At 42.9% G+C, this 1153433-nt stretch overlaps 3 protein-coding genes and 1 non-coding gene across 7 annotated transcripts; all 4 read left to right on the forward strand.

Moving 5' to 3' along the window:
• The first annotated feature begins 710 nt into the window (after positions 1–710).
• Positions 711–132630, forward strand: IARS1 (isoleucyl-tRNA synthetase 1). 2 transcript variants are annotated; one of them, XM_084839856.1, is made up of 35 exons: positions 711–1252; positions 6760–6832; positions 9103–9228; positions 9560–9716; positions 11988–12107; positions 12830–12912; positions 18904–19021; positions 24180–24327; positions 27133–27220; positions 29152–29212; positions 29952–30047; positions 31390–31512; positions 32456–32547; positions 37466–37564; positions 52274–52400; positions 54964–55037; positions 61668–61862; positions 66656–66742; positions 67209–67292; positions 71791–71938; positions 76422–76542; positions 77497–77588; positions 77783–77860; positions 79131–79252; positions 86255–86357; positions 86549–86632; positions 88763–88937; positions 91482–91594; positions 92138–92233; positions 94146–94322; positions 104009–104120; positions 105755–105880; positions 108819–108959; positions 109848–110000; positions 132022–132630. In XM_084839856.1, the coding sequence occupies exons 3-35, from the start codon at positions 9107–9109 to the stop codon at positions 132102–132104; spliced, it is 3798 nt and encodes a 1265-aa protein (XP_084695982.1). In that variant the 5' UTR covers positions 711–1252; positions 6760–6832; positions 9103–9106; the 3' UTR covers positions 132105–132630. The 2 variants fall into 2 exon arrangements, with proteins under 2 accessions (XP_084695982.1, XP_084695983.1); XM_084839857.1 differs by lacking the exon at positions 132022–132630 and adding an exon at positions 129391–129569 and having other exon boundaries at positions 961–1252.
• On the forward strand, positions 8255–8387 carry LOC146354812 (small nucleolar RNA SNORA84). Its single transcript, XR_014788742.1, has one exon. It is a non-coding gene; the product is annotated as a small nucleolar RNA SNORA84 (small nucleolar RNA).
• Positions 132631–209690: 77060 nt separating the features above from the next.
• Positions 209691–815737, forward strand: ATP2B2 (ATPase plasma membrane Ca2+ transporting 2). Of its 2 annotated transcripts, XM_084832462.1 has the most exons (26): positions 209714–209843; positions 422100–422152; positions 547479–547578; positions 570346–570422; positions 609126–609593; positions 679466–679663; positions 688710–688967; positions 689866–689991; positions 702802–702927; positions 707705–707797; positions 714517–714558; positions 718844–719008; positions 720213–720427; positions 724686–724928; positions 757439–757680; positions 759730–759964; positions 767291–767470; positions 769537–769624; positions 772428–772534; positions 773112–773303; positions 779860–780073; positions 786432–786643; positions 788702–788809; positions 790209–790391; positions 791959–792007; positions 815223–815737. In XM_084832462.1, exons 5-26 carry the CDS (start codon positions 609395–609397, stop codon positions 815246–815248), a joined length of 3501 nt encoding a protein of 1166 aa, XP_084688588.1. In that variant the 5' UTR covers positions 209714–209843; positions 422100–422152; positions 547479–547578; positions 570346–570422; positions 609126–609394; the 3' UTR covers positions 815249–815737. The 2 variants fall into 2 exon arrangements, with proteins under 2 accessions (XP_084688589.1, XP_084688588.1); XM_084832463.1 differs by lacking the exons at positions 547479–547578; positions 791959–792007 and adding an exon at positions 705367–705399 and having other exon boundaries at positions 209691–209843; positions 707702–707797; positions 815223–815637.
• Positions 815738–884398: 68661 nt separating this feature from the next.
• On the forward strand, positions 884399–1060131 carry SLC6A11 (solute carrier family 6 member 11). 2 transcript variants are annotated; one of them, XM_084839859.1, is made up of 16 exons: positions 884399–884778; positions 885165–885397; positions 892143–892277; positions 894028–894168; positions 895832–895922; positions 929244–929376; positions 961181–961315; positions 1032491–1032594; positions 1037287–1037411; positions 1038445–1038557; positions 1039954–1040091; positions 1050200–1050302; positions 1051276–1051376; positions 1052450–1052620; positions 1058319–1058421; positions 1060074–1060131. In XM_084839859.1, exons 2-16 carry the CDS (start codon positions 885178–885180, stop codon positions 1060085–1060087), a joined length of 1827 nt encoding a protein of 608 aa, XP_084695985.1. In that variant the 5' UTR covers positions 884399–884778; positions 885165–885177; the 3' UTR covers positions 1060088–1060131. The 2 variants fall into 2 exon arrangements, with proteins under 2 accessions (XP_084695985.1, XP_084695984.1); XM_084839858.1 differs by lacking the exon at positions 1060074–1060131 and having other exon boundaries at positions 884684–884778; positions 1058319–1058468.
• Positions 1060132–1153433: the final 93302 nt, after the last annotated feature.

The raw sequence follows: 1153433 nt of genomic DNA on the forward strand, positions 1-1153433 counted from the left end.
GAGTTAGCAAATCCATCAGAGTGAGCAGGAACAACTCAAGGATGCCATTTCAGAGAGAAAAGGATTTTCAGAGAGGTTTGCAGGCCTGCTCTTGGGAGGTTTTTATGTAGAAGACTGAACTGCAGAACATCAGCGTGTCATACAAGCATTTGTTGTGGTTACCTTTTTATACCCAATAACACTTACAGCGTAGCAAGCTATTCTTTTCTGTAGTTCTGGGGTTGGTGGTCACATTTCAATAGTGGCTTAGTTTTCTGTCCTGTTTTCAGTGGGGAAGAGGAGGAACTCAGTAGCATTAGAACAGAGACCAATCCCCCTTCTTTAGGAGATAGGAGCTGCAGGCCATCCCAGAAGAAGAGGTGCGGTAGCCACCTTCAAAGAAAGGATTTGTGCCTTTGGAAGGGCTGACTAGTAGTACACAGGCCCATGGAATTGTTTGTAACAATTGCTTTGAATCGACAGGTGCGCCACCACCATAATAAACAAGTGGCAATGGCGTACACGTAATGGATGGCATATGGAAAGAAAGAGGAATCCAGGTAACCTTGGTTTGCCACTTGTCATCATGCAAGATGCATGGTTTGAACATAAATAATAGAATCGATCTGCCACCTGGGGGCGTGACGCTCGATTCTCCTAGGATGCTCTCATGATGAACTCCTGCGCTTAAAATGTACCAAGACGCCACTGACAGGGCGGGTCGTTAAATCGCCCTGCAGAATGCCGCAGTCGGAGCTGTTGCTTCCCTCCCCGCCCGTCGATAGCTGCTTTGAATTTTCAGCCACCCAGCAGACAACGCCCGTCCCCAACACATCCCCGGCTGCAATCGCCTGCCTCAGCTATGAATGCGCCTCGTCGTAATCGCTCAGCCCTTTAAAGCCTCCCCCAGCCCAAAGGCAGCGCTTCGCCGAACGCGGGCGCGGCTGAGCTCTGCTCGCTCGCAAGGCCTCCCCTCCCCTCACAGAGCAGAATGGAGATGCCCAGCCGGGGGGGGGGGGCGCGCGCGCCTCCATTTCCTTCCCCGCCCTTGAAGCCTCGGCCAAGATTTATGGTTGCTGGGAGACCCTCCTGCCCAAGTAGAGGCCTCCTTATTTGCGGCCCGAGTATGGAGGGATCTGAGTGGCTGCGGGGAGTAGGCGTGGATTCCTCTCTCTCGTTTCTCCGCCTTAAACTTCCTGTCATGCTGTCTCTTGCTCTCAGGTTGCATCATTTTTAGCCGGTCGGCTGCTGCGATCGCTGGGCCTACAAGCAGGTGAGTGGGCTGGCGTGTAGGGGAAGGGCAGGTGTTCCGCGACCACTGCCCCCCCTTTTCCGCCTCTGCCTCCTCGGTTAGTGCTGGGACTTTTGGCTCCACGGCCCTTATCCCTCTCGGGCGCAACTCCTCTGCTGAGGGCGGCGTGTGAATTTCTAGAAAGCTTCAGTATCTTCTCAAGGGTTTGAGGATGGGCTTAAGTTTCCCTCAGTATTGGTAACCAGTATAATAGCCAGTAGCAGGCTCCTGCTTTTAAGGGTAATTGTTCCCTTCGAGCTGAAGGAGATGCTGACACCCCCCCCCCCCGAATTTTAAAGGTGGTGTGTAAATGCTAGTGTACGTTAAAAGGTTTCATAAGTTTGGTGTAGGTTGCTTTTACATTATGGTAGCTAACGAGAGTAATATATTACAAATAGTTTGATGTACTCAGGGACAAGCAATTTGTGGCCCTCCAGACATTTTGGCCTGCAGCTCCCATCATTTATTTTGTTATTGCATTTATATCCTGCCTTTTTTCCTCTTGCAAGGAACCCAAGGCGGCTTACATTATCCTCCTCCTCTCCATTTTATCCTCACAACAACCACCGTGTGAGGTAGGTTGGGCTGAGAGTGTGTGACTGGCCCAGAGGCACCCAGTGAGCTTCCATGGCCGAGTGGGGACTAGAACCCGGATCTCCCAGCTCCCAGTCCAACTGGTTATACTGGTTATAGCCAGTATAACGACTGGCTATATTGGCTAAGGGTGATGGGAGTTGTAGGCCAAAACAGCTGGAGGACCACAAGTTGCCCACCCCTGGCTTACAGCCTTTTATAGAGAAGCCGCTTCAATAGGGAATAAGAAGGGAGAGCATTTTTTGTCCTTCATGCTGCTTTTATCTCCACAGGCAGCCTCCTTGACCCTGATTGACAGAGCTTACCTAAAATTTACAAAGTTCTCCTTCACAAGTTTCTCCTTTCGATGCAACAACAGCAGCACCACTGCTAGGAATGTAGAACACTGGCACATCCTGATTCTCTGAGCTCCAAGTGCAGAGTGGCAGAATGCACAGTTCTCTCTGCGCTGGCTACGATGGGGAGGGGGGCATGGTTTTCTGGCTTCGAGCCCTGCCTTTGAGCTTGGAGCCAGGAAACCAAAAAACCCAATATCCCCCCAGATGCTGTCTAGGGAACATAGGTTTGCTCCCTCCAGCACAATATATTAGATAGGGGGACAATAGAATTCAGGCTTGCAAGGCCTACTAGATCCTCTAGGTTTCTTTTCTTTCTTTTCTTCTTTTTTTTACTATAATCCTGTGAAATATCAACCAAAGCTTTGGTACAAAAGACATACACTTAAAATTAAAGAATTCTAAGTCCCACACAGAAATTCACTCCTGGCTACCCCAAGCTTACTTCATTTCAGCAGTATAATTTAGGGTAGGAGGGAGTTACATTGTTCCTGCTATTGTTAAACAGCTGGAAGTCAGAAATCCTTGTTGATCTACCAGAATCACTCAGAGGTCTGCCAGTAGATCCAGATTTGCCTTCTGCCCGCCCATCCCTGGATTGAATATGTTTTAGTGTCAGTCATCCTTCCTTCTGCCAACATGTATGTGCATGTCAAAGTATTGGAAGAGGGGTATGGTTTGTCTGTTGTACTTCACATGGTGCCTCTATCCATCAGAATTCTCTGCAAGTCATGGAGAACTCTGAGGGGAAGGGATCTTTTTGTCTGGTTTCCAGAGGAGCAGAGTGGCTTCTATGGGTGACTGGAATTTGTGGAGCCATGTTAGTGCAGATGGAGTTTATTTATTCATTTATTCATTACATTTCTATACTGGCCAATAGCCAAAGCTCTCTGGGGAGCTCACATCAATTAAATCCATAAAATAAAACATGATAAAACATAATATACAAATTTAAAAGTACAGTATAAAAAATAAAACCCAAAATAAAACCTAACAGCAGTGCAAAGATTTAAAATACAGTAACAGATTTAAAAATGTGCCTGGGTACTTTATATTAGATTGTTAAGCACTCCATTCATCTCCATCTGTTCCTGCATCAGTATGAAGGTGGATAGTGTTACATCAGCAATAATGGTCTTCCTCAGATTTACCAAAGAGCCACACCTATGTGGCATAGCAAAATGTGACTGTCTTTCCAGTCATATAGCTGGGGTACTGCATGGTGCCATTGCTTTGGCTTTTGCTGCATCCCCACATGTGCGCTTCTCTACCTCTGCAACCTAGACCTATCATATTAGCAAAGCCTTCAAAACTCCTATTTCAGCTGTTTCATATATTTGTTGCTTATATTATTTTTATGTACTTATTTGTACAATTATCTTTGAGTGTCCTTTCTGCTCAAAAAGTGTCACCAAGGTGATTTACAACTTAAAACAATTTTAAAATTATATATTCTGTTGGCAGTGCAATGGTCACTTATACCAATGTAATCTTAGTGGTAATTGAAGTACTTCCACAACATTTCATTTGTCTTTAAAGATCTCTCATTAAAGACAAATAAGATTTTGTAGAAGTTCTTCAATTACTATGAAGATATCCAGCAAATTATTTGGTCTAGATTAGAGAACTGTACTTACCTCAGTTGATAGCAAACCATAGCTTGCATTAGAGCTGTTTTATATGCCACATTTTAGTAGAAAATATAACATGTAGTGCTTTGACACCCATTGGATGGATAAATTCTTCAATACGTTAGGTGTTCCCAGCTATGTGTGCCTGGAATACTTGTGGCTTCTGTGGATATCCTGTGATAATAGTCCTGAAGCAGAGTGTAGTGTATCACCCATGTATGAAACCTTCCACTGTTTGTGCAGGTGGTTTGAAAGAACTTAGGGTACAATCAATAGGATTGTGCTCTTGGTGATCTGAAACCCCCAAACTCAGAGGCCTGGTTCCTGGGCTGTTTGATGTTACGTCTGAATCCAGAACTCTAGGTTGTTGAGGGATAAACACCCCAGAGTTTGAACCCATGGTTTGTGCTTGGGTTAAAACTCTGGTTTGCAACGTGCAAACCCTCAGCATCCCAGAGTTACAGGTTTGCACGTTGCATTGAACAACCCAGGAATAAGGCATTCAAAGCAGATGTGGTGAGCAGATGGGAGGCAGAATGCTTGCTCCTGCAGGGACCTGCCAGTTCATGGGTTGTTTAACCCATTAATTAGTGCTACATGCAAACCAGGTCAATCTTTAGGGGCTAGCTGTTTTTGATGCCCATTGCTTGGGCTGTTGTGAAGTTCAGCTCTGGTAGTCCATACGTATGACGCCTGAGTGTCTTGTAAAACAGTGAAATTCCCCTCGTTTAAAATAACCAAGTCACTTCCTTAAAAGACATTTGAAGGGAGTAATTGCTCTATCAATTCGCTGCTCTATAGTTAGATTTTGCAAAAGGTGTTAGAGGTGCAGGAAGTGAAAGTGTTTAGAGGCCTTTTACTACTTTCGGGTGTATCTCCTTGTATTTTGCTCAATCATGGCCAAGCTTCATGGGAGTTCTGTGTTTGAATTCCCAGTGGAACTCCCTGCCCCCAGTAAACAAGCACGGGTGTCACCCCCCCTGATTTGGATTGCTGTGCAAGGGGAGGGACATTGTTATGTTCCCCCCTGTGCCTAATAGCAGTTTCTGGGATGCGTGCTTTTAAGTTGGGGGAATAGGTGCTGGGGAACCTCCATCCCATGCAGCATGATCTTAGTCCCAATTGCCCCTCCTCCTGCAGCTGTTTTTTGAAGAAGACAATGTTGAGTGTTCTAACTGTGGAACTGTAATGTATAGTTTGAACTTCAGTAATATCATAGAATCTATGTATTTTTTCACCTTCTGTGCTGAAATGAGTAAACGTGCTCCCTGGCATGAAAAGAGAAAAATAAATAAAACTATTCTGTGTGTGTGCACATCCCTGTATGCGCATGTAGGCATGGATGTGGTTCCACTGGCTACAGACTCTCACATTTTGAGGATGGTGATTTTGCTGAAACAAGTTTGATTTTCAGGTTGGAGACGTTCATATTAATTCTCCAATGAAGTCCTTATGCTACCTTTTGTTAAGATCCTGGGGCTTGGATGGTCCTTTTTTTTTTTTTTTAAGTCAGCATGTTCTTAAGCTTTATGCAGTTTGGAGCTAGTTATTGCTTCTCTGCATCCATCCTTTGTCTGCTGCCCTTTCCACTCTTGTTTATTTGCTAGATGCCTTGTAATGAAATGTGTAGACTGGTTTCCCTCTAGGTAGTTGTATTAAAGGTTTCCTCTCTTCATGGGCTTCCCTCAGGCATTTCTTGTTGCCAACCCTGGTTCTTACTTTCTTGTTTTGGACTACAATTCTAATGATCCTTGACCATTGACCATGCTGACTGGGGCTTACAGGAGTTGTAGTCCATTTATTTACTTATTATATTTATAGTTAAACATTATTATCATTTTGTGCCTCCCTCACCATCCTTTTTCTAGACCGGCTTCAAGTAGGTATTTATATTTATCTGAACTCATAGTGTAGAGCTGATAGTTAGGAACACAGAAAGCTGTGTATTATTGAGTCAGACCACTGGTTCATCTAGGCCAGTGTTGTCAACACTGACTGACAGTTAGTAAAGAATTGTTAAGGAAAAAAACGCTGACTTGCAGCTGCTTTCCAGAGTTTTAGGCAGGGTTTTTGAAGCCTGACCTTGAGATGCCAGGGCTTGAAGCTGGGACCCTCTGCATGCAAAACAGGTGCTCTACCACTGTGTGTGAGAGTTATCCTGTTTATTTATCACCTAGAGCAGGGGGTGGGCAGTTTGTGCCCCGCCAGGTGTTTCATTCTCCAGCTACCATCAGCCTAGCCAGCATAGCTAATGCTGAGGGATGATGGGAGTTTTAGGCCAGAACATTTGGAGGGCCACAAGTTGCCCATCCCTGATCTACAGTTTGTGGGATAAAATACCTTTGAATTGGGTTACAAGTTGAAGTGTTACTGATGTAATATGTATTGCTTTAATAGAATAGTTAAGGTTCAATCCTAGGGCCGCTAGACAGTGGCTGGATTATTTGTAGGATTATTTGGTAGGATTATTAGTGGTAGGATTATTTGGTTTTCAGGAACTGACCTCAGAGCCCGCATTCCGAGGTTGGTTCCCAGAAAACTGCCTCCCTGCCCCCTCCCCGGCTGCCTTGTAAGCAGCGTGGATTGTCTCGGGCTCTGTGCTCATAACGGCAGCCCGGAGTGAGAGGAAAGGGGGCATTCCGGGGGGCAGGGAGGGATGGGGACCTCAAAAGGGCTGGTACAATGCTTTGTCTGGCCAGCCCCCCACCCCGCTCTGAAGCACTGTGGCTAGACAGCCGAAATCAGCCATATACCTGCAAATGCAGCATGGCTGGAGCGCAGAGGCAAAGATCCCCTCTGCATTCCACCCGCACTGCATTGGATAGGCAGTCGCCTCTGAGTTCGGAGGCGGCTGCCTATCCCCATAGGATTGCTCCCTCCATGTAGAAACTGTTTAAACACTCATTAATAACGTCTGTTTCTTTTGTAGGTTGGAAGACCACTGTTCTGTTAACCTTAACGCTACATTAATTCCCACTGGATGTTCTTTTCTTTTAAAAGAAGTGAGTAACGTAACATTCATTAATAATAATAAATACCCTAATTTTATGCAGGAATAAATTACTGCAAAGTTCAAATACAAACACATGAAAAAAGAATGAAAGGAATCTGAGCTTATGGAACCCTTTCACTGATAAGCAACTTGACTATTAAGAGTAAAAGAGAAGCAATTTAGAGCTGTCATCCTTTAGTGCTAAAAGATTACTTGAAGATTAAAAATTCCTTTTGCATCAAACAAAACACATAGCCTACACCACTTCTTCTGTTCCTGTCTTATATCTAGGAAGTACCTTCACAAGAATTGTCAAATTAATTCTGTGTTGCCAGATTAATTATCTAGCCATCTATTAGTGATGGGAAAGGGGATTAAAGTAATATTAAACTCTGTCTTGGCTGTAGTTGTCATCTTTTTCCTGACCTCTGTCCTGCCCCTTCAATAGTACAGATTTTTAACAAATCAGGAAAATGAAAATCTTTCCTCTGCACATGTACCAGAGAGTCATTGTTTGTTTTGTTGATTGAAGAATAGTATATATACTGAATATATATATACTGAAAACTTTCAAAATAGATTACAATTAAAAACATAAATAACATCAAGAATATAGCAGGATCAGCATTTTTTTAAACAAAACTCCAGCAATAAAACAGATCTAAAATGATCAGCATGGAAAAGTCCAGGCATATCAATCGACATCAAAGCCTGGCACTGAAAAGACATCAGAGTCTGCTCCAAACAAGCTTCCATGGGGAGAACATTGCACAACTGGGGCACCACAACAGAGGAGCTCTTCTCCTGGCCAGTACCCACACCAGTTCCAAACTTCTGAACTTAGGGAACACCGATGATGGTTTTAGAGCTTGGGCAGGTTCATGTAGGACTTGGTGGAACTTTGCAAACACGCACAGGAGTGCACTATGAAGCTCTGTTAGGGCGCAATCCCATGGTTGCTAGTCAGCGGCTAGTCAGCCATAGGATTGGTCAGTTCCCGGGAACTGACCTCAGAGCCTGCGCTCCAAGGTCAGTTCCCAGAGAACTGACCACCCCCTCCTGCACCACCTTGTAGGCAGCGTGCATTGGGTCTACTGTCATAAGAGCAGTGCGGAGCGGGGAAAATGGGGCGTTCCTGGGGGTGGGCCGGGGCGGGGAGGTGCACAGTACCGGTATGACACTTCCTATGTGTCATCCGGCTGCCCCTCCCTGCGCTCCATGGTCAGCTGTCTAGCCATGAAAGCAGGGTGGCAGGAGTGCCGAGGAGATGTGTTCCTCACCACTCCTCCCACCCTGTAGTGGATAGGTGGTTGCCCCTGGGGTCGAAGGCGACCATCGATCTGCATAGGATTGCTCCCTCCAATACACAACTGATTTTCATTTTCATTTTTGTAGTGGTTTAAGGAAGGCTCTGCTGTAAACTTAAATATGTGCCCCGTGGTTACTGGACATTGTTGTCTCAGTACAGTGCTCCAGTTAGTAGAAATGGGCCAAAAACAATACTCTGACTTATGCATGGAGTCTGATACTTCAGCAGCCTCCATAGCCCGGTCATTGTTACACTTTACTGTTGTTTGTATGCACAGTTCTTTCTGGTGTCAAGAATGTTCAGTGTTGATTGGAGTACATAGTTGCCTATGTGCATATTTAGTTTTTTTTTTTAAGGGAAGGAAAAGTACTAATCAGATTCAGATAAACAGGATAGGGAACAAATCAAGCCAAATAATTGCAACAGAGTAAAGACATAGGTGTAGTCGCATTTCAAACCTGACCTTTATTTTCCAGTATCTACAGCATGTACATACTAGCAAAGGGGTGACCTCTATCTCATACTATTCTCTCAAGCTCTTAAAGTTCTTTTGCTTATCACATTTTAGTCGGAACGCTATCAACTGCTAGCTCTATGTTATCTTACCCTTCCCATGTAATGGGATTGCAATCCTAAACACACTAAGGAATAAGTGAACGCAGTGAACATTTAGTAAGTGATTGTTGAATTCAGTGGGACTTATTTCTGAGTAAATATGTATAGAATTTCAGTGTAAGTAGCTCTGAGGGTACTACATGGCACTGGTAGAGGCAAATATTTTGAAGTCACCTGAATTCTTACAGTTCAAAAGGTACATGCTGGGATGTAGCAATCTGAGACCTCGACTGGTGGCTGCGATATTCAGGCCGCTGTATTAAGTGACACATATTGCAAAAGGCATTGCTATGTAATATATGCTCTTTGGGGGAAACAGTTGGTCTTAACTCTTTGTGTATTGCCCTGTCACATAGGAAAATGGTGGTTCAACAAGTTCCAGAGAACATAAACTTTCCACAAGAGGAAGAGAAAATATTGCAGATTTGGAATATGCTTAATTGTTTTCAAGAATGCCTAAAACAGTCAAAAAATAAACCTAGGTAAGATTATATGTTTTTGGTTTTGTTCTCCAGCATACCAGTAAACAGGCAACAACTGATATCTTTACTCACAATTCCCTTCTTTCAACATTTCAGGTGTTTGCTTCTCAGGTTAACATAATAATGAAAATATGAATAGTTTTTTAAAAAAACAGCACTGAGAAGATGCTTGGTAGACCTACATGCATTCTGAAAGCTACTATAAATATATGGCAATTCACTATTAGCTTCACTTACGGAATTACAACATTAAGAAAATATTAAATCCTTTTTCGGTTTGAGAAAGTTTTGTTTCAAAATGTTTACCATTTTTAATTTTTCTGTTATACAGGTTTACATTCTATGATGGACCTCCATTTGCCACAGGACTTCCACATTATGGACACATACTTGCGGGAACAATTAAAGACATAGTAACTAGATTTGCTCACCAGAGTGGATTTCATGTGGATAGAAGGTTTGGTTGGGATTGTCATGGTTTACCAGTGGTATGTTGAATGTTTTCTCTCGTATCTTTTCTGCACATAGTTCTTGATTGTCTGTTAATTCTTACATTTCTGCTACACTAATGGAGCTCTCCATATGAATCTTCTTTCCATCACAAAAAGGCTGAAATTTAACCTGCTTTGATAACAGCTCAGTCATGGAGTTGGAATGCATGATTTGTATAATGATTTTATTGGCTTGAAACATTAAACTCTTAATCCCTTTTAGGCCTCTTTGAATTGGCTCATGAGTCAATTCAAACTCTTCAGTTATTTGCTTCTTGATAAATGATAACTTCTTAAATATGGCTTGTTCCACTAGTTCATGAATCCGGACTCCTGACTGTGTTCCTGGAATTCTAAAAGAGATCATGTATATACAATGTTGTTAAACTTTAAAGTAGTAATTTTAAAGAGGCAGGCTAGTGTTTAGTAAATCCGTATACTGTTAAATGACTTATAAGTACCTAATGGGTGGGTTTGCAGGACACACTAAGCCAGCCTGTGAATAAGCTATGCAGTATGGGTTGTTTCTGGAACAACCCACAGTTTGCCTGACAGATGATTGGGCTCACCGTGGCTTATTCTCCCTCTTCTTCCCCCTCGGTCCTCCAGCTGGTATCTCAGTGTCCTTTGTGGAAGAACCTGGCTTGTCTTCTACTCCCCACTCCAATCGTGATCCCTTTTCATTCCCCACTGGTTTTTTCTTTTTTGGAGCCTCAAAAATGCTCAACTGGGGTTATGGTTTTTTGCCCCCCCCCCGAAAATTGCGCAAATCTGTTCATCTTGTAAATTTTTTTGTCGGTCTTTGGCAAATGCACTCTTACAGCTGTCCAATAAAGTCTTGCTTTGTCAATTTCCTTGCCTGTTTCAGTGGTCAAAGGGAGCAGTGAAGTGGAGTAGGTAATATGTGCAAATCTACTGGCTTGTAAGTGAATGGAGTGGAACTCTGCCCACCTGTAGTAACGGAACTGTTAATGCAGGTGCGCAGAGTTCCCCTCCATTTACTTACCCACCAGTGGATTGGCACACATTTCGCCTGCATTTACTTAGCCATTAAATAAGCATATATTTCCCAGTCCCTGCCAAATATGCTAATTTCCATGACATTAAAAAACCCCGCATTCATTGTATCCCATTCACAGTTCTTAAAAAAAAAAAAAAGCCCTTCTCAGGTTTTTTTTTTTTTAAGAACTGTCAGGGGACAGCAGTAACCACAGTAGTAAGTGCTGTGAAAAGGAGCCACAAAGAATGGGGGGGAGGGAGTCAAGATCTCCCCTTTTCTGAGTGGCTGGAAACTTGGGGAAGTGTTGAAAAGGTGGGGGAAACTGGAAAGTGTCAGTCCAGCACTTAAAAAGTGACAGGATTACACTGCCATGGGGGCGATACTTTTGCTGCTTTCTCCCTCTTTTTGCTGCTTCCCCATTAACAGCTCGGCACTTGGTCTCTGGCAAGTGTGTGCAAATCACCTTATATGCAGTCTTGCTTTGTCAGTCACTATGTCTGTTACTTACTCTACCTTACCCCTCCCTTTGATAGCTGAAACAGACAAGGCAAGACCCCACATATTGGACAGCCATAAGAGTGCACTTGCGAAAGAATAATAATAGCAGATTTGCGCAATTTTCTGGGACCAATTTTTTAAAAAAATGTTGGTGAAGCAGTGATGGTCGCTCCAAAGTGCTGCTTGGGCATTTGTGGAGGGGCTGATGGCAGCAAGGGCAAAATTGCAAAGAATGGCACGGGTTTTGCCACTCTTGCCGAGTGGCTCTGTAGTCAATCCCCACAACCCACAATGAAATTGCTCTGCCAGGTTCGGATGACATGGCAACCCATTGTGGGTCAAACAACCCCTAGAACAAGCCATGAGTTGTCAGGGTGGCTTGTTGCCCCAAAATAAGCTACCTGTGGGAAATGATCTGGGTTCACGCAACGCTCCATCGTGGCTACTTACCCACAATGTGTTGTTCTGTCGTGCAAACCCAGCCAGTATGTAAAACATAAGTAACATGTCAGGACATTGTTGAGATTTTGTTTTAATGGTAACTTGTAATTCAATATAATGGGGGTGGTCTTTTGGGTTGTGAAATTTTGAGTGGGAATAATTTCACACTGAGGTATAGCTTATTCTTTGGCACAGAAGCTATGGACCAAGTGCCCTGGGTTGCTCTAGTCTTCCCTTTTTGAATTATGGGGTTCGAAAAACGGTTACCCAGCTGTAGTGTTACTATGATTAGTTATCAATGAGCACCCTTATGCATTTGGTTTCTTCAGGAATATGAAATTGACAAAGCACTAGGCATCAAAGGACCAGAAGATGTTGCAAAAATGGGAATTGCAGAATATAACAAAAATTGTAGAGGAATTGTGATGAGATACTCACAGGAATGGAAAGTAAGTAAAATATACTATTTTTTGAGCCTCAGCCTCCAGAGCAGTTGTGTTTAGTCACCACACCCTGAAATTGGTATGCAGGTTTCTTCTTATCCACTTCATGTACATATGCTTATTGGCCAGGATTGAAAAACCTACTTTAGGCATGTGGGGTCACGAAGAGTCTGACACGACTTAATGACTGAACAACAACAACAACAGCAACAACAAAAGACTTGGATGTGCCCAGTGGGATATTTGATATTGAACAGGAGACCCTCCCTCCCCCATGGTATATCACAAATTGCTTTTGAAGTCCCTTGGTTTCAAATGTGTCTTGAAACAAACCCAGAGATCCATTGGGTTCTCAGAACTAGTTGTGTAATTCGTTGAATCCCATCTGATAAATACTAGCTAGCTGCTAGTACTACCTGGAGCTTTTTGAGCTCTCCTCACAACCTTGAAAGTTGATGCCGATTATGCTGATTTTTGTCCCAATGAAGTCCGGGGGAAATTGTATGAAGGCAAAGGATAAACAGCATGAGGTGCCGCGTAATGTGATTCTGCAAGCCACATGCAGCTTGTGCACTTTTTGTTTTGTTGTCCCTAGTTATATCAGAACAGATGTGAATCCTGAAGGCATTGACTTCATGCTAGAGCAGAACTCCCTTTTCCCTCTGACTTCAAAGAAAAGTAATTGTGTTACTAAGCTGTTATTTGGGTTGCATTTAATTTCTTTGCAGGCCAGTGTTACGAGGCTTGGACGGTGGATTGACTTTGACAATGACTATAAAACTCTATATCCAGAGTTCATGGAGTCTGTGTGGTAAGTATCTGTTTTTAGACATTTCTAGTAAGCTTCATTACTATAAAGCAGGGATGGGGAACGTGTGGTTCTCTTGATGTTGTGACTTCAGCATCTGTGACTATTGGCCATAGGGTTCGAGCTCATGGGAGTTTTAGTCCAACAACATCTGGAGAGTCACAGGCTCCCCACCCCTCCTATGAAGGAAATAAATGGTAAAGAAGACCTCCTCACCCCCCACCCCAATGCAGTTCTCTGTAGTGGTATCCAATCTGCCCTTTCAGAAAGGATTGCTTAGGCTATGCAGCCAGGTTGCCAATACTGATGCCTGTTTTACCCACAGTGGCATGGAAGTGAGCAAACATAGTATAGCCAGTGTGGTGTAGTGGCTAGAGCATTGGACTGGGAGTCGGGAGATCCAGGTTCTAGTCCCAGCTCGGCCATGGAAGCTCACTGGGTGACTTTGGGCCAGTCACAGACTTTCAGCCCAACCTACCTCACAGGATTGTTGTTGTGGGGATAAAATGGAGAGGAGGAGGAGGATTATATACGCCGCCTTGGGTTCCTTACAGAGGAAGAAAGGCGGGATATAAATGTAATAAGTCAAGTCAAGTTTTGAGATGTGTTAGGTCATATGCAAGTTATTAATTCACATTTAGTTTCTGTCTTGAAGATAGACCTCTTCTAAGCTTAGCTAATACTTTGCCTGTACTTGCAAAAGTCGGATTCATTCTATTATAAATGCATTTGTAAGCTGTTGTAAAAAGATAAAAATATTTGGGTGGGTGGGGGGAAACCCTAAGCTCTTTCCCTGCACTTGGAGAAAATTCCACAGGAGGGAATAGTTGACATGGTCTTAGCAGCTTCACTCATCTGGTGCAGCCTGTGTGTCTTTCGTTAGATTTATGTCTACTCATTCATGGTGTTTGAGACTGCTTCCCCGCGCCTTCTCTAGTAACAATTTATTATTCTTTGGCAAACAAGCATAAAATGAAGTAACTCACAAATGTGTGGTGTGTCCATTCTAAACCTTAGGGTAGTATCCAATGGGGAGCAACCGTTAATGCTACTGATGTTGCACTAGTGCAGTGTAATTTACATTAGAGGTTGCGCTCTGTTGGATATTGTCCTTAGACTGCAGAAACCTTAGTCTCTGTAAAAAGAGTTTCTGGTGGTCCCTCTAATCTCTTAGCAAAGATTGCACACTGTTCTGTGTTCCTGCAACTTGGCTCATCGCTTAATGTGCAGCTTTAAAAAAAATAAAAATAGCATGAGCTGGTGGGGCTTGATAATTATCAGGATTGCAGCAGGTGTGGAGGGGAGAAATTTAACCGTTTCATCTCATGCTGAAGTCCTAAGGAATCTCTCTCCCCTGAAGCTGCTGTTTTGACTTGGGATGCCATCCCCTCCTGGATTCAGAGGAGGGATTTTTCCACTGGACCAGAGCAGGGGAGGAAACATTTACAAGCCCATCTACCACTGCTGCAATTCTGATAATGATGTGCTCCCCTCCAGCAGGTTTTTTTTTAAAAAACAGCACATTATATGTAAATATTAATTTAATGTCATACTTAGTTTGATCCTGAGTCATTCTTTTTGTTTGTTTTGTGTTTGCTTTCATTGTTGGCGTGCATGAAACATTCTGGTGTGTGCTTAGGAACATCAGGGCTAAAGGAAGAATTATTCCAAAAAAATCTGTGGGAATGGGTAGATGTGGAGTACAGAGTTCTAGGGTTGAGGTAGGAATGGAAAAACAGCAATTGTGTTTGTATGTGCCAGGACTCACTGAGAGATTTGAAGAAAAATTGGTACACTGGGGCTTGGTAGTCACCAGGGATGTCATTAGGAATGGCCCCACCTGGGCATGGGCCCCAGATCTTTTTCGAGCTGTCCTAATTGCCATTTTTTTACATTTTCCCATTGACTTGCATTGGAAAACAAACAGCCAAAGCTTTTTTAGTTTGTATGATAAATACATGAAATTTAGAGAACTGGTAGCCCCCGTGGAGCTTATTGAACCTGCCCAGTTTCAGGCAGTTAGTTCCAGTGGCTTTTGTGCTAGTCACTGGTAAAATTTGCTACTTTCAAGAAAATCTGTCAAAGCAATGAGCTATATTTTTTTATGCTTCCACATATGTGCATGGAGTTGGGGGACCTGGCAGCCCTTATGGAGGTGACTGAGCCTGACAAAGTTCAGATAGTTAGGTCTAGTGGCTTTTGTGCTAGCCATGCATAAATTTTCCTTTTCTCAAAGACTAAAACAAAAATTAAAAAACTGTCAAGCTATACAGGGGATTAGAGTTCCTAATCAGAAGGTGTTTAAGGTAACCATTAGGAGGTCACTATCCCTAATCTCTGGTGTAGGTTTTTTTGAGGTGCAAAAAACCCTCTCTCCCCCTGCTTTTCTCCTCTTTCATGCCCACTGTTGGGAGATTGCTTGCAATGAAATTTTGAAGAGGGAAAAGAAAGGGAAGGAAGAGCTCCATGTGAAATACTGGTATTTCACACCGCATCCGGTTTTACTGCCCCAAATTGGAACCTTTGGTTTCTGCAGAAGTTTAGTAGCTTCAGTACAGCAAAGGATCGAATCAGCCTCTACAAACTTCTTTCTCCCCCTCCACTTTAATTTCTCCTAAATCGCTGTAGGACTCAAATTATTCCAAAAGGAGGGTTAGGACTATTTGGCGTCATGATCAAATAACTGCTGAGGCTTTTAAATAGGTTCTACAGTTTTAAAAAAGCTAGAAAAAGCCCTCCACCACCTCACCTCACTGAGTTAATTTAAGTACATGTAATCCTTACAAACCCTCCACAGGCTCCCAAATTCCTCTGAAGTACCACCTCTCTGAAAGGAGCCACTTGGCTCTTTTTTCTCTAGCCCCCGCCCCAACGCATTTCCAATCACCATTCTTCTTTTCTTCTTCCTCCCCCTATCCTGTTCTTTCTTTCTCTTTTTTATTCCACCCAGAGCATATCTTGGGGAATTCTTAAAGAGAATTCTCTTTGGCGGGCAAGAGAAGTTCTGAACTGTATTTGACTTTATACAAACAGACAAGAGGGTTGGTTTTTCTCCTCCTCCTCCCTCATGTCTTTGAGAAGAGTGGGTTCACATAGTTGTCAGTTGCCATTATCCAGCAATAAGAAGGGCTGTAGCTCAGTGGCAGAGCACATGCTTAGCATGCAGAAGGTCCCAGGTTCAATACCCAGCATCTCCAGGTAGGGCTGGGAAAGAATCTGGCCTGAAAGCCTGGAAAGCCACTGCTGCCATTCAGTGTCAATGATACTGGGCTAGATGGACCCAGGGTCTGACTCAGTATAAGGCAGCTTCCTATGTTACTATGAACAGAAAGCCTTAATAAAAATAGGAGTTTTTAATTTGTTTTTTAAGTGGAGGGGAGATAAATACTGCTCAGTCCTATGTATGCCTATTCAGAAGCCCCATTATGTTTAATGAGGCTTCGCCTCAAGAGAAATGTGCATGTGATTCCAGCACATGTTACTTTTGTAGGGAGATACGCACCTTGATGTTCTGTATGTTTACTCAGAAATAAGGCCTGAGTTGTGAACACGGTACTGCAGACTTAATACAGTGCCTACCCAATTCCGTCTAATGAATTGACTACCTTTTCAGCTCAGTCCTATACATGTTTTGTCATTTGTGTGGGGTTTTTTTTTTTTTTGCATGAACTTTAGTTTCTGTGGTGAGGGAAAGGCACTTAGTACATGCTCAGAGCTTCTCTATAACTTAACCCTAGTTTTGAAAACAGACTCATTGGCTGAATCCTGATGAAGTCTTGGCACAAATGAAGTTATGGGGAGGAAGATACAATGAGAGCTTGTGCATATCAAGGAGGAGGTAGAGAGGAGTTGCACGAAACAAGACATCTGTTTTTCTGAAGAGTTGCTGGAGGGTGATAGGATGAGGAGGGATGGTTGCATATAGGGGAATAGAATTGGTAGGGGGAGAATATAAATGCGCAGTGGTGAAAGAAAAGCATTCTGCATATGCTCAGAGGTACTCTATTTAAGAACATAAGAAGAGCCATGCTGCATCAGACCAAGGTCTATCTATTCCAGCATTCTGTTCACACAGTGGCCAACCAAATGCCCACAGGAAACCCACAAGCAGGACATGAGTGCAATAGCACCTTCCCACCCATGTTCCCCTGCTGCTAATATTGGGGAAATGTAAATAAATTCTAGTCATTCTAAATTTGCATGCATGTATATCCTTCATGCAGGTTTCTTGCCTCTAATGACCTGTGCATTTTCATACAAACTTACCCTAAAACTATTGGGGAAGGGTGAAGGGAAGGGAAAGCAAATCACTCCCTCCTCCAAATTGGAGAACTCCCCTTCCACATGAACTGCTGCACGTATTTTTCTGAAACTTTGCTGGTTTCTTACTTAGGGACAACTGTAGGCTGTCTGTAATTTTCAGAACAATGGTCCACACAGAAAATAGGGAGATAAGTATGCCCTCTTTTGGAGACCTCAAAATGTCAAGGCCACCCTTGCACAAAAATCCCTGTGGCTATCATTCTGAAATTTGGCAGACATGATCTCCTCTAATGGGGCAATGATCTCCTCTGATGGGGCAATGAATCCTGAAATTTTTATCTAATTCTTCCAAGGAATAAAAATGTTACTGACAGTTAAAAGAAAATCAAAATATAAATCCTGCACCTATTTTTCTGACATTGGGCAGGTGTAATCCCCTTCTGGGGGGCTATTATGCCTGCAATTATCATCCAGTTCTGACCAACAGAAAAAAAGTTAGAGGGTTTTTTTCTAATTTCCCATGGTAGTCAACAGGAAGCATAAAGTCTCATTTTTCCAAACCTTGACTCAGGTTTGATGCTGAGCTGAAATGGTCTGACTATAAATGGCCAGAGCAGAAGCGGGATGTTTTCCAAAACACTGAATCGGTGTGTGAGTTGAAGTGGGGTGGGGGGTCAGTGCATACTACTTATGTATGTATGTTATCTATAGGAAATTAGTGAACAAACACACAACTGTCAGTGGGTCAGGTTATACTAATATGATATTGTAACAATATGGAAACGCACACAAAAACGTAGTGAGTGTTGGTAATCTATTTAAGGTTGTTGTATTCATATGTATAATTATAATGTTCTAACAATTGTACATATACTGGTAGATAACAGAAGCATCTCTATCACAGGTATATACAAATTATTATTATACAAATTATAATTATCACAGTTTCTACAACTGTGGCCCTTTTTTGTACTTGTATGTAATCTATACACACACGCAAGCACACCACATGCCCCCCCCGTGTGTGTGTATATACACACACACACACATATACATATATATATATATATATATATATATGGTGTGCTCAGACTTGGATATATTATATGGCATGCAAATTTGTGTTACTGGCCTGTGCCCCAGATCGTTTAAGAACCTAGCAACGCCCCTGGTAGTCACAAAGAATGATAAGCCAGTACAGCTGTATGAGGGCAGAACAAGCTACAGAGCTAGCCAGGATAAATAGCATATAGTATCCGGGCTTGAGAATGACAGTGGCATTTTATTATTTCTCTTAGGGTGACAAAATACCCTGCGAACAGGCCTGACATGTTTAAGGGACTTTCCGTTGTAAGATGAAGTATTTATGGGAAGACTTCATCCATATGTTCATAGATCTGTATTGTATGCTATTTAGAGCTTCTTAAGATGGCTAACCTGCGTTTTCATTACCTTTTTAACTGTGTTCTAACGTAAACTTTGCTCTATGTTCTGTAGTTTGGAACTGGAAGATGCAACTTGCAGGGTAAAATACTAAAGTAAAAGTTGTAGATTTTTAAGAAAACATTTACAATGAACTCATCAGGGAAAAAACCAGTTCTGGGCAAAGTTTTTAGTTTGTATTCTACATCTGGTTATTTGACTTGTCTCGCTATTACAACTTTCAGTTTTTAATAAACAGTTCTTTTCTGTTTGAATGCTTAATTGTAATTTTGGCTTGCTTGTTTGTAGGTGGGTTTTCAAACAGCTGTATGACAAAGGACTGGTATACCGAGGAGTCAAAGTCATGCCTTTTTCAACTGCATGTAACACACCCCTTTCTAACTTTGAGTCTCACCAGAATTATAAGGTATGTATCCTTGTGTATTAAAGAAACTTGTGTAGTTGCTGTACTGCACATGGCTTTCGAAATGTTAAGTAACTTTGAGGCTGGAGTGTGGGCTCATCAATATTCAGTGTATCTGTAAGAACTTTTTAAATGTTCAGCACTAAACATTGGTTGACATTGGTTGATGGTTGACAGTACATACCATCTAGTATATATACTTTGTATCCGGCCACAGAGAGCTGATGCAGATTCGTGATCAGGGCTACCTATGGGCAAGCCAATTGAAGCAACATTGAAGGAGAATGTTTCACTAACTCCATCTTATATGATGTGCTAGATCCTAGTCTGTGTCTTCCATTTTTGCTTTTCTAACTGAAAAGCTAGTCAAAGAGCCAACGTAATTTTTTTTAATGTGCTAGCCCAGTCCAGAACTGAATAAATATTTCAGATACCTAGGCTCTTGTGCCAAATTCTTGGGGGTATGGGCAGCCAGGGATCTAGCATTTTGTTTAGCCTACAATAATGTGCTGTACATGGGGCATGCCTTAATGGCAGCTTCTGTCCAATTGGGTATTGGGCACTTGGATAATCTTGTATCAGCACTGCAGGATTTTAAGTAGGCTTCTAATAGTTTGCTGGGCACAACTGTTTTGTCCCATATTGTGGGATTGTTCTCCATTGCTGTGACCTGAGGATGTAGACAAGCTCTCCTCCAGGTGTCCCTGCTACCTGAGGTGAGGAGGTAGCAACCAGAAAGAGGGTGTGTTTGGTGGCGGCACTCTTTATGGAGTCTCATTTGGCTCCTGAGGTGTCATTTCCAGGCACAAGGCAACGATCCTTTTATTCTTCCAGGCCTCTTAATTTTTTTTTCAGGCTTTGAGTGCTGGTCTTCTAATCAGCTGCTTTTAATTATGTTTTCTGTTCATTTTCACTGTATGTTGCATTGTTAGATCTTTATTATGAACCACCCTTGGAACCATTTGTTAAAAGGTGGTAAGGAAAATATAAAAAAATATACAGAAATAAGGTTGAGGTACTGCTTTCCCCCTCATAAATCCCTAAACTGTTTGGGCCCGATATACCTTAGAGATCATGATTTCTATTGAGTGCCATCCGAGTCTTAAATATTGACTGAGAGCTTCCTTGACAATACTATGCCCATGAACAAATCCATACCATCTAGACCTGCAGACTTCCAAGCCTGAGCAACTTGCAAATACCTTAAGAAAACAACAACCGAGGTCAGCATTTAGTGGATAAAGGATACTGGTACTGAGAATAGATGGTATGGGCTTCCTGCATGATCATAGTATTGTCATTTCTCTGCTTTAATGTGTTTAGTCTGCCCTATCATTTGAACTTGGGACTTCTTACAGTAGTATGGTATCCACACTTTTATGTGTGGTTGGTTGGAATTTTGAATTGGTTGAGATTTAGACTAGTAGGATTTGTAAAATAGTGGATTATTTTAAAGCTGTTTCTAGGGTTTCTTACGACTATAAAAAGTTCCAAGCTCAAAGAATAGGGTGGGCTAAACAAATTAAACTGGAGAAATGACATACGTTTCTCTTCCGTATATTAAGCAACACATTATGTCGGCTTGAGAGTATATGTAGGAAAGAAGGTCTTTCTGTTGCACTGTATTGAACAGATTGCGTTCTGCAGTTGCCAGTTTTCCTGTGAAGTGCTCTGGACTGTTTCAGCTGTCTGCCATGTATACTGTCACAGAAGGTTGAAAATAGGCTACAGCTAACCTTTTCAGAGAACAAAAAATAACATCAGGAGTGCTTGGTTTTTTTGTTTTGTTTTTTGTTTTGAAAGAAGCTTACATTCTCTTATGTGAACTCATGAAATACCAAAACATGGTATTGTCCTTAAGCTTCCCAGGCTCCTTTTAAAATGCTTGTTAGTCTGAATACTATGTGTACAAATGGCCCTTCTAACACAAAGCTTGTATTCCTGAAAGTTGGCTTCTTTTAGAATGCAGTGCGAAGGGAAAAATAGCTCATCAGCTTTCTGCTACTGTAATGTAGTTCATTCTGTAAAATGCCAATAAATGTTCAGTGAGATTTCTCAACTATATTTAGTACTCCTTGAAACCGTGAATGTGGCTGGCACTATACAGCATTTCTCAGATTGAATAGAATCAGGAGTTATGTAATAAACTGGAAAGCATGTTGGTGACTTAGCTGCTGACTGAGCTTCATGCTCACCATCAGAACTCCCTCTGGAGTAATCCTTAGCTCTAACATAACTGCAAAAGCTAATGGAATTACCAGTGTTTACACATGGTACAGAGAAGCAACCAGGAATAGTGTTTAGGGTGGCCAGATGGAAAAGTGGACAGGGCTCCTGTACCTTGAATAGTTTTTGTGTAGAACAGGAGTGGGCAGAAAGCAGAACTCTGTATGTTTTGGAATTCAAATCCCAGCATTCCTGACCATTGGCTATGCTGGCAGGGGCTTCTGGGAACTGAAGTTCAAAACATTGGAGATCTACCTTTGGCCCAGCCATGGTGCAGAAGAGGGAATTTCAGCAGGTGTAGCTTATCATGTAGGTGATATCTCCTGAAAATGCCTCTTCTACAAAAGAACTGTTAAAGGTGCAGGAGCCCTGTCCTCTTTTGCACCTGGCCATCCTAACTGTTGGCAGCACAAAAATTAATATATGATAAGGTGTTCCAGTGCTATACCCATGAGGCTGGTTAGTTCTGTTGGCTATCCAAACTGTTTAACTTTCTGGTGTAGCAATCCAATTTTGAATCTAAACTCTGGTTACAATTTCTCATTGTTCACTTGCTCTACCCCACCCCACTGAAATATACCATGAAAACCTAAGTAGGTGTGGGGAGTACATGTATGTGTCTGTGGGTGCATTCACACAATCACGAGGGGAGGGTGGGTAGGGGACCTACACTGCGGGGAGTGGGAAGGGGACATGATGTGTGTGCCCCACACACGACTGCGAAACCATGCTCAGCAGCATGGTTCCCCTACCCATCCCCGCAACATGGGTCCCTCATCCTCTCGCCACCATGGCGGGAACAGGTTGCGGTGGCTGCTCTGTCCACTGCATGGTGATCTTGACTATAGAGATCACCCGCACTGCTTAGAGCATTGCTGGAAGTTCTGGATGCTTTAGGTGGCTGTCTCTATGAATGGCCGCATTTCTTGATGGAGCGCTCAGATTAATCCGTGGAATGCCTGCCACATGACACGGTAAGCCACTCTTAGGCCCCCTACCCCCACTGCAGAGGGTGGGTACCTGGGGTAGCTAATTTACCAATTGTGGGTGGGCATTTCACCCCCCACACACACATTCTAAGCCATCATGGGTCACTCCAGAACGCGACCCATGATGGGTTAGCGTTAGGTGTGAAGCCAGCCTGTGTGTCTGTGTGTTCCTTCATCACCCTTCAGCTTCCCAGCAGAAAAGCAGTTTTAATTTTGCAGCCTGATGCTGGGAATGTTGACTCTGAAGTCAGCCACATTGATTTCAGTGGGGCTTACTCCCAAGTAAGTATGAGTAGGATTGTAGCCTTAGTAGCAAATGGTGTTATGGAGGCATAGTAGTAATGTCTTTTGATGGACTTGGTGTGTACGGATGCAGAGAGAATAATCTGGTTCAGAGACAACATTCCAGGTTTATGAAGCCTGGAATGAGTATCAGGACCATGCAATCCATCTTCACCCCTTTTCCCCCTTGTGTACAGGTTTTGGCACAGAGATCCTGGTTTGTTTAACACTGGTTGGTAAACCAGAGTTCCTTATTTCAGATGTAATGAGGAACTTGGGTTTAACTAAACCAGGACTTCCATGCCAAAGCCAGAACATGAGGTGAACTGATGCTTGAACTGACACTTGATCTTGGCTTTATAAATGATAGGAAGCTATGTTGTCTTAACTGGCCCTATAGCATAAGTTGGATGCTGATGTCATAGAAATAAATGAGCCACTGTACATATAAAGATGACGTCCTAGTGTGGCATTTATTGATGCATAACTTATGTGGGGCAAGGAGAAAAGCAAATACATTATACACAGTTGGCTGAAGGAGAGCAATGTTGCTTCTATGCAAGGGCTAAATTACTCCTAACATGACTAATATGTTCTCTTTGCAATGAGAATGGCATTTGCATAGTTGTAGGCGTGTATTTTAAATCACTCAATCAGCTGGACCGCTGGAAGAAGAATTCAGTTAATAGCCGAGTCTGTGGCAAAGAAAAGAAGACTTGGTTAAATTCTTTTCCTGATCTGTACTGTGGGTGACCTGGTCTACACTAACTGCAAGCAACTCTTCAGGGTTTCAGACAGGGGTCTTTTCCAGCCCTACCTGGAGATACCAGGGATCTTGCAACAGGAAGGATGATTTATATAGCATTTCATGTGAGAAATACAATATAAATCTTCAGGTTAAAAAACTACAGTGCTATTAGACTCGTATCAACCCTGAATTTGAAACTGATTTGCAGGAGCTCTGTTCAGATAAATGGGAATTGGTATTTATTTTGGAGCTATGCTTTGGATCAGCTTTTAAAATCAGAAGTGAATTTCTGTGTTCTATACAATGGCTGTTTGCACATAGCCATATTGGCTGTACCATAGCATGACTAAGGTTGCAATCCTATATACACTTCCCTAGGAGTAAGTCCCATTAAACTCAGTGGGGCGTACTTCTAAGTAGATATACATAGGATTGCACTGTAACCTAGGTAAACAACGTTTTGCTCCCAACCTGGGTGTTTAAATAGGAAATCCCTGAATAATAAAGTTTTCCATTTTACTACCTTGCTTATTATTTCTTTATTCAGATTTCCAAGGAATTTGGAAGTCTGAATAATAGTAGTCTGCATAGGGAATAGTGTTTAGGAAGATATTATTTATGTCAGCCTTCCCCAGCCTTGTGCTCTCCAGATGGCTTGGACTGTACCTCCCAGCATTCCTGACTATTGGCCATGTTGAGTGGGGCTAATGGGAGTTTAAGTCCAAAACATCTGGAGGGCGCCAGGTCAGGGAAGGCCTATTTATGTTTCCATGTTGTTTGATACATGAGTCATGCATTGTCATAAGTGATGAGACTATTGATGGCCATAACAGTGTCTTTGCTTTCATTATTTGCTCTCTGATGCATACAATAAGTTAATTTTCTCTGCTTGGCTTCAATTTTTTTTTAATTTAAGGATGTTCAAGACCCTTCAGTCATTGTTAACTTCCCATTAGAAGAAGATGAAAGCATATCTCTGGTTGCTTGGACAACAACCCCTTGGACTTTGCCTAGTAACCTGGCCCTCTGTGTTAATCCAGACTTGCAGTATGTGAAGGTGAAAGGCAAGTGCAAGACATGACATGCATGCATTTTCTGGTGGGTGCAAATGCTATGTTTACTTGGAAGTATGTCCCATTCTGTTCAGTGCTTGGCCCCAGGTAAGAGTGCACAGCATTGCAGCCTCAGCACTGCAGCCTCAGCCTTGCAGATCGCAACATTTTAAACCAACCAATGCAATATTTTTACTGTTGTGTTCACCTGCATATACGGCTGTGTTCCAAGACAACATGAATGATTATTTGCCTGGCAAGAGGAGGAGTTGTTTGTCTCAGCCAAAAAGGGAAAGTGGCTAACTGCAACACTGATCTAACTTGGCACGTTTGTTCTGTCATCTTTATTAAAAGAAAAGAAAAGGGACTCTAAAGGCATCTTCATGTTGTTGTCATAATAAATCTACAGAAGGCAGCATAATGGAGAAAGCACAGTGGTTACATAAAGTGCTTTTCTTCAAACTCCTGTAGCTCTTGTTTAATTTATTATGATTTGCTTAATTGGTTTGCCCTCTGATTTACCTACCTATGATGATTCAAGCTGCCTTCTAATGCTAAAAGGATAATGGGAAAATGTCCTTATAAGGGAATATCTATCTCTTAGTGCACTGTCTGCTAAACTCTGTGCTGTAGGCTAAGCCCATCTTCTTGCTAAAGACATATTTTCTCTTCTGAAGCCCAGTCCTGGCTAACTGTAGGGGGCAACAAGGGTTATATAACTTGTTGTTGAGCACAGTTCCTTTCTGTCCCCCTGAAATGCCCATGAGCAATATGCACAATCAAAAGTCAGTGCCTACCCATTAGGCCAGGGGTGGGCAACGTGTGGCCTGAAGTTTAGCTGAGCCAAGTCCTGTAATCTATTCTCAGTGGCCAAGCTATATCCTGGAAAACATGAATTACAAGAATGTTAGGTGCTCTTGAGCCAGTGCAGAGTGCATTTCCCAAACTAGTCCATTACTATCGTCTCTGTAGTATAGAGCATGGGTGCCAAGCCTTTTTCAGCACAAGGCCTGACATTGGTTTCAGACAAGGTCTTGGGGCTTCTCTTCCCCTGGGTAAAATCCTGTTCTTTCAGATTTACAGCAGAAAGCACTCTGTGCTGGATCAAATCAACTTTTCGCAGTTCAGTAAGCCATAGCAACCATGACTGCTTAGATATAAGCTGAAGCAACCACAGAAAAGTAGGGTGCATGTCTGCTCAGAAGTAAGCCACATTGCAAGGCACAAACATTAGGTTTAAGCAGCAGGAAAGTGCAGAAAGGAAAGCCTAGCATCTTCCCTCTTACTGGTTGAAGCAGCTCAGTAGCGTGCGTGCCAACTTAGAAGTAAGCAGAAGCATCAGGTGGAGCAGCAAAGTGGAGCATTTTTGAAGTACACTGTCACTGCCCCCCACTTACAAGTCAAAACAGCAAATTAGAGGTTTCTTCCCGACTTTATTTAATTACTAGCAAAAGTCATGCTTACCAGGAAAAGGAGATCCCGCCCCCTCCAACATCTTCCTCTCAGTTACTATCACATAAGGAAGCAAAGCAGTGCTTTGTAAAAGTTCTTTCTTATATACTTTACATTTATAAAGAAAAATCTCTTCAAAGCCTTTTAACGAGCAGGGACAGGAGAGAAGACTGATCCTGGAATGCTGCAGAGGGCTAGATTAGACCTGTGGGTTCAACACCCTCGCTATTGAGAGTCTGCCCCCCATGTCAGTAGTTGGAGCAAGTGCTCCTGAATCGCAGGGGGATGGTTCCAGACACACTTGAGTATGTTAACTTCTTCTACAGAAAAGAAGCACTGCCAATAGCAAACAAATGTGTGTTTAATTATTTTAATCATTTGAATCTTGTTTTGTAAACTGCTCTGAGCATTCTGCGTTATTATGTCATAAAATCTAATGGACCAATTAACCTACCTGGAAGCTCTGTTGTTGAAGGAAGCACCAGCAACGGCTTGGCTCTGAGCAGGGCTGCCATCAAGTGTAGGCAGGGCCAGGCTCCTGTTGAGGGTCCATAGTCTAGCAGGGGCCCACTGACAAGAGCCCCCTCGAGTTGTTCCTTCTCTTCACCACTGCAGTATGCTTGCTCACCTGTCTCTTGTTCTGGCCTGTACAGTGGTTATGATGAGAAGGAGAAGCAGTAGATGTCACTGCCCACTTGCTCACTGGCTCTTTGCCTGCAAAGGAAGAAGGGGTAGCGATAATGAGAGAGTGGATGAGAAGCAATAGCATCTGTTGATAATGGTGGTGGGAAGGTAGACCCACTGAAGGAGTGGGGCCATTGAGAGTGTCTTGCCAACGGGGCTCAAAAACCTGAAGCTGGCACTGGCTCTGGGCAGGGAGAATTGGACTATTGGTTGGGTAGAAATCTGAAGAGAACCACCAGCAAAAGCAGTTTGTCTGCTTTCACTTTCCATTCACTTGTCATTTGTGTGTCTATGGTGTGGCGACTTTTAGTGACAGCCATAACTATGGTTGGTCAAGTGAGAAGTCGTGACTGGTTTGTAAACTTGCTTCTAACCATAGCTCCTGATTCTGGTTTGCTGGCCTAGTGCTAATAACAACTTTGTCAATTTGGACTTCACACTTAATCACGGTTCAGCTTCCTTTATCCAGGTTTGGTGCGATGTCTGTATAGAGCCAAAACATCTGTGCCAATATGGATTTTAGAATGGATTTCTTTATTGTAAAAGAACCCAGCTCTGTATTTGCACTATACTGTTAAACCAGGAGCTATTTTAGTTAAAAGAATTGAGTCTAGTATCTTTTGTTCATATCTATTTCTGTAAGATTGCAACAAAATATTAACTTATGTGGATTTTTTCCAGATAAAAATACAGGAAAAATTTTCATTTTGATGGAAGCTAGGCTGGCATCCCTCTACAAATCTGAAAGTGAATATGCAGTAGTTGACAGGCAAGTATAGATATATTAGTTCTCGCATTCTAGATTCAATACGTTCATAAATAAATGCTCTACAAAAGGTATGAGAACTGAAGAATTGTTGGTTTTTTGTAATCTGCTGGTTTAACATATGAAAGTTCTTGTATGTAGTGCAATCTCTCAAGGGGTTTGGTATCTGCTGCTGAAAAAATGCATTGGATTTGAATTGGATTTTATGCAGCTGCTACTGATAATGTTGAACGTGTTGAAATTGCTTTTGAAGCAGAGGAGCAAAGTAGGGATTTGCAATTCTGAATCTGTCTTGGATAATAGCATTTTGGATCTGCCTTATAGTCTTATGGGCATCATTGTTCCTATCGCTAGGCACTAAGGTGCCTTCCATAAAACCATTGAAGTCCCTGGCAAAGCTCCTACTGGTTTTAAAGAATCAGGACTAGGCTGCTTTGTGTTTGCCCCAACTTTGTTAAGGCTATCAAATATATAACAAACTGCAGAGCAAATGACCTGAGATGATAGAATGTTGCTAAGAGTCACAACTGTTTCACAAACATTGAAGAATATCATCCTAATAGCATGGTGTTGCCATTCACTTGCCTTTCTTGCTGCCATTTTCTTCAACATCTACAAAGCAAAGCTGATTTCATGTTATGGAAAGAGGTAACAAACTGAGTTACAGCAAGTTACAGTCAAGTAACAAGCAAATAATAGGTGTATAATGTAGAAGTTACATTTTTACTATGGCTCTGCTGTTTTATTCTTTAAAGCAGGAATCCTCAACATGGTGCCTGAACCGCAAATGGGTCCCTGATGTAGTGCCCTTGGGCACCTGAAAATATTTTTTAAAATGTATACTCCCCCCACAATACATACATAGATTTGTATGAAACGCATACAACTTTCTAGCAATTATACATGGGCTGCAACAAAGGGGGCCAAATATCCAAATAAGTATCCATTTGAAGGTGATGTCTGTATACCACCCTTTCAAATATTGAACGTGTTGTAAGGTTCTCACTCCATTGCATTGTAGGAGGTGTTTATCCTTCCAGTGTTGTAATAGCTGTCAAAATGGTGCAGAGAGAATCCATTTACACTGACATTGGTTAATTTCCACGAAGCAGGTAAATAATTTAAACTAGCACGTACATCAGTGAACATTAAAGACTGTTCCAGTACAAAATTTTTCTGTATAATAACCTCCCTGCAAAAAGGAGCAACTACTAGACGTTGCCAAAACATGCGTTTAAAAGACATTAGCTGTATTCCACTGTAGCAAGTAGCTGAATTAGACAATCCCTTATTAAAGAGTGTTGTGGTGTCCAATAGACACTAAGCAAAAGTTTTTGCTGAATAAGAGACAGACTAAGATCCATAGATGCTAAAGGTAGACACTAATCAGATCCACTGATTAGGCATTTTGTGGTGGTGCCCAGAGCAGTATCTCAAAGGTTGGGGTCCCCTGCTTTAAAATGTTGCTTTGTTTCAGTAAAAACCATAACTTCTACATTGCACATCTATTGTTTGCTTGTTACCTCACTTCATTTATCTCTACAAAACTAGTGTTAAATATAATCTACTCTAGTTATTTACTAGAAGTACTTATCTCTTTAGCTCTAATTGAAATATTCGTAAAAGTGCAAGCAGATAAATGTTAGCTATGATCTCTTTTAAACTGTAAAAATGTAAATAAGCAACAATGTAGATTTAGTGCATTCACAGACTTCTAAGAGCTTTTGTAGACTGTTGATTTACTGGTGATGATCCTGTTTGCTGCATTAGTATAGAGTTTTATGCAGTCTTATTTTTATGTATATTTTAATGCTTGTTTTTATTATGGCTTTTATGTTGTGTGCTGTTTGGGTGTTCTGGCAGAAAAACAGTTTATAAATATTGGAAATATATAAACTTGTTAACTACTGCTAAGTTGAGAAATTGTTTTTCAGGTTTCCTGGTATTACACTTAAAGGGAAGAAATATAAACCACTTTTCAACTATTTTATCAAAGTAAGCAATATTTATACTTCTGTGAGATGTTCTAACTCCATAATTTTTGATTAGTCTTCATTTAGAACAGTCTGCACATTATAAAATTCAGAAATACAAAGGTATTTGCAATTTGGGAATAAGAGGGGTGTATGAAGGAAAAGTAAACAGATATTTTTGACCCACAAATGTATTTGCGTTTGTGTGTGTTGCTTCCTTTTGTGGAAAATACAGTGCTCTCACTGTAATAGTTTTAGGACTTTGTCCAAGATATTATTATGTTCTGATGGAGTATGTCTTTGTCACCCCAGTCTTAATCACATTTCTCAAGAATCCTCCCATGCATTGTTTGAGGTGGAATATCTGGAAAACTGGTGATACCTAACTTACAAATATATGTGTATCTCATTGGTACATTGGTACTGATCATTTGCACATCAGTTCTGTGTGCGGTGGCATGTGTGCATGCAGAGATCCACAGTCCACTGTAGTTAGACAGTAGCTTTCTCAGTTCTGGAATGTGTAAATGAGACTGAACTGTCAAATCATTCTTCAGTATTATAGCACCAGCTTACCTTTAACTGCTAATCCCTGACTATGTCACAGTTCATCTGACTCATGTTGATAGCAGTGGTTTTAATCAAATTTTTTTTGTATGATGGTTTTAACACTTACAATTCTTGAACACTGTTTCTGGCTTTAAATATTTTCCATGTCACTGTTTTGTACATTTTGAAAAACCATATATCCTTTATTCCAGTGCAAAGAAAATGGTGCTTTTACTGTAGTGACTGACAACTATGTGAAAGAAGAAGAAGGTACAGGGGTTGTACATCAAGCTCCATACTTTGGTGCTGTAAGTTTAAAGCTGTTCATATTCTTTTATGTAGAACATTTTTTGATCTCATCTTGATTCTTTTGATTGAGATTCAGAATTATTTTTGATGTAATAATTCATCAGGAGCACATTACACAAATATCCTTATGACAAAGAATACTTATATGTTCCCACTCAGTTCTAATACTTATAATACTGAATCAACACCAGTGTTTATATTGGGATTCTTTTGTCCAGTACATATTTTCCCAAAATAAGATAATTTACTACTTAAGTCTCTTTAAACTTATGTGTCAAACTACTTTGGTAACGGCCAGTGGGGCTACTTGCTTAATTAGGCTCTTATGAGTTGATGAAGACATAGGAAGAAAGTGGTTATTTTGTGAAGAACCATCAGACTATCAAGTCCATGAGACAATGCTAAAACTTGAAGGAAGGAGGGAGCATGCAAGCCAGAGGCTCGTTCCGGCTCATTCACATAATGCCGGATCACCATTTTGTGTTTACATCTGAACTGAGCAAGTGACACAAAAACACAAGTTGTCTTATGGTACTTTGGACCAGCTGAGAACTTGGAGTGTGTGGGTCGGTGGTGGTTGTGGTTGTGATTGTTTCCACAAATGGCAAAATATTTGGGATAACTTGATGTTCCATGTTTCAGTACATAGGACATTGCCGTATGCCAAATCAGACCATCTAGCTCAGTATTGTCTGCAGCGACTAGCAGTGGGTCTCAGACGGGGCTTTTTCCAACCTTCTGTGGAGATCCTGGAGTTTGAACCTCGATCCTTCTGCATATAAAGCATGTGCTCTACCACTGGGTTATTGCCCTGCCCCTAAAACAGAAGGAGGCCCCAGCCATAGATCCACTTACCATTAACCACAAATCCACCCAGAATATAGGAAGCAGCAAATTAGATGACAAAATCTTGGAGGTCTTAGGATTGGTTCATGCATCATGTAAATCTGTTGATTGCTAAGTATTTGATTCTCAACTGAATGCAGACTGGTTGGAAAGCATTTGTCTCCTGTGATAATGGTTAGGGATTGGAATCCATAAAAAAAAAATCATGTGAGTCACCAGTTAATATTGCAGTCATGAGGTGATGAATATGCGTGTATAAACTAGGTCTCTGTAAGAAGATGTTTGAGAATTATTTTTTATAAAAAAGTGAACTTTTGTTTTACTTGTTTTGAAGAAACAAGTAAAACCTTTCAGAGCATGAAGGAATAATTTACTAGTGCTGAAGCTTCAAAACCAGAGCACTTGAGGATTTAGTACAATTTTGAACTCCGGCATGCTGCCTTGGAAATCAGAAGATCAGCATTTAAATGATTTCATATTGTTTTTCTCTTGTAGGATGACTATAGAGTCTGCATGGATTTCAATATTATTCAGAAAGATTCAGCACCAGTTTGTCCTGTTGATGCCTCAGGCTGTTTCACAGCAGAAGTGGCAGACTTTGCTGGACAATATGTGAAGGTTGGTTGTCTTGAGGAAGCTAGAGAAACTCTGTTTGAAAATAGTATTCAGAAATTGAAGAAATGTGCATGCTTTGTCACACACCCATTTTTTGCCCTCAGTATTCCTTGTGAAAATTGTGGAAACTTCACAGAAAAAAACATGGATTTCAGCTGGAAATATATAGCATCTTGATACAGTTTTATTTCCATTGGAGAGGGATGCAATTCTGATTGCTATCTTGAAATCACATATGATGAACCAGAAGACCATACATAAATACATTTATTCTGTGGCAAAAATATTTTTTTTCCGAAGCATTGGCTTGGATCACTCGGGCAAGAGGAAGACATGCCTTCTCAAGCAAGGGTAGAGGCTATGTCCTAATTTTCATTGGTTTTTCTGCTTCTTGCTGCAACCCCCAGTGCCATATCCCATGCTGTGGCAGTGTGCGAGAACCCACAGGTGTCGCTTTTCTGAGGGGATGGAGGGTGTGCAGCAGAAAGGGGGAGGTAAGAAAGTCCAGTTCTATGAGTGGAAGTGCATTCGCTAAAGATCCAAGCTGTAGTTTTCAGTTCAAATGGCTAAGCTCTGAGGCCTCTCCTTCTGAGAGCAACTTGCAGATCTCTGTGCCACCTGAGAGTAGCTTTAGAAAGTATCTTTGACATTGCTTGAGGGAGTGGGTTGCGGCAAGATAAATGTCAGCTTGTGTTACTTCAGGGATCTAGATTACAGGTCTAAACTGGCATTTTTTGGCAGGTTTTATTTATATAGTATTTGTTTTTCAGTAATAATGAGTACTTGCTAAAACATCTCCATGGTAAATTCAAGGTGCTTCATGAATTGTAAGGCTCCACCATAGCTGGCTATAAGCTAAGAAGTTGCGTTCTTTATCTGAAGATACCTACCAACAGGAATTCTGCTGGCTTAACACTGTCTTAAAAATATGCTTTGCTTTGCTTAGGATGCTGATAAGAACATTATGAAGGCCCTAAAAGACCAAGGAAGACTGATCCACACTGGTTCTTTCAAGCACAGCTATCCTTTTTGCTGGAGGTATGGAGAAGAGTTAATAACATTCACATTTAAAGAGAGCATCCTGATTGGTAACTTATTCTTGAAAAAGATACCTTGCTTTATTCTCATGCAGAAAATTAAAAGCAAGTTGCATTCAAAACCCTATTCATACCTGAAAGTAAAATTCACCTCTGTCAACCTGGGTGAATAGTATTTCTCACAGCTGTCAGCAAACAAAGAACTCTATGCCAAATTGAGCAGAGTGAATTTCAGGAACAGAACCAGCCTCTTGCCAATTTTTCCCTGGTTCACCTATTCCATTGCTGCCTCCTTCACTGTGGTGCCATTATCACTAAACCACAGCATTGAGATGTGGGGCACCATAGCTTGGGGGCAGCGCAGGGAGCCCCCAAACAACAACAGTGAAGTGGCAGCACTCTGGCAGCAGCTGTGCAAGGAAGCAAAGTGCTGCGTTGGCTGCTGAGGCTGCAGCAGTACACTGTTTTCCCCAGACCAAGAATGGCAGCAACCTCAGCCAATCAGATGCAACCTTTGGGATTATGTGGCAATTGAGGACACTAGAGCAGCAAGGGGTAGGCCAACTCACCTTGCTGATCCAGTGCTCTTATTGGTTTAGTACCCCAAAAGTTTGCATCTGATTGGCTGAGCTCCCTGCATCTTTTGCTCTGGGGGAATATCATTTAAATTAAAATGGATGTGGCTGCAGCTGGAGTTGGTTGATGCCACACTCTGCTTAGCAGTACTTGATGGCAAGCAGCTTCTTTACCAGGCAAGAAGCAAAAGAAGGAGACTGCTACTACTGCTGCTTCCCAGAGGTTAAAACCAAATCTGGGCCATGCGAGGGAGGGAAAGAAAGAGAAAAGCACAGCCACAGCCACCACTGCCCAAAGGTTAAGAAAAACCGTAGGACAGCACTAAGGAGTGAGTGAGAAGAGGGTGGCCAGAGTAGCGGGGCTGGTGATAGCAAGGTTTGTTGCCCAGGTGGTTACTGTGGCCTCCTCAAACCTGGCAGTGCCTCTCATCCCGGGCCTTTTCTGAGGGTCCCACTCAGTGGGCAGGAGGGAGGCAAAGTCTTCACGCACTCTGTGTTAGGTACAGCTCAAATTGACCAGCCACTATTCTTTCCCTAGTAACTTTCAGTATGTAGCATAAATTACTCTTATTTTGTCAGTGCAGTAGCTAATTAACTGTTGTGAACATTTAATAGGCCATTTTGGATTAAGGATTGCCATAGCATCACTTTGAGGAAGGGACTGTAGCTCAGTGATAGACCACATGCTTTGCCTGTAGAAGGTTCCAGGATCAGTTTCCAGCATTCCCAGTTAAAACCACCAGGTGGGAGGTGATATGAAAGTTCTCTGCCTGAGAACCTTGAGATCAGGGGACTGGAAACGAAGCCCTATGCGGAGAGACTGAAAGAACTGGGCATGTTTAGCCTTGAGAAGAGAAGACAGAGGGGAGATATGATAGCGTTCTTCAAGTACTTGAAAGACTGTCACAGAGAGGAAGGCCAGAAACTCGCTCTTCTCGATCATCCCAGAGTGCAGGACATGGAATAATGGGCTCAAGTTACAGGAAGCCAGATTCCGGCTGAACATCAGGAAAAACCTCCTGACTGTTAGAGCAATACAACAGTGCAACCAATTACCTAGGGAGGTGGTGGGTTCTCCCACATTCGCAGCATTCAAGATGAAGCTGGACAGCCACTTGTCAGGGATGCTCTGACTTGGATTCCTGTGTTGAGCAGGGGGTTGGATTTGATGGTCTTATAGGCCCCTTCCAACCCTACTATTCTATGATTCTATGATCCACTGCCAGTCAGGGCAGATGATACTGGGCAAAACGGATAAATAGTCTCACCAGGTATAAGTCAACTTCCTATGGTTCCTGTGCTTTACAAACATAAAGTGATAGCTTTTCTTCTCTTATCTATATGTTTGGTGCCAAGTCAACATGTAGCAAAATTGGTTTGCTGTTCATGCTTGATAACTTTTTTTAACTGTTAGTATTTCTAATGTTAGCATGGAGTTCAGAAAAATAAATTATCTTGTGCAGAACAATAGAGCAATCAATACAAAAATGTAAGCTATATTATATAGTTCAAACCAGTTAGATCTTGCATATCAATTTATTTTACCCATTGACATTTTGAAAAAGGTATGAAAACTCTTCTTGTATAGTTAAGTGTCTTCTTAAATAAGTTTGAATTTGTACTTAAGTATAATCTTTCCCTATCTCTGACACCTTTGAAAAGAATCCATCAATCTTATTAAATCCCCTTTCCCCAGAAGTTCTATAATTGCCTAGGTCTGGGAGACATTCTTCCAAGCCGAAGACTGGCTGTGAACACATGCACTACTTTAAAGTTTTAAAGTGTTAGATTTGTAGAAAGTGAAATAATTGTTGACACCAAATGTCTTTGACAGAATTGTTACTCAGTTTGCATATCACACTGGATTTCCTGGGTTGTTTAACTCAGGAATTGCCGGGGACAAGTGAAGTAACAAGCACGCTGCCTCCTGTGCGCTCATTGTTTCTGCTGTCAATTAACAATCCAGGAACGTTCCTGGGTGGTTTTGTGATGTCTGAATTCCAAAACTCTGGGTTGTTTATGGGTTAAGCAGGCCAGAGTTAACCCAGCAACAAACCATGGGGCATTCCTGGGGTAATTGAAGGCAGAAATGACGATTGTGTGGGAAGCAGCATGCTCATTGCTTCACTTGTCCCCACGCGTTGCAGCACGATGTGTGAACCTAGTCAGTATTACACTTATCTCTGTTGTTCAGAATGAATTCCGTTTTTCAGTATGCTGAACTGTACCTAGTGACATCTTGTTAATATCAGCATGTTTTGGGAGAAGCTGATGGCCAGTATGCTGAGGCCTGCAGCACAAGTATTGCTGGCTCCCCGCAAACTATGGTTTGTACATTAGAAGCCAGCTTCTGGAATGCATGCTCTCTCATCCTTGCTTCTTTCCTACCCAGCACAAATTCTTTCATTGTCAGCCTTAACCACAGTTTACTTTTAACTCTACTTGGACACACTAACCAGGCTCCCACTTAATCAGACTATGCAAATCTACTTCACATCCTGGTTTCAAATCCTGGTTAACATGCTAACCTGGTTGGCTCCATGCAAATGCTAGTGTTATGCTTGTACCAGGCATGGGTTAAATCATGAAACCATTAGAATTTCTTAACCCATGGCTTTAGTACCTTGTTCTCTTTAGGTTTCCAATTTTCTCACATTGCTAGCCGCTTTGAAAATCATTAGTTTTAGATTACACTGAATTAGATGTTGGGATGTCGTAGCATTCTCATAATTTGCTTTTGTTGTAGATGTTGGGTCGTATTTCAAAGGCAAACTGTAATTATTTTTATTTGGTCTATTTACTGTATTCTATAAAATGTGTTTTTATTTCTTAATGGAAAATGTGCATCATAGCTCTTCAGCAGCTTTAGTCTGCAAAGCTTAGTAAATTTACACTGCATCTTAATATATTGCACTTGAGAGTCCTTGAACAGACACAGCCCATCTTGCCTTTAATATAAGAGGTTGATGGTGAATACTCAAGTTTCTTCACGTATTACCAAATCTTTTAATTTAGTGGTTGTTATGGGATAAAGTAAACATTCAAGTAGACATTTTTAAGAAGCACACATTCTGCTCATATAAGGTGTCTTCTATGACTCTCCTTGTTCGGTGCATAATTTAGTAAGTTTGTTTTTCTAGTTAAGTGCTGTTTGAATAAAAAAGGCTTCCCACTTAAGGATTAAATAGGAATCCTCACATACTCTGATATCATCTCCCCCCCCCCCCCCCGACGCACCCCATACATGTGAATGAGGATGTGCAGGAACAATAATACCTGAACAGGACTCTTGTCCATCAAACCAGGATTGCAAGCCAGCTTCTAACTGTGATGGTGTAACCCTGGCTTGGGGAGCAAGTTCATACCTTTATTTGCTTATTCAGATGGAATGGGAAACTACAGTTTGCACTAATGAGGACGTTGCTAATTAGTAACCAATTGAATCAAGTTACAAGGGCAGGAGGGAGCATGCAAATAGATGGCTCATTCCAGGCTCATTGTGTATAGTGCCAAACCATGGTTTGCTGTTGTCTCTGGGCTGAGCCATTAAGCCTGAAGTGAGTCCTTGTTCGTATTCCTTCACCACATGTCTCATTCCATCATCTGCAAATTTATCTGCTTCTGTCCCAAATTGTGTGGGTGGCACCAGTCAGTCAACTAAAGGTACAGGGATATCAAAGCTTTCATCGGAACCTGTAAAGAGTCAGCTTCTGAGCGTCTCTTCATTCCATGTCCACCCTTTTCATGCTGTAATGTGGACTCTGTCTGTCCCACGGAAGGTGATGTGAATGAAACTGGAGCAGGCAACATGGGAAAAATGAGATAGAGATGTGAGGAACACTCCTTTTTGTTTATGTAGTAAGAATTAGATTAGGTAAGCCGTAGCTAAATAGAACTGTCTGCAAGGTATAAGGTAACACACATGGATGATGCTTCAGGGGATATTTGGCATGCTTTGGCACAGTGGCAACTAATATGAAATTTTATATGATTTACCACTAGCTTTAACACCTGAAATGGAAAAACAACTTAGATGCTGATATTTTGTCTTGAAAGCATTGGAATGTATTATTGAATATTCATGAAACTAATGAAAAGTCGGGTATTTTTGCATTATAAATAGTAACTGGTTTATAGATTTGGGTAAAAAATTATCTGATATGCTGCAGTTCTGTATGAGTTACCAATACATTTTAGACTCTGGAGGCAAGGGGTACAGTCAGCTCCATTTTAAATCAATGGTCACTGATTTTTAGAGGAGTGCAGTTGCAAAGTTGGTTCTTCAAGCATTGCATCAGGAAAGCTAAAGAACATGCCTGATTCTCTTTATACAATTTCTTTCAGGTCAGATACTCCTCTAATATACAAAGCTGTGCCAAGCTGGTTTGTTCGTGTGGAGCACATGGTGGAGAAACTGCTGGAAAATAATGCCCAATGCTATTGGTAATTTACTTTATTTTCCTTACTTTCATAACTGCAAGTCAGTAGTTTTTAACTATTTCCCCACTCCTGCTTTAATAACGCACTCTACAAATATTTAGCTGCAGCTTTACTCTGACATCCAAAGGGTACTTTTTGCCCCAGTAGAAATTATGCTCCTCAGTTGATTCAATAGACTCACAGCCTGTGCTTGCCTTGAAATTTGATATGGGGTGTTGTCTTATATTAAAGATTGGAAAGGTGAGCTATTCTGCTTAAGAAATCCAGATGGTTTTCAGAAGAGTGAGGGGGAAATCATTTGGTTTTTGTCAGAGTACCTTGAAAGGTAGCAACTCTTCTTAAATATAGGCATTTTAGTGGGAGAATTGATAGATTTCCACTGTACCTACACTCTGTACAAAGATTCTACAAATTAGTATGTTCTAGTTTTCTAAGGCTACAGACTTGTTATACCTGCTTTTTAAATCTTCCACCATTGTATAGTGCTGAAAAGCTAAAAGAATAATTGTCTAAGTAAACATGGAAGGCACAGTTTCCTCTGAATTTCTTTCAGGACTAATGTCAGAAATTGCTGTTGCATCACATTCCTCCCACTTTGGGTTTAATATTAATTGCTTTTTGTAGCAGGGAACTGCTGATGTTCATAGTTCTTCTACTTGTACAACCTCCATTTCTCCAGCGTTTTGTTCTAGAGGACTAGCTCTCAAAGTGTGTTTGTCTGAACACGGGCTGGCTTGAAGAATGCATAGCGGGCAGGGGCATGCACAGAAGCCCCGTCTCCAGTATCCCTGGGCACATGGGCTCCTCTATAGACCTTTGTGCATTTAGTGTGAAAGTCTGAACAGGTGCATTTGGCACTTAGGGTTTGCAGTTGCACTGAGGCTTCTGAGCACGTTTAGCTAAACATACTTTTAAGGGTAAGAAAATCCTTTAAAGGGTTGTAGAGGAGTTCACATGGCCAGAGATGTTGGGGGGCAGGCCTTGCATGCATAGTCTGCCCCCTACAGACTTTTAGCCAGCCTGTGTTCAGGCAAATGCCTCAACAGGGTTAGTGTGTTGTAGATAGCCCTAAAGAGGTATAGATATTTGCCAGTAGTGTTGCACCACTTTCTAATTTTGGTCTTGAGTGGATGGTGAGTCAAAATTCCAACTCTTGTGTTGAAAGCTGGAGATCGGTTTCTCCAAGGCGTTTTGCACTGGCACCTTATGCATGGTGTGGGGCTACTCTCCATTCTATTTGCCTGTCAGCCAAGTGTGTGTGCGTACCGTTGGGTGAGCTTGGTCTTTGTCTTATATTTGAAGTCTGTACAGCTGACTTCTTGACTTGGAGAAGCCCAGTAAGACAATCTCTGGCAACCCTTGCATGCTGGAATAATCTTTTCCATCTCTTCTACAATTCATGATACAATGGAAACAAAAGCATGTGCCATTTATCAAGGGTGACAGAAAGAAATGTATACAATAGAGCCTTTTAACAGATATCCTCGCTATCCACCACTTACATAAAGTGGTAAACATCTCAGAGTGTCAAAGCTCTCTCGCTTTAAGATTTGGGATGTTGATAAATGCAGCAGTATTTCAAGGGCAAATTGCTTCTGTTAGTGTTTTGTGGAATTGGGGAAGGGGAAAAATCTGCAAACTTTTCTATAATACTGTTAGCGTGAATAGTTCTTTGTAGTGAGAGAATTGGTGCACATATTAAACTAAATTTAAGCATATTCTTTATGTAAATTTTCATAATTGCTTCCTATGTGAGTTGCTGGCTTGTGATAAAGAAATGAACATTTCACATTTTAGAAAGAGTCCATATTAAGTGAAGTCTTAAGGAAAAAAATAATTGTAGAATTGAAGTATTTGTCTTCTATGCTAATTGCCATGCATATACTGTCTCAGAAATACATACATTAAAAATATGCAAATGGCAATTCGATTATTCTGTCAGAGCAAATGATGTCTCTACAGAAAAGGTGGTAATCTGTTTGATTACTTTGATTACTAACTGTTACTTTTTATTATGGAATGGTAGTTGCAGATAAACATTTATAGCTTAACTTTTCATTTATTTTGGCTTTTTGAATTCTGCTTATTCCTTTTCATTCTAGCTTGAAATAGTACTTCAGCCAGGGTGGCACAGTGCTGACAATTATGCTAGAAATAGGTCAGCTAGAGGCCTATGGAGGCTTTTGTTGTGTGTAATTGCATATTATGAGGAAAATACGGGTACCAACCCTGTGACTTACTAGTAAGGCAATGCAATGACAATTCCAAGAGAATCTATAGGCATGGAGTGTTTAATCCTTCTGCCTGCTAATTCTTCCCTACAAATGGTCCTTTCAGGCATTTTCAGTCTCTCATCTGGGCTTCAGAACTAGCCCAACTGAGGGGAAAAATGTCATAGGGCTGAATTTGCAGGGGGAAATTGGGGGAGAGAGGGCACATGCTTGCTAGGGTAACATGTAATTCTGTCCTAAATTTGTTGAATAAACAAAATGTAATCATTGAACATTTTTGCACTTATTCTATTCTGAAAGCATTATACTCAAATGTGAAAAATTTGAGGCTGCCCTTGGAGTCTTGGTATAGACTCTGAAATTTGAGGGATTGTAAAAGCATTTTTACAGTTTTTTATTTCCTTGTTTAATATAATTTTTTGCTGTCACACTTTCAGATGTGTTAGAATCTTCGCTTTCAAAAAAAATGAAATACGGCATCTGGGAATACTAACAATGGGCCTGTTTGCCATATGCATTCATTGGGACCATATCCTACTGTTGCCCCCATGAACAGTGCTATATGTCACCACCTGTGGGTTTTTTAGGGGTTAAACAATCCAGAATCAACCCATGGTTTGTTGTTTGGTTAACTCTGGGTTGTTTGACTCTTAACCAACCCAGAGAGTCTAGGTGCAGACATCATGCTAAGAACCTTAGGGGCTTCTGGGAGTTGAAGTCTGGAGATTTACCTTCTGCCCACCCCAGATGTAGACACATAACCATCATGTAATGTTCATAATGACTAGTGAATATTAGTGGTAATATAATTTTTGACTCTCCCAATAACTTTGGGAGGTTAACTTTGCCAGTGTCCAAAATCAACTGGGAATGCTACAATATACGGATGTTCTATTGCTGAAAATCAGGACATTATCCAAGTGGGCCATTGTGCAAGTAGGGGCCACTGCTGATTCTGTTCTGCAAGCGGGGGCCACTGCTTCTGCAACAGGCATTTAGTGCTTCCTCTGGGAATTGCAAATGAGCAGAAGCTCTTATTTCTAGAATGAGGCAGGTCAGCAGAGCTCGTATAAGGGAGCTCTGCTGAGCTGTCCCAATCCAGAAACTAGTGTTTCCGCTCGTTTTGGGGTTTCCTCAAGGAAGCACTAAAGCCCTGTTGCACAAGCAGTGGCTCCCACTTGTGGAATGGAATTGGTGGTGGGCTCACCCGCAGAATGGTCCATTTGGATACTGCCCACTGTTTTTTAAACTTCAAAACCTTGTATTCTGTTTCCCCCCAATACTACTGTGAAAACAAAATAATGCTAAACAATAATATAACTAAAGCTGGATTTACAGTGATGCCAATTTCTTACTTAAAATCTATATATGGTAGCAAAGCTATATTGTAACTGCATAACAAGAAGTTCAGTACTTGGTCCATTTGGGTCATTGTATTATATAGAAATGTGGAGCTGAACTGGAATGGCCTTTTATTTGAAGGGTTTCACAAAGTCCATGTGTGTCAGAAAAGGAAACCATTTTTCCAGAAACTTCCCCCAAAACTCTTGGGTTTGGCATCATTTTTAGCTGGGCAGAGATTTTGTCCATAGTGAAGATGTCTCAGATTTTTGTATACCTGTCTCAGAGAGAGAGAAGTTTCTTGTTTTTCTAATGTAGGGCAATTTTGGAATTTAGTTGCTTTTATTAGTAAGGCTGACAAATCTCATCTAATTAGTGGGATATCTTTAGATTTCAAATGTTTTTTGAGTCTAGGCATATAGAATATCCTGGTTTTGTTCAAGTATCAGAGCTCAGTATCATCAATTGTTTTGTTTAATTGCCAGATTTTAAAATTAAAAAAATCTGGCAATAAAAAAAGCTAACTTCAAAAGGTTTTTACTATGCATGCTCGTTTTATGTGTGTATCAGTGCTTTGGCATAGTGTCATGAATACTTGCTGGAAGTACTCAAAATATCTACAAATTTGTCTACATCAGCACCATGTTAAGGTCCAGGGGTACTGTTTAATTTTGGGGGCAAGGAACTTGAGAAATCTGCAGTGTTCTAAATATAGGGATGCTTAAGGAGAAAATGCCTTCTAGGCTGTAGCAATCTTTGGAATTTGGTATGATGTACACATTGCCTTTAGAATCATTGTTGACTGCTCAGACTAGATGCCTCTTAGGAATACTGTTTCCTCCTTATAGACATTGCTTCTGGTGAACTAGATTAAACCTGGTTTGACAAATTTGATAACCTAATTGAATTTATAATTAGTTTTTAATGAGAGAATTTAATACTAATGTATTTTTGAACTGGCATATATTAAGACCCAGCAAAAATTTATTGTAACTTTGAAGAATCAGCAGGACCATTTGTCAGAGAAAGGATGAAGAAGTGGAAGTGCTAGTGGTACTAGCACTAGTGGTACCACTAGTGCTAGTGGTAAGCAAATGTAAAATGAGAGAGGGAAAGGAGTACTCCACAAGATGGCAAGAATTCCAACATGATTTTTCTATACTCTTGTCTTATACCCCCGTTAGGATCTTTAACCCGGAAACTTCATTTTAGTGAGGAGCTGTGAGACTTCTTTCTTCATTTTAGTTTCCCCCCAGGGAGAATTTGAGATGACGAGACATAGGATTAACTCTACATATTCACCTGGTTCATGCAGTCTCTTCCCCACACTCCAATTTGAGGAGGAGAGACTGCACAGATATGTTACGTGTATATATTTGGGGGCACAAGATCTTGGGTGTGAAACAGTCTCAAGTGTTGTTGATATTTGCTGAAATCCAGTGAGGGTATCCCCCATCAGAAGTTCAGAAGGATAATATTGCATGTGTGTCCGTGAGAGGAGTGGGGAGAGGGGGACTCTGTATGCCACTCTTGCAGAATGTGTGCATGGTCAACCGAAAACTGGAGATGTCCATTCTAATCAACAGTCTGGATGGAGGGGAAAGAATGCAGCTAGTCTGTCAAACTTCTCCTCTTCCAAACAAGTGACTAGAGTTGTCAGAGGGTAACAGTCCTGATCCATTTTTGAAAGGATGAAGAGTATAAAAGAACTTACTATCTGCAGACCTCTCTGATCAGGGTCTTTATTCCTCCTTATTCCCAGGAGCAAGTATGCTCGGATGCATACAGTTTGTCTGGAGTTAGCTGTGTGACTGGGTAGGGTGACTGGCTGGCTGAGTGAGCACTATTGAATTTAAGAGTAAAGCTTTGTAAACTTCTATAATCTGGATTGGATTATTCTTCCAGTAACCTCCCTGTAAGCAAGTCCATAACAAGGTTACAAAGCTAGATGGCAGTATCTACTGGAGTAAACCATAGGTGTCTTTTTTTAAATGTCCCCATTGGGATATGAAAGCAGAGAAGCACATTCATTGTCCATATGTGTCCCTATAGGGCAGTGTAACTCAGGAGGCTTGTATAGTGAATATAAATACTTTTTCTTCGCTCTCCATAGTGCACTTTTTTTATTCAATTACTGTTAAGTGTGCAGTAATGGCAATTTTTAGTATGAGAAAGAGTTACTCATCCAAAAAATAACAAGAGCACGTTTGTATAACTACTGTGTATCAAGATGTAAGCAAATGTAAAATGAGAGAGGGAAAGGTGTACTGCACAAGATGGCAAGAATTCCAACATGATTTTTCTATACTCTTGTCTTATACCTCTGTTAGGATCTTTAACCTGGAAACTTCATTTTAGTGAGGAGCTGTGGAATAGCCAGGCTGTAGCTGGTCATAGGCTGTCCTTGAATGGAATAGACTCCCTCTGCAGAATGACTGGCGTAAACTAAAATTTGGACGCCCAGGTTCATGGGATAGGTATTGGTTGTAGCAAAAACCATTATGCAAATCCTGCAGTTGGCTGGGTGGGGAAGCTCATGTGCCAACGACTTTTGCTGTGTCCATGGTCAAGACCTTAGCTCTTTCTGGCTGCAGAATCCTCTTTGGCTGATTTTTGAGGAAAATAAACGTGTGTTCCACAAAGGCTAGAGAAGGATGACTTGAAACTTGAGTTGGCTTACTGCTTTATAGCTGTCTTGCATGGTTATAAAAATCTAAAACAGCATTCCAATTTTGTTCTAAAATGTGGGGTGTCTTATTTTCTGTGGTACCTTGCCATAGTCAAGGGGTGAAAAAGGGGTGAAAAAGTATTGCAAGAATAAAAAATCCAGTTAGTATAACTTCAGTGCTGACCACTTTATCTGCACCTAATACACTTGTTGATGCTTTTTGCTATTCAAGCAGACAAAAATTAAATTAGGCATGTAGTATAGTATTGAAAGTAACCAGTAGAATCTCCCCCCACCCCATTTAGCATAAAATAACTAGAGTGGGGTGGTGGTTATCCAGCTCTGTTAGACTACTTATGCTGTTTGATGTACCGCTAGCATAAGCAACCTGTAGCAGTACACGAGTAGCACAATGAGTTTTCCAGGGAAACTTGTTATACCAGCTTGTTTGTATTAGGAATAAGCCAATAATGTAAGCAGACAGACAGTGTTGGATACTGACCAGGATATTTGAGTATAAAGTCTAACTGTAATATTTCATGCAGTGGGCTAATTTCTACAATTTTTTTTAGTGTGGCTATAGAGTTGAGAACTTTTGGGCATAGATTTTGATGGGATACTATTTGTGTGGTGAAATCACAAGCTACCTATAATGCGTTGTATCCAACATCATGCCAGCAATTGAAGTTCATGCAGGGTGACTTCCTGCCTCCTCTTTCCCTCAGAATTCCCCCCAAAACCTCTTGACCGTTGGGGGTCCCTTATCTGGGATAGGGTATGGCACAGGGGACAAGGGCAGGCAGGTGGATTCCTGAAAATCCAGTGGAGGCACCTTCCATGAGGTGGAGCTCTGCCTGTGGAAGGTGCTTCTTTCTCATTTTCAGAGATCTTCCTTCTCCCCTCATGCTCCCATGTAACAGCCCACCCTTTTCAGGAGGGTGCCCTCAGGAAAGGCTTTTCTGGGGGCTTCTGGGAGATGGAGAGGTGGGGAAGTTTTGCTCCGTGATCTCCTTTCCACCAGTGTGACGTTGGATACAAATCCTTGGCTTGCACCTAGAAATCCCTTGTTGACCCTAAGTCTTCCTGAAGAATAATATATTGCTTAAAAGAACCTTCACTATGCCATATAATGTTTAGCCCGGGTGAAAGTGAGCATTCACATTTGAAGCGTTAGATATGTAATTATATTAGGAAAATGCTGTGCCATTTTTGATGGAGTGTAGAGAAAATTTGTTGGATCTCTGTTAACTCAAAGGTGAGACTGACCCAGTTGTTAAACATCAGTCTTCTTAAATATTAGCACCATCTTTTTTTCTATACAATATTTGCTTGATTTCTATGCTGCCGCAGGAAAGGTGGGGGGTGTTAACAGAAAGGCTTACTCTTTCTGTAGTTGGCCTTTACGCTGCATTGCAAAGCTGTTGGGGACCCTGCAGGCTAGAATTGCTTCAGTGACACACTGCTCACACAGTAAGAGCGAGTAGGACAGGCAAATGAAGAGAGCACAAGATAAGCTCATGCCTAGTCTGCCCCACTCAGTTCCTAGATGTACTGGAGTGTGATTAAGTAGGGATTAAATCTTTGGTGTATGCATATAGGAAACCTATATCTTTCAGTGGGGATCCCAGGCAAGTCTCTACCAGATTCCATTCTTTATATAAAAAATGGGAAAAAGCACACCCTGATGTGCGTATTTTAAATGGAATGATACAAGGCAGCTTTTCTCCCAGGAGGGAGCTATCCCTCTGTTTGTGAGACACTAGCAGAGTGGGTGAGTTGGCAAGCAGTTCTGCCAGTCTCTTTGGCAATACATCTACAAACATTCTAAGGCTTGAGGTTTCCCAGAGTCATGATCCCACTGGGATTGCCAAAAAAAAGTTGGAGGTTGTGAGTTTGTATTGTAGACCCAGGTTGTCTTCAGATTTGAGATGGAACTGGTATTCAGGGAGCAGAGCAGCAATGTGCTGTGGGTATGTGAGAGAGCTGGGTGGTTGTCAAAGCACGTCCAGGGAGTGAGAGATGTAGGATCTGGATAAATTTACTCACTGAGGTTTCTTGGGGGTGTGTGTGTGTGTGTGTGTGTGTGTGTGTGTGTGTGTATTAGACAGACAAGATCATCTAGTAGGTTTAGAAGAGGTGTGATTTCATGAAGTGTGAGAGACTGAAGTAGGGATTGTACACTGCCATATAAAGGCCTGACATACAAGCAGTGATGGTGCAATAACACTGGGGATGTTAGACTGAGGTGTCACCTTTTTGCATGTTACTGTCTCTGGAGTGGGGCTTTCAATCAGTTGAACACGCTGAACAAATTATAGCATGTCCCCCACAGTGCCTGACAGTGGGATTTCTCGTGTTTGTTATATCAGCTCTGCAAATCAGCGAGTTAGAATTTTGTATTGGGTGGCAGTATCATCCACAAACTTCCAAAAACTTACATTTTGCATTGCGGTTGCCCAAGAGCTTTTTCCTTTCTAGGGTTAGACTCCTACATAAGCCAGACTATGCAGGCCCCATAGATTTTGTTTCCTAGTACTCTTGCACTATAGATGGATCTCTTGATAACAATTCCCAGATTAGTTTATGAATTCAGTGAAAAATATAGCAGCATGTACACAAGAGAATTTATCATTGTTTGCATTGTTGCATTTCTGGATCTCTAGTTAGCTACTTAAACTGTGAACAAATGCTTTTTATCCACTTTATGCTACAGGTGCTGTCTACCAGAATCTTGAAGTAGAAAGCTATTGTATCAAACAGCAAGATTAGAAAGTTCATTTTTCACATTAGCGAATTGCTCAAATACTCTTTTATCTCAGTTCAGTTTTCCACTTGTAGTTAGATTGGGTTTTTTAGGGTCAGCATGAAGAGTGTAATTGTAATAACTTCAGGCTCTAAAACTTTTAAAGGCAATTACATTCTTTCAAAGCAAGAAAACTAATGCTATCAGAAAGCAAAACTGCTGGGCTTTTCTACATTATTTCAGCGGCTTTTACGCTGGGAGTTTGACATACCATTATATATACTTTCTGCCAGCTAAAAATAACTAAAAGCTGTGTAGAAAAGTCAAGAAAGAACTGCAGTGTGCTGTGAAGTCCTAATGTATGAAGTGAAATCTACAGTGTATTTTTGTTTTGACTGACTTTATTCAAGAAATCTCTGTTGGTATTTAATATTACTTTGGGGTAAATCTGTGATGAATCTTTGAAAAAGTGTAGGTCATTGGGGAGGTAAAAATAAACTTTCAGAAAGACACTGGCAACCTTATTTATTTATTTACAATATTTATATAACGCTTCACATCAGAAGATTTTGGAGCAGTGAACAACACAGTGAAAGAATAAAATAGCAGGTTAAAAGAGTTAAAACATTTTTTTAAAAAAACAAACCCCAATAAACCACGGCTGGTCTTGCAAGGAAGGCCTCTTGAAATAACGTGTTCAGGAGGCGCTGGAAGGAACACAATGTTGGCGCCTGCCTGACCTCTAAAGGCAGGGAATTCCCCAGGAAGGGGGCCACCACACTGAAGGCTCTTTTCCTGGTGGGCTCCGACTGGGCCATGGGTCCATGTGGAACCACCACGAACATGCCCTCTGATGACCTCAGTGACCAGGCAGGTTGGTAAAGAAGGAGGTGCTCTCTCAGGTATCCTGGTCCCAAGTTGTTTAGGGCTTTGTACACTAGTACTAATAACTTAAACCTGGCCCGGTAGCGAATAGGCAGCCAGTACAGTTCCCTTATCAGAGGAGTTACATGCTGAAAAGGGGGAGCTCCTGACAACAACCAAGCTACTGCATTCTGCACTAGCTCCAGCTTCCGGACCAGTCCTAAGGGCAGCCCCACATAGAGCGCATTGCAGTAATCCAGTCTTGATTAATTGATTAATGCCTGTACCACCATGGTCAAGCTATCCCTATCCAGGAGAGGCTGTAGCTTGCGAACCATCCGAAACTGGTAAAAGGCACTCCGAACCGCCGCAACCACTTGGGCGTCCAGTGACAATGATGGATGTAGGAGTACCCCCAGACTATGGACCTGGTCTTTCAGAGGGAGTGCAACCCCATCCAGAACAGGCAATGAGCCTATCTCCCGGACCCGGGAACCACTCACCCACAGGGCTTCCATCTTACCAGGATTCAGCTTCAGTTTATTGGCCCTCATGCAGCCCATTACTGAGTCTAGGCACTGATTCAGGACTTGCACAGCCACTCCTGATTCAGATATCACAGGGAGATAGAGCTGTGTGTCATCAGCATACTGATGGCATTTAGCTCCAAATCCCCTAATGACTGCTCCCAGCGGCTTCATATAGATGTTAAACAACATTGGGGACAAGATGGTACCCTGCGGCACCCCATAGGGCAATTGCCAAGGGGCTGAAGAATAGTCACCCAGTGTTACTCTCTGAAATCAGCTCTGTAGTTAGGACTGGAACCACTGTAACACAGTGCCTCCAATACCCATCCCACGGAGTTGATCCAGGAGGATACCATGGTCAGTGGTATCAAAAGCCGATGGGAGATTGAGCAGAATTAACAGGGTTGCACTCCCGCTGTCCCTCTCTCGATAAAAGTCATCCATCATGGTGACCAAGGCTGATTCAGGCCCGTAACCAGGACGAAACCCAGGATGCTGGGCAGCAGGGTGGGTGGTACACCAGCAGCATCCCCAATCTGTCTCTGTGGCCCAACACCAGGTGCAGCCCCTCAAGGCCTGCTCCAAGGCAGAGTGGTCTCCTGGTGAGAGAGATGGAGGATCTATGAACCACAGCCTGCCCCCCCATGTTGGTGCTGCACTGAGTTCCCAGGTGGACAGAGCTGAGTTAGGTTGACTCCACCCAGCTCACCCACCCAAGTCTCAGTAATACACGCCAGGTCAGCCCTCTCATCCACGATTAAATTGTGAATGAGTGCAGTCTTATTGTGGACCGATCTGGTGTTAAATAGCAGCACCGCAAGATAGGAGGGCTCAGTGGAAGAGCTGCCAGGTACATGAGAACTAGAGGAGGGGGGTTGAAGGGGAACAGTGTATGAACATCTGTGACGTATTCTACTATGATGTCCCAGCTCCCTCCTCCTGCTGTATCTCTTTCTGCTCCAAGTCACTGGAACAGTGGTGCTGCCTCCGTGGGTCCCTGTATCAGAGTTTCCTAGGCACATGCTTATCACTGTAAAAATACCCACACACTCTCAACAGCCACCCACCATTCAACACATACACTCTACTCATCCAACAATCACTCCCAACCAAACTAACACAATCACAGTTTGTAATTTGTGGTTGTAACCTGCTGCTGGTCACAGGACATCAGGTTTGTTAATCAACCAAAATAAAGCAGAGAACAAGTAAAGTGTTTATTTCTTAGCCATGTCACCTACTTCCATTGGTTCATGCTCATTCTGTCTCACCTGGAAGGTGTCAAAGCAGTTCTTCCACCCCACCCCACCCCACCTTTCACCCAGGGGAAGCTCCACTTCCAACTACCACAGGCTTCCACCCTGGGCAGAGAAGCAGTTCTAGCATATGAAGCCTCTATCCCCTGTCTCTCACCCAGGGTGGGCAACAATAACATATGAAAAACTGCTGTTGTCAGAGGATCCCTACTCTCACTCAGGGATACCTCACTCATATAAGACAGGCAATCAATAGATGACCAGGATGTAAGCAGACCAAAAAGGAAGGAAGATAGAAGGCACCTTTGCCCCTCGGGGCAAACCAAAGGGGCAACACCAAAGGGGTGCAGGTTACAAGCAGCCAGCCAGCTGTAAATGATGGAACAATCCTCTCCCCTCAGTACTCTTCTCTCATCAGTCCAGTAGTGCCCAGTGCCCAACCAGCCTTGTAGCCCAGCACTAGCCCCATCACCTGAGGCGACACAGAACTGCGTGCAGGCGAGTGAGTGGGCTGCAGGAGGAGGGATGGAGCACTCCATTGCTCCTCTGCACCCAGCATAGAAATCAAGTAGGCTGTCAGAGGAAGGGCAGCCCTGTCCTCTGCACCCAGCAGCTGCTTCATTTGTATACTGAAGGAGGGATGGAATTCTCTAGCCCCCAGCTGACTAGCAACCTTTGGGGACTTACTTACAAGTCTGACTTTAACAACCCATCTTTTCAAAACAATGAAGTTTGCATCAGGTAAAGAACTTGTGTCACCCAGAATGAGAGCTATTGTCCAAATAGAGAAATTACCTTGAGATGGGCTTTGGAGTTGGAGGCCCTGCTTGCAGACCCAAGAGTAGGTAAAATTAGTGTGGAAATTGGTGGAATTTCCAAAATTGGTGGAAATGCAGGACAGGACCTTTTCAGTGGTGGTGCCCCATTTCTGGAACTCCCTCCCTAGAGAGAAAAAAATTCTACCCTTTTTATTATCTTTTAGTTGGGTTTTGAATACATTTTTATTTCAGTCCACTGATAGCTTAGAGGTGGTTTAATTATTGCTTTCTCTTAAAACTTTGTAACTTTTAAATTTACTGTTGGGCTGATGTTTTGCTGTTATGCTACTGTTTTCGTTCATTAGAGTTGTGGATAATTTTAATTAATGGTTTTAATGTGATTATTTGATTGTACAATTGTTTTATGGTGATAGGTGTTGTTGTTTTTTTTACTGTAATCCACTTTGACAGGATCCTGTCCTGAAAAGCAGTATGGAAATATTTTAAATAAATAAAATAGGTAAGCAGTAAAATTACAACATTTGTAACCCCCCCCACACACACATTAAACGTACTTGTCTGAGTGGGTATGTGATGCTCACCAGCAGAATTCACTTCTGTATGTTTAGGAAGGCTGTTTTGAGGCATATCTTCAGGACCTGTCTCTCTGCTGGAATCCCATGGATTGTGAGTGGGGAGTGGTAAATAACAGAGAGAAGAATGAAAGAGGTGCAAATGGGCCTACTTCTTCCACAATAATAGTAGTTGTTCCTGACATTGTTATACTGCTTTTTCTAAGTTGTCAAAGTTCCTCACAAAATTTGTTGGGAAAACCTTGTAATAGTCCCTGCATTGTAGGCTAGTAATAGAGTTTTTGTAGTGGCTAACAATGAGCTACTTTTCTCATACCCCTTGCCTCCTCTGTGAACTCACTCAATGTCTTCAGACCTATCTCTTGGTTTCCATGCTTTATAGGTTACCATAGGCCTTTGTGCCATGAGGTGGGGTATAAATACAAAAATTAAAATAAGAGCTACAACAAGATAATGTATGTAAAATACTTGAACTTCTAAAAACCCTATATTTATCCTTATATTAAAAATGTGTGGATGAGGGAGAGAGTAAATTGCTTAAGGCTTCCCACTAGTCCAGTGGGGAGGCAACACTAAACCAGGGAAGGGGGAACCTGTGGCTTCCAGATGTTGGACTAGAATGCCCATTATCCCTGAACAGTGGCCATGCTGCACTAAACCATAGTTTAGAATTACAAGAAGAAGCCTTATGCTTGCGTATTCACTTTCCTGTGGTGTGGCCGTAAGTCTGGAAGCATCCGCTTCCATTTTAGATTAACCATAAAGGTGTTCTCTGAACACTAAACCATGGTTATTCCTAACTAGTGAATATAAGCCAACTTTGTAAACCACAGTTTGTAGTTAGCTGATTTTTCACTAAGCATAAGATTATCAGTTTAAAGTGCCTGGACAAACGAATAGGCTTTGACCTGGTGCCAAACAGAATACAATTTCAGTGGCAATTGTACCTGGATGGGAAGGATGTTTCACAATCGGGGTGCCACAACAGAAAAGTGCCTCCCCTGATGATCCGTCAGAAATTTGAGTCTCAAGCCAGGTCACCAGCATCCTGAATTGGAAGCACATAGGCAGCCAGTGCAGTTGTAAGATGATTCCACCTGACTGTACTGGTTATAATCCTGGCTGCTGCATTCTGCAGGAGCTGAAACGTCTTCAGTGGCAGCCCCATTTACAGCACAATCACATTAAAATATATGGGTTAAAATGCAATAAAGTCAGATTAAGGTGATCAACGTTAAGGTACAGTGCAATCAGGGTACCATCATATAAAGTGTAGTTAGCTCAAAGCTTCCAATAAACTATGAAGTGCTTAGAGATCCTGCTAAAGCAGGCTAAAACAATGACTGTGCTAGGGACTGGACTTAATTATCACACATCAAAAAACAATGGGAACATCCCCATTTTTGCTCTTCTTTCTTTCACTTAGTTAAACATCCTTTCTTCAAAAACTCTTCTGGCTTTAGGAACCCATCCAAGTCTTAATTTACTAGTGTATCCCATCGAGTCGAATTGGCATAAGATTGGCCAGGGATTAAGGTTGATACAGATGTATGCCTTTAATAGTGGTTAAGGCTGCCAAAGGAGATTTGCATGAGGGTAGAAGAGTGTTTGATCTTGCTGACCAAAGAGACGCAAACTGACTACGTTCAGTCTTACATAGAGAATCTATATCTGCATAACGGTTTCTCTTGATTTTGTTGATAGTAAGATTGTTATTTTAATAATTAGGGTTCCTGACTTCGTGAGAGAGAAGCGGTTTGGAAACTGGTTGAGAGATGCACGTGATTGGGCTATTTCACGAAATCGATACTGGGGGACACCCATCCCATTGTGGGTCAGTGACGATTTTGAAGAGGTGCGTTGGAACCAAGTTTGAATGAGTGAAGATTACTTTGCTATGATTGATTTTCTTAGTCTGATCGTGCTGAGAATGTAAAACTGCAGTTAAGATTATCTAGTCAAGTGATGTGATTCTTGATAGCCGAGGCTTCTATTGCTAGCTTTGGCAGACGGAAGGCCATTCATTGAAGACTTCATGCATCAGTGACTGGGTTCGCACGACATGACAACCCATCATGGGTGACATGCTACAGTGGGTTGTGTTGTGCAAACCGGACCGATTCCTGCAGGGTGACAAGCCACCCCAACAAGCCATGGTTTGTTCTTGGGGTTGTTTGACCCACAATGGGTTGGTGTGTCATCCAAACCTGGCATGGCGAGCCCATTGTGGATTGTGGGCATTGATGAACGAGCCGCTCAGCAAGAGCAGCAGAAACTCTTGCCAAGTGATCTTGCCCATGAGCAAGTGACAGTCGCTTCAACAGTGTGCAAATTACACTTTGGAAGGGCTGTCACTCGCTCACTAGCCCCAGGGTATGTGGCAGCAGAACCTCTCATGTCTGCTGCCAAGTTCTCCTTGCTGTGGGAACTGGACTCTGGTCACAATTCCCGGCTTTTTTTTTTTTTTCACATTCAGGCATTTGCACAAAAATTGGGTGGGTTTTTAAAAAACTTTTGTGGCTCCAGCAATATGTGCAAATGTCCTCTTTTTTGGCCTTTTTCAAAGACTCTTTCACAGAGATCTATACATCACCCCCTTTTCACTCCCATTCACGCTAAATTGCAGCAACCTTTGACAGCTACTTTGACAGCTATCAAATATAGCTGCAGTTACTGTGAAAGGGAGTGAAAAAAGGGGTGGTTTGTAGACCTCTATAAAAAAACTACGCTGGGGACTCGGTCAAGTGGGGGTTCGAAGGAGGGCACCCCCAAAGGTCAGGGCAATACTTTAAATCCTGGGTAACACCCTGCTAAGGGGTAATCCACACCCCTTTTCCACCTGTCAACTGTCAAAGGCTGTAAAAGCAGCCTATGTACAGTTTTCTCTTATCAGTTACCTTGTATGCTTGACAGCTGAAACATACAAGGTACCAGACAAGGTGAGCCTGTATATTGTAGACAGTTGGAGTTGCACACTTGCGCAACTCAGAAAATATGACTTTTTTTTTTTTTAAGAGGACATTTGCACAATTGCTGGGGCTGAAAAAATATTTTGGCCCCATTTTTGTGCAAATGCTCGATCACAGGTTTGTTTGTTTTTTAAAGCCGGGAACCATGACCCGGGTCGCAGTTCCCCATGAAGAGGGAAAACTTGGTGGAAGACAAGATGGGTTCTGCTGTCAAGTCCCCTGGGATACCTGCTAGGGCCAGCAGGAGGACCAAGGGGGAAGGAGGGGGAGAACAACCTATGGTGAGCCCGATCATCTGCCAGGCTCACCGTGGGTTATTCAGACGACAACCCATACTGTGTAGCTTATTTCACAGGGTGGGTTGTCATATCATATGAACTCAACCAATAGTTGTAGTTCCACTTTTGAAAAGCTTTTGTCTCAGTGTTTACAGTTAAAACACACTTATTTAAAATTTGCTACTTAAAAGTAATTGACTCCTTAATGACATGCTTCTCCTATATATTGGAGAGTGCTCAACCTGTTCGGGATGGGGTTGCACTCACCTTGAACGAGCAGGTTCGTAGCTTGAGGGTTCTCCTGGATCCATCTCTGTCACTTGAGGCTCTACCAGCTTCAGCTGGTGGCCTAGCTACCCCCTATCTGGACAGGGATAACCTTGCTTCAGTAATCTATGCTCTGGTAATCTCCAAATTAGATTACTGCAATGCACTCCATGTGGTGCTGCCCTTGAAGACTGTTCAGAAGCTGCAGCTTGTGCGAAATGCTGCAGCCAGATTAATAACTGGGACCAGAAGGTCTGAGCACATAAGACCAATTCTGGCCCGCTTGCATTGGCTGCCTGTATGTTTCTGAGACTGATTCAAGATTCTGGTTTTAAGATATAAAGCTTTATAGGGCTTGGGGCCACAATACCTGATTGAACACCTTTCCTGCCATTAACCTACCCAGACACTACAGTCAGCATCTGGTGCCTTCTTCCAAGTGCCTCCTCCAAGAGAGGCTGATAAAGTGGCAAGAAGGGAGAGGGCCTTCTCAGTGGTGGCCCCCTGACTGAGCTCCCTACTGAGGCCTGCCTGGCACCAACACTTTCACCTTTTCGGCGCCAGGTTAAGACTGCCTTCTACTCCCAGGCATTTAATGGCGTATGATGGAGCACCTATGTCAGTTGTCTTGAACAGGTCTTCTATTGAAACTGTTTACTGAATTTGTTTTTAGCTATTTAAATGGTTTTACATTTTGTATATTAATTTTTTTAGACTATGCTTTATTATAATGTTGTATCATTTAATGTTGCATAATGTTTATAATGCTGTTTATTTTTTGTGAATTGTTGCGAACCACCCAGAGAGCCTCAGCTATTGGGTGGTATAGAAATGAAATAAATAATAATACTTAATTTTATAGAAACCTTTGATATTTGATTTTTTATATGTTGAACTTTAACAGGTGGTCTGTATTGGATCTGTAGCAGAATTAGAAGAGCTGTCAGGAGTGAAAATCACTGATCTCCATAGAGAAAGGTTAGTGATCGTGGCAAAAGCAAGCCAAGATCTGATATGACTTATTAATATCTGTACTCACTTGTCATTGCTGAATCCATTTTTAAAAATGCATAATTCATTTTAGAGCCTAGAAAATGAGCTGGCAGACAGCTTTGTGGAGATTGCCCAGCTGCCATACAACACCCTAACAGCCAGCCTGCAATGCTCCAACCTAAATCTGTCACCAGCTCTCAAGTCTCTCTAATTCTTCAGTGAGAGGAATTTCAAGAGTTGCAGGTTAATTTTCAGCCTGGGAGGGGTTAGCTAACTCCTGAGTCTCCACTGGGCGATTTCAGGCTGTTTCCCCCCTTATCCCCCCCTTGGTCAGAGCATGTAGCATGAGAGTATGGTCTGGGACACATAGGAAAGATTGTTGAGTTGTCAGAAGTATACACTAAAACTTTCAAGTTCCAAATTAAGAAGACATTAAGGATGGGGATAAAGATGAGGGGGAAATCAGATTGGTAGCATACAAGTTAAAATAAAACAGTTCAGTGGCCCTTTAGATATTTTGGCCTACAACTCCCATCAGCCTTAGCCAGCATGGCAAATGGTGAAGTATGCTGGAGGTTGTAGGTCAAAAATTCTAGCAGGTCACAACATACCCAACCCTGCTCTAAAGAAACCTAAGCTAGCCAGTATAAAAGAGGAATGTCAGATTGACTTGTGAGGTCCTACCTGCCTCTTGGAAATTAACAAATGGTCTGCATAAATGGATTCTCTGCGCTCTTTTGACAGCTAAGGGCACAATCCTATGGCTGCTAGTCAGCGGCTAGATGGCCATAGGATTGGTCAGTTTCTGGGAACCAACCTCGGAGCCTGTGCTCCGAGGGTGATTCCCGGAAAGGCACCCCCCTGTTCCCTTCCCCACTGCCTTGTAGGCGGCATGGCATGGATCATCCCCGGCCTCCGTGCTTGGAAGAGAAGCATGGAATGGGGCAAAAGGGGGTGTTCGCGGGAGCTCGGAGGGGCGGGGAGTGTGTAAGTGCTAGTACGATGCTTCCTAATTGTCGTCTGGCTTCCCCACCCTGCGCTCCAACATCCCACAGCTAGACAGCTGAAATTGGCTATCTAGCCGCGAATGCAGGGAGATGATCCCCTTTGCTCTCCTCCCACCCTGTATTGGATAGGCGGTCGCCTCCGACTTTGGAGGTGGCTCTCCACATAGGATTGCTCCCTCCGAGCAATGTTTAATGTTTAGCAATGTTTAATGCCAAAACATTAATCATAGAATCACAGAATCATAGAATAGTAGGGTTGGAAGGGGCCTACAAGGCCATTGAGTCCAACCCCCTGCTCAATGCAGGAATCCAAGTCAGAGCATCCCTGACAAATGGCTGTCCAGCCTCGTCTTGAAGGCCTCCAGTGTGGGAGAGCCCACCACCTCCCCAGGTCATTGGTTCCATTGTCGTATTGCTGTTACAGTCAGGAAGCTTTTCCTGATGTTCAGCCAGAATCTGGCTTCCTGTAACTTCAGCCCATTATTCCGTGTCCTGCACTTTGGGACGATCAAGAAGAGATCCTGGCCTTCTTCTCTGTGACAACCTTTCAAGTACTTGAAGAGTGCTATCATATCTCCCCTCAGTCTTCTCTTAAGGCTAAACATGCCCAGTTCTTTCAGTCTCTCCTCGTAGGGCTTTGTTTCCAGTACCCTGATCATCTTTGTTGCCCTCCTCTGAACCCTCTCCAGGTTGTCTGCATCCTTCTTCACGTGTGGTGCCCAGAACTGTACACAGTACTCCAGATGAGGCCTAACCAGTGCTGAGTAGAGGGGAACTAGTACTTCCCGGGATTTGGAAGCTATGCTTCTATGAATGCAGCCCAAAAGAGCATTTGCCTTTTTTGCAGCCACATCACATTGTTGGCTCATCTTCAGCTTGTGATCGACAACAGTTCCAAGATCCTTCTCGCTTGTAGTGTGGTTGAGCCACGTATCCCCCATCTTGTAACTATGCATTTGGTTTCTTTTTCCTAGGTGCAGAACTTGGCATTTATCCCTATTCAATGTCATTCTGTTGTTTTCTGCCCAGCGCTCCAGCCTATCCAGATCACTTTGAATTTTGTTTCTGTCTTCCAAAGTATTAGCTATCCCGCCCAATTTTGTGTCATCTGCAAATGTGATCAGCATTCCCTGTCCCTCCTCCTCCAAGTCATTAATAAAACTGTTGAAGAGCACTGGGCCCAGGACTGAGCCCTGCGGTACCCCACTCGTTACCTCTCCCCAGTTTGAGAAGGTCCCATTGATAAGCACTCTTTGAGTCCGATTCTGTAGCCAACTGTGGATCCACCGGATCGTTGTTTCATCTAGCCCACTCTGAGCTAGTTTGCTCATCAGGAGATCATGGGGCACTTTGTCGAAAGCTTTGCTGAAGTCGAGGTATATGATGTCTACAGCATTCCCACGGTCTACAAGGGAGGTGACTTAATCAAAAAATGAGATCAGGTTTGTCTGGCAGGACTTGTTTTTGACAAATCCATGTTGTCTTCGAGTAATCACGGCATTGTTGTCAAGGTGCTCCCAGATGGATTCCTTTATCATCTGCTCCAGAATTTTCCCAGGGATTGATGTCAGACTGACAGGTCTGTAGTTCCCAGGTTCCTCCTTTTTACCCTTTTTGAAGATAGGGACAACGTTAGCCCTCCTCCAGTCATCTGGTACTTCCCCCGTCCTCCATGATTTCTCAAAGAGAATAGACAGCGGCTCTGAGAGTTCTTCTGCCAGTTCCTTTATTACTCTAGGATGCAGTTCATCTGGCCCTGGAGATTTGAACTCATTCAAAGTAATTAGGTGTTCCTTGACTATATGCCTATCGATCTCAAGCTGCAATCCTGCCCCTTCAGCCTGTACTTCGCCTTTGCCAGGGGGGTCATAGACCCTCCTTTGGGAGAAGACTGAGCCAAAGTAGGAATTGAGCACCTCTGCCTTTTCTTTGTCATCTGTTATCGTTTTGCCATCCTTATTTAATAGCTGAACCACCATTTCTTTCCTCTGCCTTTTACTATGCACGTAGCTGAAGAAAGCCTTTTTGTTGTTTTTAACATCCCTTGCTAACTTCAGCTCATTCTCAGCTTTAGCCTTCCTGACGCCATCCCTGCAATTCTGTGCTATCTGCCTGTACTGTTCCTTTGTTACTTGGCCTTCTTTCCACTTCCTATATGTGTCCTTTTTTGTTTTCAGGTCATCCCTAAGCTTTTTGTGAAGCTACATTGGCTTCTTCTGTTGTCTTCCACCTTTTCTTCTTGTTGGAATTGTTTGTGATTGTGCCTTGAGAAATTCCTTTTTTAAAAGCTCCCACCCATCTTGGACTCCTTTTCTCGCTAGCATCGCTTGCCATGGGACCTTACTGATCATTGTTCTGAGTTTATTAAAATCAGCTTTCCTAAAATCCAGGGTACGCGTTTGACTACACTCAGCTTTTGCTTCCCTTAGAACCAAGAACTCAAGTACAACATGGTCGCTTTCCCCCAGAGTTCCTGTAACTGCTTCTTTATCCATTAAGTCATCTCTGTTGGTTAGGATCAAGTCAAGGATAGCCGATCCTCTAGTTCCTTCCTCTACTTTCTGTAGGAGGAAGTTATCCGCCACACAAGTCAGGAATTTCCTGGAGGGCCCATGTTTTGCAGAATTTGTCTCCCAAGAAATATCAGGGAAATTGAAGTCCCCCATTACTACTGCATCATGCTTCCTTAAAACATTGGCTATTTGCTTTTCAAAAGTTTCATCCTCGTCTTCTCCTTGATTGGGTGGCCGGTAGTAGACTCCGACCACCAGGTTCCTTTTATTCTTTGCTCCATTTATTTCAACCAAGATGCTCTTGATGGGGCTACCAAGCTTCTCCTCCTGTATTTCTGTGCAGAGATATGTATTTTTCACATACAGTGCAACCCCACCTCCCTTTCTGTTCCTCCTGTTCTTTTTGAACAAGTTATATCCTTCAATTGCTGTATTCCAGTCATGAGAGTCATCCCACCAAGTCTCAGTTATACCTATCAGGTCATAATTTTCCTCTTGTATTAAGAGTTCAAGTTCATTCTGTTTGTTTCCCATACTCTGGGCATTAGTATATAGACATCGAAGACCATGTGCTTCATAGTCTGGCTTTCTTCCTACATGTGTCTGAAGACTATTATTGAGCGCTATCAGAGCTGTTCTCTCCGTTGCAGTGCATGAGCTTACGTCCATTGTTCCCCCCAACATTACATTTCCCTTCCCTGTAGGATTCAGTTTAAAGCCCTCCTGATGAAGTTCTTCATTGGAAGGATAGGTGGCATATAGACACCACCTTCAAATGGATACTTATTTGGATATCTGGTCTTCTTTTGTTGAGGCCCATGTACAGTTCCTAGAAAGTTGTATTTTTATATATATGCATTTCATATGTATTAATTGCTATGGATATATACAAATTCATGTATGTATATTAAACAACCCTCAAAAAATAAAAAGGGAAAAAAGAAGTACTTGTGAGGAGCAAGAATCACCCATGATACACAGCAGAGAACAAATTTTCATAGGGAATATTACCCCCCCCTTTTTTTTCGACCCAGTTGGATCAGGGGAAGGGGATTGATGGGGGAGGTGGATCTTCCAATCAGGTATGGACTTGTGGGCTTGGGTACACCTCTAGGGGTAGAGTTTTGACATTTGGGACATGGCATATCTAACATCTATACAGAGAGATATGGGCCATTAACACCTTTCAACAACAAAGAAATGTAGAAGTAAAAGGTGAGAATTGGGAAAGATTTCTACTCTATTCCTGGTAGACAGAACTGTCCAGAAGGATTTTCAGCCTATGTGCATGGAGGATACTTGAGACATGGCAGGTAGATTACTATGTAATGGGGTAGCAAGGGCATTGTGCCAGGTACCTTGGATTTTTAAAGAGAGACAGGTATTTTGTACTCAAGCCTTTCTCTACAAATGTACCTTTTGTTCTAGTATATTTAATGAAAAGGCATCCATTCCTTTATTCTCTGCTATGGGGAAGGAATGCTATTCCCTACAGGGGTACATACCAATTAACTGAACTATCCAGAATTGTCTTTCCTGCTAACTATCTACTGAATGTGTTCTCCTTTCCCATGAATCATACTAGGAATTAAGTCTGTAGGGTAAAAAAAGCCTTGTTAGTTCAGAGGGGCATGGTCAGTCCCACCTCATATGCTGGTCATTGCTGCACTATGTTGCATTGGTCTATGTTGCATATTGACCTGTGGTGAGGTCCTATAGAAATCATACTTCCTGTCCTTAAGCTTCGAGGTTGATGGAGTCCAAGAAGGCTGCCTTACTTCCTGCCACAAAGATCTTGAATTTGAAATCTTTAGCTGCAGTCAAACATAATAATAAATGAGATTATGGTTTATCATTACAGCTGTGGGAGAGTAATGGGGAGTACATGAACCCTAGGCTCATTCCCATAATGTGAAAACATAGTGTATCTGAAGAAGGCCTTTAACTACTAGAAGCTAATAATGATATTAGCCAACTTTTTAAATAATGCATGGAGAAGTCACCAACCACTTGCTCCATTTATCTGTTCTGTTGTCACTCTTCTTTCCACCTGGCCCCAGTACATATGTAAAGATAATAAGCATTGCTTGGCTGGCCAACAATTGAAGGTTAGAAGAGGAAGGAATAACTTGAGCTGTACAATTCTTAGTGTTGAGTGTATGTATGGCTTTATCGCCGAAGAACTAGCAATAAGGATAACCCAAGTGATCCAAATATAGCTTGGCACTTGGATTCTCACTCAGCAGTGTGCCTCTGGATAAGTTGCAAATTACAAAACTTATAAAAACTTTCCAGCCTTAAATTATCTATTTCCATATTTACATCAAACAATATGTGTTAGAATAGTGTTGGGACAGAAATAAGTCCATTATTCTTTATACAGACTTGCGTTATAATTTTTATTGATCCAGCACCCAAGATTTTCTGAGCACTGTACAGAGATGGTCCCTGTCCATGGGCTCACAATCTAATAGACACGATACAATAAGAAAAAGGAATGGCGAAAGACAAAATGAGAATAAGCGAATTCAAGACCCAATTTTTGAAATTACATAATCTCATCGGTATCTTCTGACCTGGATAAGTGGGCATCCATGCCTGTGTGTGTGTGCATAACTCTGTATAGTAACAGCTTGTTGGCAGAGCCACATAATAGTTTCAGCTGACTGATAGATTCATACTGTGGCCTGACTTGGATTGTCTACAATTACTTACAAGATCAGTTCTCATGTGCTTTAGAAGGCAGTGGTTCTTTGGGAAGCATAGGTTATTTCTAGTGTTAGCTAGCTATCCATCTGTTGATCATCATCATCTTCTTGAAAACTGCCCTAGAAAGGTATGTGGTCAATTAGGTTACCTTTCAGCAATCATTCAATTGTAAGTATAAAACTTGAAAATTGTGCTAAATCGGTGAAACCCTTTACATTCTGAGTTGTCTAATGGAATGCTGTTCTGGCAAATCTATGAAAGTATGTTGAATATGCTATTTAGAAGTGCCAACTATGTCTGTAATTGGGTCACTTAAAACAAATTTCCTACTTGTGGAATGAAAATTCATCATCTAAACTGTTGCTGGAATATATTTTTCTCCTTAGCGTTGATCATATAACCATCCCTTCATGCTGTGGCAAAGGTATATTACATCGTGTTTCGGAAGTGTTTGACTGCTGGTTTGAGAGTGGAAGCATGCCTTATGCCCAAGTCCATTATCCATTTGAGAACAAGAGAGAATTTGAAGATGCTTTTCCTGCTGACTTCATTGCTGAAGGCATTGACCAAACCAGAGGATGGTAATGTTTTTATCATTTAGCTATACAAGATTTTACAGACGTAGAGCATTAAACAATCTGATCTTAAAATAGTAGCTTAACTATCATTTGGCTAATATTTTTATAATCTAGATTGAACATTTAACTAATCAAGCTTCACAGACAGACATATTGTTAAAAAGGTGTTTTGGCTATTTAAGTTTTTAATTAAAATGGTGCTAGTTTCATATAGTTGGCCTAGCTGATCTAATAGGTAAGCTATAGGTAAGCACCTACAAAAGATCCATAGCAAAAGGCAATAGTTTAGAGTCAGAAATCAAAAGTTCCTATCTGGCAGATGATGCAACATGGAATCTAGCAAGCAAAGAACATAACTAAGAACACTTAACAAAATACTTGGCTACATATTTATAGAAAACTTGGCTGGGAAATTAACTCAAAGGAATAATCTTTAGGAATAGTTTCCTGGTTTAGAATATAGGGCAGGGCAAGCCTGGGGTTATCCTGTGCTTTGCATAGTGTCTTGGGTGAAACAAAGATCAACAAATGCTACCTACAGTGCTACCTTGCCCTTTAGAAAAGAAGGGAGGTTGGCCCATTCAGATACAGCCCAACAGAGACTTACATGTATCAGACTGAGGATGCAATCCTATGCATATTTAGACAGAAAAAGTCCTACAACTTTCAGCCTTCCCAATGCTGGCTGGGGCATGCTGGGAGTTGTATGACTTTTTTCTGTCTAAACATGCATAGGATTGTGCCCTTAATCTCTCAGAATAGCTTGCATATGGTTCCCAGACAATTTCCCATCAGGACAGCTTACAGAACCAGACGGGCTTAGTTTCAGCAGCAGCAGTTCATTATGTCCCTTCAGACCCTTGTCTCCCAGTCTGTCTGGTAAAAACCCAAGGGAAAAGCTGTATCTTTCAGATTGTTGATGCCTTTCGCTGAGGCTGGTGTGCTAGCTGACTCTTATTTGGGTCTGGGCCTTCCTTTTTCCAAAGGTTGTATTAGTTTAATTAGTCTGTTCTTAAAACATAGAGCCTTGTGTGGCGCAGAGTGGTAGGCGGCAGTATTGCAACCGAAACTCTCCCCACAACCTGAGTTCAATCCCAGCAGAAGCCGGGTCTCAGGTAGCTGGCTCAGGTTGATTCAGCCTTCCATCCTTCCGAGGTCAGTAAAATGAGTACCCAGCTTGCTGGGGGAAAGGTAGTCACGACTGGGGAAGGCAATGGCAAACCACCCTGCTATAGTCTGCCATGAAAACGCCAGCGTAAGCGGCGTCCCTCTAGGGGTCAGTAATGACCCAGTACTTGCACTGGAGGAAACTTTCCTTTCTTTCTTAAAACATGGAAAAGGGGAATTAAAATTATAATAAAGACTGCAAATAAAGATTGCTCTTTCTTTGACTTGACTGAGTATACATATAAAGAGAAGCCATTTCCATGAAAGATGAAGAGGGGTGTGCATGTTTGTATGCCTGCATGCCTGTACATCTCTTACCTAAAGTGACTATAGCACCATTTTAAGCAAGATTTACAAATGTGATGTAAGCAGTAGTAAGGTGCATACTATGAAAGGAGAAGCTGTGTATCACTCATGTCTCTCTGTTGGGCACAGTAGAATATAATTTTGAAAATGTAGCTCTGTAATAAGTACAGTTGTATACTAACATAGTTTGTTACAATAGCAGAGCTGTTAAGCCTAAAAGCATGCACTTTGTGTTAAATGTATGACACTTGACATACTTGTACACTGACCAATACTAAGAATTTTTATTCCTTCATGGAATTCCATGAAGCAATGTACTTCTTTGAGGAGTCTGACAAATGAGCCAAGACAATAATTCCTATCCTGTGTGATGGAATACTGCTGAATGTGATTTTTAGCAATGTCTGTAAGCCAAGAGGTGGAAAAAAGTTGGTAGACTTTCAGCAAACAGATGATTTTGTGTGTAATAAATGTTTATATAAATCTTACCCAGTGCTGGCCCTGCTATGCAGCCAGGTGAAGTGACCTGCTTAAGATAGCACCAGCAGGAGAGGGAGTACAGTGTCCTCTACTGAGCTGACACAGCATTGCTTCCAGCCCAGTGCTTTGTTTGGGCACCAGACACTGCTAAGCAGACTATCACCATGCTAATAATAGCCAACATATATATAAATGAATAAAGGACTGGGAGTGTGCACCCCAGACTAAGCCTAGGTACATCCCAAATCATGTACTCCAAACTCTGTGAGATACCACAACCTTGTGTCTGGCCTAATGCTTTTTAGGGTCACAAGACACTGTCAAGCATGGCACCCCTATTCCTATAATACGTATGTGATTGCAGTTGTGTACCCCCACCCCCCAAATAAGTTTTGAGCCACCCCAAATCATGCTCTCAAAGCTCCAGGGAAACGCCCTCTGCTAGTTGGCATACAGCTAATTACTGTCAAACATACTGGTACCATGCCAACAATCACCCGGTCTGTATAAATTAATAAGGAACTGGGGCTGTGCACCCCAAACTCAGCGTTTGTCCATCCCAAATAATTATTTCCAAACACTTTTATACCACTTCATATGCTAAAAATCCCGAAACAGTTCACAACGTATTCCAGAACAATAAATCATTAACTTATCTAAATGCTGCTGTTATTTTTTTTAATGTACCCAGACCACAGGGAAAGTGTCCTCTATGAGATGCCACAATGTCACATATGAGACAAGACTCCATTGAGGTGCAAATCATTTTCAAGCATGATGCCTTAGTGCAAATAATACAAAGTGTATGCAGAAAAGAGAGGTGTCCACCCAACCATAAGCACTGGACTACCCGAAATCATGGGCCACCAGGGAAGTGTCCTCTGAGTAGCATACCATTCCATCTGGCCCAATTTTTTGTTTGAGAGCAGGACACTGTCAAGTATATAGGCCCACACCCACTGGATGTAATATGACCTTGTTCTTTGTTGGGAAAGGCAAAAAGTTAGTTTGGGACGCATCAAACATATTTCCAGAAGTCACCGCTGCATTTCTAACACTGGCAGAAGCTTGTAGTATGGTACAACCAGTGGATTGTGAAAATTCAAATGAGGCAAAGCAGCATCTGTTATCATGATGGTCATGATTTCTGGAAAATATCCCACTAACACAGATGTCTGTCACACACTGCACACAGTACAGCCGGTCTGTTTCAAAGCAATCAAAAGTTACCAAGTCCTGCAGATTGGGGTTGGGAGAGAAAAGGTAGATATCAGTGGCAGCCAAAGTAAGCATCTTTTGACCAGGCCCAGGAGAAGTGTGATAAATTGATGCACAATTACTTTTAAGAGGGAATGCAGAAGCCTCTGCAGATGCGCTTAAGTGGACTACTCATTGCCGCCATGAACTGAAGCCATAAACAGAATGAATATCTAGGTTTCCCATTGATGTTTATCCATAAAATAGGTACAGGAGAGGGGTCATATTTGTGTCCCATACAGTAATCAATTTTCACACATTACCATGATGTTTGCAAGTTTATTTGGGGTTCTTAATGTTTGGCCTTAAGACTAGCTGAGGTTTAAAATGATTTTTCAGATATGGTATACTATTTATTTATTTATTTATTGCATTTATACCCCGCCTTTCTTCCTCTCGCAAGGAACCCAAGGCGGCTTGCATTATCCTCCTCCTCTCCATTTCATCCTCACAACAACAACCCTGTGAGGTGGGTTGGGCTGAGAGTCTGTGGCTGGCCCAAAGTCACCCAGTGAGCTTCCATGGCCGAGTGAGGACTAGAACCCGGATCTCCCAGCTCCTAGTCCAACACTCTCGCCACTACACCACACTGGCTCTCTCAATATACTGCATTGTTGTTTAACGTCACTTTCTAGTAAAACACTTGGATGTATTTTTATTTTAAGATATGTTAATGGTTTTCATATTACATTGTGAACATGCATGCTCCTTGTTTTTTGTGTTTTGTCTGTATGTTCAATTGAAATTTTTCATTTAATTCTATTGAAATCCTACAGTCACCTCTAGGGAACATTTTCTTGATTTAGAGAATACTTGTTTATAAGCAATTTTTTTTTTATTACATTTATATCCCTCCTTTCCACCAAAGGTGGAACTGAAGGTGGCTAACAGGAATAAAACATAGATTAAAAACAGAATCTCAGTGAAAACATAACATAAAGACAACTCAATTAAAAACACAGTTAAAAACACAACAATGAAAGTAATGGTACCCAGTTTAAAACCCCTTCAGCAACAAACCAGCCTGCATGCCCAAAACACCTTTGCCTGCTGGTGGAAGGACAACAGAGAGGAAGCCAACCTAGCCTCCCTTGGCAGGGAGTTCCAGAGCCCAGGAACGGCCACCGAGCAGGGTCTCCCCAAATACCGTAAAACCCAGGCAGGTTCATATGAGAGAATGCAGTCTTTTGTAAACGTTAGAACTTGCTTATTTGAAAACAGGTAGATGTGAGGGAAGAAGGCATACCAAGGAATGTTTAGGCATGAGCACTGCATGTTCATGTCAAGTCTGATGCTTTTAACTCAAAGTGCAGGATTTGGTCAAAAAGCCTGGCTTAACCGTTCCACTGCTAGACTGGAAGCGAGTAATTGGAAGATAACAGAAAGCAAGGTTTGCCACAAGATCATAATAAGAATATGATTTTGGACAATGAGCACCCTGATTCTACATAATGGCCTCAGGCTTCTAAATGGCCTGGAAAGAATCAATTCAGTTTAATTAACATTTCAAAGGCACAGAAGGGTTGAAAGTATGCTATTTTAGCCTCAACCAGCCTAGAATCAGCTGCTATCAATTTGTTTTTCAGGTTTTACACTTTGCTAGTGTTGTCCTCAGCTCTTTTTGGGAAGCCTCCTTTCAAGAATGTAATTGTAAATGGCCTAGTTCTTGCCAGGCAAGTATATTATTATTATTTTGCTCTTTGCTGAGTTTCTGCTTCAGATGTTGTACTAAGCTGCAAGTGTTGAGTGTTTCTATGTAATCATTTCTTTGAATATCTAACCATAGTTGAAACGCCATTACTTTACGCTGAAGGGCCCAATCGCCTTCAGAAAGGATTCAAGTTTAAATATCTATTGGAGTGGGTAGAATAAAGTAAAAACACCCATCATCGTCATCATCACAACAATATGTAATCATGAATCAGAACTGTTAAATGGGTCACAAAATCTATGGTTATTTTTCCATCTGTCGTTTGCAATGCATTCACTGTTGTAAAAGTAGATGTAATACACTTTCCAAGGGGCTAATTTCTGTCATAAAAATGGTGGACTGATTTCTTTCCCAAGAGTAGGTGAATTATCTGTGAAAACTCCACAAATGCATACCTTGTCACAGTCTCCATGTTTAACCTCTTCTAGTGATGGGCAAAAGATGAGCAAGCGAAAGAAGAATTACCCAGACCCAGCAAACATTGTAAACTCTTATGGGGCTGATGCACTGAGGTAGGAACCTGTTCGTCTTTTCTTCCTTTCCTGTTAATGTTTGCAAGTCTTCTGCTTATTGGCTTGTGCTTCCTCCTTTCAGAACTGTAAGTAAAAAAAAAAAAGACTTAAAGAAAAGAAGCTAAGTATACCCAGAACAGTTAGACACCTCTGAGACACAAATAACTTTGGTGTGCAAAAAGTAACCTTCACTTGCCCAACTTTCAATGTTTTATTATGGATAATGCAAAGCTCAGTTGGTCTGGGCAAACCTTGAAACATCCTCTAAATTCTTGTGCCAGAAAGTCCTTTGGGAGTTTTAGGCAGAGAACATTTGAAAGGATGTTGGTCTGGATAAGTGATAACCACTGTCTTTTGAAAAGTTTAGTGAGCCCAGTTGAATTAAGGACTGCCTACCCTTGTTGTGAGTGAAGTAGAAGAAGTAATCAGTTACTACCAATTATTATATCATTCAGCCCTATACGAACCAAAGACACTGCTGATTATGTTCTAGTAGTGTTGCATAACTTAAAAACTTTTGTGGGGTGAATCGCTTGAAACGTTAGCTGTATTTTTTCATTTTAAAGAATACTGTCTTTTAAATATGTATCTTGCAGGAGATAATATTTCATGTCATAGACTAGAGTAATGTTATTCTCTTTCCCTAAAGGAAAATCCCAAACTCTCAAGAGCATTCAGTATTATTCTCATTTTTTCAGTAGGATAAATCTGTGTTTGCCTGCTTGAAATGTGTACACTAATGTCTTATTTATATACACTCCCACACACAATACAGAACAGTGCTTACTAGGTTCATTTAAGGAGAGAAGTCCAGGTCAGTTGTTTGAATTTTGAAGGGCTTGATGTCAAGCACTTGCTGTGTTGTTTATAGAATAAGCTACTTCTGTCTGTCTTGTGGAGTTTTCTTCTCTGTACTGAGCTAATTTGGCTTCTGTGGAAAAGGTTTTTTTTCCCCATATGCAAATTTTGGTTGAGTGCTACAAAAATATTCTCCTCTGCATATTGATAAATGCAGTACTTTTGAACAGCAGCACACCTAAGGTGCTTAAGGAAAGTGGAGAATTTTAGCTGGGAGTAGGGGCAGCACATATTGAGTAAGCATATTAGTGGCCTTTTGGATCACTAGTTGTATAACTGCTTTGTCTCCAACCACTATCCTTGGCAGCATCCAATGCTAGCAGTTGGTCCCATGGCCGCTGTAGAACTAGTGGAGGCACAGTGGAAGTATTGGGTACTGCCACTTGGCTAAAATTTTGTCTCTGTTGCTGGTCTTGCATTACCACTTTACATGAAAACTTAAATCTTGGATCCAAAAAACACTGCCTCTAAATACATTCTATTGAATTTTATTCACACCTCTCCAGCCCTGCTTGTTGCCAAGCAGTGTTCAAGACACTTTTACAGAACACCAGATGCAAAGAAGTGTTCTGGGATCAAAGTACATCAAGAGTTAATGAGTTTAATGAATCGCTGCTTTGAGCTTTCACTGTGAATTTGTCCTCGTACTTTTAGGGCCTCTTGTACTTCTCCATAAGCCTCATCACTGGTGGTCACTGTACCCATCCTTCCTTCTGTAGCATTTAAAAAGCAAAACTGCAGTAGGGAACTGATTAGCCCTTGGGGTTCCTTGTCGTATTAACAGCACACTTTGCTGACACTGGGCATACTGATATGATCTCATTATTTTTGTAATATTTGAAGTGGCCTTTGACTGTTACAGATATTTTCAGTGTTGGGTACTGGGATGGCGTGCACATGTCCTCTGGAAGGGGTACAAACCCACCCTCTTCCATAGCCTCCATAATTACAAGAGTCCACCAGTAAGTGCAGGCAGCTTTTATTTGTAAGTCTTTGCGTTCAGTTACAGCACTGAGGGCCACACCAGCATATACACTTCCCACTCAGGGAAGGGAATTACGCCTTCCTCCCCTGCTCCCTGGCTTTAAATTACAAAAATGTCCACCTCTTCCCTTTCGAAGTACTGGCTTTTCAGGTGGCCACCCTTCCCAGTTTTTCTTCACTAGTGGTTGTCCATTCCTAGGGAAGTAGTTCTCCAGACCAACCTGTGGGTGTGGCTGTTCAGGTGCTTCAGAGAAGGATGCTAAGCCCTGGCTTGGATATGCCTGAGATCTTCTGGTGAATGCCAAGTGGTAATTTCCAGGTATCCTAGCAACAGAAGCCCTGGGTGGTGGTTGCAGGTGAGGCCCTCCTCCAGCATTTGCCTTGGCAGAAAGTGTCGGACTGCTCTCTTGCAAGCACCTCTCACCTGCCTGTCTTCCCTCCTTTTGCTCTTCCCATCACCCTCCTCTTCCTGCTCCTTCCCAGAGCTTTATAGAGGCATCTTGATGAGGCCCAGCTATTGCTGCCAAGGCTTCACTCCCCCACAGCTGTACTGCTACCCGCATCAGCTCGAGCCATCCCCAGGCAGTGCTCCCTTTTAACTTTTATAGCCAGACGTAAGCTGCCTCTCTGCTTGGGTGTTTTCAGCAGAAAGGAGTTACCAGGAAGGGTAACGTGGTCCGGTGAGTCCTGGTGGGCTGTTACAGCATTAAGCGCAGCTTCTTGTGCTCTCTCTTTATTTCATTGGAACAAACATTATCCACATGTCTTGGGGAATATGACTTTAATTCATATTTTGTTTTTGTTGATAATGTTGGACAGTAGTGTGACTTCTGTACTGTTTCTCTAAAATGGGTACAGAGCCAACAGTGCCATGCCTTTTCCAAAACTACACTGACTATAAATTCCATTTCCGGATTGTATTTGGTTTTAACCATATTCTTTACTTTTATGTTGCAACCCTATGTATACTTTGCGGGGTATATATACTCTTTACCTTGGCCTGCAATCCTACATACACTTTCCTGGGAGTAAGCCTAATGCATGGTACAATGCATTGTTGTTGTTGTTCAGTCGTTCAGTCGTGTCCGACTCTTCGTGACCCCATGGACCATAGCACGCCAGGCCTTCCTGTCCTGCGCTCTCTCCCGGAGCATGCTCAAGTTCATATTCATTGCATCCGTGATGCTATCTAGCCATCTCATCCTCTGCCGTCCCCTTCTCCTTTTGCCTTCAGTCTTTCCCAGCATCAGGGTCTTTTCCAGGGAGTTTTCTCTTCGCATTAGGTGGCCAAAATATTGGAGCTTCAGCTTCATTATCTGTCCTTCCAATGAGCAGTCAGGGTTGATTTCCTTTAGGATGGACTGATTTGACCTCCTTGCAGTCCAGGGGACTCGTAAGAGTCTTCTCCAGCACCACAGTTCGAAAGCATCAATTCTTCGGCGCTCAGCCTTCCTTATAGTCCAGCTCTCACAGCCATACATTACTACTGGGAAAACCATAGCTTTGATTAGATGGACCTTTGTCGGCAAGGTGATGTCTCTGCTTCTTACTATGCTGTCTAGGTTTGCCATAGCTTTCCTCCCAAGGAGCAAGCGTCTTTTAATTTCATGGCTACAGTCACCATCTGTGGTGATCTTGGAGCCCAAGAAAGTAAAATCTGTCACTGCTTCCATTTCTTCCCCTTCTATATGCCAGGAAGTGATGGGGCCAGATGCCATGATCTTCGTTTTTTTAATGTTGAGTTTCAAACCAGCTTTTGCACTCTCCTCTTTCACCCTCAACAAGAGGCTCTTGAGATCCTCTTCGCTTTCTGCCATTAGGGTGGTATCGTCTGCATATCGGAGGTTGTTGATAATTCTCCCGGCAATCTTAATTCCGACCTCTGATTCATCCAACCCGGCATTTCTCATGATGTACTCTGCATATAAGTTAAATAAGCAGGGTGACAATATGCAGCCTTGTCGGACTCCTTTCCCAATTTTGAACCAATCGGTTGTTCCATCTCTGGTTCTTACTGTTGCTTCTTGTCCCTCGTACAGGTTTCTCAGGAGACAGGTAAGGTGGTCTGGTACTCCCATGGTACAATGCATACTGTGTTCATTAACACAGTAGAGCTCTCTTCCATGTAAATGTGCATAGGACTGAGTTGTTAAAATACTAAGGCTTTTCTTCATTATGCATAATATTTAGCAATAGTTTGCAGTTTGTCCAAAAGCTATCTTGCCAAAGGTGAAATAATTACTTTTTACATGGATGATGGTTGAAATTAACTTGAGAATGTAGTCTGTTAGAAAGGTATGCTTTCCAAAGCAGCATTCAGCAGCCCAATGTAGGAGGAGGATAGGAAATGGTATATCTCCAGTTACATAGAACTGATGCTAAAAATGTATATGCCATTTTATGTGGTTCTGAGTTTTGGGATGGGGGTGGGGGGAAGGACTTGCAACTATGTTAATGCTATGAATAAAAATTGCCATTAGCAACCTATGCAAATTTTCCTTGCCCTGAACAAAATATTAGACCTTCAATATAATTTTGGGTCCATGGTGGAAATTGTCAACGTTTTAAGTTATGCATATTAAAGGGACCTTCTGAATGTTCTTAAAATGCAGAACAAGTTCTCATTATACTATTCTATTTGCATATGCCGCTGCAGGCTGTACCTTATCAATTCTCCTGTGGTAAGAGCAGAAAACCTGAGGTTTAAAGAAGAAGGTGTAAGAGATGTACTGAAGGATGTCTTCCTTCCATGGTACAATGCATATCGCTTCCTCATTCAGAATGTTGTTATTCTTCAACTTAAGGTACAAATGCTGTTGTACTTGTCATTATTGTATTTTATTAATATAGTCACAAAGTCACAAAGCATGCCATCCACTTAAGTATTTATGTTTTTCATGATTTATATCCTGAGCTTCTGACCAAATGGGCTGTCAAGATGGCTCATATAAAATGTGTCAGTGCAATTTTGCAATCAAACAGAGCTGTAGATTATCTTCCTCACATTTTATTTATTGGAACCAGAAATGTAGCGATTAGAGTTTTGGCCTAGGTGTAGAGAGACCCTCATTCAAATTTCCTTGGTTGTGAAGCTCACGGAATGACCTTGGGCCAGTTGCTATTCTGTTTTATTTTAAGATTTTAAAATAAGCTGCTTTGATCGTCTCAACAAAAAAGCAGTATATAAGCAGTAAATTAAGCAGAACTATCTCTCAACCTATTTTACATGGTTGTTGGGAGCATGCCACCTTGAGTTCCTCGGAGGAAGAGTGAGATTAAAATGGAAAGAAGAAATAAAATGAAAAAGCACCTAAATTGCTGTTGGAAAAATAAAACCCAAAGAAGATGCTTACCTGTCTGTTCAGTCTAAGAGTTTTTAAAAGAACTAGGGTTGGTAGAGAAATAGGTGATCTATGACTTCCCAAAAAAGGCCAAGATGCATTCCATACTTTTGGGAGGGCATGACATACAGTGTAAAAGGCATTAGGTAGGCATGACATTCCAGTCAGAGCTCACTGGCATCAGCAGGAATTATTGATAACACAATATACAAAGGAGCCTGCTAAAAATAAAACTGAGGAACTGAAGTAACAGTTCTTTCCCCACATCCCTCCATTTCAACAGACTAGAAATGCCCTTTCCCATTACCTCACCTGGAAAGGGTAATGTCTGATGCATGCAGTGTCTTTACAGGGAGGGCAGAGGTGGGGGAAGGAAGAGTGGAAGGAGAGAAGCATGGTGAAAAATTTCCAGTAGGAAAACACAACTTTAAAACTCCATCTGATACGACGGCTGCGCCCCTTCCTTCCCGACCATCTGCTCCCATCGGTAGTACATGCCCTGGTCTCCTCTTGTTTAGACTACTGTAATGCGCTCTACGTGGGGTTACCCTTGAAGACGGTTCGGAAGCTGCAGCTGGTACAGAACGCGGCGGCTCGCCTGATTAAAGGCAGCCGCCGGCGAGATCACATCACTCCAGTGCTGAAGGACTGGTTACCAGTTGTTTTCCGGGCCAAATTCAAGGTGTTGGTTTTGACCTTTAAAACCCTATATGGTTCCGGCCCAGCCTATCTTAAGGAGCGCCTCCAGCAACACCAGACAGGCCGCTTAACAAGATCAGCCTCGGATGGCTTTCTCTCTGTCCCATCAGCCAGGACAGCTAGACTGGTGGGGACGAGGGAGAGGGCCTTTTCTGTGGTGGCCCCCACTCTGTGGAACTCCTTCCCTAGGGAACTCCATCATGCCCCCTCTTTAATGAGCTTCCGTCGTGCATTAAAAACGTGGTTGTTCAGGCAGGCATTTGGGGTGGGTTAGGGTATTTTAGAAAATTTTTTTACTGTAGAATTTTATTGTTTTAAACTGTTTTATTGTACGCTGTACATCGCCCAGAGTGGCTGGGTGACCAGCCAGATGGGCGATTAATAAATTTAATAAATAAAATAAATAAAAACGTGCATAATTTTATCTCTTTTACAAGTAATCTCCCCCAGACCTTCAGTGCATCCAGTTCAGGCACAACATTCCCAGTTCAGCAAACAGTGGTTTGTTGTTGCAGGAATGAGCTTGAGTGCTCCATTCTGGTTTGTAGAGAGTTCTTGTACCACTGTTTCCTAGTTTGGTCATCGCACTAACGCGGGTTTAACAAACCAAGGAGCTGAGTCAAGGAGAAAGTGGGAAGAAACTCAAAGTCAAGTAGTGTTTGATTTTGTATAATTTTACTAAAAGCAAAAAAGCTTTAGCTTGATAGTGTTATGGCATTCTTAAGGGGTAAGTGATCTTAGATCAAGGATATCAGCTTATTTGTTTGGCCACTGGATAGAAGACTCTGACTTGACAATGATGAAAATTTTAAAACTCTTTTCTTCAGTTAGTACTTAAATCTTAATTTGTTCTCTCAACAACTGTTGCTAAATGGTTGCCTTTCAAATAATTTATTGAAGACAGGACATGGCAGATGAGTTCTTCGGTAGGGGAAGGCTACTTCTCAACAGATGCATTATACTAGAATGCATTATACTTCCAATGAGAAATTGATAACTTGAAGAACTCATGATACATGAGCTTTTAAAAATCGCTTTGGAGACTTTGTGATAAAGGCAGCAGACGTCAATAAATAGTAATGAAAATTAGTTTACATTTTTAGCTGTCACCTCTGCAAGGAGAGCTTTGAAGCCTCATAATTAATCAGCTATTTCTGAGGGTCCCCAGGCAGTGTTCGTAATACAGTTGCCCTAATATTTTACATTCTATCATTTTTTAAAAATAACTGAACTAAGTTTTGGTGCCAACATATTGGTCCCATTAAATCTTGCGTGCTGAGTAGAATTATGCCTGGAAGATATTTGGTATAAATGAGATATTTTGGCAATTGTGCTAATAAAAGATCTTTTCCCCCTGAATAAGTTGTAGAAATGAGGGTCACCATTATTTAAATGCGTCTGTATGTGGTGTTGTATAGCATTTGGTAGATACTGCTTGGCAGAGAGGCTCTGACCACTTTGACATTTCATGCAAAAAGCAAGCGGTAAATTCAGGCAGTCTGGCAAATGTCTCTACGTTACATTTAGCCTTTTAAACTTGCTTTAAGATTACAATCAGATAAACTATTTACATAATGTTATGTACCATAGGCCTGAAAGGAAGTACTTTGTATCTGTCTAATGGGAGCATAGTCCAAATGAGATGTCCTTAAATGAGAACATTGAAAGCAGCTATTTCTGACTAAAGTGCTTTTCAAACTATTCAAACTTATGAAAGCAACTGAAGCTATCATAATAGGATACTATCTCTCTCGCAGAGGTAGCTGGTGGGGGGAAGGGCAGGGCAGGGCAGGGCAGCTAATGGTAGGTGGAGCCAAGGCAGGAATCCGTTGCACAGAAAGGGGCAAACTGGGGCAGTTAAAGATCATGATTGCAAAGCAAAGGGTGTGTGTGTGTGTTTGTTCCTGGCTGACAAAACCACACAGAATCACTCATTTGAACCCATATCTCTCTGTTCCACAGCAGGGACCCATTGCACAGAAGGGGCAAACTGTGGCATGAAAGTGAACTTAAAGATAATGAGTGGAAAGCAGTGTTTTTGGGAGGGAGAGGTATTGACTCACAAAACAGTACCAGAAAAGCACTCCTTTGAGCCCACATTTCTCAGCTCCCCAGCAGGGTATTGCACAGAAAGGGGAAACTGAGACAAGCAAGTAAAGTGTAAGTGGACAGGAGTGCAAAGCAGACCCAAACAGCAGCACTAAAGGCTTGCTGGTCACTCAGTCTCTGTCATCTGCTGCTGCTTGCTGGTCTCAAGGGAATGAAAGAATAGCCATTCCTCAGTACGCATCTGAAAAAGCAACTCCCTGATTGGTTGTGGGCATTTGCCATGAACATCCATTTCTAAATCAATTTCATCAGTCTCCTGATTGGCTCAGGAAACTGAGCATGGCCATATGTGGTAACCAGGCAGAGTGCTCCTCCTGGACTCCCTGCCTGGTATGGCAGTGGCTGCTGTGCCTGTATGGCTGCACCTAGTAGCTGGAGTGGAGGAGGAGGGGAAAGGAGGGTGCACATCTAAGCAGCACTCTTCTTCTTTGTGCATATGCGGTCTGGGTCCTGGGAGGGGGAGGGAGACACTGGAGAACCGCGCATGTGCAACTCTGCTCCTTTGCAGAGCAGTTCTGGAGACTTGTTGGTGACACGCATGGTATGGTATCTTTTTTTAAGAACAGTACCTCCAGCAGTATTTTTAACTTGCCGTTATGCACAGCATGGATTTTGTTACACTACTTCTAGCAGTCTAAACAAGAAACTACATCCCACTTTCTTGTTGGGCATATAGGAGAGGTTGGGGACAGGTGGAACTCCCCACCCCCCTTCAAGTGACAGCCTGCCTCTGCTCTCTTGCCAAGTAATTTGAACAGATAGAACCATGCTGAGAGCTGCTACTCTCTCAGTATAACATGACAGTATAACTCTTAAGGTGAGCAGCATTCAGTTATGATCATTTTTTCGCAGAAACAGGATAACTGCAAGTATCTCTTGTGTTTGCATCCATGAGAACATATATTTATGAATGAATGATTGCAACTGGCTCCTTGAAAGGCCCATGAACTGCAAGAATCAGGCTTTCATTAACATTGCTGCACAATGAGATACGGATACTTCTGCAGTATGCCAACTGCATTTAATTGGATGAATTATATGTTTAGATTTCTTGGCTAAAGTTATAATGGTTCTGGTGGGGAGTCTTCCTCTTGCAGCAAAATTATAATGCTACATCTTTTTCTATCCATGTTCATAGGAAGATGGAAAAGAATTCCTTTACAATGAGAACACAACTAAAGAAAATAAAAACCTCATGGATAAATGGATTCTTTCCTTCACGCAGTCACTGATTCAGTTCTTCAGAGTTGAAATGGCAGGTGCGTGCCCTTTCTTAAGTTTCAGAATTCATATTATGTTCATTTTGGTATTACAGAATCCTACAATATAAGCATACTGTCTGACATATCCATGTCTTTGTCTACCTATTTTACCTCCTGCATACCACCTTGTTACATATCCATGTGTATGCTTACTTATTTTTTCCCCACATACCACCGTTTGATTAGGTAGACCAAATGGTCTTCACATTTCACAGCCTTGTTCATGGGAGGCAGTGGTGTAGTGGTTAATTCTGCAGTGTAGGTGCTTATTGGGACTGTTCCCATAGCCACACCCTCAAGGAGAGTCCAAATATTCAGGCAGCTGTGTTAATCCATATCAACAAACGGGTTCTAACAGTTTTCATCTCCACTAGGAGCAGGTATTTTGTAAAGCTAATGGGTCTTAATTGGCCATTCAAGATTATACTACCATAAAATAGTTTTCATTACAATAGGAAACAATATATTGCTGTTTGGAAACTTCATTTGTATATAGATGTTTATTTGAAGATGTTTGCTCAGTCCGCAGTTTGCTTGAACTGATCCAGTGCAGACGTAATGCTGAGCTCCTGCAAAACATGGTTTGCAAATTATTAGCCAGCCTCAAGAACACCCACTCACATCTCCTCCTCCTGCCCCACTCCGGTGCAAATTTCCTTTCTATCTTCCCTTGCCACCCTTAACCAAAGTCTAGTTTTGCATGTGTGCCACTGCCAACCACTATTGGTGCTAATCAGTATTCTCTCAGTGCAAATTTGAAACTAGGTTTTGAAGTGGGTTCGAAAACCTGGTTAAGGTGGAAGAAATAAGATTCACCACCAAATCGAATCCTACTCAGTAATGATGCTTACTTACATTTTTAATGCTTCAAGACTCTCAGTAAGAAAAATACACTGAAGTCAAAAGGTTAAGGGAATATTATAGTGTGCTTTTTTTCTTCTTCACTTTCAGCCTACAGACTATACACAGTAGTTCCTCGTCTAGTTAAGTTTGTAGACATTCTTACCAACTGGTATGTCAGAATGAATCGCAGGAGGTTAAAGGTAGGTTACTTCTGCTTCTAGTATATAAGTATGGGAGCTGGAAATAATTTCCTCGAGTTAATCCATATTTCTTTTAAAACTCAGTACCATCTCATTTTGTTTTTTTGTTCAAGTGTAAAATACCTTTGAACTACAAATGAAAAAAGTGGTGGATGGTCTAATCTCTCTTATGTTTATGAATACTACTTGAGTAGGGTGAAAATGGAACAGATGACTGCATTATGGCCTTAGAAACCTTATTCAGCATTCTCTACTCCATGTGCAGACTTATGGTAAGAATGTACTACAGCCCCTTACATTCATTCGTGTATGCGCTTAGGTACAAAAGTTTTACTATTTGAAATAGTCCCATGAAATGAATGGTGCTCAGCTTGACATACAGGGAGGATGCAGCCAAGGCACTGTATGGTTTGATTTTGCTGGAGCACAGAATGTGGCAACAGGGACAGAATCCAGGTTTTTGAGAATCTCTCTTTAATTTTTTTTTAAGCACAGCCCCTGACTATAGCATTAGTAAAGTTCTGCCTTTACAAGCAGGCTGGCATTCACACAGAGAAGGTTCCCTCTCTGGTAGTTGGGAATCTGAAATTGACAAATGCACCTGCATTATTGTCTAATGCATCCCCAGTGGTTAAAAAAAAGTATGTGTGTATCTTGTTCCCACTAGTCTCCTGTTGCTGACTATGTCCAGACTGACTTAGCTGTATGTCCAGCTGTCATGTTGCCTGTTATGGGAAAGCAGTGTTTTCTTGGAGCTCCTTGAAGATCTGGGAAGGAAACAAACAAAAGTAAAGTTAGTTGGTTGAAGGATAAGATTCAAATCTTTTCAGGGTGCTGGCAAATACTCCTCCTTTCCTGTGCATAGCTCTGATTAGACCAGAGTATAGTATAAGGACTTTCCATGTAAGTGCTCCCTTCCAAATGCAGTGGGAGGCATATCTGTGAAAGGCATCCATCGGCAGGGTCTACAGCACAACTTGGGAGGGCCTCTGTTTCCTGGTTTAAAGGAATAGGACCTTGGGCAGTGCCTGCTAAGATTCTAGACTTGACTGAATGAATGTCCTTTCATTCCTGGTCTTTCCAGGGATTTAGGTAGCTTAGAGACATTGGTTAACCCTTGCTTCTCTGGACTCTGAGGTGGGCCTCCCTCTGTGTTGAGCCTCTCTCTGTGTTGAATGCTTGTCTGTAAAGAGATCAGGTAAAAGACCTTTTCTTGCCTCTTGCAAATATATAGACATCAGGTGGTATTAAAGCTTGTAATTTGGTTATTTTAATTCCTCAGAGGAAGTTGTTCAACTGGAAACAATTTCCTGATTGAATTCTAGCAGTAGACTTCCATCACACATTTTAAATGTCAAATACCAATATTATGTTTTGGCAGAGACGTGTGAAGGAACGCTTCACTTCTAGTCAATGTTTTTCCAGTAATAGGAAATATATGGGCTTTAACAGCCATCTTAGTAGAATTTGTAGAATTTGTAGTTGATTGAAAATATAGAACATGCATCAGAATGATGAAGTAATGTAGATTTGTCATTTCAGGCACCTTATACTCCATTTATCACTGAACTGATGTACCAGAATTTGAAGACTCTTATTGATCCAGCCTGTGTTCAGGAGAAGAACACTGATAGCATTCACTACCTCATGCTTCCTCAAGTTAGGTGAGGAACTTTCTTAGTTGCAGTAGGTGGCCAAGGTCTGGTGTGCTGTTTAATTCAGAGCCTTTTTTGCACTTTACAATATCTTTGTGGTTCTTTATATATTTGTCATTGTGGAAACTTAGAGGCGTTTTAAGTCAGCTGAATTAGTTGATTGTTATTGGACCTAGCTTAAACAAGGGTTGTAGCAATGCTGCAGGAGATGCTGGGGACCTGGCAGAACGTTGGATAGGACTGGTTTTAGCTTCTAACTTTTGTCCTCTTTATAAGGATAAGTGGTAGAGAATATGTTGTGTCTGCAGCATGGGAGTGGGGTAGGACAGAAGAACAATAATTACAGTGAGAAGGGAATTGGATTAAAACTGGCCACAACTTTTTATTGGCTGCAGCTTTACACAAAGCCTTGTGTGGCAAACGGCAAGATCCCTGATAGCCTGACTGAGACAGTCATCCAGACTGCACAGTGGAGAAAAATGTGAAGGGCTGGGTGGCAGCCCCCCATGGCATGGACTGATATCATGGGCCAAGAACATTGCTTTGGGGAAGGCAAAACCCTGGTTCACTAGAAAAGTAATGAATGTGGGTAAAATTCTATCCAGCTCTGTCAACCAGCAGCTGACATGTCCATAGCAAGGTAATGACCAATGCATAAGAGGAGTGAGCGGGAGGAAGGTGAAATTAGCACTGCTTGACACCTGGGTTGATCATTTTTTCCCTCTCTCATATACTAGAACCCCAGGGTCATCCCATGAAACTGATTGGTGGGAGATTCAGGACAGATAAAAGGAAGTACTTCTTCACATAGCACATAGCACTATGGAATTTGCCACCACAAGATGTGGTGATGGCCAACAATTTGGAGAGCTTTAAAAGAGGATTGGACAAATTCCTGGCAGAGAAGGTTATTAATGGCTACTAGTCTTGATGGCTTTATCCTACCTCCAGTCTCAGAGGCAGCATGCCTGTGTACCCCAGTTGCTGGGGAACATGGGTAGGAGGGTGCTGCTTGTGGGTTTCCACATGTTCTGCTTGTGTGTTTCTCGTTGACAGCTGGTTGGTCACTATGCAAACAGAATGCTGGACTAGATGGACCCTTGGTCTGATCCAGCATGGTTCTTCTTATATTTTTATTCCTTATATGACCCAGGAGCAGACTTTGGACAGTATCCAGTGGGTCTGCTTTGCTGGTTTTGTTGCACTTGGGGGACTTACTGCTTGTGCAGTGGGGCTTTGGTGCTTCCAAAAATAACCCAGGAAACAAGCAGAAATGCTTGTTTTCTGAACAGGTCAGGTCAGCAGAGCTCCCTTCTGCACGCCCTGCTCACCTGCCCCATTTTGGAAACCAGCGTTTCCACTTGTTTGCGATCGTTTTTAGATGCGCCAAAGCTCCATTGTGCAAGTGGTAGGTCTCACGAGTGCATGGGCACAATAGAATACTACCCTGCAAGTTCCCCCTCTGGTCTCTGTTGAAGTCATCCAGCACAGATAATTGTCCCCAGTGGTAGAGCATGAGCTGCAGCATGACCAAGTGGCAGGCCATCCTGGATTGCCACCATGCCAGGAGGGCATCCCCCCTCCTCTCTTGCCGTATTCCCAGCAACAACCACCGATGGGGTTAAACTGATGGTATTACCACAAAGACGGACAGGCTGTTTTCCTCCGTTATTGGGGGGTGGGCCCATGTGTATCTCTTGCTCTTCTTGCCCAGACAGTTTTTTGCTCTTGACAAAGCTGCAGTACCCGTTCTATTATGCTTTAAATACAAGGTCAAATATTAGTTTTGTGTTAGATGCTTTTCCAAATCCAGTTGTAAAACTGCTGTAGCATCTGCTGCTGTATGATTGTGTTTTTGCATTCTGTATGATTTCTTGCAATACCCAAACCTGTTATTGAATTGTAGGCTGAAAAGAATGGTCAGTCTATTATGCTGCTGGTTTACTATAGCAGCATAATAGACTGACCATTCTTTTCAGCCTACAATTCAATAATAGGTTTGGGTATTGCAAGAAATCATACAGAATGCAAAAACACAATCATACAGCTTTTCGGAAAGGAGTGTATGACAACATTTTACAAGGGGGCAGTAGGGAAATAATAGGAAAGCAACAGCTGTGAAAAGGGTCCTGGTAATTAATTCTCTTAAAGGTGATGATGTTCTTCTTTTGGTCCTGAGGAGGAAAAGGAGGAAAATTTGTTCCTCTAATGGCTGCTTAATATTCTGACCATCTTGTAGTTTCTCTGTCTGGGTGAACGTTTGGAGCCCAAGCCTTTTTCCCATGAATGTGGTTGGCAAAAAGGACTTGCATTGCGTTGAATTTTTGTGTTTATCGCTTTTTTCTGGGCCTTATCATTTGAGTGCTTTATGCTTCGAGTCATTAATCAAGACTGCTAAAGGCATTTTTTTCAGATAATTCAAATAATTTATTTAAAAGAAGCTGTTAAATCTCTTCTGTCCTGCTGTGTAATTTTTGCAGTGTAGAAATTTGGTTTTGTCTGTAACGGAGAATGTACACTGTCATTACGGATAACCTTGAACTGGTATTGTGTAAGGCACGTTAGAAAGATCTTCAGTTATTTATAGGATTGTAACTTAATGTCTTGAGTCCCAGGTGCAATCTTGTTCTCTCCAATTAATGATACCAAAGAAGATTGTGATTTGTAGAAGTACATTACTTTTTTAAAAAAAATACTGTTAACTTCACTTTTTTGTTGACTTTATTTGTTTTTTTTAATAGCTAATCAGTAATGAAGCAGGGCTTTCCCCTCCAAAGAGCTTTGTAGCAATCACATGATGTAGTAGTAATGGGAGACTTCAATTTCCCTGATATTTCTTGGGAGACAAATTCTGCAAAACATGGCCCCTCCAGGAAATTCCTGACTTGTGTGTGTGGCAGATAACTTCCTCCTACAGAAAGAAGAGGAAGGAACTAGAGGTTCGGCTATCCTTGACTTGATCCTAACCAACAGAGATGACTTAGTGGATAAAGTAGCAGTTACAGGAACTCTGGGGGAAAGCGACCATGTTGTACTTGAGTTCTTGGTTCTAAGGGAAGCAAAAGCTGAGTGTAGTCAAACGCGTACCCTGGATTTTAGGAAAGCTGATTTTAATAAACTCAGAACAATGATCAGTAAAATCCCTTGGCAAGCGACTCTAATGAGAAAAGGAGTCCAAGATGGGCGGGAGCTTTTAAAAAAGGAAATTCTTAAGGCACAATTACAAACAATTCCATCAAGAAGAAAAGGTGGAAGACAACGGAAGAAGCCAACGTGCTTAGAGATGATCTGAAGGTTAGAGATGATCTGAAAACAAAAAAGGACATATATAGGAAGTGGAAGGAAGGCCAAGCAACAAAGGAAGAGTACAGGCAGGTAGCACAGAATTGTAGGGATGGCGTCAGGAAAGCTAAAGCTGAGAACGAGCTGAGGTTAGCAAGGGATGCTAAAAGCAACAAAAAGGCTTTCTTCAGCTATGTGCATAGTAAAAGACAGAGGAAAGAAATGGTGGTTCAGCTATTAAATAAGGATGGCAAAACGATAACAGATGACAAAGAAAAGGAAGAAATGCTCAATTCCTACTTTGGCTCAGTCTTCTCTCAAAAAAGGGTCTGTGACACCCCCCCCCCCGGCAAAAGCAAAGTACAGGCTGAAGGGGCAGGATTGCAGCTTGAGATTGATAGGCATATGGTCAAGGAACACCTAATTACTTCGAATGAGTTCAAATCTCCAGGGCCAGATGAACTGCGCCCTAGAGTAATAAAGGAACTGGCAGAAGAACTCTCAGAACCACTGTCAATTCTCTTTGAGAAATCATGGAGGATGGGGGAAGTGCCAGATGACTGGAGGAGGGCTGATGTTGTCCCTATCTTCAAAAAGGGTAAAAAGGAGGAACCTGGGAACTACAGACCAGTCAGTCTGACATCAATCCCTGGGAAAATTCTGGAGCAGATGATAAAGCAATCCATCTGTAAGCACCTTGAAAACAATGCAGTGATTACTTGAAGCCAACATGTATTTGTCAAGACCAAATCCCGCCAATCGAATCTGATCTCATTTTTTGATCATGTCACCTCCCTTGTGGACTGTGGGAATGCTGTAGACATCATATACCTCGACTTCAGCAAAGCTTTCGACAAAGTGCCCCATGATCTCCTGATGAGCAAACTAGCTCAAAGTGGGCTAGATGAAACAACGATCAGGTGGATCCACAGCTGCCTACAGAATTAGACTCAAAGAGTGCTTATCAATGGGATCTTCTCAAACTGGGGAGAGGTAACGAGTGGGGTACCGCAGGGCTCAGTCCTGGGCCCAGTGCTGTTCAACATTGTTATTAATGATTTGGAGGAGGAGGTGCAGGGAATGCTGATCACATTTGCAGATGACACAAAATTGGGTGGGATAGCTAATACTTTGGAAGACAGAAACAGAATTCAGAGTGATCCTGATAGATTGGAGCGCTGGGCAGAAAACAAGAGAATGAAATTTAATAGGGATACATGCCAAGTTCTGCATCTAGGAAAAAGAAACCAAATGCACAGTTACAAGATGGAGGATATGTGGTTCAACAACACTACAAGCGAGAAGGATCTTTGGATTGTTGTAGATCACAAGCTGAATATGAACCAACAATGTGATGTAGCTGCAAAAAAGGCAAATGCTATCTTGGGCTGCATTAATAGAAGTATAGCTTCCAAATCCCGGGAAGTACTAGTTCTCCTCTACTCAGCACTGGTTCGGCCTCATCTTGAGTACTGTGTCCAGTTCTGGGAACCACATTTTAAGAAGGATGCAGACAAACTGGAGAGGGTTCAGAGGAGGGCAACAAAGGTGATCAGGGGACTGGAAACGAGGCCCTATGAGGAGAGACTGAAAGAACTGGGCATGTTTAATCTTGAGAAGAGAGAACTGAAGGGAGACATGATAGTGCTCTTCAAGTCCTTGAAAGGTTGTCACAGAGAGGAAGGCCAGGATCTCTTCTTGATCATCCCAGAGTGCAGGACACGGAATAATGGGCTCAAGTTACAGGAAGCCAGATTCCGGCTGAACATCAGGAAAAGCTTCCTGACTGTAAGAGCAATACGACAATGGAACCAATTCCCTAGGGAGGTGGTGGGCTCTTCCACACTGGAGGCGTTCAAGACAAGACTGGACAGCCATCTGTCAGGGATGCTGTGACTTAGATTCCTGCATTGAGCAGGGGGTTGGACTTGATGGCCTTGTAGACCGCTTCCAACCCTACTATTCTATACAGGAATTGGTATCCCATTTCTCCCCATCCCCATGCTGTATAATGCTTGCCAAGAAAGAAGTGAGACTCTACATCTCATGGTCAGCAGGTTGAACACTTATATCTTACTTAATTTTCCTTTTGGGCAGTTTGGATTTTATGTGTTTAGTTTGTTATTTATCTTGTCTCCATTGTTTGAAAGGAAAGCATATCCAGTTCCTTGATTTCTCTTACGTGTTTTTTTTTTTTTTTAATCAAACTTCCTATTCAGTATTGGCTTGATGTGTGTACTCAGGAAATGATTGACCTCATATTTAATTTATTTCTATCCCATCTTATTGCACGTAGTTTTCAGGTTTTAATATCAAATCATTAATGGTGCAATCCTATTGTCCTTGAGAGGACATCCATGGGCCATAGGAAGTTGTGAACCTCTCTCTCTTTCTGCAGTTTGAGGAAGAGGTCCATTGCCAGAGGCCTCCTCATTGTGGTGGAAACCTCTGCCCTCAGTGCTCTGATGGTGATAGGAACTGAAAAAGGGTGTGTTGAGGGCAGATTGAGGGAGGACTTGATCCAGAATCCTTCTGTTCCCCTGACACACGCACCCCCAACCAGCTGAAAAACTCTCCCTCTCCCTTTACAGTTGGTGGGAGGGAAATTAGAGAATTCCTGCCCATGGCAGGAAAGAAAGGAATAAGCTGCTCCCCTTCACTCTCTGCCCTTGCCAGTGCCAGCTGATAGGGCACTTGGGAATTGGTGGTTTCCTCAGTGTATTCCCCCCCCCCCACTTCCTCCCCACAGCCTGTCAAGGTGTCAATAACTTCTTCCTTCTCTTATCCACAGCCCAAATTCCCTTTCTTCCTATTTCTTCCTACTTCTTCTTTCTTGTTCTTAGTCCTGCAAGTTGTCTTGCCGGATGAAATGCAGTTTAGCATAATTTGATTGTATTGTGAGTTTTTAACCGTATGTTAAGCTGTAAGTGCCAAATGAATATTTACTGTTATGAAATTGTTGTTTATGTTTGAGATAACTGAGTAACTATTACCAAGCACACTTTTATGCAGCGTTTCCTCTAAAAAGCTCATATTGGAATACCTCAGATCACTTTTATTTATTCATTCATCTTTATTTTATTTAAACACTTCTTTTCGCTATCAGTAAAACAACGTCCAAGGCAGCTAACAACAAAAGTTTTTAAAATATACAGTAAAAAAACAACTAAGAAAGCAGTGAGAGGAGGCTAACAAGAATGTTGGCAACCAACTAGCAATAAAATAATAAAAATAGCATTGAAATGTTACATATTTAATGCCTGGGAAGATAAAATAGTCTTCTCTTGGTACCTAAAATCTAATAAAACAGGTTTATCCTAATAACCTTATGGGATAGGTTAGGCTGCAAGTGAATGACTTGGTCTGAGCTACCTGGTAAGCTTTATGGCTGAGCAGGAAGATTAGAACTGAGATCTCTATAGTCCAAGTCTTACTGCTCTATCCACTGTGCCACACCAGCCCTCACGTTTAAAACACTTAGGATGCATGGCTGGCTGGGACATGCTGGGAATTGTAGAACACTTTTCTGTCTAAACATGCATAGGATTGGGCCATTAATCTTTAAGATGATCAAAAGTGCTGTTTTTGGAACTTCTGTCCTTCAAGAAGGTTCAAGGAAGGTTTTTTTTCTCTCTTTTCAGTCACCTTTTAAAGGTAGGATGTCATTTTTGAAGGCCTTTCCTCAATATATGCAAACAGTTGCAGTATTTGTTTTCCTTCTGAATCTAGAGAGGATCTCATTGACAAAAACATAGAAAGTGCTGTTTCCCGGATGCAATCTGTTATTGAGCTTGGGCGGGTAATCAGAGATAGGAAAACCATTCCAGTAAAGGTAAGATGTTGTTTAATTTCTTTTACATCAATATCCCATAAGCACTTATTGGCTTTGTCAGAGAAAAGTATAAGTAAATCAATAAGTTCCAGAAAATGGATTACAAGGAAATATTTAAATAGTCAATATTACAATTTGTGGTAGACCTTGGTTTTTGTGTTCCAGACTGATGATGTTCAGTTTAATTTCAGTATCCGCTGAAAGAGGTGGTGGTTATCCATCAGGATCCTCAGGCCTTGGAAGATATCAGGTCCTTGGAAAGGTATATACTTGAGGTAAGATGGAACCGCAGTAGGCATTGCTGATAACAAAACCTTTTATGTATTTGTGTTCAGGCTGATGTTCTGTTGGCAGTAAGGAAGCACAGGAGCGCATACTGATAGCATGCACACTAGAACGGCCCATATGGACGTTGCACTGTTGCACTTCTTTAGCCACTCCCGAGTGCCTTTTTGTATTGGGTAAAGTGCTACTTACAGAGCCAGTTTTGGTTGAAAAGTGGGGTATAAACATAAATAAATACATGTAAAAAATAGGCCAGAGTCATAACTAGTCTTAAAAAAAAAAAAAAAGGTTTTCTCTCACTTGGCATGACAGAAACTGCAGTTTTTAAAAGATCAAATATAGCCTGTCACTAGCAGGTTCATTTTGTAAGTGTCAACAGCATGTTCTGCTTCTGCTTCATAATCTCAGAAATCGAATAATCCTGGCTAAACTACTACTGGGATGAGCGAGATCTACCTGTAAGTAAGGACTGATTAGCCATTAGTTATACTGAGGAAAAAGGTGTCTAAATTGGGTACTCTCATGGACCACTGCTGTTGCCTACATATGAAAGATCTCAGCAAACAAGAAAAATCAAGCTTAACAGTCAGGATAAATTGTGATGTTCGTATATTATGTACCTTTGACCATATCTTTTTTCAGAGTTATGTGTGTACGACTGCTAATAATGTCAAAATCATGAACATGTTTTGACTTTCAGTATTTTAGTACAGTTTTTGACTATGCAGCAATCTAAAGGGGTCATTTCTACCCACATTTGTTGCATTTTCCATAGCTCCACTTGCAGTCCCCTCAAACCTGTTCATTTAACTCCCTTGAGTTGTAAAGTTCAGGATTCTGGTGCAACAGAAGTGTAAAGGAAAGCTGCCGTTCGTATGGATGTTGTGACTTTCCCTGAGTTTCCCTTTGAAGTGAGGAAGCCTAAATAACAACTCTTTGATGGGTGGTGTGGTGTGTCTGTGGGCCTGCCTATGAAGGGTGGATCAGATATGTGTGCCCCTTTGGAATGTGGCGGAATGCAAGACTGAACACTTATTTGTTGTCTAAAACCTTGTCAGTTGTTTATTGACATTCCTTGTGATTCTAAGGCCAATTATGCTTTCACAGTTGATTAAAGTGTAAATGAAAGAAAGGGAATAATGTGTAGACTATCCTGTCTAAGAAATAAATGAGATGGGAAGAAACATGTAAAATGTTTTGATTGGTCTATACTAGTAAATAGCTTTCAGCTAAGCATTGCTTTAGAGTGCTGATTGTGAACAAATCCTCTGTTTCGGAAACTGAGCCAATTGAGACCTTTATCTATTTTAGAGACTAGAGTGTGGCCTGCCAGACAGAGTGACCCCTTGTGTGGTTTCATGTATCAGATTCTTATACCTCAGTGGCTCATAAAAGATACGTATCTCCTTATAATATTGTATGCACATTTGTTTGGCCAGACAAAAGGTCTCCCAGGATTCCTAAGAGCAATGACATCATAGCAGGAGTATGCTAGAACAACTGTCAGATGCAAAATAGGAAAGGTAGTGCATTTAATGGACCAGCTCCTGTTGTAATGGTTTACACAATTGTGAGTAATATCCAGCTTTTCATTGGGCTCATTATAGAGGAGTATCGATGGTTAATAATGGCTCTTTACATGACAATTGTTGCCTAAAAGTGACTGGGGACTGTTCAAGTAGAAAGAAGGCAAAGGGGATATGCTAAAGACAAGGGCTGAATGGAATGGAAATGATTCCAGAGGTTGTATGACTTCTGGAGTGAGGGAACTTTGGGTTGAGCAAGACTGGGAACTTTGAAGATGGAAACTCAGGGAATAGGAAAGGATATTTAGATAATACTTGGATATTGAGTATTTTGGGGATTTATGTAATTTCAGACTGACTCTTCAGGATAGCAAAGTATTTTTACATGGCACAATACTATAAATAATTAATCATACTATTGTTAGAACTTCAGCACGTGCAAATCAGTGTAATATATAACTGTTTTGTTTGTCCTGTTCTATCTAATACTTTGCCATTCAGCATGTACAAAAACTTATTTGTTGCTGTCAGTGATGATTCTTTCTCTAACTGTTTTTTTTAAATTTATTTCTTCTGTTTTTTTTAAACGTGCAGGAACTTAATGTCCGTCAGGTGACATTATCAACTGATAAAGATAAGTATGGAATCCGTCTGAGAGCAGAGCCTGATCACATGGTGCTTGGGAAGCGTCTGAAAGGTGCCTTTAAATCTGTTATGGCTGCTGTCAAGGAGCTGACAAGTGAGCAGTTGGAAGAATTCCAGAAGATAGGTTAGTAACCACACAGTATGTGTATTTTGTCAGAAAGGTGTATTGGGGTTGACCTTGGAAGCTGACACAAATGTGTTTAAGCTTTTCATACTTTAGTTCTGGGTGCCCTTTAGATGATACACACATTTTCAGAATTTGGAATACTTCATTCCAAATATTGTTTCAGAAACTAGAAGAGTTGCAGAGAGGATTTATGAACTATAGCAGTGCTGGGCTAGCTCCTCCTGTTTTACCTTTGAATGGGTTCTGCTAAAATCCAGTGTTTTGAGTTTGCCATGTTCTGAGCTAAGCCTCTGTATCATCATTGGAAAGTGTGATGGGGCCAAGGTCTTCTCTTGTCACCCCTCATTTCTGTACTTTTACTTAGTGGCAGCAGTGGCAATTATGAATTGGGTTCCAAACTTAGGCCCAGTTTGTAATGAACCCTCTCCATCCCCACTGCCACTATCACTATCACCCCCCTCCCTTTCCCACTGGAACTTTCTTGATGGTGAAAACAGGAAGACTCTTAATGGGATCTTGGACTGAAGAGGCTGCTGCAAACATTCAAAGCAGTATCTAGGGTATTAGAAAACATGAGAATCACAGCTCCTTTTGTTGGATCCCATCCTCTGTGCATACAATGAATGTGCATACAGCAGGCTCTGCCTCCTGCCGTGCATGCATTCATGTGTATGCACATTCAAATGCTCATCTGCAACAAGACTATGTGCCTATTGCACTTTGCATGATTGCAGAAGCCTCAAGGCCCTAACAGAGCCACCACTACAAGTTTTTCTGCTGGTGTTGCCACCAGGGAAATCTTAGTAGAAAAGAGAAGAGAGTGGCTTTCTGCAAACTGGGCCCAGTCTTAGAAGGCTGATTTATTATGGCCAGGGCCGGCGTCAAGGGTAGGCAAGGTTGTGTACCTCCTGAGGGCCCACATCCCAGCAGGGCCCACTGACAAGAGCCCACTGGACTTGTTCCTCCTTTTCATCATTGTGACCTGCTTGTTCACCTGCCTCTCACTTTGGCCTTGACAGTGGTCATGGTGAGAAGAAGAAGCAATAGATACCACTGCCTACTTGCTGACTAGCTCTCTGCTGTCAAGCAAGTAAGTGGTAGCAGTGATAGGGATGAGAAGCAATAGCAGCTTGTGACAATGGCAGTGAGAAGGTCACTGAGGGAAGGGGCCCATTGAGGGGGCTCAAAAACCTGGAGCTGTCACTGATTATGGCCTTGATTCATTATGGCCTTGAGTTTTCTTTCCCAACCTTGCATTATGCGACTCAGCACCATCACTAAAACACTGCACAGAGGCACACTAGGTCACTATAGGTCTTGAGGAATGTGGTACAAGAAACTAAGTGGAGTGGAAGAATCCTGACCCATGACCTAACCAAATTCCTTCTAGGTTTTGAACCTGATGTCGGAACTACTTGCAAACTCACAGGTTGTTCTATGGAACTGTATTAACTAGAAATCTGTGCTTTAATTGTCACTGGATAGTTACTTGAAGCTCCTGGTCTTAAATGGTAGTCTTAAATGGGTTGTTTCTCCAGTTTAAATACTTCTTCTTGGGTGCTACATTGGTATCTATGATTTGTAGCAGCCTTCCAAATCTTGGCGCCTTCCAGATGTGTTGGGACTACAACTCCCACCATCCCCAGTCAACATGCAGTTTGGGCCTGCTGTTTGGGGATGATAGGAATTGCAGTACAATACATACAGAGGGCTGATCTGTAGGGAAAGGCTGATCTGTAGCTTGTGGGAACACACTGATAGGTATTTACAAGCATTCTCTTGACTCACCAGGCCAGTTTGCATGATCAGACAAGCCACCATGGCTTAAATAAGCAACAGTGGCTTATTTGGTCATGCAAACTGGGTCACTATCTAAGAAATAATTGCTCTCTGGTTATCCAAACAATGGGGCTTCTTCCACACTTTTCTAAAGGAGGTATTGAGCAGACTTGCATAGGAGTAAGTTTGAAGTCTGGAGGTTTTAAGATTCTTCATGAAAATAGATGAAGTGAACATGCTAAACATTTTAGAAGCATCATAAGTTAGAGAGGTTTGATAACAAAACAAAATTCCTGAAGTACAAATGCAAAGTGTTACACACAAAATGAAAACACCCAAATACAGGAGTCTAAAAGGGTGCTTACTTAAGCAGACATTGCTGAAAAGGATTTGGGAGTTACATTTTATGTGCTGTAACTGTAAGCCTTACAGAATCTCAAACACCTCTAGTACGGACCTAATATTCAAGTTTTGGACATGTAATATAATCGATTTTCTGGAATTCTTAATCAACAAAGTACTCTAAGTGAAGTTTGTCTAATGCTGAATAAAACAACTACATGAATGATAAAAGGTGAAAAATGTAATGAGGGGGGAAGCTGGAGAACACATGAAGATTAGAGAGACATGCAATATATATGTTACCATTCGAATGAAAGAGAGAGAGCAGCAATATATCTGAATGTTGAGTAATTACAGATTGTTCAGAGCCTGGAACACCTTGCTTTAATATTAAATAGATGTCTTGTTTAAATGAATCAGGCACCATTGTTGTAGAAGGGCATGAACTTCATGAAGAAGATCTCCGTCTGATGTACACCTTTGACCAGGTTACAGGAGGATCTGCTCAGTTTGAAGCACATTCTGATTCTCAGGTACTGAATGTAGTAATCAGTGGTGGTGGGGAGTCCACACATTCTTAGCACCAGTTCCTGTGGATCTCTTAATCTTCAGCATAGAACCCATTTTGGAGTATTTGTCTGAGACAGCAAAAGGCAGTGACCTAAACAGTTGCTTTGTACCTGTAAGCTGGGTATTGCACTGTCAAGTAGTCATGCCTAGATAAAACCTGAAGACCTGCAGTGTGTTTTGCTCCTCCCCATCTGCATTGTCTGCTTACATAAAATGAAAAGGAGCAGATGAAGCATGCAGCTTCCCATATCTGCTCCATTGTGGGAGGAGTGGATTCAACCCCCTTGTAATGATGTCAAATGGACTGAAATAAATGTTTTTAGACATTGTCATGTGCTTGTCTGTCATTATATTGTAAAAGTTCATAAGAACAATGAAGGATAAATTATCAATAATCAATTACTTACAAAATTGTTTTCCCTTGTTGTAATTCACAATCACTTTTCTATGAATGATGTGTTTGATTTACTACTTTGTTTTATGGCATATGCTTATTTTATTGCCAGGTTTTGGTTCTCCTGGATGTTACTCCTGATCAGTCTATGGTTGATGAAGGTGTTGCACGTGAAGTAATAAATCGCATCCAAAAACTTAGGAAGAAGGTTAGTAAATCTGGGAAATACAGCAAGTTCCACCCTCCAACCCGCCACCCACTGCCTGTGTGGTCATCTTGTTGTCAGTGTCATCATAATTGTATTGGTTTATAAAATGTAACCTCAATCTCACTACTTAAAAAACAGGCAGTTAACACTGCTCACACATCTGCACAAGGGAAGTCAGTTAGCAAGAAATCTGATAGAACATAAATCACACAGCCTTGAAGATTATAATATAAGGGTAACCCCAATGAGTCCTTCGCAGGGTAGCCAAACACAACTGTGAGTGGCTTAGGCCAACTCCTCAAATTTCCATGGATGGATTGGTCACAAACATCCCAAACCGAAGTCTAGTATCCAGTTGCACTGTAAACAATTCTGCATCTGAAAGTTATGTCTGTGTTCCAAAGCGCACCCAAGAGCTTGGACATTCTCAGTGGGATTTTGGACTTTACCCCTTTGAACATTGCACTCCTGTTCCCAAACATCCTTTGAAAATTGAGTTCCCGTTGAACTCAATGGGGCTTTTGAGGAGACATATATAAGATTGTGCTGTTAATAATTTTACAGCACCTGTCATCTGAGGCACTTTATACATGATGACGATGTAGATTGATATGTAATATCCAAAGTATATGATTGATCGGTAGCCCTCTACCGGCTGTTGAGATTCTTGAGGCCAATTCATGCTTTACTCTTAAAATTTTGGTATTTAAAAAAACCTGAGTTTGAATTTCAAAATACAAGTAAGGTGCCATCAATCATGAATACCATAGTTGGGTTTCTCTGCAGTAAGCACTGAAGCGGAGGCCCAATCCTTTTCAAGACACCACCTCAGTGTTTGTTGCCCACTTAAATGTACATATGCTCTTCACAATTGATGGTAGTATGCATATATTTTGCACAACTGATGGTACTATTTATACCTGAGTGAAAAAGGAAAATGTGAATCAATTGCTAGATGTTAAGGCTTAGAAGGAACTGTTAAAAAGAAGGTGATGAATTCTGTGGTCCAATCCTTTAGTCTTGCTTCACAGGTTAGTGTTGCTTATTGCCAGTCCGTTGGCCATCAAATTAACTGGTAAGAGCAACCATGAACTGGATGTAAGAAGAGCATTATGTTGGGAACACGTTCTTAAACCACAGGAGCCTACAAGTTTGACTTAGAAGGCTTTTTTCTTTTCCTATTCTATCATAATGGATTTTTGTTTTGTTTTTTCCCTTGTTAACTATGTAGCTCTTGCCAAATCAGCTACAGTATTGCAAGAAACAAAATCTTTAGGCAGATCATAATAACAACATGACTTTGAAAAGACAGGAGAGATCAATACTTTTAACATAATAGGATAATATTGAAGCAAAAGTCTGTGTTTTGGGGTATGTAGGAGTGCATGGAATGTAGATAGAGAGCAGATGGCTATAAAAGGAGAATAGAAAAGAGGATAAAATTAAGCATGACGTAGGTAATTGTGTGTGAAGGTGACTTTTCTCATTGCATTAAGATAACAATATCTATAAATAATCTTCAGTACTCAATCAAAAATAACTACAGATTCATCCAGAACAGAAATGCATTAAATTAGTTAATATTGTTAATCAATAATATTTGTTAACCATTTTAGCTTCATGCAGTTTTTTTCTATAAAGGCCAATTGCACCCTGTAAAACACATTTTTTGTTTTATTGGGTAGTGCATTTTTCACCTTGCTTTCTAGAACATCATTGCACATCTACAAATAATAATGCTTGTGATAAGATGCACAGTTAAATCCTTTTCTGCTTCCATGATTTTTATTTTATAATCATGCTGGGCTATTTTTTTTTAACGTGTTTTGTTCTGATAATAACCAAAATGATTATGGTAATTTTGGTTGCAAAAGATGGCCGATACTCACTGGTGTTGCTGATTTTATTACAGCGCAACCTTGTTCCTACCGATGAGATTACAGTATATTACCGTGCACATCCAGAAGGTGGTTACCTCGAAACAGTTATTAAGGAGCACACAGACTTCATTTTTGCAACAATAAAGGCTGTCTTGAAGCCATACCCAGTGCCTACCTCAAAAGAAGTGCTTATTCAAGAAAAAACCCAGGTAAGAACAAACATGAATCATTTGGAGAATATTCACCTAGCCCATTATCTGAATAATGCATTGCTTACATTAAATGTTTATTGGACCGGGCTCGCTATATCCATTTCAGGTGTTCATATTTTATAACAAGCTTTAAGTTCAAGAAGTCAGTGAATCATCCAAGGGTTCTTTTAAAATTAGTTCACATGGTTTTATATACCCAGCACTAGACACACTCTTTTTAGTTACGGTTTAAATTATTGTCTGTATTTCAACTAGTCATCGCGAAGAGATTTCAGATTAAAACTGGTGAAAGCAGATCACTTTTTTGACTGTGTTGATATCATATGCTCATCATGTGAAAAAGCTCCACTCTTATGGAAGCTTGTGGTGCTCAGGAGGCTACTTCAATGCAGATTTTAGTTGTAGCTGTGATTTGCACGGGCCCATGTGCCATATTGGTACATCTACCCAAACGTCTTTGGAATAGTTTCATTTCAGCAGCTGTTGCTGCCATTGCTTATGTGAAAAGTGTTTCTCGACTCCCTGAGTCTAAACAGCAGTCTGGAGTTCTGTTGTTGGAGCAGTTTAAAGGAAAATTACCACAATATTGCCTGTGATTTATTTTCCCCAATGTGCAAAATGGCAAAACCTATGCAAAATAACAGCCAACAATAATCATTGTGAAGGAGGAATGGAGTTGCCTTGGTTCCCAGCAGTGTAGGCAGGGACAAAAGGTTGCTTGGGCTGAACAACAACCCAGCAAAGTAGGCTGCCACCACCCCTTACATCCACTTCAGCCTGAGCCAGGGGATTCACAGACTTTACATAACACTCCTAGGGCTTCTTCAGCAAAGGAGATTGTTCATGGTCCGTGAAGTCACGAAGAGTCGGAAGCGACTGACCAAATAAACAACAACCTAGGGCATATGAAACAAGAGCCTAAACCGGCACTCTTCTTTCAAAGCCGAGGCCTGAAACATTAAACAGTAGCAATAACCAAGCAGAAGATTCTGGACTTAGTACTAAGGCTACTTGGAGGGAAGCACACACAATTTTTGAAGCAGGTGATAAGTTTATTTACAAAGGGAAAGGGGGAAAAGGGAATAAAAGGCATACAAGAACCAGAATAACATTTGGAAACAATACTATAGTCAAAAAAATAAAGTTACCTACACCTGTTTCTACATACCTAAGCACGGGTCTTCCAATAGGACAGGGTCCAAACTGTAATACTGAGAATCACAATCCAAAAGTACGACGGAGACAAAATGAAACCAAATGAAGACTAAGACAAAGAGCAGCACACACACACACCGGTTTATACTCACTAGCCTTTGACAGATGAGAGGTGAGCCTCTTTAGTCAATCACTTGGCCAGTTTCTAGCTGGCTGAATAGTTTCCTCAGGCTTTCAGGGATTGGGGGAATGGGAATTTCTCACAGAAGCCCAGCTGAAATCAGTCAAATTGGCAAGAGTTTTTCTCTAGCCTTGAAAGTCCTTGAAGCGAGAACAGGATGAGATAACATACACGGGTGGTTTAGCAAGTGTGCGCAGGCCCATCTTCATGAAATGGAGTCTTTACAGGCAGGTAGAACACAAACAGAAAATGGATTTCTTGACAATAGTAATGAAGAGGTGGGCACCAACCCCAATTCAATGCTTCAGAAAAAAGGCCCAAATCGGCTTGCCTTTAGTAACAAGAACTGAAGCCTTGTGCCTCCCGTTGACTATCATGGAAAATCAAACAAATGGCTATAACATTTTTTCTTTGTCAGAATTGGATGAAAGTTGTAGATTTCGGGCAGTATCCAATTGTGTCATTCCGTTAGCACAAATGACGTTGTGCTAGCGGAAACTAGGGTCTCAACTATGTGCAAGAGAAGAAGCTAGCTAAAGTTACATTTGTGAAGCATGGTTGCACAAGCGGTTCTGCATTATGCTTGTGCTACCCGTTGCACTACCCATTGTCCACTCTGCTTGTGCAACCAGTTGCGGAACTGCTTGCACCACTTGTGCAACCAGTTGTGCAAGCAGAATGGACAATAGAAAGATTGCACAATAGAAAGATTGAGCAGAACTCCACTAGCGCTATTGAGTTTGTAGAATGTCACAATTGGAAACTGCCCATAGCAGCCACTTAGGAGGGGGTTATGCCTGTCAAATGTCAGAAAAATAAGTGGAGGGGCTTTTGTGCTATGTGCCTTTATATTTTGATTTTATTTTAAAGGGAATTGCCAATAGCTTTTTTTATTTCTTGGCAGAATTGGATAAAATTTTCAGGGGTAATGATCCCTTCTGAGGGGATCGGGCCTGCCAAGTTTCAGTTGAATAGGCACAGGAGATTTTGTGCAAGAGCAGCCATAACATTTTGATGGTACCAAAAGAGGATGAGCGTATACCCTTATGTTCCTTGTGGACCATTGTTCTGGAAATGGCCTAGAGGCCTGCCTATATAAGAAACCTGCAAAGATTCAGAAGGATAGGTACAGGGGCTAGGGAGTTATGATTACTGAAAAAACATTTAAGGCTTTTTTCATAGTGAACCCTTGTAGCGTTGGAAGAATGGCCATCTCATGGTCCCATCCTTGCCCTCCCCTAAGCACAAACAAAGCCTCATTCTGGCCCAGATTGGTTCTGGTGGCTTTGGAGCGAAGGCCACTTCACCTTGGGAAGCACCAGAAACAGTCCAAAGGGGCTCCATTCTGCTTGGGCTTGGGCTGAACCCCATCAATGTATGTGAGAAGTTAAGGTTTTTTGTCTCAATGTACGTTACTTTACACTTGCTTACATTGAACCTGAGTGTCTTTTTGTTGTTGTTCAAATCAGTCAATAAACTGCATTTCCCATTTTGTTGTCTGTTCTCCAGTTTGGAGAGATCCTTTTGGAATTCTTCACAGTCGCTTTTTCATTTTTATCTCATTTGCAAGCTTGGCAACCTCATTGCTCACCTGCAGTTTGAGATCATTTATGAACAAATTAAGAAGCACTGGTCCCAATACAGATCCTTGGAGGAATCTACTGTTTACACCCCTCCATCATGAGAACTGTCCATTTATGTTTATTTCCAGTTCTTTAACCAGTAAATGATTCATAAGATGACATCTTCTCCTTCCTCATGGCTGCTAATTTTACTCAAGAGCCTTTGGTAAGAGACTTGTCAAAAGCCTTTTGGAAGTCCAAGTACAGAGTGTCTACTGGAACATCCTTATCCACATGCTTGCTGACACTCTCAAAGAACTCTAAAAGATTAATGAGACAGGACTTAATCTTTGCAGAAGCCCTGCTGATACTTATTTAGCAAAACCTGATTGCTAAAATGTGTGTGCTTGATAATTGTGTTTTAATAATACTTTCCACAAATTTATCTAGAATAAACATTAAGCTGTCTGGCTTATAATTTCTCACACACACGCACACACACACACGGATCCCTTTCTAAAAAATTGGTGTTACATTAGCCACTTCCAAGTCTTCTGGTCAGGGGTTGATCTTACGGACATGTTACCTATTTTCATTAAAAGGCCAGATGTGTCACATTTCAGTTCTTTAAGAACTCTTGGATGGATACCATCTGGATCCGGTAATTTGTTCATTGTCAGTTTGTCAGTAAGACCTATAACTTGACCTCATGTCACCACTATTTGCCTCAATTCCTCTGATTCCCTTCTTGAAAATAGGAATTCTGGTATGCGTATCTTCTGCAATGAAGTCAGACACAAAGAATTCATGAAGCTTCTCTGGAATCTCCTTATCCTCCGTTTGCACATCTTTAATTCCCTTGTCCTCCAGTGATCCATCCACTTCCCTAGCTAGATTCTTGCTTCTGATGTATTTAAAGAACTTTTATTGTTGATCCTAAATGGTTTTTAGCCATACCTTTCTTAAATTCTTTTTTGTATGCCTTATTGTCTGGAAGTATGTGTGTGGGTTTGTTTGTTTTTTATGCTCTTCATTTGGCCAAGACTTCTATTTTTTGAAAGGAAGCCTTCCTGCCTCTCACGCCTCATTGACTGCTTGTTATGCATGTTGGCATCTTCTTGAACTTGGTGGTAGTACCTTTCCTAATCTTTGGTATACATTCTAGCAGAGCTTATGTTATTGTAGATGTGGATTCCTTGCAAGCTTGCCTTATCTTTATATTCCTAGCTAACTTCCCCTAACTTCTACTGCAGCCAGTTAGGAGGGCCTTGTTTAATAATAAGGATGAATCAGCTACTGATGCATATCCCTTCTACCCTGCAGATGTTGCTTTTGAGCTGGGCAGTTGATGTGAACAGAAGCCATATTTACATTATCTCCTTACACCCCTTTTTTGAGAGGGAAGAATTTCATAGATCAGGCATCTATATGATTGGGCATAGGGCATAGAACACTGAGTTCTTAAGTAATATTAACTGCGTGGAGAAGATGTTCCAGTTCCTCTCCCAAATTAAGGCTGTTGCTGACACATGTAGATGTGAACTAAGACTATGATCTGATCACATGCCAAATATAGCATTCTTTTATCTGAGTGGCACAGTATAGAAGAGTGAAAATACCATACATTTTGTGCCTTGACCTTGAGTGTAGTAGACACATCCTATAGGATAATGCATGCCTTGAGATTTTCTGGAAGAAAAGATGTAGTCAATGAAATTGTCTGTTTCTTTTAAGGTACACAAGATAACAGAAAAATAAGTGTGACTGTCAATTGATATGACCTTGATGTATTGAAAGTCAAGCAAAGCCCCTAGCTGTCAAGGGCTCCTTGGAGGCCTCTCTCAGTCTAATCCAGTAGCCAAGTCCAGACACAGACAAAGGGATTCCTTTCAAAGCTTTATTCTTCTTTTACAACTTAACAACTCTACAGGTAGCAACTAGATCTGAGCAGCAGAGTACCTATGCCCTAAGTTGGAACAGTTGGTCCCCGTTTGAAAGGGAATTACTGGCAGACCCCTGAACTTAAGGACTAGGGAGAGTCCCTCCCCTTTTCCCTTGGATCCTCTGGGCGCAGCCGTTGTTTGCGCGCCAACCTGGCATTACGCCCCCTTTCCGCGCCCTCCATCTGGCGCCGCTCTCTGCGTCTGCATCGCGCATCCACCAAGTCTGCTATCTGTGCCTGGTCACTCCCTGTACTGCTAACTAAACTAGGAATGCTGGTGGGAGGAATCTCCGTCAGCTGTTGGTCCTAGGAAAGAAGAGTGCGCTCCTCTCCCAGGAGCGACTGCTCTTCCTCAGAATCAGAACTACTCTGGGATTCTATGGGCTCAGTGTCCACCCTGACATCAGCAGATCCTTGCTCTATTGTCAGGAGCGCCCTAGTGGCCTCTTTCAGTACGCTCCAATAGCCAACTCAAGACACAGATGAAAGGATTCTTTTCAAGGCTTTAATCCTTTTACAACTTAATGACTCTTTCAGATGCTATCACCAGCGACTAAGCAATGAACAGCAGAGTAGCCTATGCTCCGGATAGGCAGTTGGTCCCCATTTGAAGGAGAATCACTTGAAGACCCTGAACTTATGGTCTAGGGAGAGATCCTCCCTCTTTCCCTTGGGTCCACGGGACGCGGCCATTGCTTGCGCGCCAAACGGGCGCTACGCTTCCTTTCCACGCCCTCCATCGCTCGTCGCTCCCTGCGTCGAGCGTCTAGCAAGCCCCCCTCCCACACTCTCTCACTGCCTGGGTCACTATCTATCTCAGGAATGCCGGCAGGAGGAATCTCTGCCAGCTGCTGTGCCTGTGAGGGATGAGCTGACTCCTCTCCCACGGATTGCTGATCCTCCTCAGAATCAGAACTGCTCTGGGGTTCTATTGGCTCAGTTTCCACCCTGACATCATCCCCGCTCCCATGAGGCCCCCCTTCGTGCTCCTCCCCTGGGACCCCGGGTTTGTGGGGGTACAGCTGGTGGAAGCGCCTCAGCAGCAACGGAGCATGCACATTTTCCGCAGGTTCCCAGGTTCGCTCATCTGGCCCGTACCCCTTCCAGTCCGCTAGATATTGCAGGCGGCCGCGAGAAAGGTGGGAGTCCAGAATCTCTGCGACCTCAAACTCCTCTTTCCCCTCCACCAGCACTGGCGGCGGGGGGGAACCGACCGAGCGATGAAGGTCACCAGAAACCAGGGGGGACAGCAAGGACCGCTGAAAAACAGGATGGATCTTCATGGAGGGGGGGAGAGCCAGGCAAAAAGCAACAGGGTTAATCTGGGCCGTAATCTGGAAAGGCCCCATGCGGCGAGGCGTGAGCTTCCTTGCGGGTGAGTGAGAGGGGAGGTATTGGGTGGACAACCAAACCCAGTCCCCCAGTTGCAGAGACGGACTCGGCTGGCGCCGCCGGTGGTCTGCAGAGGCCTTGTAGGCTGTCCTGGCTTGCTCGAGGGAGTCCCGTACGAGGTGGTGTACTGCTTGCAACTCCTCTAAAATGGGCCTCTGGCACCAAAGACGGAGCTAAGGTGGACGGGAAAGCCTTGGGGTGGTAACCAAAATTGGCAAAAAATGGAGTTATAAGCAAATTCTGCTTATCAGGCATTGTTATAAGCAAATTCTGTGAGAGGCAGCAAGGAAAACCAGTCATTTTGCTGGTAATTGACATAACAGCGCAAATATTGCTCCAGAGTTGCATTGGTGCGCTCGGTCTGACCGTCCGTCTGTGGATGGTGGGCAGAGGAAAGACAGAGCGTCACATGGAGAAGCCCAAGTAGCTCCCTCCAGAAATGGGCAGTGAATTGGGCCCCCCTATCTGAAATGAGACCCTCGGGCCATCCGTGGAGCCAGAAAACATGCGCCAAAAACAGCTCCGCCGTCTCCCTGGCTGTGGGCAACCCAGAGCAGGGAATGAAATGGGCCATCTTAGAAAACAAATCCACCACCACCAGAATGGTGGTCTTACCGTGTGAGCGAGGCAAGTCAGTGATGAAGTCAAGGGAGAGCAGTTTCCAAGGTCCTGAGGGGGTAGGCAGGGGGTGAAGCAAGCCTGTGGGCTTGCCTGAGGGGGCCATCGCCCGCTGGCAGGTTGGGCAGGAGGCGACATAGGTCTTGACGTCCCGACACACACGAGGCCACCAAAAATCCCGCGTCACTCCGTGCAGGGTCTTGACGAAGCCAAAATGCCCAGCGGTGGGGGAGTCTGGCACTGATGGAGGACCTTCTCGCGGAGGGGTCTAGAAGGCACATAGACCTGGCCGGAATGGTAAAGCAGGCCACCTCGCGAAGAGAAGGGGGTAGAGTGGTGGGGGCAGAGGCTAGCCCCAATTCCCCCACTTTTGTGTGAACAAAAGCATCCTGAGCCTGTGCAGAGTGAAGGAACTCCTCCCAAGAGTGAGGCACCGCAGCTGCCGCCAGGCTCTGGGGGGGAAAGAATCAGAGAGGGGGGGATTTCCCTCACCCCCTGGCTGGAGGTCCGGCTTACGAGAAAGAGCATCTGCTTGTAGGTTGTCGGAGGCCTTCACATGGCAAATTTTAAGGTGGAACCAGGGGAAAAAAAGCGACCACCTAATCTGCCTCTGGTTTAAGGCAAAGAATGTCTGAAGATGTTCCAGGTTGCGATGGTCGGTTCTAACTTCAACTGGGTGCTGTGCCCGCTCCAGCAGATGACACCAGGTCCCCAAAGTGGACTTGATGGCCAACAGTTCCTTCTCCCAGATGGTATAATTCCTCTCAGACATGTTCAGCTTCCTGCAGTGGTAGGTGCAGGGTTGCCACCCGCTGCCCACCCGATCTGGCTGAAAAAGCACCGCCCCCACCGCAAAGTCAGAGGCATCAGTTTGCACCACAAAAGGCTTCCTCAGGTCGGGATGTAACAGGATTGGCTCAGGACTAAAAGGCTTCTAAAGTTCCTCGAAAGCCTGTTGGGCAGATGCCGTCCAATGACGGAGTAGCTTATGCTCTGGGTAGGCAGTTGGTCCCCGTTTGAAGGAAAATCACTTGAAGACCCTGAACTAGGGAGAGATCCTCCCTCTTTCCCTTGGGTCCACGGGACGCGTCCGTTGCTTGCGCGTCAAACGGGCGCTATGCCTCCTTTCCGCGCCCTCCATCGCTCATCGCTCCCTGCATCTGCGTCGAGCGTCTAGCAAGCCCCCCTCCCGCACTCTCTCTCTGCCTGGGTCACTATCTATCTCAGGAATGCCGGCAGGAGGAATCTCTGCCAGCTGCTGTGCCCGTGAGGGATGAGCTGGCTCCTTTCCCACGGATTGCTGATCCTCCTCAGAATCAGAACTGGTCTGGGGTTCTATCGACTCAGTTTCCACCCTGACAGCAAAGAATTCTGAAATGTTTACTAAAAATAGTAGAATAAGTTTGTTTAACCATTTGTGAATACAGTTTTAAATGAGGCAAATTTGAAAGATATTGGTGACATTCCTGTGTATTATGATGAATACAGAATTCCATGTAATTCAGTGGGGGTAGTAGATTAATGCTAGATATTGAGCACAAATGTTTGGGATTTTAGAACAGCCCCAAAAGTAAATTCTACATTAATTTAATTGTCTAGGTACAGATGGCTGATCTAAATGCGATAGATGAGTCTTGGATATTGCAGGTTTTCTTTTGATCAAGGTAGTCAAAAGTCCATCTGTTGCTTAACTTTGAACTAAGACAATATCCCAGTATAAAAACCTTGAATGATGGGTACCTTTTCGAAAATAAAGCAATATGTTAAGGTTAAAAGTGTGAGATGATACCAAAACCTTGCTTTGATTTGTATCAGTATTTGCTATAAAGCATCAAAGGTACACAGAAGACTTCTGGACACAAACATCCCAGCTGTCTGCCAGATTTGAGGCTATTCCCTCCTCCTGCAGTGGTCCGTTGTGCACCGCCACATATTGTTCAGGTGACCCACCTGACCTATGAGAGAGGATTTGGGGGGCAGGCTTAGGAGGCTGAAGGAGGAGGGAACTGTCCTTCCTCTCACTTATGTCAGGAGCCAAGCCATGGTCATATTTCTATCAAATGGTTCAAACTCAAATCCATTACCTCTGGCTTTTGCATTTTGAAGTAGATGCTAATCTTCAGCAAATTCTTCACAATAAAGTTATTTCTTGTAAATGTCTTTAAAAGTCTGTGTTTCTGTAGATTTAATTATAATTTCCTCAGTCCCATGTGCAACAACAGCAAAAATGTGTCCTAAAGTTTGTATGACGGCCATAAGGTAGGTGTGTGTGTGTGTGTGTGTGTGTGTGTATGTGTATATGCCACCTTAATATTCAGAAGTTTTAATTCAGCTTTGGTTTCTTGGTGTTTAATGGCTAGGAACAATTGCCCCCTAGTGGCGAGGGCTGCCCTCTAGTGGCCAGATTACAATGTATCATATTATCTGCATGTGCAAGCTATGACTCCTTTCTGCCTTCCTGTTATGGGGAGACTGTTTTTCTGCTCTTCACTTTTTTGCAGCCTTGAAAGTTAGCATACAGTGTACCCAGAGTTGTCTGTGCTAATATATTCTACAGGAGCCTTCCCCAACCTGATGCCCTCCAGATATTTTGGACTACAACTCCCAGTATCCCTGACCATTGTTCATACTGGGTGGGGTTGATAGGAATTGTAGTTCAAAATGTCTGGAGGGCACCAGGTTGGGCAAGGCTGCCCTGCACAGTTATTTACTATGAAATGGTGTTAATTTGCAACTATTTTCACTAATTCCTGGCAGTGCATTCAGGTTGTAATGGTTTTGAGAAGAAAAGGGTTTGTGTGCCTTTAAAAACATGTAACTGTTGTTTGTTTAGCTGAAGGGATCAGAACTGGAAATTACACTAGTCAAAGGCGCTTTACATCATCGCATTGAGCCAGCATGTGCTTATGTCAATCTGAACATCTGTGTAAATGGCAAAGAGCAAGGTAGGAATACATCAAACTGCTTTTTTTAGTTGTCTTCTTTTTAACTGCTTCTGTATTCCTTGGAAAAGCTACGACGTGATATATTAGGGACTACTTCAGTGTGGTAGCTGTAACTTTTTGTACAGCTTGTAAAATTCCTGACTCTCATTGATACAGCCATAAGCTGAACAGGGCTATGGAAAATATTATATTTGTACCATCCCTGGGCCTGTTGGACTTATCAGATTTGTATAAGCCATGTCAGATGCTAATGAAAGCCAGCCCCACTGAGGTTGCAATACTATATCCACTTGCCTGGGAGTAAGCCTCATTGAACTTAATGTGGCTTACTTCTGACTAGGCATAATGACCTGGTTTGCACATAATGACAACCCATGGTTTAAACAACCCATGGGTTGTCGTGCATGAGCAAAAGAGAGAGCACACTGCCTCTCACACACCTGCCACTTTTACTTAACAACTATGATTGGTTCATTCGTAGGCTGAGGAGCGTGATGTGTGAAACCAGACCAGGGGCTAAATAACCCAGCAGTTAACCCATGGTTTGTTGTTGGGTTAACTGCTGGGTTGTTTGGCCCCTAAACAACCCGTCAGTACAGGTTTGCACGTCACGCTGAGCAACCTATGAACAAGCCGATTGTAGATTGTTGATTAAAAATGGAAGTGGCTGGCACGCTGCAGGCAGTGCATACTGACTCTCTCTGGCTTATCCCCAACAGCCCATGGTTTGTTTAACCCAAGGGTTGCCATTACTTGAGAACTGCCCCATATAGGATTTAATTGTTACTTGCTGTTATTTTCCTGTATGGCTAGCGAATAGGTGGTTAAAATCTGGAGAGGGGTGGGGGAGAGGCATACTAAGTGCATACTTTATAAATAATTACTACAGCACACAACAAATCTTGAAACAATGGAACTACCACTTAGCACACCACAGATCTTTGCAATTCACTAGTCCAGGGAATTTGCTAATGGCCAACATTTATAACTGGGTCCAACCAGTACTGGGCCCCAATGAATAATAAAGGTGCTAAGGCCCAGATCGTTATTCCATCCATCCATCCATCCATCCATCCATCCATCCAAAGCATTTAGATTGTTATGGTCAGGACTCAGAGAGCTGCTTGGGTTCACACAAAGTGTTTGAATATCCTTGTGGGACCTTTTTCTTTGAACACTTGACCTCCATGCCATGTTACAAGCTGCTTTTAGAAGTCTCGTCAGTTTCTAAAATGGCTTACTATGTAGTATTGGGTGGTGGGGGTGCTGTTCAAGCAAAACTAAGTCTCATGTCCCTCTGGTCCTGTGAAATTAGTTTTACAAATCTTTGGTTTCTATCCTATTGTTAAAGAATAATATTTCAGAAGAACTTCAGCTTAAGGCATCTTTACTTTTTAGGTCACTATGGTTGGTTACTACTTGTCAGTTTTAAAGAAGGAATTGTTATTTTTTATTTTTTGACTGTTGTGTAATTGAGATGAAGACAGTTCCTGGATAAGAAGAGAGAACTGAGTCATTCATGTAGGTTGTTTTGTATATGTGTTCACAGTATATAGTCAGTGTAGTGATCTTGATAAGCTATTAATAAAATAAAATTGGTTTCTTAGAATTACTGCTGTGTGTTTCTCTCCCAGATGGTATGGTGTTGCTGGAAAATCCCAAGGGAGATAATAAATTAGACTTCACCAAACTTGTTAATACCATTTCATGCATTTTTGGTCTTGACAATTCAAAGCTAGCGATTTTCAATGGAAAAACAGGTGGGTAGTGGTTGAGAGTGACGCACACACCTCTGATGATGTGTGCATGCATGCATGCATGTGTGTTTTGGAAAACAATTATTACTGTGTTTTTTCAGAATATGTGACATTTTCTTTAAAAAATAAAACTTCCTTGGGCCTGGTTTTTACTAATCCTGTGACAAGAAATTTATATTCTGCTGAAATTGGTTATGAATAATTTCTAAATTATGTTTTTAAAAATCCTGTTGCATGCTGCTTCTATGGTAAATTTGATGAATTTCAAATTGAATGTTCAGGAGACTACCCCTGTGCTTCTTATTTGGCTGCTTAGGCCCAAAGAACAAGAACTTTTCTTCCTCTCTCAAAATACTAGAACTCGGGGTCATCCTATGAATCTGATTGGTGGGAGATTCAGGACAGATAAAAGGAAGTAGTTCTTCGCACAGTGCATAGTTAAACTATGGAATTCATTACCACAGGATGTAGTGATGGCCACCAATTTGGATGGCTGTAAAAGGGGGTTAGACAAATTCCTGGAGGAAAAGGCTATCAATGGCTACTAGTCTTAATGGCTATGAGCTACCTCCAGTACCAGAGGCAGTGAGCCTATGTACACCAGCTCCTGGGGAACATGGGTGGAAGGGTGCTGTTCCGCTTATGCCCTGCTTGTGGGTTCCTGGTCGACAGCCGGTTGGCCACTGTGCGAACAGAATGCTGGACTAGATGGACCCTTGGTCTGATCCAGCATGGCTCTTCTTATGTTCTTAAGATTTAATAGCACATCAAACCCTGCTAGAATCAGAATATATGCTGTTTGCAAGATAAAGTAAACATAAGGCTGTTCTTCATTGCCATGTTGACGTGCTTTGTCTTATGGAGGTTTGAAGATCTAGCATGTATCTTCTGGACAATTTTGTTGAAATACACTTTAGATTTCAACTTTTTGCTGTCTTAAACAGTGCAAACAGGTGGACCATACTTTAGAACTATAAAACTTAGGAGCCACAAATGAGAGAACATGGCTAATGTAACAAAAACCTAATTAAAATTCTGAAAAGTAAAAAATTAAACTATTTTTATTCTAGGTTGCATAGTGCTTGTTAACTTTTTTTAGGAACTAGTGATACTGGAACAGTACTGGGCAACGTTTGGGCCTCATATAGTCCTTAGGGATGTTTATGAGCCCCCAGTTACTGGCATCCTCGCTTTAATCCTTTTTAAAAGGATTTTTTTGATTTTTAGAGAAATTTGAATGTGTAATGGGAAACGTTTCCACTGTGGTTTCTTTATGCAAAACAAGCTGCCTTTTAAAGGGTTCCATGTACATTTAAAAAACCTTGTTCATCATTATAGTATTCATAGCATGAGTTCTGCAACATTTTGAGGCTGTTCTATAATGTTGATGTTCTTTACGCTGAAACAGTTTAATTAGGGCTGAGCCAAAGTGGGGAGGAAAGATTTACAACAATTTCCTTCCCTGCAAAACGTGCTTCTTTTCTTGGTGAGCGGTGTGTGGCAGGGGTGGGGAGGTGTTTGAGTGACTGATGAAAGCATTCCTTGTACATTCGGGCAGCCCATGTCCCTTCACACCTGGTATTCAGGCAGTGGTGGCAAATACACTTCATCGTGAGCCTCTTCAAACTCAACTGGCTGCAGCTATGGTACCATTTTCCCCCTTCAAATTGGCCTTCTTTCCAGGAACAATGACACTGGCTGCATGACGATCATATTAGTCTGTAATGACAGACAAAGCTAATGCAGAGTGAAAGCACTGCCTCGCTGTCTTTTGTTAACATATCAATGATCTGGTCTTGCAAGCATCTGTTGAATGTTTGGGATTAACTGACGTTAACATATAGAACTAAACTGTAGTTTGCACTGAATGCTGGCAGCCTTAGTTTAAGCCCTACATTTTGAATGTACATGCGTAGCAAACATGGCAGCTAATAGAATTATTTAACTTTTTTCTGCTTTAGGTTAGTATCCTAAGCTTGTAAGAGAAACCTCCCCCATTTCCTCTCTCTCTCTCTCTCCCCCCCCCCCCCCCGTGTGCGTGCGTGAGTGTCTAAAGTATTTTTTCTCTATGTTAAGGAATCCAGTTTCTGGTTTGCTTTGTCTTGAGCTGTTTGCTTTCTATAGTGTTAAAATACATAGTGCCATTATTGTTTGAGTAAGAAAATTGACTCACATGAGCCAATATGCTCATCAAGCTATATGAGCACAAAGCAATACAGCTGAATCTGCTGTATTATCTCTTAGTGATGAGGGTCAGTTGAAGGTTTATCTTCAGGCCACTCAGCACTTTGAGCTGAAAATTCAGCCGTATCACTTTACTGAATGGACTTTACTGGACTTACTGAAGTCCATTGAGTTAATGTTCTGAATTACTTATCTGCTTTATATGGTTTTGCTTGATTGCAACATAGACAGAATATTTGCATATTTTAAAATGTCTTAAAAATAAAATAAAAGCTTAACAGAAGAAACTAGATGCCTGTGGGAAGACCACAAGCAGGACATGAGGGCAATCACCTTCTCCTACTGTTCTTCCCCGCCAACTGGCATTCAAAGGCATGGTGTCTCTTTTCCTGGAGGCTGGCTGCATACAACCACCATGACTAGTAGCCATTGATAGCCTTATTTCCCAGGAATTTGTTGAACCCCTTTGACAGTCTAAAAGGACCAGAGCCAGGTGGCAATTAGAGTCAAGCAGGCCAATGGATGGTTTCTAATCTTACTCACCTTATACCATGTAAACTGAACAAGCAATTTTCACAGCAAATGAATATTGTGGGTTAAAAATCCTTACCACAAATGTTTCCATAAATGTTGAATATAAGAATCTGAGAACTGTATCCTAAAAAGGAAAGCATATTTCATGTAAGCAGCAGGTCAATATTGTTTGGCAACTGGGACAGTGTTGCATGATGGTTTGCCTGCTTTTTCTGCTTTTCAGAACTGAAAAACCAAACTGACTTGCTGAGTCTCAGTGGAAAGATGCTTCATGTAACTGCGGGGTCAGTGCCAGCCTTGAACAGCCTAGATGGCTTCTTTTGTCAGTATATCAATTTACAACTAGTGAATGCAAAACCACAAGGTACTTCCTGTAAGATGCTAATCATATGGCACTAGATCAAATTATTTATTGAAATAATAATTCATTATTATTCATGGACCTTGTCTGAAATGCTCAATGCACGTCTGTCCTGGGCATTGTTTCCTGGCTCCAGTTGCTGTGGTTACACATGATCCACCATCACATCACTAAGCAGGGGCAGGCATGCTCTTCCCCTCCCCTCCACCCACCCTTAACAGTGGTGTCATGAAGGGCTTAGCATGCAGCTCGTTTCCCTTGTGTGCGTCTTTCTTATGCAAGGAGGAGCTAAATGTCAGAGGGAAAGTAGAAAAGGGCTGAAGTGACATTGGGTGGGGCAGGGAGGAAAGACAAGTAAATAAGAGCATGAACAGAGAAGCAAAAAGTAGGTGTTACCTGAATTTGAGGACATGGTTGATGAGATCAGTAGCTGCTCACAAGCGTTCTGGGGTTTTCAGCAGCTGTGCATGCGATGACAATCTCATGGCATATGACCATAAACAACTCCTGTCAACCAGGTTTAGTTACAAATTAGAACTCATTTATTCAAATTCTGTAGGTGTTCTAAATTGTTCTATGTAAAGTTATCTGAATCTGATCATCAAATAGTTTTAATAGAAACCCGTCTGTATATTAGGCAGCCTCTGCCCAATAACCTCTGTTAGGTTGTGGAATAATGAATGGCAGTCCAATCCTATACATGTCTACTGAAAAGCAAGTCCTATTGAGTTCAGTGGGACTTACTTCCAAGTCAGTGGGAATAGAATTGTAGCCTGAGGCAGGCATGGCATTTTCAAGCGGGTGTAGAAGAAATCTATCCCTGTAGGATACAAGGTAAACACTGTTTTTTTCTTTTCTCTGCCAAGAATCATAACAACTTATTTTCTCCAGAGTGCTTGAATGGTGTGGTGGGAACTCTTCTAATGGAGAATCCAGTTGGTCAGAATGGACTAACATATCAAGGGCTCCTGCATGAAACAGGAAAAGTGTTTGGACTCAGAAGCAGGCGACTAAAATTGTTCCTGGATGAAGCATTAACAGAGGGTAAGCAATGGAGAGTTGTCCTCAGGCAAAGCAGGTTAACTGTATTTCATGTTGGGTTAAATCTTTTACTGTTCTAAGCTTCTCTTCAGTGTTTATTTTTAATCATTAGTTACTTTTGATAAACTTAGGACTATTGCTTAGGGTCAAACTACATCTTAACTGTAACACGTAGCATGCAACTACGTCAGCTCTTTTTACCTACTCAAAAGCAAGCCGAGGGGACCTGATATGGATCAAGACCTTGGCATGTGGGGCAAGGGAACTTTAACCCTTTGCCCCCTCCTATGGTCCCAATCCATATCACTCCCCCCTCCCCAACACACATACTTGCAGTTTGCATAAGAAAAAAGCCTCCATTTGTTAAGATTTTAACATGTATAGTACTTTAAGGGGGAGGGGAAAGGGCCCAAGGAATTATAAACCTAGGAAACTGGCACAGCAGGGTGAAGGCTGGGCTAGAACCCTGTCTTCTGACATAATAGCTTCCAGTGTGGGAGGAATTACTTTGTGTGGAGGAACATTCAGTCATTTGAGCCTGCAGTCTGAAGTGGTACAGATGGCACATTGGGTAGGATCCAGCGCTGCTCTTGCCTAGGCAGCCCTGGCATACCAGTGGTGGTGTGGAGGTGGGTGGCCCCTACTGTGGTGGCCACAAGTGCCAAAACAAGCAGAAATGCTCATTTCCAGAAGGGGCAGGTCATGCCCCTCCTGGAAACGAACATTTCATGTTGTGGAAGCACTACATCGCAGCCACAAGCGGTAGGGGCTGTGCTTGTGCTGTCACTGCTGGCAGCGACACGCTTGGGCTGCCCATGCAAGGGCAGCATTGAATTCTACCCATAGGTTTTACTAACATTTGCTTATTAACCCAGTGAGAACTAGGCTAATCTGTTAAAGGAAAATGCATTGTGCGGCACATCCACTCTCCCCAGTACTCTGATGCTTTTGGTAAACTACTTTTATCCCAGGATATTTTTGTTTGGGTATGTTGTAATTAATAGAAAGGCAAGAACTGAAAATGCAACAGGTATTGGGTCATGAAAGGGTTTTCTCCGTCTCCAGTGCTATCATGGAGTCACTTCTCAATTGGGTACTGTATGCTGGTATAGTTATACACATAACATGGTATAGGTATATACCATGTTATACACATACACATGGTATAGGTATACACATAAAACATTTGAAATTGAAGCATTTGCTGTCATTAAGCTTTTGAAATAGACATGAAGAACAAAGTACAACAACATGTGTAATTGGAAGATGAAGCAGTCCTTGAAATCTTGATGACGTGAGAAAATGTATTGCCTAGTAGGAGTTGAGTATTGCATTTTATTGTTAGGGTGAAGCTTATTTTCAGCTTCTGTCAAAGCTACAGGGCAAAAAAAAGTTATTACAGTAAGTGTTCCATCTAGATTGTCTGACAATTATCATAGTGAAATAACTGGCTTGGTAAAATAATTGGCAAAGAGTAAGATGTATAGTAATCGGATATTGGCTGCTTGAAATATATCTCATTTAAGAAAATATCTTCTCTTTTTGTCTTATATTACTTTAGTAAGTTAAGGCTAAACACATCACTTAGCTTAGGTTGATCGGTCATGAACGTTTTTTAAATGTGTGCTGCAGCTTCAGTAAGAAACTCTTAAAAAATTTTAAAAGCCTTATTTTGGTGTTGTCTTAATTGCCAGAACTCCAGGAGACACAGAACTATTGATTTAGCATACTGATGTGTATGATCTGGCTTAAGTTACGGATATTAAAATCTAGTGTTAAATTGGGTTATTTGAGAACACTGACAACGTTAAACTTAACTTGTGACTTATTTCACTTGAATCACTTATTTAAATAGTTTCATGAAATAACATTTTGTAGTAAGACATAGTGTACTCAGAAACTTACTGGTAAGTACTATTTAGGATTTTTTGTTTGTTTTCAAGTAGTAGTTATGGATAAAAGGGGATGGCAGAGCATTTTATCAGTGGTTCACACAGATGGTCACTAGTAGCAACCATAGGCTTGACTTTGGCAACTACTGCCTGCTGATCCCTTAGCTGTCAAGCACAAAGTGAGAGATGCCTTCCCCCCCTCCTCCTGAGTCTTCACAGAGAACTTGGAGGGGGAGCATCTCACTTTCTGCCAGACTTGAAAGATCATCTCAGACCTCCCCTGCGTCCTCTGGCATGCCCAGAGTGCGTAAGGTAGGGGTGAGCTGTGGTCTTTAGCTTCATGCTGAGCTCTACATAAAATCCAATGAAGCATGAATCTTGTAGCTTCTGACATACAGTGCTTGATGTGCAGAAAGAAAGGAGGACTCTTCACACAATAGGACATACACAGTGAATGTAAGTGATTGGGGAAGGATTGTACCTATTGATCCTGCCCCTGTCCTACATGCATTCAGATAGACCTTGTGAATAGACCATACATGTGTGATCTGGGATGGTACTTTTTGAACACGTCAGGGCTATTGTAGTGCATAGGTTAAGGGTGGGATAGCTAGTAGGTGCAATCCTGACCCACTTTATCATGCCTTCACTGTAGAAACCATGACTGTGAACAGAGCTTTTCATTTGCTCCAGGCATTGGGGAAGGTCACTTCAGCAACCACAATCCCTATTGCTTGTGTCTTTCTCCAAAGGCATTGTGAAGCGAGCCTGATCCTGTCCACACCTAGATTCTTTGCATATGCTAGAAATCTTGGGGCAGTTCAGTCTTAACTGTAGCTAGTCTTGCATCCATTTTGGTAACTTTTTCACGGCATCAGCATTTTTTAAAGAAGAGGTTGAGGTTTGACAGATCTACAATCGCAGTGTTATAGTTATTGAAAATGGCATATCCCCTGAAACAGGTCATATAGTGGGGGGAGGCAATGACCAGTGCATAGAATTCAGATTCTTATTACAATGACTTGGTTCCACAGATACTTCTCTTTTTTTTATAAAACCACTGATTTGTCATAAATTGTACAAAGCAGCTGAGATGCAATGATACCTTATCATTCTTGACATAAGATTGCTTGTGGATTGATAAACATCTGCATAGCAAACGTGTGGGAAAAGGGGGAGGACTATGGACTTATACAGATGTAGAGGAGGGTGTGGAATTGTGGGGGATTTTCTCTCCAGCACTGCTACCACCAAGGGGGAAACTGCTCCACTTAGGTGGTGGCACCTCTGGGGTTTCTTATTTTTAGCAAATGCTTATGTTTCAAAGCCTAAGGGACTCTCTGCCACTTCCCCACTGCCACCAATTCTCTTGCTGCCACTTCCCCACTGCCACCAATTCTCTTGCTGCCACTTCCCCACTGCCATCAATTCTCTTAGAATACTGTAAAACCTCCTAGTAGCTTGGTGTAAGAGGCTTAGGCATGAGATGGGCACCAACACTAGAGAAAAGATGAACTGTTAAACATTTTTTATTAAAGGGGTATTTTGTACTTAAGGGAATATTAATATTTAGTTTGGAGTTTTAAAAAGACTGTTTACTGACAATTCTTAAGGACTTAAGATACACTGTTGCTACAAGCCTCTTAATGACTTCTTTTAGCTAAGGCCAAACTCCCTAAACTTTCACCCCAGCTAAATACACTCACAACCAGGTCCACCTCTTGGGCACAGTCTTCCTCTGATTCCCAAAGCTTCTCCTGTTGTATTTCTGGCTGCTTGGACCATTTATCTGGGTTTTAATGCCTGCTTGTGTAATCTTCTGCTGGCAAGATCTTAGGGCAGCCTCCTGGCATGCTATAGCTGCTTGCTCCCTACACCTAATCTTCATCGGACACATTTGGTTATCCCACAGAGAAGGAATATTTTAATATTCAGGCCTTAGCTATTCCCTTTCTCTTTTCTTTCTCCTAGTCCTTCTGTTATACTATCCACCAACCAGTAAGACCTTCTCCCTTAATGATTACGAATAGGACTCCCTGAATCTTTAATTGTCAACTCTTTAATTGTCAACTGTCATTTCCCAGCTGTTCTTTTCCACCTAGATAGAGCCCCCAGCTAATCAGAATCAAATTTACCTGATCCAGACCCCTTCTATAAATATTCAAAGTGATCATCCATCCCTCTCTCTTCCTTCAGGACATCACCAGGCAGCTATTACTAAACAAGCTGTTAATACAACAACAACACTAGGCCTTAGGTCTACACAGATGCATTATAGCCTCTCAGAGGCCACACACAGTCTTTACAGAACCACAGCAGTTACATACATGGCATTTCTTCACAGCAATCTTAAAAATAAATCCACTTGATAGCTTAATTCTGATATTAATCGTGTGGTAGTCTAGTTGTGATACGTTCCATGGGGTTTTCTTGGCAAGAATACTCGAGTGGGTTGCCATTTCCTTCTCCAGTGGACCACATTTTGTCAGAACTCTCCACCATGACCTGTCCATCTTGGGTGGCCCTGCAAGGCATAGCTTATGGCTTCACTGAGTTACACAAGCCCCTTCGCCACAACAAGGCAGTGATCCATGAAGGGGAAAAGAAGAAAATCCGATGCTATAAAGAACAATATTGTTTAGGAACCTGGAATGTCAGATCAATGAATCAAGGTAAGCTGGAGGTGGTCAAACATGAGATGGCAAGATTGAACATCGACATCTTGGGAATCAGCGAACTCAAATGGACAAGCATGGGTGAATTTAATTCAGGTGATCATTATATCTACTACTGTGGGCAAGAATCCCTTAGAAGAAATGGAGTAGCACTCATAGTCAACAAAAGGGTGGGAAAAGCAGTACTGGGGTACAATCTTAAAAACGATAGAATGATCTCAGTACGAATCCAAGGCAAACCATTCAACATCACAGTAATTCAAGTCTATGCCCCAACCACTGAGGCCAAAGAAGCTGAGGTTGATCGGTTCTGTGAAGACCTACAACACCTTCTAGAACTAACACCAAAAAAAAGATGTCCTTTTCATCATAGGGGATTGGAATGCTAAAGTAGGAAGTCAAGAAATCACCGGGATAACAGGCAAGCTTGGCCTTGGTGTACAAAATGAAGCAGGACAAAAGCTCATAGAGTTTTGTCAAGAGAACACGCTGATCATAGCAAACACTCTTTTCCAACAGCACAAGAGGCAACTCTACACATGGACATCACCAGATGGTCAATATCGAAATCAGATTGATTATGTCCTTTGCAGCCAAAGATGGAGAAGCTCTATACAGTCAGTAAAAACAAGACCTGGAGCTGACTGCAGCTCAGATCATGAGCTTCTTTTCGCAAAATTTCAGCTTAAATTGAAGAACATAGGGAAAACCACTAAACCATTCAGGTATGACCTAAATCTTATCCCTTATAAATATACAGTGGAGGTGCGGAATAGATTTACGGGATTAGACCTGATAGAGTGCCTGAGGAACTATGGACGGAGGTCCGAATTGTGGTGCTAGAGAAGACTCTTATGAGTCCCCTGGATTGCAAGGAGGTCAAATCAGTCAATCCTAAAGGAAATCAACCCTGACTGCTCATTGGAAGGACAGATACTGAAACTGAAGCTCAAATATTTTGGCCACCTAATGCGAAAACTTCCTGGAAAAGACCCTGATGCTGGGAAAGATGGAAGGCAAAAGGAGAAGGGGACGGCAGAGGATGAGATGGCTGGATAGCATCACTGATGCAATGAATATGAACTTGAGCACACTCCGGGAGAGATCGGAGGACAGGAAGGCTTGGCATGCTATGGTCCATGGGGTCACAAAGAGTTGGACATAATTTCAGTTCTTATCGACTGAACAACGACAGTCTAGTGTGAATCTCCTATTGCAGATTGAATCTTCTCATCCTCTGAATGTGACACATTAGAGGCAAACTTAACAGATGATAAAGTTAATGTAAGGCAAAACTGTGCTTGGTAGGACATAACTCACTCTCATCCTTGGCATGAAGCAACCAAATTAATGGAGAGAGGAGAGGGGTGTTTGCAAAAAGCAAAAAACAACCCTAACAACCCTGTGTACATGCAGAAATAAAAAAGGCAGTGACTTCACTGGGCTCCAGCACCTGAAAGAGGAGGAGAAAACCAAACCTATATACCAGCCCTTAGCAAAGACATGAGCAAAAATTGGAATGCGATGAGAAGCATGTTGTTGTTGACGTTAATATCCTGCCTTTTTCCCAATACTGGGGCTCAAGGCAGCTTTACAGCATTAAAACTTGTACAATTAAAACCTATAAATAGAAGTATAAATAGAAGTATACAAAAGTTAAAAAATATAATTAAATCATCAATAATATTAAAATTGTATAAAACATCAAAACGTTAAAAGACAACAAGAAATGAAGTATCCATCCATCATATTCTTACAGGTCCAGACTAATTATCCCCAAAGGCCTGCTGGAACAAAAAAGTTTTTACATGCCTTGAAAGCCTATCAAGGAGGGTGCCACTCTCGCCTCCTTGGGAAGGGCGTTCCAGAGCCTTGGGGCAGCCACCGAGAAGGCACTGTCCCGTTCCCACCAGGCGTGCCTGTGATGGTGGCGGGATGGCGAGAAGGGCCTCCCCTGAAGATCTCAGGGCATGAGTAGGCTCACAGGGGAGAATATGGTCTTTCAGATAACCTGGACCCAAGCCATATAGGGCTTTATAGGACATGACCAGCACTTTGAATTGTGCCCGGAAACAGACTGGGAGCCAGTGAAGCTGTTTCAGCTTTCACTGTGCAAATGCACTCCTGGCCACCGCTGAAACCTGTGCATCCAGGCTCAGAGCTGAATCCAGAATTACACCCAAGCTGCAAACCTGTGTCTTCAGGGGTGTGTAACCCCATCCAGCACAAGCTGAATCCCTATTCCCTGATCCACCTTTCAACTGACCAGGAGCACCTCTGTCTCGTTTGGATTATTTATTTATTTATTTCATTTCTATACCGCCCAATAGCTGAAGCTCTCTGGGCGGTTCACAAAAATTAAATCCAAGCAACACACAATAAAACAATTTAAAATATACAGAACATTAAAACCACAATATAACAATACAACCACAATAAAACCTACCAGCAGTGCAGGAGTTTAAAATACAGATTTAAAACAGCAAAGATAAAAATTTAGAAAGCTAAAATGCTAAAATGCCTGGGAAAATAAAAAGGTCTTCACCTGGTGCCGAAAGGAATACAATGTAGGCGCCAGGCGAACCTCACTAGGGAGCTCATTCCAGAGCCGGGGTGCCACAGCAGAAAAAGCCCTCCTCCTAGTAGCCACCCGCCTCACTTCCTTTGGCAGGGGCTCACGGAGAAGGGCCGCTGATGATGATCTTAAGGTCCGGGCAGGCACATATGGGAGGAGGCGATCCTTCAGGTAACCTGGCCCCAAGCCGTTAATGGCTTTGAATGTTAACACCAGCACTTTGAATCGGGCCCGGAAATGGACTGGCAGCCAGTGCAGCTGGAAAAGTACTGGCGTAATATGAGCTCGCAGGCCAGTCCCTGTTAACAATCTTGCTGCCCTATTTTGGACCAGCTGAAGTTTCCGGACCGTTTTCAAAGGCAGCCCCACGTATAACGCATTGCAGTAATCCAGACGAGAAGTTATCAGAGCATGGATAACTGTAGCAAGGCTATCTCTGTCCAGATAAGGGCGTAGTTGGTATACCAGCCTAAGCTGATAAAAAGTGCTCCGTGCCACTGAGTTCACCTGTGCCTCAAGTGACAGTTCTGGATCCAAGAGCACCCCCAAACTACGAACCTGATCCTTTAGGGGGAGTGCAACCCCCTCCAGAACAGGTTGAATATCACCTAGCCGGGCAGACGAACCACCCACTAACAGTACCTCCGTCTTGTCTGGATTGAGTTTCAGTTTATTAGCCCTCATCCAGTCCATTACCGTGCCCAGGCACTGATTCAGAACAGTCACTGCCTCACCTGGTTTTGATGTAAAAGAGAGGTAGAGCTGGGTGTCATCTGCATATTGATGGCACCTCAGCCCACACCTCCGAATAACCTCCCCCAGCGGTTTCATGTAGATGTTAAACAGCATGGGGGATAAAATAGAGCCCTGTGGAACCCCATGGCACAATTGCCATGGCACAGAGCAGTAATCCCCCAGCACCACCTTCTGGAATCGGCCATCCAAGTAGGAGCGGAACCACTGTAATGCAGTGCCTCCTACTCCCAACCCAGACAACCTATCCAGAAGGATACCATGGTCGATGGTATCGAAAGCCGCTGAGAGGTCCAGGAGAATCAACAGGGTCGTACTCCCCCTGTCCCTCCCCCGGCAGAGGTCATCCCACAGGGCGACCAAGGCAGTTTCCGTTCCAAAACCAGGCCTGAAGCCCGATTGAAATGGATCTAGATAATCTGTTTCATTCAAGAGTGCCTGGAGCTGTCCTACAACCACCCGCTCATGCACCTTGCCCAGGAAGGGGATGTTGGCCACTGGCCTATAATTGTTAACATCCTCTGGGTCCAGGTTAGGCTTTTTCAGGAGTAGTCTAATTACTGCCTCTTTTAAAGCAGCAGGCACCACTCCCTCTCTCAAGGAGGAATTTACAACCTACTGGACCCAGCCGGACAACCCCTCGTTTGATTTAATAAGCCATGAAGGGCAAGGGTCAAGCACACAAGTGGTCGATCGGACTTGGCCAAGCACCTTGTCCGCATCCTCAGGCCTCAGTAACTGAATCTCATCCAATAAAACTGGACCAGACGGTGCTCTGAATGCCTCTACCAGTGGAACTGCATTAATGGTGGTGTCCAATTCATGACGAATCTGAGCGACTTTATCCTCAAAGTGCCGTGCAAACTCGTCACAGCATGCTACCGAGGGTTCCACCGTCTCTCTCCCTGGCCCAGAATGTAACAGGCCGCGAACCACTTGGAAAAGCTCCGCTGGACGACACTGAGAAGATGCAATGCTGGTGGAAAAGAACTGTCTCTTTGCCACCCTCACTGCCACAGAGTAGGCTTGATAGTGGGCTCTTACCTGTGTTCGTTCAGACTCAGCACGAGTTTTCCTCCAGCTGCGTTCTAGCCGTCTCCCCTCTTGCTTCATTGCCCTCAGCTCAGGTGTATACCAAGGAGCTGGCCGGGCTCTGCTCAGAGGGAGAGGGCGCTTGGGTGCGATCATGTCAATCGCCCGAGTCATCTCTGCATTCCACAGAGCGACCTGGGCTTCGACAGGAGCACCAGCCATACCAGCAGGAAAATCCCCCAGAGCCCTCTGGAATCCATCGGAATCCATTAATCTCCGGGGGCGGACCATTTTAATAGGTCCCCCACCCTTGCGGAGGGGAAAGGCCGCCAGGAGTCTAAACCTCAGCAGGAAGTGATCTGACCATGACAAAGGGACAGATGTTAATTCCTCCACTTTCAGATCACCATCCTCCTGCCCAGTCGAGAAAACCAGATCAAGCGTGTGTCCTTTTGTATGCGTTGGGCCGATGACATGTTGGGACAGCCCCATGGTTGTCATGGCGGCCATGAAGTCCTGAGCCGCCCCGGATACAGCGGCCTCGGCATGGAAGTTGAGATCCCCCAGGACCATCATCCTAGGGGTCCTCAACACCAAGTCCGAGACCACCTCCGTCAGCTCAGGCAGGGAGTCTGATGGGCAGCGGGGTGGGCGGTACACCAACAGAATCCCCAATCTGTCCCGGGTACCCAACACAAGGTACAAACACTCAAGATCTGCGCTCGAATGAGCAGGAAGCCTGGAGAGGGAGATTGAATTCCTATAGACCACGGCAACCCCCCCTCCCCGACCCTCAAGTCGGTGTTGGTGCTGCACGAGTACCCAGGAGGGCACAGCTGGGAGAGAGTGACCCCTCCCAGTTCCCCCACCCAGGTCTCAGTAATACATGCCAGGTCAGCCCCCTTATCCACAATCAAATCATGGATGAGGGAGATTTTATTTTGGACCGACCTGGCATTCAGCAGCAGCACCACCAGACCCGAGGGCAGACTGGTAAGGCTGCCAGGAACCATCAGGTTAGGGGAAGAACCAGAAGAGGGGGCAGCTGTAAGGTGTCTAGCCCCTCTTCTCCTCAGCTGGCCTGTTAATCCCCCAGCACCATACCTCCCCCTGTCCGTGACCACAGTTATGGTGGCACCTCTCTGACTCCCTGAGTTGCCCAATAGTCCTCCCAGGCACATATTAAGATGTTAAGATATAAATAGCACAACAGTTTAAAAGAATATAAAAGATAAAAGAGAACAGCAGCTAAGAAGGAGCAGATAAAGTCCACGTTTGCCCCTTTCCCCTTGTCTTTAAAGCTGCTGCCCTCTGCTGCCGCTATTTGCTGCTGGTATTGTGGCTGCTGGTGTCCCTGGAGAAGCAGGTGGGTAGGTCTTCAGGTCCTACGCGACTCCAAATGTGACGCTAAGTGCACACTTAGCGTCGCACTTGGCGCGACGCCGAGGCGCTGCCTCTGGCAGCCCCGCCTTAAGTACCTGTGGGCGGGGGCAGAAGCAGGCTCAAGGATCACCCGGTGCAGCTGCTGGCTGGTCCTCCTTTCCCAGGCTCCTTCCCGAGCAGCCTCTGGCAGCCTAATCTACTAAAATCTACTAAATTGTAGATTTAGTATAGGGACTCTCATCTTTTTTAAGTGTAGGCAATTCCTGAGGGGTCTTCTTTCTAAATCTTGTTTTTTCAAGAACACCTGATGCACTTGCAGGAGCCCAGGACTCTTCTCCAGCCAGGAGTTCTTCCTGAATGCCTCTCTCCTGCTTGGCTTGCAGGCATACGGGGATGTTCTTCTTCCAGCCCGTCATGGCTCCTTCAGGGCTGCGGCGGCTGCGGCTGCAGCAGTAGTAACAGCAACGGGGCGCACATTGCAGTCCAAGGCAGCGGCACCTCCTATTCCCTCAGCTGCCCGCCTGGGGAAACGCGGTGGCGGCTCCTCAGGGCAGCCGCGGCTTGGCCGCACTCCAGGTCTCGTGTAAACACTAACGAGCCAAAGGAGTAGCGGGCGAGCTCTCAACTTCTTTCCACGGATTAAGCTTCAATTTGCCCTCATCCAGTCCATTACTGCCGACAGACACTGGTTCAGCACCCCAACAGCTTCCTTGGAATTAGATGGAAAGGAAAAGTAGAGTTGGGTGTCATCAGCATACTGGTGACACTGAACCCCAAAATTCCAGATAACCTCTCCCAATGGTTTCATGTAAATGTTAAATAGCATGGGGACAAAACAGTTGGATCTATATGTAGTTCCATGTGGAAACAAATGATACTGCCAAGAGGAGCTACAAAGAAATCACGTCAGACTTTGAAGGAAGGAAACTCAAGAATTTTGGGGCCCAGATAGTTTTCTCATCCATCCTTCCAGTAGTTAGAAGAGGGATAGAAAGGGAAAGAAAAATAGTCCGGATGAATGACTGGCTATGAAGATGGTACCAACAAGAGAGTTTTGGATTCTGGGACCACAGGCTATACTTCCTGGAAGATGGAGTGTTGGCAAGGGATGGGTTGCACCTCATAAAGGCTGGGAAGAATGTGTTTGGCCACAGCCTAAAGAACTTTATCAGGAGGGCTTTAAACTGAATCCTTTGGGGAAGGGAGATGTAAAGTTGGGGGTAACAATGGATGAAGGCTCATGCACTACGACAGAGAGAACAGCTCTAATAGCGCCCAATAATAGTCTTCAGAAACATGTAGGAAGAAAGCCAGACTATAAAGCACATGGCCTTCGATGTCTATACACTAATGCCCAGAGTATGGGAAACAAACAGAACGAACTTGAACTCTTAATACAGGAGGGAAATTATGACTTGATACGTGTAACTGAGACTTGGTGGGATGACTCCTGTGACTGGAATACAGCAATTGAAGGATATAACTTGTTCAAAAAGAAAAGGAGGAACAGAAAGGGAGGTGAAGTTGCACTATATGACAAAAATACCTATCTCTGCACAGAAATACAGGAGGCTGAGCTTGGTAGCCCCATCAAGAGCATCTGGGTTTAAATAAACGAAGTAAAGAATAAAAGGAATCTGGCGGTCGGAGTCTACTACCAGCCACCCAATCAAGGAGAAGACAAGGATGAAACTTTTGAAAAGCAAATTGCCAATGTTTGAAGGAAGCTAGTTATGGGGGACTTCAATTTCCCCGATATTTGTTGGGAGACTAATTCTGCAAAACATGGGTCCTCCCGGAAATTCCTGACTTGCAGGTAACTTCCTCCTACAGAATGTAGAGGAAGGAAGTAGAGGATCAGCTATCCTTGACTTGATCCTAACCAACAGAGATGACTTAGTGGATAAAATAGCAGTCACAGGAAGGCCGGGGGAAAGTGACCATGTTATACTTGAGCTCTTGGTTCTAAAGGAAGCAAAAGCCGAGTGTAGCCAAATGTGTACCCTGGATTTTAGGAAAGCCAAATGTAATAAACTCAGAACAATGATAAATAAGGTCCCATGGCAAGAGACTCTAATGAGAAAAGGAGTCCAAGATGGGTGGGAGCTTTTAAAAAAGGAAATTCTCAAGGCACAATTACAAACAATTCCATCAAGAAGAAAAGGTGGAAGATGACAGAAGAAGCCAATGTGGCTTCACAAAAAGCTTAGAGATGACCTGAAAACATAAAGGGACACATATAGGAAGTGGAAGGAAGGCCAAGCTACAAAGAAAGCGTACAGGCAGGGAGCACAGAATTTCAGGGATGGCGTCAGAAAGGCTAAAGCTGAGAATGAGCTGAGGTTAGCAAGGGATGCTAAAAGCAAAAAAAGGCTTTCTTCAGATACGTGCATAGTAAAAGACAGGGAAGAAATGGTGGTTCAACTATTAAATAAGGATGGCAAAATGATAACAGATGACAAAGGAAAGGCAGAAGTGCTCAATTCCTACTTTGGCTCAGTCTTCTCCCGAAACAGGGTCTATGACCCCCCTGGCAAAGGCGAAGTACAGGCTGAAGGGGCAGGATTGCAGCTTGAGATCGATATGCATATGGTCAAGGAACACCTAATTACTTTGAATGAGTTCATATCTCCAGGGCCAGATGGCCTGCATCGTAGAGTGATAAAGGAACTGGCAGAAGAACTCTCAGAACCACTGTCTATTCTCTTTGAGAAATCATGGAGGACGGGGGAAGTGCCAGATGACTGGAGGAGGGCTAATGTTGTCCCTATCTTCAAAAAGGGCAAACAGGAGGAACCTGGGAACTACAGACCAGTCAGTCTGACATCAATCTCTGGGAAAATTCTGGAGCAGATGATAAAGCAATCAGTCTGTAAGCACCTTGAAAACAATGCAGTGATTGCTCGAAGCCAACAGGGATTTGTCAAGAACAAATCCTGCCTTGATCAGGTAATCTCCCTTGTGGACTGTGGAATGCTGTGGACATAATATACCTCGACTTCAGCAAAGCTTTCGACAAAGTGACCCATGATACCCTGGTTAGCAAATTAGTTCAAAGTGGGCTAGATGAAACAACTATCAGGTGGATCCACAGTTGGCTACAGGATCGGACTCAAAGAGTGCTTATCAATGGAATCCTCTCAAACTGGGGAGAGGTAACGAGCGGGGTACTGCAGGGCTCAGTCCTGGGCCCAGTGCTCTTCAACATTTTTATTAAGGACTTGGAGGAGGAGGTATTTATTTATTTATTCATGTCAGAAGCATCACAATTGAAAAACATACTGTAACACATAACATTTAAAATATAAAATGTAGAAGTTAAAATATATAAAAATTAGACAAATATTGCCCAGAAAGTAGCAACATTAATTGCGTTCTGTTGCGCTGTCATAAGGTCCTCGTCTGTGCATTGGTCAGGGCACAAAGGGCAAGTATACATATGTGTTGTTGTCGGAAAGTCTCTGCAGTCGCATAGGGCAGAGATCACCGGATAACCACATTTATTCAAAGTGTCTCTAGATCTTGTTGTGCCCGTGCGCAGTCTAGTCAATGATTTCCAAACTTCCCAGCTTTCATCAGAACCGGGTGCCAGCTCCTCTGCTGGTTCCCTCCAGTGCTGATTCTTTGTAGCTTTCCATAAGTCCATTCTACTTTTGAATTCATCAAAGTTTTCCGTCGATCTGAGGAAGCTTTTCCTGGATTTTAATCTCTGAGGAGCTGGTTGTAGGCCGTAAAGAGGGTGTTGTTTGGATACTGAAGATTTAAGCCTCTCTTTGTATGCTGCTGCTTCTCTACGAACAGCAGGCGGGGCAATGCCAGCTATATGGTAGATCTTATCTAGAGAAGTAGGTTTTAGACATCTGGTAATGATTCTACTTGTCCCATTGAAAGCAACGTCAACTTGCCCAGCATGTGCTGATGTATACCAAACTGGGCAGGCATATTCGCCGGCCAAGTGGCAGAGGGCTGATGCTGTTGTCTTAAGAACCCTGGGTTTAGCACCCCAAGTAGTGCTCGTTAATTGCCTAATGATGTTATTTCTTCCGCTGACCTTCAGTTCAGTGTTGATGCAATGCTGTTTATATGTTAAGGCCCTATCCAAAGTAACCCCTACATATTTAGGGTTAGTGCAATGCTCCAATAACACTCCTTTCCATGTAATTTGCAGCTTCCTAGCAGCCTGCTTATTGCGTAGATGGAAGGCACATGCCTGAGTTTTTGCTGGATTTGGCCTTAGCTGGTTTTCGCAGTAATATCGATCCAGCTCTTCTAGAGCTTCGGTTAATCGTTGTTCTACCTCCTCAAATGTTTTTCCTTGTGTGGCCGTTGCCCGATCGTCAGCAAATATATAATTATTAGTGCCTGCAGGAAGCAGTTGATCATTAGTATAGATAATGAAGAGGGTTGGAGCTAATACACTTCCCTGTGGTAGACCATTCCTCTGATTCGTCCACCTACTTCGTCTTCCCTGGAATTCCACGAAAAACCTACGGTTCTGAAGCAGATTCCTAATAATGTTTGTAAGTTTAAAGTCTTTATCATATACTTTCTGTTTCAGTCTCCTAAGGTTGATGGTATCATATGCAGCCGTTAGATCTATAAATACAGTTCCTGTTATGCTACCCTTTTGGAATCCATCTTTGATGTGCGTTAGATTGAAGATTTGTGCGGTACAGCTTCTTTCGGTGCGAAATCCAGCCTGCTGCGGTATAAGCAGGGGTTCTACAGCTACAGTTAGGCGATTTGGTATCAGTCTTTCAAAAAATTTATAAGTATGGCACAAAAGGGAGATTGGCCAGTAGCTCTTAGGGTTATTAGCCTCTTTACCTGGTTTTAGAACTGCTATAACCTTAGCCTTTCGCCAAACACCAGGAATCTTGCATTGTTCCAAACAGGCATTAAACCTTTCTAATATCGGCTGCCTTGCTTTCGGCCCGAAATGTTTGGGTGGGATAGCTAATACCCTGGAAGACAGAAACAAAAAATAAAGTGATCTTGATAGGCTGGAACGCTGGGCAGAAAACAACAGAATGAAATTTAATAGGGATACATGCCAAGTTCTGCACCTAGGAAAAAGAAACCAAATGCACGGTTACAAGATGAGGGACACTTGGCTGAACAATACTACAAGCGAGAAGGATCTTGGAATTGTTGTCAATCACAAGCTGAAAATGAGCCAACAATGTGATGTGGCGGCAAAAAAGGCAAATACTCTTTTGGGCTGCATTAATAGAAGTATAACTTCCAAATCACGTGAAGTACTAGTTCCCCTCTACTCAGCACTGAATAGGTCTCATCTGGAGTATTGTGTCCAGTTCTGGGTGCCACAGTTTAAGAAGGATGCAGACTAACTGGAGAGGGTTCAGAGGAGAGCAACGAAAATGGTCAGGGGACTGGAAACAAAGCCCTATAAAGAGAGACTGAAAGAACTGGGCATGTTTAGCCCTGAGAAGAGAAGACTGAGGGGAGATTTGATAGCGCTGTTCAAGTCCTTGAAAGGTTGTCACAGAGAGGAAGGCCAGGATCGCTTCTCAGTCATCCCAAAGTGCGGGACACGGAATAATGGGCTCAAGTTACAGGAAGCCAGATTCCAGCTGAACATCAGGAAAAGCTTCCTGACTGTTAGAGCATACAACAGTGGTACCAATTACCTAGGGAGGTGGTGGGCTCTCCCACACTGGAGGCATTCAAGATGAAGCTGGAGAGCCACTTGTTAGGGATACTTTGACTTGGGTTCCTGCACTGAGCAGGGGTTTGGACTCGATGGACTTATAAGCCCCTTCCAACCCTACTATTCTATGATTCTAGTACATTGAATCTAAATGCTCTTCACAGCAGATATATTTTTGTGCTGCTATAATGATAACAGAGGAAACAGAATGATGTCATTTAGCTGTTACAGATGGTGTGTCTACCCAGGGTGACAGAACTCATTAAAGCACAGTGAAATAAATGTCAGGAGGTCCAGCTTTGCTTTATGAAGCAATTGCACATGTATTGCAATGCAATACCTGGCTATGATGTCTTTTCTATAGTTTTTGTTTCTGCAGGCTTATCTTACATACTGCCTTATTGCTAACCACAATCTTTGGGTTTACTCATTTAAAGACAGACTTCATATTTACCTGCAGTAGCTTTAAATGAAATCAGTGGCAGCTAGCCTCTTGTTTGAGTAAACATTTAAGTATCTGTATAACACAAACTATAAAAGATTAGAATGCCAAGTAAATTAGTTGGGAAAGAAATGGATACAACTGACATGGCATATTGTATAGCTTTTTAACATGACTTGTTTTGTGATTATTAGAATTCCTAGTCTGGACTGCAAGACTGAGCTGAACTTTAGTTATAAATCTGTGACCTAGCGCCTTTAGAAAAGGTTTAATTTTATCTGACACTTCTAACTTTTCAGGAAAGTTGGCAGCCCAGTGCAGAATTAAGGCTGCAATCCTAAACACACCTACCCAGTAGCGAAAATAATTGAACACAGTGGGGCTTCTGAATAAACATGCATAGGATTATTCTCCCCACACCCACCAGCTATTTTGATAGTGAGATCTGAATAGTGGACACTTGTGCCAGAGAAGAGTGTTGAGATTCCAGATAGCTTTCTGGAAATCACTTCTATCTGTGAGATAAAGTGGGTTATAAAAATACAGGTTATTGTCTTTGCACACTGCAGTGGCATTCTTGCACTTGGCTTTGTATCAGTAGCTCACATAGCATGACTAAATGTTAAGAGGGGCCTTTCACTTTTATTTCTCCCCCTTTGTGTTTATGTGTATAGATTAAGGAATGTTTTAACAGGGTCAGCTGCAAATTAGTGCAGGGGAGGTAAGACATTTGTATAAGCTCTTAAGAGCTGTCTATTGAAAACATCTCCCAATGGGTTTGACTGTTATTCAGTTCCCACAAGTGAGCATCTTGGAAAACTGCATATCTGAGTGTATGGATCTTTTTTTGTATGCTTCTTGGGATTGTGGTTGTTGACTAAAAGTTGTACTTAATCACCGCTTAGTTCAGTACACTTATGAATGTTTTGTAGAACAACTTCATAATTAACTTTTGTATTAAAGCCACTAAAGGAGCAATCCTATAACCCATAGACAGTGCCTGAGGGCCCATAGGATATTTTGGATTTCCCAGTACGATGCCAGAGACAGTGCTCCAACCTTGGAGGGGGGAATTGGAGCTCCTACCCCTCGCAGCCAGCACAGAAAGAACTGCGCCAACTGCTCTCTGAGGTCGGGAACTCGGACGCGGAGAAGGCAGAAGGGTTTTTTTCGGTGGGCGGGGAGGGGAGGAGACTGGAAAGGCCAGGATACTGAGGCCTGAGGCCTCTCTTGCCTCCTTTCCTCACCTTCTGAAGCACCACAGCCAGAGGTGCAAAAAACCCTGTCTAGCGAAAAATGCAGGGGTGGGGGTCAGAGAGGCAAAGATTGCCTCTGCCACTCCTCTCACCCTGCATAGGATGACCATAAGCCTCCGAATTCAGGGGCTTGCAGTCATTGAGGGTGCAACTCATAGGATTGAACCCTGAATGTAATAAAAGAAATAGCAGGCAAAAGACAGTGGGTAAATAATATCTCACAGCTAGAAAGGCAAAAGAAGATGAGGAGTGGGGGAATTAATGGCTAATGGGATAGGAACAGAGGAAGTTGCCTTATACTGAGCCAGACCATTGGGCCACCTAGTTCAGTGTTGTTGACACTGACTGGCAGTGGCCCTCCAGGGTTTTAGGCAGGATTCTTTCATAGCCCTGTCTGGAGATGCTGGGGATTTAACCTGGGATCTTCTGCATGCAAAACACCTATAGACAGACATTTGGGCTTCCACTTTTGAGATACTGTTCCTCTGACAGTTGTTAAAATTCTGCTAAGCCAAAGCTCATTTGTGTGTGTGTATGTACACATATGCACATCCAGAACTACAAGACTAGGTTCAGAGTCTTTGCTTTTAATAGGGCTATTTTAATAGAGTCTGTTTGTAATAGGGCTGTGCTAGATGATGAATGCACATTATCAGTGAAATTCAGCTGTGTGTGTGTGTGTGTGTGTGTGGCGATGGTGGTGGTGAGGGATTTCATATACCCTGATCACTATATCGACTGCTTGTTTGCCTCTGGTTCACCTATATTTGTTTTTTAATCATCTACTCTGTCAGTTTTCTCTCCTTGTTTTCAGTTTCCTGGTAACGTGATCCCATCCAGTCTGGGGATCACATTGTAAATATGATGATGTCACAATCCCAGAGTGAGGGCAGAAAGCATTGCCTTTACTCTGAATCTGCTTCATTGTTCTCAGTGACACAGTCACACAGACAATCCTATGTAATGATACAGTTATTTCTAAGAATGTAAGATTACCAATTTTTGAGAAAGAAATGGTGCTGAAAGAGCAGCAGGTTGGAGTGCTCATGCTACCGAAATGCTATGTACTAGGAAGAAGAGCTGTGTGTGTATATGTGTTAGAATTCAGCCATACTGCAAGCACTTCCTTTCCTTTACAGACGTACCACATTGAAAAATCAACTAAAGAGGGAGTACTTTTCACAGGGTGTGAAAATACTAGTGAAACCTGTTCCTCCATTCTGAACAGAATGGATGGTACAGGGACAATCAAATAATGACTTTAACTATCCTGTACAGGAAGCCTTAAATGCATTTCTGGGAAGTACTTGCCATTGATTGCATCTAATTTTCATATGATGCATTTTTAATCCATTGTAAACCTAAGTGTTTTAGATGCCTTGAGCCCAAGAAGTGGGATACAAATTCTTTAAACACCATGGGCTTAGAACCAACAGTGCCCTTTTCTATGCCCCTCTTCTTACTGCAACTGTCCATGCCATCCCATGCTGTTCTGAGGAATCCACCAAACCTCAGGAGTAGCAACTGTCCATGCCATCCCATGCTGTTCTGAGGAATCCACCAAACCTCAGGAGTAGCTTTTCGTAAGGCTGCGGCAGGAAGGGGGAGATGGGCCAACTCTGCTCCAGTGAGTGAACATCAGCTTACAGTTGTCAGAATCCAAGCTTGTATTATTTCAGTCAGTGTGCTTGGTCCCTTTCTTCTTTTTTCACAGCTGTCCAAGCTTAGAAGGCATCAGCCTTGCAAAAGTAGCTGAAAGCTTGCTGCAACCTGAAGGATGGATTAAATGAGTTCTTAATGTTCGATACCAATTATGATTCACCAAAATGTCTTTGAACATTAAATGCTGCTGAGATCTCTCGACTGAGGATATTCTGTAGCCAGCCTGATTAAGTAACAGAAGTGTTTGCTCTCTTATATCCACGTACTAGTATTAAATTGATGTATATTACAAAGGGACAAGATCAGAAAAACAACTAGTGCATTAGGATTAATTTTTCATTCCTATATGTGATTAGAAGATTGTAAAGAATAGGACAGGAACCTTAGAGATAGCGCAGTTCATATGTTGTTACCCAAAGAGCATGGTTGCTTCCCATGCTGGGTTAGTAACATTTGAAGGGAAGTAATTGTGTGCATGACATAGCTGGCATGAAAAGTAACCACATCAGACAGCCCACCTATTCCGCATGATCACTTTCCTTCAGATGTTACCCGTATGGAAAGCAGTCTCAATGTTCAAGCTCATATGCCATTCAGATAACATATTTATCAGGCCTTTCATTCATCCAGCATTGCTCCCTGTCTCTGGATTCACCAGAACAGCCAGCTTGTAGATTACTGTTGGTTCTTTCAGAACAGCTTAATAATAATATGTTGCAGCAGAAAGGACTTCACTGTGACCCAGACATGTCTCTTTGACACCAGAACACCTGGCTTGAATGTGATGGTGGCAAATATTGGGTTAATTAACCCATGATTTGTGAGGAAGGACGGAGCATGCAAGCCACTTCTGGTTTGTATAAACAGCCTATGCATGCCCCATTCGTAGCTTTTAGTGTGATATCCAAACCCAGACACTCTGGGTTGTTTAGTGGTTAAACAATCCAGAGATAATCCACAATTATTGTTGGATTAACTCTAGGTTGTTTAACCCCTAAACAACCCAGAGTGTCTGGGCTTGGCCATCATGCTGACAATCTACGAATGGGGGTTGGTTGGTTGCTTATACAAACTGGACATGGCTTGCATGCCCATGCATCCCCACAAATTGTGGGTTAACCCACAATTTGCTTCTGTGACATGTGAACTGCTCCTCTATATTTGTGTGCGTGTGTGTGTGTGTGTATACATATACATACACATACACACACACACACACGCACGCACACACATTTCTAGTCAACCCTAGTGCTTATACACTACTTATGGCAGCGTACAACAATTTAAAGTCAAACAATTTAAAGTCAAACAATACAACAATTTAAATTTAAATTAAAAATTTACATGATTTTTTATCATGTAAAAAATACAATAAAAATATACCAGAGGCAGAGACCACAGTTAAACACAACCTTTAAATAGATGATCAGGTATTTAGCGAGCCTGGCAGAATAGAATGTCTTCACAAATTGTCTAAAGACATCCAGAGAGGGGCCTGCCTGCACTTCACAAGGCAAGTTGTTCCATAGTATTGGTGCAGCCACTGAAGAGACTGCCTCTTGCCATATCCCCCACCTTAGGTGGGACACGGAGAAGGCCTCTCTTTCTGATTGTCGAAAGCGGGCAGGTTCATGAAGAAGCGATGGCTCAGGTATCCTTGACCCAAGTTATGTGGGGCTTTAAAGCTGCCAACACTGAATTGTGCCCAGAAACAGATTGGCAACTACTACAGCCATTGAAGTGTAGGTGTAACATCGCCCCATGGGCATACACATGTCCACTAGCATCCTTGTTACTACATTGTAGACCATCTGAGGCATCCAAAGATAGACTATTCAAAGGTAGCTCCATGAAGAGTGCATTGCAGTAATCTAAATTTGATGTAATTAAGGCACGCTTTACCATAGCAGATTTGACTTCTTCTGGAGTGGATGTAGCTGGTGCACCAGCCAAAGCTGGGCAAAAGCACTCTGGCTACTGCTGCCACCTTGATCACCCAGATGCAAAGCCAAATGCAGGAGCACCCCAAGCTACAAATCCAATTTTTCAAGAGGAGTACAATCCCAATTAAAACAAGGTTGAATCCCTATTCCACAGTCCATCTCCTTCGTGATCAAGATCACATCTGTCTTGTCTGGATGAAGCTTCAGTTTGGTAGCCTCCCCCCCCCCCCATCACCTCCAGGCTCTGATTCAGAACCCCAGCATCTTCCTTGGCATTAGATGAAAAAGAAATACAGTTGCTTGCCATCCATGTATTGGTGACAACGCTCTCGAAATCCTCAGAGTTCTCCCAGCAGTTCCATGTGGATTGATAAATAACATGGGGACAGATCCCTGAAAGACATTATGGGCCAATGATCAAGGTGTTGAGCAGGAGCCCCCCAACATCACCTTCTGGAACCAGCCCCCAAGGAAGGGGGTTAGAAAGGTGGGGAACGTAAACATGAGCTTGCTTAGGTGTGCATAGAAGTCCTTAAATTGATTTACACATCACAAACAAATCATAAAGCTCTTTGTTAGGGATTGCAAATCTAAATCTTTTACTGTGATATGCTCTGAATTTTCTTTAAGAGTTATTGCTCAAGCTTCTTTAGTTGAGAAAATGACTGGTACTTTATTTGAAAATGAGAATATCTGTTGTCTGTTACTTTTGCTAGTAATGTTCCTTTTCCCCCCGCCAGAGATTACAGAGGAAACCTCCATGAAGACTTTAAATACGAAGACTGTGTACATTCATGCTACACAAACAACAGCTGAATATTGAGTTAATCCATTTTCTTGGATGCTGCAGTCTAGACTTTCTTTCCATAGAGAAATCTTATTTGACGTTGGATGCTTTCACCAAGAATTCCCAAATTCTGTAGGGTGTTTTGAACGACAGCAGTACTACACGGAATGTGTTTCCATCAGTGCATGTGTAATATGCTGCTTTAGGGTTAAATACGGAGAATTTTCATTATGTTATAAGATGTTGTTGTAAAAGCTATGCAGAGTAAATATCCAGTCTCAAGTACGCAGAAGGATCTATGCAGTTAGTTGCTTGAAAGAAATTGAGATGAGTACCTCAATATTGCAGTTCTCTGCTTGTTCTTTATGGAGAGACCATCTTTAGTTTTTCTAATATTGCTGTTCCTGCGTTATTCATACTATGTTATGTTGGCTTTAAACCTAATCAAACAAGAGTAACCTGATGTTGTTCAGCGATGCTGATAGGCTATTCATGAAGTATGTATTGACAAAAACGGTCTCTAGTGTCCATAATTTTGAACAATAAATTGCTTTATGTAGAACGCTGTGTGTGTGTTGATTTAGTGGTAACTTAAAAAAAAACACACTTTAAATTGCATATCTAAAAGAGGGATAATTGTTGGAGGGCTATGGAAACCAAGAACGTGGCTAAGTAGGTTTCTTAGAATTTAGTGGCCTGGTTCACACATAATGCTAACCTCTGGTTTGTTTGTTTGTTGTGCTACCCAGGGTTTGTCTGGCAGACAACTGAAAAAACGGTGGGTTGTTTCACAATTCCTGGCTTGTTTGCTTCCCTCCTCTGCCTGCTCCCTCCCTGTATCCCAAATGCTTTTGCAGCACTGTAGTACTGGCATGTAGATTGGCTGGGGGGTTTCTTTGTTTACCACTTTTGCCTGCCGTCTCTGTAGCCTGGCAAAACAACCCACGAACAACCCGTGATTCTGGTTCACACATAACGACAACACATGGTTTAGGCAGCCCAGAGTTCACAATCCAACAATAAATGATGGTTTCTCTTTCTGGGTTGTTTGTGATTAACAAACCATGGTTTGTTAGCATGGCCAGGTTTACACAGTATGACAACCCAGAATTCAGCAATCCAAACCATGGGTGGTTAGCATTATGTGCAAACCAGGCCAGTGTGTATTCATTGCCTTTATTTTGCTGCGTTTTTCAAATACTTACAATTTGTGAACGTTACTTTTCACAAATTACAGACATAGTTCTGATTTAGTCTCCACAGTTAATCATAATTCTGAATGTATCTGACCATTGGTGCTTTTTGACCCTAACATTTCATGGTTGATTCAAGCTCCCAGAGGGCATCTGGCATCTTCAATGATGGAAGTTGCAAGTATATCCTTTAGGAACAGTGTGATGCTGTTGAAAGAGACTATTGTATCATCCTGCTTGAAAAAATATCATCATTGGATCCTGCTTGACCCAGTTAACTATTGGCTAGTCTCCTGTTTGCCATTTTTAAGCAGCGTGATGGAATATGTAGTGGTATCTCAGCTCTGCTATTCCTAGGGAAAACGAATTGTCTGGACATTTATCTGATCCAAGTCTGGGACTGAACCTATCATGATAGATGACCTATGCCAGGAGATGGAGTATGTGACCCAGGTAATTCTCCTGGATCTCTTAGCAGCATTTGATGTCATCACCCATAGAACCCTTCTGTACTACTTCTTGGGGCTGGGGCTGAAAGATGCTTCAGTAGCTCAAGTCCTGAACCAGAGGTTCAGAAGGTGGTGCTATGGAATACTGTTCTACCTGGGGCATATAGACCCTTGGGGGTCTGTGTGGTCTCACATGCTGTTTAACATCTACATGAAACTGCTTAGTGATTTGGGTTGAAGTGTCATCAGTTTGTTCATGACCCTCAGCTCTATCTCTAGTTTTCATCTTCTCCAAGGAGACAGGAGGTTCTGAATCAGTGCCTGAAGTCCGTGATGAATTAAACATGGGTAAACTAGCTGAAACGTAATCCAGACAAGATGGAAGGGGTTCTGCTGATCTGGGTCTAGGTGTTCAGACTGTATTGGGCTGTAGTCATTCTCACCCGAAGAATCGGGTATGTAGCTTGGGAGTTCCTCTGAATCCAGTGCTGCTGCTGTTCCTGTCCAGGTGGCAGCAGTGGCAGCCATGAGCTTATGCCGGTGCAGTAACTGCATCCCTTTCTAAAGAAATAAGATTTTGCCACAGTCTTTCAGGCTGGTTCAGAACACAGCAGCCAGACTACTGTCTAGTATGAGGCATTCTGATCCTATTACCCTAGTGTATTAGCTGCATTTGTTGCCATTTTTTCCATCTAATTCAGAGTTCTGGTCTTAACCTTAAAGGCCCTAAACAATCTGAGACTAGGATATTTTAAGGGCCTTCTCATTATGTATGAACGTGCTCATACTTAATTCAACAGCTGAGGGCTTGTTGGTTGTCATTCCACTGTCTAAAGTACAGCAGATGGGGACATGAGATAGGGACTTTTCTACTATGGCACCTAGGTTATGGAGTTCCCCTTGCCAAAGAGACCCACATGCATAGCAAGCAGTCAAAATAAGTTTCTTTAAGAAAACTCTTGAACTAACAGTATTTTGACTGATGTTTTTGGCTCTCGCTTGCTGTTTTATCCTGTTTTATTATCAGAGGCTTTTAAAATAACTGATTTAAATTTTTGTCATTGAGGCCTCCCTTGAGGATTGTTGAGGGAAAGGCGAGATATAAATATTTCAATAAAATGACCACAGAATTGTAATGTATATGAAACCTCATATACAAGCAAGAATATATATATATGAAAGATCATACATAGATACATACATACATATATTCTTGCTTACTGATGTTCAGCAGAGCATATGGAGACCTGTTTGGGATGAATATGTCTATAGTTTGCTTATTTGTTGCACTTAGCATGCTCAATGAGTTTATTCAATCACAAACTTAATGAAACAACAGCAATCTTGTTTAGGTGGAATGTTTTAACCACCTAACAATTGAATAGTGATTCATTTTGTGTGGAAACCTTTTTGTGTGTTCAGAGTTACATTATTTATTTCATTCAGAACATTTTTATACTGCTTTTTATTTTTAAAAACCCCAAAGCAGTTCACAAAGTAAAATCATAATAAAATAAACAGCAAAACAGTAGTAAAAGAATAAAATATTGCTGTAAAATAATCAAGGGTAGCTGGCAGTGCTAGCGGTAAAGATAATGCCAGGGCAAACAGTTGTTAGCAAAAAGGCGCTACTGTAGGAGCTTGCCTGATCTCGATGGGAGTTGATTCTACATGGTGGGTGCCACAGTAGAGAAGGCCCTCCTGCCCACCATAACCAAGTGAGTATCAGTGGGCTATGGTACAGTAAGCAAGGTTTCCTGCTCAGAATGTAGAGTCCGGGGCGGTCTTTCAGATAACTCTGTCCTGAGCTGTCTAGGGCTTTACAAACCAGTTAGAACAGTTTGAGCATGGCTCAGTAGCTAATTGGCAGCCACTGCTGAGCATTCAGTACATGAATCATATGTGCACAGTAGGAAGCTCCGCTGAGCAATCCAGCCCCTACATTCTGCACTAGCTGCAGCTTCTGAACCAATCTCAAGGGCAGCCCCTCATAAAGTGCCTTAAACTAGTTCAATGCATGGATCACTGTAGCCAGGATATCCCTGTCCAAGAATGATCTTAGCTATCATACGAGCAGAACCTGGTAGAAGGTCGTCTGCCACCAAGGCCGCTTAAGTTTCCAGTGACAGATATATGCAAAACCACCCTCAGACTATATGTCTGTTACTGTAGGGGGAGGGCAGCTCTATCCAGAACAGGTGAATTGCCCAACGCCTAGACCCAGGAACCATCCACCCACAGAAGCAACATCTTACCAGGATTGAATTTCAGTCATACTCTGTTTATAAATACCAAACTGCTGTTCTATAGCTGACTTCATATTATTCCTCTTCAGAATGTAGATTAAGGCAATGAAAGAGTGCAATGGATATTTCTTAATAATGAGATATGGAACCTGTTTTAATTATAACTTTTAAGAAGCGATCATTAAACTTTGCATTCTTAATAGCTGCATTAGCTGTTCAAATGCTGTTAAGATGAGCAGAACTGTCGTATGTTCAGCACGGCTTCAAAGTAATGCTGGATTGGAATGCCAGCGTTACCAGCAGGAAAAGATAACCTGTAACAAAATCTTTTCCTGACTCAAAGTACATATGATGCTGCTACTTGCCAAAAAAGGCTCTGCCCTGCAGAATGGAATACCTTCAATGGACCAAATCCCACCACCACTCAGTTTACAAACGGTATAAAATACATCCAGAATTGGCTTCCTAGATTTTTACCCTAGATAAGCAGCTGGTACGCTCTGCAAATAAAAAATAAAACATACGTTTTCTGTTATTATCTTTACCCACAACCTTTTTCTCTTAAGGCTTGACTGAGAAGCACAATACTATTTTCCTAATGTTATAAGAAACATTACTCTGAAATTAAACTAAGTGCCTTCTGAATTAGATGTGTCAGAGCAGGCTTTGTTGAAGAAATGTTATAATGCAGCACCGAAATTTTTGCAAATCAGATTCAAAGTGCCTCCTCTGTTTGTCTTGATTATCACCGTTACACTATAAATAGCATTTATGTTAAATCAGGGCTACCTGAAGGGGAACACTTGACCTTCCTGAGTGACCAGTGAAGCAAGGAGTATTTACTTTTTTATTTTTTAAATGTATGAATTACACTTTCATCCCAAAATGGATTTCAGGGTGGTGTACATAAAACGACCTAAAAGCAATACAATAAAAATGATCTAAAATCTAAACATCAAACAATAAAATCAAGAAGCATAAAAATAAAAGCTAAAAGATACTAATTTGAATTTTTAAATGTAAAATTTTGAAAAAAAAATTTAAAATGTGGAAATAAAAAGTTCTTAATCTAGTGCTGAAAAGAGTAGTGGTGTTGGTACCCGGCGTACCTCTCATGGGAGGGCATTCCAAAGTCAGGGTGCAACGATAGAGAAGGCCCTCTTGTTTGTAGATATTAAATGTACTTCTCTTATAGAACAGGGGTGCACAACTTTTCCAAATATATTCACACACATACCACTCCCATTCTCATGGAAAGCAGAAAGGGAAAGGAAAGCCATAGCAGATCCTGTCGTTGTGTACACAGTTTATGCTGTGGTGGACTACAGTTGCAGTTTTCTTTTTTCCTTTTTTAAAGTTCATTTTATTTAAAATATTTAAAGTTTGTATTTCTGCTCAAAAGGGCTCCCAAGGCGATATACAACTTTAAAACAAAATAATTGAATAAAGGCCATAGCAAGCCATCTTTAAAACATCAGGGAGCAGAATAAAACCTTAACACTCCTCAAAGGCTGGCTTAAATGAAACTGCCTTTAAGGCCTGCCTAAAGCTAGGTAAAGATGGGACCAATCTGACTTCCCACACCACCTTTGCTTTTCAACCTTTTCTCCTTCCTGCTGCTTTGGGCCAGCTCACCTTGGGCCGGTCCGTCTGCCTTTAGCTGCCTGGTCCTGTCAGCTGATAATGATGTAATTATGAAGTAGATACAGAGTCTAGCAATAAACAACTGGGATCTGTAATCTTCGGTTGTCTTCAAAATCAATGACCAACGAAGACTTATACATTAGTTGGTCTAAGCCCCACATTAAAAGATAATACAAGTAAGAGATACTGCAAATTTGTGATTACAGGATAAGAACTGGAGAAGTTCTGAAAATCCCAAAGAGGTTAAATCTGTAGGAAGTAGGGGAACGACATTAGATTTCTTGGAATATCAGGAATACAAGTTGATATCAATTTGAAGTTGATATTTCACAATATCTTACGCATACTAATAGAGTCTCTTAAGATTTTCCATAGTGGAACTGAACTGAACTGAACTGTACCTGCTTGCAGAAGCTCTTTGCCCAAAGATGTAAAGGGCCAACCTCATAGTTTCTAAACAGAAACAAAATTATTGAACTTCAAGAGCTGGGCTGGTGTAGGAGAAGCAAAGGCAAGGTCATTGCCACTGCTTTTGCAGACACCTGGTAGATTAGGACTTCGCTATAATAAAAATTTGAGTTTCATTTCCAGACATTCAAGAGGTCAGATAGTTACAAATATCACTGAGGAAATAGTTTCTGAAATGGAGTAAATGTCTTGAAAGCTGCTTTAGGTCCTCGAAAAATTATTTGCGGCACCTGGCACTTTCTAAGTAAGAATCATGGCTATCTCTGATACTCACACCCCCCCACCCCCAAAATGGTCTTCCTTGCTAAACAATCTGTCCGCTATCCCAAATGGAATGGAGCCTCTTTTATGGACTCCTTGCTCTGAATTTTCCTGTCTCCAGAGATGGCTGACAGGGATAGGGGCTTCTCTGTGATGGCATCCTAGCCTTATTCAGGCTTTAATTAACAGACAAGGAGGGAGAGTGTATGCCAGCTCCACCCTCTCTGTCACTGTTCTAATTGCTTTCCAAATGTTGAGGGCAACTGTGTGCAGCAGGGAGCCCTGGAGGTTCCTTGGAAAGCCAGGGCTCTAAGTCATGCAGGAGGCTCCGTGGATACAATTGGCTCTATGCTGCACACAGTCGCCCTCAACCCGTGGAGGAGGATGACTGGGCAGAGCTAGCATGGTCATCTTTGCTCTCCCTTCTCATGTGTTAATTAAAACCACACATGGAAAGCCTGAATAGGGCTCCTGGCTGTGGAACGCCCTCCCTGCAACAAAATTTACTGGGCACCAATGGTGGTATTACTGTTTTCCCCCAGGCCTTTAGTGGCGTTTATTAGTTATGTTGATCTTCCTTATGTTGTAGGGGGCTTTATGATTAGTGTGATGCTTGTAAGTTACCTTGGAGATCTTATGGCTGCAAGGTTAGGATAAAAGGTTATAAAAAACAATGGATGCTGACTGACCTCTTCTGCACCGGGTCCCAGACTGATGGCTGGTGATCTGTGATGGCTTGTGGGGAGTCTTTGTTGCAGATTGTGTGTGTGACATTGGTGTGCAGGGTCATTTTACAAAGCATGGCTGAATTTTGTGGGGAAAGATGAACAGAATGTCAGAGGGAGTCTCCCCCCCCCATTCTTAAATGCGTCACTCTTTTTTTTTTAAACTGGTGTTAACGTTTCATTTCATTTATTACATTTCTGTGCTGCTCAGTAGCCAAAGGCTGGCAGGTATGCAGTTGCTGCTAACTCCACCCCCTCTGAGCAGCTGTTTACTTCTTAAAAAGCCATTGTCTCCTATGGCATGGAGGGTGCCCTCTGAGTCTGACAAGCCTGGAAGCTCCGGGGGAGCAGATGATGTGTTACTGGATGAAGCCTCCTCCCCCGCTGAGTTCTCTGATTAAATGGTTACAATAAGATACCAGGAATGGATAAAACAACTGACATTTTAAAAAGAACTGTGTATTCGGCCTTGCTGCAATCTTTTAAATGTGGCTCAGGTCTGCCCCACCCCTTCTTCAAGGCAGTCCTTTTGGGATTCATATTATATCTGTGCAGGCCGCAAATGTTGGCAGCCTTCAGATGGAGCTGGAAGGTGCTTCTCGTCTCAGTCAGTGTGCTAATTGAGAGCACTGCTGGGCTGAGAGGCTCCTGTTTCAAGTGGCGGCGCAGCACAAGGGATGTCTTTCTAGGGAGCGCAAGGCTGCCTTTCTGGTCAAGAGCCATCTTCTGCTAACGATCTGAGGTGTGCCTTAAGAGAGGCTCCCTGAGTTAAACGAGCTTTCTTGCTCCTCCGTTTTCAGGTGCAAGCTACAAAAGGGAATCTTTTAAGAAGCCATTCTGCTTGGTTGGGTACTCCAGCACTGAAAGGTACGACAACAAAAGAGCTAGCTTCCCTCCTTTGTTCGGTTGTGCTTTTTAGCTGCCAATGTATCCAAAGAAATGCAAGGCAGATAAGCCTTTTATTCTTGAGCACTGTGCAAATGCAGGGTGCAAGGCTGGGTTTTTAATCAGTATTGTTGCCTCATGATTTGTTAATATTACAAGTGGGCTTATTGCAAACCTACACAATCCCATTTTGCTAGAACCGATAAGCTAATCCTATATGGAATATGCTAATAATAGTGAACTTTATTTAGTCAAAACAGCGTCATCCATGCACAAGAGGGAGGTGTCACCAGGCTTGGGGAAACTCCAAGGCAGAGGCGCAGCTAGGGGGGGCCTATGTATGCAAGGGGGGGGGAGAGAGAACCCCAAACACCTCATGAACACTGCCCATGCTCAGTGGCCACAGGACATAGTGTTTAGGGGTTGGAGGTGGTGGAATTAAGCTTCTTGGAAGAGAGCATGAGTGGATGGCTGTGGAATTCTCAACAGAAACATGCTCCACCACAGCATTTTTATGCAGGCCCAACTTGTTTGTTAAGAATGGTTAACACAAATAAAAGCAGCCATGCAATTGATGGCATCTTCTAGGCATCTTCTCTTGCTCACTCAACGAAGTGCAGGAGGGGAAAATACAGCTTGGAGTTGTTCGTAACTCCCAAAGTATCTGATGGTAGACAAGGGATTTGGCCTCTGTTACAGGAGCTATTTTCTTTTATGTCATGGAGACCTTATCCATTATATCACTGGTCCTAGACAGCTGCGCACAACTTCTGCTGTGCTGTTCCACCTCTCTGAGAAAACGGAAGGGAGAGGGGGTAGTTTCACCTTGCAGTTACCATACTGTAGTTATGCACTCTTGCCAAGCAGCATCCATGCCTTTTCCAGTGCATGAAATACTGTGAAAGTCTTTATGCTCTCCCCTACCTTCTTTGTAGCTTGCTGCCATATCTCTGACAGGTCAGTGGCTTATATTCCACCTTTGTATGCAGCATAAGGAGAGCTGTGCTGGGTCAGACCAAAGCCCGGAATTATGTTCCTACAGTGGCCAGCCAGGTGTCTATGGGCAGCCCACAAGCATAACAGCACCCTCCTGCTTGTGTTCCTCAGCAACTGTTCTACAGAGGCATGCTGCGTCTGATCCTGAAGGCAACAGATGGCCGTCCTGTCTAGTAGCCACTGACATCCTTCTCCTCCATGGCTTTGTCTATACCCCCTGTAAAGCCTTTCATGTTAGTGGCCATCGCTACAACGTGTGGTAGTGAATTCCATAATTTAACTATGTGCTGTACGGATGTTATCCCAACACCATACTCCATTGTTTCCACAATGTTCCTTTGACACCAGGATGCAGCCTCAAGCTACACAACACAGTAAAGGCATACACAAGTCACAAATGTGGGTAAGATAATTCAGCCTGCATTAGGATGTGATGACTATAGCAGCCTGGGCAAGTGATCCGTCTTCTGCTGCTGAAGGAAGTCATGAGGAACATCAGCAATCAAAGTATAGATCTCTTCAAAAAATCATAAACCTGAGCAGTACTATGGAAGGCACAGTTTTATTTTGTGTTGCAAAAAATTGGTTTGGGTATATTGTTGATGAACTGATCAGAAGGCCTTCCATACCCCTCCTCACCACTCCCAGCTGATTCCACGCCTTCTACAAAAGTAAAGAAACAAGAAGTGGAATGGATCAAAAGCACTGCCACCTCTGGTGAGCCTAGAAGGCCCTGGTTTCCATTCCTGCTGTTCCTATCATCCTTGTCACTATGGAAGGTTTTCCAAAAGGCCAGCAGTTTGTCCTCATCTACAGCTTTTCCAATTAGCTGAGCATCACCATCTCCTAAGCTATACTGCTAGGAGGGGATGCAAGATTAGCTTCCTATTGTGCTTCTGCTTAAATAAGGCATGTAGCATCAAATGGTAAACCTTTGGGAGGTAAACAGTCTAAACTCAGTACCTTGCATCCTAGAGTTCTTGGTAGATGACCATCAAAAAGGAGTTCAGCAGTAATGTTCTGAACTCTGCCTGCTGACCAGGAAGACAAGGCCAGCCCATCCATGATGCGAACGAAGGCTGGCAATGGACTGAGGCTGCCGCTGCTGCCTCCCTCCTCTCAGGAATTCTGTTGTGCCCATCCTTTCATGTAGTAGAGTGAAGCATCTGTTGGGAGTGGGGCGGGGGGAGAATTGGGGCCTTCTGAGCTTCTGCCCTCCCATCCCATCCAGCCCTGCAGCTCCTGCAAGGGGGGGGGGGGCAGGCAGGCTGGCTGGCTGGCTGGCTGCTGGAATCTGAAAGGGGAAGAAAAAAGAATTGCAATGCCCTGAAGCCCTGCCTGGGTAAAGAAGATCCAGGAGCACCTTTCTGTATCCAGCATCAGGTTTGCTACAGCACAGAAGTGCTAAAACAATTCCTATCTGTCCCTGCTTATTTTAGGGTGTCCCCCCCCCCTTTTCAAACAAATATGATGCAGTAATCAGCAAGCAGTTCTTTTGGTAAACATGGTGAGTCACCTTAAAAACAGAGTTGCAGCACAATCCTAAGTATGTCTACTCAGAAGTAAATCCCACTGAGATCAATAGGACTTACTCTGAGGTAAATGTGCATAGGACTGCAGCCTGAAAAAGAAGGGAAGTGAAGAAAAGGCAGGAAAGGGGATACAGATGAAGGCATTGCAGAAACAGGATAGCAGGAGACTGTGGGATGTTTAACCATATTTAAAGACTAAAATTAGTGCCCCAAAACATATACAGAGTGCCTCTCCTTCAGTCATGCATAATTGCATTTCAGTCCCAATCAAATAATCACAACACTGAACCAGCCAGGTTTTCCATGGGAAAACTCTGTACATGGTGACAGATACTTATTTTAAAATTTTAATTAAAATACATATTATCCTTTCCTATAACAAGGTGGTGCTTACTCCTAAATAAATGTGTTCAGCATCAGGGCAACAGAAAGGAATCCTGTTTCAGTCCTGTAGTCATGCTAGTGTGACATGATGAGTTAAGGGCACAATCCTATGTATGTTTAGACAGAAAAAACTCCTACAACTCCTAGAATCCCTAGCCAGCATGACTGGCTGGGGCATGCTGAGAGTTGGATGACTTTTTTCTTTCTAAACATGCATACGATTGCACCTTAAGTGAATTCAAAATGTGAAACTCTGCACGTGTGTGGAATCTTAAAAAAAATAATGTTATTGCTCTAGCATCAGGAATGTAGCAGCTGTTCAGTGTGGAAGGTATACCTGCCATTTGAAGTGAAGTGATGCACTTTAAGATATATAGGGGGCTATAAGACTATCACATCCAGCGTCCAAAACTGCTTAACAACACCATAGTAAGTTGGTGCCTGATTATGCAGAGAGAGTCAGTTGGCCCAGCTAGTTACTACGCTTTGCACACTGCAGTGAGGGAGGGCAGGTGCACTGGCTGCTGACATGTTCAATGGAGTACCAGAGGCCTTCCTTACCTGTTGCTTCTTTCAAGCTGTCCCAGGCCCCTTATCTGGGACAGGGGGACCCAAGTGGTATTGCAGCAAAAAGGGATGTGAGCAGCAATGTTTGGTCTAGGGGCAAAGTAATAAGTGAGTGTGTAGTGTGGATTGGCTTGACTTGCTTGAGTGTGTTTGGATCCCCTTGGCTCTGAAAGCATCTTTTGGGACTGCATCTGCTGACTGCATGATCCACAAGGCCAGGCTGTGGTGGGTGCATAGTCCTCCTTGAGGGCAGGGGTTTGCAGTTGCTTGAGCAAGGTGACCAAATGTGAAGAAGCAGAGGAAGCTCTTCAAAAGCCAAGTCATGTGGCATATTGAAAGCTCACAAAATTATTATCGCATAATATGCTTTTGTCAACTGGCTCAAGTGCCAAAATAACTTGACTGGGTTTTTGTATTATGGACTGTGTCTTGGGATGGGGGGGGGAACATAATTTGCAGTTCCAGCAGCAAAATGTCCTGGGCTGGCCTGCAGGAAGGGGCATGGCCGCAGCTGTAAAGACAGCATCATTCCCAGTTCCACTAGGAATAAGCATGTGTAAAGAAGGAAAATGTGTGTCACCGTTCCAAATTTCACTTTCTCACATACGCTCTTCCTCAGAGGAAGACTCCAAAGGGACAAATCAAGGTTTCATCTTCCCAAATGTAAATTCTAGTTTGAACTGTCATTTCTACAAAATCATATCCTCACAGTTATTAAGGCATTAGAAGTGACACCAATAGGCATTTTCACTTCCTTTTCTATTTTTGGGTTTTCTTTCCCTCCAGGAAAGAATGTAATTATGTAATTTCTCAGTGGCTCTCCTGATATGTGGAAAGCCTTCTCCCCCCGCCCCCACTAATTTTTGTTTTTGCAAGTGCCCTCAATGTGTTCATCTAGTTTAGGACTGCAAGACATTGCTTGTGCTGCTGTGAGATTCCTTAGGATTTATGTACTTCAATTAACTTCCTCTCAAGAGTTACTTGTTGTGTAAATAAATCAGCTCCTTTGCTTTGATTTCTGCTGCCACTTTCCATTTCTGACAAGATTCTCTCTCCCTCCTAGCCCAGTGAGGCTGTTGAAGAAAACACTCAAGCACCAGGCATGTCCTTGTTGTTGTAAGCATTTTTAGCTTTCATTCCTGGCAGCGATCCCGTGACCTTTTTCTGTTCACTTTTTAACCGATGCAATAATACAGCATCCCATCCTTCTCATCTTGTTGAAACATAAACTGTATCCGGCAGTCTGGCAGAGCTGCTGAACAAGCCCTTTGCTTCTGGTGAAGAGCAGCAGGCCCCGAGAGAGGGCAGGGAGGAATGAAATAAGCGCTGCCGTCGTACCTCTATGAATTATGCAGCAAGAGGGAAGAAAGAGAGGCAAGGCCCTGGGTGATGAGGTGTGGGGGAAGGAGGGAGGGCATGGGCTTTGGGGAAGAGAAGAGGAATTGGAGCCTGGGAGCAGTGCACAGTCTCTGCCCTACCTCATGAAGGCCCCCAGATATCTAAGGCTCCCCCTCACCTTGGGCTAAGTGGCCCAATATTTGCGGCCCTCAAGAATTTGGATCATTTCCTACACAATTGTTGGCCTTGTGTGGCGCTGAAGGGAACTGTTAAGCCAACAGCTTAAGTCTCTTGCTGTATATATTCCAGTAATTTCTGAACAGCAGAGTGATCATGGGGTATTTGAACTCCACACTCACTCTTTCGGAAGGTCTGGTTGGCAGTCGTCACCTGCTCCATACCCTTAGAGGCATAACTGCTCTGCGCTGTCTCTTGACTTTCTAAGAGATGCTTCCCTGACAGTTTTTCACAGCTAGATGGTGAGCGAGGTGGTTTAAGGTGTTTATAATAGGGGTGTGCTTTGTTTTTGGATGGATCCTGAATCCTGAGCTGAATCAGGCTGATTCAGACAGATTTGGGATTTGTCCATGCCCTGAAGTGAATCTGGGCCCTCCCAAAGCTTTGGGAGGGATTTGGAGGGATCAGAGATGCAGACTGCACATCTCAAAAAAATCCCCAGCCAAGCTCTCCATTCGAAGAATGTGCAGAGGGATGGGGTGGGGGTGGGGGTGTAGCTTTACCAGCACCGTCTTCAGGTATTCTTCATCCTCAGGGTCCTGGATGAGGTGTGCAGCCTCCAAGCGTAAATAGAGGAGGTCTTCCTGTTCAGATCATTGCCCTCCACATGTACAAGGTGATGGAACGCGTGAGGAGAGGGGCGGGAGCTCTCTTCTCACGCGTTCATTCCACACAGGACGAAGAGGGCTCAGGTCTTTCCCTCACTTTTACTTGTAATCCCAGTGCTTTGGGGAGGGATGTAGAAAGAACTTATCAGAGGCTGTTCCTGTGTGTTCACTGCATTTTAGGACTGTATGTCTGTGGCGGCAGCAGTGCTGAGAACTTCCAGGAATGGCTTGAGAGCTGGCAGTAATGGGGAGAAGCCTGTCCCTGCTGCTGCCTGTTCAGTGGGTGGCCGCTGCTGGCCCCAACTCCCCACCCAGTCCCCACAACCCGAATCAAGCTCCCCTAGAACTTTCTCGCTGGCTGCAGGTGCAGAGAGGGGCAGGGCATCCCCTTCCTGCCAATTTATATGTATAGGTACAAATTTAAATATGATTATTAAAATTAAGTAGAAATACAGTCCATTGCATCATCGTGTGGACAACTGTGACCAGGTCACCTATGTGCCTGCCTGTTCAGTCTGTGGCCAGGGCTTGAATCCAGCATCTTAATTCGGGTAGCAGAATGGGACCTGAATGCAACCTCCCTCACCCCCGTAGTCCTCCGCATGCCCTCCAAATCTGCTCTAGAGAGTTGAGGGATTTGGCAGCATATCACGAGTCTTTCACTCAGGTCCTGGATGGTCTCTGACTGATGGTTTAAATTGTTTTAAATAGATGTTGTTGTGGGCGCCATCTGTGTTAGGTCCCTATATTAATGGTTTTTATACTTTATATAATGTATTTTAATGGTTTTTAAAGTTTGTGAACTGCCCAGAGAGCTTTGGCTAGTATGGGGCAGTATAGAAATATAATAAATGAAATGAAATGAAGGATCCTCTGGAGGAGATTTGAAGAATGCACGGGGGGAGGAGAGGGTGTGTATGTCCCATTCCAGAAGCTGGTGGAACAGCGATACTGGATCCAATACCTCATTGATGGACAACAGTTCTTAAGGTTATTTATCTTCAAACTGGAATTGGACAGGGTAGCCCTTCAAATAGAGGACTGTTCTCTGCAAAAGAGGACACATGGCCACCCTGCTCTAGGGAGTGTAGCTGTGGGGAGAGCTGGTCTTGCTAACTCTGCTGCCTCCTCTCTTACTGCATAATGTAAAGCTCTGAAACAAAGAGCAAGAAGGACACTCCCTTTCGACCAGAAATAATATAGGGGATAAGGGTGCTCTGAGGAATTTACAAGCAAGTACAGTTTTGGGATTACTTCCGAAAGCAGAGTTAAGGATTTTGTTTTTACATTGTACATAACAGAATCTTGCAGTAACATATCAGGACACACAAATGATAAAACCCGAATACCCATGGTTCTCTAAAATCTGTAACAAACTAAGCCAAATTCAGTGAAGATGTTTTTCACCGGTGGCCTAATTACATCAAACCAAACCTGTTCAAAAAAACAATTTGAAGTCAGCACTACTAAAATATTTTTTTTTAACAAACAACATATTGAATAAGACAACATATACTCACTCACAGGCTTTGTCACTGATATGACTTTAAATACAGGAGAACTGAACAATTCTCTTCAGTCCATCTGAAAAAGCTGACAATTTATAAAGATTACTGGTATAGATTATACACTTAAGGCTGACTGGGGCATGTTGGGACTTGTAGGATTTTTTTTTATGTCTAAACATGTATAGGATTGCACCTTTAATATCTCAATTTCAAGACTACAAAATTGTCTCAAAATTTACCATTTAATTATTCTTCACTGCGATCCTCAGGAATCTCCCCAAAGTAGTTACCATGCCTTGCATTTTCCATAAGGTCTCATTTCTCCCTCATTCTGATATGTAGAACCTGAAGTCACTGGTAAGTACCTGTTACCCTGTTGCTGGGTTCATATTATGGCCTTGTTTCCATCCTTGTTATCATAAACTGCAACAGCTGGGTCTCGGGGCTGTACCTACTCTACTCTACTCTACTCTACTCTACTCTACTCTACTCTACTCTACTACTTGATATGATATGGGAGTGTCCATGTAATATAGCTACACAAGAAAGAATCTTGTGCTTAGTGCACACCCAGCATGTTAAGTGCCGAGTTCTCTTTCCCACTACTTTAAGTTCGATGATACTTTAGTAACTTTGAACCTATTCCATACACAACAGACATAACATATGTACAGGTTAGCTGTAAATGCTGAGCAGAAAAAACCCAACACATTAATCATCTCTGAGCCCTATTAAGTCATTATTTAAATGGGTTGATACATTATATTAACATAATGGCTTTTGAAGTGTGGTATCCTTGCCTTGTTGTGGCGAAGGGGCTTACATAACACAGTGAAGCCATAAGCTATGCCGTGCAGGGCCACCCAAGACGGACAGGTCATGGCGGAGAGTTCTGACAAAATGTGGTCCACTGGAGAAGGAAATGGCAACCCACTCCAGTATTCTTGCCAAGAAAACCCCATGGAACGTATCACAAGGCTGCTGGAAGATGAGCCCCTCAGGTTGGAAGGTGTCCAATATACTACTGGGGAAGAGCAGAGGGAATTTCCAGGTAGCGCCAGAAAGAGTGAAGCGGCTGGGCCAAAGCCGAAAGGACACTCAGCTGTGGATATGTCTGGTGTTGAAAAGAAAGTCGGATGCTGTAAAGAACAATATTGCTTAGGAACCAGGAATGTAAGATCAATGAATCAAGGTAAGCTGAAGGTGGTCAAACGTGAGATGGCAAGATTGAACATCGACATCTTGGGAATCAGCGAACTAAAATGGACAAGCATGGGCGAATTTAATTCAGGTGACCATTATATCTATTACTGTGGGCAAGAATCCCTCAGAAGAAATGGAGTAGCACTCATAGTCAACAAAAGGGTGGGAAAAGCAGTACTGGGGTACAATCTCAAAAATGATAGAATGATCTCAGTACGAATCCAAGGCAAACCATTCAACATCACAGTAATTCAAGTCTGTGCCCCAGCCACTGAGGCCGAAGAAGCTGAGGTTGATAGGTTCTATGAAAACCTACAACACCTTCTAGAACTAACACCAAAAAAAGATGTCCTTTTCATCATAAGGGATTGGAATACTAAAGTACGAAATCAAGAAATCACTGGGATAACGGGCAAGCATGGCCTTGGTGTACAAAATGAAGCAGGACAAAGGCTAATCGAGTTTTGCCAAGAGAACACGCTGATCATAGCAAACACTCTTTTCCAACAGCACAAGAGGCAACTCTACACATGGACATCACCAGATGATCAATATCGAAATCAGATTGATTATGTACTTTGCAGCCAAAGATGGAGAAGCTCCATACAGTCAGTAAAAACAAGACCTGGAGCGACTGTGGCTCAGATCATAAGCTGCTTCTTGCAAAATTTCAGCTTAAATTGAAGAACGTAGGGAAAACCACTAAACCATTCAGGTATGACCTAAATCATATCCCTTATGAATATACAGTGGAGGTGAGAAATAGATTTAAGGGATTAGACCTGATAGACAGCGTGCCTGAGGAACTATGGACGGAGGTCCGTAACATTGTTCTGGAGGCAGCAACGAAATCCATCCCAAAGAAAAAGAAATGCAAGAAAACCAAGTGGCTGTCTGATGAGCCTTTACAAGTAGCTGAGGAAAGAAGGGAACCGAAAAGGAAGGGAGAAAGGAGAAGATATATCCAACTGAATGCAGATTTCCAGAGAATAGCAAGGAGAGACAAGAAGGCCTTCTTAAATGAACAATGCAAAGAAATTGAGGAAAACAACAGAATGGGAAAGACTAGAGATTTTTCAAGAAAATCGGGGATCTCAAGGGAACGTTTTGTACAAAGATGGGCATGGTAAAGGACAAAGAAGGCAGGGACCTAACAGAAGCAGATGAGATTAAGAAGAGGTGGCAAGAATACACAGAAGAACTATACAGGAAAGTTCTCAATGTCCCTGATAGCCATGAGAGTGCGATCACTGAACTTGAGCCAGACATCCTAGAGAGTGAAGTCAAGTGGGCCTTAGGAAGCATTACTAACAACAAAGCTAGCAGAGATGACAGTATTCCAGCTGAGCTATGTAAGATCCTAAAAGATGATGCTGTTAAAGTGCTGCACTCAATATGCCAACAAATTTGGAATACTCAACAGTGGCCACAAGACTGGAAAGGTCAGTTTACATTTCAATTCCAAAGAAGGGCAATGCCAAAGGGTGTTCAAACTACCGCACAATTGCGCTCATTTCACATGCCAGCAAGGTTATGCTCCAAATCCTGCAGGCTAGGTTTCAGCAGTATGTGAACCGAGAACTACCGGAAGTACAAGCTGGTTTTGGAAGAGGCAGAGAAACTAGAGATCAAATCGCCAACATTTGCTGGATCATGGAGAAACCAAGAGAATTCCAGAAAAACATCTATTTCCCCCCGCCGCCCCCATCCATATCAAACATTCTTCAAGTCAGTGAGGACCAGATGATCATGACAATATGCATCTGCAAATGCATGCATATCAGCACTAGTTACGGTTGCAGATATTATTTGCTGGATTGGAATGTGTATTTTTATATGCAATTGTAGTTTGGTAGAATGTAATCTACATTGATTCATTGACTACGCTAAAGCCTTTGATTGTGTGGATCGCAATAAACTGTGGCAAATTCTGAAAGAGATGGGAGTACCAGACCACCTAACCTGTTTCCTGAGAAACCTGTACGAGGGCCAAGAAGCAATAGTAAGAACCGGACATGGAACAACCGATTGGTTCAAAATTGGGAAAGGAGTACGACAAGGCTGTATATTGTTGCCCTGCTTATTTAACTTATATGCAGAGTACATCATGAGAAACGCCGGGTTGGATGAATCACAGGTCGGAATTAAGATTGCCGGGAGAATTATCAACAACCTCCGATATGCAGACGATACCACCCTAATAGCAGAAAGCAAAGAAGATCTAAAGAGCCTCTTGTTGAGGGTGAAAGAGGAGAGTGCAGAAGCTGGCTTGAAACTCAACATTAAAAAAACGAAGATCATGGCATCTGGCCCCATCACTTCCTGGCATATGGAAGGGGAAGAAATGGAAGCAGTGACAGATTTTACTTTCTTGGGCTCCAAGATCACCGCAGACGGTGACTGTAGCCATGAAATTAAAAGACGCTAGCTCCTTGGGACAAAAGCTATGGCAAACCTAGACAGCATAGTAAGAAGCAGAGACATCACCTTGCCGACAAAGGTTCATATAATCAAAGCTATGGTTTTCCCAGTAGCAACGTATGGCTGTGAGAGCTGGACTATAAGGAAGGCTGAGCGCCGAAGAATTGATGCTTTCGAACTGTGGTGCTGGAGAAGACTCTTACGAGTCCCCTGGACTGCAAGGAGGTCAAATCAGTCCATCCTAAAGGAAATCAACCCTGACTGCTCATTGGAAGGACAGATAATGAAACTGAAGCTCAAATATTTTGGCCACCTAATGTGAAGAGAAAACTCACTGGAAAAGACCCTGATGCTAGGAAGGATTGAAGGCAAGAGGAGAAGGGGACGGCAGAGGATGAGATGGCTAGATAGCATCACGGATGCAATGAATATGAACTTGAGCACACTCCAGGAGAGAGTGGAGGACAGGAAGGTCTGGCGTGCTATGGTCCATGGGGTCACGAAGAGTCGGACACAACTTAACGGCTGAACAACTAATGCTGTAGTGTAAAAATGGACTAACTTTTAACTAAGGATGGGGGAGAATTTCTCCCCAAAACTTCGGGGGGCCAAGTGCCAACGCATTCGGTCCTCCGAAGGTTGTTCGGGGAGAAATTCTCCACCCCCCCGCCCCCGCCCCCACCCCCCGGGATGGGACTTACCTTTCACGAATGTCCCTTCCGGTGGTGGGTCCCAGCGGCGGTTTGGCAGGTCTTCGTCAGGGGCGGGGGCGGCAGCCGGTCTTTTGACCGGCTGCTGCCGCCGCCATTACAGGAAAAGTAAACAAAAACAAAAACGCGTACGGCTAATGGCGGCCCCCATAGGGAGCTGCCATTCGCGTTCCTTATTTGGTCCCTGTAGTCTACGTAAAGATTTACGTAGACTACGGCGAAAATAAGGACAACGCAAATAGCGTTGCCCTTATTTTCGCCGTAGTCTACGTAAATCTTTACGTAGACTACAGGGACCAAATAAGGAACGCGAATGGCGGCTCCCTATGGGGGCCGCCATTTGCGTACGCGCTTTTTTTTTTTTCAAAGTCACCCATGATAGGCTACGTGACGATTAACGTAGCCTATCACGGCTCGCTTTGCAGATCTATCCGTGATAGGCTACGTTAATCGTAACGTAGCCTATCACAGGGGCGTTTTTTTTCTTCTTTTTTCTTTTGAAGTTCGCGGCTGGGGAGACTGGGCGCTTCTCCCCGGCCTGAATTTCGGCCGGGCGAGTCAGGAAGCCTCCCCCCCTGGCCTGAGGGAGACGGGGCGCTTCTCCCCGGCCTGAATTTCGGCCGGGCGAGGCGGGAAGCCTCCCCCCCGGCCTGAACTTCGGGGGGAGCAGCGAAGCGCCTCCCCCCCACCGCGAAGCAAGCTGCGAGACCAGGTAAGTGACTTTCGTGCATCCCTACTTTTAACAAGCATCCCTGAAGACTTTACTTACAAAATCATCACTTTTTGCAAATGTAAAAAAACACACACCTATGTTATTTCATTCATTCATTCATTTATTCATTTATTCATTCATTTATTTATTTATTTAAATTTATTAATCATCCATCTGGCTGGTCACCCAGCCACTCTGGGCGATGTACAAGCATATAATAAAAAAGTTAAAAACAATATAATTCTACAATAAAAACATTTTCTAAAATACCCTAACCCACCCCAAATGCCTGCCTGAACAACCACATTTGTAATGCACGGCAGAAGCTCATTAAAAAGAGGGCATGGCGGAGTTCCCTAGGGAGGGAGTTCCACAGAGTGGGGGCCACCACAGAAAAGGCCCTCTCCCTTATCCTCACCAGTCTAGCTGTCCTGACTGATGGGACAGAGAGAAGGCCACCCGAGGCTGATCTTGTTAAGCGGCCTGTCTGGTGCTGCTGGAGGCGCTCCTTAAGATAGGCTGGGCCGGAACCATATAGGGTTTTAAAGGTCAAAACCAACACCTTGAATTTGGCCCGGAAAACAACTGGTAACCAGTGCAACTCCTTCAGCACTGAAGTGATGTGATCTCGCCGGCAGCTTCCTTTAATCAGGCAAGCCACTGCATTCTGTACCAGCTGCTGCTTCTGAACTGTCTTCAAGGGTAACCCCACGTAGAGCGCATTACAGTAGTCTAAATGAGAGGGGACCAGGGCATGTACTACTGATGGGATCAGATGATCGGGAAGGAAGGGGTGCAGCTGCCATGTCAGATGGAGTTGATACAGCGCTGTCCGGCTCACAGCTGACACCTGAGCCTCCATGGACAGCTGGGAGTCCAAAATGACCCCCAGGTTGCGGACCTGGTCTTTCAAGGGTAGCCGTACCCCATTCAACACCAGGTCAGCATCCCCTAGCCTCCTCTTGTCTCCCACCAAAAGTACCTCGGTCTTGTCAGGGTTCAGCTTCAGCTTATTCCTCCCCATCCAGCCACTCACCGTCTCCAGACATTTGGACAGGGATTCTACAGCCAACCTTGGTGAAGATTTGAACGAGAGGTAGAGCTGCGTGTCATCCGCATATTGATGACACCGCACCCCAAACCTCCTGATGATAGCCCCCAGCGGCTTCACATAGATGTTAAATAGCATCGGGGAGAGGATGGTCCCCTGTGGCACCCCACAAGTGAGTGGCCACGGGTCCGAAACCTCCTCTCTCAGTGCTACCCTCTGGTTCCTGCCGGAGAGGAAGGACCGGAACCACCGCAATACGATGTCTCCAATGCCCAACCCCTCCAGGCGGTCCAGGAGGATACCGTGGTCAACGGTATCAAAAGCCGCTGAGACGTAGAAGAGAACAAGGAAGGAGCATTCACCCCTATCCAGAGCCCTCCTCATATCATCCACCAAGGTGACCAAGGCCGTTTCTGTCCCATGCCCAAGCCTGAAGCCTGACTGAAATGGGTCTAGATAATCTGTTTCTTCCAAGTGTGCCTTCAACTGCACCGCCACCACCCGCTCAATCACCTTGCCCCAAAATGGCAGATTCGCGACTGGGCAAAAGTTGTTCAGAACTTGGGGATCCAAGGAGGGCTTCTTTAAGAGTGGTCTTATCACTGCCTCCTTGAGGGCTGATGGCATCACTCCCTCCTCAAGGGAGGCATTCACCACCATCCTGATCCCCTCACCCAGTCTCTCTCTGCAGCCCATAATGAGCCAAGATGGGCAAGGATCAAGTAAGCAGGTGGTCGGCCTTACAGATGAAAGCACCTTGTCCACTTCATCAGAAGGAAGAAGCTGGAACGGATCCCACAAAACCGGTTTGCCACAGGCTGCCTCTTGCTCACTAACTGTATCCACAGCGCACGGAGTAACACTCCTAATCCCATCGATTTTATCTGCACGGTGCCTTGCCAAGGCCTTACAGGAGGCCTTAGAATGCTCCAGTGGTTCCAGAGCCACTGGACCGACCAGTTAAAAATAAAATGAATAAATAAGGAAACAACTGGAATATAGCTGTCTATCTTTGTTGCTAATTTTATTCTTCAGCTGTGCTGTGACTGGAGAGGATGTGCCTCCAGTTATCTTAGTCTTTCTCCTCCATTAAAAATGTTTGCATAACCAATATAATTACAGTGTTTATGTAAGAGGTAAAAAAAGGTCTCATTTTAGTACACTATGATTGCAATTAATCTCTATCTTTCTCTGCCCAGGATCCTAATTAGAGGTCATGAGTGTCTGCAGAAGATAAGAACTGAAATTCCTTATAGGTGCAATTGATAATAAAAAAAAATCTTAATGCACATTTTTATTAAGCTTCTGTTTGGTACAGAGACCAGGGAATTCTGTGAAAATTGCCCTAGTTTTTCACTTTGTTCCCAGTTTTCTCATTGATTTTTAAAGGGCTATAATATTTTTTTTTCACAATAATTACTGGGAAACCCTGTGTTCACAACTTACTACATTTGAACAGATGTGACCACCAAAAATCTGTTCACAAATTATATCCATGGAGTATTGATGTCTATACATTCATATTTTATTTATCTAAAATTTAATTTTAGGCCGCTCTTAAAGGTAAAACTCTCTCAAGGCAGTGTATAGGATAAAAAACGCACACAAAAGTATAGAAGTAGGCAATAAATATACAATAAAATACTATAAAAACAGATTATGCCAATAAAAACGGATTATACCAATAAATCCTGCAGCCCACAGACTATGGGAAGGTCAGTGAAAACTGGTCCTGAAGACCTGCAAAGAAGGAGCCTGACAAAGCCCTGATGTATATTTTGTCTATACATTCATAGGCAAATACTTTTCTATAATTAGCAAAAAATGCAACGTGCATATAGAAAACAATGGGAACTCTTTTCAGACAAGGAGAATTTGGTTATAGCTTACATTAAACAATTAATGGTAAAGCTAAATACTTGGTCACTAATTTGCATCACCCCTTCATGGATCACTGCCTTGTTGTGACGAAGGGGCTTGCATAACTCAGTGAAGCCATAAGCTATGCCATGCAGGGCCACCCAAGACAGACAGGTCATGGTGGAGAGTTCTAACAAAATATGGTCCACTGGAGAAGGAAATGGCAACCCACTCCAGTATTCTTGCCAAGAAAACCCCATGGAACGTATCACAAGACTAAAAGATATGACGCCAGAAGATGAGCCCCTCAAGTCGGAAGGTGTCCAATATACTACTGGGAAGAGTAGAGGGAATTTCCAAGTAGCGCCAGAAAGAGTGAAGCGGCTGGGCCAAAGGCGAAAGGACGCTCAGCTGTGGATGTGTCTGGTGGTGAAAAGAAAATCCGACGCTGTAAAGAACAATATTGTTTAGGAACCTGGAACGTAAGATCAATGAATCAAGGTAAGTTGGAGGTGGTCAAACATGAGATGGCAAGATTGAACATCGACATCTTGGGAATCAGTGAACTAAAATGGACAAGCATGGGCGAATTTAATTCAGGTGACCATTATATCTACTACTGTGGGCAAGAATCCCTTACAAGAAATGGAGTAGCACTCATAGTCAACAAAAGGGTGGGAAAAATAAATAAATAAATAAATAAAAGCAGTACTGCGGTACAATCTCAAAAATGATAGAATGATCTCAGTATGAATCCAAGGCAAATCATTCAACATCACAGTAATTCAAGTCTATGCCCCAACCACTGATGCCGAAGAAGCTGAGGTTGATCGGTTCTATGAAGATCTACAACACCTTCTAGAACTAACACCAAAAAAAATGTCCTTTTAATCATAGGGGATTGGAATGTTAAAGTAGGAAGTCAAGAAATAAGTGGGATAACAGGCAAGCATGGCCTTGGTGTACAAAATGAAGCAGGACAAAGGCTAATCGAGTTTTGCCAAGAGAACATGCTGATCATAGCAAACACTCTTTTCCAACAGCACAAGAGGCGACTCTACACATGGACATCACCAGATAGTCAATATCGAAATCAGATTGATTATGTCCTTTGCAGCCAAAGATGGAGAAGCTCTATACAGTCAGTAAAAACACCCGGAGCTGACTGTGGCTCAGATCATGAGCTTCTTGTTGCAAAATTTCGGCTTAAATTGAAGAACGTAGGGAAAACCACTAAACCATTCAGGTATGACCTCAATCATATCCCTTATGAATATACAGTGGAGGTGAGAAATAGATTTAAGGGATTAGACCTGATAGACAGAGTGCCTGAGGAACCATGGACGGAGGTCTGTAACATTGTTCAGGAGGCAGCAACTCAATCCATCCCAAAGAAAAAGAAATGCAAGAAAGCCAAGTGGCTGTCTGATGAGGCTTTACAAGTAGCTGAAGAAAGAAGGGAAGCGAAAAGCAAGGGAGAAAGGGGAAGATATACCCAACTGAATGCAGATTTCCAGAGAATAGCAAGGAGAGAAAAGGAGGCCTTCTTAAACTAACAATGCAAAGAAATCAAGGAAAACAATAGAATGGGAAAGGCTGGAGATCTCTTCAAGAAAATCAGAGATATCAAGGGAACATTTTGTGCAAAGACGGGCATGATAAAGGACAAAGAAGGCAGGGACCTAACAGAAGCAGATGAGATTAAGAAGAGGTGGAAAGAATACACAGAAGAACTATACAGGAAAGATCTGAATGTCCCTGATAGCCATGATAGCGCGGTCACTGAACTTCAGCCGGACATCCTAGAGAGTGAAGTCAAGTGGGCCTTAGGAAGCATTACTAACAACAAAGCTAGAGGAGATGACAGTATTCCAGCTGAGCTATGTAAGATCCTAAAAGGTGATGCTGTTAAAGTGCTGCACTCAATATGCCAACCAATTTGGAACACTCAACAATGGCCACAAAACTGGAAAAGGTCAGTTTACATTCCAATTCCAAAGAAGGGCAATGCCAAAGAGAGTTCAAACTACCGCACAATTGCGCTCATTTCACATGCCAGCATGGTTATGCTCAAAATCCTACAAGCTAGGCTTCAGCAGTATGTGAACCGAGAACTACCGGAAGTACAAGCTGGGTTTCGAAGAGGCAGAGGAACTAGAGATCAAATCGCCAACATTCGCTGGATCATGGAGAAAGCAAGAGAATTCCAGAAAAACGTCTATTTCTGCTTCATTGACTACGCTAAAGCCTTTAATTATGTGGATCACAACAAACTGTGGCAAGTTCTGAAAGAGATGGGAGTTCCACCTTACCTGTCTCCTGAGAAACCTGTACAAGCGTCAAGAAGCAACAGTAAGAACCGGACATGGAACAACCGATTGGTTCAAAATTGGGAACTTCAAAATTGGAGTACGACAAGGCCTGTATTGTCACCCTGCTTATTTAACTTATATGCAGAGTACATCATGAGAAACGCTGGGTTGGATGAATCACAGGTCGGAATTAAGATTGGTGGGAGAATGATCAACAACCTCAGATACGCAGACAATACCACTCTAATAGCAGAAAGCGAAGAAGATCTAAAGAGCCTCTTGTTGAGGGTGAAAGTGGAGAGTGCAGAAGCTGGTTTGAAACTCAACATTAAAAAAACGAAGATCATGGCATCTGGCCCCATCACTTCCTGGCATATAGAAGGGGAAGAAATGGAAGCAGTGACAGATTTTATTTTCTTGGGCTCCAAGATCACCGCAGATGGTGACTGTAGCCATGAAATTAAAAGACGCTTGCTCCTTGGGAGGAAAGCTATGGCCAACCTAGACAGCATAGTAAGAAGCAGAGACATCACCTTGCCAACAAAGGTTTGTATAATCAAAGCTATGGTTTTCCCAGTAGCAACGTATGGCTGTGAGAGCTGGACTATAAGGAAGGCTGAGCGCCGAAGAATCGATGCTTTCGAACTGTGGTGCTGGAGAAGACTCTTGCGAGTCCCCTGGACTGCAAGGAGGTCAAATCAGTCAATCCTAAAGGAAATCAACCCTGACTGCTCATTGGAAGGACAGATACTGAAGCTGAAGCTCAAATATCTTGGCCTAATGCAAAGAGAAAAGTCACTGGAAAAGACCCTGATGCTGGGAAAGATTGAAGGCAAAAGGAGAATGGGACGGCAGAGGATGAGATGGCTAGATAGCATCACCGATGCAATGAACATGGACTTGAGCACATTCCAGGAGAGAGCAGAGGACAGGAAGGCCTGGCGTGCTATGGTCCATGGGTCATGAAGAGTCGGACACGACTGAACGACTGAACAACAAAATTTGCATCATCATTTTCCTTAGTGAGATCTTAACAGGATGATGGAAGAATGCTGAATCCATGGAGAATCTGTCTTCTGATTGACTCATCATCACACAGCCAGGTCACTACTTATCATTGTACTGCAAACTTCTTGGAATGTGGGTCTCTGGTGCGTACTCATATACATTAAAAACAAACAATTCAATAAATAAACAGGATTAGCAGCAGGGTTTCATCCCGTGGTGTGAGCCCACCGTCTCCCCACCTTTGCTATGTCTCTGACATAGTACTACCAGTTCTTCTGCTGATTCAACTGCTTGTATTGCCTCCTTTCCTCCCTTCCTCCAGGAGACTATGGGTAGGATCCAATAGCATTGTAGTGCTAGCACTGACGTTATGTTAGCACTGATGCTACTTCAACATCATTAGCACTGGTGCTGTGACACCATTGGAGCCTACCCTATAGTTCTTGTTTTTCAATGTGCCTCTTGTATGTTTAAGCAATCAAGTTTATTTACTTATTTTAGGGGGAAAATATACAGAACTAAGTTTTAAAGCACTGGAAAAGCTGCTCTGGGAAGAGGGGATTACACAGCCAACTTCTACTGCAAACTAGTAAAACCTCATTTTCTCCAACCTCCGCCCTGCACACTATTAGGGACATGTGACAAGAACATGGTGAATGTACTTCCAGAGCACAGAGACCCCACTTTTTAATATACAACTGTACACACTGGAACAAGCAGAAATCTGGGTACATAGCAGGCGCAATCAATTGCAGTTATCACTGCTTTATTTCCTTTGTTTTTCTGCAGTGATTGTAATGCTCATTTGCACTTCCTTTTATGACTGATCTGTTCATGGATGTTGTTGGGTTGGCTTAGTACATTTTGTTGAGTCAGCTACAACAAATCCTGCAAAAATCAGTGGAGGCTGCTCTCCTGTGCACACTTACATGGGTGAAAGCTCCCTTGAACTCAGTGGGATGTGGTTCTGATTATACATGCTTAAGATTGCATTGTGATGCAGACGTTTTCAGATTTTTGGAACAATAAGAATTCAAGGAACTCTACGTATCTGAAAAGCTTTTTGTTGTGGGATCCTGAAAATGCTGAAAAGTAAGCCTAGAAATTCCCTATGATGATGTACTTGGAGGGACTTCCTTTGTTGTAGTGAAATGTATAGTTTTTGTTCAGATCGGGATGGTAAACAGCTACAACAGTTTCTATTTTCTGATTGACACAGGTGACAGATGCTCTGTCTGCTCTACTCTAAAATTCCAGTTGAGGAATGGATAGCGTAAGGGAACTTGGGATGCTGCTTCCATTTTCTTCTCTGCAGTGTGATGTGATTTCACAAAACTAGGTAATGTTACAGTGTTGGTCTTTCTCCTCCTCTTGGGTTGCTGTTAATGACCAGCACTGCAGAAGGTAACTATCACAGGAAGAAATCTTTCCATTGTTCAGTGCTAGTTTTTATTTCACTAATTGCATAATGCTCAGGATCAATTTCCATTTTCCATAGCAGGCAGTTGCATCTCTTCAGAAGCTCACCTTAATAAAGCTCCTTCCATATGATGATCTGATTTTTTTTTCATTTTCCAAATACAAAGGATGCTGTTCTTGATGTAACACTTCCCCATGATAGTCCCCATAAAGACCAGCAGAAATATAGACCCCACAAAGAAACTGGTTTGGGCAAGCCCACCCTTAATCTGGTATTTCCCTTCTGTAAGGGGACTAAATAATTTAGTCCCCTCCTGACTGATATCCATATACATCCCAGCCTTGACAGTGGCTCTAATCACACTTGTGTTGTATTTGAAAATCTTCAAAATCAAAACTTCAGAACTTGGATTTAGGATAGCCAAACATGATGAGGCTGAAAACCTCGTTAGAATACCCATGTATATGACTCCTGACTTAAACTTCCCCATTGCACAAAATCCATTCCACCTTTCAATTCTAACTCTTGTTCATAGCATTCCAATTGCTATAACTTTTAAGAAATTGTTACCTAGGACTAGGTAACAGGTAGCCGGCTCAGGTCGACTCAGCCTTCCATCCTTGCGAGGTCGGTAAAATGAGTACCCAGCTTGCTGGGGGAAAGGTAGTCACAACTGGAGAAGGCAATGGCAAACCACCCCGCTATAGTCTGCCATGAAAGCGCCAGCGTAAGCGGCGTCACTCTAGGGGTCAGTAAGGACCCGGTGCTTGCACAGGAGGAACCTTTCCTTTTTTCCTGTCTAGGGCTATTCTTGATTTCATGCAAACATATTAGGGTGGATCCAATGTTAGTCCAACTTAAGTGCCATTCATTACAATAAGTCTACTCTAAGTAGGACTAACATTGGATGTAACCCAGAATTTGATACTGGGTACAGAATTCAACATCATAGTAACCTCAGCTTTAATTTTAGAACATTTTTAGCCCTTATGATTAAAGTATGTGGGCAATACTTGGCAAAATCTCAGAAGCCAATAGGGAGGAGCTGGTACCCTTATCTGTTCCATGATTAGCAAAAGCAGCATAACCGAGCCACATTCAAGGTTTTGTTGTTGACATTCAAAGCCCTAAATAACTCTGGGTCAGGATAGCTAACAAACCGTCTTCTGCTATACACACCAAATTGACCACTGCGATCTTCTGAGGAGGCCTTGCTGTTCGTCCTATGACCAACAGCATGTTGTCAAGTAATGGCACATAAGTGGGTCTTCTTGGTAGTAGCACTGGAATGTTCTCCCACATGTGATCTGAAAGGCAGAAACTGTGGTGAATTTAGGATGCCTCTTGAAGACATACCTGTTTTCTCAGGTTTTCCCTGATGTGTAATTGCACTACTTTGTTTTACTGTTTCTGAAATGTTTTTAATGTCTTTATTATTTTATATTGTTTTATACTTATGGAATGTCATTATGATGCTTACTGTTTTATTAGTCCTTTCCTAACAATCCCTAACACTGAATTTTCCGCTTTCAGTACTGCAACATACTGAGTTGAGCCGTTCGCTTTCCTAGGAAACCACAGCTTGTTCAGTCTCCACCAGTATATATGTGAAGTCAAGAGGCCTTTTTGTTGCTGTTCTAATGTGAATCACTTAAATTGCAACAAAGGTTATATATAATGGTTAGAAAGTGACTTGGTGCTATTTTACTTGATTACTGATTGGTAACAGTCCCATTTGGGGGGGATGTTTCTGAGTGTTTGTTACATAAATGATGGAGTGTCTGGGATAACAAGCTAATTACATTAGGGCTCAGTTCTGAGGCCAAGGAATAACTTGTATTACCCTTCACATCGATATTTTCGAACATTAAATTGCTAATTCACAGCTTAAATACCTAACCCTGTTTCCAGTTCAGCCAAATAGTACACCTGTTCCATTAATCAGAACTTTAAAATGATTTGTAGTTACCAGTTTTCTTTCCTCCCGCCACAATTTATTCTTTACAGCAGATGTGCCTGGGACCCCTATGAGGGCAAAACTTTTTTTTTAGCCTTGCAGGGTTAACACAATCAGTCTTGTACAATTAACGATAGCCACCTAGTCTTTCTTACAGGTTAGTTGTGTGTGCACATTTTATTTTTGTTTAAAACGTTTGCCAAAAAGCAAACTGAGAAAAGAATAGAAAAGTAACACCCTGGGAGAAGGAACAAACTTTAGTGTTCCAAAAAAATCTGTAACCTAAGGCTGGCATTGCAGTTCAGGGAAAGTTCATCTTTCCACAGCTAGCAGTGCCTTTTGAGATTTTTTAATTAGGATTGAAATAATTGCCTTGTTTAGAATATAAGGGAGACTGCCTAATGAAGGGTTCTACAATAAATATTGTGTGCACCCCTCTTCTGCAAGTGATGAGAAGTTCCAGGGTCCAGAGCTTACACAGGCTTTGTTCCCTTTGGAAGGAGGTCACTGGAGGCTTTTGATGTCTTGTGATATTAGTGTTTATTTACAAAAACACAGATTGAACATAGGTGGAGGCACAGCACAGCTTAAACTTACCAACAGATTGTCAGAATCCATTGCTTCCACATCACATCTCTAGGGACATAGCCAGAAGCTTCCTAAAATGCTGTTAGCTTACAGCAGGAGCACAGAACCTCTTTCATCATGAGGGCTGAATTCCATTTCGGAAAAGGTCTCAGGGGCCAATTTCCAGTGGTGGGTGGCAAAAGGGATGGGGCCTAAGGCTGAGGCACAAATAACAAAAATGCCAGCATGTTGTAGCTTAGGGAGCAATCCTGTGCAGGTTAAGACAGAAAAAAGTCCTACAGCTGGCTGGCTGGAGAATGCTGGGAACTGTAGGACTTTTTTTTTCTGTCTAAACCTGCATAGGATTGCACCCTAAGAGGACTTGCTGCCAATAACACAGCTTTAGGAGAGGCTTTCAACCTTTTAGAATGGGGAAAAAATTAGGGATGTCAGAGAATTTCGCCACGAATCTCGGGGAGCCCAAATGCCAGCACATTCGGCCCCCTGAAATTGGTGGCGAAATGGTCTGCCCCCCGCCCCCCCCGGGACGGGACTTACGTTGGGCGAATCCTCCTGGCGGCGGCGGCTCCGGCGGCGGTGGCGGCAGCAGCCGGTCTTCCAACCGGCTGCCGCCGCCGCCATTTCCAGTAAACAAACAAACAAACAAACAAACAAAACGTGATAGGCTACGTAAAGATTTACGTAGCCTATCACGGCTAGATTTTTAAAAAATACCATGATAGGCTACGTAAATGTTTACGTAGCCTATCATGGCTGAGTAAAAAAAACCAACCCCCCCCGCGTGTATGCAAATGGCGGTGCCCATGGGTGCCGCCATTTGCGTTCCTTATTTTGGCACATCTAGTCTATGTAAACATTTACGTAGACTACGGCGAAAATAAGGGGAACGCAAATAGCATAGCATCTACACTATTTGCGTTCCCCTTATTTTCGCCATAGTCTCCGTAAATGTTTACGTAGACTAGACGTGCGAAAATAGGGAACGCAAATGGCGGTGCCCATGGGCGCCGCCATTTGTGTACGCGCGTTTGTTTGTTTTTAACTCGGCTGTGATAGGCTACGTAAACATTTACGTAGCCTATCACGGCTGACTGCAGGGACACAAACGGCGGCGGCTACGGCTGCCGCCATTTGAGGCCCAGCCGGCCAGGATTCGGGGGTGGAGGGACAGAGCGCCTTCCCCCCGGCCAGAATTTTGGGGGGAGGGACGGAGCGCCTCCCCCCCACCGCGAATCAAATTTCGTTCAAGGTAAGTGACTTTCGTATATCCCTAGAAAAAATGCCCAAAGGCTGAGAAACTGCCAGATGATCAGTGGTCAGGGGAAAGGGGGCGTGGTGATCTGGGGAACCCCAGAGGGACTGAGTGCGACCCCAGGAGGAATGGGTTTATGCCCCTGGCCTGGGTTTCCACACCCTGGCTTACAGACTCCGTTGTCTGTGTCTGACAAAACTTCATTGTCTGTGTCTGTGTCCCTTCCTCCAAAACATCAGTCTCTTGTCACATGCAGACACCTGAATTACAACGTCCCCAGCCAGGAGCGAGTGGCAGGTGAGAGGAAGAACCCTCTCAGGTATTCCCTAGCCATTCAAAACACTGGCTATTGAGAGTACCCAGCAGCCAGTCTCCTTCAGAAAAGGGAGATCTTTGGCAACTTTGCCAGGACTACTAATGCAGTCTCCAGCAATACTGCTGGATCCATTAACCCTCTTCTGTACAAACATCCAATCATCTGACACTATTGATAAAAACAAACACTACAAAAACTGTTTCTTCTCTGAAAATGCAGTTGCAAGGGTCACTTGGGCAATCCTTCTGTTCTCAGAGTTATTTTCAGAACCCCAGGCATGTGCATCTGTTACGGTGAATTGTACATTTGGTTCCAAATGTAGTATATCATGGGCTTCTTCTGTCAGAGATGAGGAAATGCCCACTGTAATGATGCTGAGGCATAGGGTAAGTTGAATTAGATATCAGAGAGGGAGAGTCCACAGGTTTTTGTGTGTGATGCGATCATTGTTCTTCAGTCACAGTGTTTTCTGCATGCTTTACACAATGTTGTTGTCCTGCAGCTGCTGCCCCGTGTCTTCCCCCCAGTTTCCCCGTGTTATTTCTGAACGGGGAAAATGCAGTATATTCTTCAGTTGTGCAATGACACTGCAATTGCCCACCTGTGTACTTCAGCCGTTGCTCTTAGATCTGCTTTGTGTGGGTATGATGTCAGCAATGATGAAGCAGTGGGAATGCCCCCCCTCCTCCCCAAGCATTTTCTGAGGTGGGGGGGCACAGCACTTTACCATGGGAATGTAGCCAGTGCTATGCTCCACTCTGCAGTTGCTGCTTCCAGGTGAATCGGCTGTGGAGGTGGAAGGTGGGCAAGCGGGAGCAAGTGAGCAAATTGGCAGCATGTGAGGGACAGGACCAAATGGAGCTAAGCCCTGCTCACCTCCCCATCTCAGGGATGCCTAAGAAGATGGGCAGCAGTGGAGAGGGTGGGGTTGCCGTGGCTCCTACATGATACAGGCAAATGTGAGCAAGTGCAACCCCTTTCCCTCTCTCAGTGTATAGTCAAATGAGAAAAGTGCTACTACTTGCTTTTCCAAGGACAATACTGACTTGCGCACATGGGGTGGAGGCAGACTTCTGAAGTTGTGAAAGTACTGTGGATTGTATGCAGAAGTTGCCGAGGTAGGTATTGGAGGCAGTGGAAGTGAAAAGGGGAGGCAAGGCAGTTGAAATGGAAAAGGTCATGCTGAGAGCGGGGGAGAGGCTTCCCCAGAGGGGGTGGACCGAGAGCAGCATACAACGCTGCTAACATCCGATAGCATCCCACCAGGCTCCACTCACCAGTGTAAATGGCAGGTCACGTTATGGAGTAAAAGAAAGACCGGCTGGGTAAAGGATCAATTTAAATCTTGCAAAGAATCTAGAAGAAGAAAGTGTGGTAAGGGTGTGGGATAAAAAGCCTAGTGTGGTGAAGCCTGGAGAGAGGGGAGAGGGTTTTTTTGTAACCCCTGTTCTTTGTATGGACAGAGAAGGCGGCATCAACACATCTGTTATCAGCTATATCAACAGGTCAAAAACAAGGGCATTAAGGAGACAGCGAGAGAGCGAGATGGATCCTAGGAAGTGGGGGAAACAGTAAAGACACTGGGGTCTATTGACTTAGTTACTATCAGGGAAGAAGAGAGAAATGACAATCCTGTAAAGGTGGTCTGCTCCAGAATTGCCTGTGGAAATGGACTTGTCACTTGTATATGCTAGCGCTCTTAGCGCTAGACTATGGTTTAGTGTTACATGAGAAAAGGGCTTTTGTTATCATTGACTTTGCAGTCAAGTTCTGTAATTCCAGTTAGAAGACTTAGCTGAACACCCAGGCCACATCCCTTTCTTCAAGGAACTGCAAAATATAAGTTGGAGCCCTTTTAGGCCATTTAGTGTTTTTTAGTGCCATTCTTCCTAGGGCTCCTTCACACAAAGTATTTATCCTGCAATTGAGATTGCACCTTCACGGAAGTTTGAGGGTTCTTTACATGACGCCGTCATCCTGCCATGACCCTCCAGGGCGCCTCCTGCACTAAATGACCTTTGTTCCATTTTTAAATAGACCGAAGATAATGAGCTATCAAATTGTGAAAAGAGTTCAAGTGGCAAGAAGAGGAGCGAGATCAATGAAAGATAATGGAAGACTCGGATACGGGGGGAAGGGGAGGGGGGAAAGGAAGCTTGTGTAAAGGGAGTCAGTTGCGATCCTGCATTTAAAATGGAAGCAGACAGCCCCGTTTTAAATGCAGGATTTTAGGGTGGTGTAGAGATGCCCCTATTTATGCTCGTGACATTTCTGGTTGTTTCTTTTCATTTCCTCTTTCATCCCCCCGCCGCCCCCATCCATATCAAACATTCTTCAAGTCAGTGAGGACCAGATGATCATGACAATATGCATCTGCAAATGCATGCATATCAGCACTAGTTACGGTTGCAGATATTATTTCCTGGATTGGAATGTGTATTTTTATATGCAATTGTAGTTTGGTAGAATGTAATCTACATTGATTCATTGACTACGCTAAAGCCTTTGATTGTGTGGATCACAACAAACTGTGGCAAATTCTGAAAGAGATGGGGGTACCAGACCACCTTGCCTGTCTCCTGAGAAACCTGTACGAAGGTCAAGAAGCAACAGTACGAACCGGACATGGAACAACCGATTGGTTCAAAATTGGGAAAGGAGTACGACAAGGCTGCATATTGTTGCCCTGCTTATTTAACTTATATGTACAGTACATCATGAGAAACGCCGGGTTGGATGAATCACAGGTCGGAATTAAGATTGCCAGGAGAATTATCAACAACCTTAGATACGCAGATGATACCACCCTAATGGCAGAAAGCAAAGAGGATCTAAAGAGCCTCTTGCTGAGGGTGAAAGAGGAGAGTGCAAAAGCTGGTTTGAAACTCAGTATTAAAAAAACGAAGATCATGGCATCTGGCCCCATCACTTCCTGGCATAAGGAAGGGGAAGAAATGGAAGCAGTGACAGATTTTATTTTATTGGGCTCCAAGATCACTGCAGACGGTGACTGTAGCCATGAAATTAAAAGACGCTTGCTCCTTGGGAGGAAAGCTATGGTGAACCTAGACAGCATAGTAAGAAGCAGAGACATCACCTTGCCGAAAAAGGTCCGTCTAATCAAAGCTATGGTTTTCCCAGTAGTAACGTATGGCTGTGAGAGCTGGACTATAAGGAAGGCCGAGCACTGAAGAATTGATGCTTTTGAACTGTGGCGCTGGAGAAGATTCTTACGAGTCCCCTGGACTGCAAGGAGGTCAAATCAGTCCATCCTAAAGGAAATCAACCCTGACTGCTCATTGGAAGGACAGATACTGAAGCTGAAATATTTTGGCCACCTAATGTGAAGAGAAAACTCTCTGGAAAAGACCCTGATGCTGGGAAGGACTGAAGGCAAAAGGAGAAGGGGACGGCAGAGAATGAGATGGCTAGATAGCATCACTGATGCAATGAATATGGACTTGAGCACACTCCGGGAGAGAGCGGAGGACAGGAAGGCCTGGCGTGCTATGGTCCATGGGGTCATGAAGAGTCAGACACGACTTAACGACTGAACAACAACAACAATAAATCTACACTGATGCTTTGGGATAGGGTGGAGGTTCAACTGAAATAAAGCAAATGGGAATGGGGTGGGGATGGATGGGTGTAAACAAAATCACATCAGAACAGCAGACAGAGATAAAATCCTAAGTTTTGCAAGTTACACTAGTTTGGTTTTAATGTGTGGCATTTCTGAGGGTAATATTGAGAAGAAGTCAAATAAAAGCAAGGATAGTGGCTTGTATGGACTTTTTTCTGAAAGCTGAGATTCTTGCTTATAAGTGGCTTCTACTGTGTAGATTACCTGCCTCTTCTCATTTGTATGTTCCTATTGAGATGTACCACTGCAGCATCCTTTATCTTATCAGGTGTATTGACACAGCTATTAATAAGTCCTGAGGGTTTTTAAAGTATCTGATTTTACCTTCCATAAGAGACGTTACAAGCTCATTGCTCATTGTACTCATTTTCTTGCTGTGGCTGGTTCAGGCTTGGTCCTGAGGCAGTCTATGGCACAAATCTGTCTCAAAATTCAAATGTCAAGCAGAGGTCAGAGCAGGCAAACAGTTCAGTACAAGCACAATCCAGGAAACAGGATTTTTTTATCAGGAATCCAGGGGCCTGCAGCATGAGCAATCAACCCAAAGAATGTCAGGAGATCTAGGGTGCAAGATACTGGGAGGTGAAGTAAGGGCATTGTTCCAGCAGCCCTCTCTGCCTAGGACTGAGGCTTATAAGCAGGAGCTTCCAGAGTCCCACCCAGGGCTCAGCTGCAGCACATCAGAGGCTTCTGGAAGAGGTCTTCCTCATGATGAGGGCCCTACTCTCAGGGACTAGTGGATCTCAGAGGTGGCACTTCCCTCCTCTTGCGGGGATGGTCCCAGGGCCATCTCTCCCAAGGGTCCATGCTTCTCCTAGTCATCTGGTATGGGCTGCTCTTTGATACGGTTTGTCTCTGGGAGCTCTAGCTTCTCCTCTGAAGAGGATTCCACCAGCAGGGTCAAAGCACTTACTATCAACTTACTCAACACAATGCATTTAGTTGAAATATTCTTAAGGAGCTTAGACAGTCACCCTGATGCACCAAGAGAGATTTACACATGTAAGGAGCTTTCTGTACTGGTTACTGATGCAGATATACATGGAAGTTCTCCTCTGAGACCTACCCTGGGCCAGCCCTACCGTTAGGCAGAGAGAGGCAGCTGCCTCAGGCAGCAGATGCTGAGGGGTGGTGAGGTTTGGGAGGACAGAACTGTGTGTGCCCCTTGGCCTACCCTGTGCATCCTAAGCTAGTCTGCTGCCCTCAGGTGTACTGGAGGATGCTGTCCCATTGCCAATAAGAGTTGAAGTAAGATTCAGGTCTCAGTCTGGTTGGCTTCTGTATGTGGAGTGGGGTGTGGTGGATGCAGGTTCCATCTGGCCTTTGCATCAGGCAGCAAAGTGCTTTAGACCAGCCGTGGTCGTTCTGAACTTGCTTTTGCTATGGAATGGGATGTCCCATTTGGAACAATCAAATGCATGGCTGGTTGCCTGTGACTACAGCTGGATTGGGGCCTTCAGGAGTTCTGATCACAAGCTTTTTAAACAAGATTTTTCTACACTTAAGCAAGACACATCACCTGATAGCCATGATCAGCTCCACATATATACAAATAATCAGAGATGTTAAAATGTATTTGTCTTAATATCTTTGCCAGAGCATTTGATAGGGAAAATGGATGCTGTGCTGATATATCTCAATAGCAAAATGTGAATGAGAAGTGACAGGTAATCTTTAATCTCACTGTTACCTTGTTATATGAAATATAAAGCATTTATGGCACAACTCATCCCCCAGGATTGGCCCTGCAGCACCAGGAATTAGTATCTCAATGATGCAGAAAGATAATTTAAAGTGTTGGCCCACACGAGCGTGTGCGCCAGTTTTGCTCTGCTTCAGACAGCAAAATGTCTTGGAGTGGCACTGCAACCTCTAGCCCTCAAATAATGCCTAGGTCCTATGGATGGTGCCCTTGCTGCTCAGAAGACCCCGAACTCGGAGGCTTCCGAGAGTTCTATGCCCTGCTGGGATGAACCCGGCAGGGCGGGAGGAGTGGCAGAGGCGATCTTTGCATTCCCATGTTCTGATCTTTTGAGTTTTTCACTAGATGGACTTTTTAGCCTGTTTAGTGAAGGTGCTTCGGAGGGGCAGGGAAAGAGGCTGGAGGACGCCCAGGATAAATTGTATCTTGGCTTCTCCAGTCTCCTCCCCTCCCTGTTCACTGAAACTCCCCTTTCCTCCCTCTCCAAGACTGATTTTCCAGCCTTGGAGAGGCAGCAGGCATGGTTCTCTGCACTGGCTGTGAGGGGTCAGGGGTTGGATTTCCAACTCCCCTTCTGCGGTTGGAGTGCTGGAGATAACAGAGGAAGGGGAGAGAAATGGAGTCAGGGCAAACAGAGGAAGCATATGTGGTTATTTCAGTTACATATAAGGAGAGAGTGTCCCAGGGACCATAGGGTGTCTCTGTTCTCAGAAGGGGTTTTCTGAACCACCATATGGTCCTTGGGACACTCTCTCCTTATGTGTAACTGAAATAACCACATATTCTTCCTCTGTTTGCCCTGACTCCATTTCTCTCCCCTTCCTCTGTTATCTCAGTGGTGTCTGTTTGCTAGATTGCAAGCCCGCTGTAGCCAGGACTGCTCTTCTCATTCTTTGTAAAGCACCATTTACACAGATATAATAAACAACAACAAAATCTATTTGTCTGTACTGATCTGTGATATAATAGATTCAAGAAGGCTTAACTTAACAGTGTTGTGTTCTGGAATGCTCACAACAAGACTCCTTCTCCAAAATACAATACATTCAGCTATGAACAGAAGAAGTTGGCTGTAAGGCTTCCTTGCCCCTACCTTAATTGGAAGTACTATATTTACAAATTGCTTCAAAAATTATGGAGACATTTGGGCATGTGAGATAGAATTGAAGCAACTTGTATTCATTAGTTGTTGTGTTTTTTTTAAAACCCTGGCAAAATGGTTTTACATTATTTAGCTTCTAGACAGCATAGTAAGAAGCAGAGACATCACCTTGCCGACAAAGGTTCGTATAATCAAAGCTTTGGTTTTCCCGGTAGCAAGGTATGGCTGTGAGAGCTGGACTACAAGGAAGGCTGAGCGCTGAAGAATTGATGCTTTCGAACTGTGGTGCTGGAGAAGACTCTTATGAGTCCCCTGGACTGCAAGGAGGTCAAATCAGTCCATCCTAAAGGAAATCAACCCTGACTGCTCATTGGAACAGATACTGAAGCTGAAGCTCAAATATTTTGGCCACCTAATGTGAAGAGAAAACTCTCTGGAAAAGACCCTGATGCTAGGAAGGATTGAAGGCAAAAGGAGAAGGGGACGGCAGAGGATGAGATGGCTAGATAGCATCACCGATGCAATGAATATGGACTTGAGCACACTCTGGGAGAGAGCGCAGGACAGGAAGGCCTGGCGTGCTATGGTCCATGGGGTCACGAAGAGTCGGACACGACTGAATGACTGAACAACAACAACAACAACAACAACAAATCAGCATGTTAGTTCCCTGTCTCCTGATACTCCTGCTCATCTCTAGTAATGGCTGCATGCCATTAAATCCATGCTACATTGGCATAATTCTGTGTGTGATCTACAGATGAGGTACAAGGAAGAGATTTCTCAGACAACTTACTTTCCCTCTTCCGGCACTGTACTCTCCCAGCAACAGGCTTCAGATCTTAGTGCAATGTGATAAACGTCTCAGGTGACAGATTTATTTGTCTCATGTAAGGAAGTCTGAATATGGCAGCCACAGGAAACTGGATTGCAAGGCTCTTCCACACTTTTTACTTCTTTCCCTTCAGCAGCAGTTCCTGAATCCTTATGGTCAAAAGCTTGTCTCTCCCCAACCCCCACTAAAGAATTCCATACACCGTAATGTTCCAGGTTACATAAATCCTCCCAAGTATAAGGTATAGAGAATTAACAGCACAATCCTGTACATGTCTACTCTGAAGTAAGTCCCACTGGGAGTTTAGTGGGATTTACTCCTGGGCAGTTTGTATACTGTAGGATTGAAGCCTAAATACGTTTGGAAAAGAGGGATACAGAGACAAGGTTCACACAATCAGCGGGGGAAACTACACAGTATGGGTTGTTGCCCCTGGGGGTCTCGGTCACGTTACTGGCATTTCTCTACTTACCCGTGCCATGTTTCAGGTTGCCGTATTGTCTGAACCTGGTGTGAAGTGCAGTGGGGGTAGCTTCTCCCCCACCTCACAACCCCTACAGCAAGCCATGGATTGTAGGGTGGGTAAGAAGCCCCATCCCGCTGCATCAGGTTCGGATGACACAGGAACCCATGATGCGGTTTGGGTAATTCAGGAAATGCCGTTTGTGTGACCGGCATGCATGGCAAGGGGACACAACTCGTATGGCGTAGGTTCCCCTACTGATCGTTCAAACCCAGCCTGTTAGTCAGCAATTCATTTAAATAAAGTTACATACGATGTGAACTGCATATGTGCTTGCCATGGTGGTGCTTTGGATACTTGGAGCCTGGGGGCCTGCCGCTGTATGTTTTTGTGTGGAATCATGAGCAGCAGTTTGAGTTACTCACATGTATGTGCACAGATTCATGTAGGTTGTAGTGACTCAGACCATTAGCTCAACTAGCTACGAATTGTCATCTAAGGATGACTTGAGCAGAAGTGTCTCCCAGCTCTGCTCCCTGACATTCTTTTAATTGCAAGATACCCAGGGACTGAACCTGGCATCTTCCCCCTGCAATGTATGTGCTCTACTGGTTTGTCCCTGAAGGATACTGTTGTAATTTTCCCCTGTAGTTTGTTTGCAAAGGTCTTTATCAATTGCACCTTCGGTATCAGGTCAGTGCTGCAAACAGGCAACACCAGCTAGAAACCTCTTCCAAAGACACAGGGTGCTTTCATGCAAGACTTTTTTTGCACCATCACTCTGCCTCATTCATGGAATTTTATGGGGGGTTCAGATGCCATCGTTTTCTACTTCTAACCCTCCCATGTTTCTGTTAATGAAAAAAGGAAGGAATTGCGGCACAATCCCTTCTGACTGGTGGTGCTAGGAGCTGTCTGTCTGGAAGCGCCCACTTTGTTTGCAACTTTGTTGTGAATTTTCCCCAATTGCATCTTCTCCTTTTCCTGCTTCCACAGCCCTTAAAGGCCTGGCTTATCATCACTGTAGCCTGGGGCTCTGTGCTGTTTCCACTGAGCTCTAATTGAATTATTTTCTTGATGGCTGGGTGGAGACTGAGTGAAGGCTGGGTTGAGTCTGATTACCTCATCAGTGTTCCCACCTCCTTGGCCGTGTTTCCAGTACAATGGAAGGAGAAGCTAATGGAGGAGTACTGGATTTTCTAAAAAGGAATCAGCTTTGCTGTGAAGAGAGGCTCCCCCCACCTTTCTCCTTTCCCCTGAAAGTCCAGATGCACCTGCATTTCAGGAGTAAGCCTCACTGAGCATAATGGGAGTTACTTCCAAGTGGACACACATATGCTTGTGCTGGGAAAGGGGGGGGGGACACAAAGAGGGAAACCAGCCCCCATTTTAACCCAGAAGACCTCACTGACCACAATGGGAGTTACTTCTGACGAGACAGTAATAGGTTCGTTGTGGGAAAGAGAGCAGTCAACACAAAGACAGAAACCAGCCCCCATTGTAACCTGCAGTATATCTATAACAAAGCTGTGAAGCACTTTCTTCCTAAGGCAATTATTTGGAGCCTCGAGATCTCGCTTGCTCACTTAATCGCGCTTAAGGAATTGGGCTTTAAAGTGTGCCATTTCAATTGAGGTGGAATCTCTGTAAATTCTGATGTGGGCATTCAAAGGCAAGCGTCATTCAGCACAATGGGAGTTACTTCTGAGGAGACACTAATGGGTTTATTGTGGGAAAGAGACCAAAATCAGCCCCCATTGAATGCATAGGTTCTCTCTATGGAAGGACGTACGTCCTAAGGCAATGGACTGGAGCCTCGAGATTGCACTTAATTGCATTTAAGGAATTGAGGGCTTTGATATGTGCCATGTCAGTTGAGGGGCTTCTCTGTTATTTCTATGGTCATTGTAGGGAAGGGGGAGAATTCCACCACGGACCCCAATGAGGCCGAATTCCAAGAATCCAGCCCCATTGGGGCCCGTGGCAGAACAGAGCACTCATCTCTGCCTCCCCCCGGAATCCATGCGGGTTGGCTCCCTTATAGTGTTGATCCTGCGGAGCCGGCCGCTGGCTCCACTTTGCTGGTGATACAGCCGGCTGCATTCCCGTGCCGTATCGCTGGGGTAGGGTAAGTGAGTCTCTGAACGCAAATGGCATAGTGGGAGCCATTTGCGGCTGTAAAGCTGGTAGATTAGCCTAAATGCAGCCATTTACGGTTGCATTTAGGCTAATCTACCAGCTTTACGGCCGCAAATGGCATCCAGTATGCCATTTGTGCCCCTGTTTTTCCCCACGATAGGCTACGCAAATATTTGCGAAGCCTATCGTGTCAAAAAACAGGGATGCAAATGGTGTAGTGGATGCCATTTGCGGCCGTAAAGCTGGTAGATTAGCTTAAATGCAGCTGTAAATGGCTGCATTTAGGCTAATCTACCAGCTTTACAGCCGCAAATGGCGCCCACTACGCCATTTGCGTCCAGAGCGGCACGGCAATGGCGACCGGCTGTATCGCCAGCGAAGCAGAGCCGGTGGCTGGCTCTGCAGGATTGCTGCAGAGCGGAGCTGGCCCAGATGGATTCCAGGGGGAAGGGATGGATCGCCTCCCCCCCGCAGACCCCCCCACTGGACCCAGACGTAAGGGATTCGTACATCCCTAGGTCATTGAGAGGGCAAGCCTCATTCAGCACAATGGGAGAAAACATGCCTTCTTGACTGGGGTCATGGGCTGTGTTATAGTGCTTATTTTCAATGATGTTTTAAAAGCTGGTCCCTCGGCCTCCTGCTCCAAAACAGTGCTGAAACTTCTGGAAAACAGGGCGGGAAAGGATTGGGTCACTGAGGTCAGAGCGACACATCCACAAAGGCCGGGCTACACACCCCATGGGCAGGATTATGATACTGAACCCAGTGAGGTTGTGGAAACAGATCAGTAATGCAGCTGAAGTAAGCTGGAAAAGTCGGACTATAGAACACTTCACAGAAGAAGCGTTTTTTTTCCGTGTTAAAATGTGGGGCTGGTACTGAATGGCCACAATGTCACGGAAACACAGAGACCTCACCACACAGCCAGGCTGGAGTAAATCGCTGGTGGAAACACAGCCAGAATGGTGAATTTTGGTGCTTGACACTCTAGATAGCATTCTAGCATATCCTTTTCTGCTACCTTCTAGCTCCTTTCTCTTCCTGTCCTTGCCAGATGATCCCGGCACTGATATTATTGGTGGCATCAGCAATGGTGGCACCAGACTATCCTTAGCTGCTGCTGTTATTGAGAAAGCATGACAATAGAAGAAACAGCAGATTTATGGACATGTTGGAGAGTGTGGATGCTGTAATAGATTTACAGTATTCCTAAAACTTATTAAGTGTATTAAGAATTCCCTTTATGAACTGTATAAAGATTTATTTACACAGGCAGCACAATGATGATAGACAAAACCCCATTAGACAGCCAGCGTGGTGTAGTGGTTAGAGTGTTGGACTGGGACTCGGGAGATCTGGGTTCTAGTCCCCACTTGGCCATGGAAGCTCTCTGGGGAGGGGGCAATAGGGGAAGGTCTACTTCCCCCATAAGGGGCAGTCCGGGGGGGCAGCGATGCTGTCATGCCACCCCTCAGGCTGGGTATGTTTTCGCCCATTAAAGTGTCAGCTAGCTGGTACAGTCAGTGCCCGTCATAGGTTTCCCCTTTGCAGATATTTCAATAAATGTGGTCCAATTTCAATCCAAGCACTTGTGTCTGTCTCTTTATTACCCCGTCTGTGCTCACAATGAGATGAAGCCTACAAATGATGCTAAAAACAACAAAAACATGGGAGCCAGTGTGGTGTAGTGGTGAGAGTGTTGGACTGGGAGCCAGGAGATCCAGGTTCTAGTCCCCACTTGGCCATGGAAGCTCTCTGGGTGACTTTGGGCCAGTTACTAACTCTCGGCATAATCTACCTCACAGGATTGTTGTGAGGATAAAATGTAGAGGAGAAGGACCATGTAAACTGCCTTTGGTTCCTTGCAAGAGGAAAAAGGCAAGATAGAAATGTAAGAAATGTATGTACATATGTATCTATATATGTGCGAAGGTTCCATTTATGACCTGGATCCTCTGAGCAACCCCTTAAGGATCTCTTGCCTCCTTAACAGTCCCGTCTTCCTTCTTTTGGACTTGCCCTTCCCAGTAATGTGGGGTTTAGGCTGTAGACATGGGGTGACTGACACTCTAGACACAGGGTTTAACCACAACAGTTTACTAGTAGATTTAAGCAAACAAATTGCAACTGAAGGTATTTGCACCATAGAGCTGAGTGATACAAAAGGCATTAAATGAAAATAAAAGTTGCAAAACACAAGGTCCTTTACTCTAGCTGCACTTAGACTTTTCTAGGCCGCTTCTTTCTGCTCTCTCTTCAGACTCTGCTCTCACGTCAGGCTCTGGCTGTCTCTCTGCTCTTACTGGCTCTCTTGCTCTCTTTATATACACCTTCCTCCCTCAAAACTGAAAGAACTGTTTCAACTCTGAAGAAATGAAACTTAACTGGGGAACTGAAACAGAAACTTCATTGGAGAAATGAAACTACTCTTCTCAGGGTTACCCCCTCTCAACAGAAAACTTCAGGCCTGACCTTTTTTTCTTTTGCCTCTGTTGGCCTCAAAACTTCACAGTATGTATGTATGTATGTAGATGAATGCTGTTTGGTTCCTCCAGGCGCAAAATGCAAGCACAGCCATTTCACATCACTTCAGTCCATACATTCTTTCAATTCATAATTCAGTTTTCCAAATTTAAAATCGAATGAAGCTAAATGCACCCAGGCACTCTGCAGCCACTGCTCCTGCCTGACCACACTGAGGACTGAATAAAGTCCTTCTTGGAGTGAGGGGCTGGAGAAGCAGAAGGCCTCTCTAAACCATTTGGTATCCTTACTTGGGAGGTGAAGAGAGACAAACTGGAGCATGCCAGAACTTGAAAATGAGGGACCCAAGACATGAAGTATTGATGCCTTATACAGAATTATGGGACTTTTCACAGGACAGCTAGGGGAAGGATAGCAAGGGATTATAGTTACACTGAAATTGCAGAAAACTGTAAAGGGTTTTTTTTTTTTTAATTATCCTCTTTTATTGATCTACTTTTCTAGCCTGTCCTTTCTCCAAGAAATTCAGGGCACCATACATTGGATTATCCCATTTAATTTCCCCAATGCACAGAGAGGTATGTTAGACTTTAAGATGGCATTTGACCCAAGATCACCCAGTATGCTTCATGAGGGATGAATTGGGATGTGAAAAATCCAGGTCTTCCAACTGGGCTTTTCTACACGAGGTGTTCATTGTGCACTCAGGATTCCTTATTAATGGTTGTTTACGGATTCTTTAGACAATGTTGTGATCCTCCAGTTTCGCTTCTGTTTGTAAAGTTCTTTTTTATATGAGGATGTTAATCCGCCTTTGGTTCCTTGCAAGAGGAAAAAGTTTCGGTTTTGTCTCAGAATTGAGAACTGATCACTTCTTGAAGAGTGTTTCCTTTCCTGTTTTTCTGCTACATAACCTCTAGGTGGCACTGTGGTATAGTGGAATGCCACAAATACACAAGAGGAAATCCTGCATTCTTTCGCTTTCACAATTAAATACTGCATTTTCCCTGCTCTAAAAACAACTTGTCGAAAGTGCTGGTTAGACACAGAAGCAAAACTGGAGGGTCATAACATCATTTAAAGAAACCATTGTAAGGATTTTCTTGGGCCTTGCAACTTTTGCTTAGTATAGAATAGTATATTCTATTGTATGTTAATATACTTAGTATATTAAGTATATACTTTTAATTTTACTTAATTTTAAGTATATACTTAAAATTAACATACAGTAAGTATACTGTATGTTAATATACTTAGTATAGTATATTATGAGGAAAGCTTTTGGGGTGCAGGTATAATTGGGTCACATTTAAGAAGTAAGCAGGAGGACAAAGACGTGCAGATTGTATTAGAAGCTGTTTAGATGCAATGTGTATAAATAAGAGCTGTTGTGTTTTATATGTATTTAGGTGACTGCTCAGGGGTTACGGAAGGACAAAGAACAGAAGATGTTGCAGTTACAATTCCCCTTGTCTAGAAATAAAGAGAAGCAAAAAGAGCTGTTTACCACATAAAAGAAGAACTAGGGCCCATTTTGGAGTAAACAACATATGTCAGAAATAGAAGGCAACTCTTTGGGAAAAGGATGGACTTTCTGGAAGTGATGTGACAAATAGATTTAAGAATGATAGAATATGTAGTAGAAAGGAGGCCACCAATATAAAGAAGCATTTAAATCCAAACACAGTGAGACTTGGTGTCCTCCTTCCAATTGCAGAGCCTCAGCAGGGTCCTGTATTGTGAGAAGGTTCTCTTTGCTGGCAAGGAAAGATCCCCTTTGCTCGTAAAGTACGTGTGTGAGTGGTGGCTGCAGGATCTGAATGTTGTATCTTTGTTTTCCTGAGTGAAGGATTTGTGTGTTTGTTAAATGTTCTTTATCTATTTTTAATAAATGCATTTAGCTTATGTCATTGTTTTCATCCTTATTTGTAGAATTTAAGTGAATTTGAGTGAATGTAAACATTCTGGCTCGAGTCCTCAAAGGAAATCCACCTACAACATTCAGGCCAAACTGGGCCTATTTAAAGAAGGCATGCCCATGTATCAAATACCAGGGACCCTGAAATTTTAGCCTATAGTTTTTCCCTTACACCATGAACAACCATGAGTAGGGAATAATGAGTGCACGATAAATCCCTCGTGTAGAAAAGCCCTAAGAGCACTTTCCTGGGTCTTATATTTGCATAGCCTATTGTGTTAATAAAAAGCACAGAAGTTACTTCCCTCCCTTCAACCAGCGATACGGCATGGCAGCCATGTTGCTGGCACTTCGGAGCTGGCCGGAGGCTCTGCGGAATCGCTGTGAAGTGGAGCTGGCCGAAGAGGATTCTGGGGGGGGGAGGATCACCTCCCCCCCTGCGGGCACCCCCGGAGAACGGCAGGTAAGCGTTCCGCCCATACAGCAATTAACAGCCTCATATAGAAAAGCTCTCTTATCTATTACTCCACATTCGCTGGGTTCACACAACATGCTAACCTGAGTGTGGGTTAGCATGTTGTCCGAAACCAGGTCATTTCCCACAGCGTATTAACACAGCATGTTAACCATGCAGCATGGCTTGTTAACAATTCAACAAGAAACCATGGGTTCTCAAGGTGGCTTGTTCGACAAAAATAAGCTACACTGCATGGTTAACAAGCCACCCTGTGGAAAATGTCCTGGGTTTGGACAACACACTAGCCCATGGTTCAACAAACAACCCATGGTTCAACAATAACCCACACTCAACCACTGAGTGTGGGTTAGTGTATTGTGTGAACCCATTGTCTCTTGTGCATTCCACACATATTCCAACCATGGTAAGGAAAGAGCACCAATATTTTTTTCCATTGTGCATATACATTGTGAGGGAATATGTCAGGGGGGTTACAACTGCTGACATAGTAGTAAGGTTAACTTCATGTAGGTTAACTTCATGTAGTGATACATCATGGTGTATCACACATAATAATTGGCAATGGAGTCATGGATTCACTCCCTTACAAGTGTTAATAGTAGAATGATGGTCTTGTGCTGCTACCTTTGGTCAAAGGAAGGATTGCCTGTCCTCTTATACCAAAGTGTTACATGCTGGAATAATTGTATCATGTTCGCCTCCCTTGGTGGACAATCAGGTATTTCAATTCTTTCCTTACAGGTCAGGTTTCTCATTAAGTGATTTCTTCAAACACTTTGAAAAGCTTTATGGTGCTGGGTTTAAATAGTACTTCTTATTCAGACCATACTTATTCTAGGCTATTTCTGAAAGGTTAACAAGAATATCAAGTGTTTTTACACAATATGCTGTTGTATTTAACTTCTGTTTTGTCTCCAGTCTGTGAATGGAGAATTCACCTTCCCACTGTTTCTTTTTGTAGAGATGTAATCAGTGAAAAGTTTAAAGAGAGAATGAGGTAGCATTCTGACATACATGCCCACAGTGGAGAAATCAGTAAGCATAGCTATTCCAGCAGTCAGCCAGAGTATAATTTGATTTTTATTTTTATTTGTTTAAATCACATTCCACTGCAGTTATAATTAAAAGGAATATTAACCTGAACAAAATACTTCATTGCCCTTATAACTGCAGAACTTTGTAATAAGTATGGAGTACCTTTAATCGTAAGCTGTATGTTAATCCATGCTGGTGTAGCTCATTAAAATAATGTGGATATTCTGTCTTTGAAAAGATTTAATAGAACAGTTGATATTAGAGTTGCTTTGTTCTCTTGCAGAATGAAGCTGGGTTACCTTATCTGTACAATGCTGTCCTGTGCAATAAATCAACCTTTTCCCCCAATATGGTAATGGGCAAGAGTGCTGCCCCCTTCATGGATCACTGCCTTGTTGTGGCGAAGGGGCTTGCGTAACTCAGAGAAGCCATAAGCTATGCTGTGCAGGGCCACCCAAGATGGACAGGTCATGGCGGAGAGTTCTGACAAAATGTGGTCCACTGGAGAAAGAAATGGCAACCCACTCCAGTATTCTTGCCAAGAAAACCCCATGGAACGTATCACAAGGCTAAAAGATGTGACGCCAGAAGATGAGCCCCTCAGGTCGGAAGGTGACCAATATACTGCTGGGAGAGCAGAGGGTATTTCCAAGTAGCGCCAGAAGAGTGAAGCGGCTGGGCCAAAGCCGAAAGGACACTCAGCTGTGGATGTGTCTGGTGGTCAAAAGAAAATCCGATGCTGTAAAGAACAATATTGTTTAAAAAGGTAAAGGTAAAGGTGTCCCCAACCAGTCGTGTCCGACTCTAGGGTGCGGTGCTTATCCCCGTTTCTAAGCCGAAGAGCCAGCGCTGTCCGAAGACACTTCTGTGGTCATGTGGCCGGCATGACTGAACACCGAGGTGCACGGAACGCTGTTACCTTTCCCGCCGAAGCGGTACCTATTTATCTACTTTCAATTTCTTGCTTTCGAACTGCTAGGTTGGCAGGAGCTGGGACTGAAGATGGGAGCTCACTCTGTCACGCATCACTCGGGTCTCGAACTGCTGACCTGCCGACCTTCCAGTCTGCAGTTCAGCGTCTTAACCACTAAGCCACCGTGGCCCTTAATATTGTTTAGGAACCTGGAATGTAAGAGCAATGAATCAAGGTAAGCTGGAGGTGGTCAAACATGAGATGGCAAGATTGAACATCGACATCTTGGGAATCAGCGAACTCAAATGGACAGGCATGGGCGAATTTAATTCAGGTGACCATCATATCTACTACTGTGGGCAAGAATCCCTTAGAAGAAATGGAGTAGCACTCATAGTCAACAAAAGGGTGGGAAAAGCAGTACTGGGGTACAATCTCAAAAACGACAGAATGATCTCAGTACAAATCCAAGGCAAACCATTCAACATCACAGTAATTCAAGTCTATGCCCCAACCACTGAGGCCGAAGAAGCTGAGGTTGATCGGTTCTATGAAGACCTACAACCCCTTCTAGAACTAACACCAAAAAAAGATGTCCTTTTCATCATAGGGGATTGGAATGCTAAAGCAGGAAGTCAAGAAATCACCAGGATAACAGGCAAGCATGGCCTTGGTGTACAAAATGAAGCAGGACAAAGGCTAATAGAATTTTGCCAAGAGAACACGCTGATCATAGCAAACACTCTTTTCCAACAGCACAAGAGGCGACTCTACACATGGACATCACCAGATGATCAATATCGAAATCAGATTGATTATGTCCTTTGCAGCCAAAGATGGAGAACTCTATACAGTCAGTAAAAACAAGACCTGGAGCTGACTGTGGCTCAGATCATGAGCTTCTTATCGCAAAATTTCGGCTTAAATTGAAGAATGTAGGGAAAACCACAAAACCATTCAGGTATGACCTAAATCATATCCCTTATGAATATGCAGTGAAGGTGAGGAATAGATTTAAGGGATTAGACCTGATAGACAGAGTGCCTGAGGAAATATGGACGGAGGTCCGTAACATTGTTCCGGAGGCAGCAACTAAATCCATCCCAAAGAAAAAGAAATGCAAGAAAGCAAAGTGGCTGTCTGATGAGGCTTTACAAGTAGCTGAGGAAAGAAAGGAAGCGAAAAGCAAAGGAGAAAGGGGAAGATATATCCAACTGATTGATATATATATATATATATATATATATATATATATATATATATATATATATATAAAGGTAAAGGTGTTCCCAACCAGTCGTGTCCGACTCTAGGGTGCGATGCTCATCCCCGTTTCTAAGCCGAAGAGCCAGCGGTGTCCGAAGACACTTCCGTGGTCATGGGGCCGGCATGACTGAACACCGAGGTGCACGGAACACTGTTACCTTTCCCGCCGAAGCGGTACCTATTTATCTACTTGCAATTTCTTGCTTTCGAACTGCTAGGTTGGCAGGAGCTGGGACTGAAGACGGGACCTCACTCCGTCACGTGGCACTCGGGTCTCGAACTGCTGCCCTGCTGATCTTCTGGTCTGCAGTTCAGCGTCTTAACCACTAAGCCACTGCTTCATATATATATATAAATATAGATATATAACTGAAATCAAGGAAAGCAATAGAATGGGAAAGACTAGAGATCTTTTCAAGAAAATCGGAGATATCAAGGGAACGTTTTGTGCAAAGACGGGCATGATAAAGGACAAAGAAGGCAGGGACCTAAAAGAAGCAGATGAGATTAAGAAGAGGTGGAAAGAATACACAGAAGAACGATACAGGAGAGATCTTAATGTCCCTGATAGCAATGATAGTGCAGTCACTGAACTTGAGCCGGACATCCTAGAGAGTGAAGGCAAGTGGGCCTTCGGAAACATTACTAACAACAAAGCTAGCAGAGATGACAGTCTTCCAGCTGAGCTATTTAAAATCCTAAAAGATGATGCTGTTAAAGTGCTGCATTCAATATGCCAACAAATTTGGAACACTCAGCAGTGGCCACAAGACTGGAAAAGGTCAGTTTACATTCCAATTCCAAAGAAGGGCAACGCCAAAGAGTGTTCAAACTACCGTACAATTGCGCTCATTTCACATGCCAGCAAGGTGACGCTCAAAATCCTACAAGCTAGGCTTCAGCAGTATGTGAACCGAGAACTACCGGAAGTAGAAGCTGGGTTTGGAAGAGGCAGAGGAACTAAAGATCAAATCGCCAACATTCACTGGATCATGGAGAAAGCAAGAGAATTCCAGAAAAACGTCTATTTCTGCTTCGTTGACTACGCTAAAGCCTTTGATTGTGTGGATCACAACAAACTGTGGCAAATTCTGAAAGTGATGGGAGTACCAGACCACCTTACCTGTCTCCTGAGAAACCTGTACGAGGGTCAAGAAGCAACAGTAAGAACCAGACATGGAACAACCGATTGGTTCAAAATTGGGAAAGGAGTACGACAAGGCTGCATATTGTCGCCCTGCTTATTTAACTTATATGCAAAGTACATCATGAGAAACGCTGGGTTGGATGAATCACAGGTCAGAATTAAGATTGCTGGGAGAATGATCAACAACCTCAGATACGCAGACGATACCACCCTAATGGCGGAAAGTGAAGAAGATCTAAAGAGCTTCTTGTTGAGGGTGAAAGTGGAGAGTGGAAAAGCTGGTTTGAAACTCAACATTAAAAAAACTAAGATCATGGCATCTGGCCCCATCACTTCCTGGCATATAGAAGGGGAAGAAATGGAAGCAGTGACAGATTTTATTTTCTTGGGCTCCAAGTTCACCGCAGATGGTGACTGTAGCCATGAAATTAAAAGACGCCTGCTCCTTGGGAGGAAAGCTATGGCACACCTAGACAGCATAGTAAGAAGCAGAGACATCACTTTGCTGACAAAGGTTTGTATAATCAAAGCTATGGTTTTCCCAATAGTAATGTATGGCTGTGAGAGCTGGACTATAAGGAAGGCTGAGTGCCAAAGAATTGATGTTTTCAAACTGTGGTGCTGGAGAAGACTCTTACAAGTCCCCTGGACTGCAAGGAGGTCAAATCAGTCCATCCTAAAGGAAATCAAACCTGAGTGCTCATTGGAAGGACAGATACTGAAGCTGAAGCTCAAATATTTTGGCCACCAAATGCGAAGAGAAAAGTCACTGGAAAAGACCCTGATGCTGGGAAGGATTGAAGGCAAAAGGAGAAGGGGACACAGAGGATGAGATGGCTAGATAGCATCACCGATGCAATGAATATGAACTTGAGCACACTCCGGGAGAGAGCAAAGGACAGGAAGGCCTGGCGTGCTATGGTCCATGGGGTCATGAAGAGTCGGGTACGACTTAACAACTGAACAACAACAACAACAAGAGTGCTGCACAGCTGGAGTTCTGTTCGTTTCCTCTCTTGTCTTACGTAATGGAATGTACAGTCAACCCTGGATCTTCTGTTTGTTTCTATCTCATAATGATCCCAATTTTCTCTCTTTACCTACCTAACCCACAGCAGAATTGCCACACACTTGTCCCATACTCCTGTTTTTGGTGCAAGGGGATTTTGTCTTTTAAAAAGCTCATATAGAAATGCTGAAAATTGATTTCTTTTTAGGAAAGGAAAGGTTCCTCCTGTGCAAGCACCGAGTCATTGCTGACTCCTAGAGGGACGCCACTTTTGCTGGTGTTTTCATGGCAGACAATAGCAGGGTGGTTTGCCATTGCCTTCCCCAGTCGTGACTACCTTTCCCCCAGCAAGCTGGGTATTCATTTTACCGACTTCGGAAGGCTGGAAGGCTGAGTCGACCTGAGCCGGCTACCCAGGACCCAGCTTCCGCTGGGATTGAACTCAGGTCGTGGGGAGAGTTTCGGTTGCAATACTGCCACCTACAAAATTGGGCTCTGAAGCTTAGAAAATCTGTACCAAAACATAGGACAGATGGTGCTTCAGCACTGCAAACATTTCATAGGAGGACCAGACTGAAGTCCTTTGCTTTACTGATTATCCTCTGTAGAACCATATCATGATGCTGCTAGTTGTTACATTGTGGGTGAGAGGAAAGCCTACAGATGGGTTCTAATCAATCAGAGTTTGGACCTGTAACAAAAAGACACAGTCACTCTATTCTTGTGAGGTACAACAGGATGGAAGATGACCTTTCCCTCTTAAATCAACTAGCTGTTGTCACCAGCTCTGTGATCTCCCTGGCTTTTGAAGCTACAGGTTTGTCAAGGCTACAGGACTACTTGAGCTGAGAATAGAAAACTGACATTTTTCAAGCCCACCAGTCACTATTAGCCAGACTCAATCCTGTTATTCCCATTCACCTTTACTTAAAAATCTATGCCATGGGTCCAAGCCAGTTAGATGTGTGTGAGAGACAGATCCTAGGATTGCAAAGCAGTTAGTCCTCTCCAGTGTTTTGTTTTAAGCACTTATTTTTCATTAAGGAGTCAGGACAGAGAAGTAGAAGGCTGCATTAACCCCCGCCCCCAACAATATTGTCTACCTAGCCTTTACAGTTGAGATAGATCCTAATAGAAAGCGACACATCCTTCGACATGCCAGTGGAACAGATTCCATACTAGAAGGGAATAAGCCAAACATATCAGGCAAAATGATGATGAAGACAAAGCTCAAAATCACCACATTTTTATGTTCTAGCATGGGGTGGGGAGGATCCAATCAGATAGAATTTGGACCCTTCTGCATATGTGCAGCTCTTGCACATATGCAGGAGGGCAGTAATTAATACTTCCTTTAGTTCAGGGAAGTAACTTGACGAGATGAAAACCCGAGACCATATTTCTTTACTGCTTCCCCTCCCCACTGGTCCCTGTGGGATCAGGCAAAACACAGCCTTCGTGGTTGTTCAACTTGGAGATCATGGCAAAGATAGTCTTTGGGTAGAAATGGGGAATTCAGGAGAGAACCAAAATAATATGAGCCAAGTCTGAAACTCCTAGCAGTAGTCTCAATCTACTTTTTAAATTATTTGTTTAAACGGGTTTATGTCCTTCAATTGCATATACATTTTAATGTACCCATCCTAAACTGCTGTTCTAGTGTAGCGTCATGGTAATGTTGACATCTCTGTACCATGAGCAATAGCCAGAAGGGCAGCCATGTTAAGTCTGTTGCAGCAAAAACAAGAAAGAATATTATAGCACCTTAAAGACAAACGAATGTATTATGGCACAAGCTTTCATAGACTGGAGTCCACTTCATCAGATGCACAGAGTGTCATCCTGAATTGGCACATATATTATATACATGGTTTTAGGGAGAAGGAAAAAGTGTTAGCAAAGAGATCAGAGGGGAATGAAAGGCAAGAAATACAGACCACAACAATTAGGTTAAAGCTTAGAGGTAACAAAATAATTGCAGTGACCATTCACAAATTAGTATTGATAATCCTCCTGTCATTGGTAAATGAATGCAAGTGTTCATCACATCTGATGAAGTGGGTTCTGGTCCCATAATAAATGTATTCATCTTTAAGGTGCCACAAGAGTCTTTGTTGTTTTTCAGGAATAGCATGTCTACTGTTTGTGGTAATGTACTGGAACAAAAGTCCGTAGCATCTTCTGGTATTGCTGGTGAAGCACATTTCTGCTCCAATTGCGCTGCTTGAAATTATTCCTTTTTGTATTTGAAAATAAAACTAAAATTAATGAATGGAAATACATTTGCAGGTGATCCCATCACCATGCAATTGCTCTGATGTAGAAGGAAAATAGATTCCTTCAGTCCAAAAGGGAGCCTGTCCTTAAAGATCGTCATTTTGTATGGGACTAATTCCTCTCCCCTACCCTTGAAAATGCTGGAAGAATATAGCACTCACTGCTTCAGCCCTTCGCTCCTATAATCTCACTGACTACTCAGAGCCATCCATTCTGTCCTCTGCCTCTGAATGATTCCTCAGTCATGAAGGATCAAGAAGGGCAAGAGGACAAATCCAGTAATTTCTAAGTGGTGTCAATATCCATATCAGATTATCGTTTTTAATCTACTACCAAGTTAATCCCTCTTTAAACCTTTGCAGACCATTTGTGTCCTTTCTCTCCACCCCTCCCCCAGCAATAGCTGCTAGCAGTGGTGTGGAAAGAGTGGTCTGCATGAGGATGTTTGAGGATATTTCAGGGAGGGAGCGGAAAACCTCCTCCCCAATGATCCTGATACAGATTATTTTTTCCTCACTGGTAACAGCAGTAGGGAAAAGAGCAATCTGTATGAAGATCTCTGGGGGAGGAGTAGAGAGTACAGGCAGTGGGCAAATTGTAGAATTCAGCAGAAAAGGCCTTTGGGGGGGCACTTGTGGGGTGTGAGCCGTGAGTTGCAGACCCCTGCTTGGAAGGACACCTTTCAAAAGTCCCTGATTGCCACCGACATCCTTGATTTGAACCTAGTTTTTAAAGCTGACACTTTGTCCCTCAGTACCCTTCCAGTGTTCCCATTTTTTCTGTCTTCCTCCTCCTCCTCCTTCTCCTCCTTCTGCCTGTTGCTACTAGGAAAAAATCTATGCAAAAATTCTTCAAATGCTTTCCTACCATTTATAGGGAATGTCTAATAATTGGCACTGCACTACAGTGGTTCCGCTCCTACTTGGATGGCCGATTCCAGAAGGTGGTGCTGGGGGATTATTGCTCTGTGCCATGGCAATTGTGCCATGGGGTTCCACAGGGCTCTATTTTATCCCCCATGCTGTTTAACATCTACATGAAACCGCTGGGGGAGGTTATCCGGAGGTGTGGGCTGAGGTGCCGTCAATATGCGGATGACACCCAGCTCTACCTCTCTTTCTCATCAAAACCAGGTGAGGCAGTGGCTGTTCTGAATCAGTGCCTGGGCACGGTAATGGACTGGATGAGGGCCAATAAACTGAAACTCAATCCAGACAAGATGGAGGTACTGTTAGTGGGTGGTTCGTCTGCCCGGCTAGGTGATATTCAACCTGTTCTGGAGGGGGTTGCACTCCCCCTAAAGGATCAGGTTCGTAGTTTGGGGGTGCTCTTGGATCCAGAACTGTCAGGCACAGGTGAACTCAGTGGCACAGAGCACTTTTTATCAGCTTAGGCTGGTATACCAGCTATGCCCTTATCTGGACAGAGATAGCCTAGCTACAGCTATCCATGCTCTGATAACTTCTCGTCTGGATTACTGCAATGCATTATACCTGGGGCTGCCTTTGAAAATGGTCCGGAAACTTCAGCTGGTCCAAAACAGGGCAGCAAGATTGTTAACAGGGACTGGCCTGCGAGCTCATATTATGCCAGTAGTTTTCCAGCTGCACTGGCTGCCAGTCCATTTCCGGACCCGATTCAAAGTGCTGGTGTTAACATTCAAAGCCCTTAACGGCTTGGGGCCAGTTACCTGAAGGATCGCCTCCTCCCATATGTGCCTGCCCAGACCTTAAGATCATCGTCAGTGGCCCTTCTCTGTGAGCCCCTGCCAAAGGAAGTGAGGCTTGTGGCTTCTAGGAGGAGGGCTTTTTCTGCTGTGGCACCCCGGCTCTGGAATGAGCTCCCTAGTGAGGTTCGCCTAGCACCTACATTGTATTCCTTTCAGCACCAGGTGAAGACCTTTTTATTTTCCCAGGCATTTTAGCATTTTAGCTTTCTAAATTTTTAACTTTGCTGTTTTAAATCTGTATTTTAAACTCCTGCACTGCTGCTAGGTTTTATTGTGGTTGTATTGTTATGTTGTGGTTTTAATGTTCTATATATTTTAAATTGTTTTATTGTGTGCTGTTTGGTTTTAATTTTTGTGAACTGCCCAGAGAGCTTCGGCTATTGGGCGGTATAGAAATAAATAAATAAATAAATAAATAAATAAATACATTAAAATAAAATAATTTATTGCTTACAGAACATTCCTGTTCCTTAGGATAGACATTTCTAGACCAATAAAGCCCCATGAAGTGGACACAACTGCTTATGAACCTGTGTTGACCTTCCCTTGCTCACATACCTACAGCTGTCTATAAATTGCTTTCATTCATCTTCATAGAACGCATGATGGGAGGCATGGGATCAAACCCAATGGCCACATCCCTAAGTACATTAGGGATTAGGCCACATTAGGCCACATCCCTAATGCAACTTGTGGCCGTGCCCCCAACAATCTCATGGGCAGTGTCACCGTTCATCTTCAGACTGTTTTCCAGAATAAAACTGGTGCTTTGAACCTCTCTGGTATCCACAGCAGCAGGTAAAGCAACATCTAATTCACCACAAAGCCAATTGGGATGTTAGTAATACTAATACAAAATCTTTCTTTCTTTCTTTCTTTCTTTCTTTCTTTCTCTCTCTCTCTCTCTCTCTCTCTCTCTTTCTTTCTTTCTTTCTCTCTTTCTATGCTGTTAATGAGTTGCAAGAATGTAATTTTTATAGGAAAACACTTCTGGTCAGAGTCTGACAAAGAGAGTGCTAATATTGTATTACAGAGCTATTCATTTGAAATATAACTTCATGCTTCAGCATGATTTAGCATCTTATAGAGAAGCCTAATAGCATTCTCTTTGGGTCCCTTGACACCTACAATTCTGTCAAAGTTGTTCCTTTACTTGTTCCTTTACTTTGCAGTCTTGAATGAAATAAAGTGTATTCTGTACCCTGCTGTTGCCTAATCTTTTTGGACTGGAGGGCTTCATTCTTGAGATGTGTATTGAAAACCTTCACATAATGGGATTAAGTGTACAATGGCAAGTTGTATCCTGCTAAAATAAAACAACCATCTCTGGCAACACTTTTTATTCTAAAAACAATGGGTTGGATCCAGAAATAGAGAAGTGGAGCTCTGTTCATGCAACTGGGGTTTCCTGTTTCCTCCCACTACAGCCTCCTGTGCCCCCTGGACAACTCTTGAGGGTCCAAGGACCATCTGGAATGGTGTTTGATTGGGGGGAGGGCTGCAGCCCCCCATGAGGACCTCAGAGAAATTCAGGATGGGAGGAAATCAGAGGAATTCAGCAAGGCTCCTGTGTGCAAGCGGAAGTGTCTCGCTGCTCACTTATTTTTATTTATTTTATTTACTGCACTTTTAAACCATCCTATACCCAAAGTTCTCTGGTGTACAATACATTAGAAACATACAGTACAAATATTAAAACAAAAAATAAAAATAAAAACAGCCCAAATAAAACAACGATAAAACCATCAGCAAAGAATAAAGCCAGTAAAGCATCATACAACCAGCAGCAGAACAGAAAACTGAAAGCATTTCTTAAAATGCCTGGGAGAATACAAAGGTCTTCACCTGGTGCTGAAAAGGTCATAACATAGGCACCAGGCGAGTGTCGCTAGGGAAAGCATTCCACAAACAGGATACCACCAATGAAATGGCTCTCTCTTATAGCCACCCACCTCACCTCATTTGGCAGGGGCACCTGGAGGAGGGCCTCAGGTGAGGATTGTAATGTCTGGGCAGATAAATATGGGAGGCGACTTTCCTTCATCATGAAAGACTTTTCTAGATCCAAGCCAATATAGCTGCAAAAATAAAATACTTTTCCATACCAATTTGTAGTACTGTTATCTTTATACAAACATCACAGAACAAAATATTCTCCTTTCATTAATCCAAAGTTTTGGATTCCTGGGATATAGGTTGGCTGCTTCTCAGCCAAAAAGACTCCCATGGCAGCTTACATATAATCCCTTAAACATCAGAGTTCCTGCCCACAGGCTTACAATCTAAAAAGACATGACACTCAAGGAATAAGGAATGGGGACGGAAGAGGAGGGAAATTAATTCTTTCAGCAGGGCTGATGGCATGGCCCTGCTTCCCCATCTCATCTCCCTCAGCTCAGCCTTCTGGAATGGCTGCAGATGGTGACAGCTGAGAGTTTAGTTGGAGTAGCTCAGTTAGTGTTTTCCTGGGACATCCTGCTCCCCGTTTTGCCCAGTTCAAGGATAGGACCAGGGTTTCTGGGCAATTGATGATGCTTCTAGGATTCTCCCAAACTTGACAGTGGTAATGTAGGCTACATCAGGGAATCCCATTGTCGTCTTGCTCCCACCCTTGGGATATTGTTGCTGCCATATACTGGCAGAGTGAAGTACACATGTTGCATGGGCCTTCCCCTCCCCATTGGGTATATGCATTTCCATTCTTCTTCTTGCAGCATACCAGAGTTTTTTGGAACATAGATTGGGAATCATGTCTGTAGATGCTGCTTCTATATCACATTTACTGAGATAAATAAATATTTTGTCATTAATTATTATTTGCTATAAATATCTGCCAGCCCTGATTACAGCTGCTTTCTTAATTAGTGCCGTCTAGAGAGAAAATTGTAGAAAGTAAGCAAATGACTGGCAGTACTTCAGACTGTGCTGATTTATGCAGTTTCCATTCTGACCACCTTTTGAGTGCCTTCCAATAGTCCATTAAGTCCTATGGCCTCAGCTGTCACATATGGGTATCCCCTGATGTTTCCACTAGAGCTTGACTGCTTGTAGTATAATCAATCTGGCTAATAAATAGTTTGAAGTAGACGACAGCATGGCTATGTTGATTTAGAAAACATGTCACGTTACACGTATGCTAACCACACATTAGATTAGGTTATCTCTAGTAAAGTTAATATTTGGCATCTCCCCTACTGTCCCCATTCATCAATTGATTTCCATATGTTCTAAAAATTATGTTCTGGCATTTGTCATAAGGATTTTTGAGCTGGTTATTTCATACAAGTTACATTAGTTTTTTCTTTAAGTAAGAGCAATATATTTATGCTACTTAAGGCACAATACTATGCATGTTTAGACAGAGATAAGCCCTACAACTCCCAGCATCCCCCAACCAACCATGCTGTCTGGGGGATGCTGCGAGTTGTAGGACTTATTTCTGTCTAAACATGCATAGGATTGTCCCCTTAGTAATTTTAACAGTCATCATGGAAGTATTTTGTACATGCATACTTCGTTGCTTGAAAATCCACTGCTGTTTACACAAAAAAACAAAGGTTTTGCTCATAAACTTTCTTGTACACATTCATAAATTGTGTTTTTCCTCTCCCCTAGAGTTGTGAACCAGTTCTTCAAAGCGTAAAAACCTCACAGTCTCCATTTCTTTCTATGTACATACCACTGGTTAGAGAAAAAGCAAACCTGAGTATGAATCAGTGTTCAATACAGTTCTTTAAAAATAAATAAAAATAACTGCCTTTCTCCTGGGTTCAGGGCTATTCTGAGCCAGTATTCTGTGTTGCAAATCACCAGTTTTTTATAGAAGGATTGTTATGGCCTTTTCCACCTGGTATGGCATTTCTATGTAACTTTCCTTTTTTCTTGCAGTTCCTGAATCAGTGTTTTTTGGTGCAAGATCATCAACTTTTATGTCAGGTTTAACAAATTGTCTCAGCATGAGGCCGCTTGCCAAGGAGGTGCCAGATTTATTTTAGAGAGAACTATCAATCAGTAATTTTTAGTCCCTCTTATCTCTCTATCTGGGGATCATTGCTTCAGCAAGGTCATCAGCTAGATTACTGTTCAGATTCTGTGATGTCTTGGTTACACCAGATGGTCGGTGAAGTCTACCTTACAGGTGTAAGTTGAACTGATGCTGTTTCAAGGACATGTAGGAGTACACAGGGTGTACTTAGATACACTTGCTGCAGTGATAGTTGGCTCCAGCTGTATCTCCTTTGCTTTGCCTTGATGCTGAATCAGAGGTGATGCAGAATAGGAAGGGAGTGTTATGAAACATTTGTCATTCAGGATCCCAGTATAAGTAAAGAATCTAACAGCCAGACAACACGTTTTTCTTTGTTAGTGAAGGTCATTTTTTTTCCAGAGCTTTCTGCTCATTTTCCTTTTTCAAAACACACACGCTCATACACACTCCAACACGCCTACTAGCTGTGAACCATTGATGTAAAAAACAAACTTTCAGCTGACTGATTAATATTTTTAGGTCAAATTATGAATATATATATCTATATCAGATATTACACAGAAGCTACTAATTGTGTAATATTTGGTAGATGATTAGGAAGTGGGATCAAAATTTGGCCTGTACATAGACAAGCGATCTTCATGATAAAAACAGGGTGGAAAATATAATGCCAATTTGTTTGTAATCTTTGGTTCAGATTAATCTAAATACAATATACCTGATTCACTCTTCTCTGGGGTGTCAAGTGTTTAGTCTTGGCCACTTGTGAGTTATCCAGGATCTTATTTATATTAATTCTAGTGAGTGCTTTCTGAAACAATGGGCATTAATAGGCTTCTGTTGTAGGAGGCATATAATAAAACCACAAGGAAAGAGACCCCAAATTTTACAGAATGCAGTGCTAGGGGAAGGCAAGGATACACATTGGCCTTTTCTCCCTGCTGTCTGTATTTTTCTTGGTGCTGTCACTGAGCTACCCACCTGTTCCTTAGACAGATTAAGAAATGGGGGAGGCTGTGCTGGGCAAGTGAGGTCCCTCACATTCTGGCTTCTGGTAGCCTTGTCCCACCTCCTCCCCTTTTGCCTTTAAGGATTTCACCCAGTTACTAAATGATTTCAGACTATTTATTTGTAGTCAAAGGGACTAAAACATTGCTATTTTTATACAAAGCTTTGTTCAGGATATCAGACTTGCTACAATAAAATTTAAAACATGCAAGAAAAAAACTAATTACCATGGGGTAGACAATCCAAAATATGTGAACACCAGGGCCCAATCCCTCTCCTTCAGTGCAATCTTATCCATGTCTACTCAAAAGTAAGTCCCACTGTGCTCAGGGGTGCAGAACTGAGGGCCCAAGGGCTGGATATGGCCCACCTGGGGCCACCAACCATTTGGTGGTTTCCTGGCTTTTGAGGAGTCCCCCCCCCCATTCTTAAAGGTTTAAATGCCTCTCCCAAGGCTTAGTTACTGCTAATAAGAGCTTTAAGCATATTTTAGCTTAAAGAGGCTTGGCCTCTTTAGCCCCACTTCCTTTGCCTTCAGGCCCTACCCACCCCTGAGAGCTTCTCCAAAGTGGTTCAACTTCTCTGCTGTAATTCCACACATTCTTTCCTGGGAAAAAGTCCCATCAAACTCACTCCCATCAAGTCAGTCCCATTAAGCCATACATGATCACCTGGAGTAAATCCCAGCAACTATACATATGTAGGTGTGCACAGTACTGAATGGCTGGTCCTAACCTTGTGCTGCGCCTCTGCACAAGGTGAAGAACCATCTGAAGCTTCCTTTCTTCATCTCCAAGTTCAGAGATGGAGAGAGAGGGCTGGTGGGATCCCTTGCACTGGCCTTTGGATGGCCCCAGAAGCCCAGTACAACTGTGGGGAAGATCCTTGCCTCTGCAAAAGTGATGCTGGTGCTTATTTTGGCTCTGAGCAGTTGGGGGGCTCAGAGTGCTTCATTAGCCAAGCCAAGGATGATCTCTACCCTGTTTCCAACTCTAGGCTGGAGAGGAAGGAAGGCGAGGTACATAGGAAGCTGCCTTATACCAAGTCAGATAAGTGGTTCATCTAGCTAGCCTGGCATTGTCAACACAGACTGGTAGCAACTCTCCAGGGATTCAGGCAAGATTCTTTCCTAGCCCTACCTGGAGATGCTGGGAACTGAACTTGGGACCTTCTGCATGCAAAGCAGACGATCCCTCTCATCATGCTCATCCGAGGGAAATGCAGTACTCACTGTACTGAAGGTAGTGAGCTGGATTGTGGGCTGCTGCTACTGGGTGCGTTATATGCACAGAAGGCATATAATCCTTCATGTTCATTGGTTGGGATCTACAGATCTCCTATGTTGTAAACCAATTGTTCACTGGAGACTCATAATATTTTTGAATGACATTGGTATCTATTATGCTTGTGTCTGCTATTCTGGAAACACCCTGAGATCAAGGTTTTTTTGGATTTTGTTTTGGCTTAGCAGGGGCACCATTTTAATCATTAGAACAGATTGGTGTGCTTGGAAACCAGATGATGGGGATGGGGAGAAAGTCTAGGGCTTTATCAAGCAGTTATCAATATCTCATAGAGATTTCAGTAGAGTTGGTAGTTAACCACTAAGGAGAGGATGGTTGGAGAGAATATCTTCTAATGTTTTATTTTATAAAACCCCAATGTTGTTTAACATCTATATGAAGCCTCTGGGAGCGGTCATTAGGGGATTTGGAGCTAAATGCCATCAGTATGCTGATGAAACGCAGCTCTATCTCCCTGTGACATCTGAATCAGGAGAGGCTGTGCAAGTCCTGAATCAGTGCCTAGACTCAGTGATGGGCTGGATGAGGACCAATAAACAGAAGCTGAATCCTGGCAAGATGGAAGCCCTGTGGGTGAGTGGTTCCCGGGTCCGGGAGATAGGCTCATTGCCTGTTCTGGATGGGGTTGCACTCCCTCTGAAAGATCAGGTCTGTAGTCTGGGGGTACTCCTAGATCCATCATTGTCACTGGAGGCCCAAGTGGTTGCAGCAGCTCGGAGTGCCTTTTACCAGCTTCGGCTGGTTCGCCAGCTATGGCCTCTCCTGGACAGGGATAGCTTGACGACGGTGGTACAGGCATTAGTAACCTCAAGACTGGATTACTGCAATGCGCTCTATGTGGGGCTGCCCTTAAGGCTGGTCCGGAAGCTGGAGCTAGTGCAGAATGCAGCAGCTCGGCTGTTGTTGGGAGCTGCCCCGTTTCAGCGTGTAACTCCTTTGCTGAGGGAACCGCACTGGCTGCCTATTTGCTACCAGGCCAGGTTTAAGGTATTAGTACTAGTGTACAAAGCTCTAAACAACTTGGGACCAGGATACCTGAGAGCACACCTCCTTCCCTACCAATCTGCCCAGTCACTGAGGTCATCAGAGGGCATGTTCCTGATGGTTCCACATGGACCTATGGCCCGGTTGGAGTCCACCAGGAGAAGGGCCTTCAGTGTGGTGGCCCCCTTCCTGTGGAATTCCCTGCCTTTAGAGGTCAGGCAGGTGCCAACATTGTGTACTTTCCGGTGCCTCCTGAAGACGTTGTTCTTTCAAGAGGCCTTCCTTGCATGACCAGCTGTGGTTTGTTGAATTCCACTTCATTGGGATATGTCTTTTTAAAAATGTTTTAACTTTTTAACTCTTTTAACCATTGTTTTATTCTTATCATGTTGTTCACCACTCCGAAATCTTCTGATGAGGAGTGGTATATAAATATTGTAAATAAATAAATAAATAAATAAATAAATATTTTAACCAGATTCTCTTGCATGTTTGCATGGCCTATCCTGTTATATGATTTACTACTCTAAAAAGGCTTTATTTTTTTAAAATGATGGTAATATGACAAGATGTAAGTTTCATGCCTTCTCTTCAAAGCAGATTTTTTGGTGTCTGTGGGTCTGGCTGTGGATATTGATAATAGATCTGGGAAAGCTATTGCTTTCCAAATCTATAGAAGTGTGGTTGTCTACAATTTCCATTTATACACACACACACACACACTTATTCCAACTAAAGTTTTTCTGTATTTCTAAAAATCCAACTTTAATCTCCTGGACTTGCATGAGTGTCCAAGCCTGTACCACATGTTAATCTGCTAGGAACACTATTTATCACTTATCAGCATCTGCCAGCACCATGTTCTCAGGCCACATGGATGCCATAAAAATAAACAGAACTTGAGACTTTCCTGCCTGTGCCTGGGTTCAGTTTTGTTAATTTGACCACAAAACCTTTTCCAAGGAAGTGAATAACCAATCAATGTAGGCAATTTGGGGGCATAGATTAACCTTGTTACCCTGTACTCAATTCTGATTTAAATAAGTTTTTATTAACATCATAATTAATTTCTTTGGTAATTTTGTATCCTGCCTTTCCACCAAATGGTAGTCGTTTTATTACAGAAGCAGAAAACATAATATCAATATAATATAAAGTAGTAAAATAAAGGTATTACTTTGGCTGATGCAGTATTCACTACATGATTAACAGTGCAATCCTATACATGCTTACACAAAAGTAAACCTCATTTAGTTCAATGGGACTTAACTCCCAGATAAGTGAGTAGAGGATTGCAGCCTAAATGGAATTGAAAGCACATCTCACAAACTATCAAGCTCCAAAAAAACAACAACTCTGGACGATTTCAAAGAGTCTGAGATAGCACCAACTGCTCTCTAGCTCTTCTAGTTTGGAAAGGGCTGCCTCTCCTATGAAACCACCAGATGCAATCTAGGAGAGGGAGGGAGGGAGGGAGGGAGATATTAGTCCTGCATCTTTTTCAATCCACAGTCCCACAGTCAAAACAAGATCCTACTGCCACCCCGATGGGCCCATTAGAGTTCTGCCTGTCATGAGTGAAATCATGGAACTTGGTAATCATGGTGGGTAATCATGCTTTCAACGGTTGACAAAACTTATTAACATTCCACATTGAATCCCAGCAGTGACAGGGAAGATTATTGTTGTTCAGTCGTTCAGTCGTGTCCGACTCTTCGTGACCCCATGGACCATAGCACACCAGGCCTTCCTGTCCTGCGCTCTCTCCCGGAGTGTGCTCAAGTCCATATTCATTGCATTGGTGATGCTATCTAGCCATCTCATCCTCTGCTGTCCCCTTCTCCTTTTGCCTTCAATCTTTCCCAGCATCAGGGTCTTTTCTAGGGAGTTTTCTCTTCACATTAGGTGGCCAATACACCTTCTGTACACCACCACATTGAAGATGAAAGGAAACACACCCAGATGGGAGAGAAGTCAGGACTTTCAGCTGTAATTCAAGGGGTGTGACAAAAGTGGGGCACTAACCATTCAGGAAGGACAGCCAGTGGCATGCACACATCCCCATTGTTGGTGGCTCATAAGGAATGGAACAAACCAACATTATTTTAAACTTAAGGATCGCCTTTAATACCTGGATGAAAATCCTTTGCAGTCAATGACTGCCTGAAGTCTGGAACCCATTGTTGTTGTTTAGTCGTTCAGTCGTGTCCGACTCTTCGTGACCCCATGGACCATAACACGCCAGGCCTTCCTGTCCTGCGCTCTCTCCCGGAGCGTGCTCAAGTTCATATTCATCGCATTGGTGATGCTATCTAGCCATCTCATCCTCTGCCGTCCCCTTCTCCTTTTGCCTTCAGTCTTTCCCAGCATCAGGGTCTTTTCCAAAGAGTTTTCTCTTCACATTAGGTGGCCAAAATATTTGAGCTTCAGCTTCAGTATCTGTCCTTCCAATGAGCACTCAGGGTTGATTTCCTTTAGGATTGACTGATTTGACCTCCTTGCAGTCCAGGGGACTCATAAGAGTCTTCTCCAGCACCACAGTTCGAAAGCATCGATTCTTCGGTGCTCAGCCTTCCTTATAGTCCAGCTCTCACAGCCATATGTTGCTACTGGGAAAACCATAGCTTTGATTATACGAACCTTTGTCGGCAAGGTGATGTATCTGCTTCTTACTATGCTGTCTAGGTTTGCCATAGCTTTCCTCCCAAGGAACAAGTGTCTTTTAATTTCATGGCTACAGTCACCGTCTGCGGTGATCTTGGAGCCCAAGAAAATAAAATCTGTCACAGCTTCCATTTCTTCCCCTTCTATATGCCAGGAAGTGATGGGGCCAGATGCCATGATCTTCGTTTTTTTAATGTTGAGTTTCAAACCAGCTTTTGCACTCTCACCTCAACAAGAGGCTCTTGAGATCCTCTTCGCTTTCTGCCATTAGGGTGGTATCGTCTGCGTATCTGAGGTTGTTGATCATTCTCCCGGCAATCTTTATTCCGACCTGTCATTCATCCAACCCGGCATTTCTCATGATGTACTCTAAATATAAATTAAATAAGCAGGGCGACAATATACAGCCTTGTTATACTCCTTTCCCAATTTTGAACCAATTGGTTGTTCCATGTCTGGTTCTTACTGTTGCTTCTTGACCCTCGTACAGGTTTCTCAGGAGACAGGTAAGGTGGGCCTCCCATCTCTTTCAGAATTTGCCAGAGTTTGTTGTAATCCACACAAGCAAAGGCTTTAGCGTAGTCAATGAAGCAGAAATAGACGTTTTTCTGGAATTCTCGTGCTTTCTCCATGATCCAGCGAATGTTGGCGATTTGATCTCTAGTTCCTCTGCCTCTTCCAAACCCAGCTTCTACTTCCGGTAGTTCTCGGTTCACATACTGCTGAAGCCTAGCTTGTAGGATTTTGAGCGTCACCTTGCTGGCATGTGAAATGAGCGCAATTGTACGGTAGTTTGAACACTCTTTGGCATTGCCCTTCTTTGGAATTGAAATGTAAACTGACCTTTTCCAGTCTTGTGGCCATTGTTGAGTGTTCCAAATTTGTTGGCATATTGAGTGCAGCACTTTAACAGCATCATCTTTTAGGATCTTAAATAGCTCAGCTGGAATACTGTCATCTCTGCTAGCTTTGTCATTATTAATGCTTCCTAAGGCCCACTTGACTTCACTCTCTAGGATGTCAAGCTCAAGTTTAGTGACCCCACTATCATGGCTATCAGGGACATTCAGATCTTTCCTGTATAGTTCTTCTGTGTATTCTTTCCACCTATTCTTGATCTCATCTGCTTCTGTTAGGTCCCTGCCTTCTTTGTCCTTTATCATGCCCATCTTTGCACAAAACGTTCCCTTAATGTCTCTGATTTTCTTGAAGAGACCTCTAGTCTTTCCCATTCTATTGTTTCCTTCAATTTCTTTGCATTGTTCATTTAAGTAGGCCTTCTTGTCTCTCCTTGCTATTCTCTGGAACTCTGCATTCAGTTGGGTATATCTTCCCCTTTCTCCCTTGCTTTTCGCTTCCCTTCTTTCCTCAGCTACTTGTAAAGCCTCATCAGACAGCCACTTTGCTTTCTTGCATTTCTTTTTCTTTGGGATGGATTTCGTTGCTGCCTCCTGAACAATGTTATGGACCTCCGTCCATAGTTCCTCAGGCACTCTGTCTATCAGGTCTAATGCCTTAAATCTATTCCTCACCTCCACTGTATATTCATAAGGGATATGATTTAGGTCATACCTGAATGGTTTAGTGGTTTTCCCTGCATTCTTCAATTTAACTGAAATTTTGGCCAAAGAAGTGGGATGTTCTTCAATGGCCAAGTCAGTCACCTGATCTCAACCCAATAGAGCATGCTTTTCACTTACTAAGGACAAGATTGAAGGCAGAAAGACCCGCAAACAAGCAGCAGCGGAAGGCAGCTGCAGTAAAGGCCTGGCAAAGCATCTCGAGGGAGGAAACTCAGCATTTGGTCATATCCATGGGTTCCAGACTTCAGGCAGTCATTGACTGCAAAGGATTTTCATCCAGGTTAGGGATGTTGGAGAATTCTGCCACTGACTTCAGTGAGTCCGGAGTCCGTGGCAGAACGGCCTCCCCCCCCTCGAAATCCCCCCCGGGACGGACCTACCTGGCAGCAGATGTGTTGGCAGCGGCGGCTCCGGCTCGTCTTCTGGCTGCTGCTGGGCTTCTGCAGCTGCAAATGGCAGCCATCGTAGAGGCCGCCATTTGTGTGCCTGCATTAGGCCGTGACAGGCTACGTAAATACTTACGTAGCCTATCATGGCAAAGAGGAGGGGTGCAAATGGCAGCGGCTGGAAGTCCGGCTGAGGCTGGCCCCGTCCGGCGGCTCTGCAGCCTTGCCATGGAGCGGAGCCAGCTGGGGAGGATTCTGGGGGGAGGGACAGATTGCCTCCCCCCCCCCGCTGAAGCCCTGGGCCAGAACCAGGTAAGGGATTCGTACATCCCTAATTCAGAAATTAAAGGCGACCCTTAAGTTTGAAATGATCTTGGTTTGTTCCATTACTTATGAGCCACCAACAATGGGTGTGTGTGTATGCCACTGGCTGTACTTCCTGAATGGTTAGTGCCCCACTTTTGTCAAACCCCTTGAATTACAGCTGAAAGTCCTGACTTCGCTCCCATCTGAGTGTGTTTCCTTTCAACTTCAATATGGTGACGTACAGAGGCCAACTGCCGAAACAGTTATCCTTGTTCCAATATTTCTGGCACTGACTGTATATAGGTATATATAGATAACATTTTATTGTGATTTTTTTACAAAACAAAACAAACTGAAAACATTACAAAACCTAAAAAAAATGTGAAGCAAAAAAATACCAACAACCTATTCAAGATCCTCAGTTTCTAACATTACAACATTTAAGGAAAAAAAGGGAAGAAAAAAAGAAAAAAAGGATACACATAAACTTCACTAAAAGCAGACCAAATATCCGCATATAAGTCCATTTGCAAGTTACACCTATATATCACTCTTTCAAATGTTGCTAGTGCTGTTAAATCTTCAGTCCATTGCATTATAGGCAGTGAGCATTTATCTTTCCAATATCATAGCATCAGTCTTTTAGCAACCAAAAGGGCGCAAAAAATCCATTAGTGTTGACCATGTGTTACGTTCCAAGAAGCAGGTAAGTAATTTAAGAGAATATTTACATCAGTCAATATTAAAGAGCTTTCCAATACAAAATTTATCCATGCAATGACTTCCTCCCAAAAGGAGGTGGCCATTGGGCATTTCCAAAACATATGAATAAAAGAAGCATTGGCTGCATTACACTTCCAACAATTAGCCGAATTTGACAAGCTCTTACTAAAAAGACATTGTGGTGTCCAATAGACCTGAAACAAAAGCTTTTGCTGAATAAAGTGTAACCAAAGATCCATTGAAATGTCTGATACAGATGCCAAGATGGCAGTCTATTGATTAAACAAAATAGGATGTTCCAATTCCCTGTTCCATTCCTGCTGTAAACCACTTGTATCATATATATTCATTGATAATAAATGTTAATAAACATGAATTTTAGGTCAATATATCTGATCAGCTTCAATTAGGGGTGTACGAAACCCACTTACCATTCTGGTTGGGGGCATCTGTGGTGTGAGGGAGGTGATCCGTCCCTCCTCCCGGAATCCTGCCCGGCTGGTTCTGCTCCACGGCAAGTCCACGGAGCCACCAGCCGGGCCCATCCACAGCCGGACTTCCGTCCGCTGCCGGGCTGCGGCTGCAAATGCCATCCAGCATAGGGGACGCCTTTTGCATCCCTGCTCTTGTCGGTGATAGGCTACCTAAATATTTACATAGCCTATCATGGCAAAGAGCAGGGATGCAAATTGTATCTGCTACGCCATTTGCATCCCTGCTCTTTGTCGCGATAGGCTACGTAAATATTTATGTAGCCTATCACCGACAAGAGCAGGGATGCAAATGGCATCCCTACGCTGGACACCGTTTGTGGCCACAGTCCGGGGCAGCAGATGGATGGCAGCAGTGGATGGACCCGGACTGGCCGGCAGCAGGTAAGGGCCATCGGGGGAGGATTTCAGGTCAGGGGAGTAGTCTGTTCCGACACGGATTCTGGGGGGCAGGATTCTAAAGGATCCGGCCTCACTGGAGTCTGTGGCAGATTTCTCCGCCATCCCTAGCTTCAATAAGTATTTCCAATAGTGAAGGAGACTTAGAGGCAGTAAAAGCAGCAGGACCAAATCTAGATACCAGCAAATGTTTCAATTCTGCTGAAGATGGCAGATCAAATTGGTCTCGCAAAATTGAAAATACCAAAAACTCATCATCAACCCCCACTCATTGATCTAAAGTAAAGATCATCTTATCTGTCCAGGTCCACCATAAAAACATTTTCTTGCCAATTCTTAAATCTGGATTTCCCCATAAAGTCAATTTGGCATGGGAAAATGGATCAAACTGTAATTGACATGACATTATATGCCAGACTTCCCTAACTGCCAAAATTGTGGGAGGAGCTCTGTCTCCCTTAATATGCCAAGAACCTAATGCCATCCATTTAAAGAGAGGCTCCAGACAAGAAGATTCTAATACTGACCATGGAGGAAAATCTAATCTGAGTGGGAAAGACCAAAATTTAGTAGAGGTCAGCAAATAAGCCCGATGGTACATACCTAGATCTGGAAAACTGAACCCTCCTTCATTAATTGGTAGTTGCATCCTTTTCAAAGATATTCTTGGTGGAGAGGAACCCCAAAAGAATTTACGAAACAAAGCATTGAGTTTTTGGAAATATTTGCCAGGTATAAGTATAGAGATCCCCCGTATAACATAAATAATTCAAGATATGGTATTTATCTTAAGTGTATTCACCTTATCCCATAAACTCAACTTTAAAGATGCCCATCTATCTATATCTTGTGAAATATCATTAATCAGCTTGTTTAAATTTAAACTAATCTTTTGAGATAGATCTCTAGGAATAATTATTCCCAAATAAGTAATAAACTCTGGGCACCATCGTAACTGCCAATTGGCTAATACACTAGAGTATATCCTATGTTCAATCAGCATTATTTCTGACTTTGGCCAATTAATTGAATAGCTGGACAATTCACCAAAGGTATTAATCAATTTCATCAAAGCTGGAACCGACAACTGGAGTCTCGAGATAAACAAAAGATCAGCATAAAGACTAATTTTAAATTCTAATCCAAAATGGATGAATCCATGAATACTATTATTTTGTCTAATACCACATACCAGGGGTTCCAAACATAAATTAAATATCAATGGGGAAGTGGGCAACCTTGTCTAGTGCCCCACCCTAGTAGAAAAAAAGCTGAAAATAAACCATTGGTCAATACCCTCGCTCTAGGACCTAAGTATAAAATTTTAACCCATTTCAGAAATTCTATACGAAATTAGTCAATGTAGTAAAAATAAATTTCCAATGAATTTTGTCGAAGGCCTTTTTTGCATCCAAGGAAATAATGGCCGCCTGATCAGTTCTTTCAGAGTTTAAAGCAGGTCTACAACTAATCTAAGATTATCAGTTCCCAGTCTACTTTTAATAAAACCCACCTGGTCTGGTCTAATCAATACAGCCAGGACCTGTTATAATCTATCAGCCAAAATGGCTGTTAATATTTTGATATCTACATTAATTAATGATATTGGTCGATAGTTTGCACAATAGGTATGGTCTTTGCCTGGCTTAGGAATCATAGTATTATAATCACCATTTAATGATAAACAAAGGGAGCCTACTTCAAAAATATGGTTATAGAGGTGATACAACTTTGGGGCTAAAAAGCTAAGAAATGTTTTATACCATTTAATTGGGAATCCATCTGGTCCAGGTGATTTCCCAGTATTCATTTTCATTATTGCATTCATGATTTCCTCTAAACACAGAGGAACTAAAAGGAGCTGTTGTTGTGAAGAATCTGAACATGGAAGATGAATCTGAGAAAAAAAAGCATCCACACTGATATCTTATTACTGGTACTATACAGATCAACATAAAACTTTAAAAATTGTGAATTTATGTCTGTAGGAGAAGTATATACTTTACCACCCTCATCTTTAATAGGTGAAATAACATCTTGATGTTGGTGCTGTTTAAGGTGACGTGCAAGGATCTTACGAGGACATTCACCATTTTCCCAATATTTCTGTCGTAGACATGTCAGAGCAAATTCTGCCTGTTGTGAAAGGATATTATTCAACTCACACTTAGTATTCTGTAGCTCTTGATAAAGCCGTGGTGTAGGGGAAGTAGCAAACTGAGGTATGAGAAATTTCAGCTTCTTATTTAAATGCATCTGTTGAGTTTTTTAAAGCTTTTTTTGATAAGCATAAGAGATAATTTGGCCCCTTATAAAAGCTCTACTTGCCTCCCATTCAATGGCACACAAACCTGCTGTGCCCTCAGTATTGAAACACTCTTTTAGTTCAGCTAACATCTGGGTTTTAAACTTCTCATCTTCTTAAGAAGAAGAAACTTAAGAAGTGAAACCTTAAAACGCCAAAGACCGGGGCCCCTAGGAGTATCAGAAAATCGTAGTTCCAAACATACTGGAGTATGATCTGACACTACCAATGCATCAATCTTGCAATCTTTGATTTGACATGCTAAAGTTGTAGAAATCAAAAAATAGTCTAACCTAAAGCAATTAAGATGAACTGGTGAAATAAAAGTATTCTCTCTATCAGCAGGATGTAAAATTCTCCAAGCATCAATTAAACCATATTCCATCATATATGCCTGAAGTGCCAGTCTCACCTCAGATTGAGTCTTGGGAGAAGGTGTATTCCTATCTAACAAAGGATCTAAGACCTAGGGATGGCGGAGAATTCCACCACGGATTTCAGTGAGGCCGAATGCCACTCGGCCTCCTCCCCCCCGCGGAATCCCCCCAGGATGGCACTTACCTGGGGCGGATGTGGCGGATTCAGAGGTGGCGGCGGGTCCAGTGGTGGTGGTGGTGGCAGCGGTTCCGGCAGTGGTGGCGGCAGCGGCAGAGGCGGCTGGTCTCTTGGCTGGCTGCTGCCAGGCTGCTGCCGCCGCTATTGCCATCCTTGCAGCCGTGATAGGCTACGTAAGAATATACATAGCCTATCACGGCTAACCCCGCCCCAAAACCCAGCGTACACAAATGGCGGCGGCTACGACGGCCGCCATTTGCGTTCCCTATTTTTTGCCGATTTATCTTATGTAAATATTTACGTAAGATAAAACGGTGAAAAAAAAGGGGAACGCAAATAGCGTAGTGAGCGCTATTTGCGTTCCTTTATTTTTCGCCGTTCTAGCCTGCGTAAATATTTACGTAAGATAAATCAGCGAAAAATAGGGAACGCAAATAGCGCCCACTACACTATTTGCGTTCCCCTTTTTTTCATCGTTTTATCTTACGTAAATATTTACATAAGATAAATCAGCAAAAAATAGGGAACGAAAATGGTGGCCGCTGTAGCTGCCGCCATTTGTGTATGCTGGGTTTTTTGGGGGGGTGGTTTAGCCGTGATAGGCTATGTAAATTCTTACGTAGCCTATCACGGCTGCCTGGCTGGATGCAAATGGCGGCCGCTACGGCGGCCGCCATTTGGTCCGCAGCAGCTCGTCCACGGCCAGAAATCCAGCTGCGGACAGCCCAGAGCCAGCTGTCGAGGATCCTGGGGGGGAGGACCGGATCGCCTCCCCCCTGTCGAGGATTCCGGGGGGAGGGATGGAGCACCTCCCCCCCACCGCGAAAGATTCCGCGAAAAGGTGAGTTTTGTACATCCCTACTAAGACCTCATTAAAGTCCCCACCCACAATCAGATAATATCAACCAATTTAGCAAAACAATCATGAAACATAGCTGGAGAATCAATATTTGGCCCATATACATTGATCATAACAATTAATTTGTCCATATACCTTCCTACCAAGATCAAAAAACGCCTCTGAATATCAAAAATCACCTGTTGAACTGAGATGAAAAGTCACTTACGAATTAAAATCGCAACCCCTCTACACCATGTTGAAGTGTCTGTGACATAGGCCTCCCCAACCCAAAACATCTGCCGATCTGCAGCCATCAAATGAGTTTCTTGTAAGAAGGCCATGTCAACATTAAGCTCTTTTAAGTTGGTAAGAACTCTTTTCTGTTTCTTTACATTTCGCAACCCCTTGACATTCCATGAAGTCACGTTAAACATTGAAAAAACAAAAGCAAATTGTTTGCCCCTCTACCCAAATACATCCTTCTAGATTTACAAACAATGACTAAATTTATATACCATACTTGGTATAACAAATACATCCTTAATTTACATTTAGGGCTAACCATTTCAGACTTCATCAAAATAATTCTTGTTATGTAGAAACTGAGAAAAAATTTAAAATTATTCCAAAATATGAACAAAAATAAAAAATAAAATAAACCATAATAAAAATAAAACTCAAATAATCCCATTTGTGTCCACCTAACATAAAAAGTGCCCCCAAAACCACCCCTAACAAACCAAAACAAAAAACCTGAACAAATATATATATATCTTAAAAATATATTATAAAAACAATTTACGTACAAACATATAAACAAACAGCACATCCAGAGCCATACATATATCTAAAACAATTTTAAAATATCAACAATAAGAAAAATCCAAGACCTGTTTAAAACCTCTTCATATTTTGCCAAATGCCTGAGAGAAGAGGAAGGTCTTAACTTGGCACTGAAAAGATAACAATGTTGTTGCCAGGCAGGCCCCATCAGGGAGATCATTCCAAAATTGGGGGGCCATCACCGAGAAGGCCCTCTCTCTTGTTGCTGCCTTCCGAGCCTCCCTCAGAGGACACACCTGAAGGAGGGCATTAGATGATTATTGTAGTGTATGGGTTGGTTCATGCTGGGAGAGACACTCCATCAGGTATTGTGGTCCCAAGTTGTGTAAGGCTTTATAGGTCAAAACCAGCACTTTGAACTGGGCTCAGAAACATACAGGCAGCCAGTGCAAGTGGGCCAAAATCGGTGTTATATGTTCGGATCTTCTTGCCCCTGTTATCAATCTGGCCACCACATTTTGCATGAGATGCAGCTTCTGAACCATTTTCAAAGGCAACCCCATGTATGGAGCATTGCAGTAATCTAACTTGGAGGTTACCAGAGCATAGAGAACTGAAGCCAGGTTATCCCCATCCAAACAGGGGCTTAGCAGTACCACCAACTGAAGTTGATAGAAAGCACTCCATGCCATTGAGGCCACCTCAAGTGACAAAGATGGCTCCTGGAGAACCCCAAGCTACGAACCTGTTCCTTCAGGGGGAGTACAACTCCATCCAGAACAGGTTGAGCACCCTCCATCCGGTCAAGAGAACCACTTGCTAACAGCATCTTGGTCTCATCTGGATTGAGTTTCAGTTTATTAGTCCTTATCCAGTCCATTGTCGCAGCCATGCATTGATCTAGCACACCAACAGCCTCATCTGATGAAGATGAAAAGGAGAAATAGAGTTGTGTGTCATCAGCATACTCATGACAGCTTACTCCAAAACTTGGATGAAGCACTCAGCAGTTTCATGTAGATGTTGAATAGCATGTGGGACAAAACCTGCCTAGCTTGATTTATCAGGGTCTGATGGCACTTTTCTGTGACTAGCAGTGAATATATTGTTGCCCACTTTCACCATTTTTGATTAACTTTGGAAAAAGTTGTTCTCCCTTTTCACTGCCAGTGTAGTTTGTGTGTGTGTGTGTGTGTGTGTGTGTGACTAAATTGGCCTCAAAGATTTTTAATTTCATTTACTACATTCATATCCCACCTTTCCTCCTGAGCTCAAGGTGTCATACATGCTACCTCCCCACACACATTTTATCCTCACAACAGCCCTGTGAGGTAGGTTAGGCAGAGAGAGTGGTCCAAGGTCACCCACTATACACTGTAGCTGAGTGGGAATTTGAATCTGTGTCTTTCCAGTTCTGGATCTGACACTGTTAACTACACTATACAAGGCTCTGAATTGCCTGGCTTCCACATAGACAGTTCTAGAGAAAGTAACTAATTTGGACAGATGTTATGGCACTTGGAAGTTGTTGATGCATCCCTTGGTGATTTACAATATGGGGTGAATGGGAGCCATAAAGCTTCCACTTGCTTTCCCATTTTATCTGATTTGTGTAGGTGGATAGATGCCCATGGTTCTGTATCGGGCCAAGTATACAAGCTGGTGCTAAATAAACTTTAAGAATAATGTTACAACTGTTTATGGTTTGTTCTACTTCTTCCAAATAGTTGTAAAGTTTCTTTTCAACATACGCTGTTAGGTCTTGCTTCTTCTGCTACTATTCCAGCATTCCTCCTGACCCCTGGCAAAGAGAAGCTAGCATCTGCTGTGCTTAATTCAGGGTTCACCCAAGACATTTTGCTGCCTGAGGCAAGAACAATTGACTCCCGCTCCCTATCCATGTAGGTAAACTGACTGGGCTGGCAGTTCAACAGTGCTGACAGGACAGCATACTGCACTGCACCTGAAGGCAGTTAGCCTGGCTCACGAGGTAGAAGGCAGGTTGTGTGGCACACACAGCTCTGCTATCCAGCACCTTGCCACCACTCTCCTTTTCTCAGCACCTACTGCCTGTGGTGGCCGCCTCACTCTGCATAATGGTAGGACCTGACCAGACCTAACTTAATTTGTAAACTGGGAGCTGCCTTACAGTAGTGTCCTATGACTTCCCCTTCTATGAGTCACAGATATATAGGGGCTGGTTAGTGGTGCAGCTAGAGCTGGGCCTCAGGGCTGAAGCACAGGGTCCTGCAGCCTGGAGGGGCCCAAATGACCACCTAGAGAGTAGCAGGTGATGCGGCCAGTGGCAATCAGTTCTGGCATCAGCACCTGGGCCGGCATTATGGGCATGTCAGGGCCCACGGGCTGCCACTGCTTGCCCAGCCTCCTTTCTTTCTTCTTTTAAAAAGCACGCACACACCATTTTATAGTCAGGGGTAGCTGGCCGGGCATGTATGAGATTACAGATGCTGATTTTATTATTTTTACTTTAAAGATATACTATCCTTTTTTTTTTAACAACAAAATGATGCCAAGTAAATATTTTCAGCATCAGGGCAGCAGAAGCAACCTTCGTTTTATTCCTGCAGTCGTGATGGCGCTATGATTTAAGTGAATTAAACATGCTAAAGTGTGTGTGCTCAGGGTATTTCTTTTCTTTCATCAGAGCTGGCAAACAGGGTTTTGTTTTTTGTGCTCTAACAAGTCAGGAGTGTAGAAGCAGTTGTAAAGCATGGAATGGCGCGCGGAGGACAGAGGTGGCCATGTGCTTCACAATTTTACACAAGGCCATCTAAAGGGGTGGCGGCGGTGGCGAGTGGTGGCGTAAGACCGTGAAGTCAACCCTCTGAAATGACTTAGCCGCACCCCGGGGGCTGGTGACTTTAATATGTGGGCATGGCACTCAGCATATGCTCAGGGGCATTCTCCGTATTGACTGCTTCAAGAATTGCGGCGTTGAAATTGGACACCGACGGCAGATTCTGGGACCAAGCCCTAGTGAGCCCGGGCTGCTGGAAGGGCGCCTGAGTTGGCTCCCCTCTTTCCCACTTACTCTGCTACTCTCTTTCCTTGCGCTGCTGGCTGGGGCTGGCAACTCTCTGACGAGAGAATCTGCTTGCAGCAGGATTCCCTCTCCCCTCTTCCCGCCCCCCCGCCTCCCCCAGTTTTTCCACAGCCCAAGGTTGGCAGGGGAATGCCGGAGCGCAGGAAGAGGAGAGCAGCAGCAGGGGGAGAGCTTGGAGCAGCTGCGAAAGGCGTCGCGCGCGCGCGTGCTGGTGGAATCCCCGGGCGCCGCCGCCGCCGCCTGTGAGGAAAAAGAGCGGCTCCTGTTCTCCTCTGAGGTGACTTGCCAAGAGCTGCAGCATCCGCGCGCCCTCCTGCCTCAGCCAGTCAGCGACAGCAGGGGCGGCCGCGGCGGCGGCGTTACTCCTGCGGCGCGCTTTCCTCAGTCGCCGGCGCAGGTAAGGGGAAGGGAACTTGCCGTTCTGCCCCCGAGCCCCCGCACCCCTCTCCCGCGCCGGGAAGGGGGGCATGTCTTTCGAGGCAAGGGGCGCGTGTGTATGCGTGTCTGTGTGAGTTCTTCAATGGGACCCCTTTCTCCGAAGCCCCCAGCTCTTGTTGTAGGTGGTTCTGGCGAGCGGTTTTGTCGCAGGGCTCCCCTGGAAGGTGCTGCTGTTTCTGCTTTTGCTGGGGGTGTGTGTGAGTGTGTGTGTGTGAGAGAGAGAGAGGGAGATAAGGTGACCTTGAGCTGCTCCATGGGACTGAGAGGTGTGGGGCTGGGAGTCGCTTTGCCTGTGCAGCAGCAGCAGCGTGACTCTCTCGGGGTGGCGCGTCGAAGTCAAGGGCTCGGGACGTTGCCAGGCGAGACTGAAGAGGAGGCAAAGGGGGGGGGGGCTGGGAGGAAGCGATGGAGCAGCTAGCGCGCACGTCCCAAGCCCTGCTGGGGACCGACGGAGGCTCTCGTCCGAAGCACGCGGACCTGTCGGGTGCTCCCAAATCAGTGGGACTTAGGGTTTAGGGTCGGGGTGTAAGGGTAGTATCCCGGGGCAGTCCTACGTAGAGCAGACTCATTGAAATGAATAGGACTTAGGGTACTTATGACTAACTTTAGTTCTATTCATTTCAGTGGGTCTACTCGAAGTAGGACTGCCATAGGTTACTACTCCACGCCTCGAAACGGGATGATTTAGCTGAAGGAGATGTGGTTAAATCCACGCCACAAAAATGCCCGTCTTTCTGTGCTGATGTCTTAAAAAGCATCCAAGTGCTTGAGAACATACTGCACTAGGAGAAGGGGCATCGCATGGCATGGGGTGAGTGACAGGAATATTCTGCCTTTTTTCGTCAAACTCAGGAAGGCAAGGCTAAAAAAATAAATAAAAAAAAATCCCCTTGTGAAAATTCCTGAGATAGATACACCAGCATAGCTGTAGCTAATTCAAGGCTGCCCTTAATTTTATAAGCACAAACTGTTGATAATGGCAGGGTTTTATGAAAGAGGGTTTCCATTTGGTAACATCTCTCCCCGCAGCTCTGTAGCCTGCTTTTGACTGGTGTAACTTTAAGGTAATTTGTGAGTCTGGCAAATAAAGGCATTTCAGAAGATTAACCCTTAGTAGCTGATTAAGTAGCATCCAAGTAAAATAATTTAGAAATGCTTTTTAAAAATAGTTAAAGAGTTTTTGCAGGCTGCCATTCTTCAGTTGAAGTAAGACAATCAACTGCACAATAAATGCAAGCTCACAAGATCAAGAACTAATCAAAACTTTGTCACAGAAACAAACAGGACATTTTGTTCCTTATTTCACAGCAGAATTCTATGCAATATATAAAGAATGTAAAAGTGGCTATGGATGCATCAGAGCAGTGTCTGTACATTGTAGAATTGTTCACTCACAAAGTAAGCAAAGCTGGGGCAACCTGCCGGTATAGACTAGTGGTTAGCACATTGGACTTGGACCAGGCTGATATGGGTTCAAATCTCCATTCAGGCATATAACTCATCAGGTGACCTTGACCAATTACTCTTTCTCACTGTAACCTATCTCACAGGTTTGTAGTGAATATATAACAGGAAACCCTCATATAGGCTGCTTTAAATTACATAGGGGATGTGTGGGAATTGATGTGTAACCAATTTTTAAGGAATATTTTTGCCTCACATTAACAAATAAACCAAACTGCAACAGAAATCCACAGATTTTCTCTCAACTTTTTCATTGTTACACCTCATTCTCTTCTACCTCAGTCCAAAACTGAAGCTACTGTTTAGTCTATGAAGGAACAACCATTAGGGAGCAATCCTATCTAGATAGGCGGCTGCCTCCAAACTCAGAGGCGACCGCCTATCCAAAGCAGGGCAGGAGAAGCATGGCGGCGATCATTCCCTCCACGCTTCTCCTGCCCTTCTTTTCCAGCTAGACAGCCGATTGTGGCCGTCTGGCTACGGGAGCACAGAGCAGGGAAGGAGGCTGCTGTGCAACACATAGGATGTGTCGTACAGGCAGTTACACCCTCCCTGCCCCAGAATGCCCCCAGCCACGCCCCTTTCTGGCTGCTCTGCGCTCCTCTTGCGAGAGCAGAGGACAGGGCCGTTCCGTGCTGTCTCCAAGGCAGCATGGAAGTGAAGGGAGGTTGGTTCTCTGGGAACTGACCTCAGAGCATGGGCTCTGAGGTCGGTTCCTGGAAAACAACATATCCTATGGCCATCTAGCCACTGTCTAGCAGCCATAGGATTCCTCTCTCAATATATATAAAATTATACAATAGAAGAAATATTGCTCTTGGCAGATATTCCTCTGAAGGCTTGGATGCTATAGAAACGTTGTAATAAAAGTGTATTTCTTGTACTGGTACTTGTTTCTGACACTGAATAATCTGTTAAAGCACTACTTGTGTAGGATGTTTTATTTGAGAAACAAGCAAATTAAATGCAGGTAAGTAAAGTCTTTTTTTTTTTGTACTGTATCAATACTGTGCCAATACTGTGAAGGCACTGACATTCACAGTCTACCCAAAATGAAGTCCCATTGAGTTAAATGAGACTTACTCCCAGGTAAGTGTGTATAGGATTGAAGCCTAAAAGTCCGTTTGTATAAGAATAATACAAGCATCTGCATACATTTGAGTTTTCATGTGATTTATAAAAACAAAACCACTGATGGCATTAATGTATCCGTGGTTTTGTTTTTAATTTCAATAAAATATCCCTTTAAAAACTATGGTTACTCACTACCTTGGCTTCATTTTTTCAAGCAGTGTTCATTTAAGAATAATTTATGTAAATGTGCACTTCTACATGAAACCTAGCCTAACTTCTCTAGGATGCCTAAGAAGTGTAGAAGCATTATCAGTTTCCCTTTCTCCTCTAGCTACTACTCCTTTTGAAGCCAGGGTGGCTGGGCCACTCCCAGTCCAAGTGATGTTCTGGGCTAAGATAGTCCACATTGTTCAGACTTCAGAGAGAAGGTGATGGCTAGAGACAGTTGTTTCTGTTTTGCAGAGTTGAAACAAACGGTGAATATAGACAATCAACTTACCATTTGGAGAAGTTTGCCCATTTCTTAAATGCATTCTAAAGTATAGCAATAAACACAACCATGGCTGTTTTTGAAATATTCTTTGTTTGCTATTGCTTCACTCCTGGTTACTGACTAGTTCTGTTGCTATGACATGAAGAAGTTAGTTCTACTTTGGTTTTGTTTTGTTTTGTTTATGGAAGTATGTGGTTTTGTCTGTTCCCATCTTCTTAAAAGTTAACTAACACTGATAATAGTATTGTTTGATTTGGTTTCCAGATAATATACAATGGTTTTTTAAAAATATTTTTCTTTATTCAAGTAGGTTTTGCTTTTTGTTTTCTTTAGTGGTGCTGCCACTATGCACATGTACTTACAACCCCAACAAAATGGGGGGGGGGTAATTGGATCCTCTCCAACATTCACTTTACATATTAAAATCAAGATTAATCATAGGTATACACATCCCACTTTATGCACCCTTATTATACAATACATGAAATTATCATTATTATTATTATAATATTACATTTCCATACCGCCCAATAGTTGGAGCTCTCTGGGTGATTTACAAAGATTAAAAACATTAAAAATGCAATATACATTTACATAAAACCATTTACATAAAGAAACACATGAACAGACAATACACACAAAGGAAACTAATGTGACTTCGAGATATACTGTAATATGATATTTTTTTCGATAAAGGAAAAAACAAATCCCCAAACAAAACATAAACAAAAGGCAACAAAAGCAAATATCTCACAAAGTGGCAAGTATTTAAATCTTTGAAGGATAAACAATACTTGGTACTGTGAATTCTGAATACCATGGAGAAACAGAAGGAAGAGAATCCATTTCTTCAAAGATGATTCTATTCATGAAATTCTGTAGCCTGGGAAAATATCTTCTCCATTCAACATCACCAGCCATGAATAATTATTACAGATAACCTCCCAACCTTTACCAAGAATTGGTTTGTGTGGCACAAAAAAACCCCACACCCCTAGATTAAAACCAGTGGCCAAGTAATCCCATGGTAGAAAACCTTACCACCTGAAAATCTGGTCATCTGAATTTCCCCCAATATTTGCAAATTTCAAAATTGGGTGAATTTTCAAAATTTGAAGTTTTGGTTTTGGAAGATGACATAAAACTTCAGTTGAATTTCAGAATCAATATTTGATATCAAAGTTCAAAATATGCCAGATGATTATTTTAAATGAGTGATCTAATTGATATACAGTTTACGAAATTCTATTGCAAGTCATCTATCAGATACAGTCAAATATTGATTACTACTGCATGTCATCTCTCAGAATTGTAAAATGTTGACTGCAGCATAGATTGCTGACAAATGTTGACAGTGACTGCAGGTCAGCTGTCAAATATTGTCAAAACTGACTACTGTAAGAATTCTTTTTTTTCAAATGTTGATTGCTTGTGCATGCTAGTTACAAAATATTGAGTTAGATTGCAGAAATTTTTAGACAACAAATGACAAGGTGGAATAATAAATATCTATATTCACCACCAAAATTTGTCAGAGAACTATGAAGATAATGTTTTTTTTAAAAAAAATCCTCTGCATTTTTTGCATGGGTTTGTATTTGTAGGAACTAGATCAGGTTGGGTCCATATTTAACATGAACTCCTTCAAATGGGTTTGCTTACATGAATATTGATTTATAAGTGTTTAATGGAACAGAATGGGGCCACGGTGGCTTAGTGGTTAAGATGCTGTACTGCAGACTGGAAGGTCGGCAGGTCAGCGGTTCGAGACCCGAGTGCTGTGTGACGGAGTGAGCTCCCGTCTTCAGTTCCAGCTTCTGCCAACCTAGCAGTTCGAACGCAAGAAATTGCAAGTAGATAAATAGGTACCGCTTCGGCGGGAAAGGTAACAGCGTTCCGTGCACTTCGGTGTTCAGTCATGCCGGCCGCATGACCACGGAAGCGTCTTTGGACAGCGCTGGCTCTTCGACTTAGAAACGGGGATGAGCACCGCACCCTAGAGTCGGACACGACTGGTTGGGGACACCTTTACCTTTAATGGAACAGAAGCTTAGCTAATGATTTATGACCAAGATGCATTTTGTGTATTGTGTTTTAATGACCATAAACACTGTTCAGCTGGACTTTTAGATTTACTTCCATTTAATTCACATTTCTTGGACATGATGATGATGCCATTAATTTAAAATAGTTTTGGGGTTTTCTTTTTATTCAGTGCTGATATTCAGAATGTTTTCATTTTTTTATCTGAAGAGTCAAATGCTATTTCTCATTCATACTTTAATCATATTTATTCTTACACTGTAAATATGATTTTATTTTGCATCTCATTCTCAACATGAATCATATGCCTTTTAATTCTAGACCAACTTATCATCCTAGCAGACTTTGATGGGGAAAAAAAAGGAAAACACTTTGCACATTAAAGGTGTTATGAATAATAAGTGATAATACACTTATCACTTTAGGCCCAGTCCTATGGTGCTGACAAATACATGTTCAGATTTTGATATTGCATTGGCAACCTGTGGAGTTGCATTGATATCCATGTTGAACAACCACAGCATTATCAGTTAGTGCTACTACCACTGTCAATTAGCAGATGTGTGACAAAGCTGCATAATGGCATATATGTCATTATATCCATGGCATATATTTGGAAGCAAAAGGAATGGGTAGGGGGGCAGACTAGAGGTGGCTCATTTACATTGCATTCTAAAGGCACTTTAGCTTCCATGGTGCAGGCTTCACTGGTGCAACTTCTGTGTCTGATGTAGGGATGTACGAAAGTCACTTACCTTTTCGCAGCTTGGCTTTGCGGTGGGGCGAAGGCGCTTCGCTTTTCCCCCTGAAGTTCAGGCGAGGGGGGGTAGGCGTCCCGCCTCACCCGGCCGAAATTCAGGCCGGGAGGGGGGAGGCGCCCCGCCCTGCCTCGCCCGGCCGAAATTCAGGCCAGGGAGAAGCGCCCCGTCTCAGGCCAGGGAGAAGCGGCCGCGAAACAAAAAGTAAAAAAAAAAAAAAGACCCCGTGATAGGCTACGTGACGATTTACATAGCCTATCACGGCTAGATTTCCAAAGTCAGCCATGATAGGCTACGTAAATCGTCATGTAGCCTATCACGGGTGACTTTAGAAAAAACAAACAAACACGAATGCAAATGGCGGCACCCATGTAGCGCCGCCATTTGCGTTCCTTATTTTGGCACGTCTAGTCTACGTAAAGATTTACGTAGACTACCGCGAAAATAAGGGCAACGCAAATAGCGTGCCCTTATTTTCACCGTAGTCTACGTAAATCTTTACGTAGACTAGACATGCCAAAATAAGGAATGCAAATGGCGGCGCCCCATGGGCGCCGCCATTTGCGTACGCGTTTTTTTTTTCAAAGTCACCCGTGATAGGCTACGTGACAATTTACGTAGCCTATCACGGCTGACTTTGGAAATCTAGCTGTGATAGGCTACGTAAATCGTTACGTAGCCTATCACGGGTGTGTTTTTTTTTACTTTAGGGGTTTTTTTTTGCAATGGCGGCGGCGGCAGCCGGTTGGGAGACCGGCCGCCGCCCCCACCCGCAACGAACCGCCACCGGGACCCGCCGCCGAGAGGGACATTCACCGAAGGTAAGTCCTGTCCCGGGGGGGGCGGGGGGCCGGCGGAGAATTTCCCAACCAACTTTGGGGGACCGAATGCGTCGGCGCTCGGCCTCCCGAAGATTCGGGGAGAAATTCTCCGCCATCCCTAGTCTGATGTACAGGGTGGTAGGGTGTTTCAGTAGGATTTCAGATAATGAGAAATGTAGCCAACATTGCCATATGTCATGCCACTGTAGCTAGGTTGGGGTACACCACATTACCCAAGTCTTCTGATAACCACATCAGTGGGATTGGGATGCTCATCTCTGAAATATTTCAAGTATTTTATTTAATAATTTCTGTTGTAGCCTTACCCACGTTCAAGAGATTTGGGGTAACTAGTCCTAGCAGGTGAGAACCCAAAGGGGAAGAACATTAGGCTGAGCTCACTCAGCAAGTTACTGGGAGGCAGAGGACAAGTGCAGTCCTGCAAACACATCTGATAAGCAGGGAGATATTCTATGAGTGGTCAGGAAGCAGGAATCGATACAGGGTTAGAAATAGAAACTGCAGAACCAAGGGTAGCTTCCAGTTAGCAGACTAATTGCCCATACAAGTTACAGAGCCAGACGGAATGCTTATGTCCCTGCCCCAGATGTCTGTCCCTGGCTACTTCTCTCTGAGGAGACAGAATCTTAAAAGGATAGCACCCTCATCTGAAGTTTTGCAATTTGTCATCATTTAGTGGTTTCCTTACAGGTTTATTTGTACCATTGACAAGATAAACCAGGAGGACAGTGTGGCAATTCATGCTCAAGGCGTTCAAGCAGCCTGCATGTGAGATTTCTGCTGATGGGTCCTGATTTGGGTTTGGCTAAGGGGGGAATATCTTCAATATTGGAGTTAGTACCTAGTTCATCGAAAAGAAATGCATCACAACATAAGAGCCCTGCTGAAGGAGACCAAGGGTCCATCTAGTCCAGCATTCTGCTCACACGTGGCCAACCAGCTGCCTGTGGGAAACCCACAAGCAGGACATGAGTACAATAGCACCGTCCTGCCTATGTTCTCCAGCAACTAGTGTATGTAGGTTTAGTGCCTCTGATACTGGAGGTAGCATATAGCCATCAGGACTAGTAGCCATTGATAGTCTCCTTCTCCTAACCCCCTTTTAAAGCCATCCAAATTGGTGGTCATCACTAAGTCTTGTGGTAGTGAATTCCATAAGTTGACTATGCACTGTGTGAAGCACATAGTCATCATTGCTTCATTAGAATAACAGTGACAGTATACTGTCACTACACTTCCTAAATAGCTGCACTGGTTTTCAAGAATTTCAAACTATTACCTCATCAAATAGAACACTACATTTAGGATGCAATCCTATGCAAGTTTAGATGGAAAAAAGGCCTACAACTCTGCTGATCTTGTAGGCCTTTTTTCTGTCTAAACTTCCATAGGATTGCACCCTTAATCAACTATATTTAACATTAGATGGTACTCCTCAGCTCCACCCACCCGGCTCCCAGTTCCTGCCCCCACGCTTACAATCTTGCAGCCTTTCTACATGAGGCTTTCATTGTGTACACATGATTGCTCACTCATGGTAGTTTGTGGGTCATTTACATGACACTGTCATCCTCCATGGCCTCTCCCGTGCTTTGCAACCATTATTGCGGGGGTTTTTAGATCGAGGAAACTGCAGTATTTTTCTGAATGGTGTTATATTTATAGCAGGTATCATGCAAATCCGCTTCCCACAGTGCCATCTATTGGCTGTATAATGAAACATATAGAAAGGCAGAGAAGGAAACTGCCCAGAAAACAGCACATGTAAAGGAGCCAATCTTAATCCCACAAAGAACCTGGATGCAAGAGCCCCAGTAAAGGTGCAAGTATAGTGGAATATGCATTATACTGTGTGAAATTGATAAGAATTTATTGTATTGTGTAGATGTCATTAGTTCTGTCTGTGTTGTGAGATAACTGTGATTAATGGAATGTATTCTTTGAAATGGATTAAGATTGCCACAAGTGGATTGGTTAAGAAGCTGAAAGCTGCTTAGCTTAGCATGGATACCTTCATCTAGGTGTTACTGCTGTCAATGGCAAGCCTGACTACATTGAGAGAAATAAGAATAGTGGTATGACCAGGTCCGAAACTAAGGATGAGATCATCAACATCATGGGGGTTATAAAAGACAAGGGATGTATCTGTTTGGGAGAGAGATCCCAGGAGAATGAGAAACCCACTAAAGGTTCTTAGGCTGGCTTTGCCCAGTATGCCTTCCGTTCAGGTAAATATGAAATGTTGAATTTGACTGTTAGATTGAGAGGAAGTTAGGTTTTACTTTGTTGACAATATGCTTGCTACTATGTTCATTATGGGTCCACGGTGGCTTAGTGGGAGAGGGCCTTCTCTGTGGTGGCCCCCACTCTGTGGAACTCCCTCCCTAGGGAACTCCGTCATGCCCCCTCTTTAATGAGCTTCCGTCGTGCATTAAAAACGTTGTTGTTCAGGCAGGCATTTGGGGTGGGTTAGGGTATTTTTTTAAAAAAAATTTATGGTAAAATTTTATTGTTTTAAATTGTTTATGGTGGGTTGTACATCGCCCAGAGTGGCTGGGTGACCAGTCAGATGGGCGATTAATAAATTTAATAAATAAATAAATAAATTAGTGCTTAAGACGCTGAACTGCAGACCAGAAGGTCGGCAGGACAGCAGTTCGAGTGCCGCATGACGGAGTGAGCTCCCGTCTTCAGTCCCAGCTCTTGCCAACCTAGCAGTTCGAAAGCAAGAAATTGCAAGTAGATAAATAGGTACCACTTCAGCGGGAAAGGTAACAGCGTTCCATGCACCTCGGTGTTCAGTCATGCCAGCCACATGACCACGGAAGTATCTTCGGACAGCGCTGGCTCTTCCGCTTAGGAATGGAGATGAGCACCACCCCCTACAGTCGGACACGATGGGCTGGGGACCCCTTTACCTTATTTTCATTATACTTTTAGAGATTATAACTTTTGTGTATTTAGGGATGTTTGCCTTATCATAACAAAAGCATGTTATTCTCTTAGACTGTTTGAGCAATAAATATATATTCTTTAGTACCAAATTTGTGTTGTCTGGCTTGACAGAAGTTTCAGGGAGCAGTACCGATACATCAATTCTTGAAGCCCAAAACGCTCAGTAAGGATGTTCCTTAATGCTGCTGTATTCTCTCTTGATCCGGTGAATCTCAAGATACAACTGTTCAAATCTGGGAAACAAGCTGTCGGATGGAGCGAGAATGAGTTACTCATCTCAAGTGTCTCATATAGAAATGACCTAAAAGACACAGTGCAAAAGGAAAAGGGATTGAGAGGGAGGGAAACAGAGAACTCAGGCAACTGCTCTTAGTTACAAAATTCTTATAGCAACCTCATGGAGAGGATGCAGACCAAGTGACCCTGCTTTCCCTCTCTCCCTTGCCTCAGCCTGATGGAGCTTGCTTTTCCACACAGCTGGTGGAGTGGCCCTACTTCCCTTCACTCTCTCTGCGCCTTTGGATCCTGTTTGATGGGACAAGGGGAGTGGAGGAACAGAATTTAGCCTCCTGCTCCCTTTTCTGAATATGAGATCAGCAGAATTGTTAAATGTTTTGAAAGATTATGCAGCCACAGCTGCTGGATTGGAGGGAGAATCTGTGCAGCTCACCTGGTTGTACATGTGGCTTTCCATCCACGTAACTATAAGTCCACATGAGCAACAGTCTTTTTGCTTTCTTTTTTTTGAAATAACAATTAGGGCTGTATGTAAAAAAAGTGAGGGTTTAAAGTTTTCCTCCATTTATAGCCTTCTCAAAAGGTGTTTCAAAATCAATCAGACAACACAGGTAACAGCAAAGGTTTCAGAGGGCATCTAGTTAGTAGATTTATCAAGTAGCCTTGTTTCCCAGAGTAGACATAATAACCTGCTGATTTTTGCTTACATCTGTAATGTTCACCTCATATATCTTGCTTTCCCCAGCTGAAAAAGATCGTGAGGAATTTCCAGAGAAGGACCTTTCCTTACTTCTTCTTTCTTGGCTCTTTTGAAAATTTAATCAGTATCATTAAAACGTGATCTCATTCAATGTTCTTTTATCATTCTTATTAATACTCATAGTAGCTGATCCAACATTTTCATATCTATATTCTGGAAATGTTCTGACTTTTTCCCACAGGGTTTGTTTTGCTGTGTAATTTGTGTGCATTTTCCATTCTTGGGGAACAATACAGTAATACAATACAAGGCGGAATAGTTTTTATCTGGTTACTTTTGTTTATGCTGTTGTAAAATCAGTAGTATTGTTAGTAGAAAATGTGAGCAGGAAAAATGTTCAAGTTAGGCTTTCAGGTTGTCATGATTTCCAAAAAATGACTCTACGTAAATGATTTTTTTAAAGCAGCATTTTGGATAGAAATTACTAAATAGATAATGCTGAATGAACAACAGCAAAATACCCTTTGGAAAATTAGACCTTTTTGCATTCAAAGCAGGGCCTTTTTAGTAATGATGCTACAGTTATGGTGCTCTCTTTCTGTAGGGAAGCCATCAAGCCACCTTCTTGTTCAACTCCAGATAGCTTGTTAAAACATTTCTACATGCTCAGACTTCTTGTTCAGCTACTTTTTGTAAATTGCTTTGGATGCCTATAGAAAGCTGGTACAGAAATACAACAGATAATATATAAAACAGTATTGGGTGTGAAGATTAATTATGCTCTCGATGGCTTTGCTCTACTTTGCCTTCATTTCATTTTTTTAAAAAATTCTGTCTTGTTTTAAATTTGTTTGGTCTTGTATGTCACTGAGAGCACTTAATAGAAAGACAACTCACTCATTTTGAAATTAAACAAATCAATAAACAACATGGCCAAATTATATTCCAGAATATGCTATCAATTGTCACAAAACATGGTAGGCACAGTACAAAGCAATGTGCAATCTGTATCTTGTACCATAAAGCATCTGTAGAGACTCTTGGACATTGTCCCAATATGTCTTCCTTAGATAAAGCAATAGCTCTTTGCCATTTATTTTGATTATAAGCACTACAAATAATAATAAAAAACTAGCAAGAAAAGGCTTTGTTTCAGGATGGAATCCTATGCAAATATATGGAGAGAAGAGTAGGGTATCAGAGAGATGCCTCAAGATGGTTGACGGATCAGGCTAGGACAAATGGAGGGAATGGAAGACTGGACTTGGTGTATACCTGAAGGGGAAAGGCAGCAACTCAGTAGCAGACCACTTGTTTTACATGCTGAAAGATCCCATTTTGAATCCCTGGCATCTCCAGGCAGGGCTTGGAAAGATTCCTCTCTGAAACCTTGGAATGCTATTGTCAGACAGGATAGATAATGCTAAGCTAGATGGACCAATGGTTATGACTTGGTATGAGACAGCTTCCTGTGTTTCCCTGAGGAAACCTTTCCCAAAGTTAAGGAACCTCTGGTTTAACTGATTATTAAGTATCATCTCCTCTATTCAATAAAAAGCCATTTAAACTTGGCAAACTGGAAAATCTTTTATTGACTCAGCTAAGGCAGAAATATGGGTTATTAGGTAATGGATTCTGACTATGTGGATACTGATCTTATTTCTGAATTATAATTCAGAAACATTACATCATGTCAGTCCAATTTTCAGAATGATTGTGTCCATTCTATTTCACCATTAATGCTGTGTGTAAGAGAGGCCAGGTACTGACTTATAGTATAGCTACATATCAAAGCTGCACAACTCAAAGATCACAGAAATGCTAGAATAATGGCACCAGCTTTATTGGATATGTTACAAGCAATGCTTACAGGGCCACAGCTCTCTGACCTGGTGCTGAATAATAAATATGATGAGATCTTTGCTAAAACTTTCCCAGTTAGGCCAGAGGGGTTGTCATAAAATTTCCTTTGTCATATTTATTGAAGACAATGCATTTAAATAATCATAGCACAGAGAATTGTGAGATAAATTCTCACATTTCTCTCCATAAAACCATATTGCAGCACCAAGTCACACTGTTGCATGACGAAGAAACAGAACCCATATGTGCCTATGAAGATGAAGGAATAGAACTATGCAGATAAGGATGAATTCTCAATGGCTGAGGTCATAAGCTACATGAAGCAGGTAAACCTCCCTCTTCTGTTATACAAGTAAAAGGCTGTCATTCATTCCTTTGAGGCAAGGAATACACACAATAAGGGGCATGTGGTGGTGAGGACAAATCCCCATGAGTTCTAGCAATATATAACCCTCTGCTATGGAGTCTGTATGCCTTTTGGCGCACACGCTCATATACGTCTCCTTCTTTCCCTCAGACCCAAGCTACCAGTGTGATGCAGCAGCATAAAAATTCTGTGCACTGTATTTTAATAGACCAGTGACTAGGATAGCGAGATGTTTGGAAGGAATGGTTGAAAGAGCTGGATACATTTAGCTTAGAGGAGAAGAAGTGTGATGGTGGACATGACAGTGGTCTTCAAGTGTCTAAAAGTCTGTCACACAGAAGATGGAGCCAAGTAATTCTCTCTTGTTCCAGAGAGCAGGACTAAAACCAGTGGGTAGAAATTGCAGGGAAGCAGATTTTGGCTTAACTTCAGGGTAAACTTCCTAACAATGAGAGCTATTTGGCAGTGGAACCGACTACCTCAGGAGGTGGTGGGTTCTCTGCTGCAGATATATAAGCAGAGTCTGGGCAGCCATCTGTCAGGGATGTTGTAGCTGCATTCTTCATTGCAGAGCAAGCACTGAACAGAATATTGGTCTAGATCAGGGATGAGGAAACTCCAGCCCAGCCAAGGCCCTGCCCCAAATCCCTCCCCCTCCTGAAGGGTAGTGGGGAGAACACTCTCTGCTTTTATCTCCAATCAGGAAGCAGAGATAACAGTGGGGATTCCCTTAGTGTGCCACATCCTCTCCGTCCTGCATGATCTCCAATGCTGCCTTGATAGGGGCGGCTTGCTGCACATGGGTTTACCCTGGTTGAGGAAAGCCTGTGCACAGCAAAGTCAAGTCCTGGACTGAAGAGCCAGCTGACATCATCTGGCCTGTGGAGGACCCTCTTAGCTTGACACTCCTGGATTAAATGATCTCCAAGGTCCCACAACCCTCTGGAGCAGATTTGGTGTGTGGGGGGGGCGGGCGGAGGGGGCTGAAAGGTGAAGGAGAGGACAGGGAAATCCCATTCCAGCAGTGGTGTCCTTTCCGCTGGCAAACCGATGATCTTGGTTCCAACCCATAGATCATAGAATCATAGATCATAGGGTTGGAAGGGGCCTACAAGACCATCAAGTCCAACCCCCTGCTCCATGCTGGAAACCTGATTCCCAGGCAGTCTCCCATCCAAGTACTAACCAGGGCTGACCCTGCTTAGCTTCCGAGATCAGATGAGATCAGGCACATCCAGCCCTTTGCTCATATATGCTTCTAAGACAGTCAAACAGAACAGTCAAACAGAATTTGACTGTTAGATTGAGAGGAAGTTAGGTTTTACTTTGTTGACAATATGCTTGCTACTATTTTCATTATGGGTCCACGGTGGCTTAGTGGGAGAGGGCCTTCTCTGTGGTGGCCCCCACTCTGTGGAACTCCCTCCCTAGGGAACTCCCTCCCTAGGGAACCTGTAGGGAATGTGCAGTTCACATTTACTCTCCCTTGACCTGCCCCATCAAAGGCTAGTCTGACTCAGTAAAGGGCACAGCTTCAGAATACTGGTTGCTTGGATTATTCTCCTCCCTTCCTTTCCTCCCACCCCAGGAAATATTGGTGGCAGTTTGGTGCCTTTATCCCTGGCTCTACTGGGTATGTAAGGCCCCAGTTCTTCTGGGAACTCTACCGGTAGATTTTACTTGAAAATCTTCTCCCCTGCACTAATATTGTAGCTTGCAAGCAGGAGAAACTTCTGGTCTGATCTCAGCCTCAGTCCCAGAAGTGATCATGTAACACAAAGAAGCCCATCTGGTCATATAAAGCTGCAGTTTCTGTCCTAAACCCCTCATCCTGAGCCACTCATTGCTCAGGAGTAGACTGAGCTACTTCTCCATCACCCGAATTGCTCCTTTGCCTGCTTAGCTGGCCTGGCTACCTGCTTAGGCACTTGTGGAATTATTCAGTGGCTGACAGGCCTCCAGACCTGACATTCTTGGGGTAAATTCACTCCAGAAGTTCAACGTGACTAAGATACAGAAGTTTTAAGTCGCCTTAGATCAACTTTCCTCAAAGTGGTGTCCTCCTGTTTTTGGACTACAACACCCATCAGCCCCTGCCAACATGATGAATGGTCAGGGATGATGGGAGTTATGGAGGGCATCAGGTTTGAGAAGGCTGCTTTAGACGAACAAACTACTCATCGTTGTGTTTCATTTATGTTGATTTTTTGAACTTGAAAAAGTCTCCTAAATCAGCGTACAGCTAGAATAAAACAATATATAAACATGCAAATTTTAAAAAACAGAAAATGGCCAGAGATAACACTAATACAGCTACGTAAAATTCTGCATAGATAAAAACAAAGCCACAAGATAAAAACAAAGCCAATTCTAAAAGTCAGCAGGGAACTTTTAAGAAAGCCATATTTTAACCTGGCAGTGGAAAGCCAGCAGAGATTATGCCAAGCATATATCATTTGGCAAAGTGTTCCATAATATAGTTACTGCTATAGAAGAAGTGTAGCCCATGTCCTTACAGTTCTCACACCAGTAAAAGACATGTAGCAGTAAGTTTTTACTAGCAGGAATAATAGCTTCAGGAGAGGAGTGATTTTCATTGGGGAAAATAGCATGGGGGAAAGGGTTACATTCCCACTCCCTTAGCACCTTGATCCACATTGGCCCACCAGTGGTTGTTTCCCCCACCCCCAAAGGATCACAGATCTCCATTTAATTTGTCTGTGTTGACTCTTAGTTGAACTTTGCATAATGATCGTTTTGATGAGTCATTCTGCATAATGTTGGGGAAATCCTTATAGATTTATAAGGTCCATTTTCAGATCCATTTATAGTTCTCCTACGGTCTATCTGGGATTCAGTTTCCTGACTGAGTCAGGCATTCAAATGTTCTGCACAGGATGCTAGCACAAGCATTATCAAAGTAGCTTATATTCTTAGCGTGCATAACTGTGTTATCATGATGGATATAAAGAACATAACTGTCTGAGTTGCTGCATTGGCCATAACTGTTGTTCATCCACTTTTGGTGGTATGTGGGTCTCCTTTGACTGGTTAGTGGTGTAATAATTTTTCCTTCCAAGTCATTTGATACCGAGCACTGTGCTTGTGCCACAATCATTTTTTGTTCCACGGTACTGCTCACATAATGCATGCTTTTAGACTCTGCTAAGAATATCACCTATATTTGTCAGAGCTTGGCTGCAATTTCTGCACGTGTCTGTGGCTCATTGTAGAGTTAACATGGGGGTTCTGAGCACTCTCATCCTAGCTTCTTTGCCTTTTTACTATATAGCCTTTCTAATCTATCCCTTAGTAATTTCTCTTTCAGAACTTCACTTTCACACACACCTGCTATTTTTATTGTTATGTGTGTACACACACACACACACACACACACACAAAATAAATGAAAATTAAATCAGGAAAAGATTTTATCACCGCCTAAAATGCATATTAGGCACATTAGAACCCAAATGTCAGCAGGTCTGTATTTTTAGGCAAATACTAACCTTTGGTGGTACAGACTGACAGTGCAAACCTATGCATGTCTATTCAGATGTAAGCCTCATTGAGTTCACTGGGACTTTCCCCCAGTGAATAGGATTGCCGCCTAAATCTTGTTTTAGAAACGCAGCATAGTTTATTCATGTGTTACAGTGTTGACAGCATTCCTTAATTATGAAGCCAATAGAGTTGGCTTGATGAGGTGGATGACAGAAATTGACCCCATCAGTTAGTAAGCAAGTCCTGACTAAGGCCATTTCAGAGTCACCTTTTGGCAATATTAAAAGATTAATTTTGACAGGTGTCTGCACAGCACAAGCTGCTGCAACACAGCTTGTTATGTTTAGTTCCTTTAAAAATCCCACTGTTCTTTGTATTTTAAAAATCTAGAAGATGTATACATTATTTTGAAAATGTTGCAACAACTTTTAGTAGCTTTGAATTTTATATCAGGAAACAAAAATATGTATACAAAGTAAACATTAAATAACATTGATTAAAATTGACATTTTGTTTATATTATCATCTCAAAATTGATATAGATATTTGGTCAAAACATGTTCTATAGTTATGGCTATAAAATGATACAATTTTACTCTACTGAGATTAAAACATGTCTATGATAATGGTCAATAAATGGTTCCCTCTGTTCAAATAGGGCCTGATCTAGCCATAGTTAAGCACTTTTAATTCCAATAGCTGGGAGCCCATGAGCTACTTTATTTATTTTGATTTATTTAACATATCTATACCACTGCTCTATTAACTAATTTACATTAAAACATTAATTTTAAAAACAAAGACATTAAAAACAAAGTACAATCCATTAAAAGCAAAATATCCAATGTAATAAAAAATCAACAAATGTATCAACAGCATCAGGATCCTCGGTACCTATCAGGGCCTTCATTTCCAAAGGTTTGGCATAAGAAAAATGTTATTACTTGTCTTTGAAAGGAGGCAAGTATCAGGGCCAAATGAACATCTTGGCATTCCACAATATGGATGCAACACCTTAGACCGCTAATCTTGGTTCCACAAAAGGTGGTCCCTTGAGGTGGTCTCACCTGCACAGCCTTGCCCAACCTGGTGCCCTCCATATGACCTCTACAATTCCCAGCATTCCTTACCATTGGCCAGGCAGGTACGGGCTGATAGGAGCTGAAGTCCAAAACATCTGGAGGGAACCAAGTTGAGGAAAGCTGCTCTAAGCAGATCTTGGGTCACAGGGTGGGGGTGGGAAGGATCTGTCAGAAGAAAATATTTCCTTAGGCATGCCTAAGGACCGGGATATTTCCAGTGAGGTTTTCTTTCTTCCTTTTGAACATTAGACTGCTATGCTTTACCATAAACTGCTTTGGAATGTCCCCTAGTTTTGAAAGTTGTTTGTACTGCTGTTTGACAAACCCAAATCCAAAGCTCCTGTGAGTGCATAGAACTAGTAGTATCATTCTTTGGTTTCTACTAGTAGTATCATTCTTTTGTTCCTAACCATTTTAATGAGAGAAGTTCTTCTGATGAAAATTCCATGCATCTTGCATTGCAGTGTCTACAGAGGTTTTGTTTTTAAAATGCCAGCCCAAAATTACTCTAGAATGAAAGACAAATTTATATATCTTTTTTTTTATTCCAGTGGAGGCAGAAATGGACACAAATCTATCAATCCAATAGGAGATTTCACACAAAGTATGTCACATGCTAGAAGCCTCTGAGATAAAATGGGAGATTTAGAGTGCCTGGTTTAAAGGAGAATCTAGATATATGGAATATATGCATTATGGAAACCTGGTAAGATGGAGAGAATGAGTGGGATACTGTCCTCTCTGGTTATAAACTCTATTAGGAAGGGCAGGGAAGGGTGTACTGGAGGAGGTGTTGCTCCGTATGTCAAAGAGGACATAGTGCTGAACAGACTAGAAAACCTAAATGGCCACAGCATGAAGAACTTCATCAGGAGGGCTTTAAACTGAATCCTACGGGGAAGGGAGATGTAATGTTGGGGGTAACAATGGACATAGGCGCATGCACTGCAATGGAGAGAACAGCTCTGATAGCGCCCAATAATAGTCTTCAGACACATGTAGGAAGAAAGCCAGACTATGAAGCACATGGTCTTCGATGTCTATATACTAATGCCCAGAGTATGGGAAACAAACAGAACGAACTTGAACTCTTAATACAGGAGGGAAATTATGACTTGATAGGTATAACTGAGACTTGGTGGGATGACTCTCATGACTGGAATACAGCAGTTGAAGGATATAACTTGTTCAAAAAGAACAGGAGGAACAGAAAGGGAGGCGGGGTTGCACTGTATGTGAAAAATACATATCTCTGCACAGAAATACAGGAGGAGGAGCTTGGTAGCCCCATCGAGAGCATCTGGGTTGAAATAAATGGAGCAAAGAATAAAAGGAACCTGGTGGTCGGAGTCTACTACCGGCCACCCAATCAAGGAGAAGACAAGGATGAAACTTTTGAAAAGCAAATAGCCAATGTTTTAAGGAAGCATGATGTAGTAGTAATGGGGGACTTCAATTTCCCCGATATTTGTTGGGAGACAAATTCTGCAAAACATGGCCCCTCCAGGAAATTCCTGACTTGTGTGGCGGATAACTTCCTCCTACAGAAAGTAGAGGAAGGAACTAGAGGATCGGCTATCCTTGACTTGATCCTAACCAACAGAGATGACTTAGTGGATAAAGTAGCAGTTACAGGAACTCTGGGGGAAAGCGACCATGTTGTACTTGAGTTCTTGGTTCTAAGGGAAGCAAAAGCCGAGTGTACTCAAACGCGTACCCTGGATTTTAGGAAAGCTGATTTTAATAAACTCAGAACAATGATCAGTAAGGTCCCATGGCAAGCAATGCTAGCGAGAAAAGGAGTCCAAGATGGGTGGGAACTTTTAAAAAAGGAAATTCTCAAGGCACAATCACAAACAATTCCAACAAGAAGAAAAGGTGGAAGACAACAGAAGAAGCCAATGTGGCTTCACAAAAAGCTTAGGGATGACCTGAAAACAAAAAAGGACACATATAGGAAGTGGAAAGAAGGCCAAGTAACAAAGGAAGAGTACAGGCAGGTAGCACAGAATTGCAGGGATGGCGTCAGGAAGGCTAAAGCGGAGAACGAGGTGAGGTTAGCGAGGGATGCTAAAAACAACAAAAAGGCTTTCTTCAGCTACGTGCATAGTAAAAGGCAGAGGAAAGAAATGGTTGTTCAGCTATTAAATAAGGATGGCAAAATGATAACAGAGGACAAAGAAAAGGCAGAGGTGCTCAATTCCTACTTTGGCTCAGTCTTCTCCCAAAAGAGGGTCTATGACCCCCCTGGCAAAGGCGAAGTACAGGCTGAAGGGGCAGGATTGCAGCTTGAGATCGACAGGCATATGGTCAAGGAACACCTCATTACTTTGAATGAGTTCAAATCTCCAGGGCCAGATGAACTGCATCCTAGAGTAATAAAGGAACTGGCAGAAGAACTCTCAGAACCGCTGTCTATTCTCTTTGAGAAATCATGGAGGACCGGGGAAGTACCAGATGACTGGAGGAGGGCTAACGTTGTCCCTATCTTCAAAAAGGGTAAAAAGGAGGAACCTGGGAACTACAGACCAGTCAGTCTGACATCAATCCCTGGGAAAATTCTGGAGCAGATCATAAAGCAATCCATCTGGAAGCACCTTGACAACAATGCCGTGATTACTCGAAGCCAACACGGATTTGTCAAAAACAAGTCCTGCCAGACAAATCTGATCTCATTTTTTGATCAAGTCACCTCCCTTGTAGACCGTGGGAATGCTGTAGACATCATATACCTCGACTTCAGCAAAGCTTTCGACAAAGTGCCCCATGATATCCTGATGAGCAAACTAGCTCGAAGTGGGCTAGATGAAACAACGATCATGTGGATCCACAGTTGGCTACAGAATCGGACTCAAAGAGTGCTTATCAATGGGACCTTCTCAAGCTGGGGAGAGGTAACGAGTGGGGTACCGCAGGGCTCAGTCCTGGGCCCAGTGCTCTTCAATATTTTTATTAATGACTTGGAGGAGGAGGTGCAGGGAATGCTGATCAAATTTGCAGATGACACAAAATTGGGAGGGATAGCTAATACTTTGGAAGACAGAAACAAAATTCAAAGTGATCTGGATAGACTGGAGTGCTGGGCAGAAAACAACAGAATGGCATTTAATAGGGACAAATGCCAAGTTCTGCACCTAGGAAAAAGAAACCAAATGCACAGTTACAAGATGGGGGATACGTGGCTCAACCACACTACGAGCGAGAAGGATCTTGGAATTGTCGTCGATCACAAGCTGAATATGAGCCAACAATGTGATGTGGCTGCAAAAAAGGCAAATGCTATTTTGGGCTGCATTCATAGAAGCATCGCTTCCAAATCCCGGGAAGTACTAGTTCCCCTCTACTCAGCACTGGTTCGGCCTCATCTGGAGTACTGTGTTCCAGTTCTGGGCACCACACTTTAAGAAGGATGCAGACAAGCTGGAGAGGGTTCAAAGGAGGGCAACAAAGATGATCAGGGGACTGGAAACAAAGCCCTATGAAGAGAGACTGAAAGAACTGGGCATGTTTAGCCTTGAGAAGAGAAGACTGAGGGGAGATATGATAGCGCTCTTCAAGTACTTGAAAGGTTGTCACAGAGAAGAAGGCCAGGATCTCTTCTTGATCATCCCAGAGTGCAGGACACGGAATAATGGGCTCAAGTTACAGGAAGCCAGATTCCGACTGAACATCAGGAAAAACTTCCTGAGTGTCAGAGCAATACGGCAATGGAACCAATTACCTGGGGAGGTGGTGGGCTCTCCCACACTGGAGGCCTTCAAGACGAGGCTGGACAGCCATTTGTCAGGGATGCTCTGACTTGGATTCCTGCATTGAGCAGGGGGTTGGACTCGATGGCCTTGTAGGCCCCTTCCAACCCTACTATTCTATGATTCTATGATTAAAGGGGCAGACTCCTCCACAGAAGCACTGTGGGTGACAATACCAGGTTCCAAAAACAATTTAGTGCTAGTAACATTCTATCATTCCCCCAGTTCAGAATGCTCAGTGTGATTTTGAGATGGAAAATGAAATTGGGGAGGCATCCAAATGAGAAGGTGTTGTAATAATAGGTGATTTCAATTACCCCCACATTGACTGGACAAATGCATATTCCAGTCATGACAAAGAGGTTACATTTCTCAATGCCCTATACAACTGTGCCTTAGAATAGTTGGTCATGGAACCAACCAGAGAGGAAGCAACCCTGGATTTAATCCTAAATGGGGTCACCCAGGACCTAGTATGTGACTATTGTCAGACCAATTGGAAACAGTTACCACAGTGCTATCAGATTTAATATATTTAAGAGGAAAATTGCCAAGGAAGTGCAACACAATCACCTTGGAAACGTCTCTAAACTGAGGGAACTGGTAATAAGGAAACGTCTCTAAACTGAGGGAACTGGTAATAAGGAAATGTCTCTAAACTGAGGGAACTGGTAATAAGGAAACTTCTCTAAACTGAGGGAATTAGTAATAAGGAAACTTCTCTAAACTGAAGGAACTGGTAATAAGGAAACTTCTCTAAACTGAGGGAACTGGTAATAAGGAAGTTGAAAGAGGGTGTCAAGAAGGTTAAATCTGTTCAAGATGCTTGGAGGTTACTCAAAACCACCACAACAAGCTCCGCTATACCACAGGTTAGAAAAGGTAGCACCAAGTCCAAGAGGTCACCAGCATGGTTAAGGAGCAGTGTCAAGGAAGTTATCAGAGAGAAGGCTTCCTTCAGAAAATAGAAGTCTTGTCCAAATAAGGAGAACAGCAGGTGTATCAGTGGGCATTGAATTCTTAGATTAGAAGTGCCAAGATAGTGATAAATCAGACTCAAAGGTTTACTTACAAGGAGTACTTTATTGGGTAACTTACAGCACACAGGCCTACCCAATGGTTGGACAGCTTCTCTGAACCACAAGCCATTAGGTCAAATGGGTTTTATGCAATACATGTTAGCCATGAGGCAGCACAACACTAGCAAGCGCCCCTAGCATTCTGTATCATGTTTGGTTCTCAAGCACAGCCACCTGTAAACAGACTTTGCTTCCCAGGCACATCAGAGATAAAGACTCTCCTCATTAGCAAGGAATGCACCAAGAAGGCTGTTATTAGCCTTTTGACTCATCTGCACATGCTCAGAGGCTTACTAGCATGGGAACTGCACCAATAATGAACTTAAGCAAGCATTATGGATCTCTAGGCCCCTCTAACACTATAAATGACTTGGCTACACTCCTGGGGCCAATACAGCAGGGAGCACAAACCTGCACCAAGGTGATTCAAGCCGACAATAAGAGATGCAAAAAAGCATTTTGAGTCCACTTTATTTGGACTTCCAAAAGGCTTTTGACAAAGTCCCTCACCAAAGACTCTTGAGCAAATTTAGTGATGGAATAAGAGGAGTGGTCCTGTTATGGATCAGTATCTGATTAAAGAACAGAAAGTGGAGAGTAGGAATAAATGGTAAATTCTCCCATTGGAGGGATGTAACCGGTGGGCCCCACAGGGATCTCTGTATTGCGACCAATGCTTTTCAACTTTTTCATAAATGATCTGGAAATAGGAGTGAGCAGTGATGTAATTATTTAGAGTGGCTAAAACAAAGAGGGACTGCGAAGAGCTCCAGAAAGATCTCTCCAAGCTGGGAGAATGGGCATCAAAATGGCAAATGTGGTTCAAAGTAAGCAAGTGTAAAGTGATGCACATTGGGAAAGAAAATCCCAACTTCAAGTATATACTGATGGGATCTGAGCTAGAGGTCACTGTCTAAGAAAGAGATCTCGAGGTTGTGGTGGACAACTCAATGAAAGTGTCAACCCAGTGTGCACCTGCTGTGAAAAAAAGGCAAATTCCATATTAGGTATAATTAGGAAAGGAATTGAAAACAAACCCTGCCAATATCATACTGTCCTTATACAAATCTATGGTGCAACCACACTTAGAATACAGCATACAGGTCTGGTCACTGCACCTAAAAAAGGATATTGTAGAGCTGGAAAAAGTACAAACAAGGGCAGCTAAGGGAGCAATCCTATGGCCGCTAGTCAGTGGCTAGACGGCCATAAGATAGGTCAGTTCCCTGAGAATGGTGAAAATGGGGCGTTCCTGGGGGGTGTTCTGGGGCAGGGAAGGCAGGCAGCCATTTCCCCCACTCCACCTTCCTGTAGCTAGACAGCTGAAATCTAGCTGTCTAGCCGCAAATGCAGAGTGGCTGAAGCATGGAAGGGACAATCCCCTCCGCACTTCTCCTACCCTGCATTGGATAGGCAGTTGCCTCCAATTTCAGAGGCTGATGCCTAACCCCATAGGATCGCACCCTAAAATGATCAAGGGGCTGGAGCAACTCCCCTATGAGGAAAGGTTACAACAGCTGGGACTGTTTAGCTTAGAAAGGAGGTGAGTAAGGGGAGATATGATAGAGGTGTACAAAATTATGCATGCTGTGGAGAAAGTGGATAGGGAGACATTTTTCTCCATCTTTCATAATACTAGAACCTGGGGTCATCCCATGAAGCTGATTGGTGGGAGATTCAGGACAGATAAAAGGAAGTACTTCCTCACACAGCACATAGTTAAACTATAGAATTCACTACTTTAAGATGTAGTAATAGTCACCAATTTGGATGGCTTTAAAAGGGGATTAGACAAAAAGGTTATCAATGGCTACTAGTCTTGATGGCTATCTGCTACCTCCAGTATCAGAGACAGGATGCCTATGTACACCAGTTGCTGGGAAACACAACTGGGAGGGTGCTATTGCACTCATGTCCTGTTTGTGGGTTTCTCACAGGTTGGCCACTCTGTGAACAGAATACTAGACTAGGTGGGCTTTGGTTTGATCCAGCGTGGCTCTTCTGATGTTCTTATGTAAGGGTTGGGAGCACTGGTTAAAATGGGGGAAAAGTGTGAGAGGGAGGTGAGGGTTAACAATATTTTTAAATGTTTAACTTACCTTATGAATTTTCCCTCAACACAAAGAAAATGGTCTGGTCTCCATGAAAATATGATACTTGTAGAGACATTGGGCAGACATTGGTTGAGTCTAAAGGTACTTTTCTCCCCTTCATGGATCACTGCCTTGTTGTGGCGAAGGGGCTTGCGTAACTCAGTGAAGCCATAAGCTATGCCGTGCAGGGCCACCCAAGATGGACAGGTCATGGCAGAGAGTTCTGACAAAATGTGGTCCACTGGAGAAGGAAATGGCAACCCACTCCAGTATTCTTGCCAAGAAAACCCCATGGAACGTATCACAAGGCTAAAAGATGTGACGCCGGAAGATGAGCCCCTCAGGTCGGAAGGTGTCCAATATACTACTGGGGAAGAGCAGAGGGAATTTCCAAGTAGCGCCAGAAAGAGTGAAGGGCTGGGCCAAAGCCAAAAGGACACTCAGCTGTGGATGTGTCTGGTGGTGAAAAGAAAATCCGATGCTGTAAAGAACAATATTGTTTAGGAACCTGGAATGTAAGAGCAATGAATCAAGGTAAGCTGGAGGTGGCCAAACATGAGATGGCAAGACTGAACATCGACATCGTGGGAATCAGCGAACTAAAATGGACAAGCATGGGCAAATTTAATTCAGGTGACCATCATATCTACTACTGTGGGCAAGAATCCCTTACAAGAAATGGAGTAGCACTCCTAGTCAAGAAAAGGGTGGGAAAAGCAGTACTGGGGTACAATCTCAAAAATGACAGAATGATCTCAGTACGAATCCAAGGCAAACCATTCAACATCACAGAAATTCAAGTCTATGCCCCAACCACTGAGGCCGAAAAAGCTGAGGTTGATCAGTTCTATGAAGACCTACAACACCTTCTAGAATTAACACCCCCCCAAAAAAATGTCCTCTTCATCACAGGGGATTGGAATGCTAAAGAAGGAAGTCAAGAAATCACCGGGATAACAGGCAAGCATGGCCTTGGTGTACAAAATGAAGCAGGACAAAGGCTAATAGAGTTTTGCCAAGAGAACACGCTGATCATAGCAAACACTCTTTTCCAACAGCACAAGAGGCAACTCTACACATGGACATCACCAGATGATCAATATCGAAATCAGATTGATTATGTACTTTGCAGCCAAAGATGGAGAAGCTCCATACAGTCAGTAAAAACAAGACCTGGAGCTGACTGTGGCTCAGATCATGAGCTGCTTCTTGCAAAATTTCGGCTTAAATTGAAGAACATAGGGAAAACCACTAAACCATTCAGGTATGACCTCAATCATATCCCTGATGAATATACAGTGGAGGTGAGGAATAGATTTAAGGGATTAGACCTGATAGACAGAGTGCCTGAGGAACTATGGACGGAGGTCCGTAACATTGTTCAGGAGGCAGCAACTCAATCCATCCCAAAGAAAAAGAAATGCCAGAAAGCCAAGTGGCTGTCTGATGAGGCTTTACAAGTAGCTGACGAAAGAAGGGAAGTGAAAAGGAAGTGAAAGGGGAAGATATATCCAACTGAATGCAGAGTTCCAGAGAATAGCAAGGAGAGACAAGAAGGCCTTCTTAAATGAACAATGCAAAGAAATCGAGGAAAACAATAGAATGGGAAAGACTAGAGGTCTCTTCAAGAAAATCGGAGATCTCAAGGGAACATTTTGTGCAAAGACGGGCATGATAAAGGACAAAGAAGGCAGGGACCTAACAGAAGCAGATGAGATTAAGAAGAGGTGGAAAGAATACACAGAAAAACTATACAGGAAAGATCTTAATGTCCCTGATAGCCATGATAGTGCAGTCACTGAACTTGAGCCGGACATCCTAGAGAGTGAAATCAAGTGGGCCTTAGGAAGCATTACTAACAACAAAGCTAGTGGAGATGACAGTATTCCAGCTGAGCTATTTAAGATCCTAAAAGATGATGCTGTTAAAGTGCTGCACTCAATATGCCAACACATTTGGAACACTCAACAGTGGCCACAAGACTGGAAAAGGTCAGTTTACATTCCAATTCCAAAGAAGGGCAATGCCAAAGAGTGTTCAAACTACTGTACAATTGTGCTGATTTCACATGCCAGCAAGGTTATGCTCAAAATCCTACAAGCTAGGCTTCAGCAGGATATGAACCGAGAATTACCGGAAGTACAAGCTGGGTTTTGAAGAGGTAGAGGAACTAGAGATGAAATTGCCAACATTCTCTGGATCATGGAGAAAGCAAGAGAATTCCAGAAAAAGTCTATTTCTGCTTCATTGACTACGCTAAAGCCTTTGATTGTGTGGATCACAACAAACTGTGGCAAATTCTTAAAGAGATGGGAGTACCAGACCAGCTTACCTGTCTCCTGAGAAACCTGTACGAGGGACAAGAAGCAACAGTAAGAACCGGACATGGAACAACCGATTGGTTCCAAATTGGGAAAGGAGTACGACAAGGCTGTATATTGTCTCACTGCTTATTTAATTTATATGCAGAGTACATCATGAGAAATGCCGAGTTGGATGAATCTAGGGATTGCAGAGAATTCTGCCACGGATCTCGGTGAGGCTGAATGCCAGTGCATTTGGCCCCCCGAAATCTGTGGCGGAACGGCCTGCCACCCCCCACCCCCATGCGGATCCCCCCCGGGACAAGACTTACCTGGGGTGGATCTTCCGGGCGGCGGCGGCTGCAGCGGCGGCTGCGGCGGCTGGTCTTCCGACTGGCTGCCACCGCCGCCATTTGCAGTCTTGTCACATTTTTTTTTTTACAAGACGTTATAGGCTACGTAAAGACTTACTTTTTTTTTTAGCCTACGTAAATAATTTTTTTTTTTTTTAGCCTACGTAAATATTTACGTAGGCTAAAACGGCGAATCAAAAAGGGACGCAAATAGCACCCGCTACGCTATTTGCGTTTCTCTTTATTTTCGCAGTCATAGTCTATGTAAATATTTACGTAGATTCAGATGGCGAAAAATAAGGAACGCAAATGGTGGTGGCCGTAGCCACCGCCATTTGCGTACGCGGGTTTTTGTTTTTTTAAACCCACCCAGCCATGATAGGCTACGTAAAGATTTATGTAGCCTATCACATCGTGTTTGTTTTTTTTAACCTAGCCATGATAGGCTACGTAAACCTTTATGTAGCCTATCACATCTTTTTTTTTTTTACAAGAGTAGAAATGGCGGCGGTGGCAGCCGGTTGGAAGACCAGCTGCCGCCGCCGCTGAAGCCGCCGCTGGAGCTGCTGCCACCCGGAAGATCCGCCCCAGGTAAGTCTTGTTCCGGAGAGGATCCGCGGGGGGGGCAGGGGGGGGCAGGCCGTTCTGCCACGGAGTTCGGGAGGCCGAATGCAGTGGCATTCGGCCTCACCGAGATCCGTGGCGGAATTCTCTGCCATCCCTACTTACAGCATACACAGAGCCCTGCTCTGATGGGATGATGTGGTATATTTATTTTGGTTTCATCAATGGATAGTGTTGGATGTTTACCTGCAGCAGGGACAGAGTGAGCGATTCATGCATCATCTATTTCCACTTCTGGGTCTCATTTCATATTTATTTATTTCTATCTTTTGCTTGCTTGCTTGCTTATTTATTTATTTATTTCCAAAATGTGTGCCCTGCACTTTCAATGCCAACATTCATTCCCAGGGCAGCTCACAAGTAAAAATAAAAATACAAAATTCAATGATCGCAATACAACCATCAATCTAAAAAATGCAATACAGCAGCAACCCAGAAATACAACTCCAACACAATCAATATAAAAGTACAACAATGGCTTTAAAGGATTAAAAAGCCTGGGAAAATAAAGATGTCTGGTACAGAAATGACAGCAGAGTGAGCACCAGGTAAGCCTCCAGAGAGAGGGAGGTGATAGTGAGATGTGTCCAGTCCCCACAAAAATAAGCACACAACTTGCTGTGTGTGGAAATATGCACCCCTCCACAATTTGGCGTAATACTGGCAGGAATGACAAAAGAAGTGGGCGTTCTTTTGTCACTTCAGGTGAACATTCAAAGTCATCCATTGTAATGAATGTGAGTTATAGAAATGTAGCAGAATACAGATAAATATCAATGCAGTTTTCTTAAAATTCAGTTCTTCAGTTTGTGGGGCAATATTTCTTACTTCTGCCAAGTAATAGGTTTCAATTCTTTAATGTAATAATTCCGCATAATTCTATGAATATTGCTAAAAATTTGTTAGTGACATTTAACAGAAATATGTGGCCTCTGTAATCTTGTTCTGAACAGCTTAAGCCGCATTGCAATCTGGAAAACGTCACAGTTCTGGGACAGAATATTGGTGAAATGGCACACTTTCATATAGATGACATGAATAGAGTAGATAATCCTTCAATTTGAGATATTAATTTAGAAAAAAATGTTTGAAACTGGCTTTTGGTGTGCAGTAGCGATGGTTGAGAAATCCCTAACTTTTAGGCAACTGGGAGATAGCTTTGCCTTTAGGAAGAAATGACTGATTGACTATACTTAAATTCCATAAAAATGAGGGGGTGGGTTTGGGGGGGTGGGGAACCACTAAGTGTAATTCCATGTTTATTTAGAATTAAATCTCACTAAGTTCAATGGAATTTACTCTCTAGTAAGCACGTTAGGACTGCAGCCTAATAGCTTGTTTTTGCATTCTTTAATAGCAGATTTCTTTATCAGATCCCCAGCACAATTCTCTCTGGAATATAATTGAACTGATCTGGTAAAGTTGTTTGGTTTAATTATAGCCCACGGCAATTCACATGAAGTCAGTGAGTGAATAGTTATTTCAGGAGGGGAAATCATTTCTGTATATCTTGGGCACAGAGAAAAATAAGGTATTTCTTTTCTTCTGTGCTCAAAGGAGGGAAGGCAGGCAGGCAGAGAAATAACCAACTATACCACTGTACATAGAATTAGAGTTGGAAAGAGGTCACTAGCCCAACCCCCTGCTCAATGCAGGATTTGCAATGCAGGATGCAACTATGCCTCTGATTAAATACCTCCAGTGAAAAAGATCCCACCATTTCCTGAGGCAACCTCTTCCACTGTTGAACAATTATTACCTGTTGTTAACCCCCAAACTGTTTCCCTTCCCTTCCCTTCCCTTCCCTTCCCTTCCCTTCCCTTCCCTTCCCTTCCCTTCCCTTCCCTTCCCTTCCCATCCCATCCCATCCCATCCCATCCCATCCCATCCCATTTCCATTCATTCATTCATTCATTCATTCATTCATTCTATTGTAGTCCTGCTCTCTGGAGCTACATAGAATAAATCTGCTCCATCTTCTGCATGACAGCCTTCGGCTATTTGAAGACCAGTATCATCTCTTCCTATAATTTTCTCTTCTCGAGGCTAAACATATCCATTCCTCCTAGGATTTGGTTTCCAGACCCTTCACCATCCTGATTGCCCTCCTCTGGACATGTTCCAGTTTGTCAATGTCTTTTAAAATGTGGTGCCTGTACCTGGATAGAGTACTCCAGGTGCAGCCTGTCCAGCACAGAACAAAACAGAATTTTGTCCCCAATGTTATTTAATATCTGTATGAAGCTGTTGGGAGTAGTCATTAGGAGATTTGGGGCAAGGTATCACCAGTATGCAGATGACAGTTGGCTCTATTTCTCTGTGACATCTAAACCAGGAGAGCCATGCATGTTCTGAACCAGTGTTTGGATGCAATTATGGCTTGAATGAGGGCTAATAAACTGAATCTGAATCTTGATAAGACAGAGACCCTATGGGTGAGCAGTTTCCAGGTCTGGGAATTGGGCTGTTTGCCTGTTCTGGATGGGGTTCCAGTCCCTCTGACGACCAGGTATGTAGTTTGGGGGGCTCCTGGATCCACCTCTGTCACTGGAGGCCCAGGTGACCTCAGTGGCCTGGAGTGCCCATTACCAGCTTCGGTTGGTGTGTCAGTTGCACCATTCCTGGATAGGGACAGCATAGCCATGGTGATCCATGCACTGGTAATCTCACGATTAGACTATTGTAATGCACTCTATGTGGGACTACCCTTGTTCAGAAGCTGCAGCTAGTGCAGCAGCAAGGGTGGCCACTGGGACACCCAGCTGTGTTCACATAACATCTGTGTCAAAAGAACTGCACTGGCTGCCTACTAACTACTGAGCCATGTCCAAGGTTAAGTTATTGTCATACAAAGCCCTAAACAACTTGGGACCAGGATGTCTAGCAGACTGCCTTCCTCATGTCCCATGTCCAAGAAGTGCTTTACCAGAGGCATGTGGAGTCTCCTGGAGCAGATGCAACTTTTAACGTTCACAAATTCAGGTTCTAATGACTCTAATGGTAAATTCAGGTTACATGGGCATCGAACAGCATATATTACTCCCTTGGTGTTACAATTCACAAATTCCTTGATGTAATGAATCTGCTTTGAGGCAGGGTTTTCAAATACCTTTAAAGTGATACAGTTTTCACATACACTACAGTATCCACAAGGATAATTACCAATGTTTCTTGGACCACTCTTGTATAAGTTGAATTGTAACAGTCCTGGGTGTGCCCTTGAGGTGATTTCATATGGTTTCAGATCAGGAGCCATGTGCTCTAGGACCTTGCAAGTGATTTAACTAAGAGAAGACCACTATGATTATCTTCTGAGGTGATAACATAGCTGCACAGGGCTTTGGCCTTGACTGGTACTTAACAGACAAAACATCAAAGAACAGGATTATGGCACTCAAACCTGCAATGTATAGACTTTTCATACGCAGAATTTTATCTAGAATTTGATTCATGCTTTGGGTTGGCATATGCAAGTCATTGGTTATGGTAAGAATGTTTCCATTCAGATTGCCTCTAGATTATTTGGTCTTTGGCCAAGTTATTTATGGACAATAAATATGCCATGCCTTTACATTCTTTCTATACCTCAGAGATAGGAAAAAATGGTGTTTCTCCCTTCTCCTCCTGTTGTATCCAGTAACTGACTGAAGTAGACGAAACAGAAAAGCTATACAAGAGTGATTTTCTGGTAAACACATCTTTATCAGTTTAAATTTGTGTGTTTAATTTAATGAAAGTGGCAAAGGGTGCCTGTAACATGCTATCTTTGTCTTTGTTTTTTCCTTGCAGGTCCGATTTTGAAAATTAACTTAACAAAACTGAGTATTTGGGGGTTATAGTTATGCTAACACGTGTCTTCACACTGATGAAGACCTTTGGGGTTGAAACACGTCTGGGACAGGTTGATGTGTGTTAGTATAACCTACTATATGATGATTACAAATCAGGAATGTTAATATACTTTTGGACTGTCGATTTTTTGTTTTGGTACAATTTTATATGGTTTGTTATATAATTAATTTTTATATACTTTTTACATTTTGTATTACAGATTTTTTAATTTTATCTAATTTTATAAAAATCAATTTAATGTTAGCTCCACTAACAGAATGTTGCCATGTAATATCTCAATGGCAGGTCTTCTTGTGGCAGTGCCCACCCTCCTCCATGCAATTCAGGAAGCAGGAAATATAGCATGTTTTTATTAATTTATTAATTTATTGCATTTCTATCCCACCTTTTTTCCTCTTGCAAGGAACCCAAGGCAGCTTTCATTATCCTCCTCCTCTGCATTTTATCCTCACAACAACAACCCTGTGAGGTAGGTTGGGCTGAGAGTCTGTGACTGGCCCAAAGTCACCCAGTGAGCTTCCATGGCTGAGTGGGGACTAGAACCCAGATCTCCTGGCTCCCAGTCCAACACTCTTGCCACTACACCACAGTGGCTCCCATGTTTTTGTTGTTTTTAGCATCATTTGTAGGCTTCATCTCATTGTGAGCAGAGATGGGGTAATAAAGAGACAGACAGAAGTGCTTGGATTGAAATTGGGCCACATTTATTGAAATATCTGCAAAGGGGAAACCTATGATGGGCACTGACTGTACCAGCGGCTAGCTGACACTTTAATGGGCGAAAACATACCCAGCCTGAGGGGTGGCATGACTGCATCTCCGCCCCTCCAGACTGCCCCTTATGGGGGAGGTAGACCATCCCTTGTCACTCCCTCCTGGGCCACAAAGCTCCTGGGTGGATGAGGTGAGTCAGTCTCCCAGGCAACCCTTATCCCCTTGCCGAGCCACAAACCTGTTCGGGAGGCCTCAGGCATCACCTGCCACCATAAGGTGCCTCTGAATGCTCACTATCCCTAAGCGCATTCTCCTTTGCCCGTCCTAGCCAACACCAGGAGTGACAAGCCTATTGCTTGTCAAACTCCCCCCACCTGCGCTGAAGAACTTCCCGCAGGCCCCTTTGCAGATCAGACAGAAATATGTCATTTCCTGCATCAGACAGGTGCACACCATCCTGTCTGTAAAGCTCCCTTCTTGTCCAGGTGATTTCCTGGTGAGTGATGATCCCATTACCATGCTCATATAGCCCCAATGCTATTTCTCTGTTGACTTTCTGCCGAGCCATATCAATAGCTCCCTTATTCTGAGCATTCCAATTAATTCTTGGAAGCAAGCAGGACCACATAATAGTTATCTCTGGCCTACCCAACTGTGCTGGATAACCTGAAAATTGGCCAAGGCCTGCGCAATAAGGTCCTTGCCTTTAACACACCCAAGTCGTTCCCCCCTAGATGCAGCACCCAAACTTGCAGGGAGAGATGAACCAAACCTTGATGGAATAGCATGGGAAGGAGGTGCTCCCACTACATGCCACGTCTACCAAGCCACTGAACACTGGCATGACGGGACAGTCTGAGCTTGACATGGAAGCCCTCCGACAGGCCCAAAACACCATGCTGTGCCCACATATGAGCACACGCACTGGTTTGCATCCATTCCATCGATCTAAGGAAATAAGAAGAACAATAAGAACAAGAAAACGAGGTGTCGTATCACAAACTGACAGACAAACTCCGCACATACGTCCAAAAGGCCCTGGAGCACCATCTAACCACTGCCTTCACCTGATCGTGTGAAAAACCCATAGAAGCAGCTGTCGAAGCAGCTCCAATCCGGAAAGAATGTGTCCCCAATCAGAACTTACCCAGGCCGAGAGCACTCAGTGCTGATTTGGTAATGGCCACGAATTGAAATTTCGTCAATGGGGAACCATCAGAATGACAAAATAATGGGCTGTCCACTGACCCCCGTAGTTCCAGAAAAACTGCTAATGCCCTGATGGGGCATAACTCGTCCATTTGAGCAGGGCAGATGGACACTGTCACACCCTTGCCCAGCTGGTCAGTCTTGGATCTCCTGATCCGAAGATGTACGATATCTGGACAGGCCTGGATGTCAGAATATCTCAGGGCCCTTCCTGATGTGTCACTTTTGGATGCCCACACTAGTTCAGAAATCCTGAGGGCCCCAAAGAAAACCATTAAGGCAGCTGCGTGGAACAGTGCTGTCTCATAGTGGGAGGCACAAATGGATGGCCACAGTCTATGAAGACCCAAAAGGGTATCTGGAGAAAGGGGGTGGCTAGAGTCCACCGATGCAGGTGACATCCTAGCCTAGCCCTGAACGGTGCACCGTTCAGCTAACGGTGCACCTAAAATCAGCCGTGGTATAACTCACACCCTTAACTTTAGACCAAAAGGCCAGCACAGCCAGTTTTCCACTTATGGTCCTGGCCGAAAGCCCCCTGTTCCTAGAATACACGCAGAACCATAAGAGATGATCCACTGGGATGGGCCATAAGTGCTGCAAATGCAGTCCACTCCGGAAGGCATGGAACTCCCTACCTGCTTTGTCGTAAGTGGCTCTACTGCTGGGAGCTATGGAGCTCTGCTTCAGTCCACCAATCTCCCATAGTGCAGTGGGCATGGGGTCTGGCAGTGGACGAGCCCACGGGGCCAACTCCCAGAACGTGTTGGTCTGGTTACACAACAAAGCATCGGTGATTTGATTGTCCAAGCCAGGTACACGCTGGGCATGGAACCAGATATTATGTTGCAGGCAATGAAGCGTAAATGCTCTTACCAACGACATAATCCTATGGTTTCTGGAGGACAGAGTATTAATGACATGGACAGTGGCAAGATTGTCACACCAGAAGTGAACCACTGAGTTGGCCATTTGGTCAGCCCAAAGCTGTACAGCCACAAAAATGGGGAAGAACTCCAAGAAGGTAAGGTCCTTGCAAATTCTGGCCGCCATCCAACTCTCAGGCCACCACCCCAAACACCAACGGTTCAGCCAGATGACACAGAAACCCAGCGCCCCAGCAGCATCGGAATGAATCTGTAGGTTGGCTTTGAGGAGCAACTCACACTTCCAAAAAGAGACATCGTTAAATTCCTGTAAAAACTGAAACCAGACCCCTATATCCAAATGCATAGCAGAAGTGACCCTGGTTTGGTGATGGGGCTGCTGTAATCCCTGCATTACCCAGCATTGCCGCCGCAAGAAGGTCTGGCCAGGAGCAACTACTTTGCAAGCAAAATTTAGATGCCCTCCTACCTCTTGCAATGCCCTCAAGGAAACCTTACGGGAATGCATGATTGCCAGGAGTTTCGTGCACAGGACAGTAAGTTTGTCCTTTGGAAGATGGCAACATTGATTAAGGGTATCCAGCTCGATCCCCAAGAATGTTAAAACTACAGATGGACCCTCTGTTTTCTCGTGTGCCAATGGGATGCCCAGCTCGTCTGACAGGGAACAGAAGGTCTGCATCAAGTCGGTGCATTGGGTGGAATCTTTGGGCCCAGCAAACAAAAAGTCATCCAAATAATGGACCACACTCTGCCCACCCATCCCATCTCTCACTGCCCATTCCAGAAAGGTGCTAAACCTCTCAAACATGGCGCAAGAGATGGAATACCCCATAGGGAGGGCCCTGTCCAGGTAGAACCTACCTTGGAAACAGAACCCCAAAAGGTTGAAATTCAAGGTGTTGATAGGGAAAATGTGAAAGGTGGATTTTATATCGTGTTTTTCCATCAGAGCCCCATGTCCAAAAGCCTGGACCATGGAAACAGCCGCATCGAAAGAGGTGTAGCACACTGAGCACAGATGATTGGGGATTTCATCATTAGGGATGGCGGAGAATTTCTCCCCGAAACTTCGGGGGGCTGAGCGCCAATGTGTTATGCCCCCCGAACATGTTTTGGGGAGAAATCCTCCGCACCCCCCCACCCCCCGCACCCCCCGGGACGGGACTTACCTTCCCTGAATGTCCCTCCCGGCGGTGGGTCCGGCTGGCGGTTCGTCTGGTGTTCGAGCGGGGCGGGAGCGGCAGCTGGTCTTTCGACCGGCTGCCGCCCCCGCCATTGCAATCAAAGAAAAAAAAACAAACAAACGTCCCCTGATAGGCTACGTGACGATTCACGTAGCCTATCATGGCTAGATTTGCAAAGTCAGCCGTGATAGGCTACGTGAATCGTCATGTAGCCTATCACGGGTGACTTAAAAAAAAAAAAAAAAAAGTGTGTACGGATAATGGCGGCCTCCATAGGGAGCCGCCATTCCCGTTTCTTATTTGGTCGCTGTAGTCTACGTAAATGTTTACGTAGACTACGGCGAAAATAAGGGCAACGCTATTTGCATTGCCCTTATTTTCGCCGTAGTCTACGTAAACATTTACGTAGACTACAGCAACTAAATAAGGAACGCGAATGGCGGCTCCCTATGGGGGCCGCCATTCGCGTACGCGCTTTTTTTTTTTAAGTCACCCGTGATAGGCTACGTGACGATTCACGTAGCCTATCACGGCTGACTTTCCAGATCTAGCCATGATAGGCTACGTGAATCATCACGTAGCCTATCAGGGGACGTTTTTTTTTTTTTTTTTTAACTTTCGTGTTCGTGGCCGGGCGAGGAGGGAAGCCTCCTCCCTGGCCTGAATTTCGGCCGGGCGAGGCGGGAAGCCTCCCCCCCGGCCTGAATTTCGGCCGGGCGAGGCGGGAAGCCTACCCCCCCCGGCCTGAACTTTGCGAGAAAAGGTAAGTGACTTTCGTCCACCCCTATTCATCATTAACTGACCCACCTTTGGGGAAGGAGAGGTTATGAATTAACCTGAACTCCCCAGATTATTTCTTTGGTACAATCTCCAGGGGGGAAACCCGTACACTGGGAATCGGGGGTGGTGGTGGTGGAAAATGGGCCAATAACCGTACCCGTGAACACCTCTTTATCAATTTTGTCCTTTAGCAACCATTGCATGACAAGGACAGAATTCCGATTTCTAGAAAATTGTGCCTTACGTTGACCCTGGAAAGGAATCCTAAAACTGTGCATGAAACCACGCTCAAGGTTGATGGCATCCTCCTTATGTGGATATTGCCTCAACAGCTGTTGAAGTGGCAGAATCTTAACTGGGCTGGGTCCCTTTGGGAGGAGGCTGTTGTCCACCATCGGATTTCCTACCACCCTGTCCATCCCGCATGGGGCCCCGCCAGCCTCTGGCCCTAAGGCAAGAGGTGCAGGGGTGCTGTCCGCCACAGACAGAACATTCATGGCAGAACCTGCATGGATTTCGAGAGCAGGAACCCTTGGAACTATACTCCCAGCTAAGCCAGCAGTGTTGAACCACCTGCCCTGCAATTGGCCGGAAGGCTGATGCGGGTATCTGTTTGGCCAAGATGTGACCACTGTCAGATCCGTCACCAAAACCATGTCTAGATGGGGTCATGAACTGAAGCCAGAGGTTCTACCCCTTAAGTTCCCATCGCATGGATGGGTCAATGGCAGCCCTCCAGTGAAAGGCCTTGTCATAGGCCAACCAAGCCGCGCCCTTATATTTGGTGTATGCCCTATAAATAATATCAATGTATTTGGTAAGGATCCATCCCCGTTCTGGAAATTTTTGTTGCACTATACCCGTATAGATCAGAAAGCTGGACACCCAATTTGCCCAGGTGTGCGCAACCTTTTTCTGCCTGCCTCGCTCCTGCTCTTTATCCCCAGATTTTTCCTTGTCTTTGTATTCCGGTTTGTGGAATAACAAGGAGAAAACATCAATAAATTCCCCACGGAGAATCTTCTCCTTGTGGCAGATGTCAGGTGAAATCCTATTGGTGAAGAGTTCACCTATTGTTCACCAGATCCAATCTGAGGCGTGGTGGGAGATGCCCGCACACCCATGGCCGTAGGGGCAGATATAGTAGGAGGTGACACGGCGGCTGGTGCTGGGACCGCCACCGCATTGGGTGTGGGATGCATAGGAGCCTCATGAAGAGGTCCTGGACCTCCAGCATTTGTGTTAAGCTGTTCCCCGGAAGGAGGGGGAAAAGGTCATCCATGAGCAGTAAGCCAAGGTACTTGGCCCAACCCCATGGCCCCAGTGGTCCCCAACCTGTCCATGTGAGACGAGGTGCAGCAGTTGTCTCACATGAGTAACAAGGCAGCTGAACCTGGGTTCCCAGATGTCATGGTGGATGATGTTTCCCCTACTGCCAGTGCCTGAGATGCTGCTGATGTTGGTTCTTCCTCTGGCCAAAGAGCTGCTCCGGAGTGAGCCAAAGCAAGGCTGAAAGATGCCTCAATGGCATCCAGATGTGCTGAAAGGGAGAGCAACAATGTACGCTGTGCCTGTTGCCTTGTTCGTTTGGGCTGCGAGCCACCGGACTTACCTGGTCCGGCAAGGGTGGGAGATACAATCCCTTTGTCCTCTTCCACAGCCTCTAGGTATGCCAGGATTGTGGCCAAATCAGGACCTGCCTCTTCCTCAGAGGAAGAATCAAGTCTACCCTGCATCCTCTTTACAGGGCCCCAGGGGCCCCTACCCTTTCCTTTCTTGCCTCCTTGTCCCTTTTTTTGAGGCATGATGCCAATTAATTGAGAAAAGCGAAACGGGAAGGATCCCAGACACTGCCTGGGTGAGGCCAAAAACTCAAAATACCCACCCGACAATGCTAAGAATAATCAAAATTAGCTTACACCCACTGTATAATAGCAATGTGGTAGAAAGAAGTTGCAGGCCCGGCAAGCCCAAGGATGTTGGGCGATATCCCCAACTTCAGCAAGGGGTCCCTGCTTTAAAAGAATGCCAGGGGGAAAGGAGGTGATATCCCAAGCCCCCAGGCCATCAGTCCACCCCCCTGACACAACAGCACCACCTGGGACTCAAACACCCCACCACTGGACCTGTAAGCAGGCTTCTCCTCCTGCGGTATACCTAGGGAATACAGGGCCCTAAAGGGCCAGATACCCCCCCCCCCGGAGGGACTGCCACCTGGGATTGCTCCATTCCCCTAGGGCCCTTTCAGCCCAACCTTGGGCCAAATGTGTGGGTTGAGGATGCGTGTGGCCATGTCTGCAGCAAGTCCTTCAAGGGAAATGGGGCTGCCAATAAAACAGTCGGCCCCACAGCTCCCGGTGGTGCATGCAAGAGCAACAGCCCCAACATGGGAGATGCAGCTCAGCCACCGCGCCGGCTCAATTTGCTGCAGCCGTGATGATAACTCAGGCCGTTCCGCGGCCTAGAAAAAACGAGGCGCCAAGAAGGCCCTGCTGCGGCCAATTGTGCAGCTGCCTCCGCCCAGGAACAGCTGCCCAGCTGCTGCGCCGGCTCAATCCGCTGCCGCAGCAGCGACAATAACGCAGGCTGTTCCTCGGCCCAGAAAAAATGAGGTGCCACGAAGGCCCTGCCGCTGCTGATCATGCCGCCGCTGCCGATAAGGCCGTCACTGCCTCGCCAGCCATGCGAGTGAGAGGCTGTTGGGAGGGGCGTGGAGCGTAAAAAACGCCTCTCTGGCCCCTCCTTTCCCCAGTGGCGCCACAGGGTTCCGCCAATGGCGGCCCTCCATATCTACTCACCCCACCTGCCTGCAACAGCCCCCTCTCCCCACGGCCAGGCAATCCAGACATGGGTGTAGGGCACTTCTGGACTTTAGCCTTCCTGACATCAGGTTTGGGATACTCCATTGTATTCATCCTTGGTTATATGTCCCTTGTTTATCTCCTATTCATGTTATTTCAAAGTTTCAGTTTATCAAAGAGCTCTCTGTGCAACCATACTTCAGGGGTCTCCCATTTTTCCTTCTCATTGGAACAGTTTGTAATTGTGCCTTCAGTCAAATCTCCCATCTTCTTGAAGTCTTTTCTCCTTTATAACTTCTAACCGCAGGATCATACCTAACATATATCTGAGCTCTTTGAATTCAGTTTCCTGAAGTCCAGGTTACATGTTTGACTATGCTCAGTTTTTACATCCCTTGCTATCACAAATCCCAAGGTGACATGGTCACTTTCCTTGAAGGTTCCTGCCACTTTCACTTCATCAATCAGCTTTTCCTTGTTGGTCAGGATTACATTTAGGATAGTAGATCCCCTTCTTCCACCTTCTGAGAGATGTGGTCAGCAAGGCAAGAATTTATTGGACTTGCCATTCTTAGCAGAATTAGACTTCCAATAGATATCAGGATAGCTGAAATCCCCCATTATTACTACGGCTTGCCAATGTGAAAGTTTTGTAATCTATTTCAGGCAAACACCATCTAAGAGTGAGATATGTACATAAAGGGTATGCAGACTGTACAGGAACACAATTTTATGAACAACCCCAGTCAGGTTGAGGAAAATGTGAATTTTCCTCAGTCTCAGTCTCAAAAATTGTCCTCAGTCTCAGTTGGTTTTGTTTGCTTTCTATGATGTCAACTATAACCAAATCTCATTGACTGCATAGTCTTGTGACATCATCTCATTCATTGTGTGAACCCTGATTGGCTGAGATCATCTTAGAAAGGAGCAAGCAGGGGGAAATGGTCCATCAGAAGTAGAGAAGTGAGACAATAACTGTCGAAAATAACAATATGGGTGAACATTCAGTGGAAGCCCAGTAAAATGATTTTTTTTTTCAAATCTTGGGAATTTTAAATCATATGCATGCATACTAACCACATGGTGGCCAAGTAGCCTCAGTAAGAGAACTAGTATGACCCCTACAGTTATTTCAGTTATATACCTATCTTTTGCCATATTGCACATAACCTAAGATCACGAATCACAATTGAAGACATTCATAAAGCCTCATCTTTGTGTTTTCACAAAAGCACAATGACATGTAATAGATCTGTAAGAACCCACACAGATGAAATAGGATTAAGAGGTGATATAATAGCTATCTTCAGATATTTGAAAGGCTGTCACATAGATAATAGAATAAATTTGTTTTCTGTTGCTCCAGGGGATAGGACCAGAACTAATATGGGTTCAAATGGCAAGAAAAAGGATTTCAACTTTCTGAAGGCATGAGCGGTTCAACAATAGAACACACTGCCTCAAAAGGTGGTGGACTTTTCTTCATTAGAGGGTTGTGAGCTGGAACAATGTTACCATGTTCAGAAAGCCAGGGTTGGAGAATAGATCGACAACATATCGGACCTGGAACAGAATGTTCCAGTCAGCTAGCCAGTCAGATAGCCATGCTCTTCCATGATACTCCATTCCACATACCCTGATACTCAACATCCTATGGTTTCTGAGCAAGCTGAGTCTTCATTTGACTGTTTAGGGGGAGATTTTCCCCCCTTGGGATCTTAGGAATTTTTGTATTTCCGCAAACCTTGAGGTTCCTGCATGGATACCGATACATCTGTCTTGTTTTTCAATGGCCCTATTCTGGCTAGAATCCTGTCACTATTCAAAGGAGTGATATTCCTGTGTAAAAAAGTCCATAGTTTCATAAGAAAATTTTCGGTACAATTGAGAACCACTGAAACAGGAGTTTTCAGGGCAGTCCTATGCATATTTACTCAAAAGTAAGTCCCACTTTATTCAGTGGGTGTACTCACAGGTAAGGGTGCATATGATTGCAGCCATAGTTATGGACTGAAATTGTAATCTTGATCTGTTGATGACTAAGCCTAGTTTGCAGCACACAGTGTTACACAGCTTATTGTGCATTAGTATCAGCACATTATTAAACAGTTGTTTAAAGTAAAGTGGTGTTAGAAACCCTTGCAGCTCCACTAGGCTTGTTGAGCACAATTCCAGGCTTTAATGTGGGCTACCCTACATTAACTACATAATCATAAAATGGCAAGATGTGATTGATCATTACTCCTCAATGCATGTTTCTTTGGTGTAAATGCAATAAGCAAAACATATATCTGCCTCACACATTATGGGGTGAAAACAGGTACATGCTAAAGGTTGGATCCAGAATCTGCCTTCTGTGAAAGGAAGACCTCTACTTGGGGGAAGTCCCTCCACCCAATTTTTGGGGATCCCCTCCCCCCAACCTGCAGCTCAGCCCATTTAGCAGGGTCTTCTGACTCAGTCTCTGTGAAGCATTTTGAGGGGGCTTGAGGGGCTGCCGTGGGAAGGAAAAGGTGGGAAGTTCACTTCCACTAGTGTAGTTGCTCACACTTAAATCTGGATCCAAAAGGTTTATTTTTAATAAGCTTAAATAATTTTTCCTTCAATGTCCAGCCACCCAGCAGCTGGTAGAAGAAAAGTGAATGACAGTAAAGCCCCTCTGTTGTTCTGTTGAGACAAAATATATCTAATATTTAGTTGGTTGGCCACTTTACGTTTCTCTTTAGAATAAGGAAGATGGGATACTTTTCCTAATACACAAGTATCCTTAGAGAAAACTCCGGGATAGCCTTTAAAAAATACTAGCCATTGAGGGCTTCTTCCACAGCTTCCTCTAAATAGGTCTTTGTGCCAAGGACTTGGATGGAAAATAATGCAAAAATTGCTTGACAAAACTTTTTCCCTGTAAAAAGAAAAAAAAGACCAAATAAATAGAATCCTACAAAATCAGCTCAGTCTTATTACAAACTCATAAAATAGGGTCCAGCGCAATCCAGTGCATACTTACTCAGAAGGAGATCACACAGAGTTCAATGGGATTTATTCCCTAGTAAGTGTGCTTAGTCATACATAGTTATTAGGGAGTAAGCACCATTGAACACAATGGATTTAGTTCTAGGTTTGCATGCATGGGATTGCACTGTAACTGTGACTACTTTTTGTGTAATGAACCAGTTGTGTGAATTGGTCCTTTGAGCTGTTGTTGTAGGCACAGATTTGTCTCCCATGTGAGCAAAATCTGCGTTGTTGATTGTATAATGTGTTTTTGTGGTGAATCACAGTGCGACATTCATACGAGCAGTTTATCAGGAAATAAATTATAACAAAACCTCTGAGTCTAGTTACCATTGTGCAAATTATATTTCAGGGTTCTAAGCTCGAATACAGCTGCATATATTTTTCACATCAGAATTGAAATGAAATGTTGAAATACAAAGAAGGATACAGGCTGAAAAGGACACACACATAAGCAATTAACTTCTGGGTCACAAGTACAACATGTATGAAAATGTGGGCTAACTCACTAAAGCCATCATTTTAGCATTCATGCTTAAAATTATATACAGTAAAATATTTCTTGGTTTTCTTACCCAATGTAGTGCTGCATCCATTACCTTCATGGAGTGAACAAGGTTAGAGTCATTCATACCACATATTCAGGAGAGAGAGATCCATACCAAGGACTTCTCTGTTGGAAAGTGACAACCTAGCACATAATTAGAGCTTTGTATTAATAAAAACAGATGTGATCTGTGTGCAGAAGCCTATTCTAGCAGTAATGGTTAAAGAAGGCAAATGTATACTGCAGAGTGATAGACTGCCAAACATAACTAGAGCTGGGATGTGCAGAAGTTAGATCAGGATCTACAAGTAGATCTTAGAATGATTTGCAGTAGATCAGCAAAGGATTTCATTGCAACAACAAAAGAGCTCCCCTCACTCTTTTAAAATCAGGTTGTTAGAATCCCTGATCTAACTCAGATGTAGATTTGGACTTTGTGTATATTCAGGTCATCCCACTGTAGGGCTGATGAGGTGTAGGTGATTGGCTCTGCCCCCAGGTCAATTTATTGTCTCTGACACCGCCCCCACCCCCCCGTTACCATTTTGTACTTGGCTCCCATTGGTGGACCTCAGGGTTCTAGTAAAAAGCAAAGCAGATCCCAGAAGCCTGAAGTTTGCCCATATCTGAACTAGAGTATGGATAGCTCTACAACATAAGAATGTTTCTCCTCATAGAAAAATTAACAGGAACCCCTGATGTTGCTTTGTTGTTGTTCAGTCGTTCAGTCGTGTCTGACTCTTCGTGACCCCATGGACCATAGCACGCCAGGCCTTCCTGTCCTCTGCTCTCTCCCGGAGTGTGCTCAAGTTCATATTCATTGCATCGACATTGCTTTACATTCTCCAAAAATGTGTTTTTCACCAGACACCAAGAATTGTCTAATTTAAAAGCTTTAGACTATCAAATCATGCCTGATTTTTAAAGATATGGATCTTAGTATGAAAAAAAGTATTCACTTAAATCTTTTTTTCTCCACACTACTCTTCATACTGAATGAAAGAATTTCAAAGCTACTCCTTGCCAGTGATTTTTTTTTTTTTTAAAGGAGGGGGAGAACCTTAGTTTGGATTTGAAGCAAACAAAAATGTTTTGGTGAAATAGGATTAGTTCTTAAATCTCAAGAAAGCTTGTGGAGTCATGCAAAATAGAAAAGAGAGGTTTAGCCTCATAGAAACAGAATCACATGAGTGAACTATTCAGACTTTCATTCATGTGACGCTTAGTTGTTGTTGGCAACAAATCTTTATGAAAAAAGTGCAGGTTTTTTTTTTTTTTAAATAGCTATGAGGTTCAGTTTGTTTGGAGTTTTGTGGTGTATAAAATGTAATCTTTGTGAGGCAGGTAAGGGAATCTTAAAATGGAAACATGTTAATTTGATCCAGTCCTTTCCTTCCTTTCGTTTTTAGAATGCATGGTTAATTTCATTAAAATGTAAAAAAGAAATTTTTTTTTGCTAGGGATAACTTAGGGCTACTGATAAAAGTGGTTGAATGTATATAATAATCACAAAACATGTGATTATTAGTTTCTCATTAAATCTTCCTACTTGGTTATCGAAGTCCTATAAGAGCAAACGAGTGGGTCAGCTCTGTTTGAGTTCATATGGGAACATGAACACTTCTACCAGCCACTGGATAACTCCAGGTTTTCTAGCTGGATCTTGTTTTGCAAATACTTTTCTAGCTGGATTTATTTTTATAGCTGGATGTTGTTTGGCAAGTGCTTCAAGTTGTCTGTCACACTAACCAATTGGTCAGAGGCAGCCCTATACTATGTGTGGGGAGGGCAGCACCCCCCCACTACTCCCAGTCCTTAAGAGACTCCCCAGCCCCCTCCCCAGCAAGTTATTTGATTAAAAAAGCAGCTTCATGGATGGCCCTCTTCTCCCATCCTGTGTTGTAAACTTACTGGCTGAGTAGTGAGTGCATGCTCAGAACATTTGCCTAGTAGTACTACTCCATTAACATTGTAATGTGGTAGAAATCAGCAGAGGGAACAGGCTGGGCATTCATGAGGGCTGCTGTGCCTGCCTCCCAAATATGGGCATGATTGGGTCTCCTGCACTTGCACAGGACCTAGCATTTATTTTGGGAATTGGGCATCTATGAGGTTGCCCATTGCCAATAGTCATGTTGTTGTTGTTGTTGTTGTTAATAATAATAATAATTCTTCTGGCATCTGGGCAGATAGGTCCCTTACTCTTTTCCCAGGCATTCGACAGTATATGATAAGTGTTTAATCGATCCTGGAATGTCTTATGGTTATGGTTGTTTGCTTTTGAGACTGTTTGTTTGAAGTTGTTTTAGATAATGTTTCTTTTGTGTATATTGTCTGTTCATGTGTTTTTTTATGTAAATGGTTTTTAATCTCTGTATATTGTATTTTTAATGTTTTTAATCTTTGTAAATCTCCCAGAGCGCTCTGGCTATTGGGCGGTATAGAAATGTAAATAAATAATAATAATAATAATAATAATAATAATAATAAAAGTCATGATCAATCCAGTTTCTAGCTGCCCATTACCAGGGGGTGCAGCGACTGCACTGCTCTAGGTATTATCTCTTCCCCCTCCAGTTCTTTGCATCATTAGTTCATGCCTGGTGCCCCAGACTGCAGTTACCAGGAAACAAAACTGAAGTGTGGTGGAACAGAGTAGGGGGGATTCGGTCTGCCTTCCTCTCTTAAGCATAGGCACATTTCTGGATAGTTTGGCTCTACTCTTCCCTTCTACTCCATGTTCTGGCCTGAGGCAGAGCCTCCATCTCCCTTTTCCTTGTGAGTGTATTAGGCAAGGATGCCCAGGATGGGCAAGGAGAGCAAAACAGCAAGCACTGGACGCCTCTGCCTCTCCTCCTTTCATGCCCCTTTCCCTCTCATGCTACTTATTGATTTTCTCTATCCATTTTTGCCTCACAAGAGTATCCCACACTGGAATATTCCTTCTACCACCATTGTCTCCTAGTATATCTTTGGGATTTTCACATCACACCTGCCCTCAGGTCATCAACAGGCTGTCCCTCTTTCTCTTATGCTTTGCACTCATGAACTTGAAATTGCTTGCCTTAGTATCTCTGGGCAATGGGAGAGTGTAAGTCATGCAAAAATTACAGTCCCTTTACAAAAATATTGTATCAACCACAACAAGAGCAGAAGCAAATGCTACAGGTGCAAGATAAGATCTCCTCACAGGACTGCCAAGAAGAAGGCTTCTACAACAGTGCTTTGATAAGAACTAGTCAGGGTCCAAATGGTACTATTGTTCAATACAAGTTAGATACTGAAGCACAGGTAAACATGATATCTGGTGTAATAGTTCCAGAACAGATACCTCCTTAAGACAAAGAAGATGCAAAAAGGTTGTGATACACAACCACTGATATGCAACTTCAGAATACTCTTAGAGATCCATGTGGGCTGTATGTTTCCCACCGCTGGTCTATAAGGAAGAAACATGAGAGACTTATAGAACAAGGTTAATATCACAGATAATGTGAAATGTTTAGATTTCAATTGTCTGAGAAATTCACCCAGCCTTAACCTTATTTGGTGAAATTCAGCCAGTTACTGGCCAGTTTTGCATATAATTATATACTATAATTTAGTCAGTCTTCCCCAACTTGGATCCTTCCATATGTTTTGACCTACAACTCCCATCATCCCCAACCATTGGCTGTGTTGGCTGGGGGTAATTACAGTATTAGACCAAAACACCTTGAGGGACCCAGGCTGGGAAGGCTGGTTTACTGTTAGATGGGCTCCCCTTTCCTTTCTGCTCCCCTGGTGTGGCTGCAAGGAGGAGATCTTTTGCTTCCATTTTCAACTCATCATGATTACTCATTATATTTCAACCTAGATAAACTGTGCTTGGAGTTAACTGTGATTTACGTAAATAAGTTGCAGTTCAACTGTAGTTTCAGAAATGAGGAAAAATTTGCAAAAGCTGGACATGCAAGGGGAGAAGGGAAGAAGAGAGGTGTGAATTTTTGTGAACCACCCAGAGAGCTTCAGCTATTGGGCAGTATAATGAAACAAACAAACAAATAAATAAATAAGGGAGCACAAGAGCATATGCTTCATTTCCAGTCTGCTAAGCCATGCTTTATCAGACTGAGATCATTACATGTGAAGTGGGCCAAGGAACTTATTTGGAGCAAACTAATTACTAGTATTTACTTTTTTTTTCTAATAGCTTCACAAGAAATGCTGTCAGGGAGGAAATCTCTTGGGAAGTCTATCACTCCTGGTAGTTTTTTTCCTGAGAGTTTTAGGTTATAAAATAGAGGCATTATTGCCCATTCTTTTTATAAACCACCATGCAAATCATATGATAGAAGGGCAGTATAAAAATACTTATACTAAATAAGTAAATGAACTTCTGTTGTTCAAAGGTTTTGTCCTCCTAATGTCAGTCATGTAGAACCTCTTTAGGGTTATTTGGTACTGAAGGAAAGGTTGTTCACATATGTACAGAGAAATTCTCTTCTAATTGAAGGCAGGTTGTGGTGCTCAGCTCTGGTTCAAATCGACTGTTCCATTATCTGCTAGCTATCATCTTTTGCTTTTGATGTTATGAATATTTGTATTGTATTCAATCCTTGTAAAGAACCTGGGAATCAATTTTGAAGAAGGGCAGTTAAAAAATGTTAAAAAACCAAATAAAATTAAGCTGTGGTTGGGATTAAGAAATGGGTAATAAGGAATGGATCACAGCAAAATTCACCAAAAATCCCTGTTGGAGATAGCGTGGCAACGCTATTTCTTGAAAAAACACAGTTTCTGGAAATGAAGTGGGACATTTCCCTTTGTTTGGCTCTCTGCATTCAAGGTGTCTGTCATGGTTCCTAATTATGGTAGCCATAATTAGAAGGAACTCCACCCCTTCTCCACACAACTGAGCTAAGGCCTGGAAGATGAACTGGGACTATTCTCTGAATACGTCTCTCCCTCTCCCTCCCTCCCTCCTTCTTCTCTTTCTTCTTCTTGATCTGTGTTCTGGTAGTGTTGCTGTGTTTCTCACCTAGTTTATCTTTAATTTTCAAGCTGTTTATGTAGCAGATTCAATATGTTTTCAGCCAAGGATTTCAGTTAAGATGATTAGTTGCTCCAGTACAATGCTGGTGGACATGATTAACACATGGGAATTTCTATATGAAATAAGGCTTACACACATTTATTTTGGGCAGAGGATGTTAAACTACAAATTATATTCCACAGTGCAGACTTTCTTTCCTCTTAGGGCTGGGGGTTGCATTTGGGTATGGAATCAGACCACACACAGTTCTCCTTGGTTGGTATATGAAAAGTGCCTTATATGATAGGATGGATGTTTCACCATTTAACATATAACTTTTGAGAAACTTTAGATTAACTGTGTCCTTTATATTAAAGCACAATTTAAATTAACACCAAAACCAAAATTTGAAATATGTTCTGTCAAATGCTTCCAGTGTTTTATTTATAAATATGCAGTAATTCAAAATGGAATGGATTTTGAAAAGCACCACTAGTGAAACCCAGTATGACTCTACAGTCTTTCAAAATACACCATCTTAAAATTTGTTGAACTGTGTGTATTTGTCCATCTCCAGAATAGTTTGCCAAAGCTGCTACTTATCAGCTGATTTTATAGTCAATTAATATTGGATCTCTCATATGCACCAATGGGCAGGAAATGTTGGTTTATTTTATTTATTTATTACATTTATATCCCGCCTTTTTTCCTCCAAGTAACCCAAAGCAGCATATAGAATCCTCCTCCTCTCTATTTTATCCTCACAACAACCCTGTGAAGTAGGTTGGGCTGAGAGTCTATGACTGGCCCAAAGTCACACAGTGAGCTTCCATGGCCAAGTGCAGACTAGAACCTGGATCTCCCAGCTCCTAGTCCAACACTTGAACCACTACACCAAACTGTAGCATATTAGAAGATGCTACATAAAATATATTATTTCATTTCATTTTCCTTTATTACATTTCTATACCGCCCAATAGCTGAAGCTCTCTGGGTGGTTTAACATAAGAACATAAGAAGAGCCATGCTGGATGAGACCAAGGGTCCATCTAGTCCAGCATTCTGTTCACACAGTGGCCAACCAACTGTCAACTGGGAACCCACAAGCAGGGCATGAGCACAACAGCACCTTCCTACCCATTTCCCCCAGCAACTGGTGTATATAGTCTCACCGCTGTGGTCCTGGAGGTAGCACACAGCCTTCAGGACTAGTAGCCGTCGATAGCCTACTCCTCTATGAATTTGTCCAAACGCCTTTGTCCAACCCCCTTTTAATCTTTGTTTATAAAGATGAAAACCTTAAAAATACATTATAAAAACCATTTACATACAAACATATAAACAGACAGCACACAGAGACACACATTAAACAATTTTAAACAATCAACAAGAAGACAAATCCAGGACCTGATTAAAACATCATCATTTTCATTTCATATTATCCTTTTTGGGTTTAAAGTAAACCTGGAATTTTGTTAGCAATGTCTGCCTATTTCTAAAAAAAGTTCACTGAATAATTATGATGTAAAGTGTTACTGTAGATTTTTAAATTTCACTCAGATAGCCTCTTACATAAAAATAGTCTGAAGGAAATGAAACATAGGTTGAAAGCAAGCAGGATTTACCTATGTATAAGAACTGCCTTGCTGCACCAGCCAGTTGTCTTAGCCAACCCAGTATCCTGCCTCCAACAGCAGCGTGTGGTGTCATGTTTCCTGAACTAAGAATTGCAGAGGATATTCAGCAAGTACTAATACTGAATTGTCACCCACTCACTGAACCTTCTGATTGTCCAGATTCACTCTGCCCTTCATGTCAGGATAGCATACATAAAAATCACTTCCATGTATTTAAACTGTTTAGGAACTATTTCATCTATTAGCAGTAGATTGTTTGAGTCTAATAAATCATTGAATAAATTAATTGCTCCATTAAGGAATGAGGCTGCAAACCAAGGAATTAGTGCATGTAATGCCAGTGCTGGCCGCAGTCTGTCATGCTGGTGTAGTTATAAAATATATGTGGCTATTGGTTAGTCATTATACAGCCACCAAACAGGCAGGTTTTGGCTCGTATCACAAGAATTAGCAATCAATTATATATTTACAGATTTTAGAGTGCCAAAAAACTTGAATATGCTCAAGCTTGGGTCAACCACACTGCTGTTGTTGCTTTTAACTCAAGAAGATTGGAGGACAGTATCTGATGGTCATACTGCTTCCATTCTGCTAAGCCACTGATATCTCTTAACAGACCCACCTCTATCTCAGACACGCCTAGCCAGATTAATCACAGGGCTGAGGGGGCTGTAGCCCCAGCCCAACATCTCACCTGTGGCCCCAAGTGTCTTTAGCGGGGGGTGGAATCACCCACCTTCCAGCCATTTTTCAGCAGGAAGGCATTTTCCATCCCTATTAAAGCCAATGGAGTAATTCATCCATTCGCTTTAATAGGGATAGAAAAAGCCTCTTTGACAAACATCAGCTGGACCGTGGGTGAAAGTCAACCCCCACCAAGGACATTGTTGCCCCAAGAGAAGTAAAGCAGCCCATTTGAGAAGCCAGCTTCATCGAGCTTGTCTCTTCTGACACTGTCATCCACCAGCCAGTCTATCATGCTGCAGCAAGGGAAGAGAAAGAAAACAGGGTCACTGTCAGCCCTGCTGAGAAGCCAGCTTCATCAGGCTTTGCTTGTCACCCAGTTCCAGTTGTCATCTGGCAGTCATTCCATCAGGTTGTAGCGGGGGGGGGGGGGGAGAGAGAATGGAAGCAGGGCCACTCCATCAACTCCACTGAGAGCCCAGCATTTTTGGCTCCTCCTTTTGAACAGTTCCATTCCAGCTGGTTTTGATAAAAAGACTGACAACATCTTGCTAAATTACAGCATTCAATCTGCATTTCAGCTGGCAATATTATAAGATCCGTAAATCATTAAGAATTGTGCCTGATTTTTTCTTCTTTTCCTTTCCCCTCCCTATCTCTTTTCCCTTTTGTGCCCTATCTTTTTTATATTGTAAGCCTGGGGGTAAGGGACTGTCTTGTTTTTACTTATTTGTAGGAAAGGACACAGCTAACTTTGAGGAGGCCCTGGGTTTGCTTTCCCAGCCTCACCATCCAGCACCTCCCTGCCACCAATGCCAACAACCACTCTGCCTGCCCACCCATCCACCTTTTTAAAAAACAAAACAAAAACCCTGTGGTGGTAGTAGTGGCAGCACTGGCTCCTCCTCTTTCTCCTCCTCGTAGCCCACAAAAAAGCACCACAGCAGACCCCACAGGCATTGTGGGGGGGGGCAGAGCCAATGAGAGCACAGAAGTGGGGAAGGGGCAGTTTTTATGTTGCTCCTGTGCCTTTGGGAGACATTGGCCATGTCTCCCAAAGGCAGCATCTGATTGGCTCAGATCGCTACTCATTATATGCTACTCATATAAGTTAAAAAAAATATATTAATGGCACGCCACAGGGTAGGCCTCTCTATGAACCTTTCTGGCTGATGAGTGGAGTATAAAAGGCTCTTAAATAAATAAGTAAGTAAGTAAATCTCCAGCCTCGTTTTTCCCATCGTGGCCAACCAGATGTTCCTGATAAGCCCACAAGGAAGACATGAATGCAATAGCCCCCTCTCACTGTTGGTTCCCAACAACGGTTATCCAGAAGCATACTGTAGGTTCATAGAGCCATCATGACTACAGATAGACATCTCCATGAATATGTCTAATACCCCTTTAACATAATTTAAGGTAGTGGTCATTACCACAAACTACATAAATTAATTATGTGTTGTGTGAAAACGCACTTCCTTTTGTCTATCCAAAATCTTCTGGCAGTCCTTTCATAGGATGACCTTAATGTCTAGTATTATGAGAGAGGATGAAAAACATCTCTCCATCCATTTATTCCTCATAATCTGATAACCACCTACTATGTCCCCCTCTGTCACCATGTTTTCTAAATTAAAAACCCCCAAATGATATAGCTTGTCCATGTAGGCAAGGTGCTCCAGTGCTCTGATAATTTTTGTTACTCTTTGCTTCACTATTTTGGTTTTACAAAATATTCTTTTGAAGATGGGTGGGTGGGGGGACCAGAACTATACACAGCATTCCAAGTGTGGCTGCACCCTAGTTTTGTATAAGAGCATTATGATACAAGCAGTTTTATTTTCAACGCCTTTCCTAATGATTTGGTGCCATCCACAAAATTCAGAAACCCAAACTCCAGATAATTTATGCAAATTTTAAAAGGGTGGAAATACAACATAAAAAAATGAACATTGATTTTTCAAGAAGCTCTAATGCTCTGGTGATAGCATTATTGCATCCACACAGATGCACATATGGATTTTGTAGGAGCTCTACAAGATTCTGGAAAGTTGTATGTGCAGTGGTGCTATTCTGTGTGGATGACAGCTAGGGTGGGTCATTGACATGGGAGGCAGCAGCTGCCATTATAGCTTTTAAACTATACCCTTGCCTAAATCCTGAGAAATGTCTTGCCCAGTAACTGTGACTGGGGCTCAGCTGGGCAGTCCGTCTCTGTCCCTGAGAGTTCATTCACAGTCCCAAGTGATGGGTAGCTGGCAAGTGAGAAAAATGTGGAATTTCTTTCTTGGAAGGTGGGGGAGAGGGGAAATGGGAAGATCTGAGTACATGTATGTTTTGCCCTATGTAACAGATAGCAGATCCAGGGAGAAATTCAGACTGGAGAAAAAGTAAGGGGGAGGAGAAGGTTAAACTTCCCTTTTCCAGTGTCACTGCCCCTGTGTCACGACCATGGCTGCATTTAGCAACCTTTAACCTTAAACACACACACACATCTCTACCAGTACATATTAGACAGACACCTAACCTTCTGGATTTTCAGCACCTATTGAAAACATAGTTGTTCCAACAAACTTTCCAATAATGGTGAGCTTGTCCCCCCCGCTGCTTTATTGCCATGCTATTGTCTGTTGGTTTTACACTGTATTGTTTGTAATATTTCTTTTATTGTAAGTGATTCATAAATATAGGCAAATAAATAAATCCAAGGGATCATGGATTGCCTGATGTCTCATCTACTTTGGTCCTGAACTCACTGTTTGGTGGCATCTGAAGCTTGTGTGTTTCACCAGAAAGTTAAGGGTGAATTCTGAAGGGGATGAGATTGATCATTTATTTCAGCTTATTTCAAAGTGTCAGAGATAAACAAAGCTGAAAATTACTCTTGCTGTGATGACTTTTTGAAGATGCCAGGTCCTGATTTACCACATTAAGCATAATTAAGACATGAACATCATGACCAATTAGTACAGAGTGTAGGGAAACAAGGTCTCCGTCAGCAAGGACTGACTGTGCGTGGGGACTTCTTTCAGAAGGAGAGAAGTTGACAGAAATGTATCCCAACCAAACAACTGGGAGTTGGGGGGTGGGAGTGGAGAACCTTACTTTCGTTTGGGGTTTACTATTCTTAGCAATGCCACCAGGGGGTATTAGAGTTTAATACAGTCTGCAATCTGAGTCAACTCAAAGTACTGAATTGTTCTCTCAGTGAATGATCCTAAGCCTTTGCTGCCTTTTCTTTCTGATTCTAGTAAAGGAGTCATGGTCCTTCTGCAAATGTTTCCACCTTGTTTTAGGGACTCGCATATTGCAGTGTCAGTTAACACATTTATGCACAGCATCAGATTCTTCATCACTTGATGACTCAGTACTTGATGAGTAGCAGCAGGATATATGAATGGACTTCACTGAAAATTAGTGTTTGAAATGGCATCAAGTACAGTCAGGGCCTGAAATATTGGAACAAATAACTGTTTTGGCAGTTGGCCTCTGTACACCACCACATTGAAGATGAAAGGAAACACACCAATATGGGAGAGAAGTCAGGACTTTCAGCTGTAATTCAAGGGGTGTGACAAAAGTGGGGCACTAACCATTCAGGAAGGACAGCCAGTGGCATGCACACATCCCCGTTGTTGGTGGCTCATAAGGAATGGAACAAACCAACATTATTTTAAACTTAAGGATCGCCTTTAATACCTGGATGAAAATCCTTTGCAGTCAATGACTGCCTGAAGTCTGGAACCCATTGTTGTTGTTTAGTCGTTCAGTTGTGTCCGACTCTTCGTGACCCCATGGACCATAACACGCCAGGCCTTCCTGTCCTGCGCTCTCTCCCGGAGCGTGCTCAAGTTCATATTCATCGCATTGGTGATGCTATCTAGCCATCTCATCCTCTGCCGTCCCCTTCTCCTTTTGCCTTCAGTCTTTCCCAGCATCAGGGTCTTTTCCAAAGAGTTTTCTCTTCGCATTAGGTGGCCAAAATATTTGAGCTTCAGCTTCAGTATCTGTCCTTCCAATGAGCACTCAGGGTTGATTTCCTTTAGGAAGGACTGATTTGACCTCCTTGCAGTCCAGGGGACTCGTAAGAGTCTTCTCCAGCACCACAGTTCGAAAGCATCAATTCTTCGGCGCTCAGCCTTCCTTATAGTCCAGCTTTCACAGCCATACATTACTACTGGGAAAACCATAGCTTTGATTAGACGGACCTTTGTCGGCGAGGTGATGTCTCTGCTTCTTACTATGCTGTTTAGGTTTGCCATAGCTTTCCTCCCAAGGAGCAAGCGTCTTTTAATTTCATGGCTACAGTCACCGTCTGCGGTGATCTTGGAGCCCAAGAAAGTAAAATCTGTCACAGCTTCCTGTTCTTCTCCTTCTATATGCCAGGAAGTGATGGGGCCAGATGCCATGATCTTTGTTTTTTTAATGTTGAGTTTCAAACCAGCTTTTGCACTCTCCTCTTTCACCCTCAACAAGAGGCTCTTGAGATCCTCTTCCCTTCTGCCATTAGGGTGGTATCATCTGCATATTGGAGGTTGTTGATAATTCTCCCGGCAATCTTAATTCTGACCTGTGATTCATCCAACCCGGCATTTCTCATGATGTACTCTGCATATAAGTTAAATAAGCAGGGTGACAATATGCAGCCTTGTCGTACTCCTTTCCCAATTTTGAACCAATTGGTTGTTCCATGTCTGGTTCTTACTGTTGCTTCTTGACCCTCGTACAGGTTTCTCAGGAGACAGGTAAGGTGGTCTGGTACTCCCATCACTTTAAGAATTTGCCACAGTTTGTTGTGATCCACACAATCAAAGGCTTTAGCGTAGTCAATGAAGCAGTAATAGACTTTTTCCTGGAATTCTCTTGCTTTCTCCATGATGCAGCGAAAGTTGGCAATTTGATCTCTAGTTCCTCTGCCTCTTCGAAACCCAGCTTGTACTTCCGGTAGTTCTCGGTTGGCATACTGCTGAAGCCTAGCTTGTAGGATTTTGAGCATCACCTTGCTGGCATGTGAAATGAGCACAATTGTGCAGTAGTTTGAACACTCTTTGGCATTGCCCTTCTTTGGAATTGGAATGTAAACTGACCTTTTCCAGTCTTACGGCCACTGTTGAGTGTTCCAAATTTGTTGGCATATTGAATGCAGCACTTTAACAGCATCATCTTTTAGGATTTTAAATAGCTCAGCCGGAATACTGTCATCTCCGCTAGCTTTGTTGTTACTAATGCTTCCTAAGGCCCACTTGACTTCACATCCTTCAACTTGAGGATGTCCGGCTCAAGTTCAGTGACCGCACTATCATGGCTATCAGGGACATTCAGATCTTTCCTGTATAGTTCTTCTGTGTATTCTTTCCACCTCTTCTTAATCTCATCTGCTTCTGTTAGGTCCCTGCCTTCTTTGTCCTTTATCATGCCCGTCTTTGCACAAAACATTCCCTTGAGATCTCCAGTTTTCTTGAAGAGATCTCTAGTCTTTCCCCTTCTGTTGTTTTTCTTGATTTCTTTGCATTGTTCATTTAAGAAGGCCTTCTTGTCTCTCCTTGCTATTCTCTGGAAATCTGCATTCAGTTGGATATATCTTCCCCTTTCTCCCTTGCTTTTCGCTTCCCTTCTTTCGTCAGCTACTTGTAAAGCCTCATCAGACAGCCACTTTGCTTTCTTGCATTTCTTTTTCTTTGGGATGGATTTCGTTGCTGCCTCCTGAACAATGTTACGGACCTCTGTCCATAGTTCCTCAGGCACTCTGTCTATCAGGTCTAATCCCTGAAATGTATTCCTCACCTCCACTGTATATTCATCAGGGATATGATTGAGGTCATACCTGAATGGTTTAGTTGTTTTCCCTACATTCTTCAATTTCAGCCGAAATTTTGCAAGAAGCAGCTCATGATCTGAGCCACAGTCAGCTCCAGGTCTTGTTTTTACTGACTGTATAGAGCTTCTCCATCTTTGGCTGCAAAGGACCTAATCAATCTGATTTCGATATTGACCATCTGGTGATGTCCATGTGTAGAGTCGCCTCTTGTGCTGTTGGAAAAGAGTGTTTGCTATGATCAGCGTGTTCTCTTGGCAAAACTCTATTAGCCTTTGTCCTGCTTCATTTTGTACACCGAGGCCATGCTTGCCTGTTATCCCGGTGATTTCTTGACTTCCTACTTTAGCATTCCAATCCCCTATGATGAAGAGGACATCTTTTTTTGGTGTTAGTTCTAGAAGGTGTTGTAGATCTTCATAGAACTGATCAACCTCAGCTTCTTCAGCCTCAGTGGTTGGGGCATAGACTTGAATTACTGTGATGTTGAATGGTTTGCCTTGGATTTGTACTGAGATCATTCTGTCGTTTTTAAGATTGTACCCCAGTACTGCTTTTCCCACCCTTTTGTTGACTATGAGTGCTACTCCATTTCTTCTAAGGGATTCTTGCCCACAGTAGTAGATATGATGGTCACCTGAATTAAATTCGCCCATGCCTGTCCATTTTAGTTCGCTGATTCCCAAGATGTCAATGTTCAATCTTGCCATCTCATGTTTGACTACCTCCAGCTTACCTTGATTCATTGATCTTACATTCCAGGTTCCTAGACAATATTGTTCTTTACAGCATTGGATTTTCTTTTCACCACCAGACACATCCACAGCTAAGTGTCCTTTCGGCTTTGGCTCAGCCCCTTCACTCTTTCTGGTGCTACTTGGAAATACCCTCTGCTCTTCCTCAGTAGTATATTGGACACCTTCCGACCTGAGGGGCTCATTTTCCGGCGTCATCTCTTTTAGCCTTGTGATATGTTTCATGGGGTTTTCTTGGCAAGAATACTGGAGTGGGTTGCCATTTCCTTCTCCAGTGGACCACATTTTGTCAGAACTCTCTGCCATGACTTGTCCATCTTGGGTGGCCCTGCACGGCATAGCTTATGGCTTCACTGAGTTACGCAAGCCCCTTCGCCACAACAAGGCAGTGATACATGAAGGGGAGGAAATGCTGAATTTCCTCCCTGTCCCTGGAGCCCATGGACATGACCAAATGCTGAATTTCCTCCCTCGAGATGCTTTGCCAGCCTTTACTGCAGCGGCCTTCAGCTGCTGCTTGTTTGTGGGTCTTTCTGCCTTCAGTCTTGTCTTCAGTAACTGAAAAGCATGCTCTATTGGGTTGAGATCAGGTGACTGACTTGGCCATTGAAGAACATCCCACTTCTTTGCCTTGAGAAACTCTTGGGTAGCTTTTGCTGTATGTTTTGGGTCATTATCCATCTGCAATATGAAGCGGCGTCCTATCAGTTTGGCAGCATTCGGTCGAATCTGAGCAGAAAGTATAGCCCTATACACTTCAATATTCATCCTGCTGCTTTTATCAGCAGTCAGGCCATCAATAAACACCAGGGACCCGGTTCCATTGGCAGCCATACATGCCCATGCTGTAACACTGCCTCCACCATGTTTGACAGATGATGTGGTTTGCTTTGGATCATGAGCTATTTCTTTCCTTCTCCATACCTTTCTCTTCCCATCATTCTGGTACAAGGTAATCTTGGTTTCATCAGTCCAAAGAATTTTATTCCAGAACTGGGCAGGCTTTTTTTTAGGTGTTTGCCGGCAAAGGCTCATCTGGCCTTTCTGTTCTTGAGCATTACCAGTGGTTTGCACCTTGTTGTGAAGCCTCTGTATTTACATTCATAAAGCCGTCTCTTGACTGTAGATGTTGACAATGACATGCCTACCACCTCAAGAGCATTCTTGACCTGGCTAGATGTTGTGAAAGGGTTCCCCTTCACCATGAGCAGAATTCTGCGGTCATCCACTTTAGTTAACTTCCATGGTCTTCCAGGCCTTTTGCTGTTGCTGAGCTTGCCAGTTACTTCCTTCTTTTTCAGGATGTTGCAAACTGTTGTATTGGCCACTCCCACTGTTTTTGCTACCTCTCTGATGGGTTTATTTTGTTTCCTCAGCCTAATGATGGCCTCCTTCACTTGCATGGACACCTCTTTGGACCTCATGTTGGGAGTTCCAGTGAACAGCTACCAAATGCAAATGTAACACTCAGAACCACCACCAGGCCTTTTATCTGCTTTATTGGTCATGGAAACGGGCCACACCTGGCCATGCAACTGCTTGTCAGCCATTCATTCCATTACTTATGAGCCACCAATGATGGGTGTGTGTGTATGTACTTCCTGAATGGTTAGTGCCCCACTTTTGTCAAACTCCTTGAATTACAGCTGAAAGTCCTGACTTCGCTCCTATCTGGGTGTGTTTCCTTTCACCTTCAATGTGGTGATGTACAGAGGCCAACTGCCAAAACTTTTATCCTTGTTCTGGCCCTGACTGTATTTGACTCTTTGTTGTCTCTTCCACACATGCAAGCCACAAACTGATGTTGCAGTTATCAAATGATGAACAGAGATGAGTGAACCAACCCTATGTTTGAATAGTTCTTAGATTAATAGCCATTTTATATTTTGAAATGATTTCAGAAATAGTTGCATATGGGTTTTGTTGAATAATCATGTAATAACTTATTTTTCATATCTATGTAATGCTATAATGGAAAGCAAGCCCAATTAATCCCCAAATCTGTCATAGAATCATAGAATCATGGAACAGTAGGGTTGGAAGGGGCCTACAAGGCCATCGAGTCCAACCCCCTGCTCAATGCAGGAATGCAAGTCAAAGCATCCCTGATAGATGGCTGTCCAGCCTCGTCTTGAACGCCTCCAGTGTGGGAGAGCCCACCACTTCCCTAGGTAATTTGTTCCATTGTCATATTGCTCTAACAGTCAGGAAGTTTTTCCTGATGTTCAGCTGGAATTTACCTTTTTATAACTTGAGCCCATTATTCCATGTCCTGCACTCTGGGATGATCAAGAAGAGATCCTGGCCTTCCTTTCTGTGACAACCTTTCAAGGACTTGAAGAGTGCTATCATATCTCCCCTCAGTCTTCTCTTCTCAAGGCTAAACATGTCAAGTTCTTTCAGCCTTTCCTCATAGGGCTTTGTTTCCAGTCCCCTGATCATCTTTGTTGCCCTCCTCTGAACCCTCTCCAGTTTGTCTGCATCCTTCTTACAGTGTGGTGCCCAGAATTGGACACAGTACTCCAGATGAGGCCTAACCAGTGCTGAGTAGAGGGGAACCAGTACTTCATGGGATTTGGAAGCTATATTTCTATTAATGTAGCCCAAAATAGCATTTGCCTTTTTTTGCAGCCACATCACATTGTTGGCTCATCTTCAGCTTGTGATCGACAACAGTTCCAAGATCCTTCTCTCTTGTAGCCTTGTTGAGCCAAATATCCCCCATCTTGTAACCGTGCATTTGGATCATTTTTCCTTGGTGCAGAACTTGGCATTTATCCCTATTAAATTTCATTCCGTTGTTTTCTGCCCAGCGCTCCAACCTATCAAGATCACTTTGAATTTTGTTTCTGTCTTCCAAAGTATTAACTATCCTGCCCAATTTTGTGTCATCTGCAAATTTGATCAGCATTCCCTGCACCTCCTCCTCCAAGTCATTCATAAAAATGTTGAAGAGCACTGGGCCCAGGACTGTGGTACCCTGCTCGTTACCTCTTCCCAGTTTGAGAAGATCCCACTGATAAGTACTCTTTGAGTCTGATTCTGTAGCCAACTGTGGATCCACCTGATCGTTGTTTCATCTAGCCGACTTTGAGCTAGTTTTTTCATCAGGATATCATGGGGCACTTTGTCGAAAGCTTTGCTGAAGTCGAAGTGTATTATGTCCACAGCATTCCCACAGTCCACAAGGGAGGTTACCTGATCAAAAAATGAGATCACATTTGTCTGGCAGGATTTGTTCTTGACAAATCCATGTTGGCTTCGAGCAATCACTGCATTGCTTTCAAGGTGGTTACAGACTGATTGCTTTATCATCTGCTCCAGAATTTTCCCAGGGATTGATGTCAGACTGACTGGTCTGTAGTTCCCAGGTTCCTCCTGTTTGCCCTTTTTGAAGATAGGGACAACATTAGCCCACCTCCAGTCATCTGGCACTTCCCCCGTCCTCCACGATTTCTCAAAGAGAATAGACAGCGGTTCTGAGAGTTCCTCTGACAGTTCCTTTATCACTCTACGATGCAGGCCATCTGGCCCTGGAGATTTGAACTCATCCGAAGTAATTAGGTGTTCCTTGTTGTTGTTGTTGTTGTTGTTGTTCAGTCGTTCAGTCGTGTCCGACTCTTCGTGACCCCATGGACCATAGCACGCCAGGCCTTCCTGTCCTGCGCTCTCTCCCGGAGTGTGCTCAAGTTCATATTCATTGCATCCGTGATGCTATCTAGCCATCTCATCCTCTGCCGTCCCCTTCTCCTTTTGCCTTCAGTCTTTCCCAGCATCAGGGTCTTTTCCAGGGAGTTTTCTCTTTGCATTAGGTGGCCAAAATATTGGAGCTTCAGCTTCATTATCTGTCCTTCCAATGAGCAGTCAGGGTTGATTTCCTTTAGGATGGACTGATTTGACCTCCTTGCAGTCCAGGGGACTCGTAAGAGTCTTCTCCAGCACCACAGTTCGAAAGCATCAATTCTTCGGCGCTCAGCCTTCCTTATAGTCCAGCTCTCACAGCCATACATTACTACTGGGAAAACCATAGCTTTGATTATACGGACCTTTGTCGGCAAGGTGATGTCTCTGCTTCTTATTATGCTGTCTAGGTTTGCCATAGCTTTCCTCCCAAGGAGCAAGCGTCTTTTAATTTCATGGCTACAGTCACCATCTGCGGTGATCTTGGAGCCCAAGAAAGTAAAATCTGTCACTGCTTCCATTTCTTCCCCTTCTATATGCCAGGAAGTGATAGGGCCAGATGACATGATCTTAGTTGTTTTAATGTTGAGTTTCAAACCAGCTTTTGCACTCTCCTCTTTCACCCTCAACAAGAGGCTCTTTAGATCCTCTTCGCTTTCTGCCATTAGGGTGGTATCGTCTGCATATCGGAGGTTGTTGATAATTCTCCTGGCAATCTTAATTCCGACCTCTGATTCATCCAATCCGGCATTTCTCATGATGTACTCTGCATATAAGTTAAATAAGCAGGGTGACAATATGCAGCCTTGTCGTACTCCTTTCCCAATTTTGAACCAATCGGTTGTTCCATGTCTGGTTCTTACTGTTGCTTCTTGACCCTCGTACAGGTTTCTCAGGAGACAGGTAAGGTGGTCTGGTACTCCCATCACTTTAAGAATTTGCCATAGTTTGTTGTGATCCACACAATCAAAGGCTTTAGCGTAGTCAATGAAGCAGAAATAGACGTTTTTCTGGAATTCTCTTGCTTTCTCCATGATGCAGCGAATGTTGGCGATTTGATCTCTAGTTCCTCTGCCTCTTCGAAACCCAGCTTGTACTTCCGGTAGTTCTCGGTTCGCATACTGCTGAAGCCTAGCTTGTAGGATTTTGAGCATCACCTTGCTGGCATGTGAAATGAGCGCAATTGTGCGGTAGTTTGAACACTCTTTGGCGTTGCCCTTCTTTGGAATTGGAATGTAAACTGACCTTTTCCAGTCTTGTGGCCACTGTTGAGTGTTCCAGATTTGTTCAAGGTGTTCCTTGACCATATGCCTATCGATCTCAAGCTGCAATCCTGCCCCTTCAGCCTATACTTTGCTTTTGCCAGGGGGGTCATAGACCCTCTTTTGGGAGAGGACTGAGCCAAAGTAGGAATTGAGCACTTCTGACTTTTCTTTGTCATCTGTTATCATTTTGCCATCCTTATTTAACAGTTGAACCACCATTTCTTTCCTTTGTCTTTTACTAGGCATGTATCTGAAGAAAGCCTTTTTGTTGTTTTTAGCATCCCTTGCTAACATCAGCTTGTTCTCAGCTTTAGCCTTCCTGATGCCAACCCTGCAATTCTGTGCTACCTGCCTTTGTAGCATGCTAGTAGTGCTACTCTTCCTTTGTAGCTTGCTTTCCTTTGTAGCATGCTAGTGCACTGGCTATAGGTTTGATGATGTAGAACCAAGCTCAGCTTGATGCAAGAAATCTATAAAGAGGATCTCCCGTGGTTTTTAAAGGGTTAATAGCATTCACAGCCCCCATCCCAAATTCAGATCAGGACTGCTGCGATGGGGAAAGGTGAGGTTAACTTTTCTCTGCACCATCTTCCCAATGAACTCCTTTCCCTCACAAGCTGCTATTTGCTCTGTGGACAAATTCAGTTTCCTATCGATGGATCTTCCATACGTAGTTTGGTTTTTAAATATATTTGCTTGTTTTCATGACCTAAAACATGCCAAGAAAATCTGAGAAAGCCCATCTTAGAAAAATAACAACTTTGAACTGTAGGCGCATGCTAACTTATACATTTTCCGATTGTTTATTATGATGCGGTAACTTTGAATTACTTCTCATCAAGAGAGCTTTTTGTGTAACCACTGGTGTGGTCATTCCATAAACAATATTTGTGTGAGAAGGATTCAAAGTAGTGTAAGATCAATAGGATTGTATTCACTATGGGGGATGATCCAAGAGGCTAATTTTTTCTCTCTTGTTAAAGAGGACAGGATATATCCATTAGTTCCATTCAATGATCAGGAATTATTCCCAGCTTCCCTTGCCACTCTGTGCTATGTTAACCATTGCCAGCAGAATGGCAAGCGAAGAACAAGGTTTGCAGGAACCCACTGGGAATTCCCATTACAGCAGTTGAACAGAAAGACTAATCTTATTGTCGATTTTTAAAGTAGTTTCATCTTCCTAAACAATGTTAGGTGTCCCTGGTTGTATACCATCATTATAATTCTTGATATCCAACAGTGGGTGAGTTTGAAGCTTTTTTGCACATTCCTAAATAGTGTTTTATGCCATTTTTTCTGGATATGCTTGCACATCATATGTGTTTGTAACTGAGCTGTGCCCTATAGGTATATTCAGTATGAGTGAAATGATGGTAATCAATAATAATAATAATAATAATAATAATATAGGGCATGCGCTTCTGTTTGTGTGTCAGCACCATAACTCCAAGTCTCTGAAACCTAGACACTTGAAACTTGGCATGCATACTAAGGGGAATTAGGGGCATCCACCTCAGGGTTACTTGATTTTAAAAATTCATTAATGAATTTTAATTAATTTAAATGTATTTCTGTGTTTGAAGCCTTCTCTAACCAGTGCATAGCTTTGCAGTCAGTACAGTTCGAAGCCAGGAGGGAATAGTCCAAGGGACAGAGCTATATGGTTGCCCTTCCCTCCTCCAGGGAATAGAGTGGGCATACCCCTTCATCAGCGGGTTATAGGGGTGCACTATGGCAGGGGCCACGCCTAGGGTTGTCAGCAGCTGTAGCTTCACTCAAACAGCGCAGGCACAATGTGTCCAACTCTACCAGCTGTGTAAGTTTGCTTGAAGGCTTTACTGTATCAGACTAAGGGCTATTCCAACCCATGTCAAGCCATGCACTAATAATAAGTATATACCTAGTTTTGGTAAGTGACAGTTCACATGCTTCCCATGAGTCTAAGACAAATCGCAAGGTGGTTCTGGAGACTTGGGCTCAAGGTAAGGGAATGAACAGCCAACCTCCACCCCTAAATCAGTCATGTGGGGGAGGCTCTATCCCAGAAGCAGCACTCAGTCAGCAGGCTAGGCAGTTCAGCATTGGCAAATGAAACCTAGCCATCTATTGTCACATACTCAAAGACCTGACCCATAGGTGGAGTTCATGGATTATTTTCAGTTCCTTTGATTTTGGGGTGGCTTCAATGGCAAACCACCCCGCTACAGTCTGCCAAGAAAACACCAGCGCAAGCAGCGTCCCTCTAGGAGTCAGCAATGACTCGGTGCTTGCACAGGAGGAAACTTTCCTTTTCTGCGTGAAGTAGGGGACTATTTGATCACCCGCTCTTTTTCACCCAGAAAAGGGGGCCTGTGCCATCAGTAGACATGATAATGAGATTGTCTATGGAAACAAACAACTTCTCATGAGGATGAGGGTGACTACTGAGTGCTAAAAGAAAACAAGAAAAAAGAAAGAAAAAGGACAGCGCCCATACAGGGTGTCTCGGTCCACAAATGTTATGATAATTACAGATTTGAAAACTGAATGTGACAAATTAGCATAGCTCATTTGTGTTACATTAAACAGGTCATTTATCTGTAGTTTGGAGAACATGATCTAAGCTGTAATGTTAGATTTCTAATTTTACAGCTTAGATTTTAAAAAAATGTATAGATGGGACGGGAGGACTGTGAGACAGATATGGGACCCTTTTGACCTGAAAGTCCTGTTGTCCCAAATGACAGATGTCTGGGGAAAGCCCTTGTTTCCTCACTATTGTCCATATTTTATTATTTTATTAATTTATCATTACATTTAAAAAGGTAAAGGTGTCCCCAACCAGTCGTGTCCGACTCTAGGGTGCGGTGCTCATCCCCGTTTCTAAGCTGAAGAGCCAACGCTGTCCGAAGACGCTTCCGTGGTCATGTGGCCGGCATGACTGAACACCGAGGTGCACGGAGCGCTGTTACCTTTCCTGCTGAGGCGGTACCTATTTATCTACTTGCAATTTCTTGCTTTCGAACTGCTAGGTTGGCAGGAGCTGGGACTGAAGACGGGAGCTCACTCTGTCACGCAGCACTTAAGTCTTGAACTGCTGTCCTGCCGACTTTCCAGTCTGCAGTTCAGCGTCTTAACCACTAAGCCACCGCGGCCCTATATCATTACATTTATATCCCACCTTTTTTCTTCCAAGGAAGCTAAGGCAGCTTACATAATCCTTGTCATTTCCATTTTACTCTCGCAACAACCCTGCGAGGTAGGATAGGCTGAGAGTCAGTGACTGGCCCAAAGTCACCCACTGCGCTTCATTGGGGACTGGAACCCAGATCTCCCACATTCCAGCCCAACCCTATACCACACTGGCACCGAACCATGGCTGGATTGTGCAGTAACAGTGTTAAAAGATCTTTTTAGTAATGCAGGGGAAACTGAAGGACATCTCAGTTGTTAATATTTTAAAGCAGGTATTGAAAATTATTTTAAAGCTCATGTTATGTTTATCAGCAAGTTTGCCACACTTTATGGTTTATGCTATTGCTGAGATCTTTAAGGTTGATCATAAAACTAGGAACTGCTGCCCTTAATTCTGTATGCACAAATAAGTGTAGCACATTCATTACCGTCCTAGCATATGCATCTTTATGATCTGCAACTTTCCATTCATTAATATGTGAAGAACCAATTCTCACCAGGGAAAACCTGTGATTCTTATCTTGTACTTAAAGCACATGCCAGCAAAAATGAAATGAAGCTGTCATAAGCACAAACTTTAGTGGGTGTTATTAATCTGTGTATAGGATAATACTTCTAAGTGTTTAAGAGATGTTTTTGAAAATGCAGAGTCAGTTTGTCATGCAAATGAACTCATTAGGGAAGCCATATTTTTAGAATATCAGGAAAAGGCAAACACACTCCTTTTTTGGGGCAGGGGATAAACATTCCTTTGCATATAGAACCATTTGCATAAAGGAATAATGAAACTTACTGAATTTGCTTTAATGGGATATACTGTTTTAGTATCTCTGGGAAGTTCTAAGTGAGTAGGCACTGAACAATTCACCCTAGATTTTGCATAACAAGGACAAGATTCTATCATAGTATACTAACATTATTATCTATCTTCCCCATTATAAATGTTTTCTGTTACTGTGCCTGCACCGCACCACTGAATCTAAATGTCCTTATTAAATTCTACCATTCCAAAGTGCTGGTAAAGCAATGTTTCCTTTCTTGACGAAGTACAGAGATTCACTTACCCACAGTAATATAAACAAGGATGCTGTGGAAAATTTCATGAGGTAAAAGCAATGCCTTCAGTGTTGTATGGGAAGCTTCACGCTGGTGCTTAAATACGACACATACTGGCAAAAGTGTGAACACACAATGTCAAACTTAAGCAAATGTTCACAAATACACTGATGACTGCTTCAACAGAATAAGAAAGGTTTCTCCTCCTCCCTCTTCATGTCACCCCATGTCAATTCAGCCTGCATATCAGCTCAAACAGAAAACATCAACATTTGTTTAAATATGGACTTAAATTGGGGCTAATAAACATGTAAAATCTTTACTGATCAGAGTGCAAATTTAACAGTATTGATTAGATAGCCATGCCCTTGCCATTTTTATTGTTATTTGCATTCTACAGAAAAGAGATTTCATACAAAACAAAACATGGCATGCAGATGGGATGTAATGAACTCATGAAAGCCACCTAATTTTCAAGGAAAAGATAGACTAAATTCTTAAAAAGCACCCAAGTACATCATGTGCAAGTTCTTCATATCAGCCTATGCATATGGTATGAAACCAAACCTCATTTCTTAAAAATCTGTACTTTACAATAAAGTCCTCAATTTCAAGAGGATGGCTTTCCAAATTAATGTGCTTAGAATTTCAGCCTGCCCATTCCTATACTCAGCGCTACTTCAATGCAAACGGTCTCCCAGAACCACAGGGATGCAACTGGTGATGATGCATCACTAGCGAGGCTTACCTCCACAGCTACCCCTAGTACACTGGCAGATTTTGATGTTGCTACATCAGTAAGAATCCATAGCTTCTGATGCATTGCAATGGTGTTTTGTTCCAACAAGGTATGGGAGGTGGGAGCAAGAGTCAAGACTACCTACAATGTCATTTATTTGTCTTTTGGCAAGCCATTCTCCCTCATTTGCTGGGTTTAAGTTTTGGCTTTCGCTCTTGTGCATCCCTGCAACTAAAGCAGCTTCATAGGGTTGATGCTGTCTGGCTGAAATCAAAATATGTGTCCAGATGTACTGAAAACATGTGTCAGTAGACAACTCTGAGACTGGACTGACCATTAATTGTTCAGGAACATTAACTGCTCATGAAGGAGAAATCTTCCTTTATTCAAGAGAAAAATCTCAAATAATTTAAGTGTGATCAACCAGTTAATTTCTGAGAAGCAGATGATCAACTAAAATTGTTTAATCATACAACTTTTCTGTCTCCCAGCAAATATAAAAATACATTGGCTCAGGAATGTACCTTGATATGCAATGTATAGTGATGCATGAAGGGTTTCCTACTGGCTGCAATATATTTATATCCAACCAACAGCTGAAAATGAAAATAAATCATAGAATCATAGAATCATAGAACAGTAGGGTTGGAAGGGGCCTACAAGGCCATCGAGTCCAACCCCCTGCTCAATGCAGGAATCCAAGTCAGAGCATCCCTGACAAATGGCTGTCCAGCCTCGTCTTGAAGGCCTCCAGTGTGGGAGAGCCCACCACCTCCCCAGGTAATTGGTTCCATTGTCATATTGCTGTTACAGTCAGGAAGTTTTTCCTGATGTTTAGCCAGAATCTGGCTTCCTGTAAGTTGAGCCCATGATTCCGTGTCCTGCACTCTGGGATGATCAAGAAGAGATCCTGGCCTTCTCTGTGACAACCTTTCAAGTACTTGAAGAGCGCTCTCATATCTCCCCTCAGTCTTCTCTTCTCAAGGCTAAACATGCCCAGTTCTTTCAGTCTCTCTTCATAGGGCTTTGTTTCCAGTCCCCTGATCATCTTTGTTGCCCTCCTCTGAACCCTCTCCAGTTTGTCTGCATCCTTCTTCACGTGTGGTGCCCAGAACTGTACACAGTGCTCCAGATGAGGCCTAACCAGTGCTGAGTAGAGGGGAACTAGTACTTCCTGGGATTTGGAAGCTATGCTTCTATGAATGCAGCCCAAAAGAGCATTGGCCTTTTTTGCAGCCACATCACATTGTTGGCTCATCTTCAGCTTGTGATCGACAACAATTCCAAGATCCTTCTCGCTTGTAGTGTGGTTGAGCCACATATCCCCCATCTTGGATGTGTGCATTTGGTTTCTTTTTCCTAGGTGCAGAACTTGGCATTTATCCCTATTCAATGTCATTCTGTTGTTTTCTGCCCAGTGCTCCAGTCTATCCAGATCACTTTGAATTTTGTTTCTGTCTTCCAAAGTATTAGCTATCCTGCCCAATTTTGTGTCATCTGCAAATTTGATCAGCATTCCCTGCACCTCCTCCTCCAAGTCATTCATAAAAATGTTGAAGAGCACTGGGCCCAGGACTGAGCCCTGTGGTACCCCACTCGTTACCTCTCCCCAGTTTGAGAAGGTCCCATTGATAAGCACTCTTTGAGTCCGATTCTGTAGCCAACTGTGGATCCACCGGATCCTTGTTGCATCTAGCCGACTTTGAGCTAGTTTGCTCATCAGGATATCATGGGGCACTTTGTCAAAAGCTTTGCTGAAGTTGAGGTATATGATGTCTACAGCATTCCCATGGTCTACAAGGGAGGTTACTTGATCAAAAAATGAGATCAGATTTGTCTGGCAGGACTTGTTTTTGACAAATCCATGTTGGCTTCGAGTAGTCACGGCATTGTTGTCAAGGTGGTTACAGACTGATTGCTTTATCATCTGCTCCAGAATTTTCCCAGGGATTGATGTCAGACTGACTGGTCTGTAGTTCCCAGGTTCCTCCTTTTTACCCTTTTTGAAGATAGGGACAACGTTAGCCCTCCTCCAGTCATCTGGCACTTCCCCCGTCCTCCATGATTTCTCAAAGAGAATAGACAGCAGTTCTGAGAGTTCTTCTGCCAGTTCCTTTATTACTCTAGGATGCAGTTCATCTGGCCCTGGAGATTTGAACTCATTCAAAGTCATTAGGTGTTCCTTGACCATATGCCTATCGATCTCAAGCTGCAATCCTGCCCCTTCAGCCTGTACTTTGGCTTTGCCAGGGGGGTCATAGACCCTCTTTTGGGAGAAGACTGAGCCAAAGTAGGAATTGAGCACCTCTGCCTTTTCTTTGTCATCTGTTATCGTTTTGCCATCCTTATTTAATAGCTGAACAACCATTTCTTTCCTCTGCCTTTTACTATGCACGTAGCTGAAGAAAGGCTTTTTGTTGTTTTTAGCATCCCTCGCTAACCTCAGCTCATTCTCAGCTTTAGCCTTCCTGATGCCATCTCTGCAATTCTGTGCTATCTGCCTGTACTCTTCCTTTGTTACTTGGCCTTCTTTCCACTTCCTATATGTGTCCTTTTCTGTTTTCAGGTCATCCCTAAGCTTTTTGTGAAGCCACATTGGCTTCTTCTGTTGTCTTCGACCTTTTTTCTTGTTGGAATTGTTTGTGGTTGTGCCTTGAGAATTTCCTTTTTTAAAAGCTCCCACCCACCTTGGACTCCTTTTCTCATTAGAGTTGCTTGCCAAGGGACTTTACTGATCATTGTTCTGAGTTTATTAAAATCAGCTTTCCTAAAATCCAGGGTACGCGTTTGACTACACTTGGCTTTTGCTTCCCTTAGAACCAAGAACTCAAGTACAACATGGTCGCTTTCCCCCAGAGTTCCTGTAACTGCTATTTTATCCACTAAGTCATCTCTGTTGGTTAGGATCAAGTCAAGGATAGCCAATCCTCTAGTTCCTTCCTCTACTTTTTGTAGGAGGAAGTTATCTACCACACAAGTCAGGAATTTCCTGGAGGGGCCATGTTTTGCAGAATTTGTCTCCCAACAAATATCGGGGAAATTGAAGTCCCCCATTACTACTGCATCATGCTTCCTTAAAACATTGGCTATTTGCTTTTCAAAAGTTTCATCCTCGTCTTCTCCTTGATTGGGTGACCGGTAGTAGACTCCGACCACCAGGTTCCTTTTATTCTTTGCTCCATTTATTTTAACCCAGATGCTCTTGATGGGGCTACCAAGCTCCTCCTCCTGTATTTCTGTGCAGAGATATGTATTTTTCACATACAGTGCAACCCCACCTCCCTTTCTGTTTCTCCTGTTCTTTTTGAACAAGTTATATCCTTCAATTGCTGTATTCCAGTCATGAGAGTCATCCCACCAAGTCTCAGTTATACCTATCAGGTCATAATTTCCCTCTTGTATTAAGAGTTCAAGTTCGTTCTGTTTGTTTCCCATACTCTGGGCATTAGTATATAGACATCGAAGACCATGTGCTTCATAGTCTGGCTTTCTTCCTACATGTGTGTGAAGACTATTATTGGGTGCTATCAGAGCTGTTCTCTCCATTGCAGTGCATGCGCCTACATCCACTGTTACCCCCAACATTACATCTCCCTTCCCCGTAGGATTCAGTTTAAAGCCCTCCTGATGAAGTTCTTCATGCTGTGGCCAAACACATTCTTCCCATCCTTTGTGAGGTGCAACCCGTCCCTAATGTTATGTTAAAAATAATGTTATGATGATTTAATGTATTGTTCATATAAGTTCAAGGCTCACCCTATTATCTCAGCTAACAGTTATTTAATTTTTGAAGAATACAACATTATATTTAGTGCCAAATTTTAACTGAGAAATGGTCACTATATAAATGCTTTGTAGGTAAACAGAAGTGCCAGGAGAAGAAGAATTATCTTCAGTTGAAGTTAAATAAAATACCACAATGTAAATAGGACAAGGGGGAAAAAGGATTAGATTAAAATCTGATTTACAACAACACTGGCTAGACTAGAAGCCCAAGCCTAAACATGCTCAGTTCCCATTAATTTCAACAATATACATAGGATCATGTCCTATACCAGGTCAAACCAATGGTCCATCTAGCCCAGTATTGTCTACTCTGACTGGCAGCAGCAGAGAAAGATCTTTCCCATCACCTGCTTCCTGATCTTTTTAACAGGAGATGCCAGGGGTAGAACCTGGGACCCTCTGCATGCAAAGCATATGCTCCAGCACTGAGCTATGGCCTTTTCCTAAATGTACATGCACGATGTGTGCTCATTCCTCAGCTAGTTCCTTTGACCTAGTGCTTTGCATCCAGCTAAACTGATGTTTTAGAACTAATGAACCACACAACTTGCTGGTGAGCAAGTTCATGGCATCCAGGAATCCAACCTCCTCTCATAGAATCAGTTGTTAGCAAGTTGTTGGATATCCCATCACACTTTTATTTCTAGGGGAAATATGCCAGGAATTATTTGGATGTGTTCAATGTCATGGTTGTCCTCACTGCCAGTCAGTTTTATAGTTAGCTGTGCAATTATTATATTTGCTTTCTTATTTTTCCTATGGTACCCAGTAGTACCTAGTGTCTGTTGGTGAATGGGAATTATATTGCAACCACTAACCACTGACTCATGCAGTAGATGGTGGGTTTGACTTTAAAAGTACCAGCATCTAATATCTCTCATTCAACTTGGAGTTGACGTATTTCAGCAGGAGCTACAATGTCCTCTTCCCTGTCTTTGTGTTGAACTTCTTGTAATGAGATAACTGTACCTACGGCAGACTGGGTATGTGTCTTGCCCCTAAATGTGGTCCCATCACATTCTTCATCCACTAAACATGCCACAGCAGAGAGTGACTGCATCAGTAATTAATTTAAACCTTGGAGATCACTGAACTTGCTGCTTGTTTATTAGCTTGAACTTTGAGAAACATATTGTATTAACATGAAATTTCATAGCTGTTTAGATATTTACTAAAATCCAATACCTTTGGTTGTGTAGAACTTGTCCCACTGGAAAGCACAATTTGTCCCAGATTTATACTGGGAGAGATAAATTAGCAGTGCACTCTGTTGATTTGTAAGAATGGCTAATACGTAGGGAAAAATGGATTTCCAAGAAAATTTGGTCTCCCTGCTTAGAAATCTTCTTTTTGTTCTAGATACTTTTTACTGGTTACTGATATCCCCCCCCCACTCCATTTATCAACACAATTTATGTATTCAGTTTTTATTTGCTTATATCCTGTGTTCATTTTTGTTGTCTTCCCAAATATTTTATTATGTTTTTAGAAATACCCGGCCAGGGTGATGAAAGTTTAGATAACTCACACCCAAATATGGTTGCAAGGTAGCATTAATCTTTACAATATGCTATGAACTGTACTGTGAATATCTGGCCCTAGATGATTGGCAAACTCCATCTCAATTTGGAATCAACTAAACTAATGGTTAAAGGAGAAGGGGACGGCAGAGGATGAGTTGGCTAGATAGCATCACTGATGCAATGAATATGGACTTGAGCATCCTCCAGGAGAGAGCGCAGGACAGGAAGGCCTGGCATGCTATGGTCCATGGGGTCACGAAGAGTCGGACATGACTGAATGACTGAACAACAACAACAACAAAAACTAATGGTTAGTTTTTGGGAAAGTTCATCGGTTTCCCAAAGTTCTTTCCCAGCTTATAATTCTGGCACATATGTCCTGTTGGTGCTGTGTCCATGCACCTTATTGTATTGCACCTTATCATATTGATCACCTGTGAATTGTAGTTCCAGGCACCAGCCACTTGAGAGGCACTTTGAAATTCAACCTGCCTAACAAAGCAAACATACCAAGAGTAAGGGAGTGTTTTAGAATTGAATGGGAGACCACAACTACATAATACATTTTCAAGAAACGATCAAAGGCTGGATGTGCCCCATCTCGGAAGCTAAGCAGGGTCAACCCTGGTTAGTATTTGGATGGGAGACTGCCTGGGAATCAGTCTTCCTGCATTGAGCAGGGGGTTGGACTCGATGATCTTGTAGGCCCCTTCTGACCCTATGATTCTATGACAGAGCTGAAGTCTATGACAGAGTAGTTCTTGTTTTCAAGAAACAATCTAGAGAGGATACTCATTAAACAAAAAGTTGCTTAGTGGTCTGGTCATGTAGTTCTCACAGCAAACTCCACTCATCAACAGTGTGAGAGTTTCATTAAGAGATGCATATCAGGTTGGTGTCTCGAGTATCCCCACATTCTTTATTGGACAAGATCACTTTATGGGTATGATCACATTCTCTAGTCAAAAGTTTATCAAAAGTTAACCCTAACCCTATCTGAAAATACAACGGGTATGTCCTTTATCTGCTATATTCAGTTATTTTAAACTATGAAACATAGATGCTTAATGCAAATGACTGATATTTTATTTCAATGGACCTTTTCACGTAGCAACTTCAGTATCTTGCAGTTTGAAGTGGTTACAATACAATCACATACCCAGCAAGCAGCACAGAAGGCTGGCCATACTGGATATTAATAGATCAAATTGCCTAGGGGTTACAAACAGTAGTTTTGTTTCTAGCAACAAATCTGTATCTGTATTATAATATCAGCCCAAAATAATGTGTGCACCTGTACTACAGAAAATAGTACTAAACAAGAGGCTGTATCCAATGGGCCACTCTCCCTCCATTGATTCCACTGCACTCAAAGGACCCACCACTTGTGCAATGGGGCTTTTGCCCTTCTAAACATAATCCTTGACATAAGCAGAAATGCTTGTTTTCAGATCTGGACAAGTCTGCAGAGTTCCTTCTGAGAGCTCTGCTGACTGTCCCCATGAGCTTGTTTTGGGTTCTTTTTAGAAGTGCAAAAGCCCCATTGCGCAAGCAGTCACTCCCATGAGCACACAGTCACAATAGGATACTACCCAAGCTGTTCTATACAGATTAATGTTTTGAAGAGTTGTGATTTACAGTGAAGTCTTTCCAAATGAATTGAAAGCTTGAAGTCTGGAAAGTCTGTTTTGTGACATTTTGATTGGTCCTAATAAAAGTATTGCCCAACTGTGAATTTTGAATCTGTTAGTGTTTATTTAAAAAAAACCCTTAAATTTCTTAAATATCAGTACCTGCATAGGGATGGGTGAAGTCCAGTCCGAGGGTGTGTGTGTCTGCTGCAGGGAAATCTGGGCCACTTGGGCTCACTGTATTTCCCCAGAGCCCTGTGGGTGCCCACCAAATTTCACAGAGCGCCTTTCCCATTTTAAAAAGGCAAGGTCTGTGAATGGCAGCTGCCATTCGCAGACCTTGGGAAATTATGGTCATAAACTGCATATTTTACAATATAATATTGTAATACAATACAATAATTTACAATAAAGTGTTTTTACGGCTGCAATTTACATAGATGTAGGTGCTTTACAACCGCCAATGGCATAAAATATGCTATTTACGGCCATGAGTTTCCCAAGGTCCACAAATGGCAGCCACCATTCACAGACCTTGTCTGTTTAGAACCTGGAAGCTGCCCCACTCAGAGTCCAGCAGGCATGGAGGAAAGGGGAGCCAGTCTGCTGCGGACCAGCAGGTCAGATTCTTGGGAATCCGGCCTTATTTGAGTCCACAGCGGATTTCTCCAGCATTCCTACACCTGCATATAATAAATCGTATCTTCATTCCTTCTGTGTTAGCAGATTATGGACACAAAAAGATTAGCACCAGAATGTGCTAAATGCCATGGGGGAAAAGCTAGGAAAAAGTGTGACAATCATTCCTTCACCTCGTTTGCATAATCACTGCAGCCCACCGTGGCTTTATTTAAGCCATGGTGGGTTGCAGTGCATGCCAATGGCCCTTTCAACTTGTGGCGGGCAGTCACCATTGCTTATCATGTTATCCAAATTGGTTAACAAACCACCCACAACCCATGGTCTGTTTTAGGTTTGCGGATGGTTTGTTAACCATGCCAACAACTCATCCTTGCTGGTCTGGATTACACAATAAGCTATGGTGACTGCTGGCCATGGCTTGAATATTCAAAATGGCCACTGGCATAAGCCACAACCCACTGTCACTTAAATAAGCCACAGTGGGCTGAGGTGATCATGTGAACACGCCCAATATCTCAGTCAAACTCTGAGAGGAAATAAAGGAGGGAGAAAGAGTCTGAAAGGAACAGTATATAATAATACCTATTTTAGACTGGAAATAGATATTATGGAAGACATTTTGCTCTGGGTTTCCACATTCCACTCCACTTCAGAAGCTGTTGCTTGTGTGGAGGAGGAAAGTTGAAGTGCAATGATGGCTCATCATACATTTTGTATTAGAGATGCTACCAGAATAGAGAGGAGGAGGAGTATCACATAAGTGGAAGTACCACCAGTTGGAATTGCATCTTTATTAGCCTTGACAAACAGGTCCATCCTCCCTAAAATTGAGTGTGATTGTGCCATTGGGCCAGGGCACATCCACCCCTGGTATAACAACTCCCCCATATAATGAATCCCAAATGGGGTACAGGCCACATCAGCCCCAGGAAATGTAAGCATATGACCCTTCTCACCTTAATCTTGAATTACTGTGGCCATGGCATCAATCGCCTGGCATGGTTCTGCCACTGTAGACACCTGGGATATGGCTGGTATGGGGGCGGGGGAGTTGATCCTGCATGTGCTAAACCTGAAGTTGACCCAGCACTGGGTCAGTATAAGACTATAGAAGGTTTAATAGCACCTGGTGTGCTGAATCTGTAATTACTGACCTATGGGGCTTCAAGGCCAGTGCGGATATCGCTGACCCAGATACTATACCTGATGACATAGGATGGCTTGATCCTTCGAGGGCTGCAGAAGGAACTGGGCCCATAACCTGGCGGATCCATGCTGGTTGAAGCTTCAATCGCATCCAATTTCCTGGCCCAGTGAGGCTACCTCCAGATCTGGACCTGGGCAAGAAGATGTGGATGCTGACCCACCAGAGGTCAGAACTGCGGTTGGAAGAGACACCAGCTCTCGGCCAGGATCCTGGACGATGAACCATCAGTCGGCCCTACTGCCTGTACTAGAGCAGAATTAGAATAAGCCTCAATGGCATCGAGCCTTGCTGCAATGGAAACCAAAGGTTTCCTCTGAGTTTTCCTCCTGGTTAACCCAGGGCCTCACACCCCCTGCTGAACTAGGACGACTGGCACAGCAATCCCTCAATCCTTCTCAAGAGCCTCAAGCCTGGAAAGGATTAAGGCCATATTGGGACTGTCCACCTCAGATGAGGATGAATCCACCCTGTGGAAATGGCATTTTGCTGGGCTTCCCCTTCCTCTTCTTCCCCCAAGCCCCTTCTTAGGTGACATTTCCTGCATACCAGCAAAGACCCCCCCACACACACACATATGTGAAAATAAAGAGAAATTCCTTCTTGAAAGGGGCTTTCTTCCCAACCAGCCGGTGATCAAACCTGGGACCTTCCACACACATGAACGGGGGCTCTACTGCTGAGCCACAGCCCCTTCCCAAAGTATGGTAATAAATGCCCAGCACTTGGCCACTACAAAACCCCCTCCCAACCCAAAGGGGGGGGAAGAAAGGGGGGAGAGAGAGGCCCTATTGCTCCTCCCACTGACAAACTTTGGACCTACAGGCCCCAGTAAAGCTGCAAACTTCACTGAAAAAACTCGTCATCACCTGAAGGAGAAAATGGGTGGGGGGAGAGATGCCCTATTGCCCCCCCGATCCCAGTAGAAGCAGTGAAGCCACCAAACTTCACCTTCAAACCTCCTCACAGCTCAAAGGATGGAAAAGGGGGGAGGGAGGCCCTATTGGCCCCCCCTGCAACAAACCTCGGGCCTAGCGGGCCCCAGTAGAAGTGGTGAAGCTGCCAAACTTGCCACTGAAGAAAAAGGCATGGAGGAGGGCTCTGCATGCAGCCCTCCAAACCCTGCCACACTGCTCGAGAAGCTTGAACGCCACCACAACCATGGCCCCTGATGGAGCTGCCATCGCCACTCAGGGCAAAACACAGCCCAAAGGCTGAAATGTGGTCAGCCAGGTTAGGAGGAGGGAGCCACCCAACATGCTTGTCAAGGATGCCTCACTCCAGCCCCACACAGCCGCCCTCTTGTTGGCTTAAGAAGCATGTGGTCCCCGCTCTGCAGTGGCGCTTCAAAGAGGCAGAAGGGAGGGGCCCCTCAGCCTAAGATGGCCAGTAAGCCTCTCCCCTCTCCAGTGGTGCCACCCTGGACACCAATGGCGTTCCGCTCGTCTCCTCTTCCCCCTCCACCCAGACAAGCTGGACACGGGGGGAAGGTACTTCCTGCTGAAAAGCTGGGTGCCCTGTAGGCAAAGACTGCAAGGGAGGATGTAAGGAGTTTCCCCCTTTCTACCACTGGATGGGGTTCTTTGGATGCTGATGTTTAAAACTCAGCAAAAAGAATATTAGGACCATACTTTGTTTATATGTTGCTGAATATGGATTCAAATGTGACAATTGGTTTAAGGAAATGAATGTTCTTTACAAAACTAAATGAAATCACTGGGTGAGGTCATCTGGAAATTTGTGATAGGATGCTATCAGTATACTGATGACATCCAGCTCTATCATTTGTTTCCACCATTTAATTCTGGGGTTACCAGAACAGACTTATTTATTTATTAATTACATTTATATCCCACCTGTTTTTCTTCAAAGGAAAACAAGGTGGCTTATATGATCCTCCTCTCCATCTTATTCTCACAACAACCTTGTGTGTGAGGGATGTTAGGCTAAGAGTCAGTAACTAGCCCAAAGTTACCCAGTGAACTTCAGGGAGATTCAGGGACTAGAACCTGAATCTCCTGAGTCTTGGTTCAATTAAAGTTGATATACAAAGGTTTAAACACCCTGAAATCAGGGTATCTCAGGAATTGCCTCTTCCCATATGAATCTATTCTGGAACTTTTCTGTCCCTTGCTGACAGAGATATGGCTGTTGTTGTGTCCAGATTATACAATGGCTTCCAAATGTAACCTGATTCCAAGCTGTTTAGGGATTCAAAATTGTCTGCACTGAAAACTGTTTTTATTTCCCTGGTCATTTTTAGTTAGGGGTGTTTTAAATGGTTGTATTTCTGTTGCTGCTATTAGTTAAGTGTCTGCAGGTTTTTAATGTATTTGATTGTTATACTGCTTAGAGTGCAATCCTGTCAGGATAGGCAGCTGCCTCCGAACTTGGAGGCAACCGCCTATCCAATGCAGGGCAGGAGAAGCATGGATGGGATCATTCCCTCCACACTTCAGCCACCCTGCATTTGCTGCTAGACAGCTGATTTTGGCTATCTAGCTGCAGGTAGGCAGAGCCAGGGAAGCGGCTGGTGGATGACACATAAGATGTGTCGTACCGGCATTTCCACCTTCCCCGCCCTGGGATGCCCCCCGGAATGCCCTGTTTTCAACGCTCCGTGCTCCTTTTCCGAGTGTGGAGTGCGGGCCATTCCAAACTGCCTGCGAGGCAGTGTGTGTGTGTGGGGGGGAGATCAGTTCTCAGGGAACCAACCTCGGAGTGTGAGCTCTGAGGTCGGTTCCTGGAAACTGATGTATCCTATGGCCATCTAGACGCTGACTAATGGCCACAGGATTGCTCCCCTAGAGACATTATTAAATTAAGCATTAAAATAATAAATATTTTTTTTAAAAAATGTGTAAACCGCCTTGAGTATACGTGTGTAAGAAAGGCAGGGAATTGAATTTATTGATTTCTTTATTTTGACATTTATACTCTCCCTTTCTTTTATAAAATCAAAGCCATGATGACTTACAAATAAAAATAGACATCAGAACTTTTTTTTTAAAAAAACATCATTATAAAGAACTATATCAACACTAGCAAACTAAAAGTTGAACTAAGGAAGTAAGTATGTAAGCAAATAAATCAGATTACTAAGCACTTATTGATTTAATCAGTAGGAGAAGATGATTTTCCTTTAATATAGTGAGCTATTCACTTCTTCTCGGTCAAAAGAGACATGCTGTGCAAGACAAAGAAGTATCTCTTCCATTGAAATGCAACTGTAGGGGGGCTCTGTCAGAACATAAATACATAAGAAGAGCCCTGCTGGATAAGACCAAGAGTCCAGCTAGTCCAGCATTCTGTTCACACAGTGGCCAAACAGCTGCCTGTGGGAAACCCACATGAAGGACATGAGTGCAATAGCACCCTCATGCCCATGTTCCCCAGCAAATCGTGTATATAGGCATACTGCCTCTCATACTGGAAGGAGCATATAGCCATCCTGACTAGTACCCATTCATAGCCTTATCTTCCATGAATTTGTTGAATCCCTTCTTAAAGCCATTCAAGTTGGTAGTAGCAAATTCCATAATTAACTATGCACTAAGTGAAGAAAGACCTCCTTTTATCTGTCCTGAAGGTCCCACCAGTTAGCTTAATGGGATGACCCCTGGTTCTAGCATTATCAGAGAGGGGCAAAATGTCTCCCTATCTGCTTTCTCCATACCATGCATAATTTTGTACACCTCTGTCGTGTCCTCCCTTATTCACTTTTTTCTAAGCTAAACTCTCCAAGATGTCGTAAGCTTCCTACACTTAAGGGAGTTGCTTCAGCCCTTGATGATTTTGGTTGCCCTTTTCTGCACTCCCCCTCTTCATCTCTACAATATCCTTTTTTAGGTGTGGGGTGCTTAATCTTTACACCCAGGCCATTGAGCCTTATTTTTTCTACAGTATTGGCTGGGGTGGGGAGCAGTTTTGACTGAGAAAGAGTTAAGGACCTTCTCTACTGCACTGTTGCTCTGATAGAACTGCTGAATTTCTTGGGTGGGGGTAATACTATCATATGTCTCTTGCATCCTATTTTGGAAAAGGATCAAAAGTAGTGAAATGAATTACGAGGAAAAATAATGTGCTGTAACACACATTGCATAGATATTAGATATTCAAAGTATCTATGCAATGAACATTTTTTGCCAGTAGTTTACTAAATTACAGTAATTACTAAACACATTGACCCAGTTCACACATTCACCACAGCCCATCATGGTTCATGCAGTGCATGCTGGCAGCCATTTTGAATATTCAGTCCCCAGCAGGGGGTTCCAATGGTTTGTCATGTTATTTGAAGCCATGTGGCTCGTGTTGTTTGAGGGTAAAACAACCCTCAAATAACTCATGGTCTGTTGTAGCATTATCTGAGGGTTGTTTTTAGCCCTCAAACAACTCCTGCTGCCCAGGTTCAGATGGCACAACAAACCATGGCAACCCCCCGCTGAGCGGTGAATACTCCAAATGGCCACTGGCATGTGCTGCACACCACTGTGGCTTAAATAAGCCAAGGTGAGCTGCAGTGATCATGCAAACCAACCTGTTATTAGAGAATGCTAAAAGTGCTATTCTCTACAAGTCTCATACAGCTTTGTTGCATCATTATATTTTTATTTATGAGTTTTGTATCCTGCCTTTGCACCATGAAATGGCAACCAAGGTGGCTTACAATCGTAGAAACTATTTTTTAAATAAAAATAAAAACGTGATTAAAACAATAATAAAACAAAGACATTAAAACACAAAGACATAACAGTAATAGCTTACATGCCGAAATTCTGCTTATATCTCAATATAATGTAATTACGTCAAAATGCTTTTATTTGTGGAAATACTTAATGCTTATGCAAAATACAGAAAATGGTGGAATCAAAATGTTTTCCCTTAAATAAATTATGCTTATATCACAGCAGCAAGAAATACAATTATCAGCAACACTCCTTTAGTGAAACCCTTATCTTTCCCCACACATTAAATACTAAAGTAGCATTTTATTTGTCCTTTAAACTGCTGAATCATTTCAGTCTGGAATCATACCTATATGCCCTCCTAAACTCAACACTGTTTAAATATAGAGTTTTCACATGTCAACGAAAGCCGGTGACTCCATGAAATTTTAACAGATGTGATACCTGAGAGGCTTTGTAGTGGGGAGCGATCATTTATCAGGCAGTACTTTCAGGCACGTGTTAAATTCTTCGGTAATTAAAAATTCACAGAGGTGAAAAGATACCTTGTAAATGTTTTAGTTTCTTTTTATTTCTGTAGAAGAATTTTGAAAGCATTAATAAATCTTAAACAAGATTATCAAGTTTAGAAGTAACTGAATAGAAGTTTCTTTATCCAACCTTTCTCTTTCACATACATAAGAATGAACAAATAAAACTAATATCAGAAAATGGTCCCTTTCAGCATATGCTCAAAAGTGGATGTATTTATATAGCCCATTCTTTTATTATGATGTGGATCTATTGATAAACTAAAATTTGTGCTTATGCCATTTTTCAAAATAGAATTTTCATTTCACTAGACTTTCATCCTTTGGAGATGATTATTTTTTAGAACAAGTCATAATCTCTTATTGACTTTGAAAGCACCTGTCAGTCACTTTTAAAGAACTGTGGTGCCACTTTACACTGCTGTGAAATGTATCTCTAGGCTCCTTTTACATTAGTGAGAGGGAGCTGTTACTATGCTACTTCAGTGTTGCGTTCAGGAAGCATTTCTGTCAGGAGTAAATTGGTACGTCAAGCTTTAGAAGGCTCAGACAATTACTTCTTGCTGGAATAAGTAATGTTGGGTATATTCACTTGGTCACTTACTGTGGAAAGTGTACTTTGGACCACAGTACTTTGGACTTATTCACACTTGTTCAACAGCAAAGTATCACTTGGAATGTTTCCAACTACTGCAGGTACACTTTGAAGTAGTTTAAAATGTGAATAAACCCAAGATGAGATAATTTCCCACAATAAATGACATATGTGAATACTTTTCTGCAATAAACCTTCACACTGAATCCACTGCCATTGTATCCACCAAGAGACAGCTGTGAGCTGCCATTGGTCTGCCAGAAGATGGCAGTTCACTGCTGTCTCTTGATGGCTGTGGGCTGGGCAGAGCATCAGACCCATAAGGGAAAAAGAATGAATGTTTCTTTCCTATAGTGCCCTGGGAATGGCACTAGCCTTCTCCACGGAACTCTGGGGAGGAAACATGGCGGGAATGGCTAGAATTCGGCTCTGGCTGCCAGTGGCTTTTAAAAGTTAAACAAGCAAAAAAAATTAAAGGGAGCAGCACCACCTTCATGGTAGGTGTCCCCCCCCAACCATTCAGGGCCCCCAAGATCACACCCTGAAGTGGTTTCCAAAGTGGCCTTCCCAAATTCACTACCTGCAAATGGATTGTAAATTTTGGAGGGCCATTTCAAAACAGTCCTAGGTGACATCCAAACAGGGGCAAAATTGTTTGTCTTTGGCAAGAAAGAAGGCACGTGGATTGTGCTGTACTGTGGACCATGGCTGCTGTGGCCATTTCGAAAAATACAAGCGACCGTGATAGGCAGAGCAAAGTGGCATGTCTCCCTTTTATTTGGCAAGTACTTTCATAGCGAATGTCCCCCCAACCCCTCTCAGAGTGCTGCTTGTTTGGAGAAAATGTCAGGTTCCCACAAATTAAAAACATAAATAAAATGAATCTAACACAAACTTTCACTTAGCCTTAAACATTACAGAGAATAGAAATACTCCAGATAGCATCACCACAAAAGAAGAAAAGACAAAATGCATGCATGCACAGAGTCCCTTTGAATTAAGGTTGTGTATTTGTTTCAGAATGGATGAAAACAGAACTGAAGGGAACCCTTTTGGTTAAGTTTTAATTAGTTCTGAAATGAGTGCAATAACTACTGATTATATGATGTGAGTATGATTTTTTCAAGTGTATGTGTTGTAAAGAAAAATAGCTCTAAATACTGTGGTGGAGAACTAATTTTTAAGATTTCACAGAATTGTATATCTTAACTTCACTATACAACAAAAATATGTATATTTTTATATATTTTAAACAGATTGATTGCTCCTGAGGAAGAGACCTAGTCGCAAAACACATAGAGCATTTTAGAGAACTGCATAGTAAATAAACAATTTTTATAGTCCATGAGTATTTTAGAGATCTGCACAATAAATAAACTATTATTACAGTCCATATACTCAGTGGTGCCTTTGGATGTTTTCCTTGTCGATGTTTTATAAGTACGGATAGACACATTTTTCTCCTCTGGTGGGTGTGATTTTGGTGGCTGCTCCTGGTTGCTGCCAATTTATTTCTCATGCTATAGAATGATGCAAGTCTGGAAAATATCTGTGCTGCCTTGTTAGATTGGTGTAGCTACATTCATTTGATGGTCAGCTGGGTGAACTTTGCTGCCTGCTTCTTGTGGTGCTGGCATCATTGGGCAGAATCTGCAGCTGGGGTCAGTGGTAGTGGGCTTCCCTATCCTCACCAGAGATCCCCTTAAGGGGTCATGATGTATCACTTCTAGGCCTAGGCTGGCATGTAACACATCCAGATTGGCAATGTCTGCCCATAATATTGGCCCACGCCATGGTGTCCTGATCTTGCCATCCTTCCATTATTGTTTCCAGCATATGGGCTGGGTGGTTGCAGTGGTTAGCAGTCGGGCTGTCTGGTGCCTGGCTTGGCCTATGTCATGCCAAACTGTGCAAGCGACAACCGATAATGTTGGTTGTCTTAGTGTGATTCTTGCCCTCTCGCTTCATCCCTTCTCTATGCTGCAGGCACTAATGAATGATGAAACAAATGTGATTTTTATGAATCACCAATGAAATGAGCAGATCAATGCAATGAATGAATAAAATAAATAGCACCAGTCACAATCCATGCCCTTTGGAGGACCCCACTGCTTCTCCACTGTGAGAAGCATCCATTCATTCCTACCTTTTCTTCCTGTTTATAAGTGATCCCATCCTCTTATTTCATGACTACCAAGTTTATTCATACGCCTTTGGTGACGTGGACAAACAGCCCTTTCAGTAGCAGCTGCTGCTAGTCTGGGCCAGCCCACTCACACCCAATAGAATGCAGTGCTGCTGCCACCACCACCTCATCACCTCGTCCAGATGCAACTGGTGGTGCTGCTGCTGCTGACATCACTTTGCCACTTCTCCTCCCTTTGCATGAGTGTGACTGGGTGCACTGCTTTTAAAGGCTTGGTCAATTAAAGCTTTGCTGCTTGTATTAAAGCCTTGTTGTGTATTCAAAGTTGTGTGATGGTAAATTTTAAAGTGCAGGTGCTCATCACGACAGTCCCTGGAGATATGCCCCCAAGAAGGGTCCAAAAATGCAGGCAACTGTATGGGTCCATATCAACAGACCAGTTCCAGTAGTTTTATCTCTACCAGGAGCAGGTCTTTTGTAAAGCTAATGGGTCTTAAGGGCCCATGCAAGACCAAGCCAAAATACTTTGCATTACAACAGGGATAGCTCACAACAATATACTGTTGTGGGGAAAATCCATTTCCCCTCAGCTACTGTGAGAATTGCAGCTCTGACAAACAGGGAATTCCGAAGGGAGGCAGCAGATGACATCATCATCCCTGCTAAGAAAAAAGTACTGGTGCTGCATCCTTGCAAGCCCAGGCTCCACTACACCACTGGTATTCAGCGCCTCGCATGACCAGAAGAGCATGTGTGTGCATACTGTGATCCTACAGTGAGCCCTCCTGCATGCACCGGCTGTCGACAGTGGTGACTTTGGATGCTATGATGCCAGCCTTAAGGACTACATCTGAATAATTAGAACAAAGAGCATTTGTATCCGGCAGCAGGGCACAGATATCTGCACTGGGAAAAATGTCTACAATTATGAGTTAATCAGCCCATAAATAAATCCAAACTGTTTCACTTAAAACATGCTACAAGTGCTGACTGTTGACTTAACATCACTTTTATAGTTGTAGGATTTATTTAACTGGATTTTGTTCTACAAATTTAAACATTTTTTCTTGTGCACTTTCACTTGGCTTTGTAACATTTTCAAGACTGATTTTAATATATTTGGCACTTGGATATTGATTTTCTTTTCAGGTTATCAAAATTGCACACATGTATGATTTTAGGAATTATTGAGATAGATGGTATTGTTATTCCAATTGTATAATATGTAATTTTACATTTGCAGCATAATCTTATGACTGAGCTTATTATAGCTTTATAGTTATACATCTGAAATGTTTGACCTTCAGAAGGTTTATAATTTGAAAGGAAAAAGGATATTCATTAAATTGTTTTTCATTCTGAAGGATAATTTCCATGCTTGGACGGTGTCCATGGGAGCAATGTTTCTATGAGTGACAAGTAAATATTACTGAACGATGTCCTACTACATATTTAAATCATTAAATTACTTGGGCTGCAGCTAGACGTCTAGGCTATACTGTCTGATAATGTGATGATTTCAGAGGTGTCTGCAATACAGTGACAACTATATATGGGCTAAGGACATGTCTGATTGACATAATACTGCCTGAAAGGCACATATTGGAAGAGGTTTTTGTTGAGATAGTTTCAGCTATGTTCTGACTGGTGGTGTAAGCTGACATTAGCTACAACTGGCAAGGAGTAGGTAATGGGCAGGACTGTGCAACCAGTGGTTGCTACCTCTGATCAATACCCAATCAATGTGATGCCACATCTCCACATATGCTTGTATTGACTGGTTCAGTCTGATGCAGCAGTACAGAGTGCTCTAGTCTTGTGTACATATGAGGTATGGCAGTGTCCCCACTGCTTTGGCTGAGTCTTCCTTGGTTGTTGCTTGGAGGAGGGGCCTGGGAGTTGTTGCATGTGAAGAGTGGGTAAGCAGCAGCAGCCCATTGTAACCCGGGGGCCAGAATTGTTCGAAAAATGTGGTCAGCAGTGGATGATTGTTTCTTGCAAATCTGATTGTTGTATCCAATCTATATCTAAAACCTTCTCCTTTCTGAGTATGTTATTTGTAGTGTTTGAGGGTGGGGCAGTTGAATTTTTAGGTGACACTTTGCCCTGGCTAGTTCTGGGAAATACAATTTCTAGAGGCAAAATTGTATGGTGGTTGTGTGTGACACAATCAATGTGCATGCTTCAATGTTATAAGCCAGGACAGAACTTTCAGAAACAGATTAGCCTTCCCTGCCCCCTGCCCTACAAGAAAGTTCATACATTCTGGACTGACTCTGAATGGAGTTGAGGAGAGTTCATCCATCAGCAGGTATGTGAGTTAATGCATAATATTCATGTGGAGAACCCAGCAAGTTCATAAGTTGGAAGTAACACAACTTTCAACCTTCTCTTACCTCTGTGTGAAGGCAATTCTTTTCCAAAGGTCTGTAGCCATTGTATTTGCTCTTAGCAATTAGAATCTCCAAAACTTCAGTATCTCCTTTTACCCATCTAAAATTGTGTAAATCAATGTTTTGAGTGGCGGTGGGATGGGATTATGACAGCAGGTCTTGTCTTTAATATCTACACATTGATTATTCTTTTGTGCACAGAACCTACACATGTATGTACTGCATCCATGCATTCATTCTACTGATTTTGAACATCTGAAAAAGATTCCTGATTCCATGGAAAACATAAGAATTGTTTTTCAGATGATTCTCATTTTTTTATTGAATTATTTAACTGTTACTTAATGCAAAATAAAAACACCTTCTTATGTCGGTCAAGAGATTTTATCTGAAGTGAGATAAAGCAGTAACTAATAAATATGGGCTTTCTGTCAGCATATTATTCTTACATGTCTGTGATGGCATGGAAATTCTGGAGAATGGATTCAGAGATTCCCTCCCTGCCTGTGATCCTTAGGGTGAAAAAAAAGAGAAGATGGAGTTTGTGAAAGGGATGGCTACTCAGATCAGAAGAGGAATGGGTTGTGGCACAAATGATGTAAAGCTTTGGGGAAGAAAAGAGGGTGTTAAGGAAGGGACTGGAGCTGGCATTTGTTCACTGAAGGATAACTCATCAGAAAACACCACACAGATAACAGAAGCAAGAGGTGTGAAGTTAAGGGCAGGGCAGGGACTGAAGTCTTGTAATCCTTCTAGTATAAGGGTATCAATCTATCCTATCCTTCAGCATACATGACCAGGAATGACTGAATCATCCAGTCACACCTGTCATTTCTGACTGAAAGAAGGCAAGGATAGAGGAGTAAATCACACATAGGTGCAGGAGGCAGACTTCTCTGTGAGTGGGCACTTTCTTTATTTGATATAACTTATTTCTTGTGGCACACACTAAAAAGTGTGATCTAGCCCATACTTTGGGGATTACTGGTCTTAGGGCATCTCTACACCAGCCTAAATCCTGCATTTAAAATGGGGCTTTCTGCTTCCGTTTTAAATGCAGGATCACAGCGACTCTCTTTTTCACCCACTTCCTTTCCTCTCCTCCCCTTTCCCCTTCCTTCTCCCCATATCTGAGCCTTCCATTATCTTTCACTGATCTTGCTCCTCTTCTTGCCGCTTTCCCTCTTTTCATGGAGGGAACTCATGCAGAACACAATGGGGTAATTTGATAGCTCATTATCTGCGATATAGAATAATATCAGGAATAATAACCCCAGGAGGGAAAAAAAGGAAAGATTTCTCCTGTGTAAACACCGAGTCATTACTGACCCCTAGAGGGACGCTGCTTGCGCTGGCGTTTTCATGGCAGACTATAGCGGGGTGGTTTGCCATTGCCTTCCCCAGTTGTGACTACCTTTCCCCCAGCAAGCTGGGTACCCATTTCACCTACCTTGCAAGGATGGAAGGCTGAGTCGACCTGAACCAGCTACCCGAGACCCGGCTTCTGCTGGTATTGAACTCAGGTCATGGGGAGAGTTTCAGTTGCAATACTGCTGCCTACCACTCTGCGCCACCTTATTAATCTTCAAAAATGTTCAGTAGCACAGTTAAGGGGGTTCGAGTTTAGATGATCTCCAAGATTCTTCCAACACTGGTTCTATTTAATGTTTTCCTGCCGTTAGAAAAAAATTGCGATGATTTGATTCTAATACCATTGAGCCTTTGAACAGAACTATCAGATATGAAAAAAATCTGCATAATCACTGGCATTTCCAACACTTACACTCCAATCCTACACAGTAGCATTGAGATAAATAGAATTTACTCCGTGGGCTGCAATCCTGTACATGCTTAACTAGGATTAAGCTCTACTGAAAACAATGACTTTTGCTTCTGAGTAGGGTAGGACTGCACTGTTAATAATTAATTTTCAAGATCCTATTTAATCTTATATGAGTCATATACGACTGGAGCACCAATTTATATTGAGCTTCTCTTAAAGAGGATTCAGAACATAATACAAGTTGTATTATGAATCTTTACATAGAGTCCATCTGATATATTAATACCTAAATGCCTTGCCTTTAATATTTTATATGTATATGTGCTAGCTTTCAAGGTGACATCTTATATAATTGTGAAAATTGTCCTCTCTTTCTTGGGTTTTTCTCTAACAATTAACAATCTGTTAAGGACTGTAGATGACACTCTCTTCTTAATCCCTGATAAATGAAGTCCTCACCTGGCAGCTGGAATCTTCTGTTTATACAACTTGCTAATTCTTTCTTGAAAAGTCATTCTAATGTATACTTAACTCAGAATGCAGCTCCTTCTGATCTTACTTAATGCTGCATCAGTAAGAGAGAGGTGTATATATTGAATGGTCTACCTGCAGTTATTTGCAAGAGTGATCAGGCAATCCTGTACATTCCTACTCAGAAGTAAGGTCCATTGTGTTCAATGGAGTTTACCCCTAGGATAATTGGTATAGGATTGCAATCCTATAGGGTGATATCTAATCAACCCCTTCCACCAATGGAACGCCTCCTGTCAGTGGCACAGGGAGGAGGCAGTTTTCCCCCTGCAGCCCCCCATGCACCCTCAAAATCTACTCTAGAGGGTTGGGGGACCCTCAAGAGTAGGCTTTGGTAGGGGTGTGGGGGAAGTGCAGGGTGGGGAGGAGAGGAGGGGAAAATCCCACTGCACAAGCAGAAGTTAACTTCCTGTGATTCTAGATTCTGCCTAGGCACACATACCTAGATATAAGCCCCATTGAACAGAATGGGACTTACTTCTAAGTTAACATGTATACTATTGCACTGCAAATACTCAAAAGGGCACATAACAAATTTCATATCTTACTTAAATTCTCCACAGATCATGTGCTCTATTTCTGTTGCTTTTTGAAGCTGCAGGAGCACACTCAACCAAATGTTTAAGGTTGTTTTGGGGTGTTATCATCTTCAGTATAAGCCATTCTAACCTTTCTTGTTAGCTATCACTTTAACAAGTTCTTTATTTCTTTGGATTAGATTGCATGATCAGTGTTCTCTTTGGGTTACATTTCGTGCTTTGCAACTCTGCTTGTTCTTCCTTCCCTCCTTCTTTTATTCCATTTATTTATTTAAAATATGTTTAGGCTGCCTTTTAGAATACAAAACCTTCTCAAGGTGGCTCACAAGATTAAAAGCAACACAACAATAAATATAAAAATTAATAAAAGCCAGTGACAATAATAAAACAGATGCCCCAGCTCAAAACTCCCACAGTTAGTGGAACAGAGCATGCTTTTCATTTATAAGGTAACATTTGATTCTTTCTTTCTTTCTTTCTTTCTTTCTTTCTTTCTTTCAATTCTGAGTTCAAATTATTCTTTCATTACATCATTCCAAATACATTTATCCATTAATTTTCATATTACATCCACAGCCACCTTGCATTCCTTGCAAGAGGAAAAAAGGTGGGATATAAATGTAATAATAAATTCTTAAATACAATATTAATGAAGAAGGCCTATAAACATAATCATATTTTTTGTGAACTGCCCAGAGAGCTTTGGCTATTGGACAGTATAGAAATGGAATGAATGAATGAATGAATAAATAAATAATCAAACTCATACTAGTCAAATAGCCCCCCAATAGTAAATAAGGTTGTACTGACTCCTGAACTTTCTTGTTTCAGTATAAAAAATAGTCTTTTTTCTATAAAATAATTATTTACTAACAGCCCTTCTCAGACTGTAATCATACCAGTAATTTAAAAAATATATTTTTATTTGTATCACAATGGTAACAACAACAGATAAACAAAAAAAGCAAAAAAAAATGCAGGGGAGAATTCATATCATAAAACATATCAATATACAGTAATCACTAACATCTCCCTTGATATACAGAAAATAAAAAAATAAAAAAATAAAATAAAATACATGAAGTGGGGAAAAAGGATAAACATTTCCATTTTAAATATATACATTAATATAAGCAATCCATACATCGAAATAAGCATCCATACGACTTCGACAGTTACAAGACACACGCTCAAATGTAGAAAGAGCAGTAAGATCTTCAGTCCATTGAGTGATAGGTGGTGGGTGTTTTTTTCTTTCCAAGCTTCAAGTATAAGTCCCTTTGCTGTCCATCTATTAATCCTCATATCACAGGGATGTAATTTAAAAGTGCATGTACATCTGCTATTATCACTGATTTTCAAGAACAAAATGTATACGGGCAATGACTTCCAACCAAAAAGAAGTCACAATAGGACATGCCAACATTTATTAGTAAATGTAATCATAGAGGCCATATGCCAAACCCTCATACATCACTTGTCAGTTGGGTTAACTCTCTTCTACCTATAGCTTGTTGCTAAACTAGCGGCCATCAGTAAATGAATAGTAATTCTACTATTAGAAGTATCCATTTGTTTAAGGGATGTGTCTTCTTTGGTCACTGGAAGGGTTGCCACTTTTTTATGATTTCAGTGCAAACTAGGAAAAAAATGATGTTATTTTCTTGAAAGTAGGAACCTCATAAATTGTATTTTGTTACTGTGCTAGTTTTAACTGTGTTCTGTATGTTTTATATTGATTTTGCTGGTCTGTGACTGTAATAAAACGAATTCATTCATTCAAATGAATAGTAGTATCCACATCGTCAACTGGTACTATGCCCTTAATATATCGAAATAAAAATACCAATGGGTCTAAAGAGAGCTCAACACTTTCAGTTTATGTAATTTCATCCTTTACCATCCTCCAAAAATGTATTATTTGGAGGCAGGATTTAAAAAAATCATGAAATCGAATTGTTCCACTGGAACCACACCTCCAACACCTATCCTGTACCTACCTAAACCAGAGTGTTGTAAAATACCATCTAAAAAGTAATTTGTAAAGGTTCTGTTTAAAATTTATATAGTGTGTACTCCATGGATTATGTTCTCTAATCCAATCCCAAAAGTCTTGAGTGATTTGCCTTCTTAAATAATTTCCCCATTAGTCAAATAAGTATTCCTTATCATATTAAGAGTAACTATCATTTTATGAGGTTGACTTAGGGCTTCTCCACACCAGGCTTTTTATCCTGCAATTTTACTGGGGCATCTGCTTCCAGATTCTTTGCGGGATTAAGATTGGCTCCTTCACACTCATATCCTCTTTTCCCCTGGGGATTGCCTTTATCTGCAAGTAAGGACGGATTGTGTAAAATTCATTCAGTCTGTGTTTCGTGGATTGTCAGGCGCCTTTCATTCTGTTGTCTGCCCATCAATGGAATTTGGAGTTTTGTTTCTGAATTGGTGCAAATTCACATTTACACAAATGTGCAGTTGCACAAATTCGCATGTGCGAAAATGCACAATCTCTCAAAATGCGCATTTTTATGCTTTAGCCTATGGGGGAACTGCACATTTTGGCTGGTTTTTTGTTTTTGCATATTTTCCTACAACAGAATTTGTGCAAAATTCAGGAAAGTTAGAAATCTGTTCTACAAATCCATGGAATCTGCTCGACAGGGGAAAAGCTGGTCCACTGCAGAACCCATGGGTCGGATTCATGAAAATCTGAACTCATTTGGTTCTGTTGTAGATCTCTCTGACATCCCTATCCTCAAGTTCTATATGTTTCATTATACAGCCACTAAAAGACGCTGTTGTTGTAGATTCAAAACAACATTCAAGTTGTTTTTTCAGGATTGGGTCCAACATTAACTATGAAATCTTATGTACACACTTACTCAGAAACAACTCGCATTGAACTCAGAGGGATTTACTTCTGTGTGAGCTTGCAGAGAGGATAATGCTATTAGTTCCTCTATTTGCATTTAAAAGATGTGAGCAGAAAATCACATATAAATGTAGCAGCTGATATAAGTATTTGTAACATAGGCGTGTTGGGCCATCTTAAGAAGAATGGCATATTCTGAAAAAATGTACTTTAAATCAAACTACTTGTTTAGACTTTTTTAGACAGTGGTCCTTAGGGCCACTTTAGGGTCTTCAGGCTCCTCCTCTTTCCTGTGGGGCTGTTAATGTCAGCCCAATACATTCCTATGGCCATTCAAAAGGGCAGGCCATTGCTATGGAAGAGTCATGGCATGAGGCCTCTTTTGGTGTTTGGAGGTACTCCCTTGGTGCCCGTGTGAGCAATATTGGGGCTCCTGTTCTTTCCTGTGGGAGTGCTGCTAGCATCAGTCCAATGCATTCCTATGGCTTTTTCAGAGGACAGGATATTTCTATCGAGAGGTTGGGGGAGTATGTAAGCATGTAAGTGATCCCAGGAAATTTGGGGAATCCCTGTGAGTCTAGTGCATTTGGAGATGATGCCTAAAGACCAATATATAATTGCGAGCGGAGATGGGTTAAAGAAGACGCAGACAACAAGCTTGGGTTGAAAATTGGGCCACATTTATTGAAATAGCTGCAAAGGGGTAACTAGGACGGGCATCTAACTGTGTCAGCGGCTAGCTGGCACTTCTTGGGCGAAAACATACCCAGCCTGAGGGGTGGCGGTGATCTCGCCATCCCTCCGGACTGCCCCTTCTGGGGGAGGTAGACCTTCCGGTGTCACCCCCAACCCGGTGCCACGAAACACCTGGGTTAGTGAGTAGGGTTGGTCTCCCAGGCAACCCTTATCCCCCCGCCGAGCCGCACAACCCGTTCAGGGGGCCCTCAGGCATCACCTGTCACCATAGGTGCCTCTGCATGCACACCATCCCTACTTTCCTGTTTTGCCCATCCTAGCTGCCAACTGGAATGTGACCGATGATAAAGACCATATTCCCTTACAGGACACACTGGACCCGCAAAACAGTGTGACGTAGGCAAAAAAGAGGCACAGTAATAGGCCAATTGAACTGTGAGCCAAAAAATTCCGACATGATTCCCAAAGGGCAACCGGTAATAAACCCACACTGCTTAGGGGAGGGTGGGAGGGAGCTGCGTTGAGCCAGAGAGCTGAGTTTGAGAAGGGGGCTGAGTTTAAAGCAACTCAGCCTGCCCCTCCTTGCATGGTGGTGCCACTGGGGTGCACCAATCAAAGGCCCCTGCGTCATGTCACCTCACCCGCCCGCAATGGCCCCCCCCTTTTAGCCAGACAAGCTGGCGCCGGGTGAGGGCATTTGCGAGTGGAGATGGGTTAAAGAAGACGCAGACAAGAAGCTTGGGTTGAAAATTGGGCCACATTTATTGAAATAGCTGCAAAGGGGTAACTAGGACGGGCTTCTAACTGTGTCAGCAGCTAGCTGGCACTTCTTGGGCAAAAACATACCCAGCCTGAGGGGTGGCGGTGATCTCGCCATCCCTCCGGACTGCCCCTTCTGGGGGAGGTAGACCTTCCGGTGTCACCCCCAACCTGGTGCCACGAAACACCTGAGTGAGTGAGTAGGGTTGGTCCCCCAGGCAACCCTTATCCCCCCGCCGAGCCGCACAACCCGTTTTTGGGGGCCCTCAGGCGTCACCTGTCACCATAAGGTGCCTCTGCATGCACACCATCCCTACTTTCCTGTTTTGCCCGTCCTAGCCGCCACAGGAGTCACAAGCCTAGAGCTTGTGAAAATCCCCCCACCTGCGCAGAAGAACTTCCTGCAGGCCCCTTTGCAGATCAGACAGACATATGTTATTCACTAAATGAGACAGGCGAATACCGTCCTACCTGTAACGCTCCCTCCATGTCCACAGAATTCCCTGGCAGGTGGTGCATCCATCACCTCATTCACCTGGCAATAAGCCATTTCTCTGTGCACTTTCCAACGAGCCCTGCCACTGGCAATGTCATTCCATTCCTTCCCATTGATCCATGGGAGCAGTGAGGGCTGCAATAGGCTACTTCCAGACAGGTATGCCGGACCACCTGTATCTCAACCAAGGCCTGTTCCATCAGGTCCTCGCCTGGCTTACAGCCGAAGTCATTCCCTCCAATGTGCAGCACCTGGACCTGCGGAGGAAGAATGACAAACGTGGTGGGACAGAGTGAGGAGGGGACTCCCACCGTATGCCACGTCTATGGAGCCACTGGATCTTAATGTGACAGGGTGACAGAAGCTGAATTCTGAAGAAGACATACAAGCTCTTCATGCAGCTCCGGACAGCAAAACGTGCCCATGTAAGAGCACCCGTACCGGTGTACAATGAGTCTGCTGGTCTAAGGAAGAAGCACATTAAGGGAAACTACACAATTGCCCTTAAGTCAACAGCAAACCGTTGAAGTGATAAAAATGGAGGCCCCTCCTCAGACCCGTGGCATGCCATAAAACCCATAACGTGCCGCCAGAGCATAATCCATTGACTTGCGTTTGGCCGTGGGCCACTGCCGTGCTCTTGCCATGCCGATCAATTTGATCACCAAATATGTAAATGGATTACTTTGGGCCTGTACCTTGCAGCAAATCAAGGCCCTCCGGGACAAGTCGGCCTTGTGAGCCCAGAATGGCCTTGTGAGCCCTGCATTCCGTTAGGGCTGCTACGTGGAACAGGGAAACGTCTTATTGGAAAGCTCAAATGGAGGGCCATGACCCCCGGAGCCCGAAAGGGGTATCCGGAGAGAGAGGGTGGTTAATTTACTAATGCAGGCAAACATCTGTGCCCAACACTATCTTGTACGCCGAAACCTAAATTCTGACATGGAGTCAGTGAAACCCACCTTTGTGGGCTGGAAGGCTAAATGGCCAGCTTGCGACATATGGTCCCAAATAGTCTGTTGTTCCTTAAGGAGGCGTGAAATTGTGGCCAATGATCTATAGATAAGGGCCATGAATCCTATCGCTGAGGTTTTGCCTAATGCGCGGCACACACACCCTGCTGTGTCACAGGCGGTTCCTGTATGGAGAGCCATGGAGTGCAGGCTGGCATGCCTGGCTTCAGTATCCCGATCTCCCATAGTACTGCAAGGATGGGATCTGGGAATGGACCACCCCCGGGGCTAAGGCCTGGAAGATGTTGACCTAATTTCATGACAAGGCATCGACAATTGGGTTTGCCTAACCCGGCACATGGTGGACCCAGAACCAGATGTTGTAATACTGACTCTGGAGCGCGAACACACTGACACATGACATGACCCTCCAATTTCGGGAGGACGGAGAATGAATAACGTGGTCATGTTGTCATAGTGAAGGGGGGGGTGTTACTGACTTGGCTATAAGGTTATCCCTCAATGTGCTTGGCGGGGGCGGCAGCCTCCACTCTACAGGCCTTTACCCACTGCACGATTGGACCTGCCCTAAGAATCTGAAACCCCTTGGGGTAGGGGCAGAACCATGTGAGTCCGCAGTCCGGCTTTGAGGAGAGGCTCACGCTTCCGAAAGGAGGTGCCATTAAAGCCCTACTAAGTTGAAGCCATGCCTGATGTATAACTACTTGGAGCTGTGCCTAACGGACCTGAAAATTGTCCTGAGGGAGGTGAGAATAACACCTAAGGGTATCGGATTGGCTTCACCGAATGTTGCTGTGGGAGACAGGCCCTCAGCCTTTGTGAGCTAAGGGGCACCGAAATAACAGAAAAGGGGAAGCAATACTTGCATTAGGTCAGAACATTGACCACCATCTTTGGACTCCATGTAGCACATGCCCATCAGGGACCCATGGCCGGGATCCCAGACAAAGACAGCTGCCTCATCGAAGAGGTGTGACACACTGAGCAGAGATGATCAGGGATCTCGTGATAATTGACTGGCCCTCAGGAAAGAGAGGTTACGAATCAGGATAAACTCCCTAGAGGATTTCCTGGGCACCATTTCGAGAAGGGAGATCCCTAGAATAGCTAACAGGGTGTGGAAAAAAGGGGGGGGGCTAAAACCCTTCTGCCAGTACTGCATTGTTAACCTCTCCTGAACCTGTCGACGCCTAGCGAGGAGAAATGTTGCTTACGAGGTAGGGATGGTCTATGTTAACCTAAGAAAAAATGCTAGGGGGCCCTAGAACCTAGCATAAACCGTGTTCCAAGTTAAGACGCGTTCCCCCAGTTGGGTAGTGTCTTAAAGCCGGAGTATCGGCGCCAACCTTACTAGGCATTGGCCATCCAGAGCTTCCTACTGCCTCGGCTTTTCCAAGGGGACCCTACCCTCCCCGAGCATTGGACAAGAGGTGCAAGAGTGCTGACTGCGACAAGGGAGCATTCACGATGAAAACTGCACGTGTCCTGGGAGCATGTGCCCACTGGGGCTTTACTCCCAGCACAGATAGCAGTGCTGAAGCAGCGGACCCGCCAGAGGCCGAGGGCCAGTGCGGGAGACCACCTGGTGAATGTGGCCACTGCCAGATCTGTTGCCGACCCCAGCTGGGAAGGAGTCAAAATTGGAGTGAAAGGTCCTGGTCAAACAGGTCCTTACGCAGAGAAGGGCAATGGCAGCCCTCCTGCGAGAGGCCTCAACAAGCCATTCGCACACCTCCTCGGGCGAAAGACATTACGAGAAGGAGTAGCCCTGGTGACAATACAACTCGCCAGATTAGCGTAGGGATCTGATATGCCCCTTACGTGGATGTCCAAAATGGGCGGGGGCAGGCGAGGGATCCTAATTAATCAGGGAAAAAACCCTGTGAGATGATGCATTAAGCGGCTGGGGTTACTGGGGTGTGACTGACGGAGCTGCAGGCGGCCTGGGCGTCATATAGGGAGATGACATTGGGAGGGACAGCTGCCCCCAGGTAGGTAAGCTAAGGCAGCAACCCCACAGCCCTAAGGGTCACCCGTCTGTACAACTGGGGTGAGGTGCAGTCATCTCACCCATATCCAGGGCAGCCATGTCCCGTGTCCCCGGGAGCAAGGGAGGCGATACCACTTGCATTGCTCCTGATGGAGATGCCTCATGAGGGCGGACCGCCTTCAGGTGTGCTGTGTCGCCTGGGCGAAACCCCAAGGAGGAGGATGTTGCTTGGATCACTGCTGACGGAGATGCCGCAGGAAGGTGGACTGCCTACAGTGGTGGGGTGCTGCCATGGTGAACCTGCGAAGGCGAGATGGAGGCCTCAATGGCGTCCGGGTGCCCTGAACCCAGAGACGAGCTGTACCAATCGTGGGCACACTCTGATCCCCAGCTGGAAAAAACCGAGGTTGTTGCTTGTGCGCCCAGGGAAGATGAGGCAGCAGAAGGGAGGAGCTCCGCTGAAGGCGGTGAGCCTTCTGGAAGAGCCGATGAAGAGGAGGTGGATGCCTCAATAGCGTCCAGGCGATCTGAAATAGAAAGGAGCAATGAGCGTTGGGTCTGCTGTCGTGTTCGCTTGTGCTGGACCACTGAGGATTTTTTGTGCCTGGCCAGGGGAGGAGGAGGGATCCCCAAGGAACGCTCAGCAGCTTCCAAATGAGAAAAAATTGATGCCAGTACTGGGTCTGCGTCCACATCAGAGTCAGAATCGGGCCTTGGCAGCGGACTTTTGGGGAGGGGGGGCGGGGCCCTGCCATTCCCTTTCTTACCACCCTGGCCCTTCTTAGGAGGCATGATGCAGGAGGTGAATTAAGCAAGCTATCTGTCAGGGTGGACACTGAGCCCATAGAATCCCAGAGTAGTTCTAATGCTGAGGAAGAGCCGTCGCTCCTGGGAGAGGAGCGTGCTCCTCTTTCCCAGGACCAACAGCTGACGGAGTTTCCTCCCCCCCACATTCCTAGTTTTAGTTAGCAGTCCAGGGAGTGACCGAACACAGATAGCAGACTTAGTGAAGGCACGTACTCAACGGCTGCGCCCCGAGGATCCAAGGGAAAAGGGGAGGGATTCTCCCTAGTCCTTATATTCAGGGGTCTGCCAGTAATTGCTTTTCGAATGGGGATCAACTGTTCCAACTTAGGGCATAGGGATGCTGCTGCTCAGATCTAGTTGATACCTGTAGAGTTGTTAAGTTGCAAAGGAAGAATAAATCTTTGAAAAGAATCCCTTTGTCTGTGTCTGGACTTGGCTACTGGATTAAACTGAGAGAGTCCTCTAAGGAGCCCTTGACACTATCAAAGAGTTAATAAAGCCGCTGGGCACCCCAGACAATAGGCAGCCACCCCACAGTCTTAAGATCTGTGGGTATGAGTTCCAGACCGAGACAGAGAGGCCTGGGGATGAAGATGGGAGTGTTGCACTACCGTTTAATAATTTATTATTTAATAATCGTAATTTTATTATTATTATTATTATTAATATTATTATTTATTTAATTAAAGCTTTCTTTTCATACAAACATAGGAAGCTGCCTTATACTGAGTCAGACCCTGGGTCCATCTAGCACAGAATTGTTGACACTGACTGGCAGCAGCAGGTCTCCAAAGTTTCAGGCAGGATTCTTTCGTAGCCCTACCTGGAGACGCTGGGGATTAAACCTGGGGCCTTCCGCATGCCAAGCATGTGCTCTACTACTGAGCCGCAGCTCTATCTATCTATCTATCTATCTATCTATCTATTTGGGCGGGGGGGAGACGTCCCAACCCCATGGGAGGCGACCAATCGGGCTGTGATACACACGCCCCGACTCGGCTCAGCAGCCAGGCGCCCCTCCAACAGGCAGGCTCTGCTGACCAGTGGGGGGGGCAGTCAGACCGCCGCTTGGAGCGCTACTGCCAGCAAACACCGGCGCCGCGCTCACCCGCCCACCGACGCCTCCCGCCACGAGCAACACCTCAGGGAGGCCGGCAAGGCGAGGAGGAAGAGGCCGACAAGGCCGGCGGCTGGGTAGACAGGCAGGCCGGCAGGCCGGCCATGAGCTGGCCTGGCAGCCGGCGGGCCTGTCAGGCAAGCGGGCGTGCGGGCAGGGCGGGCGAGTGGGCGGGCGGGCGGGCGGTTTGAGCGAGCACGTGGGCGGGCAGGTGAGCGGGCAGGAGAGCGAGAGGAAAGGAGCCGGCGAAGGAGGGAGGGAGGCGAACAATATCACCAAGCGAAGATTTTGGCGCACAGAAGCACGCTGGGTCCAGGCGGCTGGAACGAGGACGAAGCCGTTCACCAGCAGGCCAAAGTCCCTCGTCGTGACCGAGGAGAAAGGAGGGGGCGGGCGCACTGCAGCCTCAAGAGCCGGGGCCCTCAGCGTGCGCGACGACACCGGTCTCCAGCAGGCAGGTGTCCTTCGTCGTTTCTGGCGGAGCTGTAGTTCTCTCTAGCTGCGTTGAGCCAGAGAGCTGAGTTTGAGAAGGGGGCTGAGTTTAAGGCAACTCAGCCTGCCCCTCCTTGCATGGTGGTGCCACTGGGGTGCACCAATCAAAGGCCCCTGCGTCATGTCACCTCACCCGCCCACAATGCCCCCCCCCTTTTAGCCAGACAAGCTGGCGCCGGGTGAGGGCATTTCTCAAAGTCAGCTTTGATTTAATGCATTCCTTTAGGTTTGCCTATCTGGAGATGATCCGTAGAAGCCGCTTTGGAAGTGATAATTGGAGTTGTTTCCTAAAGACCACTGGGCAACCAAGTATCTTGATTTGGATATGGCATGTAAAACAACTAATGTATACCTATGGCAAATATTTTAATTTGGAGATGGTTCCTAAGATCTTACAGTGATTACCTATGGCCATTTGGAATGAACCAAGGCACTGCAATAGGTTTTTAGTGTCCTTTTTAGTACATCCCCCATGTAGCTGTAGTGAAGGAAACTCTACCTTAATCTTCTCAATGCCCCTGCTGTAGCAGTGTGTTGTCATGATGCTACGACAGACACATTGGGGAAGGACTGGACAGCCAGCATTGGATACAACCTAGTATTTTCTGTGGTGATATATATATATATATACAGAACAACTTATCTAGAAAAAATTAGTATATATTTGCATAAATATGCTTCCCTCCCTTAAATTGCTTTAGGGTGCAATCCTATGCATGTTTAGACAGAGTGTAGTACTACAACTCCCAGCATTCCCCAGCCAGCCATGCTTTTCTCTGTCTAAACATGCATAGGATTGTATCTTGAATTAATGAAATAATTAAAGCAAAATATAATATTTAAGCTAGATTTTAAGGTGCTTATAATTCTAAGTAACTTTCTTTACTCATTTTTCTCTTTGGGGTTTATGATCTTCTTCTGGTCCAAAGGAAGGGCAATGTGTAAGTCAATTTAAGTCAACATTTTAAGGAAGAATAACTTTTACTTGATATAAAAAGGGGAATATGATCATTAGCACCATCCTTAGTGTTCTGTATCAACTCTTGAGTTTGCTGAAAATTCAGCTGTAGGAGCTGATATGCTGTTCTGGCTGTATTCCAAGGAAAGGATCTCTCAAACATTTTTCCATCTGCCCCTACAGTAAACTAAATCTGTACTAGATAAAGTTTTGTTTCCCACAGATTGATTATTTTCATCCCTGGAGAGAAGCAGCCAAGTCCATTAATTATTCCAGTTTCCTATGTCAGTGGAAACAAATGTAGCAGCAGGGGAAAAACAATCTATTTTTAATAATCTCATAATTCTTATTATTTTAGAGGTATGTATGGCTAAGATTCTGTCTATTTTGTTTAATTTCCCCTGTGTTAATGTTTGAAAAATAGTGCTTGCATTTTATAATTTTCCCCCACCACAAGTATTGTATTTAGGACATTTTGCATGTTGTCATATTGGCCTCTGAGCCACCCAAAACGTATGAACCTGGAAGGCTGATTGCATTGGTATGTAAATTCAGTAAATACAGGGCATAATATTGGTGAGGTAGTGCATGGGAACAAAGGCTTACTTTTCTGAAGAGCAAATGTAATAATCACTATATTGTTTCATATTTACAGAACTTGCACACCTTTCAAGGTAATTCTCTGATTTCAAATATCTATAATTCTGTTATAATTTTTCTACTTACATATATTATTTTACACAGTCATCCTAAGTACACGGAAAGTAATGCCCACTGATATCAATATCAAGCAAATGCATTCAGGATCTGGTGTGCTCTTCTCAATATGAAATATTAAGAAATTTATCCTGATAGATCATAGGTGGGATACTGCTGTGAATCATGTTGAAATTTGCTTTACTAGTGAGGCTTCTAATTATCATTAATGAATATTAGGGGTGCAATCTTACATATGTTTAGACAGAGTTGGCTGGCTCAACATAGCTGGCTGGGGCACGTTGGGAGTTCTAAGACTTTTTTTTTCTGTATAAACATGCACAGGATTGTATCCTAAAATAGTCCTAAAGTAGGCATTGTTAACATAACCACTGGGTCAGTCTCTGCCAGAATTGAAGTTATGGGTTGCAGAATTCTGCAGCTTAATAATAATTGCTCTTATAAACAAAGGGGGAAAAGTGTATGCCTGGTGTATCAATGATCTTCCTTAGTAGAATTCTTTGAAGAAGATGGAATTTTCCCATTGTCTACCATACTGGAAACCTCTCTAGGTTCAGCAGGAATGAAAAGAACAGTGTGCACACTTGGGAATACTACCTTTTATCTTCCTCTTGTTACACTTACAAATGGGAGTGTAGGCTTAAGCTGTGATTCTGCTGAGTGACTAAAAGGACTGCAATTCAGCTTCTACTCCTTCTTCTGTATTCTCTCGACAATAGGATAGGACAGAAGGAACAGTCCCAAATAGCATAATGCTGGGTCTTCTTTGCTCCTTCCGGATATTTCTCCCAGCTAAGGCCTCCTTCCTTTCACTGTGAAAGGATGGATGGAGAAGTAGTTTCCCACCTGCTTGGAAAAAAGGAGGGTACGGTACTTACTGTTTATTAACACTACTTACTTGGTGCTGTTTATTTTGTTTATAAAGATAAAAAATAGAATAAACAGTATTTTTAAAAAAAGGAAAAAAGGAGGGTAAGGGGATTCATGATAGAGGTCTACAAAATTAAGCATGATGTGGAGAATGTGGATAGAGAGACATTTTTCTCCTTCTCTCAAAATAATAGAACCTGGGGTCATCCTATGAAGCTGATTGATGGGAGATTCAGAACAGATAAAAGGAAGTACTTCACACAGAACATAGTTGAACTGTGGAATTTGCTACCACAGGAAGTAGTGATGGCCACCAATTTGGATGGCTTTAAAAGTGGGTTGGACAAATACATGGAGGAGAATGGCTACTATCCTTGATGGCTATGTGCTACCGCCAGTACAAGACATGCCTATGTACACCAGTTGCTGGGGAACATGAGTGGGATGGTGCTGTTGCACTTGTGTCCTGCTTGTGTTTTCCTGGTTGACAGCTGGTTGCCCAGTTTGTGAACAGAATGCTGGACTAGATGGACCCTTGGTCTGATCCAGCATGGCTGTTCTTATGTTCTTATACACCTGTTGAAGCTCCAGCAAGTAGGAGTTATGTCTCCACTCTTTTGTCTCCCTCCAAAAACTGGTGAACATGTAGGGATGTATGAAAGTCACAGCTTGGATTCGCGGTGGGAGGAAGGCGCTCCATCCCTCCTCCCGGAATCCTTCCTGGGCCAGCTCTTGCTCCGTGGCGGCTCCGTGGAGCTGCCGGCCAGGGCTGTCTGCAGCCGGAGTTCCGGCCATGGCCGGCTGCTGCGGATGCAAATGGTGGCCACCGTAGTGGCCGCCATTTGCGTCTGGCCAGGCTGCTGTGATAGGCTATGTAAATACTTACGTAGCCTATCACGGAAACAGCAGAGGCGCAAACGGTGTAGCGGCCGCCGTTTGCGCCCCTGCTCTTTGCTGTGATAGGCTACATAAATACTTACATAGCCTATCATGGCAGCCTGGCAGGATGCAAATGGCGGCCGCTATGGCAGCCGCCATTTGCGTCCGCAGCAGCCGGCCAAGAGCTGCCGCCGCCGCAACATCCGCCCCAGGTAAGCTTCGTCCCGGGGGGGATTCCGTGGGGGGGGCGGGGGGTGGGAGGCCGTTCTGCCACGGGTTTCGGGGGGTGCATTCGGCCTCACTGAAATCCATGGCGGAATTCTCCGCCATCCCTATGAACATGTAATTTTCAGTCTCATCTCTAGCTCTACCTATTTGGTGTAGGAGCTATATATTTATGGGAATATATCTACTGGATCCTATGCTTTTCATAAAGACTCTAACTATGGCTGTGTACATCCCCAGGAAGGAAGTGTAAACTCTGTGCAACTGGAATCTGAGTTTGAAGAGCCTAAACTGAGAATGATAATCTGCAGAGAAAATGTAATTGTGCAAATGACCGTTTTATGGATCTATATTGCAGGTGTCAGGTCTTGACAGAATAAGAGCTGAGTAAAAAGCAATATTGCTGTGTGATATGTTGGTTTAACAGCTCACAATAATGTTGCTCATTCTTGCTCAATCTGCAAGTTAATAAACATTCTAACTGGGAGATTAAGTGTATCTGACCAATGCAAAACAAACCTGGAAAAAAAAGAACATTGTCGTGGTTTTTAATGATGCCCTGAAGCAATCCTGTTTGGATTCTCATTATGGGAGTTTGCAGTTGGGAGGGGGAAATAGGGCATGTCTAACATAGATGAGCAATTGCATTACGAGTGAAAAGAGTCTTGAAGGACCTTTAAGATTATCTGATATACTATGACATAAACTTTCACAGACTAGATCTATATTGTCAGTGGATTTCAGTACATGACTGCTTATGCCATAATAAATCTGTTAGTCTTTAAGGTGTCATGAGACTCCTTGCTATGTTTGCTGCAGCAGTCTGACATGACTACGCCTCAGAAATTTGTATTATGAAAAAATATTTCAAAGGGTGTGTGTGTGTGTGTGTGTGAACTAGGATTTTCTTAATCCAATATGCTGTTTGTTCATATGTTATAATCTCAAAATGTGCTAATGTAAGAAAAGCCCTGCTGGATCAGGCCAAGGACTAGATCAGCCTTCCTCAACTTGGTGCTCTCCAAGTGTGTTGGACTTCAGTTTTCTTCAACTGGGGACATTATAGATATAAAACATCTAGAGGATGGCAAGTTGGGGAAGGCTGGACTAGATACTGGTCCATCTAGTCCAGCATTGGGTTTCTAACAATGGCCAACTGGATGCTTCTGGAAAGCCCCAAAGAGGGCATGAAGGCAATAGCTCAGCTTTCCCCAGCCTGGTGTCTTCCAGATGTGTTGGACTGCAGCTCCCATAATTCCCAGCTAGCATAGCCAATGCTGGCTGGGAATCATGGGAGTTGCAGTCCAACATGTCTGGAGGGCACCCGGTTGGGGAAGGCTGCATTAATCCTTCCCTGCAATTGGTATTCAGTGGGATACTGCCTCTGAATCTGTAGCAACGTAGCTTGTATCTTTAGTATGATTTTCCATAGGATTTCCATACTAGAAAATTTTAGAAATGTTTTTCTGTGATTATCTTCCATAATGGTCTTCCATAATAATGGATAAAAGTTAAAATTACAGATAAATTGCAGATAAAATAGCTTGCATCCATCCTTACCTGGACTTGAGTTGTGCAGCAACTGTACTGGAAATGTCACAGCTTCCTCTTATCAGGTTTGATAGATACATTTTAGTTAATTGAAGTGGAAGATGTGGATAAGTCAGGCAGGATTCTTGGAGATGGCTAGGGCAGGTTTGATAGTTTATATGGTTGAGTTGATTAATGTTTCTTTAAGAAAGGCTTTTATTTCATCTGTGTTAAAGGAAGAATTTGTATGCCCCTTAATAAAAAATACTTTTAGCATTGCTGCTTTAAATCTGTATTTTAAATCTCTGCATTGCTGCTAGGTTTTATTCTGGTTGTATTGTTATATTGTGGTTTTAATGTTTTTATATTTCATATTGTTTTACTCTGTGCTTTTTGGTTTTCATTTTTGTGAACTGCCCGGAGAGCTTTGGCTATTGGGTGGTATAGAAATAAATACATACATACAAATAAATGAATGAATAATGTTTATTTAACAAAGGATTTTACTTCATCTGTGTTAAAGGAAGAAATTGTATGCTTCTTAATAAAAAATTCAAACTGTATCTAATGGTGTACTTCCATCGACTGAAAGGGCAAGATTTAAATTTATGATAAACACTTCCATTAAGATCAATGGGGCTTGAGATTGCTTAACTTTGGGTGGGCTGTACCCAGTCTATATAGGGTCCTGCATTTCACTTCATGCAAATTAGTTGCTTTTAATGTTGTGTAATCATGTTCAGGGTTTTAAAAGGGTGGATTTTTCTGCCTTTCTAACATATGGATATGGTTGATGTTGGCATTCTCAAGCTACTGGTAACTACGTTCCCCGCCCCTGCACAAATGGACAACTTCTTGGCAATCTAAACTGCATATGGGGGCTCCCTAATCTAAATTGAGAATGCAAAGGGGGTTAAAAGGCTAAAATCCCTCCCCACTAGAGTCCTGATCCAGCCTGGGTTCCCTGTGCTTACTTTTGAAAAGGGAAAAGGCTATACTACTATGCTATGCTATGCTATGCTATGCTATACTACCAAAATAACATGTAGTTTGGCTTCTGGTGTTTGGGAATATGTGGTTGGGCATGGTAGTTATTTCAGATTAATTAATATGGAAATCTAAAGTGTGTTCTTGTGTATGTGGGGCTAGAGTCATTCAAAGCTTCTTCCTTGTCTGAGAAACCTTCTTTTTAGAAATATGCTTTTTTTCTGTCTTCCATTTTTAGAATTACATTTTTACATCCTGTGTGTTACGTTTTCTTATTTGGTTTCTATTAACTCTACCATTTAGTTTGAGGCTCTGTTTGTTTTTTCCTATTGGTTTTTACCTGCTCTTCCCTTGCCATTAGTCTTGTCCCACACTTTGTCATTTCAGGTGTTTTTCCTGTTACAGTTTAGACCGAAAGAAAACTTGTTTTGCTGATTGCACCATTTTGAAAGCTCAGCATTTGCCAATACACCATATAATATAAAATGAAGTGCTAACATTAAGAATAGTGAATGTGAATTATAGGTACAATCCAGCTCCATTAAAACCAGTTGTAGCTTTGCCCTTGAAGTCAAAGGAAAATCAGTTTTATCCTCCATCCCTTGTTTCTTTATGTGAAAAATACTTTTAGATTCTAAGCGGGAGTACAAGGGTACACGGTGTACTGATTTCTGTGTTTAGAAGAAAAAAATAAAGGCAAGGGAAAATGTTTCACCTCCTCCTGCCTACACAACCTTTCATTTTCATTAACATCCAGTCAACTCTCTGTGCTTTCTCTATGATTTGTATAAATGGCTGACTTTAATTTGACCTCCTGGAATGTGAAGTGAATTCAGACATCAGTTAAATGCGAAAGATGTTATCATTACTGAAGTGTATGGGGAGTGGGAATTGATGAAGCATCACGATTGGAGAAACACCTGCTTGAGCTCAAACACAGCCAGCTGAGGCAGCAGTGGGCATGACAGGTCTCTCTCTTTGCCTTTATAGAGTGCTAAATGAAAATAACTGTAGTTATGAGAAGCTATCTAGCATGAAGAGAGATATTTATTATCCCCCAAGTAATTATAAGTCTGATCTGAAATATAATTTTAGCCATAGATTTGAGATTCAAGATGTTTTTGCATGAAACTCATCATTTCCAGATTTTTTGGCAGATAGTCTTCTAAGTGTTTGACCTTCAGCTGGAATATCTTAAGGATGATAGTCAACCTTGAGCAGGGAAAAGAAAGCTGCAGCCAAAAGCTGACATAGCAATACCAAAATCGTAACTGAGAAATTGATAGGATAGGGGTCTGGTAGAATTTAGGAGATAGGAACTTTTTTTTATTAAGGTAATTGTTGGTAATACCAGTACAGTGGTTGTGTTTTAAGCAGCTGTGGCTTGAAATGTTTATGGATTAATTAAAGGAGTAATCCTATGGCCACTAGACAATGTCTAAAGGGCTGTAGGATTTTTCAGTTTCTAGGAACTGGGGTTGGAGCCAGGGCTCCGAATGTGATTCCCAGAAACTGTGTTCCCCGCCCCTCCCCCTCATAGCCAGTGCAGTTTTCTCTATGCCAGCTATGCCTCTGCCCTTGGAAACAGAGCTTGGAGATAGGGAAAAGGGGGCAGTCCTGGGGGTGGGGAGGGAAGAAGACTGCAGAAACTGCTTTATGCAGCTTCCTATGTGCGGCACAGCCTCTCCCTTCCCAAAGCCATGGCTAGAGAGCCAAAATTGGTCAACTAGCCAAAAACACAGGGCAGCTGGAGCACAGAGGTGAGGATTGCCTCTGTGCTACAGCCACCCTGCATTGGATACTTAGCAGCCTCTGACTTCGGAGGCTGCTGACTATCTTAATAAGATTGTGCCTTATGTCTTGTTAGGAGAGTATTGTACAACATGTGGCTCTCCAAGCTAAATGAACCTTACCAAGCATCTATTATGGCTTACCAAGTGTTTGACAAACCCTGTGTTTACTGTTTTGCAGTCCTTGATAGGCAGCAAAAGCAGAAGGTATATAAAGCCTCTGATTGGATATCAGATATGTTTGATTGCATGCAGCTTGGTGGTACATAAGTTGTGCAGCTATTCAAATAATTCTGCAATAATTATAAAAAGTACAATATTTTATTACATAAACATGAGTCTGATGCCATTTTTCCTCAGGTGAAAACAATTTTTAAAAATCCAGAAGAAACTTTAAATGGTTAAAATTTAACTAGGGATACAAACAATTTTGTTCTTTTTATTCATATGAACGCTGATTATCAGTTTCCCCTGTTTCAAGGATGAACATGCACTGGTAATTATGTGAGTAATTATTTGCGCAAGCATTTGAAACCTAAGACTTTGGGCCAAAATACAGATGACATTAGTTACATTTCCAGAGGGGTAACCATGTTGGTCTGTTGCAGCAAAAACAGCAATGAATCTTGTTGCACCTTACTACTATAGCACAAGTAAAGATGGGTAAGAATTCCATTTCAGTTCAGTTTTCATAAGAATTTACCAAAATTTGCAAAGTACTCAATATTCAGGACAAAAAGAATTTGAGATTTTAAATACGTACACCAGCGCATCCCTATTTACTTCTGCAAAGTATTGTAGGACATTATTTTGTAGGTGGAAGTCCTGCAGATTTCGCAACGATCACTTCCAAAAGCAAGACTCAGACTACTTCTAGGGCTTCCTCACATGGAACTTTCATCCTTCCATCGATATTGGTTACCCACGGAAGTTTGCGGGTCCTTTAGATGATGTCATTAACCTCCAGGGCCTCTCCCACACTAAATGACCTTTATTCCTTTTTTAAAAGATCAGAGATAATGAGCTATCAAATTACAGCATTTGAGTTCTGCTTGAGTTCCCTTGTGAAAAAAGAGAAGCTGCGATAAGGGGCACTAGACCACAGTGCCATCTAGTGGCTGTATCATGAAATATATGGACGACTCAGATAAGGGAGAAAAGGAGGGGGGAAAGGGGGAGGGAGGGAAGCATGTGTAAAGGGAGTCTGGCCTGATCCTGCATTTAAAACAGAAGCAGAAAGCCCCATTTTAAATGCAGGATTTTAGGCTGGTGTAGAGATGATCCTAGTGTGGGATGCTACTTTGCTGATGCAGTCTCTGTGTGAACCAATGTTTTGTGTACAGACAACCATAGGAACTGTTATAGAAGGCAAGTGCCCTGTATCTTCTGAGCTTCCCCAGTGACATCATCTGCTATAATACAAGCCTGTTTCTTCCATCTCAGCTCACTACCTTTGCATTTACTGAGAGACCTTAGGACTCACTCCCTGACCAGACCAATAGGGGATGTAGCACAAACGCAGCAGTCTTTGAAACTATCAGAGACAACGCCACTTTTCCTTCCACAGTCTGCTGATATTCTCTCTCTCTCTCTCTCTCTCTCCCCCCCTGTCTTTCTGCTCTTACATGACCACTGCTGGGAGCTTGCTTGCAATGAAAGTTTGATGATGGAGGGGGAAGGGAAGGAAGAGGACCCTGTGAAATACTGTTATTTCATATAGCATCTGATTGTGTTGCCCCAAACTGGCTCTTTTGGCTTCTTCAGAAGCTCAGTGGCTTCAGTACAGCAAAGGATCTAATTAGTAGGGCTCTGCATGGACTCCCCCCCCCCCGATTCACTTCAGAGGCTGATTAGGATCTTCTGAATCAGCCCTGATTTGCTTCGGATTCGGCTCTGAATCAAGATTCGGATATCCAAATTATTTGGATTTTACGTTTTCCCATTGGCTTGCATTGGAAAACAGAAATTACCATAACCTTTTCAGTTTTTATGATACATACATGAAATCTGAGGGTGTGGCAGGTGACTGAACCTGACAAATTTCAGACAATTTGGCCCAGTAGTTTTTGTGCTAGGCACAGGTAAAATTTGCGTTTTTCAAGGAAATCTCTCAAAGCAAAGAGCTATAATTCTTCAGTGCTTCCACAGAAGTGCATGAAATGTGGGCATCTGGCAGCCTCTATGCAGGTGTCTGAACCTGCCAAATTTCAGACAGTAGTTTTTGTGCTAGCCATGCATAAAATTTATTTTCATCAGAAACTAAAATGAATGGTAAAAAAACTGTCAGCTACACAGGAGGTTAGAGAGCCTAATCAGAAGGTGTCTAATGTGACAATTAGGAGGTCACTATCCCTAATCTCTGGTGTAGGTTTTGTTTGAAGTGCAAAAGTACTTTCCTTTTGTCTGTCTGCAGATACATGCCACTGACCTAAGGCTCTCGTTCAGGGAAGAAATAAAAGTTAAACATCTCTTTGGCTGAAAATGGCAATACACATTACCTGGAAAAGTCACACTGGCTGAACTCAGTGGATCTTATTTATTAATGGCACTGCTGCACTTTCTCTACTCCATATAATTTTATAAACCTCCCCCTTATTTGCCTTTCTTCTAAATTAAATAGCCCAAACATTGAAGCCTTTTATAGAGGAGTTGTTCCAGCTCCCTGATCATTTTGGCAGCCCTTTTCCCCAGGAAAGCTAACGTGAAGCAAACATTAAAAAATACATATAGCCTGATCATATTCTTCTTATGGTCATTTGATCTACACAAGGGTAAAGAAGCTACAGGAAATGTCTTGGAAAATCAGCAAAAGTGATGATGCTTCGTATTATGTATATTGTGTAGTGCTTTGCCCCACAGTATATACTGGACTGTGTATTACTGTACTGCTTTGGCCACACACAGTTTGCTTGTGCACAGTAATGTGTATGGTGCACACACACACACACACACACACATCCACTAGGGATGTACGAAAGTTCCGCCACGGATCTCAGGGAGGCCGAATGCTAGCGCATTCGGCCCCCCGAAATCGGTGGCGGAACGGCCCCCCCCGGGACGGGACTTACCTTAGGCGGATCTTCCTGGCGGCAGCGGCGGCTCCGGCGGCAGTTCGGTGGCAGCTGCTGCGGCAGCCGGTCTTCCGACCGGCTGCCACCGCCGCCATTCCTAGGTAAAAAAACAACAACAACAAAACGTGATAGAATACGTAAAGATTTATGTAGCCTATCATGGCTAGATGTTAAAAAAACACTGTGATAGGCTACGTAAATGTTTACGTAGCCTATCACAGCTGATTAAAAACAAAAACGTGCGTACGCAAATGGCGGCACCCATGGGCGCCGCCATTTGCGTTCCTTATTTTGGCATGTCTTAGTCTACGTAAACATTTACGTAGACTAAGACAGCGAAAATAAGGGGAGCGCAAATAGCGTAGCGTCTACACTATTTGCGTTCCCCTTATTTTCGCCGCCTTAGTCTATGTAAATGTTTACATAGACTAAGACGTGCCAAAATAAGGAAGGCAAATGGCGGCGCCCATGGGCACCGCCATTTGTGTATGCACGTTTGTTTGTTTTTTAATCAGCCGTGATAGGCTATATAAACATTCATGTAGCCTATCACGGCTGACTGCAGGGACGCAAACGGCGGCGGCGGCTACGGCCACCGCCATTTGCGTCCCTGCTAGCCAGTGGCCGGATGTCCGGCTGCTGGCGGAGCTGGCTGGCGGCTCCGCAGAATCCCTGTGGAGCGGAGCCGGCCGGCCAGGACTCCGGGGGGAGGAACGGAGCACCTCCCCCCCCCAGCTAGGATTCCGGGGGGAGGGACGGAACGCCTCCCGCCCAGCATCAGCATAATCCGCAGAAAGGTAAGTACCTTTCGTACATCCCTAACATCCACACACACACACACACACACACACATGACCAAAAGAAAACCAGATAAGAAAGAAAAAACTACCTACAAGTTAAGGGTGAGGGGAACGTAAATAACACTAAAGCCTAAAAGAAGAGAAATGGGTGTTTTGTATTCTTTGGGGTTTTTTTATAAGAATATAGAGAGTTGAAAAATGGGAAGGGAAGGAATAGTAATTGAGAAGTGTGGGGAGCCAAAGAACAATCAGTACAAAGCAAGGAAACAAACTGCTGGGTTAAAAGTTCAGCCCTATTAGCACCTAGAAATGTCACTTTCCAAGGCTCAGTTCCCCCCTCCCAACTCCTCCTCTCCCCCTCCCTTCTCTAGAAAATGGTTACATTTGCTCAGACAGGCTGTCTGGGCTTCAGAATTATTGAAAGCAGTATGAAGCACTTTGGATCTCTCTGACCCGCTTTGGGCTGCTCCAGACTCGCTTTGGATTCGGACCGAAGTGATGCACATTCGGAATTTGGACCGAAGTGATGCACAGCCCTATTAATTAGTCTCCATAAACATCTTTCCCCCTCCACCTTTAAATTCTCCTGCATAGCTGCAGGCATCAGATTATACCAAAAGGAGGGTTAGGAGATATGCGATGTCATGTTTCAGGAAGTGCTAGGAGGCTGCATGCAGAGTGCCTCATGGCTCTGCAAGCAGATGCAGAGCTTTTAAAAAAGCTTTACAGTTTAAAAGAAGTGCAACCCCCCCCCCCCACAGCCACTTCACCTTATAGAGTTAATTAAAGCATGTACAACCCTCCCATGCACCGCGCATACCCAAATTTCTCTAAAGTGCTACCATTCTGAAAGGAACGACTGGGCATGGGGGACTCTCTTTCTCTCTCCTCTCCATTTCCAATCACCATTTCTCTTTTCCTGTTCTTCCTTCTCCTATATTAGTCTTTCTTTGCAGTCTTTATTCAGTCCAGAGCAAATCTTGGGGAATTCTCAAGAGGGGAGGATGGTGTGTAAGAGAAGTTCTGAACTATATTTGACTTTATAGAAACAAAAAAGAGGGTTTTTTATTTTATTTTTTTGCTGCTGCTGCTGCTCCAACTCTTTGAAAAAGGTGGGTTCACATGGTTGCAGAGGAAGGAAACTGCGGCTATTTTGTTTGCCAGTTGCCATTATCCAGTAATGGAATGACAAGCTTTAGTCAAACAGGAGTTAATGTTTGGTGGGTTGTTGTTTATTTGTTCAGTCGCTTCCGACTCTTCGTGACTTCAAGGACCAGCCCACGCCAGAGCTTCCTGTCGGCTGTCACCACCCCCAGCTCCCCCAAGGTCGAGTCTGTCACCTCCAGAATATCATCCATCCATCTTGCCCTTGGTCGGCCCCTCTTCCTTTTGCCTTCCACTTTCCCTAGCATCAGCATCTTCTCCAGGGTCTCCTGTCTTCTCATGATGTGGCCAAAGTACTTCAGTTTTGCCTTTAAGATCATTCCCTCAAGTGAGCAGTCTGGCTTTATTTCCTGGAGTATGGACTGGTTTGATCTTCTTGCAGTCCAAGGCACTCTCAGAATTTTCCTCCAGCACCACAGTTCAAAAGCATCTATCTTCCTTCGCTCAGCCTTCCTTATGGTCCAGCTCTCGCAGCCATAGGTTACTACGGGGAATACCATTGCTTGAACTATGCAGACCTTTGTTGTCAGTGTGATGTCTCTGCTCTTCACTATTTTATCAAGATTTGTCATTGCTCTCCTCCCAAGAAGTAACCATCTTCTGATTTCCTGGCTGCAGTCAGCGTATACAACCCTGCCATTCTCCTTTCCCAATCTTAAACCAGTCTGTTGTTCCATGGTCTGTTCTTACCGTTGATACTTGGTCGTTATACAGATTCCTCAGGAGGCAGACAAGATGACTTGGTATCCCCATACCACCAAGAACTTGCCACAATTTGTTATGATCCACATGGTCAAAGGCTTTAGAATAGGCAATAAAACAGAAATAGATGTTTTTCTGAAACTCCCTGGCTTTCTCCATTATCCAGCGGATATTGGCAATTTGGTCTCTAGTTCCTCTGCCTTTTCGAAACCCAGCTTGTACATCTGGCAATTCTCATTCCATGAATTGCTGGAGTCTACCTTCACTGCCTTGTTGTGGCGAAGGAGCTTGCGTAACTCAATGAAGCCATAAGCTATGCCGTGAAGGGCCACCCAAGACGGACAGGTCATGGCAGAGAGTTCTGACAAAATGTGGTCCACTGGAGAAGGAAATGGCAACCCACTCCAGTATTCTTGCCAAGAAAACCCCACGGAATGTATCACAAGGCTAAACGAGATGACGCCGGAAGATGAGCCCCTCAGGTCGGAAGGTGTCCAATATGCTACTGGGGAAGAGCAGAGGGTATTTCCAAGTAGCGCCAGAAAGAGTGAAGCGGCTGGGCCAAAGCCGAAAGGACACTCAGCTGTGGATGTGTCTGGTGGTGAAAAGAAAATCCGATGCTGTAAAGAACAATATTGTTTAGGAACCTGGAATGTCAGATCAATGAATCAAGGTAAGCTGGAGGTGGTCAAACATGAGATGGCAAGATTGAACATCGACATCTTGGGAATCAGCGAACTAAAATGGACAGGCATGGGCGAATTTAATTCAGGTGACCATCATATCTACTATTGTGGGCAAGAATCCCTTAGAAGAAATGGAGTAGCACTCATAGTCAACAAAAGGGTGGGAAAAGCAGTACTGGGGTACAATCTTAAAAATGATAGAATGATCTCAGTACGAATCCAAGGCAAACCATTCAACATCACAGTAATTCAAGTCTATGCCCCAACCACTGAGGCCGAAGAAGCTGAGGTTGATCGGTTCTATGAAGACCTACAACACCTTCTAGAACTAACACCAAAAAAAGATGTCCTCTTCATCATAGGGGATTGGAATGCTAAAGTAGGAAGTCAAGAAATCACCGGGATAACAGGCAGGCATGGCCTTGGTGTACAAAATGAAGCAGGACAAAAGCTAATAGAGTTTTGCCAAGAGAACATGCTGATCATAGCAAACACTCTTTTCCAACAGCACAAGAGGCGACTCTACACATGGACATCACCAGATGGTCAATATTGAAATCAGATTGATTAGGTCCTTTGCAGCCAAAGATGGAGAAGCTCCATACAGTCAGTAAAAACAAGACCTGGAGCTGACTGTGGCTCAGATCATGAGCTGCTTCTTGCAAAATTTCGGCTTAAATTGAAGAACGTCGGGAAAACCACTAAACCGTTCAGGTATGACCTAAATCATATCCCTGATGAATATACAGTGGAGGTGAGGAATAGATTTAAGGGATTAGACCTGATAGACAGAGTGCCTGAGGAACTATGGACGGAGGTCCGTAACATTGTTCAGGAGGCAGCAACTAAATCCATCCCAAAGAAAAAGAAATGCAAGAAAGCAAAGTGGCTGTCTGATGAGGCTTTACAAGTAGCTCACGAAAGAAGGGAAGCGAAAAGCAAGGGAGAAAGGGGAAGATATACCCAACTGAATGCAGAGTTCCAGAGAATAGCAAGGAGAGACAAGAAGGCCTTCTTAAATGAACAATGCAAAGAAATCGAGGAAAACAACAGAATGGGAAAGACTAGAGATCTCTTCAAGAAAATTGGAGATCTCAAGGGAATGTTTTGTGCAAAGATGGGCATGATAAAGGACAAAGAAGGCAGGGACCTAACAGAAGCAGATGAGATTAAGAAGAGGTGGCAAGAATACACAGAAGAACTATACAGGAAAGATCTGAATGTCCCTGATAGCCATGATAGTGCGGTCACTGAACTTGAGCCGGACATCCTCGAGAGTGAAGTCAAGTGGGCCTCAGGAAGCATTAGTAACAACAAAGCTAGCGGAGATGACAGTATTCCAGCCGAGCTATTTAAAATCCTAAAAGATGATGCTGTTAAAGTGCTGCATTCAATATGCCAACAAATCTGGAACACTCAACAGTGGCCACAAGACTGGAAAAGGTCAGTTTACATTCCAATTCCAAAGAAGGGCAACGCCAAAGAGTGTTCAAACTACCGCACAATTGCGCTCATTTCACATGCCAGCAAGGTGAGGCTCAAAATCCTACAAGCTAGGCTTCAGCAGTATGCGAACCGAGAACTACCGGAAGTACAAGCTGGGTTTCGAAGAGGCAGAGGAACTAGAGATCAAATCGCCAACATTCGCTGCATCATGGAGAAAGCAAGAGAATTCCAGAAAAACGTCTATTTCTGCTTCATTGACTACGCTAAAGCCTTTGATTGTGTGGATCACAACAAACTGTGGCAAATTCTGAAAGTGATGGGAGTACCAGACCACCTTACCTGTCTCCTGAGAAACCTGTACAAGGGTCAAGAAGCAACAGTAAGAACCGGACATGGAACAACCGATTGGTTCAAAATTGGGAAAGGAGTACGACAAGGCTGCATATTGTCACCCTGCTTATTTAACTTATATGCAGAGTACATCATGAGAAATGCCGGGTTGGATGAATCAGAGGTCGGAATTAAGATTGCTGGGAGAATTATCAACAACCTCCGATATGCAGACGATACCACCCTAATGGCAGAAAGCGAAGAGGATCTAAAGAGCCTCTTGTTGAGGGTGAAAGAGGAGAGTGCAAAAGCTGGTTTGAAACTCAACATTAAAAAAACGAAGATCATGGCATCTGGCCCCATCACTTCCTGGCATATAGAAGGGGAAGAAATGGAAGCAGTGACAGATTTTACTTTCTTGGGCTCCAAGATCACCGCAGACGGTGACTGTAGCCATGAAATTAAAAGACGCTTGCTCCTTGGGAGGAAAGCTATGGCCAACCTAGACAGCATAGTAAGAAGCAGAGACATCACCTTGCCGACAAAGGTCCGTCTAATCAAAGCTATGGTTTTCCCAGTAGTAATGTATGGCTGTGAGAGCTGGACTATAAGGAAGGCTGAGCGCCGAAGAATTGATGCTTTCGAACTGTGGTGCTGGAGAAGACTCTTACGAGTGCCCTGGACTGCAAGGAGGTCAAATCAGTCCATCCTAAAGGAAATCAACCCTGAGTGCTCATTGGAAGGACAGATACTGAAGCTGAAGCTCCAATATTTTGGCCACCTAATGCGAAGAGAAAACTCCCTGGAAAAGACCCTGATGCTGGGAAAGACTGAAGGCAAAAGGAGAAGGGGACGGCAGAGGATGAGATGGCTAGATAGCATCACGGATGCAATGAATATGAACTTGAGCACGCTCCGGGAGAGAGCGCAGGACAGGAAGGCCTGGCGTGCTATGGTCCATGGGGTCACGAAGAGTCGGACACGACTGAACGACTGAACAACAACAACAACAACAACCTTGCAAGACCTTGAGCATTACCTTACTGGCATGTGAAAGAAGTGCCACTGTTTGATAGTTTGAACATTCTTTGGTGCTTCCCTTTTTTGGTATGGGAATATAAGTTGATTTTTTCGAATCTGGTGGCCATTCTTGTGGTTTCCAAATTTGCTGGCATATGGCATGCATCACCTTGACAGCATCACCTTGCAAGATTTTAAACAGTTCAGCTGGGATACTGTCGTCTCCGGCTGCCTTGTTATTAGCAATGCTTCTTAAGGCCCTTTCAACATCACTCTTCAGGATGTCTGGCTCTAACTCACTGACCACATTGTCAAATCTATCCCCGATATTATTATCCTTCCTATACAGATCTTCCATATATTCTTGCCACCTTTTCTTGCTCTCTTCTGCTTCCATTAGGTCCTTGCCATCTTTGTTTTTGATCATACCCATTTTTGCCTGGAATTTACCTCCGATGTAAATTGATGTTTGACTACCCACCTTAGCATTCCAGTCTCCTGTAATTAAAATAACATCTCTTTTTGGTGTATTATCCAGTTTGGTGGGATGAAGAGACAAATACTGCTCACATACAGTCCTATGGCTGTTTACTCAGAAATAATTCCCATTATTTTCAATGGAGCTTACTCCCAGGAAAGTGTACATAGGATTCCAGCCCAAGTTACTTTTCTGGGGAGGTTTGCAGCTTTATCCTCTGCATGTTTGCTCAGAAATAAGTCCTGAGATGTGAGCATGGTACTGCAGGATTGATAAACTACCCACCACATTCCACTCCATTGACTTGGCTATCTTCTCAGCCCAGTCCTGTGCATGTTTTCTCATGTGTGCGTTTCCTTTCTTTTTGCATGAACTCTAGCTTCAGTGGTGATGGAAAGCACTTGGTATGTGCTCAGAGGTTCTTTCTCCGTAACTTAATTGTATTATTGAAAACAGACTCCTTTACTGAATTCTGGTGACGTCTTGGCATAAACCAAGAGCTTGCACAACAAGAGCTTGCATAAAACAAGGAGGAGATAGAGGAGAGTTGCAAAAAACAAAAATAGAAATCTGTTAAAAACCTCTGTTTTGATGAAGAGTTGCTAGAGGATTGAAAAATGAGGGGGGATTGTTGTGTAGAGGAGAACAAAAAAGAATATAATGAATAAGGTATGGTCAGTGCTTATTCTCTAAAAAGGGAATACTGAGGCTTTAATCTGTGTGGGATATATTCCATCGCTATTAAGTGCATGGGTGGGTGGGTCTGTAATTGCTCCGTGGAGAAAGAAGCATTCTGCATAAGATCAGAGGCACTCTTTATTTTGCTGTTATTTTTGTGAACATTGTTGAAATATAAATAAATTCATAAATCGTAATCGTAAATGTGCATATATACATGTTTGTGTCATGGGCCTGTGCCCCGTATCTTTTAAGTACCTAACAACGACCGTTCAGACAACTGTCTATTTGGCAGTATTATGTAGGCTATTATTATGTCTTACAGAAACATGTTATTGAGGCAAACGAACAGCAACCTTTCTCAGCACTATTCTATTATTAACAGTACATTGTAAAAATATCAGTGGTTTATTCATGCACCATGCAATAAGCTATGTAGGCATACCACAGTGTTCTGTGGAAAATAATTATGATTGTATAATGTTTGTTCCCCCTATCAGACTAGTTCATATAATAATTTTGCAAATAAATGATATTTATATGAAATAGTATATTCCAGTAAGCAAGGGTTCCTTACGTTATAGTATTTGCCCGTAGAAACTACTTGCAGAGAAACTATCTTAGCCCTGTGTCAACTAATGAATGCATTAAAAATGAATCAAAAGAAGAGGAAAGTCAACCTGCAGAAGAGTATAACCTCTCCTCTAGGTATTTCACCTCTTAACTGTAGCCCCAAGCTACAGGCAGCTACTTTGGGTTGAATCCAGATATCCACCTGTGGAAGAGGGCAGGTGGAAGCTGACTTTCCTGTCCCCTCCCTCCCAGACTGCAGCAGCACCCACAAATGTTCCCTTGAGGGTCACATGACTCTACTGAATGGTGTGGGCTATGGCATGGGGGGCTCAGGATGAAGGGGAAGCAGAAGATGCCTTCATCCAGTTCTGTGCAGTGTCCATGATCTCATTTACTGCTGGGAGTAAATGTGTACTGATATGCTTTGGACCTATATCATAATTTAAAAAAGAAAATTTGGGGAAAGCCTCACTGTCTCATGCCTATAATGCACGTTTGCATTTAGTAGAGCTGCAATGTCACGCAGATACATTTTTGAGAGGTAAATGTTAAATATCTGGAATTTAGAATTACTACAAAATAGTAGGAAACCTTTAAATCAACTTTCCCCAACCTGGTATCTTCCAGTTATGTTGGAGTACAATTCACATCATGCCCAGCCAGCATGACCGATTGGGGTTGGGGAAGGTTGGGGGAGGCTGCTTTAAATTATAGATATATGACAAGGGAAAAGGAAACTCATAGAACTCAATTTGAATAGATAACACTGGTTAGTATCTACTTTTAAAATACTGAATACAAAATTAGGATTAAAGGCTTCCATTTCTGGTAGCAGCAGGACTAAATAGGGAAAACTGAAGCCAGTAATTTATATGAATGTTTATTTATGCACTATCAGGATGCTGCTTTTGTAATTAAGTTTAAACTTTTCCTTTTTATATATGATAAAGATCTAAGGTAGCTACTAATTGTAATATATCACTTTCATGTTATTATGAATGGGAATTGCATAGTTTTTCTGTTTTTGTTACAATTTTTTGTCCAAGAAATGAACATGGATTTTAATTATAGATTGATTTTGGATTCTTCTGCTCAACATTTTCCAATCTTTTAAACAATAATATATGGAACAAATTTCAAAAGTTTTGGTGTCCTCTACCAGACCTTTCCAGTAGAAACAGGATTTATTGCTACCAAATGCCGAAAGAGTCTGTGCTAATAGCAGATGGTAGAAGTATTATCACTTCGTTAAATTTTGACAGAATGAGGTATGGGTAGGTGTTAGAGGTATTGATGGTGATTGTTCTTCTGTGAAGAATAAAGAGAATGGTGCATCTGACTGTAAAGAAATGAAATGAGAGATTAGGTGTATGTCTTCCATCCACTCTTTAAAACAATAACAACAACAACAACAACAACACCCCTAAATCAAACCAGGTAATCTGTGAGCCACTTCACACATTTCATTTTTAGGTATTCCATTTTAAGTGTACACCTAAAAATATGAAGTGTGAATATGATTGGACTCATGTATCTAACATATTCATATACAGTTAAGGTACAAAAAGCAATATGTCATGTTTGATCAGACAATTGTTTTTAGCTCTCTAATGCAGAATATGTTTAAGTCCTCATAGCCTATTCTTTGCTTACCATTATTTTGCACAGTTTACCTTAACAAAATGTCATTCATCAGAGAAGAGAAGTTAACCTTCTTTACTAACCCCTCTGGTACATGTTATTCGGACAATCGCAGGGGGAAAAGAAGCAACCATGGCTTCTGTGTGTGCTGTGTGCGCACCTTCCATTTACATAGCTACCTGTGCTGCAGCGGGGGTTGGTGTGTCGTTTGAACTGCGGGTACAGCACAGTGGTGGTGGCTTTGTATGCACCCTACAACACCTGCTGCAAGTGGTGAGTTCTAGGGTGGGTACGAAGCCACCCCTGGCATAATGTGCACCAGGTTTGGATGACACGTGCTGGGGTGCGGGGAGAAGACATGATGGCTTCTTCCCTCCAGCAATCATCTGAACACCCCATACCAGGGGGGTTAGTAAAGAACGGAATTATTTTCCCTGATGAACGTCATTTTGTTAATGTAAACTGTGCAAAATAAATGTAAGCAAAGAGTAGGCTATGAGGAGTTACACACATTCTGCATTACAAAGCTAAAAACAATTGTCTGATCAAATGTGAAACCAAAAGAATGTACAAGACATATTGCATTTTGTACCTCTATGAGAAATGCATGAGTATCTTTGTTCAGGTCCTGCTGTATTGAATGTTCTTTCATTTGTTCTCACAGAGTGCCAGGACCCTATTATTGGAGTCACTAGTGAATAGTGACAGAGTCATCCTTTTAGGATTTTATTAGCTTTGCCGCTACGCTCTGCAGCAACACCTATCCTGAACCTAGAGTACCTCAGTGCAGCTCACCATCAAAGCCAAATACATATGTTGGTCCATTTGTAGTATGTGGGGCAGATGGAAACTACAACTTTATGTACTGGCAACGTGCTGGCAATGTATTATGTCAGATGATAGGAAATACTAGAATAATTCACCCATTGGTGAGCTGGGATGAATTTCAAGGTAATCTATCATACTTTGGATTAATGAGGATATATATGGGATGGCAGCTTTATATAGCTGGACTTGTAATTTTTAATTATACAGTTTTAAAAATGAAATGGTCACTCAGCATGCTTTACTCTTCTCTTTTGCAGTATTATTATTATTATTATTATTAATTGCACAATCATTTTTAAAGATTCATACAACTACTAAGACATTCTGATGTGCATAAACAGATTTAATGTGCAGTGCCATTCCCAAGTCTTTTGCACAGAACAAAAGTAGCTATCTTGGTGTTTACAAAAAGGAATGGCTACAATATGGGAATGAACTTATTTTGATTAAAGCCAAGCATAGATGCAAGAAAATTGTTTCTCAGTGGCCTTGTTTTGCCTACAAAGTAATCAGCACAGGCCAGCCAAGTTCAGTATTATAATAATCATATCTCTCTTTAGTTCAGCCTTGTAAATAAGTCCACAGACATTAGTAGCCTGCAAAAACCTTTTCTAGTCTGTTGGGAACTAGCAGAAGAGAGACAGAGACCTCCATACCCCCTGCAGTAGCCCACTGCATTTCTATGCTGGGCCCTCCGTCCCTCCTCTGCCACCCTACTCACTTGCCTGAATGGAATCCTATGCACTCCTCTGCAGACAATTCCCTTTCACCTATGGCTACCAGGCTAATGCATAAACACCAGACTGCCTGAATAGTCTTTTTTATATATAAACCAGAACTCTCTAAACAATGCAGCTTTACCTGATGGGGCTCAAATTCTTTATTAGTTAATGTCTAGTGCATTCCAACGTTGTTTAGATTCGATAAGCCCTAACTTATTTGTTCATATAGAGTACCTCATTACTACTCTTTTCCATGTAACTGTTGGCTCTGAGATTTGCATACTCACTTTGCTGCTCAGTATGTTGAAAGCTAGAGTATATACCAACATGCAGTATTTTCCTTACTACCTACTAGTGATTAGTGATAATCTAGTAATATTTACAACTCTGGTAATTAAACTCTGCCTCAGTTTAACAAGCAACAAAGCTTTTAATTTGGGTTGCATTGTAGTTGCTTAATTTTCTGCCTACTAGTTGAACTGGAACTATGACAACGTATTTAAGGTGCAATCCTATGCATGTTTAGACAGGAAAAAAGCCTGCAACTTGATTGGAGAACTCTACTGAAAAATTTATAGAAATAAGAATTTTGAAGAATAGCTGAGTTTTGGTTCAAAAGTGTGAAATGAGATGAGTTTGCATTTAAATGCAAATTGTTGGGGGGAGCAATCCTATAGCTCCTAGACAGACTTTGGGAGGCCATAAGATATTTCAGAGTCCTGGATCCAAGGCCAGAGACAGTACTCCAACCTTGGACCCAGGAATCCGAGTCCCCTGCACCTTCCCCTGCCTTCTCTCACAGCTGGTGCGGAGAGAACCCACCAGCTGCCTCTACCAGCTGCCTCTGTGAACTCCCAAATGCGAACTTGGAGATGAAGGAAAGGGGGCAGTTCTGTGAGTGGGGAGGGGAGGAGACCATGATGGCCTACTTACAAATAATCCTCCAGCTGCCCCAGACTCCTTCCTTCCATCTTCATAGAGCCCCAGCTAGACACTTGCTTGTGTAGTGAAAATACAAGATGCGAGGAGCGCGGAGGCGATGATCGCCTCTGTGCTCGGTGCTTCTCTCACCCTGCATAGGATGCCTGTTAGCCTCCGAGTTTGGAGACTGAGGGCATCCCCATAGGATTGTGCCCTGAATTTTTCACTTGAGGTGCTCAAGCAGATGCTGTATATCTTTGACAATGTCCTTCATCAGAGGCACCTAGTTAAATTAAGAACTCATGTCATAAGAGGATCGGTGCATCTATCCATTGGTAACTGGTTGTAGAAAAACTGGCAGAGAAAGAGTAAACACAGTTCTCACAATGGAAGGACATGGGGTATCCATGGGGTATCCCAAGGACCTATATTGGGAACAGTGCTATTTAATTTGTTCACAAATTACTACATGACTGGAATTAAGGGCAAGCATCCAAGTGGCCAAGTTTGCAGATGCTACCATATTATTCAAAATGTTTATCAAAATCATAGTGGACTGTGAGGAACTCCAAAAGGATCTGTTTGATCTAGATGACTGGGTAACAAAATGGCAAATGAGTATCACTGAAAATAAATGTAAAGTGAAGCACATTGAGCACATTTAGATTACACAGAGTTTGCATTGACTATGACTTCTCAGAAAAGAGAAGTCGTTTGTTATAAATAGTTCTGTGAAATGTCAACTCTGCAAAAAAGACAAACTCAGTAATGGGAATTATTAGGAAGGGTGCTGAAATAAAACCACCAGTGTTATAATACCTTTGTATACAATTCTGTAAGTATAATTATATAATTCTGGTTGATCTATTGATTTTTTTTATATCAATGTTCAGAAAAGAGCAACCAAAATAAACAAGGAATGGAGCGCCTTTTACCCATGAGAAAAGGAAAAAGTGTTCATGGCTTTTGAGTATATATCTATATCTATTTCAGGGGATTTGACAAAGGTTTATAACTAATGGTGCAGACTGAAGAGATAAAGAAAAACGTTTTGCCTTCTCTCTTAGCACTAGAATTCAATCACCCACTGAAATTGATTGGCAGTAGATTGCGAACAGACAAAAGAAAACATTTCATTACACAAAGTCTGTGAAAATGGACATAGGGGGCTGATCTACATTGCACCCACCATTGCAATGAATTCGGTGTCCTGTCGGGTTAAACGCTCTCGCATTAAAATGTGATTATTCACACTCACCCATTTTCCCTGTTGCAGTGCTTCATCGAATGTGCGAGCTCGGTTCGCACTCGAGTGCTGTGCTGTTTTCCTGCTGTTTTCCTGTGAACGCTTGTCTGATCTCAGATGCTAAGTAGGGTCGGCCCCGGTCAGTAGTTGGATGGGCGACCGCCTGGGAATCAGGCTTCCTGCATTGAGCAGGGGGTTATTCTATCCCTTCAAATGAGACTAAGTTTTACCCCCTCCTATCCCCTGCTCCAGATGTTTTTTTAAAAAAATTAAGGCGTTATCCTCGCAGAATCGGGGCTTCTCTGTGATGGTTTTTTTTTCTAATTTGGCATGATCTTCGAAGATTCAAAGTTGTGAAGCTTCACAACTTCAAATCTTTGAAGATCCTGCCTGAATTGGAAAAAAAACATCGCGGAGAAGCCCTGATTCTGCGAGGATAACACCTTAATTTAAAAAAAACCATCCGGAGCGGGGGATAGGAGGGGTAAAACTTAATCTCATTTGAAGGGATAGAACAACCCCCTGTTCAGTACAGGAAGCCTGACTCCCAGGCGGTCGCCCATCCAACTACTGACCGGGGCTGACCCCGCTTAGCTTCCGAGATCAGACAAGTGCGTGCACATCCAGCCCTTTGCTTGTTGCTGAGGAAATGGGTGCTGCTGAGGAAGCTATGTGATCAGTAGCCGGAAGAAGACATGGGGCCATCGAGAGCTGTGATTGGACAGGAGGGAAATACAAACACCGCTGCATATGGACAGGCAGGGGATGGGACTACGACTAGATACAGTAGCGAAGGTGGAAAATCAGAGCACATTAAGGGGAAATACCGGGATATTAGGGTATTGAAAGCGGGAGCACGGAAGTGGGAAATTCCGGTTCCAATTCGAGGCGGGTACTGCGTAGTGTGAAAGGCGGGCGGTGAAACCTCATTGGAAGTGAAAAAAGGTGGTAAGTGTAGATCCAGCCAGGGTCAGATGACTTTCAAAGGGTCATCTTTATAACCCCCTTTATTCATGTTTGAAATTCATGAACAATTTAGCTATCATGGCTAAATGGAGCCACCATGTTCAGAAGCTATATACCACTGAATATGAGATACTGAGGACAATCAACTGGAAAGAGCTATTGTCTTCATGCCCTGTTTGTGGGCTGCCTAGAGGCATCCGGCTGGCTATAATGAGAAACAGGATACAGGACTAGATGGACTTTTGGTCCAATCCAGCAAGGGTCTTCTTACATCCTTATGAATTATTTTAAAATTTTACCAGGATGTAGAAATGAGACTGATACGATGGATACAGATAAAGGTTGCCATACAGGTCCACAGATGCCTTGGAGGAAACAATAAATCATATGATCCTGCCAGTAGGTAGGAGTGTTGGCATTATATACAGGAGACCCTGGTACAAATCCTCTTTTCTATGAGGCTTTCCAATTGGTCTTGGGCAAGTCATAAGCCCTTGGGCAACTCACCTATATTATAGGGGTTGTTGTAAGGATAAATTAGATACTAATTGGAAAGTATTTTCTACCCTGATAAAATTATAAAAAAGAGAAATGCTGAGTTTTAGAATTACTCCCTAGATCTCTCAGCATTGCAATGTGACTCTTTTTTTTGCTTTTAGACTAGGGAATGATTCTGAAACTCAGCATTTATCGAATTTAGCAGACATTATTTTTCAATCAGTTCTTTCTTATACAAAATGCACATTGGTCTGTAGGCAGATTTCTTCTTCAGTACTATATTTAGGTAATTTTCTTTGAGGTTTTTTCTGTTTCATCCTCATGAAGAATATGAAACAGAATTCCGGGTGGAGTAGTGGGGGTGGAATTAGCATGTTGGGGATGGGATTTCTTTGGTTTTGTTTTGTTTTTTCATTAATCAGTTTAATGCACTCAGTCTCTCTGCCTGATTATGCACCAGTTTTGGCTACAGTGCCAGAGTTTGTATATAATTTCTGCTAGGCCTCCTGCCAGATAATATGTAATCCAAACTAAGGCTGTTGAATGATTGCTTCTCACTCCTTGTTTGTCATATGGCTCAAAATCTGGTTCCCGAAGCACAAAAATCCAGTGTTCAATAATATAAGGTGTATCCTACTGCTAACAACATTTGAGCTACTTAACTAAGTGTTGATATTAAGTTGGCTTCTACCCTGTGCTTCACTACTAAGGGACTTAGGGGAAAAGTTTATTCTTAGAAAAGCAACTATTTTATTTTGAAATTGAATAGGTTCCATATGGCGATGAATCAAGAAAAAAATATCTATTGGTCATAACAAAATGAGAGTAAATAGGATTTCACAGATATAGATGTTTGCAGCAATGTCTTGAAAAACAATACTTATAAAGATAAAGCAGGGTATTAGTATATACTGTGTATCTTTTTAGGTGTCTGATTTGTACAATTGTACCATCACAGATTTATGTGAAATCCATCCAATGCCAGCAGACCGCTTTCATAAAATATCTTGATTTTGAACATGTGTCACCACATAAAACGTTTTACAATAAAATTTTAAAAAATAGATTACAACAAACAAAAGAAAGCCCCACTGAGTCAGGAAAGATGTGATGTGTCATCTTACAAGTCAATTTATAATAAATCCTACACTCATCTTCCTCTTCTCCATTTAAGGCTGCACTTTTCCAGTAAGCATTTACACCTCTGAAGCTGTGAAATTGAGAGTTCCATTTGCCCAAGAGAAAGCACAATAACTCATTTAAATGTATGACAATTCTAGAACAAGTATAATTTCTTATTAGTAATCATAGTTTAGAATAATTAATTTCTTTGTGGGGTTTGAGGGAGGAGAGAACCCAGTTTCTTGTACTGTATTGGCAAGGACTCAAAGAATAGGAGATCTATAAGTTTGCTTTGCAAATTTCGGCCAGTTCACACCACCACCATCATTTGCACCTCCTCATCACACAGTCGCCATCATGTATTTTGTTAGAGACTGGAAACATACTGGTTTAAATGGACAGATTTCCCCACAATATACACAGAAGCACCATCACCATATATATTCCAGGTAAATCCAGCCATCTAAACATGCATGAGCTGGAGCCAATGCTCCTGTCAGTGGAAAAGGGTGAGGGAGGCAATTTTGGCTGATCCTCTCTCTGTAGACATCAACACCACCTCTGCCACTTTTCTAGAGGGTTACTCTGGACCATATTTTTGGGTAAGGGTAGGGGACTTCAGGTAAAAGGGGGACTTGATGAAAAAAACAACCCTGCATTGTTCCATGGGGAGAAACGCACTACTGGTTCAGATGCTTTCCATGGACAGAAAGAAGACCCTGATTCCAAGCCAATATCCCAAAATAGAGTAGTATGTGATTATACAGAGGTTTTCATATTTATCCTACGGAAGAGAACCCAATGGGGATTCAAAATGCTTGTAGATACGTAACTGTGCTATATATTTTTTTAAAAGCATCTACATATTTTGGCTTTATCTCTGCTGGTTCTTTGTGGGGCATTTTGTTCTTTTGTGGAGCCAGTCTCATTAAATGGAGGGAGAAGCTCCCAGTAGTGCAGGCTCCAAGTGGAATGAAAGCTGCATGGTTCTTATTAAGCTGATGTAATGTCAGAGGGGCCTAAATGATGGGGAGAAAGTCATTACTCATTTTCTTCCTGTGCCATTGTGAAGAAATGTCTGTATATAACTTGTTGTTCTGGAATGTTTAGTTTGTGTGACTTCTGTGAAGCTACAGTGCATCTGAGTAGGCCTGAGGCCTTGTTTTGTTACTGTCAAACACCTGTGTAGTAGTTGCTGAGTAATGTTCTTGAATAGGGAGAGAGAGACAATTGCTTTGAATATTTATTGATGGGGCCTGAATCAGGTAAGTTCAATTCTGATTGGCTGGGGATTTTAGCTGGGTAGAAAAGAATGGTTAGTAAATGACATTTAGGAAGCAATCCTATCGGGATAGGCAACCACCTCTGAACTCAGAGGGAACCGCCTATCCGATGCACAGTGGAAGGAGCATGGAGGGAATCATCTTCTCCGCACTCCAGCCACCCTGCATTTGCGGCTAGATGGCCGATTTTGGCTGTCTATCTGTAAGCCATCAGAGTGCGGGGTGGGGAAGTGTCATATCAGTACTTCCACACTCCCCATCCCAGGGAATGCCCCCCTTTGTCTTGCTTCATGCTGCTCTTACGAGCATGGAGCCCGGGTCGATCCGCACCGCCTACGAGGCGGTGGGGGAGGGGAGAGGGAAGCGATTCTCCAAGAACCGACCAATCCTTTGGCCGTCTAGCCGCTGCCTAGCAGCCATTGGATTGCGCCCTTAAGGCGTTACAGTTGACAGTTGGGAGTCAGGCAGTCTGTCTGTGGAGAGTGGGGGAGAAGGTCTCCTTGTTGGTGTGTGGTGTTTTAAAAGGACTAGGAGAAAGCTGAGGAGAAAGTGAATAAATGAACTATTCCTTCTCTGTGGGATAACCATACATGGCTGGTGAATATCAGTAGGGAGCAGGTGGCTGTGTTGTGCCAGGAAGCTGCCCTAAGATCGTGCCAGAAGATTATTTAATCAGGTAGTAAAAACCAGATAGACTGCCCAAGCAGCCAGAAATATAACAGGAGGAGCTTTGGTGTCAGAGGAAGACTGTTCGCAGAAGCTGGTTCTAGTTCTAAGTGTATTTGACTGGGTTGGAAGTTTAGGAAATTTGGCCTGAGATAAAAGAAGTCATTAAGAGGCTCGTAGCAGCAACGGTGTCTATTGAGTCTATTTCTACAAACCTCTGGGTTCCCCAGAGTCTGCGGACACCTCCCTCTTGTGAGTGGATGGCACTGTTTAGATCACATAAGGACCAGCACTTGGAGAATTGAGATTACTATTTGTATATATTGTAGTCTCATGGGGTGTTTTTACATGTATTCTGTACAGAGTTTACTTGTTTTGATAGGACAGAATTCTGTTAGTTAAAAACAAGGGCAAAAATCCAAAGGAAGTTAGTTATATTAAAGTGCCAATGAAATGAATTGGACATAAATCAGTCACAACTAAATTGTCCTACTGATTTCAGTGGGACTCAAACACCTTTCCCTGGATATAATACAAGTTTCCTTGCTTCAATAGAAAAAAAAAATCTCAGTCATTTTTATTTGGATTCATTATTCTGTAAGACTTCAAGGCTATCAGAACATTGAACTGATAGCCAAATGCTTGAGAAAGTCTAGACCATTATCTCAAGTATAAAAAGATCTTTGACTTTTTTTTAATTGACTCCCTTCTGCTCATGTTGCCTTCAGAACAATAATTTGTAGTGTACAGAATAGAAGGTTACATTAGAGGATCCATCAGTTACCTTGGCAAGAATAGATTTCCTGTTGAGCTTAACAAATGCGAGCATTATATTGTTGCGAACAGTGCATTTGGTTGGAACACTGAATGGATTGCTCTAATATCTACATGTACTGAGTCAAACATTATAGGGTACATTATTTGTGAAGCAGTGAGGAACCAAACTCTGCTTCCCTTGCCTTTGCAAAGCTTTCTCAGAAACACATCAACAAGTGGGTTGGATAGGCTCTTCCATTTCAACATAAAATCTTGTCAATCCTTTCTCTGGTTGCATTCATTTTATATTAACAAAGAGTCTTGTGGCACCTGAAAGACTCTGGGAATGTTTTTCAATAAGTGAGCATGAAGGAAGAGTGGAAGTGTTAGCTATAGAACTAAACTCTCTTATGGGGAGAAGAATTTTAAATTAGAAAACTAGTTGAGTTGGCATACTTCTTTTTTGAGCTTGGAAGTTATGCCTCAAATGTTGGCAAATTTAGTCTCAAAAGCTTCTGCCATCCCATAATCTAGCAACTTCATGTACGTTTTAAACTGAGGCACATACTATTATATAATTGTATGACGTTTAAATAGATTATTTGAAGTTGTCAGAAAGATGAGTGATTTATGATATGCAAAGGAGGAGGAGGGAGTGCAATTATGTTCCACTTAACAGTACCAGGAAAAGAAAACTTACCACAACATCAAAGGAAACTGCAATATATCCAATTCAGTTATGAAAATTAACTAAATGTCTTTGTAATAAAAATGCTTATATATAAAAGCAAAATGAGGCGTTATTTTTAATGCAAGCCTAATCTTTTCAGTGCTCAAGAGAGCAATGTTAAAGGCTTCTAAGGAAAGTTATAATTATGGCTGCATTTACCATAGACTCAAGATGAATAGTGATTAAACGGTTTCAGGGGCCTTTTAAATAGTCAACATGGAAATGTAAAAGTTTTTTTTAAATAAAAAAATGCAATAGACATTTCAAAAATATTTTTCCTCATATGTCATGGAATAAAGCAATACTGAAAACATTAACATGTTTATTAGACTTTGTTATTTAGGCATTTTTTTTACACATAGTACATCACTTTTTATCATCCATAGCAGATAAATTCGATGTCAGGATATTTCTCAAATGAATAATTTTCCTTCTATACTACCCCCCCCCCCACACACACACACATTGGAGGGAGCAATCCTATGGCTGCTAGACAGCGACTATATGGCCATAGGATACCTTGTTTTCCAGGAACCGACTTCCCCACACTTCCACACTGCCTCGGAGGCAGCGTGGAACAGCCCCATCCTCCACGCTTGCAAGAAGAGTGTGGAGCGGACAAAAAGGGGCATTCTGGGAGGCGTTCTGGGGCGGGGAGGGCAGAATTGCCTGCACAACACATCCAATGTGTCATACAGCAGCATCCTCCCCTGCTCAGCCCTCCTGTTGCTAGGCAGCCGCAATTGGCTGTCTAGCCGACAATGCAGGGCAGGAGGAACATGGAGGGAATGATTCCCTCCATGCTTCTCTTGCCCTGCATTGGATAGGTGGTCACCTCCGAGTTCAGAGACGGCTGCCTATCTGAATAGGATTGCACCCTTAATAAATTATTTTACAAGCTGGGATCTGAATATACAAAAGTGCTATCTACTTTCCTGGGGGTAAACCCCACTGAATGTAATGGAATTTGCTTCTGAGTAGACATCATAGGATTGTGCTGTAAGTGACTAGTAGGAGGCCGCCTTCAAGCTGACTTGATAATACAACATTTACATTAAGGCCATAAAACTGAGAACCTGATGGGTGGATGTGTAAGAAACACCTATCAGTCATGCAAAAAACAAACAAAAAAAGGAAATGGAATGGAAGTTAAAAGTAGGTAGGAGTGTGTGTGTGTGTGTGTGTGTGTGTAAGAGAGAGAGGCTACAAATTTGTGCATGCTTTTATTTCAAAGTTACATCCTTAATGCTGAGGGAACAGTTTTAAAAGCTTGATCCACTAAAAATATTCTGTCCTTTGCCTGAGGTACTGCATTCACAAGTCTCCCACTGTGAGTTACTAGATCATCTCCTACATCTCAGCAGTACTTCCCTCAAGTGCCAGTGTGTTATCTTTTCCCACTTAAAGACCACAGGCTTCAAAATAGTTCTCTCTTTTTCCCACTAGACTAGTGTATTTCTGATATAAAATGGGTAATATATCTCCAAATTTATTTCTAGGTCATTATTTTCTGATGTTGTGGTGGGGAAGGATTTGTCATTTTATTTAGCTTTTTCTTTGTAGAAAATATATTCTCTAACTTTTTTAATCAGTATTTTTATTCCTCATTAGGAAAACTCCACAGGAAATTTTGTTTAATGAGCCGTACATTTTAAAATATCAAAATGTAGCGAAGTCCATTATGTCAAGTTATTCTCACAGGCAGCTTTCATCTAAAAGATCTGATGTTAGGAATCCAACATTTTCTACTGAGGTGTTAGAAAAATTAAGTAAGTTGGTGGTGATTTTAATATTGTAGAACATATAAAGAAGTAAATGGATCAAGTTTGTTTCATAAATTGCATCAAATGATTCCAAATGCTAAAGGTTTGGGGTGTGTGCAGCATACATGAATTATCTCAGAAACAAACCAAGAAGCCATCATAAACACATTTAACACAGGGGGCTTGGATCCAGGATCTGCCTTGTACTCATGTACCCCAGCAATTGGTGTACATAGGTACTCCACCTCTGATACTGGAAGGACTCCATTCATGTAAGGTGCCTCCACCTGATTTTCAGGGATCTCCCTGCCTCTGAGTCACAGTTTATACCATTCAGCAGTGCCTGCTGACTATCTGTGAAGCATTTTCAGTCAGCTAAAGGGCCTACCATGGGGAAGAAGGGGCAGGAAGCCTCTTTCTACTAGTTCAGTTGGATGTTCCTAAATCTCGATCCAACCCTATACATTTTATGACCATATCTACTTTACAAAAATATCAGTTTACATGTCATGGCTTCCCCAGTGATTCCTGGGAATTGTAGTCTGGTGTGAGTGTTGAGAATTCTGTGTTAAACTTCTTTGTCTTCTTCACTGAACTATAATTTCCAGGTTTCTCTGGAGAGGATATAACTGATAATATGATTAAAGTTTGTGGCTCGCCTATGCCGTATGTATTTCTGACATGATCACTTTTTAACAAGAGGGAAAAGGAAAGAGGGATTACCTTATTTAGCAAAAACATTGCAGACATTTGCATTTGAGTTGTAATTATACAGATCAGTTTCTAGTGCCTTTCAAGACATTTTCCCATGTGCTCCATGCTTCAAGAAGTCTGTGTTTTATGTTAGTTGTGACTTAATATTAAAAAAAAATCTCAGAAGTATATAGGCTTAATTGATGTCAGCCTGTATCAGAATCAGAATTTTTGCTGCAGAAAAGAAAAAGCCAAAGGCAGCAGCAGTTACAATAATTAGAAATGCTGTTTTAGAATGCTGTTGTGTAGTGTCTCTTAACTGCAGCATTTCTTCTTTGATGACATTGTTCAGTGAAACATATGCTGCAGTTTCACAGGAATAAGCATGTATCCATAAGGATGTCTGACTCTGTATTCACATTTGTACAACAGGTCTCAAAATCTGGCTGTTGTATTTTCCTACTCCCTGTTTGATTTTCTGACAAACAACAACACACAAGCATTTAAGGGCAGCTCCACATTTTACATAGCAAACTCGATTGTTGTGGGTACACCAACATTTCTGGCAGCAAGTGCATCTTTAAAGATCTGTGTGCATATGTATTGGAGCCCCAGTGAATCATGGCTACAGTACTAGACATGCAAAGATGTATAATATATGTAAAGATATGTCATTCACATTATGGACTTGATCCAGCTGTGCCCTTCCATTCTCAGAAGGGGCTTGAATCTAACTGAGGGCAGCCTTTCCCAACCTTGGGTCCCTAGATGTTGTTAGACTACAATTCCCATCAAGCCCAGCCAGCATGGTCAGGAATGGTGGGAACTGAAGTCCAGCAACCATTGTTCATGCTGGCTGTGGATGATGGGAATTGTAGTCTAACATCTTCTGGGGACCCAAGGTTGGGAAAAATCTTCTCCAAGGGAAAAAGCATCCTGATCTGGCTGGGTAAGTTTCTAAGCTAGGCAAATACAGTTTACCAGGCAAACACGGATTTTCCTGAGAGAAGTCAGAGATGTAGCCAAGGTCAAACACACAGGTTATCAATCAAGTATAATCAGAGTTCCAAAATGGCAGTGTCAGGCAGAAGTCCAAAAGTCAGTAACACAGAAGCCCAAACACAAGTCAAGGTCAGAGTGCAACATACAGGAGCTGCAGCAACAGCATTATTTCCAGGGCAGGCTAGGTTGAAACTGAAGGCTCATATAGCCAGAACCTCCTAAGCCCCACCCAGGGCTCAGCAGTAGTTTGTTATAGCCCTCTGGCAAGAGTCCTACACTTGAGGATTCATTTCCTCTTGAGGAGTCCTCCTTTGTAACTGGGCACTTCTTTTCAGTGGAGCCCTGCTGGCCTGCCTGTTGAGGCAATGGCACTCCCTGGAGGCCAGGGAGTTGCTCAGCCTCTTCCTTAGAGGCAGAGTCCCCTGCTCCTTGCAGGCTTGGACCTGCAGCCATCTTCCTGAGGACCCAGGCTCCTCCTGGTCTTCTGAGATGGGCTTTTCTGGAGTGGTCTTGATCTCTGGGGGGTCTCTGGGAGCTTCAGTGGGGGCATGACGTAGAGAGGGATAGCAGGATCTCCTCTCCACAAATATTTCTTGCTATGCCATTCTAGCTCCCAAACTTTCAGTCAGAATATATTAAGGTCCTATACAGCATTGATTCAATTCTTCCTCCCCCAATAATGGTTTCTTTGCCATACCTTTCCTCCTCCAAATTAGCTTGCTTTTAATAGGCTTCTTGTTACTGTACTTGTTACTGTACTTGTTACAGTACTAATAATTTTAAAATCCATGTAGAAATTGTAAATAGTGTTCCAGTTCATTTGTCAACCTTACTGACAAATTGAAAAAAAATCACCGGGCCTAGATGGTATCCATCCTAGAGTTCTTAAAGGACTCAAATATGAACTTACTGATCTTCTAACCAAAATATGCAACATGTCCATAAGATCAGCCTCTGTACTGGAGGACTGGAAGATGGCCAATGTATCACCAATTTTTAAAAAGGGATCCGGGGGGATATGAAAATTTACAAGCCAATTAGCTTAATGTCTGTTCCAGGTAAATTGGTTGAAAGCATTATTTAAGATAAAATTAGTAAGCATATAGAAGGACAAGCCCTGCTGAAATAGAATCAACACAGCTCTTGCAAAGGTAAGGCATGTCTCACTAACCTTTTAGAGTTCTCTGAGAGTGTCAATAAACATATAGACAGGGGTGATCCAGTAGGCAATGTTTACTTGGATTTCCAAAAGGCTTTTGACAAAGTCCCTCACCAAAGACTCCTGAGCAAAGTTAGCAGGCATGAAATTAGAGGAGAGGTCCTCTTAGGGAGTAGTAATTGGTTAAAGAACAGAAAACAGAGAGTTGGAATAAATGGAAAATTCTCCCAATGGGGGAATGTAAATAGTGAGGCTCCACAGGGATCTGTATTAGGACCAGTGCTTTTCAACTTGTTCATAAATAATCTGGAATTCAGAATGAGCAGTGAGGTGGCCAAGTTTGCTGATGACACCAAATTATTTAGGGTGGTTAAAACAAAAAGGGATTGTGAGGAGCTCCAAAATAATCTCTCCAATCTGGGAGAATGGGCATCCAAGTGACAAATGTGGTTCAATGTAAGGAAGTGTAAAGTGATGCAGCAAAAAATCCCAACTTCAAGTATAACCTGATGGGATCTGAGCCAGTGGTGACCAACCAAGAAAGAGATCTTGGGGTTCTAGTGGACAGCCCCATGACAATGTCAACCCAGTGTGCAGCCGCTGTAAAAAAGGCAAACTCCATTTTAGGCATAATTAGAAAAGGAACTGAGAATAAAACTGCCAATATCATACTGCCCGTATACAAATCTGTGGTGTGACCATACTTAGAACATTGTGTACCATTCTGGTCACCACACCTAAAAAATATATTGTAGAGCTGGAAAAAGTCCAGAAAAGGGCAACTACAATGATCAAGCAGCTGGAGCATTTCCCCTATGAGGGAAGTTTACAACAGCTGGGATTGTTTAGCTTGGAAAAAAGGAAGGTAAAGGGAGACATGATAGAGGTCTACAAAATTATGCATGGTGTGGAGAATGTGGATAGGGAGACACTTTTCTCCTTCTCTCATAATGCTAGAATCCAGGGTCATTCCATGAAGCTGATTGGTGGGAGTGTCAAGACAGATAACAGGAAGCACTTCTTCACACAGCACATACTTAAACTACAGAATTCACTACCACAGGATGTAATGATGGGCCACCAATTTGAATGGCTGTAAAAGTGGGTTAGACAAATTCCTGAAGGAGAAGGCTATCAATAGCTACAAGTCCTGATGGCTATGTGCTACCTCCAGTAGCAGAGGCAGTATGCCTATGTTCACCAGTTGCTGGGGAACATGGGTGGGAGGGTGCTGTTGCACTCATGTCCTGCTTGTGGGTTCCCAGTCATCAGCTGGTTGGCCACTGTGTGAACAGAATGCTGGACTAGATGGACCCTTGGTCTGATTCAGCATGGCTCTTCTTATGTTCTTAAGTTTGTTTGTTTGTTTGCTTGTTTGTTTGTTTGTTGATTGATTGATTGATTTATACCCTGCCTTTCTACTAAAAAAAGGCACTCAAGGTGGCTTACAAAGACAATTAAAGCAATAAAAAACAATAAAATGCAAACAAGCACAAGTATGCTGCTATATGCATTCTAATTGTTTAATACTTCAAATGTCATTTGCACCATGTTTCTTTTAAAGAAGAATTTATCTTAAAGAAATTAAAAATCATTCAGAACTTTGAAGTCCAACAGTTGTCTGAGTGAAAATTCCCATTTTAATTATATGAGTGCACACGATTAGTAATTCATTACAGGCTTTATAATTTTGAAGAAAATTAAGCACCCAAATTTGTCATATCAAAATGTAAGCATTTGAGGAAGTTCGGGAATGTTGCAGAGTTCCTGAAGACAAAAGACCCAAATGTACTATTTTCAGGAAACTCTCAACTGAACCAACTAAACCAACTAGCACAAAGTCACCTAAGTTAAAACTGATATTAGTTAAAAAATTATTAGTAGCTAATCTGTTTCTGCATGAAAAATTCTACTGGGGGGGGCAACACTTTCTTTCATCTCTAGCTAAAATGAAAAGCAGGTTTTGTAGGCAAATTTGCTCTTTGTCATTACCAGTACAGAAAAGTGAAGGCATACATATTAGATGTAGTAGGAAACATCCTGTAGGAATAGTGTGAATTCTTTCATACCCTTAGTAATGTGAGTATGACATGGGGTGTTTTACACACATCTAGAACAACGTGACTCTTTCTGCTCTGAGTTCTAAAGTCATGGCATGCATGTGGGGCATGCATGTGGTACATAAACATGGTAGTCCCTAGTGGGTCTAGCTAAACCAGAGATAAAATGACTGCACTCAAAATGATCAGCATCTGCTGATGATCTGCTATGGAGTACCATGTCCCCAGGGATTTGTATGATATTGCAGTGTGTCTCTGAAGTGCTTTGCCTATGTTGTCCTGTCTCTGTACGTGAAAATGTCCTTAAAATACTTGACTTCCAGAAACTGAGAGCAGAAAAAGTAGAAGGTATTTACATATTTTCTAGGAAGTAAGGCAATGTTTAGCATACAGTAGTGAATAATTTTTACGAAGAGGTTGTCTGTGTGTGGGATATTACCAACCTTAAATAAAAAAGCATGGGGAAATTTCAGCTCTATTTTGGCTTCTGGAGAAAAAGAAGCAAGAGAAAGTTTTTACAATGAGGAACACAAACTCTTGTTATTTATCCCTTTGTTTTTATTCTTTCTAAGTGCTATATGAACAGGATGAAAAGTATTAGCAGTTGGCTAAACTTGTTTTCCTCAACTAGAGCTGTGCGCAGATGGCCTCTCAAAATTCTCCAGTGTATTTGTGGAGAGAAATTGTGGGGACAATTTCATCAAATTTCTCCAAGGGGAGGAGAAATTTACAGTATCTCACAGACAGGGCTCACTATTGCCAGGGGTTGTAGCACAGGTTCTTTCTTTTTCCTTAGGGTTTTTGATTTATTGCACTGCTTCTGCAACACAGCGTCAACTGTGTTGAGGCTTCCACTCTTCTGAGGAAAATTTTTAGATTTCTTTTGTGGTATTTTTGAGCTTTCCTAATCACTGTGAGGTGATCGAGGGCACTGTGTGTGCTTTCTCTCTCTATTACACATCTTTCCATTGCTCTGCAGCCTCCCAGGCCACCTGGACTTTCTGAACAGAAATAGCCCCAATGGAGGAATTGCCTCATGATGGCTTTAACTGAAGTGCAGGAAGCCAAGGAGGCTACAGGCTGCCACAAAGAGTATTGTATAACAGGAGACAGGACGCTCATGCACACTCCTCAGGCACCTCATAAGTAAGATAAGCCCAAGAATCCCAAACCCAACCCATGAGAATTTCTCTGAAATTTCCCCTCCATTGAATTTCTTTTCAAAATTTCTATCAAATTGAATGCGAATGGTCGAAAAAAATGTGGGAGAAGTTTTCGGCACAGCACTAGTTCTCAACATATGATAGAATAAAATTAACACATGTAGTAGAAATTCCAGTTCAGCACAGAAATGAAAGATCCAGTCCATATTCTGCATGCTTCATTCATTATTTTCACTGAGAGAACAGGAAGGAATATAAGAGGCTTGCTAGATCAGACCAAGTGTACAGCATCCTGTTTCCAATAGTAGACAGCCAGATGGCTGCAGAAAGCCTACAGCTTTTGATGCCCCCTATTCCATGTACAGAAGCAGACTAGACTGGCAGTTGAATCTTATTTATGGCCTAAAGGCCATAGCAGAAAATGCACATGCCAGAGACATCTGGAGAGGGACACCATTTCTCAAAACCCTAAATGACTCGGCCCTGGAACAAGCGGTCATGGAATTGGTCAGAGGGGTGGTGACCCTGGGCTTAATCCTATGTGGTGCTGCCCATCTGACACTCCTTAGATAATGGTTTGGGGTTGTTGTTGTTTTTGAATGGGTGGATGGTAGAAGATTCAAAGGCCTCCAAACCTGTGAAACCAACATTAACATGCTCTGTTCAGCCATACAATCCTGTATTCATGAAATGCTAATGACACAGTATTAGAAGAGAAGGGGAAAATATTTTTGTGTGGCATTAAATGTAAATGTCATACATCACATATTTCTTTGCATCATACATATTTATTTAAAGCAATAATATGGGTAATAAAGGTAATAAACTTTAACAGAAGATAACTCTGTTGCCAACTGCTGGTGAACATGTGAGAGCTAAGCAAATGTAGACTGTAGTCACAGATAAGGAAAACGAGACAAAGGTTCCCTGCACAGATTTTGTTTGAATGCCAAGACATTTACTGAAATCTGCCTTGTCAGAAGAAAGTGTGGAGTTTTGCCCATAGCAAGATGTTGCCCTCATGCCAGAATTACATTTCATTTTTTGTAGTAACTTAGCATTTCCAGTGCTGGGTGGATTGACCCAGCAGCTTTTCAGGTCATATTCTTTATTTAGAACTACAAGGTCTTCCCAGGATGCTACAGGGACCAGTTTCTGCTGTAAACTGTTATGACAATATATCAGATAGGGTATTTTAGTTCGTGGATAGAATTTAGAGTACATTTTGCAGCACTCTGCTAAAGTTAGCAGCATGCAAGCCATGGAGTGTATACTTGAGTTTTTAGGATTCAGCCATTTTCAGAGAGCTGCCTGTGATTTTTCTACATTAGATTTTTCTTTGTTGTTGTTCAGTCGTGTCCAACTCTTCATGACCCCATGGACCATAGCACGCCAGGCCTTCCTGTCCTGCGCTCTCTCCCGGAGCGTGCTCAAGTTCATATTCATTGCATCCGTGATGCTATCTAGCCATCTCATCCTCTGCCGTCCTCTTCTCCTTTTGCCTTCAGTCTTTCCCAGCATCAGGGTCTTTTCCAGAGAGTTTTCTCTTCGCATTAGGTGGCCAAAATATTTGAGCTTCAGCTTCAGTATCTGTCCTTCCAATGAGCACTCAGGGTTGATTTCCTTTAGGATTGACTGATTTGACCTCCTTGCAGTCCAGGGGACTTGTAAGAGTCTTCTCCAGCACCACAGTTCGAAAGCATCAATTCTTCGGCTCTCAGCCTTCCTTATCGTCCAGCTCTCACAGCCATACATTACTACTGGGAAAACCATAGCTTTGATTAGATGGACCTTTGTCGGCAAGGTGATGTCTCTGCTTCTTACTATGCTGTTTAGGTTTGCCATAGCTTTCCTCCCAAGGAGCAAGCATTTTTAATTTCATGGCTGCAGTCACTGTCTGCGGTGATCTTGGAGCCCAAGAAAATAAAATCTGTCACAGCTTCCATTTCTTCCCCTTCTATATGCCAAGAAGTGATGGGGCCAGATGCCATGATCTTAGTTTTTTTAATGTTGAGTTTCAAACCAGCATTTGCACTCTCCTCTTTCACCCTCAACAAGAGGCTCTTTAGATCCTCTTTGCTTTCTGCCATTAGGGTGGTATCGTCTGCATATCGGAGGTTCTTGATAATTCTCCCGGCAATCTTAATTCCGACCTGTGATTCATCCAACCCGGCATTTCTCATGATGTACTCTGCATATAAGTTAAATAAGCAGGGTGACAATATGCAGCCTTGTCGTACTCCTTTCCCAATTTTGAACCAATCGGTTGTTCCATGTCTGGTTCTTACTGTTGCTTCTTGTCCCTTGTACAGGTTTCTCAGGAGACAGGTAAGGTGGTCTGGTACTCCCATCACTTTAAGAATTTGCCACAGTTTGTTGTGATCCACACAATCAAAGGCTTTAGCGCAGTCAATAAAGCAGAAATAGACGTGTTTCTGGAATTGTCTTGCTTTCTCCCTGATCCAGCGAATGTTGGCGATTTGATCTCTAGTTCCTCTGCCTCTTCGAAACCCAGCTTGTACTTCCGGTAGTTCTCGGTTCGCATACTGCTGAAGCCTAGCTTGTAGGATTTTGAGCATCACCTTGCTGGCATGTGAAATGAGCGCAATTGTGCGGTAGTTTGAACACTCTTTGGCATTGCCCTTCTTTGGAATTGGAATGTAAGCTGACCTTTTCCAGTCTTGCGGCCACTGTTGAGTGTTCCAGATTTGTTGGCATATTGAGTGCAGCACTTTAACGGCATCATCTTTTAGGATTTTAAATAGCTCAGCTGGAAGACTGTCATCTCCGCTAGCTTTGTTGTTAGTAATGCTTCCTAAGGCCCACTTGACTTCACTCTCTAGGATGTCTGGCTCAAGTTCAATGACCGCACTATCATGGCTATCAGGGACATTCAGATCTTTCCTGTATAGTTCTTCTGTGTATTCTTTCCACCTCTTCTTAATCTCATCTGCTTCTGTTAGGTCCCTGCCTTCTTTGTCCTTTATCATGCCCGTCTTTGCACAAAACGTTCCCTTGAGATCTCTGATTTTCTTGAAGAGATCTCTAGTCTTTCCCATTCTGTTGTTTTCCTCGATTTCTTTGCATTGTTCATTTAAGAAGGCCTTCTTGTCTCTCCTTGCTATTCTCTGGAACTCTGCATTCAGTTGGATATATCTTCCCCTTTCTCCCTTGCTTTTTGCTTCCCTTCTTTCCTCAGCTACTTGTAAAGCCTCATCAGGCAGCCACTTGGCTTTCTTGCATTTCTTTTTCTTTGGGATGGATTTCGTTGCTGCCTCCTGAACAATGTTACAGACCTCCGTCCATAGTTCCTCAGGCACTCTGTCTATCAGGTCTAATCCCTTAAATCTATTCCTCACCTCCACTGTATATTCATAAGGGATATGATTTATGTCGTACCTGAATGGTTTAGTGGCTTTCCCTACGTTCTTCAATTTAAGCCGAAATTTTGCAACAAGAAGCTGATGATCTGAGCTACAGTCAGCTCCAGGTCTTGTTTTTACTGACTGTATAGAGCTTCTCCATCTTTGGCTGCCAAGGACATAATCAATCTGATTTCGATATTGACCATCTGGTGATGTCCATGTGTAGAGTCGCCTCTTGTGCTGTTGGAAAAGAGTGTTTGCTATGATCAGCATGTTCTCTTGGCAAAACTCTATTAGCTTTTGTCCTGCTTCATTTTGTACACCAAGGCCATGCCTGCCTGTTATCCTGGTGATTTCTTGACTTCCTTCTTTAGCATTCCAATCCCCTATGATGAAGAGGACATCTTTTTTTGGTGTTAGTTCTAGAAGGTGTTGTAGGTCTTCATAGAACCGATCAACCTCAGCTTCTTCGGCCTCAGTAGTTGGGGCATAGACTTGAATTACTGTGATGCTGAATGGTTTGCCTTGGATTCGTACTGAGATCATTCTGTCGTTTTTAAGATTGTACCCCAGTACTGCTTTTCCCACCCTTTTCTTGACTGGGAGTGCTACTCCATTTCTTCTAAGGGATTCTTGCCCACAATAGTAGATATGATGGTCACCTGAATTAAATTCGCCCATGCCTGTCCATTTGAGTTCGCTGATTCCCAAGATGTCGATGTTCAGTCTTGCCATCTCATGTTTGACCACCTCCAGATTACCTTGATTCATTGATCTTACATTCCAGGTTCCTAGACAATATTGTTCTTTACAGCATTGGATTTTCTTTTCACCACCAGACACATCCACAGCTGAGTGTCCTTTCGGCTTTGGCCCAGCCACTTCACTCTTTCTGGCACTACTTGGAAATACCCTCTGCTCTTCCCCAGTAGTGTATTGGACACCTTCCGACCTGAGGGGCTCATCTTCCAGTGTCATCTCTTTTAGCCTTGTGATACGTTCCATGGGGTTTTCTTGGCAAGAATACTGGAGTGGGTTGCCATTTCCTTCTCCAGTGGACCACATTTTGTCAGAATTCTCTGCCATGACCTGTCCATCTTGGGTGGCCCTGCACAGCATAGCTTATGGCTTCACTGAGTTACGCAAGCCCCTTCGCCACAACAAGGCAGTGATCCATGAAGGGGTAGATTTTTCTACATTAGTATGTGGTGTAGTGGCAAGAGTGTTGGACTGGGAGCTGGGAGATCCGGGTTCTAGTCCCCACTCAGCCATGGAAGCTGACTGGGTGACTTTGGGCCAGTCACACACTCTCAGCCCAACCTACCTCACAGGGTTGTTGTTGTGAGGATAAAATGGAAAAGAGGAGGATAATGTAAGCCGCCTTGGGTTCCTTGCAAGAGGAAAAAAGGCGGGATATAAATGCAATAATAATAATAATAATAGCCCATGATTCAAAGAATTATGTTAAAGGGCTTGGGCATCAACAATGGGATTTTTTACTTTTAAAAACTTTTAATGGCAGATCCACAGTTCTGTATGCCACCTCACAGTCTGATTTTGAAAGCCGACTCACATTTGAAGAGCCATTTCACATGTGACTGGAAGGCTGATGCTCAAGAAACACAAGCCCAAAGGCCCTTTAGATGCCTGGAATATCATGCAGTTTTTTAAGATCTCTGCTATACTTCATATTAATGTCACAAATCCCCAAAACTGACTTTAATAACTATAAGAGCAATCCCGAGCGTGCAAATATGCTGGCTGGTAGGGGTTAGGAATGGGCAGAAATGCCCCTCCATTGGTGGAGAGGAGCATATCCACCCTGGAGTCTCCAGTTACACCTGCAGAAAGAACTGCAGTAAGCACAGAAATGGGGTGTTCTGGGGGAATGGGAGGGGCAGAGGGAGCTACAGATACTCTGGATTCAAAACACCTCTATTCCCCTGAGAAGCCCCAGGACCAGGCCCCTCAGCTATACCAGCCTGGAGCTGGATAGCTAATTTTATTTGTTTGTTTGTTTATTAAAGTTCTTAATTGCCCATCTGGCTGGTCACCCAGCCACTCTGGGCGATGTACAATAATACAACAGTTTTAAAACAATAAAATTCTACGTTAAAACATCGTATTTCTAAACATACCCTAACCCACCCCAAATGCCTGCCTGAACAACCACGTTTTTAATGGATGGTGGAAGCTCATTAAAGAGGAGGCATGGCAGAGTTCCCCAGGGAGGGAGTTCCACAGACTGGGGGCCACCACAGAGAAGGCCCTCTCCCTCGTCCTCACCAGCCTAGCTGTCCTGGCTGATGGGACAGAGAAAAGGCCATCCGAGGCTGATCTTGTTGAGCGGCCTGTCTAGTGTTGCTGGAGATGCTCCTTAAGATAATTCCCTCTCCACCTGGTTTCAAGGGGGAAACTCCAAATACTGAAGATCCACTGGGCTGAAAAGCCCAGTAAAGCTGCCCCTTCTACCGCCTGGCACCTGCCCTGGCTGGCATGAGCAGGCTGAGCTTTGGAAATGGCAGATCATCCACCTCACTCCTCCACCACTACCACATTATCTACTTGGCATAATTTTCATTTATTATATGTTATTTATTAGATTTCTATACCGCCCCATAGGCAAAGCTCTCTGGGAGGTTCACAAAAATTTAAAACCATTACTGTACATTATATAAAATATAAAACCATTCACGTAATAACATAGAACAAATAACACACAAAACAACATATATCTAAAACAAAAACAATCAGCCAGAAACAATCAAGAGACTTATTATAAACTGCCAAATACTTGAAAGAAGAGGGCAGTTTTAACCTGGTGCTGAAAAGATGACAGTGTTGTCTCTCCAGAAGAAAATAGTTTCTTTTCTTTTTTTAATTAGCACCATAGAATTTACTTTGTATATGAAGATGTGTCTTAGCGGTACAGTTCAGTACAGTAATCTTGCATTTGTCAGTACAGTAATCTTGAAAGAAAAATGAATAGATCTTATAGATGGCATTTTGTTGTTTATGTATTCATATTGCATTCAGCAGGCAATGAGACAAGTCCCATGCACCATCCATGAAGCTATTCTTGCATATCAGGGAACCAGAAGTATGTGTGTGGAGATTGGTGGAGACTGGAGACTGATTCTTGTGTGGGAGGAGGTACCTTCCACTCACACAAGGGGTCACTGGATCATGTCTTTTAAGACCTGCTAAAGAACTCTCGCAGCTGTTCACACACTGCTAGATTGAAAAGCCATTTAAAAAACTAAATAGTGGCTTGTCTTTGCAGCAGTAGAAACTGCTGAGACACCAATATCGAGCAAAATTTAAACAGTCTTCTATGTGTATATTATTTGTTTGGTTTGGAACTATAAATTTTGGGTCCATGTATGGAGATTTACAATAGCTTAGGGGAAGCTCAGTTAATATATTAATTGTCACATTCATCTTTGAGCTAATGAAAATAGTCTTAACGCTTTTCCTCATGAAGGATTAAGTGTATTAACTCTATAAACAGATGAATCTTAACTTCTAAAATTGTTGCTTTTTTACTGTCTGCAAGCTTATTTGGCAAATAAATAAGCCTTTATTAATATACTGTATACAAGATCTGTCTATTTATTTGAACTGAGATTCTATTTTTCATCAGATCATTTAGTGTGAATAGATTTGTAGAAATATTTTTAACAGGTTTGTCATTGAAAAATGGTTTAAGCAGGGTGTGTGTGAATCAATTTTATGTCTTGGGAAAGGAGATGGCTTAAAGCTGAAGGGTTTCTACAGCATAAGTACATTATAAGCAGCGAACTAATGTTTCAGATTAGTTTACTTAACATTAGCTTTCTTTTTGTGGGTTTAATGTTAGGTAAATTTAGAAGTTAAATAATTTCACTCAGTACTTTTCATTTGCAAAATGCATTGATTATATTCCACTTCATTTGCAAACAAGATTTCTTGTACGCTGGATTTTAATTTTCAAAGCATCACATATCCCACTTTGTACCCCAACATCTAATTTGTCTGCATTTTGTTTACATTCCTTGGCTACTACAAAATCGTAACATTATAAATGAATTAAAATGGATGGGGAACTCTCCAGGACCACAAAATCAGTGGTAGGACTGAAATCCACATCTTCCAGATGTAAGTACAGACATCTGTCATCGTATTGGTAGGCATTCTAGAGGTATATAGTGATACAGTGCCAGTAAACAATAGATCATGTGTTCAGTTATGCTTGAAGCTACTTGCATCATTAAATTTCTTGGCAATGCCATACCACAGATTTCCCATGCTATGATTATTAAGACACTGCTTAGCTTATTTCAATCTAATTCCTTATAACCAGGCTAACATTTTCAATTGAAATGTTGTGGCTAAACAATACCAAAGAACTAAACAGATTTCTCAAATAAACCATGGCTTTTCCCAAGTTCCCATGGTATGTGGTGGTTCCCATTGTGAGATTGACCAGACCACATTTATACTGAAATGAAATCAGTTAGTGATTCTTGTTACCACATTGATTCAATAATGATTTTGCACAGCTAGGAAAAAAAGTATTTGGTTACTTTCCGTGCCACTTCAGTGTAGATTTCATAATGTGACATGAAGTAGCTTCAGTCAGATAGTTCCCTTAGGGTGCAATACTATGGCTGCTAAACAGTGTCTAGATGGCCATAGGATTTTTCGGTTTCTGGGAACTGGGCTCAGAGCCAGTGCTCCAAGCTCAGTTCCCAGAACTCTGACTCCCCTCCCCCTCCCCCACCACCTCATAGAAGAGCAGTGCGGAGCGGCTGAAAAGGGGGCATTCCTGGGAGCACAGAAGGGAGGGGACCGCAGAAATGCTTCCTATATGCCGTCTGGCTTCCCCTTATCCACCCCGCTCTGAGGTGTCCTGGCTAGACAGCTGAAATCGTCCATCTAGCTGCAAATGCAAGGTGGCTGGAGAGCAGACGAGAAGATCCCCTCCACACTCCACTGGCCCTGCAATGGATAGTTGGCCGCCTCCGAGTTCGGAGGCATCCGATTAGCCCCATAGGATTGCTCCCTTAGGGAATTTTCCTGTCTGTAATGTCCACTTCTGTAAAAAAACAAAGATGAGCTCTAACACAGGGCAAGGGTGTCGGATGTTGTTAAGTGTACCTATTTCCTTATCCAGTCAACATCATACAGCTTATTTGCAATCAGAATATGCTTCTTCTCTTTTTTTGCTTGCTTGTTTCATTCCTTATTGCTCTAACTTGCATTTTGAAGTATTTTTTGTGCCTTTCAGTGTACTGAGATGTAGGGATGGCGGAGAATTTCTGAGAATTTCTCCACGAATCTCGGTGAGGCCGAATGCCAACGCGTTCGGCCCCCCGAAATCGGCGGTGAAATTCTCTGCCCCCCGCGCCCCCCCCGGGATGGGACTTACCTTTCACGAATGTCCCTCCCGGCGGCGGGTCCCGGCGGCGGTTCGTCGGGTCTTCATCAGGGGCAGGGGCGGCAGCCGGTCTTTTGACCGGCTGCCGCCACCACCATTACAAGTGCAGTAAAAAGCAAAACAAAACCCCGTGATAGGCTACGTAACGATTAACGTAGCCTATCACGGCTAGATCTCCAAAGTCAGCCGTGATAGGCTACGTTAATCGTCACGTAGCCTATCATGGGTGACTTTGGGAAAAAAAGCGCCTACGCAAATGGCGGCCCCCCATAGGGAACCGCCATTTGCGTCCCTTATTTGGTCCCTGTAGTCTACGTAAAGATTTACGTAGACTAGGGCAAAAATAAGGGCAACGCTATTTGCGTTGCCCTTATTTTCGCCGTCGTCTACGTAAATCTTTACGTAGACTACAGGGACCAAATAAGGAACGCAAATGGCGGCTCCCTATGGTGGCCGCCATTTGCGTACATGCTTTTTTTTCCCCCCAAAGTCACCCGTGATAGGCTACGTGACGATTAACGTAGCCTATCACGGCTGACTTTGGTAATCTAGCCGTGATAGGCTACATTAATCGTTACGTAGCCTATCACGGAGGTGGGTTTTTGTTTTTTTTTCGCAGCCGGGTAGACGGGGCGCTTCTACCAGGCCTGAATTTCGCTGGCGAGGGATGGGGCGCCTCCCGCCCGGCCTGAATTTCGGCCGGGTGAGGTGGGGCACCTCCCCCCCCTCGCATGAACTAGTTTTCTTCAGTAGCACTAGGGATGACAGGGATTTCTCCACGAATCTCGGGGAGGCCGAATGCCAACGCATTCGGCCCCCCGAAATTGGCGGTGAAATTCTCCGCCCCCCCACCCCCCGCAGGATGGGACTTACCTCCTGCGAATGTCCCTCTCGGCGGCGGGTCCCAGCGGCGGTTCGGCGACAGTTTGGCAGGGGTGGGGGCGGCGGCTGGTCTTCTGACTGGCTGCCGCCGCCGCCATTACAAAATAAAGAGAAAAAAAAAAACACGTGATAGGCTACGTAACAATTTACGTAGCCTATCACGGCTAGATTTCCAAAGTCAGCCGTGATAGGCTACGTAAATCGTTATGTAGCCTATCACGGCTGGCTTTGGAAATCTAGCCATGATAGGCTACGTAAATCGTTACGTAGCCTATCACAGGTGTGTGTGTTTTTTCCCCCCATTTTTTTATTTCGTGGCTGGGGAGGCGGGGTGCCTCCCCCCCTGGCCTGAACTTCAGGGGGAGAACCGAATCGCCTCCCCTCCACCATGAAGCAAGCAGCGGGACCAGGTAAGTGCCTTTCGTACATCCCTAGTAGCATCTGGTGATAGGATGGTGGGATGTATATACCTTGCTTGCTTTCCACTTTGCCATATGCATCTAGCTGTGAACACTGGCTGTATCACACCAAACCTAGATTATTAGCTCCCTGTGTCTAGAACATGCCCTTTTTCTTATGCAGTAATGCACCATGCATATTGATGTCATTATGATCATCAAAAATCACCACCACCACCATCACTACCACTGATATTACTACTACATAAGGATGTTAGAGAAACCAGCAATGGAACCAAATGAGTTCAGATTTTTATGAATCCGATCTGCAGATTCTGCAATGGACCAGCATTCCCCCTATCAGGCAGATTCCGTAGACTTGTGGACCAATTTTCTAACCTTCGGGAATTTTGTGCAAATTTTGTTGTAGAAAAATATGCAAAAATAAAAAACCTGGCTGAAAATGCACATTTCCCCCATAAGGTAAAGCATGAAAATGTGCATTTTGTGGGATTTGCATATTTTTTGCATGTGCAAATTTGCGCATATTCGGAAACTAAAAAAAATCCAATTCCATTGATGGGCGGACAACAAAATGAAAGGTGTCTGACAACCTGTGAAACACAGACGGTATGTTTTTTTTTACACAATCCATACATCCCTACTACTATTATTACTATTACTACTGCAAGTAGAGATATTTTAAAATACGGTAAGTGGTATATAAATCTATTAAATACATACATGCATACACACTACTACTACTTCCGGCTTGAATCCAGAGTACTACAAGCAGAGTTCTACTCACACAATGTGGTTTTCCGATGCCTCCTTCGTACTGTAGACCCTGATGCCTGCTGAAAAGCCCCCTTAGACTTAGGGAATTCTTCAGAACAGCATGAGGTGTGGTGTTGCTGGGTGGGTTCTGCAGCAAGGAGAGAGAACTAGCAGAAATGGGAGAGCTACATCTTGCCTGAGAGAATGTGGTGCTAGGAGCTTACTTGATACAAATCATTTCAAATTAATTGTCAATATAAGCTTTTGTGCCAATGTGCTATAAACATACACCTTATACCTTATACATACAGACCTTCGCCTCATTCAGTGTCCAGGTGCACTATACATATCAAAACAGAGCCAGAGCTATTTCTCATTTGCCTATCTGCTGTCATGGTGTATGTCAATAATACTGAGTGCAAGTGGAAACTTAATTTATACAGTTCTAATGCTGATAAGATGGATTGGAAGCTACAGATTGTTTCATTAGAAAGTGGAAATGACTTTAACAATTTTTGTTGCCTTGGATTGTTACACTTTTGACATCTTATTAGGATCTGATAGGGCAGAGCCAAGAATGTATTCATACAGTTTTGTTGGAAAAGTGCTACATTGTTTTGGTTGTTGTTGTTTTTTTTAAAAAAATTGAATAGTCACTTCACAATTGGTGCAGTCCCTTCAACATTTATGGTATTTCAAAACAGTTTTGTTTTCTTATAAGTTGCATACTTGATCAACAATCAAGTTGATCAAATTTTGTTTTCTTATAAATTGCATATTTGTTCGGCCAAAAATAATGAACGCAAATGGTGGCGGCCGTAGCCGCCGCCATTTGCGTACGCGTTTTTTTTTTAACCCAGACATGATAGGCTACGTAAGTCTTTACACAGCCTATCACAAATGGTGTGGGGGGGAACAGACTGCAAATGGCGGCAGTGGCGGCCGGTCGGAAGACCAGCTGCCACCACCACCGCCGAAGCTGCTGCTGAAGCCGCCGCCGTCCGGAACATCCGCCCCAGGTAAGTCTCATCCCGGGGGGGATCCGCGGGGGAGCGGGGGGGGTGGCAGGCCGTTCCGCCACGGAGTTCGGGGGGTGAAATGCACTGTCATTCGGCCTCACCAAGATCCGTGGCGGAATTCTCTGACATCCCTAGAAAATTGAAACTAACAAAAATCTGGCTCAGCTCTAAGTTTAAGCTATGTACCCATCCTTCTTCCTTAGGAAGCTGCCTATACTAAACCAGACCATTGGTTCACCTGAATTGTCAACACTGACTAGCAGCAGCTCTCCAAGGTTTAGGCAGGATTCTTTTTCTAGCCCTACCTAGATATGCCAAGGATTGAACCTGGGACCCTCTGCATACAAAGGATATGCTGTACTGCTGAACTATAGCCGCTGCTTTAGTATTTCATGGTGCAGCTTGAATATTAATTTATTCTGAGCTAGGGCATGGTGGGGAAAAGTGGAGAGGCATTCAGAATTCTTTGAGTTCCTGTTCACTGGTCAGATACCAATATGGCTCAAAGCTATTTCACTCTATCTAATCCTAAGCCTTGGAAGGCACAGTAAGCAAGATGATACAGTCAATTGCTGTATCTGAGAAAATGAGCTGCATCTCTCCCTCTTCTTTATCAACGATCAGTTGACAACAGCTCTCTCTTTTCTTTTCTTTTAAGTTGATCATCAGGTGGGGGTGAGGGAAAGAGGCTCAGCACCCCAGGCCAATTTTAGCTCCAGCCCCCTCTGCCTACCCTCTTCTTTCCTATCTCAATAAATAGCTGTGGTGTTAAAGCTGGGTTGAATACAGGAGATTGCTCTTCTTTCCTAGGATCCTTTTGCGAGCAGAGAGGGGGAATAAAGAGATGGATGCGAGTACTTGGAGTGAAATTGGGCCACATTTATTGAAATATCTGCAAAGGGGAAAACCTAGGATGGGCATTGAATTGTGCCAGCTGCTAGCTGGCACTACAATGGGCAAAAACATACACAGCCTGAGGAGTGGTGTGACAGCATCGCCTCCCCTCAGGACTACCCTTTATGGCGGAAGTAGACCTTACCCTGTCACCCCCTCCCGGGCCGCAAAGCTCCTGGGTGAGTGAGGTGAATCGGTCTCACAGGCAGCCCTTATTCCCCCGCCGAGCCGCAAAACCTGTTCAGGAGGCCTCAGGCATCACCTGTCGCCATAACATTGCTTCTGAATGTTCACCATCCCTAAACTCATTCCCCCTTGCCCGTCCTAGCTAGCACTGGGAGTGACAAGCCTATTGCTTGTCAAACTCCCCCCACCTCCACTGAAGAACTTCCCGCAGGCCCCTTTGCAGATCCGACAAAATTATGCTGATCCCAGCATCAGACAGGTGCTCACCATCCAGTCTGTAAAGCTCCCTCCTTGTCCAGATGATTTCCTGGTGAGTGATGATCCCATCACCATGCTTGTATAGCCCCAAGGCTATTTCCCCATCCACTTTCTGATGGGCCCTTTCCATGGCCTTCTGGGTTAGAACGTTCCGCACTTCATTCTTGTGAAGACACAAGACCAAATTATAGTTATCCCTGGCTCGCGGTGCTGGATAACTCGGAATTGGCCAAGGCCTGCAGGATGAGGTCCATGCCTTCACACAACCAGGTCATTCCCCCCTAAATGCAGCACCAAGACCTGAGGGGGAACATCCACCTCACGTAGATAGAGCGGGGAGGGCATTCTCACTGCATACCATGTCTACCAAGCCCCCAAACACGGGCACACTGGGACAGTCGGAGCTGGGATCCACAGCTTGACCTAAGACCTCTGACCATTCACCGAACACCGTGCTGTGACCACATGAGCTCATGCACAGGTTCACATCCATTCCATTGATCTAAAGGAGATAAAGGAGAACAGTAAGTAACAAAAAAGGAGAGGCAATTCCCTGGCATCAAGGAAAAGCCCACACGTAAGTCCTGAAGGCCTTGGAGTGCCACCTGCCCCCACCTTCACTTGATCCGGTGAAAAAACCCAAAGATGCGGCTGTAGGAACAGCCTGAATGCTGAAAGAATGTGTCCTGAATTGGATTTCCTAGACTGAGAGTGCTCAATGCCAGCTAAATAACAGGCCAAAATTGATATAGTTAAATGGGGGAAACCATCCGAGGAAAAAGACTGGGCTATTTACCGTCCCCTTCAGATGCAGGAAAGCAGTTAACGCCCTGACAGGGCATAACTCCTCTATTAGCATAGAGAGAAGGAACACCTCTGTGCCTCTAGCTAATTAGTCAATTTTTAAGTTTCCTGAGCTGAATCCAGACAATATCATTGTGCTTGGGTGTCAAGTATCTTAGGGCCCAATCTGTTGCATCACATCTGGATGCCCAGCCCAGCTTGGAGATTCTGAGGGCCCCAAAGAAAGCCGTTAAGGCAGCCACATAAAACAATGACGCCTCAGAAGGAGAGGTGCAAATTAATGGCCATAATCTCCAGAGTCATAAAGGATATCTGGGGAAAGGGGATGTCTCGAGTCCGCAGTTGCAGGTGACGTCCTGGCCCAGCCCTGGTTGGCATGTAACGCACAGAAGCCTGTATCCTAGCAGCCACCGGGAGTGACAAGCCTAATGCTTAGTCACACTCTCCCCTCCTGCATTGAAGGGCTTCTCGCAGGCCCCTTAGCCGATCCAACAAAGTTTGTCATTGCCAAATCGGACAGGTCCTGTCTATAAGACTCCTCCCGTGTCATAATCATTTCCAGATGAGAGATGATCCCGTCACTATTCTGATATAGGCCAATGCCATCTCCCAGTTCACTTTCCAACAGGCCCTTCCATGGCCCTCAAATTCCACACATTCCTCCAATTAATTCGAGGGAGCAAGTAGGACCAATGATCGTCATCCCTGGCCAACTGTGCCATATGACCTGGGAATCGGCCAAGGCACACAGGATGAGGTCCTGGCCTTTTGCACCAACAGGTTGTTCCCTCCTAGATGCAGCGCCAGAACCTGCGGGGGAAAGCATGCACCAAGCCATGCTGGAATGAAGTAGGAAGGAGGAGCTCTCACTGCCTGCTGCATCTCTCAAACCACTAACACATGCACACTGGAACAGTCTGCTCTGAGATCTGCAGCCTGACCTATGCGCCCTCCGACCAGCCCAACACCATGTTGTGTCCAGACGTGTGGGTTCATGTCCATTCCATTGATCTTATCTAAATACACGGCACACAACGAGAACCTCCTAACATGGTCTCTGGAAGTGCCGGCATCCAGGTATTAGACGAAATGTTGGCATTGATGTTCTACCTGTCATTTGTATGCCTCATGAGCAAACAGATATTACGCAGGAGGCAGTGCAAATTCAGAACTACTACCCAATCCATAACGTCTGGATTACGAGAGGACTATGTTTTAATGACATGAACAGAGGCCTGCCCTTCACACACGAGGAATTTGAGAATGGACATTAAGCCTTGAATCAGCCCTCTTAAGCAATGCCATGTATAAGAGAAGTTCGAATAACGGGATCTTGAGAGATCAGAGGGCCAGCCCTTGGGCGTGGCACTACACCCCTAATGATCCTATAAATTGACCCTGAAAGCCAGCCCACTAGGGGCATCATAGTACATCTGCAGCTCTACCTTGAAGATGAACTTGTGTTCCCAAAAAGGAAACACTGGTAATCTTCAGAAAATTAAAACCCAACCAAAATCCTCTTCCGTGTGTGTGTGTGTGTGTGTGTGTGGCTAACTCAATGATGTGGGAGCCTAACCCCGTTTGTGGTACAATGCAGCCTCCACCAAGGCTGGCACAGGACAGAGAAGCTATGCCAGTGAAATAAGGACTACTCCACTCCCTAAAGGGATGAAGTGTGACATCACAAGAGCACCTGTATGGGTCAACCTGCCTCGCCCCCCAGGCATCCTGTAGGCACTATCACTCTGAAGGTGCTCACAGAGTAAAAACAAGGCCACAGTCAGACTTAACAACCTGCATGCTCTATCCTTAAATATAAATTTAACCACATGTACCTACTGTAGATAAATCTCTGATTTCAGAGAAAAGGGGGCCAGACACTAGCTCTGGAATGAAACCCCAAACCTTTCTAAAATGCAAGTTACAAAGCACACTGTATCTGACTGCCACAGAACCACTACAAAGCCATATGAGGGGCTCGGTCACAACTGGGGAGGGCCCCTTTGGATAGAGCTATTACTCCGTGCCAGCCTTCCTGTCCATGAGTATTGATACTAAGGCCTTGTTCCCTTACTTTCCATTCACCAGATGGGGGAAGAGAAGATCTATACACTCCCCCTCTGAAACTAATTTGGTAGCTGGCAGTAAACAGCATCAGATAGGTGATCGTACCCACAGTTGGAATTCTATCTTTACAGACCTTAACAATCAGGACCTCCCTCCATAAGCTTCAATGGGATTGTACAATTGGGCAAGGGCACATACACCCCATCTATATCCCTGCCCCATGTAATGTGCGCAGATAAGCACAAGTTGTGCAAGCACAAGACCCTTCGCACCTAAATCCTGATTTACTGTGGCGAAGACATAAGTAGCCTGGCATGGTTCCGCTACTGCAGACACCAGGAGAGGGCAGGTGCAGGGGAGGGGGTTAACTACCACTAAAGGTAACCCAGCACTAGGTGGAATAAAACTATAGAAGATTTAATAATACTAAAGTGCCCCAGGTCCATAATTATTGGCATAGAGGGCTGCAAGCTGGCTCAGATGTCACTAAACAACATACTATACCAAATGACACGGGATGGCTTGGTCCTGTGAGAGCTGCAGATCTCGAACTTGAAATAGGAGCTGAGCTGGAGGATGCTTTGATGGCATCCAAATGCACTAATGACACCAGATGACTTACTCCTTCGAGAGCTGCAGAAGAAACAGGCCCAAAACCTGTGGCAGAGCCATGCTAGAAGGAAGCGTTGATCATGATCAAGCGTGCTGCAACAAAAAAATAATAAGATATATATATAGGATTCTCAGGTCACCCATACAATTACAGACCAGGCCCGACCCTGCTTAGCTTCAGCAAGCCCTTAGAGCAAATGTTAAAGCCCCTGCCCCGCCAAATGAATGAGGAAGAACCCCTTACAACAACCCTGTGAAGCAGGTTAGGCCAGGAGCCAGGGATTGGCCCAAAGTCACACAGTGAGCTACGTGGCCGAGTGGGGACTAGAACCCATATCTCCAAGTCCCAGTACAGCACTCTAACCACTGCACCAAGCTGGCTCTCTAGACTGCCTGGGGGTGTGACAACAAATGAACCCCCCAACCCCACAAGGCTACCGGTCTCCCCACACAGGGTTGACAACGGCTCTACCAGGATGTCGGGCAAGACTCTCACCATGCCCTGGGAGGAAAGGGTGTCAGAGCTCCTGGGCGGGCAGTCCATCCCCCCCACCCCCGGGAAAGAGTCACCATGGACTAGGGGTGAACGAAAGTCACTTACCTTTTCTCGCAGCTTTTTCGCGGTGGGGGGGAGTGCTTCGCTGCTCCCCCCGCGAAGTTCAGGCCGGGGGGGGAGGCTTCCCGCCTCGCCCGGCCGAAATTCAGGCCGGGGGGGGAGGCTTCCTGCCTCGCCCGGCCGAAATTCAGGCCGGGGAGGAGGCTTCCTGCCTCGCCCGGCCGCTAACACGAAAGTAAAAAAAAAAAAAAAAAGTCCCCTGATAGGCTACGTGACGATTCACGTAGCCTATCACGGCTAGATCTGGAAAGTCAGCCGTGATAGGCTACGTGAATCGTCACATAGCCTATCACGGGTGACTTTAAAAAAAAAAAAAAAGCGCGTACGCGAATGGCGGCCCCCATAGGGAGCCGCCATTCGCGTTCCTTATTTGGTCGCTGTAGTCTACGTCAATGTTTACGTAGACTACGGCGAAAATAAGGGCAACGCAGATAGCGTTGCCCTTATTTTCGCCGTAGTCTACGTAAACATTGACGTAGACTACAGCGACCAAATAAGGAACGCGAATGGCGGCTCCCTATGGGGGCCGCCATTATCCGTACACACTTTTTTTTTTTTTTTAAAGTCACCCGTGATAGGCTACGTGACGATTCACGTAGCCTATCACGGCTGACTTTGCAAATCTTGCCGTGATAGGCTACGTGAATCGTCACGTAGCCTATCAGGGAACGTTTTTTTTTTTTTCTTTCATTGCAATGGCGGGGGCGGCAGCCGGTCGAAAGACCGGCTGCCGCTCCCGCCCCGCTCGAACACCGGACGAACCGCCAGCCGGACCCGCCGCCGGGAGGGACATTCAGGGAAGGTAAGTCCCGTCCCGGGGGGGGCGGGGGGGCGGAGGATTTCTCCCCGAAACTTGTTCGGGGGGCCGAACACATTGGCGCTCGGCCCCCCGAAGTTTTGGGGAGAAATTCTCTGCCATCCCTACCATGGACCTCCTAATTTGAAAGGTTGTCACAGAGAGGAAGGCCAGGATCTCTTCTCGATCATCCCAGAGTGCAGGACACGGAAAAATGGGCTCAAGTTACAGGAAGCCAGATTCCGGCTGAACATCAGGAAAAACTTCCTGACTGTTAGAGCAATACGACAATGGAACCAGTTCCCTAGGGAGGTGGTGGGCTCTCCCACACTGGAGGCATTCAAGACGAGGTTGGACAGCCATCTGTCGGGGATGCTCTGACTTGGATTCCTACATTGAGCAGGGAGTTGGACTCGATGGCCTTGTAGGCCCCTTCCAACCCTACTATTCTATGATAATATTCTATTATTCTAATGCAGGAAGCCTGATTCCCAGGCAGTCGCCCATCCAAGTACTAACCAGGGCTGACCTTGCTTAGCTTCCAAGATTGATGCATCACATAGCTACATTGTCATTATGTAAGAGCTGACAAAAAGGCCAGAATCCCCAGGAGGGAACCCACTGGGATTACCCCCACACACACATTTCCCTGGGGCCCTTGCATCAAACCTTAGGCCAAATGGCCCCGGAAGACCAGGCGTCGGTGTCGGATGTGAGTCTGCATCCGTGACAGACTCCCCAAGGGAAAGCCAAGAATGGGGCCACTGTTAAAGTGGTTGGCCCTTCTCCAGCCGACGGTGTGCAAAGGAGCAGTCGCTCCTGACACTGGAGCAGCCGCAGCTGGCTCCTGAACACTGCCGCTGTTGTTCCTGTTTGCTGCCGCCACCGCGTCAGAAACCCAGGCCGATCCCAGCCTCGGGAAAAACGTGGCTGCCTAGCAGACAGCAGCCCAATTGACCACTGGCAGTGTGCGAACGAGTGATCAGGCCGCTGCTGCCCCTCCTCATCAGGCTGGAGAGCGCATGCTAGCCACGCTTCCTCCGGCCGCACAAGCAGCTTCCAAAAGCTGCCGCTGCCGCCAATTGCAGCACAATTGCCGCCGCAGCAGCAGGAACCCCGGCTGATCCCGGCCAAAGAGGAGAAGTGCTGCGGATCAGGCCATCGCCACTGCTGCCCCTCCTCATCAGGCTGGAGAGCACGTGCTACTAGCCACACTTCCTCCAGCCGCGCAAGCAGCTCCTGAAAGCTGCCGCCGCTGCAGTAGGAACCCCGGCCGATCTTGGCCAAAGAGGAGAAGTGCTGCCGATCAGGCCGCTGCTGCCACTGTGGTGTTAAATGACAAGCTGGGTTGAATACAGGAGATTGCTTTCTTTCCTAGGATCCTTAGCCATACCTACAAAGCAATCCTCACCATTTCTCTTGCCCTGATCATTCCTCCTTTTATTAGTCCTTTACCAACCTGGTCGCCACAATATAGCTGCACAGTCATATGTGCAATATCATGTCGATTTATCTGGTGATGCCCAAGCTCAATGTCATGATGGTGCTCCTTTGCATTTTTATTCTGGCGACGCTTTCCCCCTGGCAATGGTATGCTGTTAGCTGCGGCTGACACTGCATTGGATGACAGTACAGTAGTCAATTCTCACATGGAGATAAATAGCGATAATAGTGCTTATTAATATTTTTATTACCTAATGAAAGAAACTGCACATTCAGACTAAATAGTATTAAGTATCCTGTCATCATGGGAGGCATCAAGGTTGCCTGATGTTTCAGAGACCCTCCCCAAGACGCCTCTGGTGCCCTTTTCTCTCTGCTGCCCCCCTGTCCCTGCAAAGGGCAGCAGCAACAGCATCGCCCCATAGAGTCAGCTTGCTTTTATATTTTATATTGTTTTTATGCTGTATTTGTAGTTTTCATTTTTGTGAACTGCCCAGAGAACTTCAGCTATTGGGTGGTATAGAAATGTAATAAATAAATAAGTGTGTATTCATCCTGGTAAAAGTAGACATCTGCATTTCTGCCCATATTCCATGTGCAAATATATATACATGAGTATAGAGAAAACAATGGGTTGGATCCTGACTTAGTCATACTCCGAGTAGACCCACTGAAATTAAAAGGAGTTAATTTAGTCAGGACTAACTTAAATTCTATTGATTTTAATGAGTCTACTGTAAGTATGCAAAAATACAAACTGAAATTCAATTAAAGATTAACTATATGTAAACTAAGCACAGTGACAATACAATAATCCTAGCATTACTAATTTACACTTGGGGTTGGATCCAGATCTGATCCAGACTGAGGTACATGCAAGCGGGCTGGAGTAAACACACTTCTCTGTACCCTCCTCCCCACAGCAGACCCTCCAGACCCCTGAAAATGCTACACGGAGGGTCAAGAGATCTTGCTAAATGGGGTGAACTGTGGCGTGGATGGACCTTCCATGACTATACCACTTCTTCTTGTGGAAGGCAGATTCTGAATCCAACCCATTATGTGAGAAGGATGAGCAGCTAAATTAACCCCTGATGTTATGGATGATGTATTAGGTCTTCTAATAGCGTTGCCTGAGTGGATATGGTAACAGTGTCTACTGCTGGGCTTGCTGCAGGATCTGGTCCTATATTTGTGTCACTGAGGCATAGTCTATTGGTGCTGGTGAGTAATTGTTTTAGGGGCTTTCTGTCACTAAGGTCAGGCATGTCTCAGCCAAGACCTGTGAAAAGGAAGCCTCGTTGTTCAGGATGTGTTATAGTTCATTGATGATATGTTGGAGTGGTTTTGACTTGGAGCTATAGATAACAACAAATGGAATTGTCTAAAGTTTATAAAGTATTCAGCCTTTTAAATATGTTATAATCTGTGGATAATGAATATACATATGTGATGGAAGGACTGGCAGGCTCCACCCTAGCCTATGCACATTCACGTTAGCATCTCAAACAAGCTTATGTGAGCACAGGTGCCTTCAAAGGGTTTCTGATTGTGCACTGAGGTGCCTATGCATATATACTAATTTCAAGCAATAAAATGAACATGCATAGGTTAGAGGTGGAGCCACTTTTGATAGAGCCTTTTCATTATCTGAAGTTGTATTTTGTCTAGGTAAGGGACTATAGAACGAAGAACAGCTCAACATCTTGCTAATTATGCAATGTGCTACGTCTAAGGCATATGCTATTTGTGTATCAACATTGTGTTTAAGTGCATTATTAAGGCTGAAAGCACTGAGCTGCCAACCATCTTGCCAGCTGTAACGTAGTTTCAGAAAAATCTGCCTGAGGCAATCCTTTTAAAGCTTGTTTCTGAATTCATCTTTTATAGGGTTTCTGCATAGCTTTAAAGGTATCTGGGGAGGTATTAATGATGTCACTGAATTCCCAATATTTGTGATGATTAAGTGAAGACTAGTTTAAGGAATTCATTTTAAAGCTTCAACAGAATATATTCAAGTTCACAAAATAATTACATGAAGAAACAACTTCCCCAATATAAAAGGGTCTCTATTCCCATATCATACTAAATAATGACAGCCAAAGATCTTTGATTTCATTGGATTTGCTGTAAATTCACAGTACTTCTGATAGATCAAAAAGCAGGTGCCTTGATGTGCAGTGTACACTACATTTCATGCCTATATTCAAGCCAGCAGGAAAGAGCTACTATAAGACCTACATTTTCCAGCTTCAGAATCTCTATTGCCAACACATTTCTTAAATCAAATATGCTGGACAGCCAAGTTCAGCCCATCACTTGTGGAAACACAGCTAGCAAAATACTTGTTAAATATTGATAGAAGAAAAAACAAACAAAATTCCCAACATTCTTACCAGCAGGCAAATTTAAACACTTGTAAACCCCATTGATTTAAATGGAGAACTGAAAAAAGTTCTGAATGATCTAAAGCTGGAGGCACATTATTTTTTTTTAATGGGCTTCTTCCTGTGGCAATTTGAGCAAATTAGAGATAACATAGTGATGAGATCATGTTACCATACAACCAATCAGATTTGGCTATGTGGCAATGTCACAAAGCCAAATCAGAGAGAGGACAGGAAGCCCTCTAGAAAGACTTCCTGAGAATGCCACAAAGTTAAATTAGAGTTAGGCCAATGCTTCCTTCCATCACTCTGAAGTGTTGAACATCTTTGTACTGTTTTACAGAGCCCCTACCCCCCCCCCCAATGGCATGTATGTAGTGAGGTGAAAATTGAAAGTGCTATGCACATACACACACCTTTTGCAGTACTTACACCTCTGATCCAGCAGGTTTTGTAATTTTTCAAAATGATCAAAACCTGAAAAATGTATTTAACAGAACAGAGGCAATAGTGGCATGACATGGGCAATGGTGTCACTGTCATATTGTCTTAAAGTCTCTGAAAAAGCTATAGTCTCTGTTGAGCCCTATTGAAATCAGGGCTGTGCACGGACCACCGCTCTGCTTCAGATGCTGTTTTGGATCTTCTGAAGTCTCTTGGGGGTGGGAGTCAGAGAGCTTGCCTTCTGCCAGCCTTCTGTTTGCCCCTGCTGCCTGTCTGCTGGGTTGTGGGGGCCTCTTCCCTGAGCAAGACTGATTGATGCTGCCTCCTTAAGTGCAGGAACAGGCTGCTGGTGCTGTAGTGCCCTGGCTGTTTCTCCCTGCTCAGAGATAGCTTGCAGTGGCGGCAGATGGCAGTGCTAGGATCCACTTCCACCTCAAAGTGGTCCCATCCGATGCTGCCCTGATGTTTCTGTGGTGGAGACATAGACTGCCTGCCTTGAGTCTCAGGGGGCCACCACATGAGCAGGGGAAACAATGGAAGAGGGGTCAGGTGCTGGAGCCTCTGCCTGCTGCTCCTCCACCAACACACCCTGGAGGATCTCTGCCTCTTTGCCTTCCACCATGCTGATATACCTCTGACCTAACATCCATCAGTAGGCTCCCCTCTTCCAGTACAGAAGGAGATGCTGCTCCTCCTTTGGCAAGAGTGCTACTGTCGCTGCTTTCGTCAGCCTCTTCAAACAGTGACCTCTGGACACTGCAACTGGCCTCCTCACTCTGCGGCCCTACTGAACTAGGGCCCATTATCCAGACTAGTGGAGAGCCAGCTTGCCTAATGGTGCTGCTAGTGACAGCAGCACCTCGCCCACCTCTGCCCCTGCCAAGACCCCAAAGATGCCTCATCTTGGACTGGCTTGTTTTGCCACACAGTGGAGTATTACTGGAATAATAAAAGTTAATGTAAATAATATGTGTTTAGTGCTTTGCCCACTCTATTGCAAAATGGACAATATGGACAACACAAGCATACACACAGACACACAAGAACAAAAGAAAAGCAAATATAGAACTACCTACAAGCAAAGAAAAGGGTTTTATTTATTATTTTATATTTAATGTTTTAAATAGAAAACATATAAAGTTCAAGAAATACAGGAGGGCGGTGGGGGCAGGGGATAAGAGCCAAGAGCAAGCAAAGAATGAACCCCTTTCTTTACTTTATGTATTTTGAATATCAAGTCAGAAAAGGAACAGACAGAAAAGAAACAGACACTTCAGAATGGGAGCAAGGGAGTCAAACAATAAGGCAAGGCACGGGTAGGCTGCTATAGTAATATTTCTTTATTTTAGAGTTTAGAAAGAAAGACAAAACTACATGGCTGAATAATAATTTAAAAGGGTGGGGGGCAGGAAGCAAAGGAACAAGCCAAGAAGTAATTGTTTGTTTTTAAAAATCTAGAAAAGACAGAGTTGAATGGAGAAGGACTAGGAGGAAGGAATAAGAAGTTGCAGTGAGTGCCCAGACACACCCCACAGATCAAACCAAACTTAAAAAACAAACACAGCCCTCTCCTGATTCCTAACCAACCACCTTGTGCAATGAACAATGGAATGGGTGGGGGGAGTGAAGGAACATGCAATGAAGACACTAGCTAGTAATTTAAAAATAAAATAAAATCTAGAAATGACAGATTTGAATGGAGAAGGAAGGAATATAAGAAGACACTACAGTGAGTGTACCCCCCCCCCAGATCTAACCAAACACAGTCTTCTTCCAACCAACTACCTTGTGCAATGAACAAACTCAGCCTTTCGCCAAACTATATATACCCTCCTCCTTCACCACTGCCTCTGATTGGAGACTTCTGGCTTAGGTTCAGCCCTAGAGTTTCCATTCATGAAAGCACACTCCCTCCTCCTCCTCCTCCTCTCACCTTCCCCCCCTCCCCTTCCGCATGATTTTTCAGAAGTTGATGCATTTTGGAGACAGCCTCCAAAAGGCATAAGAAGAGCTATGAAACTCCGAGGTGGACGAGGTGCCTCATGGAGGAGCTGCTTCACTTGGGGGTGCCTTGATGCTGGTCTGATCCGCTTCATATCATGATGAGGTACCTCCGAAGCAGCCAGCTTCGTCTTTTTATTCACGCTTCGTATTGAAGTGGTGCACATCCTTAACTGAAATCAAGTGGACTCACTTTTATGCATTAAAACAGAGGAACTGACTGTTGTTGTATAAAATTAACCGAACTAAGTGTTCTGACAGTAAAATTTATAAAAGAGGTATTAATTGACAAATGGATAATGTGATATAAAGCAGCAAATAATCAACTGCTTTGTTTGTTGGTTTATGTATATAAGAAAGTGAAATTGCTTTGGCATAGTACGCTGCCATAAGCAGCTTTTAAGTGCTGAATACAATATTCATTCATAAACCTAAATTTTGTGGATGTTTGAAGTGCCCAGTTATGAATCTAAATATAACCATAGCTGTTCTTTTACTGCATTAGGAAGGTAAGAGTACTTTTGTATTGATGTTGTATTCTTCCATTTAAAAATGAAATCTCATTTCAGTGAAAGCAGAGGAAAGTAGCAATCTGCCCTAAGTGCTTACATTTTATTTCCTGTCATCGCCTTGCACTTTTTCTTATGTCACTCATTCACTTTTGGCATTAATATGTTCCTGTTGTATCAGTTAACCAAATTTTGTTTGCTATTGACTGAAAAAGCAAAATGCTTAGGAGAAGGTAAGTGTCCTGTGTCAAAAATTCTGCAACCATAATTTTGGATCATTGTTTTCTAAACAGTTTAGTAGCCCTAACTTAAAGGAGGTTAATTTCCATATATAATCACACAGTTTTGCTAATATGGTTTTGATAAGTGCTATAGTTGAGACTTCCATCATGTGCTAGGTATCAAGGGCAGAGACCTCTCATCACTCACCAGCAGTACCCATAAATGAAAAGAGCCTATTACATGTGATGTTTGCTACACAGTAAATTCACTGTGTGAATTGGTCACATATACATGGGGATAGAGGGGTAGGGGTTTGCTTTTCAAATGGACTGATCATCATCTCCTTAAAAAAAAAAAAATGCTTTCTCAGTAATTCATTGTATTGTATCTATTTCTTTTCAAAGTAGGCTTGAATGTTCTTGAGGATGAGTTTGGCCTAAACGTAAGTAGCCAAATGATGATGCTGTAGTTGAACCCAAGTTGTAGCTTGAGGTCATTATTACTACTAGAGTGCCAACAAGCAAGACTTGCAATGAAATGTGGCAGCATGGAGTGCTGCTGTTCAGTGTGTCAGTCAGTCAGTTACTCCCAGTATTTTATTTTCTCAGTATTTTAGCATTTTAGCTTCCTAGTCTTTTAACTCTAGTGTTTTAAATCTGTATTTTAAATCTGCATTGCTGCTAGCTTTTATTCTGGTTGTACTGTTATTTTGTGGTTTTAAGCTTTTATATTTTATATTATTTTATGCTGCACTTTGTGGTTTTAATTTTTGTGAACTGCCCAGAGAGCTTCGGCTATTGGGCAGTATATATATTGCCCAATATATATATGTCAGTCAGTCAGTCAGTCAGTCAGTCATGCCTTCCCTCAAGATTCTCCATTCCTTTCACCCTCCAAACCCATTTTCAAATTTTGTTTGCCTAACAGGCTGTCAAAATTCCATGCCCACTGAGCATGCTCAGTCCTCACTGAGCTATTTTGGAGTTCCCCCATCCCCTTCAGAGTTATTCATAAATACTTCTGCAAACCTGGGTTTTCCCAGAGCCTGCTGCTATCTCTCTCTTGTACCTGGATGATGCCATTTTGGCTACATAAGCAATTGCAGTCACCTGTAAACACTGGCAATAAAAGCATGATGTAATAACTACACATTAGGGAACAGTAACTTTCTATATCAAGTCTACACCAAGACCATACCAAGGTTTGGAAAGGCAAGGGTCTTCTATTTCTGCACTCTCTAGGGTGACCATGTGTCCTCTTTTACAGACAATAATCCTGTCTTTGAATGGCTGCTAGAACAGAACCATTCTCTCTTTGAAGGGCTGTCCTGTCCAATACTGGGTTAGATAAAGAATCATAAGAACTATGAACTCTGCAGCCCACCTTGCAACCTCCTGGCTGACAGCTCTCCCACCTGTCTCTTTCATTTTTCCTAAATTGATCAAAGGTGGAGGGCCACAGTAAGGAGGTTTTCAGAGATTGGTAGTAGTAGTGAGCCTCATTAAGCATGTGCAACAGCATCTAATACATGGATTATATTCACCATATGAAGCACATAGCTGCAGACACAGTGGTTTGGATCCATACAATATTCGTTGTAAACCAGTGGGACTTATGCCATGGCTATTCAGTTGTTCCATTTATTTCAGTGGGACCCAAGTTCAACTAACTTTGTCTGGATCCAGCCCAATGTGAACAGAGGTTGTGATTAAAAAGTATTTTTCAGCCTTTCGGGGTTTTTTTTTTAAGTACTGATTTTGTATACAAGGCCATGTTACGTTACAAATACAAAAAAAAAAAAGGCATCTTATGTAACCTCACAGTGAAGTAAGGCTGTGGGAGGTTGATATAATATGCTATTGAATGAGCCATTGTGTTGAACCTTTCTAAATTCACTTTGCTGACAAAATAAATAACAGTAATTCTGCTGGACTTTCTTCCAGAATGTAATGCATCTTGAAAAGAACTGTTCTCATTTTTCAGGGACTGGAACATTGTGCCCATTCCATGATAACTGCCTGGGAATGCTTCACGTAGACATAGTGCCCAAGTTAGATTATCTACCTTGTTTTAAATGCTAGTTAGGGGTATGATCCACATGGATACAGCACCCACATGTAGAGAGATCCCCATAGGTCTCAGTAGAGTCCTGCCTCTCAGCTGCCCCCTCCCCCAGCACATGCACGGACATGCACACAGACTTTACAACAGGCACCTAGATATTAAGATCAGTTGAATCAGAGAGATTTATGCACAGACAGCTGTATGCTGCAGTGTGAATTGCTTGGAAAGATAGTTTATATATATATCTGTCAACTATTTTTGAAAAATGAAAGATATTGTGTTATGGGACCAATATGTGTATTGTATTGTTATACAAAATATATTTAGGAAAATATATTTTCCTTGGATTTCAATTTTTTATATCAAGGACTCTAGCTATTGTCAATTTTTTTTTATCATGGGGCCTGCCAACGGAGTTTTGTTTTTCTGTTAATCACACTTTATAACTTGGAAGTTACCCTTCTTAGTACCTGATGTTCCCAACACCCACTGTTGGTAGCTTGGCAACCCACCCACAAGAGGTCTGTGATTCACTTTCAGGTCCTGACATACATTTGAGAACTGCTGACATAAGTTCATGCATATGACATTAAATGTGTAATTTATTGCACTATTTGTCTGTAAAGGGCGCATATTTCACAAGAATGATTCTACTGTGAGATGGCTTTTAGCTTGCCAAACAGTATGCAACTAAGTGCTGTAAAGTTAGATTTCTCTTGGCAAATGGAACAGTAATTGAATGGCAGAAAACAGCAGAAATCAAAACAATTAGAGGTAAATGTGAAGATTATAGAGTTATTTTTTGAGACAGAAAAACCATAGATTTTATCTGTTCAGAACTCATCAGTATCACCATGCCTGCCTGAATATCCAAACTAGGCTAATAATATTTCACAGTTGGGAGCAAGAAATCCCTCTGCTGTGATGTATTGTAACTTGTCCCTAAACTATGCAACTGTAGTTTTGTCAGTGATTACATAAAATCTATAATTTTAGACTTGGATCCTCATATGTTAGCCTTGTTCCTAAAGAGCCACTGGAACTCTAGTGACAAAATACAAAATACTTGGTTCTGGGAAGCTAAGCTTCAAATTTCAATGTTTCTTTAGAACTACTGGGTAGCCCTGAGCAAAATTCGTTTATCAGCCTCATTTCTGCTTGTGTAAAATAGGAATAATAAAGAACTACTTCACAATAAAGTATTACAATTATGCACAAGGTAAATTATAAGTTATACTAAAGAAGTGAGGTAATTGAAAATTGTGTAGTTCTCTGATGTTATGCCAGACTCATAATAATTTCTTCTAATCCCATAAGCACTGATGGGCTGCCATGACCATGGAGCACTCCAGAAGATCAAGTAGTTATTTCTTTTCCACAGTTTGCCAGACTATGGTATGGCAATTGCATATGTGTAGATGGTTTATTTTTAAAACATTAAAATGTGCTTATATTTTTACTAATTGGTAGTTCGATAGTATGGTGGGCCATGGGTATAAAACCTGCTAAACTACCAACTTCCTTGGTCCCTATTTGCTTGCCCTTCCTGTTTTCCATAGAACTATTTGCTTGCCCTGCCTGCTTTCATAACTGCTTAAATCCAAAGAACTGGACAGATTGTTCACAATGATTACGTCTCATTACTTGCTCACATACAATGAGAACCTAGAAGTTCAACATACCATGATTTTTCTATAGCCTTTTAAAGGTTTGAGGCCTATCTTGTAAATTATTTTAGTTATATTTATTATTATTATATTTATTTGTGGCATATATATACTGCTGAATATAATAAAATCTCAGCAGTTCACAATATTAAAATACAATATTAAAAACACAACATTAAACACAGCATTAAAATCACTTCCAACTACAGTAAAAAAATAATAATCAAAGAACAGTAAAATGGAATGGCATAATTAATTTACTTACAACGCAGGGTGAACTAGTGTGTTTTCAGGAGGCATTTGAAAGGTGTCACATTTTCTGCCTCCCGAACTACACAAGGGAAGGTTTTCCAGGTGGTGGGTGTCGCTACAGAGAAGGCCCACCATCTGGGTATTTCACTGGGACATTCCATTTGTTTTGGAATGACCAGCATAGACAGCCAGTGCAGTTCTTTTAACACAGGTGTTATGTGGGCATAGGTAGGTGCCCCAGTGAGCACCCTAGCTGCTGCATTCTGCACTAACTGCAGCTTCTGAACAATGCATGAGGGAAGCACCACATAGAGCACATTGCAGTAGTCTAATCATGAGGTTACCAGTGCATTGATCACTGTCGTTAGGCTACCCCTATCCAGGAATGGGCATAGTTGGCATACCAACCAAAGTTGGTAATGGGCGTTCCGAGCCACCGAGGCCACCTGGAGCTCCAGTGACAAAGATGGATCCAGGAGCACCCCCAAACTACAGACTTGCTCCTTCAGAGCAAGTGCAACACCATCCAGAACTGGCACCCCAATTTCCAGACCTGGGAACTGCCAACCCATAAGGCCTCTGTCTTATTGGGATTCAGCTTCAGTTTATTGGCCCTCATCCAAGCCATAACTACATCCAGGCACTGGTTTAGAACTTACATGGTCCCTCCTGATTCAGATGTCACAGAGAAATAGAGCTGGGTGTTGTTAGCATACTGGTGACACCTTGCCCGAAATCTCCTGATGACTGCTCCCAACAGCTTCATATAGATATTACATAGCATTAAATATCATCTGGGCACCACACTTTAAGAAGTATGCAGACAAACTGGAGAGGGATCAGAGGAGGGCAACAAAGATGTTTAGGGGACTGGAAACAAAGCCCTATGAGGAGAGACTGAAAGAACTGGGCATATTGAGCCTTGAGAAGAGAAGACTGAGGGAAGATACGATAGTGCTCTTCAAGTACATGAAAGGTTGTCACAGAGAGGAAGGCCAGGATCTCTTCTCAATCATCCCAGAGTGCAGGACACAGAATGATGGGCTCAAGTTACAGGAAACCAGATTCTACCTGAACATCAGGAAAACCTTCCTGACTGTTAGAGCAATAGGGCAATGGAGCCAATTCCCTAGGGAGGTGGTGGGCTCTCCCACACTGGAGGCATTCAAGATGAAGCTGGACAGCCACTTGTCAGGGATGCTTTGACTTGGATTCCTGCATTGAGCAGGGAGTTGGATTCGATGGTCTTATAGGCCCCTTCCAACCCTACTATTCTATGATTCTACGAACACTGGGGACAGGATGGTGCCCTGTGGCACCCCACAGTTCAACTGCATGGGGCAGAGGTACAGTCACCCAATGTTATTCTCTGGAACTGACCCCGCAAATATGAGTTGAACCACTGTAGAACATTGCCTCCAACTCCCAAAGTAGGAACTGCAGGAACCCCAGTGCCTTCTTCATTCTCTTACTGTTGCCAAGTAGCAGTAGGACCCTAAAGTCAATAAAACTTTATAAGCTATTTCATGTCCTCTGATGTTACAATGTTGTTATTGTTGTTCAGTCATTAAGTCATGTCCGACTCTTCGTGACCCCATGGACCATAGCATGCCAGGCCTTCCTGTCTTCCGCTCTCTCCCAGAGTGTGCTCAAGTTCATATTCATTGCATCGGTGATGCTATCTAGCATCTCATCCTCTGCCGTCCCCTTCTCCTTTTGCCTTCGATCTTTCTCAGCATCAGGGTCTTTTCCAGTGAGTTTTCTCTTCGCATTAGGTGGCCAAAATATTTGAGCTTCAGTTTCAGTATCTGTCCTTCCAATGAGCAGTCAGGGTTGATTTCCTTTAGGATTGACTGATTTGACCTCCTTGCAGTCCAGGGGATGCGTAAGAGTCTTCTCCAGCACCACAGTTCGAAAGCATCAATTCTTCGGCGCTCAGCCTTCCTTATAGTCCAGCTCTCACACCCATACATTACTACAGGGAAAACCATAGCTTTGATTAGACGGACCTTTGTCGGCAAGGTGATGTCTCTGCTTCTTACTATGCTGTCTAGGTTTGCCATAGCTTTCCTCCCAAGGAGCAAGTGTCTTTTTAATTTCATGGCTGCAGTCACCGTCTGCGGTGATCTTGGAGCCCAAGAAAATAAAATCTGTCACTGCTTCCATTTCTTCCCCTTCTATATGCCAGGAAGTGATTGGGCTAGATGCCATGATCTTAGTTTTTTTAATGTTGCATTTCAGACCAGCTTTTGCACTCTCCACTTTCACCCTCAACAAGAGGCTCTTTAGATCCTCTTTGCTTTCTGCCATTAGGGTGGTATCATCTTCGTATCTGAGGTTGTTGATAATTCTCCCGGCAATCTTAATTCCAAGCTGTGATTCATCCAACCCGGCGTTTCCCTTTATTATTTCTGATGGTGAGTCAGATGTCCAAAGATTGCCAAGTTTCCTAATGAAAAAAGTCCTACAACTCCTAGCATGCTGGGAGTTTTAGGATTTTTTCCCCTAAACATGCATGGGATTGCACCCTTAGGGTGATTAAAACAAAAAAGGGAGAGTGAAGAGCTCCAAATGAATAACTCCAAATTAAGGGAAAGGGTATCAAAATGGCAAATGAGGTTCAATGTAAGAAAGTGTAAACTGATGTAAACTGGGACAAAGCACATATGCTGATGGGGCCTGAGTTGCCAGTGACCAACCAGGAAAGGGATCTTGGACTTGGGATGGATAGTTCGATCAAAAGGTTGGCCCAATGCACAGCTAGTGTAAAAAGGGCAAATTCCATGTTGTCATTTATTAGGAAAAGAACAGAAACTAAATCTGACAATTTCACAATGCAGGGTTGGGAACCTTTTATGGCCCATGGACCAAACTGACCTCAGATCAGAACAATAGGGGGCTGCATACCAGCAGTAAATGGGACTACCACCCAAAGTGGATGTAGCCATTGCTGGTATACAACCCACACATATACTTCCACACATTCTCTCTCTCTCTCCCTCTCTCTCTCTCACACACACACACACACTGTCCATACCATTCAGTCACTCACACACACATAAACCATTCCCCACCTCTAGAGTGGCCACTTGTGAATTGCCCCAAAAGAGGACATGCATCATCAAAAAAAGGAAAACAGAGGGTACTGATTTGCATAAAATTTACATATACTAATGTATATGTATAGATGCAAATTAGAAATAATGTTATAATTAAAATAGAAAAAGAGCCCACCACACCCTAATGTGGAAGACGGTGACCAGGTGAACCGTGTGCCTTGCTCAGTCTGCTGTCCAGGTGCCATTGATGGGCACCTTCAAGGCCAGCTCTGCCTTCTGGTGTTCTTTTTCTTTAAACTAGACCTGGACTGGCTTCAGTCTTATGCCTTCAAACCAGAGGACAGTCCTCTAGCAGCCCTTCAGGTAGAGGGCTTTCCTTTGTAAAAGAGGGCACATGGCCATGCTACTGTGATCCATACACATCAGCTGAGAAGGAAGGAGAATATCTCAACTCCCTTTCTCAGTGCTGAGCAGGGAAAAACCCTCTTATCAGCTGCTGACAGTAATGCTGTGCTGAATCCTCTCCTGGACTTCTGCAGTCTCTTTGTTTCCCTGTGAAAGAGGCAGTTGTTTTTCTGCTTCCTTCACAGAGATAGTGAGAATTTCAGAGAAATTTCTTAGTGTGAAATGCTTAAAGGCTTGTTGTTGTTGTTCAGTCGTTAAGTCATGTCTGACTCTTCATGACCCCATGGACCATAGCATGCCAGGATTGACTGATTTGACCTCCTTGCGGTCCAGGGGACTCGTCAGAGTCTTCTCCAGCACCACAATTCGAAAGCATCAATTCTTCAGCGCTCAGCCGCTTAAAGGCTTACCTTACTGTAATAACTTGGCCAAGGCATGTGTGCTTTTTCTTTTTCAACTTTTTCATTCTCCTTTGCTTTGCAGCCTCCCTGGCTGCTTGTGCTTTCTGAAAAGCCCCCTAGAAGACTTAGCCAAGACTCCCAACCCCCTTGGGGCATTGCCTATTGCTGCCTACTAAGTGCCTGAAGTCCGAGTGAGGAGGAAGAGATGGTGGTGATGGTGGTGGTGGTGGTGGTGATAGTTGTGTCCTTTTAATAACAAAAGCAAATATGCCTCACTCAGCTTTTAGGAGTTTCCTTCCACCAGTGGGAGTGTCTCATGAGTAGAGTTCTACTCACGGGACACTCCCACTAGTGGAAGGGCAAGACACCACTTCCACTAGTTCCTCATTTCTCCTTCAGTCCCTTGCACACACTCCAATCTGTTCTGCAAGGTTTGGGGATCCTCTGGAAAATTGGGAGTGGGCTTCAGGGAGAGGGGAAATAAATGAAAATTGCCTCCTCTCCTTCTGCCAGTGGGATCCTCCTCTGGATCAAAAGCCTTGGGTGAACAGAAGGAGCCCTTCCATTTGCAGAAAGGACACTTAGAATCAAACAAGTGTCTGTAACTGTATTTTTCCTATACTCTCTAGAACAACTTTTGGAGGAAAACATGACATGAACGTTTATTTTGGATAGCAGAAAAATGAGTTGCATTATTTACTAAATCAGTAAAAAGGGCACTATGCTAATAAAATCTGAAAGAGAGCTATAGGAACATTAAATTCCCTGGATCAGTTTTATTTAGTGGCAATTGTTGACAGTGAACATTTCAATTGCATAGAAGAAAGATGTATTAAAAGCAGAAGTGCTGGCAATAGGTTCAGACATAAACCATGTTCATTTTATGTCCTCAAAGTCTGATCTTTGATAATCAAAAAGAGAGAACGTGTATATGAACATATTTGTCCTTATCGTGCTGGAAATATTAGAGAACATTTCCAAGTAAAAATTCAGTAGTGACTGTTGTAAAAGATTTTTTCCCTGTTACCTGAAATTTCATTTGGATCTCTGTAATATAAACATTTCAATCTTCAGTTATTGGCTTGCTTGCTTGCTTGATGCCCTTTCCCTGTCATATATTATCTGTATTTTTAATCAAGAATATGAAAGTCATTGAGAACCATATGTAATATAAGTAGTAATATAGAATTTAGCAACAGTGCAGCACTAAACTGATACCTTTGATGTTATCCATGCCACTTCAGCCCCTGAGCTTGCTCTGCTCTGCAGGCAAAGTGCCATATATGATGTCTGATTAAATTTTATATTTTGTATTGCTCCTCATTCATAATATGTCTCAGTGGTTAGACCTTGTGAGACACTCTTGGGCACTGTGGACTCCTTCAGGACATCCTATTTGGACTGATGGAAACCTGCAGGGTAAGGCAGAGTCTTAGGCAATTGGAAACTAGATGGAGTTAGCAGGCAGTGCTGACTTGAAATTGGAGGTCTGGCTCCAACCCATTGAGGCCTGACAGGGAAGGCAAAGTCATGAATCAGCTGGATACACAGTCTGCAGGACTGTGGACAGCTCTCAAGCAGGTGACTGGTGGTTTTTATTTTATTTAAAACATTTGTATCCCGCCCTATATCATTAAGATCTCAGGGCAGGATACAGATAAAATCAATAAAATGATAAAAACAGTATAAAACAATAAATAAACAGATAAAACATATTAAACATTAAACAAGCTAATACCAATTAAAATCTAAAACAATAAAACAGTTAAAATGCTGTACTACTTTAGGGAATGCATTTAGCCCTCAAAAGCTTTGGTTAAAAGCCATGTTTTTACTTGGCGCCGAAATGAAATCAATGTATGCACCAATCGGACCTTCAAGGGGAGGGCATTCTACAACCGGGATGCCACAGCAGAGAAAGCCCTCTCCCACGTCCCACCATAGTGTATGTCTCGCACTGGTGGGACGCAGAGGAGGCATGAAGGCATTGGCAGTGGTACTCAAAGTCTCATTAGAAACAAAAAAATAATTTGTCCTGACAACTTGCAACTGACCTGGGTGGATGAGCTAGGAGGGATAGATCTCTCTCAGTTGTGCCCCGCTGGCTGCTCAGTGCAGCACCAACAGTGCAATCCTTGAAAGATGGGGATGAGGAATCTGTAGGGATTTCATCTCCCTCTCCAGGAGATAGGGTTAGGGTTAGGTTCAGTCAGGCATGGATCAGGTGTCTGTTCCTTACATTGGGCCACAGGGACAGCCTGGGAATATTGTTGGCATTCCAGCCACTCTTCTTCCCACCAATCCCCCTACCTGAGCTGGCATATGTGGTCTCAGATATGGTGCTGGGGACTCCCAGGACAATTGTTCTGGGTGATCTCAACTTCCATGCTGAGCACTTCATGGTCACCTCAGCTGACAACCATGGTGCTATGCCAACATGTCACTGACATGTCACATAAAGCAGGACGCTCACTAGACTAAGTCTTCACAATGGAGCAAGCAGGGGTAAGCAGTATGTGGCTCATTGGCCACATGTGGCCCCCTGGTCTTAAGTGCCACCTCCACCCACTGCCACTGAATTTGCTGCTGTGGTGATGGCAAAACAAGTGGCCTGAAAAGGCCAGATTTAGCTTTAAAATGTGGCCCACACTTTGTTTTAAAGATGAATTTGAGCTTTTTAGGCCACCATCATGGTTTGTCACTGAAATTTGGCAGCAAGCTGCTGATTTCTTTGCTTTTGGTGCCACTGAAATTTGGCCTGACCTTGTTCTTTTTATGAACCCCATTGTCATGGTCAGATAATGTATTGTAAAGTTCAGACTGATGGTGGCTGTTTGTCTCTGCAGGGGTAGTTGATCAGTTAGGTTGATCCACGCTTGTGATGGGAGTTTGACTCCCCTGGGAGTTTGACATGGTTGGTGTTCAAAGGCTTAATCTTGCTATGAAATAGTGAGATGGGATGGGCAAGTGACATAATCACTCCCAAGTGTCTTCCGCCACAGTGCAAAGCCCACTTGGTTTCCTAGTTTGCTGGGGAGCTAGGGACAATGAAATTGAATCAGGCAGAGAGACAACTTGAATGCAGGTGGCATAAGACTCACAGAGAAGACAACTAAATGGGCATAACAGCTCATTATCCCTTCTCTGCAGTGGTGATGGTGGCAGAAAAACAATATTTCACCATCACTGCTTTCTTGGAAAGTAATCCAGCAGAGCTGTTCCAGGTGGTGTGGGGTCTCTTTCAGTTAGGCCCCAAAGGAGATATTCAGGAACCTTCTGAAGCCTGTAAGAAATTTAATAAACATTTCAAGGATTAAATTGCCTTCACTCACTGTAATCTGGATGCTGCAGTTGAAGCAGTTTCTATTTATATGTCCAGAGCACCATCTACTCTGATTTTATGGGATGACTTTCAGTTGTTGAGGCCTGATGATGTGGATAAGGTGCTTGGAGTGCTTTGTCTGACTTCCTGTTTCCTTGTTACTTACCCATCATGGCTGCACAGGGGTGCAAAAAGGTGTGGCCCATGAGCCACAGGCAGTCTCCCAAGCTCTGTTTGCCAAACCTTAAGATCCCCTGCCACTGCTGAAAAAAGAAAAACCTCTATAGGAATTTTACTGTTTGGTTCCTGGGACAGAAGCCTAATTCCTAGAGCATCCCCCGAGCACCCTAGGAAGCAGTGCTCAAAGATTCCTGCCTGCTTCCTAGGCTTGTGGACACTTCTATGGATTGTATCCAACATTAGTCTAACTTAAGTCCCATTCATTTCAGTGGGTCTACTCTAAGTAGGACTAACATTGGATACAACCCAATATTATATCCCCAATACCCCAATATACCCAATGTGGGTTCTATGGCAGGAACCATAGAACCCACGCCTAGAGTATTTGCTCCTTTCTCTTTTTTTGGTGATCGGGTTGGGATGGCTGAGATGGGGTGGGGGATTCAGCCTCAGATCTCATCTTTATTCTACCTGTTCCTAAACATATTACAAGGCACTTATAAAACAGGTAGCAATACTCTGTGTTTAACTGATGTATGTTAGATTTGGTCTTCCAACAGAAACTGTGACATGGTATCTATGATTAATTACTCTAGTAATTTATCAGATTATTTATTGTATATGTGTTTATGGGGGTAAACCCCTATGTGTGTATGAGTGGTGTTTATGTGAGAGTGGGAGTGAGTGGTGTGTGTGTGTGTGTGTATGTGAAAGAGAGAGAGAGAGAGAGAGAGAGAGAGAGAGAGTCATGTGTTAGTTGTATGTGAATGTGCATGCATGTGTGTGGTCCCCACCACTCCAGCTGACACCCTACATGTCCCTTGGAGCTAAAAAGATTGTGCACCCATGATCTAGCAGAAGTTGATTGACTGGGTGGGTCCAGGAGGCAATTAATACCTCCTTGAGAGAGACAGTGTTTCCAGTTGCCTTGAAGGAGGTGGCAGTGCAACCATTCCTGAAAAAAGGCCTCCTAGGACCCAGATGATTGTAACTACTGTATTCCAGTCACAAATATCCCATTTGTGATACTCATACAAGTGGTGCATTTGTGGTACTCAAGCAAGGTACTTGAGCTGGTGGTGGCAGTCCAAAGCCTGCCTGGCACCCTGGTTTGCTGAAGGAGATATATTATCTAGACCAATCAGGTTTTAGCAGTGAGGGATGACCTCTGTTGGGAAAGAGACAGGGTGAAGTGTGATACTTTCAGGGCAATTTCCAGAGAATGGTAATGGAGGATTTTTGCTTGATCCCACAAGGTTCCATGTTGTCCCCTCTCCATTTTAATTTCTATATAAAGCCACTGGGTGCTGGAGCTTGAGCACCTCAATGACGTCATGAGCTAAACCATAAAGGGACACCCAAGACGGGAAGGTCATGGCAGAGAGGTCAGACTAAATACGATTCCTGGGGAAGGAAATGGCAATCCACCCCAGTATTCTTGCCATGAAAACTAAATGGATCAGTACAACCAGAGATATGTCAGTATACCATCGGAAGATGGGACTCCCAGGTCGGAAGATGGTCAAAATGCTACTGGGGAGGAACAGAGGACAAGTTGAACTAGCCCCAGATGTGATGACGCAGCTAGCTCAAAGCCGAAAGGATGGCTAGCAGCCGATGGTGCTGGTGGTGAACGACGAATCCGATGTTCTAAAGATCAACACACCATAGGAACCTGGAATGTAAGATCTATGAGCCAGGGCAAATTGGATGTGGTTATTGGGGAGATGTCAAGATTAAAGATAGACATTTTGGGTGTCAGTGAACTGAAATGGACTGGAATGGGCCATTTCACATCAAATGACCACCAAATCTACTACTGTGGACAAGAGGACCACAGAAGAAATGGAGTAGCCTTCATAATAATAAAGTGGCTAAAGCAGTGCTTGGATACAATCCAAAAAATGACAGAATGATCTCAATTCGAATTCAGGGTAAGCCATTTAACATCACAGTGATCCAAATATATGCCCCGACCACAGATGCTAAAAAAGCAGAAGTAGATCAGTTCTATAAGGATCTGCAGCACCTACTGGATAGTATGCCAAAAAGAGATGTTATTTTCGTTACAGGAGACTGGAATGCTAAGGTGGGTAGTCAAACGACACCTGGAATTACAGGCAAGCATGGTCTGGGAGAGCAAAATGAAGCAGGACATAGGCTGATAGAATTTTGCCAAGACAACTCACTGTGCATAACAAACACTCTCTTCCAACAACCTAAGAGACGACTTTATACACGAACTTCACCAGATGGTCTACACCAAAATCAGATGGACTACATCCTTTGTAGCCAAAGGTGGCGGACATCTATGCAGTTGGTAACAACAAGACCTGGAGCTGATTGTAGTTCAGATCACGAACTTCTTATTGCACAATTTAGAATCAGACTAAAGAGAATAGGGAAGACCCACAGATCAGTTAGATATGAGCTCACGAATATTCCTAATGAATATGCCGTGGAGGTGAAGAATATATTTAAGGGACTAGATTTAGTAGATAGTTGTCCCGGAAGAACTATGGACAGAAGTTTGCAACATTGTTCAGGAAGCAGCAACAAAAAACGTCCCAAAGAAAAAGAAAACCAAGAAGGCAAGATGGCTGTCTGCTGAGACACTGGAAGCAGCCCAAGACAGAAGGAAAGCAAAAGGCAACAGTGACAGGGGGAGATATGCCCAATTAAATGCAAAATTCCAGAGGTTAGCCAGAAGGGATCAGGAATTATTTTTAAACAAGCAATGCACGGAAACAGAAGAAGAGAATAGAATAGGAAGGACAAGAGACCTCTTCCAGAAAATTAGAAACATTGGAGGTAAATTCCAGGCAAAAATGGGTATGATCAAAAACAAAGATGGCAAGGACCTAACAGAAGCAGAAGAGATCAAGAAAAGGTGGCAAGAATATATGGAAGATCTGAATAGGAAGGATAATAATACCGGGGATAGATTTGACAGTGTGGTCAGTGAGCTAGAGCCAGACATCCTGAAGAGTGAGGTTGAATGGGCCTTAAGAAACATTGCTAATAACAAGGCAGCAGGAGATGACGGTATCCCAGCTGAACTGTTTAAAATCTTGCAAGATGATGCTGTCAAGGTGATGCATGCCATATGCCAGAAAATTTGTAAAACACAAGAATGGCCAACAGATTGGAAAAAATCAACTTATATCCCCATACCAAAAAAGGGAAGAACCAAAGCATGTTCAAACTATTGAACAGTGGCACTGATTTCACATGCCGGTAAGGTAATGCTCAAGATCTTGCAAGGTAGACTCCAGCAATTCATGGAACGAGAATTGCCAGATGTACAAGCTGGGTTTCGAAAAGGCAGAGGAACTAAAGACCAAATTGCCAATATCTGCTGGATAATGGAGAAAGCCAGGGAGTTTCAGAACAACATCTATTTCTGTTTTCTTGTTTATTCTAAAGCCTTTGACTGTGTGGATCATAACAAATTGTGGCAAGTTCTTGGTGGTATGGGGATACCAAATCATCTTGTCTGCCTCCTGAGGAATCTGTATAACGACCAAGTAGCAACGGTAAGAACAGACCACGGAACAACGGACTGGTTTAAGATTGGGAAAGGAGTACGGCAGGGTTGTATACTCTCACCCTACCTATTCAACCTGTACGCAGAACACATCATGCGACGTGCTGGGCTTGATGAAGCCAAGGCTGGAGTTAAAATCGCTGGAAGAAACATTAACAGTCTCCGATATGCAGATGATACCACTTTGATGGCTGAAAGTGAGGAGAAGCTGAGGAACCTTATGGCAAAGGTGAAAGAAGAAAGTGCAAAAGCTGGGTTGCAGTTAAACCTCAAAAAAACCAAGATTATGGCAACTAGCTTGATTGATAACTGGCAAATAGAGGGAGAAAACGTGGAGGCAGTGTCAGACTTTGTCTTTCTAGGTGCAAAGGTTACTGCAGACGCTGACTGCAGCCAGGAAATCAGAAGACGTCTGCATAGTTAAAGCAATGGTATTCCCCATAGTAACCTATGGCTGCGAGAGCTGGACCATAAGGAAGGCTGAGCGAAGGAAGATAGATGCTTTTGAACTGTGGTATTGGAGGAAAATTCTGAGAGTGCCTTGGACTGCAAGAAGATCAAACCAGTCCATACTCCAGGAAATAAAGCCAGACTGCTCACTTGAGGGAATGATATGAAAGGCAAAACTGAAGTACTTTGGCCACATCATGAGAAGACAGGAGACCCTGGAGAAGATGCTGATGCTAGGGAAAGTGGAAGGCAAAAGGAAGAAGGGCCGACCAAAGGCAAGATGGATGGATGATATTCTGGAGGTGATGGACTCGACCTTGGGGGAGCTGGGGGTGGCGACGGCCGACAGGATGCTCTGGCGTGGGCTGGTCCATGAAGTCACGAAGAGTCGGAAGTAACTGAACGAATAAACAACAACAACAAAGCCACAGGGACAAGTCATCTAGAGATCTGGAATGAAGCACCATCAGTATGCTGATGACATGCAGCTCTATTTCACCTTGTTATTGTCAAGGGCTCCTTGGAGGTCTCTGTCAGTCTAATCCAGTAGCCAAGTCCAGACACAGACAAAGGGATTTTTTTTCAAAGCTTTATTCCTCCTTTACAACTTAACAACTCTACTATTAGCAACTAGATATGAGCAGCAGAGTACCTATGCCCTAAGTTGGAACAGTTGGTCCCCGTTTGAAAGGGAATCACTGGCAGACCCTGAACTTAAGGGCTAGGGAGAGTCCCTCCCTTTTTCCCTTGGATCCTCTGGGCACAACTGTTGTTTGCGTGCCAACTGGGCACTACGCCTCCTTTCTGCGCCCTCCATTTGGCGCCGCTCTCTGCGTCGGCGACGCGTGTCCATCAAGTCTGCTTCCCGCACTCTGTCACTCCCAGGACTGCTATCTAAGCTAGGAATGCCAGTGGGAGGAATCTCCGTCAGCTGTTGGCCCTGGGAAAGAGGAGCGCGCTCCTCTCCCTGGAGCGATTCCTCTTCCTCAGAATCAGAACTACTCTGGGATTCTATGGGCTCAGTGTCCACCCTGACAGTTATCTGAGTCAGGTGTGGCTATGAAAGTGCCGAACAAATGCCTGAATTCTGAAATGGGCTGGACTGAAGGCCACTAAATTGAAATTGATCCAATAAGGTGGAGGTTCTGTGGGTATATGGTTCTCTACCTCAGGGAGATAGTATTCAACCAGTTTCGGATGGCATTGCACTCCCCCCGAAGTTTACAGCTTGGGGATGCTCCTTGGTCCAGTTTTATCCTTAGAGCCCCACATTACTCTGTTGCACAGACTGCTTTGTACCAGCTTCAGCTGTGTGCCAGCTACATCCATTCCTGGACAGTAATAATGACCAGACTTAGTCAGCCATGCTCTGGATAACTTCCTGTTTGGAACACTGCAATGCTTTATAAGTGAGTCTGCCCTTGAAAGCAGATTGGACGCTTCAGTTGTGCAGAACATGGTGACCAGAGTTTTGACTGGCACTGCTGGCACAGACCATCTTGATGATTTTGAACTTCAACATTTAATTGTGTTTTAATATGTCACTTTTATGCCTGTATTTGGGGAAGGCAATGGCAAACCACCCCGCTATAGTCTGCCATGAAAACGCCAGCGAAAGCAGTGTCCCTCTAGGAGTCAGCAATGACTTGGTGCTTGCACAGGAGGAACCTTTCCTTTGCTTTCCCATTTTACTTTAATGTTTTTAACTTTGTAAACTGGCACCAATAGGATCTTGTTTTTTACTATTGCTTTTTAGCATGTGTTGTGTTTTTTTGTGGGATGGGGAGAGGAGAGTAACAGGGGAAGAAAGGATTAAACCTCCCCTCCCAACACACTGTGGTCCCAATCCAGATTACTGGAACTTACTTTTAAGTAAACAAAAAGTCCATAAGATGTTGCACACTATGTAGTTAATATAACATGTAAGAACACTTTGGCATCTTAGTTTCTCTTGGAGGTCCTGTTAGTGTCTCAAGCAAGGGGAAATAGATGAATTTGGGGTTTGGGACAATTCTAGGGCAGAGAGGTGAGCTGTCCATTCAAGTGCTGCCAGTACTAGTAGGGCCAGTCATGAGAAAGAAACCTTCTCTGTGTCTGGGTCAATAGCCCGGACTGTGGTACATGAAACCTTAACACATCTCTTGGACAAACCAGCTCTTCTCACACAGCCCAGTGAGATCTTAGGACTGCTAGTCCCTGCTTGTAATAAAATGCCAGAATGGCAAGTCCTACTATTTTTGTTGATCCTTTGGGTACCATTGCCATCTTCATGTCATGCCACCCACAAAAAAGAGCCTTCCCTGGAATCTACAGAAGGGGCACTTATGTTCAGGTCATTGCTCCAAAGGATCCTAATGGCAAAGAATCAAGTATCTATAATACATTAAGGACTGGGAAACTATGAGCTGCTATGTCAAATTGCTCTGAGAGAAAGCAAAGCTTACAGCTCCATCCTAGAGTACAATGCATGCCCGCACAAAGCATGGAACTGATTTAACTGTGATTGTGTTGGCATCATGCAACAATGCTGTGCTTTACCCCATTCTCAAGGTATACAAGCAGACTTCATCTGCAGTGTAATAATTCACTATCTGCACCACTGCAATTTCACCTGACTCATAGAGTCAGGCATTGTATTATTAGAGAGAAGATGCTGCTGCCAGTGGTCATTACTTTTATGTAAATGTCGGCTATATATTTACCTTTGCAAAAACTCATTTCACTTAATTTTTCCTTTTCCAGATATCCTGCCAATCCTTGGGAAATATTTTGCCAGTACTGTTAGGTGCATCTTCAGCTATTTTATGGACTATGTAAGATGGGGAGGTATGCATACTTGCAGAGGTTTGCACCATGAAATGGCAGATGCAAAGCTGAAAGCTATATTTAGAAACTGGCTCAATGGTTCTGTTATCTCCCAATGTGTAATGTTATAGATCTGTGATATTCCTGACAATAATAGCCCATCCAGCACTTGCTACTGTCTTTTCAAACTTCAAAACTGTGTTTTGGGAAGTAGATGAGGTTGGAACAAAGATAGACAACAGCCAGGATTTTCACTGTTATGCTGGGATAAAGATTTTTTTGCTCTCAGTTTCTTCTCCTTTTATGTTGAACTTCAAACCCTTTTTTGTACTTTATTCTTTGTTAGAAGGTGGACTCTGACCCGCCCCACCTGAATATCCATTCATCCAATGACTCTCCTCTGTCTTCCTGCTAAAAGTATTGCTGTTAAGAAGAATGGCAAGGATCAGGTGTGAATTTTAATCTACCACGTACCACACTTCTTTCTATGCTGTCCATGCCCATCTTCTACTCTTCCAATTTACCTTCTCAGTGTCTCTATATCTCCAATACCGTCTTCTAACCTTCCACAACCAATCTTGTCTGTTCAGCTCTATCTTCCATCTCTTTTATTCTCCTTCTTGCCCTCTCTTGCTGCATTCCCCCTATCCTTGCAGCTGCTATCTCTTTTCCTTTCCTCTCTCTCAAGATTCATTACATGCATGATCCGTATCCACATCCTATCATTGTTATTTTTTTATTATTAGATTTATACCCCACCTTTCTACCAAAAAAATGTGCTCAAGGTGGCTTACAAAAACAATTGAAAATAGATTAAAACAATAAGATGCATTAAGATACAATAAAACATAACAATTACAGAATAAAAAGCATCCAAATCAACAGACCCACTTACAGGCCAAAGGCCTTCTTGAATAAAATGGTATTTGCTTACTGGCAGAAAGAAAGCAGGGAGTGAACCTAGCCTCCCTTGGGAGGGGATTCCACAGCTTGGGAGTCGCCACCAAAAACGCCCTCTCTTGCATTGCCATCAAACTTGCCTCTGAAGGCATGGTCTTGAAAGAAAGGCCTCTCCAGAAGATCTTGAGGACCAGGCAGGCTTGTATGGAAGAAAGCAGTCTTTCAAGTAGCCTGGTCCCAAGCCATATAGGGCTTTGTAGGTCATAACCAGCACTTTGGATCTGCTCAGAAACAGACTGGTAGGCAGGGAAGCTGCTGTAACAAGGGAGTCGCGTGCTCCCTGTTACTGGCCCTGGTCAACTGTCTGGCACAGGATTCTGGACCAGCTGAAGTTTCTGAACAGCTTTGGAAGGCGGCCCCTTGTGGAACATGTTAGTCCAAATGGGATGTAACTAAGGCATGTGTGACTGTGGCCAGATCAGACATCTCTAGGAACAGATGCAGTTGGCGTACTAGGCTCAGCTGTGCAAACACACTCCTGGACACCACTGAGACCTAGGGATCCAGGTTCAGAGACGAGTCCAAGAGTACACCCAAACTGTGAGCCTGAGTTTTCAGGGGGAGCGTGACCTCAGCCAGAGAGTTTGAATCTCTATTCCCTTTCAACTGAGCAGAAGCACCACTGTCTTGTCTGGATTCAGCTTGAATTTGTTTGACCTCATCCAGTCCATTACCGACATCAGACACCAACTTAGAACCAGAACAGCTTAACTGCTCCTCTTGATCTTCTCCAGTTTCGCCTAAGCCAGAGCTGGGCAATTTATGGCCCTCTATATGACCTACAACTCCCATCAGCCCTAGCCAGAATAGTCAATGGTAAGGGATGATAAGAGTTGTAGGCCACAGCTGGAGGGCCACAAGCTGCCCACTCCTTGCCTGAACCTTTTACTTGAATAATTTTTACTGAAATTTGAATGTCCTTCTAAAGCAAGGTTATCTCTACAGGGTGAAATCCAATGCATTGCAAGTGGACATATATTTGTGCAGTGGGACACTTTCCTCCTCTCCCCCCTGCCTGCAGCCCCACAATATGCTTTGGAGGTTCCCCAACATGCCAGAGCAGATTTCGAGGGTGTGTAGGGGGCTGCAAAAGGGAGGGGGAGATCACCCTCTCCCCATTCCACTGACAGAAGCTGTTCCATCAGCAGAAGGGGTTAATCAAATGGTCAATCCTATGATAATCCTCCTCACATTCACTCTACACATACATACATACATACACACACACACACACACACACACACACAGAGTATATATGCATAATCTGTCAGAGTGATCTCAATCGTTCCCATGGTTTTAATTGCCATGTTTACACTGATGATTTCCAGATCTATTTTTCCACCACCTTCCTTTGTTCTATCCAAAGCTAAGTATTTTCCTACATTAGTTTCTGGAAGTCCTATAAAGGACTCAGACAGAAACTGGCAAAGCTGTAGCTTTTAATTTTTCTATTAAAAGGAGTTCTTCTGCCACCACTAGAAATGGAGTATTCTATCTACCTTCCTCTCTCTTTCCCCTTAATATCCCAGTCTCATAAGACTTGAGTCATTGTCAGCTCCTCTCTCTATAGCGCCTCTCACATTTTAGACTGTGAAAAGCATTTATCCAGAGGTAGTTCTCACTGCAGAAAGCAAGAGAGAACATACATCTCTGGCCAATAGAAGACAACAAAAAATCCCCCATTGATAGGTGTAGGTATCTTTTCTATCCTCATTCTTTACTCTCCACATCTTATAGCTATGTCTTTTAAAGACTTAAAGGTAGTGTCGTGTGATCTGCACATGTTCATTGAAACAAGCCTTCCACATTTTCAATAAGAAGACAAATATAGGTGTAGTTTAAGAATGTCCATTGCATATTTTTGAATATTGGTACAAAACAGGTAGGAGTTTGCAAGCTTATGCATTTCATGCAACTATTGTTCTAACTGTACATTGGTTTACAATTTCTTCATTGCCTGGACGCTTTTTCATGAACAACAAACATCAGCAATGCAGACTTAGAAAAAAGCTTGCCAAGAGTATACAGCAAATACTTTTGGCAGCTTCTCCTGCTGGGATAGTATTAGCACTGACGAGGAAAAGTGTGGGTATTCAAATGCCAGGAAACATCTTGCATTAAAAATTACTGACTTTACATGTATTTTAATTGTATAGTATCCTACAGAATTTGGTGAAACCTGCATTTCAGAATTCTGAAACTTAAGTTTCTTTCTTCTTCTTTTTTGAAATCCAATATGGAAACATACAACACGTTCTGAATCATAGAGACAGAATAGCAGGATTCCATGACCAAGTAACTGGGGCAAAGTTCTGACAGATCTTCTGATACCTCAGAGGTATCAAAACAATGTATATTGGGTAACTCCCCTGCCCCAAAGTGAAGAAAATTTGCCAAGTAAAAAATTTAAAATGGCAGCCACCAAACAATAATGTTAACACATTTTCCCTTGTCATTTGCATTCAGTTGGATGGCAAAAATCCCAGCGTGACATGCAGGTCATCAGACTTTGTCATGATTACTTTGGGGTGCTTCTCCAGGTGATAATATATTGGCAACATCCTCTGGCTGAATGAACATGGTGTTTGTTCAGTGAAATGTGTTTGTGCCTGTTCAAATACCACTCTGGAATTTATAATTGTCTATAACTACAGTTCCTGGAAAACCTTCTGCAAACTCTTCTGGGTAAAATGGCACTCCTTTCGTGATCAAACTTGGCCCATGCATTCTACAGGTTGCAGATATTAGGGCTGTGCAGGGACCCCCTGATCTGACTTGGAAGCCATTTCATGGCTTTGGAGGCAGGCCCGATTTGGCTCAGGCTGATTTAGGGGGCTCCCAACCCGACTCGGCCCTGAACGCAAAGCAGGATTCAGATGGCCAAACCCTGCTTTGGGTCCCCCCTAGGGATGTCAGAGAATTCCACAACAGATCTCGGTGAGGCCGAATGCAAATGCATTTGGCCCCCTGAAATCCATCGCGGAACGAAGCCCCCGCCTCCCCAAACCCACGAAAGTTGGGCAGGACGAAGCCTCCGCCCCCCCAGCCCATGAAAGTCGCATGAAATGGAGCACTTACCTGCTCCCGGTGGCACCGATTTGCGAATGGCGGCTGCCCTGCGGCTGCCATTCGCTTCTTCTTCAAGGCTGTGATAGGCTACGTAAATACATACGTAGCCTATCACGGCTAACGCAGGGACGCCTTTTGCGTCCCTGCAGAGGCCGTGATAGGCTACATAGGTATTTACATAGCCTATCACAGCAGGCTTAAAAAAAAAAAAGTGCTACGGTGGCCACCATTCGTGTTCTGTATTTTTCGCCGTTTTAGCCTACGTAAATATTTACGTACGCTATTACAGCCAAAAAAAGGGGAATGCAAATGGCGCCCACTACGTCATTTGCATTCCCCTTTATTTCACCGTAATAGCCTACGTAAATATTTACATAGGCTAAAACGGCAAAAAATACAGAATGTAAATGGCGGCTGCCATAGCCGCCGCCATTTGCATACGCGTTTTTTTTAAAGCCTGCCGTGATAGGCTACGTAAATACTTATGTAGCCTATCACGGCCACTGCCATTTGCATCCCTGCTGCCCAGCGGCCGGATGTCCGGCTGTGGGCGGACCTGGCCGGCGGCTCTGCAGAATTGCCGCGGAGCGGAGCCGGCCGGGCAGGATTCCGGGGGGGGGGCGACTGGAGCTCCTCCCCCCATCGAGGATTCTGGGGGAAGGACGGAGCGCCTCCCCCCTGCTGCGAATGAATCCGCGAAATGGTAAGTGACTTTCATACATCCCTAGTCCCCCCAACGCCCTCGCGCAAACACCCAGCTCCTTACCTTGCCACCGCCTCCTCCTCCTCCATTGCTGCTACCTTTTCCTCCATTGCCGTCTTCTCCTCCTTTGTCTTTGCTGCCACCCCCGCCTCCTCTGCCGCCTCCTCCTCCTTTGCTGCCTTCTCCTCTTCCTCCTCTGCTGCCACCTCCTCTGCCACTCCCTGCTCCTCCACTACTGCCGCCTCCACTGCTGCCTTCTCCTCGCCGCTGCCTTCTCCTCCTCCTCCCCCACCGCCGTCATTGCTGCCATGACATCCTGAGGCCTGGACACGTGCTGGCTCTTATTGCAGGGAGTCACCATTTTTAAAATGGGAACTTCCAGGAAGTTGCCATTTTAAAAATGCTGACTCCCTGCAATAAGAGCCGGCACGTGTCCAGGCCTCAGGAGTTGCGGCAGCGATGATGGCGGAGGAGGAGAAGGCTGCGGTGGTGGCGGCGGAAGCAGAGAAAGCGGTGGCAGCAGTGGTGGAAGAGAAGGTGGTGGCAGAGAAGGTAGCGCCAGCGGAGAAGGAGGTGGCAGTAGAGCCAGCGGTGGCAGCGGCAGTGGTGGAGGCGGAGGTGATAGAGGTGGAGGTGGGCGGCTCAGGTAAGGATCTGCAGGAGCTGGTGTGGCTGGGCTGTGGCCGGGGGTGCTGAAGCTCCGGAGTGCACCAAGCGCTTCGGAGAGCCCCTGACCTGCTCTGGGTCACTTCGTGCCTCCTCCACTTTGCCTCGGAAGGGGCTCAAAGTGACCCAAAGTAGCCTGCTTCGACTCGGGCCTCTGGCCGAAGTGGTGCACAGCCCTAGCGGATATTTTATTATCAACTCTGTGATCTGCAACTCCTAGTCAATCATTGGCGAGTAAATTATATAACTGTGCCTGAAAAGATAATTGCTTACCGGTGGTGAAAGAAAATATCAGTGATGCCAATGCTATAATCTGTGGATCATCACTGTCATTGCCATAGTCCCTAATAGACGATTCCTGAGACATGCTATACATTTACATGGGAGGCCATTGTGTTCCTTTGAGTCCTCTAGCTCTTCAGTGTGTAGTAGCTGGCTAGCCTGACCTTGCTTCATCAGCTGGAATGTTATTCAAATGCTTTGCAACCATGTTGAGTAACCTGTGTAACCCGTTGAGTAATCAGTGATGACCCAGGAGTACATTCCTGCTTGAATGTAACTTCCATCTGCTGATTTGTCATACACCATGGTGCTCTCATTTCTTTGGAAATGGTCATAAAACCCAAGTGTGTTGGTAAATCCAAGTGCACCAGCATATCTATTGCAAATAAATATTTATCATTGCTGATTTTGTCTCACAACTTTAATAGCCTAAGGTTTTGTAAAACATGTTCATTTACGAAGGCAAACTGTATGCCATGTATACTGGAGGGTGAGTCTGTGATTCAAAATGTATTTAATTATTCCACACATTTATATCCCACCGTTCCAATTAATTGGAAGCTCACATTAAAAACGAAAACCAGAAAACTAACCTATTCATGACCAATGGAAAATAATTAAAAACACTATATGCAACAATAAACCCCAATAAAATCAGTATCAGTAAAAAGTTCCAATAGGGAAAGCACAGGAAAATAAAATGGTTTTTATCTGTTGCCTGAAGTAGAACAACACAGGCAGCAGGTGCAAGAGTGTGGAAAGAGTTTTCAGATGTGACACAGCACATCCAAAATGGCCTGTATCTATCAGGTAGCAGATGATGTGAGCGCAAATCAGACGTGTGGCAAATTAGAGTAAGCAATATTGGACTTGATGGTCAACTGCCTAACCTGTAGTCACCTGCCTAACCTCCACAGGCTAGGACATCTGGAACAGGGCCTCAAATGAAGATCTCAGTGAATGGTCTTGTTCATACGGAAGACAATCCTTCTGATAACCTGGTCCTAGGTAATTTAGGGCTTTATAGTCAACACTAGCAGAAGCACTCCAGAATCATTTTTACAGCATGTTTAAGTACTGTATCTAGAACAGCTGTATTTGCATCTTGTTTTGTAGATGCCGTCAACCCTTTTTGGCTGGAAAATTCCATAACTTTTTTTTAAAAAGAACATTTCATTCTTCATTTTGGCTTCATCTCCTAGTTCTGGCTACATTATAGTCTACTTTGTAATCTACAATAAACTGATGTATTTGAAATGTTCTTCCTTCCAAATTTGACAGCTTTTGTGAAAGGCTTGGCAAAGGGGTCCATCTAATCTATAAAACACTCTAGTGATTATCTTCCACCTGCATTCAGATGGCTAGGTTATTTCCATTAACTTGGACATGCTGTAAGAAAGTATGGGTTGGATTCAGGATCTGCCTTCCACAAGAGGAGGGGGTCTTCTATGAGTGAAAGGGCTCCACTTGTGGAAGAACCATCCACCTGATTTTGGGGGGTACCCCCTCCTCCCAATACCACAGCTCCTCTCCTTCATCAAGGCCTCCTGATTCTCTGTGTAGCATTTTGGGAGGGCCGGAGGGGCTGCCTTGGGAAGGAAGGGGCCAGGGAAGTCAGTGCAGTTGATCCAGCAGAAATCTGAATCCTATCACCGCTATCTGTTTACACCATTTAAGGGTATACAAAAAGTTCCATGTCCTGTGTTGTTGTTGCTACTGTTATTCCACCATTCCTCCAAGGAACAGTGTAGACCACCCCTTCCCAATGTTATCCTCATATATTTTAAAGCAATTTTCATTTATTTTGTGAGTGATTACTGAATTACAGTCCTAAATACTTCAATAATTCAGTATCTAAAAAGCAAGTTGGTTCAACTCATTCCATAGTAGCATAGTCTTTCAAAACTTTAAAACCATCTGCGTATAATACTGCTTGCTGTGCACAGTAGCTGGGATTATGTGAGTTTATCAGCGGAGTGCTGCTGATGTGTACTACCTTGCGGAAGCAACTTGGACTCTATGACCTTTTGTTGATTTACCCACTTAGACATTCAAAGTACAATTGTTAACAAGCAATTGCAACAGAAAACTCAGAAAAGACATAGGACACTTAGACTAAATGATGTTTGAGAGAAAAGTTACCTATGCTGACACGGCAAACCTCTGCTTTCATAAAACTGACTGAGGTATATTAGAGCACTGGAAAAATAATGTGTGTGTGTGTGTGTGTTTAAAGAGGGAGACAAAAGCCGAAAGGGGCACAAAATGCAGCTACCTCTATCTGACTGACTGACTGACTGACTGACTATCTATCTATCTATCTATCTATCTATCTATCTATCTATCTATCTAGATACACAAAGGTGGCATTGAGAAAATGTATCCTCTGTTATCATTAATTGCCACAGTTCCTGTGGTCAGCAACTAATGGAAAAAAACAACAACTGATCTAGTGTGGATATTTATGCTTTTAAAAATTGGCTTCTTCCATTAAATAAGCAGCAAAACTTATTAAGTAGGGCTGTGCACCGCTTCAGACTGAACCTGAGCTTCGAGTTGAAGCGGGGCACTTCGGGCTGCTTTGGGCCACTGCCAAGGTGAGGTGGAGGGGGCATGAAGCAGCCCGAAGTGAATTGGGTAACTCTGAAGCATTTTGGTGTGCTTCAGCACAATCTGGAAGCCCAGCTGCCACACCACTGCCACTGCCGCCGCCAAGCCCCCAGCTCCTTACTTGGGTCCTATGGTTGTGCGATGGCAGCGGTCATGTTGTTCCAGAGGGGGGAGCCATTTTTAAAATGGTGACTCCCTGTATTTCTGGAATACAGGGAGTCACATTTTAAAAATGGCTTCCCCCATTCCATGGAACAACAAGACAGCTGCTGGTATGCATCCAGAGGGCCTAGTAGCTGACGGCAGCAGTGCCCCCCCCGGTGGCACTGGTTGCAGCAGTGGCTCCCCTGGTGCTGGCACTGGGTCCCCCAGCAGTGTTGACAGCAGCTCCACCGGTGGCATTGAAGGCAGTGGCAGGTCCCCCTGGCAGTGCCAGTGGCTCCCTCAGCAGTGGCTCCCCTGGAGGCAACTGCAGCCCCCCCCAGAACAAGGGCTCAGGCAGGGAGCTGGGAGGCGTGTTGGGTGGGTGGGTGGGGGAAGCAGGATTCAGATCCCACTTCGGCTTCATAGGCTGAAGCAAGTCAGGCCCTCCCCGAATCAGCCTGAGCCGAACTGGGCCTGCCTTGGAAGCCACAAAGCGGCTTCTGAGTCGGATCAGAGGCTTCATGCACAGCCCTATTATTAAGTAGGAATTATTACAAACCCATGAAACTTTATTACCTGACATAATTTCTAGAGAGATTAGTGTGATGCAACATGGAGTCTTGTAGCACCTTAAAAACTAACATATTTATTATGACATAGGCTTTCATGAACTACACCCCACTTCATTAGAAGTGTTATCCTGTATGTACACACATGGTTGGGCAGAGGTGGGGGGATTGTAAACATTGGGCAGTAAACATTGGGTTGTTCCACTTATGTCATTGATGTGGCATTAGTGTAAGCATCCTCAAATGCAATGCCAGTAGCACATGCTGGTTGGTGTTGTCCACTAGAGGTCAAGGTCAGAAGGAATTAAAATGCAGAAAACAAAAAGTGATAATTGCCTTATTAACAGTGGCCATCCACAACAGTTGTTGGGTAAGAACACAGATTTCTTTGTATTGGTGAGATGATACACACATATAGTGTGTTTAAAACAAAAACTTTGTTCCTGTTCAAGCCACAAGAGATAGAGGTGACTCTCTTGATGAGTTGTAACTCAACTGTTTCACATTGAAATCTGTCTTTGAATTTGCTTGCATTTCAGCTCCCTCTGATTTCACTAGGCAGTATCCAGCTGTGTCATTCTGCTAGCACAAATGACATTGCACTAGTGCAGTGATGGGCAACCTTTTGAGCTTGGTGTGTCAAAATTCGCCAAAAAACCGAGCATAACTCGGGTGGTGTGTCACTTCGATAAAAAAACCATAATTTCACGATATTTATAGTTTAAATAACAAAAATGTATAATTGTAATATATAACTGTATTTAATAAACCAAAAACTAATTATTTAACTTACCTGCTTAGTGACTTCTTTGTTCATCTGTCAGTCGGTTTCTTTTGTTGGTCTTGATATTATTTAACTTGTGTGGGGTGCCGTGAACTAAGATAAGTGAGGGGGAGGGGGAATTCTTTAACTAACCTGCCTATTAGTGACTTTTTTGTTGCTGAATTTCATTGGCTAAACCTTCAATTGAAGGTGGTATTTTGTACACTTCAAGCCCAAGCAAGCGCTACTAACTTCATCTGTCAATCTGTTTCTTTTGTTGGTTTTGATATTATTTAACGCTGAGAATAAGGTCTCACAAAAGTACGTAGAGGGAAAAATTGTGAGTAAAGCCATTGCTATATTTTTCAGGGTGCTAAAAGTGTCTGGTAATCGGTTCCAGGCACTCCAAATTTCCTGTTCGTAGTGGCACTCCTCTTGATTCTCCAAGCGGCACCTTTCCAGATTCTCAAGCTTTGACCTCAAGTCGACAAACACCTGAGCCCAGATGCTGTCTTGAAATTCTGCAAGTTGCATCTCCAAATCATTAATCTGCATCCATTGGAAACCATTTAATTCCAAACTACTGTAGACTACTACATCAGGATACTTAATTATTGTTATGGTCTGTTCTAGGCTTCTAAATTGATTAAATCTATCACTGAACTGGTCAAGGAACGAGTCTAAAACATGCTGGTACTTTATATGCAAGGGTTCCATTTCATTTTGTACAGCTGCACTGGCCTTCTCAAAATACTTTGTTACTCGAGGAAAATACTTATAAGTTTTAGTTTCTACATCTCGCTTGAAAATTTTAAGTTTACTTTCAAAAGCTTTTATGTATCCAAACACAACGTCAATACTTTTGCCAAAACCTTGTAACTTTGAGTTCAGTTCATTAATATGAACAGAGAGATCTGTAAAAAATATCAGGGTGTTGACCCACTTATCATCATTGAGCTGAGAAAAGTTTCCCAGATCCTTATCCTCAAGAAATACCTTAATTTCTTCAAAGCACTCCACAAAGCGCTCAAGAACTTTGCCTCGGCTCAGCCATCTTACATTATTGTACATCAGCAGTCCACTGTAGGTGGAATCAACCTCCAGTAAAAGTGCAGAAAATTCTTGCTTGTGAAGGGGGCGAGCAGCTATTAAATTAACTATTTTTGTAACAACTGACATTAAGTCGTTTAAGTCTTAAGTCGGTGAATCCTGCCTTGGCACATAAAACCTCCTGATGGATAATACAATGAAAAGGCACAATCGGATGTCCAATAGCTTCCGTAAACAATTTGACAAATCCGACTTTTTTCCCCACCATGTTTGGTGCCCCATCTGTCGTCACTGACACAACTTTAGAGATATCAGTGCTTAGGTCACGGAATGTTTGTATAACAACCTTACATATTTCGCTTCCTGATGTACTTGTTGGCACTGATACTAACTTTATCAACTCTTCTCTCATTGTGAGACCATCAGAATATCGACCAATAATGGCCAACTGAGCATGTGATGTGACATCAGTAGTTTCATCAAGAGAGATGGAAAAATATTTACAATTACTTATGTCTCTCTTTAATTGATGTTGTACGTTTGTGTTCAGTCTCATTATTCGGTCTTTTATGATATTTCTACTGAGTGGTAACTCAGATATTCTCTTAATAATTGCATCTTTATTCTGCATATCGTGAAATAGAACTGGTGCACATCTTAGGAGAGTTTCTTTAATAAATTCTCCCTCACTGAGTGCTTTTCCATGCTGAGCTATGGAGTGAGCAATGCTCAAACTTGCAGATGTTAAATTTGTAGAGCCTTTTATAAATTTAAGGATGGAATTAGATTGGCTCTTATAAAGGTGTAGCTGCCTGGAAATGTATTCCTTCCTTTCATCCTCACTTTTTTTCAAGAGCTGGGAATGATTAGTTTCAAAATGTCTATTTATATTCCACGTTCTGCTTACAACCGTTTCAGTACATAGAACGCAAAATGATCTGCCATTTTTTTCTATAATGCCATACATCTCAGTCCATGTCTCTTGAAAGGGTCGGCTACTGCTACTACCACTTCCTTTACTTAACCTTGGTTTTTTATTTTTTGGGTTCTCCATCAGGGGGGCAGTGACAGAAGATAGAATTATAGATAGCCTGTTAGCCCAGCAGGCAATTAGGGGTTAACTAGCCTAACTGACCACAAGATGGCAAATGTAACTGTCTTTTAGGAAAGGGCAGGGTTAATAAGCAGAAATAGGGGTTAATAAGGATGCACAACAGTAATAGTGGTGAAATGGAGTCTGCACTATGCTGCAAAATGGCGTTCCTTATATAAATTAAGATGGCTGCCGCTATTTCTAATGGCGGGAAACGGCACCCATAGCACAGGCCCTCGCCTCTCCCAGCCTCCCCCTCACGTATCTCAGTAATGATGGTCAATTAGAAATCCACGACACCCCAGAACAGTAGATTGGATGATGGTTGCTGTGGTTATGTGGTTGCTGGTAATGGCGATCACAGGGCCCCCAGAGATGCGTCCCCCGCGGCATTCCGCTTCTCCCTGCTCCGCCGGCTGGAAGTGAGGTCAAAGATCCCCTAACGGCCTAACCGGAAGTCCCAGAACTAGATGCTCTGTGCCGGAGTTCTGTTGTTTTGGCCTACAGACCTCCGGCACAGAGTGTCTACACTACACTATAGCAAATGTTTCATCCTCAGCTACTGCACCTGGCTGTGCAGTAGCCGAGGATGAAACATCCTTCTCGGCATGCAGCCCCATACTTCTCTGCATGCGACCACATGCGGCCGCATGTCATCGAAAATGGCTACGCGTGTCAGTGCTGACACACATGTCATAGGTTCGCCATCACGGCACTAGTGGAAACTAGGTTCCAAATTATGCACAAAAGGAGAATCCACTAAAGTTATACTTGTGCAACTGTGGTTGCATAAGTGCGATTGCACAAGTGTAATGCGCAAGCAGGCACTTACACAACAGAAAGATTAATCAGAGCTCCATTAGTGTCATGGTTGTTTCTGAGCTCAGGGAGTGGGATAGCAGCTCAGATTCTGAAGGAGAACTGCCAGAAATGGGAGAGGTGTTTTCCCAGGCTAGTCCAGACATGACTGGGCTGGTTTCTCAGGTTACAAACGCCCAGCTGGCTGAGGATGAGGGTTCCTCTTCACACACCCCTGTGAGAGACAGTGAACAGAAAGGGGGGTGGGTTGGAGAGTCTGATTTAATAGACGCCAGGCACAGACACACAGCAAAGAGAGAGAAGGCAGGGGCAGAACTTAGATGGTCTACCCAATTGGCCTTGCATGAGAAGCTGCCCTCAGAAGCCTCACGAGAGAGAGGTTCCTCCCCCTCTTAAGTTAGGCTAGTGAGACTGCCTTTCCCTTCAAATGGCGGGCAACTCTCTTAACTTCCTTTTGAATCCCCTGAAGACATTCCTGTGTCGACTGAGAGTCACTGAGAATTTGCATCTGTATGACACTGTGAAGTAATTGGATTAAAAGCTGTAGGCTGAGGCCTCTCGTCTGTGTTTGCCTTTGGCATTGAAATAAAGTGGGGGCTAAAGGAATCCTGACAACTAGTGCTATTTGAGTTTGCAGAATGTCACCATTGGATCCTGCCTACTGTTTACCCCACCCCCATTTGTATATATACAGTGGTGAGAAAAAGTTTGTGAACCCCTTAGGATTGTCACATATTTCCAACCTAAAATGTTATTAAAACTTAATCCAACCCCATAATCCTACATAAAGAACAACAGATAAACTGAGTAAACAAATGACACACAAATAGGGATGGGCAGGCACCCCCCCATCTGGATTCTCCAGGTGCCTGCCCAGCCCCTGCCCTGCTCGTGTGCACCTGGACCCACGTTCGAGCTCCCCACCGCTTGCTGAGCCACCCAAACTCACCCAGGCAGCCATTTTTTGGACAATAAAATGGTGATTGCAAAAATGCACATATTTGCATATACACAAAATGGGGGTATGAATCGACCATATACAGTACGCAAGATTCCAGGCATTTATTTGCCTGTAATCCTGCATATATGGACCATTCACGGCCCCATTTTGCATATATGCAAATGCGCACATATTTGCATATGCACAAATATGCACATTTTTTAATATGAGCATTTTTGTAAATGCAGATATTCGCATATATGCAAAATGGAGCCATGAATAGCCCATATAGGCAAGACTATAGGTGTTTGCTTGCATGTAATGTTGCGTATATGGGCTTTTCGTGGCCCCATTTTCCATATATGTGAATATGCACATTTGCGAAAATGCGCATATTCACACATATAAAAATGTGCATTTTTGAAAATGCGTACATTTGCATATATGCAAAATGGGGCCGTGAATAGCCCATATTTGCAAGATTACAGGCAAGCAAAAGCCTGTGATCTTGCCTATATGGGCTATTCACGCTTTCATTTTGCAGACATGCAAATATGCACTTTTTCACGATCCCCATTTTTTTCTGAAAAATGGTGATCACAGAGCCCAACGCCACTGCCCGGGTGAGTGTGGGTGGCTCAGTGAGCACAGGCATGGGACGAGTGGGGCAGGGGCTTGGGGAGCGTGGCCTGGGGGCATGGGCAGAGGGGGATTTCCACTAGATTCCTGGATGGAATCGGGTGCCCACACCATCCTTACACACAACCATGATGCTTTTCCAACAATAAGTTATCCACAACTGAGTCAACATTCAATATCCATATGTGAAAAAGTTTGTGAATCTTTGGATTCAGTACCTGGTATCCCCCCCTTGAGCAGCAATGACTTCAAGAAAGCGTTTCTTGTAACTGTTGGTCAGTCTCTCACATTGGTTTTGAGGAATTTTGGCCCATTCCTCCTTACAAAACTGCTTCCACTCAGTAACAATTGAGGGCTTCCTTACATAAACAACTCACCTTAGGTCCTGCCACAATATTTTGATGGGGTTTAGGTCTGGAATTCTAAAATATGGAACTTCTACTACAGCCATTCTTTTGTAGATCTTGTACATTTAGGATCATTGTCTTGTTGCATGACCTACACAGTACAGCGTCTGCTCACGGACATTCACCTCTAGAATCTTTTGATACACTGTAGAATTCATGGTTGTGTCAATGATGGCAAGCCATCCAGGTCCTGAGGCAGCAAAGCAGGCCCAAACCATCACATTCCCACCACCATGCTTGGCAGTTGGAATGAGGTTCTTCTGTTCGAACTCAGTGTTTGTTTTTCACCAAACATAATGTTTCTCATAGTGGCCAAAAAGTTATACCTTTGACTCGTCTGTCCAGAGAACATTGTTCCAGAAGTCTTGGAGATCATCTGTGTGATCTTTAGCAAACTTCAGACGGGAAGCAATGTTCTTTTTAGAGAGCAGTGGTTTTCTCCTGGCTATCCTCCCATGAATACCATTCTTGTTCAGTCTTTTTCTGATTGTTGAGTCATGAACACTCATATTAGCCAAGGCAAGAGTGGCCTGCAGATCTGGGGGTTAGACTCGATGGCCTTTTAGGCCCCTTCCAACCCTTGTATTCTATGATCTTTGGATGTTACTCTGGGGTTCTTTTTGACTTCCTGGATGATGCACCAATTTGTTCATGGAGAGATTTAGGTAGGACAACCGCTCCTGGGTAGAGTGACTGTGGTCTTGAACCTTCTCCATTTGTAGACTATCTGTCTGACAGTTGATTGGTGGAGCACCAAATCCTTACAATTGGTTTTGTAACCCTTTCAAGATTGATGAGCAGCAATAACTCTGAGGGCTTTTCTATGGCCCTCAGAGATGAATTTTGATCATGGCATGGCGTGTTTCCACGTAATGGTTTGTTGAAGACCAAACTCACAAAGTTACTGATCCTTTTATAGGATGTGGCCTCCCAAACTCACCCCTGAAGTTCTATCTAATTACTTAAACACTTGATTCTAATTATTCCCTTTAATTGAGCTGATGCAACCAGAGGTTCACTTACTTTTGCACATACCCTGACTCTTCAGTACTCATTGTTTGCCTAATTTATACATCATTTTATTTCACAAGAAACAGAATTGGTTAATACAAACCCTATTGGATATTTAGGAAAAGACTGGTTTTGATTCACGAAGGCTATTACGGTAAAACTATAGAATTTCCATAATTATCATTAGGGTTCACAAAGCTTTTCTCACCACTGCATCTGTAAATTTGAGGATAACACTTCATGCATCTGATACAGTGGGCTGTAGTCCAAGAAAGCTTATGACATAACAAATTTGTTAGCCTTTACGATGCCACAAGACCCTTTGTTGTTTTTACTTGACATAGTAATTTAAACATCAGTGACATTGTTTATGAAGAGAGAGAAAAAGGGTTGTTGTGATCAGTGCCGTGATCTTCAATATACAGAACCTTTTCTTTATTATCTAGGTCATATCTTTGTAGAATATCCATAACCCCTTCTTTATTTCCAGAACAAAAGTGAGGAGTATTTGACCCTGGACAGAATCTTATTCATAGAATTTATATCGCATTTCTAACACTTTGCACCTCATCATCTAACGTACCAGATTTCCGTCTTTGCTATACAGATGGTTACCTTAAGGCAAACAACTCAGAATGTTGCTAACTGATGTTTTGCTTACTTTGTGTTTGTTCAACAGTGCCAGCTTATATTTCTGGATATATGTTCTCTTAGAGAGAACTGTTTTTTCCTAACAACACCCTTAACTCGTGTAATAGAATGAGGAAACTTGGCACTTACAGCTTTTCAAATTCATCACCTGATGAGATATGACAGTAGATGCACCATAGCCTCTGAGAGGACTCTACTGGCAGCCAATTTGACATATTGCAGTAACACAGCAGCTGTCAGCTTTGTTTTTTAATGCTATCATTACTAATATTGAAATCCTAAAAAAAAGAAATTGGAAAAATGAAATACTTTTAACATGACAAGTAAATATTATATATTAGGACTCTAAAGTGCTAAATAAAACAGTTAAGCCCTCTTTTAAAAATGTGAAGCAATAAAGCCTTGTTAATTAAATTGAAAAGTCACTATTTAAGTTGGTCTTCCGCTGCCACAGGAATGAAGAGTGGGCAAGGTAGGAGTTGGGGGAGAAGATAGGACACAACTTCTCATGTTACTTGGAAAGTTCTGTATTTTCAGAAACCTTTACATATTCTTTAGTTGTTTGGGCTACCTGACCAATCAGGCCCTAGAGCCAGCCACAGACTGAGGGTATTGCTATGAAAGCACAGAGGGATATATGCCCTGGGTGTTTTACTGGGTGCCCAGGTCTTCTGACCTGGGTGCCTCATGTGGAACTGCAATAGCTGGTGGGGATCCTGTCTGCTTATCCTTTCTCAAGTAGGGATTTCTCAGTGACGCTGCCTTGTGCAAACCTCACAGCATAGCAGCCAAGATTTTATATATCTATATCTATATAAAATTACGCATTGTTCCCCTCTGCAAAAACCAGTCTTGAAGTGACTTACACACACAATACAGAAATCCCTGATTAATATAACAGAAAAAATAGATAGTAGATAATATATCACGCTACATTGCTTGCTAATTTTCTTTCAACTGAACAAGGTAGAGTTTTCACTTGGCGATTGACCCTTGAAATTGCACTTTTATTACAACAATATGAAATAAATGGTAATAATAACAATATTAGCATGCCACCCATTGCAATGTCTCCCTCTCATATGGCTTTAAAATATAACGGGGGAGGGTGTGTGTGTGTGTGTGTGTGAGAGAGAGAGAGAGAGAGAAGTCCAGTGGGGAAAGTCATTTGCCCAGCCCTAGGTCTTTTCTTTCTTTTTTTACTGCTGTAGTCAGGGAAAATGAGTGGCTTGAGGAGAGGAATTTAGTTGGGGCAAAACTGGGGAATTTGTGGGAAATTGATTTGGAAGTGTATCTAGGTTACTGGTTAGGATATTAATTTGGGAAAATAATTTAAGATTACTTTCTTTAGAAGTGATTTGGGGTAATAAATGGGGATAATTAATTAACTGAATTAATTGAAGGGAATTGAATTGATTTGGAGCAAGATCTGTTGGGAAAATAATTGGGAGTAAATTAATTGGATGGGAACTGTTCTAAATTAGCACATGCATATTTAACATACATTTGTGTCTTTGGGCCCTTGCCCCAGTTCTTTTAAGTACTTAGCAAGTACCAGTATTTGTTCGTCTTTGAAAACTTTATGACTTGCAGTCTATTATTTCAGTCTCTGTCAAATGTAACCTGGAATTTGTTTATTTTTGATGTAGCTTTGTGTTCTTCTTCGTGGTCTCTGTATCACACATATGGGCTCTGCGCCTGCACAGAGCCTCAATTCGAGAAACTTCTTTAGCTGAGGAGTTCTGGTGAGAACTGAGAAGCCTTCCCCCACTGTTCAGTGCACATGTCCCTAGCAGGTTCCCATTTATTCCCTCTGTTTTCTTTTGACTGCTATTGCATGTGCCTCATTAGGGAGCTTCTCTCATGTTCAGTTTATCTGAAAGCATTTTTTTCCTCAAAAGCTGAGGTTTTATTCAATCTTTCTCTCTATCACATTTTCTAGCTTTTTTCTTTTCTTTTTCTCATGATTTTCATCATCGCCCTTATAGGCATATGGCTGTCATGACGGCTGTCATTCATTACACTCCGTTGCATATGAGGCAACTCCGAAATTGTCTCGTATGCAACTTCGATACCAATCAGGACGCCTGCCAAACCAGACTCTGTCTACCTCCGATATAAGAGAATCTTTCCGATTATGAGCAATCAAACCCAGGGCATGCTGTTTCTTCAGCCCACCCCATAAAGGATTGTGACTACAGATGTGTTGCTCTTGGGATGGTGAGCTCACTATCTGGGCCTCACAGTTCATGGATGATGGCAATCAGCAAAGCCGTACAGCGCCTCAACCTCCTGGAGCTAAGGGCAGTGGACAAGGTGCTTCGCGCTTTTGAACTGGCCCTGGTGAGTAGACTGGTCCAGACTACTTCGGACAACATGACTGTCATCATGTATTCAAACAAAGAGGGAGGTAACAGATCTCTTCCACTGCTTACCCTTATGCTCCAGATCTTCAACTGGTGGATAACCCATCGAATTGGACTTGTGGTGATACGTGTGGCTAGTGTCGACAATGTCTTGGCCAACCAACTCAACTGGACCATGCTGACCTCTTACGAGTGGGAGCTGGACAAAACTGTTCTGAGCAGTCTCTTCCAGTGATGGAGGATACCAGAAATTGACCTTTTGTCACACCGGAGAATGCAGTTTGCCCAACATACTGCAACACAGAGGGCCAAGGCCAGGGATTGACTGGCGATGCATATGTATTTCAGTGGACTGAGGCGCTGTTCTACCTGTTTCACCTGTTTCCCCTGATAACCAAGGTTCTAGGATTGTGAGGGAGGGCACCGAGTGCATCCTCATAACACTGTGGTGGCCTTGCAAGGTTTGGTTTGTCCCTTTACTCAGGATGGCAAAAGGTCAGTACCAACAGCTTTCTTCTCATTCATCTCTTCTCTTGAGAGAGAAGGGCTTAATCTGCCACCCAGACCTAACAACTCTCCACTTGACAGCATGGAAGAGCAGGTGACGGATGCTACCTCAGTCCCAGCAGGGATACAGAGGATTCTTGATGCCGCCTATAAACCATTGATACAACATTCCTACTCCAGGATATGGACTGCTTTTTCTGCCTTTGCCAAGACTCAGGGTTTTCACCCATGCTGGTGCTCCTTGCACCAAATTCTCCAGTTTCTTCTATCCCTTTTCGGGAAAGGACTCAAATTGTCATCTCTCAGAGTTAACCTCTCTGCCTTTTCTGCGTTTCATTCTCCTGTTAAGGGATTTTCCACATTCTCACATCTGACAGAAAAATAATTTCTAAACAGGATAAGGAACCTGGCACCACCACTCCATTCTATGGTACTGAGCTGGAGCCTGTCAATGGTACTTAAAGCACTGTCCTCTAAACGATTTGAGCGATTGGCAATTACGCACCTCCTTTCTTGGAAGGTGGAGTTCTTGGTGGCCATTACATCTGTATGCCATGCTAGTGAGCTCTGTGAGCTCAGGGTAGACCAGCTTTATCTCTCTTTTCATTGAGATAAAGTGGTGATCAGGCCTGATCCTGCATTTCTGCCTAAAGTTGTGTTGGAATTCCATTTAAATCAGAACATAGTTTTGCCTGCTTTCTTTGCCTCGCCTTCTATATTGTTGGAGTCTACCATGCATACACTTGATGCTCATTGCACCCTGGCTTTTCACAAGTCAAGGACTGAACAGTCAACTGTCAACCCACCTCTTTGTCTGCTATAGTGGCAAGCGCAAGGGCCAGCCTCCCTTGTCTCAGCACTTCACTTCCTGGGTTGTCAAGACCATAGAGCTGTTGTATGAGCTGGCTGGGCTCGAACTGTCTGCCCCAGTCTGAGCTCATTCTACTCGTGCAGTAGCAACATCAGTTGCACTTGACAGAGGGGTTGCCTTCCCTGAACTATGCCAGACTGCAACCTTGTTGACACTGTCTACATTTATTAGGTGTTACAGAATGGATGTTGGGGCAAGAGCTGACTGTACCTTTGGTTGTGCCGTCCTCCCATCTGTGTTGTTGTATAACACCAACCCACCTCCGTGGGTGGGTTGGTTTGCTTGCTACTCACCCATATGTGTGATGCACAGAGACCACAAAGAAGAAAAACAGGTTGCTACCTGTAACTGTAGTTCTTCAAGTAGTCATCTGTGCATTCACACAACCCACCCACTGTCTCCTCTTCGGTGTCATTCTTGAGTTCAATATAGAGTACTGAAGATATTTCTTCTCAGTTCTGAGGCTACAATGTCAGTCTCAAGCAACTGAGGGGATAAGCAGGAACCTGCTAAGGACATGCACACTAGGACAGTGGGGGAAGGGTTCCCGCCAAAACTCCTCAGCTATAGATGTTTCCTGAATCAAGACTCCCCATAGGCACAGAGCCCATATGTGTGATGCACAGATAACCACTTGAAGAACTACAGTTACAGGTAGCAACCTGTCTTTTTACCCATCACTTTCCTTGGAATGTTTGCCTATGTGGTGAGATCTGAGGTTTACTTTTCCAGGAGATACATGACAAACTAACAAGCTACTTGTCACAAGCTAACAGTTTTTCTAAAATTATTAGTAAATCTTACACTTGGATCTTAGGCTGGAGGCCATAAAAGCTATTGTACTGTCTCAGGTCAATGATGTATTCAGCCTATCAGAGACAGTCGTCAGATATACATGCTGTGGAAAACAGTAAGTACTAAATACAGCTACCTGTCTTTCACTCCCAGTCTTTGATTGTAATGTGTACAATACAGTAATCAGAAGGCTACATTGCCCTGACTGATTATAGCTGTAATAGGTACAGATACATATTTCAAGAATTTGTCTTATTGTTTCCACAGCTCTAGTAGACCATCTCAACTACAATACTAATGAGTAGCAATGGTCAACTGAGTGTTGTGTGATATCCCTCCTCCTCGCATTAATTAGCTTATGCTAAATTGTGTGCAAACTTCTTTAAGCTTTGTTGATAAAGTATTTTGAATTCTGTCCTTTATGGTTCAAATAAGTGGTATACTGCTTTTCTTCGCAGCTCACATTATTTGCCAAGACACTTGCAAATTATCTCTATTTCAAAAAAGGTAGTAAAACCTTTGTACTACTTCAGCACCCTTCCTGATTCATGAATTCCCATTGACAATGTGACAAATGCTGAAAAGTCACTTACACATAGTCAGATTTCCACACATGAAAAGCTAACAATCCAGCTGTATGCGATATATCCAGCCAGATTATTGTATAAATAAAATTTTATTTTCTATTTGGATCCTTCTAGATAACAGAAATATTTTCAAATATTGACTGGGAATTTAGCAAGGTTGTTATTCTCTGTCTGTAGAATAATTTTTAAAAAGCAGGTGATCCCCCTGCAGTTTCATACTTGGAGAATATATGTGTATTGGAAAAAGAAATTCTCAGTAACAATCTCATGAGTATGTGTTATTAATTTCAAGTATATTTATGCTTATACATTTTTTTCTTTGGCTATTAGGTGTAAAACTGAAAGTAAATGAAATAAAAAGTCAGAAAATTCAATCTGTGAAAAGGCAGCATTTACTGAGCAGTTGAAAAACTGAGATTGGAAACATACATTGCTTGAAGCACCCAATTTAGAAGCATCTCATAGGTTAGTAAGGAATTTGACTTGATCTTAGCACAGAAGTTGAAAATCAGTGAGCTTGTATAGCAGCAATACAAATGTCTGAATGAAGTGTAGTAACAAAAACAGCCTTTTTGGTGCTTATTAACAGTTCATTGGATTTTTTGTATTTTCAATACAGTACAAACAGGAAACACTTCCCCCTTCCGGCCCCCGTTGTCTCCATTCCCTCCCCTTTAGCCTTCCCCCTACACTATTCATATAGTCCTGTATTTAAAGAGCAAAGGTTTCATGTATGTAAGTAAAATCATTTTAAAAATTGGATAAATAAATACTTACACAGAAATAAATAAAAATTAAAAATTAAATTAAAGAGTTTAGTGTCATGCATGTTCTTTTGTGGACCTGCACTGGTTTTGTGGTGGATTGTATTACTCTATGTATAATTCAAGAAAATCTTCCCATATTAATTAGAATTTATTTTCTTTTAGTAATTTAGGGCACAATTCTAAGTAGATAGGTGGCTGCCTCCGACCTCAGAGGTGACCGCCTATCCAAAGCAAGGCAGGAGAGGCATGGGGGGGGGGGCGCAGCTGGGAGAGGAAGCTGCCATATGACACATAGGATGTGTCTTTGTCGGGAGTGCCCTTGCTGCCTTCTGAAATCCTCAAGTAGCCACAATCAACACACAGACGATAGGGCCCTTTTCCAAGGCTTTATATCCATTCAACCTAGTGACGCTTACAGATGTTAATTGCCTGAGCATAATGAGGGAAACTTAAGACAGCTGCCTATCCACGGTTTCTAGCCTTAGGGAATCAGTTGGCCTCCGTTTGGAGGGAAAAGGCAGGAAGCCTCTGAACTTAATGGCTAGGAGGCGAAAGTCTACCCCTTTCCCATGGGGCATCGGGGCGCAGCTGTTGACGTTGTGCCAAGCGGGCTGAATGCCTCTTCTCGGTGCCCTCCATCTCCCGCTTGTCCCTGAGCTGGTGCCTAGTATCCCGAAGCTCCAGTTGGCCCTCCCCCTGCCTGCCAGGGTCGCTACCACTCTCAGGAATGTGAGCAGGGAGGGGCTCTCCCTCCGGCGGTGACTCTGAACAGCTCGCGGGCTCTTTTCCCACGGTTTTTATTTCTTCCTCAGAATCAGAACTGCTTTGGGGCCCTGTGGGCTCCGATCCAACCCTGACAGTCTTACGCGCAGCTCTGCTCTCCCTGCCCCAGAACAACCCCCAGCCCCGCCCCTTTTCAGTCGCTCCACGCTCATCTTCCGAGTGCAGAGGACAGGGCTTCTCCATACTGCCTCCGAGGCAGCGTGGACGAGGGGGGAGGTCAGTTCCTGGAATAGACCATATCCTATAGACTGTTAGACAGTATCACACTAAGGCATGGGCAACTTTTACAATGAGCAAGGCTCCCAGGACTGTGTTGATCCTGGTTAGAATCTCAAGCCAGGAAGCCATCACTACACTACTGGGCAAAAAGAGAAAAAAAAAATTTAGGCTGCAATCCTACATACACTTACCTGAGTAAGCCCCATTGAACTCAGTGTGGTTTACTTCTGAGTAGGCATGTTTGGGTCTATTTTGTATGCATGTATGGGTCTATTCTCCCGCTTTTGCACCTTATGTATAGGATTGCACTGTTAAAATAATTTAACAACTGAGTGACATCTATCTGAAGGGGTTGAAAACACGGAAGAGTGTTCCAATAAACTCCAGGGCACCTTTATTCATCATTCAAGGCACCATTGAGAGAACCGAGGAGCTTAAGATCGAATGTTAAATTAAATTTGTAAAGCTGCAGAAGGCAATCACAACCGTCGAGTGCTGGAGGTGATCTGATAGAAGCACAATTTGACTTCTGAGGTATCTGAGGTTGTTGATAATTCTCCGGGCAATCTTAATTCCGACCTGTGATTCATCCAACCCAGCGTTTCTCATGACGTACTCTGCATATAAATTAAATAAGCAGGGCGACAATATACAGCCTTGTTGTACTCCTTTCCCAATTTTGAACCAATCGGTTGTTCCATGTCTGGTTCTTACTGTTGCTTCTTGACCCTCGTACAGGTTTCTCAGGAGACAGGTAAGGTGGTCTGGTACTGCCATCTCTTTAAGAATTTGCCAGAGTGTGTTGTGATCCACACAATCAAAGGCTTTAGCATAGTCAATGAAGCAGAAATAGACGTTTTTCTGGAATTCTCTTGCTTTCTCCATGATGCAGCGAATGTTGGCGATTTGATCTCAAGTTCCTCTGCCTCTTCGAAACCCAGTTTGTACTTCCGGTAGTTCTCGGTTCGCATACTGCTGAAGCCTAGCTTGTAGGATTTTGAGCATCACCTTGCTGGCATGTGAAATGAGCACAATTGTACGGTAGTTTGAACACTCTTTGGCATTGCCCTTCTTTGGAACTGGAATGTAAACTGACCTTTTCCAGTCTCGTGGCCATTGTTGAGTGTTCCAAATTTGTTGGCATATTGAGTGCAGCACTTTAACAGCATCATCTTTTAGGATCTCAAATAGCTCAGCTGGAATAGTATCATCTCCACTAGCTTTGTTGTTAGTAATGCTTCCTAAGGCCCACTTGACTTCACTCTCTAGGATGTCCAGCTCAAGTTTAGTGACCGCACTATCATGGCTATCAGGGACATTAAGATCTTTCCTGTATAGTTCTTCTGTGTATTCTTTCCACCTCTTCTTAATCTCATCTGCTTCTGTTAGATCCCTGCCTTCTTTGTCCTTTATCATGCCTGTCTTTGCACAAAACATTCCCTTGAGATCTCCGATTTTGAGATCTCCGAAATCTTAGTCTTTCCCATTCTATTGTTTTCCTCGATTTCTTTGCATTGTTCATTTAAGAAGCCCTCCTTGTCTCTCCTTGCTATTCTCTGGAAATCTGCATTCAGTTGGGTATATCTTTATTTTATTTATTTTATTTATTCATTTCATTTCTATACCACCCAATAGTCGAAGCTCTCTTGGCGGTTCTTTCCCCAGCTACTTGTAAAGCCTCATCAGACAGCCACTTTGCTTTCTTGCATTTCTTTTTCTTTGGGATGGATTTAGTTGCTGCCTCCTGAATAGGGATGTCAGAGAATTCCGTGATGGATCTCGGTGAGGCCGAATGCCAGTGCATTCGGCCCCTCAAAATCCGTCGTGGAACGAAGCCCCCGCCCCCCCAACCCACAAAAGGCGTGCAAAACGGAGCACTTACCTGCTCCCATCCACGCTGCTTTGTGAATGGCGGCCGTCCTACGGCCACCATTCGCTTCCTCTTCATAGCCATGATAGGCTACGTAAATATTTATGTAGCCTATCCCGGCAGGGGGGAAAAAACCCCAGCGTACACAAATGGCGGTGGCTACCACCATTTGCATATGCTGGGTTTTTTCCTCCCTGCCGTGATAGGCTACATAAGTATTTACATAGCCTATCACAGCTAACTACAGGGATGCAAATTACGTTCCCGCAGGGCTGTCCAGCTGCCGGATATCGGGCTGCGGGTGGCTGGAGCCAGCCAGCGGCTCCGCAGCTTGGCCGCGGAGCGGAGCTGGCCGGGCAGGATTCTGAGGGGGAGGACCAGATCGCCTCCCCCTGCCTGTCGAGGATTCCGGGGGGAGGGACGGAGTGCCTCCCCCCCCAGTGGAAACAGAACGGAACGGAAGGTAAATGTTCCTTCCATCCCTACTCCTGAACAATGTTACGGACCTCCATCCATAGTTCCTCAGCCACTCTGTCTATCAAGTCTAATCCTTTAATTCTATTCGTCACCTCCACTGTATATTCATAAGGGATATGATTTAGGTCATACCTGAATGGTTTAGTGGTTTTCCCTACGTTCTTCAATTTAAGCTGAAATTTTGCAATAAGAAGCTCATGTTCTGAGCCACAGTCAGCTCCAGGTCTTGTTTTTACTGACTGTATAGAGCTTCTCCATCTTTGGCTGCAAAGGACATAATCAATCTGATTTCGATATTGACCACCTGGTGATGTCCATGTGTAGAGTCACCTCTTGTGCTGTTGGAAAAGATTGTTTGCTATGATCAGCGTGTTCTCTTGGCAAAACTCTATGAGCCTTTGTCCTGCTTCATTTTGTACACCAAGGCCATGCTTGCCTGTTATCCTGGTGATTTCTTGACTTCCTACTTTAGCATTTCAATCCCCTATGATGAAGAGGACATCTTTTTTTGGTGTTAGTTCTAGAAGGTGTTGTAGGTCTTCATAGAACCGATCAACCTCAACTTCTTCAGCATCAGTGGTTGGGGCATAGACTTGAATTACTGTGATGCTGAATGGTTTGCCTTGGATTCATACAGAGATCATTCTATCATTTTTAAGATTGTACCCCAGGACTGCTTTTCCCACCCTTTTCTTGACTATGAATGACCATTTCTTCTGAGGGATTCTTGCCCACAGTAGTAGATATAATGGTCACCTGAATTAAATTCGCCCATGCTTGTCCATTTGAGTTCTCTGATTCCCAAGATGTCGATGTTCAATCTTGCCATCTCATGTTTGACCACCTCCAGCTTACCTTTATTTATTGATCTTACTTTCCAGGTTCCTAAACAATATTGTTCTTTGCAGCATCGGACTTTCTTTTCACCACCAGACACATCCACAACTGAGTGTCCTTTCGGCTTTGGCCCAGCTGCTTCACTCTTTCTGGTGCTACTTGGAAATTCCCTCTGCTCTTCCCCAGTAGTATATTGGACACCTTCCGACCTGAGGGGCTCATCTTCTGGCAGCATATCTTTTAGCCTTGTGATATGTTGCATGGAGTTTTCTTGGCAAGAATACTGGAGTGGGTTGCCATTAGTGGACCACATTTTGTCAGAACTCTCCACCATGAGAGAGTTGAGGGCCATGGGTGGCCCTGCACGGCATAGCTTATGGCTTCACTGAGTTATGCAAGCCCCTTTGCCACAACAAGGCAGTGATTCATGAAGGGGCTCACAACAATACAGCTCATTTATTGATTTAGGTAAAAATGTACCTGAGATCAGAACTGGAGCTGACCTGGCAGAACCGATTGGCCATAACAAGAGTTTTTCCCTCTTACCATAAGTTATCATGACCTCCCCATCCCAGCAAAACGCTGTTTATTCTAGGGGTGTGTGTGTGTGTGTTTGTTTTACTCTGTCATGCCAAACACCCCTTGGATGTAGACAAATAAAGAGAACAGGTAGAAATAAGTATTTCGTTTGTCAGTTTTCCATTTCAGTATAATCAGTCTTCCTCAGCTCTCAATCTCCAATCAGCGATTATTCCTTCTGCTCCCATAATAAGGCTATTTGCATGCTGAGCATTCCTCTCTACAGCAACTCAACATCATATTGCAAAGCACTGCTGATACTTTGAGATGGGGTCCAAATCAACATCTTTATAGTTTATGCATTTGGTGTTATGCCATAACCTTACTTGGAATTATGTAAATCCCTACAGTCATCAAAACAATTTGAAATAAAATCAATAAGTTTTGTTTTCTCTAGCAAGGTGTCTGATCACCAATATGTACATAATTATTCATACTTTCTGCCAAATGCTCTTAGGTGCTGAAAGGGATTCTGAATGTCTGCAATAAAGGTTTAAATGATGTAATCTAACAATTGAAGCATAACTACTGTAATAATAGTAACATCCTCAAAGATTTTGTTTTTTGTATTTTAAACAACATCATCAAACTTTTGGGATTAACCGAGTTTAGATTGGACAGTACAAACGATCAGATAATAAACTGGAACTACAATAATTCTACTAAGCTTTAGAAATAGGTGCTGGTGCTGATTGTACTGGATATTTATTAATTTTATGCTGACCTGGGGGATTCTTAAAGTACTATGAAAATATAGTAATAAAAAGTGACTGTTAGTTCTGTGGCCTTATTTCCCTTATTTCAACTTACCCTTTATTATCCCTTATTTCAACGTATCCATATTTGTGAGGGCCCTTGTCTCTTGGATCTCCTGGATGACATCAAAATTTAGATTTTTAAACACCCTGAATAAGTTGTAAGTTGTAATTTTACAGAGCAATCCTGTGTTTCCTGGGAGAGCATCCCAGGGACAACAAGGTATTTTGGATTCCCCCCTCCTGAGGCTATAGACAACCTCAGGAGGGGGAATGCAACATCGGAACCCTCCCCCTCCCCCTTGCAGCCGCATAAATAATTGCAGTGGCTGCTCTACTTCCTGCTAGAGGTAGAAAAGGGTGCATTCTGGTGGATGGGGACGGGAGGGGAGAGGAGAGGCTGGGGTCCTGCCCACCACTGGTAAATGACCTAGGTGGGCTCAAAGGTCCAACTAGCGGGGGTTTGGATTTTAAATTTTGTTTGTTTGAGCAGGTGGAGGAGTAAGAGATGAAATTGCTTCCATCCCTCTCCTGCCCTGCCAGCAACAGCCCAGCAGCCTCTGAGCTCATTGGCTTCCATCGAATGGGGAGTAATTCTGTAGGTTTGTGCCCTTCGATAGAAAACTGAGGCTGCAATCCTAATCATACTAGTACATCCAATTAAACACGAGGGTATTATTTCAAGGTAATATTCATAGGATTTTGCTCTGAATTTTGGTTCATATGTAGTAAAAAAACAACACAAACCTCTGAAAATATTTCTCTCTTCCTAAAACATATGGCAAGAACTCTGCCATATAACAGCAGTGAGAATGCTAGCACATAGCACATTGGAACTGTACTTACCATATATACTGTCACAGCTTTCTCTTTGCATGTGATATTGTGCAATGTCCTTCTGTCACACATTATCAGAGATGTCCAACTGGGTAACACACCAGCCGTAATATGTGACTATAAAGCATTAGCAAGCAGCTTTTCTGCACTTTATGTTGTATTTTTACTGCTGTCTTACACAATTGGATGTGTACCTCTCTGCATGATAGGAGTGGAAATCTCTCTCTCTCACACACACACACACACACACACACTGGGCAGAATCTCATGGTGACAAGGCGCGTGTGGCCGGTCCCACCAATTCTGTCATGGAAGTGGCCCCCACCACTTGCACAATGGCAATTTAACGCTTCCTAAGTCGACCTGAAAGAAGCAGAAATGCCCGTTTCTAGAAGGGGGCAAGTTCCACCGACTTGCCTCATTCCAGAAATGTGCATTTCCACTTGTTTCAAGGCTTTTCCCCTAGAAGCATTGAATTGGTGGGGCTGGCTGTGCATGGAACAAAAGTGGCAGTGGGCTCTGCCTGCAGACAGGCAGGATTGGATACTACCCACTGTAAGCACCTAAAGATACCTTAAGCTAATCGTAGTAATTATAATTATACAGGCGTAATATAAGCTATTTATCATTTTCAGGGATTTTACAAATTCTCCATAATCCACTCCAGAAACAATCTGGAATAAAATAATTAAATTCCCAAGTCGGAAAGTATTCCTTGCAGCTACTTGCTGTGGTGACTGCTCCACCACCCTACTCTCCAGCCAGGCTATCAGCCAAGTCATCCCTCAGTGAAGATCCCAGGCACTGGGGGGGGGGGGCAGACAAGGGTACAGCTTGGGCAGAGCCTGGAGATTCAGGGCAAAGGGCAGCCCAAGCTGTGACGTGATTATCATGAGGGGGGAAACTGAGGTTAAACTGTAGATCATGCTTGAGGATATTTATGGAAACTTATCATCCTGCATCTATCTACCTATTGTTCAGATCTTGTGAGATTTGCTGGAGCCAGTCAGAAGCAGTGTTAGGGCAGAACAAGCAACATTTGGATCAGTGAGTTGCTGGCCCAGGCCCTTCTCTAGAACAGTGTGTGTGTGTGTGTGTGTGTGTGCGCGCGTGTGTGCCGTTAAATTAGGACTTGCAGTTTAAGAGATAGAGTTATGTTTCCCTACATGACATGCTCTCTCAAGAACTTCCTCTCTTAGTGTTTCTTGAGTGTAGACAGAAGGGAGGGACAGCAGGTGGGAGGGACAAAGCACCATAATAGACAGGGACATTGATCCTAGGGATGGTGGGAGCCCATGTTGCTGGATGTATAGGTCTTAAGGGAGCAATTCTATTACTTCCATGACTGATGCTCGTAAGCCTCCAAACTCAGAGGCTTACGAGCATGCAGTGCAGAGCCGGAGGAGCAGCGGAAGTGATTGTCGCCTCTGCCACTCCTCCTGCTCTCCATTTTAGCTAGATGGGCTTTTTTCCCCATGTAGCTGGGGTGCATCGGAGGGGGAGGGAAGGAGGCTGGAAAGGCCTCTGGATAGCTTGTATCCTGGCTTCTCCAGTTCCCTCCCTTCTCTGCCCACCAGAACACCCTCTTTTACCCCTTCTCTGAGGTTGCTTTTCCAACCTCAGAGAGGCAGCCAGTGTGGTTCTCCCCAGTCTGGCTATGAAGGGGAGGAGTCAGGGAGTGCAGATTCCTGGCTCTGAAGGATCCTATGGCCCCCCAGATGCTGTCTAGGGGCCATAAGATTGCTCTCTACATATATCTAAGAAATATCTAGTTATTTTCCTCTCACACACTCACCCCTACTGCCATGTCTGGCTGTAACCACAAATCCTAGCAGGTTAGTTTAGGGACCAGATTACCTGAGGGATGACCTCACCCCTTACATCCTTGCCCAATCTCTGCAATCTCTGAGGGAGCACTGTTGAGGAGCACTTGCAGTAGAGCATTTTGTGTCACACAGCAGCCAACCTCTGGCAGGCTTTACCAACTGACATTAGACAGACCCCCATAGTTCTGACATTTAGATGTCTTCTTAAGACCCATCTGTTCCCACAGGCTTTCCCTGAAAGGTGAACCAGCCAGCTATAGTCTGTAGCACACAGTAGAGTGTGCGGTTTTACTATTGATTAAATGTTTGTGTTGTTTTATCATCAGATTTTATAGTTGTGTTAATGACATTACATTTTACCTTCACCGCTTTGAAAGTGTTATATAAATTTGAGTAATAAAGAAATAAATTAGGCAGCCATAAACATAATGAGGTTAAACAAAGGGAAGTAAAAGAAGCTAAAGGACACCAGTCAATCCACCAGTGATTAATGGTTTTACAGTGAAATAGGCCAGAAAAAAGGGCTTTAAAGTGAACTGGTCAATTTTAAAAAGTTTGCAGTCATGGGCAATAACCAGTGCTGCCTGCACACCAGCAGGACCAAACACTAGCACTTCCTAAAACAACCAGAAAATGAGTGGAAACGCTTGTTTCCAGAATAGAACAGGTCAGCAGACCTAGCAGAAGGGAGCCCCATTGACCTGTCCCACTTCAGAAATAAACGTTTCAGCTTGTTTCCAGGATTGTTCTAGGAAGCGCTAGCTTCTTATTGTGCTAGTGGAGGAGCAGCAGCAGGTTTGGATACTGCCCTATGTTAATAACAAAACATTGACAGGATCATACCTTTACTAGGACCAAACAACAGTTACAAAACAGTCTGCAAGCTTTGTTGGACTCTTCTTCAGGTTGGATGTTATGTTAAATAAATATGTGGGGGGTGTGTATGTGTGTGTGTGTTTGTGTGTGTGTGTGTGTGTGTTTTAAGAGTCTGGGGTGGGGGGCATGATAGAAAAGTCCAAATGTGGGCCATGATGTAATTTCAGAAATATATATATAATTTCAGAATTAAAATGGAAACTTTTATTTCATGGCTCATCAGATTATATATATGGGATGGAATCATGGCATGTATATGGTGTGTGCGTGCATGTGTGCGTGTGTGTGTGTGCATATGTGTGTGTTACAAATATGTGCTGCCTCTTCCTAAATCATGCATGAGCCTGAAGTCACTGGCCAAGTTAATGGAGAATGGGCAAATCCAAATTTCTGAAATTACTTCTGTTCTTGGGGTTACATTTCACTGATCAGTGGTGGCCTTAGAATAAAATGTATCTGATTATTAATTCAAACACTAAAACATAGTACTGTTTGTCACTACTGATGTGGCCTATTCCAGGTGTGAGGACAACTTCCCCTATTTTGCTCCTCTTAAAATCAGTGTGCCCACATCCCAAGGTGCACGATATCCTCCTGTGGATTTCATGTTGTCAAGGCAGGTTGGGTTGGGGGTCTTTCCTCTACATCTAGGGAGGGTGAAATGGAGTATGATCTGGAAACAATATTTGGGGGCGGGATCTCCAAATCTTGGGAAGTCCAGATTATTCTAAAATTTAGTAGAATCTCTACTCCATAATTGCCATATTTTATTGCTGTAACTACATTTGAGTGTTGTTGTTTTAAAATTATTGTTCTGAGTATCCTTTGCTATGACTTGCATTGTTAAAAGAGTAATTTGTCATTTTCAAAGATTGCAACTATTTTGCTTCCTCTTCTTTCTTTCTCTTTTTTATATAGAACCTCCACACCATTGTATGATTATCAGGCAACCACTTGATTATAAGTTCATGGTAAGTTTTCAATTGCTTTAGCTTGTTTGATGGTCTTGATGTCATTGCTTGCATTCATTCAGTGTAGTTAGTATTTATCCATGAAATCATTTAGAAATTAGCTGTGACTAATACATCCCAGTTCAATTAATCTGATTTAAAATCTTATGGCTTTTTTGGGGTCATGGCACCCCACATTTGAAAGCCACCCCCCCCCATCCAAGAAATTCACCTGGCTACTACTTTGATGTGTTTCTGGCACCAGGCAAAGATTATTTGTATTCGAAGGCATTCCAGTATCTCATATAGCTGGTTTTAATTGTTGCTTTATAGCTTAAGTTTGTTTTATTGATCAGTGTTGCTGTTTTACTGTTCATTGTTGTGTTTTATTGTATTGTTGGATTCTTTTAGTTATATGCTGTTTTAGCAGCTAATGCTGAAGGGAGGGGGGCATTTAATAAATAAGTCTCTATATTTCTAGTATTGCTGTGACATTTATGATTCAAATCCTATTAAATATGTATTATTGGCATACAGGGAGCATGTTGCCTTAATACTGGGGGCATGAACCACTCTGTCATAGGCACAGTGCCTGCTCACCGAGGATTTTCATAAGCTCAATAGAGGTGTTTGCCCCTCTCTGCCCATGTCTACACACTAGAAGGGCAAAGTGCCATTATGCTGAATAGAAGCCGGTTTGATCCTTCCCCCACCTTTCTGTGTGCATGGGTTTATGCACAGGCAGTGCAGCATTTCAGAGTCATCAAAGTGAACGGAGTGTCTGTCCATCCCTCCCTTATCCCCTTCCTATCAGCGTCAGCCTTCCTATCAACATGGTGCAATTACTCATATTCTGCAGGGTCAGCCCTGCCATTCAGTAAGGTGAAGCAGCCTGCTTTGGGAGGCACTATAAGGAGGGTATAGATGAAGGCAGGAATTGATTTCCGAATGGTGCAGTCAAACTTATAAAAGTGCTGGCCTTAGCAGGAGGGGCACCATTTGGGCACCACTTCAGACAACAATGTGTCTTGGGTTGGCCCTTGGAACATATAGCTTGCACTGAGCTGGTGGGGAAAAGGCTGGATGGGGATATGGAAGGTGTGTACAGACCTGCCATTCCTTATCTGATCCCTTCTCCATTCCTTCGCCCTACACACACTTGTAGGCAGCAGGGGGTTGGGAAATAGGATTCACGGTTCACAGAAGCTGAACTTGTGGCATATTGGGTTGTGAAATTTATTACAAATTTAAGGTCTACTTCAATTGTGAAATTTTAACCTTCTCTTCACAGATTAACCTTTATGCACAATAATGTGTAATTTATTTCAGAAACAAATATCTTTAATGGTTCTACTTACTGTACTATTCTTAGAATTGGAAACCAAGAAACAAATAATGGCTTCTTATGGTTTTTTGGCATTTGTATTAAACCATATTTTGATTGGTTAAGTATTTTCTGAATGCCATGTTTAGCGAGCAGAACCTGCACCATATCCATTACACAATCAGATTCAGGATATTCTGTTGATTCTGGAGTCTGTACATTGGCCAGGCAAGTACCTCAGGAACTGTGTAATTGTTGGAATAGTGTCCTCCCATGTTGCACTGTGCTCAGCATATCTCTTGAGCCCACCTCCCTCAGAACAAAAGCAAACACAGCTTGAACAAAGCAATCACTGTGCTAATGGACTATCAACCTAATTTATTTAGACAGGGATCAAACTTACATTAAACTGCATCTGGTGAAATACATTAGTAACAGAGGTAAGGCTGAGCAGCACCTTTGTACAACAAATAACCCTCCTTTCCATAAATGGATAGATAGTATTTATACTGAATATTGTACGGAATATTACACAATCATAATCAGCTCCCCCCTCCCCCTAATATTAAGAAAGAAAGGGTTGATACTTACTTCAATAGCAACTGAGTTTCCCATTTGTTCAGTGCAGGTTTCCTAGAGAATACCCATAATGTTCTAAACATAAGAAGAGCCATGCTGGATCAGACCAGGGTCCATCTAGTCCAGTACTCTGTTCTCACAGTGGCCAACCAGCTGCTCATAGGAAACCCACAACCAGGACATGAGTGCAACAGCACTGTCCTGCCCATCTTCCCTAGCAACTGGGGCACATAGGAATACTGCCTCTGATACTAGAGGTAGCATATAGCCATCAGGACTGGTAGCCATTGGTAGCCTTCTCCTCCAGGAATTGTCTAACCTCCTTTTAAAGCCATCCAAACTGGTGGCTATCATGTCTAAAGGGAGATGTGTATCTGTAAACACATGGTGGGGATATGCCTAGGAGCCACAGCCAATCACAGATTTCCAGCACATGTCCCCCATGTATTCTTGTGTGGCACGACATACAATTCCTCTTGATACTTATGTTTTTTACTAGAAGATGCACAGTAGACAAGCAGCAACTCATTTGCCATATAAACTAAAAATCATCCCTTAACATCTGTAAATATAACTGGATAAAGTACTACCATTGTCCTTTATCGCATTGAATTCTTGGACTCATGCAATATCATCCTATTACCTTTACTGGTGTAATTAATTTGTGCCAAAGTGCCAGTCAGGAATAGTAACACTATATGTGGTAGTCACTGACCTCTTTCTCTGAAGCTTGTAGACACTTAACAGCTTTTCCTGGCTGACAGAATAAGAATTGAATCATCACTCCAGTGCTGAAGGAGTTGCACTGGTTACCAGTTGTTTTCCGGGCCAAATTCAAGGTGTTGGTTTTGACCTTTAAAACCCTATATGGTTCCGGCCCAGCCTATCTTAAGGAGCGCCTCCAGCAACACCAGACAGGCCGCTTAACAAGATCAGCCTCGGATGGCCTTCTCTCTGTCCCATCAGCCAGGACAGCTAGACTGGTGGGGACGAGGAAGACGGCCTTTTCTGTGGTGGCCCCCACTCTGTGGAACTCCCTCCTTAGGGAACTCCGCCATGCCCCCTCTTTAATAAGCTTCCGTCATGCATTAAAAACGTGGTTGTTCAGGCAGGCATTTGGGGTGGGTTAGGGTATTTTAGAAAATGCTTTTACTGTAGAATTTTATTGTTTTAAACTGTTTTATTGTACGCTGTATATCGCCCAGAGTGGCTGGGTGACCAGCCAGATGGGCAATGAATAAATTTAATAATAAATAAATAAATAAATAATAGTTTTACCCAAAATAACGTTCACTAGATATTTTTAAATGGTGGCTTCTCAATGTTTTTTCTTATGTTTTCATATTTTTCATTAGGAGGTGAGACAAGCGATGGATTATAATGCTGCCAGCTTAATTCATGCTTGTCTTGTTTGTTTCCAAGACTTGAATGCAGAACCAAATAAACTTTACTAGGCAATTATTCAGTCTGAGACGGAAGGGATAATTCATTTTATCTTGCCAATTTGTCTGTAATAGTTTTTAAAGAGAGAAGAATGAAAACTAAACGGAGGTATTAGCTGTTTGGCAAAGAAAATGTGTTTTTTGTTTGTTTCTTTTTGTTTTGCTCAAATGCAATTCTGAACTAGGGAATTGGATTTTTGCAAAATCAGACCACAATAGTTGGAGGTTATTTTCTTCTTCTACATTTCACAAATCATGACATAAGCTTCCACAATTGACTTATTTCAGGGGAGTTCCAGTGTCTGAAATTCAGTGAAGACATGCTTGTTTCCGTTGTGGTCAGTGGCTTAGCTGGACTTTCAAGGACCACATGAACACAGTCTGCACTTGCAAAAAGCTTTATTCAGGACGAAGTATTGAGATCACCATGATGGTTCACCTCAAACATTTGAGTGACCCAGAACAGAATTTTCAACCCTCTGATATAGGTGATAACAACATACACTAAACCACATTCCTCCATGCCCTCCCCTCCTCTATTTGCTATTCATCATTATATAAAGCAATATTGTGTTAAAGCTTAGATGTAAGTTCATAAAGGTTACCGCAGATGACAGGAAAATGCTAGCTTAACCACAAGCTCTCTAGGAAGCTAGAGAAACCCACAAACTACATCCTGTTACTCTTCACTTTTGCATTAAGCTAAGCCTTCAATAAGTGTTCTGTCTTGCATTCTTGCCCTAATCTTATTATGGCCACTAACTTAAAATGGAGTCTCTTTGGCCAAAGCTGAATGTCCATTACAGCCATGACATTTTGAAGAGGAGCTTGCAGCTGTAGATTTCTTAGAAATATCTACTGCAGCTACTCACAATGTTGAAGAGGCATTCTGTATTCTAAAATGAACAGTGGTGTACCTCCTTGGCAATGTGAGATACTGTATATAATTAGCCATGCATGGGCATGACAGAGGATTTATGATAGCCTATTTAAATTTTAACTATCTTGCATACATGCCAAGATGACAAGCTTTTGCATATTTATTGTTCGCCTATAGTGTGTAGTAGTTTTTTTTTCTTTGAAAATTCAGAAAATTGTTGTTTTTCAACATTCTTACCAAATTTTATATCAGTGGATAGAAATCTAAAATATTATTTTGGATTTTCAAAATGAGACTATATTTATCCAAAGTTAAGGAAATGGTTGACAGTGATCCGTGAGGTGAATTATCACTACTAAATAAGAAGCTCCACTTGCTGCAGGAAATTTCAAAAGTTAGGGGTGTGGCCCCAATGTTGGAAAACCGTTGTTTATAATTCATTATAATCAGTTTTTAAAAATCAGTTTTTAATCACTTATAATTAATTATAAATAAGGGTTTGTTTGTTTTTAAACCAACATCATCAACAACTAAGATTTACTTTCCCTTTCAAAAATCCCAAACATTTTTTTAAAAAGCAAAACACACACCTCTCTGCATGCTACTAGCAATGTGAAAGCTTAGATATCCAGCTGCCAGAGAGATTGTTTGACATCACTTGCATATTCCATTCTCTGAGGATATAAAAGCAACTACTGAGCATAACAAACTGGATGACTCTGGATGGAAATAAAGTTATTAATTGGCATTTTAACTTCTCATTTATTTTCATAGATTTGTTGTTTTCAAAGCTCAACCAGGTGTTATAATTCACCTTCTGAATGATGAGTTATGGGATTTGGGGATTCCAATTATCTGAAGTCATTTCCCTTGTTTTTAATTTGCTGTAATGCAATTTCAATTATATGTAGTGCTGAACAACTGACTCCAATTTATGTAACTAATGTAGGAGTATAATAAAACATTATTTCACTCCATGATATAACAATTAACAAGGGCTCATTGTTTTCATGAAGGCTCAAAACTATTCATATTGCCTAGGGCATGCAAATTTGTTGGGGATATCTTGAAGTATATATATGGCTTGAGGTTGTTTCCCAGCAATTGGAGTGTTGCTGCAACATATATGCAAGGCACTTTGGGGATAAAATTGCTCATCTTTATGGTGACTTGGATGCCACAGTTGATCCAAGTCCAAATGAAATGTCCACTGTTTCATCTGGTAAGGTATTGTGGTATCAGTTTCCGGATCTGAAGCCCATTTATATGGAGATGCCTGAAGTGGTGTATCAAGCTACTTGCCTTCTTGACCTTTGCCCTTCATGGCTAACTGGTACTAGCCAGAGGGGACTAGCTAGGAGGGTCCACTGTGTGGTAAATCCAGTGCTGCGGGAGGGGTGGGTGCCTGCTGCCTTGAAGGAAACAGTGCCCCCTTGCTTCTCAAGAAAGCCCCACTGGACCCACAGTTCTTATTAACGATCACTCAGTCACTAATATCACCTTAAGGAAGGTGCTCAAAAGGGTAGTGGCTGCACACCTTCAAACAGTCTTGGAAAAAATGGATTATCTAGACCCTTTCCAGTCTGGGTTCAGGCCTAGTTTTGGAACTAAATCAGTCTTGGTTGCCCTGACAATAACCTTTATCAGGAGAGAGATGGGGGAGAGCAACGCAACCCTGTTGATTTTCCTTCATCGCTTAGTATTTTTTAAACTGTTGACCATAGTATCCTTCTATATTGGTTCTTTGTGGAGTGGGATTCAGGGCCCTGGTGCTGCAGTGGTTCCATTCCTGTTTGCAGGGTCATGTCCAGAGGATAGCATTCGGTGACCATACGTCAGGTCCATGGCAGTTAAACTGTGGAGTCCTCAGAGTTTTATTCTGTCCCCACTGCTATTCAACTTCTATTTGAATGTTGCCCCTATTGGGAGCAGTCATTAGGGGATTTGGAGTAAAGTGTCACCAGTATGCTGATGATATCCAACTCTATTTCTCTGTTTGAGTCAGAAAATACTGTGTAGGCCTGGGACCAGTGTCTGGATGAGAGCCAATAAGCTGAGGCTGAATCCTGACAAGATGGAGGCACTTTAAATAGGTGGTTTCCTTGTATGGGAATTTGGGAAGTTGCCTGCTCTGGATAGGGTTGCACTCCATCTGAAGGAATAGTTGTGTAGCTTGGGGATACTCCTAAATCCATCCTTTGCATGGCATTGTTATAGAAAAGTGGAACAAAGATTTAGGTCAGGAGATTCCAACCCCTACATTAAAATTCATATGGAAGAAAGTTCCAAAATGTAGAAGATACATGAACCTATAAGGAGTATCTTTTAAGTTGGTGTTTCAGGGATACTTAATTCCAGCTGAAATAAATAAAATTTATAGAATGGGTAATGAAAAATGCTGGAGAGGATGTGGAGACAGGAGCAGGAGTGATTTCTTTGCATATGTGGTAAAAGAATGGGAAGTAAACTAAAAAGAATTATGGAAGAGATCTTGGGTTATGAATTTCCAGCAAATGCCTTTTATTTTTCCTGTTGGACTCCAAGGCTATTCTATTAAGTGACAGAGAACCTATCTTGAATTCACAGCTGTGTGAATTGCCATTGCAAAAAGCAGCAGTAATACGGTAACTGTTGAACAATGGCTAAAAATATGTGGAACATTTGACAGTTTGATCTATTGAACTCAGGTTGTGTAGTTGTATGAAAGTAGACAGAAATAATGCTTCCTTAAAAAAGTGGCCATCTTCTATATATTACTGGTAGAGAATTAAAAGATCATAGATTTTTCTTCCCAAAACACTGATATAATTTTTGTTATGTATGTGCAAGATAATAACAGAATGTATTGTGTTAGGTACGGCCTCTGTACTTATCATGGAGGGTAAGGCTATCAATAGCTACTGGTCATGATGGCTATATATTACCACCAGTATCAGTTGCTGTGGAACACAAGTGGGAATAAACTACTGTACTCATGGGGCTTCCCTGGGGCAACTGATTGGCCAGTGTGTGGATAGAATACCTGACCAGATAGGCCTTTGGCAGGGCTCTTCTTAGGTACTTTTGTTTCCAATATGCTTATGCACACCAGTTATGGGTGTACTGTCTTAATTTTTAATGTTTTCGAAAATAGTTTTAAAAGAGTAAGTTTGAGAGGGGGCAAGTCAGAACAGAAGATTATGGTTTCTGGGCTATAGCTCATATATGGAGTATAAGGCTATCAGCGGCTGTTTGTCATGGGAGCTATACATTATCTCCAGTATCAGAGGCAGTATGCCTCTGTATACCAGTTGCTGGGGAATATGAGCTGGATGATGCTATAATTGTGCTTATGTCCTCCATGTGGACTTCCTATAGGCATGTGGTTGGCCAATGCACAAACAATTATTTTATTTATTTATTTATTATTATTTAGGTATATACCCCATTTTTCATGGCAAAAGGCCTTCACAATGCAGTTTACAATATAGTTAAGCATAAACACAACTTAAAAACAATAACAATTCAGTTAAAAACACACACAATTCCCTGAGATTCCAGTGCATGAATGGATATTTTAGAGACGTTTGGGATCCTGATTTCAGTGAAAAACCTTTTGGAGTGGATCACCTTTTGAAGCTGCCTGAAGGAACCTGCCATGATGTGGTTCATATGTCATGATCGGGAACGTGGCATCAATACCTGCTCCACAGCTGTTGACTTTCATGGGCATGAGGATATAGCCATCATTAACCTAGTATGTAGACCGGAGGTGCTTGACTACTGGACAAGAATGCTGGATTAGATAGGCTTTTCGTCTGATCCAGCATGGCTGCTTTCTGTCCTTATTTTGGGCTTTCAAAACAAAATAGTTGGACAATCTTTCATTAAAGATTTACAGCACAATTCTATACATGTCTATTTAGAAGTAAGTCCCATTGAGTTCAGTTGAGCTTACTCCCAGTCCCAGATAAGTGTGTATAGAACTGCAACTTTATGTTTACTTCAAAGGATCCATTCAACTACTACTTGTGGTCAGTTTAGAAAACATACATATCATGGGAGTTGACACAGTTGAAAACTCGCATGTTATGCTGGTTATGTAAGTGGACCATTCTCTTAAATTAAGAAAATATTCAAAACCAGTGTGAACAATCCTAAAGTCTCCTCTGACTACCATAGTACAAACATAGATGGTGTTCTATTTATATACAAAGTAGGAATTTAGTGTAGGAAGGGAGGCTGCTTAAAGCCTGTGTTTTCTGAATGTAATATACTGGTATGTATTAAGAATTTTAACACCATGTCTGAAAACAAACTGAAAGAGTTATTGGAACGTTACAGAATTAATACAGATTTTATTCCAAAAATGGCAGCTTGTCAAAATAATAAACCAGACAGTTAGGGCCATATGGTCCTCTCAGCTCTCACAGTGTGGAGAAATCTTAACAGCCCAAATACTGCAGAGTAACACCGGGGGAGGGACGGAAGGGCAGGTGAGCAGATGGAAAGCCAGAAAGTCTGTGAAATGACCCCCAATTTCTTATGTCTCCATTTTTTCATTTTGTCTATGAAACAGCTGAACAACGCAATGAATAGAAGGAAAAAGTTGTATTCATAATATTCCCTCCGCATTTCCTTTAGGCACATGCCTTTTAAGAAGGATTTAATCTATTTTTAAAACAAAATTTTGTCCTCTTTTATCTTGACCGATGAACAAACTTATTTAGGCATAACTTTTCTGGGTTTCTGAAAATAGTTTTGCCAGTACAAGAACATTTGCTTTTGCTTGAGCAAACAGGTTGGCTGAAAGAGATGTGAGAGGATAACTATTCCTAAAAATTAGCCTAAGTATGTATTGTTCCCTCTCTGTCTCTGTCTCTCTGTCTCTCTCTCACTTTCAATCAAAAATATTATTTATAGGAATTTCTTACAATGAATGGCAGTTTGGGGCGGGGGGGGGGAGTTCAATATATATGCTTGGATCCTGAATTCCCATGAGTAGAACTTCCTGTTGGGGGAGGGGGCAGAGAGGTGATTTTTGTGAATTCTCCCTCCCCCCACGCCCCGCTGCAGGACAATATCAGAAAATTCAGACATATACTGGTAATACTCAGCTATCCTTGTATTTATTTGTTTTTTTTGTCAGTGACCTGGTATCTTTTGTATCCTCATTTCTATCATTGTACTGGCAAAGACTGGATGACTGTAATCATAACCCAGTTGATCAAGAACAAATTTTATGACAGGCAAATTTCTGACAATTACTGGTATAGCATACTACTAATTTTCAGATGTCTTGAAGGCTATTGAACTTCCAACAGTCTGAATAATTTGCTTTGTTTTTTAGTCTTTTTATCCCCCTCCCCTCAAGGCTCATCTTAATTGTAGTTATTCCACCTTCATTTTACATTTTGTGGTTGCAGATTTTCAGTTTCATCATGATCTGAATAATACTGAAGCACTGAATAGGGCACTTCTGCTGCCTCTGCTTCTACCCCTCCCAGCAACTGCATTTGGGGCAGCATGAGCTTTGCCATGTTCCTGCTTCATCCATGTTGGACTGGATGGACTGGATGTCAGATATTCATGGTCAGACACAGATATACAAATCTATTAATATACAAATAAATAAGACTGAAATTATAAAAAACTGCCTAATAACTAACCTCATAACTAACTTACCTAAAAGTCTCAAGACAGACACAAACCACAGCAACAGCAAAGGCAAGGGATGGGATTTTAGGAAAGGATTTTAAGAAAGGATTTGCCAGGAATGGAATAAGGGAAGGTCACACAAGCAAACACCCAACAAGTACAGACTCCACAAACACTTTAAGTGCTGCTGCTCCTAAGAGAGTCAACTTCCAAAAGGGGTCAAAGAGAAGCGGAAAGTGGTCAAAACAGTCATTTCTTTAAACATGTGTCTGGCAGCTACATCTTTCCTCCCTAGTTTGACTCTAGAGCAGGCATAGGGGGCCTAATCCAGAATGAGATCCTAGCATGGGGTGGGAACCAGGGGGCTTTTAAGATGTGGATCTTGTAAGAATTACTTTAGAGTAAAAATGAAAAGAAGACATAGCTGCTGACATGCATTTAAAGTGATGTCTGTTTTGGCTGAAACACTGAACACCTTCTGATATGTTGCTTCAGTGTCCTTCCCAAAAGCACTCTGACTGAAGAGCTCCAGTAAAATCATTTTCTGATTGGAAGCTAGAACTGGCAGTCATAAGACTGCACCCCCTCCTCTCACTTCCCCTCCTGCTGCCTGGTATTTGCCTTAATGGAGAGCTTGCCTATGGGAAGTTAAAATGTATAAAATTGGGCTTATGAATAATGGCCTTCTGGTGTTTTGAAGCAAGTCCAATGCCAAAAGATTGCATTGGATCTGCAATCTGCATGGTTTGTGTATGTGTGTGTGTGTATGTGTGTCAGTCATTACTCTTGACTTCAGCTGGAGTGATACTACCAAAGGTTAGAATTACTATTTTTGTTAGGCTCTCGTACTTTGGTCAGTTCAGTTCTCTTGATTTTTTCTTTCAAATGTGTGGCTGAAAAACAGATGCTATTCTTCCAGATGTTCAAAGAAAAAGCCAAGTCTGAATTGAGCAAGGAGGTGGGGGAGTCTGCCCATTGCTAATTCTGATAACTTTCAAGTGTTTGTGCACTACATCTGGAGAGATTGTTTGTAGAAAGAACAAAGGGGTTAAAATTGCACTCTGGTGCTGATGTCAGTTGATAGAAGACATTAGGAAATCTGGATTATTTATTTTGAAGTCCAATGAATTATTTTTGAATACTGCATCTCTGTTAATGAATATGTTTCTTTAAATGCCTACTAATCTTGTCCACATAATATAGTCTATCACGTAGACACTGAATAATGTAAATCATTTCTCATACACATATCTTTTTAGCCAGTGTTTATTGAAATATAGCTTCCTGGTGGTTAGTTAATCATACTGCACTGAATGTTCTTCTGGAGAGTCTCCTGACTTTCAAAGAGGACTTTTCAGGTGAGGTTGGAGCTATGGCAGGAAGGGGCATCAGAAGCCCCACCACTTACATCTGATATATACCATGAACAAATAAATAAGAGAGAGATTTTAGGATATATTGCTGCTTGGGAAGATAAAAAGTTCTGTTCTATTAAAGAGTTTGTCGAAGATGGGAATGTTATCACCTTTGCACAAGTGCAACAAAAGCCCCAGGCAAGACAAGGCTGTTCCTATATTTTCAGATAAGACGTGATCCAAGGAAATATGGACTTCTTATCACAGTTTGAAATACTTCATAAAGCCCCATCTGGAAAAAGCTTGATAGCAAAAGTTTATGCAGTCATAAAGGATATACAAAACAGAGGTACATCAGGATATTAGAAAAAAATGGGAGAAAGATCTAGATATGGTTTTGTCAGCAGAGGTTTTACAATGGATATGGGATAACACTGGAAGAAACCTAGGGCACAATTCTATGCATGTTTAGACAGAAAAAAGTCCTACAACTCCCAGCATCCCCCAGCCATCATGGTTGATTGGAGCATGCTGGGAATTGTAGGACTTTTTCTGTCCAAAGATGCATAAGATTGCACCCTTAATAGCAATGAATTTAAAGCAAAATATGTTTAAAGCATTGCATGACAAGTACTTAGCTTATGACAAGTAAACTAAGTACTTAACTTAAGTACTTATATAATAAAAAAGATATATTGATTAGAACATAATAGATGTTGGAGGTGTGGACAATTAAGAGCAGATTATTTACATACAGTCAGGGCCAGAAATATTGGAACAAGGATAACTGTTTTGGCAGTTGGCCTCTGTACACTACCACATTGAAGTTGAAAGGAAACACACCCAAATGGGAGCGAAGTCAAGACTTTCCGCTGTAATACAAGGGGTTTGACCAAAGTGGGGCACTAACCATTCAGGAAGGACAGCCAGTGGCATACACACACACCCGTCGTTGGTGGCTCATAAGTAATGGAACAAACCAACATCATTTCAAACTCAAGGATTGCCTTTAATACCTGGATGAAAATCCTTTGCAGTCAATGACTGCCTGAAGTCTGGAACCCATGGACATGACCCAATGCTGAGTTTCCTCCCTCAAGATGCTTTGCCAGACCTTGACTGCTGCTGCCTTCAGCTGCTGCTTGTTTGTGGGTCTTTCTGCCTTCAGTCTTGTCTTTAGTAAGTGAAAAACATGCTCTATTGGGTTGAGATTAGGTGACTGACTTGGCCATTGAAGAATATACCACTTCTTTGCCTGGAGAAACTCTTGGGTAGCTTTTGCTGTATGTTTTGGGTCATTATCCATCTGCAATATGAAGTGGCGTCCTGTCAGTTTGGCAGCGTTCGGCTGAATGTGAGCAGCTTTTATCAGCAGTCAGGTCATCAATAAACACCAGTGATCCGGTTCCATGGGCAGCCATACATGCCCAAGCAATAACACTGCCTCCACCTTGTTAGACAGATGATATGGTATACTTTGGATCATCAGCTGCTCCTTTCCTTCTCTACACTTTTCTCTTCCCATCATTCTGGTACAAGTTAATCTTGGTTTTATCAGTCCAAAGAATCTTATTCCAGAACAGGGCAGGCTTTCTTAGGTGTTTGCAGGCAAAGGCTAATCTGGCCTTTCTGTTCTTAAGCATTACCAGTGGTTTGCACCTTGTTGTGAAGCCTCTGTATTTACATTCATAAAGCCATCTCTTGACTGTAGATGTTGACAATGACATGCCTACCTCCACAAGAGCATCCTTGACCTGGCTAGATGTTGTGAAAGGGTTCCTCTTCACCATGAGCAGAATTCTGAGGTCATCCACTTTAGTTGTCTTCTGTGGTCTTCCAGGCCTTTTGCTGTTGCTGAGCTTGCCAGTTACTTCCTTCTTTTTCAGGATGTTCCAAACGGTTGTATTGGCCACTCCTACTGTTTTTGCTACCTCTCTGATGGGTTTATTTTGTTTCCTCAGCCTAGGGATGGCAGAGAATTTCTGCCCGAATCTTCGGGAGGCCGAGCGCTGAGGCATTCGGCCCCCCGAAAGTGTTGGGGAAATTCTCCGCTGGCCCCCCGCCCCCCCCCCCGGGATGGGACTTACCTTCAGCGAATGTCCCTCTCGGCGGCGGGTCCCGGCGGCGGTTTGGCGATGCCCGACCGGCTGCCGCCACCGCCATTACAAAATAAAAAAGTAAGTAAAAAAAAACCACAACCACCCGTGATAGGCTACGTGACGATTTACGTAGCCTATCACGGCTGACTTTGGAAATCTAGCCGTGATATGCTAAGTTAATCGTTACGTAGCCTATCACGGGGTTTTTGTTTTTGTTTTACTTTTTCTTTCGCGGCCAGGGAGACGGGGCGCTTCTCCCCGGCCTGAATTTTGGCCGGGTGAGGCGGGGCGCCTCCCCCCCCTCGCCTGAACTTCAGGGGGAGAAGCGAAGCGCCTCCCCCCCACCGCGAATCATCCCTGTGAAAAGGTAAGTGACTTTCATACATCCCTACCTCAGCCTAACGATGGCCTCCTTCACTCGCATGGACACCTCTTTGGACCTCATGTTGGGAGTTCCAGTGAACAGCTAACAAATGCAAATGTAACACTCAGAACCACCTCCAGGCCTTTTATTTGCTTGATTGGTCAAGGGGGACCCAGGAAACAGGCCACAACTGGCCCTGCAGCTGCTTGTCAGACATTCGTTCCATTACTTATGAGCCACCAACGATGGGTGTGTGTGTATGCCACTGGCTGTCCTTCCTGAATGGTTAGTGCCCCACTTTGGTCAAACCCCTTGAATTACAGCTGGAAGTCCTGACTTCGCTCCCATCTGGGTGTGTTTCCTTTCAACTCAATGTGGGGGTGTACAGAGGCCAACTGCCAAAACAGTTATCCTTGTTCCAATATTTCTGACCCTGACTGTATCTTTTGGCATTGCGAAAAAATCAGTCATCGTATTTTATTTTATGTTGAGAAAATCATGGGATATAGAATATCAGCTGATCCGTTGAGAGTTTGTTAAATTATCTTTAAGATTGTGTAGAGGACTACGATATAGAAATGGTTATTAATTTATTTACTGCTGCCAAAATCTTAATAACTGCTCACTGGAAGAAATACAGGGCTCCCTCCTTACCAGATTGGCTTTTTAGAATATGGGATATTGCCATGATGACCAAACTGATTTATTGTATTTGTGCAAGAGAAAAAAACTTATTGGAAAATAAGTTTGTTGAAACATTGGTTACATTTGTTGCATTCTAGAATGATAAATTTCAAGATAATGTTTATCCATTCTCTCTTTTTTAATTCATATTAAATTTAATGCTTGGGTTTATTTTAGAAGGAATTTAGTTTTGTTTCATTTTGCATATTTGCGATGTTATAATAAATTTCTGTTTAAATAACTGAATAAATAAAAGCTGCACTGAATAGACAGAAGTTCCCCATACAGTCCATTAAACACTGCCCAATATCTTTCAGTTTGGATCTCTCGTGCTAGATACATTCCTTTATTGTGAGACCCAAATGACAACTTACTAGGAGATGCATGCACACCACTGACCCACATCTCCCACAGGACGTAACTGTTTTAGTGTTTCCCTGTCTCACAATCAGCAGTCAACACAACAACATGTGATCAGGTAGTTTTTAAAGGTTCAGAGAAATGCAGGACCCATGCATCTCCCCATCATGTGTAGATTGAGGCTGAAGAGCCTGAAAAGAGCTTTGGTTACTGGGCAGTATAGAAATGTAATAAATAAGTAAATAAATGGAAAACGTCTAGTGACTTCCAAGAAAGAAGTATGTTCAGGTACTTATTAGGCGTGCATAGATAGGAACATTAGAAGCATTTCTAGAAGAGCTGCTAAAAGTATATATATATGTACCATGGATCACAGCACTCCTTTTGAGCTTTCTGTCAGTGATAGGCAGAAGTATTCATGTGTGATACTTGCTTTTATCTGTTTATTATATCTTGGCTTTATATATAAAAAAGGGCTAAGGTATCACTTCTGCTATTAGAAGTAACATAACCGTTGTTTGGGGGACTTCAGGTCTCCAGGCAGGCGTAACGTAGACAGATGTGGCTCTTGGCTATCCTGTTCGTATATCTACAAGGTCAAGGATGATGGATTAATCATACCTCTGAACTTTAACACCTGCGATGTAGAGCTTACAAGTAGACATTGAAACAGAGATTGTATTGTTGTCTTGCTTCACTTTTCTGTTTTGTTTGAAGCTCATATTTGCCATAAAATATATATTTAAATACAGATAAAAGATATCATTAGATAATTATAATTAATATGTTTTAGAATACATTCAGTTAATCAAGCATTTGCTATACCCAATACTAAGCATACCATGTTGGGGATTGTATTTAAATAAATCTTAGTTCACCCTAATGAAATGTTATTGTTGCCTAAAAATTTAGTCCAGTCCTGTGGTCCTGCTGTGCTAGTGGCCACTAATGGCAGTGTAACAACAACATAATATAGTTCCAATTCTGTGTGCTCCCAGAAGTGAAGGGAGAAGAAGGCTATCAATGGCTACTAGTTTTGATGGCTATGTGCCACCTCCAGTATCAGAGGCTTGTGTATACCAGTTGTTGTGGAACCTGGGTGGAAGGGTGCTGTTGCACTCATGTCCTGCTTGTGGGTTTCCTTTCCTGTGGGCAGCTGGTTGGCCACTGTGTGAACAGAATGCTGGACTAGATGGGCCCTTGGTCTGATCCAGCATGGCTCTTCTTATGTTCTTATGTAATGCTAGTAGAAACAATAGACAACATAACAGCACTGACAGACAGATTCTCCAAAGAGCCCTGTTCTCAGCAACAAGGTTATTAGTGCCCATTTGAAGGGAGCAAAGTTTTTGCAAGGGAAAATGTGGAATGCCCTCCCTAGAGAGGTCTGCCTGCTATCTTTTCAGCACAAAGACCTTTTAATTCTCCCAGGCCCTTTACAGGTATTTTTAACTGCTGCTAGCTTTATTTTTAATATGTGGAAGGAGCAATCCTATGGCCACTAGTAAGTGGGCAGACGGCCATAGGATATGTGGTTTTCCAGGAACCAACCTCAGAACCTGTGCTCAGAGGTTGGTTCCTGGAGAACTGACCTTCCCTCCCTTCTGCGCTGCCTCACAGGCAGCACAGGATGGGCTCACACTCTGCGCTTGGAAGAGGAGTGTGGGGCAGCCAAAACGGGGCATTCCTGGGGGCGTTCCGGGGCAAGGAAGGCAGAAATGCCAGTACGACACATCCCATGTGTTGTCTGGCAGCCTCCTCCGCCACTCTGCCTTCTTGCGGCTAGACAGCTGAAATTGGCTGTATAGCTGTAAATGCTGTAAATTTACATATACATGTAAATGTATATGTAAATTTTATTATGTGCATCACCATGACCGCTTCCTCTAATAGGCCAACTCATAAATTGAAATAATTAATAATAATAATAATTATATACAACCAACAGCAGTGCAAAGAACTAAAAAGCATGAAGAATAACAAGACTAATAACTCTGGGAGAATAAGCTTCAGCTATTGGGCGGTATAGAAATGTAACAGATAGACAGATGATAGACAGACAGACAGACAGACAGACAGAAAAACAAGGTCTTCACCTGGTGCCAAAATGACTAAAATGTTAGCACCTGGCAAGGTATTCCACAATTGAGTGTTGTCATCACTGAAAAGGCCCTCTCCTTAGTAACAACCTGCCTCACCTTATTTGGCAGGGGCACCCAGAAAAAATCCACCTCACCTCATTTAGTGAGGGTCCCCAAGAGATGGGCCTCTGAAGATGATCTTGGGGTCTGGGCAGATATATATGGGAGGAAATGATCCTTCAAGTAACTTGGCCCCAAGTGATCAAAACCAGCACTTTGAATTATGCCTGGAAACAGACTGGAAGCCAGTGCAGATGACAAAGACCTGGCATAATATGACTGTATCAGTAATGCTCTCGCTGCTCTAATTTGGACCCTTGAAGTTTCCAGACCATTTTCAAAGACCATTTAGCTACAACTTTAAAGTAACATGTGCATTGAGTCTTATTCTAAGCTGACCTTGGAGTTCTTTGGAACTGAAGGCCAGAGTACTATACTATGAGTGCTTCCAGACAAGACTTTTGTTGTACAATCTCCCTGCCTCGTTCACAAAATTTTAGAGGGAGTCCAGATGTCATTGTCTCCCATTTGTAAACCTCTGGTGTTTTCCCACCATATCTTCCATCATTTTTATTTTTATTTTTTTGCCAAAGAAAAGCCCTTAAGGATGGAAACATGGAAAGCTGTCTTTTGATTGGTAATGCTTGGAGCTGTCTAACTGGAAGCGCCCTATGTAAAATAAAAAGACATAAAATAATGCTGTGTGACAGTATCACTACACCAGTGTACATGTACCACAGCTGCATATCTTTATGTTTCATCAGTGCAAGGGGATTTAGTGGTGATCTTGTCCTCATGCAATCTCTCTGAAGTCTTAATAACACATAGCCTTAGCTAAAGACAGATGATCTTTGTAAGCTTTGAAGGAATCCTGGATGATGATGATGATGATGTAGTCACCTAGGTGTCCAGTCCTTGTGTCCACTTTTGGTGGTTCACATATTAATGCAGTAATTAAGAGAATATTCCTCCATTCCATATAGGGAGTTGCAATGGGTCTCAGCGGTGAAGTGTGGGATGGCCTCATCTGGGTGGACAAGATACTGGAGCTAAAGAAGTTGTTCCACACTCTAACCTTCATGCATATGCAGTCTTTTGGTCTAATGTGACATAGCACTTATTACTACGTAATTTTGTACAAAAGGGGAGGCCATTTGGAATAATTGGCTGAGGGTTGAAACTTGTGGTTTCTGGCTGAAACTTCATAGTTTGGAACACTTGAGGTCAGCAGAAAAACATCTTTCTGTGTGTGCCTCAAGTTCTCTCAACTTCAAGCTGTTCACTGTGTCGTCTCCATTATTACTTCTGTTACATGACTCTATAAATGCATCCCTTTACTCCCTGACATCCTGCCTCTAGGCCAGTTTCTTCCATGATGTGAGAAATCAGTCAATTCTGTTTTCAGCCATCTTCTCTTTCTTGCATTTGTTCCCAGATTATGACATCTGCATAGGCAGTGCTTAATCTGCATTCTATACTTCCCCCTTCTTTTCTTTATGCCATCTGAATTGTAATGTAACATTCATCTGCATTAATACAGTGCCAGTTACTATTAATGCTATCATGCTATCCAGGTCATTCAGTAGATATTCAGAGACTAACCAGTAATTTACTTTACTGCTGTCATAAAAATCAAATATCAGTAAAACAGCACAAAATATGTATGCAATTTTAAAACTAGAATATCTTTAATAAATAAAGCTACAAATTGATATGTGCATGTAGCTCCCACTGATTTTCATGGGACCTACTTTGCACTGCCTGGTAGATAATTTGTAAATATATTTCATTGCATTTTAATAAAAGCTCAGCTAAGTTTTATAATACGTAAATTCCATTATTTCATAAGCCATTGACATTCGTGCTTATTTAGAACACAGGTGCGTAAACTATAGCATTTACTGTTTGCATTTAGTAAGCAGGATAAATAAATGGATTAGATTCTGGATTTAATGAGGTAGTCACAGGTTTTTTCTCCTTGTAGCATGTGGGAGGGAAACTATTTCAGGAAAAATGATAATACATTTCCACCTCACTTCCAGTACTTGTTCTTTTAACTTCATTCTGCTGGACTTAAACACATACTTCTATTAGGCTGTCACTATCTTTTAATCTACCCTATTGCACAGGATTGCTGGGAAGATAAAAGGGAGGAGGGAGAAGAACTATGTATGCTGCTCTCAGCAACTTGGAGGAGGAAGGGTGAGATGTAAATGCAATCAATAAATATCCAAAACAATGTCCATTGAACCTCAAAGGTTAAAGATGATTTTGATTGGTGCCATATAGCTTGTACTTTGGTTGTATGATTTTTGTAGTGTAGGAATATAGGAAGCTGCCATATCAAGGTCGGGGCATTAGTCCATCTAGCTCATTATTGTCTACACTGACTGACAGCAGTGTTTCAGGGTTTCAGAATCTGTTCTTTTGGTGCTGGTGGTGGTGGAAGGTGATATAAACCTGACTTACTATTCAGTTGAAGAGTCAAACTCCAGGGCTTAGGAGTACTAGGATATAGAGATGCAGGATAATGCTTAACTAGAATCGTTCTCCATTCATTATGAGTTTGGAATGTGTATATGACGAGTCAGGTTGGGAGCACTGAGTAGGTTTAGTTAATTATGACTCCCCATATTTTTATCAGCTATCTTCAAATACTTGCATGTAGAAAGGGACAGGGTCTTGAAGGACATTCAGTGTTTTAATGATCCTTTCATATTGTCTGCAGTTATAATATTGCTGCTGAATTCTTGCAGCAGCAATAAATAAAGTGTATTGAACTTTAATATGTTCTGTGGTCTCTGCCTTGGAGGCCAGGTTCTTTTTGGATGTGCATTACCAAGTGGGTTTTGGGACCACATAGTTGTCGTTGTTGTTGTTTTAATCTAGAAACTGGTACTGACCACTCTTCCCTGGTAAGGCCTGGCTGGACAATTCCCTCTTGAAATTCTGGAATTTCCAATTCTGGAAATTGGTGAAGACCACGTTGTTTAGGCGGGGCTTTGATGTGAATTAATTGTTGTACCCCTGAATGATTAATTATATTTGGCTACTGCTGTGACCCCCTTCATGGATCACTGCCTTGTTGTGGCGAAGGGGCTTGCGTAACTCAGTGAAGCCATAAGCTATGCCGTGCAGAGCCACCCAAGACGGACAGGTCATGGCAGAGAGTTCTGACAAAATGTGGTCCACTGGAGAAGGAAATGGCAACCCACTCCAGTATTCTTGCCAAGAAAACCCCATGGAACGTCTCACAAGGCTAAAAGATATGACGCTGGAAGATGAGCCCCTCAGGTCGGAAGGTGTCCAATATGCTACTGGGGAAGAGCAGAGGGTATTTCCAAGTAGCGCCAGAAAGAGTGAAGCGGCTGGGCCAAACCCGAAAGGACACTTAGCTGTGGATGTGTCTGGTGGTGAAAAGAAAATCCGATGCTGTAAAGAACAATATTGTTTAGGAACCTGGAATGTCAGATCAATGAATCAAGGTAAGCTGGAGATGGTCAAACATGAGATGGCAAGATTGAACATCGACATCTTGGGAATCAGCGAACTAAAATGGACAGGCATGGGCGAATTTAATTCAGGTGACTATCATATCTACTATTGTGGGCAAGAATCCCTTAGAAGAAATGGAGTAGCACTCATAGTCAACAAAAGGGTGGGAAAAGCAGTACTGGGGTACAATCTTAAAAATGATAGAATGATCTCAGTACGAATCCAAGGCAAACCATTCAACATCAGTAATTCAAGTCTATGCCCCAACCACTGAGGCCGAAGAACCTGAGGTTGATCGGTTCTGTGAAGACCTACAACACCTTCTAGAACTAACACCAAAAAAAGATGTCCTCTTCATCATAGGGGATTGGAATGCTAAAGTAGGAAGTCAAGAAATCACCGGGATAACAGGCAGGCATGGCCTTGGTGTACAAAATGAAGCAGGACAAAAGCTAATAGAGTTTTGCCAAGAGAACATGCTGATCATAACAAACACTCTTTTCCAACAGCACAAGAGGCGACTCTACACATGGACATCACCAGATGGTCAATATCGAAATCAGATTGATTATGTCCTCTGCAGCCAAAGATGGAGAAGCTCCATACAGTCAGTAAAAACAAGACCTGGAGCTGACTGTGGCTCAGATCATGAGCTGCTTCTTGCAAAATTTCGGCTTAAATTGAAGAACGTCGGGAAAACCACTAAACCGTTCAGGTATGACCTAAATCATATCCCTGATGAATATACAGTGGAGGTGAGGAATAGATTTCAGGGATTAGACCTGATAGACAGAGTGCCTGAGGAACTATGGACAGAGGTCCGTAACATTGTTCAGGAGGCAGCAACGAAATCCATCCCAAAGAAAAAGAAATGCAAGAAAGCAAAGTGGCTGCCTGATGAGGCTTTACAAGTAGCTGAGGAAAGAAGGGAAGCGAAAAGCAAGGGAGAAAGGGGAAGATATACCCAACTGAATGCAGAGTTCCAGAGAATAGCAAGGAGAGACAAGAAGGCCTTCTTAAATGAACAATGCAAAGAAATCGAGGAAAACAACAGAATGGGAAAGACTAGAGATCTCTTCAAGAAAATTGGAGATCTCAAGGGAACGTTTTGTGCAAAGACGGGCATGATAAAGGACAAAGAAGGCAGGGACCTAACAGAAGCAGATGAGATTAAGAATAGGTGGCAAGAATACACAGAAGAACTATACAGGAAAGATCTGAATGTCCCTGATAGCCATGATAGTGCGGTCACTGAACTTGAGCCGGACATCCTAGAGAGTGAAGTCAAGTGGGCCTTAGGAAGCATTAGTAACAACAAAGCTAGCGGAGATGACAGTATTCCAGCCGAGCTATTTAAAATCCTAAAAGATGATGCTGTTAAAGTGCTGCATTCAATATGCCAACAAATCTGGAACACTCAACAGTGGCCACAAGACTGGAAAAGGTCAATTTACATTCCAATTCCAAAGAAGGGCAACGCCAAAGAGTGTTCAAACTACCGCACCATTGCGCTCATTTCACATGCCAGCAAGGTGATGCTCAAAATCCTACAAGCTAGGCTTCAGCAGTATGCGAACCGAGAACTACCGGAAGTACAAGCTGGGTTTAGAAGAGGCAGAGGAACTAGAGATCAAATCGCCAACATTCGCTGGATCATGGAGAAAGCAAGAGAATTCCAGAAAAACGTCTATTTCTGCTTCATTGACTACGCTAAAGCCTTTGATTGTGTGGATCACAACACACTCTGGCAAATTCTTAAAGAGATGGCAGTACCAGACCACCTTACCTGTCTCCTGAGAAACCTGTATGAGGGTCAAGAAGCAACAGTAAGAACCAGACATGGAACAACCGATTGGTTCCAAATTGGGAAAGGAGTACGACAAGGCTGCATATTGTCACCCTGCTTATTTAACTTATATGCAGAGTACATCATGAGAAATGCCGGGTTGGATGAATCAGAGGTCGGAATTAAGATTGCTGGGAGAATTATCAACAACCTCCGATATGCAGACGATACCACCCTAATGGCAGAAAGTGAAGAGGATCTAAAGAGCCTCTTGTTGAGGGTGAAAGAGGAGAGTGCAAAAGCTGGTTTGAAACTCAACATTAAAAAAACGAAGATCATGGCATCTGGCCCCATCACTTCCTGGCATATAGAAGGGGGTGAAATGGAAGCAGTGACAGATTTTACTTTCTTGGGCTCCAAGATCACCGCAGACGGTGACTGTAGCCATGAAATTAAAAGACGCTTGCTCCTTGGGAGGAAAGCTATGGCCAACCTAGACAGCATAGTAAGAAGCAGAGACATCACCTTGCTGACAAAGGTCCGTCTAATCAAAGCTATGGTTTTCCCAGTAGTAATGTATGGCTGTGAGAGCTGGACTATAAGGAAGGCTGAGCGCCGAAGAATTGATGCTTTCGAACTGTGGTGCTGGAGAAGACTCTTACGAGTGCCCTGGACTGCAAGGAGGTCAAATCAGTCCATCCTAAAGGAAATCAACCCTGACTGCTCATTGGAAGGACAGATAATGAAGCTGAAGCTCCAATATTTTGGCCACCTAATGCGAAGAGAAAACTCCCTGGAAAAGACCCTGATGCTGCGAAAGACTGAAGGCAAAAGGAGAAGGGGACGGCAGAGGATGAGATGGCTAGATAGCATCACGGATGCAATGAATATGAACTTGAGCACGCTCTGGGAGAGAGCGCAGGACAGGAAGGCCTGGCGTGCTATGGTCCATGGGGTCACGAAGAGTCGGACACGACTGAACGACTGAACAACAACAACAACAACTGCTGTGGCATTTTTACAGAGCTGCTCTTTTTGTATGTTGTTGTTTTAATTGTTCTTACTCATTGTACTTATCTTGGCGGGGGTGAGGTGGGATAATCTTAGCTCAAAAGTGGCATGTAAAATTTAAAAATTAATGACAGAGAAAGCATTGCATTTTTAGACCTTTCCTTGTATTTACTGTTTATATTGATTATAACCAAACCCATGTTACAACAACTATGGGTCCCATCCAAGATCACAAGACCAGACTTCCACTCAGCAAATGGGATGTCCCCTTTCTCTCCTCCTGTCTGATCTCCCCCATGCCCCCCCAATTCTGCTCCAGAGACTTAAAGCCTCCCACCCCTGTGTGTGTGTGTGTGCGCGCGCGCGCGTGTGAATGCGTGCATGTGAACATGCACTTTCTCTGTGGAGAAAGCATGCCTGAATACCTCAGCCTGATTGTCACCTGGATGGCATGTGAAACCTAGGAACTGGCCTGGAGAGACCTGAGCTCTTGACTGTCTTTCTGGCATCCTGTCCCCTTCAGGACTCAGCAAAACAGCACTGTTTCCTCCTAGGCGGCATTAGAGGAGATGCAAGGGAGGGGGGGAGAAATTAGTTAATATAGAATTGTGACAAATAGAAATACCAGATAAAAGCAGTCTAGCATGAATGTCTTCAGGGATTAAAATTATTTAAAAGGCCTGAGAAAATAAAAAGTGTTTTGACTGGTCCCGGAAGGATAATACAACCTGCCTCACCTCTAGTGAGGGGCAAACTTACCCCAGATGAATTTGTTATTTCCTCAGAAAGTAATCTTGGATGAGACTTTTCTTTTAATTTAAGATCTCATTCTGTGTATTTGGGCATTCGCAATATCAAACTGCATTTTTGGAGCTGTAGTTTGGAATTATGAAATGTGTCATGATGTCATGTATCACTGAGTTGTGTATCCCTTCCTGACTGGTTGTTTTCACATGGCTTGCTTGATAATCAAGTCTAACTTTTTTGTTTATTTTTGTTTATTTAAAAATATTTCTGTAGTCCAATACCATACTGCTATGCTATGCTACACACTTCTATATGATTTACTGGAGTTTCAGGTACTTACTTACAGTAGAAGAAGCTGAAACCAGCCACTGTTTGCTTGAATTTTGTGTATCTCACCATGACAGCTACTCTGTTTCTAACTCTTCTGCTCTCCTCAATAGATTATTTTTCACAAATAGGAATGGAACTTGTCCAGCCAAGAATGAGATTTTCTATTTTCTATTATCTGGCTTTGAGCTGGAGGACAAAGCTGAAAATTGATGTTTTTCTTGCTCCTGTGATAATTCCTACAATGGAAATGTCTATGCCTGATACATAAAAATAGAATTCAGTGAATTCATATCAATTTTCCATGTTATTTTTCTTACTAAACCTATTTAGGAATCATAATATGAATATTAGTAATTTTACTTAGTTCCATATATTCCATTTTAAAACAGCAGAATTGTATTTGGGAGAATGGTCTGTTCAATCCACTTTACAATGTAGCTTAGGTATACCTGGATGCATGGGTGACTTCCCCCCTTTCCTAGTATGGGGTTGTACCCTGGATTCAAACCACGGACTTTTGGAATGTAAAACACGAGTAGTTCCACAGAGTTAGGACTCCATCCACAACCCCCGTTCTCCTATGACTAGGTCTTCGAGTGGGGTGGGAGGAAGGCAAATGCCACACAATGTGTCTGATTGCTGCCTGCAGCTGAGACTGAGTAGTAGGAAATTTCTGTGTGTATTTGCAGTGTGAGTTTGAGGAGCTCCCTGTCTTTGCCCCTGACATGGCTGGCTCCCCCCCCCCCCCCGGTATACAAAATATAAGTGGAGGCATTTTCCGCCTTCCGGTTCTTGAGGCTCTAACTTCTATGTCCTGCTACCCAACCCCATGCCCTGTGCAATGAGCCCCTGGAAGTTGCTGCTGTCAGTGTGTGACTGTGACTCTCCTCGGCTGCTTGGCTTTCCACCCCTAGTGGGTCTTGAACTTTTGTCCCAGGGAGGCTGTGTGTGCTCTTTACAGGACTCCTATACACGAAACTGTGTTGTGTGCCTTCTTTTTTCGCTTTCTTCAGTGGGCTCCAGAACAATGGTTGTGAGGAGCACTAAAGGAATTAACTCTCTGCCTATAGGGAAGTCTGGGGACTGGCAGTAGCAGTCAATTCTGGCTGTATTACTGGGACTGATGGAGTGGGGGCGTTGTGGCATCGTCTTGCATGCAAATTCATGGGGTTCTTCCATGTCTGGATGGCCTGTTGGTTCCTCATTGGTGAACAATGGTGATGTTTCCAGGGACACTGGTCCAATCTATATGGAAATGGTATCAGAAGTGTTTTCTGGTTATAGCCAGATTTTCATGAAATTGCTTTGGTCCATCAGTGGCACATGAAACAAGAAAAGTGGAGTATACACTTCCTAAAAACCTGCTTTCACAGATCTAACAGTATCTGAAGCTGCTATACTTCAGGGTTGGGCGGGAAAATCTAGCAAGTAGAACTGAACCTCATCAACCATGTAGGTGCTGCTCAGCGAATGAGAGAGGCTTGCTCCCTGCCACTTTCAATGCTCCCTTGCTCAGGGAGGTTTAATGGAAGAGATGAATTACATCCAGTAGTTTACCCCACACCTCTCCCTTCATATCCACCAGGCCAGTGAAGCAGCAGTATTGAAGCCCTGCTCCCTGCTAATGTGACATTGCACAATTGCACTATTACAGGACAGTGAAGTAGCAATATTGTAGTGCAAAGTAAAAATAAACAGGAAAGGCCAGCAGCCAAATATCACTACTGCGTAATAGTGCTAAGTGGGAAGAGAAGCCTGTATCCAAAGCGGCTACTGCCAATGGGGTGGGGGGGATAGGAATGGGAAAAAAGGGATGGTCCCAGCCCTTCGCCAGGACACAGCCAGGTCACAGACACACCCCTTATTAGGGATGTATGAAAGGGACTTACCTTGTCCCGCAGCTTTTTTCGCGGTGGGGAGAGGCGCTTCGCTTCTCCCCCCGAAGTTCATGCGAGGGGGGGGGAGGCTTCCCGCCTCACCCGGCCGAAATTCAGGCCGGGCGGGAGGTGCCCCATCCCTCGCCGGCGAAAGTCAGGCTGGGTAGAAGTGCCCCGTCTACCTGGCCGCGAAAAAAAACAAAACAAACCACCCCCGTGATAGGCTACGTAACGATTAATGTAGCCTATCACGGCTAGATTTGCAAAGTCAGCCGTGATAGGCTACGTTAATCGTCATGTAGCCTATCACGGGTGACTTTGGAAAAAAAAAAAGCGCATACGCAAATGGCGGCCCCCATAGGGAGCCACCATTTGCGTTCCTTATTTGGTCCCTGTAGTCTACATAAAGATTTACGTAGACTACAGCGAAAATAAGGGCAACGCAAAAGGAATTTGGCCCAGAAAACAACTGGTAACCAGTGCAACTCCTTCAGCACTGGAGTGATGTGATCTCGCCGCCGGCTGCTTTTAATCAGGCGAGCCGCCACGTTCTGTACCAGCTGCAGCTTCCGAACTGTCTTTAAGGGTAACCCCACGTAGAGCGCATTACAGTAGTCTAAACGAGAGGAGACCAGGGCATGTGCTACCTATGGGAGCAGATGGTCGGGAAGGAAGGGGCGCAGCCGCCGTATCAGATGGAGTTGATACAGCGCTGTCCGGCTCACAGCTGACACCTGAGCCTCCATGGACAGCTGGGAGTCCAAAATGACCCCCAGGCTGTGGGCCTGGTCTTTCAAGGGTAGCCATACCCCATTCAACACCAGGTCAGCATCCCCCAGCCTCCTCTTGTCTCCCACCAAAAGTACCTCGGTCTTGTCAGGGTTCAGCTTCAGCTTATTCCTCCCCATCCAGCCACTCACCATCTCCAGATATTTGGACAGGGATTCTACGGCCAACCTTGGTGAAGATTTGAACGAGAGGTAGAGCTGTGTGTCATCCGCATATTGATAACACCGCACCCCAAACCTCCTGATGATAGCCCCCAGCGGCTTCACATAGATGTTAAATAGCATCGGGGAGAGGATGGAACCCTGTGGCACCCCACAAGTGAGTGGCCACGGGTCCGAAACCTCCTCTCCCAGTGCTACCCTCTGGTACCTGCTGGAGAGGAAGGACCAGAACCACTGCAATATGGTGTCTCCAATGCCCAACCCCTCCAGGCGATCCAGGAGGATACCGTGGTCAGCGGTATCAAAAGCCACTGAGAGGTCAAGGAGAACAAGGAAGGAGCATTCACCCCTATTCACTCCTCATATCATCCACGAAGGCGACCAAGGCCGTTTCTGTCCCATGCCCAAGCCTGAAGCCCGACTGAAATGGGTCTAGATAATCAGTTTCTTCCAAGTGTGCCTTCAACTGCATCGCCACCACCCACTCAAATCACCTTGCCCGAAAATGGCAGATTTGAGACTGGGCGAAAGTTGTTCAGAACTTGGGGATCCAAGGAGGGCTTCTTTAAGAGCGGTCTTATCACTGCCTCCTTGAGGGCTGATCACTCCCTCCTCAAGGGAGGCGTTCACCACCACCCTGATCCCCTCACCCAGTCTCTCTCTGCAGTCCATAATGAGCTAAGATGGGCAAGGATCAAGTAAGCAGGTGGTCAGCCTTACAGATGAAAGTACCTTGTCCACTTCATCAGGAGGAAGAAGCTGGAACCGATCAATGTTAGTTGTTGGTATTTCTATGCCAGGAATATTTGGATGTTTGCATTTCTGTTATAACTATTTGTTGATAATGTTTGGATGTTTGTATTTCTGTTTTATTTTTATTTATTTGTTAGTAAATTATTTCATATTTGAACTATTTTGGAATCTTGTCATCTTTTGGACCTGACCATCCCTCCAGTGGCCATTTTGTGAGTAGCCACGACTACACGGTAGCCATTTTGTCACTGGTGCCCTTGGCTCTTTGTCAGGATTCAAAATGTGCCCAGAAGCCAAAAAAGGTTTGGGACCCCTGCTTTAGGAATTATTATGATACGATATGACTTCTTATTATGATTAACTTGCTGTAAGGATCTGATTTATGTTTTAAATAAATTAAGGAACACTAGACATGACAGAACAGAGAAAAGAGAGATGTGGCATCCCTTCCCTCAAAATGTGTACATTTGGCACTGCTCATGTATTTAGAGTAGAGTATATCTATTAACCTGTGAATCAGATAATGCACTAGAAGGAGTGACACATCAAATATGTGAATGTGAGAACTGAGGATACATTTGATATTTTCCAACAACATGATTTTCCAAGCTTCTTTATTTCCAAGCCTCATAGGCAATAAAGCACTAACAAAGTAATAAATAAAAGAAGGAAAATGAAAAAAAAGCCAACCAATTTAGGATAACTTCACTGTCAGTTCTGGAGGAGTTTCAGGAGAGGGACACATTACAGATCTGTGCTTCGCCTTATTCCTGAAAGTGATACTGCACAAAATAGCTTTCAGAACATGTTGTAACTGTATTCAGCATAGTTAACCTTGTACAAAGGATTGATCTAATTGGCATGACTCTGGACCAATCTACATTGCGCCCACCATCACAATGAATTTGGTATCCTGTCGGGTTAAAAGCTCTTGTATTAAAACGTGATTATCCACACTCAGCCATTTTCCCCACTGCGGTACTTCATCGAATGCGTGAGCTCGGTTCACATGCATGGCAGTGGCGCAGGAGAGGCTTGCCATTTTCTGCATGATTTCCTGGCCTTGGGAAAATGACCAGCTTGTCCCTTGGTTCCGCCGCTGTAGCAAGTGGGGGTGGAGGGAAGAAGGAGGCAGCTATCCTCTTCTCCACCTCCACCTGCTGGAGGCCAGGGAGAGCAGCTGGGGGGTGTCTGCCAATGTTCTTTTCCCCACGCCAGCCCTTGACAGCCAGTGCGAGGAAGAGGGGCAGTGGCGGCGGCACTTAGCGCTTGCATTGTGGGGGGCTGCTGGCATCTTCAAAGATTCAAAGCTTCACGTTGGCCCGGTCAGTAGTTGGATGGGTGACCGCCTGGGAATCAGGCTTCCTGCAATGAGCAGGGGGTTGTTCTATCCCTTCAAATGAGACTAAGTTTTACCCCCTTCTATCCCCCGCTTTGGCTTAAAAAAAAAAAAAATTAAGGCGTTATCTTCGAAGAATCGTGGCTTCTCTGCAATTTTTTTTTCCTAATTCAGGCATGATCTTTGAAGATTTGAAGATTCAAAGATGTGAAGCTTCACATCTTTGAATCTTCAAATCTTCAAAGATCATGCCTGATTTAGAAAAAAAAAATCACGGAGAAGCCACGATTCTTCGAAGATAACGCCTTAATTAAAAAAAGAAAAGCTGAAGCAGAGGATAGAAGGGGGTAAAACTTAGTCTCATTTGAAGGGATAGAACAACCCCCTGCTCAATGCAGGAAGCCTGATTCCCAGGTGGTTGCCCATCCAACTACTGACCGGGGCTGACCCTGCTTAGCTTCCGAGATCAGACAAGCGCACACACATCCAGCCCGTTGCTTGTTGCTGAGGAAACATTGAGTGCTGAGGAAGCTATGTGATCAGTAACCAAAAGACTACATGGGGTCGTTGAGAGCTGTGATGGGACAGGAGGGAAATACAAACACCACCGTATATGGACAGGCAGGGGAGGGGACTATGACCAGATATGGTAGTGAAGGTGGAAAATTAGAGCACATTAAGGGGAAATATCGGGATATCAGGGTATTGAAAGCTGGTGCATGGAAGCGGGAAATTCCGGTTCCAATTCAAGGTGAGTACTGCGTAGTGTGAAAGATGGGTGGTGAAACCTCATTGGAAGCGAAAAAACCCGTAAGTGTAGATCGGCCCTCTTACTCAGTCTTGATAAAGTGTTATGTTGTTCTTATTATTAGTATAATAACCTGCAACTCTGATCAGCAACTAGTATAAATCAAGATGTGTTACTGAAAAAGTTCTTGCCAATAAACCCAACTGTAGTTGTGGAAAAAATTAGTGTTGATGAAAATTGTGCCTACTTGTTTGTGGTTTTTACAACTAGACAATAGCATTTATTACCTTAACTGGTTGTATGAAATACTTCTTACTGAAGAATGTAGGAGAAAAAGAATTGAGTGTGTGCCTTAAACGGGCTAGGAAAAAATATAAAGACACTGTTACACACTATTAGAAGAATACTGGAGAGAAAGGAATACTTTTTGCTCTGAAAAAGAGGAGAAAGCATTATATTTCCATAACTCCCAAGCTAAAAATCATGATAATAATGAGAACAATATTTTTCACTAACTGAGTGCACTTTGTGCATAAATCATAAACTGAATATGTTTCTGGTAGTTGTTTCAAAGGTTTGTGTGTATCATTTGATTTAATCTTTGCTCACATACTACTTCTAATAACTTGTAACACATTGTTGTATTTCTGCTTTCAGTGTTCCATGTTTGGAAATAACAATATCCCCAAGCTTATTTATAAGAGAAAATATTTCCTAATTTGTATTATATTTATTGGTATAAAATTTATGTTAACACATATAATAGTGTGTTGTGCTGTTTGTAAATATTTAACTGCAGGTATTTCCAGATTTTCAACATCCTCCTTATTCATTTTCATTCATACACTATAAAAGAAATTCCACAGTACAATGTGGAAGAGTGAGATAAGACAGACTAAGGGCGCAACCCTATTGAGATAGTCAGCAGCCTCCAAAGTTGGAGCTTGCCAAGAATCTAATACAGGGCAGCCGTATTTTTGGCTAGTTGGCCAATTTTGGCTGTCTAGCTGCAGCTTTGGGGAGGGGGAGGAAAAGAAGCCATGTGGTGCATAGGAAGCTGCGCAACATGTCTTCTGTGGTCTCCTCCACATCTCCGCATTCCATTTCTGAGTGCAGAGACATAGCCAGTGCAGAGAGAACCACACCAACTATATAGGGGAGGGGGCAGGAAGCATGGTTTCTGGGAACCACGTTAGGAGCTGACCTCAGTACCCAGGAACCAAAAAATCCTGTGGCCCTCTAAATAGTGTTTAGTGGCCATAGAATTGCTCCTTCCATAAACTAGCTACTGTAGGAACTGGCACCTCTTTGTCTTAGGATTCACATCCCTGAAACAGTCCTTTTAGGATATGAATGCCATAGAAATTGAACAACTAAGATTTCAAGAAACAAAATGCCAGATTCAGGGCATCGTGATATATCACGTTTTTAGGTGTGGAATTACACATTACCTGGGCAAACTATGATGGCCATATGTCCTAATTTATAGAGGACACTCCTCTGTTTGAAGGTGCCTTCTATTTGAAGGGCTGTCCAGTCCATGAGCCATACGAAGGAATAGCAGGGGCTTTGAAGTTGCCTAGTTAGTACCTGAATAGCAGACTGAGCAGGTCTACTGGGCATAGTCTTCTCCACTATGATGAGATGCACTGTATATCTATTTAAATTATTCCAGATTCTGGAGCAGTGAACAATAAAAGACAGAATGATACAAAGATAATGATTCAAGAGCTGACCTTTTTTGCTCTTAGAAAGGCCTTTTTTGCCCTCCAGTTCCAAATAATGCCAACAGCATACCTGGAGCGGAAGTATAAAGGGACCCCTTTGGAACAGTGGACATGTATTTGTGGTGCAAGGGAGTTGGAAAATGTGGTTCATTACTTGTTACATTGCTCCTTGTATAAAGATATTAGGGATTGTTTCTTAGGAGATCTTCTAAGAGCAAAAGCAGGTTGGCCTACTGCTGATATTAGCTGTGACTTGTTGGTGGAATTATAACAAAGCGATTACGATCAAAGTTGCAACTTCTGCTGTAGCAGCCCCCCAAATCCACCTTTTTTTAAAAAAAGAAGCTAGGTGTAGACTGCAGAGGGGACCACCTGCTATAATGTCCCACTAGTATTGTCACTAACTTGAGCATGCTCCGGGAGAGAGCGCAGGACAGGAAGGCCTGGCGTGCTATGGTCCATGGGGTCACGAAGAGTCGGACACGACTGAACGACTGAACAACAACAAGTATTGTCACTGGGGTCTATGTTGTGTACCAGTGTCAAATATTAGCCTTCTTTTTCAATTCTGTTCCTTTATATGATTTCCTTTTGTATGAATTTATGTATGTAGTTTTGTATGTGTTTTTAGTAACAGTGCAGGTTGTTATGTAGATATTTCATACTTTAGTTGTGTTTGTAATGGCCTTTGTGCCATAGACAAATAAATCTGACTTACAAAACAAAGCTAAAAGAAATAAAACACCATATTAAATAGTTATTTTTAAAAATGAAGTACCAGTAAAAAACGTGCCTAGTCAGTCAAGGAATGCTTCCTGGAATAAAGAAGTTTTCAGGAGACCCCGGAAACAACATAGAGTTGATGCCTGCCTGACCTCCAGACACAGGGAGTTCCAGAGAAAGGGGGCCACCACACTGAAGGCTCTTCTCCAGGTGGATTCCAATCAGGCCATAGGTCCATGTGGAACCACCAGGAATATGCCCTCTGATGACCTCAGTGACCAGGCAGGTTGATAGGGGAGAAGGCGCTCTCTCAGGTATCCTGGTCCCAAGTTGTTTAGAGCTTTATACACTTGTACCAAAACCTTAAGCCTGGCCTAGTAGCAAATAGGCAGCTAATGCAGTTCCCTCAGCAAAGGAGTTGCAGGCTGAAAAGAGACAACTCCTGACAACAGCTGAGCTGCTGAATTCCGCACTAGCTCCAACTTCTGGACCAGCTTTAAGGGCAGCCCCACATATAGCGCATTGCAGTAATCCAGTGCCGTACCACTATGGTCAAGCTATTCCTGTCCATCAGAGGCCATGGTTGGTGAACCAGCCCAAAGTGGTAGAAATCACTCTCAGCTGCCATGGCCACTTGGGCCTCCACTGACAGTGATGGATCTAGGAGTACCCCCAGTCTACGGACCTGAACTTTCAGAGGGAGTGCAACCCCACCCAGAACAGGCAATGAGCTTATATCCCAGACTCGGGAACCACTCACCCCCAGAGCTTCCATCTTGCCAGGATTTGGTTTCAGTTCATTGGCCCTCATCCAGCCCATGAACTGAAATGTACATCTAAAAAACCATGTAAATGCAACAATTGTGTTTGCAAACACTGGAATAATACAGTTATGCTTGTAAGGAAGCTAGGACTTGACTGAAGTTCCCCATTCAGTGTAGATTAAATGACAAACATGGCAGCTACCACAAAAAAGGGTGCCTGCAAATTAGGGCCACGCTTTCCCCCCACCCCCCATATACAGAGTTCCCTAGATGCTTCACTGGAACAGCTGCCAACCTGAATGCTGCCGCCACAGCAAGCAAAATAAGATAGTTTTGCTTGCTCTAAATACCTCTCAATCCCCAAATGCCATTCAGGATGCCTATTCATACCCATTAAGTCTTCTCTGTATTAGTTTTGGAACAAATTAAAATTGAACCAATTTAGTTGAATTTTTTCATTCAGTCCTTAATGAATGCAGTGTGTGTGTACTTAGGCAGTACCTAAGCCTTTCAGGGCATTTCAAGTTCTTGCTGCCTATTTCTGCCCTAGGCCAATCATCAGCACACGAAGCCAGCACTTACATACTTATGCAGTTCATATAACTGCATTCTCAGAGGGTTTTTTTTTAAAAAAAAGAACAATAACAAGAACATATGAAGAGAAGGCACAATGAAAATTCCTGCATATGTTAGGGAAAACGACAAAAGAAATAAGAAAGAGAGAAAAAACATGGCTCTCAAATTCCATTTCTTTGTAGGGTTTTACATTGTTGGATTTTTAAAAGAGATTTTCTTTATTCGATAGATGTGTGTTAAGGAATTATTATTGTAAATAGTATTTTCTGTTATAATTGAGAAAATCTGCCAAATAAAGCAGCACTTGGGATAACAGTGAGGAAGGTGTACTGTACATTCTATAGGCCTTTTATGAAATGAAATAAAACAGACAATATCCATTCTCCGGGGAAGATCATTAAAATGTAAATGAGCTGGTAAAGTGATCCATGGGAATTGAACTACAAAACCTAACAAAATGAGCACCACTTTAACTGAAAGCACAACCCAGATCAGAAATCTTTGCTTCTTTGTCCCTTAAAGAACAAATTGCCAACACTTCATACTCTGGGGAAAGCAAAGAATTTTCTTGACTTCACTGCAGTTTCCTTTGCTTGCGTATGGGTTAGCTGAGACAGGCACTTCCTCTGTTGATGTTGCTCATCTCCCATGAAATGAACCTTAAGAAATTGAAGCATCTTAGGGGGATAAACTTGCTAACATTCTGGGCAATAATGCAAAGGTCAGGATTGTTACATAAGTAGGCATTTCCACCAAGGGATGGACAATCCTTCCCTTAGAGATCACTCGTTCTTTGAGCATGCTTCTCAGTGGATTGGAGCTACACATGTAGTTTCAAACTTCAGTAGAGAATTAGCTTGCTGTGACACGGGAGGGTTGAGGAAAGAAGGCAGTGTACAGTTTCAAGCCCATTAACAGCAGAGTTTCAGAATGGTAATTCAAGCTTCAACACAGTAAGATCTCTTTCTTGCAATTTTACCTGCCTGATGCATGGCCCATACTCTTCAGCTGCTGATACACCAAAGAATATTCAGCTATGCTTTGTAAGTTAACTTTTTAATGAAATTATCCTGTATTTTAAAAGACACTCCCCCATCTCAGCTAAAAACAGTATCTGAGTGTAAACTTTTAACGTTGCTTTTATGGTTAATAGTTAGGCAGTGGAAATCTGATATGCTGCACTGAGACAAACACATGGCTGAATATGCATACCTCACTGGTGTGTGTATGTAAGAGCTAAGGCCTAGCGAAGGGACTTGCATGAGCTAGACCACCATATCCTTACTAACATATTTTTCATAATATCTGTCATCTCTTCTCCCTGCCCCACCACACACATCTCAAACTCTTTCCAGGGAATATATCAATTTCAATGTATACAGGTTTCTAAGACCTATATGTAAACTTGAACAAAAGTAGACTAAATATCCAAATAAGTATTCATTCTCAGGAGACATCTATACACCACATATTCAAATGCTGAAAGCATTGTGAGGTCTTCAATCCACTGCATCATAGGAAGTGAGCATTTATCCTTCCAGTGTTGTAATATCAGTCTTTTTGCAGTCAGAAGGGCACAGAGAAAGCATTTGCGCTGACTACTGGGCATTGCCAAAACATATGCTTAAAAAAAGAATTAGCTGTGTTACACCTCCAACAATTAGCCAACTTAGACAAACCCTTATTAAAGAGACATTGTGGTGTCCAATAGACATCAAACAAATGTTTTTGTTGAATAAGATGCAACCTGAGATCCATAGATGCATTACAGACAACTGCCAAGGCAGCAATCCATTGAACAGGCAAAATGGGATAATCCAGTTCTCTATTCCAGTCCTGCTTAAGACCCTGTATATAGGGATGTCAGAGAATCCATTTGCGGGGTGAAGTTCAGTGGGTTTTCCTGGGCTTGGCCCCCTGGACTTTGTTTTGGTTGCTGCTACAGCACCCAACTCGATCTGCAGAATGTCTGGCTAGTTCATGGATTTTCTGGGAATGTTGCACATTTTTTTTCTGGAAAGTTCTACAATTTGCATGACTTTCTGAGCAATTTGCACAAATTACAGCCAAAGTTGCTCAAATTACATAAATTACAGCTAAATTTGTATAATTTGTACATAGGCCATAATTTGTGCAAAGTGCCCAGAAATTTGTGCAAATTGCAGAACCTTCAAAAACAAATACATAAAAAAAAGTTCCTGGAGTTTGGAGAACAGCCTGCAGCTTGGCTTGCAGATGTAAAATGGGTCATACATGCTGTGGAACTCCATCAAGCCAAAAAAAGGACTGGATTTCCCAGCAACCAACATCCCTACCTGTATATCATATTTATTCACCAATAATAACTATTTATAGACATGGATCATAGGTCAATTTGCCTGATCAGCCTCAATAAGTGCTTCCACTAGTGAGACAGATGCTGAAGCTATAAAAGCGGCAGGGCCTAACCTAGATACTAACAAAAGTGGCAATTGCAAGTATGGCCATTCAGCCATAGCTGGTAAATCATATTTAGCCCACAAAATGGAGAATGACAAAAACTCATCATCAGCATGCACCAGTTGATCTAAGGTAAAAATCTCCTTGTTCATCCATATCTGCCACAGAAACATTTTCTTACCAATTTTTAAATGTCGATTTTCCCATAGCGTCAATTTAGCATGAGAAAATGTATCAAAATGTAATTGACATGACATTATACACCACACATCTCTAACAGCTGTAGCTGTGGGAGGAAACGTAACCATTCTAGAATGGCTAGAACCTAATGCCATCTATTTAGAGAGAGGGTCCAGACAAGAAGATTCAAAAACTGACCAAGGTGGAAAATCTGATCTAAAAAGACCAAAATTTAGTAAAAGTTGACAAATAAGCCCAATGATATAAAGCAAGATCCGGAAAAACAAACCTACATTATTTAATTGGAAGTTGCATCCTTTTCAAAGATAAATGTGGCGGAGAGGACACACACACACACACACACACGCTGTACGAAACAAAGCATTGATTTTTTGAAAATATTTGCCAGGTATATATAGAGGAATCCCACATAAACATAAACAGTCCAAAGTATAGTATTCATCTTGAGTATATTTACCTTTCCTCACAAACTCAGCTTTAAAGATGCCCATCTATCTAAATCTCAAGAGATCTCATTAATCAGTTAATTCAGATTAAGCTTGATCATTTGAGATATGTTTCTGGGGATAAGTATTCCCAAATAGGTAATAACATCTGGGCACCATCAAAATTGCCAATCAGCGAATACCCTATGAGATAAAGTATCTCCAATTGGCATCAATTCAGACTTTGACCACTTAATTGAATAGCCAGACAAATTACCGAAAGCATTAATTGATATATTCAAATCTATGTAGCCTTCCTTCCTTCCTTCCTTCCTTCCTTCCTTCCTTCCTTCCATCCTCTTTTCTTTTCTTGAAATTTTACAATAAAAAATAAGTTTTTAAAAAAGCTCTTTGCAGGGAACAGCAGCAGATAGTGTCTTCTAGGAGAATTGTGTCCCTAGCTTAAAGCAAACTGCTTAGGACGATTAATGGGTGCCACAAAAGCACCCCAGCATACAGTGGTGCAGCTAGGGCTGGACCTCAGGACTAGAGTCCAGGCCTGCCATAGCGCCCCCCCCCCCCCATTACCCATCCAGAAATCTCTAATGTATCAGGAATGTGAAATCAGTTGTGAAGCATGGAATGGGGGAGGGGAGAGAAGAGAAATGTTAGTTGTGTGCTTCACAACTGAAGCAATACACATGGCTGTCTAAAGCTCCCCCCACACCCAACCATAAGATCATTAAGTTCAGGATCTAAAATGACCAAGCTGCATCACTGCCAGCACTTTCTGAAGGATTCATTAAATTTAATTCTTTAAGTAACTTGTTGAGTGAGTGTGGTTGACATCAAGGTTGAATGGAGTTCCAGGAAACTAACTTCCCCACCCCCTCCTCTCCTTGGCAGTTCCCAGAGCCTTCTGAAAATGCTACTCACATGGTTAGGAGAGGCAACTGAATGGGGTGATCTTTGTGGCTAACTGGGAAGGAGGGGTCCATGAAATTCAGGTGGAGGCATCTTACATGAGTGTGAACACTGCCCGCGAAAGGAGTCTTCTCAGTTTTGGAGGGTGCCCCCTTTCCCCCTAACCTCCTGGGCCACAGCCCACACCGTTCAGGAGGGTCCTCTGCCCCTCTGTATAGCATTTGTTTGGGGCTCTGGTAGGGATGTCAGGTGGATTCAACTGAGTTCTGATGTCTATGAATTTGACCTGTGGGTTCTGCAGCAGACTGGCCTTTTCTGAGTCATGCCATTTCCACAGACTTGCAGACCAGTTTTTTACTGGGGGGGGGGGATTGTCACAAATCTGCACTGGCATTAGCGCAAGTGCAAATTAGCACCAATGTGAATTAGCGCTAATGCGAATTATCATAAGTGCAGATTAGCACTAATGCATATTAGCAGAAGTGGAATGACATTTTCATACAATCCCGGAAAACATCCAGTTCTGTCAATGAGTGGGCAATGGAATGAAAGGTACCTGACAATTCACAGAACACAGATGTAATGGATTTAACAAAATCTGTATATGTCTAGGCTCTGGGGGCTGCTGTGGAAAGGAGGTGGTGGGGAAGTTATTAGTCTGGAACTCCCTTTTGCCAGTGCCATATGGGATGTTGCACATAGCATTCAGGCAACCTGTTCATTGATCAAATTCAAACAGTCAAAAACCAATTTGAAATTCAAGCTAACCTTGTTTTTGACTGCATCTAAAATAAAATTGTAGGAGTGACAAATTCATACAGAGATGACTTAGTGGATAAAGTAGCAGTTACAGGAACTCTGGGGGAAAGCGACCATGTTGCACTTGAGTTCTTGGTTCTAAGGGAAGCAAAAGCCGAGTGTAGTCAAACGCGTACCCTGGATTTTAGGAAAGCTGATTTTAATAAACTCAGTACAGTGATCAGTAAGGTCCCATGGCAAGTGACGCTAATGAGAAAAGGAGTCCAAGATGGGTGGGAGCTTTTAAAAAAGGAAATTCTCAAGGCACAATCACAAACCATTCGAACAAGAAGAAAAGGTGGAAGACAATGGAAGAAGCCAATGTGGCTTCACAAAAAGCTTAGGGATGACCTGAAAACAAAAAAGGACACATATAGGAAGTGGAAAGAAGGCCAAGTAACAAAGGAAGAGTACAGGCAGGTAGCACAGAATTGCAGGCATGGCGTCAGGAAGGCTAAAGCTGAGAACGAGCTGAGGTTAGTGAGGGATGCTAAAAACAACAAAAAGGCTTCTTCAGCTATGTGCATAGTAAAAGGCAGAGGAAAGAAATGGTTGTTCAGCTATTAAATAAGGATGGCAAAATGATAACAGATGACAAAGAAAAGGCAGAGGTGCTCAATTCCTACTTTGGCTCAGTCTTCTCCCAAAAGAGGGTCTATGACCCCCCTGGAAAAGGCAAAGTGCAGCCCGAAGGGGCAGGATTGCAGCTTGAGATCGATAGGCATAGGGTCAAGGAACACCTAATGACTTTGAATGAGTTCAAATCTCCAGGGCCAGATGAACTGCATCCTAGAGTAATAAAGGAACTGGCAGAAGAACTCTCAGAACCGCTATCTATTCTCTTTGAGAAATCATGGAGGATGGGGGAAGTGCCAGATAACTGGAGGAGGGCTAATGTTGTCCCTATCTTCAAAATGGGTAAACAGGAGGAACCTGGGAACTACAGACCAGTCAGTCTGACATCAATCCCAGGGAAAATTCTGGAGCAGATGATAAAGCAATCCATCTGGAAGCACCTTGAAAACAATGCCGTGATTACTTGAAGCCAACATGGATTTGTCAAAAACAAGTCCTGCCAGACGAATCTGATCTCATTTTTTTTATCAAGTAACCTCCTTTGTAGACTGTGGGAATGCTGTAGACATCATATACCTCGACTTCAGCAAAGCTTTCGACAAAGTGCCCCATGATATCCTGATGAGCAAACTAGCTCAGAGTGGGCTTGACGAAACAAGGATCCGGTGGATCCACAGTTGGCTACAGAATCAGACTCAAAGAGTGCTTATCAATGGGACCTTCTCAAACTGGGGAGAGGTAACGAATGGGGTACCGCAGGGCTCAGTCCTGGGCCCAGTGCTCTTCAACATTTTTATGAATGACTTGGAGGAGGAGGTGCAGGGAATGCTGATCAAATTTGCAGATGACACCAAATTGGGTGGGATAGCTAATACTTTGGAAGACAGAAACAAAATGCAAAGTGATCTGGATAGGCTGGAGCGCTGGGCAGAAAACAACAGAATGACATTTAACAGGGATAAATGCCAAGTTCTGCACCTAGGAAAAAGAAACCAAATGCAAGATGGGGGATACGTGGCTCAACAACACTACAAGTGAGAAAGATCTTGGAATTGTTGTCGATCACAAGCTGAAGATGAGCCAACCATGTGATGTGGCTGCAAAAAAGGCCAATGCTCTTTTGGGCTGCATTAATAGAAGCATAGCTTCCAAATCCCGGGAAGTACTAGTTCCCCTCTACTCAGCACTGGTTAGGCCTCATCTGGAGTACTGTGTCCAGTTCTGGGCACCACACTTTAAGAAGGATGCAGACAAACTGGAGAGGGTTCAGAGGAGGGCAACAAAGATGATCAGAGTACTGGAAACAAAGCCCTATGAAGAGAGACTGAAAGAACTGGGCATGTTTAGCCTTGAGAAGAGAAGACTGAGGGGAGATATGTTAGCACTCTTCAAGTACTTGAAAGGTTGTCACAGAGAGGAAGGCCAGGATCTCTTCTTGATCATCCCAGAGTGCAGGACACGGAATAATGGGTTCAAGTTACAGGAAACCAGATTCCGGCTGAACATCAGGAAAAACTTTCTGACTGTTAGAGCAATACGACAATGGAACCAATTACCTAGGGAGGTGGTGGGCTCTCCCACACTGGAGTCGTTCAAGACGAGGCTGGACAGCCATCTGTCAGGGATGCTCTGACTTGGATTCCTGCATTGAGCAGGGGGTTGGACTCGATGGCCTTGTAGACCCCTTCCAACCCTACTATTCTATGATTCTATGATTTTCAGTCCATCTGCTAATCTACACAAAGATAAAATATCCATCTCGTCTGCAGAGTTTGGGGTGTTCAGGGTGAAGTAGTGCAGTGTCATAACAGGATGAGGTCATGGCAGCTGTACCTAAGAACATGAGAAGAGCCCTGCTGAATCAGACCAAGGGTTCATTTAGTCCAGCATTCTGTTCCCACGGTGGCCAACCAGCTGTCGACCAGGAACCCACGTGCAGGACATGAGTGCAATAGCACCTTCCCACCCATGTTCCCCAGAAACTGGTGTACATAGGAATACTGCCTCTGATACTGAAGGCAATTTTGATTTATTTAAAATATTTCTTGGCTGCCTTTCAGGGCAGGATCTCTCCCAAGGTGGCATACAACAGCAAAACTCGCATAATAAATACAGTAATAAAAACAATAAAAACAGCACAATAAAAACTGATGCAATAATAAAGCAGTAAAAACCGCAACAGAAGGAAACATCCTAAAAAGCAATGAACACCAGCATAAAAACAAAACCTGCCACATACAATTGCAGCTGCAACCCAGTCTGATAAAACAAAATCAGGGGAAGGCCAAAGTACAGTAGGAGGTTTTCAGGACCTTCCTATGAGCCTGCAGTGATGGGGCCTGGCAGACCCCCGATGGCAACTTATTCCAGAGGTGTCGGGCCACTGTGGAAAAGGCCCTCTCTCGTGTAGTCTCCCACCTAACTGCCCTCATAGGTGGGCAAATGAGAAGGGCCTCTCTTACTGATCTTAAAGTGTGGGCAGGCTGATATGGGTGAAGGCAGTCCTTTAAGTAATTTGGCCCCAAACCATTTAAGACTTTAAAGGTCAAAACCAGCACTTTAAATTAGACTTGGAAACACACTAGTAACTGGTGCAGTATAGGTGTTATATGTTCAGATCACCTCACTCCTGCTAAGTTTTGGGCAGCCACATTCTGCACCAGCTGAAGTTTCCAGACTGTCTTCAAAGGCAGCTGCACCTACAACACATTGCAGTAGTCCAGCCTAGACATCACTAGTGCATGGATAACTGAGGCAAGGTCTGTCTTCTCCAGATACAGCCACAGCTGGCATACCAGCCTAGGCTGGTAAAACACACTTCTGGACACCATAGCCACCCCCAGACTACGCACTTGGTCTTTTAGGAGGAATACTACCCAATCTAAGACTAGTTGTAAACCTCCATCCAGAGTAGTTGGTTTCCTAACCCACAGTACCCCACTGATAATACTTAGCCCAAACATCCTGATGACTTCAACCAGTGGTTTCATGTAGGTGTTAAAAAAAATGGGGGACAGGATGTAACCTTGTGGCACCCCACAGGCTAATTACCATGGAGTGGAACAAAAGTCCTCCAGCACCACGTTCTGAGACTGCTCCTCCAGGAAGGAGCGGAACCACCTTAAACCATGACTTCTAAGCCTAACCCAGACAGATTATCCAGATGGATACCATGATTGATGGTACTGAAAGCCACTGAGAGGTCCAGAAGAACCAACAGGATTGCCCTCGCCCCATCCATTCTCTGGCATAAGTCATGAATCAGGGCAACTGAGGCTGTTTCCATCCCCTAACCAGGTCTGAAACCTCACTGAAATGCGTCTAAGTAAGCAGTATCATCCAACACTGCCTGAAGTTGTGAGGCTATCACATGCTCCAGCATCTTGCCCAAGAATAGTAAATTTGACATAGGGGGAGGGGGTAGTTATCTAAAACCATAGGATCTAGATTTGGTTTCTTCAGTAAGGGCCTCAACACTGAATCTTTCAAAGCTGCAGGAACCTCACTGTCCTTCAAGGAAGCATTAGCCACCTCGGAGGTCCAGGTACCCAGCCCACCACTGGTCAATTTCATAAGCCTGGATGGTCAAGGATCTAAACAGCAAGAAGTAGGCCTCAGTCCTCCAAGCAGTTTGTCCACATCCTCAGGTTGCACAAGCGGAAAGGTATCATAACACGACTAGATGGTGCACTAGCCCTGTCCATCTCAGACTCTGTCAAAACAATGGCATCAAAGTCAGCATGAACATGAGCAAGTTTGTCTGCGAAATATCTAGCACATTGCTTACAGTGGGCCTTTGTTGTGTTCTAGACCCTACACCCAAAAGGCCTTTGGCCACCTGAAAGAGCTCTGCTGGACAACACTGAGCAGGAGGTGGAGAAGTAAGATTTCTTTGCCACCATCACTGCCACAGAATATGATCGCAAAAGGATTCTTGACTAGTAGCCATTGATAGCCTTATCCTCCATGAAGTTGTCTAATCCCCTTTTAAAGCCATCTAAATTGGAAGCCATCACTACCTCTTGTGGAAGTGAATTGCATAGTTTAACTATGCTCTGAGTGAAGAAGTACCTGAACATAGACTTGGGCCGTGTTTCCATGACAACGGAAGGTGAAGCAAATGGAGGAGTACTGGATTTTTTAAAAGGAATCAACTTGGCTGTGCTTTGGTCCATGCAGGGCTCCACAAGCAGGTTCTCTGCACCAGTAAAAATTGCTTCACAGAACATACTTCCTGGTGGGGGTGGGGGTTGGAGTGAACATCATCTGACTGGCAGGGGCTGCTCAACCAGTAAGAGAGGCTTCTCCCCCTCCCCTTTTCCCTGAAAGTCCAGATGCACCTGCGTTTCAGGAACAAGCCTCATTCAGCACAATGGGAGTTACTTCTCAGGAGACACTAATTGGTTTGTGCAGGGATGGGAAATGCAGGGACAGGAAACACCCCTTGATGGGGTCACAGTGAAAGGCACACCCCTGGGCAGGGCTGGCATACCCGAGGTCAATGTGGGGGTTAGGGCACACAGTAACTATACCACTGAGAACCCGACTTGAGGAAAAGAATCAGACTTTAGTCTCAGGAAATCCAGTTTTTCCCTGAGAAGCTCCGGGGTGGCTGCTGGATGGCCACAATGTCATGTATCCCTCAACACGCAGCCGGCTCAGAGTAAATTGCTGGTGGAAACATCCCCTTGGATGGTGTGATTAGGGCTCCTGAGTATGCTGCCATTACATGCTTTCTTTTTTACGCCAAAGAGCCATGAAATCAGAGCAACTAGCCCATGCCACCATGGCTCCTCCCTGCTAGGATAAGTGCTTTAGAAAGCATTCTTATACATTGGCTTTTTTGTTTGTTTTGTTATTTTTAGCAAAAAAACCCTCTCATTTTTCAGCCTGGCATCAGTTCAAGGCAAACTACAGAAGGACAAATATGTTATTTTTAAAGCCTGCAGGAACTAAGCATTCAGCTGGATGACTTCAGTTAATTTGGGAGAGAAAAGTACATTTTCTATTTTTATTCCTTCAAGTTTGCATGCTATTTCAAAAGTCACAGAGTGAAAAGCCAGTGTTCTTATTCATTGAATCCTACAATGTTCTTTTAGTGACTGCTATTAATACTCTCTGTAATTCGGTTTTTTCCCCCCTTCCTTGCAGATATGTTTGCACTGGAAGATCAGATTTAAGTTGGCACGGTAATAATGGCCCTATTCAGTTGTTAAGGGAAAAGGGCTTGTTATCAAGTGCTAAACTGTTGCTAGAGCCTTTGATTTATTTGTTAATCCTTGCTAGTAAATACTTCTTGTCCTACTTCTGCAAAATGGTTGTGAAGTGAATAGTTCTAGTTTCAGGTTTATTTGCATTCAGTGAATTGGAATTTAACCCAGAAATACAACGGATTAAGAAATGTTGATTGTCTGATATCTGCCAAAACAGAGAGAGCCATGTTGTTTTGTTAATTAATTTTTGACTTTTATCTTGCACTTATTATTAAACTTTAAAACATTCTCTCTTGTCATAAGTTTTAGAAGCAACATTCTCAACAGAGCATTGAGGGGATATGGACATCTTCTTGATACAGAAAAAAAAGGGTACCTAATGATTTGTTGTAGCATCGAGTGCCTCCAATTACTAGTTTTATGATTATGAAAACAGTATGATGATACTTGTGGGTTGGGAAGCCAGGTGTAAGTTAGAATGGAGACTGGAAAGAGGACTGATCATATTAAAGTAAGGAACAAAGGGGTCTGCAGATGTTTCTTTTCTCTCTGAATAGGCTTCACAGCTTGGGGCCTTGGTACCTGATGGAATATCTATTCCCATATGTGCCTACCCATGCCCTAAAGTTGTCTATGGAAGCCCTCCTCTAAGTACCCCCTTATTAGGAGGGTGGCTACTAGAGAGAGGATCTTCTCAGTGGTGGGTCTCCAGTTATGGAACACTCTCCCCTGGAAAATTCAAGCGTCAACATTAGTTTCTTTCTATAACGAGGTTAAGACTGTTTCCTTCTCCCAGGCCTTTTCAATCTTTGCTATTTAATACCTATTGCATGTTTATGGTTCTAAGTCCAGATTCAATTATTGGCTGGCTTTTCCTAATTTTTACTGTATTTTATTGGGTCAGCTTTTGTATCTGTATCTGTGTTTTTATTGTATTGGTTTTGTATTGTTGTCTTTTTAGATCTTTCTGTTTTGTTTTATTATTGTTCTATTTTAAAATAATTGTACAAAACCTAGAGAACCTGTTTTATAGATACTTTATAAATACTAGTAATAAATGAAAAATAAATATGTGTTTGGGCATATTTGTTTTTAAATGTTATTTTTATTTTATTTAAAATATTTTTAAACTACCTTTCAAGCCAAGGACTCCTTGAGGCAGCATATAAGGTAACATTTTATAACAATAAAATATAATCAGTCAAAACAGCAGCTGGGGTGTTCTCAGATCCAACATTGTCACTAGAGAGTAGAGACATAGGTGACCTCGGTGGCTCAAACTGCCTTTGTCACCTTAGGCTGATAAACCAACTATGATTCTACCTGGACAGAGATAGCCTTGTGACAGTTATTCATGCTCTGGTAACCTCCCATTTGCATTACTGCAATGCATTATACATGGTTCAGAAAGATCAGTTAGAAAATGGTCCAGAAACTTCAGTTAGTCCAAAATAGCATAGTTAGACTGATGTGATCATATCATGCCAGTACTTCATCTACACTGGCTGCCCATCCATTTCCAGCCTGAATTTAAAGTGCTGGTTTTAACTTTTAAAGCCCTAAACAGCTTGGGGCCAGGTTACCTGAAGGAATGTCTCCTCCCATACTTCCCTATCCAGACATTAAGATCATTGTCTGAGGCATTCCTCCAGCTGCCAAATGAGGAAAAGCAGGTGGCTACAAGAGAGAGGGTCTTTTCAATGGTGGCACCCTGTTTGTGGAATGTTCTCCCCACAGATGCTCGCCACCTGGCACCCACGTTATGGTCATTCCAGAACCAAGTGAAGACCTTCTCATTCTCCCAGGCATTTCAAAAACTGTTTTTAGTGCTTTTAGTACTGTTAGTGCTGCTGGTTTTAATGTAGTTTTATGACTCTGTAATGGTTTTATTCTTTGGTTTTATTCTCTGGTTTTATCTTGGTGTTATTCTGTGCTGTTTTTGTTTTGTTTTGTTTTAATGTTTGTACTATATGGGCTAAAAGTACAGTAAAAATAAATAAATAAAACATTTAAGGTAACGACAATAGAAACTCACAGCTATAAAATATTCGTTAATATTGAACAGTATTCTATACCGCTGCTGCACTCTCACTCATTCCATTGCACCTGTGGGACCCACCTCTAGTGCAACGGGGCATAAAGGCACTCCAGACACAAGGAGAGACACCAGTTTCTGGATTGGGACAGGTCAGCAGAGCGCCGTTCTGCGAGCTCCGCTGATCTGCCCCATTTTGCTTGTTTCTGGTTCTTTTACAAAGCTCTAGCTCTCCCTTGCAATAGCAGTGGGTTCCACTGGTCTTCAGGCTCCGTAACTCTTTCAAATGTCCTGCTACTATTTTCCTCTTTAGGGTAAGTAATGTTTAAATAAATATAGTTTAGGTAATTTCACGCAGATATTTCTGGCCTTGTACAGATAATGCTCTCAATTGCTTAAACTGTAGTTATGTAATCACGTTTCTTATCTCTTCCATCTAAAGTAATTTGTTTTCCTGTCCTTCTCTACCAGTTTTTAGCCATGCTTAAGCATTAGGGATGTGCACTTGAAAATTTTTCATTTGCATGAAAATGGATCTTTTTTCATTTTGTTTTTCATTTGATTTCTGGCAGTCCCATTCATTTCATGTTCCAGTCATTATCACTGCATTCATTTACTTTATTTTTCAGTATTGTTTCATTCATTTTTTGTTTGTTTGTTTTTTGTTCATTTTGTTGTTACACTGATTACAACTGAGACCCAGCCTATCTTCTGATGCTATAATTTTGGGGGGTTTCATCCAAATGGTATGAAATTTTTATGGGTTGTATTCTCTTCTAAGATACTTGCTCTGCCATGTTTCAGACAGATTAGGCAAAGGAACCCCATTTTATAAGCAACCTAAGGGTTGACAGGCTATAGGTTTACCTAGGGATGGGCAGATCACTTCCCTGTTCCGGCTGGGGGGGTCAACAGGCGGGGGGAGGTGATCCCTCCCCCCCACAGAATCCATCCAGGCCGGCTTCACTCCGTGTTGTTCCTGCGGAGGCGGCTGCCTGCTCTGCATCACTGGCAAATGGCAATACGGCCGGCAGCCTTTGCTGTGCCATATTGCTGTGCTAAGTCTCTGGACGCAAATGGCATAGTGGGCACCATTTGCGGCTGTAAAGCTGGTAGATTAGCCTAAATGCAGCCATTTACGGCTGCATTTAGGTTAATCTACCAGCTTTACGGCCTCAAATGGTGGCCACTACGCCATTTGCGTCCCTGTTCATGTGATGTTATAGAATATTCATACATAACTAGTAACTGTGAGATTAACCAGAAGGATAAATTCTACACACTGGTGCCATCTAGAAATCGGTATACTGGAATGATGTACAGAATTCCTTTCTTATGTTGCTGATTTCTGCACATTCTCCAAGGTACCTCGGAGATAATGCTTATTGCATGGGCAAATTACAAAACTATGATCAGATTATGCTGAAGTATGCACATTCTCTTGTGTTTCTTGGCAACTATGCATATTGCCCAGAGAATGTACAAAACACTGTTGAGATATGCACAGGCCTCAAAGTCTGTTGGAGACTATGAATAATGGCTGAAGAATATACACAATTCCCTTTTCATGAACAGATGATTTGCACATTCTCCATGAAGCATGGTGAATGTGCATGATGGCTGGTTGTTATACCAGCCAACATTTAGAGTTCATCTGTCTTCACTGCAGAAGATATAGGAGAAATACCTGTGCCTGAACTGATGTTTTCAGGAAGGGAGTCTGAGGAACTGAGCCAAATAGCAATGACAGAAGAAGTTCTCAACCCTAATTCTTGTTGACAAATCGAAAGTTAATAAATCACCAGACCCAGCTGGTATCCATCCTAGAGTTCCTAAAGAACTCAAATGTGAAATTTCTGATCTTCTAACAAAAATATGTAATATGTCCCTAAGATCAGCCTCTGTACCAGAGGACTGGAGAATGGGCAATATAACACCACTTTTTAAAAAAGGGATACAGAGGGTATCTGGGAAATTACAGGTTGGTTACCTTAACATCTGTTCTGAGTAAATTGGTTGAATGAATTATTAAAGATAGAAGGATAAGCCCTGCTGAAAAAGAATCAACATGGCTTCTGCAAAGGTAAGTCAGTTTCACTAATCCCTTATTGACCCTCTCAGAGAACTCTAACCAGTGGATGGGGTGATCCAGTATACATTTTTACTTGGACTTCCAAAAGGCTTTTGACAAAGTCCCTTAGCAAAGACTCCTGAGCAAATTTAGCAGTCATGGAATAAGAGGAGAGGTCCTCTTATAGATCAGTAACTGGTTAAAGAACAGAAAGCAGAGAGAAGGAATAAATGGAAATTTCTCCCAATGGAGGGATGTAAAAAGTGGGGTCCCAAAGGGATCTGTATTGCGACCAATGTTTTTCAACTTGTTCACAAATGATCTGGAATTAGGAGTGAGCAGTGAGGTGGCCAAGTTTGCTGATGACACCAAATTATTTAGGGTGGTTAAAACAGAGAGGGATTGCAAAGAGCTCCAAAAGGGTATCTCCAACCTGGGAGAATGGGCATCAAAATGGCAAATGTAGTTCAACATAAGCAAATGTAAAGTGATGCATGTTGGAGAAAAAAAATCCAACTTTACTTATATACTGATGGAATCCGAGCTAGCAGTGACTGACCAAGAGATATTGGGGTTGTGGTGGACAGCCTAACAAAAATGTCAACCCAGTATGCAGCTACTGTGAAAAAGGCAAATTTCGTGTTAGGCATAATTAGAGGGGTGTGTGTGTGACTCCACGAGCAATTTACTGCGAGTTTGCTGCGTTTGGAGGTCATTCGGGGCACATGACATCATGGACATCCCATAGCCATCCTGGAGTTTTGCACTGAAAAACCGTTTTTTCTGAGTCTATTTTCACCTCCACAAGATGTAGTGATGGCTACCAATTTGGATGGCTTTAAATGGATTAGACAAATTCCTGGAGAGAAGGCTATCATGGTTACTAGTCCTGATGGCTATATGCTACCTCCAGTATCAGAAGCAGGATGCCTATGTACACCAGTTGCCGGGGCGGGGGGTGCTGTTGCACTCATGCCCTGCTTGTGGGTTTCCCATGGGCAGCTGGTTGACCACTGTGTGAACAGAATGTTCGACTAGATGGACCCTTGGTCTGATCCAGCAAGATCCTTTTTATGTTTTTATGTTCCCTATATTCACTTCTGCAAATTTTGCAGTGGAGTTCTCCCATCAAAAAACGTGCACAAAAATGCACATGTTAGGAAAAAGTGCACACAAAATGCATATACTGGTGAAAATAACATTAAAATACATGTTAGAATAATTGCTTGCAGAAATGTGTATATTAGGAAAGCCTGTGTACAAAATGCATGGATTAGGAGAAATGCACATAAAATGCATACACATTTTTCTGTGAACTTTTAAAAGAAAATTCTCAAAGTTCAGGATTGGAAAAATGAGAAACTGAGAGAAATGAAATTCACAGATTCATCTATCACTAGTATAATGGGATGGTTTCACTAAATAGCACTGGGTTTTAGTCAAATTCTTCATCCTGTTCAAGTTAAATTTCAGCCAGGTCGTGGACTCAGGCAGCTTTAGTGACCCCGGTAAACAATCTTGTCTAGAGTAGGGATGTCAGAGAATTCCGCCACGGATCTCAGTGAAGCCGAATGCTAGTGCATTTGGCCCCCCTGAAATCCGTGGCGGAACAAAGCCCCCGGCCCACCCACCCCGCAAAAGGCGCGCAAAACAGAGCACTCCCGTGGTGCCGTTCGTGCTGCTTCACGAATGGCGGCCGCATCTGCGGCCGCCATTTGCTTCCCCATTTAGGCCGTGATAGGCTACGTAAATACATAGCCTATCACGGCTAACGCAGGGATGCCATTTGCGTCCCTGCAGAGGCTGTGATAAGCTAGGTAAGTATTTACGTAGCCTATCACAGCAAAAAAAGGGAACGCGAATGGCAGCCGCTGTAGCCGCCGCCATTTGCGTTCCTGTTTTTTTGTTGTGATAGGCTACGTAAATATTTACGTAGGATGTCATGGCAAAAAAACAGGGGCGCAAATGGCATAGCGGCTGCCATTTGTGCCCCTGTCTTTTGGCGTGATAGGCTACATAAATATTTATGTAGCCTATCACGGCAAAAAAAACAGGAACGCAAATGGCGGCCACCGTAGCCGCCGCCATTTGCGTCTGCGGGCTCCAGATGCCTGCGAATGCACCTGGCCGGCGGCTCTGCGGAGTTGCCATGGAGTGGAGCCAGCCGGGTTAGGATTTTGGGAGGAGGTGCGGACTGCCTCCCCCCCACCGCGAATCACCCCTGCGAAAAGATAAGTGACTTTCGTATATCCCTAGTCTAGAGGTTAGAAGATTCCCTTGGACCTCTCAGTGCTCTTGATTTAAGAATGTAAAGTCATATTTGGTCATTTTAGGAAGGCCTAAAGAAATGCATGCTTTGACAGAGGTGATGTTAAAGTAATCATCAAATTCCAGAATGTTAAAGGTCCACCCAAAATTAAATTTTTTTTTTAGTAAATATGTTAGCCCTAGTATGTGTACTATGACACGCTAAACATATTTATGCATAAGGTAAACTTACCTTGTATTTACCAAAGACATTTTCTTACTGATTTTGTTTGCCAGGATTTTATTTCTCAAATAGGGTCAGCAATTCACTGAGGGAGCAATCTTATGGCTGCTAGTCAGTGGCTAGACAACCATAGGATAGATTGGTTCCCTGAGAACCGACCTACACCCCCTCCCACGCTGCCTCCTGGACAGTGCGGATCAGCCCTGCCCTCCGTGCTCATAAGAGCAGTGCGGAGCAGTGAAAATGGGGCCTTCCTGGGGGTGGGGTGGGGAGTAGAGAATTCTGCCACGAATTCCAGTGAGGCTGGATTCATTAGAATCTGGCCCCCCAGAATCCGTGGCAGAACGGCCTCCTCCCCCTGCCCCCCCACGAAATCCCCCCATGACGGAACTTACCTGGGGTGGATGTGGCGGCGGCAGCTCTGGCAGCGGCGGCTGGTCTCCTGGCTGGCTGCAGCTGGGCTGCTGCAGCCGCCATTTGCGTCCTTGCAGCTGTGATAGCCTATCACGGCAAAAAGCTATTACGTAGCCTATCATGGCAAAGAGCAGGGGCGCAAATGGCATAGCGGCCACCATTTGCGTCCCTGCTCTTTTCCGTGATAGGCTACGTAAATAGTTACGTAGCCTATCACGGCTGCTTGCAAGGGCGCAAATGGCGGCTGCTATGATGGCCGCCATTTGCAGCCGCAGCGGCCCGGCCGCGGCTGGAACTCCGGCTGCGGATGGCCCCTGCTGGAGGCTCTGCGGAGCCGCTGCGGAGCGGAGCCGGCCAGGGAGGATTCCAGGGGGAGGGATGGAGCGCTTCCCCCCCACCGTGGATTCCCCTGCATGGAGCCAGGTAAGGGATTCGTACATCTCTAGTGGGGAGGGTGGAAGTGCCTTTCCAAAGCTTCCTATGTGTCATCCGGCGTCCGCCTCCCGCCGTTCCGACTTTCCCATGGCTAGACAGCCAAAATCGGCTCTCTAGCCATGAATGCAGGGCAGTTGAAGCATGGAGGGGAAGATCCCCTCTGTGCTGCTCCTGCCCTGCATTGGACAGGCGGTCACCTCTGAGTTTGGAGGCGGCCGCCTATCCCAATAGGATTGCGCCCTCCAAGGCTTAAGCAGTTGGTCAGTGAAAGTATGTCTCAACTGTACCTTATTCTTTACATAATAGCCTCCCAATTACCAACTAGAAGAAAATAACCCAGGATCCTGTTCAGATGTAATGGAAGGGTAGAAGTTAGTTTTGATGGAGGAGAGGTAGTACTTGTTTCGTTGTTCACAGATCTTATTTTAAAAATACATTTTTAAATAATTTTAAAAATGCTATATGTGCTCATTAGAAAAATGTAAAGACTTCAAATAACAAAATAAAATTAAAATCAACACCTTTGAATGAAATGGCAGGGCCTTGGTGCATAGGGAGGGTGTAATTTTGCTGGCGTTCATCACTTTTTCTTTTAAAAGTAAGATGAGGGTAGAAAAATATAGACAGGATGTTTTACAAAAAGTTAAAATAAAGTAGAAATGCCTCGGCAAATTCAGAAAAATAGCAGGATAAAAGCAGCAGTAAAATCCATGCTTATAACCAACTTTCCTGGTAAAAGCCCAGGAAAATAAGGTCTTTGGTGCCAAAAAGACATTAAAACAGGTGACAAGCAAGCTCCACTGGGGAGAGAGGTCCTAACAATGTAATAATTTAGTGAGCTTGTCAACTGTGTCATATTGCCAAACAGTGAGAAAATCTTTACCACTCCCTCTACTTCCCCAGATTTCTGAACAGGTGCAGTATAATAAAAAAAATGACTGGGATACTGAGTGGTTTCATGTACACTGTGGTTAGGTTGCCACTTGGTACATGGCCATCTGTATTCATCTGGCTACTCCTGTGCTGAAATGGCACAGCATGGGTGATAGTGGTGGTAGTTAATCTCTAAAGGGGAAAACAAAATGTACTAAATGTTTCTGGCACTGGATGGGGACAGTGTCCTGCATTACCAGGTATACTCCAGGCGATAACATGCAGTATCATATCCCACAGAGCAATTTGCAATAGCCATGATATGCTCGCTAGGGAAGAATTACATTTCCCCAAGCACAAAATGCTATACTTTGCATGTAAGATCTCCACAACAGAAGCGCTTCCTCAAAGGAGGATTTATTGACAACATGCAACAATTGTGCATTTGTTGTGGGTAAAAGTGATTTTGTGGTGAGTCAGCCAGATCCTGTGGCTCTGCTATGCTGGCAGCTGCTACACCACAGCTAGCTTGACTGAAAGGTGATGCAATGTAGCCACAAAACTATGCACTTTCAGCAGCATTGTCAAAAATATTTGAATACTAATAGAAACAGGAGCTAAGGTGGAACTTGAAGCCCTCCAAATATTGTTGGCCTCCAAGCCCCATATGCCCCAGCCAGCATGAAGGATGGTCAGGGATGATGGGAGTTATAGTCCAAGTTCCCCAGACCTGGCTTAAGGGCATGTCTGAGGGCACATAATGCAGCTGCTGAAACTAAGCAGGTTTGAGGCTGGTCAGTGCTTGGATGGGAGACTGTCCGGGAGCCCCATGTAAGATGCAATGAGTTCCACGATGGAATAAAAGAGGGACAGAAATGTGGTATAAATAATTAAATAATTTCTGGATTCGCCACTGGTCACTATTCCTGCTGCTGCTGATCTTGTTGAGGGGCTCAATTGTGGTCTGCCTTGTATTGGAAGATGATAATATCTTTTCCTCTGCATCTCTTAGGGGGCTTCCTAGTTGACTATGGAGAGAAGAGAAACATGGGAGAATAATGACAATTTCTTTTTTCCACCTGGGCTCTTTAGTAATGTTGGCTATATTAATTAAACTCTATATTCTGCTGTTGTATTGTACTTTAGTGAACCATAAATTAAGATTAATTAAATTTATTAATTAAATTATTAATTTAAGGTGGCATATACATTTTTAAGCTAGCAACTAACTAAATATGAGTAATGGAAAAACTGGGATGGTAAGGAGTAATGGTCACCCTCTTCAGCACACAGTTGGTTTGATGAGTGACAGAACGAAAGAAAGGACTGCCAGCTATGTTCTCATCCAGTCCTCATGCCACATCTCCAGAGCTCCCTTGGAGGTCGATAAAGTAGTCATTAGGACAATACTCATCTCTTCTGTGTGTCAAGTGTTATATGCTCCTTGCCATGGCTCTGATACTGCAAAGGAAAAGAAGTTATGAATATTTGGCCGGTTGATCAAATGGGTGCAATGGAATGCTTGTTGTTCACCCACAAAGGTGGCTTTTCCCACTGCTTTCACTAGTACCTGGTAGGAACTTATCTGCATTTCACAGGTCGCTGGAGCACACTTTCTGTGTAGCATATAGGGATGTTGGAGAATTCTGTCACAGGCTCCAGTGAGGCCGGATTCTTTAGAATCTGGCCCCCTGGAGTTCGTGGCGGAACACAGCAATCCCCCCCGCCACCCCACGAAACTTCCCCAGGACAGATCTTACCTTGTGTCGGCCGTCCAGTCCATCCACTGCCCATGGTCTGCAGCCGCGAATGGCTGCCCCGGTCTGCGGCTGCCATTTCCCTCCCTACTTTAGCCGTGATAGGCTATGTAAGTATTTATGTAGCCTATCATGGCAAGGAGCAGGGATGCAAATAGTGTCTGCTATGCCATTTGCGTCCCTGCTCTTTTCATGATAGGCTACGTAAATATATACATAGCCTATCACGGCTAACGCAGGGACGCAAATGCCAGCCACTATGGCAGCTGCCATTTGCGGCCACAGTCCGGCAGCAGACAGAGGTCCAGCTGCAGGCGGCCCTGGCTGGCAGCTCTGCGGACTCGCCACAGAGTGGAGCTGGCTGGGGAGGATTCCAGGGGGAGGGACGGATCACCTCCCCCCCACTGCGGACACCCTGGACCAGAACAAGGTAAGGGATTCGTACATCCCTAGTAGCATCTACTTACCTTGCATCCCCAATATGAGGGAACACTACTCAACCTTCTGAGTGGGGGAGGATTGTTTAGGTAGTACAGTTTCCACCACATTCCAAGCTCCTTCCAACCATTTTGCTCCCTTAAATGAGCAGTATAAGTGGTGTAGTGGTTACACTGGTGTAATGCAATGCTGGCATTCATATATATTTACTAGAGCAGTATGTCTTTGTATTCTCCTCGTGCAAGGGGATCCTTATCCATCAGGTGTAACTTGAAGATATGAATGTTCTATAGATTTGCAAGCCCTTAAAAAACTTAGCATTTATATCTCACGGACCAGGAGCAATCCTATGGTTGCTTGTCAGTGGCTAGACAGCCATAGGATATCTGGTTTTCCGGGAACCAACCTCGGAGCTCGCACTCCAAGGGCAGTTGTCTAGCCGAAAATGCAGGGCAGGAGAAGCACGGAGGGAACAATCCCCTCTGTGCTTCGCCTGGCCTGCATTGGATAGGCGGTCGCCTCCAAGTTCGGAGGTGGCCGCCTATGTGCATAGGATTGCGCCCTTAAAGCACTAAACACATATCATGCTTGTAATCCTTACAAGTATCCTGTAAAGTATTATCATTATTATGCTTCTGTTACAGGGTGGTTGGGTTTGAAAACCTAGACACCATATACTTGTGTGCATGTATTGTGTGACAGTGGCAGTGGCTGCACACATTTTAAACTATTCCTTTGTAAAGCGTTCTACATTTGTGATACTTTAAAATTGAAGTAGCACTGTGAATGCCACTACTTGAACATGCTCGCAATCATTTTTTAATCTTTTTTTTTTTTTTACAATCTTGCCACCTTGTGGTATGCTTTGGCAATGGAAGTGTGATTAAAATTCCTTTTTAAATATGATGCACAAATGGCAATGCTATTTAGAGTCCCCTGCTACCACAAGGATAGTATGTACTTGAGAAACATATTTGTTGTGAAAGTTGAGGAGATGATACAGCTAAAATTGGCAAGACTGAATTTTCTTGCACTTGAGGCATAGTAGTTTGAGACATTGGGATAAATCATAATGATCATATGTATGGCTAGGAACTTACTGTGTTCCTCAGTTATCTCAGTATTATACTTTGCTTTTGTCTTTTAGAGTTTGTCATCATGAATGTTTTTTTTGCGCGTGTTTTTTCTCCCCAGTTTTAACATCAAAATTGATTAACTATAGAAGAAGCTGGTGATGTGACTCATGAACCTCATTGTCAGGATAAATAATCAGCACTGTGAGTTTTGTATAAAGTTCTAATTTTTTTAAGCATTCTAATTCATCTTAGGAAATCAAACTTGATGGATGGTGAGTCAGGCAAATAGAAATGGGTTGTTTACTGTAACTGTGAAAATCAGAAACTCCTTCTTGTTAAGAGTGGCATTCTTGTCCGTATTATGAAGCATCACTCTCATTAGAGTTTTAAAGGGGAGACATTTAAAAAGACTAATCCTGTAAAGGCACAATCCAGCATGGCTGACTGGGGAATGCTGGGAGTCATAGGATTTTTTAATGTCTAAACTTGCATAGGATTGTGTCCAAAGGCTGTTTATATGGGGGATTAGTGATGAACAGTACAATGGCTATACAAGTCTATTGAGAAATCTAACTGAATTCAGTGGGACTTACTCCTAGGTAAGTGGGCATAAAACTATAGCCTTAAGCTGCAATCCTATACATACTTACCTGTGAATAAGTCTAACTGAACTCAGTGGCACTTAATTCTGAGTAGACGTGCATAGGATTGTGCTATAAAAGAAATGTATTTTAACACCTGATGCTAGCACTGCATTGATAATGAATTATTTGAGGCCAACAGTGTAAATCCAGTGAATATAAAATCAATCCTTAATGACAATTATGCAAATACATCAACTTAATCATTTCTTGCTATTTCGGATGTCAAAAAAGTTTTTTTATCCTATTTGCATTACAAAATCAACTTCCGTTTCATTGGGCTAGATCCAGGCTTGCATGAAGCAGCACTCTTAACTAGACGACCATATGAGCAGAATGGAAGAGGGCAATATTTGCAAATTCTCCCTTCCTCCCAGCCCTCTACACCCCTGAAAATCTGTTCTGAAAGGTTGAGGCACTCTACAGTAGGGTGTGAGGTGACGCTGGGATCAACAGGGGAGCAACTAGTCCTGATGATTGTGTGCTACCTCTAGTGTTGGAGGCTGTATGCCTGTGTACACCAGTTGCTGTGCACACCAGCATGGCCAGGAGCGTGCTGTTGCACTCATGTCCTGCTTGTGGATTTCCTGTGGGCAGTTGGTTGGTTGTGTGAACAGAATGCTGGACTAGATGGACCCATGGTCTGATCCAGCAGGGCTCTTCTCCTGTTCTTATGGAAGGAGGAATTAGCAGAAGTGGCTGCCCACACACCTACTCCAGCTGAGAATCTCCACTGGATTCTGGTTCCCTCTGCTACTGGAAGGAACTCTTCTAATCACCAAGGGACAGCTCTGGATCCAATCCATTATGTACATACATTTGAATTACAGTTCTGTCTTACATGAATGTGTAAGATAAATATACTATCTAAACTTTCTTTTACATGGAAATAAGCATTTCATTATAGTGTTGTAATATTACTAATTTTTACAAGATGAGTGAAATGACTGTTTGTTGTTTATTCGGTCAGTTGCTTCTGACTCTTCGGGACTTCATGGACCAGCCCAGACCAGAGCTTCCTGTCACCCCCAGCTCCCCCAAGGTCGAGTCTGTCACCTCCAGAATATCATCCATCCACCTTGCCCTTGGTCGGCCCCTCTTCCTTTTGCCTTCCACTTTCCCTAGCATCAGCTTCTTCTCCAGGGTATCCTGTCTTCTCATGATGTGGCCAAAGTACTTCAGTTTTGCCTTTAAGATCATTCCCTCAAGTGAGCAGTCTGGCTTTATTTCCTGGAGTATGGACTGGTTTGATCTTCTTGCAGTCCAAGGCACTCTCAGAATTTTCCTCCAATACCACAGTTCAAAAGCATCTATCTTCCTTCGCTCAGCCTTCCTTATGGTCCAGCTCTCACAGCCATAGGTTACTACGGAGAATACCATTGCTTTAACTATGTGGACCTTTGCTGTCAGTGTGATGTCTCTGCTCTTAACTATTTTATCAAGATTGGTCATTGCTCTCCTCCCAAGAAGTAACCATCTTCTGATTTCCTGGCTGCAGTCAGCGTCTGCAGTAATCTTTGCACCTAGAAAGACAAAGTCTGTCACTGCCTCCACGTTTTCTCCCTCTATTTGCCAGTTATCAATCAAGCTGGTTGCCATAATCTTGGTTTTTTTGAGGTTTAACTGCAACCCAGCTTTTGCACTTTCTTCTTTCACCTTCGTCAGAAGGTTCCTCAGCTCCTCCTCGCTTTCAGCCATCAAAGTGGTATCATCTGCATATCTGAGATTGTTAATGTGAAGTGACTATGGTCCCTGCAATTTTTCAAAGAATGCTCTCATTCTAACTTAAGTCCCAGTAATTTCAGTGGATCTCCTCTAAGTGTGACTAAGTGTGGATCAAATCCAATGTTTTGAAAAGATTACATTGGAGCACCATTTCTAGGATTGTGTAGCCGTGGCTATTAAAAATGTAATAGTATGGTCTTATTGACTGAATGACAGTGGACATTCAAACATTAAGGGCACAATCCTATCCAGATAGGTGGCCACCTCCAAACTCAGAGGCAACCGCCTATCCAATGCAGGGTAGGAGAAACATGGAGGGGATCATTCCCTCCATAGTTCTCCTGCCCTGCACTTTCGGCTAGACAGCCGATTGCGGCTGTCTAGCTGCGGGAGGACGGAGCAGGGAAAGAGGCTGCTGTATGACACATTGGATGTGTCATACATATATTTCCGCCCTCCCCGCCCTGGAACTCCCCCAGACACGCCCCTTTTTGGCTGCTCCGCACTCCTCTTGCGAGCGCAGAAGACAGGGCCGTTCCACGCTGCCTCTGAGGCAGCGCAGAAATGGGGGGAGGTCAGTTCTCCAGGAACCAACCTTGGAACACGGGCTCCGAGGTCAGTTCCCAGAAATCAAGATATCCTATGGCCGTCTAGCCGCTGTCTAGCGGCCATAGGATTGCTCCCTCCGTGAAGTCAGAAGGTAGGAAAAACAGGAAGGTTATTTATGAGGGGTTATGTTGACATTGGACTACCATGGGAGACACAACAGTTAAGGGAAGTAGTAGTTTTGGACAACCTTACACTTCTCTTGCTGCAGAGACGTATATGACTTAATTTTTATTTGCCTAGATGACAATATGAGGCATTCTTATAAAAGAAGCTTTGTTTAATTATGCATAAGACTCTGCTTTTCATATCACCCATATGTTCCACATAAGTTCCATAGCCAGCAGCAGTTTTCAGAGGCAAGAATAAAAAATTAATTTAAAGCTGTATTTTACATATCTAGATGATGGCCTATATCTTATTAGTTTAAAACAGATTCATAAAGTCTGCTAGCAATTTTATTATAATTATTAAATTAGTTCATCATTTTAAGTATGACCACTTATTTAATAATTTCTATTGCATTGTAGTAATCTATTAATATTATGCTAATTTATATTTTTAGTGGGTGCTATAAATTGTAAAGAGACAAAAATGGTGATCTCTCAAATATCTTTAGAAGCAGGCTTGAATATGTTTTTGAAAATGGGTTTCCACTAATGCTTCACTTAAATCCTGATCCTATAGATCTATGTAACAAACAATGTCTTTCCACCAAGTGGCTTGGGCCAAAAGAATAACAAAAGAATCTCATTTGATAGTTTTGTTCTACAGTGCTTCCTGTCAATTAAATCCTAGTAATCCCATCTAGTACAGTGTTTTGTTCCAGCAATGGCCAGAAAAAAATGCTCATGATGATAGTGATATCACTGTCTCTTGCAGAGGTACTAAGCTTTCTGCACGTCCTGGATGTTGTCTTGTCAGACATCACAGAATCTGCTTCACTGAAGCCATTGTCCTGTTGTTCTTTCCCCACTAAGCGCTTTCACTGGTGCTGCTGCTACTGCTCGTACTCCTACTTGGACCCTGATTCCACTCGTATCCATCCTGCCACTAGGTCTCCCCTGACCTTGGGGGATGAGGGTCTGTTTCTATTCTCACATCCACGTGGCTGCAGTGCAATCCCACAAAGGCTTATGAAGTCGTCCCCCAATTTTATGTCCCCTATAGAATTGTAGATTCTATGTATATATATAGACTATACACAGATGAGTTGTCTCTGTGTATATTTTATTGTTGTTGTTTTAATTTAAACTGATCCAAAGAGAAACCCATAAACCTGGAAGGAGGAAGTCCCTATGTATGGGCAGTGTGCAAAGAAGAATAGCATCAAGACAAACCAAAGTGTTAAGCATGTAACGAGAGATACTGGTGGCTGGTGCATATTCCCTCAGTCTCTCTACTTCTGTTCCACAGCATATTTATTTACAATTGCATAGTCTCATGTCCTCCTATCCCAGTGCTGTATATGCACAAAGGAGGTTGTTGAAAACATAGCAAACTGAACATTGTCCACAAACTCTGAAAACAAAATATGATCTCTAATCCTAGGCATATCCGTGAGTTGAAAATTTCACTATTATGTTTTTTGGGGGTGGGGGGAGTCCATCCAAACTATTGGACAATTTCAGCCCCTGGCCCCTAGAGAATATTCAGCAAAATTCACCCATCCACCCACCAGCTTCTCCACCTGCAAATATTATGGAGAATTTCAGGCACTTCTCTGGATCCAACCCAATATATTTTAATATTGTTCAAAGAAGCAATGGCTTTGGCCACTATTCCTTCCATTCTCCTCTCATAGCCGATTTCTTCCTTCATCCATCAGTCTGAACTAACAGTAAAATTTCATTCATTATTAACTGGGCCAAACATTATGAGAAGAGAGTTTTATTAATACATTTCTGAGAATTTTCTTTTTTCCAACTGTTGCAGAATTCACTCCCACCATGGAGAATATTCAGCAAACACCTCCTGCCCCCCCGCCCCCGCATATTTGCTGCCTGCATATAGGGTGGAGAATTTCTGAAGGCTATTTTTGCTCAGCCCTTCCTGGTTTACATATTGGTCTTCTGCTACTGCACCACCACTCAAAGCCAAACTATAGGCTGGTTCACACAATCAAACAGCCATTTATTAAGCCATGGTGGGCTGCAGTGCATGCTGGCACGTGTCACAAGCCATTTTGAATATTCAACTCCCAGCCATAGCTTGTTGCGTCATGCAACCCAAGGTCTGGGTTATGTGAGAATTAAAGAACCTTGTATAATCCATGATCTTTTGTTGGATTAACCCACAACCCCTGGATTCACACAACACAAACTGCGGCCTGGTGCTGAATATGCAAATCCTGCCCAAGACACACCAGCATATGTCATTGCCACTTTGGCTTAAATAAGCCATGGCAGGCTGTTTTGATCATGCAAACCAGGTCAGCATGTAGTTTTTCCCTGGCATTTCCTGTCCATCCCCTTCTCCTTTTTTTTTTTAACAAAGTGAGGCAGTGGAGCCTCTAATCTGCAGTCAGAGACCAATAAAAGTAGTGATGGGGAGCCTCTTATCACTTTCACGTCCTTTGTTTTTCTTGATATCCACTCCTCCAATACTCTCTGACACCCATGGGGGGAGGTACAGGTGCGGAATCTTTGTCACCCCAAGGGCGGGGGGAAGCAACTGGAGGTGATATTTAGTGAGAAAACTGCCAGAGGCCCAAGGGTTAATCTTCTTCCCTTCTCCATTAGGGAGAAACTATCAGCAATCTAATGTCAGGTGTAGTTTGGCCCTCAATGCTGCTGCTGCAAGTCACTGTAGCTCATGCTGAGGCCAAGAGGCGACAGCTGCTAATATGGTTCAACACACAGTAGCTCCGTGCTACTGCAATTTTGATCTCCAAAGTCTTTGGAGATTTGTTGTTGTTGTTGCTGCTGCTGCTGCTGCTGCTAAAGGGGAATAAAACACTTCTCCAGGTGTTTAAGCGTCTATTTTGCGAGAAGTGGCCATTTCCACTTTCTTTGTATATTGTTGTTTTCATAGCGCTGGGAAGGAAAAATGGTTTCCTAGTAGTCCCTCTGCAGGATTCTGCCACTCGGCAGAAAAGTAAATCAGTGCAGCATTTGCCAGCTATGAAGCTGGCTAAGATGAGCTACCTAAAACTATTCCACATAAATTACTGAACTGTAAAGTAATCCTTCTCTAGAACTGCCTATTCTCTGCAATGTAAATTAAAACTAGACTTGCCATATTACTCTGCTTATGCAGCTAAATGCTTATGGGCTCACAACTACCGTCAAAGTTTGAACCTTGCAGAAGGGCAGCCTATAATGTCAAGTGAAGGTCATTTCATTTTATTAAATTGGCCATCGAAGGCATCAGACATTACATTCAGCGGCTATTAAACTATATGGATTATAGCAATACAATAAGTATGACCAGATTCCAAGTGATGTCTGTGCCTGTGTATTTATATTTGTTTAGCCCCTGGCTTGTCTTCCAGCCTGCAGCGTTTTTCCAATCCTGGCATGACTGCCATTTTCACACCACAGCTAGGTGTCACTTACTCTCTCTTTCAGCCTCATTGCTGTGGAACTGTTCACCTTACTATTACTCTGAAACCCTCAGGGAAACAGCATGCTATCTTGTAGGAGACGTGTGATTCACAACAGAAAAGGCTTTTCCCCTGTCAATCCATCTTGACATAGTACTGAAATGAAAATAAAATCAATATGACATGAGCCTAGGTATACGTACCAACCACATTCCTCTCCTTCTGTTAAGACTATGGTGTCCTTGCACGTAAGCACATTTCTTGGAGTAATTGTTGGCTGTGATCAGATAATGAGACTTTTATACAGGGAACTTGTTTACATGGTTATGTTCTGAATATTGTAAACTGACAATTTGTTCTTTTTCTAATTATGGTAGCATGACTGACCATGTCTCTCTACATTCCGCATCTGATGTAGTTGTGCTTGCATGAGAGAGATTTCCTTGCTTTTTTACACAGTGCCACATGGCTCACCCCAGCTCTGTGGAACTACATGCATCAGATTAACTCCAACTCTATTGAACTTCATAAACCAGATGATAGTTCCCATTCCCAGCTGGGTTCTCAAGCACATTGGTGCAATCATCATTTCCCTGCTACAATGGCCACACAGAACAACCATTTCCCCCCACCCCCCAAGGCTTGCAGATACTCACCACATGCATAAACAAGATAACCATGATGACAAGAAGAACAGGGAAAGCAGATGGAACCCCTGTGTAGCTGTTGTGTTTTTTTCAGTTCATTCTTAGCCATCCTGCTGCTTCCTGCAGGCTACTGGGCAAAAGTGCATCTTGTATAGTGGATGAGTTAATGGGCTCATCTCTGCTGTTTCTGTCCACCTGCCTTTCATCTCTCTCAGCCCTCCTTCCCTTGCTTCCCCCTGTCTTCCTTTGCCTTAATATCCAAGCTAAATAGAATTACTATGTTGCTAACTTTTATTTGTCTTCACATTTTGTGTTTTGAACAGCAAAATGCAACACACAGGGTAGAAAGGTTAAGACTTGCCTCCATTTCCAGGCATTTAATGGCATATAACGGACTTCTTAATGCATCAGTTGAATTGTTTATTGTCTTTGATGTGTTTAGTTGTTTTATGCGGCCATGGTATTTTATTGATAATTTTTTTTAGCTGTTTTAAATTGTTTTAAATGCTTGTGTATTTTAATTTTGTTGTAAGTTGCCTCTTCTTTTTTTTGAGAAAGTCATCTAAGAAGTACTACGGCTGTTGTTGTTGTTGTTATAGAAAGCTGATGCTAGCCTCATTGCAGTTCTGGATGAGACACAGACATTACAGATTATTTCCTTCCAGAGCAGGATCCATTTACATCATACACATCTCATAAAGATTTTAGCTGAGGTGCTTCAGGAAGGACAGACATGGGAAAAGTTGGAGATTGTGTATGTAAGTCAAAGTTTGTGAGCCAAGACAGGGCATTAAACTTAGTATTAAATGGGCAACTGCATTTTGGCTTTACATTTATTTTATCCTTGCTTGGGTGGGTTTATGAAATTCCCAGGTTGATAGTATTAGCAGCTCTTCTCTCCTTCTGTAAACAAATATGAATATAATCATAGGGTCATTGTCTTCCACTAAAGCACTAGAGCCTCACCTCACTTCAGCACTATAAATATTTGCTTTTCTTTTTCCAGAGGGATAGCAGTATTAGTCTGTTGCCTTAAAAACAGTGAAGAGTCACCTTAGGGTGTAATCCTGTCGGGATAGGCAGCAGCCTCTGAACTCGGAGGTGACCGCCTATCCAGTGGAGGGCAGGAGCAGCGTGGAGGGGATTGTCCCCTCCACACTTCAGCTGCCCTGCATTCGTGCTGTGACAGCTGATTTTGGCTGTCTCGCCACGGGAAGTTGGAGTGGGGGGGGGATGCTGGACAATGCATAGGAAGCATCAGAACAGCACTTCCACCCTCCCCGCCCCCAGGAATGCCCTGTGTTCACTGCTCCATGCTCCTCTTATGAGTGTGGAGCGTGGGGACAACCCATGCTGCCTATGAGGCAGCATGGAAGGGGGTGGAGGTCAGGTGTCAGGGAACCAACCTCAGAGCATGGTCTCCAAGGTTGGTTCCCAGGAACTGACCTATCATATGGCTGTCTAGCTGCTGACTAGCAGCCATTGGATTGCACGCTTTAAAGACTAATTAAAATTAATTATGGAATAATTATGCTGTACGTCGCCCACAGTGGCCAGGTGACCGGCCAGATGGGCAATTAAGAAATTCAATCAATCAATCAATCAATCAATCAATCAATCAGCTTTCCTGGACAACAGTCCACTTCATGAGATGTATGAAGTATTATCCTAAATTGGCCAGCATATATATATATACATGAGTGTGTGTGTGTGTGTGTGTGTGTGTGAATTGTGAGCAGTGGGGTTTGAGGAAAATGGAATGCAAAAAGTACAGACTGTGACAATTACATTAAAGCTTAAATATATGTAAAATCATTGCAATGACCATTCACAAAAGCAGTATTGATAATAACACACACATCCTAGCATTGGTAAGCTAATTAACATGTCATGGGATGTGGGATAAAAACCCATTATCTCGATTCAAGCCACATATGATAGAATTGAATTTTTTGATATGTTATAATTCAGTGGTTTCATGCATCCCTTTTGAAGTTCCTTTGTTCAAGAGTGGTCATTTTAAGGTCAGTGATAGAATGTCTTGGGAGGCTAAAATGTTCTCCCACTGATCCCTGAATATTGCACATTCCAATGTCAGGATTGTGTTCATTTATTCCTTTGCATAGAGACTGGCCTATTTGTTCTATGCAGAATGCAGAAGGGCACTACTGGCAGATGATAGCCTGTATGACATAGGTGAAGGTTGTTGTTTTTCCTTTATTCACCATGGGTGAAAATCTCCAGTTCTAAAATGCTGGTGTAAAAAAAGAAATAAAAAGAGTTCAACATGGCTAGTTTAATAATATAGCACAGTAGATGGAATGTATCCAGGGGCAAAATATCAGGGGAAAATGGCAATACCTAAATCTCAATGTAAGTCCATACTGAAATGAATACATTTCTTTCATTTTATTTTTAAATGATAACCTTAGTCCTTGTCTTCTAATAAAACATTCAGGATCACTACTGGAAATGTCCTACCAATAAATTGGAGGAGGAGGAGGAGGAGGAGATCCCATCTTTCCTCCAAGAAGCTCAAGGTGGCATACATGGTGTCACCCTCCCCCCCCCTCATTTTTATCCTCCCAACAATCCTGTGAAGTACATAGGCTGAGTGTGTGTGAGTGGCCCAAGGTCACTCTGTGAGCCTCATGGCTGAGTAGAGATCCAAGATCCGAGTAGAGACCCAAGTCATTTCAATCTTAGTCTAGGACTCTCTATCACATCACACTGAATTCTTTACAGATTTATCACATCGGTGGCTCATAAACATGTTGTAATCTACCAGTACCATGAAATAAGCTGATGCAGCAGAGTGGCTGACCTATGACTCGGGAAGTCCCTAGTTTGAATCTCACCGCCGCTATGAACTCACAAGGTAGCCTTAGCCAGGCCAATCTCTTTCTCAGACTGCCCCTGCCCCCCATCCGCAATAAAGGAATAATAACATTGACTTAACTTACAGGGTTATTGTAAGGATGACAACATGAGAATGCATTTAAAGCACTTTGAACACTTGAAAGTAGTATATGAATGTTGTTGTTTTTGTTGTTGTTTTAGTGCAGAGTTTAAAGTGGTCCTATACACACACACACGCACGCACGCATATAGTGCCAATTCTAAGCGACACCATATATATTGTCTAAAAATTTTAACTTTTGAAGAAATTAACACTGAATGGCAAAAAACACCAGTATGATTACTTTGCAATCGAAGTGGTTCTAGAGTAGCAAAAGGTATCAAATACTCAAGACTTCAAAGTACTGTGCTAGTGCCCTAAACCATGACAGAAAGTAGAAAGACAGGTTTAGAGCAAATGCATTGTAACAGCAATGCTTTCTTGGTGTGCATTCACATGCATGTGTGAGGACTTAAACTGTCTCAGGGGACTTGTGCAAGCCCCACCCCCAATGTGCCCAGCGTTGTGGGCTCCTTGAAAGAACTTCAAGAAGGCCTGCAGAGGGTTTCTATCGCACTCTCCTTGTGGGGCATGGTACGGGGGTTGTCATGCTGAGCTCCTCCACTTCAACATTTTCAGGTACACCACTGCCTTTGGGTAATTATGACCAGCCCCCCATATCAAGGCTTTAATACTAATCAGGCTTGACTTCAGCACCCCTCGTTTTTGTTTACTTGAAAAGGAAGAAACACTGTTGGGTGAGGGCGTGTGGGTAACCAGCTAGTCCGTGGCTCCTCTTCTGTTCCACTCATGGCTAGTTCATAGCTAGATGGTTTATCTTTGGGCCAGGGCCAGTATAATTCAAGAGTTCCCTGCTCCCACATCAGGCCAATGACCATCTGCTCTTCAAGAACTTTAGCTGGGTTGGTCAAATGTCCATAGTTCAGATCCTTTGCCATGTCCTCTACTTCTTCGTAGACAGATGGACAGTGGCTTGTGTTGGGCAGATAAGGATTCCCCAACCTGGTGTCCTCCAGATGTATTGGATTACAACTCCCATCATCCCCAGCCAGCATGCTGATGGGAGTTTCAGTTTGGAGGGTAGCAGGTTGGGGAAGGCTGACACAAGCACCTCAGCACACGTTTATGATGATGGTGGTAAAAGCAATTTGAATGTGAGCCCCTGTATATTAGAACTCTGTGTGTGTGTGTGTGTGTGTGTGTAAATCCTGTCACTAACAGACACTGGGCAGTGTTCAGTGTGACACGAGCACTGGCGTGGGTTGCACTGCACTAGCGTAGCAAACCTAGCGCAATGGCAATGGCTGGTGTGACAGGATTCCCTGGAAAACCTGTCATGCCAGCTAACATTAAGTGATAGAGGTCCCTTACGCAAGTGCAACATGATTTGTGTTGATGCTCATGTTGCACTGCATACTGCTCATTGTTTGTGTGTTTTACCTTTGGAAAGAGCCGCCTTATTTGTCGGCAGTAACATCGTGACTGATAGTCCAATTAAAAAAAAAAAAATAAGAGGAAGTGATTCTCTTTTGTTGTTTTGAATGTTGCTGAGGAACAAGACTGCAAAACCCCAACCCTCAAACAAGGAAATGCAGGGTAAGGCTAAGCACTCATTCACAGTTGTCTGTGAAGGGGACATAATTCAGTGGTAGAGCACATCCTTTGCATGGATGAAGTCCTACATTCCATCCCAGGAACTTCCAGTCAAATGAACTCTGCTCTCAGGTGATGGGAAATACCTCTGCCTGACCCTGGAGAGCCATTGCTAGTCAATACTGGCCTTAGGGACCAACCACTGCTGTTGTCAAAAGAGAGGAGAAGGATGATGGCCATGGATTTCCTGCCCACAAATCTCTTCCCCGTGACCAAGGGCAAAGTGAAGGTGGGTGAAAAATGTTTCAAAACAGGTTCTATGCCACTAGCTTGGAACACACATAACTCAGTTGTGCATGGAAACTGCAATCACTGGGTGGGGTGTGTGCGTGTGTGCATAAAAGTGGTCTGGGGGAGAATGGAATATTTGGGGGGGCAGCGTCAGGACAACAGGTTGGGGAGTGTGTTGTGTCCTCTATGAGTGAGACAGATGCTGCAGGACCAATAAAAAAAAACCCTAATGTAGATTCTTAATGGATAAATGTCTACCGAGACCTGAGGGGCTATAGTTCAGTGATAAGACTACCCGCTTTTCATACAGAAGGGCCTAGGTTTTATCCCTGGCATCTCCAGGTAGGCCTGGAAAAAACTCCAGCCTGGAACCCTGGAGAGCCACTGCCAGTCAGTGTTGACAATACTGGGCTAGATGGACCCATGGTCTGACTCAGTAATGTATAAGGCAGCTTCCTATGCCACTATCTCAGGATTCCCAGTTATGTGGAGGCTTCTAACTGTATTCAGCTGAATCTGAATAGAAACCCTTTGCAGACTTCTGCTCATCACGAAAAGGTCTTTAGAAGGGCATGGGAATGTTGGGGCCATTTGCATTCACACCCCTGCCCCCTATACAGTTTCATCCCTCAGGTGTCCAGGTAAATGCCTGCTTAGGGCTTTTGTTAAAGGCGCATGCTACATTTTACAAGGCCTTGCCTGGTAAGGGAGATCCTTTTCCATCCTGTTCCTTCAGGAACAGGCCCACTAAGGTACAGCCTAACCCAAGGGGTGACATAATTCCAGGGAACAATTACCCCTACTGCTCCAGACGCAGGATAACAGGTTCTTCTCATGTGTGGGGCAACTATGTTTCTCCCTCCCTCACATTTTTTGCTCACTGCAGCCCCAAGTCCCTCGCTTTATACAAGTGAATGGTGAAAGTATCCATTAACTTGTATAAGAGGTGAGAAACTAATTGAGAGACCTGTTTAGAGGAGAAAACCCACTTCTTCCTCTCCTTCAGACCCTGTTGTTTCCTTGAAGAGAAAACGGTTCCTCTCCCCCAGCAATATGCCCTCCCCTAGCAAACTGAATTTTCACCAAGGGCAACAAGATAGCTCAGTCCAGCTATGGGCAAGAAAGAACATGAGAAAAAATATTGAATTAACCCAACATCCCTTACAAAAGAGCAGCACAATTCTTATTATTGTACCACCAAGTGATAAAGCAGTGTAGTTTATTTAATAAACAAGTTTCCCCCCCCACTATAAAAGAAATCTTGATAGATTTTCAGTACTGAAATTTAAGGGCCAGCCAAAATTAGAGGAGGAAACAAAGACGTTCTGTACAGGAAATATTAATGTTTTATTGAAAAGCTTTCACACCTGAGAAGCAAACATAAATATAGTGAGTGGGGCTATTTCTGAGGTCAATAGGTGCTTTCCAGTGCAAATTCTGACACTGTAAGAAAGATGAAGTAGGTCTTTATTTTGTCCTCCTACCAGCCATAAATGGGTTTTCAGTGTTTGTCCATTATTGTTTTGCTAAGAGGTGATATGGCGCTTGCTTGAGAATTAAAGGTATTTTAATATAAAGCACACATAATGGCTTGGGGTAAAAGAATGCCTTAAACTAGCATCATGCTTCTGTGTATGATGCAAAGAACAGATTATTTCCCCATTTCTTTCATATATTTCTTAGACAGAAGTTGTTTAATCAGTAATATTCTTGATTACATTGAAGTTTTGCTCCTTTAGTTCTGGACTAAAGATGTTTTCTAGAACAACCAACATAAAATACTTCAGATTGTTGAACTTCAATTATTTAATCTTAGCAGCTTTCTGTCAACATTTATTTCATTCCCAACGGGTTTTCCCTTGCTGATCATGACCTTGGAAGCTGCCCATTATTTTTGGTTTATGTTATGAGGAATTCACAAAGGCTACTAGTCAGGTTATCATCTAATAAATGCCCAGTACTCTTTAATTTAGCTCAAAGAATGCTAGCTTTGAGCAACTGAAACTCAACTTAACAGGAGCTTAACAGGAGTATATACATTTTCCCCATTAACTATTTTTCTTATTTAGATTGGTTTGTGTGCTTCTCATGTTCCTCTTTTTGTGATTTGCAACCTGCTCAAAGCATAGTTTGCAAGGAAGCCAACAAACATAGAAAGTCAGCTGTTGTTACAAGCTTTGGAACTGATCAGAGACCTGAACAACCCAGGGGCAAGCAAAGAACCATTAAACAAAAGAAATATTTATTTATGAAAACAGAGTATCATTTGAGCATCATTTTCAGAAACGATTAAATGAAATCACTGTCAAATGATATATTGAGGGAAACATTGTTAAATGGCAAGTCTGGAGAGAGGAAGGGATTGTACTAAATTTTACTCTTAAAATAAGCCCCGAACACACACACACACACACACAGTTTCCTAGAGAGAATTTAGACTAAGCTTTCAGCAGCAGCAGTTTGGCCATAAAAAAACCTAAAACATCAATAGAAAATAAAAACCAAGAACACTAAACTTTGAAGTTAAACAGAAATCAACATGGGCAAATCAAATTGTATTTTTAAAAGATCTATTCTTAGAAACATAGCATACTTTCAGACATATAAAAATAAATGCTTTATATGCTAGCCTAATTCCAGCTAAATAGCTGCAAACAATTATTGTTTCTGCCATAGAGATTAGGGGTGCAATCCTATCGGGATAGGTGGCCGCCTCTGAACTCGGAGGCCACTGCCTATCCAATGCAAGGCAGGAGACACATGGAGGGGTCATCCCCTCTGCGCTTCAGCCACCCTGCATTTGTGGCTAGACAGCTGATTTTGGCTGTCTAGCTGTGGGAAGGCGAAGCGGGGTAAGGTGGCTGCTGGACAACACATAGGATGTGTTGTACTGGCATTTCCACCTTCCCCACCCAAGAACGCCCCCAGGAATGCCCAGTTTTTGCCACTCCAGGCTCCTCTTCTGAGCGTGGAGCATGGGGCCATTCAGAGCTGCCTGCGAAGAAGCATGGCGGAGCGGGAGGAGGTTGGTTCTCAGGGAACCGACCTCAGAGCGCGGGATCTGAGGTCAGTTCTCAGAAACCAATGTAACCTATGGCCATCTAGCTGCTGACTAGCGGCCATAGGATTGCTCTCTTGAGCATGTTTAATAATTTTATTAATTTTAAAGATGTGATAGCCTGCCTTTCAGCTCCATGGGCCTTACTATAGTTCTCTGAGACCGAAAGGGCTTGTCAGAGATTATGCCAAGCAGGGTGTGTCTGTGGAGAGATTATTCAGTCCTTTGAGTCAGGCAGAAGGACTTTTCTCATATCAACGGAAAGTGGAGTGGCGTAACAAACCTGATGGGGAAAGTGTCTCATAGATCCAATACATTCTGAAGAATGGAGAATTACATTATAGGAGGATAGATTTACATAATGATTTTATAAGGCAACATACAAAAAAGAGATATGTCTCTCTTCAACGAGGTCTACACTCTGAGTTGGGGGAGATACAGAAAATGTAAAAGATCCATGCTGGATCGAAGGCCTATATAGTGTACCATTCCGTTCCCAGAGTAGCCACCCAGCTTGCCTGTGGGAAGCCCACAAGCAGGACAAGATTACAATAGCAGCCTCCCACTCATGTTCCCCAGTAACTGGTGTACATAGGCATACTGCCTCTGATACTGGAGGTCATATATAGGGATGTGTGAGAAATTTGCTCTGTCAAGTTTTGTTACAAATTTAATTTTCCCAGTTTGCACCTCGAGGACCTGAACACAGCTAGCAGTCAAAAATCTGTGCATTTTGGGGCTTGTGATGCATTCCGTCAAAAAGAAAGAAAGAAAATAATTCCACATGCATACATTTGACAGTGCACAAAGAAAAATGTGTACATTTCCAAAATATGCACAAACATGCTTTAATCAATGGGTGCATGCATCCAACGTGTACACAAAAAATGGATACATTACTAAAAATGTGTATGAATTTTCATAAAGGGTTTTTGGTTTTTTGCTTTTTTAAAAAGCAGAAATGGGATGAAATGAACTTGACCTCAGAAAACTGACAATCTCAGCGAGACCAAGATTGACAGATCCCTAGTAGCATATAGTTATCATGATTAGTAACCAATGACAGTTGTATCATCCATGAATTTGTCTAATTCCTTTTTAAAGCTGTCCGACTTAGCAGCAGCCATCACTACATCTTGTGGTAGCAAATTCCATAGTTTGACTTTGCACTGTTTGAAGAAGTATGTCCTTTTATCTGTCCTGAATCTCCCACCACTCAGCTTAATTGGTTAACCCCGTAACTAAATAAGCCCATTTTGAATACAGATGAAAAACTTCGCCCTATCCACACTATGCATAATGTTATATACCTCTACCATGTCCCCTTACCCCTTTTCTATGCTAAAAAAGTGTTGAAACTGAACTTTAATTTTGAAAATGTGCTGTGACTATTTTTTTTAAATCAGCACCTTAAAAAATACCCTCTTAAACCATTTATACTCTTTTGATTTTGAGAACTCATAGCTTTCCACAGCTTTCCTCCGTTCTGTCCCTGTGTGGGAACTACACCATGTGATATAGACTAAGGCCACAATACTATGCATGTCTACTCAAACATAAGTCCAACTGAGTTCAATGAGGCTCACTCCCAGGTAAGTGCAATTCTTTATACACATACCTGAGAGTAAGTCCCATTGAACCCAATAAGGCTCACATCCCAGAACGCATGCGTAGGATTGCATGCAACACATCTTGCACAATCTGCGGAGGGAGAATTGGTTTCTATGACCCAGACAAGACGGATTTTTAGAGCACTGCAATCGTCAGATTTAAGCAAAGCCCTGAATAATTTTGTTGGCTTCAGATGTTGTAACTGCTTGTTTTTTGCTACTTCCTGTATTGCAAAGCAACATCTAGAAGAGATAGTCAGGGCATATTTCAGAATGACCAAGGACATCATTTCCTTATCTGCAGTGGTATGATTTAGTCACTTTTACCAATGGCAGTAAACTTCATAATTATCTTGTTTAAAATACAAATTTGGCATACTCTTAAAGCACACCCACAGTTTGAACCCCCCCCCCGCACCCCCGCCTCTCACATCTTCCCAGTTCTTAAGTGGCTCATATATTGTAATCCAAGCTAACACCCCCCCCCCCCGCCACACACACACACACGAAACTAACAATATTTTGGTATATTTCAAACAGCATCCTTCTTTCTGAATATAAAAGGGCCCCTACTGGAACAGACATAGGTCCCTTTAGTTCACCCACCTGTTGCACATCCAGACATGAACAATTCTCCAGATGTACTCGGAGCACTTTTACTATCAAACTTGCTAAAGGTCATAGGCCTTTTTTTGCTGGTCTGGAGGATGCCATACAACCAGAGTGTCCCTGCAGAGTGAGAAAATTCACAGAGAGGAAAATCAGCAGCACTTCCTACTCCTTGTACCTTTCCCAGGTACAATTAGACATTGTGCCTTCTCCCTCCTCTGTGACTCCATTAAGTAGCTGTATGTATCTCTGAGCGGGAGGAACAACTGTACAGCATTTCTAGCTGCTTTGTGGTGGAATTATAATGATGTCTTTACAGTAAGCAACTTTAGATTACTTTCCCAGCCCCAGCTAACTATACTTTCTGATTCCCTGAACCACAGCGATGGCTGGGGGATTATGGGAGTTGTAGTCCAACACCTATGGAGAGAGCCTGGTTGGGGAAGGCTCGAATAAAATGTATGCAGTTTGTACACACTTTGTGGTCCTGGAAACATGAAGTGTGGTTCAGGATTACCCCCCCCCCCCATATATATATATATATATATATATATATATATATATATATATAGTGTGTGTGTGTGTGTGTTAATTTCAAGATCAGTTTGGACCTTGTTGTGCTCCTGATAACATCACTGGAAATGTGACAGGGTCTGAACCAAGGAAAGAGGTTCTCTCTCTTTACCTCTTTCTTTCATCCCCCGCCCCCATCCTTTCTGGTGTGCTTAGCAGGGTTCCAGGGAAGGAGGGAAGAGATGAACAGGGAGAGACACTTCCTCCCTCTCTGCCATTGCCATGGCCACAGCAACCAGGTTAGGGAACATGAGCGGGAGGGTGCTGTTGCACTCATGTCCTACATGTGGGCTTCCCACAGGTTGACCGCTATTGAAACAGAATGCTGGACTAGATAGGCCTTTGGTCTGATCATCACAGCTTTTCTTATGTTATATTTCTAGGTAAGTAATTATAGCTGTGATCTTGAAGGTATTTTCAGTATTCTTTTTAACTTTTGTGAAATTTATATTGATATATGACAGACAAGCAGAAATCCACAGTTAGCAGCTTCTATTTGGCAGAGGAACTTACTTTACCAGTTATGCTTTACAAATCCTATGCTGAGAATTACACAAATGAAAGTAACTGGACACGTTTTGTACTCAGCAGTAATCTCACTGCAAATAGGTACAGATTCTATTAGGTCAAGAGGAAGCTGGAGCAGTATTGCTTTGTTTTAAGAAAACAATGCCAGTGATGTGCATCTGCGGGAACCATAGTAATGCACTGAATGTGGAGCTGGGGAGAATACATATTTTAGCATATCAAATAAGAATCTCATATCATCATTGGTGAGTTTTATGGGCTGTTGTTATTTGATATCCACATATCATTTTGCTGGTACTAATAACAATAAAATGTTGGCAGTTTTTTTTAAAGGTTCATGGTTGGGGCAAAGCTATATTTTTCATCAATCATTTTCTTCCAAAGAAGTGTTTTACCTTTGGCTCTCAAAGTGAACCCTGGAATCACCCCATGTTTAGTAATCACTGCACATAGAGAATGTATGGTTAATTATCTGTACAGTTTCCCAGAATTCAGCTGGGATAAATGTGCTTTAATGCTGAGAAGGCACATACTCTTTATTTTTTGTAGTTGAAGAAATAACAGCATGATAGACAGATTCCAAAGTAGGAACAAGTTCTGAATATGAAATACAATGACATTACTCCCATTAGCTATTAAGAATAATTTATATCTGGAAAAGTCCAAACTTTGATGGGGTTAATAGGGATGTTTTAATATTGATCTAACATTTAACCAATATTTTTGCATGCTGTTGTGGAATTGTTTATATGTTTCTGAACTGGTATGTTCTTCATTCTGTTGTATAGTTGATATTTTAATGGGAACTGGGGTATTTTAATTTCACATTTTTGCACATTTGTTTTTTGTTTGTTTGTACCCTTGAATTATATCATATTTATCACATTTATCTGTTTTTCTAAATTTTCTCAAACTCTTGGATTTGCATAGTGAAGTAACAGTTGAAACAACTGTGTCAGATATTGCTGATTTGGATGAGAATTAGGACGCAATCCTATGCATGTTTAGACAGAAAAAAGTCCGACACCTCCCAGCATTCCCCAGTCAGCAAGGCAGACTGGGGAATCCTGGGAGGTGTAGGACTTCTTTTTTGGTGGAATATGTACATGGCTACTACATACATGGCTGGCTGGGGAATGCTGGGATGTATAGGACTTTTTTCCGTCTAAACATGTATAGGATTGCGCTCTTAGGGTTTGATCTCACCTGTCACCTATTCAGCTATCTTCTCCACTGATAATGCTGGTACTTAATTCGTAATTCAGATCAGTTAGTTGGGCCTTCTACATCCGAATTCAAAACTTTTACTGAATCAGCACATAAGATTGGGGGGCCACGTGCTAAGAATTATGTCACTGCATTGTCACCATACAAGGTGTTTAACTTGACACTGAAACTTTTTCTATTTTTGAAATTTCTGTCTTTTCAACATAACTTGAAAAGGTTTTGAGGACATCTTACATTGTAAACCTTACAACAACACATAAAATAATGTAAACATGATGGGTTGGATCCAGATTTAGTCAGACTTAGAGTAGAACCATTGAACTCAATGAGACATTTGTCATTCATGACTAAGTTAAGTCCTCTTGATTTCAGTGGGTCTGCTTTCAGTATGACTAAATCTTGATCCAACCCAAAATGTTTAAATTATTTTGTGTTTGTTGTAAGGTTTACAGTGTAAGCTGTTCTCAGAACCTTTTCAAGTTATGTTGATGAGATAGAAATTTCAAAAATAGATAAGTATGATTAAATCTGAATCCAACCCTAAATTAATAAAACCCCAAATAAAAAAGCAAATTTATCCTAATGAAAATCCATAGCCATTACATTTCCTAGTGAAACTACAGTCAGTTCTGTGTGTGTGTGCGTGCGTGCGCGCGCGTATATAAATAATAATAAAATTAAGGTGTCCATGTATTCATTGAACTGGAATGGTCTTTACTTATTTCCTGAATAGCCCTCATAAGCTTTGGCACTGAGAAGAGATATATAAAGGGGATGCCTCCAGGGAAATGTGATATTATGCTGAAATCATAGGTAGTATAAATGTAAAAGGTATAAGTGTTTAGGAACTCTGTACAGTCATGTGGAAATGCTAAGTACAAGGCTATACTAAAAAAAAAGTTATTCTCAAACCAGCTAGAATAAAATAAGATAGATTTTATATAATGATTTCACCTTGTACTGGGCAGAGGAACTCCAAACAACACACTGCATATAACACCAACATTTTGCATACAAATAGCACTTATTTTAACACCAAGTATCAGGTGCCTGAGCTTTGACACTTCTCTGCCTTCTGTTTATTGTAATTTACTCTAAGGGCTGAATTAGACATAATGCGTAGCATGTATTTATTTATTTATTTTGTTTATATCCCTCCTTTCCACTAAAAGTCATGCTCAAAGTGGCTAACTATAAAATACAGATAAAATAACCAAGTGATAACTAAAACATTTAAACACTTTGAGTAAACACACACATAAAAACACATCAATCAGGAGAATTACAGCATCCAACAGATTAAAACCTACTACGGCAGCTTAGAGGCCAAAATCAGCTTAGTCACCAAAAGCCTGTCTGAATAAAAATGTCTTTGACTGCTGGTGGAAGAATAACAGAGATGGCAGGGAGTCCTAGACTGACCAGTGACTAAGAAGGTCCTCTCTCATGTTCCTAACAAATGGGCCTCTGATATTGGTGAGACAGAGAGAAAGGCTTCTCCTAAGGTTCTTAAAACATGGGCAGGCTCATATCGGAGAATGTGGTTTTCCAAATACCCCGGTCCCACGTTGTGTAGTAGCCACGTATGTATTTTTAAAAAATAAGAAAAGGAGTGTGCTTGGATATTTTCATTGGCACCATGGCATGCAGGAGGGGATGTTTAACTGTGCTCTTAATAAAAATCACACACACACTCATGCCTGATGTTAGCTTTGGGAGGGAAGCTTCCATGGTGCCAAAGGAATGCTTTCCGTCCGGAACTACGCATATATACCTGCTAATAGCAGGTATAGGGAGTGGAGTGTTCATTGGGTGGAAGAGAAAAGGGTTAAAAATCCCTTGCTTCTTCCCATTCCCTGTCATGTCTGCTAGTAGCTTTTTAAAACAACAACAACAACAACACACCAGGATATTTATTGTATTTTTATTTACATTTCATTTATGCTAACCATATAGTTTGCCTCTGTCCTGGAACAGATTTTTTTCTGCAAATACATATGACATCCAGTATCTTTCCCCCCAATTTTCTTTTTTTAACCAATAGCAGACTTAGGAGGCTGCCCGCAGAGATATGCAGGGATAGTCCTGCTCTATGGGGTGTGGGGGATCTGTGATTTTCTGCTTCAAGGGAAAGAGTTAATCAGCCCTCCCTGGCCCTGACATTCCTCTCCTTAAACTCACAGATTAAAAAAAAAGCCTGGGAAAAGGTACACATGACTGGGTGTCACATCTAGTTTCAGCCTTAATCAACTGACCATTCTGGTTTATTTTAAATACACACATAGCTTTAAGAATGTTCAATAGCATGTTTAATCCTACTTATAGTATAACTTCAGCTCAAATATCTTCTGTAGCATTTACTATCCGGATAGGCAGTTATGTGTGTATATGTGTGTGTGTGTGTGTGCAGAATGGATGGGAAACAGTGCACGGGCATTGTGTATTCTTGTGCCATGCAATTACATGGATGTACACTAGAAGTATTTGCCACAGCACAGAGACGTCAGCTCCTTAGTCAAATGTGGAAGGGTCTGAAACACCAAGAACGGCAACCTACTATTACACATGTGACCATTTCTAAATATGTTTTTTAAAGGCATCCTCAGTTTTTCCTCAGAATGAAAAATAGGGCCAGTGTTCTACACGGACAGGTACCAGAAGTCAATGACTGTTCCTAGTGAATAGAGATAGCTCAACCATATGCAACCATGTAATTGTTTTCAGGAAACCAGCTTCTGAGTAAATGTACTGAAGGTCACAGACTAATTATTGAATAACTCAATAATCTTTAAAACCAGACTGGACACAAGAGCACTAATTGTTACAAATTACTCTATTCCTGATTTTCTGAACTGGAAATAGAGGGGACGGACACACATACACACACAATGACAATAACAAAATAATTACTATTTTTCATATTCCTTTCATTTGTAAATACATTCTGCAGGAAATACAAAAAAGTAAGATAAGAAAGGAATTATAGTTGTTTAAGAAAGAGGGTGGAAATGGACAGAAAAAGAAAGAGATATTAGAGTTTCACACTTCCTCATCCAGGGAGAATGCAAGCCCTTTCCTATTTTTGATGCCTAGGTTGGTGCCTACTAGTATCTGTCAACTAGTATCTGTCAATCTGGCAAACATGTTTTACTAATTTCCTGTCAAATTGCCTCTTTAGCACCTCATTAACCAAGGAATATTATTGAATATTGGGTCATAGGGATGCTGCCGCTGCTCCCCAGAAGCTTCAGTAATTCATTGTAGTTGCATAGTACAGCAGCAGTGGTCCTTTCAGACGCTGAATTGTGAAGCCCTTTCTAGAAGATTTGTTGGGGCTAATAAGGCACTAGGAACATAGGACCATGGGAAGCTGCCTTATCCTGAGTCAGACCATTGGTCCATCTAGACCAATATTGTTGACACTTGTATTGCCCCTGCAGTAGGCTTCAAGCTCTTAATTTAGAGGTGCCAAGATAGTGATAAATCAGATCTAGGTCTACTTACAAGGAGATACTTCATTGAGTACAATCAGCACACAGACGTACCCAATGGTTGGATCAGACAGCTTCTTTGAACCCAGAGCCATGGGGTAAAATGGGTTTTATACCATACATGTTAGCAGTGAGGCAGCTTGACAACAGCAAGCATTAATTAGTATTCATTCCCAGCATAGGATCTTTCCCAGCATAGATACCTGCAGCATGGCACAAACATAGCCTCACTTCCCAGGCACATCTTGATAGACACTCCACTCATTAGTATGAAATGTGCTTGAGGCTGCCCTACCACTCCTATTGCTCTTTGACTCATCCTGGTAAATCAAGAGGACTGTTAGGGAAAACAGCAGCCTTCTGAACCAAAGTCAGAGAGCATTATGTGATATCCAAGCCCCTCTAAAACTACTAATAGCTTGGTTCAGGCTTGGGGCTTTACAACACTGAGTAGCAGCAGCTTTCCAGGGTTTCAGACAGGATTCTTTCTTCGTCTTACCTGGAGATGCCAGGGATCATACCATGTACCATCTGCATGCAGCCCCTCCCCTTTGCCTGTGACCAGGTGCTTTGCCTTGTTAGTAGTTATGTGGCCACTAACAAGGCAAAAGGGCCACATATTGCCTCTGTTTGTTAAGTCATGTCTTGGAAGAATTGATAGGGTAAGTTTGGCTTACCTTTCAAGGTCTTAGGTTATATCCAATGGTGTTCTGCTAGAGGAAGGAAGACTGCTGGAGGACTGGATTTCAACTTTCCCCTGCAGTCCCAGTCAGCCCCCATATCTGCTCCAGGGGGTTGCCCCCCAAAACAGATTTGGGGACACATGGGGGGTTGCAGAGGGCACATGGGGGTTGCAGGGGGGGGGAGAGGATGGAGAAGTCCTACTGTGTGGGTAGAAGTCCTATTGTGTGAGTGGACTTTGGCTTGGATGACATTGGCTCCAAGCCCTTAATTTTATATTTCATGTTCAAATGTAACTTCTATTTATGTAAAAGTAAGTAGGTTACCTTTAATATTCTGCTGGTAAGTAAGGCAAGGAAAGCATTGGAAGTGATGCTGTGATCATGCCTCTCTTAAAAAAAAAAAAAAAAAGAGCATGGATGACCTGTCAAGCTTTATGCTTTTCAGGACAAGTTATTGAACAGATAGTGGCAAGGAACTTCAGGCATGTCTGGATGAGACATCCTTCCTTGAGCCTTTTTGGTTGGGAATCTGATGTGCTTACAGCTGAAACAGTTTCAGTTTCCAAGTTGATCTATCTGTGTCTTCAGACCAATAAGATGAAATTATCCCCCTCTTGGTACTTCTGGGCCTCTCAGTAATAGATAACTGTCAACTGAAACTGCTTCCATGTCATCAGACTAGGTGGTGTTCTGGATGCCTCCTCTGGAACTGTATCAGTGATGATGTCAAGGTCAGAGTGAATATAAGTGACTTTACACTGAAAGCGCCTTGCAAACGATTCACCATATCCCCTCAATTTCCATCTTCCTGTCTTCCATCCACTGAGGGCATGCATCATCACCCATGAGATATAGAAATAGATAGATTTTCAAAATGTGCTTTCTTGTTTGTGGGCCATCCTATTTTAACAAACTTTCTTCCAAGAGGAGAGCTAAATGTTCAGCACTCTAACAAATCTCTGTGGGCTGCACAAAATTACCTCTCAGTGATTGCCCTACTTTTGATACCTTTGAAGAACAGGGAATTAGATTATACAAGAACAAAACATTATTACTATAGGACTATTCACTATAGAAGACTGCTGTTGCACTCATGTCCTGCTTGTGGGTTTCCCATGGGCAGCTGGTTGGCCACTGTGTGACAAGAATGCCGGACTAGATGGACCCTTGATCTGATCCAGCAGGGCTCTTTTTATGTTCTTATTCTTTGCACACTTATTGCAAAGTAAGCCCCATTATGCTCTGTGTGACTTAATTTCTGAGTAAGCGTGTTCATGTTTGCAGGCCTTAAATTATTTCAAAAATTTTCATATTAAACTTCTCATTAAGAATGATTTCAATTCTGTAAGACATTCTTGAGTCAGTCCAAGGACCAGACCTCATTAGAATTTATTTATCAAATATCTAGAATAGGTTTAAGGACTATACCATTACTGTGTACCTCATACTTATGTAAAATTTATTATAGGACAAAGGCTTGGAATTCTGTATTGTTCAACAAACAAGAGGACATTAATAATAGTTTTATCATACAGTGGTCTTATTATTTCATAATGTTATTATTTTGCTTAACATTTTATTGTGTTTGTGCCTGAAACCTTAGATTGACCCTCATTATTTTCCATGCATGCATAAACAGTACTTGCAGACTTCATCGTTTTAAAGTTCTTACCATCACTAATAGGTAGTGAAGGTGTAGAAGATGTGACTTCGATTTGAATAATATTTCAAAAATAAAAGACACTTCTGCTCAAGTAAAACAAGAATGAAAAAAGAAGGGTTAACATGTATCTAATACTTGTTAACCCCTTTTTAATGCTATGATTAGAGATAAGCTTTATTTTTATTGTAAACTGTCAGGTCTTACATTTTTAATATTGTAAATTTCAGAGCTCAGCTTCCTTACATAATTTCTCCTTCTCCAAGATGGCAGCAGTAAAAATAGCATTAAAAAGATAGCATTAAAAATAACAGGAGCAGTTTCAGTTTTGCTTTGAACCAGAGTGTTATACCTGAGGCACAGAAAATATGAGCATGAGTGTATGAGGATAAAATTTATTTTCAGTGTGAACTCCCAGAGAATGACTAAAAAATGGCTAAGAACATAAGAAGAATCATGCTGGATCAGAGCAAATGCTAGTGAAGTCTAGCATTCTGTTTTACCAGTGGTCAACCAGATGCCTATGGGAAGCCCACAAGCAGGACATGAGCACAATCAGTGCTGGCTCCAGGTTTTTGAGGGTCCTTGAGCAAGACACCCTCCATAGGCCCCCTCCCTCAGTGAGTCTGCCTTCCCACTGCTATTGTCACCAGTTGCTTTTGCTCCTCCTCCTCACTATCATCATTGTTGCTACTTGCTTGCTTGCCTGGAAGAGAGTCAGTGAGTGAGTAGTCAGTGACTCCTCCTTCTCACCATCTCTGTTAACTGGGCCAGAGTGAGAAGCAGGTGAACAACAGGTTGTGATGGTAAAGAGGAGGACCAACTCCAGGGGGCTTTCATCAGTGGGCCCCTGCTGGGATGTAGATCCTTGGCAGGTGCCCACCCATGCCTACCCTTGATGGCAGCCCTGAACACAATAGCAACCTCCTGCTCATGTTCCCAAGGAACTGGTATTCAGAGGCAAATAGCCTCTGATACTGGAGGTAATACCTAGCCATCATGACTAGTAGCCATTGATAGCCTTATCCTCCTTGAATTTGCCTTATCCCCCTTTAAAACCATCCAAATTTATGGCTGTCACTACCTCTTGTGTTAGCAAATTCCATAGTTTAACTGTGTGCTGTCACTATGTGAAGAAGTACTTCCTTTTATTTGTCTTAAATCTCTCACCATTTAGCTTCATTGTATGATTTCAGGTTCTAAAATTATGAGGGAGGGGGGAAATGGCTCTCTAACTACTCTCTTTATACCAGTGGTGGAGAACCTTAAGCCTGGGGGTCAAATCTGACCCTCCTAGGGTCCCAATCCAGCCCTCTGAGGAAATGCAGCAGGAATTTTGACCCCTCACCTCAAGATAAATGACAAGTTTATTGTCACAGTGATGTTGCTCACTATGAACTGGTTGCCACAGGTTATCACCTTGATGTGAGTAGTGGCTACCCATGTTGGAGGGGAATGAGATACACAGAGGGGGGAAATGTTCCAATCTAGGGGTTGTATCTGAGGGATTGTTTTCAATGTTAGTCTAACTTAAGTTCCATTCATTTTGTTGGGTCTATTCTAAGCAAGACTAACATTAGATAGAACTCCAGGTTGCACTATACGCATGTTGACTATAATATGCTATAGTATATACAACATCAGTTCCAGAATAGATTGGTTATTAAGGCCATTTGTAAACCCCATTCCACATCACGAACGCCCCTTTCAGATGTTCTTCATGTGTTCAGTGATTGGACATGAATTGTAAGGTTTGAAAAGACCTTAGCGTACATTTCCAGGGTTCCTGAATTTGACGAGAAAGCCCTCATGCATACAGCTGCATGGGCTCTTTCCAGACCTTACAGTGAACATGCATAGGTTGGGGTCAGTGCCTTCTGCCATCATGATGCACCTCACCATGCACATTCATTGAACATGCAAAGAATGTCTGAAAGGGGCTTGTATGTTTAAACTGTTGGTATTTCTACAAATGTTCTTCTGGCTACGAAGCAGTACAAGAGGGCAGCATGCCACTAATAACCGACAGGATGAAATATAACAACTAGATTGGTGGTAATGTATGTGAAGGGAATTCTGTCCAAAGACAAGCCATCCACTACTGGATGCATATAATTATGAATGTATACTATGTTTCTGCCAAACAGTACTTAAGGTCCATTGCAAAACAAGCATTAACTTCTGCTTGTTCTTGATTATTGTTCAGAATATGTCCTCTCTTACACCGTTATTTCCTGATATACTTACTACTTTGAATTTGCATTGCAAATATTGACTCAATGCCTAGAAAATGAAACTATCACTAACATCAGTTACACAAATAAGTCTGTAGACAGAACCAAGAAACCTGGAAGAATATTTATTTGTTTGTTTGTTTGTTTATTTATTTAAAATGATATTTAGGCTGTCTGTAAGGGTAGAGCCCGTTCAAGGTGGCGTACAAGATAAAACAGTACGAAATAGAACTAGGGAAAGAACTAGGACCAGGAAAAGAGCAACATGATGGCACATGGTACATAGGGATGTATGGATTGTGGGAAATCCTTTCCATCTGTGTTTCGCAGGTTGTCAGGCGCCTTTTGTTCCATCATCCGCCCATTGATGGAATTGGATTTTCAAAAAGTTTTTGCGCTAATGCAAATTTGTGCAAATTCACTTGTGCAAAAATGCGCAAATTCCCACAAAATACACAAAGTCTCCCAAAGGCACATTTTCATGCTTTAGCCTATGGGGGAAATGTGCATTTTTGGCTGGGATGTTTTTAAATTGTTGTGTATTTTTCTACGACGAAATGGTCTGCAAGTCCACGGAATCTGCCTGACTTGGGAAAAGCTGGTCTGTTACAGAATCCATGGGTTGGATTCATAAAAATCAGATCTCCTTTGGTTCCATTGTGGCTTTTTCTGACATCTCTGCATGGTAGATCTGAAAAAGTAGGTCAGCCTATTTTCCCCATGGACGAAAGCCATAGAGGTTTAAAAACATGTACAGAAGAATCATTCTTCTCAAACCATTTTTGAAATCTTGTACAATGCAGTTCTCTACATGTCCACTCAGAAGTGTGTAAGCATGTATAGGATTGCAGTCCAAGTCCTGTACACAGGTATGTACTTAAATGTCTGCTACAATTGAAGGGATATAAGTTTACATAACAGTGACTAAGGCTGAGGACTGAAATGCAGGTTAATTTTACCTATTGAAAATAAATGAATTGCTATTAAAGGGGAAAACGTTGTCTTGAAATTTCAATGTGCTTCCTTATTTGGCATTAATAACAGATTCTGAAGGCCACTGTATATGTTGCACTTTATTTTATTTATTTATTAGATTTCTACCCCATCTTTCTATTCATTGAATCCACAATAACATTAAAGAAATAATATATAATAAAAACAAAGCAAAACAAGTTGGCTCAACCACACTACGAGCGAGAAGGATCTTGGAATTGTCGTCGATCACAAGCTGAATATGAGCCAACAATGTGATGTGGCTGCAAAAAAGGCAAATGCTATTTTGGGCTGCATTAATAGAAGCATCACTTCCAAATCCCGGGAAGTACTAGTTCCCCTCTACTCAGCACTGGTTAGGCCTCATCTGGAGTACTGTGTCCAGTTCTGGGCACCACACTTTAAGAAGGATGCAGACAAGCTGGAGAGGGTTCAAAGGAGGGCAACAAAGATGATCAGGGGACTGGAAACAAAGCCCTATGAAGAGAGACTGAAAGAACTGGGCATGTTTAGCCTTGAGAAGAGAAGACTGAGGGGAGATATGATAGCACTCTTCAAGTACTTGAAAGGTTGTCACAGAGAAGAAGGCCAGGATCTCTTCTTGATCATCCCAGAGTGCAGGACACGGAATAATGGGCTCAAGTTACAGGAAGCCAGATTCCGGCTGAACATCAGGAAAAACTTCCTGAGTGTCAGAGCAATACGGCAATGGAACCAATTACCTGGGGAGGTGGTGGGCTCTCCCACACTGGAGGCCTTTAAGACGAGGCTGGACAGCCATTTGTCAGGGATGCTCTGACTTGGATTCCTGCATTGAGCAGGGGGTTGGACTCGATGGCCTTGTAGGCCCCTTCCAACCCTACTATTCTATGATTCTATGATTCTATGATTCTAAGTCATATCGTTAGAGTGATGGACTGGGAGTCAAGAGATTCAGGTTCTAGTTCCTGCTCGGCCATGAAGCTCACTGGGTGACTATGGGCCAGTCACCAACTCTCAGGGGATCTCTACACCTTAAGTTTATTGCACATTCATGGTTGCTCACTCACTGAATTGTGTGGGTCCATTACATGACGTCATCATTGTCCAGTCATTATTCCACTATTTCCTTCCACCTATCCTGTGTTTTCCTCAAATGGAAAAATTGGGCATTTTTCCAGATATGTGGAAATGGAGCGCCATGTCCTCCCTGTGTATTTCTTCCCTGGCGTGATTGAAGCACTGAGAATGGTTGTTGGGGGTGTGGTCATGATGTCAAAGGTGGCAACGAAGGTCTGATGGCCACTCAGCCTTCCCACTCCTGCACCATTTTCAGCCTGCCTGTTCAAAACAGAGCGGCACAGCAGCAGAGTGGCAGCGAGGGGGGGTGGCAGAGCAGCGGAGCGGCAGAGCGGCAGGGACTGGCCAAAAGCATGGAAGAGGGAGGTGGGGCCTAGGGAGATGGGGGGGGGGCTGACCACGTGTCAGTCCCAATCTACCAGTAATGTAGAAGTAGGGATGTACGGTACCCCTACCTTTCGTTCTGGGGGGGTTCTGCGGGGGGAGGTGATCCGTATCCACGGATCCTGCGGAGCCACACTCCAGCTCCGTACTGCAGCCGATACAGCAATGGTGGCTGCCATTACTGTTTCGCTTAGAGAAAGACAGCTGCAAATGGCATAGTGGACGTGACTTGCAGCTGTAAAGCCCTGGGTTTTACCTAATCGCAGCCATTTACAGCTCTATTTATGTAAAACTCAGGGCTTTACAGCTGCAGGTGGTGTCCACTATGCCATTTGCAGCTGTCTTTCTCAAAGCGAAATGGTAATGGCGGCCACCATTGCTGTATTGCTGAGGATCCGGAACAGGAGTGCTGGTCCATGGGGGATCCTCTGGAGGTGGAGGTGAGTGATGCTGTTCCGCTGTGGATTCTGGAGGCCAGATTCCAAAGAATCCGGCCTCATTTGAGTCCGTGGTGGAATTCTCCACCAACCCTATGTACAAGGAGAGGAAAGGGGGCAGGAACCCAGGAGCAAGTATCGCTGAACCTGGAGCGTGTGTAATGCCTCTTCACGGAAACATAACACTATGAACGACCATGTACAGAGAAGGAAGCGCGTGTAAAGGGAGCCAGTGGTGATCCTGCATTTAAAATGGAAGCAGAAAGCCCCATTTTAAATGCAGGATTTTAGGCTGGCGTATGGTCAATATTGAAATCAGATTGATTATATCCTTTGCAGCCAAAGATGGAGAAGCTCTATACAGTCAGTCAAAACAAGACCTGGAGCTGACTGTGGCTCAGATCATGAGCTTCTTGTTGCAAAATTTCGGCTAAAATTGAAGAACGTAGGGAAAACCACTAAACCATTCAGGTATGACCTAAATCATATCCCTTATGAATATACAGTGGAGGTGAGGAATAGATTTCAGGGATTAGACCTGATAGACAGAGTGCCTGAGGAACTATGGACGGAGGTCCGTAACACTGTTCAGGAGGCAGCAATGAAATCCATCCCAAAGAAAAAGAAATGCAAGAAAGCCAAGTGGCTGTCTGATGAGGCTTTACAAGTAGCTGAGGAAAGAAGGGAAGCGAAAAGCAAGGGAGAAAGGGGAAGATATATCCAACTGAATGCAGAGTTCCAGAGAATAGCGAGGAGAGACAAGAAGGCCTTCTTAAATGAACAATGCAAAGAAATCGAGGAAAACAACAGAATGGGAAAGACTAGAGATCTCTTCAAGAAAATCGGAGATCTCAAGGGAACGTTTTGTGCAAAGACGGGCATGATAAAGGACAAAGAAGGCAGGGACCTAACAGAAGCAGATGAGATTAAGAAGAGGTGGAAAGAATACACAGAAGAACTATACAGGAAAGATCTGAATGTCCCTGATAGCCATGATAGTGCGGTCACTGGACTTGAGCCGGACATCCTAGAGAGTGAAGTCAAGTGGGCCTTAGGAAGCATTACTAACAACAAAGCTAGCGGAGATGACAGTATTCCAGCCGAGCTATTTAAAATCCTAAAAGATGATGCTGTTAAAGTGCTGCATTCAATATGCCAACAAATTTGGAACACTCAACAATGGCTGCAAGACTGGAAAAGGTCAGTTTACATTCCAATTCCAAAGAAGGGCAATGCCAAAGAGTGTTCAAACTACCGCACAATTGCGCTCATTTCACATGCCAGCAAGGTGATGCTCAAAATCCTACAAGCTAGGCTTCAGCAGTATGTGAACCGAGAACTACCGGAAGTATAAGCTGGGTTCCGAAGAGGCAGAGGAACTAGAGATCAAATCGCCAACATTCACTGCATTATGGAGAAAGCAAGAGAATTCCAGAAAAACGTCTATTTCTGCTTCATTGACTACGCTAAAGCCTTTGATTGTGTGGATCACAACAAACTGTGGCAAATTCTTAAAGTGATGGGAGTACCAGACGACCTTACCTGTCTCCTGAGAAACCTGTACGAGGGTCAAGAAGCAACAGTAAGAACCAGACATGGAACAACCGAGTGGTTCAAAATTGGGAAAGGAGTACGACAAGGCTGCATATTGTCACCCTGCTTATTTAACTTATATGCAGAGTACATCATGAGAAATGCCGGGTTGGATGAATCGGAGGTCGGAATTAAGATTGCTGGGAGAATTATCAACAACCTCCGATATGCAGACGATACCATCCTAATGGCAGAAAGCGAAGAGGATCTCAAGAGCCTCTTGTTGAGGGTGAAAGAGGAGAGTGCAAAAGCTGGTTTGAAACTCAACATTAAAAAAACGAAGATCATGGCATCTGGCCCTATCACTTCCTGGCATATAGAAGGGGAAGAAATGGAAGCAGTGACAGATTTTACTTTCTTGGGCTCCAAGATCACCGCAGACGGTGACTGTAGCCATGAAATTAAAAGACGCTTGCTCCTTGGGACGAAAGCTATGGCCAACCTAGACAGCATAGTAAGAAGCAGAGACATCACCTTGCCGACAAAGATTCGTATAATCAAAGCTATGGTTTTCCCAGTAGCAACGTATGGGTGTGAGAGCTGGACTATAAGGAAGGCTGAGCGCCGAAGAATCGATGCTTTTGAACTGTGATGCTGGAGAAGACTCTTACGAGTCCCCTGGACTGCAAGGAGGTCAAATCAGTCCATCCTAAAGGAAATCAACCCTGAGTGCTCATTGGAAGGACAGATACTGAAGCTGAAGCTCCAATATTTTGGCCACCTAATGCGAAGAGAAAACTTTCTGGAAAAGACCCTGATGCTGGGAAAGACTGAAGGCAAAAGGAGAAGGGGACGGCAGAGGATGAGATGGCTAGATAGCATCACCGATGCAATGAATATGAACATGAGCACGCTCCGGGAGACAGTGCAGGAAGTGCAGGAAGGCCTGGCGTGCTATGGTCCATGGGGTCACGAAGAGTCGGACACGACTGAACGACTGAACAACAAAGAGATGCCCTCAGTCTAACTTACTTGTTGTGACAGTGTAACAGGGTTACTGTGAGGATAAAATGGAGAGAAGGTCGGAGGAGGATCATGTGTGCTGCCTTGGGATCCTTGGAAACTCCAGAAAAGCCAAAAGCAAAGGGGTAGGCTTTTCTGGGCACTGCTCGTGGGGTTCCTCTTTTGTTGGTCCTGCTTGGAGGAAAGGCAGGATATAAAGGTAACAAATAAATAAATAAATAAAACTTCACATGTCAGGGGAACTCAGACAAGGGTCTCCAATGCAAATTTTGGGTGGCGGGCAGATAATCATGGTACCTTGGGTGCAGTGGTCCCAGACCACTGAAGCACCACTCATATACTTCATGAAAATTATTGAACCGCCTTCAGGACTAGGAAATGATGTCCTTAGTGGCTGCCTCACCAATATGTGTAACTGCATTTTTTCAGTTAAAAATTATTGGTCTAAGCCCAGGCAACTCCAGAGTATGGGATTTCGTCTTCTTGCCTTTGACAATGTGTTCTAAATATTATGGCCAGGATGGGAATAGCTCACAATTACACAGTGAGTTCTCACAAGGCATTCTCATAGTCAATGTAACTGGGTCTAAATTGACACAAGCTCAGGGTTCTTCCAGGAAATATACTGCTGGTCATTTGTTGATTGTTCTCCATGAGTTCAGAAACAGATTGGATAGTTGCAACAAACTGTGGATGTTGAGAATTGTCCAACTTTGTTTTTAATTGAACGGTAGTAAGCTCAAAGCACAAAGCCAAATGCCAAGAGCTGGCAATGAGTGAGGTGACATGCAGAAAGGCCAACAAAGAGGAGGATGCATTAGTGGAAGTGGAAGGTGGCCAGGGCATAGAAGCAGATGCAGAAAGGAAAGGACTAGTCTTGGGAATGATGTACAATAAAAGAGAAAGCAATAGGCAACTTCCTGGGAGTGGGAGAATGAAAGGCATCAAAGGGGTATTTGGTATCATTCATACAGATTAGAACAGCCAGTGAGAATATGCAGAGTGACAATTAAGGGGGACCAAGGACAAGATTCTCCCAAAGCGACTAGGGAATATGAAACAAATGCAACTCAAAGAAGCAGAAATGTGTGGATAAGGTAGGATGTGAATCAGAACACTGTGTAAGAGAAGTCCTAGGAGGAGAGACATTGAGAGGGGAGGAATGACTGCGGGTCAGGCCATCATTCTCACAAACATCAGATGAGGTAATAAATCTGACTGGGCTATACCACTTTAGGTTGTATGTAAGGGTTCACATGACTGAATGCTTCCTCCTACATACAAAAACAAATATCCTGCACATAGAAAACTAGATGTTAGGGAGTGAAATCTATACATAGATTTCTATTTTCAGGAAATGGTTTTGTATGGAGAAATATTTACTGATATGAACTCCACTTGCAACCTGAAATGGTACCACCAAGATGCCACTTAAACTTTTTGTGAGAACTAGGGATGTGCGAAAGTCACTTACCTTTTCGAAGGGGGTGATTCACGGTGGGGGGGAGGTGCTCTTCACCTCTCCCTGAAATCTTAACCCGGCTTGCTCTGCTCCGCAGCAACTCTGCGGAGCCGCCAGCCGGGTGCATTCGCAGGCATGAGGAGCCTGCGGCCGCAAATGGCAGCGGCTATGGCGGCCGCCATTTGCGTTCCTGTTTTTTGCCGCAATAGGCTACGTAAATATTTACGTAGCCTATCATGGCAAAAACCCAGGGACACAAATGGCGTAGTGGCCGCCATTTGTGCCCCTGTCTTTTGCCGTGATAGGCTACGTAAATATTTATGTAGCCTATCATGGCAAAAGACAGGGGCGCAAATGGCGGCCACTACGCCACTATGCAAATGGCGTCCCTGCGTTAGCCGTGATAGGCTACGTAAGTATTTACGTAGCCTATCATGGCAAAAATGGGGAAGCAAATGGCGGCCGCAGATGTGGCCGCCATTCGCAAAGCAGCCCGAACAGCACCAGGTAAGTGCTCCATTTTGCGCGCCCTTCGTGGGGTGGTGGGGCAGGGGGCTTCATTCCGCCATGGATTTCGGGGGGGCAAATGCACTGGCATTCGGCCTCACTGAGATCTGTGGCGGAATTCTCTGACATCCCTAGGGAGAACCAAGGCAGAGTGTCATGGCTTACAACCTGTAGAAGAGTATGGACAAGCCAGTCTGGGCAAGGGTGTCCCTATTACCAGTACAACTCTTCCTTGTTGACTAGGATCTTGTGTACTGTGATCTCCTTATGACTAGGAGATCTGGAAACCAAGACTACACATAGTGGATTACTCACTTACTAGCAGTCTAGGAGCTTTGCTACACAAGGCATTTATTTGTGAGTTCATCATTCCCTTTCACAGTTGTTTTTGGGTTCTTTAGACAACATCATGACCCTACAGATTTGCTTCTTTTTTGGAAATAACACTTTTAGTGAGTTTTTTAGAGCCAGGAAAATGGGGCATTGAGCTTTTCTGCACGAGGCTGTTATTCGGCTGTTAATCCACTGTATCTACTTTCGGTTTTGTCGCAGAATTAAGATTTGAGCACTGGAGGAAAAGCATTTCCTTCCTGCTTTTCCACTATGTAACATCTAGGTGCCACTGTGGTATAACAGAATAGCGCAAATACACAAGAGAAAAAAGCAGTTTCTTCTGATTTTACAATTACATTTTCCTTGTTCTAATAAAACTTGCTGAAAGTGCTCTTCAGATACAGAAGTGAAACTGGAGGGTCACAACATCATTTAAAGGACCTGTAAACAACCGTGAATAGGGAATGACAAGTCCATGATTGATGCCTTGTATAGAAAACCCCATTATTTCTGAAAGAGAAAGAAAACGCTGTTTCCGCTTGTGTATTTGTGATGTTCTGCTATACCACAGTGGCACCTAGACGTTACGTAGCAGGAAAGGAAATGCTCCTTGTGTAGTGCCTGGATCTTGATTCTGCAATGAAATTCAAAGTAGAGGCATCAGATTAACAGCCCGATGTAGAAATGCTCTAGGACACGCTACTCTCTTTATTTCTAGGTGGTGATTCTTATTACATATATAGAAGAAAACTTTAGCAGAGTGATTAGACAGGGTCTTTCAAAGTTACAAATGCAATTAGAGGTACAAGTGGATTGGAGCTTTCCATATAATACTACCTAGTTAATAGATAGATTCTATCGTAGTAAACTGAGGGGAAAGGATGACTAAAGAGAAGTATGCCTTCATATGCCAGTTGCTGGGGAACATGAGCGGGAGGGTGCTCTTTCATTCATTTCCTGCCTACGGGCCTATGGGTTGGCCTCTGTGTGAACAGAATGCTGGACTAGATAGGCCTTTGGTCTGATACAGCACAGTCAAGTAGATAAATAGGTACTGCTTCGGCGGGAAAGGTAACAGCGTTCTGTGCACGTCGGTGTTCAGTCATGCCAGCCACATGACCACGGAAGCATCTTCGGACAGCGCTGGCTCTTCGGCTTAGAAACAGGGATGAGCACCACACCCTAGAGTCGGACACGACTGGTTGGGGACACCTTTACCTTTACCTTTTTTTTAAAGATTCGTTCATGGTTATGCTAGGAATAAAAGATAGACTGCTGCTGGATCAGAAGAGTTAGACGAGAAATGTAGGTCTGGTTGCCACCAGTTTCAGATAATACAGAGAAAAGATAAATACTAGTTTATCTTTTAACAAGATTATTACATTACCTCTTTATTTGCCATTATGAAACTGTGCATAAAATGTGTGTGCTTCTCTTCCATGAAAGAATCCAGCCCCTTTAGAAAACATTTGTGTGTCACCTTATGCATTATTGAGATCTTAAGCTACTGTTTGCTGCTTATTAGCATTTTACTAGTTGCAAGAACATTTTTAGAAGAATGTTCTTGCAACAGCTTTATTTTTAGTCAGCTCTATAGTTTGGCTTAATGAGACATTAATAACTGATGAACGTGAATAAATAAACAAACTCCTTATGGTCTCTGGTCCATTTGATGGGCCTTGGTCTGTTCCAGCGCTTATTGGTACTTTATGGATTTCTTTCTTGATTACCCAGTCCCAGAAGATGCTGCATGAGCACTGTCACTTATAAGATCAGGCAGTCATGTCATAGATGCCAGTGTCAACTAGTTCTGCATACCAGTTCGGGACTCAGCTCACCATTGACATAACAACCACTGAGCTTTCCCCCTACTCCTGCTGCAGCACAGCTGTGCTTTTTGTGACTCTTGTGAACAGGGAGTGGAAAGTGGCATCAGGGCAGGCATGGTTGGGCACCTGCCAAGGGCCCACACATCAGCAGGGGTCCCCTGAGAAGATCCCCCTGAAGTTGCTTCTCCTCTTCCCCACTGCAACCTGCTTGTCCACCTTCTCAGTATGGCCCAGGCAACAATGGCAGTGAGAAGGTGGAACAGTAGATGCCACTAGGGATGTAAGAACTCACCCTAGTTCGGTTCTCCATGCACTTGCTGAAGCAGTGTCCCTGCTCGCTTCCCCCCAAACCTGTGCTCGAGCCACCCATGAGTTCAGTGAATTCCCCAGCACTCACTGTGAACCTGTTCAGTGAGTGCCGCCATTTTCGCGCTTTTGCTTTCTAGGAAAAACAGGAAGTTTAAAAAATGTGCATATTCAAATATGCGCAGTTTGGAGCTGGGAAAGCTAAATAAGCACAATATTAGAGGGATTATACCTCTAATATTGCACTTATTTAGTTTTCCCAGCTCCAAACTGCACATATTTGAATATGCACATTTTTTAAACTTCCTGTTTTTCCTAGAAAGCAAAGGCGTGAAAATGGTGGCGCCCACCGAACAGGTTTGCAGTGAGTACTTTGAAGTGCGCATGAGCCGGCATGAGCGGGAGGCGAACAAGGACAGCGTCTCGGTGGGTGCAGTTTGGGGGTCGCGGGTGGGGGTTGCTCGACGAATTCCCGAACCCCAAACTGAGCTCACAACATCCCTAGATGCCACTGCCTACTTGCTCACTGGCTTTCTGCCTGCCAAGCAAGCAAGTGGTAGAAATGTTGAGAAAGAGGATGAGGATGAGCAATAGCAAATAGTGGTGAGAAGGTAGACTCCCTGATGGAGAGAATCCTGGAGCCAGAACTAGGGATGGAGGAGAATTCTGCCACAGACCCCAATGAGGCTGGTTTCTAAAGAATCCAGGGCCCCGGAATCTGTGGCGGAATGGAGCACTTACCTCCACCTCCCTCTGAAATCGTCTTCGGCCGGATCCTGCTTGCAGCGATCTTGCAGAGCTGCTGGTCAGATCCAGAGTGCCAGTGATACAGCCGCCATTGCCATATCGCTGGGTGAGGGGGACTGTATCTCCAGACGCAAAATGGAGTCCAGTACGCCATTTGTGGCCATAAAGGTTTTAGATTAAGGTAAATACAGCCGTAAATGGCTGCATTTAGCTCAAACTAAGACCTTTACGGCCGCAAATGGTGTACTGGATGCCATTTGCGTCCCTGCTTTTTCATGCAATAGGCTATGCAAATTTACGGCAAAGAGCAGGGACACAAATGGCATCTGCTATGCCATTTGCATCACTACTCTTTTCGTGATAGGCTACATAAATGTTTACGTAGCCTATCACGGCTAAAGCAGGGACGCAAATGGCGTTCTCTACGCCAGACACCATTTGCGGCCACAGCCCAGCAGTGATGGAAGTCGAGCTGCAGACTGGCCCAGCCGGCGGATCAGTGGACTCGCTGCAGAGCGGAGCCAGCCAGGGAGGATTCCAGGGGAGGGACAGATCGCCTTCCCACCACCACTGATGCCCCGTGGAACCTGGAGGTAAGTATTTTGTACATCCCTAGATGTTGGCTCAATATGTGGCAGCTGTGAAAAAAAGGCAAATTCCAGGAAAGGGTTGAAAATAGAAGTGTCGGTATTGCAGTGCCCTTATACAAATATTTTTATTTTATTTCTGTATTTAAAACATTTCTATCCCACCCTATATCATTGAGATCTCAGGGCAGCATACAGATAAAATCAATTTAAACAGTATAAAACAATAAATAATTTAAACACCTAAAATCATATTAAACTATTAAACAAGCTAAAACCAGTTAAAATCTAAAACAATAAAACAGTTAAAACAGTGTGCCAGGGAATGCATTTAGCCCTCAAAGGCTTTGGTTAAAAGCCATGTTTTTACTTGGTGCCAAAATGAGCCGAAACAGTTGGCCACCAGATCAAATCTGCCCAGGGTCTGCCTGGCCCTCAGTTGCCTGCCTTCCCTTCCTTCTTTGTGCTTCCTGAATTAACTTGAGATGATTGGAGAAAAGAAAAGACAGAGACAGGAGTGCATGAGCAAGAAAAGGAGGGACCCACCTCTCTCTCCCTCTCTCTCTCTCTCTCTCTCCCCCCTGCTCCTTTTCTGGCCATTCAGGTAGCACAGAAGGAAGCTGCTTGAAATGACTTAGGGGCTGAGAGTGAATCAGATGGAGACAAGGGCATGTAAGCTTCTCCTGCTCTTTCCATCCTCTTGATGCCCCAAGCATGGATGCCCACATTGCCTAGAGAAGCTAAGGGAAATCAGGCTGAAAAGCAGAATCAGAAGCACCCAAGTAGGAGAAGGTGTCTGTCATTTCACACCATCCCATCTGCAAGCTGCAGAAAGCAGGGAGGGGAAGAGAAGAATGGGGGAAAGGAAAACTGGATATGCTAGCAGGCCACTTGGGATAGTGGCTTGGCCTGGCATTTTCCACTTAAAGTGGCCATTGAGAAACCTAATTGCCCACTGGGGATTCAGTTTCCCAAGTCACTATACACCAGAGGTCAGATTCTCTGTTAAAGTTTATCCAATAGAAAGCTGTTATTCTACTGATTTGTGCCTGTCAGTCTATGAAAAGTTGAAAGAAGTGAGGCTTCAATTCTAATGTAAGTGTATAATATTTAGTGTATCAGGTATCTGCTATGTCTGCCCTATACCAGGAAAAAGGCATTTTCTGCTGTGGCATCCCAGTTGTGGAACGAACTCCCTAGAGAGGTTCACCTGGTGCTTACGTTGTACTCTTTCCAGCACCAGGTGAAGACCTTGTTATTTTCCCAGGTATTTTTTTTAGCATATTAGCATTCCAGGTTTTTTTTTAGCTCTGCTGTCTTAAATCTGGTATTGCATTTTAAATATCTACACTGCTGCTAGGTTTTACACTGGTTGTATTTTTACTCTGTAGTTTTGATCTATTATATTTTATATTGTATTTCATGCTGTATTTTTGTGGTTTTAATTTTGTGAACTGCCCAGAGAGCTTTGGCTATTGGGTGGCATAAAAATGAAACAAACAAACAAACAAACAAACAAATGTACTGTTGCTTAGCCAGCTTCTCAAGGAGACTTTCATGGGCTTTGCCTACTATAATTAAACATTCAGTCCTTCAGCAAATAGAATCTTCCTAATAATTAGGGTTGCTGCATCCTTGGGAGCAGCCTGTCAGACAGTGAAGTTCATTCTGTGTTTTGGCACCAGATCCCCCCTCCTCCCCCCAAAAAAATTCTGAAGGGTTTTAAAGTTAAGAACCTTAAAGGAAGCCACAAAGTGAATTTGAGTATATCACTGGTGCAAACACCAACAGCTGTGCACCTGGGGTTAGAGGTCTATGGTTTTAACTTCAGAACAAAATACGCTGGATTCTTATTTCAGAAGGCATGCCTTGATGGGATTGTGTTTGGTAATGTTAGCTGGACCCTATTACCCAGGTGACAGTGTGATGACTCACAGCATTACGATGAAGATAACACTGCCAGTTGCACATAGCACTGGGAGAGCCCCCCCCCCCAACTGATGAGAATAGCAACAAGGTTAATAGCTTGATCATCACATTATTGTGGTACAGTGTATTGGAAGCCATACTCTAAGCGAGCACTGGGAATACTTGTGTGGAAACAGTTATCGCAGAATGTCTTTTAGTAATTAATTTAGATTAAATTGCAAATTTATGGAATCTAAGACTCAGTGCATTTCTTACATTGTATGTGTGTTCCCTAGTTACGTTTTGGTGAGTTGTTTGCAGTTGTTGCAGAGCAGTACCATAAAGATAAAGAAGGGTTTAGTTTTTTTAAAAAAGGGAAAATTGATAAATGTTTCAAATAATATTTTTTATTTTTTTATAAAAAGATATTTTTTATCTTTTTATAAAAAAGATAATAAATGGCATCATTTAATACTTACTCATTTATTATCCTTAGAATTCAGTTAGGGGGGAAATCACTGCCAATAAACTTTTGTAGGACTGATTTGCCACTCTGATGCAGCATAAGCATTGGACCGAGCATTGAGAAGAGAAAGCCTGTTGGCACACCCACATTCATAGTCTAGCGTAACAGCTGAAGTGGCAACTGGAAGTTACCATTCTTAAACCATTCAGGATGGTTCCACCTGGCAAACTTTATTCCTCAGTCGTTGCTTTTATCTAAAGACATTTTTCTCCAGGCTGAATATTATCACTCAACACAGTGAGAATTGGAGATTTTCTTAGCAGGGGAAAGCATGTCTGGTAGAGTTCAAATGCAATACAATGTCACTGCATATGATGTCACAATAACAGACATGTCCTCCTTCAGTTTTCTGTTTATAAATGCAGCTTTCATTCTTTTAAAAAAGTATCGGTGCTTACAGACTTACCTCCCTTTTCCATCTGATTGACAAAGGTGTGATATTCCTTCATCAGAGATTTAGACTCTTAAAAAAAAAAAAGCTTTCATTTTGGTGCACTGCAGTGCAGACTTTGGTTTAACTGGCTGAATTGATATTCTGAGCAGCAAGTAAGCAAGGATGACAGAGCATCCATACAGCTACTCCTATTAGTGCTCAGGGAGGTGTGCTTGGTTGCAATTGCCTGCTCTGTCCAAGACAGCCCAGTCACGAAGCACTGCTGTCACTAAGAGACTCTAGAAAAGCTTTCAGCTTGGATCATAGTAATATTTTATGTATTTAAAGGCACAGGCTTCCCCTGAAATTTACCCGTTTCAAGACATGAATTTATTATTTTCTGTCTAGACTCTGAACTTAAGGATGTCATGAGATCGAAAAGTATCTGAAAATCAAAAATGTAAATGTGCCCATGTCAGCAGTTGAAGTACTTATGCCATCAATCCATGGAAAAAGAAATATTTACATCTGTTCTGCTATTACACTCTTTGGCCATGGAGGGAATTGCCACTTCCCCTTCCCCTTGTTATACCTGAGAAATGGATTGTAACAAGAAGTCAGATCATACAAATAACTTCCCAGCAAGTAAAAATATGTCTATTAATATTTTTAGGTTTAGATCTTTGATAAAGTGTGTCATATCTTTCTCCCTCCCATCTCATAAACGACAGTGTCTTACAGATATTAAAACAAAACAAAAAACAATTAAACAGTGTTTTTTTTCTGCATATGATAATATGATGATTTAAATGTTCTGGCTATCTACAGCCTTTTATGGTAAACCTTTCCTAAATAAATAAATAAATAAATAAGGGTGGATAGAGAAGTTGTGCAATGCACTCAAAGCTAACAGCTACAGTAGACAAAATCATGCTACATTTTCTCTAAAGTGTGGAAACATGTTGCACATACTCATGAGTGCCTGCACAAAAACACCGAACACTCTTTTAGTTATAGAATGTTACTTTTGTAAATGTTAACGCGTTTAATTTCCTAGTAAAGCCAGGTTACAACTGAAATGCAAAATCCAGATCGTGTTTTAATCCAACATCTAGATTAACGTTAAAGACTGGAACCGGCGAGCCTCTGCAGTGTAGTTGTCATCACTTATGTAGAGATGCATTAGTGAATTGGCTTCTCCCCGTCCTCTCCACCCCGCCAACAAACGCGCTCGCTCGCCCAAATGATAGTGATAGAACTTGACAGTCCTTGTCCTTGAAGGCTTCTCCCATAAGTGGCATATTCCTGGTAGTTTGCCATCTTCCGTTTTTGTCATTATCCCAAGGGAAGTATTAAAACCACAAACAACAACATGGTGGTTCAGTCCATTCTCTTCGCCAGAAAAAAGCCTTCCTTTCCGTGCTACAGTTGCTGTTTGCCTCCCTCTTCCTCCTCCTCCCCCTTCCTCCGGCTGCCTGCAACGACAAGCCCCAAACGTAAACGTTCCCTGGGTTCGCTCGCTCTCCTTCAGCAAGATGCTCGGTGGGAAATATCCGCTCCTTCCCCCCACCTGCTCGGTCTGGATGGTACAGTCTGCAGAGGGACTCCTCACTCCTGTAATGTAGCTCGGTTTGTCAATCCCTTACAGATGCCGAACAGTGATTACCCCGCTGTGTAATTAACATAATTTTGGATTTGTGATATCTTAGCCAAGTAAGTAGCTGCATCCAAAGCATGAGTGTTATTTTTATTATTATTATTATTATTATTATTATTATTATTATTTAAAGGAGAGCATTTCCCTTTCTATTTTGAGATTATTTATTTGGCTGTTCGTATCCGCGGAGGTAGAAGCTGATGGGAAAATGGTGTGGAGATTTGGGGGGGGGGGGGGACTGAGTGATGCATTAAATTTTAGTTCATGTCCTTGTGTCATGCCAGAGGCAATACAACTTCTACATAACGTGTTATTTTATATTAGGAGAAAGAAACTACACTACTGGAAGGCTACTATTGCAGTCAGAAGCAAACCAATGAGAGAGAGAGAGAGAGAGAGATGCAATGCTGTCTGTTTAAAAGTCAAAGCAGATTTTGTATAAACCAGATTTTTTTTAAAAAAACTGAGAAAATATGTGTGCAATATTCTTTTTATTGCTATTAGTAAAACTAGATTGGGGTATGAAAAATTTGCAAGGAGAGCACTGTATATAGAGAGTATATGGAGATTTTCAGTTATAACTTTTAAGTAATGCTAACACTATATTGCACAAGGGCATTTATATATTTTAGTAGCACATAAGTCTGGGATGCGCTTATTAGGCATTGTTTCTAACTCGGGGCAGTGCTAACCTACAAAATTATTACATCTTTGTGAGTTAAAATATACCGCTGTATATGAAGGCAGAGGGGATTGAGAGACATAATGTTTCTTGAATAAAACTCTTCTCTAAGATACTGTAAAATAGTTCAGAATATTCCAAATAAACTGAAAGTTGTCAAGTCAAAAGTGTTCACAAATGGTGCATGGTAAAGCTTTGTCTGTTTTATCCACAGACATGTTGTGAACATCACAAGAGCACAAAAGTATTTCCCCCCATTATGTAAAGAGAGATCCTAGCCATCTGATCTCTGGTTTAAGAAGTGACACATTATCTGTCTGATTTGTATCAGGCAGCAGTCAGTCAATCTCTTCTCTAGGCTTTGATTTATTGACTTTAGGCTGACCTGTGCAAACTTAGCCAGTTGCTTTACACTGCACACTGCCACCTTTGACTCAATGATTACTTTAGCTGGTCCTGCAACCATTGAGCCGCTTGCAGCTGACATTTTCACCTTCAGGAAGATAGGTAATGAAGTTCATTTAAAACTAGGAATACAGTGTTTTGTAATAACACCGTAAATTCCCTCATGCACAGGAGGTGTACGTATGAATTAAAAGGCTTTACCATGACAAAGGCTTATATTAATTTGACCTTTTTCAGTTACATACGATATTAAAGGCTAAAGTCAGCATTATAGTAATTAGGATACTGAAAGATATTGTGGATGTTACAGAGCACTGTGTCTTTCCTTCTAGAAAGGATTTGTATAATAGTGAATAAGTGCAAGAAGAGAGAGACTGTGCATAATCTAAGACTGGTTTATCCTATTTGTAACAAGTAGAGAATGTATGGACCTGCTTTAGAATATCCACATTGTTCTGTTGCAGGAGGTTTCTGGAGCCAGGATTTCATCTGGAAAAGGTCCTCATCCATTTTTAGCTCTCCCACCTTGCTTGCAAATAACTGCTAGACTTGGGTACCCAGCAGGTCTTTGATCACATTCAGCTTTTACTTTGTTCGCTTTCCTTTCATTTGGGTCTGAATGGCTACCTGCAAATAAAGTGTTGCATATTTGCCCTGAAGTGTTAGTAAAACGAACAAGGTTTGCAAATAGCACAAGAATCTAGCGGTTCAAGGGAAGTTATACATAGTAATGCAGCATCATTATATTTTCTTTGTGCCTGTATTCCTGTGGAGAATCTATTTTGACCCAGCATATCACAGTTAAATATACTTACATTTCCACAGGAGAGATGATAATTCCCTATGCCTGTTCACAAATATAAAATGGTTGGCATCTTATGTAGCTTATATACATATAAAAGGTTCCATATGTGCATACTGATGCAGTATTTGAGAGTAGTTTTACTCGCCCACCCTGCTTCCGTGGAATGATAACATAGGGAAGCATGATAAGATGTCACAGTGCTTTTTGAAATGCTTGCAGGAAAATGATTTGAGGAGTGCGTTTGTATTAAAATGCAACACATTTCTAGAAAAATGTTAAGAATCCCCCCCCCTAATTACCTGTAAAACGTTACCAGAGACCTTCACATATGCTGTGACATTGTGCAACTAAATTGTGGTATGATTTATTTGTCCCAAATGAACTCTTTTGTCATGATCACCGCTTTTGCCTTTTCCCTTACCAAAAGCTGATAAAGCTTTTTCCTCATTTCCATCAGATTTGTCCTTACACTCATAACTCCAAATTGCTCTTTTCTCTGGGTAGGGTTATAATTATTTCAGAGTCTGATGGGACATTATTAAGAAGACATGACCTTGCAAGTACATTCCAACCTTGATGTAAGGCTCATTACACTGCAGTAAAATCCCAGGACCTGATATTTATGTATGTAGTTAAATTGCTCAGAGATGAGGTGACAAGTGATTAACCCTACAGTGGTACTTTGCAGTGAAAGTTGCATAATTTCTGCTTTTATCTTCAACTGGCAACGAATGCCTTCTTTCTTCGGCAGTAGACCTAAAATCCCCCCTCCCCCCATTCCTTTTTAAGGGTAGACAAACATGTTAATACCACAATATTTTTGCCAGGAGTCTGAAAAGAAAAACCTTGGTAAAAAATGGCTAGTTACTAAACTCATTTTTAATCATCCTTGGGGTTTTTTTTTGCATGGGTGTGGATTCTCAGGAAAAACTTTAGAAAAGTACATCTGCAAACCTGTGCATATTTACCTGGGAGTAAATCTCAATGAACTCGGTGGGACTTCTTTCTGAGTAAACCTGTATAGGATTAGGGCCATATGGCCGCAGGCCTATGTCTGTTTACATAACAGTAAGTCCCAATAGATTTCTGGGGGACTCACTTCTGAGTAAAGATGTATAGGTCAGCTTGCAATTCTTCTAGATAATCTGCAAATGTAGGCTTCATATTACAAAGTTAAATGCAGTGTCTTTTGAGATTCTAATACATCTTTTTCATCTTTAGACCACAAGCTAGCAATACATTCCCAAATTCCACTTCCAGCCCAGCCCCACACATGCTTAATCCTGAGTATCACTGAGTTCACTAGGGCATGTTTGCTGCTGTGCATGTTTAGGACTGCCATCTTTCTGTAGATTGAAAGGCTTTCTTCTAGGTTGATGTGATGTACATCAGACAAACGTTTCAGTAGATTCGAGGACAAGGTGGGACACGGACATCCCTGGTGCTCTGATAGCATGCTGATAATGAATACAGGTTTGCATGCTGTGTGAATGTTTTTTTGGTGTAGCACAGTGGCTAGGAATGTGAGATAGGACAGCAATTTCCATCTCAGTTCTGCAGTAAGTTCACTAGGTGGCCTTAGCAAGCCACTGTTCTCTCATCTGCAATTTGGGAATGATAATACTTACCTTCCCTACAGGACTGTTGTAACATTTAATGAGATAATGTATGTGAAGTGCTTTGAATATCTGAAATCCTTATAGTAATGCTAAATATTATTGCATGCATTTATTATTGTATGCTTGGAATATATCATAATGTAATACGTATAAGAAACGTTAATAGAACTACCTAGAATGTATGATATGCATTATATGTTCATATTGTTTATGTATATTTATGTAGGCATTGTGAAATGAAGTATATTTTAAATTGCTCAAATGAAAACTCTAAAGCATTATATAAATTCTAAGTATTATTGAATTGTATCTAAAGGCTAATAAAGATGACAGAGCATTTCACAATTTTATACAAGGAACTCTGATACAATTCACATAGTATACCACATAGTACCACATAGTATATAGACAAATATTCTATATTTAGTGAGATAAACATGTTTAGGCATGTTTAGAAAATGAATTTCACATTCATCATGAGTATAAACTTAAAATGTGAATGTAGAATTACTAAGGCATCAGTAAATAGAAATGAATGAGATGTTTTCACACTATACAGTAGGAAAGGAGGTTTTGTCAATATGCTTCATCATGGCAGAGTAGAATATCAAAAAGAAGGTTCTGTTTATATTACTGACCTACTTAATCATCCAGCATTTTATTGTGGCACTGTTCATTTCTCATAACTGTACCAGTAAACCACAGTTTATTGGATCATGAATGAGTTTAGTGCTCATGTGTTCTTTCCTCACTCCTTCCTTGTGCCTGGCTTCAGCAAAGATATCCTATTTTCTCAAACCACAGTTTCCCATTATGTCTAAACTGGAAACTGTGGTTTATGTGCCAGGAATGTGAGGGGATGAGGGAAGGGGAGAGGGAAGGGAAAGAAAGAGGTGGTAGCCTGTGGGCATGTGCCTAGTTCCTGGTCTGATTTATCAGACCAAGATTGTGATGTCTGAACGATGTCTCTTCTGCATTTGCTATTGAAGCTGAAGTTGAAATCCTATACACACTTACCTAGGAGATTAATTCAGTGGAACTTACTTCTGACTAGACTTGCATAAGATTGCACTGTTAATGAGCTTTCATCTCAGGAAGATAGGCATTATTTAGGCCGGGGGACTTGAGATCTAGATAAAGTAGTCGGTTTACAGGGTAATGTAGGTGTATCTTCTAAATGTTGGAAATCATTCCATAATAAATGTGAGGTGGTAATATAGAAACAAAGTGTTGGGAGGAAGGCAACACCATTCTGATTAATCTTATTAAATAAGTGGAAGATGCACTAATTTACCTTGGAATTTACTTGTTGGTGGATTTCTAGGCTGTCAAAAGTGGTGGTTGGTACAGTAAGAGAGCTTAAGATAGGTTCACTTTTGGGAGAGGGGCAGGAAACCAACTGGCAGCCTATGAACAAGACACCATTTCACTGCTTTTGTTAGAATACAATAAATAAAAAGAAATTGGTCAACTTAATTCAGCTTCTTGCTTCTAGTCTCATATACTATATAGCAACAAATTACATTAGAGTTTATACACCACTTCAAACTGTACAGAATGCCTCACAATCTTTACTTTAAAATAACCTGTCATTATGTGCCATTATTGTTTCTGGCTTACTGATAGTGAACTGAAAACAAAAACAGTGATTTGTGCCCAAAGTCGTCCAAGCAGGATGAATTTGAACTTGAGTTTAAGTCCCACACTGCACAACTGTCTCTAGTTTTGACAAATTCACTTGTAAATTGTAATGCATGCTGTGCAAGACCAAAATATAGCTTCAGTAGCTCTGGAAACAATTGTTAGTCAAAGAGTAATGTGCACGTCCCTGTCATACTCACCAGTGTGGGAATAAGCACCAGCAACACCCATGCTGGAAAAAAGCAAGTACAGAGTTACCTATGAAAGGGCAGTGTGAGAATTTCAGAAAGCTGATATGAATGGCTGGCTTCTACATATGGCAGAATAAACTCTTGTGCCATCCTTCACCTATGGCTGTGTGCATAGAGGAATTGTCTCTGTGTATGTCTCTTGTCTGAAGTGACGAACAGATGGCCCAAGTCATTTTGGTGCCTGAGGCACAGAATCTAAATAATAATCTAAATAATCTAAATGTGTTTTTTGCTGTTTTAAAACTGGGTTTATGGTATGCTGTATTGTTGTGCTGCTTTTATTATTTTTGGTAGCCACTTTGGAGGTATCTCTGACAAAGAGATGGGCTAAAAGTTATAGTACATTAATAAATAATCAACAATTTGCTGCCCTGCAACTTTACATAAAAGTCTCCCTAATGGAAGGACTGGCCCTGGACACTAGTGGCACATGCAGCCATGTGCTCCGTTGATGCAATTATCCTTGGAGGATGTTGTTTGACTTGCAGCATCCCAGACCATTGCTTCAGATGTTGCTTTCACCATTTCTGTTTTCTGTGTATCTCATCCAGTGGTGTACTGGAGCCAGAGCTCACAGGGATGCAACGGCTGCACTTTTTGATTAGCAGGGACAGTGATGCATCTGCTAACCCACCCCCTCGGAAATCCCTGTTCCCTCTGAGTTTAGCTGCAGTCCTCAGAGTAGCTGGGGGAAAATGAATTTTCCCGGCAGCAGTATATTGTTCCTTGTTGTAATGTAAAGTATTTGGGGGTGGCTTGCTCTTGAATGAGCAATTAAGACCCATTAGCTTTGGACTCCCCTTGGCAGAGGGCTATGGGGATTGTCATGATGAGTGCCGGCACTTCAAAACTAACCACTGCAGTACCGACCTCATCCCTCTGCCTTGTATGATATTGAGCAATTGAGTTATTGCTTTATTTATTTATATATGCTTATTTATAGGCTGCCTTTTAGGGCATAGCTATGGATAATCTGACAGAAGTTATTCCAATCAAAAATGAAAATCAACATTGAGGGTCAAACTACACATTATGTTAATTACATAAGGTGATATCCAATGGTACATGATGTTGATTTTCATTCATGCAATGGAACTTTCCCTCCATGTTCTCCCCCTGCTCTGGAGGGTCCCTTTCTTGTTTTTCTTTACTCTAAAGTAAATGCATAGGCCCCAAGTTTGGATCAGGACCAATGGTGCCAACAGAGGCTTTTTTCTTTCTTTAATTGCCATGCTGGCAGGGTGAGTTTGGGAGGGAAGTGGCTGAGGGGCCGGGGGAGATTAAACCACCCTGCGTGCGGTGGTCCCAATCCAGGTCAAGGCCCTGCACACTGATTTTGGGGTAAAATAAAACCAAGAAAGGAAGCTGCATGTTTTGAAATTAATGTAACATGTATTTTGACCCCTAATTACCATAATAGTAGGCTCAAATCCTTGCTACCCTGCTACTACTACCAAATTATAGGAGGGGGAGAGAGAGAGAGAGATGTCAGGTAGATGGATTTTTTGTATGTGTAATAGGTCATACACTTGCTTTTTAGAACATATTGCTTTAGCTTTTGTTAGCTGAAATGTAAACTAAAAATGTACATATGTAAATATATAATGTAGCACTGCAGTGATGGGGAAATCTGACAGGTTCCTTTTCTGTAGAGATTAGTATTTCCCTCAGTCAGAGTTCCTTTAGGCAGAGAAAAGTCCTGCAATTCCCAGCATTCCCCAGCCAGCATTCTGTCTAAACATGCACAGGATTGTGCCCTAAATTGCTCAAGCAAAATTGCTTTACCTAAAATATGTATACCTGCCAACATTTAATGTCCAGAAGAGATAGATTTAGGTTCTGTTTTAAGGTTTAAGAAATGGAGAACAGCCCTGTGAAAGATAGAAATATCAGTGGATCAGACCAATGTCCCATCTGCTCCAGCCCCATGTTTCCAACAGTGTCCAGCTAGCTGTTTCTGGAAGCTCACAAGCAGAATATGAAGGCAATAACTCATTTTTTTGTCCCCCAGGATATTGCCTCTGAATATGGAGGCTCTATTTAGGATATCCTGGCTAAAAGCCACTGATAGGCGTGCCTTTCATTGGATTGCCCTTCTCAAGCTCTATTATATCTTTCTGAGATGGGTGACTAGAGCTGTCCACAGTATTCCAAATCTCCCTGCACTATAGGTTGTAGTGGATTGTGCATTGTACCACTGGGCATTGTGACACTGCCATTTTAATCTCAGTCCCTTTCTTAACAATCCCTAACAGGAAAACAGGGTGCCACTGTGGCTTCCTCTTGCCCTCAAAACAGGGAAATGGAACCAAAGGTCCCTCTGGTATCCCTAAGAGGGTCAAGGCTCTAGGGCAACAATAGTGTCTTGCAAGCTGAAGGTGCTTTGGCTGATCTTGACTTTGTTGCCAAGTTGCCAAGGTAATGGGTCCATACCTAGGGTTGGAGTGAGATCCAGCTGTCTTGCAAGCTGATGGGGCTTGCGAATGCACTTGGATGACTCCCCACGCTAACTTCATAAGCAGGAGGTGTCTGAGGGGGAGACCACTCTTTGGCCATGTGTCTGGAGCCAGGAGTATACTGGAATATGGAGAAGAAAGATGCTGTAAATCCTGTCCCCTTCCTGTCTGATGCCAAGGGCGGGAATGGTGGTGGTGGTGGTGGAGTTCCCTGGGAAGCTTCACTGGAGTTTTATCCTCCTCCTTCCTCTTTTTTCTCTGCATTGACTCTGACCCATGATGTGGTCAGTGGGGCTGGCCAACAGGGGCCTCTGACATAACTGTGTACCTCTCTGACACCTCACGTAAAACTAGGATTTTTTTTGTCCTAAGGCGCATCACTTTACGAAGGACCTAATTTTGCCATTTTATTATCCATGCACACAGTTTGGACAACTCCTTTTGGATCTATTTGCAGTTGACTTGGGTTTTCGCCATTCTAAATAATGCAGTGTTGTCTGAAAACTTGGCTACCTCATTCATCCCCTTCACATCTTTTTATATTTCTGTTTGTAACTTTAAACACCAGTGCTGGACAAATCATTTATATGATTTAAACTGTATGACTTGGTACTGCAGGCCTGTTCTGGCAGTCCACACTGTGGAGTTCATCTTATAGGATGGGTATATGAGAATAAATTGGTTGCCCTTAGTACCACACTACATTTGGAACATGGTCTGAAATTAGAAGCTCACCATCTTCCTTTTTTTTCTTTTTCTTTTGGCATGTTCTCCCCTTACACTATACAGAATTAGAAAGCTACTGTTTCTAGCAGTGAAGGATTCCAAATTATTTAAGGATGCCTAATCCTCCAAAATGTCAGGAGAAAGCATCAGGTTGTAAAACTACAAATGTCAGTCTTGGACGCCACTGCTGTTGTCTTGACTGGAGAGTCTTCCCTGCCTTTCATTTCATACTGCATGTTTCCTACCTTTCTTTTCTGTACTAGGATGATAATGATTGATTCGGCATGTTCTAAAAATATCCCTATTGATGACTGATAGTAGCATATATTTTCAGTGTTTGAAACTTGCACTTTAGATTCTCAGTGAAACATTTTACATTCTGTCCTTTCATTATTAGAATAAATAATGCCAAAGGCAATCATGTATAACACACAGAACTTATATCTGTGCTTCATGTTTTTATTATAAAAATATTATGTTAGAACCAAATACTGACCACACGTTGTGATGCTGCTAAATGCAGGTGACGATCGATTGTCTCCAACAAGACTGGTCAACATGTTCAGAGATTAGTACCATTAAAGAATTATAAAGTCAATGATCAATATTTTATTTGAAATACAAACATTTTAGGAAAGGGTGTGTAATGTTCTGTTTTTGTTAATATGCATGAAAATATGAATACAAGTAGTTAATATAATATTAATCTATCTTCTAATGAGCAGCACACAGCAGAACGCTTGTATAATGAGCAGTTATACAAACACTTGTTTAAAAGCAAGACTTAAATGACTATCTTATTTATCACAGAGACAGGCCATTGCATTGTATTAAGGGCTGTCCCTCCAGCAAGACCAGCTCTAGGATTTGCATGGATGTCCAAATCGTGGCTCCCTTCATTCTCCCCTGCCCCTAACCACAGGAGTTGAGTGTTACTCTCACAGTCGTATTAGTCTGGTTTAGGCCTACAACCTAAAATGAATAAGAAAATTCAGTCCTCTGGCCTCTGCAGTGCTCCACCCACCAGGAAATGGGAGATCATCCCAGAGGTCCATGTGACATCAGCATGCACTCTGTGGTGGTCGACCATCTCCAGTGGCTGTGGAGCATGACTCTCTCATGCTCCTTTTAGCCATGCCTGCACTGATGGGCTGAAAGAGCATGGACGTATCTTGCTCAGTTGGTTCCCCAGATACTCTTTCCATTGGCATATGGGAGATTGCCCCAGGGGCCTCTATGCCATTTCAGGGGCCTCTGAGATGTTGTCCTGTTTCCAGGCAATGGAGCTCCCTCCATCTACTGCCTCCAAGCATCCCATCAGGAGGGAGTGGAGCATGACTCCCTTATGCTCCACGACTCTGGCATGGCTAAAAGTTGTGGTGTCCCTCTAGGGGGTCTATGTGAGCACAGGCTGTAGGACTACTGAGGTGGTCTAGACTTGGTCCCTGCATTTTTCGGCCCTTGCTGTACCTACTTTATGGTTGTTCTTTTCTGAACTTTTTCCACGGCTGTGCTATGTTATTCTTTTTGAGATGGGCTGACCAAAACTGTACACAGTATTCCAAAAGTGGCGGCACATATATTTGTATAGAGGCATCAGGATACTGCCCTCCTATTTTCAATGCCTTTCCTTATAAGGCTACAATTCAAAACAAATTTTAGCCTGCTTAAGCCCAGTGATTTCAATGGACAAACATTTTTTTTTAAACCCTGGATTGCTATGAACAAGCCAATGTGCTACTTCACATGGCCCCATGGCTCCTACTTCCTCCTGCCAGTGGGAACAACTCAACAACCCAGGGATGCTCTGTCCCTGGGTTGTTTTGTGTGACATCCAAACCTGGTTGTCTCTCCCTTGACCAGTTCATTCACAGTAACCTAGAGTTTGGGCTGGGTGGGGGGAAGACCATGGTTACCTTGGTTACTGTTGTATGCGAACTAGGCCAGAGTGTTGAATTGTAATCCTTGGAAGGTAGTGAGAAAATTGTTAGTCAGTAATTGTTTATCAGTAAGAGTCTACCATTATTCATTTTGTTTTGCATGTAGTACAGAAAATGGTATCTTTTGGTTCATCTAATGTATACACTTAACATAAATCCTGATAAAAGGCCTTGCTTACTCAATTTTTATTATGACAGATTTAAAAAAAAATTGAAATAGAATATTATATGTCTCCTATTGAGACATGGCTATTCATTGACATTTGTTTGTTGTATATGAGGCAGAACTGTTGCTTAAAATAAGTGTTTTTGAAGTCAGAACACACTTTCGTTTGCTTGAGATTTAAGAGTGCTGATCAGTCAAGCAATCATGAGTAGGTGACACTTCATCTCTGTATACTTATGAGTGTCTTATTCATTAATAGATGGGTATCTCTGGTTATCCTTTACTTAGATAAATTGAATATTGAATGATATTATTCTGCAGTGGCCTCACTTAGATTTGCTTTTAACGAGACATAATGTGTTTCAGAGCAAGGTTGCTGGAGATGATTAAATGTTATGCAGGGATTAAATCAGTCTTGAAAATAAATACAGTTACTAGCCTACCTGTTCTGTCATACCTGGTTTGTCATTTGAGACATATAGAGCACAGCAGGCAAAAGGATTTCCCAAGGTTTCTTTTTTAACAGCTGGTGCGTGCAGGGGAGCCAAAAATAGACTGGGGCTATAACCCTGGGAAACAATTTTGGGGGAGGCAATTTTAATGCCTTAAGGAGCACCTCCGGGAACACCAGACAGGCCGCTCAACAAGATCAGCCTCGGCCGGCCTTCTCTCTGTCCCATCAGCCAGGACAGCTAGGCTGGTGAGGACGAGGGAGAGGGCCTTCTTTGTGGTGGCCCCCCCTCTGTGGAACTCCCTCCCTAGGGAACTCTGCCATGCCCCCTTTTTAACGAGCTTCCGCCACACATTGAAAACTTGGTTGTTCAGGCAGGCATTTGGGGTGGGCTAGGGAAATTTTAGAAATGATGTTTTAATGTGTAATTTTATTGTTGTTAAACTGTTTGTATTATTGTACATCGCCCAGAGTGGCCGGGTGACCGGCCAGATGGGCGATTAAGAAATTTAATAAATAAAATAAAATAATTGGGAAAATTATGCAGGGGAAAGGATTAAAACCCACTACCGGCACTGTGTTCCTGATCAGATCCCCCCTGCTATTAATTTTAAGTGAGATATAATCATCAATATCCTCTGCTGCGTATAGTTCAGCCCTTAGGAGGAAAAATATCCTACTCTTTTCTCAATTATGTAAGATTCCCAGGCTGGACACCTGGTGTTGTTTCTGACTCACAAGAGGCTACCAGGCAAAATGGTTATTTATTTGCAAGACTTCAAATAGTTGGTTCCTACTTTTTTATTCATGATGTTCTTCTATGCAGAAATGTTCCATGCATTCATTTGTAGTGAATCTTCTGAAATTTGTATATGCGCTGTATTGGGTGAAATCTATAAATATAAAAATGTGCTAAGGAAGAGTTAAGAGCAAGTGAATAAATAGTTAAACTAGGCAAATATATTTATTTTTCTTGCTGATCAAGGGTGAAATAAAATTAAAAGGTTCTGTGCAAAATCTCCTATTGTTAGAATGGCTGCTTTTCATACTGACACTTGAAAATGGGAAATGCATATGACTCTGTATGCCAGTTTGTACTTTTATCTGCCCACGTAGCAAGAGAACCACACAGTGACATTTGAACTGAGCTTGGAAGTGAATAGGGCAAGCAGGGCAACTGGCACAAAATAGGTGTAACATAATCCAAATGCCTTGCCCCCATTAGCATCTAGGCCACTGTACTCTGCACTAGCTGAAGCTTCTAAGCTGTCTTCAAAGGCAGCCCCATGTAAAGCACATTGCAGTAGTCTAGTCTAGATACAACCAGAACACCTGTAATTGAGGTGAGATCTGTCACAGCCAGATAGGATCACAGTTGGCACCCCTGTCTCAGTTGGTAAAAGTCACTCCAAGCTACTGCAGTCACCTGCCCTTCCAAATACCTACCCTGTCCTCAGCAGAGCTTTTAGGATGGGATTCACAAACTTTTTGGCTCCGAGGGCCACACACACACACACACACACCCATGATCACACATACACACCCCAGTTATCCTACCAGCGAGGAAAGAACAATCTGTATCAGGATTGCTGAGGGAGGGAATTCGGCAGCAGGGTGGTCAAGGCTCGCATGGACCCCTGACCATTCCCACGTACCCCTGCTTTAGGACCTTGTCCTGCTTACCTGGATGGAGGAATCCAGTGGTCTCAATGGGGACCTCAGGAAGGACCCAGTCTTCTGTTGCCAAGCGGATCACCACCCCACAGTGGAGGCTGGTGGCTGTGATGCCAGTGGGGCAGTGAATCCGCTCCAGGTTTCAGTCACAGCCAGTCAGAACTCTAAAGGAGGTATCGTGCAAAGCAGTTCTGACTGGTTCTTACTAAAACCCGGAGTGGATTCACTACCCCACTGACATTGGAGCCACCAGCCTCCATGGCCACCCAATGCAAGATATTGCTCACTGGTGAGCAATCCACTCAGACCGATGGCTTTGCATCCCTACTAGAATCTCTGGAGTAAAGGCCCTGAGTCTGCCAGTCAAGGCTGGAGGCATTGGCAGCCCAGAAAAGTTTGGCTTTTGGAAGAAAAGCATGAAGGGGAATTGCAAGAGAAGGAGTGAATCTCTTATGGTTCTTATGTAGGTTTGGCTGAGAGCCAGTGGGAGGCCCAAAGTCACCCAGTGAGGTTCATAGCCGTGTGGGGACTAGTACCCGGATTTCCTGACCCAGTCCAACACTCTAACTACTACACCACATTAGCTCTGTGGCACATGGGACCAGGCACTGTAGTAGATAACTATGGAAGGCAATTATATTGATTTGCAATACTGAATAAGTCTGTGATGTTGCCTCACAGCTACTCTTCTTGATCTTCCACAGTTTCATCACACACTGTGCCCCATTCTGAATCAGTGTTCTAGGGAACAAGTAACAGAAGATGCATCTCAGGCATTGAATTGCAATTCATAGCCTGCAGTCAGAGGATGAGTGATACTTCAGAGCCATGGCTAGAAAAATCTTTCCAAACTGTAGGAGCCAAAATCTAGATTTTAGGTATCATTGTCATATTTTAGGTGCCTGCCCAATGCAAGGATGTGGGAAAAGTCAACATTCTAAGTGCCATTTGTTTTGAAGGTGGCTGGGCAAGCAGATGTGATAGCACAGAGTACTCCTTTCTTTTAATTTTTAGGGTATTTCCTTCTAAACAAACCAAGTGTTCAGAACAGGAGAAAAGATTAAAGTAGTGTTTATTGCTCACAAAACTCTAGGATTTCAATTACCATAAACAGATAATAGTTTTCCAGTAGGGAAAGCACTCATCCAAGCTGTATCCTGAAGAACATTTCACTGTTTTGGCTGCAGATACTGATCACAAAAGTCTTTAATAGTTCCTCTGTGTTTACTTTTATTGCTGTCTCTCGCTGTCTCTCTCTCTCTCCCATTCTCACTTATTCACTAGTCTTTCTTTGTTCCTTCATGGCTGGCTATGTTCCTAATAGGATCTACCTAGTTTACTGAATTAAAATCTATGAGCCTTCTTAGCAGACAAAAGAGCCTTCTCAGCTAGTTCACTTCTCTCACAAATAAGCTGTGTCACATATAAACAAGAGAGCCAGTGTGATGTAGTGGTCAAAGTGTTGGACAGGGACTCTGGAGATCCAGGTTCTACTCCCCACTCAGCCATGAAGCTCAGTGGGTGACTTTGGGCCAGTCACTGACTTCAGCCTAACCTACTTGACAAGGTTAGTAGGTCACCTAACCTACTTGTTGTGAGGATAAAATGCACAAGAGCTGGAGGACTGTGTAAGATGCTTTGGGGTCTTTACAAAAGGAAAAAAGGTGGGTGTGTTGTCCCGGCCGTGTGCTTTGACCTCTTAATTTAGAGGTGCCAAGATAGTGATAAATCAGATCCATAGGTTTACTCACTAGGAGCACCTTATTGAGTAACTTACAATGTCACTTAATAACATTGAGTACAGGAATCCAAAGTAACTTGGATTCCTGCATTGAGCAGGGGGTTGAACTCGATGGCCTTGTAGGCCTCTTCCAACCCTACTATTCCATGATTCTATGAATGTATCGGCCTTTGACTCATCTTCACATGCTCCGAGGCTTGCTAGCAAGGGAGTTGCACCAATGATGAACTGTAGAATCCCTGTCCAAATGTCTGGAGACGGTGAGTGGCTGGATGGGGAGGAATAAGCTGAAGCTGAACCCTGACAAGACCGTGGTACTTTTGGTGGGAGACAAGAGGAGGCTGGGGGATGTTGACCTGGTGTTGAATGGGGTACGGCTACCCTTGAAAGACCAGGTCCGCAGCCTGGGGGTCATTTTGGACTCCCAGCTGTCCATGGAGGCTCAGGTGTCAGCTGTGAGCCGGACAGCGCTGTATCAACTCCATCTGATACGGCGGCTGCGCCCCTTCCTTCCCGACCATCTGCTCCCATCGGTAGTACATGCCCTGGTCTCCTCTCGTTTAGACTACTGTAATGTGCTCTACGTGGGGTTACCCTTGAAGACGGTTCGGAAGCTGCAGCTGGTACAGAACGCGGCGGCTCGCCTGATTAAAGGCAGCCGGCGGCGAGATCACATCACTCCAGTGCTGAAGGAGTTGCACTGGTTACCAGTTGTTTTCCGGGCCAAATTCAAGGTGTTGGTTTTGACCTTTAAAACCCTATATGGTTCCAGCCCAGCCTATCTTAAGGAGCGCCTCCAGCAGCACCAGACAAGCCACTTAACAAGATCAGCCTCGGATGGCCTTCTCTCTGTCCCATCAGCCATGACAGCTAGACTGGTGGGGACGAGGGAGAGGGCCTTTTCTTTGGTGGCCCCCACTCTGTGGAACTCTGCCATGCCCCCTCTTTAATGAGCTTCCGTCGTGCATTAAAAACGTGGTTGTTCAGGCAGGCTTTTGGGGTGAGTTAGGGTATTTTAGAAAATGTTTTTATTGTAGAATTTTATTGTTTTAAATTGTTTTATTTATGCTGTACATCGCCCAGAGTGGCTAGGTGACCAGCCAGATGGGTGATTAAATTTAATAATAACAATAATAATAATAATAAGCAAGCATTATAGATCTCTAGGCCCCTGTAACTCTACAGGTGATTTGATTATGCTCCTGGGGCCAATACAGTGGGATATAAGGGTAATAATAAAATAAAGAAATATATATGAAAACAATATTTCATGCAAGTAACATGAACTTCATAGACTACTGAAATCTTTCACAACAAACCACCACTGGACGATCAGCATAACTCCAAATAAGGTAACAGATTTCCGGAGTCCATTTATAGCTTCTAGCTACTTCTGTTGAGAAGATACATTACTTTCCCTCTCTGTTAACAGTTCCCCAGCAGATAACCATGTTTTTGTCCCAAGGTACAAAGGTTCTTCGCTATAATTCAACCACGGGTGGAGTTGTGAGTGGACTGTGGTGATTTGGAAGCCCCTGTTACAGTGGCAGAATCTCTATGCAACCTGATAGTCTGCTCCTTCAGGAGTGGCACTTGGATGCAGCATGAGAAGCTGAAGTCAGAAAAAGAAATTGGGAAAGTCCTAGCATGTGCACACCAGTGCTTGGACACAGGACTTTCTGGAGTTTAATCTTTATTTTCTAAATAAATGAAATGAAGTTAGAGCTCACGTTTCTTCTCATAGCTGTATCCCTAGAGTCATAGCTATCAGGCTGGGATCCATGAAGAATGTGACCCCACTGCATGGTAGGGATTACCCTCCACTCTTCACAACATGTCTAACAGGCCTGGCTGGCTTCCCATCAGTGAAAAAAGCCTGCCAATATACCCGTATTCAACAATGGTTTCTGCATTTTGGAGAAAACCAATAGGTAACTATAAATATGGCTCAAAAACTCTTGTGTGTAGAGCTGAATCATACATAAGTACAGCCTTATTTGAGGATAATTTTCAAACACAGTTTTGACATTTCCATGTAAACTGGATTAAGGCTGCAAAAAGCAATTAAGGGTTTAGTATGGAAATCACCGGGATAACAGGCAAGCATGGCCTTGGTGTACAAAATGAAGCAGGACAAACGCTAATAGAGTTTTGCCAAGAGAACACACTGATCATAGCAAACACTCTTTTCCAACAGCACAAGAGGCGACTCTACACATGGACATCACCAGATGGTCAATACTGAAATCAGATTGATTATGTCCTTTGCAGCCAAAGATGGAGAAGCTCTATACAGTCAGTAAAAACAAGACCTGGAGTTAGGGATGTACGAAAGTCACTTACCGTTTCGTGGATCTGCTTCGCGGTGGGGGGGAGGCGCTCCATTCCTCCCCCCCAGAATCCTCGACCGGCCAGCTGTGCTCCGCAGCGGCTCCATGGAGCAGCCGGCCAGGCCCAGGCCAGAGCCGTCCGCAGCCGGATTTCTGGCCACGGAAGGCTCTGGGTTAAAAAAAAAAAAAGTGTACGCAAATGGCGGCGGCTATGGCCACCGCCATTTGCATTCCTTATTTTTGGCAGTAAATATTTATGTAGACTATTACGGCGAAAATAAAGGGGAACGCAAATAGTGCCCGCTACGCTATTTGCGTCCCAAATTATTTTGGCCGTAATAGTCTACGTAAATATTTACGTAGACTAAGACAGCCAAAAATAAGGAATGCAAATGGCGGCGGCTGTAGCCGCCGCCATTTGCGTAAGTGTTTTTTTTTTAGCCTGCCGTGATAGGCTACGTAAATACTTACGTAGCCTATCACGGCCTCCGCAGGGACGCAAAAAAAGGAAATGGCGGCCGCAGGGTGGCCGCCATTCATAAGTCAGTGCCAACGGGAGCAGGTAAGTGCTCCGTTTGGCGCTATTTTCGTGGGGTGGGGGCTTCGTGCCGCCCGACTTGCATGGGTTGGTTCACAGTAAGAAGCAGAGACATCACCGACTTGTGTGGGTTGGGGGAGGCGGGGGCTTTGTTCTGCGATGGATTTCAGGGGGCCGAATGCACTTGCATTCGGCCTCACCGTGATCCGTCGCGGAATTCTCTGACATCCCTACCTGGAGCTGACTGTGGCTCAGATCATGAGCTTCTTGTTGCAAAATTTTGGCTTAAATTGAAGAACGTAGGGAAAACCACTAAACCATACAGGTATGGCCTAAATCTTATCCCTTATGACTACACAGTGGAGGTGATGAATAGATTTAAGGGATTAGACCTGATAGACAGAGTGCCTGAGGAACTATGGACAGCAGTCTGTAACATTGTTCAGGAGGCAGCAACGAAATCCATCCCCAAGAAAAAGAAATGCAAGAAAGCAAAGTAGCTGTCTGATGAGGCTTTACAAGTAGCTGAGGAAAGAAGGGAAGTGAAAAGCAAGGGAGAAAGGGGAAGATATATCCAACTGAATGCAGAGTTCCAGAGAATAGCAAGGAGAGACAAGAAGTCCTTCTTGAATGAACAATGCAAAGAAATCGAGGAAAAGAATAGAATGGGAAAGACTAGAGATCTCTTCAAGAAAATTGGAGATCTCAAGGGAACGTTTTGTGCAAAGACGGGCATGATAAAGGACAAAGAAGGCAGGGACCTAACAGAAGCAGATGAGATTAAGAAGAGGTGGAAAGAATACATGAGAAACACTGGGCTGGATGAATCAGAGGTCGGAATTAAGATTGCCGGGAGAATGATCAACAACCTCAGATACGCAGACGATACCACCCTAATGGCAGAAAGCGAAGAGGATCTCAAGAGCCTCTTGTTGAGGGTGAAAGTGGAGAGTGCAAAAGCTGGTTTGAAACTCAACATTAAAAAAACGAAGATCATGGCATCTGGCCCCATCACTTCGTGGCATATAGAAGGGGGAGAAATGGAAGCAGTGACAGATTTTATTTTCTTGGGCTCCAAGATCACCGCAGACGGTGACTGTAGCCATGAAATTAAAAGACGCTTGCTCCTTGGGAGGAAAGCTATGGCAAACCTAGACAGCATAGTAAGAAGCAGAGACATCACCTTGCCGACAAAGATTCGTATAATCAAAGCTATGGTTTTCCCAGTAGCAACGTATGGGTGTGAGAGCTGGACTATAAGGAAGGCTGAGCGCCGAAGAATCGATGCTTTTGAACTGTGATGCTGGAGAAGACTCTTATGAGTCCCCTGGACTGTAAGGAGGTCAAATCAGTCAATCCTAAAGGAAATCAACCCTGAGTGCTCATTGGAATGACAGATACTGAAGCTGAAGCTCAAATATTTTGGCCACCGAATACGAAGAGAAAACTCCCTGGAAAAGACCCTGATGCTGGGAAAGACTGAAGGCAAAAGGAGAAGGGGACAGCAGAGGATGAGATGGCTAGATAGCATCACCGATGCAATGAATATGACCTTGAGCACACTCTGGGAGAGAGCGCAGGACAGGAAGGCCTGGCGTGTTATGGTCCACGGGGTCACGAAGAGTCGGACACGACTGAACGACTGAACAACAACAATGGAAATGTCAAAATTACTTAACATAAAAGCTGGTAATACCAATGCATATAGTTCAAGGTTGTATTACAGATATCTGGGTTTGAAGCTTGGCTATATTTCATTCAGTAGATCATGGCTAGGGAACATGTAGCTCTCCAAAAGTTGTTGAGCTCCATCTCCCATAACCCCCCACCAGTATGGTCAATGGTCAGGGATAATGGGAGTTGTAGGTCAACAAGATCTGGATGGGTTTTCCATCCCAGCAGTAGATAAATAGAAAAAGAGCCCTGGTTCCAGGTTTGAAGGGACATTTAGCAATGCTTTCTAGTAGCCTACTGGCAAGCTTACCTGGTGGTGGTGGAAGCACAAGCAGCAACAGTGATGTGATGAGTGGCAGACAGCTTGGAGCTGCCATTTTAATTTCTCACAATGATCTGGAGTGACATGATGTCAAAGGCACTGTGGGAAATTAAAACTGTGGCTCCCAAACCCAACCTCTTGGTGGGGGTAGGGCAAGCATCAGTCCATAAGTGGGGCCTGCTGGAGCTGCCTGAGTTCTGGGTGCTGATGTCAGACCTGCAGAGAGGGGCAAAGGGACATTAACAGACATAACACTCTCCCCTCTGCTATTCCCCCCCTCCAAACTTGGGATAGCTTGGCCACAGTGGTGCAGGGGCTAGTAATCTCAAGACTGGATCACTGCAATGCACTCTATGTGGGGCTGCCTTATGTGGGGCTGCCCAGAAGCTGGAGCTAGTGCAGAATGCAGCGGCTTGGCTGTTGTTGGGAGCTGCCCCTTTTCAGCATGTAAGTCCTTTGCTGAGGGATCTGCACTGGCTGCCTATCCACTACTGGGCCAGGTTTAAGGTTTTAGTGCTAGTGTACAAAGCCCTAAACAACTTGGGACCAGGAAACCTGAGAGAGTGCCTTCTCCCTTACCAGCCTGCTCTGTCACTGAGGTCATCAGAGGGCATGTTCCTGGTGGTTCCACATGGACCCATGGCCCAGTCGGAGCCCACCAGGAAAAGAGCTTTCAGTGTGGGAACCCCCTTTCTTTGGAACTCCCTGCCCCTGGAGGTCAGGCAGGCACCAACACTGTTTTGTTTCCAGTGCCTCCTGAAAACAGCTCTTTTCCAGGAGGCATTCCTTAATTGACCAGTCATGGTTACTATTGGCATTCTGTTTTTTTAAACGCATAATTTTAATATGGTGTTTTAATCTTTTTATTCCTTTACTGTTTTATCTTTTGTGTTCACCATTCTGAAATCTGTTTTAGATATGGAGCGGTATACAAATATTGTAAGTAAGTAAGTAAGTAATAGTGCTACGTAATATCCTTTTAGATGGAGATGCCGGGACTAAACTGTCTGTATTCAAAGCATGTCCTCTACTATCTATGGCCTCCTCTTGAATCATATTCAATTCTCTCTTGGCCTAAAAAGGTGCAGTTGTTCTTTTAGGTATGTTATCAGATGTCACACTTCGGGAGTATCTGGGTAGTCATTAGTCCTGTCTGGGTAAACCAAGAGACCAATAGCCATGTGAGACGTTTGAAGGAGGAAATTGAGGAAACTTAGGGATGTCAGAGAATTCCGCCACAGATCCCAGGGAGGCCAAATTCCAGTGAATTCGTCCCCACGGAATCTGTGGCGGAATAGAGCAACCCGCCCCACCACCTTGCGGAAGCCCCCCGGAACAGAGCTTACCTGGCTGCGGCAGCAGCTGTGGTGGTGGCTCTGGCCACTGCCAGGCTGCGGTCGCAAATAGCCACTACACCAGGCGCCATTTGCGTCCCTTCACTGAGCCATGATAGGCTATGTAAATATTTACGTAGCCTATCACGGCAAAGAGTGGGGATGCAAATGGCGTCCGCTGCGCCATTTGCATCCCCACTCTTTGCCATGATAGGCTACGTAAATATTTATGTAGCCTATCACAGCTCAGCGAAGGGATGCAAATGGCGGCCGCTATGCCAGCCGCCATTTGCGTCCGCAGACCTGCCGCAGCCAGATGTCCGGCTGCGGATGCACCCGCTCCAGGAAGGATTCTGGGGGGAGGGACGGAGCACCTTCTCCCCCCCGTGGATGCCACTTATGAAACAGGTAAGTGGTTTTGTACATCCCTAAGGAGACTTTTACTGATGCAGAATTTTGTGGCAGTGTTGAAGAGCAGACTTTGCAACTCAGGTCAGAGCACTTTTTTAGATGGTTAGAGATCAGGGGTACAGCTGGAAATATGCTTACAAGAATATTCTGAAGCTTTTTGATCATATGCTGCAGGAATCCCCAGTGGAGAATTTCTACAGGGAGAAATATTAATTGCAGCCCTAAGGAAAATGCGTAACAGGCCTTCTGAAGAGAGAAAGTGTTTCAAAGGCAATTCCAAAATGAAATGCTGCAGAGGGGGAAAAAACATTCCCTGGAGACAAGGTTAGATATATGGTATTAAATGGACTGAGAAAGCATTGCCAAATCCTAACTACATTGGGTTCTTTCTTCCTAGAATATTATAGCAACTCGAATGTTCCGTAAATATTTAAGGGTTCAATCCTATGCATGTTTTGACAGAAAAAAGTCCTATAATTCCCAGTTGCAGGACTTTTTTCTGTCTAAACATGAATTGGATTGCCCCCTTAATATTTCTCTTTTTATTTTAATGAGTTTGTTTAAAAGATATGTTTACAGCACAAAGACATACCACATAAGAAGGTGTTGTATTACAAGAATCCCAAGACACAAGAGAAAGCTACTTACTTTTTTCTTCTAGGCCTTAACTAGGCCTTTCTTAAAACTGAAACTCAAGCAAACTGTCTCACTCTCCAATCCTCCTGACTCCTCCCTTTCACTTCCTCCCCACTTCTTTCCATGTACTACAACTCCCAACATGCAGTTCACTTACCACAATACCACGTATCCTCCTTATTTAAAAAACAATACTTTTCCCCCAACCAACCGATACATAAAAGATTAGCACATCTCTGCAAACAACAGAAGACAAGTTGTCCTCCAGTCAACGATCTTGTTAATTGCAGCTGATGTAAGAAAATTACAGAACATAGTCTTTAGCCCATGCAGGCTGTCATCTGGTATGTTGAGAATGTTGATCAGGCAAAGATCCTGGTTGGCTATTCTGTGCAAGGGGTAATACACTGGAGTCATCAGTGCCAACTAGGTGACCAGCAGTGTCGGTAATAGCATCATACTGTGTAGGAGCCAGGTTGCTGGCACTCCGTATCTGATCATTTCTGGCAGAGTCAGAATGAACAGGAGACAGGTACCGGGCATTCCATATCCGGCCATCGGACAGTTTATAGGTGTATTGTCCTACCCTGTCGAGTACCTTGAGGGGTAAAGTGAATCTCGGTTCACCTTTCCGATTGATTCCTGGTTTCTTCACCCGTACAAATGAACCACATTGTATTCCTGGTTCCTTGGCTCCATAATGGTGATCTGTATACCTCTTATACTTTTGTTGTTTCTTTTGTACTGTTTGCATCACATCTGACTGTAAAGAAGTATCTGGCTTAAGCATTTGTAGTCCAGCAACACTAAATTTTGTGTGCATCTCCTTCCTGTGTAATAATTCAGACGGTGACTGCTGTGTTGTGGCATGTCTTGTGGCTCTATAAATTTGTAAAAACTCTGCAATGAAAGGTTTCCATGCCTTGCCTTCCAAGTCAGCTGTTTGCTGACTTTCCTTCAAACTTCTATTAAAACACTCTATCTCTCCATTCACCTGTGGATAATAAACTGATGAGCGTCTATGTTTGATATTCCTTTCTGACAGGAAAATTTGAAACTCTACTGAAGTAAACTGGGTGCCATTATCTGAGATCAATTCCTTGGGATCTCCTTCTCTACTGAAAACTGAAGTGAGGAACTTGATAACAGTAGCAGAAGTAGCATTTGGAGTAAAAGCCACTTCAGGCCATTTACTAAAATAGTCTAGAAGGGTAATGGCATAACAACAATCACCAGACTCCTTATCAAATGGTTCCACGATGTCAATGGCTAGCTTCTCCCAGGCTGAATCAGGCAGAGGGACAGGCTGTAGTGGAGGCACACGTGTGCTTGTTGTTTTGTCATGAAGCTGGCAAGTCACACAAGATTTGATAGCAGCCTCAACTTGCACATCCCTTCCAGGCCACCATTATAAATCATTCAGTCGTTGTTTGGTTCGTACAGTGCCTTGATGCGTATTGTGGGCCAATTGTATCAGTTTTGCTTGTAATTCTGGTGGAACAATGAGATGATGACTACCCTGTATCACTAAACCATCATATAAGGACAATTCCTCATGAATCTTAAAATTTGTGTGGCTGCCTTTACTGTGATAGGCTACATAAATACTTATGTAGCCTATCACGGCAAAGTGCAGGGGCGCAAATGGTGCAGCGGCCGCCATTTGCGTCCCTGCTCTTTGCCGTGATAGGCTATGTAAATACTTACGTAGCCTATCACAGCTGACTGCAAGGACACAAATGGTGGCCACTACGACAGCCACCATTTGCGGCCGCAGCAGCCTGGCAGCATCCGGGAGACCAACTGGAGCCGCCACTGCCGCATCCGCTGCCACTACATCCGCCCCAGGTAAGCTCCGTCCCGGGGGGATTCCGCGGGGTGGCAGGGGGGAGGCCGTTCCGCTATGGATTCCAGGGGACCAGATTCTAAAGAATCCAGCCTCACTGGAGTCCGTGGTGGAATTCTCTGACATCCCTAGAATGTACAACCCCACAGATAGGTCTGCCATTTCTCTGTAGCCCATACACATGCCAGTGTCTCCTTTTCAACTGTAGAGTAAGATTTTTCTGACCCTTGTAAAGTTCTGGATGCCAAAGCAACTGTCCTTTCACTCTTGTCTCCATGAATTTGGGTAAGTACAGCCCCAAGACCATAGTCAGAGGCATTTGTAGATGGTAGGTAGTGCTGGGTCAAATAAGGACAATGCTGGGCTATGTACAACCAGTGATTTCACTGTCTCAAAGCTGGTTTGTGCAGCTGATGTCCACATCCAGGGTGTAGATCCATGAAGCAACAGACGTAGGGGTTTTACTACAGATGCATAATCTGGCACAAATTTTGCATACCAAGATGTAAGGCCTAAGAAGGAGCACAGTGTTTGGACATCTTTAGGTGGTGGAGCGTCTGTAACTGCCTTGACATGGTCGGGATTAGGTTTCAATCCATTTTGTGATATAATATGCCCAAGGAAAGGTAACTCCTTCTGTCTGAACACACATTTGGAAAGGTTCAACTTTAGTCCTGCATCTGTTATGCATTGCAAGACAGTTGGCAGACATTTTTCATGTTGTGCTGAGGTCTGTCCAAATCTGATAATGTCATCCAGATTGCACTGAACTCCTGGCTGATTCTTAAGAATCAGAGACATCATCTTTTGAAAGGCACTGGGGGCTGATGCTAAACCATATGGGACACGTTTTAAACGAAACAAGCCATCATGGGTGATGAATGCAGTGAGGTCTTTACTGTCCTCATGTAATAAGACTTGATGATATGCACTTTGTAGGTCAAGGGTGGAAAATAATGTGGCTCTCTGCAGTTCAGTAAAGATTTCTTCTATGTGAAGGAGTGGGTGGCTATCAACTACCATGGCCTTGTCTGGCTCCCTCAAGTCCACACAAAGACAGATATTTCTTGTCTTCTTTGTAATCACAACAATTGGGGAAACCCACTCAGTAGCCTCAATGATGTCGTTCTGCACTAATTTTTAAAGTTTCTATGATACAGCATCTCTCACAGCAAATGGTAACCGGTGTAGTTTCTGTTGTGCTGGCCTCACATTGTGTCTAATTTTAACTTCATGAATGAAGCCCTTTGCACAGCCTAATTCTCCTTCTGTGTTGTGAGCTATTATGATTACAAGCAAAGTATGAACTGTAGTATTGTTGTGTGGTATGGAGGAGACAGTCCCATTAAGTACTTGCATGCGCAGTGCAACAAAAAGATCTCTTCCCAGGATGGGAGTTCCTTCTGGTACAACGTAGAACTCAGCTGCCACACAATTTGTCTCAATTGCTACTTTTGCTGATAGACAACCAGGAACTGAAATTGGATTCCTTGAGTAACTTTAGAGACGCAATTTAGGTGCTGTAAGTGGTGAGCTACTGAAGTATTGTATATAAACAGACTTGGGCAGTATGGAGACTGCAGAGCCTGTATCTAATATCAACTCAATGTCCTGGGACTTCCTTACCGTAGGAACACACACTGTAACAACACATGTCATTCTGTTCACTGTAGTAGCAAGGTCTTCCAGACTTAAAACAGTAAGTTCTGGCACAGGAGCTTTACTTATAGATTGTTGAGACCGGGCACTCCGGCATACCCTAAAAAAATGTCCTTTCCTTTTGCACTGTCTGCACTGAGCCTCCCTTGCAGGGCAGTTAGCATAATTTGCTGTATGTTGCGTTGATCCACAATGATAGCATACTGTCTGTGCACATTTTGAGGGCTCTGGGCACTTATTTGTACCATCTTTAAACTTGTCCATAGACCTCCGGATTTTTTTTAAAGGCTGTAGTGGTTCTATCTTGCCTTGATCCATTAGCTTTGCCTCTGCCACTGCAGTTTCTATCTGGCTGGCAATTGTCATGGCTTTCTGCAAGGTAAGATCAGTTTCTAGCAAGAGGCGTTCCCTGATGCAGCGCATCACTGTTTTCTCTACCAACTGATCCTGAATCATTTCTTCTGCCATATCTCCAAAATTACAAGTAACTGGAGAGCCAGTGTGGTGTAGTGGCAAGAGTGTTGGACTAGGAGCTGGGAGATCCGGGTTCTAGTCCCCACTCGGCCATGGAAGCTCACTGGGTGACTTTGGGCCAGTCACAGACTCTCAGCCCAACCCACCTCACAGGGTTGTTGTTGTGAGGATAAAATGGAGAGGAGGAGGATAATGTAAGCCGCCTTGGGTTCCTTGCAAGAGGAAAAAAGGCGGGGTATAAATGCAATAAATAAATAATAAGTAACAACCATTTCCTCAAAGCAGCAATATATTGAGCTGTAGTTTCTCCTTGTTTCTGTTCCTGCTGGTGATATTTTTAGTGTTCCACCACAAGAAAGTTTCTTAAAGTAGCCAAAGCTGTCTCATATTTATCATCCACAACAGGTAAATTATAGAAGATTCTCTGAGCAACTGCTCCCAAGCAATGGATGAGTAATGCACGCTTCCTTGCATCTGGAAGTTCCTTATCATGAATAGCCAGCACGTAAGTCTCAAACATTCTAGTCCAAGAAGTAAATGGCATCACTGGCTCACCCGGGGTTTGGAGGAAAGGTGGTGGTGGAGTCAAAGGTAGAAGAGCCATCCTGCCTTCATCGCCAAGTTGTTGTATTGCAAGAAACCCAAGATACCAGAGACAGCTATTTAAATGCTTCTTTATTCTAGGCCTTCACTGGGCCTTTCTTAAAACTGAAACTCAAGCAAACAGTCTCACTTTCCAATCCTCCTGACTCCTCCCTTTCACTTCCTCTTCCTCCCCACTTCTTTCCATGCCTGTACTACAACTCCCAACATGCAGTTCACTTACCACAATACCACAGGAGGATTAAGAAATCAATAATAAAGCCATATTTTGGAATTAAGGCAAAGATGAGAATTTAGTTGCTCGTAACCATTCCCCCTCCACCTCAAATTAGTGCTATATTTGAAAAAGCTATCTTGGCCTAGATTTATCTGAAGTAGTACAAAGGAACAAGAGGGTTCTTTCTTTTTATCAGGTCTAAAGCATGTATTTTGGGAAACCGATAAAGCAGTCTATATCATAATACATGACAGCCATAGATTTACTGATTTGCCGAATAACTTCCAATATGATATTTTCTAGATTTATATTTAGCATAGTCATCACAAACTCAAAATGAAATGAAAAGGATAGAGGAGGAAAACATAACTTAAAGCAATGGTAGATCGTTCTATATCATCTGACTTCAGTTAATTTGTTAAATGGTAAAACAAATATATAAACCAACCATTGTGGAAACATATAGAGGATAATGAATTTATAGGAATTTCTCAATAACAATGTGGCCCATGTCAGACATAAGCAATGCTAAACCTTGGTTAGCACTATGTGAACAAACAGAAGCAAACATCAGGCTCACACACTCCCTCTTCCCTTTTCCAGAGCAGTTCCAAGGAGATCACAAGCATCCGTTTCCTGTTTTAAACTAACATGAGCATATTGTTCCATCTGAACCGGGGAAGCTTCAGCTCATTCACATATTGCTAAACCATGGTTAATATCTGAAACAGGCCAGTGTGCAAAAAATATTCTTTTTTGTTTGTTTTTCCAAGGGAGTTAAGGGACATGTAATAGATCTACTGTTTTAACCACCGTGTAACATTCTTATATATGACTATGCAAATGAGATCTCATGGAACTTTGTAAGGTGGTGTTTGGGGGTGTCCTGCTGCAGGAGGAGAGAATTCAGTTGGCTTCAGCCAGGGGAAGGGCTGTAGCAATGCATGTGATTCAAACTTAGGCTCCTGCCTCAGTCCCTCTAAGCAGTTGCCTTCAGGAAAGGTTGTGACTCAGGAGCCTTTATAAACCCTCACAGTGTGAGCCAAGGTGTTTACACTGCAGCCATGCCTCAGAGAAACCAGCACTGTAGAAACCAAATAACCTGCACCCTCAGATATGAGGGTGTGTGGAGGAACATCCCTCAGGTTATCCCACTTACGTCACCAAATATGGAACAACCATGTAGGTCTTCCCACTGCTGTTCCCTTTTTAAGTGGGAAACTATGGAACTTCATGCCACAAGGCTGTCTCGACTATAAAATCTTTAACCATAAAATCAGTGCTACCAAAATAAACCCTCTGTATCTTATATACTTCAGTAGCCAGGCAATGAAGGCATAGGTATGGGTTTGACACCACCAGGAGAAACAAGATAACCAAAACTAGTAGGGTTATTAAAGGAATTATTTACATAAGGTAACCTTCCCTGATCTGGTGTCCTCCAGATGTTTTGGGCTATAACTCCCAAGATTTCTGACAATTGGCCATGCTGTCTTGGGCATATTCTGAGCAGCAGTTGAAGCAGCTAGTATATGGAAGCTTTCTATGGGTCGCTCCCTACCGTGGGTCTCCCACCAACGTCAGGGTTCGAATTGCTTATTTCCTTTATTTGGCTCACAAATAAGAGATTAAGGGTAAATACGCTTTTTTGATCCATCAAGCAGAAATCTGTGTTTTTTTCATTGTAATGCCCCCTACCATGTGTCAGGAACATACGCAATAAATTCTAGTCACATGCTTTAAAACGTCACATCACTAAATGCAGTGGCTGCTTCATGGTGACATGGTATTGATAAATCTGTCACCAGAAAGGACAGGAAATTACTGAGTAACAATTATTTTTCTTTCCACAGAGGCACAATTCTTAAAAAGAAAAAAAAGGAAGAGTGTGTGTGTTGGATGATGTGAAAATCCACCCTTGCCTAATAAACCTTGGCTCAAGTCCTTGTGTGGCTTCAGTTCCAATCATTGACATGCTCATTATGCATAAAAATAGGATAGCAGGCCCCCCTTTTTCTTAGATATATGATGCCATACTAGCTGTGAAACCTGTACACACACACACACACACACACACACACGATTTTCCCATCACAGTAACAGCCAGTACAATATTTCATGTAAGATCAGTTTCTCAGGATTTAGCCTTTTAAAGACAAGTGCACACAAAATCTTTTTGCTGTGCATGGACTGCAGTGACATTAAAGCTTACTGGGGATATAATACTATAAAACTGAGCTAATGTTCTTCCCTCTGCATCCTTCGTTTGAACAATCAGCGATACTGTTTGCCTGCACAGGTGTGTACCTTCAGATCACCCTGCTGATTTGTCTTTATTACTCAGTCTGTGAACTCTCAAAGGCTGCTTGCAGGTTACTGTGAACGATTTTTGGTCTCTGTTGGATTCATGCTGAGGACGTAGTCTAGCAGAAGAGTGTAGCATCTTAATTTGTGACCTTGGACTGACATACTTTGTATTCTACTTGTGGATAGGGCTGATCTGGTTGTCAGGAGCGCCCTTGCTGCTCTCTGAAATCCTCAAGTAGCCAGAATCAACACACAGATGATAGGGCTCTTTTCCAAGGCTTTATTTCCATTCAACCTAAAATAAAGATCATGGCATCTGGCCCCATCACTTCCTGGCATATAGAAGGGGAAGAAATGGAAGCAGTGACAGATTTTACTTTCTTGGGCTCCAAGATCACCGCAGACGGTGACTGTAGCCATGAAATTAAAAGACGCTTGCTCCTTGGGACGAAAGCTATGGCCAACCTAGACAGCATAGTAAGAAGCAGAGACATCACCTTGCCGACAAAGGTCCGTCTAATCAAAGCTATGGTTTTCCCAGTAGTAATGTATGGCTGTGAGAGCTGGACTATAAGGAAGGCTGAGCGCCGAAGAATTGATGCTTTCGAACTGTGGTGCTGGAGAAGACTCTTACGAGTGCCCTGGACTGCAAGGAGGTCAAATCAGTCCATCCTAAAGGAAATCAACCCTGAGTGCTCATTGGAAGGACAGATAATGAAGCTGAAGCTCCAATATTTTGGCCACCTAATGCGAAGAGAAAACTCCCTGGAAAAGACCCTGATGCTGGGAAAGACTGAAGGCAAAAGGAGAAGGGGACGGCAGAGGATGAGATGGCTAGATAGCATCACTGATGCAATGAATATGAACTTGAGCACGCTCCGGGAGAGAGCGCAGGACAGGAAGGCCTGGCGTGCTATGGTCCATGGGGTCACGAAGAGTCGGACACGACTGAACAACAACAACAACAATGAGGGAAACTTAAGAGAGCTGCGTATCCAGGGTTTCTAGCTTTAGGGAATCAGTTGGCCTCCGTTTGGAGGGAAAAGGCAGGAAGCCTCTGAACTTAAGGGCTAGGAGGCGAAAGTCCACCCCTTTCCCATGGGGCATCGGGCGCAGCTGTTGACATCGCGCCAAGCGGGCTGAGCACCTCCTCTTGGCGCCCTCCATCTCCTGTTTGTCCCTGTGCCAGCACCAAGTGTCCCGAAGCTCCAGTTGCCCCCCCCCCCGCCAGCCAGGGTCGCTACCACTCTCAGGAATGTGAGCAGGGAGGGGCTCTACCTCCGGCGGCACCTCTGAACAGTGCGTGGGTTCCTCTCCCATGGTTTCTATCTCTTCCTCAGAATCAGAACTGCTTTGGGGCTCTATGGGCTCCGATCCAATCCTGACACCGGTAGGCACTGTGTACTTGAACTTTCAAAACGCCTTTTACAAAGCAAAGGCTTCTGAATAAACTTAGTAGTCATGGGATGAGAAGACAGGTCTTCTCATCTTTAACTGGTTAAAGATCAGAAACTGGTTAAAGATCAGAAAGCAGAGAACAGGAATAAATGGACAGTTCTCACTATAGAAGGATGTAAGGTTGGGGTCCCCCAAGGATCTGTATTGGGAGGGGCCAGTGCTCATTCATAAAAGACCTTTAGTTAGGGATGAACGATGATGCTCATCTAAGTTTGCTGATGACATCAAATTATTTAGGGTGGTAAAAATAAAAAGGGATACAAGACAGGTCCAAAAGGATTTCTTCAGAATGGATGAATAGGAAATAAAATGGCACATGCAGTTCAGTGTAAGCAATTGTAATGTGATGCACATTGGAGCAAAAAATCCTAACTTCATGTATACACTAATGGTGTCTGTGCTGGTGGTGACTGGCCAGGGTTTGGGGTTGTGGATGGGTAGCTCAAGAACAGTGTTAACCAGGTGAGCTACTGCAGCTGTGAAAAAGGCAAGTTTCAAGTTAGGTATCATTAGGAAAGGGATAGAAAATAAACCTACCATTCTCATAATTCTTTTATGGAACTCTACAGTCTGACCACACTTGGAATCCTGAGTGCAGTTCTGGTTACCACATCTCAAAGGTAGTCACTTATGAATTGCCAAAGAAGAAATGCATCACTGAAAAATAAGAGAACACAAATTTACATAAAATTGGCAATGCTAATCAATATGTCTAGATGCAAATTTAGAAATAATTATGAGAATTTACTTTTCACAGAAGGCCAATTACTTTCCAAACCAAATGACTGTCCCATTAATACATGTACTTTCCATTAATAGTTGACCACCCAGATGGCTCCAAAAAAGTTTTCAGTTAATTTGCACCCACCCCAAATTAATATCCCACATTACCCCAAATCAGTTTTTCTTCAATTAATATCTACCAAATACGTCATTACCAAGCCGGATCCTGCCTCAACTCAGTTCCTCTTCAATTAACCCACTCATGTTTTCTTCTGCCTCTAACACCAAAAAAAGAAAGGGCTGGATGACCTTTCTTTATTGGACCTTTCTTACCAATGTAGGGGTGTGTGTGTGTGTGTGTGTATGCAGGGTATGTTTGGAAAAGACTACCACCTGCATCACTACCACCTGCATACCCTGTGAGTGAGTCCTCATCATTCTGACTGATAAACAGCTCCTCTAGCCTTGCCCCTCCACCTACAATCACATTGGCTGACAGCTCAGGGACTGCACATGTCCCTTGCCCCCAAAGGTTGGGATCTTCCCTGTTTTATGTCATGTGGCCTACCTGAGCAGTTGCCTGGAGTCTAAATCAGCCCTAGAAGCTTCTGAATAACTGTTTCTTTGGGACTGCTCTTTTGCTCTTGCTATGGCTATGCATCTGCTGCTAGACCCCAATGGGTCATACCCATTCTGACTGGATCTCGCATGTATTGGATTGGATCCTTTATTTGTGTACTGTCTGTATAGTACCATGACACACTACAGTTATCTCTTGCATTGCTTGACCTTTTCACCTCACTTTGAAAAAGAAAAAGAGGGTTCTCCTATCTTTTCTAAGCATATGTACACACATACATGGCTTTATCATGCATCTGGCAGAGTGGGCTCTTGCTTATGGACGCTTATACCACAATACATTTGTTAGTCCCTAAGATGCCACAAAGCAGTAATAGCTTAACATGGCCGTTCCTCAGACGTTTGTCCTTGCAGCTGTCATTAGTGTCCACGAGTTGGATGAAAAGCAGACAAACACTTACCATTTTCATGCAGTTTGCTAAGCTGTTTGATTATAAGATTCTCCTTTACTGAACATGAACATTTGCATATGAAAACTGGAACTTACAAGTATTTATCTCACGTAAATATTTGTCTTTTTCTTATTAAAGAAAACAAAAAGGAATCTAACTGAGATTATTCTTTTTAAAATAAAAGCACATCAACTTTGTAGGGCAAACCCAGTAGTACTGTCATCCCCACAGTGCTCTGTGTCACTCTCCTCTCCTTACTCCATCCCACTCTAGTGGTCTTTCTATAAAGGCCTGCTAAGGAAGAAGTAATTTAACAAGAAGCTATGAATCACAGTTGATGCTTTTTCTTCACTGACCTTTCCCGTAAGATTTCTTTGAGAAAGGAATCCTTTCTCCAATCTTAAATGATGAATGGGCACTCAAATATTGGACCAGCTGTAAGAGTCTGTGCAGCAGAAAGGTTAACAGACAAATCGGATAGTGAGCAAGTAGCCTTGTATGTGTCAGAATTTCATTTTGACAGAATGCATTGTTCATTCTGATAAGCCACTGATGGTCACAGGCGAAAAGAAAAGAAAAAGAAAGGAAAGGGTTGCCTGAGAACAGGATTATAAAAAACATATTAACTGATACACATGTAAAGACAAACTATGTAAATTCCTGGGGTTACAGTTTAATCTTTGATTATATGCTATTATCCACAGAGGACTCACCCATATTTTTAGATGCATGCAAGCATGTGATCTGTATACACCTGATAAATTATATAACTGAATCTCATTGCATTGTTGAAATTGCTTTAAAAAGTGCTGTTCAGTGACAGCTAAGTGATGATGACGACTGTTGTAGTCATGAAACGTGAATGAGAATAATAAATACAGCCTCATAGCACCTTAGACAAATTACACATAGCTATTAGAAAACTCAGACTGCGGTCCTGTACACATTCACTTGGGAGCAAACCCCATGGGACTTCTGACTAGACATGCGTAGGATTGTGTTGCACGTTGTTTATATGGGAAAGGCACAAAAATGAGTGACCAAGGTATAGATGCCTTGAAAAAGGCCTTTATTACATTTGAAACTATTTTGAAATATACATAAATATAAAGTTGCATGACTGCACTCTCTATGTTCCTAAGCAGATACATGGTTTTATTCTTGTATTTTGTTTCATCTGGGGGAGTGAATTGTAAGCTGTTATATAGAGAGAGATCCTTTTACTTTTTCCTTGTTTTCCAAGGAGAGCTAATAATGTTTTCTATCGTTTAACTATTCTATTTCTTTGAGCAATACAGAAATTTCATCCGGGGATAGAAGCAAGAGGCTGTGGGAATGACGATAAAAGATTCTTGGCAGCATGTTTTGGTCCAACACCCTTTAAAAAAATTCTACGTGCTTGTAGTTTTGATTCTAAGATTTGTTGTATAGTGCAAAATGGTGCTACTGTGTAAATTGTATGTATACATTTATCTTTTTTTTTTTAAAAAAAAAAGCATGAAAAAATAATTCAAACTACATCACAATATTTATCACATGCTCTGAATCATTACAGATTTTGGGAAATTACTAATAAGTTGAATGTTCCACTTATTTGAAGGTGAAGGGAGGATTGTATTGTTCCCCATTTGGAAAAAAACAACAACCCCAACCCTCCATACACATAGCAAACTAAGATGTCATGGAGAAATAGCCTAGTAGAAAACATAAGAATAGCCCTTCTGGATCACACCAAGCATCCATTTTGTCCAGCATCCTGTTGTCAACAGTGGGCAGCCAGATGATTTTGGGAAGCCCACAGCACGGCATGAAGGAAGCAGATCCACCCTCCCACCCCTGCATTGTTTGGTCCCCACCCAGCAACTGGCATTCAGAAGTACAAGTAAGTTTTGCAACAAAATGTTGCAATGTGAAGTGCTCCTGTTCAGGGTGCCAGCCAGCCAGCCATGCCCTCTTCCAGGAAAAGAACTGAAGAGCCATGTTGGATCAGACCAGAGGTTGATCTAGTCCAGCATGCTGTTCTCACAGTGGTTAATCAGATGCCCATGGGAAACCCCCAAGCAGGACATGAGCATCCTCCCCCTTGTGTTCCCCAACAACTGGCATTAAGAGGCATGCTGCCTCAGATACTGGAGTTAAGATCACATAGCCATCATGACTAGTAATCACTGATAGCCTTTCCGCATATGAATCCTCTTTTATAACCAGCCCCCCCCCCCTCCGCCCAACAGGACACTCAGCATTCTTGGCCACTGAGCATGTTCAGTTGCTATTGGTCTGTTTTGGGGTCCCCTCCCCTTAGGTGTTCTTTTCCCCTAAACATTTTTGCCCTTTGCAAACCTTGGTGTTACTCCTGCCCACCTACCCCTCCACACACAAGCCTACTGATACGTCCCTCTTGTTCATGGGTGGCGACCTTTTGGCTACATAAGTACTGGAACATAGAGCATTGAGACTGCTATTCTACGATGCAGCTTCTGAACCTGGATCCTGTCCTCCATTAAAAACCTTCTTTATAAGATAATGTTTTTCTAGGTGCAGAGTCAAAGCTTTACCACATGATCCTGCTGGCCTTCAATGGAGGTGTCCTAGAGTAAGATAGTTGGTTGAAATGTGGCCAGGCAGGCCCTTTCTTCCATATTTACCCCCCCCCCCTTTTCATAGTCTCTGTTTTTGTTTTAGGGTGAGAGGGACTAGGCCTGTTCACTCCAGCCATCGTATTTGAGTCTTCCCCTTGTCTAGTCTTTGCGCATTTGCCCACTGTGTGTTATATATATATTAGGATGGGTGTCAGTAGGCCCAAACTCCATCACAATTACATTATGGTGTTTTAAGAGTGCCACATATAGCCAAATAATAATGACTACCTAAAGCTTATATACAAAGTATTCTGGATTTTTATATATCACTGTACTTCTCATGGAAAAAATGCTCAGCATACTTTCCAGTATTGTATGACTTGCCATAGAAGAAGTGAATAATTTTTCATTTTAGAAGTTCCATATGTGACTGAAAGAATCGTATATAGTAGGATGTACCATGAAAGGCATGCTGGAGGCTTTTGTGCTCTCAGACATTGTACACGTTACTTTCTAGTACTTTTGTGAAGTCTGCTTCTAAGCAGTTTGTGTGTTAGAGGGGTTTAGTATTGTTTAAACTTGCAAACAGATTAAAGTAAAGGGTCCCCACCCTCCACCCTGCCTCAGTACCTGTCTGCAGAAGAAAGTAAAGGCTTAAAAAAAAATTATGTATTTATTTACAATATTTATATACTGCTCCACATCAAAGATTTCAGAGCAGTAAGCAGCAAGATAAAAGAATAAAACCTCATATTAAAATAATTTAAACAATTTAAAGAAATTGCCTTTCAAAGCTTTTAAATCTATGTTGATGCTAGCAGTTGCTATAGATTGCTAACATTAAAAAATATGCCATGCTATATGCCAGTTATTTAGCCAATTCCTCCAGTTAAGGTAACCATAGCAACTGTCAGTGAGACACGCTTTGGTAAATATGATTATGGTATATGTGTGTGGTTCTTTTTTTAATTAAGAAGGTATGTTTTCAGTATGAAGGATTAGTTGGGCTTTGGCAGTGCTTCTTTGAGCTTGACATTGATATAGTAATAAGCTTAAATGGCTCATTCTTGGCTCTCTTTATGAGGTCAACCACCTGGTCAAAAATAATTGCCAGTTAGGTAAATTTCCCCTAGGACATATGAGGAGATGTGTCCCTAGATGACCAACAGTCTCTTTGAAAAACTGGTCATATCTTGAAGGGCATCATTTATTAGGAAACTGGTGTATTTTGGGCAAAGAAGGAGAAAGAGCCCTACATTTGAATCTGTGCGGTTACTGATGGGGTTATGGTAATTTCAGTTCCTGTAACCTAAATCAATGTCTAAATAGCTTTTGAAAATGGGATTAAAATCCTAAAGCACTAAGGGACATTATTTTTTGAGACAAGTATATCCTTCAATTCAAGTATTTGAATTTGTGAATATTCACCTTGAATATGTCCTCTTGCACTATGAGTATGGCTTCTCCAGTCTCTATGGATTGATAAATATCCAGATGTTGGTTCCTAATAAACCAAATTTGTAAATTAAAAGTAACTAAAATGGGTTTGGGACTAGTTATACCCAGTAAAGTAGTTTTCACTTTGCACATACACAAACACAAAATGGAGTCAGTTGCATTCATATGCAGGACAAAAAACAATGCCGTTTAGCATATAGCTTCACAACTGAAGCATATGCCAAAGCATACACCATTTCCCAGGCTTCTGTGGAAGAAATTAAACTGGGATAACAATAAAGGCCAGTGTACAATATAGAATTAAGTGTGCATTGAAAAGGACAGGCATCTGTCTGTTGTATTTCAGATATAGGATGTCTTGTCTTATAGAACAAGGCTGAAGTAGATGATGAAGTGGGTTTATTTTAATTATGTGGTTCTAAAATGTGAAAATTTGCACAAAAGAAGATTCTTCAACTCTGATTTTTACAATTTGTTGGAAAATCCTTACATGCTTTTTTCTGTCCAATTACTGACTATTTCTTAAAGCTCAATAAAACTAAGAACCACTAGTCCATAGTGGTCGGGGGCATATCTGGCATGTGAAGTTCGTATAACTGTTCAGGAGAGCAACTGTTCTCTCACAAAAGTTATTAACTCAACAACCGTGGTCAGTAATATATCCCAGTCAGGTAACTCTCACTTTAATTACTCAAATTATTTTTTTTCATCCATTGTGCACTTGAAATAGAAAATAGGTTGTGTACCTTGCTGCTCAAATGAAGTGAACAACTCAGTAGAACTGGTTCAAATGCTCTCACACCAATTCATTTGACCACTTTGGGAGCTTTTCCAATTCATGCAGGCATTTACCCCATGCATAGATTGAGTGTGCATCTGGCAAACTATTCTTGTGAACAGGTGTTTAAGTGCATGTTGTCATCATGCCTGCTATGTATGAAAAAAACCCAAAAAGCTTAGGTGCAGCAAATACTCCAGTTTCTATGGAGTATGATGAGATGATGCGTATGACTGGTGTAGAACATCACATTCCCTACATCCCAAGAAAAAATAATACACCCCTCCCCCCCCCCAATGGATTTTTAATACCTTTTGCATCCCCAATTCTCAAGCTGTGAACCGGTTGTGTGGTTACTTTTTCATATGCTCAGCCTACAACTAGACTCTTATTTATTTATATAATGTATAGTCCAACCTTCAATTCAAAGCAATTTCAGAGCAGTTTCCTTGAGAAGTGCATTCCACAAAGGGTGTGCCAGCACTGAGTAGACCTTTTCCTCTATTATCGACTGCATCACTTCAGACATCGGGGCTATTTAGACAAAGGTATCCAACTGCATTTCATGAATCTTTTGGGGCTTGTCATCATGATTGCTGCTGCTTGCTCAGACTACAGTCTGCTGGTACACACACAGAGGTAAATATGTGCAGTCTACATGAGCATACAGAACGTAGCACACTTTTGCCCCAGACCAGCTAAAGCTTGTTGTGCTTAAGTTCCACTGAAAGCACTGGGACTTAAGTTAGTCATGATAATTTGCTTCAGTGACAGTTTGTCTGCCTAGGCGGTGGAATTAGGTGGGAATGCTGGGTCAAAATGGACTGTACCACTTTAGAATGTAAGTAGAGGCTCACATTTTTTGTAATGTTCCCCTACATGAAAGCTTAACCTCAAGTACAAAACCCACAGATGGGTTAAGTGGCTTTCTTTCATATGTGCAGGTTAAAAAAACCTTGCAGTTGTTTTTTTAGTACAGGAAAACATTCCAAAATCATATCCCACACCTCTAACATGAACTGGTATAGCCCATCCGAGGATTCTGGTACCTCGATCTGCTTTAACTGGGCTTTAATGTAAATTTACTTTATTTTAAATTCACAAGTGGATTGAGACCATTGACGTTAGTACACCTATGAAAATGCCTGGCAAAGCTTGTTTGCAGTGGAAAGCACAAAGTCCATGTATGCTGAATTCTGCGTGCAGTACAGCAGCCTGTATACTACTGCTTCCTCATGTGAAACCAACCAGTGGGTTGAAATCGGCACAACCAGCTGCTGGCATGCCAGTGGTGTGGCAAAAGCATCAAGTCATAGTGACACTATAAATGGCACTGCGTCATGAACTAAGCATGTAGCAAACTGTTCATACCACAGCTTTAGAATATGCCAAGCTTCACATGGACTTGCTCAGCCTACCTTTTCAAAAAGACAATTTGGACATATGAGCTGGCACTCATTCTAGCATAGGTGAACTGAATTCCTGGAACACTTCTAACTCAGATGAACCTTTTTCCAACAAGACTCCAAATAAGGGAACTTATTTGCTACAGCCAAAAGAAGACGTGCTGACCATGTTTTGTCACCCTGAATATTGCCAGTTTTAAGCTACATTTGCCAGGAATGTTCACCTGTTAATCTACCATTAGAAATAGTAGATTAACAATGTTATTCTACTATTTCTAATACCTTCTTCTGTACGAAACTTGGCACTGGTGCAGATAATAGACCAAAGTCCTTCAGCAGGGACATAATATTATTTACTCCATTAATAACAAATAAGGCTGCTGTTTGAGGAAATAAGAATTAATTCAATAGGAAAGTATTGTGGTAATTCACAAGGCTGCTGTGTTGGCACCTTTGTCCTGCTTTCTCACACTTCTCAGAGGAATGGGATATGGCTTAGGCAATTGCCGTGGCCAAGAAAGCATAAACACAGCAAGGGTTTTGCATGCACTTCATTTTATTTGGGTGTAAATTAAGTTGGAGAAAAATTCTGATTCTGCACAGGGGAGGTGTAATCTCCTTTAAAGTCAGGAACATATTCAGATTAACTGAATCTTCATTCTCCAATGTCCACTAAAAGAAGTTTTGTATTGAAGCATTCATTCGTGGTAAAATACACAGATCCACATCATAATACTCATATCTATGAGTGAGATCAGACTCACAGTGTGTTTGGCAAGGCTGCTGTCTTCATGTGTATCATCAAATTTCCTTTTGGGAACTGAAAGTTGTGTGGTTCAATTGGCAGTAATGTTTCCTGCCCTGCATTATGATGCATTGTGTTATGATACTTTGCCAAATAATTGACTGTTACTCCAAGCTGTCAAACATAGAGCAGCCTGTAAATGATGAATCTATTTGTATTGTCCATTCACATGTTCATTAGGTAAGCCTTTGACCATTGTGTGCTTATGATTTTCAATCTTGGAATGGTAGCCAAAGGATTAGTTTATTTATTCATGCAGCACAGTGTTATTTTGTAAACTGCAGACCCATTTTAAAAGCCTTTTGGTCTCGCAGTGTTCAACAACTGTTTAATTCAGGGTGAGGTTTAACATTAAACATGTTCTGCACATGTTCCTTCAGAGAGGTTGCCTTAGAGCAGCTGCCTTTCGGTGCCTAGCTGGCTGAACGCTGATGATGCATGCAGACATTGAACGTTCTGAATGGGAGAAGAATTTCCAGGGGAAATGGCACTTAATTCATAAAATGCATCCAGGCATTATGAGCTGATCAAATTAATATAGTGAATCAGGTAATTACAGATGATGGTGACATCACTAGCCTGGGTCCCCCACACAAAATGTATGACAGATGTGCCTTTATTGTATAAAAATGATGATCTGATAAAAAGGGTGAGGAAATTTGCTTTCAAGTGAAATATCAGTTTGCTTGCCTCCTTACCAAGTTAGTTTGATGTTTTCCCAAGCATGCATTGTTCGTAAGTACAGAAGACTTGCGTTTGAACTGACTCTCCACTTTGCGTACTTTTGAAGGTCACAATGCCATTTTGGCTTTGATTAACCTCGGGATTTATTCACTGGTAACACTTAACCTTTTTCTGACTGTTTTCCATGACACATTGCACATGTGCGTGCACGTTTTCTGTATAAACCAACAGATATGTTTGTTTTACTGAGAAAGAAGAAAAAGATGATGTCTGAGAGATGCTTTTCCTCATGGAATTTATCATGATAACTGCTGACCTTTCTATGATCAGTCCAGTTATTTGCTTATTTTCAGACTTTCTAGTGAGAATCTATTAACCTATTAACCAGCCAGTATGGTGTAGTGGCAAGAGTATTGGACTGGGAGCTGGGAGATCCGGGTTCTAGTCCCCACTCGGCCATGGAAGCTCACTGGGTGACTTTGGGCCAGTCACACACTCTCAGCCCAACCTACCTCACAGGGTTGTTGTTGTGAGGATAAAATGGAGAGGAGGAGGATAATGTAAGCCGCCTTGGGTTCCTTGCAAGAGGAATAAAGGCGGGATATAAATGCAATAATAAATAATAAATAAAAATAAAATATTAATGTTGGAGTACATTCAGCTTGTAATAGAACTGAACCCCCAATATATTTTGGATTCTGTTTGTGCATTTATAATTTGCATATTACATTGCCGAGGAATAGCCATTTGCAGCAGCTGCCAGTAACAGATTAAGCAGTTCTTGCCACTGAGTGGTTCTGCGGCACATGAAAGAGCAAGTGGTCAGCTGTTGGACTGTTGCCAGGCACTTACTGTGGAAGAAAACTCTTGTACTCTATTTCCTTTGATATGCTGTCTTATAGTCTGGAAAATATATGTTAACATGCAGGAGAATTGTTATATGGTGTGAGTAGACATTACTATGAAAAGTAGCCTGACGCAAGATACAATGCTGAAGTAGATTTTCTAGACATATCTCCAAAGATCCCCTTTCATTTTGCTAGTGGGTAGCATGGGAGACTGTATGCCAGGTGTGCAGAACCTCACACCTGGAGGCCCAATCCAGCATTCCAGGGGTCCCAGTCCAGCCCAGACATCCATGCCCCTTCCCCTAACCCCCCATCATTTTGTGGTATCCTGGCTCTTGTGAGTTTTTTTCCTTACTCTAAAAGATTGGAAGGCCTCCGCTACTGGCAGTAAGAGCTTTAAGCTACAGTAGGCTGGGATTTGGGGTATTTGAGCCGCCCCCTTTTGACTTTGCTCCCACTCCCTTTCTCTTTAGCCTCACCCACCACTGGAATGCAGCCCCGAGAACTTCTCTAAAATGGGATTTGGCCCTTGGGCTGAAAGAGGTACTGCTCCCCTGCTATATAGCCATACGTGGTGATATCGCCATATCATGTGCACACATACGTTTCCTAAATTTATGTGTGTTATCCCATCTTGTTTCTCCTAATAAAGGTTATTACTCTAATATGAGTATTATGGTTTACCTTACTTGCCTTTGTTTTAGCTTAGAGTTTTTTATTAGGAAAATATTGCATTCTCATGTTACTTGTCACCACTGCCAGAGGCGGTCCAAAACAATCTTTTGACTGAAGAAAAACAACCACTGCAGTTTTTATTGCCTTAAAGTTTATGGGGATACTTGTTTCGGTGCAACTTTTGGGGTGGGTTCGCGCATCACTTTAAGCCATGGTGGCTTATAAGCTACTCACGGTAGCTTATTTTGAAAAATAGCCCACTGTGCCCGTCACACGATCGGACAAATAACCTACTGTGCAGACCTTTTTCTCCCCTCCCTCTGCAGTTGTCTGTAGTCCTCCCACCTGGCCGGGCAGGTAGCCCAGCTTCCTTCTTGGTGGAAGCAATATCCCACCATCCCTCCTGCCACCAGTATGTCGTCTGCCTCCCTCTGATTGGCCAGCTTTGCACGATGAGCATCTTCGGCTGTCTCCTGTCTCTGCTACCTCCCCGCCATTCTCTACAGGGTGTTGTTCCTTAGCTGCTTCCCCCGCACGTCCACCACTGCGTCTGCAGGGTTTTAGCTGTGCATCTGATGCAACCCCATGAAGGAAACCCACGCATGAAATTTTGTCTCATTCCTGCAAATTTTCAAGGGTTTAGAGCCACCACCCCCTTTTTGGTGCAAAGGGGTTATTGGTGTGAAGAGGCATGGTGTGGCTTGAGTTTAAATAGTTTAAAAAGTCAAGCCTTGCCAAGCATCCATCTGCCACTCCACTTCCCAAGCTGGATTTCCAAGCCCTTCTCTGGCCTGTTCACCAAAAAGGGGGTGGTTACTCTAAACCCTGGAAAGGTTGCTGGCATGAGAGGAAATTTTAAACACAGGTTCCCCTCATGGGGAGGCATAAGATGCCCAAGTAAAACCCTACGCCAGTGAAACCTACTTCACACCTAAACGGGGGTAGTGGCTCTAGGGCCTTGAAAGTTTTCAGAAACAGGAGAACATTTCATACACAGGTTCCCGTCATGGGGAGACACCCATGGCACAGCGAAATTCCGGCATGGCTATGCATCTCCATGGGAAACATAGGGATTGTACTCCATGTGCATGTCTTGGGGAGGCGCGTGCGTGAAATTTGGAAGCTTGCAGAGCGCTTCTCCAAAGGAGGTGGGGAGGGCATAGTCGGCAGCGCAATCTGTTGCTAAGCAGATCTCAGGAACAGAGATCACCTGAGAGTAGCAGAGCGGCAGCTTGACTGCTCTTGCCAAGCAACTCTGTAGGCGAGCAACTTCACCCATGCTGCGCATCAGATGGCACGATAAGCCACGATTGGTTAAATAAATAACCCGTACTGCAGACCATGGGTTATCAGGGTGGCTTATTTTGAGTGTTGCAGTTCCCTTTCCTTCCCACAGTGGCTTATTTACCCAAAATAAGCCACCCTGGGTGGGAAAGGGAGCTGCTGTATGACACGCTAACCCACCATGAGTTAAATAAGCCATCGTGGGTTGAATAAACCATATTGGGTTAACATGTCATCTGACTAAATGTAGTAGCCTGCAATTGATCATCCAGGTTTTGAGGTGGGAATTCCATTTCAGTAACAAATACAATATTTTTTAATAGTACTCATCATTTTAAAAAATGTATTTCAAAAAATGCCCATTTTGTTTCTAATGTAGGTCATCATGGTAAGCACATGGTAAATAAATCATATTGCAAATGTTGTACTTCCAATCAGGTTCTTTATATAAAATTAACTTTTAAGATTGACAGTCTACTTTTAAATCATAAAAGCCATCTTGAAATCATGTTTGGAGTTAGCAACATTTTATGTTAATTTTGGCTAATTAATTATAATGGAGAAAATGTGTTTTTTCTTCCTCTGAGGGTCCCTTAAATCAGCCATCCCCAACTTGGTGCTCTCCTGACATTTTGGACGAATTCCTCACAGCCCCAGCCAGCATAGCGGATGGTCAGGAATGCTGGGAACTGTAGCCCAGAACATCAGGAGGGCTCCAGGTTGGAGAAGGCTGCTTAAATCTCAGCTCTAATGAGAAAATTTGATTGCTTAAATTGTCAAATAGCACAGATGGTAAGTTATGTATTAAAATGGAATGCAGTAGTTGGTAGCTGCTCTTTCATACTGTGAGGGTGATAAATCCTGTACACTTCCATTAAAACATAATTACTCTTCTTGATAGAATTAAATTTCCCCTTTTGAGGGTCATGATCCTAAAGGGCTGATGCTTGTTTCATGAACACACCTGATTCCCCCTATTCCCCCCCCCCAGAATGTTCCCAATGCTATTTAAACTTAGTTGAATTCATAGTGCAACTTAAGGATTTGATGCAAACATTTTTTGAAGTGGAAATTGAGAACAAAGCAGCACATAAGCAGTGGCATGAAAACGTTTCATGCCAAATTCCCAAACTATTCTTTTAAAGTTAGGTTACAATCCTGTACTTACCTGGGAGTAAGCCCCACTGAACTAGATATCTCTTCCGAGTAGACATGTATACAAGTGCATTGTTCAGTTCAGTTCAAGTTTATTACACAGTCACAGGCCTTTTCAAAGTTGCTAGAGTAGTTTAAAGAACAGTTGGACTCTAACAGGAAGGGCACGTCTGGAAAATAACTGGTGCCTGATTCACCCTTTGAAGACGTGTGAAGATAAGGTGGCCTCTTCTTGCTCATTGAGAAAAAGGGAAAATGCATTACCAAAAAAGAGGACCAAATAGGACACCTTTACATTAAATATGCATAGGCTAATATATGTATTGGTGCAAATTTAAATAAATTCCGCTCTCTCCCGGAGTGTACTCAAGTTCATATTCCTTGCATCGGTGATGCTATCTAGCCATCTCATCCTCTGCCATCCCCTTCTCCTTTTGCCTTCAATCTTTCTGAGCATCAGGGTCTTTTCCAGTGAGTTTTCTCTTCACATTAGGTGGCCAAAATATTGGAGCTTCAGCTTCAGTATCTGTCCTTCCAATGAGCAGTTAGGGTTGATTTCCTTTAGGATTGACTGATTTGACCTCCTTGCAGTCCAGGGGACTCGTAAGAGTCTTCTCCAGCACCACAGTTCAAAAGCATCGATTCTTCGGCGCTCAGCCTTCCTTATAGTCCAGCTCTCACAGCCATACGTTACTACTGGGAAAACCATAGCTTTGATTATACTGACCTTTGTCAGCAAGGTGATGTCTCGGCTTCTTACTATGCTGTCTAGGTTGGCCATAGCTTTCCTCCCGAGGAGCAAGCATCTTTTAATTTCATGGCTATAGTCACCGTCTGCAGTGATCTTGGAGCCCAAGAAAATAAAATCTGTCACTGCTTCCATTTCTTCCCCTTCTATATGCCAGGAAGTGATGAGGCCAGATGCCATGATCTTAGTTTTTTTAATGTTGAGTTTCAAACCAGCTTTTGCACTCTCCACTTTTACCCTCAACAAGAGGCTCTTTAGATCCTCTTCACTTTCTGCCATTAGGGTGGTATCGTCTGCGTATCTGAGGTTGTTGATAATTCTCCCGGCAGTCTTAATTCCGACGTGTGATTCATCCAACCTGGCGTTTCTCATGATGTACTCTGCATATAAATTAAATAATTTAAATAGACATACATTACATCTCGCCATGGACTGTGACCAGGTGACCTGTATGTCTGCTCAGTCTTCTGTCTGGGTGCTAACTGTTGATGGGGAACTTCAAGGCCCCATCATTGTTGCTTTCCCTTCTTATGGTTCTTTAGTGTTAAACTGGACTTAGACTGGACAGCCCTTCAGAGGATGCCTTCAAACAGAGGACTATTGTCCTTAAAGTAGGACACTTGACCACCCTACCTGCAGAGTCCTTTGAATCTCATCAAATATTTAAAATGTTTTCTATGATTCATTTCCCCCTTTTTAAATTAGGGTCACAAAATGTATGTGGACCATCTGCACATAGAGGGGCCACTTATGGGTGGCCATATATACATACGGTATTATGCAGCCCATGTCAGCCATACACTTACAGGTGGCCATAAACATAGGGTTCACATAGGGTGGCCATACATAAGCAAAAAGCACTGACTTGTGTGCACGAGGGAGGGAATAACAGCCCTTTATAACTAATGTGATGCCACTGTGGAGAAAACCTGACTGGGGAGCAGGGCGGGGGGCTTTTGAGAGAGATGAGGAAGGGGTGAAATGAAAGAGGGGATTTCCAATGCATAAATAGAACAGCCATCAGAAGCTTGGTGGGTTGGTACATGGGAGACTGCCTTCTTTGTTGTGGCACCCAGACTCTGGAACACCCTGTGCCATGAGATCTGCTTTATCCCTCTCTGATATAATTTTTTTGCCAATGTGTAAACAATTTGTTCAAATAATCCTTCAATCTTAATAAATTATGTTTTTGATATGTAATTCTGTTTTTCTGCTGCTGTGTTTTTGTGTGTGTGTGTGTTCTACGTTCTTACGCTGGTTGTAAGCTGTTTTGTTCCTTTGTATGTAATGGAAAGGTGCAACATAAGCGCTTTAAAGCAAACTCAACACTACTCATGGGCTGTCAGCGGTAATCTAAACCACAGCTCAGCCCATAAATAAGTGTCCTTAAGCCCATCGATTGCAGCAGAACTAATCATGGTCATATCTATATGGATTGTGTTTTTAGTGCTCTGAAAAAGTTTACTTCTAGATGAGTTAATGCCGGGTTCCAAACCTAAAACAAATATAAGCCTCCTTTCAGAGGTTGAGGCTCCTACAAGCCTACTGTCTACCATATCCTTCTATGCATTTGCCTCTTCACTCACTTTTCGTCCTCTCATGTCCCTCCCAGCCTGATTCCAGTGGCCATGAGGAGATCAGGGACCTCACTGGGAAATCCTTTTCTGTGTCATCAGACTCTCACCAAATCAAATTTTAAAAAGTCTCCACCACCCCCTCTCCCCTTGAAGCAGAATTTTGTATCTGTATTTGGGAAGTCATCAAGGTCTAATGTACAGGAAGTACAAAAGCATATTCCATATATATGATGTTAGTATAGGACCAGAGTTTTATTGCTGTTGTTGTTGATTAAATCCATTGCATTTTCTAGCCACAGTTATATAAAATCTGTATATAGATCTACAATCTAACCAAAATGTTAGTATTCACTATCCTTAGCAGGGATGTCGGAGAAATCCGCAACTGATTCAAATGAGTTCAGATTTTTCTGAATCTGACCTGCGGATTCCACAGCAGACCAGCTTTTTCTGAGTCATGTGGTTTCTGTGGAGTTGTGAAATGTCTTTTCACTTTTAGAGAGGATTTGCACAAATTTGCATCTGTGCTAATGTGCATTAACTAATGTTAATGCACATTAATTAACTAAAAATCCTGTTTAAAAAAATCCAGTTTCATCAATGACTGGACGATGGAACAAAAGATGCCTGCTGTCACGTTCCTTCATCTTCCCCCCTCACAATCAACACACTCCAGGAAACAAGGCTTGAGGCTCACTATTTTATTAGTTAATGACTAGCTTCTTTACAAGTGCAGATTTTAAGAAACTCTCAGACTACAATGAAAGGTTAGAGAAGTTGCCAGCAGTCTAGGCAAGAACTTCTCTGCCAGACTAGCTTCACAGGGATGAAGTTAGGGTGGCTCCCTCCTATGTAGGCTTTCACGATTGGCCAGCCTGGTAGAGGATCTTGGCCCCACCTCTTTTCCCGCTTTGCTCTGTGACGGACCCTAGCATCTCTCAAGTCACGCCTCTTGTTCTCCTCCTCCTCCTCTTCTGAACTCTGGGTTCTCATAGTAGAAGAAAGGGGCGGGGGCATTCAGGATGAGCCATCTGTGTGTCAAGGTCTTGGGAAGACAGCCTTGCCGTATCTGAGCTCACTAGAGAGGGTGCCTGCCCCTGTTCTGGCTGTTCCCATTCTGAATCTGAGCTGCCAGACATCTCCACACGCTCAGATTCATGTCTGACACCTGGCAGTCTGTGAAACACAGATGGAACAGATTTAACAAAATCCACACATAATGCTGAGCCTGGAGGACAGAGCTGTTGCATATCATATTTGAGCTGTTATTGGGAAGTTATAATGGACAAGAACTATATATTATTCTTTTGGACCCTAATTTGTGCTTCATTAGCTTCCTTTGGGGAAATGTGATTACATGAATATGCTGGTCTCAGGAAATGTATGAAACAAATACCTTGGAGCATTCTTGATCAGGAAACCGTATGAACTCCAAACCAATGTCACAATTATCCAATTGCCCAAGCTTGTTCCAGACATTCTCAAGTCACCATGTTTATAGGAGGTTAGGAATACTGTACTACACATCCAGAGCCCAAGCATCATTTTTGGAGCCCCCAATACTACCTTGTAACATGGGCTACCTCCCACACACCTACCATGATCCCATCCCATATATACTATCACATTGGTCATGAAATAAAAGTTTCTATTTTCTGAAATTACACCATGGTGCACACTGGTCTTTTTTCTATTTGCCACGCCCCAAAATATCCTCCCCACTGTTTGCAATTTTTGTTTAACTTAATATCCACTCTACAAAGCTTGCTGATTATTTGGAAATTTTTCATTGGTGCTAATAAAGATATCCTGCTGATGTTTTGAAATCTTTATTCTAAAAGATCAATGTGGCTGCAAACACATTTTATAAATGGCACTTTAAAGCTGCCATTTTCTGGCCTTTTTCATTGCAAAATCATAAATTGTCTCCCCAAAGTATTTTGAAGGCATTATATTGGAGTTGCATGATACATCTGGCAGTTTTTCTTCATCATCAGTTGCCAGACACAGTCTCTATATCAAAATAATTTTCAACTTGCTGTTTTTCATCTATGTTCCTAATAAGTATATTATTATTACCTCAGCCAGATAGCAGAAAGGTCTCATTTGTTTTGAAAAACTGGAGGATTGATTAGTGTCCTTTAGCTTCTTTTAGTTTCCTTTTACATTTCTGGCTGCTTGATTTGTATTTATAGCCAGATGTGATAGTATTGTGTGTCTGCATGTGTATGTGAACTAGACATTTATGTACATATATATTTGGCATGTAAATCTTACCAGCATCACTGGCTCCTACTGTACCTGGTATCAGTGTCCCTGGTTATTTATTTATTTAAGATGCTTTGTCCCTGCCTGTGCACAAGGAACTCAGTAAGTAGTCATTCTGAGAGAGCATGTCACACGAGAAAGCACAGATCTCTCTGGGCAGTATCCAACAGAGCACTGTGCCCTCTCCAATTCTGTTCCACAAGCGAAACCCACCGCTTGCACAACAGAGATTTAACGCTGCCGGGAGCAACTGGAAATGAGTGGAAATGCTTGTTTCTGGAACAGGCTAGGTCAACGGAGCTTACATAAGGGAGTTCCGTTGACCTGTCCCAAACTATTTCTGCTCATTTGGGGGCTTCCTATAGGAAGTATTAAATCTTTGTTGCTCAAGCAGTGGGTCCCACTTACACAATTGAATTGGCAGGAGGGGCTGCTGGCACATCAGAAGAGGGGGGGCTGCTTGAGCATGGCCCTGTTGGATCCTGCCTTCTGTCTCTAAAACTACAAGTCCTAGTTTAACAGCACAAGCATACTCCATCTGTACTAGAGAAGGGCCTGGGCTTGGAATGTTGCTTGTTCTGCTCTAGCACTGGTTTTGAGACCCAAAACACACATTACTTCAAAATCATAGCTAGGAGCTATAACTTTGTTCTTTTTTTACTCTACAGTAAGCACAGGGCCCCCGGTCTGGACCAGAATCCTAGTATGAGGGGTAGATGGAGGAGTCCATTGCTTCCTTTCTGCTGTAAGTGAATTTCGGGAGTTTATCTTTTTTGAACAAGACAGTACAAGAGTTTTCTTTTGCCCTGGGGAAAACTATGTGTTGGCATATTTAAGAGTGGTAGTGGAGGAGGCCCTTCTAATCTGTCTGCCTCTGAGAGAAGTCAGTTGGCAGGTATGTGGGAAAGGGCCTTTTCTGCAGTGACCCACAGCTGTGAACTGCCTGAACAATGGAGGTCCCTCAAATCCCATCCCTACAAGCCTTCAGGAAAGTCCTCAAGATTCATTTGTTTTCCTTGGCCTTCTCCTGAGTTATATTTTTTGGGGACTCCTGATTATTTTAACTGTAATTGGTTTGGGTTTTAGTATTTTGGGGGTGGGATGTCTGCTTAATTACTGTCAATAGCTTTTATTAATCCTGATGTTTTCTTGTATTGTATTTCTTTTATCTCATGAGCTGCCTTTAGAGGGCTTTATACCCAAAGAGATGGCCTAACATATTTTAAATAAAATAATAACATATTCCAAAATTCATTTTTAGCAGCAGTTTGAAATCCCCCCCCCCATTTTGTGTGTGCCACTCTTCTTTCTTTCCTGTTCTTAAATAGATCCTGAATGCCAAGCTGTGTTCTCCTCAAATGAGTGCCAGGGTGCGCAAATGTTCATGAACAGAGAGGGAGGCAGCCTTCGGCAAGCATATATTAAGGGGATTGCAGCTGTGATGAGGAAGGGGGGATTGATTTAGCAACATTAGAGGCCACCTGTTTTGGGGAGGCATGGCGGAGAATGTGATTACCTGCAGTTATGTAAGAAACAAGAGGGTTTTTTATGTTTAATAAGAATGCTCTTATCTATAACAGTAATGCATAATAGCAATGGTATTACATCTTTGACATGGCAAAACATTTCCTTCATCCAAATGAACCCGTCACAATTTCCTAGCAGTGAATGGGGTAGTGTTAAGAAACAAAGTCCATCATATCTGAACTGTCATGGGTATTTCTTTGAATGATCAGTTCACAAGTAAATTACTACATGGCATCAGCATGGTATGTAGAGACAAAGGTCATGGCCAGAATCCAGAGGCCCACGAGCACCTGCAAAGTGCTTCTTCATGTACATGGGGAAGCAGCTAATTTTCTCTTATGGCTACGGCACCACATTGAACGCTACAATGGACTGGAAAGAAGGACTGCTCCACCCATTAAACCCCCTAGTATATGTGTGGTCTTTTTGGATCCTGAACCATGTTATATAAAATGCTCTGGTTAAATAGTCAGCTGGTCTTTCTGACCACTCAGCAGTGGAACTTTCTTCCTTCCTTCCTTCCTTCCTTCTCGCACGCACGCACGCACGCACGCTTTAAAAAGGTTTCTGGGCTGACAGGATTGTTTTGCTATATGTGATGAGGATCAAAGGATGGAATCAATGGCACTTTTCCTAAAGAGGATACAGACTGCTTGAAGATACCTAAAGTAGCATCTGCTAAATCTTCCTGACTTGTTCTTTGCTTCATGATACTCTTCAGAATTAGAACTGGACCTTTTGACCTGGGTAGCCTAAATTTATAGAAGCCAGCACCCACAATAGAGACAGTATTCACTTGGATAAGCCATTTAGCTAACTGTGTACTCTAGAATGGTCCATTGTTTCCTGCATAGGGTTCTCCAAGGTAGCATGTATTGAAAACTGCAAAACGGTTGTTTGGATTTGGCAGCCTGGGATTGTTTTCTCTCTCTCTGAGATTTACTGTTAGAATGAAGCAACATAGCCAATCTTACTTAGTCAGTCTCACACTAGGTATTATTACATCAGGGAATCCCTTTGTTCTTTGTACACAACTGCTTCACTGCCTGCCTTTTGTTCCTTGGATAGTGAACAGTTAAAAAAATCAAGAAAGGGGTGGAGATAAAACACTCCCTTGCTAAATAAGTAATGCATGCCTCATCATAACACAGAAAGTGTCATTGCATTTGGAAGGTACTCTCTAAGGTAAGATGCTGTTGGAGCTATTTAAATAATCTCTCATGTTGCTCATCTGCTTTATCTGTTTTCACAATTACCACTTCTTGGGTTCTGCAATGTTTAGTTGCAGGGATTTCAGGGTCACAGAGAAAAGCGAGTAATGATGGTTCACTTAGGAAAACTATGAAGTCTAACAAAAACAACAACTTTCCACCATGAAGAATACCAGCAGAGTAGGGGCAGGAGCTTGAATTGCATCTTGAATTGTTGTAAGCTGTGATTTACTGTGCGTGTGTATGCACCTCTGCAGGGAGTTTACTTGTAGAATTGGGAAGGCAGAGGAAATGTTTCTGAAATATACTGTTCAATTATGCATTTTTAAAGGATCAGTTATAAATCAGAAGATATATTATTCATTATTAGAATGTTCAAACACACACGCATATGTATATAGTGTGTGTGTGCGCGCGCGCGTGTTATTTAGAAATATACAAATATTATAATTCTATATATTCAGTAGTTGATGATCTAATGCCTCTTATAGCAAACGGAGAATGGAAACAATAAAAACTGCTATAAATTAATATTCCACAATTTTAAAATACCATGAAAAGTTTTTTGGGGGAATGAAAAATATAAAACAATGAAATTATAAAAGAATCTTCTTTATCATCTGTGAACCTTTAAAGTCTTAACAATCTAAGTTGCATTCTGTCACTTAAAATCCTGGTTGTTGTTCACTTATATAGAGCTATTGCTATATTGGTTCTAGAGAATGTGAGTTTCAAAATAGATATGACAAATGTAGCCTGCAACAAAATGTTGCAGTGCATCTTCTTGTACTAACAGGAGTACTCCTGTTCATGGTTCTAGTCAACCAGCCATGCCTTCCTCCAGGATACTATAGCTGCCAGGGACGCAAGCAGGCTAATTCCCTTGCTTGCCCCTGGGTTTTCTGGTTTCAGTCTCCAACAGGCACTCAGCATTCTGTGGCTGCCGGAGGCCACTTATCATGCTCAGTTGCCCAGATGTGCAGAAACCACTATTTTATTTTGGCGTAGTCCTGTTAAAATTGAGAAATTTGGTTTCAAATGTAATTTTTACATCTCAGCCCTTAGTGTAAAGTAAGGTCCAAATTATTGAGACCTTCTTCCATTTAGATCTTTTTAGGAAGACAGACTTCAGACAGAGTGTCGTACGTATGACACCCTTTGTAATTCATACACATGTTAGTATCTCAATCTGTAAAAGGTTACAACATTTGGTAATGACCTATTTCATGCCTGTGTTCTTTGCATTCACGATAATTAGTTCGGATTTCTAACTATGTGTTTTAAAGGTGTCATATGGGTTGCTTTATTGGATGAGGTCAGATAGGGAGTAGTCATATAGAGATTTTACCACACCCACAAGTAACAAGCATTCTTAGGAATGATCTATATATCTGTTCATATGACACCTTAGAGATAGTTTGGTTTCCCATGTAGGATCAGAAAGTGGACTTTACATAGTCTGAGTATTCAATGCATTTCATGGCTATTGTCTCATGAAACTTTCACTGTGTATGTGTGTATGGGAGGGGTTGTGGTTTGAGGGTGTCTGATCCTTCTCCTGATTGGATTATAATACCTGACTGATCATAAATAAAACTCAACCACATGGGTAAGTTAAATGTTCAGTATCTTTTGGGACAAGCTAAATTCAGGAATCCTCAAAAATGGGATGTGCAAGTCAGTCCCAAACAGCTCAACTTGGAATAAATCCCAGGGAGTTCAGTGGGATTTACCATTAAGTTAATGTACATAGGATGACTATACTCATGCCTTATTTTTGTTAATGATGAAACAGAACTGGGTGAAAGGGCTGGCTGTCATTTTAAGAGGATTTGGCTCATTTTTCCCATGCCATTGATGGCCTGAAAAGTTACATGCTATAAATCTAATAAAATTTTATGGGCAGGATCCTACAGGGGCTTTCCATGAGTGGCCAGCCCCACTGGTCCTGGTGTACATGCGGCCCCTACCACTGGGAGTAGTGATGTAGTGCTTCCAGGGGCAAGCCTTGAAATGAGCAGAAATGCTTGTTTCTCAATGGGACCAGGCATGCGCTGGGATTGGCAGAGCCAACGGTACACACGCAGGGACCGGCAGGGCTGGCCACACACGGAAGGGCCCCTTGGGGTCCTGCCCCATACTAATGAATTATAGCCTTGAGTGCCACTTTTTGGTAGAAAGGCTGGGTATAAATCTAAATGAATGAATATAACACAATTTTTAAACCTACCAATATCAGGTAAAACGTGAACCATGAAAAAGTGCCTACTTCCATAAACCAAACGCAGCTTTCATCCATAAAGTCACAAACATCAAAAATATGTAATGCAATAAAATAGTACTTCAAATGCATAGCATTTACCAATTTTGGGATCCTTTGGGCCAAAATGCTACAAATAAATAAATAAATAAATAAATAAATAAAACAAATCTGTCAGGAGAGAAAATGTTATTGTAATTAATGATTACATATCTTTACACTTTATTGTTATATTATTGTATTGATTGCTGCTCTTGGAACTCCAGTGGCTGAAGGTGTAGAATATACATTCAATAAATAAATACATTCATAGATAGAGTAGGAAACAAGTATATAAATATTCCAGCTTTAAAAATCAACTCTTGGAAATAGGTTTTTCATAGAAGGTCTCTAAAGGCCCTGCTGCAAAATTACAGAACAATCTTATAGTTGATGGATACTGGGCAAGCCATTTATGTTGGTGCATCAGCATAACTTGCGACACATGTCATATCCCCCAGCACAGAAGTGAACGGGGAAAATGTCACTACAAAAAACACACTATTGAGCAACTCTGCCAGCCAGACCCCCAGCTTCCATGGCAGCACCACTGACCTCCATCAATCACCACCTGAAATGGTGGCAGCAATCCTGTGTCACCCAGCCATAGAATCCACTCATGGTGATGGGGAGGACACCTTCCACTCCACCCCAGGTCGCCTTTTCTTCTAACTAACACTCAATCCACCTGGCACAGGTGTATTTATGTATTTATGTATTTATTTATTTATTTATTTATTAAATACTTCTATACTGCTTAAGATATTAAAATCCTTAAGTGGTTTACATTAAAATATAGCATAGCAATACAACAGCCCAGATAAAATAATTAAATTATTAAAATATTTAAAAACACTACAGTCCTTTAACAATAACAAGCCTGCTTATTCATCGCTACCTGGCAACATTTCATTGGCTGCAGAATGACCTGTAAGGCCTCATCAGAAGATTTCACAGGTTGCCTGGGTATATCTAAGGGAAGGCAACTGGCGAAGTATCCTAGTCCCGAGTCATTTCGGGCTTTGTACGTCAGCAGTAATACCTTGAATATGGCTTGGTAGCTAATAGGCAGTCGCAGTTCTTTTAACACAGGTGTAATATGTGTGTAGCTAGGTGCTCTGCTGCATTCTGCACTAGCTGGAGCTTCCAAACCAGGCACAAGGTCAGCCCCATGTAGAGCATATTGCAGTAGTGCAATTGTGAAGTTACCAGTGCATGGGTGACAGTAGTTAGACTATCTCTATCAAGGAATAGGCATAGTTGGTGCACCAGCCAAAGCTGATAATGGGTGTTCCCAGCCACTGAGTTTACCTAGGCCTCTAATGACAGTCATGGACCTGGGAGCACCCCCAGACTACATACCTATTCCTTCAGAGTTAGTGCAGCCCCATCCAGAAAAGGCAAACAACCTGGACTTGGGAGCCACCCACCCACAGTGTGTCTATTTTATGCCAGTGTTCCTTCCACTACATGACCTACTGGGGCTGGCAGAGACAGGAATGATATGGCCACTGGGAGTTCCTGGAATTTCTTCATACATGAGTTCAGTTCCTCTGATGCCAGTCACATGCAGTTGTTTAGAGGAACAATTTTGACTGTCCAACACAAAGGGGAAGAAGGAAGGAACACAGAGCACAGTACCCAAATGGCTCACTTGGGTGGAGGCCTGCAAAGAGAACACCCAGCACTACCTGAGGCAAGGGTTCAGGACTAACTAGGAGAGGAAGTGTTTCACATGTGGGAAGTCCCAGGTTTGAATCTGGGATATCACCCCTCCTGGGAAAGTTTGGGAGCAGCTCCCTCACCACAATACATCGGAGAGATTGTAGGCCTTTAGCCAGTTGGGAAAGTGGTGTCATAGAGTCATAGAATAGTAGGGTTGGAAGGGGCCTACAAGGCCATTGAGTCCAACCTCCTGCTCAATGCAGGAATCCAAGTCAGAGCATCCCTGACAGATGGCTCTCCAGCCTCGTCTTGAATGCCTCCAGTGTGGGAGAGCCCACCATCTCCCTAGGTCATTGGTTCCATTGTCGTATTGCTCTAACAGTCAGGAAGTTTTTCCTGATGTTCAGCCGGAATCTGGCTTCCTGTAATTTGAGCCCATTATTCCGTGTCCTGCATTCTGGGATGATCGAGAAGAGATCCTGGCCTTCTTCTCTGTGACAACCTTTCAAGTACTTGAAGAGCGCTATCATATCTCCCCTCAGTCTTCTCTGCTCAAGGCTAAACATGCCCAGTTCTTTCAGTCTCTCCTCATAGGGCTTTGTTTCCAGTCCTCTGATCATCTTTGTTGCCCTCCTCTGAACCCTCTCCAGTTTGTCTGCATCCTTCTTAAAGTGTGGTGCCCAGAACTGGACACAGTACTCCAGATGAGGCCTAACCAGGTCTGAGTAGAGGGGAACTAGTACTTCCCAGGATTTGGAAGCTATGCTTCTATGAATGCAGCCCAAAAGAGCATTGGCCTTTTTTGCAGCCACATCACATTGTTGGCTCATATTCAGCTTGTGATCGACAACAATTCCAAGATCCTTCTCGCTCGTCGTGTTGTTGAGCCACGTATCCCCCATCTTGTAACTGTGTATTTGGTTTCTTTTTCCTAGGTGCAGAACTTGGCATTTATCCCTATTAAATGTCATTCTGTGGTTTTCTGCCCAGCGCTCCAGTCTATCCAGATCACTTTGAATTTTGTTTCTGTCTTCCAAAGTATTAGCTATCCCGCCCAATTTTGTGTCATCTGCAAATCTGATCAGCATTCCCTGTACCTCCTCCTCCAGGTCATTAATAAAAACGTTGAAGAGCACTGGGCCCAGGCCTGAGCCCTGCGGTACCCCACTCGTTACCTCTCCCCAGTTTGAGAAGGTCCCATTGATAAGCACTCTTTGAGTCCGATTCTGTAGCCAACTGTGGATCCACCGGATCGTTGTTTCATCTAGCCCACTTTGAGCTAGTTTGCTCATCAGGATATCATGGGGCACTTTGCTGAAGTCGAGGTATATGATGTCTACAGCATTCCCACGGTCTACAAGGAAGGTTACTTGATCAAAAAATGAGATCAGATTTGTCTGGCAGGACTTGTTTTTGACAAAGCCATGTTGGTGCTGCCTGGTCCAGTAAGTTGACTCCCTCCATGGGTCATCTGCTTCTTTTGGTCCACTTCCTCCCCCTTCGCTATTTTGTCTAACATGGCAGCCCTGCAGGGCGGCATCCCAGCCAGCCTCATTATCCATCACCCTCCCCACACCAACTGGCCGTCTCATGCATCACAACAGCAATGTCCATCCTACTCATGTGCCTTCTTACACTCCACAAAGCCTTATTGAGCAGAGTGGGGGAGCCAGTGGTCCTAAGCTCTGAGAGCAACTAGCGTCCACTTGTCAGAAACCCATCCTGAGGCCAGCTGCAGGCAGGGTGTGCTAGGAGAAGGGAAGGGATCCCTGCCTGCCAGCCCCAAATAAATAAACAACACAGATGACAAAGGTCTACCCTTCACTGAACAGCATCAGAGATGGAGCAAAGTTCTGAAAGTAGAAGGACACATGTATGGAGTTGCCAACCAGGCATCTCAGCAGGGCTGCTGTGCCTTTGACAGTTCTATGGAGGACAGTTGGTAGTAGGTGAGGTGTCCTTCATGCCTCCATCTCCATGCCAGGGATGCCTCCACCTATTGCATAACAACCAGTCATGGAACCTGCAAGGGTGTAAGAGCCTGTCTGGAACAAATTGGTTGGCAACCCAACAGGGGAATGGCTGGAACTGCTGCAGGTGATGCTATGGGGTTCCCTTGTGGTCTGCAGAAGGGGACACAAAGAAACTAGTGAGCAGTGGGCAGCAGCTGGAACACATGGTCCATTAATAACACCTTAAAATAAAGCTGTATGGGAGTGTTTTGCAGAAGGCACTCTTGTGGCTGATGGGAGAAAGCTATGTGAAACAAAAGTAAAACTATATGAGGCCATTTCTGACCTGTGACTATTAGAGCAATCTAGGGAGTCGTCAACAGTAAGGAATAGGGATGATGAACAGCAGAGGAATCTAGGAATGCTTTACATGCAGTGAGGTGGGGGCAAGGCTATCTCCAGGTCTGAGTTCTCTCTCACAGCCCCCCCGCCAGCAAAGTGCCATCTGGTGGGCTCCTTCTGAAATCAGCATTTCTGAAATATCCCCACCAACACCCCTGGCAGGCTGAATGAGGCATATATATATATATATATATATATATATATATACAAACACACACACACATACATGCATACACATACACACACACACACACATATACATGCCTATAGAAAAGCTTCAACAGCAGTTTACGAAAACAAGACAAAAGACAAAATAAAATATAATACATAACAGCATGTTAAAAACCAACAACATTAAAATACATTTAAAAGTCTTTGTCAGACTCCAAAAGGATAACAGCGTTGGTATCAGACAGGCCTTCCTGGAGAGGGAATTCCACAAATTGCAAGCCACCACAGAGAAGCACTCTGTCCTCTGAAGATGACTTTGGTGCACAAGCAGCTTAGTGTAGGAGCAGGCATTATTGCAGGTACACAAGTCAAACCAAATGGGAGCCAGTGAAGTCTGGCAAGATAGGTTCTCACTGAGGAGTCAGAGTCAACAATCAGCTGACTATATTTTGAACTACCTGTTGCTTTCAAACAGTCTTCAAAGAGAGCTCCATGTACATTACATTACACAAATCAGTCCTAGGTATTCCCAGAGAATGGATGACTGTGCCCAAGCTCTCTCTGCCTAGGGTAGACTCCAGGTGGCACAGCAGCCTAAGGTGATGAAAATGACTTTTTGTTACAAAAGTCCAACTAGGAGTAACCCGGAAGTGGCTAAATTGACCCTTTAGGGCAGAGGTGGGGAACTTGTGGCCCTGCAGACTCCCATCATCCCTCACCATTGGCAATGCTGTCATTGGGAGTTGCAGTCCAACAACCTCTGGAGGGCCACACATCCCCTACCCCTGATTTAGGAGGACTGTAACCCCATCCTGATATAGCATCACCCTGGGACATTGTGGGAAACTGAAAATGCAGGTGCTGCCCCCAATAAGCCTACAATAGGATGGTGGGTGGGCAGGAGGTCCAAGTGGCATCCCCAGTAGGCCCTGGGAAAACATGCTAAACAAGAAACCAGCTGTGTTTCTAACCAGACATAGCAATTGCTTGTTTTAATTTAAATCCTAAAGACTTAATCTGGATAGAAAGATAAGGTCGTTTACAAGAAATAACACTTTGTTTAAACAGGGAAAGTCACTGTAGAATAGCTTGCATGCAATTTGGTGCTATAAAACCAAATGAACAAGAGTGTCTTCTTGGGCTAATGGAATAAACCAGCTGATAAACCTCTGCCTCTTAACCAATATATTGGTTAATTAATCAACTGGATAAATTTAAATACATTTGTTGTTGTTGTTCAGTCGTTAAGTCATGTCCGACTCTTCGTGACCCCATGGACCATAGCACGCCAGGCCTTCCTGTTCTCCGCTCTCTCCCGGAGCGCGCTCAAGTTCATATTCATTGCATCGGTGATGCTATCTAGCCATCTCATCCTCTGCCGTCCCCTTCTCCTTTCGCTATCAATCTTTCCCAACATCAGGGTCTTTCCCAGGGAGTTTTCTCTTCGCATTAGGTGGCCAAAATATTGGAGCTTCAGCTTCAGTATCTGTCCTTCCAATGAGCACTCAGGGTTGATTTCCTTTAGGATGGACTGATTTGACCTCCTTGCAGTCCAGGGGACGCGTAAGAGTCTTCTCCAGCACCACAGTTCAAAAGCATCAATTCTTTGGTGCTCAGCCTTCCTTATAGTCCAGCTTTCACAGCCATACGTTACTACTGGGAAAACCATAGCTTTGATTATATGGACCTTTGTCGACATAGTGATGTCTCTGCTTCTTACTATGCTGTCTAGGTTTGCCATAGCTTTCCTCCCAAGGAGCAAGCATCATTTAATTTCATGACTACAGTCACCGTCTGCGGTGATCTTGGAGCCCAAGAAAATAAAATCTGTCACTGCTTCCATTTCTTCCCCTTCTATATGCCAGGAAGTGATGGGGCCAGATGCCATGATCTTCGTTTTTTTAATGTTGAGTTTCAAACCAGCTTTTGCACTCTCCTCTTTCACCCTCAACAAGAGGCTCTTTAGATCCTCTTCGCTTTCTGCCATGAGGGTAGTATCGTCTGCGTATCTGAGGTTGTTGATAATTCCCCCAGCAATCTTAATTCCAACCTGTGATTCATCCAACCTGGTGTTTTTCATGATGTACTCTGCATATAAGTTAAATAAGCAGGGTGACAATATGCAGCCTTGTCGTACTCCTTTCCCAATTTTGAACCAATCGGTTATTCCATGTCTGGTTCTTACTGTTGCTTCTTGACCCTTGTACAGGTTTCTCAGGAGACATGTAAGGTGGTCTGGTACTCCCATCTCTTTCAGAATTTGCCACAGTTTGTTGTGATCCACACAATCAAAGGCTTTAGCCAATGAAGCAGAAATAGACGTTTTTCTGGAATTCTCTTGCTTTCTCCATGATCCAGCAAATGTTGGCGATTTGATCTCTAGTTCCTCTGCCTCTTCGGAACCCAGCTTGTATTTCCGGTAGTTCTTGGTTCACATACTGCTGAAGCCTAGCTTTTGGATTTTGAGCATCACCTTGCTGGCATGTGAAATGAGCGCAATTGTGTGGTAGTTTGAACACTCTTTGGCATTGCCCTTCTTTGGAATTGGAATGTAAACTGACCTTTTCCAGTCTTGTGGCCACTGTTGAGTGTTCCAAATTTGTTGGCATATTGAGTGTAGCACTTTAACAGCATCATCTTTTAGGATTTTAAATTGCTCAGCTGGAATACTGTAATCTCCGCTAGCTTTGTTGTTAGTAATGCTTCCTAAGGCCCACTTGACTTCACTCTCTAGGATGTCCGGCTCAAGTCCAGTGACCGCACTATCATGGCTATCAGGGACATTAAGATCTTTCCTGTATAGTTCTTCTGTGTATTCTTTCCACCTCTTCTTAATCTCATCTGCTTCTTTTAGGTCCCTGCCTTCTTTGTCCTTTATCATGCCCGTCTTTGCACAAAACGTTCCCTTGAGATCTCTGATTTTCTTGAAAAGATCTCTAGTTTTTCCCATTCTATTGTTTTCCTCGATTTCTTTGCATTGTTCATTTAAGAAGGCCTTCTTCTCTCCTTCCTATTCTCTGGAACTCTGCATTCAGTTGGATATATCTTCCCCTTTCTCCCTTGCTTTTTGCTTCCCTTCTTTCCTCAGCTACTTGTAAAGCCTCATCAGACAGCCACTTTGCTTTCTTGCATTTCTTTTTCTTTGGGATGGATTGAGTTGCTGCCTCCTGAACAATGTGACGGACCTCCGTTCATAGTTCCTCAGGCACTCTGTCTTATCAGGTGTAATCCCTGAAATCTATTCCTCACCTCCACTGTATATTCATCAGGGATATGATTTAGGTCATACCTGAATGGTTTAGTGGTTTTCCCTATGTTCTTCAATTTAAGCCGAAATTTTGGAAGAAGCAGCTCATGATCTGAGAAACAGTCAGCTCCAGGTCTTGTTTTTACTGACTGTATAGAGCTTCTCCATCTTTGGCTGCAAAGGACATAATCAATCTGATTTCGATACTGACCATCTGGTGATGTCCATGTGTAGAGTCTCCTCTTGTGCTGTTGGAAAAGAGTGTTTGCTATGATCAGTGTGTTCTCTTGGCAAAACTCTATTAGCCTTTGCCCTGCTTCATTTTGTACACCAAGGCCATGCTTGCCTGTTATCCCGGTGATTTCTTGACTTCTTACTTTAACATTCCAATCCCCTATGATGAAGAGGACATCTTTTTTTGATGTTAGTTCAAGAAGGTGTTATAGGTCTTCATAGAACCGATCAACCTCCGCTTCTTTGGCCTCAGTGGTTGGGGCATAGACTTGAATTACTGTGATGTTGAATGGTTTGCCTTGGATTTGTACTGAGATCATTCTATCGTTTTTGAGATTGTACCCCAGGACTGCTTTTCCCACCCTTTTGTTGACTAGGAGTGCTACTCCATTTCTTCTAAGGGATTCTTGCCCACAGTAGTAGATATGATGGTCACCTGAATTAAATTCGCCCATGCCTGTCCATTTTAGTTCGCTGATTCCCAAGATGTTGATGTTCAATCTTGCCATCTCATGTCTGACCACCTCCAGCTTGCCTTGATTCATTGATCTTACATTCCAGGTTCCTAAACAATATTGTTTTTTACAGCATTGTATTTTCTTTTCACCACCAGACACATCCACAGCTGAGCGTCCTTTCGGCTTTGGCCCAGCCGCTTCACTCTTTCTGGCGCTACTTGGAAATTCCCTCTGCTCTTCCCCAGTAGTATATTGGACACCTTCTGACCTGAGGGGCTCATCTTCCGGCGTCATATCTTTTAGCCTTGTGATACGTTCCATGGGGTTTTCTTGGCAAGAATACTGGAGTGGGTTGCCATTTCCTTCTCCAGTGGACCACATTTTGTCAGAACTCTCCATCATGACCTGTCCGTCTTGGGTGGCCCTGCACAGCATAGCTTATGGCTTCACTGAGTTACGCAAGCCCCTTCGCCACAACAAGGCAGTGATCTATGAAGGGGCTTTCCGTTTAGCAAAACCTCGATACAGATGACATTTTGAGACACTGAAGAAATTGTGAGTTTGCTTCACACTAAAAACAAACAAAAATCATTAATGCTTTGGCAATGTAATAGTTAACAACATAATTCTATACAGGTTTACTCAGTAGCAAGTCCTACTAAATTTAGTAAGACTTACTTGCAAGTATGCATGCATGGGATTTCAGCCTTAGTATTCCCTTTCATAATGTCAGAACCAAAATAATCACACACACACACACATCCCGCAATAAAACGAACACAAATGTACTTAGAACGTTCAGCTGGACTGATTCAAATTGCCCTGTACTATCTTATCGAGTGCCGTTTTTTTGGTAGAAAGGCAGGGAATCAATCAAACAAACTATATCTTTAGTTTCATTTACTAACTATAGCATTTAAAGTTGCAGTTCCAAATATTTATCCTTTGCAAGGACAGAATCAAGAACTATACTTTTAAAAAATATGTTGAAAGAGCAAAGGCTAGTCTCTTGCAACATTCACATGAACTAAATCAACAGATTAATTTAGGATGCAATCCTATGCATATTTAGACAGAAAAAAAGTCCTACAGCTTCCAGCATTCCACAGGAAGCATGGCTGGCTAGGAAATGCTGGGAGTTGTAGGACTTTTTTCTGTCTAAATATGCATAGGATTGCACCCTAAATCTCCTTGTGCTCCATTTTGGAGCACAACACACACAAAGGGAAGTACGGAGAGTTGACGGAACACAGCAACCACATAGCTCCCTGTGGAGGATACCTGCAGAGATCACACACAGCTCTCCTAGCACACAGCACACATACCTGCAGAGCACACATACCTCCTAGCACACATAGCCCTCCCTTTGGCCAAGGAGCCAAAGGGAGGGACCAGAACAAGGGCAGCTACAAACATGCACGGAGAGACGCAGCCTCCAGTGGCTTACTGCATCAGCAAGCACGGGCAGCCATCACCCCCCCCCCCAAGGAGGGGAACAATGCTACATCATGCCATAGTATTGTTCCCATGGGGCATTCTGTCCCAAAATAGAAGGGAACTCCAACAGGCTGCTGAGATGGCAAAGCTTGAAGTGGCAAAGCTTTCCCCCCCCCCCGTAAAAAATAAAAGGAAAAAAAAAATCTCCTTCAGCTACCTTAATATTAGAAGTAAGCCCACCACCCCAACCAACAGTTCAGAGATTTTGCTTTAATCTTTAATTAAAGATTAATCCAGTTTTGGGGTGGGGTGTGTGTGTGTGGAGGGGAGTTGTTCTTCCTCGAAGTGCTGAAAAGATTCTATGTGGAACACTTTGTTCTAGCATCCTTCCGTATAGACCAAGGGTGGGGAAGCTCTGGCCCATGAGCCAAATTCAGCCTCCCAGGCTGGCCCATCCAGCCTGTAGGGCCTCGAGTGAGGCCTTGCCCTGAAGCCCTCCCCCTAAAAGAGAGAGGGGTGGGAACAACTGAGTGTTCAGCCAGCACTTCCAGGAGCCAGAATCAACTAAACTGGCTCCTGGAGGCACCAGCCTAGAGCACATCTCTCCTCCTTTGCTGTCCTGTGCCTGGAAAAGTGAAGGACAAATGAAGCTGGCTGAGTCCCGAACACAGCAGCAAGGATCTGTTTTCTCCCCCACACCTTCCCCAGAGACCGTGATACAGATCGCTCTTCTCTCATTGCTGCTACAAGTGAGGAAAGAGCCATCTGTATCAGGATTGCTGAGGGAGAGAATTTGGTGCCAGTGGAGGGGGCTTGGATGGCTGCATTTAAAGGCTTGAGGGCCCACAGATTGTGCGCCCCTGCTGTACATGCTTACCTAGAAGTAAGCCCCATTGAACTCAGTGGGGCTTACTCCTACACATTAGATTGCAATATTTCTCAGTATAGAAATGCTAGACAATCTTCTCCTATTGAATTTTTATTTGTCATGCTCCTTTTAAAGTCTCAAAGGCTGTCAGAAAAAACTGCATCAGCCATGTTTAAAGTCTCTGTAATGTATTTAATAAATATGAGTGTGTAATATAACCCTTCTTCTTGTACAATGTTCAAAACTTAAAGGAACTTTTAGGGCAGAAAATTAACTACTTCTCAGTTCTTGAAGAGCCAAATGTGTGCTCATATATTTCCTATGAAATATATTTTCAAAGGGGAGCTGGGGGTGGCGACGGCCGACAGGAAGCTCTGGCGTGGGCTGGTCCTTGAAGTCACGAAGAGTCGGAAGCGACTGACCGAATAAACAACAATATTTCCTATGAGAAATGAATGGGACTTAAAAATGTTCAGTTTTGGCTTATTGTTTTACATGTGAATTGATTTTTTAGGATTAGCTAGCCTTTAGAGCTTTGTGTTATGTATATTTGTTATTAATCACTATTAATATTAGGCTTTAGTTTATGATTTAGCAGTCCTGATCTCTTATGAAGGAATGTTAGTATATAGTTTGCAGAACCGGTTTTTCTCCCTGATTTATTGCTGTTCCAATAATGGGAAAGAGAATTTCCACGTCTGGGGCTAAAACTTAGGCTTTGATGCAAATTCTGCTGTTTGCATATGCTAATTGGACACTAGAAATATATACCTGATTGCAAGACAATTAACAGATTGTTAACTGGTGTTGTTGTAACACTGACAGTGTATTATTGCTGCACATGACATTGGGTATTAGGCAATGACAGCATGTTACATAATAACCTAGTTATTATTAACATTACCAGCAATGTTCACTGATCATGCAAAGTTTTGGCTCCAGTTGCCAAGTATCTATTGCAAAAGGGACTAAACCTATTTAATGTAGCACTGCTTCCCACGCAGGCATACACCAACAATGAATATCTTGGTGGCTAGAGTTACTGCTGTTGTATTTATCACATTAGACAAAGCAGTACAAAATGGAGGTATGGATCAGAGACTTTGGCAGAGCCTTCCCTATACTCACCGGAGGACCAAAGCAGGCATTACTTTAAGCAGCTGTGTATTTTGTTCTTTTTTTCCCTCTTGTATAAGTGCAGGGGGCCTGATCCAGATGGGGACCCTAGCACCCTAGGATGAGACAGTGGTGTAGGGAGGAGGGGTTCAGATTTGTTAGGCACTGGGGAACATTTTAGGGTAAGGTGGGCCTGTACAAAAGAAACAGGTTCCACTTGAAACTAAAAAAAAAAAAATAGTAGAGTTGGAAAAAGTGCAGAAAAGGGCATATTCCACTCCCGCAAGTCTCTGCCCTCTGGAGGCACATCCTTGGTGCAAGAGGATATTTGCTCTTTTTCTGAGAAATATTTGCTCGTCTTCACACCCACTCCAACAGACATCAGGTGGGTGTGAAGGTCTCTTTGCCTGTATCTCAGCTTGGGAAATTTGGCCAAGAGGGTCAAGAGTGCTTGGATTAGGAGCCATGCCAGGGGCTGGCCAGATGAGAAACTTGTGAAGACTGGATAAGGCTATTATAAGTACTACTGCACCAGTATTTTGAAAAATCACATCTTAGTGCATTGTTACCAAGTACGAGTAGGTGGGGTGGGGATTAACAGAAAATAAAGTGCAATGATAGATGATAGATAGATAGATAGATAGATAGATAGATAGATAGATAGATAGATAGATAGATAGATATTTTTTACTGAAACAGAGATAACCTAATGATATCAGTTTTCCCTCAGGTGCACCTCTGGGTGTTATGATTTCTCTGTGCTCACAGTTGAGTTTCTTATTGCTGCCTTTGAGGTCAACTGCAGCCAAAATCACCACACTCAAACCAGTTAGGGTTGTTTGCCAGTGAGAAACATCATCTGCTCTAACTGCTTTGCTATAGTATATTTGCTATAGTATATTTGCAGTCTCTGTACTCACAGTCCATTGGGCCATGAACCAGCCATGAGAACAATTTTGTGTACAGATAGACTTCTGTAGGAATTTCTAAGAACGTGTAATTCTTACAATAAATATTGGGGCTGTTCACATGACACGGTAGCCCACTTGTGGTTGCAGGCATGTGCGGATGCCATTTTGAATATACAAGCCCCATTCAGAGGTTGTCATGTTGTGCAAACCCGACGAATATAAGTAATGTGAGGGTTAAATAACCCTCACATAACCCATGGTCTGTTTTAGGGTCCAAACCCATTCATTCTATTGTGAAATATTCAGTGAGAACTGTAGGAATAGTGTGGTGTAACACCTATGATTACTCATTGGGTTGTATCCCAAGATGTGCAATCAGAGGAAATTCTGGGAATGGCAGGTGTTCCATAAACAGTTTTGTGGGGGCTAGTGGAATACATTGTGTGACATTGTGCAAGAGCCTGTGCAAGAGACCGTGCATCTTGCTGCACAAATAGAAGCACACCTCTGGATTTCAGTTCTTCTATCTTGCAGAAGAATCTTGCACAAAGTGACAAATAGCCCTTTGGCACTCAGAAGACTCCTTCTGCTGGCAGAAGGGCATCTCTGAAACCAACTCATTAAAGCTGTTTAAATGACACAACAGCCCACCATGGGTTATTTAGCTCACAGCGAGGCTGTGGCACATGCGGGGCATGTAAGGCTGCCATACTGGATATGCAAGCCCCATTCGGGATTTGTTGTGTCATGCAAACCAGGCAAGTGTGGGTTATGCACGGGTTAAACAACTCTTGCATAACCCTAAACCAGATCATGTGTCTCTCTCTGCCTCCTCTTTCTTTCATTCTCCCCTCTCTTGGGCTTCTCTCTCCTCCCTCTCCCTCCCTCTCTGTGTGTGTCTCTCTGTCTCTGCCTCCTCCTTCTTTTTCTCTCCACTCCGTTGGGCTTCTCTGTTTCTTTCCCTCCCTCCTCCCTTGGGCTTCTCTCTCTCTCTCTGACTCCCCTTTCCCCATCCCCATGCAATGGAATAGAGCACTTACTCCATTCATTTGCATGGGGAGAGAAAATATCCCCCTGCTGAAAATCAGCGGAGGGGGGGCGGTGAGGCCCACCTCACCAAAGAACCTGTTCCCCCAAGGGTCCTTGGTGGCAGGTGCAGTTCACACACACACCGCAGCTGTTTTTCGGTAGATCCTTCAAGGGGGGTAAGCTCTGCCTCCCCCCCAGCCAATTTACAGCCAAGGCTCCAAAGCTGGTAGAGCAGGCAGATCCCCTCAGCACTTTAACTTGAAGGTCATGAGGGGCCTTGGTAGGTGAGAGGCTAGCCATTGGCCCTGAGCTCACCCCAAAAAGATTGGGCTAGAACTAGGAAAATGTCTCTATCACAGTCTGATGTGCTACCTGCACTGGAGGGAGAAAGTTATTTATGTTAGGCTATTTGCCTTTTGCAGATCCCTTAGGTTTATATAAAGTTGTTTCTCCAGGAGAACAGGTCACTTTAGTTTATGGGAAGCATGGGCGCAATATCTTTATGGGGTATGTATGGGGGGCAATACCTTTTTGTGGTATTTTATCAGTGCATAGGGATAAATATGCACATTGGTAAAACATTGCACAGAAAGGATCTAGAAGCCGTCATATGTATGATTACACCAGAATCGCCTTTTTGCAGTGTTTGATCAATGCACACATGCACATTAGAAGTGTCAAGTGTACAGGGGGAAACACATGAAGGGAACAGAAGGAACTAAAAACTGTGGCAAATTGCATATGCACAGCCCTGTATACAAAATTCAGATTTTTTTTTTTTTTTAGTGAAACAACGGAGGACACTTAATGCATCAGTTCCAGTTTGAAAAATAGATTAGGAATGCCAATTTGGAACGCCAAAATCCTGGAAGGAAAATTTCAGATGTGTTGCAGATTTGAAACTTACTTACTTACTTACGTACTTACTTACTTACTTATGTATATATATACCATTCCACATCAGAAGATTTCAGAGTGGTGAACAACAAGGTAAAAGAATAAAACACCAGGTTAAAAGAGTTAAGACATTTTTGAAACTTGTCAGAAGGGGCAGAATTAGAATGCCACTAGATCAGGTTGGGAACCGCCCAGAGAGCTTACCTTTCCCAGCCTGGTGCCCTCTAGATGTTTTGGATTTCAACTCCCATCAGCCTCAACCAGCATGGCCAATGGTCAGGGATTATGGGAGGTATAATCCAAAACTTCTGGAGGGCACCAGATTGCCTGCCTTTGCTGAAGATAATAAATTAAAACTAGTTTTATTTTGCTTTACTAGCCTTAGGGATTCACATGGGGGCAGAAATCCAGATCAGTATCGGGGCTTTCTCCATCCGGTTTCATCACGGGATTAGATCAGGCTCTTTTACACAGTTGTTTCTGTCTCATTATATTCTTTCTTTCTTTCTTTCATTTCATTTCATTTCATTTCATTTCGTTTCTATACCACCCAATAGCCGAAGCTCTCTGGGCAGTTCACAAAAATTAAAACCAAACAGGACACAATAAAACAATATAAAACATCTAGAACATTAAAACCACAGTATAACAATACAACCAGAATAAAACCTAGCAGCAGTACAGGGATTTAAAATACAGATTTACAACAGCAAAGCTAAAAGTCTAGAAACCTAAAATGCTAAAATGCCTGGAAAAATAAAAAGGTCTTCACCTGGCACCGAAAAGAATATAGTGTACGTGCTAGGCGAACCTCACTAGGGAGCTCATTCCACAGCCAGGGTGCCACAGCAGAAAAAGCCGTCCTTCCAGTAACCACCCACCTCACTTCCTTTGGCAAGAGCTCACGGAGAAGGGCCGCTGAGGATGATCTTAAGGTCCGGGCAGGCACATATGGGAGGAGGCGATCCTTCACGTAACCTGGCCCCAAGCCGTTAAGGGCTTTGAATATTAACACCAGCACTTTGAATCAGGCCCGGAAATGGACTGGCAGCCAGTGCAGCTGGAAAACTACTGGCGTAATATGAGCTTGCTGGCCAGTCCCTGTTAACAATCTTGCTGCCCTATTTTGGACTTGGACCAGCTGAAGTTTCCGGACCGTTTTCAAAGGCAGCCCCACGTATAATGCATTGCAGTAATCCAGACGAGGAGCTATCAGAGCATGGATAACTGTAGCTAGGCTATCTCTGTCCAGATAAGGGCATAGTTGGTATACCAGCCTAAGGTGATAAAAAGTGCTCCGTGCCACTGAGTTCACCTGTGCCTTGAGTGACAGTTCTGGATCCAAGAGCACCCCCAAACTATGAACGTGATCCTTTAGGGGGAGTGCAACCCCCTCCAGAACAGGTTGAATATCACCTAGCCGGGCAGATGAACCACCCACTAACAGTACCTCCATCTTGTCTGGATTGAGTTTCAGTTTATTGGCCCTCATCCAGTCCATTATCGTGCCCAGGCACTGATTCAGAACAGCCACTGCCTCACCTGGGTTTGATGAGAAAGAGAGGTAGAGCTGGGTGTCATCCTCATATTGATGGCACCTCAGCCCCCACCTCCGGATAACCTCCCCCAGCGGTTTCATGTAGATGTTAAACAGCATGGGGGATAAAATAGAGCCCTGTGGAACCCCATGGCACAATTACCATGGCACAGAGCAATAATCCCCAAGCACCACCTTCTGGAATCGCCATCCAAGTAGGACCAGAACCACCACAGTGCAGTGCCTCCAACTCCCAACCCAGACAACCCATCCAGAGGTTGATGGTATCAACCATGGTCGATGGTATCGAAAGCCACTGAGAGGTCCAGGAGAATCAACAGGGTCACACTCCCCTTGTTCCTCTCCTGGCAGAGGTCATTCCACAGGGCAACCAAGGCAGTTTCCATTCCAAAACTAGGCCTGAAGCCCGATATTCCATTTCTTACTTTTTTACAGGGTGGCTACTTCTCCACGAAAAAGCCATTACACGCACTGAGGTCATCATAAAATGTCCTCCCGGGTTCCTGCCCCTTTCCCTCCCTTCACGGTTTACTGTAGGGATGGCGGAGAATTTCTCCCCGAAACTTCGGGGGGCCGAGCGCCAACGTGTTCGGCCCCCCGAACAAGTTTCGGGGAGAAATTCTCCTCACCCCCGCACCCCCCCCCCGGGATGGGACTTACCTTTGCCGAATGTCCCTCCCGGCGGCGGGTCCGGCCGGCGGTTCGGCGGGTGTTCGTGCGGGGCGGGAGCGGCAGCCGGTCTTTCGACCGGCTGCCGCCGCCGCCATTGCAATAAAAGAAAAAAAAAAACGCCCCCGTGATAGGCTACATGACGATTAACGTAGCCTATCATGGCTAGATCTGCAAAGTCAGCCGTGATAGGCTACGTAAATCGTCACGTAGCCTATCACAGGTGACTTAAAAAAAAAAAAAAAAAAGCGCGTACGGAAAATGGCGGCCCCCATAGGGAGCCGCCATTCCCATTCCTTATTTGGTAGCTGTAGTCTACGTAAATCTTTACGTAGACTACGGCAAAAATAAGGGCAACGCTATTTGCGTTGCCCTTATTTTCACCGTAGTCTATGTAAAGATTTATGTAGACTACAGCGACCAAATAAGGAACGCGAATGGCGGCTCCCTATGGGAGCTGCTGACTTTGCAGATCTAGCCGTGATAGGCTACATTAATTGTCACGTAGCCTATCACGGGGGCGTTTTTTTTTTTTTTTAAACTTTGGAGTTCGTGGCTGGGCGAGGCGGGAAGCCTCCTCCCCGGCCTGAATTTCAGCCGGGCGAGGTGGGAAGCCTCCCCCCCCGGCCTGAACGTCGTGGGGGGAGCAGCGAAGCGCCTCCCCCCCACCGCGAACAAGCTTCGACGACAGGTAAGTGGCTTTCGTCCACCCCTAGTTTACTGGTGGTTGGTTGTGATTGACATGCAATGCAGGTGGACAGCAACCTCCACCAAAATGCCTGAACCCTGCTCCCACAGGCACCGTCTTCCCAGTGAACTGCTGGCATGCCGGCATGCTGGCCATTCTGTGTTGTGGAGTAAGCAGCTGAAATCAGGAGCAAAAGTTGGTGCACTGCATTTAGTCACAGCATGGCAGCAGGCCAGCATAGCAGCAAGCTGGCAGGTCAGTAATCTGACACACCCACCACCCCAATATCACTGCCGTCATCATGATTGTGCCCCCAACAACCGCCCACCACCGCCCATACACAGTGGTTTCTTCACACTATGGAAGAAATACATGGGGAGGTCATAGTGCTCCTGTGCATGGGCTGAAAAAAATACTGCATATTGTCAATTTGAGGATAACATGGGATAGGCAGGGAGAAATGGCGGGAAAATCACTACAGGATTACGACGTCGTGTAATGGACCCACAAACTTCCGTCAGTGGCCAATCATGAATGTGCGATAAATTGCAGGTGTAGGCATGCCCTTAGTATTTTCAGTAAAGGCTGCAATGGTCTCTCAGAGTTCATGCTTCTTTGTGATAGAAATACAGTTCTGCCTGGGTCATGAAGAAATGTCAAGGAAAGAAAGGCAGACACGTTCTTCTTGGTGTCTTACAGACAAATCCCAAACTGGATAAGGCTGAGCAAATATAGAATTGATCAGAAATCCGGGCAAATGCAAACAAGAAAATGACTTTGGTGAATAGGGCTATTCTGGCAGTTTCAGTTTTGGTGGGATGGTAATTTCTCCTGAAAACAATTTAGGGCCCAGGGATAGGTTCTCTAGATGTTTCTGACTACAGTTCCTATAAGCCCCAGCCAGTATGCCAATGGTCAGGGTTTCTGGGAGTTGTAGTCCAAAGCATTGGATGGCACCAGGTTGCCTATCCCTAATTTAGGTTTTGAATCCTGTTGAGCACCGTTATGCTTCCTGGCACTGGCACTGGCACCGGCACCAGCACTCTCTCTGCCAATTCCTCCTCCTCCTCCCTGGATTATTTATATGGGTGATCCTTCCCACACATTCAGGGATTACATAGTGAATAGGAAGACAATACAATGCCACTTAGCTAGGGATGTCAGAGAATTCCGCCACGGGTCTCGGTGAGGCCGAATGCCAGTTCATTCGGCCCCCCGAACTCCGTGGCGGAATGGCCTGCCACCCCTGCCCCCCCGAGGATCCCCCCGGGACGAGACTCACCTGGGGCAGATCTTCCGGGCGGCGGTGGCTCCGGCGGCAGCTCCAGCTGCAGTGGCGGCGGCCAGTCTTCAAACCGGCCACCACCGCCATTTCCAGGCAGGCTTGTGTAAAAAAAAAAAAGTCGTGATAGGCTACGTAAAGATTTACATAGCCTATCATGGCTAGGTTTAAAAAAAAAGAAAAAAAAGACGTGATAGGCTACGTAAATCTTTACATAGCCTATCATGGTTGGGTGGGTTTAAAAACAAAACAAAACCGCGTACGCAAATGGCGGTGGCTATGGCCGCCGCCATTTGCGTTCCTTCTTTTTACCGTCTTAATCTCTGTAAATATTTACGTAGACTATGACGGTGAAAATCAAGGGCAACGCAAAGAGCGTAGTGGGCGCTATTTGCGTCCCCTTTTGATTCGCCGTTTTAGCCTATGTAAATATTTACGTAGGCTAAAACGGGGAATCAAAAAGGGACGCAAATAGCGCCCGCTACGCTATTTGCGTTCCTCTTGATTTTCACCGTCATAGTCTACGTAAATATTTACGTAGATTAAGACAGCCCAAAAGAAGGAATGCAAATGGCGGCGGCCATAGCTGCCGCCATTTGCGTACGTGGTTGGTTGTTGTTGTTTTGTTGTTGTTTTTCTTACCCAGATCCCTCCGCGGCCGGAAATCCGGCTGCGGACGGCTCTGGCCTGGCCTGGCCGGGCCTGGCCAGCTGCTCCGTGGAGCTGCCGCGGAGCACAGCCGGCCGTTCGAGGATTCCGGGGGGAGGAAGGGAGCACCTCCCCCGCCGGCCAGGATTCCGGGGGAAGGGAAGGAACGCCTCCCCCCCCACCATCAACATAATCCGCGAAAGGTAAGTCTCTTTCGTACATCCCTACACTTAGCCAACCATATTTAGTAACAGATGATGTTACTGAGGGTAGGTGAAGGCAATAATGAGTGAGAACAACTTAAATGATGGGCGTTGCAATCGTAGGCATGTTTACCCAGAAGTAAATTCCACTGTGTTCAGTTGGACTTACTCTGTAGTAAGTATGTTTAGCATTGCATAGGGAGCCAGTGTGGTGTATGGGTAGGGTTTGGGGCTGGGACTGGGGAGACCTGGGTTCTAGTCCTTACATGGCCATCTGGGCCAGTCACTGATTCTCAGCCTAACATACCTCATAAGATTGTTGTGAGGATGAAGTGGAGAGGAGGGTCATGATCACCCCTTATTTTATTTATTTATTTATTTATTTCTATACCGCCCAATAGCCGAAGCTCTCTGGGCGGTTCACCCCTTGGGCTCCTTGGAGGAAAGGTGGGAAGTAAATGTGACAAATAAATGAATGCAATGGAAACAAAGCAGAGTATTGCAAATTACCACACACACACACACACACACACACACACAGTATATATATTTAAGAGGGGAAGCAGTTTTTGACACTGCCAAAAAATTTTACAGGAAACAGGGAATAGTTTCAGCTGTGGTTGTTGTGACATTTCTAAAACTGCCTCTTCAGGTGCATCATGATTATTCCTTGACACCTTATTTACAGTTACCGTAAACGTGAGATAAATAGTCTATGAACTGAGACTCAAGTCTAGATTGCTTTGTGTTTCTTTATGAACTTTGGGCATCATCAAAATAAAACTCACATTTGGAATAACAGAATTTAGTAAACTCTAACATAAAACAGGATAAGGCTGTGATCCTATGCATATTTACCTGGAAGTCAGCCCACCCTGAACACAGTGGAACTTACTGCTGAACAAACATGCATAAGCTTGCATTGCAGAGATGTTTTTTTAATTAGTTGGGTTTTTTAAAAAAAAATAATATAACAACATATCAACGGTACATCAATAAAGAAAAAGTATTTAAAATAGGCTGTCTAAATAAATCTGTAATAATATGAATAAATAAATGCAAAATGAAAAGCGAAAGCAAGCTGAATAGCTTACATCCCATTGATTTCAGTGGGCTTACTCTAATTATGACTAAATCTGGAACCAACCCAGTTTGTACTGGAGATTCATGCAATGATAGGCAACATCCAGGCAGGTAGAAGCTCTCCTCTTCAGAATTATTGAATATACAGAGATGATCCCAGTGCTCTGGAAGTGGCACCAGGTCTCCTTGTACAGACTAAAAATATTTCTTTCCATGCTGGAAAAGCTAGCAGTGTCCCTCGGTATTCAAATAAACTCTGGCAAAATCTCTCACGTTCTTCCTTTGGACAGAATGTAAATTAGCACGTTGGCTGCTTTCAAGGCCTGGCAGCTTATAGTGTCTACAGAGATTTGCCAATTCAGAGTAGGCGCATCTAGATTTACCCATTTATCCAGATGGATCTATGTTTTAATGATTATTTGGTAATATATGTACATTCTGGGATCTTTTGACTGTTTATGGAGTATTATTTCTCTTATTTGCACTGGGAAATCCATTGCATCGAAGAAGCACTGGGAAATTGCTGATTAATAGAATTAAAAGACAACTTGCACTGGCTTGATTTATGAATCTTTATTTCAACTGTGTGGAGTTAGGAAGAGCAAAAAGCTGTTGCCATCTACTACTGTTGCTTCCACATTATTAGCAGTTTGTGTTTTAAACAAACCAACTAGTTTCTAGACATTCTAATCCCATATGAATATGTGTTTGATATTGCAGCAGGAATGTCTGCCTACTTTAGTAGTTGATTATATTAATCTTAGTACTCCAGTTTAAACAGTACACTGGATCTTGAATGACAGCAGGGGTAAGCAGCTACAGAAAATCAGTGTTCCTTAGTTAGGGGTGGACGAAAGTCACTTACCTGTCCTCGAAGGACGTTCGCGGTGGGGGGGAGGCGCTTCGCTGGTCCCCCCGTGAAGTTCCGGCCGGGGGGGGGAGGCTTCCCGCCTCACCCCAGCCAAAATTCAGGCCGGGGGGGAGGCTTCCCGCCTCACCCCGGCCGGAATTCAGGCCGGGGAGGAGGCGTCCCTCCTCGCCCGGCCGCGAACGCGAAAGTTAAAAAAAAAAAAAACGCCCCCTGATAGGCTACATGACGATTCACGTAGCCTATCACGGCTAGATCTGCAAAGTCAGCCGTGATAGGCTACGTCAATCGTCACGTAGACTATCAGGGGGCTTTTTTTTTTTCTTTCATTGCAATGGCGATGGCGGCAGCCGGTCAAAAGACCGGCTGCCACTCCCGCCTCGCTCGAACACCCGCCGAACCGCCGGCCGGACCAGCCACTGGGAGGGACATTCGGTGAAGGTAAGTCCCGTCCCGGGGGGGTGTGTGGGGGGCAGGGGGGTGAGGAGGATTTCTCCCCGAAACTTGTTTGGGGGGCCGAACACATTGGCGCTCGGCCCCCCGAAGTTTCGGGGAGAAATTCTCCGCAAACCCTATCCTTAGTTTGCTTTTAAATTAAAGATCAGGTCAGCTGCAGAAAGAGATAAACAAGAGCAGCCACGGTGATTTTTGTGACATTGCTTTTTCTGTGATGAAGGAAGGGGTGAGAGAGCTTTCTAACATGCTTTAATATGGAAGTATTTTGGAAAGCAGAGAAGTCACAGTGGGGAATACATTTAAAGGAAATGATCTGAAAGTAAATGGAGGTTGTTCTGTGCATTTCACAGTACATGCATTGATGAAATTTGCTCACTGTTCTTCCGGGCATCACTGATTAGTTCCCTTGCAATTCCCGTGGTTTCTGCATACGGTGCCTGCTTGTTCTCCTTCATGTGGCCAGGCTATGCAAGGCCAAAGGGCTCACGAGTGTTTGGCTGGTAGTCGCACATAGTCTGAAGTGCAGTTCCTGGCAGGAACCAACTACAAGCTCCCCTGAATGTGAGGTTTCATGGCTACCCCTTTGTGCACGGTGCACACTTACTTTGTGCTTTCTGCACCAGATACATTGCTACTAGCTGCTGAGGGAAGACGGATGGGTTAGCCAATACAATTCAGCCACTGCATAGCTGATAGTACTGCAAAGGGAAGAGATGCCACATTTGCAGCAGTCAGGCTTTGAAACTCGGCTCTTGCCCCCAGTTTTGTTTACCAGTGTGTGGTGGTTTGTCCATGCATTCCCAGTTATTGTCACATAGTAGAAGTTGGGTGTTTGTGTGTGAGGTCATGAGTCAGAGTCCTTGGAGGGTTCTTAGAAATTCACTTTTCCAGTATTTGTTTTGAGGCTAGGCTGTTTGGCAGAGTGCTCCCTTCTTGAGCAAAATGCCCTTTTACCACAGTTCTTGTCATTGGTTACCCTGTGCGTGTTCCGTGTGTGCAATGTGAGGCCAGAGTACTATACCCGCATGCGATGCACCTTGTCATCTGAGTTATGAGACCCATTTCTGGGGTTTTGTGTCGCCCTGGGCATGGGCATTGAACTCTTAGGTTAGAAGTGCCAAGATAGTGATAAATAAGACTCAAAGGTTTACTTACAAGGAGACTTTATTGGGTAACTTACAGCACACAGGCGTACCCAATGGTTGGATCAGACAGTTTCTCTGAGCCATAAGCCATTAGGACAAATGGGTTTTATACAATACATGTTAGCAATAAGCAGCGTAACAGCAGTACGCGCCCCTAGCATTCATTCTCAGCATAAACTAACAGCACTTGGTTCTCAAGCACAGCCACCTGCAGCTTTAAGGTAAACAAACTCTGCTTCTCAGGCAGAGTGCTTGATAAGGCTTTCTACTCATTAGTAAGCAATGCACTGAGAAGGCTGTTATCGGCCTTTTGACTCATCTGCACGTGCTCAGAGGCTTACAAGCATGGGAATTGCACCAATAATGACCTTAAGCATGCATTATGGATCTCTAGGCCCCTCTAACACTACAAATGACTTGGCTACGCTCCTGGGGCCAATACAGGTTTATATACTGAAGTGGGTGTGCACATAATTTTCTCGTGATGGTGTAGCCAGAGTGGGATGAGGTGAGGGCAGTGTGATTTAGTTCTCAACAGTTCAATGTAATTATTTTAACTTAGTCCATCCCTTTTGTCAGTATATAGTTCCACCACCATAAGAGCTGGATGCAGGGGCAGGGGGCACGTAGGAATCAGACTAAGCCCATACCTCTGGCAACAAGTCCCTGATGCTGCCACTTACGGGGGGGTCCACACACACACACCGTAACGCTCATTCCAACTCATGACTTTATCAGATTGTGAGCTTTGTTTTTTCACCCCAAAACATGTGCATATTTTCATGTGCATTTCCCCAAATGTATGTATCAGTTGTGCAAGTTTTTGAAATGTGCATATTTTTCTCCCATTGATTGAAGTATGTTAGTGTTCATTTTTCAAATGTATGCATTGTTATGCAGATTTTTTGAATGCACACATTTTTCAAACACTTTTTGGGTGTTGTTCTATGAATTGTGTTGCAAGCTCAGAAATGTACAGACTTTGACCACAGTTTGTGTTCAGTCCACGTTTGGTTCTGGGAGGTGCAAATTTGGTTAAAAAAAATTAACAGAAACAATTTCTCATACATCCCTAGTCCCTAGTGATCCAGCAAAAGGTCTGCAGCAATCATCCAGAAAGGGTTGAAACTATATCCTAAAGCTCCTCGACTAGCAAAATTGGAGCATAGGGTTGCACCCTTAAAAATCATATTTGGTTCAATAACAGTTTTTCCACAAATGGAAAAAAACTGAACTATGATGAAATGATAACTATGTGCATCTTTTTAAAAATTAGGTTTAGTTAAGGCACCATTTGTTAAGGGGCCGCGGTGGCTAAGTTGTTAAGACGCTGAACTGCAGACCGGAAGGTCGGCAGGTAGGGATGTATGAAAGTCATTTACCTGAACCGAAATTTGATTCATGGTGGGGAGGAGGCGCTCCGTCCCTCCCCCCGAAATTCTGGCCGGGGGGGAGGCGCCCCGTCCCTCCCCCCTGAAATTCTGGCCGGGGGGGAGGCGCCCCGTTCCTCCCACCGCGAATCCTGGCCGGCTGGGAACGCAAATGGCGGCGGCCATAGCCGCCGCCATTTGCATCCCTGCAGTCAGCTGTGATAGGCTACATAAATGTTTACGTAGCCTATCACGGCTGAGTAAAAAAACCCAAAAAAACGCTGCGCGTACGCAAATTGCGTTCCTTATTTTGGCACGTCTAGTCTACGTAAACATTTACGTAGACTACGGCGAAAATAAGGGGAACGCAAATAGCGTAGCATCTACGCTATTTGCGTTCCCCTTATTTTTGCCGTAGTCTACGTAAATGTTTACGTAGACTAGACGTGCCAAAATAAGGAACGCAAATGGCGGCGCCCATGGGCGCCGCCATTTGCGTACGTGCGGTTTTTGTTTTGTTTTTTTACTCAGCCGTGATAGGCTCCGTAAACATTTACGTAGTCTATCACAGTATTTTTTTTAAATCTAGCGGTGATAGGCTACGTAAATGTTTACATAGCCTATCACGTTTTTTTGGTTTGTTTGTTTGTTTTACTGGAAATGGTGGCGGCGGCAGCCGGTCAGAAGACTGGCAGCCGCCGCCCCGCCGTCGAACCACCGCCGGAGCCGCCACCACCAGGGACATTTGCACAAGGTAAGTCCCATCCCGGGGGGGGCGGGGGGGCAGACCGTTTCGCCACTGATTTCGGGGGGCCGAATGCACTGGCATTCGGCCTCCCCGAGATTCATGGCGAAATTCTCTGACATCCCTATTGGCAGGACAGCAGTTCGAGACCCGAGTGCTGCATGACGGAGTGAGCTCCCGTCTTCAGTCCCAGCTTCTGCCAACCTAGCAGTTCAAAAGCAAGAAATTGCAAGTAGATAAATAGGTACCGCCTCGGCGGGAAAGGTAATAGCGTTCCGTGCACCTCGGTGTTCAGTCATGCCGGCCACATGACCACGGAAGCATCTTCGGACAGCGCTGGCTTTTCAGCTTAGAAATGGAGATAAGCACCACACCCTAGAGTTGGACACGACTGGTTGGGGACACCTTTACCTTTTTAAGGCACCATTTAACAATGGGATACATGCCAATAGTTATAGTATTTTTTAACCAAATATGTGATCTTTTTTGGTAGAGATTTTTATTTTACTGATTCCAAAAGGTTGTTCACACTGATCTGGCTTTTCTGCCCAACAGTTGAAGTTTGCTGCTCTTTTATCATCTTAGTTCTCAGAGCTACTGACTCAAACAGTGCCCTTGAGGGGAAATTATACCCTACATCAGTGGCTTTGTGTTGTACATAATTTGAATGCAACAAGATAAAAATAGAAACATTGAGAAGTATTTTCAAATGTTACTGAAATGGAAAAGCTGTTGGTTTTCTGAAACAGACTAATTATAAAATAGATCTATTTCACCCCTGGCTCTTTCTGGTCAGTTTAAAAAAATGCAAATGTTAGTTATTAGTTGTTTTAAAAATCCTTTAAATTTTCTTCCACCCTAACTGCACACAAAATATGTATTCCACTGACTTAAAATTATGTATTTCCATCTCATGTTCGTAATTTTAATAAATGGGATAAAACAAACAAACAAAAAAGAAATAATTTTTCCTTTCAACAAGGATGCACTTAATTTGTAAAGATGACAGTTATTTCTGACCTTGCTGTACTAGTGCTCTTTTTGTTCTGCTGAACGATAGCTCTTAGCACCGTATGTGAAGGCCTTGAATGTGGAACAGTGGTATAAATTTGTACTAGTTGACAATAGGGATGTCAGAGAATTCCGCCATGGATCTCAGTGAGGCCGAATGCCGGTGCATTCAGCCCCCTGAAATCCATGGCGGAACGAAGCCCCTGCTCCATCACTCCACGAAAGGCGTGCAAAATGGAGCACTTACCTGCTGCCGTCCGTGCTGACTTGCGAATGGCGGCCGCATTTGCAGCCGCCATTCGCTTCCCCATTTAGACTGTGATAGGCTACGTAAATACTTACGTAGCCTATAATGGCTAACGCAGGGACACCATTTGCGTCCCTGTGGAGGCCGTGATAGGCTACGTAGATATTTACGTAGCCTATCACAGCAAAAAAAGGGAACGCAAATGGTGGCGGACGTAGCTGCTGCCATTTGTGTTCCTGTTTTTTTGCCGTGAAATATTTACGTAGCCTATAACGGTAAAAAAAACAGGGTGCAAATGGCATAGCGTCCGCCATTTGTGCCCCTGTCCTTCACTGTAAATATTTAAGTAGCCTACCATGGCCAAAAACATGAACGCAAATGGCGGCCGCCGGAGCTGCCGCCATTTGCGTCCACAGGCTCCACACGCCTGTGAATGCACCCAGCCGGCGGCTCCGCAGAGTTGCTGTGGAGCGGAGCTGGCCAGGTTAGGATTAGGAAATCACCCCAGGTTAGGAAATCACCCCTGCAAAAAGGTAAGTGACTTTCATACATCCCTAGTTGACAAACACAAGGAATGTGCATTAAATCTGGGAGTGGCTTTAAATGTTATGGATATAAATCATCTGTATTCCTACACAAGTTCACCTTTGACCATTTCAGTGGAACTCCAAAAACTGGAAATACAATGCTTTGGGACTGTCAAACATCAACTTATCAGAGTTACTTGCAATGTCTGAACACCATTAGTCACCAATGTATGAATGCCACAATTTATTTTAGTGCTTAATACATAAGGAGTTTTGAATATTGCACTCCTCTATGTAGTAGAGTGCAGCTTCCTTTTATAGGTTCGATTTCTTGTTATAGGACAGTATTTTAGATTTAGGAAGCAATCCTATGGCCGCTAGTTAGTGGCTAGACGGCTGTAGGATATGTGGTTTTCCAGGTACCGACCTTGAAGCCCGTGCTCTGAAGTCGGTTCCCAGAGAAGTGACCTTCCCCCCCTTCTGCGCTTCCCTCTTGGAAGAGGAGCACGGAGTGGCTGAAATGGGGCATTCCAGGGCAGAGTAGGTGGAAATGCCAGTACAACACATCCTATGTGTCGTCCGGCAGCCTCCTCCCCCGTTCCGCTGTCCCATGGCTAGATAGCCGGAATCGGCTGTCTAGCTGCAAATGCAGGGCAGGAGAAGCGTGGAGGGAACGATCCCCTCCATGGTTCTCCTGCCCTGCATTGGATAGGCAGTCACCTCTGAGTTTGGAGGCGGCTGCCTATCCCCATAGGATTGTGCCCTTAGACTGTTTATTGCAATCAGTGGAGGCTGGTGGGTCCGATGCCAGTGGGACTGGGAATCCACTCTGGGTTTCGGTCAGAACTCGAAAGGAATTAAGCAGTGTGATGAATCCATTTTTTGGATAGGTTTCAGCACCTTGAATAGCTCCCTTAGAGTTCTGACTGAAACTCAGAGCAGATTCAAAGCCCCACTGACATCAGAGCCACCAGCCTCCCCTGATTGTAATGTATGTTCATTTATGATTCTCCATCTTAAGCAGGTCTAGAGTTGTACAGCATCTGTCCCCAAAAATAATGGAACCAAGGCTGCTTCTTTGTACGCTACTTTCAAATCTCAGTCTCCCTGTTTTATGACCAGACTGAAATTGTAAAACTGTTTTTCTCAGTCTCCATCTTAGCAAGTAGGTGTGACCTTCATTTCAGAATCTAGGAACATCAACAGATCTTGTGTGCCTGTCAATTAGCATTAATTAGTAAGGCATTAAAACCAGAAAGCATCATCTCTCTTTCTCTGTATGCATATAGAAAACAAAAAGCATGTTGCTTTGAGATGTCTGCTGCAGATTTCAAAGACAAAGAACGTGCTTTGCTATTAAGGTGAAACAACAGTAATAAGGGTGAAACACTTCGGAGTGAAAGCATTTACTTGAATCATTTGAGTTAAGGTACAAAACCAAATTTCATCTTTGTTAAATTAGATATAATAATATGAGGTTGTGTAAGTAGAATTTTAGTTGAATTCCCCCTTGTGCATAGTTTGGAACTTGGTTTCGGCTAGTGCAACGTAATCTGTGCTAGCAGAGTGACACTGCTGGATACAACCCTATGTTACACCCTTTAGTGTGGATAGCAGCATGTACACACAAAAATAGTGCCATATCTACTGAAGTGTGGAAAATCAATTGCAATTCTGCATGTACCTTACTGCAAAAGAGCAATGATTGGGTAGCAGTAAAAGTCAACAGTACAGAAGTACCTTTGTGTTACTTGTGACACTTTTCTGAATAATTTTAGCTTCTGACACAGTTTCAAAAAGACAGCAGAATAGCAGCACTTTCCTGGTGATAAGCCCCATGAACTTTTCTTCTGATTAGACATGCTCAGGATTGCTCTGCACGTATATGTTTATTAGTTCGTTTCTGCTGAAACAGTTATCCATCCATTGTTTCAAATTGCTAATATATTACCTTCTGGAATCGAAGTGCTGGCTTTCAGCCTAGAGGAAAACCTCCAAAGACCTGAAAGAGTCTTAATCATTACTAATGCTAATGAAAACCTGACATGTTTATTTTTATCTTTAAAGGCAGCCTAAAAATATTTTAAATACATAATAACTACATATTCTCATTTCTTGTTCATCTCTGGTATTGTGTGTTGAGATGTATTGGATGAAATATTTCTACTCAGTGTCTGCTCTGTTAGTTTGGCTTTCTTTTCTATTCTGTTGAGTTAGCTTAAAATAAAACTTGATGCATTGATAAAGATGCTTGTAGGTGTTCAGGTCCTTAGCACTGGTGCATTTTGTCCATTTTGTACTTCAGTTCAGTCCAAAGCTACATGCACTTAAACAAGTATTTAAACCACATATAATCTAGTTTATTAATTGGTACACTGTGCTCAAAAAATCTGTACTTCTTAGTTGTTGCCAGTACATCAGAGTCAGATTTTCCATGATTCCTCTTTTGCAAAGTTGGTAACAGACAGCTTTATCCATCCCTTCCAGACTTGTTTCAACTAGTGACAATGTACTATAGATGACCTTAGCAATATCTACATAATTACAGGGGTAGTATTGTTTTGATAAGGGAAGCTCAGAACAATTTATTGAGCAGCACTATAAACAAATGAAAGCCAACTGGTAACTGGAGACTCAGTCTACACTCCAGTGGCTTACCACTTCACCGTCCTCCTAGCATAGTTGGATTAATTAGATGTTATGTATTAGCATTCCAGGCTGTTCATATTTGCCATGCAATATTATTTGTCTAGTATAGAGCATAGCTAATTCCACAATCTCCAACTGCTCCTATTCTCCAAGGGCAGTCCTTATTTCCTGGGAACCCCCGTGGCACTGAAGTTCTAGATCATGTGGAACTTTATGCACATGCATCTCTGCATGTGTAGACCCCACTCCCTGTAGATGTTTATGCTGTATGTGTGGATGCCTGGGGGGAGCACTATATCAGGGAGTGGGCCTCTGTGGTACAGCCCCCTCTCCCCATTCACATGTTAAAGTAAGCTATACAGGGCTAGCCTCTATTGCAGTTCACTGGGGTGTGGGTGCATGTTGAAGGATCCCTTAAGCCATTGCTTTTGGCTTAAGTAGTACAACAATGGGCAGAGTCAATACTGGCCCCTCGGTATTTGTGCATTTCAAAACGTAGCCCCATTTAATTTCTGATTAGGGCCATATGTCTGCAATTACATATTTTGAAAATCTAAATTATTTCTTGACTTTAGAATTCAATAGCATATTATTATTTGAAACAAAAACTCCTCACACTCGGCTCTTGTTTATATCAAAGTGTCTAAATATTGAGACTACAAGATTAGCATAGGTTTGCAGGACCTGTTTAATTTTCTTCTTATTGGCATCCCTTTGCGTTCTAAAGTGCATCATCTTCCTTCTAAGTGCAGCCTGCTGTTAACTGTGACAGAACAATTTGAAGCAAAAGAAGATAGTCTGAGAAGAAATCATTATTTGCTGTACTAGGATAGTGCTTAGAGACCCCAGTTGAGAGTGGAGGTCATTTATTTGACACTCTGGAAATACATAATGACAGACTCCTTTTGCCAAAGAGCTTACTTCTAAATTGGGTGCAGAAAGAATGAGAAGATCGGGAATCCCTATTTTGTTAATATGGACCAGGAAAATAGTGGCAGCAATACCTTAGAGCTGTACATGTTTATTCACATATTTCTCTTTGCAAGCAGGATGAGTTATGGGACTTAAGGCAGCTCTGACTAGTTGTTCAGAATTATAGGAGACCTATAAACTATTTTGTTTCTATTGGTTTTTATCCACCCTTATGCCAAGGCATGAGTGGCAGTTTATAACTTACTTACTTACTTACTTACTTACTTATTTATTTATAACATTTATTGGCCGCCTTTCAGGGCAGAAGCCCTCCCAAGGCAGTTCACAGCAATACACAATACACAGCAGCTCACAGCAATACTTAACACAGCAATAATTAAAACACAAGCATTAACATGACACATATTAATGAGTGGTGTCTAAAAAGCTGCTTGGATTTACACAAGGCTTGCAGTAGTCTAATGCTGTCTTCCTCACCTTGTGGCTTCCAGATGTGTTGGACTGTAATTCTGGCTGGGAATGATGAGAGTTGCAGTCCAAGTCCAACACTTCTGAAGTGCACCAGGCTGGAGAAGGCTGATCTAGGGGCATTTTGATTCTCCCCTGTGTTCAATAGCTGGTCCACGACTTCATGGCACAAACCACATTTGAAACTCTTCATTTTCAAAAGAGCAGTTTGTCACGCAGCATGGCATGCTGCTTTTTTTGGATTAAAACAATAAGTCTAAAGCAACCCTTCCCTTGACCTCATATCAATAGTTCAGTGGTTCACTGGATCCTGGCCTACAAATGTATCAAGCTGCTACCATACAAAATCCAAACAAAAATTTAACTAGTCAAGTGAACCTTTCCCTGATAAGCTTAACAGTACAGGCCTAAAGCAAAGGCCAGGATTTCCTAACACTTTAGGAATAGGCCCAGGCTTCATATCCCACATAGGCAATAAGAAGTAATTCTATTCCTGTTGGCTTCCTTTGTATGTAAACCAAAGAGGGTAATTATATTTCCATTTTCAAAAAATCTCCCTAGTTTAGAACTTCACTGCTCTGGGTTTTGGAATCTTGCCAGTTTCTGTTCCCTTGTTTTAGATTCCCTTACTTCTGTGAAGCAATTGCACTAATCGTGGAGCAAGAGTCTGGAGGTGGTGTTAGTTTCAACTGCTAGGTACCTTGGCAGAGTTCCTGGACTTTTCATAAAAGAGATTTCAGGATCGAATGAAACTTGCATAACTTGTTCTGTGGGATTATAAAGCTGCATTATCAGTGGATAATGCTAGTTATGCTCTGGAGTTTCTGCATTTTACAAGATGCCTTCCAAAAACACAAGAGATGTTATTTCCCCGAGGGTTATACCATTAAGTGAATCCCAACCCATAAACATTAATAAGAGGTATGCAGTTCCGCAAATAGACTATCTGCTTTTTTGTTGGTTAATATTTAATTGAAGTTCAAATAAAATATTAAACAGGCAAATTATTTTCTTGTATATAAGAAAACAGCATTGTTGGCTGACAAAAATGATACAATGATATGTACAAGAGCTGGAAGAAATATTCCTACAGAGTGACGGAAGTGTGAACCAAGAGAAATGCTCTTAAGCACCCTGAACACATCATTATCCTATAGAAAAACATACTGTGAGAAACATAGCAGCTTCAGTCCTTTATATACATCAACATTTATGGCCTTGAGGAAGAGTAAGTGGTCCATTAACAGAAGGCTCCCCAATTGATGGCTGCTTCCAAGTTTGTTCCCAAATGTAGCAATACCCCACTTTTTCACAGCCCGTTGTGATGCCAACATAGCAGGCTTATGAAAAACAGACCTAAAGCAGAGCAACCACTTGGGCGATGTGAATTCTATCATGCAAGGGTTCCTGTCATAGCTGAAGTGAAATGCTGATGAAGGAAGGATCAAGCGTGCTGCAGCTCCATTCTATACTAAAATTAAATATGTGTCTCTCTGTCAGATGATATGCTCTTCAGAAACTGGAGGCAGCCTTATGAAAAACTGCAACACTTTAATCAAATCTAATGAATGTTCAAAAAGCATTCTTATTTTTTTAATGCTACACTATTCCAGATTCTCATGAGCAGCCTCATTCAGTCCCACAGCTTAAACTTACATGCCAAAAGACCTATTTAAAAGTATAAATATTAAGGTCTAAACTAAATGTGACACAAAAGATCTGTGTTCAGGATCTCCTGTGGGCTCCCCTGCCTACCTCACGCATCCATGTGGAGCTGCTAATTCAATTGGGAAAGCTCCATTGGTGGATGGCATGTTAAGCCCCTTCCCCTCTGTTCTCTTTGGACAATCTAAGTTTCTCCCCAGAGCTGCCTGTAACACCCATATGTTTTCCCTGTGGGCCAAATAGCAGCTTTGGGGAGTGGGGGTAGGATGCAATTTAGATTGGGGGAATGGCAAGAAAAAGGATTTTTGTTCTCGCATTACTTCCCCAAAGTATCAGCTCCAATTGTGAAGTTCTTAAAAATGTAGGAGACCCTGATCATGGCTCTCCCACATCATGTCCAGCTGAGTCCTGAGTCCCACAATCTACTTCTATTACTTTTTTTACACTTGTCAGCAGTGTAAAGAGAAGTGGAAAGTGAAATATCTGAATTACAAAAACTATGAGGCCATGCAATGAAGGGGGAAAACACATCAGCAATAACATTTGGGTCTTGGGTTAAATAAAATAAAGCTGTGAACAATCCGTGTGCGCTCATAATCCAGCAGACTTTCTGACAGCTAGTGACTTTCCCCCAGAAATCCATTGCTTTGGGCAAGGGAAACAAAATTTGCTTTAGAAATTCACATATCCTTAGATGCAAATTCACAACAAGAAGTTACACTAATATTTAACTGAGCTTGGCTTATCATCCATTATCCAGAAGTCATATTAACATTTGAAAAGGTCTGCTTTTTTATTTTGCAAAGCAGCAAAACCTTTCCAAAGCTTTCTAGGTTTAGCAAGCTATGTATTGGCACTAACCCACTTTAAGCAAAACAAAATCCTTTAATCTCAGTTAAATTCTCAGTGACACTCTAATAGCTGGCTTCAGCATATTTCTACAGAGCTCATTAGTATCTCATGTCTGAGAAACATAATTTTACAATATGTTAAAGTGACAGCTTCTTCTCAAAGACCATCTGAGTGTATGTCTGAATATTAAAGTCCCATAAAGGTAGGTATTTTGCCCCCTCGGGAGTTAGCAAAGAAATATCCTGCTCTCAGGCTAAGGGTATCAAATGTGCCAGTGAGTCAGATAACAGGTGGTGCTGAAGGAGAGCAACTTTTCCTATTTGTATGACACAGAGCGCTCGCTGTTTCACCTAAAGCGCTCAGGTGTTTTTATCTTCCACTTGTGTTTGTGTTTATCTTCATGGGCTGTCAAAGCTGCAGAGCTTAATTTATTTAAATTTATTCAGGATTGGAAATGAAAATGTCCCTTTTTCAATTTCAACTTTTCTTGCACTGGAAAATAGTTTCTATAATGGATGAAAGCATAAGTAATAGTGCTCAATTAATTTTTATTACTTCATTGTCTTTATGAGGTGGGTTTTTTTTGTTCTTGTCAGATGAAAGACCGATAGAGCAGTCTGAACAAGAGCCCCTACCAGAGGCACATATAGGGTGTTGGACTAATGGCTTAGTTATTAATATTCATGAGCCATCTCATTTAGCTGGTGCTCTTGGGACTTGATTAAAGTAAGGACTGCTGCAATTGCTACTGAAGCTGGAAAAAGCCTCGTGGGTGACACAGCTAGTTCTGTGACAATCTGTGGAGTCAGCTAAGACTACAGTCCTCATAACATCTTTACAAGGCTGTTGTCAACCCTTCTGTGTTAGGGCTTCTGTATTCAAGTCTCATTTACAAGTGGCGTGATGGAATGAATCTTGCTTAGTCTTCTAATGTGTGCTTTGTATTTGTTTCTTCAGCTCTGATGGAAGAGATGACCATGTAGATACCAACAGCTGGGGTGCAGCATAATGGGAAACGGTGAATGGGGTGGAACTGGCCTGCAACCGTGAAAGCAGCCACCTTGTGGACTATTCCCTGGTCAGAAGCTCATCAGTCATCCATTGCTTTCTCCACTGGAGGCATAAAGTAGATTTGTTCTACTGTTTAGGTTGGAACCTACATTTCTACCCTTGCAAATTGTCAAGTTCTATATAGCACATAGAGTGAAGCAATACTGTCAGCAGCCATGGGTGACATGACCAACAGTGATTTTTATTCAAAGAACCAAAGAAATGAGGCCAACCATGCAGGAGAGTTTGGGTGCACACTTCAGGAACTGCGCTCCCTCATGGAACTTCGAGGAACAGAAGCAGTAGTAAAAATTAAAGAGACATATGGGGACACTGAGGGCCTCTGCAGACACTTGAAGACATCTCCAATAGAAGGTAAGCAATAAGAATGTTTTGTTTTCCCAATGGAGTGAGAGGTTCAGTGCATTGGTGTGCACAGTGCTATGATTCTTCTTCCCTCATGAACCAGAGTGGTACTTCCTTTCTTTTGTGTGGTATGTCCAATGGGCTGGAGAAAGTTGCAAAGGGGGAAAACTTCAACAAAGAGAATGGAGTCAAGTGAGACAAATATAGCCACTGTTAAAGCTTGTGCAGTGTGAGAGTACAAGATTAGTGCTGCTCTTATAAAGTTGTTAAATATGCTAATTTGATTTTTAAAGCAGGTTTATTTTTAGAGAAATTCATGAGAAAAACTCTTGCTGAGATTCTGATTAATTATCATCTACTTACGATATTGCGCCACGTATCTGCATACAGTGCATTATTTTTCATAATAGTCTTACTATTCTTCGGTAATAATACTTTCTTTTTATATATATCACCTCTCTCTACATATCTGAATTTGGTTTGGATACTTCAGGCATTGCAGCATAGTCTGTCTCATAGACTGAAAGGAAAGTCACACAGAACCTTTCTGCATAAACAGCTTTGAACACTGTATCTGCTGTATCTCATTTGAATACATTACACATAGTATAAACTATATTTTATTTAAAGAAAGTATGGAAGCTCCTATATGAATTCTGCCATTTTAATGTTTCAGTATGAAAAACCATCCTTCCTTTGTGTTTGAAAAGTTGTGTTAACAGACAGCTTGACTGACAAATCAGAAAAGCAGAAGTACTAAGATTTACACTGTGATCCTAAGCAGCCCATGACACAGGTACAACCTCCATGTATCAATGGAATTGTATTTTGTGATGTTAGGCTATCAGAGATGTTGACAATTATCAGCTGCCTTGGCAAGAGTAAGGACTGAGAATTTGTATCCCCAATTTTAGGTGAAATATCTTACCCCTAAGTGTGTATAAAATTAGAATTTCAGACCAGTTCAAGAAAATGGGCCATAAGCAGATGAATCAAAATACGTTGCATTATGCATTCTTGTGAAACCCCTGAAATATCTGAGGAGTCATGTGGACTTCTGAAGTATAGATCAGGCCAATATGATGCTATGGAATACTGCAAACATGGGAGTCTTAATTAAGGGGGGACCTGTATTTCTAATTATAAACGGTTTGGGGGGCAGAGTTGTGCTTAGGGAAAGGTACACAAAGGTGATTTTTGTAGATTATTCTTCTCCTCAGTAGCCCCTTGTGCCTCCGTAAAATCTACTCTGCAGGTTTGGGAGACCCACTAAAGCAAAGTTAGAGGTGGTGTGGAGGGCTGCAAGGGAAAGGAGAGAGGAGCTTCCACTGTATCTTGGTGCTGTCCATGAATGGAACAAACCCTTCTGTTTGTGGAACAACCAATCTGGATCCAACCCATTTTTCATAATCTGAATTTTTTTTTTATTATTCACTGTATTTCCATATTTAGAGAAATAATGATTATACTGTAGGAAATTATTTATTTAATTTTAATTAATTAATTAATTAATTACTTTTATCCATGTCTTAGTGCACAATCCTATGCATGTTTAGACAGAAGAAAAGTCCTACAGCTCCCAGCATTCTCTGGCCAGCCATGCTGGCTAGGGGATACAGGGATTGTAGGATGTTTTTCTGTCTGAACACGCATAGCATTGTGCCCATAGCCATGGAAGTCCTCCCAAGGCGACATTCAGCATAAAAAATACAAATATTAATAAAATCATATTAAATATAAACAATTGTAAATAAAACTAATTTCAGTAAAATACCATTTCGAAATACCACTCAGGAGTACATAACACAAATGTTTTGAATTAAAAGCCAAGGAGAATAGATACCTTTTTAAAACTTTCTTAAAAATAGCGACAGGGCCAAAACAGACATTACTTTAAATCTGTATTTAGAAGCTACGTCTTTTTAAATTTTTACTTCAGAGTAGGCACAGGGCCCTCAATCTGGATGCTAATAGCCCACTACCCTCCATGCTAGGGACCCAATCTAGATCAGGCATCCTACACCTTGTTGTTGTTCAGTCGTTCAGTCATATCCGACTCTTCGTGACCCCATGGACCATAGCACGCCAGGCCTTCCTGTCCTCCGCTCTCTCCCGGAGCATGCTCAAGTTCATATTCATTGCATCGGTGATGCTATCTAGCCATCTCATCCTCTGCCGTCCCCTTCTCCTTTTGCCTTCAGTCTTTCCCAGCATCAGGGTCTTTTCCAGAGAGTTTTCTCTTTGCATTAGGTGGCCAAAATATTTGAGCTTCAGCTTCAGTATCTGTCCTTCCAATGAGCAGTCAGGGTTGATTTCCTTTAGGATGGACTGATTTGACCTCCTTGCAGTCCAGGGCACTCGTAAGAGTCTTCTCCAGCACCACAGTTCGAAAGCATCAATTCTTCGGTGCTCAGCCTTCCTTATAGTCCAGCTCTCACAGCCATACATTACTACTTGGAAAACCATAGCTTTGATTAGACGACCTTTGTCAGCAAGGTGATGTCTCTGCTTCTTACGATGCTGTCTAGGTTTGCCATAGCTTTCCTCCCAAGGAGCAAGCGTCATTTAATTTCATGGCTACAGTCACCATCTGCGGTGATCTTGGAGCCCAAGAGAATAAAATCTGTCACAGCTTCCATTTCTTCCCCTTCTATATGCCAGGAAGTGATGGGGCCAGATGCCATGATCTTTGTTTTTTTAATGTTGAGTTTCAAACCAGCTTTTGCACTCTCCTCTTTCACCTTCAACAAGAGGCTCTTTAGATCCTCTTCTCTTTCTGCCATTAGGGTGGTATCGTCTGCATATCTGAGGTTGTTGATATTTCTTCCAGCAATCTTAATTCCGACCTGTGATTCATCCAACCCAGCGTTTCTCATGATGTACTCTGCATATAAGTTAAATAAGCAGGGTGACAATATGCAGCCTTGTCGTACTCCTTTCCCAATTTTGAACCAATCGGTTGTTCCATGTCTGGTTTTTACTGTTGCTTCTTGACCCTTGTACAGGTTTCTCAGGAGACAGGTAAGGTGGTCTGGTACTCCCATCACTTTAAGAATTTGCCACAGTTTGTTGTGATCCACACAATCAAAGGCTTTAGCGTAGTCAATGAAGCAGAAATAGACGTTTTTCTGGAATTCTCTTGCTTTCTCCATGATCCAGTGAATGTGGCGATTTGATCTCTAGTACCTCTGCCTCTTCGAAACCCAGCTTGTACTTCCGGTAGTTCTCGGTTCGCATACTGCTGAAGCCTAGCTTGTAGGATTTTGAGCATCACATTGCTGGCATGTGAAATGAGCGCAATTGTGCGGTAGTTTGAACACTCTTTGGCATTGGATCTTAATGTCCCTGATAGCCATGATAGTGCGGTCACTGAACTTGAGCCGGACTTCCTCGAGAGTGAAGTCAAGTGGGCCTTAGGAAGCATTAGTAACAACAAAGCTATGGACAGCGTGTTCTCTTGGCAAAACTCTATTAGCTTTTGTCCTGCTTCATTCTGTACACCAAGGCCATGCCTGCCTGTTATCCCGGTGATTTCTTGACTTCCTACTTTAGCATTCCAATCTCCTATGATGAAGAGAACATCTTTTTTTGGTGTTAGTTCTAGAAGGTGTTGTAGGTCTTCATAGAACCAATCAACTTCAGCTTCTTCAGCATCAGTGGTTGGGGCATAGACTTGAATTACTGTGATGTTGAATGGTTTGCCTTGGATTTGTACTGAGATCATTCTGTCGTTTTTGAGATTGTACCCCAGGACTGCTTTTCCCACCCTTTTGTTGACTAGGAGTGCTACTCCATTTCTTCTAAGGGATTCTTGCCCACAATAGTAGATATGATGGTCACCTGAATTAAATTCGCCCATGCCTGTCCATTTGAGTTCGCTGATTCCCAAGATGTCGATGTTCAATCTTGCCATCTTATGTTTGACCACCTCCAGCTTACCTTGATTCATTGATCTTACTTTCCAGGTTCCTAAACAATATTGTTTTTTACAGCATTGTATTTTCTTTTCATGACCAGACACATCCACAGCTGAGTGTCCTTTCGGCTTTGGCCCAGCCGCTTCACTCTTTCTGGCACTACTTGGAAATACCCTCTGCTCTTCCCCAGTAGTATATTGGACACCTTCTGACCTGAGGGCTCATCTTCCGGCGTCATCTCTTTTAGCCTTGTGATACGTTCCATGGGGTTTTCTTGGCAAGAATACTGGAGTGGGTTGCCATTTCCTTCTCCAGTGGATGGAGAAGGGATGGGGCCAGCTGTATCTCTCTTGGGATAGAATTCGGTAGAGTAGGGGCCACCACTGAGAAGGCCCTATCTCTTGTGCTCATCAACCTTACTGATCTTGGTGGCAGGCCAGCAAGCATGGCCTCTGAAGAACATGGTACATACAGGTCTAGGCAGTCCTTCAAATAACCTGGATCCAAACCATTTCATGTTTTAAAGGTCAAAATCAGAAATTTGTATTGGGTCTGGGAATGCACTGCTAACCAGTGCAGGTGGTACAGGATTGGTGTAATATGATTTGTCCATCTAGCCCCAATCAGAACTCGAGCTGCCACATTCTGTACCACCGGAGATTTCCAAGTCATCTTGAAAGGCAGTCCGACATGTACTACAGCAGTCCAGTCTGGATGTAACTAGGGCATCCACAGCTGAGAATAGGTCCATTTTCTCTAGATAAGGTCACAGAAGACATACCAACTGAGGTTGGTAAAAGACACTCCTGGCTACTGCTGCCACCTGTGCTTCTACAGTCAGTGAAGAGTCCAGCTGGACCCCCAAGCTACAAACATGGTTCTTAAGGGGTAGTGTAACCCCACCCAATACAAGCTGAATCCCTCGATCCAGATCAGTAGAATTCCCCACCCAAAGTACTTCCATTTGGTCAGGCTTAAACATCAGCTTGTTTGCCCTCATCCATCCCGAAACTGCCTCCAAGCACCTATTTAGGAATCCTACAGCTTGCCTGGAATTAGTAGATGGAAAACAGAGGTAGCATCATCTTCATCCATTCTAAGCAACAACTGGATGAAGCTGCTATTTAGCCATGAATGAATACCCTTTAAGCAGAAATCCCTGTTTTGTACATTCTGTAGCTTCACAACAAGTAACAATATAGATCAGGGGTGTGGAACCTGTGGTCCTCCAGATATTGTTGAACTTCCATCAGCCCCAGCTGACATGGCCAATGGCAGAGATGATGGAAGTTGGGGTCCAACAACATCTGGAGCCACAAGGTTTCCCACCCCTGATACAGATTTTAAACAGAGGGAAGAAGAATCCCTCAGTATCAGAAACGGTTTGTGGCACGTAGATTTTATGCTGTGGAAGAGATGTTCATTGTAATGAACATATTTAGCATTCACATGAAGTGTGCATTGGGGCACGGTGTTGCCTGTATCCTCTGTCATAAGATCCAAACATAGCAATATCTTTGAGATGCATAAACTAAAACTCTTGGGATGTGTGCTTTCTATAGTCCAAATTCTCAGTTGTATAACATTATAACAGTTGAGGACACAGTCATAGTGCAGCTTCAGAAGAATTCTGTATTGCATTATTTACAGAAGAGGCAATGATGAAGAAATATAATCCTGCTTAGCAGCACCAGCTATTCAGTTCCATTTAGTCTGTTATACAAAGTAGTTCAAAAGTAATCTCTATTTAAAGTAGGAGTTCCAAATTCCATGTGTACCATGAATGATTGGGGCATTGGTAATTACACAGGGAATTCAGAATGAGCCTCAAATCATAAAGGTTGATGAATTTTAACTTTGTGAAAGGCTGAAATATTATGTCATGAAATACTTGCTTGGCAGGCTATTTCATAAGATGGAATAACACAGCTTGGATGCCATATACAATTTGGAATGAAAAGGTTAATCACACCCATTTAAATATTTAGGAACAGAAATAGACACCACCTATACAGTGTAGTTCCACATAATGAACAGTGAAGAGGTGACTACCTGCAACAATAAAAATCTTATTGCATGAACACAGCCAAGACACAGCTATGGGTTTGCTCTTCCAGTTCAGAAGGGTAGGGCAGTGCATTATATGAGCTCAGCAGGAAAGGAATCACAGGCAAGGAGTAGTCACTAACAGTTGAACTTGAAGGAGGAGTAAAAACAAGATCAAATGGGGAGCCATTTTAAAGCAATGCACTTTAAATCTGAATAGGACAGGGGAAGAGTCTTTGCTAGAAGAAGCAAAAGAAGTTTCAATTACTTGATCTGTGATCTCTTCCATTCTGTTATTCAATATTTCTGGTAGAGTTAATCTACTGAAAATATTCCATCAATTCTCTAATGCGTGTGCTATCTTTAGACTTGGCATACGATCTTTATTGTTCTCATCTTCTGAACAACAGACACCAGCATAGCAGAACTCTCATATTTGTTTTATTTTTAGTGATTTCCTCTAGAAAACATAGCTTAATAATGTTATTAGGAAGACACAGTGGTAGCTCTTTCCAAGTGTATATGCCAGATTTGTTTCAAGAAGTGATTTATTTTCTTGTAATAAATATAGTAAATCCACTTTGGAAACAGTTGTTGTTTTAGTACAAGGTATATTGGAATAGACATTGACATATGACAGGAACACACTGAATTGCCATTTGTACAGAGTTTCCTAAGCTTCTGTGGCCCTCAAGTCTGGGAGTCTATAATGACACTTTCCACCTCCATTCACCTTAATAACAATTAAGAGAATGGTAAATGAGATAGATTTTCCTTTCCTTTCTGAAACAACAACGCACATACATTTCTGCCAATTATTTCCAGCATTTATCTCTATACCAGCCTTCCCCAACCCAATGCCATACAGATGTTTTGGATTATGACTCCAAGCATTCCTGACTGTTGGCCATGCTAAATGCAGCTGATGAAAGTGAAAGTCCAAAACATTAGGAGAGCATCAGGTTGGGGAAGACTGTTCTATATAAAGGCAAAGCACCTACATTTAGAGGAATGCTCCATAATTTGTACAGTGATGGTTTTCTCCAATATACAGTCTTTGCGGCAATAGTGTAATATATATGAAAGCTTATCACTGGCTTCCATCCCTTAATCATGCTAGGTTTCTCCTGCACTGTGTCTTCTTCAAGAACCAGGAAGATGCACTGCAGGAAGCATGTGATGATACTGTTGATGCCATGAGACTGTGTGCTCATGTCAGAAGCCCAGACCACCCAAAGATGCATTGCCTCCAACCAAAGCAAGATGCATCTTCTGACAATGCATGATGCTGGCCAGATCTCCTTTTGGCTCGCCACCCTAAAGGCAAGGTACATACAAAGGGAGCATACCATGACCATGCCTGGGCATAGCCTGGCTTCCAGCTTCTAGAGCTCCTATTTTGTTGAAGGGGAGGATCTGTAAGCACGGTGGTGGGGAGAAAGCATATACACATAGTCCCTAATAGCTAGGCACTAGCTAGCTGCTGACATGCAGTAAGCACAGGAAGAGAGTCCATTCTGATTCAGATCCCCATTCCATCATGAAGCTCACTGGGTAACCTTGGGTTAGTCACTATCTCTAAGCCTCACCTACCTCACAAGAAAAAAGGGGTGGTTCCAGTGTTTGTCACTGAACTCCTTGAAGCAAATGTGGGAATCATATGTAATAAATAAATAAATCTCCATTCTCAAAATATGGGTGTAGAAGTTGCTGAGCCAGTCTAAAGAACAGAAATCAAGTAGTCATCGAATGATCATGGTGAGTTTAATCTTGGGGTCTAATTCTGTGGATCATAATGAAGAGTTATCCCCATTTACAGATACTCAGGAAAAATATTGTTCATGGACCCAGGAATGAAAAGATTAAATGGAAGTTATCAGATAGACAAAGACACAACTGTATTGATTAACGAAGGATCTGTAGCAAGCTAAATCTCTACTTGAGTAATATTTATATTCCTATCCTGGGTGTAGGTATTAAAACTTACGGATGGGACCTAGTGACACAGTGGATAAGGTGGGTAGCTCCATCCAAATGGCTGTACACAAAATCTCTCCCTGTTTGGGGCGGGGTAGGGGGGGTGAATGTGTGTGAGTGTGTGTGTATGCAATGAGTGCATGGGAGCTGAAATCTTACAAAAATAAGGACACAATTATTTAAATGTAATAGAGAAACACAAGTATTTTATTGGTCAAAGTGCTTTCAGCTTTGTTAACTCATATATCTTGAAAGCAAGACATCCATTACTTGCCTGTAGATTAGCAATTGTGTGAATCAAGTTCCCACTGAGGAAATAACAAGCTAAACTCATCACTGTTTAAAAAGTATTAGATAGCCGGTATTTCTGTTTAAGTGTACCCTAGTGAAAATGAGTTTATTTCAAAGTAAACTGAGTGCTTTGAATGGAAAACTCATTGATGCTGCCTAGGCGCAATATGTTAATGCAAATGAACAGATCAAGCAAGGTCAGATTCTCTTTCCAGAGAGGCTTAATTTACACCTTCCATGATGTCCAAGTATTTGAGGAACTAATTAGGCAAGTTATAGCTCATTGGTATGTGAATTTTTCAGGAGAGTATACTTGAAAAGGCTGGCTGCAATATTTAGAGATAATATCCTAAATGGCCCCTGGAAACAAACCCCTTGAAAAGTGCTCCAGCGGTTCCCTGGTGATAGTGAAATCTATTAGCAAGGCAAAATATGGGCTTTGCTACAGTGAGTCTGTACTGCATCCCTGTTTTAATTTACTTTTCTATTTTAAAAATAATATTTATCAGCTGCCTTTAAGGCAGCTTCCAATAGTTAATATAAGTATGAAGGACAATAATAAAAACAACAATAAATGTCTTAACAAAATTTACTATTAATAAGAGCCAGTAGTTAAAAAACAAACAAACACACATATTAATTTCATAATATAGAAAAAAAACACAAATAAATATTTAAATAATTGCAGCTAAAACCATTTCAGATTGGCAGCCCATAAATCCTTAACATCTTAAGAAAAAGCCAGAGAAAACAAATGCATCTTTAGATGCTTCTGAAAGCTTGTAACAACAGAGCCTGACACACTCCAATGGGCAGCCATTGTTACCAATGTTCCACCATGGTGGGGCCATGGCTACCAATGTCCTCCCCTCTGTGCTCACCAGCCTGGTTCTCACTGGCAAGCATGAGAGTAAGGCTTCCTTGGCTGATCTTAAAGTGCAGGTAGACTGATATGGATGAAGGTGGTCCTTCAGTTAACTTGGTCCCAAGCCATTTAAGGCTTTCAAGATTAGAACCAGCACTTTAAATTTGGTTTAAAACATTGGCAAAGTTGTAGGATCTGACTACCTCCTTCCACCCTAACCCAATATTCAGGCAGCCGGATTCTGCACCAGCTGATGTTTCCAAGCTATCTTTAAAGGCATCCTCATGTAGAGTGTATTGCAGTAATCCAGTCTGTATTTCACTAGTGAATGGATAGCTGAGGCAAGATCTGTCCTCTCCAGATAGGGCTGCAGAGATGTAGCAGCCTAAGCTAGTAAAAAGCACTCCTGGCCACTGCAGCCACTGTGATTCCCCAGTTAGTGCAGAGTCCAGGAGGGTTCCCAAACTGCAAACTTTGTACTTTGGGGCGGGGGGTGCAACCCCATCAAAGACCAGTTGCAAACCTTTATCCAGAGTAGTCTGTTTCCCTACGCACAAAACTTCCATCTTCTCTGGATTAAGTGTTAACCTTCATTCACCCCAAAATTGCTTGCAGACAAGAGTTCCACAATCTCCCAGGGACAAGGTGATGGGAACAAAGGGCAGAGCTTTTGTCCTACAAGGATCTTCATTAAGGAAATACAACTGTAGGCATGAAATAAATATAGTATTGTAATCAGAAAGAAATATGAAATACCATTATTTGCCTTTGTTACTGTGGAACTGTGCAATTTTGTTGTATTGTGACTACTATTTAATAACTGTATAGGATCCAGATGTACGAGGTGTTGTACAAACAGAAAAGTGACAGTATTCCAGCCAAAAGGGCAGGAGGTAATCAGAAAAGACAGGGATCAGGAAAGACACAAAATCATTACCGGGGGAGACATGGATTGGGGCAGGGCTGGCATTGAATGGGCAGGGAAGGTAAAGTACATAGTTAAGGAAAGGCTTTGTTAAATAAATTTAACTAGATGAGTGACTTTAAGGAGAAGAAAGTAGCTTGAAAAATAGAGGAGGAGCTGTTCCAGGCTCAGGAGGCAGCATGACATAAGCTCATGGAAGAACCCCCTCATAGATCTTTGGGCACAAAATGTGAGGTTGGTTTTCCTTAGGAACTACTGCTTGACAGCCCTAGCACTTCACACTTTCATTTTTTTTTTCTTTCTTTTTTTTGTATGCCTGGAATGAGCCAGCAGGCAGATTACTCCTCCCTCTCTCAACTAGTGTTGGCAGGACTTAACTGATTTCACATGAAGCAATTCAATCTGGCTCTTGATGAACCAACCAAATTTTGACAACAGTTTCACTTATAAGAAGGGGAAATATTCTTTCAAAGGTTGGGAGGAACAGAGCTATTCTACATGTTAATGTTACATCTTTGGGGTGTATATGTAATAAATAAATATATGACCAGCTCTGACAGGGTTGGGTGGTGTGGTGAAATATGTATATTTAACTACTGGCTGGTGAATAGACTAACCCCCAAGAATGGCCATTAGTGATATAGGCAGCTGCTTTATTAATTCATGGATCTGGGAGCCAATGGAAAAACTATTTTTGCAAAATTTTGCTTTTCCATGTGTTCAGCCATGCACCATGCACCATGAATCAATAAAGGATATGTGTAATAGTTTTATTATCTAGCTGTACATGTACATATTTTTTAAAAATAAATATGGCTGTGTTTCAAATTTAAAGGTTAGCAATCACTAGAGGAAAGTCCAACTATGGACGCATGAGGAATATAGCCAGAACATTCATTTGAGATAAATACCTTTTCCAGGCACCCATGATTAGAACTAATTGACTCAAACCTTTCTTCCTCTATGTACGTGGTCTAACAGGGATAGTTCTGAAATGAATTTCCTCCTCCAAATTTTACTTTGAGTAATTTGATGGAAAATCATACGATAACATTTTTTTTCATTGAAGAACCCTGCTGAACTGCAAAAGGGTCTCCAGAATAGGTCTGAAAATCACTAGTATGTCATATTTCACAGTAATTTACAGTTGGCATGCAAAAGTATTTAACAACATTAGGAAATATTTGATAGCTGGAATGTAGTGATATTTTTTTCCTTTTAGTATTTGGTAGATAACATGCACTGGTAATTAGAATTTGGCTGTTGGGAGATTATGAGATTTTGAAAATTTGAAGTGAAGATAGCTTTTCAGTGGTGGACCCGAGGTAGTGGAATTCCCTCCCCACTGGTACATATGACCTTAACTCTGCCAATGTTCAAATGGTTTTTTTAAAAAAAATCATTTTGTTCAGGTCATGTTTCTCATAAATTAGGTCTTTTATCTTTGCAGTTTTAAACTTAATGAGTTGTTGGAAGGCTTGGCACTTTTATTTCTTCGGTGTCTTATTTGTTATATCTTAACTGCCTATGTTTAAAATGGTTTTTATGCTGCTCTCTGGTTTTATTTTCTTTCAGTTTTATTGCATTTTATTTTTACAACAGCTGCATTGTACGAACTATGTCCTAAAATGTGGCATATAAAGAAATAAATAACCCTGTGAAAATAAAGCAATGAAGATATGTCAAATAGTAGAATACGCACATTTTAAGTTTTGAGCTAAATATTTCACATTCAAGATGCAAAATCTGAAATTTGCTTCAAAATTTGTCATTTAAAAACTGTATGGCCAAATTGTAAACTTTTGTGAATGTTGAATATTTGCAAATATTTATTACAGCTGTAATCTGGGAGGTGGTATTACCATGTTAAGGTGAGAGAGGTAGTTTTTACTGTATTGTTGTCAGGGCCCTGAGATGAGCTGATAAGTAAGATCCAGGAGTTATGCTAGGGAATCAGACTTGAGAGACATCGTGAGAAGAATTTGGGACTGAAGGACAAACCAGCATGAAGGACTGGAGAGCAAGCTAGAAGTCAGGACTAAAGAAAACCAAAGGATACAGGAAGACACCAGAGCTTAAGGAGAACATGGGCAGTATCCAGTGGTAGTAATCCACCAGTGTTAAACACATTCCTGCAGTAGTGGGAATGTCTGCTAGTGCAATAGGAAAGTAGCACTGGCTAGCACAACCCAAGAAACTACCCAAAACTTCCACTTCAGGAATACAACAAGTCAGCAGAGCTTCTTTCTGTGACCTCCACTGACTTGTCCCATTCCCGAAGTGATAGTTTTGAATTGTGCTAGCAAGTGCGACTTTACTGTTGTGCTAGCAGCTGTTCCTGCGAGTGCATCGGCAGTATTGTACACTGTCCCATGCTGCTCAGGCAAGGCTTAAGAGGATCAGGAAGTCCTCCTAAACTCTTTCCTGTCCAGGAGAATCAAACAGCAACCCTTGGGGTGTGTGGAGTGGAGCACTCTCCAGGTATAGAGGTCACCACACATTGCAGCTGCACAAAGATCCAAAGACTCTCAAGAGTCCTGGCAGCTCTTGGCAGATGCAAGTACCTTCTGACGTAATTGCATTGCATGTTTTGCAGATAAGCAGATATTCTTTCTAACCTAATGAAACATGCACCATATGAATGGAAGGACGTAGATTTTTTTTCCCTCTAAGATGATAAAAAATGGAACTTGACTGCACATTGTGTACTTGCCTATGTCATGTCACATTGTTCCATCGTTTACTTTGGCTTCTCACATGTACGTCACAAATTGCACATGGAACATTTCTTTAGAGCGATTTTAAACATATACATAACCTTAGCTTTTATTTTACTGTAAACCAGATACCAATGGTTTGTATCCAATCCAATATTAGTCTAATAAGTCCCATTCATTTCAGTGGGTCTACACTAAAAAGGACTAACATTGGATAAAACCCAGTGTGTTTTCTTTAAGAAGCATGTGTTCATTTCCAGAACAACAAACACACACCCTAAAATGTGGGAAAGGAGAGATGAGCAAATGACCCTTGGCTTGTTACATGAGATAGTCAGATGTACTCTCATGTGAATGTTAATTTATTCATGTATTATTCAGGATGGTTTCTTTCTATGCAGTTATTATCTATCTTGCCTCTGGTTTTATCCATGCATGTGCAGTATTTTCAAAAGTCAATACCATTTGCAGGTAGACTTTAGCAAATATTGGGTTATGTTTATCTTTGGGTGTCCTAAGTTGCTGAGAATCCTTAATAAACAGTAATAATTCTTAGGATTGTTCTCAGCTCTTCACACACATTATCTCAATATCTTTACAGCAAGCCTGTTTAGTATATATGTTTTGGCAATATATCAGGCTCCATTTCTGACATGGATATTATACTAGGGGTGCTGAGAGAAATTGTGTAGGGATAGTCCAGTTTGATTTCTGGGCCAGAGGTCCAGCCCACCTTAAGTGGGTCTCTGAATCAGACCAGACGTCCAGCCCACCTAAAGTGGACCTCTCTGAGCCCAATTCTGTTCATGCATCCATACACACACACATACACCTACCGCCATGTGGGACAAACTTTAACACTTACCTACAAGCCAGGCAGCAGCAATGGTTTCTTCACTGAAAAATACCCTTCTGACTTCCCCCTCCCCCTGTTCCCGATGTCTGCTTTGAAAAGCAAAGGCAGATACAGTCAGTGTCTTGATGCTGGGGTGTCTGCTTCTGCCTGGGATCGTATAAACCATAACCCCCATCATCCCTGGCCAAAATGCTGCTGAAGAGAGAAATCATCTGGGGGAATCATGCCCCATTAAGTGGCCCACTCCGTTTTTGGCCTGAGCAGCCTCATGCCCAGCCATCCTATCCTGGATCCTCTGCTTCTGTTTTATTTAATCACAATGAGGAAATAAATGTATTCATTTGTTGTTGTTCAGTCGTTCAGTCGTGTCCGACTCTTCGTGACCCCATGGACCATAGCACGCCAGGCCTTCCTGTCCTGCACTCTCTCCCGGAGCGTGCTCAAGTTCATATTCATTGCATAAATGTATTCATAGCTGGATGTAATACTCTTACCCATGCTGTTTGTGGGGGGGGGGGAAATTAGATCATCTGATTGGATTCACAAGGTTAGAGATGTGCATAGGACGGCTGCAGAGATAAGCAGGAAAATGGACAAACTTTCTCTCCATACCTCTTCAGCAAGTGGGAAAAGCTACTTCACTATAGAGGTGAAATTGACCATTAGTGGCTAGTTTCATCTCTACTGTGCAAGGGTTTCTCCCACTTTCTGGGAAGGTGGGGAGAAAGTTTGTCTGTTTCTCCAGTACTGTTCACAATCTTTGTACATATGTCTCCGAGTGGATGCAAGATGTTGTTCATTATCTAGTCCTCATGGCTACAAAGAGTAATAGTGAAACTGCAAAGCATATTTCTAGGGAAGTTCCTTTGCCATGACTGGGTATTTCACAGGATTTTCTGCAGAGGTGGCAAGAAAGCTTTTCAGTTTCAGCTCTGCTTTTGCAGCCTTTGCATGCGGAGTAGATACAATTACCACTGAACTTTGGAAGAGTAGATGCAAGCAAGGACATAGACAGAAAATCATTCTAGCTTTTTTAGTGGGGAGGAGTGCAGTAATGCACACATACGTGCAAATGTTGTTTAGAAAATCCATAGCTCCAAGACTCCCTACAGTGTTTCTGCAGCTATGATGCCATGGAGTAGCGCAGCAGAGACCTCCATGAATATGTAGGGACAAATTCTATTCATTGCTCTGTGTAAGTTAGGTCAGTATATCCATCTTGCAGATGAGGCCTGAAAATGAGAGACGGAGGTTTGCCTAAGGCCATATACTGAATTAGGGCCAAACCATGGCTTTCTGGCCCTTCCTAGCTGCACCAGCTCACCAGCGTTAGACTTTTGCTTTAGAGATAGCATGTGGTACACAGACCTCCAAACGAATGAAATGAAATGGCTGAACTAGATCTGGTACCATTACCTCAACTACGTCTGTGAAGACCTTAACAACATCTTGTGTGCAGCAATGTCTGGCGATAGCAGCCAGCTACTATCTAGCTGTTGTGGACAGATGGAAGTGACAGCAGGAGAAAAGTTTGTGACAGAAGGAAACTAGAAAACAGTTACCTTTCTGAGTGTCAAGAATGTTGATTCATCACACCTTTCACTAGCAAGCTATACAGGGATGATAACAATCCCTGTAACGATGCTGATTCAGCGCGGCTTTCATGCTCACTTAGTAGAGAAGACTAGCAGGATCAGCACAGTGAATAAGAGCAACCTTTGAATGAAATCCCTTTACCTCTTTACTTTGGTGGCTTTATTTAGAGCCAGTGTGGTGTAGTGGCTACAGTGCTGGACTGGGAGCCGGGAGATCCAGGTTCTAGTCCCCACTTGGCCATGGAAGCTCACGGGGTGATTTTGGGCCAGTCACAGACTCTCAGCCCAACCCACCTCGCAGGGTTGTTGTTGTGAGGATAAAATGGAGAGGAGGAGGATAATGTAAGCCGCCTTGGGTTCCTTGCAAGGGGAAAAAAGGCGGGGTATAAATGCAACAAACAAATAAATAAATAATTTATTGGCCTTTTACTCATTTCCTTACTGTGTGAACATGTAAGTGTGTGTGTGTGTGTGTGTGTGTGTGTGTTTAAAGGAACTCATGGAACCAGGTCCAAACATAAATAAAAAGGTTGTTTTGAAAATTACCAGAGTGAAACTTCACAGTTCAGTGCATAGAAATAATTCATTTACAGTCTGTTTATCTAGTAAGTTTTCCTAGATAAGTTGCAGGGAATGCATACTATGTTGAGCTGTTTCACGTACTTTGGTTTCCATGTACACCTTGGGTGTTTACAATGGAGTACAGAGACACCTTGTACTTTTGTTCATTGTTTTATTAAGCTTCTGAATTTTTGAGTTCTCCAGACACAAACAAACTTATTCTATGGGAGCTGACCTGCTCTTTGATTTTGTTATGTGTATCTTCAGCTGACGAATGAACAGTGTGCCTTGCTATCTACTTCAGAAAAAAAAACTTTCATTCTAAGAAGAAAAGGTAGCATTGAAATGAATAATTAAATATTTAAACACACACACACTGAGTTGTGGACTAAGGCTACAATCCTAGATCCGTTTACCTGGGAGTAAGACCCATTGAATTAAATAAATTGAATTAAATAGACTTTCTTCTGAGCATACATGTACAGGATTGTACTGTAAATGTTTTTGTTTCAAGAGATTATGGATTTATAGCACATTCTGCTTCACTATGATAAAGACTCTTGGGAAAGAGTCTTAGGCACCTTGGCTAAGGAATACCTGCCCCAGAGAGGCTTACCTGGTGCCTACCATATTGTCATCCTGGCACCAGGCAATGAGCTGTTTATTTTCCCAGGCGTTTTAATTTGTTTTAGCTTGACATTTTTCTTACCCTCTGCTGTTTGGTTTTTTATGCTGTCTGTGTTACATTTTTTGTTATGTATTTTATTGTCATTGACTTTTTAAAAGTTTTTATTCCTCATTGTAAGCTGCTCCAAGGATTTTGTTATAAGGTTAGCCTACAAATATAGACAGATAAATAAATATATAAGAAAGAAAGAACCTGATGAAGAAGGCTGAAGAAAAGAGGTCAATTAAGGGAAGTCAAGTTTAGTTTTCATGACCTTCTCTTTTACAAAAGACTCAATTCAGGATTGTCCTTGGTAGACTTGGCAAGGAGGGAGGTATTCCAAAATAGTAATGATCCTGTTTTTCCAAAAGAACTTTTGACTTCATAGAATAGATTGCAGCCTCTGAGTGGGAAGGAAAGTTCAGGTACTTCAAACTTTCTAGCTAATTTCTAAAATGAAAAATAAATCTCAGTCTCTAAACCATGCTAGCTCGTTCTTTATACCATCGGACAAAGGAAATGTTATACAGCTTGGTCTATCACAGAAAGTAAATTTGATCAGTTATTTCCTGGGAGGCAGAGAAGCCCATGTGCACCAAGAATTCTAGCTGACCAAGATTAGAAAATTGACGTGTTGTTGAACTATGCCACTAAACTTGATTTTATTAGCATGTGTGTCAACATCTATAAGAAATCACACAGTATGCATACCAAAACCTTTAGCAATTAAATGGTATCCAAATTGTCACCTACCATTATGCTGTACAATCATGGTTGGATAAGACACTGTATTAAGGGGACTGCATAATGTGTCGCATTAAGTTTTGATGATGTAGCTGTATTAATAGGTCTGTATTGAGAAAGATTAGCTGTTTGTTTGTTGGTTTGTTTGTTTTGCTTTAATGGTCTGTTCATGCCTTCTCCTCATCATGTGTTTGGAATATCTTGTTTACCTGTGGAATATCAAATGGCAGAACAACAACATCAAAAAAAATCCTGGTGTTTTATCCAGTATTAAAATGACCTGCTTTTAGTGGATTACAAAGCATTAAAATATTTCCCTTTCATAGGCGTCTATTTACACAATTACAATTAATGCTGCATTAAAAGGTGGGGGGAAAGCATAAGAGGCCTTGTAATAGCATCTGTGGCACATGAATGTTAAACAGCTGTTTTATGAGACTCACAGCTTCTCAGCTTCAGCCTCAAATCTTTAAAGTAATTTGCATGAAGTAATGTCAGCAAGTGTCTGAAATGATTAAAAATAGTGTTTCCTAATGTGGGTAACTGTTTTAGCATTAGCAACACACACACACACACACACACACACACCTCTTAAGGGCAAATAGAAGGTTCCCCCCCTCCAAAAGTAGATGTTATTTTTAATTCTGATGTTAATCCTGTTTAACAGTGACATCAATCTGTGGTGTATTTTGTCATGAGATGCTGACAGTTCTGCACACTGTCCCAGTTTTGTAGAGGTACTGCTGCTGCTATCAATGCTGATATGCCTAACAGCTTAAAGTTATTGAAAAGACAAATCTATTTCTATTTGCTGTACAGTAGCAATAACATCTTCCTTACATTTTCTTTTTCAGCTGTTTTCTTCTTAAGTATATTCCATGCTTAGCATCTCCCACAGTTAAAATAGAGATATAATGAGATACAGATGGTATGCTAATGAAATGGTGGGAAAGTGTGGCTACATCATTATTAAATTACCTACTTAGGGTAAATGTCTTTGTGCCACTCCCTGTTGGCAGCAGTGATGACCTTGGAGCATTTGACCTGAAATATGACCTGAGGATGAGTATTTGAGGCCTGCCTAGATGTACACTGTTCTCTTCTCTACCCTCTGAAGCATCCAACCCCAAATCAAAGGCCCTGTTTACTGACTCTTGGCACCACAATTAGAATAAATGAATAAATGAAATGAGAGTGACCCATACTCCAGATCCATATTTTCTACCATTTTCAGATCCTTGGTTAGACAGCTTATTTATTACCCAATTCCCATGAGTTCTATCACTGAAATATTGGAGGTGATAACGAAGCAGAAAAATAGATATTTGACAGACAAATAATGAGAATGGAACTATGGGAGAACCTGGATGCTAAGGGAGTTAGCTTTGCCTGAAGATAGAACCCAGAGTGTCCTATTCAGTGGATCAGAGAGGCCTTCTTTCTGAAGCATTTACCAAAGCCAGTAGGCAAGTCAGAGAGGGATTCTCCAGCTACTGCCACAAGGCAACCCAAAATATTTCTTCACAAGTCCAAAAACTGTGTGCCCCATGGAATATTGTCATTCATTATTGGTGTGGCATGCTGACAGTTCTAGCATGGGAGGCATGGGAAGCAACTGCAAGAGAATACCAGAATTTATGTTGTCCAATGTAAGAACAAGGCCTCTGTTGATACTCATTTTATGCTTCAGAGGGCATTAGCTATGTAAGTCTGTTGCATCAAAACCAGCAAAGAATCTTGTGGAACCTTAAAGACTAGCACATGTATTGTGGCATAAGCTTTCATTTGTCAGAACTCACTTTGTCAAATGCATTGCATGATCAACTTGTACGTAGATATAAAATACCCTGAGTACAGAGAGAAGGGCCACAGAAGAGTACAGTGGTAGAGCCATGCAGAAGGTGCCAGATTCAGTCTCCAGGTAGGGCAGGAAAAACTCCTGCCTGAAACCCTGGAGAGCTTCTGCCAGTCGGTGTTGGCAATACTGGGCTAGATGGACTCAGTATAAGGCAGCTTCCTGTGGAAGGTAGCTGTATATGATTTCTAGTCTTATTTATCTTGATGAGGCAAAAAATCCAAGCAATGTGAAAGATAGCAGTAGGTGTGTCACATTACTATGCAGAGCACAAATGAATACATGATTCAGTCAGCAGGGGTCGGGAGACACCCTAATGACTAGCAGCCACTGATGATAAAAAGCATTGCAAGATCAACAGTGTAACAAATACTTAGAGACAATCACTTTCTGTGCTTCAGAGGTAGGCAGAATTCAGGCCTATGGGACTTGCTACTTCATTCTTTAACAGAAGCCTGAGGTCCGCTAATCACAGGGCCAAACTAAATGTTCTTGCAATCATACATAGATGAGCTAAGCAAAATTGATTTATTTACTCCAGAGTAAGTGGGCACAGTCCCAAATTGGATTGGGGCCATGGTGCTCTGGGAGAGGGGGTTAAGCTTCCTCATCCACTTGTTTTCATTCCAAAACTCCATCCTCCCCCCTGGGGTGGGGGGAGTTAAAAAAGAAAAGAAAAAAGTCTCAATGGACTCCAATGGATATGTTTTTGTTTTCTTTTAAAAAATCCCCTACAGGGAATGATGGAATTTGGTTTGGTCCAGAGCCTTTGGGCAAATGTCCAGGATCCCGGGGGCAGAGGGCGGGAGGCAGGACAGAGAAATGACCACCCAGAAAGCAGGAAGTGATGGGGGCAGGAGATGCAAACTCCATTTTATTCCTGAAGTCATGATGCTTCTATAATTTACATGAGTTTAAAATGCGAAACTGCACAGACTAGAAGGATTGTTCTTTTAAAAAAATCAGCATCGGCAAACAACGTTGTTTTTGTTCTAACATATCAGGAATGTTAGTTGTAAAGTACAGAATGACAGTTGTGGGGTGTGGGGGAAGAGAAATGTTAGTTGTGTGTTTCACAAGTGAAGTAATATACATGGCCGTCTAAAGGGAACTCCCATAAGATCATTAAGTCCAAGGTCTACAATTACCACTGGAGCCAGATAAATAGGAAGGTATGTGGGCAGTGGAATCAATTGCTTGCTGCTACACTCTGTGACCCATAACTGTATATACAAATCTACATCTGAGTTACTATAGATCAGGGGCTCTAATGCAAAACTCTCAAGGTAGCCAGTAGAACTGCACAAAGACAGTCAATTAATATCCATACTTTACAGCTGAGGAACACTGAAGTTAAGAGAGAAGCAATTAGCACAAGGCTACCATGGCAGATGCATTTTTTAAATTTTCAGTTTTACTTGCTATTGTTAAACTAGTCAGAAACTCTTGCCTCTCAACTGCAAATCACCCAGACAGGCAAATCCTGCTCTACCTTCTGCTTGCCCCTGCTATATGAACCAGCTGTTCCCAGAGACTCAGTTTCCAAGTGCAACATTTGCTAATGAATTCATGCTCAGTAACCTCCCCTTGAAACTCTATTTCCCCCCCCCCCAATGTGCTGTTCTTTAAAGAAAAAGGAAATAGGATTCTCTAGAATATGTTGGCTATACTAATACCATGCTGAAAGGCCAATTCTAGTATTTGTTGTATACTAGTATACTCATTGCCATGTCATTAGCTAGTGCCACATAGTATTAGCCACACTGTATTCTAGGAAGCAAGAAATTCTTCTTACAATATTTAGTAAATGGGATACAGTTTATTACAAAATTATCCTGCTCTCCCCCCTGCCCTTTTGTTCTTATATAATGCATTGTGTTAGTGATAAGAATAAATTCCTATACTTTCTCTACTCATTCATTCTAGGTATGATTGGTGATAACCACTCATTGTAGGTATGATTGGTGATATCCATTTTTGGAATATAATATTCTTGCTCCTGTAACCATATAAGAAGCTAATTCTTTGGACAGAATCTCACTATGTCATTCCACTAGCGCAAATGACATTGCAGTAGTGAAAACTAGGTTTCAAAGAATGCGCAAGAGGAGAATCTAACTAAAGTTACATTTTTGCAAGTGTGATTGCACAAGTATAATGTGCAAGCAAGTGCTTGAACAACAGAAATATTTCGCACAGCTTCGCAAATGCTATTTGAGTCTGCGGAATGACACCATTGGATTCTGCCTTTTATGTTCTTGATAGATGGAACCATCCATATGATCTAGGAAGCAAAATACTGGATCAAGTGGAATTTCATATCCTAAAATCTTTCTTATTAGGTGATTGATTTTTTGCGGGGGGGGGGGGATACTTATTTGCTAAGTGACATTTGCACCATATATGATAGAAATCTCTCTTTAGCTGACATTTCCAGCAAGTGGGTGGATAGTTATTATTTATCTTATTTATCACCACTAGAGTAATATATCATCTCATCATTGTTTTATAACAATTCTGTCTCATAGCCTTATTTAAGGAAAATCTATGAGCAATGTTCCACATATTTCCCCACATTGCCATGAAGATGCTTTTCTTATATTTTGTGCCCATTTAATCATAGTATTAGACTTGTTCCGGCTTGGTATCATAATTTAAAATTAAACTATAGATAGTAGATGATCCTTATTTTTCACAATTAAAGTGTTATAATCTGTTAATTCTCTTATGAGACAGTCTTAGGAGCTCAGAGGCAGGGAGTTCCAAGGCCCCCTAGAAAATATTGGTTCTTCCTTCCCAAGGTCTCTCTCTGACCTTGAAGAAGGAAATCCAACCTTGACTCTCCCTTTTCCAGCCCAGCCCTGTGGAGAGTTTTGCAGCACTCACCTCCCTGACATCAGAGCTCTGGTTTTGTGAAAGGTGAAAAGGGGGAAGATAGGGCATGTGGTTTGGGCAGATCAGGGTGGACTTGGATTTGCAGGATCCAAAGCCTCCCACCCACACACATACGCACACAAACACACTCCCTGAACACCCACCCCCCAAGATGGAAGGGAAATAGTTTTTGGGTTTTTTTAAAAAAGAAAATCCTGGACAGAAGGGAAGTAAGTGTCACTCATCCTCCCTCACTTCCGCCCTGCCGGCAGGAGCCCAACAGGGCTTTAGATAGTTGATGCTCCAACCTTGGACCATTCTGACTGAGGAGGTAGGATAGCCCTGCCTATTGCTGATTTACTCTAAGATGCTTATTTAATAAGGATTTGATTAGAAAACACTCAAATAATCCCTCCATTTAATCTCAGAATAAGCAATCACATTATTCTGGTATATAAAATCTTTATATCTAAAGAAATTATTTTATTTCCACATTTCATAAACAGGATTTATATATATTTCTAAATCAGCAAACACAGGTATTAGTGGACATAAATGTGGACTTCATAGCATTTTATAATGGTTCAATAACCGTAACCAGTTAGATATTAGGACATTTTTTGTAACTTGCCCTGTTCTATTGATACTATTTCTCCAGTTGTGTGTAAAGGAGCTCTTATCAAATATTTCTTAAAACATAATATGGAAGAATTAAGATCTATTGCCCAATCTGTAATCCATTTAATGCAGTTTGTGACCTAATGTAAATACAAGTTCAGTGCCAACTAAACCCCTCTTTATCATGTAAACGTTGTGCCTTAATTCTTGGCTTTTTATGATTTAAAATATATTTTATAATAATTTGTTTCTAGTAGTGAATTTGTTGAATTAATATCTTAATTGGTAAGAACTGAAATAATCTGTTTAGCTTTGGTAGTAATATTTTCCCTGCAGAAATTCTAGCAGAAAGAGATAACTATGGTTTCTTTCATTAGAGTGACAATTTCATTATATAGGGATTCATACTTGTTTATATATAAATCACTCATCTTACGATACAATAATTTATGATTTTTCTCGCTATTGTAAAGCCCATAATCACTTTTGTTGAAAACTGAGAATTTGGGCCAATTGTTGCATTGATTAGGCACATGGTAAAGGATGTGGAACCCAGAGAATCCCCATCTGTCATGACATGTGCTGCAGTTAACAATTACTAATACAAGGCTGTCATCTTCTGATCTTGACAAACATCAGTTCTTTGGCAAGTAATAGTTTTGCACATAAGGCATGAGAACAATGCTCTGAGGTAGCTTTTCTTTTTAACTGGATGTACTTGTCTCACTCCTGCCAAATGCATTGAAAGGAGAAATTGATGCTAATTGAGGAATAAATTATTTTGTCAGTTTAGTTTTGATGAAATATTGGGGGTAGGTTAGGACAAAATTCTTCATATAAAAAGGCTGGTTTAGATCTTCTTTCAGAACTCAGTCATTTAACATTCATGTTAGAATGTGCTGAAGTGATCCCCCTGCCCCCCGCACTACAAATTTTTTTATACATTTTATTATTAAACTCATATTGAAAGAAATGTTTATATTTTGGTACACTAATGAAGTTTATTTCTAGTTCCAAATTTTACCTGTAGCCAAATTTTACTGTAATTTAACCGTACATAAAATTTGTTGTTGTTCAGTCGTTAAGTCGTGTCAGACTCTTCATGACCCCATGGACCATAGCACACCAGGCCTTCCTGTCCTCTGCTCTCTCCTGGAGTGTGCTCCAGTTCATATTCATTGCATTGGTGATGCTATCTAGACATCTCATCCTCTGCCATCCCCTTCTCCTTTTGCCTTCAATCTTTCTCAGCATCAGGGTCTTTTCCAGAGAGTTTTCTCTTCGCATTAGGTGGCCAAAATATTTGAGCTTCAGCTTCAGTATCTGTCCTTCCAAGGAGTAGTCAGGGTTGATTTCCTTTAGGATTGACTGATTTAACCTCCTTGCAGTCCAGTTCAATTCTTCGGCATTCAGCCTTCCTTATAGTCCAGCTCTCACAGCCATACATTACTACTGGGAAAACCATAGCTTTGGTTATACGAACCTTTGTCGGCAAGGTGATATCTCTGCTTCTTACTATGCTGTCTAGGTGTGCCATAGCTTTCCTCCCAAGGAGCAAGCGTCTTTTAATTTTGTGGCTACAGTCACCATCTGTGGTGATCTTGGAGCTCAAGAAAGTAAAATCTGTCACTGCTTCCATTTCGTCCCCTTCTATATGCCAGGAAGTGATGGGGCCAGATGCCATGATCTTAGTCTTATTAATGTTGAGTTTCAAACCAGCTTTTGCACTCTCCACTTTCACTCTCAACAAGAGGCTCTTTAGATTCTCTTCACTTTCTGCCATTAGGCTGGTATCATCTGCGTATCTGAGGTTGTTGATATTTCTCCCGGCAGTCTTAACTCTGTCCTGTGATTCATCCAGCCTGGCGTTTCTCATGATGTACTCTGCATATAAGTTAAATAAGCAGGGCGACAATATACAGCCTTGTCGTACTCCTTTCCCACCAATCAGTTGTTCTGTGTCCGGTTCTTACTGTTGCTTCTTGTCCCTCGTACAGGTTTCTCAGGAGACAGGTAAGGTGGTCTGGTATTCCCATTTCTTTAAGAATTTGCCACAGTTTGTTGTGATCCACACAATCAAAGGCTTTAGCGTAGTCAATGAAGCAGAAATAGACATTTTTCTGGAATTCTCTTGCTTTCTCCATGATCCAGTGAATGTTGGCGATTTGATCTCTAGTTCCTCTGCCTCTTCGAAACCCAGCTTGTACTTCTGGTAGTTCTCGGTTCACATACTGCTGAAGCCTAGCTTTTGGATTTTGAGCATCACCTTGCTGGCATGTGAAATGAGCGCAATTGTGTGGTAGTTTGAACACTCTTTGGCATTGCCCTTCTTTGGAATTGGAAGGCAAACTGACCTTTTCCTGTCTTGTGGCCACTGTTGAGTGTTCCAAATTTGTTGGCATATTGAGTGCAGCACTTTAACAGCATTATCTTTTAGGATCTTAAATAGCTCAGCTGGAATACTGTCATCTCCAAATAGCTTTGTTGTTAGTAATGCTTCCTAAGGCCCACTTGACTTCACTCTCTAGGAAGTCCGGCTCAAGCTCAGTGACCGCACTATCATGGCTATCAGGGACATTAAGATTTTTACTGAATAGTTCTTCTGTGTATTCTTTCCACCTCTTCTTAATCTCATCTGCTTCGGTTAGGTCCCTGCCTTCTTTGTCCTTTATCATGCCCGTCTTTGCACAAAACATTCCCTTGATATCTCTGATTTTCTTGAAAAGATCTCTAGTCTTTTATTGTTTTCCTCGAATTCTTTGCATTGTTCATTTAAGAAGGCCTTCTTGTCTCTCCTTGCTATTCTCTGGAAATCTGCATTCAGTTGGATATATGCAGATATCTTTCTCCTTTGCTTTTCGCTTCCCTTCTCTCAGATTTTATGTGCTTAGCAATGGTTTCTGGAATATAAAGTGTATGAGGCTGATAGCATAGGGTGGGTATTTGGGGGTTATTAAGTGTACTTGAACTGCTCCCTGGTCAGTGAGGCTTCCAGTACTAGTTCTGAATCAGACAAATATCAATTTGGTTCACAGGTGTATCCTACAGTTGTCTGTATATTATTGTCAGAGGCATCCAGGCACAATTTTCCCTCTTTACTTACGACTTGAGAAGAGGGAGAAGGTAGTCTGATTTCTCACCTACAATGTCCACCTGCTACCTGCTGGCAAGAATGCACTGTGTCATTTATTTTCTTAGCATAACATTGCATATTAATAGGGCATAGTCACACATTACCAAAAAGATGTCTGTAACATTAGGAAGAGGAGGATGGTGAGGAGGAGGAGGGAGGAGGAGGAGGAGGGTGCATTTATATCCTGCCTTTCTTCCATGATGGAGCATAAGATATGATGGGGAGTTGTGTGTATGCAAACCCATCAGAAACACTTGCCTGCCAGCTCCAGCCAATCTGTTATCAGGCAAGTATCTCTAATTGCATGCATGTATCTGTTTATGAAACCATAAGGAAAATAACTGCTAGACATATTGTGGAAAAGCAGAGGCACATAGTTCCTTTAGTGGCTGCTATTATTAGAACATCATAAGCATTTTTCACAAGTTCATCTGGATAAATTTACAGGGGGGAAAGGACCACACCAACGCATAGTCCTCTCCATGCTAGGAATAGCTGTACCTATTGAATCTGACCAGTGCAGATGACTGAGAATTTCATTTCAATTCAGGTTTTATAAGATTTTAATAAAATTGCCAAGTTTCTTCATATTCAAGATATAAGGAACTTGAGATTTTAAAAAACTGAATGGGGGAGAAAAAGAAACTCACACATTTGTCCATCCCTACTGTACCGACTCTTTGCATCTTTGATTTGTATGCATATAGAGTCTTTCACATCTGCTGCCAATTGAGCATACTGGACAAGGGCAGGGCAGGGCATGTTTCCACTTCCCCTAGACACACTTCCAGGTGAACTCCAAAGAAGCCTTGGTGAAATTCTATGGTCTGCCTTGCATTAGGAATTCAGATAGTCAGGCAGTCCATCTCCAACCTAACACTAGAATCAATGCCACTCAGTGTAATATCCTCGGCAATTTTTTCTGCAGAGAATTTTTATTGTTTTTAATAACACAGCAACTAATTAAGCTGAGTTTGCAAATGGCTTCAGAGAATTCAGTGGAGAATACCTGATATTTTTCTGGTCTGTATAAATAAGTAAAGTGAGCTAGCAAACAAGGAATTCATTATTTTATCAAATTCCTATAACTGAGATTGACCTGGGAAAAATTAGCAAGCAAGTCTTTACATCTGCAGCTACTAAAATAGGCAAATTGTTTGCCGCTAACTGGCATTTCAAAGCAAGGGACAAAGACAACACCTGCATAACTGTGCTTCACATTTAAGCACAGCTTGCAGTATTTTTTTAATTAATCTATCCCAGTGGTTTTCAAACTTTCTACATTCAGAGCACCTTTCCTCCATGGACTTATATGCCAAGCAATTCTGGCATGTTTGCTGTGATTAGGTAAGAGAGCCCTAGCCAGATTTGGTATTGCATTGTGTGAACTCTATGTACTCTAGACTAGAACACAGCCTGCATTCTCTTCTGGCTACACACTGCATTGAATGATCAATCACAGTGGCAAGTGGTCTTTCAAGAGGACCTGTACACCATTAGTGTTCTAACTGAGGAACCCCTAATAAGCTTCCAACAAACCCCAGAATTCTCTGGAACCCAGTTTGAGAACCACTGCTCTGTCTGATATGTACTTCCACCCGTTTTGCAAGGATCTCAGAGGGGAAGAAGGTGTTATCTCATTTTATTTTTACAACAACTTTGTGAGTTATGTTTATTTATCTTAATTTATATTGACACATCCCAAACTCCAATTGAAAAAAAGTATTGAAAAATTGAAAAAGAATTTGCAGGTTAAGTTGAGAGATAATGACTAGGACTTGCCCAACTTCATGGCTGAGTAGGAATGTGAAATGCCCATATTCAACATACTATTGGCTCTAGTTAAACTTATTGTTTCACATAAAATGAGTACAGTGTTCAGCTGCTTTTAAAAACTGTCAATGATTTCAGTGGGAGCCCTGGAAGAATCTTCCAAACAGTGGCATCAGTTTCTGCAATGTCTTATGTCTGTTTCATTACAAAGCTTTTCCATGGCTCCATTCAAATGAATATATTCTTCTTCTTGCTCTCCTTATTTCAGTGTCTGTATTTTCAGAACAGCCATGAGGCTGAGCAGTGATACCTTCTCCACTTTGTATTTTTAATTTAGTAGCATGGAGAGTTACCAAGTGACCTGGCCATGGGCACACATGGAGTCAAAGCCAGTAATGTCAAAGCCAGTAATTTAACTCAACTCTTCTAAATTCTAGTACAAAATTTTAACACCAAGGCATTACCAAATGTGTTTATCTGATTTGCTACTGTGTTTCTTGGTTTGGTAAAGGGTTTCACAACTTTAGTGTAAAGGTTTGGGAGGGGAGCAGGGAAAAGGACAAGTTGGCAGAAAACCATTTCTGAGATGTGTACTAGAAGTCATTAGTCTGATTGATCTTTTGTGTTATGGCCCCCCTTGAGGAGTCTTCTTCTGATGAAGAACTTGGCTTACCTGAGCTCAAGGACTCTCCTTCCCCTGAGGATGTTCCAGAGGCAGCATCGCAGGAGGGTGGCAGATGGGCAGCTGAAGAGGAGGCAGGCCCCCTGGAATGACCAATGGGGGCCTCCCTCCTCCACTTCCTCCTTCCCAGGATGAACTCAGACTGTGAGCCAGATATGATGAGACCACCCAACCCTCAAGAGTGACAAAGAATAAAACGTAGACAGCAGATCCAGCCTCTCCAGAAAAGCACCAAGTTACAAGCAAGGAATTTAGCTCTGTGATGCCTTCCTTTTATAGCTGGCTTCACTAGGGATGTACGAAAGTCACTTACCTTTTCAAAGGGTGAAATTCGTGGTGGGGGGGAGGTGCTCTGTCCCTCCCCCTGAAATTCTCTCCTACCGGCTCTGCTCCACGGAGATTCCGCAGAGCCGCCGGCCAGGGCTGCCCGCAGTCGGACATCCGGCCGCTGGGCAGCCTGCAGGGATGCAAATGGCGGCTGCTGTAACCACCTCCATTTGTGTCCCTGTATTTTGCCATGATAGGCTACGTAAATATTTACGTAGATATTTTACTACCACGGCAAAAAACCTCACAAAAAAACAGCGAATGCAAATGGCTGCGGCTACGGCGGCTGCCATTTGTGTTCCCTTTTTTTTTTGCCGTGATAGGTTACGTAAATATTTACATAGCCTATTACGGTGGGGGGGGGGGGAGGGAACGCAAATGGTGGCCACTACGCCACTTGCACCCCTCTTTTGCCATAATAGCCTATGTAAATATTTACGTAGGCTATTATGGCAAAAAAAAAGGGAACGCAAATGGTGGCCACCATAGCCGCCATTTGTGTTCCCTTTTTTTTGCCGTGATAGGCTACGTAAATACTTACACAGCCTATCATGGCTTCCGCAGGGACGCAAATGGCATCCCTGCATTAGCCGTGATAGGCTATGTAAGTATTTACGTAGCCTATCACAGCTATAGTGATAAAGCGAATGGCGGCCGCGGACGCGGCCACCATTCACAAGTCAGCGCGAACGGCAGCAGGTAGGTGTCCCGTTTCGTGAGCCTTTCGCGGGGTAGGGGGGCGAGGGGGCTTCGTTCCACCATGGATTTCAGGGGGCCGAATGCACTGGCATTCGGCTTCACCGAGATCCATGGCGGAATTCTCTGACATCCCTAGGCTTCACTGGAAAGCTTGTTAATGAGTTCCAGATGGGCATTGGGCAGATCCCGGATGTGGCTGCAATAAAAAGTGAGCAGGTCGAGCAGTTCGTTGGAAAACAACATCCTTCTTTGCTTCTGGTGTTCATGCGTGTTCTGTGATCATGAATGCCGCCCTTGGAAATTGGACTTCCTTGAGACCTTCAGACTGAATCTGACAACTCCTCTTGCTTCACCCTTGTCTGGCATATCTTTTGGGCTGCTGGACAAATGTCCTTTTGACAAATTTCTTATCAGCCTGCTGTGAGTAGGAACAGCTTTGAAGAGACCATTATCATTAAGTACTACTTCTGCTGGCAGGGCTCCCAACCCAATGGAGGGAGCAATCCTATGGCCAATAGACAGGCCACAGGATATTGTGTTATCCAGGAACCAACCTCGGAGCCTGTGCTCTGAGGTCGTTCCTGGAGAACTGACCTCCCCCCACTTCCACACTGCCTCAGAGACAGCGTGGAACAGCCCCATCCTCCGCACTCACAAGAGGAGCACAGAGCGACCAAAAAGGGGCATGTCTGGGGGCATTCTGGGGTGGGGAGGGTGGAAATGCCTGTACGACACATCCTATGTGTCATACAGCAGCTTCCTACCCCACTCCGTCTTCCCACAGTTAGACAGCCGCAATCGTCTGTCTAGCCGAAAATGCAGGGCAGGAGGAGTGTGGAGGGAACGATTCCCTCTGCGCTTCTCCTGCCCTGCTTTGGATAGGCCGTTGCCTCTGAGTTTGGAGGCAGCCGTCTATCTGGATAGGATTGTGCCCTAAGTGGACTGTGTTGGAAAAGGTGTGCTGAGTCAGGATGCCCATTGTATGCCCATTTACTCCTAAGTAAGGCTGAATCTGCACATAGCAGTTTTACAGTTTTCATACTGCAATGATAACTATTGTTGTACATGACACCAATGGGCACAAATAGTTATCACTGCAGTATGATAACAGTAAAACTGCTATGTGTAGATTCAGCCTAAGTTCCATTGTGTATATGTGCTTTTTAAGGGGCTTGCTCCCTGGTAACTGTGCATGGGATTTCAGCTTTTATTTCATGTCTTCTATTGATAGAGCTTGTACTCCATTTTATTTTATTAGACAGGAAAATGGCAAGGAATTTATCAGCCATTTTGACAAAATGTGTGTCCATAGGCGAATTTATTCCTTTTTTACAGTACGATGTATTTCTGCTCAGAAGTAAGTCTCCTTAAGTTCAATGGAGCTTACTGCCAAGTAAGTGCATATACAATTGCACTGTTGATGAATTGAAGAGAACATGATAGTTGATTCTATAATGTTAGGAACTTAGTTATAGGTCCCAAGCCGTAACCTCAAGCCTTGGCTGTCTGGGATGAAGTTCTGATGGTCAAGAAACATAGGTGGTAAATGTTATAAATCTATAAGATCATGTTCCCCCTACTTTTTCTGTTTTTTGTTTTGTTTTGTTTTTAATCAGGCAATTTATCTGCAAGGATAGTCTGTTATACATTCAATACATACTGATTTGAGGATAGAAATTACTGCTCTTTTCTGTTCAGCACTGATCTGTTAGAGACCATACATGATCAATGCATTGTGTGGGGAAACTTCAGCAGTCCTTCTCCAGGAGGCCCCACCAAAGGAAGTGAGATGGGTGCCTACCAGGAAGAGGGCCTTTTCTGCTGTGGCACCCTGATTGTGGAATGAGCTTCCCAGAGAGGCTCGCCTGGTGCCTCTTCCTGACCCAGGTAAAGACCTTTTTATTTTCCCAGGCATTTTAGCTTTTCAGTTTCTGTTTTAAATCTGGTATTGTATTTTAAATCTTTGCGCTGCAGCAAAGTTTTATTTGATTATTTTTATTTTATACTGTAGTTTTAAACTTCTAAATTTTTATATTGTATTTTATGTTGTATTTTATGGTTTTAATTGTTGTGAACTATCCAGAGAGCTTCAGCTATTGGGAGTTTTTTTTGTTCAGTCGTTAAGTCATGTCTGACTCTTTGTGACCCCATGGACTATTGGGAGTGCAGCAATGTAATAAATAAATAAATAATAAACTGGAGGAAACACTGAGTATAGTCCACACGACACAGAATTCAAAGGAAAGTCTTCCTTTTCTTTTTCTTTAATGGAGCTGGACTGTATCAGTCATTTGAAAGTGAAATGGTGTTAGAGAAAACACACACCTATAGTGTTAAGATATAAATATGTACAATTGAGAATATAAGAAACCGCATTTCCAAACTCCATTTGGACATTAACAATTATAAATAGGAATTCCCCCAAAGTCAGGCATGTTGGTGTAGGGGCATGATTCTCACTTAGGGTGCAAATGATCCTTGTTAAAATTCAGAAAAAGTAATTCTTGCTTGGGTAGCTGGGTGAAAATGAAGGCAGACTTTTAGAGGCGTATTGTGATGGGGAGTATAGCTCAGTCATAGAGCACCCGCTTTCTTTTCATAACGTCCCAGGCTCAGTTCCTGAAATCTCCAGCAAAAAGGCTCTCAGGGAAAGACCTCAACATGAGCTCTTGGAGAGTACCAGTCAGAATGGGCATTACTGGAAACATGGACCAAAGATCTTGCTCACTAAGTAAGACAGATCCATATGTTCAGTAGTGTACCTCTTAAACCTGCATGTTCCTTCCTTCGTAACTAATAGCAGCTGTGGGAACGGGAGTGTTTGGATTAAGGCAGGCACTAAGAGTTAGACCTTCTCCCCACACCCCTGCCATGGGCCTGATCCAGATTGGACAGGCCCAGCATCAACACCAAGCATAGTGACAAATGTAGGGGGCCCACAGGTCGCTTATTTATTTATTTACGATAGTTATATACTGCTAAATATAATATCCCTAAGCAGTTTGCATATAAATATTAAAAACACATTTAAAAGACAGTATTAAAAACACAACATTAAAAACAATTCAAATTACAATAAAAACAATACAATACAAGGAGCAGTAAGATGGAGCAGTATGATTAATTTAAATACAACCCAGGGAAAGCCTGGGTGAACAAGTGTGTTTTTAGGAGGCGTTTGAAGCATGCCACATTTTCTGCCCCCCAAACTGGGCCTCTAAGGCTGGTGTCACCATCCCTTCATAAACAGTTTTAAAGTAGCTTTTGGGGGCTTAGAGCCTCTCTGGTGAGTGCTGAGTAAATTGCCTGCATTAGCCAATTTGCTCGTGGCTATTGCACTACACAGGTGTTCACCTACTTGCATGTAGGGCAAAAGTGCATGTAAACCCCACCCAAATGCCTTATCGGGATTACTGATCGTAGGGGCTCTGTAAGCACGTTCAACTGAATGAACGTACAGGGCTCTTTTCAGACCGTTGTGCTCAATGTACAAAGATTTAGTTGTGCAGGAACATTGGGTGTGCAGGGACATTGGGCAAAGGGCTTAACGTGCATGGCCACATCCCCCTCCTCAGTTCAGCCTGACATGCAATCAGGCAAACACATGCATAAGGCTTTTCTTACCCCCGAATTCCTTCTGGCATCCGTGTCACTTCTGGTAAGCTTACAAGGGCGGGGGGAGGATTCAAGCAGGAAGGGGTGGCAGTGCTCAGCTTTGCACTAACCAGAGAAGCTCCACGGAAGTGGCTGCAGCAGCAACAGTATCTTAATTTCCTGGAGGGGCACCATGGCAGTGCTGGGGCCCCCAGAGGGCAGCTTGCTAGGGGGCTGTCAAACCTACACACACACCCATGGCTGTTTTCTGAGAAAGACAAAGATGTCCGGAAGACTTATTATTGTTTAAAGCATGTTTTCCACCTTCAAAAAATTGGCACAAAAATATATCATATGTAATACAAGTATCGGCTTGCATTAAAGGAATACAGCCACCCATGGCTGCTTGCTGTGATTGATGACACCGCCTTAGCCCTGTGATTTCGTCATCCCAGCTTTCTTCCCTCATCTTTGTAGCTGCTGGAGTACTAGAGAAGGAAGATGGAGACAGAGGGGTTATAACAGAGGATCTGGGACTGGTTGCTGCACAGAGGAGAAAAAGAGGGAGGAGTTGTAAGTTCTAGACATGGTAGAGGAAACTCTTGTGCTGTTCTTCTTCCAGTCTGTTAATGCAGCCATTTGGCAGTGGCAGTGGCTGCCTCATTCTGCAGCATTGTACATCTGGTCTGTCACGCTGAAAGTCTGCCTGCTTCATTCCGCTACATCAGTTGCTACTTCTTTTAACAACTCAAACGACAGGTGACCCTAAACATACATGCATTTTAGTAAGAACCAATTTCTCCCATATCAATGGAAAAAACTATTATACATTTCCAGGAACACCTTCCCACCAGATAGCGAAAGGGAAAAGAAATGGTGAAGTGCTCAAATACTCAGAGTTCCAACAATAAATTATTTACAGGGGAACAGGACATATGTTTTGAAGAGCTGGGCCAGAATCTCATCACAGGTCACAGTGATGTGCTGGCATTGCAATGATTTGCATGTTTGCAATGAAACCAGCCAGATGTGGCAGCATACATGTTAAGGATCAAGTTGTATCCTAAATGTTTAGTATCACTGAGGTTATAACATATTCAAGACTGGATGCAAAGTGAATGAACACCATGCTAGAACCTGAAATAAAGAATCTTTAGAATAAAAGTGTTATTGATCATAATGTTTTCTCAATGTTCTTCGTCCACAAAAAAAGCCTGTTAGGGTTACACTGGATGGCCAAAATGCAGCACACCAATGAGAAGCATAAGCTGTTCCCCTAGTAAAGGATGTTCACACAGGGATGGCCAGGAATGCACACCATCAAAGCTCTTAGGCTTGAAATTAGTATAAACATTAGTATGCAGAGTTTACATTTATGAAGGTCAAGGGAAATGAGGGTATGGAAACAAAAGTCAATCTGCTTTTAAGAACATGAAAATAAGGAATACTGAGAATGCTTTGCCTATGATTCTAAATTTGTTGTCTCTAAGCCTTCTGTCTGTGCATAGATGGCCTGCAATACACTTGGCTAATTAAATTTTCTCTTATCTAGAGTTCAGTTGTTTAGAACCTGCTCAATTTCTCTTCGTTATGGCATTGCATTCCAGGATTCATGTAACACTACACTATGCCATAAATCCGTGTGGTAGACATCACACAGATATTCAGAAGGACTTAATCCAAATCTAAAAGGGAAAGCAGAAAGGGAAATCTAAATTTAAATTTAGATTTCTAAAAGGGGAATCTTTCTGTCACCACTGTGCAACCACTATCAGTCTTCACGCATTAGAAAGGAGGGCTTTCTCTCTTCCTAGAAACTAAGCCTGGACCTTATTTAACTCCAAAGAAAGCCTTCAGTCTAGCATAACACTAGAAGCAATGTAGACAAAATAGCTTTCATGACCTGTTATTGTGCTCAGTATTTATGGTAAAAACAAGACCTGGAGCTGACTGTGGCTCAGATCATGAGCTGTTTCTTGCAAAATTTCGTCTTAAATTGAAGAACGTTGGGAAAACCACTAAACCGTTCAGGTATGACCTAAATCATATCCCTGATGAATATACAGTGGAGGTGAGGAATAGATTTCAGGGATTAGACCTGATAGACAGAGTGCCTGAGGAACTATGGACGCAGGTCCGTAACATTGTTCAGGAGGCAGCAACGAAATCCATCCCAAAGAAAAAGAAATGCAAGAAAGCAAAGTGGCTGTCTGATGAGGCTTTACAAGTAGCTCATGAAAGAAGGGAAGCGAAAAGCAAGGGAGAAAGGGGAAGATATACCCAACTGAACGCAGAGTTCCAGAGAATAGCAAGGAGAGACAAGAAGGCCTTCTTAAATGAACAATGCAAAGAAATCGAGGAAAATAACAGAATGGGAAAGACTAGAGATCTCTTCAAGAAAATCGGAGATCTCAAGGGAACGTTTTGTGCAAAGACGGGCATGATAAAGGACAAAGAAGGCAGGGACCTAACAGAAGCAGATGAGATTAAGAAGAGGTGGCAAGAATACACAGAAGAACTATACAGGAAAGATCTGAATGTCCCTGATAGCCATGATAGTGCGGTCACTGAACTTGAGCCGGACATCCTAGAGAGTGAAGTCAAGTGGGCCTTAGGAAGCATTAGTAACAACAAAGCTAGCGGAGATGACAGTATTCCAGCCGAGCTATTTAAAATCCTAAAAGATGATGCTGTTAAAGTGCTGCATTCAATATGCCAACAAATCTGGAACACTCAACAGTGGCCACAAGACTGGAAAAGGTCAGTTTACATTCCAATTCCAAAGAAGGGCAACGCCAAAGAGTGTTCAAACTACCGCACAATTGTGCTCATTTCACATGCCAGCAAGGTGATGCTCAAAATCCTACAAGCTAGGCTTCAGCAGTATGCGAACCGAGAACTACTGGAAGTACAAGCTGGGTTTCGAAGAGGCAGAGGAACTAGAGATCAAATCGCCAACATTCGCTGGATCATGGAGAAAGCAAGAGAATTCCAGAAAAGCGTCTATTTCTGCTTCATTGACTAGGCTAAAGCCTTTGATTGTGTGGATCACAACAAACTGTGGCAAATTCTTAAAGTGATGGGAGTACCAGACCACCTTACCTGTCTCCTGAGAATCCTGTACGAGGGTCAAGAAGCAACAGTAAGAACCAGACATGGAACAACCGAGTGGTTCAAAATTGGGAAAGGAGTACGACAAGGCTGCATATTGTCACCCTGCTTATTTAACTTATATGCAGAGTACATCATGAGAAATGCCAGGTTGGATGAATCAGAGGTCGGAATTGAGATTGCTGGGAGAATTATCAACAACCTCCGATATGCAGATGATACCATCCTAATGGCAGAAAGCGAAGAGGATCTCAAGAGCCTCTTGTTGAGGGTGAAAGAGGAGAGTGCAAAAGCTGGTTTGAAACTCAACATTAAAAAAACGAAGATCATGGCACCTGGCCCCATCACTTCCTGGCATATAGAAGGGGAAGAAATGGAAGCAGTGACAGATTTTACTTTCTTGGGCTCCAAGATCACCGCAGACGGTGACTGTAGCCATGAAATTAAAAGACGCTTGCTCCTGGGGAGGAAAGCTATGGCCAACCTAGACAGCATAGTAAGAAGCAGAGACATCACCTTGCCGACAAAGGTCCGTCTAATCAAAGCTATGGTTTTCCCAGTAGTAATGTATGGCTGTGAGAGCTGGACTATAAGGAAGGCTGAGCGCCGAAGAATTGATGCTTTCGAACTGTGGTGCTGGAGAAGACTCTTACGAGTGCCCTGGACTGCAAGGAGGTCAAATCAGTCCATCCTAAAGGAAATCAACCCTGAGTGCTCATTGGAAGGACAGATAATGAAGCTGAAGCTCCAATATTTTGGCCACCTAATGCGAAGAGAAAACTCCCTGGAAAAGACCCTGATGCTGGGAAAGACTGAAGGCAAAAGGAGAAGGGGACGGCAGAGGATGAGATGGCTAGATAGCATCACGGATGCAATGAATATGAACTTGAGCACACTCCGGGAGAGAGCGCAGGACAGGAAGGCCTGGCGTGCTATGGTCCATGGGGTCACGAAGAGTCGGACACGACTGAACGACTAACAACAACAAATTTATGGTTAGGAAATGTGACCTGTTTCTGATTGGTGCTGCTGTCAAAACAACACATATTTAGTAATGAAGAAAATGGTTAAACCCATTGACAACGTAAGGAAAAGAAAAGGAAATCCCATTAGACTTCACTTGCAAAAATTCTCAGCAGTATCTTGTCTTTCTAACAGGTTTTCCTTCTCAGCACCTAATCTACTTGGCTGGACATCCAGAACCTAAGTACCAGTAATCCTTTGGAAACTGCAAAAAATATTTATGTTGCACAAAGCCATCTCTTCATGTACATCTGCATCATCCCTATTTGCATCTATTTCCCAGAAGTTTTTAAGACACCAATGCAACAAGAGCAAAAAGTTCTAGGGAGATTTTCATCCATGTAAACTTGGGAATCATACCTGGCATTGTCATGAACAACTAAGAATGACAAAGAAATCAAACAGTACTAGCTACCCATATCTTTTGGAAGTTGTTGTTAACAAATGCCAGCACAGATTATGGGGAAGAAAAAATTTTAGACTAAAAATGAAAGTGCAAGGAGCTCTTATGACTTGATTCTAAAGTCTGAATAGATTTGGGAAGGTTCTGTAGAATGACTGCTTTCTCTGCTCAACTGTTCAGTCATCGAAATAGATTTTCTTTAATGTATAATGGGTTGGATTCAGACTTTGCTATACTTAGAACAGACCCATTAAAAACAATGGGATTTGAATTAGTCATGATTACTGTAAATTAAGTCCACTGATTTCACTGCATCTCGGCAAGGAAAGACAGAATCCCAAAACTAAATGTGCGTGTGCCCAAATGACCGCAAGACAAATGTGCCTTTCAGTTCAAAAGAAAAAAGATTAAAAATGTGCCCATGGGCCCAAAATGATTGCCTACTCTAAATATGGGTAAGTTAAGATCCAACACTTTGTGATTATCACCTGCAATGAATAACATGAACTTTTGTTCTTGGAAAAAAATAATTAAAAATATATTCTGAATAAGTGTAAAAGTTAATTTGAAATCAGCAATTAAAAAAAAGGAGGGATTTTACAGAGATAAAGCCTAGAACACCCACAGGTAGAAAAGTAGGATATAAATAGAATAAGGGTGCAATCCTATGCATGTTTACGGAGTTGTAGGACTTCTTCCATCTAAACATTCAAAGGATTGCACTCTAAGGGTCAAAACTGTCATTATATCTATGTCTAGCAGCTACATTGTTTTTTAAAATCTAGAGTAGGTACAGGGACCTTAAAAGCCACCTACCCTCCACGCTAGGGTTCTGATCTGGATTGGGCACCCTGCACCAATTCTAGAGTAAAAATGAAAAAAGACATAGTTCCTAGACACAGATTTAGAGTAAGGTCTGTTTTGGTCCTGCAATTCCAAGCAAACTTCATTGGGAGTAAGTTTCATTGAACCCAGTGACATTTACTTCCAAACAAAGATGGACAGGATTGCATTGCATAAGAAATGCATTCAAAGTTTACTTATGAAATGGTCATACTGTGTGGTGTTTTTAATGGCCCCAACAAAACATAATTGATTTTGATCCCTTTGCAGTAGTTGGTGGTTCCAATAAAACTGCTATGTTGACTTATAGCTCAGGTTGCTGGGTAGCTAATTCTATATGTAATTAGGGCACATGCTGTTCTGAAGTTCCATTCTTTCCATTCTAGTTCTTAAGGACATAATTTTCATAGCATGGAAGACAATGTTTTGTTTTCAGTATAGGATGTTTAATAAATTTCGGTTTATAACAATGATGATGACGATGTTATCAAATACATTCCACCCAGCCTGGACAACAGAAGTGCCTGAGTATATATAATATAATCATATGATCCATTTTGTATCCATTGCTTTTGTTCAAGAACAGGAAGTTGATAAATGCTCCTCATTGTCAGTGCAAATCTGCAGTGAACTGAAATTCTGAATGATACATTATAGATGAGTGTACCTGAGGGGGCTGAGATGACTGCTATCAGATCTGTGCGAGTTTGAAAGGCGTGCCTGGAGAAAAGGAAGTCTTTAATAATTAACAAACCTGTATATGGGATGGGGAGGCAGCACTGGCCTACATAATGCAAGCATTTTCCTTTATGTCAAAGGCAGTACATAGAGTGTAAGGCAATTGCAAGTCACACACACCAGAGGAGGCTGGCGTGCCTTGTTTCGTACTCTCTTCTTACCTGAGTGCTTTATATCTGTTTCCTCCCATTCTGATGTGGTACAGTTCATGCAAAGTGAAGGATATATTAAAGAGCTTCACTAGACTTCAATGCATGTGGTGTATTATACTACAAGTGGTATCCATAATATCTACAGTAAATGTAGTGAAACTGAAATGAAATACCTTGATAAAACTCACTCTGTTGATGGGCCTTTCAAAGGAAAGGTTACAGGTCTTTTCTACATGAGGCTTTTAACCTGCCACTTTACCAATGCCTCTGCTTTCAGATTCTTTGTGGGATTAAACTCGGATCCTCTACATATGTTTTTTTTTTCTTTCTTTTTCTGCCTTTCTATATGTTCTATTACATAACCTCTAGGTTATGTATAGTGGAATTGCACAACTACACTAGGGTTTTATTCTGTCATTCCCCGATATACCGGACTTTCCCCAGTCAAGACCCCACCCGCACTAAAATGATTGCAAAGAATGGGAGAGGCCCTGGAGGATGGCAACATCATGTGAAGCACCTGCAAATTACCTTGAATGAGGAATCACAAGCACAGAATAAATGTGCCGTGTAGAAAGGCCCATAATGTACTCTTTCAGTTGCTTGTATGACAGTCTCTGTTGAGGTACATGAAGGTGGCAGTCATATAGCCTTGGGCAATTACAGCTGGTGACTCCAGTTCTAGAGGGGCTATGATTCCATTCAGGGGTTTAGTTACCACCAGCCAAAACTCCAACAGTACTATCCAAGGTGCTGATCTCATTTTAGGGATAGAGTTCAGCACCTTGGTTAGCACCTTTCAGCACACTGAATAGCAGCACTAGAGTTTAGGCTGGTGGTAACTAAACCCCTGAATAGAATCACAGCCCCTCTGGAACTGGAGTCATCAGCCGCCACTGGCCTTAGGGAATACATTCAGTTGAGAATTTTGGATTGTTAATTGCAAAATGACCCATATTTTAATTACGTTTCACAAAGTATGTACACCATGGTTTGTAATGAAAGTGAGTGGAGAAATATATTGATATTATAAAGGTTCGATCTAGATTTTTGTTGGGTTGGAAGCAAATTTTGCCTAAGGCAAAATCCAAATGAATTTTCTGGGATTCACTTAGGCAGAGCCTCTTGTAGATTTCCAGGGTGGGAGCTTATTAGAATCTATTATGAGTCCTATCTGGTTCCAGAGGCCTCTTTCTGTGAGGCCTCCTCAAGATACCGACACAGTATGTGACAATGAGCAGCACTGTCATCAGCATCTGGTATCACCTAGAGAGCTCTGCAAACACTTTGGCCTTCATGGCGTGGATCAGGTCCTACCTGCCACCTCTGTAGCATCTTTTGGAGTGTAGGCTGGAGTTCCTGAACAGGGGATCTTGCTTCTGATCATGCTTTGTTTCCACTGCTGCTCTCAAACCACTTTCAGTTTTGATCGCTTTGACATGGCAGCAATTTGCCTGACCCTAATCCCAGCCCCAAGCTTGCATCCATTTGCTCTCCAAATGAGCTCCAGAGGCTCCCCCAACTCTCTGGAGCAGTTTTGGAGGGTGCAGGGTGGGGCGGGGGGTTGCTGCAGTGGGGAGAAGAGGATGTGGAAGTCCCATTCTGCAATGATGAATCCAACCGTAGATGTGTGGCTTGCTCTTTGAGTGCTTCCTTCTCAGCACCATCATAGACTTCACACTCCTACTGATTCTTGGTGTCCTATCCCTGCCTCTGTTCCCTGCCTTTGTCTGTATGCAGTTTTTTCGTCCTCCCTGCTATTGAGCCTCAGACATATTGCTCAGCACTCTTGCCACTGCTTGTGTCTTGCTATACACTAGAGATGAGTGAGCTCCTCCAGGCTCGGTATGGAATGGAAGGGGTGGAGTTCCTTTGGTAAGCCAATCAGACTTAGCTGCTTCATGACTTAGCAACATTTCTAAGGAGGCTTCGGGGGGAAAGTGGTGCCACAAAGGGCCTTCTGGGGAGAGTGAATGGTGGCCCATTTCCCCCCAGAAGGCCCATCAGGATATTGCTATGTTACAGTGTGGCATTGTTCCCAGGGCACTGTGGGAGGAAATGGCAGCTGCCAGCAGTGCAGTGTCACATTTTAAAACCCACACGAAAAGCTATTAGAGCCACTGCTGCTATAGCCATAACAGGGCAGCAGCCATGAACCTTGAAGCCCTCATTGTACATCTGCCCCCATTTTGCCCCTCTTTTCACCCTCCCTTTTTGCCCATATCTCCCACAAAAATGTTTGGCTTACTACTAATTAAAAATCATGAAGAAATCAATGAACTGTTTTTTTTTTAGCAGGAAGCGCTCATGCATAGGAGCTAGCAGAAATCCACTATCTTATTTATAGACCTTTCCTGAAAATTCATCAGCTTTCATATCTAGTGGTTCATTTTCCATGCATATTCTTCTTACTATATTCTTCCTTTTTTATTCCAAAAGCATTCCTGTGGAGAATATGGTGCATTATGGTGCAAGAAATAATTTTGGGAGAGGAGACACAAGGGAGTGCAACCCCCTTGCAAGTTCAGGGTGTGGGGATTCAACATTAAGTGTTGGGGGCATGGGGTTAGTGAGTAGCAGTGTGGCAGCAGCTTCATTTTCTCTTTCTTTTCATCTATTTTGCTGCTGCTTCAGTGGTAGCAATGGAATGGCTACCTGCTTCCCGGTGGCCACCACTTCCCCCTCAATGCCTCCCTTGGGCCATGGTGGCATCAAACATTTTAGAAAAGAAAACTCTACTGCTGTTACTTCTAACTTAGAATTCCCCTTCCCTAGAACTTATGAAGAACCCCATCATACACACACTGGGAAAAGTACTGAAATGGCTTCCCACATTTACCACGTCTGAATAGGACAGCGTATCTGATCATGGAACTCCACCACCATGCCAGCAGAGTCCTTATTTTAAACCCATCAATAAGTGATAGTCATATTTCAACTATTAATTATGTTCTTTATTATTTGCTTTTCTCATCAACAGTTTGGAATTTAATACTTGAGCAAGCAAGAGTGTTGGCACAAGGAAGTGTGCTATGTACATGCCAAAGTCTTGGCACATCATTTGTTTATAAAAATCTATTTCTAATTAATACTGTTCACATCTGTTAAGTGAACTGATTTTTTTGTTTTGTTACTGCAGACAACCATGTACCAACATTAACTTTCCGTGGTGTGCATGTAACTGATTATCTTAAGGTCTGAACAAGTGGTAAGGATAGCTTTACCCTCAGAAACCAGGGGCAGCAGGGGAATTGTATTATTCTCCTCCACACTTGACAATTTCTTGCAAGTCACTGGTTTACATGTACACCATGAGAAGTTGTCAGCTGGTGAATCCTCTCCCACAGCCAGCTGGCCAATGATGCTATTCTGCTTCTGAATGAGAGAATGCAGCACATTGCTGCTGCACTTGTCTTTTCAGGACATGTTTAATAGACTTTCATGTCCGTGGCCATTACAGAGTCCCACTTACAGCTAGGTGTTGTAGTGAAGGGGTGGACAGAAAGTATATCTCCAGATGATTTGGACTTCAGCTCTCAGCATTCTTGACCATTGGCCATGCTGGTAGGAGCTTCTGGGAGTTGAAGTGCAAAACATCTGAAGATCTGCCTTCTGCCCACCCCTGATGTAGTATTTATACATTTCTGTGTCACATCATTGGCTGTCACAAAGTATGTATATTTGCCTAATGTATCCATTTTTTGCAAGCTGTTTTTCTTAATATAATGCTATTTTGTGCATTTCCCAGTGTGCACTTTCCCCTAATATACACATTTCTCTATGCATTATCCCCTAGCACACATTTTTTTGTACACATTTTTTTTGTTTGGAAAATTGCATTGCAGAATTCTCAGAAGTGCAAATACTGAGGGATGATTGCATTCCAGCTCATATATTGATTGGGAGAGGGTAAACTCGGTAAGTTCTTCTCGAAGTGTTAACTGAACAAATTTCTCTCCTATGTCTAGTGTAGAGTGGTGATCCTTTTCACCATGCAACAGCAGCTTTAGGAGGGACAAATTAATTATGGAACTATTGAAGCTGAACATGGAGAGTCTGGGGACCCCAGCATGAGAGGGAATGGATTTGAGGAACCTGGCAATTCAGGCTTAGATAAGGAGCACGGGTGGGACTGATAGTCTCAATAAGATCGACCTTGGAAGGCTTTCTGTCTGTCCCGTCAGCCAAGACAGCTAGGCTGGTGAGGACTAGGGAGAGGGCCTTTTCTGTGGTGGCCCTCACTCTGTGGAATTCCCTCCCTAGCGACCTCTGCCATGCCTCCTCTTTGATGAGTTTCTGCCAGGCTTTGAAAACTTGGCTGCTCAGGTGGACATTCGGGGTGGGTTAGGGTTTTTTAGAGCAATGTTGTTTTGTTCAGTTGATTATGTAAATTTGTTGTATTTTGTGCTGTTATTTGTATTGTATGCCACCTAGAGTGGCCGGGTGGCCAGCCAGATGGGCAGCTAATAAATCAAATAAATAAATAAATAAATAAAATGGGAAGTAAGGATTCCTTATCCCTTATTGGAGAGTGGAGAGGGACCAAATATGGGCCCGTTATGTCAGGGACTCATTGTTCGAGGAGCTTGAAAGAAGAAGTAGACATCAAATAATGCTCAGTGAAAGGGAAAGGCAAAGAGAGAGAGAGAGAGAGAAATATATTAAGGTGAACCACCACCACTAATACCAACAACAACAACAACAACAGCAATGGCAACAACAACAACCACAATAAGACAAAGACCAATATATAGAAGAAAAAATGCAAGGTGAAGGGGGGAATGGGACGATTGAAAGTGAAGTAAAAATATTGAAAAATCAGTGGTGTGGCAACAGTGGCGAAGTCTTTAAAATGGAAAGGATGTACTTTCACTGGATTTGATGAGGTACATTGCCAAAGTATTAACACAATTGGAAATATGTTCTGACAAAAGGGGCACCTCAACAAAACATTGCAGTGTATCAGTGGTGTGTGTGTGCTAGCTGAGTCTGGCTGAAAAATCAAAAGTTACCTTCAATGACAGGAATCCTGGCTCTAATTTAATGTGCAAAATGTACTTATTAATTAATTTTGGAACATTTAAAAGTCCACCTAGTCTGCATTGAAGTCAGTGGAACATGAGGCTTTTCCATGTAACCGAGTGCTGAATTTGGCCTGGGATGAGGACTCAGGGCGGGCAGGGGGTGGGGTGGCAATTGAATTGGACTGTTCTCTGCTGAAGTTTGAGAGGAGGATTTTTGACTGGGACTCCAAACCAGACTCAGGCCCACCTGTTATCTGGACTGCAGTGGAGTATGTTGCAGGACTGCCATAAGCAACACTCTCTCAGCACATCCCCCAACCTGCACTCGGGGTCGCTAATACTTCTGTAGGGTTGTTGTGAACTATTCGGAGCCTAATCTGCAGCATTCAGTGTGAACTACAGTGCAGGGCTCCCACGTCACTCTTTCACAGCCACAGCCCTTTCGAACCACCAGTATGGGGACAATGAACTGCATTTGTTTAGAATCTGCATTAACAGGGCCATTTTTTTTAAAAAAGGAAATAGTTCACAATTAAAAAAAAATGAAATAGAAAAAGCAGGAATACTTCTCTTTACTGCTCCCATTTGGAGTGCTGAGGGGGGTCGGAGTGGTGCTCAATCCTATCTGCATAAAAATCTTGGATTTTTCTATGAATTTATATGGGCAGCTCTCATTTTAAATAACTTAGTGTACTTTCAAAAACTTTGGGGTTTCCCCTACTCTGTTATACCTCCCGCTTGTGCATGGGTGCTGCTGTTTTGGCTACATAACTGGCAGCACTCAGAGAAACTGAATCAGAATTACTTTCAATGTCATTTACTAAAATATTTTTCATTGCTGCAACAAGATTTCTGAAAATAGCTGACACTAAAAAAAGAAGACTTGCACCTCCACATTTCCCTTTTCTGCTTCATTAGTGTATTAATAATATGTAGGTCCTGGGAAGCTCCTTTCAGTTAATCTTGTCAAGTTGGTCAAAACAAAGTTTCTCCTCTTGCAAACAAAGTCCTTAACACTCTTGGGGGGGGGGGGGACTGCAGCAGAGGCATCTGTTGGTAGGGCAGGGTCAGGTCTGTTAAGGCAGAGTTATGTCCAGGCAGAATCTGTCAGAACCCTGGACAGAGCACTGGAAAGGGCTGTTTCCTCCGAATCTGAGGAGTCCAGCAAAGCAACTCTTCAGGCCTGGAATGTCTGGGGATGATGAGTCACCAAAAGATGGCAGTACCCTGTGCATGTCCTGATCCCAGTTTCCATGGCTGGGCAGAACTGAACTCTTGACACCTATAATCTATGTGGTCTCAGTGATGGGACTTGTTAGACCTGTAGTATTTTTAATGTGTGAAACCTTTAAAAAAACCAAACTACCGTAGACGCAGTGGGACATTAGTTGGTGACCACTCCTGTGGTTCACACACCAGGGTTTGTCAGGAACATCTGTCTTCATTTTTTTTCATAATCAGTCAGATGTCCCAAAAGTGCCTTCTTGACAACATAATTCATTTTCCAGGACAACTATAATATTCTCAATGGGTTTTTCTCGTGCAGATTTTCCAAAGCTCAACCTTGACTATTTTCTAAAAGAAAAATAAGAATTTTTCTGTCTTAATTGGCATTTGGTAGCTGACATTAAGATATAGGGACGTATTTTAATCCAGCAGTTCTCCCCCCACTCACAAAATATTTTATTTTCATTGTGATGCTACCTTTCCTGACTTCCAAGACAGAGTGGGAAATAAACCACACAATCCTGTGCATGTCTACTCAACATTGAGCCCCACTGAATTCAAAGTTAGGCTGCAGTTAAGTACCATGATGATACATAAGACTGCAGCTCAGGGCTTTCTGGCACTATTCACTTTCTACCGCCATAGTGGCGTCTATACTTATTGCAGTGTTAAGGCTATTTTGAGCCATTCTGCAGTTGTAGAAGATGAAATACAATTTTTTTCAGTAAGCTAGTTTTAAATGGAAAATAGCTTTATTTTTTATTTTGATTTGATTTGAGCCCTCCTTTTCTACCAAGAAAATGGCACTTAAGATGGCTTACAATCATAGATGAATAAAAAATGGATTAAAACAATAACAAAACAAATAAATTAACAGTACAATTAAAAACACAACAATAGCAGAATAAAACAGCACCCAATCTAACAGACCTGCTTATACGCCAAAGGCCTGCTTGAATAAAATAGGTCGGCCCATTCTGACAGGTGATCAACTATAGTAAAAGCATCATAAGCATCTCTGACTGTATATGCGTCTTCCCTGCCAGCACCCTGACACTGAAGATTGTGGCCCAGATTTTCTGTTTTGTTATTGATAATTTGCTGTCAAGTGACACCATCTCCAAACAACCTTATTACAGGCAAAGGCAACACGATTTTCATATTATTGCTGTGATCCAAAGAGTGCAAATGAATAAAAATAACTCAGATGAATTAACATTTGCAGAGAGTGGGCCTACTTTTCATAGTATTGGGAGAGTGGGCTGATTCAAGTAAGGCAGGGTACCATAGAATCCTGGCTTATCAGGTCAAGCCGTGTTGGTCCATGCTGCCTAATCGCTCCAGCTAGACTTCTCTAAGAGGAGAGGTCCTCTTATGGATCAGTGATTGGCTAAAGAACAGAAAGCAGAGAATAGGAATAAATGGTAAATTCTCCCACGGAGGGATATAAACAGTGGGGTCCCACGGGGATCTGTATTAGGACCACTGCTTTTCATCTGATTTATAAGTGATCTGGAATTAGGAGTGAACAGTGAAGTGGCCAAGTTTGCTGATGACACCAAACTATTAGGGTGGTTAAAACAAAATGGGATTGTGAAAAGCTCCAAAAGGATCTCTCCAAATTGGGAGAATGGGCATTAAAATGCAAGTGTAGCAAGTGTAAAGTGATGGACATTGGGACAAAAAATCCCAACTTCACAAATACAATGATGGGATCTGAGCTAGCAGTGACCGATCAAGAAAGAGATCTTGGGATTGTGGTGGACAGCTCGATGAAATTGTAAACCCAGCGTGCAGCTGCTGTGAAAAAAGGCAAATTCCAAGTTAGGCATAGGGATGTACGAACTGTGAACCTTCCATACCACTTGACTTCCACAGTTTGCAGCCAGTGCTTCGTTCCGCCATTCACAAGACCCTGGAATTCTCCTCTTTTTTTTCCGTTCTGAAAATTACAGAGATAAATTCGTACCGACAACCGTATGTCTGGTGCCCAGCCATCTCCGTGAGTCTGCATAACTTCCTTAAGAATCGCTATTTTTCATAAATATTTATGGGTTTTTTTAAAAAAAATTGAAATCCTCCATCCCCGTTACCTTTCAGCCAAAACACTTCCTCTTCCTAGGGGCTTCCCAAAAGAAGGCTGTCTTAGGTGTGCCTGAGCGATAAACTATTTGTTTAAAGCAACGCTGTTTTAAAGAAAGAAAAAACCTTTTAAAATGACCATGCCACTCCAGGACTGGCATGGTCATTTTAAAAGGTTTTTTCTTTCTTTAAAACAGCATGGCTTTAAACAAATAGTTTATCGCTCAGGCACACCTAAGGTAGCCTTCTTTTGGGAAGCCCCTAGGAAGAGGAAGTGTTTTGGCTGAAAGTAAACAGAGATGGAGGATTCAATTTCAAAAGAACACCCACAAAGAAGGCGGTGAGCACATTTTTTAAAAAAATTACGTATTTATTATCAGAATATACGACACTGCATTTTTATTTATGAAAATTTCACGACTCTTTGCGATGACGAAAACAAGCCGCATGACTGCTGGCTCCGCAGGACCTCGTGGTGCCGTTCCGCAGAGGATTCCATGGCATGGACTGAAGGGAATTCGATCCCATTTCAGTCCATGGCAGAATTCTCTGACATCCCTAGTTAGGCATAATTAGGAAAGGAATTGAAACTAAAACTGCCAATATCATACTGCCCCTTAACAGATCTATGGTGTGACCACACTTGGAATACCCTGTACAGTTCTGGTCACCACACCTAAAAAAAGATATTGTAGAGTTGGAACAAGTGCAGAAAAGAGCAACTAAAATGATCAAGGGGCTGGAACATCTCCCCTGTGAGGGAAGGTTACAACAGTGGGATTGTTTAGCTTGAAGAAAAGGCGAGTATGTGGAGACTTGATAGAGGTGCACAAAATTTTGGATGGTGTGGTGAAAGTGGATAGGGAGACATTTTTCTCCCTCTCTCAAAATACTAGAACCTGGGGTCATCCCATGAGGCTGACTGGTGGGATATTCAGGACAGATAAAAAGAAGTACTTCTTCACACAGTGCATAGGTAAACTATGGAATTCATTTCCACAAGAGGTAGTAATGGCCACCAATTTGGATGGCTTTAAAAGGGGATTGGACAATTCATGGAGGATAAGGCTATTAATGGCAACTAGTCCTGATGGCTATATGGTACCTCCAGTATCAGAGGCAGTATGCCTATTAGGGCTGTGCACTGCTTCGGTCCGAAGCCCAAATAACGAGTTGAAGTGGGCTGTTTCGGAGATGCCTCCATGTGGTACGAGGCAGAGCAGAATAGCAACAAAGCACCCCGGAGTGAAGCAGCTTGTGTACGAAACGCCTTGTCTGACTCGGTGATTCATTCTGAGCAACCCAGACAGCCTGGCACCAAAAGTATAAACTTTAGCAAGTTCAGCAAAGGGTTGAGGAGGAGCTACCTTTCTATGAACATGGCATTTTGAGTTAGGGTAGCATTCCAACATGTGGTCCCTGGCCTGCATTCCAACATAGTACCATCCTGGAAGGATTGTGCAGTATACTTTTCCTGAATTTTTAATTGGGTCTAAAATGGTTATTAACTTACTAGTGCTAGAATGTTCAGCTGAACATAACTGTCAAGAGCTCCTTGGAGGGCTCTCTCAGTCTCATCCAGTAGCCAAGTCCAGACACAGACAAGGGATTCTTTTCAAAGCTTTATTCTTCTTTTACAACTTAACAACTCTACAGGTAACAACTAGATCTGAGCAGCAGAGTACCTATGCCCTAAGTTGGAACAGTTGGTCCCCATTTGAAAGGGAATTACTGGCAGACCCCTGAACTTAAGGACTAGGGAGAGTCCCTCCCCTTTTCCCTTGGATCCTCTGGGTGCAGCTGTTGTTTGAGCACCAACCGGGCACTACGCCTCCTTTCCGCGCCCTCCATCTGGCGCCGCTCTCTGCGTCTGCGTCGCGCGTCCACCAAGACTGCTTCCTGCGCTTGATCACTCCCTGGACTGCTTTCTAATCTAGGAATGCTGATGGGAGGAATCTCCATCAGCTGCGGGCCCTGGGAAAGAGGAGCGTGCTCCTCTCCCAGGAATGACTGCTCTTCTTCAGAATCAGAACTACTCTGGGATTCTATGGGCTCAGTATCCACCCTGACAATAACAACATTTTAGCATTCATTAATTCAATCGGCATGTTTCAGTGCCTTGGTTCAAAGAGATTTGGCATGAATGCTCTATTGAGGGTCTATATATGTGATTATTCAGCAACAACAGTTTCTGAACTTCTCATTTGTTGACATATAAGGGTGAATCAGATATTATATATTTATTACAAATTTATCCCACCCTTCCTCCAAAGAGCTCATGGTAGTGCACATGGCCAGGGCCTCCAGTGTAGTACCTGTGGGCATCAATGTTCCCATGGACACTTCTCGGCACCAAGCAGGCTTCTTTTCCCTCCTGGTTTTTTTTTTAATTTCTTAAAAATTGTTTTAATTAAAAATATATTTAAGAAGCTGGCAGGCTACAAGTGAAATGCAGCCTTTCGGTGCCATCTTTATTTGGTTTCAAAAGAGTGTTTTTTGTTTGTTTCGGAGCTCAGATGGCACCTCTGTTTTGTACCTAAGTTCTTGGGCAAGTTACTTTTAGTCCCACTAGTTTTCCTTTTGGAAAATGATTGTTTTGTGACTGACAATGGCAGCCATTTTAGGAAAGGACCATCTCTCCCCATGGCAGCCATTTTGTGAGAGCACCCACAAAAGTCTCAAAATTCCAAATGTGCTTGTCAGCCCAAAAAAGGTTGGGGACCCCTGACACACAGTATACCCCCCTTTCATCCCCACAACAACTCCATAAGCTAGGATAAGTTGAGTGATAGTGGGCTCCTCCAGGATCACTGAGTGAGCTTCATGGGTAAGTGGGGATTTGAGCTCAGATCTTCTCACTTCTGGTCCCACAGTATAACTACTATGCCACACTGCTAAGAGAGTGAGCAAGACAGGGGTTCGTGATTCACCCCTTTGCCATTCCAGAATAAATGAATGTGTAAACAATCAGCAGTGCTATTATCTTCTATAGGTAGAGCTCATTGTTCCACAGAAACTCAAGGTTACCTCTGAAACCAACAAGGGAATGCAGTTAAATCACCTTTGATTTCCCTATTTCTGTACAGGGATTGTTAATCCAGGATAACATCTTCTGAATCCTGACTGTGTAAACATCTCCCACCCTTTCAAAAACCAAATGCTACTACTTCTTCTTTCTTTTTTAAAAAGATGTAATTTATAAAGATAATCAAGTAGCAAAGGAGGCTAATGCACATCAGCATGCAAATGGTAAGGCTGATGATTTAACAATACTCCTACTTTGCAAAATTGCCTTTTATTTAATTAAGACTCCCCAGGAGGCTGACACTTTCCTCTTGCTGAGAAAACAGCTGTAGTGCAATGATGAATCCTCCAAAGAGCTAAATGTGTGTATGACTGCTGTGAATCTTGGCCGAGCAATGGGAAAGATTCTCTCTGTATGGCTAGGAAAACATCCTTATTACTTTTGGAGCAGTTTTCTCAGTCGTCATCATCACCATAATACCTTGCAATGGAATTTTGATTTGAACATCATAATTGCCAATCTTCCCTTAATAATGTTTAACAGGCCACATTTTACAAGAGAATTTAATGCCCCCTTGAGGCTGTGTTGGCTAAGGTGTCCCTCTGGATATTTGGTTCAAGGAAGGTGAAAATTACATATGTACCAAAAACTAAGATGTGAATCTCACAATGACTTTAAGCATTTTCTAAATTTACCCACAAGTGGTAAATGTAATGGCAAATACACATTATTGTGGGACTGATGTAACCAGAACAAGGGTATGAGGCTGCCAGAATGTTTTTATATTAAAGGAGGTTCCTTGTTTCTAAAGAATGTCCATCATACTATATTTGGAGATGTGCTGCTTGCTTTCTGATGCCAAATCATGAACAAAGTCTTGTGCACAGCCAGGTGTTGGTTCTGATCACTTTGGAGAGAAGCCCACTGGCCCAGGAAGCACCAGAAATGGTCTGAAAGGGTCTGATTTGGCTTAGGCTTTAACCAAATCTGACGCACATCTCTAATTATGCCAGGTTTCTTAATTCGGGCTATAATGGGAACAATAAAGATGTCAATTAAAGTTAGTACTTTAAAGCTAAGAACAAGGTGGAATCATCATCCAAGGTGCAATTAAAGCCTTCAAAATATTCAGTGTATTAGTAGAACACAAGAGGCAGCTGTATTGTGTATCTTTCTAGTTGGCAATTGGCAATTCTAGTTGGCAATTCATATTTGACTTCTACATCAGGAATTTACTAAGAGCTGGATGATTTCTGCAATGGCCTGCTCAGATGAACTACCCATTGCTATTAGTAGTATAATGCTAGAGGATGTTGTTATGGAAAGATCACAGTTTCTATTAGTATGTTATTTGGTGTTACACTGCTTATACAAGTAGGGCAGCTGGTTGAGTGGCTATTTGTGCACGTCAGCTGGCTCAGATAATGTATGAATCAGCTCTAAGACCACACTAATAAAGCTAAAGGCAATGGTGTAAGGCTCTGTTTGCCCATGATACATATATTCATATCTGTGCCTGCAGTTGCTCTACTTTTTAATATTAGGTCATTTCCCCAACATGGACTGCAGAGGAGTTCCTAGTTCCACTTGGTGTGAACCAGAGTTTGCATGTGACATAGACCCATTTGGAGGCTAAATGTGCAAAGAAACAAGCACTAGAGCACTGGATTAAAATGGTTTTAAAGAAAGAAATCATCTATGGAACAAAAGCCCTAGTAATGTATCCCAGCTTGAAAGAAAAGCAAAAAGTAAATAGATCTGCATATAACAGAGGAAATCCACTGAAATTAGGGTTTCTATAGTGATACATTCAACCTAATCAGTTAGCATAGGGAGGCCATTGGTATTTACAAACATTAGCCTAGCAGCCTCAAACTGTATACTCTACTTAATTAGTGAGCGCTCTCTTGCAGTTTATTTCATTAACTTGCAATGCATTCTGCTTTATATTAATAATGGGAAAGGTACATAATAGATAGCACCAATTGTTATGACATTCATGGAATTGCCTTCTAATTATTAGTACTAGTAGTAATAAGCCCTCCATTATGCAAAAAATGGTCCCACAACTATTATTGTTCAGTCATATGCTTTTTTGAAGAGCAGTAGAACTGTACATCCTGTGCTGTGCTTAAAACAGTTGCAGTATTTAAAAAAAAATTGTTGCAGCTTCAAAGATGATGACTTATTCATAGTCTTTTAGATCTGCAGTGAGATGCTGAATTTTTAAAAGTAGGGTATGTGTTAGAAGCTAAATAATTAAGCTCAGTGGCTTCTTCGGCTTTTTATTTCAAATCTTAAATATTGCATAAGATATTTTCCACAGAAGAAAATCAAACCTTTAAAGTGAGATGGGATTCATCCAGAAAATTTACAATTTTTATGATCAAATTGGCATGGAACCCAGTACATAAAGTACAGTAGATAAAGATTTGTACTGGAAACTGTCAGAACTAAGCCCATATCCCTCTTATCCCTCTTAGCCACTGTGTATATTCAGCAGGTTGCTATTAGTCACATTTAATTCCCCTTCTATAAAATGGGAACAGCTGCAGTCTACTTTCTTGAGTTGCTATGCGGCTGCAGTACTAGGAGAGGTGGAGGTGAAAAGTATTTATGAATTATTTGTTTAAGCAATTTTTATCCCACCCTTCAGCATAAACACTCTGAGGGTGGCTAATAAACCCAAAAGTTCTGTCCTACCTCTTTTATCCTCATAACCGCTCTGTGAGGTAGGTTAGGCTGCGAGAGCTTCATGGCTGAGTAGGGAAGGGACTATCATGCCTGTTCTTTGTTAACTGCCATGTACCTAGATAGGGACCACGGTGGCTTAGTGGTTAAGACGCTGAACTGCAGACTGGAAGGTCGGCAGGTCAGCAGTTCGAAACCCGAGTGCTGCGTGACGGAGTGAGCTCCTGTCTTCAGTCCCAGCTTCTGCCAACCTAGCAGTTCGAAAGCAAGAAATTGCAAGTAGATAAATAGGTACCGCCTCGGCGGGAAAGGTAACAGCATTCCGTGCACCTCTGTGTTCAGTCATGCCGGCCACATGACCATGGAAGCGTCTTCGGGCAGCGCTGGCTCTTCGGCTTAGAAACGGGGATGAGCACCGCACCTGAGAGTCGGACACGACTGGTTGGGGACACCTTTACCTTTACCTTTTTACCTAGATAGTGCTATATAAATATAATAATAGTAGTAGACCAGGCACCTGGATAGGCAATCACCATCCCGGCAAGCACCCTGAGGCACCTGGAGGGTGAAGGGTCGCTAACCCAACCTTCTTCTCACTTTCAGCCAGCTTGAGGTGATGGAAGAAGGGACCAGTCTTTGGGCCTTGTTGCTCTCAAGCCCACTGAATGCTGGGGCATGGGCTTGAGCAGTCAAGGGACCCTTTGATCCACCTTAATGGTAAGCAGGCAATGAAAAGCTCAGATTGGCCCCTGGTTGATTTGGTGCTTCAAGCCAGGTTGGGGTTGTACAGGAGACTATAGGGCATAACCAGAAGACACCCAATGTAAGTGGTGCCCACACATATCCATTAGTTTATTACCTTACTCCTTAATAGTAGGAGTTCCTTACTATTTGTTAATAAACTGTATCCCTTTTACCCAGATATTGAATCAGTGTCCTGATCCAAATTTCTGTAGATTTTGGAGCTCTGAATTGCCCTCGGTCTGTTTGTCTGTTTCTATGAAGCTTGGGAACCTGTGAGGTTGTGTCAGCAATTTCCTAGAGCTTGTTTTCCTGAACTCTAAGAACCTTAAGCCATTAACCCACATGCTGTATTTTTAGCTGGCCTAAGTAATTTCAAGAGCCTCCAAGAGGCAACGCAGTTTTGACTCATGTGACTTATCTAGAAATTATGCAAGTGAGAAATACCCATGAAAGGTAATAGATACATATATTTGAAAACCACAACATGCTTACTCTTGGTCTGCAGTACACATCAGCTTGACCCTGCCAAGGTGGGTGTCTTAAAAAAAAAGTCTTTCTGAAATTTCTCCTCGAATGGAAATTAACATTATCCTTGACTTTACAAATAGTCACAGATATATATTTGCACTATTAGCACATTACATCTTCTATGGTTTCCTTTAGATGTATGAAATTACAACTGCTCAAGCCTTTTAAGGGGTAAAAAATGAGGGTAATCATAAACATGTACAAAACTTTTATTTATGAAAATTTGAACAGTCATAAAGGAAAATGTTGACAAAAATGAATTAAATTATTTATTGTATTCTTAGTGTATTTCTATTTCGCCTTTCTAAGGCCAAGCAAGGCAGTTACAGAAAGTTCGGAAAAAGTAATCACAATCAAATAAAAACATAGTAAAACATTAAAAGCAATCTTAAAAACCATGGCAACAATTTAAAAAGCCAAATCTTATAATGTTGTCTTCTAGATCTTAACCCCTAAACTTCAGTTATCTGCCCTATAGTTTCTTTTCCAAACCATGAAGACTATTCTCTCTAGACATTATTCATTACTTGCTTCCTAGCTGTAGTTCTATTTGTTTTACAGAAACTAGAATTAAAATCCATGAATGAACCAAATATTCATATTGGTTCATGGAAATCATCTTTTGAAGAAAAATATCATTCTGAAGGATAGATAATAATTATAATTCTCATGAGAAGGTTTTCTTGAGGATTCCCAGATAAGGCTAAGAAGTCATAAGTAGTCATTTTCAAGAGGTGACCCATAAAATATTGAGGAGAATGCCTGCTCTCAGTCCCAATCATTAGCAACTCATAATTTTATTCCCTTTCTCTCTGACTACTACATAGTTTTGACTTTTGTGTAATTCTTCTGAACATCTGAAATACTGAAATTTCAAAGGACCCAGGGACCAAGAACCTCAACAAGACATTCACTCATAGGATGTGTGTAGGTTGAGACAGGCTGCGGTGGAGGGTGGGGAGACTTTATGAGATAAATGTACAATAGTAGTTGTCAGGGTTCCCCTTGTGACCTAGATGCCCTGAGGAACTCTTTAAGGATCTCCTGCCTCCTTAAGAGTCCTACGTTCCTTCTTTTAAACATCCCCTTTCCAGTAACGTGGGGTTTAGGCTGTAGATGTGGGGTAATTGGCATTTCACCACGCTTGGGTGTTAACCATAGCAGTTTACAGGTAGGGATGGCACGGGTGTCAGTTTCGGTCCACAAATGTTTCGGACCGCTGGTGCCTGCACCCCCCAAGCTCTCCTTTGTTCACTGGCCCTCCAGGCTGCAGTTGAGCTCCCCCTCTCCGTGCTCGGTAAGCTGCCCGCAACTTACCCAGGCCTGTTTGTCATTATCCCGGTCCCCATGTTTTTAAAAAACATGGTGATTGGCAGCACTTGCCCACAGACTTATACATAAAATAGCGCTGTGAAACTAGGGTATATGAGTGATCCACAGCCCTTTTTGCGTATAAGTCTATGTGCCCACATAGATTAAAAATTTAAAATTTTCTTCAAATTTTCTTCACTCTGTGTGTGTGTGTGTGTGTGGTTTTGGTGGTTGCTTTCCTTCCTTCCCACACAATGTCCCAGAAAGATGCTAGCTGTGGACATTGTGGAGGATGCAGAAATGTTTTGCAGCAGCAGTGCAAAAAGCCCTTAGCAAAAAAGAGAGACGCCCCTGCAAATGGTGAAACCACCCTGTGAGAAACTGTTGGACAATTTCTCCTTCCCCTGTCCCCCAATTTCTCTGCCCACAGATAGGGTTCAGAATTTTCAGGGGGCATTTGTTCACAGGTCTAGTTTGGATCAGTTCCTGTGCTCCATGCTGGAGCATGGACTGACTCTTTAAGAGCTCATAAAAGTTAAGAACTTTAACTTAACTGCCTTATACTGAGTCAGTCCATTAGTCTGTCTAGCCCAGGACTGTCGACACTGACTGGCAGTGGCTGTCCAGCGTTTCAGGCTGGAGTTCTTCCTGCCCTACCTGGAGATGCCAGGGATTGCTCCTGAGACTGTCTGATGCAACGCAGGTGCTCTGTCACTGAGCCACAGCCCCCATCAGGTATTTTAAGAGCGTGATTGTACAGGACCATCCTCCTCATGATCCTTCATCTCTTCCCTGAAAGCAAGGAGAAATTTTCCTGCTTAACAGTAAGGGTGTAGGTAGAGGATGAAGCTTTGGTGGTCAGAGAAAAGGATCAGGCAAGAGGCATGATAAGCAAGACAGAAAGAACCAAATGAATAAATGTTATTGACTCATCATCTGGGCCATTGCCATCTTAATACAAAACAATCAAATATATACATTATACACACACATTGTTGTAAACAGGCAAAAAAGAGGATATGTCAAATAAATGGATCATGTTGTTGTTGTTGTTCAGTCGTTCAGTCGTGTCCGACTCTTCGTGACCCCATGGACCATAGCACGCCAGGCCTTCCTGTCCTGCGCTCTCTCCCGGAGCGTGCTCAAGTTCATATTCATTGCATCCGTGATGCTATCTAGCCATCTCATCCTCTGCCGTCCCCTTCTCCTTTTGCCTTCAGTCTTTCCCAGCATCAGGGTCTTTTCCAGGGAGTTTTCTCTTCGCATTAGGTGGCCAAAATATTGGAGCTTCAGCTTCATTATCTGTCCTTCCAATGAGCACTCAGGGTTGATTTCCTTTAGGATGGACTGATTTGACCTCCTTGCAGTCCAGGGCACTCGTAAGAGTCTTCTCCAGCACCACAGTTCGAAAGCGTCAATTCTTCGGCGCTCAGCCTTCCTTATAGTCCAGCTCTCACAGCCATACATTACTACTGGGAAAACCATAGCTTTGATTAGACGGACTTTTGTCGGCAAGGTGATGTCTCTGCTTCTTACTATGCTGTCTACAGTCAATAAAATGTTGTGTTACGTAACTTTTATGTTACTGCTGCTTGAAGGGCAAACCTAGCAACATCTCTTGTAATATATTTTTGACCATCTTGTAATTAAAAAAAAACCTGATCACCCAGCCAGTAGGCTTGTTCAATGGCAACCAAAGTTGCCTAAGTCAGAGCCAAGTAAGTCACTGGATATAAAAAGCCAGAGATGACACCCAAGGAAAGAAAGGAATTCAAGCTGAACAGGGCAGTTTCTCTATCAAGGATGGAGCAAGGCAGGGTCCTGTGCTTGGAGCCAAGTGGGACTGGATGAAGAATAAAGTAAGAACAAGCTAAGAAAATATAAGAATTAAAGCGGACAGATGCTCAAAACATGCAGATACTGGCTGTAATAGCAATAGCTTTTCACAGATTTGGAGTGGAGGCAGCATTGTATAACTGTTCTTAGCTATGATACACAGTGATGCAGTTAGATAGTGTTGGACTCTGGTCTTATGTGAGCCCCGCTCTTGAGATAGTGATACGTATTTCTTTGCTTACTTCAAAATGTGGTAAGCCAACTCAGCTGCATTTGTAGGACCTCCTGGTCGTTCTGTTGAGTGGGGTTCTGGATTTCTCCCCCCAAATCCTACACTGACAGCACCACTCTACACACATTCACTGTTCTTATGGCCTGCAATGTTCCCTGTTCAAACTGGTTTTGCAGATATCCATAACAATTCAAACTGTGCTGTGGAGAAGCTTGCGTGTATGTTTCCCAAGTCATCTGACTGGATTATTGTTGGAAGCAGAATGTTGGAATAGACTAGATGGACCTTGATCCAATCCAGCAGGAAAAATCGTCCATTATAGCCTTCTTAAATCTGAAATGCTTCACTACACTGCTTGAATAGATGCGTACATTTTGATGTGTTGGTAGCCCTGTTCAGGTGTTCTGAACTGAATATGGCAAACACGTGAGGACAAAGAGCACTCCAGCCCCACCCCTCTCCCTCATCACATTCATCACCCTGTACTCAGAGAGAGCGACAATCAGAAGAGCCTCTGGTATCTGTGGAGGCTCTTTACATGAGCCAGAACATGGATTTTCCAGCATCAGGCTATACCAGGCTGTACCAACTTTTCACATGTCATATCATTAGCATCTGATGAAAATTATGATATTAGGACTGTAATCCTTTACCTGCTTACCTGGGGGTTTAGCCCATTAAGCTCCATCTGATTTACTTCTGAGAAGACATGTATAGGATTGCACTGTTACTCTTTGTACTCTGAATCTTTGTTAGCACACAACTAAATAGAAACAGCACCTTCTTCTGGAGCTTCTCAGCCACAAATCTTTCAAAGGGAAATCTTGTACAATGGGAAATAGTAGTGGGCTTGAGTATTTTTCTAGGATTGTGATAGCCAGCAGTAAAATAAGTGAAGAACAGGTTAATTGCTCGCTGAAACGGGTGCTTATGAGAGAGATCATGCAACACTACATCATAAAAACAATTAAAATATTTAAAGTAATGCACTACATTTCATTTAATGAAAGAAAATTAACACAATATTGCAGTGTTTCTAACCTTTTTGACCTATAAATTGATCTAGACGTTAATAGATATTGGAGAAAAAACGTACCAAATCGCTTCAATTTTGGATTGTTCAGCACCCACCCCACCCCCCTTTGTTATGTTGTCATTGCTATAGGATTCCTGAACCTGACCCTGGCATGCAGAGAGTTCCCTGTATGATTAATTGTGTGTCACACTGTTTAGTTTTGTGACAGCCAAATGAATACTGGAAAAAGGTGAGTCATTGCTGTAAAGAGCCTTCTCAAGGACAAGCCAAGGGCACAAGAGCATGCCTGATAAATGGAAGACTTGGGGCAGCTCGTGAACCATTTAAAATGTATTCCGTTCCAGTATTAAGGAGTTCTGCTTTCGAAAGTAAAAAAAAAATAGATTAAATTACCTTTATCTGTTCCATTTTCAAAGCTGTCTGCTATGATATTCTCCCAAAATGTGTTTGTAATATACATTATGCAGCTGGCTGAATATTTTGGCTTCGATCCAGAGTAGCTGTTTGGAAAATGGAAGGGCTCCTTCCATTCATAAAAGGGCTGGAAATCCAGTGAAGACTGCCACTTACAGTACAGGGGAGGGTGGGTAATTTTAACCCCCCCTCCCCCGAAGCCTCCTGCACCACTTCCGATAGCATTCCATGGGTTGTCCAGGCTTCTGGAGCAGATTTTCAGGGGGAATTGGCAAAAAGTGTCTTCCGTGAGTGGGAAATTCCATAATCAGAAATCTGGTCATGGCATCTCTCATTCTAACCCTCTAGATATAAAAAAGGATGCTATTAATAAAATAGTGAAAAATAAGAAAGGCTATATGAGAAAATTAGTATCTGATTCCAAGAAGTCTTGTCCCTTTTGACTCTTAAACCTGGGGCAGCTTCACCCATTGCAGTGATAAACATGTGAAGTATGAATATTATACACACATGTATGCACAGATTTAAACACCTAGGTATGCGTAACTGGTAACCTGGTGCTTCCTGTAACTATAGCAGAGCTGTTCTGACTTGCCAACTGAAGCAGAGCGCACCAGATGAGAGATGTAATTAAAATATGAAGACACTAGCTTTATTAATAGTAGTGATTATGTATGCTGTCCTACACTTGGTTACACACACACATACACACACACATACACACACACACACACGTCTTATTTACTTTAGTGAAATGCCAAGTTCTGCCACAACTGGTGTGGTTTAAATGAGTACAATAATTTCTTGTGTGTAAAGCCTGCCCTATTCAGTCCAGGGAGCAGATCTGAGTGTGCAACGCTATGCACATATAGATTTGCATCCTCTGTTACAGGCATGGGCAACTTGTGGCCCTCCAGTTGTTTTGGCCTACAACTCTCATCATGATCCCTCACCATTGGCTATGCTGGCTAGGGCTGCTGGGATTTGTAGGGCCAAACATCCAGAGTACCACAAGTTACCCAGCCCTGTCCATTAGAATTAGTTGGAAAGCCTTGCACGCAGAGGAAAGCCATTCATCAATGCTGGATCAAGGACATATCAGTAATATTCTAGAAATGTTTTTGAAAAAATTATTATTCAGATATTGGCCTCCTCTTTGCAGATGATGTGGAGTCAGACTTAGAAGGCTGCATTAATAAAAAATGTTTATCCTTCAGTGATACTGAAACTGTAAATGAATAATGGCAGTTCAGGTTAAGAAGCACTGTCACTCTATCCTTCAGTTCACTAAAGGAACACTGCTAAAAAGACTACTGCATTGCAGCCACATTTTTAAAAAGTTGTATGAATCTATTTTTAGCATATTTTAATATTCTGTCTATGTATGTATTTTATTACATTTATAAACTATCCAGTAATTGAAGTTCTCTGGGCAGTATACAATTTTAAAAACAAACAAACCACAAAGTAACAATAAAACATCGATAAAATATGATACAAATAGTAGCAGTACATGACAAAAAAAATGACAAAATCAAAAAACAAAACCAGCAACAGTGGTGCTGCAAATATCTAAAAGCACTGAAACATTTTCTTATTTAAAAAACAAGAGAAAGGGAATTTAGCAAGACATAATACAAGAGGAAGGAAAAAGAAGAAAGGAGCTAGTGAATGGTTTGGAGTCTGGCAGAATAATAACAAATGACATAATACATGTGGCTGAGAGTTGAAGAAGAAGAAGAGATGCTGCCCAGCAGATGCAGCCAATACTATACTGCTATCTTGAGCTACAGTGGTGCAAACATCCAAAGAAAGGCATGAGATACTCACACTGGGGCAGAAAGGTGATAGAAGAGTTGGTTACCTTAGGGAGTGTTCTGAGTAATGACAAACCTGCAGCGAGAAAGGGCATTGCTGGTTCTTGGTCCCGACACACTTAGATTGCAGTGCTATCCTATGCAGGGCCAGTGTCAAAGGGAGGCATGGTTGGGCACTTGCTGAGGACCCACACCCCAGCAGGGGCCCATTGACAAGAGTGCCCTGGAGTTGTTCATCCTCTTCACCATTGCAACCTGCTTATTCACCTGCCTCTCGCTCTGGCCCAAACAACGGTGGTGTTGGTGAGGAGGAGGAGGAGCAGTAGATAGATGCTACTGCCTACTTGCTCACAGGCGCTCTGCCTGTCAAGCAAGCAATAGCAGTGACGAGAAAGAGGATGAGAAGCAATAGCGGCTGGTAACAATGGTGATGAGAAGGTAAACTCACCGAAGAAGGGTGGCCATTGAGAGTGTTTTCCCCGAGTCCCTCCAACCCTGGATCTGGCACTGTTTATGAATGTTGACTCAGAAGTAAGCCCACTCGCTATGTTCACTGGGGCTTTCCCCCTAGTGTGTTTAGAGTTGCAGCCTCAGACAATAAAGCCAAGTCAGGCTAAATGCCAGCCAGGCATATCTGTTTATGTGGCTTGTGGATCTTAGCCATATCAATTTAGAGCTGCTAGTTGGAAGGGATTAAAAGATTATGATCATACAGGATATATAATTGGTCTTGAGGGAATGAGTTTTGGCACCCACAAAAACTGTATCTGATTTTGCTTCGTCTTTGATCAGTCTCTGTTTATGTTGGGCATCTTGTTTTGTTGTGCCTTCATTTTCCTCTGTCAAGCAGGAATTCTTTTGTTCACACAGAATTCCTAAACCATGAACCCATAAAAAAATAAAAGAATACAGCCTATAATCACCCATGTTATATATTGTGTTTCATAACTGGCAGGGTCACCACCCTTCCAAACCAATATTTTCTTTCATTTCCATATTTCAATTTGTTCAAATTATGTAAATTCAAAATATTCCACATGATGTGGTGGTATTTGTGGATCATCTGAATCATTATTTTTTGACAGAATGGATCACTGCCTTGTTGTGGCGAAGGGGCTTGCGTAACTCAGTGAAGCCATAAGCTATGCCGTGCAGGGCCACCCAAGACGGACAGGTCATGGCAGAGAGTTCTGACAAAATGTGGTCCACTGGAGAAGGAAATGGCAACCCACTCCAGTATTCTTGCCAAGAAAACCCCATGGAACGTGTCACAAGGCTAAAAGATATGACGCCAGAAGATGAGCCCCTCAGGTCGGAAGGTGTCCAATATGCTACTGGGGAAGAGCAGAGGGTATTTCCAAGTAGCGTCAGAAAGAGTGAAGCGGCTGGGCCAAACCCGAAAGGACACTCAGCTGTGGATGTGTCTGGCGGTGAAAAGAAAATCCGATGCTGTAAAGAACAATATTGTTTAGGAACCTGGAATGTCAGATCAATGAATCAAGGTAAGCTGGAGGTGGTCAAACATGAGATGGCAAGATTGAACATCGACATCTTGGGAATCAGCGAACTAAAATGGACAGGCATGGGCGAATTTAATTCAGGTGACCATCATATCTACTATTGTGGGCAAGAATCCCTTAGAAGAAATGGAGTAGCACTCATAGTCAACAAAAGGGTGGGAAAAGCAGTACTGGGGTACAATCTTAAAAATGATAGAATGATCTCAGTACGAATCCAAGGCAAACCATTCAACATCACAGTAATTCAAGTCTATGCCCCAACCACTGAGGCCGAAGAAGCTGAGGTTGATCGGTTCTATGAAGACCTACAACACCTTCTAGAACTAACACCAAAAAAAGATGTCCTCTTCATCATAGGGGATTGGAATGCTAAAGTAGGAAGTCAAGAAATCACCGGGATAACAGGCAGGCATGGCCTTGGTGTACAAAATGAAGCAGGACAAAAGCTAATAGAGTTTTGCCAAGAGAACATGCTGATCATAGCAAACACTCTTTTCCAACAGCACAAGAGGCGACTCTACACATGGACGTCACCAGATGGTCAATATCGAAATCAGATTGATTATGTCCTTTGCAGCCAAAGATGGAGAAGCTCCATACAGTCAGTCAAAACAAGACCTGGAGCTGACTGTGGCTCAGATCATGAGCTGCTTCTTGCAAAATTTCGGCTTAAATTGAAGAACGTCGGGAAAACCACTAAACCGTTCAGGTATGACCTAAATCATATCCCTGATGAATATACAGTGGAGGTGAGGAATAGATTTCAGGGATTAGACCTGATAGACAGAGTGCCTGAGGAACTATGGACGGAGGTCCGTAACATTGTTCAGGAGGCAGCAACGAAATCCGTCCCAAAGAAAAAGAAATGCAAGAAAGCCAAGTGGCTGTCTGATGAGGCTTTACAAGTAGCTCACGAAAGAAGGGAAGCGAAAAGCAAGGGAGAAAGGGGAAGATATACCCAACTGAATGCAGAGTTCCAGAGAATAGCAAGGAGAGACAAGAAGGCCTTCTTAAATGAACAATGCAAAGAAATCGAGGAAAACAACAGAATGGGAAAGACTAGAGATCTCTTCAAGAAAATTGGAGATCTCAAGGGAACGTTTTGTGCAAAGACGGGCATGATAAAGGACAAAGAAGGCAGGGACCTAACAGAAGCAGATGAGATTAAGAAGAGGTGGCAAGAATACACAGAAGAACTATACAGGAAAGATCTGAATGTCCCTGATAGCCATGATAGTGCGGTCACTGAACTTGAGCCGGACATCCTAGAGAGTGAAGTCAAGTGGGCCTTAGGAAGCATTAGTAACAACAAAGCTAGCGGAGATGACAGTATTCCAGCCGAGCTATTTAAAATCCTAAAAGATGATGCTGTTAAAGTGCTGCATTCAATATGCCAACAAATCTGGAACACTCAACAGTGGCCACAAGACTGGAAAAGGTCAGTTTACATTCCAATTCCAAAGAAGGGCAACGCCAAAGAGTGTTCAAACTACCGCACAATTGCGCTCATTTCACATGCCAGCAAGGTGATGCTCAAAATCCTACAAGCTAGGCTTCAGCAGTATGCGAACCGAGAACTACCGGAAGTACAAGCTGGGTTTCGAAGAGGCAGAGGAACTAGAGATCAAATCGCCAACATTCGCTGCATCATGGAGAAAGCAAGAGAATTCCAGAAAAACGTCTATTTCTGCTTCATTGACTACGCTAAAGCCTTTGATTGTGTGGATCACAACAAACTGTGGCAAATTCTTAAAGTGATGGGAGTACCAGACCACCTTACCTGTCTCCTGAGAAACCTGTACGAGGGTCAAGAAGCAACAGTAAGAACCAGACATGGAACAACCGAGTGGTTCAAAATTGGGAAAGGAGTACGACAAGGCTGCATATTGTCACCCTGCTTATTTAACTTATATGCAGAGTACATCATGAGAAATGCCGGGTTGGATGAATCAGAGGTCGGAATTAAGATTGCCGGGAGAATTATCAACAACCTCCGATATGCAGACGATACCACCCTAATGGCAGAAAGCGAAGAGGATCTCAAGAGCCTCTTGTTGAGGGTGAAAGAGGAGAGTGCAAAAGCTGGTTTGAAACTCAACATTAAAAAAACTAAGATCATGGCATCTGGCCCCATCACTTCCTGGCATATAGAAGGGGAAGAAATGGAAGCAGTGACAGATTTTACTTTCTTGGGCTCCAAGATCACCGCAGACGGTGACTGTAGCCATGAAATTAAAAGACGCTTGCTCCTTGGGAGGAAAGCTATGGCCAACCTAGACAGCATAGTAAGAAGCAGAGACATCACCTTGCCGACAAAGGTCCGTCTAATCAAAGCTATGGTTTTCCCAGTAGTAATGTATGGCTGTGAGAGCTGGACTATAAGGAAGGCTGAGCGCCGAAGAATTGATGCTTTCGAACTGTGGTGCTGGAGAAGACTCTTACGAGTGCCCTGGACTGCAAGGAGGTCAAATCAGTCCATCCTAAAGGAAATCAACCCTGAGTGCTCATTGGAAGGACAGATAATGAAGCTGAAGCTCCAATATTTTGGCCACCTAATGCGAAGAGAAAACTCCCTGGAAAAGACCCTGATGCTGGGAAAGACTGAAGGCAAAAGGAGAAGGGGACGGCAGAGGATGAGATGGCTAGATAGCATCACGGATGCAATGAATATGAACTTGAGCACGCTCCGGGAGAGAGTGCAGGACAGGAAGGCCTGGCGTGCTGTGGTCCATGGGGTCACGAAGAGTCGGACACGACTGAACGACTGAACAACAACAACAAAACAAAATCTTAGACTGACAAAGGACAACATCTTGGATTGACCTTGACTGAATTTATATTTATATTTATATTTGTATTAAGTATTGTGTTGTATTTTTAACCCTGTTTGTATTTGGATGGTTGATATGTTGCTGGTTTATAAAAGACAAGCACAACTGAAAACTCTGTGTGCACACACTTTTCTAATGCTTATGAAGATTTTTTTAAATTGCATGTACAGAGACTCTCCTTTACAGAGCATTGTCCAGCTCATGGAACAACCCTGAATCCAAAGAATACTGTTTATGCTTCAGAAGGGCTGGAGTGCTGTGGATATATTGACTGCAGATTTTCTGATTTGTCTTAAAATGAATTCTGTTATATTAATATTAATATAATAATGTATTAATAGTGTAGTGCAGTGCAGTGCAGTGTAGTGTAGTAATGTAGGTATTGTACTTATGCCCTTTGGACATTCTGTAATAGACTGTGTGCAAACAGTATTCAAAATGCCATTAGCAGAGGGACGTGGAAACAGACATAGAATCTGATAGACAGGCGCTAAGGCATATCATCATATTTAGGGGGAGGAAGTGAGCATATTTGATGCCTTCACGTTGACCAATTTTTAAAGAACTGTTTCACAGTAAAAGTAGTTAAGGGCACAATCCTATGCATGCTTAGACAGAACCCCCCCCCCACACACACACACACTAAATATGGACTTAAAGTAATGTCCGTTTTGGCCCTTAGCCTAGGAAGCTGTACATTCCCAGCACTTGTCTGACCAAGCTCAAGGAAATTCCCCACCCCAATGAGATAAAACATTGAAAGAGTTCCTTTTATGTAATCTGTGTGAGTCCTTCTCTCAGCCCAGCACTCTTCATCACTAAACATCCACATTTCAATATGAAAATTTAAAATGTTTGGCTCAGCTCTAGACTTGTATTTTTTTAAACAGCAGCACCCGCTCACCCACCCGCTCACACACACCCATTAAAGGCTAACAGATTTATCACGGCATAAGATTTTGTGCACTAGAACCCACTTCATTAACTGCATGAAATGTTATCTTCAGTTGGCAGAAATATATGCATACATGGATATAGAGAAAAGCATTGTAAACAGTGGGGCCAAATGGCTGTGAAATGCTAAAAGTACTGCATTACATTTCTGTTTTAAACATAACATAAGCAAAGTGTCCATTTCACCCATCTGTACCCAAACAAATATGCAGTGTTTTTGTTGGTTCTGCTGCAAAGAACTACCAAAGCTCTCTCACTCTAAGTTGTTACACACGCACCAAATAGCACACCATTTTAGAAAATGAAGGCATTATGAAAATTTATGTTTTTCACATGACATGGAAATCTAATGTTCAATGAAAATAAGTCACAACATTTAACTGGGGGTGCACATACCCTTGAGCAGGGGTGGGCAGAAAATAGATCTCTATTTTGGACTTCAACTCCCAGAAGCCCCTGCCAGCATAGCGAGTGGTGAGGAATGCTGGGAGTTGGAGTTCAAAACATCTGGAGATATAGAGGGTTTCTTCATGAGTGATTTACTCCAAGCTGGCTACATTTGGAGGTCATTAGGGATACATAACATTGTGGCCATCCAGCAGCCACCCCAGAGCTTATCACAGAAAATTGGATTTCTTGAGACTGCTTAAAGTCCAATTCTTTTCCTCAAGTCGGGTTCTCGGTGGTATAGTAGTTATATGCCCCAACCCCCGCATTTACCTCGGGTATGCTAGCCCTGCCCAGGGGTGTGCCTTTCACCATGACTCCGGTCAAGGGGTGTTTCCCGTCCCTGTGTTTCCTAGTACAAACCAATTAGTGTCAACTCAGAAATAACTCCCATTGTGCTGAATGAGGCTTGTGCCCTGAATGCCCACATCAGAAATTACACAGATCCCCCTCAATTAAAATGGCACAGTTTAAAGCACAAATTCCTTTAATGCTCTAATGCGTGATCTCGAGGCTCAGTTTCTCTAGGTTTATTGCCTTAGGAAGTAACTACTTCACACCTTCGTTATAAAGACCCTGCGTAGTATCAGCTTAGAAAGGGGGCTGGTTTCCCATTCCTGTGTTCTCCCCCCCCGTCTTTCCCAGCACAAGCATATGTGTGTTGTTGTTGTTGTTGTTCAGTCGATAAGTCGTGTCCGACTCTTCATGACTCCATGGACTATAGCACGCCAGGCCTTCCTGTCCTCCGCTCTCTCCCGGAGTGTGCTCAAGATATGTGTGTGTACTTGGAAGTAACTCCCATTGTGGTCAATGAGGCTTGCTCTGAAATGCAGGTGCATCTGGAGCTTCAGGTGAAAGCGGGGGAGAAGCTTCTCTTATTGGTTGAGCAGCCCCTGCCTGTCAGATTACGTTCACTCCAACCCCCACCAGGAAGTATGTTCTGTGAAGTTATTTTTACTGGTGCAGAGCACTCGCTCATTGAACCCTGCATGGACCAAACCGCAGCAAAGCTGATTCCTTTTACAAAATCTGGTACTCCTCCATTCGCTTCTCCTTCCGTTGTCGTGGAAACACCTCCCCTACTTTCTGTCCACCCCTGCCCTAGAGTGCACTTAAAGTAACACTTCAGCTCCCCAGCATATTTTCTGCTTTTTTCATGCCTATACTGTTATCATTTATCCTACACTTTCATGCACAGTCACCAGATTGTAAGGTTTTTAATTCAGTTATTGGGTTATACCTTTTTACTGCATGTATCTATGAAAACATTTTAGCACTAACTTTACAGTGTTAGCTTGGAAGGGTCATGAACTTATGTCACTGCTGTAGGATAAATAGTGTCATTGCTTTGTGCTGTGCACCACAGTGACTTTAACATAAGATGGATATTTTAAAGATAGACATATTTTAAATGTATAATTGCTCAATTACACTTTTGGAAAAGGAGATCCATACACATCATTTTCAAGTCATTTTCCTAAACAGCTTTAAGACATGTTGTACTTACCGGCAGCTGCTCTTGTGAGTGTTTTTCCATTTTGGGGAAGGGAGGGTACACTCTCTCAAAGTATACAAAATAGCAACATGAAATCATCCTGTTTGTGTTACCCCAATCTGTTTCTGTGGAGTTGTTTATGACAGATTTTCCATGTAGCATCAAGGACTATCCAGCTGATGGATAATGCACTGTGCAATAAACTGTTCAGTAGCCAGAGGAAGTATTCTGTCTTTTGTTTCTGTGCTAGAGAGAGAGTGAGTGAATGTGGGAGACTGTAACAGCAACGTTGAAATGTATTGCTCCAGTGAAGCCCCTGGTTTACACATCAAAGGCATGAAAGAATTTAATCTAGTATGCAAGACTGCAGGGAATGGCTTAAATCATTCAAAATAATCATAATGTTTTATCATCCCAAATAGTTTTAAAATAGTTTAGAAGGTAAAACTGTGCAGATGCTAGTAACCCATTCCAAAATGTTTGTCCTGCATGCATATCACATTGTATAAAGAATGCCCCTTTAAAGTACTAGGTAAATTATTTCTATATCATGAAAAATGGAAGTAATTAATCATAGAAACACTGCATTCTGTGCTTATATTAGCTTCTGATAATGTCCAGGAAGTTATATGTTCGTTAGGTAGACAATGCTAAAAACTATAGCATTATTATTTATTGTATTGTTATTCTGTCCTTTGTCTCAAGGTGCTCAGGGCAGCATATATGACTTTCCTCCTACCTATCATATCAAGACAACCCCCTTGAGGCCAAGAGATCATGACTGCCCCAAAATGACCTTCATGATAGGCAGAGCAATCCTAAACCCTGCCAAAGACCAGCTGACAGGGGTTAGGATTGGGTGGAAGATCCCCTTCACTGGTGGAGAGGAATTCTGCTGATGGGACAGCCACCTGGAGGCCCCTGGTGGTCTTTCTGCTTGTGGTAGGAACTTAAATCAGGCCATTCTGGGACCAGGTCAGGGGCAGCCTTGGATCTGTCAAAATCGTCTCGCACCCCTAGTATGACACTAGATTGGGTCCTGAGCTGGTGTCAGTATTTTCTGTCCCATTGGATCCAATGGGAGGGAATTTTTTAAATCCCTCCCTTGCAAAGATCTACCAAGAAAATAAAAGGGAGAAACATCCCCCACATACATACACGTCTGCTCAGATGGCTGAGCTGGGCCCGAAGGGAGATATTCCAGTTTATCACATCCAGTTCTCATTCTGGAGCCTCATACAGGAACTTGTGAATTATTTTCATGCCATGAATTTGCTCAATTAATCAGTCTTTTGGTAATCGTTTTTTGGTAAATTAGTCCTTTTGTTCTTTCACTCTCACTAGTATCCTGTGTGAACACTAGATAAACATTTGGTAATGTTATTTGTACTATTCTCTGTAAATTCTCTTTATAGTTTAGCAAAATTGAGTTTCTGTTGTGGAGCACTGTCTAAGAAATAGTAGCCAAAGGAATGTAGTCATAAAACGTTTCTAGAAACATAGTAATACATTAGGTCTGATCTTGCCAAAGGAGAATGGCAAAAACAGAAGCCTAATGAGCCATAAATGCTAAATGATTTTTTAAAGAAAAAAACCTGTTGTACTTTGAAAATGCAGTTAATGTGGGTGTTAAGATACTTGTCAGTCACTCTTAAATCATTTATGTTTCATTTACTTATAGGATTGCCTGGTACTGCTGCTGACTTAGATAAAAGAAAGCTAATATTTGGGAAAAACTTTATACCTCCAAAGAAGCCAAAAACTTTCATACAGTTAGTCTGGGAAGCATTGCAGGATGTGACTCTTATCATTTTGGAAATCGCAGCCATCATATCTCTTGGGCTCTCGTTTTATCATCCACCTGGAGAGGGAAATGAAGGTAAAACTGTTTTCCATTATTAATCTTATACATTTCAGTTTCATGGCTGCCTTCTTGTGGATTCTAGGGAATACTGCGAGTTGTCTGCTTTTAATTCCCCTCAGCCTATGTCAATTTTGTATCTCATTTGTTCATCTCTGGTGCAATTCCTGGAGATGATGGCTGGTGCAGTGAGCAGGTCATGCTGGCGAAGTAGGACCAACCTCAAGCCTACGACTAGCAGAGGAACAGAAATCAGCGTCCTGTGCTGGCGGCTGAAACCTGCCCTTGGCTAGCATGGCACAGCAGTGTCACACAAGGCTGTTGTTCTGTGACGCAGGGACAGGACAGGGTTTTTTCTGGCTTCTTTGTGCAACACCTGGGTTACCTTTCATGTCCATGGGAGCTGCAACATCTAGAAGGAAAAAAGAAAGGGGGCATTGTTTGGTATGTGGTCAGGTCAGGCTGGTCTGCTATGCTTGGCAAGCTCTATATTGTGCTTTAACCATGGCAGAACAAGTCAGTATTTGTGGCACTGTATTTCTAAGCCAACCCAGAGGAACAGGTGCTTATGACAAGAAAAGCAGCATTGCTGTATCAATCCATCTTTCTTTCTGGGGTGTAATACTTTCAGCTATTAATATATTAAGAGCATAATGTGACCTTTTGAAATAGTAATGATGTTTGGCTAGCTTGTAGTAATAAGTTATGTAATGCTCCCTTTAGAAATTGTAGGAAGAGTTGGATGTTTTATTAAGACTGAAAGACTTGCATTACAAAACTATTGTGCTTACTTTTGGGTTCATTTCAATAGGATTTTAGGTTTGAGATTTTGAAATACTGGGGTGTCCACATGTAATTATTCAGGGATTTCTTTTACCTCTCTGTCTTGCAGAGATTAGATCTTCATGGGATATGTATGGTATGTAAAATGCCATGAACCTCTTAGTGGATGTATGAATAAATATAGCTCAGAAATAGTTTCATATTGAAATGCCTTGGCTATATTTTTAAAGACCTTTCCATGCATGCTATAAATCCATGCCTAATACATACAGGGCACATACTTCTAAGATATATTAGCAATTTCCCCCTTATATAGATGGCAAGATTTATTTTTCGCACACTAATGGCCTGCTTCCTAACTTTAGAGAAGTCTTAACGTTTGACTACTGAATGAGAAATGATTCAGATTTAATTTTCTAAAGCAAATGAACAGCTGCAGAGTAACAGTCTGTGATATTCTGCAGATCCCTATATTTGCAAATAAACAGGTTCCCTTTGTAAACCCTTGCTTATGAAAGGGGGAGACTTTGAATATATATTATCAAAACATTTTGGTTCAGTGCCATAAAAGTGTACACTTTTTTCCTTATGGTGGGTCATAATAATTACGTTTCTCATGGGAAACTATCACACTTCACAACTGACAGCTCATGGGCTGGGAAATATGAAAATCAACATTCGGCATGAGGACTTTTCATGCCTTTCCCATACCCTTTTAAGACATTATTCCTCTGTGTCAGGGTTCCCCTTATGACCTGGACCCCCTGAGCAACTCCTTAAGAATCTCTTGCTTCCTTAAGAGTCCTACCTTCCTTCTTTTAAACTTCCCCTTCCCAATAACATGGGGTTTAGGCTGTAGACATCGGGTGATGGACACTTCAGACACTTGGAGTTTAACACAACAGTTTACTGATAAATTTAAAACAAGCAAATCAGTAAAACAAGCGAATCTGGTGTCTTAATGAGGGTTAATCGTTCAAGTTGCTGCTAATGCCTAGGGCAGCCTTCTATAACCTGGTACTCTGCAGATCTTGTAGACTTCAGTCATCAGAGAAATTACAGGCGCTGGGCTACAATTAACTCCAACAACTATACTCCTGAGTGATATGGTCTTGTAGATTTCAGTTCTCATCAGATCCAGCCAGCATGGCCAATGATCTTGTAGTCCAAAACATCTGGAGGGCACCAGGTCGGGGAAGGCTGTTTCACCTAAAGTGTTTCACCTCTGTGCTGAGTTCCTCATTGGATGGCTGACAGCCACCTCACATGTCAATAATTTCCCCCCAGGGAAGTAGATATGCAGCTACTCCAGGGACAACCCTTTCCAGCATGCCCTGCGATACACTTGTGGTGTACTGCACACTTCCTTAAGAGACTCATTGTGCCCTTTTTTTGCCATTATACTGAAATGTGCAGCTGTGCAGTCCCGTGAGTGTTGGGATGCAACACTTCAGTGGTTGTTTTGTATTTGAGGGGCTCAGCTGTGTCTTTCTGCCCCTTTTTAGGTAAAAAGTGGGTGTTTTGTGCTCCTTCATTTCTACACCATCAGTTTGTCAGTTCCCCAGCCCGAGACTCTCGCGATGGTTTGCACTCACAAGTGTGAGTGCTATGTGCCTAGCCATCACTCCAAAATGGTGGCTGGAGCAACATTGGTCCTCCCTTGCGACTGCCCCCCCCCCCGGCCACAACCATTGCGAAGATACGAAGCTGCAAAACTGCGAAAGTGTGATTAAATAGATGAAAACACCCCTCTGTGCCTCTGTAACTGCACAGCTGCGAAGGGATGGGGGGAGTCAAGGGGCATAACTGATGCAGGCACAACGCATGCCTACAACATGCCCACTGTAAAATGCGAAGTCAACTCGAGGAAGGAACAGATGGCCCACAACTGTGGGGGAACCTGCAGCAAACCCCCCAAATCGCAGTAAAATGACTCTTTGGAACTCCGCATTTTCCGGGCTAAAACCACGGATGGCTGTGAAGTTGCGACTGCATCATCTATTATGAGGGACCTCGACTCGCACCTGCCCTGGAGTAAAAGCCTGGTGTAGACGGGGCCTGGGACAGGGAACTGACTTTTTTTTTTTTCATTTGGTCCTCTGGTAGTATAATAATAGTAGATGGTGTTGATAGTAATTATTAATTTTACATATGCAGCTACCTTCTGCAGATCAGACGACTGCTCTCCGAGGAGTTGGGAAGAGATGGGTTGTACCCAGCCCTCCTCCATGAGATCCTTTTAACTGGTTTGAATGGGGAGTCTGGCATCTTCTGCATAAACACATGTGCTTAACCCTGAGCTATAGCACCTCCACTTTCCCCATGAAAAGCGGGAAGGGTCAGCTACTTACCTGTACACACTTACCTGCAATCCTATATGCACTTATGTAAGAGCAAGTTCTACTGAACTCAGCGGGGCTTACTTCTGGGTGAACATGTATAGGGTTGCACTGTTAATTACTTATTTCGGTTCAGGAAAACTGCCTCCTGAAACCTGGCAACAAGAGCCACTGTGATGCTCTGAATGGTGATGCTGTTCTCAGCTCCTGGCCAAATTAGAATCTGACATGTCCCTATGCATATTGGGGCAGTGGTGGCTCCAGAGCTGCTTTGATGTAACTCTTCCTGTGGAATGAGTCCAGTAAGGGGAGGTTTTATGCACTGGCTGTGTGCAGAAGATGTGCCGCTTCAAACCCCAACAGGCTCAGCGGCCTTGCTTTTATTAGGGCTGAGTGCATGATGCACTATGGATTTCCATTCTCTTCTGTGCCTGTGCTGAGGCAGAACATTTGTGAAAGTGATCGCTCATTTCTTTTGACTCCCTGTGTTTCTGCCTTTGATGCTGCTGCTGCTGGGATGCAGCAGCGGTAAAAGAAAGTGGGCTGAGCTTCAATGTGTGTTTGAAGTGCATTATTGTACAACAGTAGTGCGCTATACGCTTAACGTCCTTGAGAATTCTGGATATGCTGTAGATCCTTTTCTTTTGTTGAGCTACGAGAACAGAAGAATGACACGTCATGCTTTCAGAGTAACATTTCTGACATCTGTTACAGCAACATGTTTCATTTCTTTATAGGGTTGTTGAAGTCCAAGGCTAGCGGTTTAGTTATTTCTTTTTTTCAGTAATATCTGATACATTACCACGTGGTAAAGTGTGGGAGACAGTTCTGCCAGCAGTTATCCTTAGACACACAAACACAGGACAGGTTAAAAACCAAGCCAACAAAGAAGTGTCCCCCACCCCACCCCCACTGCGCTTTATAGCAATTGTCCAACTTGGTAGACTGTCCATGTAGACTATACATTGGCTCCACATGCTTTGAGAAGAAGCAAGTGTATTCTTAATTTGTGTGCGCGCGTTTGTGTTGTATTACACACACACACGCATATATCCATCCATACACATATATACATACAATGAGCCTTAGATCAGCCTTCCCCAGTCTGGTGCCCTCTAGAAGTATTGGACTACAATTCCCATCATCCCAGCCAACCAATGGATGTGGTGGCTGGCAATGATGGAAATTGTAGCCCAGCACTTCTGGAAGGCACCAGGTTCGAGAAGGCTGCCTTAGATGATCTTGTTAGCAAACACATTTAGGGCACAATCCTATGCGTGTTTAGAGAGAAAAATGTCCTACAACTCTCAGTATTCCTCAGCTGGTATAGGGAATGCTGGGACCTTTTTCTGACTAAATATGAATAGAATCACACCCTTAATCTGAATTGAAACAAATACTTACAGTTCAAACACTGAATGTGAAATTAATTCTTGCAGAAACTCCCCTGAAATGATAGCATACCATCTACATTTGAATAATTTGAATAATTCATATTAATATATTGCTGTCAGCATATGCAGTATCTGCTGAATATCAGTATCAGTTCACATGCAGGTCAAATCATACAAGTGAAATTGTTTGTTTGTTTGTTTGTTTGTTTATATCCCGCCTTTTTCCCTCTTGCAAGGAAACCAAGGCGGCTTACATTCTCCTCCTCCTCCTCTCCATTTTATCCTCACAGCAACAGCCCTGTGAGGTAGGTTGGGCTGAGAGTCTGTGACTGGCCCAAAGTCACCCAGTGAGCTTCCGTGGCCGAGTGGGGACCAGAACCCGGATCTCCCAGCTCCCAGTCCAGCACTCTCACTGCTACACCACGCTGACTCACGCTGGAAATTACATCACATTCGGAGTAGAAAGGGTCAAAGAAAGATTTCTAAAGACAAACAATAAAATTACTGTGATGAAATGCATTGTTTAAAAAAGAGAGAAAGTGCTAAAAGTCAATATGGAATCTCTTATTTTTCTTGTTTTTCTCATTTGAATCTGTGGGCAAAATTCAAAGACCTGCCTCCTACCCCACCTGCCCACCCCAGCTTCTAATGCATGAGCAATAGTACTGGATACTGACATGAATAATGCCACATTTTATATTGCTAAGTTGGTCATATGACTGGCCAGTTATTTCCAAAATCTGTGGCCGGGCCAAATATGCACAAAACCAAACATGCACAAAATTGTGGGCAAACTTTCAAGATCTCCAAGGTCTCTTCATCAAGCAATATGTTAAAAAAAAATAACCTAACAGGGCTGGGTGATTTATCATTAGTCTTGATATCAATTATGCTGGGTCATGGTTAAGGTCTCATAGAGTCATAGAATAGTAGGGTTGGAAGGGTCCTACAAGGCCATCAAGTCCAACCCCCTGCTCAATGCAGGAACCCAAGTCAGAGCATCCCTGACAGATGGCCGTCTAGCCTCATCTTGAATTCCCCCAGTGTGGGAGAGCCCACCACCTCCCTATCTTTGTTATCTGTTAATAACAAAGTAAAATCCATTGTTTACTCCTTGCTGTACCTTTAACCATTTGAGCTGGGTAAAGCAATTGGATGTATCGAACAGAGGCTGCTGGATCTGAATCTGCAAAATCAACATGATCGCAAAGGAGGTTTGTTCAACTGCGTATCTTGGCTTACAACCAGGCACTACCCACCAATCTCAACTACCTCGCTTCTTTACATATTTCCAGATACAGGAGAGCATTTACACTGGTTAGACTAAATGGTAGTATCAGCAGTGACAGAAGGGCATTTGCGGGGGTCTTTCTCAACATCTGATTTGGCCTTTGTGAAAGTGACCGTTGCCCATGTTTTACTATACCGTGAATTTTATAGAGATCTGAGGGTCCATTTTATTTCCCCAATCCTTTTCCTATCTGGGAAATACTGACAAATTTTACGTTTCTGTTCTGCTGGCAGATGTTAAACCTGGGATCACACTGGATGTTGCCAAATTTCTAGCTGTGGCCATTAAAACTAGACTGCTAAAGCAGAGATGAGTTAAGGGAGCACTATTTTATTGATGAATGAACATGGATTTTACTTGTGCATGAGCTTTTATATTCTCTTAATTTTTAGTTGACCATGGATCTTATTTGTGTACAAAAACTGCGGGCGGGGGACACACACACACACAAAGGCTGACAATGTTGAAGTCATGAAGTCAGCATGGTCAAGAGTCTTAAGAGGGAACAGGGGAAGAAACACAGACTTAAATGGATTAGACTGCACTAGCATATTAATGCTTGACTTCTTCTGGTAGGCCTAGCATCAGGGGTTGGCATAGGTGGGCAGCTGCAGAGGGTCCAGAGGCTCAGAGGGGCCCATTTCTGCCCCTAAGCTTACTGCAGCAGCTGCCACCCCCCTCCTCACTTTGCACACCCAGCTGGCAAAAGGAAGTGTCGGGGCTGAGCCTGCAGGTCCCATGGTGCCCCATTCTAAAAAATTTTTTTTAAGTTACATTTTGAGTAGCAGTGACCTGGACCAATCAGACATTGCCTTTGGGGGAACATAGCCAATGAAGACACAGGGTGGTCTTTATGTTGCTCTTGTGCCCTAATTGGCCATGCCATCCCCCAAGGCAGCACCTGGTTGATATTGGTCCTCCTCAAAATGTAACTTTTAAAAAAATCATGTGCCGCAGGGCCTGCAGACTTGGCTAGCCAGGTCCTATGGCTCTTTGTCAGTGAGTGGACTGGGGGGGGGGAGGACAAGGAGGAGGAGGAGGAAAAGTCGCTGTTGCCACTGCTGTTGCTGCCCCTGGTCAGGGAAAAAAATGGATGGAATGTTGGCTGGGTGGCTGGCTTGCGGGGAAGGGGGTTGGCAGCCTGTATGGGAGTGGCTGGCTTGAGTAGTCAGTAGGCAGACTTTGGTAGTGGTAGGGATGTATGAAACTTACTTACCTGTCCGCTGAAGGGGTCTGCGGGCGGGAGGCAATCTGTCCCTCCCCCCGGAATCCTCCCCGGCTGGCTCCGCTCCACGGCAAGTCCGTGGAGCCGCCAGCCGGGCCTGTCCACGGCCGGACTTCCGGCCGCTGCCACACAAATGGCATCCGGCATAGCGGACACCATTTGCATCCCTGCCCTTGGCCATGGTAGGCTATGTAAATATTTACGTAGCCTATCATGGCCAAGGGCAGGGACGCAAATGGCGTCCGCTACACCATTTGCGTCCCTGCTCTTTGCCACGGAGGACTGCAGAATGGAGATGAAGACGACGGACCTGGACTGGCCACCGCCAGGTAGGGTCCGTCCCAACTGGCCTTCGCAGGATGTCGGGGGGGAGCAGTCCGTTCTGCTGCAGAATCCGGGGGGCCAGATTCTAAAGAATCCAGCCTCATTGTAGTCCGTGGCAGATTTCTCTGCCATCCCTAGGTAGTGGCAGTGTGACGGATGGTGTGCAGGGATGATTTGTGTGGCCAGTGAAGACGCTTTGGCAGCACTGGGGGGCTTCAGCAGTGGAGCGCTGCAGCAGTGGGGGCAGCTGCAGGGGTCCCATCAGTGGCACTATGCTGAGGCCCCACTCGACTCAAATGCCAGCCCTGTCTTCAGGCATTATCAAAAAAAGAATGATAGAAGAATATAACAACATCTTTTCAAAAGGAGGTTGTTATTTCCTTTTACATAAAAAGTACATCTTTTTACATAAAAAGCACATCCTTTTACATAAAAGTACACATAAACTCATTGTGAGGGCTGATGGTATTTATGGATTAGATTACAAATTGTTATTTTAAACATATTTTAATTGGAGCAGCCTACTGTTAATGGGATGTTTATTGCTGCTGGTGTTATTTTTGTTACTAATGAGGTTTAGTTAAAGTGTTCACAACAATTTCATTCCGTATCCAATACAAATAATATTGTTGATTTAATTATAATGTAAAGTGCAGCAATTGTTTTATAACGGTAAATTGATACTGGCAAGCCAAGAAAAAGACATTAATTAACACTTTCATATGGATACTGCACAACATCTGTAAAGATCCTGGTTTTCAAAATACTGAAGAAATGGTTGGAAAATCTAATGTCTGTTCACATGAATGCTTGTTCTTCTGGAAAAGACACATTCATTGTGGGGAACCTAGAAATTAGTTGCCCTTTCCAGTATATTCCACTGTCTTGGAGGAAAAATAAAACCTAAATTCAACATTGGCATTTGTATTTTATGAACTGAGGTGTAGTGTACAAATGTACGTTAAGACTTCAGATACAGAGTTACAGGAAATATTTAATTGTTATTTAATAACTTAGGGCACAATCCTATGTATGTTTAGACAGAGAAAAGGCCTACAACTCCCAGCATTCCCCATGCTGGCTGGGGAATGCTGGGAGTTGTAGGCTTTTTCTCTATCTAAACGTGCATAGGATTGCGCCCGTAGGCATACTTCAAATGGAAATAATTTAATTTGTACAATACTGAAATACAAAATAAAGAAAAATGTACCTGATGAAGGCTTACATTTCTAATTATTAATTATTATATTTATTTTTATTCTCATTACCATGGCCCCTGTTCCATTAATACAGATAACAGGTGCAATTTTGCTTATCAGTTCATACATGTAATTCCATTCCAGAGGAGAAACCATGCTTGTCATTGCCAACATAAACCCTGGTCACTAGCCTTTTTAGTTTTTATGTCTACAAAGGGCTGGATGTGCCTGATCTCATCTGATCTCGTAAGCTAAACAAGGTCAGCCCTGGTTAGTACTTGGATGGGAGACCGCCTGGGAATCAGGCTTCCTGCATTGAGCAGGGGGTTGGACTCAACGGTCTTGTAGGCCCCTTCCAACCCTATGATTCTATGACTCTGTATCACAACTATCTGGATTACATGTGATATGTTATTAATATTATTACATTTTTAAATCGAAATAAAAAGAGCTTGGGCTTCTTCTTTTTACATTGACTGGGGTTTTTTTTTCTTTGGTTGTCTGTCAAGCCTGTGCAACTGCAGCAGGGGCAGCTGAAGATGAAGGTGAGGCAGAAGCTGGTTGGATTGAAGGTGCTGCCATTCTACTCTCTGTTATTTGTGTGGTACTCGTCACTGCCTTTAATGACTGGAGCAAAGAGAAGCAATTCCGTGGACTTCAAAGTCGTATTGAGCAAGAACAGAAGTTTACTGTAGTCCGAGGTGGACAAGTAATTCAAATACCAGTAGCAGAGATAGTAGTAGGTGACATTGCACAGATCAAATATGGTAAGTTTCCTTGTATACCTTGTGGGTAATATGTATCTAAATCCCAAATATTGCTTTCTGATGTGTTGAATAAAAAGGATGTTAGCTAAGATGTCACAAAAATAATAGCAAGCCATAAAACGTCATTTCTGTTTTCTGTGATAGCATCCATTCCCTAGAGCCAATCAATAATGCCCCAATACAGTGATCTTCTGATGAGAATACTGAACACCACAACAATTAGAACATCTTTTTCTTCTGTCTTACTGGAGGGAGCCAATCTACATGTTTATTCCTTAGCATACCCTTGGATTGGCTTCTACTTCCATTGTCAAGAATGCATCCTCCATATGTGCAACAAATCTATGTGTGTGTCTGGCTTATCTAAACCAGAGCATATAACTATAGTCTTGCCCATGCTTAAAGTCAGTGGAACTGGATTATGTCTGGACAGCATATTGCATCCATAATTTCAAGAGCAAATATGTTGTCTCTTTCGATGGACCTGAATGAGAAAGGTCATAATGGGCTTTCTTTAGTGGAAAATCTCAGGTTACATTTTTGTAATGGTTTACAAAAAAAAGAATGAGGCAAACCATCTGTGTAGGAGCAATATTGGGCTCATAGGGTAATAATAGGCAAAAAACTTACTAAAGGATGGTTCACAAATTACATTTTTTTCCTTCATGCGAACAACCCTAATTTTCCCTGGGTCTAAGTTTGCATGGAGTAACATTATGGCAGTTACTGATGTAGTGATACCTCGGGAAGTTCAGGAGGAACTGCATTGTGTGTGAAGGGTCTTACCTTAATATTGATTACTGTGATATATTTGAAAATCATATTTGATTATGGAAATGTGTTTGAAAACACAGTACTAAGTCTATTTTATTTTTCCTTAACTTGATTTTACTGATAGGTGACCTTCTACCTGCTGATGGGGTGTTTATTCAAGGAAATGACCTTAAGATAGATGAAAGCTCTTTAACTGGAGAGTCAGATCAAGTCCGCAAATCTGTTGACAAAGATCCAATGCTGCTTTCGGGTGAGTTTTGCACTTGGCTGTTATGAATTAAGAACTTGGAAATATTTAATTGCTGTTTAAGTGGGGGAGGGGGGAGATTCTCCACCCATATATTCCACATTCAGCGATGCATAATTTATGACTTTTCCAGTAAATTCCAAGTTATTTATTTCTTAATTTCCAGCCTGGGAAAAACCTTTTAACTGTTGTGGTAAACCTGCAGTGAGCATTGCTGTTTCACTTGTTCCATATGCATGTTTACAGACTCTTTATTAAATATTCAGTTACATTTTTTGTCTTCTGACAAGTTTCCCCTTGGTTTGGTATCACTTCCTTCATCCAGTTCCTGGTGAACTGCAGAGTAAAATTATGTGACATGACCATGGTTTAGGATGAGATCATTCCTGTGTTTTATGATCTTCTGTTAATTCTCTTCAGGTGGAGTAGCTATTCAGTTCTTTGATTCAGAGAATTGTTGTGTGTTTCACAAGCCTTTCATTTTGGTTCATTAAACTGGTCCATATATGGAATATGATATTTTGTTTAATTAATTCTACTTTCCACATTATGTATGTGGAGATTTCTGTTCATTTCTGGCTAGAGTTAGATTATAATAATTCTATAGGAAGAAAACACTCTCAATTCAGAGAGACTCCAATCATGTGAATTCATTGAACCATCATTTCCATATGATTCCAAATGTATAATTTCTTTATTTAAATAAAAGTCGTTTCCAAATTCTGTGCTTTATTGAGGTATACTTTTTCCTGTATAGTTTCTGAGATAAAATAGGAAATGGACAATTTACCGTGTTGGTCAGATGTATCAGACCAATCGATCAGTAATTAAGGCCCAAGCATAGTTTATTGGACCCTCAAAGGGAGTGTACTATATCTGACTGCTCTGGGCCATTCTTCTCTGGGTCTTTCCAAATTCTGAATTTTAAAATGGAGTATTCTCCTTGAATTCTGGCATAGCTTTGGCTTCAAGTTTCACTATCACAGTTCTGTCTTCTGATTTATTTGTGCTTGCCATCTGTGCTTACACACTGCTAGTGTCTGTGGTAATTCTGTTCTCATTAGAAATGACCTACCCCACATCCGGCTTGCCTGGCCATGCGGGGGGGTGTTGCGGGCTGGCGGGGGAGAAGACGACATAGGCTGCCATTGGGCAGTCCTTTGTGCCATTCAAAAGGCTGGAGGGGTTTTGTCCTCGATCTGTGCCCCTCCCAGGCAGTTTCTCGCTGGCGTGGCTCCCTCTCACCCTCCCTTAAGCAGTGTGGGTGCCAACTGGTTGCCCTTTTGGGAACCAAGTAGGAATTTTTGGATCATAGTCCGATTGGCTGGGACTGCATGCCTTTTCACCTACTTCACATTGTTAATGGGGTTGGGCGTGTCCTGTAGGTAATTCTGGTCTAATTCTTCCTCAATTCAGGTTGCATTTCAGTTGGCGGCTAGGACAGGCAAAGGAGAATGAGCTTAGAGGGATGGTGAGCACTCAGAGGCACCTTATGGTGACAGTGATGCCCGAGGCCTCCCAAACGGGTTTTGCTGCTCGGTGGGGGGATAAGGGTTGCTTGGGAGACCAACTCACCTCACTCACCCAGGAGCTGTGCAGCCCCGGGAGGGGGTGACACAAGAAGGTCTACGTCCCCCACAAGGGGCAGTCCGGAGGGGCGGTGATGCTGACACGCCACCCCTCAGGCTGGGTATGTTTTCGCCCACAAAGGTGCCAGCTATCCGCTGTTACAGTCAGGCCCGTCCTAGCCTTTTCCCTTTGCAGATAATTCAATAAATGTGGCCCAATTTCAATCCAAGCGTTGTTGTCCATCTCTTCATTATCCCATCTCCGCTCGCAATTGATGTTTTGGCTGCTACAGATTTTGGAGTGCCAAATAGGACAGGCTAAATGTATCAGGCGTCTATGTTTTCTGCTCATTGTTTTTCAGGGTTTTTTTTTTCCATTGAGAAAGCAGTAGTAGTCCTGTCCTGTTTCCGGCAGAGTTCAAGTCACTGGTGCCCCTCTTCCTCCCACTGGATAGATCAGTGGTTGAACACATGTTTGCATTCAGAAAGTGCTGTGTCTGATCACTGTCATCTCAAGTTATACAAAAGACCCCAAGATTATGGACAGCTGCTGCTAGTCCAAGTAGACAGCATTGGTTTAGAAGGACCAATACAGCAGATTCATATACAGTAAATTTCCCATATATAAAGTCTTGAAAAAATGAGGTCAGCTTCAGGATTAACAGTCCCATCATCACCACCACCACCATCATACTTGTCGTTGTCATCATCAGCACATGCACACGCACTCATACAGCCATGCATACACACACACAAGTGCCCGGTTTTAAGCAAACTAGTTTTGGCATAGTAGCCTCACACTTTCCTCCCCTCATGGAATCTGGTTAATTTTAGGATGGTCCATATATTGCAGGAAGTGTTTTAGAGTTCTGTCACATCCTAGTGAGTATTCATACTGAATTTAAATCTATGGTTACTGAAACAATGGGTGGAGTTGCAGGTGATTTGGCTTGGATCTAGAGTTCCCATAAGAAGAGCACCACTCATGGGACCATCCTGCTCGTGGAGGAATGGGAGAGGCGCTTCTTGCTGATCACGTCTTCCCTCTGCTGCCCACTGTGCCCCCTGAAAATATGTCCCAGGGGATCTACGGAAACAGTGTAGGAGTTAGAACTGGGGGCTGCAAAGGGAAGGGGGAATTGGTGGAAATTGCCTTGACTTCCTCCTCTAGTGGGACCCCTTATGTTCAGAAGTGGGGCACTTTGGAATCAACATTTTCTGTTTATAAGATTGAAAGGTCTAGAGTATGTATTACGATTTATTTTAGTGTAGGCAAGATTCTCACCTACAAATATAGCTGGAAGATGTGATGCGGGTTGCAGAGATTCCTGACATCACAGTGCAGTGACTATAACCCAACAAACATCTTAAAAAATAGAGATACAACCAAAAATCCAGAACAACGCTGTACTCACAAAAGCTTGATCTAGCAGTGTACACAAATTCAGTCTAATCATCCAATTGTAATATAATATCTAAATATAATCCTAATAATTGGAACTAAATAAAACCTATCAATAAAATCCAAATGGGATATTCCTTGAGTCTGAACCTATTATTGTAGTTTTATTGATCAAACAACATAAATTGGGCATTTAATATTTACTGCCTACATTTTTGGCATTTCAAAAGCAGAAACATGAAGGAATAGTAGGCTTGGCTTCCTGTTTTCTGATTCTTAGTGTCGTTATCTGCTTCTCATTACAAAACCCTAGGATAGATAAAATGCTTTGTTTGGCTCCTGCCTGATATTCCTGACTCATGCACGGAGATGAAATTATTTATTTGCGCAGTTGAAGAAAAGCAGTGTTGCTGAAGCTCTCCTTAATCAAAATCTCTTTATCATTCTTGAGAAGCCATTCAGACAGTATGAGGCATGATACAAACAAACAGTTCCTTTCCATGTGTTTTAGACATTTATAATCACGTTGGAAAGTAACATAGAAGATAGGGTATATTTGCACACACACAGTACTAAAATAAGCAGCTTCTCTTCTCTATATCTAGCTTGGAGTGACATTGAATACATATAATTCAAATTGAAACTTGCAACTGAATATTTAAATGACATTTTGAAATATGCCAGCTAGGCCCATTCCTGGAAGATGTGGACCTGGTAATGGTGGTGCATGCGCTGGCAGCCTCTAGACTTGATTTCTGTAATGCGCTGTACTTAGGGCTGCCTGTATATCTAGTTTGGAAACTCCAACTGGTACAAAATATGGCAGCTAGGTTGGTCTCCGGGACACCCCATGGAGACCACATTATACCGGTTTTAAAATCTTTACACTGGCTGCCAATTTGTTTCCAAGCAAAATATAAAGTGCTGGTTCTTACCTTTAAGGCCTTCCATGGTCTAGGTCCAAGGTACCTTAGGGAGCGCCTTCTCCCCCTTGTCCCCGTCCGCCACCTAAGGCCCTCTGAGGGCTCTCTGCTGCGGCTGCCTAATGTGAGACTGGCAGACACACGCAAGAGGACCTTTTCCTTTGCCGCCCCTCTGTTGTGGAACAACCTGCTGGTTGAAATGTGCCTGCTGACCTCTTTGAAAGTTTTAAAGCGGGAATTAAAGGCTCTATGATTCTGGCAGGCCTTCCCCTTTTAGGGGTCAGCCAGTCCCCACCCGCAGTCTTTAGTGGTAACTCCCAGGTATTGGTTTACCATCTCACCATTTGTGCATGGGAGTCAGGGGGTGGAAGGATAGAGAGTTTAGCCTTCCCCTTTATATGAGTTTTTTTCCCTGCAACTCGGTCTAGCTGCATTTTCCCCAGCTGGGGTCGCCGATGTATATTACCATTAGAAACATGCATTGAACATATAAAATTGCCTTAGACTGCATCAGATAATTGGTCTATCCATCTCACCAAGTATTGTGTATTCTTCCTGGCAGCAGCCAAGTTCCTGGGCAGAGGTCTTTTGTGTCACCTGTTAGTGAATTCTTTAAACTGGAGATGCTGGCAATTGAACCTGGAACTTTTTTCCATTCAAGTGCATATGCTCTAGCATTAACCTAACTATGTCCCATTTCCCAAAGGTGCATCCCAGATCTGGCACCAGTACTCAGCATCCTGGGGCAGCTGCCAGGGCCCAGTACTCCAGCAAGGCCAACTGGTGCTAATGCCTGCCCTGGATCTCTGAAATAGATCACTCTGGCACAGAGGTGGCCAACCTATGGCCTCCAGATGTTTTAGCCTTCACCTTTCATCAGCCCTAACCAGCATAGCCAATGGTCATGAGAGTTGTAGGCTAATGCATCTGGAGGGACACAAGTTGCCCACCCCTGCTCTGAGGCATTGTGGGTGCTGCTGCCACCTCCAAGTAGACTCACAGCCACAGGATCTTCTCCACAGAATGTAGGAGAAGGGTGCTTTACCAAGGGGTCTCTCAGATCTGGTACAGCCCCTCTTCTCTTCCAGTAGATCGGTTTGGATTTACCAGGGATAAACTAGTAGATCAAGAAGCAAAACAGACAATAATTATATTGGAAGAGGCCAATATATTTGGAATCCTAGCTTGGAGAAAAGCAGCTGGAGGTGTTTGGAATTCTACTGGGGTGGGGGATGGAAGTGGTGTAGGGAAAGGGTAAACCACTCTTCCTCCCATCTGCTTCTTCTGCCTTGCAAATTGTCCCTTCCCATCATTGCTTTCTGGACACATAGTGCTGGCCTGAGAAATGGCAAGCTGGTGCTTTATTTTAAGATATGCACCCTAAAACATATTATGAACCTGAAAACCCTGAAATAAAGAGATGTTCATTGTTTAGAAGCAAAAACAAAACAAAAACCCACTGGTGGTCACTGTGCTTTATTAGCGTTCTCAGAAATAATAAATAAATAAATAAATAAATGCAGCTATATTACGGAATCAGGTCAGCCACTGCCTAGAGAAAAACAACTCAAATTTACTCTTGGTTCTCTAGCAGTAAATGTTCCAGTACAGATTTCTTATGTATGCTGATGACACCCATCTCTACTTTTCCTTTCCATCTAATTCCAAGGAAGCTGTTGGGGTGCTGAACCGGTGTCTGTTGGCAGTAATGGACTGGATGAGGGCAAATAAATTGAAGCTTAATCCAGACAAGACAGAGGTGCTCCTGGTCAGTCGAAAGGCGGATCAGGGAACAGGGATTCAGCTTGTGTTGGATGGGGTTACCCTCCCCTGAAGACACAGGTTCTCAGCTTGGGTACACTTCTGGATTCAGCCCTGAGCCTGGATGCCCAGGTTTCAGCGGTGGCCAGGAATGCATAGTGCGCCAGGTGCGCCCGTTCCTTGAGATGTCTGACTTGGCCACAGTGACACATGCCTTAGTGGCATCCCATTTGGATTACTGTAATGTGCTCTATGTGGGGCTGCCTCTGAAGAGTGCTCAGAAACTTCAGCTGGTTCAAAGAGCTGCTGCCAGACTGCTGACTGGGGCTGGCTACAGGGAGCTTACAACTCCCCTGCTAAAACAGCTTCACTGGCTCTCAGTCTGTTTCTGGGCACAATTCAAAGTGCTGGCCATGACCTATAAAGCCTGTACAGCTTGGGTCCATGTTATCTGAAAGACCATATTCCCCGCTATGAGCCTGCTCATGCCCTGAGATCTTCAGGGGAGGCCCTTCTCATGGTCCTGCCACCATCACAGGCTTGCCTGGTGGTAACGTGGGAAAGGCCTTCTTGGTGGCTGCCCCAAAGTTCTGGAATTCCCTTCCCAGGGAGGCGAGAGTGGCACCCTCCTTGGTATGTTTCTGGAGGCAGGCCAAAACTTTTTTGTTCCAGCAGGCCTTTGGGGATAGATAATCTGGACCTGTGAGAATATGATGGATTGGTGCTATTGTTTATGTTATTGCTGTCTTTTAAAATTTTGATCTTTTATTCAATTTTTATATGATTGATGATTTAATTATATTTTTAACTTTTGTATATTTCTATCTATATGTTTTAACTGTACAAGTTTTTAATGTTGTGAAGCCATCTTGAGTCCCAGTACTGGGGGAAAGGCAGCACAACAACAGCAACAACAACAACAACAATTTTTGCTAAACAGAAAGAGCAGAAGCGCAAGCTCCCAACCTATGAGGCCCCGGGTTCATTGAGTTTCACTGAACACTCAGATAATGTTGGTTTGAATTTGTCCTCAATTTGTGTTGGGGGGTTTTTATAGTGGTTTCATTGCACTGATTATGCTATTTATTTCTTTTCATATATTTGCAGGTGGAAAATCTATGTTTACTTATTATATATTGTGGCAACTGCTTAGGAGCACAAGAATGACAAATGTTTATTCCTTTCTGCATTAACACTCCTAACCACCATTCTAGCAAGTTTCATTTTAGAGATTGTGTGTTTCCCTTCTTATTTGGTACCTATATAAGCTAAATTGTGCACAAATGTGATGACATATTATTTATTAATCTAGTAGCTGTGTTTCTCATAGTGCTGTGCAGAATCCTTCCCCCTATTTTTTGGAACTTTTTCTCTCCCTGCAAAAGAGGGATTGTTTTTTCTTTCTCAGGGAGGAGGAAAATATTGGAGAATTTTCCCCTTGGGGAGAGGGACAGGGTTTCCACATACCTTTTTAATGTAGGCAATTCACACTCACACACACACACAAACATACATACACATACACATATGTATATACACACACACATACCCTGCACTTGCAGGAGCCCAGGACTCAAGCCCAGGACCCTTCTCCAGCCCAGCAGTTCTTTCTGAACTCTCAGGAGAACATGTGACCTCACCCTTTCCAATAGGCATTCATGAAGATCTCCTGGCTGGAGAAGAATCTTGGGCTTCTGCAAGAGCTGGGGGTGTTGAAGAAGAAGAAGAAGAAGAAGAAGAAGGAGGAGGAGGAGGAGGAGGAGGAGGAAAAAAAGAAAGAAAGAAAGAGAGAGAGAGAGAGAGAGAAAGAAAGAAGACCCCTAGACTTAAAAAGTATGTGGAAACCCTGTCCCCCTCCCCAAGGAGAAAATTATCTGCCTTTCCTCTAAAAATTGTGCTCCAGGCAGCTAACAATATCAGAATAGAGATAAAATACAAAATTATAATTAAAGATAAAAAAATAAATGAAAACACATCAATAGAAATGAAATAAACAGCACTCACCAATTAAAACCTAGTTTAGCTAATACAGCCATTTAAAAGCACAAAGCCTGACTGGATAAAAATGTCTTTGCCTGTTGGCGGGAGGAAAACAGAGATGGAAGTTGTCTGGCCTCCCTTGGCAGGGAGTTCCGAAGCCTAGGAGCAGTTGCTGAGAAGGTAGCATCTCTTCATCTCTCTCTTGCTCTCTACTGGTGCTCTCATACAGTACAGTTAGTATTAGATGGCCGTAAGTGTGTGTTGGTGGCAGGGGCTGTTCATCTGACTTGTGATGGTTTCTTTGCCTGCCCCCCGATTTTTCCATATGTCCTTACAAGAATTGCAAAAGCACCTGTGATATACAGCAAGAAGAGAACATGGGTTGGGATCAGGACCCTTTGCTGGAGCCTCTCAACCACTTGTTCAGGGCAGCAGCTCGTAAGGTCAGATCATTGGACCTGGACATACAGAAACGGTGCAAAGAAGGCGCCATAGGAATTAGACATAGATTTTCTACCTGCAAAAAGACAATTGCTTAACAATGGTAATGAAAGAAATAAGGTAATATTACTAATGCAATGAAACCACTGCCAAAATACATAAGAAGGATTAATTCAACCAAACATTTGCTTCAAAGCTATCATGGCTGCCTGGGTGTTTGAGTGAAGGAAAGAGAAGACTTAGATTACATTTCAGGTTTTAAGATTGGATGATAGTGTCATAAAACAGCAGCACCTTGAAAAGCATCCATGGTATCATGAGAGGAGTCTGAAACAAAAGACAAAGAAGGTTTTTCTTTGTTTGTTTTTTGCTGCACTGAATTTTATATGGTAATAGGATTATAAAGGTGACATACTAGGAAAAGAACCCAAACAATGATCTTTGAGTAGCAGTGATGATAATGGGAGGGAATTAAATTATGCATAGTTGACAGAAATAGAGAAAGACATTCATAGTGTTTATGTGTGTATATGTTTAGGGTTTTTTCTGTTGCTTAGTGAAATACAACAATTAATTTTTGTAAACACCCCATAAGCCTGCAAAACTGTGGTGGCTCTATTTCTATGATTTTTCAAAAATCTGTCACTACTTATGACATAGAAGTATTTTCTTTGGGCAGGGGGGGCATTGAAGCAGTTATCATTAAAACAGTTCTAAATTACTTTTTATGGTTATTATATGTATAACAAGCAACATCACACATTTTATGATTATGAAATAGTAAAAATAACCCTTGTACAAAGAAAAATGTAACTTGACACACTCACACAGCTCAGTTTATATTACATATGTTTTAATATATATATATATATGTATGTATGTATGTATGTATATATATATAACAATAATCCAGGTTTAAAAATACAAGAGGAGAAGAATTAAGAGGAAGATTCTGTCCTGTCGTCAAATGTAATAAAGAATACAACTGAAATGTATTCCAGGGAAGACCCTAAGTGGTGATGGCAGGAGGTATCTTGCAGAAAGTGGGTTCGGATGCAACAACCAAATCCTGGTTTGAAACAGCAGTTAGGAGCACAATGTGCCTTGGGCTTTGGTATTATTTCTGAATCATCCCTCTGTTTCCTGTATTTCATGTGTCTCTGCAATGGAGCCACTCTTCTATGAATGGAAGTAAAAGAAACTGTGTTCATGAGCCCAATGCAATATTAATGAATGCATTAAAAATGTACAGCCCACCTTAGTATTGATTATATAGTATATTATATCTGAAATTACCTATGCATGCTTTGAGGCAGGAGATAATATCAGAAAACATCTCAGTATCTTTTGAGTAAAGGGCCAGTCCAGAGGCATTATGTTGCTTTGCCTTTAGCTTCAATTAAATAAGGGTTGGAAATTGCAACAAAAATGTAAAATTCTCAGGCTGGTCAATCCAATTGTTTGTTTCCAGATAAACCTCCCCATAAAGGGCCTGGCAGAAGCTGATTTTCCTTCCCCTTTCTCCCTGTGGTAGCCCCCTAACCATTGGCTCCATTGGGGGCCAAAACAGATATTACTTTAAATCTGTATCTAGCACAGATGTCTTTTTTGCTCTAGAGTAGGCAAAGAGGCCCCAATTCAGATCTTTAAAGCCCCCCTACAACCTGCATCTACCCTATTTATTTATTTATTTATTTATTTATTTATTTTCTTAATTGCCCATCTGGCCAATCATCCAGCCATTCTGGGCGATGTACAACAGTACAATTTAAAACAGTAAAATTACACATTGAAACATGGTTTAAAAATACCTAACCCACCGCAAATGCCTGCCTGAACAAACGAGTTATCAAAGCGTGGCAGAAGCTCGTTAAAGAGGGGGCATGGCAGAGTTCCCTAGGGAGGAAGTTCCACAGAGTGGCGGCCACCACAGAGAAGGCCCTCTCCGTTGTCTTCACCAGCCTAGCTGTCCTGGCTGATGGGACAGAGAGAAGGCCATCAGAGGCTGATCTTGTTGAGCGGCCTGTCTGGTGTTGCTGGAGGCACTCCTTGAGATAGGCTGGGCTGGAACCATATAGGGTTTTAAAGGTCAAAACCAACACCTTGAATTTGGCCCAGAAAACAACTGGTAACCAGTGCAACTCCTTCAGCACCGGAGTGATGTGATCTCGCCGGCAGCTGCCTTTAATCAGGTGAGCAGCTGTGTTCTGCACCAGCTGCAGCTTCCAAACCGTCTTCAAGGGTAACCCCACGTAGAGCACATTACAGTAGTCTAGACGAGAAGAGTAGGACATGTACTACTGATGGGAGCAGATGGTTGGGAAGGTGGGGAAGTGCAGCTGCCATATCAGATGGAGTTGGAACAGTGCTGTCCGACTCATGGCTGACACCTGATCCTCCATGGACAGCTGGGAGTCTAAAATGATCCCCAGGCTGTGGACCTGGTCTTTCAAGGGTAGCCTACCCCATTCAACACCAGGTCAACACCTCCCAGCCTCCTCTTGTCTCCCACCAAGGTCTTGTCGGTCTTGTCATTTTACTCTACTCTTGTTGGTAGGTTTACTCTAGAGTAAAAATGAAAATAAGACATATTTCCTATGGATATAAAGTAATGTATGTTTTGGCCCTGAAGGCCAGAGGACCCTTCTGAAGGGCAGAGGCTGTGGCACAGATGACTGATGGAGAAGAAGTAGGGGTGTACAAAACCTCACTTATCTTGCTGCGCTGGGGTCTGCGGGGGGGGGGCAATCCGGTCCTCCCCCTGGAATCCTTCCCCCGGAATCCTCCCCTGCTGATTCCACTGGTGTGTCTGCGGAGCCGCCGGCCAAGCCAATCCGCAGCCAGGCTGCTGCAGACACAAATGGCGTCCTGCATAGGGGATGCCATTTGCATCGCTGCTGTAGCCATGATAGGCTATGTAAATATTTACGTAGCCTATTACGGCTAAAGTGGGGACGCGAATGGCGTAGGGGACGCCATTTGCGTCCCTGCTTTAGCCGTTATAGGCTATGCTATGTAAATATTTATGTAGCCTATCACAGCTAAAGCAGCAATGCAAATGGCGTCCCCTACGCAGGACGTCATTTGCGGCCGCACATCAGAGCAGCAGCCAGCAGCGGCTGGATCCGGACCGCTGGAGGCAGGTAGGATCCGGTCCGTGGAGACTTCGCGGGGTGGCAGGGGGGATTGCTCCCTTCCGCCACGGACTCTGGGGGTAATCCGGCCTCACTGGAGTCCTTTAGAATCCGGCCTCACTGGAGTCCGTGGCAGAATTCTCCGCCATCACTAGGAAGAAGGAAAATCCTTGAAAATGGGGTGCAGGCAGGGAAGTAAGCTTCCATCAACCTCTTTATGCACGTGTTGATCTGGGTCCAGCTCAATGTGTTTACTGAGAAATAAGTTGCACTCAATTCTGGGGGCTTAGATTCAAGTGAAAGTACATAGGATTACAGCCAAAATCACTTAGGGTACAATCCTGTGCATGTTTAGAAAAAGTTTTATATATTACTTTTTATTTCCTGATTTGATAGTTTACATTGTTTAATTTTATTAATTGTATTCCATCATGTTTTATTATTGTAAGCCCCCTTTGTCTGGTTTTATGGTGAAAGGCAAGATATAAATGCTTATAAATAAATAAACTTTGTTTGCCTTTAATTATGGCAGTACATAGTAGATTACAAATCTGATTGGCTGTGATTACCATAAGATCCCTGATTTGCACTGGGGCTGCACAGTGAGGGAAAAGAAAATGGCATTGGAGAAGTAGCACAAAGATGGAATATGCCATTTATGCTGCCATGCCAAAGTCTGAAAATGCGGGGGGGGGGGGGGATATGGAGGACACTTCACACCCTGAAAAGCACTCTTTTTGCCCCCTAATTTGTGCGGCAAAAATTTGGCACAGCCCTGAAATAAATGTGAATGTTAATTATTGGGAAAATTCTAAAAACTAAAGTTTGCATCCAATGGTGGTTTTTCCTCTACACCATATCCCATTCTGTTCAGAGGGTCCATAGCCCTAAAGAGCAGCTTGGGAGTGGGGGAAGCTTATGTTCATAGGAAGAATCAGTGAAAACCAGGGGTAAAATCCAATGTAAGTTTGACTTAGAATAGACCCATTTAAATGAATAGGACTTACATTAGGCATGGCTAACTAAAACCCAGTCATTCCAAGGGGTCTACTTTAAGTAGGACTAAGGTTGGATTTTACCCCAGGTGCCCTGCCTTACGTGAGCAGAAGTGCTTTCCGCTAAGGCAAAGCCACCATGAGATACGCAACCAAAATAATAACATTTTTATCCTCCTTTGTGTATTACATATACTTTGGGGCACATTCAGACCAGAAATTAATAGGGCTTGCAAAAGACAACTTTTTGCTGTATTGTGCCCTTAATATGTAGCACTCTATGTAGCACAATGTGTAATTATTCTCCTTTTGCAAATTTGCAAATGTGAAAGTGAGCCTGAGAGGTAGCTGCTTGGCCACTTATTGAAGTTGCGTTAGACAGTTAGCCACTACCTCACTCTCACTATAGAAATTTAGCCACAGTCCAATGTAGAGTTCAGCACATTTAAAAGAACACTTTACCCTAGATTGTATTGTGGCCTTAAATAAGAACCTTATCATCAATGTCACAGATTTTAAACACACACACACAACTTAGTACCACTGTTGTAAGTATTACTTTTTAAATTACAAGCTATTAATATCTATATTTTTTAAATATCTTTTTAGGTACCCATGTCATGGAAGGTTCTGGAAGAATGGTTGTTTCTGCAGTGGGAGTTAATTCTCAAACAGGGATCATCTTTACTCTACTAGGTGCTGGTGAAGAAGGAGAGGAGAAGAAAGATAAGAAAGGTACAAATTTAATCACAATACTATAAATATCTGTATTGATGTAAGTCTGATACACTAACTGGTTACACAGGAGTACTTATGCTGATTCAGTGCCATCAGTTTATGAGGTCTGACCTGTGTTTATCACCATTTTGAACGTTATACATCCTGTAAAATGTATAATTCCTGAGAAGGGAAAGGTAAGAAAGTGGTCCTAAATCAGCTACGTTCTGTATGCTCCAGCTGAATCACATTTTGCTTTATATATACAGATCAATTAAAGCTTTACACATAATGAGTTCAGTGCTCTAGTAAAAATTTAGAAAATTCTTACCTGTCATTACGGAACTAAATTACATTGTCAGAAAAATAGAACCTAAACTCTAATCTGAGATTTTATATACTAGTTCAAAATTGTCTCATATTTTATTGCTCACCATTTATATTTTGCTAGTATTATTATATTTAGCTAGTATCAACACTAGCATATAAACAACACTCATTAAAGTTTTGTTAATTTAATAAACAGTACCATGCCAGTACCTGAATAGTGCCCTCTAGTTTTGTAGTTGATAAGGACCTACTTAACTTCGTAAATATATCTGGTTGGATCCAATCATTCGATTCTGGGAACGGAAGGAGAACCCGTTCATAGAAGGACTTCTCCCATGATCAGAATTCTCCTTCCCGGAATGGAAGGTACATCCATGGAACAGAACAGTGGATCTAAGATAATGCCTACGGGTAGGATGAGCAAGAATATTCCTTTTGTAGAATATTTCCTGGGAAGAAAGTAACTTATCTTTCATGGGAAGTTAAGTGAATATCATTGTTTAATTTCCAGAACTAGGGAGCCAGATTTTTTTACCTTTAAACCTTAAAGCTGGAAGAAAACTTCAGGCTTTCAAGAAAATAATAATAGGTTTCTCTTTGAGTTTTTTGCCACAGATCTTCACTGCAGCCAATTCAAGTCTTCTTGTTGCATTTCTAATTGAAATAAATTGCTTATTTGTTTTATTCATCACTAGTAGAGGAATGGTTAAAAGATATGTTTTGGTAAACTTACCGTTAGCTTTCCACAAAAGTGCACTCTATGCCCAGTGTCCCTATGCGTATATTGCACAGTCTTAAAATCAGTTAAACTGCAGTCCAGTATGCTTACATCCAAACCACAGTGTACCACATCTGTGGCATCCCCTATGTGCAGTCACGTTACAGTACAATCCAATCTATATTGTCTCAGTGGTAAGTCCTGTTGAGTTCAATGGGTCTTACTCTCAGTAAACTGGGTACAGGATTGCAGGTGTAGACACTTAGAAAAAGGTGTAGACACTGAGAGAGAGAGGGGGGGGGCAGGCAGGCAGGCAGACGTTTGGAAAGATTGTTGGGCATTTTTCTCCCTACATCAAACTTATGCACTTCATTATTGCAGGAAGTGCCACAGTCAACCACCCACTTCCTCACATTTAAATCCTATGGATTTCAGCTGGACTTAAGAGAATATATTACAAGCTTATTTCCAGAGCTCTTTTGTCTTCATAAGACCAGACTTATAAGAAGTCAGAAGCAATTGTCAAGAAAGTGTATTCAAAGTGCAGCATTTTTATACCAAATAATTCTTCTTATTTTACACACTGAAATGTACATTTTGCAGTAATCTCTACACACAGAGTACACACTAAACTCTAGGTTTACTCAGCTTGTTATATCCATTTACTCTAAGTAGACTATTTCTTGCTATGATATGTGTTAATCTAATGGGATCACCTGAGGTCGAAATCTATTTTTCCAGGAAACACTGACAGATGATTAAGGGCTTCATAGCTATTGTTAGTATATTTTAAGTAGGCACCATGTGAGACAGAGAACTGTGCTACCTCTTTTCACATGGCCTGTCACTGTCTACACTTTGTGCCTGCTTTTCTATGAGCAGATCCTGTTTAATTCCCCCTAACGTATCCTCTTTCTTGGTACTGCGTAGAGTTCTTCTTTACCATATGAATACATTTGAAAGTAACCTGCCAATCTGCACTATCAGCTGAGGGATAAGTGGGAAAAAAGATTCATGTTTGTCATATAGCTTTCATAAAATGCCATTACATATCCAATAAAACATCTAAAAATGCTTTCTAAATTCTATCTGCAGTCAATCAAGCCTCCCACAGTGTAATGATCGGACTACATGGAGTTGCAATCTTTCAAGCACTGTTCCTGTCCACATAATATTTGTTTAAACGGGGCTTGTGCATGATTCCAGCATGAACCCCACCAAACGGACTGTGGTTTACAGCAACAGTGCTCATTAGATTATGTCCATAATTTCTAAGCACAAACATCATACATCCATTGTATGTATGCTTGAAGCTTTCTGAAGCCTATCAATCATGTGTGTTTGCATTTCAGTTTTCTCCAGTGTCTGCCTTTCTTCCTCATTAACATTTTGTAAAAATCATCATACAGGTATGAAACAGGAGGATGGACACCAGCTTCCAGGTAGAGTAAGAAACCTACCATAGTAGAGGAAAGGCTGAGGCTTTTAAATGGGGCTGCCCCGCCAATGGTGGTGCAAAAAAGACCTGAGTGAATGGTCAAGAAAACTCATCTTTGCTATTTGATTGACATTAAAAAGGGAATTTCAATTGGACTGCTTGTTATCTATCCCTTTTTAGTTGGTTGTTCTTCGACAGTATTACTGCAAATCCTTTGGAAAAGTCCATTTAAAATGTGGGTGTAAAGTGAAGGCTACACATTTTAATGTTCACTTACATTTAATACATAATGGCCAAACTAGCGGGTGGATGAGAAGCCTGGCTCTGGCAGGCAGCTGGGATGGGTGGTGAGCAAGCACAGGAATTGCTGAAGAATTCAGCAGAGCCTCCCTGAACTTGGAACCTGAGCTTTGACTACTGGGATCTCCATTCTGGGGAGCATTAAGGTTGTGATGTGATATGATGTGATGGGCAGGGCAGGGCAGGGCAGGGCAGGCGAGAGCTTAGTAGCAGAAAAAGATCAGGCCACATGCCTATCTAGTCCAACAACCTGTTTCCCACAGTGGCCAGCCAGATGCCACTGAGAAGCCCACAAGCAGGGCGTGAAGGCAGTATCCCTCTCTCTTACACTGTTCTTTGGTATTTAGAGGCTTACTGTTTCTGATCCTGGAGGTAGCATGAAGCCATTGTGATTAGTAGCTGTATTCTCCATGGATTTGTCTAATTCCGTTGTAAAGCCATCTAAGCTAGTGGTTGTCACACATCTAGCTTCAGGAAGTTCCACAAGTTAATTATGTGCTGTGTGAAGGAATACCTCCTTTTGCCTGTCCTGAATCTCTTTCCAGTCAGCTTCATGGGATAAGCCCAATGTTTCTAGCGTGCTCCGGTGCCTGGGCGAAGTTAAGTCTAGGGATGTACGAAAGTCACTTACCTTTTCTAAGGGTGACATTTGCGGTGGGGGGGAGGCGCTCCGTCCCTCTCCCCAAAATTCTCTCTGGCCGACTCCGCTCCGCAGAGATTCCGCAGAGCCGCTGGCCGGGGCCGCCCACAGCTGGACATCCGGCCGCTGGGCAACCTACAGGGACGCAAATGGCGGTGACCATAGCCGCCGCCATTTGCGTCCCTGTATTTTGCCGTAAATATATAAAATATATAAATATATAAATATTTTTATTATATAAAATTATATACCTAAATTATTCACCTGAACCAGATGCTGGACCAAAGCATGATTTATATGACACTGAAAACAAGCCAAAACTAAATGTTTGAAGCTAAAATTATTAACTAAAGTGTTTGTACCTTTCAGTAGAGAATAAATTTGAAAAGTTCAAAAGTTATGTTGTAAAAGGAAAAAAAAACTACCAAAAAAGAAAGGAAGGAGCGACTTCAGATCAATGATTCATTGTGGATTCTTCACTCAGCTCTAGCACAGCTAAATTCCAATTGATACAATGTCTGCAGGGAACTTTAGCTTCCTCTTCATGTGAACGAACTTCTTGCCTGACCTGTTTCCCTTTTTGTAAGGAAAAGTACTGACATTTTAGAACTGTGATTGATTATATTTCATTTTCTGTCTTCATCTAATGCAAAATGAAAACAGAATATTGGTAACAAACTTTCAATATCCTGAACTATATGCCAAAAGAGAGAGTGCCAAATGGATATACTCACTGTTCCATATAACAGTGAGACTGAGATCCTATCCACACCTGTCTGAGAGTACGTTCCACTGAACTCAGTAGGACAAGGACATACATCTGAGTAGACTTGTATAGGCTTGCATTTTGGAAACTGTGCTTTATTCTTTTTAAAACGAATGAAGAGTTTAAATAGGACACCTTTCAGATGCATGTATTAGGTAGATTCAATTTAGACATAGTGATATTTCAGTTATTTATGGATGGTCCTAAGAAATGTGGGTACTTAAGCGTATTTTATTTTTTTCTTAAGCTTGAGCTAAAAACCTTTTCTTTAAAGAAAGAAAGAAGGCAACTTAAGAATGTCTGCATAGAGGAGCAGAGGAATTAGAAGTACTGTGTAAAGTCAGTTTCTCACCAACTCTGTTAACTCTGTTAAATGTCTTTCACATTTCCTTTTATAATATTCCACGTATGAGTTTTTGTTCCCTACTTTTGTAACATTGTAATAACATTCATTTCTAGATGTTATGTTGCTTTCTTTAAAACAAATCTCTTTTGGAGGAAAACAGTGAAGCCACATTAGTCCATAATTGTTATTGTTTCTGTCATGTGAATTTGTTCATATTATTATGATTTATTCTTTCTTTATTCATTATTACTCAGTAGATTCTTCCCATACCTCCTTCCATCCTCCTTCAACTACAGATGGGGCAGCAGGTGCAAATGCCACTGATAATGCAAATGCCAGCTTAGTCAATGGTACGTTAAGAACACCTAGCTTGTTTTTATTTGATGGATTTCTCTCCTAACTATATAAGCTTCCCTCTTTCTCTTATGACCTGCACAGATGTTGTACGTGCATGTGATTACCTTGTGAGAGCTCTTATTGTACCGCAGCTTATAAGAGACGCCACAAATCCCACTGTTTTACTAGCTGGCCAAATCTCTTTTTCTCATTGAAGCAACAATGGGATGAGAGCAAGTAGGAATTAAGGCATCATTTATTATTGATTCAAACTAGTACAAGGAGGAATTAAGGCATCTTTTATTATTGATTCAAACTATGAAAAACAACCTACAAGTGTCTCTCAAACCCATTTTCCTCCTCAAGGTTTTCAGTGTCAAACTGTTTCCCCCCCATGCTTTTCAATGCATACTGAAAGAGAGTATGGTTTTGTATTTTGTTTTTCATTGTACTTTTCAAATGTGGCACTCTCATAAGCATTCCTGGACTCAACATAGCTTTGGGAAAACAATTCTGCTGGGGGTCAGGAATCTGGCTTCAACACAACCAGTAGTATTGTCATGCTTTATTGTGCTTTCCCACAACCTTTTGACTCAGCGCCGAGCTAAGCATTTACTATAGGTGATGATACTAGAGAGCAAAATATGGCTATATACTCCTGTGCATGTGCTTGGATATGGTTTCATACTCCCCACCCCCCTTTCAACAAATATAACTTCAGTTTTGAAATTCAGAATGTGTCTGTGGCCAGCTTCTTAACTCCATTTCTTAGCATGCCCATACTATAAACTGCCTCGTAAGGAAATAAATTTATAGTAAGTATAAATGGGTGAATTTTAATCTCAAATTTGGATAGAACACTTGCTTTCTTAACTATGTTTGCTATATTACTTTTTGTGCTTCTGGAATCTATGTAGTGGTTCATTATTTCTGACACTACTAACAGTAACAAAGCATAGATGTTATACATTGTTCATCTTATTTATAAAGGGTATATTAAGGGGTATATTTTGTATCCTGTTTAAAAAAAATTTAAATGAATGTTGATGTATTTTCTGGAGTGTTAGAGGCAGAGGATCCTGTACATTTTTCATATTTAGCAGAATAACCCACCCACCCACCACTTTTACACTTGGACACTTTGAGTTCTTCTGTACAAGCTCTATTAGACTGAATGGACACAACTCAAGCATCCAGTATGTTATACAGGCCCCATTTGTTTGGATTCCATAGAACTCTCTTGTGGATCATGCCCTTTGGGAGCACAACATTTCTGTATAATGTAAAGAGTCATGAAAAAAGAGGAGGATGAGAAAGAGACCTGAACTTTACAAGAAGAGAAATAAACGGTGCTCAAACTTTGGCCAGAATCCAAATTGCTACTTGGGTTCATTCGAATTGGTGTGTAGTAGCCATGTCAATTTTTGACTTTTCTGACTGCTAAGTAGTATCAAAAATTGCTTTTGAAACTTCCATCTGCTTCCAAAGCAGTTTCCCACGTGGCAGTGGGAGGGGTGCTGGATTTGAGAGAAGCAGCCTGAAATTGATCAGGAATAGCACCATGTTGGGCTGATCTACAAAAGTTCCTTTATAGACAGAAAGGCAATCCTCTTAAGGAGAATTCAACAGTCCATTAAGATAGGACCTGTCCTAAAAGTGACTAGCTTGGTTCTGATACTGAAATGCATTTAGCTGTGTTCTTCATTTTAAAAAGAAACTTTACTTTTAAAAAGGCATATGTTTGAGAACTGTAATGGATCACATGAGTGTTTCCCGATAATGGAGTTTTATTGAGAAAGTATAACAAAATGACACTTTAAGAGTTAATTCTGAAGGCTGTACCAGAAGGAGGAAATGGGGTGAGGGAGAGAGGAGGATTGGTGGTAAAGTGGCTGCCAAACATGGAGTCTACACAGTGATCTGCTTGACTTGAAAATGGGGAGGAAGGAGGTGGGAGCTGGAAGACCAGAGGGTTCCACGCCAGTGTAAAGAGGGTGAGGACACTCCCTTGTCTATTTCAGTAGAGAATTTCAGTGAGAACGTAAAGTGTGCTTTGCCCTAGTTTACTAGATCCTTACTAGCATGCAACACTGTCCCTCCTCTCTTCTTGGCATACCATGATTAAACATAAACATCTTCAATTAACCATAGTTTTCTTTTACGTCCCAGTTGGGAAATTATGTTTAGTAGGTTCAGAACAAGAAAGGATCTAACTTTGTAGCTTATTCCGAACCTGGTAGTTCAGATGTTCTAGGAAACTATGGTTAATTGAAAACCTCCTGGCTTTTTGCAGTGCATTGAATAGGGAGGAGGGAGGATGGAATGCTTAGGCAAAGGCTTATGATATATTGGCTTATTAAGCTGAGATATGGTTGTCCAAACCGGGCCAATGTATATATGCCAACGGAAGTTAACTTTTGTTCTCAAAACATTATTCAATAATTGTTGCCATTGTGAGTCAGTCATTTGAAATTCATTAGAATTTCATCTGTTTGTATAGACTGAACCTAGCTGTGCTTGCTTTGTATGCATTCAGAATTTAATTTTACCTTAGAGCAATTTGAAACAAAACACACAGTAGTATTCCACTGAAGGCATCAATTTATTTAATGAAGCATTTTTTTGTATGAAAGCAAAAATGTGCTTTCAATTTATGCTGTATATGTTTCCTGTGTGACACTTCCTTATACGAAGCAAAATCTGATAATCATTTCCTGTAGATCAACAGTGGTTAATGGTACTGCTTTTACAGTCCCGCCTCGTATACCAGACAAAACAAGTACACAGAAATGGCCTAAGGAAGATGTGGCAAAATATGGTGGCTGTGGCCTGAATTCCTGGAATAAATTCCATAAGCAGTGTTCTGGAATCAGGACACCTGCACCTTTTGGCAGCTCTGTCTGCATGGTTGCTTGCAGTCTGATAATAGAAAGTGTGGCTTAAAAAAAATAAAGCAAAATATGACTGAAAAATGCCACAAAGACTAAAGCAATTTGTAGATTAAAATAGAGCAAAAATAAATTGAATGGGTTGGATACAGAGTTGTCCAACAGAAAGGCTGCTTGTGCAGTGGGTCTTTGCCCCAACAGCCTCTCTAGAAGCTTCCGGGATCCTCTTAAATGGAGTGTGCTGTGGCTTGAGAGCACTCCACTGTGACTGTGTAAAAGATATACAATCTCCCTTGAAATGTACCTCAATCACTAACTGAAGGGCCGTGGAGAGGGACTGTAGCTATGTGGTAGAGCCCCTGCTTTGCATGCAAAAGGTGACAGCTTCAGACCTTGGCATCTTTGGATAGGGCTGGGAAGGACCTCAGAAAACCTGGGGAGCTGCCAGTCAGTGAGTAGACAATGAACCAGATGGACCAGTCATAGTCTGATTCAGTACAGCGGCTTCCTACATTTCTGAATGTAGGAAATAGAAATATAGTTCCAAAATAATGATATTATACTCTGTCATGTCTGTCACCCTTTGGAATATGCTTACACATTTCTTTTAGACAGAATACTGGGCAAGAAGACCAAGCACTCTTGTCCCTAATAGTAATTTCTGCAATTCAGCAATACAGTATATACAGATCATACCGTTTCGTGAAACTACGTAATTTTACCTCCCAAGAAAAGCAATTTGTCTAGCAACATATCCAGCCCCTAGATCTGTGTTGTACAGTGCTGGGATTTCCCTTTTATATTCTCTAGCCAAAACTGGCTGACCAAGACCTTTTAATACCTCAGTAATTGCCAGTCCATTTGGCCTATATTTATGAGCCAATGCAAGTCAACAGAATGTTTGTTACTAGACTATCACAACCTGACCATTTTAATTTTCCTATCCAGTATATCATCACCTGGATGATTGTACACCTGTTAAGGTCCATGACTGCTACCTTGGTAACAGTAACAATTTGGCTGATATTTGGTGGGTTGCCAACAGTAGAGCCTGATTTCCCAAGCCCTTATAATCATAGCAAAGCTATTAAATTACAAGATACACTTATTTGTACATTTTATATATTTTAAACATCTTTACCTTCAGGATTTCTAGATTCTTCTGAGATATATTAACATGTAATTCCTAGGCTCACCCAATAAGAACCTAATAATTGACTTCAACAGAGAGTCAGAATGAATCCTAAACTGCTGTATTTCTCTGTGCCACATCCAGCATTTCTATGGTGGAATTTTTTTCAGTGGTCATTATATCTAGCAGCAGGTTTTCCAAGTCAGATGTGTTAAAAATAAGCATTTTGAATTGTAATTTTTGAAAACTTGTAATTTTTGAAAACTATATCTTCCTTTATGACTTGAGCTAATGAAAAAATGATTTTTCAGACATACTGCTTTGGATTGGGACAACAATTTGTGATGCAAACTCAGGTACTTTGAGAGCAGGTAGTCAGATATTTCTTATTTTAAAAGATTTTTCCTCAGTTCAGAACATCACAACAAAAATCTTGTATACCCCTTATTTTGCAACATTGTAGCACTCCTTGTTATAAACATGTAATATGGAAACTATAATTTGACACGTCCAGTAGTAGCGTACAAAAGTACTGTCAAAGTCAAATGAATCATACATGAAAAGGTAAAATGTTTAAAAATAGCACTATTTTGCATTAAAAATATTACAATTGCTAGACTATCACAAGTGTAGTAATAAATTTATTTCATTAAAATTAGTCCAATTCTATTTGAGCAAACATTGCCCCTGATCAGTAACTAATAAGAAATAACTTTGTAATAACCAATTGGACATGAAGGATCCTTTGTAAAACCTGCCATTCTTATGCATAATTGCTTGTACCATTCATACAAATTTCTCTCAAATTTCTTCTAGACAATAAATCAATAAAGATACATGTCTCTGATCCAAAGACCTGTGTGTGCACATAGAGCTTGTACATATGCATGTTGCCACATTCATTTCAATGGAGGGAGTTGATATGTTCCTGAAACGGAATACACATGTGTATCTGCTTCTCCCATTGAAATGAATAGGGAATGATTTCTGAGTGGGTGAACATTTTACATTTATAGTATTCTATGGGAAATCACTGGTTTGGGGAAGATTATAACGGAATTCTATTTTATTTTCAGGAAATATCTCTAGTTATCTAATACTGTAATCCTAAAGACTGATTCCATCAGGGATTTAATTACAATCTTGTTCTTCCAAATTTTAATATCAGAATTCAGTGTTCATTTGTTTTGGTCATTTATAATCTCAGTAATCATAGACTGATTGGTCTGACCAATCTGATTGATCAGAAATACGTATAGCTAGTGGACTTTCATACTGTAATAGATTGATAGTCTTCAGCTCCTGTCCCAGATCTACTATGGTATGAAATTATAATAAGAAAACATATTGCTAATGAATGCCAATAGTACAATTTGTGCCAATCTACGGCTCTTTGGAAGGGCTTCTCATTTAGGAACATGGTTAAGTTTAGATCAGTTATTTGTTTTGAAACTTTGGAGGTTAACAAGGACTCCTGAACTGAAGGATGAGTAATGGCAGGCAAGCATGCCTGAACATCCGGCTGCCCACCATGAGTATTTCCCTGAAAAGTTGCAGTTGCAGAAGACCGCTGAGTTTAGGAATGGTTCTACCTGACCCTTGAAGCCCCTCAAGTGGACAGGGTTTTGAGCATTCAAAAAAACACTCAAATGGGCCCATTTGGCCTCTGCCACACTGTCCATGTCTGCAAGAGGAAAATACTCACTTTGGGGACCAGGGTAGGGGAGCAGGTGGTGGCAGTGGCTCCTTTAAAGGCAGGAGAGGCCACACATCCTGTCCTTTTCCCCCTGTGGTAGTATCAAAAGTGAGGAAGATGCTGCCTGTGTCATCTTTTTCTGCTGAGGATCAGGGGATTGAATTACAAGCCCCATGATCCCCAGTCAAAAATACTAGCAACTTTTTCAGCTGGGAATCATGAGGCTTGTAGTTCAATCCCCATGATCCCCAGCTCAAAGAGACATTTGCAGTGTCAATATGCTGGCAGTGTCTTCTTCACACCTGAAGCAGTTATGGGAGGAGGGGCTAGAAAGAAAAGCCCAGTGGGCCTCCCCACCTTCAAAGGAGCTGCTGCCTGATTCCCCATCCTGACCCTCAAGGTGAGTCTCTTTCACTTGGCGATGGGGTAGTGAGCAGCAAAGGGTGGTGGTGTGAGAAAATGTCCCAGTTCTGTGGTGGGGCTGCGCCTGCCTCAGTTCTGCAATTTTTATTCAAGTGAGAACCCGTACAACAAATCTTTCTCCATCTCTAGCTGAGGCAACCCTACCCAGTGACCTGCATGGATTGAGTGTGAACTTTAATATGCCCTAGAATGCTTTTCAATATAAGGGATTCTATGGCAAACAAGTCAATGTAGAAAGTATTCCTGACATTAGTATGTTTGAGAGACATTGGCTTAGATCATTTTGAATTATTGCATTAGGTGCTGTGTTACACAAACAATTAATCTTGCCCCAAAAGGCATATGACTTTCTATTATTACTGCAACAAAGGAAGCCTCAGTGGTAAAATGATGAACTTGGTTGTGAATTTTTGTCCAGGAACGTTGTTCTTGCATATAAATATGTCATAACAATTTGCCTTAAACTTTATTTAAAACATTCTCATAACTTTTGTTGGCCCTTTTTATTTAAATCCCCCCTTGTCATGTTCTGTCTGTGTGTACTGATTGTTTACAGTCTGTTTCTTGTTGTCTGTTACAATTTTTATCATATAGGCAAAATGCAGGATGGAAATATGGAAAACAACCAGAATAAAGGTAACCTTCTTTCATATTAAGGAGGGTTTAAAAAATGTACTTGAATTTAGTTCAGCAAGTAAAATCATATGAGTAGCTTAGGGTGGGTGGGTGTATTTTGAAAACGGCCATATTCCTATGGAAACCAGAAAAAAATGATAATATCTTGTCCAATCCAGAGCATCAACTGGTACAAGAAGCTTCTGCTTTTGCTGTTCCAGATTATCTATCTATCTATCTACCTACCTACCTACCTACCTACCTGTCAGGAGCACCCTAGTGGCCTCTTTCAGTAGACTCCAATAGCCAACTCAAGACACAGACGAAAGGATTCTTTTCAAGGCTTTAATCCTTTTACAACTTAATGACTCTTTCAGATGCTAATCACCAGCGACTAAGCAAGGAACAGCAGAGTAGCTTATGCTCCGAGTAGGCAGTTGATCCCCGTTTGAAGGAGAGTCACTTGAAGACCCTGAACTTATGGGCTAGGGAGAGATCCTCCCTCTTTCCCTTGGGTCCACGGGAGGCAGCTGTTGCTTGTGTGCCAAATGGGTGCGACACCTCCTTTCCGCGCCCTCCATCGCTCGTCGCTCCCTGCATCTGCATCGAGCGTCTAGCAAGCCCTGTTCCTGCACTTTCTCACTGCTAGGATCACTATCTATCTCAGGAATGCCTGCAGGAGGAATCTGTGCCTGTGAGGGATGAGCTGGCTCCTCTCCCATGGATTGCTGATCCTCCTCAGAGTCAGTACTGCTCTGAGGTTCTATCAGCTCAGTTTCCACCCTGACATCACCTACCTACCTACCTTTCTATCTGTCCATCTATCTAGATGTAGATCTGTATAAGGGAGATGCTCTGCACGTGGTTTCTTGCCCCCTTAAGTCTTCATGTTGGAGTAACAGACAAGAGGATGGTGATATGGTGATCCCATCAAGATGGTCCATCATGACCATCTTTCCAGTCCATTACACCATCACGAAAGCTTTGGGAAGCTGAACTCACAACCAGGGCTGGAAACAGTGTTGACGGGGCCCTGGTCAAGGTGCCTTCCAGTAGGCCCCCGAGCTTAACAAAGAGTAAGAGACAGGCAGTGGTGGTGGGCAGCAGAGGGATGGACAGTGGCACTGAAAGCAGTGCAGTTCCAGCTGCCTGGTATTTTCTCAGCCAGGAGAAGCACTGAGTGAGGCAGCTACAGCTGCTGCCACTTTACTGCCGGCATTTTCTTTATCCCCAGTGTCTCTGGGCCACGTTCCCAGCTTGTACATTGGGGGCGGTACCCAAAGGTATTGAGGATAAGGAAAATAGTAGCGGTGGCTATGGCCACCTAGCCTAGCACTTATGTGTGGGCCATTAAAAAGAGAATAAAAACTGAAAGGTGTATGTGTGTGTGTGGGGGGGGGAGTGTCAACCATGTTTGGCCCTCCAGGGCTCACAGGCCGTATTGCCTCATCATGCCAGGTGTTGATGCTTGCTCACAGCCTGTCTTTTCTGCTGCTGCTGCTGCTGCTGCTTCACTCCTGTACTCCGCTCCTCAGTTATGCTCTTTGATTTTGTGGTAATTACTGCACAATGCTTGTGCAGCAGGAAGTCCTTTAAGGCACTGTATTAAGAGCTGTGTGTTTTTTAAAGCTGTGGTTTAGAGACTGTTTATGTATATGAGCTTTAAACAATGTAGGCAGAAACCCTCCAGAGCAATGTGTGAATGGCTGCAGCCACTGCACAGCTGGACTGGCAAGACACTTTTCAGTTGAAAGTCAGCTTGTCTATTGCTTAAAAGTGGCTGCAGAAGAAAGTTCCAAGGCACAGCCAGTCACACCTGTGGTTCTCCACTACGTTGACACATAACTTCATAGGAATTCAGCTCTAGTTATCACAGCAACACATTTTATCTTCTTCTATATTTCCTACATGAATTATAAATCTAGATGTATTATGTTCTTTGCTAAGTAAACTCTTTTTCCTTCCCTCCATTTGTTATTTCTTCCTTCACTTGTCTAATGACAGTGTTTTGACATGTTTTTTTTCCTTTGCAGAGAGAAAATAAGTGATATAGAAAAACTGAACACATTTTCATTTGTTTTTCTTTTTTTAAATCCATAGATGCATGAATAACAAAGAAGATAAAGCCTATGAAAATATATTTCTAGGCTGCTGTTAGAAACTCTATAATATAAATAACACTTTTGGTGTTAGGGGAATGCTAAATTCATTATTGTTGTGTTAGGGGAATGCTAAATTCATTATTGTTAAGTATTCTTGAGGGATCAGCCACACAGTGTTCATTGAACTCGCCCAGTAAAATGCTATGGGCACTGGAAACCTCTCTAGAGCAACATCATTAAAATAATGTAAGACCACAGCAGGGCTCTTGCACATCTCTCATCTATTTTGATTGGGAATGCACAGGGGAAGTTTGCAGTGTATTGTGCCCTATAGCATTTTTGTTGTTGCTGCAACATTTATAAGGACTGTGTAAGATAGATGCATGGAATCAGGGAGGCACTTACAGTGCAGCTTACAGATGCCAACTTTCCGAACTATTTCAACACTGACCTCTGCCTTACCTTTCCTTATTTCTCTTCTTGTCCTTAGTTGTAACGATCATGGTAACAACTGGGAATTTGATAGTTCTTTATTGTTATTTCAGATCTAATGGTGTTTCTCAATATCATATATTTTTGAGAGAGGTTTAGAATGAGTTATACTGTGTTATGCTAACATAGGTTCTCTGTACAGTCCCTTGCTAGACCCAGGACACAACCCAGGTCCTGCAAATTCCTTATCAAGTGAGCAGGGGTGGGAATTAAAGCACAGCATGGGTGTGTGGAAAGGAGGAACTGGACCCTCCATCTTGCCTGTCCTTCTGCACCCCAACCTACTTTTTATAAGCCATTTTTCTCCTGGTGACATCTCTTCCAGTCTTGAAACCCCACAGGGAGGGAAAGAATGGCTTTAAAGACAGCTTGTGGGGTGATTTCCACTCCCCACCTCTGACCCACTCATTCTGAGCTTTAAATTGTGCCCATCTTGTTGCTCTATACAGAATTAGTGGCATACACAGATCTGCACACAGTCTGGGTTTACAAGAATTGCTACCAATTCATTTCTGTGGTTCTGTAAATTTTGGCAAATTTTTGTCCAGATACAGTACATCATTTATTTAGCTGTAATTTATTCTAGAACTGAATTGCACTTGTAAATATGCATCTGGAATCCTGTGCAAGAAACATAGCTTGAGGGAGCAATTTTGAGTGGAAAAATAGCTGGCAGAAAAAGAGTAACGCACCCTTTGCCATCATTCCTCTGCTCAGAATTGCTGTTGCAAAGGCTGTTTTCCATTTTAAAAAAAACCCTCGACCTATTCAGGTTTGATTACGCACATTCGTGTGTAATGTGATGTTTAGTTTTCCCCCTTGCAAACTAAAGGACATATAAAATGAAAGGACAGGGAAAGGTAGAATCATAGAGTTGGTAGGTTCCTCCGCGATTATCTAGTCCTCCCTCCTGCCAATGCAGAAACCCAGTACTATACCCCAGATAAGTGGCCATCCAGCATCTGCTTAAAAACTTTTAACAAAGGAGAGAGTTCACCTTCTGAGGCATTTTCTACATATACGCTAGTCACACCCTCACATACACACATAATTTAAAATAAATTCCATGTGCCTAACGATGGAGGCATTTTGAGACTCTGAATTCTTTGCAGAACATGCCGCAGTTCTGAGACGCTAGCTCTCTTCAGGGCTTTGCATGATTGGGAGCCATGACTGTGTAGGGCTTCGGACCATACAAAGCGCTGTAACCGCAGTCAGTGGCTATGGCCTTGCTGCAGACCTTCCCCATCAATACCATCAGGGTTGGAGGGGTTGGGGCCAGAGCACACATTGCCATCTGCGCTCCATGGTTAGAATTTCATAACACCTGAAAAGGGCTACTGCTATAGTGTGATGGGGGAAGAGGCAAGCCATTAAGGATAAAAAAACAACAACTGTATTTGTTAACATTGAAGGTTCATTGAAGTTATATTTCTTTTTAGGAATATAAGGCCATAGTTAATGCATAATTTGCTGTGTAGCTGCAAATCTTTTATCTTGCAGGTGGAGAGACAAAAGCAGACCTTTGTAATGAGAAAACCGGAAAAATGGTTAGATGCCTATCGTTCTGTCAAAATAAACTAGGCTGTTAACTTTTTAAAAGGAATGCATGACCCTGAGAACACACTCCAGATCTTCTTTCCGAAATTAAAAGTTCGAAGGGATATACTAACGTTCTTAAATAGTGTTTTCCCCCTCTTTGGCACTGCTAGCCAAACAACAGGATGGTGCTGCTGCAATGGAGATGCAGCCACTGAAGAGTGCAGAAGGTGGAGATGGAGATGATAAAGACAAGAGGAAAGCTAACATGCATAAGAAAGAGAAATCTGTCCTCCAGGGCAAACTGACAAAATTGGCTGTCCAGATAGGCAAAGCAGGTATGGTATACATTTGATGGGATGGATGTTATGAAGAGCAACACGCTAGAGAGATTTGGGGGGCAAGAAATCTGGAAAAAGCCCACTGGGAAAAGCCTGCGTGGAGTGATTCGGGCTCCCTGACTGTGATGTTACCCAGCCTCTGGGGGTGTCTCTACATTAACAAAAATTCCCACAGCCCTACCGGAGCATTTTGCTTCCGTTTCTGTGGCATGATTAGGATTGGCTCCTTTAGGCTACAAATGTGATGTGGAATTGAAAACGCCCTTGCTCAGCACCTTGCCTGGGCTTTCTATATTTTTCATTGAAACTCCGCCATCTAGTGGTGAAATTATGATGGTACGCTGGCACTACACACTGTGGAAATTGTGTGTTTTTTAAAAAATATGCCAGCTTATCCCCAGTCTTTTTTAAGGCGGGATAACCAGAAAGAACACCGGGAGACATCCTGGAGGTAGATGACATTGTGTAAAGGACCAGTACGCTTCCATGAGTGGCCAATCACGAGCACATGATAAATGCCTCATTGATGGGAGGTAGTTCAGTCCCCAGACCCAAAATGGCTCCCCACCCCTGTTCTATAGGGAGTTTCAAGCAATCATGGCACCCTGGCCTTTATGAGAGATTGTGTTTGTCATATTCTTTTTAGGTGTACACTTAAGGCTGCAAATCTATACACAGTTACCTGGAAGTAAGTCCCATTGTAAAAGGCCTTAGGTGTACAGCTGAATAACAGAAAGTGTGAAGTAGCACTGAGTAATGAACACGTGTTTTTACTGAGGATTTAAGGAAAAACCAGTCTAAACTCTGGGATCTGGTACATATAGTCTGTGGTCCAGAGGCACATATATTTTCCCTATTAGCAGCAAATTGAAAAACAGCTGCTTACGCTACCCTAAATGAAAAAGTAGTTTGGCAGAATATACAGCAAATGATGTTAATTTAGCATTACATCTGAAACTGGCCATATCCTCCAAAGTAATTTTAGTGTGTGTGTGTGTGTGTGAGAGAGAGAGAGAGAGATTCTGGATCACATCTCTGGTTTTGGGAATCATAGCCATGTACTACAATTGTTAAACTGAAAGTTTAAGGCACTAAGATTTTGCAGCATAATTTATTAAAAATAAATAAATAAAGCTTTTCTTTTTATTTCTCAATATTTTTATTGGCTATAGTAAAATGCACATTTCTCTCTCTGTTTCAGGTCTGGTGATGTCGGCCATCACTGTCATCATTTTAGTATTATACTTTACTATTGAAAACTTTGTAGTCACCAAGAATCCGTGGCTGCCTGAATGCACTCCAATCTATGTTCAGTATTTTGTCAAATTTTTCATAATTGGTGTTACTGTGCTTGTAGTTGCTGTTCCAGAAGGACTCCCACTTGCAGTTACCATTTCCCTTGCTTACTCTGTAAAGGTAAGTAACAGTCTCAAAACTGAGATGAAAAATACACATATAATTTCTGCCAAAATATAAATAAATTAAACATATAATCTAATTTGCTAGTAGGCTATTTTGTTTTTAAATATGGTGTATTGTTTGACAGAGTAAATAGGACCACATATTAACATAATTTAAAAAGTGATTGAGAACGTTTACAGCATAAATCCTCTCCAGACCAAAGTTATAAACCAGATGTAATGTAATATGGGCACTTTGCACAGTTGATTTTTTCTCTGGAGTGACAACTGCACTCCTTACTGCTACTATGGAGCTAGCCTAAAGGTTCAGACATAATGGGGTTGGCCTTTACTCTGATGGGAGGGACCTTGTTAGAGAGCACTAGTGCGTGCAGTGAATGGAGCATTAGACTTGGAGGAGAGTCCTGGAGTTGAATCCTCACATAGCACAAAACTACTTAGGTGCAACTGAGTCAGCCACTCTCTTTCAGCTTGGCCTATTTCAGAGGTTAGTTGTGTGGCTGAAATGGGACAAATCCCATTGGGCTCCATGGAGGAACAGGTAGATACAAATGCAGTTGCTAGGATCGCCGAAATTCTAGGGATGTCAGAGAATTTCGCCACGAATCTCGGGGAGGCCGAATGCCAGCGCATTCGGCCCCCCGAAATCGGTGGCGAAATGGTCTGCCCCCCCCCCCGGGACGGGACTTACCTTGGGCGAATCTTCCTGGTGGCAGCGGCTCCGGCAGCAGTTCAGCGGCGGCGGCCGGTCTTCCGACCGGCTGCCACCGCCGCCATTTCCAGTAAAAAAACAACAACAACGTGATAGGCTACGTAAAGATTTATGTAGCCTATCATGGCTAGATTTTTTAAAAATAACCGTGATAGGCTACATAAATGTTTACATAGCCTATCACAGCTGAGTAAAACAAAAAACCGCGCGTACGCAAATGGCAGCGCCCATGGGCGCCACCATTTGCGTACACACGTTTTTGTTTTTTTTTACTCAGCCGTGATAGGCTACGTAAACATTTACGTAGCCTATCACGGCTGACTGCAGGGACGCAAACGGTGGCGGCTACGGCCGCTGCCATTTGCGGACCCGGCCGGCCAGGATTCGGGGGGGAGGGACGGAGTGCCTCCCCACTGGCCAGAATTTTTTTGGGGGGACGGAGCGCCTCCCCTCCCAGCCAGAATTTCGGGGGGGGACAGAGCACCTCCCCCCCACCTCGAATCACATTTCGTTAAAAGGTAAGTGACTTTTGTACATCCCTATGAAATTCTAAATGGAACTGGAGACAAGTCTGAATTTGAATATGGAAAGTGACATCTCAATGCTTTTAATTTTGATCATTCTCCAATTATGCATAGTTTCTAGTATAGGATATGAAGTTATAATAAGGGGTATATCAGTAATGGAATTATTGTATTGTAGCAGCCTTACAAAAGAAAGAGACTCGTGGCGCTTTAAGACGAGCTTTAAAAAACTGGCACAAGCTTTTGTAGACTAGTGTTCACTTCATCAGATGCATGAAGTGTTGTCCTCAGTTGCAGGTATATATATATACACATGGTTGCGTAGTACTATGTGTTTATATGCCTGCCAATTTAGGATTTCACTTTATGTATCTAATGAAGTGGTCTGTGAAAGCTTATGCAATAATAAATTTGTTAGTCTTCAGGGTGCCTTTTTGTTATTTTTACTGCAACACAGACCCACAATGATATATAATGCTAATGCATTTAGATGGGAACTCAAACACTAAATGAGAATCTAAAATACAATTGGCAATAAACATTTTATAGCAGTGCTGAGTGGTGCAGGTCTCCTAAGTTAGGATTGCATGTAGGTTATTTGCAGGACTGGTACAAGTTGTGGTGGAGTAGAATATATGGTCTGTCTTTTTTTCAAAGACAGATTTGCAGGGTGTTGGCAGGCACGTATTGCTTGCTCCTGCAAGTCCTTCTTTCTAAGCCTTTTCCATTTTACTAGTACTCCTCTGATAGAGGAGATAGACAAATAAAGAAAAAAGTGCCTAACTATTGATATTTTTAAAAACCTCCAAAAATAAGGGGATGACTCTATTCATCAAGGGCATCTCTATACCTGCAGTTTATCGCACATCCATGATTTGCCACCCACAGAAGTTTACGGGTCCATTACATGACATCATCATCCTCCAGTCATTATTCCACCACTTCCCCCTGCCTATCCCGTGTTATCCTCAAATGGAAAAAATGTGGTATATTTCCAGTCCACAACAGGAGTGCCATGGCCTGCCCGTGTATTTCTCCCATAGCGCAAATAAGCTGCTGTGTGTTGGCAGCTGTGGGAGGGGTGTTGGGGGTGCAGTCATGATGGCGAAGGTGGTGATTATGGGCTGTGGGGCGTGTCGCCTTGCTGGGCCTGCCCTATTTCGGGTCCTTGCCATTTTCGGCCTGCAGCACTCAGAACAAGGCAGCAGAGCAGCATTTCACTAGCATGCCCGGACACCCAGACACACGTTTCTCTGTAGAGAGTGAAATCAGTCTGGCATTGTGGCATCTTGGCTTGCTGGAATGCCCCCATGCTGTGCATTCCCGGCGGTCGAGTAAATGGCAGAGTAAAAGACTCTATGTGTCTGTGTGTCAGTCACAGCTCAGCCACCAGTAACGTGCGAAGGGAGGGAAAGGGGCAGGAACCAGGGAGGAATTATCGCAACTCCCCCAGCACGTGTAATGGTTCTTTGCGTAAAGGTGGCGATGTATCTGAGTGGCATCACCACCCCATGAAAAAGAAGGAAACAAAAAATAATGTGATGAGGAGCAATCATTGCGATGCCCCCAGTGTGTGTAATGGTTCTTTGTGGAAAGGTGGCGACGTCTCTGAGTAGCATCACCACTGCCGTGAAAAGGAAGGAAATGAAAAATAATGCAATGAGGACAGCTGTCTAAAGAGAACGCGCCAATCCCACAAGGTTACCGTATGGGGAAACCACTGGTATTGATGCGGAATTCTCCACCCGTGTGATGGAGCCCCAGTTCTGGAGCTGTAGATCCTGGATCCAACCCAGTGTGTCAGAATTGCAGCCTAAATCAGAGGTTGTGAGTTCTAAGTTCACACTGTGTCACTTAGTTCTTTTCAGGTCTTACCCTCACCACAATTCTTACTACAGTTTTTAACATTCTTAAGGCACAATCCTATGCATGTTTAGACAGCATAGCTGGCTGGAGACTGGTGGGAGTTGTAGGTCTTTTTTCTGTCTAAACATGCATAGGATTGCATCCTTAGTAATATTAATATTCTGACATGCTTATATTTTATTAATATTTTAGTTATTTTTGCTTTTAGTTTATATTAATATAACAAATGAACCATAATAACAAAGAGACAAACTAAAGTAGAACAAATAGGCTGGTAGAGGTAGGAGGCAAGGGGAGACAGGGAGGGTAAGGGTAAGAATGAAACATTCACATTCTTAATAAAATGTTGAGCTTAACACATGTGCTTCTCAGTTCCAATCCTGCTGCCTATAAAACTTGTAATTTTCTTTTACTCCCAATGTTTACAATTAGAATTATTATAAATGTTCGGACCAGGAACAATTCTCGCTGGTCTCATAACACCGGGAGCATTCAAGTTAATGATTAACTAAAAGGAATGTTAATGCAATAGTTCAGACTATTGTATGCTAAAAGGATACTAAGAAAATTTGTCTGAGTTTTAATGTGCATAATCACTCATGCACAGGGCTAAGCTAAATGGAATCACACAAATGAAAGGAAAAGAAAGTGTGGCAAAAGCAAACTCTGCATACACTGTTTCCAAAACTAATTATAGAAATCCTTCATGTGAAATTGGAAGGTAGGCAGGATGGAACATGAGCCTGAGCCAATCCGCAGAAGAATTTTAAAAATAGAATGGTGGCAATCCATCCATTCTTACTTTTTTCTAACATTTTGTGTGTCTCTGTTTTCAAATCCATTTCAGTTTTGATACTGATGTCTGAAAATAGTAGCTGGAAATTATTACGTTATTGTTCAATTCATTGTCACATTTTTCTTTTAAAATAATTCATTAAAATCTTGGCAAATATTTCGGTAGCATTCCTCCATTACAGGAATTGTGTAAATAAAAATGCATTTTGTATACCTGTATCTGATTTACAGGGGGAAGTATAATTTTGGGGAAAGATGAATGCATATGTCCTACTTTTAAAAAATTATTCATTTTATTAGCATAAGGGATTTCCAACCTATTTACTAAAATAAGCTTTTATATTTCTCTTCTTCAGAAAATGATGAAAGATAACAATCTGGTCCGTCATTTAGATGCGTGTGAGACTATGGGTAATGCTACAGCCATCTGCTCTGATAAAACAGGGACGTTAACAACCAACCGGATGACAGTAGTTCAAGCCTATACTGGAGATGTCCATTACAAAGAGGTCCCTGACCCAGATTCCATTCCAGCCAAAACTCTGGATTTACTGGTTAATGCAATTGCCATCAACAGTGCTTATACTACAAAAATTCTGGTAAGTGGGCTTTGCTTTCAGACAATTAAAGGATGGAATTAAAAAACAGTTTGGGGAATCCTTGTTGATACTTAGAAATCTCTCTCCGCTTAAAAAAAATGCTGTGGTGTGATGTAGCAGCTTGAGAAATCCACATTGTTATGTCTTGCTGACTCGTGTGTGTGTGTATTTTCTTATACATTACCTGGGAGTACACTGCATTGAATTTAATGGGATTTATTTCTGGATACACATATATAGGATTGTGGTGTTACATGTGGTAGAGCAGGAAGGAATTTTAATTGGGTAGCATTTCTAGCTGCCTATCTGATGGCAATCACAACATAAGCAGTTATGCCTGGGACAAAATAGTGCAATAATGTGTATGAGAATGCACATCTGGATGTATATTTGAACACATATTTTCATCCATGTCTGCCCCAACCAGTCAACAACACATGAAGAAGGGGAGGGGGATAATCAGCCACCACTTTGGTTGGCAGTGAAGACATATTCCCTGTCCTTTGTGAAGAATTTAGTATCCTTTCATAAAGGGATGTGAAAAATAATTGAAAGGATGCATTTTATAGAGGCTGAAAGTGCTTGCAGAGTTCACTGTAGCACAGTACATTTTCATGTAGAATATTACATTGAAAGTTATGTAAGGAGCTATGAATAAATTATATTTGTATGAAATAGGTTATTCATTTAACCTGAAGTTTGCATACTTATTAAAACCAATTCATATTCTAAAAAAAATTAATTATGTCCAAAGGTGATTGAAGCTACAATCCCCAATCTTTTTTTCTAGAGGATAACGACCGCTGGTTAAGATCAGTGACGTCTATATGTAAACTGTTGTGTAGACCACTGTGGTTGGCAAAAAAAGATTCCAATAATTTATTTCTTTAAAGCATTTATATGTTGTCTCATCCGAAACTTGAGATTCCTTACAATAATTAAAAACATACAAATAATAAAATGAATAATACTACTAAGCAGTCAAAACAACAAAATTCAGCAGCAGCACTATAACATTATTTTCAGACTGAGCCAGCAAAAGCATTGTGAAAGAGAGGAGAGCGGCACCCTCTCCAGAAGGCCTCCAAAGAAATCAGCTCCAGACCTCTTCAGGGAGGTTATTCCAAAGCTTAGAGCAATTGTAGTCAAGGGCCTCTTCCTTGCTATAAATGTCCTCTCCTCACAGACTATAAGTACATGGAACTAATCCATAGACAGTAAACACTGGTGGGCCTCCTTTGGGGAGGATAATAACAGAGGAAAATTCTGGAGGCCTTATCTATAACTATGAAAAGCAACAAATGGAAACTCAGAGCATCAGACTATGAAAGAAAGTGAATGTAGTTTGGTTTCATTTCTAGCTGCCTGTCATATGGCAATCACAGCATAATAAAATGCAATGGTCTGCAGAGAACTTGGAAATCAGAATAGTGGTTGATTATAGTAAATCAAGTTTAGAAATGGCTGGTATGTCATCATGCTCAATAAATGTTTAAAATGTCCTTATGACACAATCCTGTTAATTGCTGTTCTATTGCTGTGACTTACAGGATATTGCATATAGGTCCTATGAAAAGGATATTCACCCAGTAATGCTTCTATTTGAACCTGAATTAGGTCAGGAACCAATGTGGCAGCTGTAGCTGTTTGCATTTGGCATTCAGTTGTACGCGGGAAACATAACCATGCAGGTGATCTCAGTTGATAGTAGAGTTTGTAATGGAATATAAGGGACAAGGCAGGCAGGCCCTTAAGGTCTGTAGAACCAAACCATGTTGTGCTCCAGATACTAAAACCAACATCTTCAATAATGCCTGGCCAACAACAGAAAGCTAGTACAGATACTTGGCGCAGTGGTATATGTGCCCTACGTGTCTGAACTCTGACAGGAATCAAATCATCACAGCCTTCACTAGCTGAAGCTTTCAAGAAGTTATTTGGACAGTTCCACACAGATCGCATTACAGTACTTTTATGCTGAGGCTGCAGATGAATAATAGTTACTAGGGCCCAATCTACACCTTGCGTCTAATCGGAATGAAATCAGTACAATATCGCTGTTGATTTAATTGTATTAAAACATGGTAATTCACACTCACTCCATTTCCCCGTTTCCTTACTTCCTCAAAAGCATAACCTCAGTTCATACTGTTCAGTGGGAGGATATTTACTGTGTTAAAAATGGGAGGTTTGCGGTAGAGGAGCGGTCTCTCCTTCCTTGTTCTCCCTCCCTCCACCCTCTTTGTTCAAACGACCTCAACATTAACTCTTTTGTGCCTGCATCACCTGGCCCCATTAATTGTTTGTCCACTTCTTTTGTTAGCAGTGTAGTAGCATTTGGATGACAATGGAGCAAGGAGCCATGGATCGAGATCTCAGTATGGTTTTCAGGCTACTTTTTTTTCCTGTCAACTTGACTCTTCGAAACTTCAGAGAAACTGCTCCCTCCCTGTGCTGTATTTTGTGCCTGATATGAAGATCAGACAGAATCTGTACAGGGCTGTACTTTTAGCTGTCCATCTTTCCTTTTTCCTGTGTGCATGTTCTGTGTGTGTACAGGTGTCTGTGCAAGCAGGACCCCATGCTTCCTGCCTGGAATGAAATTAGGTCATCCCTAGACACTCTCCGATTCTTTAAAGATCCAAAGAGAATAAAGTACCATAAAAAAAAAAACTTCGCTGGGAAAGGAGAGAGAACTATGGGAGAACATGCCGGGAAGTGAGCTACGGATGCTAGAAGGTGCCTGAAGAGCACATGGAGGCACTGAGAGCTGTGATTGGCCAGTAGGGAAATATGAAATCAACCATATAAGGACAGGGTTAGGAGCACACCATGCCCATATACGGTACCCGAAGCTAAACATTGGACCACATGAATGGAAATCTAGTTGTATATTATGGTATTTCAGGGAAATGAATACGACAACAGGTCAAAGAAAATTTGCGGCTCAGAAACGAAACAGCATGAATGTCATGTGCACCGAAGGGAGCGGAAACTCTTTGGAAACATGACAATGAGTGTAGATTCTGCCTAGGTTTGAATCCCTGTTTTAAAGGCACTACCTTCTCACTAGATACAGTTTGTGAAAAAGTCCTCCTGGTCACTACTGTTACCTGAGTACCAGGGGGCAGTGACAGATAAGGAGCACAGAAGTTTGTAGAACTACATGGTAAAGGGAAGTTGAATACACTCACAAAGGGTGCCCCAATGTCTAGAGGGTGCACGTGTGGCCAAGCATCATTATGGTGGCCTTGTTTGGATTCAGTGTAGTTCATTTGCCTCCTGTCTCTAACCATGGATGGTTACTGGGGCTGTTCACACAACACGATAACCCACACTCAGTGGTTGAGTATGGGTTGTTGTTGAACCGTGGGTTGTTTGTTGAACCGTGGGTTATCATGTTTTCTGAGCCCAGGACATTTTCCGCATGGTGGCTTGTTAACCATGAAATGTGGCTTGTTAACCACCCTGAACAACCCCAAAACAATCCACAGGTTCTCAATGTGGCTTGATCAAGAAAAATAAGCCACGCTGCATGGTTAACAAGTCACCCTGTGGAAAATGTCCTGGGTTTAGACAACACCCACATTTCAACAAACAACCCACAGTTCAACAACAACCCATATCAACTGCTAAGTGTGGGTTAGTGTGTTGTGCAAACCCAGTGATTAAGTAATCCATGAGATTACAAGTCCTGGGGTGGATGAATAAGAGAAGAAGGGTTAGGTGTCCTCTGCACACCAGTACTGCTGAACTCCAAGTCTCCTACAGTGTTCATCTATGAAGGCCTCATAAAAATGGAGAAGAAGGTAGAGCATGTTAATGAATGCCAAAAGAATACTATCATTGCTACATGCAAATCCATTTGCTTTATGGATTACTATCCAGATCAAACACATAGTGTTGAGGGAGAAAGGGTTAAAGCCCCCCTACTATGGTCCCAATACACATCAGGCCCCCTGAGCCTACACTAGAGTAAAAATGATAAAAGATGTAGTGGCTAGCTACATCTTTAAAGTAATTTCTGTCTTGGCCTTCATACGTTTGCGCTTCGGGCGTATTGTACTATTCCTAAAGAAATGTGTAACTGTCAATTCATGAGCATAACTGCTTTGCTGATAAAGATATGTGAGCAGTTGTGTATTCCTTTGCTGCTGCAAGGAGGGGCAGGTAGTGGGATAATGACACTCCTGCTAGTTTGGGGAAACAGTCAGAGCATGTGTGATCAAATAACATGTCAATGATCTTGGTCCATTTTTTTTTCATAGTGTGTTTACTGTGACTTTGATATACATGACATTGTAATAGAGATGGATTCTGAAGGAATATTCAGATGTGATTACAAAAATAGACTTTTAAAAACTCTCAATATATGTTTAATCCAAGCTTATTCAGGGGTAGTGCACAAAGGAGAATCTGCAGTTGGGGGTGGATGCTGCTTAGCCCTTTCCTCACTCACCCTCTTACAAATGCTCCCCAGGCCATTTTTTAAACATTTCCTTCCAACCATGTTTCAAAACCAGAAGTAAGCCAATCCACAGGGACAAAAGGCCAGGGCTGGGGGGTGGATTTGCAATAGGAATTGGCAGGTTCGAAATGGGGCAAGCAACTATCCCTCCTACTCACAGATTTTCCAGTATTAATGTCTTTTATTCCTCAGGATTTGCATTAGGAGAATGTATTTGCCAAGGTAAATGTGTGGTTCTGCCCTAACAGTCACTGACCGGAAGAAAAGAAATTGCTTTATAGTATTATTACTAAAATAATAAAAAAAATGACCCAGACACTGACAACGGTTATGGCACTGTAAGTTGCACCGCCATTCACTATGGTCTTTTACATGCATGTTTTCAAGGACAAATGTTGGAGAATTGGTTTTAGATTTCTATGCATTTCTCTTCAGAGTAATAGTTGGAAGCTATTTATGTGCCTTCTCTGTAAAGTTACTTATTTCAGGTAAACAGCTTAGACACTAAGAAGATAAATTACAGTTCTGAGAGTCCATTGCACTAACCCCTCTAATTCTGTGGTTACACCATCTAGTTGAACAGAAGTTGCTCTTAAATTAAATGAATCTTTTGGTTAATAAAATGACAGTTTGTTTTACTTTACCTATTCTCTGCACTCCAAGAATTCTGTGAGACTTGAAAGGCATTATACTGAGAAATACTTTACCTTTCTAAGGTATAGCTGTCTTGAGTGCCATTTTTTGATAAAAACCTGTGATCTCCCACATCCTTCTTGCAACTGCTATAGCAGGATCCCAGTGTTGTCCAGCCTAAAGAAGAGGAGGCAGCTGCCACCAGCAGCAGGCAGATTTAGGGATGTCAGAGAATTCCGCCATGGATCTCAGTGAGGCTGAATGCTACTGCATTCGGCCCCCCGAAATCCGTGGTGGAATGAAGCCCCCGCCCCCCCAACCGACGAAAGGCGCGCGAAATGGAGCACTTACCTGCTGCCGTCTGCGCTGACTTGCGAATGGCGGCCGCCCTGCAGCTGCCATTCGCTTCCTGATCATAGCCGTGATAGGCTACATAAATACTTACGTAGCCTATCACGGCTAATGCAGGGACGCCTTTTGCGTCCCTGCAGAGGCCGTGATAGGCTACGTAAGTATTTACGTAGCCTATCACGGCAAGCCAAAAAACAACAACAGCGTACGCAAATGGCGGCGGCTGCAGTGGCCGCCATTTGCGTTCCCTATTTTGAGCCGTTTTAGCCTACGTAAATATTTACGTAGGGTATTACAGTGAAAAAAGGGAATGCAAATAGCGTAGTGGGTGCTATTTGTGTTCCTTTTTTTTTTCGCCGTAATAGCCTACGTAAATATTTATGTAGGCTAAAACAGAGGGGGGGGGGAAGGAACGCAAATGGCGCCCACTACGCTATTTGCGTTCCCTTTTTTTCGCTGTAATACCCTACGTAAATATTTACGTAGGCTAAAACGGCTCAAAATAGGGAACGCACATGGCCGCCGCCACAGCTGCCGCCATTTGCGTACGCTGTTTTTTTTTTGGCTTGCCATGATAGGCTACGTAAATAGTTATGTAGCCTATCACGGCAGCTTCGCAGGACACAAATGGCGGCTGCTACGGCGGCCGCCATTTGCATCCGCAGCAGCCCATCCGCAGCTGGAACTCCAGCTACGGACAGCCCTGGCCAGCGGCTCTGCGGAGCCGGACAGTTTAGAATTTCAGGGGGAGGTGCAGAGTGCCTTCCCCCCACCGCGAATCACCCTGTCGAAAAGGTAAGTGACTTTTGAACATCCCTAGGCAAGTTGTACATGTGTTAGAGAGAGCTAGAGTGATAGAGAATGTGGAGTGTGTAGTTGGTGGTGTATGTTTGAGACTGAGAGGGAGAATGAAAATGGGATGCATGGCAGTGTATGATTGTCAGGGCAAGAGAAAGAAGACGGGTTGTATGGCAGTGTGTTTGTCCAGAGGCAGGATTGCCTGGAGCCTGCTCAGTGTCAGCCATACTGTGTCCCTTGCGCTCAACTGACCTGGCAAGTGGGGAAGGGTGGACCCCTGCTTTTCCTCTCTATTTGAGCTAGGCCATTGCCCAGTGTCTCAGTCTCGGAGGGGAGCAGGTTAACTGCACCGCTTCCCTCCTTCTCCTTCTCTCGGCTCTTTCAGTGGCAGGAGATGAGCTGGTGCTGTCTTTCTCTCAGTCAGCAGCTTCCTTCCTACCTCAGATGGAGTATGGCATGAAGTTGACACCCACTGTTGCAGGAATGAGCCCCAAACTGTGTAAATTAATGAAAGGAGGACATATGTGTAAGAATGAGAATGGATGTAGTGTATTTGCGGAGTGTGATGTGGTTAATTTCTTGATCATATTCTGACTGAATATACAGTCTGCAGCTTGTGTAGTCATTGATTCTGCATGGGTTTTCTGTCCTTTGCCGTAGGGTTTGATGTACAGCCTTGATCCACAGCCCCTTGGCCCCACCAGGGCCATTCCCTTGGACTCTTCCCTATCCATGTGCATAGACACTGCTCCTTTGCCATCAGCCTTTGCCACCTGACTGGACTGGGTTCCCCCACCATCACCCAATATTTTTCATTCAAGAATTGGAAATTCTACTTGTGTATCTTGTACTTTAAGTTCAGAAGCCCGAGGATAGGGCCTGTGCTTTAATTTCATGCCCTGCAGCTGCCTTCTGTTTTACAGTATTTGGTTTATAAAGTATACTGTTTCACTTTTTCAAAGAATTCAATTTCTGCGAGTTGCTTTGGGAGACAATTTTTGTCTGCTCTGCAAAGGAGTGCTCTGTGCCTATTACAGTGAGACAAGCACATGTAATATCCAAGGTTTTGGAAAGTTGTGGATCAGTGTGGACTGATCAGCTGGTTTTGAAATTTAATGGGTGAAAGCCTCACATCCCTTCCCACACATGCAAGTCTGTTTCTGTTCCTGCAGCAGCTTTTTTGAACAGCAGTTAGTCTTTGACTTCCAAATATGAAACTGATAATAAAATGTTATTATAATAATGGAATCTGTTTACTTGTAGAATTGAGGTATTTGTTGTTTTAAAACACTGGACTAAATAAACCTTCGGTTTTTAAGGATGAATGGTAGGTTCTTGTATCTGTAGCCAATCAAGTCATGTAGCAAGTGAGAAATTGAGATGATTATCACCAGTTCATCAGTCTGTTCTTCACGCATGACTTCATTGGCTTGCATAACTCTTCTGACTGGGATTTATGCTTAGGACAGATTTCTAAATAAGTATCTAGCTTGTTTCCAAATGTTCCAGTTAATTTTCTTCTTCATTTGTTTTAGGTTTCAGCCTCAAAATTTTAAAGGTATATCCTGACTTAAGCCTATCAGTATTTTATTTGGTTAAGATTATTTGGCAGCTGCAAATAATTGCTATAGGGACTCTGTTTTGATTTGAACTGCATATACACATTTTTTTTTCATTTTGCTCATCATTCAGTCCAGATCCACTGCAGTCCTTTAGTAGTCTGGAACAGTCTGACATCATGATAGTCACCTGACACATAGGGTGGCCATGTGCACTACATTGCAGAGGACAGTGCTGCATTTGAAGGGGTGTCAAAGGACTGTCCTCTGTTTGAAAGGCTGTTCAGTCCAAGTTTCATTTAAAGCTGAGGCACCGCAACAAGGGAGAGCAGGGCTCCTGAAGTTGCTTGTCAGCAGTTAACACCTGAACAGCAGGCTGAGTAGCCACAGAGGCCCCCTGGCGACAGTCTTCCCCTCTATGTAGAAATAGGGATGGGGGAGAAATCCTCCATGGACCCCAGTGAGGCCGGATTCAAAACATCCCTCCCCCCGGAGTCTGTGGAGGATCGGAAGACTTACCTCTGCCTCCTGGAGGAATCCTCGCTGGCCGGATCCTCCCCGCCAGCCGGCTCTGGAGCACCAGTGATACGGCTGCCATTGCCATATTGCTGGCTGGGCGGATTGAATGTGGACGCAAATGGCGTCCACTACGCCATTTGCAGCTGTAGAGGTCTTAGTTCAGGCTAGGTGCAGCCATTTACAGCTGCATTTAGCTTAAACTAAAACCTTTATGGCCGCAAATGGCATAGTGGACACCATTTGCGTCTGCAGTCAATCCACCCAGCCAGCGATATGGCAATCAATGGCGGCTGTATCGCTGGTGCTCCAGAGCCAGCTGGCGGCTCCATGGAATCACCGTGGAGCGGAGCCAGCCGGCTAGGATTCCAGGGGGGAGGGACGGATCGCCTCCCCCCCTGCAACCACCCCCCAGATGCGGAGGTAAGTGTTCCACCCATCCCTATGTAGAAATCAAAATAGATTATTTCTATTTGAATTATTGTAATTGTTTCTCCCCTCCACCATTTTTAATTAAAACAATAATTAGAAATATACAAAATACATACTAATTCATCTTGCTAATACATAATTCCTAATGCATAAATTCAAACCAATGAAAATAAAGAGTATGGACAAATGCTATCCTGGAATGAATCTTTCCAAAGTGTAACAAGGATGCTCCATTTCTCAATAAACCTATTCTCAAAGATTTTATTCTTGCTTTTATATGTCATTTTCATCATAGTAGCAATATCCTGTATCCTGAAAAAGCAATCAGACAACAGAGGGGCAGTACTCTTTTTTCAATGTGATTCGATAGAAATTTTAGCTGCTGTCAACAAATTAATAACTACCTCTACAGTCAGGGCCAGAAATATTGGAACAAGGATAATTGTTTTGGCAGTTGGCCTCTGCAAACCACCACATTGAAGTTGAAAGGAAACACACCCAGATGGGAGCGAAGTCAGGACTTTCAGCTGTAATTCAAGGGGTTTGACAAAAGTGGGGCACTAACCAGGAAGGACAGCCAGTGGCATACACACACACCCTCGTTGGTGGCTCATAAGTAATGGAACAAAAGGCTGACAAGCAGCTGCATGGCCAGGTGTGGCCTGTTTCCTGGGTACCCCATGACCAATCAAGCAGATCAAAGGCCTGGAGGTAGTTCTGAGTGTTCCATTTGCATTTGGTAGCTGTTCACTGGAACCCCTAACATGAGGTCCAAAGAAGTGTCCATGCGAGTGAAGGAGGCCATCATTAGTCTGAGGAAACAAAATAAACCCATCAGAGAGATAGCAAAAACAGTGGGAGTGGCCAACACAACAGTTTGGAACATGTTGAAAAAGAAGGAATTAACTGGCAAGCTCAGCAACAGCAAAAGGCCTGGAAGACCACAGAAGACAACTAAAGTGGATGACCGCAAAATTCTGCTCATGGTGAAGAGGAACCCTTTCACAACATCTAGCCAGGTCAAGAACGCTCTTGCAGAGGTAGGCATGTCATTGTCAACATCTACAGTCAAGAGACGGCTTTATGAATGTAAATACAGAGGCTTCACAACAAGGTGCAAATCACTGGTAACGCTCAAGAGCAGAAAGGCCAGATTAGCCTTTGCCAGCAAACACCTAAAAAAGCCTGCCCAGTCGTGGAATAAGATTCTTTGGACTGATGAAACCAAGATTAACTTGTACCAGAATGATGGGAAGAGAAAAGTATGGAGAAGGAAAGGAACAGCTCATGATCCAAAGCATACCACATCATCTGACAAACATGGTGGAGGCAGTGTTATTGCTTGGGCATGTATGGCTGCCCATGGAACCGGGTCACTGGTGTTTATTGATGACCTGACTGCTAATAAAAGCAGCAGGATGAATTCTGAAGTGTATAGGGCTATACTTTCTGCTCAGATTCAGCCGAATGCTGCCAAACTGATTGAACGCCACTTCATATTGCAGATGGATAATGACCCAAAACATACAGCAAACGTTACCAAGAGTTTCTCCAGGCAAAGAAGTGGGATGTTCTTCAATGGCCAAGTCAGTCACCTGATCTCAACCCAAACGAGCATGCTTTTCACTTACTGAAGACAACACTGAGGGCAGAAAGACCCACAAACAAGCAGCAGCTGAAGGCAGCTGCAGTCAAGGCCTGGCAAAGCATCTCAAGGGAGGAAACTCAGCATTTGGTCATGTCCATGGGTTCCAGACTTCAGGCAATCATTGACTGCAAAGGATTTTCATCCAGGAATTAAAGGCGATCCTTAAAGTTGAAATGCTGTTGGTTTGTTCCATTACTTATGAGCCACCAACGATGGGTGTGTGTGTATGCCACTGGCTGTCCTTCCTGAATGGTTAGTGCCCCACTTTTTTCACACCCCTTGAATTACAGCTGAAAGTCCTGACTTCGCTCCCATCTGGGTGTGTTTCCTTTCAACTTCAATGTGGTGGCGTACAGAGGCCAACTGCCAAAACAGTTATCTTTGTTCTAATATTTCTGGCCCTGACTGTATATCAGAGATTTCTACACACCTTTTTAGTAACTCAGAAGTACCTTTAATGGATTCATTGGTATTTTATAATGCATTACAAGCTCAATAGGGTTCATAATCAAAGTCCACTCTGATTTTATTTTACCCCAGTGCCCAAAAAAAATGCATATATCCTGCACCTTGCTCACCACATTTCCATCATTGACTCAAATTATATATCCTTTTAATTTTACATAGTGTGAGATACCATTGATGTAAAAGCTCAAAAAAGTTCTGTTTTAAATTCATCACTATCAAATTCTTCCCTACATTAGTATGTATCCATTGCCAGACCTCTCCTGGTAGAACCATTTGTAGATCCTTTTCCACTTAAAAAAATAATTATGTGTATTATATAACCCTTCTGTGTGTCTTTTAAAAACAGATAGATCTTATCTATACAGACATTTATTAGAGATAGATAAATAACTCTCCTCATTGCCTAAAAATTAGGGATGTACGAAAATTCCTCCACGGATCTCGGGGAGGCCAAATGCCAGCGCATTTGGCCCCCCGAAATCGGTGCCGGAACGGCCTGCCACCCCCCGCCCCCACCGGGATGAGACTTACCTTGGGCGGATCTTCCTGGCGGCGGAGGTTCCGGCAGTGGCTCCAGTGGTGGTTTGGCGGTGGCGGCGGCCAGTCTTCTGACCGGCCGCCGCCATTTCCAGTTTTTTTTAAAAAAACAAACAAACGTGATAGGCTATGTAAAGATTTACATAGCCTATCACAGTTAGGTTTTTTAAAAAAACCATGATAGGCTACGTAAATGTTTACATAGCCTATCATGTCTGACTTTAAAAAAAACAAACACGCGTGTACGCAAATGGTGGCGGCCATGGCCGCCGCCATTTGCATTCCTTATTTTGGCACGTCTTAGTCTACGTAAACATTTACGTAGACTAAGACGGCGAAAATAAGGGGAACGCTAATAGCGTAGCATCCACTACGCTATTTGTGTTCCCCTTATTTTCACCCTAAGACGTGCCAAAATAAGGGACGCAAATGGCGGTGGCCGTGGCCGCCGCCATTTGCGTACGCGTGTGTGTGGTTTTTTTTAAGTCAGCCGTGATAGGCTACGTAAACATTTACGTAGCCTATCACGGCTGATTGCAGGGACGCAAATGGCGGCGGCTATGGCCACCACCATTTGCATCCCTGCTAGCCAGCGGCCGGATGTCCGGCTGCTGGCGGAGCCGGCCGGTGGCTCCGTAGAATCCCTGCGGAGCACAGCCGGCCAGCCAGGATTCCGGGGAGGGGGGGAGGAACGGAGCACCTCCCCCCCGGTGAGGATTCCAGGGGGAGGGACGGAACGCCTCCCCCCCAACCATAAACATAATCCGCGAAAGGTAAGTGCCTTTCGTACATCCCTACTAACAATTCCCTAAGGAAACTATATTCATGTGAAAATTCAGAAGTGGCATAATGATCCACCCCCCACCCCGACTGATATAGCTTCAACTGCCCATTAGTTCTTAGCCTTGCTTGATCAAAAGTGATCACAGAACTCCCAACACAAAATTTTTAATGTTACTAAAATTTGTTTCACATTTAGAAATCCCCCAGTATCCCTCTTTCCCTAATTTGCTCATTATAAACCAGAGACATGCAGGCTGACAGTCCTGGGGCAATTGCTCCTTGGTGCTTTGCCCGTACCTTAAAAATAGCATAACACAAGGATTCGACAAAACCACATCCAAAACAGTTTGTTTTTTCTAATACCACAATGCATGATTCAGAATTGGATATGTCCCATTTTCCTCATATTCTTCAGCTACAGTCTTATGGATCCAATCCCATATATTGGCCAATCTACACGTTGATAATGTTTGGAAATAATCCTATCCCAGATTCACTATCTCATCTGTGTAAAATACTACTTTGCCAGTTGGGTGACATACAAATCAAATAAAAAAATAAACATCCCTGCACTATTTCACTTGGAATAGAGGCACACCCTGTAGATTTCTTTATTGGGTATACCATGCAACTTTTCCTCCCCTCTTTCTTCAACATATTAGCTAACAGTTTGTCAGTCTTTTCAAAGGACTGTTGTCTCAGATGTATTAGTGTCTTTCCCACTTTTTCATCATTTCTTAATTGTAATTGCTTGCCTGTTGCCATTAACTGCTGATATATTACTTCTGTGTAATTTTATGTATTTTTCCCATTTGTTTATCTTCCTTCCTAATCCATTACTTTCTTCCCTTTTCATTCTTAACCATCTTGCTTTGTGTATCAATTCTTGATGTAAATTTGCATCTGTACATATAAATTATCCTTAAAGTGGTGCATGCCCAAATTCATAAATAGGTTTATAATATGCATAGCATAACAGAAATTCCAGATGGCAAGTCCTGTATCATATCAGTTTACGATATATCACATATCATTATGTGATACTACCAGTAAGCAAGTAATCTAGAAATTAGCCATGTTATCTTGCAGTGTCTAGACACTGACACTGAAACTGTAAATGAAGAATATGTTTCAATATGGAGGACTTGAATTTCTTTTGTTTCTTTGCTTTAATTTTGAGGGATAATAAACATGAAACAGCTGAAAAGAAGCCTCGGTCTGAAGTATAACCCAGATTACCTTTTGCTTGCTACAGATTGAGGAAAGTAATCTGCGCTGAAAGGAAGTTGGCTTGGCAGGCAGATTGTTTTTGCTGAAACATTGCAGGAAAGGAGGTGCCACTGCCAATTCTCACCACCATATGCTTTATTTTAATAAACACCATGCTGAGATTGTGGGGTCTGCAGCTGTTGTAGTAGGCCTAGCAGACGTTAAGACCTTTTTTCAAAAAACTGTCTTGTGTTCGTGTTTATATCTATATTTATGGATGTGCATTCAAAGCCAATGAAACTAGAAACTGATTTTAAACTACAGTGTAAAAGCCTAGCCCAGCCTCCCCCAACCTGGCAGCCTCCAGATGTTTTGGACTACAACTCCCATCAGCCCAGCCAGCATGGCCACTGGTCAGGAATGCTGGCAGTTGTAGTCCAAAATATCTGGAAAGCACCAGATTGGGGAACCCTGACCTAACCCAAAGTCATAAGAGGAATGGGGAGAATTTCTGTAGAGAACTGCTAGGTCAAAATTTATTTATTTGTTTCATTTCTATACCGCCCAATAGCCGAAGCTCTCAAAGCCTGTCATTCTATATATGAAAACTTTCCAGAATTGTTTATTTTATTTTTTAAGTATGTCAAATTGTCTCGTTCTAAAAATGTTTTAGAAATCTTTTTGAAACTGTTTGTCCCAGTTCACACATAATGGCAAATTGTGAGTTAATCAAGCCACGATTTGCCATGCATGAACGGGAGAGAGCAGATGTGCTGCTGCTGCATATCAGCCCCTTCCGCTTTTAATCAACAGTCTACGATCAGCCAGGTCATAGGTTGTTGAGCATGACATATGAACCCAGAGTGCTGGGTTCGTACAAGGGCTAAACAACCCAATGGTTAACCCGTGGTTTGTTGCTGGATTATCCATTGGGTTGTTTAGCCCCTACACAACCCAGTACTCTGGGTTTGCATGTCGTACTCAACAACCTATGACCTGGCTGATCGTAGGATGTTGATTAAAAGCAGAAGTGAAGAGCATGTGGGAGGCAATACAGTTGCTCACTCCCACTTGTGCATGTCAAATTGTGGGTTAATTAACCCACAAATTGCTGTTACCTGCGAACCAGACCTGTGTCATGTTGGGAACTGTAGTGGTTTTTTAAAGCATCATTGAAGCAACCCGAACATAGACTGGAGATCTAGAACCAAATATTGAGCGGGAAAATAGTGATAGTAATGAGAATTATACTTTTGTGGTGAGCACTGAAGTAAAACAAAATAATTATTGTTAAGCAGAACATGACGGGACTTGTACTATGGCCAAAACTTCTGATGCCTATGAAGTCCCAAAATTAAGAGAATTACATATACATTTATTGGATGCTGAGGATTTTAGGAAGTGGCTAATCATTCCATTGCAAATATCTTGTCCCTAGTGCTCCTTATTTCCTTTTAATTATGAAGCTATAAAATCTTGTTAGAGCTATACTTTGAAGCCGAGAGACTAATCCATTCATCCCCATTAAGTGTATACATTGGTATATGCATACCTCAGGGTTGTTGTTGTTCAGTCATTAAGTCATGTCCGACTCTTTGTGACCCCATGGACCGTAGCACGCCAGGCCTTCCTGTCCTCTGCTCTCTCCTGGAGTGTGCTCAAATCCATATTCATTGCATCCGTGATGCTATCTAGCCATCTCATCCTCTGCCGTCCCCTTCTCCTTTTGCCTTCAGTCTTTCCCAGCATCAGGGTCTTTTCCAGAGAGTTTTCTTTTTGCATTGGTGGCCAAAATATTTGAGCTTCAGCTTCAGTATCTGTCCTTCCAATGAGCAGTCAGGGTTGATTTCCTTTAGGATTGACTGATTTGACCTCCTTCCAGTCCAGGGACTCGTAAGAGTCTTCTCCAGCACCACAGTTAGAAAGCATCAATTCTTCAGCACTCAGCCTTCCTTATAGTCCAGCTCTCACAGCCATACATTACTACTGCGAAAACCATAGCTTTGATAGGACGGACCTTTGTCGGCAAGGTGATGTCTCTGCTTCTTACTATGCTGTTTAGGTTTGCCATGGCTTTCCTCCCAAGGAGCAAGCGTCTTTTAATGTCATGGCTACAGTCACCGTCTGCAGTGATCTTGGAGCCCAAGAAAATAAAATCTGTCACTGCTTCCATTTCTTCCCCTTCCATATGCCAGGAAGTGATAGGGCCAGATGCCATGATCTTCGTTTATTTAATGTTGAGTTTGAAAACAAGCTTTTGCACTCTCCACTTTCACCCTCAACAAGAGGCTCTTTAGATCCTCTTCGTTTTCTGCCATTAGGGTGGTATCGTCTGCGTATCTGTGGTTGTTGATAATTCTCCCAGCAATCTTAATTCCGACCTGTGATTCACCCAACCCGGCGTTTCTCATGATGTACTCTGCATATAAGTTAAATAAGCAGGGCGACAATATGCAGCCTTGTCGTACTCCTTTCCCAATTTGGAACCAATCGGTTGTTGCATGTCTGGTTCTTACTGTTGCTTCTTGACCCTCGTACAGGTTTCTCAGGAGACAGGTAAGGTGGTCTGGTACCCCCATCTCTTTCAGAATTTGCCACAGTTTGTTGTGATCCACACAATCAAAGGCTTTAGCATAGTCAATGAAGCAGAAATAAACGTTTTTCTGGAATTCTCTTGCTTTCTCCATGATCCAGCGAAAGTTGGCGATTTGATCTCTAGTTCCTCTGCCTCTTCGGAACCCAGCTTGTACTTCTGGTAGTTCTCGGTTCACATACTGCTGAAGCCTAGCTTGTAGGATTTTGAGCATCACCTTGCTGGCATGTGAAATGAGCGCAATTGTACGGTAGTTTGAACACTCTTTTGTTGCCCTTCTTTGGGACTGGAATTTAAACTGACCTTTGCCAGTCTTGTGGCCACTGTTGAGTGTTCCAAATTTGTTGGCATATTGAGTGAAGCACTTTAACAGCATCATCTTTTAGGATTTTAAATAGCTCAGCTGGAATACTGTCATCTCCGCTAGCTTTGTTGTTAGTAATGCTTATAGAATCATAGAATCATAGAATAGTAGGGTTGGAAGGGGCCTACAAGGCCATCGAGTCCAACCCCCTGCTCAATGCAGGAATCCAAGTCAGAGCATCCCTGACAAATGGCTGTCCAGCCTCGTCTTAAAGGCCTCCAGTGTGGGAGAGCCCACCACCTCCCCAGGTAATTGGTTCCATTGCCGTATTGCTCTGACACTCAGGAAGTTTTTCCTGATGTTCAGCCGGAATCTGGCTTCCTGTAACTTGAGCCCATTATTCCGTGTCCTGCACTCTGGGATGATCAAGAAGAGATCCTGGCCTTCTTCTCTGTGACAACCTTTCAAGTACTTGAAGAGTGCTATCATATCTCCCCTCAGTCTTCTCTTCTCAAGGCTAAACATGCCCAGTTCTTTCAGTCTCTCTTCATAGGACTTTGTTTCCAGTCCCCTGATCATCTTTGTTGCCCTCCTTTGAACCCTCTCCAGCTTGTCTGCATCCTTCTTAAAGTGTGGTGCCCAGAACTGGACACAGTACTCCAGATGAGGCCTAACCAGTGCTGAGTAGAGGGGAACTAGTACTTCCCGGGATTTGGAAGCGATGCTTCTATTAATGCAGCCCAAAATAGCATTTGCCTTTTTTGCAGCCACATCACATTGTTGGCTCATATTCAGCTTGTGATCGACGACAATTCCAAGATCCTTCTCGCTCGTAGTGTGGTTGAGCCACGTATCCCCCATCTTGTAACTGTGCATTTGGTTTCTTTTTCCTAGGTGCAGAACTTGGCATTTGTCCCTATTAAATGCCATTCTGTTGTTTTCTGCCCAGCACTCCAGTCTATCCAGATCACTTTGAATTTTGTTTCTGTCTTCCAAAGTATTAGCTATCCCTCCCAATTTTGTGTCATCTGCAAATTTGATCAGCATTCCCTGCACCTCCTCCTCCAAGTCATTAATAAAAATGTTGAAGAGCACTGGGCCCAGGACTGAGCCCTGCGGTACCCCGCTCGTTACCTCTCCCCAGCTTGAGAAGGTCCCATTGATAAGCACTCTTTGAGTCCGATTCTGTAGCCAACTGTGGATCCACATGATCGTTGTTTCATCTAGCCCACTTCGAGCAAGTTTGCTCATCAGGATATCATGGGGCACTTTGTCGAAAGCTTTGCTGAAGTCGAGGTATATGATGTCTACAGCATTCCCACGGTCTACAAGGGAGGTGACTTGATCAAAAAATGAGATCAGATTTGTCTGGCAGGACTTGTTTTTGACAAATCCATGTTGGCTTCGAGTAATCACGGCATTGTTGTCAAGGTGCTTCCAGATGGATTGCTTTATGATCTGCTCCAGAATTTTCCCAGGGATTGATGTCAGACTGAGTGGGCTTCCTAAGGCCCACTTGACTTCACTCTCGAGGATGTCCGGCTCAAGTTCAGTGACCGCACTGTCATGGCTATCAGGGACATTCAGATCTTTCCTGTATAGTTCTTCTGTGTATTCTTTCCACCTCTTCTTAATCTCATCTGCTTCTGTTAGGTCTCTGCCTTCTTTGTCCTTTATCATGGCCATCTTTGCACAAAACGTTCCCTTGAGATCTCTGATTTTCTTGAAGACATCTCTAGTCTTTCCCATTCTGTTGTTTTCCTCGATTTCTTTGCATTGTTCATTTAAGAAGGCCTTCTTGCCTCTCCTTGCTATTCTCTGGAACTCTGCATTCAGTTGGATATATCTTCCCCTTTCTCCCTTGCTTTTCACTTCCCTTCTTTCCTCAGCTACTTGTAAAGCCTCATCAGACAGCCACTTTGCTTTCTGGCATTTCTTTTTCTTTGGGATGGATTGAGTTGCTGCCTCCTGAACAATGTTACGGACCTCCATCCATAGTTCCTCAGGCACTCTGTCTATCAGGTCTAATCCCTGAAATCTATTCCTCTCCTCCACTGTATATTCATAAGGGATATGATTTAGGTCATACCTGAATGGTTTAGTGGTTTTCCCAACGTTCTTCAATTTAAGCTGAAATTTTGCAAGACGCAGCTCATGATCTGAGCCACAGTCAGCTCCAGGTCTTGTTTTTACTGACTGTATGGAGCTTCTCCATCTTTGGCTGCAAAGGACATAATCAATCTGATTTCGATATTGACTATCTGGTGATGTCCATGTGTAGAGTCGCCTCTTGTGCTGTTGGAAAAGAGTGTTTGCTATGATCAGCGTGTTCTCTTGGCAAAACTCTATGAGCCTTTGTCCTGCTTCATTTTGTACACCAAGGCCATGCTTGCCTGTTATCCCGGTGATTTCTTGACTTCCTACTTTAGCATTCCAATCCCCTATGATGAAGAGGACATCTTTTTTTGGTGTTAGTTCTAGAAGGGGTTGTAGGTCTTCATAGAACCGATCAACCTCAGCTTCTTCGGCCTCAGTGGTTGGGGCATAGACTTGAATTACTGTGATGTTGAATGGTTTGCCTTGGATTCGTACTGAGATCATTCTATCGTTTTTGAGATTGTACCCCAGTACTGCTTTTCCCACCCTTTTGTTGACTAGGAGTGCTACTCCATTTCTTCTAGGGGATTCTTGCCCACAGTAGTAGATATGATGGTCACCTGAATTAAATTCACCCATGCTTGTCCATTTGAGTTCGCCGATTCCCAAGATGTCAATGTTCAATCTTGCCATCTCATGTTTGACCACCTCCAGCTTACCTTGATTCGTTGATCTTACATGCCAGGTTCCTAAACAATATTGTTCTTTACAGCATCAGACTTTCTTTTCACCACCAGACACATCCACAGCTGAGTGTCCTTTCGGCTTTGGCCCAGCCGCTTCACTCTTTCTGGCACTACTTGGAAATACCCTCTGCTCTTCCTCAGTAGTATATTGGACACCTTCCAACCTGAGGGGTTCATCTTCCGGCATCATATCTTTTAGCCTTGTGATACGTTCCATGGGGTTTTCTTGGCAAGAATACTGGAGTGGGTTGCCATTTCCTTCTCCAGTGGACCACATTTTGTCAGAACTCTCTGCCATGACCTGTCCGTCTTGGGTGGCCCTGCACGGCATAGCTTATGGCTTCACCGAGTTACGCAAGCCCCTTCGCCACAACAAGGCAGTGATCCATGAAGGGGACCTCAGGGTTAGCCAACCTCTTTGGGTCCATGGGAACATTTAGCATTTGAGACACTGTCCTGAACACCACCACAAAGTGGCTGTCTTAAGAGGCGTGGCCCCTTGAGATGTGTAACGTGCCCCAAAGAGAGCAAGGCAGACGTGGGATCTGAGCTCCAGCACACAAAACAACTCCATTGGAACCACATTCTTCTGCACCAACCAAAACCTATTTAACAGAAGGCCAATTTTTCTCTCCCCCCCCCCCCGACCCTCTGCCAGCCAACTTATCCCCCCATCTCTTTTTCTCTCTCTCACCCTGGATCACCACCCATACACTGACCAGGTTCACATGATCACCGCAGCCCACTATGTTTATTTTATTTAAGCCACATTGGTTTGTGCTGGCCGCCTGTTTGAATATTCAGGCTACAGCAGGTGATCACCGTGGCTTATCTTGTGGTGTGAACCCAGCAAGGGTGGCTTATGTGAGGGTTAAACAACAGCCCATGGATTATGCAAGAGTTAAGTGGGCTGCAGTGATCGTGTGAACCAGCCCATTCTCTCACTTGATTCACCACCCATAAACTAACTCTCCCACAATCTCCTCTCTCGTCTCACGTACACCCATCCATCGACCCTCCTGCCATCTGTTCTCTGCTGCCTGCCTGCCTGCCTGCCTGCCTGCCTGCCTCTCTCTCTCTCTCTCTCTCTCTCACACACACACACACGTCCCTCTTCCTCACTGAAAGCACCCAAAAAATCACTCTGACTCTTTTTCAAGATCCTTCCAAAATCCCCTCTAAACCCTTCTCACTTTCCATCTCATGCAGCCCCCATCCATTCAGACATACAAGCAGATAACCTTCCCCAACCCCCCATCCTGGTTGCTTCTAGCTGACTTCCTCAGCCCTACTGGCTTCCTGCTGCTCTCCCTCGCCCCCTCCCTACTGCCCTTCCTAGCCCCCCAAACAGAAGTGACAGGACTCCCTTTTGTCTTCTTCCCTTCTTTTTCTTGGTGGCTGGGCATGCTGCAGAGAAAAGCATTGCCCTACAGCCTCCTGCCATCTTCATTTTCTAAGAATGCCTCTGAACCACACAGGTGGCCTAGAGGGAAATGAAAATGGCTGGAGGACCTCACTTTGTTTTGAAGTGATCCCAGGTGCTGGTAAGAAAATTAGTTTGATTTTGTTAAAATTCAAAGTAGGAAGCTTAGAGCACCAAGAAAGATGGGTGTCCAGGGGTGCATTGGTGCACGTGGGCATCACATCGCCTACCCATGACATGCATACATAAAGTGGGTATATCCAGTCAACACTATATTACATTGCAAACTTTAGTTTAAAGTTAGACTATTATATCTTACTTATAGTGGCTTATTATTTTTGAAAGGTTGTGTCAGATAATACATTCATAATTTGTTGGAAATATTTCCTATGGTTTTCCAATTATCATCATGGGTTGAATCCAGATTTAGTCATACTTAAAGTAGACCTATTGAAATCTATGACACTGAAGTCTTAAGTTTATGAGACAACCTCATTAAAACATGTGATCCCCCCCCCCCCCCAAAGGCTGGCTATCTCCTTTTAAAAGATGGTCAGTATTTCCCTGCTGGCAAGAAAGGGGAGATGCACCAATTTATAAGTGGCAAGCCCAAGGGTGCACAAGTCGTTAATATATGGCAAGTTGCCGGTGATTAATCACAATGTTTTTCAAGCCAGGACTACTCTTTGCCAGGAGATTTCGTGGTCTGCATTACTAAACAATTATGAAAGAGACTCATTCATACCTTAAATGTCATTTACAGATCATTTACATCTCCAAATGACCTTCGAGTAAATTTCTTCAGTTACTTGGTAACAGAAAATGCTAAATTATAAAAAGGACTTCTGGCTTGAACCACCTCAGGATTAATCAGCCACAACTTTGCATAAATGAAAGACTAATACGTTTTGCCATATTTGAATGATTGGAATGTTTCCTGAAAGCCATCAATACTTCAATGATATATTTACAAATTAGTTGTGAGATCGTTGCAGGATGGGGGAGTAAACTACATGGATGTATAGGCTCAGCCAACCTACTTTATAAGCAGATCAATAGCATCTGTTTCAAACATCCTAGCCAAGAGTCTTTTCCTTTCCCAGTATCTTATTTTAAAATGTCACGTTGAGTCATGGAAATTCTAGCATTTGGGGGCATCTTTCCTTACCTGAGCCACTGACATCTTTCAGGTGGGAAAACCAAGATGGGCTTAAGAACATAAGAGTCCTGCTGGATCTGATGACCCCCCACCCCCAAATCTAGCATTCTGTTCCCACAGTGACCAACCAGATGCCTATAGGAAGCCCACAAGCAGGACATGAACACAGTAGCACTCTCCCATGCATGTTATTTTGGTGGTGGGGGTAGTAGATGTATTTATAGTAGACAAGGTAACCCAATAGAAAACAGTAAAAAAATGGGAAGCTAAAACCAGGCAAGAAATAAAAAAAACATTACAACCACCAACATGTAATAGAGATTAAAGTAACACAGATTTAAAAGGCCTGGGAGAACAAGAAAGTCTTAACCTGGCAACAGAAAGAAAACATGTTGGCACTAGGCAAATTTCTCTGAGGAGAGCATTCCATAACCAGGGGTGCCACTGTAGCAGCTACCCTCCAAGCTTCAGAAAGAGGGGGCGTTTGGAGGGAGCCTCCATAACTGACCTTAGATCACAGGTAAATGTATATGAAGGAAGGTGTTCCATCAGTTACTGAGATCCCAAGCCACGAAGAGCTTTATTCTGGTCAAAACAAGCACTTTGAATTGGGCTTAGGATTAAACTGGGACCCCTCTGATACTGAAGGTAATATATAGATATCACGTACCTTCGCCTCTCACTGTTATTATGTTGGGCTGGGTTGGAGTGAAGATCTGGTCCAGTACCACCGAAGGCATAAAGACATTCATTCCTAGGTATGGCGGAGAATTCCACCACAGCTTTCGTGAGGCCGAATGCACTGGCATTCAGGCCCCCAAAACCCGTGGCGGAACGGCCTCCCACCCCCCGCCACCCCGCGGAATCCCCCCGGGACGAAACTTACCTGGGGCGGATGCTCCGGTGGCGGCTTTGGCGGTGGCGGCTGGTCTCTCGGCTGGCTGCTGAGGCCGCAAATGGCGGCCGTCGTAGTGGCCACCATTTGTGTCCTGCCAGGCTGCTGTGATAGGCTATGTAAGTATTTACATAGCCTATCACAGCAAAGAGCAGGGATGCAAACGGTGGCCGCTACGACGGAGCGCCTCCCTCCCCACCACGGATCCCCCACTGCGGAGCCAGGTAAGGGATTTGTACATCCCTATTCATTCCTCCTCTTCCTGCATTTTTTCCAGAAGACATTATCAATCATGCCCTTCAGGGATCATTGACCTAAAGGTATAAGGATGCTGCACTGAGTACTAACAGAAGCAAAACAGCTGGGCACTGCTTTCTACATCTGACCCTGCATTTCTCAAGGTTGCCTGTAAATTGGCTGCTATTTAAATACTGGGAAGAATAACAACAAAGAGTCTTGTGGCACCTTAAAGACTAACAGATGTATTATGGCATAATCTTTTGTGGAGTCCAGTCCACTTCATCAGATGCAAGAATTATGTTGAGTTACAATTACATAGAGATGGGGGGGCAGGGATTGTAAACAGTGAGAAAGAACTGAACTACAGAAAGTACAGACACTGATAATTCTCTTATTAACAGTGGCCATCAGGGATAGGCAGATCTGTCAAGTCTGATTCCATGGAGTCCCCCCCGCCATTCTGTTCTGAACCAGTTCCATGTGGATGTGTGCTTTTTTAATGGAATTTTTGTGTGCATTTTTCAAATCGTACACATTTTTGGTACACATCCACTGATTGTGTTTATACAGTCTTTTGAAATATACACATGTTTCTTTGCACACTTTTCAAATGTGCACACTTTATTGGACACATTTTTCTTATTCCATGGAACAGATAATAAGTCTGGAAATATATGGATTTCTGAACACAAAGTTCATTTGTGTCCACATTCACTTCTGGGTGATGCAGATAGGGGAATGCCATTGGAAAAATTCAATAGGGTGGATTCCTCACACATCCCTAGTGGCTATTCATGAAACAGTTGTTGGGGGAATGACACAGACATCCTGGCAATGATGAGCTGATTAACATGTATGGTGTGATTTTTTAAAAAGCCTTTGTCCCTGTTCAAGCCACAGGAGATAGAGTTGAACATCTTGATGAATTGTAATTCAGCTGTTCACATTAAGATCTGTCCCTTTGTTAAAGCTCCTTTGTTGAAGAATAGCCTTAATGGCCACCTTAAGGCCATTGACAGAAGGTCCTGGGAGACTGAAATGTTCCCCCACAGGATTTTGAAATGCCAGTACTGATGTTCGATTTGTTTCCATTTCTTATTTTGCATAAACTGGCCTGTTTGTCCTATGCACAGTGCAGTAGAGCATTGCTGCCAAATATATCACATTGGAAGGTGAGCTGCTTTCAAGGGGAGGAAGTTCTACAGCGTTGCAAGGCAAGTGAGATCCTGTGCTTCTGCTGCCTTGCTGGGGTTCGACCTCTACCTGTGGGACTTCTACCCTGCCTCCTTGCAGATCCAGGTCCAGCCAAGTGCCTCCCCACTCCCAGCTGCAACAACTTTGGGAGCTGGGGCATAAAACCCAGGCCCCAGCAGGGGCAGGACCACCACCGGCAGGAGTCTTAACCTGGTGACAGAAAGAAAACAATGTTGGCACTAAGCAAATTTCCCTGAGGAGAGCAAGGATTTCAACATCCATGCTGAGCCTGCCCTGTTGGGAGTGGCTCAGGACTTCATGTCTGCCATGACAACCATGGGTCTGTCTCAAAAGGTATCTTGCCCCACCCATGCTGCTGGGCACACTCTGGACCTTTTGTGCTGGATGGGGTGATAGTGATCTGAATGTGGAGGAACTTTCTGTAGTTCTGTTGTCATGGACAGATAAACCCCTGGTGGGGTTTAGATTTTTTTGGCACTTGGAACCTCTGCAGGAGTGGAGGGCCAATTAGGATGGTCTGCCCCAGGAGGCTGGTGGATCCAAATGGTTTCCTGATGGCCTTGGGGATTTTCCTGTTGCCTCGGCAGGTGATTCTGTCGAAGCCCTGGCTGATCTCTGGAATGGAGAAATAACCAGGGCCATGGACACGCCATGAGCATCCTCTCTCATGAAGCAAAGCCACACCAGCACCCTGGTTTTCTAGGGAGCTGGCGACAATTAAACTAGTGAGAAGATGACTAAAGTTTTCTGACGTTGGCAGAAAACTCAGTGAATCCAATTGAACATGGGCTAAAGCCTATTTGAAGGCCTACCCTGTGGCAATACAGGCAGCAATTCCCCCCCCCCGCACCACTGTTGTGTCTGCAAATAGCCATCCAGCAGAGCTGTTTTGAGTGGTCAGGGGTCTTTTATACATTAGCCCACAAGTGGAGAATTTAAACCTCTTGACAGCCTGCTGTGAACAATTTGCGCAGCACTTTGCAGACAAAATCGCTTGGATCTGCTCTGAGTTGGATGCTATAGTTGACACAGACCCAGTGGATGTAGCTTTGGCCCCTGCTTGTCCAGTGTTGTTGGATACTTTTCAATTTGTACAGCCTGAGGATGTGGACAGGATCCTGGGAGAGGTGAGAGCCACCATGTGTGTTCTAGATCCTTGCCCTTCCCGGCTCATAAAAGCAGCCAGAGGTGGACTGGCCGAGTGGGTAAGGGGAGTGATTAATGCCTCCCTTAGGCAAGGCAGAGTTCCAGCCTGGTGGTGAGACCTTTGTTAAAAAAAAGCCCCACCATGTTGGATAATTATTGGCCAGTCTCCAATATTCCATTTCTGGGCAAGATATTGGAGCACATGGTGGCCTCCCAACTCCAGGGATTCCTGGATGAGACAGATTATCTAGACCCATTTCAATCTGGCTTCAGACCTGGTTATGGGACAGAAACATCTTTGGTCACCTTGGTGGATGACCTATGTTGGAAACAAGACAGAGGGAGTGTGTCCCTGTTGGTTCTGCTGAACCTCTCAGCGGCTTTCGATACCATCGACCATGGTATCCTTCTGGGCCACCTCGCTGGGATGGGACTTGGAAGCACTGTTTTACAGTGGCTCCATTCCTTCTTGGAGGGGCGGACGCAGAAGGTGGTGCTGGGGGACTCCTGTTCGACTCCCTGGCCATTGGCTTGTGGGGTCCCTCAGGGTTCTGTTTTGTCCCTTGTGCTATTTAACATATACATGAAACCATTGGGAGAGGTTGTCTGGAGTTTTGGGGTTCAGTGTCACCAGTATGCTGATGACACCCAACTCTACTTTTCCTTTCCATCTAATTCCAAGGAAGCTGTTGGGGTGCTGAACTGGTGTCTGTCGGCAGTAATGGACTGGATGAGGGCAAACAAATTGAAGCTTAATCCAGACAAGACAGAGGTGCTCCTGGTCAGTCGAAAGGTAGATCAGGGAATAGGGATTCAGCTTGTGTTGGATGGGGTTACCCTCCCCTGAAGACACAGGTTCTCAGCTTGGGTACACTTCTGGATTCAGCCCTGAGCCTGGATGCCCAGGTTTCAGTGGTGGCCAGGAGTGCATTTGCACAGGTAAAGCTAGTGCACCAGTTGTGCCCATTCCGTGAGATGTCTGACTTGGCCATAGTGACACATGCCTTAGTGCCATCCTGTTTGGATTACTGTAATGTGCTCTATGTGGGGCTGCCTCTGAAGAGTGCTCAGAAACTTCAGCTGGTTCAAAGAGCTGCTGCCAGACTGCTGACTGGGACTGGTTACAGGGAGCATACAACTCCCCTGCTAAGACAGCTTCACTGGCTCCCAGTCCATTTCCAGGCACAATTCAAAGTGCTGGCCATGACCTATGAAGCCCTATACGGCTCGGGTCCAGGTTATCTCCTTGGTATGTTTCTGGAGGCAGGCCAAAACTTTTTTGTTCCAGCAGGCCTTTGGGGATAGATTGTGGCACCCTCCTTTAGGGATGTTGGAGAATTCCACCACAGACTTCAGTCTAAAGAATCTAAAGAATCTGCCCCCCCCCGGAGTCCGGGGCGGAACAGGGCAATCCCCCCCTCGCCACCCTGCGGAATCCCCCCGGGACAGAGCCTACCTGGCGGCGGCTCCGGAAGGTCTTCCGGCTGCTGCCGGGCTGCAGCCACAAATGGTGGCTGCCATTTGCGGCTGGCACAACCCAGCAGCGGACAGAAGTCCGGCTGCAGGCAGCCCTGGCCAGTGGCTCTGCGGAGTCACCACGGAGCAGAGCCGGCCGGGGAGGATTCCAGGGGAAGGAAGGAGCGCCTCTCCCCCCCCCACCCTCGTGGATGCCCCTCAGTGGAGCAAGGTAACGGATTCATAACATCCCTATCCTCCTTGATATGCTTTCTCAGGCAGGCCAAAACTTTTTTGTTCTGGCAGGTCTTTGGGGATAGTTAGTCTGGACCTGTGAGAATATGATGGATTGGTACTATTGTTTACGTTGTTGCTGTCTTTTAAAAATTTGATCTTTTATTCAATGTTAATGTGATTGATGATTTAATTATATTTTTACATTTTGTATATTTCTATTTATATGTTTTAACTGTACAAGTTTTTAATGCTGTAAAGCTGCCTTGAGCCCATTATTGGGAAAAAGGCGGGATATAAATAAATATAACAACAACAACAGGTCCTGATGTTACGGATGAAAGTATTAGGTCCTATAATAGTGCTGCCAGAGTAGATATGGGGGCAAAGTTGGCATCTGGGTTTGCCACAGGCTCCAGTGCCTGGGTCTGCATCGCTGTCACATGATCTGCTGTTGCTGAGGAGTAGCTGCTTTGTTGTTGCTGGTGGGTGGCTGTCTGTAAGCAAGTACAGGCCTACCACCCAAGGCCTGTGAGAGAGAAATGCTACTGTCCAGGATGGGGTGTATATCACTGATGATACACTTCAGTGGTTTTAGCAGGGAATTGTAGAGGACAGAAAGTGGTATGTTTTCTGTTCTGGGTCTGCAGCACTATCACCAGTATATTATGCTTGAGTACCTGCGAATCTGGTTTTTTTATGTCGTTAGATAGGTATTATAGTCTTAAAAAAGCTTGATTTAAATTCAAAACTCTCTCTCCAACCAGGAATGTTCACCAAAGTGTTGTGCAGTGCCATCATAGGCATATCTACTCAGAAGTAAGTCCCTAAATCATGTAGGCGATGAAGTAGACACTAAAGCTTGCATTACAAGCTCTTGTGGACTAGTTAGTCTTTCAGGTCCCACAATACTTTTATTTTAGCTGCAGCAGATGAACACAGCTACCCCTCTAAAAAATTTAAACCGTCTGAGTAAAATGCATTGATTTTGAATGAATTTTTAAAGTTGACCTGACTGGGCATGAGGCCCAGGGGAAGTAGACTGCAACACAGAGCTCACTGCCTGTTCTGGGTGACATCAGTACTTTGTATAGAAGCACTGGCAGGAGTATTCTCCCACAAGGAGCTGTTGCCCCAGCAAAGGATTGCAATCAACTGAGTCCTTAAGAAGGCTGATCTTTCAGTGGCTCCACCCTGCTGGGTGATGACTGCAATTCTTAAAGGACCAGTCACCCTCAGAGACAGATGATGGGAGAGATACATCCTCAGGCCAGGAAGATATAGAAAGGCGTGCTGAGGGCTCCCCTTGAAGTGGGATGACCTGTGACCCATCTGAATCAGAGTCCTCCTTGGGATAATATGGGGGCTCAGAACCAGGGGATGTGATAAAACTGTCTCTGAAGTTGCTGAAGGGCAGAAAAAGATGAAGATGATGATATATTACCTAGGTGGTCAAAATACTTCCAATACGTTGTTTTGGTTATCCTCATTATTATTACTATTATCCTAATCTAACAGGTGGAGATAGTAGCTCTCCTCAGACTGATAGTAGCTTGCCTCAGATTATCCAGGGCCCCATCTACATGGCACCGCTTTCACCATACACCCTGTCACAACTGCTCAGCATTGCAGCTTCGAATTAGCTTCGGGTGGTATACACTCGTGATTTACTGACTCTGCCATGCCTTTTTTTTGCCATTATACTTTAATGCACAGCTGCAGTGTCTGTTTTGTATTTTATGGGTTCTGTTGTGTCTTTCCATCCCTCCTTGGGTAAAAAGTGGGTGTCCCTTCATTTCCACACCATCTGTTTGTCAGTTCCCCAGCCTGAGACTCTCACGATGGTTCGCATGAGCATTACATGCCTACCCATCGCTCCGAAATGGTTGCCGGATCGAAGTTGGACCTCCTGCAAGACACACACACACACCAGCCCATGGGCACCGAGTCCAAAAGCAGCCATTGCGAAGATACGAAGCTGCAAAAATGTGCAAAAGTGTGATTAAATAAATGAAAACGCCTCTCTGTGCCTCTGTAACTGTGCAGCTGCAAAGGGATGGGTGAAGTAAAGGGACATCACAGAGTGACACAAGCACTACACATGCCTACAACACGCCCACCGCAAAATGTGAAGTTGGTTTGGGGAAGGGACAGATGGCTCACAACCACGGGAAACCCGCAGCAAATGAAAAACGCCTCCTTGGAAATCCGCATTTTCCAGGAGAAAACCACAGATGGCTGCGAAGTGGCAACTATATCATCTGTCCCAAGGGCCCTCAACTCACAGCTGCCCCAGAGTAAAAGGCTTGTGTAGATGGGGCCCCAGTGACTCCATCCATAGCTATATTATTCATTCATTCATTCATTTCATTTCTATACCGCCCAATAGCCAAAGCTCTCTGTAATGGCATTTGAATGGAGAGCTTCCAGTTCAAGGCTCACGCCCTTCACAACTACATTGCACCAGCTATCTTTCAGTCTGTTAATTATTGCTATGTTACAAAGCAGAAGTTTTAAAACTATTACAATTATATGGAAACATGTTGTCAAGTGGATGTGTGTACCTTGGAGTGAAGTTTATTATAGTTAATTCCTGTGTTATAGCCACCTTGGACTGAACAAAGAAAGGTGGGATATACATATTTTAAAAACAAACAAACAAATAAATGTTTTTAAAAACTGAAAGCAGTAATAGATGTTACTATATATTTATTATTTGTAGAGTAGATAGATAAGTATTATTTGTGTAATACAGGGGTAGGCAACCTTTTTGGGTCTGCGAGCACATTTTCCTTTTTGAAATGTGTCTGTGGGCACCACCAAAAATTGCTGTTGGGGTGGGTATGTTGGCGCTCCTCCCTCTTCCTCTTCTTCTTCATCCTCCTTCTCTCCCCCCCGCTTGCTATTTCCTCTCACCTCCTTGTTATTTCCTTCCTCCCCCCGGTATCCCCTCCCTGTTCATGACCCCCTTCTTCTTCCTCCTCTTCCTCCCACCCACTTGCTATCCCTCCCCCCCCAACTGCTCAGCACTCACCTTATCTCCCAAGCTGTGGGAGAACAGGCAGGAGGGAAGGAAAAGCATTAGTTCAACAGCAGCGGGGGTTGGGGGGAGGTGAGTTTTTATCTAAATCCAAGGAAGCTGTTCTGGTTCTAAATTGGTGCCTGATGTCAGTAATGGACTGGATGAGGGCAAACAAATTGAAGCTTAATCCAGATACAACAGAGGTGCTCTTGGTCAGTCGAAAGGCAGATCAGGGAGTAGGGATTCAACCTGTGCGGGATGGGGTTACACTCCCCCTGGAGACTCAAGCTCACAGTCTGGGTATACTCTTGGACATGGCCCTGAACCTGGATGCATAGGTCTTGGCAGTGGCTAGGACTACATTTGCACAGCCTAATGCGGAAATTGCACCTGTTCCTAGAGATGCCTGATCTGGCCGCAGTCACACATGCTTTAATTACATCCTGTTTGGACTACTGTAATGCATTCTACATGGGGCTGCCTTTGAAACTATTCGGAAATTTTAGTTGGTCCAGAATGCTGCAGCCAGACTATTGACCGGGGCTGGTTACAGCATGAGAGAGCGGAGCATGAGAGAGATCAGCTGCAGGCTATAAGAAACCAGGGATGGCGGAGAATTTCTCCCCGAAACTTTGGGGGGCCGAGCGCCAACGTGTTCGGCCCCCCGAACAAGTTTCGGGGAGAAATCCTCTGCACCCCCCCGCCCCCCGCCCCCCCCGGGACGGGACTTACCTTCCCTGAATGTCCCTCCCGGCGGCGGGTCCGGCTGGCGGTTCGTCCGGTGTTCGAGCGGGGCGGGGGCGGCAGCCAGTCTTTCGACCAGCTGCCGCCCCCGCCATTGCAATGAAAGAAAAAAAAAACCAACCATCCCCTGATAGGCTACGTGACGGTTCACGTAGCCTATCACGGCTAGATTTTCAAAGTCAGCCATGATAGGCTACGTGAATCGTCACGTAGCCTATCACGGGTGACTTAAAAAAAAAAAGTGTGTACGGATAATGGCAGCCCCCATAGGGAGCCGCCATTCGTGTTCCTTATTTGGTCGCTGTAGTCTACGTCAATGTTTACGTAGACTACGGCGAAAATAAGGGGAACGCTATCTGCGTTGCCCTTATTTTCGCCGTAGTCTACGTAAACATTGACGTAGACTACAGCAACTAAATAAGGAACACGAATGGCGGCTCCCTATGGGGGCCGCCATTCGCGTACGCGCTTTTTTTTTTTAAAGTCACCCGTGATAGGCTACGTGACGATTCACGTAGCCTATCACGGCTGACTTTCCAGATCTAGCCGTGATAGGCTACGTGAATCATCACGTAGCCTATCAGGGGACGTTGTTTTTTTTTTTTTTTTACTTTCGTGTTCGCGGCCGGGCGAGGCGGGAAGCCTCCTCCCCGGCCTAAATTTCGGCCGGGCGAGGCGGGAAGCCTCCCTCCCCGGCCTGAATTTCGGCCGGGCGAGGCAGGAAGCCTCCCCCCCCGGCCTGAACTTCGCGGGGGGAGCAGCGAAGCGCTCCCCCCCACCGCGAACAAGCTGCGAGAAAAGGTAAGTGACTTTCGTCCACCCCTATAAGAAACCTGGCTGCTATTTTCTGAACTTTGTTTTCCTGACATAGCTGTTGCAGTTCGTAGTATTTATTCAAGCCTTAATGCATAGGAAAGATTTAGTTTATTAGGTTCTGGTTTATACACCACTGAAAGACATGTAGCAATGTTTGATTCTGCCTATTTTGTAATTAATCTGAAATGTTATTATGTTAGTATCAGTGAAATGAGTTGTTTATGATTGTAACAAGGCCTATTATAATGATATATTGGTATGCTTATTTGTTGTTGTACTGCTGTTTTGTTAGCCACTTTGGGCACTTTTTGTGGAAAACCAGCATATAAATTAAATAATTATTTTTAAATAATTAATTTATTACAGGGAGCATGCAATTCCCTTGTTACAGCAGCTTCACTGTTTCCAGGCAGAATTCAAAGTTCTGGTTATAATCTATACAACCCTATACAGCTTGGGACCAGGCTACCTGAAAGACTGCCTTCTCCCATATGAGCCTGCCGAGTCCTTAAGATCTTCTGGGAGGCCTTTCTTTTGAGATCGCCACCAACAGAGGCATGTCTGGTGGCGACGGGAGAGAGGGCCTTTTTGGTGGCCACTCCCAGGCTGTGGAACTCCCTCCCAAGAGAGGCTGTGTTCACTCCCTCTCTGCTATCCTTCCTCCAGCAAGCAAAGACTGCTTTATTTCAGAAGGCCTTTTTCCAGTAAGTGGGTCTGTTGGGTTGGGTGCTCTTTTTAATTAAAAAAAAATCCTGTAATTGTTACATTATTATTGTTTTTTAATGTGTTGTTTTATTGCTTTAATCAGTTTTAATTGTGCTTGTAAGTGCCACTAATTTTGCTTGAAAGTGCCACCCTGAGTGCCATTTTTTTGGTAGAAAGGTGGGGTGCAAGTCGATAGATAGATAGATAGATAGATAGACAGATAGATAGATAGACAGACAGACAGACAGACAGAGTACTATATGTTTCTGGACATCAAAAAAGAGTCTGAAGCCCAATTCTTTCTTTCTCCTTAGCCACCAGAAAAGGATGGCGGTCTACCTCGCCAGGTTGGCAACAAAACAGAATGTGGATTACTGGGGTTTGTCTTGGACTTAAAACAGGATTATCAGCCTGTCCGGAATCAAATGCCTGAAGAGACGCTCTACAAAGTGTATACATTTAACTCTGTGAGAAAGTCAATGAGCACTGTTATTAAATTGCCAGATGACAGCTTCCGAATGTACAGCAAAGGAGCTTCAGAAATTGTCCTAAAGAAGTAAGTATTCAATATTTGCCTTGAGCACTTTGTCACTAAATTCTGTATGTGTATCATTCCAGTTCTTGTTATGTTGGTGTCCTACTCACACAGAGACATACACACCCATGATGACATATGTTTTCATTTAATATGCTCACCTGTGAATCACCATCTACTGGGAAGGGATGAATGAGAATTTAGTTTCAGTTGCAAGTCACTCAAACTGCCCCATTCACAACCCCAACGGTAAACAGGAGCATGTGATCTCCAAGTATGTTTGCAAATGCCCAGACTTGTGTTCACATTCACAAGGTGTGCACTTTAAAAAATGTGCACTCTCAGAACGCACAACTTGCAAAATGCATAGCTTTAAAGGATGCATTTCAAAAAGTGTGCATTTTTTTAAATGCACACTTTTAAAATGAACTCTTAAATAGTCACATTTTCACACTTTAATTAGGGGAAGCATGCTTTAAAAAAAATAACAGTAAGAATTGCACACTTTTTTAAATGCACAGTTTAAAGTGCGCACTGTCACACTGTAGTCAATGTGGGGGAAGTGCCCACATTTGAGAAATGCTCACTTTTCTCATTTAAATAAACCAAAGAAACTGGCTGAAGGCAAGAACGGGAGAGAGCCAAAGCGAGGTGTCAAGAAGTGTTCAGACAATTTCAGCGAGCTTGAGTGTGGTTCTCCCATCCCTACTGGGTGGTTCTCTTGAATAGGTCCCATGGAAATGAATGGGAGCTGTGCAAGAGCACTGCTGTGCCCGTGCCCTGATCATATTCACTTAGGTGGGACTTTAATGGCAGATGGTATCCATTGCCTATTTTTTCTGTATTTTTTTTAATACCAAAATTGGACCACAAAGCAGGTTACAAAACCCCATGTATTATTTTTTCACTTTCTAGAAAAAGGTAAAAGTGGGGGCAAGCCTTCTATTTATTAATATTCATTAATATAGTGTATACTAGTATTTATCTTGTTTTTTTGTTTTGTTTTATCATTAACAAGTATGAGGTGCACTACAGCTATTCCTGCTTTTACTGATTGGCTTACTATTAGCGGCTTGTGTTAAGCCCATTGAACAAGTCACACGGCTGACCAGGCACTTGAACTCAGCTCTTTTCGGTCAAAGACCAACACTTTCCCCACTGTTCCTTCTGTTGTGTATCAAGCTACGTCTGCATGCGTTCAAGGCTATAGTTGGCAAGCTTCCAACAAAAGTGTTCTGACACATCTTTGTCAAAAAAGTGATGCTAAATTTCATTCAGTTCATTTATAGGGGCTAACTGGAATTCTATCACCCATTTGGTTGACAGCCACATTACACATTGAACTAGTCGCAGAGCATCTAGCTGAGATTTATCTCTCTTCTCTTCTCTTCTCTTCTCTTCTCTTCTCTTCTCTTCTCTTTTCTTTTTACTGTTGTGTAAGTACATGCAGCCGCAATTCAGATCAGGACCACTGTTCTCCAGAGGAAGAAAATTAAATGTTCTCCCCCATTCCCCAACATTCCACCCACCACAATGGGGAGGGGGAATTAAAGAAAAAAAGAGTCAATGGAGACTCCCCCCCCCTTTTTAACCCTGCCCTGGGGGAGGGGGAATTTGGGGGATAACCAGCGGATGAGGGAGATCCTTCCCTCCCTGAGCACAGTGGTCCGGATCTGAATAAGGGCCACTCATGCTTACACAAGTATAAATAAAATTATCAGCCTCAGCTACATGCTACTCAATTTGTGTAATATGACGTTTGGCCCTTAGGAAGGTATAATGCAAGTTGCTAGTTAATTATTAGAATTAATAATGCAAACATGACACCTCTCTCTCTCTGTCTTGTTGAAATCTTAATTTCTTGCTATCTTTTTGTCCAGTCATATCTTTCACAGCTATGCACTTGTGTTGCTATCGTTTTCTTAATTTCTTAAATCTTAAATTTAAATTTCTTAAATCCTAAATTTAAATTTCTTAAATCTTAAATTTAAAATCTTAATTTCTTACTATCTTTTTGTCCAGTCTTATCTGTCACAGCTATGGACTTGTGTTGCTATCGTTTTCTTCCAGGTGTTCTAAGATTCTTAATGCCGCTGGTGAGCCTCGCATCTTCAGACCCCGTGATCGGGATGAGATGGTAAAGAAAGTGATCGAGCCCATGGCCTGTGATGGATTGAGAACCATCTGTGTTGCTTTTCGAGACTTTTCCAGCAGCCCCGAACCAGACTGGGACAATGAAAATGACATTTTAACTGACCTGACTTGCATTTGTGTGGTTGGCATAGAAGATCCTGTAAGACCAGAGGTATGATAGACTTAAGCCCTGATCCTAAGCAAGCTTACTTTGAAGTAAGTTCCATCAACTAATAAGGCTTATTTCCAGATAAATGTTTGGATCAGCATGTTAAAATGTTCTGAATGTGAATTACAAAAAAGTGTCTTTCCTGCAGTTTTAACTTTTTGAATGTAGTCCTGCCAGTGAAGATGAACTATGGATTCAATTCCACTAATTCATTTACCAAGACTAATTTCATAACTTGATTCATACCCTCAGAAGCTACATTACTTCTGTCTGAAGTTCAGGAGGATTACTTAATAAGTGAGTTTAGGATTGTAGCCTTAATTACTGGTGGTGCCAATATTCCCTTTTGGAATGCTATGAGTTCATAGCTAGGCCACAATCCTTTCCTCACAGGAAAGAGGCAGAGGGTTGGATCCAGCATAATCCTTGTGTGAATGGAAGGGCTCCTTCTGTCTACTGGAGCCTTCTAATCCAAGGAGAGAATCCCACTGGTGGAAATCATCTTCACTTATTTTCCCCCTACAGTCCCCAGTGCTCCCTGAAAATCTGCTCTGGACGGTTGGGGAAACTTCCAGAACAGTTGGGGAAGTGGTGCCAGGGTTGGGGCAGAAAGATGGGGATAGACAAATATGTAAACAGTGGGATCAAGTGGCCAGGAAATGCATGAGGTACAGTCTGTGACAATTCTATATAAAGCCTAAACATATGCAGCACAAGCAGAATGACAGTTTATAACAGTATGGTAACATAATCATCCTAGGATTGCTAATTAATACTTGTTTAATTAACTGTTGTTTTGATTCAGGTCCAAATTAATAGAATCAAACTTCCTGAAAAATTCTAATCCAGTAATTTCATGCTTGAATCTCATTTTGTTGAAGAATGGCAACTTTTAGATCTACAGCAGAGTATCCTGAGAGACTGAAATGTCCTCATATTGGTTTCTGAATGTTGCCATTTCTGATGTCAGATTTGTGTCTATTTGTTCTTTTGCATCCCTTATTGTTTGCTTGCATTTTTTTTGTATAGGTTTTGTTCCTTTTTGCTCTCCTCGTTTGGGCAACACTTCTGTTATCTGAAGGGAGCGTTATAGCTTCTTAATAGCTTTGACACTGCTTGTTAACTATGCTCAGAGCTGGCATCAGTGGTAGACATGGTTGGGCACCTGCCAAAAGCCCACACCCCAGCAGGGGACCATTGACAAGATCCCGCTGGACTTCTTCCTCCTCTTCACCACTGAAAACTGCTTGTTCATCTGTTTCTCACTCTGGCCCATACAATGGTGGTAGTGAGAAGGAGGAGCAGTAGATGCCATGGCCTACTTGCTCACTAGTTCTCTGCCTGTCAAGCAAGCAAGTGATGGTAGCAATGATGGGAAAGAGGAGGATGAGCAATAGCAGCTGGGGACAATAGTGGTGAGAAGGTGGATTTGCTGAGGGAGGGAGACCATTGAGGGTGCCTTGCCCAAGGGCTCTCAAAAACCAGATGCTGGCACTAACTATGCTGGTTACCTATTGAACTTTGTGGTATCTTTCCTGACCTGCAGTAGTCATTCTAGCTGAGTTTCTATTATTGTGGTTTGAGTAACCCCCAAGCAGTCTGGAAAGATCAGACTCTGTTGACTTTCCCTTTCAGCTTTCTTTGTACCCCTCCTCTCATTTCTGAGGTTTCCTCTTTTGAAGTTAAACATGTGTGTTGGACTTCCTTGGCAATTTTCTACTTATACATAAATTACATTTGATAGCACTGCGGCCATTGTTTCCTACAACCCCTACATTGTTCAACAACCCCTACATCTCACACTAGCTGCTTGTTATCACATAGGATTAAGCCCAGGGTTGCCTCGCCTTCATTCGGGTCCATGACAAAATATTAATATTGTAACTGAGTTACGCTATATAACTCGTAATTTCTATGGCACAGTCCTTTCAGGTATCTAGAAATATTAGCTCTTTGTCATGACTGGAATATGCATTTATCCAGTTGATGCAAGGATAATTGAAGTCATCCATTATTTCAACACTTCCTCCTTTGGATGCCTCCCTGATTTCATTGTCACCCACAATGATTTTGTGGAGGAGGCTTTTCCTTTTGAGGTTTCTAATTTATTTGACACTATCGCCCCAGTATGCCTTCCGTGTCCTTCCTATAGGGTTTATATCCATGTCTCTGGCATGTGCATTTTCCCTTGAGGCTCGTTGGCCTCTTTAACTGGCTGTTATGTTCTACTATATGCTAGTGGCCTATTTCTACCCCATCCCATTTGGGCAATCAAAATAGTTTTCACCCACATCCCATAGGGATGTTTCTTCCTGAACTGGATTCTCCCTCACTCCTGTAGGCTTTCCTCAAGGATCATTTTAAGAGCTGCTCTGCCACCTTTTTGATGTCAAGCATCAGCAGTTTGGTTGCATTCTGGTTCAAATAAAGCCCAGTTCCCAAGCTGGGCCTGTTTTGAGACAAGGCCAAGCCTGTCTCAAAACGTTCTCCAGTGCCTAACAAATCTAAACCCACCCTCTCTACCATGCATTGGGATCCTCCACATTGCCTGCTAAACTGGCCCTATGTGTGGAACAGGTAGCATTTCAGAGAAGGCTACTGTGGAGATCCTGGTTTTCGACTTCCTACCTAGCAACCTAAATTTGGCTTCCAGGACCTCACAACTACATTTCCCCATGCTGTTGGTGCTGACATCCACCATGACCACTGACTTCACCACAGCACTATCTATCAGGCTTTCTAGACAAAGCATGGTATCTGCAATCTTAGCGCTAGGCAGGCAATTCGCCATGCACTGTTCATGCCTTTCACAAACCGCCTGTCTATGTCTCTTAATGACTGAATCACCCACAACCATCCTTGAGGGGTGAACATCTCCTGAACTTCTAAGGGATTTTTTCCCTCTTCCTTGGAGTGATGCCCTTGCTGATTCTCATAAGTTCATCACCATGGTGTTAGTCATACCTCTGAGCATATGCAGAGTGCACTCCCTTCACCAATAATTAATTCACATCCTCACACTTCTAGCATGTGTATGGCTTCTTGGTCAGAGAGTATTGCTTCAAGACAGGTTATGGAAGTAACTCAGTGCTCTTAATCTGCCGTTCTAGTATCTGCTCATTTATTACATTTCTAATGGTTTATTATGCTTCTAGTTCATTCTTCCTTCAGGCTGCTCAGAGTAGCTTACATGGGGCTCCCAAGCAGTGTACCATCCTTAACAATATAACAATAGCATGTGCTTTCAGACATAATGCTGCTTTTCAACTATAAACTCTCCTTCAGTAATTTTCAATCTTTGTAGGCCTATCTATTTTTATTTATTTATTTATTTATTTATTTCATTTCATTTCTATACCGCCCAATAGCCGAAGCTCTCTGGGCGGTTCACAAAAATTAAATCCAAACAACACACAATAAAACAATTTAAAATATACAGAACATTAAAACCACAATATAACAATACAACCACAATAAAACCTAGCAGCAGTGCAGGAGTTTAAAATACAGATTTAAAACAGCAAAGATAAAAATTTAGAAAGCTAAAATGCTAAAATGCCTGGGAAAATAAAAAGGTCTTCACCTGGCGCCGAAAGGAATACAATGTAGGCGCCAGGCGAACCTCACTAGGGAGCTCATTCCAGAGCCGGGGTGCCACAGCAGAAAAAGCCCTCCTCCTAGTAGCCACCCACCTCACTTCCTTTGGCAGGGGCTCACGGAGAAGGGCCGCTGACGATGATCTTAAGGTCCAGGCAGGCACATATGGGAGGAGGCGATCCTTCAGGTAACCTGGCCCCAAGCCGTTAAGGGCTTTGAATGTTAACACCAGCACTTTGAATCGGGCCCGGAAATGGACTGGCAGCCAGCGCAGCTGGAAAAGTACTGGCGTAATATGAGCTCGCAGGCCAGTCCCTGTTAACAATCTTGCTGCCCTATTTTGGACCAGCTGAAGTTTCCGGACCATTTTCAAAGGCAGCCCCACGTATAACGCATTGTATTATACATAGTAATCCAGACGAGAAGTTATCAGAGCATGGATAACTGTAGCTAGGCTATCTCTGTCCAGATAAGGGTGTAGTTGGTATACCAGCCTAAGCTGATAAAAAGTGCTCCGTGCCACTGAGTTCAACTGGGCCTCAAGGGACACTTCTGGATCCAAAAGCACCCCCAAACTACGAACGTGATCCTTTAGGGGGAGTGCAACCCCCTCCAGAACAGGTTGAATATCACCTAGCCGGGCAGACGAACCACCCACTAACAGTACCTCCGTCTTGTCTGGATTGAGTTTCAGTTTATTGGCCCTCATCCAGTCCATTACCGTGCCCAGGCACTGATTCAGAACAGTCACTGCCTCACCTGGTTTTGATGTAAAAGAGAGGTAGAGCTGGGTGTCATCTGCATATTGATGGCACCTCAGCCCACACCTCCGGATAACCTCCCCCAGCGGTTTCATGTAGATGTTAAACAGCATGGGGGATAAAATAGAGCCCTGTGGAACCCCATGGCACAATTGCCATGGCACAGAGCAGTAATCCCCCAGCACCACCTTCTGGAATCGGCCATCCAAGTAGGAGCAGAACCACTGTAGTGCAGTGCCTCCTACTCCCAACCCAGACAACCTATCCAGAAGGATACCATGGTCGATGGTATCGAAAGCCGCTGAGAGGTCCAGGAAAATCAACAAGGTTGCACTCCCCCTGTCCCTCTCCCAGCAGAGGTCATCCCACAGGGCGACCAAGGCAGTTTCCGTTCCAAAACCAGGCCTGAAGCCTGATTGAAATGGATCTAGATAATCCATTTCATTCAACAGTGCCTGGAGCTGTCCTACAACCACCCGTTCAAGCACCTTGCCCAGGAAGGGGATGTTGGCCACTGGCCTATAATTGTTAACATCCTCTGGGTCCAGGTTAGGCTTTTTCAGGAGTGGTCTAATTACTGCCTCTTTTAAAGCGGCAGGCACCACTCCCTCTCTCAAGGAGGAATTTACAACCTCCTGGACCCAGCCGGACAACCCCTCCTTGTTTGATTTAATAAGCCATGAAGGGCAAGGGTCAAGCACACAAGTGGTCGATTGGACTTGGCCAAGCACCTTGTCCGCATCCTCAGGCCTCAGTAACTGAAACTCATCCAATAAAACTGGACCAGATGGTGCTCTGAACGCCTCTACCAATGGAACTGCATTAATGGTGGTGTCCAATTCATGACGAATCTGAGCGACTTTATCCTCAAAGTGCCGTGCAAACTCGTCGCAGCGTGCTACCGAGGGTTTCACCATCTCTCTCCCTGGCCCAGAATGTAACAGGCCGCGAACCACTTGGAAAAGCTCCGCTGGACGACACTGAGAAGATTCAATGCTGGGGGGAAAGAACTGTCTCTTTGCCACCCTCACTGCCACAGAGTAGGCTCGATAGTGGGCTCTTACCTGTGTTTGGTCAGACTCAGCATGAGTTTTCCTCCAGCTGCGTTCTAGCCATCTCCCCTCTTGCTTCATTGCCATCAGCTCAGGTGTATACCAAGGAGCTAGCCGGGCTCTGCTCAGAGGGAGAGGGCGCTTGGGCGCGATCATGTCAACCGCCCGAGTCATCTCTGCATTCCACAGAGCGACCTGGGCTTCGACAGGAGCACCAGCCATACCAGCAGGAAAATCCCCCAGAGCCCTCTGGAATCCATCGGAATCCATTAATCTCCGGGGGCGGACCATTTTAATAGGTCCCCCACCCTTGCAGAGGGGAAAGGCCGCCAGGAGTCTAAACCTCAGCAGGAAGTGATCTGTCCATGACAAAGGGACAGATGTTAATTCCTCCACTTTCAGATCACCATCCTCCTGCCCAGTCGAGAAAACCAGATCAAGCGTGTGTCCTTTTGTATGCGTTGGGCCGATGACATGTTGGGACAGCCCCATGGTTGTCATGGCGGCCATGAAGTCCTGAGCCGCCCCAGATACAGTGGCCCCGGCATGGAAGATGAGATCCCCCAGGACCATCATCCTAGGGGTCCTCAACACCAAGTCCGAGACCACCTCCGTCAGCTCAGGCAGGGAGTCTGATGGGCAGCGGGGTGGGCGGTACACCAACAGAATCCCCAATCTGTCCCAGGTACCCAACACAAGGTACAAACACTCAAGATCTGCACTCGAATGAGCAGGAAGCCTGGAGAGGGAGATTGAATTCCTATAGACCACGGCAACCCCCCCTCCCCGACCTTCAAGTCGGTGTTGGTGCTGCACCGAGTACCCAGGAGGGCACAGCTGGGAGAGAGTGACCCCTCCCAGTTCCCCCACCCAGGTCTCAGTAATACATGCCAGGTCAGCCCTCTCATCCACAATCAAATCATGGATGAGGGAGATTTTATTTTGGACCGACCTGGCATTCAGCAGCAGCACCACCAGACCCGAGGGCAGACTGGTAAGGCTGCCAGGAACCATCAGGTTGGGAGAAGAACCAGAAGAGGGGACAGCTGTAAGGTGTCTATATTCACCTTACATATATTCATATTCATAAAGGCTTCAGTACTGGCAAGGAAAAAAAATGACCCCCCCCCCCCGTAATGTATAGGAAGCATGCACTCACTGTGATTGGAACTGGAGATTTTCTCACATGGTCTGGTAATGTGATTGTTAATTTAGATTTCCTAGTCTTAAACTGCTGGATATAACAATACTTTATAACATTTACACCTATTGTGAACTGTGACGGTGTTCCATAACAATCCCCCCAAAATCTATTTTGAATTGATCACAACTCTTAACTCCATAATAGGTTTTTAATCTCTTTTGGAAACTAAAGACATTATCCATCATTTATTAGATACCTAGTTATTTCTAATGCCCATGAAAAAGAAGTCAGATTAACTAGCCCAATAATGAGAATACTGGGTATTCTGAAAACAGTTCCTTAGGTTGGATCCAAGTTTAGGCATACTTAGAATAGACCCATTGAACTCAGTGCGTCTTGCGCTAACTCTGATTAATTGCAATAGGTCTACTCTAGATCTGGATCCAGTCCCTTATGTGAATTTTGAAATCACTGGTTTTAATTCATTTTAATTCATAATTCATGTTGAATTATGTGAATTTTGAAATCACTGGTTAAAATGAACATTATGTTAATAATGTTTTCAAAATGTTTCTATCAAGTATATGTTGTTGTTGTAAGAACTCCAAAAGGCACATGGCAGAGAAGTCTGAAACCTCATCTCTGTAATCTCTGTTACTCATGCTGCTATTTTTGGTGTTTGAAAATACTCAGTTCTGAAATATCAGAATGCCAATCTGATCAGCTTGTTTGTTGCATCATATTGTTTTTCCATTCCATCTCGCTGTTTTATTAGGTCCCAGAAGCCATAAGAAAGTGCCAGCGAGCTGGAATTACAGTCCGCATGGTCACTGGGGACAACATCAATACAGCTCGTGCCATTGCCATAAAGTGTGGAATCATTCATCCTGGAGAAGACTTCCTCTGCATTGAGGGAAAGGAGTTCAACCGGAGGATCCGTAATGAGAAGGGAGATGTAAGTCATGCAAAGTGGAACATACATTATTCTATAAAATAATTAAAGAATGGAGGATAATTAAAACCCATTGTATTTGTCTTGCATTATGCAGCCCCTCACTTTTTTCCTCTTTTCTGAACAGGAGAGGTGATACTGATTCCTGAAACTGCATGTTTGTAAGGTTAAATGCCAAAAGAAGCTAGCAGGATAGTTTTAAACCTTACATTCCTTTTAGTTGCCGTTATTGTGTTTATTCATATGTAACACCAAAACATGATTTGGTGTTAAGCCTTTGCTCATGCACTCCTTCTTTCTCATGCACATGCTATTTTATTACTTCTGCTATAATAGAAGCCACAGTTTACTGTTCCAACTGATCTGGCAGACTTTGGTTCACATGCTCCCTCCAAATTAGGATTGCAAACCAGAATCAAAACATAGTTTTCAATCCTGGTTTAGAAAAGTTGTGCAAACCACAGTTTGCCAGGTCAGATGGAATGGCCTACTGTAGTTTCCACAAAAGCAGGAGTAACTGATTAAAGTAGAGCATGTGAGGGTACGTGCAAACACAGTGTTCATTTATATAATGCCAAACCATGGTGAACCAACTCACTGAGAAACTACTACTTTGGGGGCTGAGTCACAGGTACAAAGTAGCAAATTCAGAGAATCTCTGAAAAGAAACTAAGCTGACAAAAATTGGCAGCATTAGTCCAACAGCATCATTTTCTATTTCAACAGAGAAGGCATAGATATTTTGCAAGATTCAAATGACCTTCCTTGGATGCTTTCAAGGTTAAATTGCTAAAAAGCACCAAGAATATTTATTATTATTTTCTTTAGACATCAGAACAACTATAGAATGTTACCAAAAAAGAGCAAAGTCCTCCTTCCTTCCTTCCTTCCTTCCTTCCTTCCTTCCTTCCTTAGCAAAGGACTATATACAATTTAATCATTCATAACAAAATCTCTCAATATGTTGAATAAGCGAACTACCCAGAACCATAAATATCTCTGAGGAACAATCAGATGTGGTTTAATGCATACCGGGGGCGGGAGAGGCTAGCATTCCTCCTCTCCGCACCTTCTCTAAATGATGCTCTTGTTCTAGCCTCCAATTATGAGTGCTTTTCTAATTATGCGACTTCCCATTGTATAAATGGAATTGGAAGAACTGTCAAACATGTGGCAGTATCCAATGCTGCCTGTCCACAGGCTGGGTCCACGACTGCTCCCATTCCACGAGCAGCCAGCTCTGCCAATTCCATTGCACAATGGAGATATAGCACTTCTGGGGACAAGCCCTGCAATGAGCAGAAACACTTGTTTCTGGATCAAGGCAGGTGAGCAAAGCTGGTACCATGTATAGATCTGTGTTTTGTGCTGACTCCATAGTTTCCCCAGTTCTATGCATGGACTGGTTGGTGTTCAGTTTTAGTTGTGCATATCATATGGTTCACCTGAGCCTCAGATAAAGCCGAGTATCCTCACTTATAGCACAAACCTGTATATGTCTATTCTTGAGTAAATCACATTGGGTTAAATGGAGCTTACTCCCAAGTACGTGTTGTAGGATTGCAGTCTTAAAGTACATTACTGTTTTTAGAAGTTATAGTGTAAGCATGGCCAGCGTTGTCTACTCAGTAGACAATCATTTGTGTTTTGTGAGCTTACTAAATGTTTATTTCATTTATAAAAGAGCTGATGCAGACGCTGGTTCAGAAAAGACAGATAAGATCCATCATGATTGGTCAGAATGGAAGCATATTTGCAAAGGCACTGAAAGCATCATGAGATCATAAAAATAATATGACAGTTTTACTCAGGTGAAAATGTGAGACATTAATTTGATTGGGGGAAAATCTTACTTAGGCAATAACACCTGAGAATGAAAGTGAAGCATAGCTGTGGATGAGACCAGCAGAAAACCCTTGGGAGCCTTGTAGTAGTTAAAGTTCTGGGGAAAATAATAAAGATGCTGGAGGAGAAATACATTAACCTTAAAGTGATATTTGTTCCAATGTTCACTGGAATGTAGAAAGGTTTCTGAAAGGTTGAGAATGTATCATCGTTATTATTTTCAGATTGAGCAGGAACGCATTGACAAGATCTGGCCAAAACTTCGTGTCCTTGCTCGTTCATCTCCCACGGATAAGCACACTTTGGTAAAAGGTAAATACGTACAGCACCTCTGTCTCTCCCGTATCGACCTCATATTCTTTTGTGATGACTCTTGTAGTCATTTAAATAATGTGATTTGTTGCTGTATATAGACGCACTCTGGTAAAAGGTGCAAGCGCAAATTATGTTTTCCAAGAAGGCTTTGCTTAACGTAATCTCCAACTGAAATGAAGGTAAACGATGTTTATTGCATTACACATATTACTGTCTAGTTAGCCATGCCTCTGTCCCCCCGCCCCTTGCCCCTTTGTTGTCTCAGAGCCAAACTAAATGTTCCGGAAAGCATGCATAGTGGAGCTATGTGTACTGGCCTTCCCTACTCTCCTGTAAGCACATGTGGCTCCAATTCAGATTGAGACCATGGTGCTCCCAGAGGTGGAGGTTAAGTCTTTCCCCCCACCCATTTTTTTACATGAAATTCCACACACCCTGTCGTGGGGTTAAAAAAGAGAAGAAAATAGCCTCCATTGACTCCAATGGAGACCTTATACCTTTGTTTTAACCTGCCCTGGGGCAGGGGGTGGATTTTGCAGAAAAGATGGGGGCAGGGGAAAGGCTTAATGCCCCCCCCTTACTGGAGCACGGCAGTCCTGATCCAAATCAGAGCCATGTGCACTTACAGGAGAGTAGGAGAAGCTAGCATGCATAGCTCAACTGTGCATGCTTTAGTTTGGTCCTCACAGTTACCAGTAATAAGTATAGCGTGTGGGAGGCTTCATTTCTTTGTTCAACCAAGGAACAAGCTGTCTATGGTAAAATTATGCATGCTAAGTTACACAGATGTATGTTCATAAAAGCCCGACATTGCCTTGTTCTATTGTTAGAAGTCCTGTTAAAGTGTTTGTGCTGGCACTATCTTTCAGAATTAGAGTGAGTAGTCTATAGTCAACTTTGAAAATGCATTCCTGGAGTTAAACCTCTTGGTGTCTTCTAAACCTAAGTAAATAAATCCTCTGGATTTGATCATTCAGCTATTATAGAAGGGGATGAAAATGAACACTTTGGTAGAGGAAATGCAGTCAGCAGAGTTGGGAATAGTAAACAGTGAAATCTAAACAAGATTGATTGTGTGTGCAGTATAGGATTCTGACAGAATTAAAGCAGCCCTGAATGTCTTATATAACTACTTTTAGAGCTGTAGTGAGGTCACAGTGGAGTGAGCTGGTGTGTGTGTGTGTGTGTGTGTGTGTGTGAATAGCCAGTGTAGTGGAAGAAGAATTTTTCTTTGCTTGAGAGCATTTGTAGCTTTTATATTTCTGAAGTCCCTTCAAAGTTATACAGAATTGTTTGAAACATTAACTGGTTTTGACTGAATGTGTCTCCCTGCTGTTTGAAGGACAAATCGGACTCTCATCCTTGATGCATAAGTGCTCTAGGGCAAAAAAAAATCACAAAGCAAAATGTTTATATATATTAAATGTTTAATGATATACACTTGCCAGAGGGAGGGAGCTTTTCAAATTTAGCACACCACATTTCTTGCCAATATAAGGAGTCCTTTATTTATCCTGAAAAGTTTTTACTTTTCATTGCTCTTTGGGAAGTGGTGGTGGTTTTGCATAGTTAGCAAATAAGAAAAGTGTTTACCACTTTGAATTAATTAAATATTGAAAATGGCACCTAGTCTCAAGAGTACGCTTAAAAGTAGTTTTAATATTTGCTACTGGATTTAGATATTTGTAATCTGTATGAACACCCTGAGGATCCCAATCAATCTGCATAAGGTTTTTGCTCTCAATATGGCCTCCGTATAAATGTTGACATATAAGCAGCAATTAGATTTACTTGAATGTTGCTGCTGTTGTTGTTATATGAATCTTTTGGATGCTTTATTGCATCCCCCAATAAATTACAACTTCAGAGCATGGGTGTGAGCAGCTCAGATGCTCTGGTATGTCAGCTCATAATTATCAGTTATCACCATAATAATTGATCATTACAATTTGTGATAATATGCTGGCATGGGACATCCAATGCCTGTTGATACTGGCATAGAGAGTCGAAGGATGGGGCCGTCTTTGTTAAAGAGAAGCTCCAAGTGATGGGTTGCCATTCAACAGCCTATCACACAAGTAAACAAAAAACTTGAAATGTGTTTAAAATTTAAATGACTGCAGCTGACATTTAGAAATTTACATGTTTGACCTGGCTTGGCAATAATTATACTCAGTTCTCCCTTTTTCTTCTTCACAGAGAACTCGGTTTTCTTCCTACCCTAACCTCACTTGCACTTTGATGCCCTCTGGTGGTCATCTTTCAGTATACTGCCTAAGATATTATTTGCAAGAAAACAACAAAGAAATAAAGAATGTTTGTGTGAAGGGGAACAGAAATCTCAATAGAGACATTATCAGTCTTCAAAGCAGAAAACTCGAATATTAGTCTTTGGGCATCTTTTCAAAGCAACTTCTTTCTTTGTTTTTAGAATTAAGATGAATACGTAGACATCTTAGACATAGAAGTGACATGGTTTATGCCCAGATGACTTACGACCTATGAATGACAGAGAGGACACAGTTGAAGGAAGACCACAAAGCTTGATAAGGAAGTAGCAAGAAGAAATAGGGTAGCGTAGTTGAGTTATGGGTGAATATGGTACTATAAATGAAAAGGAGAGAAGATGTAGTTAGGAAGTATATGTAATAGCTTGGAAGGTTGGATCATAGGTGTGCATAATTTTAAGGATTGTACAGAAATTCTCCATCTATGGAGATACATTTGTCCATGTGGATGAAGACTATGAAATCCTAGCCTTTAAACTACAGTGCTTAAAATGCATTGCAATATTTTGCAGGTATTATTGACAGCACTCAAGTGGAGCAGAGGCAGGTTGTAGCAGTGACTGGCGATGGAACTAATGATGGACCGGCCCTTAAGAAAGCTGATGTTGGCTTTGCAATGGTATATCTCAGGACATGTTCCTTATTAGTACAGCACCTGTTTTTATTTTGTGGGTGAAAGTAGTGCATTGGGGAATGGACTGAAATACTTCCTGGAACTCCCTCTGTCTTCTTTTTTTTTCTTCTTTCTTTGGAGACTGTTCACTGCTATTGTTCCCCCAATCTGCTGATGCCTTGGTGCCATATTTTCTACTGGGAAAAGAAACTACTGGATCAATTTCTCCCTGGGAATAGAGATATGGGCAGTGCCAGCCACCTGGAATCCGGTGGTGAATGTGCTTTGAAAATATGCCCATTGATGGGGAAATGTAATATAAAAATCGTATTTTGATATCTCGCTGAATTTTAGATTTGCCACATCACAAACCGCTGTTGAAGCAATTTCAAAAATCAATTTGCTATCCAGCATAGGAAAATGAGCCTAAACCCTCCTAAATTAGTTTAACAGTTCTTTGGATCCTAGCTACTGTTTTATTTATCAACAGCCATTTTAAGGCATTCTGAAAGTACTATTCCTCACTGAATCATTATTTCTCATTCTAGAACATTATTCTTGTTGTCTCTTCTACATTTTTCAGGGTATAGCAGGAACAGATGTGGCAAAGGAAGCCTCAGATATTATCCTAACGGATGACAATTTCAGTAGTATTGTGAAAGCTGTAATGTGGGGCCGTAATGTTTATGACAGTATCTCCAAGTTCCTGCAGTTCCAGCTCACAGTAAACGTGGTGGCTGTGATTGTTGCTTTCACCGGGGCTTGCATTACCCAGGTAAGGCTGAGTGTGAAATAAATGAATATATCCTATCATCAGATCCAGAGAAGGGAATCCCATCTGAAATGCTGGTGCATTCCCTGCATTGGGGAAGCTCTTATGGATTCTGCCTAAGCTAAGGGCCCCTTCCAGATTGCATATACCTAAATCTGGCCCTGATCTGAGCTTTGTTGATTAATGGGATTGAGATAGACAGATAATTGTTTTTAATATATTCTTTCCCCTATCTCCACACAGTCTGATTTATCTATATTATCTGTAGTAGTGCCAACTGTGTTATGCCACTGCAGTTAAAGCAGACCGTTGCATTTTGCTGCACATGGCAAGAAGGCCACCTTCTTGTTAAAACATAAGGCACAAGGCTGTGTCTAAGAATAGGTTCCCAGCATATTCAAAACAGCTCAAAAGGAGGCCGTACATGACAGCTGTCACTCAGGACCATACAAGCACCAATGTGCAGCATTTTTGTATACTGCACTCATGGCAGGAGGCAGTAACCCATGCAGCACTATTAATGTTGGCTTACGTTGAGGCTGGAGACATATCCCAAGCCCAGAGCCATTGGAGCTTTGCACCTGAGTCAGGACTCTTGTTGTTGTTGTTCAGTCGTTCAGTCGTGTCCGACTCTTCGTGACCCCATGGACCATAGCACGCCAGGCCTTCCTGTCCTGCGCTCTCTCCCGGAGCGTGCTCAAGTTCATATTCATTGCATCCGTGATGCTATCTAGCCATCTCATCCTCTGCCGTCCCCTTCTCCTTTTGCCTTCAGTCTTTCCCAGCATCAGGGTCTTTTCCAGGGAGTTTTCTCTTCGCATTAGGTGGTCAAAATATTGGAGCTTCAGCTTCATTATCTGTCCTTCCAATGAGCACTCAGGGTTGATTTCCTTTAGGATGGACTGATTTGACCTCCTTGCAGTCCAGGGGACTCGTAAGAGTCTTCTCCAGCACCACAGTTCGAAAGCATCAATTCTTCGGCGCTCAGCCTTCCTTATAGTCCAGCTCTCACAGCCATACATTACTACTGGGAAAACCATAGCTTTGATTAGACGGACCTTTGTCGGCAAGGTGATGTCTCTGCTTCTTACTATGCTGTCTAGGTTGGCCATAGCTTTCCTCCCCAGGAGCAAGCGTCTTTTAATTTCATGGCTACAGTCACCGTCTGCGGTGATCTTGGAGCCCAAGAAAGTAAAATCTGTCACTGCTTCCATTTCTTCCCCTTCTATATGCCAGGAAGTGATGGGGCCAGATGCCATGATCTTCGTTTTTTTAATGTTGAGTTTCAAACCAGCTTTTGCAGTCTCCTCTTTCACCCTCAACAAGTGGCTCTTTAGATCCTCTTCGCTTTCTGCCATTAGGGTGGTATCGTCTGCATATCGAAGGTTGTTGATAATTCTCCCAGCAATCTTAATTCCGACCTCTGATTCATCCAACCCGGCATTTCTCATGATGTACTCTGCATATAAGTTAAATAAGCAGGGTGACAATATGCAGCCTTGTCGTACTCCTTTCCCAATTTGGAACCAATCGGTTGTTCCATGTCTGGTTCTTACTGTTGCTTCTTGACCCTCGTACAGGTTTCTCAGGAGACAGGTAAGGTGGTCTGGTACTCCCATCACTTTAAGAATTTGCCACAGTTTGTTGTGATCCACACAATCAAAGGCTTTAGCGTAGTCAATGAAGCAGAAATAGACATTTTTCTGGAATTCTCTTGCTTTCTCCATGATCCAGCGAATGTTGGCGATTTGATCTCTAGTTCCTCTGCCTCTTCTAAACCCAGCTTGTACTTCCGGTAGTTCTCGGTTCGCATACTGCTGAAGCCTAGCTTGTAGGATTTTGAGCATCACCTTGCTGGCATGTGAAATGAGCGCAATTGTGTGGTAGTTTGAACACTCTTTGGCGTTGCCCTTCTTTGGAATTGGAATGTAAACTGACCTTTTCCAGTCTTGTGGCCACTGTTGAGTGTTCCAGACTCTTACACCTGCTCTTATGCACAGCCTATAAAACACAGAAAGAAAGCAATATATTTTCCCTCGTTATTACTTCAAGGAATCATGTATTAGAGTTACTCTCAAGATTGCTGGTGTAGTCAGTTACTTTAATATTCCTAAAGAACATATCATCTTCACTTAGAAATCTATATGTAGAAAGCTGTGCTCATACCTGGCTATCTAACCCAAAGTAAGTAAAATAGCAGTTAGGAAAAGTTCTATGATAAAAGAACTGCTTCTAATCCTCTTTTTAAAATTATTTACTCTCATTTGCCAGTTGTATGTATTTACTTTCCATATTATGAAAAGACAAATGAAACATGGTAACATGGGTTTTAAAAGTAGTATGAGACAGTACTGAATATGGAAGCATGATTAAATACACAGGATGGCACCTCTGTGAATATGGCACACATCTTCACATAGCATCTACTCTCCACTCTGGTGCAACAGGAAAATTCTGCCTCTGAAAGCAAATTCATGAATAAGTCATTAGGTATACTGTAAAGAATAAGTTTACCTTGTCATCATGATATGGCCAAGTGAAACCTGAGGCTGTCTGTATTAGAAGCCACAAAGGTGAAACTCCTCCCAAATTACTCTTCTAAATTTTTCAAGGTGTTCCAAGGTTATAACTATTTATTTCTTCATGGGCCTTGGCTCAGTTGCAGTGCTGTGGTTCATCTGAGCAGTGAAAACTCAAGCTACAGCTGTTGGCTACATGTGAATGGAAGTAGAGATGGGGGAAAACCTGTTCACAGTCCACATAACTTTCCCAGTCTGCAGCATTTCTTTGTACCACAAAGAAAAGAGATATGGCAGACACCATTTTGTGGACTCCAGGAAGCACGGTCGGTCATGGGATGCAAACTGACTGTCGTCTTGTATCTAGCCCTTGAGATAGAATATTAAAGAGGAGACAAGAGACTGCATGTCCTTGCCTCTGCCCTTTGGAAAGTTTCAAAGTGCACTGACAGAATGTTTTTTGTTCAGTCATTCAAGAAAATTGAGCGTGATCCCAGCATGTGGGAGGGGATCAGCATGAAGCCCTCTTCCCTTTCTCCCTGGTTGGGCCCTGGCTCTTTGCACACTGTAGTGCATCAAGCATTACTTCCAAGGGGACATCCATGTATGCCTCCCATATATGCACCCAGCCCTTTCTTTCCTCCCTAGGGCCCTGGATAATTTACTTGGAAGACTAGGAAGCAGCTGAAGGGGGAAGAAAAGAAATTTAGCTCTGTTGAGCTTTTCTGATCCTCTTCTGCATATGCAGCTGTGCCTTCTCTCTGTGACTGGGAAGTGTGTGTGAATGAATTCTGCTTCTAAAATTTGGAAGGCATCACCAATGTAGAAAACTACTAATTGGAAGAATGGAATGATCCAATAGGTTGGATATGTGAGGCAATAACTTTTTGCTGTTTGATTAACAGTGCTATACTGTACAGTTTTTGTTTGCAGAATCCTATCAGAGAAGCAGTATGCTATTGTTGTCGGTGTTTATTTTCTGTCATTCATTGATTACTTGAAAACTGGAAGAGGGTATCTAGAAACAGAATAACACGGAGGGTGGATCCAGTGCTGTCATTCCACTGATGGAACTGCTTCTATAAGCAGAGCTGGGAGAGGACTGATTTCCCCTCTGCCTGCAGCCCCCTAGGCAGCTTTGAAACCTAAAAAAACTAACCATCTCAGCAAGACTGAGATTGACAGATCCATCCATCCCTAAGACTGTTAAATTATAACACCAAAGGAGCTATTTAACTGTACTGTTCTCTGTGTTTGTGTTTACACGAAATTGCTGTAATTCCATTTTCAGTTCATTGTGTACAAATCCCATGTTATGTTTTAATTGGTGAGTTTATAACTTGTTCACCACATTATAAGTTTTTATGCTGGGAAGTGTTTTCAATGAATAATACATATAATCATCACCATTGTCTTCTCCTCAACATGAAATATATTTGGGGTGATATTTCGTAAAGCATTATTTTAATTCACAGTTGTGCTTTCCAAGATAAAGCCTACAGAATCTTTTTACAAAGATTGTGCTAGGGTTCCTCCATTTTCTACAGATCCTTGATAGCATCTTCCAAGATTAGGTGGACAAGAGCTTGCAAACTAAATGTTGATTTTTAGATAGATCACATCGTCAATACATATCTTTGAAGGCCACAAAAAGTTGTTTTCCATTAACTAGCTACCAAGCCAACGATTTTTCAGCCATTTGACGCAGCCTCTGAAAAGCACCCGAAACTCTCCTTGTTGCTTTTGTGCTGCGTAACTCACTGCTTCAATAGAAGTCTAAATCCAGACTCAGATACATGCTTTCCTTAGCTTCCAAGGAACTAATCAGAAATAAGAAAGAGCTGCAGTGTAAATTTCATTCTACCAAGTGCCAAATCTAATGTGTGTTTAATGCTTATGCTGGGGTTTAGAATGAGCTTTTACACTTGACTGAACTTTGCAGCACAGTAGATGATAGATAATTATTAGAGGCACCTTAGCAACATAGAGTGATTGGCACTGTGAAGTAGTGAGAACGCACTGCTGCCAAAAGTGATGGCTGCCAATTACACATATGTAATTTAGAGGATAGATCAAAGTGAACAACTTGCTTTTCATTATATGCAGGAGCCCTCTTGGGGTTTTGCTGACTCTTGCACAACAGAGAGTTTTAAAAATAGCTGCCAATGGGAAGGAGAGCAAGGTGCAGGGCTGAACACATTAGGAAACTGTTTCTTACTATTTGGAAAAATAAGCCTAATTTGGTGGCTTCAAATCAGAATCTCTCCCGCCCAGGTGCTCAGGTGGTCATTTTGAAAGATTGTATGCATGTCCAGTTGCTCAGTGAAAGAGTAAATGAATTTGGCCTTTTGCCTGTCAGGGAAGGGCAACAAACAAGTTATAGACCATATTCAGACCTCGAAGCATATTGGTGCAGTCCACAATTGTTGCTTTTCAGAGTTGGTTGTGCCTCTGCATAGCTGCTAAAATTGTAAGTCCAGAGTCATTTGGTTGACCTGTTGGGTTTGATTGTGGCTTTTGGTGATCAAAGCAAAAGCTATCAATGGCTACAAGTCTTGATGGCTATGTGCTACCTCCAGTACCAGAGGAAGTGAGCCTATGTACACCAGTTGTGGGGGAACATGGGTGGGATGGTACTGTTGAGCTCATGCCTTGCTTGTAGGTTCGACAGCTGGTTGGCCGCTGAGTGAACAGAATGCTGGACTAGAAGGGCCCTTGGTCTGATCCAGCAGAGCTCTTCTTATGTTGTTATGTTCTTAAAGCAAGTTGTCACAGGGATGCTCAGCCTGATCTTACCAAGCTGCTTAAATGTGGAGAAACAGTGAGTACAACTACAAAAACATGTTGTGCCTGGCATGTAGGGCAGAACTAGGCAGTGAAAGGTGCCACTTTTGTGGGACCATTTCCATGGCTAGAGTCGTTGCCTAGTGCTAATACAGCTGAATACACTTGCAGTTGATCCTAGGCAGTCTAAAAATGGCGGATATTGTTACAGTGGGACTGTAAGGCTGCCATACAGTACCCACTTACCTGAGTAAGTCTAACTGAATTTAACAGGATTTACTTCTGAGTCGACCTGCATAGGAGTTGGCTAAAAGGCACTTTACGTCAAATACAGCAGCACTCTAACATTATTCATTTGTATTGAATGGTCAGCTAGTTTTCACTACACAGATGAATTTCCACTGTGTTTAACAATACAGCACTTGCTAGAATAGACTGTTTTAGATCTGAGTCAAAAAAAACATGAATTAGCCATTCCAATTAAAATCCTATTTTATTCCTCACTATGGTCTATAATACCATTCTACCCATAAGCCATTATAGCTCTAGTGAGGAAAGATTCTGAAAAGAAACAATTATCCAGACCACAATTTAATAAAACATATTTAATAGTAATTTACTTTCTCTCTTGAGATATTAATTAGCTTGTTGTTGTTTCTTAAATGGTCTGTTTTGAGGCACTGTTTGAGTCCGACCGTATCCCTACCAGATTCAGTGAGCAAATGGCTCCTTCTAGTGGTTGTTCATATAACATTGAAAATGAACACATAATAAATCGCAAAGTCCTTGACCATTCACTAAGTAGAGATGATATCTTGACATTTCATTTGTTTCTAAAATTACTCTTCTTGAGCTTCATGAAAGATTATTATTTCTGTTATTCCACAGCTATTTTAGGATTTCCCAGCTTCACTCATTGATATGGGGAGGGGGGGTCCATTATCAGGCTGACACATTTAAATTAGCTCTCATTCTTTTGGAGTAGCACGATAAGATTCATGTCTGTAAGGAAATTAATGGAAGATTGGCTTGGCTGTCAGAAGCCCAGATTCATATACCTGCTCACTACTGAAGTTTAACTTGTTCATGTCACTTTCTCCATCTAATGTATCTTCACGGGGTTGTTGTGGGATACATAAAAGAAATTAGAACTGTAAAGCACTTTATGCAAGGAAAGCCTCTACAGAAATGATTAAGAACAATACATAAATATACTAATATGGAGATACATTTTCTTCTATAATTTCTCTCGTCAGGACTCTCCTTTAAAAGCTGTACAGATGCTATGGGTCAATCTGATTATGGACACCTTTGCCTCTCTTGCTCTGGCAACGGAACCTCCCACAGAATCCCTACTGCTAAGGAAACCATATGGTAGAAACAAGCCTCTTATCTCACGTACCATGATGAAGAACATTCTGGGCCATGCTGTGTACCAGCTCACTCTCATTTTTACCCTCCTCTTCGTCGGTAAGCTCAGTTAACTTTTTTCTGCCTAACCTTTTGAGCCATTTATTGTTAGCTTTAAATTTTGCATACAACCTACTATCACAGAACTGTATTCCTGTGAGCTTCAAACATGCATTGCTTGCCATTTCTGAACTGTGAATGAGAGCCAATGTGGAGTCCCATGTCACCAAGAAATTACAAACTGGCTCAGTGACCTAAACATTGCCCGTAATCCAGGGACTTAGATAATTGGGGGAACACCTCATGATGTATCGCAGATGTTTTGATATCTTCCCAAGGTTTTAATAGGGGGTTATCACGTGATGTGGAGGCCTGCTGTTACTAGCAGCATGGTTCCCTGGACTGTGGGCAGTGCCTTCTTTTATCCCTAGTGCATAATTAATAAAAGTTTTATGTTGGGAGGTAGTGAGCTCTCTTTTACTGGAGGGATTTAAGCAGAGGCTGGACAGCCATCAGTCAGGAATGCTATATTTGCATCCTGCCAAGGGTTAGACTAGGCAGTTAGACTAAATGATTTCCAAGGTCCCTTCCAACTCTATGACCTCCAGAGTCCCCGGGTTTGTTAGACCAGGAACTAGGAAACACCCCACACAGTATACTTGGTTCCTACGCTTTTACCAAGAGGACCCACTAATGAAATTTTGCTTTCATTCAGGATATACCACTTGGTTTTACGCAAACCCTGATCTAGAGCTCATTCTTCCTTCCCCTTGTACAGTGTAGTTCTCCTGCACTTTATGTCATAGGTAACCATGTCCCATACCTACAAAGGCTCTCAGTAATCCACCACTACCATAAAAGCTGTGGTTTTGTGATGACATATGACAGGCCATTATTGAGACAAATAGACATTAGTGATAGCTGAACTTCGCTCTGCTTAACTTTGAAATGTGTTGCCAATAGTTTGCATCTATCTCTCCCCCAGCAGTTCTAAAGTGACTTGCAATGTATCAAATTGCCTTAAACTTTCATCTGTTTGGGAGCATCTCCTGGACACACACTAAATTAGAACATTTGCATTTAACACACTGGTGCCCTTAAGCTGAAAAGGTCAAGAAAATAGAGGCTGGGGGAGAGCCAACAGAGACTACATAAAAAGCCTTTACAATAGCTATTCAGTGATTGTGTGGGGCATTTCCCAGTCCTTGGCCTGACAAACTCAGGGGTTCATAGAATAGAATTATAGAGTTGGAAGCGATGTTGGAGGTCAGCTAGTGTAACTGCCTAGTCTAACCCTTGGCAGTATCTGTCATGCAGGATCTAACTGCAGCATTACTGACAGATAGCTGTCCAGCCTCTGTCTAAATCCCTCCAGCAAAAGAGAGCCCCCATGCCTGAAGCAGTCTGTTTTGCCATCACAATATTAGCAAGTTTCTCCTACTGTTTAGTTGAAATCTGCTTCCCTGCAGTTTCCACCACTGGTTCTAGTCCTGCTCTCTGAAGCAACAGAGAGCAGGGCTACTCCATCTTCTGTGTGACAAGCTTTCAGAAATTTGAAGGCCACTGTTATGTCCCCACTTAATCTTCTCTTCTTCAGGCTAAAGAACTACACAGTTTTTCTCCCAACTGCACAAAGCTCAAGAGTTTCCTGGGTTTTGTCCATAGTAACTTGGAGCCTTAAAAATGCCCCCTTGGGGGCATTTCCTTATCTCTGTCAGAGCAGTGATTGCTATCTAGGCTTTTTTGCTAAAAAGCATTCTCTGTGAATGTGCAGAACTTCTAAGCTATAGGAGAACTTTTGAGGGAAATAACATTCAGTCTGTATTGCATCCAAGCATTGTGAGTTAGGCAAATTTGTATCCTGAATGTCACTAATGGAAATTCAAAAGCTATAGTGGTCTACACCCTCAGCGAGTCATTTGATGTACAAAGAAAACTACTACAATGGAATTTAATTTTTATTTTTAACTGAGGGAGGGCAGCATTGTGTTTGGTGCACTTTCAAGAAAATGAGTTTTAGCATCTCCAGGTTTTAGCATCAGCTACCTGTGGCATTAAACACGTTTTTGCATCCTGCGATGGGGATTCTCCTTCTCTTTTCTTTAAACAAACAGCAGCTGGGGAGTGGGCAATCCAGATCAGAGCCATAATACGGGGAGAAGGAATTATTTCTTGCTGAAAATTATCAGCAAGAAATAATTTCTTATTATTTCTTATCCCTATCCCAAAGCTGCTATTTTACCCCATAGATGCTAGTAGCAGCCCCTCAAAAAACAACCCACAAACAAACAAACAAATGGCTTACAGGGCAAATAGCAGGAAGGTGAGGTTTCAATGGAAAATATGCTGAGTGAAAGAGTTAAACCTCCCTATGCTGTGGTTCTGATTCAGATCATTCCCCAGTGACTGCTGCTTGTTTAAGAAAAAAGAAAGGGGGGCAATAGTGGGGTTCAAAGACACATTTAATGTCATGTGTAGTTTGACCATGAGTATTATGGGGAAAAAGAGCAAAGATTCTCTCTATTTAGTTCATCCGCATCATGCATAATTTTATAAACGATCAAGTTCCCCGCCACCCCCAGTTTTCTTTTTCTTAAACTAAAACCCCCAAAGGTTTTTGCCTTTCCTCATAGAAAAGTTGCTGTAGCCCACTTATCATTTCGGTTCACATTTTCTGCGCCATCTCTCCAGTTCTAAGATACCTTTTTTTTTAGATGGGGTGGCCAGAACTGTACACAATATTCTGAATGTGGCCACGCTGTACAATGATATAAAGGCATTATGATGCTGGTTGTTTTATTTTCATTTACTTTCCTAATAATCTATAGCATGGGATTTGCCTTTTCCACAGCTGTTGCGCATTGAGTTGACATTTTCATTGTGCTGTCCACCATGACCCAAGATTTATTTTCTGGTATTAGTCTTCAGACCCCATCAGTGTACATGTGAAGTCTGGATTTTTTGTTTTGGTGTACTTCACTTCGCACTTATTTACACTGAACTTCATTTGCCATTTTGTTTCCCTTTCACCCAGTTTAGAAAGATCCTTTCAGAGCTCTTCAAAGTCTATTTGGAATTTCACCATCCTAAATAATTTGGTGTCACCAACACACCGATCACCTTACTACTCACCCTTGAGTTCATGTCATTTATAAACTAGATCCTATATTTTCAGTTGTGGCACACAGGTTGTGGAACACCCTTCCCTAGGAAGCCCAAATGACTCCCTTTGGCCTTTTTGATATTAAATACTAGTTTTATTTATTTATTTATTTATTTATTGCATTTATACCCCGCCTTTCTCCCTCTCGCAAGGAACTCAAGGCGGCTTACATTATCCTCCTCCTCACCGTTGTATCCTCACAACAACAACCCTGTGAGGTAGGTTGGGCTGAGAGTCTGTGACTGGCCCAAAGTCACCCAGTGAGCTTCCATGGCCGAGTGGGGACTAGAACCCGGATCTCCCAGCTCCCAGTCCGTCACTCTCACCACTACACTACACTGGCTCTCTGGTAGTCTGGTTCAGTAGTCTGGTAGTCTGGTTCCATTACAGCTGGAGTCTGTCTACACTGTACACGCTCAGCTTGCGCCTCAATAATGTTTCCCAGTACCTAACAAATCTAAATCCTTCCTTGCAACATTGCCACCATCTCATTCATCCATTCAGCCAAGTGTATCTACTGGCCCTCTGTGTGAAATGGATAGCATTTCTAAAAATGTTATCTTGGAGGTCTTGGACTTAACATACTTGGGTAGCAGGGCTGCTTCATAACTGGGTATTTATTGTTACTGTTGCTATTATTGTTGTTGTCATGGATTTGACGATGGTCTGAATTAGCTTTCAGAGCCCAGTATTTCTGATCGCAAAGAGATTTAGGATCTTTTCCAACTCTGTAATTGTCGAGCTATCAGTATGGGTGCCCTGAGGCAATACCTCTTAAAGGGTAGTTGATCGCCAGTAACATTCTGGTGATGAGTTTCAAATCAAGGGGAGTTAGGATCATCCAAGAAATCATAGCTGATGGGCAGAGATGACTCACCTTCCCCCCCCCCAACTAGACAACTGCAGGGGGGTGAGTGAGGTCTGGATGTGTAACAGGAAGTCAGTCTGTGATGGAACTGGGTCTGAAACCAAGTCAGAGAGCTGACTTAGCTCTTTGCAGGAAATCCTATGGCACTATGGATTCCCCTAGTAATCTGCAGGGGAGTAGGACTCTATTATAGTGCTAATGCTCTGCATGTCTCTTGGGAAGGCTCTTATCTGCCAGGCCCTGATATGGGGCAGCCACACCCCGGTGGTGGCACCCATAAAGCGGGAGACACCAGAGGAGGTTGCTTCTTTCGGGGGAGTCCCTTTGGGGGGGAGACAATGGCAATGGCCACCTCCTCTCTTGGGTAGATTGGCTTTTATTGGATTTTGGTGGGGGGGATTGGTTTCCCCCTGAAAATCTGGTCATGGGCCTGAGAGAGAGGATATGAGGCCAAGTGGAGACCTGCGGGGCCCCCAGTTGAGAAGGCTACAGGTAGAGGGAAGTATGGTGTCCTGCAGAGGGCTAGCCATGGTGGGGGTACATGGCCCAGACAGTTAATGGCTGTGCCGTGTTCCAGCCCTTGCCCCATCTACAGGTTTGTTGTGTCCTATCAGCCTGCCGTTGGGTCTTTGGATGCTGCTCTTAATCAGTTAAATCAACACCTTCCTTATCCATGATTTAATATTGGATGAGGCGGCCAATCTGGCATACAGAACCAGGCTGGGTGGGTGAGCAGGGAGGAGTTAGTTTCTCCCAACTATGTCTACCAACATACTTGGTTCAGCATCAGGGTAGACTTGAGACCTGGGGAGGGGGGGATTTGGTGTGGTCTATAAGTGTTCTCTGTCGCTCTCCAGGCTCCCTGTCCATCTGGCTACTGGTCTGGAGTGTTTGCACCTTGTGTTGGGCCAGCAGGACAGATTGGGGATTTTGTCAGTGTACTGCCCACCCTGCTCTTCTACAGCCCCCCTACGTGAGCTGATGGAGGTGGTCTCAGGGGTGCTGTTGAGGCCCCGGGTCTGTTGGCTCTGGAGGATGTGAACATTCATGCTGAGGGTACCTTGCCCGTGGCGGCTCAGGATTTCATGGTCTCCATGACAATCATGGGAGTATCCCACTATGTCATCAGCCCAATGCATGTAGCGGCGCATGCTATAGACTTGTTTTGTAGCTGGACATGGAGATGGTGATCTGAAGGTGGGGGACTTTGAATCAGTCCCTTGTCATGGTCAGATCATCACCTGCTGAGGTTTAGACTTCTGGTGGCTTTTCCCTACCTATTAAGATGGTCTGGCCCCAGAGACTGATGGATCCGAATGGTTTCCTGAGGGCTCTGGGGGAGTTTCTGGCAGCTTCTTCACAGATCAACCACAGTCTCCTTCAAAACCCTGGTTGATCTGTGGAATGCAGAAATTATTCAGGCAGTTGGCACAATTGCTCCTGAGTGCGGAGTAGAGATTGTATGGCTTCCTCCAGATGCCTCCTCCGAGCAAGGCTTGGAAAGTGGCAACAAGGGAAAGGGCCTTTTCAGTGGCACCCCCCTGATTATGGAATTATCTCCCCAGTGAGACCCACCTGGTGCCAGCATTGTTATCTTTTTTGCACCAGGTTAAGACTATCCTCTACTCTCAGGCATTTGGCACCATAAGATATGGATTTTAATTCAGGTCCTGGATTTTTTTATTGTTGATGGTTAAAAATGTTTAGGGGTGTGTTTGTGTGTATGCTATCTCTATGCTTGGATGTAAATGGTATTTATATTGTGTACAATATCGTATTTTTAAGGTTTTAATCTTTTAAACCATCCAGACAGCCATGGCTATTGGGCAGTATAGAAATATAATAAATGAAATTAATTGAAGCCCTCATCTTATGCTCAGCCTGTATATATGTGTACATTAGGCAGGTATCTTCAGTCTTGATCTTTTGACATCTGCTCAAGATCCACCTCTTCATGTAAGCTTTCCTTGATGGGGTAACCCAGCCAGTATGGTTATAATTATCCAGTTATTGTTTTATTTTGCTTTTATTGTTATATTTTATGTCTTTATCATCTTTGTTAAACACTTTGATAGGAAAGTGGTATATAAATCTATGTAATAAAATAACTAGACCCTATATCACAGAAACACCTTAAGTCTCCGGTGACCTCCTTCTAAGAAAACTGAACCCTGGATAAGCATTGGCAGACTTCTCACTGCTCAGAAGTGGGGTGCTCATGCATAACATTATTGTTGTGCTTGTGGTTGTTATTGTTATCATCATCATCTTGCTCATATGGTGCTATTACTATGCTCTAGAAAACAATTATGTTTATAGGTAAATTGTGAATTTAAACATAATTTGTGCTAGATGTTTTAGATTTTTCTTTTTCTTACTTGTATCAGGTGAAAAAATGTTCAAGATTGACAGTGGGAGGAATGCACCACTACACTCTCCACCTTCTGAGCACTATACCATCATCTTCAATACCTTTGTCATGATGCAACTGTTCAATGAAATCAACGCACGCAAAATCCATGGTGAAAGGAATGTTTTTGATGGCATCTTTAGAAACCCTATATTTTGCACTATTGTACTGGGTACATTTGCTGTGCAGGTAATCATTATACAGTGTTAACGCAGCAAAATATTATTTGCACGTTCCACTGTAAGGTCCCCCCCCCCCCACACATAGTATTTGAAAATCAAAAGGCACTGTGACGTTAGCTATAAATAAATTGTTCATTTATGCACCATTAAGGCAGCTGTTCTGATTTTTCTTCTGTTTTCTGTCTCAATTTGATCCTTCCTTACTTTTATCCTCCAGTCTATTTATTGCATTCTTTTGGCAGGGGGCTTTATCTGATACGTCTCTTCCTTTCATGTGTTTGTCTTATGGAGATAGCTTCATTTTGCTAGGTTTGCCCTTCTAAAAAATGGAAGATGAAAAGAAGCAAAGATGTTGGAATATGGCATATTCCTTTTGAAATTTTTGTCAACCATCTAACAGTACTAAAATGTGTCCAGTTATTTTTGAGACAGCACAGTATAGAAGTATATTAATACGTAACCTTGGTATATTATAAATCTCCTGAGGACAGACTTCATTTGGTAAAGAAAATGCTTCTTCACAACCTTTTTCAAAGATCATAAACTTCAAATTTAAGAGTCAATCTTGGATGCTCTGCTCTGTCGTGATAGAAAAAGCAATATTTCTGAAGTGGCCTAGATTAAATGATAGAATAGGTCAATAGAGTTGGTTCTGACTTACAGAAGTGTGTAAAAAAGATAGGAATCTCACTTCTTGAAGCTGAACTATTTAGATAGACTGTGAGGGAAGAAACATGACCCTGGGGATAACCTTAATTTAAAGTTAGTGTGTATCTAAATAAAATCTAACAAGCAATCAATAACATTAGAGAGAATATTGAGTGAATCTTCCAAAACTGTCACAATTAGTTTAGCGTTCATAAATACGAACAGAATCAGTTCTGCTGTTACAACTCATTTGCAAAGTGTTTCCATAGACTTCAACATAGCCTATCAGTTTTTTAGGGAGCATTAGTGAACTTGTGAAAGGCAATGCACCATTCTATATTCATTTATTGAAAACAATGCAGAAGTGAACAGCTGTGTCATAGTATTTGAAGCAGAAGTATGAACATTTTCTCTGCTTTTCTTCCTCAGTGAAAGTGTGTGTGTGTGTGTGTGTGTGTGTGTGTGACCAAGTAAAAAAGGACCTCAATCACTGGGAGAAGGGAGACTTGTGAACCATTCTCTGTTTTTCCAATATGAACTCACAAATGTAGGGTGCTCTCCAGATGCTTTGGACTACAAGTCTTATCAGCTTCACCCTCGTGGCCAACAATAAGGAATTATGGGAGTTGTACTCCAAAACGACTCCTACACTAAGGCCATTCTCACAAACTGCTGGTGAAGTAAACCTCTTTCTGGGACCTACCACTTCATATTGCAGGTGGAGCTTAATTTATGCACATAGAGAACTAGATAATCTGGAAGAAACTTCTATTGTAATCTTCAGCCTGAGAGTCTACATTTTTATGTGTGGGGATATTATATATACATACATACACACACACACACACACACACACATATATTGCAAAAGAATTTGGAAGATTGTCTGAAGTCCCCAGCTGGACTTCAAAATATCCACACTGGGAGAGTCAACTTAGTTTGAATATTCCCATTTATTTCCTGAGAATGCTGCTCACTTCCACTGCCTTGTTACCACACAGATAGAAGACTGATACTGAAGCTTCCTAATTTCACAGTATGCTCCCTAAAAAAGAGAAAGGGAGCCTCATATATGTGTACCATTAAAAGCACTAGGACTTAAATTAGTTATGCCTAATAGTAACGTTGCTTTCAATGGGTCACAACTAACTAATAGTCACAACTAACTTTAGCTGGATTGGGTCTCCTAGTACATGTAGACAAGTTCATCTGATCATGACTCATTTCTCCATCTTTTGTGTACTACTACTGCTCTTGCAAGGAGCAGAGATCAAAATGAGTAATGATAGTATTCACATACAGAAAGAAAATGCTAGAGCTCATGGGAAACATCCAAAGAACTCGAATCTCTCTGACTCGTTTTGCTTCTCTGGTTAGTAATTGCATCTTTTATCTTTCTTGCTGTTTTCTTTTTACAGATAGTAATTGTACAGTTTGGTGGAAAACCTTTTAGCTGTTCCCCTTTGCAACTTGACCAGTGGCTGTGGTGTGTATTTATTGGATTAGGTGAACTTGTCTGGGGTCAGGTAAGCATCACTTACTTTATATAGATTACAAAGGTAATTATAGATTTCTAGATGAAATTTTTCTTCTTATATATTGGAGAAGGGTGGTGTTGCAAGCCACTTAAGGCTTATGTTCCTTTAAAAAATGTACTGTGTTTTAAGGCTAAAATATACAAGAGCACCATATTCCAGGCCTTTGTATGAATGTGGGATTCCCACTGTTGCCCATGGTAGATGGACCTCTATTTTATTTTAGTATTATTTTAAAAGAAACTCTTCCTCAAAAATTAGATTGATTGATTGATTTTATTACAGTTGTATACTGCTCAGCTGGAAAATGCCCTTGGGGCGGTTACAGTCATAAACAACAATGACAACAATGTAACAAAATAAAATACAATATTAAACATTAAAATGTTAAAATATTAATAAAAATATTGCTTAAATATATTTAAGGCAGCATACATGGACTCCCCTATTTGGCTCTCTCAAGAACTCAGGATCACCCAGAAAGCTTCATGCTCAATCAGGCACCTGGGTCTGCATGATCTGGGTTCAATATTTTAATGAAGAAAACAGCTTGGCTCTTAAATGGCATAGGATCCTTTCCCTGTCCACAGTAAATCAGGCCCACCTAAAGGGATCATGGATACTGGAGCAGATGTGATTTTGGGGGCCTGCTGCTGCCCTCTACAGGAACCCATGCATGCCTGGGGTTCTGGCGTGCGGTGTGCCAGGGCTGTGGAAGAGGCCCCCATGGTTTGCAGAGGCCTTGAACAAATTGCCCCAGTCACTCCTCCAGTCCCAAACAGCTCTGCAGCAAACAATAAGGAAGCTTTCCTTGAACAGCAATGCAATTTGCTAAATTGCAACCAAGTTTTATATATTTTACTTACACTTATATTACTAGGATGCTATTCTGGCCCCAGGCTATGATACATAGTTGTTTGGACTGATATCAGATCATGATGTTTGATGTACTAAATGAAGTTTGCAACTATGTAGGGAAAGCTAACTTTTTTTAAAACAGTGGTGCAGCTAGGCCCGGACCTTGGGTCTGAACTACACCCACAGAGATCCAGATTCAAGGTTTCCTGAAGCTAGGGGTCATGACGGGGATGATCATGCATCCTTAAAGAATTTCTGACCTTCGCTTGAGTTCTAGATTGCAATACATGCCCAGAAGCCTCTAATTTCTTAATATCTGGTGGATTGTTTCAGCAGTCTATACACACCGAATGCTTCAGCCTGTAAAGGGCTTTAGACTGATGTGAATTCCTTGGCAAATGACACTGTGTCTGTGTTGTCCTTTATGGTCTTCATTAAATCTGTGGTTTGCCTTGTATACTATAAATATGATTTTCATATTCTGACCAGTGAATGTCCTGTTCAGTGTCATAGTTGTAAAATTTATTTTCAGGTCATTGCAACCATTCCAACAAGTCGGTTAAAATTTTTAAAGGAAGCAGGAGGGCTGACATTAAAAGAAGAAGTGCCTGAAGAGGAGATGAATGAAGATGTAGAAGAGATTGACCATGCGGAGAGAGAACTTCGACGTGGACAAATCCTCTGGTTCAGAGGGCTTAATAGAATCCAAACCCAGGTATGTTGTGCTAAAAGGACAAGGATATATCTGCTAGCAGACTCTTTCCAGGAACTATCTTTACATTTATACAAAAGAATAATATAAAGTATAGCCTTAGACCATAAGCAAAGCTCAGGGGGAGGGGGGCTCTGATATAAGCAGGAACTGTTCCATTTATTTCCTTGCCAGGGAAAACTCTGCCTATTAAGATCATTTCAGTGTGGAGGTTTCTGCATTGCTGGGGTGGCTAGGGAGGTTCCTGCTTGGGTGGGTCTCCAAAGATGAATCAAAGCTTCTGTGAAGGCGCCAGAGACATTGAGACTAGGGACAAAGAGTAGAAGGTATAAAGCAAAGCAAATATGTTTCTTTAACCTACAAGTTATATAAAAGTAAATTGGTGAAATGATAAAATCTGAAACAAATGTATAGAAACTGGCAATAAAAGCAGTATATTTAGATCTATGACTTTTTGTTTACCTGGAACCTACATTTTTCTACTAGGTTTATTATAAGCATTCATAAAATAGAATAATCTTGTATTACTGTTTCCCAGCAGAGTGTTGCTAAAGTCTATTTTGCATGAAGATGTATTTTCTTTTCAAATAACATATTTTTTTTTAAATAATAAGGTATGTTTCTTCACCACCAAAAACTGATATTTGAAAAAAAATATGTCTGCAATCAGCTTTAGATCGTTCAACTGCTTTATCTTGTCAGCAAAACCTTGGAAGTTAGAGGCTAAGAAAACATTTTCCAAATGTAGTTGTGTTGTTGCATTTATGTTATCACCATGATTCTATTTTTTCGATTTGTTATAAATATATAAGTGTTTTACTAAAAATATGAGAAGAAAGCTATGCATTTTATATATGTGACTGGGTAAAAGAAAAGCATGGAATATGTGAGTTGGTAAAAGAAAAAAATGGTAGTAGATTCATTATAATACACAACAAAATCTATTTACTAAACAGGATTGTCACATGTAAATGTATGTTTAAATCATCGCTTTCCCCCCTCTCCGAACAGGGATGTTTGCCATTGCAGTAAAGTGTGAAATTAGCACTAAAAATAGTCAGCTTCTGGTAGGATTATTTTAGTCAAAGCTATGAAATGCGGTGAAGAAAAAAAGAATGGAAATTCTGGTTTGTAAGGTCAAGGCATTTTAGGTTCAATGAATCCATCTCAAAGCTTTATTTTTACAGACAGTTTTAAGAAACAAAGTGGCTCCATGGAAGGATATGCAGGCTAATTTTCTAAAGCAAAAGAAGATACATATTTTAGAAAGAATGGTAATTGTTTGGTGCAAGCGAAAATTTTGCATAAGCCCTTTTGATTTTGTTATTTTTGTAAAAGCTGGAGAAGGAAGTGGTAGGGTTGGGCGGAGGGGGAGTAGGACATATAGCTTCATAAATGTATATGGTTTTCAGGGAAAGTAATTACATGAAGAACTGCTAACTTGGATTAGAATAGTAATTTAGGAGCAGTCTCCAAGAGAGAAAGTTCTTCAACTGTGTGCCCAGGTGGGGGCTATATCAGCCCTGAGCTATCCTCTAAATGTGAATTATTTTCTTCCTGGTGGCTGTAGGAGGAGTGTTGTCTGTTGACATTTCTGTCAGGATGTCTTTCTGGTTGTGGTGAGTGTAAACAACAAAGAGCAAATTATGCTTTACGTTCCTCTTGTAGATTGAGAATATCCTTTCGTTCTTCTATATACCTTTATCTTCATGATCCATGGAAAATTCTTCTTGTTCCCTGTTTAAAACAAAATAAACAATAATTATGTTTCATGCTAACCAACACTCTCCAGTTTCCTTTCTACTTAGATGTAGATGTATTGTGGTAGGGATTGTTGGTATGCTCGCTGCCAGTAGGCTTCTGTGATTTACCCACTCCCATCCCCTTTGTGTCTCATCTGTTTTGTGTTCATTTGTCATCAACCATCAATCAATTCAGAAAGTTTTTTGTGAACAGTTTTAATATATCCAGTGCCCTTAGTGTTTGGGAAGATCAGATTAGCATAAGAACCACTGCTGGACAGTTACTCCCAGTGTGGTGCAATTGGATGCACCCATTCTGAAAAGCAGCACACCCAAATGAATTCATGCCTTCTGCTGCATTTTGCAGGAAGTCATCTAACGAAGGACGTATGAGAGAAGATTAGAAAGTTTAGCATCCTTGTAAATGGAGGATTTACAGAAATTCTCCAATGCCTTATACAATTCCAGAAATATGGAGAAGAAGGTAGAGCACCTCTTCAGACTCTTCGTATTTTTAGTAATCTACTAATATCAAGTATATCTAGTAATATACTGGATACACACGTCTTTGAAGGAAGTTCAATGAACTGGGAACTTATTCCACCACCTCTGTCCCCATTATGGGAGAAGGTGGAGCAGAAGGGGGTAAATCCCCAACCTTTGGTATCTCCAGTAGGATGGGATCTGTTTTCTTCTTCCCTCCTTCTCTGTGTCTCTCTACAAAATAAGTCAAGAGAGAGGAGAAAGGTCTCCTGTAGGTTGCAGTTCAGGCCCCTTTCTCCTCCTGTCTTCTCATATAGAAACTGGGTTGACAAAAACTCTCTCTCACCACCACCCCAGTTTGAATAAGATGAGACAGGATAGACACAGGGATAGCAGGTTAATACCAAACAAAGCCCCTGGAAGATCTTGCACTTGGCTTTCATTTGTTCACTCTGAATCCACATTTACACTTATTTTATGTGACATCTGTTTACGTGTTATAAAGAAAAACAACTGTGCTATTCTGGTCTGAATAAAAGTATAGACAGCAGAGAGGTTAGATAATGGGCCAAGTCAGATGTAATGGAAAACCATGGTTTTCTCCTGCACAACCGTGCCTGCACAGACCTCTGGCTTGTGTGCTTCGCCTTGACCTCTTCCCCTCTTTTCACACCAGTGAAGAAGACATTATAAACTTCCATTTTTGTTTATAAACCAAGCATAGTTCACCATGGCGTGTGGTTTGTTTAAACCAGAGGTGCAGAATCTCAGGCCTGGGGGCTAAATCTGTCCCACTGGGGTTCCAGTCCAGCCCTCTGGAGTTCTCCAGATGGCTGCATCACCTTCTCCTATTCCCACCCCATTTTTCCTGATCACCAATTATTTGGTGGTTTCCTGAATTTTCTCCAGTTTTTTCCCCCATTCCAAAAGGCTGAGATGCCTCCCCTAAGGCTGAGTTACTGACAGTAAGAGCTTTAAGCTACAATTTGCTGGTATTTTTGGTTCTGTCCCTTTTGCCTTCAGACCCCCTCAGCCACTGGAATGTGGCCCCGAGATGGAATTCAGTTCTTAAGCTGACAGGGGTTCAACCCACATTGGCTTAAACTATGGATAATAAGAGCAAGCCAGGATCTCAAACCATGATATGATTCTGGTTTGTTCTCACTAACCATCGTTTCCTAAATTCGGATGTCACAGGGAACTGTTATAAATTTAAAAGCGAAAGCAGAAGCTTTCAGTCTCATCCTCTGGAACACACAAAAAGCGGAGTGGGGAACACACAAGCCTGAGGCTTGTGCTGCCTTTTACTTTGTATAATGGGAAACGACGATTTCATGTGACATCTGGCTTTTGAACCAGATTCTTCTCCAGACATAACTAAAACATGATAATTTGAGTATAATCTCAATAGCTTACCTGTTTGCTATGTTCATAAAATATAGGTGTTTTCTGCCTTCCCTCCTTGAAGCACAAAACACATATACAAAACTTAGAAGTTCTAAGAATGCTCAACTTGTAACTTTTTCTTTCTAGTAACAAACTTGTATTTCACTTACTATGAATATTCACTCTTTTTGTAGAGGGAGGGTTTCCAATTGTTCCTGAAAACCATGGTCAGCTCTATGTGGCAGGACATACCCTGGACCTAGTTTTTGCTGTTGGGCAGATGTGGCATGATCTGGGTTTTTTTTGGGGGGGGGGTCAACAACCTCATTGTCATGGTCAGACCATTTCCTTGTGAAGTTTGGTTTGGCGGTAGCAGATCCTCCCTGCAGGGGTGGGGGACTGATTAAGATGGTCCGCCCCCGGAGACTTATGGAATCTGATGGATTCCTGAATGCTCTGAGGGATTTTCCGACTGAAATGGCTGGCAATTCAGTCAAGGCCTTGGTCTCACTATGGAATGGTGAGATGGGAAAGGCCATCGATACAATTGTTCCCAAGTGCCCACTCCGGTGCTGTGGAGCCTGTAATTCACCTTAGCTTACAGAAGCTCTACGGGCAATAAAACAGGCCAGACAACGGCTAGAGTGCAGTTGGCGCAGGTCTCAGAGCGAGTGTGATCAAAGATTAGCTAAGACTCTTCGTTGTGCCTATTATGCAGCAGTGAGGATGGCAAAAAAAAATCTTATTATAGCTTTGTTAGTTCATCCTCGAAATGTCACCCAGCAGAATTGTTCTGAGTGGTGAAGAGCCTGTTGGGATCTGGCTCGGGCTCAGACAAATTGGGATTGGAACTCTCTGTCATTTTCTGGAATAAATTTGCTAGGCACTTTGAGGAGAAAGTCACTCATATTCGCTCAGAACTTGACACCACAGTTATCACAGAGTCTGGGGAGATGTCCAGTTGTGTCTACTGGGATCAGTTTCTGTTGTTGCAGCCTAAAGATGTGGACGTGACGCTTGAATCAGTCCATCCTACCACATGTGAGCTTGATGCTTGCCCACCTTGGCTAATACGATCTAGCAGGGGTGGATTGGCTGGGTGGGTCCAGGGAGTGGTAAATGCTTTGCTCTGTCAGGGGGTGGTTCCTGCTGCCTTGAAAGAGGCTGTAGTGCACCCTCTCCTGAAGAGGCCCTCCCTGGACCCAGAAGTGCATGAGAACTATTGCCCTATCACTAATATCCCCTTTTGGGGCAAGGTGCTTGAGCGTGTGGTGGCTGGGCAGTTTCAGATGTTCTTGGAGGAAACTGATTACCTGGACCCATTTCAGTCTGGTTTCAGGCCAGGGTATGGCACTGAAACGTCCTTGGTTGCTCTGACTGATGACCTACTCTGGGTGACAGACAGGGGGAGTGATACCCTGTTGATCTTCCTGGATCTCTCAGCGGCTTTTGAAAGCATTTATCATCTTATCTTACTGGATTGGCTCTGTGGGATGGGGGCACTGTGCTGTAGTGGTTCCCTTCCTACCTGCAGGGCCAAATCCAGAGAGTGGTATTGGGGGATTCTTGTTGTACCCCATGGCTATTAAGATGTGGGGTACCACAGGGTTCTATTCTATCCCCCATGCTATATGAGGCCATTGGGTGAGGTCATCAGGAGTTTTGAGGTGGGGTGTCACCAGTATGCTGATGATGCTCAGCTCTATTTCTCCTTGTTGTTGGAATCAGCTGGGGCAGTGAAGGTGCTGGACCAGTGCCTGGAGGCCGTAATGGGCTGGATGAGGGCTAATAAACTGAAGCTAAATCCTGACAAGACAGAAGCTCTGTGGATTGGTGGTTCCCAAATCCAGGAATTGGGTAAGCGGCCTGTCCTGGACAGCGAAGGACTGAAGGAGCAGGTGCATAGCTTGGGAGTACTCCTAGATCCATCCCTGTCACTGGAGCCCCAGGTGGACTCCGTGGCTTGAAGTACTTGGGGCCAGCTTCCGCTGATCCGCCAGCTACAGCCTTTCCTGGACAGGGATAATCTAGCCGGAGTATTGAACGCCCTGGTAACTTTCCAATTAGACTACTGCAATGCACTTTATGTGGGGCTGCCCTTGAAGATGACTCAGAAGTTGCAGATAGTACAAAATGCAGCAGCTAGACTGTTGACCGGAACATCTCGCAAAGATCATATAACACCAGTTTAAAGGAATTGCCCTGGCTGCTGATATGTTTCCGGTCAGAATTCAAGGTTTTGGTGATGACATTTAAAGCCCTAAGTGGTTGGGGCCTCGATATTTGAGGGAGCGCCTCTCCTTCTATATGCCTGCCCGAGGACAGAGATCTGTTGGAGGACCCCTCCCCTGCATCCCACCAGTGTGAGACATACACTATGGTGGGACATGAGAGAGGGCTTTTTTTGCTGTGGCGCCCCAGTTGTGGAATGCCCACCCATTGAAGGCCCGATTGGCACGTACATTTGTTTTGTTTCAGCGCCAAGTAAAAACGAGGGTTTTTATCGAAGCCTTTGAGGACTAAATGCATTCCCTAAAGTAGCACACTGTTTTAACTGTTTATTGCTTTAGATTTTAAATTGGTATTAGCTTGCTTAATGGTTTAATATGTTTTTAGCTGTTTAAATAATTTATTGTTTTATATTGTCTAAATTGATTTTATCTGTACACCGCTCTGAGATCCTAATGTTATAGGGCGGGATAGAAATGTTTTAAATAAATAAATAAATTTTCCCCTGTACCTCTGAAATCCTCAACAATGTTCCACTTTGGTTATTCTAAAGAAGCAATGATAGAGGAAGCATGAGAAACTCACATTTCATATCTCACTATTTCTGGGTCTTGTGCGAAATGTGGCAGAGTGGAGGGAATTGCATGTTCTGTACGCACATAAATAAAATATTAGGAAGAATTTGTGGGTTTCAGACTCAGTTAGGAGTGTTTCTTTATTAAAAATGGGGTGTATTCAATGTTAGTCTACCTGAAGTCCCATTCATTTCAGTGGGTCTACTCTAAGCCAGTGGTGGCTGGTAAGGTTTGGAGTTGGGGGGGCAATACCTTTCTTTTGCTTGTGCATAACGCATATCACAGTTGTAGTGGCGCACGTGCACAACACACAATTTTCTTGTGTGCTTGTACACTTTCTGAGAACCACTCTGTATGCCAAACAAAAGTCCTTCACTGGCACTGTCCCCTGCAATATATTTTTCAAAAGCCATAAACTGCCATGCCTCTAGCAAATGACACTTGTAACAGTCACTTCTTGCCTCATTATCACACTATATCTGACACTTATCCCTTGTTTATTTTCATTTTGGTAAATAAAGTTAGGCACCCTGAAGCCAGGCTATAACATACCTTTGGGATTGTCTAATCCCCAAAAAGATTAAGAAGGGATGCTCCTTACATTAAAGGTGCAAAGCTCCAGTATCGGCATGAACTTAATATGTAGCCAACCTGATATTGCTTAACACCATGTCCCAAGTAACCTAGGCTACACTACTTTTATTATGGTTATTGAAATTATATTAGTGATCTGCTTTGAGGACTCAGAAGCATCACCATACTGAATACCAATGTCCATATTTCTAAAAGATTTAAGTCTCTCTTACTAAACAAATATAGAAACATACACTCACATCTCTGCTGTTTACTCTACTTATACCCAAGTCCTTCCAGTTTGAGTGCAGTACAATAAAACAGGCTCCATACAATACAGAACACAAACTTCCCAGGACCCCAGTGCAGATTATAGGGTTCCCAACTTTAATTGAATTTACTCCTGGTCCCAGAGCATTGTCTGAAGGCACATGAGGCAGCCGCCTTGCTGAAGCTAAGCAGGTCTGGGTCTGGTCAGTGCTTAGAGGGGAGACCACCTGGGAACCACATGTCGCCACCCTGAGTCCCATGATGGAAGAAAAGTGGGATATAAGTGTAAATAAATAAATAAATTTTCTTCTCCCATGCACTCTACCAAACTATTAAAATCTCCAGGATTGCTTTTGATAATCTCCAGGAAACTTCAGGCCAATCCTGGTGGTGTGTATAAATGTATACTTTAAGAGCATTCATGCTTTTTTACCTATCAAGAAAGAATTAATATTAAATACTTCAGATCCCTACACAGCCATGTAACTAGATAACTGGATGACCTCAGGCCAGTCACTATCAGTTTAACCACAGGGATTTTGTGAGAATAAAATGGGATTGAAGGAATGACATATCTACCACTTGAAGATCTTTGGACGGAAGGGACACAAAGGTGAACATAATTCCTTGGTGGGAGGGGACATGGGGGGGTACCAAGGCGGACCCTACAATGACTCAGCCTGATGTGGCATCAGGCAGTGCAGAATGGGAAGAGCAGCAAATTGCACTGCTCTCCCCTCCCAAAGATCCCGCTGCCTGCTTAACTAGCCGGGTAGCCGGTGAGCTAATCACCACCGCTGCCTTGCCACCTCCCTGCTTGGCTGGCTGGCCCGCCAGCCAGCCAGCCAGCCGCTTGAACCCAGGCAGTAGCAGAACCCCCCCTTCCTGCTCACTGGCCACTCTCACTTCCTGCTCCAGCTGTGGGGTTCCTGGGAGACTTGTCTGTAATATTGCGAGAGGTCCCGAACCCTCGCAGAAGTGGCTGGGGACTGTTGCAATATTTCAGATGAGTCTCCCAGGAGCCCCACAGCTGGGGGAGAAGGTGGGAGTGGCCAGGGAGCAGGGGGCGGAGCTGATACTGCCTGGGCACAAGCTGTTGGCCAGCTGGCTGGCCAGTCAGCCGGCCAAGCAAGAAGGCAGGGAAGTGATGAGGTGGTGGCAGCAGCGGTAGCCACCGCTGCCCAGGAGAAGCAGGGTAGCACTGGTGGTGCCAGGGGCGGCACTGCCACCTCGCTTGAGGTGGCAACATGCCTTGGGCCAGGGCTGGGGGGTACAAATGCAGACATCAAAGTCTGTTAGGCCAGGCCTGCCTTTTTACACCATCTGGGCCTCTTAGAGGAACCAGGCCTCTTGCAAAGGGAGGAAAGGAATCCGCTTTTTAGAAGCGTGCCTTTTCTTCCCAATATGGCCTTTGGTTCCAATATAGCCCTGCCCTAATAGAGAAAAGTCAGCCAACTGGTGGGAATTAGTATCCAAGATTATGTGGGGGGCCAGCCCTTCTCAAGGCTGACTGGATTTATATGATTGGCTGAAAATTGCTTTACAACTGCTGGAAGCCATTGGTTGAGAGCTTTGATAATTCCCTGAGAAGAGGGGCCCAAAAGTGAAAGTAGTAATTGCCCCCCCCCTCTAGCCAGCAATCCCTTCAGCTTGCCCTGACAGAATCAGAAAGGCCTGAATGAAAAACCAACTTGAGACTAGAGACAAACATGAGAGAGAAGCAATAGGACTGGACAACCAAAACAAAACTAAGATGAATGAGTCAGTGACTTAGCCTAGGTCACACAGAAATCTTTAATTTATTAATTTAATGCAATTAAATCTTCAAATGTATTTTTCCTTTTATTTTTTCTTGGGCGGGGAGGCATTTTAAATTTACTCAATTTTTTTTCTATTTGGCAAGAGTAAGAAAGTGCAACTAGGTGATCTGTATGACATTCTCAGAATGTGATCCAAATGTTGGGGGGGTGGGGGAGAGAGAGAGAAAGTAGATGCATTTCTTGTACACCAAGAGGGCTTTTAGTAAAATTCCACTCCTGAAGAGTGTCTGTCCACACAGTGTGTATTTGGAGTTGCTATTGTAATATACATTAATATCCAGTCACCTTTTCAAAACTTGCCAGTTTGATTTTAATTTTTTCTTTTGTAAACACAGACCAAATGATACCATTTTTTAATATTGTCCCTACTGGCTTCATACAGAATGCAAACTTTCAACTGTGTTCTTCCTTCAGCATTGCCATTGCCAAGCTTCCTAGGAGAAGTTTCCCACTGATGATTCAGTGAGTTGAGATGTGAATTTAGCTACTCTCCTCCAGAGAAGCAGCCAATTACACTGTGTGATTTTTTTCCCCTTAAGAACAGTAAATGCAAATCTGTCCCCATCTTTTCACTTTTATTCATACTGATGTTCCTCTTTTCAGCGTCTTGTCTCAGTAAAGGCCTATTTTATAATATAATTAAAGAATATGTGGAATTGATTGTTTGGATTTTCACTATGGTGCATTCATTGTTGTTCAGTCGTTCAGTCGTGTCTGACTCTTCATGACCCCATGGACCATAGCACGCCAGGCCTTCCTGTCCTGCGCTCTCTCCCGGAGCGTGCTCAAGTCCATCCGACCTGAGGGGCTCATCTTCCGGCGTCATCTCTTTTAGCCTTGTGATACGTTCCATGGGGTTTTCTTGGCAAGAATACTGGAGTGGGTTGCCATTTCCTTCTCCAGCGGACCACATTTTGTCAGAACTCTCTGCCATGACCTGTCCGTCTTGGGTGGCCCTGCACGGCATAGCTTATGGCTTCACTGAGTTACGCAAGCCCCTTCGCCACAACAAGGCAGTGATCCATGAAGGGGTGCCTTAATAGGGACTCTCAAAAAACTTGAATTGTCTCTATTGGAGAGCGCATCGTGATTCTGCATTAGAAAAGTTCAAGCCACAATCTATCTTTAATTCTAACTTGATAATTAATTTGTTCAGGTAAATAAGCATAATATTAGGAATGCAATTTCTTTGAGCAAAAATTGGTTGCTAGTAATTGCTTTTTGCTAAAGTATGCACCTTAGTGCAAATTTCCCTCATACTGTATTTTGAGACATTGTGGTCTGTTAGATACTGAAAAAAACGAGCCTTGAGCTAAACCCACAAATACAGTGCAAGAGTCCTTGATTAATGCTATTTAAATTGGCAATGATCCAAAGAACTGCATGCCCAGTTCCATATCTGCAGCAGGGCTTCCAAATTCTCACTGCCTGGCAGCAGTCCTGTATGTTGCTGGACAAGCCACGGTGCAAACGTCCTCCGACACGGGTGGGCAATACGTGGGTCGCATGTCACCCTGCCACTCCTGGCGTAGCCCATACCACTGCCCTCTTCCCCACCAGTCTCTCATATAACCACGTATTTGGCTGTGGTGACAGGGAGGTGTCACTGGAAGCCTCCCATCAAGGCATCCATTTCTTCCCCCCTGGGGTTTTGCATGGAGTAATGGCAGTGTGTCAGGCACCAGGGACTCCGGGAAATATAGTAGTCTAAAGACCTGAGTCTTTTGCATGGATGTACCCCAAGCACAAGAGGTATGTAAATTCCAAAACGCCTGGCGCCCATAATAGGGACTCAGGCACCATAGATCACTACATTTCCCAAGAAAATACCCAACAGGGTGCTGCAACCCTGCTGTTTCTGTTGTGCTCCGACCGATTCCATTCTACAAGCAAGTAAGTGGAAATGCTCGTTTCTGGAATAGGGAAGGTCAGTGGAGCCCACAAAAAACGTTTTCACTCATTTTGGTGTTTCCTATAGGAAGCATTAAATTGTGCAAGCAGTGTAATGGAACTGGCAGGAGGGGCTGGTCGCAAATGGCCCCATTGGATACTGCCCCGAGATTCGTGATGCCTGAGACAGAGCCGCTGCAGCGTTCTAAGTGTCAGAGAAAAAGAGTGCTGCTGTAGAAGCGAGAAGGGGCCAAGTGCAGTGTCGAAGACTCAGCACCAACAAACTGATTACAAGCCAGGCCATTGGAGTTTGGGCGTGGCCAGGATCAGCAATAGGAAAGGGATGCTTCACTCATAGAATCATAGAATAGTCATAGAATCAGAATAGTAGGGTTGGAAGGGGCCTACAGGGCCATCGAGTCCAACCCCCTGCTCAATGCAGGAATCCAAGTCAGAGCATCCCTGACAAATGGCTGTCCAGCCTCATCTTGAAGGCCTCCAGTGTGGGAGAGCCCACCACCTCCCCAGGTAATTGGTTCCATTGCCGTATTGCTCTGACACTCAGGAAGTTTTTCCTGATGTTCAGTCGGAATCTGGCTTCCTGTAACTTGAGCCCATTATTCCGTGTCCTGCACTCTGGGATGATCAAGAAGAGATCCTGGCCTTCTTCTCTGTGACAACCTTTCAAGTACTTGAAGAGTGCTATCATATCTCCCCTCAGTCTTCTCTTCTCAAGGCTAAACATGCCCAGTTCTTTCAGTCTCTCTTCATAGGGCTTTGTTTCCAGTCCCCTGATCATCTTTGTTGCCCTCCTTTGAACCCTCTCCAGCTTGTCTGCATCCTTCTTAAAGTGTGGTGCCCAGAACTGGACACAGTACTCCAGATGAGGCCTAACCAGTGCTGAGTAGAGGGGAACTAGTACTTCCCGGGATTTGGAAGCGATGCTTCTATGAATGCAGCCCAAAATAGCATTGGCCTTTTTTGCAGCCACATCACATTGTTGGCTCATATTCAGCTTGTGATCGACGACAATTCCAAGATCCTTCTCGCTCGTAGTGTGGTTGAGCCACTCAACATTTCCAGTGAAGAGAAGGCCCAAACAATGCTCCATGTGCCATTCCCGCTAAGGAGAATGCCTCCCAAGGGACTTCTCTTCTGCAGGAATGGTGTGCACAGCAATGCTTTCCCAACAGGGAGCTTGGGAATGAACTATGAAAAAAGAATAAAAAAGAACAATATTTTTATGATTAGTATATATACACATTCCTTCTATGGTGTTATGACCAACCACTTATTTCTAAAAGTACTATTTAGCTTTCATTTATTTGCAAATATTTCTGGTCAATTAATTTACATTAGCCACATCATAATTTCCATCTTTGCTAAAAAAAAGAAAAAGAAAAAAGCATTTAACAAGATATTTATAAAAATAAATATTTTATCTAGATAGGGGTCAGCAATGAGTTATATCAGATTGTTTGGAAATAACCAAGATAAGCCATTTCCCCAAAACATGGGAAATGAGTCTGCTCATTTCCAGGCTAATCTGAATTTGAACCACCCCTGTCTCCATATGACAGTCTGGGAATGGTTGCAGCCCTCCCAGATCCTCAGCTGTCAAATGACAGCTTCACACAGCCAGGAGAGAGGGGAAGCAGTTTGAGGTTAAATGGGATCTATAGGGAAAACCTGCTTGGGGACATGCCACCAAGTAGCCTGCTTGGGGAGTAGACCCACACTCAAGCCTTAGCGCAAAAGGTCATCTTCAGCACATTGGCTTTTCCCACCTATCAGCGTTTTCTGCAGTGCAGCCTTTGTTTAATATAATGGACCCAAATTGTGCAAGAATATTAAACAAAGGGATATTTAAGAGGCTGCAGAGGGGAAATTGTTGATGTGGGGCAGGAAACCCATTGCTTGACTCAAGGGGCTTCTGCAATCAGTGGCCTTTCCCTGCACCACCATTCTCCCCCCCCCCTGCACCCTCTTAACCTAATTTCATTCACACTGGAGAAGACATGGGGGGTTTGCAGTGCTCGCCTCTTCTGCGAGGTTAGCATTTCAATCTCCCAAAGCCCTTATCCAAGCTTTAGCTTAGCATGCTGTGCGGGTATCTCTAATATTATCTTTTGTTTCCCTAGTTACATGATGTGTAACAATATATTAATAAGATTTCACTTTTGCAGAATGCTTTCAAATGTTCAAAGTGCTTCACATGGCATTTTCTAGTTGCAATTTTTACAGCAACCCTGTACGGTAAGTCAGTATTGTTATCCCCCATATTGCAGAGGGGGCAACTGGGGCTGAGACAGAATGGCTTGCTTAAGGCCACCTAGTGACTTCCTAGCGGAGGCAAGATTTGGACTGGGGCTTTCCCGACATATACCTGATCCTACTTTGAGGTCCTGTGAAACAGCTGCCTCCATTGATACTTAGGATTGATAAGGATACTTAGATACTGAGGGTCATGAGTCACCTTTTAAAAATTATTTTTTAACTGGGTGGATGCTATTTGGATTTTCTATTGTAGGCACCAAAATATACTGGTGTACCTGACAGGAGGAATTTGTAGATTATTTATACATGGAAAACACTTCAACAATGCAGCTTTCATAATCAGGATCATTCCTGATGAATTATAAAAAAAATTGCTTCATTTCCACCCCATGCCCCTTTGATTAAATTGTATATGGAGTTAAGATTACAAATGTTCACCTGTAAAAATGAATGCATTAATATCAGATAAGTGATTATGATCACTTATTTTATATGGCCTTTATTAATCAACACATGTACTATTATTTAAGGATGTAATCCTATATGGATTAACCTGGGAGTAAGCTCCATTGAATGGAGTAATGCTTACTTCAGAGTAGACGTGCATAGGACTGCACTGTGAAACTATTCTCAGGTTTACCAATTACTACATGAGATTGGGAATGATTGATTTCCCCCTTCTTTGTGAAGAAAATCTACATGCTGAAGGATAGAATGATAATGAATATCTGCAGATGTAGTCGATAGGAATGTTTGGAATTTTTAGTGTAATAAGGCAGAGCCCAAGGATGGCACAAAAGTGTACGCGGCACTGTTATTCTTCTAACCACAATAAATCGGCTCCTATAAATTGGCACAACAAAGGTAGTGCTGCATAACTTTGCTTTGTACGGGATCTGCCTGTCTATTGCTCTAAATTTTAAAAGGCACTTTCATTATTTTGACCTTGGAAACGGAACTGATATTCGTACAAGTAGTGGAATATTACTAGAAAAACGATTATTCCTGTCAGTTGCAAAGCTATGTCCATTCCTCAAGCAACTTGTCTCATTCTTTCCTCCATTGCAGATCGAAGTAGTCAATACTTTCAAGAGTGGCACTTCCTTTCAGGGGGCTCTCAGGAGACAATCCTCCGTCACAAGCCAGAACCAGGATGTAACCAATATTTCTAGCCCTAGCCACGTTTCGTTATCCAATGCTCTTTCCTCTCCTACCAGCACACCTGCTGCGGCGGCTGGGCGTGAGTGTGTATTCTTAATGCATCTGATTACAGAGATGCCAACTTATCTAGCAGGCGTTCAAGACTGAGGCACTATGTCCCTTTCCCCACCTCTTACTTTCTGGAATAATTTCATGTAGTTGAAGTATTTGCACACCACAGTGGCATTTTGCCGCGCTCTTCCTTACAGGTCCTCATTTTCACCTGTAGGGTGTGTCTGTATGTAGCTACCCCTATGGAATAAAAAACAATTTCTTCTATAGTGAAAAGGTTTATATATGACAAATCTTTTCTGAACAGTTCATATTTCTTCTTTGCCTCCACAAATTGCTATTCCTGTTGCCTCATCTTTCCAAGGATACTTTGCTTTATAGAATATAGAGCCAGATTTTATATAGTAGGAAAACTATAGAAAACATGTAAAGCAGGTTTTTTCTCATGCATGTCTAAGATACTAAATAGTTTCCAAGCCTATTACTGGCCTGGCTTATTTACTTCTACTATGAAAGCAGTTCACTAGTCAATGTCCGAGTATATTTATTTTTTAAAAAACAGCAGAAGTCCTATAACCTAAAGATATACTAAAATACCAAATACAGAGAGAACAAATTTTCCTATGCGTGCACCATCCCTAAATGTATTCCTTCAGTGAAGAGTAAAGTGTTGTTAGGTTGATGTTGTTTTATCTTGTTCTGTTAAAGCTATTTTTGCGGGGACACATAGAGAGACTAAAAGCACACACAAGGAGAATCTTCTGCTTTTGTTGCCTTTACTGTCCCTCTTCTGCCTTTAAATGATAGGCATCAACAGGCAGAACATTCAGGATAGCCCTTTTTCTGGCCTTCAGTCACATGAGTGTGTGTGGGGGGTGGGGCGGGAAGTAATATGTTCTTTTTCAAATTCTCCTGGATCATTCAGTGTGACAAGTCTTGGACTTGATTAATTATTGTAGTTATTGTAACCTGCCAAGAGTTTGCTACTGAATGTCTGGGGAATCAAAATGGTTCTCCCTATTTAAGCCTATCATTTGTATAAGGTTCCAGAGCATTAGTTAATTCCCCGCCCCAAATTGCTCTCTACTGGGATACAATTAATTTGATAAATATACAGAAAACAGACTTCCCTAAGGAGTGGACAGCAAAGGCAGAAAGAGACCTGATTCTCTGCCCTTTCCCCATTTTACCCATTCAGTGTAAATACAGGGAGCTGTGTGCCTTTTTCATTATAGATAGCAATGAAGATCAAAATCCTATTTTTCACAGGCTTGATTTTCTGAAGCCTGCTTTTTTATTTGTCTGCCTCTTTGCCAGGAATGGGAGTTTACTTCTAGGGGCTTATAGGACAGCAGTTATAGGAGAACACTTTAGAAATAAATACTAATCTAAAAAGATATTTTAAAATTTCTCTGTTGCAATATTTTAAATTGATCTTAACTTTAAATAAACTGTAATATTCAGAATTTTACATTTAGCATAAAGAGTATACTATTATGTCCTTTAGGACTATTTAACAAAATCAGCTGAGGTAAGATAAGCTTGCTTTCCTTGCCAGATACTGCTTCCACATTATCTATTGCATCTAAACAAGGATAACTTTTGCACATATAGCCACATGCAAATTGCAATTGCACTGCCTGGTATCCAGTTAAGCTCTCCCACTGATCAAATAGTTTATCTCAGTGGAAGAGGAAGAGGGGTGATTTCCCTCCCACCCCGTACACCTTCAAAATCTGATCCAGGGGGTTAGGGGACCTTCCAGAGCAGATTTGAGGGGGCATGGTGCTGCAAAGCAGAGGAGAGTAGGGGAAAGTTCCGCTGCACAAGCCAAGGTCCACTCACAATGTTCAGTTTAATTTCCTTAATTATATTCCAAAATCAAGCATTTAAAAATGTATGAGGCAAAAAGGAAGTAATTACGCATGCAATCACTTTTTACTATACTTTGGCCTCACTGTGCCTTAATTACCTAAAGATTAAGGGGAGTCAAGGATATCGCTTTTCTGTGTGACTAGGTGGTCAGAGGTTCCAGAAAATTTGTTTTTAAAAAACCTAGGCTACACAAAATGGAACCAAAAGAACTGCATGCGCTGTCCCTCCAGACTAATGCCACTGCGATTGATACTCATGCTGTGGCTGGTATTAGAGGTTGGCTCTCCTTGCAGGATCAGAGTATCTGTAAAAATTGCCTGCATATCTTCCTTCAACCTATCATTTAGTCCCCTTTATCACCCTATTCTAATTTATTAAAAACTGAAATACTTCTGCTTTAGTTTTAAATCTATTTAGTTTTTAAACCTGTAAAGTATTTTGGTTAGGTTGTTGCTTGTGCAAAGACATATAGATGTGTGATATTAGGAACTGAACAGTTAAGTAATTTTTGTTTTTGCTTGTGATAGGGTTTGAATATACTGGGAACACTGAAGGCTGCCTAGCTAACATACAAATGTGTTCTTCTTTAAGAAACAATCCTCAAGCATGGCGACATTACATTGTATTTTACTTGATTCTCTTAATAAGGCCTACCACCTTATTTTACATTATGGGATGTTTAGTGTCACCCACCCAGTGATCCTCTACATGTAGGAGACCACTTTGCTTCTGTCATCATGCATAATCCAGGATGCAAACACAAAGTCGTATATGCATCTACCTGGTTCCCACAATTATTTTCCTCTCTTTTTCTGAGGAGAGTTTTGGAAGGAATTAAGGTATAGATGCTCCTGAAGTACATGTGCACAATCCAGGTCACATGGATAAAATACATTCTGTGTGCGTGCGTGCATGCATGCAGAGGACCACCAGGTTAGTGAGTGAGTACATGAACTGTCCCTATGTCTTAGAACCAAGTGCAATGTAAAATTCCTCAACTACCTTGAAGTCCCCAGCAAACACTATGCCCGTATTCTGCATTGCATTTATTTTTCCTTCTTTTGAAAATATGTTTGGAATTCTGAAAATATTGAATATTATTTCTCCATGTAAATACCATTTATCTGAACCATTACTTCCATATGGTGGGGACTGTTTATGCTGCTGCTATAATTTGTGTGGCTGGCAGATAGGCTTGAAAACTGTCACCATGAACACAGAAATTGATGGCATTCAACGCCTACAAGGTGATGCCAGTTCATATAACCAGCACATATGCATGAATGTATCATCAAAGTACTCATGCTGGGGTGCCAGCTAGTGCTGTGACGAAAATTTATCCTTCATTTTTTTCGACCATTCTCAATCAGTTTGATAGAAAAGAAATTGCTTTCAAGAAGAAATTCAAAGGAGAATAAATTTTGGAGAAATTCTCATGGGTTGGAGTTGAGGTTCTTGTCTTTACCTTACTTATGAGGTGTCTGAGGAGTGTGCTTGAGTGGCTTCCCTGTCATTGTACAATAATCTCTGTGGCAGCCTGTAGCCTCCTCAACTTCCTGCACTTCAGTTAAAGCCATCATGGGGAAGACATCATGAGGCAATTCCTCCCATGGGGCTTTTTCAGCTCAGGAAATGCAGGTGGCCTGGGAGGCCGTGGAACAATGGAAAGATGTGTAATAGAGAGAGAAAACACACACAGCACCCATGGCCACCTCACAGTGATTGCGTAAGCTCAAAATTGTTGTTGTTGTTCAGTTGTTAAGTCGTGTCCAACTCTTGTGACCCCATGGACCATAGCACGCCAGGCCTTCCTGTCCTCCGCTCTCTCCCAGAGTGTGCTCAAGTTAAGCTCAAAATTACCGCTTCACAAAAGTGGAAGCCTCAACACAGTTGATGCTGTTGCCACTTGCAGGAGCAGTACAATAAACCAAAAACCCTTAGGGGAGAGAGAGAGAGAAAGAGAAAGAACCTCTGCTATAACCCCTGCCAATAGCGAGCCCTATCTGTGAGAAATTGATGGAGAATTTCTCCTCCCCTAGGGGAAATTTGGTGAAATTATCTGCCCAATTTCTCTGCCCCCAAATAGGCTGGAGAATTTTGAGAGGCCATTTGTGTACAGCTCTAGTGCCAGCAAAGGTGAAATGGCCCTCAATATTTTCAGTATTCTGAACACATTTTGAGAGGAGGGGAAATCTGGCCACAGTTAATTCAGCATCAGTGTTGCCTTTGCATAACCACATCTGTAACCTACAATAGCACCAGTTAAAGCTGAGTTGGCATCTCTTGGCAAAACTGACTTCATGTTTACATTATAAATTAACCTCCTTACTGTCCTTTCAGTAGAATTGAAATATTTGCTTTTGTGGTGCCCTACTCTCTACTTTCTGAATATTAAATGTGTTTGTTTTCCCAGAGGGCTAGAGATCACTGGACAAAAGGGTTCAGCAGGAGAGAGTGAAATAAAAAGAGGTTGTGAGTCTTTAACCTTGAGCCTGACAATGAATGTGAACCAAACTCAAGATACTTGGCTTATATGAAGCCAGGTAAACATTCGAGTATAAGCCCATATGCTACCTACTGTAATACAACTGAAAACTGGTCCTGCATATTTAAATGGCATTATTGTGATGGGAGTGATATTCTATATTTTATCAAGGTCTGTGTGTTTTTTCTTCTGATGGAGATAAAAATCTGCAGCATCTAAAAAAATGTGTTTATCCATTCTTTGCTGGATGCAAATATTTAAGTCTCACTTTCAGGGTGGGGCAAAACTGAAGCACTTTTTATTACAGCAACAGAGAAGAAAGAAGTGGAAACTCAAAAGCCATGTCAAAATGTCCTGAAGTGTTGTCTCCAGTCCCACCCCTAGTCCTTTGTCAAGAGCAGTTCTTTTCTGTTGTCTCCATTCCTGTAAGAAAAGGGAGCTGTGTACCTCATCGTTTGTCATTATCCATGCCAAGGCATTGTCCGTTCATAAATGATGTCCATTACATACTCACCATGCAGTTGCTATATATTTCTGGTACAACCACATGGAAAGCAAGCTTGCAAACAGTTCTCTAGAGTGCCATTAGCTCTTACCGGTAAAGGTAAAAGTTACCTATATCCTCAAAGGCTGTCACTTTTACCCTCACAAGTGCCCGGTCAATGATCTACTTAAGCTATATTATATAAGCTTCCTTTCAAATATGACTTTGTAGATACTAAATTACAAAGATTAGTAAGCATAAAAATAAACATATATGGAGCCAATTTCACAAGAGCATGCACCTGAATTTTGTGAGTTTCCCTTCACAGAAGGTACTCCTGCAGAATTGCTAAACTGTGTTTTATTAATTCTCCCAAGCTCACAAAGCAGTTTGGAAATATACCACCAGCTCATGCAATATTTTCCCCAATTCTTTCTTTAAAAAATTATCATGCTAGAACCCCAGTTGCTCTGAAACAGACATTCTGTTGCCTATAAATATCTTCTGAAGAGATGGTTAGTCATAGTGGCTTTGACGGTGTGTATTACTCCTTGGAGAGGAGAAGTCAAGGAGCATCTAGATTTAGTCATACATACCTTCTCTCCCAACAAAACCAGGAAGCAGCTGTTCAGCAGCAAAGTACACATGGCACAGAAATGTTTCCTACAAGCCTCTGGATGCTATGCAGGACCTTCTGGCATGTACAGATTGCATCCAGAAGTAAGATCACTAGACCAATATCTGTATCTACTTGTCAATCACCCATGCTTAATTGGGGGGAAAGCATTGCCCCTCCCACCCTATTTTCAGTCATTACATCTCTGACAGGAATAGTCCAAAGCATTTTCTTTGAAAAGAAAAAGAAAACAAACCAAACAGGCCATGATCTCTTTCTCATTGGACTTGGATGATAGTTCACAATCAAATGTAATGACAATGAAAGAAGAGCATTTCTGAATTTGTATATGATACAGGTTTAGATGATCAGCCATAGAACCCTGAACACGCCATTTTAAAGGGTACTGATAGATAGCCACGTTGAGCCTAGTTGGCCAGAGAGGGACTGAATGAATGACCTTGGGTTAGCTTTTATCTCAGCTATTGTCCACAACCCATGCAATACATTTAGTAGCAACCCTTCTAGCAGGATTATTGTGAGACCAAATTTTACAGTATTTATATACTTCTACCAATACTACTACTACTGATAATAATATGATACATATAAGTAACCTGTGCAAAGAGGTATGCATATAATAGTACACATATAATATTGTATATTTTTGGTCCTGAATTTTTCATACATAGATTGCTTTACGTATTTATCTTACATTCTCATCATTTCCTTGTAGGATAGGACTTTATTCTTTAGAACACACTTTGTCACCTTATGCAGGACAAATGTAAATGAAATCCTTTTGACCCAGTACACATGCAAAAACACTGGGCAAAACTGAATTGAAGGCACAGGCTTGTAAAATCAGCATTAGATTTAAATAGGATGAGCTTTAGATTTAATTGTTTAGAAATGTTAGAAATCTATTGAGTAAAAACTTTATGTGACCATGCATTTTCTCCCCCAAGCATGTTTTTCTTTCTCCCCATCCTTTCCTGAATTTCCTATCATTCTCTGTTGTTGTTTGTCAAAGATGTGGTACCAAACTGAGAAGCAGTTAGAAGAACATTCTGCTCTCTTATGATAATGTTGGATAAAGCAAAACTGAGACTAATTAAGAACCAGGCTAAACAGCAGGGAATTAAACAAATATTCTCTAGCCAAATAAATAAATAAATAAACGTATAAGATGTTTTTAGGGCATACTAAATGTTTCCCAAAAGACCCTCCCAAAATGTACATTGTTCACAGCCCCAATCAGTTGTAGCTTCAGCACCATTTTTTATTTCAAAATAGCCCAACTTCTTCTTAGTAACTGAGACATCATTATGCAATAAATCAGATTTGGCTATGTGATGACATCACTGAAAACAAATAAAGCTATTTCATAGTGAAAACATGATCCTCACTCTGAACTGCCAACATTATTTATCAATGTTACTAGGAAAAAATGGCACTGAAACTGCAAAGACGCCCACTATGGAGCACTGCTCCCCCACCTTTGCACGTGCAAGGTTCTGGGGGCATTGGTGACCTGGATGTGTGTTTGGCACACTACTTTTCTGCATCACCCTCCATGGTGAAGTTTCCTCAAATACCCAAAAAATCAGCAAAAGGAGAGCAGTGCTTGTGAGGGTGAGAAAATGTTTGCAAAATCTGCACCACCACCAATTTCAGTTCAGCCATAACAGTTGTTCAGATGAAGAAGTTACAAATCTGGCTACCAGTGTTCTAGACCAGAGATGGGCAACTTGTGGCCCTACAGATGTTTTTGCCCTACAACTCCCATCAGCCCTAGCATAGGTTGCCCATCCTTATTCTAGATATAACAGCACAATTCCAAGTATATTTATTCAGAAGTAAGCACATTTTGTTTCAATAGGACCTCATAATAAGTGTGCTTAGGATTTCAGTCTAGGGGAAGTACCAGGTCAGCTGAAACCACATGGAAGCTACTTAACAACTTACCACATGATGGCACTAACAAGTGGTGTAGTGGTAAATTTTGAAGTGCAGGGGCTCATCATGACACCCCTGTAGTCACGCTCTCAAGGAGAATCCATAGGTGTGTCGCCAGAAGACACACACGCCTATTTTTCTATTATTATTTTGTAAAAACTCCTGCATAAAACTCAGACATCCAAAACAAAGAAACCACTAGTAAAATCTCACAGTTACAGGGCATGACTGCAATCCTTCCTAGGTGTAAACTCCATTGAACTACGTAGTGCTTACATCTCACTGCATAGGTTAAACTTGTAAAAGACATTGGGCTCTTACAAAAGAGCTTCAGCCAGCTGAAATGCAGCCTTTAGCTTTTAAATAGAAATGCAAACAATATTGCAATGCCATATTACCATTTAAATGGCTAGCATGAAGGAAGAACTCCATCAAAGGAGAGGAAATAAGTGTTCAATCTCTTATTTTCCCCATTCTCTGAATTCCTCTATGTTAATCTGTCACAAACAAAAGTAAAATGTAAGCCTCATTATCACCTCATTCATTTGAGGAGAGTCCATCAGTTACCCAGGCACTCTGACAGATGTCATTGCTCCTACTCTGAAAAAAGACCTGGAATTGCTTTCCTTGTATCCCTTCTCCACTATTAGCTGCAACCACACAAGGAGGCAGTCATCCCACTGCTACTAACTCCCTCCCCACCTACACCCTTGGAAATCCAGAGATGGGAGGACATTGTAAATACAGAGGGGCAAATCTCTCAAATTTGATTTTATTCATTTTCTCATTTTTCTAAAGTTACGTTCATTCCATCCTATTTACACATCTGTGCATTTTTAATGTCTGCATGAAAACTAATACAAATTTTATGTGCATTTCTCAAAATGTATGCAGTTTTGTATGCGTTTTGTCCATATTTTCTCAAATTATATGCATTTTTGCATGCAATTACCTCTAAGAGAAAGAGTTCTTGTGTACACTTCCATGTAATATACTCATTTTTGTGCACAGTCTTCTATACTAGACACATTTTTGTATACTTTTTTTATGTAAGAACCTTGGTCACATGCTATTATGTGACGAAAGGCTACAAACAACCTCTTCCCCATTGGTTACTACTCCTGCGTAAGATTTTAAGCAGCCACAGAGAGAGACTAGTTCTCAGTTACTAGTTTCAATCTTAAGTGCCAAGTTCTGCTTCTCGACCCCTCTCTTGTGACATCTTTAAAAAACAATCTAATCCACTCTACCTTCCCTCAGTCAATCTTTGGTTCATTCCGTGTACTCTCAGAACGAAAACCTGTTTTAGGTTTCTAGAAACCCAGTCTTTCTTCTGTAGCATCCTCTAACCAAGTTTGGAATGCTGTGCTCTTCCTGGGTTCAAAGTATGGCATTCTTAAATGCGGGCGTGGAGGGATTTGTGATAATAGACAGCAGAATGTTCAATATGGATGCGTTTGGCCATGAACATTTCTGCTAGTTAGGAGGACCTTAGCAGCCACACATGCTAACTAGTGGAATGCTTGCAGCAGTCCTGCCTAGATGCCAGTCATTTCTCATTCAGGTTAGCAGTAGTAGCACCATAATTAGGAGACAAATAAAAAGCTCAGCAATGCTAGAATTCATTTATAGTCATAATACATTTCTCAACGGTTCACATACTTGCCATTCTGTTTTTTCCTCACTGATTTTTCTCTTCAAGAAACACTGTCTTCTTCTCACTAGTAACATTTAGTAGAAACCTTTGCATTGGCAAGAGAAAAAAAAATCTAGAATGCGCTTCCATTTCTGTCACAGAGAGCGACCTGTCCTTTCCTGACCCAGCAACCACTCTTCAGCTCCTGCAGTTCACTGCAGGCATAGTAAATTGGTGTGCTGTGCTGTCAGAATATTGTATTTATTAAGTCCTGTTGCTGACTTTTCCCATGTTCTTACAACTTAGTGCTGGAAAGGTCAGAAAATATATTGACATTAGTAAATGGACATAGCTCAAGTACTGCAGATGAGGCGTAAAAATGTACCACCTTATGAACTTAACGTTTTGAATCATGTTCACAAGTGAGACACAGAAAATGAAGGAATCTGATGTTTTGTAATTCAATTATATGAAACTCAATCACTAAATAATTTTATAGTGTTATTTGTTTATTAATAAGCTTTTTAAACAAATGGATAGAACAGTGGGTCTATACTCGAGTGTTTACCTCACATATGCATGAAGGAAAAATAAAAGTTGGATCAACAATTACATGTTCACATTATCCAGGCTTCCAAGTGTAGTTGTTTGTGTGCCAGTTAGCTGTGTTTATGTGATAACTGTGACTTTTCCCTGTATAGCATGTTTTTTGCCTATTTTGTCTGCTTGGCTTTTTTGTGTGTGCTCCTGGCTGCTTCATTTAGATCTTGCTTTTTAAAAAATGTGTGTGTTTTCTGTTCCTACATTTGGCTCCTGTGTTCGTCTCTCATACCTATCCACCCAACTGTGTCTGTGTTTTGTGCTTTCTTGTTTGAGATGTGCAATTTATTTTGTGTGTGTGTGTGTGGGGGGGTTCTATGAGACTTTAAACAATTACAAGCTTTCTTACTTATTCACTGCAAAACTATCAACATGCATGGTTCTACATTTGCATTGGAATTAACATGGCTTGTCTTTTACTAGGGATGTACCACATGAGTGGATGTTCGCTTTCTTTAACCAGTGCTTCCCATCAGTTCTGGGAACAGTTCTGATGGCTTTAAACTCATATGGTTTTAACATTGCAGTTGATTCAGACACTCAAAATGCACAAAACTGAGCCACTCGTTTATGCATTTAGCTTTCAGAGACTATGGACTACAACTGCCTGCTCTGCTGTAACCATACACCACATTTTTCACCACCCAAAATGTACATTATTATGTGATGGTTTGAAAAAGCAGTTACCACTGACATCTCTCTTATCTTTTCCCTCCTGTCAGATCCGCGTCGTGAAGGCATTCCGTAGCTCTCTCTATGAAGGTATAGAAAAACCAGAATCTAGAACCTCCATTCACAACTTTATGACTCATCCTGAATTTAGGATAGAAGATTCCCAGCCCCATATTCCACTCATTGATGACACAGAACTAGAAGATCCTGCACTCAAGCAAAACCCAAGTCCACCATCCTCCCTGAACAAGAACAATAGTGCTATCGACAGTGGGATAAACCTTACAACTGACACAAGTAAATCAGCTACCTCTTCTAGTCCAGGAAGCCCTATCCATAGCCTGGAGACATCACTTTAGCTGAAAATGTCACTGCAAAAATATTAATATAAATAATATTGTATACATAGACTAATATGTATAAACAATGCTGGCTGAGAAGCTGTTTGAACTCCTGTTCACTTTGAAGAGAGAAAGAAAAAAGAATGAATCACTGACAACAGTGGTTTGGGGGGAAGATTGAATGGCTGATTTACATATTCCCCTCTTGATCCCCCTGCAGAAACAAAAACAATACAAATGCCCTCCTGCATGAATGTACTACCCACTTCCAAACCTTCCTTCGTTTTATTCCTTAAGCAGGAAATGCAGAGGACTTGTTTGAGGCTATTTATCCAATTCACTGGTCTAAGAGGTTTTGTTGGGTTTTTTTTTTTAATGCTTGTGTGGCATGGACTCAATTGTATAGATTAATTTTTTTGAAGTTGCAATGCTTCAATGCTTTTTTGAAGTTGCAATGCTTAACTTGCACAGTAGATTTGCACCAGTTGGACAGAGGAACCTAAAATAAGCATTTATGAGACTATATATAGAGAGATATAAATAATATATTATAACTATATATGTGTATATATCATATATATATATATATAGTTATATATAACATTTCTTTGTTGGCATGTTGCCTTTTTCTGCTCAAATTGCTCTATTTTAACTTATTTATGTCCTAAAAATAAAGAATGTAATTTGTTTACAGAACTGTAGATAATATCCTTAACTATTTGTAGGATTAAGACAGCACTTCCTGCCGAGATAATATACAAATTGCTCAATTCAATGAAAACTTCTGTAATATGGCACCCTGGATGTTTTATTACAACTGTGATCAGATTTTTGCCTGATAGGGTTTTTTTGGGGGGGTTAAATAATGTAGATATTGCTAGCAAATAACAAAAGAAGCCAAAATGTAACACACTGGATGTAGCATCGTGATCCTGTATAGAGGGTGATGAAACAGAAAGGCTTCCTTTGTTTTAAATACAAATTTAAATAATCAGGTTTTTTGCTCTCTCTCTTTTTTAATGAATTGTTTGATCTTGTTTTGATGCAATACTCAATGATGGGGCCGTTTCCTTATTTAAGTGTATTGCAATGGCTTCTTAAACATATTTTTTTAAAAAAAGATTATAATAAAGCTCAGTGGAGTTTCTGAATATCAGTTAAAAATAAGTTATATTTGGCTTTGGATGAAGATCAAAGTAGCATTGAAATATTGTGTGCTGATTCTATTCCATTAGCAATTTAGGCATTTATTTCCTGCAAAATACGGGCTGTTGGCATTTTGGATGAGAACCACTGCGGTTTGTTGCTTTGACATGAGAAAAGAAAAGAAAGACAGTATCATTTCCTGCACTATGTAGACCAGAATGAAACTTTATGAAATGTATACTGAAATGTGCTTTGTGTGATTATTTTAAAACCAAGCTTGTCTTCCTGTAGTCACAAAAGTATACAGTAGCAAATCTACCAATGTTCTTTTCCCTACGTACTAAGCTTTCTACAAGGAAAGCCACTGAGAACACCTGCAATACTGTCGATGGGATTTGTGTTTTTCAAGATGGTCACAGCCCTGGTAATTTAGAAGGTTATATAATTGCTCTGTAAACCACTTGAATGCAAAGCACTTTGTGGGTCACAGATTTTTCATAAATGACTTTTGTATTTAATACAAGGTTTGCTTCAAGACTTTTCAGCATTTAATCTTTTCCATAAAATTGTACAGTGCAAAAGACATTTTGATTAACACAATCAATTACGCTAGAAGAGTTGGGTGAAAGGCTCTTTTAATTAGCTCAAAAACTTTATTTGTTGTCGTATTGCCTGCTGTTTTAAAGTTGGCTAATAATGCGGAACAACTCTGTAGTCAAAGGAACTACTGCAAGCCAGAAACTCTTCAGACAAGATGAGATTCCTGGCCAAACTGCAGTTCAAAATGACTAATGTTCTGAGGTCGTACCATGACTATTCAGCCAGGTAAAGCTCTAACCAGCTTGAATTGCCAGCTTCTGGACTTTTATAAGAAGCTTTTAATGTCTTTTGGCTCTACAAAACTCACTCTGATCCAAGCGTCTGGCAGAGCAGCAAATCTTCCCAGGCTCACACTACCCTCTTCTCAACAGACAGTGTTGCCCGTTTCTTAACTCTCAGAGCTGGCATGAAAACCCAGCTGACCAGCTTATTCTTAGAATCAAACTGACTGAAAGTTAGTCTGGGTTCAGCCTTGGATTGTAAATAACAGTGACTAACTTTTGTGTAACACTGAGGTTCTATATTCTACTTGGGATACCGTATTTGAGAAAATAAAATAAAGTCTATATACAGGGAAAAGCATGTAGCTTTGGAGTGAAGCAACTACAAAATTGTTGGTACTGGAAACTTTTTGTTTGAAAACTTTTTGTTTTCGACATCTTAATACTGATTATTTGCCTTTTATTTCAAGCTTTTTTTCTGTCAGATTCTTTAAAAAAAAATTATTTCATTTTGTGTGTGTGCACGTTGTAATACTGCTTCTTAATAACCAGTAGGGTACCATTTGCAGACTTGAAAAACTGTTTAAAAGAAACCAACACTCCATTCTGTACATATAAAGAGAAAGAAAGAATAGAACATATATTAACTGTAATGCATAGGAAACTTCAAATTCTGTCTACAGAAACCATGCTTTATGTTTATGATAAGACTTTTTTTAAAAAAAAGAAAAGAAAAGAAGAGAAAGCAGATAAGTTATAACAACCATTCAACTACAAGCTGTGCACCATGTTTTTTTCTTTATTGCTTGGCCTCACTGTGAACGGAAGAATGGATCAAAAAAACAAAACGGTCTGTATGTTGAAATTCACTGCAGTACATAAAATGCTTGCTCTTTACGTACTGTACCTAAAAGCATGAGATTTGTGGAACAATACAGCAGTACATTTGGCAATCCATCCCACTAGGGGTTATTATTCCTATATGTTCATTCATCTGTTTTTATGAATTTTTTAAATCTAGACAATAATTGTAAATAAAGAAGTTACTGTCTCTGTTCATTTAATACTATGCAAAAGGTTATGCTTTCTATTGTTATTCCTACAGTGTGATGCTGGAATGTCTGTGGTTTTGAAAAAAACACACACAAAAGTAAAATATGTGATGTAAATTATTTTATAGTTTGAAACAAAATGATAACGTTTTACTCATGCTGCTTACTGTCTAATAGATATCTCCTGGCAGAAGCACAAGTGGAAATTGAAAAAAAAAGACATAATAAACTCACAAAGCAGCATGAACAATAAAAGTCTGAATATAACATCCTTCTTTATTTCCACTTTCAGTTGATACAACACAGATTTGAAATCCAGTAGAATACTTCACGCCAGACATTTATAAAGTGTCTGGAGTTTTCACACTGAAGGTTTTACGGGGGAGGTTCTGTTGAAAACTTGTTTGCTGATCAGTTGTGGTTCTCCGAGTCTGACACTGCCTGCCTTAAGGAAGAAGGAACATTTGCTTGGAAGGCATACAGTTCTTCCTGAGGGTTTGGGTTAATAGACAACTATTTAATTTACCACAGTGTACATGGATGCAGTTGGTAAGCCGTTTGTCTGACACAAACAGATGACCAAACTGGCTTGGTCATCTGTCTCGTTCTGTGAAATAGTGAGGAGGATTATGCCACATATCCAATCCAGATGTGAGGTAAATTGATTATCTGTAACCATTCTATGGCATTCTGCTATGCTAAGGGAGTAATTTTACCATAAACAATCTGGAGCAGTAAAAGCCTTACCACCACTTGGCAGGATGAGACATATGACCACTTACCAAGTGATTGTATCATGGGTGGGCAACTTGTGGCCTTCAGCTGTTTTGGCCTACAACTCCCATGGTTCTCCAACATTGGCTATGCTGGATAGCGCTGATGGGAGTTGTAGGCCAAAATATCTGGAGGACTGCAAGTTGCCAACCCTTGGGTTACATGCTTTCTGCAGTTCGTTATCACTTCATAAATTATTTTCTCTATTCAGTCTTCTTGACTGAGCCAGCAGACTGTAAGTACTTTCCACTTGATTAAAATAGAGGAGATCACTATCAAAGGTACTATCGCTGCTGGAGTTACCATGGTTCAAAAGGTTTGCAAAAGCTTTTTCATTCCTTAACGTCCTGCAAGAACTTTAAAAACACATGGTGAGCTCATGTGTAGTCCCTAATACCTCCATTTTTATTTAATCTTTTTGCCTTCTGCCAGTCTTACAGTTCCTGATGGACACAAACAGTTTTAGAGATTCACAAAAAAAAACCACCTTTGATAAGCCCTGGGATCAACTAACTGAAATACCCACTTTACAAGCATTATATTATGAGTATGCTAGTTAGAATACTCTGTTGCGGGTGCTTTTCACTATTTGGCCTGTTTTTTGCCTTGGAATCTAAGTTAAAATGAACCATTTAAAAAATTTTATACAGTGATACAAATTGTCACATCTTCAGTCCTTATTTGGTGGAGTGAAAGAAACTGAACATTTACACGATGCAGTCATCATGCAAATACTACAGTTATATCTTGCTAATTGAACTATGGCACAAATGCCTGCAATGGCCTTGGAATCAAAAGCTAGAAAGAAATGATTGAAACAGTGTGGGTTATAATTTAACTGAGGTATTAAGGTCTTTTCATTTTTTTTCTCCATTGGTTATGAAAGACTTGATCACCTAGTTCTTTCTCTTTCACAAAACATGACTACTGACTGGCCATGAAAGTTACAAGGTCTCTCTTCCTCTCTTTCCCTATTTCTTGCTTGCTCTGGCCCTTGTTAGGTTGCATAGACATTTAAGTTGATGAAGTATATTATTCCTTTGTCTTTTGCAGTTTGTCACAGCTTGGGCAGGTGTCCAGTGCAGGATCTTGGGACTTGGACACTGACCTTAAACCCAGGTAATTAGGCTTGCTAAGGGGTATCTGAAATTGGTTCACTGGGGTGCCATCACTGCAAAAAAGAAGGGGTGGGGCCAAAAGGGTGCTGACTAGGGATGTATGAAACTTTCTATATAGCATTTTATTTTTTTGTTACATTTACATCCCAGCTTCCTTCCAAGGAGCCCGATGCGAGATACGTGGCCCTCCCCCTCCATTTTATCCTCACCGCATCCCTGTGAGGTAGGCTATGCTGAGAGTGCATTACTAGCCCAAGGTCACCCAGTGAACTTCATGGCCGAGTGGGGACAAGAACCCAGGTCTCCCCAGTCCCCGTCCAGCATTCTAACCAATGCTCGAATATCCTTGCATTTTCAAACAATTTATGCACATGCAAACTATGCAGATTAACCCCCACCCCTCCTTGAAAAAGCATTGTTCTAGCAAACTGCTACGCATTGCAGTGGGTGGATAACATGCGTGTTGGCATTTTACATCTGCAGATGCAAGTGAAATATTGCTGGTGATGCTACGTTTTTCATCTGTGTTCTGCCTTGCCTGAAGGCACATGCATAATTTCAGGTAGGGATGTCGGAGAAATCCAACCAGGGAATGGAGCTCGATAAGCTTCCATTGATTTGCTCCTCCAGACTTTGGTCCATTTTTATCCTGTGGAGCCAGACTTGCTCTGCAGTGAGTTGGGCAAGTTTGCGGTTTTCCATACTGTGCAAATTACAGATGCAATTTGCACAAATTACAGAAATTGTGGTTGTAATTTGCGCCACTTACGCAAATTACTATTTGTGAAATCTCTATTATGTAGAGATTGCAAATCTAGTTGCACAAATTACAGGTGGCTTGATGGAGTTCAGGGGGGAAAAACACGGCTCAGCCTGCAAATGCAAGCCAAGCTGGGCACCCTGTAGAACTCCATCCAGCCAAAAACGAGACTGGGTTCCAAGTGACAGACATCACTAATTTGAGGGGGGAGACAAAGTAGGATCCGCATGCACATGCATACAAACTGGCCTGAAAAGTGCTGGGTACAGACTCAATTTGTTTTGTCTGGCTTTTTCTTACTGCACATTAAGTTTTGCCCAGATACACCCTGATCCAGCTCTAGTCCTGCATTGTTATACACCAATAGTTCCAGTAGCTGTGGAAGCACATGGGCACTTAATTGTGCATTGGAATGCATGTCCCATTGAGATTAATGCAGTGCTGAAGTGCTTAGAGACGTATAGTGAGTTGGATCCAGACTAAGTTAGTTGCGCTTAGGCTGCAATCCTATACCCACTTACCCCACAGAACTCGTGAAATTTATTTCTGAGTAGACATGCATAGGATTGCCCTCTTAGTTCCCATTGAAATCAATGGGATTTAAGACATTAGTAACTTGCCCCACTGATTTCAATGGGACTTAATTTCAGCTAATTTACTCTGGATCCAACCCAGTGTGTGTTCCCTCTCTTCAAGTAGTATGTGCAAGAGTTTGTACATCCAGCAGTCGATCACTTTCCAATGGAAAGTAAATCAGATAGAATTGGACACAAAGAAGGTTCAGAATCCTTGTCTGCATAAGCAAGACAATATCTACTTTGGGTTGGATCCAGATATCTCCTCACAGGAGGGAGTGGATGGAAGCTGATTTCCCACTCCCTCCTCTTGCCGCCAAAAGCCAATGGAGCGGGCAGGCAGAGGTGGTCGTGGGGATGTGGAAAATATGGCAGAGGCTCCTTCTGTGAGTGGAGCAGAAGGTGCCTCCATCTAATTTTCCATGAGCTCCCCCTTTCCGCTTAACCTCCTGTGCCACAGTCTACTGCACTCAGCAGGTCTCCTGTCCCCTAAGGGAGCATTTTCAGATGGTTATAGGGGTTGGTGGGGCAAGGAGGGGGCAAAGTCGGCTTCTGCCTGTCCCCTTTCATAGGCAGATATCTGGATCCAACCCACAGGAAATACAACCTAGCAGATTTACTGCAGCATTACTAATACTGACCCGCCATCCTTAAGGGCAAGGTCCCTAACACATGAAAAATGAGATGGCCACAGTCTAGCATAGAGGTAAGCATGCTTACGCCCACTGGTTTCAGTAGGTGTAAGTATTTCTTGATTTATTACATTTCTATACTGCCCCATAGCTGAATATCTCTGGGCAGCTCACAATGCTTAAAACCATAAAATACAATATAATAAAATATAATATTAAAAATTTTATAAGTTTAAAACAGAGTACAACCAGAGTAAAAGCCAGCAGCAGTATTGAGACCTGAAAACAACACTTTAAAAAAACCCTGTAGGTCTAAAAGACCTGTGAGAATAAAAGGTCTTCACCTGGTGTTGAAAAAATGTAGGCACAGGCAAGCTTATCTGGGGAGGGCATTGCACAACTGGGGTGCCAACACTGAAAAGGCCCTCTCCTTAGTGGCCACCCAACTCACCTCATTTGGTGGGGGGCAGCCAGATGAGGGCCTCTGAAGATGATCTTTGGGTCCAGGCAGGTATATATATGGGAGGAGAGGATCCTTTGGATAACCTGACTACAAGCCATTTAGGGCTTTAAAATGAATAACAGCACTTTGAATTGGACCTGCAAGTGGACTGGAAGCCAGAACAGATCGCAAAGCACTGGTGTAATATGATCATATCAATCATTCCCATTTAGTGATCTTGCTGCTGTATTATGGACCAAATGAAGCTTCTGGACCATTTTCAAAGACAACCCTACATATAACGCATTGCAGACATCCAAATGAGAGGCTACCAGAGTGAGGATAACTGTAGCCAGGCTGTCCAGAGAGGGTTATAGTTGATATATCAGCTTAAGCTGATAGAAGGTGCTCCGTGCCACCAAGGCCACCTGTGCCTCCAGTGACAATGCTGGGTCCAAGACCACCCCCAAACTATGAACCTAATCATTTGGGGGGAGAATAATCCCCTCCAGAACAGGTTAACCAGCATGCAGCTGGGCATATGAACCACTAACAGTACCTCTGTCTTGTCTAGATTGAGTCCCAGTTAATCGTCCCTCATTCAGTCCATTACTGCACAAAACACCCACTGCCTCACCTGGATTTGATAAAAAGGAGAGATAGAGCTGGGTGTTATCTACATATTGATGACACCTCAGCCCACCTCTCCGGATCATCTCCCCCAGCAGTTTCATGGAGATGTTGAACAGCTTAGGGGATAGAATAGAGCCCTGTGGAGCCCCATAGCAAGGACCAGAGCAATAATCCTCCAGCACCACCTTCTGGAATGGGCTATCCAAGGAGGAGCAGAACCACTACAATACAGTACCTCCAACACCAACTCAGACAGCCTCTCCAGAAGGATGCCATGGTTAATACCAAATGCTGCTGAAAGGTCCAGAAGAATTAACAGGATCACATTCGCCCTGTCTCTCTTTCAGCAAAGGTCATCCTACATTGTGCTCAAGGCAGTTTCAGTTATAAAATCAGGTCCGAATGCCAATTGAAATGGATCTAGATAATCAGTTTCATTTGTGAGTATCTAGAGTTGACCCACAAGCACCCACTTGAGCATCTTGCCCAGGAAGGGGATGTTGGCAATGGCCTAAAGTTGTTAACATCTTCCAGGTCCAGGTTAGGCTTCATGCAGGTCCAGGTTAGGCTTCTTCAGGCATGGCCAAATTACTGCCCCCTTTACAGAGATAAGTACCATGCCATCTGTAAAGGAGGAATGTACAATCTCCTGGACCCAGCTGGACATCATTATCATTTTCACTATTATTACATTTATATACCACCTTATCTGCTAAAAAGCCATCAAGGTGGTATACAATTAAACCTTGCAACAATAAAAACAGTAAAAATAGTAAAAAAAAAAAAAAGACCCTATGGGTTTTTAAAGGCTAAATTGAAAAAATACGTTTTACACCCTTCTAAAAGCCAGTTAGGTGTAATAAGCCACGAAGGACAAGGGCCAAGCACACAGGTGGTCAGCTGGGCTTGGCCAAGCACCCTGTCCACATCCCTGGACCTCCACAAGTGAAACTCATCCAAGAAAAATGAACCAGACGATGCTCCGGACACCTCCACTAATGGAACTGCATTGGCTGTGGTGTCCAAGTCATGACAGATGTGATAGTCTTTATCGGACAAACTCTAAATGTGATTTAAAACCAAGTAGTTCTTCCTTTTTTCACATTTTTCCTTAATTTTTTTTATCACCCTCTTGAGGTGCCAACTCCCTCCTGATGTTACGTTTTATTTCATATTTTTGAAGGGATAACTGAATTGCTTCTAATTTTTATCATACATTTTTCAGTGATTATATTTAAATTATGTTATGTATGTTATGTAATTAGTTTATGTTATGTTAAGTTTCATGTTGCATTGTTTGTGTTCATGCAGCATTTCATCTTACATACTTCATTTCCCTCTTATTTGGTTTTCAAGGTTTTCTTCCCCCTCTCATATGCTTCCTGTGTAAAGCTTGCTTCAAATTTGAGGTTTCCTATTAAAAATACCTTTAATTTCTTCTGTTTCTCTTCTTCACAATTGTTCTTTTTTTCTTTTTGTTTTGGTGGCATTCCCACCCCCACCCCCAATTAATTTCTCACATTGCAGAGACTACTATTTAATACTCCATCAACATCTATAGGCAACTATAACAATCTGAACAGCATGTTTTGCCAGTAGTTTTGTCAATAGGCAATGGTTCTTTTTGGATATTCAGAGGCAATGAACACACCCATGGGTGAGGGAAAGGAGTTTGTTTAGCTAAAATAGGCTAATAAAGCAAGACAGTACATTCAAAGCATAAAGCATACGTTCCTTCAGTCACTGGGAACCCCATACTCTTATCAGAGATCAGCAAATCCAATAAGAGCCATGACGAACAGCTCCAAAGGCCTGGCTTGTAACACCAGTCTCAGCTCACGGTTGGGAGGGTCCCAGGGAATTATATACGATCCCCTTGATCCCTCCCATTCTGGACATGGCAGAATTCTACATTCTGTTGAATAGAGCATCAACAAGTGATTCTCTGGGAACTAATGAAAAGGCTATTTACTCTATAAATCGGCCCAAACGGCACTATAGCCATGGACAGGAGAACTGATGGACCACTAACTCCTCGAAATACAGTGGTCTTCAGCATTTCCACTCTGGGGGGGGAGGGGGAGTTCTAAAGAATACAAGAGATATATATAAAGCAAAAATGCTTAGTTACAGCCTTAGTGGAGAGAGAAACGTTAAGTCAAACTTGCTTTAAAAATACTTTTACATGGATATTTGCAGAATAGCCATGCAAACGTATTGCATGGATATTTGCACAGTACTTATGGTATCCATCATTCAGGGCACTGAAAAGTTAGTTTGACAGCAAGAATGAAATAGCACAATATGCTTTAGGAAACAGTTTGACACCTCATTATAAGCTGAACAGGTTTCACTTTCAACATCTTTTGGGATTTCTGGACATTTGCCAGAATTTTCATCAGCTTTTAAATCAAAGCTGCATATATTGATATTCCTACAGACACACATACATTGACTATTTTCTTTTTCAAATTGTTCTTCTTCCCAGTGTAGGCCTCTAATATGACAGATGCCATTTAATTATTGTCTCCCTTTCTTAATTACTGAGATACATAATGTGATACATTTTACTCATGATGGCATCACTTGTCCAATGCACAGGAGTACTTCTAAGAGAGTCTTTACCATTTTTTACTAGTTTCATTTCTCCTATTTAAATTCCTCCTCAGAAATCCATCAGGTATTCTGTGCAATTTTATAGGATTCACTGGTCTTATCAAGTAAAAACATCAGTGCTTTGCTCATGAGCATTTCGTGCCACTGTGTTTTGTGTTTGCTAAGATACCCTCTTTGCTATCTAATACTTTGCTGTTCCACTACCATATTTGCAGTTTCAGATGTAGGGATGGCGGAGAATTCTGCCACGGACCCCAATGAGGCCAGATTCTAAAGAATCCGGCCCCCCAGAGTCCGTGGTGGAACGGACCACTTACCTCTGCTTCCCTCCGGAATCCTCAGGAGCTGGATCCTCCTTGTACACCATTTGCGGCTGTAAAGGTCTTAGATTAAGGTAAATGCAGCCATTTATGGCTGCATTTACCTTAAATTAAGACCTTTACAGCTGCAAATGGTGTAATGGATGCCATTTGTGTCCGGAGATGGTCCCCCTCAGCCAGTGATATGGCAATGGCGGCCATATCGCTGGTGCTTCAGAGCCGGCCGGTTGCTCTGCGGAATCGTTGCGAAGCGGAGCCGGCCAGCCAGGATTCTGGGGGGAGGAATGGATTGCCTCCCCCTGTGGGCAGATTCCCCCCGGAGCAGCAGATGGGGAATCCACCCATCCCTATCAGATGTCCAGCTGCATGCAAACCCTCATTTTCTTTTCATGAACAGCTCAATAATGGAATCACATTATTGAAGTATGGTGTTAGAGACAGACCTTGGGAAAGAGATTCCTCCACTCAAGTCTTGGTATCATGTGCTCCACAACCTTAAACATGTCTGGGACACTGCTCAGTTTTCAAAAATCTGCTACATGCAGAAAGTGTTATTGCTGTAATATTGTTAATAGGAGTGTGCACAATGGTGTCACCTTCGGAGGTTCGGGTTCTGCTGTGGCTGGGTTGGACACATTCCTAAGGCAAGTAAAGGAAAAATCCATTTAGTATGCAAGCAAAGAAAAGATCCATGCACAGTATTACCAGTCCAGGGGGGAAAGGCAGTCCAAAGGAAGGGTCTTACCAGGAGTCAGCAGCATGAGAGATCATTCCAAGAAGAAGAAAGGTTCCAAGTCACTAGGAGCTGAAATAAAGTGCTGTTCCAGCAAGTAGCAGCTTTTAAGGGAGAGCTTATAAGCTGGAGCTTCCTGAGCCCACCCAGGACTCAGCTGAAGCACATCACAACATTCTGGAAGAATTCCTCCTCATGACGACGCCCTATTCCTGAGGAGTCCTTTACTCATGAGGAGCCACCCTTTGCAAATAAGCACTCCTCACAGGTTTTTCCCCCAGGCCTGCCTCTTGAGACACTGCTGCTCTCAGGTGGCAGGGGATCACTCAACCTCTGTCTCAGAGTTGGAATTTCCCTCCTCTTATGGAGATGGACACACAGCACTCTCCCCCAAGACCCCAGGCTCACCCTTTTCTTCTGGCATGGGCTGCTCTAATGTTGTTTGCCTTTGGGAACACTAGCTCCTCCTCTGAAGAGGATTCCTCCAGCAGGGACATGACAGTTAGATGGAGAAAATGTGTGGTCAGCTATTTAAGTGCAATGTATGCCCCCAAATTATCCTCTAGTTTAGTGTAGAAGATGGGGGATAGTGAGCCTGCAAATTTCATCCATGAGAAGAATTGCACTCTTGTATGATGGCCACTAAATAGGCTTATATTTGCATGAGATGGCCTGAAAATACTTTCAACCCAGAGTGCAAAGGTTAGGATTGGAACAAGTCTTTGAGCATACATTCCATGGGCACCCTACCTTTGGTGCTTTCATAGTATTACTTGCTTTCAGGATTGTTGGGGAAAAGGAGCTGGAAAGAATGACCCTTTCACATTTCCCTTGGAAAAATATATGACTACAGATTACTCAAAATTCTAACACTGAAAGAGAGCAGAAGATCCTACAATTGCATTATAAAGACCAAGAAATTAATCCACAAAGAACTTACCCTGTGTAAGAACCACTGAAATAATTGGGAGCTATGCAAAAAGGACTCTCTGATGACTATCTGATTAACAGCAATATTTCAAAAATGCAAAAATATGTATAAGTGTACCATTTTTCAGTCATAATGGTCATATGAAGTATATCTAGCTTGTTGGTCCTGTAATCATCCTTGGCTTCAATGGATTTAGCTCTACAGGGTAACAGAATTACTCTGCTCATTAGCCGTCTTCGTGCATAGTGAGAACACATTGGTTTAAAAATTGATGGGTTGTTGTATATGAGTGAGCACACTGCATGTGGCACAGCTGCTTCTTCCACTTCACAGCACAACCCAGGATCAGCTCTTTCATAGGCTGCACAACAAGAGATGCAAACCCAGACTGCTGGGTTGTTCAGGGGCTAAACAACCCAGTGGTTAACCCAATAACAAACCATGGGTTAACTGCTTGGTTGTTAAGCACCTAAACAACCCAGTGGTCCAGGTTTGCACATCATGTTTCGCAACATATGGAGCTGATCATAGGTTGTAGTGTAAAGTAGAAGAGGTGGGCACACTGCAGGCAGCATGCCCACTCATGCACAAGAACCCACCAATTACATGAGAACCAGGTAATTTAAAATAAGAGCCCATAATGCTGTTACAAAAAGGTGATTGGCTTACACTAATTTTCTGAGTGCTTGAAAGTTCCAAGAATGTACTCTGTTTCCTTGTGATGACATATCACTGGTTTTTGTAATGTCTCTTTATTAGCAAGTATTCAAGCAGAGCATGTTGGAAGCAAGCAAACTTCTAAAGCAGGCATCACTCCAAGCCATTAATGACATAAAACCTCTTTTGTTAAACCTCTGATCACCCAGTAGTTTAGTCTGATAGAACTCTAGTGAGAGGTCCATTCACAATCAAGATGGCAAGACTCATAACAATACTTTTAGTATCTAAGCTCCATTCTTTTCATTTCACAGCAACATGTCCATTCACATGTCCATTCCTGGTTCCTCTCACATCTGACCTCCATCTGTCTATTGCAGATTGTAAATCTTCTACACTAGGAGTGGGCAGAATGTAAATTATGGTCTATTATGGGCCATTGGCCAATTTCTAATGATCAGACACCTAGTGCCTGTTGATTGCTGGGATTCTTATTTATTTTATTTATTACATTTATTAATCGCCCATCTGACTGGTCACCCAGCCACTCTGGGCGATGTACAACCCACCATAAACAATTTAAAACAATAAAATTTTACCATAAATTTTTTTTTAAAAAAATACCCTAACCCACCCCAAATGCCTGCCTGAACAACCATGTTTTTAATGCACGACGGAAGCTCATTAAAGAGGGGGCATGACGGAGTTCCCTAGGGAGGGAGTTCCACAGAGTGGGGGCCACCACAGAGAAGGCCCTCTCCCTCGTCCCCACCAGTCTAGCTGTCCTGGCTGATGGGACAGAGAGAAGGCCATCCGAGGCTGATCTTGTTAAGCGGCCTGTCTGGTGTTGCTGGAGGCGCTCCTTAAGATAGGCTGGGCCGGAACCATATAGGGTTTTAAAGGTCAAAACCAACACCTTGAATTTGGCCCAGAAAACAACTGGTAACCAGTGCAACTCCTTCAGCACTGGAGTGATGTGATCTCGCCGGCGGCTGCCTTTAATCAGGCGAGCCGCCGTGTTCTGTACCAGCTGCAGTTTCCGAACCGTCTTCAAGGGTAACCCCACGTAGAGCGCATTACAGTAGTCTAAACGAGAGGAGACCAGGGCATGTACTACCGATGGGAGCAGATGGTCGGGAAGGTAGGGGCGCAGCCGCCATATCAGATGGAGTTGATACAGCGCTGTCCGGCTCACAGCTGACACCTGAGCCTCCATGGACAGCTGGGAGTCCAAAATGACCCCCAGGCTGCGGACCTGGTCTTTCAAGGGTAGCTGTACCCCATTCAACACCAGGTCAACATCCCCCAGCCTCCTCTTGTCTCCCACCAAAAGTACCTCGGTCTTGTCAGGGTTGAGCTTCAGCTTATTCCTCCCCATCCAGCCACTAACCGTCTCCAGACATTTGGACAGGGATTCTACGGCCAACCTTGGTGAAGATTTGAATGAGAGGTAGAGCTGAGTGTCATCCGCATATTGATGACACTGCACCCCAAACCTCCTGATGATAGCCCCCAGTGGCTTCACATAGATGTTAAATAGCATCGGGGAGAGGATGGAACCCTGTGGCACCCCACAAGTAAGTGGCCACGGGTCCGAAACCTCCTCTCCCAGTGCTACCCTCTGGTACCTGCCAGAGAGGAAGGACTGGAAGGACTTACAAAGAATAATTAACTCTGTGGATCTTGATCTAATCTAATGAGACACTTCTTATGTTCCTAAACGAGAGTACATATTCAGGATCACTGAACATACATTATTTCTGTCTTAACTGGTAATCCCTATGCACTACCACAGCCTCCCTCAACCTGGTGCCTTGCCACATTCCTGACCATTGGCCCAGCTGGCAGGGGCTAATGGGACTTGAAGTCTAAAATATCTGAAGGGCACCAGGGTGGGGAAGGCCACACCCTGGCTTTCTAAATTTAAAGCACATTGTTGGATCACTGAGGTTGTAGTACAGGCAATAAATAAATTGGATATTGTTATGGCAACAGCAACAGAAAGGTCCTATATAGCAAAACTGAAAGCAATGCATTATAAAAACTACCTTTATAAAAAAAAATGTGTAAGTGGGACTTCAGATATAGTTTAGATTAGCAAAGGAAATCATAAAATCATAGAATAGTAGGGTTGGAAGTGGCCTACAAGACCGTTGAGTCCAGCCCCCTACTCAGTGCAGGAATCCAGGTCAGAGCATCCCTGACAGATGGCTGTCCAGCCTCGTCTTGAATGCCTCCAGTATGGGAGAGCCCACTACCTCCCTAGGTCATTGGTTCCATTGTCGTATTGCTCTAACAATCAGGAAGTTTTTCCTGATGTTCAGCCGGAATCTGGCTTCCTGTAACTTGAGCCCATTATTCTGTGTCCTTCACTCTGGGATGATCGAGAAGAGATCCTGACCTTCCTCTCTGTGACAACCTGTCAAGTACTTGAAGAGCATTATCATATCTCCCCACAGTCTTCTCTTCTCAAGGCGAAACATGCCCAGTTCTTTCAGTCTCTCTTCACAGGGCTTTGTTTCCAGTCCCCTGATCATCTTCATTGCCCTCCTCTGAACCTTCTCCAGTTTGTCTGCATCCTTCTTAAAGTGTGGTGCCCAGAACTGGACACAGTACTCCAGATGAGGCCTAACCAGTGCTGAGTAGAAGGGAACTAGTACTTCCCAGGATTTGGAAGCTCTACTTCTGTTAATGCAGCCCAAAATAGCATTTGCCTTTTTTGCAGCCACATCACATTGTTGGCTCATATTCAGTTTGTGATCGACAACAATTCCAAGATCCTTCTGTCTTGTAGTACTGTTGAGCCAGTTATCCCCCATCTTGTAACTGTGCATTTGGTTTCTTTTTCCTAGGTGCAGAACTTGGCATTTATCCCTATTAAATTTCATTCTGTGGTTTTGTGCCCAGCGCTCCAGTCTATCAAGATCACTTTGAATTTTGTTTCTGTCTTCCAAAATGTTAGCTATCCCACCCAATTTTGTGTCATCTGCAAATCTGATCAGCATTCCCTGCACCTCCTCCTCCAAGTCATTAATAAAAATGTTGAAGAGCACTGGGTCCAGGACTGAGCCCTGCGGTACCCCACTTGTTACCTCTCCCCAGTTTGAGAGGATCCCATTGATAAGCACTCTTGGAGTCCAATTCTGCAGCCAAGGTGCTTACAGATGGATTTCTTTATCATCTGCTCCAGAATTTTCCCAGGGATTGATGTCAGACTGACTGGTCTGTAGTTCCCAGGTTCCTCCTTTTTACCCTTTTTGAAGATAGGGACAACATTAGCCTTCCTCTAGTCATCTGGCACTTCACCCCTCCTCCATGATTTCTCAAAGATAATAGACAGTGGTTCTGAGAGTTCTTCTGCTAGTTCCTTTATTACTCTAGGATGCAGTTCATCTGGCCCTGAAGATTTGAACTCATTCAAAGTAATTAGATGTTCCTTGACCGTATGCCTATTGATCTCAAGCTGCAATCCTGCTCTTTCAGCCTGTACTTCGCCTTTGCCAGGGGGATCATAGACCCTCATTCAGGAGAAGACTGAGCCAAAGTAGGAATTGAGCACCTCTGCCTTTTCTTTGTCATCTGTTATCATTTTGCCATCCTTGAACCACCATTTCTTTCCTCTGTCTTTTACTATGCATGTAGCTGAAGAAAGCCTTTTTGTTGCTTCTAGCATCCCTCGCTAACCTCAGCTTGTTTTCAGCTTTAGCCTTCCTAACGCCATCCCTGCAATTCTGTGCTAACTGCCTGTACTCTTCCTTTGTTGCTTGGCCTTCCTTCCACTTCCTATATGTGTCCTTTTTTGTTTTCAGGTCATGTCTAAGCTTTTTGTGAAGCCACATTGGCTTCTTCCATTGTCTTCCACCTTTTCTTCTTGTTCGAATGGTTTTGTAATTGTGCCTTGAGAATTTCCTTTTTTAAAAACTCCCACCCATCTTGGACTCCTTTTCTCGTTAGATTCGCTTGCCATGGGACCTTACTAATCATTGTTCTGAGTTTATTAAAATCAGCTTTCCTAAAATCCAGGGTATGCATTTGACTACACTTGACTTTTGCTTCCCTTAGAACCAAGAACTCAAGTATAACACGGTCGCTTTCGCCCAGAGTTCCTGTAACTGCTACTTTATCCACTAAATCATCTCTGTTGGTTAGTGTCAATTCAAGGATAGCCAATTCTCTAGTTCCTTCCTCTACTTTCTGTAGGAGGAAGTTATCTGCCACACAAGTCAGGAATTTCCTGGAGGGGCCATGTTTTGCAGAATTTGTCTCCCAACAAATATCTGGGAAATTCAAGTCCCCCATTACTACTACATCATGATTCCTTGAAACATTGGCTATTTGCTTTTCAAAAGTTTCATCCTTGTCTTCTCCTTGATTGGGTGGCCGGTAGTAGACTCTGACCACCAGGTTCCTTTTATTCTTTGCTCCATTTATTTTAACCCAGATGCTCTCAATGGGGCTACCAAGCTCATCCTCCTGTATTTCTGTGTAGAGATATGAATTTTTCACATATAGTGCAACCCCACCTCCCTTTCTGTTCCTTCTGTTCTTTTTGAACAAGTTATATCCTTCAATTTCTGTATTCCAGTCATGAGAGTCATCCCACCAAGTCTCAGTTACACCTATCAAGTTATAATTTCCCTCCTGTGTTAAGAGTGTAAGTTCGTTCTGTTTGTTTCCCGTACTCTGGGCATTAGTATATAGACATCGAAGACCATGTGCTTCATAGTCTGGCTTTCTTCCCACATGTTTCTGAAGACTATTATTGGGCGGTATTAGAGCTGTTCTCTCCGTTATGGTGCATGAGCCTTCGTCCATTGTTACCCCCAACTTTACATCTCCCTTCTCCGTAGGATTCAGTTTAAAACCCTCCCGATGAAGTTCTTCATGCTGTGGCCAAACACATTTTTCCCAGCCTGTGTGAGGGGCAACCCTTCCCTTGCCAACAGCCCATCTTCCAGGAAGTATAGACCATGGTCCCAGAATCCAAATCTCTCGCGCCGGCATCACCTTCATAGCCAGTCATTCACCCGGAGTATTTTTCTTTCCCTTTCTATCCCTCTTCTAACTACCAGAAGGATGGATGAGAAAACTATCTGAGCCCCAAAGTTCTTGAGTTTTCTTCCCAAAGCTTCAAAGTCTGATGTGATTTCTTCATAGCTCTGCTTGGCAGTATCATTTGTTCCCACATGGATGAGAAGAAAGGGATACCTGTCAGTGGGCTTTATGAGTGCAGGCAACCTTTCAGTCATGTCTCTAATCCATCCTCCCGGGAGACAGCATACCTGGCGAGTCCACGGGTCTTCGCGACATACTTGGGTCTCGATCCCATGCAGCAAGGAGCCTCCCAGTACTACTACTCTTCTCGTTGTTGTAGGCCTGGGTTTCATTGCCTCTGCTTGACTGACCTTCAGCCTCTTGCTCACTCTCATGCAGGTTCCCCTGTAATTCTTCCTCTGCAGGCTGTCCTCCAGTCTCCTCCTCAAGTACCTGGAATTGGTTCCACAGCTCCACTGCTTCCACTGGTGCAGAGTGGTGTCTAGTTCTTCTTCTCCCAACTGTCACCCTTTTCCAAGGAGTATCCTCTACTGAATTTTTCCTCACCTCAGCATTTCCCACTTCTGCCTCAGCTTGCTGTTGCTCTTCAAGCTTCTGGTCTTCACTTTGCTGCTGTACTTCCACCATTCTGTCCAAGAACTCTTCGTGTTCTCTTATTCCCCGGAGGGTCGACAGTCACCGCTCCAGTCCTCTTACTTTTTCTTCCAGCAGCGTGATCAGCTTGCACTTGTTGCAGGTGCAGGCCATGTTGTTCTCAGGCAAGAAAACAAACATTGCACACACCCTGCAGGTCACCACCACTGGAGAGTCTTGTCCTTCCATAGCCTCTTTCCCCTTTTTGTGTCTAGCTTTCTGATTGTTCTAGACTAGCCTGTGCCTGCTCCTCTACTCAGTAGAGGTTAAAAGCAGAGTCCCACTGGTATGGAAGTGTGTGTTACAAGAAATTTTTTTAAACAAATGTTAGATTGTCATACAATCCTCCTTGACTGAAAAAGAGGTTTTTTTAGAATCACTCCACCTAGTCCCAAACATGTTATTGGTGGAGTTAGAGCTGCTGATGTTAGCCATCAGTTTGAAGGTATGCTTGTGATGCAGGAGAGACCATGTACACACACTGATGGTGAATGCACACATTGTATATTATGCACAGAGAGGTCCCAGAAGGTTGACCCATGTGTCGGTGGAGTGTGCTTGAAGGATGCAGACAAATGTCTCTACCAACCTTCTTCCTGGCCTTTAATCCTAACTGGCATCCCTCAATGAAGTTGTGTTGGTTTGTTTTGTCAGCAAGACTATACACACACACACACACACACACACACACACTCTGATACAGTCCTTCCATGATGATAATCTTATCTTGTCTTTTTCTTCCATTGTCAGTGGAAATGTTAAAGTTGTGCCAATCTTTCTGGATTTCTACCGAAAGGCTTGCTAAGGAAATACTAACAACATGTATTCTTTGACAAGAATTAATTGATTACTCATTAATTTCAATGCACTGCAGTTGGAGTCTTTTAGCTTATGTCTATATTCTGTATTTCATTCTTGCGTAAGTGAAAAATGAGATTTACTGTATTTTCCTATTTGGGATTACCAATATATTTGGAAATCTTGTCTGAAGACTTTTATATATGCATCCCTTTATTCACAGTTTTAAACACTGACTTGCCTCATGCTTTTCCCAATTATATGGTATACTGAAATAATTTTCAAGCATCTCTTTTTTGCTACAGCTGAAAACCAAATGTCAATTTCTTATTCTATTCACAGTGTGGAAAATTATCACCAAGTCTAGTAAGGTATTTACATTTTCAAACAACAGAGATAGTTGCTGGTGTAGTTCCCCCACTCCTGTATAAAGTTACCCTTTCCTCAACAAAGTGAAACACTTCTCTTATTATCACTTCTCAGACTTTCCACCCTGATTGTAGTGAGAACTCCTGGAGTACAGGTAGGGTGCTGGAAGACTGGAGATGGGCAGGTGTTGCCCCCATCTTCAAGGAAGGGGAAAACGTAGATGCAGGAAACTGCAGACCAGTCAGACATCAAGACCAGGCAAAATTCTGTAGTTCCTGGTACTGGCCATGATTAAAAACCACTTGGAAATTAACCCCCCGCAAACACGCACACGCGCGCGCACACACACACACACACAACATGGATGTGGACAGCAACCACATCATGCATTTACAAGTCTGTTGGAGGGCGCCTATGTTTTATTTGTAATATATCTGAGCATTATAAAACACTGACACATTTAAATGCCAAGACAAGTAAATATAAATCACTACAAATAGTGAGACATCACAATTCAATATGTCAGGGTTGTGTGTCTGTGTGGAGAGGTTGAGTGGAATGCATGTGGCCTGTGCATTTATTTATTTGATTTATTAGCCACCCATCTGGCCAGCTACCCGGCCACTCTAGGCAACGTACAATACTAACAATGCAAATTTACATAATCAACTGAACAAAACAACATAACAAAACAACACTGCTCTAAAAAAACCCTAACCCACCCCAAACGCCTGCCTGAACAGCCAGGTTTTTAAAGCCCAGCAGAAGCTCATCAAAGAGGGGGCATGGCGTAGGTCACTAGGGAGGGAATTCCACAGAGTGGGGGCCACCACAGAAAAGGTCCTCTCCCTAATCCTCACCAGCCTAGCTGTCCTGGCTGATGGGACAGCCAGAAGGCCTTCTGAGGCCGATCTCATTGAGTGGCATCCCTGGTGTTGTTGGAGACACTCCTTAAGATAGACTAGGCCGGAACCATATAGGTTTTAAAGGTCAATGCCAACACCTTGAATTGAGCCAGAAAACAACTGGTAACCAGTGCAACTCCTTCAGCACCAGAGTGATGTGGTCTTGCCAATGGCTGCCTTTAATCAGGTAGGCCGCCGCATTCTGCGCCAGCTGCAACTTCCGAACCATCTTCAAGGGTAACCCCACATTACAGTATTCTAGGCGAGAGGAGAGCAGGGCATGAACTACTAATGGGAGCAGATGGTTAGGGAGATAGGGATGCAGCTGCCATATCAGATGGGGTTGGTATAGTGCCACCTGGCTCACAGCTGACACCTGAGCCTCCATGGACAGCTGGGAGTCTAAAATGACCCCCAGGCTGCAGACCTGGTCCTTCAGGGGTAGCCGCACCCCGTTAAACACCAGGTCAACATCCCCCAACCTCCCTTTGTCTCCCACCAAACATACCTTGGTTTTGTCAGGGTTCAGTTTCAGCTTAGTCCTTTCCATCCAGCCACTCACTGACTCCAGGCACTTGGACAAGATTTCTACAGCCAACCTTGGCAAGGTTTTAAATGAGAGGTAGAGTTCCATGTCTTCCACATATTCGTGACACTGCACCCCAAACCTCCTGATGATAGCCCCCAGTGGCTTCACAATGGGGAGAGAATAGAACCCTATGTCACCCCAAAAGTGAGCAGCCAAGGGTCTGAAGTCTCCTCCCCAGAGCCACCTTCTTGTACCTGCCAGAGAGGAAGGAACGGAACCACCGTAATACGGTATCCCCTATGCCCAACCCCTCCAGGCGATCCAGGAGGATACCATGGTCGACGGTATCAAAAGCCACTGAGAGATCGAGGAGAACAAGGAAGGAGCATTCACACCTATCCAGAGCCCTCCTCATACCATCCACCAAGGTGACCAAAGCTGTTTCTGTCCCATGCCCAGGCCTGAAGCCCAAATGAAATGGATCCAGATAATTGGCTTCTTCCAAGTGTTCCTGCACCTGCAACACCACCACCCGCTCAATCACCTTGCCCAAAAACAGCAGATTCGAGACCAGGCGAAAGTTGTTCAAGTCTTGGGGATCCAAGGAGGACTTCTTTAACAATGGTCTTATCACTGCCTACTTGAGGACTGATGGCATCACTCCCTCCTCGAGGGAGGCATTCGCCACCACCTTTAATTTAACTAAGCCAGCCCCTCAAAACTGTACAACTAGGCTATCATTTGATAATGTTAAGGAGTCAGAAGGCTTTAGGCATTAGAACCCTTGTGATACCACCACAAAACAGCTGTCATGAGAGGCATGGCTAATCACAAAGGACTAGTACTTTGCACAGAAGACTGAGTACAAGGACAAGGGGAGCGGGTCTGAGCCCCAATAGACTAAACAGCTCCTTTGAACCCACACTGTTCAGCACCAACAGAATTAATTTAATACATTATTTTAAAAAGTGGGAGGGGCAGGGCACCTTGCTGTGTACTAAGAAAGGGTCTGAGGGCACACTGGAGCCTGTGGGCACCACGTTGCCTCCCCCTGGTGTAGGCAGTAATGCAGTGTGAAATGTATTCATTTGTTACATTTCTATACCACCCAATAGCCAAAGCTTTTTCGGTGGTTCACAACAATTAAAACCATAAAATACAACATGATAAGATAAAATACAAAAGTTCAAAATATTAAAATTACAGTATAAAATAAAAACCAAAGTACAACCTAACAGCAATGAAAATATTTCAAATACAGTCACAGATTTAAAACAACAGAAACCGAAAAACTAAAATGCCTGGGAAAATAAGGTCTTGTAAGATCTTCACCTGGCACTGAAAAGAGCACAATGTAGGCACTAGGTGAGCCTTTCTGGGAGCTCATTCAACAACCAGGGTGCCACAACAGAAAAGACCCTCTCCTTAGAAGCCATCCACATCACTTCCTTTGGTGGGGGCTCCCAGAGCAGGACAGGACCGCTGAAGATTATTTTCTGGGCAGGTATATATGGGAGGAGACTATCCTTCAGTTACCCTGGCCCCAAGATGTTTAGGGCTTTGAGTTTTAATATCAGCACTTCGATTTGGGCCTGGAAATAGACTGGTAGCCCGTGCAGAAGGAAAAGTACTGGCGTAAACAAAAGTAAAACTAACAGATCTAAAAACCCTGAGCAAATAGGACTTCACCTGGCACCAAAAAGAAATCAGACTTGCAATTTGGGGAAAGAGTTCCAAAGCTGAATCACCAGAACTGAGAAGGCCCATGTTTGGTTGTCACTGGCCTCATCTCCAACAGAGCAGAGAGAATCTGGAGAAAGGCTTCTGAGAATAGCCTTAATACTAGGGATGGGGGACAAATCCTCCACGGACCCCAGTGAGGCTGGATTCAAAAGAATCCAGCCCCCCGGAGTCCGTGGAGGATCGGAAGACTTACCTCCACCTCCACAAGGAATCCTCGCCAGCTGTATCCTCCCTGCTGGCCGGCTCCGAAGTGCCAGCAATACGGCCGCCATTGCCATATCGCTGGTGGGCCGGATTGACTGCAGCCGCAAATGGCATCCAGGATGCCATTTGTGGCCGTAAAGGCCTTAGTTTAAGGTAAATGCAGCCGTAAAGTGCCAGCCGTAAATGGTCAATCCGGCCCACCAGTGATACGGCAACGGCGGCTGTATCGCTGGCACTTCGGAACTGGCCGACAGCTCCGCGGACTTGCCGCGGAGCGGAGCCAGCCGGCAAGGATTCCGGGGGTGAGGGACAGATGGCCTCCCCCCCTGCGGACCCCCACAGAGACCAAGTAAGGGGGTTTCATACACCCCTACTTAATACTGGGCAGGTTCATGTGAGAGAAGAAGATCTGGGAGAGCCTAACAAATTCATCTGTCCCTCTTGGCTTTGGCTTCTACAAGAAGGAGAAGGGCAGATATTTTCTTGGGTAGTAATATAAAATGAGGGCTGGTCCACACACAGCCCTGACATTAGCCCTACATTTGATGAGATGCAGTAACAAATATCAGGCTTGCCCATACCGTTATGACTGGTGAGGACAATGTGGATAGGGGGACATTTTTCTGCCTCTCTCATAATACTAGAAACCAGGGTCTTCCCATTAACCTGAATGGTGGAAATTCAGGACAGATGAAAGGAAGTACTTCTTCACACAACACATAGTTAAACTATGGAATTCACTTCCACAAGATGTAGTGATGGCCACCATTTGGATGGCTTTAAAGGGGGATTAGACAAATTCATGGAGGATAAGACTTTCAATGGCTACTAATACCGATGGCTATATATTAACTCCAGTATCAGAGGTATTATGACTATGCATACTAGTTCCAAGTAAACATGCATAGGGTTGCACAGCATATATGTATATACTATGTTCCATTCAGTCTTTAAGGCCACAATCCTACAACCCATATGTCTGGGGCACAGAGGATATTTCAGTTTCTAGACAGCGCGGTTCTCTCTTCAGCAGCTATGTCTCCGCACTCGGAAATGGAGCACAGAGACGGCAAAAAGGGAGTGGTCCCGGGGGTGAGGAGGGGAGAAGACCATGGAATCTGCTTCCTATGTGTGTCCCAGCCTCCCTTCCTCCCCCTCTCAGAAGCCTCCCCTAGATGGGCGAAATTGCCCATCTAGGGAAAATGTAGGGTGGCTGGAGCACAGAGGTGAGGATCACCTCCTTTCTCCAGCTGCCCTGTACTAGATATTTGGCAGCCTCTAACTTCAGAGGATGCCAACTATCAAGACAGGATCATGCCCTCCAATGCACCTCTTTTTGCATGTCAATGAAAATAAAATAAAAACATCAATGGCTACTAGACCTGATGCCTATATGCTACCTCTAGTATCTGAGGCAGTGTGCATAGGCTAGGGGTAATATATAGGGGTAGCATATAGGCATCAGTACACCAGTTGCTGGGGAACATGGGTGGGAGGATGCTGTTGTGCTCACATCCTGTTTGTGGGTTCCTAGTCGAGAGCTGGTTGGCCTCTGTGTAAACAGGATGCTGGACTAGATGGACTCTTGGTCTGATCCAGCATTTTTTTATTTTTTTATTTATTTATTTATTTATTCATTCATTCATTCATTCATTCATTTCTATACTGCCCAATGGCTGAAGCTCTCTGGGCGGTTCACAAAAATTAAAACCAAAGAGCACACAATAAAACAATACAAAATATATACAACATTAACACCACAGTAATCAGTTGTTGTTGTTCAGTCGTTCAGTCGTGTCCGACTCTTCGTGACCCCATGGACCATAGCACGTCAGGCCTTCCTGTCCTCCGCTCTCTCCCGGAGTGTGCTCAAGTTCATATTCATTGCATCCGTGATGCTATCTAGCCATCTCATCCTCTGCTGTCCCCTTCTCCTTTTGCCTTCAGTCTTTCCCAGCATCAGGGTCTTTTCCAGAGAGTTTTCTCTTCGCATTAGGTGGCCAAAATATTTGAGCTTCAGTTTCAGTATCTGTCCTTCCAATGAGCAGTCAGGGTTGATTTCCTTTAGGATGGACTGATTTGACCTCCTTGCAGTCCAGGGCACTCGTAAGAGTCTTCTCCAGCACCACAGTTCGAAAGCATCAATTCTTCGGCGCTCAGCCTTCCTTATAGTCCAGCTCTCACAGCCATACATTACTACTGGGAAAACCATAGCTTTGATTAGATGGACCTTTGTCGGCAAGGTGATGTCTCTGCTTCTTACTATGCTGTCTAGGTTTGCCATAGCTTTCCTCCCAAGGAGCAAGCGTCTTTTAATTTCATGGCTACAGTCACCGTCTGCGGTGATCCTGGAGCCCAAGAAAGTAAAATCTGTCACTGCTTCCATTTCTTCCCCTTCCATATGCCAGGAAGTGATGGGGCCAGATACCATGATCTTCGTTTTTTTAATGTTGAGTTTCAAACCAGCTTTTGCACTCTCCTCTTTCACCCTCAACAAGAGGCTCTTTAGATCCTCTTCGCTTTCTGCCATTAGGGTGGTATCGTCTGCATATCGGAGGTTGTTGAAAATTCTCTGTTGTTGTTGTTCAGTCGTTCAGTCGTGTCCGACTCTTCGTGACCCCATGGACCATAGCACGCCAGGCCTTCCTGTCCTGCGCTCTCTCCCGGAGCGTGCTCAAGTTCATATTCATTGCATCCGTGATGCTATCTAGCCATCTCATCCTCTGCCGTCCCCTTCTCCTTTTGCCTGCAGTCTTTCCCAGCATCAGGGTCTTTTTCAGGGAGTTTTCTCTTCGCATTAGGTGGCCAAAATATTGGAGCTTCAGCTTCAGTATCTGTCCTTCCAATGAGCACTCAGGGTTGATTTCCTTTAGGATGGACTGATTTGACCTCCTTGCAGTCCAGGGCACTCGTAAGAGTCTTCTCCAGCACCACAGTTCGAAAGCATCAATTCTTCGGCGCTCAGCCTTCCTTATAGTCCAGCTCTCACAGCCATACATTACTACTGGGAAAACCATAGCTTTGATTAGACGGACCTTTGTCGGCAAGGTGATGTCTCTGCTTCTTACTATGCTGTCTAGGTTGGCCATAGCTTTCCTCCCCAGGAGCAAGCGTCTTTTAATTTCATGGCTACAGTCACCGTCTGCGGTGATCTTGGAGCCCAAGAAAGTAAAATCTGTCACTGCTTCCATTTCTTCCCCTTCGATATGCCAGGAAGTGATGGGGCCAGATGCCATGATCTTCGTTTTTTTAATGTTGAGTTTCAAACCAGCTTTTGCACTCTCCTCTTTCACCCTCAACAAGAGGCTCTTTAGATCCTCTTCGCTTTCTGCCATTAGGGTGGTATCGTCTGCATATCGGAGGTTGTTGATAATTCTCCCAGCAATCTTAATTCCGACCTCTGATTCATCCAACCCGGCATTTCTCATGATGTACTCTGCATATAAGTTAAATAAGCAGGATGACAATATGCAGCCTTGTCGGACTCCTTTCCCAATTTTGAACCAATCGGTTGTTCCATGTCTGGTTCTTACTGTTGCTTCTTACCCTCGTACAGGTTTCTCAGGAGACAGGTAAGGTGGTCTGGTACTCCCATCACTTTAAGAATTTGCCACAGTTTGTTGTGATCCACACAATCAAAGGCTTTAGCGTAGTCAATGAAGCAGAAATAGACGTTTTTCTGGAATTCTCTTGCTTTCTCCATGATGCAGCGAATGTTGGCAATTTGATCTCTAGTTCCTCTGCCTCTTCGAAACCCAGCTTGTACTTCCGATAGTTCTCGGTTCGCATACTGCTGAAGCCTAGCTTGTAGGAGTTTGAGCATCACCTTGCTGGCATGTGAAATGAGCCGTGCAGGGCCACCCAAGACGGACCGGTCATGGCAGAGAGTTCTGACAAAATGTGGTCCACTGGAGAAGGAAATGGCAACCCGCTCCAGTATTCTTGCCAAGAAAACCCCATGGAACGTATCACAAGGCGAAAAGATATGATGCCGGAAGATGAGCCCCTCAGGTCGGAAGGTGTCCAATATACTACTGGGGAAGAGCAGAGGGTATTTCCAAGTAGCGCCAGAAAGAGAGAAGCGGCTGGGCCAAAGCCGAAAGGACACTCAGCTGTGTATGTGTCTGGTGGTGAAAAGAAAATCCAATGCTGTAAAGAACAATATTGTTTAGGAACCTGGAATGTCAGATCAATGAATCAAGGTAAGCTGGAGGTGGTCAAACATGAGATGGCAAGATTGAACATCGACATCTTGGGAATCAGTGAACTAAAATGGACAGGCATGGGCGAATTTAATTCAGGTGACCATCATATCTACTATTGTGGGCAAGAATCCCTTAGAAGAAATGGAGTAGCACTCATAGTCAACAAAAGGGTGGGAAAAGCAGTACTGGGGTACAATCTTAATAGCGTAGCGTCTACGCGCGGTTTTTTTTTTCTTTTAAATCAGCCGTGATAGGCTACGTAAACATTTATGTAGCCTATCACGGTGTTTTTAAAAAATCTAGCCGTGATAGGCTACGTAAATCTTTACGTAGCCTATCATATATATATTTTTTTAACTGGAAATGGCGGCGGCGGTAGCCAGTCGGAAGACCGGCCGCCGCAGCCGCCGCCGAACCGCCGCCGGAGCCACTACCACCAGGAAGATCTGCCCAAGGTAAGTCCCGTCCCGGGGGGCGGGGGGGCAGACCGTTCTGCCACCGATTTCGGGGGGCCGAATGCGCTGGCATTCGGCCTCCCCGAGATCTGTGGCGGAATTCTCTGACATCCCTAGACAAGTTCCAAGGTACTTTTGGTGGGCGACAAGGGGAGGTGGGGGGATGTTGACCTGGTGTTGAATGGGTGCAGGTGCCCCGAATGACCAGGTCCACAGCCTGGGGGTCATTTTAGACTCCCAGCTGTCCATGGAGGCTCAGGTGTCAGCCGTGAACCGGGCGGCGCTGTACCAACTCCATCTGATTCAGCAGCTGCACCCCTACCTCCCAGCTATCTGTTCCTATCAGTATTTCATGCCCTGGTCTCCTCTCGCCTAGACTACTGTAATGCACTCTATGTGGGGTTACTCTTGAAGACAGTTTGGAAGTCACAGCTGGTGCCTGATTGAAGGCAGCCATCAGCGAGACTACATCACACCAGTGTTGAAGCAGTTACACTGGTTACCAGTTGTTTTCCGGGCCCAATTCAAGGTGTTGGCATTGACCTTTAAAACCCTATATGGTTCCGGCCCAGTCTATCTTAAGGAGCACCTCCAGCAACACCAGGGATGCCGCTCAACGAGATCAATGAGATCTGCAGCTGGGAAAGAGGAAGCATCTGGCATGCAAGAGAAGTAACTGGAAAGGCATGGAGAATAGGCAAGACAGAGAAGAGGGAGGGGAGGGGACTGCTGAAGAAGCGGGGAGCGTGAGGAGGAGACAGACTGGGAGGTGACAGAGCAGGCTCAGCCAAAGAGCAAGAAACGTAAGCCTGAGGCAGAGAGAAAAGAGGGGAGCGGTGTTTCAGTTTGGGCTTAGTTTCTTTTCACCGAGAGCCTGCACCCCTGCACCAGTTCAAAAGTAATTGTGAACCACCCAGAGAGTGGTATAGAAAACAAACAAACAAACAAACAAACAAATAAATAAATAAATAAATGTGTTTACTAAATCAATACATCAGTGTTCTGTCTGCCTAACTGTGCAATCCTATGCATGTTTAGACAGAAAAAAAAATCTCACAACTCCCAGCATTCCCCAGCCAGCACGGCTGGCTGGGGAATGCTGGGAGTTGTAGGACTTTTTTCTGTCTAAACGTGTGCATGCAACTGGTGTGTGTGTATGTGTGTGGTGTTCATGTGTGGATGAAAGAGAGAGCCACATCAGAGAGGTACCATCTATGCGAATCAGGAGTGGGCAAGACATTTTTTCCATCCAGTACCACAGTCCCTTGGACTTCTAGGGGCTTCATGCCACCCCCTTCTCTTCTCCCCCACTCTCTTAAGTGGCTATTGCAGTACAGTGTTTGTGAAAACAGAATGCTGAGCCAGAAATATAATTTGCATGGCTGTTCAACAAGAAACCTGTTCAGTTTACTACGTTCAGATGGAAAGCTACAGCCTCCCCTTCCGACAGCAAGCTTTTCCAGCCCCAGTGTGCCTTATGCTGCACACAACAACATGTGTTGATCCCTGGAATAGAAAACTTGGCAAAATCAGTAATGTAGAGCCCATAACACAATATTGTTTATTCTTCAGTCTCCTCCTGTTAATATTTTATCCTTATTTTGGAGTGGCAGAACTCCTTTAAGGAGCAGGAGGTAGCTTTTTATGGCTGTGTGTCTCAACATTGCTGACTTCTACTGCATGCTGCAGGTGCCCATTTTCTGTCCTTTTCCTAAAAATAACTCCAGAGGCAAAGCCACCTTTAAGGTAATACTCATCAAGGTAATTTTTTGTGACAGCTGCATCTTCTCAATCTTCTCTTTGAACACTCTGTTTCATTTTCCATCTTAAAAATGTATGAACAGCAGTGCTGGAAATGCCATATCTTTTGCAATGTAAACATGTAACTTCTTGGACTAAATTTCCATGAGCAACAACCCAGATACTACCTGCCCACCCACTACTAATGCAAAAGGGGATGGAATACACATGAAAGGGCAGTTCAGGAGGGCACAAACACCTTGGTTCCCAGTACAGGCATGAAAACAGCTAAGCGTCTCCTCGAAAAAATACAGACACGCTCAAAAGATTAATGCTCTTATCTGCAAATTGCTTTACTATGACAAGGGACAGTTCTAAAGGCACGGAAATAGCTTTTAAAGGTTTAACCAGCGGCCTAACCTGTGATATGCTCTACTGAGAAAGTAGTTCACTGAGACCTCAGCCTTGCTATTTCTTTCCTAGCAGGGCTGCAGCTATACCATGCAAAGGCTACCTGGGCCACCTGGCGGCTGTGGAGGGGACTGGAAGTCCTCCTGCCCCTCAGGTGGCTTCCTATGAGTGTTCTGTGGAGAGATGAGGGGGGCATTTCATCTGCAGTAGCACAGGTCTCACTGCATTTGCTGTCGCAGCTTAAGACAATCCATATTATTGGGCTGTAAGACAAAACAGGAAAGAAAGAGCAAGTTTGCTTTGCAGGATATAATCTTGCAAATCCAGAGGCAAAGGGAAGGAACATGGGCCCAGTGACTCGGCACCATGCTTGCTGGTCCCACAGCAAGGGTCTCTCGGGCGCAACAAAAAGCCTGCCAAAAATAAGAAGAAGGTGGCTCAATTGAACTCCAGTGTTCACAGCAACTGGTACAAGGGAACAACAGCATTTCCTTGTACTCATCAGTCCAGAGGGGTTGAGTTTGCACGTTGCCTCCTGCCCCAGTCAAGCGAGACTGTGGGAAAGGGGTCATGGAGGACTTTGTGCGATTTTTCCTGGCAACTGCCGAGAACTCCCTTGGGGGTGGGGACATCTCAAACTTCGAGGGCTGCTTGTCTAAATTTATTGAGCACTTGAGGTTTGTGAAAGTGCAGGGATTAGAAACAAATAGTAGCTCAAGGTTACAAGCTGTCCATCTGTGTTCAGATAATGCCAATCCAATATAATTTATAAGGACTCTTTCTGCCCTGTTGTACAACTAGTGGCTATCTTGCTACTATAGCTTCAGAGACTTAGAGGTATTGACAGCTATTCATATTGTGTTCAGCTGTAAATAAGAATACTAGGAAAGCATCAGTCTCCATACACACATAAAGGTCTGTAGAATACAAATACAAACACACACACACACACACACCTATATCTATATCTATATCATCTATATCTATATAGTCTCCTGCTTTGGTGTAGGACAGTGTGTACTTAGCATCATCACTGTTGCCTTGGAAACTAGAAATCACATGATACAGCCTGGTAATGGAGCATGCTCAGTGAATGAATAAATAAGGCCAATTTTTCTTCCTTTCTTTTAAAGGCTCTTTGAGACTTCCTGTTGTCAGCTACAGCTGTGGGGAATGCTTAATTTGCATCGTATCGAGAAGCACGGGACAAACACTCTGGCACTGTTTGCTATTGTGACTGCTTAAACCTAGATTAATGTAGAACAAAACCATTTACACTTCACTACTGTGGGAAAGTTCAGACTCCCAGCACGGGGACTTTCCAAAAATCTCCATGCAGCGAAATTCTTCTGTGAAGAGGGGGAAAAATTAGCCAGCTAGAAATCCCAGTGGCAAGCACCCATCTATCAAAACTCAAACAAAAGGTGTGGGTCATTTTGAAGCTGCCTTCTGCTTATTATAGCTTATCACTGGGTTCCCTTCCCCATTTGTTTAAAAAATATCTTTTCAAGAAAAAAAATATACCCCCAAATAACAAACCCACAAATTGTATGCCCTGCTTTGTTTTTTAAAGCCTTTCTTCTTTTCTTTTCCCGCCTGTCCCACCCCCTCACCCCCTTTTTTAAAAAGCTAATTCTGTAGTGCTGTACTTGCTTCACATTTGCATGCAAATGTGTGCCTAGAATTCCTAAGCAGACACTTGCAACTTTGTGGAGCTTGCAGCTGAGCATATTCAAGCTCAGACCCACACTGATTGTCCTGAATAATAATAAGTTCTCTGTTGGAGTTGACTTGAATCATGCTGCTTTCTTTGTACTGAACTGAGGCCATCCAACTGAACTAGTCAATACTGGAAGTTACCTTTTCCCATAGAGCAGGGGTGAACAACTTGAGGCCCTTCAGATGGTTTGGCCTACAACTCCCTTCTGCTCTAGCCAGCACAGCCAATGGTAAGGGATGATGGGAGTTATAGGCCAAAATATCTGGAGGGCCACAAGTTGCCCAACCCTGTTGTAATGGGTGGTCTTTACAATGACATGGCCTCTAGGCTCTTTGATGCTGACGTTCCCTGCGCTAGAATGTTTGATGTTTAACCACTGTTCTAATGAGATTGCCAAGTCTATACAGCAGTATCCAACCCTTCCCCACACTAGCAGGACCCACCGCTAGTGCAATGGCGAGCTAGCAGTTCCAGAAGCCACCAGACAGAGTGGAAATGCCCACTTCCAAAACAGGGCAGGTCGGCAGAGGTCATAGAAGGGAGCTCTGCTGACAAGTCCCATTCCAGAAACAAGCTTTCGCTTGTTTCTAGAGGTGCTGTAGGAAGTACTATTCCCTCCTGCACTAGTGGCAGGTCCCATGGGTGCAGTGGAACTAGCAGAGGCACTATGGCAGCACTCGATAGTGCCCATAGTTTCTGCTAGAACAGATTAAATAAGGAAAATAAGAGTCCTGGGAGAAGGAATTCCATTTTCTTTGAGGAGCCTCTATGATAGCTTCTTTTTAAAGGAAATGATCTCCAGGTGTTTACAATGTACATATCAGGTGAAAGTCAAAGGGGGTTAAACAAATTATTGATGGGGGGCTTTTGGGGGGGAAGCTTAAACCCTCCTCTCCTACAGTGCTACAGCCCTGATCGGAATTGGGGCCACACGCACTTGCAGGAAAGATGCGGAGAGAATTATGTATAGCTCAGCTATGTGTGATTAAAGGGATATTTTGTTTGGCCTTCAGTGGAGACCTAGTAGCTGCTGGAACACCATCTTTCTACCAGCTCCAGTGCCTTGGATCCTTGCTTCCCTGACCTTGCTTTGTGATGGATCCTCTGTGCTGCTGATCTTTGGACTCCTGCTAGATTCTGCACTTTGGAGTGTGTCTGGGTTGGACAGTTTGCCTGTGTTTTGATCTTGCTCACACCTCAGACTCTGCTTTTGGACTTCCCCTTTCTTGCCTGGTAATACTGTACCCTTTACCTTCACTTGCCTACTGACCTCTCGTGCTTCGAACTGCCCTCTTGCTGGACTGAAAAAAACCTGTGTTTCACCTTTCACCTGTCTGCTGACTTGCTGTTGGATTTCCCCCATAGTTGGCCCCAGGGCTGACCCTGAGCTGACCCAGCCATAACAGGACATGTACTGAAATTCAAGATGTTTAGGAAATGGACTCAAATATCTTGATCCTGCCATACCAGGAGGAACTGTAGTCTTTCTACCACTTGGGACTTAAATAGCACTGTCAGATATTCAACACACACACACACACACTCAGTAGGCCTTACATTAAGCTATAGGTTGGGACAGATTATTCAGTCTGTTTCTCATCTCTGTCACTTTCACATGTGTTCATTTGTTTCCTTCTGCAAGCTCTGCTGACCTGCCTCATTCCAAAAATAAGCATTTCAGTTTATTTCCATATGCTTAAAGATCCACTAGCTTCCCGTTGTACTAGTGGTGGGTACCACAGGTGCATGAGCAGTGTTGACTACTGCCCAAATGTATTTACTATTGGTAAAAGTCCCACTGAAATCTAGTGGGACTTGTCATTCTCTGCGCAGTACATGTGTATATTTTAAGTCACCTCGACTATAGGCACCCCTGATGACATTTAATAGTCAAGTTTCATGAGCAATACACCTTTCTATCACATATTAGTACAGGCTTCGTCACAGCACTGGACTCCATGCGCACCGGCTTAAAGAGCAATAACACAGAGATTCAGTCGCAAAAACCACTGTGCACTCTTTTTCCAAGCCCAGCAGAAGATATGCACATAGAGCCCTTCCTTTGCTTGATCATAGTGCAAATAATTAGTGCTGTGCCAAAAATTTCTCCCACACTTTTTCGACCATTCTCATTCAATTTGATTGAAAAGAAATCGCTTTCAAAAAGAGATTTAAAGGAGAAGAAATTTCAGAGAAATCCTTGTGGGTTGGGTTTGGGGTTCCTGTGCTTACCTTAGGTAAGCTCAAAAATACCACCAAAAGAAATTCAAAATTCTGCCTCAGAAAAGTGGAAGCCTTCTATTGGCACTTACAGAAGCAGTGCAATAAATCAAAAAAACTTAAGAAAAAAGAAAGAAGCTGTGCTACAACCCCTGCCAACAGTGAGCCCTATCTGTGAAAAACTGTTGGAGAATTCCTCCTCTCCTGGGAGAAATTCAATGAAATTGTCCTCCCAGTTTCTCTGCCCACAAATAGGCTGGAGAATCTTGAGAGGCCATTTGTGCACAGCTGTACAAATAATAAGCCAAACTTGTTGTCGTGTGTTCTCCAGTGACTACCTGTTACAATAGTTGAGTTTTTGCTGTCATGCCTTCCAGATTACTTGGACTTCACCTCCCATCAGTCCCAGCCAGCATGGCCAATAATCTGGAATGCTGGGAGTTATAGTCCAAATCATCTGGAGGGCACCTGGTTGGGATAGGCTGACCTACAACAATATCCCATATTTGGCCAATAGGAAAGAGCCTTCAGCATTGTGTCAGTTGTCATTACAAAGCACTTCCTAATAAGGAAAAATGATACAAAATTCACTTATGTAGTTATCTTAAATAAACTGCTTGTGGGATACTGCCTAAGTGCCTATTACCAGACATGCAATGAATACGTCAGCAAGAGCGCTGTGTTACTAGTAAGGTCAGTGGTAACTACTGGACTATTACTGTGGCCAGCTCGTAGCACCAGTAGAAAGGCACTCTAATTTGTGACCTTATGGGCCACATAGGATACTACTTATCCTATGCTGAAACTACTTATTCATGTGGTGTTCTATGGTTTTTAGCTGTTTGGCAGGATTTGCTGTTTTCTGGGTAGTCTTAATGTCTCCAAACTCTTCTGGCAACAGAATGGACTTCTACGTTTTTCTCTTTTTTCCCCCTCTATAGAAACTAGCCAGTTCCTCTCTCTTTTAAAAGTGTATTGTTTAGGTGTTTTGTTCTTTCAAAGTCTTAGAAATCACTTCCTACAAAGACTTTTTCAGGTTTTTAATTCAGCTGAAAAGAATACTCTCTATTAAAAACGTCAACAAATACAGGGGAAGAACAAATTAGAATAGTAGGGGAAGTAGAATGTTTTGCAACATCTCCAAATGGATTGGCTCCTAAACTTGCTCCTGGAATACTTATCTCTATGTTACCTTGTGTATTTCTGCATTAAGCTAGCATTTATAAAAGTGCAGTTACACGTTGTTACTTACAAATAAAGTTTTACTTGCTTCATTCAATTGTTTTCTTATTCAACTATATTATGAAGATAATTTAAATCTACAAGGCATCGACCATGATATTAAAATAAATTATTCACACAACAATCCGAAGAAAGGGAATGAAGTGGCGTATCGGCCACTCCTTCCAAGGTTCCACCAGCTCATGCTGACTAGGCGATAGGTGGGGGCAGTTTCACCAGGCTTTTCAACCCAGCAGGTCTGTATTGATTTTTAATTCTCTCCCACTGAAACCAATGGGAGCATCATCTGATCTTGGAAGCTAAGCAGGGTCAGCCCTGGTTAGTACTTGGATGGGAGACTGCTTGGGAATCAGGCTTCCTGCATTGAGCAGGGGATTGGACTCGATGGTCTTGTAGTCCCCTTCCAACCCTATGATTCTATGATTAGTTATGTCAGCTTCAGGCTGATATACATGAGGAGTATGATCTGGGAACACCTTGGAGGAATGAGAGGCTTTGGACCTAAAGCTCCATCCACCCAAAGAACACCCCATTTGGGGGCCTGTTATTGACAGTAGGTCAACATCTGTGAAATCTCCATGGGCATAACTAGAGTCTCTGGGGAGATATCCACCTACTTCTGGCCCATCCATTAGGCAGAGTAAGGCAGTCACCTCAGGTGGCAGGTGCTGGGAAGTGGCAGCAAGGTGTTGGAGGAGAGAGCTGTACACCATGCAGCCTACTCTGTGCCCCCTAAGTTAGACTGCTGCCTTAACATGCAATGGAAGATGCTGCTCCATCAGCAATGTTGAAGGCAGATTCATCTGCCAATCCAGTCAGCTTTTATACATAGAACGGGAGGGGGCACCACTTTATTCTTTGCCTCAGGCAGCAAAATGTCTTGGTCCCAGTGGACCTCCTCTCTGCTGGTGGATGGGCATCAGCACCCTGTCCTTAACCACTCCCCCCAGTGAATCTGTGGGTTAGGATTGTATTGTCCCATTACCTTTTGTCCTATTTGTTCTTCTTTTAAGGGAGGATAATACCCTCACTTTTATTTGTATATACACACAGACAAGTGTGTTTGTCTCTGTGTGTGTGTGTTACTTATGTCAGTGTTTAGGTGAGTAATATTGACTATGCTAAGAGTTTTAAAAGTGGTACTTGAAAATTGTATGTAACTATTTTCAAGGGAAAAAAGGATGCAAACTGTAAAAACTATAGTCATAGTAAATGTCATCCATTACGATTTCTTTTGTAGCTGCATGAGTACAATCTGTTTTCTGCAGTGCTGTCCATCTATAGAACCAGATGTTCCACATGCTTCTTTTGTGGATAGGGCTTCAAAGAGTCCAATTATCCCTAGATCTCAGTTACTTAAGAAAAAAGGGGGGAAAGTGGATAAGTCAAAAATAAGGAATCCCTGGTTCTAAAGGAAATCTTCCCTAGAAATGACTGAATGCATCCGAAGTAACTTGGAGCCTTTCTACACGAGGCTTTTATTGTGTGCTTGTGATGGCTCACACACAGTAGCTTGCTGATCTTTTACACAATATAGTCATCTTCCAGGACCTCTCTTGTGCTTTGCGACCATTACTGTGTTTTTTTCCTAATGAGAAAAGTATGGTATTTTTTTCTGCCTAGCCTCTATAACACACTATAGAAATCTCATGTAATTGTGCAATTCCACTCTGCCACAGCCCACCTAGTGGCTGTATAGTGGAACAGAGAAAGAAACACCCCAGAAAAAATAATGTAAAGGAGCCAATCTTAATCCTGCAAAGAATCTGGAAGTAGAAGTCTAGGTAAAGGTGTAGATTAAAAGCTTCATGTAGAAAAGCTTCATGTACTACTTGATGTAGTAGTAATGGGGGACTTCAATTTCCCAGATATTTGTTGGGAGACAAATTCTGCAAAACATGGCCCCTCCAGGAAATTCCTGACTTGTGTGGCAGATAACTTCCTCCTACAGAAAGCAGAGGAAGGAACTACAGGATCAGCTATCCTTGACTTGATCCTAACCAATAGAGATGACTTAGTGGGTCAAGTAGCAGTTACAGGAACTCCGGGGGAAAGCGACCATGTTGCACTTGAGTTCTTAGTTCTAAGGGAAGCAAAAGCCGAGTGCAGTCAAATGCGTACCCTGCATTTTAGGAAAGCTGATTTTAATAAACTTAGTACAATGATCAGTAAGGTCCCATGGCAAGTGACTCTAATGAGAATAGGAGTCCAAGATGGGTGGGAGCCTTTAAAAAAGGAAATTCTCAAGGCACAATTACAAACAATTCCAACAAGAAGAAAAGGTGGAAGACAACAGAAGAAGCCAATGTGGCTTCACAAAAAGCTTAGAGTTGATCTGAAAACAAAAAAGGACACATATAGGAAGTGGAAAGAGGGCCAAGCAACAATGGAAGAGTACAGGCAGTTAGTACAGAATTGCAGGGATGGCGTCAGGAAGGCTAAAGCTGAGAATGAGCTGATGTTAGCGAGAGATGCTAAAAACAAAAAGGCTTTCTTCAACTATGTGCATAGTAAAAGACAGAGGAAAGAAATGGTGGTTCAGCTGTTAAATAAGGATGGCAAAATGATAACAGATGACAAAGAAAAGGCAGAGGTGCTCAGTTCCTACTTTGGCTCAGTCTTCTCCCAAAAGAGGGTCTATGACCCCCCCTGGCAAGGACGAAATACAGGCTGAAGGAGCAGGATTGCAGCTTGAGACTGATAGGCCAAGGAACACCTAATTACTTTGAATGAGTTCAGATCTCCAGGGCCAGATGAACTGCATCCTAGAGTAATAAAGGAACTGGCAGAAGAACTCTCAGAACCACTGTCTGTTCTCCTTGAGAAATCATGGAGGACGGGTGAAGTGCCAGATGACTGGAGGAGGGCAAATGTTGCCCCAATCTTCAAAAAGGGTAAAAAGAACTTCAGACCAGTCCATCTGACATCAATCCCTGGGAAAATTCTGGATCAGATGATAAAGCAATCCATCTGGAAGCACCTTGAAAACTATGCAGTGATTACTCAAAGCCAACATGGATTTGTCAAGAACAAATCCTGCCAGATGAATCTGATCTCATTTTTTGATCAAGTAACCTCCCTTGTGGACTGTGGGAATACTGTAGACATAATATACCTCGGCTTCAGCAAAGCTTTCAACAAAGCGCCCTATGATATCCTGATGAGCAAACTAGCTCAAAGTGAGCTAGATAAAACAACGATCTGGTGGTTCCACAGTTGGCTACAGAATTGAACTCAAAGAGTGCTTATCAATGGGATCCTCTCAAACTGGGTAGAGGTAATGAGCGGGGTACCGCAGGGCTTAGTCCTGGACCCAGTGCTCTTCAACATTTTTATTAATGACTTGGAGGAGGAGGTGCAGGGAATGCTGATCAAATTTGCAGATGACACCAAATTGGGCGGGATAGCTAATACCCTGGAAGACAGAAACAAAATTCAAAGGGATCTTGATAGACTGGAGTGCTGGGCAGAAAACCACAGAATGACATTTAATAGGATAAATGCCAAGTTCTGCACCTAGGAAAAAGAAACCAAATGCACAGTTACAAGATGGGGGGGGAATACTTGGCTCAACAACATGACAAGCGAGAAGGATCTTGGAATTGTTGTCGATCACAAGCTGAATATGAGCCAACAATGTGATGTGGCTGCAAAAAAAGGCCAATGCTCTTTTGGGCTGCATTAATAGAAGCTTCCAAATCCTGGGAAGTTCTAGTTCCCCTCTACTCAGCACTGGTTAGGCTTCATCTGGAGTACTGTGTCCAGTTCTGGGCACCACACTTTAAGAAAGATGCAGACAAACTGGAGAGGGTTCAGAGGAGGGCAACAAAGATGATCAGGGAACTGGAAACAAAGCCCTGTGAAGAGAGTGAAAGAACTGGGCATGTTTCGCCTTGAGAAGAGAAGACTGTGGGGAGATAGGATAGTGCTCTTCAAGTACTTGACAGGTTGTCACAGAGAGGAAGGTCAGGATCTCTTCTCGATCATCCCAGAGTGCAGGACACGGAATAATGGGCTCAAGTTACAGGAAGCCAGATTCCGGCTGAACATCAGGACAAACTTCCTGACTGTTAGAGCAATATGACAATGGAACCAATGACCTAGGGAGGTAGTGGGCTCTCCCACACTGGAGGCATTCAAGACAAGGCTGGACAGCCATCTGTCAGGGATGCTCTGACCTGGATTCCTGCATTGAGCAGGGGTTTGGACTCGATGGCCTTGTAGGCCCCTTCCAACTATGATTCTATGAAAAGCCCTTGCTCCTATATCAAGCAATGGGTTTAAAGGGCACTATTTCTTGAGTGTAAGGATGTTATCAATCCTCATGATTCACTACTGGTCTAGATGGATAAATAATCTGACCTGGTATAAGGTAAGAGGCCATATTCTAAATTGCCCAGGTTCTTCTGGTTTGTTTTGTTTTTCTTGGAAGAACACAGCTCATTTGTGAGTTAATCCTAGGTGACATTTGGAGAACTAGCCCATCTCTAGTTCAAAACAGGTAGTGGCTAAGTTCCTGAGCCTTAAACAAAGTTCAGAAGCACTTGCATGGTCAAAGTCAGGTAGAGGTCAAGATCCAAGGCAGCAACCTGGAAAATGATGCAGGGGTGTCACACTAAAGACAAGTTTCTCAGAGGTAGGAACTGTCACCTCCAGTTGAAGAGTTCAGGTAGCAGGTGATAAGAGACCTCTGCCTCATAGCCTGGAAAGCCACTGTCAGATACAATACTGGCCTGTATGGATAAATAGTCTGGTATAAGACAGCTTCCTATGCCTGTGCATGGAGGCTAGCTCTTTATAGAGATACTCTAGGCCTCAGGGTCAGTTGGATGGATGCTCTGGCAGTCTGGTACTGCTGCCTAGATGTGCCCGCGAAGCTGAGGGCTTAGTTGATCAGGTTTGCAGGTGGAACAGAGCAATGGCAGCAGAGGAGTTCAGGTTCTGGAAACTGGCATCCATAAGCCCTAGTTCAAGACACACATACCCTGGCACCTTATTATGTCCTTCTATACACTGAGTTGGTAAAACTGTACACATGATTTTTTTGTAATAAGGAACTCCCATATTTTTCTGAATACATCCAGTCTTACTTTTACCTCTCTTAGCTTAAGAAAAGAAGTGATACTCTACCACTACAACCCCAGCTAATTTCCAATTTTGCCAGCATTTCACTGAAAGGCACTTTATTATCTTATTACCCATATCCTCATGGCTGTTAAGAAATATTGAACAAAGCCATGGCCTTCCTTTCTGATCACCCTCAGAATATCCCCCAATAAAATCATTTGAGGATTTTCTGACAGATTGTACCGAGCCATCACATGGATCAACTATATTACTTCCTATAGACCACCCACCTTCCCTTGACATGGCAACATTGTGTGCATGTGTTGGGCAGGGAGCAGATTGCTCAGGAGAAATGTTTCCTTTAGCCTAGAGACTGGCCTGGCGAGAGTCATGTTTCACCTTCTTAATCCTGACTCCCTGTACAACCATAGCCACAGATCTTGGTCTTGGGGAACCACTGCTGTACAGGGAGTATCAGATGCAGGCGAATTGTTCCAGGGTTGACGGTTCATCCCATGGTGGGGGAAGGTGCCCCAGTCATGCATATGTTGTGTGTTGTACTTTAGGGCTTCTGATGAAATAGGCTTTGTTGACTTACATATTGATTGCAATTATTTTGTGAAATTTGTTTTGGATGAAGAATTAGTCAGACTGGAGACTGATTTAGAAGGATCCCCCAACCCTCTGTAGCAGATGTGGAGGGTGCATAGGGGAGGCTACAGGGCGAGGAGAGAAGCAAGACATTCCATTCTGCCAGCAGTGTCCTTCTGCTGGCGCAACCAAGGATCTGGACCCAACCCTTTGGGTATGGATATGTTTTAGTTGTTCACTGTTTAAGCTGCAGTTCTTTTTATGTTATTTTCATTGTTCTTAAAAATCTATTTAATTGCCTTTCTAATGCCATACCCAAGGCAATGACCCAAGTTCTCTGTTCCTCCTCTTTAATCATCTATATAACAGCAAATAAGGTTGCTTTTATCTGAACTGTTAATGATGAGGAACAGTAAATTCTGCTTATTACACAAAGACTCACCCATCCCAAGGCCACTTTGCTATATAATTTACCTACCATTTAGTGCATTGGTCTTCAATTGGTGGATTAGGATGCACTACTTGAGTCACAGCCTAACCTAAGGTGGGTTTCAACAGCAGAAGCACTACAGCTAGACAAATATATGGTAAAAAATTACAAAGTAGGATTCCAATGCATTTTGGGGGTAAAGTGGGTAACAGGCTTGTAAAGGTTGAAGACACTACTGACTTTTAGTGGACACTGTACTAGTAAATGGTGGTGATAAGCTGCATTTAAATTATTTATTATCTTCCCTGAACCTTAGGACATATAGCTCTTTTTCCCTATTATAAATAGATAAAAGTCACTCAGCTTTATGAAAGATTCATTGTCATTGTCCAAGTTAGATTTTTTTAATCCATTGTTTCATATGCAGAATGTATTTCTTGTCACTACAGTATGTAGGTAAGTTTCAGTCAAAATCTTGTTGTAGAAACCTTCTTGCAAAGACAGTTACAATTAATTCTCCAAATAAAATTACGTATTTCACATATGCCTTTTCTTACTTTTTGTTCTTTAGTCTGGCCATGTTTGTGAATCAAAATAATAAACAGCACTGTATAGCTGAAGTTTCAAACAGTAACATTTTGTGAATTTTGGCAGATCAACAAAAAGTAAGCAAATAGAAAGTAGTATGACAGCTAATCTTTAATCATTCTCTCTGTAATGAATAGGCAAGTTCAGCTATGGAATGTAAGTATAGATTGATCAGAATAACTGTACCAGAGAGCAATAATCGCCAGCCATAAGCTCCTACGAGGGAAAAAATGTCAGCCAGGTCAAATGATATAAACGTATCATGATATAAATCCAACCATACACAATAAACAAAAAGGACGTTGTAACAACCCTTTTTACATTATTTACAGTTAATTCTTGGTCACCATGATCCCATAGAGGGACTGACACATGTGGAGAGCTCCCTTTGGGATTCCATCTTTGAAACTGGACAACAGGTGAGCCTTGTCCTTATGAATAATAAAAGCCACATAAATAAAACTAGTTTGAAGAACAGAGAGGCCATAGTCCAGTGCATGTATGGCCTCTGGGACTACAGAATGTAGGCTCTGTCTCTAGTAGGATAATTGATTTTGATGGATGGGGGAAGACCTCTGTGTGTAGCTTTGTTGGCCATTTTTGCTGAAGCAGTTCCCATTGCAAAGAGACAAGCTGCTGTTCAGGTTTTAAAACCAGCTTTCTTCTTTGGTGGTGGGACATATTGTAGTAAAACAACTCAATAACTCCAATTTGCATGCAGTTTCCCTCTTCCCACCCATGTATCTATCACTTCTTTGATCCTACCACTGTTTGCTGTAGAGGAACATAATAATTACATACTCTCACCACAACACTGTCAAATTAAAACCAGTTAGTTTTCTTTTCTGGAACAAACGGAGATCATCTATGAATAATGTAAGATCATAAGAGCCCTGCTGGATCAGATCTAAAGCCTATCTAGTCAACATCCTGTTTCTCACAGTGGCCAGCCAGATGCCCCTGGGAAGCATATGGGAACCAGACGCCCATGGGAAGCCCACAGCCAGGACATGAGCTCAGTAGGTGCCTTCCACTGTTGTTCCCCAGCAACTAGTATTCAGAGGCATAGTGCCGCTGATCCTGAAGGTAATAGATCGCCATCAGGACATTTATCCCCCATGAATTTGTCTAATTCCCTTTTACAGCTGCCTAAATTGAATGCCACTGCCACACATTGGGGGAATGAATTCCATAGTCTGACTATGTGATTTTTGAAGAAATACTTCCTTTTATCTGTCTTAAATCTCTCACCATTCAGATTGGTTGGAAGACTCTGGACTGAGTTCTAGTATTGTGTGAGATGGAGAAAATTTTCTATCCCCTTTCTCCATACTGTGCATACATCTATAAATTCCCCTTACTTGCTTTTTTTGTAAACTAAAAAGCCCCAAATGTTGTAATCTTTCCTCATAGGTGAGGCTGTCTATCCCCTTGATTATTTTGATTGACCTTTTCTGCACCTTTTCCAGCACTACGATATCCTTTTTGAAATACAGCAACAAGAACTGCACGTGGTATTGCAAGTGTGATCACACTATATATTTGTATAAAGGCATTATCATGTGGGGAGTTTTATTTTGGATCTTTTCCCCAATGATCCCTAAAATGACAGTTGGCCTTTTCACAGCAGCTGCATACTAGGTAAATGTTTCATAAGAAATTATTTGGTAATTGCAGACAGGAACGTTAAAAAGTAAAACATTCCCTAGTATTCATCTGAAATTCAGTTTCCATGCAATTGTAAGAAGAGCTTTACATAAGAAAACCTGTCTTGCAAACAGATAATTCTTTCAGAGTGCTTGTTTCTGCTCTTCTTTACAAGATTTGCAGTGATATTTTATTGTAAAACTTAGTTATATAATTTTTCTCCCAAACCTAAACATACTACTTGGAATTTTCACTGATTTTAATGGAATATTTCCATGCAAGTTCATGGTGCAGAATTAATTGAGGTGGGTAATGGTACCTGAAACTGCAGCATATTTTCCCATTGGTGGAATACAACTTCTATGTATATTATTTATATGTATTTGTTACAGGGTGTCTTTAGCAACATTTGTGAACGATCTTAGAATGAGATAGGGATGGGCGGATTCCCTACTTGCCGGTCCGTGGGGAATCCACCCGTGGGGGGGAGACGATCCTCCCCCTGGAATCCTCTTCGGCTGTCTGTGCGGTGATTCTGCGGAGCCACCAGCCGGCTCCGAAGCACCAGCAATACGGCTGCCATGCCGTATCACTGGCTGAGGGGTATTGACTGTGGACGCAAATGGCATCCAGGACACCATTTGCGGCTGTAAAGGTCTTAGTTTAAGGTAAATGCAGCCGTAAATGGCTGCATTTAGCTTAAACTAAGACCTTTACGGCTGCAAATGGCGTCCTGGATGCCATTTGCGTCCTTGTTTTACATGATAGGCTATGCAAATATTTGCATAGCCTATCGTGTGAATGAAAAGCAGGGACGCAAATGGTGTCCGGGATGCCATTTGCGTTCGTAAAGGTCTTAATTTAAGCTAAATGCAGCCATTTATGACTGCGTTTAGCTTAAAGTAAGACCTTTACGGCCGCAAATGGCATCCTGGACACCATTTGCGTCCACAGTCAGTCCCCTTCAGCCAGTGATACAGCATGGCAGCTGTATCGCTGGCAATCCGGAGCCAGAGGATCCAGCTGAAGAGGATTCCGCAGGGAGGCAGAGGTAAGTGTTCTGTTCCGCCACGGACTCCGGGGGGGGGGGGATTCTTTAGAATCCGGCCTCATTGGAGTCCGTGGCAGAATTCTCCACCATCCCTAGAATGAGATTGTAGAGAGTAGGTGTGTGTGTGTTTTGTACTTTAGATTTAGAGAACTTATGTCAAGAAAAGGATCAAAGTACAGACAAATGAAGACAGAGGAAAAGCTTACCAAAATTACGATTTACAGTCTAAAACATTATTGTTCTAAATTCTATAATGAAGTTCAAGAGGATTCCTAGGAAAAACAGTTAAATAATCAGTATAAATAAAAACTGGAGCTGCACAGAATATTCTCCAGCTTAAATGTTGAGGGAGCAGTTTCTGTGGGGTAGACATTTCTCTGAAAAACACTATGAATATGCATCTTTAAAAAAACAAAACCTGTCTACTGTTTCCCCAATTGCTGCTTCTGTGCAGCCATTTCCCCCCTCTGTCATTGTTTCTTGCTTGATTAGGTCTTGCATGAGTGATACTAACCAATAGGGATCATGCATTGTGCAGGATGACAACACAAGGCTATATAGTTAGTCAGATTTGGCTGTATCAGCCTTTCCCAACCTGGCCCCCTCCAGATATTTTGGACTTCAACTCACATCAGCCTCAGTCAATTGAGAGTGAGGACAAGGTACATGGGAAAAACCACCTTAACATTTTTTTGCATTGATCACCATAAAACCACCAAAAGGAGTGCCATTTTTATGAAATATTTTGTCCCATGTAGTTGGGTAAAAAAGGAACTGCTTAGCATGAATATATGGCATCCTCAATCTCTCACAGAGAAGATCTTTGACAGTGTAGTTAAACTCATGCTTTATTTAAAATCAAAGTGGAAAGAGAACACAATCACTGTCTTCCAGGTTCTCTTCCTTGTAAAATGTGATAACCATAGTAGAAACCTGCTTGCTTGGCAACGCAGGAGGGTCTGTACATGTTGGGCAATGGGTACTCTCTGTACTGCAGCTCAGCACACAAAGCTGTGTGCATAGCAATGTGCCTACCCATAAAGTGTTTAGGGAATATTAATGACTTTTTGGTTAGTTTCGTAGCTTAGCTCACAGAGCCCCATTTAGCTCCACAACAATATGCTGGTTTCTATTTTTATAACCCAACCCCATTGATAAGCTGATGTAATGGCACCTTTGGTGGTCCATCTTTCCTGTCTGGCTTACATGGATACTTTTATCTTCCCAGAAGTCAAAAAGGTCAAAGAGTTAATGAACTTTTTTTTTTTTTTTTTTAGGGACTATCCAGTCCTTTTTTAAAATCTAGATCCTTGGCTCTGACAACATGAGCTTGCAGTTCCAAACACCCATTCTATTGCCATCGCTTTCCTGCTGAGAAACCCATTTTCTAGATAATAAAATGAGCACTCAAGTGTAGAAAGGGAAGAAAAGCTTGGGTATAAAAAGGCCTATAACAAGGGTGGGGGGAATGTTAAACACCAGCGTGTTGCTAGTCATTTCTACTGCAGCTACTACCGTTGTATGCTAGCTCTTAGTATTCCAGTGAACTGTTTTCAAGGCAAAACAGAAGGGACATGATCTGTTTTTACAGCTGTTAAGGACAGTTATGGTTGACATATAATTGTACCAAACAAAATATTTGCATACAAGCGGACTTTTCCAGGATGATCATGCTGTGACAACATGAATGCAGGAGTTTAACAACTAGGGACGTGCAGCATTATGCATAATCTCCAAAAGGAAAGAGTTTTTCAACTCATACAGGGTATTCGTTCTTCAAAGGGCAAAGTAATAAATATTTCGCAGTTTCATCCAAAAGCTAACATCTTTATATCTTTGTTCTATGAAAATGTGACGCTGCCTTCTGCCAAAATATGAAGTTGCCTTCTACCATCGGTCTACCTGACCTAGTATTTTCTATTCCACATGTCCATGGCTCTTCAAGGGCAGTATCCAACACTGCTGCTCCACTTGCACCATTGATGCAGCATAAGCTACCTTTGGTGCAATGCCGATAGCGTATGCTAGAGCAACAGGTTTTCTGGGGAAGCCTGTTGCGCCAGCATATGCTATTGGCATTGCACTGAAGGTCTCTTATGCTAGTGTTACTTCAAGGGTGTAAGCAGAGCAGCATAGTTGGATACTGCCAGACGTGCTTAGCGAGAGGTCTTTCTCAGCCCTGCAATCTTAGTTCCTTTCAGCTGGAGACTGAATCTGAGGAGAGGCTGGAGACTGAGCTGAGTGTGTTTATGCATGCAAAGCATGTGCTCTCTGATTGTGGTTTATTTATTATTAAATATCTTAATCGCCCATCTGGCTGGTCACCCAGTCACTCTGGGCAATGTACAATGGTACAATTTAAAACAGTAAAATTATACATTAAAACATTATTTAAAAATACCCTAAGCAACCCCAAATGCCTGCCTGAATAACCAAGTTTTCAGTGCGTGGCAGAAGCTCATTAAAGAGGGGGCATGGCAGAGTTCCCTAGGGAGGGTGCACAAAATGCATTTGTGATTGCTTTAGTGCTACAGCAATCAGACATTGCTATATACTTATTTAGTGTCATCAGTGAACAGAACTTTACAGAGAAACAGGTTATAAAATTATATTTGTTTTCACCTTATCAACAACATACTCTCCAGCGTTTTTCAGCTACCTGTTACCATCTCTGTGATACATGAATCTCATGAAGTAGACTGTTGCTTATGAGAACACATCACAATAAACAACTTAGAAGCATTCTAAACGAAGGGTGGGGGGTAGGGGACAAACAACAATAAAACAAATTATATGGAATCATCAACAGCATTAAAAATGGGTAATCAGTTTTAAAGATAACCTTGATAATATGGAAGCTTTGGATGTAAGAATAGGCTTCCCCTTCTTAGAATGTAGTAAGGACATAAGATGAGCCATGCTGGATCAAACTAAGGGACCATCTGGTCCAGCATTCTGTTTATACAGTGGCCAAGCAGCTGCACATGGGAAACCCACAAGCAGGCCATGACCAATAGCATTCTCGAACTCATCTACCCCAGCAACTGATATACATAGGTATACTGCCTCTAACACTAGTGGTAGCATATAGGCATCAGATCTAGTAGCCATTGATATTTTTATTTTAGTTTTATTTACATGCAAAAAGATGACCATTTTAAAGCATGGATGGAACATTGTATATACATATGTGCTGTGCAACCCTATGTATGTTTACTTGGAAGTAAGTCCCACTTAGAGATGTGAAGGCCTAGACACACACACTACTGAAAAAATGGGAAAGAACTTATTTCCCCCTTTTTTCCCCAAGAACCATTTTTGTTTTTTTCTGAAAAACTGGAAAAAGTGAACAGCTTTGGATTATGAAATATTTTCTTTTAGAATTTAAGACAAAGGCTGAATCTACACATAGTTTTAGCGTTATCATACTGCAGTGATAACTATTGGTGCCCATTGGTGTCATGTGCACCAATAGTTATCATTGCAGTACAATAACGGTAAAACTGCTGTGTGTAGATTCAGCCAAAGTATTTATATATTGTTATATACCCCCCCCAATGATTTCTAAAAACTATGTAATAAGAACACCTTTACAGAAAGACTAGTGGTGTAAAATGTCTGCAAATAATGAAGACATGGGGGAAAGTATTTTTTAACCTTCTCTGTAAGATTCCTAGAATATGTTATTTAATTCCTTATTAAAATAATTGATCTAAAGTATATTTTACTGATAGACATTTATGCTCAGTTTCCGATGTGAGTACAGTCACCCGTTGTGCAGTCTTGACAGTAAATGTGCGTCCTTGACAGCTTGGGCTTTGTTCTATAGTCCTGTGCTTCTGATGCACTCTGAGGTCAATTCCTGGAAAACCGACCTCCCCCCAAAGTCCACGCTGCCTTGCAAGCAGCATGGAGAAGACCTGTGTTCCGCGCAAGGAAGAGGTGCGTGGAGCAGCTGAAAAGGCTGGGGGTATTCCAGGGCAGGGAGAGCGGATCTGCACGTACAACACATCCTATGTGTCGTACAGCAGCCTCCTCTCCTGCTTGCCCCCCCCCACCCCGGCTAGACAGCTGAAATTGGCTGTCTAGCAGAAATAGCAGGGCAGGAAAGGTGCGGAGAGAACAATCCCCCTGTGCTTCTCCTGCCCTGCTTTGGATAGGCGGTCGTCTCCGAGTTTGAAGGCGGCTGTCTATCTAGATAGGATTGCACCCTTAATGTAGTCCTAATCTATTCAGAATCCTAAAGGAAATCAACCCTGTGTGCTCATTGGAAGGACAGATACTGAAGCTGAAACTCAAATATTTTGGCCACCTAATGCGAAGAGAAAACTCTCTGGAAAAGACCCTGATGCTGGGAAAGACTGAAGGCAAAAGGAGAAGGGGACGGCAGAGGATGAGATGGCTAGACAGCATCACTGATGCAATGAATATGGACTTGAGCACATTCCGGGAGAGAGCACAGGACAGGAAGGCCTGGTGTGCTATGGTCCATGGAGTCACAAAGAGTCGGACACAACTGAACGACTGAACAACAACAATCTATTCAGACAATAATTACAAATTTACTGAGTTTACTTTTAAAAGTTTTAAAATATAATTATAATTTTATGAGCAAACTAAGTCATACATAAAATAACTTTAAGAACAGAAAGGCTGCTCTATGTTCCTAAAGCAGCCCTCCCCAAGCTGGTGCCCTCTGGATGTTTTGGACTACAGTGCCCAGCATTCCAGATCACTGGCCATGCTGCCTGAGGCTGATGGGAGCTGAAGATCAAAATAATGGAGGGCATCAAGTTGGGGAAGGCTGTCTTAAAGCTACAAAGTGACTTTAGATCTGTAAAGAGCCCTAAAAAAAATAGGGATTGCTTATTTTCCCATTCCCCCCCATTTCAGTATTTTTCAACCCCCCCCCCCCCAGAAAAAAGCTGGTTCTTTTCCATGGCCTCAAAATTTCCAAAAATTTTACATCCCACTATGTTTAATCGGGCCTACTCTAAGGTTTGAAGTTATACAGTGCAATCCTATATGTGTCCACTCAGACGTAGGCCCATCAAGTTCAAGGAAGCTTACGACCAGGCAAGAGAGTATAGGATTTCAGTCTTAGAGACCTACATGTGAACTCTTAGTGGCTTACATGTGAGCAAATTTCAAGGATGTCTGATCATTTAAATTTTAAATGTTTTCAATCTGGACACCTTTCTACTAATCCTACAGTAACTCAGCAGACCTCACAACTAGTCTAACTGCTTCTGATAGCTAGTAAATAAATGCTCTTTTATTAGTGAAGGGTTTCTAAAATTTGTAATATTTTGATGGATATTAGGAATGGGGCAATCATTTGAAACAGTGGTATTCAAATAGGTGAGCACCCCTGCTCAAATGCCTGTGAGCAAATTCCCTAAACTCAGTTCTATTTATAATCCTGATTCTTTTCACCAGCTGTTACATCAATCTGCTTCCCAAGGGAAAATCCTCACCTTGGGAAAGGGGGTTGGTGTAAATGCCCGTGGAGGGCTCCTTCGAAGACAGGCCAGGCCCATTGATGCAACTAATATTGGCATCATTTACTGTAATGCCAATAAAGTCCAATGGGTTGTCTAGCATTAGTGTAAGTTTCATTCATTTCAATGAGTCTACTCTAAGTAGGACTAACATTGGATACAACCCATACCAGGTGATAAATTACTTATATTTTATTACTGCTTATAGTCTACAGCAAATTTTCTTAAACTGTGAGCCTTTTTTTTTTTTTAAGCGTCCCCTATCATAATGAAGGGCACTTCTAGACTAGTTTCGGGAATATCGGGCATTAGCGTACCTGATACTGACCAGTCACACAACAGTCGTCTTCACTATGAAACCAACATATTTTATTGTGTTGTATTTTATGGTTTTAATTGTTGTGAACTGCCCAGAGAGGTTTGGCTATTGGGTGGAATAGAAATCTAATTAAAAAATAAAAATAAAAACAGATTAGCAGATAGAGCAGCATGGGATAGCGCAGGGATAGGCGTACCAAAGTCCCATACTAGGAAGTACCATGCCCTTAAGGTACTTGTGCACACCTGGCAGTGATCCCCTACTTTGTCAAAGAAAGAGGAATCACGTCTTCTTTGAGTTACTTATGGCGCAATCCTATGCATGTTTAGACAGATAAAAGGCCTACAATTCCCAGCATTCCCTGGGAATGCTGGTAGTTGTAGGCCTTTGCTCTGTTTAATCATACATAGGATTATGCCCTTAGTAGTGTACTACTGGCACTGCCACTCTAGTCACTGGAGAAACTGCTGTTAGACAGGAAGATGTGTGCTCACTCCTGTATTTTATTTTGATATTTCAAGCAAAACAAAAAAGAGGAGGCAGGGTGATATAGGCCCATATGGAAAGACTTTTGAGGAGTAAAAAGAAACAAAGAATAAATTTCCCCTTACTGCTGAGGACAATTTCCAGAGGGGTAACTGTGTTAGTCTGTTGCAGCAAAACCAGCAAAGACTCCTTGGCATCTTAAAGACTAACAGATTTATTATGACACTCACAACTGAAGGATTTACATTTCTTTGACTAAAATGCCCACTCAAATTAAGTGAAAAAGTAGATCAACAATTCCAGACTGGTACACATAACCTACTACTAGGAAAGGACAGACAGAAGAGAAAGTGACAAAACACCACTTCTTATCATCTACAGCTCATGGTTAAAACCACTCCAATGTATCATCAATGATCTACAACTCATCCTGCCAAATGATACTTCTCTGTCACACAGCTTGAGCGGTAGGACTGTCCTTGCTTATAGACAGTCCCCTAATTTAAAACAGCGACTCTTCAGTAACAACAGGCCATCCACCAGGAACACAAACACAGGGAACAGATCCTGCAACAAACCCACATACCAATCCTGTCCCCATATCGACTCAGGCAACATTATTACAGGTCCTAATAATGTCAGCCACAACATCAAGGATTCATTCTCTTGCTCATCTTCTAATGGGATATATGCTGTAATCTGCCAGCAATGCCCTACGCATTATACATAGGACAAACAGGTCAGTATCTACTCAAAAGAATAAATGAACAGTGATCTGAAATCAGACACGGCAATATTCAGGACCAAAACAGACATTACTTAAATCTGTGTTTAACAGTGTCTTTTTTATTTTTACTCTAGAGTAGGTGCAGGGGGCCCAATCCAGATCTGAAAAGCCCCTTGCTAGGGGCCCAATCTGGATCAGACCTTTTAAGATACAGTAAGAATGAAAAAAGATGTAGCTGCTAGACATAAAGTAGTGTCTATTTTGGCTCTCAGAAACCAGTGGGAGAACACTTCAATGTCCTGGGAACTCTTGCTGACCTGAAAGTAGCCATTCTTGAACAAATGAACTTCAAAGGGAAATGCCAATGTGAAACTTCTTAAGAACTATCATGAGGTTCAAGTCTATCTCCTCTGGCTTTAATAGAGATCATAGTTTTCTGTCCCACTATAGATGCTAATTAACTTAGGGATGCTAGGATACTTGTTTTATCAATTACTGCTGCTGTGAATGGTCACTGTTCTTGTTTTGTGTAGATTTCAGGTTTAGCATAATGGTCACGTATATATTTTTTTGCACTGCATTTCCATCTGACCTGGAGGATTCATGGAAGATAAGGCTATCAATGGCTACTAGTCATGACGGTTATATGCTACCTCCATTATCAGAGGCAGTATGCCTATGTACATCAGTTTCTGGACAACGTGTGCAGGATGGTGCTGTTGCACGCATGTCCTGCTTGTGGGTTTCCCAGGGGCAGCTGGTTGGCCGCTTATGTGAACAGAATGCTGGACTATATGGACCCTTGGTCTGATCCAGCACAGTTCTTCTTATGTTTTTATATTCTTATGACCTCATTGTTTACATTTTTCCTTCACTGTGTGTGTGTGTGCGCGCGCGCATGCGCACGCACATGCCAACTGAGGATAGCACAGTTCACAAATGCTTGTGCCATAATCACTATCTTTAAGATGTCACGAGACTCTTGTGTTGTTTTTGCTGAGGACAAGCAATTCCAAATAGTGATGCACGCAACCATCTCTTGTTTTTTTACTATAGGAGGAACAGGGGATCAATCAGGGCAAAGTGTGGGAAAATGTACACGCATAGTTTTAGCCAGTCCATTGAGATAGTACATTTCAGCCTCTATGAATTAGTTCAAATATCAAGCAGCCATGTGGTAAAAGCTTTAAATTTAAGTGTGAAGTATGGTGGAGATTGGATGTCTGACGTGGAGAATTGCTATACACAATCTGCTCTCCACATCGAGCAGTCTTTGCCTTTTTAGCATCCTGCATAGGTGTTAAAAAAGACTTCTGCAAGGAGGAGAAGCCCTGGATCCATATAGGTTTGTTGTTGTTGTTTTAAATCAGGGACGGCTTTACCCTGAAGTAACATGAAGCAGTGGAGGCTGATGGCTCCAATGGCAGTGGGGTGATGAATCCACTCCGGAGAGTTCTGACTGTTTCTGACTGAAACCCAGAGCACATTCACTGCCCCACTGACATCGGAGCCACCAGCCTCCACTGGTATGAAGGATTAATTTTGGCCTGTAGGCACACTTTCCCCTCTGCTTCCAGAACGCAATCTCTCTGTGAATGAGCTCCAGTCCACAGCAGAGATAGTATTCATGTTTTATTGCTTCAGATGTGAGCATGTGTGAAACAAGGGGAATCAGAGGACCCAAGGGGCTGCCTTGATACATCAGAGGAATGCAACACGTAAGCCTCCCTCATCACATTCTGTCCAAGCAGCTATTCTTAGAGAATCAGTGCCAGTTAGTATTTTCCCTGTATTACCACAATACTCACAAGTATTATCACTTTCATAATATTAAATATACTTCATTTCAAGATAATAGTAGTCTGATACAATTAGAGTGCTAATAATGGCATTTTCAATACTGAGTGCAATAGATTAGAACCCAGCGCTCTTTTGTTTTAGTATAATGGGCATTTTGTAGATATTCATCTATGTATTTAAGATGGATAAGCAGTTTTATCCAGTATGCATATCTATAGACATTGCATACCTATCAATATTTCAGTTTGCATCTATAAAAAGTATTAATGTGACATCCCAACAGATGGCAGTGTTGAGGCTTATTCTGTTATTTAACCTTATCTATAGACATCTTAACATTAATTTTGTCTTTAAGTGTCTAGTATCCTACATTAAATCAGAAGAGGAAATAGCGTAAATAGCTAATTTAGGGTAATCTAGACAGCTACTCCAACTGCAAACAACCAACACCTGTGTGCTTAAACATGTTTGATACTGCCAGACTAATAATATAATATGACATGGCAGCTGGAAAGGAGAAGAACAAAGAATATATGATTATGGTTATATGTTTACCACATCACAGTGATGATGGCTTCAGTGTTACCTGGTGGACAGGTCCCAGAAGACGGTGCAAATCTGTGGCCTTTGGCTTCTTGCGGGATTATATTTTATCCTCCATGTTGTTTAACGTCTACATGAAACCACTGGGGGAGGTCGTTTTAGGATTTGGGGTTGGGTGTCCTCAATTTGCAGATGATACCCAGATCTTTCTCTCCTTTTCTTCTAATACCAAGGACACTGTGGAAATCCTGAACCATTGTCTGGGTGCAGTGATATTGTTTTCTATGATATTTCTGGTGGTTTGGTTCTACTTTCCTGCTGTTAACATCCAGGAAGTTCTGAGTTCTGAGACTAATATGACTGGATATGTAACTTCTGGATTTAGCTCATGTATATTTCATGTCTTGCTGTCTGGGGACATTTATTGTCCTGAAAGGAAGAAGGATGGCTTGACTATAAGAAAGGTGTTCATAGGGGACATCTAGGTGTAGTATGGAAGCTCTGTATGTGAACTGAAGAGTCTGAATGGCAACCCAAAGTACATATTACAGATGGCACAGAGTTTTTCTACACAAGGCATTTATTGTGTGGTCATCATTCCCTAATTGCTGTTGTTTACGGGTTCTTTAGATGATGTCGTGACCCTCTAGTTTTGCTTCTGTTTTTAAACAGTACTTTTAGCCAATTTTTTTAGAACGGGGGAAAATATGACATTATTTGTTAGGGTGAAAGAAAACACTGTTTCCAGTTGTGTAATTGTGCTATTCTGCTATATCACAATGCCACCTAGAGGTTATATAGTGGAAAAGCAGAAACAGAAACACTTTCCTCACAGCTTGGATCTCAAATCAGTGAAAAAACTGAAAGCAGATTACAGATACAGCAGATTAACAGCTTCATGTAGAAAGGTCTATATCATCTCTAGGTAGAGATTATTTTGTTCATAATTTTTCTTTTACTGAACACATCCCATTCCACACTCATATTGCTTGGTGCAGTATAGCTGAACTATGTAACTTGTAAGCTGGTATTCTTACTAGAGCACTACAAAGTGGATAATATAGCAGTGACTTTTCTTTAAATAAAGGGATCCATGTCAGCCTATTGTCTGTCCCAGGTGAGTTGGGGCAATCATTTTTTTTAAGCTTGGGGCAAAAAGAGACATTACTTTAAATCTGTATCTAACAGCTACATATTTTTCCATTTTTATTCTGAAGTAGGTGCAGGGGGTCTGATCCGGATCCAGACCCCAGAATGGGGGTCAGGGAACTTATATGGATTTAATGCATTGAAGCCTCTGTGCTACTCTAGAATAAAAATTCAGAAAAGATGTAGCTGCTAGATAAGGATTTAAAGTAATGTCTGTTTTGGCCCTTAGAATGTTAAACAATTGTTAAACAAAACTAAATATGTGGTCCTGTGCTCACTTTTCCTGGATGTATGCCCCATTTTACTCAGAGACACTTACTTCTGAGTAGATGTGTACAGGATTATGTTGCTATCCTACTGCATAGCTGTTGTTTTGCCTAGAATTCTGTCAGGTTGACAATTAGCATTTTGATAGTTTTATCAGGTAGACAGAGAGACATATTTATCTAACAGACTTAAGTCAGGATTTAATAGTGATTTCATCTTCCCAGAGAAATCTGGGAACTATTATTATGTGTGGAAGGCTGGGGAACAGTAATAAAATTACAGTTCTCAGGTTTCATTGGGGAAAAACCTCACAGGGCATAAAACCAGTATTATGTGTCAGGCAAATCTGCTCGCTTGGATTATCAAGGCAACTTTATCATAGTCTTTTGTCAAAGGTAACTAAGAGTAAAAGCAAATGTGCAAAGTAATATGATGATAAAAGTGATCTTGCTTGCAGAGCCCACAGAGATAGTCCAAGCCTCAACAGGCCCAATGGGGAACCTCGGCAGACCAGAGGTTCCGCATCCCTGCTTTATACCGCTGCAAGTCTGTTGCACTGAAAAACTGGAGGTTATGAAAAGTATGTCACTAAATATTAAATATGTTCTAAAATAAATTTGCTTTATTTTCTTGTTATCAATGTGTTGTGATGTCTAGGGCTATACACCAAGGGCAAAATCAGATGTTACTTTTAAAGTTACCTGAACGATTGTCTCCTCCCATATGTACCTGCCCAGACCCTAAGATCATTTTCAGGGGTCCTTCTCTGGGATCATCTGCCAAAGGATGTGAGGCGGGTGGCTACCAGGAAGAGGATCTTTTCCACTGTGGCACCCCGGTTGTAGAATGAGCTCCCTAGAGAGGCTCGCCTTGCGCTTACATTGTACTCTTTCCAGTGACAGGTGAAGACCTTTTTATTTTCCCAGGAATTTAACATTCTAATCTTTTACCTTTCCTGTTTTAAATTTGTTGCTGTATTTTAAATCTCTGCATTGCTGCTAGGTTTTACGCTGGCTGTACTTTTATGCTGTAGTTTTAATGCTTATAATTTTATATTGTTTTTACATTGTACTTATGGTTTTAATTTTTGTGAACCGCCCAGAGAGCTTTGGCTATTGGGTGGTATAGAAATGTAATGAATGAATGATAGGATCTATGCCTTTTCTTATTTTATTTTTTCCATTTCTACTCTAGAGTAGGCACAGGGACCATAGGCCATATCTGCACCTCGTGTCATATGATCCTATCTTTGTGACGCTATATCCCTCTTGCGTATTTATACCTCATAGCACACACAATGACGTCTGTTGCAGTATTTTGGATAATGTGGAAGAGAAAGTGGGACAGAATACTAGAAAAGTGGTATACGGAATGCATAATGTGCCCCAACAGTTATCAGTGCACTTCGATACCGATAAAAAGCACTAGTGTAGATCTAGCCCTAGTGTGTGGGGTACGGGTTTTTTTTTTAAAAAGATCTGGATCAGCAGGGCCCCTGCAGCTACTCCAGAGTTAAGAGAGAGGGACAGAGACAGAGAGAGAGAATTCTGCTAAATACGGATTTAAAGTGATTTGGTTTAGTGATTTTAGTAAAGTGATTTTACTGTTTTGGTCCCCCAGACCAAGGATAAATATGGTACATATTTGAACATTACTGTGGACAGCCTATAATTGGTAAGAGAAGTGTTTCAGTAATTATATTGATCTGATCAATTGCTAAAGATATTTAAAAGCCTAGCACCAGGAGGCTATTTCTAATCATTTGTAACACCGCAAATCTTTGGCTGGACCTTTCTGGGCTGGATTTAAAGCAAACAGCAATAATACAAATGGCATATGTCCAAGAGATCCTACTACACAATTGAAAGTGAGACCTTTCTTTTTTCCAGCCAATAATAGCCTTTTAAGATTAAACACAATTGATACTGATTTTAATAACATACAGGGCAAACTTACCCATATGTACTCAGAAGTAAGCCCCACTGAGTTCAACGGGATTTACTCCCAAGAAAGTGTGTGCAGGATTGCAGTCTTTAACTGTTTTTTGTTATAGAGTGATATTCATTATAAGGTTGCTGATTCTGGAGATTAGAAGAACCAATCTCTCTTTGATTTTGCTTTGGAAGTTGTTTCTCTTTCCGGGCTCCTATTAGAGATACACAAAAAGACAGATAAATTTTGCTTTAGATGAAATTGGGTGGCAGTTCTAGCTTCTACACCAGCACCTACAGAATCAAGGTCTCTCAATATTTCCCTGCATTACACACAACATGCCAGTTACTGCATCCTGCCTTGTTTGCAAACAACAACAAACACTTTTGTGCCATCGTATTATCTGAGACAGGCAGACTTTGAGCTTACTACTTTAGCTGCTTATGGCACAATCCTATGGGGACAGATAGTTGGCTGCCTCCGAACTCGGAGGCGACCGGCTATCCAATGCAACGGAGGGGATTTTCTCATCTGCACTCCGGATGCCCTGCATTTGCAGCTAGATGGCCGATTTAGGCCGTCTAGCCAGAGTGGCTCAGAGTGTGTGTGTGTGTGGGGGGCAGCTGGCACATAGGAAGCATCGTACTGGCGCTTCCTCTATCCCTGCCTCTCCCTGCCCCCAGGAATGCCCCCTTTCCCCTTGCTTCATGCTGCTCTTCCAAGCACAGAGCCAGGGATGAACTGCACCTCCCACGAGGGGCAGGGAGGAGGTTTTCTGGGAACGGACCTCAGAACGCTGGCTCCGAGGTCAGTTCTTGAAAACGAAAAAATCCTATGGCTGTCTAGCCACTATCTAGTGGCCATAGGATTGCCCCATTAGAGTGCAATCCTATGCAGGTTTAGACCAAAAGAAGTCCTACAACTCCCAGCATTCCCCAGCCAGCATGGGATTGTGCCCTTAGTTAGTCAAAGGAATGCCTGTTAATATGTAATAGAATTTCTGTAGGGTTGCATTTTGTTGGCACTAATAGCACTCTGAATGGTATATATGACATCTGTACACTACTAGAATATTGCCAAATATACTTTTTTCCATCATATTTTGTGCTCCATAAAAAAAGAAAACATGACTGTATGCTGTGAGATCCATCTGGAGATTCAGGGATAAACAGAGTAAGGAACTAAAGAAAACGACATTGTCCTGCTTCAAGTATGACATTTTTCCTTTTTATGCATGTAAGAAAAAACATGTTCAAAACTGCAGCTTCAAACCAGTGTATTTGTAGCACAACAGATGCATGCTATTCTCACACATGGTGGTGTACAAGTTATTTTTTTACACTAATTTGGGGGAAATGATACATAAAAGAGAGCTTCAGCTACGGGGCAGTATAGAAATGTAATTGTTGTTTATTCGTTCAGTTGCTTCCGAGTCTTCGTGACTTCATGGACCAGCCCACGCCAGACCTTCCTGTTGGCCGTCGCCACCCCCAGCTCCCCCAAGGTCAAGTCCGTCACCTCCAGAATATCATCCATCCATCTTGCCCTTGGTCGGCCCCTCTTCCTTTTGCCTTCCACTGTCCCTAGCATCAGCATCTTCCCCAGGGTATCCTGTCTTCTCATTATGTGGCCAAAGTACTTCAGTTTTGCCTTAAGATCATTCCCTCAAGTGAGCAGTCTGGCTTTATTTCCTGGAGTATGGACTGGTTTGATCTTCTTGCAGTTCAAGGCACTCTCAGAATTTTCCTCCAGCACCACAGTTCGAAAGCATCTATCTTCCTTCACTCAGCCTTCCTCATGGTCCAGCTCTCGCAGCCATAGGTTACTACGGGGAATACCATTGCTTGAACAATGCGGACTTTTGTTGTCAGTGTGATGTCTCTGCTCTTAACTATTTTATCAAGATTTGTCATTGCTCTCCTCCCAAGAAGTGAACGTCTTCTGATTTCCTGGCTGCAGTCAGCGTCTGCAGTAATCTTTGCGCCTAGAAAGACAAAGTCTGTCACTGCCTCCACGTTTTCTCCCTCTATTTGCCAGTTATCAATCAAGCTGGTTGCCATAATCTTGGTTTTTTTGAGGTTTAACTGCAACCCAGCTTTTGCACTTTCTTCTTTCCCCTTTGTCATGAGGTTCCTCAGCTTCTCCTCGCTTTCAGCCATCAAAGTGGTATCATCTGCATATCGGAGATTGTTAATGTTTCTTCCAGCGATTTGAACTCCAGCCTTGGCTTCATCAAGCCCAGCACGTTGCATGATGTGTTCTAAGTACAGGTTGAATAGGTAGGGTGAGAGTATACAACCCTGCCGTACTCCTTTCCCAATCTTAAACCAGTCCGTTGTTCTGTGGTCTGTTCTTACCGTTGCTACTTGGTCGTTATACAGATTCCTTAGGAGGCAGACAAGATGACTTGGTATCCCCATACCACCAAGAACTTGCCACAATTTGTTATGATCCACACAAAGGCTTTAGAATAGTCAATAAAACAGAAAGAGATGTTTTTCTGAAACTCCCTGGCTTTCTCCATTATCCAGCGGATATTGGCAGTTTGGTCTCTAGTTCCTCTGCCTTTTCTAAACCCAGCTTGTACATCTGGCAATTCTTGTTCCATGAATTGCTGGAGTCTACCTTGCAAGATCTTGAGCATTACTTTACTGGCATGTGAAATAAGTGCCACTGTTCGATAGTTTGAACATTCTTTGGTGCTTCCCTTTTTTGGTAAGGGGATATAAGTTGATTTTTTCCAATCTGTTGGCCATTCTTGTGTTTTCCAAATTTGCTGGCATATGGCATGCATCACCTTGACAGCATCATCTTGCAAGATTTTAAACAGTTCAGCTGGGATACTGTCATCTCCTGCTGCCTTGTTATTAGCAATGCTTCTTAAGGCCCATTTAACCTCACTCTTCAGGATGTCTGGCTCTAGCTCACTGACCACACCGTCAAATCTATCCCCGATATTATCCTTCCTATACAGATCTTCCGTATATTCTTGCCACCTTTTTTTGATCTCTTCTGCTTCTGTTAGGTCCTTGCCATCTTTGTTTTTGATCATGCCCATTTTTGCCTGGAATTTACCTCCAATGTTTCTAATTTTCTGGAAGAGGTCTCTTGTCCTTCCTATTGTATTCTCTTCTTCCGCTTCCGCGCATTGCTTGTTTAAAAATAATTCTTGATCTCTTCTGGCTAACCTCTGGAATTTTGCATTTAATTGGGCATGTCTCCCCCTATCACTGTTGCCTTTTGCTTTCCTTCTTTCTTGGGCTGCTTCCAGTGTCTCAGCAGACAGCCATCTTGCCTTCTTGGTTTTCTTCTTCTTTGGGATGTTTTTTGTTGCCGCCTCCTGAACAATGTTGCGAACTTCTGTCCATAGTTCTTCCGGGACCCTATCTACTAAATCTAGTCCCTGAAATCTATTCTTCACCTCCACTGCATATGCATGAGGAATATTAGTGAGCTCATATCTAACTGATCTGTGGCAATTCCCTATTCTCTTTAGTCTGATTCTAAATTGTGCAATAAGAAGTTCGTGATCTGAACTACAATCAGCTCCAGGTCTTGTTTTTACCAACTGCATAGATGTCCGTCACCTTTGGCTACAAAGGATGTAGTCAATCTGATTTCGGTGTCGACCGTCTGGTGAAGTCCATGTATAAAGTCGTCTCTTAGGTTGTTGGAAGAGAGTGTTTGTTGTGCACAATGAGTTGACTTGGCAAAATTCTATCAGCCTATGTCCTGCTTCATTTTGTTCTCCCAGACCATGCTTGCCTGTAATTCCAGGTGTCGTTTGACTACCCACCTTAGCATTCTAGTCTCCTATAATGAAAATAACCTCTTTTTTTGGCGTACTAACCAGTAGCTGCTGCAGATCCTCATAGAACCGATCTACTTCTGCTTCTTCAGCATCTGTGGTTGGGGCGTATATTTGGATCACTGTGATGTTAAATGATTTACCCTGAATTCAAATTGGGTTAATTCTGTCATTTTCTGGATTGTATCCAAGCACTGCTTTAGCCACTTTATTATTAATTATGAAGGCTACTCCATTTCTTCTGTGGTCCTCTTGTCCACAGTTGTAGATCTGGTGGTCATTTGATGTGAAATGGCCCATTCCAGTCCATTTCAGTTCACTGACACCCAAAATGTCTATATTTAATCTTGACATCTCCCCAATAACCACATCCAATTTGCCCTGGCTCATAGATCTTACATTCCAGGTTCCTATGGTGTGTTGATCTTTAGAACATCGGATTCGTCATTCACCACCAGCACCATCAGCTGCTAGCCGTCCTTTCGGCTTTGAGCTAGCTGCGTCATCGCATCTGGGGCTAGTTGAACTTATCCTCTGTTCCTCCCCAGTAGCATTTTGACCATCTTCCGACCTGGGAGTCCCATCTTCCGATAGTATACCGACATATCTCTGGTTGTACTGATCCATTTAGTTTTCATGGGAAGAATACTGGGGTGGGTTGCCGTTTCCTTCCCCAGGGATCGTATTTAGTCTGACCTCTCTGCCATGACCTTCCCGTCTTGGGTGTCCCTTCACGGTTTAGCTCATGACGTTATTGAGGTGCTCAAGCTCCAGCACCATGACAAGGTAACGATCTCCTTTGCTGAGAGATAGAAATGTAATACATAACAATAATAAATAGCCCTTGCAGATGCGTCCAAGAGAAAATTTAGGATGTTTTATGTCCCATTAAAATAAACAGGATTCCAAAAGAAGAAGAACAGCTATAGCAAGTGACTGGGGAAGCTTCATGTAGCATTGCACCCCCCCCCCCCGCCAACTGTTGAGCTAAGACCAAGGCAAATTGTGGGTGCACTTTGTAAGCAAGGATATTAATACGTGGGACTGTATAAAGACTTTACTGCTTACATAGCTCAGACATTAAGCTATGCCTTATAATTACAATTAATTAATTAATTACTATTAAGGGCCATTGTGATCAGTTGAACCATTGGGTTATGAAGTTAGATTCCCAAAGTAATAAGGTGGCATCATTACAAAGAGGGCTAGCCCTAGGATAAATAACACCCTGGGCGAGGAGACCCTTTGGTCCCCCGCCCCCAGCAGTTTTGCATGGCCACTCAGAGGATGTATGGGGCCTGGTGTAGGTGTAATGTCTATCAAGAATGACATTGCTCAAAACCTTGATCTCTCAGCCACTTTGCTACAGTTTGCACAAGTCAAAGTTTGAAAACCCACATTCTGAGCAGTGGGAGTGCACTACACAACACAGCAGAACTATCACAGATTTTACTTATAATATTTTTTGTTTTGTAGCTGTTCCTATCTTTTGGTAAGCATTATTTATTTTAGAATATCCATTATTTTTATCTCTAAAAAAGAATAAAGAACAGTTATACAGTAAATAAAAAAAGATATCCAGCTGACTTCTAACAGCTTACTCCTTTATTTTATTATTATTTAGATAGTGCTTATAGTGTTTACAGTATTTAAAGGGCTAAGTGCTCGGTAACGTTGCTTCAAAGTGAAGCTATGTTCCACTGATTTTTACGTAGTACAAATGACATCAAAGTGGAAATGGAAAAAGAAACATACGTTCAAGCTAACTGAGGGAAGATCATGTTTGTAGATAGTACCCAAACAACCTGTAGAATCTTGAAAGAAAGGTTACAGACACTTGCTTTTTGCCACCCTAGCTCACTGCAGACAGTACATTAAAAAAAATACAGCCACTGAGCTCACCATGGTGCCCCTCTCAGCTCAGCTTGGCACCCCCTTCAGCTTGGCTCCCCATCCAGGTCACCACCCCTAAGACTGGCCCTGACTTTGCCAGCAGAGAGAGTGCTTTTTCTTGTCTACAAGTAACAGAAGTTTTATTTATTTTTACTTCTTTTAAAAAGTCAAATACAAAGTGTTAATTTCCGAACACAGTACTCTGCTCATATGTTTATTCTTTTTTAAAAAGATAGCAATCTAACTACTCCAATTATTTATTATTAGTAAATGCAACTCAACTAAATGATGCTAATAAATAATGGTTGACGTTTATGGTAAAGTGACATCAGTTCTCCCTGATGACATAATATTCATATTTCAGCATATTTGGGTTATTTTGGAAGCTACTGCAATGCTAAAAGTCTTGACCCGAAGCAGTTATCTCTAGTGCAGTGGTTCAGAGGGCTGAGAGTGATACTTTTAATTCTAATATTAATTTTAAACTGCAAACAATCCTGACAGACAAAACAAGCCACTGTTTCTTGCTGTATGGCTCAAGTTTGGTACAAGATTTGCTCTCATCTCAAATCAATACACTTAATTGCTATGGCACAGTATGCATAGAATTCTTGGTGTAGTAGAGCATGAATTCATGCTGGCAATAACAAACAGGGATAAGTGGATGAACTGAACTGTAAGTTACATGTCATGTTGATGTTTTTCACTCAAAATGGGATGTTACGGCTTGACTTCTTTCAAAATGTCAAATAAAAAGCTTTAATTTCCAAAGACAGTACTCTGCTTGTATGTTTATTTTTTTAAGACAGCAATCTCTAACTACTCCACTTAATTTATATTACATACGACAGAAAAGTGAGAATACCAATGTTGTTTATGAAATGTATATCCCAACATTCCATTTAAAATAGATCAAATTTTTGATTTTCTTGTACACTCCCAGATTAATCCTTATTCTGACATTCAAAACCTTCCATAGCTGTGCCCCCTTACCTGTCCGCTCATATATCTATCCCTATACATTCCTGCCTATGACCTTCAGCCCACCTGCTCCACCATCCAAAAGTCTCCTGCTCCCACAAAAGACTCCACCCTTTCTCCCTTGCTGCCCGTTATGTTTAGAACTACATCTCAGAATATCGATATATTGCCAGCTCTTATGTCCTTCAACCCGACCCCCCCCAAACCCACCTTTTTCATGACAACTTTGTCAGAAAAGCCTGTGGTAGGATCCAACAGGGCAGCGCCGCCTCCGCTGGCTGTTGCCCTCGGGGACCCATCATTTGCGCAATGAGGTTTTGTGCTTCTAAAAAATAACCCTGGAAACAAGCAGAAACAGATTGAGACAGCTCAGCAGAGCTCCCTTCACAACCACAATAATCAGTTATTTTATGCTTATCAGTCCTATGTCCTACTACAACAAAGCATATAACCAAACCTAATGTAACTGAATTGATGGCGTATTCTTTCTTCCCTGTTTAACCCAGCCTTCACATCCCTCACCCTCTTCTGTTGTTTCCCTTCTGTTGAATTTTAGATTGTAATAGACTAGTTCTCATGTACTCTGTAAAGTACTCATATATATAAAGTATATATAGCACACAGAGAGAGAGAGAAAGAGAGAGACAGAGACATACTGTACTGATTTGTAGTGTACTTTTTTTACCAATGAAAACTGAAAAATGTGAATTAAAATGGAATAAATTAATAACTAAGTTTATTTGGAATATGAAAATAGCAAGAATTAAAGAAAATGTTATCCAAGATAAGAAAACTTTGGGGGGTTTGGGTGTACCACACTTGAAGTTTATCATGCAAGCTGTATACAGTGGCTATAGATGCAGTTTGAAATCCAGCAATTCGTGTTGAGCAAAGTCATTGTAAAATAAAATTACAAGCAGTATTATGGATGGAAATCAAACCAAATGGAAATATTGTGATTTTTTAAAATAGATGATCAACATTTGGGATATATTTAGAAAGAGACATAGTCCTGGTAAATCTTCTATATCTACAGTAATACAGAATCCAGACTTTAATAGTGGTATAGATCTAAGAAACGTTTAATTATGGGAAAAAAACTAACATGTATAAATATGACGTTTGGACATTTAGAGAAATTAAGAATATAGTAGCAATTTATTATCTGCTTTGGTTGAATATATTGATTTTGGACCATGTAGTCTATGAAACATGCACAGTTATGATTGTACATTCCTCAGTGTGTTGTGTACAAATAAATTAACTGAACTGAATTTTCTATTATAAAGCGTAACACTGGTGCAAAAATATCCCAAATCCCAGTTCTCTATAACTAGAGACCCACCAAGCCAAATTCAGTCTGCTAGGTATGTTGTTGTTGTTGTTCAGTCGTGTCCGACTCTTCGTGACCCCATGGACCTTAGCACGCCAGGCCTTCCTATCCTGCGCTCTCTCCCGGAGCATGCTCAAGTCCATATTCATTGCATCGGTGATGCTATGTAGCCATCTCATCCTCTGCCGCCCCCTTCTCCTTTTGCCTTCAGTCTTTCCCAGCATCAGGGTCTTTTCCAGAGAGTTTTCTCTTCGCATTAGGTGGCCAAAATATTTCAGCTTCAGCGTCAGTATCTGTCCTTCCAATGAGCAGTAAAGGAACCTGATAAATCTGGGTTTTGCTGCCTGTCTAGGAATGAAAAATGGTGTGTGAGAGGGAGGGATGGACAGATCCACCCCTGTCCAGTTTTGGTGGGCACCCACTGAATCACTGCCCCTGCTCAAGCCCCCCTGGGCCTGCGCTCGAGCCCCCACGAGCTCGTGAAGCTGCCCGCACTCATCCTGGGTCCCGTCCGTGAGCACCTACCATTTTCCCAAGCTTGTTTTTACAAAAACAGAGGTCTTTAAAATTTTGCATATTTAAATATGTGCAAATTTGGGCTGGGAAAGGTTGATATATGCAACATTAGAGGCCTGAATTTGCCATTTATGCCTCTAATATTGCATGGATTAGCCTTGCCCAGCTCTAATTTGTGCATATTTAAATGCACAACAAAAAGACTGGATTAGATAGACCCTTGGTCCGAGCCAGCATGGTTCTTCTTATGTTCCCCATCAAGTCAGATTTTTTTTTCTCCCCATCTCTCCCCACTCCACACACCCCGTCACTATGTTTCCTCACAAAGTAAAGATTTTTCCAATGTGTCAGAGCCAGCTGGTGCATAGGGTGGACTCAAGACAGGCCTGAACAATTTGTGATCCATGAATCCACATGCCCCTCCACTCAGTAGGGATGGTGCAGGTGCCCGGCTGAGTCCAGAAGTCTGTAGGGCTGCCCATGCCCCCACACCCCAGACCATGCCCGCTGAGCCTCTGGCCTTGCTCAGCCCTGCTCACACCCTCCCAAACGTTCCCTGCACTCAGCTAGACCCATCTGCAAGCACCCGCCATTTCCCCAAGCTTGTTTTTATGAAAAAAGGAGGTCTTTAAAAATGTGCATATTTAAATATGCACAAATTAGAGCTGGGCAAGGCCATTTACAGCTGCATTTACCTTAAACTAAGGCCTTTACGGCCGCAAATGGCGTCCTGGACACCATTTGCGTCCGCGGTCAGTCCCCTTCAGCCAGCAATGTGGCATGGCAGCCGTATTGCTGGCGCTTCGGAGCTGGTCAGCTGCTCTGTGGAATCGCCGCAGAGTGGAGCCGGCCGAAGAGGATTCTGGGGGGAGTAATGTATTGCCTCCCCTCTGCGGGCGGATTCCCCACGGACTGGAAGGTAGGGAATCCGCCCATCCCTAAGTTTATTTGACACTATGATTTCTTTGACATAACAGTGACACCAACTCCAATAGGTTCTCCATCCCTGTCTTTCCTATACAGCAGGGATGGGCAACCTATGGCTCATCTGGCCTTGCTCAAGCAAGGCCCTTCCCCTCCCTGAAGCCCCAAGCCCAAGCCCTGAAGGTTAGTGGGGAGGAAATGCCCCATTATCTTCAGTTGGGAGGGGGAGCGACATGAAGAAAAAAATCTGGCTGGTATCAGTGATTGGAGATAACAGCTGAGCTTCCTCTCCCCTCTAGCCTCACCCGCCCCCCCATCCTTCCTAATGGGAAGGCACAGGGCAATTGATTCTACCCTGACTGAGGTGCTGGATAGAGGAGCACTCCTCCAGCTGGTGCTTTGGCTGGTAGTGAATGGCATCAGTAGTGTAGCCCCATCCCATAAGGTGGCCACTTAGGCATAGTTAAAAAAAAAAAAGGAGGAACCCAAAAGAGGAGAAAAGAGGACACAGGTTTGCATAGTTCACATATGCTAATTTATGTGTACAGATGCACATTTTGAAAGATATGTATAGCTGCACATTTAAAAAGAATAAATAGAAATACAATGGGTTGGATCCAGATGTAGTCATACTTAGAATAGGCCCATTGAAATCAATGGGACAAATTAATCATGACTAACTTAAGCCCCACTGATTTCAATGGGTCTATTCCAAGTCCCATTGATTTCAGTTGATCTACTTTAAATATGACTATGTCTGGATTCAACCCAAAGTATCTCATCATAGTGGGGAAGACGGTGACCTGCTTCCTGTTCAGTCCAAGTGTTATCTGTTCATGGGCAATTTGACAGTCCCATGTCTCCTCTTATGGTTTTTTATGGTCCTGCAAGGACTAGCTGCCTCCTCCTCTTACTATCCTTCCCCCCACCCCAACCACACATATACCCAGTGGCACAGCATGGAAGATTTGGTTCACTGGATAGAATTCTCACCACTGTGCTGCGCAGGTGAACACAGGTGAGCAAGTGAGAGGTGGCTGCATCTTCCATGACCAACCCGGTATTGCACTACTCAGAGAGAGAGAGAGAGAGAGAGAGAGAGAGAGAGAGAGAACAAACAGGCAGAGACAGCACCATGAGCCCGATCCACCCATGTGGATCCAGTGCCCAGAGAGGAGGTAGGAGAAGCTGCTGGTTTCTCTTGCTTGCACAGTTCCCTGCTCAACCCAGAAGCAGCCAAACTCAGAAGAGGAAGTATCTTGAATCTCATGGAGAAGGCTATCAGTGGCTACTAGTCCCCATGGCTATGTGCTACAGTATCAGAAGCAGTATGCCTGCACGCACCAGTTGCTGGGGAACATGGGTGGGACAATGTGATTGCTTGTGGATTTCCCGTGGACAGCTGGTTGGCCACTGTGCGTGCAGAATGCTGGATTAGATGGACCCCTTGGTCTGATCCAGCAGGGCTCTTCTTATGTTCTTACCTTCTTCTGTGAGGAGGTTGCAGGAGGGTTTCCCGGCAGGGGGTCCCCCTGCACTTTCCCAGCCTCTGCTGCAGGGCAGGGGAAAGGAGGAGCGATGGGCATTTAGTGTTCACTGCCTGATTGCCTCTCCCCGCCCCTCGGCTGGTGTTTGTTTTTCTTGCAAACAAGCGTGGCAGCATTAAGCGTCCCTTTCCCAACCCGTGTTCGGCATCGTGGTCGAGCGTGCTTGGTTTAGGCAGGCCTCCTAAAGGTGGGGATGGGCTGGAGTGGATATGGGAGGGGGGGAGGCTCCTTCTCCTCCTCCTCCTCCTCCTCAGCCACGACCGTTTATTAGGACGTGGAGTCCAGGCTCGCGCGCTTCTGCTGGCACCCGAGCAGGGAGGACGGAAGGCGGGAGAGCTGGTGGGACAGACTGAGGCGGGCGGGCGGGCGGACGGACTGAGTGGGCGGGCGCTGGACGCTGCCTTCAGCAACGGCTGAGCACTTGCAAATCCCCCTCAGCCGCGCGTGGCCAGCCCGGGAACAACCCAGCAGCCTTTCCAGCCAGGCGGCAAGAGCGGGCGGCGAGCAGCCCAGGCGTCCCTGCCTATCACGAGCCTCCCCCCTCGCCGCTGTTGCCGCCTCCGCCGTGGGCGCTCGCGTCGCCTCGCGCCTCCGTCTCTCCCCCTTCCCCACTGTTCCGTGCAACGAGGACGAACAGGGGCAGCGCCAAGGGCCGGTTCTCGAGGCAAGCCCAGCGCCAGCGCCGAGCTCTTCTCTATCTCAACCGCAGCGCAGGCAGAGTCCTGGGTGAGTAGCAGCTGGTGGAAGAACCCGGCCTCCTTCCCGCCGGTGGATCCATCCTGGAAAGATGCAGGAGGCTGCAGGGCAGCGCCTGGCATGCCTGACAGGCGGGTGTGCAGAGCTGGCGTTTTTGGTCAGGCGACGGATTTTGAGAAATCCCCGTCTCCCTTTCTGCTTCTAACTAACTAGTCGACTTATAATTCAACGAGATAAGCCCACCGGCAGCAGTCTGTACGGTGCTGCAAAGTTTGCATCTTCTGCACTTGTAGACCTTTTATGAAATGCAGAGATGCAAAGCAAATGACTTGTTGTCCAAGTAGAAAGGGAGGTCTTAACATTCATATAGCTTCCTTACTATCTCTCCTCCCTTTTTTATGTATATTCTCTTTCAGGGTGGAAAGAGTCATGACAGCTGAAAAGACTATTCCTATAATTAATGGCAAACCAGAGGATGCTCTGGACCCTGAAGCCTCAAGTACCAACTTGGTCCACAGCAACGATAAGAAAGTGCATGAAAGAGGCCACTGGAACAATAAGGTTGAATTTGTGCTCTCTGTGGCGGGAGAGATAATTGGGTTGGGAAATGTGTGGCGATTCCCATATCTCTGCTACAAAAATGGAGGAGGTAAGATGGCATCTTGTATAAATTCATAGCTTGCACGTGCGATGTAAACTGTCCCCCCTCCCCCCCGTTGCAATTTGCTTAATGTGAGGAAAAGATGCTGGTATGTTAGGATTCAGGCAGGTGTGGGTATGATCTACAGATCGCTCAGTCTGTGGTATGAAATTCAGACTCTGTTAGATCTATTGATTACAGCAGAGTCAGGTAGATATAAGCACAGGTACATGGGCTTAATTAGATTGGAAATCATACCAAACATAGGTTCATGTGATCTCGTTGAAAGTGTGTTTTTCTTCTTTTAATGGTAGAAATGAGTTTTAGCTTTCAATCAGGTGTCTTGTCCTGAAGCTTGTCATTAGTGGATATTACAGATTTTAGACAAAACCCAGAAGAAAATCCATGTTAGTCTGTTCTAGCAATTAGACCTCAAAGAAGAACATATGTATTGTGGCAAAAGCTTTTATAGACAAAACTGTACTTCATCAGATGGATGATGGACAATGAAGGAAGGTGTGATATTGATTGTGTGCGATATATATATTTATAATCCAGCATCTTGAGAATGTAGAGTCTAGACCACAACAGTTTTCACATAGAAAAGCTGCCATTCTTCACTGGACTAATTGTTATTATAACAGGATAAAATTAGTATCCATACTGGTATATAGAATTTTTCCTGTTCTTATTTATAGTAGTTATAGGGACATAGGTATACTTGAAGTCTCTCTCTCTCTCTCTGTCTCTGTCTCTCTCTCTCTCTCTCACACACACACACACACACACACTACAATTGTAAGCTTATTTGCTTGGAAATAAGTCCTAAGTTCAATAGGACTTTGAATCCTTCCAGATGGAGGGTTCCTATTGCTGACAATGGAAGGCCATTGAGCAGTTATTCCATATTTTCTTCCTTAATGGATTTTTCTGATAAGAAAAAGGGTTGAAGAAGCAGTGGGGAAACAGGAGGACAGCAAATTGTAGATGATGATGTTTGGACCCACCTAAAATTCCGGGAATGATGCAGTGTGACTGAAAGATTAAAGTCTCATCTGGATGCATGCTTAATCTCTAGGAAGTATGTTTGGGATAGCAGCCACAAGTTTAATTTTGATTTTTACTCTAGGATGTGCATCTGCCTCAGATGAAGCCCAAATCCAGAACTGAAGCGCTTTGCTTCATAGGGATACAGGCTTTGTCTAAAGTGAAGCAGGGCTTCCCCAGAGCATCCCAAAGTGAATGGCCTGGTCCTGAAGCTTTCAGAGATTCAGAGTGACATCTTGGATAAGTCAGTTTAAAATTGATACATTTTCTCCCCAAGCTGTCTGTAAAAGGAAAATGATGGGCAGGAGAGAGGAAGAGGAGGATGGCTGGTTTTTGTGATTGATGGTTTTAGCTTTGGGAATTACTTTACCAGGGCTTTCATTTTTACTTCCTATCACATTACTTTTTACTTCCAATCACATTGTTTTTGGGTGGGATGTAGATGAAACTCATCAAATGGTGTTAATTGAACATAAAGCAAAAAGTGTCAAACTTTTTCATTTATCATAATTCCCTGAACTCTGTACCTATCCTTTTGAAATGTTGCAGATTACTTACCTCTATGACGTATGTTATTTCCATACAAATTGCCCCCCCCCGGGGGGAGCAAATCCTTTGCTCCTTTAAAGATTCTACTTGCACAAAAGACCCTGTACCTATCTTCCTGAAAATTTGCAGGTTACTTAACTAGGGGCACCCTATGATATATTATTTCCATATATGCATTTTTTCATACAACAAAACATGCGGCTGGCAGCAAATCACTCCCCCACCAAACTTTAAAGACACCCCTTGTACAGCCTACTATCTGTCTGAAATTTGGCGGACTTCATTCCTCAGAAGGCGCAACTGTGACTTCAAATTTCACATAATTCTGCCATGAAATGTAAAACAAACCTTATAGGCATCTCCTTAAAAAAAAAAAAAAAAACACACCTGCAAATTATAAAGTCATCTAGTGCAGAAACCGCCACACCTATTTCATTGATTCTGAAGCCCCTACATATGCCTAGAAATTCCATCTGATTCTGTCAGTAAGTAAAAACATTATAGCCCTTTGTTCATTTCCCAATGTAAGTCAATGGTGAGACATATGAAGCCTTGGATTTCTGAAGAAAGGCTTGGTTTCCGACCTGAGGTGAAAAGGCTTGTGTCCGAAGGAGTCCGAGGGGAAATGACCCACTTTCTAAAGTGCTGGAGTGAGATCCAAACCAAATCTTATCTTTGGTGCATGCCCCGAGTTTATGTAAACCAGGTGGACTTTACCTTCATTGCCATAGAGAACTGTGATGACCATCCACTTTAAATGGCTCTTAAAAGTGATTAATTAGATCTGTCATAGGCTACTAGCCATGACAGTAGTCAGATATTTAACTACCAGCCACAGTTCAATGTAGAATTAAGTGCTCATTTAAGCCTGTGCTATTGATTCCCTGTTTTAGCTTGTAGCCACAATGTTAATAGAAGGAAACCTCTAAATGCTTGGGGCACTCAGCATGAGATGGATATCTCCATCTTTGTTTATTGGAGATAAAGGTCACGATAAATCTGAGGATCTGTTGGTTTTCTACTTTTTCTCTTTGAACGGTAAATATTAAATCCATGCCATATTTTTTTTAAATGCTTTGGAAGCTCTTTCAGTAGTGTTTTGCTGTGTGGGCACTGTTGTTGGAGAACAAGTCAAAGCTCTCTTGGGTGTGCAAAACTAGTTGCATGGTTCTTTGGATCTTGGCCAGGATGCTGAACTAGATGGACTTCTACGCTGTCATAGCATGGCAGTGTTTACATGATAAATGGAAAGAGGAAGATAGAGTGGGTGAAGGGACCTACTGTTACGAATTGTAAATAATAGTCAGTACGTGGAATTATAAGGCAGGAGTAATGTAACTTAGGAAAGAAAACAGTGTCCTTAGATTATGCAATACAAAATATTCTAGGTATTATTTATAGTTAGCTAGCATCACATGCATGAGATGTTTGACAGCTGTGAATAAATGTGTCTGTGAATAAATGTGGTATATAAGTGGAAATATGATCAAACAAAAGAAAAGACATGCTGTAGACATTTAGTATACCCAGTTGCAAGTCCCTCAAAGTGATAAAGCTATGCACACTTATTTGTGAGAAAGGCCCACTGAATACAGGAGGAAGTACTTCTAAGTAAGACTGAGTAACACTTGAGCTTTAAGGCACAATCATGCAACTAGCTCCATGTGTCCAAGAGGAGGGTTGGAATCTTTTCTTGATGAGCACCTTCCCATGACATATAGTAAGTAGGTTGTGATACGGCAGAAGAAGTTTGCTATTCAAAGGAGGGGGAGTGGGAGTCAACATTTCACTAGGTGTGTTTAAGCCAGTCCTTCCCAACATGACGCACTCCAGATGTTTTTGACTGCAACTCCCAGTATTTCGGACCATTGGTCATGCTGGCTGGGGCTGATGGGAGTTGAAGTCCAACACAGCTGGAGGGCACCAAGTTAGGGAAAGGTAGCTTAAGCCCACTGGTGTACTTATGGTGCCTTTTCCTATTCTGGTGCCTAAGAGATTTGTGAACAAATATCTTTAGCCCAGCCCTTCAAGCATTGGAAAGTTTTGGATACTGCCAAAATGGATGGGAACTGGACTTGTAAAACAACATGAAGAAAGCAGTGTGTGAGAGGTAGCCTGTATACAAAGCAGCACAGAAAGTGCCATTCTTCACTTTTGGTTTTGCTGCCGACTGTGCTGGGCCAGAATCATTCTTGTTTCTATACTGAGAAGCACCAAAATGAATTTGGCCTATTTGGTTTTCTACATTTCTAAAAACTACAGTGTGTCGCTGTGTTTGTGTTTCGATATCGCTTTCTGTTGCTACACAGTGCAGTGGCAGAAAAGCCAGATGAAATAAACTCTTCTGTTGTAACAATGATTCTTATTGATTACTGCTAGGCTATTCCTTGTGTTGTTTTTATTATATGTTGGTGAAGAAGCCAGATAAGTCATTTTTATGCTAGGTGACCAACCAGCACCCCACCCCTAAGTTTAGATTTGTCTGGGTAAAATAGGAAATAGCAAGTTAAATTGACATAGAGAAGCTTTCTAGCATTTATTTGACTTCCTAAGGATACTTTTCAGTGATCAGTGCAATATTAGATTTATTCAGAATTTAATTTTATCAGTGTTAATTTATTGAAAAAGTAGTATATTCATGGGTAACTTGTCATTTTATTCGCATACATGGAATTAAAGAAATAAACTCTGTTACCATTGTTCAAATCAGGGCATTAAGTAGAAAAAAGCTTGATCTGAGGATTTTATTTAGGAAACTCGAGTGAACCAGATTTCTGCATTGACCATTAAGGCAGCATTTATATTTCTTTCTTACATAGTTTATGTAAGTGCTATCATTTATCTTCTCTTGTTCATGTGCATATTGTAGCGTACTTGTTGATGATGCTTGATTGACCATGAATTTTTGGTCAGGTGTATTGGGAATTGACACATGATGCTTTTGGGGGGACATAGAAGAACATCCTTTTTGATATGAAGCCTGATCCTGAGTATTCTTAGGAACACAGCCTTTGTAAAACAATGTAAAACACTTTTGAAAAACGATCACGTTATGCCTGTACGACATTGTTTTGATAAGAGCAGTAGGATGAGCTTTTAACTGATTCTGGAAAGCAGAATTTATTCAGATGTTCTTAATTGTGAAAAATGGCATAGTTTGGAAGACGGCACTTCCTTGATCTTCACCATTGTGATATGATCATTCTCTTCTATTCTCTGGTTCTAAACCTCCCATATCTCCATTCACATTCTTACTGTTTGTAGCTTAACTCCCTTCTAGCTTGTCAAGAAGCCCTATCTTTTAGAGTGCAATCCTATGCATGTTTAGACAGAAAAAAAAGCCCTACAACTTAAGCGACTTAAGGCACGTTGGAAGTTGTAGGACTTCTTCCTGTCTAACATGCATAGGATTGCACCCTTATTCCCTTATTTTCAGTACTTTATATTTTATGACAAGGTAGCATGTTTTTCTTCATCTAGAATAAGACCAGAATGCTATATTTTGAGAAACCTTGAAACAGTATGTTTCAGCAGGTAGACAAAGGGAAGTTATTACAGAAGTATAGTCAAAAATAGAAGAGATTTGTGAGTAAAGATGTCGATCTATGATTTTGCCTTCCACTGCAAGATTTGGAAAATTTAACTGCTGGTCCAAATGCTACTACATTTTTCTAAAGCAAGTTTACTTGAATATTATTACCTATTCCAATATATGTAGTGTATGATATCAAATGGGCCATGGTCATCATGTAATCCTCCATACTCCATTTTTACATCCCTTGCAGTAGTGAAGAGTGCAAACCTGCAAATTGATGTCTTGTATCTGTGAAATAAATGATTCTAAGGCTGCAGTTCTATACACACCTACTCAGAAGTACACGCTGTTAAGCTCAATGAAGCTTACTACCAGCCAAGTGTGCATAGGATTGCATCTTAAAACCCAGTTTGCACATTACGGCAACAGTTGCTTAACCAAGAATTGTGGGGACAAATGGAGTGAGTGAATTGTATGCTTGTCATTTCTGCTTTTAATTAACAACCCAGGAACGCACCATTCCTGCATTGTTTTGTGACATACAAACCCAGAACTTCTGGACTGTTTATGGGCTAAACAACCCAGGGTTAACTGGGTTGTGAACTGGGTCTAAATGTCTTATTTATCTTCGTTATTTTTAAAAATTATTTTTAGGCTGCCTTTAAGGGTGGAACCTTCCCAAGGCAGTGTAGGTGATAAAATAAACAATACAAAATAAAGATCTTGCCACAGGGTGGTCATTTTTAGTGGCATCCCAATGGTATATGCAATGTGTGTTCTACTCCGTCTCTGTGTCAATGGCACTTAAGTGCTTAACGAGGAACTTTAAGTTCCTTTGAAAATGAGACATCAACTGCAATACATACTAATCTGGGAGTCAGCCCCATTGAACTTAATTAAATAGACACGTACTTAATTAAAATAGACATGTACAGGTTTGTGCTGATAAGAGACTCAAGTACAGTTTTATTTCAGACATACTAAAGTAGAGGATATATTACATTCATTTAAGCTTCACTGAGACATGTTATCAAACAATCCACCAAAATTGCAGAGGCTTTGTCAGTTAATTATGTGTGTGGAGTTAATGCTGTTGGGTTTGCTGATTGACATAAAATGCTGATTTAAAATCATCAAACTTGTCTGTTGATTGTATATTCTCTGGCTGCATTGATATTTTAGTGCTTTATTCTACATAGTATGTGAATGCCTTTGCACTCTGAATAGTTTTAATGCTCATATGTACAAAATTGTTATAACCCACACTTTAAAGATGGGGGTAACGGTCCAAAAATATTGTAAATTTAATGCTCAGTTGTAGATTAAAATAAGTCTGACATATCTACTGCATAATACTAAAGTATAAGGAAAAAGTAAAGCAAATTTTTGGCACAAAAATTAATTTTGAAAATTCAAGGCCAAAGGAAATATACCTTTACTTGCATGGTTATTCTTTTGTGTCTGCAATGCTACTCACAAGAGAGTATTGTTTGAAGTAAGATAAGAAAGTGGTGCTATGTACAGTAGTCTTGTATAATGAATGTGTATACTTGACATTAAACTAATTTGTATTTAAGGAACTAGATGTAAACTAAGTAATCCCTATGCAATGCTTGCTTCCAGGTGCTTTTCTCATACCCTATGTGATTTTCTTTATTTGCTGTGGAATACCAGTGTTTTTCCTGGAAACTGCCTTGGGACAGTTTACTAGTGAAGGAGGCATTACATGCTGGAGAAAAGTTTGTCCATTGTTTGAAGGTACAGTTCTATCTTCCTTTTTTTCTTGTTTCTTTTTCTGTGTGTTGGTATATATGAACATATGTGTATATGTATGTATATTCATACATACATGTAGATACATGAAAAAGAGCATTCATGAGTTTTGAAAATATCTTACAGATGTTTTCATAATCTATTTTGCAAATGGAATTTTCCATTTTACAAATGGAAGTAGTAATTTTTATTACTAACTCCACCAAAAATTTCTCATAGCCTAGTTGCCTCTAGCACACTTTTCTTTCTGACCTGTACCAAAATTCCTGGCAAGTGTAGCACAGTGGTTAGGACCATGAGCTATAAACTCAGAAATCCCCAGTTCAAATCCACTATACCTATGAATGCACTGAATAGCCTTAGGCAAGCCACCTTCTCAGCTTCCTCCCACCCCATCTGTAGTATGAGGATTATGACCCTGATCTACCTTACAGTCAGATTATGTATACAAAGCATTTAGAGAATTTAGGAAAAAGTACTAGTTAAATGTTTTTTTATTGTTGTTGTTAATTTAGAATGTGCCCTTGTCTGTAAGTGCTGAAAGAGGGTGCTAAAAAATATATTTTCCAGGTGTTTAATATGCCTGATCTCCAGCATAGGGATGTACGAAAGTGACTTACCTTTCCGCGGATTATGCTGATGCTGGGGGGGAGGCGTTCTGTCCCTCCTCCGGAATCCTGGCCGGGGGGGGAGGCGCTCCGTTCCTCCCCCCCCCCCGGAATCCTGGCCGGCCAGTGCCGCTCTGCAGGGATTCTGCAGAGCAATCGGCCGGCTCTGCCAGCAGCCGGACATCCAGGCGCTGGCAAGCAGGGACACAAATGGTAATTTAAAAACAAAACAAAACGCGCGTACGCAAATGGCAGCGGCCATGGCCGCTGCCATTTGCGTTCTTTAGTTTAGCACGTCTTAGTCTATGTAAACATTTACGTAGACTAAGACGGCGAAAATAAGGGGAACGCAAATAGCGTAGCGTCTATTTGCGTTCCCCTTATTTTCGCTGTCTTAGTCTACGTAAATGTTTATGTAGACTAAGACGTGCCAAAATAAGGAACACAAATGGCAGCCGCCATGGCCGCCGCCATTTGTTTATGCGTGTTTTTTGTTTTTTTTTTAAGTCAGCCGTGATAGGCTACGTAAACATTTATGTAGCCTATCACGGTGTTTTTTAAAAATCTAGCCGTGATATGCTACGTAAATCTTTATGTAGCCTATCACGTTTTTTGTTTTTTTTTAACTGGAAATGGTGATGGCGGCAGCCGGTCAGAAAACCGGCCGCCGCCGCTGAGCCGCCGCCGGAGCCGCCGCCGCCAGGAAGATCCGCCCCAGGTAAATCTCGTCCCGGGGGGGTGGGGGGGTGGCAGACCATTCTGCCACCGATTTCGGGGGGCCGAATGCGCTGGCATTCAGCCTCCCCGAGATCCGTGGCGGAATTCTCTGACATCCCTACTCAAGCACAGCTGATCCACTTAAACCACTGCATAGCCCTGTTTTTTTTAGCCTCTGCCTTCTTTCATCCAACAACCCAATTTATCTTATCTTTTCAAGGAGCCCAGAAAACTAGTTCTTCCTTATAGCTTTGATGTACCTGTTACAGTTCTATTTTCATTTCAGTTGTAAGGACTGAAACAAGTAAGAGCTGAGAATAGTAGAATTTGAACCAACGACTGGTTTCTGACTTGGTATTCCTTGTTTCCCTTAAAATACCTAATAGGATCCATCTCTTTGTCCTTTGCAGGTATTGGATATGCTACCCAGGTTATTGAGGCACATTTGAATGTTTATTACATCATCATTTTAGCATGGGCTATCTTTTACCTGTTTAACTGCTTTACTATGGAGCTTCCCTGGGCAACCTGTGGGCATGAATGGAATACAGGTAGGGGCAGAGTAAAGATATTGTCTGTATAAATGCATCCAAAGAACAACAGAGTCATTCCGTAATTACATATTTATGTGAACAACAAGATGATGGTGGAAATTAGCTTAATTATTCAAATTTGTGGGACAGTATGGTAGAAAACATGGATTCCAGTAATTAATGTTGATTTATGAATGAAGGTTATGTATTCAAATCTTGTCTCATAACTCTTTTTTTATCACCATTTAAACATTCTACTTTAAATAGCGAATATTACTTTTGAAAAATTATTAGTGTCATATCTATACATCAGTTTTGAAAACTGCATGCAACATGTTCCTTAACTGTTTATTAATATCTTGCTAACTGAAAATCGAGAAAGGGTATATTATTTAGGTTTTTCACCCTTGGTGTCACAGAATTTATTTATTTATCTGCTTTATGAACACATATCCCAACTCACTGTAATTGTTAAGGCAGCTTATACTCTTGCTTTTTTAAAAAACAACCACCACCAATCCCATCAATAATAAAGCCTGCCAAAATATAACATTATGTGCCATCCATAATGTAACGTTATGGTATTGATTTTTTTACTATGCATGTCTTCACTCCTATAAAAGTTAGGATTATTAAATTTTGTACTTGGAAGTTGTGTGAATGGTTTGGGATTCAAAGAGGCCTGTGCATGTGCACTAAAATAAAGGGCTTCTAATCATGAAGGGGGGGGGGGGAGAGCAGTTTTTTTTCTTGCAGTAGCTGTCCTTGTACGTAACAGACCAATGCCCTTGTAGGTTCCCCGGTATTTAGAAGCAGCTTTTTGTGCAGGGAAAAGAGGAGATGGAAGAGCCTCTATGCCTCCGCAAAAGACCCTACACAATACTTTGCCAAACATAAATTGTCCTATACATTTAGATATGATATAAAATATAAACAGATAATCTCCTTTATTCTGTAACATTCAAGATCATTGTTGAATTAGTGCATTAAGCTTGAAAGTAAGATCAGAATATCTTAAATGAGATGTGTTTGTTTTAATATAATCTAATGTCTGTGCCTTTTAATTTTTTTGTCAGAATTGTTATTTTCCACCCGCATTCTTGGATTCATTGACAAACTCTGGATTTCTATTCAGATTTGTGGTGCTTGGCTAAATTAAAAGACTTGCATCAAGTCCATCAGAGATGATAGGGTCATTTTTGGCATCTGTTCAGGAACACTTAGCCAATATTGAACACTGTCCAAATAGTATGTGTCAACTCTATAATGGACAATGGCTTTGATCTCTTTCCACCACTTCTCTGAAGCCAGAGATAACAGCATGCCAAATGGTAGCTTTCTCACTTGCCATATTAAGGCTATTGTTAAGTTGCTGATGGTAGAAAGTGATTCCCAAGCCCATGATAGACACTGGGAATTGAACTGCATGTTTTAACTCCCTAACAATTAGAGCAACTCAAAATCTATTTCTGCTGCCTCAGAAACTGGGTTGGTTATTGTGGTTTTATCAGGACAAATAAAAAGTAATTAGAAAATATATTTCTGGGGAGGACCAGTGAATTTGTTATCAAAACAGATAACAGAATCTTGTTTTCAAACCTTTCTAGCCATAATCCTAACTAATTCAAAGTGACTTGAAAGTTTAAGACAAATGTGATAGCATTTTTTTTTCCTTTTACAGAGCATTGTGTGGAATTTCAAAAAATTAATATGAGCAATTGCACTCAACAGTATTTACAGAATGCCACTTCTCCAGTCATGGAATTTTGGGAGTAAGTAAAATCAAACTTTTATTCTACATTAATTAGGTCATTAATTCTCTTTTAAAACAAAAGTTTGGAGCAAACATGAATAGCAAGATATCAGCCCCTGGCAATGTCAGAATTTCAGTTGGAAGTTGTTTCCACATATAATTAACAAAGGTGACACTGAGGATTTTTCTGTTATAATAATAGGAAATAATAATTTTTTTAATAGGAAATAACAATTTTTATTTCCTTTGGGAATGAGTGCTTGCAATCCTAAGTCACATGTTCTGGAAGGAAATAAGAATTGTTATTTCCTACTATTACAGAACAAATCTCAGTGCATCACCTTTGTGAATTATATGTGAAAATAGCCTCCAACTGAAATTGCAAGCTAGAGAGAGACAGAGAGAAATTTTTATATATGTATATATATATATATTCCTTAGGAATAACACCTGCAACTACATATTTAGTAGAAGACAGGACAATAGAATTTCAGAGAGAAGAAGAAAGACAAATCAACACTTTCATACAAGAATTGAGCATTTCCTGATTTTGGAGATAGCTGCTTATTTATTAACTGCATTACTTTTAAGCAGATGTGTAAACATCAGTGATTGGACCATCATAATACATGCTTTGTTTAGATTAATTATCTGAGTATGAATATATTGAAAGCCTGCCTGTGTGATTCATTACATCATCATTAATTGCTTTTGTTAAAATGTTTGTTTAACCAACTTTAATAATTTGCTAGTTATTCTGAGAAATGTAAAGGGCACCGCAATTCCTAAATTTGGACAAGTTTTTGAAAGGGATCGTCTTGCTTTATATTTAAAACTGTTACTGTATAAAGCAGTTTTTATAGTGGCCTAATAATTTTTAGCAGCCTAATTATAAAACAGTACAGCTAGGGATAATCATACTTACTTGGTAGTGCAATCCTTCCTTCTCCAAAAACATGCTTAGGTGTGCACTGCAAGTTCCATTGAAAACAGAGGGGCTTAATGTTAGTCACAACTAACTTGTCTCATTACTTTCAATGGGACATAGGTAAAGACTGGAACAACTGGATCAGATCTAGATCTAATAATAACTAACTTAAATCCCATTGATTTCAGTGGGTCTACTCTAAGTATAACTAAATCTGGATACAACTCATTGTCTTTAGCTGGGAACTAATTACTGACTTCATGATCAGGTATTATATGTGCTAGTTGTAAAATAATAGAATTATAAGAGCTGGCAGGCACCCAATAAATAATGGAGTCCAACACCAATTCAGAATTTTATTTTTTTACTTAAGGGAGCAATCCTATGGCCACTAGATAGTGGCTAGATGGCCATAGGATAACTGGTTTTCCGGGAACCGACCTCGGATCCCACACTCTGAGGTCAGTTCTGGGAGAACTGACCTCCCCCGACTTCCGCACTGCCTCGGAGGCAGCATGAAACAGCCCCATCCTCCACGCTCGTAAGAAGAGAGCGGAGCGGCTGAAAAGGGGCGTTCCAAGGGGCATTCTGGGGCGGGGGGGCAGAAATGCCTGTATGACACCTCCAATGTGTCATACAGCAGCCTCCTCCCCCGCTCAGCCCTCCCGCAGCTAGACAGCCGCAATTGTCTGTCTAGCCAAAAATGCAGGGCAGGAGGACCACAGAGGGAATGGTCCCCGTCCGTCCTTTTCCTGCCTTGCGTTGGATAGGCGGTCGCCTCCGAGTTCGGAGGCAGACTCCTATATGAATAGGATTGCACCCTAAAGCATCTGGCACTCTGTTTTGGTATAGCTGGCATATTCAGTTTTGAAGGTGGGGTGGTGGTACAGAACTGAAGGCAAATTTGTGAAATGCTAATGTGCAAGAGGGTGTCAGGTAGAAGATAATTATTTTAAATGTGTTAAATTCTTAAAAGTAGATAGAAAGAAGAGAGGTTTCCTAATTTGACCTACCATAGACATCTGTTTTTTAAGAAAACATGTAGCATTAGCTTTGAAAGTAGTCTTTGTGTCTTTTTTTTCACATTGGGATTTCATCAGTTCTGAATCACTAACATTATATATACCTCCCAGTTCCCAACAAGAAACAGAGAAAGCAAACTAGACACCTAGCCTTAAAAAAATGAAATGTTTGGGAAATGGCACGCCAGTGGCTCCATGTGCAACAAGAAGGGTGTGATATTCCCTCCCAAAGTTCTCTGAAGTCAGCAGAAAGGGTTCTACTTGAGACTCTGTAATTTCACTTTATTATATGTGAGGATGTATTCGAAGATCTTGATCGTGGCCCTGACACTTTGGCATTTCCTTCTGAGCCCAAGATTATCAGTTGTTAGGAGAATGGTATACATTACAATAAAAATGTTAGTTTTACCCAAGCATTTTCTGGAGTTTAGGGGCTTTGTTGCCTTTAGTTTGATTTTTGGCTTTGGTTGCATTTTGATTGTATTCTAATTTTGAAAATGATTATGCTAAAGCGTTGGCGTTTCCTTTACTTGTTCCACTCTCTATAGTTCAATGTTTTCTTTGCATTTGTGTTTTTGTGTGCCTGTATCATCTATGCTGGGTAAAAATGCTCACAGAAGTTTTTTGTGATCTTTTCTCTGCATTTTAAGATTGTTAGGAGAGGGATGCACAAGGGTTTTGTTGGTGTGTTCTTTTATTTCAGACCATCTGCTGCTGTGGATTCTATATGGAGTATTTGCATTTGATAAAAATACAGGGAGATGGTTACCTGCTCAAGTGTAGAGTAGAGCTTCTGTGTGCCCTTCTGCTATCAATCTTTGACCATTTACACACCACTGTGGTGGGGCTGCTCCTGTGGCATGCACATTTTACAGCATGTTTCCCCATTGTTTTCCCAACAATTACTTAGTATCTTCTAGGGTGTTTTACTAGCATACTTGTATTCACTACCATCGGCATAACCTAGGAAATGGATTAATTCCATTAGTGCTTCTGAAATGTGTTGCACTGTTTGCTCTGAAGAGGTACAACCTGATCAGAACTCTGTCTGTATTAACTGTGTGTTCCGGAGCTGTAATCATTCAGTCCAAACATAGGGTGTAGGCAATGATTCTAGTAAATGACAATAATTACACTAAGCTAATTTCCTTGTTGTCAGGGTAATTTATTTGTACTAAATTGCTATCTTGTGAAATCTGAATAATTGAAGCATTTGTTTGGTTCAGAACTGTGTTTCAGAAGAGGAATAATTTGTGTGATCAGAACCACTAAGTCCTGATTTTTAAAAGATTGATTAGAATTCAAGTTTTCATTTCAACAAATGCTGAGCAGGTACTCTGTGATTCCCCCCTCCCCCCCATCAGTCATGCTGTACTCAGTGGACATAATGTTGGAAACAAAGGAATTAAGGTATCAAAAATTCACAGGTATCAACAGCATGTGCAGCAGCCGCAAGGAAAAAAAAAGAATTTAAGAAGTTTAAAGAGGAACCTAAGGCTTTCATACCAAAAGTTAAATATTGAATTTCTAGTAAAATAACACAGTTGCTATCTGTAAATAGTGTTTACTATTGTTCTTGTTAACAAATCACTGTGCCACTCCCAGAAATATGTCCTTTGCTGTTATAAGGGCATATTTGTTGAAGGGCTCATTGGCTTGCAGAGATGGAGAGAGGTTCACCTGAATATAACATGCACAGTTGATTTAAGTAGCTTCCCCCCCCCCAACTGAAATGAACATTTGCTATCATCTTGACATCTGATGGATTTATGATGCATGGATGCAAATTCAGAGGAAATGAATATTAAACATTTGCATTAGTGGTTTTCAAAAGTACTTTTCATTTTAACTCTGATTTAATAAGAGGTTAAGGACGGGAAATAAAATGGACAAACAGCAGATATTTGTATCAGATCTAACTATCTAAAGAAGACGCATACCTCAGAATTAGTTTCATAAGCATGTAAGGACTTGAACAGTTTTAGAGTAATATTTTTGTGTTTGATGTGTGTGGATGCTAAGGAAGACTTTTAAAATCTGACATAGGATTGTAGGGTGGGAATATTGTTGGAAACTTATAGTCCAATTCTGTATACTAAGGCTGTATATGTACCTGATTTCAAGTGAACTCATTCTCGTATGCTGTGGCATTGGCATGAAAGTACGAAGAAAGAGCCCATGACGAATTGCATCCTGTGCCTACCAAGACTCCTAGCTTTGTTTTATATAAAAATTTGTTCTGTATGATACCCAATCACCCAGTTTTCTTTACTTATAACCACCCACATTCTGTGTTTGTGAAATTCCATAAAATCAAGGGAAGAATGAGAACTCTGGCTCCTGTTGACAAATGGTGCTAAATTTTGACAGTGGAGGAATATAGAACTGCAGAAATGTGTCCATTCCCATTCAGGAAGAATTTAATTCACTATCTCACTATAGTATCTCTGCATGGACACACATTCCATTATGGCCCACTACAAATAATACTGGTCATGTACATTGTAATACAGTAGTAGTGATACCATGTGAGCTCTGGAGGTCTGATGAGGATTGAAATCAGCATTTTCTTATTAAGTTAGTAGGCCTGTTCATACATCATGCTAACCCATGGTGGGTGATAAGCTATACGGAGTAGGTTGTTTTGCAAATAACCTACTGCACTCCTGTCAGACGATCAGGCAAATAAGCCATGCAGCATGGTTTATTTCCATTCCCTCGGCCCTCTTCCTCCTGTAGTCATCCTGCCTGGCTGGCCAGGTGTCCGAGCTTCCTTTGTGGTGGAAACCATATTCCGCCATCCTTTGCACTGCTGCTACGTCAGCAGCCTGTCTCTGATTGGTCTGCTTTGCACTAGGGGCATCTTTTTCTGCCTCTGCAGGTCCCCCCTTCTCAAACCTGTGTCAGTCCTTAGCTGCTGCCCTGTTTGCTTCCCTTCCTGCTCCTACCCCCTCTTCCCCACTCTTTATTCTTTACCCACTGCCCCATTTTCCAAGCCTTTGATGGATTCCACCTCACTAGCAACAAACCAACAAGAAAAAGAAATAAAAAGAAACTTTTGTACTGGTATACAAAGTGGCTTACTTGGCTTGTTTAATATTGGCCTTGCTTAATACTGCCTTGAATCTACCTATGGGACCATTCTACTCCAAAAGTGTGTGTGTGGGGGCTCCAACTCCTTGAAACTTTGCAGAAATGGGATGAAATTTAATATACAGGTTCCCCTTATGGGGAGCCACCACATGCACTACCGGATAATTGTGATAATTTCAATTATCCATACACTACTGGGTAATTGAAAACCAGCTCACAGATGACATGCTAACCCATCATGGGTTGTTCCAGAAAACAACCCATCGTGGGTTAGCGTGTCATGTGAACCCAGTCACTAAATTACTAAGGCAAGATTTATTTATTTATTATTAACATTTATATACAACCTTTTCTACTAAAAAGCCATCAAGGTGGTTTGTAACAATTTAAAACAATAAAATCTTAAAACAATAAAAACACTAAAACTACACATTTGGAAAGGCCAAATTGAAAAGCTGAGACTTTACACCCTTTCTAAAGGACAAGAGAGTGGTCAGGGGGGGGGGGCAATCATGGTTCTTAAAGGAGCGCATCCCGTAGTTTGGTGGCAACACAGGAGAAAGCCCTTTCACCCATGCCCTACAACCAGGCTTCTACAGGTAATGGCATCCTCAAATGGGCTTCTCCTGCACATCTTAATACTCGAGACAGACAGTCCCTTAGATAGCGAGGTCCTAAGCCATTTAGGGCTTTAAAGGTTAAAACCAATACCTTGAATTGAGCCCCAAAAACAGCTGACAACCAGTGCTGATCTTTCAGTGTTGGGCAATGTGATCATGATACCATGCACCAGTTAGCAGCTGAACTGCTGCATTTTATATCAATTGAAGCTTTCAGACACTCTTCCGAGGTGGTCTCACAGAGAGGAGATTGCAATGGTCTAAATGTTATGTAATCAAGGCATGGATAACTGTTGCCAAGTCAGAATGATTCAGGAAGCGTTGCAGCTGGCACACCAAATGTAATTGTACAAACACACTCGTTTCTGCCACCACCAGCTGAAGATCCAGAGACAGCATAAGATCAAGGAGCAGTCCCAAGCTATGGCCTTAATACTTCAGGGGGAGCGCATCCCCTTTTAGAACAAAATGAATTCCAGTCTAGCTTTCTGTTGACTAACAACACCTCCAGCTTTTCTGGGTTTAACTGCAACTTTAAACCTCCTCCAGCCCATTAGCAAAGCCAGGCATTGTTCAAGGTGTGAGGTGACAAAGAGCAATAGAGTTGGGAGTCATCAGCATATTGGTGACACCTTACTCCAAAGCTCCAAGTGACCTCTCCATGCAGTTTCATGTAGATATTAAACAACATGGGAGACAAGATAGAAACCTGTGGGACACTACAGGCCAACGGCCAACTGGCCATGGAGTTAAACAGTAATCCTCTAGCACCACCTTCTGGACACGGCTGTACAGAAAGGACCAGAACTACTGCAAAACAGCAACCTCAAGGCCCAGCACCACAAGGCGGTCCAGAAAGTCGATGGTATCAAAAGCCAGTGAGAGATCCAAGAGAACCAACAGGCTCATGCTCCCTCCATCCAGCTCCCACATTTATGCCCTACCTTTCCTCATATAATTCAAGACTGCTTGTTATAACTATACCATGATTACTTAATGATCTTATATTGTGTATCATAATGCTATATATAATATGTTGTTGTCTGCAATAGTCTGTTACCTATTGATTAACCTAGGTCTTCAGTTGTGGGCACTTATAAGGGAGAACTGGCTAGATGATGTGGGAGTGTCTGGTGCCAGCATGACATCTTGGGGGAATTAGGGAGGAACACAACTGGGCACATAACCTGTCTGTAGGACTCCCTTAGTTACACAGGGAATAAAGGCCAATGGGAATGACTTATCTGTATTTGCAGAAGACCAGTGAAGTGTAACCCCCACCCTTCTGCATTTAAGCTTCTTTTCTGATGAACTGTGATGCTTGTAGGGTGGTCAGGCATTACAGTTATGTGATATTGGTCAAAGTCCTGCTAAAAACATAGTTGTGGAAATGCCTCAGCATATTCAGACCTTGATGGACATTGATGCTGCTGTCTCATTGTGTTCTCCAAGTCTGATGCTGAAAACAGATAAGATGTACATGCTGAACAGGATGGAGCTCAAACTTGCTTGACAAGTAAACATTCATTGCAGGAAGGGAATCTTCTAGTAAGTGAGAGGGTGCAGCTGAGGGAACCCATTGATGCAATCTCTGCTTACTGGCTCTGTTTAAGTATTTTACTATGATCTGGAAACAGAGCTTATTGCTTCTTAGAAAAGGACTTGGGTAAACGGAGGTGACATGGTGGTGAAGTTATTTCCGCCTCAATAGTCCCCTTTGTTAGCTAAGTAACAACCTAGACCTCAGCTAAAGAAGACCTAGTTGTTAGCCTGTCATTCACTGGAGGAGGTGGCATATCCTTCGTCTTTCCAAGTAAAGCCCAGGGAGAAAAGCAATTTTTGTCAAAGGAATAGGGGCTATGGTCTGTAGAAGGAAAAGGTTAAAAAAAAACTTCTCAAAGTCAAAAGGGGTTTTCCTGCTTCATTCAGGCTGCAAATAACTGCAGGAGACACATTGTTAATAATCCCCAAAATCCTATAAAAAGTCATTAGCAAGTTTGGGCCTGATCCTGGTGCACTTAGCACCCACACACTCATTCAGTTCCTCTCTGGACTGGGTCTTTTTTGTATTTGGTTTGAAGAACATTGTGCTGTGCCAGACGCGTCAGTTTGTGTTCAGTTCACAGAAGGCCGTATGAAAACATTCTTTCATTTGGATGCACACAAGTTTTTCTGGGTTTTTGCCTTGAAACCATGAGCTTTGCCTGGTTTTATTTGAAAGCATTTTATAGGACTGAGCTGCCTTCTCTTTGATACTGAACAAGGTTTGAAATTATAGTAAGGCATTGATTATGTGGATTTTAAATAGTCTTGAGAACTCTTGATCAGTTCTTACCACAAGTGCACACTAGAAATGATTTCACCTAAAATTGTTTTTTTTTTTTAAATATTCAAATAGAAAACATGGAAGAAAAATATTTTGCAAAATATTTAATGCAAACATTTTAACACATGGACTGCTTCCTGAAATATTCCCTTCTATGGAATTTCTGAAATAATATTCTTTTTTATTTGGACTTTTCATGATTTCTGCTATGTAATCAGGAGTGTTGACAAGGGCCTAGGACATACAAATCTGAAAACATTTGTGTGTTGAGCATTGTCAAAAATACAAGTTAAAAAACCTGACAGGCAAAAATGAGCCAAAGTTTTTCCCAAATGGGATGCCTCAATTATACCTATTCAAAATGTATTTATAACATAAAATAAATTACTTAGCAGATTGGGTATTAAAATTATGCTTTGTCCAAACTTCCTTAAATTTACTGTATCTTTAGGGAAGTATTTATTTCCAGCTAGGCTAGTCCACTTCCATAACCAAGACTATTTGCCAATTGCCTTGTCCTAACCCTGCCCCAGTTAGCAGTCACAGATTAGTGTAGGGGTTTAGGCCTGAAGTCTTCCTTCTCTCTGCATGTCTCTGGTGAGGATTCACCTCAGAAGAGGTCTTTCTTTTGCCACTCCCTGAAGAAGACACACAGCTTCCTGAGCTCAACTTCTTGTAGCTGACAAAAGTGGCTTCAGCTCTCTTGTAGGTCTGCAGTGGGGGTCTTCTTTTCCCTGCAGATCTTCTCAGCTTCTCCTTCTGTGATTGTAGGTCTCCTTCCCCTATTCATCCCTCTTCTCTTCTGCTGGACAGAAGAGACTGGACATCACTGCTTGTTGCCACTCTGTTATCCCCTCTGACTTTTTGCTGCTGCTTTAGCTTCCTGTGGTGGGTTTTTCTAGGTTCCAGTGGCTTATTCTTCTCCCTTTGGCTTTTCTCTGCTGTACTCGAGAACGGTTGCCCCAAAAGGATACTCCCAGGTAGGGGTCTTGAGGATTGCAGCCTGACAGTTCTAGTTTCTGATCACGGAATGACTTTACCAGGGCTCTCCTTTTACTTCCAAATCGGAGTGCTTTGGGGCTGGATGTAGAAAGAAAATTTTTCAGAAGTTGTTTCATTTTCTGGAACATTTGTACAAACTGAGCAAACAACAAAATAATTTTTAAAGCCTCAAATACTGTTTTTTATTCATAATTCCCTAACCTCCTATACCTATCCTGAATTTTTGCAGGAAACGTTCCTAAGGTCATCTCCATGTTGTCATGTTCACATAAGTTAACCACAGAACTGCAGGAAAGGGTATCAATCTTTAAAAATACTTCAAAACTTAAGGTGCCTAGCTGTTGTGTTCCACCACTTTCCTGGCAGGACCACATTAGAACTGGATGAGACCTTGGAGGAGGAGAATCTTATCAATGGCCTAAGTGTTTTTGCGGGTGAAGCAGAGTCAGAAGATTTCAGTGATGATCCCAAGACCACTACATAGGAGGATGCCTCTCTAAAAGAGACCACAACGTTGAAAGAACCAAAGTGGCCTGTTTGGTCCTGTCCTTCCATTCCAAACCTACTAGGTCACTACCAGGACCCTTGGAACACAGGCAGTAACTTGTTCAGATGGGGGGGGGGCAGAGCTGGAGATACAGTGCCCATCTGGCAGCATATCAGATATCCCCGAGCCCTACTTGTGAGGAGGAAGCATGCGTTTGAGCAAGTCCCTAATGGCAAGCCAGGAAGAGGTGAGACAGCAACATCACCTCTAAATCTGCTCGCTTGGATAGCTTGGATAGCAATCTGAGGAAAGCTTTACTTGCTACTAGGAAAAGATGACTCGGGACAGTCAACTTGTACATCTTCTGTTCCTGCTGCTGCTCATAGATAGAGCTGCTCTGAAAAGGATGTAGGTTGTTTTGGGATTGATGTGAAGAATTTGTAATTGTTCTTCTGGACTGATATTATTCAGCATTGCATATTAATGTACTTGTCGCAGACCAGACCCAATCAACCTGGGGAGAAATGCATTAATACTTCTCCTTGGCTGAACTTATAGTGTGACAGTTTCAGTTAGCCAAGCTACAGGATAGCAGGACACAACAGGTGCATGTAAAAATTCCCAAGTAGTCCCTTTCTGGGTCTCTTTCTTTCTCTTGGAGCCAAATATGTCAACAAGTGTTTGTACTTGGAATCGTATAAAATGAAAATTCCAGCATTGCTAATATATCTGCTTTCCATGTTTTGACTTCTGACTTCTGGAAACGTATTAAACACATGTTTTGGAATAAAATATAAACATTGGCAAGGATGAACTCCCCAGATGTACTCTTTAATTTTGGCTGCTCCTGGATCTGTGTTTTGAATAGAATGATTGTGGTTGCACATCTTTTTATCTTCGAGAGCTACTCAGAATGTTAATCTTCCTGTTGTTCAGAAGATACAACAAATTGGGTGCTGAACAACTCTTATGTGTGTTAGATTTTTGAAAGCTGATCCAGCTTGGTTTCTGTATAACTGTATCCAGATGTTTCTCAAAGCCCAATTTCCTGGTGGGGCATATTTACAAGTAAAAGAAAACCCTGGTACATAAGGGCTCATTGATTCTGAAGTCCAGGCCTTTGCACGTTCCCTTTCATGCAGAATAAAATACAAATTACATTTTAATTTCTCTTAATTATTTACAAATATACTACACATTTTATGCCATGCCTCTGTCAAGGAGGAGGAAAATGCCATTTTAATTATGAATACAGTTGTTCTATAGCTTACATATTTTTCACCTGTTCAACGTAAAGGCATAATACCTTGGGGAAAAATTCACACGTTACTACACTGATGCCAATAATACACTGATCGTTGTTCTGGGACTGAATTCACTTGTATGGCTAAGTACATATGTTTAACTTGTTCCCATTGAAATCAATGGGGTTTAAACTTAACTTTTGGGAGGGAGCAGTTGTGGATCTCATATTCCTTCTGCTGGAGTTGTTATTCCTCCTCCCAGCCCCCCTCCCCAGCAAATTTCAAGCTGCTATTGCGGGTTAGATTTTTTTCCCCCTTGGAATTGACAGGTGAAAGGAATAGTGGATCAGGTGCATTTCAGTGTTACACTAAGTCCACTTCCAGGTCTTGGCTTTGACAACGGACCATGAGAGGACTAATGTGAGGGATAATTAGGACAAGCTATCCCCACTGCAGGAATCAGCATCATCCCTGCATCCCATCCCACCCACTGTCCGACTGCTGCAGGAGAGAACTTCTCCTTCCAGAATGGAAGGGAAAAGAGGGCAGTAAGTAATCAGGTGTATTCTGCTGTAGCATGGAGAGAGCTTCTGGGTCTCAGCTTTAACACAAGGCCACACCATAGGGCACTCTTTCAAGAGCTCTCAGGACAGACACAGGAAAGCCAGGACAAAACACTCTGAAGGTCCACTGGTGGATTGTTTTGTACACATACTACTATGGTTTGGAATGTGCTCAGAACTCCTGCTTTTACCCCTTCTTCCATTCCTTACGACTGATTTCTAACCAGCTATGTCACTGTAAAGCACTATAACACCTTACTGATTTGCATTCTCTTTTGAATGACTTCTTGACTGAAGGATTAAAGTACTTTCCATCATCCTTGCATCATGTCCCTTTTTCTCAACTACAGGGAGTGCAGGCGGCATCCATTTTTGCTGCATTGTCTGGTAATGAGGCTTCATTAGTACCAGAGCTCAGTTGGAACCTCTTTTTAATGCCAGCAGTTGGTTTTGGAACATATGAAATAACAACAGATGAAAGTGGCCCTGAGGAGACAAAGCTGAATTTCAAGAGGTGCCATTTCCAAAATAATACTCAAAGCTCATGACTGGATCTCTTAATGGGATCATGTGGGCACATGCATGTGGAAATATTGCATTGGAGATTAATAATTCATATAGCTTTATCCCCGAATAGTACACAATGGAAATCTATGATTGTCTTCACAGATACATTATCTAGATCCATTTCAATCTGGCTTCAGACCCGGTTACGGGACAGAAACAGCTTTGGTCACCTTGGTGGATGACCTATGCCGGGAACTAGACGGGGGAGTGTGTCCCTGTTGGTTTTTCTGAGCCTCTCAGTGGCTTTCGATACCATCGACCTTGGTATCCTTCTGGGCCGTCTCTCTGGGATTCCTTCTTGGAGGGGCGGAGCCAGAAGGTGGTGCTGGGGAACTGTTCGACTCCCTGGCCGTTGGCTTGTGGAGTTCCTCAGGGTTCTGTTTTGTCCCTCATGCTATTTAATTTATTTATTTTTATTTAAATAAAATAAATAAATGCTATTTAATAAATACATGAAACCACTGGGAGAGGTTGTCCAGAGTTTTGGGATTCAGTGTCACCAGTATGCTAATGACACCCAACTCTACTTTTCCTTTCCATCTAATTCCAAGGAAGCTGTTGGGGTGCTGAACCAGTGTTTGTTGGCAGTAATGGACTGGATGAGGGCAAACAAATTGAAGCTTAATCCAGACAAGACAGAGGTGCTCCTGGTCAGTCGAAAGGTAGATCAGGGAATAGAGATTCAGCTTGTGCTGGATGGCGTTACACTCCCCCTGAAGACACAAGTTCACAGCTTGGGTGTATTTCTGGATTCAGCCCTGAGCCTGGATGCCCAGGTTTCAACGGTGGCCAGGAGTGCATTTGCACAGTTAAAGCTAGTGCGCCAGCTGCGCCCGTTCCTTGAGATACCTGACTTGGCCACAGTGACATATGCCTTAGTTACATTCCGTTTGGATTACTGTAATGCATTCCACGTGGGGCTGCCTCAGAAGAGTGTTCGGAAACTTCAGCTGGTTCAAAGAGCTGCTGCCGGACTGCTGACTGGGGCTGGTACAGGGAGAATACAGCTCCCCTGTTAAAACAGCTTCACTGGCTCCCAGTCTGTTTCTGGGCACAATTCAAAGTGCTGGTCATGTCCTATAAAGCCCTATATGGCTTGAGTCCAGGTTATCTGAAAGACCATATTCTTCCCTATGAGCCTGCTCATGCCCTGAGATCTTCAGAGGAGGCCCTTCTCATGGTCCTGCCACCATCACAGGCTCGCCTGGTGGGAGTGTGGGAGAGGGCCTTCTCAGTAGCTGCCCCAATGCTCTGGAACTCCCTTCCCAGGGAGGCAAGAGTGGCACCCTCCTTGATTTGCTTTCACAGGCATATAAAAATTTTTTTGTTCCAGCAGGCCTTTGGGGATAACTAGTCTGGACCTTTGAGAATTTGATGGATGGATACTATTTTTCTTGTTGTCTTTTAACATTTTGATATTTTTACAATTTTAATATTATTGAAGATTTAATTGTATTTTTAACTTTTGTATACTTCTATTTATATTTCTGTTTATAGGTTGTAATTGTACAAGTTTTAATACTGTAAAGCTGCCTTGAGTCCCAGTATTGGGAAAAAGGCGGGGTATAAATATAATAATAATAATAATAATAATACATGTAGGAATTTGGGGATTACATTCCACATGTAATGGTTCCACATGGATGTGCTTTAAAAAGTTTGTCTATGAGATTCAGTGCTGATGTTTTGTGGTTAATGCAACACGGCAGTCTCAGTCCCATGAGCTCCAAATGTTCAGAAATTAAATTTATTGTACCACATGAAACACATAACCTGACTCTGCCATATTTTATGGAAACTCTGATCACAGATTCAACTCAAAGAGATCAGATGAATCTGTCCCAAAAGAATCTTTTATGAAAAGATCCTTTGTCTGTGGAGCAGCTGAATATAACTTGCTAACAAGGCGGTTAATGTTGTCATTACAAAACTCTTCCACAGTAAATCCAGCTTCCCCACATCCAGTGGAAATTATGCAAAATTAACCAAACTATGGGATTGCTGTTTCAATTATCACTATATGCTTTTCATGGTTCCCTTTAGTATGCTGGTGAGAGATACGTATAATGAAGGAGCTTAGGGAAGGCTAATGGGTAATGTTGGGGTGCTAAGGGAGTGTGCAAGGGGGCTGTTTAAATGAGAAGGTATCTGTCCATGAGGGCTGAGTTGAGAGGGTGAAGCTTCCTTAGAGTATCATATTTGGAAAACCTAAAATGTTTGTGTTTGAGTGAGTGAGTGAAAACGATTTTAACACCCCTGCATTTTTTCTCAGATGTCCAGTTGAAATACCACTGCCTTACTCTCAGCTGCACTGTTTTTGGATTCCGGCTGAAGGTTGTATATCTTACAAGGTTGTGTAATCTTAGAAGGGGGCATGGCAGTGAGGGGGCGTGGCTCTGACTGTCACGAAGGAACCCTGCACTTCTGAATTCACCACACTACTGAGTACATAGCTATGAGAAGAGCTTAAAGGATCAAATACGTGCACATGAAGTTATCCAAGGAAGGTTCTTCTTACCATATTTCTGCAGAGATGGGGATTCCCCCCTCCCCAATATCATGTGCCAAGACAAATTGAGATTGCAGTCCTAAAAACACTTACAAGAGCAGTGGGGTGGGGGGAGTCCATTGAAATAAATGGAACATAATTCCAGCTAATGCAGTTAGGGCTGGGATGCCACTGATGCAGAATGGCATCATAGTGAGTGAAGTGCCATTTTTAATGAATTATGAGCCCAGATAACACTTTGCATTCCTGCAAGTCCAATGAATCTTCAAAAAGGGTGCAAACAAATGTTCAGCCTCATACTTGAGGCTTTTAAATGAAAAGTTTAAAACTGGCAGATCTTTGCCCCTGCAGGAAGCAAGGAAATGGTAGAGATCTTAGCAGCGAGGGCAGCTCTCTTTTGAGTGTTCCATCCAATAACTGACAAGGGAAGATCACAGAAATCTTCATTAAGTGGTATATCTATCAGAGCTGTACACAGTCCTTTTGTAATATGATTCCCATTCACATCTGCCGCTGGAAATTGTGTTGGGAATATCCTACATTGCATTTGGAAGAATATACAAGAAGTGGTTTTTCAAGCTGAAAGTCATGCATTTTGAATGGGGTTCTATTTGCAATTCCTTATTGCTTGCCTAGGTGTAGCCATTAGTAATAGTAAGGGTCAATCTGAGCAAGACACCATTCACACAATTAGCATGGGGCTAGAGGAGCTTCCCCCTTCATGGATCACTGCCTTGTTGTGGCGAAGGGGCTTGCGTAACTCAATGAAGCCATAAGCTATGCCGTGCAGGGCCACCCAAGACGGACAGGTCATGGCAGAGAGTTCTGACAAAATGTGGTCCACTGGAGAAGGAAATGGCAACCCACTCCAGTATTCTTGCCAAGAAAACCCCATGGAATGTATCACAAGGCTAAAAGAGATGACGCCGGAAGATGAGCCCCTCAGGTCGGAAGGTGTCCAATATGCTACTGGGGAAGAGCAGAGGGTATTTCCAAGTAGCGCCAGAAAGAGTGAAGCGGCTGGGCCAAAGCCGAAAGGACACTCAGCTGTGGATGTGTCTGGTGGTGAAAAGAAAATCCGATGCTGTAAAGAACAATATTGTTTAGGAACCTGGAATGTCAGATCAATGAATCAAGGTAAGCTGGAGGTGGTCAAACATGAGATGGCAAGATTGAACATCGACATCTTGGGAATCAGCGAACTAAAATGGACAGGCATGGGCGAATTTAATTCAGGTGACTATCATATCTACTATTGTGGGCAAGAATCCCTTAGAAGAAATGGAGTAGCACTCCTAGTCAACAAAAGGGTGGGAAAAGCAGTACTGGAGTACAATCTTAAAAATGATAGAATGATCTCAGTACGAATCCAAGGCAAACCATTCAACATCACAGTAATTCAAGTCTATGCCCCAACCACTGATGCCGAAGAAGCTGAGGTTGATCGGTTCTATGAAGACCTACAACACCTTCTAGAACTAACACCAAAAAAAGATGTCCTCTTCATCATAGGGGATTGGAATGCTAAAGTAGGAAGTCAAGAAATCACCGGGATAACAGGCAGGCATGGCCTTGGTGTACAAAATTAAGCAGGACAAAAGCTAATAGAGTTTTGCCAAGAGAACATGCTGATCATAGCAAACACTCTTTTCCAACAGCACAAGAGGCGACTCTACACATGGACGTCACCAGATGGTCAATATCGAAATCAGATTGATTATGTCCTTTGCAGCCAAAGATGGAGAAGCTCCATACAGTCAGTAAAAACAAGACCTGGAGCTGACTGTGGCTCAGATCATGGGCTGCTTCTTGCAAAATTTTGGCTTAAATTGAAGAATGTCGGGAAAACCACTAAACCGTTCAGGTATGACCTAAATCATATCCCTGATGAATATACAGTGGAGGTGAGGAATAGATTTCAGGGATTAGACCTGATAGACAGAGTGCCTGAGGAACTATGGACGGAGGTCCGTAACACTGTTCAGGAGACAGCAACGAAATCCATCCCAAAGAAAAAGAAATGCAAGAAAGCCAAGTGGCTGTCTGATGAGGCTTTACAAGTAGCTGAGGAAAGAAGGGAAGCGAAAAGCAAGGGAGAAAGGGGAAGATATACCCAACTGAATGCAGAGTTCCAGAGAATAGCAAGGAGAGACAAGAAGGCCTTCTTAAATGAACAATGCAAAGAAATTGAGGAAAACAACAGAATGGGAAAGACTAGAGATCTCTTCAAGAAAATTGGAGATATCAAGGGAACGTTTTGTGCAAAGACGGGCATGATCAAGGACAAAGAAGGCAGGGACCTAACAGAAGCAGATGAGATTAAGAAGAGGTGGCAAGAATACACAGAAGAACTATACAGGAAAGATCTGAATGTCCCTGATAGCCACGATAGTGCGGTCACTGAACTTGAGCCGGACATCCTAGAGACTGAAGTCAAGTGGGCCTTAGGAAGCATTAGTAACAACAAAGCTAGCGGAGATGACAGTATTCCAGCCGAGCTATTTAAAATCCTAAAAGATGATGCTGTTAAAATGCTGCATTCAATATGCCAACAAATCTGGAACACTCAACAGTGGCCACAAGACTGGAAAAGGTCAGTTTACATTCCAATTCCAAAGAAGGGCATTGCCAAAGAGTGTTCAAACTACTGCACAATTGCGCTCATTTCACATGCCAGCAAGGTGATGCTCAAAATCCTACAAGCTAGGCTTCAGCAGTATGCGAACCGAGAACTACCGGAAGTACAAGCTGGGTTTCGAAGAGGCAGAGGAACTAGAGATCAAATCGCCAACATTCGCTGCATCATGGAGAAAGCAAGAGAATTCCAGAAAAACGTCTATTTCTGCTTCATTGACTATGCTAAAGCCTTTGATTGTGTGGATCACAACAAACTGTGGCAAATTCTTAAAGTGATGGGAGTACCAGACCACCTTACCTGTCTCCTGAGAAACCTGTACGAGGGTCAAGAAGCAACAGTAAGAACCAGACATGGAACAACCGATTGGTTCAAAATTGGGAAAGGAGTACGACAAGGCTGCATATTGTCACCCTGCTTATTTAACTTATATGCAGAGTACATCATGAGAAATGCCGGGTTGGATGAATCAGAGGTCAGAATTAAGATTGCTGGGAGAATTATCAACAACCTCCGATATGCAGACGATACCACCCTAATGGCAGAAAGCGAAGAGGATCTCAAGAGCCTCTTGTTGAGGGTGAAAGAGGAGACTGCAAAAGCTGGTTTGAAACTCAACATTAAAAAAACTAAGATCATGTCATCTGGCCCCATCACTTCCTGGCATATAGAAGGGGAAGAAATGGAAGCAGTGACAGATTTTACTTTCTTGGGCTCCAAGATCACCGCAGACGGTGACTGTAGCCATGAAATTAAAAGACGCTTGCTCCTTGGGAGGAAAGCTATGGCCAACCTAGACAGCATAGTAAGAAGCAGAGACATCACCTTGCCGACAAAGGTCCGTCTAATCAAAGCTATGGTTTTCCCAGTAGTAATGTATGGCTGTGAGAGCTGGACTATAAGGAAGGCTGAGCGCCGAAGAATTGATGCCTTCGAACTGTGGTGCTGGAGAAGACTCTTACGAGTGTCCTGGACTGCAAGGAGGTCAAATCAGTCCATCCTAAAGGAAATCAACCCTGAGTGCTCATTGGAAGGACAGATACTGAAGCTGAAGCTCCAATATTTTGGCCACCTAATGCGAAGAGAAAACTCCCTGAAAAAGACCCTGATGCTGGGAAAGACTGAAGGCAAAAGGAGAAGGGGACGGCAGAGGATGAGATGGCTAGATAGCATCACGGATGCAATGAATATGAACTTGAGCACGCTCCGGGAGAGAGCGCAGGACAGGAAGGCCTGGCGTGCTATGGTCCATGGGGTCACGAAGAGTCGGACACGACTGAACGACTGAACAACAACAACAAGAGGAGCTTCAGTTCTTTGCCCGCTACCACAGTCTGATCTGGATCATGCCCTCTGAGCCTATTATGTACAGTGGAAGAAAAGATCCCATTAGCAGCAAAGGTGTGGGGTGGGCCCTAACCCACATTAGGACCACAGTGTGGGGCAAGGGACTGTATTTGGGTGGGGAAGTAAACACTGCTGAGCACAATGCAGCTGTCTGTGCTCTTAAAGGACATTTCTATACTGCAATCTTAACCTGTAGCTTCTGAAAACCTGGCCTAATGCCAAAGTAAAATAAAGCACTGAATTATTTTCTTCTGTTGTTTTAGGTAAATATGTGACCTGGCCAGCTAGAAGATATGCTATTTTCCTTAGGTATAGGACTACCCTGTAGGCAGGATATTCCTGTAGAAAAAGGAGTAGCAGAGTTTGGAAATGTTGCTAGCAGTGGATGGGATATCACTCCCTACTCCCAAGTTTTAAGCAGGAGATTTCATTTCATTCCTATAATTATTCTACTTCAGCCTGAATTTTATTAATATTTAGTTTACATATAATTCATAGTGGCCCTGTTCAGATGTTATGCTAAGCCATGATGGTTAGGGAATTTGTGCAAACCATGGTGGCTTAGTGTGTCATGTGGGGGGAGAAAAACCTACTAACCATGTTCTGAAACCACCCTGGCTAACCAACCCCCTGTAGCAGGGTTAAGGGGCCCTGGGGTGGCTTATCATTATGTGTGTCGTGCTCCCTGGTGGCTAAAATGTGCTCCGGGTGGTTTCTAGGCTGCAACCATAGAGGCGGCAGCCTAGAGCATCCCACACTTCTAGTGACACTCTAGCTGGTGCAGACTTTCTCCATAGTCACCGGTGCATCGTGACGGATAGAGTACCCAGTGTGCGCATTTTCACACTTCAAGGGCCGCTGGGATCACTGGCGGTGGCAGTAGGAGGATGGTTACAGTAACTATGGAGGGTGGGCATTATGGGAACCACGCAGCACTGCATAGTTTCCAGTCATGTGACAGCTGCGCACGGCATGGTTACACTAACCTCCCTCCATAGTTACCCTAACCTCCGCCCCCTTATGCACGTCTGAACATCCCCAGTGTTTCTCTAAGCCATTGTAAAAAATATTTACAGCTTTGATTTTGTTTGGGAATGTATAAGTAGTGTTTGAGCAGATTTAGTGGACTTCCAATAGATGTTCTTATAGTTTTGACTAAACTGCTTCTTATCACACTATAGGAAGCTCAAAAGAATTTGTTCAATTACATTTTTCAGACTTGTGAAATATTATTGGATACCTTGTTTATAAAACTGCCATTTCCAGTCCTTGTTTGTGACAATGGAGGAAACACCAGTTTTATAAATGAAGTATCCATTGTTATCACAGATACAATTATCTTTGGACCTTCTACTTAAAATCTTGGTGCATTTTTGTGTAAATACTTTCAGTGTATATGTAGTTATTGGAAATACTGATGTTTCTCATTTGGTACTGAATGCATGGCAGTATCTTTTAATAAGCAATTACATACGTTCATAGCTTAGCAGAATGGGATAATAAGCAGTAGTCAACATGGATTTGATACAAAGAAATCATGCCCTACTGTTCATGTCTCGTACTGCTTGATAAAGTAATTTTCATAGTGGACAGTAGAAAAGCAGTCAAAGCTGTGTATACAATCCAGAAAAAGTTTGATTCAGACAAGACAGCAGTGAGGATGATGGGAGAGTCTGATTGATCTGGGAGTCTGTGGTTCTTCAGTTTTGGATAGAGTTGTACTCCCATGAAGGATCAAATGCATAGACTGGAAGTGGGCCCTGGAACAACAGACCTGTACAGTTAAACAGGAAAGATTAAAACCTTGGTATGTCAGGGGATGTCAACATCAGAAAAATCAGATTTGTTCCGTCTACTGTTTTTATTGTAACAATAAATTAAAGAGTCTCTACACTGAGTATTATGAGTTTAAAAAGAAATATAGAAGTGTTATTGCTAAAAATAAAAGGATGGCACAAAGGGAAAAATGGGAACTATTGATAATGCTTCACTAACAAATAAAAACAAACTCTTTGGGACCCTAGTTACAGGTCCCTCAAAAGTAGGACAGGCTCACCTAACTGTTTAATTCCAGTACAGGTATGGGAAGCCTATTTTTCTAGCATTTTCTGTGATCCGCATCTGATCTTACTAACTGTTCATCTTTAGATTCCCCTGATCGTCCTCCAGTGAGCCCAAATGAAATCAAAAATCCTACTAGACAACTTAAAATGGGGAAATCTCTAGGCCTAGATTCCATACCCCCTGAACTTCTGAAAGTACACCTAGAGTGGTAGGCCTCCCATCAACACTTTCTAACTTTTTAATCAGACTATGAGGTTCCCCTAAGCATGGACTAGGGCAATCAAAATTCCTATTTTTAAACAGGGAAACCCAAAGGTTCCAGCAAATTACCATCGAATAAGGCTTTTGTCCATTATAGGGAAAATATATACAAGGCATTTGTCTGAAAAATTGCTAACCTGGATGGAGGATCATGACATCTTGGGACATTAACAAATTGAATTTTGTTCTAATAAATCCACATTGGATCACTGGATCATGCTAGCTCAGTTAGCAAAGAAATATATTAAGCCAAGCAGGGGGAAACTGTTTACAGCATATATTGACCTGAAAGGGGCTTTTGACTCTGTCTCAAGAAAATTGTTGTGGTATAAACTAGAAAAAAACCCTATGGATAGAAGATAGTTCCTTATTCATAATTTGTGCACCCGAACAAGTCCAAGTCTGTTATGGTCAACAGGTCCAATTAACAAATGAGATCATGACAAACAAGGGTGTAAAACAGGGTTGTATTTTGGCCCCATTTTATTCAATTTATTCCTGAATGACTTAGCCCCATCATTGCTGCTGGTAGAAGGACACCTCCACCCCAGCTTGGTTTAAGGCAGATCTCATTGTTATACACAGATGATGCTGTGATGTTATCTCTAACCCAATCGACTATTACAGGCCTCCTCAGAGTATTGTGATAAAAACTCATTGGTTATAAATTTTGTAAAATCTAAAATTATGGTTTTCTCTAAGTCATAGAAAACATTTTGCTGACATTAAAGGGGAATACTTTGGAACAAGAATTTAAGTACCTAGGGCTTTAATTCCAATATAATTAAGTGGAACTTACAATGCAAACATACACTCAGTTCTGCAAATTGCAGTGCATCTGCTGTTGTTCATTTTTATTACACCAAAAGTGGTCATAGTATTCCTCCAGCCTTCAGAGTATTCAGAGCTAAGTTGTTGAATCAGTTATTATACAGTATTCCCTGTATGGATCGCAATGACAAATTCTGCTCTAGAAAAAGCCCAAGCATTTTTCTTGCATTGTATTTTGGGGGTACCTAATTGTGCAGAATATGCAGCTATGTGTCTGGAAACGGGCATAGGATTTGTCAAAACCAAAGCATGCGCCCAGGCACTAAAATTCTGGTTATAACCGCATTTTTCTTCACCAGCATCTAGTTTTGTATATTCTGTGCTAACAGACTCACATTCTAGTACATTGTCCCATATAATTTAATATAAAATTAGCTCAGTTGGTGTTTTGTGTGAATCCCTTCTAATGCTTGAGCAACAATAAGCCCCCAGACTTCTGATCCGAAGATTATATGATATTGAAAGACAAGATCTGTACTCTCTGGCTAACAGAACTTATTCTCCACTGGCCCATGGGATTCTGCCCAGTTATAGTACCTCATCTTCTTATTTGACATCTTTTAGGAATATACAAGGCCATAGAGCATTTATACTTGCAAGGCTTAATGTTCTACCAGGAGTAGTGCTCCAGGGCAGATTTCTGAAAATTCCACTTTAAAACACATTGTATTCATGCAAAGTAGGAGTACCTGAAACTTTGACGCATGTACTTTAATATTGTAATCTTTACTCTGATTTGAGACACACTGCATAATGTATCTTCTTCTGACCTACTTCCCAGGCCATCCAGATGAAAGATTGGTAATCAGCTGTCTCTCAAATAAAATCGCACATGCCACTGAACAGGTGGCTAATGTCTTTCTTTCTAATTGCCATGTGAACAAGACCCAAGTTGTTTAACTGTATTAGTTAAATTGAAGAAATTGTAGCCTGTGTCCTGATATTTGTATACTTATCTGTGTATTTTAACTTGAATGGGTCTAAACTAGAACAGGTCTAAATGACCATAAGAAGGAATATTTGATTTGATTTTGATTTGACTGGAAGTGCTACTGGATATGCTGTTGCTCCTGAAATCTCAGATGGCAGCTAAAGCCAAGAGTGCTATTTAACAACTTAGGTTGGTAAGCCAGTTTCAGTTACAGCATGGATAGAGAACTGGTGGCCTGTGGGCTGACCGCAGCCAATCAACCTTTCCTCCCAGTTGGCCTCTTTCCCCCCACTGCTTAACTGTTCCCTGCCGATCAGCATTGGAGGAGATGTTTTTGACCAGAATTTTTCCAGTTCACACCTCCCAGAACTAAACGCAGACTTGAATACAATCTGTAGTCTGAAGTCCATACATTTCCAAGCTTGCAATACAATTCACACAATAAAAAATGTGTTTGATAAACGTGGACATTTGAAAAATGAGCATAACATTTGTGCATTAGAAAATGTGCACAAATATGCTTCAAGCAATGGAAGAAAAATGCATACATTTAAAAATTCACACAATTGATGTGCACATTAGGAAAAATGCACCAGAAAATATGTGCCTTTTTTTTTTTTAGAGCTCCCCCCGCCTTCCAGTTTACAATCCATTAGGGACGCGAGTTGAAATAAGCTTCAAGGTGGAAATTGGAGAACCACAATGAGGTTGAGTTTTGCTGAATCACCCAACCCCAGGTCCCAAGCACTTTCCCCTAAGGGAATGTGGCTCTCAACTTAAAGGTTACTCACCCCTGTCCTAGAGGATGGTAACCTCAACGCTGAGGGCTTCTTCACACAGAGCTTTTATCCTGCTATTGAGATTGGTTACTCACGGAAGTTTGTGGGCCTTTTAGACATTGTTAACCTCCAAGTTAACGACTCCTTCACTAAATGACCTTTATTCCATTTTTTAAAAGACCGGAGATAATGAGCTATCTAATTATCCCATTTGAGTTCCCTTAGTGAAAAAGGAAAAGCCGCAATAAGAGGAGCTGGACCAATGAAACATATGGAAGACTCAGATAAGGGGGGAAAGGAGGGGGGAAAGGAGGGGAAGGAAGCGCATGTGAAGGGAGTCCGTCGTGATCCTGCATTTAATACAGAAGCAGAAAGCCCCATTTTAAATGTGGGATTTTAGGCCGGTGTGGAGATGGTCCGAGACACTAAATGCTTTTTTAACTTCCAGGGTGAACTGCCATTCAGGCTTGAATACTGCTAGAAACTTCGTTCACATTGTGGGAATCCACTTGTTAGCTAGGGCAGGCTATTGGGAGAACATAATGCCTGTTCTGAAATGACTGCACTTGCTCCCAACATTTTCTTGAGTTGGCATTTAACTTTTAATGCCCTTGATCCTGATTATCTTAGGGAGCAATCATATGGCCACTAGGCACTATACCGGTTCCTGGAAAACTGACCTCCCCACTTGTCCGCGCTGCCTTGGAGGCAGAGCAGAGAAGCCCTGTTCTCCGCACTCAGAAGAGGAGTGCGGAGCGACCAAAAAAGGGCGTTCCGGGGGGGAGGAGCAGAGCTGCATGTACAACATATCCAATGTGTTGTACAGCAGCTTCCTCTCCCCGTCAGCCTTCCTGCTGCTAGACAGCCGAAAATGGCTGTCTAGCGAAAAATAGCAAGGCAGGAGAGGTGCAGAGGGAACGATCCCCTCATGCCTCTCCTGCCTTGCTTTGGATAGGCGGTCGCCTCCGAGTTCAGAGGTGGCCGCCTATCTAGTTAGGATTGGCGCCCTAAGGGAATAGATTCTTCCATGTGAATCCCCTACACATTACACACTTTCAGGGGAGGCCCTACTCTAAATCCCCCCTCTTTCTGAGGTCAGAGTGATGGGGATGAGGAGTAAGGCCTTCACAGTGGTGCCACTAATATTACTGAACTTAGTCTCCAGGGAAGCATGCCAAGCTAGATGGGTTATTTTAGGAAAGAAAGGGTAAAAGCCATTCTTTTCCACGTGGCAGTTGGGTCTGATAAGCAGAGTTAAGAATGAATTGCTGCTGTTTTCTGTGGACTGTTTTATCAGTAATGCTATGTGATCTGTTACTTTAGTTTTAGGTTTTTTATTTTATTTGATAATTCTGATATTGTGGTTTTATTCAGCATTATTATTGTTGTATTACTTTTTTATCTAAGCTGCCCTTAGGACTTTATGGAACCATGTGGAAGGATATAAATTCTAAAATAGGATACAAATAAATAAAGGTTGGAACACGTTAGCATTTGTTTCATGTTGACATAAGTGTCCTAATTTTATCTGGAATATATATAGTGGCTTGGATCCAATGGTCCTGTCAAGAGGGGGTGGGAAGGCAATTTTTACTGAATCTCCTTCCCCTGATGTATCCTGAGAGGTTTCTTTGGAGGGTGGGGAGATCCTTCAGAACAGTGTGGGATGTGGTGGTACCAGTTGTAGAGGGAAAGGAAAATTAATGAAAATCACCTCCACATCCTTCAGTAGGAACATCTGCTGATCTCAGTCTCTTCCACAAAATGGAAGAAGCCCTTCCATTCACAGAAGGGCAACTTTGTATCCAATGTACATACATACATACATACATATATATATGGTTGTTCTTAGCTCCACATGACATCCTTCTAAGAAGTCTGAGACTTTGGGGCAGAAGGAACTAGTATGAAATGAATAATGGCTTCTAATAAAAAAGCAATCATAGGTAATAAGTAACGGATTTACACCAGATTGAAAATGCGTATTTTGCATGGTAAATTGTGCCATTCACTGCATTCACAAAGTTTATTCATTCATTCATTTATTTATTACATTTCTATACCACCCAATATGCAAAGCTATTAGCACAAAGCACATAGATTTGGATTTGGGAAGGGTTTGGGAACATTTTTGAGAGTTAACCATTAAACATTATCTTGATTAACTGGATTGCTGGGCTGCTCATGAAATGAAATTCAGTAAGACCTAGTGAAACGTTTTACATATAGAAAAGAAGGGAACAAAGATGGGTAAGATTAAGATGGCGTATAAGTGGGTAGCTAGAGTTTTGATGAAAAATATTTAGGGATTATAGAGGACCAGAAAGTTAACATATTGGCAGTGTTATAGGTGACTGAAAGCTTTGGCCAGTGAACTGAAGCATCTTCTCAAGGATGGATGCCAGGGAGGTTTCTGACACAGTGGAACATTGTGACCATTTCTGCTGGTAGAATGTGGGAGGAAGCAGTCTTTGCTGATTCCCCATCCCCTTGCATTCCCTGATCCTTGCCCCACACTGAGGATAGGTCACAGGTAGATTTAGGTTAAGCATTCAAAAAAATCTTTCCTAAAAATATTGTTTGAATTATAAAACTGTTTCGAGAGGCCCATCTGATTCCAATTGGATTTCACCCCAAATTTTTTTTTAGAACTACTTAAGGGTTCTGGCTGAAGTGGTGCAACAGGAGAAATAACCTCTAAATACTTCATCCTCAGATTATTTGTAAAACGAAGACACCTTGCACACTGCTATAAAATAGTTAACAGACATAACATGTCTTTCTCAAATAGATTTAATTTGTTCTTCCCTTCTGCAAAGCATGAAACAATGCAGTAAGTACTTTGGTACATTCCTTTCAGTGAAATGCTGGCAGTGATTAAACCTCTTGCTATTCAGAAGTGTGCGACAGCCCTACAAGTTGGAAAGCCTTGTTAAAGAAACCCTTTCCCAAGAAAATTCAGTTTACTCCAAGCCCATGGGAAATGTAATGCTGCAGTTACTTTGCCCAAAATGAGTACACTTGGGAAAAATAAGGTAAACACACTTTTGAGTCTCTAAAGTGCCGGTCTTATGAATTCGGATATTTCTTTAGAACAGTGATTCGCAAGAATGTTAGCTTCCCTATGTTATCAGCCTGTATGCCATGACACATCAGTCTCCCTTCTCTGTGAAAATTATTTACTTAAAAGTATTTTTTTAGCTGCTTTTAAGGACTATGGCCTTATAAAGTGCCATACAAACAAGAGCACGTCAGATACAAGACATAACAGCCACAGTAGCAAGTGTACAGAATACTTTTGGAAGCTGCTTTGAACTCACAAGGTGATTATTATAAAACAAAAGTATCATATTTTTAGCAATAACATCTGAATTCTTTCGAAAAAGATGTATGAATTTATTAAGACAACATATCTGTTAATAACAACTTTAAAGCCAGAAAAAGGAAACAGGAAAAGGAATAGGGAGAAGCAAAAGCAACATTGTGGGAATAAGAGTCAGTGTGGTGTAGAGGTTAGAGTGTTGTTCTAGTACTGGAAAAACCCAGGTTCAAATCCCCACTCAGCCATGAAACTCACTGGGAGACCTCTGGATAGTCACACACTGTAAGTACAACTTACCTCAGAAGGTTGTTGTGAGGATAAAATAGGGAGACCATGTATGCCACTTTTTGAGCTCTTTGGAGGAAATGTGGGATATAAATGTAATATATAAATAAAATTAACAACAAATAAGATATTTGAGAGGGAGCAGAGGGCCCCACTTCTTCAGAGTTGCCACACTACCACCTCACAGTTGGATTGGGCCCAGGATGCCCAAATGAGTGATATTCTCTTCCTCGCTCCCATCCACTGCCACCATCCCATACTGGTGATGATGGGCCCCCAGGGAAAGGGTAAGTGGACTACAGGTAGAGCTCTTACTCCTATTAAATGCGGCATCACATTGGTTTCTTCAGTCAGCAGTAAGTGCATGGCCCTGAGAGATGCAAGACCACTCCTATTAAATGCGGCATCACATTGGTTTCTTCAGTCAGCAGTAAGTGCATGGCCCTGAGAGATGCAAGACCATGTCAATGTCATGATGCTGGGCCTGGATGCCTTTTTGTTGCCTGTTTCTCTCTGGGTATATAGTCTTTAGGGCTTTACTTGTTTAGAAGGCATATACAGAATCATAATCATTTTTAAATAATGTGGAGCAGTATCTTTTGGGGCTGTTGTGCAAGTGGCCCCTGCTGCTGATTCCATTGTGCAAGTGGGACTCATCACTTGTGCAACAGAGATTTAATGCTGTCTATAGGAAGCCACAAAATGAGCACAAATGCTTGTTTCTGGATTGAGATAGGTCAGCAGAGCTTTCTTATGTGAGCTCCGCTAAACAACTCCATTCCAAAAAGTGTTTCCACTCATTTCCAGTTGCTCCTGGAAGCACAAAATCTCTGCTGTGTAAGCGGTGGGTCTTGCTTGCAGAACAGAATCAGTGGGGGCACAGTGCCCTATTGGATACTGCCCAGAGATCCCTCCCCCCTGCTCAGTATTGTTGAGATGTAGGCAAAAATAATTATACAAGACTCCTGAAAAAATATCTCCTGGAAATGTTGTACCATAAGCCAAAACAACCATTATCCCAGGGAACTTTATATCTCTTAAATTTCCTTTCAATGTAACCATTATAACATTGCTCTGGTACAGTGGATAATCAATCCTATATGCCTTCTAAGAAGGCTGAAAAATCTGGTTTTTCTCCTGGTAAAATGGGAAAAGGGAAAATGGCTGGATGAATAAAAGTAGAAAATGGGCAATCCTGGGCATGGTGTCTATAGATTTTCAAAAACAGAACTGGCTAGGCTGATGCTATGACTCTAGGCAGCCAGAGTCTCAGCAGGGGTGCTAAGGGGAAGGAATTAGGAAAAGCTGTGTTGTGCCTGATGAGAAAATCACCACTAGACCCTGTGTGAGCTTCTATTCTCTCTCGTTCTTCCATGTATTCTTTGCATACAGATTTTATGGCACATTGTGCTTTATGGATTAATTATATGTTCAGCGCTTTGTGCCAATGGCTTCCTAAGGGCATGGGGAAACTTTTGCTTAAAGACCAAGATTCTCCCCCCCCCCTTTATTTGGAAAGCATTGGATACCATTTAAAATGCCAAAATGATCTTTGAACAGGAAGGCTAAACACTTATATGCTGTGAAGTTCCTTCCTTGTTCCTTGAATTCTTTCTGCAGGCTAAAAGCTTGAACTGTGATTTAGGTGCCTTTTTACTGCGGAAGGCTTATAGTGGCTTGTCTGGTCCTTATGGTGCTTCCACAATAGGCATTTCGAATGGAGTTGCCATGCTTCATTCATTCACTTTTTTATGGGGTATCCACACAATGCCAACATCCAATCATTGTTATCCTGTATTTTCTAAGTGGTTCACTTAGCAAGCAAGACCCATGATACTATGGAAAGACAATTGCAATTAGAAAGTTTGCCTCCCCCCTTTAAAGAAGAATGGAAGAGTGTAGGTGTAGATGCTTTTAGTACTACCTTTCTGTCTTTTTAAAATGGCAGGGTTTTGATGTGGGCAGTGATGTATCAGAAAAGAGAACAGATCAAAGCTCAGCATTATAAACCTTGTTTTGGGCGCCATTTTATGACCCTGTTGTTGTTTTTTTAAATCAAATTAGCTCAAAATGCTTATCCAGCTATATTTTTTAATATAGTGGTATATTATACAATATAATTCTGTAATGTTAATTTCTTAAAAACATGATTTAAAAAACCTTTCTGATCACTGCCATTAACCATGTTACTAAAATGGCAATCATTGGAAAGTTTTAAAAATCTTTTTTTAATTAGCATTATTGTATTCTAGCGTTAAAAGACCCTGATGCTGGGAAAGACTGAAGGCAAAAGGAGAAGGGGACTGCAGAGAATGAGATGGCTAGATAGCATCACTGATGCAATGAATATGGACTTGAGCACACTCCGGGAGAGAGCGTAGGACAGGAAGGCCTGGCATGCTATGGTCCATGGGGTCATGAAGAGTCGGACACGACTGAACGACAACAACAATTCTAGCGTTATAGCATTATAATGCAAAATTTGACATTAGAGCATTATAGAGCTATATGTTGCTTTCATTAAAAATAATATAGCTGGAAAAGCATTTTAGCCCTAATTAAAAGATCATTTAAAAAACTGATCTGTCAGGGGGGCCATAGAATGATGCCCACTAACGCGCACAGAACTTAGCAGGATATTCACATAGAAAAAGTGCAAGACTCACAATACTGTGGAAAGACAAGTGCAATTCCACTTGTACCTTACAACGAAGAACAATAGTTGGATAGTGCTTGGATTCACCCTTCTGGAAAAAGCCTTAATCAAACAATAGAGCCACAAAATGAGATACATACAATACTCCTTCCCGCTTTACTTAAAGCAGGAAGGCATTAGCTAGTCACAAAGAAAAATGTACCCAAATAAGCTAGATGCCCACATAACTACCAAACCCAAGACGATAGTCCTGGATGCTGCTGTTCCTGTCAGGATGGCCAGTCCTGTTGCAAGGGCCCAAGGTAACATCTGCACAGCACAACAGCTTCCACTCTTAAGAATACAGAGTCAAAAAGTGGGCAGAATTCTGAGATTACCCTCCCCCCTTTGCCACACCATTTGCAAAAAAAGAGAGGCTATTTTGTTGATTTTTCAGAGGGAATATCTCTGGAGTGATTACCATTGGTGGCAGGGCAGAAGTACTATTCTCTCTCTTATTATTTTGTTCCTGTTTGCTGCCTTCTGTGGAGATGGCTGAAGCAGAGTTCCTCATCAAGTGAATCATCCTACCCAATTCCCCTTGTGTTAGAAGAGCTCATGTGTTACGCAGGTGGCTGGGGATACTGGGAACAGTGTCTTTAACTTATAGTGTGATCCTGTGCATGTCTACTCAGCAGTAAGTCCCACTGAGTTTAATGAGACTTACTCCCAAGTAAGTGTATATAGGATTGCAGCCTTAGTTGCTTTTTACTGTTCTTGGGCATGATTTGATCAGAAGGGATAGGTTTAGGTGTACTCGCCTTCCCCTTTCCCACTGCCTGAACAGAAATGAGAGGGGAGGGGTGAGCTTGACAGGCAGCTTGACAGCTGGCAATTATATATTAACACCCAAATAATTTTGATAATGCACTTAAGAAAAAGAGGAAAAAAAACCAGATTCCATTATTGACTCCAAGCCTCATAGCTTCACAATCTTTTCTTCTAACTTTGGTGCAAAGTGAAATATATGAATAGATTTGCAAATGTGTTTTTGTTTGCATCAGCAAAAAGCACCTTTGGATGAGAGGATTTTCCCCATTCCATTCTCTATTGTTTCCCTTGGTTCACTCTGCCCTGTGAACATAAGAACATAAGAGAGCCATGCTGGATCAGTGTTCCCCAGCAACTGGTGTACATAGGCTTACTGTCCCTGGTACTGGAGGTAGCACATAGATGTCAGGTCTAGTAGCCATTGACAGTCTTTTCCTCCAGGAATTTGTCCAACCCTCTTTTAAAGTTCTCTTTTAAAGAACACAGTCTTTAAAACTGTGTTCCACTTCTCCTGTATACTGGTTTAACTCAGGCAGCCTTCCTCAATACGGATCCCTCCAGATGTTTTGGATTACAACTCCCATCAGCCCCAGCCAGCAAGGCCGATGGTTTGGGATGATGGAAGTCATAGGCCAAAACATGTAGTGCGACGCAGGTCAGGGAAGGCTGAACTAGGGAATTTTTCAAATTCCAGAGTTGGAAAATACAGAGTTTGCTTTCAGTGCTTTTGGTTCATCTGCATATTTTTCCTCTTATTTTTATTTTTGGATGTTCATATGTGCATTGATAAAACACTGCAAAAAAGCAATCTTGGTATGATCATACAAGATTTTGTTTTGTGTGGTGTTTAATTATGTGCTTATGAGCTTCAGCACATTGGTGAAATACCATGTAAAAGAATCTTGATCCTATTATGTACAATCACATGAAGTTTGCTTTTTGCAGTGTGCTATCAATGCACAGAAGTGTACATGCACATTGGTAAACTACCATGGAAAAATAAATCTCAATGCAATCATATGTTATATGATATCAAGAATGCTTTTTTGTGGGTATTGTCAGTGCATATTGGTGAAGAAGAGGCAGAAAAAAGATATGAAGGAATGGAAGTAACAGAAAGACATAGTAAACTGTGCATCAACAAAATGTAGAAATGTTTAAAATGTAGAATTAATAATGTATTTATTCCACTCTAGAAGCAAGATCAGGTAAATTCAGAACTCCAAACTCTAGAGGGAAAATTGGATGAAGAGAATTTTGGGAGCATCCCTAAAAGCAGCTTTAAGGGACACTTTTCCTTGACATAGAAATATTTAATATACTAAACAACAATAAAAAATCCTGTTTCACATGCATTGTAGGGAGTAGTCAATGGCCTTGCCCCCTTATCTTTCCTTTTTTTTTTTTATACTGACACATTCCTGCCTGTCAGCTTTGTTGGTCCAGCTCTAGTACCCTCAAGCATCTGAAGTCATCTGCTTTTTCTCCCTTGCTGCCCCTCATGCATGGAACTGCCTCTCAGAATGCTTCCAAAATGTCATCTGTCTTACTTCCTTCAGACCCCATTTTTTCTGTGAAGCCATTGCCTACTGAGACTGCCAGGCTCAGACAATGCCCCCAGCTTCCTGAACCAGGTTTTATGAATCTGGGAAAGATGTCTGAACACATGGGTTAGGAAGCTGGGAAAGATTGTCTGAACCTGGTCAGTATTTAAGCTTAAGAACATGTACATGCAAAAATCACATACTCTTCCCCTTTTTATCACTGGCTCACTTCTCTCCCCTTCCTCTGTTTTCCCCCATGTGTTGATATCTAGATCATAAGGCAGTTAGGGCAAGAAACTGTCCTTTTATTCTTTGTAAAGCATCACATACTTGGAAATAAATAGGGTACACATGCAAAAGAATCCTGAGAATGAAAGCTCATTGTAAAAAAGAAAAAGAAAGAAAAGTTGCATGGTGCTGAATATGCAAGGACATTGTTTTGCTTTTCAGACACATAATAGCCCTGTTTAGGCATTATAAAACTGTAAGCATGGGGCACCAGCCCTGTCCCTTCACCCTGACCTGCCTGTGTTGAACCAGAAAGTCTCTGGAATCTGCAATCAAGTTTGGCTAAATGCAGTCTTCCATGCGACTGGGAACCCTGATCACATAGTGGACACAGCGCAAGACTTACCTTTCCTTTGCAAGCCTCTTGAGTGTCTCAGCTATTTTGGAAATGTCTTTTTAATTTAATTTGGGGAAAAAAGACAACAAAAGGAGATTTGATAGAGGTGCAGAGGAAGTGGATACAGAGATTTTTTTCCCCCTCCCTTTCCCATAACTCTAACACTTGGGATCACCCAGTGAAATAGATTTTCAAGAGATTCAGGATGTACAAAAGTACTTCTTCATGCAGCCCATAATTAATTTATGGAATTCACTGCCACAGGATTTGGTGATGACCACTAGCTTAAATTGAGAGGGAATTAGAAAAAATCATGGAGGATGGGTCCTTTAAATGGCTATTAAGCATTTACATTTTCAGTGTTTTTACCAGAATTTACTAGTTCCTGAGGGTGGTCTATTACTGTCATGCTCTGCTTTCCAGAAGCAGGATGTTAGAGTTATGTTTGATCCAGCAGGATTATTCTTATGGTAACTTATCAGCCTAGTGTTGGACCACCTTTTAGTTACTTTTGCATTGAAAGTATTAGTGTGGGGTAATTGTATAAAAAACTTCAATCAAGATAGCAGTGAAATAGTAAAGTTTGTTTTAGTTTTTCACAGTGTGAATTTTAGCATCACAAAATTGTCTTGGGTTTGCAGAATATGTACTGTATATAAATTGGCTAGGGAACCATCTCTTTATATGTATAGTGACTTTCTACTATTTGGCATTTATAGGGCCTGCCTGGTAACATTAACAATAATGAGAAGGAAGGGATTATCATCAATGATTCCTATTTAGCAGCTTGACAAATTTCTAGCACTTATTTTCTACTCTTTGTGTCAAACCTTCTACAGTTACCATTATTTGGTAAGGTTCTAGCAATTTATGGTTGTATTTTTTGTAGACGCAGGGTGTTGGCCATATCAGATGGAATTGAACACATTGGGAATCTCCGTTGGGAACTGGCACTATGTCTCCTGGCTGCCTGGACTATCTGCTACTTTTGCATTTGGAAAGGAACAAAGTCAACCGGCAAGGTAAAAGTAATGGTTCTGGATATTATGTAAGACTGTGATATGTAGTCAGGCTAATGCAACTGTATGTATGAATGTATGTGTGTATGTATATGTGTGTGTGTGTGTGTGTGTATGTGTATATATATATATATATATATATATATATATATAACAGTAACTGTGTCCTTAACATCCAAGTATTCTCTCCCTCTTCTCATTCATGCACTTGCACTTAGTGGGCCGGTTTGCACAATCACACAGCCCACCATGGCTTATTTAAGCCATGGTGAGCTGTAGCATATGCAGGCAGCCATTTTGAATATTCAAGCCATAACTGCGGCTTGTCATGTCATCCGAACCGAGGGGGGTTGTTGTGCGAAGGTTAAACAACCATTACATAACCCATGGCCCTGTTTTAGGGTTAACTCTTTGCCCAGCTGGCACACATCGCAACCTACCATGGCGTATTTAAACCACAGTGATTGTGCAAACCAGGGTGGGATCTTCATGACAATGGAATGAGAAGCACGTTGGAGTATTATCTGGATTTTCATGGAATCGGCTTTGGACCCTGAGGGACACATGAAACAAGAAAAACTGAGTGTACCATACCTTTAAAATCTGGTTTTCACGGGCCACACAGTGCTAGAAAGGAACATACTTCTGGGTTTGGTGGAAGGAGTAGAACTGGACCTCATCAAATTGGCAGGGGCTGCTCAAACAATGAAAGAGGCTTGTTTCTCACCCCTGTCTAGGCTCCCTCCTTCTACTGCATTATTATGAATGGAGAGTAACTAAACGCTAAAAACATTGCTTAAAAGGTAGGCTAGATACCCACTCCCCATGAGAGCACCCCACCAGTGCAAATAAATCCCATTCCAGTGTACAGTCAGGGAATTAATCTCCCTCTTTCCCCAGTGTGTGCACTTTTCAATGAAGAAGCCAAAATCTCTGATTCTCCTGGGCATCATCCGATGGCTCCCTGTGAGAGCATCTCCCCCCGCCCCATTTTTGCACCATTCCAGCAATCTGCCCTGGAGTTACTGCTCCCACCCCCTTTTTCCTCAATGTGTTTAGTTTTCCATGAAGAAGCCCAAATCCCCAATTCTCCAGTGCAGCATCTGAATGCTCTCCTTAAGATCATATCCACCCCTGGGTGGGACGAAGCACCTCTCCCAGTATGAACTTATCCTACATTCATCATCTGAGGCCTTTCTCCAAGTGCCTCTTCCAAGGGAGGATTGGAGGATGGCAACAAAGGAAGAGGCCTTCTCAATGGAGCCCCTCCAATTATGGAACACTTTTCCCAGTGAGGCCTGCCTGGTACCAACATTGTCAACTTTTTGGCACCATGTTAAGACTTTCCTCTACTCCGAGGCATTTGACAGCATATGAGAATGATTTTAGCAGGTCCTACAATTTGTTGTTGATCATTTAAAGTAGTTCTATTTCTGTATGTAACTGCTATTATATTATATTATATTATATTATATTATATTATATAATATAGTATTTTTAGGGTTTTAGTCTTTGTAAACCACCCAGAGAGCTTTGAGTATTGGGCAGTATAAAAACGTAATAAATGAAATGAAATATGACTAGTGGATGATAACATGGAAGTGGTACAATACGTTAGCATGTTGATATTATGTTTGTGAGACCTGGGTTTATATCATACCTCAGCTATAGATTGAGGGCTACTCCACACAGTATCAAAACTGGTTTTGCCAAAGCCAAACATGTTTGTTGCATTCACACTTTACACTTTACGTGTGCATTTAAAAATTATCTTACACATAAATTAAAAAAACCAGCAACTGAAATGTGTGAAGCACTAAGTGGTTTGGGGCAATTTGTTTTCTCTTGGACTCTCTGTAAAATGGAAATAATAGAGACAGATCATGCAGGGTTGACGTAAGAGCAAACATAATAGAATTGTATGAGTTTGTGTAATGCATATTATACACTTTATATAAAGTTCTGTATAAATGTATAATAATAAAGCAAAAGAGTCATTACCGAAGGGAATAACCCCCAAACATAAGCAATACAGATGTCACATACATTGCTCAGAATCTTAACTTAAGAACTGACTTATTTCAACGAATATTAAGAATATATTTAATTAAGGATGGGTGAATCTGCCAGTTTCATTTTATCCTGAATTTGAATTTTTAAAATCTCTCTTCCAGATACAAAGAACTTTGAGAAATTTGGTAAATTCTTATCAAAAACACACTGAAATGAAATTCTCACCCATTTACGTCAACCAAATTTAGTAGGTAAACTATTCCTAGCATGGAGAGGATCACGTTATACGTGCCTGACATGTAATTGTTAAAGATGAGGAGCCTGTCAGAAAAAAGATGTGGCAACCCTAATTAGAGAGCAATCCTATGCCCCCTAGACAGCGTCTGGGGGACATAGGATTGTTCAGTTTCTGAGATCTGAGGTCAGAACCAGGGCTCCCATGTTCCCCTCCCCTGCTCCCTCATAGCCAGCACTGTTGTCTCTGCACTGGCGACATCTCCGCACTCAGAAACGGAGTGTGGAAATGGGGAAAGGGGCAGTCCTGGGAGTGGGGAGGGGAGGAGACCACAGAAGTCTCCTCCCCTCTTCATTACACAGCTTCCTACTAGGTCTCCAGGCAACTTTCCTCCCCCTCCCCAAACACATGGCTAGATGAGCAACATCACCCCTCTAGCAAAATACAGGGTGGCTGGAGCACAGAGGAGAGGATCCCCTCCGTGCTCCAGCCACCCTGCATAGGATTGTCAACAGCCTCCAATTTCGGAGGATGGTGACTATCCAGATAGGATTGTGCCCTTACGCGCTAACATGGTTGAATACAAATGGATTCATACTGAAAGCCCTGGGCCTGGATGGATGAATCTGTCAGTTTTGGTTTCTCCTGCATTCCATTTTTTAAAAAAAATCTCCAGGTTTTTTTGTCCCAAATATGGAGAACTTGGTGAATGTTGGTCAATTCTTATCAAAACTTAATTGAAATGAAATCCTTACCTATCCCTAATATGTATATAAAAGCTAGTTTCCAAGTTTCCAACACACTCTAATAATGTGACCAAGGCATGGAACCTAAATTGGGTCTATGTAGACGGTGGCTAGACAGTTTTCAGTGGCTCCCATGTAGTTCTGTGGAACAGATTGTGATTTGGGGCAGAGCTGAGGGTGCGGAGAACCTGTCCTGAGCAAGGACCACATTTAGTGCAAGTGGTGCCCACAAGACATACACCCCTTGCTTTCTCACATGTAAGCATGTGTGTGTGTGTGTGTGTGTGCTGGGGGTGGAGGGGAACAGTAGCCATTGCCTCTGATTCGGGGTGCTCCAGCTTTCATTGGCTGGGACCCTATGGGAATCTATGCAATATGCAGTCCTTCTGATCACACACATCTTGCCTTTGAGAATGTATATCATAAAAATGCTACTTTGCCTATATGATTCACATTTCAATGCATCTGAAAATATATGGACAAGTAGGAAAAAATGAACTGTAAGGGGAAAGGTATTATTATAGTTGTGATCATTAAAGTGCTTGTACTTATGGGAGGCATGTTCTTCAGTGGAGAGTCTTCAAGGAAAGGTTAAGAGGAAACACTGAAAATATTAAAGCTAGGAGTGTGTAGGCTTGTTGGATTGAGAGCAGTAGAAATTACACAGGAATTTCCTGCTTGTACTTGAAAAATATACATTAAGGAGGATTGCTTATGTTTACCGACCAGGGGCATTACAACCACTCATGGGATTAAATGGAATAAACTGACTGTCAGGGGGGAAAACATGCTGTCATAGTGAGGTGTACTGGACTGAAGAATAATCCATGAGACTGAAGTTGAAGCTTATGAAGAGAGTAATTTTATTTATTTTATTTAAAATATTTCTAGGTTGCGTTTCAGGGCAGAAGCCTTGTAAATTATTTCAACAAACCTTCTAGATCCTGTTGTTGGGATCAATAGTACATCGGTAGAGAGAAAGCTTAAATAATGCTTGGGTAAGAGGTGTCACATGTCTACATTTGTATTATTTTTCCCCTGCATGCAACAAGCTAGGTTCATCACTTTCTTCCATTATTCCCCCCCAGAAAGCAGTTTCAGACTAAAAAACTAACTAAGTGAAACTCCTGTTTTGAGATAGAAAAGCTACATTCAAAATGTACCTTATGCCAAACTGCTTAATATTTCTGGAAAAGAAAGCTCTTCCAATCTGTGCAAAGGAAGGAGAAGTGTTTTAGATACTGTTTTGATAAATATGTACAAGATGAGGGCAGCTAGGAACATAGGGAGCTGCCTTATACCAAGTCAGACCACTGGTCCATCCAGCTAAGTATTGAGCTTTTCTACACGAATCTGTTAATTGGCTGTCAACTCGCTGCATCTACTTTTGGTTTCATCACAGAATTGAGATCCAAGCACAACATGAGAAGCGTTTCCGTCCTGCTTTTCTGATACATAACCTCTAGGTGGCACTGTGGTATAGCAGAATAGAGCAAATACACAAGAGGAAATCATGCTTTCTTTCACTTCCACAATTAAATGCTGCATTTTCCCCGCTGTAAAAACAACTTGCTGAAAGTGCTAGTTAGACACAGAAACGAAACTGGAGGGTCATGACATCATCTAAAGAACCTATGAACAACCATGAGTAGGAAATGACGAACGCACAATAAATGCTTCATGTAGAAAAGCTCATTATTTACACGGATTGGCAGTGGCTCTCCAGGTTTTCAGACAGGAGACTTTCCTAGCTCTACCTGGAGATACCAGGGATTGAACCTGGGATCTTTTGTATACAAAGCATGTGCTCTGTCATGGAACTACAGTCATTTCTCAGAAATCAGGGACCTACCACTAATGCAAAGGGAGCCTAGCCATTCCCAAAGCAATTGAAAACAAGTGGATATGCTATTTCTAGAACAGCGGAGGTCAGTGGAGCTCACAGATGGGACCTCTGCTGACCTGTCCCACTCCAAAAATTAGTTATTCTAGGAAGCGCTAGTTCTTGTTGCATTCACGGTGGGTCTCACATAACAGAACGGGGTGGTGGTGCAGTGGCAGTATTGGATACTACTTCTAGTACCCTACTGGACCCACACTGCTCTGGCTCAGCCAAAGGAGCCAGACATACAGAATCCCATGTCTGCATTGGGGTCCAAGTAGTTTAAGGTCTTTGAAGGACTTAGGTGTATCCAGTGGAGGTTTTTTTCTTTGAACAGCTGACCATCATGTCATATCATAAATTGCTTTTGAGAAATGCCTGTTTCTAAAGCAGTTTGATATGTGGGGGGACTGCTGTTTAGAAAAATACGTTTAAAGAACTAGTGTCCTTCCTTACCCCACTGTACTTGTCAGGTGGCCAAATGGATCAGGATGGCAGGAGTAAGTAGCCCGTCCATGGATGACACCTGTGAGTGACAGGAGTAGCCTGTACTTGGGCCTTTGGTTGCTGGATACCCCAAGGAGAAGTCTGGAAATCTCCAGGGTAGTATGCTGGTGCTTGGCATAGTGGGAACTTCTGTCTTCCAGGCAGGTAGAAAGTGGGTTTGCGTGCAATGTTGTCTTGCTTTTTGTTAGCTCCTTGACTACTATTTTAATCATGGTTGCATCCTTTTGGATTTGTTTGCTCATTTTCTAATAAATTTATTTGAGATTTTAGTAGAGCCTTTTAAAATGGAATCCAAAATTCCTGAGGGAGTTTGATTTTTTAAAACCATTTTAGTGATGGTCTGGACCTGAAAATGGGAAGGTTTATATTTTATGGGCATCAGATAAATAACTTCTTATTTTTAAGCCTATTAATTTAATCTGATATATTGGATATTGGTTGGTGAGTTTTGTGTTTATGCTGCTCTTATAAATTCTACTGCTTTTAGTATTTTTGTATGTTTTTAACTTGTTTTATTACATTTTGAAATTTTGTAAACTGCCCAGGGCATTTAAGTATAATATTTAATTAATTTTAAAAACTGGCCACATGGTTCACATTGAGTTCAATGGCACTTACTCCCAGGTAAGTGGGCACAGAGCTTCAGCCTTGGAGACTCTAGTCTCTTGGTGAATGATAAGGATAGTGAAGTTTCATATACATGGTAAGCAAACAAATGTTCCAAGTCGGAGTGAATGCTTTGAAACAGTGTGGGAAATGCTAACTAATTATGTCTTTGTGAAAGGAAAAAGACAGAAATTGAATATGTTTGTTAATAACTGGATGCCTTTTATTAACTTTATAAAGAAGCTCTATGTTCAGATGTGACCCTGCCTATGGTTTCCTTTTGAAATGCTGTCTGGACAAGTGAGAGATGTTGTCAGCCAGGGGTAGGAAACTTGGTGTCCTCCAGATGTTTTAGACTACAAAACTCATAAGCCCCAGAAATCATGGGCAATGAACAGGGATTATTGGAGTCCAAAACATCTGGAGGGCACCAAGTTGCCCACCCCTGTTGTATGCTGACAAAAGACCAAGAAACACACTCAGAAGCGTGGGAAATGCAATCCTGGAACTATGAAGAGCCAGTGTTGAGGCAGCATCCCAACAACTGGCTCAAGATGTCCTGTCCAACTTAGTTCAAGTCATCCAGAAGTACTAAAACCAGCAAGGCACCCAGAGACAAGGACTTGTCAAGTCAGGTCAGGTCCAGTCCATTTGGGGGTGATGAATAGCCAGGCAAGTCAGACTGGGCAGGGTTTTCCAAGTCCTTGGCCAGCTCCAAGTTAGCTGAGATTTAGGCAAGGTGAACTGTTGACTCAGCAACAGTCAAAGGGTTTCTGAAGCCTTATAAAGGCTGGCAGCTCAAGACCTGCCATTAGCTCCACCCCATCTGAGAAGCAGTTTGTTTCTTAAAGAGCTACTGTAGCTCTTTAAGAAATTTGTAGCTGCTGGCTCCTACAGGGTGGGGGTGGTGAAGGCTGTAATTGGGGAGTGTCCTCTGCACCTGAGGATTCAGGTAGAAGTACATCCTCTGGTGTGGAAGGCCCTGTCATAACAGGAGTTGGATTAATGGAAGGAGTCTCCTCTGTCTCTGAGTCTCCTTCAAAGCCAGAGGACAGGTCAAGGTTGGGGAACATGACACCTGATTGCCTGGCTATTCAGCTGTTGGGACTGCTGTTCATACTGGTCCATCAGCAGAAGAACATATTAAGAAGTGTTTTTGCTAGTCTTTAAGTTTGCTATTGGGTAGGGATCTCAGAGAATTCTGCCACGGACTGAAATGGGATCGAATTCCCTTCAGTCTGTGCCATGGAATCCTCTGCGGAATGGCACCACGAGGTCCTGCGGAGCCAGCCTTCATGAGGCTTTTCTGTTGTCGTTCGCAAGGAGTCATGGAATTTTTGTAAATAAAAATTCAGTATAGTAATATTACGATAATAAATATGTAACTTTTTTAAAAAATGAATTGTGCTTACCGCCTTGTTTGTGGGTGTTCTTTTTACATTGAAATCTTTCTTCTCCATTGGGGAGTTTACTTTCAGCCAAAATACTTCCTCTTCCTTGTAGGAGCTTCCCAAAAGAAGGCTGTCTTAGGTGTGCCTGAGCGATAAACTATTTGTTTAAAGCAACGCTGTTTAAAAGAAAGAAAAAGGTCCTGGAGCCCTGCATGATATATTATTCTCCCTGCTAAGCTCCAGGAACGGCATGGTCATTTTAAACGCTTTTGTCTTTCTTTAAAACAGTGTTGCTTTAAACAAATAGTTTATCTCTCAGGCACACCTAAGACAGCCTTCTTTTGGGAAGCCCCTACAAGGAAGAGGAACTATTTTGGCTGAAAGTAATTACTGCATATCAGGGCAGGGGGGAAAATATGTAAATATTTACGAAAAATAGCGATCCTTATGGAAGTTATGCAGACTCACGGAGACGGTTGGGCACAGGAATTACATTTGTCAGTACAGATTTATCTACATAATTTTCGGAGCGAAAAAAAAAGAGAATTCCGGGGGCTTGTGAACAGCGGAATGGAGCACTGTACGCAAACTGCGGAAGTCAAGCAGCACGGAAGGTACACAATTTGTACATCACTACTATTGGGTCACTCGTGGACTTGTCGGCCAAAGCACCAGTTCCTTGATGTCCCTTCCCTTGATCCCAAGGGTTAAAGGCAACAGTTCCCGTGGCTCCATATAGAAGAGTTTCAAGTATGGCTCTCTTGCAGCTGCATTTATAGCATCTGGCATATTTTTCCTGGATTGAGACAGATGGGGGCTGGATGTATATGACTCCTTCCTCATAGCCCAAGTGAAGATAATTTCCTCATAAGAAATTGAAGGCTTGGGTATTTAAGCATCTTACAAACATAAACATCTTACAAACTTAGCAGTCATAGGGTAAGACTGGGGTGGGCAATGTGCAGCCAACAGGCCATATGTAGCACCCCTACCCACTGCTGTCCTCCAAATTGTAAATAAATAAAAAAAACAAAAATTAAACAAAATGGCATATGGAGTGGCCATTTTGAAGCCATTTTTACCCTGTTAGCATTCCATAGTTACTACGGTGAATCAAGAGGATCAAAATTACCTTTAAAACAAAATTATCTTGGAAACAAGATATTCTGTTGGCGCTCCATAGCTCTTCCAAATGCCCTTTATGTGTGTGTGTGTGTGTGTGTGTGTGTGTGTGTGTGTATAATTTTATTTTTTCAGCACTGCAGGGGGAGGAGGTGCCGGGAGGGGGTTTGAAAATGGTTCCCAGGCATCCCTCAAGTGCTTGCCACTTCCTTGGATTATAGTGAGATCTCTGGAAGTAGCAATCACCTTAAGCTAGGTCACCTCCCTAATTAATAAGACTAGCCAATTTTCGTTATACCAATTCCTCTCCAGTTAGAACTCAAGTTTGTATTACAGTAGTCTAGTCCAGATGTAACTAGTGTATGCAGGATATCTAAGCAACTACCTCATCCTCTATCTGCCTGTGCACTCACTGCACTCCTCAGGATACTCAGGTGTTACCTAGGATATCGGAGTGTTATACTGTTGTAGAACCTACTCTCTGAACTCTCTCCTAGTACAAATTAGACAGGTGATAACTCTTTTGGGTTTTCCGCATCTGCAGAAAACTTGCTTGTTTAGACAAGCTTTCTCAGAAAAGGTCATTTTGTTTTCTGCCCTGTTATTTGTCTCTTTTAAGCTTTTTATAAGGGTATCTTATTATGGTTTCATTATGTATTGTTATGGATTGCTTAGAAATGTTTTAATGTAAGTTATTCATAAATATCATTAAACAAAACAGGGCTGTTTCCACATTGATGAAACTGATACCAGTTTGTAGAGATCATCTTCCTGTATCAAAATTGTCTCATGGAGTGCAAACCACTGGGGGGTCTGTGGGGTGAAAATGACCCCCAGTCCCCCTGAAATTGCCCACCCTTGCTCTACAGGGAAGGCATTTCATAGTGTGGGTGCCACTGTTGAGAAAACGCTCCCCATTGTTGACATGTACCGTAGCTCTGATGCAGCAGCAATGAAAAAGGTCCTCGGCAGAAGATATTATTTTGCAGGAAACCCTGATTTGATCTAGTACTTAAATTCTTCCTAAAATCATGCCCCTATTTTTTCTAATGAATTGCAGTGTTGTGGCTTGATTCTGCAGTTCTTGCATAGTGTTTATCTTAATTACCAAAAACATAATTTGGGAAACCTCTGTAAAGAAATATAACTAATGCCCTGTAACAGTTGAGTAGTACTTAATTCCTAGGGGGGGAAATCATTCCAGGGTTCTAGTCAGTTTGGAAGCAACTATTTTGGAAGCCTGTTCTCCAAATATGGTGTGGTTAGACTCTTTATACTTACTCAGTATATGCACTCTGCACTCATTTGATGGCTCTTGTATGTACTTTTTCTTATTATCTGTACCTGGCACTGGAAACAACCACCAGGGCTGAGTCATCACACAACATAAAACTTGCAGTTTAATGACCCGTATTTCAAGAAAGACAGAAACAACCTTCTTTCTGTAGCTTCTTCCATTTGCTTCACTGCACAACTAGAAATAAGGTGGTGCAAATCTCAAAGTACAGCAAATGGAAGAGAGATAGCTATTTAGCTGCATCCAGCACTGATAGGAAAAGAAGCAGTGTTTTAAAGTAATATAGATTTAAAGGGATATAGATTTAGGTAACTTTAGGGACACTTTTATAACTAAACAAATTAGCAACAGTACAAGCTCTCTGAGTTACTGGACTTTTTCAAGATAATTGTTACCAGTACTTGTCAGATGTATAGAGTATACTGGGACTAGTGCGGGCTCCAGGTTTTTGAGGGCTCTTGGCAAAGACACCTCAATGGGCCCCACTCTCTCAGTGAGTTTACCTTCTCAGTATCATTGTCACTATTGCTATTGCTCCATATCCTCTTTCTCATCATTGCTACCACTTACAGAGAGCCATTGCTCCTCCTTCTCACCAACACCATTGTCTGGGCCAGAGTAACAGACAAGTGAACAAACAGGTTGCAATGGTGAAGAGGAGGAGCAACTCCAGGGGGCTTTTGTCAGTGGGACCCTGTTGGGGTGTGGACTCTCAGCAGGTGCCCAACCATGCCCACACTTGATGGCAGCCCTGATTGGGACAGTGGGTGAAGCTAGATGATTCACTGGCTCCCTGGTTTTTGAGAACAATATTTGTTATTTTGTTGTTTCATTCTCTTCTGTTATAAATCTATTAATATTGTGAATGAACCATAATCTGAGAGGGTTGAAAGAAAAGTACAGGCTTTGTGAAAAGAGTTTTTAGACCAATTTTTTAACTGTTTACCCTATAGTTGGCTCAAGGGGCTCCGTTGAATATACTACATCTTACCAAAGAAATCAAGTTTTTCTCAGTATGGAGAAGGCTCTCTCAGTTTACCTGTTGGACTGAGATATGAAATATAAAATACAAAGTTGCACGAATGAGCACAAGAGGAAAACTTAACACTTTCAGAGATATTCTCATAAAATATTCATGATTTTCTCTTCTAATTGGATTGACTTACCTTCATGTTTTACGTTTTAATAAAGATGATAATTTGATATAACCACATTCAGTTCCTGATTTTAATATGGCTCCTTAGGGCTTTATTCTACAATACATCTATCACAAATTGACAATACACAATCATTTAATAGGAACATTTCTAAAAAAAATCTCACACATTTTGCCACCTATGAATTATTTATTTGGATATGCAGCATTGCTATATCCAAAGACTTATAATGGGTCACATGTATTTGTATTTCCTCCTGTAAAAGAAGATACAGATATGTGCCTTCAAGAAATCACAGTCTAAGCTTATCACTATATGAGGAAAGGATAATGGAAAATCCATATCATATTCACTTCTTTGTTTTTGGAGCAAGGTATCTCCTAACCTTCCTACTTGGCCAGTGCCTCACCTATCTTTCCTGAGCCTGGTTAGACCTGATATCATCAGTTTTGTGATCTGGCAGAGGGCCCCTCCACTAACCAGAGCTTCTGAAATGGCTACGGTGGTGAGAGGAGCATCAACAGCTTTCACTCTTTCACTTTGGGTCAAATCATCACCAGGAGATTGTGGTGGTAGGCTGTAGTAAGGGGAAAGAGGAGGAGGCACACCAGCTACTATTGCCTACTCACTCTCTCATCATTTTTTGCTATGTTTGGGACTTAAGGACCAATGCAGATTTGGATTCCAGACCCATGGGATGGCTAGCCTTCTTAGTGCTGACACTACTTTATCTGATGGTTTCCACTAAGTCATAAACTGGAGCTGTTCACTTTTAGTTATATTGTTCCCCTGTTGGTGATTCTGGGTGGAACCCTGGACTGAATTGTTCCTCATGATGTCAGAGCCTGAATATTGGCTTGAGATGAGAGCTGGAAGCTCATCTGCAATAGGAGGCTCCAGCTCCAAAACAAAGGCTGGATGGTACTACAGACAGAGGCACTTCCTCTCTCAGTGTAGCTTCACTTGTCTCTTCATCTTGGCTGAAAAGGGAGAGAGACGAAGAACCAGTGGGAATGAAAATGGTAGGGTAACTTTCACATACTTGAAAGTACTAAATTATTCTAGAAAGAATGAAAGAAAGAAAGTTCCTTTGGTTTACTTTCCAGGGAACTTCATAAATGCTAAGGATTGGATCCAATGGTGTAATTCCACTGACGGAACTGTTTCCATCAATGGAACCAGTAAGGAAGCAATTCCCCTTTTGCCACAGCCCCGTCTCTGCTGCAAATGTAATTGCAATAAATCAGCAAACAAACAAACACATAATTATTCTTCATGAAACTGGAAAACTAGTTTTGGCCCTTATCTGCTTCCATCCATTGTTCCATGGCAGTAGTTTTAAAATTTTCTTCCTTTATGAATGAGTGTTGTTCAGTGTGCACTCTGTTAGGCAGGGTACTGGCCTTTTTGAACATAATGATCCTGGCTTGCTAAACTAGGGGATCATTAATGTCTGAACTGGCACAGGGTTTGTCACCAGAGTTCACAGTTACCTGGCTCGGAAGACAAATGTGTCCATTTTGTAATGCTTGAACATTAAATCAAGCACCATTTCACAAAAGTCCTTCTCTGGCTCAGAAAGTAAAACATTCTGCACATACATAGTCAGCATTCAGCCGACCCAAGTGCCCAAAGCCAGCTGTTTTGTACTCACATCTACAAAGGTTCTTTCACATTATGCCCCTTATACTTATTGAAGCTCTTGTTGATTTTTGTGAAGCTATATGAACCACCAAGCTAGCCACTTGGACTATCCAGGTGCCAATGTTTGATAAGGTCAATTAGGATTGATTCCATTTTTAAATCATGAAATTTCATGAGCCAGAATCTGTCGTTAGTTTCTGAGGAATACCAGCACCTGGCAACGGTGTATTCGTCCTTTGACTGAGATCCCCAAACTGGCAGTGACATTCCAAACTCAATTGGAGCCCTGAGAATAAGATACACAAAATGGCAGTTGCTACTACAGCTGGGACTGCAGGTTTGCCAGTCACTTCCCACAAATTATTTTTTCCCATTTAGAGAAAAGCAAAGGACAAGAAAAGTACCAAGTAGTAGACAAGTTGAGCAAACATAACATCTGCACATGCTCATAAATTTAAGAAATGGTGCCTGTATACCTTTCACCTTCTAATTCTACAGTAGCCCCATCAGAAGGAGTTAAGCTCTGCTTGCCAGCAGTTAAGACTCAGCCATTAGTTCCACACAGAAAATTTATTTTTTCAATAGTGGACTATATAAAGACTCTAATGGATTCAATGAGGCAGAAAGAAAGTGTAAAGGGACAGCAGAAGAAAATAAAAGAGAAAGATGTGCGAAAAAAGAAAGGAACTGAGGGCCATTGTAAGGCCTCAGGAAAAGGAACTAGGCAGCAATGATTATATCTCCTGAAGTGTCTTTTGTTTCAGCTTGAAGTAATAGCAGAGAATAGTCCTTCATAGTGAGGCTTTAACATGCAGCCCAAGATTGATCTCTGTATTCAGAGGAGGAAAGTAGAACATTCATGAGATGCATGCAGAGTTTTAGGCTTTCCAGTCTGCTCTTTCTGAAGTTTTAAAACACTGCAGTTTTTTTCTTCTTCCCTTCGCACATTACTGAGCATTTAAGGACATCTCTGAGCTACTGGGTATGGAACTCTTTGCACAAGACTGGAACATATTTTTCAGTAACTGTAATCAGTACTGAATTGCAATAATATATATAAAAAACTTCTAACCCCCCCCAAATTGGTTCTCCGTGGCAAATAATTTCCTTTAATTGGCATTCTACTTTAGAGTCTAGATTAGGCAATTTAGGCTTCAGTCTAATAGCCATGAAAAGGAATACAGATTTATCTTTAAAATTCAGAAAGGTTTGTTTAGCAGTAAAAATACAAACACAGGGTAGTTTGAAGGTCATTCCTATGTAAGAGAGGTGTGTGTGTGAGTGAGAGAGAGAGAGAGAAATGCAATGCAAATGTCATCAGCCTCAATTATCCAAATCTTCTGCTTATCTGAATATATTTTCCTTTTCTAATGTAAGCAGTAGTTTCATTTATCAGAACTTCTAAGTTCTCCCTAGCCTAACTATTTTGTTTTAAGGTAGTAGAAATAGCACAGTAAATTGATACTATGATATGGAAGCAAAAGAGCTCCAGATGCATGTTGTGAAGGTAAACAGTTGGAATCCTGAGCTGCAGAAAAGCAAAGGTTGTGGGAAGAGTTAAGCACCTGTCACTTCACTCCACTTTGTCCCCTCCTGAACTTCTTTTGGCCTACTAGAAGCAGTGACTATGTATTTATATGTCATTATATGTATGACATATATGTATTTATATAATTCTGTCCTGAGTCCTCTGTCTCTCTCCTTAGGAATATTATCATTCATTTTATCCTTACACCAAAACTCTGCTTTTTTAACATTCAATGAGTATTTCAATTGGCATCATACGTTAGCACACACATTTTGTGCTGTTCCCTGAAATACATTTCAACGGGTTGCCATTTAGTTTTTTTTTTAATTTAGGATTCTGAAAACCTTTGGGATAAATGTTAGGCCAAATGCCCAGTTCCACACTGCCCCCCGTCCCCACTCCCAAACCAGATTAAACTGTGGCTGAGAGCTGAGTTATGCTAGTAAAGAGTTAGCGCCAATCATCATGGCCATGAACTTTGGTTTTAGGATCAAAGCTAAAGTGTATTGCATAAGTACAGATAGATTTCCGCAGGTAAAAAGACCTAAAAATCAATCAGGGAAACAAATTCAAATAGCCTAAAAACTTGGGAAATCTTGCTGGCTAAGAGGCAGATACACAAAAGGGGCCGCAGTGGCTTAGTGGTTAAGATGCTGAACTGCAGACTGGAAGGTCGGCAGGACAGCAGTTCGAGACCCGAGTGCTGCGTGACGGAGTGAGCTCCCGTCTTCAGTCCCAGCTTCTGCCAACCTAGCAGTTCAAAAGCAAGAAATTGCAAGAAGATAAATAGGTACCGCCTCGGCGGGAAAGGTAACAGCGTTCCGTGCACCTCGGTGTTTAGTCATGCCGGCCACATGACCACGGAAGCGTCTTCGGACAGCGCTGGCTCTTCGGCTTAGAAACGGGGATGAGCACCGCACCCTAGAGTCGGACACGACTGGTTGGGGACACCTTTACCTTTACCTTTAAGAGGCAGAACCCAAATGCACAAAATTCAATTGTAACTCAAATACCAGTTCATTGCTTCCTTCGCTTACACTGCGTACTGCTACCTGAGTTTTGCTCCCAGCAGTAATCAGTATATTATACCTGTAATGTTTCTATTGTCCATTTGTATTACATAAGACCTTGAATATAACTGTTCTACAACAGTTCAGTATTCAGTACAACTGTACTCTCTGGGTTCCAAGTACTAGTAGAATATTATCTCAAGCAAACCTTGCCTCCTGGTTTACGTTCTGGAAGAGCATGGGCTATCTTGTCAAAATAATATTTTGTTTTGGCTTCTGAATTTCCTGTATCCTCCTGGGTCTGTCATTGGTATTAGACTGTAGTATATCATAAATTATATGTAAATTAGCTCTAATGTGCCTTTCCATCAAGAGATATGCAGGGGACCAACCATTCTCTAGTGGAATATTTCTGTAAATCACCACCACTGTCAAAAGCTGCCTTCATCAGATTTTTTTACAATCTGGGTGGACCTTCTATGCATCCATTTGTTTGAGGAAAGTTAGGTCTAGATGAACTGCGCTAAAAATCCCAGTCTTTGCCTGAATGCTGCGCATGAGAATTATGGGGCATTGTCACTCAAGCCTTCATCTGGAATACCAGGCTGGCAATCACTGATTTTCTACTGATACTTTGCAGTATGCATATTTCTGGATAGAGAAAGCAATAGCCTGTGACTATTAAGTAAGCCTTGAACCGCCACATGAATAAGTCAGTTCATACCTTCTGGTAGGCCTGTTGCGGAAAAGGGTGTGAATACTGGTGGTTGATGTGACTTCCCTTTTAAACAGATGAAACAACCTTCTACCATGGCTGGTATATCCTGATTAAACCAAGACCAATACATCACCTTCCTAGCTCAGTTTTTACATTTCTCAAGGCCTAGATGACAAACTGTGGATTTTCTACAGCATTTCCCTATGGAGGCACTTTGCTCTCCTTGAAAATCAGGTCATCTATCACTGAGAGTTCATGTCTACAATTCCAGTAGTCTCTGAAACTTAGGTCACAACTGTCCTTAGTCTCAAGCCAGCCATTCGTCAGTACTTGTTTCAGGATCTGCAGTGAAGGGTGTGGTATCAGTTTCCTCTTCGATTTGTCACAATTTTTTATTTTTCCACTGGGAAGGAAGTGATAAGCATGTCTACATAAGCTTTGGTTTCTGTCTTCAAAGTCTTTCCTGCTACTGTAGTGTGGGGAACAGCTCCTCAAAGTGCATCTGCAGTGAACACAAGTTTGGTGCGAAAGTCACAGCCAAATCATATTTCTGTAGTTTGATCACCATTTGCTGGATTCCTAGTGTACCGTCATTCAGTGGTTTTCTAAACAAAGCTATGAGGGGTTTATGATCTGTTTCCACAGTCACTATCCATCCTTAAATATATCGAGTAAATCTTTCACAAGCAAACAATAAACTAAGTAGCTCTTTCTCAATCTATGCATATCTGGTTTCTGCATCAGTGAGGGATTTGGAAGTATATATCACTGGTTGCCAGCACTCTTCATATTTTTGTAAGAGCACAGCACCCAAGCTGGAGTGTAAGGCATCTGCTGAAATCTTGATAGGTCTGTTTAGAGAGTAGAAATTTAACACTGGCTGGTTTGTGAGGTGTTGCTTTAAAACTTTTCAGCAGACCTCGTATTCTGCATCCCAGCACGATTCATGTTTCTGTTCAAGAAGCCTCTGAAGAGAGGCTGCTGCTGTGGACAAATTAGGGATACATTTCCTAAGATAATTCCCCCAAATTGCCAAATATCCTTCTTTGATTATGGATGTGGCATATTCATAACCATTACTTTCTTCATGGCTCGTTTCACACCTTCAGCAGAAATATTGTCTCCCACAAATGTCAGTTCTGAAACACCAAAAACTCATTTCTCCCTGTTCTCTGCTACCCATGGCTTAGACCTGATAATGGGCATCCACAGGAATTTTTCGGGGGGGGGGGGGGTTGCAGAAGTACAAAAACATAGAATCCCACCCCAAAACAGCCCAGTGAAGACTGAGCATGTTCAGTGGCCACAGAACACAAATTGGGAATGGAAGAGAGTATCCTTGAAAAGGGCATGGCTGACTGACTGGTACTCTGAACAGGAACACTGCACACTGCAAACAAACCATACTTGCAAACAAACAATACTTAATGTGAACCACAGTTCGTTAGTTCATTTGTTGGCGATTAAGCCAAAGCAAAAGGTTCTGAACTCCTTCTCCTGGCTGCAAGCAGGACATGAGTGCAACAGCACTCCCCCGCCCATGTTCCCCAGCAGATAGCCATCAGGACTAATAGCCATTGATAGCCTTCTCCTCAAGAAATTTGTCCAATCCCCTTTTAAAGCATTCAAATTGGTGGCCATCACCAATTTTACATCTTGTGGAAGTGAATTCCATAGTTTAACTATGCAGTGTGTGAAGAATTACTTCCTTTTATCTGTGCTGAATCTCCCACCAGTCAGCTTCATGGGATGACCCTGAATTCTAGTATTATGAGAGTGGGAGAAAAATGTCTCCCTATCCACTTTCTCCACATCATGCACCATGCATGTTCTGCTTGTGGGTTTCCTGTGGGCAGCTGATTGGTCAGTGTGAACAGAATGCTGGACTAGATGGATCCTTGGTCTGATCCAGCATGGTTTGTCTTATGTTTTTAGCTCAAAATTCGAGGCATGCAAAAGTTGTATTATGTAAGCTGATGTAAAATGTGGCTGATAACAATGTGAAAGTAAAGTGAATAGTCCAGGTTCTTCTACAATCCTAAATCCTGATCAAGCCTACCCTTTCTACTCATTTCTCCTCCTCCTCCTGCCAAAGACACTTCCCACAGACTTCAGTGATACTCTGTACAGAGCATTCGGTAACATCCCCAAGACAAAGGAAATCTTGCTAGGACAACTCATGTGAAGTTGTTAATATTATGATGAGGATAGTGGTGCCTTAAAATACCCAAAATATCCAACTATGCACATGAATTACAATCACCACTGTGCAGCTTCCCACCCACCCCCTGAAAAATCCCTGTGGATGCCCATGACTGCAGTTCGCTTGTCTGCCTGCCGTGACTTTGGGGAGACGTAACTTCATACTGTTGAGTCTTGGCTATGTTTATTTAGCCATTGGTAATTAAATTGTGGGATATCTCCATGACTAATTAATACGCATCTTCAAATCAACTTGTCAGGTCCAAGGGCAAATACCTCTGGCACTCTGGCAAGAATGATGCTAAAGCAATAAACAGATTCCCTGCCTCCTCTGTTGCCTCTGTTGCATTTGAAGATAAGAAACCAGAGGAGTCTGTTGTGAAGAGCAGGGCAGAATCCAGCTGTTTCTTAAACTCTCCATATTACAAAGCAAATGAAAGAAGACCTCCGCCCAGCATCTCTCTTAAAAGCCGTAAGTGTGCGTGCGTGCGTGCGTGCGCTTGCGTGCATGCCAGCCAGAGGGCTTGGGGAATAGGAAATTGATGGCATCACAAATAATGGCTGGCTAGTAAGCAAATCTAGTATTTGTGAACTCCTGCTAATAAAGTTTTTGGGGTTTGGGGGATAATTTTGACTTGTGATATTATTTATTTATTTATTTATTAAATTTATTAATCGCCCATCTGACTGGTCACCCAGCCACTCTAGGCGATGTACAGTAATAGAAACAGTTTAAAACAATAAAATTCTACATTAAAAACATCATATTTCTAAAAATACCCTAACCCACCCAAAATGCCTGCCTGAACAACCACGTTTTTAATGCATGGTGGAAGCTCATTAAAGAGGGGGCATGGCGAAGTTCCACAGAGTGGGGGCCACCACAGAGAAGGCCCTCTCCCTCGTCCTCACCAGTCTAGCTGTCCTGGCTGATGGGACAGAGAGAAAGCCATACAAGGCTGATCTTGTTAAGCGGCCTGTCTGGTGTTGCTGGAGGCACTCCTTAAGATAGGCTGGGCTGGAACCATATAGGGTTTTAAAGGTCAAAGCCAACACCTTGAATTTGGCCCAGAAAACAATTGGTAACCAGTGCAGCTCCTTCAGCACTGGTGTGATGTGATCTTGCCAGTGGCTGCCTTTAATCAGGCGAGCCACTGTGTTCTGTACCAGCTGCAGATTCCGAACCGTCTTCAAGGGTAGAGCGTACAGTGCATTACGGTAGTCTAAATGAGAGGAGACCAGGGCGTGTACTACCAATGGGAGCAGATGGTCGGGAAGGAAGGGGTGCAGCCGCCATATCAGATGGAGTTGATACAGCGCTATCCGGCTCACAGCTGACACCTGAGCCTCCATGGACAACTGGGAGTCTAAAATGACCCCCAGGCTGCAGACCTGGTCTTTCAAGGGTAGCCGTACCCCATTCAACACCAGGTCAACATCCCCTAACCTCCTCTTGTCTCCCACCAAAAGTACCTCGGTCTTGTCAGGGTTCAGCTTATTCCTCCCCATCCAACCACTCACCGTCTCCAGACATTTGGACAGGGATTCTACGGCCAGCCTTGGTGAAGATTTGAACAAGAGGCAGAGCTGCGTGTCATCCACATATTGATGACACTGCACCCCAGACCTCCTGATGATAGCCCCCAGCGGCTTCACATAGATGTTAAATAGCATCAGGGAGAGGATGGAACCCTGTGGCACCCCACAAGTGAGCGGTCCTGGGTCTGAAACCTCCTCTCCCAGTGCTACCCTCTGGTACCTGCCGGAGAGGAAGGACTGGAACCACTGCAATACAGTGTCTCCAATGCCCAACCCCTCCAGGCGGTCCAGGAGGATACCGTGGTCAACGGTATCAAAAGACGCTAAGAGGTCGAGGAGAACAATGAAGGTGCATTCACCCCTATCTAGAGCCATCCTCATATCATCGACCAAAGCGACCAAGGCCGTTTCTGTCCCATGGCCAGGCCTGAAGCCCGACTGAAGTGGATCTAGATAATCGGCTTCTTCCAAGTGTGCCTTCAACTGCATTGCCACCACCCGCTCAATCAGCTTGCCCAAAAATGGCAGATTCGAGACTGGACGAAAGTTGTTCAGAACTTGGGGATCCAAGGAGGGCTTCTTTAAGGGTGGTCTTATCACTGCCTCCTTGAGGGCTGATGGCATCACTGCCTCCTCAAGGGAGGCATTCACCACATGCAATATTGGAATCAAACTACATTTTCTTCAGCGTTCATATATAAATTGTCTTTTGGATACCATTACTGTCATACTTCTTGCCAATTTGGCATTTGCTTTTTATGCTTAAAAAAGAACTGTTTGCAATCACTTACAAGTCATCAAGACTTGGGAAAATGTATCTACAGTTTATGCAATCTGGTTCAAAATGCAATTTAGAAAACATGCTTCATTGTTGATAAACCAGAAAAGTTAATAGCTAGTGCTTAGTGATGCAGCACTGTATGAAAGGAAAACAATGGAATTCATGAAATGTTTAACCCGAAATTATTGATTAGAGGGAGTTTGCTAATCATGTCTAGTCATACAAATCTCTTCCAATGAAAACAACAAAGAACAACTCAGTATTCATAATCATAAAATGTTTTATCTTTTCCACTGCAAGAAATCTGTTGGATTACATAATTTAGTAAATTTATTTGATCTAATAACTGATACTAGAGGGGAGAATGTAATGTATTATAAATTCCAGTTGAGAATTTCAATAATTCATGGGTATCACCATGCTTGCTTAGTACGTGTGTTGCTGAACATTTCTGAAGACTACTTCTCTATGATCAGCAAATAAGCCCTAGTGGAACATGAACTAATATTTTTTGTGGGGGGAGGGTGCCAAGGGAACTGTTTCCTAATGCAAACTTGGTTTTATTCTGCTACAGGACAGATTGCTGTCTTTCTGGTAAAGCTGTTCCAGGCTAGTATCTTTTATCCCCCACACCACATCTCACCCACAACAGGGTCTCCTCACTCTGTGTTGCATTTTCAGGGTCCTGGGGGGACTGCTGTGGGAAGGAAGGGGCAGTCCAGGCCACTGCCAGGTCAGTCCGTAATAAAGCAATTACTATCCATGACTTGATTGTGAATGAAGGGGTGACCTGATGTGTATTACTGAGACCTGGGTGGATGAGCTGGGCTGGGTGGATCTGTCTCAGCTTTGTCCACCTGTGTACTCAGTGCATCACCAACCTAGATTGGAGGGTCGGGGGGGGGGAGAGGAGGAGTTGCTGTCATCCATAAGGATTACATCTCCCTCACAAGGAAACCCATCCATCCTAGCACCAGTTTTGAGGGGCTGTACCTTGTGTTGGGCCAAAGAGACAGAGCAGGTATGCTGCTGGTGTACCGCCCACCCTGCTGCCCAGCAGTCTCCCTGCCTGAGCTGGCTGAGATGGTCTCAGAGGTGGTGTCAGAGAACTCTAGGTCAGTGATTCTGCGGGACTTCAACATCCACACTGAGGCTATCCTGATAGGGCGTGCTCGGGACTTCATGGCAACCATGACAACCATGGGGCTGTTTCAGTACATCACTGGCCTGACACATGTGGCAGGACATATGCTGGACCTGGTTTTTGCTGTTGGGCAGATGAGGGATGATCTGAGGGGAGGTGTTCAACCTCGTTGTCATGGTCAGATAATTTCCTTGTGAAGTTTGGATTGGTGGTAGCAGATCCTCCCTGCAGGGGTGGGGGACTGATTAAGATGGTCTGCCCCCGGAGACTTATTCAGGGAATGCGCTGGAAGATTTCCTGGCTGATAGGGCTGGCAATTCGGTTGAGGCTTTGGTCTCACTATGAAATCATGAGATGGGAAGGGCCATCAATACTATCGCTCCCAAGCGCCCACTCTGATGCTGTGGAGCCCGTAATTCACCTTGGTTTACAGAAGATCTGCGGGCAATAAAACAGGCCGGACGATGACTAGAGTGCAGGTGGTGCAGGTCTCGGAGTGAGTATGATTGACAATTAGCAAAGACTCTTCGCTGTGCCTATTATGCGGCAGTGTGGATGGCAAAAAAAATCTTAATATACATCTATTATTTCATCCTCGAAATGTTTCCCAGCAGAATTGTTCCGAGTGGTGAAGGGCCTGTTGGGATCTTGCTCAGGCTCAGAGAAACTGGGATTGGAACCCTCAGTCATTTGCTATAATAAATTTGCTAGGCACTTCGAGGAGAAAGTCGCTTGTATTTGCTCAGAACTTGACGCCACAGTTCTTGCAGAGTCTGTGGAGGTGTCCAGTGTTCTGTCTGGTTGTGTTTCGTGGGATCAGTTTCAGTTGTTGCAGCCTGATGATGTGGACAAGACGCTTGAATCAGTCCAGCCCACCACATGTAAGCTTGACCCTTGCCCATCTTGGCTTATACGATCTAGCAGGGGTGGATTGGCTGGGTGGGTCCAGGGAGTGGTAAATGCTTTGCTCTGTCAGGGGGTGGTTCCTGCTGCCTTGAAAGAGGCTGTAGTGCACCCTCTCCTGAAGAGGCCCTCTCTGGACCCAAAGGTGTGTGAGAACTATCGCCCCATTGCCAGTATCCCCTTTTTGGGCAAGGTGCTTGAGCATGTGGTGGCTGGGCAGCTTCAGACGTTCTTGGAGGAAACTGATTATCTGGACCCATTTCAGTCTGGTTTCATGCCATGGTACAGCACTGAAACAGCCTTGGTTGTCCTGACTGATGACCTACTCCAGGTGAAAGACAGGGGGAGTGCTACCATGTTGATCTCCCTGGATCTTTCAGCGGCTTTTGACACCATTGATCATGGTGTTTTACTGGATAGGCTCTGCAGGATGGGAGTTGGGGGCACTGTGCTACAGTGGTTCTGTTCCTACCTGCAGGGCCAATTCCAGAGAGTGGCATCGGGGGATTCTTGTTCTACCCCATAGCTATTAAGCTGTGGGGTGCCACAGGGTTCTATTCTGTCCCCCATGCTGTTCAACATCTATATGAAGCTGTTGGGAGAGGTCATTAAGAGTTTTGCAGTGGGGTGTCACCAGTACACTGATGATACTCAGCTCTATTTCTCCTTGTTTTCGGAGTCAGCTGAGGTGGTGAAGGTGCTGGACCAGTGCCTGGAGGCTATAATGGGCTGGATGAGGGCCAATAAACTGAAGCTAAATCCTGACAAGACAGAAGCTCTGTGGATTGGTGGTGTCAGGGTGGAAACTGAGCCAATAGAGCCCCAGAGCAGTTCTGATTCTGAGGAACAGCAGTCTGTGGGAGAGGAGCTCATCTCTCACAAGCACAGCAGCTGGCAGAGATTCCTCCTGCCAGCATTCCTGGGATAGATAGTGACCCTGGCAGTGAGAGAGCGCTGGGGGGAGGCTTGCTGGACGCTCGGCGCAGACGCAGGGAGCGACGACAGATGGAGGGCGTAGAAAGGAGGCGTAGAGCTCGCTTGGCGCGCAAACAACGGTCACGTCCCGAGGACCCAAGGGAGTCCTCGGGAGGATCTCTCCCTAGCCCATAAGTTCAGGGTCTTCCCGTGGTTCTCCTTCAAACGGGGACCAACTGCCTTACCTGGAGCTTAGGCTACTCTGCTATCTTTCCCCAGTGCTGTTCCTTGCTTTGTCGCTAGTGATTAGTATCTGAAAGAGTCATAAAGTAATAAAGGAATAAAGTCTCAGAAAGAATTCCTCGTCGTCTGTGTCCTGAGTTGGCTATTGGTGGGGACTGCAAGAGGCAGCTAGGGCGCTCCTGACAGGTGGTTCCCGAGTCAGGGAATTGGGTAAGCAACCTGTCCTGGATGGGATTGCACTCCCCCTGAAGGAGCAGGTGCATGGCTTGGGAGTACTCCTAGATCCATCCCTGTCACTGGACCCCCAGGTGGACTCCGTAGCCCGGAGTACTTGGAACCAGCTTTGGCTGATCCACCTTTCCTGGACAGGGATAACCTAGCCACAGTACTACATGTGCTGGTAATTTCCCAATTAGACTATTGCAGTGCACTTTACATGGGACTGCCCTTGAAGATGACTCGGAAGTTGCAGCTAGTGCAAAATGCAGCAGCTAGACTGCTGACCAGAACACCTCATAAAAATCATATAACACCAGTTTTAAAGGAATTACACTGGCTGCCAATATGCTTCTGGACAGAATTCAAGGTTTTGGTGATGACATTTAAAGCCCTAAGCAGCTTGGGTCATCGATATTTGAGGGAGCGCCTCTCCCTATATATGCCTGCCCCAGAACTGAGATCTGTTGGAGGCCCTCCTCTGCATCCCACCAGTATGAGACATACACTATGGTGGGATGTGGGAGAGGGACTTCTCTGCTGTGGCACCCCAGTTGTGGAATGCCCTCCCCTTGGAGGCCAGATTGGCGCAGACATTTATTAATTATTTATTACATTTATATCCCTCCATTTTTCCTCTTAAGAAACCCGAGGTGGCATACATAATCCTCCTCTCCATTTTATCCTCACAACAACAACCCTGTGAGGTAGGTTGGGCTGAGAGTCCATGACTGGTCCAGAGTCACCCAGTGAGCTTCCATGGGGACTAGAACCCAGATCTCCTGGCTCCCAGTCCAACACTCTGGCCACTACCAGCACCAAGTAAAAACATGGCTTTTTACCAAAGACTTTGAGGGCTAAATGCATTCCCTACTACATCATTTTAACTGTTTTATTGTTTTAGATTTTAACTGGTATTAGCCTGTTTAATAATTTAATATGTTTTTAGGTGTTTAAATTAATTATTGTTTAATACTGTTTAAATTGATTTTATCTGTACGCCACCCTGAGATTGTAATGATATAGGGCGGGATAGAAATGTTTTAAATAAAATAAATAAACTTTCACCAGTACAATTGATCCAATTTGAAACTAGAGCCACTCCTCTGGTTGCTGCAACAAAAGCATATCATCATCAGAAAGAATACAGGGATACTTTTGCCATGTTCTGTTCAGCTTGCACACCTTTAACATTATGGATTTTAAAGACTATAGCCTATGATTCTAGAGCAATGGCAAATGACATTGTTGACAGAGAACAACCTTGAATACTTCTTCTTCTTAGGGAAAAATTCTTAGTGGAATGCCTTTGATAGAGATTTTTGCCATTGGTTTGTTATATATCATTTAAATCCATGCCTTATTAATTTACCCTGGTATTAAAGGCATCAATGATATGAAAGAGGTTTAAACATTCCATGTTATCTAAAGCCTTATCTGCATCAAAGAACAAGAGAAGAGTAGAAAGTTTTGTTATATTCCCATTATGAATCACGTTGAATGGTCTTGCAAGATCATGGATCAATTTTCTTCTTTTAATAAAACCTATTTGGTCAATTTGTATTTACATCAACATTTAAAAGAAAAATTAGTCTATATGCTTCCACATTCTTGGTGTCCTTATCTTCCTTTTTAATCAGGCTATTTTAGTGTTTGAGCTGTGACATAACTAAACAAATCTGATAAAATCAGAGCCAAAATGTACTTACACTGAGAATAAAACTCAGCCATCAATCTCTAAGAGCCAGGGAACAATTTTAAGTATGGCTATATTCTTATACACATTTACCTGGAATTAAGCCCCATTTGGTTTAAGTACTTGGTAACAGATACAGGGGCATTAAGAATTAAATTATCTTCACTTATATTTTTGGAATATTTAAGCTATTCCAGAATCTGTATTTTACTCCCCTGAGGTTGTTTTGAGTTATGTAGCCATTTGTAATGAACAGTAAATTCAGTTGTATTTGTAATTTCCCCAAATATCTTTTTGTCAAAATTAACCCTTTAGTGTTTTTCTAAATAATTGATGAGCCAAAAGTTTTCCAGATTTTGCATCAAAATATTTTTGTTTCAAAATGGGTAAAGATCTTTCTGCCTAAAAGATATCAAAAAAATCTAGCTATTTCCTTCTCATCTCACTGCCTTGTTATTAACAGTGCCCTTATTTTCCTGAAAATAATTCCCAGTATCTAGGACAAAACTGGTTCTTGGAATAATATAGAATTCAGTTAACTTCAGAATTTAAAAAGATGAATTTGGAAATGAGATAACATACTGAGTTGTACATACAGTGATCTTTGTACATGACTTGTATCTGGTTTGTGATGGAGCAGGAGTCTACTCGAGTTCTTATTCAGCCACTCCTCCCTTCCATGCCCAGATTCAAATGCCTTGGTAGTGTTAGTGAGTAACATGTGAGACCACATTAGACCATGTGAGGAGAAAAAAATGTTCTCTCTTGAATCTTGGTCAGAAATCTTCAATCTATACTTCCCATCCAAATTGGAAGAAAGAAACATTTATTTTCTATTAAACATTCACAGGAACAAAAGGAGAAATAGTGGAAACAGGAAAACAAACCTAAATCTTCAGTGTAGCTAGCCTGCACAGACCCAAACATGGTCCCACATGACAGTCGCTAGAGAATGCCTCACACACTTCCCTCCACCCCCTTGCAGGGAGAGGGGCCAGGGCCCCAGAACAATAATGCATCCAGCTAGAAACAGACACCCCCCCCCCCCCAAAAGCAGGAACTCCATACCCGTTTATCAAGGCAAGCCAAAGCAGGAAGGCAAAGGAATCTCTCTCTCTCTCTCTCTCTCTCTCTCTCTCTCTCTGTCACACTCACACACACTCACACACCCCTCACCAATCACGTACACAGGAAGCACCCTCCTCTTCCTTTTTAGGCTGGAATGAGGAAGTGGCCAGCTGTTAATAAAGGGAAAGATACTTGGCCCAGTTCCAACAAGTCAGCTATCTCAGGAAAAGACTTAATAGAAGCAACCAGGCATGAAAAGTCAGCCCCATATCACATATTGGAATAAAATATATCATATCTTGCCCCAGGGTTAAAGGTTGTCCATACACCTTGCATTCTTCAAGCTTCTGCAGTAAGGTCAAACTCTATTAAACATAGAGGCTGATTTTTTTAAAGGCGTTGTTTCAGAAAGAACATCACTAAATAAAGAGAGTAGTACCTTTGCTTTTTATGTCATCCAAGGAATCAGCTGGATTCATGCATTAAGCAGGGGGTTGGACTTGACAGATGAAATGGCCCCTTCCAACTGTATGATTCTATGGTCATGCACCAGAGGAAAAGGCTAAATATTGGCTGATGTAATTCAGAATTCTCTTGCTGCTTAGTGAACAGGTGATACATTGGTATTCTTATCAAATTTTTAGAAGTGAATAGAGGTAGACAAGATTTAGGAATATTATACTTATTTGTATTTTTAAAAAGAGTATATGTGTACATGTGTATGTTTGAGCACATACATAAATGCATGCCAAAATATGTGCACTGCAGCAGGGAACACTCTTCCAATATGAACTATGCCCCTTAATATCAAGGAAAAAGAAAACATGCAATTAAAGAATTCTTATGGAGATACTGCATTGACCAAAACTTTTGTCCCTGCCCCTCAGTGCTATGCTATCTCCCTTTCAGCTGGAAGAGGGGGATTAAATAGCAAATTCATTCCACTAAGCCAGGAGTAGGCAATGCTATTTAAATACATAGAGTTGGATCCAGATTTAAGCTGGATCACCTGCACTGGTGGAAGTGAACTTCCCTGCCCCCTCCTTGCTACAGCCCCTCCAGCTCCCTGATGATGCTACACAGAGAGTCCGGAGACCCTGCTGAATGGGGTTAGCTGTGGCATGGGGGAGAGGGGGATCCCTCAAAATCAGGTGGAGGAATCTTCCACGAGTGGAGCCCTTCCTCTGGCAAAACATCCCTTCTTCTCCTGGATCGCCAACCCTTAGTTTTGAAAAACACACCCAAGCATTATATCTTTAATGACACAGAGACCTGGTTCACACATAATGAGAAGCCACCGTGGGTCAATTTCCCTGTGGGACTTCTTGTTGGCCTTTTTGAATATCCGGGGTGCAGTGGGGTGCACTGTAGCTTATTGTCACATGCAGACCTGGCGAGGGTGGGCTGTTGGGGTGCTTGACAAGCCACCTAGAACCTATAAGCTGTTTTAGGGTTGTGGGTGGCTTATCAACCACCCCAAAAGCCCATTTTTGCTGGGTTTACACATAAGAAGCAGCTATGGAGCCCCCATTGCGCTCTGAATATTAAAAATGGCAGCCACAACTGCAGTGAAAAGCCCCACGAGGAAATTTACCCACGATGGTTCTCGTTACACATGAACAAGGCCTGTAAATTTCAGGGACTGTAAGCCACAGTATATCATACCAACTGAACTTAACAGTGTTCAGCAATTTTAACTACATAGTTTTTACTTCTAATACTGCTGGTTTAACTAATTTGGGAATCATGCCTGAGTAAAGACTAGGAGGTTCGAATATTTAGATTGGTTTAATAAAGATGTAAATATGCCAGCCAAGGAACATTTTGCAAAGATGATTGCTGGTTGGGCTTTTTGACCTGAATGGGATGAGCTGTGGTGTATGTGGGAGGAGGGATCCCCAAAATTTGGGCAGAGGGACCTTCCACGAGCAGAGCCCTTTTTCTCATGGAAAGCAGATCCTGGATCCATCTCATATTAAAATGCTACTTTTGAGCTTTAAAAAAAATTAAAAATCACATATAAGTGTGGAAATGGAACAGAATTATGGGTAAAAATATGTGAAAATGGCAGAGTGAAAATTGACAGCTTCACTCATCCCTTCCTTCAAATAGTGATTTGATAGATCCATTCCTTGAAGAGGGGAGTAGCTGCCTCACTTCATTATTCAATCATGATGGAAAGGCACTCTTCATATTTTCAGAAACACTGTCCTGCCTACATGTCCCAGGTAATGTTAGAGCTGCTAGTGATTTGGTAGCTCCAGTCCCTGAAGTGGGTTGTGGAGGTCTGTAATTACTCACTGGGTAAATGATGGTATGTCCAAAAGCTTGCATAGGCACTGGTGTGTTGAAGTGGCATGTGGTGTGTAAATGAATCTTATAGGACACAAATGCACCCTCAGCAGAGCCCCACCAATTCCAAAATCCACTGCCGTGGATGGTCAGTATACTAACAGAATCACCAGTCTTTTTCAGTTCACCGATACCAGGAACACACATTCCATCCTGGATAAATTCTCAAAAATTCACCTGGTCTTTAGTCCTTGGCTGATGCTACCCAGGCTGAGTTGTGAGGCTTTTTTCTATAGGGCAAGTGCTAGAATGTTAAACATTGCAACCTAGGTTCCAATCTCTTCTCAGTCTTCAGGTGGTTTGGGGCAAATTTAGTATTTCTCATCCAGACATATATTAGAGGTTTTTGTTAGATCAGAAATGGTGCTGTGAGCTGTTAGAGAAAAGGCAGCTCACAAATGTAACAAGAACAATACTCAACCTGAAACATCAGCAAAAGGTAAGGAGTTTCCTGGATTTCAGCGACACACAAAAATCTGACAGGATGCAGCTAGGACAATGGCATAGGAACCACTAGGCTCCTGCAATGTCCCAATTGAGATTCCCGAGTCCTGCAGGATAATTTGCCTTTCTAAGTATGGGAAGTAAAAAATATGTTCAAAAATACCCACAACAAGCTTGTCTCTCCACAATTCTTAGAAAAGATTGTTTGGGTGCCAGAACATGTTATAGGCACAATATAAACAAAACAAAGGAGTGAAGTTCAGTACAGCCAGCTCCATCTTCTTGATTCTTCTTGATATGGAGTTGCAGTGATGTAGTATGTGAAGACTGAGCTGACATGCTGTGTCATAGTGGCAGCCCAAGAAATCTAACTTTTCTGGCTAAATTCACCATGCTAAGTGTTTCCTATTCTCTCTGAACTGATTAAAGATATATTTGCATTGTTCCTCCTAAGGTTACTTCTTTATGGTCTCTCTAGAGTTAAACTTGCTGTATTGTAAACTGTACCATCTAGAAGACTAGCTGCCAGTTCATATAGTGGCAATGCAAACACAGACAAGCCGGATATTTGCTTTGTTTCCTCAGTACAGACACTGATATTGCTGGGGCATAGCAGTGATGTGGAGGAACTATTTTGAGCATTGACATGCAAATTAATACACTAAGCAATTAGAGGTAATTAAAACAGGATCTAGTATAATTAGAAACTGTTTTATTCTAAATTTATTCGGAGAAGTTTGACATATTGGGAAAAAGAACAGGAAGCTCCCAGGGCTTATTGAGATCTATGCAATCATAACAAGAGCAACAACCCCCCATAAAAGTCATACAACTTAGCATGAAGGTCCAGGTCATTAAGTGGAAAATCAAAGGGCAGGCATTGTGTTTAAGAATAGGGATGGTACAACACCTTGAGTGGCATTTTTGGTAGAAAAGTAGGGTACAAGTCAAATAAATAAATAACCATGGTTGTGCCAAGAGGAAGTGAATGTTAATGTGTAGTACACATGACTCAAGTTGAATGTGTTGTGAACAATGTGAGCCAAAGCCCTAAAGTATCAGGATACCCTGCAGTGCAGACTATCTTAGATGTACTGGTATTAACAACAAAGGCCTCAGTCCATCTTCCACACCCATGCATGAATGGAAGGCACTTTCATGTGCACGTGGTAGGGGCACTGATCCCTTTACCAAGCTACAATCCCATACAAAAAGCCAGTTTAGAGGGTCCACCAGCTTTTGTTGTGACTTCTGGTGGGGTGCAGGGAGGTGCTGCCAGAAAAATGAGTTAATAAAGGGACTTTGTATGAGCCTAAGCAACTGCACACTACTTTGCATCCAAACCAAAACATTCAGTCAACAATGTAATACATACTAATTCAACTACACTTCGATTTAAATTCAGTGGGTGGTATCTAGTACTGCCTGCAAGCTAGTGGGATCTACTGCTAGAGCACTGAGAACCTAGCAATTCCTGAAGAATCAGAAAAGAGCAAACAGACTTGTTTCTGGAACTGTGCAGGTCAGTGGACAGAAGGGAGCTTGGCTGACCTGCCCCATTCTAAAAATGAGCATTTCTGCTCATTTTTGGGGCTCCTTTTGAAAGTATTAGTCCCTGTTGTGCTAGCAGTGGGTCCCATGAGCACAATAGAACCTGCAGAGGCAGAAAAGCAATGTTGGATGTGTTTATGTGTTTATATTGGGTGTGTCCTGTGTGTTTATAAAATTGCTTCTGTTCATATGACCACAACTTCATTTGCACTTTAGCAGCAACTTTATGTGAATGTCCTTGTGTTACAGTTCACTAAGATATAGGAAAATATATACCACTCAGTAGCCATTATGACCTGTTTGCTAGATACTTTGTGGCTAAAGTCACTAGTATCATTCAGGCTTGGATGTACCTGTGGAAACAGTCCATTTGTTTCTGTTTATGAAAGCCAAGGATATGGACAGGATACATGGAAGGGTGAGACCAGCCACCTGTGCATGCTACTCCTGCCATTCCTTGCTGATAAAAGTAGCCAGAAGAAGACTGGCCAAGTGGGTAATAAGAGTGGTAAATGTCTTGTTGGAGGGGGGCATTATTCTAGCAAGCCTGAAAGAACCATGTATGACAATTTGCCACAAAAAAGAAGTCTTCTCTAAATCCCATTGGTTTAAATAATTTCCAGCCAACCACCAATATTCAATTTCAGCCTGCCTTCAGGCCTGGTTATGTGATGGAGACAGTCTTGGCTGCCCGTCTCTGTTGATTCTGCTGGGCCTGTCAGCCTCATTTGATACTACTGACCATTATATGAAAAGCCGCTGATCCTTGAGGTAGCATAAGACCATCAAGGCTATATCAAGTAGTCACTGATAGATAGCCTTATCCTCCATGCATGCACTGAAGCTGAGCATATTGCTTTATACTTCATTATCTGTTCCCCATTTTTTTCTTCATAGGTCGTATACGTGACTGCTACATTCCCTTATATCATGCTCTTGATTCTGCTGATTCGAGGAGTAACATTACCTGGAGCCTCTGAAGGCATAAAATTCTACTTGTATCCTGACCTCTCTCGACTTTCTGACCCACAGGTAGGACTGAACTTGAACCTAAGAAAAACCAAATAATAAAAATGTAAGCACCTGTGCTTTTCTTCAAGCTCAAATGAACAATAAATCTCTGCAGTTTCACCTAGATGCTGAAGGTGAAGGAGCGGCAGTGGGGCCAATTTTGAGACATTTCTCGCTACATTTAATTCAGCTGTACCTTTTCTCTCCAGAGCTGAGCTCTGGAATTACTGGCATTGTGTGTTTGCCACAAAAGCCAGCTGTAGGTGGAACTGTATGGCTGGTGCCCTTAACATCATGAAGCCAGCTCCACCTCCCCACGCCTGGCATAGTTCACCAAATCACCTTTCAATTGTGTGTCTTATTTTATTTTTGTAAGCAGTCAATTAATGTTTAAATGAGTAAAAGTGCAATCCTATGCATGTTTAGGCAGAAAAAGTTCTACAACTTCCAGCTAGGAGTTGTAAGACTTTTTTCTGTCTAAACATCCATAGGATTGTGGCCTAAACGTTCATGCAGTATTTGAAGAAAAAAGGGGGAATAGGGATCCTGTCTGAAGATAATGTGGGGCAGGGCATAAGAATGACAAATGAACTAACCTTGAATTCGCTGGCATGCAGATCTCACATTGTGTGTGGCTGCGCCTAGCTAGTCCCTTTAGGGCAGGACAGGGAGGTGAGGAAACAAATTCAGACATAGACTTGGATGGGTTAAATAATTGGCCACAACTTTATTAGTTCAGCTTGGAATAGAATTGGCAGAGGCATAGGGTGTGGATCTGATCCCATCAACCTAGCCTGCCTGCAGGGTGCCTCACTGTCTGAGGCAGGAGTCAGAGGCACACCCCACAGCACAGACCGTTGAAATGAGCCCCTTTCTGCCTCCCCGGGGTGTGGCCCGGATTGCAGCCCCATGTTGAGCTGGGTCTTAATGCCACACGTTCCCATGGTCCTGTTCGGGAAACTCCCTCTTGAAGGGGAAAATGGGGCACCCAACCCCAATCCTGTTCAATTATAAAGCTAAGAGGAAGCTGAGCTTGCACCATGGCTAAAGGACTTGCTGTGAAGCCTCTTTATTTTATATGATAGTCTCTCTTCACCATAGCCTGGTCAGAATGGGTGCTGCTGTGTTCACTTTTTCAGTCCTAAAGCCTATAGTGACAATGATACACAATTAAGATATGCCTGATGAAAAGGGAGTTATATTTTCAAAGCAACTATTGGAATAATTATCTTTTTACTTTTTCAAGCAAATTGGTTTAAATGTCTGATTCAGATAAGCATATCTTCTATTTTCATCCTTAAATTATTGAAGGCAACTGTGGAAACATATCAGTATAATAGAGAGAGAGATTTAGGGTTTATCCTCAGATCAGCTCAATGTGTGCTTCTACTGCATAAGTATAATCCCTGAAATTTTGATTCAGAGACAATAATGTGATATTCACCTGACACATAATGAAGGGAGAAATCCTTTCTGTAACCTATACCATGCTGCTGTTCCCCTGGCTTTTTATAAAAGGCGGAATTGTATGCAATACAGCACATTAAGGGCTGTGAAATAGCCTGCAAAGAGGGGCTGGCCTGAAACTGACTAGTCTCAAAGCAAAATCTGGATAAGTTTTCTCTCAATTCAGCTAAAATCAGAGCAACCTCTGAAGACTCTGAACCAGAGATAAAACAGATGGACCAAGTTAACATGGTTACAGTGGGGGAAATAAGCCACGATAGCTTATTCCCCCACCACCACCTTGCACATGCCAATTGCATACTTTGGGGATCTGCATAATTACCCTTGATCCTGGTACTCAAGGCAACACACGAAGACACCCACTATGACCTGCTTCTCGTGATCATGGCAGGGAAAATAAGCCATGGTGACTTATTTCCCCTGCTAGCTGGGGATGGGATTTGCATAATTACTCTCACTGGTGTAGCTTGCCATATCATGCAAACCCAGTGAGGGTGGCTTGTTGCTGTGGTTAACCAGAACCCTAAAACAGCCTATGGGTTCTGGGTGGCTTGTTAACCACAGCAACAATCCACTCTCACTGGGTTTGCATGATATGCTACACCAGCTACACCAGTGAGGATAATTATGCAAATCGGCCTGGCACTCATAGCAAGCAAAATAAGTCACCATGGCCTATTCCTCTGCTGTGATCGTGCGAGCCAGGTCATAGTGGGTGTCTTCATGTGTTGCTTTGAGTACTAGATCAAGTGCTAATCCCCTCTTTACAGACTAAGTGCTGTCATACCATGGAATAGGTGAGGTGAAGGTGTATGAAAAACTGTCACCTGTTGGCAGGGTTGTTGTGGGCACTTTCCAAAATGCCTGTGACACTCAAGCAACCTCATATCTAAAAGCTCCCTAACTGTGCAGTGCTATGCGTGCTTACTCAGAAGTTCCACTGAGTTAAATGGGCCATACTCCCAAGTGAGTATGTATAGGATTGTAGTCTACATCTCAGTGGTTCCCCTATTTTGTGAAAAAATCACATTTTCTCAGAATCCTAAAATCAATGTTTGGTTGAAGAAAGGTTCTGAATTCTGTAGTGCTGGTCACCAATTCGAAAGGCTTTAAAGGTGGATTAGACAAATTCATGGAGGCTAGCTATCAATGCCTGTCAGTCATGATGGCTATATGTTGCCTCCAGGATCAGAGGCAGTATGCCTAATGTATACCAGCTGCCAGGAACATGAGTGGGAGGGTGCTTTGCACTCATGTCCCGCTTGTGAGTTTCCCATGGGCAGCTGGTTGGCTACTCGTGACCAGAATGCTGGACTAGATGGGTTCTTTTTCAAATCCAGGACTGCTGTTCTTATGTTCTCTCAACTTCACCGTGCTTAAGTTATGATAGATTTAGATGGAGTCAAAGATAGGATAAAGATGAAAAGGACAGTATTTGTCAGTCTTCATTTCTCTCTCTACCTTAACCCAGTGAACTGTAAAATATTCAAGCAAAAGTACATTTTAAGATAATATAGCAGTTCCCCAAGCCTCTTCCCTAGTATTTCTGAAGCAGCTCAAATGTATCAAGTTCATTTGGAAAAATAATGAACTGGATATGTTCAATGCTGGATGTGAGCCTATGTTTAAATGTTGGTGTAATGTTTCATTTTAAAAAATAAATAATTATTTCATTTTCATATTGTGAGACCACCAGAATTCTGTGGGCTCTCCGCTTTTTATTTTTGCTATGGTTTTATAATGCCCTCCCTCAAGCAGACAAACAAAACATTTTCAAATCCCTTTTGCAATGCATTTTTCACAAATCATCTTCCTTCACTGTTCTCTGTTTAATAGCATAGTGCTAATATTCTGATGTAGGATCTTGAAAAACAGTGCTGCATTCAAAATCTGCAACACAATTTTATTTTATTTTTAAATGCAACATCATGGCAACATTTAAACACAGGCTTATATCTGGAAATATTATTTTGCCAAATGAACTTGATAATTGATAACTTGATTGCAGCTTAACTGTGCAATCCTATGCATATTCACTCAGAAGTAAGTGTTCTTTTTATTGGTGTTCTTTTTATCATTTTCTATTGCAGAATAGGGCTGTCAGTTTTAATTGGTTTCTGTGGTAGATTAATCATTTCATTTATTAATTGGTGCAGGTCACTTTTAATTGGTGATGGCAAATTTTAATTGGTTGGGCTGTGAATAAAGGGCATTTGTTTTTTCAGGCTATTTTTTTTAATTGTGTTGTGTTACAATAGTAGGGAAAGAAAAAAAACATCGAAGATGGCCTTTCATTCTTAAGAATGAGTGGCAGCTTTTGTTATATAAATTATGAGTTATAGACGTTATACTTCCTCCAGTGTTTCAGAGATAGTAATATTGACCTTTTGGTTATATGAACGTACACTTAAAATAATTAATTGGTTTAATTTATGTTAAAAGGCCTGATGTTAAAAGATGAACCTATTAAATATGGTTTCATTGGTTGCTACCTGGTGTAAATGAATTTTATATAATAACAGTAACAATAATATCATTTCTCTACTGTCCAATAGCCAAGGTTCTCACAAAAATACACTCCACGATACAAGATAATAAAAACATAATATAAAATCTCAAGCATGCAGAATTTAAAACAATTTAAACAGCTAAAACAGTTACAATAAGATACTGGACCTGATAAAAATAACTGACAGAATTCTTTTACTGTTATTATTGATGTGGTTGCTTCATTGTTCATTAGCTACATTGAATGTTTTTAGAGAAAGCAGGGTAGAAATGTTTGATAGATAGAGCAATCAAACTGCATATGCAACATCAGACTGAGACTAACAAAAGTACTGTCAGATTCAAAGGGCAGACTCCAGTGGGGTGCTTTTGCCCCCCTGATTCTCTTCTGCGCCACCAACTGCATTGCGCAAGCAGCCCCCACAGCATGTGCAATTTCACTTTAGTGCTTCAGAGGCGACCTGAAACAAGCGGAAATACTCTTTTGTGGAAGGAAGCACATCAGCAGAGCTCCCATAAGGAGCCCTGCCAACTTCCTTCCTTCCACAAATGAGCATGTTTGCTCATTTGGGGGTTTCCCCTAGGAAGCGCTAAATTTCCCTTGTATAAAGCAGTGGGCCCCACTTATGCAATGGAATCAGCCGGGTGGAAAAGAATCAGCAGGGCGTAAGTGCCCTGTTGGTTCTGCCCATACATTCAAAGAAAAAACGGCCTCAAGCTGGCTTCATATTATATACCATTTCAGAAACATAAACTAATTAAGAAAGGAAGAATTAAATGACTTTTCATGTGGGTTCCTATGCAACTAATGCATTTTGGTGTTATAGTTAGGAATGTCCAGATTTTCTGAAAACCGTCCCATGTGGATTGTGTGGTCGTTCATTCCAGTGTCTCTTCACAGATGGATTCAATTTTTTCCCCATTATACAGAAAAGTATGTAAATAATTTCATAAGAGGATTTGCAGTGATTTATGTAATTTATTCTAGTATGTAACATTTAGCGTGTTGTCCCCCATTCCATTCAACTTTTCCCTGTGCATATAGGATGGCATATGTCTCAGCAGAAATTTGTGTATTTTCATATGAATCAATTTGTGTAAATTTCAGGAAAGTTTTTTTTTTTTTAAGATCCAAAAGTCCACAGACTCCACGCGGCCCAAGGAGGCCAGTCCACAGCAGATTCCACAGGTCGGATTATTAGAAACCCAAACTCATTTTAGTCCATTTTGAATTTCTCCAGCTTCCCTAGCCATAGTAGAAAGCCTTTAGGCCTTGATTACAAGGCTCTGCCCATTTCACTGAAATACAGCTATATTATGTGTTAGCAGGAACCTTTTAGAACAGGTGCAATTATGAATCGACTACCACGGTAACTGCATGTCTGTTTACATCAAAGGTGGGCAACCTTTTTCAGCTTGACAGCCAAATTCCAATCTTGGAAACGACTCAGGGATCACATTTTGTCTTTGGGTGGTATCAAATGCAAAGTGGGTGTCGTCAAAGGCAGAGTGGGCAGGACCAAAGAGTGATTATAACCAATTTTAAGCATCTTTGAGGTAAGCAGAATAAGGTTTCTGCATGTCTTCTTAGAAGTAAGCAGGACTATATCATTCATCAGCTCTTTCAAATAGCATCTGAAATACCAAGTCTCTACATATCTACTCAGACATAAGCATGAACATAATGTCTATTAACAAGTAAGCAGGGCAAGACCCAGCAGGCAAGCCTCAGGAGTAAACAGGTCTGAATCACTCAGCAGCTGCCTCCCCAGACTCTGCCTACTCTTCCCTGCAGGAAAAAGCTCTTATTTCTGATCAGTGATAAGAGTAGGGCTGTGCATGGACCTGCTGATCTGACTCAGAAGCCACTTCGGGTCTTCTGAGGTGGGCCCGATTCGGCTTGGGCTGATTCGGGGAATCCCCGGCCCGCCTCAGCCTACGAAGCCAAAGTGGGATTCGAACATTCGAATCCACTTCGGGGGTTCCCCCAACATGCCACCCAGCCCCCAACTCCTTACCTGGGCCCTTGTTCCAGGGGGGGCACCGTTGCTGCCGGCACTGCTGGGGAAGGTGCTGCTGGGGAAAACACTGCCCGTCACAGCCCACCAATCGCTGACAAGCACAAGGGCAGGAGTCGCCCTCCACGTGCGCTCTCTCCCTTCCTTGGAAGGAGAGGAGGGTGTCCATTTGGAGGGCAACTCCTGCCAATAAGGGTGGGCTTCCGCTGCTGCTGGCGCCAGCTCCTATGCCCTCTGGACATGCTCCATCAGCCGTCTTATTCTGGGGAATGGGGGGAGGCATTTTTCCTTTTTGAGTCGTGGCTTTGCCTGCGAGTAGCGGATCCGTGATTTTTCTGGTTCAGTCCATGGAGGCAGATGTGCTCTGTGATATGTTGGCGGTTTGGGGAATTTGCTCTGCAAAAATCATATGAAATGAAGAGGATCCCTGCCAAGGATCCATGTTTTTGTGCCTTGGCTGCACATACAAGTGGCAGATCCATGATTTTTCTAGTTCAGTCCATGGAGGCAGATGTGCTCTGTGATATGATGGTGGTTTTGTGGGTCTCCCCTTTAAAAGTCATATGAAATCATGAGGATCCTTCTTTGATTTTATGGATCCTCATTTTTCCCAGTCCCCATAGCACACACTTTCTTCTTGGCTTTGTTCTGCCAAAGGAGAGTGGGAAGGGCCTGGCAGAGGCTGGGGCAGTTGCTCCCAGTGGCTAGGACTGAAATGACATGGAGCTTCTCTCTCAGCTCCTGTCCTATCCTGCTGCTGCTGCCGCCACCACCGCCACCACTGCACACAATGGCAGCTTGTTAGGGCAGGAGGAGGCTGCTCAATTATCAGGTGGTTTGCGCACGCCGGTGGATCACCTTGCCCCTCCCTTGAGTGTGTGCACCCTAGTATGAAGACCATTGCTGTAGCCAAATAACGTTCAGACAGTCCTCTCCTCTCCAATAACACCATGTCTATCACAATGAGCAAACAGAGGCTGACTCATAGCAGAACCCCCCCCCCTTCCCTTCCACTCCACCCTTCCCCCACCTCTCCCGGTGGCCAGATCTCTCTCAAATTTATACATTTGGTGCATCCATTCGCCTCCTGCCCCTCTGCATGATCTTTCAGAAGTTGATACATTTTGAAGACACCCTGTCTAGGCTGCTCAGAAGGCATAAGAAGACCTCCAAATATACAAGGTGGAGGAGGTGCTTCGTTTCAGGGCACCTCGGTGCTGGCTTGATCTGCTCCATCTCACAACAAGATGCCACCAAATCAGCCCGCTTCGCCTTGTTATTCGGGCTTTGTACTGAGGCAGTGCACAGCCGTAGATAAGAGCTTTTCCCTGCCACACAATGACAAAGGCTCCCTTTTTCACTGTACAGCAGGGAAAGGCTGTTCTCTCCAATCAAGTGATTGGAGCAGAAAGAGATTTTCCTTTCCAGGAGAGGGGTGGGGCTTTGGAAGATGCTGGCAGGCCAGATGGTGACCCTAACAGGGTATTTCCCAGTGGAGGCTGGTGGCTCTGATTTCAGTGGGGCTGTGAATCCATTCTGGGTTCCAGTCAGAACCAACCAGAACTATAAAGGAGCTATCCAAGGTTCTGAACCCTACACCCAAATAGGTTCAGCACCTTGGATAGCTCCTTTTGAATTCTGGCTGGTTCTGACTGAAACAGAATGGATTCAGAGCCCTACCGAAATTAGATCCACCAGCCTCTACTGGTGTATCCAATCCATCCTTGGTGTATTCCCCATCCCTGGTTTACAGACAATGATAATTCTTCATAATTATTCCTAATTTGTATAGTATCCTACCTGCACTCTAAGTGTCTGCACTTTAACCCTTGCTATAATTTCATATCCTTCCTTCTGTGCATAGAGCAATGCACACTTTGGGTTGGATCCAAAGGTGCCCTTCTATGAATGGAAGGCTTCTGCGAACAGAAGTGTGTGTGTGTGTGTGTGTGTGTGAGGGGGAGCTTTTCTATATCAGGCATTTATCATGCTCTCATGATTCTTACAGTTGTTTATGGGTTCTTTAGAAGACACCTTGATCTCTAGTTTTGCTTCTGTTCTTTCAGAGCACTTACCTGGTTTATTAAGAATGGAGAAAGTGGGATATTATTTCTGAAAGCATTGTTTCTGCTTGGGTATCATGCAGAAAAACTCAGGGAGACACAATTTTCACCAATTCCCATTCCCATTGCAGCCTCCACACCACTTCTCATGCTCTCATGGACCTTCACTCAGAAGGTCCCCCAACACTGAGAAACTGATATTCACAAGGGGCAACAAGATGCAGCGGGGCGGGGGGAGTGCAGGTGAGCCAGAACCCGAATATGGAATGGAACTCTGCTCACAGAACACTGAATCCACCCTGTTACATATTAAACATGTGAACTATGTATTAAGAAGGGGTGTAAAATACTTACAAAATGTCAGAGCCAGACATATTTCCTAGAACCAATTAGCAGGGAAGATGAAGCCAAGAAGCAGGAAAGGGAGATGGAGACCTGATTGTGCCAGAGGGAGCCTGCTGGTGTGTTCTGGTCTCTTTTCCTCCCCATTTCTTCCATGCTTAACTGACAGAGACTATGGCTTAAGCTTGCCTGTAAATAATAGGCAATAATTGGAACCCCTTCTTCCTCCTCCTCCTCCTCCTCCTCCTCCTCCTCCTCCTCCTCCTCCTCCTCCTCCTCTTCTTCTTCCTCCTCCTCCTCTTCCTGTTCTTCCCCTTCTTCCTCTTCCAGGGAGTAGCTACTAGACTAAGGAACCAAAGGGATGATGTGACCAGGTGCCCCACACAGCAGCATACATGGCAGAAGGAGAAACCTGGGTGCCTCACTCCCCCCGCCCCAATATTCAGTGTATAGAAAGTGCCATTTCTGTAATTTTCCATATGGATAGTATATGTGGAAAATAAAAATGTGTAATCATTATGATACTCTTGTAAACTTTGTGTAGCTCATGTAGATAGTTGTCTGAGTGGGTTTTCATGTGTGTAGAAAATGAACTTGTCACTTCAGTGTTTCCATATGATAAAAGCTCTTCGTGACCCTATGGACCATAGCACGCCAGGCCTTCCTGTCCTGTGCTCTCTCCCGGAGTGTGCTGAAGTTCATATTCATTGCACTGGTGATGCTATCCAGCCATCTCATCCTCTGCCGTCCCCTTCTCCTTTTGCCTTCAGTCTTTCCCAGCATCAGGGTCTTTTCCAGAGAGTTTTCTCTTCGCATTAGGTGGCCAAAATATTTGAGCTTCAGCTTCAGTATCTGTCCTTCCAATGAGCACTCAGGGTTGATTTCCTTTAGGATTGACTGTTTTGACCTCCTTGCAGTCCAAGGCACTCGTAAGAGTCTTCTCCAGCACCACAGTTCGAAAGTATCAATTCTTCGGCACTCAGCCTTCCTTATAGTCCAGCTCTGACAGCCATACGTTACTACTGGGAAAACCACAGCTTTGATTAGACCAGTAATGGGCAACCTTTTGAGCTTGGTGTGTCAAAATTCGCCAAAAAACCGAGCATAACTCGGGTGGTGTGTCACTTGAATAAAAAAACCATAATTTCGCGATATTTATAGTTTAAATAACAAAAATGTATAATTGTAATATATAACTGTATTTAATAAACCAAAAACTAATTATTTAACTTACCTGCTTAGTGACTTCTTTGTTCATCTGTCAGTCGGTTTCTTTTGTTGGTCTTGATATTATTTAACTTGTGTGGGGTGCCGTGAACTAAGATAAGTGAGGGGGAGGGGGAATTCTTTAACTAACCTGCCTATTAGTGACTTTTTTGTTGCTCAATTTCATTGGCTAAACCTTCAATTGAAGGTTGGTATTTTGTACACTTCAAGCCCAAGCAAGCGCTACTAACTTCATCTGTCAATCTGTTTCTTTTGTTGGTTTTGATATTATTTAACGCTGAGAATAAGGTCTCACAAAAGTACGTAGAGGGAAAAATTGTGAGTAAAGCCGTTGCTATATTTTTCAGGGTGCTAAAAGTGTCTGGTAATCGGTTCCAGGCACTCCAAATTTCCTGTTCGTAGTGGCACTCCTCTTGATTCTCCAAGTGGCACCTTTCCAGATTCTCAAGCTTTGACCTCAAGTCGACAAACACCTGAGCCCAGATGCTGTCTTGAAATTCTGCAAGTTGCATCTCCAAATCATCAATTTGCATCCATTGGAAACCATTTAATTCCAAACTACTGTAGACTACTACATCAGGATACTTAATTATTTTTATGGTCTGTTCTAGGCTTCTAAATTGATTAAATCTATCACTGAACTGGTCAAGTAACGAGTCTAAAACATGCTGGTACTTTATATGCAAGGGTTCCATTTCATTTTGTACAGCTGCACTGGCCTTCTCAAAATACTTTGTTACTCGAGGAAAATACTTATAAGTTTTAGTTTCTACATCTCGCTTGAAAATTTTAAGTTTACTTTCAAAAGCTTTTATGTATCCAAACATAACGTCAATACTTTTGCCAAAACCTTGTAACTTTAAGTTCAGTTCATTAATATGAACAGAAAGATCTGTAAAAAATATCAGGGTGTTGACCCACTTATCATCACTGAGCTGAGAAAAGTTTCCCAGATCCTTATCCTCAAGAAATACCTTAATTTCTTCAAAGCACTCCACAAAGCGCTCAAGAACTTTGCCTTGGCTCAGCCATCTTACATTATTGTACATCAGCAGTCCACTGTAGGTGGAATCAACCTCCAGTAAAAGTGCAGAAAATTCTCGCTTGTGAAGGGGGCGAGCAGCTATTAAATTAACTATTTTTGTAACAACTGACATTAAGTCGTTTAAGTCTTAAGTCGGTGAATCCTGCCTTGGCACATAAAACCTCCTGATGGATAATACAATGAAAAGGCACAATCGGATGTCCAATAGCTTCCGTAAACAATTTGACAAATCCGACTTTTTTCCCCACCATGTTTGGTGCCCCATCTGTTGTCACTGACACAACTTTAGAGATATCAGTGCTTAGGTCACGGAATGTTTGTATAACAACCTTACATATTTCGCTTCCTGATGTACTTGTTGGCACTGATACTAACTTTATCAACTCTTCTCTCATTGTGAGACCATCAGAATATCGACCAGTAATGGCCAACTGAGCATGTGATGTGACATCAGTAGTTTCATCAAGAGAGATGGAAAAATATTTACAATTACTTATGTCTCTCTTTAATTGATGTTGTACGTTTGTGTTCAGTCTCATTATTCGGTCTTTTATGATATTTCTACTGAGTGGTAACTCAGATATTCTCTTAATAATTGCATCTTTATTCTGCATATCGTGAAATAGAACTGGTGCACATCTTAGGAGAGTTTCTTTAATAAATTCTCCCTCACTGAGTGCTTTTCCATGCTGAGCTATGGAGTGAGCAATGCTCAAACTTGCAGATGTTAAATTTGTAGAGCCTTTTATAAATTTAAGGATGGAATTAGATTGGCTCTTATAAAGGTGTAGCTGCCTGGAAATGTATTCCTTCCTTTCATCCTCACTTTTTTTCAAGAGCTGGGAATGATTAGTTTCAAAATGTCTATTTATATTCCACGTTCTGCTTACTACCGTTTCAGTACATAGAACGCAAAATGATCTGCCATTTTTTTCTATAATGCCATACATCTCGGTCCATGTCTCTTGAAAGGGTCGGCTACTGCTACTACCACTTCCTTTACTTAACCTTGGTTTTTTATTTTTTGGGTTCTCCATAAGGGGGACAGTGACAGAAGATAGAATTATAGATAGCCTGTTAGCCCTGCAGGCAATTAGGGGTTAACTAGCCTAACTGACCACAAGATGGCACATATAACTGTCTTTTAGGAAAGGGCAGGGTTAATAAGCAGAAATAGGGGTTAATAAGGATGCACAACAGTAATAGTGGTGAAATGGAGTCTGCACTATGCTGCAAAATGGCGTTCCTTATATAAATTAAGATGGCTGCCGCTATTTCTAATGGCGGGAAACGGCACCCATAGCACAGGCCCTTGCGTCTCCCAGCCTCCCCCTCACTTATCTCAGTAATGATGGTCAATTAGAAATCCACGACACCCCAGAACAGTAGATTGGATGATGGTTGCTGTGGTTATGTGGTTGCTGGTAATGGCGATCACAGGGCCCCCAGAGAGTTGTTTTGGCCTACAGACCTCCGGCACAGAGTGTCTACACTACACTACAGCAAATGTTTCAACCTCGGCTACTGCACCTGGCTGTGCAGTAGCCGAGGATGAAACGTCCTTCTCGGCATGCGGCCCCATATTTCTCTGCATGCGGCCCCATACTTCTCAGCATGCGGCCCCATACTTCTCGGCATGCGACCACATGCTATGCGTGTCAATGCTGACACGCGTGTCATAGGTTCGCCATCACGGGATTAGATGGACCTTTGTCGGCAAGGTGATGTCTCTGCTTCTGACTATGCTGTCTAGGTTTGCCATAGCTTTCCTCCCAAGGAGCAAGCGTCTTTTAATTTCATGGCTACAGTCACCGTCTGCCGTGATCTTGGAGCCCAAGAAAGTAAAATCTGCCACTGCTTCCATTTCTTCCCCTTCTATATGCCAGGAAGTGATGGGGCCAGATGCCATGATCTTCGTTTTTTTAATGTTGAGTTTCAAACCAGCTTTTGCACTCTCCTCTTTCACCCTCAACAAGAGGCTCTTGAGATCCTCTTCGCTTTCTGCCATTAGGGTGGTATCGTCTGCATATCAGAGGTTGTTGATAATTCTCCCGGCAATCTTAATTCCAACCTGTGATTCATCCAACCCGGCGTTTCTCATGATGTACTCTGCATATAAGTTAAATAAGCAGGGTGACAATATGCAGCCTTGTCGGACTCCTTTCCCAATTTTGAACCACTCGGTTGTTCCATGTCTGGTTCTTACTGTTGCTTCCTGACCCTCGTACAGGTTTCTCAGGAGACAGGTAAGGTGGTCTGGTACTCCCATCTCTTTAAGAATTTGCCACAGTTTGTTGTGATCCACACAATCAAAGGCTTTAGCGTAGTCAATGAAGCAGAAATAGATGTTTTTCTGGAATTCTCTTGCTTTCTCCATGATGCAGCGAATGTTGGCGATTTGATCTCTAGTTCCTCTGCCTCTTCGAAACCCAGCTTGTACTTCCGGTAGTTCTTGGTTCGCATACTGCTGAAGCCTAGCTTGTAGGATTTTGAGCATCACCTTGCTGGCATGTGAAATGAGCACAATTGTGCAGTAATTTGAACACTCTTTGGCGCTGCCCTTCTTTGGAATTGGAATGTAAACTGACCTTTTCCAGTCTTGCGGCCATTGTTGAGTGTTCCAAATTTGTTGGCATATTGAATGCAGCACTTTAACAGCATCATCTTTTAGGATTTTAAATAGCTCAGCTGGAATACTGTCATCTCCGCTAGCTTTGTTGTTAGTAATGCTTCCTAAGGCCCACTTGACTTCACTCTCGAGGACGTCCGGCTCCAGTCCAGTGACCGCACTATCATGGCTATCGGGGACATTCAGATCTTTCCTGTATAGTTCTTCTGTGTATTCTTTCCGCCTCTTCTTAATCTCATCTGCTTCTGTTAGGTCCCTGCCTTCTTTGTCCTTTATCATGCCTGTCTTTGCACAAAACGTTCTCTTGAGATCTCCAATTTTCTTGAAGAGATCTCTAGTCTTTCCCATTCTGTTGTTTTCCTCGATTTCTTTGCATTTTTCATTTAAGAAGGCCTTCTTGTCTCTCCTTGCTGTTCTCTGGAACTCTGCATTCAGTTGGATATATCTTCCCCTTTCTCCCTTGCTTTTCGCTTCCCTTCTTTCCTCAGCTACTTGTAAAGCCTCATCAGACAGCCACTTGGCTTTCTGGCATTTCTTTTTCTTTGGGATGGATTTCGTTGCTGCCTCCTGAACAATGTTACGGACCTCTGTCCATAGTTCCTCAGGCACTCTGTCTATCAGGTCTAATCCCTGAAATCTATTCCTCACCTCCACTGTATATTCATCAGGGATATGATTTAGGTCATACCTGAATGGTTTAGTGGTTTTCCCTACGTTCTTCAATTTAAGCTGAAATTTTGCAAGAAGCAGCTCATGATCTGAGCCACAGTCAGCTCCAGGTCTTGTTTTTACTGACTGTATGGAGCTTCTCCATCTTTGACTGCAAAGGACATAATCAATCTGATTTTGATATTGACCATCTGGTGATGTCCATGTGTAGAGTTGTCTCTTGTGCTGTTGGAAAAGAGAGTTTGCTATGATCAGCGTGTTCTCTTGGCAAAACTCTATTAGCTTTTGTCCTGCTTCATTTTGTACACCAAGGCCATGCCTGCCTGTTATCCCAGTGAATTCTCGACTTCCTACTTTAGCATTCCAATCCCCTATGATGAAGAGGACATCTTTTTTTGGTGTTAGTTCTAGAAGGTGTTGTAGGTCTTCATAGAACCGATCAACCTCAGCTTCTTCGGCCTCAGTGGTTGGGGCATAGACTTGAATTACTGTGATGTTGAATGGTTTGCCTTGGATTCGTACTGAGATCATTCTATCGTTTTTAAGATTGTACCCCAGTACTGCTTTTCCCACCCTTTTGTTGACAATGAGTGCTACTCCATTTCTTCTAAGGGATTCTTGCCCACAGTAGTAGATATGATGGTCACCTGAATTAAATTCGCCCATGCCTGTCCATTTTAGTTCACTGATTCCCAAGATGTCGATGTTCAATCTTGCCATCTCATGTTTGACCACCTCCAGCTTACCTTGATTCATTGATCTGACATTCCAGGTTCCTAAACAATATTGTTCTTTACAGCATCGGACTTTCTTTTCACCACCAGACACATCCACAGCTGAGTGTCCTTTCGGCTTTGGCCCAGCCGTTTCACTCTTTCTGGCGCTACTTGGAAATACCCTCTGCTCTTCCCCAGTAGTATATTAGACACCTTCCGACCTGAGGGGCTCATCTTCCGGCATCATCTCTTTTAGCCTTGTGATACGTTCCATGGGGTTTTCTTGGCAAGAATACTGGAGTGGGTTGCCATTTCCTTCTCCAGTGGACCACATTTTGTCAGAACTCTCTGCCATGACCTGTCCATCTTGGGTGGCCCTGCACAGCATAGCTTATGGCTTCACTGAGTTACGCAAGCCCCTTCGCCACAACAAGGCAGTGATCCATGAAGGGGAGTTGCAATGTAGCCTGCTGCTTAAACGAGTGCCCCGTTCAGTGTTCCAGCCAGCCATTCCCACCAAGCAGGGGCATTCCACTCTTTTCACCCCCACCCTGGTGTTCTGTTTTTCTGTCACTCTACATTCCATGGCTGCTGAGAATAGCCCTCATTGGCCTCGGTTTTTGTGTGTGTGTGTGTGCGTGTTTAGAAGAGATTGTGTACTGCTGCAAACCTCAGGATTCCCTTAGGCATGCTGATACCTTCCTCTTGTTTTTCATTGGCCCTAGTTTTGCTACAAAATGGCTCTCAGCAGTTGAGTTTGCTGTCAGAAGGAATGATAGGATGATGATTAAATGAGGAATAAACTAGCAGTGCAACTTCTTCTCTCTTTTTTTGAATATATTTTTATTTATCTTTATAAATGAAATATACAATACCAAACTTACCAACAACCTGATCAATACTAGAATTTCCCAACAATACAATATTCTGATGAGAACACCATAATAACAAAAAGAGAAGGAAAAAAGAAAGGAAAAAAGGCAAAGGGAGGAGGAAAGGAGGTGAAGAAAAAGGAAGACAATTCTTTCCCCTCCCCCCTCCCTCTCCCTCCCCCTTAAAGAATTAAATTTAAACTCCAATACCCCCCAGCCTCCGATGCTATTCTGTTTTACAAACTATATCTATAACCTTAGCAATCTTACAGTTTAATCAAAAACCTTACATTTCAATATCATATCATCAATCTTATATCCAAGAAACAGGTCTATAGTTCATTCCGAGTAGCCTAGATTACCACCACCACCACCACCACTACTACTACTACTACTACTACAACAAAGGAATACAGTGTTATATAATAATAAAACTTAAACCTTCAACAGTCAGTAATATATTTTATATTTTATACTAGATATATAAGTATACATTGTACCCTCAAACAATTAATTTAAATACAGCATACCATATCTATTTTGAAATGAAAAATATAAAGAAAAGCAAGAAAAAACAAAAGATGAAAGAGAATAAACGAATATATATATATATATATATATATAATCATTTATCTTCTGACCTAGCCTGGATCATGTAGACTAAACACAAACAGTTAACAAAGCTTGTTTAAAGATTCCAGTTCATGGGGTTGTAACAGAATTCTCACGCATTTTTACGTTCAGCCATGCCTCCGCCATTTCATGATTTAGAAACTTCTTCATCTGACCTTCAGACATGATACAAAGTGTAGCAGGATATTTTAAGTAATACTGTAAGTTAATTTGTTTTGCCATATTTTTTGCTTTGATAAATTGCCTTCTTTTATTCACCACCTCTTTGATGTAATCTGGAAATAACATAACTTTATCTTGTTTCCAGGAAAGTCTTCCACCCCCTCTTGCCAAACGCAGGATATAATTCTTTGTGGAGACTTTTGCAAATTGGACTATGATGGTATAGTCAGTCCCTTTCACATTTGGCACACGAAATGCCTTAGGTGGAAGTTTTAAAAAAATGACTGGATAGGTTAAGTACAAATTTGTGTTCTAATCCAGAGAGCCTTGTTAAATATGTGATGCAACATAGGGATGGAATAGGGTAATCCTCCCACCTGCTTCTTTAGAACTTTCCAAATTATTTCTAAAAGGCTATAAAATGGGTGGGCACACATGGCTCCCATTGTTTTTAATTTGAAAATAAAATGGCAACCGTAACTGCTCCAGAGCACCAAAGGGGTTACATTTAGCTTGATGTTTGGTGGCAAACTGGTGATTTCAGTTGTTTTTCTTTTGGCGGGAACATCCCACAGTACCCTGCAAACTGTGGCCCATGCTGGAAATTTGGGCATCGAAAATGGCCCTGGGCCTCCAGAAGTTCCCCTGCTCTAAAATGTCTCAGCAGTCAAGAGTGAGATTTCCCAATATTCACAAAACAGGGAGTGCCTTCTTCCTCACTTTAACAAGTTAAGTGTCGCACAGTACTGTAAATGATGAACACACAGACTTAGCAAAAAAAATGACACAAAAGATCCTACAAATAGTGGGTCATTCCCATTTTGAGTGAAGGTGGGTGGCCTAGGTATAGAATGGGCCTATTTCTGGTCCATGTCTTTTTGTATGTGTTCGATGATGAATCTGTTCTCTCCTATTTCTGCATTAACCTGCAAATTATTTTTTTAATCTGCATGACAATTTGCAGTTAAATATGTATTTTTTAACATATTTTCTCCCAAAATGCATATTTCTAAGCATGGTTTCTCTCACAATATGCATTTTAAAATGGACCTGCGGTCACAACAACTTTTTAAACAGTTCTGCCTTTACTTTTAAACTAGTATACAGGAAACCTTTCTAAGAATCTGGTTAAAGGGATTTCTCCTTCTCCTCTTCACATTTAATAGTCAGCAAAGGCCAAAGAAAAGGGGCTGTATAAATGCCACCTAGAGGCAATAACTGTATCACTTCTCAGCTACAGCAGATCATAGATTCTGGTAACCCATAAAAGTATCTATATAATGAGAAACACTGAACTGCAAAGAGCTTTATCCAGAAAAATAGTGCCTACAGATGAAATCATAACACCCAACTCATTCAGATTGTGAAGGAGGAATTCCCTCTCATCATTTGTACCTCAGAGAATTCCATAAATCATCATCATCCATCTGCTCCACTCCACATACTTCACAGAAGCTAGAATAACTTCTCCCAGTTCTAAATAAATTACTCCAAAGAGCACAGTGCCCTGTCAAAACCCTAAATAGACCAACGCGTCTCATCCAGCTCTGCTATCTAAAAGTCCAAATGTAGACGAAAGCAATAAACCAACCAGTGGTACCCATTTCCCAACATTTTTTCCCATTCCCTTTTAAGCATCCACCTAACCCAAGACTTGAGTTTCAAGGAAGACTAAAGTAATACAATGTCAATTACTTCATGTTCCAACTTCCAAGATATCCTTAGCAGCCTGGTTCACTATCTCATTACTTATACTTCCCACATGGGCTGGAATCTAACAAAACTGGATCCAAAGACCCATAGACCATAATTCAGAATTCAAGGACCATATTTCATTTGCCAAATCACACTTACATCCCATACCACCATTTTGAATAGCCAACCATCTTGACAAAGAGTTAGATCACCTGCCTATCCAGCCTCACATCCCTTACCCACGCCAACTTAGACATTATAGCCACCAACTCAGCCGTCAATAATGAAACCCAGTCTGTCAAATGAAAACTCAAACACTAAGGCCACAACAATCTGCACCCACCTTTCTACCCTGTGCTTCCCTAGATCTGTCCACAACAATGATCCCAATAGAAAATAACATACCCCATAGCTATATGTTTAGACCCTCCTGACACAAGTTGTCTCCTCTCCCCATCACAAGTCAGATGTCTGTGCGCAGATTACGTTATCATCAGCATATTGAAGTTCTGTGACAGAGGTTGTAATTACTTTTTGCTTTCAGCCTACTGAGTTTAAAAAGTTTTCCATCTGTTCGATATCTGATTTCTACACCAGTGGGAAGTTTCCCTTCAACAAGGTGTAGAATCATAGCGATGAAGACAGCAAATAAAGTTGAAGCAATAACGCATCCCTGTTTAATGCCTGATCCCACTTTAAATGGATCACTTTGAGAGCCATTGTTATCCAAGATTGATTGTTGTCGTCATGGAGGAGCCGCAAGATGTTCACAGGTTTATTAGGGCATCCAGTTTTCAAAAGGATCGTCCAGAGAGCAGTTCGGATTACAGTGTTGAAGGCCTTAGTCAAATCAATAAACGCCATGTACAGAGGTTGGTTTTGCTCCCCGCATTTTCCTTGGAGCTGTTGTGTGTGAAGATCATATCCATTGTCCCCCTGGAGGGGCGGAAGCCATTTTGGGATTCAGGGAGGTTGTCTTCTGAGGTTGTCTTCTGAGATGGGTAAAAAGCGGTTTGCGAGGATCCTTGCCAGGATTTTGCCTGCCGTAGCTAGAAGAGAGATGCCTCGATAGTTTCCACAATCTGTTCTATCACTCTTTTTGAAGAGAGTGATAATTATCAGTCTGTTTCCCGCCTCCCAGCAGAGCAGAGCAAGCTGCTCCAGCTGGTCCAGGGACTACAGAAGCAGGCAAGCTCCCAGAGAGTGAGCGAACAGAGCGAGCGAACAGGGGGAGCAAACAGGAGTTGGCCAGGGGAGTTGCAGTGGTTAAAGAGACAAAGGAGACAGAGGCTAAGAGGTAAGTGGGCTGCAGGAAGCCCAAGGGGCTGCCCTTTATCCTTCTGATTGGCTGTGAGCTCACCAGGTGCTTCTGAGAGCTCCAACTGAATTGGAGGGGTGTGGCCTGAGTACTCCCAGCAGCTGACTGGGCGGGAAGCTTCAGTCTGTTTCCTGCCTCCCAGCTGAGCAGAGCAGAGCAGAGCAAGCTGCTCCAGCTGGTCCAGGGACTACAGAAGCAGGCAAGCTCCCAGAGAGCGAGCGGACAGGGGGAGCAAACAGGAGTTGGCCAGGGGAGCTCGGCAAGGGGGAGGCCCCTAACATTTTTTTTATTTTTATTTTTTATTTTTTTAACTAACTTTTTTCCATTTATTTGTCTTGTAACACACACTTTCACACCAGTGGGACGCTGCTTTTAACCTCTACTGAGTAGAGGAGCAGGCACAGGCTAGTCTAGAACAATCACAAAGCTAGACACAAAAAGGGAAAAGAGGCAATGGAAGGACAAGACTCTCCAGTGGTGGTGACCTGCAAGGTGTGTGCAATGTTTGTTTTCTTGCCTGAGAACAACATGGCCTACACCTGCAACAAGTGCAAGTTGATCACGCTGCTGGAAGAAAAAGTAAGTGGACTGGAGCGGCGACTGTCGACCCTCTGGGGAATAAGAGAACACGAAGAGTTCTTGGACAGAATGAGGGAACTACAGCAGCAAAGGGAAGACCAGAAGCTTGAAGAGCAACAGCAACATGAGGCAGTGGGAAATCCTGAGGAAAATGGAGTAGAGGATACTCCTTGGAAAAGGGTGACAGTTGGGAGAAGAAGAACTAGACGCCACTCTGCACCAGTGGAAGCAGTGGAGCTGTGGAACCAATTCCAGGTACTTGCGGATGAGACTGGAGGACAGCCTGCAGAGGAAGAATCACAGGGGAACCTGCATGAGAGTGAGCAAGAGGCTGAAGGTCAGTCAAACAGAGGCGATGAAACCCAGGCCTACAAGAAGAAGAAGAGAAGAGTGGTAGTAGTGGGAGACTCCTTGCTGCGTGGGATCGAGACCCAAGTATGTCACGAAGACCCATGGACTCTCCAGGTATGTTGTCTCCCGGGAGGACAGATTAGAGATGTGACTGAAAGGTTGCCTGCACTCATAAAGCCCACTGACAGGTATCCCTTTCTTCTTATCCATGTGGGAACAAATGATACCGCCAAGCGGAGCTACGAAGAGATCATGTCAGACTTTGAAGCTTTGGGAAGGAAACTCAAGAACTTTGGGGCTCAGATAGTTTTCTCATCCATCCTTCCAGTAGTTAGAAGAGGGATAGAAAGGGAACGAAAAATACTCCGGGTGAATGACTGGCTACGAAGGTGGTGCCGATGGGAGAGATTTGGATTCTGGGACCACGGGCTATACTTCCTGGAAGATGGGCTGTTGGCTAGGGACGGGTTGCACCTCACAAAGGATGGGAAGAATTTGTTTGGCCACAGGATGAAGAACTTCATCAGGAGGGCTTTAAACTGAATCCTACGGGGAAGGGAGATGTAATGCTGGGGGTAACAATGGACGTAGGCGCATGCACTGCAGCGGAGAGAACAGCTCTGATACCGCCCAATAATAGTCTTCAGACACATGTAGGAAGAAAGCCAGACTATGAAGCACATGGTCTTCGATGTCTATATACTAATGCCCAGAGTATGGGAAACAAACAGAACGAACTTGAACTCTTAATACAAGAGGGAAATTATGACCTGATAGGTATAACTGAGACTTGGTGGGATGACTCTCATGACTGGAATACAGCAATTGAAGGATATAACTTGTTCAAAAAGAACAGGAGGAACAGAAAGGGAGGTGGGGTTGCACTGTATGTGAAAAATACATATCTCTGCACAGAAATACAGGAGGAGGAGCTTGGTAGCCCCATCGGGAGCATCTGGGTTGAAGTAAATGGAGAAAAGAATAAAAGGAACCTGGTGGTCAGAGTCTACTACCGGCCACCCAATCAAGGAGAAGACGAGGATGAAACTTTTGAAAAGCAAATAGCCAATGTTTTAAGGAAGCATGATGTAGCAGTAATGGGGGACTTCAATTTCCCCGATATTTGTTGGGAGACAAATTCTGCAAAACATGGCCCCTCCAGGAAATTCCTGACTTGTGTGGCAGATAACTTCCTCCTACAGAAAGTAGAGGAAGGAACTAGAGAATTGGCTATCCTTGACTTGATCCTAACCAACAGAGATGACTTAGTGGATAAAGTAGCAGTTACAAGAACTCTGGGGGAAAGCGACCATGTTGTACTTGAGTTCTTGGTTCTAAGGGAAGCAAAAGCTGAGTGTAGTCAAACACGTACCCTGGATTTTAGGAAAGCTGATTTTAATAAACTCAGAACAATGATCAGTAAGGTCCCATGGCAAGTGACTCTAACGAGAAAAGGAGTCCAAGATGGGTGGGAGCTTTTAAAAAAGGAAATTCTCAAGGCACAATCACAAACAATTCCAACAAGAAAAAACGGTGGAAGACAACAGAAGAAGCCAATGTGGCTTCACAAAAAGCTTAGGGATGACCTGAAAACAAAAAAGGACACATATAGGAAGTGGAAAGAAGGCCAAGCAACAAAGGAAGAGTACAGACAGATAGCACAGAATTGCAGGGATGGTGTCAGGAAGGCTAAAGCTGAGAACGAGCTGAGGTTAGCGAGGGATGCTAAAAACAACAAAAAGGCTTTCTTCAGCTACATGCATAGTAAAAGGCAGAGGAAAGAAATGGTGGTTCAGCTATTAAATAAGGATGGCAAAACGATAACAGATGACAAAGAAAAGGCAGAGGTGCTCAATTCCTACTTTGGCTAAGTCTTCTCCCAAAAGAGGGTCTATGACCCCCCTGGCAAAGGTGAAGTACAGGCTGAAGGGGCAGGATTGCAGCTTGAGATCGACAGGCATATGGTCAAGGAACACCTAATTACTTTGAATGAGTTCAAATCTCCAGGGCCAGATGAACTGCATCCTAGAGTAATAAAGGAACTGGCAGAAGAACTCTCAGAACCGCTGTCTATTCTCTTTGAGAAATCATGGAGGACGGGGGAAGTGCCAGATGACTGGAGGAGGGCTAACGTTGTCCCTATCTTCAAAAAGGGTAAAAAGGAGGAACCTGGGAACTACAGACCAGTCAGTCTGACATCAATCCCTGGGAAAATTCTGGATCAGATGATAAAGGAATCCATCTGGAAGCACCTTGACAACAATGCCGTGATTACTCGAAGCCAACAGAGATTTGTCAAAAACAAGTCCTGCCAGACAAATCTGATCTCATTTTTTGATCAAGTAACCTCCCTTGTAGACCGTGGGAATGCTGTAGACATCATATACCTCGACTTCAGCAAAGCTTTCGACAAAGTGCCCCATGATATCCTGATGAGCAAACTAGCTCAAAGTGGGGTAGATGAAACAACGATCCGGTGGATCCACAGTTGGCTACAGAATTGGACTCAAAGAGTGCTTATCAATGGGATCTTCTCAAACTGGGGAGAGGTAACGAGTGGGGTACCGCAGGGCTCAGTCCTGGGCCCAGTGCTCTTCAACATTTTTATTAATGACTTGGAGGAGGAGTTGCAGGGAATGCTGATCAAATTTGCAGATGACACAAAATTGGGCGGGATAGTAGACAGAAACAAAATTCAAAGTGATCTGGATAGACTGGAGTGCTGGGCAGAAAACAACAGAATGACATTTAATAGGGATAAATGACAAGTTCTGCACCTAGGAAAAAGAAACCAAATGCAGTTACAAGATGGGGGATACGTGGCTCAACCACACTATAAGCGAGAAGGATCTTGGAATTGTTGTCAATCACAAGCTGAATATGAGCCAACAATGTGATGTGGCTGCAAAAAAGGCAAATGCTATTTTGGGCTGCATTAATAGAAGCATAGCTTCCAAATCCCGGGAAGTACTAGTTCCCCTCTACTCAGCACTGATTAGGCCTCATCTGGAGTACTGTGTCCAGTTCTGGGCACCACACTTTAAGAAGGATGCAGACAAACTGGAGAGGGTTCAGAGGAGGGCAACGAAGATGATCAGGGGATTGGAAACAAAGCCCAATGAGGAGAGACTGAAAGCACTGGGCATGTTTAGCCTTGAGAAGAGAAGACTGAGGGGAGATATGATAGCACTCTTCAAGTCCTTGAAAGGTTGTCACAGAGAAGAAGGCCAGGATCTCTTCTTGATCATCCCAGAGTGCAGGACACGGAATAATGGGCTCAAGTTACAGGAAGCCAGATTCCTGCTGAACATCAGGAAAAACTTCCTGACTGTAAGAGCAATACGACAATGGAACCAATTACCTGGGGAGGTGGTGGGCTCTCCCACACTGGAGGCCTTCAAGACGAGGCTGGACAGCCATTTGTCAGGGATGCTCTGACTTGGATTCCTGCATTGAGCAGGGGGTTGGACTCGATGGCCTTGTAGGCCCCTTCCAACCCTACTATTCTATGATTCTATGGCATCCCTGAAGTCTGCTGGGATCTCCTCCCTCATCCAGTTTTTTTCGATGATCTTGTGAAGCTGTCACGTAGCTTCGTAAGAACAAGACATGGAACAACCGATTGGTTCAAAATTGGGAAAGGAGTACGACAAGGCTGCATATTGTCACCCTGCTTATTTAACTTATATGCAGAGTACATCATGAGAAATGCCGGGTTGGATGAATCAGAGGTCGGAATTAAGATTGCTGGGAGAATTATCAACAACCTCCGATATGCAGACGATACCACCCTAGTGGCAGAAAGCGAAGAGGATATCAAGAGCCTCTTATTGAGGGTGAAAGGGGAGAGTTGAAAAGCTGGTTTGAAACTCAACATTAAAAAAACGAAGATCATGGCATCTGGCCCCATCACTTCCTGGCATATAGAAGGGGAAGAAATGGAAGCAGTGGCAGATTTTACTTTCTTGGGCTCCAAGATCACGGCAGACGGTGACTGTAGCCATGAAATTAAAAGACGCTTGCTCCTTGGGAGGAAAGCTATGGCCAACCTAGACAGCATAGTAAGAAGCAGAGACATAGCCTTGCCGACAAAGGTCCATCTAATCAAAGCTATGGTTTTCCCAGGAGTAATGTATGGCTGTGAGAGCTGGACTATAAGGAAGGCTGAGCGCCGAAGAATTGATGCTTTCGAACTGTGGTGCTGGAGAAGACTCTTACGAGTCCCCTGGACTGCAAGGAGGTCAAATCAGTCCATCCTAAAGGAAATCAACCCTGAGTGCTCATTGGAAGGACAGATACTGAAGCTGAAGCTCCAATATTTTGGCCACCTAATGCGAAGAGAAAACTCTCTGGAAAAGACCCTGATGCTGGGAAAGACTGAAGGCAAAAGGAGAAGGGGACGGCAGAGGATGAGATGGCTAGATAGCATCACCGATGCAATGAATATGAACTTGAGCACACTCCGGGAGAGAGCGCAGGACAGGAAGGCCTGGCGTGCTATGGTCCATGGGGTCACAAAGAGTCGGACACGACTGAACGACCGAACAACAACAACATGTAGCTTCAGGCCCACCTTCTTTAAAGACTTCAACAGGGATCCCATCCGCTAGCTTTGTTATTTTTAATTTGGTTGATGACTTTACTGTCTTCCTCCAAACTAGGGGATACTGCAAGCTCATCTCTGGTTTGTTTTTGTGTGATTTTCAAGAAGACCTCATCAGCCACAATAGAGTTACAATTAAGGAGATTGTGGTAATGCTCTTTCCAATGCAGTGCAATAGACTCTTTGTCCTTTAGCAGTTTAGCATCATCTATTGAGTGTAGGGGGTTTGTACCATGATTTGTTGGTCCGTAGATGACCTTTGTGGCATTAAAAAAGCCCCGTGCATCATGGGCATCTGCAAAATGCTGGATTTCTTGATCTTTCTTTATCCATCAGGTGTTCTTAAATTCTCTAGTTCTTCTTTGGACCTCAGCCTTTGCACTGGCATGGATTTTTTTCTTAGCGGCACAGTTGATGTCTTTTTGCCATATTTGGAAGGCTTTCCTTTTCTTATCAATAATATGTTCAATCTCCCTATCATTCTCATCAAACCAATCCTGACGTTTCTTAGTTTGGTATCCGATAGTTTGTTCACAGGCTGCAATAATGGAGGTCTTCAGTTTATTCCAGTGTTCCTCAACATTTTCAGGGGTTTCCATACATAGGTGTTCCTTAAGAGTTGTTTGAAAGCAGGCTCGCTTAATAGGATCTTGAAGGGCTTGGGTATTGATTTTACATTTTAGATTTTACATCCTTGGAGCCTATGTTGAGGGACAATCTTAATGGCCATCGTGGAACAAATTAATTGGTGGTCTGTCCAGCAGTCGTCAGGACTCGTCATGGCTCTGGTGAGGAGTACATCGCAGCAATGTCTGGCGCGGACAATTACATAACCTAGGAGATGCCAGTGCTTTGACTGAGGGTGCTTCCATGATGTTTTAAATTTATTTTTCTGGTGAAAGAGTGTGTTGGTAATAACAAGATTATGCTCTGCACATTTAGTCAGAAGTAGAATTCCATTCTGGTTGCTATTGCCGACTTCTTCTTTCCCAATGGTCCCCGGCCGTGAATCAAAATCACGCCCAACTCTTGCATTGAAAACACCCAGGAGGATAATTTTGTTCTCCTTAGGTATCTCTGATAAGATGGTATCCAGCTGGGAGTAAAATTTTTCTTTTATGTCTTCATCAGCATCTAATGTTGGTGCATAAGCACTTAAAATAGTTGCCTGCTGGTTTTGGGCGAGTTTTATTCGAAGGGTTGAGAGTCATTCGTTAATGCCAGTAGGAACTTCTGACAAGAGTTTCATAAGATCATTTTTAATAGCAAAGCCTACTCCATGTATTTGTCGTTCTTGTTCAGGCAATCCTTTCCAGAAGAAGGTATAACCTCCTTTTTCTTCCTTCAGTTGTCCCTCTCCTGCTCTTCGGGTTTCTTGGAGTGCTGCTATGTCAGTGTTAAAACGTCTCAGCTCCCTTGTAGTGATGGCAGTCCTATGTTCAGGGCGTTCACTATCTGTATTGTCCAGCAGTGTCCGTATATTCCATGTTCCAAAATTCATTTGTCTGTGACCGCTAAATGGCGACCCCACTGGACGCGGTAATCCAGTCAGGGAAGAGGTGAGGCAGACTATGTTTAGGGCACCTTTTCTAGCCCCCTCCCCATGGTGAGCAGAGTGGATCCTAAATAGGACTGTTCAGTCATGGATACAGCTGCCGAACTACTCAACTGCCTCAGTCCTTCAGTCAGGACGACTGAATCTGTATCCACCTCCCATGTGCGGGCCCATGACTAGGAGCTTCTGGATTTCACAGTCCTGCCCCCATTGCCAATCGCCATGGGACTTTTGGTTGTTGGGGTTTGGATTGGAAGACGCCTGTGTGTGAATTTGTTTTATGTGTGGAGATCAGTGCACAATGATCAACGCAGTCTTCAGAGAAAAAGGTTCTAATCCAATGGCATGAATAACATGACGATTGGTAGTCCCTTATCTGCTGCACTTCATCCGCCTTCACAGCCATTGTAACATACACCCTGTTACCTTCCACCTGTTCTGCCATTGAGGACTTTCTTGGATTGTTCTTTGTCTGGTTCCTCCCCCTTGACCTTACCACCATGGGTGGCCCTGCTGGGAGTACATGACTCCTGACAGCTTCGCTCACAGGGTTCATTAGAACACACAAGCTCACTCACCACAGCAAGGTGATGATCCAGCGAGTGATATCCAGTTGTATCCGCCTGCTGACAGAATGGCATCCACGGAAACCAGCACCACTTGTCTGATTATGAAAACAGTGTGCACAAGTGGTTTCAACTCAGAAATACTTTGTTCACTATACATTTACAAGATGTTTTTAAATGCCTATTTGCTCTACTTATTTTAATTTCTAAAGACTCACTTTGTTGCCATGATGATTCCCGGATAACATAATGCTGTATTTCTTTAGCAGTTTTTGAAACACAGACCATCTTTTAAAAAGCTGCTTATTCAGTTATGCCTGCATCTCCTTCTCATGAATGCTCTTGGACTTATACGAAGATTAGGCTCAGTGTATTCTCATATAATGAGAATTATGGGCTGCGGTGGCTTAGTGGTTAAGACGCTGAACTGCAGACTGGAAGGTCAGCAGGTCAGCAGTTCGAGACCGGAGTGCTGCGTGATGGAGTGAGCTCCCGTCTTCAGTCCCAGCTTCTGCCAACCTAGCAGTTCGAAAGCAAGAAATTGCAAGTAGATAAATAGGTACCGCCTCGGCGGGAAAGGTAACAGCGTTCTGTGCACCTCGGTGTTCAGTCATGCCGGCCACATGACCACGGAAGCGTCTTCGGACAGCGCTGACTCTTCGGGTTAGAAACGGCGATGAGCACCGCACCCTAGAGTCGGACACAACTGGTTGGGGACACCTTTACCTTTTTATTCTCATATAATAGTTTTTCCCAGTTGAAACAGAATGATGCTAATTATAATTTCTATGTGTCACTCTTCCTTCTTTGTGGACTGGTAGGGAAAGAAGTGAAAAACTTTATGATAAGCAGTAAAAAATGAAGCTCGTGACCTGACAGTTCTGCAGTGCTTTGCTTCAGTTTCATAATTGTGGAAGCAGAAAAGAAACAACAAAATATGTTACGTGTCAGTGCAAATTATGATTTTCATAGCATGACTCCTTTCTAGCCTGCACCTTTGCACTTTTATATCCCTATTTTCCCCTCCCCTGCCCCATTTTCCTGCACAGTATGGGCTAAACTATGCATATATTATTCAAATGTTTTGAAAACAGCCACTTCTATTTTAAGGAAAATAGGACCTTGATCTAGACCATGCTCCAATTAAGTTCTTGAACCTTTTGTTTTTTGTTTCATTTGTATTCCATGCTTTGTTATACCTTTCTAAACAGTTCTTCATCTATATTTTTGGTTACATTTAGGTGTTCCCAACCTCATTTTTCGATTACATATTTTCAATGTGTGTAAAAATCTCAGTTTAAAAAATGACAGGTTTCTTCCATGTTTTTGTACAGCTCCTGCCAATCATTTTTCATTTTACTAATTTTATTTGAGTACCCCCTCAGGTTTGTTTTTTTTTAATTTTTTATTGTATATCTTGGAATTCCAGTTGTCTGTTCTGGTTCTGATGCAGTTGATTGGTACTTTTGATAATTTGTCTGGCTATTCAGTTAATTGGTCAAAATCTGAACTGATGCTGATTAGAGATACTATATCTTGTAGTGTATTAACTGATTGGCAATTTCGATGGTGCCCAGATGTTATTGCTATTTGGGTATACTTATTCCCAGAGACATATCTCAAATGATCAAGTTCAGTCTGACTACATTGATTAATGAGATATCTCAGGATTTAAATAGATGGGCATCTTTAAAGCTAAGTTTGTGGGGCAAGGTAAATACACTCAAGATGAATACTATACCTTGGATTGTTTATGCTATACATGAGATTCCTCTATGTATACCTAGCAAATATTTTCAAAAAATCAGTTTTTCATTCTGTAAATTTGGAGGGAGGGTCCTCTCTGCCATGATTATCTTTCAAAAAGATGTAACTTCCAATTAAGGGTGCAATCCTATTGGGATAGGTGGCCGCCTCCAAACTCGGAGGCGACCCCCTATCCAATGCAGGGCAGGACCAGCATGGAGGGGATTGTCCCCTCCGCACTTCACCCACCCCACATTCACGGCTAGACAGCTGATTTCAGCTGTCTAGCTGGGAACTTGGAGCGGGGGGGGGGAGTTCCAGACAACGCATAGGAAGTGAAACAGCACTTCCGCCTGTCCCGCACCTCCCAGGAATGCCCTTCTTACGAGTGCAGAGCACGGGGCCAATCTGCGCTGCCTACGACCAGCATGGAAGGGGATGGATTCTATAGCCATCTAGCCACTGACTAGCGGTCATAGGATTGCACCCTAAAGAAGATGGGTTTGGTTTTCTAGATCTTGCTTTATATCATTGGGCTTATTTGTTGAATTGTACTAAATTTTGGTCATTACAATTTGGATCAGATTTTCCACCTAGGTCAGTTTTGGAATCTTCTTGTCTGAATGGATGGCATTAGGTTTTTGATATATTAGAACCAATAGGATTCCTCCCTCAGTTATGGCTGCTAGAGATGTGTGGCATATGATGTCACATGAATTGCACTTTAATTTAATTAATTTTTGTGAACCACCCAGAGAACTTTGGATATTGTGCGGTATAGAAATGAATGAATGAATGAATGAATGAATTTGATCAATTTTCTCATGCTAAATTGGCACTATGAGGGAATCCAGATTTAAAAATTGATAAGCTATTTTTGTGGCAGACATGGACGGATAAGGTGATTTTCATGTTGGATCATAATTGGGTGCCAATTATGAGTTCTGTTTTGTTCTCTATTTTGCTGATGATGAGTTCTCTATTTTATTCTCTATTTGTGTGGCTAAATATGATTTACCAGCTATGGCTGAATGCACTACTTGCAACTGCAACATCTATTAGTATCTAGGTTTGGCCCTGTTGCTTTTACAGCTTCACTGTCTCCTTCACTATTTGAAGCTGTTACTGAGGCTGATCAGGTGATCAATGTACAATCCATTCCGTAAATACTTATTATTGGTGAATAAACAAGGTCTTAAGCAGGAACGGAATAGGGAACTGGATTGTTCCTTGTTTTTATACAGCTCCTGCCAATTATTTTTCATTATTTCCAATTTTATTTGAGTACCCCTCTGCTTTGTTTTTGTTTTTTTCAAGCATCTATTTAGAGTAAAGTAGGTGTGAAGACTGAATTCAAAACACCCAACTAGCCTGGAATACCAGCGTAGAACAGGACTCAAATGCCAGCGTTCCAAATTGAGAAATGGTGAATGGGGGACCTGAATTCAAATAACTATGAATTAATGTACGTTCACATTTTATTCAGAAAGCCAGTAATCATGCTGCTTTATTTCTCTCTGCTTTCTAGATCATTTTAAGTGGTTTAGCAAAAGAGAGAACACTTAAAATGTTATGTTATCTTTGAAAATATCAGCGTGTGTGTGTGGGGGGGGTTGTGTTATAAACTTGCTGAACAAATATTAAATCAGATCAAGTTGCAAATGGCACGTTGTCCTCTTTTAATGTTATATTTGGATACTGCACTCTAAGGGCAGATCTACATGTCTGGCAAAAAAAAAACCCAGCCAGATATGCTGCTGAGTATGCACAGCAGAGCTGGGGTCATTGACAGGGGAGAAGTGGCTGGTGAACTGGTATGTAGAAGAAGGATTAAGAACCTCTCCCACCCATCACTCACTTCCTACCTGCAGATGCCCTCCTGTCGCCTCCTGATTGTACATCAACAATCACTGAGTTAACAGTCACATGTTTTGCTGGAATGTGCACATAGAGCTTTCTTGAAACGAATGGTTTGATACTCAGTGTGTTCATTGGACCATCTTTGCGTGGTAGGATATTATGTATTTTCTGCTATGGAGACTTTTAGAGCTAGAGTACATTTTTTTGTGTTCTCCCAGCTGTTTTAAATAAGCAAAAATCAAAACATTTGCTTATTTAAATCAATATCCCAATTTTTTGAAAGCAGCAATGCCACCTTGAGGTAAAGATGTGTTAAAACACATCGAATCAAACAATAATTATGCTTTTAAAATGTTACAAAAAGCACATTTCTATATCACTTTAAAAGGGGAAATTATGCAAGTATTGTAACTTAAACTGCTGTTTTCTTAGATAATAATGATAGCTGCAATCCCAATTCAACAGAGTAATTATTCCTAGTGCATGTGCTTTGCTAGGATAGAGAACAATGAGGATCTATTTATTGGGACCAAGGAGGAGGAAAACTCTTTCTGGATAACAGTCTCTTCTTTCATTTTTAATCTGTGCCTGCAAATACTTGTTACCAGTTTACAGTTCTCAATGGAGAAAAACTAGGAGTGATTTTTAAAGCCTTAAATATGAAATGTATTCTGTATTAAAATAAACAGTCACTTGTGATTGAGGTAGGCTGATTTGCAAATTAAATTCAGGGGTGTGTGTTTTTAAGTCAAGTTTTTTTAAGTCTTTGGCACTGTTAACAGTAAGTGCAGCAACACCTGTGCATGCTTCTTTTTCCAACAGAATAAGTGCATGGCAGGCTTATGCTCTCCTTCCCTTAAAACACCTTGTGGGTTTTTTTCTTTTCATTTCATTTTATGACATGTCACTCTAGAGTATTCTTCTTCTGCTCTTTGAACAGTCTGCAAAGACTGTTGGAAAGTCATAAAATACCTGGATAATTGAAGATAACTATCTTCTACAGTGCCTTTCAGCAGTCATTTCTCTTAAGGGTGCCTTGCAGTTACAGACTCATCAACCAACACAGATGGTCTAGATTATTTTAGTCACTTCTATCATGTGAGGTTCCAGATGTAGAGATAGGTCCAACCACACATCTTACATACTTATTCTCCACTCCATTCTTTCACCCCAGTGAGGTTACACAATTATAAAACTCCAGCGATTGTTGTCTTGCCCCCACTTTTTTTTTACATTTCCCCTTTCAAACGTGGCAAAGGAAGAGAATGGGAAATTATCTAGCCAACACCATACTATGCTGGCCAATTTGTGGCTTCTCCCATACTACACTGTAATGGTATAATTTCATAGAACAGGAACAGTGTTGTTGTTTTGCCAAAGTGGACATGACCTTTGATGTAGCTTTATCACTTGAAAATACAGTTCTTATTTTTACACCATGATGTGGTAACATATCATACCATTCAAGTGGAACACAGATCTGGCATGGGAACCCCCATAATTTCCCCCTCCAATTTAATGTCACTAGTTATTAGAAAAGACAAATAGTTAGGGTAGTCGCAATATCACTCACAATACCTGAAGAATTGTTTCTCTGACAGAACATGTCACAGTTTTAATCACCCACATGACTTGAACACAATCACATCGTCTCCTGCATATAGACATGGAGCCAGTATAGATGTAACACTGACAATTACTTAACCATGGTTAAGAGATCATGAACAGGCTGTGGGATTTTGCACTCTGTCTCCATTCCCCTCCTCTTTTGTGCACAACCGCTTCCCTCTTTCCCCTGTCAATCTCAACCATGCTTGCATTGACACTGACCTGAACCATAGTTAATAAAATTGCTATTGTGATACTTAACCATAGTTAAGCAGACGTGGGAAGGCCAGGGGGGGATTTGTGTGCAAGAGAGCTTGGTGGTGAGAGCCCAGTCTCCCACATCCTCCATCCTTCTTCCAATATTTAATGGAAATCACCAGCTTTCTGTCTGCACCAGCCCATACTTTCTCCCTCCTTCCCCCCCCTCTGATGTTCTTATTTTCTTTGAATTCAGAATAGCTTACAAATGAAACCCTGTGCCAGGTTCACACATCACAATAAGCCATGGTGATCACCTGCCACAGCTTCAATATTCACAATGGCCACAAGCATAGGTCACAACCCACCATGGCATAAATCGGCCACAGTGGGCTGTGGTGATCATGGGAACTGGAATTGTTTCCTCAGATGTGAAGTCTTAGTTTGTTAGGGGAAAAGCAACAAACTGCTTCAAATAATTAGAAGTAATTTTAGTTTAGAAAGATGCTGAAGTGGTAGTAAAAGATCGCGTGGCTCTTATCAGAATTAGAATGGAAGTAATAAGAACAGTGAACAAAGCTATAGCTGAAGAAAGAACATTGGTGCCAAAGAACAGGGAAGGATTATAGGAAATACAGGTACCTACTACACAATATGACTGCAACTTTTTAGTCAATACCTGAAGGCAGAAGGCAGATAGGAATGAAAAGAAATAATTACTGAGTAAGGGTAATGATTCATGGTCTGCAGAAAATCTGTGGTTTACTCATAAAGTGCTAAATGTTATCATGTGATTAATCTGTACCTAGAGGAGTAAAATCTCAAGTTTCTGAAAGATTAAAGCATATGGCTTTTGCCAGTGAGGCCCAAAACCTTCGGTACTCTGTGTCATGCACATTCACAGAAGAGACGAAGTGGTTTTGATGAAATTCTGCTGTGATGTAATGTACAAAGCAGTACCGAACTGAGGCCCGGAAAAGGGAGCAAAGTCACTAGAAACTATGGGTTGCTGATCCAGTATCCTTAGGCATATAAATCTGGTTCCATGATTTGGAGATATGCAGCTCAGGGGTAGAGCACATACTTTGTATGCAGAAGGTCCCAGATTCAATTCCTGGTATCTGCAGTTAGAGCAGGAAAAACACCTGCTTGAAACCAGTCCATGTCGAGAGTACTGGGCTAGATGAACCAATGGTCTGATTCAGTATAAGGCAGTTTCCTATATTCCTATGATTGTTGTTCAGTCGTTAAGTCATGTCCGACTCTTCGTGACCCCATGGACCATAGCACACCAGGCCTTCCTGTCCTGCACTCTCTCCCAGAGTGTGCTCAAGTTCATATTCCTATGATAGGACTGGTCTAATTAATACTTGTATATAGCAGTGGTCCATTACAGTCTATCAGAGGCACAGGCAAGTGGCATAGTCAGTTCTGTCCTTCTAACTCTAGTAACATGTGGAATTTTGCACTGCCGTATAATTCACAGGATCAGTTTTCTGTTCACTTCATCCCATCCGAAGCTGACATTGCAGTCTTTCAGTCAATAGCAAGAGAACCCTTACTGGGATCACGGAACTGGATAGTCCCAGACAGACTGAAGATATTCCTCATGGGCAAAAGCCCAAAGTTGATTGGGTTATGCTTAAAGATGCCGAGTGAAACCCCTTCCAGCATGAAGACTTTGTCAGGACTCCACCTTTGGCATCTTACCAGAAGGCAAGCAGTCAACATTTGGGGAAAGTCCCAGGACCAGTTTGTTTCTACAAGTCGACAGTTCCTCAGTTGTCCTGGCACTGGGCACAGCATTCCAGCCAGAAATGGTTGAGCCAGGAAGAGAAGGGGCTGAGTGAAATGGTCCTATTGTCAAGGTGGTGCTGCCTGTCATGGGGCCAGCCCTTGCCATCTTGTGGCAGTTGGGAGATGGGCAGGGTTCTTGCCAGAGTTGTGTAAAAAGTATTTAAAAACCCAGCAGGCTAAATGCTGAGGGGGATTCCCTTCTACTCTCCTAGTGCCCAGAAAGATTTGAGGATGAGTACATGAGACAGGAGCAGGAGATATACAGGTGAATAGGAGGCAAAACAACATTGTGTGCCAGTATGAGCAACAAGGATATGTTGCTGGCTATGATGCTTCAGACCATGAACACCTCAGGAAACCCCATTCTTAGCTTCATCTTGATCATCACTTTGCTAGCTGTGTTTTTATATATTATTTATTTAGGAAAGTAAAGACTTGCATTTCAATCAAGGATTCCCAAAGGACAATAGTTAGAATGTTGAAGATTTTTTTAATAATTCTGATGAATACTTTAATTGTGAAGCAGACTGGGGGCCAATCTAAATGGAAACCCTTTGTGAAATGATTTGGGCAAAATCCACATTTTCACAGAATCGAATTAGCTCTTTCTGCAGTACTGTATTCCTCCACTTTTGTGGGTCCCATCTACACCAAGCTTTTACTTCAGGGCGGGTGCAAGTCAAGGTCCCTCATGATAGATGACGCAGTTGCGACTTCACAGCCATCCGTGGTTTTCGCCTGGAAAATGCAGAGTTCTGAGTAGTCATGTTACTACAATTTGGGGGGGTTGCTGCGGGTTCCCCCATGTTGCGGGACATCTGTTCCTTCCCCGAACTGACTTTGCATTTTACAGTGGGTGTGTTGTAGGCTATGACACCCCTTTGCTCCCCCCATCCCTTCACAGCTATGCAGTTATAGAGGCACAGAGGGGTGTTTTCATCTATGTCATCACACTTTCAACAGTTTTGCAGCTTCGTATCTTCACAACGATTGTGGGCTGAGGGGTGGTCTTGGGGAAGGAACGTCACCACTCTGGCCACCATTTTGAAGCGATGGCTAGGCATGTAGCACTCACGCCTGCGAGTGCGAACCATTGCGAGAGTCTTGGGCTGGGAACTGACAAACTGATGGTGCGGAAATGAAGGAGCACAAAACACTCACTTTTTACCTAAAAAGGGATGGAAATACACAACAGAGCCCCTCAAATATAAAACATCCACTGAAGTTTCACACCCCCACCCTCATGGAACTACACAGCTGCGCATTTCAGTAAAATGGCAAAAAAAAGGGCATGGCAAGTCTGTAAGGGAAGTGTGCAGTACATCGCAAGTGTATTGCAGGGCATGCTGACTCGAAGCCGCATTGCTGTGCAGTTCCGACAGGGTTGGGGATCAAAGCAATGCCATATAGATGCGGCTGTGGTGTACACGGGAACTGAAGCTGCATTAGTTAGGGTGGCGTGGGTGAGTCCCGCCACAAGTAGAAATTAACATCAGCATTTGTGTAGGTGTGGGGCCACCAATGAGCAGAGGCTTGCTCCCCCTCCCTTGCGTGTTCAACAAAGTGCAATGGAGGACTTGCTTATGAGGAGACTTTCATGACAGACCCCACATACACATTTATGAGGTGGGCGGCAAGCAGGTAGTCACCGCCGCCCAGAGACTGAGCAGGAGTGCAAGAGGCGCCGAGAGCACAGAGTGCATGCCAGCAACGGGGGAGAGTGACTAGCACGGTGTCTTCGATGTTTATTAACTGACCAATCAACAGGCTCCCCCCCCCCTGCAAACAAACATGGGCTCAAAGAAGTGCTTCTGAGTACATGATCATGTAAATCTTCTGCCCTGCCCTGCCTTTGTTAGCTGCGTAGCTTCAAAGCGGCAGGCATCCACCATTTCTCAGCTGTGCTCCTTCATAGCTGAACATCTTCAAAACAGCAGGACTGGCAAAATGCAACTGAAGGCAATGAGTTACTTCTGGGTAGACATGTTTATCCCTCTGCTCTCCCCACACCCCCGCCCTATGCTACTTTCCCTTCCACCAATCAGCATCATTTCCACCAGCCCATTCCGAAGCCAGCTGAGGTCACAGACTCCCGAACAGCACTGGAGCTGCTGTGACAGGAAAATGCAACACAAAATGAGTTTGAAAAACCCGGATTTAGGGCATGAAGCACAGGCTAGCTACGGAGGGCAGCATGCGTCATCTGACACTATCGATTTGGGGGTGGAATAGAACCGGAGTAAAAGCCCCATATAGATGAGGCCTGGGAAAGTGGGCAGAGCAGAGAATGGAAAGCATAAGCACAAGGTAGGCGGAATCGTTTGACTGAACTTTCTTATGCTTGGAGAATTATCCTTCTAGGAAATAAAAATCCCGTTCTCAGCTGGCAAACAGCACAGAAGCTGTAATTGTCAGTGTCAGTCTGCACAGGTGATGATCGATAGTCTTGATGTAATGCTATTTTCAGTTTATTTTAGGAAGTGCGTTATAGTCTTAATTCATTCTCATTATTTTCCTTTTAAAGTACTACAGATGGGAATTTGCAATGGGAGTCATTGCAACTCCTCAGTTACAGAATTCAAGTCTTCTAAATATACAGCTAACACATGATCCACAGGATCTTATTAGATCTCCTTATGGAAGTATAAAAATAAGATGTAAGATATGGACTATTTGTTGCCATTTTGAATCCTATGTTGCTTCTTCAAGCTCATTGAAGACTAAAAAGAAAAATATTTAAGTTACCAGAATGTTTCACCCACAATGAAGAAGCTGCTGTGCAATCCGCTTTAGAGAGACTAAGCTAAACCACAGTTGAACTAAAGACACATAATGGACTTGTGCTCACTTGAAGTTGTACCCCTGTCCTGACTATCAGAACAGCAGAACATAAAAAGAGCCATGCTGGATCAGACCAAGGGTCCATCTAGTCCATCATTCTGTTCACACCGTGGCTACCCAGCTGCCCACAGGAAACCCTCAAGCAGGATATGAGTGTAACAGCACCATCCCACCCATGTTCCCCAGCAACTGGTGTACATAGTCGTACTGCATCTGATACTGGAGGTAGGATATAGCCATCGGGACTAGTATCCACTGATAGCCTTATCCTTCATGAATTTGGCCAATCCTCTTTTAAAGCCATCCAAATTGGTGGCCATCACTACATCTTGTGGAAGTGGATTTCATAGTAACTGTGCACTGTGTGAATAAATACTTTTATCTCTCCTGAAATCTCCCACCAATCAGCTTCATGGGATGACCCTGGATGCTGGTATTATGAGAGAGGGAGAAAAATGTCTCCCTATCCACTTTCTCCACACCATGTGTAATTTTGTACACCTCTATCATCTCACTTACCTCTTTTCTAAGCTAAACAATCCCTGCTGTTGTAACCTTTCCTCGTAGGGGAGTTGCTCCAGCCCCATGATGATTTTAGTTGCTCCTTTTTGCACTTCTTCTAACTGTTGTTGTTGTTGTTGTTCAGTTGTTAAGTCGTGTCCGACTCTTCGTGACCCCATGGACCACAGCACACCAGGCCTTCCTGTCCTCTGCTCTCTCCCAGAGTGTGCTCAAGTTCATTCTTCTAACTGTACAATATTCTTTTTAGGTGTGGTGATCAGAACGGTAAACAGTATTCTAAGTGTGGTTGTACCACTGATTAGTATAAGGGGAGAATGATCTTGGCACTTATATTTTCACTTCCTTTTCTAATCATACCGAACATGGAATTTGCCTTTTTCATAGCCACCACACACTGGGTTGACACTTTCATTGAGTTGTCCAGCACAACCAGAAACTCTCTTTCGTGGTTAGTCACTGCTAGCTCAGATCCCATCAATTTATACTTGAAGATGGGATTTTTTGCTTACATTGAACCACATTTGCCATTTTGATGCCCATTCTCCCAGTTTGGAGAAATCGTTTTGGAGCTCCTCGCAATCCCATTTTGTTTTAACCACCCTAAATAATTTGATGTCATCAGCAAACATGGCCACTTCACTGCTCACTCCTAATTCCAGATCAATTATGAATAAGTTAAAAAGAGTTGGTCCAATTCAGTTCCCTGTGGGACCCCACTGTTCACATCCTTCCACCGGGAGAATTTTCCATTCTTACTCTCGGCTTTCTGTTCTTTAACCAGTTACTTATCCATAAGAGAACCTCTCCTCTTGTTCCATGACTGCTAAGTTTGCTCAGGAGTCTTTGGTGAAGGACTTCGTTTACTTGGACTTCTAAAAGGCTTTTGACGATGTCCACTGGATTGCCCCTGTCCATATGTTTATTGACACTCTCAAAGAACTCTAAAAGATTAGTGAGACAGGTTAGTGAGACTTTCCTTTGCAGAAGCCATGTTGATTCTTTTTCAGCAGGGCTTGTCCTCCTATATGCTTACTAATTTTATCTTTAATAATGCTTTCAACCAATTTACCTGGAACAGATGTTAAGCTAATTGGCCTGTAATTCCCCAGATCGCCCCTCCCCCCAGTCCCTTTTTAATAATTGGTATTACATTGGCCATTCTACAGTTCTAGAAGTTGGAGGCAAAAAAGGATGGATCAGGGATCTCTCTCACACACACACACACACACACACACACACACACACACACCCTAGTCCCTAGATATGTGCCCAGTATGGGGCAAATCAGCCCTGAAGTCTACATAAATCATTTCCCTCCCATTGCCTGCAATAGGAATGAAATCATTTTTAAAAAAACATCCAACCCCAAACCACAGGATGCAGAGCAGAAAAGTGCCACTCCTCACTCACGTTTGCCCTGCTGGCATGATCCTGAAAGGGCTTTGAATGTGGCAGTTCATCCACCTTCAGTTCTTGCCCAATAGGATTGCAGTGCTCAAAATTATTCAGTAATTTCCAATATCTAAATTCAACTGGAAAACAAACCCAGTATCTAGAATCTCATAGGAAACAGCAACATAATAAAAATTATTTATAAGACAGAAGCACAATCTAATCATTCTGTACTTACAGTACATCACTATCAACTGCAAGTAGTTTCTTCCTTTAACATGGAAATAATTTTTCTTTTTTCCTGTAATTGACCGAAGTGGAATTTTTGAAAATCTTAACTGTGTTGCCTTTAGATGTTTGCTTTGGTATGGATCAAAGCAAATGCGTGGCATTATTATTAGGAGAGCTGTTACCAGTTATAAAGCTCGACTCCCCCCTCTCAAGACATTTTAGTAAAGAGTACTCATAGTTATAATTACTTGATATGTATGCTATCTTTCCACAGATGTTACGCTCAAGTTGGTTCACAAGAAAAATGACAAAAATAACAGCAACAATATAAATATATCAACAGTATATCATGATCCCCCCATACAGAATATCAATATAAAAACAATTAAACAATTTTATATCAAAGCACTAAACAACAACAACAACACAGCAGATCTATCAAATTCATACAGTTCATCCAATAATCAGTCTATATACCAATAGAATTAAATTAAGTAAATAATTATTCACCTACTTCATTCTTTAAGAGAGCAATCCTGTGGCCACTAGACACTGTCATAGGATTTTTTTTGTTTCTGGGAACTACACTCCCCTCGTAGCTGATGTGGTTCTGTCTGCGTCGGCTATGTCTCTGCGCTTTGAAATGGAGCGCAGAGATAGGGGAAAGGGGGCGGTACTGGGGGCAGGAAGGGGAGGAGACAATGGAAGCTGTGTTGTGCAGCTTCCCATGCGCCATGCAGCTTCTCCCCACCCCAAATCGCCTGTCTAGCCAAAATGCAGGGTAGCCAGAGCACAGAGGTGAGGATCGCCTCTGTTCTCCAGCTGCCTGCATTGGATAGCCATCAGCTTCCAAATTCATCATCAGCCCGATGACCATCTCCATAGAATTGTGCCCTAACCCACTTAATTGAACCACCAGCTGACACATTCCTGTGTGTCTGACCCTTCCAAATACCTAACACAACCAGCAGCAGGATTTAACCACAATAGTTTACTGGTAAGTTAAAGCAGCAAATCACAACTAAAGGTATTTATACAATAGAGCTGAGTGATACAAAAGGCATTAAGAGAAAATAAAAGTTGCAAAACACAAGTTCCTTTACCCTAGCTGTACTTAGACTTTTCCAAGTTGCTTCTTCTTACTGTCTATTCAGGCTCTGGTCTACCTTACTCTGCTCTTACTGGCTCTCTCACTCTCTTTATATACCCTCCAGCCTCAAAATCTTAAGTACTGTTTCAAACCTGAAAAATGAAACTTAATTGGGGAAATGAAACTGAAATGTAACTGGGAAAATGAAACTACTCCTCTCAGGGATACCCTTTCCCAACAAGAAAACTCCAGCCCTCTAGGCCTGACCCTTTCCCCCTTTGCCTCTGTAGGCCTCAAACCTTCACAGGGGATCACAACTTTTTAGTAGACAAATGGAAAGGAGGTGATCCATGCCTTTTTTTCAACCACTGAAGGCTCAACCCCAAAAGGACAATCCTCTTTGGTTGTGCCTTAAGGCATCCACAGAGGGGTTAAGTAGTGTGGCTTAGTTTAGTGCTACCCTTCTGTAGCCTGTATATTCCTAAGGGACCCTAGCATGGGGGTAGGGGGCTTTTAAGATCTGGATAAGAGGCTCAGTGCATTCTCTAAAGTAAACAAAAAAGGCATATTTGCTAGATAGGGATTTAAAGTAATGTCTGTTTTGGCCCTGCAAAACTCTTCTGAACAAGTCCAGTACTAGTCATGTGCTTAAATGTAAACACTTCTGTGTATTTACTAAAGCTTTACTAATGTACTAGTTGTTTCAGTTTTCTAAACAAAACATATAGAGGAAAAGCATTTTCTGGAATTTTAAGGAGGAGTTAATCAGTCACATAATGATATATTAAGGTAAATGATGTCTCTTGGGATACAACTGCTATAACTTTAAAATCCTCTACAAGTAAAAAGCATTAAACCACTAAGGGTGAGCATTTTAAAGTCACATGGATGGATCCCCTGAAATAAACAAGACCTAAAATTGCTTAAACTTGACTGGATCATTCCCAAATGTGTCCCTGAATTGTAAAATAAATAATTTAGAAGCTGTTAGCTTATAGAAGCCCAAGTACTTTTGGGGTTCTATGCTTCTTACAAGATGCTCAGCCATTGCCTGCATGCTTTAAAAGCAGAGTGTGCTCTCTTTACCTCCAGTGGAATCAGTACTTTCATTTGCACTTAATTTGCTGTTGAGCCATTATGCCTTTTGGCACTTTCTAAAAAGCAGCATAGCTGAAGTTAGGAAATTGTTTTGATAACCATTGTTCTCCTGCTTTTAATGCACAGTGAAACAGATGTATATAGTTTATAATACCTTGCTATGAAATGAAGCGACTTCAAAGAAGCCAATGTGAAACTAGTAACTGGTGGCACATTTACCATCCTTCCATCTGCTAATTCCTCCCTAACACTTAGCACTACAGATGACCAGGGTATCCCAGGATAAGAGAGCTGTCCTCAAGGTAACTAAGTCATCTGTATGGGCATTATGCCTTCTGTAAAACTCTACCCTTATGGAGTACCTAAACAGAATTAACATCAACTGTCCGACTAACACACTTCATCTCTAGCCAATTCAGGGTGCAGTCCTATACCCACTTACCTGAGAATAAGCCCCATTGAACTTCCTTCTTAAAGAGATCTGTGTTAAGGTTCAAGAATGCTGGATTTAAAATGGTTTTGTTCAAGTGAGAAAGTTCCAGAACAGTAAACTTAAAATGGTTACCTATACTTACTTCTGGGTAAGCAGACATGCAATAGGATCATGCCTCATCACTGCGTTATGATTTTTGTTCTTGTACTTACTCATTTTTAATTTCAGTTTCTTAATATTTTGTATTCACTTTGTTCCTTCCCCATGGATTTCCCCAACATATTCCTTTCTTACATTATCCCATCAGGTCCTGTCCCTATTCCCACCACCCTTTGTACCAGATAGTTGTATGATTTTGATGTAATTTATTTTATCAGTTCAGTGTTGTTCAGACATTGTTCTATGTTATTTGTATTTAACAAAACAAATTAACAGGGGAAGATGGTTGATAAGATGAAGTAAGCTTTTGTGTGACCCCTTAACAGCAGCTTTTGCAGATAATTCCTCTATTTGTTTATAACTGTTGTAGTACACTCCACATCTTCATTGTTTTAAAATGTATCTGTGTTGCTGGCTCGTTAATAATTTTCATCTTTAAATATCAGTGATCCACAGTTGGGCAATACCTTTATTAGGACCAACCAAAATTGCACAAAAATGTGCAAGCTTTTCATGAGTTTTTGGTTGGTCCTAATAAAGGTATTGTCCAACTGTGAATCTTGGATTTTTTTTCTTTGTAGACCAGTATGGCTATCTTTGGTTTTTGTATCTTTAAATGGTATATTTGCAGCAATAAACAACATGAAAGGTTGTAAAAGTGTTTGCTGTGTGGGTAAGTTTTAGCTGTGCTTTCAGTATTTCTTTAAAATTTCATCAGGCAGCAAGAACACACTCACTAAGGTCAGTTGCCTGTCAAAGTAGATCAGTGACTGTAGAGCTAAACTAGTCTCAGGCTCCTCCCAGAAGAATGGCTCAGATTGTTTTTGTGGTCTGAAATGAACCTTCTCTTTAGAAGAAGTAGAGAAAAGAACTGAATCTCAGTACATCCTAGAAGCTCTTCAAGTGTTTGAGCTTTGTACCATATTCCTTTTCTTCTGTCCTTTTTCTTCTAATATCAAATAGCAATCCTGGCCTTAACTTAGGGCATTCCCTTCAAATAAAAATTGGAGAACAGTCTTTTCATATCATGAATAAAAAGGCACCTTTCAGTTTATTTCAGAGACGAAGGCAAAAGCCATACTGAGCAATCCTACACACAAATTACGCTGGTGGGATTGATATGGCAGTGCAGCACCTGCAACATTATATGCCTGCCCAGCCCAGAACAGAAGGGGAAAACACACAACAGAGCAAACGTAACACTCACAACTCCAGTGTCCCATGGCAACATTGCTAGTGCCCACGAATCACAAACACCCAACAGCAAGCCTTACTCCACTCCTACAACTGGGGATGTCTGGAAAAGGCACCTCACACTGATAAACAGGGAAGTGGGAATCCATGCACTAAAGTGTAAGAGCTTCAGCTGTTTCCCATCTCCCCACTCCCTTGCTGCACCTGAAGACTGTGTCTTTCCTAAACTGCACTGGTGAACAATCCTGCCTCCCCAACAGCTAGTAGCAGTGACTGCCATACAGGTTAAGCACACATACCCAGTCATTTTATTATTTTATTATTTTATTTATTTATTACATTTTTATACTGCCCAATAGCCAAGGCTCTTTGGGCAGTTCACAGTTAAAACCATAAAATTCAACTTAACAAGACATAATATAAAACTTGTAAAAGTTTAGAAGTACCATGTAAAACCAAGGTAAAACCCAGCAGCAGTTACAGCCTAGGGAAATCTTGTGTGAACAGGTGTGTTTTCAGGAGGTGTTTAAAAGATGTTACATTTTCTGCCTTCAGAACTGCATGAGAGAGGGTTTTCTAGAGGGTGGGTGCACTACAGAGAAATCATGCAGGTAAGCTGTCATGTAGGAAAAGAAGCTTTTTTTCAGTGCTGCAGGTAAAAGCACTTATCTCCAGTCAGCTCCTGCTGAGAGGTAAGAGCTTTTCCCTCAGGGGCAGAATGGGCAGAGCTAGGGGAAGAAGCTGATGGGCTGGATGGAATCCCCACTTGCCTTATCAGGCTGGTGGTTCCCATCCCTGTCCTAAGGCATACTCCAGGCACAAAGGAATGTTAAAGGTGTCACATTTCCAGAGTCTGAGCCTAAGAGTTGCAGGTTCAAGGGTCCAAGAGTTCCAAGATCAACAGTCCAGGCCACAGGCAAATAGGTCCCAAGGCAACACAACAGACAAGGAGTAGGCAGAAGGAGAGTCAGAGTCCAGCCCAGAAGTACTCACACCAGGAAACAGTCAAGGCAGTCCCGAGTCCAGGCAGGGGAAGCTGGATTCAGGAAGGTCTGGTCACTGTTGTTTCCAACAGCAGCCTTCCACTGCTGTTTTTATGCAGAGGCTGTCAGAGCCACACCTCAGCTGTGAGCTGTTAATGACTGAAAAGGTCCTCCTTGTGAGCAAGCCCCCTATGTGTGAGTAAACTGTTTCTCACAAGGAGGCCTCTGGCTCAGTCTACCACTCCTCCTGAGTTCCTGTCTTTTCAGGCTGTGTCTCTCCCAAGGGCTTGGGAGTTTCACTGCCCCCACCTCTGAGGCAGAGTCCTTTTATCTCCACAGGTGATGCCCTCATGGTAGTCACCCCTGAGAGCCTAGGATCTTCCTGATCTACTGGCAAATCTTGGCCTTGCTGGTGGTAGGTCCTCCAGCTCTTCCTCTGAGCAGGATTCTTCCAGCGGGGGCATGACAAAAGGCATAAAAACTGCCTCACCTCAACAGACCAAAGCCCAGTATTCATAGTGCACTATTCACAGCAAACAGTGAAGTCTGGTGATAGGATTTCAATTTCTGCATTCTCAGTTCTGCATTCCAAAACTTACTTGGGAATAATTGGGAAGGATCCATAGTGCAGTGGTAGAGCACTACATAAGTAAAAGATTCCAGGCCAAATCCCTGGCTTCTCAAGATAGAGATGGGAAAGAATCCTGACCGAAACCCTGGAAAAAAATTAAGAGGAATAATATCCTGACCACTCAAACTCAGACTTCAGTATAAAAAGGTCAGAACAAAAACCACGAAGGTTACTGATAAAATGAGGGAAATTATATACAATGGAATATATAAAAATACATAATAGAATACACCAAATTAATATATAGTCACTGCATATTGATTTGGTGTATTCTTTTATGAATGTTGACATATTCAATCTGGGATCTGGTGGGGGCCATGTTGCCCCCACCTGATCCCAGCAGGGGCCATATCCCTGCTGCCGCCACTGTGCCACCAAATATGCCACCAAAATTCGGTGGTGCAATGGGGGAAACAAAACCTTTTAAGAACAGGAAAGGGGGCCATTTTGCTTAAAAATAGCCCTTTTTTGTTGCCAGCATGCCACCAAATTTCAGTGGCAAACCATAAAGTTGGGCTTTTAAAGGAGGCCTTCCACCTCCGCTGCTATCATGCCACCAAATTTTGGGGGCAGTGGGAGCCTCAGAAAAGACCAGGGTGGCTGCATGAGTCCCACCCCTGGTGTAGACTATGCTGAACTGGATGGACCAATGGCCTTGCTCAGTATAAGTACTCATTCCTATGTTCCCTAGCATCCAACTCCAGCATTACTGGATGGCATTATGGAGCCCAAAGCTTTAAGACAGCCCATCACTGTGTCAGACGTGACCCACCCTTACAGACTCAGCCTTTGACAATACAGCTTCCACACGTTTGCGCTGTCTCTGGAGCATTCAGGGTTGGGTGGGATGCAGTGTGAGGATAGAGGCATCAGCACCACATATGTCCAAAGACAGAACTCGAGGAGGCTCATGCTTCATCGCTGCAGTCACAGTCAGTGCAGCGTATGTGCCTACATGCTCACTCTGAGGTTCTGAACTTGCCTGTGTTGGGGCCAGTGCTGATGCCAACAGAGCAGAGGTCAGTTGCAAGCTGGCAGCCAGGCACTCCCTTCCCCTTTGTAGCAGGTAAGAATCGTGGTTAAGCTCTTCTCGCTGAGGGGGTTGGAGGATATTACTACCCAGTTTTGAATATCGTAAATCAGCTTGGCAGAAGCTAGCCATTTCCTTTCCCTTTGCAGTAAATAAAAGTAAGAGTTTAAAGGCTCCTTGCTGTCCCGGCAGAAAACTCATAATGTCCTTCCTACCAACATGGATTGTTTTCTCTGCCCTCCTCAAGGTGTCTTTTTCTACTCCCCACCCCAACTCTTACTACTTTAGGCTAGTGGGAAGTCTTGCTTGAACAGGAAACTGGCCAAATAATTAAAAAAAATGCTGACTTATAGTACAATTCTATGTATATCCTATACATCAGGAATCGAGACAATCCAGTGTATATCCTGAAGATCAGGGTTGAATCCCCAGGATCCAGAGTGGGCACCTCCCCTCCCCCATCCCTCCTACAGAATGCCGCATTTTGGGCTGTTCCATCTGCTGTCACTGGTGGGAGAATCATCATCAGCAATCGTTTGTCTGCCTGTGCAACAGGAGCCTCCGCTGTGGCAGAGCCACTTTGGTGCTCCTCTCTGCTGGTGGTATTGGAGAAAATGTTGTTGGGTCTGCGTTTTGATGTGGATTTACCCACTTTGCATACACATACTCCCGGACCAAAACACAGACCACAATGCAGTCATGACCACAAATCCACACTTTCCTGGAATGCTGTGCTCAAGTTCTGTCGATTTAAAAACACACCAGAAATGTACATATTTGGAAAAATGTGCACAACATTACTGTATGCTGGGAGATGCAATGTATACATTTCTCAAATCTGCACATAAGTGCTCACCAAAAAAGCAAGAATTTGTGGCTTTTATAAAGAATAATCTGCATATTGATATGGAACTCTTTTTGGTGTGCAAATCCAGCAGCTTTTTCAGAAATTGCCTTGCCAGAATCACCAGCCCCTAATCCTAACCCTCTTCAGCCATCAACATTTAGGGGTTAGGAATGCACTCTAATTCTTTTTTAAAAATCCAGTTCAAAATTTAAAAAATCCATTTAAAAAGAAACAAATATTGATTTCAATCCATCCTGTAGGGCAGCCTCACATTAGTCTGAATCAAGCTGTCAGACCTTCAAAATAAAGTGTCATAGGTATTGCCACTGGAAAGGGTTTACTTGAGTTTACTTTAGGCTAGGGTGGGTTTTGTTCTTTTTGAAGAAATCTGGTTTGTGAGCAGCCTGGGTGAGCCATACGATAGAATTCAGTTTGCAGGAGTTTGGGTTAATGGCAAAATGTGCTGAGACTTGCCCTTGGTAATTTGAGAAGAAATCTTGATACACCTTCATGATAGGTGGATATTTCATAGGATTGCAGAGATGCATGTTTAAACAGAAAAAGTCCAACAACTCCTAGCATTCCCCAGCCAGTTGGCTGAGGAATGTGGGGTGTTGTAATGGGGTAATGTTAAGTCTTTACTATATTGGGTTGAAGCTAAAGACTCCATCCTCAGACTGCTTTTGTGTTTTTTACTTCCATTTTCCTGTTTGGTGCAGCTTGGTCTGTTCTTCAATAAACAGGTTGTGATTTGGGCCTACAAAAGTGAGGAGTGTGACAGTGGTTATGAGAACGTCTTACTATACCATCATATAGGACAACTGAGGAATTTAATCCAGAGACAGGGGGCTAGCAGCAATATGTGAAGTCTGGGCAAATTTGATCACTGATGGGGACAAGCAAAAAGCAGTATTTTTCAGCGTGTGTGAGAAATGCCATTCTGAGAAGTTTGTTGCAGCCACAAAAGCCAGAGGGTAAAAGTTTGGAAGAGTTGCAAAAGATCTTGTCTGAATACTATACTCCAAAGCCAAGTGCAATTGTGGAACATTTCAGATTCCATAACAGCAGGAAGGAGGAAGGTGAATCTATATCAGAGTATATAGCTGATCTCAAAAAACCCAACACTGAACACTGTTCCTTTAGTTTTGTTCTAGTGGACATGTTGAGAGATAGATTTGTTTGTGGAACTGGGGATGTTCACATTCAGAAGAAATTCCTGGCAGATGGAGAACTGACCTGGACAAAGTTGTAAAGGTGGCAACAGCCATGGAAGCAGCAGTGAAAAATTTTGTGGATTTACAGTTAGACCAACAACAACAACAAAGCGTCTACATGAACCCATAAACCAATTGCAAAATTCACAACAGAAGTTTAGAGATGTTGAGAGGTGTTGCAAGGGGGCTATCAGGCTGCACAACCATGTCCAGCCAAAGAAAAGACAAAGCAAAAAGCTTATCACTAACTGGAGGAAGAAGGGGAGGAGTCAGATGAAGAGATCCACACTGTATTCTGTGTAATGGAAGAAAAAGTATAAAATAAATGTACAGTTCAACAATCAGCCTATAGGCATGGAAATAGATACATGAGCTCGTGTTATAATGGTCAGTGAAGAGAGTTAACAACTATGTAAACAGGCCTGAGTCCATTGGCTAAGAGAAGAGTGAAATTAAAGACTTACACTGGGGAAAATGTCCTTGTAATAGAATCAATGAATGTCCCTGTTACATATAAATGACTATAGGAAAAAAGTGGTCAAGAACACCTCTCTAACTTAAGAGAATACTTAAAAGACTGGAAGAAGCAGGGTTATGTTTGAAACAAACAAACAAACAAACAAACAAAAACACTTTTTCAAGAGGCCTGAATTACAATACATGGGCTATAAGGTTGACACCCATGGCTGACAAGGCATCTGCTATTGAAAAAACACCATCCCCACAAAACACCTAAGAACTTCAGGCATATCTAGGGATGTTGAATTATTATCATTGGTTCCTTCCAAATTTCTCAGTGGTCTTAGAACCTTTGACCTTCCTCCTAAGAAAAGGAACCCTGATGCACTGGGGAGACAGACAAGAAAATGTGTTCCACGAACCTAGGAGGCTACTCAAATCCTTGGAGATTTTGGTTCATTTTGATCCCAGCAAGGAGTTAATTCTGTTTTGTGATGCTTCATCCTATGGAATAGGGGCTGTGTTGTCCCATAAAATGAACCCTGGTGATGAACAGCCTGTTGGATATGCCTCCAGGGCACTCAGTAAGGCACAAAGGGGTCTATTCTCAGCTGGAAAAAGAAAGTCTAGCTATCATATTTGGCCTAATGAAGTCATCAATATCTATATGGATTTTTTTTCATTGTAACCAATCTTAAACCTTTGGTAGGGCTATTCAAAGAAAATAAACCAGTATCCCCTGTGGCAGTAGCCTGACTACAGCTTTGGGCATTGACCATAGCAGCATACGAATACAAGGTCATTTACAAGGTGGGTTGTCAGCATGGTAATGCTGATGCTCTCAGCAGACTGCCACTCCTGGACTCAGCCTCTATCAGAGCACACCCGGCGGAAATAGTTTGGTTGTTGGAACATCTGGAACAGACTCCAGTGAAGTCTTCTCAGATAAGAATGTGGACTAGGTGGGATCCTATCCTGTCTAGGATAATGCATTATACTTTTCAGGACTGGCCAGTATCCTGGAGAATACTCCTAGGGCTGGCCAGCATCCTGGAAAAGAGCTTTGTCCCTTTGGGACCAGGTGTACTGAACTGAGTGTAGAGATGGATATATTTTGTGGGGCATGTGAGTGGTAGTCAACGACAACAGAAAGTTCTGATAGAATTACATGAGGCACTTCCTGGAATTTCTTGGATGGAAAGCTTTAGCTTGTAGTTATGCATGGTGGCCACACCTGGATGAAAATCTGGAAAGGCTGGTCAACGCTGCCCCCAATGTCAAGTACATCAATGGTCTCCAGCACAGGCACCCTTACATCCATGGGAATGGCCGGGACAGCCTTAGTTTTGTCTGTATCTAGACTATGTTGGCTCCTATTTAGGAAAAATGTTTTTGATCATAATAGATTCTCATTCAAAATGGTTAGAAGTGCACCCCATGAACTCCACAACTTGTGACAAACTTCAACAGATTTTTGCCTCTAGTATTGCTCACTAATAATGTGCCAAACTTTACAAGTCATGTATTTAAAGAGTTTGTGAACAAAAATGGAATTAAACACATTCAAACAGCACCCTACCACCCAACTTTGGCCTTGCACAGAGACCAGTGAGGACCTTCAGTGGATCAGAAAAATGAGCAAGGGAAGTTTAGAGATCAGATTGGCTCAATTCCTTTTGAAATACAGCACCACACTCCAAACCGCCAGAAGCACGAGTCGTGCTCAGCTCTTGATGGGAAGGGGAATAAGAATGCATCTGGATTTACTGTATCTCAAACTGAAGGAAGAAGTGGGGGGGGGGAACAGATCCTTCAAAAACACAATCATGATTATCACGCCAAAGAGAGAGTATTGGGGTGCAGGATCCTATCTACACCAAAAGTTTCACTACTCACCAACCTCCCTAGATTCCAGGCAGGATCCAAGAACAGACAGGACCTTTGTTTTTTATGTTGGGATCAGTGAAGGCGTAGTGGTCAGGTGACATCAGGATGACATCCACCTGTGAGCTGACACCTGAGATACCAGAATAACTGCCTAAGAGGAATGAGGTTCCACTGGAACTTGAGCCCATTACAGTGACTAAGAATTCTGAACCCAGTAAGTTGGGAGCATTCCCCAACTCTTCTACTTTGGAAGTCAGAAGTGATAGTGATGGGCAGATAACCCCAGAGGAGGCCAGAGGAGAAGTCTGCTCCTGAAGTGAGGTGTCATCCAATGAGAGAAAGAAGAGCGCCTAGTTATTGGAAAGATTATGTTCAGGCTGTAAATTAAGAGGGGAGGAATGTAGTAATGGTTTAATTTCAAGTTTTTACTATACTGGGTTGGAGCTAAGGACTCCACCCTCAGACTGTTCTTGTATTTTTTTACTTTGATTTGTTTATTCAGTGCAGTTTGGTGTGTTTTTCAATAAACTTGTGATCTGGGCCTACAAAAGTGAGTAGAATCTGATTTCTTTTAAAAGTGAGCAACTTAACACTGGGAGTTGTAGGACTTTTTGCTATCTAAACATGCACAGGATTGTGTCCTAAGTGAAATATTTCCCCCCCACCCTTATACCCTAGTTTGGCTAGACAGACACTCTCGCTCTGGCAACTGACTTTCTACGTTGGCTGGCACTACAAAAACATGACACTTGTGTGACTTTTCTTCCAAAAACTATTTTGCTTCATTTAAAGGTGAAGTAGGTTCCTCCTAATCATGCCTGGACAAATTAGCATTTAAATATGTATAAAGTATTCTGAGCTACATTGCTTGCTTCTGGTGGCAGCAATGAATAAACAAACAAAAAAAATCTGGGAGTATTTAGGTCCTTTTCTCCCTCAGTTCCCCTTTCTCATAATGAATATACTGTATTCATTGGTGTCTGTAAGTAAGATTAGCAGAAGGTAGGAGAGGGACTGCTTAGCAACCCACAGAAATCCCAAAGTGAGGTGGAAAGGAAGTGATTTTCATGTAATTATTCACTGCTACAAAAGCTGTTGTCAGGTAGACACTAGAAACATAGCTGTTTTATTATTCCCCTAACCTACTTTTAATCTTTTGAGAATCACTCCCATTAAAAGAGAGGAAAAGAAAGAGCTTAATTCAGCCATTTTATGCCTAACTATTTAAGTTCTGTTTTCTCCCCTAATGAAGCCTTCTGCTGACAAAAGCTGTGTTGTTTAAAACTCCCCTGGGTAGTAAAACCTCAGAAACAAAATGAGTCCTGTATCCAAATACACTACATTTTCTGCTGTTTATATACACAATGTAGAGTTCATATTTTGTTTTGCTTTTTCCCCCTGTTTAATTACAACATTTAATGGCAAGGCAAACTGAAGGGGTAACAAGATTATATGTACACATAGCAATGAAAGCCTTGGATTATTGTGGTGGAAGGTTAAAAATATTTATCTTTGATTATGCCGGAGCTCTTTCAACACAACACCACCGAGGGCACAATTTCAGTTCCATCAGTGTGTTTGTGTGTGGCATAAAGTATTGGTCTTGGCTTTGAAGTTCTTACTGATAGTGTGGTATAATGTTATTGATTCTTGAATGCCAGAATATAATAATCTCCTCTAAAAGATGTACTTTGTAGTAGGATTATTTCAGCCTTGAATTTGTTTCTATCCTAATCCATCTAGTTTCTAGAAATATATTTATTATTTATACTCCTGTTTTTATAGACTTTAATCAAACCTTCATTGAGATTTATTGAAAGAAAGCGTATTATTAATAAGTGTGAATGCTGTGATGTTATGTAGATGTAGAAGGCCACAATGCACAATGGCAGTTATTTAAAAAATGCATAAGGCATCCATTAAAATTAGGACTGAACCCTCTAACTGGTAGGTTAATCAACTAAAATTTACATATAAATGGTGGGATCTGATTTATATGAGTGAGGACAAATTGAAGATGGAGTTGCTGTCAGTAATTGACATATTTATTTATTGAGGGTATTTTGGTGCTGATGTGTTCCTCTAGTAGGGGAGGAAAAAGAAAATGTTAAAGATGGCCCTTCTAATGGGGAATGGTAGCTTCTCTTTGTTAAATGGTAAGTTATCTGACATCTTTTTTTTTTTTCAGTTTCTTACATAGGCCACAATCCTATAGACTGCACACTTGCTGCTCAGAATCCCCTGAACTTAGAGGCTTCCAATCATCCAGAGCCCTGCCAGGCTGAAGCTGGCAGGGTGGGAGGAGCAACAGAGGCAATCTTTACCTCCCGTTTCTCCAGTCTCTGTAATTTTCACTAGAAGGGCTTTTGAGCCCATCTAGAGAGGCATTTTGGAGGGGGAGGGAAGGAGGATGGAGAAGGCTCAAGATAAATCATATCCTGCCCTCTCCGGTCTCCTCCCCTCCCACTGGAACGCCCCCTTTGACACCCTCTTTGAGGTCAATTTTCCAGCTTCGGAGAGGCAGCCAGCATGGTTCTTTCTGCGCCAGCGCAAGAGGGCAGGGCATGGATCTCTGATTCCTCCTTCTGAGGTCGGAGTGCTGTGTCCAGCCTCAGAATAGGTTTTCCGAGCCATCCTATGTTCCCTGGGATGCTCGCCCATTAACCATAGGATTGCTCCCTTAATCACTTATATTTAGTTCTTGATAGTAATATTTATATTTAATTGATTAGTGAATTGATAGGCTAAAAGGTAGACAACAGGCAGAGTAACATCCTATGGAGGATGTGTGTGTAGGGGGGTGAGGGAGCATCCATGGCAGAAGAACCACCAATTCCTAAACACTGCTGATCTCACACTGGCCAGGGCTGAAAAGTGGGTGGCTTTTTTACTCTTTTTTAATAAAATAAAATTACCCACTAGTTCTTCCTTTAGTCCTCCCCCATCCCCACCCTGCCATTGGTTCCAATGGGAGGGGAACTAACTACACCAGCTCAGGTTTCTAGGGAAGGAGAGGGTGTTGGATTTGGTAACCCAAAGCATAGCCTGATCTACCCTGACATGTCTGGAATGCCTTCTTTTGCCCTTACCAGCAGAGAACCACTGATGGGACAGCCACACTGGTGGAAAGTCCTGCTTCTGTCCCCTTTCCACCCACAGAAGGGGAGGTCCACAGTATCCTATGGCCAATGGGATGCCTTCCCAGGAACCATAGGATTGCACCCTAAATATTATTTAATTGGTTGATGAGCCTCCTAGAAAAGAGTCATTCATGAAAGGCAGAAACAGGTATGAAATAGGAATGCTAGTTTTGCTAAAACTCTAGTTAAGCGACAGCAACCTCAGAAGAGAATGGGAAGAGTAGAAAAGGTGTGTGTCAGTAGGCAGGAGTGGGGAGTGGAAAGGAGAGGAATTGGATCCCTGCCCCCAGGGAGGTAAGCAAGCTAGACAGGCTTAGAGCTCTGTGAAGGAATGAGCCCTGACTGGCTGTTGCCATTCCTCTGGCCCTGCTTGGCTCTTGCCTGCAGAGCTTAGGACAGATGGAGAGTTCCGAGACTAATCCATAGGGTTGCGCTGTCACTCACCTTGTCTTTGCCTTCCTTGATCATTGCCTGACTTAATTTCTTCCTATTTATTTCATCATGTTCTTGTGATTGACCATTGTTAAACCCAGACCTGTCAGACTCAGTGACTAAACCTTTGATGCTATGGTCTCTAGTGTGCAAAAGCACTGAGGAAATTAGTTTTCTAAGCTGACTTATTAGTTCTAGAGCTTGGGGTCTCTCTCCGAATGAACCTACAATATATGGATTTTTGAAATCTTTTCAGCTTCTCTTCAGGTTTTTTTTAATACCCGAGAATGAAAGCTAAGTCTTTCAGCAGGGTGTTCAGCACTGGAGCTCTGGCTTTGTTCCAAGAGCAAAGCCTTTTTTTGGAAGGGGCCATTTCACTGCAGCACTTTAACTTGTACAATAATCAGATAACATTTCCTCCTCTTAGGCTTCAGCTTTTCACATACTTTCATAACTTTAAATGGAGGTAGGGGATTGCCTGCAGAAGGTATGAGGGGGTGTATACCTCCCTAAGAACCACTCACAGGAGTAACATATACAGCCCCTGCATTATATAATAACTGAAGCCAGTCTGAAATCTGAAAACATCAGAAATGGGAAGAGGAACTTGCGTAAAGCCTTTGAAGCCATAACATGGACAGAGTACATGTCTCTTTAGTCCCTTCCCCTTGGGAGGGTGGGGAGAAGCTCAAAAGTAGATTTTTAAAAACACCCCTCCCCAACTCCAAGAAAATTGCTATTTAAAATGTAAAATTTAAGATTCATCAGCTAGTAATGAATAATTTATGCCAGTCTTAAACTATAATATCATTATTCATTCCCTAATAAAAACAAGCGCAGTAAACAACTTTCTGTATCTGGAAGAGTCTTTTTTATATAGCGGCAGATCTGACTTTCATTATATGTGCTCAAAAAAAAAAAAATGCTGTGCTTCAGCTGAGATGTTTTTGTTTTATGTTATTATTTTATTTATAATAATTATATACCACTCCACATCAGAAGATTTCAGAGCAGTGAACAACAAAGATAAAATAATAAAACACCAGGTTAAAATAATTAAAAAATAAAACGACAAATTCCAACAAGGTCGAATTTAATAAACTGTGGCTTGTCACACAAGGAAGGCCTCTCAAAATAACAATGTCTTCAGGAGGTGCTGGAAGGAACACAACGTTGGCACCTGCCTGACCTCCAAAGGCAGGGAATTCCACAGGAAGGGGGCCACCACACTGAAGGCTCTTTTCCTAGTGGACTCCAACTGGGCCATGGGTCCCTGTGGAACCACCAGGAACATGCCCTCTGATTACCTCAGTGCCTGGGCAGGTTGATAAAGAAGGAGGCACTCTCTCAGGTATCCTGGTTCCAAGTAGTTTAGGGCTTTTTATACTAGAACAATACCTTAAACCTGGCCTGATAGCGAATAGGCAGCCAGTGCAGTTCCTTCTCAGCAAAGGAGTTGCACATTTAAAACAGGCAGCTCCCAACAACAGCCGAGCTGCTGCATTCTGCACTAGCTCCAGCTTCCGGACCAGCCTTGAGGGCAGCCCCACATAGAGTGCATTGCACTAATCCAGCACTGAGGATACTAATGCCTGTATCACAGTGGTCAAGCTTTCCCTGTCCAGGAGAGGCTGTAGCTGGTGAACCAGCCGAAGCTGGTGAAAGGCACTCTGAGCCGCCATGGCCACTTGGGCCTCTGGCGACAATGATGGATCTAGGAGTACCCCCAGGCTATGAACCTGTTCTTTCAGAGAGAGTGCAACCCCATCCAGAACAGGCAATGAGCCTATCTCCCGGACCCGGGAACTACTCACACACAGGGCTTTTGTCTTGCCAGGATTCAGCTTCAGATTATTGGCCCTCATCCAGCCCATCACTGAGTCTAGGCACTGATTCAGGACTTGCACAGCCTCTCCTGATTCAGATGTCACAGGGAGATAGAGCCATTCTTACAAGAGATGCTGTTACAGAAGGAACTTCTTTGAGTTAACCTCATAGTTAAATGTTCACTGAGCGCTGCAAGAAGTGTGTTTTAGGGCAGGTGCTACTTGGTATGAAAAACGCCGTGTTTCTTTAATTATACATAAAATGTTCTCTTTCTATTCATTTGGCAGATACATCAGCAGCAAAATTCAAAATATTCAAAATTGTGATGGGCTTCATTTTGCAGGTTGTGAATTGTGCTTTAGCTCTAAGAAACTATGAATAGTAATTGGAAACGATTGCACTTAGGTTAGGGTGAAAGTACACATTAAAGACAAAGTTCAACCTCTATTCTAGGAGAATAAATGATTTCTTAATACCCAGAGTACTTCATTAGGCAGACTTAGCAAGAGAGAACAACAAACAGCAAATCCTTTAGGGAGCAATCCTATTGGGATAGGTGGCTGCCTCTGAACTCGGAGGCGACCGCCTATCCAGTGCACTGTGGGAGGAGCGTAGAGGGGATCCTCTCCTCCACACTGCAGCCACCCTGCATTTGTGGCTAAATGGCCGATTTCAGCTGTCTAACCACGGGATGTCGGAGTGGGGGGGAGGCCAGATGATGCATAGGGAGCGTTGTACCAACACTTCCACATTCCCCTCCCTGCTCCCGGGAACGTCCCCTTTGCCCCAGTCCATGCTGCTCTGATGAGCCCAGAGCCCAGGGATGATCCACGCTGCCTACAAGGCAGCAGGGGAAGGGTGGCAGTTCTCCAGGAACTGACGCAGGTCGGTTCCCAAAAACTGACCAATCCTGTGGCCATCTAGCTGCTGTCTAGCGGCCATAGTATTGCGCCTTAAGAAACCTTGTGGAAAAGCAATCTGCATTTTACTGTTCTAGTTATTAATTATTAATTTCTGATTAGTTTCTACTAGTAGTTGTGTTAAATTAGACAGAAAAAATATAAATACTTTGAACTGTAAGCACAACTTAATTTCTTAATTTTTGAAATTAATATACGCCAAAGTGGCACCAAGAGAGGCAGTATCAGCAGACTCAGGGAAACCCCAAGGTTTGCAGAAATACAAAATTAATTTTTTTTGGGGGGGGGGGAACTAAGGGAGAAAACAAAACAGCCCAGTGTGGACTGAACATGCCAAGTGGGCACAGAATGCTGACTGATAAGAAGATAAAAATGGATAACTGGGAGAGAGTTCAGATGGAATTCTGTATCCTGGAAGAGGAGGAAGAGAGACACGGATATAAAAAGGTAGCGAGGGCCATCTCTTCATTTGAATAGGTCATTTCCTGGTTCGCACTGATCAGGAAATACCTTCAAAGACAGGAGTGAGTGGTGCCCATTGAAATCACTGGAAAAGAATTTAATATAGTTAGGACTGGGCACCAAGGTGTGCACACCCCTTAAAAGATAGCAGCAAAGAGAAGAATTCTTACTGATTCTAACTCAGTTCTTATTTAGTATGAAACATGTTAAAAATAACCCTGCTAATGCAAATTTCAAAGCAAATGTCCTCATAGTGCCGGCTGGGAGTTGGGCTGAAGCTGAGAGAGTAACTTAAAACAATCCTACAAAGTTAACTATTGCTAGAAGGCTGCAGGTAGGGCTGAGAGAGTAGTATACAACAATCCTCCAGTGTAGTTCAGAGAAAGAGAGAGCTACTTTTAGCAGCTTGGCAGTGTAGTCCACTGTTAACATTGCAGAAGTGAAGATGAGGCTGGTTTGAATTCCCAGTCAAAAATTTCCAATTGTTTCAGGTTTCAGCAAAAGTCAATCTACTTCAATTGCCCACTCCAACCTCCACCCAGGTCCAAATGAATACTCAGTTGAATGTGGAAGCCTCATATTCCATTTACTTGTGTGCAGACTAGTTGTAAATGCACATCAAGTAAGACCAGTAGTGTAGTGGCAAATTCAGAAGTGCAGGGTCCCTTGGTGACCATCAAAGCCACACCCCCTTCTAAGATTGTACAACCTTGTAAGATATACAACCTTCAACTGGGATCCAAAAACAGTGCAGCTGAAAGTAAGGCAGTGATATTTCAATTGGACATCTGAGAAAAAATACAGGGGTGTTAAAATCTTTTCACTCACTCGCACACAGATATTTTAGGTTTTCAAAATATGATACTCTATGGAAGCTTCACCCTCTCAACTCAGCCCTCATGGACAGATCCCTTCTCATTTAAGCAGCCCCCTTGCACACTCCCTTAGTGCCCCCAAATTACCCATTAGCCTTCCCTAAGCACCTTCATTATATCTCTCCCCTCTCCCAACAGAAATGTCCACACACCCAGCTGCGTACATATATATACATATACATGAATTTTACATACATTGTAAAAACCAAAGTCTGTGCATCTTCTGGAAGCAACTGAAGACATGTTTTATTCAAACTGTCTTTTGGTGACCAGCAACAGGGAAAGATAAAGTAGATTGATTAGCATATTATTACCAGCCCGGAGCCTTTTGGATGAAGTAGACTATATGTCCAGTCAATTAATTAAATAAATAATATATCACATATGAACAACAGTGATGATGTATTTTTTTCTACCTCAGATAAAATAGTAACCCTATCATATGGATAGAATAAAGCCTCATGGCCATGGGGCTTACTCTCAAGTATGGGGACTTACTCTCAAGTAAGTGTAAAGCAAATATATGGAGGAAATTATTGTTGTGGAGGAGAGGAAGAACAAGAGAAAAGCTGCTTTACTTAACAAATTTATTTAAAGACCATTAGAGTTGCTGGTAGTGTGCACTTCAGGCCCTCACCCTCTGCCGGAACAGCCAAGAAGAAACGTAGCAGGCTGCAGCCTTCCCCAACCTGGCGTCCTCCAGACTTGCTGAACGACAACTCCCATTAACTCCAGGCAACATATTGGCTATGCTGGCTGGGAGGGGGGATGATAGGATTTGCAGTCCAACACATCTGGAGGGCACAGGGTTGGGAAAGGCTGGGAGAGAGATGTAATGGAGAAGTTCTGCGGCCCCTGCCCAGAGCTGTGAGGAGGCAGGCAAGACAGCTGCTGTGTCAGGGCTCCCAATATCCACGTACATGTCTTCTCGGAAGTAAGCATATAGATTTCTATAGGTTTATTCCCAGGTATTTCTTATTATTTTAATTTAATTTTTAAAAATTATTTTCATTTATTTTTCACTCATATAGACTTCCTCTTTCTTCTCTCTGCCCTCCCCATGCCCTGCCACCTCCGCTGCCACAACTCCCCAACAGACAGACTGAGCTGACCTATCTGAGTCTGATGTTGGCCAGCGTGTTCTGGGTAGGGATGTACAAAAACCCCTTACCTGGAGTCCGCAGGGGGTCCGCAGGGGGGGAGGCGATCCATCCCTTCCCCCCAGAATCCTCACCGGCTCCGCTCTGCGGCGAGTCCACGGAGCCTCCGGCTGCTGGTAAACGTCCGGCTGCTGGCGGTCTGCAGACACAAATGGCGTCCGGTGTAGCGGATGCCATTTGCGTCCCTGCTCTTTGCCGTGATAGGCTATGTAAATCATGGCAAAGAGCAGAGACACAAATGGCATAGCGGACGCTATTTGTGTCCCTGCTCTTTGCCATAATAAGCTACGTAAAGATTCTACATAGCCTATCACAGCAAAGAGAAGGGACATAAATGGTGTCCACTATGCTGGATGCCATTTTCTTCCGCAGACCGGCAGCAGACGGACCAGACCCAGCCAGTGGCAGGTAGGATCCATTCCGGGGCAACTTCGCGGGGTGATGGAGGTGGGTGGTCCATTCTGCCATGGACTCCGAGGGGCCAGATTCTTTAGAATCCAGCCTCATTGGAGTCCGTGGCAGAATTCTCTACCATCCCTAGTTCTGGGGCACAGGGCGCGTCGTGTCTTTTGCTGCAGCAGCCCATGCATGCTGGGTTACCATAGCTCTACAACTGGCTCGGCTGGCTGGAGGCCCGGGATCAACAATCAGGATCAGCATCTCCAGCAAGCAACTTAGCCTGGCCCACGTGCTCCCATGCTTCCCCGAAACCGGATGGTGACGGTGCAGTCTCAGGCGCAGGCGCTGCGAGCAGCTCTTCCCTCTGTCCCTTGCGGACCGAGAGAAGGCGGGCTGCAAGAGTGTAAATTAACCCTTTTCCCAGTGAGGCTGCTCACCCACACGCACACTCCTGCTGCTGCTGTGGCCAGCAGCAGCCCTGAACGGGTGACTGGTGCTGCAGGATGACGAGGGCAGCGCCAGATGCGCAGGCAGGCACGGAACGCGGACGGGCGGAGAAGCCGAGAGCTGAGGAGGAGATGAAAGGAGGCTGCAGAACTCCTTCAGTCTCCCTCTCTCGCCCCCTTTGTCTGGCCGGCTCTGCATGGTGGATGAGAGGCGGCTGCCAGCCGACTGCACTCCCTTCCTCTGCTCCCTCCTCCCCGCTAGCAGACTGCGACCCGACTGGGGGCTGGCTTCAATAACAGTGCAGGAGCAAAGCCCCGGTGCGACCTGCCACCACTACACCCCTGCGTAAGACCCAGGTTAGAGCAGACACCCCTGTATTTGATGCTAGCTATTGTTCTTTCAGTCCCCTCAGCTAAGGCAATACATCTGCACCAGGAATATATTGCAGAATTTTGTTGTGGGGATTCATTTGTATATACTAATAGCAATCTTAATTCTCTGATAGTTGGTCCTTACATAGCCAAAACAGCATCATCCATGCACAAGAGGGTGGTATCAGAAAGCCTGTGGAAAACCCAAGGTTGAAGAAGGACAGCCCCCACCCCACCCCTAAACCCATTAGAAAAAGAATCCCAGTGAAGACTGATGATGCTCAGTGGCCAGAAAATACTGACTGATTGACGGACTGACGGACTGTTGTGGAGGGTGCGGGGAATATAATGGAGAATCATGGAAAGAATTTGCAAGTCCCATATGTTATTTAAATTCCCAGTTTGCCTCATCGTAGAGGGACACACGAAAAGCAAGGGAGAAAGGGGAAGATATACCCAACTGAATGCAGAGTTCCAGAGAATAGCAAGGAGAGACAAGAAGGCCTTCTTAAATGAACAATGCAAAGAAATCGAGGAAAACAACAGAATGGGAAAGACTAGAGATCTTTTCAAGAAAATCAGAGATCTCAAGGGATCGTTTTGTGCAAAGACTATTTAAAATCCTAAAAGATGATGCTGTTAAAGTGCTGCATTCAATATGCCAACAAATCTGGAACACTCAACAGTGGCCACAAGACTGGAAAAGATCAGTTTACATTCCAATTCCAAAGAAGGGCAACGCCAAAGAGTGTTCAAACTACCGCACCATTGCGCTCATTTCACATGCCAGCAAGGTGATGCTCAAAATCCTACAAGCTAGGCTTCAGCAGTATGCGAACCGAGAACTACCGGAAGTACAAGCTGGGTTTCGAAGAGGCAGAGGAACTAGAGATCAAATCGCCAACATTCGCTGCATCATGGAGAAAGCAAGAGAATTCCAGAAAAACGTCTATTTCTGCTTCATTGACTACGCTAAAGCCTTTGATTGTGTGGATCACAACAAACTGTGGCAAATTCTTAAAGAGATGGGAGTACCAGACCACCTTACCTGTCTCCTGAGAAACCTGTACGAGGGTCAAGAAGCAACAGTAAGAACCAGACATGGAACAACCGATTGGTTCCAAATTGGGAAAGGAGTACGACAAGGCTGCATATTGTCACCCTGCTTATTTAACTTATATGCAGAGTACATCATGAGAAATGCCGGGTTGGATGAATCAGAGGTCGGAATTAAGATTGCTGGGAGAATTATCAACAACCTCCGATATGCAGACGATACCACCCTAATGGCAGAAAGCGAAGAGGATATCAAGAGCCTCTTGTTGAGGGTGAAAGAGGAGAGTGCAAAAGCTGGTTTGAAACTCAACATTAAAAAAACGAAGATCATGGCATCTGGCCCCATCACTTCCTGGCATATCGAAGGGGAAGAAATGGAAGCAGTGACAGATTTTACTTTCTTGGGCTCCAAGATCACCGCAGACGGTGACTGTAGCCATGAAATTAAAAGACGCTTGCTCCTGGGGAGGAAAGCTATGGCCAACCTAGACAGCATAGTAAGAAGCAGAGACATCACCTTGCCGACAAAGGTCCGTCTAATCAAAGCTATGGTTTTCCCAGTAGTAATGTATGGCTGTGAGAGCTGGACTATAAGGAAGGCTGAGCGCCGAAGAATTGATGCTTTCGAACTGTGGTGCTGGAGAAGACTCTTACGAGTCCCCTGGACTGCAAGGAGGTCAAATCAGTCCATCCTGAAGGAAATCAACCCTGAGTGCTCATTGGAAGGACAGATACTGAAGCTGAAGCTGCAATATTTTGGCCACCTAATGCAAAGAGAAAACTCCCTGGAAAAGACCCTGATGCTGGGAAAGACTGAAGGCAAAAGGAGAAGGGGACGGCAGAGGATGAGATGGCTAGATAGCATCACGGATGCAATGAATATGAACTTGAGCACGCTCCGGGAGAGAGCGCAGGACAGGAAGGCCTGGCGTGCTATGGTCCATGGGGTCACGAAGAGTCGGACACGACTGAACGACTGAACAACAACAAGAGGGACACAGTGGAACAAACATATTAAAAAGGCATTTTAAAACCCGGAAAGTTTTGCCACTTTGTTGCTTAGCTAAGTGCAGCTGCTATTCACCACAGGCAACTGTGGAAATAGAAATTTTATTTATTTATTGCAGGGTTGATCAGTTTACTTGTTTCTGTTTGCTGCATCCGGAGCTTTTTTCAGTACACACATAAGATGGTGACACTTCTGTTTGAAACAATGGTAACTGTTAGGAAGTGACACGCTTGCATCAACAGTTTCATCACCGTGCAGTAAGAAAGGGAAGATCAATCCAGTTGCCTTGGCAACAGTTCTTTCCCCCTGGGTGAGAGAAAGGTAGCTGTGTTTGCCCTCAGTCTGGATGGATGAATCTGTCTGTTTGGCTTTCTACAACTTTGAAACTTTTTGAAGCACAAGTTCATTCCACCCCATTTCTGCAACTGTTTGCAAATGTTTTGATAAAACATTCATATGAAATGCATATGCCTTTTTATATATTTTCCCCCTAATGCATACATTCTTGTACCCATTACATACCCTTAATGTATGTATTTTTCTGAACTGTTTTTGATCCAAGAACTGCACTGAAAAATTCAAAAAAAGAGCGAAACCCAAAGGATAGTTGTATTCTGTTTCACATACTAGTTCAGTTAGTGCAAATTAGGTTGTTTCATATTAAAATGTGAACAATTTCCCCCCCAACCTTAACCCTCAGTGATGTTAACGTGTAACCAGATCAGATTGGCTACTTAGCATTGTGATGTCATTTGACTCACCATATGAACCCTAGTTGCCTGTGATTGTGTGGTGGGAGAGAAGTATTAGACAAAAAAATTGAATTGAAGTAGCAGCAGAGAGGGAAAAGAATGGTCCTGAAAACCCATGGAAAATAAACAAATGCTGGACTAAACAGGCCTTTGGTAGGGGGCAGAGGGGAGGATTTTGAACCCCTTGATAAATTCCCTTTGTGCCCATAAAATATTCATAGATGAACATTAGTCTTATCCCTATCCATCCCATTATTTTAATATTCTGACTTGTAAAATTAGGCATTACATTTATCTCATGGGGTAATGATAGTTCTGGCCTTTGGTTTCAAATACAATGGCTCAAGTATAGTTCTGTTTCTGTAATCATGGCAATAATAATAATAGTTTTGCTACATTTCCCTAAAATATTTTCTCCCAGCATATTTAAAAGAAGTTATTGGAATCACCTCCATTGTGTGAAATCTATATGCTCTTTGTTCTTAACAGGCAAAAACATTTCTTGGTTCCTGAATGGCCATGTGCAAGCTATCTGTGAGCAGCCTGTGCAAGAGGCTGTTGTAACAGGGAAATTAAAAGTAATGATCTTGCCAAGTCCTTTACTTCTATTATAAAATAAAGGTCTATAAATACATTTTTGATATTGTGTCCAATTAATTGTACTGCCTGATTTTTTGCTCTGTTAGATGAATAGGACTTGACAATAGCTATATGTTCAGGGAAATAAGTACATTGACAAGTGTGTTCAAAAATCAAAGGTGCAAAGACATTACATTTTCTCTTGCACAAGTGGTAGAACTTATTCTGGACCACTACTTCAGTCTCAAGGCTGCTCTGATGGTGCTGTTACCAGATTGGAACCAATGTTTTATTTTTTGGGGTTTCGATGTATAATGCTTGGTAGATTCACATTCAAAGTGTGTTTTTACAAGTGTTACCACTAACATGATTCTGGACAATACACTGCTGAATCAGGAATCTTGCTTAATATCCTTGCAAAAATGAAAGTTGTAATCTTTGCCCCCTTTTTTCCCAAATACCGACACTTCCATTGTGTTTAAGCTCTGGAGGGAGTAATCCTATGGCCGCTAGACAGCGGCTAGATGGCGATAGGATATCCTGTTTTCTGGGAACTGACCTCAGAGCCCATGCTCTGAGATCGGTTCCCAGAGAACTGACCTCCCCCCATTTCTGCGCTGCCTTGTAGGCAGCGCGGAACAGCCCCATCCTCCACACTCACAAGAAGAGCGCGGAGTGGAGAAAAAGGGGCGTGTTTGGGGGCGTTCTGGGGTGGGGAGGGTGGAAATACCTGTACAACACATCCAAGTTCAGAGGTGGCCACCTATCTGGATAAGATTGCACCCTAAGACTATAATAGTGTGTAACAATTTGGAAGAACCACTAGATACAGCCACAATGGATTGTGCTTCCTGACAGGAGCTAGGAACTAGTTAAGAGCAACACCCACTGCTTCTGGCTTGAGGAGACAGAGGGCACAGACTAAGAGAATTCTGTAGAATAAACTTTGATTTAATAAAATTTAAAACTTTGTTTGGAAAGCAGAGTCTGCTTAATTCTGTTAAGATGCAATCCACCAACCTTGAAACAGAGTGCAGTGTTCTTGAAAAAGGTTAAACAGCAATTCATCTGCTAAAGAGCCCAATGCAGAGCCACATGAAGTTCCCCAGACTTCATAGAATCATAGATAGTAGGGTTGCAAGGGGTCTATAAGACCATCGAGTCCAACCCCCTGCTCAATGCTGGAGTCTAAGTCAAAGCATCCCTGACAAGTGGCTGTCCAGCTTTATCTTGAATGCCTCCAGTGTGGGAGAGCCCACCACCTCCCTAGGTAATTGGTTCCATTGTCATATTGCTCTAACAGTCAGGATGTTTTTCCTGATGTTCAGGATCCAGAAACAGGCTTCCTGTAACTTGAGCCCATTATTCTGTGTCCTGCACTCTGGGATGATGGAGAAGAGATCCTGGCCTTCCTCTCTGTGACAACCTTTCAAGGACTTGAAGAGCGCTATCCTATCTCCCCTCAGTCTTCTCTTGTCAAGATTAAACATGCCCAGTTCTTTCAGTCTCTCCTCACAGGGCTTTGTTTCCAGTCCCTTGATCGACTTCGTTGCCCTCCTCTTACCCCTCTCCAGTTTGTCTGCATCCTTCTTAAAGTCTGGTGCCCAGAACTGGACACAAATGAGCCTAACCAGTGCTGAGTAGAGGGGAACTAGTACTTCCCAGGATTTGGAAGCTATACTTTTATTAATGCAGCCCAAAATAGAATTTGCCTTTTTTGTAGCCTCATCACATTGTTGGCTCATGTTCAGCTTGTGATCGACAACAATTCCAAGATCCTTCTTGCTTGTAGTGTTGTTGAACCAAGTATCCCCCATCTTGTAATTGTGCATTTGGTTCCTTTTTCCCAGGTGCAGAACTTGGCATTTATCCCTATTGAATTTCATTCTGTTGTTTTCTGCCCAGTGCTCCAGCCTATCAAGATCACTTTAAATTCTGTTTCTGTCTTCCAGGGTATTAGCTATCTCGCCCAATTTTGTGTCATCTGCAGATTTGATCAGCATTCCCTACACCTCCTCCTCCAAGTCATTAATAAAATGTTGAAGAGCACTGGGCCCAGGCCTGAGCCCTGCGGTACCCTGCTCATTACCTCTTTCCAGTTTGAGAGGATCCCACTGATAAGCACGCGTTGAGTCCGATTCTGTAGCCAACGGTGGATCCACCTGATAGTTGTTTCATCCAGCCTACTTTGAGCTAGTTTGCTCTTCAGGATATTATGGGGCACTTTGTCAAAAGCTTTGCTGAAGTTGACGTATATTATGTCCACAGCATTCCCACAGTCCACAAGGGAGGTTACTTAATCAAAAAATGAGATCAGATTAGTCATGGATCTTGAAAAATCCATGTTGGCTTTGAGTAATGAATGCATTGTTTTCAAGGTGCTTACAGCCCAATTCCTTGATAATGTGCTCCAGAATTTTCCCAGGGATTGATGTCAGACTGACTGGTCTGTAGTTCCCAGGTTCCTCCTTTTTGCCCTTTTTGAAGAATCATACCAAAAAAATTGGGTTTTTTTTAACGTGTGAAATATTATACAGGTTCATCCTGATCCAGTGAATCCTTAGAATATAGGACATCAGACAAACACAGCATTCGTCATTCACTTCAATAGAAGGTGCTGCTTTAGGCTTGTCCCTTCTTAGGTGTGAGGCTGACTCCACCACTAAAAGTATGGGAAAATCTGGTCTCACAATGGTTCTTCCAACTTCCTTGTGCATACCCAGAGTTTGTGGAACTCTGGGCTAGCAGCAAGTTCTTAATAGAAATAATTATTAATCCAGCAGGTACTGTCCTTCTTTTAAGCTACCTGGAAATTATTGCAAACAACTCAGTGCTACTTCTAACATAATGATTTTCTTCTATTGCTGCAAGTGTTAATTACCAAAAGCAGCTTCAGTACTGTATGGGCAAAACGTATGCTTCAAAATGCAATTTTAAAATGTCGTTGCAATATTTTTCTTTATTGCTAAATTATAGACTTTTATTTTCTAATGAGGTAATGTTTGAGACCTCTCTAACCCGCAGATAATACACCCTTGAGTTTGCCATGCCATCTGGGGGGTTGCTATTCAAGAGATACAGTTTGAAATCTTATTTGGGCAGGGAGAAGTAGCTCTATGATCCTTTGTATTTGGGGTGGTATCTCAGTCAATGCACATTAATCTTTTTTTTTTTCTTTTCAGTTGACCTGTACTATATCCAACTTCCCTAGAGCTCTTAGACTTTGTACTCTGTCAAAATGTGTTTTACCTATATACTTTCTCACAACCAAGTAAACAGTTTTAGAGAAGTAATCATCAGCTGTATTTATCATGATAGCAGTGAAACCATTTAAACTTCTGATGCAAATTAAATGTGATCCTAATGGTGTTTCTAAACAGAAACACTTCCTGCTTCGAACAACTTGAGAAATCGAAGCCTCTAGAATAGTAATATGTAAAATATGTTCCTTTATTTTCATGCTTTTGTTTTCCATGATAATTAAGTGAACTGTTTTCTCAATTTTATGCAGTTGATATATTACACTAACCATTGTGTTATGAAGCATTAACAGTTAATTGACCTGCAAAGAGAAGACATTGCTAGATTGGAGAGATGTTTTAATAATAATGATGGCTGAGACTCGATGAGCTAATTAGCCACCTGCAGGAGGATTGCACTAACCCAGGGATCCCCGACCTTTTTCGACCTGGGGGCACATTTGGGAATTTGAGAAACTGCTGTGGGAACTACCACAAAATGGCTCCCATAGAGGATGTGGCTAGTGAAGGCCTGGCTAGTCAAAAGAGGTGTGTGCAGTGGGAGAGTGAGACTAGAGGCTGGGAGGGAGGAGAAAATAGCAAGACAAAGGGGTAGAAGGGAGAGAAAGTGAGGCTAGAGGCTAGGAAGGGAGAGTAACAGTGAGGTAAAGTGGTGAGGAGAGAGAAATAGCAAACTTGGGGTTAGGAGGAGGAAAAACAGCAGGATAAAGGGGTGAGTGGAAGAGAAAAAGCAAGGCTAGGAAGGGAGAGAAAGAAGAAGTTTTGGGATGGGGGAGAGGACAGAAATAGCAAGGCTAGAGGCTGGAAGTGGACAGATAAGGCAGTGAGAAAAAAGCAAAGGTCTGTGTGGATAGAAGAACATTGGGTGGGGGCAGGAAGCAATTCTTTCCTTTTCTTCCTACTTGCTGAACATCTGATTAGTGGCAGGTTCAGGAACAGGTAGGAGAACCTGGGGCCCTAACATTTTTCACATTGTTTATGTAAAATAATTTTTTGTAGGGGCAGGGAGTGGAGAGCTTCATGGGTGCTATTGGAGGTCCCCAAGGATGCCATGGCACCTGTGGGTGCCACATCAGAGACCCATTGGCACTAACCCATTGGCTTTTTTTTTTTTTTACTTTATCCTTGTGTAACTGACCTCTATGCTGTATCATAAAATGATTTTGAAACTCCCTATATTTAACTAAATTGTCACTTACCCATGCACTATCCTGGAATTTCAGGTCAAGTTACTAAAAATGGAAATTACTGGAGGCTGGGGCTGATATTATACTATTATAATGAAAGAACGGGTTACATTGTGGCCATATCTGGGACTACTTTGTGCTTCCTCTTAAAAAGAGCATTACAGAACTGGAAACAGTACAGACTCTTGGCCATGGCTATTTGAACCCTTGACTAATAGCCAAGGTTAAGTAGTAAGGTTCTGATTTTACTGTGAGACCTTACTGTAGATTCATATTGAAATGTATTCAGTAGCACACTGAGATGAATTCAGTAGCTCACTACATATAGAACCAGACCTCTGGATTTCAGTTCTTGTATCTTGCACAAGGATCTTGCACTGTCAGAAAAATCTCTTTTATATATGGAAGTATCCTTCTGCTTGCAGAAGGGTACCTCTCAATTCAACAGATCCAATAGAAACCATCATTTCTTTTAAATACACTTATTCTTATTTATTTCTATACCATCCAATAGCCAAAGCAGTTCACAACTCCACAAGTTCACAAATTCACAAGACAAAATACAACATAAAAATTTAAATGTACAAAATTTTAAAGCAATTTAAATGGCTAAATGCAATTTCAAGAAAATACTAGACCTGTTCAGACATAAATGCCCCATTATATGCCATTAAATGCCTGAGAGTAGAGGATAGTCTTAACCTGGTGCCGAAAAGATGACAGTGTTGGTGCCAGGCAGGCCTCAGTGGGGAAATCATTCCATAATCGGGGGGCCACCACTGAAAAGGCCCTCTCCCTTGTTGCTACCTTCTGAGCCTCCCTTGGAGATGGCACTCAGAGGATGGCCGCAGATGTGGATCATAGTGTCCGGGTAGTTTCAAGTTGCAAGATGTGCTCTGTTGGGTATTGCAGTACCAAGCCATGTAAGGCTTTATACGTTAAAAACCAGCACTTGAATCAAGTTCAGCAACATATAGGCAGCCAATGCAAGCAGACCAGGCCACTCCAGAAGAATACCGTGGTCAATGGTATTGAAAGCTGCCAAGAGATCCAGGAGTTTCAATAGGGTCACACTCCCCCTGCCTCTCTCCTGACATAGGTCATCATACAGGGTAACCAAGGCTGTTTTTGTGCCAACACCCAGCCTGAACCCCGACTGAAATGGATCCAGATAATCAGTCTCATCCAAGAGTACTTGCAGCTGGTTGGCCACCACCTGCTCAAGAACCTTGCCTAAGAAGGGAATATTTGCCACTGCTAAAGTTGTTAATGTCTTTTGGGTCCAGAGAGGAATGTCAGGAATGTCTCACTGCCACCTCTTTCAGATGGCACAGGACCACTCCTTCTCGCCCTCACCTCCCTGGCCTGGCCAGCTGTTTCCTCCCTGCTAGTTTTTATAAGCCAGGGTTGGGGGGGATCCAGTATGGAAGTGGTTACACAAACCTGTCCAAGCACCTTGTCGACATCCTTGAGATATACCAGCTGAAACTCACCCAAGAAAACTAGACCTGGCTGTGCTCTGAATACCTCACCTGATTCACCTGCTGTATCACTGGAGTCTAAGACTCAGTTGATGCAAGATATTTTTTCCTGGACGATTGACCAGAGTTTCAACAGGAGCACCAGCCATATCAGCCAGAAAACCACCTAGAACCCTCTGGAAACCATCTGGATCTATTAGCCTCCAGGGGCAGATCATCTTAATAGGTCCCCCACCTTTGCAGAGGGGAAAAAGCTGCCATCAGTCTAAAGCTCAACAGAAGGTGATCTGACCATAACAAAGGGACCGATTCAAACTCCCCCACCTTTAGAGCACCATCCCCATGACATGCTGAGAAAACCAAGTCTAGAGTGTGCCCTGCTACATGCGTTGGGCCAATGATGTATTGGGGATGTCCCATGGTTGTCATGGAGGCTATGAAATCCTGAGCTGCCCCAGACAAGGTGCCCTCAGCACAAATGTTGACATCCCCCAAAACCAACAGCCAGGGAGACCTCAGCATCACATCCAGTGCTACCTCTGTCAACTCAGGTAGGGAGACTGCTGGGTAGTGGGGTGGGCAGAATCCCCAGTCTGGCCCAACACAAGATGCTAACACTTCAGACTAGTAGTCAGATGGACAGGGAGCCTGGGGGGGGGGAGAGAGAGAGAGAGAGAGAGAGAGAAGTCTTATAGATCACAGCAACCCCCCTTCCTGCACCCTAGCCCTCAAGTCTGCCCTGATGCTGAATCAATTACCCTGGTGAGCACGACTGGGAGAGATTAACTCCTCCCTGTTCACACACCCAGGTCTCAGTTCTGTATGCCAGATTGGTCACCTCATCCAATATTACATCATGGATAAGAAAGGTCTTATTATGCAGTGATCTGGCACTTAAAAGCAGCATATAGAGACTCAAGGGCAGGCTGATAGGACAACCAGCAAACCTGCAGATGTGGGGAGGACCAAAACATGATATAGCCATTAGCTGTCTGAGCTGTGTTCCCCTTCCCTGGCTAGTCCTTCTCCCAATGCCATACCTCCCTCTATCCATCACTACACTATTTCGTGTGTGTGTCCCCCAGGCCCCCCCACTTGTCCCCATATCCTCCCTCCCAGGCATATACTTGGGCCCTAAAGAGAAACCAATCCCACAGGCCTCACATCTCCTTAGCTGACCTGGCTGCTGAATTAACAAAGTCCAGTGCTGCTGAGAGGGAAGATGCATCACTTTGCCTGGCCTCTCTCCACAGGTCTCGAGCCATAGGGCAAGAGACGTTTGGCTCTTGCCCTTTGTCTCGTGCCAGAGGCTTGATGTACCTGCAGAAGTGGGGCAGAAACGAACTCTCAGCACTGGTCCCCAACTGATTCAACTGCTTGGTGGTGGTGGTGGTGGTGATGATGTCGTAAAGGAAGGTCAACATTCATTTCTATCACACAGCTTTGACAAATGTAATCTTTGCAACTTCATTTGGCACACCAAGTTGGATATGACTGGTCCAAAGACTTGTAATAATTTATAAACAAATTACCTTACATGATTTGCAAAGAGGAAGCAATGTTTTTCTTTTCCTTAATTATTGTTATATTTGTGCTTACAGGTCTGGGTGGATGCTGGAACACAGATATTTTTCTCCTATGCCATCTGCCTAGGATGCTTGACAGCTCTAGGGAGCTACAATAACTACAATAATAACTGCTACAGGTAATACACAATTACATCATATATATTTTTCTGTTTCATTTTTAAACAGAATCTATGTGCATAACTATTTTGGGGGAATATATACAGCAGTTCTATATATAGGTGTAGCATGCTTGTGTATACTGGTGCACACAAGCACATTACTTTAAGAAGTCTAGGCCTTAGCTGATCTGATTGCTTTTGAAATCATTGAAATTTGTAGTTGGGAAAAAGTTATTGTTCTATTATTAATTAAAGTTATAAAGGCAAATATTGATTAATAGAAAATGTGTTAAAACCATATTTTAAGCATGTGTTATAGTGCTCTAACACTTAACACATCTGCTCTCATTTCTAAAAGCATTTTTAATGTACTGAATGACATTATTCAGAGGTTGTCTTCCCAGGCCCTTTAGCTTTTGATGCTTCATGGCCAAATCTGATCTACAATTCCAGAAGTGCTGGAGTAACATCGGTGCATACTGATATAAACCCATGATTTGAGTTGTTGCGCTGCTCCACAATTTGTTCATTGTGTAGTAGCTGATTACATACTACTGGCTCAGTACTTTCTTATGGTACTTGAAATCACATGGAATTGCTGAGTTTATGTTATATATTTGAGGCTGAAATACATACTGTCTCCTTTGGAAATGCAGAATGTGTGTGCGCGCGTGTGTAAAATGGCAGTTCATAGATAGAACAAGAGTAAAGCCCTTTCATTAAACACACACACACAAGAGCTAGGAACATTAATCTTATATCCCTAAGGCAATTTGAAAGTAGCATATTGGCTCCCCCTAGTGTAAACTCTAGTGCTTATCCCCTTTAGCTGTAAAGGTGACGCTACTATACATTTCCTTACTTCACCTCTTCATTTCTTCTTTCATTATTCAGGAAAAAAAGCCCCTATTTATTTTTTCTTCAGAATACTGTTGTGCAGAATTAAGTAGCTGATCACAACAGTTTATTTTGGGATCAACTGTTCTGTTTGTGTATGATTAAACATCATTTGTTCATTAAAAAAAAGATGCATTATTAGAATAATCTGTAGATTTAGAATGGTAATATTCTTGTACTGATAAAGTTGACTAATCACAATTTTAAGCAAGTAAAAAATGTTTTAAATATTTCTATTCTAACATGTCTTATGGGGATGTGTATTCCTATCATGGATGTCCCTTCAATTGGGTCACCAGTAATTAGCATCTTTTAAGAATACTAAAAACATAATTTAAGAAAACCTTTATTCCCCAAGAATTCTAAATTAATTCATAATGCTGGTTTCACTATATCATATAAGTGCTTCCAAAACTTGGCACACACCAAATTAGAGTATTTGCATTTAAAGATTTTAATTGCATTTCTTCTCAGATAAAAGCTTTGAATTTTGTTGTTGTTTTTAAAATTGGGTCTCCACTAAATTCCATAAAGAAATTATAGAATTATTCACAGCCTACAAAGATGTTTAATAATCTATTATCCTATCCACCCACTTTACATATTAGACTCCAAATTCAGCTGGTATATTAGCTTATTTTTGATAGAATATAGGGGGAAAATATCTGGGGATTACCTTCAAAAACAGCAATACCACGTTTTAATGGACATCATATAATTATAGTAATTGATACATATATCTGAAATACAGTCTAACTTCCCACCCAGCCTAATCACTTATATTTATTGGCCCACTTTGGATGATCAAATCCTGCCTTAATATGCCAAGATATGCATAGCTCTGTACACCTGCATGCAACCCCTTTGCCACATCTTTGATACTCCCTATGCACACCAAGCAAAGAAGCCAGGAAGCTGCAGTTAACAATAGTCATAGTTTAAAGTTGGCTGCTGAATCTAGCTTGATTGAAAGCCATTAACTGTAGTTCCTGGTTTGCATGTAATGGGAAGCTATGGTTAACTGCGGCTTCCTGGTTTGTTTCACTACCTGTGTGGAGGAAGGTATGACGCAGCAGCAAAGGTGCTCTGTGTGGGTGAACGGTGCTTGTGCACATGACAGAATTTGATTCCCTGAAAACAGGAAGTATATTGATTTAGATCGGGGTGAGCAATTGTGGTCCTCCAAATGTTTTGGCTTATGACTTATCCCTCACCATTGGCTATGCTAGTTAGGGCTGATAACAACTTGTAGGCCAAAACATCAGGAGAACCACAAGCTACCCAGCACTGATTTAGATTTTTAATGCAGCTAGTCTCCAAAAACCTAAGACGGGTTGTATAGTAAAATGAAGCTCTTCCCAATGTAGTTGGAACCGACTATAAGATCAGCTGTTGCAGGATCATGTTTTACTTCTGGACATATTTTGCTTAACTATAAAATACACAACTATCACTTGTATTTAACAGTTATTCAGTGCATGATGGTCATGATATCACCCATATTATTAATCAGTATTGAAGTGCTCTCATGGGACGGAAGAACATTTCTTCTTTAAGCCTTGGGCAAAGGTAACACATTCCTCCAAATGCCAGAAAAATAGCAGCAGCAGCAGCGTCTTGTGACACCTTAAAAACTAACATATAAACTTGTTAATCTTTAAGGTACCACAAAACTTTTTGTTGTTTACATTTCTCAACATGATTTTCCCTTTTTAAAAAAGTTACTGACTAACTAAAAAGTTACTGTGACATTTTAAATATTACTGTAAACATTTCCCCACATCTCCCATACATCAGGCATCAAGGAATCATAGGCAGAGCTTTGGGAAAGGGGTGGTTTATCAGTATTCCATTTTCATTTCCAGACTTTTTAGCTACCCAAAGGCCATCAGTGGTAAATGTTGTAAAATTGGCTATGAAAGTGTTTCATAGCTGCACATAATTATTTATTGCATATACTAAAATGTGTCCTGATGTTGCATTTCTGTATATTAATTCTGAAGGCCTTGTGGCAGTTCTTGCAAGATTAAGAGTTTTCTCTCTGATCCCTGATTGTATTTGCATTATTATGTGCTCAGTGATGTGATTATATAAGTTTCCATGAAACTAGTAATTATGGCTCCATATAAGATGGCTGCAGAAGTTCTCTTGCCAGATAATGAGTGAAGAGTGAGAAACAGTGTAGAAACTGTCTGTCAAGTGGAAGTAGTATTGGCAAAGTGTGCCAATACTAGAAGAAAACAACAGAATAATACTTCTCTAGTGACCTTCTCACTACCATGTCAGAATAAGAATAGATCTTTCCCATGCATGCAGTCTAAACAGATAATGTTAACAGACTCTGTTAAGTCTGGCCAATAGGCTGTGTGGAGAGAGGCAGGTTTCCAGATCCTGACCTGACCAGAACTCTGGTATCTTTAAAGCCAGGGCAGGTCTAGCTCTAGATGGCAAGTCTAGTCTCACCTACAGGGTGCTATTAAAATTGTTTTCACATACTATTGCCTTTAAACATGATAAAACATCCCAGCAGCATCCTGTAGTGTCTTCATCTATCCCTCCTTTCCTTCTTACCATTTTTTATGCTGTAGTCCTATGCACATTTACCTGGGAGTAAGGTCCATTGAACTCAGTAGGACTTTCTTCTGAGTAGACATACAGAGGAATGTGCATAACTTCTCTTCTTACTCTCACACTAGCTCCCCCGTGCAACTCCTGGCAAGCAGCTGGCTTTTCTGAAAACCCTAGTCCGAGTTTGGCAATATTAAAAAAAAAAAAAATACTGGTGGGAGAACATTTGGGCCTCTTAGGACACTCTGTCACTGACCTTAAAGTGGCTGTTGTGGAGCAAAGGAGCTTCAGAGGGAGATAAGAGTGAGAGACTGCTGACTTAGAATTCATTAACAGGCTTGAATCGTCAGAGGCTTGAAGTGGGATAATGGATTTTTATCACACTGCATGAGCTAATTGGTGTACCTAGTGCCTAGATGTTTATGTTATCAGCAACAACACACTGTAAATGACCACTGTTAAAACATGATTATCACTTTCTGCATTTAATTTCCTTCTGAGTTCATGGTTTACAATTCACTCCCCCACCAACCCCATATATACTGTATATAAACTTGAAACTCTCCATAATACTCCATGCATCTGATGAAGTGGGCTATAGTCCACAAAAGCATATACCAGAATAAATGTGTTAGACTTTAAACGGCCACAAGACTCTTTGTAGTTTTCCCAATTGAGAGTTCACAGATTTTCTGCTGGAGGATAGGCTGATGCTGGTGTATGCTTATTTTGTGTGAGTTAAACTATTGTTAAAAGCATAGTGGGTACACGGCCAGGAAAAGTGGGGGGGGACGAAAACCTTAAATTCTAAAAGATTGTGATCTTGCTAATCTATCTAATATGGATGGAAAAGTAGAAAGGAGGAGAGTGTAGGAGGAGAAAATTAAGTTACAAGAGCATGATGTAGAGCATCCAAGGAAAACATGAACCCTATTGGAGCAAATATTATCTATGAAAGGGAAGCAGCCATCTGTCCTTGCATGTTGTGTGTGTTTCTCAGCTCTTTTCCTGGCTGTCTCTCCAGCCACTCTTCTAGTGCCTGTCTGTTGGTCTGTCTGTCTTATTCCTTCATTTAAACAAAAACAACAATGGCACAAAACTCCTACCGTCTTAGGCTGGGAATCCTTGTAAAAAAAAATACCAAAGAACTTTCTGCCACAAAAAGCTGCAAGAAATACCCTAACAAACATGTGGAGTAAAAGCACATACATAAAATAAAACATCGATTTGCTCTTTATTCCACAGAGACTGCATTATGCTGTGTTGCTTGAATAGTGGCACAAGCTTTGTGGCTGGTTTTGCCATCTTTTCTGTCCTTGGCTTTATGGCTTATGAACAGGGTGTACCCATAGCAGAAGTTGCAGAATCAGGTAAGTTCTAAAATGCATATTTGATAGTTCCCATCTTGTTGCATACTTCCTTCGAAGATAATATTATTGTGGGGGAGCTGATAATTTTTATAGGGGAGATCTCCTACCCACCCCCTAGTTCTGGAAAATTGTTGGTTGTTTTTTCCCCCCTCTCAAAGTCATATTCAGTAAAATGGTTGGAAATTCACTGAAGAACAACAACATTTCCAGACTTAGAGGGGGGCACTCCTTCAAAAAAAAAAAATGAGATTTTTGGATTGTTCATGTTTTTATGGAAGGTGGTTAGAATCCAGCAATATTTTTTTTTGCCTATAATTTTTTTCTGCCTGTAAACATTTTGCCTTTAACTTTTTCATAGTAGGCAGAAGGGGCTGGGGTGAAAAATATCCTCTGAAAAGCCCCAAACATATCTCTTTCGAGGTTAGTAACCTTACCTTCCTTCCACCCCAGCCCCCTTCCTTCCACTCCCACCTGCCTCCTTTTCCCCCTCACCCCAGTTATCTGGTTGCTGCTGGCAATCCAGTGGTTGTGGCAAGCAAAAGGAAGAGAGGGGGCCTCTCTCCCATCCAGCACCTACTGTGCTGCTATATAGTATGTCAATTACAAGTAGCCCAGCACACAGCATACTGATACTTTCTTATATGCTTTCTGATCCCCTCATACTTCTTTGTAGTAGCCAAAAGAAATTTCAAGTCTCCCTCTTTCCAATCAGTTGCCTGTCACTTTGGACATTATAGAGAAGTCCTGGGTTCAAGCAACATTAGATAGTTGTGCTTCCTGTTGTCCCTTCATTTCCAATTGTCCAAACTATCCACACTCACTACCACTGAAATATATGATCCATAACAGTAAACCCCGCTCTCCATATATCATATATAGTCATTATTCATAGTTCTCATAACAATGCATTTCTTTAGCCATAATATTTGCCTCTTCCTAGGTGACCCCTACTTTATGTCAAACCATCAACATTATCAACATTAAGAAACATATTACTAAAATATAAACAATTCCCATTTATGTTCTTTTTCAGGGCCTGGACTTGCTTTTATTGCTTATCCAAAAGCTGTAACGATGATGCCTCTTTCTCCATTATGGGCAACTTTGTTTTTCATGATGCTCATATTTCTTGGATTAGATAGTCAGGTATGGATGAAAGATGACTTTAAATAAACATAGAAGCAAATCTTTTTGAATGTAAATTGAGCTAAGATGTCAATTTCAACTGAGATAGAGGATCTTCCTGAAACTTAATTGCCAGCTTAGAATTACTCATTAGTTGCTTCACTGATCTTACAACAGTAGAGGCAGGTAGAAATCCAAAATGTCAAATCTGTCAGATTTTCTTTCCATTGTGTAGAAAAACAGAAATAGCAGAAGGGGAATAATTTACACAGGTCATAAGAAAACAGGAAACAATCAGAGGGGTTTCTTTAGCATGTGCCCAACAAAGGAGAAAAGCTAGGTGTACTGTTCCATTCAAGGACCTAACAGCTTTCATCTTCAGCTATTAAATCCCGAATGCCCTTCTCCTCTATCCTGGCATTATTCTGGCTGTGAAAGTGTCCATCTTCCTGGTTATGGTTGAAGTGCCTGTAAACATTTTGCCTTTAACTTTTTCATAGTAGGCAGAAGGGGCTGGGGTGAAAAATGTCCTCTGAAAAGCCCCAAACATATCTCTGATTGTGATTATATCACAATCAGAGTTGTGATATAATGCAGGGCCCAACACAGTACTTTGCTGTGGAATTTCACAATACATTGTATTGTATTGTATTGTATTGTATTGTATTGTATTGTATACCCACTTTCTGTAAAAACCAACAAGGTGGTGTACAATTATGAAAACAGGAAGGGCAAGAACAATGTAGGTACTACAATAGTGATAAAGCCCTCATTAAAACATTAAAAATGACATTAAAAACACTAAAATAATTTAAAGGCCCATTAGTAAGCTAGGCAACATACAAGGGTATTGTCCAATTCCTTGGTGTTAGGTAAAAAAAAGAGCAATAAAGGTGGGTGTCATCCACATATTGGCGGCACCTCACTTCAAAGCTCCAGGTGACCTCCCCTAGCAGCTTCAAGTAGCTGTTATGTAAATAACATAAGGAAAAGCTAGGACCCTGTGGGACACTATAGGCTAAAGTGGTGTCAAACAGAAGTTTCCCAGCATCTCCTTCTGGACATGGCCCAACCAGGTGGCATTGCAGGCACCACTGCCATGCAAGGGTTCTTGTTAGGTATGTTAACACTGTGCCCAATTCCTCTGATAGTGTATGCCAATGCCAGCAAAACTGTGTAGGAAGAGTGATACATTGGAGGTTTTGAGGCTAGTGTGGCACTTCTTTGTCTTGACTGTCAAATATATGATCTGCTTTGCCTGCTCCAATAAAAGCAGAATCCTCTGCTGTACTGTTAAAGCTCTATATAGGACTGGGCTATAAATAATGCAAAAATGGTAAAGCATTTTGTGTACTGACAAGTACTATAGAAATGGCATTTTATTTTATGTCCTCTTTTCTGCATTTGTTTTGTCCAGTTTGTGTGTGTCGAAAGTCTTGTGACAGCTGTGGTGGATATGTACCCAAAAGTTTTCCGGAGGGGATACAGACGAGAACTATTGATTCTTGGTCTTTCAATTGTATCATTCTTCCTTGGTCTAATAATGTTAACAGAGGTAAGATAGATTTATTTGCATTCAGAGCTGTGGGCCAGAGAACTGTTTCCCTCTGTCTTAAAAGTCAGGCAACAGTATCTGAGGTCTGATATAATATTGGAACAACAAAATATTGGTAAAATGTTGCTATGTAATACAACACAAAATATTTGGAAACATAACAGTTTCTTCTCAAAGGCACCATGGAGTTGAATGAGATCAGCATAGACTTCCTTGTATTTTGCTAGGGAGATGCCTTCTACCTCATGCCACCCTCACTATCTGATGTAGGGGAATGTAGAAAAGATTATCTTTGGGGGCAGGCTGTGAGAAATATGATGAAGAAATTAGTAGCTTGAATGTTATAATCGCTTGCTATATTGAAATTATATGTTTTGGGAGAATTTGATAAATGTATGCGTAATAATCACATTCCCACCTTTCAAAAGAGTACAGTTATTATTAATAAGCATGGCTTTTCTGATTTTAGGACATAGCTCTATGGATTTCACTCCTATTGTCATAAGAAAATGCAGAAATTCCTTGTTCCAGTGCCAGCTGGTGTCTGCTTCCTTCAAGGAGAAGACAGTCATAGGAATACAGAGACTGCAGGCCACCCACTTTATCCCTGCCTATTTGACCCTCAACTAGCCTCAACTCTCTCCTGGTACATTTCTGTGCCAAATTCAAGGTGCTGGTTTTGGCCTTTATGGGTTAGGACCACGTCACCTGAAGAAATCCCTTTGTCATCATGTGTCTACACTTACCTCAGGAGAGGATTTTCTCTGGGTTTTTCTGCCAACTGAGGAATGGTGGTGGTTACCAGGCAAATGACCCATTCAGTGGTGGTCATTCACCTTTGGAATGCTTTCCTGAGAGAGGTTTGCCTGGTGCCTTCTCTCATATCATTCTAGTGCTGGGCAAAGACCTTTTTTATTTTCTCAGGCTTTTAGCTCTGTCTGAATGGTTTCATGGGATCCTTTTGTTTTATCCTTATTCTGGTTTATAGATCTGCAGTTTTTGCTTTTTTATATGTGATTTTTTAATTTTATTTTTACGGTGCAATGTGAAGGGCCAGATATACATTCTAATAATAAATAAATAGGCATTGGGGAAAGTCCTAGTGGCTATGGCTAGTTGCATGTACTAGAATCGGGATGGTTTGGGGTAGGAAGTTTAGGGCAGGCGTTGTTCTGCAAATTTATAGGGTCTGACATCAGTAGATGCCTAACTAATACGATTAAAAAATGAATACATTGAAAATTCATTATGTATATTAGCATACCTGACGCTGTTAGAAGAAAACAGATTATGTATCCCCATCTTATCCTTGTGAAATTTATCTGCAAGTGTGATGAAATGATAGTTTCTCTACATGTACATTATCTACTCTTAATTGCTAGTTTGCTACATAACCACATCCTGGATTTGTGCTTTAGGATGTTAACACAAAATTGCACAGCATACTGAAATGGATATTGCTATTAGGCTAATTATTGGTTTGGGAGGCTCAGGAGTATTTAACTGGGAAGAAAAAATCAAGAAGTGTTGGAGGAATGACCGTTCAAAGATGATATTTAGTTGTTATCGAAAGTATTACTTACAGAATGTTTACAGAATGTTCCACATTCTAATTAATTTAGACATAAATTACTTAGCAAGCAGTTTTACATTCTACTGAGAATGCACTGAGTTTCAATGTATTTCATATGTTTTATTCTTGATAGAGTAGTTCTCTGATGGTAGTGTTTAATATTAAACAATAAACCTTCAGACAAACTTGAAGGTAATGAAATATATTCAACACACATGGTTGTCAGCCCCTGGAAAAATGAAGGTGGTTTCTGATATTAGTTCCTTCTTTTCTAATTCTCATTTGTATACAGATGGTGAATTTCTTCTTTTCATTTTTCCTTGAGCTCAAAACACTCAAATTTTCAATAAATTCTAGAGTAAATTAAATGCTATGCAACTTAAGTTTCATGGAATAGTTTTTTCTCTTGATGGTTTCTGGCAAAAGCACAGCCCGCCTGCCCCCGGTTGTAAAGAGTTTTCCAAAGTGTCCATAAAAATAAGAATTGTACTTCTTATTCAGGGTTAGGTTCCTAGGAAGGCTTTGCTACTCCCTTTGTACAGTTTCATAACACAATATTACCACATGTCCTTGTCTACATGTGTACAGCTGAGAACTGGGTCTTTGATCATGCAAATCAGTTCTGTCTCTGATCCTGGAGGAAACATATTACAAGGGACCCAGAAATACAATCTGGAGTTATGGGCTATATTCTCTCAATGTTGCTGTTTGCTATATTCTACCAACTTTGAAGCAAATTCATCTTGTTTCCCTATAAGTTTGTTAAGCCAGTGTGGTGTAGTGGCTAGAGTGTTGGACTGGGAGCCAGGAGATCTGGGTTCTAGTCCCCACTCAGCCATGGAAGCTCACTGGGTGACTTTGGGCCAGTCACAGACTCTCAGCCCAACCTACCTCCCAGGGTTCTTGTTGTGAGGCTGAAACGGAGAGTAGGAGGGTTATGTACGCCACCTTGGATTCCTCAAAAGAGGAAAAAAAGTCGGATATAAATGTAATAAATAAACTACAAACTATACGTTTGTTAAACTACGAACTATACATTTGTTAAACTTTGGCAGGGTTTGTTAAGCCCTGCCAAAGAAAGTGAGGCGGGTGGCTACCAGGAAGAGGGCCTTTTCTGCTGTGGCACCTTGGCTGTGGAATGAGCTCCCTAGAGAGGTTTGCCTGGCTGCCTATATTGTACTCCTTTCAGTACCAGGTGAAGACCTTTTTATTTTCCCAGCATTTTAGTACTCTAGTCTTTTAGCTCTGCTGTTTTAAATATGTATTTTTAATCCTTGCATTGCTGCGAGGTTTTATTCTGGTTGTACTTTTATACTGTAGTTTTACGCTTCCATATTTATATTGTTTTATGTTGTACTTTGTGGTTTTAATTTTTGTGAACTGCCCAGAGAGCTTCAGCTGTTGGGCGGCATAGAAATGAAATTAATTAAACTTCTCAGAGTCAGACACAATCTCAAAGAAAAGGAATAATTGTATTTGTTTAGGTTTCAGGTTGGCAGTGTTGTTAGACGTTGGCTGATAAGCTATATTTCATGATGATTTATTCATTTCCCTACTCCACTGCCCAGAATGGATACACATTATTTCATTGTTACTTCAGTACTACTGTACTTACTCAACCACTTTTGATGGGCTGTAGGAAAAAGAAGACAGGTGTTCCAAAACACAGCATGAATGTTGCTGCTGTTGCTGCTGCTTGGAAATGTACAATGTGCACTCTGCAACATACACTCTGCAGTATAAATCAAGTTGCAGTATGTATCATGGGCCACCAAATGGCACTATTGTACTACATTTCATCAAGTAAGGCTCTACATTAGATGCCTTTTCAGAACGTCCCAATGAGACAGAGTGAAGAAATTCACTTCTGTTCAGGAGGCATGCAATGTAGACTTCTTTAGTGTGTAATTTCTTGGGAGTACTTTAAAGCAATGCTGAAGTGGTTTAGTGATGCATTGAATTTTACCCTTAGTATGCCATTGCAGAGCCTGGAACTAGGACAGCTCTCAAGATGGCCTAGGTTATTAGCTCAGAAAATAAATGACTAGTGTACCAGTAGATATTTCTGGGCTTGACTTACTGGTGAAGATTAACCTCCCAGAGAGCTTTGCCTAATGGGCAGTATAGAAATGTAATTAATCAATCAGTTTAAAATAAACTAAAATAAGCCTTTGACTAGGAAGCTTTGCAGTATTCCCAAGTCCCTCACCATACACAGTACACTCAAACATATCTGGGCCAAGAAAAAATCTTCTAACATTTCTTACTTGATTTTATTATGAGAGATACTAATGTCAACAGCTCAGTGGGACCAGCACATCTTTGTTCTACTTTGGTCTACTCAGAAAATATAGGTTACATTCATATTTGACCATTTCACAACAGTATTCCATCTTCACCGACTCTAGTAGATTTTCTCTCAGAACACTCTCTGTGGCTTTAAACGTACCCATATTGTTGTTCAGTCGTGTCCGACTCTTCGTGACCCAATGGACTATAGCACGCCAGGCCTTCCTGTCCTGCGCTCTCTCCCGGAATGTGCTCAAGTCCATATTCATTGCATCAGTGATGCTATCTAGCCATCTCATCCTCTGCCATCCCCTTCTCCTTTTGCCTTCAGTCTTTCCCAGCATCAGGGTCTTTTCCAGAGAGTTTTCTCTTCGCATTAGGTGGCCAAAATATTGGAGCTTCAGCTTCAGTATCTGTCCTTCCAATGAGCACTCAGGGTTGATTTCCTTCAGGATGGACTGATTTGACCTCCTTGCAGTCCAGGGGACTCGTAAGAGTCTTCTCCAGCACCACAGTTCAAAAGCATCAATTCTTCGGCGCTCAGCCTTCCTGATAGTCCAGCTCTCACAACCATACGTTACTACTGGGAAAACCATAGCTTTCCTCCCAAGGAGCAAGTGTCTTTTAATTTCATGGCTACAGTCACCATCTGCGGTGATCTTGGAGCCCAAGAAAATAAAATCTGTCACTGCCTCCATTTCTTCCCCTTCCATATGCCAGGAAGTGATGGGGCCAGATGCCATGATCTTCGTTTTTTTAATGTTGAGTTTCAAACCAGCTTTTACACTCTCCTCTTTCACCCTCAACAAGAGGCTCTTTAGATCCTCTTCGCTTTCTGCCATTAGGGTGGTATCGTCTGCGTATCTGAAGTTGTTGATAATTCTCCCGGCATTCTTAATTTCGATCTGTGATTCATCCAACCCGGCGTTTCTCATGATGTACTCTGCATATAAGTTAAATAAGCAGGGCGACAATATGCAGCCTTGTCATACTCCTTTCCCAATTTTGAACCAATCAGTTGTTCCATGTCCGGTTCTTACTGTTGCTTCTTGACCCTCGTACAAGCTTCTCAGGAGACAGGTAAGGTGGTCTGGTACCCCCATCTCTTTCAGAATTTGCCACAGTTTGTTGTGATCCACACAATCAAAGGCTTTAGCATAGTCAATGAAGCAGAAATAGACGTTTTTCTGGAATTCTCTTGCTTTCTCCATGATCCAGCGAATGTTGGCGATTTGATCTCTATTTCCTCTGCCTCTTTGAAACCCAGCTTGTACTTCCGGTAGTTCTCGGTTCGCATACTGCTGAAGTCTAGCTTGTAGGATTTTGAGCATCACCTTGCTGGCATGTGAAATAAAGCACAATTGTACAGTAGTTTGAACACTCTTTGGCATTTCCCTTCTTTGGAACTGGAATGTAAACTGACCTTTTCCAGTCTTGTGGCCACTGTTGAGTAGGGATGCACGAAAGTCGCTTACCTGGTCTCGCAGCTTGCTTCGCGGTGGGGGGGAGGTGGGGGGGAGCTTCGCTGCTCCCCCTGAAGTTAAGGCCGGCGGGGGAGGCTTCCCTCCTCGCCCGGCCGAAATTCAGGCCGGGGGGGGAGGCTTCCCGCCTCGCCCGGCCGAAATTCAGGCCAGGGAGAAGCGCCCCGTCTCCCCGGCCGCGAACTTCAAAAGAAAAAAAACAAAACAAAATGCCCCTGTGATAGGCTACGTAACGATTAACGTAGCCTATCACGGCTAGATCTGCAAAGTCAGCCGTGATAGGCTACGTTAATCGTCACGTAGCCTATCACGGGTGACTTTGAAAAAAAAAAAAAGCGCGTAAGCAAATGGTGGCCCCCATAGGGAGCCGCCATTCGCGTTCCTTATTTGGTCCCTGTAGTCTACGTAAAGATTTACGCAGACTACGGCGAAAATAAGGGCAGCGCTATTTGCGTTGTCCTTATTTTCGCCGTAGTCTACGTAAATCTTTACGTAGACTACAGGGACCAAATAAGGAACGCGAATGGCGGCTCCCTATGGGGGCCGCCATTAGCCATACGCACTTTTTTTTTTTTTTAAGTCACCCGTGATAGGCTACGTGACGATTAACGTAGCCTATCACGGCTGACTTTGCAAATCTAGCCGTGATAGGTTACGTTAATTGTTACGTAGCCTATCACAGGGGCGTTTTTTTGTTTGTTTTACTTGTAATGGCGGTGGCGGCAGCCGGTCAAAAGACCGGCTGCTGCCCCTGACGAAGACCTGCCGAACCACTGCCGGGACCCGCTGCCGGGAGGGACATTCGTGAAAGGTAAGTCCCATCCTGGGGGGGGGGGGGGCGGAGAATTTCTCCCCGAACAACCTTCGGAGGACCGAATGCGTTGGCACTCGGCCCCCCGAAGTTCCGGGGAGAAATTCTCCCCCATCCCTACTGTTGAGTGTTCCAAATTCATTGGCATATTGAGTACAGCAGTTTAACAGCATCATCTTTTACGATTTTAAATAGCTCAGCTGGAATACTGTCATCTGTGCTAGCTTTGTTGTTAGTAATACTTCCTAAGGCCCACTTGACTTCACTCTCTAGGATGTCTGGCACAAGTTCAGTGAGCGCACTATCATGGCTATCAGGGACATTAAGATCTTTCCTGTATAGTTCTTCTGTGTATTCTTTCCACCTCTTCTTAATCTCATCTGTTTCTGTTAGGTCCCTGCCTTCTTTGTCCTTTATCATGCCCGTCTTTGCACAAAACGTTCCCTTGAGATCTCCGATTTTCTTGAAGAGATCCCTAGTCTTTCCCATTCTGTTGTTTTCCTTGATTTCTTTGCATTGTTCATTTAAGAAGGCCTTCTTGTCTCTCCTTGCTATTTTCTGGAACTCTGCATTGAGTTGGATATATCTTCCCTTTTCTCCCTTGCTTTTCGCTTCCCTTCTTTCCTCAGCTACTTGTAAAGCCTCATCAGACAGCCACTTGGCTTTCTTGCATTTCTTTTTCTTTGGGGTGGATTGAGTTGCTGCTACGGACCTCTGGCCATAGTTCCTCAGGCACTCTGTCTATCAGGACTAATCCCTTAAATCTATTTGTCACCTCCACTGTATATTCATCAGGGATATGATTTAGGTCATACCTGAATGGTTTAGTGGTTTTCCCTACGTTCTTCAATTTCAGCCGAAATTTTGCAAGAAGCAGCTCATGATCTGAGCCACAGTCAGCTCCAGGTCTTGTTTTGACTGACTGTATAGAGCTTCTCCATCTTTGGCTGCAAAGGACATAATCAATCTGATTTCGATATTGACCATCTGGTGATGTCCATGTGTAGAGTCGCCTCTTGTGCTGTTGGAAAAGAGTGTTTGCTATGATCAGCGTGTTCTCTTGGCAAAACTCTATGAGCCTTTGTCCTGCTTCATTTTGTACACCAAGGCCATGCTTGCCTGTTATCCTGGGGATTGCTTGACTTCCTACTTTAGCATTCCAATCCCCTATGATGAAGAGGACATCTTTTTTTGGTGTTAGTTCTAGAAGGTGTTGTAGGTCTTCATAGAACCGATCAACCTCAGCTTCTTCGGCATCAGTGGTTGGGGCATAGACTTGAATTACTGTGATGTTGAATGGTTTGCCTTGGATTCGTACTGAGATCATTCTGTCGTTTTTGAGATTGTACCCCAGTACTGCTTTTCCCACCTTTTTGTTGACTCTGAGTGCTACTCCATTTCTTCTAAGGGATTCTTGCCCAAAGTAGTAGATATGATGGTCACCTGAATTAAATTCGCCCATGCCTGTCCATTTTAGTTCTCTGATTCTAAAGATGTCGATGTTCAATCTTGCCATCTCATGTTTAACCACCTCCAGCTTACCTTGATTAATTGATCTTACATTCCAGGTTCCTAAACAATATTGTTCTTTATAGCTTATGGGTTCACTGAGTTACGCAAGCCCCTTCGCCACAACAAGGCAGTGATCCATGAAGGGGTACCCATATTAGAGCCAGGCAATTGAATAAATCTTAATATTCGTATATGGTATTTCAGAGACTAAAGATGCAATCCTGTGCTGAACTCATCAGGACTTATGTCTGAGTAATAGGATTGCATTATAGCATGTGTAGGATTGCATTTTAAAAGTATTTTGAGTGATTTAGAAATTGGATTAGTGAAGCAGAATATAGGATGAAACTGGGAACACATTTTGAAAGAGAGTGATGCTTTAGTGCTCCAGCATCATAAATTAAAGCATAATGCTATATACATCTCTGTTTGTGTTTCCCTGTCCATTCCAGATGTTTACGGAATGCACTCTGCTAATAGGCTGATCCACTAAAAAGGTCTTTCTCTAACTTACTGCCTAGGACTGTGGATCACCAAGCAATATAGGAAGTCTCTTGAGTGTAACCTTGTTATCTTTTTGAAAATTTTTACATACAATTCTTATATAAAATAGGAATATATAGTGTAAAACATAGTTCAATTAAATTGCTTAAGGCTAAGGTAGATATGATGTTAAATGCATGCTTATATTTCATGTGCACGTTTTTAAAATGTAAATTGCATCTGCCGGGGGTGGGGGTGGGGAACCTGATAATTATAAGGTTGCAGCAGGCATGGAGGGAGAGTTCGAGTCTTTCCTTCCCTGCTGAGGTCCTAAGGAAAATCCCTCCTCTGAAGCTGTGATGCCACAGGATTCACATCTTTCTGAGGTCAACTGCCTTCACCTGACAATTTGGCCAGGTTTCCCCGTAGAAGTGCTACTGGAATCCTCCTCTCCTAGCAGAGCTTCACAGCTACCTTCTGTGATTTTAGCTATGCTTCTTCTTCCAACTCTGTGAATGCCTTCTCTCTTCTCTTCCTGGCTCCAAGTTCTCGGCATCAGACTAACCACCTTCCCTGACTGAACTCTGTTGGGTCTGTCCTTATATGCTGTTCAGCCAGATCTCTCTGATCAATAGAATTTTAACACCTGGCTAACTGCCTGTCTGTTGGCCAATACATAAAGGACTAATTAGTGTAAATACAGTGTTATGTCATAGACTCTAGCATGGGCTGACATTTTTTATTCTACTGTCCAGTATAAAAACAACTGCAGCTGACTGTAAATCCACTAAGGGAGCAATCCTATGGCCACTAGACACTGTCTAGAGAGCCATAGGATTTTTCAGTTTCTGGGGACCGAGGTTGGAGCCCTGGCTCTGAGCTCGGTTCCCAGAAACCACGCTCCCCTCCCCCTTGTAGCTGGTGCGGTTCTTCCCTGTCTCCACGCTCAGAAACAGAGCATAAAGGAGGCATAGAGGGGAAGAGACCATGGAAGCCTCTTTACAAGGCTTTCTATGCACTGCACAGCCTCCGCTCTCCTCTCCAAAGTCCCAGCTAGATGCATGAAATTGCATGTCTAACCGAAAATGCAGGGCAGCGGGAGCATGGAGGAGAGGATTGCCTCCATGCGCCAGCCACCCTGCATAGGATAGTCGCCAGCCTCTGAATTTGGAGTTCAGAGGCTGACATCTATCTCCATAGGATTGCAGCCTAAGATACCTAGTCACCTCCTTGGTAACAGACACCCCTCTGCTGACTCTTGGTAAGCTTCCAACTATGGGCCACACTTACAATGTAACTCTGAGGCTTCAGTTAAAGGTAATATCAAGCTTTCCACTTCTCACAGTTAACTATTCACAATCCCCATAACGTTATATTTCATAACACATTCTTTATTTCTAAATTTACACAACATTCTTCGCAGGATGTATTGATTCTGTACAGTATCCAATAAAGGTTTTCTCCATCACAGGGTATATGCAGAATATGAAATTAAATTTATTTTTCATTTTTATTTAAATTCTGTCCCTAATGCGTGGAATAGTTCACAAGTTAAATCCACATAAATTCTGACTAAATACAAAGGCGTAGATCCTAAGACAGGTCAATGGAAGGAAGTTTGCTGAAGGAAAGTTGCCCATCCCATACTTACCCTTCAGCTGCCTGCACTCCCTGAAAAGTGAAGATGGGACATGGGGGGCTGCTGGGGTTGGAGGGGGCAAAAAAGCACCCTCCCATGAATTTCTTTCCATTCATTTATAATAGGATCAGAGTGAATGTATACTGAAATCCAGAACTCATCATGCACTTGAGCGTAGCCACCCAAATCCAGCCCAAATAAATTTGTAAAAGGAGTTAGAATGCCTCTGAAAATAATATAAGAGTTTAGGGGATCTCCAGGTGGAGGGAAACCTTATTTCACCTGCCTCTCTCAGCACCTTTTTCCTTTTTCTCTTTCAGGGTGGGATGTATGTTTTCCAACTGTTTGACTCCTATGCAGCCAGTGGAATGTGCCTTCTTTTTGTTGCTATCTTTGAATGTGTCTGCATTGGCTGGTTTTATGGTGAGTCAACAATTGCTGCTACATTGTGATTAATTCTGAAATCATATTATGCATTTTCAGGACTGCTCTTAAAATGATTTATTTGGTTATTGCAATTATTTATATCCTGCCTTTCAGGATACAAATGGAAGGAAACTTAGTAGTAACATAAACATACATTAATAAAGCCACAGTAAACAATATAAAGAAGAAGTCATCAGCATCCCTCCCACCGGGCAATTGAGGGAAGATGGCCCCATGAGGAAGGTACAGTCCAGCTGGAACTGGAGCAGGCACTTGCTCTTATCCTCTTCTGCATTCCTTGATCTCTTGGGGAGGGGCCATAGCTCAGTGGTAGAGCACATGCTTTGCACGCAGAAGGTCCCATGTTTGATCCTCAGTTTTTCTAGGTTGTTGTTGTTCAGTCGTTAAGTCGTGCCCGACTCTTCGTGACCCCATGGACCATAGCACGCCAGGCCTTCCTGTCCTGCGCTCTCTCCCGGAGTGTAGGCCTAGGAAAATCTCCTGCCTGAAACCCTGAAGAGCTGCTGCCAGTCAGTGTTGACAATATTGGGCTAGAGGGACCAATGGTCAGACTCAGACATTATGTATTATTGTTATTATTTATTACATTTCTATACCGCCCAGTAGGCAAAGCTCTCTGGGTGGTTTACAAAGATCAAAAATATTAAAAATACAGTATACAGAGATTAAAAGCCATTTACATAAAAACACATGAACATACACAGATATCTAAAACAAATTCGAACAAGCAATCTCAAGCAAACGACCATAACTGTAAGACAATCCAGAATCAATTAAAACTTATCACATGCTGCCACATGCCCGGAAGAAGAAAAAGATCGTAACCTGGCACCGATAAGATAACCATGTTGGTGCCAGGCAGGCCTGTGGAAACTCCCGAATCACAGTCCCTAGACCTAGGGTATTAGTGTCACCCATTTTCATTCTATGTTAATTTTGTTTTATACAGGAAGCAATCGTTTTTATGACAACATTGAAGATATGATTGGGTACAGGCCACTGGCATTGATTAAATGGTGTTGGATGTTGCTCACTCCTGGCATTTGTGCAGTAAGTAATAAAAGCGTAGTTAACGTGGTAAGGCAATCTCTTGGCAAGAGATCCATCAGATGTTAAGTGGACATTATTTTGCCGAAATAGGCAATGGTCAGAGGGTACATATGTGTTTATAAAGGAAGTGCAGCTCTAAAATGTGCAAAATGGTTTAAGATTTCCTTATCTCAGTTAAAACACACACACACAAACACACACACACACACACAACCCCATCAGGAGATTAAATGAAAAAGTGATAAAATCTCATCAGATTTTCACAGCCAGTTTTATTTTATCTGTTTACTTATTTGTTTTACGGTATTATTTATTTTAGATTCCAGTAGTCCCTATATTTTCTTTTCTTTCTTCCCAATACAAACTGGTGCAGACAAAACAGAGGTGCATGCTGGCATCTTTCAATGTAATCACACATTGATTCTTACATCACAGTAACATTATTCATACAAAGCATCTATCACAATCCCCTATGCAGGTATTATAGGAGCAATTATATATCATCGTGTTTTCACCTCTCCTGCACATGAATTTAACACAAATTAAGGGCTGGATTCAAATATGTGTGGTGTTCCCTGCACAGCCTTGCCCTTTTCTGACCCCTGCACCTACTGCAGCTCCTCATGCTTACTCCAAATATGCTCCTGGGGTTCAGGGCCCCTTCAGAGGTGTATGCAATGCGACATGTGGGGGTGATGCAACTTGTGGGGGGTGAGAAGCAGCAACTCTCCTTGTGCATGCAGAAGTGCTTTTCAGTCACAAGCAGTCCCCAACCATATGTCTTTGCTACACAATTGCAATTTGTCATTAAACTGAAAAGAAGAACCTAACCTATTTCTATGGTCCTTAAATAAAAGCTAATTAGGATTTAAATGTGAAAGGTGGTTCATTACTGTGAAAGGAATAGAGCTGCAAGTTATCTGAGTGTACTGTTGAGAGAAAGAGACAACGCTGACCTGCTTTCTGTCTGTCTTCAAAGCTTAACGTAGTATTTCAATTACCTGGGTTGAATGAGCTTCCTGAGCACTCACTTGCTTTTTCAAACATGGATATTTTTTCCCTCTCTCTTTTAGGGCATCTTCATCTTTTTCCTAGTGAAATATAAGCCTTTAAAGTACAACAATATTTATACATACCCAGATTGGGGCTATGGCATTGGTTGGATGATGGCTCTCTCCTCCATGGTTTGCATTCCTTTGTGGATCTGTCTTAAATTGTGGAAGACGGAAGGAACCATTTTAGAGGTGATGCATGTTTTTTTGTAACAATGTTGCTTGATATAGTAGGTGAACCAAGTAAAGGACCTAAGAGGAAAACAAGCTGTATTAAGCTGTCCTAACTGGCCTACAATCAGCCATTCAGAACCTACGAGATCTACAGGTGCAGACTGTACTCAGCAACACGCTTTTCCATTTCGGCTTTGATTCCATGATGGGTCATAGCGATAACTATGAAGAAGCAAACAACAACACAGTCCAGCATTGCCACAGAGGTTCCGTGATTAAAACATGCACCCGCTGCTGGCTTCAGACCTGCCCACCACCATCACGGAGCCTCCAGTAGGTCACTCCTGAGGAAATGTGGCCCTTGACAGAAAAGCCTCCCCCGCCTTGGGCTAGAAGGGAATTTGGATCCATAAATACCCAAGAGGTTAACATACTACGCAAATAATAAAACTGAAAAGGGGAGGATAGCTCAGCGCAGGCCCGCACAACTTGTAATCCACCAAGCTAAACACAGGCTGCAATTATATCTTGCTAGTTCCAGGCAGGCGAGACATGATGCATTGCTGGTGGGCTGAATTCAGCTTGGTGGGTCAGGCTGTGCAGGCCAGGACACATGTATAACATGCTAGAAGTGGGGCCAGAGCTCACTGGACGGGGCTACAGCTCAGTGGAAGTGTACATACTTTTCATGCAGAAGGTCCCTAGTTCAATCCTGGGTATCTCCAAGAGGTTCAGACCTCTTCCTGAGACCTTGGAGACTGCCAGTCAGAGCAAATTATACTGGACTTGATGGATAAGTAATTTAACCTGGTCTAAAGCAGCTTCCCATAGTCCCTATGCATATATAGAGTATGATTTGTATGACCCATTTGGATGGCCCACCCCAGGAGATTGATGGAATCCAATGGATTTCTGAATGCTCTTGGGGATTTTCCAGTGGCCAGATCTGATGATCCAGCCTAGGCCCTAGTCTCACTGTGGCACAGTGTGATGCAGAGGGCCTTGACTTGATTGCATCTGAGAGTCCGCTCTGCTCCTTGGTATACTGGGGAACTGTAGTCAATTAAAAAGGCTAAACATTAGCTAGAGTGCAAATGGCGTAAGACTTGAAGTGAAGACGACAGAGTACACTCTAGAGCACATAATTGTGCCTATCGCATGGTGGTGCAGGCAGCAAAGAAGGCTTACTTTGCTCCGTCTATTGTGTCCTTGAGTAGCTGCCCAGCAGAACTGTTTTGGGTGGTCTCCCCAGCAAATGAGACCCTGGTTGCCTTAAGGACCTGCTGTGACCTTTTTGCATTGGACTTTGAGGACAAAATAGCTTGTCTCCACAGCAAACTTGACGCTGTTGTTAGCACTGCTCCAGTCGAGGTGTCCGGCACCACCATCTGCCCAGTTTTGTGGGATCAATTTCAGTTGCTGCGGCCTGACAACTTGGACAAGGTGTTTGCAGCAGTGCAACTGACTATGTGCCCTGTCGATCCTTGCCCCTCCTGGCTAATAAAAGCTAGCTGAGCGGGTATGACCAAGTGGGTCCAGGGAATGGTAAATGCATCTCTGCATGAAGGGATGGTTGCTGCTGTCCTTAAGGAAGCAGTAGTGCAACCACTCGTGAAGAAACACACTCTGAAGCCAATGGTATTTCACAACTACCACCCAGTTGCAAATACCCCTTTCTCATAGACTCATGAGAAATAGTAGGGTTCAAAGGGGCCTACAAGACGATCGAGTCCAACCCCCTGCTCAGTGCAGGAATCCAAGTCAGAGCATCCCTGACAGATGGCTGTCCAGCCTCACCTTGAATGCCTCCAGTGTGGGAGAGCCCACCACCTCCCTAGGCAATTGGTTCCATTGTCGTATTGCTCTAACAGTCAGGGAGTTTTTCCTGATGTTCAGCTGGAATCTGGTTTCCTGTAACTTGAGCCCATTATTCCATGTCCTGCATTCTGGGATGATCGAGAAGAGATCCTGGCCTTCCTCTCTGTGACAACCTTTCAAGGACTTGAAGAGCGCTATCATGTCTCCCCTCAGTTCTCTCTTCTCAAGGCTAAACATGCCCAGTTCTTTCAGTGTCTCCTCACAGGGCTTTGTTTCCAGTCCCCTGATCATCTTTGTTGTCCTCCTCTGAACCCTCTCCAGTTTGTCTGCATTCTTCTTAAAGTGTAGTGCCCAGAACTGGACACAGTACTCCAGATGAGGCCTAACCAGTGCTGACTAGAGGGGAACTAGGACTTCCTGGGATTTGGAAGCTATGCTTCTATTAATGCAGCCCAAAATAGCATTTGCCTTTTTTGTAGCCGCATCACATTGTTGGCTCATATTCAGATTGTGATCTACAACAGTTCCAAGATCCTTCTTGCTTGTAGTGTTGTTGAGCTAAGTATCCCCCATCTTGTAACTGTGCATTTGGATCCTTTTTTCCTAGGTGCAGAACTATTGCAGAAGCATTTATCGCTATCAAATTTCATTCTGTGGTTTTGTGCCCAGCACTCCAGTCTATCAAGATCACTTTAAATTCTGTTTCTGTCTTCCAAGGTATTAGCCATCCCATCCAATTTTGTGTCATCTGCAAATTTGATCAGCATTCCCTGCACCTCCTCCTCCAAGTCATTAATAAAAATGTTGAAGAGCACTGGGCCCAGGACTGAGCCCTGCGGTACCCCACTCGTTACTTCTCCCCAGTTTGAGAAGATCCCATTGATAAGCCCTCTTTGAGTCCAATTTTGCAACGAACTGTGGATCCACATGATCGTTGTTTCATCTAGCCCGCTTTGAGCTAGTTTGCACATCAGGATATCATGGGGCACTTTGTCAAAAGCTTTGCTGAAGTTCAGGTATATTATGTCCGCAGCGTTCCCACAGTCCACAAGGGAGGTTACCTGATCAAAAAATGAGATCAGATTCGTCTGGCTCCAGAATTTTCCCAGGGATTGATGTCAGACTGACTGCTCTGTAGTTCCCAGGTTCCTCCTTTTTACCCTTTCTAAAGATAGGGACAACATTAGCCCTCCCCCGGTCATCTGGCACTTCACCTGTCCTCCAAGATAATAGACAGTGGCTCTGAGAGTTCTTCTGCTAGTTCCTTTATTAATCCAGGATGCAGTTCATCTGGCCCTGGAGATTTGAACTCTTTCAAAGTCATTAGGTGTTCCTTGACCATATGCCTATTGATCTCAAGCTGCAATCCTGCCCCTTCAGCCTTTGCCAGGGGGGTCATAGACCCACTTTTGGGAGAAGACTGAGCCAAAGTAGGAGTTGATCACTTCTGCCTTTTCTTTGTCATCTGTTAACATTTTGCCATCCTTATTTAATAGTTAAACCACCATTCCTTTCCTCTGCTTTTACTATGCATGTATCTGAAGAAAGCCTTTTTGTTGCTTCTAGCATCCCTCTCTAACCTCAACTCGTTCTCAGCTTTAGCCTTCCTGACGCCATCCCTGCAATTCTGTGCTACCTGCCTATACTCTTCCTTTGTTACTTGGCCTTCCTTCCACTTCTTATATGTGTGCTTTTTTGTTTCCAGGTCATTTCTAAGCTTTTTGTGAAGCCACATTGGCTTCTTCTGTTGTATTCCACCGTTTTTTCTTGTTGGAATTGTTTGTAATTGTGCCTTGAGAATTTCCTTTTTTAAAAAACTCCCACGCATCTTGGACTCCTTTTCTCGTTAGAGTCGCTTGCCATGGGACCTTACTTATCATTGTTCTGAGTTCATTAAAATCGGCTTTCCTAAAATAAAAAAGGGTATGCATTTGGCTACACTCAGCTTTTGCTTCCTTTAGAACCAAGAACTCAAGTGGTCGCTTTCCCCCAGAGTTCCTGTAACTGCTACGTTATCCACTAAGTCATCTCTGTTGGTTAGGATCAAGTCAAGGATAGCCGATCTTCTAGTTCCTTCCTCTTCTTTCTGTAGGAGGAAGTTATCCGCCACACAAGTCAGGAATTTCCTGGAGGGGCTGTGTTTTGCAGAATTTGTCTCCCAACAAATGTTGGGGAAATTGAAGTCCCCCATTACTACTACATCATGCTTCCTTGAAACATTGGCTATTTGCTTTTCAAAAGTTTCATCCTCGTCTTCTCCTTGATTGGGTGGCTGGTAGTAGACTCCGACCACCAGGTTCCTTTTATTTTTTGCTGCATTTATTTTAACCCAGATGCTCTTGATGGGGCTACGAAGCTCAGCCTCCTGTATTTCTGTGCAGAGTTACATATTTTTAACATGCAGTGCAACCCCACCTCCCTTTCTGTTCCTCCTGTTCTTTTTGAACAAGTTATATTCTTCAATTGCTGTATTCCAGTAATGGGAGTCATCCCACCGAGTCTCAGTTATAACTATTAAGCCTTAATTTCCCTCCTGTATTAAGAGTTCAAGTTTGTTCTGTTTGTTTCCCATTCTCTGGGCATTAGTATATAGATATATATAGGCACCTTCTTAGGGAAGGTGCTTGAGAGGGTAAAGATGGAGCAACTACTGGCACTCTTGGAGGATACTAATTATCCACACCCATTCTGGTGTGCGTTTCAACCTGGTTACAGGACCAAATCAGCTTTGGTTGCCCTGATGGATGACCTTTATCAAGAGAAGGACAGGGGGAGTGCAACCCTGTTAATTCTGCTTGATCCCTCATTGGCTTTTGATACCATCGACCATGGTATCCTCCTGGATTGACTCCATGAACTGGGAATTGGAGGCACTGTGTTACAGTGGTTCTGGTCTTACCTGTAGGGTTGATTTCAGAGAGTAACATTGGGTGACCATTCGACGGCCCCTTGGCAATTGAGCTATGGGCTTCCACAAGGTACCATCCTGTCCCCAATGTTGTTTCACATCTGTATGAAGTCACTGGGAGCTGTCATTAGGGGATTTGGAGCCAAGTGCCATCAGTTTGCTGATGAAACACAGCTCTGTCTCCCTATGACATCTGAATCAGGTGAGGCTGTGCAAGTCCTGGATTAGACCTTACTCAATAATGGGCTCGATGAGGGCCAATAAACTGAAGCTGAATTCTGACAAGATGAAAGCCCTATGGGTGAGTGGTGTTTTATTTTTTTTATCTTTTATTGTTCACCACTCTGGAATCTGTCTAGATGTGGAGTGGTATATCAATGTGGTAAATAAATATGATTTGATCTTGGTTCTTATATGTTGAAGGTTGCAATGGGAAGCAACTAGGGATGTGTGTATTACGTAAAACCCATTCTGTCCGTGTTTTGCAGATTGTCAGGTGCCTTTCCTTTTGTTGTCTGCCCATCAATGGAATCAGGTTTTTTTTAGTTTGTGAATTTGCACAAATGTGAATTTGCGCAGACTCCCATATGCAAAATGCGCAAATCCCCCCAATATGCATTTTCACACTTTTGCCTATGAGAGGAATGCACATTTTTGGCTGGGCTTTAAAAAAATTGTGTATTTTTCTATGACAAAATTTGCATAAAATTCCAGAAGGTTAGAAAAACTATCCATGGAATCCACCTGGCAGGGGGAAAGCCGATCTGCTGTGGGATCTGTGGGTCAAATTCATAAAAATCCAAACGCATTTGGTTCCGTTGCAGATTTCACCAACATCCCTAGGAGCAACACTCTTGTTTTTTTATAGAGATTTCAACATAGCAAAAAATGCATCTTCCAGGTGTTCAACAAGAAAATGTATGTGCATGTGTGTATGGAATTATGTCATAATGGCTAACATCTTCCATTTTCTTCATTTTTTCCCCCCAGAGATTCAGAAAACTGATTGTGGCCAGCCCAGACCTGAAAATGAGAGGAAAGCTTGGAGCAGGCTCATATGCTACAGTAAATGACTGCGATGCCAAAATGAAAGGTGATGGCAATATTTCAGCCATCACAGAAAAAGAGACGCACTTCTAAAAGAACTTTCTTTGGAATTGTTTTTATATAAATAAATAAGTAAATAAATAAAATACTTCACTTAATTATATAGGCCAGCTTATTTTGCACAACTTTATTAACAAGTTAATTTTAAAGTGAACCTGTATACTTGTTTAAAAGTGATTTTTTTAATTATTATATAAGTAACGATTATATATATATATATATAAATATTATATATATAAAATGAAATAGAATTGTTTGTTAGTGATGACTTGTAATTTGTTGATTCCAGTAAGTGCTTTGTAGATGCTAGAAGAACCTGTATAATGTGTTGTAAAACTTTTATACTTCAGTGTGTGTTTTTTTAAAGGCATGATGTTGTATAGCTATATACTTTCTAATTTGTAAGCATTTCAGACCATTTCAGCTTCTACTGTATGTATATAAAGGGGGTCACAGTGTCCTTATTATGTTAGTATCTAAGGGAATTGTCTTCAGATGTGTAGCTTTGTTTAAATATGTAGCATCCTGAATTTGGGCCTGATCCAATACCCATGGGTGTTGATCTAATCCTGGTTTGCTTGACACAACAGCTCACCATGGTTTAATTTAGTTGAAGGGGCTGTTGCGTTCTGACAGGCTTACCGTGGCTTGTCGTGTTGTGCAAACCCAGGCAGTATGGCTTGTTGGGAGTTGGCAGCAACCTAACAACAGCCCATGGCTTATTGGAGGGTTGCTACCCACTCCAACAAGCTATGCCAGCCAGGTTCTCATGACATGGTGACCTGAGCCAGGAGGGTAATTATGCAAATTCCACTGGCATGCACTGTGGGGGAAATAAGCCACCATGCGTTATTTCCCCCACCGTGACTGTGTGAACCCGGTCTGTAGGTTTCCAGATGTCACTAGCCTCAATCCCTGATAGTCTTTAGTCCTTCTGCTTTGATACCAATTAAAGAAAGTATACAAACCTAAATTGTCCGGGTCAAACTCTGACATTTGGCAAACCTGCTCTCACAGTTTTGGAGGCAATGCCTTTGTGAACAAACCTCCGAGTCTGATATCTGCTTTACCATTGGACACAATCTAGATAACTATGTGACTAGCTGGGTGATAAACCGAGGCTTTGAACGTGTATGTCTTGAACAGCAGCCCCCACACCTCATGGTGGAAGTCACTTCTGAAGCTTTCATGAGTTTCAAAAGCAGCTTCTAATATATCATGGGGCCTTCTGTTCCAAGAAAAATGGTAGATATATAAACATGAGATAGCTCTTGACCATAGTGTCTCAATCAGGATTGTGGATCATATGTTTTATTAGTAAAGCAGAGAAGCCAAGTCCTCTTTCTGGAGCAAAATGGGGAAAACACATCTTCTAAATTTCATGCTACCCAACCTACTTGCCACACTTTTAGAAATGTGATGGAAGTCATCACTGAATTACTTTTTTTTTCCTGAACTCACTATAGAAACTATTTTTATATATAAATGAGCTATTAATAGAGTAGTAACTTTAATAGAGTTTGAATTCACAGGTGCTGTTTCATGGGATTTTTAAAACATTCACATTTTATTTTTCTTTGCTTGACTGGTGACTGCATAAATTATCTCACCGTTTTGGATCTTGCTTTGTTTTTACAGAAAAACATGCATGAGTTTGTGTATGTGTTATTGAAAGAGACATATAACTGGATGGCAGGTAATGATGTAGTCAGACTTTCGTATCCTTAAGCACTCTTCAAAAACTACTGAAAGCAGATGTTCTTTAAAACATTGATGAATGTGACTGTGATAATATGTAGCATATATATACGGCATTTTAACACATCCTGGTACTCAATATTGTTTCATCTATAATAGCTACCACCTAGCCCAGTATTCATAATTACTAATATAGATTAGAATCTCAGATTCATCCATAAGCATGCATGTCTTAATGCTTTATGGGAAAATCCACCAGTCTACCAATCAAGCAGCCTGACTATGGGTATAACAGGGCAGCAGGTTGGTTAAGAATACTTTTAAGGATAACTAAGGCTGCAATCCTGTACACACTTGCCTATGTGTAGATCTGCATAGGATTGTGCTGCAAGCCACATTAAGACACTTCAAGTATCCCTGGACTTGATCATATAAATCCACCACAGGCACAATGGGTTTTGTTTCTGTATTACTGAATTTGATCTTCATTTAGGCATGGTATGCTTATATGTCCCATTTAAAACATGGGGAATTGAGACAAGGAGTTGCACCTGAATTCAAAGAAAAAGGGTTTAAACTCAGGAGCAAATGTTACATTTTGTTGTGTCATCAGTTGTATTATTTAATGGACTGGTTTCTCACCCCGATTACTGGACTATGAGCAGCTTTCAAAGTGAATTTATGTCATTATGTATCGCACACTCCACCGTGCATACCTGTATATAACCAAAGCACCAGTCTCAGACTATTTCTTGTAACAATCTAAAATAGAATACTGCTGAAAAACAACCATGGTATATATTACTTCAGGTGTCTTACTAGAAGTAAGCTCTTCAGAAGTGCATTTGTGTGCATAACAGGGAGCATCACGCATACCAAAAACCATGTACTTTTAGTGTGGTAAGTGCACATTCAAAGATGCTCTATGTCAGTCTGCAACTCACCTATCAACTTTATTGGACTAATTACAGCTAATTGCTCAAAGTATATGAAAGATGAAAGTTAAAGGAATCCGCTCACTGCATCCCTGCAGTTTTATTTCTTCCTTCCATAGATGCTATAGGTTCAGAAATGGTTGGGAAGGAAAAAAAGTCAGACTGACATCTGTATGCATGATTTGTTCGTCTTGACTCTCTTGACCATAATAATTAGTGACAAATGTATACTTCTGACATTTTTATTTATTTGCACTTTCTTGGACAGCTATCCACTGCTCAAATCAATATGTTGTCTTTTTCGAGTTCTAGAATGTAGTTAAGTACCAATCAAAAGAAATCCAAGCTGTTAATTTGGAATGCAGGCTATATTCTGCATTCCTGAACTTTCAGATTTACTGTCTTCCTATTATTAAATGTATGGTGAACCAGTGAGAAATTCTAATCAGTGACTTCTAAGCACTGGGAAGTAGTTTTAAGTGATCCTACTTATCAAACCTAGTCACACATAAGCGTTTCCCAAAGTATGCAGTCAGTGATGTGTTTCATTGCAACATCAACTAGTAATGGTACAGTAATTTCAGGTAGTCCAAGCTCTCATTTAAATTAAAGCATCTTTCAGCCCAATCCTATGCAGGACTACTTGGAAGTAAGTCCCACTGTATTCAACGGGCCTTCATACCAAGTAAATGTGGATAGGATTTCACTTTTTTACTGTCACTGGGAAGATGATTCACGGATATGGGTTGTCACAGATGGAATGATGTTTCCATCCAAGTATCCCAACAGGTACTGTTTATGGAATATGCTTCCTACTCTGCTGCTATGAACTATTTCACCAATAGCTTTATACACATACATGTGGTTTGGCATGGTCTAAAGCAGTGTTTCTAATTTGCTGTGCTTGTAAATGTGCACATTTACTATTTGACCCATTTAACACTTGTACTTACTCCTTTTTTAATGTATTGGGGGGGGGAGTTGGGTTCAAATTCCCAACTAGTTCTGTGATTTTTTTTTTTTTTCTGGAACAAAATGTGAAGAGCAATGATATTGTGATGACTTTTTTTATATGCAGTAGGAAACAATAATGCCCCTTTTTGAAGTACATGCAGTATTATTCAAAAGTAAAGAGTAGCCCAGATTTATGTACTGTTTTACACAAAGAAAGTTTTTATTTGGTTTTCATGAAAGCACAGCATTTTGTCTGCTTACTCCTTTTTTTAAAAAAAAATTAAAGAAAATGGGTAAACATACTGTGCTTGGTGTATTGTGTACTTGGCTTACATTACTATGCCTGTAGAGCCTTCATTTGTTATACTTGAACAAAGACAGGACTGAATATCACCATTTTACAGACATGTAAACTTCATTCACCACAACAGCACAGAGATTTTGAGTAAAGCATTGGCATAACAAGCCCAATTATTATTGGCACTAATGTGCAATTACTTGTCCAAATTAGGTTCTGGCATAGAGGTGGTTTATCCCATTCCACCAGTACTGACTGGAACTTAATGTTAGATCCTATGCGCCATTGTTTCAGTAGAGTGGTTCTCCAAATCAGATCTTTTGATCACTGTAAGGATGTACAACTCAGAGTGATGATGTGGTGAATATGAGAACACTGATTCTGTAACTCAGGTAACATGACTGGAAGGTCATATCTGAAGACATGTCAAAAATTAGCCAAAGGATGTCTTTTTTCCTTTCGTTCTGGACACCACTGATCTTGAAAACTCATATTCAATGTTGATATGGTAATGGGCAGCAATCTAACTGAGTTCAAAACTGAGCATACATAAATTAATGGGCAACAGAAATATTAATTGTTAGTTTTTTAAAGATCTCCATTGGTCATCTGAAAATGGAAACAGTTCCATTAATGATCTGGAGAGCTAGCAACTGTTATGCTTTATTTGGACAGTATGTTTTCTTTCCCTACCTATATAGCTAATATAAATAAACGTTTTCCTTGAATAACTTATATTTGTCTTGGCAGCACGTACAAACTGTTGCCGATTTTTCCCTTCCAGTGGCAGCCGTGTGGGACACTTTTCCAGATGATTCTCATTCTCCATGGCATTCACGGGCTAGAGGAAGTAAAAAGCCCCCATGTGTATGGAACACCTTGTGCAGTACTTTGCTTCCTGAGCCATCTCCATACTCTGATTCCTCGATAGTGCAAGGTATGAAAGCAAAAGATAAGACAGGATTTCTTTTCCTTCTCATGAGACTCTGGATAGAAGATAATGCTCTTTTAAATTATTTGGGAACATCCAGTACCCTTCTAGGGGATAAGAAAGATGAAGTCACCTCACCTTGCATTTCGCTAATTAAAAGGATTGCTTGGGATACTACTGAAGGTGTAAGCATAATGAGCAGGTTCGCACAACATGACAACCCATCGTGGGTGACGAGCCACAGTGGGTTGTCATGTCATGCAAACCCAGACCGATTCCCACAGTGTGGCTTGTGCATGGGCAACCCATGGCTTCTTGTAGGGGTTGTTGAACCCACGATAAGTTGGTATGTCATCTGAACCCGGCAATTCCAACCCATTGTGGGTAGCAGATATTGGTGAGTGAGCTGCTTGGCAAGAGCAGCAGAAACCCCTGCCACTCTTGCTGAGTGATCTCGCCTGCGAGTGAACGACAGGCCTCCAATAGTGCCCAAGCAGCTCTTTGGAGGGGCTGTCACTCATTCACTAACCCCTTTTTAAAAATATTTTTTTCTCTTTTTCATAAGACTCTCTTTCACAGAGATCTACATGCCACCACCTTTTCACTCCTGTTCACACAAACTGCAGCAACCTTGGACAGCTGTCACTGGGAAATTTATTTATTTATTTATTTATTGCATTTTTACCCCGCCTTTTTTCCTCTTGCAAGGAACCCAAGGCGGCTTGGCACTCCCAAGGGTTGGGGCAATACTTTAAACCCTGGGGATTAACCTACTAATGGGTGATATGCACCCCTTTCCCCCACCTGTCAACTGTCAAAGGCTGTAAAATCAGCCTATATACAGTCTCCTCTTGTCAGTTACCTTGTATATTTGATAGCTGAAATATACAAGGTACCAGGCAAGGTAAGCCTATATATTTTGGACTGTCAGATAATAATAATTATTTGACAGTCCAATTTTTTTAATAATTAAAACAAATATATAGGGACATTTGCACACATTACTGGGGCCAAAAAAGTATTTTAAAAATTCTTTGGCCCCTATTTGCCCAAATCTCCAGAAGGGTTTTGTGTTTGTGTTTTTTAAGCTTGCAGAGAGGGGGACTTGGCAGCAGACAAGATGGGTTCTGCCACAAAATCCCCTGGGATACCTGCTGAGGACTGAGGGGGAAAGGAGGATGAAGAGAACAACCTGCACTGAGCCCAATTGTCTGTTGGCCTCACCATGGGTTGTTGCAATGACAGCCCACACTGTGTGGCTTGTTTCACAGCCTGGGTTGTCATATTGTGCGAACTTGACCATTCTTTATATATAAGAATGGGGGTTTCTGAGGGTTTATGTTTTCACACACAAAGGAAACTGGCAGGGAGACGAAGAGTTGAATTCCCTGCCCGCCCACCTCAATAGGCTGCTTAAACTTCTCTGCAGCTACTATTACATAAAGAAAAAATGTGCATATTAAATGTATTCAGGCAATTAACCTCAGGTCTAGTTTGGCCCTCAGCAATACAGTTTGTCATAGAATCTGCAAAGGTTACCAGCTCCTGTGAATGGCCACATGTCAGAAATATTGAGCAAGCTCAGCTTCTGCCACCGCAGTGCTACAATGACAAGACAAATGAAATCTGCCAAATATTTTGCTTACAATATGTAGCAAAAGGTATAGGATCCTTCTCTGGGCAGGCACCGGCAACTGTCTGTAACAAGGCTGTAATTGCTTGGTGTAGTTTGGTGGTTCCATATAATATGATAAACTCCTACCTGTCAGCAGCAAGTGACTCATAAGCTCCATGTTAGGCATAATTAGGAAAGGAACTGAGAATAAAACTGCCAAGATCATACTGCCCTTGTATAAATCTCTGGTGCAACCACACTTGGAATACTGTGTACAGTTGTGGTCACCACACATAAAAAAGATATTGTAGAGCTGGAAAAAGTGCAGATAAGGGCAACTAAAATGGTCAAGGGGCTGGAGCATCTCCCCTGTGAGAGAAGGTTACAACAGCTGGGGTTGTTTAGCTTTGAAAAAAGGAGGATAACAGAGGTCTACAAATTATGCATGGTGTGGAGAATGTGGATGAGGATACTTTTTTCCCCCGCTCTCAAAATACTAGAACCCAGGATCATCCCATGAAGCTGATTGGTGGGAGATTCAGGACAGATAAATGGAAGTACTTCTTCACACAGCGCATAGTTAAACTATGAAATTCACTACCACAGGATGTAGTGATGGCCACCAATTTGGGTGGCTTTAAAAGGGGGTTAGATAATTCCTGGAGGAGAATGCTATCAACGGCTACTAGTCCTGGTGCTTCTATGCTACCTTCAGTAATCCGAGGCAGTGAGCCTATGTACACCAGTTGCTGGGGAACATGGGTGGGAGGGTGCTGTTGCACTCATGTCCTGCTTGTGCGTTCTTGTGGGCAGCTGGTTGGCCACTGTGTGAAACAAAGGCTGGACTAGATGGACCCTTGGTTTGATCCAGCTGGGCTCTTATGTTCTTAGGAGCTGTATTGTGCTGAATTCATATCAATTTTTCCATAAACAGTAATTGAAGTAATATACAATTTCTTAATGAGTGAATGTCCTTGTTAATCCATCTTTATTTTAATTTAATTTAAGAAAAGGAAAGCTCCACTCTTCTCTTCTAATTCTCATAGATGAATCACTTTTTACTGTTTTCTGCCAGGAGTGAGTAGCATACCAAGAAGGCAAGCTAGAGTTAGAGGCAAGCCGTGCTCAAACGAGCAGGCAACAGATATTCACACAGACACCCCCAAGAGGCAGCTCTAACTTGGGCTGTTGCTGCCGATGTGGGCTTGAGCTCTGCTCTAGTCACTCACCACCATCATAAAGCCTGGCACTTCACTGAGTCACAGGCAGGCACACACCGTCAGAACCAAGAATAACTGCATGGCAGCCAAAGCAAACGGAGTGGTACTTGGGAAAGTTGTGTATTCTGCAGCATGTGGAAGAACCTTCATGATCCTTCAGTTTAGGAAATCAGAATTCAGTTAGGGCCAATTCACACGTTCATTCCCCTCTTACAGGGGGGACATGCAATCAAACTGACTGTATTCACCTTTGGAAGAAAGGACTGGAGGAATCTTCTGGTAATCAGTACAGAAGGCAGCAAATGGAGAGTCCCCTTCCAGCATTAACTTAGCACTTTGCTATGCCACAGACTCTCATTCACTGCAAACCTGTTACACTGTGGCAGCATCAACTCATCACTCACACTGGCACATAAATGACCAGACTCTTCAGCTTCTCATAAGCCAATATGCTTGATTTTACTCGTTTGTTTGCCCAGTGGCAACTAGGGGAACAAAGTGGTGCTGCTGCCAAAGATCACTGAGCTCATGGTGGCTGTGCAGGTGGAAGCCCCTGGTGACTTCATCTGGCAGGGAGTGCAGGGCCAGTCAAAGAGTAGGCAAATGGGATAGGGGTACCAGCATCAATGCAACATCAACTTGTGGAGAGGTTTAGAGGGCGGGGAGAGATTCCATCTTCAGTATATGAAGCTAAGTGACAATGTATATGAAGCCTCTCAAGGGTAAGGAAAGCAGTATTTATATATTCCCTCCAAGGAGCAATAGGCAGCATAAATGGTTTCTGAAAGAGCAATTATGTTGGCGACATGAGGGATAGGGCCTTCTCAATAGTGTCTCCCTCCTACTTGTGGAACTCTTTTCCAATTGATGGCCTACAAGCCAAGCCTTCAAGCAGGCCCTAAAGACTCATCTGTTTATCTTGGCCTCTAATCGAGTTAGGCCTCTAGCAGTTAAATTTGATTTTCTGTTTATCTTTGTTTTATTATATTTTGTAGTTTTTAAGGTTCATTGTACACTACCTTGGGGTGGTTTACTCTGAACGGTGGCTTATAAATCTTTAAAATAAATAACAAGTGCTTCCCCTAAATGTACCCTCACAACAACCCTCTGAGGTAGGTTAGACCAAGAGAGAATGGCTGGCCCAAGGTCACCCACTGGAATTCATGGCTCGGTGGGGATTTGAACCTGGGTCTCCCAATCCTATTTCAATCCTCTTAAGTGCTACGTGGTACTGTTGAAGAAGTGACAGAGTTAATTGTCACCAACAAATAAATGATTGGTAATAACTAAGAGCCAAAGCAAAGGTAAGACGCAGGCAGCTGACAGAACCAGAGGAAGAAACACAATAGAAGAGGGGGATCAAAAAACCCAGTATGAGTTAAGGAGAGTAGTTAGAGAATATTCAGATATTAAGAACACCATTTAAGTTCATCTCTCTAAAGCCTAGGTACTTTAGAGGGAAAGACTGGAATGTTGATATTATGAAAAGGCTCTAAAAAATATTTTTTTTGGATCTGGCAGTAAGGAGATGGTTAAGTAATATTAGCAAGTTCTGTCAGCAGAGAAGCAAGACTAAAATGGATCAGATTATATGGGCCTAACTACACACGACGGTGTTTTTAGCAATCTGAAGTACCAGAGTTAATGGAACGGGTGATCGTCATTGGCGCTGCAGCATATGGGGAAAGGAGGCTTAACTTTTCTTCCCACAGTCACAGTAAAAATCCCACCTCACGCTATCCCACCGCATGGCAATTAGCATTAGGAAAACGTCTCCCACTGACGCCAATGGGAGGTTCTTCCCTAATGCAGCTGGGGTGAGGTGGCACTGAGATTATGACTGGGGAGGACAGGTTTAAAACTCCCCTCCCTGTGCTGTGCACTGCGTGCCAATGAGTGTCACCTCCTCCACCATGCCTGGTATTTATTTTTTAAAAAACAGACATGATTGCTAATCATGTTGTTAGTGTCACTTGTAGTTAGGCCCTAACTTCAAAGGCAGCAAGCGTAGATAGCTCACCACACCCAAGGAGCCAGATAGGAGATAGCAGGAGATGAATGAGGGGTCACAAAGAAGCTTTCTGGGGAACAGGATAAGCATCACCGTATTTGATGATTGGATTGAGACTAAAGTCTTTGACTAAAGTCTTTGAGACTAAAGTCTTTGAGTGAAGTCTTTGAGACTAAAGTCTTTGACTAAAGTATCTGAGGCTAACTGCAAGGGAAAAAAGTGCTATGGCTACTAGTATACTGTTAGAGATGGGTGGATTTCCCAGTAGAATTTTGCAGAATAATTCACATTTGGAGGTGAGGAGGATTATTTTATAGAATTCAGGCATCCCAGTAAATGTTAAAGTGGGATATTGTCACTGAGCCCCTCATTGTGCCTGGCTGCACTATATTTGCTTTAAGGCCTCTAAAATTTGGCATACATTAATGATAACATCGGCATATAGTAAGGGTCTATGGGGCTCTCTGCAGCCTCAACTATATAGAATTCCTCAGCTATCCCTTTTACCCTCTTGGAGACCTGAGAGGTAAGAGCCTCTTCACAAAGGCTGAAGAGCACGCAGATGCAGTATAGGTAGGTTTGGGGCTGGCATCAAGGGTAGGAATTGTTCCGCACCTGCCGAGGCCCACGCCCCAGCAGGGGCCTGCTGACAAAGAGGATCCTGGAGTAGTTTCTCCTCTTCACCGTTGGAACCTCCTGGCCCAGACAATGGTGTGGCAAGAAGGAGGAGCAGTAGATGCCCCTGCCTCCTTGCTCACTGGCTCTCTGCCTGTCAAGTGAGCAAGTGGTAGCAATGATGAGAAAGAGGAGAAGGAGCAATAGCAGCTGATGACAATGGTGGTCCTGGGGTAGACTCACTGAGAGAGAGAGAGGGCCCATTGAGGGGGTCTTGCCTAAGAGTCCACAAAGACCCGCTGGCACTGGTAGGTGAATGCCACATCATGGCAGGGGTCAACAGAGAAGCCTCAATTCATACTAGGGGGCAGAGGCCTCTAGGCATTGGTGTTCACCAGCACAATTCAGGGCCTGGAGATTTGTGAGGAGATTTGAAGGTGCTCTGATGTGATGGGATAGCATTCCAGATCCAGATGTACCCATCTCAGAATTTAATGAGGCTCCCACTCTCATATTCCATGACAGATTCGGCTTAGCCATATCCACAACCAAATTCAGTTTTGTTCCAGAACAGTGCTCCATTGGAAAAAAAAAATGTTTTCAATATCATATCATTTAATTACATTTCCAGGCATTTTAACAACTATTTGAAGTAGCCTCCCACAACCTGAGACCATCCAGATGTGTTGGACTACAACTTCCATCATCCCCAGCCAGCAACCTTCCAGATGTGTAGTCCAAAAAGAGCACCAAGTTGAGGAAGGCTGATTTAAAGCTCCTCCACTCTCTGCTTTTAAGTGTTTAGTGTTTTTCAGCACATGCATAATATCCCTGGGCCTGTCTTCATGGGTGATTTGCTTTGGATTGGGACTGTTTGGAGGTCTTTTGCGGCACATGACATCATGGCCAGTCTGCAGCCACCCCAGAGTTTATCTCTAGGGAAGCCACATTTTTGCAGAGTACTTTTACTCCGTTTTTCTTTAATTTGGCTCCCCTGTGTTTCAGCTGCTGTGTGCCTATCCCTACACTTTAAATTCAGTATGATTGGGCATTCCTAGTGAGGTGTCTAGAATTAGAGTAACTAGCCTGCCTTTCCAACTCATCAAAGCACTAGAGTGCTGTTCTGTGCCTTCATAATTGCACTGTACTTCCTTTTTGCCAGTGGGAGTAACTAGCCTCCATTTCCCAGCCTGTCCCCCTTGAGAACCTTCTCTGATGCTTGTGTAACTTTGCTGCTGCTCTGCACAGAGGGAAAGGGCTGGAGTTGCCTCCCTCTGCTAGCACGGCTGCTGCTGCCTCTGTCAGTTGCCTCCTCTCCTCCCTCTCCTGCATTCTTTAGTGTTTTCACTGTATTGCCCTATCAATACAGCGAAATACCAAGGCTGCAGGCTCCCACTCCTGGCCACCTCTTCTCACTAGGGGTGCACGAAACCCACTTACCTGGTCTCGCAGCTTTTCGCGGTGGGGGGGAGGTGCTTCGCTGCTCTCCCCCCGAAGTTCAGGCCGGGGGAGGAGGCTTCCCGCCTCTCCTGGCCGAAATTCAGGCCGGGGGGGAGGCTTCCCGCCTCTCCTGGCCGAAATTCAGGCCGGGGGGGAGGCTTCCCGCCTCGCCCGGCCGAAATTCAGGCCGGGGAGGAGGCGCCTCGCCCGGCCAAGAAATTAAAAGTAAAAAAAAAAAAACGCCCCCGTGATAGGCTACGTGACGATTTACGTAGCCTATCACGGCTGACTTTGCAAATCTAGCTGTGATAGGCTACGTTAATCATCACGTAGCCTATCACGGGGGCGGTTTTTTTTTTTTAGTTTTATTGGAATGGCGGCGGCGGCAGCCGGTCGAAAGATCGGCTGCCGCCCCTGACGAAGACCCGACGAACCACCGCCGGGACCCGCCGCTGGGAGGGACATTTGGCAAAGGTAAGTCCCGTCCCGGGGGGGGTGCGGGGGGCGGGGAATTTCTCCCCGAAACTTGTTCAGGGGGCCGAACACGTTGGCGCTCGGCCCCCCGAAGTTTCGGGGAGAAATTCTCTGCCAACCCTACTTCTCACTAGATAGCTAGTACTTGAAACAGCGCAGCTCCGATTTTCTCAAAGGGAAAAAGACACTATAGATTCTCAATGCGGAGAAAGCAGGCAACAGAGGCTGCAGACTGAGAATGGGTGAAGCAGCTAGATCCCTGTATTTACTCCCTGGAAAGGGAGAAACGGGGTAGGAGCTCTAACTCCTTGACTGTTGGCTAGAATGGGGCAAAATTGTGCTATTGGGGTGCTCTTATGGGGAGCCTTCAGATGCTGTTGGGGATATTAGCATGGTAACTGCAGGGAGCCTGGACAGGGGCAGGAAACAGTCTCTCTCTTTGGTTGAGCAGCACCTGCTGGGTTGATGATGTTCACTTCTACTCCCCCTCACCCAACCCAGTAGTATGTTGCTTTCAAGCACTGTGTGACCTGTGAAAAGTGGATTTTAAAGGTATGCTACACTTGGCTTTTCTTGCTTCATGCGTCCCTGAAAGAATAAAGCCAATTCCATGAAAATCCAGATAATACTCTAACATGCTTCTCATTCCGTTGTTGTGAAGTTCCCCACCCCACCCCTGTCATTACTACATTTAAAAGGAGCAGAGCAAAATCTAAACTGAACAAGATATATTCTTTTTGGCAGACCGGGCTAGGGATGGTGGAGAATTCCGCCACGGATTTCAGTAAGGCCGAATGCAGTGGCATTCGGCCCCCCGAAACCCATGGCAGAACAGCCTCCCACCCCCCGCCACCCCGCGGAATCCCCTCGGGACGAAGCTTACCTGGGGCGGATGCGGTGGCGGCGGCTGGTCTCTCGGCCAGCTGCTGCGGCCACAAATGGCGGCCGTCGTAGCGGCCGCCATTTGCGTCCTGCCAGGCTGCTGTGATAGGCTACATAAGTATTTATCTGCGTAAGTATTTACATAGCCTATCATGGCAAAGAGCAGGGATGCAAATGGCAGCCGCTACGCCGTTTGCACCCCTGCTCTTTGCCGTGATAAGCTACGTAAATACTTATGTAGCCTATCACGGCAGCCTGGAAGGACGCAAACGGCGGCTGCTATAACGGCCGCCATTTGTGGCTGCAGCAGCCCGGCCATGGCCAGAACTCCAGCTGCGGATGGCCCTGGCCGGCAGCTCCATGGAGCCGCCACAGAGCAGAGCCAGCCAGGGAGGATTCCAGGGGGAGGGATGGAGCGCCTCCCCACCACCACGGATGCCCCTGCATCCCTAGACCTGGCATACAGACCTACGAATCTGTATTAGACTAAGTCAGACCAATTGTGCATCTAACCTGGTATTGGCAGCAGCTCTCCAGGCAGGAGTTTTTCAGGCAGGAGTTTTTCCAGCCCTATCTGGAGATGCCAGGGATCCAACCTGGGACTTTCTGCATGCAAAGCAGGTGCTCTGCAGCTGATCCATGGCCCCTCCCCCTCCCTACACCCACCCTGCCTACAACCCTCTCCCTATGTCTGCACATAGCCACCTCAGACTGCTGCCAGGGCCCCACTGGCCTGGCAGGGCCCACCAGGTGCCTGTCCTAGCCCCCCCTTTAGTTTTCCTCCTTAGTGCTCCAATGAGCTCCAAAGATCTGGGTCTGGGGGAGCTGCAATTAAAATTTCCCACAACTCCCCCCAAAGTGGTGTTGTTCAGGCCCACTTTCCCCAACCTGGTACCCTCCAGATGTGTTGGACTGCAGCTCCCACAATGTCCCCAACACATTTTAGTCCAGCACATCTGGAGGGCACCAGGTTGGAGAAATCTGTTCTGGCGCCTTGTAGGAAATTTTATGTATGTATGTATGTATGTATTTATTTATTGAATTTATACCCCACCTTTTTTCCTCTTGCAAGGAACCCAAGGCGGCTTACGTTATCCTCCTCCTCTCCATTTTATCCTCACAACAACAACCCTGTGAGGTGGGTTGGGCTGAGAGTCTGTGACTGGCCCAAAGTCACCCAGTGAGCTTCCATGGCTGAGTGGGGACTAGAACCCGGATCTCCCAGCTCCCAGTCCAACACTCTTGCCACTGCGCCACACTGGCTCTCAGTTGCCACACTGGCTCTCACTTGAATGGTGAATCCCCCAGACTCAACAAAACCCTGTGGCTGCCATCTGCTGCTGTGGCTGTGAATGGATCATGGACCTAGAAGCCTGATCCTAGAGGCCTGATTCAGCCTGATGCCTGAATGGACCTCGAGGCCTGATTCTCATCAAAGCCCTGTGGCTGCCATCTGCTGCTGTGGCTGCCAACATAGTGGTGGACAGAACCTGCTGCTTCCAGTTGGGCACCCTATCTTCAGGTTTTGAGAAATGGTTTGGGGACAGGAGGGGTGCCAGCAGGAAGTGGTGTCTTACCTGCATTTCTTCTCTCTCTTTTTTTTTTTTACTTTTAAAACCCTTGTCTTTCACTCTGGGAAGGAAGGATGGCAACAATAGTCAGAGCTCCTCTCCTGCCATGTCAACTTCTAAAAGTTAATTCTGAGTTAGCAGCTCAGTTAGCAGCTTCTGGGGGTAGTCAGACGATAGACCAGGGATAGCCAGCTGGCATCCCACACTCCAGTTCCACTCACTGGGAATTTCATCTCGCCCTGGGCAATCTTACCAAAGTTGAATGAAGGTTTGGTAAAACACACATACCATTTGCCCTTGTTGCTAGATCCATCAACTTCAGTATGGGGCTTGGCCACTCTGGCCCCCAGACCACTATCTGAACAGTAGCTCCCACAAATAAAGAAGCGGGCCATCCTGCCATAGACACCTTTTTCTATTTACATTTTTACTGATAATATATGCTATAAGCAATGACACATTTATTGTTACTATTAATAATCATAATATTAAAATGTCATGCTCTTCTTAGATAGATGAGTGCTTATCCAGTGTGTATCCTTTTCTCTTTCATATGGATCTACCAAGCAACTATAATTGCTCTAGAACTGCTCAATATTTATGGCTATAGAAATTAATATAATGCTATTTGTGTACCATAAGATGAACTCTTGGAAGTGGAGCAAAAATAGTAACTAAGGCTTTACCATGTTCTGTGAAAATGTCTTTGAGCATTCATAGATTTTTCCACAGCCGCTTTCTTCAGGGTCAATCAGAAGTCAAATCCATAACCATGACTTACCATGTAGTGCATTATCTCAGAGCAAAACACAGCAATTCTGCTAATTGGGTTTGAGTTGACTCCCCGCCCCCTTCTCCTCAACTTGGATTTGAGATGGACTATATACCCTGCTGTTGAAATGCATGTTTTCTGTATCATTAGGTGGCAGCAAATGCCAGCAGAAAATCATTCGTTCACCCTGGAGCAAATGAATTGGGCCAGTGGGAGAATGAACATTCATTTAGTTCAAGCTGTATACAGGAACCGCAACTCGCATTTTACCCAGGAAAGAAAGTAGTGTAAAGGATTCTATCAGCATTTACAAGAAACTAATGCAAACGTTAGATGGAATCTTACTATCTGACTATGCTGTTGAAAAACATTTTCAGAGCTGCAACTGCAGAGGCTTATAAATTCATTCTTACAAGCCTAAATGGACCATTATGCTTGTGAAAGGGAAAAGAGAAACATATCTAAACTCCATTGTATAGAAAGTTGGTGAACTATTGAATATTGTTGTTTCCTTCCTGAAGTGTCTAAGAATCACCAAAGGACATTCTCAGTGGAAACTCTGCAGAGAGATAACAGTGGCACTGGAATCCTGCATTGTCCTGATACTGTGATGTGACTTTGACTTCTGTTATTCCTGTCCATTCAGAGAGTTGTGTTGTTTGTTCATTTGTTCTTAAATCCTAGATGTGTGCTTGAAAAGGCTGTTGCCCTAAAATTGGTAGTGGGTTCTCATTTCTAAGGGCTCAGAATTCCAATTCCCTCTTTGTTCATTTGCCCTTGGACCCAGGGCTCAGGGAGCTCAGGCAACTGATCAATCCATCCGAAGTGACAAACACTCGTCACTAAAGAATACTCATACAATTTAGCTTTGACTGTGGCAAATTCCTGGACATTTTCCAAAGATCTATTCACAGGCCCTTTAGACAATCAGTTGAAGTGATTATCTAATATCATCACCAGTTCAATTGTATTCATGATTTCTTTGCAATCAGCTAAGTTATTAATACCGTATAACCATTTTGCCACTCAAATAAACATCCATCTATAGATTTGAACATTTTCAGCTACAAATTCAAATCCATTAGATTTCACCACATAAGCAACACTCCTTTTCGATGCTGATCTTAACATGCTACGTAAGTTCATATATAAAGAGCCTCGAGCTGAAACTTAACATTATCCTAGCATTGTGGAATAAACAGAGTTCAGTGAAGGCAATCTTTCAAAAGCAATTACTTTTGAGACAACAACCAGACTAGTGTGAGAAGGAGCTGCCTTTCATGAGAGGAAGGGACCTTCCATGAGAGAAGGGCTCTGCTCACAGAAGGCCCCTCCAGCCAATTTTTGTGCATCTCCCCCCCACTCCACAGCTCACCCCCTTCAGCAGGATCTCCTGATTCTCTGTAGCACTTTCAGGAGGCTGGACGGATTGCCATGGGAAGAAAGGGGCAGGGAAATCCACTCCCTCCAGCACGCCCAATCCAGCTTAAGATGTGGGTCCAACCAAAGATACTAGGCTACAATCCTAAATGTGCTTACCTTGAAGTATTGAATTCAACAGGGCTTACTTCTGTGTAGACATGTGTAGGATTGCACTGTCTGGCTCAATGCAAAATTATATTTTTCATCCCCAGTTTCAGGCTAGCATTCTTACTGGGCAGACAGGGGCAACAGCACCAGGCATCATAGGCCACCCTCTTGTGTGGTCTTCAAAAGCACCATATGGTTGTTGAAGCTTCTTGCTAGGCACTGAGAAGGGTAGGGCCCATACTCCAACCAAACAGGCAATGATAGCAGCCCCATAGCAATAACCTTCAACAGGGCTGGCCCTCCCATGACATGGGGTGAATCTCCACCTCAGCTGAATCCCCACCTCATGCTGAAGCTCCAGAAGGATGGCAGATCCTGTGCCTCCTGCTCCCTAAAGACCCATGAGCTCCACAGCCACCCTATACCTCTCAAAGTAAGGCATTAGTTGAGTGGCCGTTCCAGATTGATGCACCATCTGCTCTCCTGCTCTGGCAAATGACATAGTTGGGGGGTGTCTCCACCAGTGATTTACTCTGAGCTGGCTGTGTGTTGAGGTCGTTAGGGATACATGATGTCATGGCCACCCAGCACCTACCCTGGAGCTTATCAGGGAAAAATCAGATTTCCTGAGACTTCTTAAAGTCTGATTTTTTCCCCTTAAGTTGGGTTCTCTTCAGTAGAGTTGGTGTGCCCCAACCCCTGCATTTACCTTGCTAGCCCTGCCGGGGGGGGGGGGGGCTTTCACCATGACCCCGGTCAAGGGGTGTTTCCTGCCCCTGTGTTTCCCAGCACAAACCAGTTAGTATCTACTCAGAAGTAACTCCCGTCGTGCTTAATGAGGCTTGTTCCCTGAATGCACACATCAGAATTTACAGAGATCCCCCTCAATGTAAATAGCAGATTTTAAAGCACTAATTCCCTAAAGGCTGTAAAGCACTTTACCAAAGCTGCAATACCAGTGTTTGGGTTATTGCCTTCAGAAGTAACTAATTCACACCTTCGTTACAGAGATCCTGTGCACCATCAAGTTAAAATGGGAGCTAATTTCCCCATCCCCCTATGTTCTCTGTCCCTTCCCAGCACAAACCAACTAGCGTATACTCAGAAGTAACTCCCATGTGCTTAATGAGGCTTGTTCCTGAAATAAACATCCAGAGTTACTAAAATTCCCATGAATCGAAATAATGCATTTAGAAGCCTTAATGTCAAAGCTGTGAAGCTATGGGGCTTTGATTGATCTCAGCAGAGCAGGGCACACTGTGTCCTTATGATTGTTGTTTTATGGAAGTAACTAATTCTGGGGGAGAGAAAGACAGATTGTTCCCAGCTTCGGCAGCTTCAGAGCAGAGGGAACACTGAGTTCCTGCACTGATAGTTGTTTTAAGAAAGTAAGTGCGGGGGGGAGAAGGAGAGTGATTTTTGACACAGGAGGAAGATTTTATTGAAGGAGAAAGGGGGAGAGCCTGGATGGGGGGAAGCCTCTCTGATTGGTTGAGCAGCCCCTGTCAGTCAGATGACATTTACTACACACACACACACACGCACACACAGATATATGTTATGTGAAGCAACTTAGAATGGAGCGATGCACTCGCTCGTGGAGCCCTGCCCAGACTGAAACCGGCTCCTTGAAAAATGCAGATAAGCCACTCCTTCCTTCTCCTTCTGTTGTCATGGAGATATGGTCCAGGTGAGTGTCCAGCACAGCGCTTTGGAGCAGTGCCCTCCCAATGTGAGCTAACTCAAATCATATGCCCACACCTCCAGGAGTCCTCTATGAGATGGCACAGAATTGCATTAAGCCCAGTGCTTGGTAGTTTAACCGTGGGTTTTAACTCTGGGTTATTTCTCCCTCAACAATCTGGAATTCCCAATTTGGACATCAAACTAAACAACCCAGGGGATGTTTAGCTCTGCTTGAGTGATCAGGTGGGTGGGAGCCCCCATGTTCTCTTGTTCCCACTAATGCACAACAACCCAGGATTTTAAAAGAAATAAAAAAATCTGGGTGGTTGTGACTTGCAAACTGAGCCAGTGGCGGAGTTAATGCTGATATAGCAAAAGACATGTACAAGATTTGCTTTAGAAGTTACCCTACAAATATTCGCATTTTAAATATTTGAATAGCTGATTTACAAATAAGGGATCCATTTGGCCCCAACAGAAGCAGAAAGATTACAATGTCAAATGACTATTACTTTTCAGCCATTTCCAACAAAAAGTGGTAATGAAAAAACCTGTTTTGTATCGAGTTGGCCATTGCAGCTTCTAGTATATTATTTCTTAGGGTCATCTGATTGCTCTGTCAAAAGTATAATTTGTTTTGCAATTATTTTAAAGATTGAGATTTTTACTGGACTAACAATGATCCAGCTGCAAGTCACAGAAACTACCAAAGGGGACAATCCATTCTAATGTGCACACACAGCCGTGCATGCGGGAGGGAGTCCCCATAGGGCTCCGTAGAGACTCTTCTCTCCCCATTGGCACACTGGCACTTCAGCATGCCAACCATTATTTTCTGTGTGAGGAGACCCTTAAATGTAGCCAGCAGCGCTGCTCCTCGCCAAGGCTATGCTCACAAGCTACTTGCCTTTGGAGCAGGGTCCTGAGTCACGGACGAAGAAACAGAAAAAGCACCCATACGCTAACCTAATGGCTATTCATCCACTGCCGACTGCTGCCAGAGAAACCTATGCACATAACATTTGGCAATATGGTGTCACACAGAGCACAGCTAAATGCAGCACAGTGGGATCCCTGTGGCCCACTTGCATCACAAATGGCTGCTGCAGTTATATCCACTGGGCTAGGGATGTCTGCGGAATCCACCACAGACTCAAATGAGACCAAATTCCATTGAATTCAGGCCCCCGGAGTCCGTGGTGGAAAGGATGTACTCACCTCCGCCTCCTGGACCCACGCGGACCGAATCCTCCCTCCTGGCAGCTCCGTTAGGGAAGTGATCCGGACACAAATGGCGTCCACGATGCCATTTGCATCCCTGTATTTTCTCGTGATAGACTATGTGTTTGAATTTGCGTAGATTGTTGCGTAGCCTATCACGAGAAAATACAGGGATGGAAACAGCGTCGCGGATGCCATTTGCGTCCGGATCACTTCCTGTTTCTGCCCAGCAGCGGTACGGATGGCAATGGTGGCAGTATTGCTGGCAGAGCGGAGCCAGCCAACGAGGATTCCAGGGGGGAGGAACGGATTGTCTCCCCCGCCCCCCGGCGGACGCAAGGTAAGGGATTCGTACATCCCTACACTGGGCTCCTTGGTGTGCTCTTGTAGCTGTGCAGATTGTGGGGATCAGGTTGCCCACACTCATGTAGGATAGCCATCTGTCCTCTTTTACAGAGGACAGTCCTCTATCTGAAGGGCTGTCAGAGGACTGTCATCCATTTTAAAGGCATCTTCTATTTGAAGAGCTGTCCAGTCCAATCTGGTTTGAAGATAAAGAACCACCAGAAGGCACAGCTGGGCCTTGAACTTGCCCATCAACAACCCCCGGAAAGCAGACTAAGCAAGGCACACAGGCCACCTGACCAGAGTCTTCCACAATATGGTGAGACTATAATGCATATATGATTTAAGTTATAATCATTTATACATTTGCATCAATACACATAAATTACCATATGCACATTTTATGCAAATCAGTGGCCTATTTTGTCCTCTATTTTGGGTGATGCATTTTCTCTCTTTTGGTCATTCCTAAGTGACTTCCCCAACTTTTGATGGGTCTGTGACTGACCAATAAATTTTTATTGATTGACTGATTGATGATAAGATCCTTGGCCAGCTTTAACCTGACAACATTCTGAGAGGGGGATGGGGAAAAGTCAAACATCCGTGCATTCTTACCAGATGTCCAGAAACAAGTCACTTGTTTACATGTTTTTCTGAAATTAAAAAAAAAATCCAAATACCAAGTACATAAAACATTTTATGCCGAAATTGAAATTTTCAACTGTATATTGCTTTGTCACCCCTCACAAGGATATTTTCTGTGGCAGGCACAAATAAGTCTGTATTCTTTACAAATCTCACATGAAAAGGCAATTACAGCGCAGTTTTTGAATAAAGAGCTTGATTTGCAATCATAAAGAGGCCCTCTGATCATTACGTCCCATAAACAACAGCATGAGAGGGGAGCTATTTAAAGTTTCACATCAACTTTACATTTGTCTTGACTGGGCTGTACATTGATTCTGACATGCAAAGTGACAGTGTTATGGCATTTTGGATGTTCCAACTGCATTAACAATGTGATCCGATTTACAAATGCTATTCTTACAGAGGCAGACACCGAATCACACACAAAGAGCTGAGAGCAAGATTTGGCATTTGTTGTCCATGTAGCGCAACTTGACCGGTTCATTAACCTTTCTTTATGTAGATACACATTTTGAGGCTGACATGAGTTATTTTGGAGAATGTATCAAAACTATATTTTGAGAAAGGTTTGGTTGGGGGGAACGCATACAGAGCATTAGAAGTGGATAACGTGTTTTAACTTCCAGTTCATACTGTTATATGCTTCACAGCTCCCTGAAGATTAAGAAGTTCTGGTAGCAAACTATGCAGGTTTGGCTTCCTTTTGGAGGGGACATGGTGTTGGAGCAAACATGGCTTTTTAGTTGTTGCAGTATTTGCCTTATTTCCAAATATACATGTACAGATGGAGGAAAACTATTCATATTCTTAGCCCTACTTTCAGTGTTCAGCTAACCCCCAGTGACTCTCTTTCTCTGTTCCTCTCTCAAATGACATTTTCTTCCTGCAGACACAGACGGGATCCAAGCATCATTTTTTTGGGGGGGGAGTACAAAGTTGTGATATGCCCCCACCACACACACAAACACACACACACACACACACACACCATGATCCCATACCATGTATAGAATCTCATGAGTCATCAAAGAAAAATTTCCATCTTGATTTAACATTTTCTGCCTTTCTGAAATGACACCATGGGCCTCACTGAGGCTTTTCTACCATATCTCAAAACAACTAGGGCTGTGCACCACTTTGGTACAAAGCCCAAATAACAAGGCAAAGTGGGCTGATTTGGAGGTGCCTCGTCTTGCTACAAAGCAGATCAGAACAGCACCGAGGCACCCCGAACTGAAGCGGGTCACCGACAAGGCACCTCAGTCCACCTCGTATATTCAGAGCTCTTCTTATGCCTTCCTAGCAGCTCAGACAGGCTGTCTCCAAAATGTATCAACTTCTGAAAGATCACACTGAGCAGGAGGAGGAGGAGGAGGAGAAGGGAGGGGGGAATGCAAGAGGATGTGGAGGTGCCAACTGTATCAATTTGAGAGAGATCCAGCCACTGGCAGGGGCAGAAGATGGAGTGGGGAAGGGGAGAGGAGATGGAGGAGGAGGAGGGAGGGAGCTCTGCTGTGAGTCAACCTCCATTTGCTCATTGTGAGCGAGGTGGTACTGAAGAGGAGAGGACTAGAAGCTAGAGCAGTGGTCTCCAAAGTGGGGTGCACACACCCTAGAGGGGTGCAAGATGATCCATTGGGATGCACGAGCCACCTGATAATTGAGCAGCCTCCCGCTGCCCTGATGAGCTGCCATTGTGTGCAGTGATGGTGGCGACAGCGGTGGCAGCAGGATGGGATGGGAGCTGAGAGGGAAGCTCCATGACATTTCTTTCTCGGCTCCAGTCCTATCCTGCCTCTGCAGGGAGAAGACTAGCTTAAACCCTCCATCCTCACATGCTAGTTTTCTAGTACAGAGATTGGGGGTGGGGGTGGGGATTCACACATAGGGATGGACGGATTCCCTACCTGTCATTCCACAGGGGAATCTGCCCACAGGGGGATGTGATCCATCCCCCCCCCTGGAATCCATCCAGGCCAGCTCCGCTCCATGTTGATCCTGCGGAGCCAGCTGCCAGCTCCGCATCGCTGGCAAATTTTGTCGATATGGGCGGCCAGCAGCCATTGCCATGCTGTATTGCTGTATAAGTCAGTCTCCGGATGCAAATGGCATAGTGGTCACCATTTGCGGCCATAAAGCTGGTAGATTAGCCTAAATGCAGCCATTTATGGCTGCATTTAGGCTAATCTACCAGCTTTACGGCCACAAATGGCACCCACTATGCCATTTGCATCCAGAGACAGCGATACAGCATGGCGATGGCTGCTGGCCATATCAACATTTGGCAGTGATGCGGAGCAGCCAGCCAGCTCCTCAGGATCAACGCTGACATGGATCTGACCTGGACAGATTCCAGGGGGAGGTGGAGGTGAGTGCTCAGTGGAGTCTGTGGCGGAATTCTCCACCATCCCTATTCACACATACCCCCACCAGCAGCATGAAGTGGTACAGTCCATTTCAAGGCCGTTTTACTGCTGGGTTCTGTTAATGATATATACTGGGTTCTCCCAGCCATGGAAAGGGATTGGACAAGATTTCTCTTGATTCTTTTTCTGGTGCTTAGCTCCTCGCAGGAAAGAGCCAGGAGTTGCTGCAGCCCTCCCCAACCTGGTGCCCTCCAGCTGTGATGGGAATTGTACCCCAACACATCTGGAGGGCACCAGGCTGGGGAGGGTTGGGTTCATGGTTCAGCCAGAGCCTGTATCTACCAAGCCCTTGCACAAGAGGCAGAGCGCGAGAAAGATCCTTCCCTGCCCATTTTTCATCCATTTTCCCTAAAAAAACCAAAAAACCCAACGCTTTCTCTTCTGTTAGGATTATAGTAACTCCCCCCCACACTTTGCTTGTAGTTTAGTGTTTGCTTTTCTTTTGCTCATGTGTGTGTGTGTGTAGTTGTGCTGTGTGGACAAGCAAGCAGTGTATGTCAAAAGAAAAAACACAGTCCACATTTCCAAAAACAGTGTGCAAAGGACTACACACATCAACAGCTATTATTTAAATAATATAATGCTACACTGTGTGTTGAGAAGCAAGCAAGCCCAATATGAGGCATCTTCAGGGTCTTAGCAGGGGCAGAGGTGGGCAAGGTGCTGCTGTGCCCTCCTGGCAGGGTTGCTGTGTTGCTTCCTGCCTCTGTCAGTCAAGCAGGCAACGGTTGTTGCTCTTTGTTCAAGTCAATGTGCCCACCTGGCAGGGATGCTGTCAGTGATTTACTTTGAGCTGACTGCATGTTGAGGTTCTTAGGGATACATGATGCCGTGGCCATCCAGCAGCCACCCCAGCGCTTAGCAAGGAAAACCCAGATTTCCTGAGACTGCTTAAAGTCTGATTCTTTTCCTTAAGTCGGGTTCTCCTCGGTATAGTTGCTGTGTGACCCAACCCCTGCATTCAGCTTGGGTATGCTAGCCCTGCCCAGGCGTGTGCCTTTCACCATGACCCCAGTCAAGGGGTGCTTCCTCCCATTGTGCTGAATGAGGTTTGCCCTCTGAATGCCCACAGAAATTGCAGAGAAGCCCCTCAATTGACACGGAACATATCAAACCCCAATTCTTTAAATGAGATTAAGCATGAACTCAAGGCTCCAATCCATTGCCTTAGGATGTAACTCCTTCACAGCTTCCTTATAGAGATCCTGTGAGTTAAAATGGGGACTGGTTTTGGTCTCGTTCCCACAAAAAAAAACATTAGTGTCTCCTCAGAAGTAACTCTCATTGCAGTCAATGAGACTTGTCTTTGAATGCCCACATCAGAACTTACAGATATTCCCCCTCAATTGAAATGGCACACTTGAAAGCCCAGTTTTTTACATGTGATTAAGAACAATCTCAAGGCTCCAGTTCATTGCCTTAGGAAGTACTTTACAGCTTTGTTATAGATATTCTGCAGGTTACAATGGGGGCTGGCTTCTGTCTTTGTATTTACTGCTCTCTTTCCCACAACAAATCCATTACTGTCTCCTCAGAAGTAACTCCTATTATGGTCAATGAGGTCCTGTGGATTAAAATGGGGGCTGGTTTCCATCTTTGTGTTCTCCCCCACTCTTTCCCAGCACAAGCATATGTGTGTCTACTCGGAAGTAACTCCCATTGAGCTCAGTGAGGCTTGCTCCTGAAATCAGGTGCACCTGGACTTTCAGGGGAAAGGAGCAGGGGGGGGGGGAGCCTCTCTTTGTGGTTGAGCAGCCCCTGCAGGTCAGATGATGTTCACTCCAACCCCCACCCCCACCAGGAAGAATGTTCTGTGAAGTGTTTTTTACTACTGCTGCGAATCTGCTCATGGAACCCTGCTCACAAAAAAGCTGATTCCTTAAAAAAAAAAACTGGTACTCCTCCATTAGCTTCTCCTTCCATTGTTGTAGAAACTGGGCCCCTAAGGTTATTGACTGTGAATAGGAAAGTGGTACTATTTGCACTTCAAAGAAACCTACAGCAGAGTTTAGGGATAGTGACTCACCACTTCAACACCTAACTTGGTTATCATAAACAAAGTTTATGAACTTTGGTTTGAGTTTCTGAGGGCAGTACATTTTACCTGCACCTTGTACAAAAACTAGTGGGCCAAACTGTCTGAGATTCGGCAGGTGGGATGCCCCCCAGGGGGGCTGAGAGGGGCCCAGATTTCAAGCACTTCTGTGGAAACAGTGAAAAGTTAATAGCTCTTTGCTTTGAGAGGTTTTTTTTTGAGGGGGGGAATCAAATTTCACCTGCATCTAGCACAAAAACCACTTGGCCAAACTGTCCAAAATTTGGCAGGTGGAGTTCCCTCCAGGGGGGCTGAGAGTTTACCAATTTCATATATGTATCATAAAAACTGAAAATGTTATGGCCATTTGTGTTTTTCCATGCAAGTCAATGGGAAAACACCCCAAACAAGTGATTCAGACATCTGAATCTCACTTCAGATCCAGATCCGAGTCAAAGCAGAGGGGGACCGAATCTATCTGAAGTGGAACGGGGGCCCTTCAGATGATCCAAAGCAGCATCTGAAGTAGAGCGGTGGGTCTGTGCACAGCACAGCCCTAAAAACAACCCTCTTCCTTTTTGATGTTTTTCTTTAACATTACATCCAGACTGAAGAAGAGTCCTACAAAGCTTGCAGATCATTTCGTAACCTTTGGTTGGTCTTAATGAAGATATGATCCTATCAAGGTTTCGATATATTTGTTCTAATGGACCAATGCAGCTGCAAATATTTTATAAATAGACCCATTCATTTTAAAGCTTTGTTTCTGGACTTCTTCATTGCAAAATCATGAGTTGTCCCACCAAGACAATTCATCTTGCAAGTTAATACTTGATGCACAGATGGCTCAATGGCTTAACTGTTCTTGCACCACAGTTTAACAGTTTAGTATTTATACTGAGACATGGCTGCATGTGGTATGAGGGTGTGAGTGTGTGAACTAGACATTTAGGGCACAATCCTAAATTCAGTCAGTTCTGTCTGAAGGCAAAAAATATCGTAGCTATTTATTGATTTCACAGTGATAGACAATGGGAAGTCCCAAACCTGGATTCAGATTTGGCCCCAAGTCAAATCAAGTGGCCTCCAAGGTAGTCCAAACCAAATCAGGATGTTTATCGAATTGGCATCTTGTGCTAGGTGCACCCCTAAATTAAATTAGCCTAGATCTTTTAGTATCCTATAAGGTTAGGGTTCTTTATTTCTTTATTACATTTCGATACTGCCCAATAGCTGAAGTTTAATAGTTACACTGGCCATCAATCCTATTATCTTGTTCAAACATCTGGAATTATTCAAATTTTCCTCAAGTGGCATCGAAGATGTCGGACAATTATCATCACCTACACCATTACACTTTTCTTAAATTAATAAAATTTTGCCAATGATTTTGATGAGAGATCTTGGGTTTTCATACTTATCCACATTGTGTTTTTTATGGATGAACACTGCAAATGTCCAGGAATAAGAAGTCATCAAAGGCTTCAGGACAAATGCAGAAGCCAGACACAAATGAACAATTATGAGGCTGAACAAAGGAACAAATGAGGACACCAGCAAATGGAAGAGAAAAATGCAGATAATGAATTGACAGCAATATTACTTTAAGTTCTCTTACAGAGCATCTCCTACTAACCAAATATGATGTTATATAAAAGCAATGACTAGTACTAATACTAATACTTGGTGTGGCAAAATATATCCATTCTGTTTTATATATAAACTGAGCAAAGAGCAGTTACACAGTCTTTGCCTTGGATACTAAAATACTAAGATAAGTGAATAGAAAGCATTTCTCATCACCTCCTTTCCCTGTGGTGTCATGGACCAGAATTCTGAACCTTCATCCTTGGATGATCTCAGCCTCTTGTCCTCAAAGTAGGCTCCACAGTTAACTGTTCAAGAAGAGGATTCAGCCATGGAAAGGCATCATGAGGCTTCACCTCTCCAGGAGCCAAACGCGTTCCCTGGATTTTAGGGAAGTCAATTATAACAAACTCAGGACAATGATCAGAAAGGTCCCATGGCAAGCGACTCTAATGAGGAAAGGAGTCCAAGATGCGTGGGAGTTTTTTTAAAAAAGGAAATTCTCAAGGCACAATCACAAACAATTCCAAGAAAAAAAGGTGGAAGACAACAGAAGAAGCCAATGTGGCTTCACAACAAGCTTAGCGATCGCCTGAAAACAAAAAGGGACACATTCAGGAAGTGGAAGGGAGGCCAAGCTACAAAGGAAAAGTAGAGGCAGGTAGCACAGAATTGCAGGGATGGCATCAGGAAGGGAAAAGCTGAGAATGAGCTGAGGTTAGCGAGGGATGCTAAAAGCAACAAAAAGGCTTTCTTCAGATACATGCATAGTAAAAGACAAAGGAAAGAAATGTGGTTCGGCTATAAATAAGGATGGAAAAATGATAACAGATGACAAAGAAAAGGCAGAAGTGCTCAATTCCTACTTTAGCTCGGTCTTCTCCTGAAAGAGGGTCTATGACCCCCCTGGCAAAGCTGAAGTACAGGCTGAAGGGGCAGGATTGCAGCTTGAGATTGATAGGCATATGGTCAAGGAACACCTAATTACTTTGAATGAGTTCAAATTTCCAGGGCCAGATGAGCTGCATCCTAGAGTAATAAAGGAACTGGCAGAAGAACTCTCAGAGCCACTGTCTATTCTCTTTGAGAAATCATGGAGGATGAGTGAAGTGCCAGATGACTGGAGGAGGACTAATGTCCCAATCTTCAAAAAGGGCAAAAAGGAAGAACCTGGGAACTACAGACCAGTCAGTCTGACATCAATCCCTGGGAAAATTCTGGAGCAGATGATAAAGCAATCCATCTGGAAGCACCTTGACAACAATGCAGTGATTACTCGAAGCCAACATGGATTTGTCAAGAGTAAACCCTGCCAGACTAATCTGATCTCATTTTTTGATTGGGTAACCTCCCTTGTGGACTGTGGGAATGCTGTGGACATAATATACCTAGACTTCAGCAAGGCTTTTGACAATGTGCCCCATGATATCCAGATTAGCAAACAAGCTCAGAGTGGGCTGGATGAAACAACTATCAGGTAGATCCACAGTTGGCTACAGAATCGGACTGAAAGAGTGCTTATCAATGGGATCTTCTCAAACTGGGGAGAGGTAACGAGCAGGGTACCGCAGGGCTCAATCCTGGGCCCAGTGCTCTTCAATATTTTTATTAACGACTTGGAGGAGGAGGTGCAGGGAATGCTGATCAAATTTGCAGATCACACAAAATTGGGTGGGACAGCTAATACCCTGGAAGACAGAAACAAAATTCAAAGTGATCTTGATAGACTGGAGAGCTGGGCAGAAAACCACAGAATGACATTTAATAGGGATAAATGCCAAGTTCTGCACCTAGGAAAAAGAAACCAAATGCACAGTTACAAGATGTGGGATACTTGGCTCAACAACACTACAAGCGAGAAGGATCTTGGAATTGTTGTTGATCACAAGCTGAATATGAGCCAACAATGTGATGTGGATACAAAAAAGGCAAATGCTCTTTTGGGCTGCATTAATAGAAGCATAGCTTCCAAATCCCGTGAAGTACTAGTTCCCCCCTACTCAGCACTGGTTAGGCCTCATCTGGAGTACTGTGTCCAGTTCAGGGCACCACACTTTAAGAAGGATGCAGACAAGCTGCAGAGGGTTCAGAGGAGGGCAACAAAGATGATCAGAGGACTGGAAACAAAGCCCTATGAAGAGAGACTGAAAACTGGGCATGTTTAGCCTTGAGAGGAGAAGACTGAGGGGAGATAGGATAGCGCTCTTCAAGTCCTTGAAAGGTTGTCACAGAGAGGAAGGCCAGGATCTCTTCTCCATCATCCCAGAGTGCAGGACACAGAATAATGGGCTCAAATTACAGGAAGCCAGATTCCGGCTGAACATCATGAAAAACTCCCTGACTGTTACAGCAATCCAACAATGGAACCAATGACCTAGGGAGGTAGTGGGCTCTCGCACACTGGAGGCATTCAAGATGAAGCTGGACAGCCATCTGTCAGGTATGCTTTGACTCTGATCCCTGCATTAAGCAGGGGGTTGGACTCAATGGTCTTATAGGCCCCTTCTATCCCTACTATTCTGTGATTTTGTGTGACCTAGTTCCCCAGTAAGATCCTGGAGGTTGGCTCCCTTGTGTTCAGAGGAGGTTGCCTTGTCATCTTCAGACTCTAATGACTTTGTTCATGAGGACAGTTGCATGCCACACCCACTTCCATGTCAATTCAGCCTCAGGCTGCTAAAAATATCCAAGCCCCTTTAAGAGACAAAGCCTCAGTCAGTGCAGCGACATTGCCAATCAGCATAAAGGTAGCCAAACTGCTACTTAAGGCTCAGTCTGACATGCTCCTTGTTGGAACAATATACAGATAGCCCTGTCTAGCCTCCAGCCCCTGCACCACTCAGAGCTTTCTGTGGTGCTAATCTTTCCCTATCTTGCTTCCCTGAGAATCCTGCTCTCTAACCTGACCCCTGCTAAAGATCTGGCCCATGGCAGAACCCTGCAATCCATTCTACAATCCATTCTTAAGGAGCGCCTCCAGCAACACCAGACAGGCCGCTTAACAAGATCAGCCTCAGATGGCCTTCTCTCTGTCCCATCAGCCAGGACAGCTAGACTGGTGGGGACGAGGGAGAGGGCCTTCTCTGTGGTGGCCCCCACTCTGTGGAACTCCCTCCCTAGGGAACTCCGTCATGCCCCCTCTTTAATGAGCTTCCGTCGTGCATTAAAAACGTGGTTGTTCAGGCAGGCATTTGGGGTGGGTTAGGGTATTTTAAAAAAAAATTATGGTAAAATTTTATTGTTTTAAATTGTTTTATGGTGGGTTGTGCATCGCCCAGAGTGGCTGGGTGACCAGTCAGATGGGCGATTAATAAATTTAATAAATAAATAAATAAATACAGCACAGAGTATTGACAGAACCCACAGCCTGAAATGGAACATACAGTAACATTTACCCATTTGGGAGTGATTTCTCCCTCCCAGGCACACATTCTTGCCCGATCCCACTGAGGGGTTTTTTTGCAAATACTAAGAAGATGCTTTGTTTTTCAGAAAGTTTATCCTGATCTAATTAGCTGCAGAGATCCCTGCTCATCTCTATGAATCAAAATTTTGATTGTCCATGAGATGGGATGATGCATTGAGGTAGCAGTTCCAGCATGACCATTTCCTACCCAAGCTATTTTGCTTCTTCCTCTTGGAAGGGCCTGCCTTCACCCATCTCTTCCCAGGCATGGCAAAGTTGGATAGCTCCAAGGGAATGATGTTTGCACTCCTTGTAACATTCTTGGGATAGTGCTGAAAAGCCATAAGAGGATGATGTTTTATCATTACTGACCTCCAGTTCAACCAGTGACCTAAAGATGAAAAGTCTATGGATCCCATTACAAAGCTCATCTAAAAAAAATCAATAAGCCATCTCAGTTTAATATAAATTGATCAACTGTCTGGATAAATGTCGAAAGGCTGTTCAAAAGCCATCCAGTTGCCCCATTTAGTTCCAGTGGAACTAGTTATTCATCTAACATCAAAGCCAGGGGGTGTTTTTTTTCAACATACACCTAGTTACTTCTTAAGGAGGAACTTTGTGGTATGCAAGGCCAAGATTATAGAGAAAAAAGTCATCCAGCTTGAGACACAGCATTTGTCCTGTAAAGTAGTCCATAGACGTAGATGTAGATTCCTGACTCTGAGATTAGGGGGTTGTGTGTGGCAAGAGGTTGCTTCCATCTATCTACATCTATTCTCAGCAGCCCTTTGCCCTGGCTCATGCCCACTGTACACTGCCACCATGTTCCCAGCAACATGTTTAATGCAATGTGCATTTCATCAGCAGCTGTTCCATGTAATATTTGATTTCTGGTGAGACCTCACATGGAAGTGGAATCTAAGGCAGGCTTTCAGCTCCATGCAAGTGCATCTGCTGGCTAAGTGTAAATCTGTCTTTCCTGTTTGGTATAGGCAATGCTGCTGCAGTTGACAAGGCTTAGAAAACACACACATTAACCTTTATATACAGATGAAGATGTGTGCAGATGATCGGTTGGATCAAGGTCTTTCACTTCCCCAGTGAAAGGACACCACTTGTGGAATGGGACTTCTGCATCATCTCCCCTCTCCTGCATCCCCCATGCACCCTCCAAACCTGCTTTGGAAGGTCCCCAACCCACCAACCCTAAGAGTCCACTTCTCCATATCTCATAATACCCAACAGCATGTGCATCTATATTTCTATAACTAGTCCAGCACCTTAATGCTTGGGAAAGCACTCACTAGCTGGTGGAGTCCAACAGGGCCATCCCACCTCCTCTGTGGTTGCCCACTGCTCTGTAGTACGTGGCTGCATGGTAAGACTCACTTCTCCCTAGGGACTCTTCTGTTCTAGTCATGTTCTTTAGATACCTCAATTGTAGGGATGTAAAACTGGGACCGACCTAGACTGATCAAGTGACATAAGGCCGGAACTGAGGAGATTACATTAGTCAAGGACCAAGAGGCCAGATGAAAATAAGCAAATATTTGAAGAAGTACATCAGAAGAATGAAGAGGCCGTATTAGAGTGACCAAGGCTGCAACTGTATACACACTTACCTTACAAGCCCCATTAAATGCAATGGAACTTACCTCTGTGTAGACATGTATAGGATTGCACTGTTAGGCTGAAACTCTATGCAATTCTACCTGGGTGTACGTCCAATTGTTTTTAATTTTTTCATTCATTTTTTAATAGGATTTAGGATCTTTAAAAGGATGTTATAGATGACCTGTTGGGTTGCCTGCTGCTCAGATTCCTCCCTCAATTCCATAACCTTGAGCTGCATGTTCAGTTCCTTCTTGTGAAAGTCAGATGACTCTTTGCTGTAGCTCCCTCTGTTGGATGGGAGGCTATTAATTGCAACTGGGAGAGGCCTTGCCTGTCATAAGTTCTATATCTCACTTGCTCACATTCTCCCCATTTTCAGTGGTTGAGTGCATGGATTCATCACCATGGAACCAGAAAGAGGGTGGCTGCTTCCACTGTCCTTTTTTGAACCTGCTCCTGTGACTGCCTATAGGTCTCTAGTGACTGTACCTTAAATTGGGGTGTGATCTAAGTCTACATGAAAAGAAAGGATTGAGGATTGTTAATAAAGAAAGATTACTCCCTCTTCTCCAAAGTACAAAAGCAAGGATAAAATTAAGTGGCAGCAGATTTCAAGCAAATAAATGGAAGGAGGTTTGTTTACCATAGCATTTCTTGCCAGCAGGTACTGTGAAGTCTAACATTATAGTTGGATTTGAAAAGCATCGAGAAAGGTTCATTGAGAATGGGTTCCTCAAAGGCTACTTACTAAGATGACCAGGAATACGACCTCATTTTAAATGAGCTTTAACTCTAATCCTAAACTGGAAGGGATATAGCAGAATTGTCCAGTCTCAATGAATCTGCATAAAATATACTCTCTTTAGTTGTTACCTATGTTTCATGACGTAACAGACGACTTCAGCTATGAATCTAGCTGCTTGCATGTGCGTGTCTTTGTTTTTAAACAGGGCTGGCCTAAAACATTTTGCTGCCTAAGGCAAAGGACAAGATGGCCCACCCACATCCCATTCCCTGTAGAGAATCTGACCAGACTGGCACTGGAATCTTATTTCAATCCTGATGACGGGACAGCATCCTCAACCTCACCCGAGGACAGCAGGCTAGCTTAGGGGGTTCTGGGGGTGGGGGGAAGTGGCTGTTATCCCCTTGTGGTTGGGTCAGTTCTGCTTTGAAATGGGCTGTGTCATTACCCCGAAATACACCATAGTTATTATTAGATATCCTTCCGCTTAGCTGTGGTTTGATCTGGTGTTAGAAGGATTAGCCGGTGCAATTCACTGTTTCCAGGGTACACCCGATTGTATTATTATTTCAACAATCTTCAGGGCTCCTTCTGTGTACCCCAGACCCAGCGCATCTGATGGTGTGTCGATTACTGCCGGAGTCTTGTACTATTGACAATCTACAGCAAGCTAATGACAAAGCTGTGGCGGTGGCTACATTTTCGCAGAGCAAAGTTTGAGCTGGATACAAAAAAAAAAAAAAAGATATCCTCCAGTTCTAAGCCAGTTTGTCAGTCTAACTTCCTTATAAATACAAATACAGCTCTTTTAAGTTCAAATTGTCTCAACATCTATATGTACTCATTTGCTTTCTCAGAACCCCTGTAGTGGAAATGTGACAGAATATATTGTATGTATTTATTTAAACATTTTATACCTCACCCTTCTGGTACTTATGCACCACTCACAGTGGCTAGCAATGATTAATAAAATACAGTATCATTCCAAAGGAGAAAAAAGTAGTGAAATATAGTGCTGGAATCGCTTCTCTTGTCTTTTCAAGGACACAATTCAGCTACTATAGATAGTGAACAAAATCTGGGCCATGATCCAGCCACATTATACACTTTTAAAATTGCAATGATGTACTCACTAACTTGAGAGTAAATCCCATTGAGTCCAATGGAGCTTACCTCTGAGTAACCACATTGGCCCTGTAAGTGTCAGTAGAAGAATTAAGTAAGTGTTTAACTCTTTCCCACAAAAATCAATGGGAGTTAAATATGGATCACATTTGTTGTATCCTGCCCCAGATTTTGCTCAATACCCACGGCTGCATTGGTCAGAACATGCTCTTCAGTTTACCGTAACAAACTACCCAGGGAAAGGATTGTGTAGTATTAGAAGCAGTAAATAAAATAAATTAACAAGAGTTGACATTATCAGAGCTACTCTTTTGCTTACAGCAAGTATAAATGATGTGTTTTCAGTGTTTCAAGCTTAATTCATTTAGACATTAAGCTACTGAAGAAGACTTTACTTAACAGTGACATAGGCTTATTTCTGCACAGACCTCAAAAGCTGACAATAGCAAAATACTGTATCCTTTAAAATTATTAGTTTGCTGGTTGCTGAGGGCAAGTAGTGCACAATGTTTCATTTCCTTGCATTCTGGGATTTAAATTCTCCTAATTTCATATGTAACTCTGCATTGGATGGCACCTTGCACTACCATTGTTATGGGCAAACTAGATGTGACAATGACTGTACAGTCATAAGCATCTACTCAGATGTAAGTCCCACTGAGTTCAGTGGGGCTTACTCCTAGGGAAGTAGGTATAGGATTGCAGCCGAAATATCTCTTAGCATTTAAAGTATATTTTAAAAATGCAAATAGCAGCCATTGATGGGGGTGGGGCTGATAAGTGTCAGAATCACAGCAGGTGGAGAGGGGGAGTTTTCCTCTGCTGTACAGTCCTGATGAAGACTGCTTCTCTGAAGCTACTATGTGCCTTGTGAGGGAAGCTCCCATGGGTGCCAATCACTGCCAACAAGGCTGATATTTTTTTAATGTGCAACTTAAATGCAAAGATACATTTAACATCACATCCTGTTTTGTCCTTAGACTGCAACCCTGAAGACACACACACAAGAGCATGAGTACACAACTTTTTTGGTCCTGAGGGCCACATCCAGAATCCACTGTGGGGCCATGCAGATGCATACACACACACATACACATGCTGCTACTAGCAGGATACATAGTTTCTTCTATGTATATAGCAGGGTGGGGAACCTTTTTCTACTCATAAGTAAGCAGGACTGAATCATTCAGCAGCCCTTCAAGCAGCATCCCAAATAGCAATCATCTCCATATCTACCTAGAAATAAGCACAAGCAACATCTCTACTCAGAAGTAAGCAAAACAAGCCTCAGAAGTAAGAAGGACTGAATCACTCAGCAGCTTCCTCCCCCAGTTCCCACCCTTCTCTGGGCCAGGAAAAGCTCTTACCTCTGAACAGCTCCTAATTGGAGATAAGGAGAGGAGTTGGGGCCTGGAGTTCCCTTGAGCATGCTGATGCTTGTGGGGCCATTTTGGGTACTTAAGGACTAGTACTCAGAGAATCGAGATTGCAACTAGTATATATTATGATAATTTCAATATAAAACTAGTGTAGTACCTAACAGGAAGTCTACCAAAAATAAGTATTAGGTTTCTACCTCTGTCTTAGCTCCCATTTATGCTGCAATTTGTTGTAAAAGTACAGCTTGTCTGATCTTAACTCTGCCATAGTTAATGTCACCAAATAATGTGCTTATGATTGACTGTCTGCAACCTTCACAGTTTTTCTCAGTTCCCATCCAATGACTTCCCATTCACTGTGTTTTAAAGTGTGATTATAAAAAGCTCTCTTGATTATTTGTTTTATGTAACTGTCTATATTTAGAGCTTCTGATTGCTTCCTTGATTAGGAGCTTGATTGTATTATTTGGTTGTTGAGTATCATAAAAAGGGGGTCAGATTTTGGCATTGAGAATAGACTTCAGATGCTACCTCCAAGTTTACAAAATAGGTTGGGGTTTAATATGAACATTTTTACAAAGGCAAATGCCGCTGATCTATGCACTCATGCACGCTATTATCTCCCTACCCCCACCCCCATTTATCCTTTAAAATGTTATTTGCACTAAATCTCCAAATTGTTTTTTCAGCTCTGTGGATATAATTTTCAGTATGTACATATGCTCCCATCCATGACTCCATGTGTTAGCAGCTGTTTTTGCAGCATCTAAACATGCTTGTATTTGTTTTGGTGCAATAATATGCTACAACTTTCATCCTGATATCAGGTATTTGATGCCAAAATCCCTCATACAAGTGAATATTACTATCCTAAATAACTGCATCAGATCAGAGTGACAGTTTTTGGCACCCAGAATGGCCTAGTGAACATAACATGGTCCTGTTGGAATCAGTGCAGCACTGAGCTACATTCACAACAGTTAGAGCTCTTGTTTCAGAATGTCTGTAGACACAGGGTAAAATCACTGCATTATTTAATGTCAGATTCTATTTTCTATTACTGTTTGATCAATAATGGCTATTCCTATCTTTTTAGTACACTTAATTTAGAACAGGGGTGCACAACCTTTTCAACCCCAAAATCTGAGGTTTGGTGGGGAGCTGGACACACACACATACACAAATATAATTCCTACCAATTTGCACATTTTCCCACTAAGCATGAAAGCATATCTAAACTCTATGCATGACTGCACACCATGCCACAGTTACACTATATCACTTCAGAAAGGTACAATGAGGCTAAAATTGTGTGCTACAATTTTCAAGGGCTACAGTATGACTTATCCCCAAGTAATGTGGATTTCTGCACACATTGAATTTTTAGGTATATATTTTTAGGCATATACTGATATTGTAAGTGCCTATCTTAAAATGTGAACTCTGAATTTAACAAACGGGTATCATGCAAGTATGTTCATTGATTTTATTATTTATTTCATAAGAAGGCAGGACTGGTTAGACTTTCCTCTTGAGTGTACATTGAGCAGTAAATCCTAGTTTCTTGTAAAATGGCTGAAAGTGTCATGTAAAATTAAAACAGCTTGGTCTTTTTCTGCCCATCTTCAGGCTCTTCAAATAGTTTGCCAAATTTCCTAGACCATCAGGACTAACCAGCTTTGAAAATGGTTGGCTTGCTTCTTATCTTATTTTTTGTCTGAGATGGGTTTACCCATCCTTCATTCTTCCTAACAAAATGGGACACAGCATGCTCAGAATTAATTAATGGAGCATGAAATCTTACATGCAGATGCTGTGAATCCAGGGACTGGATGCAAGCTATCAATCAGGTCCAAGAACAGCCTGTTTCATTGCACATTTTCAATTATTTGTATTCTTGCTTACAGCATTCACATCACCTTTATTATTCAGGGGCTGGTAAGCTTGGATAACTCATTATGTGTACTTTGCTGAGGGTTGTATTTCTTAGGTTTCGGTAAACCACTTCCATCCTATATGGATAACCTTTTAAATCATGTCTGCTCCTTTAGATAAGAAATCAGACTGGGAAAGGGGAAAAAACCTTTAAAAAACACTGCTCTTTCTACAACAATGAAATTTGTTGAGAACCATCTCCTGTGCATCTTGCAGTTTTAAGTCCTGTGATTTTTTCCTCCTCCGACCTACAAAATATAAACACATCTTTTTTTGCTTGCTGATTCTGATCGCACATCGTCTTTAAAACCTGAACTGTAGAATTCTGATTGTCCTGTTCAGCTTCCCCAATTGCTGCCGTGACCTTTGTTATCCCATAAAATGTGAAGGAAGGCAAGACTACTAGCTGTAGCACATCATTTTGGTTCTATGATGCTGTCAAACAGGTAGCTGACCTCAGGTGACTCAACATGTGGTCCCAGCTGGCTAGAGAAGCCTCATATGATCCTTTGGGTGTGCTCAGAATGCAGGGCTGTGGAAGGAATGCTTATTTATTAATATGTTTGATTAAGTGGCAGTCAATTGCCCCCTCTCCCAGAAGTGCTTTTACTTTGTGCATAAGAATTAACGCTGGATGTTCCTGACAAATATAAATGGGGAGGTGTGAAGAAATGTCCTGTGTATAACTATTGTAATTATGTAATATTTACTTTGTGTGTGAGGCAATAACGTATCTGAGTAGGCCTGAGTCCTTGTTTTGTTACTGTCAAGGGCCTGTGTAGTAGTTGCTTAGTGCTATTCTGAAATGGGAGAGAGAGAGACAATCACTTTGAATATTGTTAGATGGGACCTGTATCAGATCAATTCAATTCTGGCTGGCCAGAGATTTGATCTAGGTGGGAAAGGGTGGTTGTGAAACGACAGTTAAGGTAGGACAGTTGACACTTAGGACTACAGTCAGGTAGTCAGTCTGTGGGGTGAGGGGGAAGGTCTGCTGGTTGGTGTGGGGTGTTTTAGAAAGACTAAGAGAAAGCTGAGGGAAAATGAAGACCTCAGGCCTCGACGTTTCTCTGTGGGATAACCATACGTGGCTGGAGAAGATCAGGAGTAGGGAGCAGGTGGCTGTGTTATGCCGGAGGCTGCCCTAGGATCTTGCCAGCAGACGGTTATGCAAGCGGGCGCTAAAAACACAGATAAACTGTCCACGCAGCCAAAAATACAACAGGAGGAGCTCTGGTGTCAGAGGAAGACTGTACCCAGAAGCTGGATTACGAAGTAAATATCAGTAATCCCTTATGCACAAAATATCCCTTTAATAAATTACTTGTTTAATAGTTCATCTTGTCTCTAGCGTTGGTGCCCATCTCACACCTAAACCTCTTATACCAACCTACTAGGAAGTTTTAAAGTATTCTAACAGAATTGGTGACAGTAGAAAAGGGTCACCTTGTCAAACTCTGAGTTATAGTGGAAGAGAGTTCCTTAGGCCCTGAAATGTAAGCATTTGCTATAAATAAGAAACTCCATAGGTGGGAGTAGTTCCTGCTCAGTGAAGGAGTAGTTCCTCCATAGGCGGGTAGCAGTCCTGGGGAAAGCAAATCCCCCCCATAGGAGGATATTCCAAAGTAACAACAGAAAAGACAGTATTGCAGCATTTATTTATTTAGAGAGCAATCCTAACCCCCAGATCTGCTGACTAGTGGAGTTAGGATAGGGTAAACAAGCCCCTCCACCAGAGTAGAGAAGCTGACATAGCTTTTTCTGCTCCCCACTCCATGGAGGAGAATTTCTTTTAAAAAAATCAGCCAGGCTAATGAGCATAGTACTACTGTCTTCGTTTCTGCCCCCCCCCCCCCGGCAGTCTCAGATGTCACCTCACCCCACAGGTAGATTTCCCATTCAGGAAAACACCTCCTCCAAATCATTAGCTCCCAGTGCAGAATAAATCCTTAAAAAGCAACAGCAGTAATTTGTAGTGTTGAACTAATGAGCAAATGCAAACCTTTTGGGTGCCCTTTACAAATTCCTGCTCATCTCCCAGTTGTGACATTTATATCCATCGTAGATTTAAGTATGACTATTATTAGGAGATGTGCACAAATTTTCTTCACAATGACAATACTCATCCATGTATTTTATGATTCCAACTGTGTTACACTTTGTACATGCAAAGTGTAATCCTTTGCATGCTTAGGGCACAATCCTGTGGGAATGGCTGTAAGCCTCCAAACTCAGAAGCTTACAGCCATCCAATGCAGAGCAGGAGGTGAGGCAGATGCGATCTTCGCTTCCGCACTCCTCTAGTACTATAATGGAGTTTTTTGCCCATTTAGCTGAGGCATCAGGGAGGGGGAGGGAAGGAGGCTGAGGAGGCCACCCTAGCCAGGGTACCTTACGCAGCAGCATGCCCCCTTTTCCTTCCTTCCAAAGTCACCTTTGCGACTTTGAAAAGGCAGCTGGTGTCGTTCTCTCCGCACCCGCAGAAAGAGGGAGGGGGAAGAGGAGGGGAGCTTGGACTACTGGGTCCAAGACTGCAGCGCTGACTCTGACCTCGGATCCAGGAATCTGAACTATCCTATGGCCACGCAGACGCTGTCTAGGGGCCATGGGATTGCTCTCAGGAAGTCCCATTGTGTTTAATGGGGCTTACTCCCTTGTAAATGTGTTTAGGATTGCAGCCTTAAAGAACACTGACAAAGTCACTTCATACTGTTCATATTTTACTTTTCTGTAAGCCTCAATGGTAAAATCTTCCTTTTAAGTCTTTATGCCCTGGTGAGAATCTACCACCCACTTGAAGTCCTCCATCAATATACTGGCAGAAATATGGAGGATTTGAGCTTCTGTGACTCTGTCATCTACAGCTGAGTGAAAATGGCCTCCCCAAATTTTCCAGCTTAATTTCTGGCTGGTAAAATTGGGGGCGGGGGCAGATTGCCTAAAATATACTCTGTGGGTGGCAGAATTCTCCAACAGTTCAGGGAGAGCCAGAAAAAGAAAATCTCAGAAACTCTAACAGAAAATAATTTTATGAGAAAGTTTGTCCCCCAGGGATGTTGATGAGATTCATTCAGTTTGCACTGTAATGCTAACTTACCTAATTCTGCACTTTCAAACTAATATATGAACTGAAACTCACTTATCCTTCAAAATTCACTTTTTTCAGAGGTTTCCAGTGGAATTCTCCAATCAAAATATGCATACAAAAATGTTTAAATTAGGGAACCATGCACACAAAAATGTGTACATTCATGAAAATAACACTAAAAAGCATTATATTAAAAATGGCTTGCAAAAATATGCGTAAGCTAAATTGAGTACAAAAATGCATCTATTAGGAGAGATGCATACAAAAATGCATACAAATTTATCATGCAAGCCTTTTAAAACCACACTTGAAGTTTGGAAAGAACCAAATTTATGACTGCAAAAATTCTCAAAGTTTTGGATGAAATTAACACAAGATTGGAAAAATGAGAAAGAGAGAGAAACCAAAACTGACTAACTTGTCTTGTCCCCTTGAGAAAATGAGTCCACAGAGAATGTGCTTTTCATAGCTGTAGCTTATTTTAGACTTTCTGTCAGATCTCTTCAAGGTCAGAGTCAAAGGCAGCCAGTGACAGTCTGCAGTAGCTGTTTACTTGTGGGGTAGGATTTAATGATTGGAATTTGGCTAATCTACTGGTTAAGTTCACAGATGGCTCCACCATATACAGTTTGGTCTTGTGTTACAACATCAAAAGTCTCTAATTTGTAGGGAAAAAAAAAGAAAGAAAAATCCACCAAATTTTAAGAAGCATTCACAACACTTCAGAGGACAAATTCTTATATCATTTACATGTAGGGTAAATGCCAAATCAAGACCAACAATTACAGTTGACTCTAGAAAAATAGAAGAATCTGCCATGAGATAGCTTTGAAGAAAACTAGCACTTGCTTATTTTCAGCAAGAGTTATTTTGATTGCTTGAAAGCCCTCTGCTGTAATTTAAGATTGCGCTGTGAGGCATTTTGTAAACTACTAACGGTCTTGCTGCTTCTACAGTATTCCACTTCGATATCCCAGCCATATTGCTATGCTCCAAATTTATGTCAGTCACATGAAAAGGGGAAATGGGGATCATGTTTTAATATTTGAAAGTAAGTCAACAATTTAATTGCTACAGAAACCTTAATTAGAAATTATTAACTGTTGGTAATGCCTGTAAAAGGCTGAAAGCATGACTCTTGGTGAAATAGCATCCAGACATTTCATTCACATGCTAGACAAGCTTTCAGATTTTGTTGGGGAGAAATCAAGGTGACAGCACAAAAGCCAACAATATGTCAATATCTGTGTGTTTTTCTAGTCCTCCATTTCCCATTTTATAGAGCTTTCCATTGTCAGTGCTCTGCAGACATTCTATTTTCCCATAACTGAGGGTGGCATCTAAATAACAGGGTATTAAGAAAGTCCTTTCCAAAGGATGTTGGCAATTTATTTGTTCCACACACTTTACTGAAAACACTGCACATTTTTACGGAAAGCTTTCTATAAGCTTCAAAAGATACATTTGCTATCTGTAGCTTATTTGAGGCAAATCCTAAAACTATTAATAATGTTTATTAAAATATCAATTCCACCCACTTCCAAATGCATTTCATGAAAGGTAACCCCATTCAAATCAATTTAGTTCTAAGAGAAGTCCTTATTATGATGGTGTTTGGGCCTGTCCCATCAGTTATAATTTATGTAATAATATGCCTTTTTTCATGCAGAGCATTCATTTCAGTCCAGTGCAATCCTCACTAGTCAATATAGCTGAAAGTCCTCCATTGGAGGCTGTTGACTGGCTTTTAGGGATGTGTGAATCAGCAAAACTCAAGTTCACCAAAGTTCTCCAAATTCCACCTCGAAGCTCAATCAAATCTGAGTCCATATCAGATTGCGAGTTTTGTGTTTTGCTTTGTTTTCACATGAAAATACGTGCTTATTTTCATGCATATTTTTCCAAATGTAGGCATCAATTGTGTACATTTTGGAAATGTACTCATTTTAAAATGTGCCGATTTTGAAATGTACTCATTACACATTTTTGAAATGTACTCATTTTGATATGTATGCATGCTGTTGAATGCATTTTTGTTGTTGTTGTTTTGTTCTGTGAATCACATTGCAAGCTTGGAAATCTACGGACTTCAACCACAGATTGCATCCGACTCCATGTTCAGTCCGGAAGGCACAAACTGGGTAAAATCCTGATAAAAAATGAATGGAACTGAATTTCTCATACATCCTTTGGCTCCTTGCAAAAGCACAGTGGATAGGGACATGGTACCTATCTGCCTTTTCTGGGACACTTTCCTGGATCTGAATTTGATCTTTCATACCTAGCACTCCTAACAAATTAGCTGGGATGACCATGTCACTGCATCTTGAGCAGAGATCAGGAGGAGGAGGAGGTGGAGGTGGTAGTGGTTAGTAGTAGTAGTAGTAGTAGTATTACTTGAATAAGTGGGATTTCTTAATTGCCTTTCTCTTTAAAAAGACCCAAGGTGACTTACAACAAAATTATTAAAACATACAAAATATAAACTCATACATACAAAATATGAAAAACAATTTCCATTAAACATTTCAAAACATAAAAAGTAGAGGAGAATCATATGTGACAGAAGTGAGATTATTGTTGCTATTATTAGGGAGCAATCCTCCCGGGATAGGCGGCCACCTATCCAATGCAAGGCAGGAGAAGCGTGGAGGGGATAATTCCCTCCGCGCTTCAGCCACCTTGCATTTGCGTCTAGACAGCCGATTTAGCCACAGGAAGTCGGAGCTGGGGAAGTAGGGGCCAGACGACATGTTGGATGTGTCGTACTGGCATTTCTGAGTTTCCTGCTCTGGCACACCCCCAAGAATGCCCTGTTTTCACCGCTCCGCACTCCTCTTCCGAGCCTATCCTATGGCAGTCTAGCCACTGACTAGCGGCCATAGGATTGAGCCCTTAACTTATTTCATTTCAGATATTTAACAGAGGTGTGCACCAACAACAAAATTCAACTCGGATCCATTTTGGCACTTCAGAAAATGGTCTGATTCAGCTGGGACCAATTCAGAAGCCACCTGCTTTGACGCAGGTACCAATCCCAAATCAAAATCAGAAATCCAAGGCTTTGTGCCTTCCATGGACTATCATGGGAAATAAAAAAATAGCTATAACTTTGTTTCTGTTTATCAAAAATGAATTATCTCTGCAGGAATAGTAGCCCATTTGAATGGGCTACTATGTGATAAATGTAAAAAAAAAAAGTGCAAAAAGTGGATCTTGTGCTACACACCTTCATATTTGGGTTGTGTTTTTTTAAGGGAACTGCTTTTTTATTTCTTGACAGAATTGGATGAAATGTGCAGGGACAGTTGCCCCTTCTGAATGGATCAATCCTGCCAAGTTTCAGATGAATAGGCACAGGACTTTTTGGTGCAAGAGCAGCCTTGACAATTTGACAGGATCCCAAAGGACACACATTCACCTTTCTATGTTTCTTTTGGACTATTCTTCTGAAAATAACACACAGCATAGAGGTGGCCCTAAGTACAAAAAATGTAAAGCTTCAGTGGTTAATGTGGAAGGGGAGTCCTCAAATTTGGCAGGAGATGGGAGGTTCATTTCCCCTTCCCTCCCCTATTGATGTTGCTATTGTGGGGTTTGTTTGTTTGTTTTGGTGATTTGTTTGAAAATGGCACAGATCACAGGGGTGTCCCCAGGCAAGAAATCTGTAAAGTTTCAGAAGCATAGGTGCAGAGGATAGGGAGTTATTGTGATTGAAACCCAGTTTAAGGCTTTTTCATAGTGAAGCCTGGTAGTGTTGGAAGACTTGCCATCTTGTGGTCCCATCTTTGTCCTCCCCAAGGCACAGTGAATGGTGATTCCCTGGTAAGATGTAACCTATGATTAGGGATGTACGAAATGACTTACCTGTTTCGTTTCGTACATCCGCGGTGTGGGAGGAGGCGCTCCTCCCTCCCCCCGAAATCTTTGATGGCCAGCTCCACTCTGCAGAGCCACCGGCCGGGGCAGCCCGCAGCAACATCCAGCTGCTGCTGGGCTGCACAGGGACACAAATGGCGGCCGCTGTAGCTGCCGCCATTTGCGTCCCTTTTTTTTGCCGTGATAGGCTACATAAATATTTACGTGGCCTATCACTGCCTCTGCAGGGACGCAAAAGACATCCCTGCGTTAGCCGTGATAGGCTATGTAAGTATTTACGTAGCCTATCATGGCTAAAATGGTGAAGCGAATGGCAGCCGCAGACGCGGCCGCCATTCGCAGAGCAGCGGAAACGGCAGCAGGGGAATGCTCTGTTTTGCGCACCTTTCGTGGGGTGGGAGGGTGGGGGCTTCATTCTGCCATGGGTTTCGGGGGGCTGAATGCACTGGCATTCGGCCTCACTGAGATCCGTGGTGGAATTCTCCGCCATCCCTACCTATGATTAGAAGGTGGACCTGTCAGTCACTCAAGCCCATCCCCTCCCCCTCTTCCCTTCAGCATTTAGAAAAACAAAAGCAAATGATGCTGATTCTGGAGACTGTGTCTGCCTTTGCAAAGCTGAATTGCAAATGAAGCCTCATACAGAGTTCAGCTTCAATTCTGATCACTTTTGTAGAGAAGCCCACTTCACCATGAGAAGCAGAAGAAACAATCCAAATGGAACTGATTTGGCTTCGGCCGAAACCAATGCTCACCTCTAATATTTAATAATAAAAAGTAGGTGATCCAGGCAAGCAAGATGTCAACAGGATGGAAAGCATGCCAGAATCACAAGACAGCCAAATCTACCAAGGAATTATTTCCTAAGTAAAAATAAAAATATTTTAATTTAGAGCAGAAAACTGGGGGGGGGGCAGAGAAAGAGAGAGAGAGAGAGAGAGAGATGGAGATGGAATGGCTAAACGAAGAAGAAAGGCACTTTTAACAAGCTAACTTTATTGATTAAAAACAACAAACCTAATTGTGGTGATGTGAACTGACTTAAGACAACCTCATAAGAACCTGATTCTTACTTTTAGCTTCCTCCATTACTTCTGTTTTCTTACTTACTGCTAAGAAATATAGCATAGAGGATACAGGCATTTAGTAACCTTTCATTCTTTCTCAATTGCCAGCTCCACTTTTAATTTGTTTTATATATGTGTGTGTGTGTGTGTGTATGTATGTATGTGTGTGTATATGTATTTATATTTATATTTATATAGTAGAATTAACAAAAAACAAACCACCCACCAAACTTATAATAGCTAGAAAATTCACATACTTCCCTTACCATTGGTATGAAATTTTATATATATACATATATTTATATATATTCATACCAATGGTAAGGGAAGTATGTGAATTTTCTAGCTATTATAAGTTTGGTGGTTTGTTTGTTTTTTTGTTAATTCTACCTATAGCTTTTCATATTAATCTATGCTGCTCAACATTTATTTTTCTCTAGCTTTTTCTGCCTTTGTCTAATGGTTCTTGTATTTTCAATTGTCTTAGGCTGCAATCCTATACCCACTTACCTAGCAGTAAGCTTACTTTTGAGTAGACACATACAGGGTTGCACTATTACCTTATGTAGATATTGTTTTAAACAGTGAGTTGTGAGACATCTTGGGGACTGTGCAAAAGGCAAAGAATAATGTTTTAAATAAAGAATTACTTTGGTTCCTTGATTAGTGATTGGTTCACACTTCCTACATCAGCTGTATATTCTTTACAATGGAGCAAATTAAAATAACACACGATACCTTGGATATGTAGACAAGAATTTGATTTACAATAAAGGAAATTTAAATCCTATCAGCACTTCAAGTTAAAGACATTCCATTAATCACAGCATTTGTTCAGAGGCATATATCTAGTACATGTTGTTGTTGTTCAGTCGTGCCCGACTCTTCATGACCCCATGGACCATAGCACGCCAGGCCTTCCTGTCCTGCGCTCTCTCCCGGAGTGTGCTCAAGTCCATATTCATTGCATTGGTGATGCTATCTAGCCATCTCATCCTCTGTCGTCCCCTTCTCCTTTTGCCTTCAGTCTTTCCCAGCGTCAGGGTCTTTTCCAGAGAGTTTTCGCATGAGGTGGCCAAAATATTTGAGCTTCAGCTTCAGTATCTGTCCTTTCAATGAGCACTCAGGGTTGATTTCCTTTAGGATGGACTGATTAGACCTCCTTGCAGTCCAGGGGACTCGTAAGAGTCTTCTCCAGCACCACAGTTCGAAAGCATCAATTCTTCGGCGCTCAGCCTTCCTTATAGTCCAGCTCTCACAGCCATACATTACTACTGGGAAAACCATAGCTTTGATTAGACGGACCTTTGTTGGCAAGGTGATGTCTCTGCTTCTTACTATGCTGTCTAGGTTTGTCATAGCTTTCCTCCCAAGGAGCAAGTGTCTTTTAATTTCATGGCTACAGTCACCGTCTGCGGTGATCTTGGAGCCCAAGAAAGTAAAATCTGTCACTGCTTCCATTTCTTCCCCTTCTATATGCCAGGAAGTGATGGGGCCAGATGCCATGAACTTCGTTTTTTTAATGTTGAGTTTCAAACCAGCTTTTGCACTCTCCCCTTTCACCCTCAATAGGAGGCTCTTTAGATCCTCTTCACTTTCTGCCATTAGGGTGGTATCGTCTGCATATCGGAGGTTGTTGATAATTCTCCCAGCAATCTTAATTCATCCAACCCAGCATTTCTCATGATGTACTCTGCATATAAGTTAAATAAGCAGGGTCACAATATGCAGCCTTGTCGTACTCCTTTCCCAATTTTGAACCACTCGGTTGTTCCATGTCTGGTTCTTACTGTTGCTTCTTGACCCCCGTACAGGTTTCTCAGGAGACAGGTGAGGTGGTCTGGTACTCCCACCTCTTAAAGAATTTGCCACAGTTTGTTGTGATCCACACAACCAAAGGCTTTAGCGTAGTCAATGAAGCAGAAATAGACGTTTTTCTGGAATTCTCTTGCTTTCTCCATGATCCAGCGAATGTTGGCGATTTCATCTCTAGTTCCTCTGCCTCTTCGAAACCCAGCTTGTACTTCCGGTAGTTCTCGGTTCGCATACTGCTGAAGCCTAGCTTGTAGGATTTTGAGCATTACCTTGCTGGCATGTGAAATGATGAGCGCAATTGTGTAGTTTGAACACTCTTTGCAGTGATCCATGAAGGGCTGTCATAAGTGTACTGAAGGGCAAAACTATATGTCATGTTTGAAATGCAGGCAGGTTGCAAGCTCCCCCCAAATAATGTTGGGGGTAAGGGCATTTGCAGGGGAGAATCAGCACTCTTCCCCACAGCTGCTAATTCAGCCCTGCAAATGACCCTTTAGGACATTTATAAATTAGGTTTTTCCTGAACTCGTCTCCAAAACCAGAACTAAGCCTGGCAAAAGGGAGAACAGTCAGTGGGCATTTGCAGGAGAGACTCGGTGGGTGCCAGGAGAGTTCCCTTCCCTTTCAGTCACCAATCCTGTTCTGCATATGCCCTGTCCTGCTTCTTCATTCCTGTTCTTTCAGCAACTGTGGATTTAGGAGCACATCATCATCAACATGGCATCGACTTCAGCTCTTGGTCAACAGCATTTTGTGTACACCTGATCAAACAGGATTTTAGTCAGATGCCATTTAGGCAGGGCGGGGGGGGGTGTTGTTTCCCCCACCTTCCACGTTTTGGACCAGGCGACTGGTTATTGTGACCTATAAAGTGTTAGTTATGACATATAAAGCCCTATATGGCTTGGGACCAGGCTACTGAAAGACTGCTTTCTTCCATACAAGCCTGCCTGGTCTTTAAGAACTTCTAGAGAGGCCCTTCTTTCAAGACCATGCCTTCAGAGGAAAATTTGATGGCAGTGTGAGAGAGGGCCTTTTTGGTGCCTGCTCCCAAGCTGCAGAGCCCCCTCCCAAGGAAGGCTAAGTTCACTCCCTCTTTGCTGTCCTTCCACCAGCAAGCAAAAACCATTTTATTCAAGAAGGCCTTTGGCCTGTGAGTCTGTTGGTTTGGATGCTGTTTTTATTCTATAATTCTTATGTTTTTATTGCATTTTAATGAGTGATATTGTTTTAATCTATTTTAAATTGTTTTTGTAAACTGCCTTGAGTGCCAGTTGTAGAAAGGTGGGGTATAAATCAAATCAAATCAAATCAAATCAAATCAATCAATCCATCAATCAATCAATCAAGGACTAATTGCAACAAGCGCTGTTAAAATCCACTTACTTTTGCCATTTAATCTTGAATACATTGAAAAGACTACCTTCAAATCTTGCTGTGAACATTGCCCAACCTGCTTTCTTCCTCATTCAAGCTTTCTTCCCCATCCAAGAAATATCAATCTGTCCTTCGCTGTAGGTTTTGCATGAGGGGTCTTTGGGCCTTAAGCATACCTAAGAAAATTAGACTGATTTGTACCTAAGACCATTGCTGAATGAGAAGTTCTCAGTACTTATGTCTGTTCATTGCACCCTCCACAGATACCTTGAGGGTTTCTTTTTCTACTCCAGATTCTATGTTTTTCTCTCCCTAAAGATATAAAGCTAAGAACCTGAGATGTCTGCTTCATATTTTCCAGCTTTGCTCAAGATGGATGATATTGGAAAGAAGACAGGCAATTTTTGAACTTGTCATGCCCAGAAACAACATTCTTTGTGAATTTTTCTTCATTTGAAGTCGACAAATAAATGCCTATGTATACGCTTCTGATGCTCCTGTCAGTACTTTAGAAGCATTGCTAGACAGACATTGTCAGATATGTGATGTCTGTCCCTCGACTCCTAGAAAATGACTTTATATCAGACCATTTGTCAAAATGATTTGTGGGCTCTTCTTAAAGCACTTGGATCAGTACCAAATTCTACAGGTCTCGTTCTGAGTGATATTGTATATTTTTCCTTTCTTTAAAAACACAGGTTTTCTTTGAAAAATTTTTTTGTGAATAAGTGATATTTAATTCTTGCTGAAGAAAATGTAATATATTCTTATCAATAAAAATACATAGAAAAAAATTGTAAAAGTCAGTATGCTGTGGTCATTTGGCTATCAAAAGATGGTCACAATTATTGATATGAAAATAAGTATTGTACATATAACAGTGAATTACTTCTCCAAAGGATGCTCTCACATACATGGTGGTCTAGCTTCTTATTTTCTGCCTTTGATTTTTATTCTGCCTTCTGGTATCTGTAGAACCTTCAAAGCAGAATTCAGGGGTGTGTTGGCAAACTGCAACTCAATAAACTCTACTGAACCATAAACAGAATATTTTGCCCTACATTTCAGTTTGTATTCACATTGTGAAAATTAGCGTTGTGCTATCTAAGTAATAGGAAAAGGGCTGGAGGGTAGGCAAGCAGGAGATGGCATGGAGGCAAAATGGAATACTGTAGTGGGAAAGATGACAGTCAGTAAATCAAGATGAAGTAAGAGTTCAAAAACAGTTAAGGTCTTAAAGCCTAATGCATGGAACAAGAGATTGGTCCGATTCACTTGAACATGGCAGGGGAAATATGCCATGGTGGCTTATTTCCCCTGCCATGCATGCTGGTTGCATAATTACTGTCACTGGCCTGGCTCCCCATGTCATGTGAACCTGGCAAGGATGGCTTGTTGCTGTGGTTAAAAAGTTATACCAGAGCTACCCTCGCTGCATTCACATGACAAGCTGCACTGGCGAGGGTAATTATGCAAATCCCACCACCACGCGACCAGCATGCGTGGCAGGGGAAATAAGCCACCATGGCTTATTTCCCCAGCTGTTGTTGTGCGAATCAGGCCATTGTTTCTCATACTCAAATCCATAAGAAGGCAGCGTATCACTTTAAAGGACTGATTCAAATGCAATTAATCTTATCCACAGAAGAATATAGATTGAAGAATCCATATAAACAACACTGTGTTAGAATGCAAAATACATGTCGAATTTATTTATTTATTTTATTAAATTCCTGAATCACCCATGTGGCCGGTCACCCAGCCACTCTGGGTGACGTACAATGGTACAATTTAAAACAGTAAAATTATACATTAAAACATTATTTAAAAATACCCTAACCCACCCAAATGCCTGCCTGAATAACCAAGTTTTCAGTGCGTGGCGGAGGGGGCATGGTGGAGTTCCCTAGGGAGGGAGTTCCACAGAGTGGGGGCCACCACAGAGAAGGATCTCTCCCTCATCTTCACCAGCCTAGCTGTCCTGGTTGATGGGACAGAGAGAAGGCCATCTGAGGCTGATCTTGTTAAGCGACCTGTCTGGTGTTGCTGGAGGTGCTCCTTGAGATAGGCTGGGCTGGAACCACATAGGGTTTTAAAGGTCAAAACCAACACCTTGAATTTGGCCTGGAAAACAACTGGTAACCAGGTCAACTCCTTCAGCACTGGAATGATGTGATCACGCTGGCAGCTGCCTTTAATCTGGAGAGCTGCCGCGTTCTGGACCAGCTGCAGCTTCCGAACCTTCTTCAAGGGTAACCCCACATAGAGCACATTACAGTAGTCTAGACGAGAGGAGACCAGGGCATGTACTATGTACCGCACCCCAAACCTCCTGATGATAGCCCCCAGCGGCTTCACATAGATGTTAAATAGCATCGGGGAGAGGATGGAACCCTGTGGCACCCCACACGTGAGCGGCCACGGGTCTGACACCTCCCAGGGCTACCCTCTGGTACCTGCCAGAGAGGAAGGACCAGAATGACTGTAATATGGTATCTCCAATGCCCAACCCCTCCAGGTGGTCCAAGAGGATACCGTGGTCAACGGTATCAAAAGCCACTGAGAGGTCAAGGAGAACAAGGAAGGAGCATTTGCCCCTATCCAGAGCCCTCCTCATATCATCCACCAAAGCGACCAAGGCCGTTTCTGTCCCATGCCCATGCCTGAAGCCCGATTAAAATGGATCTAGATAATTGGCTTCTTCCAAGTGTGCCTTCAACTGCATCACCACCACCTGCTCAATGATCTTGCCCAAAAATGGCAGATTCGAGACTGGGTGAAAGTTGTTCAAAGCTTGGGGATCCAAGGAGGGCTTCTTTAAGAGTGGTCTTATCACTGCCTCCTTGAGGACTGATGGTATCACTCCCTCCTCAAGGGAGGCATTCACCACCGCCCTGATCCCCTCACCCAATCTCTCTCTGCAGCTCATAATAAGCCAAGATGGGCAAGGATCAAATAAGCAGGTGGTCAGCTTCACAGCTGAAAGCACCTTGTCCACTTCATCAGAAGGAAGAACCTGGAACTGATCCCACAAAACCGGTTTGCCACAAGCTGCCTCTCGCTTGCTAACTGTATCCATGGCGCATGGAATAACACTCCTAATCCGATCAATTTTATCTGCAAAGTGCCTTGCCAAGGCCTCACAGGAGGCCTTAGAATGCTCCAGCAGTTCTCGAGCAATTGGACCGAACAGGGTCTGGACCACTTGGAACAGCCTCCTGGGACAACACTCTGCAGACGCAATAGAGGCAGCATAGTAGAACATGAGAAGATTTCTGACTTTCAGTGAAATCCAATGTTACCTGTCTGCCAGCAGACTGGATTCCCTCTCCCCTTTGCAATCCCCTGCATGCCTCCAAAATCTGCTCCAGAGAGTTGGGGGACCCTCCAGAGTAGATCTGGGGCATGCATGGGAATGCAGGGGGAAGGAGAAGGAGGGAAGGAGTCCTGTTGCATGAGTTGAAGTCAGTTTTTGCAACATTGAATGTTGCCCTGTACGCCTGTGGATTTTGCAACACTTTTAAAGTGGGTTCTGCTATGAAGGAACAAAGTCGTGTCAAAATCAGTCCATTGTCCTTGTAGGATAACATTGTTTCCTCTTCCTAGTTCCCCAAGTGGTAGGAACTTCCAGCCTGAGCGCCTGCTGAGAAAAGAGGGCAAAAGAGGAAATTAAGTTGCATAAAATGTGCATATGTAAAGATGCAATTTATATGTAAAGATGCAAATTTAGAAATACTTGTTATAATTTAAATACAAATACAAGACAAGATACCTCACCATAGTGTGAAAGACTGTGACCAGGTGACCTGTGTGCTTTTCTCACTCTGCTGCACAGGTGCTGCTGATGGGAAACTTCAAGGCCCAGCTCTGCCTTCTGGTGGTTCTTAAAACTAGGGATGGCGGAGAATTTCCCCACGAATCTCCGGGAGGTCGAATGCCAACGCATTCGGCCTCCCGAAATTGGTGGTGAAATTCTCCACCGCCCCCCCCCCCGGATGGGACTTACCTCGTGCGAATGTCCCTCTTGGCGGCGGGTCCTGGCGGCGGTTCGGCGGGGGCGGCGGCCGGTCTTCTGACCGGCTGCCGCCGCTGCCATTGCAAAATAAAAAAGTAAAGTAAAAAACACACACACACACCCATGATAGGCTACGTAACGATTTACATAGCCTATCACGGCTAGATTTCCAAAGTCAGCCGTGATAGGCTACATAAATCATCACGTAGCCTATCACGGGTGACTCTGGGGAAAAAAAAAAAAAGCGTGTACGCAAATGTCCTGGGCCCAGTGCTCTTCAACATTTTATTAATGACTTGGAGGAGGAGGTGTAGGGAATGCTGATCAGATTTGCAGATGACACAGAAAGAATTGGGCGGTATAGCGAATACTTTGGAAGACAGAAACAAAATTCAAAAGGATCTTGATAGACTAGAGTGCTGGGCTGAAAACCACAGAATGAAATTTAATAGAGATAAATGCCAAGTTCTGCACCTAGGAAAAAGAAACCAAATGCACAGTTACAAGATGGGGGATACTTGGCTCAACAACACTACAAGCGAGAAAGATCTTGAAATTGTTGTCAGTCACAAGCTGAATATGAGCCAACAATGTGATGTGGCTACAAAAAAGGCAAATGCTCTTTTGGGCTGCATTAATAGAAGCATAGCTTCCAAATCTTGGGAAGTACTAGTTCCCCTCTACTCAGCATTGGTTAGGCCTCATCTGGAATACTGTGTCCAGTTCTGGGCACCGCACTTTGAGAAGGATGAAGACAAGCTGGAGAGGGTTCAGAGGAGGGCAACAAAGATGATCAGAGTACTGGAAACAAAGCCCTATGAAGAGAGACTGAAGGAACTGGGCACGTTTAGCCTTGAGAAGAGAAGACTGAGGGGAGATAGGATAGCGCTCTTCAAGCTCTTTATTAAAATCTTTACGTAGACTAGACGTGCCAAACTAAGGAACGCAAATGGGTACCCCGCTCGTTACCTCTGCCCAGTTTGAGAAGCTCCCACTGATAAGCACTCTTTGAGTCCGATTCTGTAGCCAACTGTGGATCCACCTGATCGTTGTTTCATCTAGCCCACTTCGAGCTAGTTTGCTAATCTGGATATCACATTGCATCGGAGGACTTTAAGAACTGGCACACTAGAACTCGAACACTCTGACCCAATCCCTGCAAATCTCTTCTAAAATTCTTAGTTTTCTGATTATAAATATCTGTTGCATAAATATTACAAATGCTGGGCTATGAGAATGATAGGTGCTGAATTCTGATAAGTAGTTTGGACAATAAGAAGTGCTGTTTATCTGATGGATTATATCTGGTGTATTCTTTTTGATGCTTAACAACCAAGCATTTCAGCTGCAAAAACAATCCTAGAACCAAATGGTTTGTGCCCCATGATAGCCTTATATAAACACTTATCATTCCACAAATGCATACAAATGTCATTCTTTTTGCTCCTTATAGGATCTGACATCCAGTCAGTTTCTATTTAACTCTGTACTGAGGAATATTAGAAGGTAAGAACAGCCATATAGGATAATCATAAGACTAGTTGTCCATGCATCCCAGTGTCCTGTCTACTTTGCTTGTTACCATCTACTTCCGGCTTCAACAGTTTAAATTTTGTAGTTATTGGAGTCCCTCTAATGGACACCCATTATACAGGTGGTTAGTCCTGTTTGGTGCTATCCCCTTCTCTCCCCAACATCTGATATTAGTTGGGTGGGGACTGGAAACAGAGCCTCCTTGGTTGTGGTGCCTCAGATATGGAATACTGTCCCCAGAGAAGCTCACTTTGCACCAGCTTCTCTGTCTTTCTGAGTCCAGATGAAGAGGGTTTTTTTTTTTTCATTTATCCAGGCATCCCAATATGCTTTATAGAAGGTTTTAGCATCGCTTTATACAATAGCTATGCTTTATTTTAGTGCACTGTATTTTGGTGCATTTTGCTGTGGCATCTTGCTTTGATTTTCTATGCTTTGTCTCATAATTTCATAATATTTGTGTTAATTTGTACATAACTGGAGAGTCCTATTAAAGAAGGGCAGCTCTTCAGGAAACAATCCTATGGATGTTCAGACAGAAAAAAAGTCCCACAACTCCCAGCATTCCCCAACCAACATGGTTGCCTGAGGAATGCTAGGAGTTGAAGGATTTTTTTCTGTCTAAACATCCATAGGATTGCACCTTAAACTGACAACATAATAAGCAGGCCAGTCAATAAACAGGGGCATTTTTGGTGACTACACCAATATTTTGCAATTCTTTGGGCAGTATCCAATGGTAGTCCTACTTGGATTAGGCCCATTCACTTCAATAGGTCTATTCTGTGTAGGAGTACCATTGGATACTGCCCAGTGTCCCATGAAGACATTCTCTGGATGTCTTTCTGTGGTCAATGAAGACACTGCTATTCTTCTGGCAGGCTTTTGCCTGCTAAGTGTGTGCTTTGTTTAAAAACCATTTTATCTGTAGTGTCTCTGCCTCTCTATTCTTATTGTCTCTGGATTTTGTTAACTGAGTTGTTTGGTTTTATATCACATTGTGGTTTTAAATTCTTGTGAGCCACTCTGAGTGGTGCACGGGCTTTAGAAGGGGAAGATATAAATTTGTATATAAATGAAAATGTATAAGTAAACTATCCATTCAGGGAAGTGATCCTCACACTGAGACATGTTCATGTGACCCATCACTGCACAGAACGATCTTTGGATCCTTCTGTACAAGTGACCCCTGTAGCCCAAAGTACATGCACTAATTCAGGAAGACTGTTTCAGGTGAAAAGGCCCTGCCTCTGTTGGAAGGGTGACCTCCAAGTGCCTTCCATTCCTACTTTTAAAATGTCTTTTGCCCCAGTAACCTTCTGCCAAACAAACAAACAAACCAAAAATAGCACACTGTATACAAGCCTATGATGGGCACGTATAAGAGGGAAGAGTATGTAAAATACTATGTGCTTGGATTGCCCCCCTGGTTGCTAGGAAACAGATGCTTAGAGAACAAGTCACTCGAACCATTCTGATTGGATGGATGTGTGGAACTGCTGACTTGTCCACAGGATTCTTACATGTGTATTTTAAATAGTGTATTAAAGAAGGCTGCTCTTCTAAAATTAATGTTTACCAGCATTCTATCTTCAATATATGGTAGTATGTTGTTCAGTTGTTCAGTCGTGTCCGACTCTTGGTGACCCCATGGACCATAGCACGCCAGGCCTTCCTGTCCTGCGCTCTCTCCCGGAGTGTGCTCAAGTTCATATTCATTGCATCGGTGATGCTATCTAGCCATCTCATCCTCTGCCGTCCCCTTCTCCTTTTGCCTTCAGTCTTTCCCAGCATCAGGGTCTTTTCCAGAGAGTTTTCTCTTCACATTAGGTGGCCAAAATATTTGAGCTTCAGCTTCAGTATCTGTCTTTCCAAGGAGCACTCAGGGTTGATTTCCTTTAGGATTGACTGATTTGACCTCCTTGCAGTCCAGGGGACTCGTAAGAGTCTTCTCCAGCACCACAGTTCGAAAGCATCGATTCTTCGGTGCTCAGCCTTCCTTATAGTCCAGCTCTCACAGCCATAAGTTGCTACTGGGAAAACCATAGCTTTGATTATACGAACCTTTGTTGGCAAGGTGATGTCTCTGCTTCTTACTATGCTGTCTAGGTTGGCCATAGCTTTCGTCCCAAGGAGCAAGCATCTTTTAATTTCATGGCTACAATCACCATCTGCGGTGATCTTGGAGCCCAAGAAAATAAAATCTGTCACTGCTTCCATTTCTTCCCCTTCTATATGCCAGGAAGTGATGGGGCCAGAAAATATGGGGCCAGAAAATATGGTAGTATGTTTAAAGTTTAGTGAAGGCTTCTCTTTGATGATTAAGAAAGGTACAGTATTATGTATATGATCCAAGCCATTGTGTAGCTGTCAGTTACCCTTTTGCAAGTAGGGAAGCCAGAACGTACCTGATGAAATAAAGAGGTAGCAGGTACAGAACAAGTAAATTGAAGAGCTTGCTCACACAATATGCTCAGCAACAAATGCAATGGGATAGGATGTTGCAATAGCCAAATGGTAAATAGGTACACTTTGGAGAGAGAACTTTCTTAGCGAAAGCCATCTTTGTATTCAAAGCTTTAAAACTGTAATTTCTAGTGGTGCCACAAAATTATGCTTTTCATATTCTGGGTCAAGGTCTGCTGTTAACTGCCCATTTGATTTGATTTCTCATAAATCTCTTTTAAGGCTAATAACTCCCCTTCCCTTATCTTCTGTCAAACCCTCTGAGTGCTGGAAACATGAAATATCATATGCCAACTTTTTATTTATTTGGCATGATCAGTGGTTATGCCCATATATTCAGAGATACTAGGAAACTACCATAAGGGTTCATCACTGACTGCTCCGTAGGAGCTGCTTTGTGCTACAGGCTGGCACTGGAGGCAGCTGGAAGGAACACCCTGCACAAGGCAGCCCACAGAGGCCAACTTTGCTATAATCTCAGGTCCTTCTGATGCTTTCTCCCCTGTCAGCAAATCAGGTTGCTGTTAGGGGATGGGGTGGCGGTGAGCAAGTTCAGGTCCTGGTCTGCCCAGAGGGAGAACTCTCCTCTGAGGCTTTCTCATACATTTTGGTTGCAAGTCAAATTGTATTTATGAAGTACTCCAAGCTAAACTTTATAATTGATCAGAAAGAATGGATGGGTAGGGCCAGATAAGTTGCAGAAAGAAGAAAAAAATAGAATTTATCAAATATTCTAGAGACAATGGCATGGAATTAGGAACATTAATAACGGATCAGTTATTAATAACTGGATCAGATGTGGGCATGTCCTGTAGTGGCTTTTTTAAAGTTGGAACTCATTGCTCATATAAATTTTGTTCTTGAAAAATCTGTGATAATAGCGAATGTCCTTACACTTTTAAATTACATCCCTGTGATATGGGGATTAACAAATGGACAGCAAAAGTGGATACTGAGAGCCCTTACAGTTGCAAAGAGACTTACACTTCAAGCTTGAAAGGATAAACAGCCACCTCCTATCATCCAGCGGCCTGAAGATCTTACTGCTCTTGCTACATTTGAACATATCTCCTATAGCCGTCAATTTTGTATGGATGCTTATTTAGATATATGATGTGCTTATATTAATATATATATATCTGACATGAAAGTGTTACCCCCCCACACCTTATGTAGGGGGTTCTGATTCCCCTGGGTCCAGATTTCTTTGGTGAAAGCAGGCCCTCTCATGGATATCCTCTTTGGCACAAACACATCAAATTTTCCCAGAACTAGGTGGTAATTATTTTTGTCCTGCTCAGCAGCAAATGCAAAGGACTTATATATCTGCTCTGCTTGTGGGCCCATGGCATAGATTAGGGAGCATACCTGGATCTCTTCATCTTCTGCACTCAGATTTGTGGCAGTTCTGTGGTGAGAAAAACATGGCTTCCAATCTGGCCGTCCAGCGGGTCTGTAGAAATCAAAAGGCTCTGGTGGAGGGAACTCTGCCATTTTTAGGCCTCGTTCCTTTGTGGAGCCACGCAAGAGATCTGTCCTTGCTAGAACCTCTATAGAATGGCCCTGACCTCTGACACCATGTTTAATGGATACCAGAGACTGCAGTATCTTAATAAGAACTATTTTATTAACGACAAACAGCGGTGCTTCTCTGTCTGAGGGGCCCTGGGCAAAGTGATCTCCAGGCTGAGGGAGGGCTCATGTGCGGTGCTGCCCTGTCCTCTCAAGAGCAGCCACCTCCACTTTGTCCAGCCAGCTTACAATTTTCTCCTCCAGCACCACCACCACCACCACCATTTTCATTCCTCGTTGCTCTCCTCCCCACCCAGCTTACCAGGCAGTATCATGTGGTAAGAGCAGAGCCCAAGCAGGACATCCCCACACTTAGCCTACCCCACTCCCTTACCAAGCAGCATCGGGAAGGGATTCCTTTATTTTTAATTTCTAAAAAATCACTTGCACGGTGCACTGCTCAGCCAAGCAATGGGCAGACACAGCAACACCGAGCAGTGCACCCGCCCCACTGCAACCATGTTCTAAAAAGAAAGAAGAAGAAAGGGATCCCCTTCCCAATGCTGCTTCGTAAGGGAGAGAGGAGGATAAGCACTGGGCTCTGCTCCCCCCCCCCCATCAGCTGCTTACCAGATGGTGTTGGGAACAGACTGGGGCCCCTTCCCTACTTTTTAAAAACAGTTGTGCAGTGGTAGGCATTCTGGCCAGCCAAGTGGAGGAGCAAGCTCACCCGGTGCTTGGCTAAACAGTCCATTTACTGCCACACAACTATCTTTTCAGGAAAAAAAAACAACCCTTAAGAAAACGTCCTGACTGTTAGAGCAATAGGACAATGGAACCAATGACCTAGGGAGGTGGTAGGCTCTCCCACACTGGAGGCCTTCAAGACGAGGCCGCTGGACAGCCATCTGTCAGGGATGCTCTGACCTGGATTCCTGCCTTGAGCAGGGGGTTGGACTTGATAGTCTTGTAGGCACCTTCCAACCCTACTATTCTATGATTCTAAGAAAAAGGGATCCCTTCCCATCCCAATTCCACCACATAAGATGGAGGGAAGAAATGGTGGGGTGAATGCTGGAGCCATCTTTGTCACTTTGTTCTTCACCCACCCCAGCCCCCACTTACCAGGCTGCATCCTGAATGGGAAAGGGTTCCTTTTTCCCTTTTAAAGAAGCCCAGTAGCAGCAGGCATGCTGGTCAGCAAAGCGCCTGCGAGTTGGCTGCAGCCATGTGCACCCACCATCATTTTCCTTTCCCAGAGTGCCTCCCTGGCTCAGAGGCACTCTGGGAAACAACGGTGGTGGCAGGCATGGCTGCAGCCATCTCAGCAGGTACTCTGCTGAGCAGCACACCTGCCACCACTTAACTACTGTTTCCCCTAAGGGGGACACTGCCCCCTGTCTCTGGGGAGTCGTTCAGGGGCCCTCTGGCCTGCAAGGGGCCTGGACTTCCGTCCAAAGGTCCATGGCCAATGGCAGCAGTGACTACAAATTAGAGAACAGTTCTAACAAACTGACTAGGGCAGGCTTCTCTTTCTTGTGCTTCAGTCCTTCTGCCTTTAGTTTTCCATATAAGGCATCATCTCTCAGTCTCTATTGACTATCACATTTCACTACAGCCTCACTCTGCCTGACGACAGCCCTAGCCCAGTCTCTGCTTCATGAAACAGGATAGCTCAAGGCAGAACAAGTATGCAACAGAAGAAAGAAATGCCACTTAACACTCCTCTGTTTGATCAGCCTCTCTTTAGGTACAAGTAATCTATATTTGCATTTTGCATGAAGGATTCTTGTATTCTAAGGGAACCATTTGTCTGACAGGTGAAGTAGCAATTACCGTTGTGTTCTACTGAAATTTGGCATGCTCATCCAAATCTTGGCTGTAGACAGGGCTTTTTTTTTCTGGAGAAAAAGGTACTGGAACTCTTGGATTACACTTCCTTGGGAGTAGATGGCGATGGCAGAACTCAGTTTCAGTGAATTCCACCAGAAAAAAAACCACTGGTTGTAGAAGTGAATAAAAAACACACATTCTGATGTGGATCCACAGCCCCTCCTGGCACACTCACTCACCCACCCCTGGCATGCCTCTCCAACTTCAGTGCTGCCGGGGTTTCTGTGGTGGCTGGGAGGAGGGATCCAAGTTTGGATCTCTGCCCTGGGAGGGGGAGATCCGAAAAATCCTATGTTCCATGGCTGGGACACCCTCCCAGGCACCATAGGATTGAAGCCTTAGCCATTTTAGCTTTGCTTGTTAATGAAAGAGTGTAATCTTCTACATGCATGTAATTCCACACATATTACATAGATGCATTTAATTAAACATAAGAGGCTGTATCCAGATTTAGGCATGTGCAACAGGGTTGGTTGTCGGGCTTCCCGATCCCCCACAGCACACACGCTCAGGCAATCTGACACCGGACATCCAAATCAGTGAGATGTCTTTATTGCAGGAAATCCCACAGCAAAAGCTTAACGGTTACACTCTTCAGAAACTGTATCACTGATGGTCAGTAGCTATAGGCTCTATATAATTCCAGAACAGTCCAAAACGAAACAATACTACTGTGACCAAAATCCTCATCAACATGGTTTCCCCGTTGTCATTCTCCACAGTTCTGAACACAAGGGAAGGAACTCTGGATTCCTGGGTACCTAACCCAGGCAATCCTTTCATGGGGTTCCAACTCTAGACATGGAAAGGGAATGATTCCTGAAATGAACCCATCAGGCAATCGAGGGATAACTTCTTGAAGGGCCTAAACTAACCACACCCATAGAGAGTCCAACTTTGAATCTTTTGTTGATAACTCCAGGCTACATGGTCAAGACCTATCAAGATCAAAGGAGAGTAAAGCCAGACACACAGGGAGTTCTGTGCCACCGCTTTTGCACTGGTAACTCCACACTGCGTGCATCCAGGCAGAGGAAAGTCCAAAAGTCATAGGTCAAACCGAGCCTGCCAGTATGCTGAGCTGATGACAGACACACACAATCCACAGCAATGAGTGTTCAACTCTATGAAAAGCCTCACAGTACTTTTCATGGCAAGTCCTTAACAATCCAAAGTTCCAGTTCATGTGCAGAGTGCCTCCAAAAGTCCAGATGATGATGGATCCAAACACAGGAGGCTTTGGGCAATGGAGACGAGATGTTCCTAACAAAGGCTCTTTGCTTTTGCATCAGCTTAAAAGGGAAGGCGTGACTATAAGACACCCCCTTCAGATCCCTTGGCAGACATGGGCCTTTAGCCTATCAGCAAGGCCCCTGTCTAAACAGAGCATCGCTGCTCAACTCGCCAGCAGTGATGCTTCAACCTGGGCGACCCTTCTGCAGACCCCACCCCACCCCTGTCAGGTTCTCATGGACAGCTTCCAGCCTCCCTGCCTGCCAAGGCCAGACCAGTGGGTGGACAGGGAGTCTGGTTACTCTCCCTGGCTCTGCTCTGGGAACACTGATGGAGATGAGCTCACACAGATTCCGACATTTCAGAGGCTGAACAGGCCCAAGCCCTTCCAGGCTACTTCTAATCAAATCCTGGCTATAACCTACAAGGCACTGACACGGGTGGAAGCAGTCCTCCCCAACCGTTCTTTTCACGACAGACCCTCCAGCCCCCTGAAAGTGCTACGCAGAGAGTTAGGGGACCCTGAATGGCGTGAGGTGTGGTACAAGGGAAATATAGGATCCCTGAAAATCAAATGGACGCACCTTCTGTGAGCCTTCATAGAAAGCAGTTCCTGGATCTTGGATGCAACCCAGATACATACTGAAGGAAATATGTATTGTGTACTTATTTTGTGTATGTATTTAATTGTATACTCATTTATTGTGCATTTATTATTGCATATTTACTTAATACATTTATTCTATATTTCTATAAAATATGTATTATGTATTTAAACATGACAATAAGTAATAATAACAGTAGTAATGACAAATAACATCCATAAACAAAATGAATCACAAAGTAGCAGCACAGCCAGCTAATCATACAGCAAATTTACACCACTGTGGACTAACACATAGTGATCATTTTCAGATAATATTCCTGTTTGAGCACTGTCTAACATGCACTAGCTTATATATGAAACAGTGTTATCACTTCAGTTCATGCAATGATTAAAAACACCAGGATAGCTTTGAATCACTGTAAGTTTTAGACATTTCTTTTCCTTTTTTTACATAATACCCATATACACATGCACAAACATTTGAAATACATCTGTGTTGGACACATACAATATTGTACAGGTTCATAGAAATCAACCGGAAATTTGGGCATATGCTGTTGTTTTTAAATGATCTTACTTTTTAATTCAGCAAACTTCTGTGCTGAACAAGTTTGTTTCAGGTTATCAACTTTAATTCCTGGAGCATTCTCCTACACAAGAGCACAGGGCAATGCGTAGAAGGTTAGCCATTTTGCACTTCCAGTGCTTTTGACGATCTCAATTGAGTCAGAGAATCATAGAATAGTAGGGTTGGAAGGGGCCTACAAGGCCATCGAGTCCAACCCCCTGCTCAATGCAGGAATCCAAGTCAGAGCATCCCTAACAGGTGGCTGTCCAGCCTCATCTTGAATGCCTCCAGTGTGGGAGAGCCCACCACCTCCCTCGGTCATTGGTTCCATTGTTGTATTGCTCTAACAGTCAGGAAGTTTCTCCTGATGTTCAGCCAGAATCGGGCTTCCTGTAACTTGAGCCCATTGTTCCGTGTCCTGCATTCTGGGATGATGGAGAAGAGATCCTGGCCTTCTTCTCTATGACAACCTTTCAAGGACTTGAAGAGCGCTATCCTATGTCCCCTCAGCCTTCTCTTCTCAAGGCTAAACATGCCCAGTTCCTTCAGTCTCTCTTCATAGGGCTTTGTTTCCAGTCCCCTGATCACCTTTGTTGCCCTCCTCTGAACTCTCTCCAGTTTGTCTGCATCCTTCTTAAAATGTGGTGCCCAGAACTGGACACAATACTCCAGATGAGGCCTAACCAGTGCTGACTAGAGGGGAACTAGTACTTCCCGGGATTTGGAAGCTATGCTTCAATTAATGCAGCCCAAAAGAGCATTTGCCTTTTTTGCAGCCGCATCACATTGTTCGTTCATATTCAGCTTGTGATCGACAACAATTCCGAGATCCTTCTCGCTTGTCGTGTTGTTGAGCCAAGTATCCCGCATCTTGTAACTGTGCATTTGGTTCCTTTTTCCTAGGTGCAGAACTTGGCATTTATCCCTATTAAATGTCATTCTGTGGTTTTCTGCCCAGAGCTCCAGTCTATCAAGATCACTTTGAATTTTGTTTCTGTCTTCCAAAGTATTAGCTATCCTGCCCAATTTTGTGTCATCTGAAAATTTGATCAGCATTCCCTACACCTCCTCCTCCAAGTCATTCATAAAAATGTTGAAGAGCACTGGGCCCAGGACTGAGCCCTGCGGTACCCCACTCGTTACCTCTCCCCAGTTTGAGAAGGTCCCATTGATAAGCACTCTTTGAGTCCGATTCTGTAGCCAACTGTGTATCCACCGGATCGTTGTTTCATCTAGCCCACTTTGAGCTAGTTTGCTAGTCTGGATATTATGGGGCACTTTGTCGAAAGCTTTGCTGAAGTCAAGGTATATTATGTCTACAGCATTCCCACAGTCCACGAGGGAGGTTACTTGATCAAAAAATAAGATCAGATTCGTCTGGCAGGATTTGTTCTTGACAAATCCATGTTGGCTTTGAGTAATCACTGCATTGTTTTCAAGATGCTTACAGATGGATTGCTTTATCATCTGCTCCAGAATTTTCCCAGGGATTGATGTCAGACTGACTGGTCTGTAGTTGTCAGGTTCCTCCTTTTTACCCTTTTTTGAAGATTGGGACAACATTAGCCTTCCTCCAGTCATCTGGCACTTTACCCATCCTCCATGATTTCTCAAAGAGAATAGACAGTGGTTCTGAGAGTTCCTCTGCCAGTTCCTTTATTACTCTAGGGTGCAGTTCATCTGGCCCTGGAGATTTGAACTCATTCAAAGTAATTAGGTGTTCCTTGACAATATGCCTGTCGATCTCAAGCTGCAATCCTGCCCCTTCAGCCTGTACTTCGCCTTTGCCTAACCTCATCCTGAGGTTTACCTACCAAATCAGGGGCACATGAAATTATATCCATTATGTAGGTTCAATATCTTATGAGACTCTTAGAACTAAAGATTCTCTAATTTTCTGACAATGTAAGGCGTAGTGGAATTAAGAATTTTTAGGTCTGATGGAATAGGCTGTGATTAACGTAGCCCACACCCCCTTCTGCTCCTTGTCTCTACAGAAGTTAATTTTAGACCACTTCCAGGATTAGTGTCTAGGGCTGGCATTGTTGGGCACCTGCCAAGGGTCCCCGCCTCAGCAGGGGGCCTAGGGCTAGCCACCAGAGCCCTCTGGCCCTGCTACTGCTCATCTCGCCATTACTGCCTTCTTGCCTGCTCTGTCCCCCTGGCCTAGAGGGAGAGCATATGTGAGTGACAGGAGCAAGAAAGAGCAGCTGCCTTATTCACTCGCTTCCCCTCTTCCCCTAGTGGGAATTTGGCCCAGAAGCTGAGGGCAAGTGAGTGGGCAAATGCAGAGAGGAAGAAAGGGGTTCACTGAGGGTCTCCCCATCACTGTCCACAACAGTGCTATTACTATCTTCCTCTCAAGGGGAAAAGCAAATCAGAAACTGGAAAAGGGGAGACTTTGTATTCATAATTCCTGAAAGCACAAAAGTAAAACCAGCTGTCATCTTAACAGCTGTGGTGACAAGCAATGTTTTCTGGGTAAAGACGAAACTGGGAATTACTGCTACTTTTGGAATTCAACTGAGCACCCTATAGCAACACAAGCAGTTAAGAGCAACAATAAGCATAAGAAGACATACTGGGGGGCTACCGCTACAAGAATCAGCACGTCTGTTTTTCAAGTATATGTTTGGGGGCTGTCCCTTTTATCTGCAACAGTGTGACATGACCGCTCCTCTAGATTTGTACTGTAATTCTCCAGTATAGAATTAGTGATGGAATCTTAAATTATCTTCTTCCTTACCTACACTGGTTTCTCTCTCTCTCCCCCCGCCTTCTCTCTCTTCGCTCATTCCCCTTAAATTATGTAGATTTAAAATACAAAATATATTCAGTGCATACAGAAAACCGTTCATGCTATACAACAATTCACATACATAAAAAGGGAAAAAACCATTTCAGTCTTCAATTAACATTTTAAAAATTGAGCCTACATTTCGGTCTCTACTGTAATTATAATCAGCTCTTTCTTCTAGAGAGATAAAAAAGGAAACTCGAAGGCAGGAAAGGGGGAAATGTTAGAAGGCTTTTCACTGGGTTTTAGGCATTTAGTCAATTTACATTTTTAATCAGTAGAAAATGTATGTAATGCCATAGAAGGACTAAAGATCCTTTGGGACAAAGAGCACTAAAACGATCCTTCCAAATACCTATATCTATCTGTCTATTTGTCTATCTATCTTGCTTCAAAGTCTTCTTTTTGCATGGCTGGAACAGTTGTTCAAAGTGATCATTATCATGCTACCTGTTGTTTGGGATTAAGGAGAAAGTCAGTTTCACACATTATATACAGAGTATTGGAAGCAACAGAGACATATTTCCTTGTCAATAGAACAACAGAATATTTGAGAATGCCTACCTAACCATGGGTAAAAATTAGGGCTAGTACCTCCATGCCTCAAGGGGGAAGCAGTGCCTTTAATAGTTGTGTGTAGTGGCATGGTCGAGCAGATGCAGCTTCTCTCATCATAGCATGGAACCTGTATTGGACACATTGACCTGATTCACACATAACAAGAAGCCACAGTGGGTAAATTTCCCCATGGGGCTTCTTGTTGCAGTGGCCGTCACTGTTTTGAATATTCATGCCACAGTGGGGGCACGCCCTAGCTTGTCGTTATGTGCGAACTTGCTGAAGGTGGGCTGTTGGGGTGGTTGACAAGAAAACTAGAACCCGTGGGCTGTTTTAGGGTTGTGATTTGCAAGTGGCTTGTCAACAACTCTAACAGACCGCCCTTTCCAGGTTCACACTTAGCGATAAGCTTCAGCATTCCCCTGCCATGGCTCAAATATTTAAAATGGTGGCTGCTGCCACAGTAAAAAGCCCCACAGGGAAATTCATCCACAGTGGCTTCTCATTACGTGCAAACAAGGCTCACATGATCAAAGACTGGTTAATAAGCCACGGCAGCTTGTTACACACCCTCCACATGCCGGTTGCATGCCTGAGCAATTAGCATACTAATCCTTGGCAGCACAGGTTGTCATGTCATGTGAACCCAGCCAGGGTGGCTTGTTGCCATGGGTAACAAGCCACTCAGAACTCCAGAACAGCCCATGGGTTCTGGGTCGCTTATTACCCACAGCGACAAGCCACCATGGTTGGGTTCGCACAAAGAGCTGCGCTGCCAAGGGTAATTATCCTAATTCCCCCAGCATGTGACCAGCGTGCAACTGGCCACTGTGGCTTATTTCCCCAGCCACAATCATGCAAACTGGGAGACTCTCACTCATGAGCCACCAACTTATGTTCGCCATTACTGGAGGAAAGATGTATATGCTGGCAAATTTATTGGCATCTGTCTTTTGATTATGAACCCACAAGATTACCTGACTAGTAGATTCCCATGTGATATATTCCTCCCAGCACTGAACAGGATTTTGGAATCTCTGTGACAGAGGGGGGCTTGTTTGGGGGGAGTAAGAAGAATTAAATGGGGTTGTTGTTGTTTTTGTAAAATTTGTTGTGTGAAACTTTATTGACATGCTCTTATTACAGCAAATATACCCCTATATGGTGCATGTACAATGTGATCCTAGTTTTAACTGAAAGATGCCAGGGATTAGCAGAAAGGGAGGTGGGGCTGCACTATACATGGAAAAAAAATCTTTGCACAGAAATACAGGAAGATGAGCTTGGTAGCCCCATCAAGAGCATCTGGGTTAAAATAAATGCAGCAAAGAATAAAAGGAACCTGGTGGTCGGAGTCTACTACCAGCCACCCAATCAAGGAGAAGATGAGGATGAAACATTTGAAAAGCAAATAGCCAATGTTTCAAGGAAGCATGATGTAGTAGTAATGGGGGACTTCAATTTCCCCGATATTTGTTGGAAGACAAATTCTGCAAAACATGGCCCCTCCAAGAGATTCCTGACTTGTGTGGTGGATAACTTCCTCCTATAGAAAGTAGAGGAAGGAACTAGAGGATTGGCTATCCTTGACTTGATCCTAACCAACAGAGATGACTTAGTGGATAAAGTAGCAATTACAGGAACTCTGGGGGAAAGTGACCATGTTATACTTGAGTTCTTGGTTCTAAAGGAAGCAAAAGCCGAGTGTAGCCAAACGCGTACCCTGGATTTTAGGAAAGCTGATTTTAATAAACTTAGAACAATGATAAGTATGGTCCCATGGCAAGTGACTCTAACAAGAAAAGGAGTCCAAGATGGGTGGGAGTTTTTAAAAAAGGAAATTCTAAAGGCACAATTACAAATGTAAATATTTACGTAGCCTATCACGGCAAAAAAAGGGAATGCAAATGGTGGCCGCCGTAGACTGAAAGAACTGGGCATGTTTAGCCTTGAGAAGACTGAGGGGAGGTATGATAGCACTCTTCAAGTCCTTGAAAAGTTGTCACAGAGAGGAAGGCCAGGATCTCTTCTCGATCATCCCGGAGTGCAGGACACGGAATAATGGGCTCAAGTTACAGGAAGCCCGATTCTGGCTGAACATCAGGAGAAATTTCCTGACTTTTAGAGCAATACGACAATGGAACCAATTACCTAGGGAGGTGGTGGGCTCTCCCACACTGGAGGCGTTCAAGACGAGGCTGGACAGCCATCTGTCGGGGATGCTCTGACTTGGATTCCTGCATTGAGCAGGGGGTTGGACTTGGTAGGCCCCTTCCAACCCTACTATTCTACGATTCTATGGTTGAACCTGGAACCTTCTGCAGACAAAGCACATGTTCTATCACTGAGCTATGGTCCCTTTCCAGAGCCCTCCTACCCAATATCCTTCCCCCTAGGAATCGTACTGAGGGCAAATATACAAGGCTGCTTCAGTATTTGGCCTTGAGTACCTTTGTGATATTTGCTGACAGTACACCAATCCCCTTCCTCCTTTCACATCTATTTGCACCTACTAAATAGCTGAATGTATGAAGCTCCTTTATGTTATCAAACCATTGCTTCATCTGGCCTAGTATTGTCTATTCTGACTGGAAGCAGCTCTCCATGGTCTCCATGGTCTCTGGCAACATCTACCTGAGGTCATTTTAACTAGCGATACTAGGGTTTGAAATTCCTTAGGTATGCAAAAATGTGCTCTTCCACAGACCTGTGGCTTCCCTTTATTGACTGACATGAAGTAGTTAACTAATTCAAGAGGCCCTCTTCTCTGACTGACCTACCCATATGTTTGGAAAGGCCCTGGGAAAGAGGCAATGATTGCCCCATGGAACAGGACTGGAAAGTCATAATTTTATTAGAGGACTAATCTAAATCGGCCAGATGAACTATGCATATGCCTTCTTATAGGCTCAGGGCAGTTTATACACATAATGACTGGATTTGCACAACATGCTTGTTAACCATCCAGTGTGGATGTTTTTTCTCAAACAAGCCACCTTGAGAACCCATGGTTTGTTGTTGAGTTGTTCAGGGTGGTTAACAAGCCATACTGCAGAAAATATCATAGGTTCGGACAACATCCTAACCCATGATTTGACAAACAACCCATGGTTCAGCAACAACCCACACTCAACCCACTCAACCACTACAGCAGCCTTCTCCAACTTGGTGACCTCCAGATGTTTTGGACTACAACTCTCATCAGCTAGCATGGCTAGTGGTCAGGGGTTATGAGAGTTGTTGTCCAAAGTATCCAGAGGGCAAACAGTTGGGAAAGTCTGGGCTAAGAAATGAAAATGTTTGTTTGTTTATTTATTTATTTATTTATTATTAAATTTATTAATCGCCCATCTGGCTGGTCACCCAGCCACTCTGGGCGATGTACAACATACCATAAAACAAGTTAAAACAATAAAATTCTACCATATTTTTTTTTTAAAATACCCTAACCCACCCCAAATGCCTGCCTGAACAACCATGTTTTTAATGCACGACGGAAGCTCATTAAAGAGGGGGCATGATGGAGTTCCCTAGGGAGGGAGTTCCACAGAGTGGGGGCCACCACAGAAAAGGCCCTCTCCCTCGTACCCACCAGTCTAGCTGTCCTGGATGATGGGACAGAGAGAAGGCCATCCGAGGCTGATCTTGTTAAGCGGCCAGTCTGGTGTTGCTGGAAGCGCTCCTTAAGATAGGCTGGGCCGGAACCATATAGGGTTTTAAAGGTCAAAACCAACACCTTGAATTTGGCCCGGAAAACAACTGGTAAGCAGTGCAACTCCTTCAGCACTGGAGTGATGTGATCTCGCCGGCGGCTGCCTTTAATCAGGCGAGCTGCCGCGTTCTGTACCATCTGCAGCTTCCGAATCGTCTTCAAGGGTAACCCCACGTAAAGCGCATTACAGTAGTCTAAACGAGAGGAGACCAGGGCATGTACTACCGATGGGAGCAGATGGTCGGGAAGGAAGGGGCGCAGCCGCCGTATCAGATGGAGTTGATACAGTGCTGTCCGGCTCACAGCTCACACCTGAGCCTCCATGGACAGCTGGGAGTCCAAAATGACCCCCAGGCTGCGGACCTGGTCTTTCAAGGGTAGCCGTACCCCATTCAACACCAGGTCAACATCCCCCAGCCTCCTCTTGTCTCCCACCAAAAGTACCTCGGTCTTGTCAGGGTTGAGCTTCAGCTTATTCCTCCCCATCCAGCCACTCACCGTCTCCAGACATTTGGACAGGGATTCTACGGCCAGCCTTGGTGAAGATTTGAATGAGAGGTAGAGCTGCGTGTCATCCGCATATTGATGACACTGCACCCCAAACCTCCTGATGATAGCCCCCAGCGGCTTCACATAGATGTTAAATAGCATCGGGGAGAGGATAGAACCCTGTGGCACCCCACAAGTAAGTGGCCACGGGTCCAAAACCTCCTCTCCCAGTGCTACCCTCTGGTACCTGCCAGAGAGGAAGGACTGGAACCACCGCAATACAGTGTCTCCAATGCCCAACCCCTCCAGGCGGTCCAGGAGGATACCGTGGTCAACGGTATCAAAAGCCGCTGAGAGGTCGAGGAGAACAAGGAAGGAACATTCACCCCTATCCAGAGCCCTCCTCATATCATCCTCCAAGGCGACCAAGGCCGTTTCTGTCCCATGCCCAGGCCTGAAACCCGATTGAAATGGGTCTAGATAATCAGTTTCTTCCAAGTGTGCCTTCAACTGCACCGCCACCACCCGCTCAATCACCTTGCCCAAAAATGGCAGATTTGAGACTGGGCGAAAGTTGTTCAGAACTTGAGGATCCAAGGAGGGCTTCTTCAAGAGCGGTCTTATCACTGCCTCCTTGAGGGCTGATGGCATCACTCCCTCCTCAAGGGAGGCGTTCACCACCGCCTTGATCCCCTCACCCAGTCTCTCTCTGCAGCTCATAATGAGCCAAGATGGGCAAGGATCAAGTAAGCAGGTGGTCGGCCTTACAGATGAAAGCACCTTGTCCACTTCATCAGGAGAAAAAAGCTGGAACCGATCAGCTTCCATGAAATGTTCATGTGCACACACATGCAGAGTGGCTGTGGGATGATGGAACGAAGTAGACAATGGAGTGAAGTAGACTGGAGAGGAGAAAAGGCACAGTAGGTGCAGCTGATGCAGACAACCTTTTCTAGTGGGGCTGCTGTGGGGGGTGAGACTGAGTCACAACCTTAAGCAATATTTTTCCAGGGCAGCTGATAACCAAGATTTACCCTGCTCAAAGATTTACCCAGCCACAAGCCACATTTTCATTCAAATCCCCATTCTTGCTATTTAATGCTACTACATGTTCAGTTGTGCGTATTTTCAGATGTGACACTTGTGCTAGATATGTACCACATAGGTATGTTTCTCACTTAAAAAAAAAAGCAAATACATGTAGGGTGCAATCTTATGCTTGTTTAGACAGAAAAAAGTCCTACAACTCGCAGCATTCCCCATCCAGCTATGGTTTTTTTCCTGACTAAATAGGCATAAGATTGAGCTCTTAGAATATCTTTCAAAGAAGAAAGGAAGGGCAGTGTAAAATGGCACCTCACACATGGCAGTTGTGACAGTAAAGAAGGGGGGCTGTATGCTACCCTGACCTCCTTGCGGGAAGGGTGTTGTTGTTACTTTGTCAGCTTCAGTAGCGTGAGCAACCTGATCTTAAGACATGATGAACCAGCAATTAACTGATTAAAATTGGTCATTACACTAGAACTATGGTATCATAAGACAGTTGTGAATTCCAAGTGTCTGTGCAAATATTTAGGACTGTGTCGCTAGATCACTGGCTTCCCACCCTTGGTGACTTTGAAAGCCCACTCAACCTCACACTCTTGACCAAATTAGTTTGACGTTTACTGTGATTTCTTCTCAGCTAACAGGTATGTGTGGCCAAAAACTATTTTTTGTTTTGGTTTCTGAAGCACTAGCTACCCTGTCTTTCTCAGTCATGTCACAGCACAGACATCTTAGAGCTAACGTAAAATGTTGCTTAGCAACAAAGCTAAGCCTGCTGGGATAATCTTGCTGTTGATTTTCGTTATTATATTTGGGATTCTTATAATGTTTCTTCACCGTCATAAATCCCACCATGCAAATCCCACCTTCTTAAATGCTTATCATTTTCTTACACCTTAATTAACGCTTTGTAAGCATACAAAGTGCATCTTCTTAAAATGTCTGCTTTGCTCTCCTGAATGGGAGTTGTAACCTGTTAAGCAACCCTCAGGCGGCATACTTGATAATGGGCCTGAGAAAACAGTCTTTGGCTGCAGATGGCAGTTCAGTGTGCTGTTACTCCTAATTCTAAATCCAGACGGGACACCCTTGACAATGGAACTGCTTCTAAGACAGCAGGTGAAGGATAACAAACACAATCTCTGCTTCTTCCATATACAGTGCTATGAAACATGGCTTTACTTTTTTCCCATGTCTATCCCACCTCTATCCTAGGGCTTGAGGCAGGTAATTCCAGCTTCAAACAAAGCACAGGTTTTTTTGAAAATGCAGAAGTCAAGGAATTCTTACAGCACTTCCTCTTGGCTGGCCAAAGCAGGCACGTAAAACTGACTCGGGCCCCATCAACATGGGACAACTCCGGTTCTACTCCAAATCGATACTGTCAGATGATGCACACTGCTCTCCATAGCTAGCCCGGCATTTCTTCCCCTAAATCTGCTTGTTTGTTTCCAAATTCATTTTGTGTCGGATTTTCCTGTCACAGCGGCTCCAGTGCTGTTTGGGAGTCTGTGTGACCTCAGCTGGCTTCGGCGCGGGCTGGTGGAAGCGGCGCTGATTGGCGGAAGGGAAAGTAGCGTGGGGTGGGGGTGCAGGGAGAGCAGAGGGGTAAACATATCTACCCAGAAGTAACTCATTGCCTTCAGGCCTACTTTGCTGAGTACAGGAGCAGCCCTGCTGCTTTGAAACTGTGCTGTTGTGAACATGGGCTCAGTCGCTGGCTCTCACTTTAAATAGTCATTGGGCTTGGGAGTTGGGCAGGTGGAAGCCAGCCCTGCTGTTTCAAAACTGTGCAGCTATGAAGGAGCACAGCTGAAAAGCGGTGGATGCCTGTTGATCGAAGCTGCGCAGCTAAGGAAGGGTGGATGCCAAGGTGGATGGTTTTGAGGAACATGTACTCAGAAGCACTTCATTGAGCCCGTGTGTGTGTGTGTGGGGGAGCCTGTTGATTGGGCAGCTAATGTACATCCAAGACAACGTGCCAGTCGCTCCCCCTCCTCGCTGGCTCGCGCTCTCTGCTCTCAGCGCCTCTTGTACTCCCGCTCATTCTGCTCAGTCTCCGGGCGGTGGAGGCTGCCTGCCCGCCTCATAAGTGTGTGTGTGTGTATGTGGGGTATGTGGGTTTGTCATGAACATCTGCTGTAAGCAAGTCCTCCACTGCACTTCGCTGAACACGCAAGGGAAGGGGAGCAAGCCTCTGCTCATTGGCTGCCCGGCACCTACTCAATTGCTGACGTTCCTTTCTACTTGCAGCAGGACTGGCCCACCCCAACTAATGTGGCTTCAGTTCCCATATACACCGCAAAAGCGGAGGAATACAGCACTGCATGTACCATAGAAAGAACTAATTCAATTCTGTGAAAATGCGGGCTTTGCCCAAATCCCTTCACAGAGCGTATCTGTTTGGATTGGCCCTCACACACAGAGGAGGGAATTACCCTAGAGCTCCTTTTGCGCCTGAGGCACCGCTGAGCCAGCATTTTTTCCAAGCACAATCGTTGCTCTGGGGCAGCACCAACTCCAGGTTTTGTGGGGCCTTACCCTTAATGAGCGCCTCCCTTAGTGAGCCTATCTTTTCACTGCCATTTGTCAGCAGCTGCAGCTGCCCTCGTCATTGCGATCATCTGCTTGCTTGCTAGGCAGAGAATCAGTGAGCAAGAAGACAATGGTATGTACTGTTCCTCCTTCTCTCCACCACTGTTGTCTGGGCCAGAGTGAGAGGTGGGTGAACAAGCAGGTTGCCGTGATAAAGAGAAGGGACTTTTATCAGTGGGGCCCATGATGGAATGTGGGTGTTCAGCAAATGCCCAACCATGCTTTTGTTGGGAATATTGCAATCTCGCCTGCAAGTTACAAGAAGGGGGCAGTGTTGTAGTTAGCTCATGGGAATTTGGGCATAGCTAGCCTTAGGATCTCTATAGCCTACAGTGTGGCTTCCTGCTCCTCCCTTTCCTTCCTTCCTTCCTTCCTTCCTTCCTTCCTTCCTTCCTTCCTCCTCTCTCTCTCTCTCTCTCTCTCTCTCTCTCTCTCTGACCTTCTTACATTGCTGAGAGAAGTTGTGTTTGTTCTCTCTCACTCCTGCCTGTTTAATGGAACACAAAGAAATGGACGGAACAGACTCCTTTTTGAAACTATATACTGTACCTGCATCTTATATGCAGGAATATTGTGAGTAAATCATTTTATCTTTTCTTCACTAAAGAAGGGCATGGTCTCCTTTCTTTCTTTTTTTAGCCTTGTGTGCATGTGGGACTAGTAAATGTGAACTCTGTTCTGCCTTTTGTTTTTCTCTGCTAACTACCTTTTAACAGGAGGCAACAATACCAAATAATTTCCATCACCTTTGACCTCCAGGGGCACACACAGATGAAACAGCACAGTATCCAACATACTGTGGCAGTCGGTATCTGACAGCATCTGATAGATGACTTGCAACAGAATTTAGTAAATTTATGTAATTTGCTCTGTGCATGCATGCATTCTAGGCTGGGGAAAGTGGCACTAAATTGAAAATAGCTGCAGCTTCCTGGTGCAGCTATTGTGTGTGAGGAGTAGGGTGAGGACAAAGGGACCTGTCAGAGTTGCTTGGTCAGTGAGGAGAAATATAAGTCCAGCTGGTTCTGGAAATTCAGAAAGAAGTTGAAATGGAAATTCCTGGAAATGGAGGTCCAGATGGCCCAATACTATCTGGACCAGTTGTTTTCTAGCTAGTTGTCAACTGTACCTACCTCACGCTTTTATTGTGAGGCTAGAATACTGCTCTGAGCTTCTTGGAGGCAAGGCGGTATACTCTTAGATAAATGGAATGGGCTGGACCCAGACTTTTGCTCAACGGGTTCCGCTGGTGCTTGAGGAAATGATTTTCTCCAATTCCTCATTCCCTTGAAACCCCCAACACCACCTACCATGCTGTTCCAGAGGGCTGGGCGTAGGGATGTCAGAGAATTCCGCCACGGACTCTAAAGAATCCAGCCCCCCGGGATCCATGGCAAAACGGCCTCCCGCCCCCCCCCACAGAATCCCCCCGGGACGGCGCTTACCTGGGGCGGATGCGGCGGCGGCTCCGGCTGGTCTCCTGGACAGCCACTGCTGGGCTGCTGGAGCCACAAATGGTGGCCATCATAGCGGCCTCCATTTGCGTGCTTGCAGGCAGCCATGATAGGCTATGTAAGTATTTATGTAGCCTATCACGGCAAAGAGCAGGGACGCAAATGGCGTAGCGGCCACCATTTGTGTTCCTGCTTTAGCCGTGATAGGCTACGTAAATATTTACATAGCCTATCACGGGCTACCATAGGGACGCAAAGGGCATCCCCTATGCAGGACACTATTTGAATCCGCATCAGCCCGGCAACAGGTGGAGGCCTGCTGCAGATCGGCCTGGCCGGTGGCTCCGCAGCATGGCCGCGGAGTGGAGCCGGCCAGGCAGGATTCCAGGGGGAGGACCGGATTGCCTCCCCCCCCATCGAGGATTCCGGGGGGAGGAACAGATCGCCTCCCCCACCCAGCAGATGCCCTGACCGGGACCAGGTAAGGGATTTGTACATCCCTAGCTGGGGGACTCTCCAGGCCAGAACAGTATGGGAGGTGGTACTGAGGGCTGCAGGGGAAAAGGAGAACTGGAAAAAAATCACCACCCTGTTGACTTGCCCCAGTAAGAAGCTTCCACTGCATCCCAGTTCCCTCTGCGAACAGAAGGAGCTTCTATTTACCAAAGGGCAAGTCTAGATGCAACCGGTTATTTACAGGTTTGTGCACGCATAGCAAAGAGGGGTGTTGTGGGTGATAGGATGCCCCCTTTTCACAGTTGTTTAGTGCCATTAGACTCAATTTTATGAGAAATATCAAGGTGGTTTAGGTTTTGAAAATGAATTGTTGGGCTGTGTAACAGGACACTGAGTGGAGGAATGTTTGACGTTTGGGGCCTGAATGAAATGTTGAGGGGAGGCAGCAGTGGCTGGAGAAAGTTAGTTAGAAGGAAGACAGGGGAGAAGTCAGGAAAAGGGTGAATGGAGTTAGGAGAGGGACAGTGAGAGGAATTAGGGGCCAGAGTTAGTGGGTGAGTTAGGTTAGTCAGTAGAATAAGAGACAGGGTATGAATGGGAAGGGAGAGAGACAAGCTAATGAAAGCAGAGATGTGGTGTTTGGTTTTTAGAATATCATCATCATTATTTATCATTTATTGTTTGTTCTGAACGTTGACTTGTTAAATAAATAAATAAATAAGTTTAAATTTTTAGGGAGCAATCCTATGGCACTAGTCAGTGGCTAGACGGCCATAGGATATGTCGGTTTCCAGGAACCGACACTGGAGCCCGCGCTCTGAGGTCAGTTCCCTGAGAACCGACCTTCCCCCACTCTCCCGCTGCCTTGCAGGCAGTTCGGAACAGCCCCGCGCTACGCGCTCAGAAGAAGAGCATGCAGCGGCCAAAACGGGGTGTTCCTGGGAGCATTCCAGGGTGGGGAAGGTGGAAATGCCGGTATGACCCATCCTATGTGTTGTCCGGCAGCCACTTTCCCTCCTCCGCCTTCCCATGCCTAGACAGCCAAAATTGTCTGTCTAGGTGCAAATGCAGGATGGCTGAAGCGCGGAGGGGATGATCCCCTCCATGCTTCTCCTTCCCTGCATTGGGTAGGCAGTCGCCTCTAGTTCGGAGGCAGCCACCTATGTGCCCTTAAATACCTGTGTTCTGGTCTGGATGGTTTTGAAGATTAGCATATCTTATTCCAAGTGCTGTGAATATGTGCTCTCTATAAATCAGTAGGTGGTGGCAGCTGCTGTTTTGAAGAGTCCTAGGAAAGGTCTGGACCCAGTGACCTCTAGGGACCAGGGCCTTATAGGGGAACTATAGATATGTCACAGGTTGGATCCCGATTCAGTCATACTAGAGTAGACTAGAGTAGACGATTGAAATCAGTGGGGCTGAACTTATACATGACTAACTTAAGTGCCATCAACTTGAATAGATCTACTGTAAGTATGACTGAGTCTGAATCTAATCCATGATGATGATAATAATGACAAACCACTGGATCCTTTAGATTCATCGATGTGGTGTTACATTTTAGAAAAAAGAAGTTAATTTTGATTTAGTCCCATTGCAAATCAAATGTATTTCTGCAGTTGGAATTGCAGGTGCTCAGTGTCATTCTATTTTATTTATTTATTTAAATTTATTTTTAGGTCATCTTTATGGGTGGAACTCTCTCAAGGCCGTGTACCAGGGACAGTGGGGGGGGGGCAGAGGAGGAACCATACAAAAGCATACAAATAAGCAAAAAAAAAAATAGTATAAAACACTTACAACATTCTAGGCAACATTTATTCTCATCTACCAAAGACATGGATGCTTCACAACACAATGTTAGTCCATTGTGTAAGTGCAGGATTGTTAGAGAGCTTTAGTTATTCTTTTCTGACCTTCATATCTTCTGTCACTGACCTGTGCAGCACAACAGAAAAATCTTCAGCAGCGCACAGAGGCAGTGATGCTTCTGGGCAATTGCTTTGCATGGCTGCATTAGTGACATGGCAGAGACAGTACTGACAGTTCTGCCCTACAGGGCTTCCCTCCCTCCCCCCAGCCCAAACTCTATCTATATACCCCAGCTTTGAGCCATGTAAAACATTTGCAGACTTGGATTCCTCTTGACTTCACCACATAATCCAATAATCAGCGAACAGATGCGCAAAATTATTTTAAGTAAAAGCCGCATTTTACATGCAACAGCATCGGAAGAATAACTCAAAGGTGGCCTAATTTATTGGTGGTTAGTTTTTAGGCTAGCATGTTGCACTACTAAACCTTAACTCTGCAGCACTGCGTTATGTCATTGGAGATTAATTGTGCAGGGTCATGGGACATTAAATGCCCCACCATATGACATACTGTAAAATGACATGACAAATGCTTGAGACAGTAGAGCTGTCCCTAAAGGTCCAGAGGAAAATGCCTTTTAAAAACTGATAATCTTTCTGTGCTTTTATGTCAGCATGTTGAACACTGGGGGAGGGGGCAGAGGTGGAGAGGAAATAGCTTGTGGTTCAAAAGAAAGCATACATTTTGAGTCCTGTACCAATTTATTTATGCAAATTACATGAAGATATATGGTTGGTACAATACACCTATTTCCAAGTCGTTGCCAAGTACATGCCCTGACACAATTATGAATCTGACTGTGCCATATCCAGACTGCAGGCACAGACACTATTAGGTTGAACTGTCAGCCACTGACTTCAATAAATGTCTCTACTGGGATGTCCTTTCACAGCAGAGATAAATCCAAACTATGAATGGGTTGGCAATTTAATAGAATCCCCAGACGTTTTCCTGCTGCACTTTATTATCACAACAGTGTGTCAACCAGGAAAATGTGAGTTATATTTGCCAATACATCTATATATCACAGGTAACCTTGTTCCACATTTTCCAGAGAACTGAAAGCGGCTGCAGCTTCCTGATGGGTGTAGTGGCAAAACAGGGTTTGTAGCCACACAGGGCCAGCGTCAATGTAGGCAAAGTCAGGCACCTGCTGAGGGCCCAGACCCCAAGAGGGACACACTGACAGGAGCTCCTTGGACTTGATCCTCCTCTTTACCATTGCAACCTGCTCGTTCAGCTGCCTCTCGCTCTGGTGGTAGTGAGGAGAGCAGTAGATGCTGCTGCCTACGTGCTCACTGGCAGGGCCAGCCCTCTCATGAGGCGGGTGAAGCCCCTGCCTCAGGCAGAAGAGCGTAAAGAGCAGCACAATACCCCCACACACACCAGGAGGGCTTGCCGCCACCTCCAGCAGGTGCTCTAGAGACCCACACCAGCCACTCTCTTGCCATGCATTCGCCACAGTGGGAGAGCAGGGCTCGTGGAACCAGCCACTCTCTTGCCATGATATTTGCCACAGTGGGAGAGCAGGGCTCGTGGAACTCTCCAGAGTAGCTGCCCACTCAGCAATGCTAGCTGTAACTCTGGAGAGCCCTGCCGGTCCTGCTCTCCCACTGTGGCAAATGCCACAGAGAGAGAGGTGAGGAGGGCTCTACAGAGCAGCTATGCCCCCTCCGGCTCATGCTGAAAATCGTCTCAGGGCAAGCCAGAGGGCAGGCGGGCACTCTGGGGAGCTGTTCTGGGTGAGGAAGTGTCTGGCATAGCGCTTCAGAGAGCTGGCCAGGGCAAAATTCCTAGCTCTGAGGGGACCCTTCCGCAGAGCCAAGCATTGTGGGAAGGGTATCTCATGAGATCACCTCTATTGATGAGCATCTGGGACACCCCTACCAAGCAAGGCTGTGTTGTTGGCTCTCCACGCCAGCGACTTCCTCTGGCTGATGCACTTCTCCAGATAGCCTGCCTGCCCTCTGGCCCTCTGCAGTGCACAATGCAGCAGCAGGAAGGGGTGGAGGAGGGCGTGACAGGGTGGCGCATGCACTCTCCCACTGCAGGAGGCAGGGGAGCTTGTGCCAGGGTTGCTCACTGGCTCTCTCAAGCAAGCTAGTGGTAGCAAAAAGAGGATGAGGAGCAATAACAGCTGATGACAATGACGGTGAGAGGGTATAATCACTGAAGGAGGGGGCCCATCCAGGGTGTCTTGGCCAAGGGCTCTCCAAAACCTGGAGCCAGCACTGTTGCCACATAATGCAAATGGGCCCAGAAGACAACCTTAAGTTGGACTGTTGTGGTCTGTGGACATACTGGTTCATCTGCTGTGGAGGAGAGAGACTAAGAGGGATGGGATTGCTCAACACAAGTTAAGTACATTTTAATAAATGTGCAGAACAGCCCTATGAATACTTGGTGCTCAGAAGTAAATCCCACTGTGTCCAATGGGACTTACTTCCTTGTAATGTCTTTAAGATTGCAGCCTTATGCATACTTACTTGGGAGACAACCCCATTGAACTCTGTGAGACTTACTTCCAAGCAAACAGGCACAGGATAGGATGGTTCATCATTCCTGTGTTGTTCTTGTTCAGTCATTAAGTCGTGTCCGACTCTTCGTGACCCCATGGACCATAGCACGCCAGGCCTTCCTGTCCTCCGCTCTCTCCTGGAGTGTGCTCAAGTTCATATTCATTGCATCAGTGATGCTATCTAGCCATTTCATCCTCTGCCGTCCCCTTCTCCTTTTGCCTTCAATCTTTCCCAGCATCAGGGTCTTTTCCAGAGAGTTTTCTCTTTGCATTAGGTGGCCAAAATATTTGAGCTTCAGCTTCAGTATCTGTCCTTCGAATGAGCAGTCAGGGTTGATTTCCTTTAGGATGGACTGATTTGACCTCCTTGCAGTCCAGGGCACTCGTAAGAGTCTTCTCCAGCACCACAGTTCGAAAGCATCAATTCTTCGGCGCTCAGCCTTCCTTATAGTCCAGCTCTCACGGCCATACGTTACTAATGGGAAAACTATAGCTTTGATTAGACGGACCTTTGTCGGCAAGGTGATGTCTCTGCTTGTTACTATGCTGTCTAGGTTTGCCATAGCTTTCCTCCCAAGGAGCAAGTGTCTTTTAATTTCATGGCTACAGTCACCGTCTGCGGTGATCTTGGAGCCCAAGAAAATAAAATCTGTCACTGCTTCCATTTCTTCCCCTTCTATATGCCACGAAGTGATGGGGCCGGATGCCATGATCTTCGTTTTTTTAATGCTGAGCTTCAAACCAGCTTTTGCACTCTCCTCTTTCACCCTCAACAAGAGGCTCTTTAGATCCTCTTCGCTTTCTGCCATTAGGATGGTATCATCTGCGTATCTGAGGTTGTTGATAATTCTTCCAGCAATCTTAATTCCGACCTCTGATTCATCCAACCCGGCATTTCTCATGATGTACTCTGCATATAAGTTAAATAACCAGGGCGACAATATGCAGCCTTGTCGTACTCCTTTCTCAATTTTGAACCAATCAGTTGTTCCATGTCTGGTTCTTACTGTTGCTTCTTGACCCTCGTACAGGTTTCTCAGGAGACAGGTAAGGTGGTCTGGTACTCTCATCTCTTTAAGAATTTGCCACAGTTTGTTGTGATCCACACAACCAAAGGCTTTAGCGTAGTCAATGAAAAAGAAATAGACTTTTTCTGGAATTCTCTTGCTTTCTCCATGATGCAGCGAATGTTGGCAATTTGATCTCTAGTTTCTCTGCCTCTTCAAAACTCAGCTTGTACTTCCGGTAGTTCTCGGTTCACATACTGCTGAAGCCTATCTTGTAGGATTTTGAGCAAAACCTTGCTGGCATGTGAAATGAGCGCAATTGTATGGTAGTTTGAACACTCTTTGGCGTTGCCCTTCTTTGGAATTGGAATGTAAACTGACCTTTTCCAGTCTTGTGGCCACCGTTGAGTGTTCCAAATTTGTTGGCATATTGAGTGCAGCACTTTAACAGCATCATCTTTTAGGATTTTAAATAGCTCAGCTGGAATACTGTAATCTCCACTAGCTTTGTTGTTAGTAATGCTTCCTAAGGCCCACTTGACTTCACTCTCGAGGAAGTCCGGCTCAAGCTCAGTGACTGCACTATCATGGCTATCAGGGACATTAAGATCTTTCCTGTATAGTTCTTCTGTGTATTCTTTCCACCTCTTCTTAATCTCATCTGCTTCTGTTAGGTCCCTGCCTTCTTTGTCCTTTATCATGCACAAAAACGTTCTTTATCATGCACAAAAACCTTCTTTGCACAAAACGTTTCCTTGATATCTCCGATTTTCTTGAAAAGATCCCTAGTCTTTCCCATTCTATTGTTTTCCTCGATTTCTTTGCATTGTTCATTTAAGAAGGCCTTCTTGTCTCTCCTTGCTATTCTCTGGAACTCTGCATTCTGTTGGATATATCTTCCCCTTTCTCTCTTGCTTTTCGCTTCCCTTCTTTCCTCAGCTACTTGTAAAGCCTCCTCAGACAGCCACTTTGCTTTCTTGTATTTCTTTTTCTTTGGGATGGATTTAGTTGCTGCCTCCTGAACAATGTTACGGACCTCTGTCCATAGTTCCTCAGGTATTCTGTCTATCAGGTCTAATCCCTTAAATCTATTTGTCACCTCCACTGTATATTCATAAGGGATATGATTTACCTAGGGAGGTGGTGGGCTATCCCACACTGGAGGCGTTCAAGACAAGGCTGACTTGGATTCCTGCATTGAGCAGGGGGTTGGACTCAATGGCCTTGTAGGCCCCTTCCAACCCTACTATTCTATGATTCTATTATTTAGGTCATACCTGAATGGTTTAGTGGTTTTCCCGACGTTCTTCAATTTAAGCTGAAATTTTGCAACAAGAAGCTCATGATCTGAGCCACAGTCAGCTCCAGGTCTTGTTTTTACTGACTGTATAGAGCTTCTCCATCTTTGGCTGCAAAGGACATAATCAATCTGATTTCGATACTGACCATCTAGTGATGTCCATGTGTAGAGTCGCCTCTTATGCTGTTGGAAAAGAGTGTTTGCTATGATCAGCGTGTTCTCTTGGCAAAACTCTATGAGCCTTTGTCCTGCTTCATTTTGTACACCAAGGCCATGCTTGCCTGTTATCCTGGTTATTTCCTTGACTTTCTACTTTGGCATTCCAATCCCCTATGATGAAAAGGACATCTTGTTTTGGTGTTAGTTCCAGAAGGTGTTGTAGGTCTTCATAGAACCGATCAACCTCAGCTTCTTCGGCCTCAGTTGTTGGGGCATAGACTTGAATTACTGTGATGTTGAATGGTTTGCCTTGGATTTGTACTGAGATCATTCTGTCGTTTTTGAGATTGTACCCTAGTACTGCTTTTCCCACTCTTTTCTTGACTATGAGTGCTACTCCATTTCTTCTAAGGGATTCTTGCCCACAGTAGTAGATAGAATGGTCACCTGAATTAAATTCGCCCATGCTTGTCCATTTTAGTTCTCTGATTCCCAAGATGTCGATGTTCAATCTTGCCATCTCATGTTTGACCACCTCCAGCTTACCTTGATTCATTGATCTGACATTCCAGGTTCCTAAACAATATTGTTCTTTACAGCATCGGATTTTCTTTTCACCACCAGACACATCCACAGCTGAGTGTCCTTTCAGCTTTGGCCCAGCCACTTCACTCTTTCTGGCACTACTTGGAAATTCCCTCTGCTCTTCCCCAGTAGTATATTGGACACCGTCCGACCTGAGGGGCTCATCTTCCGGTGTCATATCTTTTAGCCTTGTGATACGTTCCATGGGGTTTTCTTGGCAAGAATACTGGAGTGGGTTGCCATTTCCTTCTCCAGTGGAGCACATTTTGTCAGAACTCTCCACAATGACCTGTCCGACTTGGGTGGCCCTGCACGGCATAGTTTATGGCTTCACTGAGTTATGCAAGTCCCTTTGCCACAACAAGGCAGTTTAATAATTGGCAAAAGCATAGTTTTTTTTAAATCCCATTACAGTGCATGTTTCTGGGTAGAAGGTTGATTATATTCCGCTAGCTGTTGCAAGTACCACATTGGGAACTGTTTGCTACTTTAGGATTGATTAATTAATCTGGAATAAAAGGCTTTTGAGGAATCTTGTGTATATACCATATAGGGGTAACCATAGAATGGAGTATGAGCCCTTATGGAATGGTCAGCGTGGATATTGCTTGGTCTTTGTAGCAAGTGCTGTGAGGAGAACCTCATGAGGAGGACAGGGTACTGTTCTTAGTAGATCCAAATTAAGTATCTCTAAGTATTCTAGTTATCCATCAATCCTGGGAGGGCAAATCAAGGTGCCTCTACATCCCTATTCAGGTGTGTAGCTGCTCATGTATACGGCTAGACTGGGTACAGGGGCATAAGCATGCATATAAGCCCTGCCCCCAGCATCCCCACATGCCCATCTTCTGTGTTGACCTTTGAACCTTGAATGTGAAGGTCTGAAGAGGGGTCTGTGAGTGTATTCAGCTGAACGCCCATACAGAGTTCCTGTGATGGGAAACCCTGATAAGAGCTTTGGTATCAACAGGTTCTATTGTTGGTCACTTTAATTTGGGTAGGATTTTTTGAATTTGGGGGGTTGGACTCTGAGTAATAAGAATTGCTGGGGAGCAAATTTCATTTTTAAGATCAATTTTTTAGGGGGGGAGGTCATATGAAGGCAATGATCATGTGCTCCATTGCATACGTTTAGGGACAAAAGAGACACTTCTTGAAATGCATACCTAGCAGCTATACATATATTTTAATTTTTACTCTAGAGTAGGCATAGGGCCCACAGTCCAGATTGGGTCCTTAGCGTGGGGGGAATGTGGCTTTTAAGATCTGGATTGTACCGCCTACGCCTACTCTAGAGTGGAAGAAGTAACAGTGAGAGAAGACATGGCTGTCTGAAACAGACCTATGTGCAATGCAATGATTTGGGATGACACAGTGATGTAATGTACTAGCCATCCTTGCTCTGCAAATAAAGGGATGCTGCCCCCTCACCATGGTATCTTGGCAATCTTATCTGTCTCTTGCTCCCTGAAGTGATTCATTAATGCAAACACTTTACTCTTTCATGCTGGAGGGCTATACAGTGAACACTTAAGTACTGTTTAGTGTGTTTGGTTGACCAGTACTTCAAAGCACACGCACACATGCACACAACCACAACCCAATCAAAATCTTTAAATGCTGTAACCATTTGTGGTGACTTCTTGGCCATAGACTCTGCTTAGGGTGGGCTTGAGAAAGAAAACACTTGAAATTAACTGCCCCCTCCCTTTCCCCTGCAACCTTGAGAAGACCTAATGGCCAAGATGTCACCTCTCATTTTGTGTGTGTATTTTACACATATAGTTTGAGCCCATTTTAATTCCTTAGTATTTCACTATGCCACATATTAAGTGCCTGAAAGGATAGTTTTCTTCATTTTAACTTATTTTCCTTTTAGGATTAGCTCTTTCTCTCACTTCGGATAGGCTAAGAATAACTGGTGGCTTGATATATCACTTTTTGTTCTGTCCTCTGGATGTTTTTAAAATGTGGTTTGTTCCATTCCAAGTAATCTGACTTCAATTGTGTATCTTTGGCATAGTATCTTCATATATTCAGCTACTGCAATGAATATTTGCTATTTTTGCAACCTATCCAAATATCAATAGTCCATTGAATTTCAGTAGCACAGCATACTTGTAATCAAGTAAAACACTAAAAACTGAGCAGAATATAAAAATGCGAACTATAGTTTCAAAGGTCTTCCATCCCTACTCTTTTCATGTTTAAATTAACATGCTCTAGTAATTTGAAGGCCATCAGAATGGCCTTTAATGGTACATGTTAGTTACATACAGACGCTAAAAATATGGCTAGTGGAGATACCAACAAAACAAAACAACCGCCATATTTATTATCTATAATGCATCTCAGCATTTATATAATTACTATAATAGAATTATATAATTATATTATAACTCAAATATAATTAAAAGGAACAAAACCTGCCCACAGGCTTAAAAATCTAAAAGATAACGCCAAGACGAAATGGAAAAGGACACAAAGGGGTGTGTGTGATTAAATATTTATTTTTTGTGATGAACATTTGTTTCCTGAAAATTCAAAACCAGTAAAGCCAGGGAAGACAAGCTCATGTGACGGTGCCCTTGTGCATCCTACTCAAGTGGGGCAGGGCTGCACTGCGTATGACCATTTCCCATCAGGCATGCTGAGTTGCCAATGGCCTTCAGAGTTGTGTGTGAGTTCTGCTCCCTTTGGCAATCCCCACTCTGTCCATTCCAGTGCCACACAATAGGTGTGTGCAAATGTCCCTCCCACACATACACCAGATGTGCGTCTCTGGTTAATGGAAACATCTACTATTAAAAATATAAGATAGCAAGATCACACTACTACAATCTTCAAAGCAGATCATTGGACATTAGCCTGAAAGGGTAAATTTCGAAAGCCCGTCTGAACACAGGAGGAGGGGGAGCCCGACAGGTCTCACCAGGGAGGGCATTCCGAAGCTTCTATGCCACTATCAATGAGGCCCTTTCTCTTGGACCCACCTGTGAAATCTCCAATGATGACAGGACTGAGAGCGGGGCCTCTGAGGCCAACCTCAGGGCTAGGGAAAGTTCACATGGGAGAAAGTGGTGCTTGGAGTATGCCAGTCCTACGCCATTTATAGGTTAATGTCAATACTCTGAATTGAGCCCAGAAACAAAACGAAGCTGTATGATCCATGGTTGTGCCATAAATTAACAGCTATTCTGATTTCAGAGAGCCATGCATTTCCCTGTGCATTGCTCTCTTTTCAGTCCATAGAGAGTTCAATAACCAGTTCAATAACCTTTGACAAGACTCCCTTCTCCTCTCAGGCTCTTGGTTGTTCCTTTATATGCAGTGTAAAGCCATCATGCAGTGTAAAGCCTCATGTGTTTATATAGGAAAAACATGCAAGGGGGTATAGATTAAGGGTGCAGTCCTATGGTCCTGAGACATTGTCTGAGGGGGCATAGGATACTGGGGATTCCCCTCTCTGAGGCCAGTAACAACACTCCAACCTCGGAAGGGGGGTCTGAGAGCTGCACCCCCCTTTCCCACCCTCTTGCAGCTGGTGTGGAAAGAACCATGCTGGCTGGCCTCTGAGGTCAGAAAATCAATCTCAGAGAGGACAGAAAGGGGGCATTCTGGTGGGCGGAGAGGGGAGGAGACTGGAAGGGCCAGGATATGAGCTATCCTGAGCCTCTTCCAGCCTCCTTCCCGCCCCCTCTGAAGCACCAAGGCTAGACAGGCTAAAAAGCCCATCTAGCAAAATCTGCAGGGCAGGAGGACTTGGAGGCAAAGATTGCTTCCGCCACTCCTTCCGCCCTGCATTGGATGATCACAAGCCTCCGAGTTTGGGAGCTTTCAAGCATCGAGGACACAGTCAATAGGATTGCGCTCTTATTTATTTATTCAATTTGTACCCTGCATTTCCATCAAGAAAATGGTGTACAAGGTAGCTAACAATCATAGGAACCTTAAAGACAGGTTGATACAAACTGGGGTAAAAGCAATAATAATACATTAAAAACAGAGATAAGGACACCGAAAATACAGAATAGAAATAGCACCTCACCCAGCAGTGCAGGTTACCTGCTGAAGAAGGCCGGCTTCAACAGCGACAACTTTGCCTACTGGTGGAAGGGCAGCAGAGAGGGAGCCAACCTAGTCTCTCTCCGCAGGGAGTTCCATAAGCTGGGAGCAGCCACCAAGAAGGGCATCTCTCGCGTCCCCCCCAAAGCACAGCTCTGATGGCAGTGGTACCAAAAGAAGGATCTCCCCTGAAGATCTTAAAACCAGCGCACATGTATAGGAGAAGGTGGTTTTTCAGGTAGTTCAGTCCCATGCCATATAGGGCTTTAAAGGTCATAACCAGATTAAAATAATCTATATTGCCATTGTCCATTCTCTCCCTATCCACTTCCAAAAGTATGAATGCTGGTCCTATGAATGTTCAGAAAAAAGCAACCATGTCTATGTACATTCAGATAAAGGAAAAACTGAGCAAAGGAAACAAAAGAAAAAGGCAATGTTTTCTCCCTTGTTGGTTGAACTATTTTTTGGATGGCTTTCCCTATGTGTGTGTTTCATCTTGAATAATGAAAATGCTATGGTCAAAAGCTGATGGGTCAAATTCAACATGTAGGAGGTGGAACCCGGGGTCATCTCATGAAGCTGAGTGGTGGAAGATTCAGGCCATATAAAAGGGAGTATTTCTTCACACAGCACATAGTCAAACTATGGAATTCACTACTGCAAGATGTAGTGACTTTTAAGGTCATCCACCAACTTGGATGACCTTAAAAGGGGATTGGACAAATTCATGGAGGATGAGGCTATCAATGGCTACTAGTCCTGATGGCTCTATGCTACCTCCAATATCAGACGCAATATTATTTTATTTATTACATTTCTATACCCCCCCATAGCCAAACCTCTCTGGGTGGTTCACAGAAATTAAAACTCAAGGTACAGCGTAAAACACTATAAAATATAAAAGCTTAAATCTACAGTATAAAACTACAACCAGAATAAAACCTAGCAGCAATGCAGATATTTAAAATACAGATTTAAAGCAACAGAGCTAAAAGACTAGAATGCTGAAATTATTTATTTATTTATTTCCTTTAATTTCATTTCAAGCATTTCCTTTAATTTCATTTCGCCCAATAGCCGAAGCTCTATTATTATTTTATTTATAATAAAATGCTCCCCCCTTTTTTTAGGTCTTCACCTGGTACCAAAAGGAGTACAACGTGGGTACCAGGCAAACCTCTCTAGGGAGCTCATTCCACAGCCGGAGCACCACAGCAGAAATGGCCCTCATCCTGGTAGCCACCCACCTCACGTCCTTTGGCAGGGGCTCTCAGAAAGGGACAGCTAAAGATGATCTTAGGGTCCAGGCAGGTATGTATAGGAGGAGATGGTCCTGCAGATAACCTGGCCCCAAGCCATTTAGTATGCCTACGTACACCAGCTGCTGGGGAACACAGGCGGGAGGGTGCTGTTGCACTCATATCTTGCTTGTGGGTTTTGGTGGGCAGCTGGTTGGCCACTGTGTGAACAGAATGCTGGACTAGGTGGATCCTTCATCTGATTCAGCACAGCTCTTCTTCTGTGCGTATAGCAGATAATCAAAGAGCATCATAATTCAATCCAATATGAACAGCTCAGAAATGTGTACCTGTGTGCCCCTTAACTTACTGAGTTGTATCTAGATTTAGACATGTGCAACTAAGCTGGCAGAAGCAGATTTCTCCATCCCTCCTCCCCATAACAGCCTCTCCAATCTCCCAGAAATGCTACACAGAAAATCAGAAGGGGGCATCATCCACCAGCCTCTGTGTGGCATTTTCAGTGGGGCTGGAGGGGCTGCCATTGGGAGAAGGGGCCAGGGTGCCAGCCCAGTTGCAGGCGCCTAAATCTTTCAACCCATTATTCTGTATGTGTCATTAGCACTTAAATCTTTTAATATCACTTTTCCCTTTCCATAACATAACAGAAGAGTGTTCTGAAAGAGAATATAGACATGTAAATGTTTCATAGAGAGGGATCTTCATTGATTTCTGTGTCCCATTTGTCAAAATTTTGTATTCTAATTTAGAGACACCTTATTGCCACTTCATTTTTCAGGTACATGGTCCAATACCCTAGACAGATTAACACTGATTAAACATGTGGCTGGTTTTATTCCAGTTTTCCACACATTTCCTTCTATGGTGCAGGTCTTCAGTACCTTGTGTAGCTCTGAATGAACCTATATATGAGAGCAGCTTTAACTTATATTCCGATTCCTACAACCCCAGGGGTCATGCAAGCACCATAGACTTAACAATCAAACAATGTACAAGAGGAAAGCAGGAGCACCCTTTATAGGTGGAACTTGTCAGGGCCTCACCCACCCAGACTTGGTGGAAATGACCCAGCAGAGAGCAGGTCTTACAGGAGGAGCCTGCTCCATTCCTGTCCTCTTGTAGCAAACAACCGACTTCTCTCTTTCAGTAGTATAAATTGCTCGGAGAGTGAAAGACTTGTGTACTGTTGCCACCACACACAGTGAGCATGGGTAGAGATAAGGAGTGCAGGTGAGGTGGAGAAAGAACCAGAAAAAAGTATGAAGGCTGAACGAAAAGGGGGAACTGAGAGATGGGGGTATAAAGAGATCTATGGGAGAAACTGAAACGCATGGTAACAGAGATGGATATGCAGATCTGTTGCAGCACAGAGAGAAGAGAGTGTGTTGTTGTTGTTGTTGTTAATTTATATTTATATCCCGCCTTTTTCCCAATACTGGGACTCAAGGGGACTTTACAACATTAAAACTTGTACAATTAAAACCTATAAATAGAAATAGAAATACAAGTGTACAAAAGTTAAAAATATAATTAAATCATCGATATTAAAATTATAAAAATATCAAAACTTTAAAAGACAACAAGAAAAATAGTATCCATCCAACATATTTTCACAGGTCCAGACTAGTTATCCCCAAAGGCCTGCTGGAACAAAAAAGTTTTTACATGCCTACGAAAGCTTATCAAGGAGGGTGCCACTCTCGCCTCCCTGGGAAAGGAGTTCCAGAGCCTTGGGGCAGCCACCGAGAAGGCCCTCTCCTGCGTTCCCACCAGGCGTGCCTGTGATGGTGGCGGGATGGCGAGAAGGGCTTCCCCTGAAGATCTCAGGGCATGAGGAGGCTCATAGGGGGGAACACAGTCTTTCAGATAACCTGGACCCGAGCCATATAGGGCTTTATAGGACATGACCAGCGCTTTGAATTGTGCCCGGAAACAGACTGGGAGCCAGTGAAGCTGTTTTAACAGGGGAGTTTTATGCTCCCTGTAGCCATCCCCAGTCAGCAGTCTGGCAACAGCTCTTTGAACCAGCTGAAGTTTCCAAACCCTGAACTGAAGTTTCTGAGGCAGCCCCACGTAGAGTGTGTTATCCAAATGGGATGTCACTAAGTAATCCACACAGTAATCCAAACGGGATGTCACTAAGGCATGTGTCACTGTGGCCAAGTCAGACATCTCAAGGAACGGGCACAGCTCGCACACTAGCTTTAACTGTGCAAATGCACTCCTGGCCACCGCTGAAACCTGGGCATCCAGGCTCAGGGCTGAATCCAGAAGTACACCCAAGCTGCGAACCTGTGTCTTCAGGGGGAGTGTGACCCCATCCAGCACAAGCTGTATCCCTATTCCCTGATCTGCCTTTCGACTGACCAGGAGCACCTCTGTCTTGTCTGGATTAAGCTTCAATTTGTGCCCTCATCCAGTCCATTACTGCCGACAGACACCGGTTCAGCACCCAACAGCTTCCTTGGAGTAGATGGAAAGGAGAATATATATATATATATATATATATATATATATATATATATATATATATATAATTTGTTAAATAGCATGGGAGACAAAACAGAACCCTGAGGGACTCCACAAGCCAATGGCCAGGGAGTTGAACAGGAGTCCCCCAGCACCACCTTCTGGGTCCGCCCCTCCAAGAAGGAATGGAGCCACTGTAAAACAGTGCCTCCCAGTCCCATCACAGCGAGGTGGCCCAGAAGGATACCATGGTCGATGGTATTGAAAGCTGCTGAGAGGTCCAGCAGAACCAACAGAGACACACTCCCCCTGCCTAGTTCCCGGTGTAGGTCATCTACCAAGGTGACCAAAGCTGTTTCTGTCCCATTCCAATCTGGCTTCAGTCCCGGTTATGGGCCATAACCGGGACTGAAGCCAGATTGAAATGGATCTAGATAATCTGCCTCATCCAGGGATCCTTGGAATTGGAAGGCCATCACATGCTCCAATATCTTGCCCAGAAATGGAATATTGGAGACTGACCAATTATTATCCAATATGGAGGGCTTTTTTAACAAAGGTCTCACCACTGCCTCCTTCAAGCAGGCTGGAACTCTGCCTTGCCTAAGGGAGGCATTAACCACTCCCCTTACCCACTTGGCCAGTCCACCTCTGGCTGCTTTTATGAGGCGGAAAAGGCAAGGATCTAGAACACACATGGTGGCTTTCACCTCTTCCAGGATCCTGTCCACATCCTCAGGCTGTACAAACTGAAAAGTATCCAACAACACTGGACAAGCAGGGGCCAAAGTTACATCCACTGGGTCTGTATCAACTATAGCATCCAAGTCAGAGCAGATCCAAGTGATTTTGTCTGCAAAGTGCTGAGCAAATTGTTCACAGTGGGTAGGGATGGCAGAGAAATCCGCCACTGACTCCAGTGAGACCAGATTCTAAAGAATTGGAGTCCGTGGCGGAACGGCCTACCCCCTGACACCCCCCCGAAATCCCCCTGGGACAGACCCTACCTGCCATTTATCTGCTGCCCCGGACTGCGGATGCAAATGGCATCCGGCGTAGCCAATGCCATTTAAGTCCCTGTGCTTTTCGGTGATAGGCTATGTAAATATTTAAATATTTACATAGCCTATCACGGTAAAGAGCAGGGACGCAAATGGCGTTGGCTATGCCGGATGCCATTTGCGTCTGCAGCCCTGCAGCGGACGCAAGTCCAGCTGCAGATGGGCCCGGCCAGTGGCTCCATGGACACGCCGTGGAGTGGAGCTGGCTGGGGAGGATTCCGGGGGGAGGGACGGATTGCTTCCCCTGCCCCATGGACGCCCCCAGCTGCCCGGTGATTATGTTTCATACACCCCTAACAGCGGGCTGTCAAGAGGTTTAAATTATCCTTTTGCGGGCTGGTGTGTAAAAGACCCCTAACCACTCGAAACAGCTCCACTGGATGGCTCTTTGCAGACGCAATAGTAGCAGAAAAAAATATTTTCTTTTCTGCCAGTATTGCCTCAGAGTAGGCCTTCAAATAGGCTCTAGCCCGTGTTCGATCGGATTCACTCCGCGTTTTCTGCCAATGTCGCTCCAGTCATCTTCTCACTCGCTTCATCACTGCCAGCTCCCTAGAAAACCAGGGTGCTGGTGCAGCTCCACTTTGTGAGAGAGGATGATCAGGAGCGATTGTGTCCATGGCCCTGGTCATTTCTCCATTCCAGAGATCGGCCAGGGCTTCGACAGAATTGCCTGCCGAGGCAACAGGAAAATCCCCAAGAGCCGCCAGGAAACCATTCGGATCCATCAGCCTCCTGGGGCGGGCCATCTTAATCGGCCCTCCACCCCTGCAGAGGTTCCGAGTGCCAGCAAATCTAAACCCCACCAGGTAGTGATCTGTCCATGACAACAGAACTATAGAGAGTTCCTCCACTCTCAGATCACTATCACCCCATCCAGCACAGAAAACGAGGTCCAGAGTGTGCCCAGCAGCATGGGTGGGGCCAGATACCTTCTGGGACAGACCCATGGTTGTCATGGCGGACATGAAGTCCTGAGCCGCTCCTGACAGGGCAGCCTCAGCATGGATGTTGAAATCCCCCAGCACAACAAGCCGAGGGGTCTCCAACACCAACCCCGAGACTACCCCGGCTAGCTCAGGAAGGGAGACTGTTGAGCAGCGGGGTGGACGGGACACCAACAGAATCCCTATTCTGTCCCGGGCACCCACCTTCAAATACACACACTTGAACCCAGCAGACTGCGGGATAGGGCACCTGGTCAGGGGGATTGAATCCCGATAGACCACTGCCACTCCACCTCCCGCCCCCCAGGTCTTGCCTGCTGCTGGACAGAGAAACCTGGAGGGCAGCAGTGCTGAGAGAGGTTACCCCCCCCCCCGCTTCATCCATCCAGGTCTCTGTAATACAGGCCAGGCCAGTGTATGCAGGATCAAGTCCTGGATAGCAGTTGCTTTACCATTCACTGGCCTGGCATTCAGCAGCAGCAGTTTCAACCCAGGGGGTCTGTTGCCAGGGTCATCCAGGTTATTTGAGTTGGGGGACAGTTTAGGGACAGTCAGCACCCTGTTGTTACACACTCTGCATTTCGAGTGTGACTGCCTTCCCGCTCCGTATCTCCCTCTGCCCTGCAGAACCGTAATGGCCGTTCCCTCGCTCCCAACACCTCCCCGCTTCTTTGAAAAACACAGGCAGTCCTGCAGGCCACAATGAGGCAAAGAGTCCTCCTCCCTCCTTTCAAGCAGGGGACAGGCCCTCGCCCTCGTGTTCCGCCCAAGTGGCTCCCCCAAAGGGGCGACCCCTTTTGATGTCGCCCCCTTTGGCGGTGACACCCACCAGTGGCGGTCCTGCCCCCCCCCCCCAGGCCTGGGCTTTATGCCCCAGCTCCCACAGGTGTTGCAGCTGGGAGTGGGGTAGTGCTTGGCTGGACCTGGGTCTGCAAGGAGGCAGAGCAGAAGTCCCCCAGGTGGGGGGGCCTCCATCCTATCAAATGGAGAGAGAAGTCCAGTCCCGCCCAAACTCTGGGCAGGGACTTCTTTGCTGGTCAGCAGGAGGAGGCAGAGCCATGTCACACACAGTGTGAAGAGGCACGTTACACTGTCATCCAGGAGGGGGAGGGGCCTCGCTTTATTTAAAGTGGTGCCAGCACCACGCCAGCCCTCTTTCCATCCACCGACTCCCCAGCCAGCCAGTCCAGTCTCTATATAGGATTAGCTGATCCCCTGTTTCAGGGGCTGAGCAGGATTTTTTTGCTCACCAATTGACTGGTCTGCTGTATGGGTTTTTTCACCTGCTCTGCGTGGACACTGTTGGCATCGGGAGTTATTTCTTATTTGGCAGTTGTTAGAAGATTGCCAGTTAGGCAGGTGGATTTGGTCACATTTGGCAGGGATATGCAGGTTGGGTTAGGATAAGGACATGATTAGGTGAGTACCCTGAGGCACCTTTAAGGTCACTGGCCATGCCCTAGGGCCGTGGGACCAGGGGGCAGGGGACGGATGGCCTTTGGGGCTAATCTGTCTCATTCACAGAGAGTTGCGAAGCACTGGGAGGGAATGACTCAGAAAAGCCACCCTCTGCACCCACAGAGATGTAACCTGAAAGGGTTAGACCCTGGGTTTAGTTAATCCCACACACTCATCCCCTCTGCAGATCCTATGATTCACTTTAATCAGTGTGGCCCTTCCTTCAGTCCAGCTTTTGTGTCTCATCTCTTTCTTCCGTCTCTGTCTGCGAAAGGAGGCATCATTAACAGAGAAAGTGGTTCAGAGAGAGAAGAGAGCATGTGTTATGGGGTGCACAGAGAAAAAAAGGAGCTTTTAACAGAGAAAAAGTTAAAAAGAAAACACCAAGTTAAAATTGTAGCAACAACAACAAATGTGATGAGGTCTGTCGAATTAGCAAAAATATAGAAGAGGCCCTCAGTGATTTGAGTTGCGTGCCTGCTGGAGCAAATGCATACAGTATATATTCAGCAGAGAAGAGTCTGCAACTGTGTTGTGTGTGTGTGCGTGCGTGCGTGCGTGAGAGGAGTGATGCTTAGTATGAGAAAAATTACGTGATGCAATACATGTCTACTCAGAAGTAAGTTCTACTGATTTCAGGGAACTGGATATAGGGTTGGAGCCTAATGGTATAAGCGTGTGCCACTTCTTTATCTGCAAAATCCTAGATAGTATGCAGTAGGGGAAGTAGACAGGTGCAATGTGACACCTGTCTACTTCCTTCTGAGCAACCAATCCCAATTTCTTTTCTTTGTACAAAAGTGCATGACTTAAAGACATCTGCTGATGCGTATTCCAGAATAACTGTTCAATCTTTAAATTCATCATTTCATTCAGGATTCTAAAGGGGTCAGTTCTCAAGATCAACAGTCTGTGGAGATTTGACAGCAAAGTCGACAAGCTAATGTACCATAAATAAACACTTCTCTGGCCATCCGTTTGTTAGATTGAGCATTAGCATCTATTAGCAGCTTGTTGAAAATGCTCC

The sequence above is a fragment of the Heloderma suspectum genome, chromosome 2 (genome assembly GCF_057233095.1).
Source record: "Heloderma suspectum isolate Gila_16-S chromosome 2, 16-S_ref, whole genome shotgun sequence".
NCBI lineage: Eukaryota > Metazoa > Chordata > Lepidosauria > Squamata > Helodermatidae > Heloderma > Heloderma suspectum.

Coding starts and splice junctions, on each gene's coding strand:
- IARS1 (XM_084839856.1), top strand. CDS start 9,107: ATGGTGGTTCAACAAGTTCCAGAGAACATAAACTTTCCACAAGAGGAA. Junction 77,589..77,782: donor TGAATCGCAGGAGGTTAAAG/GTAGGTTACTTC, acceptor CTACTTGAGTAG/GGTGAAAATGGAACAGATGA. Junction 86,358..86,548: donor GGAAAACCATTCCAGTAAAG/GTAAGATGTTGT, acceptor GTTTAATTTCAG/TATCCGCTGAAAGAGGTGGT.
- ATP2B2 (XM_084832463.1), top strand. CDS start 609,395: ATGGGTGACATGACCAACAGTGATTTTTATTCAAAGAACCAAAGAAAT. Junction 707,798..714,516: donor AAATGCCAGCTTAGTCAATG/GTACGTTAAGAA, acceptor TTTATCATATAG/GCAAAATGCAGGATGGAAAT. Junction 767,471..769,536: donor TCCGTAATGAGAAGGGAGAT/GTAAGTCATGCA, acceptor TATTATTTTCAG/ATTGAGCAGGAACGCATTGA.
- SLC6A11 (XM_084839858.1), top strand. CDS start 885,178: ATGACAGCTGAAAAGACTATTCCTATAATTAATGGCAAACCAGAGGAT. Junction 1,037,412..1,038,444: donor AGCAGAAGTTGCAGAATCAG/GTAAGTTCTAAA, acceptor GTTCTTTTTCAG/GGCCTGGACTTGCTTTTATT. Junction 1,040,092..1,050,199: donor GTCTAATAATGTTAACAGAG/GTAAGATAGATT, acceptor TTTCTCTTTCAG/GGTGGGATGTATGTTTTCCA.